Below are 1,153,433 nucleotides of genomic sequence, written 5' to 3' on the forward strand. Positions count from 1 at the left end.
ACACTGGAATGCACACACACGCATCAAAAACACACTGGAAGGCACACACACGCATCAAAAACACACTGGAAGGCACACACACGCATCAAAAACACACTGGAATGCACACACACGCATCAAAAACACACTGGAATGCACACACACGTATCAAAAACACACTGGAAGGCACACACACGCATCAAAAACACACTGGAAGGCACACACATGCATCAAAAACACACTGGAAGGCACACACATGCATCAAAAACACACTGGAACGCACACACACGCATCAAAAACGCACCGGACCCCAGTGCAAAGTGAAAAAAAAAATGGAAAAAAAGAAGACAAATAAGCATCTGGAACGCATGCGGAAAGGCATCAAAAATAAGTCAAAAACACACTGGAATGCGTCAAAAACACATTTTTGTGGTGTGAACTAGCCCTCGGGGCCCATCCACAGCAGCAGGCCTGTGTGTAATGGAAACACACTGATCTATGCTGTGAAGAGCCGTTGCGAGTGTTGTTACACTGCTTATCTTTTTTTAACTTTATTGAAACATCACAAAATGACAATTTATTCAGATGTATGTACTGCGGTGCATTATGCTGCACTGTAGCGTGTCACAATGCACCGCACACACGCGTCTTTTGCCTTTTTTTTTTTTTTTTTTCCATCATTGTGCTGGCGTAAAATGAAAGCACATAGGATGGAGAACAGATTGCCTTGTCTATGTGTACAGGGCCGTCTTTAAGGCAGGGCAAAAGGGGCAGCTGCCCTGTGCCCTGTCATTGTTGTGGGGCCCAAAGCAGCTACCTCATACTTGCCAACTATCCCAGTTTAAATTCCCTTGTCCCTTGAAGTTTTAGTCCTGTGCTGTGTCCCGATATCTCAGTGTGAAGTGCTGCTACTAATGCTGTCCAGCTCTGCCTTATTGTGTACAGATGACTCACCTGCAGGCTCTGTGTTTACATGTAAATAACCGGAATTCATATGTAAATAACGGCAGCATTTACATGTAAATAGCTGAGGCCGGCAGCATTGATATGTAAATAAAGGCGCCATTTATATGTATCTCATGCCCCCTGCAGTGAGGAGCAGTGGTGGCCCGTCCATAGGAGGAGCATGGGCGCGGCTCCCCCTCCAGGCAGTCACAAAAAAAAAAAAAGTAAAAAAAAAAAAACACGCTGCATTTGGTGGACACAATCTGCATTTGGTGGGACAGAGGCTGCATTTGGTGGACACAAGCTGCATTTGGTGGGACACAGGCTGCATTTGGTGGGACACAGGCTGCATTTGGTGGGACACAAGCTGCATTTGGTGGGACACAGGCTGCATTTGGTGGGACACAGGCTGCATTTGGTGGGACACAAGCTGCATTTGGTGGGACACAGGCTGCAATTGGTGGGACACAGGCTGCATGTAAGGACGGACTCTGCTGGGGACACCTGATGGCATCTGGTGGCAGGCGACGCGGCTAGTGACACGCTCAGGGCTCCGACTGATTCTGCACTATGGTGAGTTGAATGATTTCATTTTATATTACAATGTAATAATAGAAATAATGCGCTTCAATCATCCTGACACCATAACAACCATGGTGCCGGGAAGATTGAAATGCTAACACCAGGTGTTTGGAATATCTTTATCTGCCGATTGTTAAACTTTCTAGAATACACATATTTCTATTGTTGTGTAGGATCTGGGCCTGCTGTCCCTCCATCCCTCGTTCATCTCAGACGCTAACCACACCACCTTAGAGACACACCCACTATTTCGCTGAAACCACGCCCATTTTCACCAAGTGGGAGGCGTCCAAAGGGAAGGGTGGGGTCTGGCGCCCCCCTATCCTAAAACTTCACCAGCTGCCACTGGTGAGGAGGATGTACTGTAACCTATAGCAACCAATCAGTGAGCAGTATTACTGTATAGTAATCTCTAGCAACCAATCAACAAGCAGAAATCATATGCTGTAACCTCTAGCAACTAATCAGTGAGCTTTAATGTGTGCTGTAACCTCTGGCAGCCAACCACAATCGCTGCCTGATCTGATACAGTAAAGTGATTTTAAGTCTAGCTGCTATTTATTGTATGTCTCAGAGCAGGTGGAGAGCGAAATTGTATGAGGGGGGGGGGGGTTTGCCCAAGGTCCAATCAATATTAAGGACGGCCCTGTATGTGTAGACTGTGCTGGGCAAAGCTGCCAACACATATGGTGTGAATGGGCCTAGCCTGGCATGGATATTTGTTTGTTTTGTGAATTGAACATATGTACAGATATAAGGTGGGTAGTGTTGTGAAAACGAGCCCTCCATCTTAGCAGAGTAGTCAGCAGGTAGCGCAACAATTGAGCGTCGCTTCACCACAGCTATATAACCAAACACCGTGTGTAATGAGAGGGTTTTCCCTCATCAAAGATGCTAATGAGCGGCCACTGGGGAGCCAATAGGAAACGGCGTGGCGTTGCGGCTGTACGCGGCGGTAGGCGGGGCCGGTTGCCTTGGGAGCCCGTGAGCCGGGAGCTGCGTCACACGGTGAGGCCGCCATCTTGTGATCGGAGAGATGGGGCAGTGCGGGGTGATCTCCTCCAAGACCGTCCTGGTCTTCCTGAACCTCATTTTCTGGGTGAGTGTGGAGGGGGGAGGACGGGCTGTGCTCTGTACACCGGGGACTGTGGCGGCCATGTCACCTGGTGTCATTGTACACGGCTCTGAGGGAGCGGAGGGTTGTCCAGTGTATGGAGGGAGGTCAGCCTGACCAGGAGACTCAGTGCTCATGTCTGCTGATTTACTTCATGTTATTGTATGAGGATCTAGTGTGCCTAGACTGAGAACACACCATCCGATCTGATTGTACGATCTGCTTCCTATCAGCTGTGTACAAGGCTCCTTCTGGGGCGATCATTGGATGGGAGGTTTAGATGTGATCTCTCAGTACACATTCTTGTCACTCTTATGGCCCATACACCATATGAAAAGTACGATAATCTGATCGTTAATATCGAGCTTTCTGGAGCCGATCGTGACAGTTCATTTGATTATTATACAATGGGACAAGCACAAAAATTTCTCTTGTACGATCCCAGATCGTCTGATTTTTCTTTTAATCAGTACAGTTATTGTTCGAAAATACAAATACGATACGTGACATGACTTCCGAATCTTTATTCTGTTTGAGAATTTTCGTAATTTTAGTAAAACTTAATCTTCTATATGAGACTGTTATTCTTTGCATGCTAATCTGTCGGATCGCGTATATGGGCCATAAAATGGGGTGCACACGATAAGAAATTTGGGTGAGCAAAAGAGTCTCGTACGACAAAGGCGCCATTGATTTATCTTTTATTTCTGATCGTGCGCAGTCTTTCGTTTGGTAGACATTAAATTGGAGTTTCACCCAGAAAAGGAACGTCCGCTGTCTGGATTCCTCCCCTCTCCGCTGTCACATTTGACACCTTTCATGGGGAGGGGGAAGCGGATATCTGTCAAATCCAGGTACCGACTCCCACTTCCGGAGAAATTGTGTGGCGTTCTACGCAATGTCCGGCACCCCCCCCCACTGTCTTCTGGGAGACGCAAAGATCGCAGAAGACAGCAGGGGCCAATCAGAACACACGACTCGCACAGTAGGGAACCAGGAATGAAGCCAAAAGTCTTTACTGCCTGATTCCATTACCGGGAATGGCGGCAGCACCCGCGAGTCAATTCGAAGATCGTCTGGGGTGCTGATATCGCGGGCTCCCTGGACGGGTAAGTGTTCATATACTAAATGCAGTATTTGGAGCTGCTGACTTTTTTTTTTTTTTTCCGCCAGTGGAACTCCGCTTTAAACATAAATCGTACTTTCTGTTCTCATACAAGAAAAACTTTGGGGATTGTCCCTTTTTGTAAATTTTAGTTCGGAAGGTCGGATTCGGCTGTCGAAAGTTCATAAAAATCATAGATCGTTCCTCAGATGAAAATACTCGTGTGATTTTTCTTAGTGCGTATGAGCCATTATGCCCAGCACACACGATCAGAAAATCGGGTGAAAAATACCGCTTTCAGAGCGATCGTATGATTATCTGATCAGTAGTACACCACTTACATTGAGCCAATCACGGCAGTTTGTGTAAAATAATCAAATGAGACAAACTCACAAATGGTTTTCTCGTACGATTTTTGTTTAATATGTACAGTAGTCATCCAGAAACAATCAAAAGAGCAAGACTATGCATGCTCAGAAACAACAGAATGCAATACACTTCCCAAGTGTTCTGCCCTACGAGAATTTTCCTAACTTTAGTAAACTCTTCATTTTCTATATGAGACTAGCATGCAAAAAAAAGACAATCTTTAGTCCGATTATTTTCATCGTGTGTTACAGCTGCACGATTAATTGTTAAGAATCAAAATCGTGATCTTTTTCCCTTCCTGATCTTCAAAGCAGCATGTCACCATCTTTCTAACAAGTGCAGAGAGTTCTCACAGCTGGGAAAAAAAAAAAATCTACCCAGCCTGCCAAGTTTTATTACAACACTGAATAAGTAGAAACAAAGTATCTTTTCGTTTTTTTTTTTTTCGTCAAAGGAAAGAACTCCGGGTGTAGATGAGGGCAGTTTAACCATTTAAAGACCAAACCTTTTCTGACATTTGTTGCTTACAAGTCATTATATATATATATATATATATATATATATATATATATATATATATATATATATATATATATATATATATATATATATATATAATTTTTTTTTTTTTTTTTGCAGAGGCCCTAGAGGATAAAATGGTGGTTGTTGCAATATTTTATGTCACACCATATTTGCGCAGCGGTTTTTCAAACGCAATTCATTTTTAAAAAAAATACAGTTTAAAAAAAAAATACCGTAAAGTCAGCCTTTTTTGTATAATGTGAAAGAAGATGTTACACCAAGAGAATCGTGATCTTTATTCTAAGCAAAAAAAAAATCGGGATGCTCATTTTAGCCAGAATCGTGCAGCTCTATCGTGTGTACAAGGCTTTATGCTGGCTGTACACTTAGATTTTCATCTCAGAACATTTGTTTGATTTTCGACTTGTTAATGGGGTCAAATTGATCATTTCCAACCACAATGATGGGAAAACTTGAAGGAGCAGAGTAGAAGGGTTGTCCAACTTTGCATAACGGTGCGTATCATGATGTAACCGACAATGGTATTAAATTTTCTCGAACAACAAAGCAAACCTTTTTTCTTGTATAAATAGTTTTCTAGCTTGAACACTAATATGTGTGTGTACATGTGTAAAAAAAAAAAAAAATATATATATATATAATATATATATAATTTTATATTCGGAATCTGCTGTTTGAACTATACTAATGATCAGATGATCGTTCCTTGTATGGAGGTTTTTCTTTCAATTTTCCTATAGTGTGTACAGGCATACCCCACTTTTAAGTATACAATGGGGTTTATTTACTAAAGCTGGAAATTGCAAAATCGGGTCACTTCTGCATACAATCCAATGAGCTGCCAGGTTTTATTACCAAAGCTTAAAGCGGAGTTCCACACAAAAATGGAACTTCTGCTTTTCGGAACCCCCCCCCCCCCCCCCTCCAGTGTCACATTTGGCACCTTTCAGGGGGGAGGGGGGTGCAGATACCTGTCTAAGACAGGTATTTGCACCCACTTCCGGGCATAGACTCCCACGGGAGTCTATGCCTCTTCCTGTCTCTCCGCACAGTCTCCTGGGAAACACACAGGTCCCAGGTGATAGCGGGCACCAGTTATGACACGTAGCGCGACTCGCGCATGCGCATTAGGGAACCGGGAATTGAACCCGCAACGCTTCACTTCCTGATTCCCTCACCTAGGATGGCAGCAGCAGCTGCCGAGAGTCGAGCGAGTTCTCGGCATCGGCTGCTGACATCGCTGGACCCTGGGACAGGTATGTGGCCATTTATTAAAAGTCAGCAGCTGCAGTATTTGTAGCTGCTGGCTTTTACTTTTTTTTTTTTTTTTCTGGACTCCCTCTTTAATTGAACAAGCTGGGGTTAGAAGCTCATTGGTTTCTATGCAGCAGTGAGCCTGGTTTTGCACTTTCCAGCTTTAGTAAATATACCCCATTGTGTACTTAGAGGTGGGGTATGCCTGTACTCAGCTTTAGACTCTGTTCACACCTGAGCGTAGCACAGCGACAGATGCGTTTTTTTTTTTTTTGTGGAGCATTTTTGAAGTGACACCATTCGCTCTAAAGAAGTTCACGTACCAAATCTTGGCACAGCGCCAGGAGCATTTGCAATTTTTGCTGAATTGTAGCGCATTTTGTTTCTCGACAATCGTGGCAAAATCACACCATGTTTCGGGTGCTATTAAGAAATAGTATCCCAAACGCTTTCTGCCATGATTCTGGAATTGCAGCATTTCCGCCTGCGATCCAAATCGCTCAGGTGGGAATGGAGCCTTCGGCTCTGTTCACGCTGGAACACGTTTACTGCACGTCAACATGCTGCCCTTGCCGGAAACGTAAGGGTGACATTAATTGTTAATAGCGCCTCAAACACGGCTCACAATTACATTATATTTTTATTTTTGGTACCTGTATAGTGCCATGAATTTTACACATATATTGTACATTCACGTCAGTCCCTGCCCTTAAGGAGCTTACAATCTAAGGTCCCTAACTCTACCAGTATGTCTTTGAAGTTTGGGAGGACACCGGATTTGAGCAACAGAAGTGCTTACCACTTAGCCACTGTGCTTGTGGCAATTTAATACTTGTGCTACTTTTTCTGAGTTCCGGTATGTTTAGCAACCCATTGAAATAAATGTGAGAACCTTTGTTCTAATGTGGGTCAGTCTTTTCACACCAGTGTCATCAGTCACGTTTTTCAGTTTGCACGTCCATCTTCACTTCAGATCTGTCTGCAGCCATTTTTTTTTTTTTTTATTTAGTTGTTGCAGAAACCAATCAGAAGTGACTAAAGTGAAAAAGTGTTTCTTGCCTAAAAATGGATGTTCAGGTCCGTCTAAACAAAAATGGATGCAGCCTTGTTCTGATTAAGGCAACATTCCTGATCAGATGTGAATGGACCTCAACTCGCATGAAAGGCAGGCCAAAGTAGTACAGGGACTACTTTTGAAGTCGCACATATATAAGAATGGTTATCGTTGGAAAATCCTGGGGGGTGACTTGTTATGCGATTTTGAAGTCCCAAGTCGCACAAGTGTAAGAGGCTTTAGGCTCGCCACGTATCTTAGTTTGCGGAAGCCGCCATCTTGGCCACTGTTCTGCATCTGCCATGGCGCTGCTCATGTAATCGGTTATGAAGCCATTAATTTGATGGTGTGACAGTTTGGCTGAGGACACAAGCAAATACGACAGGTGGCATTCCAGGAATGTAGCCAAATTTTAAACTGTTAATCGATGGGTTTAGTTTCGCTTAAGCTTTCAGCTTCTTTGGATCTACCAACAGCCATTTTAATAGAAGGGCTTCCCAGGTTTGATCAAATTGGCCCTTTATATTAGGGTCACCATACACCTTACAAACAACTTTAGATTTACCAACACTATGTAATATAAGGGCATTCCTAAACTATACAATCAGTTTGTATCCAACCAGGTGGGCCCCTGCTCTTAGTAGTCTGAAGGAGATTGTAGAATCAGATTGTAATGTGTTTAGCTTACATTGTTTGCATAAATCTAAAGTTGATTGGTCAGATGTAACCTGTATGATGACCCCCTTAGTTCTACATTCGCACAGTTTCATGTGTTAATACTTGTTTGTGATTGCTCGCCATTGAAAGCAGTTTTGACAAAGTGTGTATGAATATAGTTATAACTTTTTTTTTTTTTGTTGCTAAAGTCCTATAGTCCTTTGTATTTCCTGCCGCAGGGAATATAGTAAGATGTTCTTATTTATGATTTCAGTATTAGAGCTATTGAACAATGTTTTTGTAACTCATTATCAGGACAGTGCAGTCTTAAAGTGAGTGAAACCTCATGTTGATTAAAAACACCTGTGAGCCAATTAGCTAATGTGCTAGTATGCACCACATACCTTAGAACAAAGCCCTCCCACGGCGCTCTGTCACTGCTGAGAGGGCTGACATCTTCCCCCAGTCTTCCAGGTTCACGTGCTCCAGCTGTGTGCTCCAGCTGGAGCCGCGATGAGGTCACTCCAACGCATGCACGCAGGCTCTCGGTTCTGGCGAGGTATGCCAGACCTTTAGAGCGCATGCTCCGGTGATGTTACCAGCTGCATGCAGGATGAATCTCTAAACGGTGCAGGTACGTACAGGTGACACTTATTATAGGCTTACCTGTGGGTAAAAATCACAAAGCGCGCTTTACTTCCGCTTTGTGGGGGGTTCATTTGTTTGTTTTTTTTTTTCTTAAAGTGGCTGTAAAGGCACAAGAATTTTTTCCTGCATGCATTCTTGAGATTCATCAATCTTCACAGCAGTTTTTGCTTCCTCATCTAGAATCTAATTATCTTATCTCATGGTCATGGGTTCAAAAAAATGCTCCATGTAATAAAACAATCAAAAGCTTGCAGTCATGTCCTCTACCCAGACATAAATAAAGAAATAAAAATCTGCTCTGCTTTTGTAGAATAAGCTGCCTGGGGAGGTCTTATTATTCTCTGTAGAACCAAACGGTGTATTTTACATAATGGAGTCAGGTTTGATTTCTCTGCAGCTCTTCTCTTTGTCCATGGTAGATTATCTCCTTTCAGGGAGTTTCTGAACAATGGGGTTTTCAGGGTTGAATTGTTGGTGTTGGCACTTTAAACTTGGAGTAAACATACATGTGCTTAGTACAGAAATGAATAAGTATAGACTCGGCGGGGTCATTTCATCTTTACAAAATCGCATTCATTTTTACTATGGAAAAGTAGACTTTCTTTGTTATGAAGAACTAATTGCTGTTCCCGGCCATGGTCTAGATCATGCTGTCCTAGTTATAGTCTTATGTCATCCCTTTTCAATAAATGTATATAAATCTGCAGACTGCATTTTCACTAAGGCCTCATGCACACTGGACATTTTTACAGCTGCTGTTTTTGGCTTCAGAAGGCTTTTTCTGCAGTCAATAAACTCCCCAGCATTTTATCCCATGTGTCCATGCACACATAGGATGTTATCAACTTTTTTTTGGCTGTAAAAGAGTAAGACAAAGATTTGGAGGGCACACCCTAAAAGATGCATTAAAGATGGTGCAGCCATAAGACCATAAAAACAGAAGAACAATATGTGATATAGGAGGAGCCCTTTAGTTCTCCCATATAGGGGAGTGTATTTCTCCCATGGTTCAGAGAAGCAGGATCTTCCATTCTATGGATAGTAATAGGACCCACTGATAATGGGGTACTTTGACGAAGCAAGTGGGCTTAAGCGCCATATGGTGTGACTAAATCCCCATATTTTTTGAAAATGTTCAGGTGTTTCAAATAGCCTTGCAGGAGTTAAATGTCATGTTTGCATGTGTGCGCAGTAATATTTTTTTTTTTTTCTTCTGGCTGTAAAAAAAAAAAAAAAAAAAAAAACCAAAACGAGTGGGTTCTGAGATGGTTTTTCAGTTGTAAAAACGCTCTAACATCAAATGCCAATAAACGCTCAAATGCGGCTCACCAGCGCTTTTTTTTTTTTTTTTTTTCTCCCCATTTTTAGAAAAAAAAAAAGTTGAAAAACTCACTGCAAAGCTACTGGCATTTTTTATAATGTCCAGTGTGCATGAGGCCTTCTAGAAAACAAGTCGGTTTCATATGGAGCTTCCCTATCAAATAAATAATGCTGTCAAATTCATCTGCTTCTTTAACATTGTATCACGTAATCAGTATAAACATTTCAACAAAGGTTCTTAGGTGCTCCTTTATTGAGAATAAGTAATAGAGCCTTTCACTAAGGCCTCTTGCACACAGCAGCTTTAAAAAAAGCTCAGTAGTGTGTTTTTTGTTTTGTTTTTCTGATGTAAAATGCAGCTTATTGTTTACATTGTGTCTTCCAGGACAGCCTCTGAGACCTTGGGCCCCTCCCTCCGGACAGGAAATGCGTACCCCTTTCCAAATAAAAGGATGTCCTCCAGGCCCATACCTCAGTATTTGTGTTTCCTCCGGAAGGATGGGATGCACGTTGTGGAACCTAGGAGAGCTCTGGGTCTCAGAGGTAGACCAGAGGGGTTTCCTTTAAAATTTTTAAAGCTGTACCTTTCTTACCTGGATCCCTCCCTAGTGGAGTGGAGCGGTGTGGTTGCTGTCTTCTGCCTCAGAGAGAGAAGTGTACCTCTGCAGTGTGTTTCCCAGCTCCCCCTGTGTGGCATGGCCGGCTCAGCGTGCTCCTCCTGTGTAAGGAGAACTACCCGACGTGTCACTTCTAGCAGGGGCGGGGCCTATGCATTCCAAGCTGGTCAGTCCAGGAAGCTGCATAGGCAGTGAGAGAGACTGAGTGACGTTGTCAGCGGGTGCCAGAGACTAGTGGTTCCTGGTCTCATTTTAAAGCGGTAGTCCAGCGACCAATTTTTTTTTTTTTTTTTTTCTTTTTTAGGTCATTGAGACACTTTGCTAATCCCAAAATAATACTCAGTTTGGGTGTAATATTTCCGCCTCTGTCTGTTTACTGAAGAATAACTTAAAAAATGTGATGCTGCCTGTTTCCATCTTGCTTGTGGGCATATGAAGCCCACAAGCATTGATTTCCTAGATGCGGTGAATGCTGTTCATTCACAGCTTGTTCACGTGCATGATCATTGTTTCCGCACTGAATCTTGGGAAGCCTGACACTAAGCTCCCAGGAGACAGTGTGGCGCCGGGGAAAGGCAATAAACACGCCTACTCTCATGAGAGGAGAGACAGGAAGTGCCACAATAAAGTACAATATAAAGGTAATTACAGCGATAAAAAAATTTTCCGTGCAGCATTTGAACATCTATGCAATTAACTGAAGGGGGTAAAATTAAGTTAAAAATTTGAGTGGTACCCCGCTTTAAACCGGCACAGGCAGTATCCAAAACGGGCGGCTGGTGTTTTTGAGTGACCCAGCGTGGCTGTAGGAGAACACTGTTTGCAGCATGGACAACCCTGCACAGGCAGGAAAATCAGCATCCCTTTAGCAGCACCTTGGAGAGGATTTTTTATATGCTATAAGGATAGCTTCAGGATTTAGGGGCACTTTTTTTTTTTTTTTTTTTTTTTTTTTTGGTTTGTTTTTCCTGCACAGTGGTGTTTTGGAACAGGGCCCCCCCTCAAATACTATTTGTCTCCTGTCTTAACATAGGTTAAAGCCCAGGATAGGACAGAGGTGGCGGCCCCCAAGAGAACATGTGCTGTTTGTGCGGTTAGGCTAAGCTCTATGTGGGAGAAACCCTCATGCCATTGCTGTGTGGGTAATCTGGTGAAGGACGAATCCGTAACTGCATGTCACAAGATTCTGTCATCAGTAAAGGATGCGATGGCTTCAACTTTTAAATCATTTAAAGGTTTGCTAGAAAAGATGCAGGGTCCCACGGTACCAGCTGCCCAAATTCTTTCCCAAGGGGGGATAGAGAGGATCCTGAGAAGGAATCCAGATCCCCTACCTCTTCTCAAGCTGATTCAGCTTCAGAGGATGATGTCATAGGAGAAGGTGACTCCTCCAGAGGCTCAAGGTATAAGTTGTCCCTGAATGATGTTGATGATTTGCTTAAAACCATTTACAACACCTTGGAGATTGAGGAAGAAAAAGTACAGCAAAGCATAACCAGATGTATGAGGGGTCTCATGCGAAGAAATTGAGGGTTTTTCCAGTTCATAGCTCTTGTTGAATCCATTATGTTAGAATGGCAAAACCCGGAGAGAGCCCTTTTTATCAGGGGGCCTAAAAAGAAGGTTCCCCTTTGAGGAAGATGCGTCCCAGCCTCGGAACAAAGTGCAAAAACTGGATGCACCCTTCTCTAAAATCTCCAAAAAAAATCAGACTTGGCCTTCGATGATATGGACACACTGAAGGATCGAATCGATAAGGGGGGAGATGTCCTACTCTGTAGAGCCTAGGATTCTACCTCACTAAGCTTAAAACCAGCTTTAGTGGTAACTTGTGTGGCCAGAAATCTGGACTGTTGGCTTTCCCAGCTTCAGTCACACCTGTCAGCCGGAACCTCAAGGCAACAGATTCTAAAGTCATTCCCACTGCTTTTTAAAGCAGTGGGTTACTTGGCGGATACATCTGCTGAGTCGGTAAAATTATCAGCCAGATCTGCGGCATTGGTGAACTCAGCCAGGCGTGCCCTATGGCTGAAAACCTGGAGTAGGTACTCGGATTCTAAGATGCGTCTGTGTAGCATCCCCTTTTCGGGAGATCATCTTTTTGGTGCAGGCCTGGAAGTGGTACTAGAGTGCACTGCAGATAAAAAGAAAGCTTTCCCTGAAGTGAAAAAGAAGGCAGGTGCCCGGAGGTCCTTTTAGTGGCCAAAGGCAGCAGGGTCAAGCCGACCAAGATAATCGCCCAAAGGAGCATTGGACTGGTCACAAAGGAAGAGGTAGAGGGGGGATACTATTCAATCCTCTGAAACCCGCCAAACCCCAATGACTTCTGTCTCCCAGTGGGAGGAAGACTGGGAAGCTTCCTCCCCCAATGATCGAAAATTTCCTCCAAATACATTCTGAATTTGATCCAGAATGGTTACAGACTGGCGTTCGAATCACAAGACTGTTGGTGACAAGCCTCCCCCCGAGATTTGGAAAAGGCGAATGCACTTTGTCTCCTGATAGATCTTTTGGACCAGAAAGTCCTCACCCAGGTTCCCCGGGAAGAGCAGGGAGGGGGGTTTTACTCGCATATATTATGGTGAAAAAAACCATCAGGCAAATTTCGCCTAATTCTCAATCTCCGGTCCTTTAATCAATCTCTCAAATACAAACATTTCAGGGTGGAATCGATCTTCTCGGTGAGAAATTGTTTGTTTTATGGCCACTCTGAACCTCTGTGATGCATATCTCCTTGTCCCGATTCACCTGTCTTGTCAGAAATATCTAAAATTGGCAGTCAAGATGGGCTCCAAAATACGCCATTTTCAATGTTGGGCACTTCCGTTGGGCCTGAGAATTTTTCCAACGATTCTGGCAGAAGCCCTGGCCTCTTTTGCGATTGAAAGCAATCGCAGTTGTTCCTTACCTGGACGATCTGCTTTTAAAAGCCAGATCCTATCACCAACTGACAGCAGAACTGAAGGAGGTTGAGGATTATCTCCGATCTTTGGGCTGGCTGATTAACCATTACAAGTCCTGCCTAATTCCATTCCAGAGTTTCATACCTAGGATAAGAGATCGCCTCAGCGGAGGGAAAGATTGTTCTGCCAAAGGAAATATTTCTAAAGATTGACCGCTTGGCCGCAAGGCTGCAGAGCAATCTATCGGTCTCACTGAGAGAAATCTCTCAGGTAGTGGGCCTTATGACATCCTGTTTTCCCGCAGTACTTTGGGTGAGATTCCACCAACGTCCTTTACAGGTGCTCCTCATAAAAAATTGAAACGGAAAAAGATACATTAGAGGTTCGAGTTCTCCTTCCCTCGAAGATCAGGAGGTCCCTCTGGTGGTGGCGGGCTCAGCACAACCTATGCAGAGGCCTAGAGTGGACTACTCCCCAGATGCCAGTCGTTTCGATTGGGGAGCACATCTGGGAAGCAGGGTAGCCAAGGGGACATGGTCCCCAAGAGAAGCCCGGTGGTCTTCCAACCAAAGGGAGTTGTTAGCAGTCCAGCGTGCGATTAAGTGCTTTTTTGGTGGAACCAGTGGATTCTCACCTTCAGATCCGCTCGGACAATGTAACCACGATTGCATACATCAACAAGCAAGGTGGTACGAGGAGTCAGCGGCTGCAGACAATCGCACACTTTTTTTTTTTTTTTTTGGGTGGAACGAAAGTTAGTCTCAGCCATACACCTGAATGGATCCCAAAATTCTTTGGCGGACTTTCTCAGTCGTCAGCGGGTGAGTCAGGACGAACGGGCACTCGGCCAGGAGGATTTTGCAGCCATCACACAAGTATGGGTATACCAGAAGTGGACCTCTTTTGTGTTCCAAAAGAACAAAAAGGTAGAGAAGTTTTCTTTCCCTGAACCCTTGGGATCAGGCGATAGGAATAGATGCCTTAGCCAGTCCTTGGGTATTCACCCTGGCGTATGCTTTCCCCCAAATTATATTGATTCCCCTTGTTCTTCGAAAGTCCATCTCAGAAAAGACAAACCTCATCCTGGTGGCCCCTTATTGGCCCAAAAGGTCAAGGTTCTCCATGCTGTAAAGCCTCTCGGTAGTCCCCCATCTCCCACAGTGAGAGGACTTGATTGCAAAGGGATTAGTTCTTCACTCCCAGGTGACAACTTTAGAACTGTCAGCATGATTTCTGAAGAGCAGCTTCTGACATCCCAGGGGTTCTCGGAAACGGTAGTAAAAACCTTGGTTAGCTGTCGCAAACCCATTACCAGAGCCATTTACTCCAAGATGTGGAAGAGGTTCAGCTCCTGGATGTCAGACTGGGCCATATAACCCCAAATATTCCAACAATTTTGGATTTTTTTTCAAGAGGGGGCAGACAAAGGGCTTTCAGTTAGCACCCTTAAAGTTCAGGCCTCTGCATGTTTCTTCAGACCCTTCTACAACAGGATCATTTTGTATCAAACCTCTTTAAAGGGGTTGTAAAGTGTGTGTGTGTGTGTGTGTGTGTGTGTATAGATAGATGTATAAAAAAAAATATATTTGGTGTTTGTCATTTATAAATATATATCATACTTGCCTCCACTGTGCAGTTCGTTTTGCAGAGTGTGGCCCTGAACCTCCTTTTCCGGGGTCCCCCGCCGGCGCTTGCTGCTCCTCCTTGCATCGGTAAACCCCCTGGGAAAAGTGCTCTCCCTGGGAGTTACCTTGCGGGCGCATTCCCGAGACCAGCATTTGCGTGCATAGACACAGAATGCCGGACTCTGCCCCGGCGCCCGCTTCATTGGATTTGATTGACAGCAGCGCAGCCTTTGGCTCCCGCTACTGTCAATCAATCTATCCAATCAAGAGCCATGAACCCCAGGCAGAGAGGAAGAGCGCGTCTCCGCTGAGGGAACGAATGGGGTAAAACTGGGGGGCTGGTCGGTGTCTTTTTTCACCTTAATGCTTAGGATGCAAGGTGAGAAACGAGGGTTTACAACCCCTTTAAACTCCCCTCTGTACTCCTATGTGTCCGTTTTTTAGGAGTTTATTAGCAGGAGAGTTTATGGGCTGTCTTAACACACTAAAATCGTGTTCAAAAGCAGTTCTGACCACAAAAAATGCCTATAAACTCTAAGCAAGTTTAGCACTTCTGCGTTTATTTCAATAAATTTTAAATTCTGGCCAATGAAATGGCTTAACTCCTAAACTCTTTTGAAAAAATGCAGCTTAGATGAGTTTATCACGCTGATTTTCCCCTGTCGGGTTAAACAGCATTTACAAGAAACCAGTGTGCATGAGGCCTAAAAACAAGCTGATAAGGTAATGCCAAATTCAACAGTCAGCCCAGGTTCACACTGCTGTGGAATTTAAATCGCACAATTTGATTCCCGCATGTCAGTCCGACTATTTCAGACACCTTTGCGATTTCCTCCACCTATGTCTATTGAAATCACACCTGAAATCACCAAAAGTAGTACAGAAACTACTTTTGGGATCCGGCGCGGCACTACAAAGCCAGCGTCGCACCGATCCGGACGGTTCCACTGCGAGTAATAGCCGCTGATTTGGCATGCAATTTGACATGTCAGATTGCATCAATGTGAATGGATTACCCCCTACGTATTCCTCAGCTGTGTGAGTTCTTACTTCGACAGTAGAGGCCAGTTACACTTGGAGGTATTTTCATGCCATGCTCAGGCATCCTTAATTTGCTGATGGGTTTCTAAAAAAAAAAAAAACAGTTGTGTTTCTGGACCATTTTTGTTTTTGGGATTGCTATAGGGTTGGGGAGAGATGCTGCAGATAAAGCTGTCTTATCCAAAGGAAACGGATCAGGCAAGATATTCTGGCTGCTGTTTTTTATAGATGAGCCTTGACCAGCAGTGTCAAACGTTTCCTGCACCCGATTTGGATCATTGCATGATCCAGATATTTTCGTCTTTGTTTGGGGGACTGTCATGTTTCTGTTGGTTCATTTACAGAAGGTGAGTTGGTATATCTTTGGAGGACTGGGAAGAGAGCCTTGTTTTCAGTCAGCATTGAGATAAGAGGATCAAAAAGGGCTGACCCCTCTATATATAGAGAATTACAGGCTATACGCTGATAAGTTTGCTTACATTAGGCATGTAATCTTTAACTCTTATCTGATCCATTTTTAGTTTTGGCTGGCAATCAATATCACTTTTTTTTTTTTAACCAGGTTGAACGTAAGAAAAAGAGAGGAAAAAAAGCTCAATTCCTCCATCTACACATTGGGTACAGAAGGGGGAATTCTCCGCAATGTGTCTTTGTATTCTGACAGCGGGGAGTCTTCCCCTACATCACAATACACTGATCAATGCTGCCAGCCTGGTTCTAAAGACATAGGGTTCTTACCTAAATGCATTCTATGTATTAGGGTAAAAAAAACCTTCCAGTATCTGCCCCCTCCAAATACTTTATATGGTTCTCTTTCGATCCGGCTGCTGTCAATCAAATCCTGGGGGAGATATATATATATATATATATATATATATATATATATATATATATATATATATATATATATATATATATATATATATATATATATATATATATATATATATATTTGCCATTTCCTGTCCCATAGCCAAACAGGAAGTGAGGAAATCCCTCCAAATATTTGATCACCGCTGCGATGGTTTTTTTATTTTTTTTGCGCTATAAACAAAAGAGCGACCATTTTAAAAACAAAACATTTTTTACTTATTGCTATAATAAATATCCCAAATTTAAAAAAAAAAAACGAAACAAATTTCTTCATTTTAGGCCGATATGTATTCTTTTACATATTTTTGGTAAAATAAATCGCAATAAGTGTATACTGATTGGTTTGCGCAAAAATTATAGCGTCTACAAAATGCGGGATAAATTTATGGCGTTTTTGTTTGTTTTTTTACTAGTAATTGCGGCGATCTGCTATAACTTAGTCGGCAAGTGGTTAAGTGCAAAATCAGAAAGTCAGTAACTTCACCATCAGTGCAAAATGGTTTTTAATTAGTTCCATAGTATTACCTTTGGACAACCCATGGACTATGGATGGATCTTTGGCTGTGCAGGCCTGGTTTCCACCACTTTGCTGCAATACTGATGAATGGATTTTCTCATTTTATTTTGAGTGCTAAAGCTAGGAAACGATTTTTTTTTTTTTTTTTTTTATCCGCTGCATTTCAGGCTGATATCAGGTGCCGATATTCTGTACATTTAAAAAAACTTTTTTTTTTTTTTTTTTTACACTGTAAACATCCCTTGTGACAGTAATAGGCAGTGACAGGTACTATATGGATCGGTTTTTGTGACCGATACTTGAAAAAAAAAAAGTGAATATCTGCCGCCCCCTAGTTAAAACTGTATTTACCAAACAAGTGTCTATGTACTAAAGGCTCCCTGTACATTCAGTGCTCTTTCCAGCCCCACTGTAACTTTTTATCCTAGAACCACCTTCACTTGCTGCTTTTGCTGTTATTACAGAATGTGTTACATTCCTTGACTGCAATACTGAATCAGCACCGATGGAGGGGAGGTAGATGTCGGGGCAACTTTAGAGTCATACATTTCAATACTAGCTCTAGAGGTAGTATTATACCCTTGTCCATAATATGCTCCATGTTTTTCACAAGACTGAGAGAGCCTTTTTTATTCTAAATAAGCTCAGCAGCTCATGCCAAGATTTTAAACCTGTTGCTTATGAAAGGACGTTGACTCCTTAATAACAATATGCTAGGTTCTATATTCTGTATTATAGGTTAAGTGGCTCCTAATCCTTACAGATTGTTCATGCCTGGCAAAAAAAAAACAAACATTTGTCCACAGTTGGATTTTCTGAGGAACTGCAATGTGTGTCCTTGGGGGGGGGGGGGGGGGGGGGGTTGTGGTTTTTTTTTTTTTCTTTCTGTTTTATTTTAATTATTAAATCAGAACTCCACCAAAAAGAGGAAAGGTAGCTCCGCTTGTTTGTGTTTTTGACAGGGAGACACCCCCCCCCCCCCCCCCCCCCCCCCCCCCCCCCCCCCCACCAAGGCGAGATCTCCCGGAAGTTCAGCCCTCATCCTTCTCCTACTGCCACCGGGCCATTCAGATAGCGCGTTTCGCACATGTGCAGTAGGGAGCCAGCGACGGCACTTGAGAGCCGATTGAAAAATTGGCTGGGGTGCCAACATCGCAGGATCCCTGCACAGGTAAGTGTCCTTATGTTAAAAATCAGCAACTACAGTATTTTTGTTGGGGGGGGGGGGGGGGGGGCTGGGGCTGGGGGGTTGGAGCTCTGCTTTAGGAAACATTTTATCAATTGCTTGCTACCTTTCTAGGTTTCTTCTGCCACGACAGTTCTGGTAATTTTTCTTTGCTGTAGAAGGACAGGAGAAATCGGCTAACACGGGATAGAAAGCCCAGTTCTGTAGTATTGCTTTATTGCAAGAAAATATGAATGCGTGTGACCATGTATTTCTTGTTGGTGACGTTAAGTCTGTATAATTTATTTAATATGGTAACTCAGTCATCACAGGCATTTGGAAGGCGACATGATTTATTGTTCCAATTACTTTAGCAGTATATTCAATATATCACATAAAATATTGTGTCTTCTCTGCAGGCTGCCGCAGGTATCTTGTGCTATGTTGGAGCCTATGTCTTCATTACATATGACGATTATGAGCACTTTTTTGAAGATGTTTACACCTTGATTCCAGGCGTAATAATTATTGCAGTGGGTGCTCTGCTGTTCATCATTGGCCTAATTGGATGTTGTGCCACAATCCGGGAAAGTCGCTGTGGCCTTGCAACGGTAAGTATGTACAAACTTAAATGAGAGAGCCCTAATTCACCTATTTCCAATACTTCTTTGTATCTAATGCTGGCCATACCCAAGCTGCTCTTCTGCCTAATGTAGGAAAGAGCTGACTCTTCTGTAAATCTCTAAATGGTGTGTTCCTTCCAGTTAGGGTTTTTTTGTTTTTTTTGCCGTTTTCAGAACAAACCACTTTTTTTTTTTTTTTTTTTATCTAGTTTGTTTCTTTAGGCCTCATGTATACTGCTGCTGGTAAACGGATGTTTAGGAGCAGTTGGGCATTTTTTTCAACTGCTCCTGAACTCTCCTCTATCTTATCAGTACATGTACACAGGGTCGTTGACAGTAGTTTCAAGGCAGTTAAAGTGGTGTTCCAGCCGAAATTATACTTTTTAAATAAAAATACCCCTATTATACACAAGCTTAATGTATTCTAGTAAAGTTAGTCTGTAAACTAAGGTATGTTTTGTTAGTTTATAGCAGTAGTTTGTTATTTTATAAAATTACAGCAGGCCGTGGCCATCTTAAGTGTGGGCATCTGAAGCCAGACTGTATTTCTTCCTGGATCTCATCCTTGCAGATCTCGCACATGCTCAGTGCAGCACAAGCAGTGTAATAGGTTTCAGGTCAGGTTTCCATAGCAACGGCAGTTTCAGAGGAAGTTGCCGCCCCTTCCCAGAAGGCATTGCAAACAGGAAATGATGCGATGGGCCATGGCCAGGGAGGAGGAAGTGAAAAATGAATACAGCAGATATATAGTAGGTACTGAGAAAAAAAATATCCAATTTGTTTACAGTGCACAGTTTAGTGAGGGATGCTGAAGAGTTGTAAAAGTGGGTGGAACTCCACTTTAAGTTTAGAGGCTTTTTTTGGAATGCAAAAAATGGGTTCAGAAGCTGAGTTGAGGCATTTCAAGCACCAAAGGCGGCTAGGCGCGGTAACTTGCGTTCATACGCAATTCATTTACAGACTTTTTTTATTTATTTTTTTTTTTTTTAAAAAAAGCTTCTAAACGCAAACGCGGCAAAACAGACGTTTTAAATGGGTTACTGTCTGTCAAGTTAAATCGTTCAGGAGAGGTTGTAAAAATGTCCCGTATACATAAAGCCTTACTAGTAAATTCCTGATAAGAGAGGGTGTGTTATATATAATCTCTCTTCTGGCTGTTTGCACAACACTTCACTACTCTTCATAAATTTGCCAGCACCCTGCAAATCTGCAAACTGCATTTGCCACCATAAAATGGGTTGCGAATGTGAACAAGTTTAGCAAAATCTGTAGGTTTATGTTCACTTGTTCTTTGCCATGGATTTTTTTATAGTTATCCTAAAGGTTCATTTAAAAATAACAATGTTATACTTGCGTGGTCTGTGCAATTTATTTTGCACAGAGCAGCCCTGATCATCTTCTTTTTTTTTTTTTTTGGCCCCCACTCTCTCCTCATTAGCTCACTGGTTGTAATTGACAGCAGCAGGAGCCAATGGCTCCCACTGCTGTGTGAGCCAATCAGGAGAGCGTGACCTGGGAGAGACGCTGCTCTCATGCGCATCACTGGATCAAGACGGGCTCAGGTAAGTAAAGGGGGGGGGGGGGGGGGGGTGTTTATCTGCACCCAGGAGGTGGGTGGGGGGTGTGGTTGTGTGTGTGGTGTGTCTTTTTTTCTCCAAGCGTCTTCCAGGACAGCCCATGAGACCTTGGGCTCCTCCTACCAGGACAGGAAACACGTCACCCCCACCAGATAAAAGGGCGGTCCTCCAGGCCCATGTCAGTTATTTGTGTTTCCTCCGGACGGGGGGGTAACATGTTCATGGAACCTGCTCCCATAGGCCTTATAAGCAGGGGCTTTGTATGGCCTTTTTCTGGGGCATATCACTTACCTCAGCTGAGCTTCGGTTGTCCTTCCCTGCCGACAGCCTGGCTCATCTGAGCAAGGAATGGAGGAAGCCGCAGCGTTCGAGGGGGCAGAGCTATTGCACTCCAAGCTGGCCCACAGGAAGTGCCTGGAGAGGGTTACTTCCGGGGCATATGACATCATCATCGGGCGCCGGAGACGAGGTTCCAGTCTTCATAAACGGCGCGAACAGAGAACGCTGGCTGCTGGTGTTTCTTGGTGTTAAGCAGCCAGGCTGTGGATGACCAAGAGGGGCAGAATGGATCCTCCTGCAGTACCTGCACAGGCAGCGGATGCAGTTCCCAACACCAGCACCTCACAGGTAAGCCTGGGGTGTTCTGTCACCACCTTACTATCTCTGTGAGTGTTCCCTCCCCCTCCCCCCTCTGTAGTAGTGGGTGTAAGGGGACACATTTCCTCCCTCCTGCACGTGGTGTTACGGAGTGATTGTGTGGCTTTAATTACATTGTTGGGCATTTATTTTGTCTTGCAGACCAAGACTCAGGACAAGGCCCAAGCACAGCCACTTAAAAGGAAATGTGCGGTTTGCGCAAACAAATTGAGCTCCTCATGGAGCAAAGCAGTTTGTTGCACCTGTATAGAAGGCCTAGTAAAGGATGACCCGGTTGCCTCTTGCCAGAAGATGCTTACTTCTGTTAGGGATGAGCTTGCGTCCACCTTCAGTTCCTTTAGAACGCTTATTGACAAGCTCCAGACTCCAGCAGAGAGTCCGTCTTCACTGAAGGCGTCAGTAAGCACTCCGCAGCAGGTAGAGAGTGAAGACTCTGAGGTCAGATCTACCCGTTCTTCTCTGGAAGAATCGGGGTCAGATACAGAGCCCAGAGATAGAGAATCCACTCAAGGCTCAAGATTTAAGTTATCTGTGGAGGATGTAGATGACTTATTAAAGGCTATCTATACTACCCTTGAATTAAAAGAGGAAGAGGTTCAGTTATCCAAACATGATCTTATGTATAAAGGATTACATAAGAGAAAATCAAGAGTGTTTCCAGTTCATAGTTCTTTGGTTGATACTATTAAACTGGAATGGGATAATCCTGAGAGAAAACCATTCTTCTCCAGTAACCTAAAAAGGAGGTTTCCTTTTGATGAGGACACTGCGCAGCCATGGAATAAGAATCCCAAGTTAGACGCACCTCTTTCAAAGGTTTCAAAAAACTCGGACCTGGCGTTTGATGATATGGGTACGCTTAAGGATCCGATGGACAAGAGGGGGGATATCCTTCTCCACAGAGCCTGGGACTCAGCAGTTGGAAACCTGAAACCAGCTTTGGCTTCCACTTGTGTGGCCAGAAATCTGGAGGTTTGGTTGACTCAGATTCAGTCACATCTGTCAGCAGGTACCTCCAGAGAGCAAATTTTAAAGTCTTTTCCTCTCCTATTTCAGGCAGTGGGTTTTTTGGCAGATTCTTCCGCTGAGTCGGTAAGAATGTCAGCCAGGACTTCGGCTCTAGTGAACTCGGCCAGGAGAAGCCTTTGGCTTAAGACCTGGTCAGGGGACTCGGCCTCCAAGTTGCGCCTTTGTGGCCTTCCTTTAACTGGCGATCATTTATTTGGCCCAGGTCTACAGGAGGCACTGGAACGCACGGCTGATAAGAAAAAGGCGTTTCCAGAGAAAAAGAGTTCAGACAGCCTGAAAATTTTTTCGTGGCCAAAACAGGCAACAGAGTCCTAGAGAAAAGGACAGCAGGCCGAAAAAGCATTGGACTGGGCACAAAGGCAGAGGCAAAGGGGGAGTGCTATTTAACCCTCCTCAACAGCCTGCCAAGCCGCAGTGACTTGTGTTCCCCGGTGGGAGGGAGATTGAGGGCCTTCATCTCACAGTGGGCAGCAGTCACTCTGAGCCCCTTCGTCCTGGACCTAGTGACCAACGGGTACAGGCTGGAGTTTGTTCACCAACCACCAGAACGTTTGTTGGTCACATTTCCTCCACAAGATCGGGAGAAAGCAAGGGCTCTGGGTCTCCAGATCGGAGACTTATTAGATCAAAAAGTCCTGATTCCTGTTCCTCGAGCGGGGCAAGGGATTCTATTCCCATGTATTTGTGGTCAGAAAGCCAGCAGGAAAGTTTCGACTTATCCTGAATCTCCGGACCTTAAACAAGTCCATCAGATACAAGCATTTCCGTATGGAGACGGTTTTTACAATCAAAAACCTACTATACCCAAACTGCTTTATGGCCACGTTGGACTTAAGGGATGCTTATCTTCACATCCCTATCCATCCAGCCTTCCAAAAGTTTTTGAGATTGGCAGTGAAGACGGGTATAAGGACCCGACATTTTCAATTTCAGACCCTCCCCTTCGGTCTTTCCTCAGCCCCACGCATCTTTGCGAAGGTGTTGGGGGAAGTGCTGGCTCCTCTAAGATTAAAGGCAATAACGGTTATCCCTTACTTAGACGACCTCCTGATAGTGGCAAAATCATACCAAAGGCTGTTGGAAGATCTCCAGGCTGTACAGGACTTCTTACAGTCCCTAGGCTGGCTAATAAACAAAGAAATCGTCCTTGATTCCGGCCCAGAAAGTAACTTATCTGGGTTACGATTTTTGCTCCGTGAAACAAAAAATTTTTCTTCCTCAGGAGAAGATTACCAAAGTGTTCCAGACTATGTCAACATTGCAGACCAACCAGTCGGTCTCTCTGAGACAGGTGTCGAGGGCAGTGGGTCTTATGACCTCATGTTTTCCCGCAGTACCATGGGCGAGACTCCGTCAGCGTCCGTTACAAAGGTTTCTTTTAAGAAACTGGGACGGGGACGTAAGGTCCCTGGAGTCAAGGATCTGGCTTCCCGACAGGATAAAAAGAAGCCTGTGGTGGTGGAGAGCTGGTCAGCACCTAGCAGGAGGTCTCCCATGGTCCTTTCCCATTTCCCGAAGGATTACCACGGATGCGAGTTCCTGGGGATGGGGGGCCCACCTCAGCAATGCATTAGCGCAAGGAGAATGGTCCCCAGAGGAGGCAAGGGCCTCATCCAATCAGAGAGCTGCTTGTAGTCCAGAGAGCCCTTCAGTCTTTTCAGATGGAGGTCAGGGGTCACAACCTCCAAATCCTGTCAGACAATATAGCGACAGTCGCGTATATCAACAAGCAGGGAGGCACGAGAAGCCGGAGGCTTCAGTCCATTGCCCAGGAGATCCTTTCATGGGCAGAGGGGAATCTAGCCTCCATTTCTGCTGTACACCTGAAGGGGAAAAACAATTGCCTGGCAGATTATCTCAGCCGTCACAGGATAGACCGAGACAACTGGTCCCTTCATCCCGAAGTCTTTGCAGATCTCACCAAGAGATGGGGTTATCCGGTAGCGGATTTGTTCGCAAACCGAAACAACCGCAAGACGGAGATATTCTTTTCCATGAACCCGGCAGACCAAGCCTTGGGGATCGATGCTCTGGCAAACCCGTGGCCTCCAGGCCTATGTTATGCCTTTCCGCCAATCAGGCTGATTCCAGAAGTCCTCCGGAAGTTTCGGCTGGAAGAGACAGATCTGATTCTAATTGCCCCGTTTTGGCCCAAGAGGCCATGGTTTTCCCTGCTACAGTCTCTGGTTTCAGAGCCTCCGTGGAGTCTTCCGAAAAGGGAAGACCTATTATTGCAGGGTCCAGTATCACACCCTCAGGTGGTTTCCTTAAACTTGACGGCCTGGTATCTGAAGAAAAGATACTGAGCGCCCAAGGGTTCTCTGACAAAGTAGTCAGGACTCTCGTGAATTGCAGAAAGCCAGTTACTAGAGCCATATATTCCAAAGTTTGGAAAAGGTTTAGCTCATGGTTATCTGAAAATGATAGAATAGCTCATGATATTCCGTCTATTTTGGAATTTTTCCAAGAGGGTGTCGACAAAGGTCTTTCTGTTAGTACCTTAAAGGTACAGGCGGCAGCTATTAGTGTGTTCCTCCAGTTTTCTCTCCTGGAAAATCCCACTATAGCCAGATTTTTCAAATCTATCTCTAGGGCCAGACCAGTAGTGGTGAGAAGTTGTCCAACGTGGGATCTGTCCCTAGTACTTCAAACTCTGGTAGAATTTCCGTTTGAACCTCTGGAAAATATGTCAGTTAAGTTACTTACATTAAAAACTGTGTTCCTTATAGCTGTTACCTCAGCTCGTAGGGTAAGTGAGTTGCAGGCCCTATCAGTTAGGGAGCCCTTCCTCACGATTTTTGAGGATCGAGTTGTGTTACGAACCGATCCAGGTTTTTTGCCCAAGGTGGCAAGTACATTCCACCGATCTCAGAACATTGTATTGCCAACCTTTTGTAGTTCGCCACAGGGCGACTTAGAAAGAAAATTTAGTTTCCTAGATGTAAGAAGGATTCTCTTGGTCTATCTTGAGGTCACGAAGACCTTTAGGAAAACTGATGCCTTGTTTGTCCTCTTTTCTGGAGTTCACAAGGGGAATAGTGCATCTAAAGCCACATTGGCTAGATGGATAAAGCAAGCCATCTTGGAAGCTTACAAAATTAGGGAGGTCCCTACACCTTTTGTTACTGCGCACTCAACTAGAGCCTTGTCTACGTCTTGGGCTGAGAGGGCTGGTGCCTCACCGGAAAAAAATTTGCAGGGCTGCCACTTGGTCCAGTTACTCGACCTTCATTAAACATTATCGCCTGGATCTCCTATCAGCTCAGGAGCAGGCGTTTGGTCGTAAGGTCCTTCAGGCAGTTGTCCCTCCCTAGACTGGTAAGTTCTGGCTCATTGTCTCATGGGCTGTCCTGGAAGACGCTTGGAGAAAAGCTGAGTTAGACTTACCGGTAACTCCTTTTCTGAGAGTCTTCCAGGACAGCCGGATTCCCACCCGGTATTGTCTGAAGTTATGTGTATTATGCATATGTTTTGCAGGGTCCTACGGTTCTTGAGAATACTGACATGGGCCTGGAGGACCGCCCTTTTATCTGGTGGGGGTGACGTGTTTCCTGTCCTGGTAGGAGGAGCCCAAGGTCTCATGGGCTGTCCTGGAAGACTCTCAGAAAAGGAGTTACCGGTAAGTCTAACTCAGCTTTTTTTTTTTTTTTTGTTTTTTTTTTTTGTTTTAATCTTCGTGCATAGAATGCATTAGGGTAAAAAAAAAACCTGCCTTTAGAACCACTTTTAGTAAATTGTGAGACTTGTATTTTTCTTTGTCTTGGAAGTATGTAGCTTGGTTCAAATAATGCCCTTGGCACATGTTCTTGTTTAGACACAGATGTTTGGCTTGCACATGTTGCGGGCTCTCTGAAGTGAACTCCAAATGTTACTCTTGTCCTTCATTCCCCCTTTACTGTAAACCTGCAAGAACTGAATATTATCGAACTGTATTGCATTGCTAATATTTAACTTTTCTTTTCAGTTTGTAATTATCTTGTTGTTGGTGTTTATCACTGAAGTTGTGGTGGTGGTCCTTGGATACATCTACAGAGCCAAGGTAACTTGCACTGATCTGGGCTAGATCTTGTATAGATCTGAATCACTTGTAGTATAGATGCATGATGTCACAGTTCTGTTTTATAGCTGTGATGTTATTTGTAGTGTGTAACTATTCTTTTATTTGATTTCCTACCATGTGATACACTTGCACTACAAGGCTAAGTTCACTTTTTTTTTTTTTTTTTTAACTCAATTCCAGCTTCCCTATATTTACACCATTAATTGTACCTCTGTTGCAGTAAAGAAAATGCTGTCTCTATATTCTAGGGAAGGCATTACCCTGGCCTCTCTTCTATAGAAAACTCCCCTATGACCCTCTGCTATGGATGGGAAAAATTGTTAGACTAATGCCTACACACTACTAGTTTTGTTTTTTGTTATTTTTACCAAAAAATAAACTGACAGCTCATGTCAGAACTGCTGTACTAACAATGCTATGTTAGTACAGTGATCTCCTCTGACGTGTGTTCTGACGTGGGTGCCGACCTGCAGACCTGTTCCGATTATGACCCTACAATAGAAGCCGGCCAGCTGCTGTACACGCGAGCTGAACGTCACCCGGTTTCTTTTAAACCACCCGATCCCGTCTGACATTCGGTCTATGTGTACCAGGCTTAAGGAAGTACTTCAGCAGCTGACCTCATTAAGACCCAACCTATAATTTTGGTAAATCGAAAGGAAAACTGTATAATGTATGGGTAACTTTTCCTTCATATAGATCGTTCAGCAGAGTATGCCGAAGCTGAGCGATCACCTATGTGGAGTAGAACTGTAGTGTTAAAAAAAAAAACAGAAGTGTGTTCCTGGAAGTCTGTAAAGCTCTCCATACACTGTACAATCTCTATAATCTATATCAACTATGTAGTGCAAGGGCCTGCCTAATTGGATATAGAGTGATTGAATTGATAGGTGTGTCTTTTATTTTACAGTTTTGTATAGTGTATGGCCACCTTTTTATACTAAGTGTTTTTGATGCCATTATTAAGGGCATCACAAACGCGGAAGCAAATGCCAATTTTACCACGTGAAATGCACAACAAATGCGGAGAAACGCACAGTAAAATGTGCAAACTATAGGACCCCAAAATTTTTGTTCACCATTGGCTTAACTGACTCTGCTTGCTCTACGTGTAACAATCCAGGGTTACTGATACATTTATTATAGCGCTGCCCGAAACTCCAGAGGTATTGGGCGGAGGTTGTGGACACACTTATTGGGATTTTAGATCTGAATCTTTCAGCGTATCCCTTAACATGTCTACTGGACTAGCTTGATAGCTCAGTTCTTAAACCACCAAGGTGGATTACTATTGCAGAGCACTTTTTTGTGGCTCAGAGACAAATTGCTATTAAGTGGACCTCCCCTCACCCTCCACCTTTATCTGAATGGATATTTGAGCTGAATGAAATGCATTTCATATGAGAGACATATTTTCTTTATGTAAAATTCATCTAAGGCCCTTTTCACACTGGGGCGGGAGGTGCGTCGGCGGCAAAGCCCCGCTATTAGTGGCGCTCTACCGTCGTTTTAGCAGTAAAACCACCCCGCTAACGGCCGAGAAAGGGTTAAAAACCACTGCAAAGCACCTCTGCGGAGGCGCTTTGCCGACGGTATAGCCGCGCTGCCCCATTGATTTCAATGGCCAGGAGTGGTGTATACACCGCTCTGAAGATGCTGCTAGCAGGACTTTTTTTCCCGTCCTGCTAGCGCACCGATCCAGTGTGAAAGCCCTTAGGCTTTCACACTGGAGACACAGCAGCGGCTGTTTCGGGTCGGTTTGCAGGCGCTATTTTTAGCGCAATAGCGTCTGCAAACCACCCCAGTGTTAAAGGGGTCTAAGAGGTTCGATGCGATCTGGCTTGACCATGTGGATGGGATACAGGATTGAGTTAGGTTTGTCGGAATATAGATGTATGGGAAAAATAGTTTTTCATTTTATAGAATAAGAAGACTGTGGATCGATATGACAGAAAGAATGGGGAGAGGGGTGGGATTTTTTTCCTCCTCTCCTTAGGGCTTTGTGTGTTTTTGTGATGGTATGAATAATTGTGTTTTTGACTTCAATATTTTTTGTTTTTATGTTGTGGTATAAAAAAAAATGTTAAAATAAAATGATTTAAAAAAAAAAATGTGCAAACTGCAACACACCAAAATGTCTTGTGAGCTACTTTGAAGCATGTAGAGCAGCTGATTGAAATCAATGGGCTGACCTATGCATGTCATGGGGCAAAAAAGCGCCCACCACAATATGTGTGAATGGGGCCTGGAAGTATACTAGGTGTGTTTACACAAGAACAATGACAGCTGAGTGTCTCCACCCACTCCCTCCCATGTACTTGTATAAAACTGGCCATACACACTGCAATCTGTGCAATCTCTGTACATTTTTTTTTTTTTTTTTAGATTTACCAAAACTGTGTAATAGGAGGACCCACCCAAACAATCTATTAAATTTTGTATCAAATCAGGCAGGCCCTTGCACTTAATAGCTGACAGTAGCACTAAAGGTGATTGTACAATCACTGTGTATGGCCACCTGAAAGGAACAAGTAGAAATGTGGACGGAAATAAAAAAAAAAAAATGTAAAAGGTATGAAACGGGAGGCATGGTCCAGAGTTGTAAAACACACCCTATTCGGTGATGCAGTAAGACTGTGCATGATTTAATCTGAAGTTTCCTGGCTGGATGCATTTTTTTAACCACTTAAGGAGCAGGCTTATTTTTCAAACTTGTTTACACGTTAAAATCTGTGTTTTTTTTGGCTATAAAATATCTCTCTATCTCTCTATGCTTCAAAATTGTGCCTGCTTGTGGAACGGCGATAAACTTTGACCCTTAAAAATCTCCATAGGCGAAGTTTAAAAACTTCTACAGGTTATCAGTTTTGAGTTAGAGGAGGTCTTTTGCTAGAATTATTGCTCTCGCTCTAACGTTTGCGGCAATACCACACGTGTGGTTTGAACACCATTTTTACATATGCTGGCGCGACTTGCTTCTGCGTGAGTACGGTGGGATGGGGCGCCTTTTTTATTTTTACACTGTCCCTTTTTAAAAAAAAAATTGGATCACAGCATAAATATAATGTAAACATCCCTTGTAATAGAAAAAAAGCATGACAGGACCTCTTAAGTGTGACATCTGGGGTCAAACAGACCTCACATCTCATATTTACACTTAAATGCAATAAAAAAAACATTTTACCCTTTTTAAGGGCGTTGGGCGCAAGTGATTGACATTTCTTCTGTCATCCAACGTCATTGTGTCGAGTGGAGGCCATCGTTCCCTCACTCGACACAGTGCCTCAGAGGGGAAAGGATCAGATCGTCTCCATCTCTACTGGTGGGTCCGTAAAGCAGCAGAGACGACTGGATCGTGGGGGGTGGGCACCTCTCCCACCGCTGATAAGTGACCTTGTGGCAAATTCGCCATGGAAACCACTTTTATCCTAAAGAGGATAGCCCGCTGTTTCAGAAAATACCGGGGTTAGGGCAGATATCTGCTGCCCTAACCCTAGTATTTTACGTCAAAGTACCGACGTACAATGACGGTTTGCGGTAAGTGGTTGAATTGTGAACTGAGGTGAAAATTCAAAGCTGCCATGGATGAGGTAAGTGATAAAAGAAGACATTAGAAAAGGCTTCTATTAAGAGTGAAATTCTGCCTGAAAAGGTGAATGTAACCTTTAAGTCATGCTAACTTGTTCTTTCCTTTGGTAAATATAATATGTGGCTGGGTAAACAGCTCTTTAACAGAACATCATTTATATTCACAGGTTGAAGATGAAGTTGATAAAAGCATTACAAATGTATTCAACCAGTACAATGGTGTTTCACCTGACTCAGCAAGCCGGGCTATTGATTACGTCCAGAAGCAGGTGTGACCTCGGCTTAGAACTGTTCAATGTGTTTGTATTTTTGAAGGTGAAATTATGAAAAAACATATGCTGCAGAAAGCAGGGTTTGATGGCATTCTGAGGCAATGGGCACTGTACGAGATGCAAGTTTGGATGATTCAGATGCTAAACTAAAGGGAGAATTTGTGAATTCAATTGGACCTAAAGTGAAAACACATTCAATGAATTCATTAATTAATATGACCTGAAATGGAATAGCTGAAGAGATGGCCATTATCTGAGGAATGCTGCATTCTCTGGCACTTGACACAGAGGTCTCTCTGATGTGAAGGATCGCTGTACAGTCAGATCCATCCATTGTCTGCCTTCTTCTGCCTAGTCTCTAAATTCCCTGGCATAGACCTCTTGTTATGCACCTTGCTTTTGTTCATATAACAGGGCACCAGAGGGTAAAGTTTGTTTTTAGTACACCAAGGAGTAAACTTTTCATGGTATAGTAGGTGTGAAGTCTGCTTTATACCAGCTGAATATAGACTGCATTGCCAAGTCTAGGGTGATTGAAAAGCAGTACTAGACGCTCCAAGTACTTGATACCCCTCGGAGAATAGGGAAAGGCCATATCGCAGTTGGTCATGTTCACATATTGAACAGTTTGGATAAAGACAGTAGTAGTTCAGTGATGTGGGCAGATACCTCAGCATCTCATTTATACTGGCTTCTATGGTCAGCCTGAATCTAACCATACAAAGGCTTGTGTCAGAGACAGCTGGAGTGCCTGTTCTATTCTGTTCAACAACTCGATGCAGAGATTTTTAGTTTGCCACAAATTCATGGCTCGGTATATGTTGCTTTGGGTATCCTGCACCGCTTTGTTTACCTCCTTGGTGATTTCTCAAATACCAATCCCATATTAAGTGACATTTGTGAGGATACTTTGTCCCAGAATTCATTGCCTTGGCTTGACAATGTATACGACTCAGCAAGGCTTTAGGTCCAATTATGTTCCAAGTGTGTCTTTTTTGTCACATGGAATTTGGTATTTATGCAGCCGCCGCCTTTTTTTTCTTCCCAAGGTGTAAACATTACATTTACCCAACTTTTTTTTTCCCTACAGCTTCACTGTTGTGGCATCCACAACTATTCAGACTGGGAGAAGACGCCATGGTATATAAGCACACATAATAACAGTGTGCCATTAAGTTGCTGCAGAGACAATGTGGTAAACTGTACAGGGAGTTTAACCAGGCATGGAGATCTGTACTCTGAGGTAAGAGATGGAGAACTTTGGATGCTGATGTTGCACTATTAGGCAGTGTACTTTAACCCTTTTGCTGCCAAGCCCTGCGCTCCACTTTTAAACTCAGGTAGCCGCACCATTTTTGCAATTTATCATTGCTTTTTGCATTCTTAGCTTTCACTTACAGCTTTCAGAGATTGTAAAAGATGGACCCCTCCAACCATATGTTTTGTGAAAGCACATCACCAGTAGAATAAAAATGAGGCGCTATTGATTTTTAGGGCCCTACGAGTTTTGCACAAATGTTTATCGGATCAAGATTTTCGCTAAAAATGCACTAAAATCATTACTAGCAGATACAGATGTACAAAATTCCTGCTAAGGTCCTACTAAATATAAAAGTTGAACTTTTATTGAGTTAATAACAAATATTTTGTAAACTTTAATTTGCGCCTTTTTGTGAAACGGTGAAAATTTGAACGAACTGCAAAACTGTATATGAGAAATTTGGTTATTAATCTGGCGATTTTCATTTTTCACTTAGTTTTCAGAGTTTGTAAAAGATCCCCCAAACCATGTATTTTCTCAAAGCACATGACCAGTAGAATAAAAAGGTGCTACAAATTTTTTAGGCTCCACAGTAGTTGCGCAACGCAAATGTTTATCAAATCGATATTTTTAACAAAAAAAAAAATCCTTTTTAGCACACACACATACCTGGTTTTGACAGGTAGCCGCTCTCACTTCCGCTTGGATCGCCTAGGTGATCTAAAAGTTCTATACCCTCCATACCCCCAAGCCAAACACACATCCTCCCCGCCCACCCGCAGTCCTCTGGGCCACGTCACATGTCCTAGAAGACTGCGGGACCATTCACAAGGCGCAATGGGCAGCCGGCTGTGAAGCAACAAGCAGTCACAGCCAGGTGTTCAGTTAAGATGCCAGCGCTGGATCCTGGGACAGGTGAGTGGCTGTTTAGTAAAAGTCAGCAGCTATGGTTTTTGTAGCTGCTGACTTTTAATTTCTGCAAAGCTGACTGAAGAACCACTTAAGTGCAAAAAATGCCTGTTGATTTTTTTGGAAATCTTGTTAGCTGATAACTTCATAAAGCGTTATGGAGATGAGAATGAAGAGTGGTCTGTGTTCTTTGTAATCCCTCAGAAATAAAGTAGGGCAAGACTGATAACACATGCTTACAAGTTTAGAGCTAAAGGGGGAATTTACTAAAACCGTCCATATGTGATTAATTTTTTTTGAACATAAATAAATCGGCTGATTTTTTTACCCCATCCGCAAATTAGATGTGGATCCCTTTCCGCTGAGCAATTATATTCTAACAGGGAAACATCCCCGATAGCAGAATACAATGATCAGTTTTGCCAGCTATAGCCAGCGGCACTGATCGTTCAGGAAAAACCCGACAGTCTGGTTGTACACAAGTCAATCAATGGTTTGACCTGTGTACAACAACCCTGCCCATACATGGATTGAAATTCAGCCGTTTCCTGGTGGAAAAGTCAAATTTTGATCCATGCCTGGCCAGCTTAAGGCTGAAGCAGCCAGAACTGGAGCTGTGCATGGCAACCTTTTGGCTTCCAACTTTCATTTTCAAAGCTTTAAGTGTTTGTAAACCTCCTGAAATTAAAAATGAACAAAGCATATCCTAAAGTGTTCAAAACACCTACTGTGATTTCTGTCTGCTGCCATTTCCTCAGCTATCTGCATGAGTCACTTCTGACAGTCTATGCCCACACCAGACAATCCTGAGATGTATACTGAATGCAGGGGAAACCGGGTACATTGTAGTACATCAGAAAATGCTGTTACAGAAGTCAGGGCCTGCTCCTTTAAACTCAAATCAGTAGTCTAGGAATAATAGGACATAACAGACCTACTGTGGGCAAGCTTGGGCAACACCAATCCTGCACATACAGTACAATAACCATATGGCTGCTGGGGGCACAATCCAGGGTAGTTGTATTTTCTACATACAGTAATCCGTGTCCTCCAGAAGGGTAGGAGTTAGTGCATCCAGAAAGTGTTCACAGCGCTTCACTTTTTCCACTTTTTGTTATGTTACACCCTTATTCCAAAATAAATTAAATTCATTGTTTTACTCAAAATTCTCCAAACCATATCCCATAATGACAATGTGAAAAGTTTGAAATCCTTTTGCAAATGTATTAAAAATAAAATAATCACATGTACATAAGTATTCACATCCTTTGTTGAAGCACCAATTACAGCCTCAAGTTTTGAGTATGATGCTACAAGCTTGGCATCCTTCTTTGTAGGACATCTTCAGTTCTATCAGGTTGGATGGGGAGTGTCGATGCACAGCCATTTTCAGATCTCTCCAGTGATGTTCAATTGTGTTCAAGTCTGGGCTCTGGCTAGGCCACTTAAGGACATTCAGAGTTGCCCTGTAGCCACTTCTTTGTTATCTTGGCTGTGTGCTGGGGGTTGTCCTATTGTCAGATGAAACTTCGCCCCAGTCTGAGAGTCACAGCGCTCTGGAGCAGGTTTTCATCTCTGTACATTGCTGCATTCATCTTTCCCTCGATCCTGACTAGTCTCCCAGTTCCTGCTGCTGTAATACATTCCCACAGCATGATGCTTCAGTGTAGGGATGGCATTGGCCAGGTGATGAGCAGTGCCTGGTTTCCTCCAGTCACGATGCTTGCCATTTAGGCCAAAGAGTTCAACCTTTCATCAGACCAGAGAATTTAGTTTCTCATGGTCTGAGTCCTTCAGGTGCCTTTCGGCAAACTCCAGTCGGGCTGTCAGGTACCTTTTTACTGACAAGTGGTCTCTGGCTACTCTACCATACAGACTACACACTAAGCATACTAACCAAAGTGCATAAACATGTGAGTCATACAATGGTAAAACCCAGTCTCTGACGACTGTAGAAAGTGACAATTGTGCAATAAATTGACAAACATAAAAATTAAGAATATGTGAAAAATATATATACGCTACCGTGCATTCAAGTGGTTAACAATTATACCCCGGGCTTTTTTTTCTCAAACAATAGGTGCTGGAACTCAACCATGACCACCCCCCCCCCCACACACCCTCCAAATCACATCAAATAGTGGGTGTGGTCAGTTAAATTTCACGAACAGCAGGAGGGTCTTAAAGGGGCATCAAATACCAGGATTGCATTACATACAGAGTGCAGAGTTCAGGGGGGTTACACACAGAGTGCAGAGCTGTCACTTTTAAACACAGAAACTAGACTTCTGTGTTTTTACAAGTGATTGTGGTGAGCAGGCCCCCCCCAAGGGTCTGAGCCAGAGGTGGTGTTCAAGTTCCCAAGTTCCCCCTGAAAAAAAGCCCTGATTTATACCACTTTTTAGTGTCCATAGGATCATGTATGAAATAAACGTTGATCCCACTATTAAGTAAACATAAATGAAAAGTGCTCCTGTGTTTATATGTGACATCCAGCTGTGTCAGTTTAAATGTGCTTTAAATTCCATGCGATTCTGAAACTGCCATGTGGTTGATCCAAAGCATGCCGTAGTGTCCTCACTCGGGTGCTCCCCCTTGGGTACTAAACGTATGTCGATACAGGGGTTCCGTATCTTCTTCAGGGTTTATCACACTCTTCTGTTTTTTTGTTTCAGGGCTGTGAAGCTTTAGTTGTGGAAAAGCTGCAGGAAATTATGATGTATGTTATATGGGCTGCATTAGCATTTGCTGCGATACAGGTGAGTATTGCCAAAGGGATAACGCTACTATATGTGGTATTGTGTTCATAATAAAGTACATATATGTGTGTGTAATATTATTGAGAGAGCCGTATAGCTTTATCAAGGCACCCCACCCTTCATTGACACTTGACCTATTTGTATTTTCAGGTGAATTGCAAGTGCATCTATAACTGCATCCTGACAGATATTTGGCAGTGCAAAGAATGGGCCCCATTGTCATTAATGTATTTTTAAAGTACCATGTAGTTTGCCTGCAGTCTGACTGTGCTGTAGCAAACATTAAAATGGATGGGTTCCCCAGAGTTGTGGGGGTGTTTTTTTTTTTTTTACATTTTTTTTTCTATAATTAACACTCTTTACTGACACTAATCATTTTTAGCCTATTCATAAATGGAATGTCTTTTAGTAGCACTAAAACATTTATTCATGAAACAAACCTTCACCCAAAGTAAGAAAAACAAGTTCATAGTTTATTTCAATGACTTGGGCAGAAAAAAATCCCCAACGCATATTTGGGAATTTTAAGAACCTGTACAACGGGTTCTGCTTTTTCAGTCCTTCCTATAGTAATAAAGCAGGATCAATGCCAGGCCTTGGTCTTAGTTCTCATAAACCACTATGTGAACAGTTAAAGCGGTCATAAAGTCTATATAAAAATAGAAGGAAAAAAGTTTCTCCCTGAAAGGCAATATAATGTGCTAGTATGCATCACATATTGGCACATTGAGACCTTTAACGAAGCCTTCCAGCGGCACGCTATCACTACTTGCAGAGACTTCTTCACCTTGTCTTCCTTTCAGGTTTGCGGACTCAGGAGTCCTAAAACCTGGCGGAGCCACAATGATGTCGTGGGTAGGAGTCTCAGCTGCAGCACACGGCTCTAAAGGAATGGCACGAGTATGCCGTTGGTTCAGAGTGCATGCATTGGTGATGTCACCGGCTGCTGCTTGCTAGAAACTCTTCTAAATAGTGCGCGTTTAGGGATATTCATTTTTGCCTACAGGTAAGCTTTATTATATTGTTACATGTAGGCAGAAATAATAAAACAGTTTACTACCACTTTAAACAGATGAAAATTGCTTCTGAAAATGTTCTAAACGTTTTATAATTGTGGGAAAAGTTTCTGAAACTTGCTAAAAGCTGTGCGGTAATTTTCCACAACATATTTCCTGACAGCCCGACTGGAGTTTGCCAAAAGGCACCTGAAGGACTCAGACCATGAGAAACAAAATTCTCTGGTCTGATGAAAGGTTGTGGGGCCTTTGGTGAGACCCTGCTCTTGGTGCTGGAAGTGTGCAGCGTGCTCCCAGCACAAAGGGAGATATGCAAATATGCGGCCCCACCACAAAAAGCCCAGTGCAGTGGGGCTGCATATTTGTGTTGCCGGCGTCAAGGGTTAATGCTAACAGTACTGCCTGCAATGTTGGGGGCTGACACGTGTTGGGAGGAGGCTTTGTTTAGTCGACTGACTTTTGGGGGTTATTGTTCTGCAACTTCAGTGTGCATTGCGATACTGCAAACATTCAGCAGGACCTACATTTCTGGCCATTGAGATGCCAAAATGCACTGCTATCCTGTTCTGGAAGTTTTGAGGGCCTTTTTCAGTTGACCACCACTGGTATAAAGTATGGTAACCGAATAACTACTATTTCATATACAGTGCCTTGCAAAAGTATTCACCCCCTTGGCATTTTACGTGTTTTGTTGCTTCACAATTTGGAATTAACATGGATTGTTTGAGGATTTGCATCATTTAATTTACAGAACATGCCCATGACTTTGAAGATGGGTTTTTTTTTTTTATTGTGAAGCAAACAAATAAGACAAAATAACAGAGTCAATGTGCATAACTATTCACCCCCCTAAAGTCAATACTTTGTAGAGCCACCTTTTGTGGCTATTGCAGCTCCAAGTCTCTTTGGTAAGTCTGAGCTTGCCACATCTTACCACTGGCATTTTTGCCCATTCCTCCTTGCAAAACTCTTCCAGCTCCTTCAACTTGGATGGTTTGCGCTTGTGAACTGCGATCTCTAAGTCTGACCACAGATTTTCTATTGGATTGAGGTCTGGGCTTTGACTAGGCCATCCCAACACATTTACATGTTTCCCCTTAAACCACTGAAGTGTTGCTTTAGCAGTGTGTTTGGGGTTATTGTCCTGCTGGAAGGTGAACCTCCGTCCTAGCCTCAAATCACACACAGAGTGGTACAGGTTTTGCTCAAGAATATCCCTGTATTTGGCACCATCCATCTTTCTCTCAACCCTGACCAGTTTCCCAGTCCCGACTACTGAAAAACATCCCTACAGCATGTTGCTACCACCACGTTTCACTGTGGGGATGGTGTTCTTTGGGTGATGTGTTGGGTTTGCGCCAAAGTGTTTTCTTTGGGCAAAAAGTTACATTTTAGTCTCATCAGACTAGAACACCTTCCTCCATACATTTTGGGAGTCTCCCACATGTCTTTTCGCAAACTCAAAATGTGCTGTTTTGCTGAAAGTAATGGCTTTCCTTTGGACACTCTGCCATAAAGTCCAACTCTATGGAGCGTACGGCTTATTGTCGTCCTATGTATAGATACTCCAGTCTCTGCTGTGGAACTTTGCAGCTCCTCCAGGGTTACCTGAGATGCCTCTCTGATTAATACCCTCCTTGCCCGGTCTGTGTGTTTTGGTGTGCGGCCGTCTCTTGGCAGGTTTGCTGTTGTGCCATGTTCTTTCCATTTGGTTTTGATAGATTTGGTGCACCAGGGGGATCATCAAAGGATTTGAATATATATATATATATATATATATATATATTTTAACCTAACCCTGACTTGTACTTCTCAACAACATTGTCCCTTACGTGTTTGGAGAGTGCCTTGGTCTTCATGGCGGTGTTTGGTTAGTGGTGCCTCTTGCTTAGGTGCTGCAGCCTCTGGGGCCTTTCAAAAGTGTGTGTGTGTGTGTAATATGACGGATCATGTGACACCTAGATTGCACACAGGTGGACATAATTTCACTAATTATGTGACTTCTGAAGGTAATTGGTTGCACCAGAGCTTTTTATGGACTTCATAACAAAGAGGGTGAATACATACGCACATGCCAATTATCAGTTTATTTCTGTAAAAAATAGTTTTATGTGTATATTTTTTTAATTGTACTTCACCAACTTAGACTATTATGTTCTGATCTTTCACATATAATTCAGATTAAAAAAACATTTGAATTAAAGGATGTAATGTAACAAAATTGAGTAAAAAGTCAAGGGGGTGAATACTTTTACAAGGCACTCTAAACTTTAGCATCTCAGTGTAATTGGAGATCATTTTAGTAGTTCTATTCTGAAGTTTTCATTAAAGCTGAACTCTGGCATAAAAAAAAATTGCCTAAATACAAATGGCATGTCTAGTTCTGAATCTTGGGGTGCTTTCTGCATTTCATCTAGACCTGAGAAGTAATCCAATGTGAATCATTTCCTCTCTGAAGGAGCTTCCTGTATTAAGACCAGTTACTGCTGCTCTACCTCCTTATGCAGGGAGACTGGTCTTATATCTGCCTCTGCAGTTTTATGCAGGCAGCCTGTAGTGGGTTGGGCTCCTGGGTCACTCCCACAGCTCTGCTCTCTGCATAGGAATTATGTCACCACTCCTTTTACAGGGTAATATCTAGGTCTCAAAGTGGATTTATATCCTTTTTGTGGCTATTAAGGAAAATGCATTTAGATTTTTTTTTTTTTTTTTTTTTTTTTTTTAATGCCTGGAATTTAGCTTTCATTATCCTGCAATTATTGTCCATGTACTGGTACTTTTTTATATGGTGACAATGTCTTCCAATTGTGTTCCTACTTTGCCACCCTGTATGAATGCTTGTGCATAGGTTTTAGGTGGGTAAGGAGAGTGCAATAATAATTAACCGCCTTAACATTTAATCAGCTCAAGAAATTCAGCAATAATTTGTTTCTATTGTCTTGTTTGTGTTGTAGCTCCTGGGGATGCTGTGTGCATGTATTGTCCTCTGCAGAAGAACTCGTGATCCTGCCTATGAACTCCTCATCACTGGCGGCACCTATGCGTAAAAGGAATTGAATTTGTTCTTTGTCCTTTTGATCCTTCAGCCCTTGTTCCCAAGGAGGCCGCATCAGGATAGGACTCTCCTTTTACTGAAGTAGTTTCTACACTGTTGATTCTCAGTTAAGATCTTACAGTGTAAAAGAATTGGGGAAAAAAAAAGATCTCCTCCTAGTGGGTCACTTCTGCCCCACTGGACTGTTCTCTACCCTCAGCTTGTCACTTTAATAGGTTTTATTATTTTTTTTTTTTTTTTTTTTTTAGTGCTGATTTGTAGGTTTTACCATTAGCGATTTGGTGTTTTTTTGCTATAGGGTTATTAGTGAAGTAAAGCAGCATTGTGATGAAATCATTGCTCTGAACACAGTTCCAGCAGGCATCTGAACGCGGCTTCCTGAGTGAATGCCGCTGTTTGTGTGGCATCGTGACTTTCTCCCTTTTTAAATTGTGAAGGTCGTAATATCTAGATACATTTTATTCACATATATCTTTGCTGCTGCTTGAAAACGGCCACATGCAGCAAGCTAGATCAGTATTTTCTAAGCTCCCAATGTCATTATTTACTTTTCTGAGGTATGTTTGATTATGGTATTTGGAGTATATAAGGCTCTTGTAAAATGGATCTCTGTCTACTTTCTACCTAATTTATAACTTCATTACTTGTCTCTCAGGCTGAAAAGAAGTATGGATTAAGGCCCAATCCTTGTAATTCATTAAATGGAAAGATCTCTTGGTTTGCCTTAAATGATTTGTCTTAGTAAAAGCCCTCTTAGTATCACTGGTGGCACACAAAAAGGCAATGGTATCTAGTTTTGCTAATACATACTAAGCATGTGCACCTCTACCACCAACTATCAGCATTAATTATCATTTTCGTGATATGTATTTCTATCTCTTTTCCAAAGGTGTAAAGCATTAGTATGTTTGAATTGTTAATTTATAACGTGTGAAGTAAACCCCACTTTTGTCATTTATCCTTTTAATGGTTTTGGATTCTGTACAGAATATAGTTTTACAATGAAACTACTGTTACATTCTCATGGGAGACTAAATCATACAGACGCATCACTGCAAATTTGGATAGTGATTCGCCTCAAGCAAACACTGCTGCCGTATGATAGAACACTACATTCAGGAGGGACCCGGTCTGCCTCCACTGCCCACGCTTTGTGGCTGGCAATTTGCTTGAAAGAGAATTGAAATAGGAAAAGTTAAAGGACTTTTCTAAAGTTTAATATTGTACAGATCATTGCATAGAGAATATTTTTTTTTGTTTGTTTTTTTTTTCCCTTGATTGGTGTGTAAATTGAACCATTAGTGGCTTAACAGTCCCTCCTTGATTAATAATGTCTGCATTTAGAACAACAAATAATTCTGTGACTAGAACTGACTGTAAATAGTGACTGATTCAATAAAAACTCTTCACTCACCATAGTCTTGGGCTATTTATTTTTTAATTAGTTTTAGGTCCCGTTCATATATAGTGGAAATGTGGGTTCCCGCTAGCAATTTTAAAAAGAGCGATTTACATGCGGAAACACTTGTCGCACATGGGTCAGCCTATTCACTTGAAAATGGGCTGCTCTGTATGCGTTTGTCACACCAAAAGAAGCTCAGGGACCAAATTTTGGCCCTGAGCCAGGTGCAATTTTACATGTGGCGAGATTTTGCCATGATGCAAACTCCGCGTGTAAAATTGCGCCTGGCTCAGGGCCAAAATTTGGTCCCTTAGCTTTTTTTTTGGTGTTACAAACGCATGCAGAGCAGCTCATTTGGGGTACCATTTAGGATTAATGGCACCCAAGCACACATCTCGTGTTTTTGCCATGAATTTGGAACTGGGGCAGAATCGCAGCGATTCTGCCTGTGATTCCAAATCTAGATTAAATACAGTGGTAAATCGTGCAGATAGCTCAACTATATCAAAGAAACAAAATGTGCAATTAGCGCGTGCCGGTCTCTTGCAGGCCCCCTCACTACCTAATTAGTGCAGAGTTCGATACTTACTTTGAGTCTCTATGTTGATATATAGACAATTTTTTGCTAAGCTTTTGATGGATATTTACTTTTATTTTTTTCTTACTTTTTTGTGGTACTTGCGTTTTGGCACTTTCTGTGAGTTCTTATGATGGTGCATTTTGGGTTGCACATATTGATAAGATGAACTAGGAAAAAGTGGCTAGAAAATTATTTTCGTTCCACTCTTGGGCACTACTTTTTAAATGCATTTCTTTTTCATACATTATGGGACACAGAATTGGGCTAATATTCATTACTTGCTGGGTTATACTTCATCTCCAGGTGAATGGACACTGGTAGACCAAAGGTCTTTAGATAGGAAGTGATCCCCCTATATAACCCCTCCCATACAAGAAGTACTTCAGTTTTTTTTTTACCAGTGTCTGCAAGGAGGATGGCACAGTTTGTTTTGAGCTCTCTGAGCTCCAGGTCTCTATTCCCTCGAACAGTTCTTAAATGAATCAAGGGATTGACTGATCAGATCCATTGACACAGGTTTTATATGCTTAGATAAATGGTACCTGAGCCTTGCAAAGAAGACTCAAGATCCTGTGAGGTTTTGCCTGTAATGCGGCCTCAGGGCGCTGGACCCTGCGAAGTGGAATCCTGGACACCAAAGCACCAAGGCATTCCTGCAGTGTGCTGTACAGGTCCAAGGGAGTGGACCCTAAATGTGAAAAGTCCTTGAAGGTCTTTGAGTGACAGGAACCCGCCGTGATGGGTGAAGTTTGGGCTCTTAGTTTCTAAGCTGCCCTGTGCCTGGACAGGTAAGTGAAACCCTTTTACTTACTATTGTGGGGTGTCCCAGTGATTGTAACAATCAGTCAAGCTAGCTAGAGGCCTTTACAACAAGACATCATCTTGTTGGCTTGGAACAGAAGAGAACAAGCCCTGGATTATCCAATGTGCTTATCTCCTCGGGCATGCTTAAGCCTAAACTGGTGGTTGCGGGATCAGAACCTGCGAAAGGGAAAATCCTTTCTCCCGGTCACTTAGAGATTACGGACTACAGATACCAGTCTACCAGATACCAGAGGGGCTCACAGCTGAAGGGAAATGGTCAAGGACAGAACAGATCCTGCCCATCAACATCCTGGAATTACGGGCAGTATGACTGGCCCTACGATCATGGACGGTGGAGCTTCAGGGCTGCCCTATCAGGATTCAGTCTGACAATGCCTATGCAGTGGCCTATTTAAACCACCAAGGCGGTACCAGGCGTTGTTCAGCTCTGAGAGAGGTGAACCACATACTAGCCTGGGCAGAGGGACATGTCCCATGTCTATTGGCAGTCCATATCCCAGGAGTAAAAAACTGGAAGGCAGATTATCTCAGCTGCCAGCACATCTGCCTGGGGAAATGATCCCTATGATCCAGGAAATTTTCCAATGTTGGGGGTGGCCAGAGGTCAACCTACTGACATCCAGGTTCAACAACAAGCTACAGCAGTTTGTGTCCCAAACAAGAGATCATCTGGCAACCAGAGCAGATGCTCTGGTAGTTCCATGGAGCCAGTACTCCCTGGTCTATGCTTTCCCTCCAATCCCTCTCCTTCCACATTTGTTGCGCAGGATTCGGGGAGAGAGGGGGTTCCAGTCATTCTATTTGCACCAGCCTGGCCCAGAAGGCCCTGGTTCCTGGAGATTGTGAGACTGACAATAGACGGGCCATGGACGCTTCCACGTTGCCCCGCTCTACTGTCTCAAGGTCCTATATTCCACCCCAATTTATAGTCTGACAGCATGGCTATTGAAGCCAGGGTGTTAAAGGACCGTGGCACCTGTGTCTACCCCAGTGAATGCTAGAAAAGCTGTCATTAGAAAGATCTATCATAAGGTCTGGAAGACTTATATTGCTTGGTGTGAAGCCAAAAAATGCCATCCTTGGAAATACGTGATTGGGAGAGTTCTCTTTTCTACAGTCAGCTGTGGAAATCAAATTGGCTCTATCGGTATTCTTCCAAAGACCTTTTAGCCTCCTATTCACTGATCCGAACCTTTTATGGAGGGGGCAACTCTCTTGCTTCTCCCCCATTAGGTCACCTATGTGTCCTTGGGACTTAAACTTGGTGCTGTCTGTTACAGAAACAACCATTTGAACCTATCAAGGAAATTCCATTAGACTTGCTGTCACGCAAGCTAGCCTTCCTCATGGCTATCACCTCGGCTAGAAGGGTGTCTGATTTTGGCGGCCCTTTCATGCAGGGAACTGTACTTGATCCTTCACCACGACAGGGTCATTTTTCGACCTGTTCCATCCTTTTTGCCAAAAGTGTTGTCAGCCTTTCATTTAAATCAGGATGTTATTTTGCCGCCCTTTTTTTTTTTTTTTTTTTTTTTTTTTTCCCTCTCAGCCTCGTTCGGCGGAAGAGATGACTGCATTCTTTGGATTTGTCCTGGCAGTCAAGGTTTATTTGTCTAGATCTGCGGAGAGCTGAGGATCAGACTCCTTCTTTGTTTTACCAAAAGGACCCAAGAAGGGGCAGGCAGCTTTCAAAGTTTCCATTGCCAATTGGGTCCGTCAATTTTTTCATTCAGGCCTATGGTCTGAGATGTAAAGCTCCTCCCTTTTAGGGTGCAAGCTCATTCTACCAGGGGTGTGGGAACCTCCTGGGCTTTTTGCCATCTGGTATCTGTGGCTCAGATTAGCAAGGGTGCTACCTGGTCTTCAATGCATACGTTCGCAAAATTTTATCAAGTGGATGTTCGAGCAGCCGAGGATTCGGCTTTCAGGGGCAGTGTACTGCGTGCTGCTGTATAAGATCTGGTGGCTATTTGGCAGGGTGTCTCCCTCCCCTCAAGGCTATTGCTCTGGGACATCCCAGTAAGTAATGAATATTAGCCTAACTCTGTGTCCTATGATGTATGAAAAAGAAAGTTAGTTATTTTTTTTCGTTATATAGGGGATCACTTCCTGTCTAAAGACCTTTTTGGTCTACCAGTGTCCCTTCACCTGGAGATGAAGTATAACCCAGCAGGCAATGAAAATTAGCTTAACTCTGTGTCCCATGATGTACTCAAAGAAAGGATTTTTTTTTTTTTTCGTCATATTTACCTGTAAAATCCTATTTTTTTTGCCAACACCCCTATGGACTTTGTTAAAAGTTCTCTACAAAATATCCTGCAGTTTTTTGTCACGAGCTATAAATGTATGTATTTGTGAACCAGAAAAAACTAAAATCTTATGGTGCTGGTTTTGCTTGTAACTTTATTTCTATTCATTTTAGCAACGCAAAATATCTCTCCAATCTGACATTTTACACATGTGCGTAACATTTGAGACCGGTATTGGTAGACTCGAGTGAATGTAGACCATGAAATATGGCAAAGTTGTAGAAAATACGCTTCAACTTCACAGATTGGTACAAAGCAAAATTAAACATGTACATTGTAAAAGTATCAAAACTGAGATGTTGTATTCATTAGAATTTTCAGTATGCACTGTGCAATCTAAGAAAGTTAAAAAAGCAGTTGGCTAAAATGACTCAAAATGCAACCCCATCTCCCTTAATGACAAAAATTGACAATTCTACAATAGTCATTACAGCTCAACCATCAGTCTCATCCAATGTAGCGCTTTCCTCTTTTTCTTGGGAAACATTTGCACAATTTTTGTGCCGACACAAATCGGTACAAGACAGTCTTGCAGACATACAAGAACCTCTTCCAGTCTATAATTTGCCCTGCTTGCAACTGCAGTGGACTACCTGCAATACACTTTCAGGGGCAGAAATTCTAGTTATCCAGGTCCCTGTTCACTTCCCATCCTTGAGGTGCCAATGGGTGACAGGGCACACATACATTTCAGAGAATGTCTCATTGCTGCTTGGTAGTTTTCTCTTTTACAGTGTTGGTAAAGGGCGTCACTTGGAGGCATGGGTAGTTCTGGCAAAGCTGACAATGCTATACAGAATGCTTTGTATCTTGCATCGTTAATAAATTTTTTTTTTTTTTTGAGGATGACTGTCCATACAGGTGGCACACATATTTGCAAAGTAGTTCAAAGGTAGACTGGCCCTGGTTAAAACTGCTACCCAGATTTGTAAATGCTGTCAGGTATTGCTCTTTCTCGCAAGCAACAGAAAATGCCTTTCTTTTGCCTTTGCCATAAAAGGTGTTTACAGAGTCATAACCTGAGAAGGTATGGATCCCAATAGGTGCCAAGAGCTGTTGAAACATTAGCGAAGTCAATGAGCTTTGTTTTGTTGCCAACCCCTGTGAAAAAATACAACCTACGTGGTAAATCTTGCTGAAGACTTAAAGCAATCGCTGCCAGATCAGTATTGGGGCTATTGATGACTACAGTTTTTGATGCTTTTGTGCAGCCTGTTTTGCATGAAAAAACACCCTGGAGTCACATTCCTCATGATCACAGGTCAGATCTTCAACTTCCAACTACACGATCGGATTGTTTGCCAACAAAACCGTGGACTTTTGTCTGAATGCGTTGTTCCAAACTTGTCTTGCATACACATGGCACACAATTGTTTGGCCAACAATTACGAACGTAGTGACGTACTACGTTGTTTTTCAGCTCTTTAGCGCCACCCTTTGGGCTCCTTCTGCTAATTTTGTGTTGGTAGAAGTTTGAGTGTTGATTCGCACTTTTCATTTCACGCTTTTCAGTTTGTTTCTGAATGGTCATTCTTCAACCAGCCATGTTGCGGAATCTGAGGAGATAACGTGTTATTAATTATTGGCTTTGGAGTTATTACTTTGACCCAAGTCCGGTCCAGGAACAGGAGTTATTGGACCAAAAATTGGTTGCTTTTGTTAATCGTGACCAATTATGTCATATGCCTTTGCTGTTGTGGGAGCTCCAGGAGAATAAGCCAGATGTTTTTCGGAATGATCTCCGGACGCCTGCGTTCACCAACTCTTGGCCCCCCTATATTAAGAAGCAGGACACATGCATTAGGCTTTAATTTTATTTTTTGCTTGAATAATGATTTCATTTGGTATATTTTCTATATATTTGGATGCATAGAATTCACTTTTTGGTTAAGTTCTATTGGCAGATAGCATGTCCTAATTTTATTTGTTTTCTTTTTTGAATGCACAATACAAATTGTGTAGAATAATACTTGGCTATTGGGGTTATTTCCGAAAGGCAAATCCACTTTGCACTACATGTGTACTGCAAGTGCACTTGGAAGTGCAGTCGCTGTAGATCTGAGGGGACATGTAAGGAAAATAAACATCATAATTTTAGCTTACACATGACTGGATGATAAAATCAACAGAGCTTCCCCTCGTTTCAGAGCTTCCCCTCGTTTCAGAGCTTCCCCTCGTTTCAGAGCTTCCCCTCGTTTCAGAGCTTCCCCTCGTTTCAGAGCTTCCCCTCGTTTCAGAGCTTCCCCTCGTTTCAGAGCTTCCCCTCGTTTCAGAGCTTCCCCTCGTTTCAGAGCTTCCCCTCGTTTCAGAGCTTCCCCTCAGATCTACAGTGACTGCACCTCCAAGTGCACTTGTGCAAATTGGATTTGCCTTTCGGAAATGACCCCCTATGTGTTTTACTTCAAATGACAGTTTGGGAGTAGGCAGTTAAATTTTAAAAAATACAATGTAAAATTAACAAGGGACATCAACATAGTTGTACCTTTTTGATCTTAAAAAACATGGGATAATGGTGTTGTGGTTACTTGACAAAAGAGAATGGCATGATCTTGATATCACTAGAATAAAAATCCTTCGAAAAAACGTTTGGCAGAACAACCTCAGTATCACCAGCAAAGCAGCTTCATTATCACATTAAAGAAGAGAATTTTGCTCTGCATTTCTTGATTTTATAATTTGCCACGTCACAAATGTTAATTCTCCATTACGAGCGCTGTTTACAAGACTGACTACTTTTGGCTTGTCCTTGCTTCCGAGCATGCGTGTTTATACTTTGGACTTTTGTCCGACGGACTTGTTTACACACGCTCAGAAAATCCGACAACAGACATTTGTCCACGGAAAACTTATAAACCTGCTAGCCAACAGTTGTCTGATGGAGCGTACAAACGGTCGGATTTTCTACCAACAGCCTGTCATCACACAATTCCTGTCGGAAAATCCAATTATGTGTATGAGGCTTAAAGCCCATCGGATAATTGTTGTCGGACTTTCCGCCAACAAAAGTTGGCTAGCATGTCTTCAAATTTTCCGCCAACAACTGATGGAGTTATTGCAAATGGAATTTTCAAAGGCTTTTTTTTTTTTTTTTTTTTCTAGTGATATCAAGAATAAAAAAAAAAAAAAGCATAATATTGTTTTATTTGGGCAAGTTACCACAACACTATTATCCCGTCGTTTTTAAGATCAAAGATACAACTATGTTGGTGTCCCTTGTCAATTTTACATTAGGAGTAGGCAGTTACATTTAAAAAACAAATACAAACTGTCATTTGAAGTAAAACGCAGCCACGTATTATTCACAATTTCTTTATTGTACATTTAAAAAAAACAAATAAAATTAGACATGTTATCTGCCAATAGAACGTAACCAAAAAGTGCATTCCATGCATCCAAAAATATATCAAATCATTATTCAACCAAAAAAATGTCAAAGCAATAACTCCAAAACCAATAATAACACGTTATCTCCTCCGATTCCACAACATGTCTGGTTGATGAACGGCCGTTCAGAAACTAACTGAACAGTGCAAAAAGAAAAGCGCAAATCAACACTCTCCAAACTTCTACTAACACAAAATTAGCAGAAGGAGCCCAAAGGGTGGCGCTAAAGAGCTGAAAAACCACGTAGTACGTCACTACATTCGTAATCGTTGGCCAACATTTGTGTGAACGTGTGTATGCAAGACAAGTTTGAGCCAACACCCTTTGGACAAAATTCCACGGTTTTGTTGGCAGAAAGTCTGATCGTGTGTACAAGGCATAAGGGTTTGTAAACCCTCCATTACAGTCACCAAGTGACACAGGTCTCCATGTGCTATGTATAAGCCTAAAGCCTCGTACATGTGATCGGATTGTTGGCCAACATTGCATCAGACTTTTGTCAAAAGGGCATGTGCTGGATCTTGTCTTGCATACTAACGGCGCACAATTATCGGCCAACAAACGCGAACGTAGTGATGTACTGTGTGGAATTTCAGCTCATGAGTGCCTCCCTTTGGCCACCTTCTGCTAATGTCGTGTTTGGTGAGCATTGATTCTGAGCATGCGTGTTTGTACTTTGGACTTTTGTGTGATGGACTTGTGTAGAGATGATATGAAAATCTGACAACAGACCGTTGTCTGCTGAAAATTTTCTAGCCTGCCATCCTACATTTGTTGGCTGAAGATTGGACAACAATTGTCCGAAGGAGCCTAACGGTTGGATTTTAGGCCAACAGTCTATCATCACACAATCCCCTGCCAACAATCGGATCATGTGTATGAGGCTTTAGTCCAGGGGTCTTCAAACTACAGCCCTCCAGTTGTTCAGGAACTACAACTCCGATCATGCCTAGTCATGTCTGTGAATGTCAGAGTTTTACGATGCCTCATGGGCTGTGTAGTTCCGCAACAGCTGGAGGGCCGTAGTTTGAAGATTCCTGCTTTAATCTTTACCCACAGTTGTAAGATCAGAATCTCACCCCACACAACATAGAAGAATTCTGCCCGTGCCTCTTTGTTCCATCTGATAGAAACTTTTTCCATTGTGTTAATGTCTTCTGATCCCATCCATAAATCTTTACCTGTTGTATACCACCACCAGCTCTACGTGACCGTCCTAGATTTTTAATACTAATTTCAGGATACCGGTTGATCGCAGTCTATGTGTACATTGTGCTTCAGAGCAAGCTTGACTATGTATTGCAGTATTTTCTCAGCTTACTCTCCGAAGGTACTTAGTATGGACCGAATTGCTTGAATGACTGCCATGCCATCAAAGAGAGTAGTGTTATCAGCCATAACTTTGTCAATTAATCACATCTAGTCAGTCTCCACATTTGGTTTCCAAAATATTTAGAAGAACTGACTTGTTTGTTTTAGCAAGTGAACCATCAGTACTAGCTAAAGAATAGGAGACCATGCCCAAAGCGTAGAACAGAATTTCCTGCAGGTTTATCTTTCTACTTTTACCTAAGACGAGTAGTTTGGAGAATAGCTTCTTGTAATCACGCAGAATCATCTTGACTGCTGCAGATTTCTTTTTTGTCTTTACTTGGTCACTAAAAGTCCTCAATTTTTGTGTTTTGATGGGAGAAAATATATCAACTGATGGTAATAACAGTCTTTGGTTCATAAACTCTTTGACAGCGTTTTCCCCTTTTCTGAAGCTGCAAGCAAATCTCTCATGGTTTCCGCAGCTGTGACTCTCAGAGCTAATACCTACAATGCCATCTTGGTGTGTGTCAAAAGGATTCAGCATGGAATCTAGGGTGGAAATTATTCTGGTCACAGCCTTCTCATCAGCATTAATTTGCGTGCTGTCAAGTTCTTTTTGCTTCCTTGTATTAGCTATGGCAGCCCTTTCATGTTGTGACAATATCCAGGGATATACTACAGCTTGATTCTGTGTTAACCCTGTCCAACCACCCTTTGTCTTGGAATCCTTGTTGCATGTATTTTTTTTTTTTTTTTTTAAATCTGTTTTATTGAGTTTTCGTTCAAAACAATACTAGCCCACGCAGGGGCAAGTCCCATATTACAGCAACATACCGTAACTTGAATTCTATGTATAACGTAACACATACTACTAACTCAGTGTGGGGAGAGGTTCCAGTTCAGGGGGAGTCTGTGCTCAAACTGGTGTTAGCAGGATACTAGAATAGAAAAATATCTTCACTCATTCACTTGAAGTTTACTTCAAATCTAGGTCTTTCTTACATCTTCACTAGCTGTGGTGTCATCATCTAGCCAACATATCCACACTTTATCAAACTTTTGTCGGCAGCCCCTGTTCGAGTAGGTGGCCTTGTCTAAGGGCAAGCTGGCATTTTATCAGGCTTTACCAAAACTGGGGTGGGGTGGGGTGGTGATTGTTTCCAGGTCATTGTGATGGCTTTACGGGCATAATACAGTAGTGGGGCTATAAGTACTTTTCTCGCTCTAATCACTGGCATTTGTTCAACCAACCCCAGCAGACCGTATTTAGGATAATAAGGAACATGGGTCTTGGTCACCTTTGCAATTACCTGAATAACCTCTTGCCAGTAATGCTGGATTGCTGGGCAGCTCCAAAAAAAATGTGAAAAAACTCTAGTGTGAGCAACGCCAACACAACGGAAAGTATGCCGCCGACATCCTATGGAGCCTGTGGGGTGTGTAGTGAGCTCTGTGCAAAACTTTGTACTGGACCAGTTTATCCCTTGCTGAGACTAGAGGGGAGAAGGGAAAGTCCCAAATCTCCCTCCAGTCATCATCATCCAGTTCTGGGATGTCCCCCACCCATTTCCTGCAGAGGGAGGACAATTCAGGACTGGCAGCAACAAGCAGGGACCCATAGTCCTGGGACGTGGGTTTCTCCAAGTCCTTCACCCTGATCATAGATTCAAGCTCTGAGTATGATAACTCAACTGGTTGGCCCAGGAACTGACACCTATAGGCATGAGCAATTTGAAGATACCTAAAATGTGCATGTGCGGTACATTAAATTTGGTGCATAAAATGTGAAAAGGGGTCAGCTCTTTATTTGTGATAATGTGTTCCAGTTTCACTATTTTATATTTGGCACAGGCCTGCAGATCTGGTATGGTGTTGAACTGCGACAGGTTAGGGTTCAGCCAAAGTGGGGTGTGAGGAGACCAACAGTTCGGTTGGGGCGCCCTCGGAGCTTCACTCACCTTCCATGCTTGTACGCATGGAAGGAGTAAGATGATGTGGGGCTTTAGTTCGCCTAAACAGCAGCCCCTGCAAGGCCTCCAGAGACCCAACTATAGCCGGCTCCAGCCTTTGTTGCATGTTTGCTCAATGACCTGGTCACAAGCAATTGAGGCAAATCCATGGACACTTTGACATTGGACAGTCCACTGGCCTTTAACACTGAGCTCACTATGGCAAGAAGGATTTGTGAGGGGCAAATTGACCATTTCCAGCCAGTATGTAGGTAAATACCTAGCATAATTTACGCAATCGTATGCAAAAAACCATGGCATCAAGCGCACTGTTGACAAGTGAAGCTGCCAGTCTGATTCTCGTGTTGCTCTCACAAACAGGAGTATCTGTACCATGTCAATATATGAACTCTAAAAGGCAAACGTTGGGTTTTCTGCACTTTTCACAAAGTCTACATATTTGGAACACATTTTGTCAAATTTATCATTTGCGCACACAACATCCATTGTTTTGTCCTGGAATGCACTTTTGGTCTCATTTATGACATCCATATCACATCCACGGCATGTCATACTGGGAGAGACACACAGTAGCATCTTTAATATCAATGCTGCACTATAAAGTGTCCTTGTGTTGTCTGTAGTATTGATAGAGGCTATTGAATTTGGTCTTTGCGGACCAACTGTTGTACTTGGTGTGCTTTACCATCACTTTAGCTAGATATGTCAGTTGACTCTTGTTTCTCTACCTGATGAATGAGGTCGCCTGTCTTATCAGCTTATCTGCAGACAGTGAACAATAAAAATAAAAAAAAATGTAGCGCTATAAACTCCCAAAAGTTATATTAAGTGCAAACAATATGTTATATATGTGAAGACAATATGTGAAAACAATATCGCCACCTTAAGATGTATCCAATAGAATACAAACTAAAAAATAAAGTGCTATAGATCAAAATCAATGTTCAATAAATAAAAATTGTAAAAAATATATATACATTAATACTAGAAGTATTAATAAAAATACTAATATTAGAACATGTAATAAAAATAAAAATAGAAGACCACAAAAAATCCAATGGGACTAGCGCCATAAAGAGTTCTTAGGTAAAGCAAATCCACAAATGTTGATTGTAGAGAAAGGGTGAGGGAAAAAAAAACAACCACCACCGAGAGTCTATGGAGGTTTTTACTGGAAACAGAAGACCAAATACTTCCCAAATTCAACGATAGAAAGGATCAAATGGATCAGGCAGGTAAGTGAGCCGTAGAAAAACCACATGTGAACAGAAGATCTAAAGGTGGTGCAGGGGCCGTCACCGAAGGCATCAAGAGGCTTACCAGAACTTAATGACTTGAAAGGACATACGTCATACAAGTCAGAAAGGCTTAGTGAACAACCGGTCTGGATGATACGTCTCTTCAGATGTCTTTAATATGCAGCAAAAAGGAAAATAGCGTTACGACTTCCACAAAATCCATACACATTCCAATGAGAGCCATACGAGTGTTTATATGCCATGCGAGAAGTAAAAAGAACTCACATAGCGTGATAACGTTTAACACTGGTTTATTAAAATATTGTAAATAAACTCACATATTAGAAGATCATAAAAGGCTCGAATATCAAGTAGCGGTAATCGTGAGGGATCCACCCATGTTTCAGCTAAGGAGCCGTCGTCTGCAGACAGTGTCTCAGCGAAATCCATCTCACTGATGTTGCTTTTTTTGGGGGAGTGAAACACCAGCTGAGGGAAATCACGGGACAACCTCCTCTTCAGTTTATCCTGCCTGAAAGGGGTTGTAAAGGTAATTTTATTTTTTTTTTAAAATAACTAACATGTCATACTTACCTTCATTGGCAGCTCGTTCTGCACAGAGTGGCCCCGAACCTGGTCTTCTGGGGTCCCTCGGCGGCTGTTTCAGCTCCTCCCCGCAAGAACTATCCACCTTTAATGCGAGCTCCCTCGCATGGTGGTTAGTTCTTGCGGGCGCGCTCCCGTGATACAGCCGGCGGCTATAGCCGCTCACTGTATCACTCGGCCCCGCCCCCCGGCGCGCCGCGTCATCGGATGTGATTGACAGCAGCGCGAGCCAATGGCTGCGCTGCTTTCAATCCATCCACTGCAGCCAATCAGCGACCAGGCTGAGCTGCAATAGAGATGACGTGAACGAGCAGCGGAGATTCGAGGTGTCAGGTAAGTAAAACGGGGGGGCTGGGGGCGGCGGTATTGTCAAAAGTTTTTTCACCTTAATGCATATAATGCATTAAGGTGAAAAAATTTTTACCTTTACAACCCCTTGAAACATGAACACATAGTGAAAGATGATCACAACGGTATAACTTAAGATATATTCACACTGAAAACAATTGATATAAAATTCACTGTGTTAGCTTCTACACACATCTATTATGAATTTCATTTTCGTGCAAAAAAAAAAAAATGTTGGATAAATGTTCTTTCCAAAGCTGCCAAAGAAACTTGTGGTATTTAAATTACCTGTAGTTTTGAAGCATCAATATCTTCATGTTTTTTTTTCACAAGATTTAAGAAGATCCTTCTTGGCTGTGTCATTGTCAGCACCTCTTGGTTTACAATTATTCTATGGCGGATGATCCCCACAGAAGATCTTGTAGCTGGCATAGAAGGTTTGGCTCATTTCTGAAAATAAAACGCATTCAAAATGGAACAGATATTTTGTGCCATAACTATTTCACAATGGCTTCCATTTTAAATATGGTACAAATAGTAGAAAATCAGAAGCAACTGACCAAGCGAGTTGAGAAGACGTTTTATATTTATTCTTCAGAAAGAAAATACATTGGTAAAAAATATTTTTTAGTTTCTTCTACCCTCACAAACCACTACATATTTTATCACATTTAATTATTTTGCCAAGGGCTATTCAGTCAAGACTGTGTTTGCAGACAAACCAACAATATTCAGACTATGTAGATCAGGGGTGACCAACCTTTTGAAGAGTGAGGGCCACTTAAGTGACTTGGTAACTGGTAGAGGGCCACAATGAAATGAAACGGTTCTGAATGTCAATTTTTTTTTTTATTTTGAATAGCATAATGAACATCTTAAACAACAAACAGAATCATCATTTTGTGTGTGACCAATACCCATTGTTTACTCACAATCACAAAAAGAATGGACAACACTAGTGTGAACACTGACTTTGTTTACTTTTTACAAGGGACTCTGTCAGGTTTTATTTCAGTTGTTCCTAAGCGGAGACACTGTTCCAGGTGACAGTCCGTTAGTCTTGTTCTAATTTTCGATTTTGCATGCTTCATTCTTGAAAAAAGTTGCTCACAAAAGTAAGTGCTTCCAAACAGGGAGAAAACCTTAGCTGCGTTTCTTCTTAAATTTGGAAAGTTGTCCTTCGACAAATACTTCTGGTAAAAATTCAGGATGGGTAGTTCAGAGTGTTTTGATTTTAAGTTCGGCATTAGCCTGAAGTTCAATTAGTTCCATCTGAAGATCTCCTGGAGCAGCGGTCACATCTGCAGAGAAGGGGTTGATCACCAGCATTACGCTCTTCTGCGTATAAAAATCTCGAAATCTGTCCTGGAACTGACTCTGCAGCTGACTTATTGCAACAACATAACCAGGTGCATACTCTGCGACCTGTAGTTGTGCCATGGTTTTAAAATGAGTGAGATTTCGTCTTTTGAACAGTTCCAATTTCATTAGAAAAGGCTTGACGTGGTTAAACATAGTGTGAACTAATTGATTTTTTTGATTGAAGCTTTATGTTAAGTTCGTTCAAATGAGAAGAGATGTCTGTAAGAAAGGCAAAGTCAGCCATCCATTTGGTATTGTTAAACTCGGTTACTGGTTTGCCCTTTTCTGTCATGAACTCTTGGATGGCATCTTTCAATTCAAAAACCCATTGCAGCACTTTTGCACGGCTCAACCATCACACATCACAAAAGTAGAGAACATCGATGGGACCTTTTATCGTATTCAGTTTCAAGAATGCGTTGGAATTGCCGATGATTTAAACCCCTTGCCCGGATGAAGTTCACAATCTCAGTGACAACTTTCATTATATTGTCAAATCCTAAGGATTTTGCACACAGATTTTCTTGATGAATGATGCAATGATAAGAGATGAAAGTTTTCAAGAATTTGATTCTTCTCTTAAAAGTGCCACAAATCCAGAATTCTTGCCAATCATACTCAGGGCTCCATCTGTCACCACTACTACAAGATCTTTGATACTAAGCTGATATTTTTGGAGGATAGCTTTTGTTGCATTGAAAATATTGACTCCCCTCGTAGTCCCTTTCAGTGGACACAGTGCTAAAAATTCTTCCAACACTTCTAAATTGTCATTCACTCCACGAATGAAAATAGCTAGCTGAGCAGTGTCTGTTAGGTTAGTGCTTTCATCCAGGGCTAAAGAATAGCATAAGAACCTTTTTAGTTTCTTCACCAAGGTTTCTTCTACATTATCAGCTAATTCCCTCTACTCTTCGTGTGACTGTCTAGATTATTTTTTTGAAGGCATCAATCTTCTTAGGGCACACGCATTCCACAGCTGCTAAAATACACTCTTTTGCGAATTCTCGGTCTGAAAAGGACTTTGTTTTTTTCGCAATAATTTCAGCAATCGCAAAACTTGCTTTTACTACACTGTCGGCATCATCTGACACTCTCTTAAATACAGACTGTAGTGATTTCAGTGACTTCTTCAGTATGTTTTTCTTGTCTGTTCACAATTGGCCCTGAAGAGATTCAAAATTCTTTGCATGCTTCGTTTCATAATGTCTTCTAAAATTATATTCCTTCACAATCGCAACCATTTCTTTGCATATTAGACAGAGAGGCTTCGTATAATTTTCCACAAAGAAGTATAGATCTGTGAACTTTTCACTGAAATTCCGAGACACTTCACCATGACTTTGTTTCTTTGCTGTTTTGGATACACTTGCCATCATTGAGTTGAATGACATAACTTGAATACAGGGCAGGGGTAGGCAAGAGATGGCGATCTACCTGAACAACATGAAAGAGATCAAATATCATGGGGTTCAGCACCCTTTATTTTTTTTATTTTTTTAAGAAATTTACTAGCAAGGCCTGGCCCTAACTAAAATAGTAAGGAAAACTTACAAAGATGTCTCTGTAAAAATATGAACTTAGCCTAGAGCAGTGGACGGTGTCAGTGGAGCAGTGGACGGTGTCGGTGGAGCAGAGATTGCTGTCAGTGGACGTAGTTGGGTGTAAACAGGCACAAGTCTGTTTACATCTGTTGCTCCATAGAGGTGAATGGAGGGTCTGACTGGGTCGGCCTGAAAAACAGTTGGATGGACCTGATTAGACCGATCGAGTGAAAGGGATCTAAGGCTGCTATCACACTGATCTGCTGCACCTGTGGCTTTCCTGCGGGTTACTTGCACTTTGCCGTAGAAATCTATTATATCCTGCAGGAATGGTGCACTTTCTGAAAGCACACCAGAACTGCAGGCAATAACAGAAGTCTATGACTCGGTGCAGGTAACCCGCAGGTGCACGGCACTGCATCTGCGGATCAGTTTGAAGGCAGCCCAGTGTAGCTAGTATAATAGTGTAGAGAACAGATATGCCCATTGCTGTTAAATTTTAATTTAAAACTGATCTTAATCTTCACTTCCTCACGATTCCTGCAGGCTGCTATTGTCCCCCAGGCGCTTGGCTGTTGCTGGCGTCCCCCCTGGGTGAGTATGGTTGGCAGGTACTGCAGGTAGGTATCACTGGTGGGTACTGCTGGCAGGTATCTCTGGTGGGTACTGCTGGCAGGTATCACTGGTTGGTACTGCTGTCAGGTATCACTGGCGGGTACTGCTGGAGGGTATCACTGGCGGGTACTGCTGGCGGTTATCATTGGCAGGTATCTCTGGTGGGTACTGCTGGTGGGTATCACTGGCAGGTATCACTGGTGGGTACTGTTGGCAGGTATCACTGGAAGCTACTACTGGCAGTTATCACTGGCAGGTATCTTTGGTGGGTACTGCTGGCGGGTATCACTGGCAGGTACTGGTGGGTACTGCTGGCAGGTATCACTGGCGGATACTGCTGGTGGTTATCACTATCAGTGGTGGATACACTGGTGGGTACACTGGTGGGTACACTGGCTGGTACAGTGGTGGATACACTGGTGGGTACTGCTGGCGGTCATCACTGGCAGGTATCTCTGGTGGGTACTGCTGTCAGGTATCACTGGCGGGTATTGCTGGCGGTTATCACTGGCAGGTATCTCTGGTGGGTACTGTTGGTGGGTATCACTGGCAGGTATCTCTGGTGGGTATTGCTGGAGGGTATCACTGGTTGGTACTGTTCTTAGGTATCACTGGCAGGTACTGCTGGCGGTTATCATTGGCAGGTATCTCTGGTGGGTACTGTTGGTGGGTATCACTGGCAGGTATCACTGGTGGGTACTGCTGGCAGGTATCACTGGTGGGTACTGCTGGCAGGTATCACTGGTGGGTACTGCTGGCAGGTATCACTGGTGGGTACTGTTGGCTGGTATCACTGGCAGGTATCTCTGGTGGGTATCACTGGCAGGTATCCCTGGTGGGTATCACTGGCAGGTACTGCTGGCGGTTATCACTGGCAGGTATCTCTGGTGGGTACTGCTGGAGGGTATCACTGGTTGGTACTGCTGTCAGGTATCACTGGGGGGTACTGTTGGTGAATATCATTGGCAGGTATCTCTGGTGGGTACTGCTGGCAGGTATCACTGGTGGGTACTGTTGGTGAATATCATTGGTGGGTACTGCTGGCGGATATCAGTGGTGGATACACTGGTGAGTACACTGGCTGGTACACACTGGTGGGTACACTGGCTGGTACAGTGGGGGGGTACTGGCTGGTGGGTACTGCTGGCAGGTATCACTAGTGGGTACTGCTGGCGGGTACTGCTGGCAGATAGTGGTGGATACACTGGCTGGTACAGTGGTGGGTACACTAGCTGGTACACACTGGTGGGTACACTGGTAGGTACACTGGCTGGTACAGTGGTGGGTACTGGCTGGTACAGTGGTGGGTACACTGGTAGGTACCCTGGCTGGTACAGTGGTGGGTACACCGATAGGTATACTGGCGGTTACACTAGCTGGTACAGTGGTGGGTACACTGATAGGTATACTGGTGGGTACAGTGATGGGTACACTGATAGGTACACTGGCTGGTACAGTGGTGGGTATACTGGCTGGTACAGTCGTGGGTATACTGGCTGGTACAGTGGTGGGTACATTGGCTGGTACAGTTTCAGGTACACTGGCTGGTACAGTTTCAGGTACACTGGTGGGTACCCTGGCTGGTACAGTGGTGGGTATACTGGTGGGTACAGTGGTGGGTATCCTGGCTGGTACACTGGTACTAGTCGGTACAGTGGCGGGTACACTGGTGGGTACCCTGGCTGGTATAGTGGTGAGCACACTGCCTAATATTGTGGTGAGCACACTGCCATGTATTGAGAGAAGAGTAAATACTCACTGATGTGTGCAGAACAGAGCCCGCGCTGCAGGAAGCATGCGGCTGCAGTAGAGACCAGAGCCGATGCTTCCAGTATAGCACCGGCCCCTGTCATAGGCGGAGTGATACCAAATGCACTCCGCCTGTGACTGAAGCGATACAGGAAGCATCGGCTCTGCTCTCTGCTACAGCCGCATGCTTCCTGTAGCGCGGGCTCTGTTCTGCACAATGATACTCAGAGATAGCAGGGCGGAAACCCGCGATCTGGTGGCAGGCCACATCAGAGTGGGCTGCGGCCCACATTTGGAGGGCCCGCGGTTGGGCACCCCTGATGTAGATCGTGCGCACGAGCGCCAGCACGGGGATTTGTGTGTGTAAACGCACAAATCCCTATGCTGTCAGGAGAGGAGACATGTCGTTTGTTCCTAGTAAGTAGGAACAGCGATATGTCTACTCTCCCACTCAGTCCTATCCAAATACAGTTAGAACACACTAAGGGAACACACATTTAACCCCTTGATCACCCCCTAGTGTTAACCCCTTCCCTGCCAGTGACATTTACACAGTAATCTGTGCATTTTTATAGCACTGATCCCTGTAAATTGTCAATGGTCCCACAAATGTGTCAAGTGTCCGATCTGTCTGTCGCAATACCGCTAAAAATCGCAGATCACCGCCACTGCTAGTAAAAAAAAAAAAAAGAAAAAAATTATAAAAATGCCATAAATCTTTCCCATAGTTTGCAGAAGCTATAACTTTTGCGCAAACCAATCAATATACGCTTTTTGCGTTTTTTTTTTTTAACCAAAAATATGTAGAAGAAACTATATCGGCCTAAACTGATGAAGAAATTCGTTTTTTGTTTTTTTAATTTGGGGGATATTATAGTAAAAAGTAAAAAAACTGTTTGTTTTTTTTTCAAAATTGTCGCTCTTTTTTTTTATAGCAAAACATAAAAAATGCAGACATGGTCAAATACCACCAAAAGAAAGCTCTATTTGTGGGGAATAAAAGGACGCAAATTTCATTTGGGTACAGCATTGCATGACCGCGCAATTGTCAGTTAGAGCAACGCAGTGCCAAATTGTAAAAAGTGCTCTGGTCAGGAAGGGGGTAAAATCTTCCGGGGTTGAAGTGGGTAAATAATGTGAGGGAATTCTTACCTGATGATGCTATATAATAACTCACTGTTCTTCTGAGGTCCCAGTAATGTAGTAAACTTTCAAAATCAGGTCAAAAACCTGATTTACTTTCTGTAAAAGGATTTGTGGTATTGCACCTCCAGAGACAGAGTCTTAATTAAGTACAAGAATGCTAGTGTCTGCATCTCAGCAGCTTTCAGCAACTGGTCTTAAAAAAAAAATATGATAAAATGAATTTGTAAATAAACACATTGAGTAATATGAAAATAGTTACTCTGCTGCCCCCCCCCCCCCCCCCCCCACAGTGCCCGCAGCTTATAAATCTTCTTTTTACATTAAAATACTGCTGCTATATACTTTTTTTCTTTTTGCTGATCTGTATACCACAGTCACAGGCTCGGTTCACATAGGTGCAATGCTGGAATGCTGCAAATCAACTGTGGGTTCCTGCATCGCACCTGATAGGGTTGAAATAATGACTCAGAGTTCCACTTTAATTGTTTCTGCTTTTTCTTACCTGTGTACGTATCAATTGTTCTATTTAAATTGTTTGTGCTTTTCTCTTCTGTGTACGTATCAATCTGTATCTAGATGGAATTTGGAACTGCTGAATAATCATTACATGTTCGCTGATAAGAAACTCTTTGTACCTTAACCTCATTTGGTAATGCCGATAAGATTACTGCTTGTATAATTGCCTATAAAAAGGCCTTTGAAAGAAGTAAAGGCAGCAGTCCATTATGCTCAGAACTTTGATACAGACATACCTGACAAATATATGCATGGACGCCTGGTATTAATGTACTTGAAGTAGAGGAAACAACAACTTTCGAATGGGCTATAGATGATCCTAAAGTAGCAAATGATTATTGACAAAGGTAGACTAGTACATCTTTCCTCACAGATACAACAGGATACTGCACCACATTAGTGGGATATATTTAGTGGAATGTCTTCTACAGCAACCAATACCTTTCACTGGTTGTTAAGTCCAATGGTAATTATTATTCTAATATTAATATCACTTACAATCACAAATATATGTGTATACAGGAAAATAAATAGGAAAATTAGGAGAATAGACAGGGCATACCGATAAATGTGTATTGACATCACCCTACTCCTATAAAACTCCTCTTCTTGAATTTTAAGATGTTGGTAATACCTAGGGGGATGGGTTCTACCCCTCTGACAACTCGCGGTCAGGGAAAGGACTCTGGGGAAAAACTGACTAGAACTTATTCATGAGGACCCAGGGGGAAGGAGAGGATGATGTCAAAGGGGGAAATTGATAGGGTTGAAATAATGACTTAGAGTTCCACTTTAATTGTTTCTGCTTTTTCTTACCTGTGTACGTATCAATTGTTCTATTTAAATTGTTTGTGCTCCTTTCTTACCTGTGTACGTATCAATTGTTCTATTTAAATTGTTTGTGCTTTTCTCTTCTGTGTACGTATCAATCTGTATCTAGATGGAATTTGGAACTGCTGAATAATCATTACATGTTCGCTGATAAGAAACTCTTTGTACCTTAACCTCATTTGGTAATGCCGATAAGATTACTGCTTGTATAATTGCCTATAAAAAGGCCTTTGAAAGAAGTAAAGGCAGCAGTCCATTATGCTCAGAACTTTGATACAGACATACCTGACTCTGTGTCTTAATTCCTATATGAAGCAATACTTTGACAAAGCAATATAAACTTAAAGCAACTTATTTAAAAGTTGAACCTAACATTTTGGCGCCCGGAGCAGGGACTCACCAAGTTGCTACAAGAGGTGGCTGAGCTACGCTGACGGAACAAAAAGGAATAGGCATTCCGGGAACCACAGATCAAAAAACCTGGCCAGGTAAGAAAAAGCTTTATTTTTCTTATATTCTGTGCTCCCCTGATTTGTGCCTATCCGTTCTGTCAGTTACGGTTCTCCTGGTTTTAAAACACCAGCCTCTGTAGTGGTGAGTCTAGAATTACTGCATATTTTAGTTTATATTGCTGGAATTATTTGTTTGTTTTTGTTATCTGTGTTTGTCTTGTCTGTCTTGTTGAGAAAGTGAATGAGCCTTGTCAAGGATGGTATGAGTTAGAAGGGGATTGCCGAACTAAGCAACGGAATGCGCCTTACCTCACATGATTGGGAACCTGAGGGCTTGTGAGCTTGGGGGTCTGACGCTTATGCTTAACCTCACATCTAACTCATAAACCATAGACGGGTTGAGAGTATAAGCCCTGTCTGCTCCATAAAGCAGGGATAAGAGTGTATGAGAGGGATTCCCAGATACGGGGAGGGTAATGAGGTCTCCATAAAGCCCGGAGATCTAGTCGGATACCTGGCCACTTAAAGGAATGCTTGTATATGTTGTAGCTGCATTTTTGTATATGTTGTAGCCGCATTCTGGTTTGTTATTGGGCTAGCATATAAAGTAATTATTTATTATTGGGCTAGCATATAAAGTAATTCGATTTCAGAAATCTCATTCCGGAGAGGTTTCTAGTATTCTAGCACCCTAGGAGGAAGGCAACGAGGAACTAGTGTAACTTAGCTGGTTTGTTATTGGGCTAGCATATAAAGTAATTATTCATTCTTGTATATGTTGTAGCCGCATTATATTGTACACTAAGTGTCCCACACGCTACCTAGGCAGGACTGTTAGAATGGGCCAGAGGAACACAAAACCCCGTCAGGGAATTGTGGCGCACTATACGGTGCCACAGATAATTAAGAACATTTATGGGAAAACCGAAGCACAGGACTTAAAGGATGTCCTTCGTAAATTTAAGGTGAAAGGAGCAGCGGGCTTAGACCCGGATGTATGGAGTGAAATAAAAAGGGACAGACAAGGAGAGGTGTTAGAGAAGCAATGGATGCGTCAGGTTCAATGCTTAATTAAGGTCTCAAATAGAGCGAAAGAAGAGGGGTGGAAATATAATCCAGATTGTGATGGTTGGGATATGAAAGATAGAAGAACAAAAAATGTCGAGGCTCCCAGCTCAGCCATCCCACCCCCATACACTGACGTAGAACGCAAACCACACAAGATATATCCGGTACTTGAGGGGAGAGGATGGGTTTGTCAGGATTGTGGAGCACAAAACCCAGAATGGGCAGTAAAATGTGTGCATTGTGGGGCACAAAAACCTCATCCAGAAACTGTAGCTCCCGTACGCACTGATACACGCATTGTTCAGGTAAACAATCCAGAATTTGGACAAGCAGCCCATCCAAATGCCCCGCCTACTGTCACTCGTAGAATGCAAATAAGGACTTGGGCACCATGGTCGGCAGACACCCTTATGGCATTAATACAGAGCGCCCCAGACCCGGTAGCAAAGCCAGCTGCTTTTTGTAGATTTGTGACACAGTTAATGAATACACATGAAGCGACCTGGCAGGATGGGGAGGATCTATGCAGACACAAAATGACTCTGACCCTGTTTAACCAGTTTATGACAGAAATAGGTCCACAAAGACCTGCAGGACAAGTTGATGGGGATGGCAACCTGGAGGCAGGACATGTCAGACATATAGACTCAAGGGCCCCTTTTATTGCTAGATTAGAAGCTTTTTGTCAGGCAAAACAACAGGAGAGGGGGTCCATATCACCCATGAAGCAAATGCCAGGACAGACTGTATCGGAATTTTACTTATCTATGGAAAGTATGATGGCAGATGAGGGATTGGACTTGGCCCTGCCAGTCACAATCCGAGCCTTCAATAGACAATTTATGGAGGGATTAATTCCACAGATAAGTGAAAGACTGAAAGCCTGCACACCACCCTTAATTTGTTGCGATTTTTGGCAGAAAAAGGTTGCAAGGTTAATAAGAAAAAGTTGCAAGTGTGTCAGGAAAAAGTTATCTTTTTGGGACATTGTATATCACAGGGTACGAGACATCTCACTGAGGAGAGGGTTCAAGTGATAAAGGGAATGTTACCCCCACGGAATTTCAAACAATTGCGTATGTTTTTAGGTATCGTGTCATATTGTAGACAGTGGATACCACACGCTAGCGCTTTGATGCAGCCATTATACGATTGTTTGAAAATTGTACCGTATGTGCTTACAGAAGTAGCATATGAGTCGTTCATCACTTTGAAAAAGCTATTAATTTCTGCCCCGGCTATTGGTATACCAGATTACACCAAGATATTTAATCTGTACATTGCTGAGATCACTGGACACGCCACAGGTGTTCTGACACAAAACAAAGACCAGTCGCTTACTTTTCAGCAGCATTAGATCCAGTATCTAGAGGTTCATCGTCTTGTGTACGGGCGGTAGCAGCAGTGTCAATTATCATAGATAAGTCATCAGAGATTGTTCAAGACAATCCAGTCGTAGTGCATACCACACATGACATACATGCAATCTTGTCTCAGGTATAGCCCAAACACATTTCAATGGCTAGGCAATTAAGGTTACAGTGTACATTACTCTTACCTCCAAATGTTACTTTTCAGCGCTGTACAACCTTAAATTTGGCCACCTTTTTGCCTCTTCAGTCACCAGATTTGGCAAGGGGGAATGATAGTACTAATAGTACTAGTGAGAAAAGAAATGAGGACACTGACACTCTTTTGTTTAAAGAAGTAGATCAGCACGATTGTTTTCAGCTCATGGAACAGGAGACAATGGGATTCCCACACGTTACAGATACACCAATTTTAAACGCTGAGTACACCTTGTATATAGATGGTAGTAGGTTTGCTGATGACAAGGGTAAATATCACACAGGGTATGCTGTAGTGACTGATACGCAGGTAATTGAAGCACAGGCCTTACCAGCCCACATGTCAGCACAGGAGGCAGAATTAAAAGCTTTAGAACAAGCCCTAGAATACTTAAAAGAACGAGAAGGGAATATTTACACTGACTCTGCCTACGCTTATGGTGTAGCGCACGATTATGGCCACATATGGAGGGCTAGAGGTTATCTGACAGCAGCAGGTACACCTGTAAAACATGGAGAAGGGATTAAGAGAGTCCTGAACAATCTTCAAAAGGTTAAACGAGTAGCCATTATGAAGATAGCGGCACACACGAGCGCAAAAACAATTGAGGCAAAAGGAAATGCATTTGCAGATTTGACTGCAAAACAGGCAGCTCTAGGGGAAGGAAGCCCTGAGACCTTAGCAGCGGTAGAGGTGAGTATCCCAGAACCAACATGGCAGCAGTTGAGTAAATTACAGGAGCAAGCAGGGGAGAGCTAGAAAGATAAGTGGGTCAGGATGGGAGCAGCACCAGACCTTGACAATGTATGGAGGGAAGGAGGCAAAATATGCCTGCCTGCCTCTCTGTACCCAGCAATGGCAGCGGCAGTTCACCTACCCACACACGTCAGTTCCAATTCCATGTATAGGATTGTGAACCAAGGATGGCTCGCCCCTGGATTCAGTAGCACTGCAAGAAACTACTGTGCAGCCTGCCAAATCTGTCTCCTGAATAACCCAGGACAGAGAGTAAAAACCCCACGAAAAACACCAGGTCCGGGCCCAATACTCCTTCCAGAGACTGCAAATTGATTACATACAAATGCCTAAGAGCGGCCTTTGAATTTGTCCTCGTGTGTATCGATTTATTCTCAGGTTGGCCCGAAAGTTATGCAGTAAAATCAGTTACAGCTAAAGCCACAGCTAAGAAACTGATCACTGAGTTAATACCTAGGTTTGGTCTTCCTGAAACCATAGAATCAGATAGGGGGACACACTTTACAGGAGAAATCATGCAGAACGTGATGACCATGTTAGGGGTTCAACAAAGTTTTCACACCCCTTACCACCCACAGAGTTCAGGATCAGTGGAGAGCGTAAATGGGACAATAAAGTTAAAAATACAAAAAGCCGTGCAAGAGTTAAACAAGCCTTGGCCAGAATGCCTGCCTCTGGCTTTATTCTCTATAAGGTACACTCCAACAGGAAAAACAGGATTATCCCCATACGAAATACTTTTTGGGAATGCACCTAGATTAGGTTTATACTTTCCACAGAGTATGCAATTGCAATGTGATAGTTTGACTGCATATGTGATACAATTACAACAACGTCTAACTAAGATCCACAAAAGTGTGTATTCTTCTCTTCCAGACCCTAATTCAATAACAGGTACACATACGCTGCTACCAGGGGATTATGTATATGTAAAGAAACACACCAGAAAGACATTGGAACCCAGGTTTGAAGGTCCTTACCAAGTACTCTTGACCACAGCCACCTCAGTAAAGCTGGAAGGAAAACCTACCTGGATACACGCATCACATTGCAAGAAACAACCCGAGAAAACAACATGATGAAATATCTACTTACATATTTTTTGTTGAAGATTGTTGTTTTACAAATATATGCATGGACTCCTGGTATTAATGTACTTGAAGTAGAGGAAACAACAACTTTCGAATGGGCTATAGATGATCCTAAAGTAGCAAATGATTATTGACAAAGGTAGACTAGTACATCTTTCCTCACAGATACAACAGGATACTGCACCACATTGGTGGGATATATTTAGTGGAATGTCTTCTACAGCAACCAATACCTTTCACTGGTTGTTAAGTCCAATGGTAATTATTATTCTAATATTAATATCACTTACAATCACAAATATATGTGTATACAGGAAAATAAATAGGAAAATTAGGAGAATAGACAGGGCATACCGATAAATGTGTATTGACATCACCCTACTCCTATAAAACTCCTCTTCTTGAATTTTAAGATGTTGGTAATACCTAGGGGGATGGGTTCTACCCCTCTGACAACTCGCGGTCAGGGAAAGGACTCTGGGGAAAAACTGACTAGAACTTATTCATGAGGACCCAGGGGGAAGGAGAGGATGATGTCAAAGGGGGAAATTGATAGGGTTGAAATAATGACTTAGAGTTCCACTTTAATTGTTTCTGCTTTTTCTTACCTGTGTACGTATCAATTGTTCTATTTAAATTGTTTGTGCTCCTTTCTTACCTGTGTACGTATCAATTGTTCTATTTAAATTGTTTGTGCTTTTCTCTTCTGTGTACGTATCAATCTGTATCTAGATGGAATTTGGAACTGCTGAATAATCATTACATGTTCGCTGATAAGAAACTCTTTGTACCTTAACCTCATTTGGTAATGCCGATAAGATTACTGCTTGTATAATTGCCTATAAAAAGGCCTTTGAAAGAAGTAAAGGCAGCAGTCCATTATGCTCAGAACTTTGATACAGACATACCTGACTCTGTGTCTTAATTCCTATATGAAGCAATAATTTGACAAAGCAATATAAACTTAAAGCAACTTATTTAAAAGTTGAACCTAACACACCTGACTCGCAAGGCAGTTCACACTGCCTTATGCGAAATGCTGGGAGTGTCAATACAAAGTTATTGACACCCCCAGATCGGTTTGCATATCGCAGTGCAAACTTGTCCATTCGGACATGAATCGTAACACATTTGATTCTGGTGCGGACCAAAAAAAGGGTCCTGCACAACTTTGGTCTGAATGCGATACTAATTCAGCCATACTATCTGTATGGCTGAAATCGCATTGCACAGACATTGCATGTGATTTGCGGTGTGAATCACATGCGAGGTCGCACAGTGCACCTACAGTCATGCTCGAAAGTTTGCATACCCTTGCAGAAATTGTGAAATTTTGGCATTAATATTGAAAATATGACTGATCATGCCAAAAAAGTGTCTTTTATTTAAGGATAGCAATCACATGATGCCATTTATTATCACATAGTTTTTTGGATCATTTTTAAATCATAATGATAACAGAAATCACCTAAATGGCCCTGATAAAAAGTTTACATACCCTGGAATATTTGGCCTTGGTACAGACACAGAAGGTGGCGCACACACAATTTAAAATGGCAATTAAAGGTTAGTTTCCCACATTTGTGGCTTTTTAAATAACAATTTGTGTTTGTGTATAAATAGTCAATGAGTTTGTTAGCTCTCAAATGGATGCACTAAGCAGGTTAGACACTGAGCCAAGAGGAGGTAGAAAAGAATAGAATAGTCAAAAGACCTGCGAACCAAGGTAATGAAACTTTACAAAGATGGAAAAGGATATAAAAAGATACCTAAAGCCTTGAATATGCCAGTCAGTACTGTTTAATCGCTTATTAAGAAATGGAAAATTAGGGTCTCTTTTGATACCAAGCCAAGGTCAGGTAGACCAAGAAAGATTGCAGCCACAACTGGTGAAAGAATTGCTCAGGATACAAAGAAAAACCCACAGGTAACCTCAGGAGAAATACAGGCTGCTCTCCAAAAAGACGTTGTGGTTGTTTTTAACGAGCACAATTCAAAGATACTTGAACAAAAAAGAGCTGCATGGTTGAGCTGCCAGAAGGAAGCCTTTACTGCGCCAATGCAAAAAAAAGCCCAATAAGGCATGTCAAGGTGTTGGGCATATTGTAACCAGGCTTTTTTTTATGGAACTTGTACAGTAAAGGCTTCTTTCCTCCAGTCGTCTTTCAGGTCAGCCCTTGAGAGATGGAGTTCCTCCTTCCAAACAGGAAACACGTTGCCACTTTAATTCTTTAAAAGGCGGTCCCTCAGGTCCCTGGTCAGTCTTAGTGTTTCCTCCATCCAGAGAAGATATGTTGCCTGAGGACCGCCGGAGGCTCTATTTTTCAAAGGCTGGACTGGGGCAGGGGTCTCAGGCTGCAGCAGGGAGGAAGTCTCTGGGCTGCGGGACTGAGTGCACCCTTTTTTTGGTGGAGGAGGTCGGGTTAGAGGCCACAGGCAACCCTCCTTTGCAGCCAGCGGGAGGCGTCCTGGATCCATCCCCCCTCTGAGCCCAGGCATGGAGAGAGGCGGCGTCCCCCTGGCGAGCTCCGGTGGGGGGGGAGTGTACCCACGGCCGGAGGCTAGCTTGACCCGGAAGACGCAGTGGGTCATGTCCGGGGCAGGATGACGTCATTGGTGCGTGCCGGGGAGCTGGTCTGGCTGGCTGGATGGCCGCGCTGGGGCTATTACACGTGGACACAGCTACAGGCTACAGCACGGATGCCACAGAGATTCCAGGATGCAGGAGGAAGATGACATCCCATCTGCCCAGGCTCCGGGAGGCAAAGGCACCAGTGAACATGAACGAATTCTGGACAGCCACACTCATATAAAGCCTTGTTTATTGGAAGATGCACATCAAATTCAAAAAATCACAGCAGACAAAAAATAGCTGACGTTTCGAACTAATGTTAGTGCTTACTCAAGCAAAGGCACCAGCAGGACACAGGTAGGCACCGGGGGGTGTCCTTTGTGTCCATTATAGTGGGACAGCAGCTAGGTGGTGGTGGTCACTAGCTAGCTGGGGCTCACCAGGGGGATACTAGTGTCACCGGGTGTGCACTGTAGTATGGTGTGGTGGAGTGTGCTTTTGTCTCACCACCAATGGGGTCCCCCTGTGTTTTTTGTCTTCTGGCAGGTCAAACCGCCGAAAGAGCCAAAACCCACTCCCAGGAAGCGGTGTGCGAAATGTGCTAGCAAGATGCCCTTGGAATACACAGAACTGATATGCCAAGTGTGCATGGACAGACTAGTTAAAAAATAGATGTAGTCTACACAAAAAATTTTGGATCCGTGAGAGATGACATGGCTTCTACCTTTAAGGATCTTAAAAAGTTTGTCAGAGGTTAAACCTCCAACAGCTCCCTCTGGAAGTTCCTCTCCCATAGCCTTGCCAAGATCAGTCGTCGCAGGAGACGGTGAGGGAACGAGTGGGTAGCAGCGCGGTTAGCGCAATAGCTACCGTCAGCTCAGATTCGGAGCAGGAAGATGGGAGAGAAGAGAAAAAGGGGCCCAAGTACAAATTGTCCCTAGAAGACGTAGAGGACTTACTTGGGGCCATATATGAGACTTTGGAGATTGAGGAAGAAAAAGAACTTCCATGAAAACATGACGCAATGTACCAAGGTCTTAGGAAGAAAAAGTCCAAAGTATTCCCGGTCCACCAGGTGATGTCAGCCGTCATGAGGAATGAGTGGGCAGACCCAGAAAAGAAGCCCTTCTTTGCAGCTAGTCATAAGAAGCGGTTCCCTTTCAGTGACGATCCACAGGAAGTATGGACTAAAAATCCTAAATTGGATGCTCAACTATCCAAAGTTTCCAAAAAACTTAATTGACCTCCGAAGATATGGGGCATCTAAAGCCCCATACACACTATCAGATTTTCTGCTGATTTTTGTCTTCAGATTTACCAAAACCATGTAGTGCAAGGGCCTGCCTGATTGCATACAAATTGAAACTCCTAAGGTTTGACTTCTTATTATATGGTTTTGGTAAATCTGAAGACAAAAATCAGCAGAAAATTTTATAGCGTGTATGGGACTTTAAAGATTGCATGGATAAGAGGGGCAACATTATCCTAAAGAGAGCTTTGGAAACAAGTGTCGCCAGCCTGAAGCCGGCACTCGCCACCACTTGTGTGGCAAGAAACCTGGAATTTTGGCTCTCCCAACTCCAAGACCATATAAAAAATGGCACGCCTAGGGAAGAAATTTTGAAGACCCTACCGGTTCTCTCTAAAGCAGTCAACTATATAGCAGATGCGTCTGCAAAGTCCGTCAAACTGGCAGCAAGATCAGGAGGCCTAGCCATGGCAGCCAGACGGGCTATTTTGATGAAGACCTGGTCAGGGGACCCTGCATCCAAAATGAGACTATGCAACCTCCCATTCTCCGGAGACTGTTTGTTCGGGACAGGCCTGGATGAAGCCCTAGAAAGAACTGCGGACAGAAAGAAAACCTTCCCGACCGAAAAGCGCAAACCTCCACAAAAGAGGTTTTTTTCGTGGACGAAGAGAGCATCCACAAGAAGAAAAGAAAGGCTACTCCAAAAAGAACTGGACGGGTCACAAGGGGAAGCTGAAGAGTAACCTCCTTTTTGGCTCTTCTAACCAAACCCCAAAGCAATGACGACAGATCGTCAGTAGGAGGACGGCTGGCTAGCTTCCTACTTCATTGGCAGAAGACGACAGCCAATCAATTCATTCTAGACATCATCGCAAGGGGTTACTCCCTGGAATTCAATTGTCATCCTCCAATGAGATTTTTATTAACTAAACTTTCCAGGAATCCCAAAAAAGCAATGGCTCTCCTGTTGTTGCTGGGGGAGATGGTAGACCAGAAAGTCCTTACTCCAGTCCCAGAGGAAGAAAAACGAAAGGGTTCTTACTCTCACGTTTTTGTGATAAAAAAAAAAAAAACCTTCTGGGAAGTTTTCGATTGATATTGAATCTAAAACCCCTGAACCAAGCTATTACATTACAAAAAATTCCACGTGGAATCCATGTTCTCAGTTAAAAATATCCTTCAACCAGGAACTTTCATGGTGATCATGGATCTCAGGAATGCTTATCTCCACATTCCCATACGAGAAGAGTCCCAGAGATACCTGAGATTGGCGGTGGAGATAGAGGGAAAGGAGTATCATTTCCAGAGCTGGGCTCTTCCTTTCGAGGTTACCTTGTCACCGAGAATATTTACTAAAATCCTAGCAAAAGCCCTGGCCCCTCTGAGGTTGAAGAAGATGACTGTAGTACCGTACCTAGACAACCTACTATTCGCAGCACCATCAGAAGTACTGCTGGTAAAAGACCTGGCAGAAGCTCAACTATGGCTGAAGTCACTAGGCTGGATTTTAAATATTGAAAAATCCAACCTGTGTCCCACTCAGAACATCTGGTTTCTGCTCAACCCCACAGACCAGAAGACGTCCCTACCGGAAGAGAAGATCCAAGGCCTTGTCAAGAAAGTAAGCTCTCTACAGAATAACCTCTTGATATCCATCAGGGAACTGATGTCGGTTCTGGGTCTGATGACCTCAACGATACCACCAATACAATGGGCCAAATATCACCAAATATTATCTAAGGCCCCTGCAAGTCTTTCTCTTAAGAAATCAACAAGAAGATCTGGACAGGATGCTCTTACTCCCAATCTCCGTGAAGAGGTCGCTCTGGTGGTGGAGGACCCACACAATTTTAAACCAGGGTCTGACATGGTCTTTCCCAACTTCACGGAAGTTGAGCACAGATGCAAGCAGTTGGGGATGGGGAGCCCACCTAGCAGGGAAACCTGCTCAGGGGAGATGGTCCCCGAAAGAAGCCCAGCAGTCTTCAAATTGGAGGGAGTTTATGGCAATAGCCAAAGCCATAGAAAGCTTCCAAGACCAACTAAGAATTCATCACACCCTGATCCTGTCGGACAACGCCACGGCAGTAGCTTATGTGAACAAGGGAGCATGAGGAGCCCCTCCTTAGACCTAATCTCCAACCAGATATGTCAATGGGCAGAAGGGGAACCTACTGTTGTTGGGAGCGGTCCACCTAAAGGGGGAAGACAATCAAGTGGCGGACTTCCTCAGCCGCCAAGAGATCTCCCAAGAGGAATAGGTATTACACCTAGAGGTGTTCAGCGCGCTGGGGAGTACCAAATATAGATCTATTTGCGGCCCAGAAAAACACCCAGGTAAAGCGTTTCTTCTTGCTAAACCCGCAAGACTGGTCTCTAGGGATAGACACACTCCAAAACCCATGGAATTTCAAAATGTGCTACGCCTTCCCTCCGGTACATCTGATTCCTCGGGTGGTGAAGAAATTCCCACAAGAGCAAACAAAACTCATACTGATAGCACCATATTGGCCCAAGCTCCTCAGCTCCTCAGTCTCTCAGCGAAGAGCCATGGCTACTTCCTCACAGGGACGACCTGATGTGTCAGGGACCCCTAACAGGCCTAAGACAAGAAAGCTTCAAATGAGCGGCCTGGTTCCTGAGGAAGACATCTTGAGATCGAAAGGACTCTCAGATAAAATGGTGGCGATGCTTCTGAGCGCTAGGAAGCCAAACACCAAGGCCATTGACAGAAAGACCTGGAGAAAATGTAACAGTTGGTGCGCTGAAAATAACAGATAAAAGATGGATACACCAACTATTCTTGCATTCCTACAGCAGGGTGCTGATAAAGATCTAGCGCTCAGTACACTGGAGGTTCAGATAGCAGCACTGTCGGTGTATCCAGAACGGACACTACAAGAAGAGCTGTTGGTCTCTCGCTTTTGCAGAGCATTGACAAAATACAGACCACCCAAGACACAAAAATGTCCCACGTGGAATCTGTCGGTGGTACTGAGGGGGATCATCAAAAATCCCTTTGAGCCGCTACAAGAAACATCCTTACACCTGCTGACACTCAAAACCGTTTTCCTCGTGGCTATCACTACAGCACATGGGATAGGGGAAATCAAGGCTCTGACTGTCAGAGAGCCTTTTCTAAAAAATCATGATGATAGAATCGTTCTTCAAACAGATCCAGGATTTACACCAAAAGTGACGTCAACTTTTCATAAATCCTAGGATATAATACTACCTTCATTTTGTAATTCACCAACTAACAGCAAAGAGCAAGAACTAAGCCTTCTAGGTCTTAGAAGATATCTCCTTCATTATCTGGAAGTCACCGAGTTCAGTGCATCAGACGCTCTATTTGTCCTGTACGCTGGCAAACAGAAAGGTAAACAGGTCTCCAAGAAAACGCTAGCCAGATGGATCAAGGCAGCTATACTGGATTGCTTCACCGGAATGGAGATTACACCGCCAAAAGGTCTAAGGGCTCATTCAACAAGGGCTTCAACAACCTTGTGGGTATTTTGCTCCTTAAAATCAACCACACCATCTTTTTTCCAGAGCAACCTGTTTTTCTTTTTAGGTTACCGGGGGGTTTTTCTTTGTACCCGAACTGTTCCTGTGGCAGTTGTGGCTGAAATCTTTCTTGATCTACCTGACGTTGGCTTGGTATCAAGAGATCCCCAAATTTTCTACTTATTAAGTGATTGAACAGTACTGACTGGCATATTCGAGGCTTTGGATATATTTTTATATCTTTTTGCATCTTTGTAAAGTTTCATTACCTTGTTACACAAGTCTTGACTGTTCTTTTCTACCTGCTCATGGCTCAGTGTCATAGTCTGCTTGGTGCATTCAGGTGGGAGCTAACAAACTCATTGACTATTTAGACACAGACACTAAGGCTACTTTCACACTGAGGCACTTTACAGGCGCTACAGCGCTAAAAATAGCACCTGTATAGTGCCTGCAAAGCACCTCTCCTGTGTCTCCAGTGTGAAAGCCCCGGGGGGCTTTCACACTGAAGCGGTGCGCTTGCAGGACGGTCAAAAAAGTCCTGCAAGCCGCATCTTTGCAGCGCTATAGGAGAGGTGTATTCACCACTCCTAAAGCGCCCCTTCCCATTGAAAACAATGGGGCAGCACCGCAAACCCGCCAGCTAAGCGTGGCTGCAGCGGCGCTTTGTGGGTGGTTTTAGCCCTTTTTCACCCGCTAGCGGGGGTTAAAACTGCCCGCTAGCGGCCGAATAGCGCCGCTAAAACGACGGTAAAGCGAAGCTAAATATGCAGTATGGATAGATTTGTGCATTGCATGAATCTATCCATGGCCACCACTGCCACCCCCCATTCAGGCGTCCGGCCCCTTTTCAGGCACCGGACGCCTGAGTTACAGCGGCGGGGGTGTTTTTGAAGCACCTCATTAGAGCCATAGGCTCTAATAAGCGTCAAAAACAGTGACCTGCGAGTGCCATGGTTGGCGCTCACAGTTAACTCAGCTGTGTTAGGAAAGCGAATTAATCTTTGCTTTCCTAACACTGAATCACCTCTCCGCCAATCAGGTTCTTTGGTCTGTTACCTGTCACCTTATTGGCTGAAAAGACAGGCGCCACTATTGGATGCCTATCAGGAGGAGAGGACAGGAGATGAGGACGGCAGGAGATGCTGGCTTGATGGACCCCGCTCGTCGCCGTCACCCGCTGCCCCACCAAGACAGGGTAAGTGCCGGACAGACAGCAAGCGGGTGGGGGGGTCACACTGGCAGTATTCGAGGGCACTGTGGCAGCATTTAATGGGCACACTGGCAGCATTTGATGGGCACAGTGGCAGCATTTGATGGGCACAGTGGCAGCATTTGATGGGCACAGTGGCAGCATTTGATGGCACAGTGACTGCAATTGATGGGGGTTTTTTTTCCAGAATTTTTCAGTTTGTTTGCGCCCCCCCAAAAATTTTGAGCACAAGCTGCCACTGGCATCCTGTGTAAGTTCACCTTACAGATTTTTCTGTAAAGGTGAACTCACCCTTTAAACACTTAAGGACCAGCCTCGTTTTGGATTTTAGGTGTTTACATGTTTAAAACAGGTTTTTTTGCTAGAAAATTACTTAGAACTCCCAAACGTTATATATGTTTTTTTTTCTAACACCCTAGAGAATAAAATGGCGGTCGTTGCAATACTTTTTTTTGCACCGTATTTGCGCAGCGGTCTTATAAGCCTTATTAAGGTCTTATTTTTTTGGGAAAAAATGCACTTTTTTGAATAAAAAAATAAGACAACAGTAAAGTTAACCCAATTTTTTTTTTATATTGAGAAATATAATGTTACGCCAAGTAAATTGATACCCAACACGTCACACTTCAAAATTGCGCCGCTCGTGGAATGGCGTCAAACTTTTACCCTCAAAAATCTCCACAAGGGACGTTAAAAAAATTCTACAGGTTGCATGTTTTGTGTCTAGGGCTCGAATTATTGCTCTCGCTCTACCGGTCACGGCAATACCTCACATGTGTGGTTTGACCACCGTTTTCATATGCGGGCGCTATTCGCGTATGCGTTCACTTCTGTGCGCAAGCTCGTCGGGACGGGGGGGTTTAAAACATTTTTTAAAAATTTTTATTATTTATTTTACATTATTTTATTTATATTTTTTTTACACGGTTTAAAAAAAAAAAATTTTCACTTTTATTCCTATTACAAGGAATGTAAAAATCCCTTGTAATAGAAAAAAGTATGACCGGACCTCTTAAATATGAGATCTGGGGTCAAAAAGACCTAAAAAAAAAAAAAAAAAGTAATTTAAAAAAAATGACATTGAAAAAAATATGCCTTTAAGAGGCGTGGACGGAATGTAAAGTTGGATCAAAGCTGCACTCTAAATCGCACAACTTTGGGGTCACAATAGTGTAACCGTAGCCTTAGGGCTCCTAGTAATAGATTGCCATGTTAAAGTTTTTGTTCTGTCACTCGTGCACAACTTTCAAAAGGTCTTTTCTTGAGTTTGTCTCCAGCAATTCTGTAGACAGCCTTGAAAATGTAATTTCATGTGGATGACACATGCAGCTACAGAAGCTATTCTGTAAATCGGCAGTAACAGATCTAGAGTGAGATACTACTATATCAGTTTCAGAGGTGATCAGTGTTCTAGGGAATGATATGTGAGCCATACACTGTTCAAATTTCTTCCAGTTCCTAATGAGTCAGCTGAATTTTCCTAGTGGGTGACTCGGTTGGCCCCCTCCAGTCTTACATCCTTTGAAAAACTGTCAAACAGTGGTCACATCCAATCAGATGCAGCTGACAGTGGCTGGTAAAATATAATAGCCCACCAGAGATTCATCCATCTGTGTTGTATAGTGGGGATGGAGGAATCAGTAAAGCAGGCCATGCATCATACAATTTTCTTTCCTTCAACCACAGGTCACAGTCAGTGTTGATGGGGGATTCCCTCCCGCAGAGCTATTGTAGTCCGACAGCGGGAGGTTTACCTGCCGTCATTATACAATGATCACTGCCGGCAGCTATAGTCACCGGCAGGTATCGCACGGAAAATAACACAGGCTGGTTGTACTGCAGTCAAACGATGGAATGACTTCAGTACTTCCAGCCTACCCATAGACAGATGGAAATTCAGCTGTTTCCTGCTGAACCAGACAAATTCCCATCTATGACCAGCCTTCGTGTATGGCCAGTTTAAGGTAAAACCTGTATTTATCATCCAGAAAATATATATGTCGAAGAAAGACACAGAAGCCAAAAAATGTGTATTTGGGTGTGTGTGCGTGTGTGTGTGTGTGGGGGGGGGGGGATTTGTATTCCTGTCCTTCTGGGGGAAAGTTCTAGGGAAGCTCCCTTAGACCACCTGTAGTTAGCTGGTGGAAATGTGTTTTGTCTCATTGTAGAGAAACCAGATTTTGTCACAGGTGGCTGCATGCAATGTACAAGCATCCAATCTTAATGTTCTGTATAAAATATTCAGATTTTGATTAGAGACTGTGGGCTGTACACATAACCTCTCACACCGCACGCACGTTTGTGTTTTGTTTGTATTTTTTTTTTTTGTGAACAAACTGCCTAAAGCACCCTATGTAGGTCAGAGGTCTCGCTTTTCCCAAGGCCAGTCTTATTCATGTGGTTTGAAAACATGGAATCACGTGACATTGCCTACATCAGAAGCTGAATAGAATGTAAAGAATGGCCGGTCACTTGGCACAGCCCGTGCCTTGAAAAGAAAGAATACAAAGTGGGGTAAGTGAGCTGGGCTTCTGTTTAGTCACAAGCCTGTATACAATTCCCAGACTCCTAGCATGACTGCTGAAATCTCTGATATGTTTTAGTCCTTTTACTGTTACTATTTCTTCCCACCTTTTACATATTTAATTTTTATCTAAAGTATAAGAGAACAAACTATGTGCTCTAGTTCAGTATTTGCTGAAATGACGACTTAATATATGTGAAATGCAAATATAAGATTGAGCTGAATGGAATAAATGATACAGAAGGCTGCATGATGTCAATCCAAAAAAATGTTATCACTTTGGTAATTAACATTGTAGTCATAATTTCAACTAACAAAATCATCCCAGAGAAAAGGGCTATAAAACCTTTTCTGTTGTACAAGCTACACATTCCTGTAAGGTAGTGTAGCTTTCCATAACTGGAGAACAGCTTGGGATCTTTTTTAGTGGTAAGTGGTCTAAGTGTAATCATTTTAGTAGCTAGATCTATATGTACAGCAATCTAACTTATAACATATTACAAAATTAACCTCTGTGCACTTGGGCCAAGATACTCTGGGCAAATATGAATGGAACTTCAAACAAAAAGTCTTAGGCAGGCAATACACAGTTCAAATCTAGCCCGGTTCAGCAGGAACCGGATGAGATTCGAACCATGTATGGGCAGGCTGATTGTACCAAGTTGATTGCACAACTTTGGTACAACCAGAATGCCGGGTTTTACCTGCGATTATCACTGGCAGCTGCTTTTGCCTCTAACAACAATCGCTGTCTTCTCCTGGTGGGGGGGGGGATGGCCTCCCCCACCGGAAGAAAGAAAATGGCCCAGCAGGAGGGATTCCCATGTCAACACTACCTGTGTTGATGGGGGGAGTCAAGCAAATTTCTGTCCTGCAACCCATGGTTGCAGGACAGAAATTTGCTCCATGTATGGCCCGGTCTTGGGAAAAGTCTTATGAAAATTTTCAAAACATTCGTTAATCATTACAAAGACTTTGCTTTTAACCTTTGATTTAGGAAACAATGGACTTTTCCCTAACAAAAACCACATTCACTGTTAGAAATTTAATCATTTAAGAAAAATTAGAATTTTCTTGTAACTGCGGCCAAAAATGAACATCTATTTGACCTACTCATTATTGAAAAAAATAGCAAACTTTCTTAGGACCTTATTTTCCCAAGCATTTTTGCTTGATATTCTACCCATCTATGGCCAGCCAGCTATAATCTGTGGAAGGACCATTGTAGATACTAATGCATAAGCCAATTGATCAGCCAAAGGAAAATTTTCCATGTTAACAGCCTCGGTTATCCTTGTGGTCATGTGTTTTTTACAACCATGGAAATCCACATTTCAATTTTTCTAGAGTATCAGCATTTCTCAATAGAATCTATTGTAGTGACATAGGAGGGAGGCTATTAGCATATCTGAAGCTTTTGATCACATTCAGCTTGTGGGTATAGATATCTCCAGGGCTTTTGGGCAACTTGGGTCCAGACTGATTAATGTGAAACAGATACAGAATCCTTAACTGATAACAATCTACACTGTGTGCAGGAGATCTGTGTACGCTGCACAGGCAAGTGACAATGGTATTTGTTTCACAAAGGATGTATTACATTTTTAAAAGTAACATACAGCAAGTAAAAGCACAATAAAGTAGTGCAAATAAACAGGTTGAACAGAGGTGTAGGAGATATCCAATTATCACGAAATGCTGTATAAACAAGGGTGAATTACTTGTGCAATGTTGAAGATGGATGTAAATCACAGGCCAACTTGAGGGGGGGGGGGGAGAAGGTGCTTCCCTTCGGCAGTAATCAGCGTCTCTAAGGAGGAATGAGGGAAGCCCAATGGTACTGATTGAGGGCTCAAGGGCAGGGAAAAGGGAAAATAGGTGTGACTAGATTTGTCATAAAGAGCAAAGGGAGTTGAGAAAACAGTGGGGAGTGGGGAGAACTTGCCTGGGAGAGAGGAGGAGGGAAAATCCTGTATGGTCCAACCATGTGTCTGTCAGTGAGCAACAGTCAGCGCTCACCAAAGTGTGGTGTAAATTCATTTGGTCCTTGTACTGTATGGTAATCCAAGGGTCCCAAACTTTAGGAACTTGGTTTAGGTGTCTTCAAGTATAGAAGCAAGCTTCTCTTCGACCATAGTTCTCCTGAGCCTGTGCCTGAGCAAAATTGAGGACTGGTTGGCGCTATGCCCCTGCAAGTGTCTACCGGGCTGCCAGGAACACAAATCCCCCCCCCCACAGCTTATGTAGTAGGGTTTTCCAAAGGTGCGAATGTGAGAAACATTGGGAACAAATCTTATAGTGTATACCCACATCCAAAAATAGAGTTGCTTTAGGGCAGAACCACCAGATGTGAAAAATGTTGTCTCACACGCTACAGCCCTGAAAGTAGACAGGAGAGAAGCAAATAGAGATATAATTTTAGGGGTCAAATAACACTATGAGAGTAGTGTATAATCATTTTTTTGGGGGAAAAATGTTTCCAGGAGCATTTGGATGAAGCAAGCCAAATCTTATTCCAGTTGGTGTAATCTGGGGCTCCTCCAAGGTCTGTTTGCCATTTTGTGAGGTAGGGAAGTGTACTAGACCTCTTTGAATCAATTAAAGAGGCATATATGGCGGCCATACAGTGCCTTTAAAAAGTATTCATACCCCTTTAAATTTTCCACATTTTGTCATGTTACAACCAAAAATGTAAATGTATTTTATTAGGATTTTATGTGATGGACCAACACAAGGTGGCACATAATTGTGTGAAGTGGAAGAAAAATGATAAATGGTTTTCTTTTGGTCTCATCTGACCAGAGCATCTTCTTCCACATGTTTGCTGGGTCCCCTACATGGCTTCTTGCAAACTGTAAATGGGACTTCTTATGGCTTTCTTTCAACAACTGCTTTCTTCTTGCCACTCTTCCATAAAGGCCAGATTTGTGGCGTGCACGACTAATGCCCCGTACACACGGTCGGATTTTCCGATGGAAAATGTCCGATTGGAGCGTGTTGTTGGAAATTCCGACCGTGTGTGGGCTCCATCGGACATTTTCCATCGGATTTTCCGACACACAAAGTTGGAGAGCAGGAGATAAAATTTTCCGACAACAAAATCCGTTGTCGGAAATTCCGATCGTGTTGATAGGGTTGAAATAATGACTTAGAGTTCCACTTTAATTGTTTCTGCTTTTTTCTTACCTGTGTACGTATCAATTGTTCTATTTAAATTGTTTATGCTCCTTTCTTACCTGTGTACGTATCAATTGTTCTATTTAAATTGTTTGTGCTCTTTTCTCTTATGTGTACGTATCAATCTGTATCTAGGTGGAATTTGGAACTGCTGAATAATCATTACATGTTCGCTGATAAGAAACTCTTTGTACCTTAACCTCATTTGGTAATGCCGATAAGATTACTGCTTTTGGAACTGCCTATAAAAGAAGTAAAGGGAGCAGTCCATTATGCTCAGAACTTTGATACAGACATACCTGACTCTGTGTCTTAATTCCTATATGAAGCAATAATTTGGCAAAGCAATATAAACTTAAGCAACTTGTTTAAAAGTTGAACCTAACATTTTGGCGCCCGAATAGCAGGGACCCACCAAGTTGCTACAAGAGGTGGCTGAGCTACGCTGACGGAACGAAAGGACAGGCATTCCGGGAACCACAGATCAAAAAACCTGGCCAGGTAAGAAAAAGCTTTATTTTTCTTATATTCTGTGCTCCCCTGATTTGTGCCTATCCGTTCTGTCAGTTACGGTTCTCCTGGTTTTAAAACACCAGCCTCTGTAGTGGTGAGTCTAGAATTACTGCATATTTTAGTTTATATTGCTGGAATTATTTGTTTGTTTTGTTGTCTGTGTCTGTCTTGTCTGTCTTGTTGAGAAAGTGAATGAGCCTTGTCAAGGATGGTATGAGTTAGAAGGGGATTGCCGAACTAAGCAACGGAATGCGCCTTACCTCACATGATTGGGAACTTGAGGGCTTGTGAGCTTGGGGGTCTGACGCTTATGCTTAACCTCACATCTAACTCATAAACCATAGACGGGTTGAGAGTATAAGCCCTGTCTGCTCCATAAAGCAGGGATAAGAGTGTATGAGAGGGATTCCCAGATACGGGGAGGGGAATAAGATCTCCATAAAGTCCGGAGATCTAGTCGGATACCTGGCCACTTAAAGGAATGCTTGTATATGTTGTAGCCGCATTTTTGTATATGTTGTAGCCGCATTCTGGTTTGTTATTGGGCTAGCATATAAAGTAATTATTTATTATTGGGCTAGCATATAAAGTAATTCGATTTCAGAAATCTCATTCCGGAGAGGTTTTTAGAATTCTAGCACCCTAGGAGGAAGGCAACGAGGAACTAGTGTAACTTAGCTGGTTTGTTATTGGGCTAGCATATAAAGTAATTATTCATTCTTGTATATGTTGTAGCCGCATTATATTGTACACTAAGTGTCCCACACGCTACCTAGGCAGGACTGTTAGAATGGGCCAGAGGAACACAAAACCCCGTCAGGGAATTGTGGCGCACTATACGGTGCCACAGATAATTAAGAACATTTATGGGAAAACTGAAGCACAGGACTTAAAGGATGTCCTTCGTAAATTAAAGGTGAAAGGAGCAGCGGGTTTAGACCCGGATGTATGGAGTGAAATAGTGAAATAAAAATAGTGAAAAAAAGTGAAATAAAAAGGGACAGACAAGGAGAGGTGTTAGAGAAGCAATGGATGAGTCAGGTTCAATGCTTAATTAAGGTCTCAAATAGAGCGAAAGAAGAGGGGTGGAAATATAATCCAGACTGTGATGGTTGGGATATGAAAGATAGAAGAACAAAAAATGTTGAAATTTTAAATAATCTTAGCTCAGCCATCCCACCCCCATATACTGACATAGAACGTAAACCACACAAGATATATCCTGTACTTGAGGGGAGGGGATGGGTTTGTCAGGATTGTGGAGCACAAAACCCAGAATGGGCAGTAGAATGTGTGCATTGTGGGGCACAAAAACCTCATCCAGAAACTGTAGCTCCCGTACGCACTGATACACGCATTGTTCAGGTAAACAATCCAGAATTTGGACAAGCAGCCCATCCAAATGCCCCGCCTACTGTCACTCGTAGAATGCAAATAAGGACTTGGGCACCATGGTCGGCAGACACCCTTATGGCATTAATACAGAGCGCCCCAGACCCGGTAGCAAAGCCAGCTGCTTTTTGTAGATTTGTGACACAGTTAATGAATACACATGAAGCGACCTGGCAGGATGGGGAGGATCTATGCAGACACAAAATGACTCTGACCCTGTTTAACCAGTTTATGACAGAAATAGGTCCACACAGACCTGCAGGACAAGTTGATGGGGATGGCAACCTGGAGGCAGGACATGTCAGACATATAGACTCAAGGGCCCCTTTTATTGCTAGATTAGAAGCTTTCTGTCAGGCAAAACAACAAGAGGGGGGGTCAATATCACCCATGAAGCAAATGCCAGGACAGACTGGATCAGACTTTTACTTATCTATAGAAAGTATGATGGCAGATGAGGGAATGGATTTAGAGCTGCCAGTCACGATCTGAGCCTTCAATAGACAGTTTATGGAAGGATTAATTCCACAGATAAGTGAAAGACTGAAAGCCTGCACACCACCCTTAATTTGTTGCGATTTTTGGCAGAGAAAGGTTGCAAGGTTAATAAGAAAAAGTTACAAGTGTGTCAGGAAAAAGTTATCTTTTTGGGACATTGTATATCACAGGGTACAAGACATCTCACTGAGGAGAGGGTTCAAGTGATAAAGGGAATGTTACCCCCACGGAATTTCAAACAATTGCGTATGTTTTTAGGTATCGTGTCATATTGTACACAGTGGATACCACATGCTAGCGCTTTGATGCAGCCATTATACGATTGTTTGAAAATTGTACCGTATATGCTTACAGAAGTAGCATATGAGTCGTTTATCACTTTAGATTATACTAAGATATTTAATCTGTACATTGCTGAGATCACTGGACATGCCACAGGTGTTCTGACACAGGCACATGTAAAACAAAGACCAGTCGCTTACTTTTCAGCAGCATTAGATCCAGTATCTAGAGGTTCACTGTCCTGTGTACGGGCGGTAGCTGCAGTGTCAATTATCATAGATAAGTCATCAGAGATTGTTCTAGACAATCCAGTCGTAGTGCATACCACACATGACATACATGCAATCTTGTCTCAGGTACAGCCCAAACACATTTCAATGGCTAGGCAATTAAGGTTACAGTGTACTTTACTCTTACCTCCAAATGTCACTTTTCAGCGCTGTACAACCTTAAATTTGGCTACCTTTTTGCCTCTTCAGTCACCAGATTTGGCAAGGGGGAATGATAGTACTAATAGTACTAGTGAGAAAAGAAATGAGGACACTGACACTCTTTTGTTTAAAGAAGTAGATCAGCACGATTGTTTTCAGCTCATGGAACAGGAGACAATGGGATTCCCACACGTTACAGATACACCAATTTTAAACGCTGAGTACACCTTGTATATAGATGGTAGCAGGTTTGCTGATGACAAAGGTAAATATCACACAGGGTATGCTGTAGTGACTGATACCCAGGTAGTTGAAGCACAGCCCTTACCAGCCCACATGTCAGCACAGGAAGCAGAATTAAAAGCTTTAGAACAAGCCCTAGAATACTTAAAAGAACAAGAAGGGAATATTTACACTGACTCTGCCTACGCTTATGGTGTAGCGCACGATTATGGCCACATATGGAGGGCTAGAGGTTATCTGACAGCAGCAGGTACACCTGTAAAACATGGAGAAGGGATTAAGAGAGTCCTTAACAATCTTCAAAAGGTTAAACGAGTAGCCATTATGAAGATAGCGGCACACACGAGCGCAAAAACAATTGAGGCAAAAGGAAATGCATTTGCAGATTTGACTGCAAAACAGGCAGCTCTAGGGGAAGGAAGCCCTGAGACCTTAGCAGCGGTAGAGGTGAGTATCCCAGAACCAACATGGCAGCAGCTGAGTAAATTACAGGAGCAAGCAGGGGAGAGCGAGAAAGATAAGTGGGTCAGGATGGGAGCAGCACCAGACCTTGACAATGTATGGAGGGAAGGAGGCAAAATATGCCTACCTGCCTCTCTGTACCCAGCAATGGCAGCGGCAGTTCACCTACCCAAACACGTCAGTTCCAATTCCATGTATAGGATTGTGAACCAAGGATGGCTCGCCCCTGGATTCAGTTGCACTGCAAGAAACTACTGTGCAGCCTGCCAAATCTGTCTCCTGAATAACCCAGGACAGAGAGTAAAAACCCCACGAAAACACCAGGTCCGGGCCCAATACCCCTTCCAGAGACTGCAAATTGATTACATACAAATGCCTAAGAGCGGCCCCTTTGAATTTGTCCTCATGTGTATCGATTTATTCTCAGGTTGGCCCGAAAGTTATCCAGTAAAATCAGCTACAGCTAAAGCCACAGCTAAGAAACTGATCACTGAGTTAATACCTAGGTTTGGTCTTCCTGAAACCTTAGAATCAGATAGGGGGACACACTTTACAGGAGAAATCATGCAGAACGTGATGACCATGTTAGGGGTTCAACAAAGTTTCCACACCCCTTACCACCCACAGAGTTCAGGATCAGTGGAGAGAGTAAATGGGACAATAAAGCTAAAAATACAAAAAGCTATGCAAGAGTTGAACAAACCATGGCCAGAATGCTTGCCTTTGGCTTTGTTCTCCATAAGATACACCCCTACAGGGAAAACAGGATTATCCCCATACAAAATACTTTTTGGGAATGCACCTAGATTAGGTTTATACTTTCCACAGAGTATGCAATTGCAATGTGATAGTTTGACTGCATATGTGATACAATTACAACAACGTCTAACTAAGATCCACAAAAGTGTGTATTCTTCTCTTCCAGACCCTAATTCAATAACAGGTACACATACGCTGCTACCAGGGGATTATGTATATGTAAAGAAACATACCAGAAAGACATTGGAACCCAGGTTTGAAGGTCTTTACCAAGTACTCTTGACCACAGCCACCTCAGTAAAGCTGGAAGGAAAACCTACCTGGATACACGCATCACATTGCAAGAAACAACCCGAGAAAACAACATGATGAAATATCTACTTACATATTTTTTGTTGAAGATTGTTGTTTTACAAATATATGCATGGACTCCTGGTATTAATGTACTTGAAGTAGAGGAAACAACAACTTTCGAATGGGCTATAGATGATCCTAAAGTAGCAAATGATTATTGACAAAGGTAGACTAGTACATCTTTCCTCACAGATACAACAGGATACTGCACCACATTGGTGGGATATATTTAGTGGAATGTCTTCTACAGCAACCAATACCTTTCACTGGTTGTTAAGTCCAATGGTAATTATTATTCTAATATTAATATCACTTACAATCACAAATATATGTGTATACAGGAAAATAAATAGGAAAATTAGGAGAATAGACAGGGCATACCGATAAATGTGTATTGACATCACCCTGCTCCTATAAAACTCCTCTTCTTGAATTTTAAGATGTTGGTAATACCTAGGGGGATGGGTTCTACCCCTCTGACAACTCGCGGTCAGGGAAAGGACTCTGGGGAAAAACTGACTAGAACTTATTCATGAGGACCCAGGGGGAAGGAGAGGATGATGTCAAAGGGGGAAATTGATAGGGTTGAAATAATGACTTAGAGTTCCACTTTAATTGTTTCTGCTTTTTTCTTACCTGTGTACGTATCAATTGTTCTATTTAAATTGTTTATGCTCCTTTCTTACCTGTGTACGTATCAATTGTTCTATTTAAATTGTTTGTGCTCTTTTCTCTTCTGTGTACGTATCAATCTGTATCTAGATGGAATTTGGAACTGCTGAATAATCATTACATGTTCGCTGATAAGAAACTCTTTGTACCTTAACCTCATTTGGTAATGCCGATAAGATTACTGCTTTTGGAATTGCCTATAAAAGAAGTAAAGGGAGCAGTCCATTATGCTCAGAACATTGATACAGACATACCTGACTCTGTGTCTTAATTCCTATATGAAGCAATAATTTGACACAGCAATATAAACTTAAGCAACTTATTTAAAAGTTGAACCTAAGAGTGTGTACACAAATCCGACGGACAAAGTGCCACGCATGCTCAGAATAAATAAAGAGATGAAAGCTATTGGCCACTGCCCCGTTTATAGTCCCGACGTACGTGTTTTACGTCACCGCGTTTAGAACGATCGGATTTTCCGACAACTTTGTGTGACCGTGTGTATGCAAGACAAGTTTGAGCCAACATCCGTCGGAAAAAATCCTAGGATTTTGTTGTCGGAATGTCCGAACAAAGTCCGACCGTGTATACGGGGCATAATAGTTGTCATGTGGACAGATCCTCCCCACCTGAGCTGTGGCTCTCTGCAGGTCCTCCAGAGTTACCATGGGCCTCTTGGCTGCTTCTCTGATTAAGGCTCTCTTTGCCCGGCCAGTCAGTTTAGGTGGACGGCCATGTCTTGGTAGGTTTGAAGTTGTGCCATACTCTTCCCATTTTCGGATGATGGATTGAACAGTGCTCTGTGAGATGTTCAAAGCTTGGGATATTTTTTTTTTTATAACCTAATCCTGCTTTAAACTTCTCCACAACTTTATTCCTGACCTGTCTGGTGTGTTCCTTGGCCCTTATGATGCTGTTTGTTCACAAAGGTTCTCTAACAAACCTATGAGGGCTTTCACAGAACAGCTGTATTTATACTTTGAATAAATTACACACAGGTGGACTCTATTTACTAATTAGGTGACATCTGAAGGCAATTGGTTCCACTAGATTTTAGTTAGGGGTATCAGAGTAAAGGGGGCTGAATACAAATGCACGCCACACTTTTCAGATATTTATTTGTAAAAAATGTTGAAAACCATTTATCAATATCGTTCCACTTCACAATTATGTGCCACTTTGTATTGGTCTATCACATAAAATCCCAATAAAATACATTTAGGTTTTTTGGTTGTAACATGACAAAATGTGGAAAATTTCAAGGTAGTATGTATACTTTTTTTTAAGGCACTGTATATGTACAGAGTTTTCTTGTTCTTCCTTGCCAGGCTGAATGAGAGGAATCAATAAATTCCTCCATATGTGCTAAACCATGTGTATAGAGGAATTCCCGCTGATGACTATCGTATTCAGAGGCTGCTTGCATACCAGATATCTGATTGGATGCAGGCACTGTTCTGAAAATGTTCTGACTTGCTCCTTAGTCATTTGAAAGTTTGACTTTTGAGTGGTGGGGTGACAACAGGGCCATCCACAGCGTAAATTTAGACCAGGGGTCTCAAACTGGCGGTCCTCCAGCTGTTGCGAAACTACAAGTCCCATGAGGCATTGCAAGGCTGATAGTTACAAGCATGACTCCCACAGGCAGAGGCATGATGGGACTTGTAGTTTGGCAACAGCTGTAGGGCTGCCAGTTTGAGACCCTTGATTTAGGCCGATTCAACAGGGGTGCATGGCCACCTGTCTCAGCAATGTCAGCATTCTTTGATTTAATTAGCTGTTGCATTTTGTGTTTGCATTAGTTTTGTTGTAGATTGGTAACAATGTGTAATGTAATGATAATGGACAATGCTTGTACATAAACACAATACAGAATCCACAAATGTTTGAGTGTCTGATGAATGTAGACCTGGAATCTTTCTTTTGGCTATTGATTGGGACTCAAACACACATGGCTGCGGGTACTAGAAACAGACAAGCCTTTGTCTTCACTTGCGGATTCAAGTGCTGAATACATTATGACTGTAAGCAGCCGATTTAAGTAAAAGGTCAAAGCAAGGTCATGACACTTTTGTGTGGACCCTTTGTGTCTACAGTGACAAGCATGGGATGTCTCAAAGTGAGTAGTCTTGAGTGCTTTGTCCTTAAAAGAAGAACCCTGGCAAGCACATGTGGATTTTACTGTGGAAAGGTGGCCATAGATGGATCAAAGTTCAGCATGGAGCAGCCAAATATCGATCCATATGTGGCTGCTGCAGTTGAATAGAACTTGATCTACCCTTTGACTTCTGTTCAACCACCCTATCAGATAAAAGCCACTCAATCAGTGGCCACCCACAATGGCGGCCACACACAACAGCTCTGATCTGTTTTCTGGCAACAGGGGAGTCTCCTTGCTGTCAGAATATATTGACGCAGCGTTGAGGATTCTTCCATGTGTGGATGGGGGAATTGGTTAAGCTTTTTTTTCTGAATGAAAAAACTGGACCATGTATGACTAGCTTATTGCCTTCTAAGTGTGCCCTCTGGTAACAACGTATGAGCTCACAAGCATTTGAAATACTGAACAATGTATGGCTAGCTTAATGCCTTCCAAGTGTGCCCTCTGATAACAATGGATGAGCTCACAAGCAACTGAAATACTTAATTGTCAACCAAAACCATAGGCTGGTTGGGGCAGGCAGTGTTCAGACAGAATCTGATGACAGGAATTGGTCAGGGCAAATGAGTTTTAGGTGAAGTCAAATCAATAGCAAAGTTGAATTCATAGGACAAACAGGAACCAAAGGACAGGCTGGGGTTGCAACCAGAAAAGTACTCAACTTAATCAGTGACTCATCAAGTGGTTCCCTTTCACCATTGTGAGCTGCAGCACTTAGCCTGTAAATGATAAAGCCTGGTACACATGGGCCAAATATTGGCCGGCTTAACAGAAACAAGTATGTGTAGATCAGACTGGCTGACCCACTGCTAAACCAGCAGATATTGGCCCATGTGTACAACTGCTACAATCTCTTTTATTTTTTTATGATTCCAGTCTTGTAAGGAAGGGGGAACAAACAACCATGACAGGTCAAGTTGGGGGCCTTCAAGTGTAGCCTACACAGAAGATTAAGGGATAACTTCACAGTTCCAAAACGTTCTCCATAGTGTAACCCCAAGAGTTTGCCAACCACTAGAGGTGTAGCTTAAAGCTTGTGGGCCCTGATGCAAAAGTTGATCTGCCCCCCCACTACCACCCACCACTTCCACCGTGTGTGCAGATATACCCACTGCACTCCAAGATACTGGAAGTGGCTTAAGAGTTTAGAATTCCCAGAGTTCCTCCTTACATCAGAGGACAGGGATCGCCCCTGGCATGTCATCTGGCATAGCTCCTTTCCCATTCCAGCACTGTAAACAGCTTCCCCCCCACAATACACAGGGCTGAAATCACATTCCCTTACAAAGTCTATCAGCCTTCACAGGGTGTATCTGGCTTTTTTGTTGCCGTTCTGACCTGTGAAATCCCTTAGAACGGCAGTGTAGTTGCAGTAGGCAGATACACTCTATGCAGATCATGGCTGACTGGCTGTGTTGTAAAGGAATGCGATTTCAGCCCTGCAGAGGAGGAGCAGTATAGAGTGCTGTACTAGGAAAGAGGCTCAGCAGCGGGCATAGCATCCAGGATGGTCAGGGGGCTTTGGGGGGGGGGCGCAATTTAGATCTGGGGGGCAAAGCCATGTGACACGAAATCTGGAGCCTGCAGCCCTAAGGGATTTGTTTTAGCAATTTCTGAAGGTTTCTCTGTCAGTGTTGACAGGTGTTGGGGGAAGGTCACCCCATACTCCTCTCCATTCAGGAAATGGCTCACAGCTTCTCCCTAGCCAATGAAAACAGAGGGGGTTTGGACTATGGAAGGCAAAGTGGAAGCCCAGTATTGGAGCATGGCTGTGGGACCCGAGGGCAAATCGGAGCTGGACTTTGTGGAGGATATGATAATATGACAGGAAGGCTGCAGGGGCCCCCTGGAGCTAGGGGCGGGGTTGCGATTGTGACCCCTGCAACCCCTTATGCTACGCCCATGCCTACCACCCAAGAGATTTACTGTACAGCCATGTCAAAAAGGATCTATCTGGGCTCTTCGCATGTGCTGCACAGCTTCGTTCATTCTTTCGACTAGGTCTACAATCCTATAGAGGGTTTCCTGGCCCGCTCCTTAACAACCAGCTACGGTTTGTTAAAGTGAAAAAAAAATGCATGTTCAAAAACCGAGAAACGAGCCTGAAAACAGCATCAACCGCAACCACATAGATGTGACCCTAGAGTATATGGCCCTTTAGTAACCTCTAAAGTGAACACCTCACTTATAAAGTTGGCAAGACCTGCTTCTAGATAATAGCTTGACTTTTGAAGACCTGATGGAAAGACACATAGATAAGGATTTAAACAACTACTCAGTAGGGTGTCCTGAAACCATTCAGATCCTTGCTCTTTGTAGCCAGAAGTTGTGAAGTTTGGTGGAAAATATTAAAGGGGCTGTTTAAACTGTTGTAGATAAAAGATCAAACACTTCTTCTTGCAGTGCCTCTGTTGCAGACCTCTATATCTTCTGATGGTAAGCCTTTGTTTGCAAGCCCTCTAGAAAAACCTATCCTAAGACTCTCAGACAGAAGATATGCACTAAACCCAGAAGACTGAACATATCTTTCCTTTTTGATTAAAGATTGTGTTTTGGGGGTGAAAGTCCAAATATAGAGCATCTTAGATCAGTGGTAAACAACTTTGTAAAATTGGAGAGCCTCAAGTGCAGCCCCTGACATGTCTAGACAGTCACTCTTTACACCTGTAACAATACACAATAAAGGATAGACTATACCTTGGCAGAATAAAAAAAGCAGACTGTGATGCACAGATGCAAGACGCTGGTGAGTTGTGTGTGTGCATTGGGGTACCAATAAAAATGAATGGTACTGCATGATGTGTAATGTAAATTTTGCCACGTTGTCTGAATAGGTATAATCAAAGCTGGGCTCCATGCATGAGTGCTGGCTGACCACATGTTGCTCACCAGTGCCTTAGTTCTTACTCGCAAGGTTCATAGAGCATTTTGCTTAAAGAAAACAAAGGCCAAGTCTGCTCTTGTATCACAAGATTCTGTATACCCAATCTGTGTCAGCTGGGGCAAGAATTAAAGCGGGGGTCCACCTATCGTTTTTTTTTTTTTTTGAGTTCATTCACAAACTTTTCTTCTCAGCATTACATACTCACATATTGTGTGTAATATGTCCGCCTGTGTCAGATTTCGTCGGAAAGAATAACTTATATTATTCACTGCAGGCGGTTTCCATCTTCATTGTGGGCATTTGAAGCCCACAAGCATTTATTTCCTGGATGTGGTGAATGCTGTGCTTCCAGCATTCACCGCTCGTTCCCGCACATGCTCAGTGGCATCCTGGGAAGCCTGAGACTAGCTCCCAGGAGTCTGGGAGAGGCTAGAAACACGCCTACTCCCACGGGAGGAGAACCAGGAAGTGTTAAGAAGATTAGAAAAATAAAAGGTAATTACGGCGATTTAAATTTTTTTAAACGGCATGTCAGCATCTAGGCAAGGAAGAGAATACATACAGATATTGTTCAAAATTTGGGTGGAACCCCGCTTTAAGTTATTCAAGCAGACTAGAAACATCTCCGAGTCAAGGGTCATGTCAGTGGTTTCAATGGAGTACCTGTCTTGCCTGGTATAGAGATTTCTTTATCATACATCACGGAACACAGAGTAGCATAGTAATTACTATGTGGGTTATAGGCCACCCTCAGGTGATGGATACTGGCACACCCTAAACAGGAAGTTGCCTCCTTATATAACCCCTCCCATACAGTTTTTTCGCCAGTGTCTAAGGTGTTGGTCACAGTTGAAAATGTGCTATGAAGAGCTCCGCTGGAAGGATCCTTGCTGGATCAAACAGCCTTTGCAGACCGGATCCATCCAAAGTGCCCCTGAGGCCAAAGTGGATGGTACCCGGGCCTCGTAAAGGAAGAAACTAGGTTTTGCCTGTAACTCCTCTCCTTGGTGGGCTGGACCCTGGGATCCAGTACATTGGTTATGCATCTAATACCATAAAGTTTTCTGGCAGGGTGCTATACAGGTCCAAAGGAGTGGACCCCAAATAAAAAGGGACCTGGTCCTTGAAGGTTTTTTAAATGTAGCCCACCATGATGGGTGAAGATTGGGTCTGTCTGGTCATACCACAGAATCCTGTGGCGGGGAAAAGGTAAGTGAAGAATCCTAAGATACTTTAACGGTTCTTATGGATTTCTTCTTTTGAGTCATGCCTAGTTTCTACCAATAGAGGGTGTGAGATCACATATCTTTTACATGTTCCTCAGATTTTGCTCTGTGTCAGAAAGGAGACAGCGTGCTAGTCTCAGCCAGGAGGATTTTGCAGGGGGGATTCCTGGAAAAGCCATGGTTAAGTGAGCCTTTACATGCAGGCTCTCCCCCCCCCCCGGGAGCAGGAGTAATGGAGGCTGCGGGATGGCCTGTGCCCCATCTCCCCCGGTCACGGCAGCTCCCCATGTTTTTCCTCCTTAGCTCCCCCCCCACGCTGGATCTGCCGAACGGCGCCCGTGCGTTAGCATAACTCTAAATAATAGAGATGGGCATGTTAGGGAAGAAAGAGGGGCGTGTGTGTGTGACCCAGCGTCCACATCAGGCTGAGCATTAATAGCAGTTTTTCTTGGCTGGACTATAGCTCAGCAGGTGGTGCGCTGGGTACTTTAGTACCTCTGCTTTTTTGCTTAGGACTATGCCTTCCAAGAAGGGTACAAACACCTCAAAGAAAGGCTCCTAAGGCATCTCCATCAGGCTCTGAGGATTCTAGTCATGCCTCCACAGTATCTTCCTCCCCAGAGAGACCAGTGGTGGCTAATTAGGGTGAGCTGTTGGGATTGTCAGTTGCAGCAGCTGTTTCCAATCTTCCAGCCCCTGTTTGTTACTGAAGACGTTTGTCGTCAGCTTTGGTTGGGTTACAATAGAGGTTAGCTGCTTAATCGCATCTTCTTCCCGGAGTGGAAAGAAATGCGATAGATCTCCCTTCCCCACACAAGCAAAGGAGCAGCAGTGATCACATAAAAACATGTGATCGAATAACATGTTCATAAAAATGCATGTTTGAATGGATATGTGTGGTGTTTACATAATCACATAAGATGCTTGTTGGGGGCAACTCTTAAATAAGTTGCTTTAAGTTTATATTGCTTTGTCAAATTTAGCCGTAAGAGAAATAGACACAGAGTCAGATATCCGTGTATCAGTCCCGAGCGTTGAATGCCCTCTACTGAACTGAACTAAATTGTCTTGGTTTATTGGATATTTTATAAGGTGGGTTATATAATACACAAGTATCAAAGTGCAAAATATATATCAGATAATAAAAAGCAGTTTTGACTAATAATGTCGTATCAGCAGCCAAAGGTTACAATAAAAGCAGTTTCATCGAGAATAATGTCTCAGCAGACAAAGGTTAACTGCAACACAGGCATTTCATAACAAACTATATTTCAAAAACAGATTTTACACGTAGGCATTAGATTTAAGTAAGAACTCAGAATCAAATCCCTAACCCTATCAATTTCCCCCTTTGACATCATCCTCTCCTTCCCCCTGGGTCCTCATGAATAAGTTCTAGTCAGTTTTCCCCAGAGTGCTTTCCCTGACCGCGAGTTGTCAGAGGGGCAAAACCCATCCCCCTAGGTATTACTAACATCTTAAATTCAAGAAGAGGAGTTTTGTAGGAGTAGGGTGATGTCAATACACATTTATCAGTATGCCCTGTCTATTCTCCTAATTTTCCTATTTATTTTCCTGTATACACATATATTCGTGATTGTAAGTGAAATTAATATTAAAATAATAATTACCATTGGACTTAACAACCAGTGAAAGGTATTGGTCGCTGTAGAAGACATTCCACTAAATATATCCCACCAATGTGGTGCAGTATCCTGTTGTATCTGTGATGAAAGATGCACTAGTCTTCCTTTGTCAATTATTGCAGATACGAGGTTATTCTGTAGGGTATGTTCTAGTGTTTTTATGTGTCGTCTTAACAACTCTGATTGTTCCAAAACCTGTTTTAGTGGGTCTAAAGAAATTATAAAGGGTGTAGTGTCAGTGAGATTATGTACCTCATAAACTGAAGAGAATACCTTATCGGCGTCTGGTTCAAAAAGATAGGTGTTGTTAGCCCATTGTAATATTTTAATCTTTTTTATGCATCCTGCAAACGGCGCCGATTTATTTAACGCTAACATGGTGCGGTTGTCATTAGTAATGATACAAATATGCTGGGGTCCTATTTCTATGAATCTATTGTTCACATTTATTGGTGTTCTTTGCATTTTGCATATGCTAGTTTGGTATTTTGACAAGCAAGGTTCATATACTGGGGAGCTTCTGCCACATACCATTCCCTTATTAGTTCCTTCACATAGATTTAAATCATGGGTTCTATTTCCTTTATCTACATATTTCCCATATATTTCTGGATACCAAAGCTCGTCTTTAATTACTAGTGGCATGACCACTATTTTACACATTTCCATTACATCTTCTACCCGGTATGCTTCAAACCTTCCTACACACCATTTATCCTCACATTCTACCTTATCCCCTTTTACTTGGAACCATACACCATCGTCAGTTAGACCTTTAAAATATTTCATCCAGGTATGATCATTTCCCAACTGTAGTTCAGTCCTGGCCCTATTTAATAGGATAAGAGGTTAAAAGAGCACTGTGTGAAATTTACAAAATGTTGACTTTGATTCCACAGCTGGAGCTCTGCTCCTATAGTGTGATTTATTAACCCTCCCAAAAATTGTAATAGGGGTATTTCTTGCAGTTGGGTTTCAAAAGTGGTGGGTAACCATTTGCTTGTGATAGTCAAGCTGTCAGCTATGTGTCCCCCTGCATGCTTCCATCTGTTGTTCATTTCTTCTATTTCGACCGAGTTTAAAACTCCCATTCCTGTACCTGTTAATCCTAATAGAGTATCATACCATTCTCGCTTATACCTACACTCTGGTATAGGGGGAAAGGTGATATTGAATTTTATTTTTGTTTTCTGTTGTGATGTTGATACATTTATGCAAGTGTTTGGTACGGGTGTTAATATGGAAGATTCAATTATTGGCGTTACTTCTTCCTCCATTTGTATGTGAAATCCATAGGCCTCTGCATTCCAATACCACCCATCATTTCTCTCTTCCCTCCACCAAGAGGCACAGAGAAAAGTACTTGATTGATTAACGGTAATATCTGCTAGATTGAACATCCCTTCTGATATATTTTCTCCCCCTGCTTTATTGACTAATATTTGGTACATTTGTCCTACCACCCATTCTCGTGCTTGTTTCCACGTCTGTGAAAGGGATATTTTATGGCACCTATGATTTTTACTGTTATTGAAAGGAAAGCTCATATTGTCATTCCACATCTATATGAAATGGTCGCCTGTGTCCTTTAACAGTGTAATTACCTACATCATAATATTTATTCATCTCATATCCTGAATCATTTGCTACTTTAGGATCATCTATAACCCATTGAAATTTACTGTTTCCTCTACCTCAATTACATTAATACCAGGAGTCCATGCATGTATTTGTAAAACAACAATTTTCAACAGAAAATATGTAAGTAGATATTTCATCATGTTGTTTTCTCGGGTTGTTTCTTGCAATGTGATGCGTGTATCCAGGTAGGTTTTCCTTCCAGCTTTACTGAAGTGGCTGTGGTCAGAAGCACTTGATATGGACCTTCAAATCTAGGTTCCAATGTTTTTTCTGGTGTGTTTCTTTACATATACATAATCCCCTGGTAGCAGAGTATGTGTACCTGCTATTGAATTAGGGTCTGGAAGAGAAGAATACCCACTTTTGTGGATCTTAGTTAGACGTTGTTGTAATTGTATTACATATGCAGTCAAACTATCACATTGCAATTGCATACTCTGTGGAAAGTATAGACCTAATCTAGGTGCACTACCAAAAAGTATCTCATATGGGGACAATCCTGTTTTTCCTGTTGGAATGTACCTTATAGAGAATAAAGCCAAAGGCAGACATTCAGGCCATGGTTTGTTTAACTCTTGCATGGCTTTTTGTATTTTTAACTTTATTGTCCCATTTACTCTCTCCACTGATCCCGAAATCTGTGGGTGGTAAGGGGTGTGGAAACTTTGTTGAACCCCTAACATGGTCATTACATTCTGCATGATTTCTCCTGTAAAGTGTGTTCCCCTATCTGATTCTATGGTTTCAGGAAGACCAAACCTAGGTATTAACTCAGTGATCAGTTTCTTGGCTGTGGCTTTTGCTGTAGCTGATTTTACTGGATAACTTTCAGGCCAACCTTAGAATAAATCGATACACACGAGGACAAATTCAAAGGGGTCGCTCTTGAGGCATTTGTATGTAGTCAATTTGCAGTCTCTGGAAGGGGTATTGGGCCCGGACCTGGTGTTTCCGTGGGGTTTTTACTCTCTGTCCTGGGTTATTCAGGAGACAGATTTGGCAGGCTGCAAAGTAGTTTCTTGCTGTACTACTGAATCCAGGGGCGAGCCATCCTTGGTTCACAATCCTATACATGGAATTGGAACTGACATGTGTGGGTAGGTGAACTGCCGCTGCCATTGCTGGGTACAGAGAGGCAGGCAGGCATATTTTGCCTCCTTCCCTCCATACATTGTCAAGGTCTGGTGCTGCTCCCATTCTGACCCACTTATCTTTCTCGCTCTCTCCTGCTTGCTCCTGTAATTTACTCAGCTGCTGCCATGTTGGTTCTGGGATACTCACCTCTACCGCTGCTAAGGTCTCAGGGCTTCCTTCCCCTAGAGCTGCCTGTTTTGCAGTCAAATCTGCAAATGCATTTCCTTTTGCCTCAATTGTTTTTGCGCTCGTGTGTGCCGCTATCTTCATGATGGCCACTCGTTTAACCTTTTAAAGATTGTTCAGGACTCTCTTAATCCCTTCTCCATGTTTTACAGGAGTACCTGCTGCTGTCAGATAACCTCTAGCCTTCCATATATGGCCATAATCGTGTGCTATGCCATAAACGTAGGCGGAGTCAGTGTAAATATTCCCTTCTCGTCCTTTTAAGTATTCTAGGGCTTGTTCTAAAGCTTTTAATTCTGCTTCTTGTGCTGACATGTGGGCTGGTAAGGGCTGTGCGTCAAATCACCCGTGTATCAGTCACTACGGCATACCCTGTGTGATATTTACCCTTGTCTTCAGCAAACCTGCTACCATCTATGTACAAAGTGTGCTCAGCGTTTAAAATTGGTGTATCTGTAACATGTGGGAATCCCATTGTCTCCTGTTCCATGAGCTGAAAACAATCGTGTTCATTTACCTCTTGAAACAGAAGCGTGTCAGTGTCCTCATTTCCTTTCTCACTAGTACTATCATTCCCCCTTGCCAAATCTGGTGACTGAAGAGGCAAAAAGGTGGCCAAATTTAAGGTTGTACAGCGCTGAAAAGTGACATTTGGAGGTAAAAGTAAAGTACACTGTAACCTTAATTGCCTAGCCATGGAAATGTGTTTAGGCTGTACCTGAGACAAGATTGCATGTATGTCATGTGTGGTATGCACTACAACCGGATTGTCTAGAACAATCTCTGATGACTTATCTATGATAATTGACACTGCAGCTACCGCCCGTACACAGGACGGTGAACCTCTAGATACTGGATCTAGTGCTGCTGAAAAGTAAGCGATTGGTCTTTGTTTTACATGTGCCTGTGTCAGAACACCTGTGGCGTGTCCAGTGATCTCAGCATGTACAGATTAAATGTTTTAGTATAATCTAAAGTGATAAACGACTCATAAGCTACTTCTGTAAGTATTTACGGTATAATTTTCAAACAATCGTATAATGGCCGCATCAAAGTGCTAGCGTGCGGTATCCATTGTCAACAATATGACACAATACCTAAAAACATACGCAATTGTTTGCAATTGTTTGAAATTCCGTTGGGGTTAACATTCCCTTTATCACTTGAACCCTCTCCTCAGTAAGATGTCTTGTGCCCTGTGATATACAATGTCCCAAAAAGATAACTTTTTCCTGACACATTGGTAATTTGTTCCTATTAACCTTGCAACCTTTTTCTGCCAAAAATCGCAACAAATTAAGGGTGGTGGCCAAACAAGTTTCCTTGTCAGGGCAGCATAACAATAAATCATCCACATATTGTAACAATACACAAGAATCAGGTGGTACCCATTCTCGCCTCAAGTACTGGATATATCTTGTGTGGTTTACGTTCTATGTCAGTATATGGGGGTGGGATGGTTGAACTAAGATTATTTAAAATATCAACATTTTTTGTTCTTCTGTCTTTCATATCCCAACCATCACAATCTGGATTATATTTCCACCCCTCTTCTTTTGCTCTATTTGAAACCTTAATTAAGCATTGAACCTGACGCATCCATTGCTTCTCTAACACCTCTCCTTGTCTGTCCCTTTTTATTTCACTCCATACATCCGGGTCTAAACCCGCTGCTCCTTTCACCTTAAATTTACGAAGGACATCCTTTAAGTCCCGTGCTTCATCTTCCCCACAGATGTTTTTAATTATCTGTGGCACTGTGTAATGTGCCACAATTCCCTGACGGGGTTTTGTGTTCCTCTGGCCCATTCTGACAGTCCAGCCTAGGTAGCGTGTGGGACACTTAGTGTACAATATAAAACACTCAACCAAGTTACACTAGTTCCTCGTTGCCTTTTCCTCCTAGGATGCCAGAATACTAAAAACCTCTCCTGAATGAGATTCTTGAAACCAAATTACTTTATATGCTAGTCAACTGACAAATATTATGACCAGACTGATGACTACAACATATACTAGCATTCCTTGAAGTGACCAGGTATCCGACTAGATCTCCGGGCTTTATGGAGACCTCATTACCCCCCCGTATCTAGGGTCCCTCTCATACACTCTTATCCCTGCTTTTTGGAGCAGACAGGGCTTACACTCGCAACCCGTCTATGGTTTATGAACTAAATCGAATATCAAACGTAAGCATCAGACCCCCAAGCTCACAAGTTCCCAATCATGTGAGGTAAGGCGCATTCCACCGCTCATTGGGATGATATTCTTTCAATTCATACCAACCTAGGCAAGGCTCATTCACTTTCTCAACAAGACAGACAGACAACAAAACAACAAATAATTCCAGCAATATAAACCACAATATGCAGTAATTCTAGACTCACCACTACAGAGGCTGGTGTTTTAAAACCAGGAGAACCGTAACTGACAGAACGGATAGGCACAAATCAGGGGGAGCACAGAATATAAGAAAAATAAAGCTTTTTCTTACCTGGCCAGGTTTTTGATCTGTGGTTCCCGGAATGCCTGTCCTTTCGTTCCGTCAGCGTAGCTCAGCCACCTCTTGTAGTATCATCGGTGGGTCCCTGTTCGGGCGCCAAAATGTTGGGGGCAACTCTTAAATAAGTTGCTTTAAGTTTATATTGCTTTGTCAAATTTAGCCGTAAGAGAAATAGACACAGAGTCAGATATCCTTGTATCAGTCCCGAGCGTTGAATGCCCTCTACTGAACTGAACTAAATTGTCTTGGTTTATTGGATATTTTATAAGGTGGGTTATATAATACACAAGTATCAAAGTGCAAAATATATATCAGATAATAAAAAGCAGTTTTGACTAATAATTTCGTATCAGCAGCCAAAGGTTACAATAAAAGCAGTTTCATCGCGAATAATGTCTCAGCAGACAAAGGTTAACTGCAACACAGGCATTTCATAACAGACTATATTTCAAAAACAGATTTTACACGTAGGCATTAGATTTAAGTAAGAACTCTGAATCAAATCCCTAACCCTCTCATGCTTGATCGCACAAGGGTGCTTGGTCACACAAAGGTGCTTGATCGCACAAGATGCTGGATTGCACAAGGGTGCTGGATTGCACAAAATGCTTGATCGCACAAGATGCTTGATCGAACAAGATGCTTGATCACACAAAATGCTTGATCGCACAGGGTGCTTAATCACACAAGGATGTTTGATCACACAAGGATGTTTGATCATGCAGAGAGGCTTGATCGCTTAGAATTGCATGATTGCCTGGTTGCATAATGAGGAATGTTAATACATGTTTACTTAAATATACATGATTTCTCATGATCGCATAGGAATGTCTGCATAGATACATGTTGCCTAATGTGGCATAACACGTTTTATAAACGCATGCATACTTTTCCAAGATGCTTGTTCCATGGCACGTGCTACATGAATGCGGCTGTACAGCGTGCACTTTTCATATTTGGCCTAAAAGCATATTTGTATGGACCATGCTTCCATGAACACACGCTTCTAGAGAGGCATATTGCTTTGATACATGCTGTATACATATGCACTTGCTTTCTTCTGGAACTATTTACCTATGTGTTTATTGGCATAAAACTACAGAACTGCCTGAGGGGAGAAGCCTACAAATCCCAAGGCCTCCTTATGATGGGGCGCCCCCGCTCGATCAAGGTGGGCGGAAGACTTCTGTGTTTCGTTTTTTTTCCAGGTGCTCGGCAAGAAGAGATCCTTGACGGATAGGTCTTCTCTGTAGTAGCTCTAGGCTACTCCCCAAAGACCCTATGAAAAGTAAACCTTTATGTCTGGCGCTAGATTGCTTCGAGCGGCCCTCCCCTCCATCTCGAAGGGGAACCCGCCCGCCGGCAGACCGAGCCGGGTACAGCATGGGCCCCGCCGCCCCTTACCTGGGAGGGGCGGAGGGGGCTCGGTAGGTTTGGAAGCCTCGAGCCCGGGCGCTCATGACCGAGGAGGGATTGATGTCTCAGCGTGCAATCACAGAGACCCCCTCAGAGGAAGCAGGGTATGTAGCTTTATGCAAATCTCTTCACGGTACCAAAACCGATTAGAGATGTCAGACCCATTTTAGATCTCAAAGATCTGAATCGCTTCCTAAACATCTGCTCTTGTCGCATGGAGTCAGTCCGTTCAGTTGTATCCACCCTATGGGGAGGAGAAGTTCTAGCATCAATAGACATCAAAGATGCATATCTACATGTGCCAATTTCCCAGCTTATCAGAAATTTCTGCTTTTTGCGGTGGAACAGCACAACTTTCAGTTTGTGGCTTTGCCCTTCGGGTTAGCCACTGCTCCCCGGGTATTTACAAAGTTCTGGCCCCAGTACTAGCAAGACTAAGAGGCCAGGGTATAGCGGTAGTGGCATACCTTGAGCTAAAGCAGCCGGTTGTCTGTCGGTGGCACGGTTAAACCAAGGGTGTCCAGTATAACGGAAAATTGTATACTCACCTTTCTGTAATTTTCCTTTCCTGGTGCATCTTCATGGCAGCATACATATGGGTTGTGACTCCGCCCCCACAACCTGATAGGACTGGTTAACTATAAAGACAGACCCGGCTCACAGCATTCTCTGTAACTCTCACCATTTGGGTGGGTATCTGTATGCTGCCATGAAGGTGCACCAGGAAAGGAAAATTACGGAAAGGTGAGTATACAATTTTCCGTTTTCCTGGTGCATCATGGCAGCATACATAAGGGGACTAACTCGCCATACGGCAGGGTGCAAGAAAAATTTTGTAATCATCAGTAGAGCAAGTATGCACCATGAATTTTTCCAAATTTTACTGTCGCTAGCCAGGTTCACCTATGAAAGTGTAATGAAGGTGTCCTGGGAGGACCATATTGCTGACTTGCAAATAACCTCAGGAGACACTCCGCGCTGAGCTGTCCACAGAGCTGGCACTGCCCTAGTTAAATGTGCTCTTAAGACCTTGAAGAGTAGGCTCTTAATTGTCTTAATCTAGGAGGTGACTGAACGTGTTGATGCTGACTGACCCTTCCTTAAGCCATGCTGGAACCAAGTACATATTTCAGCTTTCCTGAATGAAAGGGTAGCTGCCAAGCAGGTCACCAGCGTTAGCTCAACCTACAGGGGATGTGGTTCCCACTCAACCAAGAAAGACGGGAAATTGACTTCCTGGTTAAATTGGAAGGAGAAAGACACCCCATGGATAAAAGCAGTCTTAGGACCATTCTGTTCTGTCTGGGTATAATGTTAAGTGAGGCTCCTTGAGTGCATAGCCTGTAGTTCTGACGTCCTTCTTCACAGAGGTTGTAGCAACCAGAAATACGGTCTTTAGGGTTTGCAGAGTGTAGTCAATTCTGTAGGATAGAAATGAGTCTTTGATAGAAATGGGGACCATAAGCAAGTTCCACATAGGGAACAATGGTTTCCGGGGAGGCCTATAACTTCATGCAAGCCTTTTAAGAATTGCATCACTTAGGGTTAAGGACTCCTTAAACCCCTGCAAGTGCAGACAAAAGGTGAACTTCGAGCTTTAAACATATTTGAACCTAGGCCCCGGTTCAGCCCCAGTTGTAAGAACTGTGGAACCTTGGCTGGTTTAGGTGATAAAGGACTCCAGGATTTTGCTGTGTGAGATCTGCATAATTTTCCCATATTCTTAGGTAAATCTAATTCATGAAGACCTCTCTGGTTTGACACAAGGTAGGCACTACCTGCACTGAACATACTTGACTTGGTAGCCACTGCCTCTCAACTTCCATGCCGTCAAAAGTAATCTCTTGGAGCTGGATGGCAAAACTGCCATCGCTGGAAGGGGCAGTGGTGATTCAATGCTTAAGAGTAGGAGCGAGAGACACTAGAGCCTCCTAAGCCAAAATGGTACATTTGCAATTATTGATACAGGAAGCTCCATGGACAGCCTAAGAATTCTAACCTTCCACTGCTGCCTAGGCACAGTACAAATCTTGCTCCTCTTGCTAAAAGGAGTGAATTACAGAAGTGCTTTGAACACTACTCGGTTCAAGAAATTCAATACTATTCCTCATAAGCTTAACATCCCATGACCTTAAGCAGCCTGGTCTTTGAAATGAGTCCCCCAACCTTTCTAGCTAGGGTCTGATGTGATAATGTTCCATCTGAGAATAATTGGTCAGTTACGAAGAGCCAAGGATACTTCGGCACTGTTCTGCTGGAACAGACTTCACTCCCAAAGTACCTTTGGCTTTCTCTATCAGAGAATGGAAATTCCCTTGAGGATGAATTGGGACAAGTAGGTGTCTGATAAACCTACAGGAGAATCCAGTCTCCCAGATTTATGAATATAATTGATTGGAGGTTTTCCATCTTGCACGACTAACTTCCTGTGCTGCTTGTCAATTTTTTATTTTTTTTAACTTTAGCACTGGGCACAGATTACCTGGTTTTCATTTTTTTATTTTTGCTAGGAACAGAGGTGAACCGAATCCTCATCTCCCATGGGTAACTGGAACCTTCACGATTGCTCTTTTTTTTTTTTCTATCCAGCTACAAACGGGAACAGAATTTTTTACTTTCCCATCAACTCTGGTAGCCTGGCTGACTGGAAGAGATTGAAAGGTGGACTGCCCACCTGTCAATGTTATATGATCGGTATGCTCATTGAATTATGCCCCTGCATGTGTGAGTTTGTCATGTTATACTTTTTCAATAAAAATGATTGTACCATAAAGGCGGACCTCCTTTAAATTTCCGCCAATGTCACGCCAATATAGCTGATATGGCCCACTGATCCTGAAGGTTTTCCCTCCAGGTGTGTGCATAAAGCTTTGCACAGGCACCCCCTGGATTAGTGCACCCTTAAAAGGGACTTCCACTGTTCTCCTAAGACAGAAGCCTTAGAGCTTTAAGGCGTCAATAATGAAGATTGGGTACTTCTCCGGTTCATTTACTAATCTTTTTCCCGGTCTGTAGGATCTTGCCTCCTGGTGTCTACTTGGGAGTCGCCACCTGTATGCTGGACCTTTGAATTTTCTGTTTTTTTGTCAGATGATATTTGCCCTGACCTGCTAATGGTCACCCTTGAGGCGTTTGTATCCTGTCTACTCCCAAATAGATTGGATCTGTGTTCTGGTGTCTTGCACCATTTTTTTTTGGGCGGGATCCACCAACCATGGCTTCAGCCATAATGCACTCATTGCCGTGACCGCAGGGAACACCGCTCTTGAAAAACATCAATTAATGTCTGACACATCCACCACAGAGTATGCCGCCAATTTCAGCTCTTACAAAAGCTGTTACCACTTTGTCTCTTCACTTCTTCCAGACGAGCTTATTTAAAGGGTTACACCACTTTTTTTTTTTTTTCAGGGCTGCAGTTTCTGTAAAATGCAATTAAACATGACCATCTGGAGGTGCTCTGCACACAGAATGTGTACATAACACCCCCCTAAACATAATTTCCCAAAAGTCTGCACCAAGATAAAAGTCAGATTCTTTGGCATCCACCACAATAAAAATTTCATTTTTGATAAGATACTCCCAAAAGGGAATCACGTCTAAAGGGATGCAGACCCTGCCACTTTCCTCAGAGTCCTGCATGTACAGCAGCTGGTTGACAATTATGAAACCACTCCCATTAAGACTCTTTCAGCACATGGGCTGGTTATTGCTGGTGTGCCAGCACCTGCAGATGCTACAGTATGAAGGAGCACTTCAGATCTAAATCAAATTTTCGGACTAGAGCCTCCTTGAATGTGACATGTCTTGCCAGCTACATTCATGATGCATCCATCATCGGAGAAGACTGCAGCAGGTTGACCTCTAGCTTTTTCAGGGTATACAGTTTTGACAGCCTGTTTATAGGGGCATTTTTCTCTGACCCCTTCAATTCTTCCTGGATTAACTCTTCCAGTTGTTCAGTAAAGGAAATTAGTACTTTCTAACTTCAACCCAGGCAATTGCGTCCTTAGCTGTCCTTGCAAAAAAAGTCTCTATTGGGCAATCTTCAAAGCTTGTGCAAGCTTTCCTATTTGGACACCACCTACTGGTTCTGGTTGGAAGTGCTAGGCAATTTATGCACTGTAGCTTGTCAAGCAATGACTTTCCACCACGAATGTAGCAACCATTAGGGCTGGTAATCTGTGGCGTCCGTAAACAGGGAGCAAACAAAATGAGAGGGGAGAAGATGACATTGGTCAATGTTGCCTGTATGTCTGTGCTTTGAAGGGTGACTGTTCTGGATTTTAGCAGGGTCTCTTCACCTTGAGGTCCTTGCAGGGCTGTATAGTGCTTGTTCCAGGCAGATTTGACATACTAGCTTGGCAGGCAAATGACCTTCCACCACAAATGCAGCGACTATTAGGGCTGGTAACTTGTGATGTTTGTAAATGGGGAGCAATGATAATGAGGGATGAGATGATGAGTTTAATCAACATTGCCTCGATGTCTGTTCTTAGATGGTGACTTGTCTTGACCGTCAGAAGGCTCCCTCCATCTTGTAGTCCTTTTAGGACTATAGATATTGGCTCTCTTTTTCTCAATCTTCACTACTTACCTAATCCCTATACCTTAAAAGCAATGGGTGTTCTGGCTGGACAGCATTTCCCATAGAAGCAGAGCAAAGCAGCAGACTGAAATTAAAATCAGCATAAGCTAAGTCTCCACTATTGCGACCTGAAAGTCCCAAGATTTTGCTGCAATTTGATGCGACTTGAAGCAATGCCTGTGTATTCTTAAGGTCTATGAATACAGATATGAACGGTACTCATTGGAAATCATGGGGTACGGCGTGTCATGCGACTTTGTAGTGACAAGTCGCACTAGTGGAAACTGAGCCCAACACAGTGATCCCAGAGAATGCATAGAAAAGGGGATAGGAAGAGCCCAGGTGAAGGCCATAAAGAGCACAATGATCCTAGAACAACACTGAGAAGGAGATAGGAAAAACACAGGTGAATGCCATAAAAAGGGAAAACATACCTGCAAACAATGACCACATAAGCATCCAGCATGCATGAGTAGAGAGCTCCACCATTTGTTGCCCAAAAATGCCATAAAACCATTTAGAACTCACATTTGCCATTAGCGATTATATCAGTGCCTGAGCATGTTCAGATCACCATCCTGGAAAAGCTCTAACCAGGAAACGCATCACTTCCTGCCTCTCATGCTCAGAGTGTACTTGCACTGCTGCAGCCATCTTGGAAATGGCAAATGCCCATAACACAGAGAAAAGAAGTAAAAAGCATATGGAAAGCAAAAGGAAACACTGACACTTATGTCAAAGCTTGTTTAAAGCTTTCTTTGAGAAGCCTGCACCACCAGAATGGGGCTCCAACCATCTAGCTCACTTAGAGGCTGTACAGGAAGGACTTCTGCCCAGGAGAGGCTGAAATATGCCCCCCAGACCACCAGAATGGGGCTCCAACCATATAGCTTCGTTTAGAGGCTGTACAGGAAGGACTTCCACCCAGGAGAGGCTGAACCTGGCTGGAGCGACAAGCGTTAAGGGATACCTCGTGACTCCAGTCTTGATCAGGTGAGGGAAAAAAGGAGAATGCTGTGAGCCGGGTCTGTCTTTGATTTATAGTTAACCAGTCCTATCAGGTTGTGGGGGCGGAGTCACAACCCATATGTATGCTGCCATGATGCACCAGGAAAGTCAGTTATTTGGAACAACCTAGAGAAATCATCCTTACGATCATTAAGAATTATTTTTGTCCCAGGCAAAATCAATGCTATAAGGAAGCTGGTCCAGGTGGTCAAAGCGAGGAAGGGTTCTTCCATTCGCCTTTGCATGAGGTTGCTAGGGAAGATGCTGGCTTAATTCGAAGCAGGTCCCTATGTGCAGTTTCAAGACTGGTGCAATACAGTATTCTGTCTGCCTAGAACAGGAAGGCCTAAGCCTCGGTCTGTCTGTCAGTCATCTGTGACCTGTTGTGGAAAGGGGTGGGGGGGGGGTGGGCGGAACCGCAGCTCAATTTTTATTGTAGCCGGTGTTTAAAGCCCTTCATTTGTTTAAACACGCCCCGCAAAGACGTGTACAGCTGTTCCTCTTCAGCTATTTTCGGGGGCCCTGTTGTGGTTCGTACCACGTAAGCGCTGTGTCTGCATAGTACAGGGGGCATTATCTGCCAGGGGATCTTTTTCGGCTGGCTGGGATATATAAGGGCTTCAATGGGGGGGGGACCTGAGATGTAAGAAAGCACTTCGCTGGCTGGAGACACCTGAGATGTAAGGAAGCACTCCGATGGCTGGGGACACCTGAGATGTAAGGAAGCACTCCGCTGATTGGGGACACCTGAGATGTAAGGAGGCACTCCGCTGGAGACACCTGAGATGTAAGGAAACACTCCGCTGGGGACACCTGAGATGTAAGTAAACACTCCGCTGGGGACACCTGAGATGCAAGTAAACACTCCGCTGGGGACACCTGAGATGTAAGGAAGCACTCCGCTGACTGGGGACACCTGAGATGTAAGGAAGCACTCTGCTGGGGACACCTGAGATGTAAGGAGGCTCTCCGCTGGGGACACCTGAGATGTAAGGAAACACTCCACTGGGGACACCTGAGATATAAGGAAGCACTCCGCTGGGGAGACCTGAGATATAAGGAAGCACTCCGCTGGGGATACCTGAGATGTAAGGAGGCACTCCGCTGGGGACACCTGAGAAGTAAGTAAACACTCCGCTGGGGACACCTGAGAAGTAAGTAAACACTCCACTGGGGACACCTGAGATGTAAGGAAGAACTCCGCTGGCTGGGGACACCTGAGATGTAAGGAAACACTCCGCTGGGGACACCTGAGATGTAAGGAAGCACTCCATTGGGGACACCTGAGATGTAAGGAAACACTCTGCTGGCTGGGGACACCTGAGATGTAAGGAAGCACTCTGCTGGCTGGGGAACCTGAGAAGTAAGGAAGCACTCCGCTGGCTGGGGACAGTGACACCTGAAATGTAAGGAAACACTCTGCTGGGGACACCAGAGATGTAAGGAAGCACTCCACTGGGGACGCCTGAGATGTAAGGAAGCACTCTGCTAGGGACACCTGAGATGTAAGGAAGCACTCCGCTGGGGACACCTGATGGCATCTGGTGGCAGGCGACGTGGCAAGTGACACGCTCAGAGCTCCCACTGATTCTGATTCTGCATTATGGTGAGTTGAACTAGTTAATTTTATACAATGTAATAATAGAAATAATGCGTATCAATCACCCTGACACCATAACAACAATGGTACCGGGATGATTGAAGTGCTAACACCAGATGTTTGGAGTATCTTTATCTGCTTGTTGTTAAACTTTCTGGAATACACATATTTCTATTGTGGTGTAGGATCTGGGCCTGCTGTCCCTCCATTTCTCTTTTTTCCTTCCTCTCTCTCTTTCTTCCTTTGTTTCTCCCTCCATCCCTCGTTCATCTTAGACTCTAACCACACCCCCTTTGAGTCATGCTCATTCAAGCCACGCCCAATATTACGTTTAAACCACGCCCATTTTTCCCTGGGGGGGGGGGGGCTGTTTGCAGGGGGGGGGCATACAACATTTTGCTATGGGGCCCTGTGATTTCTAGTTACACCCCTGGAACTTAGATATATAGGATAATGATCCCGCGCTGTGATACAGAGATTTGTTCTTCCAGTTACACACTCTACATGTTTCGGGGTTACCCCCTTCTTCAGGAGTATATTAGTTCAGAAAATGAGCTACAAAAAAACATATAAATCAAATATACAGTATTAGAAACCCATAACTAATAACCAAACTTCATGGTATACTGTCATGCATCTTAAATCAGTAAACATAGAGTCTAATATTCCCCTAATAGCCTGGACGTTCAGGTTGCGGAATTAACCCGTCAGGATACAGTCTGACTATGCCACAGCAGTGGCCTATTTCAATCACCAAAAACTCACGCAGCCCAGAGGGAGGTGAACCATGTTCTGATTTGGGCAGAGGAGCATTTTCCTTGCCTATCGGCAATCTTATCCCGGGGTGGAGAATTGGCAGGCGATTTTTTTCAGAGCCACCAACAGTTGTTCCCGGGAGAATGGTCTTTACATCCCGATGTCTTTCTAGCCATATGCCAGAAAGGGGGTACCCCCGGAGACAGATCTATTCGCATCTAGGTTCAACAAGAAGTTGGACAGCTTGTGTCAAGGACAAGGGATCCGCTCGCCTACGGGCCGGATGCTTTAATGACTCCTTGGGATCAGTTCTCACTGAGCTATACATGGCCCCGGCATGGCCCAGTAGATCCTGGTATGCAGGAATCTTAAAGATAGCAGTAAGGGGATCCTTGGTCTCTTTCATCTCAGCCAGACCTGCTTTCGCAGGGGCCGGTGCTCCATCCTGCCTTGCAAGAGCTAAACGTGACGGTTTGGATATTGAAACCCACATTCTGAGGAGTAGGGGGCTTTCAGGTTCAGTAGTAACTACCCTGATTAATGCAAGATAGCCAGCCTCTAGTACCATTTACTATAGGGTCTGGAAGGCCTACGTTTCTTGGTGTGAAACCAAAAGATGGTATCCTCAGAAGTATGTCATAAGTAGAGTTCTTGCCTTCCTATAATTAGGAGTAGAAATAAAGTTAGCTGTGCAGTACTATCAAGGGTCAAAATCTCAGCCGCTTGCTTCACATTCTTGGTCCGGGTCTTTATACAAGGGGTAACGCGTATAAATCCGCCAGTTAGGTCGCCCTTGTTCCCATGAGATTTAAATGTGTTTTTGTCGGCTTTACAAGGTCAGCCTTTTTTTTTTTAGCCCTGGTACCATGTCCCCTTGATCCTTGTGACAGGAAAATTGGTGTTCTTGGCTCCGGTAACTTGCGCAAAAAGAGTTCCAGAGTTGGCAGCTTTTTCTTGTAAAGAGCCATAGTTATCATTCTTAAGGATAAGGTGGTGCTGCGTCCTCACCCATCTTTTTTTTACCTAAAGTAGTATCTAGTTTTCATATGACCAAAGATGTTTCCCTAACTTTGTTTTTTTCCTGAACTCCGTTCTTCAGAAGAAAGATTGTTACACTCTCTCAATGTAGTGAAAGCAGTTAAAGTGTATCTGAAAGCAACTGCTCAGATACGGAAGACTAATGCTTTGTTTGTGCTACCAGAAGAGCCCAGGAAGGGGCAGGCAACATCAAAATCTACTATTTTTTTGAGTAGATTCGGGAGGTTATGATTCAGGCTTATGGTTTGAAAAGGAGGATTCTGCCTTTTCGAGTTAGAGCACGCTCTACCAGAGCAGTAAGTGCTTCATGGGCAGTGCATCACCAAAGCCTCCATGACTCAGATTTGCAAAGTCGCAACTTGATCTTTGGTCCATACATTCACTAGATTCTATCAGGTGGATGTAAAAAGGCATGAGGATGCCGCCTTTGGGCACAGCGTTCTGCAGGCAGCAGTATAGGTCCTAAAGTCTGATGACGCTCTAATTGTTTGTGTCTCCCTCCCCCCTGTATATTGTTTTCACTAAGATGCATGTCCAAGAGTCTTTTAAAACTATTCATACTTCCTGCCGACACCTCCAATTGTGGAAGGGAGTTCCACATCCTTGCCGCTCTGACTGTGAAAAAACGCCTACGCAGTCTCATCATGGTGCCCCGTGTCCTCTTACACTTACGCTGGGATCACCGTTGAGATATTTGTATATCACTATCATATCTCCTGTCAAGTGTCTCTTCTCCAGGGAGAATACATTTAGCGCTTGTAGTCATTCCTCATAATTAAGGTCCTTCAGTCCCCATATTCATTTAGTTGACCTTCTCCAGCACCAGCACATCCCTTTTGAGGACTGGTGACCAGAACTGGATGGAATACTCCAGATGCGGCCGAACCAGAATTTTATAAAGTGGCAAAATAATCGTTTTATCTCTGGAGTAAATTCCCTTTTTAATGCATGCTAATATTCTGCTGGCTTTGGTACCCGCAGCTTGACACTGCATGCTATTTCTCAGTCTGTCTTCTACTAGAACCCCTCGATCCTTCTTCATTCTGAAATCCCCCAGGTGTTCTCCCTCTAATAAGTAACTTGCGTTTATGTTTTTACCCCCCAAGTGCATTACCTTACATTTTTCAATGTTAAACTTCATTTGCCATGCATTAGCCCACTCCATTAATTTATTCAGCTCCTCTTGTAAAGTTTCTATATCCTGCTGTGTTGTTATTGCCCTGCATATTTTTGTGTCTTCAGCAAACACTGAGATCGAGTTATTTATCCCATCCTCTCTGTCATTTATGAATAAATTAAACAGAATTGGTCCCAATATAGAGCCTTGGGGTACCCTACTAACCACTCTAGACCATTCTGAGTATACCTTATCACCACCTTTTCGACACGACCCCGTAGCCAGTTTGCTATCCAAGAACAAACCTTGTGGGCCATGCCTACAGACCTCAGCTTGTAGATTAAAGTGTTTGTTAACCCATGCTGTATATAACAAACACTGCCAGGCCCTCTATTAGAGCCTGGCATAGCACACTGCATTAGTCTTTTATAAAAATGAGCATTTTAAATACCTATTTAGAATGATCTTCAGGCTGGTCACATGACTCGCGGCCGCTGTATACATCCGATATATGGCTTCTGCAGGAGGGGCCGAGATCTCCCTCTGTCAGCCGGGGAGATCACATGGGCATTCAGCCTCTCCTGCAGGAGCCCTGGAAATTGTCCGGGAGTCACGTGACCAGCCTGAAAATCGCACTAAATCAGTATTTACAATGCTCGTTTTTATAAGATACTAATGCTGTGTGCTATGCCAGACTATAAGAGAGGAGCTCTGTGCTATGCCAGACTATAAGATATCAGAGGGGGTGAAGATGGAGACACACAGACAGAGATGACAGGCAGAGAGGAGGAGGTGAGGGGGAGAGCTGAGAGCAGGGCTGCATATTAAAGGGGTGCACTCTGACCACGGTAGTCAGTACAAGAGGGGGATACAGGAACTGGCAGGATCAGCCAGGTTTTTTTTACAGATTAGAGGGGGGCAGATTACACAGCATAAGCACTGTGCTGTTTAATCTGCTTTAAGGAACCAGGAAATTAATTTTTTTTTTTTCGGTGAACAAACACTTTACAGAGGGAGTCCACCTAAATCCACCTAAAAAAAAAATATTAAAAGCCAGCAGCTACAAATACTGCAGCTGCTGACTTTTAATAAATGGCCACTTACCTGTCCCAGGGTCCAGCGATGTCGGCAGTCGACGCCGATAACCCGCTCGATTCTCGGCAGCTGCCGCCACCATCCTAAGTGAGGGAATCAGGAAGTGAAGCGTTGCGGCTTCACTTCCCGGTTCCCTACTGCGCATGCGCGAGTCGCGCTGCGCATCGTAACTGGTCCCCGCTATCTCCTGGGACCTGTGTGTTTCCCAGGAGACAGCGCAAAGGGACAGGAAGAGGCATAGACTCCCGTGGAAGTCTATGCAGGAAGTGGATGCAAATACCTGTCTTAGACAGGTATCTGAACCCCCCTCCCCCCTGAAAGGTGCCAAATGTGACACCGGAGGGGGGGAGGGTTCCGAAAAGCGGAAGTTCCATTTTTGTGTGGAACTCCGCTTTAAGTGTTTGTGGGGGACTGTATCAAATGCTTTTGCAAGATCCAGATACACCACATCCACCGGCTTACCTTTGTCCAGATGGCAGCTCACTTCCTCGTAGAATGTTAATAGGTTGGTTTGGCAAGAGCGACCATTCGTAAACCCAGCATTCATTTATAACCTATTGAATGGCAGAAAACATTCTAAGAACACCATCTATTTCTGTGTTTGGAATATGCCCACTTTATTGTATGTTATCTTTGAAGAAGCAGCATTCTCACCCAAGGTCAGGAAGTGTATTTAAGCTAAATAACACCTCCCTCTGTCCCCATCTCCATAATTCGGGGGAGATGTTTTGTAGTTCACAGAAAACTCAAGGCAGTTAACATTGTTTAAGATTTGAGTTCTGCTTGGTTAGCTTACTACAGGAGCTCACTGGATTTCTGAAAGGAAAGGTATGTTTTTTTGCAACAAAAATTTCGTATGGTATATTTAACAGACCAAAAGGGAGAAAATGAGAGAGGCTCGTTATTAAGGTTTACATACTTTTTAAGAACTTGAAAAGACTAGACAAAGTGGGATCTATTTGTGCTCTTGCAAGGAATGACATATAAAGAATTTTGAGCCTTAGGAATGTATTTCTCAATGGCAGCTGCCATTAAAAGCATTCTTCCTGATTGATGTCTCATTAACTTAGAGTTGTTGCGCTCGAGGTCATGTTCCTCTGAATTCCTCCCATAGTTGGGTCTCCAAATTCCATCTGAATACGAAATTATTACCAGCCTTCTTTCTGAATGAGAATACAGAAAAAGATACAAGCTCAATATGGTCAGGATGGTCTCTTGCTACCATTAGGCACATTGTAATGCCGCGTACACACGGTCGGACTTTCTATCCTACTTGGTCCGGCACACTTTCCGACGGACTTTGTCTGCCAGGTGCGCCGGACTTTAAAACGGACGGACTTGCCCACACACGACCGGACTTTCCGGCGGGCTAAGTCCGCCCGTCTTTCCGACGGACTTTCGCCGGAGTTACGGCGGACTTTCAGAATGAACGGACTTGCCCACACACGGACAAGTCCGTTCATTTTGAACGTGACTCAGGTGCGACGGGACTAGAAAAGGATGTCAATCTTGCCGCTTTTATCGGCGAGATTGACACCTTGCGAGCCCCGTCGCGGGGTATACCAGGCCCTTAGGTCTGGTATGGATTATAAAGGGAACCCCGTACGCCGAAAAAACGGCGTGGGGTCCCCCATAAAATCCATACCAGACCCCGATCCAAGCACGCAGCCTGGCCGGTCAGGAAAGGGGGTGGGGACGAGCGAGCGCCCCCCCCCCCCCTCCTGAACCGTACCAGGCCGCATGCCCTCAACATGGGGGGTGGGTGCTTTGGGGGAGGGGGGCGCCCTGCGGGGCCCCCCACCCCAAAGCACCTTGTCCCCATGTTGATGAGGACAAGGGCCTCTTCCCGACAACCCTGGCCGTTGGTTGTCGGGGTCTGCGGGAGGGGGCTTATCGGAATCTGGGAGCCCCTTTAATAAGGGGGCCCCCAGATCCCGGCCCCCCACCCTATGTGAATGAGTATGGGGTACATGGTACCCCTACCCATTCACCTAGGGAAAAAGTGTAAGTAATAAAACACACTACACAGGTTTTTAAAATATTTTATTAAACAGCTCCGGGGGGGATCTTCCTCCGGCTTCGGGGGTCCCTCCGCTTCATCTTCTCCCGGCGTCCGGTTGGTTCTTCTCCCGGTGTTCCAGTTCTTCGGCCGGCTCCTCTGCTGTCTTCAGGTAGCTCTCTTGCCAGCAGAGGTCCGGACTTCTGGGCTTCTGGGCTTCTGGGCTTCTGGGCTTCTTCTCTTCTCTTCTCTTCTCCAGATGTTGACACGACGCTCTCTCCGGCTGGACTGCTCTCCGAGGGCTGCGTTGTGACTTATATAGGCGGAGACCCCGCCCCCTTTTGATGTCACAGTCCCTGGGCATGCTGGGACTGTGACGTTTTAGGGGGCGTGGTCAACATCACCCAGTGACCACGCCCCCTAAAACGTCACAGTCCCAGCATGCCCAGGGACTGTGACATCAAAAGGGGGCGGGGTCTCCGCCTATATAAGTCACAACGCAGCCCTCGGAGAGCAGTCCAGCCGGAGAGAGCGTCGTGTCAACATCTGGAGAAGAGAAGAGAAGAAGCCCAGAAGCCCAGAAGTCCGGACCTCTGCTGGCAAGAGAGCTACCTGAAGACAGCAGAGGAGCCGGCCGAAGAACTGGAACACCGGGAGAAGAACCAACCGGACGCCGGGAGAAGATGAAGCGGAGGGACCCCCGAAGCCGGAAGAAGACCCCCGAAGCCGGAGGAAGATCCCCCCCCGAAGCTGTTTAATAAAATATTTTAAAAACCTGTGTAGTGTGTTTTATTACTTACACTTTTTCCCTAGGTGAATGGGTAGGGGTACCATGTACCCCATACTCATTCACATAGGGTGGGGGGCCGGGATCTGGGGGCCCCCTTATTAAAGGGGGCTCCCAGATTCCGATAAGCCCCCCGCCCGCAGACCCCGACAACCAACGGCCAGGGTTGTCGGGAAGAGGCCCTTGTCCTCATCAACATGGGGACAAGGTGCTTTGGGGTGGGGGGGGCCCCGCGGGCGCCCCCCTCCCCCAAAGCACCCACCCCCCATGTTGAGGGCATGCGGCCTGGTACGGTTCAGGAGGGGGGGCGCTCGCTCGTCCCCACCCCCTTTCCTGACCGGCCAGGCTGCGTGCTCGGATCGGGGTCTGGTATGGATTTTAGGGGGGACCCCATGCCGTTTTTTCGGCGTAGGGGCTTCCCTTTATAATCCATACCAGACCTAAGGGCCTGGTATGCCCCGCGCTCGCCGCAATAGGAAAATGTGTTTTTCCTATTGCAGCGAGCGCGAGATGCAATACCCTGCCCTCGTGTCGCATCTGGTCCGTCGGACCAGCATACACACGAGCGGGCTTTCCGTCGGACCAGCACACACACGAGCGGACTTTCCGCCCGAAACTGAGTCCGGCGGAAAGATTTAGAACTTTCTTCAAATCTAGGTCCGGCGGGCTTTTGGGAAAAAGTCCGCCGGAAAAGTCCGCTGGCGCCTACACACGGGCGGATTGTCCGGCACACTCTGGTCCGCCGGACCAAGTATGCCGGAAAGTCCGACCGTGTGTACGCGGCATAAAAGTTTCATGGCTTCTTTTCTTAGGTATTAAATACTACAGTGTCATCAGAGATCATTTGTAAGCAGCAAACAAGCGTGTTATCCCTTAACACCACTACTACAGGGAGGGTGTTGGGGGCTGCTTCACTATTATACATATTTTTTTAGTACTCATCATGTTTGAATTAAATTGCTACTTAGTACCAGTAGCACTGACATAAGGCATTAAAAAAAGAAAATTGTTAGATACTTAGAAATGCAAATTATAATAAGTACCCCATGAACTAATGTAATTATGTAGGGAAAAGTGTTAAGCTAGGACTCACCAGATATTAGGGATCCTTGGCGCAGGTGCGGAGTTAACATATTTTGGTATAAATACAAGCCCATGATTTTGTACATTTGGACTTTTAAAGAATAAGTGAATAGAGGTATGTACAATGTCCTACCTAGTCTACTACTGACCTTGTACACTACCCTACACGCACACACACACAGTGACATTAGTTTTATTAGGTTTTTCTAAGTTTCCTTCATTACTTTTTATTGGGGGCCTACCCCTGCTGTAGTGGACAGAGAGCTGCAGATAAACAGGTACATAGCAGGATTTGTTTAATCTAATGCCCCGTACACACGGTCGGACTTTGTTCGGACATTCCGACAACAAAATCCTAGGATTTTTTCCGACGGATGTTGGCTCAAACTTGTTTTGACTACACACGGTCGCACAAAGTTGTCGGAATTTCCGATCGCCAAGAACGCGGTGACGTACACCACGTACGATGAGACTAGAAAAGGCCGGTTCAGAACCAAGTGCGGCACCCTTTGGGCTCCTTTTGCTAATCTCGTGTTAGTAAAAGTTTGGTGAGAGACGATTCGCGCTTTTTCAGACTCGTGGCTTTCAGATCGTTTTCTGCCGTTCAGTTTGTGCTTGTGGGTTTGTATCTGCTCTTCAGTGCGTGCAGTCAGTTCGTATCAGAGTTTTCTGTGCGATCTTGCCCGCTCGTTGCTGTTTTTCAGGTCGCTCTTCACAGGCCTTGCTGTTCTTCAGTGCGTTCTGTTACTTCGTTCTGTGCAGCTGACCGTTTTCTAGCCATGTTTCGTATGCGTACTCCTCGTAGAGTTCGTGCTGTGTGGGGGCTTGGTGTTGGGGTCCTGACCTTGACACAAGTCCAGTCCATGAACAGGGTGGGGAGGAGTTCATGGACCAAGAATTGGTTGCTTCAGCGTGACCAGTTCTGTCATATGCCTTTGCTCCGTAATATCCGTGAGAATAATCCTGATGATTTCAGGAACTTTCTCCGGATGACGGACCCTGTATTTCACCGTTTGTTGGCTTCGCTGACCCCCTATATCAGCAGGCAGGATACCTGCATGAGGCAAGATATCACTCCGGAGCAGAGGTTGGTCGCTACCTTGCGGTATTTGGCCACAGGGAGAAGCCTGCAGGACCTCAGGTTCTCGACAGGCATCTCCCCCCAGGCTCTTCTTTGTGGACATTTACTGCTTGTGTTTGTTTTAGCTGACCCTGACAGAAATGTGTGGAGTGCAGAAAATATCGTGATTGTGTAACCTTATTATACAAAGCACTGTTGGCTGTTATTTACTAAATGCAAAGACACTTTTCACTACAAGTGCACTTGCAACTGCACTGAAACTGCACTTGTAGTGCAAAGTGGATTTGCCCTTAGGAAATGACCCCCATTTTCTCATAAAACAACAATTACATCACCCCAAAAGTGTTGTAGCGTTGAGACAATAATCCACACATTCTTGATGAACAATCTTTTTAATACCTGCACAATCACATGTGCATTTACCAAAGGTTTTTCTGACAAACCAACATGTTTGTTGTATACCAATTTTTGTGGTGTCATTATCCAAAATCAAAATGTGCATTTTATAGAAAACAGGCCTGTGTAAAACCAACAAGAAAGACACAAATCTTGATCTTACAAAGTTCACATTTGGTAGAACTTGAAGGCAATATCAGACATGAGTATTTAGGAACTGTGTTTGTTATTGCGTTCAGATGGGGGGAAATCACCCCTGGAAAAGCCAAATTTGGAAGATGCACACAAATTTCGCAATGTCAACATGTGCTAGCTGCCATCACGGGGGATCAAGGGACGTGTTTTGGGGGAGAAAGCTCTTCCTCACCGCTACTTTATAATTGAGGAAGGGGTTGCACCCCCAAAACGCGTCCATTGATCTCCCGTGATGGCAGATAGCACATGTTGACACATTGTGTGCATCCTCCAAATTTGGCTTTGGGAAAAATCACAAAAACATTTCGCACATTGTAGCAGACAAAAGAAGAAAGTGATTTGGAGGGGTTTTAAACTCGCCCCAAAACATCAATGATGTTTTTATATTTTGGAATAACATCATTGATGTTTTGCTTGATGTTCTCCAATTGTAAATTACACCCCATGATCTCCCCGATCACGATCTGGGCACTTTCTGATGTGAAAGGATCTTCATCCATAACCTCACGATCACCTAAAAAGAGAGGAAACCCAAAATAAATTAGGTCTAAAAAAAATGCCGCCATCCATCTCTTATCGGAGCCTGTGGTCGCAGACACTCACCTGTTGTGGTGACTACTTCCACCACGTCTTCTTCCTCCTGCTCATCTTGTGTTGGGTGGATTTCCCCTTCTTCCAGAGGGGGGGGGGGCTCTGGTCTCCTCGGATGAGGGATGTCCTCCGAGTCTTTTCTCCCCTATGTAAAACAAAAATGGTATACTTAGCACACAGATATTTGATGGCAGAACTAGAAATAGGAAACATTGCTTGGAAGTGGGGTACAATTGTCTATTTTAGAGTTCCAAGATGTAGCTTTTTTAGTGTCCTTTGTCAACCTGCAATACTTGACCTGTTTAGTACAAGCTTCACAGATGTAGCCCCCCCCTATAGTATACACTGGAGCACCTGTGTGGCCCCCCTAATAAAAATGGTGTTCTTGTGTCCCACACTAGTGCTCCAGTGTCCAGATGTGAAAACAGCTGCTCAGTGTCCTCTCCTTACACAGAATCTAGTTTGCATTTCATTCTAGTAACAAAGCCATCTACACAACCAAATTCTTTGAAGACAAGTATAGGGCCTCAAAATGGTGGCCAAATGCATATGGCCTAAACAATGGTATTTTATAGTCCGAAATAAAAATGTGTGATCCGAACGAATAATGTGCCCATGAACATGAAAGTTGCCATTTTAAACTGTACAACAGTTCCTAAAAGCACATGGAGCAGCACGAACGTAATAAACACAAAAAGAATAGGAACACAGCACAACTACTTACTTTTTTGCAGCACTCTCCGGATCTTTCTGTACTGCTCATGTTCTCGTAATTTCAGGTCCGACCACCCCTTCCTGAGCTGATCTTTCGTTGTCGTACCCTGAATTTCCGGTGCAGACTCCTGACCACTTTCGCCATGATCTTGGCCTTTCGGACATTGGGGTTGGGGTAAGGCCCATACTTTCCATCATAGTCGGCCTTCTTCAGGATGTCCACCATCTCCAACATCTCCCCAAAGGACATATTTGAGTCCTTTAATCTCCTTCTGGATTGGGACGTTTCAGGCTCCAGCCTTTCCTCCCCCTGCTCCTCGTTGCTGTACTTAGCACGATCCTGCTGTCTATCCGCCATGTGCTCTTCCTCCACTGCGCCGAACGAAAAGGGGCGGGGAATAGAATAGAAAGAACGTCAGGGGCGGGCGGAGTTATACGCATGCGCAGTGTGTATAAATCGTAACGCGTGCGTCTTACGTACGATCTGTGAGCGGAGGAAGGAGCATCGGAGACGCCGATCATGCTAATGAAGGTAGGATCTAAACTTGGGCCTATACTGCTTCGAAATGGAAGCCTATATTGTAACAAGATTAGGGGAGTTTGGCCTGACATTAGGGTTTGTCTTGTGTTGTGCCTTATAGAGAAAATGGATGGGTTCAACGACCACAATTTCCTGCCCCTGTTTATTGACAAGTACAGGGAGCTGCCCTGTCTGTGGCAGGTGAGACACCCCCACTATAACCATAAACAGAAGAGGCAGGCAGCGCTGGAGAAACTGCTGGAGTTGGTGAAGCCGGTGGTCCCCACAGCAACCATCCCTTATTTAAAAGCTAAAATTGCTGGCCTGAGGAGCACTTATCTTAGGGAGCGCAAGAAGGTCACAGATTCCCAGAGATCCGGAGCTGCAGCAGATGACGTTTATGTCCCCAGGCTGTGGTACTATGAGAGACTGCGATTTCTGTCAGACCACACTGAAGTCGGGGAATCCCTCTCCACTCTTCCTTCCACGCTTCCTTCCATCCCAGCTGAGGCTTCCGATGTCCAACCTGGGCCTTCCAGCCAGGAAGAAGTGGAGGAGCCCAGCTGGAGTCAGGTATAGCATTCTTCTACAGATTTCTGGTCAATAAATAAATGATGTTTACTAGATGTTATTATTGATCATTAATTGCTGATTAAAAAAAGTGTTTTACATATCAATAGACAGTAGTGGGCACCCAAAATTGGGACAAGAATGCAAAATGCTGGGCTCAGAAGGATAGTCTGTTATATTTGTTAACATTGAATTTGCAGCAGTCAGGAGTTGAAAATTGTGTGTGATTGATGTAAAAAAAACTAAAACTATGTCCCTTTTTCATACACAGGAAGACCTCAGCCAGGAGGAGGCTGTGGAATGTGGCAGTCAGGAGGAGGCGAGGATTATTAGTGTCAGCCAGGAGGAGGCGGGGATTAGTGGCAGCCAGGAGGAGGCGGGGCTAAGTGTCAGCCAAGAGAAGCCTGGGACAAGTCGCAGCCTGACTGAGTCTCACGTTCCTCCCCTCCGCCTTCCATACAAAAGGGCCAGGAAGGCCACTCCCAGTCCTGTGCAGGATTCAGCATACAGGCTGATCCAGGAGGCTTCGGCGTCCCTGAGAGCCTTCCCCAGTCCTGAAGAGGCCTTTGCCTGCATGGCTGCCACCAAATTGCAGGGCATGCAGGAGGGCCAACGCAAGATCTCTGAGGACCTGATTTATAAAGTCCTACGTAAGGGGGAGAGTGGGGAACTGACACACAAGACGGATGTCATTGAGATCGACGATCCTCCTCCTCCTCCTCCTCCTGCTGCCACAACTCCACCACCACAGCCAAAGCCTGTAAGGAAGCGTGGAAGGAAGACCAAAGAGTGATGACCCTGGGTTCAGTCTGGTCTGACAGAATCTGCAGTCTCTCGTATGACCACAGCCTGGGGACACAGATGTCATCTGCTGCTTTCCGGATCTCTGGGACTTCTGGACCAGACTGCCCTCCCTTAGATATGGACTCCTCAGGCCACCAATTTTGCTTTTAAATAATTGATGTCTGCCCTGGGGGTCCAAGGTTTCACCCACTTCTGCAGTTTCTCCAGCGTTGCCTCCCTCTTTGTTTAGTTGTGACCCCTTAATAAAAATTTTTAGGTAAATTCTACTCTCCTGTGTGTGTTTTCATCCAAAAAGGACAGTTTGTTGGTGACGATTCAGGTACATTTCTAAAGTACAATGTTAAATTAACAAGGGACAACAACACCAAACAATCTCCTACAGATTAAATAGAACAACATATTAGTGGTGTTGTGGGAACTTGTCACAAAAAACACACAAACATTTTCGGGAGTACAAATCAAAATCACCAAAAAAAAAATTAAAAAAGAGAAACACAAAAAAAGATTCTACATTAAAGTAAAAAAAAAAAAAAAAAATTATTTTGTCAGATGTGAGAAATCAAAATATATTGAGGGAATCCCGATAAATAGTAACAAAAGAAGTTTGTGAGAAGTGTGTGTGACTATGAGCATCAAAACTACTTCATTCTTGTCACATTATAAAGAAGAAGAGAGTGCGCTGTATTAAACCATTTTGAACATTGCAGCGTGACGAAAGTGCTGTATCCATTGCGAACGCTAAGTTTACCAGAACGAGCTGTCCCGTGTCGGAATTTCTTCTGAGCATGCGTGGCACTTTGTGCGTCGGAACAGGCCACACACGGTCGGAATTGACGCAATCGGATTTTGTTGTCGGAAAATTTTATCTCCTGCTGTCCAACTTTGTATGTCGGAAAATCCGATGGAAAATGTCCGATGGAGCCCACACACGGTCGGAATTTCCGACAACACGCTCCGATCGGACAATGTCCATCGGAAAATCCGACCGTGTGTACGGGGCATAAGGCTGTTCACCTTATTGGATATACTGTATGTAAGGGTTTTCATCCACTTTAAATAAATAGTATAGAAGACACTAAGAGGCTGGTTTACATGAAGTGTGCATCCACAATTAAATTCCATGTTTTTGTTTTTTAGTAAGTTGCTTTTTGCAGCCAAAGGATGTACCCTCTATCCCCTGAGAACATTTTACTCTTTAAATGCGGAGGGTGTCTGCCTACTGGATGGTGCGGGATTGCCACATGTTGGAGTGAGATTACTTTACTTGGATTGGGGTGACTGAGGATGGCCACTCCAGATGCACCTATATGCATGTTCCATTATGTTTGCCTGAGTTTAAATCATAATGGACAGGCTGTCTTAAAAGTTTGTTATCCCAACAATTCATATTACTTATATGTGCCTGCTGTACCATGTTACTTGTATGAGAAAGTATCCGGTTCTCTTTGTATTGCTTCCTTTATGTGAAATCCCTGGTGTTCCTGCTAGTCCCCTTAATTTCCTATTAAAAACTGACCACACTAAGCAGGAGAGCATATCGTGGTCAGTTCTCTAGCTGTGCTGGAAACTCTGTGTGCTCTACTCCAATGATCAGATGAAAGCCCCATACACACTATCAGATTTTCTGCTGAGTTTTTCCTTCAGATTTACCAAAACCATGTAGTGCAAGGGCCTGCCTGATTGCATACACATTGAAACTCCTAAGGTTTGACCTCATATTATATGGTTTTGGTAAGTCTGAAGGAAAAACCCAGCAGAAAATCTGATAGTATGTATGGGGCTTTATTCTGACACGCCCCCGCTGCACATCCTTTCACTGGGAAGCTCAGTGTGATGCTGCTTCCTCTCCCCCCAACTCTTATGCAGCTGAGAACAGAGGGAATGTGATCACTTATAAAAAAAGGGAAAAATGTGTTTAAAATGTTTTTTTATACCTATACAAACATGTTTTGCCTTTCATTTCTATTTTAAACTGAATGGGTTGTTTTACAAGGTGATCATTTACAATTACTTTAATGTTACTCACATTGACATGCAACAAAACACATTGCAATGGATCGCAATAATATGAATGCACTTAAATTTGCCTTGTATTACAACAAGCTGGATAATCACGTTGATCAATATATCATTTTTTTATTTAGAAGTATATTTATTTCACATTTTCATGGATACAATATCGTGAGAAAATGAGCAGGCAGTGCTAGTACAACTTCAGTAAAGAGATATACAGTAGCTGGAGCAAAGGCTAAAGAACTGGGCCACAAACAACATTGAAAGGTAGAAGAAGGTTACCAATGTACATGTCAATGATCCTTGTAGAGCTGTGCACCTGGAGGCCTCCAAAATAGAGTCCATGGAATAGAGGGTGGGGTAGGAGCTGGGCCCCCACCTAAGTGAATAGGGGGACAGAAGAGCAAGAGAGGAGGAGGAAGAAAAGGACAAATAGCAAGAGAGAGGTGGGTGACAACCAGAGAACCACAGCCGGAACAGTCTAAAAGCTTAGAATTAAGTACAGGTATCGAAGTGGACCCAGGGGTCTTACACTCGGTCATAAGCAGAAGGCGTATTATCCAACCATCAGAATGGGGAAGAAAGGGGATTAAGGTGACTTTGAACGTAGCATGGTTGATGGTGCCAGACGGGCTGGTCTGAGTATTTAAAAAACTGCTGATCTACTGGAATTTTCATGCAGAACCATCTTTAAGTTTACAGAGAATGGTCTGAAAAAGAGAAAATATCCAGTGAGCGGCAGTTTTGTGGACAAAAATGCCTTGTTGATGTCAGAGAAGAATAGGCAGACATGATAGAAAGGCAACAGTAACTCAACTAACCACTCGTTTACAACCAAAGTATGCAGAATACATCTCTGAATGCACAACACATCGAACCTTGAAGAAAATGGGCTACAGTAGCAGAAGACCACACTGGGTGCCACTCCTGTCAGCTAAGAACAGGAAACTGAGGTTACAATTTACACAGGCTCACCAAAATTGGACAATGAAAGATTGGAAAAACGCTGCCTGGTCTGATGAGTCTCAATTTCTGCTGCAACATTCAGATGGTAGGGTCGGAATTTGGCGTAAACAACACGAAAACATGAATCCATCCTGCCTTGGATCAATGGTTCAGGCAGGTGGTTGTGGTTTCATGGTGGGATATTTTCTTAGCAAACCTTGGGTCCCTTGGTATTAATTGAGCATTGTTTAAATGCCATGGCCTACCTGAGCATTGTTGCTTACCATGCCCATCCCTTTATGACTAGTGTACCCATCTCTGATGGCTACTTGCAGCAGGATAATGCACCATGCCACAGCTCAAATCATCTCAAACTGGTTTCTTGAACATGACAATGAGATCACTGTACTCCAATGGCCTCCACATTAACCAGATCTCAATCCAATCGAGAACCTTTGGGATGTGGTGGAATGGGAAGAACAAAATATTGCAGCGCACACATGCAAAAATGACATTTAACTCCTGCAAGGCCATTTAAAACACCTGAACATTTAAAAAAATATGGGGATTTAGTCACACCATATGGCCATATGGTGCTTAAGCCCACTTACTGCGTCAAAGTACCCCATTATCAGTGGGTCCTACGCTATCCATAGAATGGAAGATCCTGCTTCTCTGAACCATGGGAGATTGTTTTGAAGCTTTGTTTGTTTGTGGGGAAACGTGGTTTCCAACACCTTGTTGAATCTATGCCACGAAGAATAAACAAAGTTCTGAAGACAAAAAGGGGGTCCAACCCAGTACTAGCAAGGTGTACCTAATTAAGTGGCCGGTAAGTGCATATGTAGTGCTACTCCCATAGGAGCCGCAGGAATTACTTGTCCAGGTCTTCCCTACTTTAGCCCTGCAGCCAGGCATGCAACAGGCTCATTCTCTTTCTCCAAAAAACAGTTTAGGGGATGTTGTTTTTGTTGTTTTTTTATTTTTGGATAACTTGGACAGAGATGAGGGTAGTGGTGAAATACTATATATACCTGAGGACATAATCTTCCATTCTGCTTTAAGTGGTAGTAGAGCCAGTAGAGCAAAGTCACTTCTCTTTAGTGGACAATATCTAGGCAGAGCTCTTCAGGACCACCAGCCGGTGTCCCCTTTAACCACACCCGCAGCTAATTAGGCACCAGAGGGGTAACTAGAGTACAACGCCCCTAGAGTACAACGCCCCAAGATCCAGTAATGTCTGTACTCACAAGAATAGATTGTGTTTGTGATGCCTCCTTCCAATCTTCCCAGTGATGCCCTTCAGTAATACCAGACTGATCTGTGGCAGACAGCTCCCCTCAGTCAGCTTCTTCTAAGCATCTGGGCCTCTGCTTTCCTCCCTCAGGTCGCCCACCTGAGACCTTCACATGGCAGCCTGTGCCTGAGAGGGCAGCGTGCCCCCCTCAGGTTGGACTCCTCCACTCTGAGACAAGACCCAGAGCTCAGTGTGCTCACTGAATAAATAGAGACTCTCAGGAGCCTGCCTCTCGAAGATAGGCCAGGCTGTATCAATATTCATATTGCCATCTGCAAAGCTTCACACCTACTGTCCAGGAACTTCTCAAGTCTCCTGGATACAGAGGAAGCTATAGACCAGACTGGAAGCAGCTGAACACACTGAACTAGCACATCACAGCTTCACTTAGGTACAGTGAGCAGAATATGCTTTTGCCCACCAAATAATTGCAGCCACACTGCCTACAGTGTGGAACTAAATTTGCCTATCACAAACACAATGTAACAGATATCTAAGTATCCTAGCACCTACCTAGGAGGGTGCTATATCTGGCTGTAGAAGATGTAGCAGAGAGAAAAGTTGGTAAATATCTCAGGAATTATCTGAAGGAAAGAAATAGCAATCTGAAACTACAACATAGCTAATCACTATCTCTCTACCTGGGCCACCCAATGCTATCTGTAACAGTATGTGGTTACTGGGCTTAAAGTGTATTTTTATTGGCAGCCAAATTTGAGAATCCCCCACTGTATGTATGTGTTCCCATTCACACAGCATACCTAAAAATATATCTTAATTTTGTTTTTTTTGGAGCAGAGTTTATACTATAGGCAGTTTGAAATTAAGAATAGCTTCTAATTTGCACTTAGGAGAGAGACTGAGATAAAGTTTAAAAATAGAAAAGAAAATTAACCTACATAGTACCACCCAAGTCTTATGATAATTCTTTATCCCTTTCTTAGGACAGACATTGTGCACATGTAGTTTACAACTGATGATAAAGACCTGCCAGCACAGTACAGACAGGGTTAATCATGATAACCATTAACTCACCAGCCCCTTCCTTAACATTACATAGAAGGGGAAAGCTAGATAGGATTGTTAAGCAGATAAAAGGTAAGCAGCATTTTTAATAGGTTTTCACATTATTCTATGTTAATGTGAACATATAAAAAATATAAAGTAGGTATTATGCAAAAGTGGAATTACACTTTAAAATCTGCAGAGTAGGCAATGGTCAGCTAATGTCTATATTCTTGTGTATATGTATACAAACTGCTTTGTAACATAAAACAGCAGAGTTCATAGCTGCAGGCATTGTCTTTCACACAAAACTGCCACTCCCTATGTGTCAACATTTACTGTAATGTGTCACAGTGCACCTGTTTCTGCACTGGGAGTTGGTTTGGCACAGGTAACATGAACAAAATGAGGCTGCATACATGGACCATTCACGTGAGTGTTCATTATCTATAGCACTCTGAAAAAGGATCTGCCCTCTTTGTGAACAGTGGTTTCCATTTAACATTGGATAAATGTTTTTGTCAGCGCTACTAGATTGGAGTTTAACCACTTCAATACCAGGCACTTTCGCCCCTTCCTGCCCAGGACAATTTTCAGCTTTCAGGGCTGTCACACTTTGAATGACAATTGAGCAGTCATGCAACACTGTACCCAGATTACATTTTTATCATTTTCTTCCCACAAATAAAAAAAAAGTTTTTCTTAGTTTCTGTCAAAAATCTTGTTTTCTCCTTCACTGAGCCCGGGTTCACACCTATGCGAATTAGATGCGGCTTACACCGCATCTAATTCGCAGGACATTTTAAAATACATTCATATGAATGCATTTGGTTCACATATGTGCGTTGCATTCGCACTGCGCAATGCACAAAAAACGTGTGCATTTTTTGGGCATTGCGGTGCGAACTACAAGCCTATTATCTACTACGGGAACGCATCTGATTCGCAGATGCATTGCGTTCTGAACAAGGATTTTCTCTTTCTCCTCACTACACCTCCCCCTCTCCCCCCCCTCCCTCCCCCTCTCCCTGCTCTCTAATCCTGAGCAAAAACGCAATGAATCCGTTGAACAGGAGATTGTTATCTCCCCAGTGAAACCTGAGCTTCAATTCGCACCGCACATGTGTGAAACCAGGCTAACAGGTGCTGATGAGGCGGCACTAATAGGCACTGATGAGGAGGCACTGATATGTAGAATTGATGAGCACTGATAGGTGGCACTGATATGTAGAATTGATGAGCACTGATAGGTGGCACTGATATGCAGCACTGATGTGCACCGATAGGCGGCACCGATAGGCGGCACTGATAGGCAGCACTGATGGGCACTGACAGGCGACACTGATGGGCACTGACAGGCGACACTGATGGGCACTGACCGGCGGCACTGATGGACACTAATAGATGGCACTGATGGGCAGAACTGATGATAAGGTACTGACAGGTGTTACTGCTGGGCACTGATTGGCACAGTGATGGGCTCTGATTGGCACTGTGGTGGGCACTTGTAGACTTTATTGAGGGGCACTGACTGGCAGCTATTGGGCACTGTTTGGCACATCTGATGGGGGCTGTGCTGATAATCAATGTGCTGATTATCAGCACAGACCCCCCTCTGACAGGGAGAGCCGCCGATCGGCTCTCCCTGTCAGTGCGAACCGAGGAATGACGTTTACCGGCACTTCCTGGTTCACGCGATGATCAGCTGTGATTGGTCACAGCTGATCAAGTGGTAAGAAGCCTCTGTCAGAGGCTCTTTACTATGATCTATGATGCGGTGTGTCAGAATGACACGCCGCATTCACGATCGCAGCGCTGCACACCCCCGCGGGCGCTTGCTGGCATGTTATCCTGCTGGATGTCATATATTGCCCAGTCAGGATAACAGAACCACTTCCTGGCCGTCAATCGGCTATAGGCCGGGTGAGAAGTGGTTAAAGGCCAAGTTCACCTTTGCTCACTTTTTTTTTCTAAATTCCAGCTCCCGTATGTACCAATATAGCATTAATGTACTTATTTTACAAAAATAAAACAGCTTTCCGTTAATTCTACACAGGCTTATCTCACGCTCTTCGTAGCTGTTTAACCACTTGCCGACCGCCTAACGTATATATACGTCGGCAGAATGGCACGGGCAGGCAGAATCACGTACCTGTACGTGATCTGCCTCCCGCGGGCGGGGGGTCCGATCGGACCCCCCCCCGGTGCCAGCGGCGGTCGGCATCTGACTGGGAGCGTCGGGAGGCGAGGGGGAGACCATCCGATCGTGGCCCCCCCCTCGCGATCGCTCCCAGCCAATCGGAATCCTCCTCTGCCTGTGTGTAGTTTCACACAGGCAGAGGATGTGATGTCATCTCTCCTCGGTCTGGCAGTTTCCGTCCAGCGCCGAGGAGAGAAGACATGTAAGTCCACACAACACAAACACACACAGTAGAACATGCCAGGCATACTTTACACCCCCGATCCCCCCCCGATCGCCCCCCGATCCCCCCCCAATCACCCCCCCCCCCGTCACAAACTGACATTAGCAGTATTTTTTTTTTTTTTTTTTTTTTTTTCTGATTACTGCATAGTGTCAGTTTGTGACAGTTACAGTGTTGGGACAGTGAATATTACCCCCCTTTAGGTCTAGGATACCCCCCTAACCCCCCCTAATAAAGTTTTAACCCCTTGATCACCCCCTGTCACCAGTGTCACTAAGCGATCATTTTTCTGATCGCTGTATTAGTGTCGCTGGTGACGCTAGTTAGAGACGTAAATATTTAGGTTCGCCGTCAGCGTTTTATAGCGACATGGACCCCCATATACTATCTAATAAATGTTTTAACCCCTTGATGGCCCCCTAGTTAACCCTTTCACCACTGATCACCGTATAACTGTTACGGGTGACGCTGGTTAGTTCGTTTATTTTTTATAGTGTCAGGGCACCCGCCGTTTATTACCGAATAAAGGTTTAGCCCCCTGATCGACCGGCGGTGATATGCGTCGCCCCAGGCAGCGTCAGATTAGCGCCAGTACCGCTAACACCCACGCACGCAGCATACGCCTCCCTTAGTGGTATAGTATCTGTACGGATCAATATCTGATCCGATCAGATCTATACTAGCGTCCCCAGCAGTTTAGGGTTCCCGAAAAAGCAGTGTTAGCGGGATCAGCCCAGATACCCGCTAGCACCTGCGTTTTGCCCCTCTGCCCGGCCCACCCAAGTGCAGTATCGATCGATCACTGTCACTTACAAAACACTAAACGCATAACTGCAGCGTTCGCAGAGTCAGGCCTGATCCCTGCGATCGCTAACAGTTTTTTTGGTAGCGTTTTGGTGAACTGGCAAGCACCAGCCCCAGGCAGCGTCAGATTAGCGCCAGTACCGCTAACACCCACGCACGCACCGTACACCTCCCTTAGTGGTATAGTATCTGAACGGATCAATATCTGATCCGATCAGATCTATACTAGCGTCCCCAGCAGTTTAGGGTTCCCACAAACGCAGTGTTAGCGGGATCAGCCCAGATACCTGCTAGCACCTGCATTTTGCCCCTCCGCCCGGCCCAGCCCAGCCCACCCAAGTGCAGTATCGATCGATCACTGACACTTACAAAACACTAAACGCATAACTGCAGCGTTCGCAGAGTCAGGCCTGATTCCTGCGATCGCTAACAGTTTTTCTGGTAGCGTTTTGGTGAACTGGCAAGCACCAGCCCCAGGCAGCGTCAGGTTAGCGGCAGTACCGCTAACACCCATGCACGCAGCATACGCCTCCCTTAGTGGTATAGTATCTGATCGGATCAATATCTGATCCGATCAGATCTATACTAGCGTCCCCAGCAGTTTAGGGTTCCCACAAACGCAGTGTTAGCGGGATCAGCCCAGATACCTGCTAGCACCTGCGTTTTGCCCCTCCGCCCGGCCCAGCCCAGCCCACACAAGTGCAGTATCGATCGATCACTGACACTTACAAAACACTAAACGCATAACTGCAGCGTTCGCAGAGTCAGGCCTGATCCCTGCGATCACTAACAGTTTTTTTGGTAGCGTTTTGGTGAACTGGCAAGCACCAGCGGCCTAGTACACCCCGGTCGTAGTCAAACCAGCACTGCAGTAACACTTGGTGACGTGGCGAGTCCCATAAGTGCAGTTCAAGCTGGTAAGGTGGCAAGTACAAGTAGTGTCCCGCTGCCACCAAGAAGACAAACACAGGCCCGTCATGCCCATAGTGCCCTTCCTTCTGCATTCGCCAATCCTAATTGGGAACCCACCGCTTCTGCAGCACCCGTACTTCCCCCATTCACATCCCCAACCAAATGCAGTCGGCTGCATGAGAGGCATTTTCTTTATGTCCTCCCGAGTACCCCTACCCAACGAACCCCCCCAAAAAAGATGTTGTGTCTGCAGCAAGCGCGGATATAGGCGTGACACCCGCTATTATTGTCCCTCCTGTCCTGATAATCCTGGTCTTTGCATTGGTGAATGTTTTGAACGCTACCATGCACTAGTTGAGTATTAGCGTAGGGTACAGCATTCCACAGACTAGGACACACTTTCACAGGGTCTCCCAAGATGCCATCGCATTTTGAGAGACCCGAACCTGGAACCGGTTACAGTTATAAAAGTTAGTTACAAAAAAAAGTGTAAAAAAAAAAAAAAAAAAAAACACATACAAAAATATAAAATAAAAAAAAAATAGTTGTCGTTTTATTGTTCTTTCTCTCTCTATTCCCTCTCTATTGTTCTGTTCTTTTTTACTGTATTCTATTCTGCAATGTTTTATTGTTATTATGTTTTATCATGTTTGCTTTTCAGGTATGCAATTTTTTATACCTTACCGTTTACTGTGCTTTATTGTTAACCATTTTTTTGTCTTCAGGTACGCCATTCACGACTTTGAGTGGTTATACCAGAATGATGCCTGCAGGTTTAGGTATCATCTTGGTATCATTCTTTTCAGCCAGCGGTCGGCTTTCATGTAAAAGCAATCCTAGCGGCTAATTAGCCTCTAGACTGCTTTTACAAGCAGTGGGAGGGAATGCCCCTCCCCCCCCAACGTCTTCCGTGTTTTTCTCTGGCTCTCCTGTCTCAACAGGGAACCTGAAAATGCAGCCGGTGATTCAGCCAGCTGACCATAGAGCTGATCAGAGACCAGAGTGGCTCCAAACATCTCTATGGCCTAAGAAACCGGAAGCTACGAGCATTTTATGACTTAGATTTCGCCGGATGTAAACAGCGCCATTGGGAAATTGGGAAAGCATTTTATCACACCGATCTTGGTGTGGTCAGATGCTTTGAGGGCAGAGGAGAAATCTAGGGTCTAATAGACCCCAATTTTTGCAAAAAAGAGTACCTGTCACTACCTATTGCTATGATAGGGGATATTTACATTCCCTGAGATAACAATAAAAATGATTAAAAAAAAAAAAAAAATGAAAGGAACAGTTTAAAAATAAGATAAAAAAATAATAATAATAAAGAAAAAAAAAAAAAAAAAAAAAAGCACCCCTGTCCCCCCTGCTCTCGCGCTAAGGCGAACGCAAGCGTCGGTCTGGCGTCAAATGTAAACAGCAATTGCACCATGCATGTGAGGTATCGCCGCGAAGGTCAGATCGAGGGCAGTAAGTTTAGCAGTAGACCTCCTCTGTAAATCTAAAGTGGTAACCTGTAAAGGCTTTTAAAGGCTTTTAAAAATGTATTTAGTTTGTCGCCACTGCACGTTTGTGCGCAATTTTAAAGCATGTCATGTTTGGTATCCATGTACTCGGCCTAAGATCATCTTTTTTATTTCATCAAACATTTGGGCAATATAGTGTGTTTTAGTGCATTAAAATGTAAAAAAGTGTGTTTTTTCCCCAAAAAATGCGTTTGAAAAATCGCTGCGCAAATACTGTGTGAAAAAAAAAAATGAAACACCCACCATTTTAATCTGTAGGGCATTTGCTTTAAAAAAAATATATAATGTTTGGGGGTTCAAAGTAATTTTCTTGCAAAAAAAATTATTTTTTTATGTAAACAATAAGTGTCAGAAAGGGCTTTGTCTTCAAGTGGTTAGAAGTGTGGGTGATGTGTGACATAAGCTTCTAGATGTTGTGCATAAAATGCCAGGACAGTTCAAAACCCCCCCAAATGACCCCATTTTGGAAAGTAGACACCCCAAGCTATTTGCTGAGAGTCATGTTGAGTCCATGGAATAATTTATATTGTGACACAAGTTGCGGGAAAGAGACAATTTTTTATTTTTTTTATTTTTTTTTGCACAAAGTTGTCACTAAATGATATATTGCTCAAACATGCCATGGGAATATGTGAAATTACACCCCAAAATACATTCTGTTGCTTCTCCTGAGTACGGGGATACCACATGTGTGGGACTTTTTGGGAGCCTAGCCGCGTACGGGACCCCGAAAACCAAGCACCGCCTTCAGGCTTTCTAAGGCCGTAAATTTTTGATTTCACTCTTCACTGCCTATCACAGTTTCGGAGGCCATGGAATGCCCAGGTGGCAAAAAAACCCCCCAAATGACCCCATTTTGGAAAGTAGACACCCAAAGCTATTTGCTGAGAGGTATAGTGAGTATTTTGCAGACCTCACTTTTTGTCACAAAGTTTTGAAAATTGAAAAAAGAAAAAAAAAAATTTTTTTTCTCGTCTTTCTTTATTTTCAAAAACAAATGAGAGCTGCAAAATACTCACCATGCCTCTCAGCAAATAGCTTGGGGTGTCTACTTTCCAAAATGGGGTCATTTGGGGGGGGGTTTGTGCCACCTGGGCATTCCATGGCCTCCGAAACTGTGATAGGCAGTGAGGAGTAAAATCAAAAATGTACGCCCTTAGAAATCCTGAAGGCAGTGATTGGTTTTCGGGGTCCCGTACGCGGCTAGGCTCCCAAAAAGTCCCACACATGTGGTATCCCCATACTCAGGAGAAGCAGCTAAATGTATTTTGGGGTGCAATTCCACATATGTCCATGGCCTGTGTGAGCAATATATCATTTAGTGACAACTTTGTGCAAAAAAAAAAAAAAAAAAAAAAAATTTGTCACTTTCCCGCAACTTGTGTCAAAATATAAAACATTCCATGGACTCAACATGCCTCAAAGCAAATAGCTTGGGGTGTCTACTTTCCAAAATGGGGTCATTTGGGGGGGTTTTATGTCATCTGGGCATTTTATGGCCTTCAAAACTGTGATAGGTAGTGAGGAGTAAAATCAAAAATGTACGCCCTTAGAAATCCTGAAGGCAGTGATTGGTTTTCGGGGCCCCGTACGCGGCTAGGCTCCCAAAAAGTCTCACACATGTGGTATCCCTATACTCAGGAGAAGCAGCTAAATGTATTTTGGGGTGCAATTCCACATATGCCCATGGCCTGTGTGAGCAATATATCATTTAGTGACAACTTTTTGTAATTTTTTTTTTTTTTTTTTTTTTTGTCATTGTTCAATCACTTGGGACAAAAAAAATGAATATTCAATGGGCTCAACATGCCTCTCAGCAAATTCCTTGGGGTGTCTACTTTCCAAAATGGGGTCATTTGTGGGGTTTTGTACTGCCCTGCCATTTTAGCACCTCAAGAAACGACATAGGCAGTCATAAATTAAAGGCTGTGTAAATTCCAGAAAATGTACCCTAGTTTGTAGACGCTATAACTTTTGCGCAAACCAATAAATATACACTTATTGACATTTTTTTTACCAAAGACATGTGGCCGAATACATTTTGGCCTAAATGTATGACTAAAATTGAGTTTATTGGATTTTTTTTAGAACAAAAAGTAGAAAATATCATTTTTTTTCAAAATTTTCGGTCTTTTTCCGTGTATAGCGCAAAAAATAAAAACGGCAGAGGTGATCAAATACTATCAAAAGAAAGCTCTATTTGTGGGAAGAAAAGGACGCAAATTTCGTTTGGGTACAGCATTGCATGACCGCGCAATTAGCAGTTAAAGCGACGCAGTGCCGAATTGTAAAAAGTGCTCTGGTCAGGAAGGGGGTAAAACCTTCCGGGGCTGAAGTGGTTAAACACACTGCTCGATTACTTCTGTCTTACTTCCTGGACAGACTTTAGGTCATGACACAGGAAGGAGTTGACCAACTGAGTGTAGATGATGCAGGGTGTGTGATAATGAGATCAGCTGGTCAACTCCTTCCTGTGTCATGACCTAAAGTCTGTCCAGGAAGTAAGGTGTTTTTCGCCAGTTTTCACCGTTAGACCATTTTTACAGCTTAAAAAAAGCCTCTCAGAACCCACTATTTTTGGATTTTTTACAGCCAAAAAACACCCCAGCCAAAAACAGTTGATAACAGCGTATGTGTGCATGGACACATAGAATAACATACTGGAGAGTTTATTGACTGTAGAAAAACATGTCTGAAGCCAAAAACAGCAGCTGTAAAACCGTCCAAAAACATCCAATGTGCATGTTGCAGCACTCAGATTTAAATGGCAAGTTATCAACTATCACTTCCAGTGGAATTTAGGGGGCAAGCTCTTGGCTCTCTGAATCCATACACGGATAGCATCAGCCTTCGCCTTCTGAATGGCAACCTGCGGCAGTTATAATAATTACAGGCAGATGATCCCTGGGTGCCTGGGAGGCACTAAACAATGTGAGTAGCATTTTATTATGTGTTGATGTGTTTTAATAAAGACATTTTTGTACGATGATATCACTCTCTGCTTTATACATATGTTGAGCTCCAACTGTAGAAAGAAACCGCATTAGGGACACCTAGCCACGCACAGCGGAGCTGTGGAAAGCTTTCTTTTGATCTCTTTTGGCATAAGCCATAAGAGGTCAACTACATTTGGTGAGTCTGGACCCACTGGGGTTGGGGCACAGCGCACGTGGAGTGAATTGAAGTGGAATAGCACTGCACTATCACTAAGAGCACAGGCATTGATCTTTAGAGGATGTGATTGATCTATACACCAACCAATTATTTTGATGAAAACTTTGCTAATATTATATCTGTGGTCAAAATGGAAAATCACATATTTATTCCCACATTGTATGTCAATGATTTCTAGCCTACTCTTATTAATCTGGATAATCTTTAATTTTGTACACTTACTATGTGAAGATCCACACACATTTACTTCCTTGAATATTATGATACATATTCACTATGTCCTGTGGGTAGGCACTGCTGTGTCACACTTTTCACAGAGCCTGCCTTCTGAGCTACAGAGGTGTTGAGAGGAGGAGTTTCAGGAGCAGGAGTCAGTAAAGAAATTACTGCTTGCAGGCAGCAAGGTACCATGGGATATGTAGTCTTTAGAAATGGCAGAGGAGAAGCTGCAAAGCATGCAGGCAAACAAGGAGGATGTGGAAAGTGATGACCAGCAGACAGGCAGCACACACAACATGAAAGGAGGTTTTTCAAGTAAGCTTATATTGGATTGCCCTAAATAACTATTGTTTGTATTGTTGTTACCATGCTGATGTTATAAAATGAAAGTGTATATGGTGACCATAGAACTCCTTTAAAAATACATTTTGTTGCTGAATTGTCTCCAAGATGTGACACAATCAACAATTTACTCCAGCATGCTGAAGGTCTTATTTAACTTCACTTTCTTATCACTGATATGGCAGTATTTCTTTGTGAAATTTTTGCAACAATAAGGCCCTATAGTAAAAGTGTAGCAAAAAAGACTAGTAGTTCACAAAAGAGAGATGACAATTCTTTTAGCCTACATGAAGTAAGGACACTACATTTCTGGCAAGAGCAATGGGTATTTTCTGTACAGTGGAACCTTGGTTTAAGAGTAAAGCAGTTAACGAGTGTTTTGAAAGACAACTTTTTTTTTTTAAATTATGACTCTGTTTGCAAGTGTTGTCGAATGGGTGGTGCAGTACCGCATTTGGTCAGAAGGGCAGGGGCGCCGGGGACACTCGGAAAGGTTCGGAGCCATTCGGAAACACTCGAAAATACTCCTTTTCCGAACTATCCCCGAGTATTTCCGAGGCTCTTCGGCGCCCCCCAACCTCTGGCCACATACGGTATTGCATGTAATAGAAGTCAATGCGGAACGAATTGTCTTCGTTTTCATTGACTTCTATGGGGAAACTCACTTTGATATGCGAGTGATTTGGATTACAAGCATTCTCCTGGAACGGATTATGCTCGTAACCCAAGGTTCCTCTGTATTTGCTGAAAATGCCCTCTACCTGAAAAAGAGAAACTAAGAGGAACTAATGCAACAACCACATCTAAGTACTAGTATTCTGCAGTATATTACATTTTTCATTTTTATGGTTCAGAAATACTAAAAATCCTTCCAAATAAAAAAGTAAACTGGCATAATTAGGATTCGTATCATGTGGAAGGGTTTGAATAGAAATTTCCTTTTTTAAAAGAAAAACCTGTACTGGAAAATATCATGCCCTATAATAGTAGTGAATAATTTCATTTTAAATAACAGGCTCTTTAACACCCTCTACTAGGCCTTTGTAGTAGGAAACCACATTTTATAATCTTAGTCATGCTCACATTTGTCACACTGTGACTTTGTCATTGTACAGCTGAGCAGATTACTTGTTATGGATATTGTTAATGTTTGCATATTGTGTATACTCTAACCTCTTCCTGCCAAGTGTACACATACAGTGAGGAAAATAATTATTTGATCCCCTGCAGATTTTGTAAGTTTGCCCACTTACAAAGAAATTAAGGGTCTATAATTTTTATCATATGTGTATTTTAAATGATAAAGACAGAATATCAACCAAAAATCCAGAATAAAGCACGATACAAATGTTATAAATTTAGTTGCAGTTCAGTGAGTAAAATAAGTATTTGATCCCCAAGCAAAACATGACTTAGTACTTGGTGGTTAAACCCTTGTTGGCAAGCATTTATTTGGTAGTTGGCGACCAGGTTTGCACAAATCTCAGGAGGGATTTTGGTCCACTCTTCTTTACAGGTCTTCTCTAAATCCTTAAGACTTCTTGGCTGTCGCTTGGCAACTCGAAGTTTCAGCTCCCTCCATAAATTTTCTATAGAATTAGGGGCTAGGCCACTCCATGACCTTAATGTGCTTCTTCTTGAGCCACTCCTTTCTTGCCTTGGCAGTATGTTTTGGGTCATTGTCATGCTGAAAGACCCATCCACGACCCATCTTCAGTGTTCTGGCTGTGGGAAGAAGGTTCTCATCCAAGATTTTACATCACATGGCCCCATCCATTGGCTCCTCAATGCGGTAAAGTCGGCCTGTACCTTTAGCAGAGAAACATCCCAAAGCATAATGTTTTCACCTCTGTGCTTGACTGTAGGGATGGTGGCCTTAGGGTCATAGTCAGCATTTTTCTTCCTCCTCAAGAAGGCACATGTACAGGCCCATCTGACATTTGCCAATGAACATCTAAATGATTCAGAGAAGGATTGGGAGAAAGTGCTGTGGTCAAAATTGAGCTCTTTGCATTAACTTGACTCGTCGTGTTTGGAGGAAGAAAAATGCTGACTATGACCCTAAGAACACCATCCCTACAGTCAAGCAAAGAGGTGGGAACATTATGTTTGGGGAGGTTTTTCTGCTGAAGGTACAGTCCAATAATGCCGCTTTGAGGGGCCAGTGGACGGTCCCATATATTGTAAAATTATGGATGAGAACCTTCTTCCCTCACTCAGAACACGGAACATGGGTCGTGGATGGGTCTTCCAGCATGACAATGACCCTAAACATACCACTAAGGCAACAAAGAAGTGACTCAAGAAGAAGCACATTAAGGTCATGGAGCGGCCTAGTCAGTCACCAGACCTTAATCCTATAGAAAATTTATGGAGAGAGCTGAAACTTCGAGTTGCCAAGCAACAGCCAAGAAACCTTAAGGATTTAGAGATCTGTAAAGAAGAGTGGACCAAAATCCCTCCTGAGATGTGTGCAAACCTGGTCGCCAACTACCAAATAAATGCTTGCCAACAAGGGTTTAACCACCAAGTACTAAGTCATGTTTTGCTTGGGGATCAAATACTTATTTTACTCACTGAACTGCAACTCAGTTTATAACATTTGTATCATGTGTTTTTTCTGGAGTTTTGGTTTATATTCTGTCTCTATCATTTAAAATACACCTATAATAAAAATGATAGACCCTTAATTTTTTTTAAGTGGGCAAAATTACAAAATCTGCAGGGGATCAAATAATTATTTTCCCCACTGTATATGCAGCCTTACAGAAGAGGGCTTTTGTCCATGGGGGCCCTAGATTATATATATATATACATATACATACATACACACACACACACACACACACACACACACACACACACACACACACACACACACACACACACGTGCCTGCGCGCTCAGGAGGCCCATTTCCCAATCACCTGGTCACTGTGATAGCCTCTGATCTATCACACTGATCAGTCACTGCGCAGCCCGCCCCCGTGTTGTTTTCTCCTCTTGAATAGAGAAAAAGGTACATTGTATTTTTTCACCTTGCTAGAAGAGAAACATGTAAACAAAGAAGTGTCTGTAAAAAATAAATAAGAATAAGAAAAATAAATAAAATAAAAGTGCTACATCAGGGTTTGATCTAGACCAAGTTTGGGTCAAAGGTCATTGTAAGTGTATTTTAGGTAGAATTACAAAAAAAAAAAGATTTGCTTATTTAGTGTCAGCGTGTTTTAGGTAGGATAAAAAAAAGTGCACTAGTGTTTCTGGGCCTTACTATGGGTACAAACATAAAAATACATACAGATATGTGGTATCGCTGCGATCATCAAAAGCAGGAGAATTCATTTTGAGTTGTTCTTTGTCAGTAGGTTATGGTAAAGGTAAAAAAATACACAGCTAAATAATAAAAATATATAACACAGTATCTCACAAAAGTGAGTACACCCCTGGAGGTTCAACTTGGCACCTCATGGCAAAGAACTCTGAGGATCTGAAAAAAAAAGAATTGTTGCTCTACATAAAGATGGCCTAAACCAGGGATATGCAATTAGCGGACCTCCAGCTGTTGCAGAACTACAAGTCCCATGAGGCATAGCATTCCGCCAATTGCATATCGCTGGCCTAGGCTATAAGAAGATTGCCAAGACCCTGAAACTGAGCTGCAGCACGGTGCCAAGATAATACAGTGGTTTAACAGGACAGGTTCCACTCAGAACAGGCCTCGCCATGGTCGACCAAAGAAGTTGAGTGCACATGCTCAGCGTCATATCCAGAGGTTGTCTTTGGGAAATAGACGTATGAGTGCTGCCAGCAATGCTGCAGAGGTTGAAGGGGTGGGGCGGTCAGCCTGTCATTGCTCAGACCATACGCCGCACACTGCATCAAATTGGTCTGCATGGCTGTTGTCCCAGAAGGAAGCCTCTTCTAAAGATGATGCACAAGAACTCCATGCCCAAGAGGGTTAAGGCAGTGCTGGAAAATAATGGTGGCCACACAAAATATTGAAACTTTGGGTCCAATTTGGACATTTTCACTTAGGGGTGTACTCACTTTTGTTGCCAGCGGTTTAGACATTAATGGCTGTGTGTTGAGTTATTTTGAGGGGACAGCAAATGTACACTGTTATACAAGCTGTACACTCACTACTTTACATTGTAGCAAAGTGTCATTTCTTCAGTGTTGTCACATGAAAAGATATAATAAAATATTTACAAACATGTGAGGGGTGTATTCACTTTTGTGAGATACTGTGTGTATATATATATATATATATATATATATATATATATATATATATATATATATATATATATATAATATTTTTTTTTTTTTTACTATTTTGAGCCAGTTTTCCTTTGATTATAAAAAAAAAAAAAATCAGGAGATATCTATTACCACTTATCAGCAAATTAAAGCCCAATTTGTCCTAAAAAAAAACAATTACATCACTTGGATACACTAAGTAGTTGCGATATGTATAGTTTTACTAACGCAGGTCAAAGTTGCAAAACTGTGTTCAGGTGTTAGGATTTGTTTTATCTTCATCAGGAAGGGGTTAAATATCAATTATCTTAGTTTCAAATAGCAGGTTATGTTATATTCCAGCTTCTCAGTAAAATGTGCACTCTGTTAGTAAATTTTCCATGTTTTGTCAGTAAATGGGGGGGGGGGTCCCATCAGGTAGCCTGTACAAAGCTCCATGATTTCTAATGGTGGCCCTTTACACAAGTACTCTCTATCTCAGTGTTTCTCAACTCCAGTCCTCAAGGCGCCACAACAGGTCATGTTTTCAGGCTTCCCATTATTTTGCACAGGTGATTTGATCAGTTTCACTGCCTTAGTAATTACCACAGCCCTTTCATCTGAGGGAAATCCTGAAAACATGACCTGTTGGGGGCCTTGAGGACTGGAGTTGAGAAACACTGCTCTATCTCATTGACAGAGCTCTGACAGGGTGGGGACAGGAGTCGCTGCTCTGACACATACAGCTGTGGTTTGTAAGTGAAACTTGAATCCAGGTTGTTTTTAGAAAAGCCCATAAGAAGAGTCAGGCAAACATGGAAAGAACCTGGACTTACCCGAAATTAAAAACACTAAATATTGCTTATTTCATATTTACCTAAAACATTTTTTTTTTTAAATCTTAAAGGTTCTGATTATAATAAATGTAAAAAAAATACGCAATGCCACTATATATTCCCTTTAACAGAGTTAGATATGTTGCTCAGGTAAAAAAGAAGACGGTTGGTAGATTAGTATATTGTTTTACTTCATACCTCAAATGATTTATATTTTCCCTCCTGCCTCCATACACCTCAAGTATTCATAATGCATTATATTGTAATGCTGCTTCTATTCGCACTAGGATCACAATGGTCGTCCAATACATGAAATAACACAAATTCTTCAAAAAAATATAGATTTAATGTTTAATATAGTTATTAAAGATAGTTCTTTTTTAAAATCTAAATGCAGATTGGCATATTCTTATTCAATATTTGAACCACATAAATTATATAAGAAACCCATGTTAGAAATAACTTTAACCATCAATAAAAGCTTTAATCACAAATCTCATCTATAGTCACATGCTAGAGAAGGTATTATTATCTTTCTCAAACATCATGGGGAAGTAGGCTCAGCATTTCAATGAGCCGGTCTTTAAAGATAATAAAAGATATCTATTTAAATTATCTAAAATAGGGTTAAGAAATATGCCCATATATACATATACAGTATGTGTACTCATATTAAATTGTGTTTAAACTCAGTAAGGGTAGCAGTGAAACAGTTGGAGAATCCGTGTCTATCCGGTGTGTTGTTACATGGTGTGCCATCCAGTTTTGTCCAGAGCATCAGTCTTTTTGGTCAATGTAGGATCCAGGAACAAATCCACTGCGACCATTCCTCTCCACTGTCCACCAGCCATCCTCTCCCTTATCCAGCACATGTACCACATCTCCAGCACTAATATCCAGCTCATCTGTATTCTGAAAATAACAAAAGATAATTGATCTTTCAGCTTTTAGTAGATGCTAGAAGGTCAATCAAGCTTGGCAGTAAAGAAAATAAGTGAACTGTAACAAACAATTAGATACCTGCTCATAGCTTTTGCTATCTTTCTTTAGCACCCTATCACCTTCTGAAGCAGAGGCACTTCTATCCAATAGAAAGGCTTGCACAACTTCTGACTTTAAAAATTGAAAAGTCTATATCTGCATACTGAGGTTGCCAAGTTTGAGGGCATGAACTAGATGATGAGTGCCCAAGTCTATTACCCCCTCTAGCCATTAAAGTATAGGTCAAGGCAAAATAAAAATATACATTTAGTACATTTCCCTAATACGTGAACATTTTCCAATATTTTACCCTTCTAATATGCCGCATATACATGTTAATGTTCAAGAAATCCAGTGTAATCCTATCTTGAACTGACAACAAAGTGCCTTTGAGGTGCTGAAATACCAACATGCATTGTCAGCCCTGTTTACTGGAAAACAGAACTTAACCTATCCCCACCCCTCTCTGTTCCTCTCCAGATGTATTCATTGATTTATTTCCCAGAAAGACAATGTTGTGGCCTTGGCTCCCTAGAGTATCTTAACATATTCCGGTTGATTTTACTAAAACTGAAGAGTGCAAAATCCGGAGCAGCTGTCCATAGAAGCCAATCAGCTTCTCACTTCATCTTGTTTAATTAAGCTTTGGCAAAAAAACTGGAAGCTGATTGGTTTCTATGCACAGCTGCACCAGATTTTGCACTCTCCAGTTTTATTAAATCAATCCCATTGCGTGTAAGGAAAGTGCTTTTGGGAGATGTAATTTTGGGGGGCATGTCTAATAGGAACTGATCTTTCAGCTGCTGGCCCTGTGATGATGTCAAAAGTCGTAATAAAAGCCGATCCTCACTACAGGAGCAAAGTGATAGAAAATAATAAATGGTGGAACATACTCTAGAAGGGAAGAGTTGGTTTGGGGGCAAATTTGGGTAATGGTTTTCAGAAAAAGTTCGTCTCTCTTTTTAATCAGGGTTTTATTATGAATAAGGCAGTAGGAGGATAGCCTTTTTGGATTTGGAGTCTTAATTAAAAGAACTGTCCCTCACTAATGGCAAATTAGTGAAGCAGGATTATTATGAAGAAAAACAGCACAAAGTAAAAATGCCTAAAACCTTATAATTAAATATCTACCAAATAACTACTGGTAGTATTATTTAGCAGATTACTAACATGGGTTTTTGGATCTGCTGACTAAAGGAGCGCAGTGAAAACCCGGGGCAAAGCAGGAACAGAAATGTGTGCAGTGTAGACACAGAAATGCAGACAGCAGGGTCAGGAAAAACGAAAAGGAGAAGACCACTTTGCTGGCTAAAGGTAAACAGCTCTCAATGGGGTGCAAGGACCAGGAGAACCTGAGCAAATGGAGATACATATACAGAAACGGACATAAGATGGCAGCAGGACAACTATCACCATGTGACCCATGGGATTGTCTACCGGGACAAATGCATGACAAACAGGAATAGACACAGTCAACAGTCATAACCAATGGGAACATGATACACATAGAAACAGACAGCAACAAAAGTCAAAGCTAATGCAGGCTTTACGGATTTAGAAGGTGAAGCCAAACAGACAGAAACAGGATCAGAAGTCAAAGCCAATTCAGTTCCTGTCAGAATATACAATACGGATAGGCCAGGCCCAAAGCAGAAACAGATGGAGGTTCAAATGAAAGAGTTTTAAAGAACCAAAAAATAGAACATATGTAGGGACCCTGTCCCAAACAACTAGTATCCATAGTCTAAATTTAGTGCTGCTGGGTTGAAGGCAGCTTGAGCTCTAATTGATAGTTCAGTTTTCCTCAGGTTTTCCCTAAACTCAGTGTTATTGTTTGCTTCTACCTGCTGTTGGAGAGTGTCACTGGCAATAGTGTAAGGTCCAATAACCCGAGTTATGAATCATATTTCTCCCTGGCAAACCACTAGGTTTATTGCCTGCGGTGCATGCTGGGGGAGGGTATAAAGATTTGGGAATGACCTTGAAAAGTTTTGTTGCCTCCCAGACCTTGCCTGTGGGGAGTTTGTTGCTGGGTGTTCCGGTACTACTAGGCCTGTTGTCTGGGGAGGGATACAGAGGGGCTTTCTGCTGGAGGAGGTGCAGGAAGGCAATTACCTGGATTGAAGCACCAAGGGTGAAACTTCATCTGCTGATGAGTGTTCAGAAGAGCTGGGACCAAGCTGTAGACATTGCAAGTTCTGGTGGCTCATCCAAGCATTAGGTATGCCACATAGAACCTGCTTTACATTCTGAATATTATAGAGTGCCAGTCCATGTTTAGTATTGACTTTGAGTAGTGATACAGAGTCTGCATTTTGTTATTTTCGTGTATCCTGTGCCCTAATATCTCTCCCTGAGTTTACTGGTCCTATGATGGATACTGTAAAATTTTCTAAAGTGACAGGTACCAATTTTTCTTCACCCCACAAAGAGTCAAGGATTCCGCCCTCAGGTGAAATGCTGGCCCACTTGCCATATGGGGTCCCCACCTTCAGGGGGTAAAGGGGTGCTACACATAGAACAGATGAAAGAGGGCAGAAACAAAGATTTGCAGGGCTGACAGGGAAGCCATACCAGATTTGGATTATTAAAGGGGGAAACACACCAGACTTAACTTACAAGTTTAACTATGCCACTAATGTAATGTGATGCAGAGAACCTGGACAAGCCCGTAGTGTATAGGTTTCCTTACCTGGGCAGTGTAATCATACAGCACAGTATATTCTTGGCTTTCTGTGTCAAACTCATAAGAATCTCTTCTTGGAACTATGGGGATACTAGCATACTCTGAATCTCCAGTCCCTGAAAACGGCAAATAAATATTGTCAAAAGCTTCGCTGATGTTCTACAAAGTCTATGTTGGTGGAGTCTAAACTGACCTGTTGGTTGATTGTTGAGTTCTGCCAAGTTCTTAACACTTCCACTACAACCATGCAGAAGATTGGAAATCCTAGAACAGTGAAGGAAAGAAGAGACAATGTAAATTCCACTTCATACATCTGCAAAAGAAAAAGGCACTAAGGCTAGGTTCCCACTAGCCCACTCTCTGAAAACCGATCTGTGGTGATGCAGCGATCTTGCCGCCTCCAGAATGCCTGCCTTTCTTTTTTTTTTTTTTGGCCATATGGAAATTTCCAATGGGACTAATATGCCACAACCATAAGCCAACCGATTGGCTTGCAGTTGCAAAGTGGCCCTATTGACTTGAATGGCCAAGTTTGACAGGCAGAGCTTACTTTAGGTGGGTGGTAAAACTGCTGCTCAACTGCTTACTTTTACTGCTCCCAGGCCGTCCATGTGAAAGAGTCCTTATGCTACAACTAGAGATTACATATCAGACTTGTGTGTGGCGCCTTTAACCACTTGCCGCCCACCCACCGTCAAATGACGACGGGGCGGTGCGGCTCTCGTTCTGGGTGATCATCATATGATGTCGTCCCAGAACAGCCGCTCTCGCACGTGACCCCGATCTCTGTAAAGAGCCGATAACGCAGCTCTTTAGCCATGTGATCGGCTGTGTCCAGTCATAGCCGGTCACATGTAAACACGGAAGTTCTGGTAATCGGTTCTCCTCGCCTCACACTGACAGTGTGTGGCGAGGAGAGACGATCAGCGGCATCTCCTCGCAGGGGACAGCAAGACAGGTAATTACGGCACTGATCATCAGTGCCCTGATTACCATAAAGCGCCAGCAGTGCCAGCAATCAGTGCCCACCAGTGCCAGCAATCAGTGCCCATTAGTCAGTCAGTGCTGGCTTTCATTGCTGCCTATCAGTGCTGACCATCAATGCCGCCTATCAGTGCCCATAAGTGCGGCATATTAGTGCCACCTAATCAGTGCCCATAAGTCACGCCTCATCAGCGCACATCAGTGAAGGAGAAAAATTACTTATTTACAAAATTTACTGACAGAAAGAAAAAAAATTTTTTTTTCAAAATTTTCGGTCTTTTTTTTGTGTAAAAAATAAAAAGCCCAGCAGTGATTAAATACCACCAAAAGAAAGCTGTATTTGTGTGAAGGAAATGATAAAAATTTTACATGGTTACAACGTAGCATGACCGCACAAGTGTCATTCAAAGTGTGACTGCGCTAAAAGCTGAAAAATGGCCTGGGGAGGAAGGGGGTGTAAGTGCCCGGTATTGAGGTGGTTAAACAGATGTAATGTAGACCCAAAAATAAGGCACTTTTCTCATACATTTAGATACATCCCTGGGCACCCAGGTGCTTTTTTTTGTCATTTTCAGGTCCTGTGGCTGAGCTTGGGCTAGCCGACCTACCTATTGTTTCCTTACTATGACAAGCAGCATCACTGAGCAGTAATGAGGCACAAGTATTAGCCGGTGTTTGACTTCAATTCATTAGGATATCTAAATCTACTAGTACATCTAACACTCACCCCCGACCCCCCCCCCCCCCCGACTGACAAGGCTGCTGTCCAAATGTGCCCCCATGTGCTTCTTCATCCAGAGTGGGGGCACTCCAATACAGGAGGTGTGTTATTGGCCAGATCATTAGGTGAAAACAAAGGAAAAAAAAGCCTAAAAAAGAAAACTAATGCAGCCACAATATCTAATGACTGGTAAGCTGCAATATATTACATTTTTGGGTCAATACCGTTTTAATGAAGGGAAAGCATGTAGGTAAAAAATGTGGAGACTTTAGAACCACTTTAACACAGGCAGTGAGGAGGAAATATCATCAGCTGTCCGTCAAATGCCTCTGAAAGTGATCCACCGCAGATCACTTTTCAGAAGGATGGAAAACACGGCTGCTCATGTAAACGAGCCTTAACAGCTTATACATTAGACATGTGAAGCCATTCCTGTCCCCATCACTACTTACCTTTTTATCATTTTATTGCTGCCACCTTGTGGACTTAATCCATTACTGCTCCTTGGAACCAATCCATTAGTATAGCTCTCATACAGGACAGGACCTGGGAGCAGATAAGAAAAGATAGATGCACAGTCTGCGTCAGTCTCCTCTGTACAGAAATTCATTGCTGATTACCAATCACAGGACAGCGGCATACCTGGTGGGATACGTCCTATGGTCTTCTCCTGAATAAAGTCATTAATTTCTTTTTGCACATCGCACTGCTCCAGACTCTGCCTGACCACCTCCAGCATCTAGCATGAGGGACAGACATCAGTTAGAAGTATTATAATGGTAACAACTTAACGTTTCTTCAATGCCGGCCAACGGAATCACTTACCAAACTCCCACATCTACTAGACAATTTAATGATTCCCTACTTCATAATGTCTTGCTCTGCCCAGCAACCCTCACCCCTAATTAGAGTCTCCTTCCTCCAGCTGCATTTTCTACAATATTAGGTAACTGAAAAGTCCAACAGCGAGACCTACTTGTGTTTGCCATATGTGGGCCAACCTAGGAACTCTCTACTGAAATTTCAAAAAAGTTCCAAATACATATAAGAAACCAGTGGATAATGAACAGCATATACCCAGGGGCGGACTGACCATTCGGGCACTGCCCGAGGGCCCCATGCCACTAAGGGGCCCCATCAGGGTTGCCAGCCTCAATAAAACCTGGGACAGTATGTAAAAATCTGTGTTTTTTAAAAAAAATCCCAAGATTATAGCTGCCCCGCCTCTCCAGTACCTTTTCAGTGTGTGTATGTGTATTCTGTGTGTGAATACTGTGTGTGTATATTGTGTGTCTGTGTGTATACTTTATGTGTGTGTGTGTGTATACTGTGTGGCCCCATAATCTAGTGCCTGGGGCCCCATAATCTCCTAATGCCCGGGGGCCCCATAATCTTCTCCTATTGCCCAGGGGCCCAATAATCTCCTATTGACCAGGGGGCCCCATAATCTCCTATTGACCAGGGGGCCCCATAAGTTGTCAGTCCGCCCCTGCATATACCCCTAACTAAAATATCAGTTTCGGATGGACTCTAGTGCCTTACCAGTACGTAAGTGTTGGTGATGACATATACCGTAGTATAAGGCATCATAAGAAGATTATAAAACAATCAGATGATTGGAATTGTACAGACTTGCTTATAAATAATTTAGATTTGCACCCCCTTTTAGCTTTATGCACTCAGTCTGACTATTCAGCTTTTTTTTTTTTTAAATCAAATCATTTTTTAATTTTTATTATTATACATACACACAAATAATATATCAAATTAATCCATTAAATATCCAGAAATGAAAAGACACAGACAACAAACAACCCTTGCACCTCTCATATTAAAGTAACCTAACATATAGTAAACAAAACATAACAGGAGCATAAATACATTTTACTCATCAAATGAAGCTCCCTTAGTATCAGTCATCAGACTATTGTAGCTTCCTCTATGCAGCCTCAGATTATCTTTCTCTTACATATTCATTTTTTTCTCTTCTCATCTAACTCCTCATCCTTCTACCACCACTCTTTACTTCCATCTGCCTCCATTTCCTTTACTCCTCTCTACTAGGTAAGCCGTCATAAAATTCATTACTAGGTTCTATCCACCATGACCATATTTTACCGAACCTTTGGGGTATATCTCTATGCCTATATGTTAATTTTTCTCTTTTAAGTATAAAACAGAAGTAGTTACGTTTCTTAACCCATTGTTCATGAGTTGGAGGATCAGCAGATATCCAATTTTGTAGAATAACTTTACATGCTAAGTATAGAGATCTTATCCACATAGCATGCATCTCTACTGGTAATATTCCATCAGGTATTATCCCCAGTAGTGCAAGTTTGGGGGTCCCTGTTATCTCAGTGGAGCATAATAAGTTTAACCACTTCAGCCCCAGAAGATTTGGCTGCTGAATGACCGGGCCATTTTTTTGCGATTCGGCACTGCCTCGCTTTAACTGACAATTGCGCGGTCGTGTGACGCTGCACCCAAACAAAATTGACCTCCTTTTTTTCCCACAAATAGAGCTTTTCTTTTGGTAGTATTTGATCGCCTCTGCGGTTTTTATTTTTTGCGCTATAAACAAAAAAAGAGTGACAATTTTGAAAAAAACACAATACTTTGTACTTTTTGCTATAATAAATATCCCTGTTTTTTTTTTGTTTTTTTTAAAAAGCGATTTTTTTCTCATTTTAGGCCGATATGTATTCTTCTACATATTTTTAGTAAAAAAAAACGCAATAAGCGTATATTGATTGGTTTGCGCAAAAGTTATAGCGTCTACAAAATAGGGGATAGATTTATAGTATTTTTATTATTATTATTATTATTTTTACTAGTAATGGCGGCGACCTGCAATTTTTATCGGGACTGCGACATTATGGCGGACACATCTGACACTTTTGACACATTTTTGGGACCATTGGCATTTATACAGCAATCAGTGCTATAAAAATGCACTGATTACTGTAAGAATGTCACTGGCTGGGAAGGGGTTAACTGTGTTCCCTAGGTGTGTTTCTAACTGTAGGGGGAGGGGACTGACCTAGAGGAAATGACAGATCATGGTTCCTAGCTATTAGGAACTCACAATCTGTCACTTCTCACAGAACAAAGTAGGGATGTGTGTGTTTACACACACGTTCCTGTTCTGCTTCTCATGCCCACAATCGCTCGTGGCCAGCGGTCATCGCGACCGTCGGCCACAAGCATTGGCACCCCCACAGTTCAGTGGGCGTGTCTGCTATCCCGATCCCATGAGCCGATGTACAGCTATGACGGCTCACGGGATCGTGCCGACTTGCCGCAGTAAAATGACGGCAGTTGGTCAGCAAGCGGTTAAAGACATCAAGCAGTTCAGGTAACAATACATCCCCATACTTTTTATATATTTCCCCTGGAAGACCATCTGATCCTGGTGGTTTATTATTAGGTAGGTTGGAAGCTGCCTTTTTTTTTCTCATCCAATGTTTGTGGGCCTTCCAAAGCCACCTTTTCGTCATTTGAAATGCTTGGTAAATCAATAGTGTCGAAGAATCTATCCAGGGACTCCCCCGAGTAGGATACCCCGCTCTTATATAATGCCTGGAAAAATTCCCCAAATACCTCCAATATCTCTGGAGTAGTATCAGCCCTCTTATTTGAAGATGTTGATTGTAGTACAGTTTTATATGATAACGACCCCCCCTTGTGTTCCTTTTTTGTAATTTCAGAGAGGGGTAGAGGCTAACTTATGTGGATAGTGCATTAGCATTTGTTTGCGTCACAATTATAATTGTTGTTTGTCCCTAAAGTTGGACAGTTGCTGATATCCAGCTACACAGCTTGGTAATTGATTACATTCTTGAAAAAGCCAAATTCACATTTATACATTGCTGTAGCATGGTATGGTGAATTTCTATTTTATTCCTTTTGAAAGGTGCACTGTTACACTTGTATGAAAATATAGTACAATGCATAGTGATGGTTAATGTTCATATTACTGTGAACTGAGAATTTATGTAGTACAATTCAACTCTAACATACTGATAGCAAAGTTTCCATCTCCCCCTTCTGGTTACAATTGGTAATGCAGCATGCTTTTTGGACATATACTTTCACCACTGGTAACAGAGCATCTTAAAAAAAAAAATTCGGTTACATCATCGTACATGACAACATTGTCTATAGACTCTATAGCATATGGTAGGTGTTACCTCATCATCCTTTACACACTGCATGGAAAATTGATTGGTGTGAACCCAGAAAGAATTACGCAGTATACTGATTCTATCTTTCTCTTGTTGTTCAAATGCCTAAAAAACAAAACAAAAAAACACAATATAATATATACAAACCTAATCAAAAGGCACAATTCAAGGTTTATAAGAAAGGTTTATGTGCCATTACCTCACAAGTGCTTATGTGCTCTGTCTCCCATTCAATACGTGCTTTGTCCAGTAGAGTAATGTTATTCTTATACAGCTGATCTAGGACAAAATAATCATATTTTTTTTAAGATTTACTATAACCAAAAACTTGTGTTCATGTAATGTTTTAATCAATACAAAAGGAGCCTGTGCTGCTAGTCCTGTGCTAAGATCATCCCTTTTAAGAGAAGATTTTCTTTATTGTCCCTAACCTGGCTTCTAAGCAACATTTAAAGTAAATTGGAAAATTCAATTTAAATGGTGTTCAATATCACATCTATTTAAGCATTATAAAGGATGCAATCCCCGCAAACTCATTGTGATGCCGGACTGCCTTTCCCATAATGGCACTTGTGAACCAGTGCAAGGGAGGCAGCTCAAAAGTTGGTTATACTCAGAATGAATTTTGGCCAAATCCTGCTGAATAGGTCAAAGTTGGTTCCATGTGTGTGGCCCTGTCAGCACCACTTTGCTTGACCAAAGTCAATTTTTCAGTCAACTGTTGTCGAAGAAGCCATGCAGAAAATTTTCCATTGAATAGTGACTGCCACGGGTGCTTTATATCAGAATACAATAGCCAGCACTGCATATGTATCTACATTGTTTAGAGGCTGTATAAGAGAAATCCTAAAATAGAACAAAGCCCTAACTTGTAAAAAAATATGAGCAGACTCGCAATGTCTCTTCTGCAGTAACACACACTTACTTGCCTGCTCACAGTCTTCTATTGATTATACACTTAGTTGTACATGCACAGCTCAGCTTGCATTCCTGGCACACTCCGGATGTGCTGGAAGGCCTGACTCCCGTGCGCATGCTGGAGATGACATTATTCCCCCACCGCCCAATCAAGAGGCTGAAAACCCAGCACCCAAGGAGAAGATGATAGAGGCCTACTCCATCACTGGAAGGTGGAGGTGAGTATTTTGGGGAGTTTAGTTTCATGTTTATGGCCACCTTTAACAGGGGCGGATCCAGGGGGGGGGCAACGGGGCAATTGCCCCCTCCAAGAAATGCAGGTGACTGTCACTGTGAGAGAGCCGCCGGGCGGCTCCATGAGTTAAAGAGCCGCCGGGCTGCTCCGTGAGTTAAAGAGCCGCCGGGCTGCTCCGTGAGTTAAAGAGCCGCCGGGCTGCTCCGTGAGTAAAAGAGCCGCCGGGTGGCTCCGTGAGAGAGAGAGAGAGCCGCTGGGCGGCTCCGTGAGTAAAAGAGCTGCTGGGCGGCTCCGTGAGTAAAAGAGCCGCCGCTGACATGTGCCGCTCGATGTGTTTGTGAGCGGCTGCTGGCCAATCAGGGAGCAGGCGGGCGGGGGAGCAGAGAGATGACATCATCTCTCACCGCCCGGCGCCCGCCCTGCATCCCTGCAGTTCCCCCCCACCATGCAGGCAGCTGCGGCAGCAGAGAGATTACATCATCTCTCTGCTGCCTGTCTCTGGGACACAAGAGACCACCTTAGCAGGTGGCAAGTGACAATCTGCATCTGGTGACAGGCGACATGGCAAGTGACAATCCGCAACATGTGGCAGGCGACGTGGCAAGTGACATGGCAGGCGACGTGGCAAGTGACAATCTGCATCTGGTGACAGGCGACGTGGCAAGTGACAATCCGCAACATGTGGCAGGCGACGTGGCAAGTGACAATCTGCATCTGGTGACAGGCGACGTGGCAAGTGACAATCCACAACATGTGGCAGGCGACGTGGCAAGTGACAATCTGCATCTGGTGACAGGCGACGTGGCAAGTGACAATCCGCAACATGTGGCAGGTGACGTGGCAAGTGACAATCTGCATCTGGTGACAGGTGACGTGGCAAGTGACAATCCGCAACATGTGGCAGGCGACGTGGCAAGTGACAATCCGCAACGTGGCAGGCGACGTGGCAAGTGACAATCTGCATCTGGTGACAGGTGACGTGGCAAGTAACAATCTGCAACATGTGGCAGGCGACGTGGCAAGTGACAATCCGCAACGTGGCAGGCGACGTGGCAAGTGACAATCTGCATCTGGTGACAGGTGACGTGGCAAGTGACAATCTGCATCTGGTGACAGGCGACGTGGCAAGTGACAATCCGCAACATGTGGCAGGCGACATGGCAAGTGACAATCTGCATCTGGTGACAGGTGACGTGGCAAGTGACACACTCAGGGCTCCCACTGATTCTGCAGTATGGTGAGTTAAACTATTTAATTTTTTATAAAAATGTAATAATAGTAATAATGCGCTTCAATCATCCTGACACCATAACAACCATGGTGCCGTGATGATTGAAGCGCCAACACCAGCCATTTCCCTGATAGATGTACCCCAAAAAAATATATTTTCTGGCAGTGCCCCTCCCGAGACTAGACTCTGGATCCGCCCCTGACCTTTAAGCCTCAAAATTCACAAACTGAAGACTCAATATAATTCAAGTAACATTAAACCACCTGTCTTTTCTGTTTGGTCTGTACAGTTAAAGTAGAACTTTAGAAAGCAATACAAAATTTGTGAACAGGAAGGTTTTTTTTTAATTGTAAAGGAGACATACTATCATAGCTCCCAACTGTCCCTGATTTCGAGGGACTGTCCCTCATTCAGAACAATGTTCCTCTGTCCCTCAGTCATCCTCATTTGTCCCTCATTTCGGTCTGATCTATATAGTTGTATATAAAATACACTATTTATCTTTCAAAAAATGTTCCCAGTGCTAAATCTTTCATACAATTTCTAAATTGCTGCATTTGTAAATGTTAAAAAGCCAATATAAAGGAATTGTAGAGGTAAAAAAAGCACTTGTGGGTTTAAACAATCATATTTATTTGTACAATTCTCCTTTAAGGGGTGTGGCCAGGGGGCGTGTCCTATGCCTACATACTTTTGCTAATAGGTGTCCCTCATTCCCATCTCAGAAAGTTGGGAGGTATGTACTATGTGACTTTTGCAAGAAATGTTTCTTACTTTCCTGCTCATAAACGTCTTTACAATGCATACTGTCTGAGCTGCTCAGTGCACAATCCCTGCATCTGCCAGGTGCCTGGATAAATGAATTTCCATACACATGCATGGGAGTGACATCAACCCAGCCAATCAAGATAGCCAAAGATTCCAAACCTGGAAGAGGACTGGGCAAAGTTGTTGGTGCCAGCAAGGATACTTGTAGGCATAGGCATTTCTGGAGTGGAGATGGGTTTCTGGAGACTTAAGTTCTGCTTTAGAAGTAGATGTGAGAATCCTCCAGCTGTTTTTACTAATAAATTGTATGTTTCCATGAGACAGAGCTTTATAAAAATGGACATCATTATTCAGGTGTGCGTAGGACAGCATGATGTAATGTCCAGAGTTTCCGAACTATAGAGTGGAGAACCACTCCTAGAAAGTGAAGCAAAGAGACAATATGGCAACCGAATGCTAGATTGGTATCTTGTAACTAAGAGAATCACAATGGCATAAAGGATAGGGCACTACTGGGAAATGTAAAAGAGCACAAAAAGCCTGAGAATGGGAGAAATTACTACCTTGTGTCAAAAAAAAAAAAAAAAAAAAAAGAAAAAAAGCAAGCCGGTCAGTAAGTGATTAAAACTGCCCAGGGAAACCATTTCAGCTCCAGGTATTACACAATGAGCATTTCCAGCCTTTAGATGTCACTGATTTGATATTCTGCCATATTTGCTCCCTATTTACATAATGAAGGACATTTACTAAAACTGGTGCACGCAAAATCTGGTGCAGCTATGCATAGTAACCAATCAGCTTCTAACTTCTGGCCGGGTTCACACATATGCGAATTGGATGTGGGTTTCTCCGCATCCAGTTCGCATGACCAGAGAGTGTGTCTCTCAATGGAGTCGGTTCACACAGCTATGGGGCGGTCGCAGTCCGCATTTAAAATCGGTTCCGATTCAGGTGCGAATATAGGCAAAAAGTCAGACCTGATTTGCACCTGAATTGGTGAACATGGATGCACCGGCGGACCCCATGCTGTGAACTGCGGCTGCAGCATATGTGAACCCAGCCTCAGGTTGTTCAATTAAGCTTTGACAATAAAACCTGGAAGCTGATTGGTTACTTTGCCAGGGGCACCAGATTCTGTGTGCACCTGTTTTAGTAAACCCCCCCCCCCCATGTACTTTAGTCAGAATGTAATAAACAAATTTGTTAAGAGCATGGTAGTTTATTTGACGGGTGCTCCCACTAGGCATATTGGTGGGCCCAGGGGCACCTGAATTCACTTGTTATCATGAACAGTTCTAGATTGTAAACTCTCACGAGCGGGGCCCTCGGGTTCCTCCTGTATTGAATTGTATCGGAACTGTACTGTCTGCTCTCATGTTGTAAAGCTCTGTGCAAACTGTTGGTGCTATATAAATCCTGTATAATAATAATAATAAAAATATATACATTAAATGTATTTAGTACATCACTAGCAGTTATGAGAGATAAATATTTGAAATGGACAGTCAACTCTGGCTATCCAAAGATCTCTTAAAATTGTTCTGTTATTTTTTAGCATTTTATTCCTTAATCATGTCTTCAGTCAACCACTTGCCGACCACCCGCCGCAGATGTAATCGCCATACCGGTACAACGATTCGTACACTAGCTTTTGTGGGTGCAAAAAATAAAAACCGCAGAGGTGATCAAATACCACCAAAAGAAATCTCTATTTGTGGAGAAAAAAGGACATAAATTTTGTTTGGGTACAATGTCGCATTGTCAGTTAAAGTAACGCAGTGCTGTATCGCAAAAAATGGCCTGGTCATTAAGGGGGTAAATCCTTCCGGGCTGTAGTTAAATGATAATATATTAGACAACTTTTTGATTGATTACTGTCAGCATTTTATTTTATATCAGATTTCTGTAAATGTGACCCCTTTACTTTGTAGCTTCCAAAGTGGAAATCAATGCTGAGCTGAAATCTAACACATTAATACATAACAGTGTAGACCACTGTCAGTTCATACAAGCATTCTTTAAGCCATAAGCTCACTAGCGCCAAGGTTTATCTCCACATATTTGTATTATACAGACTGTATTTGTACTACTTCATGCTCTATCTGAAATGAAATAGTTTTAGGAACTATACTGAAGATTTAAAACAACAGATTTTTATGATGAAGGCCAGACTTTAGTACTCAGAACATGGCCTATCTTCCTATTCCAAATCTTGAAGCATGGATCTGAAGAAAAACAAGTTTTGATGCCCAGTAGTGGCAGAAGATAAAAATGGCAGTTTTTGTATAATGGAGCAGTATTTTTGTATCTACTTATTTATAATGTATAATGGCCTAATACAGGGTTTGACAAATCCCAAGCTCCAGGTCGCTGTGGAGACTAGAAATTGCATCCTGGCACATGGTCATTTGTCAGCCCCAGTAGTGTGGGGGGCAGCTTGGCGCAACGGGAGTCACTGTACAGGCATTGTGGAACAGACGCCAGCCCTGTCATTGCCTAGCAGCCAGCAGGCAGGTGTCACTGTGCCACGTGTATGAGGCTGGGTGTAGGGAGGGGCGGCTCTGTGAGGGTGTGTTAAAGGAGGAGAGGGGCAGGACTGCGAACAGCAGGTTAGGGGAGATGTGGGTCTGTAGGGATGTAGGAGGGGTGGGTGGGTCAGGGGAGGAGCAGAGCTGATAGGGGCGGAGCAGAGCCACTGGCAGGAAGTGTCCACTGTGTGGCTCTCAGTGACACCATGGAGTTGTAGACTCGATCCTCCCGGTCCAGGCTCAGCAATGGCCCCGAGCTAGACATCACCTTGCAGGGGACCCCCCGGGCACTCAATTTGCCCTCCATATGTGCTCCAAGTTGGGTCTGGGCAGCCTGGGAGCCTGCTACACCCCGGCAGCCCAGAGTCGTTGCGGCCATCTATCAGTGCCCACCAGTGCAACCTCATCAGTGCCCATTGGTGCAGCCTCATCAGTGTCCATCAGCAATGCCAGGACAAGGTCACCTAGAGCCCAGGATGAACATGCCAAACTGCGCTCCCCAAAAAGATGTATAAGCATTATGTGTGAGCACAAATTCCCTCCCCCCTCTACCATATCACCTCCTCTAGCACAAACCCCCCAAATCAACCCTCCTAGTACAAATCCTCTTCTCCCATCCCCCTCCCAAATGAACTACCCCTGAATCACCACTCCTTACCCCCCCAAATTTCCCCTCCTAGAGCAATTCTTACCCCCTGATGCCCCCCAAAAATCCCCTCTCAATCACATTGTGGTGCCCCCCACCTTACATGATAGTACAGTGCCCAGGGCAGCCGTCCCTCCTGCCCACCCCTTGTCCCGGCCCTGCCTATCAGTGCAGCTTCATCAGTGTCCATCAATGCATATAAATAAATTTGAAAGAGTTTGGCCATCGAGTTGGAAAACTTTCTTCCTTCTGATTTTCATCACCGTCATTTTCATCACTAATTCATACACTATCCTAGTCAAAAACCTTTATTCACTCCTGTTACCTACCCCATCTGATCAAGAACACATCCAAATTACAAAGTAATACAAGTACACATCCAAATTACGAAGCCTTCTGCTGATTTATCTACAGTATATGGCTGCAAAAATCCGACACTTCTTTTTCTCAGAAGATCTAACATTACTTAGTGAATGAAATAGTCATCTATATTGTTAATGTATGTATATGGGCCAGGCTACTAGAATGATATTATTGTTATCATGTCACATTTATATACTCTGTAATCTAATGATTTACAGTAGGTGCTTCCTGAACACAGTGGCTTAGTGGTTAGAACTTATTTTTGCCACAATGTGGTCCATGGTTTAAATACTGGTCAAGAAACTGTCTGTGTGAAGTTTGTATATTTCCCCTTTGCTAGCATGGGTTTCCTTCATTTTCATACCACACCCTAAAAATATGCTGGTGCCACTTGCCGACCAGGCTTTTTCTGGTACTTTTTGTTTACAAGTTTAAACCATTTTTTTTAATATAGAAAATGACTTCGAACCCCTAAACATTATACACTTTTAGTCTCATCTGACCACCTTAACCACTTCAGCCCTGGAAGAATTTACCCCCTTCCTGACCAGAGCACTTTTTGCGATTCGGCACTGCGTCGCTTTAACTGACAATTGCGCGGTTGTGCGATGCTGTACCCAAACAAAATTGACGTCCTTTTTTCCCACAAATAGAGCTTTCTTTTGGTGGTGTTTGATTGCCTCTGCGTTTTTATTTTTTGCGCTATAAACAAAAAAAGAGCGACAATTTTGAAAAAAACGCATTTTTTTTTTTTTACTTTTTGCTATAATAAATATCCACCAAAAATATATAAAATAACAGTTTTTTTCCTCAGTTTAGGTCGATATGTATTCTTCTACATATTTTTGGTAAAAAAAAATCACAATAAGCGTATATTGATTGGTTTGCACAAAAGTTATAGCGTCTACAAAATAGGGAATAGATTTATAGCATTTTTATTATTATTTTTTTATTACTAGTAATGGCGGCGATCTGCGATTTTTATCGTGACTGCGACACTATGGCGGACACATCGGACAATTTTGACACATTTTTTGGAACCATTGGCATTAATACAGTGATCAGTGCGATTAAAGATGCATTGATTACTGTAAAAATGTCACTGGCAGTGAAGGGGTTAACTCTGTTTCCTGGGAGGTGATTCTAACTGAAGGGGGAGGAACTAACTACAGGAAGTGACAGATCGTGGTTCCTAGCTAATAGGAACACATGATCTGTCACTCCTGTCAAAACAGAACAGGGAGTTTACACACACTTGTCCCTGTTCTGTGTCTCCTGGTCACAATTGCTCGTGGCCGGCAGTCATCGCGACTGCCGGCCACGAGCATCGGCACCCCCGCTGTGCGCGCCTGCTATCCAGACCCCGCGGGATCACATACAGTAACGTGATTTCACATAGGGGAGCCAACCTGCCACAGTAAAACTGCGGCGGCTGGTCTGGAAGCGGTTAAATACGCCTTGAAGATTCTGAGGCCACACGGAAAAAGGTGTTATGCTCAGATGAGACTAAAATTGATTATTTGGCCTCAACACCAAACGATATGTCTGGCAGAAATCCAATACAGCTCACCATGCAAATAACACCATTCCTAGAGTAAAGCATGGAGGTGGTAATATCCTGGTATGAGGGTGTTTCTCTGCAGCAGGGACTGGAGCACTTGTCAGGATAGAAGGAAAAATTGATGGGGCAAACCTTCCAACATGACAATGACCCAAAGCACACAGCAAAAATGACCACGCAGTGGTTGAAGGAGAAGAAGGTGAATGTCCTTGCATGGCTTAGTCAGAGCCTAGACTTAAACCCCATTGAAAATCTGTGGAATGACTTGAAGACTGCAGTCCACAAACAGGCACCATCAAATTTAACGGAACTTGAGCAATTCTGCAAAGAAGAGTGGGCAAATATTGCAAGGTCTAGATATGCAAAGTTAGTAGAGACATATCCCAACAACCTAAAGGCTGTAATTAAAGCAAAATGTGGTCCAACAAAATACTAACATAAGGGGGGGGGGGGGGGGTGATCCTTTTTTCCAACATGTTGGTGTTATATCTTTCACCTGTATGTTATAGGTTGCACTAGTAAATGCAGCTGGATAAAACAAAAACTGTGTCTGTCTTCATTTCAGGCTGCAAAGCAACAACATGTGATTATTTTAAGGGGGGGGGGATTCTTTTATATACAGTGGGTATAGATGTAAGACTTAAAATAATTATCATCCTTAATCTTCAAGGGTGCAAGGACCATTTGGATGATAATAATTTTGTGTCACATCTGGATTCATATGAGCATTGAATATGCATGGGCACTGAAGTTGGATATATTTACTGGATTTGGATTTACATCTATATACACTGTATATATGTTTGTATTATAGTTTAAAATTCACTTTTTCTGTTTAATGGTCTGTAAAAATAATTTACAGGTGATTTATTAGAGCACTTCATTTTATGTAGGAGGATTTATTTTCATGCTGATGTTCACTAATTAGTGCTGGCTATCTTTAATTTTAGAAATAGGGTACCTATTGCAGAGCAGGAGTAAAATAATACTCCTATGACAGAAAGTGCCTATATAAGGGCCTCCATGGTAGGATCACCTGATTAATCACCATAGCAGTTACAGAAGCAGCTTCTTTAGCTCTAAAGCAGTGGTTCTCAATCTGGGGGTCGAATTACTTTTTTCCAGGGGTCACCGAATCCTGGGCTGTTCCTGAAGCTTGCACCACTCTCCCAGACTTTTCAAGGCCGCCCAGCTGGGCTGTTCCTGGAGCCCGTGGTTGCCCACCCAGCCTCTTGGCAGCCGCCCATTCAGTTCACGGCATGGCTGGGGGTCAGAGACTAGAAGTCAGCTGACTGGTAAAGAATGTGAAGTGGGAGCGGCTGGAGGAGACCCTATCTCCTGATTTCGGCATAGGTGTCACTGCTGCGAGACACCACAAAGTCGGAGACACAGTGACTAACACTACCTGTGATTATAGTCACCATTAAAAGTCCCCACTACAGTTCTCAGATCAGCAGATGACCTTGATCAAGAGCACCTAAGTTAGATGATCAGAACTCCCCCGAGCACTGCCACTGATCCCACCCCCCACCAGCACTGCCACTCATACCAACTCCCCGCCAGCACTGCCACTCTTCCCAACTCCCCACCAGCACTGCCACTCATCCCAACTCCCCACCAGCACTGCCACTCATCCCAACTCCCCACCAGCAGTGCCACTCATCCAAACTCCCCACCAGCACTGCCACTCATCCAAACTCCCCACCAGCACTGCCACTCATCCAAACTCCCCACCAGCACTGCCACTCATCCAAACTCCCCACCAGCACTGCCACTCATCCCAACTCCCCACCAGCAGTGCCACTCATCCAAACTCCCCACCAGCACTGCCACTCATCCCAACTCCCCACCAGCAGTGCCACTCATCCCAACTCCCCACCAGCAGTGCCACTCATCCAAACTCCCCACCAGCAGTGCCACTCATCCCAACACCCCACCAGCACTGCCACTCATCCCAACTCCCCACCAGCACTGCCACTCATCCCAACTCCCCACCAGCACTGCCACTCATCCCAACTCCCCACCAGCACTGCCACTCATCCAAACTCCCCACCAGCACTGCCACTCATCCCAACTCCCCACCAGCACTGCCACTCATCCAAACTCCCCACCAGCACTGCCACTCATCCCAACTCCCCCCACCATGGAGTAAGAGAAGGAATAAAAATATAGAATGCATGGAAGGGAGCGGAAAAGAGGGGGAGGAACAAAGAAAAGGGAGAGAAAGAATCAGAGAAAGAACAAGAAAGAGAGAGAGATGGGGGGGGGGGGGGGGAATTAGGATAGTGAGAGATAAAACGGAAAGAAAGAGAACAAAGAAAAAGAGTGGTACATCCTAAAATGTACCATAAGGGGTTTTAATACTGTACGAGCGGTAGGGAATCAGGAAGTCCTAAATATCCGTGGGTTAGGGACGCAAATTACTTGTCTTGCCTTGGGTGCTGACAACCCACGCTACAAAAATAATTTTACTGTTAGGGGTCCCCACAACTTGGGAAATTTTACCCAGGGGTCACTGCACTAGTAAGGTTGAGAACCACTGCTCTAAAGGATAGGAGGGTTTAATTTTAAAGTTTAATTTGCTTTAACCACTTCAGTCCGGAACGTTTTACCCCGCTAATGACCAGGCCATTTTGCGATACGGCACTGCGTTACTTTAACTGACAACTACACTGTACCCAAATAAAATTGTTGTCCTTTTTTCTCCACAAATAGAGCTTTCTTTTGGTGGTATTTGATTACCTCTGCGGTTTTTATTTTTTGCACTAGAAACAAAAATAAAAAGAACGACTATTTTGAAAAAAAAAAAAACAATATTTTTTACTTTCTGCTATAAAACACATCAAATAAAAAAATGTAAAAAAAAATCAAATTTTTTCATTAATTTTGGCCAGTTTGTATTCTGCTACATATTTTTGGTAAAAAAAATTGCAATAAGCATATATCGATTGGTTTGCGCAAAAGTTATAGCGTCTACAAAATAGGGGATAGATTTATAGCATTTTTATTTATTTTTTATTTTTCTTACTAGTAACGGCGGCGATCAGCAATTTTTAGCAGGACTGCGACATTGCGGGGGACAGCTGACACTTTTGACACTTTTTTGGGAACCAATGACATTACTACAGTGATTAGTGCTAAAAACGTGCACTGTAACTGTACTAATAACACTGGCAGGGAGAAGGTTAACACCAGGGGCGATCAAAGGGTTGAGTGTGTCCCTAGGGGATGCTTTCTAACCATGTGGGGGATGGACTCACTAGATGAACACACCTTCCTGCTCATCTTTGAGCTTGCTGGAACTCTGTCCAAGTGGAACTGGACTAAGTGCCTGCAGGAACGCTCGGCATGTCAAGCCATTGGAGGTGTCAGGAGGACTCAAAGGCCCTGGCCGGGTATTGGCCTCAAGCTCCTACAGCTTGTATAGCTGGTAAAAACAATAGAATAATACGGCGCACTCTGGATACAACAATCTATAAAAGGGGGGGGGGGGGGGGGGGACAGTGGATTGTCAGTTTTCTTTTAGTGGTAATTAGTCCATGTGAGGAAAACAAAGTATAACAATACAAACAATATTAAAAACTGTCCATGGAGAGCTGCCAGTTCCAAGTTCAGAATGCACAAAAAACTCTGGAATAGACAAGGGACAAAAGAACAGCGCCCTCCAAGTGCAGTATGCAAGCTAAATTAATAAAAGTAATAGGTTAAAATCGATTTTAACTTATTACTTTTATTAAATTAGCTTGCATACTGCACTTAGAGGGCGCTGTTCTTTTGTCCCATAGCTGGTAAGCCTTCTATCTATGTGGTGGTGGATTCACAGCGTCCTTTGAATATAGAAGATCCGTCACAGGGGGTCCTTTAACCTTCATTCCCTGTTGGGGAGTTTCATGGAAGAGACTTTTAGGCCCCTTTCACACGATCGGACCGTTCAGGTCCGCCTGTCAGTTTTGACGGCTGACCTGAAGGGCGCTCCATGTTAGCCTATGGAGCGATGGATGTCAGCGACACATCCGCTGACATCCGACCCCGTCCAATCCGCAAAAAGCAGACGTATGGCCCTACGTCCAGGTCCGTCGCTGGCGGATCGGATTGGGTGAGATCTGACGAAAACGGACATGCTGTCCGTTTTCATCCGATCCCTCCATAGGCGGCAGCGGCGCCTGACAAGCCCCTCCCCGCTCAGTGAGCAGAGAGGGACCTGTCATCCGCCGGCTCAGCGGAGATCAACGGACTGATCTCCCACTGAGCCGGCGGACCGAGGCGGGCTCCGTGTGAAAGGGGCCTTATACTTATTTAATGTTTATTTTTCATACTTATTTTTAAATTTCATTTAAAAAATTTTATTTTTTTTCACTGATTATTTTCATGTCACCCATTCATTCGTTGAATTGGTCGTTTTGCTCATCCAATAAGTCACATGTGTGTATCTTTTCACTGGACTATATCCACATCTATTGTTTTTTTTGCAGGTTATGTTCCAATTAGGATTTGGTGTAGATCTTTGCTAGTTTGTTCTAGGAGTTTTGGAAATTTGACATCATATAGTTTGGAGGATGGATATGTAAGTTTTATACCTAGGTATGTTATAGGTATGGTTGTAGCCATCAGAAGCAATCATTGTGTTCTGCTGGTGGGGAAGGCGTCCCTGTCGGCAGAACACAATAGCGCTGCGGGACTGTGTTGGAGGTGTTTGAGGAATTGAGCAATTTTCTTTCCTTCAACCCGTGATTGAAGGAAAGAAAATTGCATAATGTATGACCTGCCTTAGGTACACAGCTTTGCGTTAAACACACAAGACATAAACAGACATAAATATATGACTGAACAGAACTTCTGTACCTGCCTCTGTAGCTGCCTCGTTACAATGTTTCAGTTTGTTCTGGCTCTGAAAAGACACAAGGATTTCATTTTATAAATTCTCTCTGAGGCTTCATAGGGAAACAAACATTTGCTACATATTGGAAGTGATAATTTAGTTCTTGAATAACTTTAAGTAGCCAATTTAATCTCTAAGGCCTGGTTCACACCTATGCATTTTTTAGTGTCTTTTCAGTTTTGCAGAAACACACTACAGTACATTTAATATGGTTTTCTATGGATGTAGTTCACATCTGTGCATTTTATGGAAAGGGCCAGGGACTTTTTTCTGGTTTTTGGTTTCATAGACTTCAATAATGCGTATTGAAAAACGCAAAATGCACCTGGAATATGCAAACTGCAACCTGCACAAGTGTGAACCAGGCCTTACTAAGTATGTGGCTTCTTTATCTTTAATCCTTACCTATGTTCCAGTTTCAGCTGGTGCCTTGGCCATTACCCTAGGTTTCTTGTTTCAAGGTGACTCCTTGCTCTTGTAGCATCCAGTGGTCTCCAAACTGCGGCCTGGGTTCCAGATAAGGCAATTTGCTTGCCCTATCCAGCCCTTGGGGCACTATTCCTCCCGCTGATATGAGACACAATTCTGCCAACTGATACCAACAGTGGGGCACCATTTTTCCACTGACACCAATAATGAGGGAACCATTCCTCCTGATGATACCAACGATGAAGCATTATTCCTCTCCCTAATACCAAATGTGAGGGTGTATACCCCCACTAATGCCAGGAATATTTACAATCCCGCTGGCCACAATCCAGCCCCCAAAAGTCTGAAAGACAATAAACTGGCTCTTTGTTTAGAAAGTTTGGAGACTCCTGCTATAGAGCCACCCTTGCACTAGGGTGTGCTTTCCCTATGGTGTGGGAAACACACAGCCCAGATGGCAAGGCACTTTCCTGCTCCTCCTTCCCCCCTCCCTTCTCCAAACAGACTGCCGGTGTTCTGACGAGAAGTGTCCTCGTATCGGATAGTGTCTGCCCCGTACTGCACAGGCGCAGCGCTTGCACAGTACGGAGGAGAAGGAGACGCCGAAAGTGTCCGAAGTTGATCAGCTGACCATCAGCTGTACACAGCGCTTGGGCACTTAATAGTGAAGGCTTTGTAAGAGGGCCCCTCGCGGGCTCGTTTCACTCGCCACGCTTCAGGGAACGGCCTCGCTGCGCTCAGCATCTATTTATTCTAACTCTATGTCCACTTGGATAGTAGGGAATGAACCTGGACACAGGGCAGAATAAATGCGCAGGCGCCGTGTACAGCTGATGATCAGCTGTTGAACTTCGGAGACTTTCGGCGTCTTGTTTGTCCTCAGTACTGCGCCTGCACAGTACAGGGCGGACACTATCCGATGGGGGACAGTATTCAACAAGACACCAGGATCCCTGGATGGACTGTCCTGCTATGCTTTTGGCTAAGATTGTTTAACCACTGACCGCTGAAACACACCACATCAACTACATTGTGGCTGCAGATCTACAGGGATCCTTGTGTGGAATCTTGGGGGACACAAATTTTCCCTTTCCCCTTTGGGGACCACGAGTTCTGTCATGTATGTCACAGCAACATTTTGTTTTTCGATTACAGCCGATCTTTGGCTGATCGCTCTGTTGAATGCAATACTCTTTGTGACCTTCTATACACATATGCCCTGATGAAGGGACTTATCTTGTCCCGAAACGTGTTGGGTACAAAGAACAGAAGATCACACATACTACAACAGCTATCACATGTGTTGTGACAATATATGTTTTATTGGTGATGTATGCATCATTTTATATGTTTGTAACAATACACTTTGATATTTTTTATATATCTGTTCTCTTCAGTTGCCCTTAAAGTCCCACTAGGACCGGGGGGGGGGTACTTACCACTTTTTCTACTTCTATTTATGAGGGATGGTGGCAACAACATACGGCTTACCTGGGTGGTCTATTGTTTGTATAACAGACTGATTGGGGACTGCACTGTCCACTGCTAACGCTTTCCTGTGAAAACCAGATGTTCAGGGGAGCAGCACTGAGAGAGCAGAGGCCAGCAGCAGAATGTTAACAAATAGTTTAATGGGGAATGTTTATTTTATTTAATGTTAAAAAAAACTGTTAGGTTAAAACTGGTAAAGGGGTTGTAAACCCTCTTGTTTTCTCACCTTAATGCATCCTATGCATAAAAAACTTCTAGTGACCGCCCCCCAGCCCCCCATTTTACTCACCTGAGCCCTGGAATTACCCACGGTGGAGATGCAATCTTCCTCTGTCCGGGGTTCTCGGCTCTTGATTGGATATATTGATAGCAGCGCAGCCATTAGCTCCCGCTGCTGTCAATCAAATCCAATGACATGGCACCGGGGGGCGGGGCCGAGACCGGCATTCTGTGTCTATGGATGCAAATACTGGACTCGGGAGCGCGCCCGCAAGGTGACCCGTCAGGAGAGCACTTCTTCCAGGGGGTTATATGATGCGGGGAGGAGCTACCAGCACCGCCGGGGGACCACAGAAGAGGATGATCGGGGCCACACTGTACAAAACGAACTGCACAGTGGAGGTAAGTATAACATGTTTGTTATTTAAAAAAAACAAAACCTGAAAGGTGTTGTGAAGGTTCGTGTTTTTTCACCTTAATGCATCCTATGCATTAAGGTGGAAAAACACCTGGCAGTCACTGGCCCCCTAGCCGCCCCGTTTTACTTACCTGAACCCCTTCATTTAGTCGGCAGGGAAGCACTGTCTTTCTCTCCACGGGCTCCCGGCTCTTGATTGGATAGATTGAGAGAAGCGCAGCCATTGGCTTCCGCTGCTGTCAATCAATTCCACGCAAATGCTGGACTCCGGAGCACACCCGCAAGGTAATCTCCCGGGAGAGTGCTTCTCCCAGAGGGTTTATCTGATGCTGGGAGGAGCCGCGAGAGCCGCCGGTGGACTCCAGATAAGCAGGTTTGGGGCCACTCTGTACAAAACGAGCTGCACAGTGGAGGTAAGTATGACATGTTTGTTATTTAAAAAAAATAAAAATTACCCTTACAATCACTTGAAGCTTTACAATCACTTTAGGCTACAAAACACTGAAGCTTTAATACTACAGTACTTTGAAGTATAAAGGCAAAACTTTTTTTTTTTTAGATTTGGTGATGAGAGGTTAGAACCACTGTCAATTTTCTTTTCTGTCTGTGCTCCATTACAGAGAATTACTCTCTCTAGTTATCCTGTTCACCAATGTCACTGAGAATATAAGTGAAGGTATATTCAAAATTTTGAGCTGTTTCTAGAAGACTAGAACAGAAATAGAAGGGGCATTTTTGAATGGGCTCACTTAGTCCTGTGAAAACCGTCTAAGCGGGGATATCCCTCACATTGGAAAGATATCCTCTCACTTCCTGTTGAGTCTACAGGACAGGAAATGAAGGCGAAATCTTGCTAATGAGACACAGATAGCAAAAAAGTGAGAGTAGTGTTAACTCTCCTCTACACCAGAAAGAATAAGAATAAAGATTTGGCTTTAGATATAATTTAAGATTTTCCCTGACACTGTTCCAAAATGCTAGTGGTTCCTAAGGCAGAAGGCTTTTTATCTTAATGGATTCTATTCATTAAGATAAAAAGCCTTCTGTGTGCAGCAGCCCACCTCATACTTACCTGAGCCCCATCTCCATCCAGCTATGTTGCAGGAGAGCCTCGGCTGCCCGTGTCCTGATTGGCTGAGACACACAGCAGGTGCCATTGGCTCCCGCTGCTGTCATTCAAAGTCAGTGAGCTAATTAAAAGAGAGAGGGGGCGGGGCGGAGCCACGGCTCTGTGTCTGAATGAACATACAGAACAGCGGCTCGGCTCGGGTGCCCCCATAGCAAGCTGCTCGCTGTGGGGGCACTTGGGAGGAGGGAGGGGCCAGGAATGCCGGCAGGAACCAGAGAAGAGGAGGATCTGGGCTGCTCGGTGCAAAACCACTACACAGAGGAGGTAAGTATAACAAGTTTGTTGTTTAAAAAAATAAAAAACTTTAGTATCACTTTAAAGTGATTGTAAAGTCTCCTTTTTTAATTTTTTTTTTTTTAAATAACAAACATGTTATACTTACATCCTCTGTGTAGTTGGTTTTCCACAGAGCAGCCTGGATCCTCCTCTTCTCGGGTCCCTCTTCGCTGCTCCTGGCCCCTCCCTTCTATCGAGTGCCCCCTCAGCCAACAGCTTCCTATGGGGGCACCCAAGCCGGGTCAGAGCTCTATGTGTCCATTCAGACACGGAGCCCCGACCTGGCCCCGCCCCCTCTCTCACCTGATTGGCTGACTGACAAGAGGAGGTATGCATTATTAAATCTCTCAGTTATTAAACCCATTTTTATTTAAAACCGACTAGCAAAAGTCTGCCAGTTCATTAAATAGGCTGAATATTGACAAAAGTCTCATTGATGACGACCAGTGTAGAGTTAGGGGGAGGGGTTGGAGTTGGCCCCAACCCCCGTCTATGAGGAGGTGTCAGCTGTAGATTCAGATACTGGTAGTAGTCCTTCCAGCCAGCAGCAGACGTGGAGAAGGGGAGTTGGTGGTGTAAACTGCCATGCTGGAGCGTACAGTGCCTGTGTCAGCCCCAGCAGAAGCAAGGGGGCCATATCTCATTGCAACACAGGCTGACCTGATGCAGGGACTGCTATGGATTTGCTTTTTTCTGGTATGGCAATCGAAGAAAAAACAAACCTGCGCCCTTTTCTTTAATGCAGCACAATACAACTCACGTGGGTTGGGGTGTGCTGCAGTGCATGTTCCTTGTGTTTGCACATTGGGGTGCCAAATAGCTAGGTAGATGACATACACAGGTATGCTGAGGTTTGTTGTTATTTGTAGTTTAGGACAGTCTTTTCTTACCTTTTCAACTTGCTTGGGATTTCCGGATATGGCCAGACGCTCGAAGTTCAGCTCTGCCTCCTCTGCTTCTCTGCATTTTTGTTCATAACATTTCTTTGACTAAACGTGGAATAAAGGAGACATGATCCCATGACACATGGGTACTAAAAGTATTATATGTTACAGAAAGAGACATAAACATTATTCAAGTTTTATACCCCTCCACCAAAGATGTGAACATTAGTTTGTGGAAACTGGCCTTCTATTAAATGTGTATGGCACAAAAGAAAACACCAAGGGGGTTATTTACAAAAGGCAAATCCACTTTGCATTACAAGTGCACTTGAAATTGCCCTAAAAGTGCACTTGGAAGTGCAGTCGCTGTAAATCTGAGGGGTAGATCTGAAATGAGGGGAAGCTCTGCTTATTTATCATCCAATCATGTGCAAGCTAAAATGCTGTTTTTTTATTTTCCTTGCATGTCCCCCTCAGAATCTACAGCGACTGCACTTCCAAGTGCACTTTCAGTGCAATTTCAAGTGCACTTTGCACTTGTAGTGTAAAGTGGATTTGCCTTTTGTAAATAACCCCGTGTCTTTATTATCCTCCTATTATCCTCATATTCACCAAATAGCAGATACCATGTATAAGATAGGCTGCGCTGCTATTGGGTAAAATGAGAGTGCACAGAGGACACGGGAGGCTGTATTCCTGGAATACAGCCTCCCGTGTCCTCTGTGCACTATACAGCCTCCCGTGTCCTCTGTGCACTCTGCAAAGCCGTCATCAGGGCCCCAATTCACGGGTAGCGCGGGCACCCCAACAAAGATTGGGCCCAGGGGATCTGAGCGGTATTACTTCAATTCAGTGGATCTTCTGAGCAGTGACTTGTGAGATACATTCCCAACAGAGACCCAGTGGCTGGGGGACACAGCCACTTGCTCGCACGATCTCTGTGACAGGAGATCTAGTGATCTGGTAAGGGGCAGATTTGTTTGAGGCGGAGGAATTCTTTTTATCATCACGCTCCCCAGGGAGACATCCTTTGCATGCCTCACACCGTTTGAAGATTGGTGTTTCTCCCTTTACTATGAAAATATTTCCAACAAGGACCTTTTTTTTTTTTAACTATATGGACTTAACAATATCTCTTGGTTTTTGATTCTCAATAGCAAAAAAACAAAAAATTGGACTGTAATGGTTTAGTTTGTGAGATCATAGTTTTTATTGTTTGTCAGCAAATATTCATTTTTTTGCTAATTTCTCTTTTTTGTTGTTCACTACTCAAGGATGTTATTGGTGTGGTCATATTAATCAACCATGATCGCATCTACCTAATAGCAGCGCAGCCTATCTTATATATAGCTATCGAGGTGGGGGTTGTCTCACATTTATGGTTGCAGCAGCACTAACATTTTTGTTTTTCATAGACGCACTTCTGAATGTTTATTTGATTTAAGGGATAGCGCAGTATTTTTTTGATTTGGAAGCAGATAGCTTGGACTGAGTACATCAGCCACACAGTAGGTAGGAACGTCCACAAAAGACATCCTCTACCATCCCTATTTTAACCATTTTCTCCTTCATTTGTGTCTCACATGCTCCCACTCCCAGACATTGCAGCTGTAAATTCAAAAAGCAGAGTGAAAAGCTACAGGCTTGCAAGTCAGCAGTGACAATGTTGATAGCCATGCCCCGTGCAATATTTTTTTTTATCCCACTGTAGAGCACAGACTACGTGAGAGTGGCAACTCTGCTCTGAATTCAGTGCAGTTCAGAGCAGTGCAGCATTGTTGCCACACCATCACAGGAAGCTGCACTCGTTGGACCAATGGTTGATTAGGGGGGCACTGGTGCCACCCCCCTAATCTACATGCAGGGCCCTGGACGCATGGATTCCAATGGGGGGGGGGGTCTCTTTAAACATGTCATTGTAGCCAGAGGCTTCAAAAAATGGTGGGCTTGGGGCGCAGAGCACTGCACTCCGAGCCCACCCAGTTGTGTGAGAATAGCGAATGACGCATAGAAGGAGGAGGGAGGAGACGCACGGCGGAAGCCGCCGTGATGCAGAGGAGGAGGAGGAGATGCGATAGAAGCCGCCGCCCGTAGCAAACTAGATGGGGTAAGTGCGGGACTGGATGACCGATCGCGAGACCCCCCGGGGGGTGGTGCAGGTGAACCGACCTACAGCGGGGGGGGTTGTTTTCCGCCCCCCCAAATAAATAAAACCTATAGCCGCAACTGCATTGGACCTCATTGGCAGGTCAACAGGTGGGACTTTGCAGATGGATTTATAATTAAAGCAGGGCTACAGGCTCCATCTGAAAAAATTGAAAGTCAACAGCTACATATACTGTAGCTGCTGACTTTTAATATTACTTAGCTGTCCACGAATCCAGCGATGTCTTCACCTGAGCCGATTTTTCAATTTGCTCTCGGGTTAAGGGAGCTGCAAGTCTGCCGCTGCCATCTGGGTTAAGGGAAGTTGGCAGCGAAGACTTGCAGCTTCACAGCCGGTAACCTAATCTAACCTTTTGGGTGGCGCTCCACTTTAAGTGCTGCGGTACTTTTTTAATGGGGGGCATAGTTCTACTTTACAAAGAACCACAAAGCCATTGGAACAATTGAGGTTTTCGACACCCATATCATTTTTATACAGCAATAAAACATGGACTTTGTTGAGTTTAAACTTTTCACAAATTGTTTGGCCAGGGTTCTATCTGTATCATTAAACAGATACTTTTTAATGTAGACAGACTCCAACTTACCTCCATTGTCTTCTTATACATGGACACTTTATTCTTTTGTAGGCGCTCCATGGCATTCTCATACTAAGTGAGAAAACGGTAAGATTCATTAGACCGAAGTATACCACTTGGGACAATCCTTAGACAGCCACAATAACATCTCCACCTATTTTGATGTTAGTAGCCCAATTTAGCAAAACATAGTAGCAGATTAAGGGCATTTTCACGTGGGCAGTCAGGGGTCAGTAAAAAAGGCGGCTGTGGTTTTACTGCCCCCAGTTGCCCACCTAAAGCTAATCAACAGCTGGGTGAGGCTGTTCACATGCCATGGCTGAGATGCTTTGTGCCATGCTGCGACATGCCCAGTTGACAGGCAGCGGCATCTGTCATACTGCGTCATCATGCAAGTCAATAGGCCGGCGCTGCAATTGCACACAGAACACTTGGCTTGCCATTGCAGTGCATTAGCTCCATTATAAATGGAAGAAGGCATTATAAAAGAAAAGACAGGCATTCAGGAGGAGTTGCAGGAGGTGGAGTCAGTATAGGAATCATTGCTGTCTGTGTCCCCATTGGAGAGATCACTCAATCTATTTGTCATGTTTACCATTGTCATTAAAAGTGAAAGTGAATGAAAATCCTAAATTTTGGTTTGTCCCCGGAACAGTGATAGAAGGGAAATCTTCCAATGGGGAAAATAGTGACAACCGGGGATTCCCTCAGTTTGAAGGGATTTCCTCTCGTTTCCTGTTGTAGTTATGGGACAGGAAGTGAAGAGAAGTCTCCCCAATGGGACACAGGTGGCAAAAAAAACTGACGTGTTATAACCCTCCCTTATGCCCTGTACACAAGATAGGATTTTCCAACAACAAATGTTGGATGTGAGCTTGTTGTTGGAAAGTCCGACTGTGTATATGCTCCATAGAACATTTGTTGTCGGAATTTCTACCAACAAATGTTTGAGAGGAGGTTCTCAAATTTTCCGACAACAAAACTTGTCGGAAATTCCGAGCATGTGTACACAATTCAGTAAAGAAGAGAGAGACCTCCACCATGTTAAATATAGAGTGTGGTGGTCCCATCCCTGGTATAATAGAACAGAGAAAAATGCCCCCCTCAATGGGACATTAATAGACCACCAACTCTTATCATAAAAAATATGTTTTTAATAATATATAATAAAAGACGTAAAAGTGTCTACATAATACAAAAATACATTCCATGAAGAAACAGAACAAAAAGTATGCAAATATAAATCATCATATCATATGTACTCTCCTACGGGTGATACCAAACGTGTTTCCAGTATTCTGATGCCTTCATCAGGGGTTTGAGAGTTGAGGATGTTTTACAAATGTATAAATTCCAATGGAATGATTCTATGTTCAAGCAGCACTAAAAGCGACAAGATTAAGTACAGTATTCCATGGACGCCAGACCAAAATAGTGGAAAAGCTGTAAATGTACTGTGTTTCCAGCATCAGTGTGTATTAGGCGAGGCTACTTGGGACAGGTAATCATTAGAGCTTTTTAAAAATGGGCTGAATAACGGACGGATAAATATCCAAACGTCCCAAAGTAGATGTGTCCTATGGATGTCCAGGTCCAATGTGTGGGTGCCTTCAGAAGAGAAGACATTCTCCAAGAGAATGTCTTTATTGAATGGAAAACAGTTCATACAGCAAATGGAGTCACAGATAAAATAGCTGATGTGTTTCACACCACTTTACTGGTGTTTATGACTAAGATCTGGTAAAGAGGTGTGAACCGCATCAGTTTTTTTATCTGTGACTCCATTTGCTGTATGAATTGTTTTCAATTCAATAAAGGCATTATCTTGGAGTGCGGCTATCTGGATTTCTTCGTTTGCTCGTATCTTGCCTACAGAGCCAGCACCCGTTTAGTGCAGGGTAGGTGACATTTTTGGACTGCTACCTGGAGTGGTATATTACTATGAATCAAAAAGACTTGTCTTTAGTTCTACTTGAACATTGCTGAGAGAAATCATAAAGCTCAGATAGGGTGGGGAAATCCATATATACAATGCGCCCTTCCAGTGTATTGTATCCTGCAGCAAGCTTACCTTTTTCCTCAGTTCCTTTTGTCTCTCTCTAAAGTCCTCCAAACTCTGCAGTTCTTCCCTCACAGTTGCTGCTAGTTGAATGTGTGAGTTCCCAATATTCTCAATTTCTGCAACAAGACAAAGAACATCCAGAAATGCTGAAGCACACAAAGGGCGATATTTACTTTATTATTTCTAGTATAAGTTACTAAACAAAATCAGTTTTCTAGAAATTCTTCAGTGTGTTCCTCATAGAACTAGAAGAGTGAAGGCCTGTATTCCTTTAATAAATGAAGCCCATATATTTGCATTGTCAGAGGCAACACCACTGTGTAGCATTTCCAAGCAAGAAGTAGTGTAGATGTACAGTAATCTAAAGGCAAATATGGCTTCCCTGAATGTATACATAATTACAAATTATACATGGAAACAAGGCTTTAATAAACACATAATGGTAAGAATATTTACATCATGCTGATTGTGTTCCACTTAAGGTATTGTATATGGTAATGATGTTTCAACATGGTCTAAAATTTCTTGCATCCCTTTTTGTGCATATTTGCACGTATACAAGTAAAATAAATTCTATCTCTGAGAATGGATTTTTATCCTTTTCAAATTAGCATTTTACGCAAATTTGCGGGTATGTGCGTAAAAACTACCCATCAACTCCGTTTTTTGTATTCATTTTTTACTCATCTATACGCAGCGCATGTTTACGCACCTGTGTGTACAGGCACATTGAAAATAAAAGGCTGCATTTAGATCAGTAAAAAAAAAACACCTGTATGCCTAAAGCCGGATACACACTATGAGTGGGTTGAATGGAAAAAAAAAAAGTCAGCTCCGATCGGAGCCGCTGTACTAACTAACTAACTAAAGTTAGTACAGCAATCTTCCCCGCTGAGCTATTGTGTTCTGACAGAGGGACGGCCCCCCGCCAGAACACTCCGATCAGCACTGATTGGGAGTCGGTCGGCTGCTGGTTTTCCAGCATGCTCGTCTGACAGAAGCCAGCCAATTTGGACAGGATGCCATACACACAGGCTGAATTTCGTTTTTTTTAAACGGCCAATGTCTCCCGACATTCAGCCCATGTGTACGGGGCTTAAGCCAGGCTATGGGTTATGCAATCTTCTTTCGTACAACCATGGGTTAAATAGCTGTACATGGCTGTGCTCCTATAAATGCTGATGCTTCTTTGTATGTCCTTTGATGTTTTCTCCTAACCCAAAAGTTATACAGTCAGGTCCATAAATATTGGGACATCAACACAATTCTAAACTTTTTGGCTCTATACACCACCACAATGGATTTGAAATGAAACAAACAAGATGTGCTTTAACTGCAGACTTTCAGCTTTAATTTGAGGGTATTTACATCCAAATCAGTTGAACGGTGTAGGAATTACAACAGTTTGTATATGTGCCTCCTACTTTTTAAGGGACCAAAAGTAATGGGACAGATTAACAATCATCCATCAAACTTTCACTTTTTAATACTTGATTGTAAATCCTTTGCAGTCAATTACAGCCTGAAGTCTGGAACGCATAGAAATCACCAGATGCTGGGTTTCATCCCTGGTGATGCCCTGCCAGGCCTCTACTGCAACTGTCTTCAGTTCCTGCTTGTTCTTGGGGCATTTTCCCTTCAGTTTTGTATTCAGCAAGTGAAATGCATGCTTAATCAGATTCAGGTCAGGTGATTGACTTGGCCATTGCATAACATTCCACTTCTTTCCCTTAAAAAACTCTTTGGTTGCTTTCGCAGTATGCTTTGGGTCATTGTCCATCTGCACTGTGAAGCGCCATTCAATGAGTTCTGAAGCATTTTGCTGAATATGAGCAGATAATATTGCCGAAACACTTCAGAATTCATCCTGCTGCTTTTGTCATCAGTCACATCATCAATAAATACAAGAGAACCAGTTCCATTGGCAGCCATACATTCCCACGCCATGACACTACCACCACCATGCTTCACTGATGAGGTGGTATGCTTTGCATCATGAGCAGTTCCTTTCCTTCTCCATACTCTTCTCTTCACATCACTCTGGTACAAGTTGATCTTGGTCTCATCTGTCCATAGGATGTTGTTCAAGAACTGTAAAGGCTTTTTTAGATGTTGTTTGGCAAACTCTAATCTGGCCTTCCTGTTTTTGAGGCTCACCAATGGTTTACATCTTGTGGTGAACCCTCTGTATTTACTCTGGTGAAGTCTTCTCTTGATTGCTGACTTTGACACACATACACCTACCTCCTGGAGAGTGTTCTTGATCTGGCCAACTATTGTGAAGGGTGTTTTCTTCACCAGGGAAAGAATTATTCAGTCATCCACCACAGTTGTTTTCCGTGGTCTTCCGGGTCTTTTGGTGTTGCTGAGCTCACCAGTGCGTTCTTTCTTTTTAAGGATGTTCCAAACAGTTGATTTGGCCACACCTAATGTTTTTGCTATCTCTCTGATGGGCTTGTTTTGGTTTTTCAGCCTAATGATGGCTTGCTTCAGTGATAGTGACAGCTCTTTGGATCTCATATTGAGAGTTGACAGCAACAGATTCCAAATACAAATAGCACACTTGAAATGAACTCTGGACTTTTCATCTGTTCCTTGTAAATGGGATAATAAGGGAATAACACACACCTGGCCATGGAACAGCTGAGCAGCCAATTGTCCCATTACTTTTGGTTCCTTAAAGAGTGGGAGGCACATATACAAACTGTTGTAATTCCTACACCATTCACCTGATTTGGAATACCCTCAAATTAAAGCTGAAAGTCTGCAGTTAAAGCAAATCTTGTTCGTTTCATTTCAAATCCATTGTGGTGGTGTATAGAGCCAAAAAGATTAGAATTGTGTCAATGTCCCAATATTTATGGACCTGACTGTATAATATTCCAACAAACACCTCTTGTGCATGAACCCTTGAAGTTGATAATGAAAGGTAGAAGCAGATTGAGTTGAAATCAAGTCTTTACATTTAACAGATCTTCTATTTCTTTATGTTTACCTAATATTTTTTTTTCACTTTTGCATTGTGAATTTTTAAGCTATAGAACAGAGGTCTCCAAATATTCATGGGCCACAAAAAATCAGTTTTATAGTTACATAGTAGGTAAGGTTGAATAAAGACAAAATAGTCCATCTAGTTCAATCTGTGTAGGTGTATGTGTGTCAGCGTCCATAATCATTTGCCATATCCCTGTATGTTGTGTTCTTTAAGATGCACGTCCAAGAGTCTTTTAAAAATATCGATACTCCCCACTGATACCACCACTTGTGGAAGAGAATTCCACATTCTTACCGCCCTGACAGTGAAGAACTCCCTATGCAGCTTAAGGTTAAACCAATTCTCCTCCAATCTCATTGTGTGGCCCCGTGTCCTCTTACACCCCTAAGATTGAATAGCTTTTTTGGTATGCTGGGATCACCATTGAGGTATTTGTAAATCACTTTCATGTCCCCACTCAAGCGTCTTTTCTCCAGGGAGAATAAATTTAGTGCTTGTAGTCGCTCCTTGTATTAATTTAGTTGCCTTTCTTTGGACTCTCTCCAGCTCCAGAACATTCCTTCTGAGGACTGGTGACCAGAACTGGGTGGAATACTCCAGATGTGTTTTATAAAGTTTTATAAAGTGGCAGGATTATAGTTTTATCTCTGGAGTATATTCCCTTTTTTATGCATGCTAATATTCTGTCGGCTTTGGTAGCTGCGGCTTGACACTGCATGCTATTGCAGTCTTCCTCTAGAACCCCCAGATCTTTCTCCATCCTTGACTCCCCCAGTGAGTAGTTTGCGTTTATAAATTAATGAATAAAATTTTAACAAAAACATTTTTTCCAATCAGTATTCTATGATTTAGAACAAAGAAAAAACTTCAGTAAAACAAAGAAAAGAAAATCCAAATAAACTTGAGTCAGAGTCCTCCCTAACATCAGGGTTCCCATCAGAGTCCTCCTTACATCAGAGTTCCCATTAAAGTCCTTACATGAGAGTCCTCTTACATCATAGACCCCTCTTACATGAGTAAGTCCCCATCAGAGTCCATCCTATATCAGAGGGTTAGATAAAATTCTGCAGCAGGCTGGATTTGGCCCATGGGTCGTAGTTCGGAGACCCCTGTTTTAGCACACCGTGCTATACTAGCACATGAATCTGTTTACTCTAATGAAATAGAATCACTCCTAAAGAAACAGTAATGCATAAAAATACTTTAAAAAATGCATTCCAAAGGCTATGTGAGTCATTACTGAAAAATGAAAATAGGATTACTTACGCTGTTTTAATGTATCAAAGGATCCTCGTAATTGGCTGGAAATAATAATAATAATAATAAGTGAATCATAGCAATATATTTTTTGCAATTAAAGCGATACAAAAACAAAAATGCAGCTTATCAATACTCTGATATGGTGGCTCCATTAGTTTTCTTACATAAAGGCTTTATTTCCTTTATTTTCATTTTTATATGGTCTGGCCAGCAACACACTTCCTGTCTTTGGTGTCTCCACCCTATGGAAGAGCAATGGGGACTCCTTGGACAGCAGCATTGTCAGTCTGTCAGTATAGGGATGGGGTAGTGTTAGATGCACTAGTGGTTTTAGATGAACTTGACTTAAAATGAAAGCCAAACTATAGCTAACACTTTTTAAGCATTTACAGTAATTCTTGGAATAAAGATTTTACATAAATGAATGAAAGCTGACCATTGTAAGCACCCCTGCTATAAGGTAACAGACCTGCTAGCATGATCACCAGGTGAAAAGAAAAGAGAAGACTAAAAAAAAGAAAACAAATGCAGCCACTATACTTAAGAATTGATAAGCTACAATATAATAAATGTTTGTTTTTGGGTTTAATACCCCTTGAAACCAAATTGTATCACTCCATAGACATCCCATGCCAACCTGTTTGTGCAAAAAAAAAAATGCAATTGTGCATTCTGCACACAAAAGCTGGAACTGGGCTTTAACACTCAGCTCCTATTATTGCTTGACTTTGCAAACTTTCTGGCATTTTGTGTGCACACAGCCCAGTTTTCCTGGCAAAATGTTCCTGCGCAACCTATGGTAGTGAATAGTGGGAACCCCTGTAAATTTTTTAGCCCATTGAGATCTTTCTTCACCCTCTGTCCCCAGAGTATAGGGAGACCCCCCTAGACAATTGTCACCCAAACAAGTGTCCCTATTGGAAGGTTTCCCCTTTTATAACTGTTCTTGTGACAACTCAAATTTTGAATGTATGGATTTTGAATGGAATTTATCTCAATTTCAGTCTCAGTGACAATGGTCCCCAGGACAAATAAAGAGTGTAAATCTCCCCAGCAGAGATGCAGAAAGCATTACAAACCTAAAATAAATTCTAACCACTGTCATTATCACACCAAAGTGCAAGTGATAAATAAAAGAGGGAAAAGGAATTGTACTTACCGAACCAAAGAAGAAAGACATCACAACAAAAATCTTAAAGTCGTTGTAAACCCTGACATCTACCCTGTGAATTGACTGGCCTTGGGTGATACACAGACATTAAATAAATTATCCTACATGAGTTGTACCTATCCATCTACAGTCTTCTCTGATCTACATGTGTTCAAAATTCAGAAGTTATAAAGATTGTCTGGGAATTTAGAAAAAAGTGGACGGAGAGCTGAAATCACACACTGCAGAGCTCAGTGAGGAAAGCTCTGAGAGCTGATTGGAGGGAAGGGAAGGGCCCCTCTTTATATAGCTCACAGGAACAGAGCTGAGGCTGTCAATCGGTTGGAGATCCCCCCCCCCCCCCCCCGTCACCATTTTTCTCTTGGTGTCAGGAAAATTTGTCAGAAGTCACTCATGCTGATAGCAGAGGAACAAAGCAGCAGACAGAAATTACACTTAGAGGGAGGTTTAAAACTGGTGCACACAGAATCTGGTGCCGCTGTGCAAAGTAACCTATCAGCTTCCAGGTTTTATTGTCAAAGCTGAAGTTAGAAGCTGATTGGTTACCATGCAGAGCTGCACCAGATTTGGTGTGCTCCAGTTTTAGTAAATCTCCCTCTTAGTGCTCTGTATTGAGACAAGTACACACTATAGAAGGATATGCTTTATTCATATTTCATGTCTGAGGTTTACAACCATTTTAAAGCTAAACTCCAAACAGATATAAAAGCCAACAATAAATTGAACTACCTAAAACTACAACGAACTGTAATAAAAAAATGAAATTCTGTATTCTCTTAATAAAAGGGAAAAATAAATAAATAAATAAATAAAAACAAAAAAAAAATAAATCATGCAGCTATGTCCTCCTTAAGATTTTTAATGCACACAACGAATATTAAAACACCATGACTACACTAAGGCCATTAAAAATGTCTACGCCCTCTATAATTTCCCAACACAAGAGGATGCAAAGATTCTTTAAATACCAGAAATATCCAAATGAAAAAAAATCATATACAAATTATTCCCTGGCTCTTCCAAAAGAATTGTAAAACTCCAAGAATTGTATGTTGACCCTAAATATCAGTGGCTCAAAAATATTGTGCACATAGTACAACCAAGTACTCTAATTTAAACAATTCTTCATGAATCAAATAAAGCTTCAAATTTTAAATTCTCAAGAATAAATCCAATTGTAGAGTAACTTTACAGGAATAAGTTATGATCTATACTGTTTTCAGAAAATGATATAAGAAGACAGAGCCGCGCTCCTACAAACTCCATAAATCACAAAATTATATATGTGTTAAAGTCCATAAAAGTCCTAAAAAGGTGCTTCTGCAAATCAAATGCCCAAAAGGGATTGAGTGTTAAAGAATCGTGTTAAAAAAACAAGTGACACCCAAATAAAAAACAGTGCTCTTCCTCTTCTCCAAGATAGAAACACTCCACCCTCAACAGAAATATACGATCTATTTTCTCAAAGAAGGTCAAAATCGCTTATGGTTAGTATATCCCCATATAGGTATCGTGTACTCGATCCACCAACGATATCCTAAGCATCTGGACAGCTGAATAGCATCATCTCCTGTAAAGTGCTCCTGTGCCTTTAAGAGATCCTGTGTATATTTCGTTCACAAGGGGAAGATGTGAAAGAACTTCTTATTGTGATTTTTATTAGAAAACATTTATCAAATGTGTAATCAGGCACGGAATAGTAATTAAAACCGTCGGTATGCGCTCTACCTGCACTCCAATGACTGGAAATGATGTGTCCCGGAAGGTCCGCCTTTTAATATTTGATTTTCAGTTTTTTGTATTATTATTATTGAATTAATTGATATAGCACCTTTTAAATATAATTAGTGCAGGGGTTTACTATTGTTTTAATCATCTATACTGTATATACTTATTGGAGAAATATCCTTCTGGTCCAGAATGGCTAATGCTGACACTATACATCCATTAGTATCTACTGTATGTATAAAAGAATAGTGCAGCACTATATCATATAAATAACAACAATATTAAATAAATGAATAGTAAATGATGCTGTGTTGATATGTTCTCAGAAAATAATTAGCATTAACAAATTAGCACAGAAAAATAATAAATAATAAGCAGCCTCTCAAAAATAGTGATACATAAAAAAAGTTCCATAGATCCATAGTAGGGGTCAAAGTCTTTACCAGGTAACTATAAACCTGTCTAGCTTCTATAGTTGGGAAGATACTGGAGCCAGGTTGGACCTACAAATACAGTTAGGTGACTGTACAGCCTGCTCCCTGCCACAGAGGACTGATAATATTGGCTGACACCAATTTAATGCTAGGATGCCCCTGGTTGGATGGAAGCAAAGTAATTCCATGATATATTGTGCCAATTCAAAGAGCTATATCTTTTGGCCTTTTTCATTACAAGCTCTTTTTCACCAAGTTCTACATTATTTTAACTCAAATATCTGAAATATCTGTTGGGCAGACATCCAGTTTTGGATGTGGTTACCATATCGACATATGAGATCTAACTTCTTGTGAGAGTCTTTGCAATATGATATGCTTCTTTTTTTAATGGGCTTGCTGAAGCAGCTTTTTCATGTGGAAAGTTCTAACATCAAGAAGATATGATATGATATTATTTTGAATCTAATCTAATACTCCGTTATCATTTTACAGTATACTTTGCAAAGGTGTATAAATGCTTCTGCAGGAAAGATAATTTTGGAGTGTTTCAGTATTCATAAGATACAGATTGCTTGTGCAAGCTCATACTTACCTTGGGTGCCATCATATAAACACAGCTCCTGTGGATTTAATATTTATATATCTGCTACACCACAACCTTCTGCTACCTACATCTCTTACAGACATTGTTTTGACATATACTTATGGATATAAACTCCATATAATTCTACGCTTAGGTTTTTTCCTTACAGTGTAGCCACCACTGAAGGCCCCACCCTGACGCGTTTCATCAAAGATGACATCACCAGGTGATCCCCCTGAAGACGTCATCTGTGATGAAACACGTTGGGTGGGTCTTCATGGGTGATGTCATCATGGATCACAAATGGTTGTAAAATTCCATCAATATATTTACTAATTTTCTCAGCCAGAGATTGTTTGTCTGCCAGGGGTATCACTGATTGATTTATACTTTGGAAGTGAGTAAAACACCAGTATATTTGGGTGTTGTGCTTTCAGGTATTACACAGTTTCCTTATCCATTACCCCTCAATAGAAAGCCCAGTCAACGACAACAGATAATGCTTTTTTATTCTTATTCACTCCTATCTACATTATTTTAGTTGACCACCATTTTCTGACACATTTTCCAATAATTCTGCCCCCTATTATGACTGTATTTACACTCTTAGGGCTTGCTGTTTCACCAGAGTCAAATTGTATTCATATGTCTGTAACAACTGCCCCAAACACTGCATGCTAGCTATTGTAGATAATGGGAGGAAAGTCTTCAGTTTTATACTATAGCTGGAAGCTCTAGGCACTTAAAGGGCTTTGCTACTTTAAGAGGGTGCTCCCTAATTCTGTGTGTTGTTTGAGCTTTTGAATGTGAGATCTGATGTTTTATTTTTAATAATGTGGAACACAATGGGGGAGATTTACTAAAACTGGAGAGTGCAAAACCTGATGCAGCTCTGCATAGAAACCAATCAGCTCCCAGGTTTTATGTCAAAGCTTAATTGAACGAGCTGAATTTAGAAGTTGATTGGCTACCATGCACAGCTGCATCAGAGTTTACACGCTCCGGTTTTAGTAAATCAACCTCTATGTGTTTTGTTTGTTTTCTATAATAAAAGACACTTTTGCTACTGGCTTTATATTGTTAATGGGTGCAGTTATTACAATATCAGTTTTATTAACCGGTAAATGCACTATCTATAGTTACTGCAGAACTTAGAATAAAAGTTTAGCGTGAAGTGTGGCGATAGTTTGGGGGTTTAAAGGGTTATTTTTCAAACATTCTAGATTTTACTCCTAATTTACCTCTAATTTCATGATAAAATCTATATCACTTGAAGAATCGTCTTCACTGGCTACCCCTTCATTCTTATCCACTAAATTCAGGGCAATTTCCACCAACATTTCCTTCCACTTATAAGCTTGCCAAATCCCTCAAAGCCACCTGTATTCACATCCAGTCATTTGTGACCAATCCTTCAAATTACAATTCACAGGTTGGTACGTTTATTGGCATTTATTTGCAAAGAAACATTCTTTATTGCCTCAAATGGTCTCCCCATATAGTGACACGCAATTTAAGTCACCTCGCTAGTACTCTGCAGCTCTTCTAAGCTTCAGAAATTTCATTGAACCACCATATGATTTTCATATCTATTTACCACTCTGTGAAGTAGATATTGTTCCATCCTATGTCTTCCTGGACTGAGATCCATCTGTGAGTCCACCATTTGTAACATACCCAGACTCTTGACCATTCTCAATCTCTGGGTGCCCCTCCCCCCTCTTTCGCATGTGCACCTATTTCTCCTCCTTCACATATCTTCCCAATTGTTTTTTTTGTCTTCCCACAATCTCTATTTTATAGACTTGTGCACTAACAAAATATTTGTTTGTTTTTCTTTCATTCGTTTTTATTTTTTTTTGTTTTTCGGGTCATTTATTCGAACATTCGGAAATTCGAAAATTCGAAATCCGAAAATCAAAAATTCGGAAATTCTCAATTTCGAAGATTCGCAAAGTCGGAAATTCAGAAATTCAGAAATCCGCAAATTTGGAAATTTGGAAATTTGGAAATTCTAAAATTCGGAAATGCGAAAATCCGAAAATTTGAAAATCTGAAAATAAGAGAGAAAATCCAAAAGAACGAAAATAAGAACAAACATTTGAAAATAATAACTAGCTAACTAACTAATAACTAACTATTAAATTATTATACTATTAAGCTACGAATTATCCGAAATAGCAAATTTTTATTATTATTAATTTGTTACGTTCCATTCGTTTAGATGCGGTATTCGCTATTTCGGATAATTTGTAACTTCGGATAAATTCATATTCATTACGTTCACTAACAGCCAAATTTGAAAGGAAATTCCAATACCTATAATTTAATAGTTAGCAACAGCTATTATTAGTTATTTAGTTATTATGTCAGATTTTCTAATTTTCGGGTTTTCCCATTTTCGGATTTTCGTTCTTATTTTTGTTCTTTTGATTTTTCAGATTTTTGTTCTTTTGATTTTTCGGATTTTCGTTTTTATTTTCGGACTTTCAAATTTTCAAAATGACCGAATTTTCACATTTTCGAATTATCGAATGTCCAAATTTTGGAATCTTGGAATACGGTAATTCGTTAAACAGGTGTTTGTTAATTTGAATATTTCTGAATTAACGAATTTGTCAAATTGCACATATCTATGTCTCCCCTTTCTCACACTTCTTTCTTGTGTCAACTCCCTCTCTTGTCATGCATTAAGGGGTTGATTAACTAAAGGCAAATAGACTGTGCACTTTGTAAAGTGCAGTTGCTCCAGAGCTTAGTAAATGATCAGAAGCTCTGCTGACTTCCCTCATCCAATCACGTGCAAGGAAAAATGCTGTTTTGTTTTCTCCTTGCACGTGATTGGGTATTCTTTGCAAAGTGAAGCTTTACCTCATTTAATAAGCCCTGGAGCAATTGCACTTGCAGAGTGCAACTGTACTTTGCAAAGTTCACAGTCTATTTGTCTTTGGTAAATCAACCTCTAAGTGTCATATGTGTATTACCCTCTTCCAATACACAATTTTTTTAAATCTTTAGAGCTCACCTATCAGGTGTGCTGCAATGCAAGAATATTTGCTATTCTTCCTCATTCTCCTCCCAGCCAATCAGGAAGCCCCTAGTGAGCACCAGACACGGCTGCTGGATAGACAGAAATACAAATCCTTTACCAGAAAAACAACTCTCATTGATGTATTTCATCTGTGTATTCAGCTATTTGCCTTCAGGCTAGTTGTAACAAATGCAAAGGTCAAATGTACCTAGAATGTAAATGTGGATGATATTTTTCACGCCAAAGATTTCTAGTAGCTTTTTACTTACGGTAAATAGAAAATCAAGATACATAATGCAGGCAAACAGCCTCCATTACGTATACATTGGTGGAAAAACACTGTAAAAATAACATGCACCACATTTTCCGGTACACTAATAGTATACAGGTTAGGGAGAAAGTGTGTGAAATGTACTAAATGAGGCAAAGCAACAAATGAAACAGGCAAAGTGGTATTACATTAAAAAACAAAAATGTAATATATTGCAGTTTATCAATCTTTAGATGTTGTGGCAGCATTTGTTTTTTTTTAGGCTTTTCCCTCCTCTGTTTTTACTTGGTAATCTGGCCAGTAACACACCTCCTGTATTAGAGTGTCCCCATTTCGGATGAAGGATCAAAAGAGACATTTTTGGGTAGGTCTGGAGGGAGGGAGTGTTAGATGTACTAGCAGATTTAGATACACTAACAATTTCAAGCCAAACTCCAGCTAACACAGCAGTTACAGCAGCAGTTTTTTTTTCTTTTGAGATAAAGGTTTTACTTGAATAAATAAAAGCTGATCATCTTAAGCACCCCCTGTCAGTGGTAAATGTTTTGTCTCAAGCCTATATCTGCAACATTTGAAGGACAGCTTGTGCTGTTAAAAAACAACAGACTTGCTGGCTAGATTACCAGATGAAAATAAAGGAAAGAAAGCCTAAAAAAAAAAAAGAAAACAAATGCAGCCACCCCATCTAAGTATCGGTAAGCTGCAATATAATAAAGGTTTGCTTTTGGGTTTAATACCACTTTAAAGTAAATTTAAAAATGTAAAATATGCATAAGCTATACACATTCAGTACAAATACAAAACGGGTACTGGCAGATATTTAACTGAGTATTGAGTATATAGAATGACAGTCGGCATTGCACAACAAGCCACCGTATTATAAAATCTTGCATGCCATAAGTTAAAATGATATGCCATTGACTGGCATTATTTGTTTTTTTTTTTCAAACTTTAATAATTTTTTTCTTACTTTATTTCAGTTTGTCCCCCGGCCTTTCTTGCAATTTGTACTAATTCCTTTCCGTATTTTTCTTCGGCAATGGCCCTTTTGAAAATTAAAAAAAAGAAGAAAGAAAAAGATGAGAATCCATTGGAGAAGGATTAATGTTTTAAATCAAAATGAGCAGAACATGAGTGAGGCCTTATATGACCAGATTTCAAGGTTCAAAAGGGCTTTACTGCAGTGTTGGCAACCTACCAAATTGAAATTTTCTGACACAACACCCAAAATTTACTGGCATAGCCAAGTTATTACTGGCATTTCCAAAAATGACAAAATTACAGTTTTAAGTGCAAATTTCAGTATTTAGACTACAAACAAGTACAATATGCAATAAGCAATGTAATTTAAGCTAGATATTAAGGCAAAAAAACATATTTCTTATTTTATTTTCAGGACAGAACTTAGGAGGCCAAGAAATTAGAATGGTCAGGCACACACACATGAAATTTGCTCTCACAGTGATACTGACAGCCATGTCCCGCAGCACAGATGATGATGACACATCGCCAACAAAACACGTCCCCTCCTGAGTCACGGTGACAATCTCTCTCTGCGCCAGGCGGTCCCTTCAGTCCACTCCAGTCCGAAAAGGACTGATAGTCCCACTCCTGGCTTGCCTTACACACCCGTACACGAGGCTCTGTCCACTCTGCTCAGCTCCCTTGCACTGTGACATCACACAACATGCTCAGGCATTGCCTCTGACAGACCTGAGGCCGAGCGTCACAGCCATATTTGTTACTGGCAACCTTTTCCTGTCACTTGCATTTACTGGCAGGAGAGTGCTTGTTTTTTACTGGCTGCCAGTAAAAATACTGATGGTTGGCAACACTGCTTAACCATAGCTCCCAACTGTCCCTGATTTAGAGCAATGTCCCTCTATCCCTCATTCTTCCTCATTTGTCCCTCATTTTGATCTGATCTATATAGATGTATATAAAATTCACTTTTTATCTATCAAAAAGTGTTTTCCAGCACTAAACCTTTCATTTGATTTCTAAATTGCTGCATTTGTAAATTCCAAAAGACAATATAAAGAAATAGTAGTGGTCAAAAAAAGCACTTGTGGGTTTAACCAATCTTGTTTTTTTGTACAATTACAATTCTCCTTTAAGGGTCATGGACAGAGGTGTGTTCTCTGCCTGTATACTTTTGCTGATAGGTGTCCTTCATTCCCATCTCAAAAAGTTGGGAGGTATGGCTTAACTGTATTTGTAAACTTTTTTTTTTATTTACTATCAAGATCTCAAAGCTCTTTTTCATTCGTTTATCATACTTTCCAAAAATCCTATTAAATTATGTTCTGCTATATTTTTTTTTTTTCGTTTGGTTAGACTGGGAAAGAATTAGAACACCTATGGGTTAGAAAACTATCCCTTCACTTCCTGTCATGGTTACAATGGTTTTACCTGACAGGAAGTTAAGTAGATTTCCAAAAGAAATAGAAATAAAACTGTTTTTCTTTACTAGAGTAGGGGAAGGCTAGAACCCCGTGCCAGTTTTTTTTTTTATTTCTGTGCACCAGTTGCAGATTTTCCCCTCCTGTCTGGTAAAATAAAGTGAGGGAAAATATCTCTAAATGGAGTCTGGAAAGCAGTACAGTCTGAATAGGGTTCTAATCCTTCCCAACTCTAATCACAATTAAAAACAAAGTGAGGGAAAATCTCTAATGAAGTATAAAAAGTGGTACCATCTGAATGTGGTTCTACTGCTTCCCTAAACTAAGCACAACTGAAAAACGGAAAATTGTATATTCACCTTTCCGTAATTTTCCTTTCCTGACGCATCTTCATGGCAGCACACACACTGGGTTGTGACTCCGCCCCCACAACCTGACAGGATTGGTTAACTATAAATTTGAAGGCAAAGGCACCCCACTTCATTCTCTGTAACTATCACCTAAAGAAGGGTGGGATTCTGTGTGCTGCCATGAAGATGCGTCAGGAAAGGAAAATTACGAAAAGGTGAGTATACAATTTTCGGTTTTCCCTGACGCAACATGGCAGCACACACACTGGGAAATAACTTGCCAGTCGGGTGGGTACAAGAAAAAAAGTAACATTTATTAAATCAAATAGCAGTAGAATTGGCCCGAATAACGGATCTTCTGAACTCTACTGTTTGTTTTCTAAAGGAAGCTGCAGCTGTCAGATAGTTGCTAATGGAAGATTTCACATCCAAAGCATGAGTTTGACCTTGATCATCGGAAAAAACTGGAAGATTGATCTTCTGGCTGTAATGAAAAGATGTTGCCACCTTCGGGAATAAAGTGGTCTGAAGGTTTTAATACTACCCTATCTGGGTAAAATACCACGTAGGGTTCCGTGATCATTAGCGCTTGTATCTCTGATACTCTCTTCTCTGAAGTGATGGCGATGAGAAAAGTTGATTTCAACGTTAAGTTCCACAGAGAGATAGAGTCAGCTGGATGAAAGGGAGAATTTGAAAGTGCGTTCAAGACTACTGATAAGTCCCATGCTGGAAATGTTGGTCTTCTAGGAGGCTGGATTTTCACACATGCCCTCATGAACTGTATCAGAAGGGGATGAGATGCCCATCTGAGGCCCGTCTTTGCAGATAATGCTGACACCTGCACCTTCAGGGTACTTGAACTTAAACCTTTATTTAGACCTGCTTGAAGAAATTCTAGAATCTGAGGGGCCTCTGGAGATAATGGATCCCAGTTATTCTGTTGAGCCATGGATGAGAATCTTTCCCATATTTTGTTGTAATGGGCATTAGTGGTACTCTTCCTGGCCTGAAGTAAAGTAGAAATGACTTCCTGGGAACGGCCCTGTTCTAGGAGCCTATTCCTCTCAACTTCCATGCCATTAGGTGCAATCTCTCCGGAGCCGGATGGAAGAACTGCCCCTGGAAAAGCAGATCCTGAGTCACCACTGAGCTGCAGCAATGTTGTGAACCACGGTCTCCTCGGCCAGAATAGAATTACTGCTATCACTAAAGCTGATGACTTCCTGAGTCTGGAAAGGAACCTCACGATAAGCAGAGTCGGTGGGAATATGTACCCCAGATGAAAGTTCCATGGGTGAAGAAGACCCCTTCTGCTGATGGAAAGGCTGCCCTCGACAGGAACCTCTGGCACTTGGTGTTCGACGGTTTTGCGGCCAGGTCAATAGCCGGAGTTCCCAAAGTTTGGGTCAAGAGACTGAAGACTTGGTTGTTCAGAGACCTCTCGCTGTTTGACAGGAATTCCTTGCTCAAGCAGTCGGCTAGTTGGTTGTGAGTTGCCGGAACATACACAGCTCGTAGATCCAGCAGGAACAGTTGAGCCCACTCCAAGATGGGGCAAACCTCCTCCAATAATGTCCCGCATCTGGTGCCCCCCTGCCTCGAATGTATGCAACCACAACTTTGTTGTCCATTCGGATTAAGACATTCTTCCTCTTCAAGAATGATCCGAAGGCTAGTAAGGCCTGAAAGGCTGCTCTGAGCTCCAGAATATTTGATACCAAGCCTTGCGCCTGAAATTGCCATTGACCCTGGGCTGTTTGGTTCCAGTAGTGAGCCCCCCAACCTTCCTGGCTGGCATCTGAAGTGATCACTTCTGGCTCTGAAGGAACTATGGGTCTGTGCCTCCTGAGGTTGAAGACATGCACCCACCACCAAATTGATTGTTTCACACACTTGCGAATGGAAATTGCCTGAAGCATTGATGCTCCATCCCACCGATTGAGAAATTAGGTTTGCAGTGTCCTCATGTGCCATTGTGCCCAATGGATCATTGACAGAAAGGATGACATGGAACCCAGGATGCTCAAACAGACTTTGGCTGGAAGGGAAGCCGATGTTATCATCCTCCTGAACTTCCGAATTAATGGATCTATCTTCTCCCAAGGTAATTGGACCCTGTTCGATAGGGTATTCAATTCTGCTCCAAGGAAGACCATGTTCTGAGTTGGCTGTAGGTTGCCCTTTTTCCAGTTGATCAACCAACCGAACTTCTGGAGTGAGGTGATTAGTATGTTGCGATGATAAATCAAGGTTTCTTGACTGTCTGCTAGGAGCAGAATGTCGTCCAGATAGTGATGCAGCCTCAGGCCTTTCTCCCTTAGAAATGCAAGCACAGGGAGTAGGGTTTTGGTAAAGGTCCTGGGTGCAGAAGAGATGCAGAATGGTAGGCACTGAAATTGGAAGTGCTGATGATCGATTGAAAAACGTAGATATCTCTGGAAGGCAGGATGAATAGGCACGTGTAGGTAGGCGTCCAATAAGTCTACGGAAAGCATCCAGTCACCTAAGTTTATTGCTAACAGTATTGACTGGAGGCTTTCCATTTTGCAGGCCTCGATCTGGATTTTTCTGTTTAAAGCCTTTAAATCCATCACGGGACGCAGATCTCCGGTTTTCTTTTTTACCAGAAATAGGGGAGAGTAATAACCCAATTCTCTTTGGGATGTTGGAACCTCCAGGATTGCTCCTTTTTGTACTAAATCCAGCACATATTTGAACAGTATCTTCCTCTTTTCTGGGGTTGATGGTAATCTGGTTGATTGAAAGTGATTTCCTGGTAAACAGCCTATGAACTTCCATCTGTGCCCATGTCTTATTATGGAAAGTGCCCATGCATCTAGTATATGGTCCTATTCGAACTCCTTGAGCCTGGCTCCCACTCTCACAGGAAGGACAGGCGTACCCTCAAAAAGATTTCTGGTGTTCCCCTACCGGGGTGGTCTTGGATTTTTGAAGCTTCAAAAAGGAAGACTGAGGATTCCTCCAGGTCCTTTTGAACTCTCTCACCGGCCTATATGTTTTCACCTCTCTGTACCTTGTGTTACGCTTGTAGGAAGGACCTTTTTGTGGTTTCGGTCTCCTGTCAGACGGGATCAATCCCGATTTTCCTCCAGCACTTTAGAGACTCCAACTTAGAACCGAAAAGATTAACTCCGTCATAAGGAATCTTGCACCAGATGGTTTTGATGGTTATGGATTGAGCCATAAGGCTCTCCTTGCCATGCCTGGCGCCAGCATAGCCCTTGCAGAAGATCTGATGACATCAACTGAGGTTTCAGCCACAAAGTCACCTGCCAGCTTCATTTCTTGAAGGGAACTAATGATCTTCTCTTGATCGGCCCTCACGTACAGATTTTTCAATGTTGGCGGACCATCCGGAAATCGCCTTGCCGACTGCTGCTCCAGCGACTGCAGGCCTACAAGCTCCCCCTGCCGTGCAGTACGCTTTTTTCAAGTCTAGGTCAATTTTACAATGTAGCACATCACGAAAGGTTACTGAGTCCTCTATTGGTAAGGTGACGTGTCTTGCGAGATGCATCAAAGAGGCATCAAAGAGGCATCAACAACAGGTGGATGAATCAGTGGATTCACATTAGGCTCCTTCAGGGGATACATTTTTGTCAGCCTATTATTGAGGTTAGACCTTTTGTCTGATCTTTCCCACTAATCTTTAATGAGGTCTTCCAATTCTTCTATGAAAGGAAAGGATTCCGTCTCTTTCTTTAGATTGGGAAAATACTTCCAGATTTTACGGGCAGCTTCTTTAGCTTCCTCCCATCCAATGGCCTCCTTCACTGATCTTACGAAGGGCTCGACCAGGGTAAAATCAAAACCTGTAGACATCCCTGGATCTTCAGTCTCTGAAGATGACTCTGGATCCACAGAAGGAGTGGGAGCTACAGAAGACAGGCTTGGGCCTGCTCTGTCTGTCTCAGGGGCTGATGTCTCCAGGATAGTTTCCCGAACAGATTCCCTGATGAGATCGGTTACCTCTTTTGCGTCCGACTCTTTCTCCCTGGTAGCATGTTAAAGCATGGCATTAGACAGGCTGACGCTGAGGGCTGGGACATGAGCAGTGCACCTCTGTGTGTCCTTGGTTGCTAGGACACCATGACGCGACTGCCTCCTCTCTCTCCGACGTGCTATCAGCTGTTTAGCTGACGCCGAAGATTGAGGCATGCGCAGTATGCGTCTTCGGCCGGCCTGAATGACGTCACATCGGCCTCGCCGATTGGTGACTACAGGCGGGGCGGATGTACAAGAGACGTTTGTAGCGTCCCTCACTGTATGATCCACACTACCAGCCGCTCTCTACGAGATGGCTGTGTGGCCCCACGCTGCCAACCACTACTATTTACTGCCCTTTAATTTCAACACAAGGTAAGCTCCTATTTACAAATGCATGACTATACATTGCTTTCCTTTTTCCCCCTCTATCTCCCCCCTTCCTCTTTTCCCCCTCCCCCCTTCTCCCCCCCCCCCCATTCCTGTCTTATCATTCAGTAGTTCTACTCTTGTTGGAGCTGAATCAATCCATGAAATATTATTTTTCTATTATGTTACATACGTCCCCACAATGTTTGATTATCACTGGGACTCTGCGGGATAGGTACGTCCCATTGGGCCCTACGGGCAGCCTCTCTGGTACGCATGACACCTTTATACTTTAGTTCTAAATACAATTGATTATAATACACCATGATGAATTATTTATTGTAAATATGTTGTTCATTACAGTATTCAGTTCTGTGCTCTTGAAGAAGCGCATGTGGCGCGCAACATGTCGAGCCTATACAGAATTTGATTGTTACCACCGCATAGCTTCTGGTTCAACGCAATGTAACTATATTGAACAAAGTTCTCAATTCTAAATATTGCTTTAATTGTTTTCTATAACCATTCAGCTATGTATGGAGTGCATAACCTGTAAAACTGTGTGATTATGAACTGAATTTCATCTACTTCCCTTTTTTTTACTTGTTATTTTAAATATTTTCTAATAAACCAGAATTTTAACTACAAATTTAGTAATTACTGTGCCTAAAAAGTCTCAAGCCCAAATTTGCTAATTTCTTCTAATCTAATACGATAAGACGTGGCACCCGCAACCCTAGACCGTATCCGCATGACCACTATGCGCTGATACATTTATTAATTCCAGTGTACAGTGTATGGTCCTTGAGACCAGATGAGCCTGGGTATGCCCAATAGGCTTTGTGTTTCTATGTTTATTCTTTTTCAAATCTAAGAAAAAGAATAATAAAAAAAAAGAGTAGTTCAGTGATCAGGGATTTTCTTTTTGTTACACTGTAATTGCTTGTTACATTGATAATCATTCTTAATGCATTGTTTACAATTTTGATGCTGTGATTGAACACAGCTATCACATAGTACAGGGTGCTGTGATTGGCCCAGGTACCATGTGATCTCTGGTGAGCAATCACAGATCACACACAGTAGTAAACAATGATGTCATGAATGGATTCCATTTATGACTATTGTTTACTAGGTGTCGTGTAATCATATAGCAATCACATGGTATCTGGGCTGCTCACAGCAGCCGCAAACCAAGCACCGCAAATCATGCCGGTGCACATGAGCGGAGCAGCGCATTTGTATGTCAAAGTGCCTGCTCAAGCCGGCAGCCAGCAGTAAAACTGCTGTTGGCCAGTCAGTAAGTGGTTAAGGTTTTAGGTATCGGTATCCAAATTGGGTAGTTTAGTTGTGACTTGTTTATGATTTGAGCAGGGATCCAGAAGATCATCCCAACTATTAACAATAGATATGGGGTGCCTCATGTTTTATTAGAGACTACAGTCACTGACATTTTTTACTCAGTTATTATACCTCATGCTCCAAATCAAGGAATATCAAAAGCAACTGCTGTTGCTCTTACTCCACCATTTAGGCATCAAAGAAGGCAGCAAGTAAAGGCATACCAGAGAAATCATTGCAGTAAGTAGTGTTCCTGACTAAGGTGATGGGATTACATCCCTCTCTAATAAAATACCCTTATATTTTTGTTGCAAGTTGTGAAAAAGAGATAGTGTATGAACTTGTTTTAGAGGTTATCCTAAAAATACAAAATACGTTTTTTTTTCTTGCAGAAAACATTTTTTTTCATTCTTGGCCCTCTGCTTCATGCACTAGAGATCCATGAATTACGAAGAACTACTGGGTGAATCACAAGGTTTAATGCTCATGCTGCCTTCAATGTCTTTGAATGCACTCAAATAAAAAGCAAGGCTTGTTTAATCTTAATTAGCTTTTTTCCCCTTCAAACTCTGGTTCAGCGGGGTTTGTAAAAATCTATTGGTATCATATAAAACCATTTTAAGAACAAGAAAATATCCTAGTTTAAATGCTGAAAAATGGTAATGCATGTGTGAATGTTTGTGTTATAGAAATCAGTGGTTAACATTATTGGATGTTCTTACCTCTGCTTCAGTAGGTCCTCCACATCTTTACACATCTTCCTTCCATCCAGTAATCTCTGGAGGATAATGTCATATCCAGTGTTCAGTATTAAATCTGTAGACTGCAACAACAAAAAGGGTTACACAATTTACACAAACTTTGATAATTATTAATAAACATAAATGGACTCCTATACAAAAAAGCAAACTGGCATCCAGGTAACTCTACTCTATTTGAACAGCCCAGGATAACCATCTTGCAGATGGTACAATCTTGTTCTTATTTTATATTTAGTATTTAATGTCTGTTGTTGGCCAGAGTAGTAAGTGAGTAAGGTGAAGCTATCTACACTTCAGTCATCTAATCAATTTCCTCTGCACATGATAGGGCATTTATAGTGAACATTGCTTTACGTGATTTACTAAGCTAAGTGAACATTCTCCTTTTCCGATTTGATGACTATACTTTAGACATCCCAACCTGCAAGAACTCATTTCAGGGAGGTGACGCTTCAGTGCCGCCCATCAGTGTCCATTCGTGCCATCTCATCAGTGCCCACCAGTGCCACCCATCAGTGTCCATTCGTGCCATCTCATCAGTGCCCACCATATCCTTCAGTGCTGACCAGTGCAGCCTTTCAGTGTCCTTCAGTGTCCTCCGGCAGAGCGCTCCCGGCTCGGTCTCGCCCCCTCCCCTGGCCACAGACAGAAGACAGAGCAGCCTGAGCAACTGTACTCCTTTCGGCTGCTCTGTCTTCTGTCTGTGGCAGAGTGACAGGCCCAGCTGGGAGATCGCCCGTTGCTCGCAGGTGTCCGGGAGCCCGCAGCCAAATGCGGGAGACTCCCGCAACTCGCGGGAGACTTGGGATGTCTGATACTCTATAGTCTTAAGGCTCGTACACACAATATGAAAATTGGATGAACATTTTCGTCCAAAGAATTTTTGTACGATTTTCATATAGTGTGTACTGTGTACACAACTTTCGACAGCCCATTCCGACCTTTCGTACGAAAATTCCTGAAGGGACAAACTCCAGAATTTTTCTCGTACGGGAACAGAACGAACAATTATAGTTTAATGTGTACTCTTTTTGGACCAGTTTCCTACAAGAAAATTCAGAAAAGAAAGACTGCGCATGATCAGAAACAATAAACAACAAAAAAAAAGCCTTTGCTGTACGAGAATTTCCGTATGAATTTTCATTCATCGGTTCCGATTTGCTGTGAAACAACGAGGAAAATCAGACGATTGTTCGCCCGATTTTCTTATAGTGTGTACCCCACTTTAGTCTTACCCTGTGTAGATTTTCCATCTTGTGGGACAGCAATGTAAGCACCAGCAGACTGAGAGTGATCGTCACTGGGGCAGACTAACTCTGCAATTAGTCCAAACCACCACATATAAATATACATGTCGACTGATAATAATTACGCCTAGAAGTACCAGTACAATACCTGGTGTGTGAAGCCCCCACTCGTCCCCACCCCCCCCCCCCCGCGAGAAAGCAGCATAGCTACAAGCTCTCTCCTGCTGCGTTATGCCCCGTACACACGGTCGGATTTTCCGATGGAAAATGTCCGATCGGAGCGTGTTGTCGGAAATTCCGACCGTGTGTGGGCTCCATCGGACATTTTCCATCGGATTTTCCGACACACAAAGTTTGAGAGCAGGCTATAAAATTTTGTCGGAAATTCCGATCGTGTGTACACAAATCCGACGGATAAAGTGCCACGCATGCTCAGAATAAATAAAGAGATGAAAGCTATTGGCCACTGCCCCGTTTATAGTCCCAACGTACGTGTTTTACGTCACCGCGTTCAGAACGATCAGATTTTCCGACAACTTTGTGTGACCGTGTGTATGCAAGACAAGTTTGAGCCAACATCCGTCGGAAAAAATCCTAGGATTTTGTTGTCGGAATGTTCGAACAAAGTCCGACCGTGTGTACGGGGCATTAGAGTGTGAGAGGTGCACCAGGGTGTGTGCCCTTCATCTGACTCTCTCCTCTTACTTCCCTGCTGCTGCTGCACTACTCTATGAAGGGGCGGCTCTGTTAGAAATCCCCCTCTCGCTCCTTCCCCAGCAGCAGTGTTTGAGCTAATCAGGGGGAAGGAGGAACTTGTGATGCAGACACCAAGGATCATGAGAACTGTGGTCCTTGAAGGAACTCTGCACAATACAAGTGAACGGAGGCTATTGGGCCATGGACTTTAATACCCAGGATCTCCTGCTCATGAACATAGGAGAGTGAGAACTTTCCCCAGGCAAATGTGCATGAATCTGGGCAGACCAGCACAGAGATCGAGACAGTGCAGACCTGTTGCTGGGCACTGCGCTAGAGAGGACAAAGCCTTTAGAGCAGTGGTTCTCAACTCCAGTCCGGTCCTTTCACCGTGTCCATTGGAGACTGAGAATTTGCTGCAAAAAGATTGTTTGCTAAGCTGGGACTGGAGCTGAGTCACTGAGCCTTGTGAGGACCTGATTGTGAAGACTGAGACTTCTGGGACAACTAATCGCCAAGCATACTGGACCTTATCCATTGCATACTGGGAGTGGTGAGTGGAACTACCAAGTTTAACCCCTTACTGCCCACAATTAATGCTAACTGAGCTTGTCCCTTGCTTAACAGCCCACCAGTCATCCCTTGTGTTCAGTCTTAAAGTGACAGCTACATGTGCACCAATTATAGAAGGGTCCCAACGAAAGCTGGCCAACAACTGACAGTTAGGCATCAGGTACTTTGCAGTCACCTCCTGAGGCACCCCTTGTTAGGAATGTATAGACCCACTCACTAAAGGGTTGTATGTGCATAGTGACACTTTTTAAATAGTCTTTGTCAAGAGTTATAGTTAGACTTTTTCTTTGTGCCATTCATGCTTTTCCAGTTCATGTTAACCTTACTAATGCCGTGTATACTAGTTTAATGCTGTTTAGCCACAGGTCCAGTCAGCTCGGTACCTATGTGTATACTCTTTATCTTAAAACAAGAAACAGCTCCTAGCTCAGGTCTATACAACACCATATCTCAAATAGCTCAACCTTTAATTTCCAGATACATTATACGGTGGTGTGAGGCCTAATGAGAAAACATACATAAAAGTTTTCCAGGAGTATATAGGTTGGTGCTTAATAAAAACAGTTTTACAAGACCTGCTTATCACAGTTTATTAACAGACACGCAAAGTTTACAGCATCTGTTGCTACAATTTCTGTATCATTTGCTGCCGCTCCCAGACAGGAATGTAACAGCATTTACAAAATGGTAGCTTTCTTCAAAGAGGCAAAAAGTTATTTTATTTCTGATTAGCACATTCAGAGATTCATCTTAAAGGTGTTGTAAACCCTCGAGGTTTCTGACCTTAATGCATTCTTTGCATTAAGGTGAAAAAGTTAAGTTAGTGCAGCAGTCCCCCCAGAACCCCCTTTTACTTACCTGAACATGATCGTTCCATCGACGGGGAGGAGCACAGCAGCTCCAGCCGCTGTCTTGGGTCCTCATTGGATAGACTGATAGCAGCAGGAGCCATTGGCTCTCGCTGCTGTCAATCAAATCCAGTGACACAGGAGCTGGGAGGCCGGCTGAGTCCTGCTATCTGTGTCAATGGATGCAGCAGAAGGACTCTGAAGAGCTCCCCATGAGGCTCCCCATGGAAAGCGGCTCTCCGTGGGGGCACTCGAGAAGAGGAGGAGCCAGGAGCGCCACTGGGTGACCCCAGATGAGGAGGATCAGGGTCGCTCTATGCTAAACTCTTGCGCAGAGGAGGTAAGTATAACATGTTTGTTATTTAAAAAAAACAAACCTTTATAACCCCTTTATTACCCCTTTAAGGTTTTTTAAGAAAAGAAAAAAATGCTGCAAGAAAAAAAGAATACTAGGAAATAGACGATTAGCAATTGTAAAATAAAACTGCATTAAACATGAAAATTACTTAGCAAAGTATGCCTGGTCTTTGGTTACATGTAGAGTCCAAATCACTTGCAGAGTAGGCCCATTCTAATATATAAGAGCCACTATCTCTCATAAATGACTCTTAGGCCTCATGCACACTGCTGCCGGTTAAACTCACGCCCTTGTGAGTTTGGGAAGTTTTTCAAATTGCCCTTAAATTCCCCTCTATGTTATCCTATGTGTCCATGCACACAAGGACGTTTTTAGCAGTGGAGTTCATAGGCTGTTGTCTGAACGCCCTAAAATCGCGTTCATGAGCAGTTCTACTGACCACAAAAATGCTGAGTGCTGAAAAATGCCCATAAACGCACTTAAGCGTTTATTTCTTTTAACGGCCAGAATAAATTAAAATTCTGGCCAATTAAATAAATAAACTCCCAAACTCCAAACTCTGTAAAACTGTGATAAACTCTCCTAGACTGTTTTGAAAAAATGCAGCTTAGGTGAGTTTATAACGCTGATTTTCTCCTGTCAGGATAAACAGCATTTACAAGAAACCAGTGTGCATGAGGCCTTAGCATGCTGATGGTAAGTGAGAACTGCAAATGCAGCCATCTTTTCTGACCCTTGAAAAGGGCATTTACAACTAACTAACACAATTAAATGTGCCCCATACGTTTAATCTGTTATTCACTATATAACCTGTAGGTGCGATATGGTAGTTGAATTACAGACCTCCTAAAATAAATAAATGTCCCTCTTACTGGGGATATTGGTGGCTAAAATAATAAAGAAAAAGGTAAGTAGGTGCATCAGAAACTAGACTGCGGCCTACATAAACTGTTGTCCGTGATGTCACATGTATAAGTGAAAGGAAAAAGGAATGTGTAATGCTCAGTAGTAATCCAGTGGTAGCAGCCCACACAATACTGTTAGTGGTTTGCTGCATTTGGTGGGGGAGTATTTCACCATAAATATATTTCACATTTCCTTCCTGTATACCATGTATAAGGATTCCGTTTTGTTACCTCTGCTCTTACTCATTTATCCGGTTAATATTGCCAGTATTAGTCACACAGCAGCAAGTACACATGAAAGATAAATGGTTCTCCTTCCATGAAATTAGTACATTTTCAAGCACTGAAAAAAGCAGATGTCATATACAAGTAAAACATGTGCTGTGTTGTAAGCTCATATTCTCATATTTAAAAAAAAAATAGTAGCTGTTAGTTCTATTTTAATATAAATGAATCAGTTCAGGGTCGGACTGACCATTGAGCCACTCGGGCAATGCCCGAGGGCCCCTGGGTCACTAGGGGGCCCCATCAGGGTTGCCAGCCTCAGTAAAACCAGGGACAGTATGCATAAATCTGTGTTTTTTTTACATCTGTCTGTGTATACTGGGTGTACATGTATCTGTATATTGTGTGATTGTATACTGTGTGTGTGTATACTGTGTGGCCCCATAATCTCTGATTGCCTGGGGGCCCAATAATCTCCTATTGCCCGGGGGCCCCATGAGTTATCAGTCCGCCCCTGAATCAGTTATATTTCAGTCTTTCTGGATTCTTAAAGATCACTTTGCAATACATTCTGACTGAGTTCCTGTTCACCTGGGAGTTTTGGGTGTCCCTGCTGTGTGTTCCAGCTCCTCCTGGTGCATTCTTAATAATTAGGGATGATCCAACAGTCCCCTGTTTAGTGAGAGCCAAGCATCATATACAAGTGGTATTTCTACCTCTTCTATGTAGGACAGCTTCATGCTGTCAGTGGTTCCTAAGCTGTGGGTGCTTGCACCTGGTGTGTTAGTAGGAACCACTGAAGTCACCAGGAATCTGTCACATAAGCAAAAAGGTTGAGATAGCAATGGCATCTCTGCAAAATATGGCCACGGGATTGGTTGTGTGTGCTGGGTTGTTGTTTTAATTTTTTTTGCAATAAAGGACTTGTTAGACATTTGGGTTTCTTTATTTCTAGGTTATGATTTTGGTTTTAGTGAGTAGAGGTGTTATGCATTCATACACATTTATGTTGGGGATGGGCAGTACATGGGGACTCCCTTATTATCAAAAGGGACCTCCGGATTCCAATAAGCCCCTTGCCTACAGACCCCCTGCAACCACCAGCCATCAGCCAGGACTGAGGAGAAGAGCCCATTCTCATCATCAACATGAAGGTAAGGTACTTTGCCAGGAAGGCCCCCTCCCATGTTGAGGACATGTGGCTCCGGGTCCCCTTTCCTGGCCAGCCAGGCTACATGCTTGGATAAAGGGTCTGGTATGGATTTTTAGGGGGAGGGGGGGGCTCTTGCATTTTTTTTGTGGGGTTCCCCTTACAATCCTTACCAGACCTGAAGGTCTGAGAGATTAGGGCACCCCAAGGCATGCTATTTAAAATAATTGAGCATTTTTGGTGTTCCACTTTAAGCATAATAAGCATAATAATCACTGCTCCTGGTTGAATGGAATTCTTAAAATTTTTCCTAGCTTTGGATAGAGTGGGCAGGGATTTGAAGGATTCAAAAGAGAAAGTAAAAGAAATCCCAACTTTTGGGTTGTCCCCAGAACAGGAACAGAGGGAAAATCTTCAAATTGGGACACTAGATCTGGTGACCCTGGTGGACGAGTTTCCTTTCGCTTCCTGTTTAGGCTAAGAGACAGGAAGTGAAGGAGAATCTCCCAAATGAGACACAGATGGCAAAAAAGTGACAGGGGTTATAACTCTATCCAAAATGAAAAAAAAATTTAAAAAATTTTTGCCTGCAGTTCTAGTTCTACTTTAATTTTTCAGCGTCTACCAAAAACTTACACATTCATTTTGAGTGAAGGGATTAAATTAATTCTTTGGGCACAAACTCCCCCATATGCACTCCCCACTTTGACCCACCCACATTTGCCAAGAAAAAAAATCATGGGTCCTCTTACTTCTCTACTTCCTCCAGTGCTGGGTGGTCTTTGCTTCTGCGCAAATCAGCCCCCACATTATGATGTCTGTTCTGTGCAGTAGAAGGTGGCATATTAATGTAACCTCAGCAGGCAGGTTTCTGACAGCCTGGGCTCACAGGATGTGCCCAAATGACACTGATTGCATTGGGCAATTTATTTTTTTATTAATTATTAATTCTAGAGTTGGGCTTTAAAGTCATAATTAACCCTCCGTTTTTAACCACTTCAGCCCCAGATGAATTAACCCTCTTTCTGACCAGAGCACTTTTTGCAATTCGGCACTGCGTCGCTTTAACTGACAATTGCGCGGTCATGCAACATGGCTCCCAAACAAAATTGACAGCCTTTTTTTCCCACAAATAGAGCTTTCTTTTGGTGGTATTTGATCACTCCTGCTTTTTTTTCTTTTTTGCGCTATAAACAAAAAAAGCGACAATTTTGAAAAAAAAAGCATTATTTTTTACATTTTGCTATAATAAATATCCCCCAAAAATATATAAAAAAACATTTTTTTTCCTCAGTTTAGGCCGATACGTATTCTTCTACATATTTTTGGTAAAAAAAAAAGCAATAAGCGTTTTTTGATTGGTTTGCGCAAAAGTTATAGCGTTTACAAAATAGGGGATAGTTTTATGGCCTTTTTTTTATTAATATTTTTTTTTTACTAGTAATGGCGGCGATCAGCAATTTTTATCCTGACTGCGACTTTATGGCGGACACATCGGACCTTTTTGACACATTTTTGGGACCATTGTCATTTATACAGCAATCAGTGCTATACAAATGCACTGATTCCTGTGTAAATGACACTGGCAGTGAAGGGGTTAATCACTAGGTGGCAGTGTAGGGGTTAAGTGTGTCCTGGGGAGTGTTTCTAACGTTGGGGGGAGGGGCTGTGTGTGGCACGTCACTGATCTCTGCTCCCGATCACAGGGAGCTGTGATCAGTGACACTGTCACTAGGCAGAATAGGGAGATGCTTGTTTACATTAGCATCTCCCCGTTCTTCCTCTCCGTGAGACAATCGCGGGTATCCCCATGGACATCGAGTCCGCGGGACCCACGACCCGACTCATGGAGCTTGCCGCGGGCGAATGCGCACCCACAGGCCGTCTCTTAAAGGGCAAAGTACAGGTACGTGATTCTGCATGTACGTGCCCTTCTGCCACAGTATATCAGTGTGAGGCGGTCGGCAAGCGGTTAAAGCACTTTCAGCAGCTGATTTTATCACTTACTGAGTATACAGCTTCTTTATCTTTTAGGTCTATGTTCTTGTTGCCATGACTGCTGTCCCTAGTTTCCTGTTTCAGGGTAGCTCCTTTTTCTTGCAGCATTCTATGGAGTTACCCTTGCATGCAGAGACATGTGTTTAATATCCCTCTACGGTATGCATATATAGAAACACACAGCCCTGTAGCCTATGATGGCAGGGCACTCCCCTTCTCCTCCCCCCACCTCCCCCCTCCTTCTGTAAGCTAACAGACTGACTGGAGACTGTACTGTCCACTGTTAACCCTTTCCTGTGAAGACTAGAAGCTCAGGAAAGCAGGAGCCAACAGCATTGAAAGTTGTAAAATGCAGGGCAAGAATGTTATTGTTACAGCTATTTATTGTTACACCTATGTTGTGAACTGTTGCTCTCTGGGTGTTTCTCTTCCAGTGCAGTACAGTATTTACTGACTCTCCATATATACAGCTAGGACTAAGCACCAGTAAGGGTGTGAAACGCGTCAGCTGCATTTGTACCTGTGCCTCTGTTGGTTATGGAATTTTCTACAATAAAGGCGTTTTGTATTGGAGTGTAGCCGTCCAAATCTCTCTCTTTCCTTCTCCTAAAACATAGTTGCCCTATACTCACAGGGAAGTTTTGTTCACTTTTTTGCACACAGCTAAGACTTGTGGTTGCATGGCTGGTTGCATTGGTTAGAAGGCTCAAAACAAATGTAACTAATGGAACCGGACTTAGTCAAGCAAACATCATAAAATGAAAAAATAGCAAGCTTGAGGTTGAACTGTGGTTTCTTTTGACGGAAAATGGGGAAGACCAATGTAGGCCATTTACAGAAGTTAAAGCAGTAGTAAACTCTAATCTTTTCTTTTTCAAAAGGCTCTCCTGCAGGTTTATGCCATAAGCTGGCCATACACGGGTTGAAATTTGGCCGGTCCAGCAGGGACTGACAGAATTTCTATCCATATTTAGGCACTGTTGGTGAACAGAAGTCGATCTACCAATTGACTTCTGTTCAACCAGCCTGTTGGAAAATTTCACACAATCAGTGCTGTAGGCTATCGGTCGTTCTGATCAGTGCATTCTGATGGCTTGGAAGTCTCCCCACTGTCACTATACAAAGGCACAGGATTAAACTATCCTCCTCAAATGTGAGGATGGGGGAATCAGGGTTTTTTGTTTTTTTGTTTAACCTGCTGGATGAAAGAAAAAAACGGACTCATCTTTGGCCAGCCATAATGTTCTATTTCTACAACCCCTGGCAAAAAGTATGGAATCACCACTCTTGGAAAATGTTCATTCAATTGTTTAATTGTGTATGGAAAAAAAACTAATTACAGACATGCCTCAAAACTATTTTCATTGGAACTTTTGTTTGGTGCTGTTCCAATGAAATGTATGAAGACGACTGCCTGAAGAAAACATGCAAATTTCCACAATCATTGATGGTATGGGGTGCATGTCAGGTAAAGGTACGGGGGAGATGACAGTCATTAAATCTTCAATAAATGCACAAGTTTATATTGAGATGTTGGCCACTTTTCTCATTCCATCAATTGAAAGGATGTTTGGTGATGATGACATCATTTTTCAGGATGTAATCTGATGCAGAAGTTTGTTTTAGAACTGTAAAGTGCATGGTGATTCCATAATATTTTCCTCGGAATTGAGTGATTCCATATTTTTCCCTCTGCTTGATCTACAAAAACAGTTGCAACTAACCACAGTTTTCTTTCTTTTTTTTTTTTAACTGTTTCTTAAAGCCAGAAGATTGGAATGTTAAATGAAAATAGTTTTCAGGCATGTCTGTAATTAGTTTTTTTTTCTACACAATTAAACAATTAAATGAACATTTTCCAAGAGTGTTGATTCCATACTTTTTGCCAGGGGTTGTAGTATGCACCGCTCCCGGTGCTTCCATATTCACCCGGTCTTCCTTCCTTTTTATGGTCGGGCTGCAATGACGTCACTCCTGTGTAGTCACTGTTGCAGAACGGCACTCTCTCAGTGTGCTCGGAATGCTGAGTGGTACTGTGCCTGTGCAAGTGATGTCATTGGCCAGAGCCGATGTGAATATCTCCTAAACAACACAAGTTTAGGAGATATTCACAATACCTACAGGTAAGATTGATTATAAGTTTATCTCTAGGTACAAGTTTAAAATTATAGTTTACTACTGCTTTAACCGGCTCCGGCTGTAGAAATACATCGGCAGAATGGCACGGCTGCGCAAAGTAACGTACCCATACGTTACTTTGAATTTGGCGCCATGTGCGCGCGCCACCGGCAGCATGCGCACGCGCCTGCCGCAAGCTCCGTGAGTCGGGTCGCGGGTCCTGTGGACTCGATCGCCGCGGGGATACCCGCGATCGCCTCACGGAGAGGACGAATGGGGAGATGCTGATGTAAACAGCATCTCCCCGTTCTGCCTAGTGACAGTGTCACTGATCTCTGCTCCCTGTCATCGGGAGCAGAGATCAGTGACGTGTCACACACAGCCCATCCCCCTACAGTTAGAACACATCCCTAGTACTGACTTAACCCCACCCCGCCCCCTAGTGGTTAAGCCCTTCACTGCCAGTGTCATTTACACAGGAATCAGTGCATTTTTATAGCACTGATTGCTGTATAAATGACAATGGTCCCAAAAATGTGTCAGAAATGTCCAACATTTCCGCCATAATGTCACAGTCACAATAAAAATCGCTGATCACCGCCATTACTAGTAAAAAAAAATTAATAAAAATGCCATAAAACTATCCCCTATTTTGTAAACGCTATAACTTTTGCGCAAACCAAGCAATAAACGCTTATTGGGATTTTTTTTACCAAAAATATGTAGAAGAATACATATCGGCCTAAACTGAGGAAAAATTTTTTTTTTATATATTTTTTGGGAATATTTATTATAGCAAAATGTAAAAAATAATGCATTTTTTTTCAAAATTCTCGCTCTTATTTTGTTTATAGCACAAATAATAAAAATCGCAGAGATGATCAATTACCACCAAAAGAAAGCTCTATTTGTGGGGAAAAAAGGACATCAATTTTGTTTTGGAGCCACATCACACGACCGCGCAATTGTCAGTTAAAGCAATGCAGTGCCGAATCGCAAAAAGTGCTCTGGTCAGGAAGGGGGTAAATCCTTCCAGGGCTGAAGTGGTTAAAGTATAACTTATTTTTTTTCAGATTAGTGGAGAGGGATTAAAATCCCAGTCAGGTTTTTCTCATTCAATATGTTTATTTTACGTTTGCAGGTATTAGGCATACACAATAAATAAAACAAGGAAAACAACCAGTGGCGGCCCGTCCATTAGTGGCGCTGCCCCCTCTGTCCATGACAACCCCCTATATGCAGTGGATAGTGAATCTACCTATTCATGGGCACCGGGCGCATGAATTACAGAGGCAGGGTTTTTTTTTTAACCACCTGATTAGAGCCAGAGCCTCTAATAGGCTTCAAAATAGGATGGGCTTGGGACACAGAGGATGCGACCGGAGCCCACCCAGGTGTATTGCAACAGCGAATGAATATTCGCTGTTGCAACACTGATCCTCCTCCCGTCCAATTGGGAAGCAGGTATGAAACCCATTTCCCGATTGGCCAAAATGTCAGGCGATCCTATTGGACGCCTAGTGTCAGGAGGAGCAGAGAGGTGACCGGAGCAGCTGTCTCCAAGCCCGCCACGCTTAAGGACAGGGGCAACCACGCTGGAAGGTGGCTGCACATCAGCTCCGACAGCTGCTGTCAGGACAGCTGGTGGGAGGGGTTTGCTGGGGGTGTTAGTGCCCTGCCGTGCCACGGGGGGTAGGGGCAGTTGTGCTAGTGCCACTCCCCCGGTGGCCCGGGGGGATTGTTTGCCGCCCCCCCCAAGAAAAAACCCCCACCAGCCACCACTGAAAACAACCATATCCAAATATAGTATACAGTGAAGTCTAATGCCCCGTACACACAATCAGACTTTCCGACAACAAAACCATGGATTTTTGTTCGAAGGATGTTGGCTCCAACTTGTCTTGCATACACATGGTCACACAAATGTTGGCCAACAATTACGAACATAGTGACGTACAAAACATACGATATATCTCCATTGCTAACGCTAGTTTTACAAGACCGAGCACTTCCGGGTCGTACTTGATTCTGAGCATGCGTGGATTTTTGTCCGACGGACTTGTGTTCATATGGTCGGAAAGTCCGACAACAAACATTTGTTGGTGGAAAATTTGAGAACCTGCTAGCCAACATTTGTTGGCGGAAAGTCCGACAACAAATGTTCAATGGAGCATACACACGGTCGGACTTTCCGCCAACAAGCTCACATCCAACATTTGTTGTCAGAAAATCCGATCGTGTGTACGGGGCATAAGACTCTCATTTGCACGGAAGAAGAAAAAAAGAAGCTATAAGAACATAACATATCAAACTAAAGAAGGAGAGTACTAACAATGTAGTACAATAAATCGTAGCAAGGTAAGCCAGTCATCATAAAAAAAGAAGAATCCAGGGTATTCCATGTTTAATAAACTATCAGTCCTCTAGGGCAGTGTTTTTCAACCTTTTTTCAGTCAAGGCACCCTTTGAAATTATAGACAATCTTAAGGCACCCTTAAAAACTATGAACAGTCTCGAGGCACCCTGTTCTAAAATGTTAAAAAAATTTGTCTAATAGCGTTGCATAATGCAGCAACATTCACACGTAGAACACCCAACGTTAGAGGTGATTTATTCTTCCAAAGCAAATACACTTTTGCACACTGGTACTGACTAGTATTCCAATGTTTCTCTTCTCCCTCAAATTCTCTCTGTTAGTCAGCTAATATCACCCCAGTTGGAGAGGGGCAGGGGGGGGTCAAACAAGGATGTTGTGGAGGTAACAGACATCCTTCTTTTTAACCAATGACGTTATTGGTTGTTATGATGCCAGTGCCTAGAAAGTCATAATGGTGCATAATGAAAATCCCTTTGGGATTCAAAATCGCCTTGTTAAAAGCGGAATTTTAACAAGGCGATTTTGAATATTTTATGATGTAAGTGCATTACTTTTAATAAACCGATTACCTTAAGGTGTTTTGACACTATTGGAGGCTCTGTCTCAGTTTCTATCCCCACATGTGGAGAGGAGAGGTCTTTATTAATCTGGATGGAGATTGGCGTGTAAAAGCGGCTTTTCAATAACATCTAATAAGGCAATATTTGCCAGACACGAGAGTGAATGGCAACAGCATCTGGTGAGCTTTATTCTTAAGGGAGTGGAATTGGCACACATCACTTTGGTGAAGGATTTGGTGGATCAACGAGATTTTGTTTCACTATTTTTTCATCACTTTAAGTTGAACTGTATTACCATATTGATTTGCATATGTTGGAGCATATTTATTTTTTGGATATGTCATATGGACACTTTTCATTATGTATGGGTGTTTTATGTTGATCATTTCACAATATTAATATTTAGGAGTTTTGTAGATTAATTTAGTGCACTACTGTGGAATTATTTGTCTCTCTCTCTTTTTTACATTGACATTTGTTTCACCTCATTTGCATGTTTATTGAATATTAAGTCGCAGCACAGACAGGTGTTTTTCATTAGCGCAGTGCGCACACATATATTAGCTTTAATGTTTGGCATCCAAAACTCATCATGCAGATCAGCTCACTTATAAAAATAATAGAGTATACTCCTTTCCAGATGGTACAAGGACCCCCTCTCACTACACAGAATATTCCCATCCATGCCGGCCACCAGGGCTGTCCTAATGCATGGGCACCCCTGGGCACTGCCCAGGGGCCCCAGGGGCTTGGGGCCCCATGATAATCTTGTATTACATTGTACTTGCCAACTGTCCTGTATTTGCCGGGACAGTCACACTTTTTTTACTATGCTGTCCCGGGATGGCTGTGTCCCAGGCAGCATCCTGGAACCTGTACTGTGCCCCACCTGACCCCAGTGTTGTGTTCTCATACCCAAACCCCCTCCCTTCCCTATGTACTGTGCCTTTCTTCCTCCCCACCTGTACTGTAGCCTTTCTGTTTATTAGCCTTTGATTTATGCCATGTTTTCTTATTGTTTAAAATAGATTTTGTTGAAAATACTAATAAATATATGTTTATATCTATGAACTATTAGACATATGCACTGCTGAAAAATTATTTTGTTTTTGTTTCATTCATTTTTTTGTTTTTTTTGTTTTTCGGGTCATTCGTTATGTTCGCAATTCGTAAATTCGAAATGTCGTCAATTCATAAATTGGTAAATTTGTAAATTCTTAAATTCGTCAATGTGTAAATCTGAAAAATTCTAAATTCGAAAACAAGAAAGAAAATCAAAAATTTAAATAACTAACTAACTAACTAACTAATAATAACTAACTAATAATAACTTAACTATTACTAACTATTAAATTATAGGTATTGGAATTTCCTTTCAAATTTGGCTGTTCGTGAATGTAACGAATACGAATTTATCCGAAGTTACGAATTATCCAAAATAAAGAATGCCGTATCTAAACAAATGAAACAGAACAAACTAATAATAAATAATAAGAAGAAAAAGTTTATTATTATTATTATTGTTATTTATTATTATTAATTTGTTATGTTCCATTGGTTTAGATGTGGCATTCGTTATTTTGGATAATTTGTAACTTCGGATAAATTCGTATTCGTTACGCTAACAGCAAAATTTGAACGGAAATTCCAACACCTATAATTTCATAGTTAGTACTGTAATAGTTATTAGTTAGTCATTATTTCCAATTTTTGGGTTTTTTGATTTTTGAATTTCGAATTTAAGAATTTTAGAATTTTCAAAAATTTTAATTTACGAATATTCTGAAAAATTTGCTAAATATTCAAGTATTTCCGAATTAACGAATTTGGCGAAATTCGGTAAAAAAACTAATTTGGAACTAAACGAATTGTACATGTTTATCAACTATTTATACTTTAATTCTTGAGAATGGGTGCGTAAATTAGGGCAGGCTGGTAGGGGTCCCACTTTGCCCAGGAGCCCATGATGCTATTAAGATGGCTCTGCCGGCCACCTGTTGGAGATGTGGTTCAGCGGAGGGGAATTACATACACATCTGGTGGGAGTGTGGCAGGATTCAACTCTTTTGGTCCAAAATTTTTACAGTCTATAACTCAATGTAAATTGAATTGTAAATGAAATTGTATGGTGTCTTTCTGCAGCTAGACAGTTAATTCCCTTGTTTTGGAAGACAGATACACCTCCTTCCTTATCCTTGTGGGTTTCTACTGTCAATGACATTATGCGGATGAAGGAGATGCTGGTGATATACAACGATTCTTTTAAGAAGTTTAAAATTCAGTGGTAGGTTTGGCTTGATTTTTCCATCTCTGATGCCCTTAAAGATATGTAGCAAAGTCCCGAGGCCTAATGGTGACTTTCAGAGTTAGGGACAGCTGACATCCTTCAGTGTAGAGTGAGTTACAAGGCATGGTGGGTGTAATGCAAGATGAAATGGTGGGCGTCAGACACTTTTTGAATGCAAAGAGATTTATTGTCTCTTAAACAGAACTGGGGGGGGAGGGTTAGAGCCAGGACACCCTTAAGTAGATGCAATGGTATTTGGCAGATTCCGAGACTTCTATAGGTAGACAGCTATACAGGTGAAGGCCTCCAGCCGGACACCACTTCTGTATAGGTAGGACTGCTGTCTTCTATGGCAACAATCTTGTAGCAGTTACTAACAGTAGTTGTATTCAACTATTGCAAAACAAACAGTTCTCCGCTTACTCCACAGTCAATCACTGTGGATCTTCACTCAACAAACTCCCAGTCTTTCACTAGACTTTAGATCCAATAGCCACTGGATCCCCTGAGCTCTGTCACTTTTATCACTCAGTATCTTCCTCAAGTGTCACCCCCTCTTCCCTGCTGGGTACCTGGCTTGGTACTCACAGATACTCTTCAAGCATCACCCCTGCTGACCCGCTAGGTCCCTGGCTTGGCACCCACTGATGCTTTGCAAGCATCACCTCTGCTGTCCCTGGCTTGGCACTTGAAGTTTTCCAACATCCTCCATCACGCGAGTGGCGTCGGCTTTTTGTGAGCGCATGCACGGCCAGCCGATCTCCAAGGAAACATCTCCCGCTCTCTCTCCTCCTCAGTCCCCCTAGCAGCGCCAGCTGTTTCCGAGCTGAGCGCATGCACGGTTGGTCCGACTGCTATGTTTTGTTTTTTTTTATCCAGCAGGTTGTAGCCTGAGAGCAGGCTATTTGAAGACTTGCTGCAGTGTTGATATCCTCATACACAGGGAGGTACCAGAGCTGGGCCAGGTAGGAAGGTAGGAAAGAGCACAGATGTGAGAGGGTTTTTTTGGGGTGGGGTTAAGGGCTGTGGAGGCAGAGGTGGGAGAAAGGAAGGAGAGTGGAGGGTGCAGAGGTCAGATGTTGCACACTGTGCATAGCATACTCCTGTACCTTGTACTCAGTATGCAACAAACTCCTTTACCCTGCACTCCATACGCAGCAAACTCCTGTACCCTGCACTCCGTAGGCAGCGAACTCCTTTACCCTGCACTCCGTAGGCAGCGAACTCCTTTACCCTGCACTCCATACGCAGCAAACTCCTGTACCCTGCACTCCATAGGCAGCAAACTCCTTTACCCTGTACTCCGTAGACTGCGAACTCCTTTACCCTGCACTCCATACGCAGCAAACTCCTGTACCCTGCACTCCGTACGCAGCAAACTCCTGTACCCTGCACTCCGTAGGCAGCGAACTCCTTTACCCTGCACTCCATACGCAGCAAACTCCTGTACCCTGCACTCCGTATGCAACAAACTCCTGTGCCCTGCACTCCGTACGCAGCAAACTCCTGTACCCTGCACTCCGTACACAGCAAACTCCTGTACCCTGCACTCCATACGCAGCAAACTCCTGTACCCTGCACTCTGTACGCAGCAAACTCCTGTACCCTGCACTCCGTACGCAGCAAACTCCTGTAGCCTGCACTCCGTACGCAGCAAACTCCTATACCCTGCACTCCGTACACAGCGAACCCCTGTACCCTGCACTCTGTACGCAGCGAGCTCCTGTACCCTGCACTCCGTACACTGCAAACTCCTGAACTTTGCACTCCTGAACCCTGCACTCCGTAAAACCAGTAATAAACAAATGCAGTGACAATTATTTATGATAATAAAGAGTGGACACATAGTCCTACAGATACAACCGGCCCTTTGAGGGCAACCATACTGCTGATGCGGCCCCCGATGAGTTTGAGTTTGACACCCCTACACTATGGTATACTACAGATTATTGGGATGTCTACCTTTTCCATGACAACCCATGTGTCTTATGCTTGTTCAGGCCTTCCTATTCATGTCAAAAACGTTGATGTTTGGGTATGTCCCTAATGCTGTTTACTTTACTTTTCTGTAAAGCAATAAAGATATATTTACCTCTAAATAGTTGAATATGTACTCTCCATAGGAGCAAACAGCAAGTGTACTGATCATGCATTGGCCGGACTTGGCAGCTTCTTGGGCAATATCTTGCTGGATCAGGGGCAGGTAAGTATAAGACTTGTAACTACAATATGTAGATGAAGTTAGAAAATACACCTATAAAGTCATTATACCTATTAAAATAAAAAAAATGATTTTTCTTACGAACCCCTGCATGAGGAAGGGGTAGCATGAAATGGGACTTTCATTGTGCCAAAATAGGGGCAAAACCACATTACCAATAAAATTCAAGCTCTTTATTACAAAGATAAAAAAAAAACAACAGTGAAATAAAAGCACTACACTTCATTGCAAACCATATCAACAGCTGTCACATAAACTGTATAATGGAGATGTGCTGAAACATCTGTGTATTGAAGATGTGCTAGATTGACACTCTGTATGCTTCTTCAGGGTCCACGTCCATTTTTAAAAACTGTATGGCTGTATACATTTAATCATAGAAGGCATGTAAAAACCAGGGCTTAATGAAAAAGTAAGCTACTCCCCCTTTTATGAGATTACTTATTTTGGGGATGGAGGTTTGGTTTTCTTGATATATATATATCTGGACCTATTTCCACACCCAAATTTTTGTGCTTCCCTTTGTAGGTTTCCTATATCTATGAGTTAAGTATCCTTTTTTGAAATTTTATGTTATTTTGATGCAAGGGTGGTCGAGATTAGAGCTTTGGGTATTAAAGGATGTTTTTTTCCCCTTTTTTGGTATGTGTTTTTGATTTAGGTTTTTCTATACTACAGTATGTTCGATGGGAGGGGTGTTGGTTATAATATATTTTTTTCTCATATTTTTTCTCTTTTTTGCCAATTCTTTTCACTTTTCTCTTTAATACACAGTTCATGTGATAATTGGGATGTTTCAGCACACCTCCATTATACAGTTTATGTGACAGATGCTGATATGGCTGGCAATGCGGGGTAGTGCTGATATTTTACTATTGTTTTTTAATCTTTGTAATAAAGAGCTTGAATTTTATCGATATTGTTGTTTTGCCCAATTTTGCCACAATGAAAGTCCCATTTCATGCTATTCCTTCCCCATGCAGGGGTTTGTAAGTAAAATAATCTAAATATAAGACTTGCAGGGGAGAAAGGGCCAGGGGCCATTTACACTTCAACATAAGTATGCACTTTATTTCATACAAGACAATCTGAATGCATGGTAAATAACTAAATGTGCAGAAAACATATGGTAAATGCATTTTATATGTCTGTGTACACTAACAGGTTATTGTGGTAATTCTTAATTAAAGAAACACAATCTTAAAAGAATATTTAACAAGTCTGTAAGTCTCATTTTATCACCTGCACCACCTCTTCCACCCTAGAAGAATGATGTCACTTTGGAAAATATAAATGTTTTTAACTGTTAGGAACCAAACTAAGAGGGCATACTGTGTGAATGATTCATAGTCAGTCTGCAAAGTCTGTAAAGAGGAAGTAGCTTTATGTTTGGTTTTTTAATGTCATTTTAAAGGGACATGGTTATAAAAATATCACTAAACATGCTTATTTTTCATGATCATAAACAAGTATCATATACCAGTACCAATTGTGCACAGCAGTGATGTTAGAGGAGTGTATATTGATTATAAGAATATATGTATTTTTTAATAAATTCTGAAACAGTAAGGGGAGGTGGTTGTGAGGAGTGATCTTATAAAAAAAAAATTAAAAGGGGCGAAGGTCTGGTTAAAGGAGGTAGTGGCCCCTGCCTTGTGAAATAGTTTTGGGGGGTTATTGGGTTTGAAATAAAATCGATGCCCATATTCCTACAAATTATGGCCTTGTCAGTGATGCCACAGGGAGTCCCAGAGAGACACCTGCCCAAAGTTCCCTGCATAGCTAATACAATTTCAGTGCCATGATCTCCCCTACCTCTTAATCTGAGGCTGAGAAGTTAAGAACGAGACGTTTTTTTGAATGGCAAGAATTTTTTAACTAAAGATTAACCTGTTCCATCCACATTTTATACTTTACCTAAGACTTACAAAAACACTACCAACCCAATTATCTCGGGCTTTAGTAGTCTTACAGAAAAGGGCTGGCAAACTAGTTGATGATCATCTACAAGAATATGTTCAACTACTTCCCACTTGAATTTTACGTTTATGTACATTAAGTAGAGGGATTACAGTGCCAGAACATAAGTTAATAGTAGCAATAGATTTGGAGGCACCTTAGCATTTCTCAGGATTGAGTTCTCCAGATAATGCAATAATTCTTAAAAGAGACTAAAAAAATTACAAAAAAATTATTGGATCTGTTATTATAATAAACCTCAATGCATCCCAACTGGGGTCAAGTCCAAAGTCAGCACAGCGCTCTACCAGGAAATTCTAGAGCACTTTATTCTTCCCTCTGCTGACCAGCTTTATGGAGATGCTGATTTCATTTTCCAGCAGGACTAGTTGGCAACTTTCCACACCCCCAAAAGTACCAATAACTGGTTTAATGATCATGATATCACTGTGCATGGTTGGCCAGCAAACTCGCCTGACCTAAACCCCATGGAGAATCTGTGGGGTATTGTCAAGAGGAAGATGAGCGGTACCAGACCCAACAATGCAGACAAGCTATCAAAGCAACCTGGGCTTCCATAACACCTCAGTAGTGTCACAGGCTGATCGCCTCCATGCCACGCCGTATTGATGTGCAGTAACTCATGCAAAAGGAACTCCGACCAAGTATTGGTATAGTGCAGGGGTACTGAATTAAAATTCACGGGGGCCCGGTTTGAAAAATTTTCTTCCAGCGGAAGTCCGAATGTCATGTTGGTGCTATGACTCCACATGATATCCTCCACTTCACAGCATCCCGTGCACATCACAGCGACCCCCTCTCCCACCACCACCACCACACACATGCACACACCTTTAGGGCCCATACACATCACACTTTGTGCTTTTTTTCTTTCAACTTTATTGAAATGCCAAAATACATTTCATTCACTTTTATGCACCGCAGCTCAGTTGCGGTGCATAGAAACAATATGCATTTTACACTGCACTGCTCAGCACTCAGGGGCGCTGTTGCAGTGTAAACAGGACACATAGAAAATAATAGTCTTCTATTGCCCTTGCAGAGACCTGTGTTTTGCTAGTGCAGAAATCACAACCCCCTTCTACATTAGTGTCTTCAGTCCCCCCTTCACATCACATCACAGACCCCCCTTTTACATCAGTGTCCTCAGCCCCCCCTTCACATCACCCCCCCTTTTTACATCACAGGCTGCCTTATCACAGACCCCCCCATTACAGACTGACCCATCACAGACTGACCCCCCCCCATCACAGACTGACCCATCACAGGCCCCCCATTACAGACTGACCCCCTAAATCACAGACCCCTCATTACAGACTGACCCCCCCATCATAGACCCCCATCACAGACTGACCCCCCATCACAGACTGACCTGACCCATCACAGACCGCCCATCACAGACTGACCCCCCATCACAGACCCCCCTATCACAGACTGACCTGACCCATCACAGACCTCCATCACAGACCCCCCATCACAGACCCCCATCACAGACTGACCCCCCAAATCAGACCCCCATCACAGACTGACCTGACCCATTACAGACCCCCATCACAGACTCCCCATCACAGACCCCCATCACAGACTGACCCCCCAAATCAGACCCCCATCACAGACTACCCCCCAAATCATAGACCCCATCACGGACTGACCCACCAAATTACAGACCCCCATCACAGACTGGTCCCCCAATCACAGACTGACCCCCCCAATAACAAACTGACCCCCCAATCACAGACCCCCCATTACAGACTGACCCCCATCAAAGACTGGCCCCTAATCACAGACCCCCAATCACAGACTGACCCCCCAATCACAGACTGACCCCCCAATCACAGACTGACCCCCCTCCCAATCACAGACTGACCCCCCATCACAGTCCTCTCTCGATATCAAACCTCTGTTCTTTACAGCACAGGAGGGGGAGGTGTGCTCCAGCCCAAAAACCTGGTCAGGGCCTATTACAACATACAAGAACATATTTGGGGGGCACACCATACAATGCATTTAAATTCAAGATGGTGCTGCTGTAAGACCTATAAACAGTACAAAATATTTTACAGCGCACACATACAAGAATGTCATTCTTGTATGTGTGCGCTGTAAAATATTTTGTCGCAGTAAGTGGGCTTAGCACTATATGACCATATAGTGTGACCAAACCCCCGTATTTTTTGAATATGTTCAGGTGTTCAGGTGTTTTTAACTAGCCCTGCAGGAAATGTCATTCTTGTATGTGTGCGCTGTAAAATATTTTGTCTTATTCACACAAGACATGAAGCGTGGCCACTCTGGACAACGGGCGGGATTTTTCACATTAAAGGTGAGTGATTTATTGCTGCGACCGCCCCGCTGCCTAGCAACCAATCACCTGCTTCCTAACTTAAAACTTGTCCAGATCGGCCACGCTTCATGATCAGAGATATTAGAGAAGGCACGGACCTGCCACGCCGTGTACATAGCGGCAGCCGCAGGCAGGCAGGCAGGGGGGCGAGCCGGAGACGGGGAGAGAACACACAGGAAACTACTTGGCGAGGCTGCGGTCTGGGCATAATGGCCACTGGGGCTGGAACCGACCACAGTCAGCCATTTATTTAGTGACGCCTGGTATAGTACATACTATACTGTGCATGGACATACTTTTCAGTAAGCCAACATTTCTGTATTAAAAAGCCTTTTTTTATTGGTCTTATGTAATATTTTAGTTTTCGAAGATACAGAATTTGGGGTTTTCACTAACTGTAAGCCATAATCAGGTAAATTAAAAGAAAGAAATGCTTGAAATATATCACTTTGTGTTTAATGAATCAACTAAATAAAATAACTAATTTGTTGATGATATTCTAATTTTTTTGAGATGCACCTGTATATTAGCCAGAGTAAATATTTGAGTGCCAATATATTTATTATTGTTTCCTGAGATTCAGTTAGAATGATGTGTGAATCTTGGGTGAAACATGTACTGATAAATAGACTGCATGTAGGTTTTTTCTAATATACTGTTTCTACGTGTAACTTACTAAGTGTAGCGCCCTGCTAGATTGGTGCTAGTTAGGGTTAGGTACATTTAGTTCTTTAGCGCCTCTGTAATCAGTGGAGCAGCTTGTGATTGCTTTGGGCTACTCTGAGTGTAAAGGGGTTAAAGCCGTTTAGGACATTCCATTTCCGAACACAAAGGCAGCTACCGAACACTCCAATCAGCCGAACAAGAAACCCATACGAATAATTCTTCCCCCCCCAAGTACGAGACAAGGCTCTGTACAGAGGGTCAAACAGGAATCAGACTCTTTATTGAAACAAATGCAGGCTCTTTTACTGCAGGCGCCACATGAACAATGACCCAGATCCACCCACAACATCACACAATGGTTACGTAACGAGCCCCCAATACACATTATTCTGAGTGTCAATACCTCCCCTAGCAAACAACAGGTGAGTTCATTAGCACACTTAATAATAGGTGAAGGGAAAACTGCCTCAGACAAGATTAACACGATTTACTTATCCAGACAAAAGCAACATTGTTAAGCAATAGACGGTCGGTCTCTTATCTTCATATTTCTTGAGAGATATTGTTAATGAATATTACTGTCCCATTTGAAGTAATCCAATCATATTCTCAGGGTTCATTCCTTTCTTGGTCACCCTGCACCCAAAAGTTACTCCCGTCACACTGAGTTTCACTGGTTGTGAGTTTGACTGCTTCCCTCTGTATTATGGAAGGTTCTGGAATGTAGTGGATTAGGAGAGTCAAATCTCCAGCCTGAATATTTATAAGGCCCTAGCCAATCCCTGGGGAAGGTGTTTCTTTTCATTTGCTGATCAAGGTCCCAGCTGGTTTAGCTAGGGGGCCTATTCTATAGAACTGCTGGAGCTGATTAAAGGATTTATCTGCAGATTTGTCATGAAGACTCCACAAGGCACATGTCTGACTGATTGGAAGGAGGTATCCTAATATCCAAGGACATTTGTGAGTACAGACCAGTGTGTGCGATCCCAGTGAATGTGTGCTGTGTCTATTCCCCTTGCAACAGTGTTAACTGTGCTGAAAAGTGGACATTGCTTATGGTGTCCCTGGGTGGCTCAGTCCATTACTGGCTGCTGCAAGAACTGTGCTAGGAAGCTTTGAGAAAGAGGAAGTTGCTACCTTAAATTGCTGTGGTATCCCACAGCTACCCTACACCCCATCTAAGTTCAAGTTTAACCAGTTACCAACCGGCCCATAGCCAAATGACGGCTGCAGGGCGGTTGGATAACTCTGGAAACGCGTACTATGACGTGATCCCAGAAAACGTCTCCCGCGTGCCCCCCAGGGGCGCGCACGCGGGAACATCCGTGATGGCCGGGTCCAGAGGACTCGGCGCATCACGGATCACGGTAAACAGCCGCTGATCGCGGCTGTATAACCATGTGATCGCTCCGTCAATTGATGGAGCGATCACATGTAAACAAACCGGTGTCATATCATGACGCCGATTCCTCCCCTCTGCGTACCGATCGGTACAGAGGGGGAGGGATCGGATGGCAGCAACGCTGTGGGCTGCATCTGTAGTGCCCACAGCGCTGCTCTGTGACATGTGCAGTCACATCCAGCCATCCATCCATGTTCAGCCATCCCTCCATGCTCAGCAATACCCTGCACTACTCTGAAATACTCTGCAATTCCCTGTGAAATACTCTGCAGTACCCCGCAATACTCTGCAATAACCCGCAATACTCTGCAATACCCCGCAATACTCTGCAATACTCTGCAATACCCCGCAATACTCTGCAATACTCTGCAATGCCCTGCACTACTCTGCAATACTCTGCAATACCCCGCAATACTCTGCAATACTCTGCAATACCCCGCAATACTTTGCACTACTCTGCAATGCCCTGCACTACTCTGCAATACTCTGCAATACCCCGCAATACTCTGCAATACTCTGCAATACCCCGCAATACTCTGCAACACCCCGCAATACTCTGCAATACCCTGCAATGCCCCGCAATGCCCTGCAATACCCTGCATTACTCTGCAATACTCTGCAATACCCCGCAATACTCCGCAATACCCCGCAATACTCTGTAATGCCCTGCACTACTCTGCAATAGTCTGCAATACCCCACAATACTCTGAAATACCCCACAAGACTTTGCAATACTCTGCAATACCCAGCAATACTCTGCAATACCCCGCAATACTCTGCAATACTCTGCAATACCCTGCAATACTCTAAAAGTGATCAAAAAATGCTTTTTTGGACAAAAGCGTCAAACTAAAATAAATAAAGTAAAATGAACAATAAAAAAATAAATACAATTTTTTTTTCCCCCCCGTGTGCTCGCATGCAGAAGCGAACGCATATGTAAGTCCCGCCCACATATGAAAATGGTGTTCAAACACACATGTGAGGTATCGCTGCGATCGGTAGAACGTGAGCAATAGATTTGGCCCTAGACCTCCTCTGTAACTCAAAACATGTAACCAGTAAAAAATAAAAAATTTTAAAGCGTCGCCTATGGGGATTTTTAAGTAGTGAAGTTTGGCGCCATTCCACAAGTGTGTGCAATTTTGAAGGGTGACATGTTAGGTATGCATGTTGGGCCTCTGTATGTGGCCACGCTGTGTAAAAGTCTCACACATGTGGTATCGCCATACTCGGGAGTAATAGCAGAATGTGTTTTGGGGTGTAATTTGTGGTATGCATATGCTGTGTGTAAGAAATAACCTGCTAATATGACAATTTTGTGGAAAAAAAAAAAGCATATAAAATCTTGATTTTGCAATGAATTGTGGGATAAAATGACAACTTCAAAAAACTCATCATGCATCTTTCTAAATACCTTGGAATGTCTTCTTTCCAAAAAGGGGGTCATTTGGGGGGTATTTGTACTTTTCTGGCATGTTAGGGGCTCAAGAAATTAGATAGGCCGTCAGTACTTCAGGTGTGATCAATTTTCAGATATTGGCACCATAGCTTTTGGACTCTATAACTTTCACAAAGACCAAATAATATCCACCGATTTGGGTTATTTTTACCAACGATATGTAGCGGTATAAATTTTGGCCAAAATATATGAAGAAAAATTACTAATTTGCTAAATTTTTTACAGAAACGAAGAAAAATGCAATTTTTTACAGAATTTTTGGTCTTTTTTCTTTTATAGCGCAAAAAATAAAGAACCCAGCGGTGATTAAATAACACCAAAAGAAAGCTCTATTTGTGTGAAAATTGTGTTGCATGACTGAGTAATTGTCATTCAAAATGTGAGAGCACCGAAAGCTGAAAATTGGTCTGGTTATTAAGGGGGTTTAAGTGCCCAGTGGTCAAGTGGTTAATAAAGCATAAAAAAATAAAATAAAAAAGGATACCCCTAGACTATTTACTGAGCCAGAGAAGTGACTGCAGATATACTGGCTGGGGATAGAACCCTGGGACCATTCAGCAGACCCTTATGGGGATGAGCACTACATAAGTAAGGGGAGACCACTTAGTTCGCCCACATTGGGATTGTGAGGGTGGCATATAAGCCCCTTCCTTGCAGGAACCTTCTTCTGGTCACTGGCATTACCGGAGTGTTTGGTGCTCATAAGTTACTGGTGCTTTGGGAGGGGTATCCTTTTTTGGGGAAAACTTTTCACAGAGTCACTTTAAATAGTCATGCCTGGTGACTTCTGAGAAAATAGCCACTCTATGTGCTGCTGGATACCTCTACATAGTGAGTTAGGCATGGAAAAAGATCTAGGAGCAGTAACTTAGGTTGGTCATAAATGGGTGTAGAGTATATGCCCCTAAAAACATACGATATATCTGTTCATCGTCATATATCTTGAATAAACAGTGGGACGTGCAGCAATCCTTCCCTTACGCTGACAATAGTGGCACATGTGCTGTACTTAAGATTCTTACTCCACAGAAGAATGAAGAAATAGGAAATATTTATAGGGGGATATTTCAACATAGCAGAGAACCTCATGAAGGATGTGCTGGAACTGGAAAGAGTTCAGAGAAGGGCAACAAAGCTAATAAAGGCACTAGACGATCTCAGCTATGGGGAACGACTACAAGCATTGAACGTATTCTCTCTGGAGAAGAGACGCTTGAGAGGGGATAAGATAGCGATATACAAATACCATAGGGAGTTTAAAAAGACGCACAGCCATTCACTGGAATAGGAAGAGAAGCAGTTTAATTGTAATCTGTGCAGAGAGTTCTTTACTGTCAGAGCGGTAAGGATGTGGAATTCTCTTCCAAAAGCAGTGGTATCAGCAGGGAGTGTCGATAGTTAAAAAAAAAAATGATTAGGTGGGCATCTTTACGATCACAACATACAGGGGTATACAATTTATTATTAATATAAACACATACAGTGCCTTGAAAAAGTATTCATACCCCTTGACATTTTCCACATTTTGTCATGTTACGTCCAAAAACATAAATGTATTTTATTGGGATTCTATATGATAGACCAACACAAAGTGGCACATAATCATGAAGTGGAAGGAAAATGATAAATGGTTTTCAAAATATTTACAAATAAATATCTGAAAAGTGTGGCGTGCATTTGTATTCAGCCCCCTTTACTCTGATACCCCTAACTAAAATCTAGTGGAACCAATTGCCTTCAGAAGTCACCTAATTAGTAAATAGAGTCCACCTATGTGTAATAAAAAATCTGTATAAATACAGTTGTTCTGTGAAGCCCTCAGAGGTTTGTTAGAGAACCTTAGTGAAAAAACAGCATCATGAAGGCCAAGAAACACACTAGACAGGTCAGGGATAAAGTTGTGGAGAAGTTTAAAGCAGGGTTTAAAATCCCAAGCTTTGAACATCTCACAAAGCACTGTTCAATCCATCATCCAAAAATGGAAAGAGTATGGCACAACTGCAAACCTACGAAAATATGGCAGTCCACCTAAACTGACAGGCCGGGCAAGGACAGAATGATTCACAGAAGCAGCCAAGAGGCCCATGGGAAGAAGAAAGCATTGTTGATAGAAAGCCATAAGAAGTCCTGTTTGCAGTTTGCGAGAAGCCATGTGGGGGACATAGCAAACATGTGGAAGAAGGTGCTCTGGTCAGATGAGATCAAAATTGAACTTTTCGGCCTAAAAGCAAAATGATATGTGCTTACCTGTAAAATCCTTTTCTTTAAAGTATATCACAGGACACAGAGCCATAGCCGTTACTATGTGGGTTATAGGCCACCTTCAGGTGATGGACACTGGCACGCCCTAAATTAAAAAAGTGCACTGCCTATATAACCCCTCCCGCTGGTGGGAGTACCTCAGTTTTGTAGCAAAGCAATACACGTGTATACCAAAGAAGGGAGGGACCTCTGTGTCCCGTGATGTACTTCAAAGAAAAGGATTTTACAGTTAAGCTGTTATAAAAATGCTATTTTCTTATTGTACATTACGGGACACAGAGCCATAGTAGTTACTATGTGGGATGTCCCATAGCAATGCCAACTGAAGGGAGGGAGACACAACAAAAGTAGGGCACCAAGAGGACTTATACTGCAGCCTGCAGTACACTGCGCCTAAAGGCGAAATCCTCATGATCTTTTACATCTACTTGATAGAATCTGGTAAATGTATGGACTGAAGACCAAGTTGTGGCCTTGCAAATCTGAGCCATGGAGGCTTGGTGATGCACTGCCCAAGAAGCACTAACAGCCCTGGAGAAGTCTGCTTTAATATGAAAAGGAGGAATTTTCCTCTTTAAACCATAAGCTTGAACAATCACTTGACGAATCCATTTAGCAATAGTAGATTTCGATACTGCCTGTCCTCTTTCAGGACTGTCTGGCAACACAAACAAAACATCTGTTTCATGAATCTGAGCGGAAAATTTCAATAGATTTTGACCGCTCTCACCACATCAAAAGAATGTAGTGACCTCTCTTCCACCGAACGAGGTTCTGGAAAAAATTAAGACAGAACAATATCCTGGTTTAAATGAAAAACTGATACTACCTTCGGTAGGAATTCAGGATGAATAAACCAATATGGCTCTTTACAAGAAAGAGCAGCTAGCTATGATACTCTTCCTGCAGAAGATATGGCAACCAAGAAAATTATTTTTCCTCGTCAAGAGGACCAAGGGAATATCTTGTATTGGCTCAAAGGGCTGCTTCTGTAGAGCCGACAGGACTACATTTAAGTCCCAAGGGTTCAGGTGTGACCCAACTGGAGGATTAATCCGCGTTACCCCCTGAAAAAAGTTACGAACCAGAGAGTGAGAAGCAAGTGGTTGTTGAAAAAACACCGATAAGGCCGACATCTGGCCTTTGATAGTACTCAAGGCCAGCTTCATTTCTAATCCTATCTGTAGGAATTCAAGGATCCTACCTATTACATATTTCCTGGGGTGCCAACCCCTGGATTCACACCAGGAGACATATGCCGTCCAGATTCTATAGTATGACTCCGGAGGCCGGCTTCCTAGCATTAACCAAAGTTACTACTGAAGCTAACAGCCCACGATCTTTTAGAATGTGGGTCTCAATAGCCAAACCGCTAAATTAAGTGTTTGTAAGGTAGGATGGAATACCGGACCCTGCGAGAGAAGGTCTGGCCATAGCGGTAGGGTCCAAGGGCCCCCTACCACCATTTGTACGATCTCAGCAAACCAAGATCTCCTGGGCCATGCTGGGGCCACAAGAATAACTTCCTTCCCTTCTTGCTTGATCCTGTGAGAAGGCGCGGAAGCAGCAGAACAGGAGGGAACGCATAGTGAAAAACTGATCCCACGGAAAACCCAAGGCATCTGTTCCGTATGCCATTGGATCCCTTGTCCTTGACAAAAAAGTTGTTGAAGTTATTGTTGAACCTGGACGCAAACAGATCCACGTCCGGAATTCCCCATTTTTGGCATATTGACAGAAGATGTCGAGGTGAAGGGACCATTCTCCCGGGAAAAATTGTTGGCGAATCAAGTAGTCCTTCTGCCAATTCTCTATCCCTGGAATGAAAATTGCTGATAGGCAAGGAATGTTGTTCTCCCAAGATAGAATATGATTCACCTCTCTCTGGTTTGCACGACTTTTCATGCCCCCTAGTGATTGAAATAGGCCACCGCTGTGGCATTGTCGGATTGGAACCTGACAAGGCAATTCCATAGTCTGAGCGTCCAGGCCTCCAGGGCCAGGCGTACTGCCTGAATCTCCAGAATATTGATGGGCAAGGTCATCTCTGATTTGGACAATTTCCCTTGGACAGATGCTTTTTCCAGGACTGCTCCCCAGCCCAGAAGGCTGGCATCTGTTGTTAACACTTTCCAGGTAACTGGTAGAAAGGATTTTCCCCTTTTGAAGATTCTTGGATATCAACCACCAATTGAGGCTCTGACAGACTTCGGGGGATAAACGCATTGGGAAGCCCAGAGCTTGGACCTTCTTGGTCCAAATTGACAGGATATTGTTTTGCAACAGTCTTGAATGAAACTGCGCATAAGGAACGGCCTTGAAAGAAGCCACCATCTTTCCAAACAATTTCATGCAAAGTCGAATAGAAGGATTCTTCTTTGCTTTGATCAACTGAATCAGTTCCCTTATGGAACTGATCCTTTTCCTGGGGAAAAAAAACACCCTCTTCTAAGCTCAGGGGTGGACTGACAACTCATGGGGCCCCCGGGTAATAGGGGATTATGGGGCCCCCGGGCAATAGGAGAAGATTATGGGGCCCTTGGGTAATAGGAGATTATGGGGCCACACAGTATACACACACACACATACAGTATACACACACAGACACACAGTATACACACACAGAATACACATACACACACTGAAAAGGTACTGGAGAGGCGGGGCAGCTATATTCTTGGGGTTTTTTTTAAAAACACAGATTTTTACATACTATCCCTGGTTTTATTGAGGCAGGCAACCCTGATGGGGCCCCTTAGGGCATGGGGCCCTCGGGCAGTACCCGAGTGCCCGAATGGTGAGTCCACCCCTGTCTAAGCTGTATCTATAATCAACCCCAAGTACTGCAATCTCCTTGATGGTTTTAAGGAGGATTTTTCTAGGTTGACAATCCAACCTAGGTATTCCAGGTAGCTGACTGTGGTGACCAAACTTTGGTTTTAAGCAGGCTACCTATTGATCTATCAAGAGTAGATCGTCTAAGTAGGCTAGTATCGTCATACCTTGAGCCCTTAACCTGGCTAAAGGAGGAGCCAGGGCCTTTGTAAACACTTGAGGTGCAGTAGCTGGACCGAAGTTAGAGCTACAAACTGAAATAAAAGATTTTCTACCTTGAAGCATAGAAATTTCTGGTGAGCGGGGAAAATCGGCACATGGAGAAAAGCGTCCTTGATGTCAATTGACGCCAGAAGTTCTCCCCCTTGTAGGATGGAGACTATTGATCGGATTGACTCCATGCAAAAATAATGGATACTCAAAAACCGGCTTAGATCTTTGAGATCTTTGGAACCGTGAAAAGGTTTGAATAAAAACGCTAATCCTCGCTCTTCCAAGGGGACCACCGATATCACTCTTTGAGACAAGAGATGATCCAAAGCTAGAAAGAGAGACTTCTTTTTTCAGTGGATCTCTGGGAACGTCTGAACTGCGAAAAACGAGGAGATGGGGAACCCTCGGAACTCTAGTTTGTGACCTAGAGAAAATTTGAGGAAGCCACCCATCTGTCTTGACATTGTTCCTGCAGACCGTAGAAGCCCCCTCCCCCCCCCCCACTTGAGCGAGCGGGGGTGCCCCTTCATAAAGAAGCTTTAGTACCTTATTTTGTGGGTTTCCTCCCCCAGGTCCTCTTTTGGCCCTCGGACTGACACTGAGGTTTACCTCTTGAACCTGACAGTGGAGGCCGTCATGACGGCCTGGTAAAAGGGAACTTTTTCCATTAGAAATTCTTTGGATATACCTATACAGATCGTCTCCAAATAATCATTCACCATAAAATGGGAAACTGGCCAAGAGCTTTTGCATGGCGCTTTGGCTGACCAACATTTCAACTATAGGATTCTACGCACATGTACCAGCCCTAGCATGAGCCGTGAGGCCTGGAGAATAGAATCTTTCATAGTGTCTACTGTAAAACATAACGCTTCTGATATCCCGGCCAAATCTTGGGCCTACTGATCTGGAGTGAGCTTGAGTACCTCCATAAACTGGTCCTTTAAGGACTGAGATACTCTGATTGCTGCCAGCGCAGGCAGAACCTGCGAGCAAAAAAATTGCTCTTTAAAAAAAAAAAAAAAAGGAATTCCAACTTCTTATCTGTTGGGTCCATTAGCATATGAGCATTGTCTACTGCACAAGTCAGGTTTTGTTTACAGAGGATGTAACAGCGTCAACTGCTGGATATCCCCATTTCTTATAGAACTCTTCCTCCATAAGAAAAAGTATTGAAAAACTATTTTGGAGGAAACAAATTTTATCTGGATGCTCCCACTCAAAGTACAAAATCTTTATTAGCCATGAATGTATGGAAAAAGCAAAAACAGATTGAGTGGGCTCATCGATTGACTGCGCTTATTGGCAGTAAAAATTTGGAGCGGACCAATTCAGTAAAAGACTGTACCAATCGTCATCTCTCGCCCCTTATTCCTCAGCATGAGGGTCCTGAGCAATGGACGGGGACCTGTTATGCTTAGTCCCACTCTGGGATGCGATTAAAGCTTAAATTTTCTTGCTCCAAACCTAAAATGGTTGGAGAAAAAACCTCTTTAGTAATATATGCAGGGGCTGCAGTGTTAAGAGCAGCTGCAACACTTGCCCCTCCTGATGGCTCACTCTGATCACCATATTACTCTCAGGGGAGGATGCCATCTTTATTGAGATGGTTCTAGGCTTCCGTGTGACTGTAGAAGTCTTACAAGAGCCCCTTTTGAGGTGTTTTTACCCCTCTTCTGACCATAGTCCGATGCACAAAGCAGAGGTACTACCAGGAGGAATGCATATACTTGCTTGAGCAATAGTTCATCTCTGTTGTTGCTATTAATGCCCAGCCTGATGCAGCAGTAAATGTGTCAAAGGAATGCCTGTGTCACCAAACCTTTTATATACCTTTGTTCTTGTGTCCCTCCTCAGACTGCAACAGCAACAATGGTGTCTATGAAAACACTCCTTCCCACACTGGGCGTTGGAGGACGCCAAAGCCGCGCTAAGCCCTGCCCCCGTTGCCTACGGCTTCCCCTCCCTTTTTTAAAAAAGAGCTTTTTTCCACGCGAGCGCGGGCTCCGATCCTATGGTATCAGCAGACAGAGGGAAAAAAAATGGTGAAGGGGGCCTGGAAGCCGCTGAGCGGAGTGCCGTTCGCGCTGCTTTTTTTTTTTTTTCGTTGCGCTCCTTCCCTGAGAAGAGGGGAAGAAAACAGCACAGGGGGGCATCTGGAAGGGAGGAAAAATCCCCCGCAGACATACCGGAGGTTTGCTGCTGGCTGGAGAAGAAAAAACTGCTGTTTCCTGGACACAACGTGGGCTGTCTGTGAAGCATGAGATGTAAGTGCTCCAGTGGTGACACAGCCCCCAGTGGTGACACATAGGCATGACAACATTTACTAAATTAAAGGAGACCTTTCCCGCCGCAGGGTTTTCTGTGGTAAACCAATAGACCCAATCTTCACCTTTCACGGTGGGTTCCGTTAAACCTTCAGGAGCTGGGGATCCTCGAGGAAACCCACAATCCTGGACCTGTAATAGCACCACCGCCAGTAAACTTTATGGCCTTACTACCAACAGTACTGGATCCTGGGGTCCAGCTCTCTAAAAAGAGAAGCGTTACAGGCAAGACCTCGTTTCTTTGGATTCGGCAAAAAAGACACTTTGAATGGATCCGGCAGCATGGCTAGCCCTAGCAAGGATTGCTCCAGTGGAGCTCAGCACAGCACATCTTCACTCGTGACCAACACCTTAGACACTGGCAAAAAAACTGAGGTATTCCCACCAGTGACAGGGGTTATATAGGGAGTTTTTTAATTTAGGTCGTGCCAGTGTCCATCACCTGAAGGTGGTCTATAACCCACATAGTAACTACTATGGCTCTGTGTCCCGTGATGTACGATAAGAAGCTAACACTGCACATCACCCTGAACACACCATACCCACCCTGAAACATGGTGGTGGCAGCATCATGTTGTGGAAGAAAACCTGTTAGAGTCTGCAAAAGCCTTTAGACTGGGGCGGAGGTTCACCTTCCAGCAGGACAACGACCCTAAACATACAGCCAGAGCTGCAATAGAATGGTTCGGATTAAAGCATATTCATGTGTTAGAATGGCCTAGTCAAAGTCCAGATTTAAATACAATTGAGAATCTGTGGCAAGACTTGAAAATTGCTGTTCACAGATGCTCACCATCCAATGAGACAGAGCTTGAGCTATTTTGCAAAGAAAAATGGGCAAAATTTCACTCTCTAGATGTGCAAAGCTGGTAGAGACATCCCCAAAAAGACTTGTAGCCAGTGGTGTCCCGTGCATTGTGGGCGCACTGGCGCCGCCCCACCTATCCCTGCTGCCACCTCCCTATCCATGCGCCCGGCTCCTTTCAGTATGCCGGACGCATGGACTCCTATGGCGGGGGCAGGAGGGGGTGAATTTTTTTGAAGCACCTGATTAGAGCCAGAGGCTCTAATAGGCTTCAGAAAAGGGTGGGCTCGGGGCGAAGAGAGTGCGCCCTGATCCCACCCAATTGTGTGACCATAGAAAATGGTACATAGCAAGTGAGACCTGTTTCCTGATTGGCCAAAGCGCCAGGCGTCCTTATTGGATGCTCAGCGCTTTGTCGGAAGTGGGACAGAGCGGAGGAAGCTGACTGGAGAGGAGACGCCGGAGAAGAGGACACCCCGTAAGCGCCGGACCTCCTGCACGGGAATCCTCCCTCCGGGGGGGAGGTGTGAGCAGGGTGTTCCACGACCTATCTGCAGGGGGGTGAGCAGAGTGGGCACACTGGCAGCATATGATGGGCACACTGGCAGCATTTGATGGGCACACTGGCAGCATATGATGGGCACACTGGCAGCATTTGATAGCACATTGGCAGCGTTTAATGGGCACGGTGGCAGCATTTGAGCACAGCGGCAGCATTTGATGGCACAGTGGCTGCAATTGATGGCACAGTGGCAGCATTTGATGGGCACAGTGGCAGTGTTTGATGGCACAGTGGCAACGTTTGATGGCACAGTTGCAGCGTTTTATGGGCAGAGTGGCAGCATTTGAGGGCACAGTAGCAGCGTTTGATGGCACAGTGGCTGCAATTGATGATTTTTTTTTCAAAAAAATTTTGCACCCCCCCCCCCCAAAAAATTTTGAGCACCAACCGCCACTGCTTGTAGCTGTAATTGCAGTGAAAGGTGGTTCTACAAAGTATTGGCTCAGGGGGGCTGAATACAAATGCATGCCACACTTGTCAGATATTTAATATTGTAATAAATTCTGAAAAACATTTATCATTTTCATTCCACTTCACAATTATGTGCCACTTTGTGTTGGTCTATCACATAAAATCCCAATAAAATACATTTACATTTTTGGTTGTAACTTGAAAAAATGTGAAAAATTTCAAGGGGTATGAATGCTTTTTTAAGGCACTGCACACACACACACACACCACAGGTTTAACTGGATCGACTGGTGTCTTTTTTCAGCCTTACTGACTATGTAACTATGTAACTACAGTATGTAACCTTCCTGTGGCAAAACAAGTCCCTTCGACTGCCTAAAGTGCTTACCTTAGAAAATAAGTGGTTAATTTGGGGAAGGTAAACCTTCCTAAGAAAGGTAAAAGTAAGCTGTGCTTTAATTGTCAAAATGTCAGAGTCAGCAGGAAGTCATAATCATCGCTTGTTAGGCCTTGTGTACATAGGTTTTTACTTGTCATCTTTACCAAGTTTTGCACAGATACAGCCTGTTCTCTCTGGGAGACTCAGTGTACTGTGGACATATAGTGGACAAATGCTCGGTACAATCCTAAAATTTGCGTGACACTGCTGCTACATTACATTAGTTTAGTGAGGCTGAAGATACCTGAAGGACAAGAATATTAGAAAAATGTAAGAAAAGAAGCTGTAGAAATCTTGATGACAACATGGAGCACATTTTATATACTATATAACTAATAAAACTTTCTACATTGTTTAAAGTAAGCCTGTCAAACACTGGAGAAACTCAAACTGAGCATACGATGAAAAAATACATGAGGAGGTTGTTTTTTTTCCTATAAAAATAACAAACATGTTATACTTACTTGCTCTGTTGCAGTGAATTTGCACAGAGCAAATCCTCCTCTTCTCGGGTCCCTCTTCTGTGATCCTGGCCCCTCCCTCCTGTTAAGTGCCCCCAGAGCAAGCAGCTTGCTATGGGGGCACCTGAGCCGAGTCACAGCTCCCTGGGTCTATTCAGACACGGAGCCCCGCCATGGCCCCACACCCTCTCTCTCTCCTGATTGACTAGCTGACTTTGATTGACAGCAGCAGGAGCCAATGGCGCTGCTGCTGTGCCTTAGCCAATTAGGAAGGAAAATATTGGACGGCTGAGACACTTGTGGACATCGCTGGACAGAGAGGGACCTCAGGTAAGTGTTAGGGGGGCTGAGGGGGACTGGACTGCTACACACAGGTTTTTTATCTTAATGCGTAGAATCAATGCATTAAGATAAAAAACATCCTGCCTTTACAACTCCTTTAATACAATACAATGCAGTGCTAATACCTCACAGGCAACCCAAAACAGCTCTGAGGCTGGTGCCCTAACAAAGCAGTTGCTGAAACCTCAAAAACCATCAATCCTAAAGGAAAGCGGTGATAAATGGGGAGTACTTGGAATGGTCAGGGGTGGGTAGTGGGGTCCCCCAGGGTTCTGTGCTGTAAGAGCGGCAAGGCTGTGGAACTCCCTTCCACAGGCGGTGGTCTCAGCGGGGAGCATTGATAGTTTCAAGAAACTATTAGATAAGCACCTGAACGACCGCAACATACAGGGATATACAATGTAATACTGTCATATAATCACACACATAGGTTGAACTTGATGGACGTGTGTCTTTTTTCAACCTCACCTACTATGTAACTATGTAAAAATCAGCCAAAACGGCAACTATCGGCAGCAGGGTGAGTTTTTATTAATGCAGAGTGATACAGCCACAACTAGTCAACATGGTTCCATCCTGGCCTTAGTCATGAATAACATGACTAAGGGCGAAACATGTTGACTAGTTGGGGCTGTATCACTCTGCATTAAAGTAGAAGTAAAGTCTTATTTTTTTACTTGTACTTGCAGGTAAGTCTATAATAAATAGAAATAAAAAGTGCAGAGACGTGTCTACAAGAACAAAACGTGTTGGATTTGGATGAGTCCGCTCCATGTCATTGCGCCCCTTTCCAATATCTATGTGATCTCATCAAGGAGATGTCTTATTGATGCCTGTTATTCCAGAATTTGTTTTCCACCTTTTAATAAAATTCGTTGCTAAATGGTTTTACACTATGTGGAGGTCCCTTGTTTTCTATAAACGTTGGAGTCTATGATTTAACAAGAGGGTCTGTCGCTGTGAAGAACTTTGGTGTCTTACTCTTGGATATCGTCTCTGTGACTACCATCCTGATCATTATTACTACATGCTCAGCTGATGTTGTCTTCTGGTAAGGGTATTCACTCTTCTCCCCTGGGTGGTGAATGCACATACCGCGGTGACTCGATGGAGGTGCAGAGGATGGTCTATGTGGACAGCTTTCCCCCGAATGCCTGCATACTTAGATGTGCCTGTTTTAATCAACCATGTGAGTTGCTAAATGTTGTACCTTCATTAAATGTAACCATATTACTACACTTAGAGGTGCCTCCCTTCTCTTGTATACTCAGTTGTGACATGAGGCTACTTGTATATCAAGACATTACTTGTTTATCAAGTCAAAATGTATTCAAAAAATGTTGCTTGTCTTGCAAAATGCTCTCAAACCAAGGTTTTACCTTATAACTGTTTGCACAATGCACTGTATTATGTTCATATGCTAATGGACGGTACCTTTGTGATACTTTAGCACAGTCATTTTTTACATCCTTTCTAAGTTATTAGATTGTAAGCTCTTCTGAGCAGGGCCCTCTTAATCCTCTTGTATTTTATTGTATTATAACTGTATTGTCTCCCTTTTATATTGTAAAGCGCTGCGTAAACTGTTGGCGCTATATAAACCCTGAATAATAATAATAATAATAAGTCTATAATAAAGCTTACCTGTAGATACAGGTACCTGCACTGTTTAGGAGATATTCACACTGCATGCAGCCCGTGATGTCACCGGCGCGTGTGCTTTGACAGCATACCCCTGCCGGACCTTTAGAGCTCTGTGCTGCGGCTGTGACTCCTACGTGCATCGCGGCTTGGCCGGTCAGATGGCCAGAGCATGCGAACCCGGAAGGCAGACTGGGCGAAGATGGAAGCCCTGTCAGCAGTAACAGCGTGCCCATGGAGGGCTTTGTTGTAAGGTAAGCGTAGTAGCACATTATGCCAATGTCTTGCAGGGTTTTTTTTTTTTTTAAAAGGCAGGGGTTTACTACCGCTTTAATAAAAACGAATCGTGCTGCCGATAGTTCCTGTTGTGCCGGCTTTCCTTTTTAATTGGACATAAGTGGATGTTACCTTTAGTGAAACCCACATGTCGAGTAGATTAAAGAAAAGCTGTCAGTTTAAGTAATATTCAGCAATCAGTGTAGCGCTGGACATAAGAGTGTAACTGGTGATTAGAAATTGGTGCACAATCTCTGATAATGCTAGGGTGTAATGCCGAATAAACAATGTAAATACACCAAAAATAATCATCTAAAGCTTATATCTATACAATACATAGTGATATTCCTTTTAAATATGGGACCATGCCAGAAATAGGTATGTGTGAAAAGAATAATAAAAGTGAAAAATAAAATAAAAAGTTCAAAAAAGTGTCCCAAATAACAATGTGTAAAATCCAAAAGAGATCCGGAGGAAGATATATTGCAGGATTCGGGAATATTCGATCCACCTCCCGTGCAGCCCACCACCAAATGGTAAAGATGAAGGCTTACCAGAAAGCCTGCGACCGCCCTTACTCAGGGGGGTCAGAACAAGCTTAGTTGTGGAAATGTCCAGGGATGATGGAGCCTCCGAGTCCTCTCTCACTACATCGGGCAGGCAGCCCACAGCAACAGGAACCCCGAAGAAGAAGTTCACAAGAATTCCCTCAATGTTTCTTCTCGGAAAAGGTCAGATATAAATGAGCGTGCATGACATTTTTTTCCTTCCTTTTTAATACATTTGCAAAGATTTCAAACAAACTTCTTTCACGTTGTCATGGAATAAGGCATAATGGAGTCCATGCAGTCAACCCATGCTGGATAGGCTGCATTTGATGTGACACAGGCTGCATGTAAGGAGGGACTCTGCTGGGGGCACCTGATGTAAGGACGGACTGCTGGGGACGCCTGATGGCATCTGGTTGTAGGCGACGTGGCTAGTGACACACTCGGGACTCCCACTGATTCTGCATTATGCCTTATTCCATGACAACGTGAAAGAAGTTTGTTTGAAATCTTTGCAAATGTATTAAAAAGGAAGGAAAAAAATGTCATGCACGCTCATTTATATCTGACCTTTTCCGAGAAGAAACATTGAGGGAATTCTTGTGAACTTCTTCTTCGGGGTTCCCGTTGCTGTGGGCTGCCTGCCCGATGTAGTGAGAGAGGACTCGGAGGCTCCATCATCCCTGGACATTTCCACAACTAAGCTTGTTCTGACCCCCCTGAGTAAGGGCGGTCGCAGGCTTTCTGGTAAGCCTTCATCTTTACCATTTGGTGGTGGGCTGCACGGGAGGTGGATCGAATATTCCCGAATCCTGCAATATATCTTCCTCCGGATCTCTTTTGGATTTTACACATTGTTATTTGGGACACTTTTTTGAACTTTTTATTTTATTTTTCACTTTTATTATTCTTTTCACACATACCTATTTCTGGCATGGTCCCATATTTAAAAGGAATATCACTATGTATTGTATAGATATAAGCTTTAGATGATTATTTTTGGTGTATTTACATTGTTTATTCGGCATTACACCCTAGCATTATCAGAGATTGTGCACCAATTTCTAATCACCAGTTACACTCTTATGTCCAGCGCTACACTGATTGCTGTATATTTGATCTTTGCCTTATATCGAGGTTATAGTGTTTAGCAGCAGGATTTTACTCAATCTTTGTCACTTACGATTCATTTATTTTTCACATCTTCACATTTATGCACATAGCGCGGTTCCTTATTTATTTATAGTTTAAGTAATATTGAATTTAAAGTCCTAAGCCTTGCTATTGCTTGGTGAGGCACCCATCACATTAAAACGACCAATACAGGGGCTAAGTTCAGACACCATATCCTTATGCCCCGTACACACGATCGGATTTTCCGACAACAAATGTTGGATGTGAGCTTGTTGTCAGAAAGTCCGACCGTGTATGCTCCATCGAACATTTGCTGTCGGAATTTCCGCCCATAAATGTTTGAGAGCAGGCTCTCAAATTTTCCGCCAACAAAACTTGTTGTCGGAATTTCTGATCGTGTGTACACAAGTCCGTCGCACAAAAGTTCACAAATGCTCTGAATCAAGCAGAAGAAGCTGCACTGGCTATTGAACTTCCTTTTTATAGTTCCGTCGTACGTGTTGTACATCACCGCGTTCTTGACATTCGGAATTTCCGACAACATTTGTGTGACCGTGTGTATGCAAGACAAGTTTGAGCCAACATCCTTCGGAAAAAAATCCACGGTTTTGTTGTCGGAAAATCCGATCGTGTGTACAGGGCATAAGATTGACTGATCCTTCACAGAGTTTGAATTTACTGAGTTTTTCAACCCAACATGTACATGTAGGCAGCTACATAAATACTATCACTTGGATCAGAATAACAACAAACGTCACAAGCACCTCAGCCCAGGAAACAATGAAGTGAAATTAAACCTGTGAGTCACTGTGTAATCTGAAGCCAAAAAATGTTATTTCTCATTTTCTGTTCCTGTATAACCAGACCTCAAGACACTAGGAAAAGAGCATTTGGGCTATATATTAGTTTAAGATTCACTATTTGCACTTTTCCCAATAAGTTGAAATATACATTTATTAATTACTGTGTTGTACACAACTAAAAATAATTGACATTTATTTATTTTTAATAGACACACAAAGTACGGCTTGGCCCTGTCCCCGCTTCCTCCTCACTGGCTGAGATTGACAGAAGCAGGAGCCATTGGCTGTCTCTGAGCCTATGGGGAGGAAAAGATACCAGAGAACTGCTGTTCTCACGCACAGCACTGGATTGAGAAATATCATCTTAAAAAATAGATAAAAGTATAGCAAAGTATAGCAAAAGTGCTATATTAAAATCATCAGTGCTCTACTAAAAACATGGACATTACCCCATGGGTATATATAGTACATATAATAAAGGACTCCAAAAAAAAAAAAATGATTCCAGTAATTGTATTCAGAAGGTGATTCTATTTCTATCTAGTGCTGGCAAGCCAAAATTGAAATATCAGTTCTTTATTGCTCGCTCACATGGGCGCAGAGGGCTGTAGAAAATGGAATTTAGCGTATTTCTGCGTCTGTTGTTTGCATACAGCCTGGCCAGCAGTCTGTACAAATCAATGACAGGCTTACAGATGTCGCGGCTGTTTGCAGATTGGAGCATATTAAATATCTCCATACACAAATATAAGGTCAGGAGAGTCAAATGTCCAGTATGAAATTAATATTTAAAATGTCCCAGCCAATCCGTGGAAGAAGGTGCCCAGAAGGTGGATGTGGAGGTGATAAATATTTGGGAGGCCTTTCCAGAGTGCTCTTTCCTTTTTAGAGAGAGTTCCAGTTCTCCTGGGGCTGCTGCTACAGCTATATTGAGATAAGAAATGCAGCTTGGGCTTCAGCAAATAATGGTCTGAGGCCCTGGACAAGATTATTAATAGATTATTTTCTAGAGAGCACTGTCCTGAAGTCCTGGTCTGGAGAAGGATCTTATATCTCCCTTACTGAGGAACTACCTATGGAAGCTGTATGGCAGTCAGCTCCCGGAACATTGTAAGACCTACTTTGGGACTTTCCTGTTTGTCTGCAGCTATAAGGATTTATGTTAAGAGTTTGTTCTCCCATTGATTGGTTTTGGAGCATCCTGAACACCACTCCTGTTTCAAGATACTCAGCAATAAATTATAAAAAAGTCTCTAGACTTCTAAAGTCTCCTAGACTGAGCCTATATTGTTAGTGTGCATGGAACTGTGCTTGTGACTGGCCACCTCTTTACTAGCAAGGTAGACCTGGTTATATTCTCTGGGGGTATGCATGCAATACATTACCATTTGCAACTCATTTGGGAGATTTCTCTTTACAGCCTGTCCTTTAGACTCAACAGAAAGTGAGAGAATATCTTTCTAATGTGAGGAAAATCCCATCTTAGACACTTGTCACAGGTGCAAGTGTCCCCATTGGAATATTTCTCATCTATTAAAAATTTTGGATTTTCCCTCATTATCATTCCAATTGACATTGGTGATTAGGACAAGAAAATGGATCTCTCTAAAGTTGAATACACAATATACAATTTTTGTTGTTTAATTTTATATTTCAACTATGTAGTGCAAGGGCCTGCCTGATTGCAGACAAATTGAAAATTGTAAAAAAAATGTATAGTGCGTAGCAAGCTTAACAGGACACATATTGAAAATCTGACAGCAGTTCCAACCCCTCATCGTGCTATCTAAATCTAAAAAAGGAAAACAAATCTACCTATACTTATACTTTAATTTCTTCACAGTGCCTTGAGATACAGAGGTGCATGTTTTTTTTTTTTTTTTTTACAGTGGTTTTAGTGCTTGTTAAGAATATGTACTGTAAATACATTACTGTACAGGATCTGGGCACAGGTTTAATTTAAACCTTTAATTTGTTTGTCCACCTTTTTATCTTTTGTATTTGTAAGCGTGTTTTTTTCTCCCGTATACATTTTATAGTTTAGTACATGCTAAACATGCATTGTGTTAGTCATATATGAACCTTTTTTTCTTTTCACTACTTTTTTTACAGTTGTATTGGTATTGCATATCAGTCATAGTTGATATTGCATATTGTTATATTGCACGTTCGCAGTTTATCACATGCTTTATATATGTTACATAGTTACATAGTTACATAGTAGGTGAGGTTGAAAAAAGACACAAGTCCATCAAGTCCAACCTATGTGTGTGATTATATGTCAGTAGTACATTGTATATCCCTGTATGTTGCGGTCATTCAGGTGCTTATCTAATAGTTTCTTGAAGTTATCGATGCTCCCCGCTGAGACCACCACCTGTGGAAGGGAATTCCACATCCTTGCCATTCTTACAGTAAAGAACCCTCAACGTAGTTTAAGGTTAAACCTCTTTTCTTCTAATTTTAATGAGTGTCCACGAGTCTTGTTAAACTCTCTTCTGCGAAAAAGTTTTATTTCTATTGTAGGGTCACCAGTACGGTATTTGTATATTGAAATCATATCCCCTCTCAAGCATCTCTTCTCCAGAGAGAATAAGTTCAGTGCTCGCAACCTTTCCTCATAACTAAGATCCTCCAGACCCTTTATTAGCTTTGTTGCCCTTCTTTGTACTCACTTCATTTCCAGTACATCCTTCCTGAGGACTGGTGCCCAGAACTGGACAGCATACTCTAGGTGATGCCGGACCAGAGTCTTGTAGAGTGGGAGAATTATTGTTTTATCTCTGGAGTTGATCCCTTTTTTAATGCATGACAATATTCTGTTTTCTTTGTTAGCAGCAGCTTGGCATTGCATGCCATTGCTGAGCCTATCATCTACTAGGACCCCCAGGTCGTTTTCCATCCTAGATTCCCCCAGAGGTTCTCCCCCCAGTGTATAGATTGCATTCATATTTTTGCCACCCAAATGCATTATTTTACATTTTTCTACATTGAACCTCATTTGCCATATAGTTGTCCACCCCATTAATTTGTTCAGATCTTTTTGCAAGGTTTCCACATCCTGTGGAGAAGTTATTGCCCTGCTTAGCTTAGTATTGTCTGCAAATAAAGTGATTGAACTGTTTATCCCATCCTCCAGGTCGTTTATGAACAAATTAAATAAGATTGGTCCCAGCACAGAACCCTGGGGAACCCCACTACCCACCCCTGACCATTCCGAGTACTCCCCATTTATCACCACCCTCTGAACTCGCCCTTGTAGCCAGTTTTCAATCCATGTACTCACCCTATGGTCCATACCAATGGACCTTATTTTGTACAGTAAACGTTTATGGGGAACTTCAGATACACCACATCTACGGGCCTTCCTTTATCTAGATGGCAACTCACCTCCTCATAGAAGGTTAGTAGATTGGTTTGGCAAGAACGATTCTTCATGAATCCATGCTGATTACTGCTAATGATATCGTTCTCATTACTAAAATCTTGTATATAGTCCCTTATCATCCCCTCCAAGAGTTTGCATACTATTGATGTTAGGCTAACTGGTCTGTAATTCCCAGGGATGTATTTTGGGCCCTTTTTAAATATTGTTGCTACATTGGCTTTTTTCCAATGAGCTGGTACCATTCCAGTCAGTAGATTGTCTGTAAAAATTAGGAACAACTGTCTGGCAATCACTTGACTGAGTTCCCAAAGTACCCTCGGATGCAAGTCATCTGGTCCCGGTGATTTATTAATGTTAAGTTTCTCAAGTCTAATTTTAATTCTGTCCTCTGTTAACCATGGATGTGCTTCCTGTGTTGTGTCATGAGGATAAACACTGCAGTTTTGGTTACTGAAGCCCCCCGATTCACTCGTGAAGACTGAGGAGAAGAATAAATAAAATACCTTCGCCATCTCCCCATCCTTTGTAACCAGATGTCCTTTCTTATTCTTTATGGGGCCAATATGGTCTGTCCTCCCTTTTTTACTGTTTACATACTTAAAGAATTTCTTGGGATTTTTTTTGCTCTCCTCCGCTATGTGTCTCATGTTCTATCTTAGCCGTCCTAATTGCACCCTTACATTTCTTGTTGCATTCTTTATAAAGTCTGAATGCTGAGGATGATCCCTCAACCCTGTATTTTTTGAAGGCCTTCTCCTTTGCTTTTATATGCATTTTTACATTGGTGTTAAGCCATCCAGGACTTTTGTTCGCTCTTTTAAATTTATTACTCAATGGGATGCATTGGCTAATGCCCTTATTTAATATGCTCTTAAAGCAAACCCATCTCTCCTCCGTGTTCTTTGTTCCTAATATATTATCCCAATTTATGCCTTTTAGCAAGGTTTGCAGTTTAGGGAAGTTGGCTCTTTTGAAATTCAGTGTCTTTGTATTCCATTTATGTTTCCTATTTGTGTGATTTATACTGAAACTAATTGACCTGTGATTGCTGTTACCTAAATTGCCCCATATTTCCACATCCGTGATCAGGTCTGTATTGTTGGTAATCAGTAGATACAGTAATGTTTTATTTCTAGTTGGTACGTCTACCATCTGACCCATAAAATTGTCCTGCAAGACATTAAGGAACTGGAGAGCCTTAAATTAATGCGCGGTTCCCTCCTCCCAGTCTATGTCTGGATAATTAAAATCCCCCATTATGATAACACTTCCCATCCTTGCTGCTAATCCAAATTGTGATAGGAGATCTGTCTCCACTTCCTCCCTCAGGTTAGGGGGGGCTATAGCATACTCCCAGTATTATTTTCCCCTTAGCTTCATCCCTTTGGAGCTCTACCCATAAGGATTCCACCTCCTCTCTAGCTCCCTCAGTGATGTCATCTCTCACATTCACCATTCACTTGTACATTATCCATACCCCTCCCCCTTTTTTACCCTCTCTATCCTTGCGGTAAAGAGTATACCCTTGAATGTTTGCCAGCCAATCATGAGAGCTGTTGAACCAGGTCTCTGAAATTCCCACAGAATCCAAATCCTCCTCGTACAACAGTATCTCTAGTTCACCCATCTTGTCCGCCATGCTCCTGGCATTGGTGAACATGCCACATAGTTTAGACCGGTCGCATATTGTCCTCATATTGGGTGTTTCAAGATTGCAACTAGGACTTGCTACTATACTTACCTTGTGTTTTTGTACTTTGGTCAACCTACCACTAATGCCTCCAATACTACCCTCTGGAATATCTTCCGCGCTGACTATCTCTACCTCTGGACCCTCCCCCCCATCGCCTAGTTTAAAAATCCCTCTAACTTTTTGGCCATCTTCATTCCCAGCAGATCTGCACCCTCCTCATTTAGGTGCAGTCCGTCCCTTCTATAGTACCGGTTATCGACTGAGAAGTTGGCTCAGTCCTCCAGGAACCCAAACCCCTCCTTACTACACCAGCTCTTCAGCCACTTGTTTACTTCTCTAATCTCCCTCTGCCTTTCTGGTGTGGCTCGATGTACCGGTAGTATTCCTGAGAATACTACCTTGGAGGTCCTTTTCCTCAATTTAGCTCCCAAGTCCCTAAAATCGTTCTTTAGGACACTCCATCTGCCTCTGACTTTGTCATTGGTGCCAACCATGACAGCTGGGTCTTCCCCAGCCCCTCCCAGTAATCTGTCCACAAGATCTGTGATGTGCCGAACCCGAGCACCCGGTAGACAACATACTGTTCGGCGCTTCAGGTCTTTGTTACAGATTGCCCTCTCTGTCCTTCTAAGAAATGAGTACCCTACCACCAGAATCTGTCTTTCCTTTCCCTTCGCTGCCCCCCCACTCTCACTGGAAGAGTTCTTCCCCTGGCAGCTAGGAGAGTTCCTCAGCTCCAGCAGTGCTGGTCCCTGACTGGTTTCACCAATGTCACTCAATGGAGCGTACCTATTGGGATGCTCCAGTCCTGGATCGGCCTCCCTGGCACTTCCCCCTCTACCCTTCCTGACTGTCACCCATCTACTCTTTGCTAGTGCCTGCACCTCTTTGTCTCCACCCACCTCTGTGCTGGCCCCTTCCGGACATCTGCTGTGTACGTTCCTGGCTCTCCTTTAGTATGGAGGGACTTCTCAGTGCTGACAGTTGCTTCCCCAGATTCAGAACCTGGGCTTCCAGGGAAACAATGTGCTTACATTTTGCACAGCAGTATTCGCCCTCGATCGGATGATCAAGGAACGCATACATGCTGCAAGATGTACAAGGAGTCGCCTCTCCACACCCGCCGGGCATCTTACCTATTAAATTTAGTGAGGATTGGGGATTATACCCTGTCCAAATTACCTAACAGCTAGCTTCCTGACACTAATACTCAAGACAATACACAGGTACACAACAAGACAATACACAGGTACTTACAGACCTACGTGCACTCGCAGAACAGTCGCAGACCTACGTGCACTCGCAGACCTACATGCACTCGCTGACCACTCGCAGACCTACGTGCACTCGCAAACCACTCGCAGACCTACGTGCACTCGCAATACACAAGTATACAGTACACAATACACAAGTACTAACGATCCACACACACTACTCAGACAACAGATATAAGGCTACTGTTTATATTTCCTCTTTTATATTGTTCGGATGGTACGTCACACGTAAAATTGTATATATTATCTGCTATTTATATGCCCTTGTGTGAAATGCCATTTGCCTATGTATATTCATTGTTGTTTATTTCATGTGGTACGCCACGTGTCTTGTTATATTTCTTCTATTCCTGTTTCCCCACCCATCCCAGTTTTTGCCAGGACATTTGCCCTCAGGCTTGACAGTTCAAATTATTTTTCTGCAAACTCAGAGACATAGTTTTCCTAGGCAGGGGGAGGATGTAGCACCCTCATGTTTAGGCAGGGTTGCTATCAAATTAGTTGCCAGGTGATAGTTGCCTTGGCCAATTGTTAGGAGATCAATTGATTCCTCTCTAAATCTGAACTTGTTGCACCCTTTCTCTTCTGTCACTGGGTGGCACTGTGCTAGTGACATTAGATAAGACAGAGGCTTTGCAAGCTCAGACATGAATGGATGGGGTGTCTCAGCCAATGGGAAGGGATGTTCTTTGGTCCCTTGGCCTACTGGAAGAGCCTATTTATTTGGGTGGAGTCAGGTGATCGGGGTTCTGCGCCACCCAGATGGCTGTCTGGGTGGACATGTGACGTGCTGCCTCAGACTGCTAGGCTGGAAGCCTGAGGCCTATCCCGGGGACGTTTAGCTGCTAGGCTGCCTGAGGGCCCTTCCAGGAGCGGGAGAGCAACGTAGGTTTGGGACTACTGGCTTGCAGTCCAACCAGAAGTAGTGGTTCCACCAGACAGGGAACTAGCTGTGGTTGAAGGTAGAAGGGGAAGATGTCGCCACTAAGGGGCCATCCACCTTGTTACCGGAGACCACTGTGAGTAAGCTGAAGCCAGTACCAGAGAAGTCTTCTCACCAGCTGGGGACGGTGAAGAAATGGGAAAACTTCAGTGAATGCCAAGACAGGGACCCAGTGGGACAGCAGAGGTGACGCTTGCTTGCATGTCAGTGGGTGCTGAGCCAGGGACCTAGCAGGTCGGCAGGGGTGACGCTTGAGAAGTATCTGTGAATACCAAGCCAGGGACCCAGCAGGGAAGTGGGGTTGATGCTTCAGGAAGATACTGAGCACTAAAGTGAAAGAGCGCAGGGGATCCAGTGGCTATTGGATTCAAAGTCTAGTGAAAGACTGGGAGTTCACTGAGTAAAGGCCCACAGTGAGTGACTGTGGAGTAAGAGGAGAACTGTTTTGTTGCCAATAATTGAGATTGTTGCCATAAGAGACAGCGACCCTACCTATACAGAAGTAATGTCCGGCTGGAGGCCTTCACCTGTATAGCTGTCTTCCTATAGAAGTCTCGGAGTCTGCCAATTATCATTGCATCTACTTAAGGGTGTCCTGGCTCTAACCCCCTCTCCCACAGTTCTGTTCAAGAGACAATAAATCTCTTTGCATTCAAAAAGTGTCTGGCGTCCACCTTTTCATCTTGCAATACACCCACCAAGCCTTGTAACCCACTCTACACAGAAGCATGTCAGCTCTCCCTGACCCTGGAGATCACCATTAGGGCCTCTAGAGGTATCGGACCTTTCTACATATATGTTTGTAGTGACAGTTATTATTTCAGGCTTGTGATTGTGATTTTAAATGCCCATTTCCTGTTATTGCTGAAAATACAAAGTAATAGACATTATGGCAAATAATAACGTTCATGACCCAGGTTACCGATTTATAAATGACAAGCTTCACAGAACATCATTACAAAAGTTTCAAACTGCGTCTGCATTTTACATTCCTATACAGTAAATGTTGCAGCGTCTTGTCTTAAAGTCCTGAAGCAAGCAAAGCATAAAAGTACATTTAGAACCTGTGTTGATGGGCTTTTGTTTGCGTCATGCAGCCTCTGCATTCCCATACAAGTTTATGGGAAAGTTTGAAGCAGGTCAAATGCAGATCAGAAAGAGGTTAACTGTAGGGCAAATGCACCTGCTTTCTCTAGTCAAAAAAATCAAGCTGTACTGTACTTAAAATTTCTATGTTTTTCAAACATATATTGTACAATATTCCTACAAGAGAGTCTAACTACACACAGCACAAAAACAGTTATGAAGAATAGTACAACACTGTAAATTAAAGGGAGTAACTGTGATGTTTGGACCCCTTGATGTCTTAGCTTTGAGAACAGTTCTCAGAAGGCCCTGTAGCCACACCCTTACCGATCACTTAAAAGTGAAACTAACTAAGCTACAAATTTATTTTTAACTACTTGACTAGGTAACATGCCCAAGTGTGTTATAATAACATACAGTACCTCACAAAAGTGAGTACACCCTTCATAGTTTTGTAAATATTTTATTATATCTCTTCATGTGACAACACTGAAGAAATTATACTTTGCTACAATGTAAAGTAGTGAGTGTACAACTTGTATAACAGTGTAAATTTGCTGTCCCCTCAAAATAACTCAACACACAGCCATTAATGTCTAAACCGCTGGCAACAAAAGTGAGTACACCCCTAAGTGAAAATGTTCAAATTGGGCCCAAAGTGTCAATATTTTGTGTGGCCACCATTATTTTCCAGCACTGCCTTAAAGGGTTTGTAAACCCTTGTGTTTTTTCACCTTAATGCATCCTTAATGCACCTGACCCCCCTCGATCCCTCGGCGGAGACGCGCTGGACCTCTCTGCCTGGGGTTCACAGCTCTTGATTGGATAGATTGATAGCAGCGCAGCCATTGACTCCCGCTGCTGTCAATCAAATCCAAAGGCGCGGGTGTCGGGAGTCCTACATTCTGCATCTATGGACGCAAATGCTGGACTCGAGAGCGCGCCCACAAGGTTACCCACTGGGAGAGCACTTCTCCTAGGGGGTTATACTATGCGGGAAGGAGCTGGGGAACCCAGAAGAGGATGATCAGGGCCACACTGTGCAGAACGAACTGCACAGTGGAGGTTAGTATGACATGTTTGTTATTTAATACAAAAAACAAAAACAAAGCTTTACAATTACTTTAACCCTCTTGGGCATGGAGTTCACCAGAGCTTCACAGGTTGCCACTGGAGTCCTCTTCCACTCCTCCATGACGACATCAGAGAGCTGGTGGATGTTAGAGACCTTGTGCTCCTCCACCTTCCATTTGAGGATTCCCCACAGATGCTCAATAGGGTATAGGTCTGGAGACATGCTTGGCCAGTCCATCACCTTTACCCTCAGCTTCTTTAGCAAGGCAGTGGTTGTCTTGGAGATGTGTTTGGGGTCATTATCATGTTGGAATACTACCCTGCGGCCCAGTCTCCGAAGGAAGGGGATCATGCTCTACTTCAGTATGTCACAGTACATGATGACATTCATGGTTCCCTGAATGAACTGTAGCTCCCCAGTGCTGGCAGCACTCATGCAGCCCTAGACCATGACACTCCCACCACCATGCTTGACTGTAGGCAAGACACACTTGTCTTTGTACTCCTCACCTGGTTGCCGCCACACATGCTTGACAACATCTGAACCAATTAAGTTTATCTTGGTCTCATCAGACCACAGGACATGGTTCCAATAATCCATGTCCTTAGTCTGCTTGTCTTTAGCAAAATGTTTGCAGGCTTTCTTGTGCATCATCTGTAGAAGAGGCTTCCTTCTGGAGCGACAGCCATGCGAACCAATTTGACGCACTGCGCGGCATATGGTTTGAGCACTGACAGGCTGACCCCTTCAACCTCTGCAGCAATGCTGGCAGCACTGATATGTCTATTTTCCAAAGACAACCTCTGGATATGACGCTGAGCACGTGCACTTAACTGTTTTGGTTGACCATGGCGAGGCCTGTTCTGAGTGAAACGTGTCCTTTTAAACCACATTATGGCCTTGGTCACCATGCTGCAGCTCAGTTTCAGGGTCTAGGCAATCTTCTTATAGCCTAGGCCATCTTTATGTAGAGCAAAAATTCTGTTTTTCAGATCCTCAGAGAGTTCTTTGCCATGAGGTGCCATGTTGAACTTCCAGTGACCAGTATGAGAGAGTGAGAGCGATAACACCAAATTTAACACACCTGCTCCCCATTTACACCTGAGACCTTGTAACACTAACGAGTCAAATGGCACCAGGGGAGGTAAAATGGTAATTGGGCCCAGTTTGGACATTTTCACTTAGGGGTGTACTCACTTTTGTTGTCAGCGGTTTAGGCATTATTGGCTGTGTGTTGAGTTATTTTGAGGGGTATAGGTTATACAAGCTGTAAACTCACTACTTTACATTGTAGCAAAGTGTCATATCTTCAGTGTTGTCACATGAAAAGATATAATAAAATATTTACAAAAATGTGAGGGGTGTACACACTTTTGTGAGATACTGTATATCATATAAAAAGCACACTCACATATTATTTCTTTCAAACTACAAAAGGAAGCTATATTTATTTCTGTGGGTCAAGGAACCACAGGAGCGTGCCTCTTGCCTCATGTCAACCAAAAGATAAAGCGATTGCGCGCTACTAAGGCATGTCTGTGCAGACCACCTGAAAACACACAAAACATTTTCCCCTTAGAATGACAATGCACATTGTTGGATTGGTATGATCTTTTCCAGATCTGGGTCAAGGAAAAGCTCAATAAAGCAGTCTTGTTCGTAAAGAAAAAAATGGTTCACCTGTTTTGTATGCAGCTGACACTTCATCAAGGTTCAAGCTTGGCATAAATGCTTGATATTCATATAGTTTAAATTGTTAATATTTACAGTATATATTGCAAAATGTATCAAAAGCATGTCAAAGACTGCACATCATGTAACAAAAGTTAGATACAGTTTGCTTTAAACAAAAAAGATTTTCAGAAAGATTTTCTTGGCATAAGAAAACACAGAATATTTGACTTTGAGAAACATATTCAACAATATATATTTTTCTTGAACAAGTCTGGATGTCTGGTGTGTCACTGTGCTTTTAAAGCGGTAGTAAACTCTCTAATGCCGCGTACACACGAGCGTACTTTCCGGCAGACTTGGTCCGGCGGACTGGACTCTGTCAAACAATTCGATCGTGTGTGGGCTCCAGTGGACTTTTTTTTTCCAAAAGTCCGACGGACCTAGAAATAAAACATGTTTTAAATCTTTCCGACGGACTCGAGTCCGGTCGAAAAATCCGCTTGTCTGTATGCTAATCCGACAGACTAAAACCGACGCTAGGGCAGCTATTGGCTACTGGCTATCAACTTCCTTATTTTAGTCCGGTCGTACGTCATCATGTATGAATCCGTCGGACTTTGGTGTGATCGTGTGTAGGCAAGTCTGTTCGTTAGGAAAGTCCGTCGGAAGTCCGCCGAAAGTCAGTCTTATAGAGCGTCGGACCAGTCCGGTCAAAAAGTCCGCTCGTGTGTACGTGGCATAACAGATACCCAATTTAAACAACATTCTAATGTAAATATCGATTTTCAGTCAAATGGGCACTAAGAGTATGTCCAAAAATTGTTCTTACTGGTTTTTTTCTTTTATATTATAAACGCTCATCCTCGATATTAGCCACCGCCATAGGAACTGCGGTCTTCCGGGTTCTGTATTCTATTTTACTTCCGCCCACAGCTATTACTGTCCCTAATCCTGCGCATGCGCAGTAATACCTATATCCAAGGTGTCCACGATCCTCTTCACATTGCAGAAGTAAAATCAAGTCTCACGTGATGTCAGGGCTGACATAGACACTCAGAAATTACGCAGCCCCGGCATAGACCCTGCATTTTTCCGGCAGGGTCTCTGCTTGCCGGAAAAATGGGAAATAAGCCACATGTGCGGGTGACATCAGAAGTGCAAAAATATACAGGAAAGGCAAGCAGATAAGGAGACTTTCACATAGCGCAACTCGTTTTAAAACCTGCAATTGTCCATTTACATAAAAGTCGTCAGAATGGGTATAACCACTTTAATGAGGGTAGGTCAACCACCAAGGTATCATATTTGCAGAGGTGGGTAGGTGTAGCATTGTGGCTTCATATGTATTAGTTAAAGTATGCAACAAAGACCTCAGGTTTTGATCTAAATGTTGGAAATAGTTTTGTTTTTCTGTGCTGTCTAGCTGAATTGGGTGCTGAGGAAATGTCGTGATTCACTTCCTGAAGGGGGTTCAGTGGTACTTTTATACTTATATGCAATGGCACACTTAGGGAATGTGCAGGGGGACAGCAGCAGTTCAGGGTGAGGGGTCTGTACTGGGAAAGGCGAGGTTAGTACTAGGAGAAGGGGGTGTCTGTACTGAGGGGTCTGTACTGGGAAGGAGGAGGTTAATACTAGGAGAGGGGGGTGTCTGTACTGAGGAGTCTGTACTAAGGAGGAGGGGGGGTTGTTCTGTACTGAGAAGCTGTACCGGTGGGGTCTGTACTGAGAAGGGGTGTCTTTACAGAGGGGCCTGTACTGGGGGGGGGGGTCTGTATGAAGGGGCCTGTAATAAGGGGGGTGTCTGCACTGGTGGGCTGCGTAGCAGGGAGGTCAGTCAGTACTAAATGGTCTGTGCTGGAAAGGGTTATCTGTACTGAGAGGTCTGTACTGGGGAGGGGTGTCTGCACTAGGAAGAGGTGTCTCTAACAAGGGGTACTGAGGGGTGTGCTGGGAGGGGGGATTTAGGGATATTAGAGAAGATCTGTACTGTGGGGATATGGGCTTGGGAGTGGATTTGTACTGGTAAGAAAGGGGTAAATTTTGTACTCTGTAAAGTGACCTGTGTGTTACACACTCCTGACCCCTGGGTAATGCACTCCTGACCCCTGCGCTCTGTGCAATATGTACTACTAACCCCTGCGTTCTGTGCATTAGGCACTCCAGAGCTCTGCGCACTATAGAAACTGGTGAACCAGATGCTGGAACTGCTGTGAATAGCAACCAATCAGTGTCTATCTTCAGCTTGTTCCGTTAAGCTTTGAAAATGAAAGCTAAAAGCTGATTGGTTGCCACTCACAGCTGCTCCAGATTCTGGCTACTTCAGTTTTGATAAATTCCCCTCACTGTCTTTTATTTTTCATACTCCTAATACAGTGTACTCTGAACACTGGGCTTTATATGACATATTCACGACCACTACACTCTAAGTACATTAATCCTGAAGTAATTGGGCTGTGTGCAGCAAAGCATGTCTAATTGAACAGTTTCGTTTTTTTAAAATGAGCGTGTTGAGGTTTGTATGTGTCTGTTAGACGCTCATTTGTGGCACAGTCATTAACCCTTTTACTGCCACAGTTGTAAGACATGGTGGTGGCAGCCAGGGGTGTTACACACACTACCAAAGACTGCAGCTGTGGGAAGTACAGTGTGTATGCACTCCACCAGTTTAAAAGATGTCTTTAGAGAATCTATCACCCAAATATTATATCACATAGGAGACTCTTTGTCCCCTATAAGATATGAATAAAATTTGAATGAAAGTAAAAAAATGTATTAATAAATTTACACCGAAGCACTTAAAACCTCCCTCTAAACAATTCTGAGCACAACTCGCCCCCACCAGCACACACACAAACGTAAATGCACCCCCTGGGAGTGCCTTCATATGAAAATGTTGCTTGTAATACACGTAACATATCGCTGCACACGCCGGAATAACAGCAATAATTATAGGCCCATTATTCAACTCTAAATTGATGACCTGTAAGGGCTTTTAACGTGTTGCCAATGGAAAATATAGGGTACAGAAGTTCGTTATTATTTTGCAGGCATGTACAAATTTAAAGCTTGATGTGTTTGGTATCTACACTGAGCAAAATTATAAACGCAAAACTTTTGTGTTTGCCCCTATTTATCATGAGCTAAACGCAAAGATCTACAACTTTTTCTATGTACACAAAAGGCCTATTTCTCTCAAATATTGTAAACAAATCTGTCTAAATCTGTGTTAGTGAGCACTTCTCCTTTGCAGAGATAATACATCTGCCTCACAGGTGTGGCATATCAAGATTCTGATTATACAGCATGATTATTGCACAGGTGTGCCTTAGGCTGGCCACAATGAAAGGCCACTCTAAAAATGCACAGTTTTACTGTATTATGGGAGTCGGGGGGGGGGGGGGTCCGAAAACCATTCATATCTGGTGTGACCACCATTTGCCTCGCGCAGTGCAGCACATCTCCTTTGCATAGAATTGATCAGGTTGTTGATTGTGGCCTGTGGAATGTTGGTCCATTCCTCTTCAGTGGCTGTGCGAAGTTGCTGGATATTGGCAGGAACTGGAACATGCTGTCGTATACACCGATCCAGAGCAACCCAAACATGCTCAATGGGTGACATGTCCGGTGAGTATGCTGGCCATGCGAGAACTGGGATTTTCAGCTTCCAGGAATTGTGTACAGATCCTTGCAACATGGGGCCGTGCATTATCATGCTGCAACATGGGGTGATGGTTGTGGATGAATGGCACAACAATGGGGCTCAGCATCTTGTCACGGTATCTCTGTGCATTTAAAATGCCATCAATAAAATGCACCTGTGTTCGTTGTCCATAGCATACGCCTGCCCATACCATAACCCCACTGCCCCCATGGGTCACTCAATCCACAACCTTGACATCAGGAAACCGCTCACCCAGAAAACGTCATACACGTTGTCTGCCATCTACCCTGTACAGTGAAAACCGGGATCATCTGTGAAGAGAACACCTCTCCAAAGTGCCAGACGCCATCGAATGTGAGCATTTGCCCACTCAAGTCGGTTACGATGACGAACTGCAGTCAGTTCGAGACCCCAATGAGGACGATGAGCATGCAGATGAGCTTCACTGAGACGGTTTCTGATAGTTTGTGCAGAAATTCTTTGGTTATGCAAACCGATTGTTGCAGCAGCTGTCCGGGTTGCTGGTCTCAGATGATCTTGGAGGTGAAGATGCTGGATGTGGAGGTCCTGGGCTGGTGTGGTTACACGTGGTCTGCGGTTGTGAAGCCGGTTGGATGTACTTCCAAATTCTGTGAAACGCCTTTGGAGACGGCTTATGGTAGAGAAATAAACATTCAGTTCAAGGTCAATAGCTCTGGTGGACATTCCTGCAGTCAGCATGCCAATTGCATGCTTCTCAAAACTTGTGACATCTGTGGCACTGTGCTGTGTGATAAAACTGCACATTTTAGAGTGGCCTTTCATTGTGGCCAGCCTAAGGTACACCTGTGCAATAATCATGCTGTCTAATCAGCATCTGGATATGCCACACCTGTGAAGTGGATGGATTATCTCAGCAAAGGAGAAGTGCTCACTAACACAGATTTAGACAGATTTGTTTACAATATTTGAGAGAAATAGACCCTTTGTGTACATAGAAAAAGTCATAGATCTTTGCGTTCAGCTCATGATAAATAAGGGCAAACAAGTGTTGCGTTTATAATTTTGTTCGGTGTATTTACTCGACGCAACCTCGTCTTTTTTATATTTTTATTACTGATATTTTGTCAAAAAATTTGAAACTATATTGTGTTTTTGTATCCTAAAATTTACTTAAATGCATTTTTACTGAAATTTTGTGCTTGATAAATTTTCTAAACGTATGCAAAAAATGCAAATATGGCTCTGACAGTAAAAGGTTTAAACCATATTTTGTCCGGTTATTTAACCATGCCCTTTTAAACCCCTCATACTATCAATGCAATTTAGCCAGTTTGGCGCGGTGTACTGTGCGCGCTGTTTCAAGGGATGGGATGGAGGGGGTTTAAAAAATGATAGCCCCCAGGTGCCAGATATACTGGGTGTGCCTCTGCTTATATGTCACTAGCACTGCACAGTACAAGTTCCAAGTCCTTCCTTTGGCAGTCTGACCCTGGTCACTGTGATGTCAGCATTGTACATTGCCGTTCCATGTACATTTTCTTGAAACAAAGTGCATCTATTCCTTTTGCCCCTTTACCCTGACCCATTCACAGATGCATACTTAACTTATTTGTTTACATTCTGCCTTCACATGCGCATTACAGTCCCATAGACTTCTATTGGCCTTCACAGCCCCATTAAAGTCTACAGGGCTGTAATATGCTAGCGCAGCAGGTCAGTGAGACTCACAATACTGGAAGTAACCAAATACCAAGGGACACAGCCTTCAGCTCAAAGTCAGTATGCTTCTGTAGAAAGATAGGTTAAGTTAGGCCAGGGTAAAGGGACAAAAGGAATAAGAGGCCATCAGAAAAGGTGTTTGGGGCCTTCTTTTCTGAATTTGCATTCATGAAAATGCACCTGAAGTGATCATTACAGCCAAAATAAAAAATGAAAAGTTCTTGGACGTTGCATAATATATTCATGTGTTATAAAACATAAGAATGATGCTTTTAATGATAAGAAACATGCTTGGTATGAGGCTACTTACCAGGTAAAGTCTTCCTAAATTAACCTTTGTCTAAAAAGTATTAAACTGCCTTGTACCACAAAGCAAAATCTTGTTTCTCATGTTTTCCCTGTCTGCCTATGTTTTTACACAATAATTTATATTAACAGAAACACCTCTGGGTATGCAATAGATGCTATCTGAATAATGTATATAAAAATGCACAAGAAAATAATATTTGCAATTATTTTATTGAGCATTGGTGGGACATAATCTGCTTATATCTTAACATAAAAATGAAGAAACTTCCATTATCTATCAGTAGCTCATGTATGAATCCTACACAGATTTCTCAGCTTAAGTTTTAGTAATTTGGAGATAAATAGCATAATGGGATAATATAAAATAATGAGCATCCCTGGGGTTTAGTTCTTGGCTTCAGCTTTTTTGGTTGAGATTCAGTTCTCAGAGTTCCGAAATAGGGGTATGACACCTGCTAACCAGAAATCGATCATCCAAAACCTTACAGGAACCAATAGACGTAAATAGCTGCTGCTGTTTAGTAACTATTTCACATACAAAGATTGTTACAAAGTATTTCCTCTGACAGTAACTGTTCAGTATTGCTAAATTCTCTAGTGCCAATTAAACAGTGTTCCTCTTTGCCTCCAGGACTTCTGCAGAGCTTCTCCCATCATTTGGAAATTCCTACCTCAATCTTCCAGCTGTCACCACCTTTAGGCAATCCCTGAAAACTCATCTTTTTTAGGGAGGCCTATCACACTTCTGCCTAAAAACTGAACTTTTCATTATTCCATCAGCTCATCCATCTCACAGTTATTACCTCTGTACCACTTCCAGTGGCGACCCGTGCATTGTGGGTGCACGGCGCCGCCCCCCTGACACCCCCGCCGCCCTCCCTATTCATGTGCCCGGCCCCTTTCAGGACGCCGGACACATGAAATACTATGGCGGGGATAGGCGGGGGGTGTGTATTTTGAAGCACATGATTAGGGCCAGAGGCTCTAATAGGCTTCAAAATAGGGTGGGTTCGGGGTGCAGAGTACTGCGTCCCGATCCCACCCTGTTGTGTGGCATAGCGAATACATTTTTGCTATTTTCACACTAAAGTTCCTCCCTGCCAATCAGCAGGCAGGTCAGTGAGACCTGTCTCCCGATTGGCCAAAGCATTAGGTGATTCTATTGGATGCCTAACGCTTTGGCGGAAGAGGAGACACGGCGGAGGAAGCCTGAGGAGCCGAGCAGACACAAGAGCCGCAGCCGCCACTTCCCGCCCCTACAGAAGAGGAGGAGGAAGACCAGTCACTTGGTAAGTACCGCTGGACCCCTGGGGGGGGTTAGTGATGTGACAGCCGAGCCAGGGGATGCACCTGGCTGCATTTGATGGGCACAAGTAGCTGCATTTGATGGGCACAAGTGGTTGCATATACTGGGCACAAGTGGCTGCATATGATGGGCACAAGTGGCTGCATATACTGGGCACAAGTGGCTGCATTTGATGGGCGCAAATGGCTGCATATGATGGGCACAAGTGGCTGCATTTGATTGGCACAAGTGGCTGCATATGATGGGCACAAGTGGCTGCATTTGATGGGCACAAATGGCTGCATATACTGGGCACAAGTGGCTGCATATACTGGGCACAAGTGGCTGCATATGATGGGCACAAGTGGCTGCATTTGATTGGCACAAGTGGCTGCATATGATGGGCACAAGTGGCTGCAATTGATGGGCACAAGTGGCTGCATATGCTGGGCACAAGTAGCAGCATATGATGGGCACAAATGGCTGCATTTGATGGCCACAAGTGGCTGCATATGATGGGGTGCAGTGACTGCATATGATGGGCACAAGTGGCTGCATATGATGGGCACAAGTGGCTGCATATGATAGGCACAAGTGCCTGCATATGATGGGCACAAGTGGCTGCATTTGATTGGCACAAGTGGCTGCATTTGATTGGCACAAGTGGCTGCATATGATGGGCACAAGTGGCTGCAATTGATGGGCACAAGTGGCTGCATATACTGGGCACAAGTAGCAGCATATGATGGGCACAAATGGCTGCATTTGATGGCCACAAGTGGCTGCATATGATGGGGTGCAGTGACTGCATATGATGGGCACAAGTGGCTGCATATGATGGGCACAAGTGGCTGCATATGATGGGCACAGTGGCTGCATTTGATGAGCACAATGGCTGCATATGATGGGCACAAGTGGCTGCATATGATAGGCACAAGTGCCTGCATATGATGGGCTCACTTGGCTGCATATCATGGGCACAATGACTGCATATGCCCAGCACAGTGGCTGCGTTTGGTGGGCACAATGGCTGCAATTGATGGGCACAATGGCTGCATTTGATGAGTACAGTGGCTGCATTTGATGGGCACAGTGAGGCTGTAATTGATGGGGGGGTCAGTATTTTTCAGTTTGTTTGCGCCCCCCCCCCCCCCCCCAAAAAAAAATTTTTGAGCACCATCCGCCACTGTCCCCTTCCTATTAGATTGTAAGCTCTCACGAGCAGGGTCCTCTTGTATTGAATTGTACTGTAACTGTGCTGCCTTTCTTTATATTGTAAATTGCTGTTAAAACTGTTGTAGCTATATAAACCTGTATAACAGTATAATAAATACCTATGAACATAATTACTCTCATTATTTTATAATACTGATATTAATAAAGAGTATACTTACCCAGAAAGCATCTTTAAATGCCAGCTGTGTCACCTTGTTTGAAGTAAGACAATCCCAGCAGGCACAAATGGCTGCATTTGATGGCCACAAGTGGCTGCATATGATGGGGTGCAGTGACTGCATATGATGGGCACAAGTGGCTGCATATGACCGGCACAAGTGACTGCATATGATGGGCACAAGTGGCTGCATATGATGGGCACAAGTGGCTGCATATGATGGGCACAGTGGCTGCATTTGATGGGCACAATGGCTGCATATGATGGGCACAAGTGGCTGCATATGATGGGCACAAGTGGCTGCATATGATAGGCACAAGTGCCTGCATATGATGGGCTCACGTGGCTGCATATCATGGGCACAATGGCTACATATGATGGGCACAGTGGCTGCATATGCCCGGCACAGTGGCTGCATTTGATGGGCACAATGGCTGCATTTGATGGGCACAATGGCTGCATTTGATGAGTACAGTGGCTGCATTTGATGGGAACAGTGAGGCTGCAATTGATGGGGGGGGGGGGGGTTTCAGTATTTTTCAGTTTGTTTGCGCCCCCCCCCCCAAAAAAAAATTTTGAGCACCATCCGCCACTATCCCCTTCCTATTAGATTGTAAGCTCTCACGAGCAGGGTCCTCTTGTATTGAATTGTACTGTAACTGTGCTGCCTTTCTTTATATTGTAAATCGCTGTTAAAACTGTTGTAGCTATATAAACCTGTATAACAGTATAATAAATACCTATGAATATAATTACTCTCATTATTTTATAATACTGATATTAATAAAGAGTATACTTACCCAGAAAGCATCTTTAAATGCCAGCTGTGTCATCTTGTTGAAGTAAGACAATCCCAGCAGTTACTCCGTCTTTAGTCAACGAGCATGAACATAAAGCATATCACCAGGAGATGCAGCGAATTGAAGGAAAATTGAAGTACTCCAATTTGCAAAAAAATTAAAACTGCTCCAAGATCAGATTTTTTTAGCTGAGCTGCTGTTTCATAGACCGAAAGAAGAAGCTTGATGAAAGCACTAAATCTGGCAAGAAGGAAGGAATCTCTGTGGCTCAGTAACAGGTAGGGGCATTAGGACACCTGATTCCAGACAGTTAAAATGAAGACAAGAGTGGAGCTTGCAGAACAGTGAATATACTCTGCAGATTCCAGTTCTCTAAAACCTTATTACACAGCAGCACAGGAAGTTACGCTTCTGACAATCTTGCCTGCAGATGAGGAAGATCTTTTGTTGTTCTCGGAAACTATGCGAAGTAAAAAGCCACTGAGGCAAGGGCAAGAGAGATCCCCAAGCATCATGCACAGTACATTACTAAACAGGAACAAAAATAAACACAGTACACTAGAGAATCAAACAAAAAATAAATAAATTAAAAGCTCAAAGACAGTTGTACTTATGCAGAGATAAATCCACAGCAGTGAATACACTAATACAAAACATCTATCAACCTTACAAAAGCAATTTTGCAAACTAATAACCACTTCAGTGCATGTGGTCAATTATCCCACTATGGGTCTATTGATTTGCAAATACCGTCATTATTTATGTTACTAAAATATGTATTTTTTTTTTTATTTTTTGGGGGACTAACAAGGCTCTTTTTCTAATTTTTTATTTTACAAAGTACACATTTTTTCTGCCAGCGATTTTTTTTATGTTGCCACTAAAATTATGTTCCTGGTACATAACATCTAATTTTTTTAATTTTTATTTTTTTTTGCTCTGAATAAAGAGGCATGTTCCCTGAAACATGTCAGCTGGTACTATTATTCACTTGAACCAGTTCAACCTGAGTTCCATGATGGGCTTGCTTCTGGTTCCTGCACTTTATAGAACGCTATTATTTACACTGGCTTTGTGAGCATAGTTTGTACATTTTATCTTTTATTAAAGTGCTTGAGATAATGCACTAGACGTTTGCACCCTTTGTTTTTTTTTTTTTGTTGTTTGTGCAGTTACCAGATTCCTCAGTCTTGAGAGGGTTGCAACACCTGGGTTATCCCATCCATGCTGCATAGTGGTCATCATTACCAGAAGTACAGTGTATAGCTGCTTTGGGATCTCTTAGTGCTATGGTGTAAGGTTTCTACTTTCCCTATATCACCCACTTAGCACTGGTGCCATTCAGAGAATGCCTTGTATTTTTCTCACATGCAAAGCGTTCTCTGATTAGATGAGGTGGAGAGGCAGGATGATGATGTCACAATCACCTTTGCTGATCAGAGAATGCTTGCAAATGCAAAATGTTTTTTGAAATGGCACCCATGCTGAGCAAGCTACCCCCTGTGCTTACAATGCAGCAGGGTTATTCTGACTCCGATTGTTGTGAATCGATTTATCCCTTGTGACACCTCTATGCCTGGCCTGTATAAGATATACTTACTGAGGACAATCCTCATAAGATAGCTTGAACTCACCAAATACTGATTCTATCTACAAAGGTGCCTTTATTCTGAATATAAGGTTACAGCAGATGACAGGATACAACAGATGAATAGGTTGTGGTATTTATGCAGTCAAAAGATAATATTGTCTGTAGCTTACAATGCAGAATACATGTGACCTACTAAATGTGGCTTGTAGCTGCATCCATGACACAGGAAGTACAATAACAGGAAGAAGGGTGGAGCATTACATACAAAGGAAGTATGTCATAACATAAGGGAAAAACAACATGGGAAACAAGTGAATTACCACAAAAGGTCACTAGATGGCAGCATGTAAATTAAATATAAAACATCCATAGAAAATGGTTAAGGAACAATCTATATAAATTCTATGCCCCATTGGGGCAGCATACTCCCCATCTGGCATGGTAAATGTCACTATATACATCAGAACGGTAGTTATGCAACTGCAAATAACAAACAGTGCAATTTGCTAGATGTCAGGAAAGGTCCCCTCCGCTGGTAATATCGATAATTTGGCATGCAGTACTAAGGTCCACCAGCAGATGTCTCCTGGCAGTTTGGAGCTGTCAGAAGAGCTTTTCCCTGCTGGTATTTTGTCACCTTTGGGCTGCAGTACTGGCGTCCACCAGCGGAGGGATCCTGGCAGTATGGAGCAGGTATTACCCTCTGCAGACAGGTGTCACCTGACTTTAATTAGCAGCTGCAGTATAAATACCCGGCAGGTGCACACTCATCTTGCCTTGGTACTGTCCTTGACCTCTGACCGGCAGCCTGTATCTTGTTTACCTGATTCCTGAAACCTGATTCCTGTACCTGAGACCTGATTCCTGGAGCCTGTTCATCCTGTTCCCTTGCTCTGGACCCTGAGCGTTGTATCTGACCCGTCCCTCCTGTGATCCATCCATCCTCTCTTGTCCTGTTTGTTTCCCTTCCCCAGCTGCTGACCTCCTGTTGACGACCCTGGCCTGGCTCTGTTTATGATCTCGGTATTTCCCTTACTTGTATATATTTGTTCTGTTATTATTATTATTTGTGGGTTCTGTTCTGTATTGGTTGTGGTGCACTATGATATTGGAGGTGGTTTTGTTATATTTATTCATTTATCTTTAATAAATAATTTATATTTTCACTTATACACGTCTGGGTTTCCTCTGTTGTAGTCCACCCAGTTCTGGTCTTATCTGGTACATGACACTAGATGTCTTAAAGACCTGAAAGACATAAAAAGAACATGCATATAATGCAATAACAATAACTCTTAATTTAAGGCTTCAAGTTCTGTCAACTAAAGTTCAAGACACTTTCTTCTTGAATTTACAGGTAGGATCCAGCAGCGTAGGCAAACAAGTTCATTCTCCAAAGGGCAAGAGCAGAATAACTTCCGTGATAGGTCTGATGAAAATCTTTACACTTCCTTGTCTTGAAACCTTCCCCTCCACCTTACGTACCTTACCGTCATCACTAGGAACGCTCTTTACAATAAATCCCATGGGCCATTCAATTCTTCCAGCTTGCTGGTCCTTAAGCCGAACAAGATCTCCAACTTGTATGATAAGGTTCAGCCATTGCCATTTCCTGCGTCCTTGCAGAGTAGAAAGATATTCCATCTTCCAACGATTCCAGAAGCAGTTGGCGAGGTGTTGTACTTGCTTCCACTGGTCATAGCACAGATTTCCTGCTTTAAAGTTTCCAGGTGGAACAGGAACAGACCCAAGCTTCAGGGTAAGAAGAGTAGCTGGGGTAAGGATAGTTGTGGTCTCTGGATCTTTGGACACTGGAACAAGTGGTCTCGAATCGATTATGGCAGTTGCCTCTGCCAGGAAGTTGGTTAGAATCTCGTAAGTCTTGTGGAATTAAAGTCCATAAGCATAGAGTCCAATATTTTACGTGTGATGCCTATCATTCTCTCCCATGAGCCACCCATGTCTTGAGTTGGTCTAGAGTTAAGCTGTAACTCTCGACAGGCTCCAACAAAATTAGTTCCACAGTCAGATCTTAGTGTCTTGACTGGTCCTCTGATGGCTAGGAATCGTCTTAGAGCATTAATGAAGCTTGAGGCATCCATAGATTCTATTACTTCTAATTGTGTACTGCACTGCACGCACACTCAACAGCACTGCCCATCGTTTGCTATTTGCTTGGCCACCTCGAATTCTGCAGGCTGTTACCATCCATGGCCCAAAGACATTCAAACCAACATGAGTGAAAGGTGGGTCAGTACTTAACCTATCAGCTGGCAAATCTGACATTTGCTGTTGCTGCTGTTTCCCTCTCAGTTTGCGGCACTGAACACAGCTGTGCAGTGTAGCTGTGATCTGTCTTTTTGCTCCTATAATCCAAAGGCCTGCAGCCCTTATGGCACCCTCTGTGAAGTGTTTACCTTGGTGCTTAACCCCTTCATGGTAGTGCCGTATGAGCAAAGGGATGATGTGATGGCAAGCAGGTATAATGAGAGAATTCTGTTCTTGCTCATTCAACTCAATTAATGGATTCAGGTTGGCAATTGGACTGTTTTTTGCAATGTCCCTTTTGTCACGGATACATTTAATTTCTGAGCCAAAGACACTCTGTTGTACACTGCGTATTATGATCAGTTCACCTTCAGCAATGTCTTTTGCAGAAAGAAGCTTTTGGCACACGTGCCAACCTTGAGCCCGGGTTCACACCTATGCGAATTAGATGCGGCTTACACCGCATCTAATTCGCAGGACATTTTAAAATACATTCATATGAATGCATCTGGTTCACATATGTGCGTTGCATTCGCACTGCGCATTGCACAAAAAACGTGTGCGTTTTTTGGGCATTGCGGTGCGAACTACAAGCCTATTATCTCCTATGGGAACGCATCTGATTCGCAGATGCATTGCGTTCTGAACAAGGATTTTCTCTTTCTCCTCACTACACCTCCCCCTCTCCCCCCCCTCCCTCCCCCTCTCCCTGCTCTCTAATCCTGAGCAAAAACGCAATGAATCCGTTGAACAGGAGATTGTTATCTCCCCAGTGAAACCTGAGCTTCAATTCACACCGCACATGTGTGAAACCAGGCTGAGACAGTGAGCATCTGTGGGCTTTGTGTGGAAGCAATCTGCAACATGAACTAACCTTGCGATGGTGCGTACAAGCCTTCTCCACTTGGAGAAACGTTCAAAGCGTTGACAGCCCGAGACGAGTCTTTGTTCAGTTCTGGTGATGAGGGTTTTAACTTCAGGATGAATCTCTGGATCCTTGTCAGGTTCTAGAAGACTGAAGACATCAGCTGTGTTTTCTTCTGGATGATCCAGCAGGAATTCAGGCCCTGTTAATCAAGAAGAATTTGCAAAGACACTTGCAGACACTGGCCTGGTGGCATGATCTGCAGGGTTAATTTCAGATGGAACATAATGCCATTGTTCAGGTTTAGATGATTTCCTGATTCTCTCTACATGATTGCTGACATAGAAACGTTTAGTCTGGTTGTATATGTAACCCAGAACAACTTTTCTGTCTGTGTAGAATCTGACATCATCTATCTGAATGTCTAGCTCACGCAGTATGAAATCTGCTATTTCTACAGCTAGCACAGTCCCACAAAATTCAAGCCTGGGCTTAGGTGCTAACTTAGCTTTCCCAAACAGAAACCCTATGTGGGCTTGATTAGAAGAATCTCTTGCCTTGAGGTAAGCGACAGCTGCTATGGCCTCAGTAGATGCATCTGAGAAGAAGTGAAGCTCTTTCCTTTGACTTGTGGCAAGGGAGGCAGAAGTGTAGCAGTGTGGTATCTGGATTCCATCTAAGGCATGTAAAGATTGTTTACAGGACTCCCACTTTGAAAGCTGGTCTATTGGTAGTGGAGCATCCCAGCTGTTAGACTCATCCTGGAAGAATTTCTTGTCCATTATTTTGATGAACTCTCTGTCTTCGACTGACAAGGCTATTTTGTTGTCATCGCTTGTAGTACAAAACACTGTGGTACCTAGGTTATCGTCACAAAGGTTAGGAGTGACATCAGGTACTTGGATGATGTCAAGAGGCTTCTCTTTTACTTCAAAATGGCGAGGGCACTGTTTGAAGTGGGATGCACGTCTGTTTCCTAACATGTAAGTTTTGAAGGAGTGGATCTCGGATGACGTACGCATTATATCCAAGTATACGTCACCCACGATTACCCAGCCTAGATCAAGTTTTTGTGCGTAAGGGGCATCATCAGGTCCATTGCACTGCTTGCGTACTTTGTGTACTCTGAGAACGTTTCTTCCTAGCAAGATCAAGATTTCATCATTCATGTCCAGTGCAGGAATTTCATTAACAAGGTGCCTCAAGTGAGCATGGTGATATGCGGCTTCTTGAATAGGAATTTCTTCCCTTTCGTTTTAGTATCTGGTCACACTCGACTGTTGGTAGGGGTATGCCCACTCCCTTATTGATATGAGAGACCATGAACCCATTGGCCTTTCTACCGACGGTCTCCTTACGACCAGAACAGGTTCTGAGAGTATACGGTGATGCGTGTCCCTCTATACCAAAGATCTCAAATAATTTAGGCTTAACCAGGGATCTGTTGCTCTGTTCATCTATTATGGCATACATCCTAATAGCTTCCTCAGGTTGACCCTTTGGGTATATCTTGACTAGGCATATCTTAGCACAGCATTTGTGATCTAAGCATTCGCCACAGACTTCTGTGTATGAAGAAGAAACGTTAGTGGCTGGAGCATGACCTTGTTGCTCCCCGCCATGATTTGAGACAGGGCTGGAGGTAGGAGGCTGCTGTGAATTGTCTGACGGTGGGCCCAGATGCATAGCTGTAACATGTCTGTTGCTACTGCATTCTGTGCACTTGATGACAACTTTACAGTCTTTAGCAAAATGTCCATAACAAGCACAGCACCTGTAACATATTCCAAGTTTCTGAAGAATTCCCTGCGCTCTTGTAACGTCTTTGCCCTAAGCCCATGACATTTCTTTAGGGGGTGAGGCTTCTTGTGAATAGGGCACTGACGATTAGGGTCTTTATCTCTGTCACCCGAATCTCTCTGGTGAGCAGGAGAGGATACGGGTGGTGAGATGTCTGTCCTTTTAACAAATATTGCTCTATTAATGTCTCTATGTTTAGCTGCTATGTTATCATACCTTGATGAAGATGATGAAGCAGGTAAGTTGGTTTCGCTGCAGCTGAAGCTGGGATCGTTTCTCGTCCAGGCTTGATCACTGATGAACCTGCAAAAATATGCGAATGGAGGAAAAGATACGTTATAGTCTCTTTTGTACCTTGAGACTTGTTGTGCCCATTTCTCTTGCAGGCCGTATGGCAGTTTAGACACCACTGGATTGACACCATGAGCAGTGTCCAGGAAGCTTAGTCCAGGTAGACGTGGGTCTGTCTTTGCCAATTCCAGCTCCATGAGAAGATCACTCAGATCTTGGAGCTTGAGATAGTCTTTGTTCCCTATTTTTGGGAAGTTTTGCAGTGTCTTGAATAGAGCACTTTCTATGGCTTCAGAGCTACCATAGGCTTGCTCAAGTCTTGCCCATGCAGCAACCAACAAGACCTGTATCTGGGTGGTCAACATGCACTGTTCTGAGTCTTTTAACACGATCTGCAGATTCTGGCCCAGCCACTTTATGAGCAAATCAAGTTCCTCCATGGTAGTAAGGTTGAGATCAGGAATGGCAGCTTTGGAGGTTGATCTCCAGGCCCTGTAGCTTAAGGCTTGTACTGGCTGTGGCTTGAGCTGTGGCTTGTTACCGGAAGTCACCTTGTTGTCAGTAAGAGGTGAAGTGGTTTGCTGCATAGATGCACTTGTGTTGTAGACTTGAAGAGGCTCGGGCATTTGGAGCTGAGAGGTCTCTATGTTGAGAGTTAGAAGAGTGTTGTTAGTAAGACGTACAGGAGATAACTCTGTATCATTGCAGACATTATGCTTTAGTACATATTCACTGATGCGTTCAACTGGGTCTTGCAGTTCCGCTGGGATGGACCAGTCTGAGTTAGCACTTTCTCCCATCGCTTGTTCGAGGACTCTCAGCCTTGCTAGGGCAGCTGCTTCCTCCCTTTCAATTTGCAAAATCTTTAATTGGGAATCTAATTGGGAATCTGCCTCTGCTTGTTGAGCTTTCATCTTTGCCTTTTGTGTTTCTATTTCTGCTTGTTGAGCTTTCATCTTTGCCTCTATTTCTGCTTGTTGAGCTTTCATCTTTGCCTTTCGTGTTTCTATTTCTGCTTCCTTTCTGGTAAAGGAGCATTGCACTTTTTTGATTCCGCCTCAGCACTGGCCTCTATTATCTTTTCACTTAATGTTGAACTTCTGGAGCGAGAGGATCTAGAAGAACGTGTAGTGTGCTTGGTTGATGTGGATCTTTAAGATCTGGTCTCCTGCAGTTGAGAAATGCGGAGTTCTGCCTTACACTGGGCATTTTGCACTAAGAGATCCTTTCGTTGGTTTAGTGCATCGGTAAGTTCTGCTGAAGAGTCCTCTGTATTACAGTCCTGCAAGAAAGCTGTGTATTTTGCAAACAGCCGCTGGTAGCATTTGTACATGGCAAATAAGCGATCTATAGAGTCACTTAGTTCAGCTGGTTGATCATTAAAGTGTGACAAAACTGACAGGCAGTGTGGAGTTCTGTCCCATAAGCCTGACAGATTGCTGGAGAACTCTAGTGGTTTCATAGTTTTATCTGAGTTTCTGTGTCAGTTTTATTGTACGTTTCGGTCTTACACCCTGTTCGGCAATATCTGCAGAATCTGCTCCCTGTACACCTGCGGGTTCCGAGGCATGATGAATCTGCGTTGGTTCAGCCACAAAAGGGTTCTCAGAGTCTTGTCTAGACATTTTTCACGTTTTTGCAATAAATGGTACTGTCGCTTTAAGAAGACGAACAGCAGCGTAGACAGGTGGGGTAACGCAGTTGTAGAGAAACAGTTTTTAACATTCACATGAGGTGCAGTAAACACGTGCGACCATGTGCTTCACAAGATGGTGGATGGCACTGAGCTTGATTGCAGATCAGGCGCACACATATACCATAGTTGCCAACAGTCCCGATTTTCCCGGGACAATCCCGATTTTGGGACCCTCGTCCCAATTGGAGGCTGTCCCGAACCGGGATTTTGCCCAGGGAAATCGGGAATGTTTGCTTTTTAATTTTTTGGGCAGCCGGTACATCTTTCCCCTTGTGTTCAGTGGAGGGAGGAAGGGGGCTTGATCCGTGCAGCCAATGAATCGGCTTCTCTCTTCACACTGAATCCGGGGTTAGCTGCATGGATCGGCCCCTCCCCTCTCCACTGAACACACTGCGCTGGCGGCCGCTCATGCTATGTATGTATGATGTTCCATCTGCTGTAATGGACATGCTGGGGGGCGTTATGGGAGGGGGGTCTGCACTGAGGGGGGGGTCTGCTCTGAGGGGGGTCTGCACTGATGGGGTCTGCACTGATGGGGTCTGCACTGATGGAGGGGGTCCGCACTGAGGGGGGTCTGCACTGAGGGGGGTCTGCACTGAGGGGGGTCTCCACTGAGGGGGTCTGCACTCAGGGGTTCTGCACTGAGGGGATCTATACTGATAGATGGGGGGACCGCACTGAGGGGGGTCTGTATTGAGGGAGAGGGGTCTGTACTGAGGGGGTCTATACTGATGAGGGGGGTCTACACTGAGGGGGTCTAAACTGATGGAGGGGGTCTATACTTAGTGGGGGGGTCTGTACTGAAGGAGGAGGATCTATACTGCTGGAGGGGCGGTCTGTACTTAGTGCGGGGGGGTCTGTACTGAAGGGGGACCATAGTTGGTGGAGGGGGGTGACACCAATTCTTTTCCGCACCAGGTGACACCAGCTGTAGTGACGTCACTGGCTCTTGTCTCTGCAGCAATTTAACTTTAATGTACAGGAGGGGGTTAACTATATACAGGAGGAGGGGGGAACTATATACAGGAGGAGGGGGGTTACGTATATACAGGAGGGAGGGTTAGCTATATACAGGAGGGGGTTAACTATATACAGGAGGGGGAGGGTTAACTATGTACAGGAGAGGGGAGGGTTAACTATATACAGGAGGAGGGGGTAACTATATACAGGAGGGGGGGTTAACTATGTACAGGGGGGGACTATGTACGGGGGGATACTATGTACAGGGGGGGTAACTATGTACAGGGGGGGTAACTATGCACAGGGGGGTAACTATGTACAGGGGGAGGGGGTAACTATGTATGGGGGGGGTAACTATGGCTCTGCCTGGGACACTGATTTAAGGACTGAGACTGGGAACACTGGTGTAAAGACTGACTGTGCTGGGGGCACCTGATGCAAGGAGGGACTCTGCTGGGGGCACCTGATGCAAGGAGGGACTCTGCTGGGGGCACGTGATGCAAGAACAGACTCTGCTGGGGGCACCTGATCCAAGGACGGACTCTGCTGGGGACACCTGATGCAAGGAGGGACTCTGCTGGGGGCACCTGGAGGATGCAAGGAGGGACTCTGGCGGGGGCACCTGATATGAGGACGGACTCTGCTGGGGACACCTGATACAAGGACGGACTCTGCTGGGGGGGGCACCTGATATGAGGACGGACTCTGCTGGGGACACCTGATACAAGGACGGACTCTGCTGGGGACACCTGATGCAAGGACAGACTCTGCTGGGGGCACCTGATGCAAGGAAGGACTCTGCTGGTGGCAGGCGACGTGAATAGTGACACGCTCAGGGATCCCACTGATTCGGCATTATGGTGAGTTGAATGATTTCATGGAGGATGCAGGGAGGGACTCTGGCGGGGGCACCTGATATGAGGACGGACTCTGCTGGGGACACCTGATACAAGGACGGACTCTGCTGGGGACACCTGATGCAAGGACGGACTCTGCTGGTGACACCTGATGCAAGGACGGACTCTGCTGGGGACACCTGATGCGAGGATAGACTCTGCCGGGGGCACCTGATGCAAGGAGGGACTCTGGCGGGGGCACCTGATATGAGGACGGACTCTGCTGGGGACACCTGATACAAGGACGGACTCTGCTGGGGACACCTGATGCAAGGACGGACTCTGCTGGGGACACCTGATGCAAGGACAGACTCTGCTGGGGACACCTGATGCAAGGACGGACTCTGCTGGGGACACCTGATGCAAGGACAGACTCTGCTGGGGACACCTGATGCAAGGACAGACTCTGCTGGGGACACCTGATGCAAGGACAGACTCTGCTGGGGGCACCTGATGCAAGGAAGGACTCTGCTGGTGGCAGGCGACGTGAATAGTGACACGCTCAGGGATCCCACTGATTCGGCATTATGGTGAGTTGAATGATTTCATGGAGGATGCAAGGAGGGACTCTGGCGGGGGCACCTGATATGAGGACGGACTCTGCTGGGGACACCTGATACAAGGACAGACTCTGCTGGGGACACCTGATGCAAGGACAGACTCTGCTGGGGGCACCTGATGCAAGGAAGGACTCTGCTGGTGGCAGGCGACGTGAATAGTGACACGCTCAGGGATCCCACTGATTCGGCATTATGGTGAGTTGAATGATTTCATGGAGGATGCAAGGAGGGACTCTGGCGGGGGCACCTGATATGAGGACGGACTCTGCTGGGGACACCTGATACAAGGACGGACTCTGCTGGGGACACCTAATGCAAGGACAGACTCTGCTGGGGACACCTGATGCAAGGACAGACTCTGCTGGGGGCACCTGATGCAAGGAGGGACTCTGCTGGGGGCACCTGATGCAGGGACAGACTCTGCTGGGGACACCTGATGCAAGGACAGACTCTGCTGGGGACACCTGATGCAAGGACAGACTCTGCTGGGGGCACCTGATGCAAGGAAGGACTCTGCTGGTGGCAGGCGACGTGAATAGTGACACGCTCAGGGATCCCACTGATTCGGCATTATGGTGAGTTGAATGATTTCATTTTATATTACAATGTAATAATAGAAATAATGCGCTTCAATCATCCTGACACCATAACAATCATGGTGCCGGGATGATTGAAGTGCTAACACCAGGTGTTTGGAGTATCTTTATCTGCTGATTGTTAAACTTTTTAGAATACACATATTTCTATTGTTGTGTAGAATCTGGGGCTGCTGTCCCTTCATTCCTCTCTCCCCCTTTCCCTCTCCATCCCTCATTCATCTCAGACTCTAACCACACCCCCTTTGAGCCACGCCCATTGTTCACGTAAACCACGCCAATTTTTTGCCGCAGCGCGTGCTGCAGTTTTCTTTTTAATTGCTATGCCACGTCTACAAACGCATGCCCCCCCCAATTATTATACGGCTCCGCCTACAGCCAAAAAAGTGTCCCACAAATTTTTTTGCAATGTTGGAAACTATGATATACACAGCAGGCTGTGGGAATTCTATACATATTTTGACTATTTTGACTCGATTGTTGTGAAGCAATTTATCCCTTGTGAGACCTCTATGCCTGGCCTGTATAAGATATAACCACTGAGGACAATCCTCATCAGATAGCTTGAACTCACCAAATTCCATCCACAAAGGTGCCTTTATTCTGAACATCAGGTTACAGCAGATGACAGGATACAACATATGAATAAGTTGTGGTATTTATGCGGTCAAAAGATGATATTGTCTGTAGCTTACAATGCAGAATACATGTGCCCTACTACATGTGGCTTGTAGCTGCATCTATGACACAGGAAGTACAATAACAGGAAGAAGGGTGGAGCATTACATACAAGGAAGTATGTCATAACATAAGGGAAAAAGAACATGGGAAACAAGTGAATTACCACAAAAGGTCACTAGATGGCAGCATGTGAACTAAATATAAAACGTACATAGAAAATGGTTAAAGCGGTTGTATACCTTTATTTTTAACTTTTACCTACAGGTAAGCCTGTAAGGTTTAGGAGATATTCCCCTCGCAATGAGCCGCTGACTGCAGCGGGGCATGCGCACAGGGGATTCTCGGCTGACAGCCCGACAAACTCCGGAGCTTGCCGGGCAGAAGTCTCCCGCGCGCATGCGCGGGAGTGACGACATCGCGGCTCCGGCCACTCACAGCACCGGAGCCGCGATACCCGGAAGACACGCCGAGGGGAGATGTCAGCTCCCTCGGCGTGGACCAGGTGAGATGCCGGCGCCTCGTTCTATGGTAAGTATCTCATAATGAGCTAGTATGCGGTGCATACTAGCTCATTATGCCTTTTCCCTTGCAGGTGTAGAAAAAAAAAAAAAAGACAGCGGGTATACAACCGCTTTAAGGAACAACCAATACAAATTTTATGCCCTGTTGGGGCAGCACAAGGGTAGATGATCAGTATGGCATTGGGAAGACAGAGAGAATCACTGTAGTAGCTGCGGCTTCTACAGAGATTCAAGCTTGGAACGATGTACAGTAAGTATCCATATTCCATACCTGGCCGGTCCCTGTGAAATCCGCTGCTACTACAGTGATTCTCTGCTTCCACAGGGACTGGCCAGGTATGAATAATGAATACTTACAGTACATCATTCCAAGCTAGACCAGAGTAACTATGCTAAAAAAAAAAAAAGAAAATACCTATGAAGCGCTTACCCCCGAAGGAGCGGCTAAATAATTGTTATATCCGTAATTCACGGATTCAACCTTTGCAGCCCATAGATTCATAAAACACAGTCCATAATGCTTTTTCTCTTGCTTTATTAATTAACATGAACTAGGATGGGAGAAGGACTTCTTTTGAGATGCTCTTTTGTTACATTATCATCTTTTCACTGTCTCTTGCGGGAAAACTAGAATCATTTGCATATAATTGGGACATCACTTTGTGTGATTTCTTCAATCAGGGTAGATGGAAGTAGATTTGGTAGAGAATAATCGATAAAGAGTCACTCTGAATAACTTCTTCATCTGCAGAACATTTCAAGAACAGTCTGTATCTCTATATGTGTGCTTGGAGCGTCACCGCTACCTTTTTACCACTACTTCCCATCTGCATGGCACTTCCAAGTAGAGCCGAGAAAGAGTCACTCTGAATAACTTCTCCCGCCAGACGATTGGAATCCCGGGGCATTGCTGAACCCAAAGTCGCAGGCCATCACCGCCTGTCTCACTGACTGGCGTACCAACAACCCTCAGCCTCTGGTAGTACCCTTCCCTTGGGCTTTCACTCACGTGATCAATAGTCCATGTGCCACTCATAAACGATCGATCGCCCAGTTTCCTTCTGCTTTGCTGCTACTTCACCCGCAATGATTCTCAGTTCCTTTTTCTCCTTTATGGCCCGCTCCTCTCCCCGCAGGGGCGACCAACGACACCAGCGATTGCATGCTGTAAGATGTCGTGTCTTCCTCCATGAAGACCGGTTCCCCACCCTTCTCGCAAAGGGGGGAGCTCCGTTGGCTCCCCGGAGGGGGAAACCTCTACCCTCCGGGAACCAGGCCCACTTATCCTCGCTCCTACAGGACTCGACCCGGAACTGCCATGTGACCCGGCTTTTATATGAGCGTCCCGGGCATTACCAAGCAAATGAATGATTGGCCGAGACCAGCATACAAACTACCTGCCACTCAAATGAGAAATGAACAAAAACAGGCCGGCTGTAATAGCACAAGCCTGTCTAAATTTACCTGACATTGTAAACTACCAAGAAAGGTCACCTACCTAAAAGTAGGTGCCCGCTACACCTAGAACTGAGCTTTAGCCCCCATTCACATTGGTGCAACTTCACAGTTCCAATCGCATGACAAGTCGCACCCCATTGCTAGCAATAGAACCGTTTATATCGCCACGACTCGTGTCGCAGTGATTATGTAGACGGTACCTACTTTTTACCAATTTCATTGCCACTTGCATAGACTTCTGTTAAATGAAGTTGCAAGCCGCAATTAATTCAGCAGTGCAAATCGCACGTGTGAACAGGGGCTTAAGGGCTTGCTCACACCAGTGGTAGGATGGAAGCAGTGCCAATGCGCTAATCATGGTGCTTCACAAGGTTTCTTTTTTCCTTTTTTAACCACTTCCCGCCCGGCCAATAGCGGATTGACATCCGGGAAGTGGTTCCGTTATCCTGACTGGGCGTCATATGATGTCCAGCAGGATAACACGCCACCGCGCGCCCGCGGGGGCGTACATCGCGGCGATCGGTGGAGCGGTGTGTCAGCCAGACACACCGCTACACTGATCTTGGTAAAGAGCCTCCGGTGGAGGCTCTTTACCACGTGATCAGCCGTGTCCAATCACGGCTGATCACGATGTCAATAGGAAGAGCCGTTGATCGGCTTTTCCTCGCTCGCGTCTGACAGACGCGAGTAGAGGAGAGCCGATCGGCAGCTCTCCTGACAGGGGGGGTCTGCGCTGATTGTTTATTAGCTCAGCCCCCCCTCAGATCACCACACTGGACCACCAGGGATCCCCACTAGGACCACCAGGGAAGGGTCAACATGTGGATGGCCAGGTATGTACCCCATGGCCATCCACATGTGCCCAATCTGTGCCAATCAGTGCCCACAAATGGGCACTGATTGGCACCATTATGTTTCAGTTATGCCCAGCAATGCCACCAATAAATGTTATCAGTGCCACCAATCAGTGTCATCAGTACCACATGTCATTGCCCATTGGTGCCACCTGTCAGTGCCCATCTGTGCCCATCTGTGCCCATCAGTGCCCACCTATCAGTGCCCATCAGTGCCACCTATCAGTGCCACCCATAAGTACCCATCAGTGCCACCCATATGTACCAATCAATGCGACCTACGAGTGTCAATCAGTGCCGCCTATGAGTGCCCATCGGTGTCACCTATGAGTGCCCATCAGTGCCGCATACCAGTGCCACCTATCAGTGCCCATCAGTGCCACCTATCAGTGCCCATCATTGCCGCCTATCAGTGCCCATCATCAGTGCCCATCAGTGCCACCTCATCGGTGCCCATCAGTGCCGCCGTATCAGTGCCCGTCAGTGTAGCCATATCAGTGCCCGTCATTGAAGAAGAAAACGTACTTATTTACAAAAAATTTTAACAGAAAGAAAGAAAAACTTTTTTCTTTTCAAAATTTTCGGTCTTTTGTTATTCGTTGCGCAAAAAATAAAAACCGCAGAGGTGATCAAATACCACCAAAAGAAAGCTCTATTTGTGGGAACAAAATGATAAAAAATTTGTTTGGGTACAGTGTAGCATGACCGCGCAATTGTCATTCAAATTGCGACAGCGCTGAAAGCTGAAAATTGGCCTGGGCGGGAACGTGTCTAAGTCCCTGGTATTGAAGTGGTTAAACAGCATTTATTGAAATGTCACACAGTGACATTCCACTAAGCGCTACTGGCCGCAGCATGGTGGGAGGCAATGGATTGTGTCGCACTGCGCTGAACAAAATTATTTTTTGAAGTGCACAGGTAGGCCAGGTAGGAGTAGGGTGCCCACGTGTCCCGGGTTGCCCAGGATTGTCCCTTAATTCATATTTGTGTCCCGAGCACCTTCATTCCGGGACAATACAGTGTCCCGGAATGGAAAAAAAAACACATTGCCGAACTGGTTGCTAGGGCCGCCCTGCCTCATGTCTAGCAACCAGTGATGTCGGCTGAGCGAGGCTTACCCAGAGCTGCCCTGCGCTGAGCAGCGCTCGGAGTCCACCCACCTCCTCTCCTTCTCCGCCTCTGGCCGCAGCAGCAGAGAGAGAGAAAGCAGCTAGAGCATCTTCTGTTATCTCCTCCTCCTGAGTCCTGACTCCAGTCCATTCTGCAGTGCTGGTAACGGCACTGCTGGTAAGCCAGGATCCACAGAAGCCTGTGCCCAGTGCCAGTCCCGGGGCCGACTACTCCCGCTGCCTGCAGCGTATTGCCACTGCCAGCAGCCCGACTTCTCTCCTCCTGAGCCTCCTCTAGCCCACGAGCCACCCGACTGAGTGCCTGAGCCCTGGGGCCCCCAGCCTATTCTATGAGAACATGCATGCTTGCAATTGCAATGCAATCATGTATTGCTTTTAACAATGTTCCTTCTAGATACTGTATGTTCGTAACAATAACATTTCCTTTTTTTTTTTCTTTTTTTTTTTTTTACATATGTATTTCCTCTTTATTCCTTTTCCTCTTTATTCCTGATATGAAGGCTATTAGATGAAGACTGATGTCCTTTAGGGCAGCGGTCCCCAACCTTTTTGGCACCGGGGACCGGCTGCATGGAAGAAAATTGTGCCGGGGACGGGTAAACGATTTTTCACGGGCAATGGCTGGTCTTAGCGCTTCAATCATCACGGCACCATGCTTGATATGGTGTCAGGGTGATAGAAGTGCATTATTTCTATTATTACATTGTAGTAATAAATTAAATAGCTCAACTCACCATAATTCAGAATCAGTGGGAGCCCTGAGCTTGTCACTTGCCATGCTGCCTGCCCCAAGATGTGGATTGTCACTTGCCACGTCACTTGCCACGTCACTTGCCACGTTACCTGTCACCAGATGCGGAAAGTCACTTCCCACATCACTGTTATGTTAATCATCATACTGTAGCAAGGTCCCAGGCCTCCTTCAGTCTAATGAGAGCCTCCAGGGCCAGAGATAGCTGACATCCTTCTGTGTATAGTGGGTTGTGAGGCATGGTGGGTTCAAGATGATTAAAGTAATTGGGCGCCAGACACTTCTTGAATGCAAAGAAAGTTTATTTCTCTTAACAAACTTTTGGGGAAAGAGGGTTAGCGCCAGGACACCCTTAGGTAGTTCAATTGGCAGACTCCAAGACTTCGATAGGAGGACAGCCTTGCAGGGAAAGGCATCCAGCAAGGTGCCACATCTGCATGTGCAGGAATGCTGTCTTCTATGGCAACAGTCTTTAACAGTTCCTAACACAAAGCTTAACAGTTCCTTTATATTCCACTACAATCACTCCTCGTCCCAATTGGAGGCTGTCCCGAATCGGGATTTTGCCCAGGGAAATCGGGAATGTTTGCTTTTTAATTTTTTGGGCAGCCGGTACATCTTTCCCCTTGTGTTCAGTGGAGGGAGGAAGGGGGCTTGATCTGTGCAGCCAATGAATCGGTTTCTCTCTTCACACTGAATCCGGGGTTAGCTGCATGGATCGGCCCCTCCCCTCTCCACTGAACACACGGCACTGGCGGCCGCTCATGCTATGTATGTATGATGTTCCATCTGCTGTAATGGACATGCTGGGGGGCGTTATGGGAGGGGGGTCTGCACTGAGGGGGGTCTGCACTAAGGGGTGGTCTGCACTGAGGGGGGTCTGCACTGATGGGGTCTGCACTGATGGAGGGGGTCCACACTGAGGGGGGTCTGCACTGAGGGGGGTCTGCACTAAGGGGGTCTGCACTGAGGGGGGTCTCCACTGAGGGGGTCTGCACTGAGGGGTTCTGCACTGAGGGGATCTATACTGATAGATGGGGGGACCGCACTGAGGGGGGTCTGCATAGAGGGAGAGGGGTCTGTACTGAGGGGGTCTATACTGATGAGGGGGGTCTACACTGAGGGGGTCTAAACTGATGGAGGGGGTCTATACTTAGTGGGGGGGGCTGTACTGAAGGAGGAGGATCTATACTGCTGGAGGGGCGGTCTGTACTCAGTGGGGGGGGTCTGTACTGAAGGGGGACCATAGTTGGTGGAGGGGGGTGACACCAATTCTTTTCCGCACCAGGTGACACCAGCTGTAGTGACGTCACTGGCTCTTGTCTCTGCAGCAATTTAACTTTAATGTACAGGAGGGTGTTAACTATATACAGGAGGAGGGGGGAACTATATACAGGAGGAGGGGGTTACGTATATACAGGAGGGAGGGTTAGCTATATACAGGAGGGGGGGTTAACTATATACAGGAGGGGGAGGGTTGACTATGTACAGGAGAGGGGAGGGTTAACTATATACAGGAGGAGGGGGTAACTATATACAGGAGGGGGGGTTAACTATGTACAGGGGGGGACTATGTACGGGGGGATACTATGTACAGGGGGGTAACTATGTACAGGGGGGTAACTATGTACAGGGGGGTAACTATGTACAGGGGGGTAACTATGCACAGGGGGGTAACTATGTACAGGGGGAGGGGGTAACTATGTACAGGGGGGGTAACTATGGCTCTGCCTGGGACACTGATTTAAGGACTGAGGCTGGGAACACTGGTGTAAAGACTGACTGTGCTGGGGGCACCTGATGCAAGGAGGGACTCTGCTGGGGGCACGTGATGCAAGAACAGACTCTGCTGGGGGCACCTGATGCAAGGACGGACTCTGCTGGGGAAACCTGATGCAAGGAGGGACTCTGCTGGGGGCACCTGATGCAAGGAGGGACTCTGCTGGGGGCACCTGATGCAAGGAGGGACTCTGCTGGGGGCACCTGATGCAAGGAGGGACTCTGCTGGGGGCACCTGATGCAAGGAGGGACTCTGCTGGGGGCACCTGATGCGAGGACAGACTCTGCCGGGGGCACCTGATGCAAGGACGGACTCTGCTGGGGACACCTGATGCGAGGACAGACTCTGCTGGGGGCACCTGATGCAAGGAGGGTCTCTGGCGGGGGCACCTGATATGAGGATGGACTCTGCTGGGGACACCTGATACAAGGACGGACTCTGCTGGGGGCACCAGATGCAAGGACGGACTCTGCTGGGGGCACCTGATGCAAGGACGGACTCTGCTGGGGACACCTGATGCAAGGACGGACTCTGCTGGGGACACCTGATGCAAGGACAGACTCTGCTGGGGACACCTGATGCAAGGACAGACTCTGCTGGGGACACCTGATGCAAGGACAGACTCTGCTGGGGGCACCTGATGCAAGGAAGGACTCTGCTGGTGGCAGGCGACGTGGATAGTGACACGCTCAGGGATCCCACTGATTCGGCATTATGGTGAGTTGAATGATTTCATTTTATATTACAATGTAATAATAGAAATAATGCGCTTCAATCATCCTGACACCATAACAATCATGATGCCGGGATGATTGAAGTGCTAACACCAGGTGTTTGGAGTATCTTTATCTGCTGATTGTTAAACTTTTTAGAATACACATATTTCTATTGTTGTGTAGAATCTGGGACTGCTGTCCCTTCATTCCTCTCTCCCCCTTTCCCTCTCCATCCCTCATTCATCTCAGACTCTAACCACACCCCCTTTGAGCCACGCCCATTGTTCACGTAAACCACGCCAATTTTTTGCCGCAGCGCGTGTTGCAGTTTTCTTTTTAATTGCTATGCCACGTCTACAAACGCATGCCCCCCCCCCCAATTATTATACGGCTCAGCCTACAGCCAAAAAAGTGTCCCACAAATTTTTTTGCAATGTTGGCAACTATGATATACACAGCAGGCTGTGGGAATTCTATACATATTTTGACTATTTTGACTCGATTGTTGTGAAGCAATTTATCCCTTGTGAGACCTCTATGCCTGGCCTGTATAAGATATAATCACTGAGGACAATCCTCATCAGATAGCTTGAACTCACCAAATTCCATCCACAAAGGTGCCTTTATTTTGAACATCAGGTTACAGCAGATGACAGGATACAACATATGACTAGGTTGTGGTATTTATGCGGTCAAAAGATGATATTGTCTGTAGCTTACTCTATATGTGTGCTTGCAGCGTCACCGCTACCTTTTTACCACTACCTCCCATCTGCATGGCACTTCCAAGTAGAGCCGAGAAAGAGTCACTCTGAATAACTTCTCCCGCCAGACTGATTGGAATCCCGGGGCATTGCTGAACCCAAAGTCGCAGGCCATCACCGCCTGTCTCACTGACTGGCGTACCAACAACCCTCAGCCTCTGGTAGTACCCTTCCCTTGGGCTTTCACTCACGTGATCAATAGTCCATGTGCCACTCATAAACGATCGATCGCCCAGTTTCCTTCTGCTTTGCTGCTACTTCACCCGCAATGATTCTCAGTTCCTTTTTCTCCTTTATGGCCCGCTCCTCTCCCCGCAAGGGCGACCAACGACACCAGCAATTACATGCTGTAAGATGTCGTGTCTTCCTCCATGAAGACCGGTTCCCCACCCTTCTCGCAAAGGGGGGAGCTCCGTTGGCTCCCCGGAGGGGGAAACCTCTACCCTCCGGGAACCAGGCTCACTTATCCTCGCTCCTACAGGACTCGACCCGGAACTGCCATGTGACCCGGCTTTTATATGAGCGTCCCGGGCATTACCAAGCAAATGAATGATTGGCCGAGACCAGCATACAAACTACCTGCCACTCAAATGAGAAATGAACAAAAACAGGCCGGCTGTAATAGCACAAGCCTGTCTAAATTTACACTGACATTGTAAACTACCAAGAAAGGTCACCTACCTAAAAGTAGGTGCCCGCTACACCTAGAACTGAGCTTTAGCCCCCATTCACATTGGTGCAACTTCACAGTTCCAATCGCATGACAAGTTGCACCCCATTGCTAGCAATAGAACCGTTTATATCGCCACGACTCGTGTCGCAGTGATTATGTAGACGGTACCTACTTTTTACCAATTTCATTGCCACTTGCATAGACTTCTGTTAAATGAAGTTGCAAGCCGCAATTAATTTGGCAGTGCAAATCGCACGTGTGAACAGGGGCTTAAGGGCTTGCTCACACCAGTGGTAGGATCGAAGCAGTGCCAATGCTTCACAAGGTTTCTTTTTTCCTTTTTTAACCACTTCCCGCCCGGCCAATAGCGGATTGACATCCGGGAAGTGGTTCCGTTATCCTGACTGGGCGTCATATGATGTCCAGCAGGATAACACGCCACCGCGCGCCCGCGGGGGCGCGCATTGCGGCGATCGGTGGAGCGGTGTGTCAGCCAGACACACCGCTACACTGATCTTAATAAAGAGCCTCCGGCGGAGGCTCTTTACCACGTGATCAGCCGTGTCCAATCACGGCTGATCACGATGTCAATAGGAAGAGCCGTTGATCGGCTTTTCCTCACTCGAGTCTGACAGACGCGAGTAGAGGAGAGCCGATCGGCAGCTCTCCTGACAGGGGGGGTCTGCGCTGATTGTTTATTAGTGCAGCCCCCCCTCAGATCACCACACTGGACCACCAGGGATCGCCACTATGACCACCCGGGAAGGGTCAACATGTGGATGGCCAGGTATGTACCCCATGGCCATCCACATGTGCCCAATGTGCTCAATCTGTGCCAATCAGTGCCCACAAATGGGCACTGATTGGCACCATTATGTTTCAGTTATGCCCAGCAATGCCACCAATAAATTTTATCAGTGCCACCAATCAGTGTCATCAGTGCCACCTGTCATTGCCCATTGGTGCCACCTGTCAGTGCCCATCTGTGCCCATCTGTGCCCATCAGTGCCCACCTATCAGTGCCCATCAGTGCCACCTATCAGTGCCACCCATTAGTACCCATCAGTGCCACCCATATGTACCAATCAATGCTACCTACGAGTGTCCATCAGTGCCGCCTATGAGTGCCCATCGGTGCCACCTATGAGTGCCCATCAGTGCCGCATACCAGTGCCACCTATCAGTGCCCATCAGTGCCACCTATCAGTGCCCATCATTGCCGCCTATCAGTGCCCATCATCAGTGCCCATCAGTGCCACCTCATCGGTGCCCATCAGTGCCGCCGTATCAGTGCCCGTCAGTGTAGCCATATCAGTGCCCGTCATTGAAGAAGAAAACGTACTTATTTACAAAAAATTTTAACAGAAAGAAAGAAAAACTTGTTTTTTTTCAAAATTTTCGGTCTTTTTTTATTTGTTGCGCAAAAAATAAAAACCGCAGAGATGATCAAATACCACCAAAAGAAAGCTCTATTTGTGGGAACAAAATGATAAAAAATTTGTTTGGGTACAGTGTAGCATGACCGCGCAATTGTCATTCAAATTGCGACAGCGCTGAAAGCTGAAAATTGGCCTGGGCGGGAACGTGTCTAAGTGCCTGGTATTGAAGTGGTTAAACAACATTTATTGAAATGTCACACAGCGACATTCCACTAAGCGCTACTGGCTGCAGCATGGTGGGAGGCAATGGATTGTGTCGCACTGCGCTGAACAAAATTATTTTTTGAAGTGCACAGGTAGGCCAGGTAGGAGTAGGGTGCCCACGTGTCCCGGGTTGCCCGGGATTGTCCCTTAATTCATATTTGTGTCCCGAGCACCTTCATTCCGGGACAATACAGTGTCCCGGAATGGAAAAAAAAATACACGCCACCCTGATAAATATTGCCGAACTGGTTGCTAGGGCCACCCTGCCTCGTGTCTAGCAACCAGTGACGTCGGCTGAGCGAGGCTTACCCAGAGCTGCCCTGCGCTGAGCAGCGCTCGGAGTCCACCCACCTCCTCTCCTTCTCCGCCTCTGGCCGCAGCAGCAGAGAGAGAGAAAGCAGCTAGAGTGTCTTCTGTTATCTCCTCCTCCTGAGTCCTGACTCCAGTCCATTCTGCAGTGCTGGTAACGGCACTGCTGGTAAGCCAGGATCCACAGAAGCCTGTGCCCAGTGCCAGTCCCGGGGCCGACTACTCCCGCTGCCTGCAGCGTATTGCCACTGCCAGCAGCCCGACTTCTCTCCTCCTGAGCCTCCTCTAGCCCACGAGGGCCGCGACCCGAGCCACCCGACTGAGTGCCTGAGCCCTGGGGCCCCCAGCCTATTCTATGAGAACATGCATGCTTGCAATTGCAATGCAATCATGTATTGCTTTTAACAATGTTCCTTCTAGATACTGTATGTTCGTAACAATAACATTTCCTTTTTTTTTTTCTTTTTTTTTTTTTTTTTTACATATGTATTTCCTCTTTATTCCTTTTCCTCTTTATTCCTGATATGAAGGCTATTAGATGAAGACTGATGTCCTTTAGGGCAGCGGTCCCTAACCTTTTTGGCACTGGTCCCCAACCTTTTTGGCACCGGGGACCAGCTGCATGGAAGAAAATTGTGCCGGGGACAGGTAAACGATTTTTCACGGGCAATGGCTGGTCTTAGCGCTTCAATCATCACGGCACCATGCTTGATATGGTGTCAGGGTGATAGAAGTGCATTATTTCTATTATTACATTGTAGTAATAAATTAAATAGCTCAACTCACCATAATTCAGAATCAGTGGGAGCCCTGAGCTTGTCACTTGCCATGCTGCCTGCCCCAAGATGTGGATTGTCACTTGCCACGTCACTTGCCACGTCACTTGCCACGTTGCCTGTCACCAGATGCGGAATGTCACTTCCCACATCACTGTTATGTTAATCATCATACTGTAGCAAGGTCCCAGGCCTCCTTCAGTCTAATGAGAGCCTCCAGGGCCAGAGATAGCTGACATCCTTCTGTGTATAGTGGGTTGTGAGGCATGGTGGGTTCAAGATGATTAAAGTCACTGGGCGCCAGACACTTCTTGAATGCAAAGAAAGTTTATTTCTCTTAACAAACTTTTGGGGAAAGAGGGTTAGCGCCAGGACACCCATAGGTAGTTCAATTGGCAGACTCCAAGACTTCGATAGGAGGACAGACTTGCAGGGAAAGGCATCCAGCAAGGTGCCACATCTGCATGTGCAGGAATGCTGTCTTCTATGGCAACAGTCTTTAACAGTTCCTAACACAAAGCTTACCAGTTCCTTTATATTCCACTACAATCACTCCTAGTTCTTCAGCCCACTGAGCTCCCGGTCTCTCACTAGATCCGCTGATTCACTGTCACTGAATCCCTTGAGCTCCTCTAATCTTGACAGGAGTATCTTCCTCAAGCATCACCCCCGCTTCTCTGCTGGGTCCCTAGCTTGGCACTCAAGATACCTCCCAAGCTTCACCCCCCGCTGGCCTGCTCGGTCCCTGACTTGACACACAAGGCTGCTCTGCAATCGTCACCTCCGCTGGCTGGGTCCCTGGCTTGATACCCACTGAAGTATCCCAATTCTTCCGCCCCCGTTGGTGAGAATGCTGCTCTGGTACTTCCTTCAGTTACTCACTGTGGTCCCTGGTAATTAGGTGGATAGTCCCTTACTGGCAACAGTTCCCCCTCTACCTTCGACCACGACAGGTTCCCTGGCTGGCAGAACTGTCACTTTTGGTTGGACTGCAAGTTGCAGTCCCAATCTTGCGCTTCTCTCTTGCTTCTGGATAGGCCCTCAGACAGCCTAGCAGCCATATTTTCCTGGGATAGGCCCAATCTCCACCCTAGCAACCCGGGCAATACAACACATGTCTACCCAAACAGCCATCCAGGTGGCACAGAACATCGATCACCTGACTCCACTCGTATATAAATGCTCTCCCAGCAAGCCAAGGGACTCAAGAAAACCCCTGCCAATTGGCTGAGATACCCCATATACCCATAACCTGACCTTGCACTGCACTTCTCATATCTGGTACCAAGTACCCGGCCACCTAGTGGTAGAAAAGGAAAGTGCAACAAGGCTAAGCTTAGGGGGAAATCAATAGATCTTTAACAATCAACCAGGATAATTATTCCTGGCAGGTAAATTTGTGAGGTGCAACCCTGCCTAAACTTCAGGGTGCTACATCCTCCCCCTGCCCACAAAAACTACGTCTCGGAGTTTGCAGAAAAACAATTTCTTTTAAAGCTCTCAAGCCTAAGAGCGAGTGTCTGGGATGGGTAGGGAAACAGGAAAAGGTTAACAATATTACGGTATAGGTATATATATATATATATATATATATATATATATATATATATATATATATATATATATAAATATAAATAAGGGTGGTAAAGTTATGATAGGTAATATAAGACAATAGAGTATCAAAAATATCTATGTACAATTTTAAAGGCAGGCTGGGCAACAGCCTTAATTCCTCACTATCTATCTAAAATATATATACAGTGATAATATAGAAATGGGTTAGTGTTGACGGCAGGTTAGATCCTTGTCTCGCCAAGGAAGACGTACCGACACTGCATCCTATCCTGCATCTTATCCTATAGTAACATGGTACAATATATACATATGTGATTAACCATCTCAATACAGTGCATTTTCACCCCCTTCCTGCCCAAGCCATTTTTTAGCTTTCAGCGCTGTCACACTTTGAATGATAATTGTGCGGTCATGCAACACTGTACCCAGATGAAATTGTTATCATTTTTTCCCGACAAATAGATCTTTCTTTTGGTGGTATTTGATCACCTCTGCTTTTTTTTTTTTTTGCGCTATAAACAAAAGAAGAGTGACAAGTTTGAAAAAAACGCAATATTTTTTACTTTTTGCTATAATAAATATCCATTTTTTTTAAAACAAATTTTTTCCTCAGTTTAGGCCGATATGTATTCTTCTACATATTTTTGCTAAAAAAATCGCAATAAGCATATATTGATTGGTTTGCACAAAAGGTATAGCGTCTACAAAATAGAGGATAGATTTATAGCATTTTTATTTATTTTTTTTTTTTTTACTAGCAATGGTGGCGATCTGCGATTTTTATCGTGACTGCGATATTGCGGCTGACATATCGGACACTTTTGACACATTTTTGGGACCATTCACATTTATGCAGCGATCCGTGCTTTAAAAATGCATTGATTACTGTATAAATTTGACTGGCAGGGAAGGGGTTAACACTAGGGGGTGATCGAGGGGTTAATTATGTTCCTAGGGAGTGATTCTAACTGTAGGGGGAGGGGATTCACAAGGGGAGGAGACCGATCAGTGTTCCTCTGTACTGGGAATACACCATCGGTCTCCTCTCCTCTGACAGGACCGTGGATCTGTGTGTTTACACACACAGATCCACGGTCCTGCTGTGTTACTGGGCAATCGCGGGTGCCCGGCGGGTGCCCAGTGACACGGCGGGCGTGCCCCCCTGGTGGGACGAGAAGGCGAGGGCGTCATATGACGCCCTCCCAGAACGAGAGCCGCACCACCTGGCCGTCATATGACAGCCGGTGGGCGGCAAGCGGTTAAACAGGTTTCAATTGTCCTCCGCTGAAGACAGCATAGCAGGGTGAATATACCCTATAAACATTTACATTATTCATATTGAGAGAGCAGGCCCCATCCTCAATAGAGAATGCCACCTCCTCTCCACTAATCAGCAACTTGCACTTAGCATACAATATAAATAGGGTTCACTCAGGTCAGCAGGTCAGCGCTACTCATGCCACCTGGTGACCATACTAACGACAGTCCAGACGTATAGTTTAGTCCATTATTCACAGGCATGGTGGGGATTGGCCCCTCTATTACAGCCTAATCTAACAGACTAAACACTTATGCCGCGTACACACGGTCGGACTTTCCGGCATACTTGGTCCGGCGGACCAGAGTGTGCCGGACAATCCGCCCGTGTGTGGGCGGCGGCGGACTTTTCCGGCGGACTTCTTCCCAAAAGCCCGCCGGACCTAGATTTGAAACAAGTTTTAAATCTTTCCGCCAGACTCAGTTTCGGGCGGAAAGTCCGCTCGTGTGTGTGCTGGTCCGACGGAAAGCCCGCTCGTGTGTATGCTGGTCCGACGGACCAGATACGACACGAGGGCAGGGTATTGCATCTCGCGCTCGCTGCAATAGGAAAAACAAATTTTCCTATTGCGGCGAGCGCGGGACATACCAGGCCCTTAGGTCTGGTATGGATTATAAAGGGAACCCCCCCTACGCCGAAAAAACGGCGTGGGGTCCCCCCTAAAATCCATACCAGACCCCGATCCGAGCACGCAGCCTGGCCGGTCAGGAAAGGGGGTGGGGACGAGCGAGCGCCCCCCCCTCCTGAACCGTACCAGGCCGCATGCCCTCAACATGGGGGGTGGGTGCTTTGGGGGAGGGGGGCGCCCTGCGGGGCCCCCCCCCCAAAGCACCTTGTCCCCATGTTGATGAGGACAAGGGCCTCTTCCCGACAACCCTGGCCGTTGGTTGTCGGGGTCTGCGGGCGGGGGCTTATCGGAATCTGGGAGCCCCCTTTAATAAGGGGGCCCCCAGATCCCGGCCCCCCACCCTATGTGAATGAGTATGGGGTACATGGTACCCCTACCCATTCACCTAGGGAAAAAGTGTAAGTAATAAAACACACTACACAGGTTTTTAAAATATTTTATTAAACAGCTCCGGGGGGGGGGGATCTTCCTCCGGCTTCGGGGGTCTTCTTCCGGCTTCGGGGGTCCCTCCGCTTCATCTTCTCCCGGCGTCCGGTTGGTTCTTCTCCGCTCTCTTCTCCCGGTGTTCCTGTTCTTCGGCCGGCTCCTCTGCTGTCTTCAAGTAGCTCTCTTGCCAGCAGAGGTCCGGACTTCTGGGCTTCTGGGCTTCTGGGCTTCTCTTCCCCAGATGTTGACACGGCGCTCTCTCCTGCTGGACTGCTCTCCGAGGGCTGCGTTGTGACTTATATAGGCGGAGACCCCGCCCCCTTTTGATGTCACAGTCCCTGGGCATGCTGGGACTGTGACGTTTTAGGGGGTGTGGTCAACATCACCCAGTGACCACGCCCCCTAAAACGTCACAGTCCCAGCATGCCCAGGGACTGTGACATCAAAAGGGGGCGGGGTCTCCGCCTATATAAGTCACAACGCAGCCCTCGGAGAGCAGTCCAGCAGGAGAGAGCGTCGTGTCAACATCTGGGGAAGAGAAGCCCAGAAGCCCAGAAGCCCAGAAGCCCAGAAGTCCGGACCTCTGCTGGCAAGAGAGCTACTTGAAGACAGCAGAGGAGCCGGCCGAAGAACAGGAACACCGGGAGAAGAGAGCGGAGAAGAACCAACCGGACGCCGGGAGAAGATGAAGCGGAGGGACCCCCGAAGCCGGAAGAAGACCCCCGAAGCCGGAGGAAGATCCCCCCCCCCGGAGCTGTTTAATAAAATATTTTAAAAACCTGTGTAGTGTGTTTTATTACTTACACTTTTTCCCTAGGTGAATGGGTAGGGGTACCATGTACCCCATACTCATTCACATAGGGTGGGGGGCCGGGATCTGGGGGCCCCCTTATTAAAGGGGGCTCCCAGATTCCGATAAGCCCCCGCCCGCAGACCCCGACAACCAACGGCCAGGGTTGTCGGGAAGAGGCCCTTGTCCTCATCAACATGGGGACAAGGTGCTTTGGGGTGGGGGGGCCCCGCAGGGCGCCCCCCTCCCCCAAAGCACCCACCCCCCATGTTGAGGGCATGCGGCCTGGTACGGTTCAGGAGGGGGGGGGCGCTCGCTCGTCCCCACCCCCTTTCCTGACCGGCCAGGCTGCGTGCTCGGATCGGGGTCTGGTATGGATTTTAGGGGGGACCCCACGCCGTTTTTTCGGCGTAGGGGGTTCCCTTTATAATCCATACCAGACCTAAGGGCCTGGTATGCCCCGCGACGGGGCTCGCAAGGTGTCAATCTCGCCGATAAAAGCGGCAAGATTGACATCCTTTTCTAGTCCCGTCGCACCTGAGTCACGTTCAAAATGAACGGACTTGTCCGTGTGTGGGCAAGTCCGTTCATTCTGAAAGTCCGCCGGAACTCCGGCGAAAGTCCGTCGGAAAGACGGGCGGACTTAGCCCGCCGGAAAGTCCGGGTGTGTGTGGGCAAGTCCGTCCGTTTTAAAGTCCGGCGCACCTGGCGGACAAAGTCCGTCGGAAAGTGTGCCGGACCAAGTAGGATAGAAAGTCCGACCGTGTGTACGCGGCATTAGAGTCCAAGACAGTTTACAGTCCATATATATCCCTCTGGGTGAACTATATTTCCCAGCAGTTTCCCTTCTTCCTCAGGGACAACTCCAGGGTCAAGGAGGCACAGCCGCATTTCAGGCAACAAGCAGCCAGGCCCTAATGCAAAGGACCACACTTGAGGACATAGGTCCCTTTGCAAAGACATTCTTAGTCTGTCCACATGACAGACGGGGACTTAAAACATTTTTTTTTTCCTTAGGAGCAACAACCTGCTGAAGATCACAGGTTGCCCTTCAGGATGGATCACCCCAACAATTTCAAACTTTAGCCAACATGGCTCAGGTAGGCACTCCATGTATCTGCTGGCAGCATTCAGTCCAGCATAGTCCTGGCAGTACAGCTCTCTGGAATGTTCTCCACTAGCAACACTTTAAATGTGTGTGTGTAGTGGCTGTCAGAATAGCGTCCTTGACATCACACAACACATATTTTTAATCCAAGTGGCAATGATACCATTTTGATGATGTTTCACCAGTAGTACCTGGGGTCGGATAAAATTACAGACTCTCCCTTCTTATTCACCGTGGTGACAAATCGCTTGAGATCCCTTTTGTCTGGTCAGCGGATGACTACACCATCTAGGTTGATCTTCCTGCTGTAACTCCAGGTATTCAACGCTGACAGGTACTTCCCGGACATCCTAGGTGACAGCTTCAAAAATCTGTCTTTAGGATCTGAAGGAACCTGCGCACAGCTTCATCCACCCATTGGATTTCCTTTTCCGATATCTCCTCTTCCAGATGAGGGAGAATATAGGGGTATAAGTACCCGTAGTCTTCTGGCACTTTCTTGATTATTACTCCCTGTATCTTCGACAGCCAAGGCAGGGATTTTGCGATCTCCAAATCCAGGTAGAACCCGGGCATCTGGAACACGCTGAACCGAGCACCCAGTGCCCATATCAGGCTTATGGTCTGGTTTAGCGTTGGGCATGGGCGTGCTAGGGCAGGCTTTGGGGACCCATTGAGCCCCATGGTCCTCCTCAACGGACCTGACGATGCTGATCAGCAGAGCTGCACTGGCTGACAGCGTAATGTGCACACTAGCGGTAGTAGTAGCAGGTGTTTCATCCTCCTGAACATTGCCTATTAGCTCTTCATCACTCCCACCCCACTTTCCAGTGTAAGACAACGTATCAGAAAAGAGTTCCAATAGACCGTCAGACAGAATGTCTGAATCAGAAATGGTAGCGCACTCTTCAGCCGGGATGTAGTTGCGCTTAGTACGTGATTTAACTGGCACTACTATGGCATCCCCCGTGATGCCCACAGGCATCACCTCCCCCACAGGCACACCACTCTCACTGGCTTATCCGGCTCTGGTACTTGCCTCCCAGGCGGTTCGGACATCAGAGCGAGCAGTTGGGCCCGACCGCGGCCTTAAGGAGCAATCGGTGCGCTGGGCCCTGGGGCAGTCACTGAGGCGAGGGCAGCAGCCTCCAGCATGACTCCGGTGATGACCAGTGGGCTCAGGATATAACTCCCAGCCGGGATGGCGACGTTCCTGTCCCAATCCACTTGTAGGATCCGCGGAGGTTGAGTTGGGGAGATAACCTCAAACTATTGCTCTCTGCAGCGTCCACAGATGATCCAAGGCCTCAACTGCGTGGTCAGGTCATAACATTTCCCACAGATCAGTCCCAGAGCATCGTAGCCTCCAGCTGTATACAAGGCAAGCTTGCCCTTTGGTGTATACCGCAGTCAGTCAGGACAGGTTTCTCGTCGCTTAGACCGAAACAGACACCCGGAGCATATTTTCTCCAATCCGCCATATCTCCTACGAACTGCGCCATCTTTCTCTCCAACCCACAATCAGACACACGTGGCAGCACTTCCTTATCCTACTTTGCAGAGCGGAAACTCCTCCCCCTGCCACCAGATTGGTGCAAATATTTTCTGGGAACTGTGGCGCCCGCCTTCTTCATGCTGCATTCCTAGAGTCCATTTTGGAATCTGCATTAACCCTCACAGCGCTGGTGGAAGTGTCAAAAGACCAGGCTGATCCTCTCCGCTGAGCAGTGAGACTTGATGGTTCTTCCCCACATTGATAGTACACATGACAACACAATCTATTAGAAGTATAGATGTTACTTACCACCTTCCCACGGAGCCAGACGAAATCCCGATGAAGCTGAGACCGGTTGTTAAGGGCGACTGCTGTAGAGGCAACACCTTAGCCCCACGTTGGGCGTCAAATGTAACAAGGTGCCAGACCTCCACCAGTCTAATGAGAACCTCCAGGGCCAGAGATAGCTGACATCCTTCTGTGTATAGTGGGTTGTGAGGCATGGTGCGTGCAAGATGATTAAAGTCATTGGGCGCCAGACACTTCTTGAATGCAAAAGCGAGTTTATTTCTCTTAACAAACTTTTTGGGGTAAGAGGGTTAGGGCCAGGACATCCTTAGCTAGTTGCAAGTTCAATTGGCAGACTCTGAGACTTCAATAGGAGGACAGCCATGCAGGGTAAGGCATCCAGTAAGATGCCACATCTGCATGTGCAGGAATGCTGTCTTCTGTGGCAACAGTCTTTAACAGTTCTTAACACAAAGCTTAACGGTTCCTTTCTATTCCACTACAATCACTCCTTGCAGTTCTTCAGCCCACTGAGCTCCCGGTCCCTCACTAGACCCGCTGATTCACTGTCACTGAATCCCTTGAGCTCCTCCAATCTTCACAATAGTATCTTCCTCAAGTGTCACTCTCGCTTCTCTGCTGGGTCCCTAGCTTGGCACTCAAGATACCTCTCAAGCTTCACCCCCTCTGGCCTGCTCGGTCCCTGGCTTGACACAGAAGGCTGCTCTGCAAGCATCACCCCTGCTAGCTGGGTCCCTGGCTTGATACCCACTGAAGTTTCTCGATTCTTCACTGTCCCCGATTGGTGAGAATGCTGCTCCGGTACTTGCTTCAGTTACTCACCGTGGTCCCTGGTAATTAGGCGGATAGTCCCTTACTGGCAACAGCTTCCCGCAGTCCAAACCCTGCGCTGCTCTCTTGCTTCTGGATAGGCCCTCAGACAGCCTTGCAGCCAGATGTGCCCGGGATAGGCCCAGTCTCCAGCCTAGCAGCCCAGGCAATACAATACAGGTCCACCCAGACAGCCGTCCAGGTGGCACAGAACATCAATCACCTGACGCCACCCGAATATATAGGCTCTCTCAGCAGGCCAAGGGACTCAAGAAAACCCCTGCCCATTGGCTGAGATACCCCATATACCCATAACTTGACCTTGCGTTCCCTTCTATCTGGTACCACCAAGTATCCGGCCACCTTGTGGTACAAGAGAAAAGTGCAACGAGGCCAAGCTTAGGGAGAAATAAATAGATCTCTAACAATCAACCAGGATAAATATTTCTTGCAGATATATTTGTGAGGAGCAACCCTGTCTAAACTCCAGGGTGCTACATTACGTACATACGTTGTTTCTATACATGCCTGTTCAATGTCTCCCCTGCAAAAATCCAATAAAACCTTTTGAAAAAGAAAAAGAAAAACATTGAAGGATGTATTAATAATTCCAGAGATGCATTCATATATGCAGGGCTTTTTTTCCAGGGGGAACTTGGTGGAACTCAGCAAGTTGGGCGGCACAGTGGTGTAGTGGTGTAGTGGTAGCACTCTCGCCTAGCAGTAAGAAGGGTCACTGGTTCAAATCCCAACCATGACACTACCTGCTTGGAGTTTGCATGTTCTCCCTGTGCCTGCGTGGGTTTCCTCCGGGTACTCCGGTTTCCTCCCACACTCCAAAGACATGCTGGTAGGTTAATTAGATCCTGTCTAAATTGTCCCTAGTATGTATGAATGCGAGTTAGGGACCTTAGATTGTAAGCTCCTTGAGGGTAGGGACTGATGTGAATGTACAATGTATATGTATAGCGCTGCGTAAATTGACGGCGCTATATAAGTACCTGAAATAAATAAAATAAAATAAATAAATAAGTTCCACCACCTCTGGCTCAGACCCTTTGGTGCCTGCTCACCACAATCACTTGTAAACACAGAAGTCTGGTTTCTGTGTTCACAAGTGACAGCTCTGCACTCTGTATGCAATGCAGTCCTGGTATTCAATGCCCCTTTAAGACCCTCCTACTGTTTTCGTGAACACACCCACTATTTGATGTGATTGGGAGGGTGTGCGTAGGGGGAGGGGTTCTGTGGGGCCGTGGTTAAGTTTCAGCACCTATTGTTTGAGAAAAAAAGCCCTCCATATATGTCTTTAATCACTTCAGCTCCAGAAGGTTTACCCCCTTTCATGACCAGGCCATTTTTTGCAATATGGCACTGTGTTACTTTTTTTTTTAAACACAAAAGTTTATTTATTTTGAATAAGACAAAAAAAACAACAAAAACAGTGGTACATTCTCGACAATCCACATATACAGTTTAAACAAATGCAACTTGATAATACAATACAGGGTAGTATTTCTGTGCCCAGGGACCCAACCAGTTTGGGGCCCAAACCGGTGGAGCCAATGAAGGGGGTCCAGAAGGTTGGGTACAAGTCTGAATCTACATTGAGTGCAAATTATTGGAGGAAAGTGGGGGGGGGGGGCGCCCTTCAAGTTTACATTTCCGCAGATCCCAGCTATTCAGTGCCTGACTCCAAACCCTACTCCAGAGTTAACCTCCGCTCCTTAACCCATGCCGCCCATATCCTCCCAAACTTTTTGGGGCAGTTACGTCCCATATAAGTTAGTTTGTACAGAAGCAAAGCTGAATCCACCAGGGATCTCCACTGTTTCACCGATGGAAGGGGGGGGGTCATTCCATTTTTGGAGGATTGTTTTTCTGGCATAGAAGGCTGTGTAGTATACAAACAGTTTTTTAGATTGTGTGGTCTCCAGTGTATCAACAATACCCAGGAGCAGTGGTATCAGGTCGCGTGGGACATGTAGCTTGCTAATTGAATTAATATCCTTAAGCACCCCATCCCAGAAAATTTGGATTCGCTGACAGGACCAGGTAACATGTATAAATGAGCCCACCTCCAAGTTGCATTTGGGGCAGACTGGGCTCCTGGTGGGGTATATCTTAGCTAGCCGTTCCGGGTTATAATATGCTCAGTGTATATATTTAAGCTGGGTGAACCTGTCTCTCGCAGAAATCATGAGGGGAAGGTATTGCTGAACACCCTCCTCCCAATCATCATCAGCGAGTGCCGGCACGTCCGTCTGCCACTTGGAGAACAATCGGGTCACCCTGGAGGTGTCTAGCCCGACAAAGTCAGAGTAGAGAGCTGACAGGGGCTTAATGTCCTCCTCCAGACCCAGCATGTGCTCAACCCTATTGGTCTCCAGGATAATTGGGAGGGGGAACTGAGCTCGGTGGGCATGGCGGAGTTGAAGGTAGATGGTTAAGCACTCCATGATCTCTCTTCAGAGCATCAAATGTGCGCAAGCCATTCGGCGAGGTAATATCTGCCAGTGTTTTGATACCATACTGGGCCCATATCATTGGGTCCGGGATAGACCGAAAGTGTGGCAGTCTTGGATTCCCCCAAAGAGGAGTTTGCGGGGACCAGCTATTGGGTTGCTCGACCTTAGCCCTTACCGTCTCCCAGACCCGAAGCGTAGCGCGCATTGATGGAGTAATGTGTGGGTTAGATCTGGGACCCCTATGTATCAAGTTTCTAAGTTCCAAGTAGGAGCCCAGCAACGCCGCCTCCAGTGTAGCCGCAGGATTGTCCGGCTCCTCCGACAGCCACCATCTGACCGTCACAAGGACTGCCACCCAGTAATATTTGACAAAGCATGGCATTGCAAGGCCTCCCAGAGTGACTGGCAATTGTAAAGTAGTTTTGGCTATTCTGGGGGTTCCACCATTCCATATTAAGGAGATAAGTAGACTATCTAGTTTTTCAAAGAAGGCGTGCGGGAACAAATTTGGGTAGCACAGACATTTTGATCAGATTAACTCTACCTACTGGTGTGAGGGGTAGCGTTTTTTTTAGCGTTAGAAGGGACAAATTGTGGGATATCTCTGTAACAACACCCAGGTATTTGAATTGTGAGACCCTTTGCAGGGGAGTATCAGTTGGCAGCCTATGATCCGAGGAGTGTAGTGCAAAGAGGACCGATTTCTCCCAATTGATACATATGCCCGAGTATTTACCAAAATAAGTAGAAGGGCCTCCCTCAGTGAGGTTGTGGACTTGCTAACGTACAAAAGGGTATCGTCAGCATAGAGGGAGATTTTTTCTTCTACAGGGCCCATTGAAATGCCGTTCCCTCGGGGAGGAGCATAGTAGGATCGCCATTGGTTTCATTGCCAACACAAAAAGGGCTGGGGAGAGCGGGCATCCCTGCCTAGTGCCCCTATGGAGCCCAAGGGTAGGTGAGAGGACCAATCCAGTGTGTACTCTCGCTCGTGGGGATGTATACAGGGCCTGCACCCAGGAAAGAAAGTTAGGGCCAAAGCCGAAACGTAGCAGGACCTCCCATAGGTACACCCATTCCACAGAGTCGAATGCTTTTTCAGCATCTAGGGAGGCCACTGCGTCAGATTGGGCCAGGTGATCCCCAGATCCCAGAACTGAGTACAACCTCCGCAGATTTATATTTGTACCTTTGCCCGGCATGAACCCGGTTTGATCTTCGTGCACCAAAGTTTGGATGACCTGATTCAGTCGCTTAGCCAAGTTCTTAGTAAGAATCTTGGCATCAGCATTGAGCAAGGAGATAGGGCGGTAGGAAGCACACAGCTCGGGATCCTTGCCTGGTTTCGGTATAACCACTATGACCGCATCTGCCATAGAGGCCGGGAGGGTCTTGTCTTTTAAGGTCTTGACTATCATCTTGTGTAATTTGGGCGTCAACTGTTCACTATATTGTTTGTAAAATTCCGGTGGAATGCCATCTACCCCTGGGGTCTTCCCTGCTTGCAGGTCACCTAAAGCCTGTTGAACTTCCTTTTGTCATGGTGCTGTCAAGATGTTCTTGCACTGCAGCGGTGAGGTTGGGAAAGGTAATTCGGTCAAGGAAGGAGGTCAGTTCTTCCTCTGAGTACTGCATTACTTTAACTGACAATTGCGCGGTCGTGCAATACTGTACCTAAACAAAACTTATGTCCTTTTTTTCCACAAATAGAGCTTTCTTTTAGTTGTATTTGATCATCTCTGCAGTTTTTATTTTTTGCTCTATAAACAAAAAAAGACAGACAATTTTGAAAATAAAACAATATTTTTTACTTTCTTCTATAAAACATATCCAATAAAAAAAAATTTAAAAATTGAATTTCTTGATAAATTTAGGCCAATATGTATTCTGCTACATATTTTTGTTAAAAAAATCCCAATAAGCGTATAATGATTGTTTTGTATAAAAGTTATAATGTCTAGAAACTATGGGATATTTATATCTATTTTTATTTTTTCTACTAGTAATGGCGGCGATTAGCCACTTATAGCGGGACTGTGATATTGCGGCGGACAGTCGGAACACTGACACTTTTGACTTTTTTTTGTTTTGGGGACCAGTGAAACTAATTCCAGTGAAGCTAAAAATATACATTGTCACTGTACTAATGACACTGGCTGGGAAGAGGTTAAACACCAGGGGCGATCAAAGTGTTAAATGTGTGCCTAACCTGTGCTTTACTACTTTTACTACTGTGGGGGAGGTGCTTGTACTAGGAGAAAGCATGGATCGGTTCCCCTGCTTACCAGAGACACAGGATCCATGTCTTCTGTAGTAACAGAACGACGATCTGCCTTGATTACAGTACATAGGCAGAGCGCCATTCTGCCTGTGTACCGATGCATCCGCGGGTGCCGACGGACATCGAGTCTGCCGTACCCTCCAATCAGCTCCCGCTGTGTCTAATCACAGCGGGAGCAGGCCGTTGGTGGCACGTGCCCTAAACACGGAAGTGCAGGATCAGGTAGTAGGTATGTGACGCTGCGCAGGAGAGCCGCCTTGCGGCCGTATATCTACAGTATACGGTCGTCAAGCGGTTAATATTATCCTGGAGTTTTAGAAATAGGTGGAAAACATTAGTTAAGGGGAAAAAAAAGTTAAAGCGAACATTTACCCTCAATCACAAATTTTTCCTGTTTTTTTTTTCTTTTTTAAGAAAAAGTTATTGAGTTATGTCAAACATCTAATATAATGCCTCACCGCCTGGCCATTTCACCATCTGTGATGTGTTTTATACCAACTGAGGCTTAATCATAGAAGAAAAGTAGAGCTTCACTTTATGTTGCCATATCTAATACTATTTTGTTACTTCTTTAGACATCACTTGAACTTCTAATAATTTCTTGTAGACTGAACAATTCATTATCATGGATACCTTTTACAAGTTCGGACAATAGGACGACTGTCTGTTCTTGCAGTGTCTGCTGAGGATGCAAGTACTGAATTAAGGGATAGTTCGCCTTTACCACAAAACTGCCTATGTAGATAAGGGGCATCTGTAGATAAAAACTGTGCAGCTTTGACTAAAGTTGAATAATGCCCTTGCTATAGGCCATTTACATATCTTATGAAGCCTGACTGGAATACTTCCAGGACATTGCTAAGTATCAGGACGTTGCTAAGTGAGGCCTAGTCATCACTGCTTACCTCCACCATCACAGGAGTGAGTTCTCAAATGCTGAGCTCTGCATCACTGGGGAGAGAGAGTATGTGAGGGGTTTGAATCAGAGAAAGAGCTCAGTCCTGTGATGGTGTGGGTGAGCAGTGACGACTCGTCTAGGCCTCACTTAGCAACGTCCTGGGAGTATTCCAGTCAGGCTTCATAAGTTATGCTTGTCCAACAAGATGTGTTACCGGCGCAAAACTCAGTTTTAATAACCCATCAATCTAGTTTGCTGCAATCATGTGGGTCCACCCAAGAAATAGTGGAATGCAATTATAGTAAAAAGTGGATTGCGCTAACTTTTGTGTATAATAACCACCATAAAGTGTGCAAATTGTGCAAAGTAAAAAATAGTTCTATATTGATCCTATAATGAAGTGGTTTTCTCTGCCATCTATATTGGTAAATTGATATTCTTCTCTTTTTTTGGCTTTATATCAAAAAACTTATCTTTCCCATATGTTATTACTGATCAAAACGTATCTGGGTGAAATGTCTTATAGTGTTACCAATCACTGTATAAAGTGCTAGTGCTAACAAAATATTAAAAAATATATAAGTATATATATATATATATATGTGAGAAATAAACTGAAAACTAAAATCATACAATGTGCCAATATTACTTCATTCATAAAATTCCCATATCAATGTATATATGTGCTGCACAGTGCAAGAAAATTTGCAGAGAATTTTTTTTTTTTAAATGTTCCCCACATGTGCACCACAGTACACTAGATGTCATTAGTGATGCACAGGAGTGATCACTCACTGAGAACATTATTACTGCACAGGAGTGATCACTCACTGAGGACATCTAGTGTACTGTGGTGCACATGTTGGGGACATTTAAAAAAAAAATGTTTATGCAAATTTTCTTGCACTGTGCAGCACATATATACATTGATATGGGAATTTTATGAATGAAGTAATATTGGCACATTGTATGATTTTAGTTTTCAGTTTATTTCTCACTTATATATATACTTATATATTTTTTAATATTTTGTTAGCACTAGCACTTTATACAGTGATTGGTAACACTATAAGACATTTCACCCAGATACATTTTGATCAGAAATAACATATGGGAAAGATAAGTTTTTTGATATAAAGCCAAAAAAAGAGAAAGATATCAATATACCAATATAGATGGCAAAGAAAAACACTTCATTATATGTTCATAAGTTATGAAAATGGCCTACACCTATAGCAAGGGCATTATTTATCTTTAGTCAGAGCTGCACAGTTTGGTTTAATCTACAAACATCCCATACCGACATGGACAGGTTTTTTGTACAGGTGAACTATCCTTTTAAACATGACACTAAACAATATACTAAAATGGCCCCGTAATCTGTTTTTCATGAAATAGTTTCTTACTGTGTTTTCCTGTCTACTTCTAACATCCTCCATGAGATTCTAAATCTTTCCTTTCCCCCTCTCTTCCATTTGTTTGGAACAAAGAGTGCATGTTAATTGCGGTCATGTGCACTGCTCTATGCGCACTACAAATCCCATTGTCCATAGTCCCTAGTCCATATGAGAAGTGAGCAAGAGATGGTGACTATGGTTCTACTTACAGTGGGACTGTGAAGAGTGAACATAGCCACCTCCTACGTCAAATAACAGTAACGAAAAGAGACTTGGACATTTGGAGGAAGCTGATAGCATCAAAAGGTACTTTTCTGAGTTAAAAATACATACTTAAAAAGATTTTTTTAAAACCAGTGTTTAACATCACTTTAATTGGTCTGATTTAGATATTTATGAAAATATCTCTGCCGATTATTAGCACTACTGTCACAAATGAGAACTTATTATTTGACAGAACTAAAACAAGGTTTGTGCTCCAATCAAAATAACTTATACAGTATATATGATGATATTTGGGGAGGGCGGATCACTAGCCAGCCATGGTTGTAAAAGTATATAAAAAGAAGGGAGGGCGCACCAATCTTGTGTATTACCAAAGCAATGAGCATCGCTTTGGCTCCGAGGAAGAGGGTCCTCCCTCGAAACACGTAAGCCACCCTGCAATACCGTCTGGTCCTCTGGCATCTTTGGTTCCAGCCATAGACCCAAGAGTCACTGCTCGCTATTGCTATTGCTTTGATATGCATGTTTACCATGTTTTTATGTGAGTATAACCATTTCTGTTTTACCCTCATTAAAATTTTTTTTTGGTAATGCACAAGGTCTTCCCTTCTTTTTGGTAATGCACAAGGCCCTCCCTTCTTTTTGGTAATGCACAAGGCCCTCCCTTCTTTTTGGTAATGCACAAGGCCCTCCCTTCTTTTTGGTAATGCACAAGGCCCTCCCTTCTTTATATGTTTCAGTTCCATAGACACCCATTGTTGTGAGGAGGGCAGCAAGGCCATTGACATTCCATACAAAAGGGTTGACCGCACCCAGCACCAAAGAGCAGGAGAGCTGTTTTGTGTTTGTGGTTGTAAGAGTAAACAGTCTTTTTTTCTCAAAAGGGAAAAAGCAGCTTTTCTTCAGTGTAAAACAAAACCAAACAGGTCAAAAACTACCGGTACACAAGAACAACGATTTGGCTCACCACCAGTACAAACCTGTCCCACACCAGGGTTTAGGGTTCCCGCCTGCTTCAGGGGTCCAGAAAAGGGGCCACGGAAGTCTAGGCAGCACCTCAGTAGCCAGACAGACCACAGCCCTCGCAAAACTGTGTCTATTCCACTGAACACCTCATAAACACCTGCTGGCTGCTTCCTACCAAGCCTTGTCATCCACTACAGGGACCCCAACCCAAACAAAGGGGACACATAATTCCAATCCAGTACCCATCCCTGGTGTCCTGTACAATATAGCATATGAGGTGCTAGAAGGGTGTGACCACAAGCTCAACGCTCAAAATTCTAATCTCCTCTGTACACACGGTGTTATACTGTACATGTACACTATTACATACTTCTGGCAAAGTATAGTTTAGTTTAAAAACAGGTTTTCTTGGTTTGCATATACTATAGTACAAGCTAGTCAACAGCATTAAAGTGATCCCTCTCTGGTCAGTCCCTACTGTACTGTGCAAGGTGCCAAATACTTACTCGCAGATAGCATGCTACAAGGACATATAGGGGTTTATCTACTAAAGACAAATAGGCTCATCACTTTGCAAGGGAAATTTCCCTTAACTTAGTGAATGAGGTGAATTTCTGCTGACTTCCATCACATAATCAAATGCACAGCATGTTTTTTTTTTCCTTGCACATCATACGGTATTCTTTGGAAAGTGAATTTTCAGCAAATTAACTATGCTAAGGGAAAATTCCCTTGCAACTTGACCCATCACGCCCTTAGTAAATCAATCCCATAGTGGCAATACACTAAAAAAGCTGGAGGACACTCTAGTCTGGTCTCTGACCTGCATTCTGCAATAAAACTGATGCAGTATCAACTCAGACCTAAACTGTATATTGGTGATTTAATTACAACTTGGTCAATCACCGTTTTGACATACACTATATTATCAAACGTATTGGGACGCCTGCCTTTACATTCACATGAACTTTAGTGGCATCTCAGTCTTAGTACATAGGATTTAATATTGAGCTGGCCCACCCTTTGCAGCTATAACAGCTTCGACTCTTCTGGGAAGTCTGTGCACAAGGTTTAGGAGTGTGTCTATGAGTGTGTCTATGTTTGACCATTCTTCCAGAAGTGCATTTGTAAGGTCAGACACTGATGTTGGACGAGAAGGCCTGGCTCACAGTCTCCGCTCTAAATCATTCCAAAGGTGTTCTCTTGGGTTGAGGTCAGGACTCTGTGCAGGCCAGTTAAGTTCCTCCACCCCAAACTCACTCCATATCTTTATGGACCTTGCTTTGTGCACTGGTGCACAGTCATGTTGGAACAGGAAGGGGCCATCCCCAAACTGTTCCCACAAAATTGGGAGCATAAAATTGTCCAAAATGTCTTGGTACACCATAATCCCCTCTCCACCAAATGATTTGGAGTCCTGACCTCAACTCGATAGAACACTTTTGGGATGAATTACTGCGAGCCAGGCCTTCTCGTCCAACATCAGTACTTGGCCTCACAAATGCTTTTCTGGAAGAATGGTCAAACAAATAGTCCAACTTCACTTCAACAAGCTGCTGGTGCAAACACCAATCATATGATTTAAGAATCTGTCAGAATTTATGTTTGCATGCTCTTTCACGCTTGCGTTAAACTTTAAAGCAGCCTAAAAGAGCATAGATGCACCTATAGTGTTAATGAGCATTTAGGATGTGTTGTACAGGCGTTTTTTTTTCATTAGGCTAAAAATGGCAAATAATCACTTTGGTACCCGCAGTAAAATTTGGTGGAGGTTTCATCATGCTGTGCGGCTGTGTGGCCAGTGCCGGTGTCTTGTCAAATACAGTCCCCTATCATATAGTGTCCGCCCTGTACTGCGCAGGCGCAGTACGGAGGACAAACGAGACGCCGAAAGTCTCCGAAGTTTAACAGCTGATCATCAGCTGTACACGGCGCCTGTGCTGTTATTCTCACCCTATGTCCAGGTTCATTCCCTACTATCCAAGTGGACATAGAGTGAGAATAAATAATTGCCGAGCGCAGCGAGGCCGTGCCCGAAGCGTGGCGAGCGAAGCGAGCCCGCGAGGGGCCCTCTTACACAGCCATCGCTAACAAGTGCCGAAGCGCCATGTACAGCTGATGGTCAGCTGATCAACTTCGGACACTTTCGGCATCTCCTTCTGCTCCGTACTGCGTAAGCGCTGCGCATGCGCAGTACGGAGCGGACACTATCCGATAGGAGGACAGTATATGTCAGAACACCGGTACTGGGAATCTGGTTAAAGTTGAAGGTCGCATGGATTCCACTCAATATCAGCAGATTCTTGAGAATAATGTTGAGGAATCAGTCACAAAGCTGAAGTTACGCTGGGGCTGGATATTTCAACAAAACAACAACCCAAAACACTGCTCAAAATCTACTTGGGCATTTATGCAGAGGAACAAGTACAATGTACAATGTTCTGGAATGGCCATCCTAGTCCCCAGACCAAAGGAATGGTCCAAAATACATTCATCCAGAATCCAGACACTCATTACAGGCTATAGGAAGCGTCTAGAGGCTGTTATTTCTACTAAAGGAGGCTCTACTAAATATTTATGTGATTTTTTCTGTTGGGGTGCCCAAATTTATGCACCTGTCTATTTCGTTTTGATGCATATTTCGCATTTTCTGTTAATCCAATAAACCTCATTTAACTACTGAAATATTACTGTGTCCTTCAGTTATTTGATAGATCAAAATGAAATTGCTGATCCAAACACCCAAATATTTATAAATGACAATCATGGAAATTGTCAGGGGTTCCTAAACTTTTGCATAGGACTGTAGCTGCCATAACCGCGGTATTTTCAACAAAAGCGAGCAGCGCTTTTTCAGATAAAAATAGTCTCCACGGTGGATTCGCTGCAAGATCACTTTTATCCGGGGTGGGAGAGGGCCTTTCCCCCTGACAGGCATGGAGCCGAGTGAGGGAAAGATGGCCCCCACTCGGCTCCATAACATTGAATGGCGCAAGCAACGTCAAACGTCACATCCGCCCAATGGTCTTAAAGGGGAATTTTAGTTTTAGTTTTTTTTAATTGCATTTTAGTATAAATGTTAGATCTGAGGTCTTTTTGACCCCAGATGTCATATTTAGGAGGTCCTGTCATGCTTTTTTTCTATTACAAGGGATGTTTACATTCCTTGTAATAGGAATAAAAGCGACCCATTTTTTTTTTTTGAAGGATAGTGTAAAAAAAAAAAAAAAGAAAAAAAAAGAAAGCGCCCGTCCCGCCGAGCTTGCGCGCAGAAGAGTTTGCATACATAAGTCGCGTTCAAACTACACATGTGAGGTATCGCTACGATTGTTAGAGCGAGAGCAATAATTCTAGCACTAGACCTCCTCTGTAACTCTAAACATGTAACCTGTAGAAATTTTAAACGTTGCCTATGGAGATTTTTAGGGGTCAAGGTTTGTCGCCATTCAACGAGCGGGCGCAATTTTGAAGCGTGACATGTCGGGTATCAATTTACTCGACATAACATTATTTTTCACAATATAAAAAAAAAATTGGGTTAACTGTATTGTTGTCTTATTTTTATGTGTATTTTTTCCCAAAATATTGCGTTTGTAAGACCACTGCGCAAATAGGATGTGACATAAGGTATTGTAAAGACCGCCATTTTATTCTCTAGGGTGTCTGAAAAAAAAAAAATATATATATATATATATATAATGTTTGGGGGTTCTAAGTAATTTTCTAGCAAAAAAAAATGATTTTAACTTGTAAAAACAACAAGTGTCAAAAAGAGGCTCAGTCCTTAAGTGGTTAAAGTGTAAGCTCACCTTTTCAGACAAAGCAAAAAGGTAAACTAAAACCCAACCCCCCCCCCCCCCCCCCTGTGTACTTACCTCTGTGGGTAAAGAGCTATCAGCGCTCACTGCTGGATCAGTCCAGGGATTTGAAATCCCCACTCTTCTCCGCCTGCTTTCTACAGGGCTTCTGGGATGGATCAGAGCCATTCTCTGTGCTGTTGCTGACAATCGGAATTGCTCTGATCTGTCCCAGAAAAGGTAAACTAACTTTAAAGGTTCATTGCCATAACAAAAAACAGTCATGGAAATGAACAATATCAAATGGCTCCAATTCATTTTTCCTCTGAAGTAGTCTGCATGCTAAACCCTGAACTGACAACAGCGGTGTCCACTGTCCACACACCTCAGCTAAATTGGGAGCTCTTTACAGTATTCATAGGTCTGACATGGATAGATTTTTAACAATCATTAATTTATGCCTTGGGCCTACGGAACACACTTTGTTCGCCACAAGGCATAAATTCATGATTCTTAAAGGGGTTGTAAACCCTTGTGTCTTTTCACCTTAACCGCTTGCCGACCAGCCGCCGCAGTTGTACTGTGGCAACATGGCTCGGCTGCGTGAATCGCCACCATGTTACGTCACTTCTAGATTTGGCCACTAGGGGCGCGCACCGTGCTCCCGCGATCAATCGGGGCACACGGAGAACCGGGATCTGTGTGTGTAAATACAGTGATCCTGGTTCTCTGAGGGGAGAACAGACAGATCGTCTGTTCATACAGAGTATGATCTGTCATCTCCCCTACACAGTCCCCTCCCCCCCCTTCAGTTAGAACACACAATAGGGAATACATTAACCCCCTTGATCGCCCCCTAGTAGATAGCCGCCATTACTAGTAAAGAAAAATTAATAATAAAAATGCCATAAAACTATCCCCTATTTTGCGCAAACCAATCAATATACGCTTATTGAGATTTTTTTTTTTAAACAAAAATATGTAGAAGAATGCATATCGGCCTAATCTGAGGAAAAAAATACTTTTTAAATATATTTTTGGGGCTTATTTATTATAGCAAAAGTAAAAAAATATTGCTTTTTTTTCAAAATTGTTGCTCTTTTTTTGTTTTTAGCGCAAAGAATAAAAAACGCAGAGGTGATCGAATACCACCAAAAGAAAGCTCTATTTGTGGGAAAAAAAGGACGTCAATTTTGTTTGGATGCAACGTCGCACAACCCGCAGTTGTCAGTTAAAACGACGCAGTGCCGAATCGCAAAAAGTGCTCTGGTCAGGAAGGGGGTAAAATCTTCTGGGGCTGAAGCAGTTAATGCATCCTTTGCATTAAGGTGAAAAAACTTCTGACAGTGACTTGCCCCCCAGCCCCCCGTTTTACCCACCCGTTTCCTCGGCGGAGACGTGCTCTTCCTCTCTGCCAAGTTTTCTTGGCTCTTGATTGGATAGATTGATAGCAGCGCAGCCATTGGCTCCTGCTGCTGTCAATCAAATCCAATGATGCGGGCACCAGGGGGCGGGGCCAAGTCAGGCATTCTGTGTCTATCCACACAAATGCTGGACCCGGGAGCGCGCCTGCAAGGTAACCCCCAGGGAGAGCGCTTCTCCCAGGGGGTTTACTGATGTGAGGAGTTTTCTTGGCTCTTGATTGGATAGATTGATAGCAGCGCAGCCATTGGCTCCTGCTGCTGTCAATCAAATCCAATGATGCGGGCGCCAGGGGGCAGGGCCAAGTCCGGCATTCTGTGTCTATACATGCAAATGCTGGACTCGGGAGCGTGCCCGCAAGGTAACCCCCAGGGAGAGCGCTTCTCCCAGGGGGTTTACTGATGTGAGGAGTTTTCTTGGCTCTTGATTGGATAGATTGATAGCAGCGCAGCCATTGGCTCCTGCTGCTGTCAATCAAATCCAATGATGCGGGCGCCAGGGGGCAGGGCCAAGTCCGGCATTCTGTGTCTATACATGCAAATGCTGGACTCGGGAGCGTGCCCGCAAGGTAACCCCCAGGGAGAGCGCTTCTCCCAGGGGGTTTACTGATGTGAGGAGGAGATGTGAGCGCCGCCGCCGCCGTCAACTGCACAGTTGAGGTAAGTATGATATATTTGTTATTTTAAATTAAAAAAAAAACAAGGGTCTACAATCACTTTAAAGAGAAGTTCCAGCCCCCCCCCCCCCCCCCAAAAAAAAATTAAGTCAGCAGCTACAAATATTGTAGCTGATTAATTTTACTATTAGGGCACTTACCTGTCCAGGCATCCAGCGGTGTCCTCACCAAGCTGATTCTTCAATCAGCTCTCGGGTGCTGGCGCAGCCATCGGGAAACCAGTAGTAAAGCCTTGCTGCTTCACAGCCGGCTTCCTACTGTGCATGCGCAAATTATGCTGCGCTTCGTGAATGGGCCAGCTGTGGGGGGAAGGAGGGGGGGCAAACTTCCAGGTCACTTTGCCACGGCTAATTAAGCCAGAAGTGGGAGTGGATACCTGTTGAAACCAGGTACCCGCTCCCCCCACAAGGTGGCAAATGTGTCAGCATAGTGGGGGAGGAGGCAGACAAGGGGAGCTCCCCTTTTGGGTGAAGCTCCACTTTAAGAGTCCATCTTCTAGGAGTAGGGTTTTGGTCACTACTATTATGTGAGGCCTAGCCTAGGTTATGTGATGCTCAATTATGTTTGAATTGTTTCTGCACTTTTGTCTGTGTTCTTTCTCCATGGTAGGTAGAATCAGAGGGCAACTCCAATCAAGGTGTACTGACCTTTAGTTGCATCAGAATACTGTATGTTAGCTGAGGGAGTAGTTAGTGTTAAAAAGGAATTGGTTATGTACAACATGTGCAACATGTGAGAGATTACACATTTCCCTATTTTTAATATTTTTTATGTTGCGTTATTTTTGGATTTGTTACATTTCCCATATCATCCTCCTCATGCTCTATCTGTTTAGGTGTTCCACCTTTCTTTGGGTACTCTAGACTCGGAAGTCATCTATTCGTGGTGGGTATATATATATATATATATATATATATACCATTTTTGAGACTTTTTTTGTGAAATGGTAGGGGTACAGTGACCGCATTACCAATTCACATGGGGGGGAAGGCCGGAATCTGGGTCCCCTTGTTAAAGGGGGCTTCCAGATTCTGATAAGCCCTCTGCCCACATACACCCACAACAACCGGGCAAGGGTTGTGGGGACGAGGCCCTTGTCCCCATCAACATGGTCAGACCCCAAAGCACCCTCCCCATGTTGAGGGCATGTGGTCTGGTACGGTTCAGGGGGGGGGCGCTCTCTCGTCCCCCCTCTTTTCCTGCATCCTGCCAGGTTGCGTGCTCGTATAAGGGTCTGGTATGGATTTTGGGGGGACCCCATGCCTTTTTTAAAATTTTGGCACAGGGTTCCCCTTAAAATCCATACCAGACCCTTGAGATCTGGTATGGATTTTGGGGGGACCCCTACGCCGTTTTTTTCTAAAATTTGGCGCAGGGTTCCCCTTAATTTCCATATCAGACCTGAAGGGCCTAGTATGGATTTTAGGGGGACCCCCATGCAGTTTTTTTTTTAAATTTTGGTTTGGGGTTCCCCTTAATATTCATACCAGACCCAAAGGCCTGGTAAAGGACTTGGGGGGGGGGGGAACCCATGCTCTTTTTTTCAATGAGTTTTATCTATATTGCCAAGACTCGACAATTCATTACAGCCGCGATCAGTTTTAAGTGACAATTTTTCCTTTAGAAATGTCATTTTGCTGCGGTACTGTTCTAAACACTGGAAAAATGCGCCACTTTGCAGGTATACTATAGACACCCCCAGGCACAATATTTAAAGGAATATTTCATTTTTATTGTTTCACTTAAAAAAAATCACTGCTCCCGAAAAAACTTCCGTTTTTAAATAAATTTTTTGCATTGATACATGTCCCCTGGGGCAGGACCCAGGTCCCCAAACACTTTTTATGACAATAACTTGCATATTAGCCTTTAAAATTAGCACTTTTGATTTTTCATGTTAGTGTCCCATAGACTTTAACGGTGTTCTGGCGGCTTTCGAATTTGCCGCGAACACCGCATAATGTTCGCTGTTCGGCGAACACCCGATGTTCAAATCGAACTTACGTTCGACTTGAACATCAGGCTCATCCCTAATAAGAATGTAAGGGCTTACGCTTTGTCATGACAATTTTCCTCCACTTCCAAGATGGAGTCGGTTCCGGTTCCTGTGATTCCTCCTGATTGTATTCTGGCTACGGTTCGCACCCGTCTCACTTCTCCTTTGGGTGACAAAATTCCTGAGAAACCTGGTGACCGCTGCTTTGTCTCCATACTGCCGTGCTCCAGACTTACCATTCTCTTAAGGCTGCTGGCCCCCCTGGGAAGAATCAACTCTTTTGGACTATATTCCCAACAATTCTGGTGGCCTAGTCTACATGCTGATGTAACCGCTTTCGTAGCTGCCTGTTGCATGTGTACTCAGAGTAAGACTCCAAGGCACCTTCCAGTGGGGCTCCTACAACTCATACCCAATGGAGAGAGGCCCTGGACCCACCTGTCTATGGATTTCATTGTGGAGTTACCCAACCCCCAGGGCAACACAGTTATCTTTATGGTGGTTGACCAGTTCTCGAAAATGTCTCATTGTATTCCACTTAAGAAGTTGCCCACTTCTAAGGAACTGGCTTCCATTTTTGCTTGGGAGATCTTTCACTTACATGGGCTACCCAAGGTGATTGTCTCTCGAACAGGGGTAGTCAGTTTGTGTCCTGGTTCTGGTGAGCCATTTGTGCACAGTTGGGAATTCTGCTTGCTTTCTCCTCTGTGTACCACCCGCAGTCTAATGGGGCTGCCGAACAAGCCAATCAGTCCTTGGAGCAAATCCTACATTGATAAATTTCTGACCATCATAACAACTGGTCAGACCTCTTACCCAGTGGCGGCTGGTGACATTTTAGGATGGGGGGCACTAGACCCCGCCATTCCTTGTTGACCCTTCCCACTTCTCATAAGCCAAACCCCTTATATCATCCACCCACTCTGTCCCCTGTATTCTACTTGCTTCCACCCATAGTGTCAGGAGTATACAGCTCAGCATCACAGGACAGAGTATACAGCCCCAGAATCACAGGACAGAGTATACAGCTCAGCATTACAGGACAGAGTATACAGCTCAGCATTACAGGACAGAGTATATAGCTCAGCAACACAGATCAGGGTATATAGGTCTGCATTACAGATACAGTATATAGGTCAGCATTACAGGTACGGTATATAGATCAGCATTACCTATAGTATATAGATCAGCATTACAGATACGGTATATAGATCAGCATTACCGATACGGTATATAGATCATCATCACACATCAGGGTATATAGATCATCATCACAGATCAGGGTATATAGATCAGCATCACAGGATAGAGTATATAGATCAGCCTCACAGGACAGAGTATATAGATCAGCCTCACAGGACAGAGTTTATAGATCAGCCTCACAGGACAGAGTATATAGATCAGTCTCACAGATCAGGGTATATAAATCAGCCTCACAGGACAGAGTATATAGATCAGTCCCACAGATCAGGGTATATAGAGCAGCATCCCAGGAAGGACTGACAGCACTGCATAGTGCTAAAGTGCTAAGTCCTTCTGAGCCCTATGCAGATCTCTAAACCTCTGGGCTAAGCTATAGTCTCAAAAGTCACTAGAGCAGGTAAAAATAATAAGACTACAAGCAGGAAACAGGCAGCAAACATTAGACAGTATGGAGACTTTGGCCACAAAACATTTAATGTCCATTTCAATTTCTTTGCTGCTCGCAGACCGACAGCACCATACCCCCCCCCGGCACGCACAGCGACAGTACTACCCCCCCCGGCAGTGTGGGGCTCGCGTACCAGCAGTACTACCCCCCCTCGCGGGAGGAGGTCCGGCACTTACAGGGCTGTTGGGTCCCTTCCTCCTGTGTCTCAGTGTGGGCAGCAGCAGCGGCAGAGTCCTATCCTCCAGCTTCCTCCCCTGTGTGACTCTTCCGCCAAAGCGCCGGGCATCCAATAGGATGCTCGGCCCTTTGGCCAATCGGGAAACAGGTCTCACTTTACACTGTGGTGTAAAAATAGCAAAAATTAATTTGCTATGGTCACACAACAGGGTGGGATCAGGGTGCACTCTTTGCGCCCCGATCCCACCCTTTTTTTAAGCCTATTAGAGCCTCAGGCTCTAATCAGGTGCTTCAAAAAAAAAAAAACACCCCCTCCTGCGCTGCCATAGGAGTCCATGCGCCCAGCGTCCTGAAAGGGGCGGGGCAAATGGATAGGGAGGCAACCGCAGGGATTCAGGGGGCAGGGCCCATGTGCCCACAATGCACAGGCCGCCCCTGGACAAATGCCCAGAATGTAGGTCTTCAGAATGCAAAGGAACTAAACAACCAGCTCAGCAGCATGTAGATAGAGCAGTAAAGAAAAAAAAATGAAACTTAAATCCAGTCAGTGACCTTAGGTCCCTGCACTACCCCCCTTGTAAGAGTAGAAACACATAGCAGCTGTGGGCAGAGCTGGCATGTGTCATCAGGGGCCAGCTGCCTGAGCTTTGAAAAGGCAGCTGGCTCACGATCACTGGGAAGGACCAAGATGGTGGTGCAGTACCCAGGCTGTGACACCTGAACAGTGGATCGCATCAGGAGAAGCCTGGAAATGCTGTGCAAGTGAGTATTGAATATGTGAATTGAAGACAAGCCATCATAACAGGAAATGGGGGTAGTTGGGGGTTAAAAGAAAACACACTAGGAGGAAGTGAATTTCTTTTCTCAAAACATTACTAATCCAGGGAGCTGAATAGTGTGTATATGCCATTCCGCAAATTATGTCCTAGTGCAATTATGCAATTGTCATGTGATGGTTAGCAGCTGCATTAAGTGCAAATTGTTAGCAAATCTCAGTAAGGAGTAGTGTCCTTATCTTAGTCATATGCATTTACCCAAAACCACCAATCTTTGTTGGGTATTATACTGCCGACTAAAGACTGTGAAATTACACAGAAAAAAAAAACAGTTGTGTACTCTTATATTTATTAAATATGAATGCATTGTTTTACACTGTACTGGAGACATGTGCAATGTCTCCACCTGGTGGAACTTTGGAGAAATTGTATTATAAAGAAACAACAATTACATATTGTATTTAAAAAAAATACGTCTACAGGCAGTTCCCAGGTTACAAACAAGGTAGGGTTGTAGGTTTGTTCTTAAGTTGAATTTGTATGTAAGTCGGAACAGGTATTTTTTTTTAAGTATAACTCCAGCCCAAAAAAATTTTTTAAAGCAGTTGTAAACCCTAGAAAAAAAAAAAATGACAGCAAAAAAAAAAAAAAGTAAGACAAAGGCATAATGAGCTAGTATGTGTCGCATACTAGCTCATTAAGAAATACTTACCTTTGGACGAAGCCTACCAGTGGCACCCGCACACCGCTGAGACAGCTGACATCTTCTCCGATGTTTCTTCCAGGTTAGTGGGCTCTGGCACTGTGAGTGGCCGGAGCTGCGATGACATCACTCCTCAAGCTGGACCTTCAGAGCACATGTGCCGATGACGTCATTGGCTGCATACACTCTGAATATCTCCTAAACTGTGCAAGTTTAGGAGATATTCACAGTACCTACAGGTAAGCTTTATTGAAAATAATTACCACGGGTCCGGACGATCCAATCTAAAGTCTCTTATCTTCCACTATGCAATGAAGGAAAGAGCCCCACGTGCTGGCGATTGCTGGTACAATTGTATTCATGCAGAAAAGATCTGGACAGCCGCACACTGAGATGGGCAAAATAAAATCTTCTTTATTCAAAACACGGAATAATACAGAACATGACACCGCTGGAGCAAAACAGCTTGGCCGCTAATGCGTTTCAAGCTCTGGTTGAGCGCTTACTCATAGCTGGCTTACATAAAAGTGGTAACCACATTTATACATAAAATACATAGCATGTGACCTAACATTAATGAGATAATGCTGAGCAGCTGGATACTAGCTGCATGAGATCTCAGCACTCTTCAGTAGGTTAATAGCATGAAGTGGAAACACACTTGATACCATATAGAATGGAAAGAATGGACAAAAAAAAATATATAAAAAAAAATAAAAATTAATGACAATGATAAAAGTGAGTGACCTATGTGGTTTGTCTATTTGTTGCATGAAAATTAAAATGAATTTAGAATGTATGAAATAAAAATGGACAATGAAGGTGGAGTACAAAAAATGTGAAACCAAAATATGCATAAAGAATTGTATGAAATGAATGTGAACATATGTATAAAACTTGGGGCAAAGAATACAAATGTGTGTATATAAAACATAAATGTCATAAGTGAAAAATAAGTGAAAAATAAGAATAAGAACATGAAAAACAATTATATATAAAAAATTATATATATGTATGTGTATGCGGTATATGTATAAAGAAAATTAATATATAAATAAATAATTGAGACTTTACCCAATGAAGATATACGTGTTCATAAGATGTACTCAATGTTAGGAGAAACAAGAATGTATGTAAACCAAAAAGTATAAAAGAAATACAAAAAAGTGTAAAAAAGGAGTATAAAAAAGGACAAACATGCACATAGTGTGTCTATAAGCTGAACTGTTGTGGCTGGACTGTTATTGGGGGAAATTAATCTGTGAAAAAGGTGTTAAGGGAAGACAATATGAGAATAATCTACATTGTCACAATAAACCCCACGAACAGTGCCGAGATCCCAAGCAGCAAATGTACACATAGGCGATAAGTAATCCTTTTATGCATATATGGTCTTTGATCACCAATCATAAAGTCTGAAACAAAGACATAAGTGCAGTACAAATCAGTACCTCCTAGGAAAGTATATACAATACTTCATAATATTGGCATATTTGACCGAAAATCAAACCTCTTTAATGCTTAATTACAATCACACAATAAAAATTACTAAATTGCAACATGTACTCAAGGTATATAAAAAATATATGTAAAATGAGTTGAACTGTAAATCCAAACATATATTACTACTACTTCTGTTATGAAGTGTCGGAATGAGACATTAGTACAGACCCCCCAGGACAAACCCACCTCCCTTCATTAGTACAGACCCCCCCCAGGACAAACCCCCCTCTATTAGTACAACCCCCCCAGCACAACCCCCCTCCATTAGTACAAACCCCCTCAGGTCTACCCCCCTCCATTAGTACAAACCCCCCCAGGACAACCCCCCTCCATTAGTACAAACCCCCCCAGGACAAACCACCCCTCCCTTCATTAGTACAGACCCCCCCAGGACAAACCACCCCTCCCATCATTAGTACAGACCCCCCCAGGACAAACCCCCCTCCATTAGTACAAACCCCCCCCCCCAGGTCAACCCCCACCCCCTCCATTAGAACAGACCCCCCCCAGGACAAACCACCCCTCCCTTCATTAGTACAGACCCCCCAGGACATACCCCCCCTCCATTAGTACAACCCCCCCAGGACAAACCCCCCCTTCACTAGTACAGACATCCCAGGACAACCCCCCCTCCATTAGTACAGACCCCCCAGGACAACCTCCCCTCCAAGTGTGTACAACAGAACAGATGGAGACAGGCACAGGCTTGGGGGGGAGTGAGAGACAGAGGAGAACACGCCCCCCCCGCACAGAAACCAGCCGCTCCAATCTCCGGCGGCTGCTCTCCTTCTCTGACAGGAGGAGGGAGGGGGGACGGGCTTGAGCAGCGAAAAACACAGCGGTGGCGGCGGTGACCTGCGGAGGGAGCCGCCTCAGACTGGACACAGAGAGGAGGAAGAGGGAGAGGAGCACTCTAGCGCTTCAGCGCCCCCACCTCTCTGGCACCCGGGTGCACTGCATGCTGATGTTAGTGTGGGGGGCGGCGCCGCCCCTGTACCACTGCCGCCCCGAGGCCTGGCCTCGGTGGCATTGTGGGAAATCCGGCCCTGTGTCCCCTCCTCTCACTGGTACTGTAATGCCCCGTACACACGGTTCGGACATTCCGACAACAAAATCGTAGGATTTTTTCCGACGGATGTTGGCTCAAACTTGTCTTGCATACACACGGTCACACAAAGTTGTCGGAAAATCCGATCGTTCTGAACACGGTGGCGTAAAACACGTACGTCTGGACTATAAATGGGGCAGTGGCCAATAGCTTTCATCTCTTTATTTATTCTGAGCATGCGTGGCACTTTGTGCGTCGGACTTGTGTACACACGATCGGAATTTCCGACAACGGATTTTGTTGTCGGAAAATTTTATATCCTGCTCTCAAACTTTGTGTGTCGGAAAATCAGATGGAAAATGTGTGATGGAGCCTACACACGGTCAGAATTTCCGACAACAAGGTCCTATCACACATTTTCCGTCGGAAAATCCGACCGTGTGTACGGGGCATAACTCTTTCGATACCATGAATGACCAAACTTGATGTATCTTTATGATGTGTGTAGATCCAATGTTTGGCAACATTGGTAAGGTTTTCTTTTTCAATGTCATGTAAGTGGTCGTACAACCGGTCCCTGAGGCGACGTGTTGTACGACCCACATATTGAATCTGGCAGATATTACAGGTGATAACATACGTGACAAATTTAGTGTTGCAGTTTATGAAGGAGGAGATTTGAAACTCTCTATTGTTGCTACAAGATTTTATCTGTTTACCTATTTTGATGTAACCACAGTAATTGCAACTTTTAACACCGCACCTAAAGTTACCAGTAAAGCTGAGCCAATTGGGTTTGGGTTGGTTAGTCAAAAACAAGCTGGGCGAAAGGGAGCGACCCAAGGTAGGTGCTCTACGGGAGACCACCTTAATCCCTTCACAAAGGATTTTGTTGTAAACAGGGTCATTGTATAAGACAGGGAGGTGCTTAGTTACGATTTTCTTTATTTTAGTAAACTCTGAGCTGAACGGCGTTGAGAACACTGGAGCTTGGGGAAACGTGTGTGTTCTTTGAGAAGTTTTCTTATATGTCTCTTTTTTTAAAAGTGACGATCTAGGAATAGATCTCACTGTATCAAGTGCTTTATGAATAAGTGTGTCCGAATAACCTCAGGCTTTGAATCTATGTGCCATATTATTGGCCTCAGATTCAAAAGCTTCCGAGGACCTGCACAAGCGTTTCAGTCTTAGAAACTGCCCATATGGTATGCCTCTAATGGTATGGCTGGGATGTGCAGAGTCGGCCCTAAGTAGAGTGTTGCCACTAATAGGTTTTCTGTAGAGACTAGATTGGATCATGCCATCAGCACCAGCTAATTTTACATCTAAGAAGCCAATAGAATTAATTTGTAAGTTTCCCGTGAATTTCAAATTCAACATATTGTCATTGAAATATGAGAGCCAGACATCTAGATTGGCGTGTTCATCAGATGTAATAAACAAGAGATCGTCAATGAAACGGCAGAAAAATATTGTGTCTGTACGGCGGGGGCTATCCGCTCCAAAGATGCGGGCACTGTGAATGGCCGGAGCCACGATGACATCACTCCTCAAGCTGGACCTTCAGAGCACATGTGCCGATGACGTCATTGGCTGCATACACTCTGAATATCTCCTAAACTGTGCAAGTTTAGGAGATATTCACAGTACCTACAGGTAAGCTTTATTATAGCCACATGCTTCAAAAAAACACCCACTCCGCATTGGAATCCATAGTCCGTGGCCCTGATATGTAGATCAGGGGGCCAGACAATGGATAGGAGGATGGCAGCCGTGCACCCTCTATGGACGGGCCATCACTGCTTCCATCTGATACTGAGCCTCAAGTCAATAAGCGCAGAGAGAGCGAGGCAGAATCTGACGATCAGATTCTGCCTCCGTGCTTTGCTGATTGTCAGATAATGCCTTCAATGATCTGCGCATGTGCACTGTTGACGTCACACCAGCTGATCGGCAGATCAGCTGGGTGACGTTACGTACTGCGCATGCGCAGATCGCCTGAGGCATTATCTGACGATCTGCACTATTCTACATGGAAACTGCGTTCCCCTGCGTTCCTGCTGAAAAAAGCCCTGTAACAATAACATGGACTGGTAGGAGGTCAATCACATGAATTATATGTTCAGTCCTATGTATTAGTTTGAAGCACTGTTTGCACTTTATGAGTATATGGAATATAAGTCATTAATTAATTTTTGGAGTATAGTTTTTGCACTTTATCTTGTGATATGCACTTAGAAGTTTGGGTGTAGACAGCACAATATTTTTTTCTTTTTTTTCAGTATCCTTATAGATACATATTTTTATTTATTGGTTGCATTTAGCATCTGTTTCAGCAAATTACAGTAATGAAAAAGTGTGAGGACACACTAAAGGAAACATAAACTCCCCTTCTCAAAATGTTTGCTGCTTGGCTGTCATCCTGATCGTCTTCCCTCAGCTCAGAGTCACTGATCGAAGACAAGGATGCAGATCAGGACTTGTGACTTCTCTGATCGGTGTGCTTGTTACATATGATTGACAGAGGGAGATCGAGTCAGCGCAACAGCCAGGCAACTAGAATGTTCGGAAAACCTGCGGTATAAAATTGCTATAATTTCCCCCATGAGAGGTTTTCTATATGATTGCACCGCCCTCTGGATTTTTTCCTAGAATGGACTTTCTCTGCATTTAGCACTACAGGATCCAATCATTGGTCCAAGAAGAAGACAGCCAGCATGTCCCCACATGACGCTTGTCTGAGGTTACCGGGCAGCGTCTCCAGTTACCATGGCACCGACGGCTTACAAACACCCCGGCCAGACCCGCCTGAACATCCCTGGGATATGATTGGCTGACACAAGCCTCGTGCTGCCGAAACAACCTGAAACGCTACCAATTACGACTCACTTCCGCTGTGAGAACGACGGACTTTTGGTAGGCAAACCACGCCCCCTGAGTCCGGCGCCTGCGCCTCCCGCCTTTCCGGTCAGTTGCCGGTGACACCGGGGAGAGGAGGGAACGCTACGGCGGCCGGATGGTAAGGGAGTAAGGGAGGGCCGGGTAGGGCTATGTGCATGGTGCAGATCATAGGGGACCCGGGTGTGTAGTGTGGTGTATGGACACTGTGCACAGAGGTGTCGGGGGCGGGCCCAGCGCTGTCATGTGTTTTTACCTGCCTGTCATGGTGGGGGAGGGGGGCTCAGTCTGTATGTGGCAGTATGGAGACCATATGAGTGGAGAGCTGTCACGTGACTTCCCTGGCATTGTCTCCCCCTCTGCAGGGAATACATAGACTCTCTCTGTACTGTATATAAGGAGCCCTCCTCTATTGTCTGCAGAGAATACATGGACTCTCTCTGTACTGTATATAAGGAGCCCTCCTCTATTGTCTGCAGAGAATACATGGACTCTCTATGTACTGTATATAAGGAGCCAGTGGCTGCTTTCTCAAAAATTTTGGGGGGGCATAAACAGACTGAAAAATTCTGAAAAAAAAAACCATCAATTGCAGCCTCACTGTGCCCATCAAACACAGCCACTGCGCCCATCAATTGCAGCCACTGTGCCCATCAAATGTGACTACCGTGCCCATCAATTGCAGCGACTGTGCCCATCAATTGCAGCCACTGTGCCCATCAAACACAGCCATTGCAGCCACTATGCAATCAAATGTGACTACCGTGCCCATCAATTGCAGCCACTATGCCATCAATTGCAGCCACTGTGCCCATCAATTGCAGCCACTGCGCCCATCAATTGCAGCCACTGCGCCCATCAATTGCAGCCACTGTGCCCATCAATTGCAGCCACTGTGCCCATCAATTGCAGCCACTGTGCCCATCAAACACAGCCACTGCGCCCATCAATTGCAGCCACTGTGCCCATCAAACACAGCCACTGCGCCCATCAATTGCAGCCACTATGCCATCAAATGTGACTACCGTGCCCATCAATTGCAGCCACTGTGCCCATCAAACGCAGCCACTTTGCCCCATCAAACACTGCACCTCATCAATTGCTGCCACTGTACCCCATCAAACGCAGCCACTGTGCCCATCAAACGCTGCCACTGTACCTCATCAAACACTGCCACTGTACCTCATCAAACGCATCCACTGTGCCCATCAAACGCTGCCACTGTACCCTATCAAACGCTGCCACTGTGCCCCATCAAATGCCGCCACTGTGCACCATCCAATACTGCCACTGTACCCCATCAAACGCAGCCACTGTGTCCCATCCAATACCAACACAAAGCAATCTCTTGCGCTTGGGTGCCCGGTCAGCTAAATAAGTGGCGCAGCTAACCCCTTTAGCAAAGTCAGTGGAATGTCGCAGGTCTTGCTGCCCTCCTCAGAATAAAGGGGTATCCTTTATAACTGAAACATACAAAAAGAACAGGGGGGCGCACCTACCTTGTGCATTACATAATATAACTGGGTACTAATAATGTAACTGGGTACCCATAATATAACTGGGTACTAACATTTATAGGTAAAGTTGATCCAGGGAAAATCCGATTGCCTCTTGGGGGATCAGGAAGGAATTTTTTCCCCTGCTGTAGCAAATTGGAGCATGCTCTGCTGGGGTTTTTTGCCTTCCTCTGGATCAACTGAGGGTATAAAATTGGGTATATTGGATTGTACGATATTTTTTATTTTATTTATTTATTGTTTTTAAGGTTGAACTGGATGGTCTTTTTTCAACCTGACTAACTATGTAACTATTACCAAAGATAAAATTTATTCATAAAATAACAAGAAATATACTCACAAACAAGCTTTTAAAATAAGGCTTATCAATACTCCAGCAATAGCGAGCAGTATATTTAAACGCCTACAGCCTGGACCAGATATTTGGAGGACCCAGATGGAATCGCAAGCGGCTTACGCGTTACGAGGGCGAACCCATCGCTATGACTCTGAGGAAGAGGGTTTGCCCTCGTAACGCGTAAGCCGCTTGCGATTCCATCTGGGTCCTCCAAATATCTGGTCCAGGCTGTAGGCGTTTAAATATACTGCTCGCTATTGCTGGAGTATTGATAAGCCTTTTTTAAAAGCTTGTTTGTGAGTATATTTCTTGTTACCCCATCAAATGCCACCACTGGGCCCATCAAATACCGCCACTGTGACCCTGCCCGCTCGCCGTCTGCCTGGCAGTTACCCTACCTCGGCGAGGCAGTGGGTGACGGCGGCGAGCTGTGTCCTCCATGCGTTTCCTCCCCTCCTCTCCTCCTGATAGGCGTCCAATTACAGCGCCTGTCATTTCAGCCAATCAGGTGACGGGTAACACACCCGCGCTTCCTGATTGGCGGAGAGTCAGTTCAGTGTTAGAAAGGCGAATATTCATTAGTCTTCCCTCAGCTCAGCTGAATATTCGCTTTTCTGACACACCTGGGTGAACTGCGAGCGCAATGCTTTGCGCTCCGAGTTCACCTTTTTTGAAGCCTATTAGAGTCTATGGCTCTAATAAGGTGCTTCAAAAATACACCCCCTGCCGCTTTAATTCAGGCGCCCAGTGTCCAAAAAGGGGCCGTATGCCTAAATAGGGGGTGGTGGCGGCCATTGATAGATTTATGCAATGCATGAATCTATCCATTATTCATATAGGGGGGTGTCTGGAGAGAGGGGGCCGCACCCTTAATGGACGCATCTCCACTGTAAGGAGCACTCCTCTATTGTCTGCAGGAAGGTGGTGACACTGGGGAATGTGGCTCAGTGGACCCCTCGAAATCCTGATCCCTGATTCCTGGAACTCCACCTCACATACCTGTAGAAATAAACACATTGGGGTTGATTTACTTAAGGCAAATAGACTGCGCACTTTGCAAAATGCAGTTGCTCTCTGCAAGAGTATTTGCTCCAGACATTAGTAAATGGGGTAAAGCTTCACTTTTTAAAGAATGCCCAATCATGTGCAAGGAAAAAAAAAAAAAAAAAAAAAACAGCATTTTTGCTTGAATATGATTGGAGGATGGAAGTCAGCAGAGCTCCTGCTCATTTACTAAGCTCTGGAGCAACTGCTTTTGCAAAGTGTACAGTCTATTTGCCTTTAGTAAATCCATCTCACTGTGTGCCCCAACAAGTGTTAATGCATACAAATGTTTACTCTGAGGGTTCCTTTACACTTGTGATTGGGGAGTGGTAAAACCCTGTAGTTGAGCTGCGTTTCTAGCGCCCCTCAATCACTCAGAAGCAGCAGCTGGGGGTGTAGACATGCTACGGACACAACGCTTTGCGGCAGGAATTATACCCCCATGTTTGGTGAATGGGGCTGTGCTGCAACCGCACACAATGCACGTGGTTGTCTGGTATTTAGGGGGTTAAAATAGGCGGTGAGGAGGTGATACAACCCCTCCTCGCTGCCCTCACCGGATTGCTCTTCAGACACACAGCAGGTGTAAATGAGCCATAAGACCGTGATCTCTCATAGACTGGATGCGGCCCTTTGCTTGCCTTTTTCTGTCAGGGACACTATTCTTCACACTGACATCAATTTCTTCTCCTGACACCAACAGTGGGGCACTATTCTTCCCACTGATATAAACAATAGTAAACTATTCCTTCCACTGACACCATCAATTGGGAATTATTCCTCCCACTGACACCAATGATGGGGCATTATTCCTCCCACTGACACCAATGATGGGGCATTATTCCTCCCACTGACACCAATGATGGGGCATTATTCCTCCCACTGACACCAATGATGGGGCATTATTCCTCCCACTGACACCAATGATGGGGCATTATTCCTCCCACTGACACCAATGATGGGGCCTTATTCCTCCCACTGACACCAATGATGGGGCACTATTCCTCCTACTGACACCAATGATGGGGCACTATTCCTCCCGCTGACACCAATGATGGGGCACTATCCCTCCAGCTGATACCGAAGGCGGCACTATTCCTCCCAATGATGGGGCACTATTCTTCCCACTGATACCAATGATGGGCACTGTTCCTCCCACTGACACCAATGATGGGACACTATTCCTCCCACTAATACCAATGATGGGGCACTATTCCTCCCTTTGATAGCAATACTGGGGCACTATTCCTCCCACTAATAGCAATGATGGTGCACTAATCCTCCCACTGACACCTAATGATGGGACACTATTCCTCCCACTTATACCATGGACGGGGCACTATTCCTCCCACTGATACCAATGCTGGGGCACTATTCCTCCTACTAATACCAATGATGGGGCACTATTCCTACCACTGACACCAACGATAGGGAACTATTCTTCCTATTGATACCAGTGATGGGACAGTATTTTTCCAAATTGACACCAGTGATGGGATGCTGTTCCTCCCTCTGATACCACTGATGGGGCACGATTCCTCCCACTCACACTAATGATGTGGCACTATTCCTCTTACTGATACTAATAATGGGGGACTATTCTTCCCCTTACTGACCACAGGCTTTATATATTTTTTTATAAATCCCATTGATCAGCAAGCTTGAGACATTATCTACTCCCACTGATACCGGGGCATTTTGTACTCTTACTGGCCACAGTCCAGCCCCCCTAAAGCCTGAAGAACAGTAAACTGGCCCTTTGTTCAGAAAGTTTGAGACCCCTGCTCTAAGGCCTCGTCTACACATGTGACAGATTGGCAGCAAAAACAAGCAGTTGATTAATATTATTACTGCCCTCTGAGAAATTAACCTGGCAGGTAGACATTTTTGTATACATTCCCACAGTCTCTTCATGGTACAACAAATTTTATACAGCTTATCACGTTTGGTAGGCAGTGCCACTTGCTAACCATGCCCTATCCAAATCAAAGGGGACTGCACCACAACCAGGCCTAAAGCTAACCACACCAGTCACGGTCAAATTCTCATTAGACCTACCAACAGCTATGTAGTTCTGGGGCCTGTCTGATTGGATACAAATTGAATGGGTAGATTAGGTAGATCTTCATATTCTACAGTTTTGGTAAATGTAATGTTGATTGTATGGTCAGATGGTAATGTGTATGGTGACCCTAAGGCCTAGTTTACTCTTGTGGTTTGGAGGGGTAGTAAAAACAGGCAGTTAACGATTTCAGCCCTGGAAGGATTTACCCCCTTCCTGACCAGAGCATTTTTTGCTATTCGGCACTGCGTCGCTTTAGCTGACAATTGCGCAGTCGTGCGATGTTGTACCCAAACAAAATTGACGTCCTTTTTTTCCCACAAATAGAGCTTACGTTTGGTGGTATTTGATCACCTCTGCGGTTTTTATTTTTTGCGCTATAAACAAAAAAAGAGTGTCAGTTTTGAAAAAAATTCAATATTTTTTACTTTTTGCTATAATAAATATTCCCAAAAAATATATATAAAAAAAACAAATTTCTTTCACAGTTTAGGCCGATATGTATTCTTCTACATATTTTTGGTAAAAAAAAATCGCAATAAGTGTATATTGATTGCTATGCGCAATAGTTATTGCTTCTACAAAATAGGGGATAGATTTATGGAACTTTAATTATAATTTTTTTTTTTACTAGTAATTGCGGTGATCTGCGATTTTTATTGTGACCACGACATTGCGGCGGACAGATCAGACACTTTTGACACTATTTTGAGATCATTGACATTTATACAGCGATCAAAGCTAAAAATAGCCACTGATTACAGTGTAAATGACACTGGCAGTGAAGGGGTTAAACACTAGGGGGTGATCAAGGAGTTAAGTGTGTTCCCTGGATGTGTTCTAACTGTAGGGGGGATGGGCTCACTACAACATGATAGAGATCTCTGCTCTCGATGACAGGGAGCAGTAAATCTCTGTCTTGTTGCTAGGCAGAACAGGAAAATGCCTTGTTTACATAGGCATCTCCCCATTCTGCCTCTCCTAACCGTAGTCGCAGGCCGTCGGCGAACATCAAGTTCGCACGCGCCTGCTAGTCAGGAATTTCAATGGGACGTACCGGTACGCCCTTTTGCCTGCCCCTGTCATTCTGCCGACATAAATCAGCGTGTCGCGGTCGGCATGTGGTTAAAGTGTTACCAAACCCAGGACCTTGCATTCACTATATTTGGTCTCCCACAGAACATGGAAATGCAATTATTTTAGCAAATACAGTGTCTTGAAAAAGTATTCATACCCATTTAAATTTTTCACATTTTGTCATGTTACAACCAAAAACATAAATTTATTTTATTGGGATTTTATGTGATAGACCAACACAAAGTGGCACATAATTTTGAAATGGAAGGAAAATGATAAATGGTTTTAATTTTTTTTTACAAATAAATATGTGAAAAGTGTGGTGTGTGTTTGTAGAACCACCTTTCACTGCAATTACAGCTGCAAGTTTTTTTTGGGATGTCTCTACCAGCTTTGCACATCTATAGAGTGACATTTTTCCCCATTCTTCTTTGCAAATCAAGCTCGAGTTCTGTCAGATTGAGTGGAGAGCATCTGTGAACAGCAATTTTCAAGTCTTGTCACAGATTCTCAGTTGGATTTAGGTCTGGACTTTGACTGGGCCATTCTAACACATGAATATGCTTTGATATAAACCATTCTATTGTCGCTCTGGCTGTATGCTTAGGGTCGTTGTCATGCTGGAAGGTGATCCTCCACTCCGGTCTAAAGTCCTTTGAAGACTCTAACTGGTTTTCTTCTAAGACTGCCCTGTATTTGGCTCCATCCATCTTCCCATCAACTCTGACCAGCTTTCCTGTCCCTGCTGAAGAAAAGCATCCCCACAACATGATGCTACCACCACCATGTTTCACGGTGGGGATGGTGTGTTCAGGGTAATGTGCAGTGTTAGTTTTCTGCCACATATAGTGTTTTGCTTTTAGGCCAAAAAGTTGGCTTTTGGACTCATCTGACAAGAGAACCTTCTTCCACATGTTTGCTGTGTCCCCCACATGGCTTCTCGCAAACTGCAAACGGGACTTCTTACGACTTTCTTTCAACAATGGCTTTCTTCTTGCCACTCTTCCATAAAGGCCAGATTTGTGGAGTTCATGACTAATAGTTTTCTCGTGGACAGATTCCCCTAACTGAGCTGTGGATCTATGCAGCTCCTCCAGAGCTACCATGGACCTCTTGGCTGCTTCTCTCATTAATGATCTTGCACGGCCTGTCAGTTTAGGTGAATGGTCATGTCTTGGTAGGGTGGCAGTTGTGCCATACTCTTTCCATTTTCGGATTAGATTGATTGAACAGTTCTCAAAGAGAAGTTCATAGCTTGGGATATTTTTTTTTATAACCTAACCCTGCTTTAAACTTCTATACAACTTTATCCCTGACCTGTTTGGTGTGTTCCTTGGACTCCATGATGCTGTTTGTTCACTAAGGTTCTCTAACAAACCTCTCAGGGCTTCACAGAACAGCTGTATTTATACTAAGATTAAAGTGTATGTTAACCCAAAAAAAAAAAAGTAGATTCTGGTCCCTTAAAGCAGATTACACAGTAAAGCGCTTGTGCTGTGTAATCTGCCCCCTCTAAACTGTAAAAAAAGAAATCCCTGAATATTGCACTTCTTGTATCCCCTCTCTAAATAGACCATGATAACAGGGTAGCTCCGCCTTGATCACCGTGGTCTAAGTGCGTTCCTTCGTCATACGTTGTCCCCACTGCTCTCCTCTCTCTCCCCCCTCACCCCTCCTTCCTCCCTGTCATCTGCCTCTGTGTGTCTGTCTCCGGCCTGGCCCTGCCCCCACGCTGCTATTGCTTGTAAAATGAAAGAATTAACTTTTCACTGCCAGCCTCTATTAGAAGCTGGCATAGCACCCTATGTCATTCGTTTTATAAAAGGAGCAGTGTAAATACCTAATTTGAGCTGTCTTCAGGCCGGTCAAATGACTCGCGGCCGCTTTACAGCCTCGAGACAGGACTTCTGTGGAGGAGACGAGCGGTCACCTGATCTTCCCGGCTGACATCAGAGGGAGATCATGGCCCCTCCCACAGAAGACATTCTTCAGAGCTGGAAAGGGAGGGTGAACTAGAATTCCATCAGGCAGACAGGTCAGTTAAGGATCAGACATTAATGGAGTGTGGACTGGGGATAGATTGGGGGAGGATTATGGCAGGTGACAAGAAATTTCCCATGTTGCAAACAATCATTGGAAATTATAGTACAATTTGTACTACTAAACAAGATGTGAAAAACACCAAAGCAAAATGTAATAATGCATTAAAGTTTGTTCACCAATGCCAGAAGTCTGCCAAGCAAAATAGGTGAGTTGGAAGCTCTATTGCACGAGGAGAGCTATGATGTAATCGATATTGCTGAAACTTGGCTTCATTCCTCACATGACTGGGCTGTTAATATTCCTGGCTATGTACTCTTTCGGAGAGACAGGGTAAAAAGGAAAAGTGGCAGGGTCTGTCTCTATGTGAGAAGTGATCTCAAAGTAAGTGTGAAAGAGGACCTAGTTGATGGAGAGTGTGATGAGTCTGAAGCATTATGGGTGGAACTGCATATAGATGTGCGTAGTTCAAAGTTAATCATTGGAGTTTGTTATAGACCACCCAATGTTAATGAGGAGGTGGAGACTCAGCTCCTTGCACAGATGGAAAGGGCTGCAAGGGCTGGGACGGTGATAATAATGGGGGATTTTAACTACCCAGAAATTGACTGGAGTAATGGCACTGCTGGGACAGTTAAAGGGCAAAAATTTCCTAGGAATGATGCTCTGTTGGACCTGGTAATCTCAAACCGTGCAGAGTTTATTACCAATATTTATATAAAAGAACATCAACATCATGGTAGCAGTAACCATAATATGATTTCATTTGATGTTAGCTGTAAGCAAAAAACACATACGGGAAAGATAAAAAAACTTAAGGTCAAGAGAGCAAATTTTTCATGACGACTGCAAGATGACGACTGCACTCCAGGACTTTGACTGGGAGGAATATTGGCATCAATGGGCACAGAACAGAAATGGGAATTCTTCAAAGTGACTGTTTGTGAACTCTCTGCAAAATATATTCCCATGGGCAATAAGTTTAAAAGGCTTAAAATAAAACCTATGTGGCTCACGGCCAAAGTTAAAAAAGCTATAAACAATAAGAAAAGAGCTTTTAAAAAATATAAAAATGAAGGAACACTAGTGTCATTTAAATGTTACAAAGAATATGTAAAAAGGAAATCAAGGACACAAAAACTCAAAACGAATGACAGATTGCAAAAGATAGTAGGACAAACCCTCAAAAATTATTCAAATATATTAATAGTAAAAAGGTTAGGTCTGAGCATGTAGGCCCTTTACAAAATAATCTACAGTGGGTGACGGAACAAAGAGAAGGGAAATTTATTAAATATATTCTTCAGCTATGTGTATACAAAAAGGAGCATAGGGGAGCTCATGTCCATAATGGGGGTGGTAGTGACACAGCCCCAAATGATCCACAATGGCTCAAAAGTGATATGGTCCAGAAATATTTAGACAGAATTAAGGTGGATAAAGCACCTGGACCAGATGGCATCCACACATGGATCCTAAAAGAATTGAGCTCTGTAATCTCAAGGCCATTGTATCTAATTTTTAGGGACTCGTTAATGAAGGGAATGGTACCACTGGATTGGCGTATGGCCAATATGGTGCCTATATTTGAAAAGGGAACAAAGTCTTTACCAAGTAACTGTAGACCTGTTAGTTTAACTTCTATAGTCGGGAAGATACTGGAGAGTTTAATAAAAGACCACATAGACGAGTTCTTGCTGAAAAAAAATATTTTAAGCAACAGACAGCATGGATTCATGAAAGACAGAAGTTGTCAAACATACCTGATTTCTTTTTATGACGAGGTAAGTAAAAACTTGGACAGAGGGGTGGCTGTGGACGTGGTATACTTGGATTGTGCAAAAGCGTTTGACACAGTTCCCCACACACGGCTCAAGTGTAAGGTAAAGTCTACAGACTTGGAAATATCAGTTTGTAAATGGATAGAAAACTGGCTAAAAGACAGAATTCAGAGAGTAGTGGTTAATGATTCTTACTCTGAAGGGTCTAAGGTTATCAGTGGTGTACCCCAAGGTTCAGTGCTGGGCCCCTTTCTTTTTAACATCTTTATAAATGATATAGGGTCTGGGATTAAAAGTAACATTTCTGTCTTTGCAGATGACACCAAGCTATGCAGTGGAATAACGTCCTTACAGGATGTCTCCAATTTACAAGCCAACCTCAATGCACTGTCTAATTGGGCAACTAAGTGGCAGATGAGGTTTAATGTTGATAAATGTAAATTTGTGCACTTGAGGGCTAAGAATATGCATGCATCTTACATACTAGGGGGAGTACAACTGGGAAAATCAATGGTGGAGAAGGATCTGGGGGTTTTGTTAGATTATAAACTCAATAATAGCATGCAATGCCAAGCTGCGGTTTCCAAAGTGAGCAAAGTCCTTTCTTGTATTAAGAGAGGTATGGACTCCAGAGAGAGAGAGATATCATTTTGCCCCTATACAAATCATTAGTAAGATCTCATCTGGAATATGTAGTTCAGTTTTGGGCACCAGTTCTCAAAAAGGATATCAGGGAACTGGAGAAAGTGCAGAGAAGGGCAACCAAACTGATAAGAGGCATGGAGGAGCTCCGCTATGAGGAAAGATTAGAGGAACTGAATTTATTCTCTCTTGAGAAGAGGAGATTAAGGGGGAAATGATCACCATGTATAAATATATAAGGGGTCCATATAGTGAACTTGGTGTTGCGTTATTCACTTTACTGTCAACATTGAGGACAAGGGGGCACTCTTTTTACGTCCAGAGGAAAAGAGATTTCATCTTCAGATATGGAATGGTTTCTTCACAGTAATGCCCCGTACACGCGGTCGGATTTTCCGATGGAAAATGTCCGATCGAAGCGTGTTGTCGGAAATTCCGACCGTGTGTGGGCTCCATCGGACATTTTCCATCGGATTTTCCGACACACAAAGTTGGAGAGCAGGAGATAAAATTTTCCGACAACAAAATCCGTTGTCGGAAATTCTGATCATGTGTACACAAATCCGACGGACAAAGTGCCACGCATGCTCAGAATAAATAAAGAGATGAAAGCTATTGGCCACTGCCCCGTTTATAGTCCCGACGTACGTGTTTTACGTCACTGCGTTTAGAACGATCGGATTTTCTGACAACTTTGTGTGACCGTGTGTATGCAAGACAAGTTTGAGCCAACATCCGTCGGAAAAAATCCTAGGATTTTGTTGTCGGAATGTCCGAACAAAGTCCGACCGTGTGTGCGGGGCATAAGAGCTATGAAAATGTGGAATAGACTCCCTCCAGAGGTGGTTCTGACCAGCTCAGTAGATTGCTTTAAGAAAGGCCTGGATTATTTCCTAAATGTACAAAATATAATTGGGTACTAACATTTATAGGTAAAGTTGATCCAGGGAAAATCCTCTCTGGGATCAGGAGGGAATTTTTTTCCCCTGCTGTAGCAAATTGGATCATGCTTTATGGTTTTTTTTGCCTTCTTCTGGATCAACTGTGGGTATAGGATTGGGTATATGGGATTGTAATATATATATATATATATATATATATATATATATATATATATATATATATATAAAATCAACCTAACTATGTAATAGAGGGGCTGGCATAGTTTTATATATATGGGTTAACAAACCCTTTAAATTACACACAGGTGGACTCTATTTACTAATTAGGTGACTTTCTGAAGGCAGTTGGTTCCACTAGATCACTAGGGATATGCAATTAGTGGACCAAAAGCTGCAAAACTACAAGTCCCATCGTGCCTCTACCTCTGGGTGTCATGCTTGTGGCTGCCCCATGCCTCATGGGACTTGTAGTTCTGCAATAGCTGAAAGTCCGCTAATTGCATATCCCGCACTAGATTTTAGTTAGGGGTATCAGAGTAAAGGGAGCTGAATACAAATGCACGCCACACTTTTCACATATTTATATATTTATTTGTAAAAAAAATTGACAACCATTAATCATTTTCCTCCCACTTCACAATTATGTGCCACTTTGTGTTAGTCTATCACATAAAATCCAAATAAAATACATTTACGGTTTTGGTTGTAACATGACAAAATGTGAAATATTTCAAGGGGTATGAATACTTTTTCAAGGCACTGTATACACTGCTAAGTATCTTTTCTCATCTGCAGTATATAGCAGTCTTGTGACTTCTATCAGTGTCTGGTTAAAGCTTGTAGGAGGAGTTTCCAATCTCCTCTGACTGTCCTATGAGGCTGCGGGACCCCTGACCCTCTGTCTGGACAGTGCTGATTGGCCCTTATCACATGCACCCTCTCAAAAAAAAAAAAAAAAAAGAGAAAAACTCTCTAGCAATACACATCAATCTGAGCATGTGCAGAGTGCCTCCAAGGCTCTGTTCTATCAGCAGATGGATTGCGGACAGTAAAAGAAGGGGAGGATCAGAGAAGACAGAATCAAACAGCCTTTTTACACAATGCGGAGGATTAACCCCTTAGGTTCCACAGTGAGTATAAAAAGCATGCTTTACTGCATATACAGACTGATTTTACTGTTGTGGGTTTAGTAACACTTTAAGCTGTGGAGTTATGCACATGCTGCGATCACAGCCTGGCAAAAATAATCCCCTCCGTTACGTTTGGCATGCTTTTCTGTGTGAGGTAATTTGTCCGTGCCACAACCGCCCCTCAACGGTGTGCGTGTCTGGAGTTGCAACTCGGCTGTACAGGCTTTATGGTTAAAACAGGTGGTGGAGAGGTGATATAATGCCCTACACCGCCTGCCAAATACTGTAAAACAACAACAAAAAAGAGGGCGCACCAGCCTAGTGCATTATCTTAGTAAACCATTTAATAATAAAACCAGAACAAATGTTATACTCACAAATGCAAGTGTATATAAGCTCATCAATGAATCCCAAAAGCAGAATTGTCTAATCCACAGCACTAAATCCCTTACATGGGAAGAAGCAACGCAGGTTTAGTATTGCTGACACATTTCAAGGGCTGTCCCCTCTTCATCAGAGCCCAGCCAGGGCTACCAGGAACAGCAACAGCAGCATTTTGCAGGAAAAAAAATGCTTTTAGCTCTTGAGCATGCATTCATTTCAATTGCCTGGATAAATGATTATTTTGGCCAATAAAATGAATTACAGTGATACTAAAGTCTCAGGTTTTCTTTGGTTTAAAAATAACAAACATGTTATACTTACCTGCTCTGTGCAGTGGTTTTTGCACAGAGCAGCCCAGATCCTCCTCTTCTTAGGTCCCTTGCTGGCAATCCTGGCCCCTCCCTCCACAGCAAGCAGCTTGTTATGGGGCACCCGAGCCGCTGCTCTATGTGTCCATTCAGACATGGAGCCGCGGCCCAGCCTGGCCCCGCCCCCTCTCTCTTCATTGGCTCACTGACTTTGACAGCAGTGGGAGCCAATGGCTCTTGCACAGCCGAGACTCTCGTGCACATGGCTGGATCAAGATGGGGCTCAGGTAAGTATGAGGGGGGGTTGTGGCATACAGAAGTTTTTTTTTTTTCATCTTAATGCAAAAGAATGCATTATGATATAAAACTTTCTGCCTTTAGAACCACTCTAACGTCCAAGTGATTGATGCGCCTAAACACGTTACACGAGTTTACAAGCGTCAAACATTTTTTCTGCCAAAACCCTGCAGCCAGGAGGAAATGAGTCTAGGAGAGTTAGCAAAACGCCCTGTGTGCATGAGGCCTGAGCTGAACAGCACCATTGTGTGAGTACAGGGACTTAGCGATGCAGCAGTCAGAGCTCTCCCAGAGGAATCCAACATGACAATGCTGATAGTCACGTAAAGCTGGCCATATATGGTTCGAAATTTGGATGGTTCAACAGGGATTGGCCGAATTTCGATCTATGTATGGGGACAGTGATTGTACCAGCCTGTCAAATAAATGCCGCTCGATCAGCTGATGAGTGTATTCTGAAGGAGGGGAAGTCTCCCCGCTGTCAGAACACAGTAGCTCAGAGGAAGGGATTTCCACATCGAGTGTGTGCATGGTGAAGTGGGGTCAGTTTTTTTTTTTTTTTTTTTTTTCATTTAACTCGCTGGTTGAATGGAAAAAAATGCAATCGGTCTTGTGGAGGCACCGCGACAATTGGACACTTGGCGCCTATGATGGGCTGTAATATTTATACCGTTTTTGACTGCTGCATGCTTCTTTTTAATCATGTAGATGTTTTCTGGATGGGCACAGTCCCGTATTTCCTGTTTTTCATGAATATCATTGCTACTGGGAGAGTTTCATGACCTTCTCATTCCGCTAATTGGGATCATACTGAACACTGCTAGGACTGTTGTGGGAACCCTTTGTGACAGTGTTGTTAAACCACTACCCAAACCTGGTTTGACCACTTTAGCTCCGAAGATTTTTCCCCCTTCATGACCAGGCCATTTTTTGCTATTTAGCACTATTTAGCACTGCAGTACTTTAACTGTTAAATGCGCAGTCATGCAACGCTGTACCCAAATTAAATTTGTATCATTTTTTTCACACAAATAGAGCTTTCTTCTGATGGTATTTGATCACCACTGGGTTTTTAATTTTTTTGCGCTATAAACAAAAAAAACCTGAAAATTTAAAAAATCCCAATATTTTTTACATTTTGCTATAAAACATATCTAATAAAAAAATTAAAAAAATCTAATTTCTTCATAAATTTAGACCAAAAAGTATTCTTGTACATGTCTTTGGTAAAAAAAAATGCCAGTAAGTGAATATTAATTGGTTTGAAAGGAGTGAAAGTTATAGTGTCTACAAACTGGTATATATACTGGAATATTTATTCATTTATATATTTTATGCTATTACTGGCAGTGATGCAGAGGACAATCGGACACTAACTGACAGTTTGTGAGAGCTGACACTGACATCACCAGTGACACTAATACAGTGCTAATAATATATACAGTCACTGTACTAATGACACTGGCTGAGAAGGGGTTAACATCTAGGGCAATCAAAGGGTTAACTGTGCTGCTTTTACTAAGATGTGATTGTTTTTACTCCCTGCTTTGCAGGGAGAAAAAAATCAGCCATATCGTTGCACTCTTTAGAGTTTACCAGCACAGTGCTCTCTTCTGTCATTTGATCGGCGGGTCCCAGCCATAAACCATTGGCCGGGACCCGCAGCCAATGGCAGCTTGGGTTTCCAGGTGAGGGGCGCATGAACGAGTTGACCCGGAAGAAAGTCCCATGTATAGGGCCTGTACTAGCCTCCCCGCCGTATATGTACTGTGGCCGGTCAGCAAGTGGTTAGTACCTTAGATAGGCTTGTTTAGCCCACTAGAAGTATATCTGCTTGTTGCCTTGTATTGACTCCCACACCTGCCCTCAGGGAGAGTTAACATACACTTTTGACTATACAACTGTGCCTTCCCTTATTTGGTGTCGTACTTCCCCCACTTGCTTCCCTCGCTTGCTGAAGAAGTGGGGTGTGCTCCCCAAAATGTGTTGAGGAATTGAGCGATTACCTAACCATGGAAGACACCTTATCTACTAATTTGCTCCAAGAATTAAATTTATTGTGATGTCACTAATTCTATGGGAGATAACTGAAGGAGGTTTTTTATGTTCACAGTGTATATGTCCATGCATTTATTCATGTGATTTTATGAGCATTGCAATAATAAAAAATTGAAGATTTTAAATTTGTTCATTGCTGGCACCTCAAAAGTCCACCTTGTCTTTTTCACTTTTTGACTGTGTAAATAGAATGTTGGTTCCATCGGCAATTCCTCGGTTTATCCAACTTTAGTATGCTCGTAAAGGTGAACTTAAAGTGATATTAATGGTTTGTTTAAATAAAAAAAACTGTCATACTTACCTGCTCTGTGCAAAACCATTGCCCCGATCCTCTTCCTCTCTGGTCCCCCACCAGGGTGATCCTGGTTTCTCCCCCTTGACTAGTGCCCCCAATAGCAAGTCGTTTTCTATGGGGCACTGGTACATGCTCGCTCCCAAGCGAGCAGTAATCCATAAGACACATAGAGCTGTGGCTTGGCCTGCCCCTCTCTCTAATCATTGGCTCACTGGCTGTGATTCTCAGCAGTGGGAGCCAATGGCTCCAGCTGCTGTCCCAGCCAATAAAAAGAGAGCGACCCAGGACAGCCGAGGCTCTCATTCACATCGCTGGATTGAGAGGGGACTCGGGTTAGTAGTGGAGGGGGGGGGGGCAGTGGGGGAGCAGCACTTTTTGAGTGAAAATAATGTTGTTTATTTAGGCCACGATGATTCTAGCCCTCACTTAAAACAACCCATTCAGTTTAAAATTAAAATCAAAGGCAAAACATTTGCGTATAGATATAAAAAAAAATTATAAACACCTTTTTCCCCCTTTTTTATAAGTGATCACATAATCTTTGTTCTGAGCTGCATAAGTAATTCAGAGAGCTGGGGGAGGAGAAACAGCAACACACTGGTCTTCCCAGTGAACGGCTGTGGGGGTGTGTGTCAGGACAAGTTTGAAAGTTTGATCATTGGAGGAGAGCAGATTGAGTTCTCAGCAAAGCCAGAAAACTGACCACACTGTGCTCTTGGAGCTCATGCACACTGCAGCTCAAGAAAAAAAAGCTGCTTTTACAGGCATTTGAGCTTTTATTTCTCTGCCTAAAAGCTTGAAGAAGTTTGTGCTTTTTTTGTGCTCTTTTGCGTGTTTTTGAGCTTTTTTGAGCATAAGCGTTTTTTTTCACTAACCCTCTCCTAATTTTTCCATTTTCGTGTGCGTTTTTGCGCTTTTTCACGCGCTTAGGCGTCTTTTCTGTTAGAAAGCTCCTCTCAGAAATGCGAGTTTGGTGAGTTTTTTTTCTGCCTATAAGCTCATATGCCTGTAAACTGAAAAAGCCATAGTGTGCATGGACACATGGAGTAACATGGAGGGGAGTTTCCAGGCAGAAAAAAATGAGAGCTCAAAAGCCTGTAGGAGCCGCTTCTTTGAGATGCAGCATGGAGGAGCCCTTATACCTAGTCAGTTTTCAATAGGAAAGCAGAGGGACTGGCAGGAACACCAGGGATTTCACACAAAGAGAACAGGATACTTTTTCATACAGGTACATGGTACAACTGACCCATATCAGGAATATGAAATATTGGGTTTACATATACTTTTAACTTTTTTGCATTGTCAGTATTAAGAGTGCATAAAAAAACCTAATACATCTTTATTTTACAGGCTTCATTTCAGAGATCTAACAGTCATGACAAAGTTCGAAAAATTGTGGCAGAGGAAGGACGTACTGCCAGAAACCTGATTGCATGGAGTGTCCCCCTGGAAAGTAAAGAAGGTGAAGGTACAGCTATATTTATGTGACAAATTTCAAAGTTTTTTCTATTTTATGCTAACAGTGATCCATTGAGAGGGTCCCTTCAGCCTCACCTTGTTTTCTTCCCTTGTGTTATTTACACTGAAGGAGGACTAAACTTACTCTTGTGTTTACTACTTGGAGGACTAAAGTAACCCATGGCAGTGTAAAAACATTCACAGCAACATCAATATTCAGCATACGGTTGTACCAGATTTCACCCGCAGTGTGCAGTTCTGGATGGGGTTGGATACGACCTCTGCATGTGCTAAGCATTAGAATTGTGTTTTTTTTTTGTCTCTATTTTTAAAAGTAGAAAACCCTGTTAAAGAGGACCTTCTGCGTACCCCTCCTCCCATTTTTTTTTCTTCCTCCGCTTACGATCTGTTGTTTTAGCCAGAGTTTGGATACTCACCCAGCCACCAGATCCAGCGTTGACCTGACATCCTTCTGTTAGCAGACACCGCCGTGTTCTGTGCCGCCATCTTTCTTGTGATGACCCGTCGACTCGTGTGGGTTCAGCCGGCGGGGCCTCGCAATGACCTCCTGCTAGGCTACCCCCCCTCCTACATCTGAATGAATGACGAAAGGCCTCCTGGGATATGTGACATGCAGATCCGAGGAGGCCTAGCAAGCACTATGCACATTATTCGTCTAGGTGAATGATGTGTATTTAGGGGCGGGCCCGTGCTTTTTTTTCTTAAAAAAGGTAAATGAAAATAAATAAAAAATGCCTGATTCATGAAGAGGATGGGAGGAGGGGTGAAGAGGGTGGAGGTCCACTTTAATGTGCCACTTCTGAATCAATGGGCAGGATTTCTACAATACAGTATAGATAAAATTGTGTTGATTTCTGGTTGCATAAATTGTTTTCTTCAGTAGCTAGTATGCACGTTTTTGTGACGGAACCGCTTGGCTCCCTGATTAGGTACTTCCTTCCCTCAAACAGTGCCTCCTGCCCTCCAAACCGTTCCGGGCAGTCCGAGAGCTAATAACAGCCCCTTTTACTGTAGATTCATAGACAATCTACTCTTTGTGGTTTCCGGACAGCACGTCAGCCTTGATGAATGGTTGCATTACATGAACGATAGCCAATTAAACTTAAGATTCACTGGACACCACAATAGGGTGTCTATTGAATTTTTAGATGTGCTGTGACAGGTGATGGTGACAGAATTACATCCAACTTGTACAGAAAACCTACTGTGGGGAACACCCTCTTGAGGGCTGATTCCAGCCACCCAGGACACAATTAAAAACATCCCAGTAGGCCAATTCTTTAGGATGAAACGGTTATGCAGTCTAGATGTGGACTTCAAACAGGAAGCCCTTCATATGGCCTCCAGATTTGAGAAAAGGGATACCCCAAGCCTATTATCAATAGGGCATTTGACATTGCTGACAAAACTCCACGTTGTAAATTATTCACAGAGAAACCCTCTTGGAAAGGCATACATGATGGGGGGTTTGGTCAGTCTGCGTGCATTCCTGTTTTCTGCACACCATATAGCGTGGAATTTGATAAAGTCAGGAAAATTATCACTAAACATCTTCCTGTGTTATCGAAAGTGATGCTGTTTATGCTCAGATACTTTCCAAGAAGATTCGAACCGTCTCCAGGAGGGCACCTTGACTTGGTAGATGGTTGTCCCCCAGTCTTTATACAAGCACACGAGCACCTACACCCTGGCTACAATTCAAAGGTAAATTTGGATTTGGCATTAACAGTTGTGCGTATTATTCTTTCATTAAAAAGAGTGATACAGTTCTTTCAGTTACGATAGGGAAATCTTTCAAAATTTCATCCTTCATTATTGCAACACATGTTTTCTAATTTATGTTGTTACATGCACATCATGCCCTACTCAATATGTAGGAAGGACGACGCGTAGATTGAGGGACCGTCTCCATGACCATCTCGACGACATTGAGAAAAAACATTCAAATAATGTGGCTTGCCATTGGAATGACCATCACAATATAGATGTGTCTAGTTTATTCATACAGGGCATAGAGAAAATAATGAAGCCACCCAGGGGTGATGACAAATTCAGGACCTTGTGCAAAAAATACTTTTTCTGGATCTTCAATATAAATACCAGAAAACCAGCAGGCCTTAACTTTGAGTGGGACGTATCTCACTTTTACGAGTGAGACACGTCCTTAGGATTATCTAGATGGGTCATACATCCCTTCCCATTGACTTCAGCATGTTTATTCCATGATGGGGACACATGCTATACAGCTTGATGGCCATTCATCTAGTTTCCTAGTTTTTTTCCTTTTTTCCTCTTCTCCTAAATAAATGAATACATTTAAATATAAACAAAACATAATAAAATAGAATAAAAGTAAATAACATAATTTATTAATCAATGTAACTAATTACATCATTGATTTTCCTGTCCATTCTTTCTTCTCTCTCTCTTTACTCTTGTATAGATTGACATTTCAATTAAATAATACAATATACTCATATTTCGTAAGAGATCTCTGTTCCTCTGTTTGGATAAACAAAGGGCCCTTCTTATTCTATCTATAAGTTTAGCGGAGGTTTCTCCTATAGTTGGAGGTGTTTATGTATTATTCATAATAAAGTTTACAATTATCCCCCACTAATACTTATAAATATGTGATTGGAACACAAATACGATTTCAACAATTGTTTTAAACATTCTTTTGTTTATTTGTGATTTATGATTTATATATCAATTGTTTTATGTGCACTGTTATGTTTGATACATATGAAATCTTCAATTTAATTGTATTTAACTTAATTTAATTTAATTTTTTCCTTTATTTTTCAAATTACACATTTTTTATAGTTCTGTTATTGATGTTGGATATTCACGGATGGGGATGCAGGTTGTGGATGGTTCCTTGGTTAGGTGCCTCACAATTCTGCATCTCCTTCGGAGTTCTCCCTCATGTGTTCCTTGTTTTGATTTGATTGTGCGTAGGGGTGGTCTTAATGAGTCACCTTTGATTGGCCTTTTACCCCTATATATGTGCACAGACAAACAATGCCACATGATTAAGCACCGACCCACGGTGTGAAATGCGTTAGGTATTGCCCCTATACCTCTGCATTGTATCGATTGACTATATGGATTTCATATTGACACAATAAAGGTGTTGAATCGGTGTGCGGCCATCCAGGTATCTTCTTTTACTCCAAACATCTTACACAGACAAGATGTGGGAATATGACCAAAGGAATGACTGTTTATTGAAACTCAGACACATACTTTATACCCCACAGGAGGATATTTTCCGCCCGGATCATATTACCCTAACAATACAAACTGTAAGCGGGAATATATTTAACATAGCTAACAATGGGCTTAATTAAACAGTAAGTTGATCAACAAACATGTAACGTCCTACAGTAATTTGGTAACAAGTTAAAGGGGTTGTAAACCCTCAAGGTTTTTACTTTAATGCATTCTATGCATTAGGGCAAAAAACATTCTGTAGTGCAGCAGCCCCCAGAGCCCCCCTTTTACTTACCTGAACCCGATCATTCCAGCAATGGGGACGAGCGCCATTGGCTCCTGCTGCTGTCAATCATATCCAGTGACACGAGAGCCGGGGGCGGGGCTGAGTCCTGCTGTCTGTGTCTATGGACGCAGTATCAGGACTCGGGAGCTCGCCCGCATGTGTGCCCCCATGGAATGCGGCACTTAGTGGGGGCACTTGAGAAGAGGAGCCAGGAGCGCCGCTGGGGGACCCTAGAGGAGGAGGATCGTGGCCACTCAACCCTTGCACAGAGGAGGTAAGTATGACATGTTTGTTATTTTCATTTTTTTTTTTAAAAAACCTTTACAGCGCCTTTAAAGTGGTCACCAGATTAATATTTCCATGAGATGATCAGATAGTCAGAAACAATAGAACAATGGGAAAGACCTACTTAACAATAAACACATAACAAACAGTGATCTCACCCCACCTCAGACTATCCGGCAACAGTATTCAAAAAGACCCAGGGCTGTCCAAATTTCATTAACCAGCTTTCTTTTCACATACATCTGTTCACTGAGTTTCAAGTTGGCAGAGACCATCATGGTTCCTTGACTTTTAAATGTAATAATGTCCTTTTGCATTATATAACAGAACGGCTTCCTAAATGCCTGTAGCTCCCTCAAATTCAGTGGTGTATTTAGGTTTTGTGCTGCCCTATGCCTGACTAAACTTGCGTACCCCCTAATTTAAATATGAACCACCCCTTCCATGTCATCTTCATGACAGAGGGGGGAAAAGGACAGAGGGACGCCGCGGGAGGAGTACAGAGGGATGCCGCGAGAAGAGGACAGAGAGGGATGCAGCATCTTTTCATTTGGGGGGAGAGAGGGGGGTAAGGGGATTTGTGTTGGGTGTTTTGGGAGGGGAGAGGACATGTGCTAGTGGTAGGGGGAGGATCAGACCCCCCACATATCCTCTTCCCTCCCAAAGCACCCAGCACATATCCCCTTACCCCCCCCATCACTCCATGTGCGCATCTGTTATCCGCCCCCCCCCCCCCTCCCCGTTACTGTGTCCCCCTCCACTGTAAACTGCACAGACCTCAGACCAGTAGCGTGGCTCTTGCACTGAAGTTGTGTCCCTCCTCTTTGGCTCCTCCTCCTCCTGGCTGTGTACACTAGAACATTGGAGCCGAGGAGGAGGCGAGGAGTGAGTGTGGTGAGTGTGGTTGACAGTGGGCAGAGAGGTGTTGGCTGCTACAGAAAGCCGATCGCCGATTGTGGGACCCACGGGTGGCAGATGTCCTGGGTGCCAACGCTAGTGCACCCCTGGCCAGTTGCCGGAGCTCAGTGCCGGAACTTGTTGTGGCACTGGGCTCCGGGACAATGGCGTCACTAGGGTTGGTGTCACCTGGTGCAGTAAAAATGGTGTCACCCCCCCCCCCCCCTATTTTTGGACCGGAAGCCTAGCGTTGGAGCTCATTGTGGTGGTTAATAAGGCCTAGAGGATATCAGGTTAGGCACTTCCTGATGGCTCAGTCCCTGGAAACAGTAATGGATAATGGCCAACAGGCCCTCTTACCAGACCCGGCGAAACTGCAACAGTATTCCCTCCGGCTGGACGTTCACTCACTCTGGGTTGCCCAGGCCGACTCTAGTTAGTAGTGTATCTTGTTTGTACCCCTGCAGTGGTTCCATCTTTGCCCACCTTTGGTGGTGCAGGTACAGCGTGGCAACCTCTCTGGTGGTGCGGTACAGCGTGGCTCCCTCTCTGGTGGTGCGGTACAGCGTGGCTCTCTCTCTGGTGGTGCAGGTACAGAGTGGCGCTCTCGCTGGTGGTACGGGTACAGCGTGGCTCCGTCTCTGGTGGTGCGGGCACAGCGTGGCGCTCTTTCTCTGGTGGTGCGGGTACAGTGTGGCGCTTTCTCTCTGGTGGTGTGGGTACAGTGTGGCTCTATGGTGGTGTGGGTACAGCGTAGCTCTCTGGTGGTGCGGGTACAGCATGGCTCTCTGGTGGTGCGGGTACAAGGGGTACAGTGTGGCTCTCTCCCTGGCTTCCCCCAGCACATTACTCTCTTTTTCTCTTCCTGTAACACTCAATTCCTCTGCTTGGTTCCAGGCTCCCCCCCTCAGCAAAGTGCATGCATGGTGGGGGCTGTAGCATGGTGTCTGTGGACACACTGGGGCTGCCAATCTTCAGGAACTACATTTCCCATGAATGCCCCTCTTCCCGGTGTCTTCTGATTGGCCCTCTGCTGTGGCAGTCTCCATGATTGGCAAAAGTAGAGGGCCAATCAGAGAGAGTCACCACTTTACCAAGGGGGGGGCGGCGTGACGGCACCTACTAAAACTGCTTCCTGGCCCCCCACCACACCCGTGACGCCACTGCTTTCTTCAGCTGTACTTCCCTGATGGTGGTGTCGGAAGGAGTCGGAAGGAGGGCGCGGGTGCCTTCTTCATAGGTGGGGGGGGGGCTTTTTTGCCGCTCCCCCGCAAAGTGCCACCCTAGGCCTGGGCCTTGTTGGCCTAGGCCAAAACACAGCACTGCTCAAATGCCAGGGGAACATAGTCAGTGGGTAGGAGGCTTGCCCCTAGTCCTCTCCAGAAGCCTCTGTTCTGGTTGGGTTTGTCACAGTCATCACTTTGGAAATTGCACTGCAGTGGATTTGGAGACCACCTTTTCAAAACTGAAGCCATTAAAGTGTTGCTAAACCTAAAAACATTTTTACCTTAATGCATTGTTTACATTAAGGTAAAAAAACGTTTTCAGTTTCTCTTTGCCCCCCCCTTCTCCTGTGTGAAGGGAAAGAGAGGAGAAAAGAGATCAGCGCTGTGCACGGCTGCATCTATTCTCCCCTCTTTTCCTCTTTACATTCGAGCAGCAGCAGGAGCAGCAGTTAGTGGTCTTTATTACAGGAAACTCCTACGCAGAGGCAAAGTTTCACACTGGGTTACTACACAGGTCTAGAAGAAATACACAAAGCCACATGCCTCTTAAAGTTAGACAATACAGGCATACCCCACTTTTAAGTATACAATGGGGTTTATTTACTAAAGCTGGAAAGTGCGAAATCAGGCTCACTTCTGCATAGAAACCAATGAGCTTCCAGGTTTTATTATCAAAACTTAATTGAACAAGCTGGGGTTAGAAGCTCATTGGTTTCTATGCAGAAGTGAGTCTGATTTCGCACTTTCCAGCTTTAGTAAATAAACCCCATTGTGTACATAAAAGTGGGGTATGCCTGTATTTGATTATCCTGAGATTTCAGATTTAACCCTTTCAATGCTAGGTCCCTATGGCGTACGAACCTGCAGAACCAACTCCAGCTGGCCAGGTCAGTATGCCATAAGGACCTGGCATCCCTCCTTTTGCTATAGAAAAATGTTAGAAATACATCCCCCTGCAAATCTGCCCCCCACACTAAACCCCTGGCATGCTTTCCCTCCCCCCCTCCCCTTTTCCTTCTACCCCTCCAGCTGGCTGCAGCTGCTGGGCCACAGGTGGGAGGTCAAAGTCAGGATTGAGAGCAGGGAAATGGGTTGGTAAACATGTGTTACCAGCTCCTTTCCTTTCCTGAATAAACACAGTGAGTGATAAGTACTGACCGCTCCTGAATTAATTCTTCACTGAAACGTAGTAAACTGTTTTAACTATGCTTCAGTCTGTGAATATACAGTGGGGGCGAAAAGTATTCAGACCCCCTTAAATTTTTCACTCTTTGTTATATTGCAGCAATTTTCTAAAATCATTTAAGTAAATTTTTCCCTCATTAATGTACACACAGCACCCCATATTGACAGAAAAACACAGAATTGTTGACATTGTTGCAGATTTATTAAAAAAGAAAAACTGAAATATCACATGGTCCTAAGTATTCAGACCCTTTGCTGTGACACTCATATATTTAACTCAGGTGCTGTCCATTTCTTCTGATCATCCTTGAGATGATTTTACACCTTCATTTGAGTCCAGCTGTGTTTGATTATACTGATTGGACTTGATTAGGAAAGCCACACACCTGTCTATATAAGACCTTACAGCTCACAGTGCATGTCAGAGCAAATGGGAATCATGAGGTCAAAGGAACTGCCTGAAAAACTCAGAGACCGAATTGTGGCAAGGCACAGATCTGGCCAAGGTTACAAAAAAATTTCTGCTGCACTTCAGGTTCCTAAGAGCACAGTGGCCTCCATAATCCTTAAATGGAAGACGTTTGGGACGACCAGAACCCTTCCTAGAGCTGGCCGTCCGGCCAAACTGAGCTATCGGGGGAGAAGAGCCTTGGTGAGAAAGGTAAAGAAGAACCCAATGATCACTGTGGCTGAGCTCCAGAGATGCAGTCGGGAGATGGGAGAAAGTTGTAGAAGGTCAACCATCACTGCAGCCCACCACCAGTCGGGGCTTTATGGCAGAGTGGCCTGACGGAAGCCTCTCCTCAGTGCAAGACACATGAAAGCCTGCATGGAGTTTGCTAAAAAACAACTGAAGGACTCCAAGATGGTGAGAAATAAGAATCTTTGGTCTGATGAGACCAAGATAGAACTTTTTGGCCTTAATTTTAAGCGGTATGTGTGGAGAAAACCAGGCACTGCTCATCACCTGTCCAATACAGTCCCAACAGTGAAGCATGGTGGTGGCAGCATCATGCTGTCGGGGTGTTTTTCAGCTGCAGGGACAGGATGACTGGTTGCAATCGAAGGAAAGATGAATGCGGCCAAGTACAGGGATATTCTGGACGAAAACCTTCTCCAGAGTGCTCAGGACCTCAGACTGGGCTGAAGGTTTACCTTCCAACAAGACAACGAACCCTAAGCACACAGCTAAAATAACGAAGGAGTGGCTTCACAACAACTTCGTGACTGTTCTTGAATGGCCCAGCCAGAGCCCTGACTTAAACCCAATTGAGCATCTCTGGAGAGACCTAAAAATGGCTGTCCACCAATGTTTACCATCCAACCTGACAGAACTGGAGAGGATCTGCAAGGAGGAATGGCAGAGGATCCCCAAATCCAGGTGTGAAAAACTTGTTGCATATTTCCCAAAAAGACTCATGGCTGTATTAGATCAAAAGGGTGCTTCTACTAAATACTGAGCAAAGGGTCTGAATAGGACCATGTGATATTTCAGTTTTTCTTTTTTAATAAATCTGTAAAAATGTCAACAATTCTGTGTTTTTCTGTCAATATGGGGTGCTGTGTGTGTACATTAATGAGGAAAAAAAATGAACTTAAATGATTTTAGCAAATGACTGCAATATAACAAAGAGTGAAAAATTTAAGGGGGTCTGAATACTTTCCGTCTCCACTGTATATAGCCGTCTCTATATAGAGACTTCTATTCATTCATCTGCAGCGCAGATAAGGCTGCAGGGAAAATGATTGAGGACTCTGTCTTCAGTCCCTTTCTCTGTCTCAAAAAAGAGACATAAGAGGTATGTTTAGAGCCCTGATATCTCCTCAAAGTACCCCCCACCCCCAAAAAATGTACAAAATATTAATAAGGTTGTAAAAAAACAAAAAACATACTAAGGCCTTGTTCACACAGAGTATACTGCGAAGCAGTGTATACCCACACAGGGATGCACGGGTGTTCTGTGCAAGCGACCCCATTGATATAATTTAGGATGTAGCAACTGCACAAACACAGCTGTTTCTCCCATTTTGACATCCGTGTGAGTCCCTGAACTCACACTGTCTGCGTTCAGAGCTGCGCACCCACATGGATTTCAGATTGGGGGCAGCCCATGCACCTGCTGCATCACAATTTACATGAATGTGACTGCCAACACTGGGATGCACAAAACACCTATGAATCCCCATGCTGGTAAACACCGCCCTCCAAGGGAATGCATTTTAGTATGCCCTATGTTAACGAGGCCATACAGTGCCTTGAAAATGTACAGTATCTCACAAAAGTAAGTACACCCCGCACATTTTTGTAACTATTTTATTATATATTTTCATGTGACAACACTGAAGAAATGACACTTTGCTACAATGGAAACTAGTGAGTGTACAGATTGTTTAACAGTTTAAATTTGCTGTCCCCTCAAAATAACTCAACACACAGCCATTAATGCCTAAACTGCTGGCAACAAAAGTGTGTACATCCGTAAGAGAAAATGTCCAAATTGGGCCCAAAGTGTCAATATTTTGTGTGGCCTCCATTATTTTCCAGCACTGCTTTAACCCTCCTGGGCATGGCGTTCCACCAGAGCTTCACAGGTTGCCACTGGAGTCCTCTTCCACTCCTCCATGACAACATCACAGAGCTGGTGGATGTTAGAGACCTTGCGCTCCTCCACTTTCCGTTTGAAGATGCCCCACAGATGCTCAATAGGATTTAAGTCTGGAGACATGCTTGGCCAGTCCATCACCTTTACCCTCAGCTCCTTTAGCAAGGCAGTGGTAATCTTGGAGGTGTGTTTGGGGTTGTTATCATGTTGGAGTCCTGCCCTGTGGCCCAGTCTCCGAAGGGAGGGGATCATGCTTTGCTTCAGTATGTCACAGTACTAGAGGTCGACCGATATATCGGCCAATATTTGGAGTTTTTTACTTAGTCGTCATCGGCCGATTGTGCTGATAAAAAAGGCTGATTATAACTTCACTGTGACTTGCAAATGACTTCTGTAATAGAAGTCAATGCAAGTTGCCTGACGTTTTCTCTGAAGAGAATTCTCTCCTCCTCTGGGCAGCCTGCCAAATCTGATAAGAAGAAACATTGTATCTCTTCTTGGTTCTTTTATCAATGAGCTGAACTCCATATGGAGGAGTTCTCATTTCTCAGTTCTCAACAGTTCTCTTTAGTCTCATTTAAAGACTAAGGTGTCCTTTTATGAAACTGAGATCAGCAGTGATCCCGAGTCTCACCGCTGATCTCAGCTCATTACCAGTTTATGAAACTGAGATAATCAGTGAAGAACATATTCTTCGCTGATTATCTCAGCACAGTGAGAATTTGTAACTGACTTCACGGAAACGGCCAGTTTATGAAGGTGCGATCTCAGCACCTCACTGGCGATCTGTGGCAGAATTCTCACTTTCTGATTCACCATTTCAGAAGTGGAGAATCCGAGAGAGAAACCTGAAACTGGCTGATATTCTGGAGAAAGTACACACCCCAAAACCAGCAGGAGAGGAATTTATAGTGTGTATATATATATATATGTGTGTATATATATATATATATATATATATATATATATATATATATATATATATGTGTGTGTATATATATATATATGTATATGTAGATATAACTATATATATATATAGATATATATATAGATATATATATATATATATATATATCTATATATATATATATATATATATATCTATATATATATATATATATATATATATCTATATATATATATATATATATAGACTATATCTATCTATAGATATATCTATATATAGATACATCTATTATATATTTTTACATATATATATATATATATATATATATATATATATATATATATATATATAATCTATATATAGATAGATATATAGCTATATATATATATCTATCTATCTATCTATCTATCTATCTATATATATATATATATATATATATATATATATATATAGATATATGTATATATATTTTTTTTAGATGTTCACGTCTCTGGCTGGGTTCACACTTGTGCGATGCGTGAACCAATGTGATTCCTAAGTGGGTTTTCACATCGCACCTACATTGACATCTGCGCACCACTGCGGGTGTCAATGTAAAGTTAATGACACCCCCAGATCATTTCACAGATCGCAGTGCGAACTATATAATGGTGCAGGAATCGGATCGCATGGGTGTTCACACCCATGCGATCCGATTCCAGTGCGGACCAAATAAAGGGTCCTGTACCATTTTGGTGCAAATGCAATATGATTTAGGGCCAGTTCCCACTGCTGCGGTGTCCGAGATCGGATGTGATTCGCACCGCACTGCAGTGCAAAATCACATCCGATATCTGTGCAATGCGATTTCAGCCATACAGATAGTATTGCTAAATTTGCATTGCACTTGGACCAAACTCTTACAGGACCCTTTTTTTGGTCCACAGCAGAATCGGATCGCATGGGTGTTCACACCCATGCGATTCGATTACTGTCCGAGTTTGCAGATCGCACTGCGATATGCGAACTGATTTGGGGGTGTTGTTAACTTTTAGGCCCAGTTCACACTTGTGCGATGCCGGACATCGCACAGGCATCGCATGTAATTCGCAGCACACTGCCATTCACATTACATGCGATGTCTGTGCGTTGCGATATCAGCTGTACAGGTAGTATGGCTGATATCGCACCGCATTCGGTGCAAACACGCACAGGACCCTTTTTTCTGTTCGGACCAGAATCGGATCGCATGTGTGTTCACACATATGCGATCCGATTCATGTCCGGACTGTGAGTTCGCAGTGCGATATGCAAGCTGAACTGGGGGTGTCGTTAACAATGTATTGACACTCCCCAGAGATTCGCATATGGCAGTGTGAACTGACATGCGAGTCGGTGCGATGCGGGAACCCGCAGTGGATTCACAGTGTACTCGCATTGCACCAGTTTATCAATTTTTATGTTTATCAATTATGAAATATATTTTATTTTAATGTATTAATAAATATTTATACTTGTATACTTTATTAAAATTATTTTTTTAATGATTATAAATGTATTTTGCATTTATATGAATGGTGTATAGCTGCATTACATATGTGCATTACATTCATTTACTATACACCATTCACATTTAAATAGGGACATGTATGATCTTTAAATATTGATAAAAACAATGTTTTTTTTTTATAATTAGGTTAATGTATATTGTGTAGGGGGAATTTAACTTTATTATTTTATTAATATGTTGGGGAATAATGTGTGCTGATTTGTGTTACACTTTGTATTTTATGGTTCCTCATACTGTAATCCCGCTATATCACACCAGATTACAGTGAGAGGAGCCATTCTCAAGAGTTCCTGGCATTTGTAGATCGCTCCTCAACTCAACATGAGAAGCGATCTACACACTTTCATAAACAGGCACTCAGAGGAGAGCGATCTCCTCTGAAAATGCCTGAGAACTGAAAAGCGGTATTTTACCGCACTTTCATAAAAGGACACCTAAATCTTTTCTGACACTTGTTGCTTACAGGTAAAAATCCTGTATTTTCTGCTACAAAATCACTTAGAACCCCCTAACATTATATATATTTTTTTAGCAGAGACCCTAGGGAATAAAATAGCGGTTGTTGCAATATTTTATGTCATACGGTATTTGCGCAGCGGTCTTTCAAATGCAATTTTTTTTGAAGAAATACACTAATGAATTAAAAAAAAAGCTAAGCAGTAAAGTTAGCCCATTTTTTTTGTCCAAAAGTTTTGATTACCTGTTTTTGTGTATTTAATATTTACGATATAGTTTTTTTTTTTTGTTATCTAAATTATACATACAAGTGAACTGATTGGAGGTTTGTTTTGTTTATTAAATGTTTAAATGTAAAAAATTTTCTGTATCACTTATTACTTAAGGTTGCTTTCACACTGGAGCGGGCATGTATTGACGGTAAAACGCTGCTAGTTTTAGCGGCGCTTTATCGTCATTTTAGCGGCGCTATTCGGCTGCTAGCAGGGCGCTTATAACCCAGCTAGTGGCTGAGGAAGGGGTTAAATGTGCCCCTGAAGCGCCAATGCCGAAACGCTTTGCAAGCGCTTTGACAGCGGTGCGCATTCATTTTAATGGGCAGGAGTTGTGGAGCAGCGGTATACTCCGCTCCAAAGATGCCGCTTGCAGGACTTTTTTTTAACATCCTGCCAGCGTATCGCCTCAGTGTGAAAGCACTCGGGATATCACACTGAGACTGCAGGGGAGCCGTTTTGCATGCATTTTACAGGTGCTATTTTTAGCCCAAAAGCGCCTTAAAAACACCCCAGTGTGAAAGGGGTCTAACTGTTAGATTTTATGAGATGAAGGGAAAAAAAAACAAAAAGAAAAAATCGGCCAAATATATCGGCCCAAAAAAATCGTCATCATATATCAGCCATCTTCCACCGCGATTTCTAAATATCGGCATCGGCCAGAGAAAAGTAGATGTTGGCATTCATGGTTCCCCCAATGAACTGTAGCTCCCCAGTGCCAGCAGCACTCATGAAGCCCCAGACTATGACACTCCCACCACCATGCTTGACTGTGTAGGCAAGACACACTTGTCTTTGCACTCATCACCTGGTTTCATGGTTCCTTAGTCTGCTTGTCTTCAGCAAACTGTTTGCAGGCTTTCTTGTGGATCCTCTTTAGAAGAGGTTTCCTTCTGGGACGACAGCCATGCAGACCAATTTGATGCAGTGTGCAGCGTATTGTCTGAGCACTGACAGGCTGACCCCCCCACCCCTTTAACCTCTGCAGCGATGCTGGCAGCACTCATACCTCTATTTCCCAAAGACAACCTCTGGATATGAAGCTGAGCACGTGCACTCAAAGTGGTGTTCCGGCCGAAATTCTACTTTTTGAATAAAAATACCCCTATAATACACAAGCTTAATGTATTCTAGTAAAGTTAGTCTGTAAACTAAGGTCTGCTTTGTTAGTTTATATCAGTAGTTTGTTATTTTATAAACTTACAGCAGGCCGTGGCCATCTTAAGTGTGGGCATCTGAAGCCAGACTGTATTTCTTCCTGGATCTCATCCTTGCAGATCTCGCACATGCTCAGTGCAGCACAAGCAGTGTAATAGGTTTCAGGTCAGGTTTCCATAGCAACGGCAGTTTCAGAGGAAGTTGCCGCCCCTTTCCAGAAGGCATTGCAAACAGGAAATGATGCGATGGGCCACGGCCAGGGAGGAGGAAGTGAAAAATGAATACAGCAAACATACAGTAGGTTCTGAGAAAAAAAATAAAAAAATATCCAATTTGTTTACAGTGCGCAGTTTAGTGAGGGATGCTGAAGAGTTGTAAAAGTGGGTGGAACTCCACTTTAACTCCTTTGGTCAACCATGGCGAGGTCTGTTCTGAGTGGAACCTGTCTTTTTAAACCACTGTATGGTCTTGGCCACCGTGCTGCAGCTCAGTTTCAGGCTCTTGGCAATCTTCTTATAGCCTAGGCCATCTTTATGTAGATCAACAATTCTTTTTTTCATATCCTCAGAGAGTTCTTTGCCATGAGGTGCCATGTTGAACTTCCAGTGACCAATACGAGAGAGTGAGAGTGATAACATCGATTTTACACACCTGCTCCTCCCCCATTCACACCTGAGACCTTGTAACACTGACGAGTAATGCCCCGTACACACGAGTGGAATGACGTTCTTGACGGTCGGACTTTGGTGTGATCATGTGTATGCAAGACAGTTTCAGCGGAATTCCGTCGGAAAAACCTTCAGAGTTTATTCCGATGGGAAAACCGGTCTTCTGTACAGGGCATTACATGACATCGGGGAGGGAAAGTGGCTAATTGGGCCCAATTCGGACATTTTCACTTAGGGGTGTTCTGACTTTTGTTGCCAGCGGTTTAGACATTAATGGCTGTGTGTTGAGTTATTTTGAGGGGACAGCAAATTTACACTGTTATACAAGCTGTACACTCAATACTTTACATTGTAGCAAAGTGTCATTTCTTCAGTGTTGTCACATGAAAAGATAGAATAAAATATTTACAAAAATGTGAGGGGTGTAGTCACTTTTGTGAGATACTGTATTCATACCCCTTGAAATTTTCCACATTTTGTCATGTGATAGACCAACACAAGGTGGCACATAATTGTGATGTGGAAGGAAAATGATAAATGGTTTTCAAATTTTTTTACAAATAAATATCTGAAAAGTGTGGCATGCATTTGTATTCAGCCTCCTTTACTCTGATCCCTCTAACTAAAATCTAGTAGAACCAATTGCCTTCACAAGTCACCTAATTAGTAAATAGAGTCCACCTGTGTGTAATTTAATCTCAGTATAAATACAGCTGTTCTGTGTAGCCCTCAGAGGTTTGTTAGAGAACCTTAGGGAACAAACAGCATCACGAAGGCCAAGGAACAGACTAGACAGGTCAGGGATAAAGTTGGAGAAGTTTAAAGCAGAGTTTGGTTATAAAACAAATATTCCAAGCTTTGAACATCTCACAGAGCACTGTTCAATCCATCATCCGAAAATGGAAAGAGTATGGCACAACTGCAAACCTACCAAGACATGGCCATCCACCTAAACTCAGACAGGCCGGGCAAGGAGAGCTGCAGAGATCCACATCTCAGGTGGGAGTGTCACATACCTGGTTATTGAGCCCGATATGCAGAGGAAGGCCTCCCTTACGATCCCGACTCGCGGCCCCTGGTAGAGCTGACAGGAGGCACAGGAGTAGCCTGGCAGGATCAACAGCTGATAGGCAGGACTGATGCTCTGGATGCAGCTGAGACCCTGGAACAGCAGGTGGGATGCAGCAGACTGGAAGTTGAAGCTAGAAGGCAGGCACTTCACAGGATGCAGATGGATGATCCCAGGGATGAGACACAGGAAGGTCAGGCAGGCCGGGTCATACACAAGAGAGTAGTACTGGAACAGACGCAGAAGGCTGATGGAAGGTCACTGGACAGGCCGGGTCGGTAACAGACTGGTGCAGGTAAGCTGTAGGATTAGACAGGAGCGAGGTCATGGACAGGCCGGGGTCAGGTGCAGGCGGATGGCAGCCGATGGTCACAAGGTAAGCCGGTAATTTCAGGAACAGATCAGGAACATAGGAATCTCTCAGGGAACGCTGTAGATCAAGCAGCAAGATTCCCCTGTCATGACAGAGTTTAAATAGCGCTCCTGGCGCCAACAGCCGTGCGCCTGTACAGGCGCGGGTACACGCCCACGTGGAACTGTTGATCCCAGCAAGCCTTTCCTGACAGGGAGAATCTGTCCACAGGACAACTATTAGTTGTGCACTCCACAAATCTGGCCTTTATGGAAGAGTGGCAAGAAGAAAGCCATTGTTGAAAGAAAACCATAAAAAAAACCCGTTTGCGGTTTGCGAGAAGCCATGTAGAGGACATAGCAAACATGTGGAAGAAGGTGCTCTGGTCAGATGGGACCAAAATTAAACTTTTTGGCCTAAAAGCAAAAAGCTATGTGTGGCGGAAAACTAACACTGTACACAACCCTGAACACACCATCCCCACCATGAAACATGGTGGTGGCAGCATAATGTTGTGGGGATACTTTTCTTCAGCAGGTAAAGGGAAGCTGGTCAGAGTTGATGGGAAGATGGATGGAGCCAAATACAGGGGAATCTTAGAAGAAAACCTGTTAGAGACTTGAGACTGGGGCGGAGGTTCACCTTCTAGCAGGACAACAACCCTAAACATACAGCCAGAGCTACAATGGAATGGTTTAGATCAAAGCATATTCATGTGTTAGAATGGCCCAGTTAAAATCCAGCCCCAAATCCAATTGAGAATCCGTGGCAAGACTTGCAAATTGCTGTTCACAGACACTCTCCAAAAAAGGAAAAAACACACTTATATGAGAGTTCAGGCTGCGCACCCCAAGATACATAGAAAGGATATGGGAAGGTTCCCCCAGGGGGGTTTTAATGCAGCGGAATAGGTCAGTCAGAGTATGAAGATTAAATAAAAAGGTCTTTATTTAATAAGTTACAAATACATGTCAGTGTTAAAATGTTAGACTCTGGTTGAAAGAATACAATAATCATTCCATAATACAGCCATATATTCATACAGCATAACATAAGTGGTTTGAACTGCATGCGAATCCCGACGTTTCGACCTATTATATCATGGTCTTCTTCTGGGGAATGGTTTGACTCCTAAATAAATATATTTTGAACATCTCAGTTATAAGAAGTATCATACATTATGCATCAATTTTCACAAGCACAATGCTATTTACCGCTGAAAAGTGAAATGAAAGACCTCGCAACCAGAAATTTTATTTTAAAATCCGTTGGATGATCCAGTGGACTCCATGGCTGTCCTGGCCTCTCCGGGAGGAGGAATATGGCCCAAAAGGCTTACAAGGAACCACACTGTGAGACACCCCCCCAGGGGAAGGACAGGGAAAAACGGCACCTGCAGCAAATAGGAATCAGAAATGATTGAACTTCTGACACTAATAAATGTCTAATTAGTGTTCATATCGAGATGTACATCCACTATAGATATTCTTATCAATGCACAAGCTTCTTACATAGGAACAAGTGTCTTGTAGGGGAATAAAGTAATGTAATGATAATATAATATATTTTATGATAAAAGAAGTAATGTATAACCAAAGTAGGTGCTAAGTGAGCAGGATGTGCGGGATTAAACAGTGCAGATGGTAAGCATATATTAACCTCCCTGACGGTTTTCCCGAGTGTGGCTCGGGGTTAAATTTCAGTCCCATTAGCGGTAACCCCGAGCCACACTCGGGATTGCATCTCAGGATCCTGGTGCAGCGTTACTTACTTTGTCCCCAGGATCCTGCGATGCCCTCCGCTGTGTCTGCGGGCTCTGTCTCCTCCGAAGCCTCTCTGTGCCAGGCTCCGTTCCCTGCGAGCGCCGCAACGCACGGGGGCGGAGCCTGGCGGCAAATTCAAAAACATGTAAAAACCATAACACATACAGTACTGTAATCTTACAGATTACAGTACTGTATGAAATCATTTCACATCCCTTTTGTCCCCAGTGCTTTGGCCCATACCCTGCATGCAATTTTATATTATATATACTGTTCTTTCTGCCTGGAAACTGGAGATTGTCCATAGCAACCAAAAAGTGTCCCTTTACGTCAAAAGTGGCTTTAGACCAGCTAGAAAACAGCGATAGTAAATTAGAACACTTGGAGAATTGAGCGATAGTGAATCATGGGGAAATTTATTTTATTATTATTATATTATTATTTTTTTAATTATTTATATTTATTTATTATATTATAATTTATGTTTTTGTGTTTCAAACTTTATCTTACCTGGGATATCTACTAGACTCTTGTTTGGACAGATTTAAGTGTGTTATTGTTAAGAATTACAGGCCTACAATATAAAGCTCCAAATTTCCATACAAAATAATTGTACCGCTTTCTGCACCTAAAATCCGAAATAATCATACCGCCAGGGAGGTTAAATATAGTGGTGATAGGTGATAATACATCATTGTGTGTCAGGGAAAAAAAACAAAAACCACAACTTCAAAATAAAGGTGACAAAAATTGTATATTGTGTGTGTGTGTAAATGTGTGAGTGCAAACATAAAAAACTTGAAAGTGGATTAAGTGAAAAATAAATAAGCAGGTTTAATTACCTTGAGTGTAGGTGGAAATACGTTTATCAATAACAATAAAGTATGTGACCTAACTGCAGTTATGCGTGTTAAGTGAAGGCTCTATGAACAGAAGAAAGAGCCAAGTGAAGTATTAGGTATAATTGTTCATTTTTGAATAAATGTAGTTATTACAGCCTAAATCGACTTAAAGCTTATTACGACAAGAAAGCCGGTTATCCTATATGGAAAGTGCTGTACTTACATTGAGCCATATCTATGCAGGAAACATCCGTCCAGGTTGTGCAAGGGATCATGTATTGATACCTCTACAACCTGGTATTTATCTAGTAGGCTTAATTGAGTGGGATCACTAAGTGCAGGTGTCGCCTCCCTCCTCCGACAGGATGTGGTGTCATGGCCACAAAAGATGCGGCCGTGTGGTTCCCTCGGCGTCCCAGAAAGGCCAAATCCCCAACCACTGACGTCACCTCCATTGCAAAAAGCATGATGTGGCAGAGCGTGCATGCCGAAATTTCATGCATGCGCGGTATGCCAGCAAAAATCCGGAGATGATCACAGGACGCCGCCGGCAAGGTATTGCTCCCCCTAGCGGCCAAAGGATATGGCCGCCATGGGAACATGAGGGGTAAAGCTGAAGCTAATCCCCTACCTTGCCGGGAAGCCATAGAGGGTCACAAACTGCCCAAGGGAGGCCGTCGGGCAGACCACGGAACCACTGTCTACACAACAAAATAAATCACAGGTGGTATTGACATATAACATACATCATGAAAGATAAATTTAAACTCATTACAATTTATTAAATTATTAATATAATATTCATAAAATCTGTGTGCTAGTTCCGTGTTAGCGCCCGTCCGCATGAGAAGGGTTATTTTAACCGTTCTCCATCCAATCTGACAGTACTTGAGCTATTTTGCAAAGAAGAATGGGCAAAATTTTTACTCTAGATCTGTAAAGCTGGTAGAGACATCCCCAAAAGACTTGCAGCTGTAATTGCAGCAAAAGGCGGTTCTAAAAAGTATTGACTCAAGGGGGCTGAATACAAATGCACGCCACACTTTTCACATTTTTATTTGCAAAAAATTTTGAAAGCCATTTATCATTTTCCTTCCACTTCACAATTATGTGCCACTTTGTGTTGGTCTATCACATACAATTCCTAATAAATTCATGTTTTTGGTTGTAACATGACACAATGTGGAAAATGTCAAGGGGTAATAGAGCTGCACGATTCTGGCTAAAATGAGAATCACAATTTTTTTGCTTAGAAGATAGATCACTATTCTCTCACGATTCTCGCCGCGTAAAATCATTACTCACATTAAAACAAAAAAAAAATTGGCCTAACTTCACTGTTTCTTTCTTTTTTTTTATTCATTGAAGTGTATTTTTTCCCAAAAAATTGTGTTTGAAAGACTGCTGGGCAAATACAGTTTGACATAAAATATTGCAGCAATTGCCATTTTATTCCCTAGGGTCTCTGCTCAAATATATATAATGTTTCGGGGTTCCAAGTAATTTTCTAGCAAAAAATATTGATTTTAACTTAAGAAAGAAGTGTCAGAAAAAGACTTTAAGTCTGCATTTACACGTTTTTGAAAACTTGGTAGACTGCTTGATTTGTTTTTTCTACATACAGAAGTGTATCCCTTTGATCTAAGAAGGAAGCATTAGTTACAATGTTTCATGTTGAAAACTTGGCAGACTGCCCGGATGCTTTCTTTTGACAACTGAGTGAGCAGATAAAGTTTCTCCACTTGTTATATGAAAGAATCGGCAAACTCTGAAATAGAGATCGTCAGGGGGTTTGAATCGAGATCACAATTTTTTAACGGTTAATTGTGCAGCTCTAAGGGGTATGAATACTTTTTCAAGGCACTGTAGTAGGAATATGTTAGTTATGTTGTGTTTGTGTTCGCTGATAATGATTTTAGTGTATGTTTAGTGAAAGTAGCGATCTGATGAACATTTTGCATGACTATTGTGGGGTCTAAAAGATCAGTAGCACATTTTTTTTATTCTACAGGTCATGTGCTTTCAAAAAATGTATGGTTTGGGGGGGCGTGGCCAACCGGGCTCTAAGATGGACGTGTAATCCTAGAGCTCCGCTCGCCTCAGGAGATACACCACAGCCAACAGAGCTCCACGGCACTCCTACTACCTAACGGACCTACCGTCTTACAAGTAGGTGCCCACGGCACAAACCGGGAATGACAAGACGCCGCAAAAATCCCCAACAGCCGCAGAAAATGAAAAGTTATTACGCGGACCGCGATCATCAAAATGGCGGCGGAACGGCAGCTGACAGGACGGAGCATAGGCCTAAAGTGCACAGCGACAGTCAAGAACAGGCATCTGTCTCTACCCGCTCCCCGAATCCACCCAGTGGGTCCTCCTCAAGCACATCCAGCCCCTCCACAAGGAGCCCAGCCAAATCGAAGCCGAGGAGGGACTCACCCATAAGGCAAGGAAAAGCACAGTGCATGGAGGTAAGCGGGCCTCACAGCAACCCCACACACCAGAGCAGCACTGAAGGAGATCCTATCAGGGAATTCCCTACAGCAGATAGGCCGGTATCAGACACTTTACTCAAAGAAATGCTCCTGTCACTACGCTCCTCATTACAAGCAGACATGGTCAGAGGTATAACAGAGTGTCAGAGGGAGGTTCAAGCCATAGGCCACAGAGTGCATCAAGTGGAAAACAAAATGGAGGAATATACCTCAGCATACAATGTAATGGTGGAGGCCCATACAGCCCAGGGGGAAGATATAGCCTGGCTCAAAGACAAAATGGCCGACTTAGAAGACAGGTCCAGGAGGAACAACCTTAAACTGAGAGGAATACCAGAAGATGTCCCCCCTAACCAGCTCTTACAATACGCCCAGACCCTATTCTCAACAATGGTACCCGAAGCCTCAGCTCATGACCTGCTTGTGGATAGAATACACAGGGTCCCTAAACCGTCCTTTCTCCCCGCTGAAATCCCCAGGGATGTTTTGCTCAGAATGCATTTCTACCATGTTAAGGACAGGATCCTTCAAGCCTCACGCAAACAAGAGAACGTTCCCCAGCAGTATGCGAACATCAGATTGCTTCCAGATCTTTCCAGGCATACTCTGCAACGCCGTCGCAATCTAATAACAATCACCAAAGCATTGAGGAACCACAAAATCCTCCATAAGTGGAAATACCCCGCTACACTCTCCATTACCCATAATGGAATCACCGTCTCAATAAATACCCTGGAAGAAGGGTTGTCTGCCTTAAAGAGATGGAATATCATTCTGGACCAGCCTATGCATCAGGCTCACTCAGCAGAGCCACCTCTGCTCCAAAATGATTGGCAGGTAGTGTCTTATAGGAAGTCTAACAAAAAGCCGACAAGTGGAAGCTCATAAATTAAACCTTAGGTGTTACAGGTTTATCTCCAGGGCTGAGTTTCTATTCTAGATTCTCTCCCTTCCCCCCAATATCACCGATAGCAGCTACGACTGCACGAGGATCACTTTTGAGATCCATTTTTTATGTTACTCATGTTAATTTTCCGTTTGGTTTACAGTTTTTTTTTATCTTCTTTTTTAAGTGATATATACAGATACAAAACACCGACTTCACCTCTGAGCCAGCAGCTAAATTGCTCTACTACATCGTCTCCACCAGCAACCCAGCAGCGCAGACAACTACTTATGGCCGCAGTGAGTACCCCCACGACACAGCCTCATAACCAGACCCACGTCTCTTAAATGACGATAACCTGCCTCTCAATTAATGCCAAGGGCTTAAATCACCCAGCTAAACGCTTCAGCTTGTGGAAAGAAGCTCATAAGCATAAGGCGGACATACTAAGCGTCCAAGAAACGCACTTCCAACTAGATAACGCTCCCCAATGCACCCATAGGGACTACCCATTCATCTACGTGGCATGTACGCCGCATCGCAAAACTGGAGGGGTTCTTTTAGCCTTCAAAAATTCAGTTTCCTTCGAGCCCAAAGAAATCATTATTGACGAAGCAGGAAGATATATCATTGCCACAGGGAACATTAATTCTAATCCCTATACCATAGTGTCATTGTACGCTCCAAACAGGCACCAGCTTAGATTCCTCAACAAAGTGACCCAAAAAGCAAAAGCTCTACAACATGGTAATCTCCTGATCTGTGGAGACTTTAATGTGACACCAGATCCACTCATTGATACATCTTCAGGTAAGGGATCTCTGTCCCTCCAACCACTACTACATAAGGAGGAACTATTTGACACGTGGAGATGCCAACACGGTAACGAAAAGGACTACACTTTTTTCTCCAATAGACACCGCTCATACTCCCGCATTGACTTATTCCTAACGGATAAATGGCTGCTACAAAATGTTGAAAAAACCACTATACATGATATCACGTGGTCAGACCACTCGGCTATTTCTATGTCTGTGGCTGAGAGGGGAATCTCTCCTTCACCCCCCAACACACGCATATTACAAGATCCACAACTCCAATCACTAATATCGCAAAAATTGCAATTCTTTTTTGCTGAGAATGTGGGATCAGTTACTGACCCATACATTCTATGGAATGCACATAAGGCCTTCATGAGAGGTGTATTAATTCAAATAGGGGCAAGAGAAAAAAGAAGAAGGGCTCAGCAGCTACGCACTATCATGTTAGACATCCACGATGTCTCCACTCAACACAAAAAAACCCCTACACTACCACTTACCGACAAATTACATTCCCTCAGAGAAAAACTTAGGCATATTCTCTCTCAACAGTACGACATACATCTCAGACGCCTTCAACTGAACTATTATGCCAATGCTAATAGAGCAGGGAAGTATCTAGCAAATAGATTGAAAGCAGCTCGAACCAAAACGAAAATTGCTTTCCTACAACACCCTACTCAACCACACAAACTAACAAACCCTCAAGACATAGCTGACCAATTTGCGGAATACTATGGTTCACTTTATAATTTGCACTCAGATCCCAATACACATCAACCAACAATGGAACAGATTGAGATGTTTCTAAAGAACATCAATCTCCCCACTCTTTCTGCACACCAACTAGAATCATTAAACTTACCAATCACAACAAGGGAAATAACACAGATCATTAACACTCTTCCAGATGGTAAGTCTCCAGGACCCGATGGCTTCTCTAATGAATATTTTAAAACTTTCACAAACACTTTATCACCACATATGTCTCTCATATTCAACAAGGCTGCTGAGTCCGCACACCTTCCTCACGACATGTTAAAAGCTTATATAGTAACAATACCAAAACCTGGTAAAGATCCTATTACACCAGCAAATTTCAGGCCTATTTCTCTCTTGAACTCCGATATTAAAATTTATGCCAAATTGTTAGCCAAAAGATTAACAGATATAATACCACGCATTATAAAACGCGACCAGATGGGCTTTGTGAAGGGGAGACAAACTTCAGACGCCACCAGGAGAATCGTAAATGTGATGAATGTTGCTGAAAAAACTCAAACGCCTTCTCTGCTGTTGTCCATTGACGCAGAGAAGGCGTTCGACAGAGTCCACTGGACATATATGAGAATGACACTTACCAAATTTGGGTTCCAAGGCCCAATACTGCAAGCCATTATGGCCTTATACTCACAACCGTCGGCACAGGTTTACTCCTCTGGGTTCTTATCTAAAACATTCCATATTACCAACGGTACAAGACAGGGGTGCCCCCTATCTCCAACAGTCTTCAACTTAATGATTGAACCCCTAGCTGAAACTATAAGATCTCATCCCCTGATTACAGGCTTCCAGTTTGGCTCCAGTCTGCATACCATAAACCTTTTCGCTGACGATGTAATCCTTCTCCTGACAAATCCTGCCACATCATTATCACAAGCCCACACAATCCTTAACACATTTGGAGAAATATCGTACTATAAAGTCAACTTTAATAAATCTTTAATACTAGACCTGGGTGTCCTACCCCACGAACGCACAATGCTCCAAACAATTCTGCCCTATACATGGAGCGCAAATGGCATAAAATACCTCGGTATCACACTCACTAATAAAACCTCCACATTGGTTAAAGCAAATATGCAAACACTGATGGCCACACTGGAAGCCCAAATCAAACACATGTCTAACAAAGAAATATCTTGGTTTGGTAGAATTACAGCATATAAGATGATGCTGCTACCTCAAATACTTTACATATTCCGTTCCTTACCAATCAACATACCTATTCACTATATTCATAAAATGTCAAAAATAAGCTGGAAATATATATGGAATGGTAAAAAAGCCAGATGCTCCAGAAACAACCTCACACTCCATAAAAAAATAGGAGGGGCAGGCCTAGTGGACCTATGTGACTACTACTGGGCAGTCAGACTAGATCAGACTAAATTATGGTTCAAAACTGAAGATCCACCGTTATGGGTGGACATGGAAAAAGCTTTAGCCCCAACAAAAGACTTAACCCTATTATTGTTAAGTGATGGTTGGTTGCCATGGAAATTATCCGCTTTTACTCCCCCTATGCAGATCTCATTGAAAGCATGGAGATTCCTTCTCAAACAAAAACACCAGGATAATCAAGCACTACCATACATTATACCTATAACGCTACTAGAAACAAAGATTCCATCACTGACAGTTACTTCCTTGATGACCAAGGGAGTACATAGCATCCTAGACCTTTATGACGGAACTCAATTGAGAACATTCGACCAGGTCAAGTTCCAATACAACCTCACCAATAAAGAGAAACATTTATATACTAGGATCACGCGTTTTCTTAACTCCCACTCCAGTCCATCTATCCACGTACCGAAAGCAATATGGCAATTTTACTCACACGCCAACAACAACACTAAAGGTATATCATTTTTCTACCACAAAATAAGGGATAAAAATACGTTCATCAAAACTACAGCAATGGCAAAATGGGAGGGTGACCTGGGCAAACAGTTTACACCAGAACAATGGAGACAGGCCTTTACAGGGATACATAAAGCTTCTCATTGCGTTAAGCACTGGGAACTAGCAATAAAACTAGCCAATAGATGGCATTACACACCTTACAGGGTGGCAAAATTCTTTCCCGGCACATCGCCTCTTTGCTGGAGAGCTTGCGGGCACACAGGTTCTTTACTACACATGTTATGGCATTGCCCCACAATTAAAAGTACGTGGAATCAAATATTTAGACTAATTTCCTCCATAACAGGAATGCTTACACCCCCGGACCCTGCATTAGCAATCTTACATTTAAACATTGACAAAATTCATAAGGACTTCAGACATGTAGTGACACACATATTACTAGAGACGAGATTAATGATTCTCTGTAATTGGAAATCCACTACGGCCTTGAATGTGACAGATATAGTCAAAGCTGTAAACAGAAACTACACCTTTGAACGCCTCATTGCACTAAACTCTTTACAGAGTGTGACTTTTGACAAATCCTGGTCTATATGGCCTTATAAGCTATGAATTAAATGATACTCGAGGTGATTATACCGTATTAACAGAACCAGTAGGTCCAGTACTGTACCTATTTATCCTTTTGTACAATTGTATCTTCTGATTGTATATCACTATGAGATGTATATCACTTACTACCTTTTTTTTTTTTTTTTTTTTTTTTTTTTTTATGTTGTACAACCCTTTTCCCTCCATTTCCCCATTTTTCTTTTTCCTTTCTGTACCCATTTCTTGAAATACTCAATAAAAACTTATTGATAAAAAAAAAAAAAAAAAAATGTATGGTTTGGGGGGGAGGTTCTTTTACAAACTCTGAAAGCTGTAAGTGAAAAATGAAAACCTCTAGATTTTTAGCGTAAATTGTTTTTATTTACAGTTTTGCGCACCTTTAGTTTTCACCATTTCACAAAAAGGCACAATTGAAAATGTACATGTATTTGTTATTTATCAACTCAATACAGTTTTAGTTTTTATATTTAGTAGGAATTTATCAGGCAATTTTGTCATGTATGTATCCATTAATAATGATTTTAGTGTATTTTTAGCGAAAATATTGTTTTGATAGACATTTGCGTAAATATCACAGAGCCTACAAAACACCAGAAGCACCTTCCTTTTTATTCTACTGATCCTATGGTTTCAGACAATGTATGGTTTGGGGGTTTTTCACAAACATTGAAAGCCGTAAGGAAAATCTATAAAAAAAAATGGTAAAATTAAAAAAATGGTCTGTCCACCTGAGTTTACAAGTGGAGCATGGGGCCCGGCAGCAAAAAGGTTAAAGCCATTGGGTAGAGTTCTACCTTTTGTGTCTTGTCTTCCTTTTTAACCTGCTATTCAAAACAGAACTGAATGACAACCTTCTCTTCTAAAACTATGCTGATCAAAAATCATAGCAGTTTCCTTTAAAATAAATGTATGATGACAGTAATTTGTAGGATACCATTGCAGATATTTTTCTGAAGTGCTCTTTGTCTTGCTGTGTCTAGCCTATTGCTTTCTAAACCAAAGATCTTTGAAGCCAGAGATCACCATTAGCAGCCTGAATTTCTATCATGGCAAGTTCTTTAAAGTGACGCTAAACACACACTGTTTAACTTACATTGTCCCTTCTATTTTTGTGTGTGGATGATGGCGCTGTAATTATTTGAATAACAAAAAACATCTAAGTACCTTTTTCCTAATGGATATACAGCTGTCACATGAACTAGATCTTTCCCAGCTTGTCTGCAGGGAAACATAAGCAGGAGGAGCTTCTGGTTCTCTGCTACTGGTCAATAATTAATATCAAAGAACGGTTTTAAATTGTCATACAAATATATATTTGAAATCAAATCTTTGTTATTTTTTGGCAGTAACATGGTGTGAGCAGATTTCTGCCAGTCACAGGCTGCGTCACGCCCCTCCAGTCTGTGTCTTAGATTAAGAGGGAGGTGAAGCCTTCATGAATTTACATGTAATATCCCACCCCCATTGTGTTTAGCTGGTTAGTGGTTATGGAGGAGGAGGGAGGGAGTGGACTGTCATTTACCACTGTGTGTACGCCCACATGTGTGACTCTGTAGTCACATGGACTGCTCAGATAGGGAGGAAATGCTTAGCATAGAAACTCACTAAAAACCGAGCATGTGCAGAGTTGCTGTTGAATTGCTCAACAGCTGCAAAATCCCTTGTCTGAATTGGGGACATGAACAAAAGGTGGAGATAGAGAACAAGGTCCATAAAGAAATGGATGAGTGAGTTTGGAGTGGAGAAACTTGGCTGGCCTGCACAGAGTCCTCACCTCAACCCGATAGAACACCTTTGGGATGAATTATAGCGGAAACTGCAAGCCAGGCCTTCTCGTCCAACATCAGTGCCTGACCTCACAAATGCACTTCTGGAAAAATGGTCAAACATTCCCATAGACACACTCCTAAACCTTATGGACAGCCTTCCCAAAAGAGTTGAAGCTATTATAGCTGCAAAGGGCGGGCCAACTCAATATTGAACCCTACCCACTAATGCCCCGTACACACGGTTGGATTTTCCGACGGAAAATGTGTGATAGGACCTTGTTGTCGGAAATTCCGACCGTGTGTAGGCTCCATCACACATTTTCCATCGGATTTTCCGACACACAAAGTTTGAGAGCAGGATATAAAATTTTCCGACAACAAAATCCGTTGTCGGAAATTCCGATCGTGTGTACACAAATCCGACGGACAAAGTGCCACGCATGCTCAGAATAAATAAAGAGATGAAAGCCATTGGCCACTTCCCCGTTTATAGTCCTGATGTACGTGTTTTACGTCACCGCGTTTAGAACGATCGGATTTTCCGACAACTTTGTGTGACCGTGTGTACGCAAGACAAGTTTGAGCCAACATCCGTCGGAAAAAATCCTAGGATTTTGTTGTCGGAATGTCCGAACAAAGTCCGACCGTGTGTACGGGGCATAAGACTGGGATGTCATTAAAGTTCATGTGCATGTAAAGTTAAAAATGAGTACTATACTTTACTTTATATTTTTTGCTTTTCCCAATGAACTTTTTTAAATCAAATCAACCCTTTTATTTTGAGACCCTAAAAAAACAAATGTGTTATTACCTAAAAATGACATATAACTGGGTTAATAATGGGTGGCCACATCCAACCTAATTGTGTTCCCACAAAGCGAAGTAAATAAAAAGTGCAAATGTTGCTGCGCCTATACCTTCTGTGCTATATGCATTAAACCATCAACCCTATAAACTTTATACCATGTCTTGCATAATATATCAATAAAGTGCTTTAACTTCCTCCAAACAAAATAAAAAAATAAAGTTTAAGGACTTTTTTTGAAGGACTATACTTTATTTGTGCACTGAAAATTTTGTTTGGAGGAAGTTATACATGGAAAAGCACTTTATGGTGGGGCGTGGCCTGACAAAGCATGGAATAGGATGCACTTGCACAGAGCTCCGAGCATTAATCCTGGATTCTAGCTAATCCTGTGACCCTCAGACATCCTACATACCACAGACTAACCTGGGAAAGTTCCCTGACTCTGCTTCTGCCTCAGACAAGGCGATAGCAGAACTATACTCTGCTGAACAATTATTCATATCCAATCCCTCCCCAGCTCAGGTGGACCTCCTTAAGCTGCAAATTGGAGTAATTAACCAACTCCAATATGAGTTGGCTAAACGCAAACTCTTTTTCTCTAGACAAAAGATGTTTGAGCATGGCGAAAGGGCAGGCAAATTACTTGCATATTTAGTTCACAGTGAAGATAGACCACCAGTGGTCATTTCATTGCTGGGCCCTAGGGTAGAGCAGATTACAGATCCGCCCGAGGTGTCCTCTAAATTCAGAGAATTTTTTGCAGGCTTGTACACATCCTCAGTTACTGACGATGAGGCACAAATGAGTACGTTCCTTAAGGGAATTACTTTTCCACAACTAAAGGACATCCAAATAGACATGTTGGAGACGCCCCTCACCACTGACAAAATAGCAATGGCGATAGCTAGCTTTGGCAGATCCAAATCCCCCGGCTCAGATGGGCTACCAATAGAATTTTACTCACAATACTCAACCCTAAATTACTAATCCTATATAACCACTTATTTGAGACATCCACACTCACTCCCAAGATAATCAGATCATCTTGAGTCTGATACACGCGGACCAAGCGGGCTTTATGCCAGGTCGCAACACCTCCTTTAACTCGAGGAAGCCATGTATTAATCTGCAAGCCCTATTTGATAATATTGGATCACAAGTGGTGGTAACCCTAGACACAGCAAAAGCATTTGAGTCAGTAGAGTGGAGATACCTTTGGAAATGCCTTGAGAGTTATGGATTTGGGCCTAAATTCATCAAATGCATCAAACTACTATATCAAGACCCAACTGCCAAAGTGGTAGCCAACGGCTGTCCTTCCTCGGTGTTCAGCATCACTAGAGGAATGAGACAAGGCTGCCCGTTATCCCCACTGTTATGCGCCCTAGCAGCAGAGCCTCTCGCCATCTCTATCTGAGAAAACCCAGAGATCCATGGGTTACGCCTTGGAAACTTAACAGAGAAAATCAGCATGTATGCAGATGACACACTGTTATACTTGGCTGACCCGGGTCCCTCCTTACAAACCGCAATACAGACGATAGAGTGGTTTGGGTCATTCTCTGGTCTCAAGATTAATTGGGAAAAATCCCAAATCCTCCCCATTGATAGTTTTCTGCCACCCAGGATACAAGCCCAACTCCCTCTACAGCGAGCAAGCCGTATTAAATATTTAGGTATACATATGTCTCAGTCCCCGGCCGATTACATATTTTTCAACATAGAGCTCCTCTTCGCTCTTGTCAAATCTAAAATACAAACTTGGACCCGCCTACCCCTGGGAGTATGGGGGCGTATTAACCTCATAAAAATTGTATTATTACCTAAAATACTATAAATCCTATGGCATACCCCGATTTATGTACCCCTAAAATACTTTAAATCCCTGTTGGCTCTCCTCAAGCCATTTGTTTGGGGATCCAATAGACTTAAACTGGCATGGCAGACACTTAAGAATCCCACTGATCTAGGGGGCACTGCCCTTCCAGGTTTTAATCTCTATTACATTGCCTCCCAGCTATCTCAACTGCATCACATTGACAAAACAGATAGGGATCGGTTCAATATTCTATTATGCCCACAATGGGCGCAATGGACCTCAGATCCTCTCTGTGCTGTGGCAGTGGGCTCAGGGGGAGCTGGCTCGGAGGGAGATAGCAAGACCCTATTATACCACTATAGGCACATCTGGGACCTAGCTATGGTTAAACTTTGGATACCTCAACCTAGCGAGTTCACTCCCATATGGCACAACAAAACTTTGTCAGAATTCCTACAGTTTCCCAACACTAAGATCTGGGGCACGAGAGGGATCTACTATTTACATCACATACTCTCTGATGAAGGACTGAAGACCTTCGATGCCCTTTGCAGCTAATTCATGCTCCCCAATAGTATGTTATTCAGATCTTGCAGATCCGCCAATGCCATGCACACCCAGTTCCCCCATTCCTCTCCACAACTCAGTTTCAATGCAGTCATGGCTATTGTTAAAACTGAAAAAAAACTGAACTACACCATGCTTAATACTCCTATATCCACCAGAACAGCTTATGACCTTAAACCCTGGTGGGAGCATTGGCAGATGACGAATGGAGTGAAGCTTTAGATGCCATCAAATTTGTCTCCCCTAAACTCTCGGACAGACTATCTCAGATCTATATCCTCCATCGGGCATATCTCACGCCGCTGAGGGTAGCTAGATATCGGAGGGGGCAGTCCACCCACTGTCTATTGTGTCAGCAGGAAACAGGTAGATTTTTTCACTTGATTTGGGCATGCCCATTATTACAGGCATTTTGGAAACAAATTGTAGATTTCCTACATGACAAGATGGGATCCCGACTTACCATGGACCCGAAACAATGTCTGTTGGGAATATTCCCTGACCCCGAAATTGATAAGTTCACGAAAATATTCTTACATATAACTTTATTCTCAGCCAGGAAAATCATTGCAAGACAATGGATGAGATCACAGCCACCTAACTTTTCTGAATGGAAAGCAAATGTAAATAACTTCCTCCCCTACAAAAAATTCTTGTATATAAACCGGGGATGCCTAACCAAGTACAATAAAATTTGGGATCTTTGGCTACAAGATTCCGAAACGTGTACATAAACATTATGATAACCCCCCAATCGGGCCCTTCACTGTAGTAACCACATGTTTTTATTACTATGCAAGTCTCATCACTTGAACCCTGATAGATATGTCCCTGTACATATTACGGCTTAAACTGGACTTCACTAAGTATCTGTGATAGAATTCAATGTTTTTGTTTTTTTTTACATGTAACAGATGTATTAACCTGGGAATGCTCGTGTTCCAATTATATATATCAGTTGTTTAATAAAAACTATTTGTTAATAAAAAAAAGCACGTTAATGATATTTTATGCAAGTCATGGAATAAAGTTTATGTTGATGGTTTAATACATATAGCGTATAGGCGCAGCAACATTTGCACTTTTTATTTTGAGAAGCTGCATCCCATATCCACCCTTCCATTGTGTATGGGCTGTGCGTCTCTCCTCAGCCACTAGATGGTGCTGTGCATATAGTAATTACCGTATATGTTCATTGGAATACATATAAAGGACTTTGCTTCTTTTATGCTGATGATGCCAGGGTTTGCATATTTCCATTCTTTGTCTGCCCAGGGGACTGCATTGAGTTATTCACCCAAAACAAATTATTGTGTTGTTTGGTTTTGAAGGGGGAGCTCATTTGTATGCTCAGGAACTGGGCAGATCTCAGCAGGTATGGGTTTTCCATAATATACTGTAGATGCACAGCCTGGCCTTGTAAATGTAATTGTACTTCAGCTGAATACAGAGTTTGTCCTTGTCCTATCAGTGTACTGGGCAAGAATTTAGTGAGCCTTAAAAGTGTCTGCACAAGGTCAGTAATGTGCTAACTAAATGCAAGCTTATTCATTTAACAGGAATTTGTTGATTTTACCAAATGTAAACTTAGATGTTCAACTATAACCATTTCTTTTTAATTCAGAGTGTTAGAGGTAGGTTTTTGTTGTGTTGAGACTCATAATTTGATACCAGAATTAAAGGGCTGGAGTTTAGTGCAAGTTTGGACTTGAAGTATTAGATTATTTTGGGTAAATAATGTTAGTTTACTGGCTTAGGGCCTATTCACACCAGAAACTGCACATAACCGTGTTTTTGACTGTGTGTTTTCATGCATTTCAAGCGCGTTTGACGTGCGTTTGAAGCGCGTTTGACGCGCATTTGAAACTGCGTTTTTAAAGCAGTTGCAGTGTATTTTTCTATGTTTTTGGGCTTGGCTTTCTTGTATTTCCTTTGAGGTCACTTCCATCTTTCTAGTGTGTGGAGAGGAGTAAGAATGCCATTTTGAGATGATGTACTTGTAGGAGGCGTCATTACTGGGTTCATCCTCTACTGATGGAAAGAGGGACCAAAGGTAGTAGTTTGGATATTCTCAAGAGTCTTGGACACGATGGAATCTCCATACATTTTGAACAGGCTTAATTTCTGGGCCTAATTTCTGCAAGCAGCCCCACCCTAATGTTAAAAAAAAATATTTCCCATCATTAGTACAGGCAGAAGAAGAGTCCATGTTGTCTCTGCACTCTGTTTTGGAACACTTCATGACTGATATGGCTATCCTCATGAACACATGCAGCAAGCAACTTAGCAGTGATCTCCTTTCTGTCTTTGTCCATTTCTTCATAATCAAGTAAACTCTTGCTGTAATTCTCTCCCAGATCCTCCCTTTTCTTCTGTTGTCCTTATAATGCTGATGTCTGGGGTCATAAAGCACAGGGTACTGGATCATGGTAGTGAAGTCCTCTGCATCTATTGGTGACCTGTATGCCATTTTGTCTGTACTCTGCTCTCCACACACACCACATGCACAGACCCAGGAAGTTAATGGGAGGGACAAAACATAGGAAGGAAGAACAGGTTATAATATTTAGTACAATAATTATTATTTTTTATCGCATTTCGTAGCGCATTTGTCACGCGTTCCCTGCATTTGCGGTGCAAAAAAATGCAGCGTGCTGTAGTTTTTTTTTTTTTTAGCTGTGCTGAACTGCACTGCAATGATGTGAACTATGCCCATAGGATTACCTTGATTTTGGGCTGTTTATGCAGTTGGAGTGCAGTTAAAAATGTAGCCAACTGCATCCAACTGCGTTTGGTGTGAAAAGGCCCTTAAAGTGGTTGTAAAGCCTTAAAAGGTTTCTCACCTTAATGCATTCTATGCACCTTCTGTGCTGCAGCTCCCCCCCCCCCCCGACCCCCTCTTTTTCTGCCCAATCCAGCGATGTTCACGAGCGCAGCGGCTCCAGCCACTGTCGCTATCCTCATTGGACAGATTGGCTCCCGCTGCTGTCAATCAAAAGCTATGACACAGGAGTGGAGGGGTGGGGCCGAATCCCGCTGTCTATGTCAATGGACACAGCAGCTGGACTCGGGAGCGAGCCTGCATGGGTTCCCCCATGGAAAGTGGCTTTCTGTGGGGGCTCCCAATGAAGAGGGGGAACAAGGAGCGGGGGACCCCTGAAGAGGAGGATCGGGGCTGTTCTGTGCAAAACCATTGCACAGAGCAGGTAAGTATAGAAATGTTTGTTATTCTTATTAAAAAAAAAAATAAAAAATTGAAGGTTTACAATCACTTTAAAGGATAAGCAATTTTGGCCCTACTTCTTCTATGTATCACAGGAGTGTACTTCGTTCTGCAGTCCTTTGACCCATTTTTAGACGATCCATTATCTGGAAAGATCCTGACTTTACAGTCGGGATCCATCCAAATGCCTGGACCGGCAGCTGACTCAGCCTCTCAGCGAATAACCCCCTCCACAGCCCAGTCACCGGCTCTCTGCAGGCTTAATACAGAGAACTGAGAGATCAGCGGCCTTTGATCGCTTAGTTTTCGGTCTTAGAAGCGGCAGGTGAGTATAATTGTTTGTTTTTTGCATTCCTGAACTTCTCTTAAAAATAATCCAGCCTGATTTGACCATGTGGCCTGCCTTTCCTTTAATTTTTTTCTCGAATCGTCTTCCAGGGCAGCATCTGAGAGATAGGCTCCTCCTCCCTGAAACAGGAAACACATTAGTCCACCATTATAAATTTCACAGTCTTACCTGCGTGCCTCAGTTGTTTGTGTTTCCTCCGGACCCACAGGAGCTGCAAAAGAAACGTTTGTTATTTTACTTCAGTCTCTGTGCTAGTTGCAGGAGACTCCCTGCCAGCATCCCATCCAGCCCTGCGGGCCTTGGGAAGGCGAGCAGGGGCAGCATATTTGAGCAGTATTGCTCTGCCTGAGATTTCACCACTACAGAGGGGTCTGCAATAATGCGCTGACATTTCCCCCATGCTGCTGCTCAAGGGACCTGCCGCAGTTTTTCACCAGGGAACTCCGATGTGCAAATTCTGGAAACATACTCCCAGACATGAAGAGCGTACAGTGGTGTGGGTGCATGGATGCCTCACCCCCTGATTACTGCCGCTGCCGCGCCGGACGGGTAGGTGCCTCACGGCTTATTTTTTGTTCCTCTCCTAACCCCGTGATGTCCGCACCCGCCGCCCGCTTGATCGCTGGTGTTTTCGCCGCGATTGGCGTCCTGTACACACCGCAGAACGAGCCTCTCCTCATGGAGGCCCGGTGGGGTGTACCAAGATGGCGCCGGAGACACTTCCGGGTTAGCGGCCATTTTCCTGGAGCCTGCTTCCAGGGACTCAGAATGGGCTACTGTTACATCACTTCCGGGGGCGGGATTAAAAAAAAAAAAAAAAAAAAAAGGATTTTTAACAATAGCAAATAAATCAATATAAATGCATACTGTAACAGAGTCCCCCTCCCTATTGGACCCAAAGGGGAGGATACCAATTGCAGCGGCATGTGCAGGTATATCCACCAACCTGCACGGGGTCAGCTGGGGGCGGGGCCGGAGCTTAAGCAGGAAGCAGTTAAAAAGGCCCCTCTAAGCAGAGGATCCTGGTGGCTGACCATGTCTGACGCTTCTCCACCCTGCCCTGCAGATCCTGCAAGCCAGGACAGCTCCAAGGTAAGCCAGAATACTCCAGAGTCACCTCTGTCTTAACCTTACTGTAAAACTGCCTACTTACAGGCAGCCTTTACCCGCCTACCTCACGGGGACCTTTTTTGTGCTTGATTTCAGGCGAAGACCCCTGAGGAAAGGGAAGTAGAAAGCAACAATACATGTGCTTCGTGCAGCCACCGGTTTTCCACAGAATGGGAAAAAAAAAAAACCCTATATCAAAAATGTATAGACAAAATGGTGGCCAAAGAATCGCAAGGGTATCTGAAAGATCTGCTCAGCTCTTTCAAGAAAGAAATACAGAGCACTATGGCGCCTCTACGCTCAGCTATTAAAAAGTTAGAAGCGCCATCAAGCGTCAGTCAGACCAATACCCCGTCTACCACCGGATATGCGTTCCTTCAGGTAACAGGGAACAGACAGAACAAGAAGAGGATTCGGATGAACTTTGCTCAGACTCCGACGAGGAAGATGCGGTTTCAGAGGGCAACTTTATTTCTATCAGAGGATACGAATAGCCTTCTAAAAGCATAGCGGACACGCTAGGTATTAAAGAACATAAATCCGCAGAACTCACTCTCGTGATTTTTGCCGGTGCAGTGTTGGGGGAGATCGGGCGGTCCCGGTGCTCTGACCAAGTTGTACGATGTCAGGAGGGTTCTGAGCATCCATTAACCATCCAGCTTTTAGCCCATCAGCTGATCTTCTGTACAAGCAAAGACCCTGGCTGGGTATAAGCCATCTGCCCGACTTTGCTTGCCAGCTGGTAAGCAGGTTTTTCTTAAGGTGGCGGCACGTTTGATTTGGTTCACCCTGGTGTTTGATTCATTAGATTGAACTGTCTACTGATTCACCCACAAGCAATTGTATGGACTTTCCATTTATTAGCGCAGCTTCCTTTATCCTTTTCACAATACATGACAAGATGTATAAAGAGCTGCAACCCAGGAAGCCTAGAACATTCCCTGTACACCAAACTCTTAAAGATATCTTTAAAAAAAAAAAAAAAAAAGAGAGTGGGAAGACCCAGAGAAAAAACTCTTCATGCCAGCCACAGTCAAACGCAGACCCGTTTGCAGAGACAGACACCAAAACCTGGGCTAAATGCCCCAAAGTGGATGCTTCTCTGGTAAAAGTCACAAATAAATCTGACTTGGCCTTTGACGACGCGGGTACCTTAAACGACCCCATGGAAATCCGGCAATAGCTTCCACCTGCACAGCCCAGACTTTATCAACCTGGCTAACCCAGCTTCAAGAACTTCTGGAGAGTGACACACCTAGGGAACATCCTTCCACGGGAGACATTTATGGCGACAATAGACCTACAGGATGCCTACCTACATGTCCCCATAAAGGAGGGTCATCAAAAATTACTGAGGTTCGCAGTACAAGGGCCAGCAATTACGCTGCACCCACAATACACAGCTCTCCTTTTCGGCATCTCCTCTGCACCAAAAATCTTCTCAAAGATAATGGCAGAAGCGTTAAAAGGTCTAAGACAACAAGGTATTGGCATAATACCATATTTAGACAATTTACTGTTCTTTGCGGACTCAGCAGAGGCCCTAGAGAACAACCTGTGCACAAGTATGTCCTATCTGCAAAACTGGGATGGATAATAAATGCAGAAAAGTCTCACAGATGACCCCAAGCCAAGTGAGTGGTATATTTGGGCTATATACTGGACTCCAGACTAACGAAAACCTTCCTAACGGAAGAAAAGAACGAAAAAATCACACAGGCAGTAACCTTCCTAATAAGGACCAACGCCATAACAATCAGACAAGGTATGGCCGTACTAGGACTGATGACGTCTTCTATTCCAGCTATCACCTGGGCACAGATTCACACGAGATCTCTACAGAACTACATTCTGTCCCAGTGGGATGGCAGCCACTCATCCCTAGACAGGTCCATTCCTGTTCCAACCACAGTCAAACTAACACTACAATGGTGGCCCAATCTACTTCGATACATCGAAGGATGCAAATGGGCCCAGTCCGAGCCAATCGGGATCACCACCAATGTCAACGCCCTAAGCTGGGGGGCACACTTGGAGGGCCTCTGCTCACAGGGAAAATGGTATAATATATAACATAGATTGATGCGCTCTGATACAAAGTTCAATCAATGTGAGAAAATAATTTTTTGTGCTAAAAAACCCTAATTTGGATTGATTACTATTTGCAAACGCATTTTTAGTATATCTATACACAATTGTTGCTTAGTTTACTTTGAAGATATCGCACCACTTCCAGTGGATTTGTATAACTGGAGGAACACAGTTTTTAAATATTTGCGATTTTTTCATATATTTGTGATTTTATATATATGCGATTTTTTTTTAGCGATTTGGTAGCAATTTTTTTCACATTGGTTTTTTAGCACAAAAAATTATTTTCTCACATTGATTGAACTTTGTATCAGAGCGCATAAATCTATGTTATATGTTTTAATTTTTAGGGGATTCTGACCACTAGATAATTGATAGCAGCTTGATATCATTGTCAATCTAACAATTTTAATTAATTGCACGTGCATTCACATACATTTGATTTACACTTATTTGATTGTATATGTCACGCTAGAACATTATTGCGCTTGGTGTTTTTGTTTATTCACAGGGAAAATGGACCTCCAAATGGTCCCAAGCCTCCTCAAGCATGAGAGAGCTAAAAGCTGTGGGGGAAGCATTAAAAGCATTCAAACCAGCAATACAGGGGAGAAACGTAAAGTTACAATTGGACAACGTCACGACTGTGGTATACCTAAACAGGCAAGGTGGGACAAATTCCCGAAGCTTGATGAAGCTGATGGAGAGAATCCTACTATGGGCAGAATCAAACAAAGTTAATATCAGGTATCTATCTGAAAGGAACAGACAATGCGCTGGCAAACTTCCTGAGCCGGAAGACCACAAAACAGACGGAGTGGTCTCTGAACCAAGCGACCTTCGCACAAATCACTCAAAAGTGGGGAGTACCCGAGGTAGATCTATTCGCCTCCAAAGTGAATGCAAAATCACCAACATTTTTCTCTCTGGACCCCACAGATGGCAACAGCGGAGTAGACGCCTTCAACCAGAGCTGGGGATGGCAACTATGCTATGTATTCCCTCCAACTGCCACAATACCAAGGGTGATTCAAAAAATAAAGGCAGAGAGAGCAATGATGATACTAATAGCACTGCACTGGCCACAAAGGGCATGGTTCAGGCACTTGAAAAACCTCAGCATCCAGCCTCAGCTGACACTGATGGACCGGCCAGATCTCCTATCACAGGGCCCAGTCAACCACCCGAACCACAGAATCCTGAAGCTTTCGGCCTGGGTACTGAAAGGGTGAGACTTCAGAACAAAGGATTGTCAGACAATGGGATCAATACCATCCTAAACAGCAGGAAGCCCGTAACTAGGGTGATCTACGAGAAAGTGAGGAAAAAGTTTGTCTCCTGGAACAGAAACAAACCGTATTCCAAAAGAGGAATAATCCCAACAATCCTGGATTTTCTACAAGATGGAGCAGACAAAAATATATCCCCAAGCACGCTGAAGGTACATGTTGCAGCACTTTCCTCGTTCATGGACACAAGACTAGCAGAGGACCCGCTGATAAAGCGATTCCTGATGTCAAAAGAGCTAGAGCAGCCAAAATGAATAGAACTCCAACTTGGGACATGCTCACAGTACTTAGAGGATTTCTTTCCCCTCCATTTGAATCGATGGAAGATAGCTCAGACAAAAACCTCACCTTAAAGACTGTACTTCTTGTGGCCCTAGTATCAGCCAGAAGAGTGAGCGAAATCCAAGCACTGTCTATAATGGAACCATACTGCCTAATACATTTAGACAAAATAATTCTCTCTCCAGACCCGGCCTTCTTATCCAAGGTCCCCTCAACATTCCATAGAACCCAAAATATCATCATACCTTTGCTTCCAAAAACTATGGATAGCGGAAAAAGAGACACAACAAACTCGACGTGGAAAACATACTTCGAAAGAACGAAGGATTGGCGAAGAATGACCTCCCTTTTTGTCTTTTATGCAGGCGTCAACAAAGGGAAACAGGCTTCCAAGAATACCATCAGCAGATGGATAAGAATGGCCATACTGACGACCTATGAGGTACAAAACCTCACTCCGCCAAGCGGGATCAGAGCACACACAACCAGAGCCTGTGCTACCTCGGTCGCAGAGGAAGCAGGGGCAACTCCAGAGCAGATCTGCAGGGCAGCGACATGGTCGGGCTCCAGTGCCTTTGCAAGGCACTACCGCATAGACCAGCTGTCTGACCAAGACCAGGCACTTGGTCGCAAGGCGCTCCAGTCTCTATCCCCACCCTAGTAAGTATTGCTTGATACATCCTCTCAGATGCTGCCCTGGAAGACGATTCGAGAAAATAGAGTTAGGTACCTGGTAACTCTTTTTCTAAGAAGTCTTCCAGGGCAGCGCTAGTTCCCACCCTTGAAAAGACAAATACCAGATACAACGGGGGAGCTTTTAAGATCTACTGAGATATCCTTCGGTGCTTTAATACAACTGAGGCACGCAGGTAAGACTGTGAAATTTATAATGGTGGACTAATATGTTTCCTGTTTCAGGGAGGAGGAGCCTATCTCTCAGATGCTGCCCTGGAAGACTTCTTAGAAAAAGAGTTAACAGGTACCTAACTCTTTTTTTTTGCTTGGTATCTCTCTTTGGTCTTTCCTGTCACCTGTTTACTTATCCCTGGTACAGGTTGTTACTCCCCCCTTTCTAAATATGCTTCTTGACTGCACATTGTGCTGGTTTTAGAGATCAGACACTGCTGATGCATCATTTGTGTTCAGTCTTGCTAGTCAGTATTAATCTTGTACTGTTTTGACTGTGCCGGACCGTGTATTCTTGCTTTTTGAAAGCCTCAGTTCTTGTGTTTGAATAAAGTGATTGTAAAGTCTTGTGTTTTTTTTTTTTTTATAACAAGGATGTTATACTTACCTCCTCTGTGCAGTGGTTTTGCACAGAGCAGCCTGGATTCTCCTCTTCTCGGGTCTCTCGTCGCTGCTCCTGGCCCTTCCCTAATGTCGAGTGCCCCCACAGCAAGCAGCTTGCTAGGGGGGCACCCGAGCTAAGCTGCAGCATTTTCCTGTGTCCATTGAGACATGGAGCTGCCGTTCAGCCCCCCCCTTCTCTCTCTCGATTGGCTAACTGACGTTGATTGACAGCCGCGGGATCCAATGGCGATACTGCTGTGCCTTAGCCAATCAGGAGGAGAGAGGGCCTTGCGGACAGAGATGGGGCTCAGGTAAGTATTACGGGGTGTTGAGGAGGCTGCTACACACACAGAAGGCTTTTTATCTTAATGCATAGAATGCACTAAGATAAAAAAATCTTCTGCCTTTACAACTTCTTTAATCTTTGCTAACAACTCTGCTAGTTAATTTGTGTTTTGTGAAAGAAAGGTAAGTATGTGCAGGAGATAGGGATTAAAGAAAACCTTTTGCAATGCTATGAATATGTAAAGCACATGCTTGCTTTTACCTTTTTGCTGCCAGAACCGTTTTTGCATACAAATTAAAAAAATAATTTTATGTCTGAAGATTAGTTAAAGCCCCCAAACATTAATATTTTCTGAAAGCAGAGTCCCTGGACAATAAAATTATAGTAGTTCCAAATTTTTTAAGTCATACAATATTTGCACAATGGTTTATCAAGTGCAAAATCTCCCAAAAAAAATGCATTAAAGTTAATTTTGGGGCACACAAATGCAAAACATTACTCATTTTTAAGTAAAAAGATGATGTTGTGCAAAGTACAATCTTTATTGCACTATATTTTCTGTAAACAATGCTTTAAAAGCCCCTACATGTCATCAGTTTTGAGGTGACTGTTAATAGAACTGTGCCCTAGTTTTATTGCTCCTACTCCGATGTACGGGGTGATATGTAACATGTATCGCAAGCAAAGTTTTCATATGTATGCACCCCCAGCAGGTATGTTTATGTTCATGTGTACACGCACATGGGGGTGAGGCGGCCTCAAAATTGTTTTGGGGGGTGGCGGTTGGGTGCTTGGTGTAACTTTATTTTTTGCACAATCTTTACGCTCACTAAAACTTTATTTATATCAGATATGAGACAAAAAGTCCCATATATAATATAATATTTTAAAGGCAGGTTCTCTTTAATGAGACATCAGGGATCTCTCACCTGCCTTCCTTTGGAACTAATGGAGTGCAGATCACGCTGGAGGGAAGAGGGGGCACACTCAAAGTGGTCCCATTCATGTCTGTTGGGAAGCAGCGGCTGCACGGACATACCTACTGGTCCCAATTTGACAGCCGTGCGGGTTCATGTCCCCACCTGCAGACTGTCTGCGTGTGTGGACATGCACTTGCATAGCTGTCAGACTGGGACCAGTGGCTGTGTCCAAGTAGACTGCCTACATGCAGATGTTTGGAACACTTGTGCATCCCATGTGGGCAAAGGAAAGCACACAGGCAAACAAAAAACTGTAGGCCAGCCCAGGAAATAAGCTGTGCTTTTACCAGCATGCCTCAGTTTTTGCTAGTGTCCTAGGAAGATGGAGGTCTTTTTTTCAGCTCTGCTATTTTGAAGATTAACCTGTGATTTTTATAGCATTTTTTTTCTTATTAAATCAGTTTTCTCTCTGCTACTGGTGTTTCTCAAATTTTTAAATATTTGACACTTGGATAGCTGTGCTGCATCACCCTAAGCTTGGATTTTGGACCCTGCCACATCCAGACATCTCTGCACTGGGCTTTGCAAGGTGAGCCTTGAAGTGACCCATGAGCTCTGGGCTCTGGGCTCCAGGTGCCGCGTGGGTGCTTTCCAAACTGGTTTTGGTTAAGTTAGTCATGGAATGCTTTCCAGGACTAGACCTGCTGACATTGCTGCTGCATTTGACCTTTCTATGAAGACTCACTTAGTGAGTATGCTTAGTACTAGCAATTTTGGTTGGTTACTGGGTACCATTTTTCTTGTTTCCCACTGGCTTTGCTGTCAAATAGGTTAATGCTGTGAGGAGTGAGAAGCGCTGACATCCTTCCTCTGGGTGGGATGTCAAATGTGCACATTCTGCACTCTTTTTTCCTCTCAAACAGCATAAAGAAAACATCTCCTGCTACAAAGAGCCACATGAAACTTCAGTCTTTGATCCACTCCTGCTGCTTGCCTATAGTGATTTTGGTCACCTTTCGCTGCCTGACCCTTTTGTAGTGAGTCTTCATCTGTCACTGGCTGTCCCAGTTTCGTGAGTACTTGAGGCCTTGACTCTGACTTTAAAGTTATTGTAAAGGCGGAAGGTTTTTTATCCTAATGCATATGCATTAAGATAAATAACCTTCTGTGTGCAGCAGCTCCCCCAGCCTTACCTGAAGTCCCTCTAGATCCAACGATATTGCAGGAATGTCTTGGCTGCCTGGGACTTCCCTCCTCATTGGCTGAGACAGCAGCGCGGCACCATTGGCTCTCGCTGCTGTCAAAGTCAAGCAGCCAATAAGGAGAGAAAGAGGCGGAACAGGGCCACAGCTCCGTGTCTGAATGGACATAAGGGAGCTGTGACTTGGCTCAGGTGCCCCCACAACAGGAGGGAGGGGCCAGGAGAGCCGAAGAGGGACCCGAGAAGAAGGTAAGTATAATATGTTTGTTATTTTTAACTTAAAAAAAAAAAATAGACTTTACAATTGACTTTAGGCCTGTACAGTGCTGCAAAAAAGTATTTGCCCCCCTTAGTGATTTTTTATTTTTTTGCATATTTGTCACACTTAAATTATTCAGATCATCAACAACTTTTAATATTACACAAAGTTAACCTAAGTAAATCCAAAATGCAGTTTTTAAGTTATTAAGAGAAGAAAGCTGTCTGGCCCTATGTGAAAAAGTAATTGCCCCTAAACCTAATAACTGCTTGTGCCATCCTTGGTGGCAACATCTACAATCAAGCATTTGCGATAACTGGCAATGAGTCTTTCAGATCAATGTGGAGGAATTTTGGCCCACTTCGCAGAATTGTTTTAATCCAGCCACATTGAAGAGTTTGAACTTGAACGACCTGTTTAAGGTCATGCCACAGCATCTCAATCGGATTTAAGTCCGGATTTTGACTAAGCCACTCCAGAACCTTAATTTTGTTTCTGAGCCACTCAGAGGTGGACTTGCTGGTGTGTTTTGAATCCTTGTCCTGCTGCATAACTCAAGTGCACTTGAGCTTGAGGTCACAAACTGATGACATTCTTCTTCAGGATTTTTTTTTGGTAGAGTGCAGAATTCATAGTTCCACCAATTATGGCAAGTCGTCCAGGTCCTGAAGCTGCAAAGTGGCCCCAGACCATCACACTACCTCCACCATGTTTGACTGTTAGTATGATGTTCTTTACGCCAGATGTAACAGGACGGGCACCTTCCAGAAAGTTCAACTTTTGTCTCATTAGTTCACAGAATATTTGCCCAAAAGTCTTGGGGATAATCAAGATGTTGTTTGGCAACTGTGAGACAAGGCTTTGTGTTCTTTTTGGTCAGCAGTGGCTTTCACCTTGCAATTCCCCCATGGATGCCATTTTTGCCAAGTCTCTTTCTTATTAAATCATGAACATTGAGGCAAGTGAGTCCTGCAGTTCTTTAGATGTTGTTTTGGGTTATTTTATGACCTGGATGAGTGGTTGTTGTGCTCTTGGAGTAATTTTGGTAGGCCAGCCTGTCCTGAGAATGTTCACTACTGTTCCCTGTTCAAAGTTTTCTCCATTAGTGGATAATACATTTCACCATGGTTCTCTGGAGTCCCAAAGCCTTAGAAATGGCTTTGTAACCCTTTCCAGACTGATACATGTCAATTACTTTCTTTCTCATCTGTTCTTGAATTTCTTTAGCTCATGACATGATGTATTGCATTTTGAGATTTTTTTTAGTGTGCTTCACTTTGTCAGCTACTATTTAAGTGATTTACTGATTAAACAGGTCTGGCAGTAATCAGACCTGGGTGTGGCAAGTGAAAGTTAACGCACCTTTCCAAAAAATGTGGTTAATTGCAGTTCATTCATGATTTAGCACATAGGGTCAGGCAGGTGTGGACAGCTTTTTTTTCCCTTTTACAAATAAAATCATTTTTTTAAAAAAACTGCATTTTGGATTTACTCGGCTATCTTTGTGTAATATTAAAATATCAAAATTTGTCGGGACCATCTGAATCATTTAAGTGTGACAACTATGCAAAAAAATAAAAAAATCAGGAAGGGGGCAAATACTTTTTCACATCACTGTACAGTATGTTGCTTACTGCACTGCTGATGCAATATGTCTTCTAGTCATGGAGGGTAACAGTCTTGCTGTTTCAGGTGCCCTTCACTAATGAACTGGGGACTGCTTGCAGAGCTCTCTCTGATAGTGGTGATGTCTGTATGGAATCCTGCTACCCTCTGGTATTGGAGTCTTTCCTTTTATCGAATTCTTCTATGACTTTGTTTGGTGGATCTGGGTCCTCTGCCCTCTCAGTTGAGGTTTTTTACTTTGGTTATGCAGAACTTCATGACCCAAATTACTATCTATTTTTTCCAACTCTGCAGAGACTGCAAGCCCAGAGTTTACATCCAATTTGTCTGCAGCCTTAGTGGCTTCTGAGCCTTTGACTCCAGAGATTCTGATGAGCTTTCCTCTGATGAGTTGCAGTCCTCTGCTATCACTCCCATGTTAAAGGAATCCTTTTTGGCTCTAATTACCACTCCAAAGCTAGATAACATCATAAAAATTGCCATCTTACATGTGTCCATCTTTCCCAGATCACTGACATATTCTGGATTTTGCTATAGGCCCTTAGCATTATGAATTTGTGGATGAGGTCTCTCTTCTGCACCTTGGGTGTTCATTATAATGGAATAATTGGTCAACCTCCTGGTCCAGTAACAGTCTGCGAAGGCTCTGGAAGACAATGTGTCTCTGACTGTTCAGATATTACTGAGGTTCGTTGTTGAGGATCCAGAAACTTCAGAAATCGCTTTTGGCTTTGACTCATCACTTAGAGCGGGGTTTCTCAACAAGGGTTCCTCCAGAGGTTGCCAGGGGTTCCATGAGAAATTTCTGCCTCTCAGATAAGTTCCCACTGACACCATTGATCTTTTTAGCTATCTGTAAGGGGGTAATTCTTCCCAACATCCACAAATGTAAGAAGCATTCTTCCCACTGACCGTCACTCTAATGTACTATGAGTTGTAGATATAGTAATTTTTAACAGGGGTTCCCTGAGACCAGCATGTTATTTCAAGGGTTCCTCTGCATTGGTAAGGTTGAGAAAGGCTGACTTATCTTAGACTGAGTATCGTGGGCTTCCCCCTCTAGGAGGCATTGGAAGGCCAGAAACAGATAACAACAAAACCTGGGGAATACCCAGGAAAAAACTCCAAGCCTACTTACCACCAGCTCGCAGACAACCAATTAACCTGTCTAACAGTACGCGTTAAAAACAGGGGTTCAGTCCGCACGCATTTACAAAACGCATGCGTAAGCCACAGAGCCACGTCACGGCACCCTGTAATCTGTGGTCCTAACACTAAAAATTTGGGTGTCCCCACAGTGGAGGCACATGCATTCTGATGGTTAAGTGAGGGCAGGTGGACTGAAGGGAGCCCACCCCTTCTTAAAGGTACAGGACACACCAGACACCCAGCAAATAGCACAATGGCTGCAAAGGTGCTGGTGCGTTGCTGGACCAATACACACCCCAACGTGATTACTAAAACATTGCCCCCACCCTCACTTATAGCTGGCTATCGCAGTAAGAGGCATTTTAAGGCCACAAACAGATAACAACAAAACCTGGGGAATACCCAGGAAAAAACTCCAAGCCTACTTACCACCAGCTCGCAGACAACCAATTAACCTGTCTAACAGTATACGTTAAAAACAGGGGTTCAGTCCACACGCATTTACAAACGCATGCAGGGTTTTGGGGCTGATGGTAGCTCCTTCAAGGCAGTTCCTTTATCTAGATGGCAGATCACCTCCTCATAGAAGATTAATAGATTGGTTTGGCAAGAACGATTCTTCATGAATCCATGCTGATTACTTCTGATACTGTTTTCATTACGATAATCTTGTATATAGTCCCTTATCATCCCCTCCAAGAGCTTGCATACTGTTGATGTTTGGCTAACTGGTCTGTAATTCCCAGGGATGTATTTTGGTCCTTTTTTAAATATTGGTGCTACATTGGCTTTTCTCCAATCAGCTGGTACCATTCCAGTCAGTAGACTGTCAGTAAAAATTAGGAACAATGGTCTGGCAATTACTTGACAGAGTTCCCTAAGTACCCTCGGGTGCAAGACCTTTGTTCGCTCTTTTAACCACTTAAAGCGGGGTTCCACCCAAATTTTGAACAATATCTGTATGTATTCTCTTCCTTGCCTAGATGCTGACATGCTGTTTAAAAAAATTTAAATCGCTGTAATTACCTTTTATTTTTTTATTCTTCTTTGCACTTCCTGGTTCTCCTCCCGTGGGAGTAGGCGTGTTTCTAGCCTCTCACAGTCACCTGGGAGCTAGTCTCAGGCTTCCCAGGATGCCACTGAGCATGTGCGGGAACGAGCAGTGAATGCTGGGAGCACAGCATTCACCACATCCAGGAAATAAATGCTTGTGGGCTTCAAATGCCCACAATGAAGATGGAAACCGCCTGCAGTGATTAACCACTAAGCCACCGCCCACCGTCATATGACGGCGGGACGAGGCTTCTGTTGTTCTGGGAGGACGTCATATGACGTCCTCGCCCTCCCGAGCCCTAGGGGGACCCGGTGCGCGTGCCCGGCGGCAGCGATGTCCGCCGGGCACCCGCGATTGCCGGGTAACAGAGCAGGAATGTGGATCTGTGCATGTAAACACAGATCCACGTCCTGTCAGAGAGGAGAGGAGACCGATGGCGTGTCCCTTGTACATAGGGACAGCGATCGGTCACCTCCCCCAGTCAGTCCCCTCCCCCCACAGTTAGAATCACCTCCTTAGGTCATACATTAACCCCTCGAGCGCCCCCTAGTGTTAACCCCTTCCCTGCCAGTCACATTTACACAGTAATCCATGCAATTTTATAGCATTGATCGCTGTATAAATGTGAATGGTCCCAAAAATGTGTCAAAAGTGTCCGATATGTCCGCCGCAATATCGCAGTCACAATAAAAATTGCAGATCGCCGCCATTACTAGTAAAAAATAAATAAATAATAAAAATGCTATAAATCTATTCCCTATTTTGTAGACGCTATAACGTTTGCGCAAACCAATCAATATACGCTTATCGCAGTTTTTTTTTACCAAAAATATGTAGAAGAATACATATCGGCCTAAACTGAGGAAAAAATTTGTTAAAAAAAAAAAAAAAATGGATATTTATTATAGCAAAAAGTAAAAAATATTGTGTTTTTTCAAAATTGTCCCTCTTCTTTTGTTTATAGCGCAATAAATAAAAACCGCAGAGGTGATCAAATACCACCAAAAGAAAGCTCTATTTGTGGGGAAAAAATGATAAAAATTTAATTAGGGTGCAGTGTAACATGACCGCGCAATTGTCATTCAAAGTGCGACAGTGCTGAAAACTGAAAAATGGCTTGGGCAGGAAGGGGGTGTAAGTGCCCTGTATTGAGGTGGTTAATATAAGTTATTCTTTCCGACTAAATCTGACACAGGCAGACATATTACACACAATATGTGAGTATGTAATGCTGAGAAGAAAAGTTTGTGAATGAACTCAAAAAAAAAAAAACGATAGATAGGTGGACCCCCGCTTTAAGGACCAGCCTCGTTTTGGATTTTAGGTGTTTACATGTTTAAAACAGTTTTTTTTGCTAGAAAATTACTTAGAACCCTCAAACATTATATATTGTTTTTTTTCTAACACCCTAGAGAATAAAATGGCAGTCATTGCAATACTTTTTTTTGCACCGTATTTGCGCAGCGGTCTTATAAGCGCACTTTTTTTGGAAAAAATTCACTTTTTTGAATAAAAAAATAAGATAACAGTAAAGTTAGCCCAATTTTTTTTATATTGTGAAATATAATGTTACGCCAAGTAAATTGATACCCAACATATCACGCTTCAAAATTGCGCCCGCTCGTGGAATAGCGTCAAACTTTTACCCTTAAAAATCTCCATAGGCGACGTTTAAAAAATTCTACAGGTTGCATGTTTTGTGCTACAGAGGAGGTCTAGGGCTAGAATTATTGCTCTTGCTCTACCGGTCGCGGCGATACCTCACATGTGTGGTTTGACCACCGTTTTCATATGCGGGCGCTACTCACGTATGCGTTCGCTTCTGCGCGCAAGCTCGTCGGGACAGGGCGCTATAAAATTTTTTTTTTTTTATTATTTATTTTACTTTATTTTATTTATTTTTGCACTGTTTTAAAAAAAAAATTTGGATCACTTTTATTCCTATTACAAGGAATGTAAACATCCCTTGTAATAGAAAAAAGCATGGCAGGTCCTCTTAAATATGAGATCTGGGGTCAAAAAGTCCTCAGATCTCATATTTAGACTAAAATGCAAAAAAAAAAAAAAAAAAATTGTGCCTTTAAGAGAAGTGGGCGGAGCCGACGTAATGACGTCGCTCCGGCCGTCCTATGGTATAGAGACGGGTGGGCGCCATCTTGGCCTCACTCGTCTCTATACCCAGGCACAGAAAGGACCCGATCGCCTCCGCCGCTACCGACGGCTCCGGTAAGCGGCGGAGGGCGTGGGAGAGCGGCGGGAGGGGGGGTGGCACCTCTCCCGGCACCAATAACGGTGATTGCCGCAGAGACCACCGTTATAGTGTACAGAAACACCGTCACAAAGATGGATACCTCGGTTGTGGCAGCAGCTGCTGCCGTTACCGAGATATCCATCTTTAAAGTGATGACGTATATATACAGTGGCCGGTCGTTAAGTGGTTAAATTGATTTCCCAATGGGATGCACTGGCTAATGCCCTTATTTAATATGCTCTTAAAGCAAACCCATCTTTCCTCCGTGTTCTTTGTTTCTAAGATTTTATCCCAATTTATATCTTCTAGCATGGTTTGTAGTTTAGGGAAGTTGGCTCTTTTGAAATTCAGTGTCTTTGTGTTTCCCTTGTGTTTCCTATTTGTGTGATTTATACTGAAGCCAATTGACCTGTGATTGCTGTTTCCTAAATTTCTCCCTTATTTCCACATCCATGATCAGGTCTGTATTGTTGGTAATCAGTAGATCTAGTAACGCCTTGTTTCTAGTTGGTGCGTCTACCATCTGACCCATGAAATTGTCCTGAAAGACATTTAGGACCTGGCGAGCCTTAGATGAATGTGTAGTTCCCTCCGCCCAGTCTATGTCTGGATAATAAAAATCAACCATTATGATAACACTTCCCATCCTTGCTGCTAATCCAAATTGTGATAGGAGGTCAGTGTCCCCCTCCTCCCCCAGGTTAGGGGGCCTATAGCAATCTCCCAGTGAAGTGGATGGGAGTGGAGTTCTATTTGATTACTGTTTATAACGGCATGGTTGTTGAAACCAAGATTCTAAGGGGGCAGAGGCATCTTTGAATCTGGCATTCTACTGTGCTCAAGGCTAGGAGGTCCACCTCCCACAAAAACTACCATCAGATGTATAAAGTGTACCTTGCTTGGTGTGAGTCTTAAGGCTTTCACCTCTGGAGTTTCTCCATGGGATGGATCTTCTCTTTTTTGACAGTTTGGTCTGGATCAGCATTCGACTCTTGGTACTATCAAGGATAAGATCTTTTCACTTTCTATTGTGTTTCAGGGACTTTTAGCTTTCTACTCTCAGAATAAGATCCTTGTGTAAATTGTCTCATATGCGGTCCCCCTAGTCCAGTCCCACTTGACTCTATGATATCAGAATCTTGTTCTTTTGGCGCTTCGCAAAACCCCATCTGAACCAGATCAGATTCATTCCTTTTTCTACTCTGTCCCACAAGTTGTTTTTCTCATGGTCACCTCAGCTAGGCAAGAATCCCTTTTTGGTCTTGCACAGGAACAAGGTGGTATTGGAGCCCAGGCCTTCTTTTCTTCCTAAGTTGATCTCTGCTTTCCATCTTAACAAGAACATAGGCAGCAATATAACCCAAGGGTTTAAAAATTCCCTTTCCCTTGGTAACTGTAAGAAAAGGATTATATGTTGAGTACGAAAATCCTAATTTCAAACCCAGTTTACTTTTGTCTGTAATAGGGTTGCACCAATACTGATACTAGTATCGGTGCCGATACCGAGCATTTGCATGAGTACTCGTGCAAATGCTCCGATGCCTAATCCGATACCTGGGTAGCCTCACAGATCATTGGTGCAGTGGTGGGGTATTACAATCACCAATCTCCCTGTGTGGCTTCCAATAAAGCAGTAGCTTTCAGCTGCTTTATTGAAAGCTAGATAGGGAGATCGGTGATTGTAACTGGCCGCACCGATCACCCCCTGTATTTTCCTCCAGCTGCCAGGGTCCTCTGTGTCCTCCGGTCCCCAACCATATCCTCCCCTGGTCCCCTACCGTTTTTCCCTCTGGTTCCTGTCCGTGTCCTCCAGTGGGCCCCCCTCTGTGCTCCCCATGTCCTCCGTGTCCTTCTCCAGTCCCCCCTGTCCCAGATCTGTCAGGATGGAGAGCGGAGGAAGGAGTCGGTAAATATGTAATTTACCGACTCCTTCCTTTTCTGAATGAACAGAGTCAGTGATCACTGACTCTGTCCATTCATAACTGAGCATCCTAAACTGTGTCTCCTGTTCATTCATCTTCAGTGCAGCTAAGGCTGCAGAGAAAGGGACTAGGGCAGTGTTTCTCAACTCCAGTCCTCAAGGCGCCCCAACAGGTCATGTTTTCAGGCTTTCCATTATTTTGCACAGGTGATTTGATCAGTTTCACTGCCTTAGTAATTACCACAGCTGTTTTAGATGAGGGAAATCCTGAAAACATGACCTGTTGGGGCGCCTTGAGGACTGGAGTTGAGAAACACTGGACTAGGGAATCTCTGTCCTTAGTCCTTTTTCCTGTCTTAAAGGGGATATGTCAGAGGTCTTTTTAGACCCCTGATATCTCACCAAAGCCCCCCTCCCAACAGGGCTGATTAAAAAAAATAATAAAAAAACAAGGAAAAAAATTGTAAAAAATAAAATCGCAAAAAATATGATATGCTGCATATTAGTGCCACTGTCGCATGACATTAAAAAAAGTATTGATAATCGGTATTGGTGAGTACTTGAAAAAAAACTACTGACATGGTCCACGCCTCATCATTGCCACTATCCGTGCCCATCAGTGCTGCATATTAGTGCCACTGTCACATGACATTAAAAAAAGTATCGGTAATTGGTATTAGTGATTACTTGAAAAAAAAGTATCGGTACTTGTACTCGGTCTTAAAAAAGTTTGTATCGGTGCAACCCTAGTCTGTAATGGCTACAACATGTAATGGTTTGCTGTGGTACTTCCCACTAACTTAAAATGGTCTTCTGAGGTGTAAAAAATTCTTTGGCTATTGATGCTCGCCTTAGTCTTCATATACAGCACCATGCAATGTGTTCTAAATAAATGTTTCCACCTTGTAAATCTGAATATAATTGGTTGCTTTTTGATAAGGAAGACCTAGCCAGCCACTTTCAGAACTCTCATTATGTAAACATTTCTTCTAGAGTAATTCGTTGACAGATTCTTAAGAAAAATATCACAGTCCCAATTCTATAAATATAGAAGGAAAACAGAGCTGAGATCTAGATCTGAAACATGGTTCGGGCACTGAGTTGAATGTATTAAAAAGGACTCTGGTTTTTGCTGTTACCTCAGCCAGCACTGATAGACTCTGTGCCCTGGACCTGGGTCACATATTGATTATGGGAAATACATCTCCTTCCAAGGGGCTGTCAGTGGTCAGGTTACACGGAAAGAGAATACAAAATCAATGCACAAAATGGGATACATCTCTTGGCAATCAATATTTCGTACTGTACAGCCATGAATAAACCATCACATTGCCTGACTGCAAGTAGCATGCTGCTCAAAATGAATATGTACAGTGCCTTGCAAAAGTATTCACCCCCTTGGCATTTTTTGTGTTTTGTTGCCTCACAATCTGGAATTAACATGGATTGTTTGAGGATTTGCATCGTTTAATTTACAGAACATGCCCACAACTTTGAAGATTTTTTTTTTTTATTGTGAAGCAAACAACAAATAGGACAAAATAACAGAAAAAGTCAATGTGCATAACTATTCACCCTCCCCCCCTAAAGTCAGTACTTGGTAGAGCCACCTTTTGCGGCTATCACAGCTCCAAGACGCTTTGGATAAGTCTCTATGAGCTTGCCAGATCTTACCACTGGGATTTTTGCCCATTCCTCCTTGCAAAACTGCTCCAGCTCCTTCAAGTTGGATGGTTTGCGCTTGTGAACAGCAATCTTTAAGTCTGAACACAGATTTTCTATTGGGTTGAGGTCTGGGCTTTGACTAGGCCATTCCAACACATTTACATGTTTCCCCTTAACCACTTTAATACAGGGCATTTTCACCCCCTTCCTGCCCAGGCCAATTTTCAGTTTTCAGCGATGTCGCATTTTGAATGACAATTGCGCGGTCATGCAACACTGCACCCAAATTACATTTTTATCTCCCCCCTCCACAAATAGACTTTTCTTTTGGTGGTATTTGATCACCTCTGCAGTTTTTATTTTTTGCGCTATGAACAAAAGAAGAGTGACAAGTTTGAAAAAAACACAATATTTTTTACTTTTTGCTATAATAAATATCCCAATTGTTAAAATGTTTTCCTCAGTTTTATTCCGATATCTATTCTTCTACATATTTTTGGTAAAAAAATCGCAATAAACGTATATTGATTGGTTTGCACAAAAGTTATAGCGTCTACAAAATAGGGGATAGTTTTATGGCATTTTTATTATTTTTTTTTTTTACTAGTAATGGCGGTGATCTGCGTTTTTTATCTTGACTGCGACATTGCGGCAGACACATCGGACACTTTTGACACTATTTTGGGACCATTCACATTTATACAGCTATCAGTGCTATAAAAATGCAGTGATTACTGTATAAATGTCACTGGCAGGGAAGGGGTTAACACTAGGGGGCGATCAAGGGCTTAAATGTGTTTCCTAGGGAGTGATTCTAACTGTGGGGGGAGGGGACTGACTTGGGGAGGAGACCGATCAGTGTTCCTCTGTACTGGGAACACACGATCGGTCTCCTCTCCCCTGACAGAACGTGGATCTGTGTGTTTACATCGCGGCCGCCGGGCACGTGCACCAGCTCCCGAGTGAAGTGGCAGCGCGCGCGCACCCCCTAGACAGCCAGGAAGCCCAGGACGTCATATGATGCCCGCCCAGGATGGGAGATCCCTCCTGCGGACATCATATTACTATGGGCGGGTAGGGAAGTGGTTAAACCACTCAAGTGTTGCTTTAGCAGTGTGTTTGGGGTCATTGTCCTACTGGAAGGTGAACCTCCGTCCTAGCCTCAAATCACAGGTTTTGCTCAAGAATATCCCTGTATTTAGCACCATCCATCTTTCCCTCAACTCTGACCAGTTTCCCAGTCCCGACTGCTTAAAAACATCCCCACAGCATGATGCTGCCACCACCATGTTTCACTGTGGGGATGGTGTTCTTTGGTTGATGTGACGTGTTGGGTTTGCGCCAGACATAGCGTTTTCTTTGATGGCCAAAAAGTTACATTTTAGTCTCATAAGACCAGAGCACCTTCCTCCATACATTTTTGGAGTCTCCCACATGCCTTTTCGCAAACTCAAAATGTGCCATTTTGTTTTTTGCTGAAAGTAATGGCTTTCTTCTGGCCATTCTGCCATATAGCCCAACTCTATGGAGTGTACGGCTTATTGTCATCCTATGTAAAGATACTCCAGTCTCTGCTGCGGAACTCTGCAGCTCCTCCAGGGTAAGGTCTCAGTGCTGCCTCTCTGATTAATGCCCTCCTTGCCCGGGCCATGAGTTTTGGTGTGCGGCTGTCTCTTGGAAGGTTTGCTGTTGTGCGATGTTCTTTCCATTTGGTTATGATAGATTTGATGGTGCTCCTAGAGATCATCAAAGATTTGGATATTTTTAATAACCTAACCCTGACTTGTACTTCTCAACAACATTGTCCCTTACTTGTTTGGAGAGTTCCTTGGTCTTCATGGCAGTGTTTGGTTAGTGGTGCCTCTTGCTTAGGTGTTGCAGCATCTGGGGCCTTTCAAAAAAGGTGTGTGTGTATATGTAATGACGGATCATGTGACACTTAGATTGCACACATGTTGACATCATTTCACTAGTTATGTGACTTCTGAAGGTAATTGGTTGCACCAGAGCTTTTTATGGGCTTCATAACAAAGGGGGTGAATACATACGCACATGCCAATTATCAGTTTTTTATTTCTGAAAAATAGTTTTATGTATATATTTTTCTAATTTTACTTCACCAATTTAGACTATTGTGTTCTGATCCATCACATATAATTCAGATTAAAAAAAAACATTGAACTAAAGGCTGTAATGTAACAAAATTGGTAAAAAGCCAAGGGGGGTAAATACTTTTGCAAGGCACCGTAGATTATGTTGTGTTTTACCCATAATGAGTGCAGTCTACATATTTACTCACATTACCAATTGTGTAAATATTGTTACATTTGAAAACACTAACCCAGTTGCTTAGTTAATACAGACTAATGCCCTGTACACACGGTCAGATTTTCCGCCGGAAAATGTGTGATAGGACCTTGTTGTCGGAAATTCCGATCGTGTGCGGGCTCCATCACACATTTTCCCTCGGAATTTCCGACACACAAAGTTTGAGAGCTTGCTATAAAATTTTCCGACAACAAAATCCATTGTCGGAAATTCCGATCGTGTGTACACAAATCCGATGCACAAAGTGCCACGCATGCTCAGAATGAATTAAGAGACTAAAGCTATTGGCTACTGCCCTGTTTATAGTCCCGACGTACGTGTTTTACGTTCAGAACGTTCGGATTTTCCGACAACTTTGTGTGACCATGTGTATGCAAGACAAGTTTGAGCCAACATCCGTCGGAAAAAATCCATGGAATGTCCGATCAATGTCCGACCGTGTGTACAGGGCATAAGTTCTTATTTAGCTATACATAACTGTAATATGCAGATCTTCGTTGAGGTGAGCGGCAGTCTTTACTACGCACATATGGGACAGACGTTTAAGCATTTGATTATCAACACATTGTAATTTGATATTTTTGAAACATTAAAGATGTCATGTCAATTTTATACTGTAGAAAGTTTTCATTTGCTAAAGCATGTTGAATTTACTGTGTAATTCACATTAAAGTGGTGTTCCGGACAAAATTATACTTTTTAAATAAAAATACCCCTATAATACACAATCTTAATGTATTCTAGTAAAGTTAGTCTGTAAACTAAGGTCTGTTTTGTTCGTTTATAGCAGTAGTTTGTTATTTTATAAACTTACAGCAGGCCATGGCCATATTAAGTCTGGGCATCTGAAGCCAGACTTTATTTCTTCCTGGATCTCATCCTTGCAGATCTCGCACATGCTCAGTGCAGCACAAGCAGTGTAATAGGTTTCAGGTCAGATTTCCATAGCAATGACAATGTCAGAGGAAGTTGCCGCCCCTTCCCAGAAGGCATTGCAAACAGGAAATGATGCGAGGGGCCACGGCCAGGGAGGAGGAAGTGAAAAATGAATACAGCAGATATACAGTAGGTGCTGAGAAAAAAAAATTAAAAATATCCAATTCGTTTACAGTGCGCAGTTTAGTGAGGGATGCTGAAGAGTTGTAAAAGTGGGTGGAACTCCACTTTAATTGACTTGAAAAATGCAAAAAATAGGAAATGAAGGGATTACGAAATTTTTTTATGAAGAATTTTATAGATGAAGTTTACAAAAGATGATATACTCAGTGAATTACTGTTTGAAACACAGTGGTACTTCTTACTGTATATATAAATGGTGCTGCAATGACAATTGGGTGTATGAATGTCAATCACACTTTGGTAAATTATTCTTCATCTTCCGTGAGGCCAGTTATGTGTGTTTGTGCTGAGAGTGTGCCCAGCACAGAGACCGTGCTGTTACCAAGTCTCGTATTGACGATAGGGAGCCGAGGGGACCGGCTCTCAATCACATGATCGCTTTCATAGCCTGAGATCAGCTATCACAACCTGGCTCTGTGTTCCTTCTTATCTTGAATGGAGAAAAGGGGTGCATTGTATCTTTTTCTCCTTGCTAGAGGAGAAGATTGAAAGCAAAAAAAAAAAGGCTAGATCTGGGTATGAGCTAGGTCAAGGTTACATAAATTACATTTTTATTATTTGAGGCAGATAGCGCATTCTTTTGGAGGTATTTAAAGCAGTTGCAAACCTAAAAGAAAATGCTCCTGTTCCTTTAAAGCATGATCTATAGTACTTCTGCAGTGTAATTTGTCCCATTCTATGTTGTAAAATACCTGGTTGATCCTGCCTGTTCCTGTGTCACTGTCCCCCTATGTATACTGACCATAGTAATCATGGCTGCTGATCCATGATAACTGTGGTCAGTTTACATCCCTCTGTCATCTTGCTGTGTTTTCAGTCTCTCCCTCTCCCCCTCCCTCCTTGCCTGTCCGTTCAGTAGTCTGTGTTGTGAGAGTCAATCTCTTCCCCGTCTCTCCTGCTGCTATTCTGCTGTGGCTGTAAAGTAATGTATATAAATCACTTCTATCCCCTCTGTTTTAGGAAGATAATAAAGCGGAGTTCCAGCCGCAAAAAAGTTTCTTTTAAAAGTCAGCAGCTACAAGTGCTTTAGCTGCTAACTTTTAATAAGGACACTTACCTGTCCAGGGAGCCCGCGATGTTCGGCCCCCCGAGTCCAATTCGTCTGCTGTGCTTTATGAATGGCCAGCTCGTCTTCTGGGACACACACAAGTCCCAGAAGGCAGAGGGGGGTGAAGGAGGAGGGCTTGCTGCATAAGAGGACATGACGTCCTGCGCTGCGGCCGGGCTAGGACAGAAGTAATCTTAGTACTTCAAAAAAGGTATGAAAGAAAAATAAAATATATATAGATATTCAAAAATGAGGGGTGGAAGGGTGGTCTTTAGTTTAAGACCTCCTTGTAAAAAAATAAATACCTTCTTGCACAGTTCCGCTGTGCCCTCCCTCTGCTGGCTGACATATGTCAGAGGGGAATCTCAGCCCCTGCCACTGCTCTCCTTAGATTAGAAAAGGACAGTGGAGGGAGGTCAAGTGACCGTACAGCGGCGTTGTGCAAGAAGGTATTTAGGATTATAATTTAAAAAAAACTGACATGCTGTACTTAATAAAACTAGACTAAATCACTAAGGATTAATAAATGTATGAGTTTAAAACTTCAGAGAGAAAGTCCATGCAAATAAACGAGTAAATAGGGAGTAAGGCAGATAGAGTCCTTAGCTGTGAACACTTGTGCTGGTAAAGATGTACTTAGAAATACACCCCAAAACACATTTTCCTATGCCTTTTGAGTTTGGGGGTACCAAGTGTGTGAGACTTTTTCACAGCCTAGATGTATAGAAGGGCCCAAAATCCAAGCAGTGCGATTGGGCTTTTTAAGGAGCAAAAATTACACACAAATTATGCATCTAATTTCCTGACTACCTGTGACATTTTTGGAGGCCTTTGAGCACCAGGATAGTGGAAACACCCACAAAATGACCCCATTTTGGAAAGTAACCACCACAAGGTATTTTCTAAGGGACATAGTGAGTCTTTTGAAGACTTCATTATTTTTGCCACAAATTTCTGGAAAAATACAGAATAAAAATTAAAAATATATTTTTACACAAAGTTGTCAATTTAATAAGCATGGGCTTATTAAAGCATGGGCGTTTTAGACATTCACCCCAAAAATTCTGCTACTCCTTATGAGTATGGCGATACCACATGTGTGAGACTTTTTCAATGTTTGGGCTGATAATATCCTGGACGTTTTATCTTGTGTATCACACAAATCAACCAATTGTATGAAGACCAGTGTACTTGAATAGTCACCTCTATACAAGAGGTCAGGGAATATAGCTTAGTGTAGCATCACCTATATCAGTACCTGTTCCTATAAGCCAAGCAGGCATAGCCAGATGGTATGTGGCTGCCCCCAGGAATGCCAAGTGCACTGGCCAGGAAGTACAGGAGGCTAAAGAAAGGATGAACTAAAGAGTTCCTGAGGTTCCAAGGGTGCAGTTTTCTGCAGGGGATGGCTGGGACTGGTGTATCGCATTATCATAGTCAGCAGAATGTGCAGATGGGTCAGTTCAAGTACAGGCAGAGACATGGTCAGCTAACAGGCAAAGGATTGATTCAGGCAACAGGCTGAAATGTGGTCAATAAACAGGACAGGGTTAGTACATGCTGTGACTGTGATGCTTTGCAGCTGTGGCAGGAATTGTACTCCCGCTGATCGTGACCCATTCAAGTAAATTGGGTTGTTTGTGCGAGGTCCAAGGGGTTAAAGCAGGTGGTGAGGAGGAAATACAGCGCCTACCTACTGCCTGTCAAATGCTCTTGGAGGAGCAATCTGAATATGATGGCTCTTCACAGAGCATTGCACATGTGAAGTCCTTATGGTGACACTGTGACTGCTGTGGTGGTGATCAGGGACAGTGTGACTGGTGTGGCTGGTGATCAAGGACAGTGTAACTGATGCTGTGATCAGGGACGTTGTAACTGGAGTGGTGGTGATCAGGGACCCTGTAAGGCCCCTTTCACATGGCCATTTTGGTGCGGCCGCTGGATTCTTGCTGCTGGAATGACTGGCTTATGCAATCAGCAGCTGCCACTCAGCCCATTTAAACTAATGGCAGGCTGACAGGGGCCGTTGCTGTTTGCTTGTAGTGGCACACAGAGCAGTTAGCTGCTGTGCGGGACAGATCTGTCCCTATCCCGACCATGTGAAATGAGCCTTACTGGTATGTCAGTGATCAGGGACACTGCAACTGGTGTGGTGATGATTACGGACACTGAGTGCATGACGGTGATTAGAGACACTGATTGGTGACAGTATGTTAAAAAGTGACACTGTACTCCTCAGTGAAGGTGATTGGTATTTTTTTTATTCTTTTTTTTTACACTGTGATTACTTATTACATTGATGATCACTGTAACAGCGATCATTTTAACTGTCATGAATAGTTTTCATTTATGACTTGTTTTAATCTTGTTTACTATTGTGATGCTGTGATTGGTCCTAGCTGTCACATGGTACAGGGCCCTCTGATTGACATTGGGTAGATCGATCACAAGCCCATGCAGGGAGATGGTAGTGTGCCAGTGAGACACTGTGACTCACGGGTTCCATAGTCTACTCTGCTGAGCCTGTTGGAATGAATGGCTGCCTCTAACCCTAGAGTTCCTGGGGGTGGGTGGTGAGCCAAATGGATGCCGGATTGATGGACAGAGTCGGCAACTACCGGCGCACCCAGAAATGACAGCTTTTTAACATACACCCCATCAGGTATTGTGACCGCTGGCCAGGGGAAATGTCAGGAGCGGGCGGAAGTGCTCTACTATCAGTTTTGGTATTGGAAAGCATTTGGGCGAGTACCGATACTCGCCCAAATGCCTGGTATTGGCACCGATACCGATGCTAGTATCAGTGCATCCCTAATCAATGCTATTATCCTAATGTTCCCCATACAGACTGCTAAGGTCTAAGGGCCACACATCATATACTAAAGGGCTGCAGGATGGGAATTGGGGGATTATACTTTCTAACGATCTGAAACAATTTGATTTGATTCATTCAGTTACATTTAGTGAAACCTTCACTTGTCGGGCTTGCTGAAAAAAAGACTTTCTCATGTTAACATACGGGTGGTATGACTACAATGTTTATCGCTTTCAGTATACCATCAGCCTACATAGTAGATTCATCTACAACCCCTGGCAAAAATTATCCTGAGGATGTTGCTTCAGTTGTTTATTGTTGTAGAAAAAAAGCAGATCACAGACATGGCCAAAAACTAAAGGCATTTCAAATGGCGACTTTCTGGCTTTAAGAAACACTAAAAGAAATCAAGAAAAATAATTGTGGTGGCCAGTAACAGTTAGATTTATAGAACAAGCACAGGGAATAAATTATGGAATCACTCAATTCTGAGGAAAAAAATATGGAATCACGAAAAACAAACAAACAAAATAACACTCCAACACGTCACTAGTACTTTATTGCACCACCTCTGGCTTTTATAACTGCTTGCAGTCTCTGAGGCATTGACTTAATGAGTGATAAACAGTACTCTTCATCAATCTGGCTTCAGCCTTCTCTGATTGCTGTTGCCCAATCATCTTTGCAGGTTGGAGCTTTGTCATGGACCATTTTCTTTAACTTCCACCACAGATTTTCAATTGGATTGAGATCCGGACTGTTTGCAGGCCATGACATTGACCTTATGTGTCTTTCTTCAAGGAATTTTTTCACAGTTTTTGCTCTATGGCAAGATGCATTATCATCTTGATAAATGATTTCATCATCCCCAAACATCCTTTCAATAGATGGGATAAGAAAAGTGTCCAAAATTTCAATGTAAACCTGTGCATTTATTGAAGATTTAATGACAGCCATCCCCCCAGTGCCTTTACCTGACATGCAGCCCCATATCATAATTGACTGTGGAAATTTGCATGTTTTCTTTAGACAGTCGTCTGCATAAATCTCATTGGAATGGCACCAAAGAAAAGTTCCAGCATCATCACCTTGCCCAATGCAGATTTGAGATTCATCACTGAATATGACTTTCATTCAATCATCCACAGTCCACGATTGCCTTTCCTTAGCCCATTGTAACCTTGTTTTTTTGTGTTTAGGTGTTAGAGATGGCTTTCTTTTAGCTTTTCTATATGTAAATCCCATTTCCTTTAGGCGGTTTCTTACAGTTCGGTCACAGATGTTGACTCCAGTTTCCTCCCATTTGTTCCTCATTTGTTTTGTTGTACATTTTCTGTTTTCAAGGCATATTGCTTTAAGTTTTCTGTCCTGACGCTTTGATGTCTTCCTTGGTCTACCAGTATGCTTGCCTTTAACCACCTTCCCATGTTGTTTGTATTTGGTCCATGTTTTAGACACAGCCGACTGTGAACAACCAACATCTTGTGCAACACTCCGTGATGATTTACCCTCTTTACCTACATACTAACAAGCAGATTTAATCTGATGCAGGTGTTAATGTTTGTAATGAAAATTTACAGGGTAATTCCATAATTTTTTCCTCGGAATTGAGTGATTCCATAATTTATTCCCTGTGCTTGTTCTATAAATCTAACTGTTACTGGCCACCACAATTATTTTTCTTGATTTCTTTTAGTGTTTCTTAAAGCCAGAAAGTTGCCATTTGAAATGCCTTTAGTTTTTGGCCATGTCTGTGATCTGCTTTTTTTCTACAACAATAAACAACTGAAGGAACATCCTCAGGGACTGGTGATTCCATAATTTTTGCCAGGGGTTGTACAACCATTTTAGGCCTTGCCTCATACCTGAAGGCCACCAAAACTTATGCTCCAGGAATAGCCAATGTGTGGCGCTCTGAACATGATCATTTCCAATATTTTCTTTGGACAGCAGTTTGATTCAGTTGTCCAGTTACTTTTTACAAAGTCTGCAGTTATTTGCAAGGATTTGGCATTGAGCTTGGCAAAGACGGGCTTGAGAAGTAACAGACTGGGTTGAGAACATACTGAGTATGGCCATGTTTACAGGTAATCGATGCAGGATGAGATCGAAAACCTGCTTTACACAACCTGTTACTGATGGTATGAGTGAGTTGTGCTATGAAAACAGATCTGATCTAGCCTGAAGACCAAATTTTGCTTGATGTCCACTGGCATCAAGTCTTTCTGGCATATGTTCTCTTATGTGCCCATTTATAATCAACCGTTGATAAGTTCCTCTCAACACTTTGTGTGATTTAGCAATTCAACATATCAACAGTTTAGCCTGTCTTGGACAAGGATAACTGCTTATAATAGTGTATTGTGCTCTGCGTTCTTAGCCTTTCACATGGTTCTGTCAGTGAAAAAACAAAACTTTAAAAGTTTAAATTAACATCATAAAGTTTCAATGAAAGTAAAAGTAATCATAAAACTAAAGTGTTAAATAAAGATGATGGTAATTATTGAAGCAGTTATTAAAAACGATTCTAATGCAGACTTGCTAAGCACATCTGACTCTAATACATTGTGACACTGACATTTCTTTGTTTTTTGCAGGGAAATCCAAGTGGCCATGTGGAAAACCTAAGAGAGGAACCCATGGAACCCACAAACCTTCCAAACAGGTGATACTTTCAGGATTTATATTGTGTTAATGCAGTTATTAAAGTAATGAATGACTCAGACTTTTTGGGAGCACATTTATAAATTATGGCTGAGTAGTTGTACTTCACTATTTTGCTGCTTAAAGTGATTGGAAAGGTTAAAGGTTTTTTTTTTTTTTTTACCTTCATGCATTCTATGCATGAAAAAAAAATACCTTGTACACGTGGCCCCCCACTTATTCTTACCTGAGCCTGATCTCAATCCAGTGATGTATATGAGAGCCGAGGCTCTCTCCAGTCTCTCACTCCTCATTGGCTTAGAGACAGCAGGCTCCTGCAGCTGTTAATCACAGCCATTTTAAAGGCAAAAAAAAGAACGTTAAGGGTTCATGCACACAGGACGTTTAAAAAACCGCCAGCGCTGCTGCCAGGAAAAAGCAGCGTTAAAAACGTGCTGTTAGCCGTGTTTTTGAATAATGTTTATGGGCATTTTTTCTTGTCATTTGGCATTAGCGTTTTTTGGCTTTTTTTCAGTAAAACCGCTCCCTATAATGTAAAAACGTCTAAGCCAAACGTGGCTAACAGCTTGTTACGGCGTTTAGCAGCATTAAGGGGACGTTTTTAATTTTTACAACTCGTTTTTACTGCTCCTGGAAGCATAGGCTGTCATTTTTTTTTTTACTGCTCCTAAACGCCAATGCCTCCAAATGCCTCTGACAGTTTATGTGTGCGTGGATACATAGGCCAACATGGAGGGGCCTTTAGAGGCAGTTAAAAAAAAAAAAAACGTCAGACGCCCCTAACAGCAGCTGTAAAAGCGTCCTGTGTGCATGAGCCCTTAGTATCACTTTAAGTGTGTTTAATTTTCAGCATTTTATGAAAGTTTGACTTGGTATGTTATGATGCTAAAGTGCTGAAGGGTGCATTAGGGGAGTGAGTCGAAAAGGAATGGATGTGGGGTGCGTGCATTGGATATCCATACCTCCCGGGCACTGTGTCGGGAGGCACAACTGGGAGATGATGGTGATGCCTTACATCATCACCATGTTTCATGAGCCAGCATTGCAGCCCAATTACATTGTATCTACATTGGTTTTGAGTCATTTCTGTTATGCATATAAGAAAGGAATCATTAGGCTAGCTAGAAGGGATGAGCACTAGAGGGAGCTTTAACTCTACATAAATCTAATCACATAGTTATGATATGCAATCTGCTATATAATTTTCCTCTCTCTAAGGCCTCATTCACACAGACAGAAACATTTTACTGATGTTACTACACGTTTTCTAGGAGAGAAGTTCCTGCGTAATGATCAGTAAAATACTTGCATTAAAGACACATATGCATACATAATTTGTTTCTTATGTCCCGTACACACGATCGGATTTTCCGACAACAAATGTTGGATGTGAGCTTGTTGTTGGAAAGTCCAACCGTATGTATGCTCCATCGAACATTTGCTGTCGAAATTTCCGCCCACAAATGTTTGAGAGCAGGTTCTCAAATTTTCCGCCAACAAAACTTGTCGGAATTTCTGATCGTGTGTACACAAGTCCGTTGCACAAAAGTTCACGCATGCTCGGAATCAAGCAGAAGGAGCTGCACTGACTATTGAACTTCCTTTTTTCCCTTGTATGTCACCGCGTTCTCACGTTCGGAATTTTGGGCCAACATTTGTGTGACCGTGTGTATGCAAGGCAAGTTTGAGCCAACATCCTTCGGAAAAAAATCCACGGTTTTGTTGTCGGAAAAATACGATCGTGTGTACGGGGCTTTACAGTTTCTTTTACAATAACTGATTGGATTTTTCATTATATCCTTTATGTTTCCTCACATTCTTCTGGTTTGCTGTGGATTTTCATGCATTTATCTTTATCCGTAAAAGGGTTAATCTTATGTAGAGTGCAATAAACACAAAGCAGGGATTGCACGGCAGAAGTTATTTGCTGCTCTGGCATAACAAGGCCCCAGCTTTACTTAGTGATGCATTAGTGAGCTCATCACTCATTCTTGCAACAGGAAGCCGGCGCTGGGAGTTCTTTGGCTTGTTGATAGACTCATAATCTCAAGCAAGGAAGATTAATTGAAAAGAGAGGACTGTTTATGATATTTCTTGGGTGCCTGAGATAAGCACGTTTATTTTACAATCATTAATCCAAAAGGGATAAATCATTGCAACAGAAGTTTATTCACGAATCTCTTTAGGAAATGTTGACTTTGTGGAGCAGAAACTTTGTCTTGGTAACTCTCTCAGTGATGATATCATAGGAGGAATCAAGGGGTTAATATTGAATCCCGATATGTAATTTGGATTTTCTGCCTTTATGGTTTTTCTTATATTTGTTAAACTAAAATATTATAATCAAACCTTAGCAAATATAGTTTGCATATCATGTACATTTTGAGTTTGTATTTTGGGAGTAAGGCAGACCATACATGGTGCAAATTTATTTCCCGCAACCAAGGGTTGCAGGAAAAAAATTCACATGATTCCCCCATCAACACAGACAGTGCTGACAGGGGAATCCCTCCTGCCGAGACATTGTCTGCTCACAGCAGGGGGGCTAGCAGGGGAAGCCTTCCTTCTGGGAGAAGACAGTGATTATAGCTAGCTGCTATAGTAGCAGCTAGCGATATTTGCAAGTGAATCTGGCAGGCTGGTTGTACTCGAGTCGATCGATCAGTCAACTTGTTACATTTAGTACATTCAGCCTGCCCATTAATGTTCGAATCTGGGCCTTTTCCTGCTATAGTGGCCTGGATTCGAACCGTGTATGGCCAGCCTTAGTGGGATGCCATGTGTAGAAATGCACAGGTCTGAGTGCATGTTTATATAAAAAATGTGTGTATCACAGATCTATTGGGGCTCGTGCACACGGATGTTTACAGACACAAATGTTCTCTAGCGTAAAACTCCCAATGTTTTCCTGCACCTAGTTAGCTGCAGGTGGCGCATATACCCAGCTATGGACGTTTGTACTCGCTTTCCCGAAATGCGTCACACATAAATGTGTGGGTAAATACTGATGCACAAGTGCTTACAGCCATTCACTTTTGTGGCTGGCTGTACACTATACCGGTGCCCCCCCCCTAGGCTTGGAAAAAAGACAGGAGTTTTACGCTAGAGCTCCCTTCTTACTGTATCTTACTGTTCGTGTATATGTACCTCTTCAGTCAAGATTCTCTGGATCACTGCTAGAACTTGTCTCCGGAAGTGGCCTGTTTTTGGATTGCCACATTCAGGCTCCACTGTTCTTGTTGTTGCGGGGCTAACATGAAAATAATCTTAAGGCACTGGGTTCCACATAAGGTGCTTTACAGAGCCTGTATCATTAATAAGTTAGCTGCAGAATGCTTTTTCCGGTCCAGAACCATTGGTGCTGCCCCAGCGCATGCCTTGTCTCTGAAGACTCACTACATGGGTATGCCAAATGGGCTGAACATCGGAAACTACATAATTGACCTTACAGTTGTGCTTATACGTTTACATACCCTGGCAGAATTTATGATTTCTTGGCCATTTTTCAGAGAATATGAATGATAACACAAAAACTTTTCTTTCACTCATGGTTAGTGTTTGGCTGAAACCATGTATTATCAATCATCTGTGTTTACCCTTTTTAAATCATAATGGCAACAGAAACTAGCCAAATGACCCTGATCAAAAGTTTACATACCCTGGTGATTTTTGCCTGATAACATGCACACAAGTTGACAGAAAGGGGTTTGAATGGCTATTAAAGGTAACCATCCTCACCTGTGATCTGTTTGCTTGTAATTTGTGTATGTGTGTAAAAGGTCACTGAGTTTCTGGACTCCTGACAGACACTTGCATCTTTCAGCCCACAGTGCTGCACTGACATTTCTGGATTCTAAATCATGGGGAAAGCAAAATAATTGTCAAAGGATCTGTGGGAAAAGGTAGTTGAACTGTATAAAAGAGCAAAGGGATATAAAAAGATATCCAAAAAATTGAGAATGCCCATCAGCAGTGTTAAAACTCTAATCAAAAAGTGGAAAATGAGGGGTTCTGTTGAAACCAAACCACGGTCAGGTAGACCAACTTAAATTTCAGCCACAACTGCCAGGAAAATTGTTTGGGATGCAAAGAAAAACACACAAATAACTTCAGGTAAAATACAGGACTCTCTGAAAACATGTGGTGTGGCTGTTTCAAGATGCACAATTAGGAGGCACTTGAAGAATGATGGGCTGCATGGTCAAGTTGCCAGAAGAAAGCCATTACTACGCAAATGCCACAAAGTATCCCGCTTACAATACGCCAAACAGCACAGAGACAAGCCTCAAACCTTCTGGCACAAAGTCATTTTTAGTGATGAGACCAAAATTTAGCTTTTTGGCACATCATTCCTACTGTGAAACATGGAGGTGTGTGGATCGCTGATCTTTTGGGGATGTGTGAGCTACAAAGGAACAGGAAATTTGATCAAAATTGATGGCAAGATGAATGCAGTATGTTATCAAAAAATACTGGAAGAAATTTGCATTCATCAGCAAGGAAGCTGTGCTTTGGACGTATGTGGACATTCCAACATGACAATGATCCAAAACACAAGGCCAAGTCGACCTGTCATTGGCTACAGCAGAATAAAGTGGTTCCCATTGTGGAAGGGCTTTACACTGAGGGACTGAGCAATTATGTCATCCACCGGGTGGAGTGTGGCACATGTGCCAACGCTATCTCTTTCCACGCTCTCATCTCCATGCTGTTGCTGCTGCTGCTGTTGCTATACAGAGTGGAACCAGGGTGCGAAGTGGAACTGTGATCTTCAGTCCTTTCCTATTGCCTGCCTAGAGTGACTGTAATCACCCCCTGGTCACCTGAACCCTAACTGCTGACAGCTGTCTGGGTTTGAGGTCTTGCCGTTCTGTGGTTGCTTTCAGCATGCCCACTGATGAGGTCAACATTTGCAGCCTGGAATCATGTTGCCATCTTATCCTGAGTCTGTCTTGTCTTCAGAATCTTTCCTAGCTCTGTCGGTCGGCTTCTCTGCCTTTTTGGATGTAGTCTTTCATGGAAAAGCTTGATAGATGAACTTGCCTCTGAGGAGTCACAGTCTTCTGCCATTATTCCCAAATTTAAAGAGACTGTTTTAACTCTTATTGATGTGATGAGCACCACACTGAAACTTAAGGATCAGCCTGTTGCTTCTCTCACTATTGAGCTATTTACAGCCTGTAAGACTGCAAAGACTTCCTGGTGGATCCACTATTCCAAGTCCTTTTTTATTGAGCCTGAAGACACCATGACAAGTTGTTTGCGCCCCTAGGTGTTTATTAGTGTTGTATCCATTGGAGGAGGACTTTAGAAGTTCCCCCTTTTTGGTGGAAGTTGCACTTGTCGTTAAGGACCCAACCAATAAGCCCTTGTTGGCCCTCTCTAGAACACTGTTCTCACTGGCAGTCCCAGCTCTTCATCCAGCCTTAGCCGTAACACTGCTCTGCCAAAAAACTAGCTGATTAGGCAAAGTCCCTTTAAAGGGATCTTGTCACTACTAGCATAGCAGTTCCCAAACTCAGAGAGGGCATATGCTCCTTGTTGAATCTAAAAGCACTGAATATCTTCGATTATGCTCAGAAATTCTGCATGCAATCCACCAGGTCTGTCATCACCCCCTGCCACCAGACAGTCTTACTGACTTCTGTAGACATCAGGGACGCATACCTGCATGGCCCAGTCTTTTCAGCACACCAGTGTTTCCTACACTTTCCTGTGGGTACCACGCACTTTCAGTTTGTGGTCCTATCATATGGCCTCTTGTCTGCACCTTGGCTGTTCACCAAGATACTGGCCCCAGTACTAGCCCTGCAATGCTCATTTGGCATCCACATTGAGGGATATTTAGATGAACTTCTGTTGAAGGAGAAGTCAGCTCAGGCTCTATTGAACAATTCGGCCCTGACTGTCCAGAGATTGCAAGGATTCAGCTGGATCCCGAACCTGCAGAAATTGTTGCTGGAACTGACACATCATTTAGTGTATCTGAGTCTAGTGCTAGATGTAGCTCAGGCCAGAGTATTTCTCCCTCAGGAGAAATCTCAAATTTACCCAACCCAGACTCATGCTCTCCAGTTCAGGAGTTGTTCACCTCTGCTTTTGCATGAGAGTTTTGGGTCTGATGGTACCCTTTTTTGGGGTAGTCCCATTTGGCCAGTTTTACTGCAGACCCCTACAACGTGATATGTTGTTGTTGTGGGGACAAGTCTGTTCAGTCCCTAGAGTGGTGGCTCTGGAATCCAACTGTGGAAATATTTGAAGATCTTCCTTCATGTCTTTTGAAAGATTGTTATAACAGAGGCTATCCTGCTGGGCAACTAAGGAGTATGGGGTACCCTGTTGGTGCAGGGGAATTGGTCATTGAAGGAATCTCTTCTTTAAGTCAGCATTCTGGAGCTTTGCATAATTTGCTATTCAGCGTTGCACCATCCTGCTGGAAGGTAATCTGATCTGGACACAGTCGGAAAATGCCACGGCAGTGGCGTGCATCAACTATAAGGGAGGAACATAAAGTTTTGCCGTAGCAAGGGAGGTAGTGCGGATCCTTTCCTGGGCAGCACATTCCAGACTGTGCACAGGTAGGGGATGCCAGATGTTGAACTGGAGACCAACAAACTGGACAGGGTTGTCTTTCTGCACAGTGGAAGCAGTGGATGCTCTGGTGGCTTCGTGACTGCAGTACACCCTGATCTAATATCTTCATCCCGCTAAAATTTCTACATTTGCTTTGCAGGATCGAGATAGAGGACATTCTGCCACTCCAATGCTCTTCCAAATCATTCTATCTTTTGACTTGAGTGCCAATTAATCATCCTGTCTCAATTGCTGCCTTTAATGACATGGCTGTTGAAACCCAGGTTTTGGGAGATGGGGACATTTCCAAATCCATGATTCCCACAATGTTAGCTAGTAAGTCTATTAGGTCTATTATTGGATGTTGAAGGCATACTTCACTTAGTTTGAGTCTCAGGGCTTCCACTCTACGAGATTCTTTGTGGGATATATCCTTCCCTTGCTAAAACTGGTCCTGGACTCCTTTCTGTCTTGTGTCAAAGACCGTTGACCTTTTATTTCCTGATTAAGACCTTTGTACAGGGAGTCTTCCTTATAGCTTCCTCTGTTAGTTGGATCTGAATCTGTTTCTCTCTCTGCTTCTAAAACTGTTTAAACCCATTGGAGACATTGCTCTTTTTACTTTAACCCACAAGGTAATATTCCTTTCTGGCAGCCTTGTCCTGAAGGGAAACTTTTCTGGTTTTGTATAGGAGCAAGGTGGTGTTAACAGGACTTCCTGCCTAAGACAGTTTCTGTCTTTCACTTTATCTTCTAGAACATAGTCCTTCTGTTGCTCTGTCTGACTTAAGCTTACCAAAAGGCAATTTCCTCCATTGTCTGGATGTGGTTTGAACTGCGAGAGATTTTCGCTCATATCCACTGCTTTTTTTTATAATAAGAAACTATTTCCTTTTTGTCACTCTGGATGGTCCCCATCAGGGTGCACCTCATTCCACCATCTTTAGGTGGCTCAGACAGACCATCATCCAAGCCTATGTTCTCCAGTTACGTTTTTTTTTTTTTTGGGTCTGTTAGCTTTTGTTTGCTATGTTGCTCCTCAGTTACACTGCTTTTGGATGGCCCAAAAGTGTTCCTCAATTGACAAGAAAGAAAACAATTTTTTTACTCCCTGTAAAATCCCTTCTTGGAATCTTTTGCGGGACACAGGTCCCAACCCTCATGTTTATGATCATGTTCTCTGTAATGCTTTGCTATAAAACTAAGGCATGCTATTAGTGGGAGAAGTTATCCTAGGCTAGGTTGTTTTGTTTGCCAGTGTCCAGTCCTCATGTAGGCAGCAGTATAACCCAAAAGTAAATGACTTGCTGGATTTTACAGTGAGTAATTTTTCCGTTGTATTTACTGATAGTCCCCCACCCTTTAAAGATAACTAGTTTAAAATAAAGCCCTCAAAAATAAAGATTTGACCAAAAAAGATAAAAAGTTACCTCTTCTCTGACATCTGATCCTTCTGGATGGCCAGGTGAGATCATCATGCCTTCTGGGTCTTTGAAATCCCATGGGAATGCCGTCCTTCAATGGACAGAAGGGCATTCTCATGGAATTTCTAGTGCCAGGCTTTCCCAGGTGGTAGTAGTGAGGCACAGCAGTGTATAAAAAAATTTAGAAACTGTGCCTCTTCCTACTCAAGCAAGCTCTTCTGGGTTAGGTGAAGATGTTTCAACTCCTCAATAAAGATAAATTGTGGCCTATTAAGGCTAAAGCAGCTACCATAAAGCCAATCTGGGCACAATAAACAAATATATAGACAAAAAAATGCAGCGCTAAAAAAAATAAGATAGTACAGTACAGACATTTAAAGGTATTAATTATCATTAATATAGAGAGCCGGCAAAACTGTAATCCTTGAAGTGACCTTTATTGGTACATCAGAGTGACAATAAAATAATAAAGCTGACGCGTTTCGGCAATAGCCTTAGTCGTAGCTAGTTTAAAACAGATATGGCAAAATATATATATATACTCACATACACACATGCAAACTCCATCTCTACAAAATTGGCCTATCAAGTTGGTGTCACAGAAAATTAACATATTTAATTGATACCACCAATTATTCAAGTGGTTAGTGACTACACCTGTTTTTAGCCAGCATGAGAAGAGGGAGAGGGAAGAAAGGCAATATAAAAAGTTATTTTGTCGAGCCAAAAAGTAATGTGTGGAAAAAATGCTACATGGGATATTGAAACCTTATTACTCCAAGGGAGAAATATATTCCTTAAAGGAAATGAAAATGTTCAAAGTGTTCAAATAAAATACTATGTGGTAGCAACAAAATCTAAAGTCAAGATTAATGGCAGGATCAAAAGAAGAAGAAAAAAAAAGGGGGGGGGGGATTCAATTTATGGTGGGATCAAAAAAGGATGCAATTTATGGCAGGATCAGAGAAGAGGGGGATTGGATTTATGGCAGGATCACAAAAGAGGGGGTTGAATCTATGGCAGGATCAAAAAAGATACAATGAATGAAGAAAGAAGGATGGAATTATGACAAGATCAAAGAAGAAGGATGCAATTTATGGCAGGATCAAAAGAAGAAAGAGAAAAAAAAAAGGGGAAGAGGGGGAGGATTCAATTGATGGGGGGATCAAAAAAGGATGCAATTTATGGCAAGATCAAAGAAGAGGGGGGTTGGATTAATAGCAGGATCACAAAAAAGGGGGGTTGAATCTATGGCAGGATCAAAAAAGATACAATGAATGAAGAAAGAGGGATGGAATAATGGCAGGATCAAAGAAGAAGGATGCAATTTATGGCAGGATAAAAAAAAAAGGGGGATAAAATTTATAGCAGAATCACAAAAAAGAGGGATTGAATTTATGGCAGGATCAAAAAAACAGATACAATTCTTGAGAAAAAAGGGATTCAATTAATGGCAGGATCAAAGAAAAAAAAAGGGGGGGGGGGAGAGGGAGGGGGATGAAATAAAAGACAGAAAGTCAGGAAAAAAGAATACAATTTATAACAGGATAAAAAAAGAGGGATTCAGTTAATAGCGGAAACAAAGAAAAAAGATACAATTAATGAAAAAGGGGGATTCAATTAATGGCAGGATCAAAAAAAAATTTCTTTCTTTTTTTTTTTTCTTTCCTCCTCTCCTTCCTCTCCGCCTATTTTCCCAACCTTTTCCTTTCCTTTGGTTGGGAAGGAGGACAAAAAAAAATAAAAAATAAAATAAAAATAGAGGGCAGAAAACAAGCACAGAAGGAACATACTGGGACAAAAAGACAAATACTGAAGCAGGTGACAATAAAACTGAAAATGGGATAGGATGATGTCATTTGAGAAATAAATCCACATCCCATCTGTGGTTCATGCCTGTGGGGATACGTGTCCCCAACAGGAAAATCCACTTAACTTCCTGTTCCAGTAGCCTTCTGTGCTTGTCTCCTCCACGTACCGACATTTAGATTTTTTGAACTGCAGAGAAAGAGAAGGAATCCATGTTACCATCATGTATGAATTTAAAGTGTTTAGATACATTGGATAACCTTCTCTCATTACTATATGCTGCTCCGTTGTAGTGTTCGCTAGTCCTTGTGCGAAGGGGCCTAGTGGTGCATCCTACATATTGTAATTTACAAACATCACATTCTATCACGTAGACTACATATTGAGTACTACAATTTATAAAATCCTTGATAGGAAATACCTTATTATTATGGTACGAGGTGATAGACTTGTGATTCTTGTTATGTTTGTTACAATACCTACATGTATTTAAACCACAACTATACGAGCCATTAGTACTGAGCCACGTTTTGGAAGTAGTAGTGGTTTGGTGTAGACTGGGCGACAAAGAGTTACCTAAAGTTGGGGCACGACAAGAGAAATTGCACCCTTTGGAAAGCACATCAATTAGGTCCTTGTCACCATAAAGAATGGGAAGATGTTTATTTATAATCTGTTTGATCTGATTAAACTCTTTGGATAAAGTGGTGACAAAGGTAAGGGAACTTTTGTCCTTGTTCTTTTGATTTTTATGTTGTGTATATTTTGAAGAGCAAGGGGATTTCTCTCTGTTGTGCAATAGATTGTACCTGTCCTTCTCTGAGGCTATGGAAATGGCTCTATTAATATGCCACTTCTGATAGCCTCTATCGCTTAATCATTTTGAGATGTTAGAGCATTCTAGCTGAAAACTTTCCGGGGTGGAGCAGTTGCGCTTAGCTCTAATTTAAACTCACCCACCGGGATGGAACAAATAGTATGGGGTGGATGGCAGCTGGAGGCCAGAAGTAAGGAATTTCTGGCAGTAGGTTTGCGGAAGGTTCCAGTATTTATAAGACCAGTGCTGGGGTCACCCCTGAGTGTGATATCTAGAAAATCAATCATGATCTTATTGCTCACATAAGAGAATTCAAGATTAAGGCTGTTATTGTTAAGGTATGAAACAAAAGAAGTTAAAGAGGAATCAGTATGGTTCCAAATTAAGATCAGATCGTCTATGTATCGCCCATACCAATGGATGTGGGGTGCATAGGTATTGAGATATGAAAAAAGAGAACATGTATAAATTAGCTAACGATGGAGAAAATTTTGCTCCCATGGAGGCTCCACAGCATTGAACATAGAAGGAATCGTGAAAGAAGAAGTAATTATGTTGTAATAGAAAGGTAACAGCCATAATGATAAATTCTTTGAGCTGAGGATCATAAAAGCTATATTTGGACAAGTGATATTGTAGTGCATCTAGAGCAAGATGATGTGGTATGCATAAATAGAGAGACTTAACATCTAAAGTGACCCTCAAAAAATGCTCTGCCCATTGTACTTCATTTATATACTTTAGGATTGATGCTGTGTCTTTTATATAGCCCGGCAGTCTTGTCACTAAAGGTTGCAAATACTGGTCTACCCATTCACCTAATCTCTCTAGGAGTGAACCGATGCCTGCTACTATTGGACGACCTTTTACAGGTCTCTCAGGTTTGTGTATCTTGGGGAGATGATGGAACACAGGGACAACTGGATGTTCAACTAAAAGGTGCTCTGCGACCTTTTTTGTCAGTACTCCCATTTCCACACCTGTGTCCAAGAGATGTTTGAGTTTACTCTTGAAAACTGGAGTGGGATCAGATTTAAGGGGGCGGTACGTTGAAGAATCATTGAGTTGCCGCAAGGCTTCAGTTATGTAATCACTGTCATTAAGTACCACTATAGTGCCCCCTTTGTCTGCCTCTCTAATTACAATATCTTTGCTATTTTTAAGATCTGCAAGAGCCTGTCTTTTAGACGTACTGATGTTGTTAAACGTTCGAGATGCAGTACTGTCAATCGTTTCTTTCAAAGACAGGAGTTCCTTCTCCACAACCTGTTGAAAGATGTCTACTGCATTCCCTCTGGAATGTACAGGATAAAAAAAATGTATCACCACTATAGGTAGTATCTTTGGATATGCCGTACATGCCCCCAGAGGATTCAGACTGCAGGCTCTCTAATGTAGACTTAGCCTTGAGATTTTGAAAATCAAAATTGGCCAGAGAGTCTATGCCGTCATGAACCTCAAAGGGGGCAGGCACAGGTGTATCGGTGCTGGAGGAAAAGTGTTTTTTTAACAAAATATTGCGAACAAACCTGTTAACGTCTAAAATGGTAGAAAAGGCATCAAAATGAAAAGTGGGGGCAAAAGAAAGTCCTTTGGAAAGCAGTGAAACCTCAGAAGGGGTAAGGGGACTGTCCGATAAATTAACAACATTAATGACATTGCAAGTTGTCTCATTATCTACCTGTCCTTGTATTACTTGTTCCGTGCTTTCCGTGGGTAACTTGTTCTGTTTGTCTTTGGAACCACGGGTCCCCCTCCTTGTTTTCCTTTTCTGTCTCTGGAATCCTGGGTCACAGAGGAGTTTTTTGATGGGATGATGCTAGAATCTTCTTTGGAAAAAACAGATGACACGGAGGCTTGTGATGAAAGTGAAGAGCCAACACCAGCCACATCTGACAGTTCTAATGATGAATCAGAGTGATCCAGGGAGCTGAAGCTCACATGTCTGTGTGTGTTACGTTTGCGTCTCCGTCTGTTTTTCAAAATGGAGTGTGGCCTCTCAGCTTTCTTGTATGTGTAGACTTCCCCCTGCTCATAGTCTTGTAAATCACGGAGATATTTATGTCTCTTGGTATCCAATCCCCCTCTTCTCTGATCCTGCCATAAATTGCATCCTTTTTTGATCCCGCCATAAATTGAATCCGCCCCCCTCCCCCCTCTTTTTTTTTTCTTCTTCTTTTGATCCTGCCATTAATCTTGACTTTAGATTTTGTTGCTAACACATAGTATTTTATTTGAACACTTTGAACATTTTCCTTTCCTTTAAGGAATATATTTCTCCCTTGGAGTAATAAGGTTTCAACATCCCATGTAGCATTTTTTCCACACATTACTTTTTGGCTCGACAAAATAACTTTTTATATTGCCTTTCTTCCCTCTCCCTCTTCTCATGCTGGCTAAAAACAGGTGTAGTCACTAACCACTTGAATAATTGGTGGTATCAATTAAATATGTTAATTTTCTGTGACACCAACTTGATAGGCCAATTTTGTAGAGATGGAGTTTGCATGTGTGTATGTGAGTATATATATATTTTGCCATATCTGTTTTAAACTAGCTACGACAAGACAAAGGCTATTGCCGAAATGCGTCAGCTTTATTATTTTATTGTCACTCTGATGTACCAATAAACGTCACTTCAAGGATTACAGTTTTGCCGCCTCTCCTTATTACTGTTGCATTGGACTGTGTTGGGACACATCGAGCCTCGGCACCTGTGAGTGGACCTGGTGTATGGATTAAGTTGTCCCTGCAGAGAGCGCTGTTACCTTTCTTCTTTTCCATATTAATTATCATGCAGTGCAATTTATGTGCATAAATGAAAGAAGTCCATTATATATTGCAGCTAGATTCTATATCAATTCCATGGTTAGTGTAATGAGACTGTCCAGAAAGAAGTTTAATTTCCACTCTTGGTCACAGCAGTGTAAGTGTTGTGTTGGAAGATGTGGCCAAGCTATGTAATTAAAGCGGTTGTAAACCTTGTTACACCACTTTTACCTAGAGGTAAACCTATAATAAGACTTACCTCTAGGTACCGTGAATATTTCCTCACAGTTTAGGAGATAATTACTGTATCCGCATCTGCCGACGTCATCGGCACATGCGCACTGAAGAAACAGCCACTCTTACCTTTTCTTCAGTAGCCATGCAGTGAACGGCGGCTCCTGCGCGCACACTCGGGAGTGACGCCATCGCGACTCCGGCCAAACACAGCTCCGGAGCCCGCAAACCCGGAAATAACTCCGGGAGACATGTTGCCGGTTACAGCGGTGTGCAGAGACCGCGGCAACAGCTTTGATATAAGGTAAGTATTTCATAATGAGCTAGTATGTGGTGCTCATTATGCCTTTGTCTTTGTTTTTTTTTTTTTTGGAGTTTACAACCACTTTAATACTTTAATTTTAAAGAATTTTTTTTAAGATAATTCTGTCTAGGGGTTAGGAAACTGCTTTAGTATTACAGCATATTAGTAAACAAGTTTATGGTTGCTATTGTTTGTTTACATTTTGTGGAGATGGCTGCCATCTTCCTAATAGAAGTGATTTGGGTGACCTGATCACTACTATAATTCAATATGCTATGCAATGGTGTTGATTTACAAAAACTGGAGAGTGCAAAATCTGGTGCAGCTCTGCATAGAAACCAATCAGTTTCTAGGTTTTCATGCTGAAGCTTAACTGAACTGAAAGCTGATTGGCTACCATGCACAGCTGCATCTAATTTTGCACTATCCAGTTTTAGTAAATGTCCCAAGCTCACCTGTGTTCTGTGGAAGCCCAGGATGTCCATGACTGGTATCAGAACATGTATTCTTGGATCTCCCTTGTAATCAATTAACCTGTAAGCACTCAATTCTGAGAATTTCCAGGTTCAGAATTATGAGATCCCGGCTGATGTGAATGCAAAAAACAGAAGATGGGGATGGAAATTGAGAGGAAATTTATTCATTATGGCCACAGACAGCAAAAATACAGTTTTAGTAGGATGGTAAGGGTTAGAAGAATTTTTTTTCGCTTCTTATTGCTGCCCATGTGGTCAAAGGCATAGGAAGTGTGAAATGATCTTACCAAATGAGACACAACAATCTTGGTGGAGGGGTTACCCTTCACCTTCTGTCCCATCACCACATAGGATGTGAGAAGATGTCTTTCCTGCATGATGAACTGAAAGTTCACTAAGTTTACTGTCAGTCCTAATTTTATAAAATCCACATTAACCAGATTTTGCAAGCTTCTCATATTGCTTCTCTATTTGGGTGGTAGCCTCTTGTCATATAATTCTTTGCAGTGCAACATACAGTATGTGTGGTCACAACTGCAATAGGCTCAGAGAGAGGGTGGAATCGCATATTAGTACAGATGAATGCCAGTAACTAGTGGATTTAGCTAGTGGCCAGCAAAATATGTATCAAGAATATACTATGTCCCCATTTATCTTGAATGGAAACAAATCACGTTTGACTGAATTGCCTGTATTTAGAGGGTATGCTTCGAAATGTTAACCCTTTTTTCAAAATGGGTATCTGACACTTCTAATGCCACGTACACACGATCGGAAATTCGGCCAGCAAAAGACCGATGAGAGCTTTTGGTCGGAAAATGCAACCGTGTGTATGCTCCATCGGACTTTTGCTGGCTGAATTCCAGCCAGCAAAAGACTGGGAGCATGTTCTCAATTTTTCGGCCAGAAAAAGTTCCTATCCGAAAATGCGATTGTCTGTAGCAATTCCGACGCGCAAAATTCCTACGCATGCTCGGAAACAATTCAACGCATGTTCTGAAGCATTGAACTTCATTTTCTCGGCTCGTCGTAGTGTTGTATGTCACAGCGTTCTTGACGGTTGAAAGTTCACGGAACTTTTGTGTGACCGTGTGTATGCAAGACAAGCTTGAGCGGAATCCCGTCGGAAAAGCCATCATATCTTTTTCCGTCCAAAATCCTGATCGTGTGTACGCGGCATAAGGGTATCAGAGCTTATTAATTGCCATTTGTCCCCCTAGCTGTCTGTAAATAGCTAGGGGAACAGATGGTAATGACTGGGAGTCTCAGTCATTATTACATACCTAAATCTACTACTACTAAGGCCTCATGCATGCTTGACGTTTTTACAGCTGCTTCTAGGAGCTTCTGGTGTTTTTTTCCCCTGCCCTTATTCGCCCCAGCATGTTAGCCTATGTGTCCATGCACACATAGGCTTTTAGCAGCGTTTAGTGGCAGAGGCTTTTAGAGGCAGTGCGTCCAGGAGCAGCAGCGTTTGGATGAAACGGCTGAAGACGTGCCAAAAAACTTGTAAAAACTGTAGACACTTTTACAATCGTTAAGCTTTTTTTCTGCCAAAACACTGCTGCCAGGAGGTAAGGCTTCTAGGAGAGTTTGCAAAACATCCTGTGTGCATGAGGCCTTAGGCTCAGTTCACTGCAGCGATGCGGGAACCCTGCGAATCCACTGCAGGTTCACGCATCGCATGTCTCCCGGCTGCAGTTCTCACTGCCCTATTAGTGTGTTATCATGTGGTCATTATAGCTTTTGAGAAACTCTGGAGCAGCCTTTACATGATAACAGTAGCAAGCAGCTTCCACTGTCAGCTTTAGTGCTTCACTGAGAGCTGTGACTTTGTAGGGGGAGTGTAAGGTAATTGTTAAGTTAGTAAGCTCTGATACTCCTGTAGGTAACAGGTTATTATTGATTTTTTTTTTTTTTTTTTTAATAACTTGGGCATTTCCAGGCCAGAAAAGTACATAGTAACAAAAAGAACAGCAACAGCTTCTCACTCTTGGTAAACTTGACAATGAGAGGTACATCAGTGGGCACACAAAAGGAAGAAAGCCCTGCAGGGCAGAATGCTATTGAAGTGGAACTTCATCCAAAAGGGGAAGTTCCTCTTAAGCTCTCTTTCCTCCCTCCCCTGCCACGTTTGGCATGTGCTTTTTTTTGGGGGGGGGGGCAGGTACCTAATTTTGAGAGGTACTACTCCCACCTCCGCCCGGATCCCCTAGGCTAAGTTCTCCTCTCTCTCTCCCTCCCAGCAGTCTTCTGGGACACGTCACAGGTAACAGAAGACTGCCGGACCAATCAGCAGGCGCAGCGCAACTCGCCGAAAGCTGTCACAGCCGGGTGCCTACAGTTGAAATTCCGGTGCCGGGTAAAGGAGAGAGAGAAGCGACGGTTCTGGTGACCACATTGCTGCATACTAGGACAGGTGAATGTGTGTTTATTAAAAGCCAGCAGCTACACTTTTTGTAGATGCTAACTTTTAATAAACACAAAAATTACTGGAGCGCCTCTTTATCTTTGATGCCCTCCTATTAAAAGAACATGCAAAGCAGAAAATTATTAAACATTTTTTTTTGGACTTTTAAGAATATTTTATGGCTAGGTGCATTGTAAGTCAACTACCCAGCCTACCTTTACCCTGTACAGCAAATTTCTCAATAAAACGCTAAATCTGAATCCTCCAGAAAGGCAAGTTTACATTGCCCAGAACCTCTCTGACTATTCATTTTATGTCTCTGTCTGTGATGAACAATATTTTTTAGGGCCACAAGGGCCATTTAAGCTGAATTCACGCTGACTTCCAGTAAAATGCAGGGAAAATGGATGTACGCTTTAATCCATTTTATGTGTGTTTTAACGGGCATTGACATGTGTTGATGTACACATTTTTCATGTTTCCTGTGACATCACATCCTGTTCCTGTTTGTGGGTTAAAGAAGGAGGGAGTGAAAAGATATTTATTTTTGGAGAGTGTTTTGGAGACTTTTGGTAAACAGGATATCTAGCACAACAATGCTGACTAGAAAGCACCTGTGTTTCGTCGGATTAGGCGACCCGTCAGAATGTGTAACAGAAGTGATGTATCATCACCGCCTCTTTCTACACCCAGCACTCACCCACAGTAAGGATAGAGTAGGAAGGGGGCAAGCGGACACCTTGTTACACCCACCGTAGTTTTGCATTGCACATTTATTTTTAACTGTAAATTGAGGTTATATAGTGAAATACAGTACTTACAACTCCGTCTGACAGTTTAGATGTTGAATTTTAAAAGCAGCGGTCTTCTGTCAGCAAACCTGTGAGATCAGCAGGCTTGCCGCTGCTTTTAAAATTCAACATCTAAACAGTCAAACTGACTTCTAAGTACTGTATTTCACTATATAACCTCAGTTTACTGTTAAAAATAAGTGTAAAATGCAAGACTCCGGTGGGTGTAACAAGATGTCCGCTTGACCCCATCCTACTCTATCCTTACTTTGGGCGAGTGTGGAGTGTAGCAAGATGGCGGCGACAAAACGTCACTTCCGTTACACATTCTGACGGGTCGCCAAATCTAATGAAACACCTGCTCTGCACACACTGCTCTTCTCCTCACTCTCCAATTCCCCAAAGATGGTCACTAGTATGGGTGATTGTATAGGGACAAAATTAATGACAAAGCAAAGTTTTTCTTCTTTACTTGACACTTATTTACATGTGTTGTGTTAAAAAGCATATATGTTGCATCTTAATGCAATGCAGATCCACGCAGCATTGTAGTGTGAACAGGACACATAGAAAACTATTTTAATGTATGTCTATGTGTTGATCTTTAAAAGCGCACTAAAGTACAGATCAGCACGCTAGTGTAAATTAGCCCTTACTGGTTCTTATAGCTAGGTGCCCACAAGTTATTATTAGGCAACCTTCGATTGTAAGCTCTTAGAGGGCAGGGACTAATGTAAATGTACAATATATATGTAAAGTGCTGTGTAAATTGACGGTGCTATATAAGTACCTGTAATAAATAAATAAATTGTGTCAATGTATAAAGTTCTGCTGTTTGTTGGGGCTGAATTGGCTTAGTATAGATATAGGATTTACAATTTCAACTAAATACACATTTTGTTTCCAGAATTCGGGGCTGATTCTATACATTAAAAATATGAATTTATAACGCTAGCAAACACAATAATAGTGAAAAGAAAAAAATATTCATTAATAACAAAAAGTGAAAGTCCACAAAGTGACTGATGTGCTCCAATTCAACAAAAGTGCAAAGTGCTCCAGAGTTTTCAAGGTGTACCACAAAACCCCCTCCTGTGTCCCCACTCACCAAACTTTAAGTGAGCTTTAAGTGACCCCTAGACTGAAAAGCTGAGGGTCCATTTTGTTTGGTGAGTGTGGACACAGGAGGGGGTGTTGCGGTACACCTTGAAAACTCTGGAGCACTTTGAACTTTTGTTGAATTGAAGCACATCAGTCACTTTACTTTCGCTTTTTGTTATTAATGAATATTTTTTCTTTTCACTATTACTGTGTTTGCTAGTGCTGTAAATTCATACTTTTATTGTATTTGGTCAATGGGGTTAGCACATTGTGTACAGCAGCTGCACATGTTATCTTTGTTTCCATTTTATTTTTTCTTATGTTTTGAATTATTTGCTTCACTGTTATACATTTGTGACACCGCTAGCACGAGTTTATATATTTAGAATATATTTGTTTAATTTTTCATTCTATACATTGTTTTGCAGAACTCCCTTCATTGCAAACTGAGTGCTGGTTCCGCAGCAGACAAAATCCATGACAAAAGCCCAACCAAAACAAGGCTTCCTCGGAAGGTTGACCTGCGAGCACGATACTGGGCATTCCTATTTGACAATCTCAGGAGAGCTGTGGATGAAATATATGTGACATGTGAATCAGACCAAAGTGTTGTTGAATGCAAGGTAAGACATAGGATGTATGAGCTGTACCCTCCATGTATACCGATACCAACTAATGCCTTTGTGTGTGTTTCTGGGATTTTTACATTGAAACTGGTCATCTTTTTTTTTTTTTTTTTTTTCTTTATTTATGAAGTTTTAGAAAGGGACAGGAAGGCAGGCACAGACCCACCAACATGTTATATAGATACAAGTCATAGAAACTGATGATCTTTAATAAACGAAGGCCTTTGACTCAGTTTTGACTAGCATGTTAAAGCGGAGGTCCACCCTAAAATAAAAAATTACATTAAAATTCTATAAAAAATATATAAAAAAAAATTTGAAAAAAAAAAAGTTTTTTACTTACCAGAAACCCCTGTTGCTAGGCAATCTTCCTAATCTGCCTTTTCCTATTCCACGGCGCTGTTCTGTCACTTCCTCCTCTTCGGTGAGCTGCCCCGTTGTATTCTGGGACATGTGTGTGTCCCAGAAAACAACAGGGCCATTCATAAAGCGCCACGCGACTCGCGCAAGCGCAGTAGGAAACGGGCAGTGAAGCTGCAAGGCTCCACTACCTGTTTCCCTTAGTTAGGATGGCGGCTATGGCAACCGATCCGATGGACGGATCAGCCTGGGGGGGCCGACATCGCGGGCTCGCTGGACAGGTAAATGCCCTTATTAAAAGTCAGCAGCTACAGTGTTTGTAGTTGCTGACTTTTTTTTTTGAAACGGCCGGAACTCTGCTTTATGTTGTATATTTGAATTAGTTCAAAAGAGCTGTTACTGTTGGCACTATAGAAATCCTGTTTAATAATATCATACATGCAGGATATACAGTATCTGGTTTAAAGACCTCTTGTTTTATATCCTGGAAATATGTTTATCTTACAGTGAGTCATACGTGTTTTATGAAGTTTGGGACATACTGTGGCTAACTCGCTGTCATTCGCCAAATATTTCCCTTGTGTAATTCTTATATCTAACTGTAGATGGCAGTGTTGTAACTCATCTGTATGATATTTTGTTTGACTAAATGGAAGCTTGTTTTTTATTCATTGCCCCAAAAATGGGTATAAGATATAACTGAAGCCATGAGATTATTTTTTATATTGTTAAAGTGACACTTATCTGTGTTCTTAGAAAAAAAAAAAAAAATAGATTTTATCTTTATTTTTTTCATTTGCTCATTCTAGTAAATCCTGTTATATGATGTATCTTGTCTATTCTATTCCTGCAACTTTTTTTACTTTGAAGATTTTTCGTGTGTCATTATAGTCTGTACACATGCCACCAGTTTAGTCAATTAACTTCAGTAAAGGTTATAAAAGTGCATGAGGTCTTTCCTTGAAGTTTGTGTTTTTCCTAAAAGCTGACTTTTTTTTTTTTGTAAATATATTTTTGTGTATATATCTGTTTGACCTTCACAAACAAGTCAGTAAAGAGCTTAGTCTGCTTCTTCCATAAAGGTCCCCGCTTGGTGTATTCTGTAGTGAGTATGATTTCCATTGCTTCAGCACAGGACTTTAATCTGCAGCTAGAAGCATTGTAGGTGAACAAGAGAGCAGTATTGATGTGCTGGGCCCTGGGGTCCTAGCGTCCTGGTATAGAGTGTCATCAGGACAAAGAGATGGCGCCAACAGTCCTGCCGTGCACGCCAGTGACTAGAATTAATTACAAACCAATCGAATCCGTTGCAGCCAATTGGTAAACTAATTGGTAACTTTAGCCGGGCATCCAGCTCTGGTGATCCGGTATGGGGGAGGGAGTATCCTGTGAGACACTTTTGTCCAGCTGCGGGTGAGATGTCCGGAGAGAGATGTGCATGAGTGGAGACGAAGCCCCCGCTGCTGCTTGTCCTGTTTATATTCCCTTGTTCGGAAAACATGGCTCTTATTACAGCTCACATGGCATGAAGTCTGATCAACTTGATAAGGTGAACTGAGCCTTCCTTCAAGCAGGTACCTGCCAGAGGGGATAATTACTCATGTACAAGGAGATGGGGCTATACTACTGCAAATGAGAGCTAATTGCAGTATTTGGGGGATGCCTGGATGATAGCTGGGTGGGGAATGGAAGCACAAAATTATCTGCCAGCATGATACATAAAGTACAAGCTGGGCCGACGGAGAATGGAACGAGATTACAGTACTGTCATTTGCCTCACAACACACAGTTTAGTATCCTCATATAACTTTCTCAGTGTCATAGTGACTAAGCAGTGGTGAAAGTTTCCAATAATTGCTAGAGAGTAGTGAATTTTTAAGAACTCTAATTTATCTATATTGATAAATCTAAATCTTTTGATCTATCAAAATAATAATTACACAGTGTTGCAAACAATCATTTAATTGTATGCCAAAAAAACATTTTGCTTACATTGGAAATACAGTATATTCATTTTTTTCCAAGAGAAGAGCTCCATAGTGTCTATTATTTTCTGTGGCATAGCACTTCAAAATATTCTGCTGATTCATGAATAGAGCGATAGCCAGTTGTAGCAGAATAAACATAATCTGTCCTAGTTCTGCTGCTTGTTTAACTTTGTGGAGCCACACAGTGTAGGAGCAATCTGTCCTACTAACATTGTTATTGTATAGTAGGACATCTCCCTTCTTTTCATATATGCAAAGAGATCAAAGTAAATGGACAAATAAAACCCTAAAAATGAACCGTATCCTTGTTTTGTGAATGTAATTATTGAAGAAAATCAGGCTGCTACTCAACAGAAGCTAATTATTTAAATTTTCATATGGTACAGTAGGTTAGCTAAACATAGGTACATAGTCAAGCTGAAAAAAGACGTAAGTCTATTTAGTTCAACCTAACCTAGAAAAAAATACAAATACAAAACCTCTATATACACAATTCCTATACCCACAGTTGATCCAAAGGAAGGCAAAATAAACCCCAGTAAACCAAGATACAATTTGCTCTAGCAGAGAAAAATATTCCTTCCTGATCCCCAGGAGACAATCAGATAATGAAAACAAATGGCAACCACCCCAACCTATAACTAGCCTTTGCAGCAAGGTGCACATGGAAGGGCAACATCAAAAACAACAGAAATTCCCAGATCACTTACCAACTAGACTGCAACAAAACCAAACTGACCCCGTGTAACAGTTCACTTTAAAAACAAGGGGTTTAGTTGCACACATTTGCAAACATATATATGTATCTATCCAACTGCTGTAAATGTGCTCCAGATTGGGAGACTCGAAATTATAGAGTTAGGACAGCAGTACACTGGGGTGCCTTGACATAGCCACTGCGGGTTACACATATGTTTGCAAATGTGTGCGACTTGCTGCAAAGGCTAGTTATTGGTTTGGGTGGTTGCTATTTGTTTGTACAGCTTGTGAAGACCTGGAGAAGATTGAAGCCTTGTTAGTGGTGACAGCACGCTTCTGGAGGGCTTTGTTTAAAGGTATGCATACTGGCACATTATGCCTTTACCTTGCAGGGAGAAAGTGTTTTTTTTTTTTTTAATAGAAGAGTTAACTACCGCTTTAAATGGATGGACAAATCTGTAGTGCCGGCTATTGTAATCTGACAGCCCGACACCCACAGCTGTCAGAATGCCTGAACAGTTCCTGCAACTGATTTTATAGGGATGCTTTTCGGCCTAAAATTTTCCACCCAGCTCCTTTTTGCAGTTTTTGCAGCTTTTGGTGAGCCGGGTGGTGTCAATAGTACCATGCACTGAGTGAATTTTGTCCGATTCAGCAGGAATTGACCATAATTAGATCTGTGTTTGGCCAGCTTCAGTTCTTTCATTAAATGAAAAGTTGTTAAAAGTCAAGTCAAGTTCTATTCATTAATTTCTGCAGTTTCACATTATAAGGCGGTATATTTTTCTTTGATTAGTAGCCTTGAATAGGAGAGAAAAGTTAAAGCCTTACTCCATCCAAAACATTTTAGTTTTAGAGCATGGATGAATTAGAATATCTGTTTTTATTGTTGTCTGTGCCTTTATTGGAGGGATTTCCTCTAACTTCTCCCTTTTATTCAAAACAAAAAAACAAAGTTTAGGGTTTTTGTAGCCCATCTTAAAGAGGAACTTCTGTTCTACTGAAGCTGTTGACTTCTAGCAAACAGACCCTTATCAGCCCAGGAGTCTAATGCTGTCTTCACTGGATCAGATTCTTTGCCAGGTTTCAGATCCCTAGTGCCACCATCTTGGATATGGGAATCGGCTGATGTCTCACAGCTGGCTCCCCGCTGTACATGCATGAGATTGAGCAGCGCTTTCAAATTGGTCCCGCAGCCTTCTGGGTTGTATGAGGTTTCCCAGGAGGTTGGGAGTGGGTGGGGGTTTGCCAAGCCTAAATAATTCTCGCATAGGTGAGAATTGCAGAAGTGGGTGTGGGTGCCTGCCAGAAAAAGGTAACCGCTCCCCAGAAATAAAAAAAAATAAAGCACAGATTTTGTTTCACTTTCAAGTGGAGGTCTGCTTTCAATGATATGGTCTTCAAGCATGGTTGATCTACACAACAGTTGTCGGATAGACTATTGCACCACTGCATTATCAGTTTTATGCAAACTCTGAGGGTTTTTTTGTTACAAAATGCATTATACATAACTACAGATTTTACCAGTATTTTTCTATTTTTGACCTTTATCTGCCGCCTAATAGATTTACCTCTTTTTCCCTACTATGTAAAAAAAACCCTTGTTTTCAGTTGGAAGTCTGCCTTTACCGTTTTTTTTTTTGTATAAACCACAGACATGTTTTCCACAAACTGTTTTTTTCTCGAGACTCCTCTGCTTTCCCTTATTTATATAGCACAGCATTGGCCCAATTCAATAAGCTGCAATGCATATGTTTTTGCCATAAATTTTTTTATTTTTAGCCATGTGACTATTATTTTCAGCCTGCCATAGCAACCGAAACAGTTGGTATGACAAATAAAAGTTGTTATACCTTAGTGAATTGAGCATGTTGTCTGTTAAAGGGTCAATCCACCAAAACTTTTTTTTTTTAAAGCTTTAACTAGATGTTGGAGCGTAAAACCACTTAACAGTTTCTTATACAATGGGTAGAGAAAATAATCACCCCTTTAAAATAATTAAATTTTGTTGCTTTGCAGCCTGAAATAAAGATGGACACCGTTTTTGTTTTATCCAACTGTACTTATAACATCCAAGTGAAAGATATAACACCAACATGTCAGAAAAAAAAATCAAAAACAGAATCACTCAGTTGGAAAAAGGATCACCCCTCCTAAAAAATGACTTGTAAACTCAATCAGGTTTAGCTAATCACCTTCTCAAAGGCACACAAAGCCATTTGACTTACAACTGTGATCAGCTGTGGTCATTTTGATTAGCTCAGCATGAAAAGAGCTTTCCTTGAGCATTTCACTCCCTGGGTAGTGCAACTGAAGTAAACAATTAACTATGGGTGTCAAGGCACTGTTAAAAGATCTCTGAGATGAATTTGTGGACAGGATTGATACAAAAAAGTCTTAAGGCTTTATCAATGCCTTGAAGTACAGTGAAGTTTATTATTAAGAAGTGGAAGGTATTTGGTACAACACCCTCCCTGGACCAGGATGTCACTTCAAACTGGATGAAAGAGCCAGGTGGAACCTGGCCAGAGAGGCTACCAAGAGGCCTACAGCAGCTCTGAAGCAGTTGCAGGAATTTATGACAAAGAATGGTCATTGTGTGCATGTGACAATATCACAAATTCTCCCAAAATGTGGCTTGTATGGGAGGATTACAAGAAAAAAGCCACTCCTCAAGAAAGGCCACATGCAGTCACCACTGAGCTTTGCCAAAACACACCTTGAAGATTCTGAAGCCACATGGAAAAAGGTGTTCTGGTCAGGTGAGACTAAAATTGAATTATTTAGCCTCAACACCAAATGATATGTCTGGCAGAAATTCAATACAGCTCACCATGCAAAGAATACCATTTCTACAGTAAAGCATGGAGGTGGTAATATCTTGTTATCATGGTGTTTCTCTGCAGCGAGGACTGGAGCACTTGTTTACTGTCAGATTCTTGAGGAAAATCTGCTCTCCTCTGCCAGAAAATTGTCAATGGGCAGAAGGTTTCTCTTCCAACATGACAATGACCCAAAGCACACAGCAAAAATGACTACACAGTGGTTGAAGGAGAAAAAGGTGCGTGTCCTTGCATGGCTTAGTCAGAGCCCAGACTTAAACCCCATTGAAAATCTGTGTAATGACTTGAAGGCTGCAGTCTACTAACAGTCACCATCAAATTTACCTGAACTTGAGCAATTCTGCAAAGAAGAGTGGGCAAGTGCTCAGACACATGGCCAAGGTAAGGAGGGCTGAAACCCGACCACCATTGAACAAGACACATAAGTTGAAACGTCAATTCTATGAATTAAGGTGAAAAAACCTTCTGTGCTGCAGCTGCCCCACGGAGTCCCCTTTTTTCTTACCTGAACTCGCCATTGGCTCCCGCTGCTGTCAATCAAATCCAGTGACATGGGGGCGAGGCCGAGTCCTACTGTCTGTGTCAATGGACGCAGCAGCAAGACTCAGGAGTGTGCCCACATGGGTGCCCCCATGGAATATGTCTCTCCGTGGGGGCACTCGACGAAGAGGAGGAACCAGGAATGCTGTCGGGGGACCCCAGAAAAGGAGGATCGGGGCCGCTCTGTGCAAAACTCTTTCAGCGCTGTCGCACTTTGACTGACAGTTTTACGGTCATGCAACACTGTACCCAAATTAAATTTGTATCATTTTTTTCACACAAATAGAGCTTTCTTTTGGTGGTATTTAATCACTACTGGGGTTTTTATTTTTTGCTAAACAAACAAAAAAAGACGAAAATTTAAAAAAAACAAAAAACGTTTTCATAGTTTGTTATAAAATTTTGCAAACAGGTAATTTTTCTCCTTCATTGATATGCACTGATGGGCACTGATAGGCTGCACTGATGGGCACAGATAAGGCGGCACTGATGGGCCCCGATGGGTAGCATTGATGGGTGGCACTGATGGGCACTGGTAGGTAGCACTGTGGGTACTGATAGGTGGCGCTGGTGGGCACTGGTAGACAGCACTGTTGTGCATTGGTAGGTGGCACTGGAAGGTGGCACAGGTGAGCATAGATAAGGCAGCAGCTGCTCTCTATGATCGGGACCGATGTCCCTTTGACAGCCACCGGTGATTAGCTTTTGCGTGATGAAAAAAAATAGCCAATTACCGGCTCTGTTTACATCACATGATCACCTGTCATTGGCTGACAGGTGATCATGTGGTAAGCGGTCAGGATCGATGCAGGCCGCTTGAGCACGGGAGGACGTCAGATGACGGCCTCCCGGCAAAGTAGGTCCGCACTGTAGCCGCCATATGGCTATAGCGTGGACTGGAAGTGGTTAAAAAAATTAAAAATAAAAAACAAACATTTACAATCACTTTAACCACTTGAGCCCCGGACCATTATGCTGCCTAAGGACCAGAGGTCTTTTTCCAATTTGGCACTGCGTCGCTTTAACTGCTAATTGCGCGGTTATGCAATGCTGTACCCAAACGAAATTTGCGTCCTTTTCTTCCCACAAATAGAGCTTTCTTTTGATGGTATTTGATCACTTCTGCAGTTTTTATTTTTTTGCGCTATAAACGGAAAAAGACCGAAAATTTTGAAAAAAAATGATATTTTCTACTTTTTGTTATAAAAAAAATCCAATAAACTCAATTTTAGTCATACATTTAGACCAAAATGTATTCGGCCACATGTCTTTGGTAAAAAAAATGTCAATAAGCGTATATTTATTGGTTTGCGCAAAAGTTATAGCGTCTACAAACTAGGGTACATTTTCTGGAATTTACACAGCTTTTAGTTTATGACTGCCTATGTCATTTCTTGAGGTGCTAAAATGGCAGGGCAGTACAAAACCCCCCCAAATGACCCCATTTTGGAAAGTAGACACCCCAAGGAAATTGCTGATAGGCATGTTGAACCCATTGAATATTTATTTTTTTTGTCCCAAGTGATTGAATAATGACAAAAAAAAAAAAAAAAAAAAATATTTACAAAAAGTTGTCACTAAATGATATATTGCTCACACAGGCCATGGGCCTATGTGGAATTGCACCCCAAAATATATTCAGCTACTTCTCCTGAGTACGGGGATACCACATGTGTGGGACTTTTTGGGAGCCTAGCCGCGTATGGGACCCCGAAAACCAATCACCGCCTTCAGGATTTCTAAGGGTGTAACTTTTTGATTTCACTCTTCACTGCCTATCACAGTTTCGGAGGCCATGGAATGCCCAGGTGGCACAACCCCCCCCCCAAATGACCCCATTTTGGAAAGTAGACACCCCAAGCTATTTGCTGAGAGGCATATTGAGTCCATGGAATATTTTATATTTTGACACAAGTTGCGGGAAAGTGACACTTTTTTTTTTTTTTTTTGCACAAAGTTGTCACTAAATGATATATTGCTCACACAGGCCATGGGCCTATGTGGAATTGCACCCCAAAATACATTTAGCTGCTTCTCCTGAGTATAGGGATACCACATGTGTGGGACTTTTTGGGAGCCTAGCCGCGTACGGGGCCCCGAAAACCAATCACCGCCTTCAGCGTTTTTAAGGGCGTGAATTTTTGATTTTACTCTTCACTGCCTAACACCGTTTCGGAGGCCATGGAATGCCCAGGTGGCACAAAACCCCCCCAAATGACCCCATTTTGGAAAGTAGACACCCCAAGCTATTTGCTGAGAGGCATGGTGAGTATTTTGCAGCTCTCATTTGTTTTTGAAAATGAAGAAAGACAAGAAAAAACTTTTTTTTTTTTTCTTTTTTCAAATTTCAAAACTTTGTGACAAAAAGTGAGGTCTGCAAAATACTCACTATACCTCTCAGCAAATAGCTTGGGGTGTCTACTTTCCAAAATGGGGTCATTTGGGGGGGTTTTGTGCCACCTGGGCATTCCATGGCCTCCGAAACTGTGATAGGCAGTGAAGAGTGAAATCAAAAATTCACGCCCCTTAGAAAGCCTGAAGGCGGTGCTTGGTTTTCGGGGTCCCGTACACGGCTAGGCTCCCAAAAAGTCTCACACATATGGTATCCCCGTACTCAGGAGAAGCAGCAGAATGTATTTTGGGGTGTAATTTCACATATTCCCATGGCATGTTTGAGCAATATATCATTTAGTGACAACTTTGTGCAAAAAAAAAAAAAAAAAAAAAAAAATTTGTCTCTTTCCCGCAACTTGTGTCGCAATATAAAATATTCCATGGACTCGACATGCCTCTCAGCAAATAGCTTGGGGTGTCTACTTTCCAAAATGGGGTCATTTGGGGGGGGTTTTGAACTGTCCTGGCATTTTATGCACAACATTTAGAAGCTTATGTCACACATCACCCACTCTTCTAACCACTTGAAGACAAAGCCCTTTCTGACACTTATTTTTTACATGAAAAAGTTTTTTTTTTTTTTGCAAGAAAATTACTTTGAACCCCCAAACATTATATATTTTTTTAAAGCAAATGCCCCACAGATTAAAATGGTGGGTGTTTCATTTTTTTTTTCCACACAGTATTTGCGCAGCGATTTTTCAAACGCATTTTTTGGGGAAAAAACACACTTTTTTAAATTTTAATGCACTAAAACACACTATATTGCCCAAATGTTTGATGAAATAAAAAAGATGATCTTAGACCGAGTACATGGATACCAAACATGACATGCTTTACAATTGCGCACAAACGTGCAGTGGCAACAAAATAAATACATTTTTAAAAGCCTTTAAAAGCCTTTACAGGTTACCACTTTAGATCTACAGAGGAGGTCTACTGCAAAAATTACTGCCCTCGATCTGACCTTCGCGGCGATACCTCACATGCATGGTGCAATTGCTGTTTACGTTTGACGACAGACCGCCGCTTGCGTTCGCCTTAGCGCAAGAGCAGGGGGCGACAGGGGTGCTTTTTTTTTTTTTTTTTTTTTTTTTCTTTATTATTTTTTTGCTTTTTTATCTTATTTTTAAACTGTTCCTTTCATTTTTTTTTTTTTAAATCATTTTTATTGTTATCTCGGGGAATGTAAATATCCCCTATGATAGCAATAGGTAGTGACAGGTACTCTTTTTTGAAAAAATTGGGGTCTATTAGACCCTAGATCTCTCCTCTGCCCTCAAAGCATCTGACCACACCAAGATCGGTGTGATAAAATGCTTCCCCAATTTCCCAATGGCGCTATTTACATCCGGCGAAATCTAAGTCATAAAATGCTCGTAGCTTCCGGTTTCTTAGGCCATAGAGATGTTTGGAGCCACTCTTGTCTCTGATCAGCTCTATGGTCAGCTGGCTGAATCACCGGCTGCATTCTCAGGTTCCCTGTTGAGACAGGAGAGCCAGAGAAAAACACGGAAGACGGTGGGGGGGGGGGCATTCCCTCCCACGGCTTGTAAAGGCAGTCTAGAGGCTAATTAGCCGCTAGGATTGCTTTTACATGAAAGCCGACCGCTGGCTGAAAAGAATGATACCAAGATGATACCTAAACCTGCAGGCATCATTCTGGTGTAACCACTCAAAGTTGTGAATGGCGTACCTGAAGACAAAAAAATGGTTAACAATAAAGCACAGTAAACAATAAAGTATAAATAATTACATACCTGAAAAACAAACATGATAAAACATAATAACAATAACAATAACAATAACAATAAAACACTGCAGAATAGAATACAGTAAAAAAAGAGCAGAACAATAGAGAGAGAGAATAGAGAGAGAGAGAACAATAAAACGACAACTATTTTTTTTTTATTTTATATATATTTTTTTTTTTTTTACACTTTTTTTGTAACTAACTTTTATAACTGTAACCGGTTCCAGGTTCGGGTCTCTCAAAATGCGATGGCATCTTGGGAGACCCTGTGAAAGTGTGCCTAGTCTGTGCAATGCTGTACCCTACGCTAATACTCAACTAGTGTATGGTAGCGTTCAAAACATTCACCAATGCAAAGACCAGGATTGTCAGGACAGGAGGGACAATAATAGCGGGTGTCACGCCTATATCCGCGTTTGCTGCAGACACAACATCTTTTTGGGGGGGGTTCGTTGGGTAGGGGTACTCGGGAGCACATAAAAATGCCTCTCATGCAGCCGACTGCATTTCGTTGGGGGATGTGAATGGGGGAAGTACGGGCGCTGCAGAAGTGGTGGGTTCCCAATTAGGATTGGCGAATGCAGCAGGAAGGGCACTATGGGCACGACGGGCCTGTGTTTGTCTTCTTGGTGGCAGCGGGACACTACTTGTGCTTGTCACCTCACCAGCTTGAACTGCACTTATGGGACTCGCCACGTCACCAAGTGTTACTGCAGTGCTGGTTTGACTACGACCGGGGTGTACTAGGCCGCTGGTGCTTGCCAGTTCAATAAAAAGCTTCCAAAAAAACTGTTAGCGATCGCAGGGATCAGGCCTGACTCTGCGAACGCTGCAGTTATGCGTTTAGTGTTTTGTAAGTGACAGTGATCGATCGATACTGCACTTGGGTGGGCTGGACTGGGCCGGGCGGAGGGGCAAAACGCAGGTGCTAGCAGGTATCTGGGTTGATCCCGCTAACACTGCGTTTTTGGGAACCCTAAACTGCTGGGGACGCTAGTATAGATCTGATCGGATCAGATATTGATCCGTTCAGATACTATACCACTAAAGGAGGCGTATGCTGCGTGCGTGGGTGTTAGTGGTACTGGCGCTAACCTGACGCTGCCTGGGGCCGGTGCTTGCTAGTTCACCAAAATGCTACCAAAAAAACTGTTAGCGATCGCAGGGATCAGGCCTGACTCTGCGAACGCTGCAGTTATGCGTTTAGTGCCTTGTAAGTGTCAGTGATCGATCGATACTGCACTTGGGTGGGCTGGGCTGGGCCGGGCGGAGGGGCACAACGCAGGTGCTAGCAGGTATCTGGGCTGATCCCGCTAACACTGCGTTTTTGGGAACCCTAAACTGCTGGGGACGCTAGTATAGATCTGATCGGATCAGATATTGATCCGATCAGATACTATACCACTAAGGGAGGTGTACGGTGCGTGCGTGGGTGTTAGCGGTACTGGCGCTAACCTGACGCTGCCTGGTGCTTGCTTGCCAGTTCACCAAAATGCTACCAAAAAAACTGTTAGCGATCGCAGGGATCAGGCCTGACTCTGCGAACGCTGCAGTTATGCGTTTAGTGTTTTGTAAGTGACAGTGATCGATCGATACTGCACTTGGGTGGGCTGGGCGGAGGGGCAAAACGCAGGTGCTAGCGGGTATCTGGGCTGATCCCGCTAACACTGTGTTTTTGGGAACCCTAAACTGCTGGGGACGCTAGTATAGATCTGATCAGATCAGATATTGATCCGATCAGATACTATACCACTAAGGGAGGCGCATGCTGCGTGCGTGGGTGTTAGCGGTACTGGCGCTAATCTGACGCTGCCTGGGGCGACGCATATCACCGCCGGGCGATCAGGGGGCTAAACCTTTATTAGGTAATAAACGGCGGGTGCCCTGACACTATAAAAAATAAACGAACTAACCTGCGTCACCCGTAACGGTTATACGGTGATCAGTGGTGAAAGGGTTAACTAGGGGGCAATCAAGGGGTTAAAACATTTATTAGGTAGTATATGGGGGTCCCTGTCACTATAAAACGCTGACGGCGAACCTAAATATTTACCTCACTAACTAGCGTCACCAGCGACACTAATACAGCGATCAGAAAAATGATCGCTTAGCAACACTGGTGACAGGGGGTGATCAAGGGGTTAAAACTTTATTAGGGGGGGTTAGGGGGGTACCCTAGACCTAAAGGGGGGTAATACTCACTGTCCCAACACTGTAACTGTCACAAACTGACACTATGCAGTAATCAGAAAAAAAAAAAAAAAAAACCTGCTGGTGTCAGTTTGTGACAGGGGGGGGGTGATTGGGGGGGGATCGGGGGGCGATCGGGGGGGGGATCGGGGTGTTTTGTATGCCTGGCATGTTCTACTGTGTGTGTAGTGTGTTGTGCACTCACATTGATGTCTTCTCCCCTCGGCGCTGGAACGGAAACTACCGAGCCGAGGGGAGATGACATCATTTCCTTTGCTGCTGTTTAGCATACAGCAGCAAAGGAGTGTTCCCATTGGCCGGCGGCGATCGCGAGGGGGGGGCCACGAACGGATGGCCTCCCCCTCATCTCGGATCGCCGGGGAACAGAACGGGACCGCTTCGGGCACCGGGGGGGGGTCCGATCGGACCCCCCACCCGCGAGAGGCAAATCACGTACATGTACGTGATTTTGCCTGCCCGTGCCGCCTTGCCGACGTAAATCGGCGTTAGGCGGTCCTTAAGTGGTTAAGTTGCATAATAATTCTGCACACTATTAGTTGCCCAATATTTGTGCACACATAGATATTCCCCTAAGAAAGCCAAAACCTCACTTTTACTTTCTTAAATATTCAGGTTTGAGGTTTATTAACATTTTGGATTGACGGAGAGCATTGTAGTCGTTCAGTAATAAAACGAATCCTCAAAAATACAACTTGACTAATAATTGTGTACAGTGTTGGGAGACACTTTTTATGGCTGGAGAGGTTTACACAGAGAGCACCCTGGTAAATTGGATACATTGTGGTCACCCTGGCTGGATACCCCGGGACTCTCTGGTCATGGACAGATTATTAATCTAGATAAATAGCGATAGTCATGTGGAATGTACTGTTACCTGTTGCTGGGAAGCATAGTTGGCCCCGCTGGACAGTATGATAGGTGTGCATTAAGAATATGACATGTCATGCAGTGGTGTAGAGTGATTGATGAGTATATCGATTGTAAACTGATATCAGCTGGAAATGGAATCTATGACCTGTTTGTAATTTCTTTTTCTTTAATAAACTTCTTTGAGAAAAAAATAAATAAAAATGATTGTGTACAGTGTACTTTTGCTAATGTAGACAAAGTTGAATTTTACCTATTGATGATTTCTTTGTTTGTTCAGGAGGTGCTAATGATGCTGGATAACTATGTGAGAGATTTCAAGGCTCTCATTGACTGGATTCAACTTCAAGAAAAGCTGGAGAAGACAGATGCTCAGAGCAGGTAAACACTGTGAGGCCTTTTGTGTAGGTGTCTACTAATAATATACTGATAACATACTTATTACATTACCTGTCCTATATAACATACAATTAAGGATATTTCTTTAATTTTGTATGCAAAATCTAGAGCAAAAGCATTTTTTAAAGGTTTCTGTCAAATTTCTTCTAATGGAGTCCTCCTTTCTGATCTGTATTTCGGTCTCAAGGTCTGTTTCTGTTGACCTTTGTGACATGCAAATGCATACCTTGATACTTATATGATATTGTGTTCTTTAGGCCCCTTTCACAGGTGGCGGATCCGCTCAGCGGACTCCACTAGCTCAGCGGGGGATTGCTCTGTTGATCCCTGCTGAGCCGGCGGATGACAGGTCCGTCTCTGCTCACTGTGCAAGGAATGGACCTGTCAGAGACCCGCTGTCCTCTATAGCGAGATCGGATGAAAAGCGACAGCGTGTCTGTTTTCGTCCGTTTTTCATCCAATCCAATCCGCTTTACGGATGGCGAACGTATCGCCATCCGTCTGTTTTGAGCGTATCTTGTTGTATCAGATGGCAGGCGGGTGTTAGCGGACACATCTCTGCTGACATCGGCCTGCCAGTACAAGTCAATGGGTGGCCCACTCAGATCTGCCTGAAAAACAGACAGGCGGATCTTTGCGGGACGATCGTGTGAAGGGGACCTTAGTAATATGGCAAAATTCTGTTATGTCATTTGTATATACACTGATCATTGTTTATAGCTACAAGATAACATTGATTATCTCATTACAGTGGTATCTGAAAGCTGATAGGCTATATTAGGCCACAAGTAAACATGTTGTCCCTAAAGTTGATGTGTTGAAAGCAGAAACAAAAATAAGCATCGCAGGCCAGTCAGGGTACCCATGTCCACAGCCAAAAGTGCCTACATGTGAGCATCAGAACTGAACCACAGAGCAATGGAAGAAGGTGGTCTGGTCTGATGAATCACGTTCTCTTTTACATCATGGTCTGATGAACCACATTTTTTTTTTACATCATATGGATGGCCAGGTGCGTGTGTGCCGTTTACCTGGGGATGTGATGGCACCAGGATGCAGTATGGGAAAAAGGCAAGCCAACTGAGACAGTGTGGTGTTTTAGGCAATGTTGCGCTGGGAAATTTTGGCTCCTGCCATTCATGTGGATATTACTTGACACGAACCACCTACCTAAACATTGTCGCTGATCAAGTACACCCCTTCATGCAAACAGTATTCCCTGATGACTGTGGCCTCTTTCAGCAGGATAATGCAACCTGCAACACTGCAAAAATGGTTCAAGAATGGTTTAAGAAAAAAAAAATAGTTTGAGGTGTTGACTTGGCCTCCAAATTCTTCACATCTCAATCTATCGAAAATCTGTCAGATGTGCTGAAAAAACAAGATCAATCCATGGAGACCCTACCTTACAACTTTCAAGGATCTGCTACTGAGGTCTTGGTGTCAGATACCACAGCATAGCTTCAGCTTCAAAAGTTTACTGACATCCATGTCTTGACAGGTCAGGACTGTTTTGGTGGGAAAAGGGGGACCCACTTAATATTAGGTGGGTGGTCATAAAGTTATGGCTGATTGGGGTTGGTGTGTACACTAGCCAGGATACTATTTGGATATCCTTAATAATACAGATTTTATTTTAACCCATAAGTTTTATTTTGCAGGCCTACCTCTTTAGCATGGGAAGTGAAGAAAATGTCTCCTGGACGACACGTTTTGCCCAGCCCATCTTCTGACAGAGTGAGCTCAACTTCTAGTGCAAGGAGGGCTCTCAATTTTGGGTATGAGAATGAATAGTCTATACATGTATTAGATTTAAGAATAAGTCAAGGTTTGAGAATGGAGAGTTGATTGCAACAGTTTAGTTATGTAGCAAAAGAAAAATATGCACTTTCAGTCATAAACAGACTTTATTGTATGCGGAACCACGAGAAAAAGAAAGAAAGGGTGCACCGACCTAGTGCATTATCCTAAAACCACAATTGTATTATAAAAATGGTAAGTATTATACTCACAAATTCACAATTAAGTTAAAGCTCTTCACATATGGGGCAGGAGGGGAAGACCCAATAGACTAAACGCTTTTCGAGTTTAAACCTCTTCCTCAGAGCCAAAAGTTTGGCTCTGAGGAAGAGGTCTAACCTCGAAAGGCGTTTGCCTATTGGGTCTTCACCTCCTGCCCCAGATGTAGATGTGCGGCAATCTGGACGAGGCTGTACCATGTGATGAGCTTTAATGCTGTACCATGTGAAGAGCTTTAACTTGGCCTGTGCCCAACAATGCAGCCTCGCCTGTGCCCAACAATGCAGCCTCGCCTGTGCCCATCAATGCAGCCTCAATGCTTATCAATGCAGCCTCACCTGTGCCTAACAATGTAGCCTCACTACTCATCAATGCAGCCTCACCTGTGCCCAACAATGCAGCCTCACTGCTCATCAATGCAGCCTCACCTGTGCCCAACAATGCAGCCTCAATGCTTATCAATGCAGCCTCACCTGTGCCCAACAATGCAGCCTCACTGCTTATCAATGCAGCCTCACCTGTGCCTAACAATGTAGCCTCACTACTCATCAATGCAGCCTCACCTGTGCCCAACAATGCAGCCTCACTGCTCATCAATGCAGCCTCACCTGTGCTTAACAATGCAGCCTCACTACTCATCAATGCAGCCTCACCTGTGCCCATCAATACAACTTCCCCTGTACCCAACAACGCAGCCTCACTGCTCATCAATGCAGCCTTTTTCTTGTGGTTCCAGAATATCAGACTATTCCAGTCTTTAGAGGGCAGCAAGACTTGGCTTATCCTTATTGAACCAAGATGGAGTTTGCTATATAGTACAGGGCTCAAAATTTCAAGTCCTGACCTACTAGCCAAGCCTTAAGAGTTACTCGCCACCAGTTGTCCCACCCAACCCCTGCCCTGCTCCACCCCTAAACACGCCCTCATAAATTATCTCCTGAAATTACACTTAAATGTTTTATGCAGAATTAAGTTGCAAACATACGTTTGTCTGACTTTTGGCTAAGATCAAGTGTAGTATCTGTTCTTTTCAGTCGCCAATTGGGGAGGGCAGATGCAAATCCGATGGTGTAATTGTACCAGGACGGTCTGTTTCAGTAGGGGCCAGATCGGCGCTCTTTGGTCATAGAGGCTGATGATTGGTTGTGTCTGAGCAGGCCAGAAGGGTGCTCCTGGTGAGGATGGGTGCTGCACCGGTCTGGCCGAAGGGTCGGTTCCCTTCTGGCCTAGATTGTGGCCTAGATTCTGTCGTCCTTGCCCCTGTCGGTTTTTCGGGAAAGAATACTGGCGCCCCTTTCCCACCAGGGGGACGGTTAGTATTTCCTGTTGGGGTTGAGCCCTTGCGTCCAGGACTCTTCCTAAGCTCTCAGAGCTCCAGGCGTTCCTGGTAGGGGTGGGGGCTGCGCCGTTCTGGCTGTGGGCCAGGGTTGGAAAGAAGCCCATGGTGTATGTGCCCCTGGAGTGGCAGTCCAGGGGTTCCATAAAGTCATGGTGAGTAAGGGTCACTTTGATTTATGGCACCATGGTCACTGCACCATACCACACTTTTTTTTCTCACCTGCCTCCTGGGCCGGGCCTTTTGTCTGGGACCGGAGGAATTTTTTATTCCTGGCCGGAGGGCCTGGTCATTGTTTCACACAATGACCACTTTTCACTCTCCTCTCCACTTCCTTCTCCCCCACTTTCTTTAATTCAAGCCCTTTATTTGTCACTTTTTGTATTTTTATGTTTGTACACAATCTTGCAAGTGTGACTGGTAGGGTGTAGGTCCTCGGGCCTGCCCTGAAAGTCTTGGGAGGGGGTGGACATTGCCTTCTGGCTTGGTTCGCCCTTTCTTATGGGGTCTCCCTTCGGGGGAGCACTACCTAGTACTTGAATGGGTCTGTTTCGGCAGACCCTCCAGAGAATGGGGTCCATCTGGTTTTGGCCAGATGGACCAAGTGTAAGTACCCCATTCCCCATCTGGAGCCTAACGCCCCGGGGGAAAAAAAAAAGAAATTGCAAAAATAAATATTAGCAACTTCTCAACTGCTTTATCAGTGGCAATCAGTGCAGCCTCTCCTGTGCCCATCAATGCAACCTCATCTGTGCGCAACAATGCAGCTTCACCTGTGTCCAACAATGCAGCCTCGCCTGTGTCCAACAATACAGCCTCGCCTGTGTCCAACAATACAGCCTCGCCTGTGTCCAACAATACAGCCTCGCCTGTGTCCAACAATGCAGCCTCGCCTGTGTCCAACAATGCAGCCTCACTGCTCATCAATGCAGTCTCACCTGTGCCCAACAATGCAGCCTCACTGCTCATCAATGCAGCTTCACCTGTGCCCATCAATGCAGCCTCACCTGTGCCTAACAATGCAGCCTCGCCTGTGTCCAACAATGCAGCCTCGCCTGTGCCCATCAATGCAGCTTTGCCTGTGCCCATCAATGCAGCTTTGCCTGTGCCCAACAATGCAGCCTTACCTGTGCCCAACAATGCAGCCTCACCTGTGCCCAACAATGCAGCCACACTGCTCATCAATGCAGCCTCACCTATGCCCAACAATGCAGCCTCACTGCTCATCAATGCAGCCTTACCTGTGCCCAACAATGCAGGCTCACTGCTCATAAATGCAGCCTCCCCTGTGCCCAACAATGCAGCCTCACTGCTCATCAATGCAGCCTCACCTGTGCCCAACAATGCAGCCTCACCTGTGCCCAACAGTTCAGCCCCACCTGTGTCCAACAATGCAACCTCACTGCTTATCAATGCAGCCCCATCTGTGCCCATCAATGCAGCCTCGCCTGTGCCCAACAATGCAGCCTCGCCTGTGCCCAACAATGCAGCCCCACCTGTGCCCAACAATGCAGCCTCACCTGTTCCCAACAATGCAGCCTCGCCTGTGCCCAACAATGCAGCCTCCCCTGTGCCCAAAAATGCAGCCTCCCCTGTGCCCAAAAATGCAGCTTTGTCTGTGCCCAACAATGCAGCCTCACCTGTGCCCAACAATGCAGCCTCACCTGTGCCCATCAATGCCACCTCACCTGTGCCCATCAATGCCACTTCGCCTGTGCCCATCAATGCAGCCTCACCTGTGCCCATCAATGCAGCCTCACCTGTGCCCACCAATGCAGCCTTACTGCTGATCAATGGAGCCTCACCTGTGCCGAACAATGCAGCCTCACCTGTGCTGAACAATGCAGCCTCACCTGTGCTGAACAATGCAGCCTCGCCTGTGCCCATCAATGCAGCCTCACCTATGCCCTACAATACAGCCTCACCTGTGCTCAACAATGCAGCCTCACTGCTCATCAATGCAACCTCCCCTGTGCCCAAAAATGCAGCCTAGCCTGTGCCCAAAAATGCAGCCTCGCCTGTGCCCAAAAATGCAGCCTCGCCTGTGCCCAACAATGCAGCCCCACCTGTGCCCAACAATGCAGCCTCACTACTCATCAATTCAGCCTCGCCTGTGCCCAACAATGCAGCCTCGCCTGTGCCCAAAAATGCAGCCTCGCATGTGCCTATCAATGCCACCTCGCCTGTGCCCATCAATGCACCCTCACCTGTGCCCAACAATGCAGCCTCACCTGTACCCAACAATGCAGCCTCACTGCTCATCAATACAACCTCACCTGTGCCCAACAATGCACCCTCACTGCTCATCAATGCAGCCTCCCCTGTGCCCAACGATGCAGCCTCCCCTGTGCCCAACAATGCAGCCTCCCCTGTGCCCAGCAATGCAGTCTCACTGCTCATCAATGCAGCCCCACTTGTGCCCAACAATGCAGCCTCACTGCTCATCAATGCAGATTCACCCGTGCCCATCAATGCAGCCTCCCCTGTGCCCAACAATGCAGCCTCGCCTGTACCCAACAATGCAGTCTCACTGCTCATCAATGCAGCCTCACTTGTGCCCAACAATGCAGCCTCACTGCTCATCAGTGCAGCTTCACCTGTGCCCATCAATGCAGCCTCGTCTGTGCCCAACAATGCAGCCTCGCCTGTGCCCAACAATGCATCCTCGCCTGTGCCCAACAATGCATCCTCGCCTGTGCCCAACAGTGCAGCCTCGCCTGTGCCCAACAATGCAGCCTTGCTTGTGCCCAACAATGCAGCCTCACCTGTGCCCAACCATGCAGCCTCACTACTCATCAATGCAGCCTCACCTGTGCCCAACAATGCAGCCTCACTGCTCATCAATACAGCCTCACCTTTGCCCCACAATGCTGCCGCAGTGCTCATCAATGCAGCCTCACCTGTGCCCAACAGTGCAGCCTCACCTGTGCCTATCAATTCAGCCTCACCTGTGCCTATCAATTCAGCCTCACCTGTGCCCATCAATGCAGCCTCACCTGTGCTCATCAATGCGGCCTCACCTGTGCCCAACAGTGTGGCCTCACCTGTGCCCAACAATGCAGCCTCACCTTTGCACCACAATGTAGCCTTACCTGTGCCCAACAATGCAGCGTCACCTGTGCAAGGGAAGAGAAAGGAGAGGAAGAGGATTGCCAGCCGGATCATCAGAGAGCAAGGAACATCGCTGTAACATTCTTCATTTGAATTGCGCAGTGTTCCCTGCGCTCGCCGTCACATACAGCCCCGCCTCCTGGCCCGGGTGCACAAAATTGCAGCCTCGCCTGTGCCCAAAAATGCAGCCTCGCCTGTGCCCAACAATGCAGCCCCACCTGTGCCCAACAATGCAGCCTCACTGCTGATCAATGCAGCCTCGCCTGTGCCCAACAATACAGCCTTGCCTGTGCCCAACAATGCAGCCTCGCCTGTGCCCAAAAATGCAGCCTAGCATGTGCCTATCAATGCCACCTCGCCTGTGCCCATCAATGCACCCTCACCTGTGCCCAACAATGCAGCCTCACCTGTACCCAACAATGCACCCTCACTGCTCATCAATGCAGCCTCCCCTGTGCCCAACAATGCAGCTTCCCCTGTGCCCAACAATGCAGCCTCCCCTGTGCCCAGCAATGCAGTCTCACTGCTCATCAATGCAGCCTCACTTGTGCCCAACAATGCAGCCTCCCCTGTGCCCATCAATGCAGCCTCCCCTGTGCCCATCAATGCAGCCTCCCCTGTGCCCAACAATGCAGCCTCGCCTGTACCCAACAATGCAGTCTCACTGCTCATCAATGCAGCCTCACTTGTGCCCAACAATGCAGCCTCACTGCTCATCAGTGCAGCTTCACCTGTGCCCATCAATGCAGCCTCGCCTGTGCCCAACAATGCAGCCTCGCCTGTGCCCAACAATGCAGCCTCGCCTGTGCCCAACAATACAGCGTTGCCTGTGCCCAACAATGCATCCTCGCCTGTGCCCAACAATGCAGCCTCGCCTGTGCCCAACAATGCAGCCTCGCTTATGCCCAACAATGCAGCCTCACCTGTGCCCAACCATGCAGCCTCACTGCTCATCAATGCAGCCTCACCTGTGCCCAACAATGCAGCCTCACTGCTCATCAATACAGCCTCACCTTTGCCCCACAATGCTACCTCAGTGCTCATCAATGCAGCCTCACCTGTGCCCAACAATGCAGCCTCACCTGTGCCTATCAATTCAGCCTCACCTGTGCCTATCAATTCAGCCTCACCTGTGCCTATCAATTCAGCCTCACCTGTGCCCATCAATTCAGCCTCACCTGTGCCCATCAACTCAGCCTCACCTGTGCCCATCAATGCAGCCTCACCTGTGCTCATCAATGCAGCCTCACCTGTGCCCAACAGTGTGGCCTCACCTGTGCCCAACAATGCAGCCTCACCTTTGCACCACAATGTAGCCTTACCTGTGCCCAACAATGCAGCGTCACCTGTGCAAGGGAAGAGAAAGGAGAGGAAGAGGATTGCCGGCCGGATCATCAGAGAGCAGGGAACATCACTGTAACATTCTTCATTTGAATTGCGCAGTGTTCCCTGCGCTCGCCGTCACATACAGCCCCGCCTCCTGGCCCGGGTACTTTGATATATGTCACAGGTCCCGGCATTGGACAGGTGTTCTGTCAGAAATACTGGGCAGGGAGTTTGTGTTGCCTGTTTAAAATGCAGAGCTTAAAGTATAATTGATCCAAAGAGCAATAATTTAATATATTGAAGTCTACCAGTCCTCTGTTGTGGTGGCTACTTTAGTCTTCTTTTTTCAGGCTAAGAACATTTTCTGCAAGTACAGAAAAATAGCTGCTGATCAAGTCAAAAATCCAGTGTGCTTGAAACTTCTGAACAGTGAACTGTTAATGTTATCAGCTTTTCCAGCTGTAATCTGTGAACTATAAAATATAGTGTTTCTTTATGTTATGGAGATGTGAGAGCAGAGGAGTTTGTTGTCCAAATCAGAACAACAGGCTAGGGTGACAACATTGCTGCCCCATAAATACAGTGCAGTGCGCAGAAGCACAGAATGTATGGTATTGGCAGGATCACTAGTTGGATATAAAGGCAAACAACCTGAAACAGGAAACCAATTCAGCCACCACATTTAAGCACTTTTAAGAGTGGATGTAAACCCTCACATATACCCAGTGAAGTGAACAGCCTCAGATGATACACAGAGATAAAACAAATCCTCCTACATAAGTTTTACATGTATATCTGCTGTCTTCAGCTTTATATACTGTTTAGAAAGTGCACATCCTGTTAGCATTTTCTTTTCCTGTTCCACCTGTAGGTGTGGATTCTTGCCATACACTGTGAGACAGCTGATTGGAGGAAAGGCACCCCCCCCCCACTCTTAGGCAGAGACTTGCATAGCTGTGCTGTGAATAGACAAACTCTGCTAATTTATTTATAGCACCCACCCCAAAATTCAGGCTGGTTTTATCACAGTTGACAGGGAACTTGTCAGAAGTCATCAGGCTGATAACAGAAGAACAGAGCAGGAGAAAGCCAGGAGACTTAGTGCTTTGAAGAGAGATAAGAAAACACTGCAGATATATGTGCGCAGCTCAAATTTCATGAATCGGGTTTACATCCACTTTTTAAGCTGCAGTATCTATTTCGATATGCTTTCAGTTTCAGTTTCAGTTTTGGTTCTAGTGTACCTTTAAATTAAAAACACAAACTCAGTTGCTGTATTTTACACACTGATTGAGACAAAATAGGATGCGAAGAGTTAAATGTTTACAAATTTCTGCATTCTAATCTGTGTCTCAAAACCAAACAAAATAATCAGTTTGCATCCTCAGAACCCTAAACACAGTTAATCACAGTTAATGCCCCGTACACACGATCGGATTTTCTGACAATAAATGTTGGATGTGAGCTTGTTGGCTGAAAGTCTCACCATGTGTATGCTCCATCGAACATTTTCTGTTGGACTTTCCGCCAACAAATGTTTGATAGCAGGTTCTCAAATTTTCCCCCAACAAAACTTTGTTGTTGGAATTTACGATCGTGTGTACACAAGTCTGACGCACAAAAGTTCACGCATGCTCGGAATCAAGCAGAAAGAGCTGCACTGGCTATTAAACTTCCTTTTTCTCAGCTCGTCGTACATCTTGTACGTCACCAAGTTCCCAATTGTTGGCCAACATTTGTGTGACCGTGTGTATGCAAGACAAGTTGGAGCCAACATCCTTCAAACGAAAATCCACTGTTTTGTTGTTGGAAAGTCCGATCAAATGGGGGGCATAGGGGCATAGGGCCCTATTCACACCTGAGCGTATCGATTTACTGGCGTTTTTCAGACGTTTTTCTTCAGCTTTTTTAAAGCGTTTTAGAAGTGTATTACGGGTGTTTTACAGCATCAAGCGTTTTTGTTTAGCCAGTAGAAAGTACTAGGGGGGGGGAATTAGGGGTTGAGAGCTGAAAAAATTAGGTGTTTCTAAGTCCACAGGGCCATTTACGCTTGTAATCTGCCAAAAAGAAGCTCATGTAGTTTCTTGAGCTTTAGACGTTTTGCTTCAGGTGACAGAACACTCAGATATGAACAGGGGCCATTGAAATGAATGGGCTTTGGCTTGTTGAGTGTTTTAGAGCTACACGCTTCAAGCAGAAAATCGTTCAGATGTGAACAGGGCCTTAGTCCAGCTTGGGGAAAAAATAATTCTTCTGGATCCACAATGGCAATCGATAATTTCTTAGTTAATATTCTCAATACTTCTTATAAATACTAGTAATCATTTATATTTTGTGGATTTGAAAACATTTGATGCCCTTTATTAAGGCTCTGTTCACATCTGAGCGATCCGAATCGAGGGCAAAATCGCCGCAATTCTGCCCGTAATTCAAAATAGCGGCAAATCTCGGGACGCCCTTGCGCTCCCCATCGCTTCCCATGGCACCCCAATCACGGTGCGATTTTGCCACGATTGTCGCTAGACGAATCGCAGTAAAATTGCGCAAACAGAATCACAGGACGCCTGTTGCCCAAAAGAATTTCCTGGAACTTGTTTTGGGCAACAGGCGCCCCACAATTCCGCTTGCGTGATTTTACCGCGGTTCGTCGGGCGACAATCGTGGAAAAATCGTGCCACAATTGATTGTGCCATTGAAAATTACGGGGACCGCAAGGGCGTCCCTTAATTTGCTGCTATTTCAAATCACGTTCAAAATGGCGGCGATCCTGCCCACTATACGGATCGCTCAGATGTGAGCGGAGCCTAAAGAGTTGCTGCTGTTCCATACCTGCAAGTCTCTTATCCTTCAGTTGCAAAGTATACTTTTGTAACTTTCCACTGAGTTTCCTGTATATCATTTTATATATCTATAGAAAATGATCATGCTCCCAGGTCCATAATGTTATGTTTACCAACATTTAGGCCTATTTACCATATAGTTGTCCATTCAACCTGTACATTCTGGTCAGTCCTCTTGTAAGAGCTGAATTCCACTATAGTCCTTAGTGACATCTGTAAACACGTACAAGATATTGATCATTCCCAAACTTTAGAAAGCTACCTTGTCATTATGCTAAAGTTTACCAACAAAGCTTTTCCTAGCTGTGAAAACAGAAAGGGAAATAACTGTGAAAGAAGAGACTCTGTACATACATTTCTGTGGCCTGCGTGTTGAAGAGCCATTACAATGCTGTTTCCTGGCCTGCTGCAAGTTTTCAACCCTTCATTTGGGTTGAATATCTTATCCCTCCCACCACAGTATATGGTTCTTTCTGCCTGCATGTACATGCCATACTGATGTGCAAGCTGGTGGGTTGGCCCACAGCAAGTGGCAGGGGAGCAGGTATTCTACACACCCCGAAGTTAGAGGATACGTCCAGCCTGAGCTCGTCTGGCTAGGCTTTTCCTATGGATCACAGGAGTGCAATTCATTTGGAAACTCCTATGACCCATTTTCAGCAGAGATTGGTCTGAAGTCTGTTCTCTGCTGATGTCACAGAAAACAGTCCAGGCATTGCGTCATTACGACAAAAGTCTGGATCCGCCAGGTGCCTGGACTGACACCTGTCTCAGCCTCTTAGCGAGCTGCTGAGATCCTGATATGGCCGCTTCCTGCCCCTCCACAGCTCAGCGCTCCAGTGAGCGCAGGGGGGCAGAGCAGAGAGCTGCTGACTGACAGGCAGCAGCTCTCCACTCGGGGATCTGTGAGAACCGAGCCATCGGCGATGTTCAATCGCTCGGTTCTCAGTGTAGAGGCGCCGGGAGACAGATGCAGCATCCACCTAGGCAAGTATGATGGGGGGGGGGTACAAAACATACTTCTCTTTTAAGTATAGAGCCTCTTCTTTTAGAGGTTATTCTTTCTGTTTAACTTTCCTACTGCCTCTGAACACCACTCCAACCCTCAAAAAAAGTACCCCAAAGTCTGCAGGGAAACTGATACAGCATGCAGTGTCAATCTCTTGTGTCAACTTTAGTTCTCACTGGCGCTTCCTGGTGACCTCCACATCATTACAGGATACAGAAGTGATGTAGAGGTCAGCAGGAAGATCCAGTGAGTTGCTCCTCAAACTGAACCTTGAAGTACACCATTAACAACCCTAAACTTTTCAAACTATGAATCTTTAAACACATCTCTCTGAATGTGGTCTTCTATCTATTTTTCTATCCATTTACTTACTAAATTATATAGGTCTATACATTCCAACTCACATATTAGCCATCTCCAAAGAAGCATCTCAAATGCTTTAGCAAAGTCCAGATATAGTTTGTCCACAGTCACCCCTTTGTCTACATTTCTGGTTAAACCAAATACATTGGGTATAGAAAATAATCACCCCCTGTAATATAATCACATTTTGTTGCTTTGCAGCCTGAAATAAATGCAGACACAGTTTTTGTTTTATCTAGCTGTATGTACTCAGTGCAACTTATAACATCCAAGTGAAAGATATAACACCAACACGCAGAATAAAAATTCAAAAACAGAATCACCGAGTTGGAAAAAGGATCACCCCCTTGCGTCAGTATTTTGTTGGACCACCTTTTGCTTTAGATACAGCCTTTGGTCTGTTGGGATATGTCTCTACTAACTTTGCACAGCTAGACCTTGCAGAACTAATCAAGTTCAGTTAAATTTGATGGTGACCATTTATGGACTGCAGTCTTCAAGTCATTCCACAGATTTTCAGTGGGGTTTAAGTCTGGGCTCTGACTAAGCCATACCCTATTCTCTTTATTATGTTTGGAATGCCTCCTGTATAATTATATTACAAAGGTGTCAGTGGTCCACTGTGGCCCTAATTAGCTTCATGGCCTAACTGATGTCTTGTTTTATTCTTTGTTGTTCACAACTAAGCATGTTGCAGTAGCACCTGAGCTGAAATATTATTGCTTTATTCAGAGCTTAATTTTCAGGAATCCTGGTGATGTGGTGGTATGTTGTTTTAAAATAGAACAAAGTCTGTTTCTGCAGATGCCTTTTTGGCTTGCTCAGAACTGTTTCATTAAAAAATAAACTTTAGCTTTCACCAGCACCAAATCAGCTTGCTCATTGCTTTAGTTTTGGTTCTAGCTAGGGTCAAGATAGAGAATTCCATAATTATGTTCTTTCAGATGACAGTGTAGCAGAGAATGCTTAGAGCTTCTGGAAGTTTGCTTTCTCTTTTCCAGTGGCTGTGTAGTCATTGAGCTTGTTTCCTTGAATAATGGGTGGTTTTAGGGATACAGAACTCTGGATACTGGACAAAATTCATGTTATATTTCTTAGATTATAAGACCTTTTTATTTCTACTAATATGTCTATAATATAGTAAGCTCTTTTGTTTGCAGCATATGCTACTGTAATAACAGGGAGGACTGTGTCTGTGTTTCCAGGGGACCTCCTATCAGTATAACACCCGGGCGTCTGACTCCATCGGGTGTCAGTTGGGCTGATAAGGTGAAAGCCAGTCATGGAAATTCTACAAATAATCAACCTACTGAGATTGTGCATCCATGTTCAGCAGTTCCTGTGCAGAGAGTCCTTCACGAAAATGGTAAAAATATAAAGCTGCCTTCTACAAAAATCATGATGGTAGAAAGTAGATGTGGAATTTATGTCTAATTGATTTTGTTTATGGAGATAATAGAACAGATTGATAAACAAAAGGGAGGAAGTACTTACTGACAACACCAGTGGAATAAAGAGCACTACAATATGACTAATATATGTAAAAAACCAACAAAGATTCCCAGCTCACTTACCAACCAGCCTGCAACAACCCGAATTACCCTGTCTAACAGTTTATGCAAAACAAGGGCTTTAGTTTGCACAGGTTGGCAAATATGTGCAGAAGCTGCAGAGGCCACTTCACGGCACCCCAGTATATCTGCAGTCCTAACTCTATAAATTTTGAGAGCCTCCAAAGTTGGAGCACTTCTATAATAATGGACAGAGTGAGGGCAGGTATGCCTGGAGGGAGCCCACCCCTCCTTGAAGATAAAAGAACGCACTGGACACCCAGCGATAGCACAGTGTCCCCTCACAAATTCACCAATAGTACAAACAAATGGCAACCACCCCTATCTGTAACTGGCCTTTGCAGCAAGGAGCACCCCTTGTGTTAATGTGAACTGTTAACGACAGGACAGTTCAATTTGTTGCAGGCTGGTTGGTAAGTGAGCTGGGAATATTTCTTTGTTGTTTTTTGACATGCGCCACCCTTCCATGTGATCCTTGCTGCATAGGCCAGTTACAGATTGGGGTGGCTTCCATTTGTTTATGATTACTATATGTCAGCATTTCCCAAACTTTTCCCTTGACAGACCATGGTTTCTGAACTTCTGGGTAGAATTACAAGTTTAAAGTGATATCAAAGTCTTGTTTTTTTTTTTATTTAAAAATAACAAAAGTGTCATACTTACCTGCTCTGTGCAGTGGTTTTGCACAGAGCAACACGGATCCTCCTCTTCTTGTGTCCCTCGCCAGCGCTTCTGGCCCCTCCCTCCTGCTGAGTGAGTGAGTGAGTAGGATGTTAATTGCATTCTTACATTGGTCCAGCTGGTCCAATGTCAGTATGCTTCTTTTACACCTAAGGAACTTCTGGGGAAGCTGACAATCACTGTAGTAGTCAGTGCTACTACAGTGATCACCATGATCTTTCAGGTCTTGTGCATACAAGTGTGCAATTAAGATCATATCTGGAGTTTAGCTTTGAGTTGGCAGTTGCGATATATGCTGTTATGGAGCTATGCACATTTAATAACGGTTAAATTTAGCCTAGAGGTTCACCTTTGATTTTGCAAAGAGATTTGGAAAAAAAGATTTCTGCTAATGACAATGGTGGGAACTGTATCTAACTTATCCCTGTCTTCCCCGGCAGCTGGCGCTCTCCACGTGAACTAAAGGATTTTGAATTTTCCCTTGAGTTTAGCTTAAAGTCTCTGCTGTGATCTTAAAGACCTTTGAGAATGAATTACTTTCATGCACTTTTAGGCTGACACATGAGAGATTCTACTGCTACTCTGAGACAAATTGCCAATGACAGGATCTCTAAAAAGGTGCCTGTTTGTCCCCATGAAATTACTCTCTTTGTAGCCACACACAGCGAGGAGTCGCTCCATCGCTGGCCCAAATGTCACTGTATCTTGATCACTATCGATAGGAGCAACATCTCGCTGGGAGCAATAGGGAGCAAATTCTGTGAGACAAACAGGCAGCCTTTTATTTTCCTGCTATGGGTAATTTTGACAAATGGTCAGCAGGAGGTCACTAGCTCCCGAGTTGCCCGTGTGTCATCAGCCTAATAGATGGACAAAGATATTGAGTTTTACCTAGGTATACAATTGTGCTCAGAAGTTTACATACCATGGCAGAATTTATGATTTCTTGAACATTTTTCAGAGAATATGAATGATAACACAAAAACTTTTCTTTCACTCATGGTTAGTGTTTGGCTGAAGCCATTTATTATCAATCAACTGTGTTTACTCTTTTTAAATCATAATAGCAACAGAAACTACCCAAATGACCCTGATCAAAAGTTTTCATACCCCAGTTCCTAAAGTGACACTAAAGGTTTGGGTTTTAAAAAAAAAAAAAAAAATATCATACTTACCTCCACTGTGCAGCTCGTTTTGCACAGAGTGGCCCGGAACCTGCTCTTCTGGGGTCCCTCGGCAGCTCTCGTGGCGACTCCCCGGATCAGATAACCCTCTGTGAGAAGCACTCTCCCGGGGGGGGGGTTACCTTGCGGCGCGCTCCCGAGTCCAGGATTTGGCGTCCATAGACGCCGAATGCAGGACTCGGCCCCTCCCCCGGCAGCCTCATTGGATTTGATTGACAGCAGCGGGAGCCAATGGCTGCGCTGCTATCAATCTATCCAATCAAGAGCCAAGAACCCCGGGCAGAGAGAGAGCGCATCCCTGTGGGACAAGTTTGAGGGTTCAGGTAAGTAAAACGGGGGGGCTGGGGGGCCGGGCATTGACAGGTGTTTTTTCACCTTAATGCATAGGATGCATTAAGGTGAAAAAACACAAACCTTTACAACCCCTTTAATACCGTGTATTGCCCCCTTTAACCTCAGTGACAGCTTGAAGCCTTTTGTAGTATTTGTGAACCACAGATGGTAAAGCTGCCCATTCCTCTTGGCAAAAAGCCTCCAGTTCCTGTAAATTCTTGGGCTGTCTTGCATGAACTGCACGCTTGAGATCTCCCCAGAGTGGCTCAATGATATTGACGTCTGGAGACTGAGATGGCCACTCCAGAACCTTCACTTTATTCTGCTGTAGCCAATGACAGGTCGACTTGGCCTTGTGTTTTGGATCATTGTCATGTTGGAATGTCAAAGTATGGGCCATGTGCAGCTTCCTGGCTGATGAATGCAAATGTTCCTCCAGTATTTTTTTCACATACTGCATTTATCTTGCCAACAATTTTGACCAAATTTTCTGTGCCTTTGTAGCTCACGCATCCCCAAAACATCAGCGATCCACCTCCGTACCTTTCATCATAGGCCTTGTTGACTCTTCTCCAAATGTAGTGTTTATGGTTGTGGACAGAAAGTTAAATTTTAGTCTCATCACTCCAAATGACTTTGTGCCAGAAGGTTTGAGGCTTGTGTCTGTGCAGTTTGGCATATTGTAAGCGGGATACTTTGTGGCATTTGCGTAGTAATGGCTTTCTCCTGGCCACTCAACCATGCAGCCCATCTTTCTTCAAGTGCCTCCTTATTGTGCATATTGAAAAAGCCAAACCACATGTTTTCAGATAGTCTTGTATTTCACCTGAAGTTATTTGTGGGTTTTTCTTTGCATCCCGAACAATTTTCCTGGCAGTGGCTGAAATTTGAGTTGGTCTACCTGACCGTGGTTTGGTTTCAACAGAACCCCTTATTTTCCACTTCTTGATTAGAGTTTGAACACTGCTGATTGGCATTCTCAATTCCTTGGATATCTTTTTATATCTTTTTCCTTTTTTCTACAGTTCAACTACCAATTACCTTTTCCCGCAGATCCTTTGACAATTCTTTTGCTTTCCCCATGACTCAGAATCCAGAAGCAACAGTGGATGAAAGATGCAAGGGTCTGTCAGGAGTCCAAAAAGGCATTGACCTTTTATACACACACACTAATTACAAGCAAACAGATCACAGGTGAGGATGGTTATCATTAATAACCATTCAAACCGCTTTGTGTCAACTTGTGTGCATGTTATCAGGCCATAATCACCAGGGTATGTAAACTTTTGATCAGGGTCATTTGGGTAGTTTTGTTGCAATTATGATTTAAAAAGAGTAAACACAGTGCATTGATAACAAATGGCTTCAGCCAAACACTAATCAAGAGTGAAATAAATGTTTTTGTGTTATCATTCATATTCTCTGAAAAATTACAAAGAAATCATAAATTCTGCGAGGGTATGTAAACTTATGAGCACAACTTTACATATGTTAGCAGTAAATGTTACATTTAAAGAGTAACTCCACTTTTGTTGAGAAAAAAATGCCCCTCTGGGAGATCGATGTACATTGTAGGGATTTTAACAAACTTTGTTGTAGATTCCTACCTTTTGTTGTTCTGAAAAAATAGCTGTTTGTCTGTGCAGAGTAAATCTGTATGGGAGTGGTTTCATAACATTCATTTAGCTGCTGCACCGGCAGGGATCTAATGAGAAAATTGGCAGGGTCTGCATCCCTTTGGATGAGATTTCCCTTTGGGAGTTTCTCACCAAAAATGACATTTTTGTTGCAGAGGATGCCAAAATCTGACTTGTATCTTAGTACAGACATCTGGGAAAATCTGTAAGCCAATCACACAAGCAGGAAATTATATTTTCTGGGGGTGATCTATACACCATCTGTATACAGAACTCCTCCAAGTAGCTATATTTCATTTTACAGAAAATTACAGCGCTTAAGATTGAAAAGGAAAGGTAATTTTTAATACCATTCAATTACAAAATGACTGAAGTTGCAATTGTACAAGCTGTATTTTTTATTTGCTATTTTACCCCCCCCCCCCAAAGTAAAGTTACCCTTCAATGCAATAATTGTCTTTGTTTATACAATTATCAGCATGTTTAATGCAACTTTTAGCATTTGACTGCTTTCTGTTTTGGAAACCTTAGCATTGCTTGTTTGGCTGTACTTCTGTAGATCACAGGAGTGCAGTTTGTTCTGTGACCCATCTTCAGCAGACAGCAGGCTGAAGCTCGCTGTCAGCTGATGTCATAGAGCCGGTCCAGGCTAAGGAAGGATCGCGACCATATGGTCGGGATCCCCTCACATGCCTGGATCGGCACCAGGCTCAGCCTCTCAGCCTGAGCCAGCCTCTCCCGCTCCTCACGAAGCTCTGAGAACCGAGCGATTGGCGGTGTTTGATCGCTTGATTCTCAAGGTTAGAGCCAGTGGGGGACAGATGCAGCATTGGTCCGATGCATCCACCTAGGTAAGTATGATTAACAAAAAAAAGAGAATCCCATATTTCTCTTTTAAAGTAAATTTGTAATTTAAAGGTACATTTTCTTATTAATATTTTGTGTTTTTGCTATGGAGATTTTTTGTGTCTTATCCTTTTTGCCAAGGCATGCCTGAATTAAAACAGATTTTGTTTATATAAACAGGATGTACAAAGTAATGTTTTCCTGATCGCGTTCTGTATGTAGCATTTTGTATGTCGCTCTTTTTATTCAAATAGTCTTTGCAGTTAGAGAATATAACTCCATGTTACTTATTGAGCTCCCATTGGTTTTGTGTGTCAATGGAGACTTTGTAAACACAGCAGTCATACTCTGTTACTGTTTCTAGTGGTGTTGAGAAGCTCTTATTAAACACCTCCCTCTCTCCCTCTAAAGCTTTTTATTTTTCTCTCCGTAATAAATCTATCAGTGAGGATAAGGAAGTGGAGTGGACAGACTCCAGATGGGAACACTAGTTCTGTGTCTTTGTTTTTCTATGTTAAGAAATAAAATTGAAAGCGTATTTAAAAAATGTCCTTAGGGAATAAAACTTGAGATCACAAACCCCAGGTTATAATGTTACTTACTGTCTGCTGCTTTGGTTTTATATATAAGACATTCTGAGATCCCCAAGTATCCCTGTGTGGAGCTGGTTGTGTCAGTTTGTCCTTTTGCCAGCAGCCAATGGTTTCTGGAGAAGAGGAGGATAGATGACTGAGAATTACCATTTTACAAGATCATGTATGGAGATTTAAAGCCATTCATCTTATTTCCACAGATGGGCTTTATACAAACAAAAGACAATTTATGTGTTTTTGCTTAGCTAGTAACTTTAAAGTACCAGTTGAAGAGTACCTTTTATGTATTTGGAAGTATTTATTTTGTGTTGTTAATTTATCATTTCTCTTAGTCTAGGAATATCTGATACTTTTTTTTTATTTGCACTAACAGTTAAACTTTCAGGACAAGTTTTTGGGGTGTATTCCTTTCTTCTTGGGCCAAACAGTAATGATACACAAAGTTTAAAAAATCGAAAGGACAATTTGTATCTCCGCTGACGCAGCTTTTTTAAAGGGCTCTTACACTTACAGCCAGGTTATTAATTCATTTTGCCTGGTAGAAAAATTAGAATACCCTGTTTGGTCTCATAATAATGGCAGCTAGGGCAAAACAGAGACCTCCGGCAAAGAGTTTTTCTCTGAGGTCCTGTAGAAATATAAGGGGTTTGATTTACTAAAATTGGAAAGTGCAAATCTGGTGCAGTTCTGTATGGTAGCCAATCAGCTTCTAACTTCAGCTTGTTCAATTAAGCTTTTGCAATAAAACCTGAAAGCTTATTGGTTTCCATGCAGAACTGCATCAGATTTTGCACTCTCCAGCTTTAGTAAATCAACCCCACAAAGTTGTTCAGCCCACCATTGATCCTAGGTGGTCTTTGCTCCTTTTTAAAAAAAATGTAAAAAACGAATCGGATTTGTCAAAGTCACACACATTAATTTCTGTGCATTGTGTATAGATGTTAGATATATTAAAAATGCCTTTGATTTAAAATGGATTTTACAGATCGGATTGATGGGGAAGGCTGGGAGACAGTACAGCGAGGAAGGCCCATCCGCTCCAGATCTTCAGCTATGACAAACAAGCCTGCTTCTAATCCAGATGCAAGACTTCCACAGAAGGATGACAGTGACAAAGAGAACATCTGTTTTAAGCCTCCAGAGGATACCAAGAAAGAGACATCAAAGCCAGAACACCTTCCTGTACTTGTGGAACCCCCACCTAAGGAGTTACTATGCCCGTGTGAAATTCCTCGGACAGAAATCACACAGGTAGGAGCAATCCACTGCCATATCAGATTTTTAGATGCAAATCTTTGCAAGTTAACCTCGAAGAACAAAACATTTTCTACTTAAAAAATATTTTTAAAGTCTTTCTTGCAAGTATAATTATGCCACCATGGCACCAGTGACTTATTTCCATAGCCTGCACAATAGCTTCAGTTAAGGTACACCTATTATGAGAGACAAATGGGGGCTGCCATTACCGAATTCTTACTGAAAATACTAGTTGCCTGGCTGTGTCTGGAACTAATACTTTGAGTCATAGGCCCAGAAAATGCATCATTAAAATGAGTGTCCATTGAATGTCAGAACACCTTAAAATTATCTCAAAGTCTATTTTTTTTGTTTTTGTTTACAAATAACAAACATGTTATACTCTGCGCGGTGGTTTTGCACAGAGCAGCCCAGATCCTCCTCTTCTTGGGTTCCTTGTCGGTGCTCCTGGACCCTCTCTTCTGCCGAGTGCCCCCCAGCAAGCAGCTTGCTATGGGGGCACCCGAGCCGTCCGGACACGGAGCTGTGGCTTGGCCCTGCCCCCTCTCAGTCCTCATTGGCTCACTGACTTTAATTGACTGCCTTTAGAACACATTCTTACGGAGAGAGGTCAGGAATTGGCAACATACATTATTCTCTCAGGGCAGTCATACTCAAACCCATACACACTCCCACATCTCATACAAGTGACCAAATACAATGCAGTCGTGGGGGGGGGCTTCTGGGGTGGTGGTGGGGGTACTTAGTTTTGACAGGTACTACTTGCACTTCCGAAGTTCGTCCCCCTCCCTGTCTGCAACCTTTTGGAACACGTTACAGGTCCCATGAGGCTGGGTCCATCCACAGGGTGCAGCGTGGCTCATGCATGCGCAGTGGGAATCTAATTTTGAAGCCATAAGAAGTCCCAGTTGGCTTCCCATAGTTAACATTCTGGCACCGGGGACCTGTAGGTTACCAAAGAGCCGGCCCAGTTGAGGATGGCGCTGAATTCCTCGACAGTTGATTTTTTGAAACCTGGCTGAAGAACTGCAAGTGGGTTGGAGTCCTCCAGGGGAGGAAAAATGTGTATTGTTCGGGTAGGTAGATTTGTTTTTATGTGATTTAAAGGGGTGGTTGCACTCTGTCTGTGTTTTACAATTTACTTAAAGATGACGTTTAGGAACACATTAAGGGTCGGTTCACACTACAACGACTTGGGATCCGACTTGTCAGCCCTCAAGTCGCCCCAAGTCGCTTGACATTGGGAATTGCATTATAGTCAATGAGAACCGTCTTAATGTACACTACAGAAGTCGCTCCGACTTCAGAAAAGGTTCTTGTACTACTTCAAGGTGACTTCTAGGCGACCTGTACCCATAGAATTCGCCTCCAAGTTGGATCTCCATCTATATTGAAGCGACTATACAGGAAAAGAAATTAGTTTACCCAGGCAAACCCCTCCCTCCCAGAGAGCTGATTATTCTGTGATTGGTCACAGCCAAAGTCGCCTGGCCTGGAGGCGACTTGAAGTTGCATTGTAAGTTGCTTAAATTCGCGCTGAAGTCGCATTAAAGTCGCCTTGCAAAGTCGCGCTGAAGTCGTGTTGCCCCTGTGTAAATCGCCAATAAGAAACACAAAAAAATAAATAAACAAACATACAAACTGTCATGTGCTTCTGTGTCACAGGATAGCACAAATAAGTTCACTCCTGTGACCCACAAGAGAAGTTTGGACAAAGGAGCTTTGGCCATACTTCTCTTTTAATATATATTATGTTTTAAGGTGCAAATCTAGACTTCAGATGTGATGGTATAGTTAGTCTTTAAAGGATGTCCATATAATTTGCTCTTGTAGAAGTCTGGGGTTTTAATAGTTAAAGTCTGTCATGCTGGACCAGTGTGGAACCCATACCTTTCTTTTTGCTTTGTACATTGAGGCAAGCACTGGTTAGTGGATGGAATGTCTGGGCCTGGCAGCCACAAGATATTTGCACAGAAGAGCTCCCAGCTGGATAACAACAGCAGTGGAAATTTCTATGAATGATGGACATGCAATGCACAGCCAAAAATTTGTTAGGTTTTAATTTGGCAGCAGATTGCTTAAGAATAAACTGATAGGGAACAAGCAATCAATTTTCCTGTAGTTGGCTCAAACCAGCGATTAAAGCTGTACAGTAGGCAGCATGTGGTAATTGCAAGAGGAGAAGCTAGGTAATGGAGCCGGCAGTGTGACTGGAAGAGGGTCAGGCAGGACAGTGTGAACTGGCTTTTTAACTCAGCTACATTAAAGGACAGCTATATCATTAGCTGCCTTTTTGTTCTAAACAATGTTTAGCCAATATCATTCTACTGTATATGCAGTAGTAAATATTTTTAAGACTACTATATGTAGTTTTAATTCATTTATGTCTCTCATGCACTAACAACAATGGAAAATACTGAGAAACCATAAGGACACGATGTGAATGCTTCACCACCTATACTCATTGTTTAGTCAAGCTTCCAGTTGTACTTCTTTTTGCTTTAAAATGGTTGTTTAATGATGGTTCTGTCATGACGCTGGTCACTTGTAATATACATAGAAGGTTGATGTGTGCAGTAGCCATTGCTGCCCTGCTTTAGTGCAGGGTTTGTGTTTATGGGCATTTTTTTGCTTCTGAACTGATTTATTGACCATGAAATTCAATATAATGCAAATACAGCCTTAAGCTGGCTATAGATGGTTCAAATCTATTCGATCAACGCATGGGCAGGCTGATTGTATTCAAGTCGATCCATTGTTAAACCTGGATACAACCAGCATGTCGGATTTTTAGCATGTGTTTATTGCCAACATCTATAGTCGCTATAGCAAAAATCATTGTGTTGCCCCGACACGGACAGCTCCCTGCGCCCCCCCCCCCCGGCTGAACACAATAACTCTTATTGGAGGGATTCCCCCATCAACACTGACTGTGTTAATGAGGGAATCAAGCGAAAATCACATCATCTATAGCCTGCCTGAGGGACAGCCAGTCACAACCTTTGTTCTCCCCAAACTTTGGATATGCTATTACGCTTTAGGTGTGTTTTACATTCCCTATATGTGTGCTACCATTCAGCTCTATATAACGTGCAGTTTGATGAAAACGCATTAAAGATGGAGCAAGCATGATCTTTTTTTAATACACTGCATCTAAAGCACATGTAAAACGCACGGATGTGTACAGGGCCTTATACTTTGCCTAATTACTTGTGAACAGCCTGGGAATTACATTATTTTAGTGCATATAATGTTTGCATACAAATTTTTAGTTTAAACCACTGTGAGACCATTGTGTGGCAATGGCAAGGGTTTCAGCATTCCCACATGATATATAAACAAACGTTAACAAGTTTAAAACCATAAATTATTTATAATTTATACTGGCCTGCGCCTGATGGCCTATGTCATTTGCACTGTCCATGCTACTAATATGAACAGATCTATGTCTTTTCATGGAAAAAAAAAATATATATATATATCATTGTGCAATAACACATTTCAAATCTTTTGTGAAATTTAAGATAATATGAAAGAAGAACATAATGCGCTGCATCTCCAGATCTTTGTACACCTGTCATCTGACTGATGAATATCCGACACGGTCGTTCTGCGTGATGAACCTATAGCTAGCAGTAATTTGGTAGGCAGATGGGCTTCTAACTTTGCTTTTGCTTGATTCAAAAGAACAAGCCTGGAATAAACAGGTGGTACAGCAATTACCAACTGGTTAATCTGTGTGTAACATACATTATGTGCTAGCACACCATGGATCCCTTTCATAAGGACCAAGTCTTTGATAAAGAAATTACTTCACAGTGCAAATAATACAATGTTTTGGGGTTGGTCAGGACCCCTTTGTCTCATGGCTGATGAAGGGGCCCTGTGTGGCCCCAAAATGTTGCAATATTTGCACTGTGATGTGATATTTCTAGTAAAGACTTGCACTTTATGGCAAGGATTCATGGCATGATGTCAACACATTTCCTCACTACAAGGAATAAGCTTAGGTGGGTCCGGACCCACCTGAGCTATATTGCAGCCTGCCAATCAGAGGCGGCAGAGTCATTCCCCACTCTACAGCTGCATATATACACACCCCTGTGTACGTGTGACTGCAGAGCAGGGAATGCCTCTGCCCTCTATGATTGGCTGTCGGCTTTGACAGCTTCCTGGCAGGACAGCTCAGGCTGGTTTGAACTCATTTCTGAACCTGCCTGAGCTCATCCCAACTTTGCAAGGAATTAAATTGTCCAATCAGAGACAGTGGGCCACACATAAAAATATATATAGATATACTGTATACATATCCTTTTTTATTATGTTGACTTTATATTTCAATATTTCAAAGCTAAAAAAAATGTGTAAATTTGCCTGTGTCCTGTGCTTATATATGACATTAATAATGATTGCAGTCTCCGCACTGAGGCAATGCATGAAGGGGAGAATGTACAAATGATGCATTTTACTTCAAGCACACTGGTGGATAATTTATTTTAATGGAGACTAAACACTCACTGCTCTGGTTTCTATCACTAGCTAGGGATCTATTTTATCTTATGTTTTCTGTTTACATGTTTATACTCCTGTATATTCTTTATAATAGGACTTGCCAAGTAAAGGAACACAGACATGATTGGACTAAACACAAGCCCAGAGAATGAATCCTGTTAGACTAGGTTTAGCTTATTTTCCTTCTGTCTTGCTGGCATCTCCTTGCTCGGCATGGCAAAACTCTTTTGTAGCTGGTGAATTACGATGCATTAAACATTGGTGGTAAATAGTCAGACAGAGATTAATCTGGAGCACCCTGCCAGCAGAGGACAAATGGCAGCGACGTCTTTCAGAGTTTGTCGGTTGTTTGATTTTGGCAAGCTGTGTGAGTGATGGCAGAGCAGCTAAGACACATCTCATTTCTCTGCAGTAAGATGATGGTGACTTGTTTGTATCAACATCCAAATAGCTTCTTATAATGGGTATTGATTTGTCAGCAAACTGGCAGTGATGCGATCTTCCCCTGTAGTCTGCTCCTCCCACACTCATCATTAGTACAGCGTTCAGAATTCCAGCCAACAAGTATAGAAGGGGTTATGGCTTCCACATTAATAACAGGACTGCTAAATGATTTAGTCTGATTTCTGTTTGTTTGTATCATCGTTTTATAGCAAATGTGCACATATAGATCAAAAACATCTGCAGTAAATCCTTTAATTGATAATTGTCTAAAGAGGTCATTTAAATTCTCACTTTAAGTAAGTTTTTTTTGTTATTGCTAATTTTATCATATGTATACAAAATAATGTAGTATTCAGGGTCCCCAATTCAAGCATTTTTAGGAGCCAGAAAGCATGTGTTTCCACTGACAACTCAAGAAACCTCTCAGAAAAGTCAGGCAGCAGCTGTACTTTTTGGCACATTGGCTACCTGTCTCCTGGGATTTGTGTATTCCTGACGTAGTGCAATATTATTTGCCAAAGTTTAAAGGGTAACTCCACTTTCGTGGGGAAAAAAATAGCAAATAAAAACAATATAGCATATACAGTTGTAACACAAACCATATTGCAATTGAATGTTCTTAAAAATGACCTTTCCTTTTTGATCTGCAGTGCTGTAATTTTCTGTAAAATTGAATGCAATATGGCAACCTGGAGGCCTTCTGTACACAGTCAGTGTACAGTGTAGTAGGTGGGACTGCTGGACCCCTCCCACAGCTCTGCTTGCTACATAGCCTATGCACAGCACAGTGATGGTGTCACTGCTGCACTTACAAGGTAATATCTGGGGTTGCAGGGGCGTAGCTAGCACATCTGGCACCCGGGGCTGGTCACCCCCCCCCCCCCCCCCCCCCCCCCAAGAAAAATGGTATGTAGCAATACAGCGGCGCTGTGCCAAAACTGTGGGTGTGATCAGATTTCATCAACAGTGGTAGGAGCATAAATCGCCATATGCTTTATTGACTGTGCCACAAGCAAGTATGCAACAGACAATACAAACTTAGTACACTCATTTTAATAAAATAAAGCTGCTCTGTTGCATAACCTTTACTACACACAGCTAACCTTAGAGTCGGTTCACACTGAGGCAGCACGACTTCCAGCGCGACTGCCTCAGACGACTTGAACATGACTGCAGCGGCGACTTGCAAAACAACTTCTATATAGAAGTCTATGCAAGTCGCCTGAAGTCGCCCCCAAAGTAGTACAGGAACCTTTTTCTAAATCGGAGCGACTTGCGTCGCTCCGATTAGAATGCTTCCATTGTACAGAACGGGACGCTACTTGTCAGGCGGCTAAGTCGCCTGACAAGTCGTCCTAGTGTGAACTGGCTCTTAAAGTGATATTGTTATACTTACCTGCCTGGATCAAGAGGGGGCTCGGCTAAGTATTAGGTGAGGCTGGGGGGTGGGGGGGCTGCGGCACACAGAGTTTTTTTATCTTCATGTATAGAATGCATGAAGGTAAAAGACCTGTTGCCTTTACAACCACTTTTAACAAGGAATGTGCAGTACTTAGAATGCAGTAGTCAGGAGTAGGAAATGTAAAACACAGTGAGGGGAATTTATCAAAACTGGTGTAGTTAAAATCTGGAACAGCCGCACATGGCAACCAATCAGCTTCTATCTTCAGCTTGTTCACCTTTGATGAAGGATGAAATGAAATAAAGGCTATGAGCTGATTGGTTGCCATGCACAGCTGCTCCAAATTATGTCTGCTCTAGTTTTGATAAATTCATCTAAGGGCTCATTCCGACAGGCACTGAGTCAGGTCCTGTATGCTGAGCCACTTTTTGCTCTGCATCCACCAGAGAGCTTCATCTATAGAAGTGGGTGCACAGATCCGAATGCAAACACTGTGCATTCGGATACATGCTTCCCTTCCTGCCTGCAAGTCAAATTTTTACATTCGACTATGTACACTTACTGTATAAGCCCACTTACTTTATAATGTCACATCGCGGTCATCTATACATAACTTATGACAAATAAGACCATGTAAATACCAATTAAATAAAAAATATTACTAACTATAAAGATAAAAAATTCCATTTAATTATAAAAATTAAGAAAAATTGATCAAAAATAAAATATCTTAAAATAGACAAAGATACCGTAATTCATCATAAGGGATATCTCAAAATAAATTATAAAGGTCATAAAACAATACAAATATTCATCATTGTACAGCTAGCATGGCTTATAGTGCCTTACTTGTGAGTATGTTTGACTCATCTTTTATTAGAATAAATTGGTTTTAAATGGAGAGCGCTAGATCTCGCCATTCTGTTATTATACATATTCTGATCGTTGCACACTCGGGGAGCTTGTCAAGCACTTAGAGGAAGTGTGTGGAATTGAGGACTTCCGGTGTCAGCTGTACGCCAGTCTCTTGTGATATCCCCAGAGGGGAACTGCTTTATTTGACCCACTAGTCAAACAGGAGTCAAATTGTGAGGTGAGCAGCCTAATACAGAGGTGGAAGAGAGCAGGAGCACAGTTTATTTGGATAATCTTACACAAATGGTGGATTGTTTTCTGTCACCTGTTTTACTCATCCGTTTTCATGGACTGGAATATTTAGTTCATGTCTTCATTGTATTGTTTATGCACATTGTATTTTTAGTAGCGCAACACTGTTTATTTATGCATCTACAGTATCTCAAAAGTGAGTACACCCCTACATTTTTGTAAATTATTTATTATATCTTTTCATGTGACAACACTGAAGAAATGACACTTTGCTACTATGTAAAGTAGTGGGTGTACAGCTTGTATAACAGTGTAAACTTGCTGTCTCCTCAAAATAACTCAACACACAGCCATTAATGTCTAAACCACTGGCAAAAAAAGTGAGTACACCCCTAATTGAAAATGTCCAAATTGGGCCCAAAGTGTCAATATTTTGTGTAGCCACCATTATTCTCTGGGACTGCCTTAACCCTCTTGGGCATGGAGTTCACCAGAGCTACACAGGTTGCCACTGGAGTCCTCTGCCACTACTCCATGATGACATCACGGAGGTGGTGGCTGTTAGAGACCACTACCAGATGTGTACAAAGACAAGTGTGTCATGGTGCTGCTGGCACCATTAATGCCAACATGTACTGAGACATACTGAAGCAGAGCATGACCCCCTTCCTTTCGGAGATGGAGCCGCAGGGCAGTATTTCAACGTGATAACAACCCCAAACACACCTCCACGAGGACCACTGCCTTGCTAAAGAAGCTGAGGGTAAAGGTGATGGACTGGCCAAGCATGTCTCCAGACCTAAACCCTATTGAGCATCTGTGGGGCATTCTCAAACGGAAGGTGGGGAGCGCAAGGTCTCGAACATCCACCAGCTCCGTGATGTCGTCATGGAGGAGTGGCAGAGCACTCCAGTGGCAACCTGTGAAGGTCTGGTGAACTCCATGCCCAAGAGGGTTAATGCAGTGCTGGAAAATAATGGTAGCCACACAAAATATTGACACTTTGGGCCCAATTTGGACATTTTCACTTAGGGGGATACTCACTTTTGTTGTTTAGACATTAATGGCTGTGTGTTGAGTTATTTTGAGGGGACAGCAAATTTACACTGTTATACAAGCTGTACACTCACTACATTACATTGTAGCAAAGTGTCATTTCTTCAGTGTTGTCACATGAAAAGACATAATAAAATATTTACAAAAATGTGAGGGGTGTACTAACTTTTGTGAGATACTGTATATACCTGTTCCAAATAGGACAACTCACAGCACCTGTTTACTGTACTTACTGATGCCTGATACATGTAAATACAGCTTTTTCTGTTTCTGACAAAGAATAGGTGCAGGTGCTCCCCCTCCCAAATGGTGCTTGTGGCCAAACTGCACTGACAGAATGAGGATCTTAAAGGGGCACGGTTAAAAAAAAGACTCAGCCTACTTGCTGTTTACGTGGCACACACATGCCACAGTCCTTGTACACGATATGCTTTATTTCTATGCTGTAAGTGAGAGTCTAATAGACACTTACAACACTCAGCACAATCATTTTATTAATTTTTTAAAAGTCTGGTACACACTGGATGAATATCGGCTGATTCAACAGAAACTGGCTGACATTTGGCCAGTGTATACAACAGCCTGTCCGACAGAAGCTAACGTCCAGCTTTTTTTTAACTGACATGCTGGAAAACCAAAAGCCGAACGGCATCTGATCAGAGCTGGTAGCGAATGGCTGCGAGCGCTGACTGGTGTGTTCTGATGGGGGGGGTTAGCCCTCGGGGAGCCGGGCAGTACCCCTGTCAGAACACAATAGCTCACCGTGCAGTAACTATGCAATGTTTATGAGCATCTTAGTTTCTTTTCTTTCAGCCTGCTGGGTTTAACGACAAAAAAAACTGCCTGTGTATACCCGGCATAAGTCTTTATTGCAACATTAACAAGATTAATGATTTACAGTCAGATAATATTTGGTAACAAAGATGCCTATAGACTACAAACGAAGTTTGTGAAAATATTTGACATAAGGATTTAGCATTAATTCCCAAGGGGACGTAGTCTAAATCCAGGAGTCTGGTGAACTCATCCGAAATGAAGCCTCAGTAAAAGGTTCTCGGACATGTCTGACCCATAAGGGAAAAAGTCATTAGCCATATGTCACCTGCGAGGCAGGTGAAGCAGAAAGCTTCCAGAAAAAAAAATTGTATTTAAAAGGAGGCGAGAGGAGACAGATATGGATATATACTATTTTCAGCCTACCTTAAAGAAGAACTTCACAAAAAACGTAGTGACTACGTAGCAACCAGCAACTTTTGAGACAGTAAACAAACACCTTGGTCAGAAGTATATAAAATATAGCATTAAGAGTGCAGTGGTCAGAGTATGCATTGTACAACGAGATGTAGAGGCTCAGGAGTGTATAAAACACAAAATCCAGGGCTCAGGACTGCATATTTCCCAGAGTGCAGGGCTCAAGAGTATACAGTATAATGACCACAGTGCAGGGCTCATAAATATGTATTGTACAGGGTGCAAGGCTCAGGAGTGGGTAACACACAGGCCAATGTACAACTGAGCATTACCTTTCCCCAAAGCCCCCTCTAGTGCATAGCCCCCCCCCCAATCCCTTCCCAGTACATTATGGCAGAGAAAGGGGCTGCTGTTGAAGAATAGCTAGTACTTGAGAAGTCCCCAGAACCAGTTGGGGATCAGAGCTGTAGGGGGAGTTGCTGGTGCAACTGACCTCCTACCTGATGTCATATGGCTGGTGCATGGAGGTTTCTAAGTCTGAGCTGCCCAAAGAGGTGTACTGTCATTTGTAAACACAGACGTTAGTAGAGGAAGCAAGTAGTGCAGAAAACTTCCTTTCCTGACGTCGGAGATGGCAGTAGGGCGTACTGCTGTGTTTCAGCTGAAAAAAGCTGTGTGTTTAACTTCAAAAGAACTTCAAAAACAGCAAATAGAAAACTAAATTTTTAAGTACTGACCTGCCTAATGATAGCTCTGGACCCTCCTCCAGGCCCTTGCATCAGAATAGCAAACAGCATGTTGTTGCTTTATGGCATGCATTTCAGAATCAGTAAATGGCTTGTGTTAAGGCATGGCTTGGGTTCCACAGACAGGAAATGGTCATATCACTAAACTTACAGTGCATCCGGAATATATTCACAGTGCTTCACTTTTTCCACATTTTCTTATGGTACAGCCTTATTGCAAAACGGATTAAATTCATAATTGTTCTCAAAATTCTACAAACAATACCCCATAATGACAATGTGAAAGAAGTTTGTTTAAAAACATTGCAAGTTTATTAAAAATAAAAAAACGAAAAAAAAATCACATGTATATAAGTATTCACAATAATATAATGAATAATATGTAATAATGTTTAATAATAGTATTAGTAATACATAATAATAGCAATAATATTATTAGCACTGTGTGGGAACACCATTTATTTTGGCAGCTGCTTTGTTTATTTATTTTGGTTTGCGCATTAGTACTTTCACTTGACATATAAGTATTCACAACCTTTGCCATGACACTCAAACTTAAGCTGGGGTGCATCCTGTTTCCACTGATCATCCTTGAGATGTTTCCACAACTTGATTGAAGTCTACCTGTGGTAAATTCAGTTGATTGGACATGATTTGGAAAGGCACACACCTGTCTTCTTATGGTCCCACAGTTAACAGTGAATGTCAGAACACAAACCAAGCCATAAAGTCCAAGGAATTGTCTGTAGACCTTCGAGACAGAATATTATCAGGGTACAGAAAAATTTCTGCAGCATTGAAGGTCCCAGTGAGCACAGTGGCCTCCATTATCTGTAAAAGGAACAAGTTTGGGACCACCAGGAGGCTTTCTCGAATGGGCCGCATGGCCAAACTGAGCGATCAGGGGGAGAAGGGCCTTAGTCAGGGAGGTGACCAAGAACCTGACAGAGCTCCAGCGTTTTTCTGTGAAGAGAGGAGAACCTTCCAGAAGAACAACCATCTCTGCAGCACTCCACCAATGAGGCCTGTATGGTAGAGGGGCTGGGCGGAAGCCACTCCACAGGAAAAGGCACATGACAGCCCATCTGGAGTTTGCCAAAAGGCACCTGAAGGACTCTCAGACCATGAGAAACAACATTCTCTAGTCTGATGAAACAAAGATTGAACTCTTTGGCCTGAATGGCAAGCGTCATGTCTAAAGGAAACCAGGGACCGCTCATCACCTGGCCAATACCATCCCTACAGTGAAGCATGGAGGTGGCAGCATCATGCTGTGGGGATGTTTTTTAGCGGCAGAAACTGGGAAACTAGTCAGGATTGAGGGAAAGATGAATGCAGGAATGTACAGAGACATCCTTGATGAAAACCTGTTCCAGAGCGCTCTGGAGCTCAGACTGGGGCAAAGGTTCATCTTCCAACAGGACAAAGACCCTAAACACACAGCCAAGATAACAAAGAATTGGCTAGGGGACAACTCTGTGAATTTCCTTGAGTGGCCCAGCCAGAATCCAGACTTGAACCCGATTGAACATTGCTGGAGAGATATGAAAATGGCTGTGCACTGACGCTCCCCATTCAACCTGATTGAGCTTGAGAGGTCCTGCAAAGAAGAATGGGAGAAACTGTACAAAAATAGCTGTGCCATGCTTGTAGCATCATACTCAAAAAGACTTGAGGCTGTAAATGGTGCCAAAAGTACTGAGCAAAGTATTGAGCAAAGGCTGTGAATATTTATGTACATGTGAATTTTTAGATTTTTTATTTTTATTAAATTTGCAAAGATTTCAAACAAAGTTCTTTCATTATAAGCTGAGTTTGTAGAATTTTTAGGAAAATATTGAATTTAATCCATTTTGGAATAAGGCTGTAACATAACAAAATGTGGAAAAAGTAAAGTGCTTTGAATACTTTCTGGATGCACTGTAAATACGGTACTTAGCCAGTCAGCAAATTGGAGAAAAGCTCCCTTTATGCATTATGTGCAATTGCATTGTTTAGGGAAGTGCAAACATAGGCGAAAAATTTAAAAAACAAAACGAATGGTGATCTGGCACAGTACAAAACCAAGGAAAACAAGAAGGTGGCGTTCAGGACCAGGGTGAAAGGTGTGTGTTAGTTCTAGCAAAAATAGAGGAAATTGCTGGCATAAAAAAAAAAAAAAAGACAAAGAAAAAAAAGGGGAGGGGGCTAAATAGTAATAAGGTGTGTAAAACATGGCCTAAGAGAAATAAACATGAAAGAAAACACAACAAAGAGGCAAGACGGAATCCATAATATCCGTACATCTATTAGTAATCAGATAAGAAGGGTGAGTATGATGCCATATTATTTAAGCCCTTGGGAGCCAATGTTTGCACAGTAAACATCCTGTGAAATTATTTTTGTAGCAACAGACGATTTCTTACATGTTTCTGTCTGATCATTGCTATGGCTCTTAGTTCATGTGTTTGATGCTGCGGCAGGTTTGTCATGATCAATACTCTTTTGCTGATAGTGGCTGTCAATGGCAACCCTGGTATCACTATGTTTTTGAAAATGACACCTAAAAAGTCCAGTGTTTTCCCACATAGACCAGAAAACAGGAACATTTCAAAATATATAATATATACAAAAATCTGTGTCACAATTGAAATATTGCCAGATGGTGTACTTATAACCTGCGAGAATGAGTAAAAAAAAGAACCACACGGGTTCAAAGAGGCTTTTACTATTTTATCAGCTTGACCTGCTTGAATAAGAAAATCTTGGAGGTTCTCACTATGCCTATAAGTATGTAAAGGTGACAGTTTCATCTCACTATAAAGATTGCTGCCACATTTAAGTATACAGTATATGTACAGTATATCTTTTATCATTTTCTTTTAAATCTTTCAGAAAGAAAGTGGTTTGTCTGTACATAAAGGATCCTATTATTCTTAGAACATCATTTATCTTGACTAGCCATTAAACCTGACAGAGGCAATAAAAACCTGACAGGGGGTGTAATCCTTCCCTACTCCATATAAAGCTAAAAAAAAATGTAATGAACAGAAACTAAAGGCTGTTTAGCCTAGAGACAAAGGGGGAGGGGAAAAAAACTTCCCCAGGGACTTTTAAGGTGCTATTTAATAAACAGTATATTCAAAGAATTCTGTACAATCATATTGAATAAAATTAATATTTATTGATATGAATCACATTAAAATATTTATGCCATACTTCAGGAGTAAGACATGTTAATAAGAACACTATGACATAAACAATGTCACCCAAGAAAATTTTTTTGTTATATCACAATTAGACAGTGCAACAAGAAGCAACTACTTAAAGGTGCCAAGACAATCTGCCGCTCTCGACATGTTTCGCTCTAATGCGAGCTTCTTCAGGAGTTTAAAGGCAATGATTGTGGCGGACTCAGGCTGTAGCACATTAATCCGACATAAATATTTCAATAGATCGACAGTACTGCTGCTAGTTTCAAACCGGAAAGTTCAAATATATGAGGGATATCACTGCCATGTTATGACCACAGGGGAATATAAAGTTTACGAAGCGGCCCTGGAACATAAAAGTATACCGGCAAATAATATCATATAGGTGGAGATGGCATCATAAACGAGTGAAAAAATTGGTGAAAAAATTTCACTGATGGCTGCAAGAAGGAGCGATCGCCAGCAGAAATACTTTTTCACAAGTAGTGGTCCGGCATGCAGACTGAGGGGAGCATCACGCTGCCTCTGTAGGATCGCACCGGTCACCGGTGCGATCCTACAGAGGCAGCGTGATGCTCCCCTCAGTCTGCATGCCGGACCACTACTTGTGAAAAAGTATTTCTGCTGGCGATCGCTCCTTCTTGCAGCCATCAGTGAAATTTTTTCACCAATTTTTTCACTCGTTTATGATGCCATCTCCACCTATATGATATTATTTGCCGGTATACTTTTATGTTCCAGGGCCGCTTCGTAAACTTTATATTCCCCTGTGGTCATAACATGGCAGTGATATCCCTCATATATTTGAACTTTCCGGTTTGAAACTAGCAGCAGTACTGTCGATCTATTGAAATATTTATGTCGGATTAATGTGCTACAGCCTGAGTCCGCCACAATCATTGCCTTTAAACTCCTGAAGAAGCTCGCATTAGAGCGAAACATGTCGAGAGCGGCAGATTGTCTTGGCACCTTTAAGTAGTTGCTTCTTGTTGCACTGTCTAATTGTGATATAACAAAAAAATTTTCTTGGGTGACATTGTTTATGTCATAGTGTTCTTATTAACATGTCTTACTCCTGAAGTATGGCATAAATATTTTAATGTGATTCATATCAATAAATATTAATTTTATTCAATATGATTGTACAGAATTCTTTGAATATACTGTTTATTAAATAGCACCTTAAAAGTCCCTGGGGAAGTTTTTTTCCCCTCCCCCTTTGTCTCTAGGCTAAACAGCCTTTAGTTTCTGTTCATTACCTAATCATGGGATGTGGTGCTTACAGTTGACTATCTCTGTCCTCCCTATACTCTAAAAAAAAATGTAGTTAACAATTTAAGCTGAATTCCCTTGCAGTCCACTCTCATGCAGCTCCCTGAGAGCACAGTATATTGGCAGTGTACCATCTGAAACACGCTGTGTAACTCTCTGTCTGTTTCTAGTATCACCATTCTCATGCAAAGCAGGTTAGAATCTGCTCAGTGGAGAAACTTCTTAGTACTGATATTTTTTTGCATGCCTCATTCTGTATGGGAGAGACAGAAAGGATCCTGTAGTGGGTGTGTTTTAAACTAGTCTTCACAAGAAGATCTCAAACAAGCAAAAAAAAGGGACTGATGCTGATAAATGTACTACAAAAATGTACTACAAAAAAGTAACAAAACTGTACACATGCATTTCAAGGTTTCATTTTGACTTGAGCATACAGTTGTGCTCATAAGTTTACATACCCTGGCAGAATTTATAATTTCTTGGCCATTTTTCAGAGAATATGAGTAACACAAAAGCATTTCTTTCACTAATGGTTAGTGTTTGGCTGAAGCCATTTATTATCAATCAACTGTGTTTACTCTTTAAATCATAATGGCAACAGAAACTACCCAAATTACCCTGATCAAAAGTTTGCATACCTTGGTGATTTTGGCCTGATAACATGCACACACGTTGACACAAAGGGGTTTGAATGGCTATTAAAGGTAACTGTCCTCACCTGTGATCCGTTTGCTTGTAATTAGTGTGTGTGTATAAAAGGTCAATGAGTTTCTGAACTCCTGACAGACCCTTGCATTTTTCATCCAGTGCTGCACTGACGTTTCTGGATTCTGAGTCATGGGGAAAGCAAAAGAATTGTCAAAGGATCTGCGGGAAAAGGTAGTTGAACTGTAGAAAATAGGAAAAGGGTATAAAAAGATATTCAAGGAATTGAGAATGCCAATCAGCAGTGTTCAAACTCTAATCAAGAAGTGGTAAATGAGGGGTTCTGTTGAAACCAAACCACGGTCAGGTAGACCAACTAAAATTTCAGCCACAACTGCCAGGAAAATTGTTTGGGGTGCAAAGGAGAACCCACAAATAACTTCAGGTGAAATACAGGACTCTCTGAAAACATGTGGTGTGGCTGTTTCAAGATGCACAATAAGGAGGCACTTGAAGATAGATGGGCTACATGGTTGAGTCGCCAGGAGAAAGCCATTACTACACAAATGCCACAAAGTATCCCGCTTACAATATGCCAAACCGCACAGAGACAAGCCTCAAACCTTCTGGCACAAAATCATTTGGAGTGATGAGACCAAAATTTAGCTTTTTGACCACAATCATAAATACTACATTTGGAGAGGAGTCAGCAAGGCCTATGAGGAAAGGTATACCATTCCTACTGTGAAACACATAGGTGGATCGCTGATGTTTTGGGGATGTGTGAGCTACAAAGGCACAGGAAATTTGGTCAAAATTGATGGCAAGATGAATGCAGTATGTTGTCAAAAAATACTGGAGGAACATTTTCATTCATCAGCCAGGAAGCTGTGCATGGGACGTACTTGGACATTCCAACATGACAATGATCCAAAACACAAAGCAAAGTCGACCTGTGATTGGCTACAGCAGAATAAAGTGAAGGTTCTGGAGTGGCCATCTCAGTCTCCTGACCTCAATATCATTGAGCCACTCTGGGGAGATCTCAAATGTGCAGTTCATGCAAGACAGCCCAAGAATTTAGAGGAACTGAAGGCTTTTTGCCAAGAGGAAAGGGCAGCTTTACCATCTGAGAAGATAAAGAGCCTCATCCACAAATACCACAAATGACTTCAAGCTCTCATTGATGTTAAAGGGGCAATACACGGTATTGAGAACTGGGGTATGTAAACTTTTGATCAGGGTCATTTGGGTAGTTTCTGTTGCCATTATGATTTAAAAAGAGTAAAAACAGTTTATTGATAATAAATGGCTTCAGCCAAATACTAACCATGAGTGAAAGAAAAGTTTTGTATTATCATTCATAGTCTCTGAAAAATGGCCAAGAAATCATAAATTCTGCCAGGGTATGTAAATCTATGAGCACAACTGTACCTTTAAGGATATATAGTTTATAATAACATCAAAAGGAGGCTACTTATTTGGCATGAAGATCTATGCATACAGTCGGTAAAATAAGTATTGAACACGTTACCATTTTTCTAGGTAGAAATACACTATATTACCAAAAGTATTGTGACACCTGCCTTTACCCGCATATGAACTTTAATGGCATCTCAGTCTTAGTCCGTAGGGTTCAATATTGAGTTGGCCCACCCTTTTCAGCTATAACAGCTTCAACTCTTCTGGGAAGGCTGTCCACAAGGTTTAGGAGTGTGTCTATTGGAATGTTTGACTATTCTTCCAGAAGCGCATTTGTGAAGTCAGGCACTGATGTTGAAGAGAAGGCCTGGCTCACAGTCTCCACTCTAATTTATCTCAAAAGTGTTCTATCGGTTGAGGTCAGGACTCTGTGCAGGCCAGTCAAATTCCTTCACTCCAAACTCACTCATCTATTTGTTTATGGGTCTTGCTTTGTGCACTGGACCAAATCATTTGGTGGAGGGGGGAATTATGGTGTGGGGTTGTTTTTCAGGGGTTCGGCTTGGCCCCTTAGTTCCAGTGAAAGGAACCCTTAAGGTGTCAGCATACGAAGACATTTTGGACAATTTCATGCTCTCAACTTTGTGTGAACAGTTTGGGGATGGCCCCTTCCTGTTTCAATATGACTGCGCACCAGTGCACAAAGCAAGGTCCATAAGACATGGATGAGCGAATTTGGGGTAGAGGAACTTGACTAGCCTGCACAGAGACCTGACCTCAACCAGAGTCCTGACCCAAACACCTATGGGATAAATTAAGCGCAGACTGCGAGCCAGGCCTTCTCTCCAACATCAGTGCCTGACCTCACGAATGCGCTTCTGGAAGAATGGTCAAACATTCCCATAGACACACTCCTAAACCTGGTGGACAGCCTTCCCAGAAGAGTTGAAGATGTTATAGCTGCAAAGGGTGGGCTAACTCAATATTGAACCCTACGGACTAAGACTAGGATTCCATTAAAGTTCACGTGCGTGTAAATGCAGGCATCCCAATACTTTTGGTAATATAGTGTATTTCTAAAGGTGCAATTGACGTGAAATTTTCACTACATGTCGGTAATAACCCATGCAATCCATACATACAAAGAAACCAAAACAAATAAGTTCAGAAATTAAGTTTTGTGTAAAAAAATGGAGTGACACAGAGAAAAGTATTGAACACATGAAGAAAGAGAGGTGCAAAGAGGCATGGAAAGCCAAGACACCAGCTGAAATCTACCAGTAGTTAGAAAGCAATCCTACCCCTTGTCAGTGCAAATTAATAAAAGCTGCTTCCGTCTCAACTGATGGCCTATAAAAAGTGTGTTTGATTACCAAGGTGTCACACAAGAAGCATCTCATGATGGGTAAAAGCAAAAAGCTCTCTCAAGACCTTTGTAACCTTATTGTTGCAAAACATACTGATGGCATTGGTTACAGGATTCCTAAACTTCTGAATGTTCCAGTGAGTGCTGTTAGTGCCATAATCTGGAAGTGGAAAGAACATAATTTCACCATAAACTGGCCATGGCCAGGTGCTCTTCGCAAGATTTCTGACAGAGGAGTGTAAAGAATTATCAGAAAAGTTGTCCAAGAGCCAAGGACCACTTGTGGAGAGCTTTAGAAAGACCTGGAATTAGCAGGTACAATTGTTTTAAAGAGAACAATAAGTAATGCACTGAACCGCCATGGCCTGTATGCACGCTCACCACGCAAGACTCCATTGCTGAAGAAAAAGCATGTTGAAGCTTGTTTAAAGTTTGCTGCACAACATTTAGAGAAGCCTGTGAAATACTGGGATAATATAGTCTGATCAGGTGAGACCAAAAGTGAACTCTTTGGATGCCATAATGTACACCGTGTTTGGAGGTCAAATGGCACTGCACATCACCCCAAAAACACCCCCATACCAACAGTGAAGTTTGGAGGTGGAAACATCATGGTGTGGGGCTGTTTGTACTGGCAAACTTCATATCCTTGAAGGAAGGATGAAAGGAAAAATGTAGCAAAACATTCTTGATAAAAATCTGCCATCTACCAGGATGAAACGAGGGTGGACATTTCAGCAAGACAACGATCCCAAACACAAAGCCAAGGAAACTCTCAAATGGTTTCAAAGAAAGAGTTTAAAGCTGCTAGAATGGCCCAGCCAATCACCTGACTTGAATCCAATAGAAAATCTGTGGAAAGAACTAAATATCAGAGTTCATACTAGAGGCCCACGGAACCTTCAAGATTTGAAGACTGTGTGGAAGAATGAGACAAAATCACACCTGAACAATGCATGTGACTAGTTCTTCATACCGGAGGCGTCTTGAAGCTGTAATTACCAACAAAGGATTTTGTACAAAATATTAAATACATTTCAGCTAGCGTGTTCAATACTTTTTCCCTGTGTCGTTCCATTTTATTACACATATCTCAATTTCTGGAAATTTCATGTCAGTAGCACCTTTAGAAATGTATTTACCTAGAAAATGAGTAATGTGTTCAATACTTATTTTACCCGCTGTATATGCTATTTACTTGCTTGCAACCATATACTGCTTCTTTAATCCACACAGAGCAAGTGGGATTTGACCCACAGTGTGAAGTGAGACAACTATTAAGCCTAGTACATGCTATCAGCTTTTTTTTGTGCAATCCAGCGGATTGACGGAAAAAAAACTGAAAGCTTTGGTTGGAGCTACTGTAGTACTAACGATCCAATGTTAGTTCAGCGATCTCCCCTGCTGAGCTGTTGTGTTTTGACAGGGGGATGGCCCCACGCCAGAACACTTCAGTCTGATCGGCCTCTGGTTTTCCAGCATGCACGGCCGGCTTCTGTCGGACCGGCTGCCATACACAATGGACAAATGTCAGCCATTTTTTATTAAAATGACTGATGTCGCCCAACAATTGGCCCATGTGTACTAGGCTTTAGTCACATCACTTACCTGTAATGAAGTATATTCCACGTTGCGTGGGCAGCTGGTTCTTGGAAAAGTCTTCGCTGTAGGGATGCCTGTGCTCTTCCTGTCCTGAACTTTACATTCTGCAGTGGTTAACAGCTTTGAGTCTTCAGGCAGTACAGCTGGTCTGGCAGGGACACCCGCTCCTTCTTCTTTGTCCATTGAGAAAAGTTCTTTCATTGATTACACTGCTTGTAACATTATCTGTGAATGAGAGATAATCCTGTGACTGATCAGGCTCTTCCTCATTCACAGATAGTTTAATCAATGAAAGAACTTTTATTAATGAGGGGGGGTGTTAATATATGATCATCTTTATTGCTGTTCTGTCTGAAGACCCAAAACTGGTTACCAGGATCCAGCAGCCTGCACAACATAAAACATACATCATTACAGGCAAGTGATGTGACTGTAGGAATTTTTTTTTTTTTTTTTTACCTAGACTTCAGCTTTAAGAATTTTTCTCTTATTAACTACTCATGCAGCCTCCGTGTCTGTTATCCTTAGATGCAGAGAAGGCATTCCATCACCTGGATTAAGGAATCTTGCACACCAGCCTAACCCAAATAAGCGTGATCACTGTTTTCATAAATAAAATGATGGTCCTATATTCTTTCCCCACTGGCAAGATTAGAGTTAATTGTTTGCTCTAAGATTTGACACTCATCCGACAGGACGCAACAGGGCTGACCACTGTCCCCATGCTTGTCATGCTTGTACATTTTACCAATAGAACTCCTGCCTAAAACCTGGAGAGCAAAAAATTAAATGCAGACATAACAGAGACAACACTCACAAGGGAAACCTCTTCACAGATGCCTCCATTTTGTATATTACTATCCCTAGGATTGTTTTCCTCTCCCTGCTTTGGGAACTTGCGTTCTTTGGCTAATGTAGTAATTTTAAAGGCGTTGTAACTGCACCTTGTGTTTTTTACTTGCATATAATGTGCATTGATCATGTCATTCATTGGTTTCATTTGCTGTCCTGTACCCACGGCCTGTAGTTGAGATAAACATTTACATTCCAGTGCTAGAGGTTTCGGTTTGTGTTAAAACATGAGGCATGCCCACTGTCTGTAGTATAGGAGCTGACATTTCCTGTGAAGAAACTACATATCCCACCATCCCTGCGTCTCTCAGTCTAGTGCTCTCTTAATGAAGGCTAAATAGTAATTAGATTTAAAACAGACACAAACAAACACACATGAGCTCTCTCACACTTTGTGATGAAACACAAAGAAAATGGTAAGGCATGCACTCGACACTGTGTGGCCCACAACAAGATGTTGCCCATCCCTGTGTATAAGCAAGCTGAATTATTAAATGGACATAGAGGAATCGATCAGCCATGATGTTACAAACTGGAGCCAAAGCATGTGAGCCCATTATTACATGGAAAGGCAAACAAACATTACAGGGCATATAATTACACTAATACCTAGTTAAAACAATGAAAATATTTTAAAGTGTACAATACCTTTAAGATGAAGGCAATCAAATTGGAAGGGAGTAGACACTTCCTTACACACCTATGAACATACTTTCCTACAAAATTCAATCCCCTTCTGCTGGGCAATCCTCTCTAAGTATCTCAGAGTATACTTTTTTGGCAAACAGACAAGTTATATGACCTTAATTATTTACCCTGTTGGCGCCTACACAACACCGTCTGTGTATTTGGGCTACCAGGAAAAAAACTCCTGGCTTGGCAGCATATCCCTCTACAGAATAGACATACTGCTACCCATTATGGCCCCCATGTTCATTTTTTCACACCCTGCATCTCTGGGCTCATTCCACGGCCCAAATAAGACATGAGATGCTAGGTAAATGGAAACTGATTGGCGAGACTGGATTACCACACCTCACACTCTATCACACAGCAGCTGTGCTAAGTCGCATAACAGATTGGTTCTTTCACACCCATGCCAACTATGTGTGTTCATTGAACAACACCTTACACCCATGCCCCTGCTCAAACCATTAATGTCCCGTGTCCAAAGAGTTGCGCTTGTCTAGATGGTTGGTTAGACTATTTTTAGGTGAAACATTTTAATGTGCCTCTCTGCACACTTGGCTCAGTCACATGGGAACCGACACTTGAGGATCTAGACTTGTCCTTCTTACATCCTAACTGTGAGAAATCATTTTTCCTAATTTTCAAATCCAGCATAGCCAGCCAGGCATACAGACAAAACTTTAGGATATTGACTAGATCAGGGGTAGCCAAACTTTGAGAGGTGGAGATCTACCTGGACAACATGGAGGAATTAAAAGATCACTGAGGTACGGCGCCCTTTAAAAAAAAAAAGAAATTAACTAGCAAGCCCCAATAAAAAGTAAAGACGGCATGCAGAAAACTTGGAAGAACCCAATAAAACTATTGTTACTGTAGAAATATTAACTTAAACTTAGCCTACCTTAAGATTTAGCTTCAGTGAGAAACTCGGTATTCATTTTCATTCACTTTTTTTTTTTTCATTTCTGGGGAGTAATTGGTCACCCACAAAAGTCTGATGCCAGAGTCCACTATAAGGCAGAACATTTGATACTGCAGGCTGATTTGCTTGACTAGTTTCAGGCCCTGGCTATCTGCTCTGATTTCTGGCTAGTGCAAGTAGTATGTAGGGCAGTGTCCAGGGGTTAATAGTAGGTTGGGCAGTGTCCAGAGTTTAGTATTATGTAGATCAGTGTACAGAGGTCAGTAGCATGTATGGCAGTGTACAGAGGTCAGTAGTAGGTTGGGCAGTATACAGAGGTCAGTAATAGGTAGGGCAGTGTACAGAGGTTAATAGTATGTAAAGCAGTGTTCAGAGGTCAGTAGTATGTAGGGCAGTGTACAGAGGTCAGTAGTATGTAGGGCAGTGTACAGAGGTCAGTAGTATGTAGGGCAGTGTACAGAGGTCAGTAGTATGTAGGGCAGTGTACAGAGGTCAGTAGTATGTAGGTCAGTGTACAGAGGTCAGTAATAGGTAGGGCAGTGTACAGAGGTCAGCAGTGTGTAGGGCAGTGTACAGAGGTCAGTAATAGGTAGGGCAGTGTACAGAGGTCAGCAGTGTGTAGGGCAGTGTACAGAGATCAGTAGTGTGTAGGCAGTGTACTGAGGTCAGTAATAGGTATGGCAGTGTACAGAGATCAGTAGGAATGTAGGACAGTGTACAGAGGTCAGTAGGAATGTAGGACAGTGTACAGAGGTCAGTAGTATGTGGGGTAGTGTACAGAGGTCAGTAATAGGTAGAGCAGTGTACAGGGGTTAGTAGTATGTAGGGCAGTGTACAGAGGTCAGTAGTAGGTAGGGCAGTGTACAGAGGTCAGTAGTATGTTGGGCAGTGTACAGAGGTCAGTAGTATGTAGGTCAGTAATAGGTTGGGCAGTGTATAGAGGTCAGTAATATGTAGGCAGTGTCCAGAGGTCAGTAATAGGTAGGGCAGAGTCCAGAAGTCAGTAGTATGTAGGGCAGTGTACAGAGGACACTAGTAGGTAGGTGAGTGTACAGAGGTCAGTAGTAGGTAGGGCAGTGTACAGAGGTCAGTAGGATGTAATGCAAAAGCATTTGACACAGTTCCCCATAAACGTTTACTGTACAAAATAAGGTGCGTTGGCATGGACCATAGGGTGAGTACATGGATTGAAAACTGGCTACAAGGGCATGTTCAGAGGGTGGTGATAAATGGGGAGTACTCGGAATGATCAGGGGTGGGTAGTGGGGTCCCCCAGGGGTCTGTGCTGGGACCAATCCTATTTAATTTGTTCATAAACGACCTGGAGGATGGGATAAACAGTTCCATCTCTGTATTTGCAGACGATACTAAGCTAAGCAGGGCAATAACTTCTCCGCAGGATGTGGAAATCTTGCAAAAAGACCTGAACAAATTAATGGGGTGGGCGACTACATGGCAAATGAGGTTCAATGTAGAAAAATGTAAAATAATGCATTTGGGTGGCAAAAATATGAATGCAATCTATACACTTGGGGGAGAACCTCTGGGGGAATCTAGGATGGAAAAGGACTTGGGGGTCCTAGTGGATGATAGGCTCAGCAATGGCATGCAATGCCAAGCTGCTGCTAATAAAGCAAACAGAATATTGGCATGCATTAAAAGGGGGATCAACTGCAGAGATAAAACGATAATTCTCCCGCTCTACAAGACTCTGGTCCGGCCGCACCTGGAGTATGCTGTCCAGTTCTGGGCACCAGTCCTCAGGAGGGACGTACTGGAAATGGAGCGAGTACAAAGAAGGGCAACAAAGCTAATAAAAGGTCTGGAGGATCTTAGTTATGAGGAAAGGTTGCGAGCACTGAACTTATTCTCTCTGGAGAAGAGACGCTTGAGAGGGGATATGATTTCAATTTACAAATACTGTACTGGTGACCCCACAATAGGGATAAAACTTTTTCGCAGAAGAGAGTTTAATAAGACTCGTGGCCACTCATTACAATTAGAAGAAAAGAGGTTTAACCTTAAACTACGTAGAGGGTTCTTTACTGTAAGAGCGGCAAGGATGTGGAATTCCCTTTCACAGGCGGTAGTCTCAGCGGGGAGCATTGATAGCTTCAAGAAACTATTAGATAATCACCTGAATGACCGCAATATACAGGGATATGTAATGCAATACTGACACATAATCACACACATAGGTTGGACTTGATGGACTTGTGTCTTTTTTCAACCTCACCTACTATGTACTATGTACTATGTAGGACAATGTACAGAGGTCAGTAGTATGTAGGGCAGTGTACAGAGGTCAGCAGTATGTAGAGCAACAGGGGGTCAGTAGGGCAGAGGACAGGGGATCATGAGGACACGATACTAGGGGGTCAGGAGGTCATGGGGCGGGGGTGGTCAGTAGAGCACGGTATTGGGGGTTTAGGAGGGCAGAGTAAGGGGGGGTGAGGAGGGCATGATATTGGGGGAACAGTAGGGCACGGAACTTGGGGGGGGGGTCAGAAAGGTATGGTATTGTGGGGCTCAGGAGGGCACAGCACTGGGGGGTTAGGAGGGTACGGTACTGGGGGGGGTCAGAAGAGTATCGTATTGGGGGGTTAGGAGGGCACAGCACTGGGGGGATCAGGAGGGTATGGTACTGGGATATAAGGAGGGCTGGGGTGTCAGGAGGGCATGGTATTAGGGGTTCAGAAGAGTATGGTATTGGGGACCAGGAGAGAATAGTACTGTGGGGTCAGGAGGGTGCAGAAGTTTTTACGAGATGCAGAGTAGCACAGGGAAGCAGCATGTTCAGGCACTGATCCCCGCCAGCCCTCCACTCTCGTCCATCCCACAAGCACCTTGGATAGATGGGAGAGCAGGCAGGGCGGTGGGGATGAGCTCACTAAGCGCAGGGCTCTGGGACAGAGCTCGGGTGCGTTCGTACAAGAGCTGGAACCCGCTCAAGCTATTCTGGAGGCTTTCCCCACCCCTAGCCAATCGTATGCAGGGGCTGCCAGACAGGCTTGGCAGCTCGTGCGCCCGCGCCACTCTGTAGTAAGTGCTGAGTCTGTGAGGCAGTGGTGTCTTCGCAAGCTCCCTGTCACCTGCTGGTGGTCGACAGGTAGCATGCGATCGACAGGTTGCCGACTCCCTGAATTAGATGGTATCAATATCCCTCAAGTGACAAGGGAGCGCGGGGCTAGGGCTGAGCCCCGCTGTCTGTGTCAATAGACGCAGACAGCAAGGCTCAGGAGCAAGCCCGCACAAATGCCCCATAGCAAGTGGATTTTTATGGGGGCACTCAGCAGAGGAAAAGAGCCAGGAGCATCGGCGGGGGACCCAAAAAGAGGAGGTTCGGAGTTGCTTGTGCAATTCCATTGCACAGAGCAGGTAAGTATAAACCTGTTTGTTATTTAAAAAAAAATGAGGCTTTGCAATCACTTTAACAGAGATGTGAGAATGAAAAAAACTAACAGCCCAACTACATGACCTGTACCCAGCCTTTATTGCAACATAGAGCACTTGGATGAAATTCTCCTGCTCTTCTTTCTCAAACCCTAGCTTTAACCCTCTTCCAAAGCATCCTTAAAATAATATATTAATGTAAGCACTACTTGGGCCTACTCCAACTGGACCCCCTCCCATCATTGTCTATCCCTTTCCCTCCTGTGTGCACATAGTGACAGGGGCAGAATACACCCTAACCGTAGCCAGCACTATTCTACCCTATGGAGTAGTAGAGACCTTTCCATTTTCAACACACCAGTTACTTCCCCCAAACAAATGCACTCTGGATTAACTTGTACTATGTATTGTACCTACGCCAGATGTTTTGATTCTATTTTCGGGGGGAGTCTGCTTCCCACTTTTGTGCACTTTATGTGTGTGTGCATTTTTTTTCTAATAAAGCCTAGTAAAATTTATAAAAAAAAAATCAGAGTGGCTGGTGTTCTACTACAAGTTTAAGTATTTTAAGCTGAAATTTTTTGATCAAAGATGATTTGTTATGATATATTTCTGACAGCCCTTGAGCAGTGTAACATCAATTATAGGTAAAGCAAAGGGTGGAAAAAGATGTCTGTACTTTGACCCAGTACGATAGTAAATAAAAGATTTCTGGTGAATGATATCATTGTATAGAACATGTTTTCAAGGAAGTCATCACCAGCACAGGCACAGAAGCAAAGAACATCCAAGGGATTACAGGGCACAATCTTTGGCAATGACTCAGTGAGTAATAGGATTGAGAAGCCTTCATGTCATTCCAAGGTTTACTCCGGAAAACTTCCCAAACCACCAAAGATATTTGCTGTAAGCAGGTTAAACCTTCAGTGTAGGAGCAGGGTTTGGCGTCAGAACAGCATTCTGAAGAGCTCTGTGCACTGTTCATTGTTTGCAGAAATACAAAAAGTTTGTGGTTTTCATTTATAATTCTCTGATCACATACACACACACACATAAAAAAGGGCTCTGATGGCAAAAAGTAATTTAGTGGCATATAATACAGTATAAAGACAGAGAAAAAAAAAACAGCAGTGTATATGTTTTAAATGGTTTGATAGTTCTGCATGCAGCAAACTGAAACGGAGGAAAGGGTGCATCCTGGGAGGGGCATTGGGGGAAACTGCTTATAGGGTTGAAGTTAGGGCTCATCTAACACACAATCGGATTTTAAGTTTGTCCAGATGCTGTACTCCTGTATTGTTTACATGCGTACAAGCGTAGACTGTAAATGCAGACTATTAGTTGCTAAGACACAGGCAGCTATTGCCACCTAGAGTCCCTTGTTACTAGGACACAGGAGGTTTTTGCGTGGTTCACTGCTAGGATGCAAATGGCTCTTGCCACCTAGGAGCCTTTGGTTCTAGGACACAGGCAGGTGTTGCTGCCTAGCCTCCTTTGTTGCTATGATGCAGGTGGCTCTTTTACTACAATAGAGTACATTTGCTTTGTATGCTGTAGGCATAAAAACATAAGCACAAAATTCTTGAAAACTTTCAGTAAAACTATTGAAACAGAAACATTAGCAAAAATGCTTGCAAGCGTGCAATGTAAAAAAAAAAAAAAGTCCATACACAGGACTGTGGATGTTTTTCTGTTTTGCGTTTACAGATCAGAACACAGTAGGGTTTTACTGAGCTTTATGCAACTGTGTGCATGGGGATCCTAGCAAGCCTGCATTCATGTAAAATAAAAAAAATGTAGTTTTTGCAGTCATGTACATGAACCTTGGGCTTCATTTACAAATAGCCTACTTTGACCGCCAACTTCGGGAAAACGTGATTTGTAGCCGGCGGTCAAAACGCCTATACTGAACGTGATTTTTCCGCATTCAGGAGAGGGAGGTTTAACCTCCCCTAACCGCAGCAGCTCCTAAACGATCATAAAAGCCTATCTGTACATTGACACATGAGCTTTTATGGAGTCAAGTTTAGGAGCTTTGGCAAAAAAAATGCCAAAAGCTTCTAAACTAAAGCTTAGGAGCTGTAGTGTACAGGGAGCCTTACTGTGCCAGTATCATCTTGGGGAAAAAAAAAACATATTTAGAGACACCTGTCATTTCTACAAAGATTTGTTCCTGTGGACCAGTAAGGCTTACCGTCATACTAATGCCGAACACATTATCAGGTAGGCAAAAGGGGGCGGGCCATTACACAATGCTACAAGTATTAAAAGAATCTTGTTTATGGCTTTCTGAAAATCAAGGGAAAAGGGGTTGGAAAGACTGAATGCAAAGGTATGTGCATGCACAACTTAGGCCCTATTCACACCTTGTGATTTACCGTGCATTGGCCAACCTGTGCTAAGTCATGACAAGAGATCTGGCATTTGTGGTGTGGCAAGCAGGGCCGCTATCAGCAGCGGACAGCTCATACATATGTAGGGGGCCCGGGCATCCTGAGAGGCCCAGCTGCCCAGGCCCCAACCAACAAGACTGAGCTGTTACTGCTGTAGTAGCTAGCAATTGCTAAAGCAGGGCAGCCACAGAGTAAGCTGATGCAGCCAAAGAGATGTCTCTTTGCTGAATATATGGGGATGTCTCTGCTGGATTGGAATGTCTTTCCTGGATTGGGCTGTCTCTTTGCTGAATATATGGGGATGTCTCTGCTGGATTGGAATGTCTTCCCTGGATTGGGCTGTCTCTTTGCTGAATATATGGGGCTGTCTGTTTGGTAGATTGGGATGTTTCTTTGCTGGATTGAGATGTCTCTTTGCTGAGTATATGGGGGTGGCTCTTTGCTGGATTGGAATGTGTGTTTTCTGAATAAATGTCTCTTTGCTAAATATATGGGGATGTCGGTTTGCTGGGTTGTTGGGATGTCTATTTGCTGAATATATGGGGATGTCTCTTTGCTTGATTGGGTTGTCTCTGAATATATGAGGCCTTTTCTTTGCTGGTTTGGGATGTCTCTTTGCTGGATTGGGATGTCTAATTGCTGAATATATGGGGATGTCTCTTTGCTGGATTGGCTTCATTTTCATATATTAAGTTGTAAGAGTTAAAATAAAATTGGGTGCACCGAAGGACTCATTGGATTGACCAGTGAGCAGATTCGGTTGGACAGCCAGTGGGTGGGCCCTAGGGAATGTTGGTGGTCAGGCTCAGGGGGCCTAGGCCTAAAGCTGTGTAGGAGGCCCCAAAATTTCTGATGGCTGCCTTGGTGGCAAGGCACATTTTTTGGCCACATAGACTTCAGTGGCAGTGCATGAAAATGGATTTCACGTGTGCTTTTGCACATTTTAGCAAATTACAAGTCCCCACCTTCTAACAACTTCTACTTTATTCCAATGAAGGGGATGTCAGTGGTTGCTTTGTGATTTATCACCCCAGCCACTCTCAATATAAAATAGGAGATGTCAGAGGGCCTTGGACGAAGTTTACAGTGAACTTTTCACCAACTGGGAAAACAAAAGGGAATTTTTTCAGTTGCTTTAGGACCTACTGTTGTTTTTTATGGTAATGATTCCTTTAAAGCTGAATTCCAGGAATTTGTAAAAAGTGAAGGCACACTATAAGTTACTGTAAGTTACTGTAAGTTCTAGGAGCTGCATGACATCTCCTGGGCTTATCTCTTAAATTTTACATCTGATGGCTATCACTGCTCTTCTGGTAGCAGAAACGCTAATGCTTTAGGTCTACGGCTGGCCATACACAGTTCAAATTTTGTCCGGTTCCTGATTCGAACCATTGATGGACAGGCTGAATGTACCAAGTTAATCAGTTGATCAAATTGGGTACATCCAGCCTGATGGATTGTCTTGCGATTTTTGCTAGTGGCTGTGTTGATGGGGAAATTGAGCAAATTTCTTTCCTGCAACCCATAAAGTTATTGCCCCAATACCAGCAGTGGAATGATTTCAGGGTTCTACCTGTGCGCAGTTTTCAAACCAAATCTTGGATCGCAAAGCCATAAATGGCTTTATCCAGTCTCAGAAATTCTGCATGGAATCCACCAGGGCTGTCAAAGGCTCTCTTCATCAAAGAAACTTTCTGGCCTTTGGGAACATCAGAGATGCAAACTTGCATGCTCCAATTTTTCAGCACATTAGCACTTCCAGTTTGTGGCAGTGCCATGTGGCCTGTCTTCCACAACTCAATTATTCACCAGGGTCTTGCCTACATTCCCAAGGCATTCTCATTGTGGGATATCTAGAGGACCTACTGCTGAGGGAACAGCCAGCACAGGTCTAGCTGACAATATTGCCTGGAGAGTTCAGACCTTGTGAAGGTTTGGCTATATCCTGAACTTTCAGTGCTGGAACCGACTCATCGCTTGAAGTGTCTGGGTCTTATCCCAAACACAGCTCAAGCCAAAGTCTTTCTTCAGGAAAAATTTCAAACTTTACCACTCCCAGACTTGGACTTCTGATCCCAGTAGTCACCTAGGAAGTTCTGAGGAACTCCACTTTCCTGCCTTGTCCAAAGTTTATATTCTGGGTGTGCACATTTAGCAGGCAGATTTCCTCAGCTGGCAGTCACCCAATTCACATAATCACCAACTCTGTAGGTTTGTGTGCACCTGAGGCCTTGCCTCACAGATTGGGCCCAGGTGCATTACCACTATGCAGCTGCAACATGTCTGCTATTGGTGACCTCAGACCATACTCCCCCTAATGATTCTGGGGGCCATCTGCTCGGAATCATCTGAGGTAACTGGTGGAGATCTTGATCCTTGTACCACTATAGATATGGGGTCTACTGCCCCGTACACACAATAGGACATTCCGACAACAAAATCCATTGATTTTTTCTGACAGATGTTGGCTCAAACATGTCTTGCATACACACGGTCACACAAATCTTGTCGGAAATTCCCAACGTCAAGAACACGGTGACGTACAACACGTACGACGAGCCGAGAAAATGAAGTTCAATAGCCAGTGCGGCTCTTCTGCTTGATTCCAAGCATTCGTGGAACTTTGTGCGTCGGAATTGTGTACACATGATCGGAATTTACGACAACAGATTTTGTTGTCAGAAAATTTGAGATCCAGATCTCAAATTTTGTGTGACGGAAATTCCGATGGAAAATGTCCGATGGAGCCTACACACGGTCGGAATTTCCGACAACAAGCTCCCATCGAACATTTTCCGTTTGAAAATGCGACCGTGTGTACGGGGCATACCTCTTCGGAGTCTTCCTTCGGTCTACTGTGTGGTTGAACTTTAAATATAGCTATTTTTAATAAAATCATTGAACAGTTGCTACACAAGAAAAATACTAGCAAATAATTGAGCATTAGTATTTTTTCTCGACCCTCCACTGGAGAGTTATACTTTAGAAAGCAGATAATTTAGTAAATGATACTTTATTTCCCACTCTACATTGAATTAATATCCTGCTTGGTTCACAACAGATTAATCATTGCCTAAAGTGCCACACCATCCAACTGAAAGCCTTCTCCCTATTCCACAAGTATTTTACAACCTGATGGGAAAATTCATTATTCAGCATCCATCTCAGATTTAAGAAACAGTTCCAAGTACACGTAACCTTATATTAGAGCGAGGTACTGTTCATTTTATCCTGTTTTCAGTTATCCTTTAAAGCGATACTAAAGTCTAGTTTTTTCATTTTCATTTAAAAATAACAAACATGTTATGCTTACCTGCTTTGTGCAGTGGTTTTGCACAGAGCGGCCAGGATCCTCTTATTCTCGGGTCACTCTACAACCCTTCTGGCCCTTCCCTCCTGCCCCCACAGCAAGCAGCTTGCTATGGGGGCACCCGAGCCGCTGCTCTGTGTGTCCGTTCAGACACAGAGCCACGGCCCCGCCCCCTCTCTCCTCATTGGCTCACAGAATTTGATTGACAGCAGCGGGAGCCAATGGTTCTCCGCTGCTGTCTCAGCCAATCAGGAGGGAGAGTCCCGGCCAGCCGAGTCTCTCATGGACATTGCTGGATTGAGATGGGGCTCAGGTAAGTAGTAGGGGGGCTGCATTAAGATAAAAAAAATTTCTGCCGTTAGAACCACTTTAATAATACCATATACTATATAACCTATTATATTCTATTGAAACATATTTAGTAGTTATCAACAAATGTGAAATATTAAACTATTGATTTGTTTTGTTTTAGTTCACTGTTCACAATGCCTTAGAAGAAATAAAGTCAACAGGATCCTTTGCTTCCCAGTCAGCCCCAAAACTACCCTGTCTGGACATTCCAGTTGAGTTTTTGGACCCCCTTTCTAGGATGAGAAATTCTGATGTCACCTGCCTTGCTGACCCATCAGAGGGAAGGAAAAGTGGTACTGAAATGGATCTTTCAAACGTGAGTGCTGGAAAATTGGTAAGAACATTTTTATGTGCTTTTCTTTTTTTCTTCTTCATAGGACTCTCAATTTCAGCATTTTGTTAAATGTGAGTGTGTCATAACTGTTAATTGGATTCTATTCAAGTTGTATGGTATGAAGTTTTGTTAAGATGTGATTATCTAAATGTTTAAGTGCAATGAGATGATTATGTATGAATGACAGCCTGGTGGATTAAAATGATTTTGTTTTCCCAAAATGCAACTAAATTAGCTAATAGGTCAGCTTAAAAAACAAGGTAGCTAACATGCTAACCTTCCATTCTGCTCAGATGTGATAGGGAGGAAATGCTCAGCATAGAAACTCAACGAATACTGAGCTTGTGCAGAGCTGCCAACACTGTTCTGCAAAATACCCAACTGCATTGGGGACTTGGACAGAAGGGGGGGAATAGAGAACAGCAGGATTAACCAGGTTTTTTGCAGAATACAGAAAATAATCTCATAGTGACTGAGTATGAACAGCATGTAATACACCATTTTTGATAGTTTTTTTTTTATGATGAGGGTTTAGTGACACTTTAAGAATCACTAGTTGCTCTATTATTTTAGACACTTATCTGAATGGAGGTAGTCCATCCTTGCTGGTTCCTTTTAGGAATCGTATATTACCTTGTTTAGCATATTGAAATGATGTCCTAAGAAAGGCATGGACCCTAGTCAGAACACTGTATACTTTTTTGGTTTATGGTAGACAGCTGTCTAAATAAGGAAGACTAATTTGTGTTTATCTTCTATGATTGCACAGGTCAGTTTAGGTTCTTTATTATATTCTTAGCACTTCTTAATATTTTCTTTATGTAGTTTTGAAAATTGGTAGATAGAGAGATATTTCAGCAGCTGTACGTCAAGAGTGAATGCTGGATGATGACTGCTTTTTTCTTGGTGGCAGAAAGGGTGTTGTTTGCCAAAAGCTTTGGGGTTCCCCTAACCCCCTACGGTATGATGCAAGTGCCAGCCTATTTAATGGAACTAAATCTTAATAATTGTCTCTCTTTTATCTAATTGTTTTTCATGGTGTACTTGTTCAGAACAGGTAAACTCTTCTCATCACTCTGCAATTCTATTACAGATGTTTAGGATGAAAGGTTCAATAATACAAACAACCATTTTGTTGTATTGTGGCATTGCATGTTAATTTGTGCTCTGTCCTTTACTAAGGCAAATGCATGTAAGAGTGAGCTTTGTAAAGGAAAGCTCAGAGTGTGAGCAGCCTAGCTTTTTCAGCATATGCCTTTGCTTTTTTATATGCTGTATATATTGTGTTTGTGTGAAGGGAAAAAAATATATATATATAAACATACATCTGAGCAATACATCTGCATTTCCTCATGTTTCTTGCATGTACAGAAAAATACCTGGTGATCCTGCCAGAAACGTAATTTTCTACATCAGTTCCTATTGATGTAGGCATGCCCTCAGCACTATGTCTACAAAAAACACTTTCGCTGCACACAGATAGGCAGGCTCTTGGAAGTCAAGGCAATAGTATGGTTTTGCTGGGAAAGAAATCAGTGTATGCATATGGAGGGAAGCAGGGATAGTCAGATCTTTTAGTCGGACTTGGGCATGGCTTTCAACACTGCTTGAGATATCAGTGCAGCAGAGACACTGTTGTTATCTCACTATATGAATTTAGGAGATCACTAGATGATTTCAGGCAGGATCAACAGTTATTTTTCTGTGCTCGAAGCATGACAAAACACATGGAAGCATGTATGTATTATGCAGATACCATATGTACTTCATATTTTTTTTTCATTTTCCCTAGACATACACTTTAAGCAGTGTGATAGAGGGATTGTTTTGGTTAATCCACTCTACCCCTTGCACCTATAGTATTTAGAAAAAAATGTTAGGCCAGTGATGTTGAGCAGTGGGTGGTACCACATCCAGTATTTTGCAGAAAAAGGAAAAAAGGATCCCCTATGTGGTGGACTTTTAAGGCACGCTAATTTACAAAAGATTTTATATTGAGTATTAGGATAATTTCAAAAAAACATTTTTTTAGAAAATATGTAGAAAAGTATAACAATAAAAACATGGAATGTTTAAACATATCTGCAATTGTTAGCCATCAATACAAAATTACACAATACAGTTTGATTTCTTGCACCCAACGCATTTCAGTTCACTAAGTGGTCTCCTTCCTCAGGGGTATAAACAAGAAGAAAACATATTTGAGTGCTCTGAAACACGTCAGGTGCAAGAAATCAAACTGTATTGTATAATTTTGTATTGATTGTGAACAATTGCAGATATGTTTAAACATTCCATGTTTTTATTGTTATACTTTTCTACATATTTTCTAAATAAATGTTTTTTGAAATTAACCTAATACTCAATATAAAATCTTTTGTAAATTACCGTGCCTTAAAAATCCACCACATAGGGGATCCTTTTTTCCTTTTTCTAATCTAGTATTTACTACACCTTATGCAATAGCAAAATAAATGAAAGCGTAACCATATAATAGTGTGAAAGACATATCAAAAACTTCTTCAAATAAAATACTGAAATAATAACTCAAAATATGTGCATACTGAAAATTCACTTATGCTTTTCCTTTAAAAAGACTGCATACCCTGTACGTATTTTGCTGCCAGTCATTCAGCACCCCCTGTCTGCATACAGATCCCTACTTTGCCCAGCTAGCTCTTTCCTAAAACTACCAGTTTGCCAGTATTTTGGGAAAAGCCTAAACCTTCTAAAAGATAAATGTTAGAGTGCTAATTTTATTCGTTTCGGTTAGACTAGAGGAGGTGGTGGTAGAATAGCTAAAAGTGATTTAAGGGTTTAGATCTATTTTAAAATTCAGGTTCACCCAATAGTTAGATTGTGGTGGGTCGATCAGCCACTGGATGTGGGTTCCAGTGGCAATACTCCCCTCCAGGGTACTGCACTTTACTTCAACCAATAAGATAGCAATTGATCTCATCCTGTTTCTGCATTCCCTATTAGATACTGTAGATGAGTAACAGGGCAATCCATTGAATAGCCACTAGGCTAAAACTGGCCATACACTACTCAGATTCCAGATAATGTCTGTGAATTGGCTGATATTCAAGCTGTGAATGGCTGTGCTGACACCACCCAGCTCAACAAACTTCAGTTGAGAAATCGAAGTCATCTGGTGGAAAAGAGTTGAGCAAGCAGTGACAGCAGCCAATCAGTTGCAGTTACTGTATGGAATTTCTGACAGCTGAAGGTGCCAGCGGTTTGAGTACCATAATCAGCAGGGGAGATTAGTCTATCTATGCTGTTTAGTGTGGATGGATGAATCTGTGGATTTCTGTCATTCAGTCCGCTGGGCTGAATGAGAGAAAGCATTGCATGTATGAAACCTCAAGGCCTCTTTCTGTTGTCAGACACAGATTGATGCCTGGGATACATAGACTTATAGATTGTTGCTGGTAGTATATCTAGAGATAAAAGTGCAGAATAAAACACTCCCCCACTCAACCCACCCACCCTAATTAAAACAATGTTTTGTGTGGACCTAGCCCTAAAAGCCCATGGCCTGCCAAAACTTTTCTTCATTTTGGATAGAGTTTGGAACTATGCAACAGCAACTCCGGCAGACATAAACTGTATCTATTTAGTAGAGTAGGTCTGAAACCCCTGTCAGATTTTTATTTCTGTCTGTGCCCCTGTTGCGGATTTTCTCTCACTTCCTGTTTGAAGGAAATCATCAGCAGGTCAAAAAGTAAGGGTAAATCTTTCTTACGGAACCCCAGATAGCAAGGATAGCTTGTGTCATACAACTTTAAGTCTAAATTCCTTGCTAATATGCCTTTTTTTTCCACAGTTTTGTTTGCTACATTGTAATTTCTACTAACCAAACTAGACATTTCTAAATCTGTAATTTTTAAAGAATAATGATATTGAGATATTCTCAGTTTATGAGCAATTTATAAGACTTCATGCACACTGCTTCTGATTTTGTGAGCTTAGGCATTTTTTTCCCTGCCCTTGAACTCCCCTAATGTTATCCTATGTGTCCATGCACACATGGAAATTTTTAGCAGTTTAGTAGAAGGGGAGTTTAGAGGATGTTTTCTGAACACTCTTAAATCACATTCAGGAAAGGGAATTTTGACCACAAAAAACTCTGAATGTTGTTAAATGTGCATAAATACTGTTAAACGCGCCTGAACGCTAGGCGCATTGTGGATTTTAGCACAGGGCTTGACAAATTTGCTTTGACTCTAGGAGCCAGCTAACAAAGTTAGGAGCCATTTTTTTTTTAAACTAACAAATCTTACAGGTAGAACATGTTTCCCGAAGGTGAACTTATTATCCTTTAAACCTTTCACAGCCAGAGCATTTTTTTTTTGCACACGTTTGAACAATTATTTGAGGCCTGAAGGTTACAAAAACCCCCAAACATTATATATTTTATGAAAGCAGACAACCTAGGGAGCAAAATAGTGGTAGTCCCAATTTTTTATGTCACACAATAGTACTGCAAAGGGTAAAATATAAAAACTGAGGTTGCACCGAGTAAATAGATATCCTACATGTCAATACCCTATATTTTCCATTGAAGATACTTTAAAAGCCCCCTATAGGTCATCAGTTTATCATTCCAAAGGGGGTCTAGCTAATTATTGCTCTCATTCCGGCATGTGCAGTGATATGTAGCGTGTGTCGCAATCAACGTCTTTAGGCATAGGCGCCCCGCCGCGTGCGTTTATGTTTGTACATGCATACGTATATGTGGGAGGCCTCAATTTTTTTGGAGGGGGGATTTTATGTGCTTGGATGTAACTTAATTTTTTTGCAATTAAGAAAAAAAAAATTATTTACTTTTTTTCCCATCATATAAGGGAAAATGTGTTATGATTTTTTTTTTTTTTTGGTGACAGGTTCTCTAAAAGACCCTTCATGTCTCCCCTGTACTCCAGTGAATATAATGCACTGCAATGGACATCGCACTGCTTTACATTCTGGAAGTGACACACAGTGTCACACGTCACTTCCAGTACAACAACTAGAAGGGGAGGAGAGCGGATGTGTGTCCGCGCTCCTCCCTCCCCTCTACTGCAAGGCACCTGCTATGCTGGTCCCGTGCCCGAATATGGGCAAGCGGAGCTCTGGATACATGGGGGGGGGGAGAATTCGGGTGGGGATTGTCAAGCCCTTCTTTAGCGTTTATTTCAATGGCTGGAATAAATTTAAATTCTGGCAAATGAAATAAATAAACACTCAAACTCCAAACACTGCTAAACTTGCCCTAACTGGTTTGAAATAATGCAGCTTAGGTGAGTTTAGAATGCTGATTCTCTCCTGTCGTTTACAAGAAACCAGTGTGCATGAGGCCTTAGAATTACATTTTTGTACTATTAAATAATGCATGATTTTCCCTCAGCATGAATGGCATTAATTATTTTATACTTCTGCATGTGTTGTTGAATTGTGGAATTGTGCATGCAGATCACATGAATATGTGTTGATACATTCTATTAGGACTCATTTGAGTAACTACTTCAAATGCAATTAAAGGGAACTTGTGGTCAGGCTATATTTACATATTCTAACAAGCAGTTAGCTTGTTAAAACAAGCTCTGCTTAAATAGGCACTGTGGAACAAATCAGTCTCAAAGGTCACCGCAGAAGCATGGAAATAACATCTGGTATTCCCTTGCTTGCCTTCTAATGTATACAGCTGATTGTAATGTAATGTAATGCTGTAAATTGTCCAGAAAATCACTGCAACAAGATTTCATAGTTTCTGTTTTTTTTTTTTTTTTTGAGGCTGAATTACTCTATAGTGCCAGCAGCTACAGAGCTCAGTTTAGGCTTGTTTTAAAATCTATTTACTGCTTATTATAAATCTCTAAGTAATTTAATTTATTGTCCAACCTCTGGTCACAGGTTGACTTTAAGATGAATACAGTTTGCATAAAATGTTCTCTGGAACATCGTGTATTTTGTGAAAGCTTTGCATTTGATCTGCTTTTCATAGAGGAACATGACCATGTACCAGAACCAGCATGTGGGAGTCAGTAGGTTTGGGGAATACATGTCCTTTAATAGCTTGATGCTCCAATTTTCAAGGATTGCATTGGATATATATTTAAAATAAAGAAGATTAGTAACTATTAAACTACAGATCTTCCACAGTTCTACTGATTCAAAGAAGGGTGTTTAAAATCAAGGACATCTTTGTTGGGGAAGCTCTGTCAACTGGAAAAAAACAAAAATGAGATTTTATTGTAATTATGGAATTGTGTTAATATTACTGGAGCATATGTAATTTTTCTATAGTAAGATATATTTTTGCTGTCTGTGACATGTAAGATTTCTCAGGTACCTGATTTCTAATATTCTGCTTATTGTTTTCCTGCAGTCCATGGCAGAGGTACTTGCTAAAAAAGAAGAGCTTGCAGACCGCCTGGAGAAAGCTAATGAAGAGGCCATAGCAAGTGCTATAGCAGAGGAAGAACAGTTAACCAGAGAGATTGAAGCAGAGGAGAATGACATTGAAATAGACAATGAAAGTGATTTCTCTGTAAGTCTGCGGTGTGTTTTCGTATGTTGGCTGATCCTAGTTTAGTTTTCATTGTTAAAACCACTTAAGCAATTTTTAAAACTATAATTAAATTGATGACAGTTGTCTGAGCAAGATTCCTTCTTTTAGTATTTCCAATGCTAGCAGCCTTTTTTGTTAATTTTCTTTTTAAACCCAGACACGTGAAAGTCCTTGTAGTTTTTCAGTACTGAGCATTCTGCAGGTTGCCTGTACCTATATGAAATATTTATTTATTCTTTTTTTTTGCAGGCCAGTGTGGGCAGCGGTATGTCAATTAGTGGGATGTCTATGGACTGGAATGAGGTTTTAGCAGATTATGAAGGTAACGTAATGTAGGAAAAAAGCAGTAAAGCTACCATGTGAAAACAAGCGATTTCCATTTACTACTTTTATGTTTAGAAAATCTACGTTGTTTACCATACTGAGCAGTGTTGTTGTCACCCTAGGAGAGGGAGTATGTTGTTAGGACAACATAACACTGTGTTAGGGCTACATAACAATCTTCCTTTCTTCTCCACAGTGGTGGTGTTTTGTAGTTTACAGAGTTAGCAAAAACAACGCTAACTGATAACAGTCCTGAGGCAGAAAGCACAGGAAGTTCACAAAATGTTTGGCTGAATAAACGGCTACTTTTTTTTTTTTTTTGCAATTCTTAAACAAGTACATTAAAAAGCTAGCTTTCAATGGTGTATTTAATAGACCAATTAAGAGCAAATAATATAAATTTATTGTTGGAGTTTACTTGCACTAACTATGGGAAATTGAACCCACACTGCAAGGGTTAACTGCTTGTTTATCCTAGAGTAAAGGGTAGGGTAGAGTAAAAGCACTTTTATTTACATGATCCTACGCTCCTGGGCAGAGGGCGCTCCTCCATGCCCCAGAGGTGGACTGTCCCTGCAATGGTCTTGACGACATAAGGTCTTTAGACTGCTGGAGCATGGGGAAGATAACACTGCGGGGACTGGTCTAGTCGCCTGGAGGATTGACTAAGTAAATCTTCTTTTCTATGCCCCCTAGATTTAAACAAGCAGTTAACCCTTGCAGTTCAGGCACAGCCCCACGGTAATGTAGAATATTACATTTTCCTGGAGTTGAACTTGAACTCATACATGTCAGTGAACATAGTCCTTGCAGGATGTAGACTTTTTTTTTTTTAATTTTATTTGCATTACCTGAAATTTAAATTACAGTAGCCCATGTTAAGGCATAGAATAAAAATATTGTGTAGCATTTAACTGTGAAAAAGCAGACAGAAAAAAGATAACTGTTCTCTGTTTACCTGATGCATGCTTGATCTTGTAGCTCGAGAGTCGTGGAGACAGAACACATCCTGGGGAGATATGGTGGAAGAGGAACCTTCAAGACCACCGGGGCATGGAATCCACATGCATGAAAAGCTGTCTTCACCTTCCAGGAAAAGGTCAGGTATTCTATTCTTCTAGTGTCTAATTTCAGTTTGCCTTTTGATATGATTTTTTTTATGTTTTATCTAAAGTTACATTATCAGGAGCTGAAAACTTTTCTAACTTGCAAGTGTATATTTAATTTTAAAAGAAAATATATGCTCTGTAGCATATCCTCTCACACTTCAAAGACATGCTGGTGGGTTGTTAAGGGAAAATTCCCTTGCAAATTGACCAGAATATTTGCCTTAAGTAAATCAACCCCACTGGGTTTTTTAACCACTTCAGCCCCGGAAGGATTTACCCCCTTCCTGACCAGAGCACTTTTTACAATTTGGCACTGCGTCGCTTTAACTGCTAATTGCGCGGTCATGCAATGCTGTAACCAAACGAAATTTGCGTCCTTTTCTTCCCACAAATAGAGCTTTCTTTTGATGGTATTTGATCACCTCTGCCGTTTTTATTTTTTGCGCTATACACGGAAAAAGACCGAAAATTTTGAAAAAAAATGATATTTTCTACTTTTTGTTCTAAAAAAATCCAATAAACTCAATTTTAGTCATACATTTAGGCCAAAATGTATTTGGCCACATGTCTTTGGTAAAAAAAATGTCAATAAGTGTATATTTATTGGTTTGCGCAAAAGTTATAGCGCCTACAAACTAGGGTACATTTTCTGGAATTTACACAGCCTTTAATTTATGACTGCCTATGTCGTTTCTTGAGGTGCTAAAATGGCAGGGCAGTACAAAACCCCCACAAATGACCCCATTTTGGAAAGTAGACACCCCAAGGAAATTGCTGAGAGGCATGTTGAGCCCATTGAATATTCATTTTTTTTGTCCCAAGTGATTGAATAATGACAAAAAAAAAAAAAAAAATTACAAAAAGTTGTCACTAAATGATATATTGCTCACACAGGCCATGGGCATATGTGGAATTGCACCCCAAAATACATTTAGCTGCTTCTCCTGAGTATGGGGATACCACATGTGTGGGACTTTTTGGGAGCCTAGCCGCATACGGGGCCCCGAAAACCAATCACTGCCTTCAGGATTTCTAAGGGCGTACATTTTTGATTTTACTCCTCACTACCTATCACAGTTTTGAAGGCCATAAAATGCCCAGATGGCACAAACCCCCCCCCCCAAATGACCCCATTTTGGAAAGTAGACACCCCAAGCTATTTGCTGAGAGGCATGTTGAGTCCATGGAATATTTTATATTTTGACACAAGTTGCGGGAAAGTGACAATTTATTTATTTATTTTTTTTTTTTGCACAAAGTTGTCACTAAATGATATATTGCTCACACAGGCCATGGGCATATGTGGAATTGCAACCCCAAATACATTTAGCTGCTTCTCCTGAGTATGGGGATACCACATGTGTGGGACTTTTTAGGAGCCTAGCCGCGTACGGGACCCCGAAAACCAATCACCGCCTTCAGGATTTCTAAGGGTGTACATTTTTGATTTCACTCTTCACTGCCTATCACAGTTTCGGAGGTCATGGAATGCCCAGGTGGCACAAACCCCCCCCAAATGACCCCATTTTGGAAAGTAGACACCCCAAGCTATTTGCTGAGAGGCATGGTGAGTATTTTGCAGCTCTCATTTGTTTTTGAAAATGAAGAAAGACAAAAAAAAAATTTTTTTTTTCTTTTTTTAATTTTCAAAACTTTGTGACAAAAAGTGAGGTCTGCAAAATACTCACTATACCGCTCAGCAAATAGCTTTGGGTGTCTACTTTCCAAAATGGGGTCATTTGGGGGGGGTTTTGTGCCACCTGGGCATTCCATGGCCTCCGAGACTGTGATAGGCAGTAAAGAGTGAAATCAAAAATTTACGCCCTTAGAAAGCCTGAAGGCGGTGCTTGGTTTTCGGGGTCCCATACGCGGCTAGGCTCCCAAAAAGTCTCACACATGTGGTATCCCCGTACTCAGGAGAAGTAACAGAATGTATTTTGGGGTGTAATTTCACATATTCCCATGGCATGTTTGAGCAATATATAATTTAGTGACAACTTTGTGCAAAAAAAAAAAAAATTGTCTCTTTCCCGCAACTTGTGTCACAATATAAAATATTCCATGGACTCGACATGCCTCTCAGCAAATAGCTTGGGGTGTCTACTTTCCAAAATGGGGTCATTTGGGGGGGTTTGAACTGTCCTGGCATTTTATGCACAACATTTAGAAGCTTATGTCACACATCACCCACTCTTCTAACCACTTGAAGACAAAGCCCTTTCTGACACTTTTTGATTACGTGAAAAAATTATTTTTTTTTGCAAGAAAATTACTTTGAACCATCACACATTATATATTTTTTTTTTTTTTTACAAACAAAAAGTTGTTGTTTATTTAAAAAGAGTACACATTTATAGAATATTGAATACATTGACATACGAGGGGATACACAGCAATGTTTAAAATACAGAATATATCTATCACGACCAACGTGGACATTATCAATAACACATATGCACGTATTTATTGGTATTTACCAAACACATGTATGTCATTTGCGTTGAGAGGTAATTTTTTGTTTTCATCACATCAGTGTATATAATAGGGGGATATTCTACTAGAATCTATTCAGTAGTTGTGTTGCATGTGGCTGCGTTGTTTAACCACAAGTCCCATATTTTCCCATATTTAGACGGGCAGCCCCTATGGGCATATATTTCTTTCTTATATGGTAAAACAGCATTAATGGCAGCTATCCATTCCTGGAGTGTTGGTGGTTCCCTCCTCATCCATTTTCTAGCTATGAGTAATCTGGCCACAAACAGTGCCTCCCTGAGAAAGATGATATGGAATTTGTCTGAATCTGGATCTGGGAAAATTCCCAAAATGCACTGCTTGGGGCATAGTTTAAGAGGAGACCCCATTTCATCGTGTATGAATCGCACTATGTGAGACCAGTAGTCATGTATAATCGGGCATACCCAGAGGAGATGAAAAAAGGAGCTAGATGGGCTGTCACATCTAGGGCATAAGGGATTGTGGGTAGGTTTGAATCTAATCATTCTGGCCGGAGTCAAGTATGACCTATGTAGAATGTAAAGTTGGGTGAGGCGATCAGATAGCCTGGTGGACACAGTTTTGCAATTATCCAACGCATCTTCCCATTCATCATCCTCCAGCTCCCCCACCTCCCCAGCCCATCGGTCCCGCAGACTGTAAGCTATTTTCACAGCCGTAGGCCGAAGTAGAGATATATAAAATATCGAGATAAGTTTAGAGGAATCTTGTCCCTTAATGATATTTAGAATATCCAATTGTTCTACATTGGGAGGAACATTGCGGAACCGGGCCTGTAGAGCGTGGCGGAGCTGCAGGTATCTGAAATGCATGGAGTTAGGGAGGCTAAATTCATCCTTGAGTTGTTGAAATGATTTCAATATGTTGTCTCTGTATACATCTGAGAGAATAGTCACCCCCCCAGCGACCCATATTCCATAATCTGGCAGAGACAAAAGTTCTTTCAGCCCTGGGTTGCCCCAAAGCGGCGTGTGTGAGTGTGTATGAAGGGCATGTATTCTGCGTCTTATTATTGCCCACACCTTGCAGTGGGTGGATATTAGGCCCGGGCCACCTCCCCCCAATATCCGAGGATCTGCAGGGTCTCTAAAGATGATTTGAAATGGATGGGAGTAGAGGTGGGTATATTGGGAGCACAGTAGGGTCATGTAACGTTCCCTATCGCATTTGTCTATATAATAAAAGTGTGATAGTTGCGCCGCCAGATAATAGAGGTTGAAATCAGGCAAGGCCACGCCACCTAGGTCCGTGGGATTTTTTAATACTTGCCAAGATAGTTTATGGCGAGACCTTCCCCATACAAATGAGTTAAGAATTGTTTCTATTGTTTTAAAGATCCTAAGTGGCAGGTATATCGGGGCATGCCAAAAAACATAAAGGAATTTGGGGAGCAAGATCATCTTGATAAGGTTCACACGTCCCATAACCCCCAGGGGGAGTTTAGCCCAGATCTGGATTTTATCTTTCAAAATTGTGAGCAGAGGCTCTATATTCTGTTTGGTGTATTCTACGGGAGTGCGGGTGACATTGATCCCCAAGTATTTCATGCTACTAACTATCGTAAGGGGGGAGGAAGCTTGACTTTGTGTGGGTGCACCTATGTCTATAGGGAGGATTTGGGACTTGTCCCAATTTATTTTAAGACCCGAATATTTCCCAAATGTTTGTATGGTCTCTAGTGCTAACTTCAAAGAGGGGCCTGAATCTGATAGGTACAGCAGCATATCATCTGCGTACAGACTGATTGTCTCCACCAGTGTGTCTCTCCGCAGGCCCGTAATGCCCGGGTGAGATCTCAATGAAGCCGCAAGGGGCTCCACCGCGAGGGCATAAAGTAGAGGAGATAGCGGGCATCCCTGGCGCGTCCCCCTTGAGAGGGGGAAGGCGCCCGAGACTCTCCCGTTAACCAAGACCCTGGCACTGGGATTTTGATACATTAGCTGAATCCATCTAATAAATTTCGGTCCGAATCCAAATTTAGCTAGGCATTGCCATAAATATGTCCATTCAACGGAGTCGAATGCCTTGGCGGCATCCAAAGACACCACAACTCTGGATCCCATTTGGTCATGTTGAGCCTGTAAATTCATATGTAGTCTGCGGAGGTTATGGGCTGCATTTTTGGTGGGCATAAATCCCGTTTGATCCGGGTGGATCAGGGTAAGGATTATTTTATTTAGACGCAACGCCAGGATCTTGGCCAAAATCTTTATATCCAGTTGAAGAAGCGAAATGGGGCGATAAGATTCAGGGATTTCTAAGTTTTTACCAGGTTTGGGTATGAGCACTATATAAGCTTCAGTCATGGATTGGGGGATAGAGCCAGATTTAAACATATGTGCATATAGTTCGTGCAATTTAGGGACAATGTTATCTAGATATGTTTTATAGAATTCTAGGGGGAGGCCGTCAGATCCAGGTGCTTTCGAGGTTTTGAGGTGGGATATCGCATCAATAATATCATCTGTAGATATTGGGGCTTCCAGCATTTCAATCTGGGTTTGGGATAGTGTAGGTATTGCTATATTCGCTAATAGTGCCCCTGCATCTTTATTGTCATTATCAACCGTGGAAGTGTAGAGCGCTGAGAAATAAGAGCGAAATTCTTCCGCTACCCTATCGGGTTCGGTAATCATTTCTCCATTAGTGCCTCTAAGAGATACTACCGTGGGTGGTCTGAGGTCTATATGAGCTAAGTATGCCAGGAGGCGTCCCGCCCTCTCTCCACATTCATACTGCCTTTGTTTTGTGTAGAATATGTTTCTCTCCGCTTTTTCAAAGTGTAGGTTGGATACTATACGGGTTTGCTGTTTTAGTTGGTCGGCATTAGAGGGGGTAGGGTTAGATGTAAATTCCCTCTCCAGCTCTGTCAAGACTCGTTCTGCCTGGTGTATTACGTGTGAGGACGTCCTCTTATGTTTATTTATGTGTTGGGCAAGTGTCATGCGAGCATGGGATTTAAAGGCATCCCATACTATTTCAAGAGGCGCTGAGGCTCTGTTATGTTGAAAAAATATGTCCCACTCAATCCCTATCTCCTCTATTCCGGGTACCACCGATAACCAGAAGGGGTTGAGTTTCCATGTATAGGTATTGGGCGGGGAGTCAAGTTTAAGCACAACCCAGTATGGGGCATGGTCTGATAGTGTACGAGGGTAAAAGCCCACGTCCTCCAACATAGGGAGAAGGGAGCGGGATAGCAAAATAAGATCAATCCTAGACATTGAATTATGAGATGTTGAAAAGCAGGAATAGGCCCTGTCCTGTGGGTGGCGATATCTCCATGTGTCAACCAGGGCCATCTCACCAAGTAATCTACCGAATCTAGTGAGTTGGGGGGAGGGAATATTAGGTGATTGCGTATTCATTCTATCGAGATCCCTGTCTAGCACATTATTGAAGTCCCCCATCCACAGTACCGGAACAGTAGGGTGTTGAGCCATAAAAGCAAGGCCTTCATGTAAAACATTGAAGTGGAACGGGGGAGGTATATATACTGCAAGAATAAGTATTTCTAGCCCATTTAGCTTGGCGTGTAAAAACAGGAATCTGCCCTGTGTATCTGATTTGAGCGTCAGTAAAACAAACTGCACTGTCTTCGCCACTAATAGTGCGATTCCTCTAGAGTTGGAGGTGTACGGGGCATTATACAACCACACCACCCAGGGTTTTTTAAGTATTGACAACAATTGACCAGTAAGATGTGTCTCCGTTAGGGCCATTATCTCAGCTCGCATATTTTTGAGGATAGATAGGGTTGCATTTCTTTTGGGTTTAGCCCTTATACCTCGCACGTTCCACGTAACACATTTCAACTTAGAAACCATACTTAAATTTGTTTAGTTTTGAGCTCGCCATCATGATCGCGGAGCAGCCGCCCCGCTGTAGCCTGCAATACAGGAGAGTATGTATCCCCGCCCATCTCAACCTAGGCGGCAGAGTCAGGATCCATGGTTTTCCAACCCTGGGGCCTGAATCCACAATTTTTCCCCCCCCAGCGCAGAGGCATATGTATATCAATATATAAACCATATATCTGCAATGAAGACTCCTCTTATCTCTATTAGCCTGTATGAAGGAAAAACAACAACAAAACTTTTTCAACTTATAAATTAACACTCTGGGCTGCACAGGCAGACATCCTCTCCCACTTAACACAGGGGCAGGCTGCTGTTCCCGTACATTCCAGGGAAACAAAACTTGCGCCTTTTGGCGAACATTACATGGAATTCCTGTAAAAACAGGACCCACTAGGAGTCCTGCATCTAGGGGGACAATAAATCGCTGAAGAGCGAGCAGTAACATGAGGGACTTGACTCCCAAAACATGACCTCCAGGATGATAGGGTGTGGAGAGATATGCAGAGGTATATGCTGGAGAGTGTCTTCTGGAAGTCATGAAGGGCTTCTGCTTGCCAAAGAAAACAGTTATCATCCATGATGGATGGTATGTGCATAGGGGACAGAGGCGTGTGCCAGATGAGATTGCGGAGGTGTGCTCCGGAGTGGGGAGGGGGACGGTAAAACAGGGGAGGCATAGCAGGGTATAGTGAAAGGTGAATATGAGAAAGTTCACTGGCAAGGTGATGGCCGGCTCCACATGAACTTGTATGGTACAGTACCTTAATGAAGCAAAGTCCGGCTTGTCACAGTTGTTGGCATTGCATTCAGGCGTCAGGCACGATTTACGGCTTTAGCTGTCATCTGAAATCCTAGAGGATCCTATGAGGGTGCTCGGTCCGGAACTGCTCTGCTTTCCATCCACTCGAGTACCGCTTCTGGTGTATCGAAAAAGTGGGCCCTGTCTTCACCGATCACACGCAATCTGGCCGGGAAGAGCATTGCATATTTGTACTGGCGGATCCGCAGTTGTCGTTTGGCTTCTGTAAATTGCGCGCGCTTTTTCTGAACTTCTGCCGAGAAGTCTGGAAAGACTTTGACCTCTCCATTGTTGAAAGGGATGTTGCCCTTCAGCCTGGTGAGGCGGAGGACGGCATCGCGGTCCCGGTAATTAAGCAGTTTGGCAATGAATGTTCTAGGGGGCGCACCTTGGGGAGGAGGTTTGGAGGCCAATCTGTGTGCTCTCTCCACCACGAATGAGGTGGAAAATTCAGCCCGGCCAAAGGTAGAGATTAGGAGTTTCTCCAGGAATGAGGGGGGGTCAGCACCCTCTTCACCCTCCGGCAATCCCACAAACCGCAGATTGCACCTCCTCAAACGGTTCTCCATGTCGTCCTGCTTTATAAGTACCATGTTCAGCTGGTGTTGTAGTCTTTCCGTTGTTATCTGCAATGGCGATATGTCGTCCTCCACCTGGCTGATCCGTGTCTCTGTATCAGTAACCCGTTCTCTTAGTTTCTGCAAGTCCTGTCGGATCAGCGACACATCCACCTTCACCTCCTCTATTTTACACGTGAGGGTGCTCTTGCAGTCCGAGATTGCTTCCAGGACCCGGGCAGTATCGTCTGCAGCTGAGTCCGACGGAGCGGGCTGGTCGGCGCCATTTTCCTCCGCGGCCGCCTTATCTTGTAGGCGGAATTTTGCAAGTTTAGCGGCCGCGTCTGTGCCTTTTTTTGGAGGAGACATCTTCTCTATGTTTTCCCACTGCTGGCAGTTTGAATTAGTCGGTATTTGCGGTGGTTGTTACCCCAAGAATGGTGGATACGGATTTTGGGCAAGCGGAGCTCTCAGTCAGTGTTCCTCACGCCATGCTGGTCCAGGCCACGCCCCCACATTATATATTTTTTAAAGCAAATGCTCTACAGATTAAAATGGTGGGTGTTTAATTTTTTTTTTTTCACACAGTATTTGCGCAGCGATTTTTCAAACGCATTTTTTGGGGAAAAAACACACTTTTTTACATTTTAATGCACTAAAACACACTATATTGCCCAAATGTTTGATGAAATAAAAAAGATGATCTTAGGCCGAGTACATGGATACCAAACATGACATGCTTTACAATTGCGCACAAACGTGCAGTGGCAACAAAATAAATACATTTTTAAAAGCCTTTAAAAGCCTTTACAGGTTACCACTTTAGATTTACAGAGGAGGTCTACTGCTAAAATTACTGCCCTCGATCTGACCGTCGCGGTGATACCTCACATGCATGGTGCAATTGCTGTTTACATTTGACGCCAGACCGACGCTTGCGTTCGCCTTAGCGCGAGAGCAGGGGGGACAGGGGTGCTTTTTTTTTTTTTTTCTCTTTATTATTTTTTTGCTTTTTTATCTTATTTTAAAACTGTTCCTTTCATTTTTTTTTTTTTTAATCATTTTTATTGTTATCTCAGGGAATGTAAATATCCCCTATGATAGCAATAGGTAGTGACAGGTACTCTTTTTTGAAAAAATTGGGGTCTATTAGACCCTAGATTTCTCCTCTGCCCTCAAAGCATCTGACCACACCAAGATCGGTGTGATAAAATGCTTCCCCAATTTCCCAATGGCGCTATTTACATCCGGCGAAATCTAAGTCATAAAATGCTCGTAGCTTCCGGTTTCTTAGGCCATAGAGATGTTTGGAGCCACTCTGGTCTCTGATCAGCTCTAAGGTCAGCTGGCTGAATCACCGGCTGCATTCTCAGGTTCCCTGTTGAGACAGGAGAGCCAGAGAAAAACACGGAAGACGATGGGGGGGGGGGGGCATTCTCTCCCACTGCTTGTAAAAGCAGTCTAGAGGCTAATTAGCCACTAGGATTGCTTTTACATGAAAGCCGACCGCTGGCTGAAAAGAATGATACCAAGATGATACCTAAACCTGCAAGCATCATTCTGGTACAACCACTCAAAGTCGTGAATGCTGTACCTGAAGACAAAAAAATGGTTAACAATAAAGCACAGTAAACGGTAAAGTATAAAAAATTGCATACCTGAAAAGCAAACATGATAAAACATAATAACAATAAAACATTGCAGAATAGAATACAGTAAAAAAGAGCAGAACAATAGAGAGAATAGAGAGAGAGAGAATAGAGAGAGAACAATAAAACGACAACTATTATTTTTTATTTTATATTTTTGTTTGTGTTTTTTTTTTTTTTTTACACTTTTTTTGTAACTGTAACTTTTATAACTGTAACCGGTTCCAGGTTCGGGTCTCTCAAAATGCGATGGCATCTTGGGAGACCCTGTGAAAGTGTGTCCTAGTCTGTGCAATGCTGTACCCTACGCTAATACTCAACTAGTGAATGGTAGCGTTCAAAACATTCACCAATGCAAAGACCAGGATTGTCAGGACAGGAGAGACAATAATAGCGGGTGTCACGCCTATATCCGCGCTTGCTGCAGACACAACATCTTTTTTGGGGGGGTTCGCTGGGTAGGGGTACTCGGGAGCACATAAAAATGCCTCTCATGCAGCCGACTGCATTTGGTTGGGGATGTGAATGGGGGAAGTACGGGCGCTGCAGAAGTGGTGGGTTCCCAATTAGGATTGGCGAATGCAGCAGGAAGGGCATTATGGGCACGACGGGCCTGTGTTTGTCTTCTTGGTGGCAGCGGGACACTATTTGTGCTTGCCACCTCACCAGCTTGAACTGCACTTATGGGACTCGCCATGTCACCAAGTGTTACTGCAGTGCTGGTTTGACTACGACCGGGGTGTACTAGGCCGCTGGCGCTTGCCAGTTCACCAAAACGCTACCAAGAAAACTGTTAGCGATCGCAGGGATCAGGCCTGACTCTGCAAACGCTGCAGTTATGTGTTTAGTGTTTTGTAAGTGACAGTGATCAATCGATACTGCACTTAGGTGGGCTGGGCTGGGCCGGGCGGAGGGGCAAAACGCAGGTGCTAGCAGGTATCTGGGCTGATCCCGCTAACACTGCGTTTTTGGGAATCCTAAACTGCTGGGGACGCTAGTATAGATCTGATCGGATCAGATATTGATGCGTTCAGATACTATACCACTAAGGGAGGTGTACGGTGCGTGGGTGTTAGCGCTACTGGCACTAACCTGACGCTGCCTGGGGCTGGTGCTTGCCATTTCACCAAAACGCTACCAAAAAAACTGTTAGCGATCGCAGGGATCAGGCCTGACTCTGCGAACGCTGCAGTTATGCATTTAGTGTTTTGTAAGTGACAGTGATCGATCGATATTGCACTTGGGTGGGCTGGGCCGAGCCGGGCGGAGGGGCAAAATGCAGCCAATCAGGAGAGAGAGGTGGGGCTGAACCGTGGCTCCATGTCTGAATGGACACATGGAGCTGCGGCTAGGCTCGGGTGCCCCCACCATAGCAAGCTGCTTGCTGTGGGGGTACTCGACAAGAGGGACGGGCCAGGAGCACTGAAGAGGGACCCAATAAGAGGAGGATGTGGGCTGCTCTGTTCAAAACCCTTTCAAGAGCAGGTAAGTAAAAAAAAAAAACGGCCTTTAGTATCAAGAAAAGGAAGATTTAATATTTGGTGGATCCTTGAACAGTTTCAGAGGTTCATATGGTTGCAGCTTAAAGAGGAAGTAAACCCTGATGGGTTTTACTTCCTCTTTTGCTCCCTGCAAAGCCTGCAAATTAAAAGCATAATGGGCTAGTATACATCGCATACTAGCCCATTATGTGACACCTACAAACTAATCCATCGCTGTCCCCTGTGCAGGCTGCGTCCATCTTCGTCCCTCTTCCTTCCGGGGGCCGCAGACTCTGGCTCTGTGACTGGCTGGAGCCGCGTGAAGTCACTACCGCACGGGAGCCATCAGTAATGGCACACGCTGGGGGAAGAAAGGTCACAAAGGTGCGTTTCTTCACAGCGCATGCGCCGATTACATCATCGGAGCACTCTGATTACATCATCGGAGCACTAAGAGTGAAATATCTCCCTAACGGCGCATGTTTAGGAGATATTTCCACTACCTATAGGTAAGCCTTATTCTAGGGTTACCTATAGTTAAAAGTCACTAGGGAGGGTTTACAACCACTTTAAGGCTTATTGCATTTTTAAACATTCTTTATTCAGTCTCACCGGAACAGGAAAAAGCAGTCATTGGTCACAATAACATAACAGAGGTTTCCAAACAGCATATAAAAGAAAAGACACAGGGCGACTGACCAAGCTACATACAGCAGACCAAGCGTACACAGTGCAAAGACATGTGATGCAAGAAAAAGCAGCTGTAATGTTGGCCTATGGTGTTTTATGAAACCATTCATAGTTTAGCATTATCTAGCCGGCGAAAAACCCACATGCATAGAATGGGGAAGTGGGGTGTAGGGATGGGGGGGGGGGGTTCCAGCCTGAGGAAACATAAAAAACTACAAACCTATAGAAAGGGGTAGATGTAAGAAGAAAAAAAGGGGGAGGGGGGTTAATCTTATGAGCAAGTAGATGTATATTTAATTACCCACAGGTTTAAGCACGAGAGGGAGGGGTAAGGTGCAGAAATAAAAATCAGTGGGGGGGGGGGGGGGGACATTAGGACTCTTAATTGCTTTTGTTTATATTCAGATGACCATTTAAATTCTTCTAAACAATACAATTTCTTATCCGCAGACTTATCTCTGAGGGCTGCGGCAAGATCTTCCATGGTTTTCTTCCATGGTTTGAATATCATTGACCCTGGCAAACCACTGTTAAAGTGTTGGAGGGGTAGATTGTTTTCAGGTGCTAGGGATACATACCCTGGCGGCATTTAATTGATAAATTAACAAGGATTTCTTATACCTTTTCCATGACATGGGCATAAGATTGAGAAGGATGGTGACAGGATTATCAATCAGAGAGAATCCTGTAAGTTGCTTTATTATATCTGTAACGTGTTACCAGAAGGGTTTAGTATAGGACAGTTCCAAAAGACATGCAACAGGGAGTCTGTATGCGTTCCACAGTGCCAACAAGTCTGCTGTGGAAAAAGTTTGGTAAGAACTGACAGGGTCCTATACCATCTGTCACTATCTTATAGGAAAACTGGTGTTTGTTAAAGATGGAGGCTTTGTGGGCAAAGAAAACAGTATTTGACTCTTTTGGCCTTCCGTAAATGTAAACTGTAGTTCCCTCTCCCATTTAGTATGAAATCTAGGATCATCTTGAGTGTGTAGACACAAAAAGTTGGTATGATAAAGATAAGGAACGTTGCATAGCCCCAGCATCCTGACAGACTTTCTCAGAGGATGACAGTTTTCTCAGGAAATAATGAGGTTTAGACAAGGAACGCAAAAAATGTTGGTGTTGGCACCAAGCACTAAGCTCAGGGACATTATAAATTGTAGAAACAGAGGTAAAAATGTTCCAATTATGTGCTGATCAGAACTTCGCCAACCTCAGAACCCCTCGTTCAACCCGCTTGTGGAAAACTGTATCCGGCTGACCTGGGAGAAATTCAATACAATACATTACAATAGGTGTGAGATGGATAACTCCAAATATTAAGGAGAAAAAAGCACCTGTCCATTACATGAAGCGTTGGGCACATTAATGAGTGCTTGTGGAAAGATTTGGGCAAATGTTGGCCTGCCCATTACCCCAGATAGTGAGATTGGAGAAGAATCCTTCTCCAAGGAAGCCCATAATTTGAATTTAATATGTCTGCCACTTGTGCCATATAGACCTCAGTGGAGTAGTATGTAGAATCTGGCAGTCCCATGCCTCCCCTCACTTTTGGCCCCACCATATAAATCTGATGAATTCTGACCTCTCTGGATGGAAGAATGCATGTGGGACATGTACTGGTAATGTCTGAAGCTAGTCTAGCACCCGAGGCATCACATTTATTTTTAACATTACATCTCCTGAACCAAGAGAAGGCAAGATTGGTCCAGTCATCTACATCTCCCTTAGAGTTCAAAAGTGGGAGGTAGTTGAATTTAAATATCTAACTAGGGAAGGCAGGTATATGCATGCCCAGGTACTTTAAAGATTGGGGAAATTAGGATGGAGGGTCTTCAAGGTGGGTTCATCCAGGGATATGTTTAAAGGGGTTGTAAAGGCAGAAAGCTTTATTTATTAAGATAAAAAAACCTTCTGTGTGTAGCAGCCCCCTTCAGCCCCAATCCCCCCCCCCCCATACTTACCTGAGCCCCATGTCTATCGAGCGATGTACTCGAGTGCCTTTAGCTGTCCGGGACTCTCCCTCATGGATGGCTGAGACACAGCAGCGGCGCCATTGGCTCCCTCTGCTGTCAATCAAAGCCAGTTAGGCAATCAGGAGAGAGAAGGGGCAGGGCTGAACCACAGCTCCATGTCTGTATGGACACACAAAGCTGCATCTGGACTCGGGTGCCCCCATAACAAGCTGCTTGCTTTGGAGGCACTCGACAGGAGGGACGGGCCAGTAGCACCAAAGAGGAACCCTAGAAGAGAAGGATCTGGGCTGCCCTGTGCAAGTCCACTGCACAGAGCAATAAAGAATAACATGTTTGTCATCATTAAAGAAATGTGACTTTACAATCAATTTAAAGTGTTGCTAAACCCAGGACCCTGCATTCACTATAGTTGATCTCCCACAGTACACAGAACATTATTTTAGCAAATACCGTTTCTCATCAGCAGTATGTAACAATCTTGTGACTTCTATCAATTTCTGGCCGTGCACTGGTTAAAGCTTGCAAGAGGAGTTTTCATTCTCCCCTGACTGTCCTTTGAGGCTGCATGACCCCTGACCCTCTGTCCAAACAGTGCCGGTTGGCCTTGTGCTGATCACATGCACCCTCCCAAAAAAATAAAAGAAAAACTCTAGCAATACACACCAAACTGTGCATGCACAGAGTGCCTCCATGGGCTCTGTGCTATCAGCAGTTGGATTGGGGACTGTGGAAGAAGACAGGATAAAACTTTGTCTTTTTACACAATGCATAGGATTAACCCATTAGGTTCCACAGTGAGTATAACACCACTGCTAAGAGGTCCAGATACAACTTTATTCCATTAAAGGTCAGGGGTGGTACATATCAAAAAAATAGCCAATGCGTTTAGGGGGTCTACTTGCCCTCTTCATCAGGGCTTGACTGGCAACCAAGTGAACAAACCAGTAGTGAACTGCACCTACAGTGGTATTTATTCCAGTGTGAGTTGAAAGCACAGGCCTTAGGCTGCCAAAAAGCTGCTGATTAGGCCTGTGCTTTCAACTCACACTGAAATAAATACCATTGTAGGTCCAGTTCACTACTGGTTTGTTCACTTGGTGAACAATGGAATAAAGAATGGAATAAAGTTGTATCTGGAACTCCTCTGTCACCTTTTTTCTCTTGGTGTCATGCTGATAGCAGAGGAAAGAAGCAGCAGACAGAAATGACACTTATGCTCTTAATTGAGACAGGTACACCCTATAGAGGGATATGCTTTGTTCATATTTCATGTCTGAGGTTTACAATAGGTTCGGGAACCCCCTATATGGGCTAAGGTACAATGCATGAAAGTCCAGTTGACCCCATAGGAGTGAATACATTTCTGGCTTTGGAGGCCCAGTGCATTTTATGTGTTGTACAATACAACACTCATGATTTTACAAATATGTATTTATAATTAGAACTGTTACATTCTTTACATGAATAGGTAAAAAATGTATTGTATGAAATCTAGATTTGCATGCTAACCATGGTCTTAATTTATTTTCACCAGAACAATCGCCGAGTCCAAAAAGAAGCACGAGGAGAAGCAGCTAAAGGCACAGCAACTGAGGGAGAAGCTAAGGGAAGAGAAGGCACTGAAGCTTCAGAAATTACTGGAAAGGGTGAGTTATGATTTTGGAGTCAGAAATACTACATACCAAGTAAAAACATTGCCTAGAAAATACACTCACTGGCCACTTTATTAGGTACACCTTGCTAGTACCGGGTTGGACCCCCTTTTGCCTTCACAACTGCCTTAATTCTTTGTGGCATAGATTCAACAAGGTTTTGGAAACATTCCTCAGAGATTTTGGTCCATATTGACATGATTGCATCACACAGTTGCTGCAGATGTGTCGGCTACACGTCCATGTTTCAAATCTCCCATTCCACCAGATCCTGAAGGTGTTCTATTGGATTGAAATCTGGTGACTGTGGAGGCCATTGGAGTACAGTAAACTTATTGTCATGTTCAAGAAACCAGTGGTGAGATGATTTGAGCTTTGTGACATGGTGCATTATCCTGCTGGAAGGAGCCATCAGAAGATGAGTACACTATAGTCATAAAGGGATGGACATGGTCAGCAACAATACTCAGGTAGACCATGGCGTTTAAATGATGCTCAATTGGTACTAAAGGACCCAAAGTGTTCCAAGAAAATATCCCCCACCATTACATCTCCACCACCAGCCTGAAATGTTGATACAAGGTAGGATGGATCCATGCTTTCTTGTTGTGTACGCCAAATTCTGACCCTACCATCTGAATGTCACAGCTGAAATCCAGACTCATCAGACCAGGCAACTTTCTAATCTTCTAATGTCCAATTTTGGTGAGCCTGTGCGAATTGTAGCCTCAGTTTCCTGATCTTAGCTGACAGGAGTGGCACCCAGTGTGGTCTTCTGCTGCTGTAGCCAATCTGCTTCAGGCTGTGTTCACACTAGTGCAATTGGATGTGGGTTTGTCCACATACAATTCGCATGACAGGAGAGTGTGCCCGGTTCTCAATGGAGCTGGTTTACACAATCTCTGTGGCAGAGCGGTTTGCACAAGGGTCCTGTGCGTCTTTGGCTCCGTTTCAGGTCTGAATTCAGGCAAATATTCTGGCCTGATTCATCCCTGAAACGCAGAACAGAACGCACTGGACCCCCTGCTGTGAGCCGTGGCCGCACTAAGTGTGAACCCAGCTTCAAGGTTCGATGTATTGTGTGTTCAGAGATGGTGTTCCGCATACCTTGATTGTAAGGAGTGGTTATTTGAGTAACGTTTCCTTTCTCAAACCAGTCTACCCATTGTCCTCTGACATCAACAAGACATTTTTGTCCACACAACTACTGCTCACCGAATATTTTCTCTTTTTCGGACCATTCTCTGTAAAACCTAGAGATGGTTCTGCATGAAAATCCCAGTAGATCAGCAGTTTTTGAAAAACTCAGACCAGCCCGTCTGGCACCAACAACCATGCCACATTCAAAGTCACTTAAATCCCCTTTCTTCCTCATTCTGATGCTCAGTTTGAACTTCAGCAAGTTGTCTTCACCACTTCTATATGCCTAAATGCATTGAGTCGCTGCCATGTGATTGGCTGAGTAGCAATTTGTGTTCCCAAGCAATTGAACAGGTATACCTAATAAAGTGGCCTGTGAGTGTATATTGCTTTGACCCCTAATAGATCATCAGCCGTAAGCATACTGCCAGAACTGTTATATTTGGAAGTTGCTGTTAACTGGGTGGAAAAAATATGAATGCAATCTATACACTGGGGGGGGAGAACCTCTGGGGGAATCTAGGATGGAAAAGGACCTGGGGGTCCTAGTAGATGATAGGCTCAGCAATGGCATGCAATGCCAAGCTGCTGCTAACAAAGCAAACAGAATATTGGCATGCATTAAAAGGGGGATCAACTGCAGAGATAAAATGATAATTCTCCCACTCTACAAGGCTCTGGTCTGTACGCACCTAGAGTATGCTGTCCAGTTCTGGTCAACAGTCCTCAGGAAGGATGTACTGGAAATGGAGCGAGTACAAAGAAGGGCAACAAAGCTAATAAAGGGTCTGGAGGATCTTAGTTATGAGGAAAGGTTGCGAGCACCAAACTTATTCTCTCTGGAGAAGAGACGCTTGAGAGGGGATATGATTTCAATATACAAATACCGTACTGGTGACCCCACAATAGAAATAAAACTTTTTCGCAGAAGAGAGTTTAACAAGACTCGTGGCCACTCATTAAAATTAGAAGAAAAGAGGTTTAACCTTAAACTACGTAGAGGGTTCTTTACTGTAAGAGCGGCAAGGATGTGGAATACCCTTCCACAGGCGGTGGTCTCAGCGGGGAGCATCGATAGCTTCAAGAAACTATTAGATAAGCACCTGAATGACCACAACATACAGGGATAAACAATGTAATACTGACACATAATCACACATAGGTTGGACTTGATGGACTTGGTGTCTTTTTTCAGCCTCACCTACTATGTAACTATGTATATAAGTAACTGTTAAGTTCCATACAATAGATATTTCAGTAAAAAAGTTGTAGGGAAATTCCCAGAATTGCCACAAATCTGCCAGCATAAGGGTGCCATGACATAGCCTTGTGACGTAACTAGCCTGGGATTTGCTTATAACAGTTGAGTTATTATAGGCTGTAGAGGTTCAAGGGTGCAGTAACTTTGGAGCTTTATTACACACACAAAAATTCAGCATTTTAGGAATACTGTCTCACTATTCTTTCCTTTCTCCCCAAGACCTCTTTAGCCAAGTAGTCAAATCTTCATCTATCAAGTTTTAAACTTACATTTTTTTTTCAGTTTATACCCCAGTTTATTGCACAATTTATAGATTGGTACATAACACAAGCTACCAATGATATTTTTTGGACTTATATGATTATAATATAATTGTTCTACAGACCTAGCAATGCTTCATAATGTTGGTTTTACAAATTGTGGCATGCAGAAAAAGCAGGGAAAATATTTTGGATTTGTGACACTGTCCATATGTTTGGGTTGTTGTCCTTGGTATGAACTTTCTCTTGCAAAGAAAATACCTTGGTATCTTCATAGATGGCTTTATGTTACAGGAGAAGGAAGTAAAAAAGTGGAAAGAGGAATTACTTGAACAGAGGCGCAAAATGATGGATGAGAAGCTTCTCCATGCAGAATTTCAGAGGGAGGTTCAGTTACAAGCCATTGTGAAGAAGGCACAAGAAGAGGAAGCTAAGGTTTGTATGTACATGCACACAGAAATAGAAAATGCACATATCTGTATGTGTATGTAAGTATATCTTGAGGGATAAAATGTGCGTCTCAGAATGTAAAAGCTGAGCCAGAGCTATTTAAGCATTAGTGTGCTTTGCACAATAGTTCACCTAATTTTTTACATTGATGTACAAAAAGTTGATTCCTTCTTGCAGAATGACTGACTGGAGCTAATTTATATAGTGTAAGTTTTCTGTATTTCACAGGGCAAGGTCTAATTTTCCAGTGCAGATGATTATGGGCATAATAGATTTTTTTAAATTTTTTTATAAATAATCATTATATTTAAAATGTAAGCTATATATAAATTAAATGTAAATATATAAAAGTGTAGCTTTCAAACACTGGACTGAATTTTGATCATGTTGCAGGTAAATGAGATTGCATTCATCAACACCTTAGAAGCTCAAAACAAGCGCCATGATGTATTGGCCAAGCTGAAGGAGTATGAGCAAAGGCTCAATGAGTTGCAGGAGGAAAGACAGCGACGACAAGAGGAGAAACAAGCACGGGATGAAGCTGTTCAGGTATTCACTTTGTACTGGTGGAATAAAATCTTTTTTTATTTAACATGCATTTTACCATTACTTAAAAGGGAAACTTTCCCCTGAGCTTTTGGATACACAGCAGTTCACTAGTTTTAGAAAGTTGCCTGTCATCTTAGAGGTTAATATGTAGTACTAAATAAATGTTTCCATGACATATTGAATAAATATCTGTGGTGTCCAGGGATAGAGCAATGCTCAACGCTCTGTTATAGGACTCTATGTTTAAATAAAAAGGTAACAAAACCATTGATTTTCCACTGCTTACTACCCAGTAATGACATAATTAGATTAAAAGATAAAGTATATATCTAAATTGTATGGTACAGGACATAAGCAACCTTTTTACGCACCTTGGGTTATAGGCTCGTACCTAAAGCCCATGGTGTATGAATAAGTTGTCTGTGTCCTGTACTGTACTCCAGTGTATGGAATTTACAGGTAAGTCAAAATTGCTGTTATCCTAATTGGTACAGTACAGGACACAGCCAATTTATCATACACCTTGGGTTCTAGGTAAAAGCCTATAATCTATAGAGTATTAGGCCCCATGTACGTGGGACGCTGAGGCAAAGTCCTCTGAACAAATTTTTTTGACACCTTGAAACCTGCGCTTAAAACGCCCGTTTAGCCGTGTTTGCATGCTGCGTTTGCATGCCATGTTTAACCGTGTTTGCGTCTAGAAGCGTTTATTAAGATTACCTCATTTAAGACCCTCCCCAAGCTTAAAAACATTGTAGTTAACTATTTCAGCCATTTTGACCAGAGTGAGTAGCAGCAGCAGAGAGAGCAGTTGTCTATTTGTATTTGCCTCTATTTCTGTGCTTTTTTTTTGCAATGGATCCCATAATGAGCATATGTGAGGAAATGCTCCTGACATTGCTCTTGATGAGGCTAGAATGACGTAGAAAATTGCGTGAGAGGTCCAGAGTCAGAGTTCGTCGCTATTGGACCCATCCTTTGATTGCGCAGCGAATGTCGGCAAGATATTTTGTAAACATGTACGTACAGCTGCGTACCTATCCCGACAAATTTTTTAATTTCACAGGCATGTCCATTGCCACATTTCACCTTCTACTTGAAAAAGTATGACTATATATGGTCTATATATATGGCTATATATATATATATATATATATGTATATATATATATATATATATATATATATATATATAAAACTGTATATGGACTATATATGGCCAATCAATCATCGCAAGTACCATATTTATCGGTGTATAACACGCACCCCAAGTTTAGGAGGGAATTTTAAGGAAAAAAACTTACATTTAAATGCCCATCAATGTAGCTTTATCGGTGTCCATCTGCAGCCTTGTCAGTGTCCGTGCAGCCTTGCCCCAGTGTCCAGTGCAGCTTTGCCCCAGTGCAGCTTTGCCCCAGTGCAGCTTTGCCCCAGTGCAGCATTGCCCCAGTGGTCATTGCAGCCTTGTCATTGCAGCTTTGCCCCAGTGCAGCCTTGCCCCAGTGGTCATTGCAGCCTTGTCAGTGCAGCTTTGCCCCAGTGCAGCCTTGCCCCAGTGGTCAGTACAGCCTTGTCATTGCAGCCTTGCCCCCTGTGCCCATTGCAGCCTTGCCCCAGTGCAGCCTTGCCCCCAGTGTCCATTACAGGCTTGGACAGATTTAAATATGCCGCCGAGATTGCAGGGACTTGGCGGGGCGGAGCGAGTGCCGCCGAGATCACAGGGCGGAGCCGACATACACATAGCCAAGTGTACTTGGCTCTTCTTGGTGCCGCTCACAGTCCCGCCCAGTCCCGCCCTATGATGGACATAACACAGGTCCAATGGCGGGACTGGGCGTGACTGTGAGCGGAGCCGAGTACACTCGGCTATGAGTATGTCGGCAGCGATCGCTCCGCTCACAATCAGTGGGGATCGGCGGGGTTTGGTGTATAACACGCACACACGATTTTCCCCTATTTTTAAGGGGGAAAAAGTGCGTGTTATACGCCGATAAATACATAACATTTTTAACTACATTTTTTATGTTTTTTCATTGTTTTCCATCATATTTTTGTCTTTTCGGGTCTAAAATATAGGGCACCTTTAAAAACGATTATAAATGAAAACGCGTCTAAACGCAGGTACCCGCGTTTAGCTACGTTTGGCGTCTGAAACGTGGAAATCTTCTGAAGCGTCTGAACCCATTTTTTTGCTTCCAAAGAAACGCTGTTAAACGCAACTTCAAAAAAAGACAATAAACGAGACGGTGTACATGGTCGCATAGGATAACATTGAATGAGTTCAGGGGCAGTTGAAAAAAGCACCCAACTGCCTCTGAACACACGTTTAACAGCGTCCTGTGTACATGGGGCCTAAATAAGTTGCCTGTGTCCTGTACTGTACTCCAAGATACAGTATTTAAAGGTAAGTCAAAATTCTTCTGATTTGCTTTTTTTTTTTTTTTTCTAATTCTTTTTATTTAAAGTTTTTAACAAAATACAGTATAAAAATACAAACAGAATACAACAGCAAATCGTCAGGGGGAAACCCCTGTTCCAAAATGGAACAAAAGGAAAAGATAGAAAAAAAACGGTAGTTACACCGGAACACGACTGTAGAGCTCACGGAAACAATCCAGAGTGTATCGACCGACTATAAGTGGGTTGCCAACCACAGAAAAAGCAGGGTCCCGTCTGCCACTGTCAGGGTTCACCTTCCACTTACATATAGAGCTATAAATTTGGGTCTCCAGAGTGCGGTCAAAGAGAAAGCAACAAAAAATAAATAAACAGGGAATGGGGAGTGTGCAAGCAGAGGCCCAACCCCAGTGGCAGCAAACAGCCTCCAAGGGACATGGTAGATGACCTCCCACAATGTACACTTCAAGGCTCCAAGAGTGGGGGGGCATAGACTGACCAGTTTCAGGTGGCAGTTGCTTGCTTTCTTTTAGTTTATGGCACTGTTATCTTGTTTTACTTGTAACATATTTGCCTTAATGTGTACCTAAACTCAAAACCAAAAATGTAATATATTATAGTGTTATTTTTTTTTAAAGTTTTATTTTTCATCTGGTGATCCTGCTGGTAACACACCTCTAGTCCTAGGATGACAATGCTCTTTCTTCTCTACTGGGCATACAGAAGACTAGGACTAGGGAACCCCACCCCTCTCCTATTGTCCATAACATGGAGTGGCATGGTCCTGTAGTCCTTAGAGCTAACTCTAAGAACAATATAATTGAATAAGCAGCACAAGCACAGAGCAAGGGAAGTTATTAGCTCACTAGTATCCTGGCAAGATCAACAGGTATTTTCTGAGCTTATCAAACAGATATTAATTATAACAAAATGCTTTCGATTGTACAGTATCTCACAAAAGTGAGTACACCCCTCACATTTTTGTAAATATTTTATTATATCTTTTCTCGTGACAACACTGAAGAAATTACACTTTGCTACAATGTAAAGTAGTGAGTATACAGCTTGTATAACAGTGTAAATTTGCTGTCCCCTCAAAATAACTCAACACACAGCCATTAATGTCTAAACCGCTGGCAACAAACGTGAGTACACCCCTAAGTAAAAATGTCCCAATTGGGCCCAATTAGCCATTTTCCCTCCCTGGTGTCATGTGACTCGTTAGTGTTACAAGGTCTCAGGTGTGAATGGAGAGCAAATGTGTTAAATTTGGTGTTATCGCTCTCACTCTCTCATACTGGTCACTGGAAGTTCAACATGGCACCTCATGGCAAAGAACTCTCTGAGGATCTGAAAAAAAGAATGGTTGCTCTACATAAAGATGGCATAGGCTATAAGAAGATTGCCAAGACCCTGAAACTGAGCTGCAGCATGGTGGCCAAGACCATACAGCGGTTTAACAGGACAGGTTCCGCTCAGAACAGGCCTCGTCATGGTCAACCAAAGAGTGCACATGCTCAGCATCATATGCAGAGGTTGACTTTGGGAAATAGACGTATGAGTGCTGCCAGCATTGCTGCAGAGGTTGAAGTGAGGGGTCAGCCTGTCAGTGCTTAGACCATACGCCGCACACTGTATCAATGGTCTGCATAGCTGTCGTCCCAGAAGAAAGCCTCTTCTAAAGATGATGCACAAGAAAGCTCGCAAATAGTTTATTGAAAACAAGCAACCTAAGGACGCGGATTACTGGAACCATGTCCTGTGGTCTGATGAGACCAAGATAAACTTGTTTGGTTCAGATGGTGTCAAGCACGTGTGGCGGCAACCAGGTGAGGAGTTCAAAGACAAGTGTGTCTTGCCTACAATCAAGTATGGTGGTGGGAGTGTCATGGTCTGGGGCTGCATGAGTACTGCCGGTACTGAAGAGCTACAGTTCATTTAGGGAACCATGAATGCCAACATGTACTGTGACATACTGAAGCAGAGCATGATCCTCCCCTTCCGGCAGTATGCCAACATGATAACGACCCCAAATACACCTCCAAGATGACAACTGCCTTGCTAAAGAAGCTGAGGGTAAAGGTGATGGACTGGCCAAGTATGTCTCCAGACCTAAACCCTATTGAGCATTTGTGGGGCATCCTGAAACAGAAGGTGGAGAAGCACAAGGTCTCTAACGTCCACCAACTCCGTGATATCGTCATGGAGGAATGGAAGAGGACTCCAGTGGCAAAAATAAGGTAGTGCTGGAAAATAATGGTGGGCACATAAAATGTTGACACTTTTGGCCCAATTTGGACATTTTCACTTAGGGGTGTACTCACTTTTTTTGCCAGCGGTTTAAACATTAATGGCTGTGTGTTGAGTTATTTTGAGGGGACAGCAAATTTACACTGTTATACAAGCTGTACACTCACTACTTTACATTGTAGCAAAGTGTCATTTCTTCAGTGTTGTCACATGAAAAGATATAATAAAATACTTACAAAAATGTGAGAGGTGCGCTCACTTTGTGAGATACTGTATATATAGAAGACAAAAAAGGAGCATATAAGAGAAGTCAATTCTTAGAATATAAATATCTTTTAATAAAGTCCCCTGAGAATTTAATGGCACTATACCTGGGTAAGTGTTCAGGTAATAATTACAGGTGTGTTACTTTCATGTTGTGTAGGAACGCAAAAGAATACTGGAAGCAGAACGCCAGGCCCGCGTTGAGGAGTTGCTGATGAAGAGAAAGGAGCAGGAAGCCCGTATAGAAATGCAGAGACAAGAAAAAGAGCGTGCAAGGGAGGATGCTGCTCGGGAGAGAGCTAGGTATGTAGCTATATCATATACTGTAGGCACTGGCCTGCCACTCACTTGTGACTATGTAAAGTAAAAGTCTCGTTTAGTGCACCCCTCTAAAGTAGAACTGTTTTTATGCCATTCATGCTTACTAGCGTTAGAAGCATTTTTAAGAGAAAAGTTATTGGTGGTGCATATTTTTAAAGTCTCCAGGAATTAGTTGCTCATATGATGACTGCAAGACCTATAAGAGTGTGGTGAAATATTGACTGGTGCTGGTAAGAACTTGGGTCACATGCATTTTTATTTGCATTTAAGTAACCATTTAAAAAATGCAAACCCTAGATCTTTGGATGTAAAATGTGATGTCTTACAGCTATTAATATAAATATGAGATAATTGTTTTGAAAATCCATAGATCTCTTCCCTGAGTGTAAATAATTTATAAGTTAGAGAAATTGTTGTCTGTTTCTGTTGATTGGGCCAGTGTTTGATTGCCTATGGCTAGGCGTGTTTGAGCTTAAATTGGAAAGTTTTTGATAAAGAATTGGGTGATACATGGGAGTCCATGCTTTACTAATCTGGTACACATAGGGTAAATTGTGTGTTTATATAAATTCTTTGAAATCTCAGGTTCTGCAACTTCTGCAGCAAATACAACAAGACAATTTCAGAGGCCAGAATCTAACAACAGGCACATAAACAACAATAAAAACTTCATACATTAAAAGACAGTTGGGAGAGAGAGAACACAGAAAAATCCCTACCCAGAAAACAGCTAATGTAGGAATTTATAGGCACTACACCAAACAATATTAAAATTAGATAAACTTTATTTTCCATAAAAGTAATTTAAAAATAGCCCCAAGGGGGCAGAACAAGAAAGATAAGTGGATGTACACTACTGTGCACAGAGATGATATTTCAGTGATACAGCTAGAAGCCAGGGAAATTGTCCCTGATATGAAATACCATCAAGGATTCCAACACACAATTATCTTCTACGCATTTCGCAGGAAAGAGCACAATACCTGGAAGCTAGCAGTGATAACTGTAGTAGTGGTGTCTACTACAGTGATTTCCAGTGCCCATGTGGATCGGGCAGGTATGGCACATGCATACTTACATAGGTCCATGCTGCACCAAGGTAACTGTGCAAAAATATGCATGTCTAAACTTCAGCTTTAGTTCTTGTTTCAGATGACACCATTAACTGGGACAGGAAGGGAAATCTTCCAACAGGATCTCAGACAGCAAAAAAAAAAAAAAAACTATCAAAGGTCCTTACTATACCCCACTTTATTGTGATATTGCTGTCTTTGTGACACCATTCACTTCTCCAGGGGGGAACACAGACAGCAATAAAGCTGACATTTACACAGTTTGTTTCAAAAGAGCAGTTTTAAAGCGCCCTGTTTCCTCTGAAATAACTGAAGCCAAAGAACCCATGTGAAATAGGAAGCTTCATGCGTACCTCTCCTGTGAGCAGTGTTAACACTTTCCTTTTTTTTTTGAAGAGGTGTAAGTGCCACTGCTATCTGACGCTTCTGGCTGTGTTGAATAGCCTGTCCTGTACCAACCTCCACCCTCTCCTATAGTTATATAGGGTTCAATAAAAGGAACCACAGTGCCCATCAGAGAATATACTAATCCAGCACCAACCAGATATCTTCAAGAGAGTGCAATTTAAACACACTTTCTGCTGGAGAGGTAAGTATAAAGCTTTTTTTTTTTTACAGGGTTCATTGGCTTTCATCTTTTTTTAATGACAACAAGGCCACTTTAGGTAGACTTTCACTTTAAAACCATCTTAATAGCTCCTGTGACTCACCAGTGAATGTAAAGTGTACATAAATATATTTCTAAGTAACTGTCTTCCAGCTTGCAGAATGCTAGCAAGAAACTCATAAATAATACAATATACCTCTAAGTACTGGTCTTTTTTTACCTGCTACTAGCATTGAGGACCAGTAAATGACACTGCAATATAAACGGACATTTCTCACCAGTTCCATAGTCTTTTGAGTTAGTTCTTTGTTATCATTCATATGATAGTTTTTGTGTTATTATTATTATTATTATTATACAGGATTTATATAGCGGCAACAGTTTGCGCAGCGCTTTACAACATGAGGGCAGACAGTACACTTACAATACAAATCCATACAGGAGGAATCAGAGGGCCCTGCTCGTTAGAGCTTACAATCTAGAAGGGAGGGTCAAGTGGAAACAAAAGGTAATAACTGTGGAGGATGAGCTGATGGAAAAAATGAAAATACAGTTGTTAGGTGTGGGTAGGGTAGAGAAGAGAAGGGTTTTCAGGGATCGTCTAAAAACTAATAAAGTAGGAGATAAGCGGACAGATTGGGGTAGGGCATTCCATAGGATTGGAGAGTCTTTGGAAAAGTCCTGGAGGCGAGCATAGGAGGAGGTGAGGAGGGAGTTCTAGAGAGCAGGAGGTCTTGAGAGGAACAAAGAGAACGAGTAGGTTGGTATTTAGAGACTAAGCTAGTAATGTAGTTGGGGGTGAAATTGTGGATGGCTTTGTACGTAGTTATCATTCGTATTCTCTGAAAAATGGCAAGAAATCATAAATTCTGCCAGGGTATGTAAACTTATGAGCACAACTGTATACACAGTGGGTAAAATAAGTATTGAACACTTCACCATTTTTCTCAGTAAAGATATTTTTAAAGGTGCTATTGACATGCAATTTTCACCACATGGCGATAACAACCCATGCAATCCATACATACAAAGAAACCAAATACGTTTGGAAATTAAGTGTAATAAAATAGAATGACACCGGGAAAAAGTATTGAACACATGAAGAAAGGGAGGTGCAAAAAAGCATAGAAAGCCAAGACACCAGCTGAAATCTATCAGTAATTAGAAAGCAATCCTACCCTTTGTCAGTGCAGCTGGTTCAGTCTCTACTGATGGCCTATAAAAAGGTTTCTCATTACCAAGGTGTCATACAAGAAACATCTCATGATGAGTAAAAGCAAAGAGCTCTCTTAAGACCTTTGCAACCTTATTGTTGCAAAAAATACTGATGGCATTGGTTACAGAAGGATTCCTAAACTTCTGAATGTCCCAGTGAGCACTGTTGGGCCATAATCTGGAAGTGGAAAGAACACATTTTCACCATAAACCGGCCATGGCCAGGTGCTCCTCGTAAGATTTCTGACAGAAGAGTAAAAAGAATTATCAGAAGAGTTGTCTAAAGCCCCATACACATGATCAGAAATTCTGCCAGCAAAAGTCGGATGTGAGCGTTTGGTCAGAAATTCCGACTGTGTGTATGCTCCATCGTACTTTTGCTGGCGGAATTCCAGCAGGTTCTCTATTTTCCCGTCGGAAAAAGTTCCTAACGGAAATTCCGTTGGTCTGTATGCAATTTCAACGAGCAAAAAACGACGCATGCTTGGAAACAATTCCACGCATGCTAGGAAGCATTGAACTTAATTTTCTCGGCTCGTCGTAGTGTTGTACGTCACCGCGTTCTTGATGGTCGAAAGTTCAGAGAACTTTTGTGTGACCATGCGTATGCAAGGCAAGCTTGAGCGGAATTTCCGTCGGAAAAACCATCCAAGTTTTTTCTGATGGAAATTCCGATCGTGTGTACAAGGCATTAGAGCCAAGGATCATTTGTGGAGAACTTCAGAAAGACCTGGAATTAGGAGGTACAATTGTTTCAAAGAAAAAAATAAGTAATGCACTCAACTGCTATGGCCTGTATGCATGCTCACCGCGCAAAACTCTATTGCTGAAGATAAAGCATGTTGAAGCTTGATTAAAGTTTGCTGCACAACATTTAGACAAGCCTGTGAAATACTTTAAGAATATAGTCTGGTCAGATGAGACCAAAATCTTTGAACTCTTTGGATGCCATAATGCACACCATGTTTGGTGGTCAAATAGCACTGCACATCACCCCAAAAACACCGCCATACCAACAGTGAAGTCTGGGTGTGGGGCTGTGTTTCAGCATACAGTACTGGCAAACTTCATATCATTGAAGGTAGGATGAATGGAAAAATGTACCAAGACATTATTCATATTCACATTGGACACTGTGTGATAGTTCTTATGTGAGAAAGAGATTACCTGTAGATATATATATGATCCGCATGACAATGTAAGTTTCTACATAATTTTTGTTTGTTTTGTACTGTAAGTTATTCTTTTCAATAAAGCACTCCTGATTGTAAAAAAAAAAGACATTATTCATAAAAATCAGCTGCCATCTACCAAGGTGATGAAGATGAAACAAGGGTGAGCATTTCAGCAAGACAATGAGCCCAAACATAAAGCCAAGGAAACCTTTAATTGGTTTCAAAGAAAGAAAATAAAGCTGCTAGAATGGCCCAGCCAATCACCTGAATTTAATACAAAAATCTATGGAAAGAACTAAAGATCAGAGTTCATAGAAGAGGCCCACAGAATCTTGAAGAATGGGCCAAAATCACACCTGAGCAATGCATGTTACTAGTTTCTCCATACAGGAGGTGTCTTAAAGCTGTCATTACCAACAAAGGATTTTGTACAAAGTATTAAATACATTTCAGTTAGCGTGTTCAATACTTTTTCCCTGTGTCATTCCATTTTATTGCACATAACTTAATTTCTGAACTTATTTGTTTTGGTGAAAATTTCATGTCAATAGCACCTTTAGAAATATATTTATCTAGAAAAATGGTGACGTGTTCAATACTTATTTTACCCACTGTGTATATATATATGTGTGTGTGTGTATATATCCAAATCCATTAATTGATGATTAGTATTACTTCTTAATTACAGGGACAGAGAAGAAAGATTGGCTGCCCTGACAGCAGCCCAGCAAGAGGCAGTGGAAGAGCTGCAAAAGAAAATCCAGCTCAAGGTTGGTATAAGAGTCTCAGATACTGCAAGCACCATGGGCAGATATGTTGTCTGCTGCTGCAAGCCAAAATGATGATTTGGCTTCGATGGAGTTAATGTAAGCTACCTATGTTTTCTATTTAGTCAGAAATTAAGGCCCGAGGACTTTTCCTATTTATTATATGGGAGGAACCTTTGAAAACATTCCCTTACCTAATTTCATAGCGTAGAAAGCAAGATATTGGGAACAGATAAGCTGCATCCAGCCCACCTAGTTTGCGAAGGAAGGACAGGACATATCATTTAGTACACTGGAGTAAACCACCTCAGAGACTTGAAGCTTTTATTTGGAGCCCCTCCCATAATGATCCCCATGCCTCAGGCCAGTCTTTCCCTCTCTAGATGTTATCTGTGTGTGTCTGTGCACAGAGCGCTCTCCAGCAGACTCCTGTGTTACTGCTTCACTGCATCCTGGCTTTAGAATCAATTAGCATTGTTAGACTGCAGATTACTGCATGACCTCTCAAGTACTACTCACTTTTCAGAACTACAAGCCCCCTTTATGCCATCAGAAGAGATTTCTGGTTGTGATTAGGGGGATTGGGGTACTGTGGAGTGCTGTGGAGGCAGTCTGTCTGTTTGGAAGCTTGGACACACAACTGTTGTGACAACAGGACTGGTACAGAACTCAGGAAATTTAACTTCCAGCACCTTGCACTGACTGCTATGGCTTCAACCCATTTCACTTTTAGTGTGCAAAGTTTGTACAGACCATATGGTTACTCGTATCTAAAGGTATAGCAGTATATTTAACACTTTCTCTGGAATTTGTAATTCTGACACATGTATATTCAAGTGTGTTAATTTTTCATTACCTGTTTTAGTCTTATTAAAGAAGGGCTTAAAAAAAAAAACATACATACAGTAAGGGAAAAAGTATTTAATCCCCTGCTGATTTTGTACCTTTGCCCACTGACAAAGAAATGATCAATCTATAATTTTAATGGTAGGTATATTTTAACAGTGAGAGATAAAGAGAGAGAAAAACAACAACAAAAAAATCAAGAAAAACGCATTTCAAAAAAGTTATAAATTTATTTGCATTGTAATAAGTGAAATAAGTATTTGACCCCCTTCGCAAATATGACTTAGTATTTGATGGTAAAACTTTTGTTGGCAGTGGTCAGTCGATTCTTGTAATTGGCCACCAAGTTTGCACACATCCCAGGAGGGATTTTGTCCCACTCCTCTTTGCAGATCCTCTCCAAGTCATTAAGGTTTTCGAGGCTGACGTTTGGTAACTCAAACCTTCAACTCCCTACACATATTTTCTATGGGGACTAGGCCACTCCAGGACCTTAATGTGCTTCTTCTTGAGCCACTCCTTTGTTGCCTTGGCCGTGTGTTTTGAGTCATTGTCATGCTGGAATACCCACCCACGACTCATTTTCAATGCCCTGGCTGAAGGAGGTGCTCATCCAAGATTTGATGGTAGATGACCCTATCCATCGTCCCTTTGATGCCATGAAGTTGTCCTTTCCCCAGAAAATGACCCCCAAAGCATAATGTTTCCACCTGCATGTTTGACGGTGGGGATGGTGTTCTTGGGGTCATAGACAGCATTCCTCCTCCTCCTCTCCAAACATGGCAAGTTGAGTTGGTGCCAAAGAGCTTGATTTTGGTCTCATCTGACCACAACACTTTCACCAAGTTCTCATCTGAATAGCAAAGTTCAGACGGGCCTGTACATGTGCTTTCTTGAGCAGGGGGACCTTGCAGGCGCTGCTGATTTCAGTCCTTCACGGCGTAGTGTGTTACCAATTGTTTTCTTGGTGACTATGGTCCCAGCTGCTTTAAGATCATTGACAAGATTCTTCTGTGTAGTTCTGGGCTGATTCCTCACCGTACTCATGATCATTGAAACTCCATGAGGTGAGATCTTGCCCCAGACTGAGGGATTGACAGTTATGTTGTGTTTCTTCCATTCGATAATAATCGCACCAACTGTTGTCACCCTCTCACCAAGCTGCTTGGCAATGGTCATGTAGCCTATTCCAGCCGTGTGTAGGTCAACAATCTTGTTGGACATGTATCTTTTATACAGGTAATAAGCTGAGATTAGGAGCACTCCTGTTAAGAGAGTGCTCCTAATCTCAGCTTCTTACCTGTATAGAAGACACCTGGGAGCCAGAAATCTTGCTAATTGATAGGGGATAAAATACTTATTTCACTCATTAAATGCAAATCTATTTATAACTTTTTTGAAATACGTTTTTCTGGATATTTTTCTTGTTATTCTGTCTCTCACTAATAAAATAAACCTACCATTAAAATTATAGACTGATCATGTCTTTGTCAATCAGGCAATAGCCTGCTCTTAGCTGACTCTGAGTCACAGGAGGACAAAAGTAATTTTACTGCTGAGACCCACAGGAGAAGCATGGCCAAAAAAACTTTGGCCATACTTTTCTTTTAATGCAACACATTTAAGGGGTGTACAGGCGGTCTCCGAGTTACATACATCTGACTTACAAACGACTCCTACTTACAAACAAAGGGAGATAACAGGCAGTCAGAGGAAATCTACCCCTAGGAAGGGAAATTCAATCCCGGAAGAGTTATCATGGGAAAATGGTGTCTCCACTGAAGCTTTATCACCAATCCTTGTTTCCACAACAACCCAACATTTTTAAAATCCAATTGTCTCAGGGACACAAAGTGAGGTGAAATCTTCTGAACAGGGACAAAGACAGGAAAACAAATGTTATAGGAATGTTAAACCCTTCCTTATGCTATCCAAAACAACTTTAAAATTATTTTTGCTGGGGCTACACTGAAAAAATTTACCTGTTCCAACTCACAAACAAATTCAACTTAAGAACCAACCTACAGACCCCATCTTGTTTGTAACCCGGGGACCGCCTGTATTCATAAAAAATTTGCAGAGCTATTCATCCTCTGAAACTGTATGTACATTCATTCTGCGCGAATGGGGGAAAATCTAATGTTAATAAGCTATTCCCTCTCCAGGATAAATGTGATTTATTCTTACGAAATAGCACAAATCTGGAAAATACTGTATTATAGCCACTGAATGCAGATGATGATCATAGGAAAAAATACTTATTTACTATGATGGCCATCTCCATTTAGTGGCAATAATGCTTTGTTTACTTGATTATTTCTAATCTGTGTAAATTAAAAACATTTGACCTGGAGAAAAAATAGCCTAATAACATTAGTTTTTGTTCCCATTCACATTGAATGATTGTACATGCAGTTTTGGAGGACAAATAGCTCTGCCATTATTTTATAAGTACGCCCTGAAATATATTTTGCCTATTTCAGAAAGTTTTAACTTTGTGCTGCAGCAGAGAATTATAAATGCATATGAACTTACAGTTTTCTCTTTGTCCCTCTGCAAAAGGGGCATGACAGACAGCATGGTCACTGCTGATTCAAATGCCTGGCCACACCTAGTCCTACACATTGCATTAGTACATTCTAATGTCAGGGTGGTCATTATAGAGCCTGCTGTATGACAGCCAGGCAATAAGCTGGGTTTTCCCATGCAAAATGCAGTAAACATCAAAGGCTAGGGAAACTTTTTGTTGCTAGACCGTTTGATTGATTGACTAGCAATTGTATGACAGCTGTCAGCACATCTGAACCAGTCAGTCCACACATGATCCAAATAAACTAATAAGAAGACATATAAACAATTTTCTTATTATCTGACCCCTGCTACTCATCGGAGGACAGGCTGGCTGGTAAGGTAACCTACCTCACCTCAGAACATACCTACCACTTCTAAAGTACTCCTCCCTGCATCTAAATTAAATAATATTCTTTTAGGGGGTCATGCTATCACTCATTGAGTGACGTCTTATATTGAAACTGGTGGTGACGGGACCAAAGACACCTGGAAAAAAAGGTAAGTATATTGATCTTTTTTTTTTTTTTTTAAAGAAAGGCCAGGGATGTTCAAATGGGGAAAAGAGGAAACTGGGGCGAGGGGCAATTCCTAGGCCCAGAGTTGGATGTTAACCAAAATCTACTGAAAAATTAGCACCTTTTTCACTAATGTAATGGGGTAATGTTGCCTGGATTGTTGGGACTGCTTGCCCCAAAGAAATATGTGTAAACTGAGATAATTCACAATAATATAGCTTTTATATGCAGCTCTTCTCTGCATGTAAGTCGCCACTTCATACAAAAAAGTCAACCAGTTGACAGTTGGTAATTTTACTCTAGGAGATTACTGGGCAGGATATCAGCATTTTGTTGGAAAATGCTACTTCTCATTTCACTTTAATATTCTGGTAATATCTTGAACCCTTCTGCTTATTTTAATGTAATTGTTATTAAAACATTTTTTACAAAAATAATGAGCATGGTCAGACTTTAAGTCCTGGTTTACACCTGTGCGGCTTTGAAATTGCGCTAAATCAGTGCAATTTCAAAGCTGCAGATCAGTGCGATTTGTACCTCCGATTTCATTGTGGCTTGCGGCTTTGTTTAACAGCAGTGTATGCAAATCGCAATAAAATCGAAAAAAGTAGTGTAGGAACCTTTTTCAAAATCAATGCAACATGAGTAGTGGATCTCTAGGCCTGAAGTCCCTGGTGATGCTGGAGACTAATGTCCTTCATTTGTCGGTAGCCAAGGTCTTATGAATAATGCTTCTGGCCAATAGGGGATCCCAAGATCACACTACTGAGTAACTGGTGTCTACATCTGAATTAGACAAATGACAATCAGAATGGAAGGTGAGGGAATACATTCAGTAAGTGTTTGAACAGTAGAAGGGATCCATAACCATTTCACTTACAATAAAAAATGACTGTGCTTGTTTAAAGTAGAACTCCAGGCAAACAGCACAGCTTAATACACAGTTGAAGTAAATATACTGTATTTTTACAGCTTTATAGACCCAATGATTTCTGTTAGTAGGGATCGTCACTTTGCTACCTAGGTCAGCTTAGGCTCACTGGGTAGAGGCGATAATACTTAATCACTTTCCATTGAAAAGGTCAGAGGCAGGGAAGTGACAAAGGAGGTTGAACCCATTGACCATAAAGATGATTGGCTTAAAGCGGTATCAAAGTCTAGTCTAGACCTAGTGGTCTCTTCTGTCATAAATGCCTCTCTCAGCAGCAATGTAAATGGAGCTGAACATGTGCAGCTCAAACCCTATTTATGGCGCTCACTCTGTGCCATGATGAGCATTGGAATGACGTCATCGCTGTGTGGCCATTCAAATGTGCAGAGAGAGTGAACCCAGAAGGATGACAGGGCAGCTGGAACTGTGACAGTGCAGGGCAGGAGGGCTGGTTTGACAAGTGTATCTGCCATAATGTACTAATATGCAGTACATAATACTAGCACAGTATGGCATAAACCTCCTGGAGGCCCATTAAAAAAAATAGCAAAGTTTTTTTTTTTTTTTTTTTAAAGATAGGTTTACTGAGTTTAAAGAGACAAACATACAGAAAAAAAAACAATAAACCCAACATAATGTACAGAGAAAAACTGTGTAAATAAGAAATAAATGGTGCTTATATAATTGTCACATGTCTCATGTGGTTATTAAACGTGATTTATAAAGAATTTACACAGATAAAAAAAAAAAATAGAAAAGTTTAATAGCACTTTAAGGTGCAGTGTATATACAAAATGGCTTGGCAGCAAATAATATCCGTTAGACGCAGTATAAAAACACGTATTAGCAGCTTGGCAGTGTGCAAATGGACAGTCATAATGTAAAAGCACTCTTTTAAAAAAGCTGTACTGTTAAGTTTTTATAGGCACACATTTGTTGAGTTCTTAATTTTTTTTTTTTTACAAAAATGTGCTTATCTTAAAGCGTTTGTTGACCCAAAAAAAAGATCCTGTTCCTTTAAAGCATTTTCTACAGCACAGTGCTTGTGCTGTGTCATTGGTCCCCTCTAACACCTAAAAAATCTGGCTGATCCTGCTGGGCTATACCCTCCCCCCTTTACACTGACTCCGATATATCAGGGCTGCTGAGCCCTGATACTGTAGTCATCCGTACGTGTCTCTGTCATCCGCAGTCTGCTATCTGTCTGCTCTGTGCTCTCTCCCCCTTCCCTCTTTGCCCATCAGCTTGTGACAGTGCCTGCCCCCACAACTCGTGCTGCTCAAATAACTTTCACATCTTCATACCATCTCCTCTGTGTTCTAATCCTGTGTGCCCCTTGTGTGATTTATAAAAAAAAGGCTGCTATACCCCATTTCACAACTCTTCTCAGTGATCACATGATTGGCTGGCTCTCTCTAACCTCTCCTCTCCTGAGTGATGTCAGCGGGGGAATCTCAGCCCTGCCAGCTGCATTGGGGAGAGAAGAAAGCTAGCCGATCATGTGATCACTGAGAAGAGCTCTGAAATGAGGTATAGCATTTTTTTTTTTTTTTTTTGTAAATCACTCACACGGGGCACACAGGGTTAAAACACAGAGGGGATGGTATGAAGATGTGAAAGTAGCTTAACAACCACTTTAACCGTACAGTACAGGACACAGGAAGACCGTGGGCTGTATGCCACTACCTGCAGGTGATTGGACGCTGGCAATGCTTTGCGTGGAATGCCCCCTATAAAATCCTTATAACCCCGCATACTCAGTGAGGCCAAAAGCATTCTTTAATTAAAGAAGTTGTGCTGTTAAATTTTTATAGATACAAATTTGTTGAGTCCTTAATTTTTTTTACAGCAAAATTGCATTGATAGTCTTTGGTATTCGCGTGTAGGGTTGCGGTGGTCCCTACACCAATTAAGTGTGTATTTGTTTCACTTGTACGCACTAGTTTGTTGTATTTTTACTGCTTCCTATAGTGTAAAGATCATTGTAATAGTCCAATGTAAGATAAGCTTGGTGGGTCACAGTTATTATTGTCATGTTTCTGTACAGCATGATGAGAGTGTACGAAGACACCTGGAACAGATTGAACAGCGGAAAGAGAAGGCAGCAGAGCTGAGCAGCGGCAGACATGCAAACACAGACTATGCTCCTAAACTCACCCCATATGAGCGAAAAAAGCAGTGCACTCTCTGTAGTGTAATGGTGAGTGACAACCAGATTACTCCATACCAAATCTTGTGTCATCTTTTTATAATACTGGACTTTTTTCTGGCACTTACTTGCAGAATGGTTTGTTTTTCTACCTTGGCTTCTACCAATATTTTTTCAGAGATTTTTTAAAGCTATATGGTGTATTTAAAAGTTAGCTTGATGTACGAGGGTTCTTTTTAATAAGAATAAGTGCAAAAACATTTTGAAGACCCCTCGTAAATAATGTTAATTTGTGTTATTTAAGTCTAATTTGTAATTATATATGTACACGTGGCTGCCAAACTGGCTGTGTTGCATTGCTCCTTTTCTGTATTGTCCATTGGAACACACACGATCCAGTTAGTACCATGGGATATACAACTACAAAATGAAAGTCATGCAGATCCATTCTCCCTGAAGAGTTCAGATGCTGATGTACATGTGGATGTTCTCCTCTCTCTGGCTGCCAGTGCACGCTTCATGCTGCCCTGGCTACTCTTCTTATCTGCACCCTGTCGGAAAAACTCTGAAAATTCTTATCTACCACCACCTACAGCAGTGGTCATCAACCCTGTCCTCAGGGCCCACTAACAGGCCCGGTTTGCAAGATAACTGAAATACATCACAGGTGATATAATTTGCTGCTCAGTGATTGCAGTAGAATCTGCATCTCCCCAAGGTAATACATAAAACCTGGCCTGTTAGAGGGCCCTGAGGACAGGGTTGATGACCACTGACCTACAGGACCCTTAGTCCAGTGCTAGCTTGACTGCCCCTGCTCTGATGTTTGGAGATTGTGCAGTCAGATTGTAACATGTGTGGTGAGCTTTGGGAATCTAGGAGAACTTAAAGTGGAACTTTACCCATAACAACTTGATAAAAAATAATGTTCTTTAGCAAGGAACACACATCCCACATTAAAGTGGAACTTTAGTCAGAAAATTAAGTCCTGCGAGATCACTTCAGAATGGCCCGCTTTTCAGGTACAGCTATGTAAAACATAAAAAAAAGCACCATTATGCTTTAAAATCCAGTAATACACTGTCTCACCTTGCTCTGCACATGCTCAGTTGCTCTCCATTTGTAGGCACTGCCGAATTTCTAGTGGCGCATCTGCTGACAGCCTAAAACTCTGGTAACAAGGATTGCTACATTAAAATCGTGCTACTTCACTTGATCACACCAATGTTCACTTGAAGTAGCACGATTTCAAAGTAGCAATTCAGTGCTACTTGGAAGACATCTGTGCGACTTCATGCACAGATGTCTATGGAAGTTGCACCAGAACTTGCAAAAAGTACTGCAGGAACTACTTTCAGAATTGGAGTTGGAGTCGCACCGATTTGACTGCTTCCAATAGGGTGTGACTTGTCATGCAATTTGAAACTGCCACCAGCCATATGATGGTTTGACAGTTTGGAGGACACAAGCAAATGTCATGGCTTTAACATACTCACCATAACTGAAACCTGGCTTCAAGATTTTAACTCGGCTTCTCCTGCAGTGCTCTCTCATGGTGGCCTCCACTGGACTCACTCCCCCAGAGCCAATGGACAGAAAGGAGGTGGAGTTGAGTTCCTTCTATCTCCACAAAGTACCTTAAAAAGTCCTTCCTATCCTTCCCTCTCTATCCCTTTCTTCTTTCGAGATGTACTGTATGCGTCTGTTTTCTCCCGTTTTCCTGAGGATTGCAGCAATTTATCGGCCTCCTGGACCAGTATCATGCTTTTTTGATGACTTTGCTGCCTGGCTAGCCCACTTTCTCTCCTCTGAAATACCCACTACCATTCTTGGTGACTTCAACATCCCTGTTAATGTTAACAGCCTAGCTACAGCTCAGCTTCTCCTCTTCTTTTGTCCTAAACCAATGGACACATACTTCCACGCACTCCAATGGTAATACCCTCAAACTTGTATTCTCCCATCTCTGTACTCCTGGCAACCTCACCAACATCCCCTTTCCTCTCTCTTATCACAACTTTATCAGTTTCACTGTATTCTTGCCTCCAAGCAGCAAACGATTACATGTAGGAACCTTCGCCACTTTAACCTTTCTCTTCTCTATTCTGCTACTGACCACCTATATTACATAATCTCTCCCCTGTCCTGTCCTGACTTGGCCACCTCTGTCTACAACAGTTCACTCTCATCATCACTGGACACACTTGCTCCTCTAACTACATGCAGACTCAGGCCCCGACCGTTACAACCCTGGCAAATTGACAACACTAGAAATCTAAAAAAAAAAAAAAGCCAGGCATATCTAATCAGCCATGCCAAACCAGCTCAAATTTGCGGGTGGCATCCTAGTGATGGTAAGTGAGATGTTCCCTTAATAATAAAGAATTAACATATTCTATCCATTGTTAACATGTCGGAGAGGTATGTGACATCCAATACCTACTCTGGACATGCTTATCCTATTTCCATTCCTACTCCATGGGTACACCACGGGGTATACCCTCGCTGATAGCAGTGGTGGAAACCAGGCACAAGGGTACCATGGCAAAAGTTCAGGTAAACACTAGCTCTGCTGAAGATTTGTGAAACACTCAAACCACTTCAAAATGCTTCCCTTGCACTGGAGCATGACCCAATTTTAACACTCTGCATCTGATTCTAGTTCTATCTCAGGCTTACAACAAGCGGCCAGTGTGTCCAAGTCCTTTTTCACACAGGTTTCAGCTTGTATAAGAGTAGTGTGAACAGCAAGTTTTTCTGAAACTTTTGCAAAGCTTTCTGCAAGCTTTGAGCATCTTTCTCCAAGCCTTTTAAACCCACATTTAGCTTCTGTTTTGAAATGACATACAGAGATCTTAGAAGGAGAGCTGATTGTCACTTTAATCAAACTGCTAGCAGGCTTTCAACAAGGTTCAAGTATTCCCCAAGTCTGCTAGGAGCTTGTTTAATGTGGCAATCAGCACTCCCATTTGGATCTGTGTTCAGCATTTACAAACTGGAGCTGATTGGTACTTTAAAGCTTAAACAAAGCAAAAGCTCTGCAAATGCTTTGTAAAAGCTTGCTGTTCATACTGCTCCTATACAAGCTGATGCCTGTGTGAAACAGGCCCAAGGCATATTTCTTTGCAACTGCAGTGTCAGACTTCCTTGGACAGTTAACAGCCTTATTGCAGCCATCCCTGTCCAGAGCTCAAAATTCCAGCTTTTTCTCCATCCCCACCTATTCTGAGTTGGAAGTGAATCTACTTGCTCTATAGGCAGCAGAAACAGAGGAAATTGAGGAGGACTTAGAGCCAGGATCCTATACACTTGATACCCTGGCTACAAAATGCTTGCCAATATAGACATGCTCACTTCTGGTGTGCGCAAAAGCCTTGGCACTTGAGTCTCCTCTGTCTTGCTATTCCTCCTTGTTTTCTAACAGACCTGCAAAGACTAAAAAGACATTCCCCATTCATGAACAAATAGAATAGGCAATTAACCAATTGTCGACGGCTGGCCGTCATATGACATCCTGGGCTTTGTGCGGGGATATCTGAATGATGCCTGTAGCTACAGGCATCATTCAGATATCTGCTTTTTCAGACGGTGATTCCCTACACCATAGGAATGATCATAGCTGCTGGTCCGCCGATTGATCGTTCTTACGGGCGGTGTGAGGGGACTCCCCCCCCCCCCCCCCCCCCCCCTCCAGCCACCCTCCGGTGCTTCTATCGACTCACTGCTGCGATCGGAGAACGGATCCGCCGGCCCCGGATGTTTACCATAGAGATTTCCGGCGGACCAGATGATCTCCAGTGCCTCTATGATCATCGGAGGCCGGGCGCGATGTTATGATGTCACGCCCGGCCTCTGCATTCAAACGGCACCGCCTCGGCTGGGAAGCGGAGATAATTTTTTTATTTTTTTTATTTCAGGCTTCCCAGCCTAGAGGTGAGATGTGGGGTCTTATTGACCCCACATCTCACTGTAAAGAGGACCGATCATGCCATATTCCTATTACAAGGGATGTTTACATCCCTTGTAATAGAAATAAAAGTGATCAAATTTTTTTTTTTTTTTTTTTTTTCAAGTAAAATAATTTTTTTTTAAAGTGCCCCTGTCCCCATGTGCTCGCGCGTAGAAGCGAACGCATACGTAAGTCCCACCCACATATGAAAACGGTGTTCAAACCACACGCGAACTTTGGAGCGAGAGAAATAATTTTAGCCCTAGACCTCCTCTGTAACTCAAAATATGTAACCAGTAAGAAATTTTAAAGCGTCGCCTATGGGGATTTTTAAGTACCGAAGTTTGGCGCCATTCCATGAGCGTGTGCAATTTTGAAGCGTGACATGTTAGGTATCTATTTACTCAGCGTAACTTCATCTTTCACATTATGCAAAAAAATTTGGCTAACTACTGTTTTTTTTTTTTTTTTTTAAAAGCATGAAACAAAAAAAAAAAAACACGTTTGAAAAATTGCTGCGCAAATACTGTGCGAGATAAAAAGTTGAAATGACCGTCATTGTATTCTCTAGGGTCTCTGCTAAAAAAAAATATATGTTTGGGGGTTCTATGTAATTTTCTAGCAAAAAAATGATTTTTACATGTAGGAGAGAAATGTCAGAATTGGCCTGGTTGGCAAGTGGTTAATGACCATTATAGTATTCCTTTAAAAATGTTTACACCTCTGAAAATCATTACTGATCTATGTCAAGTTGAAAAAGAATTCACTAAAAAGCAGACTGTTCCTGTATTAGTCCCTACCGTCTCAGTTTTAAATAAACATCTTACTGTGCCTACAGAAGAGGTTCCCTTACTTAATGGTTCTGCAGTCAGAAAATTTAAAATGCTCTTAAAGGCTCTCTTTGCTCTTGCAAACCCAGCTATTCAACCTTCTATAGCTGCAATCTCTGTTTGTCAAACTGCAGCTAGTTGGACTGGGGAAATGAACAAACCAGATCCTGTATTCCAGGACCAAGTTCTGGCAGGACACTTACAGATTTTGCCTTCTGCTCTACTTTTTTGTGTTGATGCCCTAGAACAAGTCATGAAAGTCACACATTTCTAGAATGATTTTCATTTTTGTCCATATGCACAGAATCTCATGACTAAAAGCCTAGACAGCAGATGCTGCCTGTAAAAGACACGCTCTTTGAAGGAGGGTGTCTTTTTGGCGATGCACTTGACAAGTATATTAAAGAGGTCACAGGAGGAAAGGCATTTTTTGTACAATGAAAGGCTCCAAGCCCCACTCCTTAGGGGTTTCCACCTCCTCTAAATGAAAAGCACCCCACTGCTCTTCCGAAGTTCCAAGTGGTTTCAAATGGGTACTTAATAGAGTTTCAAACTCCACCCCCTCAGCGTCATCTTCTCTCAAACTTGACAAAGTCTGCCAAAGGATAGTCAGATTTGCAGACTGCCCTGAGTGACATTTTTTCTACAATGAAAGGCTCCAAGCCCCACTACTCAGGGTTTTTTTTACCTTCTCTAAATGAAAAGCACCCCATTGATCTTCCTGGGTTCCAATCCGTGGTTTCAAATGGGTACTTAGAGTCTCAAACTCTACCCCCTCAGCGTTCTCTCAAACCAGACAAAGTTTGCCAAAGGACAGTCAGATTTGCAAAATGCCCTGAACCATCTGTCATCCCAGGAAGTGTCTGGTCACTATAGAGGACATTTTTTATGTATTCTATTCAAACCTGTTCCCAGTACCAAAATCCAGTGGGGGTACTTGTCCTATTCTTAAAATCCCTGAAAAACAAGTACCTACATGTTCCAAAGTTTCACATGAAATCAGCAAGTGATAGCCTTTCTGATACAAGTGAAATATCTTGCATTAGTAGACATTCAAGATGCCTACCTGCACATTCCCATTCACCCATCTCAGTGGGAGACAAACCATTTTAATTGGTTGCACTGCCATTCTGCCTTACCTTGGCCCCTAGAGTATTTACAAAGGTGCTTGCACCCCTACTCGCATTCTTACCTTGAAAACCTCTTCTGAAAGATCCAGCTCCTATAAAAATTTCTGAAAATGCTGAAATAACTATCCATATTCTTTAGGCTTCTGACTGGTTGATCAGCCTTCAAAAGTCTGCTCCCCAGCCCTTCGTGCAACTATAATATTAGGTCTTTTTTTTTAGATACAGCCCAGGCAAAGATTTTCCTTCTGGCATATGAACCTACCTCTCCAGGATCCAATGTTCAGGCCTCATGGGGTGGGGAGGAGTGTTCCAATCTCTCATAGTGCAAGGAACCTGGTCCCCAGGGGAAGCAAAGCTTTCCATCAAAATCCTAAATCTCTGAGTAATAAAACTAGCTCTGTGTCACTGGACCCTCCTTTTTCAGAGAATCAGACAGACCCCACTTTTTCATGAACACCCAATCAGTGCAAGCAGACAATGCAGCAGCAGTGGCCTATATAAACCATCAGAGTAGTCAAGCAGCTTTAAAGGAAGTAAGCCTCCTGGGCGGAGAAACACTGTCCAGCAATCTCTGCTTTTCACATTCCAGGATTGGAAAATTAGCAGGTAGATTTCCTCAGTCTTGAACGTCTGGAGTAGGGGGAGTGGTCCCTTCATCTCAGCATCTTCAATCCCATGTCAGAAATGGGGGGACTCCAGATGTGGACATCCTGACCTGCAGGTTAAACAAGTTGCCCCGATTTATGGCCAGGACCAAGAATCCTCTAGTACTGCCATTGGATGCCTTGGTAATTCCCTTTGCTCTATTCTGACTTTCCCCAAGTTCTAATTCTTCCTTGATTGCTGGTCCAGAAGGACCTGGTACACAGACACACTCAAACATCCGGAACATGACACCTGGCCCCTTTCAAACAGACCAGACCTTCTGTCTCAAGGCCCCCTACTGCATTCTGCTTCTCAGTCTCTGGCTTTAGGGGCATGGCTGTTGATACTCAGGTCTTGAAGGAAAATGGTATCTCTGACTCTGTTATGCACACCTTACTCGGGGCTAGAAAAGCCACGTCATGAAAGATATACTACCACGCTTGGGAATCTTATTTCACCTGGTGTGAACCCAGGCTTTTTAACCCCAGAGATTACTCAGTACCTCGCATTCTGGCTTTTCTACAGTCAGGACTTGACCAGAATTTGGCCTTAACCACTTTAGCCCCGGAAGGATTTACCCCCTTCCTGACCAGAGCACTTTTTACAATTTGGCACTGGGATGCTTTAACTGGTAATTGCACGGTCATGCAATGCTGTACCTAAATGAAATTTGCGTCCTTTTTTTCCCTCAAATTGAGCTTTCTTTTGGTGGTATTTGATCACCTCCAAGGTTTTTATTTTTTGCAATATAAATGGAAAAAGACCGGAAATTTTGAAAAAAATGATGTTTTCTACTTTTTGCTATAAAAAAATACAATAAACATAATTTTAGTCATACATTTAGGTCAAAAAGCATTCAGCCACACGTCTCGGGTAAAAAAAATGCAATAAGCTTATATTTTTTTGGTTTGCGCAAAAGTTATAGCGTCTACAAATTAGGGCACATTTTCTGGAATTTACGCAGCTTTTAGTTTATGACTGGCTATCTCATTTCTTGAAGTGCTAAAATGGCAGGGCAGTACAACCCCCGACCCAAATGACCCCATTTTGGAAAGTAGACACCCTAAGGAAATTGCTGAGAGGCATGTTGAGCCCAGTGAATATTTTTTTTTCAAGTGATTGAAAAATGACAAAAAAAAATTAATTTACAAAGTTGTCACTATAATGATACATTGCTCAAATATGCCATGGGCATATGCAAATTACACCCCAAAATGCACTCTGCTGCTTCTCCTGAGTACGGGGATACCACATGTGTAGGACATTTTGGCGTCTAGCCGCATACAGGACCCCGAAAAAAACAATCACCGCCTTCAGGATTTCTAAGGGTGTAAATTTTTCACTCCTCACTACCTATAACAGTTTCGGAGGCCATGAAATGCCAAGATGGCACAAACCCCCCCCCCCAAACGACCCCATTTTGGAAAGTAGACATCCCAAGCTATTTGCTGAGTGATAGGTAGTGAGGAGTAAAAGCACAATTTTACGCCTTTAGAAAGCAGTGCTTGGTTTTTGGGGTCCTGTATGCGGCTAGGCTCCCAAAAAGTCTCACGTGGTATCCCCATACTCAGGAGAAGCAGCAGAATGTATTTTGGGTGTAATTGAACATATAACCATGTCATGTTTGAACAATATAACATTTAGTGACAACTGTGTAAAAAAAAAAGAATTTTAATTTTCCCAAAACTTGTAGCAAAATATAAAATATTCCATGGACACAACATGCCTCTCAGCAAATAGCTTGAAGTGTCTACTTTTCAAAATGGGGTCATTTGTGGGGGTTTTGTGCTATCTTGACATTTCAGGGCCTCCGAAACTGTGATAGGTAGTGAGGAAGTGAAATCACCATTTTACGCCCTTAGAAAGCCTGAAGGCGATGATTGGTTTTCGGGATCCTGTACATGGCTAGGCTCCCAAAAAGTCTCACACATGTGGTATCCCCGTACTCAGGAGAAGCATCAAAATGTATTTTGGGGTGTAATTCCACATATGCCCATGGCATGTTTGAGCAATATATAATTTAGTGACAACTTTGTGCAAAAAAAAAAAAAATATTCCATGAACTCAACATGCCTATCAGCAAATAGCTTGGGGTGTCTACTTTCCAAAAAGGGTTCTTTGGGGGGGGGGGGGGGGGGGGGTTTGAACTGTCCTGGCATTTTATGCACAACATTAGAAGCTTATGCCACACTCTTCTAACCACTTGAAGACAAAGCCACTTACACTTTGTTTACATGGGAAAATATATTTTTTTTTTTGCTAGAAAATTACTCTGAACCCCCAAACATTATATATTTTTTTTAAAGCAAAGGCTCTACAGATTAAAATGGTGGGTGTTTTAATTTTTTTTTTCACACAGTATTTGCGCAGAGATTTTTTAAACGCAATTTAAAAAAAAAACAAAAAAAAAAACACTTTTTAATTTTAATGCACTAAAACACACTATATTGCCAAAATATTTGATAAAATATAAAAGATGATCTTATGCCGAGTACATAGATACAAAACATGACATGCTTTAAAATTGCATACAGCCGTGCAGCGGCAACAAACTACATACATTTTTAAAAGCCTTTACAGGTTACTGCTTTAGATTTACAGAGTAGGTCTACTGCTAAAATTCCTCCCCCCCAATCCGACTTTCGCGGTGATACCTCACATGCATGGTGCAATTGCTGTTTACATATAACACGAGAGCAATGCTTGCGTTTGCATTTGCGTGCGAGCACGGGGGGACAGGGGTGCTTTTTTTTTTCTTAATTATTTATTTTGCTTTTTTTATTTTACTTTTACACTGTTCCTTTCATATTTTTTGTTTTTTAATCATTTTTATTGCTGTCACAGAGAATGTAAATATCCCCTATGATGGCAATAGGTAGTGACAGGTACTCTTTTTTTGAAAAAAAATTGGGTCTATTAGACCCTAGATTTCTCCTTTGCCCTCACAGCATCTGACCACACCAAGATCGCTGTGATAAGATGCTTTCCCAATCTCCCAATGGCGCTGTTTACATCCGGCGAAACCGAAGTCATAAAATGCTCATAGCTTCCGGTTTCCTAGGCCATAGAGATGATTGGAGCCATTCTGATCTTCGATCAGCTCTATGGTCAGCTGGCGGAGCCACTGGCTGCATTATCAGATTCCCCGGTGGGACAGGAGAGCCCGAGTAAACCAAGGAAGATGACGGGAGGAGGGGGGGGGAGTTCCCTCCCACTGCTTGTAAAAGCAGTCTAGAGGCTAAGTAGCCGCTAGGATTGCTTTTACATGAAAGTTGACCGCTGGCTGAAAAGAACGATACCAAGATGATACCTAAACCTGCAGGCTTCATTCTTGTATAACCACTCAAAGTCCAGCAACATACCAGTACGTTGCTGGTCCTTGTTGGGCATATATGGTAATGTTATTTCTTTTCATGCAGCTTGTGGGCTGAACAAAAAAAAGATATTGATAGGTGGGTATGCCTAACATTAGAACCTCCCTTCATCCACCCACTTCTAATGATGGGCATAAATGCACAATTTTTTTTTTTGTGGGGGTGAAATCACCTCCTACAGCGCTGGAGTCACTGATTTACATATCGTGAGAGCAAACACTGTTGCTGTCAAGATAAATAAATCAGTGCTGCAGCTGAATGGTGTACCTGAAAAACAAACAATGGTAACAATAAAACATTAACTCAATATAACCACAACAATCTGTGCCAAAAAAAAAAAGTAAAAAATATATGCCGAAGCATGGGGGAAATCCGCCCCTATTGTTAGGGGCAAATTGCCCCTCCACCCCTGCCCCCATGCTTCGCCATATATGCTCTTTTTTTTTTTTTTTTTAACTGTGATGGTGAAATTACCACCCACAGCACTGGAGTTGCTGATTTACGTAGCCTTAGAGCAAACGCTGTTGCTGTCAAGATAAGTGGATAAATCAGTGCTGCAGCTGAATGGCGTACCTGAAAAGAAGATAATGGTTAACAATAAAACACAGTAAACAGTAAAGTATAAAGAATTGCTTACCTGAAAAACAAACATGATAAAACATAGCAAAAATAGCAGAACAATAGAGAGAGAACAAAGTGTGTCCTAGTCTGTGCAGTGCTCTACCCTACGCTAATACTCCACTAGTGTGTGGTAGCATTCAAAACATTCACCAATGCAAAGACCAGATGGTCAGGACAGAAGGGACAATAATAGCGGGTGTCACGCCTATTGGGGTGATCGTTGGGTAGGGGTACCAGGGAGGACATACAGAAAATGCCTCCCATGCAGCCGGCTTACTGCATTTGCGTTGGGAAGTTGGTCACAGCACCGTCCGGAATCAGAATGGCTGTGACGATCTCTTCCTGGAATTTAACCACTTCAATACAGGGCACTTATACACCTTCCTGCCCAGACCAATTTTCAGCTTTCAGCGCTGTCGCATTTTGAATGACAATTGCGTGGTCATTCTACACTGTACCCAAACTAAGTTTTTATCATTTTGTTCCCACAAATAGAGCTTTCTTTTGGTGGTATTTGATCACCTCTGGGATTTTTATTTTCTGCTAAACAAATAAAAAAAAAGACCGAAAATTTGGGAAAAAAAACGTTTTTTCTTTCTCGAACATCACGGGACACAGAGCCACAGTAATTACTGATGGGTTATATAGGTATCACTGGTGATTGGACACTGGCACACCCTATCAGGAAGTTCAACCCCCTATATAATCTCTCCCCTTGCAGGGATACCTCAGTTTTTACGCCAGTGTCTTAGGTGATGGACGTGTAAAGATGTCCTGTGCTGAGCTCCAAAGGGAATATCCTAAGATCCTATACTGGGGCAAGCCAGGCGAACCGGATCCATTCAAAGTGTCTTTTCATGGCCGAATTGAATGGTACCCGGGCCTCGTGTCCGAAGAAACGAGGTTTTACCCGTAATGCTTCTCTTTTTACAGAGCTGGACCCCGCAGATCAGAAAATGGCTTTAAACTTCCTAATTTCTGGCGAGGTGCTTTACGGTCCCAGAACTGTTGGATCCCCCTACTGATGGGGGCCCCAGTCTCTGACGGTTTTTTCAAACGGAGCCCACCGTGAGAGGTGAAGATTGGGTCTGTGTAAACAGCACCCTGCGGCTGGATAAGGTAAAGGAGATTCCACATAATTTTTGAGTTCTAGTGGCTTTTCTCCTTTAAGGTAAATGCATGCTATGCCTATTGTGACCACCGGGGGCTGCCAAGAGCACAAACCTGCACATGCTGACTGTCTGTCTCAGGTGTTTTCATCGCTGATTATGTCCCAGCGTCTCAAGCAGGCTGCAAACAGGTAAGATGGAAAGGGGGATTTCTCATGTTTGAATGTTCCCCCCCAGGCTAGAGAGGGGCCACAGGGGTCTAGAAAGTGGTTATACCACCCGGGCTCTGCGGCCTAATGGCCACCATCTCTGAAGATAGCCGTTCAGGCAGATCTTGTTACCAGCCTCTCTCCCTCCCCCCCCCCCATCCCCAGCCTTTCTCCAGAAGCATGACAGGAGAGTCGGCAGCACGGGAAGCGCTCGTTTTTTTCAAAACTCGAGGGGGGGGGGGGGGGGCGGTAGAGGAGGGGGCGGGACGTCAGCACAGGTGCTTAGACTCCCACTCAGGCCAGCTGCAGGCTATTAAAGGCACTCTGTACAGGTGCACACAGCCTTCTGAGAGACAGAGCTGACGGTCGCATGTAAGGTGGGACACAGGCATTCTCCTAGGCAGCATTTACTGAAGTAACACCAGACTGAGCAGTGGGTAGCAAGGCTTTTAGCCAGACTACATCGTTCAGCGGGCAGTGTTCATTTGTATACCTCACACATTGTTGCTTTGCACTATGGGTAGAAGAGGTTCAAGCACCCCAGGAACCAGAGACACTAGGGGATCTCGTTCAGGTTCTGAGGGCCCCCTGTCGGCAGCATCCTCCCCCCCTAAAGATGGGCCAGGGACGGCTAGCCAGGGAGAGCCATCGGGGTCAGGGGCTATACCTGCTTCTGGCACTTCAGCCCCTGTATATATTACACAAGAGGTTTTTTCCTCAACCATTAATGGTCTAGAGGAAAGATTAATGGCCGTGATTACGTCTTCACTCAGTGGAAGAAAACGCACTAGGCTTTCCTCTGTTCCCCAAGACCCTCAGACAGAGGAGCTCTGGGATAAAGGAGATGAATCCCTTTCAGAGGTTCAGGATGGGACGGATGATTCCTCTTCGGAGGAATCAGGTGGAGAGGGACCCTCTGCGACTTCCCAAGAGGAGAAAGTCTTAGTGCAGATCCTCACTGGATTGGTCCGCTCCACATTTAAGTTGCCCATACCTGAAACTGCTAAAGAATCCTCTTCTGCTTTGGGGTCACTGAAACCTTTCCAAGCAGCACATGCTTTTCCTGTTCATACTTTACTTGAAAAGCTCATTTATTCTGAGTGGGATCACCCAGACAAACGTTTTTTTCCGCCGAGAAAGTTTTCAACACTTTATCCGATGGAAGAAAAGTTTATTAAAATGTGGGGAATACCGGCTATTGATGCCGCCATTTCCCCCGTAAATAATAGCCTGACTTGTCCTGTAGACAACGCTCAGATGCTCAGGGATCCTGTAGATAAAAGGATGGAATCCCTATTGAAGTATGTTTTCTCCTTAGCAGGATCAGTGGCCCAACCTGCAGTAGCAGCGATTGGAGTCTGTCAATACTTAAGAGACCATGTTAAGCAGGTCATCAAAGTATTACCTGAACAGCAGGCCCAGGGGTTTGCTAACCTTCCAGCGGCCTTATGCTTTGTGGTTGACGCCATTAGAGATTCTATCGTGCAAACCTCCCGTCTTTCACTGGGGTTGGTGCATATACGTAGACACCTATGGTTGAAAAATTGGTCAGCCGAAGCACCATGTAAGAAGCTACTGGCTGGGTTTCCATTTCGTGGTGCAAGGTTGTTTGGAGAGGACTTGGATAACTATATCAAGAGAATCTCTAGTGGGAAAAGCACTCTCTTACCTGTCAAGAAGAAGAGTAAGCGTCCCTCTTTCAAACGGACTCTTTCCCCAGCGTCGGGGGCTTCAGCCTCCAGGCAGTCTCGACGGCCGCCTCCATCGGGGTCCAGAGACAAGAGTCAACCCCAGGGACAAAAGAAGTCCTGGGGAAAGAAGCCTACTAGGCAAAACACTAAGACCTCTGCATGAGGGGGCGCCCCCGCTCGAGTGGGGGGAAGACTGTGACAGTTCTCAGAGCTCTGGCAGGAGGACTTCCTGGACAGATGGGTAATCTCCACGGTAACCTTAGGGTACAAGCTGGAGTTTCAGGAATTCCCCTCTCCTCGGTTCCTCAGATCAAATGTTCCCGGAGACCCAGAGAAGAAGCAGTCGCTCCTTCTAGCGTTAGAGCGACTTTTGTCGCAGGAGGTCATTATGATAGTTCCCGCAAAGGACCAGGGATTGGGCTTCTATTCCAACCTTTTTACGGTCCAAAAGCCAAATGGGGATGTCAGGCCCATTCTGGACTTAAGGGATCTGAACCGATTCCTAAGGATTCAATCCTTCCGCATGGAATCAATTCGAACAGTAGTTCCCACCCTGCAGGGAGGAGAATTTCTGGCATCAATAGACATCAGAGATGCATATCTGCATGTGCCCATTTTTCCTGCTCATCAGAAGTTTCTGCGCTTCGAGGTAGGAGGGCGCCATTTCCAGTTTGTGGCTCTGCCTTTCGGGATAGCCACTGCACCACGAGTGTTCACAAAGATCTTGGCTCCTCCTCTGGCCAGATTAAGGGCTCAGGGTATAGCTGTCATAGCATACCTAGACGACCTGCTCTTGATAGACCGGTCGGTAGCCTCTTTGAATGGAAACTTGAGGACCACGGTCAGGTATCTAGAACACCTGGGTTGGATCCTCAACTTAGAAAAGTCTTTCCTAAAACCAGTAAGAAGACTGGAGTATTTAGGTCTGATTATAGATACAAGCCAGGAGAAAATATTTCTACCCCAGGCAAAGATCACTGCTTTGAGAGAGCTGATTCTGACAGTAAGGACCAAGAAGGGTCCCTCAGTCCGCCTTTGTATGAGGCTACTAGGGAAGATGGTGTCTTCATTCAAAGCAGTTCCCTATGCTCAGTTTCACTCAAGAATGCTGCAACACAGTATTCTGTCGACCTGGAAGAAGAAGGTTCAGGCATTAGACTTTCCGATGCACCTGTCGCATGCGGTGCGTCAGAGCCTCAATTGGTGGCTCATACCCGAAAACCTGCAGAAGGGGAAATCCTTTCTACCGGTTACCTGGACGGTGGTAACAACAGATGCCAGTCTGTCAGGTTGGGGAGCAGTTCTGGAACAGGCTGCGGTCCAAGGGGTATGGTCCAAGACAGAGAGGACCTTACCCATCAACATTCTGGAGATCCGGGCAATACATCTAGCTCTAAAGGCCTGGACTATCAGGCTACAGGGTTGTCCGGTCAGGATCCAGTCCGACAATGCCACAGCAGTGGCTTATGTCAATCATCAGGGAGGCACCCGGAGCCGAGCTGCTCAAAAAGAGGTGAACCAGATCTTAGTCTGGGCAGAGATGCATGTGCCATGCATATCGGCAGTTTTCATCCCGGGAATAGAGAATTGGCAGGCGGACTATCTAAGTCGCCAGCAGTTACTTCCAGGGGAATGGTCTCTGCATCCCGACGTCTTTTGGGCCATATGCCAAAGATGGGGGGTTCCAGATGTAGATCTCTTTGCATCCCGATTCAAGAAAAAGATAGACAGATTTGTGGCAAGGACAAAAGATCCTCTTGCATGCGGGACGGATGCGTTGGTGATTCCGTGGCATCGGTTCTCACTGATTTACGCATTCCCGCCTATTCTGCTACTACCACGACTCCTTCGCAGGATCAGGCAGGAAAGGAAGCCGGTACTTCTGGTGGCCCCCGCTTGGCCCAGAAGGACTTGGTATGCAGAAATAGTAAGGATGACGGTAGGTTCCCCGTGGACCCTACCGGTACGCCCAGACCTGTTATCTCAAGGTCCAGTGTTCCATCCTGCCTTACAAACGCTAAATTTGACGGTTTGGCTATTGAGACCCACGTTCTGAAGAGTCGTGGGCTCTCAGGTCCTGTCATATCTACCTTGATTAATGCAAGGAAGCCAGCCTCCAGGATGATTTATCATAGAGTCTGGAAGGCTTATATAACCTGGTGTGAATCCAGAGGTTGGCATCCCAGGAAATATGTCATAGGTAGAATCCTTGATTTTCCACAGATGGGATTAGAGATGAAGCTGGCCTTGAGTACCATCAAGGGCCAGGTCTCTGCTTTATCAGTATTATTTCAGCGGCCACTTGCTTCGCATTCTTTGGTCCGAAACTTTATGCAGGGGGTAATGCGTCTTAATCCTCCGGTTAAAGCGCCCCTAAACCCCTGGGACTTGAACTTGGTCCTGGCTGTGTTACAGAAACAGCCTTTTGAACCCATAAGTCAGATTCCTTTGGTCTTGTTGACAAGGAAATTAATTTTTCTGGTGGGCCATCTCTTCTGCTAGAAGAGTATCAGAATTAGCAGCTCTTTCCTGTAAGGAGCCTTATTTGATTATACACAGGGATAGAGTGGTACTACGCCCTCATCCTAGTTTTTTACCGAAGGTGGTTTCTGATTTTCATTTAAACCAAGACATTGTTCTACCTTCCTTTTTTCCAGATCCCTTTTCTCCGGAAGAGAGATCTCTACATTCGTTGGATGTAGTAAGAGCAGTTAAGGCCTATCTAGGGGCAACTGCTCAGATCCGCAAGACGGATGTTTTGTTTGTGCTGCCAGAGGGTCCCAATAGAGGACAGGCAGCGTCAAAAGCTACCATTTCTAAATGGATTCGACAGTTGATCATTCAAGCTTACGGTTTGAAACAGAAGATTCCTCCGTTTCAGATCAGGGCACATTCCACAAGGGCTATTGGTGCTTCTTGGGCAGTGCATCACCAGGCCTCTATGGCTCAAATCTGCAAGGCCGCAACCTGGTCTTCAGTTCATACACTCACCAGATTCTATCAGGTGGATGTGAGAAGGCATGAGGATATCGCCTTTGGGCGTAGTGTGCTGCAGGCAGCGGTACAGGGTCCTCAGGTCTGATTGCACCCTACTTGGTCGTGGTTTCCCCCCCCCCTCAGGTAGCATTGCTCTGGGACATCCCATCAGTAATTACTGTGGCTCTGTGTCCCGTGATGTTCGAGAAAGAAAATAGGATTTTTTAAAACAGCTTACCTGTAAAATTCTTTTCTTTCGAAGGACATCACGGGACACAGAGGTCCCGCCCCTCTTCTAATACACTATATTGCTTGGCTACAAAACTGAGGTATCCCTGCAAGGGGGAGGGATTATATAGGGGGTTGAACTTCCTGATAGGGTGTGCCAGTGTCCAATCACCAGTGATACCTATATAACCCATCAGTAATTACTGTGGCTCTGTGTCCCGTGATGTCCTTTGAAAGAAAAGGATTTTACAGGTAAGCTGTTTTAAAAAATCCTATTTTTTTAGTTATGCCCATGAGGAGGGATAGGCCCAGAAAGGTCTTAAATTCGGAGACTGTGATAGATCTCCAATCTCTGGCAAGGGTCAACTGGAGATTAGCGGTGATGAATTGACCAGCATACAAATTGCTTTGGTCCACAATAGATCTATAGAGATCTTCCGTGAAAAACCGCGAATAAAAATCAAGTGACGTAAAATCAACTGTTTCCACCTGAATTCCGGGTTGGCCAGTGAATGGAGGAAGTACGGGTATTGCTGAAGTGATGGGCTCCCAATTCGGATTGGCAAATGCAGCAGGAAGGGCACTATGAGCTCGATGGGCCTGTCTTTGTCTTCTTGGTGGCTGCAGGACACTAGTTCTGCAACTGCACTTATGGGACTCGCCACGTCACCACATGATACTGCAGTGCTGGTTTGACTGCGACCAGGGTGTACTAGGCCGCTGGTGCTTGCCAGTTCACCAGAAGGATGAGCGGCACTAGTACTGGCTCTCTGCTCCTTACCAGAGCCCTGCGGTTCTTGCACCTCAACAACAGCATTATCAGGGTGCCACTGCTGTCTACACGATCATATTCTGAGCCTGAATCTGACAGATGGGTGACTTCCTCTTCACTATCTGTCATGCTCAGAAACGTGTAGGCCTCTTCACTAGTGTACCTTCGATTGGACATTGTGGCCTCTAAATTTACTTTGTCCTGCGAAGATCCTGAGTGTAGCAGCCTATAATCCAGAGTCTGTGAATTTCCAGTCTGTGTCCTGTACTGCACTCCAAGATTGGGATTTAAAGGTAAGTTCAGATCCCTTTTTTTCTTGCCCAAACAGATCAGCCCTGGGGTAATGCCTCCTACTACAACCATGCATCATTTTTGTTGTTAGTGTTTTAGGAGGATGGACATCCTTTACTAGCTCTGCTGATTCAAGACTTAAAGCAGACCTTCAGTCATTTCTTCAACTTTTCATCTATTAAATCTTCTGCTCTTGTTAGTTTTACCTTGGGTAGTAAAGCATTTTTTTTTCTGCCAGTGAATACCTTATACAGCCCACTTCCTGTTCCTGTCTGGTCATTAGCCTAGGCTTATGACATCATGCATAGCTCTCTCTCTCTCACTCTTGTGAGAGTTTGCCAGGAAGGGAGGCAGCCAGACTTAGTGGAGGGAGATTTCTGCAGCTTATTTGGCAAGTACAGAATCACAGTATATATAAAATAATATGCAAAGTGGTTGGAGGGAAGCCTCAGGATAGCAAAGATGTTTTTATTACAAATTATGTGAGCAGACTGCAGTTCCTCTTTAAACTTTTTTTATAGCAACTCTTTTTTCTCTTCAATCAAAAATCATCTCCCCATAGCTGCAGGAGGTCTGTTCGCCCAGAGCTGTTGGCATTGCCTCTGTGTCTGAAGACCTACTCATGTGAGTAGGCCATCCGGACTTGGCACTGCAAGCTCCCTCGTTTTAATTAGCTGCTGGGCGCCTAATTGTTATCTCCTTTCCTGTGGGCTTGCCTTTGAAGGGGTAATGCTGTGGGACTGATTGCTGACTTTATTACACTGGGTGGAGTGTTGCATGTGTGCACTCTGTACTCTCTTGTCTGCCAGACAGCATCGAGAAAGCATTTCTCCTGCTCCTGCTACAAGAGCCACGTGTAACTGTGATGCAACCTGCAGTGATGCTTGGTCACCTCTGGCCAGTCAGCCCATCGGTCTTGAGAACTGTCTGCTAACTACCACTGGCCCAGGTTCTATGTGTACTAGAGGCCTAGTCTTCTACCTTGAGCCACTGGGAGTCATGTTGCCCATTGGTGTTAGTGTATCCCCTCCTTGGAGTACTCCTTGCTTCATCAAGTTTTTTCTGGGCCTTCTCCTCTCTCAGTGGGAGTTTTTAACTACAGTCATTCAAGACCTTATGATGCAGATTTACCAGTTAATATTTGACCCCAATGCAGAGGCCATAAACACAATATTGTGCCTTCAGACTCCGTGCTTGTTCTGTCTGTGGCCTTAACTGCTTCCAAGCCTTCCGCTGTGGAAACACTGTTGGATAATGAATCACTCCAGTTGCTGACAGCAGGCACATCAGGCTGGGCAGCAGGCACATCAAGCGGGGGAACAGCAGGCACATCAAGCAGGGCAGTAGGCACATCAAGCTGGGCAGCGGACAGAGGAACTTCAAGCTGAGCAGCAGGCATGGGCACTTCAAGCTGGGCAGCAGGCACGGGCACTTCAAGCTGAGCAGCAAGCATGGGCACTTCAAGCTGGGCAGCAGGCACGGGCACTTCAAGCTGGGCAGCAGGCACGGCACTTCAAGCTGGGCAGCAGGCACGGCACTTCAAGCTGGGCAGCAGGCACGGGCACATCAAGCTGGGCAGCAGGCACGGGCACATCAAGCTGGGCAGCAGGCACATCAAGCTGGGCAGCAGGCACATCAAGCTGGGCAGCAGGCATGGGCACTTTCTCCAGTTTCTTCTTGGTCTCTTGCCTAGGCCAAAATTATGTCATACATCCCATACGTTTTCAAAAGAAACTTCTGCTCCTTTTTGGTTGACAAGCTTAGCACGATGTTTAAAGGCACGCTTTGCCACAATTTCCTTGCATTTCTGTCATGCGACAATCGCAGCAAGATCATACCACGCTTGGGGTGCCATTAAGAATTATGACATCCAAACGTTGTGTGTTTTACTGCAATTCCAAATCACTAAGTGAGAATGGGGCCTGTTGTCCAAATGATAACAGTCATTAACATATACAGTTGATATAAAAAGTCTACACACCCATATTAAAATGTCAGGTTTCTGTGATGTAAAAAAATGAGACGAAGATAAATTATTTCAGATCTTTTTCCACCTTTTATTGTGACCTACAAACTGTACAACTCAATTGAAAAACAAACTGAAATCTTTTAGGGGGAAGTAAAAATAAAAAAAATGGTTGCATAAGTGTGCACACCCTTAAACTAACACTTTGTTGAAGCACCTTTTGATTTTTATTACAGCACCCAGTCTTTTTGGGTATGAGCATGGCACATCTTGACTTAGCAATATTTGCCCACTCTTCTTTGCAAAAACACTCCAAATATGTCAGATTGCAAGGACATCTCCTGTGCACAGCCCTTTTCAGATCACCCCAGAGATTTTCAATGGGATTCAAGTCTGGGCTCTGGCTGGGCCATTCCAAAACTTTGGGTCGTTGTCATGCTGAACGATGAAGTTCCTGTTCATGTTCAGCTTTCTAGTAGAAGCTTGAAGGTTTTGTGCCAATATTGACTGGTATTTGGAACTTTTGATAATTCCCTCTACCTTGACTAAGGCCCCTGTTCCAACTGAAGAAAAACAGCCCCAAAGCATGATGCAGCCACCACCATACTTCCCAGTGGGTATGGTGTTCTTTTGGTGATGTGCAGTGTTGTTTTTGCACCAAACACATCTTTTGGAATTATGGCCAAAAAGATCAACCTTGGTTTCATCAGACCATAAAACATTTTCCCACATGCTTTTGGGAGACTTCAGATGTGTTTTTGCAAAATTTAGCTGGGCATGGATGTTTTTCTTCATAAGAAAAGGCTTCCATCTTGCCACTCTACCCCATAGCCCAGACATATGAAAAATACAGGAGATTGTTGTCATGTGTACCACGCAGCCAGTACTTGCCAGATATTCCTGCAGCTCCATTTAATGTTGCCGTAGCCCTCATGGCAGTCTCCCTGACCAGTTTTCTTCTCGTCTTTTCATCCATTTTGGAGGTACGTCCTGTTCTCGATAATGTCACTGTTGTGCCGTATTTTCTCCACTTGATGATGACTGTCTTCACTGTGTTCCATGGTATATCTAATGCCTGACGGATACCTTTTAACAATGAGATCCCTCTGATGCTTTGGAAGCTCTCTGTGGACCATGGCATTTGCTGTAGGATGCGACTAAGAAAATGTCAGGAAAGACCTACTAGAACAGCTGAACTTTATTTGTGGTTAATCAGAGGCACTTTACATGATGACAGGTGTGCACTGACTCCTATTTAACATGAGTTTGAATGTGATTGCTTAATTTTGAACACAGCTACATCCCCAGTTATAAGAGGGCGTACACATTTATGCAACCACATTATTTAGCTTTTTTATTTTTACTTCCCCCCCCACTAAAATATTTCAGTTTGTTTTTCAACTGAGTTGTACAGTTTATAGGTCACATTTAAGGTGGAAAAAATTCTGAAAGTATTTATCTTTGTCTAAATTTTTTGCATCACAGAAACCTGACTTTTTAACAGGGGTGTGTATATATATATTTTTATTTATTATTATTTATTTATTATTTTTATCCACTGTATAAACATTTTTTTCTGCTTACCTATCAGCTTTGCTCCCTTGACACAATGGACTCCCATGTTTCACATATTTTATCAATCTCTGTATCCTTGTGCCCCCTGTTTCCCTTGTTTATGCACAGGTTGTACGTGCAAGTCATGATCCCATGATCTCCCGCTTACAATTTCTTTGTTCCCTAGAGCTGCAAAGATACACGTCTTCCAGCTTTATATTTCTTGTTTAATACATTCATAATGCTGTGTTAAAATATACATTTTTGACTTTCTGCAGTAATAAAATATTTTAGACTAGTGCAAAATAAAAAACCGAGAACTATGTTTTTTTGCTGCATCCCATTTCCCAGCTTCTCTGCTCCCTACCTTTACCTAATACATTTACAGCACAGAACAGCACAGCACATCACAACATTTTTTTTCTGTTACACAAATAGTTACTGGAAATAAATAATATGGATTTTTTTTTTTTTTTTTGCGCTGTACTGTGTTAGACCAGAACAGATCAGAAACAAGTCCTTCATGTGGGTGATGAGCTTCCATATTTTGGCCCACATACAAACAAATACCTCTTGATTTTGTGTTCTTTGTTCTTTTGCGGAGCTTGTTAAAGGTTGCATTTATTAGACCTACCAACCATCCTTTTTAATAGTATGGGGGAGCCAAAAGGGTGTATCTAAGCATTGTAAAACAATTTATTACCTGTTTTTTGTTTATTTAGCATGTTGTTGTTAGTAGATAAAGAGTTACCTGGATATGGTTTGGGACTGAACTTAAATAACCCATAAGAAGTATCATTTTTTTTTGTACAAAGATCAGAAAAGCTTGGAGCCGGGGATAGTGGGGTGCAGTATTTCATGTAACATCTGCAGAGAACTCACGTGTCAGGAGACTGTGCTTCATACTGTTTTGTCAGTAATCCTGAAGAGGACTATAGAACAGGTACAGACACTTAGGCTTGGTTCAAACCTATAGATGCAATCAACCATAGGCATTTATTGCACTGGCCTCCCCTATGTGTGAGAAAAACAGAAAAGAAGTCTCTGACTCTTTTCCAAAAACGTGCTACATTAAACTGCATGGTGCCGTGGCACATGTGAAAACATCAGCATTTGCAGATGTGTGGGGGTGCCATTAACAATTAGTTTCACAGCCGTATGTCTGCTAAAGGGCAGCGCGATTATGTATCTTTAATAAAAAATATATGTTAATTATCAACTAAAAGGTTGAATCTTCTTTTGCGGCAGATTTCCTCTGAGGTTTACCTGTTCAGCCATATTAAAGGAAAGAAACACCAGCTAGCAGTACGCGAGAACAGCAGCATCCAGGGCCGGGAACTGTCGGACGAAGAAGTGGTGAGTGCAGAAACAAATGTCATATTTTGAAAGGGTTCCAGCATCATACTATTGCCCTGCTTAAGATGTCTAATGTAATATTCTTCCTTGGCTCTTCATACTTTTTCTTACTGCAATCTTTTATTTTCCTGTGGGTTTATAGTCAAAGATCGTATTATTACATGTTCTGTGTAACGTACATTTTGTTCACTGCAAACACAGTGACAAATAAAAGTAGCAGGATGTAATCTCTCCCTCCTGTTCTCGTTCTGCTCACCGTCTACTCTGCATGGTGTAGCCCTTCTCCCATTGTTTTCACCATACCCTGTTTTAGTAATTTTAGTCTACATATCGAGCTAGCTTTAGAGCTTTCTGCTATAGTCTATCACACTACCCTTTCCCCCAACTGACGATGCCACTGTCCTAAGGGGTTTGCTTTACTACTTCATCCTGAATGCAGTTACCCTAATGCCCTGTACACATGACCGGTTTTGCTGTCGGAATAAACTCCGAAGGTTTCTCCGACTGAACTCTGACGGAATTCCATTCAAGCGGTCTTGCCTATACACGGTCAAACCAAAGTCCGACCGTCAAGATCGCGGTAACGTACAACACGTACGACGGGACTAGAAAAAGGAAGTTCAATAGCCAGTAGCCAATAGTTTCCGTCTCGTACTTGCTTCAGAGCATGCATCGTTTTTGGTCTGTAGGAACAGCATACAGACGAGTGGTTTTCCCGATAGGAATTGGTTCCGTCGGAAATATTTAGAACATGTTCTATTTCTAGGCCCGTCAGAATTTTCTTAAAAAAGAGTCTGATCGGAATATACAATGAAAAGCTTCCGTCTGACTTTTTCTGTCGGACATTCCGCTCGTGTGTACACGGCATAAGACAGGCTTTGTGTTACTGGCAGGATCACCAGGTGAAATTAAGGGAAAAAAGTCTAAAAAAGGTAAACCAATTCAGCCATCACATCTAGGGATTGGTAAGGTGTAATATATTACAGTTTTGCTTTTGGGTGTAATATCACTTCAACTGCTTCAGCCCCGGAAGATTTTACCCCCTTCCTGACCAGTGTATTTTTTCACAATTTGGCACTGCATCGCTTTAAATGACAATTGCGCGGTCGTGCAACGCTGTACCCAAACAAAATTTGCGTCCTTTTTTTCCCACAAATAGAGCTTTCTTTTGGTGGTATTTGATCACCTCTGTGGATTTTCTTTTTTGCGCTATAAACAAATAAAGAACAACAATTTAAAAAAAAACAATATTTTTTATTTTTTGCTATAATAAATATCCACAAAAATATTTTTAAAAAACGATTTCTTCATCAGTTTAGGCCAATATATATCCTTCGACATATTTTTGGTAAAAAAAAATTGCAATAAGTGTATATTGATTGGTTTGCGCAAAAGTTATAGCGTCTACAAAGTATGGGAAAGATATATGGCATTTTTAGTACATTTTTGTTTTTTTATTTTTTTTTTACTAGTAATGGCGGTGATCTCTGTGATTTTTAGCAGTACAGGCAGTCCCTGAGTTACGAACACAATAGGGACTGTAGGTTTGTTCGTTAGTCGAAGTTGTTCGTAAGTCGCAACACTGTATTTGTAAGTGTAACTTCCGGTCGGAACACTGCGTTTGTAAGTGTAACTGCTGCCTGTGCATGGATGTGGGATGTTCCAGGCGCTTGTTTTGTTATCTGAGGCGTAGTACGGCAGTGTGGGATGTGTTCGGAAGTGCTCGAAAGGTATCCAGGACCCGCGTGGAGCACATGTGGCCGGCATTTGAGGCCGTTCGTAAGTAGAAGTCGTTCGTAACTCGGGTGTTCGTAACTCAGGGACTGCCTGTACTGCGAAATTGCGGCGGACAGATCGGACACTTTTGACACATTTTTGGGACCATTAACATTTATACAGCGATCAGTGATATAAAAATGCACCGACTAATGTGTAAATGTCACTGGTAGGGAAGGGGTTAACACTAGGGGGCGATTAAGGGTTTAAATGTGTTCCCTAGTTAGTGTTTCTAACTGTATGGGTTGAGGACTGACTGGGAGAGGAGACATATAATTGTTCCTACTTACTAGGAACAAACTATATGTCTCCTCTCCCCTGACAGAAAAGGGATTTGTGTGTTCACACACACAAATTCCCATGCTGGTTCTCTGGATCTCGTGCCCACGATCACGGGTGACCGGCGGCGATCGCGCCCTCCGTCCATGTGCATCGGGGTGTGCGCCTCCATCGGCTCTTAAAGGGAAAAACGTACCCATACGCTGTTTTGCGCATCCGTGCCATTCTGCCGATGTATATCGGCATGAGCCGGTTGGCAAGTAATTAGGTTGGTCATATACCCATAGATTTCCTTCTTTTGGCATGGGCTGAAATCAAAGTGATTCCTGCTGCAGCTGTTATATTCTAATAGCCAGCAGCACTGGTTGTCAGATTATTTGAACAGTGCCTGCAGATGATTGGATGCAGGTGCTGTTCAGCCAACAATCATCTGCACAACTCCTTTGATTTTTCAGTCAAAGCATTATGGGCAATGTGATGATGACAGCAATGAAATTCGTCCAGCTCGTTAGGAGCCAGAAAAAGTTGCTCAGTGCATGGCCAGCTATAGTGTCCATCCTGTGATACTAACACAAACACTCTTTCACTGACAAAAACGTCTCTCAGCCTGCCACGTATCACTTACACACACCGCTTCTGTCACACTATGCAGAGAAAAAACTTTTTTTTTTTGCTTATTTTTTTTTCAGTCGCCGTTCACACTTTGTGTGGCAGGAATACGCTTTCCTGTTCGTAGTTTCTCATGCGTTTCCATACGACGTCCACTTAAATGGACTGTCCTATGCACAACAACTGCATAAAACAAGCTCCCGCAGCTTTTTGGACGTGGAGCGTCGTGGTGACCTTGGTACAATGCTGTGTAGCTGTCATTGCAAAAGAATAAAAAATCATAAATGCACATTGATCATGAGATCAGTGCTGCATTTGCTAATTTTTGCCAAAGATGGACTACCACTTTAATTTTGAACTCTGCTTTTGTTATCGTTCACATAAACAAATATGTTGGCTATATTTTCCATTGAACTCATTGAATGTCCCTTTATATCTTTGCTAGTGTTTATCTGGGTTGATGCCATTGTGCTGGAGCCTCCCCATCAGCATACAAATACATTTTTTTTTTAATTCTATCGCCATACAAACATTTAAGATGTCAGTAAGGATTTAAACTTCATTTATGATTTTAAGATTAAACAGCAGTGCATGCTATAAAAGATAATTGGAAAATAGAAAAATGGAAGCCTTTTCCAAATGAACTTAAAAATATGCTGAAACATGCAGAGTCCTGTAGACTGCCCTCCAGGTAATAGAGCAAATGTTGGCACATAAAATGAGAGCCACACCAATCAAATATCTCTAATTCAGCTTTCAATAAACAATTCATTTGATCAGTGACATAATTAAGCTATGTTTCCGTCTTTATACGAATCCCAATTAAAATGTCAATTGTGCTTGTTCTATAGGTACACAAAACATCTCAGTGTTTATAACTTTACATTAAAATGTCTAAAATCAAAGTGGGTGTGGAAGGATTGGATTCTGTAGTCACTTTTTGACCCCTTTCTTATATGAATTAGTGAAGCTGTCACCTACATTGAAAAACTCACAAAACCCGTGTCTGAACAGACACAGTGCATATAAGTAAACGTTATTATGCCTGTTACAGGGATTTACTGTCCCTCATGGTGGAAATCAACATTCTTGTTAATAGACTTATTAAAGTGTATCTACAGTCAACATTTAAAATCGTATATTAATTTCCACATTGCATTTTAATTATTTCTAGCCTACTCCTATTAATCTGAATGGTCTTAAAGTTTGTAAACTTACCTAGTAAAGATCCCCACACATTTACTTCATTGAATTTTATATTCACTATGCCCTGTGAATAGGCACGGCTGTGTCACACATTTCACAGAGCCTGCCTTCTGTGCTACAGAGGTGCTGAGAGGAGGAGTTTCAGAGTATAGGAATTACTGCTTGCAGACAGCAAGGTACCATGGAATTTGTAGTCCTTAGAAATCAAAAGTAAACCACAGAGTAAAAGCTGCAAAGCATGCAGGAAATACAGGAAGTTGTGGAAAGAGATGACTAATGGACAGACAGCACTTACAGCATCAAAGGAGAGTTTTCAAGTAAGCTTATATTGAATTGTCATAACTTTTTACAATGCCGATTTTATAAAAGGCAAGTGTATATTGTGACTATAGAATTCCAGCTGGGAAATTTTTGAACAACATGACCTAAATACATACACTGAAACAGTACTGAGTTACATTAGCACTTGTGTAGACTTGTGTATTGTTACAGAAAGGAAGCGTATCAAGATTTTTCCCAATCTGAAGCCCTGGATGACCAAGAGAGTACGTTGTCTTTTGAGACAACGGGATAGTGCAATTAGGAATGGGGATAAGGTTAAGTATAGTGTTGCTAGAGCTAATCTAAAGAGGGGCATAACAGAGCCCAAATTAGTTTATAAAAATAAAATAGAAGAGGGAATGATGCACGTGAAGGTTGGAAAGGGATACAACATATCCTAAATCATAGAGAGATCACTCACCAGGGTACAAATTTAATATTCAACTGGCTGAGGAAATAAACAGCTTTTTCTCACGTTTTGAAGTAGCAGTACCCCAGCAAATACAAATTTTAATCCCGCGTATGGGAGGTGTTGCACCTGTGGTACAGGAACACGAGCTGTGTCAGGGAGGGTTGTTAAAGCCTGTGCCCACCAACTCGCAGGGGTCTTTACTAATATATTTAATTGCACATTATCAATGGCCATGGTTCCAACCTGCTTAAAATCTACTATTATTACCCCAATACCCGAAAAAGCAAATACAGGTAGTTAGAAGGACTATAGGCCAATTGCACTTACCCCGGTAATAATGAAGTGCTTTGAGGGTCTGGTTTTACAATGTATAAAGACAGCTTTACCAGGTAGATTTGACCCACATCAATTTGCATACAGAGCCAATAGAAGCACAGAGGACGCTATTGCTCTTGCACTAAACGTGGCTTTAAGTCATCTGGAACACTCTGGCAACTGCGTCAGAATGTTGTTCATTGACTATAGTTCGGCTTTCAACACCGTTGTCCCAGATTTATTGATGGAGAAGATGTTGAAGCTGAATTTGCCCACATCCCTTTGCTCTTGGATAAAGGACTTTCTGGTAGACCGCCCACAGGTGGTCAAACTGGGTAAGCATATTTCTTCCCAGCTTGTGGTCAGCATTTGAGTACCACAAGGTTATGTACTGAGCCCCCTTCTTTACTCTCTATACACTTGTGATTGTACTCCTTGCTTTTCTACAAATATCCTCATCAAATTCGCAGATGGTACCATCATAGTAGGTAGCTTCACAAGAGGTGATAAGAAGTATTATAGGGAAGAGGTGGCCAACCTAGTAGAGTGGTGTGGGGCAAACAATTTGTCCTTAAACACTGGGAAGACCAAGGAATTAATACATTATTTTAGGAAGAGTGAGACTGACATGGTTCAACTTAACATCAGAGGAGAATTGGTACAGCGGGTATCTGTTTTTAAGTTTTTAGGCATAAATAACTCATAAAATTTATCCTGTCATGACAGCTGTTACCTAGAAGTGTCAGCAACGGTTATATTTCCTGAGACTTCTCAGAAAAAATGGCCTAGAGCAACATATCTTGGAGTCCTTCTATCGCTCCTCTATTGAGAGCGTGCAGACATTGCATTTTAGCTTGGTATTCCAACTGCACACAAGCAAAAAAAAACTTCCCTTCAGAAAATAATAAATGCTGCGCAGAAGGTTGTGGGCTGTAGTTTAACTCCCATAAACAAAATGTACAAGTCCCAATGTGTCAGCAGGGCGGCGGGCAAAATAGTGAGTGACCCGTCCCACCCTAGGAACTATCTTTTTGAACTCCTGCCATCTGCGAGAAGATTCAGAAATGTAAAGGTGAGGACAAACCGATTCAAGGAAAGTTTCTTTCCAAGAGCTATCAAGGCCCTAAATGGTAAAAGAACCCCCATTATCATATTATCTAACTGCAGGTGACTTGGCTTTGCTGTGGTGGCGAGGGTTCTTTTTAGGCTTTTTTTTATACGGGGTGTAAAATTGTTTACATGTGTATATGGTGTTATATTTTTACATATGTATGGAGCTTTTATAGAATGTCATTGTAATTTGCGTTGCAATGACAATAAAGTATTTATCTTATTTATCTTATCTTTAAGTTATTTTGGATTGAATCTTTTACTGTCTTGACAATGCCTAATATGTACCTGTTTCAAGGCTACTTATTATCCGCTTGGCTATCTAGCAGCCAGAATGAAAGGTGAAATTGTACCAAAGTCACAAGGGTGCACTCAAACTGTAAGGGCAAAAAAAAAATGTTGAGTACATTTTTACAGTACACACCCATCTCGCATTGTTTTATCCACTGAAAAAAGCTGCAAGTACAGAAAATTACCTGTTGATCCACCAGAAATCCAGTTGGGATGACAACACTGTCACGTACCTGATCGGAGACTAAAATTACGAGGTTGACCTTTCTTGTATCTCCAGCCCAGGTCCCGCTGAAGGTGGAACAGATGGTACTGTGGAACAGGGGGAACATGTGTGCTGGCAGGGGTTGATAGGAGTGCTTGCAGCAGAAGATGCAGACCCTGGCAGGCTGACAGAACATCAGGTCAGGAACAGTAGCTGATCCAGCTAAAGTTAAAGGGGCACTCCACACAGGCTGCAGGTTCCAGATGCAAGGCTTGTCAGACCTCCCAGCGGGCTTTAGACAGGAACTTACTGTGATGAGCAGAGCTGATGCAGATGACAGCCGGATAGGCACTTGAACCAGATGTGAGAGTCGGGAACAGCAGCGTGGTCACAGGGATAGCCGAGGTCAACAGCAGGCAAACCGCGAGGTACTGAGACATTAGACAGAGACGTGGTCAAGAACAGAACCGGAGTCAGGAACTGGCAACAGAGCAGAGGCAGGATCCAAGTTCAGGTCTGTGACAAGCCGAGTCACCGGTAAGGGAACAAGCAGAGTAATAGCACGACACAGGAAACAGCTGAAAGACCATTCAGGACTGTAGCATGAGCACCTTTAAATAGTCTGTCATTTATTGAGTGCGCGCCCATGTGCGAATGTGCACGCCTAGTCACCATCCTGCTGAGAATTCTGCGCACGTGTGCTTTTCTATTAAACCATTCTTCCTACATGCACATTTCTTTTAGCCAAATGTCTGGTAGTCATTCTCTGACAAACACAGTGTTGTTTGCTGTACTAAAATCATAAGCAGCATTGTCAGTTCTGCTTGCTGTGCAATAGAGTTTTATCTGTCCCTTACCTATTTTTCCTGTTCCGGGGAGGGGGTAAATTTGGATCAGTGCCTGGACATACACTTACAGAGCTTTCTGTTTCAATATTTTTATTGAAGTTTTCATGAGAAGTAAGAAAACCTCACAGTGGATAAATTATTATCATTCAAGCACAAAAGCAAGTAAAAGTCCACATCACATGCGGCAGGACTTCAAACAGGCAAATGTAAATTACATTGACAATAAACTGTGGTGCACCTACAGAGGTCAAGACATAAGATAAAATTATCACTGATATTGCATGAAATTAGTCAAAGTTGAAAGGAGATTGCAGCGATCCCAGATGGATAGGGACAAGTCCCAGGTAAAAGTTATAAAGTGCCCGCTGAGATGCAAAGGATGAATAGGATTGGGAGACTAGCATCATACCAGAGAACATTTATTCCATAACGAGTAGATGCAACATCACTTGTATGTGAGCAGAAAGAGAAAAAACAAAGCAAAGAAAACGAAAGAAAGGCACCCTTCCCCAACCACCATTTTGACAAGCATTAAGTTGGGGGATCAAGATATTGTATCCATGGGTTCCGGACTCTCGAACCTTGAAGAAGTATCTCACAAGATGCTAACCAACTTTTCGTTATTATCCAAGTGAGTTTACGCTTCATCACTGGGACGTCGACTATGGGCCTTTTGAAAGCGATTGCAATAGCTACTTTGGCTACTAAAAACATGAAACAAATAAAGAACTGGGAATGTCTGGGTACCCCTTCAGCAGGTTTATTGAGTAAAGCTACTCTGGAGTCTTTAACAACGTTTATCATTGTCACAGAATATATCAGGGCATAAACTCGTACCCAGAAGCATTTCACCTTATGACAGGACAACTATGTGTGGTACATTGAACCCACCTGTCCATATCCCCGAAAGCAAAGAGGTGAAGAAAAACAGCTGACTTTGGAACCATCTGTGGGCAGGCTGTTTGTATTGAAGTCGATCTACAATCCTGAATAGCTCTGAGTTGTACCATTATTTAGTCCTTGCTGTGGCATGTATTTGTCAGACACGGAAAGGGAGTAAAAGGGGGAATTAATCACTCACATGAATGAATGAATGAATGAATGAATGAATGATTTGTAAAGCGCTGCAAATGCGAACTGAGCATTCCATAGTTGTGGTCCTTGGACTGCGAATCTTCGTTCTCCCTTTGCTTTGTAGTGGTATTTGGGAATGATGAGGAGGTTTTGGTTAGCTGATCAAAGACTGCGATTCGGCGTTTAGTGTTTTATTTTCTCCCAGAGATATAGGGGAGCGTTTCCTTGTATGCATTTCTGGGTGAGGCAGAGGGTCTTGAATGTGATCCGATTCTTCACGGTTAGTCAGTGTAGGCTCTTTAGGGATGGAGAAATGGATTCCCAGGGTTTTTTTCCTGTTAACAGTCTTGCCGCCGTGTTTTGGATGAGTTGCAAGCGCGCAAGCTGATATTGGGGTAGTCCTACGCGACATGACTCATTTAACTGTATCATGCAAATTTGGGCTTGAGCTTTTGAGTTCTGTAAATAACAGGCTTTTTCAGCAAAGCAGTTAAAGCTGAACTTTGGGACCTCCCACCCCCTCAGATTGATCAGTTAGTAAAAAAAATCCAAAATCCCAAAATACTCACCTTAATCTACCATCACCTGATCCTCCAGGTCCCGAGGCTTCCATGAGAAGGGTCCTTCTTCATGTATTTACAGCGCTCCCTGGGAAAATGTGGACAATCCTTACTGGTTGTTCAGCGGCAGGGCCCTCTCAGGATTTAGGCAATTGCAGCAGAGATGACGTCATGAAGAGGGGACTGGTTAGCTGCAACACTGGATCCCCTGTTTGTTACTCCTAGAAGTGGGCTTGGTAAGGGACATGAACTATTTTAACTACTTTGGAATAAGTGCAGCAGAGGCGGGAGATATAGTATTGTCCAGAGATGGTCTTTAAAATTAATTTGGTAAGCATGTGAAAAGGCGCCCACAGTTCCACCTGTTGTCTGGAATAGGGAAGAATGAAATGTTTATATGCAATATTTCATATTATCTGGTTAAAAAACGATAAACGTATTCTTAAAGCGGTTGTATACCGCTGGCCTTTTTTAAATTTATTTCCCCTGCAAGGTAAAGTCACAATGTGCTGGTATGCATCGCATACTAGCACATTATATAGATACATAGTAGGTGAGATTGGAAAAAGACACAAATCCATCAAGTCCAACCTATGTGTGTGATTATATGTCAGTATTACATTGTATATCCCTGTATGTTGCGGTCTAACAGTTTTTTGAAACTATCGATGCCCCCCCCCCCCCCCCAAGACCACTGCCTTTGGAAGGAAATTCCATATCCTTGCTGCTCTTACAGTAAAGAACCCTCTATGTAGTTTAAGGTTAAACCTTTTTTCTTCTAATTTTGAGTGGCCACATGTCTTGTTAAACTCACTTGCGCGAAAAAGTTTTATCCCTATTGTGGGGTCACCAGTATGGTAATTTGTAACTTATATTAAAACAAAGCTGTTCCATTGCCGCGATGTTAATGCTGCAGCCGCTTCCATCTTCACCCGTCTTGCTTCCGGGTTTTCGGGCTCCGACTCTGTGAATGGCCGGAGCCGCGATGATGTCACTCCCCTGTTCATCGCACAGGGCTCGGAAGGAACGTCAAGGGTGTCGCCAGTGATGTCAGTGATGCCAGTGATGCCAGGAGATATTTACACTACCTATAGGTAAGCCTTCATATAGGTATAAGACAGTAAAGGAACTTTACTTCCTCTTTAAAGTGTTGTTATTTCAATCCTGAATATAATCACTAAAAAAGAAACCCCTATACTAAAACCCTATACATGAATTGAGCCAAAAGTGGAACTTTTGGCTCAGAAAAATCCTTGGTGCCAGGATAAATTGACTACCATGCACATGAGAGCTACGTCATCCTGGACTGGTCAGTCAAGATAGCAGAAGATGCTGAACCCAGAAGAAGACTGGGTGAAAATATTGACACCACCAATGAACCCAGAAGAAGACTGGGTGAAAATATTGACACCACCAATGAACCTCATGTACATGGCTTTGCTGGAGGAAAGGTAAGTACAAGTGGACTCTAGTTCTGCTTAAAAGAGAAACTGAACACTGGAATTGGGCTAAAAAAAAGGCAGGTAATTGGAAAAAGACTTAGCATTATTGTTTGTGGTCTCCCTGCTGACCTTTCCCCATTACTGACTTACATGATCTGTTCTTCACTGTGTATCTGTGTGGAGGCAGCTATCTTTGCAAGGCAGGACTTTGCTTCCTTATATAGGAACCCTCAACAAGTGAGCAGCACAGTAGTGACATCACCAAATTTTACTGAAGCTAGCAGTCAGAGGCTACAGTGCCTTAAATCTCACACTACAGATATACAACTATGAGGCTGTTGGCACAGAAGTGCCCATGCACACTTACATCACTTACATACAGTACGAGGAAGCGCAGTACTATTTTCCAGGAGGAATTAGAGACAAAGGATATATTTAAGGCAGTATCCATCACAAATAGTTAGAAAAATGTCAGTGGTAAAACCATAACATAACATTTGTTGTTTGTAGCAGCCCACTATATGATAAATCTGGCATTGCTTACGCAGACATTGGAACCATGACATATTTACAGCCTACCAACATGTTTTTAGGTATTACCTCTAAAACCAGTTCCATACCTTTAATTTTTTATCTTAACAATTAAGATATTAGTGAGAATTCTGTATATGTATGCATCATCTTTTTTATATCATTTTTTAAATGATGGCCTTGGATAACAGTTGGGATCTAGAAAACACCACAAGGTTCTTTAAAACGATCATCACAAGCTTTCCTCATTCAAAACGTCAAATACATTTCTGTCTTTGGATATAGGATTTATTATTGTGTACATTTATCATTATAGCACTGTTTAAGCATTGGGGGGATGTCCTTGAGAAACAAAATCGCTTGTGGTTGTAATAAATATACATCTTCACTTTATGGTAGCATTAGAGAGCTGTATTATTCAGTTGAAGCTCAATCAGAGAATGTAAGTACTCAGGGTTATTAGTTTGTATGCAGAATGTCTTGCACATGATATATACGTCTCTGGTGATCTCACACACGAGTTGGCTCCTTGATAATAAACACCTCTCCTGTGAACTCACACAGCTGCCGTTCTAACCTTACACACTTGACTTTTTATTCAGCTGTCCTGCTGACATATTCTCTATTGATGCCTAGGAGATAATGCTGGGGTAAATGGCTGATCAGCAAGGACATGATTTTCTCATGTTTATCTCACGAGCTTCTACAGCAAGTCTGTTTTTATTTATTGCTAATTTTGGCAATTTTGTTAAAACAAATTTTTTATACATATTTTATTTGAGTTTTCAAAAATGATTGTGTGTTTTTTAACATTCTGCTAAAACTTTTGTGAATCAGTACTGCTGGGACCTTGAAGAAGGGGACATTCCTCCGAAAGCCTGTCCTGAAAAATTGCATGTTAATGCAAATAAAAAAAATATCATGGACTGTACTCAATTGTCTCTGTCAAAAACAGACAGTTGTTGCAGTCTAAGAAAGCATGTGAATGTACATGGTCATGTTATTTTAAACATTATGTACCATTTAAATAGTTGCATAGACATTGATATGCTCAGTTAGTTGTATGTACTTTGAGCTATGTGTGGTAGTCCATGGTATTTTTTCCCCTTAATTCTTCAGTCTTTTCCCCAACATCATCCCTTAGGGCTCATTCACACCATGTCCATATTTCAAACTGTGGGAGCTTTAGGCGTGAAAAAATGCTGTAAATTAGGAATACTTTCAGAAATAGGAATAGAAGTGTTAATAATTTTTTTTATCAATTAACAACATGGAAAGTAAATGAACAGAAGAAAAATCCAAGTCAAATCCATATTTGTTGTAACCACCCTTTGCCTTCAAATCAGCATCAATTCTTTAATTCTTCTAGGCACACTTGCACACAGGTTTTGAACGAACTTGGCAGGTAGGTTGTTCCAAACATCTTGGATGACTAACCACATATCTTCTGTGGATGAAGGCTGCCTCAGATCCACCTGTCTCTTCATGTAATCCCAGATAGACTCGATGAAGTTGAGATCAGGGCTCTGTGGGGGCCAAACCATCAGTTCCAGGATTCCTTGTTCTCAGCGCTAAAGATAGCTCTTAATGACATTGGCTGCATGTTTTGGGGTCATCGTCCTGCTGCAGAATAAATTTGGGGCCAGTCACTTGCCTCCCCGATGGTATGGCATGATGGATCAGTATCTGTCTGTATTTGTCAGCATTGAGGACACCAGATCTCCAGCTCCATTTGTATAAATGAAGCCCCAACTTGCAAGGAACATCCACCATGCTTCACTGTTGCCTGTAGACACTCGTTATTGTACTGCTCTTCAGCCCTTTGGCAAACAAAAACTGCCTCCTGCTAATGGCTACAAATATCACATTTTTTACTCGTCAGTCCAGAACACCTGCTACCATTTTTCTGCACCCCAGTTCCTATGTTTCCATGCATAGGATGTGGAAACACTGGTTAAAGCTTGTAGGAGGAGTTTTCATTCTCCCTTGACTGTCATATGAGGCTGCGAGACCCCTCAACATCTGTCTGGAAAGTGCTGATTGGCCCTGTGCTGCTCACATGCACCCTCCCAAAAAAAAAAAAACTCTAGCAATACACACCGAACTGAGCATGTGCAAAGTGCCTCCTTGGGCTCTGTGCTAGCAACAGATGGATTGAGGACAGTAAAAGAAGGGGAGGTTCAGAGAAGATAGGATCAAACAGCCTTTTTCCACAATGCAGAGGATTAACCCCCTAGGTTCCACAGTGAGTATGACCAGCACGCTTTACTGCATATACAGACTGATTTTACTGATGTGGGTTTAGTAACACTTTAGGCGACTCAACTATGCATGAAAACATAGTAACTGCAGGTCCTTCGCCTCATGGCAGTCCCTCCACCTTTAGGCCCACTAGTCCTGCTCATAAACACAATCACAATCAAGGTTTGCCATCACTCCTGGAGAGCGGGAAAGGAATGTGTATTTCACATTTGCTTCGTTTTAGAGCAAAGATATCTCAGCCTTTTCTTTTACTCTATATTTTGGAGAGGTACACAAAGAGTCTATATTGCTATCCTAAATCTGTGTTTTTTTCTCTCTGCTTCATGTCCTTACTTGCTTCACAATACAGACTATTTTTTCCTATGCCTCCTTTCAGCTTGCCATCACAAGCTGCGGTCTTCTCCTTCCCTCTTATCCAAATAACATGGTATGTCATATCATGCTCATGAAAACAAATTACTGGAGTAACCAGCCTCCTAGCTGTCACTAAATCTATTGCAGTAGAGTGGATTCTGCATGATCACCAATAGACCTGCTGCTATATATCATTTTCCTTTATTATTAAAGTATTCTGGATATCTGAGTCTAATCCTGACAGCTCAACATTTTGTTTATAACTGTCCCTGTGTTTGAGAACATACTGTCAATGGCACCCTTTGGTCACCTCTTCGTGAGAATTTCACTCAGGTTTGTTTGACACACTTCTTTGGGACAGCTAGTGCCCAGCTTTCTCATTAAAGGTCATTGAAACTCCTCACTATGCAGTTAGGGTAGCTCCATTACATGTCCCCCTCCTTAGTTTTTACTGAAGTTTCTTCGGTCTTCAACTCTCAGACCCTGCCCTGATTTCTTTTTTTTTTTTTTCAAAAAGTTTTTATTTGATTTTCAAATGAAAAGGATACATTTACAGTATAGTATTGTGTACATTCAGATTTTGTAGCATGTACTGAGGCGACACAGAAAAGTATAAACTTAGGTACAAACTTAGTTTTAAGTAGGGGAAAGATTCCAATGAATTTACCCATAGGAGTTGGCTGAAAGAGTACATTTATCAGATCGTAACAATTCCATTTTTAATTACAATTTATGGATACCTGGATGGATCTGTTTGGGAAGTCCCTACTTAAATTAACTTATGCGATAGTAATATTACAGAGAAGAGAACAAAAATGGGTGAGGGGGGGGGAGGTGGGGGGGGGCCCTACATGGAATAAGTTAAATAAGAGAGTTGGTAAGAGGTAGTGTAATATATGATTGTCCAGGTTTATAAGGTCCCATTAACAACATTAACATTGAGCAGGGTGGTGTCAGAGATTAGAATGGGTTTCCGTTTGAGCTAACTTGAGATGGCATCTGATGAGAGGTGTCGTAGTAGGAGAATGAGGATAGGCTGAAGTTTGCTATTTCCTCCTGTGAGAGGGAGGAGAGCATAAAGGCGTGCCACTTGGAGTGAAAGTGTTCTGAGGCGTTTTTCTTTTTGAAGTCCGTGTTTAGTCGGTCTTTGATGAGTAGATGCATGAGATCTTGCTTGATTTGGGTGATGTTGGGGCATATAGGTGAGATCCAGTTTTTCAGAATAGTTCTTCTTGCGATTAGGAGGCATGTCAGGGACCACACTTTGTGTGGGGTAGCATCGTTCGAGGTCATTGTGGGTCCAGCAGAGACATTGGCGGTGATGGACCATGGCAGAAGTATTGGGTCCCAGTGGCCGAAGATGAGGAGCAAAGGATCCTTAGGTAGTTTAATTAGGGTTACTTCGAAAATGTAGGCGAGGACTTGTTCCCAGAATGTGGATATGTATGAACAGTCCCAGAAACGATGTGCCAGAGATGGTTTCTGGTGGTTGCATAGTGGGCAGAAGGCTTTGCTTTTGTCCGTTTTTGATGAAAGGAAAGGCATATAAGCTCTGTGGGCTATTTTCAGCTGTGTTTCTCTCCATATTTCGTTGGGTGTTAACTTTTGTACAGTATTGAGTCCATGGAGGATTTTGTCCACTAGGTTTGGGTCCGGGAAGTCTTTGTTCCAGTTTTTAATTGAAGATGAAGAGGGGGGTAGAGAGGACTTGTTGAGGAGAGGTTTGTAAATTTCTGAGATGTTGTATGAGTTATTCGAGATCATTTGGTCTGTAACATTGGTTTGGAACCTTTTATCGACTTGTTTGCACGCCTCCCTTAAAAAACTGGTGCATTGACCATAGTAGAAGTTATGTGTTGAGGGTAGAGAGAATGTTTCCGCAATACTGGCAAAGGGTAACGGTTGACCTGTCCATTTGTTACAGAGGAGGGAGAATTTAGTTAGGCCTTTCTGTTCCCATATTTCAAAAGATTTGTGTTCTAGACTCGGCGGAAAAGCTGGGTTTCCTTGAATCGGGAGGTGAACCGACATAAAGGGGGATATCTTGAGTATTTTCCGGGCTTCTCTCCATGCCACTGCGGTGTCCCTTAATAGGAGATTATGTTGGTAGGGAAGAGGGACTGCCTTCCATCTGCAGTGTAGGAGGGCTACTAGTGAGTAGGGATGGGCCATGGCAGATTCCAAAGAAAAATTAGAGTAGCGAGAGGATTGCGTTATCCAGTCTAGACTAGTTCTAAGCAAGCATGCTATGTTGTAAATTCTAATATGGGGGAGACTGATGCCCCCTTCGCGTCTGGGAAGATATAGTTTTTTGAGAGCTATACGTGGTCGTTTGTTTTGCCAAAGGAATTTAGATATAGAGTTATTTAGTGAAGTCACATCTTTATGATGGAGAAGTAGTGGGATAGTTTGCATTGGGTATAGTAATCTAGCAAAACTGACCATTTTCACTAAATGACATCTTCCCAAAAGCGAGAGGGGCAGATCCATCCAGATATTTAGTTCCTGGGTTATTTTTGACAATAAAGGAGGGTAGTTGAGGTGGTATAAGGAAGAAGGGAGTTTTCCAATTTTTATTCCCAAGTCGGTGATATGGGATTTAGCAACAGGGAAGATTGAATGCTGGGTCCATTTTGGTAGGGCGTGGGTACCGATGGGTAGAATTTCGCTTTTGCTGTAGTTTATACGGAGACCAGAGCACAAGCGAAATTCGTCGAATATATTTTTTATGTTAAGCATATCGGAGGTGGGGTTGGCTGAGAATATAAGGGCATCATCTGCAAATAGGGATGTACGCAGGTCATGTGTGCCTATCTTTATGCCATGAAGGGGGGCTAATAATGTTAGGTATCTGGATAGTGGTGCTAGTGCGATATTGAAGAGGAGTGGGAAAAGGGGGCAGCCTTGGCGTGTGCCCTTATGGAGGCGGATTTCTTCTGATAGAAGACCTGCTACCACTAATCTGGCTGTTGGAGCTGTGTACATGGCGGTGATAAGATGATGGAAGGGACCAGTGAAGCCCATTGCTGACATTGTCAAGGATAACCAGTCGAAGCTGACGTTATCAAAAGCTTTTTCTGCGTCTAACGTGATAATGGCATGATCAGTGTTTGGGGAATGGAGTGCATGTTCGAGTGCTAGCATAACTTTGCGGATGTTAAGAGTGGCAGTTCTTCCTTTGATAAAGCCTGATTGGGCGGGGTGAATTAGAGAGGGCATAATATCTGCTAGTCTAGTGGCAACGATTTTTGAGAGGATTTTCATGTCTAGGTTGAGTAGGGATATGGGCCTATATGAGCCCGGTTCCTGAGGGTCTTTGCCTTTTTTTGCCAATAGTTTTATAATGGCTTGGTTCCCTGATTGTAGGTATGTACCTCCTAACCATATATTCTGATAGACTTGGAGAAGAGTGGGTTCCAGAAGGGGTTGTAGGGTTTTGTAGAATTCACTGGTGAAGCCATCTGGGCCTGGGGCCTTAGATAGAGTTAGGTTCCGGATGGTTACCGAGAGTTCAGGGAGCGTGATAGGTGCATTGAGGGCTTCTAGTTGTGTTGGGGATATTTTGGGTATAGTTATTTTTTCGAGAAAAGCGCGTGCTTTTTGTGTATCTATGGGATCTGAGGCATAAAGAGTAGTGTAAAATTTTTGCATGACTTTGTTAATTGGGAGTGGGGTGGTGTGTATGGCGCCTGTGTCGTCACGTAGAGATGTGATGTGTGTGGGGCGGTATGGACCTTTGCATAATCTGGATAAAAGTTTTCCTGCTTTGTTTCCGAATTTGTGGAATGTAGCATCTAGATGGGCCTTCTTGGTTTTTTCCAGGGTGTTTACCCAAGTGTCAAATTCTCTTTTTGCTACTTGCCATTCAGAGCGTGCGGCTGGGGAGTCTTTAGTGTATAGTTCTCGTTGTGCTTGATGTAGGCGGGAGCTAGCTTCTTTGTATTTAGTAAGGGTGTTGCGTTTGTAGGAGGCTGCATAAGATATGATACGGCCCCTTAGGAATGCTTTACCAGCGTCCCAGAATAGGTTGGGATCATGAATGTGTGGGGAGTTATTTGAGGAATATTCTGCCCATGCTTCTGAGATATAATGTTGAAAGTCCGTGTTGTTATGCAGGTAGGATGGGAATCGCCATATTTTGGGGTGTGGGGGTAAATCAAGGTTGTCGAGTGTCACCTCAATAGGGGCGTGGTCAGAGATGGTTATGTCGTGAATAGTGGAGTTCTGAAGGAAAGGGAGGAGATTGTCAGAGCCAAAGAAATAGTCTATCCTAGTGAATATTTTGTGTGGGTTGGAGTAGAAAGTGAAGTCCCTGTCTGTCGGGTGGGATAGGCGCCATAGATCCTGAATGTGGATGGAATCCATGGTGCTGGCCAGGAGGGAGGGGGTTGGGGGGTTCGTGTCCTGTTTTGGTCCTTTCGGAGAGGATCTGTCATCTATCTGATGGAGAGTGTCATTAAAGTCTCCTCCGATCAGGTGGGGGTGATGCGTGTTGTTTAGAAGCCAACTGGTTAGTTCAGTGTAGAATTGTCTGCCTGGGTTGTTGGGGGCGTAGACGTTAGTTATTACTAGTTCTTTGGAGCCTATTTTGACGTGAGCCGTGAGTAGACGGCCCTGTGTGTCATTTTTCACAGACAGGACTGAGCACGGGAGATTCTTGTGTATGAGCAGGAGAACGCCAGCTTTGCGTCCAGCTGCCTCTGAGCCTAGAGCTGTGCCTACCCAGAGCTTCTTCATACGGTGAAAGTCTGGGGCAGATAAGTGTGTTTCCTGTAGTAGTGCTATGTCGGCTTTGAGCCGTTTGAGATGCCTTAGGATTTTCATTCTCTTTTGGGGGGATCTGAGACCCTTTACGTTCCATGAGATTATTTTCATATTAGGGGGGGTTGAAAGGGGGTATGTGTAGGTAGGTTTGGTTTAACATTATGTGTGTGGTATGGTAATGTACTTGCTGTGACCGGGGGGCATGACGTTGTTATATGGGAGGAGATTTAAAACAGAAGTGCACTTGATTTGGTAAGGGCCATGGAGGAGAAAGGGAAGAGGGGGAGGGGGCATAACATATACAGGGAGTAATAAACAGGAGAGTGTCACAAATAAAACCATTAAACATGAGAACTTCGCTTTTTTCCGCATGGCGTCACTGTGTAGGTCAACTCCCATATCAGGACCGTTGCGGTATATCCCCAGTGAGCCCTTGGAATTTAGCCAGGTATTCGTATTGGCACCAAGGGTTAATATTCTTGGGGGAAAAGGGGGGGGGTGGGGTGCAGTTAGCCGTACACAGTGAGGCCAGGAGGACGTAAAGAACATATTTCAGAAAAGTACTACTACGATGTAACCTAGAAAAATGGAACATAGAAAATGGCTGTATATAACAACATTATACATTACATGTCGATGCACGATATAGAATAGGAGGAACCTGGGGGGGACAGAGGAATCTGCTGTCCAAAACTTTGAGACCAGAGAGGTAGGGTGCCGGTTTCCGTTCAGCGAGCAGTGTAGCGGTGCTGGTCTGGGACGGATGATCTGAAGCGATTGGGAGAGTCCTTGCGCGGGCTTCTTTGATCCAGGGAGCGGTTGAGTTGAGAGCCTTTTGAAGAGGTGTGTTGTTGCGCGTTGGGAAACAAAGACCGCATGTAGGCTTCTGCTTCTGAGGGTTCCTGGAAGGAGAGTTGGTCCCCGCTTGGCGTCTTAAGGCGTAGGGTAGCCGGGAAGGCTAAGGTGAATTTGATTTGTTGTTTAAAGAGTTCGGAGCATATCTGTTGAAAGGCCTTGCGTTTCTTGGAGACTTCGATGGAATAGTCAGCAAAAATCAGGACCCTCACCCCGTCGATTTGAAGCGAGCGGGTTTGTCTGAATTTTTGGAGGATAAGAGCCTTATCAGCGTAGTTCAGGTATTTGGCTATGATGGGCCGAGGGTTTTTGCGTTCTTCACTATAAGACCCCATCCTGTGAGCGCGCTCCACCGTGCAGGAGCCTGTTAGGCCTAGCGCCTCTGGGATGCGTTGAGAGCAGAATTCCATTAGGGCAGATGCTTGGACCGATTCGGGTATCCCCACGAATCGCAGGTTGCTCCTTCGGGATCTGTTTTCCAAATCGTCAAGTTTTTGGAGTATGTATTGGTTTGTCTTGTCTTGTGCTTGTTCTGTGGCTTGAGCTTGGTACATCTCTTCTTCCATGCTTGATTGGCGATGTTCTAGCTCGTTTAGCCTAGTGTTATGTTCTCCTAGCTGGGCCTTTATCTGTTTCATCCCCGCATTTACAGCCTTTTCCACTGATGCAGATATCATGGTGGATAGAAGTGCTGCTACAGCTTGTGCAATGCGTTCTGTTTTGTGATCCCCGGCAAGCTGTGGAGATGTGGCTGATAAGGAGAAGGCCTGGGAGGAAGCTGCTTGAGGAGAGGAGGCATGAGATTGTTTGTTGGGCAGGAGATGCCTGAAGGGATGTGTGTGAAGCATTGTTTTCACTTACTTCCATCTCCGCCGAGTGCTGCTGCTGCGCGCCTGTGTGAGCTTCCGTGTAGGCCGAAGCCGGGGCCTCGATTTGCGGCTGGGCCGGCGGTGCCGTCGGGGCCGTATTGGAGCGGGAGCCGCGGACCTCCACGAATCGGTCCATGTAGCAGGTATGTATGCCCAAGGTGGCCGGGGGTGTTGGTTGGCTTCTGGGCAGGCTTTTTATGCCGATTTGGTGTCCTCAGAGCGGGAGCTGTGTGAGGGTGCAGCTACTCCATGCGGCGCCGGAACCGGAAGTTGCCCTGATTTCTAAATGTCCTTATCTCTGGTATTAATGCCTAGATTCATCAGGTTGCCATTTTTTATGAGATAGACGTCTTTCTGCTCACGCCTCCTTAAAGACCGGCCTTTGGCTCTGGTCAACTTTCTTCACCAGATTAGTACTGGTAAAGGTCAAATTTCCCTTGTTTTCATTACTCCCCCTATGTGTTGGTTTCCCCTCCATGTGGGGCCTATAAGTGCACCAGCACTTGCCTGCCTCTCTCACCAAACATCTCTTATTACTGTTGGTGGTTTCTCCACAGACTGTCACCCAGAGATCTCCCAACATCTCTAATTTCTTGATCTTTACTAGTTAGGAACTTCTAATGCCGCGTACACATGATCGGAAATGCCGCCAGCAAAACTCCGATGAGAGCATTTTGTTGGAAAATGCGACCGTGTGTATGCTCCATCAGTCTTTTGCTGGCGGAATTCCAGCCAGCAAAAGATTGCGAGCATGTTCTCTACTTTTCGGTTGGAAAAGTTCCTATGCGAAAATGCGTTCGTCTGTATGCAATTCAGACGCACAAAAAATCACGCATGCTCGGAAACAATTTGATGCATGCTCGGAAGCATTAAACTTCATATTCTCGGCTCGTCGTAGTGTTGTACGTCACCGCGTTCTTGACGGTCGAAAGTTCAGAGAACGTTTGTGTGACAGTGTGTATGCAAGGCAAGCTTGAGCGGAATTCTGTTGGAAAAACCATCCAAGTTTTTTCTGACAGAAATTCCGATTGTGTGCACGCGGCATTAGCCTCTAGGTTGAGCACGCCTCTTTCTCAAGGGCATGCAGGTCGTGCCCTCCACACTCTGTACTCTATCATGTAAGGTAGTTCTTACCTACTGGTATAATAGGGAACACCATCTTAGGCTTTGTCCCCATTCCTCACCTGGCAACTTCTTCTTTTCAGAATCACCTAGTCCTTGGTATACTTGGTTAGGCATTGTACATCTTCTTCCTAGTACCTTGGCTTCTGCACTTTTTTATGTACTCCCTTTTGCCTTTTCCAGGTACTCCCACACAGATCTGTATATTAGTGCTCAAAGGGGTTTCTACCTTAAATGGGCCTTTGTAATAGCAGAACCTCCTTATCTGTCTTGACTTGGCAGCCATAGTGCTGCCTTGGCTCCCCATGTTTTGTTCCTGGAGTCCTCCCCTTTTCTTACACTACATGGCATGACAAAGAAGTCAGCCCTCCTTGCTTCCCTTGGACTCCCCTTTTTTTGCAGGGAATGAGTAGGGAAGTGCCATGCATCTTCATCTTTCCCTGCCTTGAAGGCATGTCAGACAATTAGTGGGGTTAGGACTTTCATCTGTGGCTGCCTGCCAAATAATCCTTGCCAACTGACCCCTTTTCTGTTCCTCACACAGCAGTGCCTCTATGTGTTTCCCCTACCTCTTCCACTTGACTAGTTGGATTTTTTGTTCTAGGGCTTTTAACCTCAGTGAACAAGTCCCTCCTTCCCTACCTAAACCTGCTCTTCCAAAGATATTGTAGTTTATAGGTTCTTTACAGCATCTAGCATAGGTCATTTTCAAAGGTGGCAGGGCCATCACCCATTTTCCTTTTCACGTTTTCAAAATGTGAAATGCTGATCCTTGCATCGGTTATAGGGTGCTTCTGCTGTCGACTGTCTAATTGGGTCAGTTGACCATGTTTTTTCCTTGTGGTCTGTTACTGCTGTTTTGTTGCTTGGGGACATTCAATGGCCTGAGAATCACATACTGTGTCCTGCACTTTACTTATTAACCACTTCCCACTGGGCCACTGCACATATACGGCCGGGTGGGCGCTTCCTCCTTCTGAGTGGACGTTCAGGAACGTCCCTCAGAAGGAGGGGGATCGCGCGCGTGCCCTCGCAGTGGTGCCAATGATCATCTGCACACATATGTCAGTGATCATCTGCACACATATGTCAGTGATCATCTGCGCACATATGTCAGTGATCATTGTGTACATATGTCCGTGATCACACAAACCAATTATTATACACTTAACGGTATTTTTTTTTACCAAAGACATGTAGCAGAATACATTTTGGCTTAAATTTATGACAAAATTAGATTTTATTGGATTTATTTTAAAACAGAAAGTAGAAAATATTTTTTTTTTTCAAAATTTACGCTCCATTTTTTCGCTTATATTGCAAAAAATAAATTGATTTGTGAATAAATACCACCAAAAGAAAGCAGTGTTGCATGGCCGCGCAATTCTTACTGAAAGTGCAAGAGCGCTGAAAGCTGAAAATTGGCCTGGGAAGGAAGGGGGTGAAAGTTCCCAGTATTGTAGTGGTTAAGATAATAATGTTTTTTGATGTACCTGTAAATTTAATATATTGGAGTACAGTACAGGACATCCCCTCTTTACTCTTTAATCTCATTACTGGTTCCTAAACATCTGCAGCCTTACAAAGTGGGCAGGGTTGTATTGGTGCACAGGGGGCATTTCCCAGCAAAACTTTCCCAGCAAGTTATTGGCAGAAACCCCATGGTCTATCAATCTTCTTCTTTTTTTTTTTTTTTTGTTAGAAACAGTAAGATGCACATGTTCAAGGCAGTTCATTGATTAGTAGAATATAAAAAGAACCCAATCACACCTACCAGTCAGAAAACAAGATCTAAAAAAAAGACCACTATAACAGAAAGTTGTGTTGCAGACGTGAAGTGTAAAGTCACACTGCCATGCTAAGGCAGCTCTGCAAAGTGTGGACCCTAACTCAATTCTGATAGAGCCCCATCTTAGAATATATACAGCAATGAATACATTGGAACAGATTTGCCTTGGAGGTAGCCCAATCTTCTTTAAAGGTGCAGAGACACACCAATAGCCCAGATTTGCTCAAGGCCTCTGGTGTCTATCTGCATAAATACAAGAAAAGAAAAATCTTAGTTACATAGTAGGTGATGTTGAAAAAAGACACAAGTCCATCAAGTCCAACCTATGTGTGTGGTTATATGTCAGTATTACATTGTATATCCCTGTATGTTGTGGTCGTTCAGGTGCTTATCTAATAGTTTTTTGAAAATATCGATGCTCCCTGCTGAGACAACCGCCTGTGGAAGAGAATTCCACATGCTTGCCGCTCTTACAGTAAAGAACACTCTATGTAGATTATGGTTAAACTTCTTTTTTTCTTCTAATTTTAATGAGTGGCCACATGTCTTGTTAAACTCCCTTCCGCAAAAAAGTTTTCCAGAAGTTGCCCTTCTTTGTACTCACTCCATTTCCAGTACATCCTTCCTGAGGACTGGTACCCAGAACTGGACAGCATACTCCAGGTGCGGCCGGACCAGAGTCTTGTAGAGCGGGAGAATTATCGTTTTATCTCTGGAGTTGATCCCCTTTTTAATGTATGCCAAATATTCTGCATGCTTTGTTGGCAGTAACTTGGCATTGCATGCCACTGCCGAGCCTATCATCTACTAGGAGCCCCAGGTCATTTTCCATCCTTGATTCTCCCAGAGGTTCTCCCCCCAGTGTATAGATTGCATTCATATTTTTGCCACCCAAATGCATTATTTTACATTTTTCTACATCAAACCTCATTTGCCATGTAGTTGCCCACCCCATTAATTTGTTCAGATCTTTTTGCAAGGTTTCCACATCCTGCGGAGAAGTTATTGCCCCGCTAATACCAACCACTCAGATCAATTTACACCTAGCATAAATAAGGTTATTATGGGCAGGACAGTTCACAGAATAATACATTACAAAAGTACATCAGTACACTTACCAGCTAGTCAGCCAAAATGTCTTCCATTTAAATACTCTGGCTAGCTAGTGTTTTAGGATCACCTAGTCTAAATTTAAGTGATCCAGGGAATTTCAGCTCTGCCCTTCAATCTTTCTAAAGTACTTTTTTTATACCCCTGAGCATTCTTTAATAAATTATTTATTTATAGTAACTAATTATTACTATTATGCCCTTTCCATCCCCACTGTGGGTTAACACTTTTCCAGTGTGGTGTATTGCATTACTGCACCTGTGTCACATTAAGACAGTTTATTCAAATAATTAATTGACAATGCACCAAAATGTCCAAAAGCAACCAGATATGCACCATTTTTGGCAACACAGTGCACCAGAAAGCATGGTAGTGCACTGCAACAACTGTGTGTTGGAGCTGCATTGCGAAAATAAATAGCATGACGATGCAGTAATCACCACACACCACAGTGGAAAAATGTGCACCCAGCCTACAGGAAGAATTCTGTAGAGGAAGATGTGGATCTTTGGAAGGGAATGTTGCACCACATACAGTATATTGAGTGGCAGAAAGTTTCAGTCCCACATGGAGGCATTCTGAGAGCACTGCTCTGTTTAGAATGGAAACATTGAAGGAACAACAGAAGTAAGGAACAACAGAAGGTTTGCCTTTCTCGGTTAAAGCAGACCTTCAGTCATTTTTGCAACTTTCCATCTATGAAATCTTCTGCTCTGTTATTTTATTTTTTTTAACAGATATTGGTTTATTCAAATGTTGCGCAAATGCAATGCAGGTTTACAAAGATATACAAATAAAAGTTAAACACATATGGACAACAATATATAACACAATCTGCACTTATCCCAATACGGACAGAGTTTCCTTTGGATTGAGCCTGAGGGGGGTGTTCATGCCCGCCTAGCCCCTCCCACCCCTGAGGAGGAATGAATAGGTGAGGGGAAACGAGGATAGGGAAGGGGGGAGATAGACAAGATCAGGGTGCCAACAGGCCTAGAAAAATGTGAGGGGGGACTGGGGAAGATGCAAGGAGTATTCATTCTACAATACCACAGGGCCATAAGCATCAATCCAAGTGGACCATACTTTGTCAAACTTCTTTGACAGTTTCTATTCACATAAGTTAATATATACAGTGTCAAAACAGCGTTAACCGCAGAAGCCCAAGTGGCCCGCGTGGGCGGAGTAGGCTGTTTCCATTTGAGAAGGATTTCTCTCCGTGCATAATAAAGTGCATAAGACAAAAGTAGGTTCATAGGCCTAGAGGCCACAACTTCATCCATGATACCCAGAAGCAGTATGCGCGGATCAGGCTGGAGAGACCAGTCCCCCAGGCCATTCAAAGCATTCAGGACTGACTCCCATAGCCGGGCATTGCCATACCATATGGTAAAAGATTCCAGTAGAGGAGAGACACCAGGTGCAAGTAGGACTAACCTGTGGGTAGATGGCTGCTAATCTTTGAGGGGTATAATAAACTCTGGAGGAATTTAAACTGAATAAAGCGGTCCTTAGCTGAAATCATATTGGTAATGTAAGAGCCTGTGCATTCCTCCCAGTCATCTGGCCCTTGTTGGATAGTACAACATTTTTTTTCTGCCAGTAAATTCCTTGTATAGCCCACTTCCCACTTCCTAACTGCCCACAGTTAAAATGGTTGCAGCCAGAGTCAGTGGAGGGGGATTTCTGCAGCATATTTGGCAAGTACAGAATCACAGTATACAATGGATATAAAAAGTCTACACACGCCTGTTAAAATGTCAGGTTTCTGTGATGTAAAAAAATGAGCCAAAGATCATTTCAGAACTTTTTCCACCTTTTAGTGTGACTTATAAACTGTACAACTCAGTTCAAAAACAAACTGAAATCTTTTAGGTGGAGGGAAGTAAAAATAAAAAACTAAAATAATGTGGTTGCATAAGTGTGCACACCCTCTTATAACTGGGGATGCAGCTGTGTTCAGAATTAAAGCAATCACATTCAAACTCATGTTAAATAGGAGTCATTACATACCTGTCATCATTTAAAGTGCCTCCTATAAACCCCAAATAAAGTTCAGATGTTCTAGTAGGTCTTTTCTGACATTTTCTTAGTTGCATCCTACAGCAATACCCATGGTCCACAGAGAGCTTCCAAAGCATCAAAGGGATCTCATTGTTAAAAGGTATCAGTCAGGAGAAGGGTACAAACGATATTCCAAGGCATTAGATAAACCATGAAACACAGTGCAGATAGCCATCATCAAGTGGAGAAAATATGGCACAACAGTGACGTTACCAAGAACTGGACATCCCTCCAAAATTGATGAAAAGACGAGAAGAAAACTGGTCACGGAGGCTGCCAAGAGGCCTACAGCAACATTAAAGGAGCTGCAGGAATATCTGGCAAGTACTGGCTGTGTGGTACATGTGACAACAATCTCCCGTATTCTTTATGTGTCTGGGCTATGGGGTAGAGTGGCAAGATGCAAGCCTTTTTTTACCAAGAAAAACATCCAGCCCGGCTAAATTTTGCAAAAACACATCTGAAGTCTCCCAAAAGCATGTGGGAAAATGTTATGTTCTGATGAAACCAAGGTTGAACTTTTTGGCCATAATTTCAAAAGATATGTTTGGCGCAAAAACAACACTGCACATCACCAAAAGAACACCATACCCACCGTGAAGCATGGTGGTGGCAGCATCATTCTTTAGGGTGTTTTTTTTTCAGCTGGAACAGGGGCCTTAGTCAAGGTAGAGAGAATTATGAACTGTTCCAAATACCAGTCAATATTGGCACCAAACCTTCAGGCTTCTGCTAGAAAGGTGAACATGAGGAACAACAAAGGAATGGCTTCACCAGAAGGAGATTAAAGTTTTGGAATGGCCCAGCAAAGCCCAGGCCTGAATCAGTTTGAAAATCTTTGGGGTGATCTGAAGAGGGCTGTGCACAGGAGATGCCCTCGCAATCTGACAGATTTGGAGTGTTTTGCAAAGAAGAGTGGGCAAATATTGCAAAGTCAACATGTGCCATGCTGATAGACTCATACCCAAAAAGACTGAGTGCTGTAATAAAATGGTGCTTCAACAAAGTATTAGTTTAAAGGTGTGCAAACTTATGCAATCATATTATTTTAGTTTTTTATTTTTACTTCCCTCCACCTAAAAGATTTCAGTTTTTTGTTCAACTGCGTTGTACAGTTTATAGGTCACAACCACTTCCAACCTGGCCTATAAGAGAATGACGGACGGGAAGTGGTTCTGTTATCCTGACTGGACGTCATATGACGTCCAGCAGGATAACATGCCGAATATTCAAGGTATGTATACACAGATGGGTGGGTGTACAATACCAAAATTTACATGGGCCTAGCGGCCTGAAGGTATAGATGCAAACCAAAACAGTGGTTTATCGTTCAATCAAAAAAAAAGTACTAATGCCGTGTACACAAGGGCGGATTTTTCGGCATCAAAGGTCCGACGGTCTTTGCGACGGACTTTCGACGGACTTAACGGACTTGCATACACACAATCACACCAAAGTCCAAAGAATTTGTACGTGATGATGTACGACTGGACTAAAATAAGGAAGTTGATAGCCAGTAGCCAATAGCTGCCCTAGCGTCGGTTTTCGTATGACGGACTAGAATACAGACAAGCTGATTTTTCGACCGGACTGGAGTCCGTCGGAAAGATTTGAAACATATTTCAAATCTAAAGTCCGTCTGATTTTCGCCTGAAAAAGTCTGCTGCAGGTCCGATGAAGCCCATACACGGTCGGATTGTCCGACGGATTCGTCCCGTCGGACCAGTCCAGTCCAAAAGTCCACCCGTGTGTACACGGCATAAAAGTTGTATAACAATGTTATAGTGCACTTAAGGAAATACAGCAGAGTAGTATAGATTATATGGTGAGTATTAACAAACTTTGTAAGTGCTTTTTTTAAAAATTATATTCCTCTTTGTTCTGTTAATGATTTTAGAATTCACTTATTTTTAATGTATGTTCTCTAACACATTAGTTAATGATATGTCTAATCTGGACGGAATATGATAATAGCTTGCTGCTAATCTTTGTCTTTAGCAATGATAGTGTTTTATTTATATCGGGAATAAAATGTGAGCGCTGTTACAAGAGGTCATGTTTTATGGTTGAAAGTCTCAACTCAAATATGTTTACATAAGCTGTTTACAATTACACTTTCTGGATTAATAGCCTTGCCACAAATTATTCCTCTCATATAGCTGGCTCAGGGTCTACTACAGTAATTAATTCATGTATAGGTACCTAAGACTGGAATACAAAAACTGGATGGGTTCCAAAGGACAGGTAAGCCTTTAGCTTAAGTACATGCTATAGCCATCCAAGTTTTACACGTTTATACCTTTTTGGTAAAGAAAAGGATAATCGCTGAGGATTTGTTTGTATCAGGCATTTTAGGGACTGTTTGACACATTTAGTCGTATTTAGTAAAGGCTTGTTATCCATGAGCACAGTGACCAAAAGAAACCAATCAAAATTTAAAGTGATACTAAAATTTTGTTTTTCTTTTTCTTTTTTAAAATAAAAAAGAGGTTATACTTATCAGCACAGAGCGGTCATTTACCTCCTCTTTCACAGTCACCACTGGCTCCTTCTTCCTCTGAGTGCCCTGTTAGCAAGCTGGCTGCTAAGGGGGCACCCCTGCATGTTTGCTCCCAAGCCAGGCTGTATGCATCCATAGACACACACATCACCGACCAGCCCCGCCTATCGCTCCCTCCTCACAGGAGTTTGACTGACAGTAGCAGGAGCCTACTGCTGTCAGAGTCTCTTGTGAATCCAGGAAGAAAGAAGAGCAGTGCTGCAGCCGGGATGGTGCTAGATTGGTGAGAGTAGCCAGGTAAGATATGGAGGGGGGGGTGGGAACAGTTAGGAGTTTCATAATAAATAGAAGCCTTTTCTCATGTCTTTTCTGCCCAACCCATCCGAATTTGCTTATCTCCCCTTGAAGTGGGTCTTCATAGTTTTAAGTAAATCTAAAGGAAATTGTACAGAGATTGTACAATCAGATTGCATAGCGTACGGCCATCTTTATACAAGTACATAGAAGGGAGCGGGTGGAGATATTTAGCTGTCAGGCCCCGTTCACATCTCTGTGTAGCTAAAACTTGCGTTTCCGCACGCATTATTTTTTTGGGGGAGAGCATTTCCGCTCTTCATGCATAGGGCAGTCCATTCACTTGAATGGGCTGCTCTACGCGTAACAAACACTCCAAATAAGCTCCAGAACATTTTTTTTTCTTTTCAATCTTAGTTTATTTCAATAAAAGGGTATAACAGAAAGATAAAGTACTTTACAGTATAATATTACATAAATTATACACAGAACAATACGGGGAACCTTAACTATATACGCACAGGAATATATGCTTTGGTATACAGCTTCTGGTGAAATACTTTATTAACACCTTGTATATAGAGGACTTTAATGTAATAGTAAAATAACATGCGTTGGGGAACCATCCTATAACCACCTTTGTAATTTTGCACGTTAGTGTCATCAGGAGATTCCTCCTACTTAGGCTGGAACACTGTAGGGATCATTTAATCATTTATTATAAATATTCATGTTATTGAGCAATTCTGGGCATATGATCTTTGTTTATATATTTGATTGTCTGGTTCAGTACATAGAGAGAAGGAGACAGAGAGAGAGGAAGGAATGATATCATGTATAGAGGTAAGGGATGGCTGCAAAAGTGTGTAACACCCCAGCATGGCTACTCGGCGGGAGAAGATGGGGCATCCCTGACCCATATGGGGGAGTCATCGGAGTAACGAAACATCGACCATGAGGTCCAGGTGGTGAAGAACTGTTCCTCCTTCTCCGCTTCCTGCACCAGCAGGCGCTCCAGATCCCTTATCCGATCCACTTCGACAGCCCAATCACCCAAGGAAGGTACATCCATTGTTCTCCAATATCTGGGGATCACTGTCCTGACTGCAGCCAAAAAGTGGCGCAGTATGTCTTTTTTAATCAGCTTGAGTGGACCCGGAAGCATAGATAGTAGGGCTATCTCTGGTGTGGGCTTAATTGAGGTCGCCATCAGCCTGCTGTATAGATCAAAGACCTTTTGCCAAAGTTTCCGAATTGGAGGGCAGGCCCACCAGGACAGGCATCTCCAACAAGTATCTGATAGAGAGGGGTTAAACCGTTGGATAGTCACCGGGCATCTGTACCACCTTGTTAATAACTTGAAGCCTTTTTCTTGAGTTTTAGTTGCCAAAGAGATCCTATGCGTTAGGATAAAGCTTTTTTGCCAATCGGCAGGGGAGATGGAATGCTGTAGATCTGTTTCCCATTTCTGCGTGTATGTTGGAAGGTCAGGGGTAGATATGTTCAGTAGAAGGGAATATAACAGTGATACTACATGCATTGGCGGGTTTGGTTGTAAGAGCAGCTCATCAAAGTCTGTCGGGTCATCCAGAATTTCTGAAATGGGGGAGAAAGTACGTATGTATGACATTAATTGACTCCTTTGTAACCACATGATTGGGGGCCCCGGACCCATCTGGGGGGGGTAGGTCTGGTCTCAAAGATGGGTCAGCGCGTAATACCTGTGCTAAACGTCTATGACTATCCCTATTCCAGGGTCCAAATCTCTCTTCATCCTCCGCCGGAGGGAAAGCCGGAGTCCCAAAGAGAGGAGTCATCGGGCCCCGAGGTTTAGATAATTTACTCGTTAATAGCATTAGAGAAAATCTGACGAAGCCTTTTGAAAAATGGGGTGGAAATGTGAATAGGAATGGTTTGAAAGAGATAGAGGAATCGAGGGAGGACATCCATCTTTAAAACATTCACCCTACCCAACCAAGAAAGCTGTTTAGATGTGTATGCGGTCAGATCCACTTGTGTTCTAAGAAATAGAGGGGTAAAGTTGCTGGTAAATAGTTGGGAAGCGTCTGTTGGGATGTGAATTCCTAGATAACGTATAGATGTGGAGTTTGTCTTAAAAGGGAAGAAAGACGTAAGCTGTTGGAGAGCTGCTTCTGGGAGTGAAATATTGAGTATTTCTGACTTACTATGATTGACTTTAAAGTTACTAACATCTCCATATCTCTGAAACTCCTGCATAATGGAGGGTAAGGAGACTTGCGGTTGGGTCACAAATATGAGCAAGTCATCTGCAAATAGGGCAAGTTTAGTATGTATGGGGCCAATACTAACACCGTGGACAGCCGGGTTGTTTCTAAGGGCGATGGTTAGGTGTTCCATAACAAGAACATAGAGAATGGGGGACAAGGGGCACCCCTGTCGCGTTCCATTGCGAATAGTGAATTTTGGAGCTAGAGATCCGTTTAGTCTAATCCTAGCGGAGGGAGAGGTATATAGGGACATTATTCTGATGAGCATATTTTGGCCTAGACCCAGTTGTTGCAACAATAGGCGAAGAAATTGTCAGTCGACGCGGTCGAAGGCCTTTTCCGCATCTACCGTGAGAAGGCACAATGGGACATTGTGGGCTCGAGCATAATCCACAATGAGAAGTGTTTTTAGGGTGTTATCTCGTGCCTCTCGTCCACTCACAAATCCCACTTAGTCTAGGTGTATTAATCGGGGTAACAACGGTTGTAGTCTATTAGCTAGCACTTTTGCATACACCTTTAGATCTACCCCTATCAGGGAAATGGGTCGGTAATTAGCACATATATTCAGGTCTTTGTCTGGTTTTGGGATGAGGGTGATATGTGCCTCTAGAGTTTGCGGCGGGAATACCGATCGCTCAGAGATTGAGTTAAATACTTTTGTTAAGAAGCGAGTGAGAAGGGGGGCAAATTGTTTATAAAATTTCGGGGTGAAGCCATCAGGGCCTGGACTTTTACCCGATGTGGTAGATGCAATGGCGTGGGCAACCTCGTTTTCTGATATTGGAGCTTCAAGGTCCTCTATCGATTCGTCATCTAGAGTTGGTAGCGCATTTTGTGCGATATATGAGGCTTGTGTATCCGCTCTAGTACCGGGGGGCTCGGTGGGGCTTGTTGTAGGTATGTTATAGAGAGATTGATAGAAGTCCCGGAAAACTTGTCCCATCTCAGAGGGTGACGAGACAGTTCTCCCAGAATTGTCCCGTTTGTGGGGTATAAAGGTGTTAGGTTGTTTGCATGTAGGGTGCGGGCTAGTGATCTACCACATTTATCTCGGAATTTGTATTGGTGAAAGGCTAGCTTGTTTGCAAAGGTGCGGGCTGAAGCCTCATATAATTCCCTAAGCTGAGAGCGAGCGGAAGAAACCTCCGCAAGCACCTCCACAGTCGGGGAGCATTTATGGTAGTCTCTAGTGTCCTGAGTTTGTGTACCGCCGTGGCTATCGCAGTCGAGCGCTCTTTTTTCATGCGGGCACCCATTTGGATAAAACTACCCCGTAATACCGCCTTTAATTCCTCCCATTTAATGGGTGGTGGGGTGTCATCAGAGGCGTGGTCTGTAAAAAAGTTCAAGATAGTCTCAGCTATCCGAGTATCGAACCCTGGCTCAGTCAGAAGGGAGTCATTTAACCTCCATGTCCATTTTTTTATAGGGGTAGAGGGGACTGTAAGTGTCAGGAATATAGGAGAGTGGTCGGACCAAACCATAGGGTCTATTTCACAATTTGGGGACCAATCTAAGCAGCTGTGGTCGACTAAGAAATAGTCTAGATGACTGTATGATCGATGAACATTGGAAAAGTGTGTGTAGTTTCGTGATTCTGGGTACAGTATTCGCCATACGTCTACAAGATGCATATTGTAGATGGCCCGGTTTAGGGCTCGTAATTTAGGAAAGGATATAGAGGAACGGGATGTCGATGAATCCAAGAGTGGATCCAGGGGTGTATTAAAGTCCCCCCCGAGTATGAGCTTACCCTTTGTGAAACCCGCCAAGATCTTTAAATACTGCAAGGCCGATGGGACTTGGTGTGTGTTAGGCAAGTATAGATTAGCTATTGTAAATTTAGTCCCCCATAGAGAGATTTTCACAAAGACGTACCTGCCCTGGGGGTTTGCCATATGATCGAGCAGTTCAATAGGGAGTGTTTTATGAAACGCAATAAATACTCCCTTAGATTTTTGTGTTGGATTGGTACTGTGGATCCATCTATTAAAGTATCTACTGGAGCAGGAAGGGGTGGATTCCGAGTGAAAGTGGGTCTCCTGCAACAAAAGTACGTTGACTCGTCTTTTGTGCATCTGGTATAGTATTTGCCCACGTTTCGAAGCGATGTTCAGCCCATTTACATTGTATGAACGAAATATCAATTGGGGGCGTGAGGTCTCCGTGTGAGCCATGCTGGAGCGATAGAGGTTGTATAAAAAAAAAAAAAAAACAATAAGAGACAGAGAAGAAGTATGCAACAGTTCGGGGTAGGATGGGGTGACGGGGTGAAATACCGAGGTGGGAGAATAAGAAGAGAAAAGAAAGGAAAGAGAAGAGTGCGAGGATAATGGAAAAAGTAAGGTGTAAATGAAAGGACACCTAAAAAATGTGTCCGGATAACTAACGCGTTTGCTAACGCAAAACATTGCGTGAGATATCACGCTTTAGGCACAAACAGTGCCTGTCCTACTTTGGGGGGAAGGTCGAAATGAGTGGGCCTGAGCCGTGATCCCAACAGCGAATCAGGCAGGTATAAAGTGTATGTGGCACACTGAACATGTAAAACGTATGTGAAACATGAAGCATAAGGCATCTTAACGAGAACAGATGAGAACAATCAACTAAATATAAACAGCGGATATAAGTAGTTAACCTGAGATTATATAGAGAATAAATTGCAATTACATTGGCTCCCACTTGTAGAGAGATAATTTAGCCAAAACTATAATATGTGCATAGGGGGAATAGGGGGGCGGGGGATCCACCCGAGGAGGAACCCAATCGCTCCAGGTGTGGTGCCTTTTAAACTTACATTCTCCTGAGGCGGAGATTTATTAAGACCGGAGGCCAAACCTCTCTTCTGGGTAGCATCCCCCACTCCCGCCACACCCCCCCCCCCCACCGCACGCTACAGAGGGAGGGAGTGTGAGGAAACAATCTGACACAAAGCAGAGCATTTTATATAAAACCGTTGGTGTATTGTAGCATTACCTAGCGCCCTCACTCTAGTGAGAGTCCCAAGGTGATCATAAGCTATGTTCTCTCCCGAACCCCAGCCAAATAATAAATTGGCAAAGAGCAGGAAGAGAGCCAATAGGTCCGAGCCCTGCTTTCCCTACATCTTTAACCCAGTTTTCGGGGGGTCTCGGGCTTTAGGGTAGAAAAGCACAGTTCAAAAATTAGAGTAACTTTGCAAAACAACACAAGCCGTCCATCTCCTACCAACATCCGAGTTAATCTTCTGGAGAGGTAGGTCGTCTCATCCCTGGACCAGAAGAGACTGATCTAGATCTAGGTCGTCTGCGGCGCTGTGGGAGTGGACCAAGTCTCAGCTGTCTCGGACTATCGTCTGGAGGGTCTAGCCAGTTCAAGACTTCTACCAGCTCTTGTTCAATAAATAGGAAAAAGTCAGGTAGTTGGTCCGGATCAGAGAGCGTGAACCTTCCGTCTCCCCGTGTCACCTTGATGCTGAAGGGGTGACCCCATGTATAGGAGGCACCGGCTTGCCTTATAAGGTCTAGTAGAGGGCGCACCACTCGACGCATGTATAACGCATTGCGAGACAAGTCAGGATATAGATGGATAGAGGCTCCAAAGAAGTCCACTAAGCCCATGTTCCATGCTTTTCGCATAATCTCCTCTTTTAAGGTGTAGTAGTGGACCCGACATAGAACATCGCGGGGGCGTCCATCTCTGGCCCCCCCCGGCCCGCCTACCCTGTGAACACGATCCAATTCAATTGGTGATCCTGCCTCTCTGCCCAGCACTTTATTGAGGATGGATATGACAGTGGGTTTCAGTTCTGCTCCCGATGTTGCCTCAGGTAGACCTTGCAGTCTAATATTATTTCGGCGACTTCGATTTTCGCTGTCTTCTATGCAGAGCTGCTGGTGGCATAGGCGATGGAGATGTGTCGCGGATGCAGATTCAAGAGCTATTATACGTGCCTCATGGTCATCTTGAGCAGTAGTTAAGACCGATACCGCTTCCTCATTAGCTGTGACTTTTTGTCTCAGAGCGTTTAGCTCTACTTGTAGGGAATCCTCCATCTTGCTTGCCCATGATTCAAAATCAGTTCTGAAGGCAGAGAGGAGGGCTGTGGCTTCTGTTATAATGGGTACTCCCGACACGGGATGAGGGGTTGTCCCGGTGTCTGTGTCTTGCGATGTGACTGACCTTGTAGAGGAGGCTGATGTCTCTCCTCTGGAATCTTGGAATTTCTCATTTGTGTCTTCTGTCATGCAGGCTGCTGCGGGAGTGGCGGTGGGTGGCTTGGTCTTCCCCGGGTTGCGGCCCGGCGCCATTTTATCTTTAGGGTTAGTCGGCGCTGTTCTGAGTAGATACCTCTGTATGGTGCCTTGTTGTGGGTCAGCAAGCTTCGAAGAGTGTGAGCTAGCTGCCGCCATGTAAAATGCAGGTGTGCTATATTGTGGGAATAGCCTGTAGCTGTCGGGATAGCACGGGACTCAGGAGTGTGTGGCTTCAGCCATCCATGGTCGATTGCTCTCTATCAGAACCCCTGCTTCCACAAAAATGGGGGGAGCTGGGGGTGGGGGAGAGCAGGTCCGAGAGAGCAACAGTGTCTCCCTTTCAGCGTGGATGTAGATCCTAAGTGCTGTATGCGCGGAGGTATAGGGAGGGGAGCACAGTCTAATTATGACTTGTTAAACTGTGGGCCTGTCTTCACTAATAGGCCGCAAGATGGCGGCCGGTGCCAGCTGTCCCCAATCAAGAGAAAATACTGGTACCTGAGTCTCTGAGGTCAGTGCAGGTGTGTCCACTGCATATGATGGTGAGCTGGGTGTCCCCTGTACCACCGGTCGCGTTACTCTGGTCCGGTAGTGCTGGAGGCCTCACAGGCCTCAGATCTGCTGTAGGCCGCGGGTGTCTAAGGCCTATTTCCGCGTAAGCTTCTGCGGGATCCTGGGTCCTCACTCAGTCCGGTCAGCCTCCGGATTCAGCAGTCTGGGCTACAGGCCGGCCGATCGCCCTCCGCCCCACCAATCGCAGTACGCGAGGCCGGTGATGCTTGCTGTCTTGTAGGCCGTAAGATGGCGGCCGGCTTCTAGTGTAGGGCCGGCCGCGGCCTGCGAGTATCTCGATCCGCCAGAGGAGCTGGTCAAATGACCCCAGCAGCAGTGCAGCCAGTACCCGGCAATCGCGGGATAGATTTGGGGAAAGGTTTTATGTTGTAAGTGCTCCGGATGGTAATGGATTGCAGAGGGCTCGGCGGAGCTCCTCTGCAGCACGTCCACCCACCTCGACGTCTGGACACGCCCCCCCCCCCCCCCCCAGAACATTTTTTTAAAAGTGGAGCATGACACCTTTTTTACCACACTTTTTGGTGTGCTCGCAGTACGTTTGTTGCACTGCAGACACACGCATGCTACCTGTGCTTGGGGAGCTGTTCAAATTTAATGGCAAATGCGATGCATGGGTAATGGAGGAGTTCTATACAGGAGACTGGAGGCTGAGTTAAGGCCTGGCCTAAAAGAAAGAGAAAGCTTTTTCCGTAGTTAAAAAAAAACCTTTATACTCCACCCGCTCTGACATTAGTTTATTCCTGATTCTGTCTCCTTTCTTTCATTATGTTTATGAAATGCTGGCTTCCCTCACCATACTGTTTCTGTGGGTGCACTGTTACTGTTGCTGTCTTCATTACTGACTTTAGCTTTGTCACTGATCTGTGATTATACTCCACCTGCCCTGACATCAGTTTGTTCCTGAATTCATATCCTTCCTCTCATTATGGTTCTGATATGCTGGCTTCACAAACCCTTTTGATATGTCCTTTGGCCTTCCTTTTAACATCTGACCATAGTTACCAGCGCAATGCAATCCAGTGGCCATGTTCTATGTATCTAAGTACCTGTAGGCGCAAAACAGCATTGGAAGTTGGAGACAGCAGCTACTATAGGCAAAGCACAATGTAGAGCAACTGTACAGCTATATAGAACATAAAAATCTTTCTTCACTTTCTAGTCTGGGTATAGCCTATTGGTCTAAATCAGTGGTCTCCAAACTGCGGCTTTTTGCTTGCCTTTATCTGGTAAATCTGTAATTTATTCATATAATATTAAGTACCAAGCATGTATAGAGTCATATTTCCTTCATTGTGCTTTTCACCTCACCCACCAGACCTATTGAAGGGACCGTTATGTTTAAGAACATTAAACATCATCTTCTATAAGTAGATTGAAGGAAGCAGTTAAGATATCTACTGAGCTTGGAAACATTCATACTCCCAAGAAGAACAATTAAGCAAGACTGTTCCTCTGAATAACTGTGCCCAGAAAACTCAACCAATCATGTTATTCCTTTTCATTCTTCTTACTTAAAGCTTTACATTTGCAAAACATTCTTGCAGTTATGTCAGGCTTTAAAGAAAAAAAAACTCCCAGCTGATGAAATAATGAGTATTCAAAAATGATTGTATGCTGCTCTGGAGACACACTGTAAATCCAGCAAAAATTCTGTAAAATTAAGATTTTGATAGAAAAGGTGACCTTTACAACTTTACTTAAAATGCAGCTAATGCCACTCTAAAATGCAGCTGAACTATTAAAATGAATTCATAGAAAAGGGACACTCCATCCTTCAGTAAAAAAAAAAAGAATGAATGAATCATGACAAGTACTGTATATACGGTAGCAGTAATATAAAACATTTACAACAGGTCCAGCAAGTACACATCTCTGTGGTTTCCCTGGCATACTTTAGGCTTAGCCCACATGTAGGGCATATTCACAAGTAATATAAAGAATGGAATATAAATTATTATACAGTTATAGCTGGTAGTAGTTTTTCACATTCACCTGGACTTCTCTATTTTAGATGTTTCACCACACATCCATGTGGCTTCCTCAGTTCAATTGAAATGTTTTCAACGTTACAGAATAGGTCCGGTTCAATGAGATTATCTACAGCACTATTGCACTATTTATGCCATGACCTGAATAAATTCAACCCTTCACAGACGTACGCTATACAACTTTTTTTTTTGTAAAAACACTGAATTGGTAGATTTGGCTTTTACCTTCTAGGTTGCATGCACACTTAAGCTGCTAAAAAGTATGCAAAGTAACAAGTTCTTTCTCGTTCATTGAGGGACACAGACTTGGGTTATACTGCTGCCCACAGACATTTCCCAAACTTTTGTGTACTGTGTTCCCTGCAGAGCATTCTCCCGGTTCCAATTATGGTACAGCCTCTTGTGTCACCCTAGCTCTGAAAACCTGCCTTTGGGATAGACCGTGTAACCTGAACCCCAGGAGCTACCTTTATTATTACAGCAGTTGGGCACCATTATTATTCTTAATTTCCATCAATTTACTAAGGAAAGGGTTAAAACACAGAGGGACTGCATGCTGTGTGATTAGTTAGGGCCATTTCACACTGGGGCGGGGGCGGCGTCGGCGGTAAAGCGCCGCTATCGTAAGCAGCGCTTTACCGTCGGTATGCGGCCGCTAGGGGGCGGTTTTACCCCCCGCTAGAGGCCGAGAAATGGTTAAAAACCACCGCAAATCACCTCTGCAGAGGCGCTTTGCCGGCGGTATAGCCGCGCTGTCCCGTTGATTTCAATGGGCAGGAGCGGTGAAGGAGCGGTATACACTCCGCTCTGAAGATGCTGCTAGCAGGACTTTTTTACCGTCCTGCTAGCGGACCGCTCCAGTGTGAAAGCCTTCGGGGCTTTCACACTGGAGACAAAGCAGCGGCACTTTCGGGTCAGTTTGCAGGAGCTATTATTAGCGCAATAGCACTTGCAAACCGCCCCAGTGTGAAAGGGCCCTAAGAGTTTGCATGTCACACTCCATGTTCTTGTTCCTGCCATTTAGCATGAGGTAGCACCTTCTTGTTACTGCCCTTAATCACAACTGGCATATGATTTAACCTTGGTTAGTCCTTGCTTCTGCCTTCAAGAGAATAGACTAGGTTTATGAGAAGGGATCCAGCTTCCCTTCACACTGATCCTCTAGTCATAGTGTGTTTAAAAGTGACAACACTGAGCTACTGTATAGATGGGTTAATTGCCATCTCCCGTCTTATCTCCTGTTTGAATTTTTTTGTCAGTGAACATGCAGAGAACCCTGTGGTTGAAATATTGGGCTGCGAAGCAGGTATGCAAAAGCGTTTAAGTACAGTGTCTCTTTAGAGCTGCCTAGGACATTCATTAAGGATGTCACTAGGGGTAAGAGTACTTATCTACCCCAGCAGAAGAAACTTAGACCCTAGGCTAAAAAATACTTTTCTTCTTTTGTGGGCATCATAGGTGCGTTCTTGCATGTACACAGTTTTCCTTCACATCAGTGATTCCTTTACTTTGCTAAGGTTCCCCAGCACTTCCAGTTCATGGCCCTGCCATTCGGCCTGTCTCCCTCACTCTGGGTTTTCTCCAAGACCCTAGCACATATGGGATATATATGGATGACCTCCTGTAGATGGAGGCCAACAATGTGGCAAGGACAATTCAGACCTTGAAATAGTTTTTTTTTTTTAATTCAACAAAGATTTTTATTTGAAAATACACCAGCATACAGTGCCAACAGTACATATCAGCATACATTTCAGCGTAAACCCACCCGCTATGGAGAGCACACATCTAAATATCTCAAGCAAGAGAATGTATCACTCGAGGCAATTTGCATAGAAGGAAAAACACAAATACAGCTATTAGTTGCACCATTCACCTGGACATATCTGTCACTACTCAAGTATTCTAGCAGTGTACCCTGCATAAATTTACCACTTTAGCCAGCATTGAGCCTAAGCAGCCTTCTTTGGTCAGATCCACCAGAGCTAGCCCCAGAACATCTAACAATGGTGCCCATATCCTCTCAAACTTATATGCATTACCCCTGTGTTGGTAGATAAGTTTTTCCAGTCTCAGCTGTTAACCTATATTTTTAACCCATTCCCTCACAGTAGGGGTGTCTACCGACTTCCAATAAACCATGATCAGTATAGCCTCTCTGGTGTGAACCTCCCAATCATACTCTTCCAGTATACCCAACAAGCATGCCTTCGGGTCCAGGGGAAGGGTCACCTGAAACACTTAGTTAATTTGACTCACCACCCCCGCCCAATAGGGATGTAGTTTCGGGCAGCGCCACAAAAGGTGAACCAAATCTCCATGGTTCCGCTTACACCTTGTACAAGTAGACTCTGTTTACAAGCCCATCAAGTGCAGTCTATGAGGAGTAAAATACACCCTCAATAGGAAATATATAGCCGAGTTAGTCTTTGCGATATATTTAATGAGCACGTAACCACAGCCTGACAAGTCTCCTCCCATTGCACTCTCTGGGGGTGTCACCTCAAATAAAAGTATGGCATGTGAAATTAAGCCTTTAGATGAGCCAGCATCCCTAATGAGACTAAACAAGGAGTGGGAGATAGGTGCCATTCCGAATATCTACCTTGTGCCTTAACTGCATGTTGTAGCTGCAGATAATAAAAGTCCATGGAGGGTGGTATATTAAATATATCTTGCAAAGCAGCAAATGTCAGAAGTTTCCCATTGTGGAATATTTGGGTAAAGTGTGTTACCCCATATACTGTCCACCTAGCACCACTCTGCAATTTAGCCATCTCCATATATATATATATACCATATGGGACTAAATTCCGTATAGCCTGTCACCTTCTGAAAGTACCTGGTCTTGTTCCAGACCTTCTGAAAGAGGTTTTAGGTCAGAAAGTGTTTGTGCGGTAGTCCAAAGGCCTGGGCCTCGAGCCTGTGAAATGGACTCTCTGTTGAGGGTGTGTGGGCCATCACCATCATAGAGAAACTATGTTCCCTGCTATCTGTCTTATTCCCCGTACTTATGGTGCCTATAAGATGTTGTAATTGAGCCGCTACATCCATGTATTGGGCATTGCCAATCCATCATCATCTTGGGGCCTTTGTAGGTGTTCTAGCTTGATTCTGGAAGAGTCTTCCTTCCAGATCAGGGCCCGGAAAAGCGTATCTACTATTCAAAAGATTTTCAATGGGATCACTGTTGGGGTATTATACAGAAAGTAGAGTAACAGTGGCATAAGGATCATTTTAATGAGATTCACCCATCCAGCTACTGATAAACGGAGGGAGTGTCATGTTTTGATACGGTCCCGAAATCATTGAAGAAGGGGGGAGATATTAAGGTGACAAAAGTCTCGGAGGCTAGGCATCACCAGAATCCCCAAATACTTAAATGAGGATGTTATGGGTATAGGGCATGCAGGCGTTACAAGTTGTGTGTCATTTTCACCCAGTAACAGTAGAGCAGATTTGGACCAATTTATATTAAGGCCAGAGAAATCACCAAATTCTATAATAGTGGTCATCCCGTAAAGAGACGTCTGTGTACCCCAGCATAGAGAGCGTGTCATCTGCATATAACATCACCTTTTCCTGTATATCCTCATATCTAAAGCCAACAATACCAGGGCGGGACCTAATGCTGATTGCCAGAGGTTCTATCGCCAAAGCAAACAGGAGAGGTGAAAGAGGGCACCCTTGCCTAGTACCCCTCTGCAAAGTAAAGGTGTGAGATAGTTTCCCGAATGCCCTAATCGCGGCTTGTGGTTGAACATAGAGCAGGCACACCCATGAGATGTACTGCGGGCTGAATCCAAAGTGCCCTAGTACAGCCCACAGGTACCCCCAGTCAATGCTATCAAAAGCCTTCATAGCGTCCAATGATAACAATGCCCTACTGCCTACATTATTAGCTGGAGACTGGATATTTAAGAATAGCCTTCTCAGATTAAGGGCAGTGTACTTATTTGGCAAAAAACCGACCTGGTCAGAGTGCATAATAGACGTGATAACCTCATTCAGTCGGACCGCCAACACCTTTGCAAGAATCTTTACATCATACTGTAAAAGTGAAATTGACCTTGAAATTGTTTGGTTGGATCTTGAACCTTCAGATGTCACCTTTGGAACTGACATATCACTTGGAATATTATCCTAAATGTAGCTCAAGCGAGATTTTTTTTCTTCCCCAAGAGAAACTTTAGACTGTATGCTCCTAAACTCAGGTTTTTCAGTCAAGGAGTCAACTTACACGTCACTTCTGTATGAGAGTGCTGCGGTTGATTGTAGACTCCTACTTGGCAGTTCCAATTGCTCTCTAGACCCCAACAACTCAACATCCTGTCATCAAGATGATTGAGAGAGTACACAATTGGTGCATTCTCTAGACAAATCAATTCGTCTGATACCAAGGACCGGACTGTCTTTGGCCTGGTGGCTCAGGAATCCAGCCCAGAAGTTGGAAAAAGCCTTTCTTCTGATCTCTTTGAGGATCCTCACAACAGATGCCAGCCTGAACGCCGAAGGAATCCTATCTCCGAGCATTTTGGTTGTCTCTAAAATTCAGGACATTGTGACATGATCCAGTTGGACGACGCCATGGTAGTAGCGCACATACACCATCAGGAAGGTACCAGAACACTTGCCATGGAAACAGGTAGAAAGGATTCTGTCTCGGGAAGAACTTCACAGTCAAGCTTTATCGTTGATTTCCCAGTGGACAATTGGCGTGCATATTTTTTTGGCCTTCAACACCTAGATTCAAGGGATTGGGCACTACACCCAGAGGTGTTTTTGAAGACCAGTGTCACAGGTGGGGGATGGCATATGTGGACCTTATGACATCCAGATTTAACAATAAACTGGACAGGTTTTTCTCCAGTTAGGTTCTCTAGCTGAAGCAGTGGATACTCAACTGGATCTGTGGGATCAGTACAGCCTGATCTATGGTTTTCTCCCCTAAAACTCCTTTTTTTTTGCTCAGCTAGATTGAGTTGGAGGGCATTTCAGTGATCCTCCTAATTCCAGACTGGCCTAGGTAGATGTGGTACATCAGACTTCTGGCAGATGCTCTGTGGTCCTTCCAGGTAGCCAGGATCTTCTTTCCCAAAGACCCATTTACCATCCTGCTTTACAGTCGCTGGCTTTAATGGTGGCTGTTGAAGCCAAGGTCTTAAGGCACAAAGGCCATAAGGCCTCTTCATATTGGTGATTCTTGCAATGTGTTTACCTCAGGGGGTTAAAGCCCTGTTGCTGTTTTCCCTGTTTGTGGCTTTGCATGGCTGGATTGTGCCTCCTCTTTGGGTGTGTTTTAGATCATTTATTTCCTCCCCCTTTCTGTTGTATGCCATAATGAGGAGGAGCAGAGCATATGCGTCCCTCCCCCGATTGGCTACGTTCCCTGTAGAATCATGCGGCACTATGCAAAGGTACATTAATAAATTAGCACTTAGAATACACTGACGTTAGGCTAGGGGCGGGCCAATTGCGGCGCGATCATGTGACGTCACTCGGCGGTGGCGCCGAACGGCGACTAATCAACTCCTAATCATGTGAGGCTACAGCTACCACTTGGTATAGGGAGGTATAAATATAAATGTCCCTCTTTGGTATGCTGCAATGTGGTAGATGCTTTCCTTGGCGGGTACACCAGACTGTACATCCTACATGGTAAGTGCGTGATTGTCATGCAAAGCATGAGAAGTGTTGTGTTGTACTTCTGGTTTAATAGCCCACATAACAAGATTCTCATGTTGTTGTAATGGGCCCTTGGACTGTGTGCAGCCTTATTCATTTCTGCTAGCTGCAGGAGAGGCTGTCATCCACATTTAAAAGGACACACTTATGTTGTTGGTGAATATGTATATCACTAGTACTCTGGATAAAACGCAGTTCCTGTAGGCTATATTTATACCACCCCCCCATTCACCCCCCCCCCTTTTTTTTTCACGGTTCATCATCTGTGAATGATATCCTGTAATAGACTCTACATGAGTGACATGTTTTAAACTAGTAAGTACAACCTTTCTTTCCTTCCTTTCTTTTTTCTATACATATTTTCCATAGATATTTGGTTCCATCTATCTAAGTATTGAGCATTGCTCAGCTTTGAGAGTAATACGCACTAATAGTTTTATCTCATCATACAGTTACTGGTATTGGAATTTTACGTTCCCTCATCTATACGGTGATTTTTGACGTTCATTGTGGAAATTTCCATTTGTGGATGTTATATGCTGACAAGGTAGTTGCATGTGTGTTAATTGTATGTCACTCGGTAATGACGACGGACGACGGCTAATGTTTTTTTTTATCTACTTATGTTATTGTTTTACAATGTCTGATTGCGTCCTGACGAAGCAGACCAGCAAAACGCGTTGACGCACAGGGGCTCACTGTTGTCTGTATTGTGCTAACATCTTTGTTATGCCATACATCCATGTTAATTGTGTGTCAATTGTTTGTGTTTTTTAATTCTTTTGATACCTGCTCTATGTATGACTAATTATCTATAAAAAGTTTTTTATATGCTCTCGTCCATTTTGCCTATAAAGTCCGATCTAGTGCCATCTTTGGTCCCTTTCTTTAACAATTTACCCCTTAATTACGGATGTGGCTTTAGGAGTGTTTCTCTAATTCTGACATGGTCTAGTAGTATAAACAGTACCAAAAACATGTTTTCATGTCTACACATATGTTCCAACATAATAATATGTAGTGTAAAGGGGTAGCTGGATTTGTCTCCAGTGGGACATGGACAGCAAGTAAAAAGATACAGATAAATAAGATTCTTAAAACTCCAGATGGATAAATGGTTGTAGACATTAATGTCGCATCATTAGAAGGCTCTACGCGTTTCGTTGACAACTTCCACTCGTCAGGAGCAAATGCGAAGTCCATCTAGGTGTATCTGTAAAATGATATGACCAGTGTGATCCAATATTCCGCCATGAAAACGGGAGAAAAGGGGAGGGGGGAAACACATAGTACCTTGCAGATCACCCTCCACAATCCCATGGGGTGCTGGGAGCCAAGGGCATGGTGGAAATATAATCTCGGGTGCTGTGGCAGTAGGGTCCCGCAGCAAACAGATCAGCACAAAAAAACAAGTGAGAAGGACATGTCCTAGGTGGGATGACAAGTGAAGAAATGGTGGATCCTGGCTCATTCTGTGAAAAATATTTACATGTTTTTCTTTTTTACCCAATTACAGGGATGGAGGCTTGTGGCTCAACATATTGTAGCCCCCGCAGTTCATGCGTACCTGTTGCATGAATTCATTTTTACTCTGTCACTTCTGCAGGGGGCACTACTACCTTTCATATGGGGAGAATGACCAACACACATACAATAGTTTTACTTTGATACCGCTCCCCTTCCCGTGCGTGATGGTAGCCTTGGTTTCACTGGTGTTTTTGTCATTCCCGGGAACTGCGATGCACGCTCGGGGTCCTCCCCTCCTCCTCCTTCCCCACTGGGGGCGATGCGCTCAACGTGCATCATCGTCATGTTCCATACGCCGTGCGTGTGATTCCACCGGCATCTGCCATGAGGGATGTTGAGTGTCATACTGCCGGACGACTCAGGCTGCCCAAGTATTTGCGCCATCCCTCTCCTTAGACGCTTCACGTGGCGTTGAGAGTGGCCCTGCGGCTCTACCTCAGCACAAATAGAACTCGGGGGCAGCACTTATTCTAGATCCACTTGGATTCACATGCACAACTTGATTATATTTGGATTATATTTCCAGGGTCAAGGTACCAACTTGGCTCAATGTTTTTCCTTTGGGTGGCTGTCCTTCGGTGCTCAATATAGCTCTTTCTACTCATCTCTCATGGTGACCTGCACTGTCTGTCACTATTTGTATACACCACTTTACTCCTGCTTTGCACCCAGTACCCTTGGTAATACTTTTTATGGGCTCCTGCTCTCACAGTATATACCAATTTGCACTTATGTTACACTTTTTTTCATCATTTTTCACAGAATGAGCCAGGATCCACCATTTCTTCACTTGTCATCCCACCTAGGACATGACCTTCTCACTTGCTTTTTGTGCCGATCTGTTTGCTGTGGGACTCTACTTCTACAGCTCCTGGGAGGATAGTTCCACCATGTCCTTGGCCCCCAGCACCCCCATGGGATTGTGGAGGGTGATCTGCAAGGTACTCTGGGTGTTGTATTTTTTCTTCCTCCCCTCCCCTTTTCTCCCCAGTTTTCAAGGCGGGATATTAGATCACACTGGTTATATAATTTTAAAGATACACCTAGATGTACTTCACATTTGCTCCTGACGAGTGGAAGTTGTCCACCAAACATGTAGAGCCTTCTAATGATGCAACATTCACATCTACAACCATTTATCCATCTGGAGTTTCAAGAATATTATTTATCTGTATCTTTTTACTGTCCATGCCCCACTGGGGACAAATCCAGCTACCCCTTTACACTATGTATGGTATTAATATGTTGGAACATATGTATTGACATGAACACGTTATGTTTTTGGTACTGTTTATACTACTAGTCCATGTCATTTCCACTTGTGCAAATTAAATTCATTTTTGCTTTTCTACTCGATTACTGTAGCTGTATGCCTCATTTAAAGCCCCAAACCCCCCTTTTGTATTACATATTTGCCTAGGGATGGAGGCACAGGATTTCACTAGATTTTGGCCTTATTTGAAGTTCCATCCATGTTTTTACATGTTTTTCTCGTTTTCTCTGAGTTTGTTCAGGAGCACAGATCCAACCCCCCATGTTTATGATCTTGCCTGCTTTAGTGTGCTATCCCTCCAGTAGGTGGCAATATGTCCCAACTGTCTCTGAATTCTGTGTCCCTCAAACTTTAAAAAAGGATTTTTCAGTAAGTACAAAAATAGAATTTTTTCACAGGTGTTATTAAAAAAAAAACATAATCATCTCACTTTTTATTGATCACCTTCTTTAAATAAAATAGTGTAGTAGGTGTATGAAAGTAAATGCTGTCAGTTGCTGTAGCTTAGAAACTGAAGGACTTCATTTTCTGGTACACTGCCCTAGTGGCACTATGCCCATTCTGTATTCACCAACTTATAATTCTGGTGCACGCAGAACCACTAGAGGATAGAGGTCATGGTAACATTACCAGCTCTCACAGGCTCAGCTTTCTAGGTTTCTTTTGTTTTTTTTTGTTTTTTCACCAACGCCCTATATTCTCTGTATGGGAAGAATACGTTTTTTTTTTTATCTTTTGATTATATGTTCTATTAATGGAGTTTTTATAAAGATTAATTTCACGGAATTAAACCCTGATATTAACATAAAAGTGATGTTACTTGATATGGATCTTTTCCTCGACAATTATTTTGGAAATGGCATTAATTCTTTTTTTTGATCTTCATCCTATATAAAATCACTCCAATCTTGACATTGCGGATATTCCATATGCTTTATTTCATGAGTTTTGTTTCCAAATTGTAGATTAGTTCATCCTTTGCTTTTCTGAGAGTTAAGAAGTGTGGGAAATGGGCGAAATATGTCCATGTTCTCTACCAGCTTTCATATATCTTTGTGCAGTTTCCAGTGCTCCTGTTTGAACTTCAGTTTTTAGATGTCTCAGCCTTGCCCTTTTCTCTTCTTCTTTCTCCTAATCGACACATTTCCTGAAAAAAAAAATAATGCACTTGTCCAGCAATACTCATGTAATGATGTATATAAAGTAAGTCCTACTCCCTGAATGGTGAAAAACTATATTTTATATTGTATCCTCTTTTTTAGGAGCATCTGTCTTTGAAGAAATATATTGTGGACATTATAGTTGAAACTGCAGCTCCTGTTGAACCTGTAAAGGAGGTAGAGGAGAAGCAAAAAAATAAAAAGAAAGCTAAAAAGTTGAAGACTCGCATGAATTCCAGGTATGCCTCCTTTATGGTCTTTACATTTTCTCTTAACAGAAAAAAAAAAGAAAATAGTGCCACTTTTACAGTATATGGTTAACTGGTAAGAGGATAACTACTGTATAGGCATAGAAGACCTTGAACCAGCACGGAGGGCAGCAGTAGGGGAAGTCCCTAAATGTCTGGCTACATTTCTGTTTTTCTATACTGTAGTACCACTCAATAACTATATAGGATTATTACAATAATTATCATTCTGGAAACGTAAAGTGATACATCTTCTGTCAGCTGGTTTCTGTCTCATAACTAAGAAACAGTTTATGTCTAATGGAACAGTTTGTCTAATGGAACAGTTTATTTTTCAAGTCTTCAGCAAAAGAAAACCATTTCACTTTTGCAATTCAACACTCTTTTATTCATAAAATTGGTAATGCAATTATCACTGCTTATACAGTTGATTTAGCTTATAGTCTGTAACATCCCACTGCTGCCACCAATGTAACGAGCCCCCTTGCTCGCTCGGTTCCACTCTCCCGACACTCCTCTGCAGCTATAGAATCAGACTGCAGATCACAACATCTGATTGTTCGGTCATCCGATGCTCCGGGACTAGAACTACAGCTCTGTGCCGTTCTAGTCCAGTTGTGATAGCTCAGAACAAACACCAGGCAGGCTGTATGTAAGTTCAAACAGGAATCTCACTTTATTGCAAAATACAGGCTTTTATACACTAAAAGTCCTGCTCATATTACTCTAACAATACAGCTGTAACCTAATTAACCTAATTAACATGAGCTAATTAACTAATCCCTTTAGACAGCCTAGATGACTCAGACATGACCGTTAGGCCAGACTGGCCGTCTTGTAGTTCAGAAAATCCAATCAACATTATCACAATCAACATAGACTCTTCTTCACACAATAGCAGAGTTAATTAACACAAATAACAATGGGGATCTAATGACTCTTAGATCCCATAGTAGACTTATTTACAATACACATTTTAGCAGACACTAGACAGACAGGTGTTGGAATTTACATCAGCATCTCCTAACAGTATCTGTCCCAGCATCATGAATCAGCCACTATCCCAATATGGCAAATCCAGGGTCCCCAGAGTCTGTGTGTCCTGGGGGACCAGGACCCAAATCCACAGTAATACCACCTCAAGGGTCCCCAGGCATACAGCTCACAAAGAGCACCGTTCCCCCAAATGCAAGGGCCCCTGATCGATCGGCAAGAGGCTAGCATACAGTCCCCTCCAAAAGTCTCTCTCCCGGCTAGGTCTATCACATAGTCTTTTTCAAACTTAGCAAAATGGGACACCCCTTTGAGATGTTTTCTGTTCAAATGTTTTTTTCCTTTGAACGCACATTTATGACACACACGATGTCTCATGTAAATGTATTTATTTATAATTATTTGGAAAAATGTTAGTAGGGGAAATGGTGCATTTTGAACAATTGCGGAGGCTTAAAATTGTCTCTATTCAGTGCCATGTCCAAGTGTTAAAGCACTAGAGACAAAGCACATTGGTGTGTATTCATACTTAAAGGGGTTGTAAAGCTTTGTGTTTTTTCACCTTAATGCATCCTATGCATTAAGGTGAAAAAACACCTTGCAGTCACCCCCCCCAGCCCCCGTTTTACTTACCTGAGACCCGAATTTCCTTGGGCGCGATCCGCGTTGCTTTCACCGAGCTTTAGTCGGCTCTTAATTGGATGATTGATAGCAGCACAGCCATTGGCTCCCGCTGCTGTCAATCAAACCAGTGACGCAGTGCGGCTATGGCCACCGAGTGTATCACACAGGAGCGTGCCCGCAAGGTAACCCCCTCAGGAGAGAGCTTCCCAGAGGGGGTTAGCTCTTGCGGGGAGGAGCCGCGAGAGCCGCTGTAGGACCCCAGAAGAGGACGTTCGGGGCCACTTTGTGCAAAACAAAATTCACAGTAGATGTAAGTATGACATGTTTGTTTTTTAAAAAAAAAATAAAAAACAAACCCATAGTATCCCTTTAAGGTCCAGAGCACAGTACATTTACCAAATCCATATTCACCCGTATTGACCCCCTTGGCTTTTTACCTATTTTGTTACATTGCAGCCTTTAGTTCAATGTTTTTTTAATCTGAATTATATTTGATGGATCAGAACACAATAGTCTAAGTTGGTGAAGTAAAATTACAAAAATATATACATAAAGCAATTTTCCAGAAAATAAAAACTGATAATTGGCATGTGCATGTGTATTCACCCCCTTTGTTATGAAGCCCATAAAAAGCTCTGGTGCAACCAATTACCTTCAGAAGTCACATAATTAGTGAAATGATGTCCACCTGTGTGCAATCTAAGTGTCACATGATCTGTCATTCCATATACACACCTTTTTGAAAGGCCCCAGAGGCTGCAACACCTAGCAAGAGGCACCACTAACCAAACACTGCCATGAAGACCAAGGAACTCTCCAAACAAATAAGGGACAATTTTGTTGAGAAGTACAAGTCAGGGTTAGGTTATAAAAGAAATCAAAATCTTTGATGATCCCCAGGAGCACCATCAAATCTATCATCAACCAAATGGAAAGAACATGGCACAACAGCAAACCTGCCAAGAGACGGCCACACACCAAAACTCACGAACCAGGCAAGGAGTGCATTAATCAGAGAGGCAGCACAGAGACCTAAGGTAACCCTGAAGGAGCTGCAGAGTTCCACAGGAGAGACTGGAGTATCTGTACATAGGATGACAATAAGCCGTACGCTCCATAGAGTTGGGCTTTATGGCAGAGTGGCCAGAAGAAAGGCATTATTTTCAGCAAAAAACAAAATGGCACATTTTAAGTTTGCGAAAAGGCATGTGGAAGACTCCCAAAATGTATGGAGGAAGGTGCTCTGGTCTGATGAGACTAAAATTGAACTTTTTGGCCATCAAAGAAAACGCTATGTCTGGCGCAAACACAACACATCACATTACCCAAAGAACACCATCCCCGCAGTTAAACATGGTGGTGGCAGCATCATGCTGTGGGGATGCTAAAGCAACACTTGAGTGGTTTAAGGGGAAACATGTTAATGTGTTGGAATGGCCTAGTCGAATCCAATAGAAAATCTGTGGTCAGACTTAAAGATTACTGTTCACAAGTGCAAACCACCCAACTTGAAGGAGCTGAAGCAGTTTTGCAGGGATGAATGGGCTAACATCTCAGTGGTAAGAAGTGGCAAGCTCATAGAGACTTATCCAAAGCGACTTGAAGGTTTTATGGCCGCAAAAGGTGGCTCTAAAAAATGTTGACTTTGGGTGCGGGGGGAGGGTTAATAGTTATGCACATTGACTTTTTCTGTTATTTCGTCCTATTTGTTGTTTGCTTCACAATAAAAAAAAAAAAAAAAAAACATCTTCAAAGTTGTGGGCATGTTCTGTAAATCAAATGATGCAAATCCTCAAACAATCCATGTTAATTCCAGGAGGTTGAGAGGCAACAAAACACGAAAAATGACAAGGGGGGGTGAATACTTTCGCAAGGCACTGTAAATTGGGATAAAATCTTAGGAACAAAGAACACGGAGGAGAGATGGGTTTGCTTTAAGAGCATATTAAATAAGGGCATTAGCCAATGCATCCCATTAAGTAATACATTTAAAAGAGAGAACAAAAGTCCTGGATGGCTTAACTCCAATGTAAAAATGCATATAAAGGCAAAGGAGAAGGCCTTTAAAAAATACATGGTTGAGGGATCATCATCAGCATTCAGACATTATAAAGAATGCAACAAGAAATGTAAGGGTGCAGTAAGGACGGCTAAGATAGAACATGAAAGACACATAGCGGAGGAGAGCAAAAAAAATCCCAAGAAGTCAGTACAGTACAGTACAGTATGTAAACAGTAAAAAAGGGAAGACAGACCATATTGGCCCCATAAAGAATGAGGAAGGACATTTAGTTACAACGGATGAAGAGATGGCGAAGGTATTGAATTTATTTTTCTCCTCAGTCTTCACAAGGGAATCGGGGGGCTTCACACATCACAGGAACCACCTCCATGGTTAACAGAGGTCAGAATTAAAATTAGACTTGGGAAACTTAACAATAATAAATCACTGGGACCAGATGGCTTGCACCCGAGGGTACTTTGGGAACCCAGTCAAGTAATTGCCAGACCATTGTTCCTAATTTTTACTGACAGTCTAATGACTGGAATGGTACCAGCTGATTGGAGAAAACCCAATGTAGCACCAATATTTAAAAAAGGACCCAAAATAAATCCCTGGGAATTACAGACCAGTTAGCCTAACATCAATAGTATGTAAACTCTTGGAGGAGATGATAAGGGGCTATATACAAGATTTTAGTAATGAGAACGGTATGATTAGCAGTAATCAGCATGGATTCATGAAGAACCGTTTTTGCCGAACCAATCTATTAACCAACTATGAGGAGGTGAGTTGCCATCTAGATAAAGGGAGGCCCATAGACGTGGTGTATCTGGATTTTGCAAAAGCATTTGACACAGTTCCCCATAAACTTTTACTGTACAAAATAAGGTCCATTGGCATGGGCCATAGGGTGAGTACATGGATTGAAAACTGGCTACAAGGGCAAGTTCAGAGAGTGGTGATAAATGGGGAGTACTCAGAATGGTCAGGGGTGGGTAGTGGGGTCCCCAAGGGTTCTGTGCTGGGACCAATCCTGTTTAATTTGTTCATAAACGACCTGGAGGATGGGGTAAACAGTTCATTCTCTGTATTTACAGACGATACTAAGCTAAGCAGGGCAATAACTTCTCCGCTGGATGCGAAAACCTTGCAAAAAGATCTGAACAAATGAATGGGGTGGGAAACTACATGGCAAATCAGGTTCAATGTAGAAAAATGTAAAATAATGCATTTGGGTGGCAAAAATATGAATGCAATCTATACACTGAGGGGAGAACCTCTGGGGGAATCTAGGATGGAAAAGGACCTGGGGGTCCTAGTAGATGATGGGCTCAGCAATGGCATGCAATGCCAAGCTGCTGCTAACAAAGCAAACAGAATATTGGCATGCATTAACAAGGGGATTAATTCCAGAGATAAAACGATAATTCTCCTGCTCTATAAGACTCTGGTCCGGCTGCACCTAGAGTATGCTCTCCAGTTCTGGGCACCAGTCCACAGGAAAGATGTACTGGAAATGGAACGAGTACAAAGAAGGGCAACAAAGTTAATAAAGGGTCTGAAGGATATCAGTTATGAGGAAAGGTTGCGAGCACTGAACTTATTCTCTCTGGAGAAGAGACGCTTGAGAGGGGATATGATTTCAATATACAATTACCATTCTGTTGACCCCACAATAGGGATAAAACTTTTTTGCGGAAGGGAGTTTAACAAGACTCGTGGCCACTCATTAAAATTAGAAGAAAAGAGGTTTAACCTTAAACTACGTAGAGGGTTCTTTACTGTAAGAGCGGCAAGGATGTGGAATTCCTTTCCACAGGCGGTGGTCTCAGCGGGGGGCATCGATAGTTTCAAGAAACTATTAGATAAGCACCTGACCGACTGCAGCATACAGGGATATACAATGTAATACTGACACATAATCACACATAGGTTGGACTTGATGGACTTGTTTTTTTTTCGACCTCACCTACTATATAACTATGATATATTTAATGTCTTTGCAATTTTATGTATGTTTCATTATCCTCAAATTGTTCGACAAGTTTTAGACGCAGCTATTTACAGATTAACCAGTAGCTGCCCGCCCACTGTCATATGACGGCGGGACGAGGCAGCTGTCGTTCTGGGCGGACGTCATATGACGTGACCGCCTTTCCGAGCTACTAGGGGGCGCGCGCGCCGCGTCACTCGGGGCCGGATGCGTGTGCCCGGCGGGCGTGATGTCCGCCGGGCACCCGCGATTGCCCAGCAACCGAGCAGGACCGTGGATTTGTGTATGTAAACACAGATCCACGTCCTGTCAATGAGGAGACCGATGTGTGTGCCTTGTACATAGGGACAGCGATCGGTCACCTCCCCCAGTCAGTCCCCTCCCCCCACAGTTAGAATCACCTCCCTAGGACACACATTAACCCCTCGATCACCCCCTAGTGTTAACCCCTTCCCTGCCAGTCACATTTATACAGTAATCAATGCATTTTTATAGCACGGATCGCTGTATAAATGTGAATGGTCCCAAAAATGTGTCAAAAGTGTCCGATATGTCCACCGCAATATCGCAGTCATGATAAAAATCGCAGATCGCCGCCATGGCTAGTACAAAAAAAATTAAAATGCTATAAATCAATCCCCTATTTTGTAGACGCTATAACTTTTGCGCAAACCAATCAATATACGCTTATTGCGATTTTTTTTTTTACCAAAAGTATGTAGAAGAATACATATCGGCCTAAACTGAGGAAAAAAATTGTTTTTAAGAAAAAAAAATGGATATTTATATTAATAAATAAAAACCACAGAGGTGATCAAATACCACTAAAAGAAAGCTCTATTTGTGGGGAAAAAATGATAAAAATTTAATTTGGGTACAGTGTAACATGAGCGCGCAATTGTCATTCAAAGTGTGACAGCGCTGAAAGCTGAAAAATGGTTTGGGCAGGAAGGGGGTGAAAGTGCCCTGTATTGAGGTGGTTAATGAACCTCTGCCCATCTTTACTTCTGAGATGCTCAGACTCTCTATGGTGCTCTTTTTATACCCAGTCATGTTACTGACCTGTTGCAAAATGTTCTTCCAGCTCTTCCTTGTTAGTACCACTTACTTTGCCAGCTTTTTGCTTTTTTCTGCCCCAACTTTTTTGAGACATGTTGCTTCCATCAATTCAATATTACCTTATTGTTTTCTTAAAATGGTCCATATTCTCATTTTAAACATTCTATATGTTTTCTACTTTCTATTTTGAATAAAATATGGGTTTGAGAGTTGCAAATCATTGCATTCTGTTATTATGTGGATTTTACACAGCGTCCCAGCTTTTTTGGATTTGGAGTTGTAACTGCCGTTGATTTTACATATATTATATTTTATAGGTTTGATATCATTAGTCTCCATATAAGTTAAACTTTTAAATATATGACCTCAACATTTTAATTTTGAGTATGACAAAAGTATAGAGTATTGAATTTTTCTGGGCATTCCATGTATATTTGCATCACTTGTGTTATATTGTATAGTAATTATTTCTAATAAACTGATATAGATTTTGAGGCAGCCAACTCTACTACACCTACCAGTAAGCTGCCGTGTATCTGAAGACATACACTTGTGAATTAAATAATGTAAAGATTATTTGCTATGCATCTGTCTGGAGATTCCCAGAGATGAGCCTAATTTATGACCACTTTCTCTGATTGAGCAAGAAAACTGAGTATTGATTTTCAAGATGAAGTTTCACCTGTTAAGAGCTTTTCCATAATTGGAAGAAGCTGTCGTGTGAGTCTGTGGCTCTCATCCAGTTCACAATAGCCTGTTTCAGACTTGGTAAACCAGGCCGATTCTTCTCCGCTGCTATTGATTTTTAAATGAAGTATCAAAGAAAATCAATAATAATCAACAAATAGAAGGCGTCCGCCACTGGTGTCAAATCTCGGTACATGTTTAATCAATTTAGTGTTCTGTCACAACATGGGACAAACTAAAATATCATCCCATAGAAGGAGAGTGGTCAGGACTGCAGTTTATCACTGACATGTAAAATTACAAGATCATAATGGACAAGCATGGCAATATTCTGTCAGGGACATTAGATCACCTCCACATCATACCACCTTCTGTAACACAAGATGTTTACTACACATACATATGAATAATTGTTATGTCTAATAGGGTTACCCATATCAAATAAGTTTACAAATGTTAAGATCTTTATTAGTTTAGGGCGCTTAGTTGTAACCACACACATTTTTTTTTTCTTTTGACTTTGACCCTCATTGCCAACTCTAGGAACTAATCTGTGGATGTTTGTACCACATAAACATCCTTGTTCAGTGAATTAATTGGTGCAAATAAATATTATTCGAAGGTGGTTATGGATCCCCTCTATTTATTGCACCTATGTATTAACTTGTCTATTCCTATAGTTAGTTCTATTTAAACCCTGATTACATGTTACTGTTGATATCACAATAATACAAGGTTAGCTATGAAACCAAGCACACTGCTTAATAAAACAGTCTTATTTATTTCCCAAGAAAATAGGAAACGCTAACCGGAAAATACTAAAGAAAGATATTACAAACATATACCAACAGAACACATAATACAAGAATATCAAAGATACTTATCACAATGCTTTCCTCGAGGCTTTGTATCGTCAGGCTGGGGCTCAGATGGCAAAGAGAGATAGGCATGAGGCTCAAAATGGTGGAGAGAGCCATGCAGCCCAGACACAAGCCAAGAACGATAAGGGTAGAGACAAAGAGGAGGCTCTCAAACTCCTTCAATCCTTTTATGCTTCAATCATACACCATCCAGACCCAACCCCATTGCCATCCCATTTAGACTTTTGACACATCCCAGTACTTATGGGGATTATATTACTGTCCTGCTGTATTGGCCTCTAAGTGCAGCATTGTCCATGTCTATGTACCCTGGTCAATCTTCAATGTCTTTGATCTTTTGATCTTCTGTAGCAGGACATTCATCAATCATCCTGTCAGCTATGGTCCCTTTCAAGTTTGCGATATAACAACAGACGGTCCAGAGCCTTGATGGAGGCCTGATCTGCTAAAAAGCTTTGATGTGCAACTTGTTACATTCCAGACCGCCCCCACGAAAGCAAAGGCTTGGTTGTATCAAGCAGAAAGAAACTAGAAAATGTGATAATGTTGCCTTAAAATATATATTCCGCTTTGCGCCTAAAGGGCGCATATCACCCTTCTTCAGACACGGCTCCTATGGAACAGTCCATAACTGTCTTAAAGCGCTGCGCTTCCCAGCATGTATCTCCAAACCAGTTCCTATGGAACAGTCCACAACGGTCTTAATGTGTTGTGCTTCCCAACATGTGCTGCTTTGCCACTGAGTGACACACCATCATCATTCTTTAGTGACAGCTTCCATGTCACCATTCTGTGTCTTCTTTCCAGTATCTTCAAGATGGGGTGCAATACAGGCAAGGGTATCCATTCACTCACTATTCACCAGCACACACTCAGAGCAACATATTAACCAGCTTTCAGATACAGAGTCTTGTGGAAGGAATGAAATACCAGAAATATGATATTAAACCATGTTGCCTTCAACATTCGGTGAAAATATCAACAATATACTAATGCCATTAGGCAAGCAGTGCACTGTGCTAAAATAAAAAACCCATCCAGCTCTGTGCAGTGGTTTTGCATGGAGCAGCCCAGATCCTCCTCATCTCAGGTCCCTCTTCAGGGCTCCTGGCCCCTCCCTCCTGTTGAATGCTCCCACAGTAAGCAGCTTGCTATGGGGCATCTTAACCGAGTTGCAGCTTCCTGTGTCCAGTCAGACACAGAGCCGTGGTTCGGCCATGCCCCACTCTCTCCTCATTGGCTCACTGACTTTGATTGACAGGAGTAGGAGCCAATGGCGCTTCGCTGCCGTCTCAGCCATTGATGAGGGAGATTCCCGGACAGCCGAGTCTCTTGTGCTGGATTGAGAGGGGGCTCAGGTAAGTATAAGGGGGACTGAGGGGGGCTGCTGCACACAGAAGGCTTTTTATCGTAATGCATAGAATGCGTTAAGGTAAAAAACCTTCTGCCTTTACAACCACTTTAAAGCCAATCTTCTGGCAAATTTAAATCCTTCACCCAGGCCTCCTTACCACTCATCTGCAAATTGTTTTTGTTATTACCCCTTCGTTACTCACCTGAAACTGTTTTCATGACTGTAGACCAGTAAATCAGAACTGCAGTATGTGCATGCTGCCGGCCATTCGCCACTTAGTAATGTCATTACGCCACTGTAGTCTTCTGGAGCCAGAAAGTAGCCCACAGTTCCACTACCAATAAGAACTGTCTACATTACCCAGGCAAAAACCCTGGAGCCTGAAGAAGGACCTTCCCACTCTTCAGTGAAAAAGAAAAAAATACTTGGCTCCCATTAGGGACCAGGAATGTAGGTGAGTATTTGCAGGTATCAAAGGAAGGTATTGTTTTTGGGGAGGTGGGAATACCGTTGTGGAACAGCGCTTTTATCTGAATTCTCTATAATCCAGAAAAACCTTTACAAACCAACTACAGAAATAGGCTGAGAAGAAGGAGCATATACATTAGGTATCCTTGAGCTTGTGCTGTGTAACTTCCTTTCTTTTAGTTTCATTACCCTTTTTACTTCAACATATTACTGTTAAGGTATATATATAGGGCAATAGAATATGTAAAAGGTAATGTAACTTTGTAATTTGTAACTACAATTCAGAAGCTTCAACAACGAGGGAACTTTACTGATTGAGTAACAAAGGACATGCTATGATTTGTAGCATATTGTGAGGCGGGGAGAGGGAAGTAGGGGAGTGTTTGGAGTTGGGAGTGGGGGAGGGGTCAAATATAATGCGGGGTTCAATTCAAAGAACATTTTAAATCCCATCCAAACAAGGTCAATTGACCTTTGTTAAGAGAGTCCTCAGCATAGGCGTTAGAGAGGGTGGTTAGTGTTTGCTGAATTGGCAGTTTTCTTTACTGTATTGGTGGAGAAAAAAGAAGCCTTCAGGGGTTTTCCAGCTTTAGGAAAAGGCATGTTTTACGATCACCAAATTGCCCACTAAAGGGGTAGAGGGTGAACACCCAGCACTATGATCTGATAGCACACCCCCGACTAACAGCCACTTCTTTCAAACCACACTCTGAACTGGTGGACCCACTCACAATACATATATTTAATACACTAACACTTCAATATATTATACCTATAGACCTTCTAACCTGTGCTCATTTATTTTCTATTCTACACTGGAGTTGCTCCACTTTTTGTTCAACTATTGCCTCCAGAAGATCTTCAGGCTTGAAATAAATTTATGTAGTTTCCAATGGCAAAGTTGTGAAGATCTCTAAATAAACTTCTGGCAATTTATTCCACTTTTCTGAAATTGTTTAAATCTCTAATAACCTTCCAGTATTTTTTCATTTTTTTTCTGTAAAGCTTGACGGTATGCTAATGTGAAAACCAACTGATGTCCAAAAAACTAGACAACTAAAATATCTTGTTGGTGGGCGTGGCTTCGACCGGCATGGTGTGAGGAGTGCAACCCGGGAGCTCCGCTTGAGAAATATCCGTTTTCACTTAACCTTTGGCTAAACTTGACTTTTCTACCCGCTACACACTGCCCGCGTCCTCCCACACCTCCTACCATCATGTCGCCACCGAAAAAGGTCACAGACACGATCGCAAAGCTGGATAAATAGCAGCTAAAGGAGAAAGGGACCCCGGGGGAAAATGGAGAATAGGTTGCGACTGTGTAATCTTCGATTTGTGGAGTTGCCCAAAGGAGTGGAAGGATCTGTCCCCCCTTTTTTTCTAGAAAATCTGCTCATCTCAACCTTTGGAAGGCCAACATTCTCCACATCCTTTGTGGTTGAGAGGGCTCACTGCCTAGTCGTCAAACCCCTCCGCAAGGTGCACCTCCCCACACCTTTATCGCAAAACTCTTGAATTTCAGAGATCGGGACGCCATCCTCCATCTCACAAGAGTGAAAGTCAATATCCCCTTCAGGAACGGCGAGATAAAGGTGTTTCCAGACTTTTCCGCGGAGGTCCAGAAGAAGCAGGCGCACTTCACAGAAGCCAAGCAGCAACTCAGGATCCAACATTACACTTACGCCATGCTGTTCCCCCCCAGGCTTCGCGTAGCGGGAGAAAACAGGGCCCACTTCTTCGACACACCGGAGGCTGTTTTCGCCTGGCTGGAGGACCGAACGGCACCCAATCAGGCTCCTGCATAAGATCTCAGCCTGTACCTGACACCCATTACCTTGGCCATGCAAAGAGGGATAGCATACTGGGCATCTAACCTGCTTTGACAATGAGGATCGCCCGAGCAAGGTACTGTATGCCCAATCTCTCACCCAATACTACATAGGAGATTATAAGCCCCTTTTTCGTGCATAAAACTTTCGCTATGTGCCACATACTCCTGTTCCCCCGCTTTACCCCCAGGCTCAAGATATCCATGGTAGGAAAAGACAGAAGCCACATCAACTAGAATATCTCAGGCTGCTACCCGCTCTCATGCCCGAGTCATGGGTGTGCAGTCCCCTATCCTGTCCTCTTCCCCCTGTATGTCATTCTGGACACCCTATACCGGGGATCATACCCCTCACACTGCTATACGCTCTTCAGCGGATGTTCGCCCGCCTAGATACGGGAGTCCCACCAGACCCCGCTGTTCAAATGTACAATTGCACTGTTTGTAACGTAATCCAAGTGTTGTTTCCCTGGCTTGTCTGGGTGCATTTCTCAGTCACGGGCTCAAACCCTGGATGCTGCTCACCCAGCCAGGCCAGTGCATTTGTTCAAGTATGCTTAAAGTTTTGTTGGTTCACCGTTCTTCAACTTTTTGACGTGAAAAAGAGTTGTGATGCATATGTACAGACAAGAGTGTTATTTTTAAGCAACTCTCAGGTGCCCACTTTATGGGCATGCTTTTCATGCCTCCACAGATTTTGCCTCTGCACCCCATCTACACCAGCCCAGGCTGCACAGGCAACACCTCCCACATATACAGTGGGGGCATGGTTGAATGCCGATGCCTGCAGCTGTGGACTGGGGTAGACATTAATATCTGTAGTCTATGGCCATGCCTAATATAAAATGCCTCCCATGGAACGTCCGCGGCATCAGAGCCAAACCTAAGAGGAATGCTGCCCTATCTTACCTTAAGGCACAGTGAGCAGGCATCATAGTGCTGGTTGAAACCCACCTTAAGGGTCTGGTGCTGCTGTCCCTTAAGAAGCCATGGGTGGGATGGCTATACCAAGCCCCCTACACTGCAAACCCTAGAGGTATCGCAATACTGGTGGCTAAGACAGCCCAATTTTTAATGCTGACACTGAGATCCGATCCGCAGGGTAGGTTCCTATTCATACATGCCACGATGAACGGACTGGAACTCTTATTGTTGGAATACTATATACCACCTCTATTCCAATTTAACATCCTGACAGAGGGATAAGCATTCATGTCACAATTCCCTACTGTTCCGGCAGTGTGGCTGGGAGACTTTAATACTGTGATTGATGCCAGAATAGATAGAATTGCCTCAGTGCCTCTAACCAACCCCACACCCTCCTACACGAGATTCGGGAAACTCCTGAACGAATTTGCATTGGTGGATACCTGGAGACATAGCCATCCAACTAACAGGGCTTTCTCATGCTTTTCAGCAACGCACAATACCATGTCACGTATAGATCTAATTTTAATTTCTCACTCCCTCCTGCCACTCCTGAGCGACGCGGGATTTACCCCACGCATATTATCTGGCCATGCCCCATATTGGATAGAACTTAAACTGAACTCCTCTTCCTCTTTATATGTCTAGAGGCTCAACCCTTTCTGTTTATCAGTTGTTTCAGATATGGAAAGAGTCGGGGAAGAGTGGGAATTTTTCTTCCGGGTTAACAGAGACTCAGCCCCGTTCGAAACTGTATGGGACTCATTTAAATCCCACGCCCATATGATGCTCTCCCAACGAATCTCTAGATACAGGAAGACCTCTACTTAGGTAGTCAAGCAGGCAGAACAAAGAATGGCAGAAGTAGAGAAAGCATTTTCTAACAACCCCACACCAGATACTACAGACCAGGTAAAACTACAGGCCCAAATAGTGAACAACCTCCCCTTTGAAAGAGCAGAACTGAAAATCTTCTATGGCAAACAAAGGGTATACGAATATGGGGAGCGAGCAGGGTGCCTATTGGCCTACCTGGCACACTTAGAGCATAAACCACCCACTGTGGTCTCTTAACGAGTGACCCAGACACGGTGGCCAGAGACTTTCGCTCCTTTTACGCATCCCTATACTCATCCACCACCAACAATCCTAGAGAGGACACAGTGGACTTCTTATCCACCGTTGATTTCCCTAAGCTAACTTCCTCTCAGGTCGAAATGCTGGAGACCCCCATCTCCAAAGACGATATTCCAGAAGCGATGTCCCACCTCGCCCCCTCCAAAGCCCCTGGCTCAGACAGTCTCTCCCTTGAATTCTACACGAACTATAGGGAGATCCTAGTCCCCAAACTGCATGAGCTGTTTACACATATAAGTTCACATAAAATATGTGGCGCTACTCTATCATCCAGTACCAAACCAGCAATTCTGATCCAATCAGTGATCTCCTATAACAAAAGATAAAGGGATAAGCAATATGCCTAATGGTAACGCCACAATACTAATTCCTAATAAAAAAAAAAAAATTACTCTAAACTGATAATTGCCCCATGCTGAAGTCCAAAAAAAATCATCAGTGCCAAATATAAGTGAAATATGTGAGTGAACGTCAACTATTACAGTGCCAAATACAAAGTGAAATTCCTGATGTATTGGCCACCACGCATAAAATAGAGAAAATGACACTATATAAAAAATTACGAAACTAAATGTGGCTGGAATAATAGCCCCCCAAAATAACTGAGAAGCAAATAATAATTCCTGGTGCTAAAAAAGTGAAAAAATATCAAATAAACAGCTCTTTTAAAGTGTAGCAAATAATAATGTTCTAAATAGCAAACTATCCCACTGTGCATGAAAAAAACATATGAACTGTGATACAGGATGCGAGAAGGATCCCCGCATCAGTATGGATCCACAATACCTTGATCAAAAATCAAACAGTGATAATTGTGCAATCATGCCATCATCAACGCACTAATGTGCTATAAAAAATATACAAAAATATACAGGCAGACACCCCACATCCAGAGTGCAGAGGTGTCGTCCCAAAGTGACAGTAGTGCAATTCAGTCCACAAAATAATTATAAAAACGTGCAACTGTGATAGGTAGTGTCCACACAAGCAGTCTTTAAATAAAGTGCAGATATAAAGTGACTGGTGCTGTTCTTCTATTTAGATTCTGGTGCACACGCCAAGTGTTTCCCCCAGCCTCTCACCTCCAGCAGCGGCCCCCAGTGGGCCAAGTAGGGCAGATAGATAATCCTGGGGTAGAGAGGATGGGTTTCCTGGAACGATGTCCGTGGATCTGGCTTTCTGACTCTCCTCCCGCCGCTCAAAGGGATCCCTTTGATAAAGTCACGTGGAGTGACGCAACGCGTCAGGGTAGTAGGAGCCAGGTGCCGACGCTTCTCGGGGACGGCCGAACCCGGAAGCTCACATTATCATCCATTGATCGCTGTTTATTTGAATGTAAGTTATTGCGTTTTTCTTAATAAAACTTACTCGAAACTACTACACTATGGGACCTCTCCTTTTTTCCTAACTACCATTGCTGGGATTACTGTGAGCGGCGGGAGGAGAGTCAGAGAGCCAGATCCACGGACATCGTTCCAGGAAACCCATCCTCTCTACCCCAGGATTATCTATCTGCCCTACTTGGCCCACTGGGGGCCGCTGCTGGAGGTGAGAGGCTGGGGGAAACACTTGGCGTGTGCACCAGAATCTAAATAGAAGAACAGCACCAGTCACTTTATATCTGCACTTTATTTAAAGACTGCTTGTGTGGACACTGCCTATCACAGTTGCACGTTTTTATAATTATTTTGTGGACTGAATTGCACTACTGTCACTTTGGGACGACACCTCTGCACTCTGGATGTGGGGTGTCTGCCTGTATATTTTTGTATATTTTTTATAGCACATTAGTGCGTTGATGATGGCATGATTGCACAATTATCACTGTTTGATTTTTGATCAAGGTATTGTGGATCCATACTGATGCGGGGATCCTTCTCGCATCCTGTATCACAGTTCATATGTTTTTTTCATGCACAGTGGGATAGTTTGCTATTTAGAACATTATTATTTGCTACACTTTAAAAGAGCTGTTTATTTGATATTTTTTCACTTTTTTAGCACCAGGAATTATTATTTGCTTCTCAGTTATTTTGGGGGGCTATTATTCCAGCCACATTTAGTTTCGTAATTTTTTATATAGTGTCATTTTCTCTATTTTATGCGTGGTGGCCAATACATCAGGAATTTCACTTTGTACTTGGCACTGTAATAGTTGACGTTCACTCACATATTTCACTTATATTTGGCACTGATGATTTTTTTTGGACTTTAGCATGGGGCAATTATCAGTTTAGAGTAATTTTTTTTTTTTTTTTATTAGGAATTAGTATTGTGGAGTTACCATTAGGCATATTGCTTATCCCTTTATCTTTTGTTATAGGAGATCACTGATTGGATCAGAATTGCTGGTTTGGTACTGGATGATAGAGTAGCGCCACATATTTTATGTGAACTTATTGCTTTCCTTTGGGGGTGCTGAGTGGACCCATCTATGTTGGCAGCTCTTTACCTGATACCATAGTGGTAGTCTTAGATTGGTTATTTCCAGTTTAGGTTGTGGTCTTTGCGCATTAGTTCCCATACATTTATTTCTGTTTACACATATATTCAAAGCCAGCTCCCTTCCAAAAACGATGAGCGAGGCCTTCATTGTACTCATACCTAAGCCAGGCAAAGATCCAGAACTCCCTGAATCATACCACCCAATCTCCCTCCTTCAAATAGACATTAAGATATTGGCCAAGATTCTGGCGCTAAGGTTAAATAAGGTGATCCTGAATCTTATCTACTCTGACCAAACTGGGTTTATGCCCGTGAAAAACACAGCATTTAACCTGCATAGGCTTTACATGAATATACAGGCTGAACATGACTAGGCTCCAGAGTGGTAGTGTCCATAGACGCCGCAAAGGCATTCAATTCTGTGGAATGAGACTATCTCTGGGAATGTCTGGCCAGGTTTGGCTTGGGACCATGTTATCAAATAGATTCAGCTTCTCTATCAGGCTCAAGGTGCCAGGATCTTGGTCAATGGTAAAATCTCAGATACTTTCCCTCTGTCCAGGGGCGCGCGTCAGGGTTGTCCCCACTCCCCCTTACTATATGCTCTAGCGGTGGAACCCCTAGCAATGTCGCTCCACGCATATCCCAGGGTCAGGGGTTTATGCTGTGGACAACTGACTAAAAACAGTTAGCTTATACACAGGTGACATGTTACTATACTTGGAAGATGCAGGGCATTCCCTACTGACAGCTTTAGATATAATAACACTATTTGGACGATACTCAGGCCTACAGATCAACTGGGACAAATCCCAGATCCTCCCACTAGACATAGGCGCCCCAACAGAGACGCAAGATTCTTCCCCTTTAATTCGAGTTAGCTCTATGAAATACCTTGGCATTATAATTACCCGGTCCCCAGAAGAATGCGTTAAACTGAATTTAGAACCCTTATTTACGACCCTAAAATCGAAAACAGACATGGACCAGACTACCTTTGGGCGTCATGGGCCGTATAAATCTAATTAAAATGATTTTATTACCTAAATTATACCTAAATTAGACCTTATATGTCCTATGGCATGCTCCAGTATATATACCTCTGCGGATCTTCAAATTCTTAGAAGCCATTCTTAATTCATTTGTGTGTGGTAAGGCACGGCACAAATTGTCCTGGCAAGTGCTGAAGATCCCCACTGATTTAGGGCAAAAAGGAGGGTTTCACCATATCAGACCAGCGTGTTGCTGCCACATCCCTAATAGTATATCAAGAAAAGAAAATCCCCCTTCATTGGGACTTTGCAGGCAACAATCACACATGTGTAAATTTGGAAAATATAATTTATTGAGTGTACATAAAATCGTTCGGTCATGGGAATGACCGTATGTTTAAAAAGGTATACCAAAAATGATACAAAAGTGTACAAAAATTGAAAAAAGGAAAAACAAGGAACAGCCAAAAAACGACAGGTTACATGGTTTGCATGACAGAAAAATATAGTTGTTACTCTCCGGTACAAAGTGGCACCTTCGTCAGGGGAATTTAATAAGAGTGTATACAGTCAAACTTTTGTCTTACAGAAAAAAAACATATAGCAATAAAGAACATGGATATTTGACAACCATAGGGGACACCTAACATGCAAAATATTCCACCATGCAACTTGGAAAAATGAAGCACTGCCAGCGGGGGTGTCGATGAATGCCCACCGACGGCATCAATGGTATGCAAAACAATCAGAAAAATATCAGAGAAAAGGACTTGCCTACTGAAATTTGCCTGATGATCACAAGGAGTCATATGTGGCGAATTGCCAACTGGTGAGTAAACAAAAAAAGCGAAAATAAACACAAAAGAAAAAAAGGGGGATTTAGGTTGTACAGCACTGCTGGACTTTAACTTGTACTATCTGGCAGCCCAACTGTCTCACTTTTTCTATCTAGACAAGGGAGATAGGGATCGGTATTTGGCTTTAGTATGCTCTCCCTTCACCCGAATCCACAAGCACCCCTTCCAGCTTCTCCTTAGGGATCCTGGCGACCCCTGGACTCTGGGTAGTCAAAAGGGTTTGCTATATAATCACTGCAAGGTGTGGGAGGTGGTGAGATGTAAACTCCAGACCACCCTCACTCATAAGCAGACACCCCCTGCTTAAACGAGCTGCTACAGCTACCTGATCGTAGCTTTTGGATCACTAGGGGAGTGGTTTATCTAGCAGACATGTATTGTGAAGATATCCTGAAGTCGTTTCAGCAACTTAAGGAAGACTTCAACCTCCCCAACTCCATGCACTTCTGATACCTGCAGCTCCGCCACGCTCTACAGACCCAATTCCGAGACGTCCCCCCAAACCTATAACAACTAGATATTCTAAGTGTAATTTCTGGGTCGGAGTCTCCAAAACTAATTTCTACATTTTACAGCAGTCTCCTACGTCCAACTGCTACGGCTCTTGCCTACCAACTGAAAGACTGATGGACTGGGGATGTGGGAGAGATGGAGGAGGACGAGTGGGGGGATGTGCTGGATGCCTGCAAAAAAGTCTCCCCCAAGATCTCCGACCGTCTTACACAGCTATATATTTTACATAGGTCTTACCTGACCCCCTCACGCTTAGCCAAGTATAGAGACAACTATAGTCCACTGTGCCCCAGATGCGAAGGTTCCACTGGCACTTTCATCCACACTATATGGTCCTGTCCAGCGATACGGGACTATTGGTCCCAAATAGTGATCTTTATACATGACAAGATAGGATACCCCTTACACTATGCCCTAAACAGTGTTCCCAGAGCCAGACACTGATCAGTTCCACTACATATTCCTACAAGAAACACTGTTTATAGCCAGACCGCTTATAGCACGGAAGTGGCTCAGAGCACTACCTACCTACCTATCTACTGTCCAAGAGTCGATAGCAGTAATTAACAATGTGCTACCCTATAAAAAAGAGCTCTATGCTCACAGAGGATGTCCTGCCAAATATGGAAAGATTTGGGATGCCTGGTTGGAAAAAGCCTCCACATGTAATGAGCTGGACGAGTACTCCGCCTGACCAGGGGGGATGCAGAATAGGCAAACTCTCCTTTATAGTACACTAGTGGAGTCAAAAGGTGCTATGCCACTGTCAACATTTATTTGTGTCTGCATTATTATTTTTTATGCATTCTACTTTATACCTTTCTCTCCTTGAAACTGTACAATGATTGCATCATAATTGCTAATATCTTGTAACCATATATTCTTTTTGAATAAAGAACGTTATTTGTAAAAAAAATATTTTGTTGGTGACCACTCTGACTTCAGAAATTATGAGTCATTGGTAGGCATTCTGTTTCTGTGCCTTCTGCCACCACTCGCAGCTCTGACAAGCTGAGGAGGTGTATACAGCAACTTCTTTTTTTCTAAACTGTATGGCTGTGAGCTCCAAAACAGTATTTGCTCCTAAAAGGGATTTTTTTTGTTTGTTCCTGAAATTGCAATTTATATGTAAGGTGCTCATCTGAACTGCAAATAGTGGTTAATGGACTTCATCTGTAAAATGTAGCTACACCCTTAAAACAAACCACATAAATAGAATATAACTAAAGTATCTGATATGCCTTTTTATCGTTCCTGGAATGTCTTTGAACTTTGGTATTAATTGCAATACAGAGATTAGTATTGAAATTCCTGTTGCTTATACATCAACGATAAAACCATCTTTTGGTTTGGTTGCGGGAATGTCGACCCACTTTGCTTGCCAAATAATTGATCAATGAATTTGGTAAACTGGCTTAAGAGAAAATCCAACCAAACATAATATTTAAACTTCTGCCAGATTCTAGAGAGTATAATTAAAGGCAAAACGTTTTCTTTAGTTTGGATAGAATAGAGAGAGATTAAAACACCTGTCAGGTTTTTATTTTTGTCTGCAAAGAAAATTACCCTGTCAGTTTGTACTGTTTACCATTATCACCAGTAGTGAAAATGAAAGAAAAACCCACATTTTTGGTTTTCACCAGGACCAACAATAGAAGTGGACCCTTCCAATGGGGACACTAGTTCTAGTAACCTTGGTGACAAGAAGGAGGGATTTCCTCTCACTTCCTGCTTTGGCACAGGAAGTATATATTTATTTTAACCTGTATTTCAACAAATATTTATAGGAAGCACTATTTGTGGTATTGGTTTAATATGAAATATAAATTCTTTAAGTATAGTTTTAGGGATTTTTATCTATAGATTGTGCACACCTTAACAGTAGGCTTTAATAAAATGTCGCTGGAGCGATCTTCCAATGGTATACATAGAATAGTGATTTTAGAGCTAGTGCTGAATTAGAGTATTCTATTCATAAAAGATTATATGGCTGAATTTTGATCTATCAGCAGAAGCAGAAGTGTGCAGTATGTAGAAAGGTCTTCAACAAAATTGAGTCAGGGACTATATAAAGATGGATGCATTTAACCAATCAGAAGTCAGGTGACCATGATTAAACTTGCTGGGTGAGGCTTAATGGTGTCATACACAAACCAGGAAGTAACTACAGGTTTTATGTGCTGATATAAACTGTACCACTTTTTTTGTATAAGGTGAAAGATGATGTTTCGCCAAGTAAATAGATACCTAACATGTCACGCTTTAAAATTGCACACACATTCGGGGGCGTGGCTGGGATGTGAGCCGGAGAGGACGTGTGCCTGAAGAGCTCCGTGCTAATCCTGCATATACGCCCATTTTAAACCCTCGTTCCAAGGACACTCACCGACTTCCCCGCACACCCTAAACTCCTCGGCGGCTGAAATAATGTCCGTGAAGGGCCGGGGAAAAGCACAAGCCGCCACAAAGACACAGAGGCCGGGTAAGGATCGGGTCGCCGGCTCTCCGGGCGCCATCTTAGGATCTGACTCCGGAGCACAGCGTGGGGGGAGGAAGGAGCAGAGCCCAGTGCAGTCTCCTGTGGCAATGTGGCAATGTGGCCATGCGGAGGAGATAGAAGCCCCCCCTGTCCTCTGCATTGCTAGAAGCAACACCAGAGGCAATTACAAAGCCCATCTTGGCAGCAATAGAGGGGTTTAAATCCATGCTAATGGTAAAGGTGGAACACCTGGCATCTGATTGCACCCTCATACGCTATGATTTAGACAAAATCAGAGGAAGACTTTCTGAAGCTGAGGCTCGCATAAGCACCGTGGAAGACCAGCAGAGTTCTCACTCCTCACAGATCACTGAATTGCAGTCCCTGGTAAACACGCTAGTCCACAAAGTGGACGATGCTGAGAGCAGACAAAGACGAAATAATATCCGCGTGGTGGGTCTACCGGAAGGTGAGGAGGGCTCCCACCCAGCAATATTTGCGGAATCGCTGTTTAAAAATGTATTGAACCTGCCTGACATGCCACCCATGTATGTGGTAGAAAAAGCCCACAAGGTACCAACGGGCCGCCGTCCTGAAGGGGCCCTACCGCGACCGTTCCTAGTCAGGTTCCCTAATTATCGTGACAGGGATATGATTTTGGCCAAAGCACGGAAGCATCTGGAATTGCCTTATGAAAATTCGAAATTAATGTTTTTTCCATATTTCTCGGCTGAGGTGCAGAAAAGGCGCAGATCGTTTAATGAGGTGAGACGCCGGTTGCGGGAGAAGGAAATCAAGTATAGCATGTTATACCCCAGCAGATTGAGGAAACCGTACAAGGGCACCGTGAGATTCTTTGATACTCCTGTGGAGGCCATTGACTGGATTGACAGTTTGTGAGTAAAACAGCTGCAAGCCGCTGGCTGAAGATGTTTTGGTTTTCCTGTACCTGTTAACATTGTTAACAGTTTTCCTGCCCAAGTTGGGCTGGGGGATTTGGGGGACTCTGCTATGTACTGTGTTCAGCACACACGATTGTATACCTGCAGTCTCTACCACATGGGGTAATCTGTGTCAGTTGGCCCCTAATATATTCCTCATGCAGGAACAATGCAAATATTGGAGGAAGGAGGGGGGGTACATGTAAGTTTGTAGAGGAATGGACGAGTATTCGTAGCAGAGTCACGGAGCATGAAAGGCACAGACACTATGTCTTCAAACTGATGGATCTCAGGAAGGTTTTTTGTACTCTTTTTTTGCATCTTTTAGGTTTGAATTTTTCTGTGGCCACGTTTTCCAGGACTTTTGGACAAGTTTTGGGAAAAAGCTGTGTGTACTGTTTGTGTTGGTTTGTTACACAGTAGCAGGGAGTTACAGGGGTTTTGGGATTTTTCTTTTTGGTCGGTGCAGCTTTCCACTCTAGACCCTCAGACTTACAAATGCTCAGGTGTATATTTGGGTCACGTAGTTTACCTGTTTCTCTTCTTAGTAACATGATGGTACAATGTGTAATGTATGTTAAACTGCAATATGCAGGATCAATGGTTAATTTGGTCTCTTGGGACATCAGAGGCCAAAACGACAAATTCCGTCGAGCCTTGATGTTCCAATACCTAAAGACGGTCACACCGCATGTGGTGTTTTTACAAGAGACTATGCTAGGGGAGTGTCAATCCTGATCAGTAAGGCAGTACCCTGTACCATACATCATGTTATCTCAGATCCGGGTGGCCGTTTCCTAATCGTCATAGCTGATATTAGTACATGCAAAATGGTTTTAGTTAATGTTTATATACCTCCACCTTTTCAGGTTCAGATCCTACATGATCTCCTAGGCAAATTAGCCCCTTATATGCATCTTCCTCTTATTATAGCAGGGAATTTTAATGCCATTCTCTCTGCTAATCTAGACTCGTCAAATGTACACAGGGTGGAATCTGCCAACCTTTCTACCTGGGCGGCTTCGGTCTCCTTGACAGAACTGTGGCAATGGAAAAACCCCACCACAGTAAGCTACTCGCACTTATCAAAAACACATAGGTCATCCTCAAGGATAGATTTGGTGTTTGCCAACGCACCTATGTTACAATTAGTGTGAGGAGACAATTATCTGGCTGGTGGCCTTTGAGATCATACACCACTATCGGTACATATTGGTATCCCCTCGGCCTGCTGGAGGGGGGCTTGGAGGTTGAACCCGGGCTGATTGGAGGTAGAAGGGGTGTCCTCCCAGGTGGCGCTGCATTTCACGGGTTACTGGAAGGATAACATAGGGTCAGTTAACCCCGTCACAGTATGGGATGCGTTCTAGGCTTGTATTCGGGGACATTATATCTCAGCCATTAAACAGGTACGTAGGACTCATAATAAAAAGGAACAAGAATTACAAGAACAGGAAAGGACTTGTGAACTTGCACATGCAAATTAAAAGTCTGATACAAGCTACACAGACTTGTTAGAGGCACGACGCATACTGGCTCTGTACCTCACTGACCTATCACACACGTCTAGGGCAAAGAGCGCTGAATCCATTTTTGAGCAGGATGATAAGAATTGCAAGTTACTGGCTATGCTAGTAGCAGATCAAAAAATACAGACGAATATACCATGTATCAAAAACTGCAAAGGAGACATTTTCACGAACCCAAAAGATATTATGGACACATTTGTGGAGTATTACAAGGCCTTGTATACTCCTATCCCAGTATATGACAAGCAAAATTTAGACGCATTGTTGTCCTTGAATATCCCGGTCCTGTCTGATTCGGATAGGGATTTTCTGGAAGTGGACATAACGGAAAAAGAAATTGAAACAGCTATCAGGGCTTTCCCTCCGCACAAATCACCTGGACCACACGGTTTCTGTGTGGAGTGGTATAGGTTACATATTGAGGACTTGTTTCCCAGACTGACAGCCTTATTTCAATACTGTTTTGAACACAAATGCTCTCCGAACTCCATGTTAGAGGCACAAGTAATTCTTTTACCGAGACCAGGCAAGGACCCATTGTCTTGCTCTTCGTAGAGACCTATAGCACTTTTAAATCAGGATCTTAAAATTCTAATGAAAATATTAGCCACAAGACTGTCACAGGTTATCACTACCTTAGTGGACATAGATCAAACAGGTTTCATACCTCAAAAATCTACGGATACTAACATACGTAGATTGTTCGCTCACTTGCAGATCGATCATAACAACTCAGGGACTAGGGTGGTAGTGTCTCTCGACATGGCTAAAGCCTTTGACTCAGTCTATTGGAATTATATGTTAGCAGTTCTGTGTCATATGGGGTTTGGGGAAGTATTCATGATTTGGATCTCACTTCTATATAGTACCCCTCAAGCTGCCATAAAATTGGGTACCTCAGTTTCCCCTCAGTTTTCAGTGGGTAGAGGCACGCGTCAGGGATGCCCGCTGTCACCATCCTTATTTGCACTAGTGATAGAACCCCTGGCTATAGCTTTACGGAAGTCATCTGAGGCGAGAGCACTAGAGGTGGGAGGTATACGGGAATGCACTGCTCTTTATGCTGATGACATGCTCCTCTTTATGCAAGATGCTGGGTCATCACTAGAAGCAGTGTTTCAAATATTAGATAACTTTGCCACGTTCTCGGGACTGTGAGTGAACTGGGAGAAGTCCAATGTGATGGCTATTGACAGTGATGCCCTGACTTTGGCAACCAAAAGGGTTCCCATTCCCTGGGTATCGGAAATTAAATATCTGGGCATATGTATATCACCCAGGGTGGGGGATTTCATGTTCCTAAACTTGCTTCCCCTATTGAATAAGGTTAAGCTGCAGCTTGAGGCATGGAGACACCTGCCATTGTTCTTGATTGGCAGGGTCACTTTATTGAAAATGAAGATTCTCCCAGTTTTTTCTGTACTTCCTAAGGAACTCTCCAATTTGGATCCCCTGTTCTTTTTTTAGGAGGGTTATTTAGTACCTTTCTTTGGTCCGCTGCACATCCTAGAATCAGCCTCCGTACCTTGCAGGAGTTCTTGCGTCAGGGTGGACTGACGCTACCTGATTTATTCAAATACTTCATAGCTGGACAAATGGTGTTTGCTAGACACTGGCTGACAAGGGATGATGGGGATTCAGCGACAGTACTAGAGGCAGCCCTTATGGGATCGTATGAGAGTCTGTTTTACTTACACAGAGGACCTCAGGCCTCTCCTTCTTTGACTGCCTCGATGCGTGTCACTATTCGCGCATGGGATAGGGCACAGAAGTTGATGAAATCTCCAGAAGGGAGTTGGTCACAGGACACTCCTCTGTGGTTCAACCCCATGTTACCCCACTTTAGTGCAATCCCTGACCCAATAATATGGGCCAGGGTTGGTATTAAACAACTAAAACACATAGTGGGAGGACAAAAATTACTTACCTTTGACCAACTTAAGGATAAATTTAATCTACCCAACTGGTATTTGTTCCGATACATCCAATTAAGGCACGCTTTCCTAACCCAGTTCTGCTCAGATAAGCTGGAGCTGGGTGCATCACCACTAGAGAATATGCTGGGTGCGGAAGACTTACCAAAAACATTATCAGCAGTGTACAAAGAATTATTTTTAGTAAGGCCAAAAATGCTTGTCAAATGTAAGGATATCTGGAGTGCACTGGTAACAGACTTTGGGGGGGAAGATTGGGATGATATGTGGGATCACTCGTTCCAGAATTTAGTGTCAGCCAGAGATAGGCTCATTCGATTTAAATGACTACACCGGGTCTATTATACCCCTGCAAGGATAGCTGGTATATATGGTACAGCTGCACAACTAATAATGCTGATTTTGATCATATCTTCTGGCAGTGCCAGCCGATACAGGAATTCTGGAAGGAGGTGACACACACTATACAGAAAGTGCTTTTGGTGCCGGTCCCTGTAACAGTTGCAGTTTGTTTGCTGGGCCTGGTGGAGGAGTTGACGCCACGTAGGGCGCAAAGAACCGTGATTTCACTCTCCCTTTTTTATGCACGCAAAGCTATCTTATTGTGTTGGAAAAAATCTAGGCCACCCACAGTGGCTTTCTGGAAAGATTTAATCAATAAAGCCCTTCCTTTCTATAAAGCAACATACCTGAGGAGGGGATGTCCCAAAAAATTTGAGAAAGTGTGGCAATGCTGGCTTGATGCCAAGAACACTGTGATCTGACCTGTTAGGGAGGGGAGACGCATCACAAGAGTATGTTTTGCACATAGGTAGAAGGTTTTTGTAATTCTAACTGGTTGAATAGCTGACTGTGTGATGATTATGTACACCACTGACTCCTTGAGAAACAAATGTTGTTTTTGGAAGTAAGAGCATAGAATATGATTTTGTAACTAGTAGAAGCTGCACAAGGATGGGAAAGGGAGGGGAGGGAGTTGGGGGGAGGGGATTTTGGTACATGTTGTACTGTTGTATTATCATTGAAAATGTTAATAAATAAAAATTAAAAAAAAAAAAAATTGCACACACTCATGGAACGGAGCCAAACTTCGGTACGTAAAAATCTCCATAGGCAACGCTTTAAATTTTTTTACAGGTTACCAGTTTTGAGTTACAGAGGAGGTCTTTTGCTAGAATTATTGCTCTCGCTCTAACGCACGAGGCAATAACTCACATGCGTGATTTGAACGCTGTTTACATATGTGGTCGCGACTTATGTATGTGGTCGCTTCTGTGCGCGAGCACACGGGAACGGGGACGCTTTAAAATTTTATTTTACTTTAATTTCTTTGTTTTTATACTTTGTCTTTACATTTTTTTTAGCACTTTTATTCCTATTACAAGGAATGTAAACATCCCTTGTAATAGGAATAGTGTGTGACAGGTCCTTTTTATTGAGAGATCTGGGGTCAATAAGACCCCAGATCTCTCCTTCAGGCTGGAAAGACTGAGATCAAAAAAATAAATAAACCGTCTCGGCCTTTCCAGCCGCATTCTCTGCATTGTTTACTTCCGCCAGCCCGGACGTGATGTCATGACATCGTTCCTCTGAGGGTCATAGAGATGACTGAGGAGCATCTGGTCACCAGAAATCTCTATGCTCAACTTCTGGCGGCAACCGATTCGTTCTCCGGCTCACTGATGGCACGGGCGAGCTGGTAGAAGCACTGGAGGGGGGGGAGGGAGATGTCCCCTCCCGCTGCCTGTAAAAACAATTGTGCACAGAATCGCTGGCTGCAAAAATGATATCTGAATGATGAGTGCAACTGCACTCATCATTCAGATATCCCCACTCAAAATCATATGACATCCTTGGGCTTGAAGTGGTTAATCACCCCGGGTCTTTACAATTGGTGGAGGATACGGGCAGAGATGGCGCTGGTCCAGATGCTCGCATGGCAGAAACCGGGAGTGCCGGAGACTGTCTGTGCTGCTGTTGCTGTGTGAGCAAAAAGATTTGTGCTGTCTACACCAAATTTTTTTTCTAAGGAACTGTGTGTCCCTGACTGCAGAGATGGGGTGGTCAAAGTGCAAAAAGGAAGCAAGACTTGCTGAATTGAGAGACACAGCTCTGTGGCTGGAGGGGTTGTTACCGACATAACAAGCCCCAGACTGGTGCAAGATGCATGTGGCCACACTGGAGTAAGGGAAAAAGGAAAGCAAGTCATCACTCGGTGCTAGGAGTGCACAGGTGGGGGTGGTTGCCCGTGGCAATGAAGGAGTTATCTGTGTATCTGATTTCATACAGCCTATGTTACCTGATGATCACATTGAGGACTTTTTGGCAGAATTTGAGACTATAGCTTCATTTAAAGCATGGCTCAGAAGCCATGAGATGATTATGACAACTACAAAGCAACAATCCGGTCTACAGAGTGCTGGAAAAGTTCTGCAGGGAGAATGCAGTCTCCTATAGTAAAAAGTGAAAGTGTGTTTTCAGAAAAGGGGGAGCTACAGCCGAGATGTGGCTCAAGTCTTCTCTAAAGATGAATATGCAAAAGTGTCTGCTGTTACCACTGGCAACAGGAAACCTGTTTGGCCTGCAAGGGATGTTGGAGAGTAATGTTGCCATGTGTCCATGCTGTGGCATTAGCTTGTGAGAGAGCGCAGCAAAGAAGGGAATACCCCAACTGAAGTTTACCACACCTGTCACCTGGGATGGTAAGACTGTTCCTGTTTCTTGTGTAAAAGAGACTGATTTTTTGTCTTGTGCTGGTGAGGTGGTGACAAGTCCAGTAAGGAGATCTGCTTCCAAGAAGGACTTGCTGCTGAGCAGTGTAAAAGATGAGTTAATGCAATGTGATGTGAGAACTGATAAGGACTTATCTTCAGGCAGAGTACTGTGTAGCAGGAAGACAAGTGGTAAAATTTAATATAATGTGTTTCTCACTAATGAGATTAAAAATGCTGGGATAAATAGTGGGTTGATGCCACCTCTTAAGGCTGAAACAGTCTTATGAAGTATGGTCAGTGGCTGATGGTGAAAATGTTGTATTGCATTCAGATATGTCAGGGGTGACCACTCTGAAAGGTGTGCCATTTCCCCTGGCAACCATGACAGGCGCAACAGAGGTGTCCCTGGAGACCACACAGGAGCTCATGGTGTCTGAGCTTGGGGTTTCCCAGGACAACTGTGTCGCCGCCCCGACTGGCGAGTGTGTTTCACATGAGGTGAAAAGTGATGTACTAATTATCCTACACTCTCAAACTGTTATTGTAGTAACATACTACTACTGCTACTAGACAGGAATGGGGATAAGGATGATGTTGAAAAGTGTATTACTGACAATGTTGATGGTTTGATGTCTCCCATGGCAACCACAGGTAGTGCCGTGGAGTTGTCCCTGGAAGTCTGATAAAGACTCCCTGTATTGGAGCTGGCAGTGATCCAGGACAGCTCTGATGTTGCGCGGGTGGACACTATTGCTGCTGTGAAAAATCTGCAGAGCCAATGTTCACAGGTGCAGTGGCTGTTGCAGAGATTAACCCTCTCATAACAGAAGGTTTGACTGAGCGTAAACACACAGCAGAAATTTTGTCCACAACGCATAAAAGGAAAAATGTGTATTTAGTGATGACGGGCATGCTTAAAGAAATGCTAGCATCATGGAGTGTACATCCGGTGTATATCTTGCCATCCTCTCCTGCATTAGGAGAACTTTTATCACTGGGTATGGTTGATTGGAGCTGGATATTGCTGGCTGTACTGGGCGGAGATAGCCAATGTTTGAATCATTTAATGCAATGTTTGGTGTTAATGTGGAAAGTTTTCTCACAGTATGCTGGATTGCTTCATACTGGTGTTGTGTATGAGATGCCATTTGGAGATGGCTCCACCCGGCAGACAGGAGGTCTGGCCCAGAAGGCAGGAGGACTCCACCCAACAGACAGGAGGTCTGTGCATGGTAGTCAGGAGGGTTCCCATCTTCTCTAGGAGTCAGGAGGACTCCACCCAACAGACAGGAAGTCTGTGCATGGGAGTCATGAGGGCTCCCATCCTCTCTAGGAGTCAGAGGCTGCAGGTGGCAGCCTGAGCGTACATGTCTGCAGAAGGCACATGGAGTCCGTGACAGCGCAGCGCAAAGCTGAGCCCAAGTAAGCCAGAAGAGAGCTTTATCGAAAGGGTACTTTTGTGTCCGAGGAGCAGACCTAAAGCCTAGGCGTGAGGCCTGAAGCAGCCGTGTGGCAAGTGAGTAAGCCAGGAGACTGAAGCAGCAAGTTGCAGTAATGGCAGAACCCTCTGCAAAATTGTTGTTTTTTGTGAACTTTCCGTTCCTTTAAATTAAAGTGGGCTGCCATGCCCTTACAAATGTAGTCTGGACTGGCACTACTTCTTGAAATCGCATGCACCATTTGAGTTTATTCACCCCAGATCTTTACAGTGGTTTAAAGAATGGAAAACACTGTAGTATGTCTCTGCTTGTCTTGAGTGACGGTGAGGAGGTGGACATTATCTGGGTTATCAAGACCTTATGAAGGGGAAATAAAGAAGGCTTTTTATGACCTCTATAATGTGCAGATCAAGTTTTTAAGGTGAGAACACATCTTGAGTGAAGCACTCCAGTGGAAGAAGAGTGGTGTGAATAACTGGAGAACTAGCACTAAGTATTAACAAGAAGTGTTATATGTTATTCAGCTTCAGGACTGATGTAAATTATTATCTTGGAACTTCTTGTATTTAAGGCCCGTGAGGGTTAAGGCAGTGCTGGAAAATAATGGTGGCCACACAAAATATTGACACTTTGGGCCTAATTTGGACATTTTCTCTTAGAGGTGTACTCACTTTTGTTGCCAGCAGTTTAGACATTAATGGCTGTGTGTTGAGTTATTTTGAGGGGACAGCAAATGTACACTGTGCACTCACTACTTTACATTGTAGCAAAGTTTCATTTCTTCAGTGTTGTCACATGAAAAGATATAATAAAATATTTGCAAAAATGTGAGGAGTGTACTCACTTTTGTGAGATACTGTATACCCATATGTGCGACTCTATAGTCACATGGGCTGTTCAGGTGTGATAGGGAAGAAGTGCTCAGCATAGAAACTCACTGAAAACTGAGCATGTGCAGAGTTACCATTACAGCTGCAAAACCCCTAGCTGAATTGAGGTCATGAACAGAAGGTGGAGATAGAGAGCAGCAGGATCCACCAGGTTTTTTGCAGAATAGAATAAATTAATCTCATAGTGACTGAGTGAGTATGAACAGCATGTAATACAGCATTTATTGTTTTTTTATGATGTGGGTTTAGTGACATTTTAATAAATTTTAACTTGAGTGAAGTTCCACTTTAAGGCCTTCTTAGCACAAGCGATCATTTCCAGACAGATGCACCCAAGGTTGGACATCCGCCTCCATCCCCTGGTTGTGCAGGAACATACGAACAGGAATGGCTTCTTTCAGCCTATCATTGCTTTGTACAGGCTGAGTAGCCACAGCAGTTCGCATGCACCTGTGATCCCAGCCACAACAATTCACTGGTTGTAAAAATTGTCAAACCTTAAATGTATAATATAAGACAGCTGGTAAAAGATATATTAGGATATGAGTTCCTGTGCAAGATTTAGGTTTCTTCCTTTATAATCAAGTAATGTATGGGTAGTCAGCGAGAACAAGTGGTGCAAAATTTTAGAAATCCATGATACCGAACAGAAATCATCCAGAGTACTGGGAAATCCATTTTCCTGTCGCATCATGGCAGCATACACGTTGGGTTGTGACTCCGCCTCCACAACCTGATAGGACCACATAGCTATAAATTAGAGAGCAGGCACCTGCCCCAGTATTCTCTTATTTTTCCTCACCTGTCAGGACGCACGGATCAGCACCCCCTTACCGCTTCGCCCCAGCCAGGTTCTAGCCTCTCCTGGGTGGAAGTCCTTCTTGTACAGCCTCTAAATTAGCTAAATGGAAGGAGCCCCACTCTGGTGGTCTCAGGGGCACTCATCTCATCTTAAACTGTTGCCAGAAGACAAGCCTTAAACAGGCTTCAAGTGCAAACAGCCCGCAAAAGCCTTAAACAGGCTTGCTGGAGGATTGGCCAGGGAACCATCTATATGGCCTCAAGAAAGTAAGCCTTAAACAGGCTTCATTGTGTGCAGCGGTCTCCATGTCCCCCCCCCCTCTTCCCCTCTCCCTTTCCGGCATACCTGGGGTGTCCTGCTGGGCTCTGTGGTCCATGCAGTGCTGTGGGGGACCGCCGAGCGTTCTCGGCGTCCTCGCGCATGCGCAGTACGGCTCTCTAGGCGCTGCTGAGCTGTTTTCCAGTCTCCAAGATGGCGCCGGGCGCCTCGCGGCGCTACTGCGCATGCGCGGGCGTCCGACGCTAATGGCGGCAGATTTAAAAACCACAGCATTGCTGTGGAAGCTGCTGATGGTTTCTGCACGCTATAGAAAGCCTGCCCTGCGATCCACAGCAAGAGAAAACGCTCTACAAGGTGGGTCTTAACCCCCCCCTCCCTCCCCCCCCCCACCGTCCAGCTGAGTCAGCTTCTACATTGCTGCTTATCTTTTTCCTTGCAGGTTTCCAACCTATTCACCATGGAGACCGCTGCCCCAGCAGATCACCGCCAGCCAACTAGGTAAGGGGGGGAAGAAGTGGGTAAGTAAGAAGATTGAAAAAGAGAGCACTTCTAACGCTACCTAAATTGGTCAGCCCTACCAGGTCCTCAGGAACGTCTGCGTCAAGACATAGAGAATCCTCACGCAGGAGAAGTCGCTCTAGACACAGACGAAGCCGCTCCTACCATAGGAGGAGTCGCTCAAGAGGAAGTCGCAGAAGAAGCCGCTCCAGATCACGTTCTCGGCATGGTCGATCCCGCCACAGAAGGTCGTCCTCACGTAGGCACCGCTCCCCTGCACGCCATGCCCGTCCTGCTGGAAACGCATGCTGGATCTGTGGTGCGGCGGCGCTTCCGGGTAAATTGGTCTGTCAGAGATGCCTAGAAGAGGCCACGAGAGAGAGAGCCTCAGAAGTCGGGGACTCAGCCCCTCAGGCCTCAATACCGGATGTGGATCTTTCCACCATTACCTCTCCAGCCCGGGCCAGCACATCAAAGGAGCAAGACTCCCTATCTGATAATGAAGGCCTGGAGGTGTCGGCAGGATTCGACTTTGGCCTCATAGAACCGTTTGTTAAATCGGTCAAGGAGGCAATAGGATGGGAGGAACCCCAGGATGTCCAGCCAAAGCAGAGAAAATATTTTCCGCAGCTTAAAAAGGAGCCTGAAACCTTTCCGTTCATTGATGAACTGGAGGATTTAATCAAAGAAGAGTGGCAGAGGCCAGAGAAAAAATCTAGTCTGAATAACAGACTCCAGAAACTGTACCCACTCAAGGAACCTAAAGTGAACCCTCTGGTATCCCCTCCGGTAGTGGACGCATCCTTAATGCGCCTTGCCAGGCATGTTACCCTCCCGCTAGAGGATGCGGTTACGTTTAGAGACGTTCTTGACCGGAAGATCGACACGGATCTCAAGCGGGCTTACCTTTCGGCCGGAGGTGCATGCAGGCCTGCGATAGCACTCGCGGCAGTAGGAAGGGCCATCTCGAGTTGGTCCTCAAACACGGAGAAGCTGGTATTAGAGGGGGCAGACCAAGAGAAAATTGTGAAGGCATTACAAGAGTTAAGCCTGGCTGGTGATTTCGTGGCTGAGGCCTCAGTTGACACTATCAGGTCTGCTTCAAAGTCTATGTTGGCCTCAGTGATGGCCAGAAGAGCCTTGTGGCTGAAGCCCTGGACGGCGGATCCGGCATCCAAGTCCAACTGGTGCCGTATTCCGTTTGACGGTGAGCACCTTTTCGGGACAAAATTAGATACGGCCATCTCCAAAGTAACTGGTGGAAAATCCGGGCTCATTCCCTCAGATAGGAGGCCCAAACAGAGACCTCCTCCTTTTAAGCGGAATCTCCCAGAAAGGTATAGAGACGCGAAAGCGTACAGACCAGGGAAGGAGTATAGAAGGAACTGGAAGAACCCTCAAACCTCCTTTATGAAGTTCCAAAAACCTAAGACCTCCGCTCCCAGTGACCAGAAGCCTTTTTGAAGGTGCGCCCGTCCGGACAGCAGTAGTGGGAGCAAGGCTTTTCAGTTTCAGGCTGGTTTGGACGGAAACCATACACGATACCTGGACCCTGGCCACCGTCAGTTTCGGCCACAGATGGGCCTTCAAAAATCGACCTCCAAGAGATCATTTCTACCCAACCCGTATTCCTCCTCCCGGAGAGAAGAGGTTATCCCTTCTAACCTATATCCTAGAGCTGCTTCAAAAGAAAGCGATAACAGAGGTTCCGCCAACACAACGAGGCAGAGGATTCTATTCTCCACTATTCCTCGTCAAGAAGAAGTCAGGGGACTTTCGGCCGGTTCTAGACCTGAAGAAACTCAACAGGTCCATCAAAGTGGAGTCGTTCAGGATGGAAAGCCTGCAGTCTATCCTCCAGGCCATAAACTTGGGAGACTGGATGCTCTCCATAGATCTCCAGGATGCCTACCTACACATTCCAATTCACACGGCATTCCAGAAGTTCCTACGGTTCTCGGTGGGCCAGGAACACTTTCAATTTCGAAGCCTCCCTTTCGGGATCTCTACGGCACCCAGAACATTTACAAAGGTTCTGCTGCCAGTAATAGCCTTGTTGAGGGAGAAGGGTCTAAGGGTCCACCATTACCTGGACGACATTCTTCTCCTCTCAAACAGCCAGGAATCACTCGTGCAACATCGCGAGATCTTAGTTTCCACCCTAACGAGTCTGGGCTGGATGATCAACTGGCAGAAGAGCAACATTCAGCCTACCCAAAGGATGGTCTTCCTGGGAGCCGAGCTGGATACCCGGGCCAACACGGTAGAACTACCGAGGGAGAAGTTGTCCCTACTAATTCAGAAGGTGAAAGATGTGGTTCCAGCATCATACTTACCGGCCAGAGCATACCTCAGCCTGCTGGGGTCCTTATCAGCAACCATTCCAATGGTCAGGTGGGCGCAATGGAATACCAGACCTCTGCAAGCCTCCTTCCTATGCCAGTGGGACGGATGGTCCATGTCCCAACCGATTCGCATCCCGGAAGAAGCCAGACTATCTCTACGGTGGTGGATCCACCCCGGCAACCTCAGCAGATGCAAACAGATAGTCACTCTCCATCAGGAGGTAGTGACTTCGGACGCCAGTCTGGAGGGATGGGGGGCACACTACCTACATTATGCAGCTCAGGGCCGCTGGCACTTCAGAACCAGAGATGTTGTGTCAAACGTCCTAGAGATGAAGGCAGCCTTCCAAGCCCTCTTGGCGTTCAGCTCTCTTCTGAGAGGGAAACAGGTCCTGATCCAAATGGACAACCGAGTGGCTGTGGCCTACATCAACAGGCAGGGGGGTACCAAGAGCATCTCCATGATGCGGGAAGTTGGTCCGGTGATACAGTGGGCTCAACTGAATCTGCAGGACCTGAAGGCGACGTATATTCCGGGTATTCAGAACGAACTGGCGGACTCTCTCAGCAGAACATTCGTTTCCAACAACGAGTGGTGTCTAAGCCCGCAGGCCTTCGCCCTCATATGCCAGGCATGGGGTCATCCAGACATAGACCTCGCAGCAACACCAGAAAACAGAAAATGTCAAAGGTTTCTGTCGAGGAACCCCTTCCCCTCAGCGGAGGGAACGGATTGTCTCCAGCATACCTGGAACTTTCGCCTAGGTTATATTTTTCCACCAACGCCACTGATTGCCAAGTTCCTTCTGAGGCTCAAACACTCAGCAGCTCTAGTACTGGCTGTGATTCCCTTCTGGCCACGGAGGCCTTGGTTCACCACCCTCCTGCAACTGAGCACAGCGGATCCAATTCCTCTTCCGGTGACAGCGGATCTACTAACCCAGGGCCAGCTGTTGCATCCGAATCCAGAGAGATTGCACCTAGCGGCCTGGAGACTGAAAGGTCTAGGTTCCTAGATCAGGGCTGTTCACAGAAGGTAGTCGAAACCCTGCTTTTAGCCAGGAAATCTTCCACGAATTACACCTATGAGAGAGTCTGGGGGAAGTTCTCTTCCTTTGCTCAGGAACAAGGTTGGGATCCGTCTTCCCCATCAGCAATACAAGTGCTTGAGTTTCTACAGTCAGGCCTAGACAAAGGCCTTAGATCTAGCACCCTAAAGGTTCAAGTCTCTGCCATCTCTGCTCTGACAGGGGTTAGATGGGCACTCAACCCTCTTGTAGTTCAGTTCCAGAAAGCATGCCTGAAGCTAAGGCCTCCCAGAAAGCCTTCATTTCCAACATGGGACCTATCAACTGTCCTGCAAATTCTATCCGGAGAACCATTCTCCCCTCTGGAAGATACCTCCCTCTGGGACCTGACTCTAAAAGTCTCATTCCTAATTGCCATCACTTCAGCGAAGAGGGTCTCGGAAATGCAAGCCTTACTTATCAAGGAACCATACCTGATGATTTATCCAGACAGGTTAACCCTAAAACCTTCAGACAAGTTTATCCCAAAGGTCTCTTCTGCGTTTCACTTTAACCAGGAGATTGACCTCCCGGCTTTGAACACAGATCAGGGCGTTCCTCATCCCCTGGATGTTAGGGGCAACGTTCTGCATTACCTCTCGGTGACCAAGTCGTTCAGGAGATGCGAGAACCTCTTAGTCATCCCACATGGGTTCAGGAAGGGCCAGGCAGCCTCTGCCCGTACCATCGCCTCATGGCTCGTGAAAACTATCAAGAAGACCTACTCCTTAAGCACCTTGCAGATCCCGGAAGACCTTAGAGCGCATTCCACCAGGGCAATGGCTACTTCATGGGCAGCTTACTGTAAAGTTTCAGCGGAAACCATTTGTAGAGCGGCCACTTGGTCTTCAAGAAACACCTTCATTTCCCATTACAAAATAGACGCTGCACGCTTAGCAGCAGTGGAATTTGGGAGGGCCGTCATACAGGCCAATTCTTCTGTTCCTTGTCAATAAATTTGATTTTTTTTTGCACTCCCACCCAGTTTGGCGAGTTACTCCCCAACGTGTATGCTGCCATGATGCGACAGGAAAACGGAAAATTGTATACTCACCTTTCCGTAATTTTCCTTTCCTGTCGCATCTTCATGGCAGCATACAATCACCCACCCTCTGAGGTGACATGTGTGTATATTTACGGAGAATACTGGGGCAGGTGCCTGCTCTCTAATTTATAGCTATGTGGTCCTATCAGGTTGTGGAGGCGGAGTCACAACCCAACGTGTATGCTGCCATGAAGATGCGACAGGAAAGGAAAATTACGGAAAGGTGAGTATACAATTTTCCGTTTTATTTGCTTTGTACTTTGTTTGGGAAATATCAATAAAGGATATGTTCACCTTTGGGAACATGTTACATGTTTTACCTGATTTTAGGGTGGAACATGTAACATGTTCCCAATGCTGCAGCCGCTGCCCATTGCCCCGCCCCTTGCAGTACGGGCAGAAGTTCCCCATACTAGCTGTCACTGTTTGAGCTGTCGCTGTCACGGACGGCCCACACAGCCACATCATTTATACACACAGCTCTGTGTGTAAATGAACTACAAGCCCCAACATCCTTAGCGGCTGTCAGCTTGTAGTTCTTAATGAACTACCATAGTGCTGTGGGTGGAGCACTGTGGTAGTTCGTTGAGTTTTCGCGTCAGAGTATCTGTTTGTCCTGTATGGGATGTGTGGGTAAGCCGATACACCGACAGTGTGCAGGAGACCTGCATGGCACCAGCGATCTGCTGATCACTGGTGCAGTGCTTTACAGGCTCCTAATACAAATAATATTAGATGCACTTTATTTTTTACCTGCAAAAAAATGTACATTTATTATTTTTTGTAGAAAGGTGAACTTATCCTTTAAGCCATCGTACTAATAAAAATGCTGTGAGCACAGGATGCAGCTAGTTCCCATTAATCGCTGGTGAAGTTGGTAGTCAATGAAAGCTATGCCTGCGTATACTATTATATTGAAAAATACGGTATTAAACTGCTAATACCCAAATAATCTCAGCTTTACGGACATCGCCTTCAGCTCCTATAGATAATTTTTATATTGCCCATCCATTATATTATCCTAAATATTTTTATTATATAACTTCTCGTTTCTCCTTAATTTTGTTATAGTTCTTTTGTTTTATTAAATAGGGTTGGACAAAATAAGAAGCCGTTTTGGTCATTAATATTAGTTTAGATGGTGCTTTTTAGGATTTAGCAGGATTTGTGTGTATGAAGGTTTTACAGACTGCTTCCTCATCTAAATCCTCACATTACAGAGGGCAGAGGGGAGCAGCAGGACACAAGATGATAAATGGCTTATTATTTCTCAGTAGAAGTTTTGTTGGTCTTATTAATATTATTTATAACCCCGGGTTATTAAATTAGGTAGTAGAAAATGTGATGATTTATGGGCAGGCTTATGAACTATGTAACATGTGAGGAGGGTCTGTCAGAGAAACACTTTAATCTGTCAGAGAGGAGGGATGTGTATATGACAGTGTGACACAGAGGAATAGCCAGCGAATAACGTCCCATTATCTGATGAATGGGACCAGTTGCTATGTCATTCTCTTGGCCAGAAAAAAAAAGAGCACAGTTCAGCAATTTAAGTTTTACAAGAAAATGAAGGTCTAATTTCAAATTTGCATAGAACATTTGTTTAGATTGCAGTTTAGTGAATTTATTTATAATATGCCTAAATAAATTGTGATTGTTTACATCCAGCAAATATCCCAGTTCTCACTCAGGTAAATGTGTTAAGTCATAGAGTGAACATATTCAAATGCAGTAAACCTCTTATAAGAAATTATCATCATTGATATTGATCTACCCAAAATTCAAAATTGTAAGATGCTGCTAACTTAAAGGCATTGTGAAATCCAAACAACGCTTTAGACTCAAATCACAAATGTGTAACATAAGAATACAGTTCTCTAATTTTAGTATGTGACTGTATATTTCAAATCTGATTGGATGCAATCTGTCATATTCAGACAGTTTTATTAAATCATCCTTCTGACAAAAAATAAAAAAACTAAAGAGTAAGAAAAAATGGAATGTACCCCAGAAGAGTGTGCATATAGATAGCATGAGGACCACTGACTGCCCAGTATTGTAAATTAAAACCTATATATTTAATTACAGTGCAGTTATCAGTGCATTCTGGGTGTAAATAAAACCCAGGAGCATGTTTCTTTTTTTAGAGACAGTGCTAGCAGAATTGATTTGAAGGTAATAATTAGATAATGTAAAGATAAATGTATAATTTATTATTATATTATTGTTTTCATTTTTTTCACAATGTTTTGGAGGTGTGTGTGTGGGGGGGGGGGGGGGGGTTGGTGAGTCTCACTTTACTGAGGAAACACATTCCCCGCTCCCTTTCTCTGTAGCCTCAGTTGCACTGTAGATGAATGGCCAGTGTCAGAGTGCCTGGATGGTCGGTACACCCCTGTTGGGCTTATATGAAGGTAAGGGCCTGGAGCTGCAGCTTCAATAGTCCCTATGTTAATCCAGCTCCCCCATCCAGCATCTTCCAGATCTGATGGCGATGGCCATACACCCCTCCCAGCCCTGCTCCCACCTCCCCACTTTCTGTTAAATATAACAAGCTTGCTGACCAAACCTTAGACTTGTGCTTAAAAAAAGCAATCTTAGTCAGCTGGAAGGAAACTTGAGAAAAAAACAGCTCAAGTCAAACTAGTTGCAATAAACCTTCCACCCCAGCTGCCAGCATCCTCTTCCCTATAGGAAATGCCTCTCCATTGGCTGTCCGCACGCTGCCCCTGTGCAGTAGATACCCTAGGCTGGCTTACCTGCAGCTGCTGGAAGGCCCTATAGATGCAATTAAAATGGCCAGGAAACTGCCTCCTGACCACGTGCACACGCTCCTGCGCTTTCTGGACACATGTGCGCTCTCCCGTGCACACACCTTTTCCCGCAAAATTCCAGAAAAACATGCCTGTTTGGAAGGCATCAGGCTCCATATATACAGGCCTGCCTCCGCAGGAAGCCAAGAGTAGCAAGCTGAAGCCAGCACAGAATTGCCCTTACAGAGGACAACACATGAAAACACTGCCCTCTAGCGAAGAGACTGGCAACAACAGGCAGCATTATTAAGTGGAAAAGAATCCTAGGACCGGGCCTACTCAGGGACTTGCCTTCCCTTAATCACTGGTGGTAAGTGGCATTTCAAACCCACCTCCCCATCATTGATGATCAGTGGCACATTAAATCTCTCCCACCTTAAAAAAACCCTGCACTTTAAAACCCCCAACGTGACTGAATGTAAGTCATCCACTGCTTCTGCCTTTCCTTCCCTCCTTCCCTTCCTTATGCTACAATGTGAGAGGAAGACGATCTGCTGTTGTGAGAGGAAGGGGAGGGCTTGGACATTTGTAAACACAGCCAGTGTTTACCCTTGTGATCACTGTGATTGATCCACATCCACCAAAAGTCAAAGAGCCACACTATCAGTTTTGCCTGTGTAATGACAGCTGGATTATAGGTATTGACAGTGTGCCTGGTGCATGCACACTCTATATCAGTGGTTCTCAACTCCAGTCCTCGGGACCCACCAACAGGCCAGATTTTAAGTATTACCTTGGGGAGTTGCAGACTAGAATACTGCAATCACTGAGCAGCAAGTGATATCACCTGTGATGTATTTCAGCTATCTTGCAAACCTGGCCTGTTGGGGGGCCCTGAGGACTGGAGTTGAGAACCACTGCTCTATATAAACAAGGACAATTATAAATGTCCTGTTAGAATTACAGGTTCCCTTGAGTGCCTGCTTAACTACAGTAGCCTAATGGGCCATGAAAAATGGATTTTGTGTTTACATACAGTTTAGGGTCTGTTTATAAATATTTCGACCTAAGATTCATACAATGTTCCTACAGGATTGCCACTTTTGTTCCCAACTTCTTTTGGTAGTATTTAAACACTTGCCCTCCGGGAATATTTACCCCTGTTCATGACCAGGCCATTTTTTGCTATACAGCACTGCAATGTCTGTACATAAATTTAATTTATATAGCTTTCTTTTGGTGGTATTTGATCACCTCTAGGTTTTTTATTTTCTGTGCTATAAACAAAAAAAAGCAGACAATTTTGAAAAAAAAAAACAATATGTTTTACTTTCTGCTATAAAACATTTCCAATAAAAAATGTAAAAAAACTAATTTCTTTATAAATTTAGGCCAATATGTATTCTGCTACATGTTTTTGGTAAAAAAAAAAAAAAGTCCCAATTAGCATATATTGATTGGTTTGTGCAAGTTATAGCGTCTACAAACCATGGTATATATAGTGGAATTTCAATTTTATTTTTTTATACTAGTAATAGTGGCGATCAGCGACTTATAGCGGGACTGTGATATTGCGGAAATCTGACACTTTCTGGGAACCAGTGAAACGAATACAGTGATCAGTGCTAAAAATATGCACTGTCACTGTGGTAACTGGCTGGCCAGGGGTTAAACATCTAGGGCAATGAAAGGGTTAAATGTGTGCCTAATGTGTGCTTTTGTGTACTATGCATGCTGTTTTTACTAAGGGATGTGGTGGATTTTATTCCCTGCTTTGCAGGGAAAAAAATCCACCACAACCCTGCTAACTGAGCAGAGCTCTGCCTTGTTTACATAGACAGAGCTTTGTTCTGTGTCTCTCCTCACCGATCAGCAGGTGCTGGCGGACATTGGATGTCTAAGCACAGCACAGCCATGGCAGCGCGTGCGCACCCCCCTACCCGTAAATGCCGGATCAAGTACTAGGTACGTAATTTCACGTAGGAGAGCCACTCTGCCGCTGTAGTCCTATGTGAGGCAGTCAGCAAGTGGTTAATTACCACTGGGTTTTCTATTTTATTTATTTATTTGTTATATTTAAAGAAAATGATTTTAAAAAATTGCGTTTTCTGTTATAAAGTATATATTATGTCAAATAAAAATACCAGGACAGTATAAACACCCCCAAAAATGACTCCTTTTTGGAAAGTGGACACCCCAGGATTTACCTATTTTTTGCCACAATTTTTGGAGAAGCAAGAAACATGCTGGTATTGAGATGGTTAGTGTTTGCTTAGCCTTTAATGGTCGGCCACTGAAGCCAAGTGCAAGTCTTCTGTTAAAAAGTAGCAGAAAGTTCCCTGCATTGCACTCAGGTTGTTTTATGCGCAATGGCTACACATCATGGATAAACCCAAAACAATTTAATGCCACTCTCACCCATACCCTCAATCAAGTGGCACTTTAAACCTCCCCGCTAGGGAGGTCATTAGGTTGGAGGGTTCACACAAATTACCTTGATACAATTTCACTGTAACTCACTGGTAGCGTACTTCCTGAAGCCTATGGTAAATTCCTTCATCCCTTTCTGCTTCCTGTATCACCAGAGCAGATGAAAATCTGATTGTTGGATATGAGAATTTTTTAGTATTGGTAGCAGGCTTTCTGTATGTAAGAGAGAACATGAAGTCTTCAATGTGTGTGTTTGGAATTCCTCTCCAACATCAAAAGCTTCAGTTCTCAGATCACAAGATTACTAACAAAATGGACTGGGTGGGTTGTTTTGATTTTTGGCTTTTTTTTGTAAAATGTTATTTTACTAATTAAAATTATGTAAGGCTGAAAGCGAAACTTACCCTACTCTGGAAGGAGTTTAAGAATATCCATAACGTGAATGTTAAGAGATAAAATAGTGGAAGCTGACCCTGAAAAATTTAGTGATCATAGCCTTTGGCTTTCTCTTGACTTTTTGCTTACAATATAAATTACTTTTGCGTACTGAAGTTCTTTTTTTACCATGTTAAAGTATATATAAAGCCCAAACCTTTTTTATAAAAGGTAAAGTAAGGAAAGGTTAAACCCCTGTCAGATTTTTCTTTGCCATTTGTATTCAACTAGGGAGGTTTCCTCTCACTTTCTTTTGTGTTTACAGGACAGGATGTCAGAGAAATGTCCCATTAGACAGTTGTCACCATTACAAGTGACAATTGTAAGTTTTCCCTTCTATTCATGATCTGGTGGCAATTTAACCACTTGCTTACTGGACACATAAACCCCCCTCCTGCCCAGACCAATTTTCAGCTTTCAGCGCACTCGCTCTTTGAATGACAATTGCGCGATCATGTAACACTGTACCCAAATTAAATTTTTTTGCATTTTTTTTCCCCACAAATAGAGCTTTCTTCTGGTGGTATTTGATTACCTCTTGGTTTTTTTATTTCTTGTTAAAAAAAGGTAAAAAGTCTGAAAATTTTGAAAACAAAATGGTTTTATATTTTGTTATAAAATTTTGCAAACAGGTAATTTTTCTCCTTCATTGATGTACGCTGATGAGGCTGCACTGATGGGCACCAATATGCGGCACTGATGGGTGCTGATAAGGTGGCACTGATGAGGTGGCACTGGTGGGCACTGAGAGGTGGCACTGGTGGGCACTGAGAGGTGGCACAGTTGGGTGGCACTGATGGGCGGCATTGATAGGTGGCACTGAAGGGCTCTGATGGGTGGCACTGATAGCTGGCACTGATGGATGGCAGTAATGGGTACTGGTAGGTGACACTGATAGGCAACACTGCTAGATGGCACTGATGAGGCACTGATTGGCATCACTGGTGGGCATTGATAGGTGGCACTCTTGGTCATTGATTGGTGGCACTGATATTCACTGGTGTGCACCAATTGATGGCACTGTGGGCACTGGCAGGCGTTACTGGTTGGCACAGATGAGGCGGCTGTGCCTCTTTGGGACAGATGTCCCTTCAGCAGAAGCTGATGATCGGCTTTTTTTTCTCCTCATGCTGTCACCGTTAGGAGAAAAAAAATGATTACCGAGCTTCTGTTTACATCATGTGATCAGCTGTCATTGGCTGACAGTTGATCACATGGTAAGGGGCCGGGATTGGCCCCTTACTCCGATCTGTGATCACTCAAGTCTCATTGACTCGGTGATCGAAGGGGGCGCGCGGGGAGTGGGCAAAGGGGAGAACGTCTATTGACGGCCTCCTGGCAATGTAGGTCCACGCTTTAGCCATCATTCAGCTATAGCGTGGACAGGAAGAGGTTAAAATTTCTGATTTTCTTCACTTTCCCGATTATTTTAGTGATGATGGTCACAAGGGCAACTTTAGAGAGTGAATCTCCCTAACTGGGCCACAGCAATAAAACCCAAATAGAATTCTAGCTCCTCACTGCTCTATCCAAAACTAAAAAAAAATTATGGCTTTAGATATACTGAAACCGAAAATGAAGGATGCGCTAGGCCGAAAACCAAAACCGAAAAATTACAGTTTTAAAAAAAATATTTATATTTTTATATATAATTGTATTATATTCAACTTTTTAATTAATATCATAAATTTTAATTAATATGAATTTATTGTTGGCCATTATTGGCACCTTTAGTGCAAGAAAAATGCAGTCTGCAGTCTCTAACCATCTCTTGTATCATGTCCCCAGTCTCTAACCATGTTTTGTGTCATTTCCACAGTCTTTAACCATCTCTTGTATCATGTCCACAGTCTCTTACCATCTCTTGTGTCATGTCCACAGTCTCTAACCATCTCTTGTATCATGTCCACAGTTTCTAACCACCTATTGTATCAGCCTCTGACCATCGCTTCATGTCTGCAATTTCTTACTTAAACCTAAACACACTGCTAATAGTATTAGCAAAATTTTCATTCGGTGCACCTCTAGCAGACATGATACAGTAAACAGTTAGAGACTGCACACATTGTACAAGAGATCAATGCAGCCTCACCGGTGTCCATCAAATGCAGCTTCACCAGTGCCTGTCAAATGCAGCCTGCCTTTGCCCATCAGATGCAGCAGCCTGCCTGTGCCTGTCATGAAGTCTCACCAGTGCCAGTGCCCATCAGATGCAGCAGCCTGCCTGTGCCCATCATTCAGCCTCACCAGTGCCTGTGCCCATCAGATGCAGCAGCCTGCCTGGGCCCATCAGATGCAGCAGCCTGCCTGGGCCCATCAGATGCAGCAGCCTGCCTGGGCCCATCAGATGCAGCAGCCTGCCTGGGCCCATCAGATGCAGCAGCCTGCCTGTGCCCATCAGATGCAGCAGCCGGCCTGTGCCCATCATGCAGCCTCACTAGTGCCTGTGCCCATCAGATGCAGCAGCCTGCCTGTGTCCGTCATGCAGCCTCACCTGTGCCTTTGTCGATCAGATGCAGCAGCCTGCCTGTGCCCGTCATGCATCCTCACCAGTGCCTGTGTCCATCAGATGCAGCAGCCTGCCTGGGCCCATCAGATGCAGCAGCCTGCCTGGGCCCATCAGATGCAGCAGCCTGCCTGTGCCCATCTAGCAGCCTCACCAGTGCCTGTGCCCATCAGATGCAGCAGCCTGCTTGTGCCTGTCGTGCAGCCTCACCCGTGACTGTGTCGATCAGATGCAGCAGCCTGCCTCTGCCCATCATGCAGCCTCACCAATGCCTGTGGATGCAGCCTGGATCAGAGCGGTGATCTTCATGTTTCACAGAGCTGGATTTGAATTGCCCGAGCCACAGTAACAATATCAAAGATTGTGGCTGTGTAATGAGAGGAGGAGGGAGGGGAAGACAGGACCTTGACCAGGATGACACTCTGCAATGGGCGGCACAGCCACCGGTACTGCGCATGCTCAATTATCGACATTTTTTTACTTTCGGCAACATGCCGAAAACACCATTTTTGGCCGAAATGTTTCGGTGCATCCCTAGTGCCAATAATGGCCAACAATAAATTAATTTTAATTTAAATTGATGATATTAATTAAAAAGTCGAATTTAATACCATTATATATAAAAATATAAATATTTTTTAAAAACTGTCATTTTCGGCTAAGTGCATCCTGCATTATCGGTTTCGGCACCAAAATTTCATTCGGTGTACCCCTAGTGTAAATGTTTGTATAAAACGATGCCTGTAAATACCTTATCTCAGTTCTTTTATGGCCAGCCACGTGACCTCTGGCCACATTCTTCCCCCGATCTAAGGGCTGCACTGGGAGGGGATGAGAGTCCCCTCTGATGGCAGCCGGAGAGGTCACATGACCACTGTGCTGGCCGCTCTGGCCCCTCCCGCTCTAGCCCTTATATGGGGGAGGTGAGCGGCCGGGGGCCATGTGACCGGCCATAAAAGATCTGAGATAAGGTATTTACAGGCCTCGTTTTATACAAACCTTTACACAGTGTAGGATAGATTGATAGAACAGAGGGGCTGGCAGTAATAATTCTTTACCTTTACTGCCAGCTACTAATAGCAGCATGAGGGGGGCAGAGACGGCTCACACACACAGGAGCTGACAGGCCGGGGGAGAGAGGAGAGCAGCGGGATGATGGAGGCCTGTAATTTGACCACGGTAATCATGGACCAGCAGCCATGATTACTGTGGTAAGCACACTAAGGGGGACACAGGAACAGGCAAGATCAACCAGGTTTTTTTACAGCTTAGAGAGAGACAGATTAGACCGTACAAGCACTGTGCTGTTTAATCTGCTATAAGGTAACAGGATCTCTTTTTTTTTTTTTGGGGTTACAACCTCTTTAACATTTTTTTCTTTAAAGTTAATTTAAAAAGTTCAAATATACAAATTCATTTGGTGTGTTGATTTAGGCAGAATGATTAACTTTTATGATATTGAAATATGAAATATTTCTCTTTCAGAGCTAAAGAATATGAGAGTGCCCTGGAAGCGAAAACCCCTGTGTCTGACTCTCCGTACAAAGCTAAGTGCGTACAACTTGAATTTAAGGTCTGCTTTAATACAGCTGAAATTTTGTAGGTTGTAGGTTTTAGTTAGTAGTTTGCAAGTGATTTGTTTTATGTTTTTCAGATTGCAAAGACTTACTAAAGACCTCCAGAAACAACTGCAAACTCAGGACACTGGGATTTGGGCCACCAATAAAGTGTCTGCTCTAGATAGAGCTTTGGGAGAAGTTTCTCGGATCTTAGAAAAGCAGGCAAGTATTTAAGATGCTACCCAATTTGAATATAAACATTTGCCTTTGCTTCCATTTGGTGGTCTGCATGTAGCCTCAGACTATGAAGTGAATGTAAAGAAAAGCAAATGTGGCCATAATGTTTATAAAGCATGGTTAAAGAGTGAACGTTCACTGCAATATCTAATGAAATAGTCACAGATAATATATAAGCAGCGACTTTATTTTAGTGTGCCGTCAACTGAATGTGACTATTTGACATTTCAGTCTCCTTTGGAACTTTCGTTGACTGCAATTTGTGCAAAATACAGTCATTTTCAACTCATGATATGTAGCAAGGTTTTATTTCATGCTTTGGCTCAGCTTTCAAAGTGTGCAGCATTTGGATGATAAAATTCCAGAGAGGGCTGTATTTTGTAGCCTTACCCAGTCAGATCCTGACCATAACTGTTTGTTATCAGATATCGGATATACCAGCGCTGCTACGGAGAATTATTCCCATTAAAAGCCACAATTGAGGGATTACTTGGATCGGAGTCTTTGCCTTCCCTCCACATGTAATTTGCTGCCAATCAGATAGCAGAACAGCTTTCCATTCTACAGAGTTCCCCATTAACTTTAAATCATGTTCTCAAAATTGAAGCCATTAGTGGGGCCCTAGCGGGGTAGTATCACTTCCTGCATTAATATCTTATCAGGAGTACCCCAATCCCAATAGACATTACTAAATAACAGGTGAAAACTGCAGCTATTAAATGTGGTTCCCAAAAAAGCCAGATATTCCTGCAAGCAAGATTTGTGATCAGATGTGACACTATTGCTTACAGTATTGCACAGAGTGCTATAGAGTTGGTACTGAAAGCACAGCCGACATCTTAACATTTCAATTTCTCCTGGGGTTGCTGATTGTTGTTTAATGATGTGAGCCAAAAATTTTTTTTTTTTTTTTAATAAGCCTTCTTCTGCAGCTAAAATGTTACATCTGTTATAGAATCATTATCTACATGGCAGTTGTATATGTTCGTTTCTATAAGCCAACTTTTTTTTATTTATATAAATACGTTTTGTATTGTGTTATGTCCTTCAACTGTTTAAGCCTAGCTTTAAACTAGTCCAACCAACCTGTAAAAATTCAACTTTATCCAAATAGTGTTCTGATCACTTGGTCACTGATTCACCCTTAAATAAATAACCAGGTGTGGTCCAAAATTATGAAACAAGACCAAACATGAGGGTTAGGGCATAGATGTCCTTTCCCTTACTGGAGTTACCGAGAACCACGCAGTGTATTTAAAATGACCAGTAATTTAAGCAAAAAATATCAAACACTAGAAAAATACATATCCCCCACCTTCCAAAATTTTTTAAAAAATGACACTGCTGTCATAACATATAATGTCCAGACACTTCACACTAGTGCTGCTACCTAATTATGCATTTTTTAGCGCCTTTGCATATTTTTATGCGTTTTTATGCTTCATGCGTCTTTTGTAGGAGGAGGAGACAGGTTGTGAAGCACAAAACCCTGCCAAAAACGCATGTACATGGATTTTTTTATGTGCTCCCATTCAAGTCTGGAACCAAAAAGCACACTGCTTCGCCACAAGAAGCATCTGCACCTATTAAAAAATCGCTGCACCATTTTGCAATGATGTGAATGGGCACCATAGGGACTAACCCATTGTTGTGCATTGCAGCAAGACGGTAAACACAGGAGAAACTGAACTAGTATGAATGGGGACTTAAAGCCATTGTTAACCCAAAAAAATAATTTAAAGATCCTGTTCCCTTAAAGCATTTTATACAGCATGGTGCTTGTGCTGTGTCATTTGGACCTCCGTATCACCTGAAATATCTGGCTGATCCTGCCTAGCTATGCCCTCCTCTCTGCAAACAGACCATGTTAATCATGGCTGCTGAGCCCTGACATTGTGGTCTGTTTGCGTGATTCCGTCAGCCACAGCCTGATATCTGTCTCCTGTGTCCTTCTCCCCCTCCCCTCTCTGTCTGTCTCTGTTCTTCCAGTGCCTGCCCCGCCCCCCCCCCCCCCCCCCCCCCCCGCTCCTGCTGCTCTCGTTTTACATATTACATGCTCCCACCCTCTCTGCACCTTTATATTAATTGTTCCTGTGCCTGTGTTCTGTAATAAAAACTCCACAATTGTACCTGTATGAGCTCCGCTCCCTCCTCTTAGCTGATTGTCGGCGTCTCAGAGCTCTGTCTCTCCTCTCTCCCCCTCCTCCATAGCTGACATCAGCGGGAGGGCTCGGCCCCACCCACTGCAGCTGTGAGTCGGAGAGACAAGGCAGGAGAGAAATCAGCTGAGCGCCAGGAGTGGAGCTCATACAGGTACAATACTGCAGTTTTTTTTTACAGAACACAGGCACAGGGGCAATTATTACAATGCTGCAGAGAGGATGGCAGCATGAAACAAAAGTGGGTTAACACCCACTTTAACAGTCGTGGTATAATTATGCTGGTTTGTTCTTTTATTTGTGAATTATATAGCTTAATGTCCATCTAAAGCGTGTTTGTAAACTTAAAGTGGAATTCCAGGCAGCACCCAACTATTCTTAAAACTGTCCCCTCCCCCCAACACCCATTCTCAGTAACCTGTGTAAGAAAGATCTCTATACTTATATATTTTCAGCCCAACCTGGTCTGGTCATGTAATCTTCCCTGTGTCAGCCAGCAGCAGTTGCAGGGATAAAGAGAAAGCACTCTGACAATGGCTAGCAAAGCCTGTAGAGATGATGTATAGGTTTTAATGGTCCATCCATTGTCAGTGCTCCCTCCTCTCCCCTGCAGCTGACCAGACCAGAGTGGCCTGAAAATAGGTAATGAACTTCTTTCCTTCTGTTTGTGGATCATGTGTTACCGTAATACCAGTTTTCATATGTGTTAATATAGAGTCCATGTTATGTCTGAGTTTGTTTAAATGTATATACTTAAAATGTTTGATTTAAAGGCACTGTCCATCTTCAAGTGAAAACCTTTTAAACTTTTCTTGCAGTTGAAGAGTAAAGTCTGGTGGTTTTTGTCACCTCCTTTCCATCCTAAACTGCATCTTTTCGTACACTCTTACTATGTCCCTCACTAACATGCTAGGCCGCTGGGTGTGCGGTATAAACTGTATGTAGCTGAGGCTACTTGCAGCATACTGCACTATGTTCTGGATTCCGGAACACAGTAGAGTCTATCACAGCGGCGCTCAGCCATTCAGAGTAAGCAATGTAGGTTGTGACATCATAAGCCGCCTTTCTGACAATCAGAGGAAGCTTTGTATTCATTGATAGAATACATTGCTAACTCTGAATGGCTGAGCACTGCTCTGATAGACTCTACTGTGTTCCGGGTATAAGACTGGAAGTCTCGGCTCAAACCCAGAACAAAGTGCGTTTTGCTGTATGTAGCCACAGCTACAGTCATGGCCAAAAATATTGGCACCCCTGTATTTCTGTTAGATAATGCACCACTTCGCCCAGAAAATTGTTGTAATTACAAATGTTTAGGTGTTCTTTTGTATTGGTATGACACAAAAAAGTGGAGAAACAAAGCCAAACTGACGCATTCCACACAAAACTCCAAAAATGGACTGGACAAAATTATTGGTACCTTCTCAAAATCGTAAGAAATATTTGCATTCCAGGTTTGTGATGCTCATGTAATTTGTCATTAAACTCACCTGTATCGATTAAAAGGGGGTTATAATATTGAAATCACACCGGCAACTGGTTAAAAAAATCGATTCAACCTTTCTGTTGTGTGTCTCTGTGTGCCACAAGGAACATGGAGAAGAGAAAGAGCAGCAAAGAATTGTCTGAGGATTTGAGAACAAAAATTGTGGAAAAGCATGGACAATCTCAAGGTTACAAGTCCATCTCCAGCGATCTTAATGTTCCTGTGTCCACTGTGCCCAACATTGTGAAGAAGTTTACAGCCCATGGCACTGTAGCTAATCTCCCTGGACGTGGATGAAAGAGAAAAAATAATCATATATTGCAACATAGGATTGTTCGAATGGTGGATACAGTACCTGACCGCGAGATTGTGTTTCCAGCGCGGTTCTCGGCGACAGGGTACTGTGCATGTCGCGCTGGCTCACTCATCGGGAAAGGAAAACTTTTCCTTCCGCGATGAGTGACAGGCAGTGCTGACAGCTGTCTGGTATGACTCCTGAGGCGGGAACACCGCGCCAAATTTTAAATGAAAAAACCGGCGTGGGTTCCCCCCCAGGGGTATACCAGGCCCTTAGGGCTGGCATGGATTGTAAGGGGAAACCCCTACGCCAAAAAATTGGCGTGGGGGTCCCCCCCAAATCCACACCAGTCCCTTATCTGAGCACGCAGCCTGGCCGGCCAGGAAAGGGGGTGTGGACGAGCGGGCGCCCCCCCTCCTGAGCCGTACCAGGCCGCATGCCCTCAACATGGGGGGGGTGGGTGCCTTGGGGGAGGGGGGCGCCCTGTGGGCCCCCCCACCCCAAAGCACCTTGCCCCCATGTTGATGAGGACAAGGGCCTCTTCCCGACAACCCTGGCCGTTGGTTGTCGGGGTCTGCGGGCGGGGGGCTTATCGGAATTCGGGAGCCCCCTTTAATAAGGGGGCCCCCAGATCCCGGCCCCCCCACCCTGTGTGTATGAGTATGGAGTACATGGTACCCCTACCCATTCACCTAGGGAAAAGTGTCAATAAAAAAAAAAACACAGTACACAGGTTTTAAGAGTAATTTATTAGTCAGCTCCGGGGTCTTCTTCCAACTTCGGGGGGTCTCCTTCCGACTTCTCCCGGTGTTCGGCCTCTTCTCCCGGGCCCCGCCGCTATCTTCTTCCAGCTCTATTGCCAGCGAGGGGCCCGGTCTGCTGCCGCTGTCTCGCCGCCGATGTCTTGTCGCCGCTGTCTCGCCGCTTCTTCTCTTCTTCCCCGATGTTGGCACGACGCTCTCTCCGGCTCGAATGCTGTGTGCGAGCTGCGGAGCCATTTATATAGGCGGTGACCTCGCCCCCTTACGACGTCATGGTCCCAACATGCGCATGGACTCTGGCGTCATAAGGGGGCGTGACCCCAGAGTCCCTGCGCATGCTGGGACCATGACGTCGTAAGGGGGCAGGGTCACCGCCTATATAAATGGCTCCGCAGCTCGCACACAGCATTCAAGCCGGAGAGAGCGTCGTGTCAACATCGGGGAAGAAGAGAAGAAGCGGCGACACAGCGGCGACAAGACAGCGGCGAGGAGACAGCGGCGGCGAGACAGCGGCGACAAGACAGCGGCAGCAGACCGGGGCCCCTCGCTGGCAATAGAGCTGGAAGAAGATAGCGGCGGGGCCCGGGAGAAGAGGCCGAACACCGGGAGAAGTCGGAAGGAGACCCCCCGAAGTTGGAAGAAGACCCCGGAGATCCCCCGGGATCTGGGGGCCCCCTTATTAAAGGGGGCTCCCGGATTCCGATAAGCCCCCCGCCCGCAGACCCCGACAACCAACGGCCAGGGTTGTCGGGAAGAGGCCCTTGTCCTCATCAACATGGGGGCAAGGTGCTTTGGGGTGGGGGGGCCCGCAGGGCGCCCCCTCCCCCAAGGCACCCACCCCACCATGTTGAGGGCATGCGGCCTGGTACGGCTCAGGAGGGGGGGCCGCTCGCTCGTCCCCACCCTCTTTCCTGGCCGGCTGGGCTGCATGCTCGGATAAGGGTCTGGTGTGGATTTGGGGGGGACCCCCACGCCAATTTTTCGGCGTAGGGGGTTCCCCTTACAATCCATGCCAGACCTAAGGGCCTGGTATGCCCCTGGGGGGGAACCCACGCCGGTTTTTCATTTAAAATTTGGCGCGGTGTTCCCGCCTCAGGAGTCATACCAGACAGCTGTCAGCACTGCCTGTCACTCATCGCGGAAGGAAAACAAAGTTTTCCTTTCCCCATGAGTGAGCCATCTCGGCGCTGGCCCCTGCGACGGGGCTCGCAGGTGTCAAATCTCGCCGAAAAATGCAGCGAGATTGACACAATATCGCGGTCACCTACCGTAAATAACCTCAATCACCTTCCAGACAAATTCAAGCTGACCTTCAGTCACAGGGTACAACTGTGTCAGCTTGCACTATAAGTTGCCATCTGAATGAAAAGGGACACAGAAACAAAAAAAGCCAGATTTGACCAAACTTACCTTAGGAAGCCAAAATTCCTTTGGGAGAATGTGCTGTGGACAGATGAAACAGAATTACAGCTTTTTGGTAAAGCCCATCATTCTGTTTTCAGAAAAGAAATGAGGCCTTTAAAGAAAAGAATACAGTCCCTACAGTCAAACATGGTGGAGGTTCGCTGATGTTTTGGAGTTGCTTTGCTGCTTCAGGCACTGGATGTTTTGACCGTGTGCATGGCATTAAGAAATCCGAAGACTCTCCCTCAGAGGTGATGGGTCTTACAGCAGGACAATGACCACCAATCACATGTCAAAAAGCACCAAGAAATGTTTTAAGACAAAGCGCTGGAGAATATTGAACAGCAATGGGTCCAGATCTAAATCCCACAGAGCACCCGTGGACGGATCTGAAAACAGCAGTTGGGAAAAGGAACCCTTCCAATCTGAGAGACCTGGAGCAGTTGGCGAAAGAAGAGTGGTACAAAATTCCAGTAGAGAGGTGTCAGAAACTCATTGATGGTTACAGGAAGTGATTGATTTCAGTCATTTTTTCCAAGATGTGTATTTTAAATAAATATTAAATTGAGGGTGCCCATAATTTTGTAATTTTTGGAGTTTTATGTGGAATGTGTCAGATTTGGCTTTTTGTTTCTCCACTTTTTTGTCTCATATCAATACAAACAAAAGAAATATACATGAGAATGCCTAAACATTTGTAATTGCAACAATATTCTGGGCGAAGTGGTTCATTATCTGACAGAAATGCAGGTTTCCAATATTTTTGGCCATGACTGTACATACAGTTTATACTCACATGTTAGTGAGGAACATAGTTTGCCTTGGGCCAAGCTGGCCCAAACGAACCATGTAAAGTGTATGAAAAGATGAAGTTCAGCTTTAACTCCCCTCTGATAAATGAATCAGTTTTGAGTGGCAACGAAGTGAAAGGTTTTGTAATAATGTGACAGTTTAAGGAAGTATTTTATTATAGCTTGTCACCTTTTAGTGACTACTATGAGAAAAATATATCAACTATTTTGATCATGTTTCCTGGACTTTCATTTATGCAATTCGATGAGTTTTGCTGAACTATTTTTTTTATGAATTTCTTACAGCCTTGTAAACTTAATGTATAATTGTCTGAGCTATTCTTGGGAGAGTAGTTATGTATATATGTTGTGAAATATTCTTTCTGACTCCCAAGAGAGTCATCCATTTTTAGTGGCGGATCAATAAGCTTCCAGCAGATGGATTTAGCAATGTTTGACCATGCCTGTATAAGATCATTTTTAAAAGTGGGTAGTAATTCTTTTGTTTGGTGGGTGGGGGAAAGCACCCTGATGGTGTGATCCATTGACTAGTGGGAATACAGTTGACACTGTTAATTGAATTTCCTATGGGAGTTGTATAGTAAAAAGCTGCGTATGCTGCTCGGTATGTGGACCGGATGCATTGTGTATTGCTGCTAATCGCATCTAAGATCAGATACAGAATACTCTCATGGGAGGATGAGAGTGCAGTACAATAGCTTTTTACTTACTAAATGGACTGCTTTATGAGCTTCATCATAATAAAAGTACTCAAAAGACTTTCTCCATCCCTTTTCAAACATGCTAAAACATCCACACTAGCATTCAGTTCTAAGGAGTACTACATGCATAGAAATTACCTGAAGTGGGAATATGTTTTCTATAAGTTTCTTTACATAGTAGAGAATGCTGAAATATAATAGTGCTGGATATATAGAATATAATTATCGTGAAGGGTGAATTATATGATTGTCCTGGATGTGGATGATGTTATAGTATCAGGGAATGTTTCTTTGGCCATAAAAATGAGACCTACAAGTTGACCATGCCTACAGTTCTATGTACTGCATACAGCCATGAGAAAAACTAAGTACATACAACGTCTCCTTAAAGAGGACCTCTCGTGTACATTATGCTATCACATAGGGGCTTGTTAAAAACACCCAAAGTATTTTTAAAAAACCTCCACCACTGCTTATATAAATACATTATATATATATATATATATATATATATATATATATATATATATATATATATATACACAGTATCTCACAAAAGTGAGTACACCCCTCACATTTTGTAAATATTTTATTATATCTTTTCATGTGATTACACTTTGCTACAATGTAAAGTAGTAAGTGTACAGCTTGTATAACAGTGTAAATTTGCTTTCCCATCAAACTAACTCAACACACAGCCATTAATGTTTAAACCGCTGGCAACAAAAATGAGTACACCCCTAAGTGAAAATGTCCAAATTGGGCCCAAAGTATCAATATTGTGTGTGGCCACCATTATTTTCCAGCACTACCTTAACCCTCTTTGGGTCACGGAGTTCACCAGAGCTTCACAGGTTGCCACTGGAGTCCTCTTCCACTCCTCCATAATGACATTACAGAGCTGGTGGATGTTAGAGACCTTGCACTTTTCCACCTTCCATTTGAGGATGCCCCACAGATGCTCAATAGGGTTTAGGTCTGGAGACATGCTTGGCCAGTCTATCAACTTTACCCTCAGCTTTTTTAGCAAGGCAGTGGTTGTCTTGCTGGTGTGCTTGGGGTCGTTATCATGTTGGAATACTGCCCTGCGGCCCAGTCTTCAAAGGGAGGGGATCATGCTCTGCTTCAGTATGTCACAGTACATGTTGGCATTCATAGTTCCCTCAATGAACTGTAGCTCCCCAGTGCTGGCAGCACTCATGCAGCTCCAGACCATGACACTCCCACCACCATGTTTGACTGTAGACAAGACACACTTGTCTTTGTGCTCCTCACCTGGTTGCCACCACACACGCTTGACACCATCTGAGCCAAATAGGTTTATCTTGGTCTCATCAGACCACAGGACATTGTTGCAGTGATGAATGTCCTCAGTCTGATTGCCTTCAGCAAACTGCAGGCTTTCTTGTGCATCATCTTTAGAAGAGGTTTCCTTCCTGGGACGACAGCCATGCAGACCAATTTCATGCAGTGTGCGGTGTATGGTCTGAGTGCTGACAGGCTGGCCCTCTACCTCTTCAACCCCTGCAGCAATGCACTCATACGTCTATTTCCCAAAGACAACCTCTGGATATGACCCTGAGCATATGCACTCAACGTCTTTGGTCGACCATGGGGAGGCCTGTTCTGAGTGGAACCTGTCCTGTTAAACCGCTGTATGATCTTGGCCACTGTGCTGCAGCTCAGTTTCAGGGTCTTGGCAATCATCTTATAGCCTATGCCTTCTTTTGTAGAGCAACAATTCTTTTTTTCAGATCCTCAGAGAGTTCTTTTCCATGAGGTGCCATGTTGAACTTCCAGTGACCAGTATGAGAGAGTGAGAGCGATAACACCAAATTTAACACACCTGCTCCCCATTCACACCTGAGACCTTGTAACACTAACAAGTCACATGACACTGGGGAGGGAAAATGGCTAATTAGGCCCAATTTGGACATTTTCACTTAGGAGTGTACTCTTTTGTTGCCAGCGGTTTAGACATTAATGGCTGTGTGTTGAGTTATTTTGGGGGGACAGAAAATATACACTGTTATACAAGCTGTACACTCACTACTTTACATTGTAGCATAGTGTCATTTCTGCAGTGTTGTCACATGAAAAGATATAAAAAAATTTACAAAAATGTGAGGGGTGTACTCACATTTGTGAGATACTGTGTGTGTGTATATATACAGTGGGGACGGAAAGTATTCAGACCCCCTTAAATTTTTCACTCTGTTATATTGCAGCCATTTGCTAAAATCATTTAAGTTCATTGTTTTCCTCATTAATGTACACACAGCACCCCATATTGACAGAAAAACACAGAATTGTTGACATTTTTGCAGATTTATTAAAAAAGAAAAACTGAAATATCACATGGCCCTAAGTATTCAGACCCTTTGCTGTGACACTCATATATTTAACTCAGGTGCTGTCCATTTCTTCTGATTATCCTTGAGATGGTTCTACACCTTCATTTGAGTCCAGCTGTGTTTGATTATATTGATTGGACTTTATTAGGAAAGCCACACACCTGTCTATATAAGACCTTACAGCTCACAGTGCATGTCAGAGCAAATGAGAATCATGAGGTCAAAGGAACTGCCTGAAGAGCTCAGAGAAAGAATTGTGGCAAGGCACAGATCTGACCAAGGTTACAAAAAAAATTCTGCTGCACTTAAGTTTCCTAAGAGCACAGGGGCCTCCATAATCCTTAAATGGAAGACGTTTGGGACGACCAGAACCCTTTCTTGAGCTGGCCGTCTGGTCAAACTGAGCTATAGAGGGAGAAGAGCCTTGGTGAGAGAGGTAAAGAAGAACCCAAAGATCACTGTGGCTGAGCTCCAGAGATGCAGTCGGGAGATGGGAGAAGGTGAAAGTCAACCTTCACTGCAGTCCTCCACCAGTCGGGGCATTATGGCAGAGTGGCCCGACGGAAGCCTCTCCTCAGTGCAAAAGACACCTGAAGGACTCCAAGATGGTGATAAATAAGATTCTCTGGTCTGATGAGACCAAGATAGAACTTTTTGGCCTTAATTTTAAGCGGTATGTGTGGAAAAAAACAGGCACTGCTCATCACCTGTCCAATACAGTCCCAACAGTGAAGCATGGTGGTGGCAGCATCATGCTGTAGGGATGTTTTTCAGCTGCAGGGACAGGACAACTGGTTGCAATCGAGGGGAAAGATAAATGTGGCCAAGTACAGGGATATCCTAGCCGAAAACCTTCTCCAGAGTGCTCAGGACCTTAGACTCTGGGCCGAAGGTTTACCTTCCAACAAGACAATGACCCTAAGCACACAGCTGAAATAACAAAGGAGTGGCTTCACAACAACTCTGTGACTGTTCTTGAATGGCCCAGCCAGAGCCCTGACTTAAACCTAATTGAGCATCTCCGGAGAGGCCTAAAAATGGCTGTCCACCAACGTTTACCATCCAACCTGACAGAACTGGAGAGGATCTGCAAGGAGGAATGGCAGAGGATCCCCAAATCCAGGTGTGAAAAACTTGTTGCATCTTTTCCAAAAAGACTCATGGCTGTATTAGATCAAAAGGGTGCTTCTACTAAATACTGAGCAAAGGGTCTGAATACTTAGGACCATATGATATTTCAGTTTTTCTTTTTTAATAAATCTGCAAAAATGTCAACAATTCTGTGTTTTTCTGTCAATATGGGGTGCTTTGTGTACATTAATGAGGAAAACAAAATGAACTTAAATGATTTTAGCAAATGGCTGCAATATAACAAAGAGTGAAAAATTTAAGGGGGTCTGAATACTTTCCGTCCCTACTGTATATATATATATATATATATATATATATATATACACCCACACAGGTGTAGCTCTACTTCCAATATAAACCATACACCAAAAAATATATATACATTTGTGATGTGACAACTGAATTCTATAGTGCAGTGCAACACGCAAAATTATTAAATACAAGAAGTTCCAAGATAATAATTTACATAATTTCTTCGGTGTTGTCACATGAAAAGATATAATAAAATATTTACAAAAATGTGAGGGGCGTACTCACTTTTGTGAGATACTGTGTGTGTATATGTATGTATATGTGTGTGTGTATATATATATATATATATATATATATATATATATATATAAATACATGTGATAGGTATGTCAAAAAACATGTGACGGGTATTACTTTTTTACATAACTGTAATTTTTCTCCCAAAAGTGCCTCGGTTCTCTTAAAGTTCTTGTAGTGCCCCCTGTAATTTAACCACTTCAATACCAGGCACTTAGACACCTTCCTGCCCAAGCCAATTTTCAGCTTTCAGCGCTGTCGCAATTTGAATGACAATTGCGCGGTCATACAACACTGTACCCTAACAAATTTTTCATCATTTTGTTCCCACAAATAGAGCTTTCTTTTGTTGGTATTTGATCACCTCTGCGGTTTTTATTTTTTGCGCAACAAATAAAAAAAGACCGAAATTTTTGAAAAAAAAACAAGTTTTTCTTTGTTTCTGTTAAAAATTTTTGTAAATAAGTAAGTTTTCTTCTTCAATGACGGGCACTGATATGGCTGCACTGACGGGCACTGATAAGGCGGCACTGATGGGCACCGATGAGGTGGCACCAATGAGGTGGCACTGATAGGCGGCACTGATGGACACTGATAGGTGTCACTGGTATGCAGCACTGATGGGCACTCATAGGCGGCACTGATGGGCACTCAATGGGTGGCACTAATGGGCACTCATAGGCGGCACTGATGGGCAGTTATGGGTGGCACTGATGGGTACTTATGGGTGGCATTGATAGGTGGCACGGATGGGCACTGATAGGTGGGCACAGATGGGCACTGATAGGTGGCACAGATGGACACTGATGGGTGGCACTGTTGACACTGATGGGTGGCACTGTTGACACTGATTGGTGGCACTGATGACATTGATGAGTGGCATTGCTGGGCATCACTGATTTATAATGGTGCCAGTTAGTGCCCATTTGTGGGCACTGATTGGCACAGATTGGGCACAGGCTGGGCACATTGGGCACATGTGGATGGCCATGGGGCACATACCTGGCCATCCACATGTTGCCCGCTTCCCTGGTGGTCTTGGCGGCTTCCCTGTTGATCTAGTGTGGGCATCCGAGGGCGGGCTGCGCTGAGTGAGGAAAAGCCTCAGATGCGAGTGAGGAAAAGCCAATCAACACGGCTGATCACGTGGTAAAGAGCCTCCGCCGGAGGCTCTTTACCAAGATCAGTGGAGCGGTGTGTCAGACTGACACACCGCTCCACCGTTCGCCGCGATGCATGCCCCCATGGGCGCACGGCAGCTGTTATCCTGAAGGACGTCATATGACGCCCAGTCAGGATAACTGAACCACCGTCCGGCCGTAATTCTGCTATAGGCAGAGGCGGGAAGTGGTTAAATAGCTGAGCCCTTACTGTGATGTCAGACCCATGCATTTCTACATAAGGATAGTGTTTCAAAAGGATATTCCCCACTCAGTACACTACACCCACTCTTCCACTACCAGTGCCTTTGCATTCCTACTTATGTCCCCAGTAAAACAGTACATTAGATCCAAATGACCATTTCATCCCTATTTTACAACCTTGGTTAAATCAATAAATTCAAGTATCGTATGTGTTCCCTTTGCCTTGCTGAGTCTACTGTTCAAAAAAAATCTAGTTCTTAAGTTGATGGATCTCTCTAAATATCTTCACTCTGGGCCTTCAAGCATCAGTCTGAATAAACTACAAAGATCAATTGTGGGATCTGTAGCATGGGATTCTGGGAAATTTTTGTTACAGTATTTTATATTGATTGAGTTAAAAAAGACAATATAGCATAAAGATCTTCAAGAATACTTTTTTTCTGCTTCCTTGTGTTAAATGGTGACAGGTAAGTTTTACATAGGGCCTGATTACCCTTATCTTCTTGTTTTGATGCCATTCTGCAGTGAATTGGAGAGTTTTTCATGCTCAATTTACCTCCAGATATGAGTGCACCAGTTCATGTAACTGGATTACCAGGCTGTTATCCTTTTTAATAAAATTAAACAACTGAAAAAAATCAGGTTATCCTGTAAAAACACAGATTCAGCACTGGACAGCTCCAGAATAGGTTATTATTGGTTAAATGGTAATTTTTGCATACAATGAAGTCAACAGTACTAACAATTTACAAATTTTTGTGGAGTCAAGCATATTAGGTGTTATTTTTTTCCCCCAAAAGGGGAAGCTCTGCTTGCCTGCCTTCTCCCCCCCCCACCCCCCCCCCCCCCACCCCCGCCACATTTATAACCTTTTTTTGGGGGGGGGTTCTGGTTTTGACAGGTACCCGCTCCCACTTCCTGCTCGTTCTGCCACAGCAAACTGAGCCAGACGTTCGCCCTTCCCCTTGCTTCCCACGCAGCCAGCCCATACACAAAGTGCAGCAGGAAACCAACTGTGAAGCCGCAAGGCTTTACTGCCGGTTTCTCTTAGTCAAGATGGCGGTGCCAGCACCCGATAGCTGAAAAATCGGCTTGGGTGAGGACACTGCTGGATTCCTGGACAGGTAATTACCCTAATTCTAAAAGTCAGCAGCTACTGTAGCTGCTGATTTGTAATTTTTTTTTGGTGGGAACCTAGAGCTCCTCTTTAAGTCACTATGGGAAATTTCACATGAACCTGTTAATGCAGCTCCTCCAGTACAGAGTTTATTATATGTGCTTGGGTCTAATAAATCCCAGAGGTCTTCATAAAGAGTACCTTTCACTCCATATTTGAGCTTTTAAGAGCTCTTTGGTGATAGAAATGAAATTAAGTTAAATCTTGTCTAAACCCAAAACCAAAACATTTTTAAAGACTTTTTTACCTTTTATTTTAACCTGGTATTCCTACCAGTAACATACTTTCTGTCCTGCAGTAAAAATGCTCATTAATGGTACTGGATGAGCAGCACTGTCACCCTAGGCTGCTTTTTCAATTTAGAGTACAAAACCTTCCCCCTCCTCTCATCTCCATTACCTACAAAGGAGGAGTTTTGTAGTTCACAAAGGATAACTTGTAAAGTTAAAAACATTGTTTGAGATCTCAGTTCAGTACACCGGATATTTCAAAGATATAGCATTTCTATTGGGGTTAATACAGAATTTTCTGTACTTGCATGAAATTTAAAAAGTTTTAGAAAAACAAATGCAGCCACCACATCTAAGGATGGTAAATTGTAGTATACTAATTTTTTGTTCTTACTTTTAGAATATACTTAAAAAAAAACATCTGATGCCCCGTACACAAGGTCGGACTTTGTTTGGACATTCCGACAACAAAATCCTAGGATTTTTTCCCACGGATGTTGGCTCAAACTTGTCCTGAATGCACACGGTCACACAAAGTTGTCGGAAAATCCAATCGTTCTAAACGTGGTGACGTAAAACACGTACATCGGGACTATAAACGGGGCAGTGGCCAATAGCTTTCATCTCTTTATTTATTCTGAGCATGCGTGGCACTTTGTCCGTCGGATTTCTGTACACACGATCAAAATTTCCGACAAATTTTATATCCTGCTCTCAAACTTTGTGTGTCGGAAAATCCGATGGAAAATGTGTGATGGAGCCTACACACAGTCAGAATTTCCGACAACAAGGTCCTATCACACATTTTCCACACACATTGTGTACGGGGCATAAGAATGGTAAATTGTAGTATACTACTTTTTTGTTCTTACTTTTTGAATACACTTTAAAAAAATGTAAAAGCGTTTTAAGAATAATTTGTACTGATTGTGTGATGCATATTAGGTGTCCCCATACCTCTCCACATGTTTTCCTTCATCCAATTATATTTATCATTGTATTTTTTACAAACTTTAGAACAGTGCAGGGCCGGAAAAAAAGGGAGATGGCGGAGGGAAACAACTAGGGAAGGGAGATACTGAAACAGTAACCACTGTACAACAGATGGGTCACACAATACAATAATAACAGTAACCAAACAAAACACCTCTGTCCATTTGTTTCTCCAAAGACCGCTATTAGGCTGAACATTATGACATATGACACTCGTGTAACATATCAAAACTGGGAGGACCATAACAAACATATCAACCTTAGTCAAGATCTATAGACCACAGCAGCTGTGATCAGCTAGTGTATAATATATTATTCATGGCCCAGTTGTTAATGGACATTTAAAACATATATTAAAAGTGAGTCTCATTTCATAAGGTTTCAAAGTCATGACAATCCATCCAACGAGACTATCTCTGTGCAGGTAAGTAATTTTAAGGTTTAGTTGCATATTCTCCAACTGATCACTGAGGGATGGTGGAGTTTGTGCTACCCATTTTCTATCAATTATTTTTCCACAAAGAAATTTTGCTCTCATTACAACGTCCCCAGTGTGGTGTTTAAAAGTGTTTAAAAGTATCAGTATCAAAGTATCCCAAAATATTGTAAAGTAAGAAGGTCACATTCTAACTACATGTAGAAAGTCTGGTTAATATGTTGGATAATGCCATGCCAATACTACTACAATTTAGCGCATTTCCAGAGAAAGTGTAAAATGTCTCCCTGGTCTTTACTGCTTTTTGCAGCATTGGTCCGCCTTAAGACCCATAGCTTACAGAAATGTTGGTGTTGTATATGTTCTGTGTAGCATTAATAATTGAGCAAGTCTACCTGTTGAGGAAAAAGACACTTTTGGGGGCAGCGTTAATATTGAATTCCATTTTTGAATATGGTGCCCAAATTTTCCTATTTCTCTTTACATTGAAGAGAATACTTTAAAATATGTTTAAGTAAAAGGTGATTATAAAGGTGAGATGTCAACACTTTAGTAGAAGCAGCTTGTACAACAATCTAGCAGTGCAGTTGGTGCAATATTTAATGCTAGGTTAGACCCTGTGTTTATGTAGCATGTTGGATTCGCAAGTATAAGCTGTTAACTGTTGCTGTGATTTATGGATATCCTGAGAATATAGATGTGCTACTGTTACAATACCAACTTTCTGCCATTGGGGATATGGACTTGTCAAACTCTGGGAGGAAGTAAGGAGTATATTTGGCAGGGCTCTCAATTCCTAGTTGGTGTTTAGCAGTCTTCCATTCTTTCCTGATTAGATATTGGGTAAGGAGACGAAGGCTGATTGTACATTGATTGACTTGGTTACAACCAGCCTGTCAGGTTTATTACATGCGAATGCCTCCCACAATACCCTGTGGGAGGCATTCCCCCATCAACACTGACTGTGTTGATAGGGGAATCGAGTGACTTTCTTTCCTTCCACCTTTGATGGAAGGAAAGAAAATCGAATCACCTTTGAGCTGCTTTCGTTTCAAGAATGTATAGGGGACCATGTTTAGCATATAAGTATTGTAACGTTTTGTATAAGGAGGAGTTTTCTCCCATCCTTCCCCATCCCAAAAGTGGCTGGAGTTGGGAGGCAACAAAGTATATCCGGGGAGAGGGAGCTAAGAGCTGCAAAATTCCAGTCTAATTCTGGATACTTTCTTCTTACGTATTAAATCTCTGAACATCCCATTACATTGTTCAAGTATGTAAGGGTATCCAACACAGGGAGTATTTAAGAAGCACAGTAGGCAAGGCAGCCAAACCATCTTTAATACATTTATTTTTCCTTTCACTGAGAGAGAGAGAGGCTCACCAAGGGGTACAGTTACTTTTGAATTTAAGCAATAAAGGTGTTAAAGTGGAACTCAGCTCTGCAGCTAAAATTCGACATGCCCTATGCTCCCCCACCCCCATCTCACAAGTAATAAAAGCATTTTTTTTCAGGGAAATTTGCAAGTTTTTTTTTAGTTTTAAAAAAAATGGGGTTATTTTGTTTAGTTTTTCGTCAACATGAAACAATTTTTATATGTCATAAATTCATATGGTCATTTCATCTTGCAAAGGAAGTAATGGGTGGAGCATTGATTTATCCAAACTGATGCAGAATAGTTCCCAGATTCCTCTGTAAGAAACCTTGCATTATGTTGGGAGGATTGTGTATGCGACAAAAAGAAAATCTTCAGTGTACATGGCCACTTTATCTTCCTTTGCTCCCCTTCTAAACCCCATGATCTTGTCAAATTGTTCTGAGCTGTGAGGAGCTTTATTGCAATACAGAACACAAGGGAGGAGCAAGGACATCCCTGGCAGGTGCCCTTTGTAACGGAAGAAAAAGGAGAAATATATGTCATTCTCTCTAATATATGCCTGGGAAAGTGTATACGGTAGCGTTACCCATTTTAAATAATTGAGCTGCACCCAAATTTACAGAGGAGATAGCTTATAAGTATCCCCATTCAATAAAGCCAAGTACATTTGCCATACTGGTAAGCTTTAAAAGTAATGCTCTGTTGCTGGCATTTTCCATAGGGACCTGTAATTTTAGAAATACCCTAAACATATTGTGGTCATTAGATTTGTCAGGCATGAACCCTGTTTGATTCTGGGTGGACTTTAGTTGTTACTGCCGCAGTCAGCTTGGTGAGCAATACCTTAGCCAAACTGGTAACATCTAAGTAGTGATACTTAGGAGTGATATTTGGGGATAAGAGTCAGCCAATAGGGCATCCTTATATATTTTTTTGAATGAGACTGTTAGGCTGTTATATTAACGTCTCTTATGGAAACAGAAGTAATTCCATCTGCAGGGCATTGTTGAAAGTAATAGGAAGTGCTGGCCATATGTGCCCATGGGCTCTTTTTGTTCAAGAAGCTGGCCACCACCGCCCCAAGTGGGCTTCCAATAATAAATGGGGGGATAAGTACAGCGCACGCCAAGAAGTGCTAAAAAATTATTGTTATACAGTTAGCAGCTAACACACCTCTAGATACAGGTTGGGATAAAGAATAATATATAATAGTGTAGCGCTATGTGTATATATAAATAATAAATCTTTACATAACTAGGCAGTGAGCGAAAAATCAAGCCATCCTTTGCAGGGCAAAATAATGTAGAAACAACTCTAGTTTATTCACAACAACTCTTGAGATACAGTGAATGTTATAACCCTTGAGATAAGTGATTGTATTAAGTCTATAATACGAAAATAATCATACATGTGTAACAAATCAACCAATATAGTCCATAAAATTGACAAATGTATTAGTTACATAGTAGGTGAGGTTGAAAAAAGACACAAGACCATCAAGTCCAACCTATGTGTGTGATTATGTGTCAGTATTACATTACATATCCCTGTATGTTGCGGTCATTCAGGTGATTATCTAATAGTTTCTTGAAGCTATCAATGCTCCCCGCTGAGACCACCGCCTGTGGAAGGGAATTCCACATCCTTGCCGCTCTTACAGTAAAGAACCCTCTACGTAGTTTAAGGTTAAACCTCTTTTCTTCTAATTGTAATGAGTGGCCACGAGTCTTATTAAACTCTCTTCTGCAAAAAAGTTTTATCCCTATTGTGGGGTCACCAGTACAGTATTTGTAAATTGAAATCATATCCCCTCTCAAGCGTCTCTTCTCCAGAGAGAATAAGTTCAGCGCTCGCAACCTTTCCTCATAACTAAGATCCTCCAGACCCTTTATTAGCTTTGTTGGCCTTCTTTGTACTCGCTCCATTTGCAGTACATCCCTCCTGAGGACTGGTGCCCAGAACTGGACAGCATACTCCAGGTGCGGCCGGACCAGAGTCTTGTAGAGCGGGAGAATTATCGTTTTATCTCTGGAGTTGATCCCCCTTTTAATGCATACCAATATTCTGTTTGCTTTATTAGCAGCAGCTTGGCATTGCATGCCATTGCTGAGCCTATCATCTACTAGGACCCCCAGGTCCTTTTCCATCCTAGATTCCCCCAGAGGTTCTCCCCCCAGTGTATAGATTGCATTCATATTTTTGCCACCCAAATGCATTATTTTAAATTTTTCTACATTGAACCTCATTTGCCATGTAGTCGCCCACCCCATTAATTTGTTCAGGTCTTTTTGCAAGGTTTCCACATCCTGCGGAGAAGTTATTGCCCTGCTTAGCTTAGTATCATCTGCAAATACAGAGATTGAACTATTTATCCCATCCTCCAGGTCGTTTATAAACAAATTAAATAGGATTGGTCCCAGCACAGAACCCTGGGGAACCCCACTACCCACCCCTGAACATTCAGAGTACTCCCCATTTATCACCACCCTCTGAACTTGCCGTTGTAGCCAGTTTTCAATCCATGTACTCACCCTATGGTCCATGCCAACGGACCTTATCTTGTACAGTAAAGGTTTATGGGGAACTGTGTCAAATGCTTTTGCAAAATCCAGATACACCACGTCTACGGGCCTTCCTTTATCTAGATGGCAACTCACCTCCTCATAGAAGGTTAATAGATTGGTTTGGCAAGAACGATTCTTCATGAATCCATGCTGATTACTGCTAATGATATCGTTCTTATTACTAAAATCTTGTATATAGTCCCTTATCATCCCCTCCAAGAGTTTACATAATATTGATGTTAGGCTAACTGGTCTGTAATTCCCAGGGATGTTTTTTGGGCCCTTTTTAAATATTGGTGCTACATTGGCTTTTCTCCAATCAGCTGGTACCATTCCAGTCAGTAAACTGTCTGTAAAAATTAGGAACAACGGTCTGGCAATCACCTGACTGAGTTCCCTAAGTACCCTCGGATGCAAGCCATCTGGTCCCGGTGATTTATTAATGTTAAGTTTCTCAAGTCTAATTTTAATTCCGTCCTCTGTTAACCATGGAGGTGCTTCCTGTGTTGCGTCATGAGGATAAACACTGCAGTTTTGGTTACTGAAGCCCCCCGATTCACTCGTGAAGACTGAGGAGAAGAATAAATTCAATACCTTCGCCATCTCCCCATCCTTTGTAACCAGATGTCCTTCCTCATTCTTTATGGGGCCAATATGGTCTGTCCTCCCTTTTTTACTGTTTACATACTTAAAGAATTTCTTGGGATTTTTTTTGCTCTCCTCCGCTATGTGTCTTTCATGTTCTATCTTAGCCGTCCTAATTACACCCTTACATTTCTTATTGCATTCTTTATAAAGTCTGAATGCTGAGGATGATCCCTCAACCTTGTATTTTTTGAAGGCCTTCTCCTTTTAATAGTGACTAGTGGAATAGAAGACCACCACCAAAGTCTATGAGGGTTAAAAGTTGAAAAATAAAGGAAATGAACTCCCAAGCTTCCTCGCAAACAAAGTTGGTCACTTATGGCAGATGAATAGATAGATAAGGAACCACAGATGGATGGAGGGTCTAAATGAGTGGCGGGACCATCACCGGAGCATCAAAAGAGGCTTACCAGAATCAGGTGACTTGAAAAGACCTACGTCTTACAAGTCTAAGAAAGCTTATTGACCACCAGGTCTGGCAAGATGAATCATCAGATATCCACAGCTTTCCAATGGAAGGAGGGGTCTCACCACAACTTCAAACGTCCCCAAAACGGTCCAACAGGCCAAACGGATGTTTCAAATACCATGCGAGAAATAAAGCTCACATGGCATGATATCGTTTAAAAACAGCAATTTATTAAAATAATAAAAGAAAACACTCACGATAGGAGATCACAAATAGCTCAAAAAAGATCAATCGCGGTAATCATGAGGAGTCCACCCGACATGTTTCGGCTACAGAGCCATCATCTGGGGTGTGGAACCCCCCCACCTTACCGCTATTTAAACAAGAAATTACCCCCACTGGGAGTGTCACAATACCGGAAGTAGCACAACTGATGTCACTTCCGGTTACTGAAAATGGTAATAATTTACTATTAAACAACCATATGTATGTGTGCAATTTCAAGAGAGCAATGGGCGGTATTATACCGCCAACATCAGAATATAAAATCCAGATCATATAGCGAATACTACACTAACAGCTTGGCCGGCTAATCCGGAAATGATCCGGACGCGCACCAATCCTCTCTTTCAATGAAGCCAGATCCCATAGGCCGAAGCGCCCTCACGCTCCGCCTACCAAAACCGGCCCCATAATACAAGTGTGTGCGATGGCCCCATCCAATCATATAGGAATCGAGGCGCCGATAGGTTAGAGGGGACCGGAAACGGTCCTGATGATCTGACAAAAGAATTTGAAGTGTCAGCAGAGGTGGACCTAAACCAAAACGGTGTTTAAATGTGTCATGATGTCAAAACACCATGAAATATGTACCAAATCTAATTGGAATATTAAAAGGGCATCAGCCATGGTCATATGTTGATTAGGAATGAATAAAAGTAAAATGACACTGCCAATGAGGGGCATTACATACATCCTATACATTAAACAAGAACAGGAGAAATGGAAAAATGACAACCCTCAACATTGCACAAATTATATAGGTGATGTCAATACATACAAAGTTAGATATTCTGAAATACGTGTTAATAACTAATAAGTGGGTCCAAAGTACACATTGACACCAATGACAATAATCAGAATAAATTGGACACTAAAAAATTTTAGAAAGGCGACCATTAATAAAATAATCAGAATAAAATTGGGCACTAAAAAATTATGGAAAGGAGACCATAAATAAAATAATTACGCTTGATTAATGAAGGAATTGATGTCCCAATCTACGTTGATACCTTGCGGAAAGTGGGACCCTAATTCGTAAATCCAATAAGTCTCAAGACGGGAGACACCCCTAAGGGTCGAACCACCCCGCCAGGGAGCAACGTATTTGTCGATGATAAGGAACTGTGTGCCTTCAGGGTTTTGATCGTGGAATTCCCTGTAATGACGAGGCACAGTATGTTTAGTGCTACCTGCTTTGATAAGGTTAATATGTTCAGAAACTCGTGTTGTAAATGATCTAATGGTCCGCCCTACATACTGCTTACCACATGGGCAAGTCAGAAGGTAGACCACCCCTGTGGTAGCACAAGTACAAAATTGTTTGATCTTATAAGAACGACCAGTCACAGTAGAAGAGAAGCTATGGCTAGCCCACCTGCCGCTGATGTTAAACTGGCATACTAGGCATTTTTTACAGGGGTAGAAACCAATCCAATCATGGAAAAAGGAAGGTTTATTCGGGGGGTTGATAACATTGGGTGCCAACTTGTTTCGAAGGGATGGAACACCTCTGAAAACCACCTTAGGGGTTCTGGGCAACATAGGCCCCAAAACCCTGTCCGTTTTGAGGATATCCCAGTGGTGTTCAAAAATTCTTTTGACATGCTTATGTTGAGTGGAGAAGGACGTCATAAAGGACCATTTAAAGTCCTCATTTACTTGTCTAGGTTTATCCTCTAGTAATAATTGACGATCAATAGAGCAGGCATTATCGATATCCTTATCTAAATCAGAGGAGTTGTAACCCTTCTCCAGAAACTTATCTTTAAGAGACGCTGCTTGGATCTTAAAGGTGTTGAGGTCAGTGCAGTTCCTCCGTAATCGCAGGAACTGGCTTTTTGGAACTGACTTGATCCAAGGTGCGTGATGGCAACTATCGGTGGGTATGTACCCGTTCCGATCGGTAGATTTAAAGTATGTACTGAATACAAATTGGCTTTCCTTTCTTTCAATAACCAAGTCCAAAAAATGGACTGAGGTTGCACTTGCTTCAAAAGACAAAACAATATTCCTATTATTATTGTTGTTAAGGGTCACGATAAACTCGACTAAACCATCTGAACTACCAGTCCATAGGAGGAGGATGTCGTCTATGTACCGAGCCCACAACAAAAGGTGTGGGTTATTCATGGCATAGACGACATCCTCATCCCACTTGGCCATAAATAAATTGGCCAGACTGGGAGCGAACTGGGCTTCCAATAATAGCCTGGTTAAGGGTAAGGGAGTGTTTCTTTTTTAAGATAAGTCTTTAGTTCATCTAAGCAGTAATTGACACTAGTCACTTTCTTGAATATTGCCAGAATGGTAGAGGAATTATTTGTCAAAAGTTTGTTACAGTCTTGCAAGGCTTTTATAGAGTATTTCTCCTGTTACAGGTAGGCTATTTGGGTCTGTAAGTGTCCTGTGCTCTCTCCCTCTCCAGCCTCCTTTGGGTTTGAGTTCAGTGTAGGAGTTTTTCTGGACTAGCATTAGAGGTAAGCCACTAGGGATGGGTGAATAAGTTCGGGCCGAACTTTCGTTGTTCGATCGTTCAGCGAACAGCCAAACAAAAGGGTTGGTCGACCGCTTGTTCGCCCCCCCCAAACTAACCACAATGCATTGCGGCGCTGAACAGTGCATTGCAAGCTCTGATTGGCTGAATCAGTGAAAGCTTCAGCCAATCAGGGCACAGAGCACTGTCAGCGTCATGATTGGACACTGTCATCATGACTTTATCCAATCATGGCTCATTCCCGCCACACAGTATAAAATTATTCTTTCAATGGCAGCCATTTTCAGTGTGATTTTAGCGTGGAGAGAGAAAGAACAGGGCTCTGTTCAGTGCTATTAGTGTGCTATACTGTGCTATTTTGCTTCCATTGTCAGTGTAGAATATTAGTTTAGTGTCAGTCTAGGGATAGTGTGAGTGTAGTGAGGAGGACCATCATTCAGCTTTGCATAGTGTGCAGCTAGAGTAGGGACAGCTCATATAGTTTCAGTGTAGTGTAGTGTCAGTAATCTTTACATTAGTGTATAGGTACAATAGGGACAGTTCAGATAGCGTCAGTGTAGTGACGGTTGAACACTGTCTATTTGTTTGCGTTACTGCCAGTTTAATGCTATTTACTTCTGTGTGCGTTACTGCCAGTTTAACGCCATATTGTTTTGTGTGCCTTACTGCCAGTTTAACGACATATCATTTTGCGTGCATTACTGCCAGTTTAACGTCATATAGTTCTGTTTGCGTTACTGCCAGTTTAACACCATATCGTTTTGTGTGCGTTTACTGCTAGTTTAACGACATATCATTTTACCTGCGTTACTGCTAGTTTAACATCATAAAGTTCTGTGTGCGTTACTGGCAGTTTGACGCCATATCGTTTAGTGTGCATTACTGCCAGTTTAACGCCATATCGTTTCGCATGCGTTGCTACCAGTTTTTAAGACCATATAGTTTTACGTGCGTTACTGCCAGTTTTACGCCATATAGTTTTGTGCGTTACTGCCAGTTTAACGCCATTTACTTCTGTGTGCATTACTGCCAGTTTAACGCCATATAGTTTTGCGTGCGTTACTGCCAATTTAAAGGCACATATTATAGTGTATCCATGGAGTGTGTCTGTGTAGTGTGAGTACTCAAATTAAAGTGCACCAAACACCTCTTTACATTGATTAAAGTGCATTTGCATACAGATTTCAACTTCTTTACATTTGCTTATAAGCACTGCCCCCCTCCCTCCCAATAATGTCTGGGAGGACAACAAGGAGAGGCAGACGTTCCTTTGGCACTGTAAGGGGGCCAGCAACAAAAGTGTCCACAGGCAAAGGTGGACGTGGTGGTCAGTCCTCAGGCAGGGCATCATTTCCTCTGTTTAGTGAGTTTGCCCATGCTATCCAGCCACATCATGCAGATGAGGTGGTGGGCTGGCTTATTAAATCTTCCTTATCCTCCTCATGCTCTGTCACGCAAGCAGAGACAAGTGTGCAGTCCCCTGCAATTGCCAGAGTGAATAAACCTGCCTCCTTGTCCACATCTATACCTGCCATAGCCCCAACATCAGCCATTGAGGAGTCAGCTGAGTTATTTGACCACAGCATCAGCCGCTTGTTCCTTGATGATGCCCAGCCATTACTGGATTCAGATGTTGGTTCTGAGGTTGAGGATGACAGGAACATGAGCCTAGAGAGAGGGAGGAACACTGGTAGACAAATTGGCATTCATGTTCCCCAAGCCACAGTGTATGGCCAAGTTGTCTCCAGTGATAATGATGGAGATGGAGATGATGATGATGATGATGATGAGGTCACTGATGCAACTTGGGTGCCAGATAGAGCAGAGGAGGAAACAAGGTGAGGCGGCACAACCTCAAGGAGGCCGACATCAAGAAAGAGTAGTGAGCAGCCTATTTCATCACATTCTGCAGCTGTTATCTCCCGACTCACTCCCCAAAGCTCATTTGTCTGGGCCTTTTCAGCACATCTGCTGCAGATCACACTGTTGCTATCTGCAAACTGTGTCTCAGGCACATCAAGTGTGGCAAAAACACCAACCATTTGGGTACCACATGCTTAACAAGGCATTTAACGTCCAACCACTCAGCCCGTTGGCAAGAGCACCTAAGAGCCACACAAAAGGGGCACAAATCTGTCCCTCCTCCTTTTCCTCCTTCTCCTTACCCACTTCAGCCTGCCCCTGCGATACCGAGTCATTACCTTTCAGCAGCCTCCACTGACAGGGATGATGGTATTGCACAGGGTGTCCCAGGTCCTAGCAGCACATCTGCCAGCAGCACACCACCAGCTGTAGACTGTAGCCGGCAAATTTCTCTGCCCCATCTGCTGCAGCGGAAAAAAAAATTACAGTCCCTGCCACCAACATGCCCAGCGTCTGAATGCAAGCTTGTCAAAGCTGTTGGCTCTCCAACTTCTGTCTTTCAGCCTGGTGGATTCTGCCCCCTTCTGTGAATTCGCACCATGTGCTGTACCAGAATAGCAGGTTCCCAGTTGCTACTACTTTTAATGTAAGGCCGTTCCTCCTCTTTACCATCACGTGGAAGGGAGTGTTCTGGCATTGTTGGGCAAGGTAGTCAGCCGTAAAATCCACCTGCTGACACATGATCCAGCAAGCATGGACAGGGACTATATTTTTCGTTCACAGCACACTAGGTAATGCTGCTTGCAACTCGAAAGGATGCAGGACAGGGCTCGATGCTGCAGCTTGTTGTGCCCCCATGTCTCCATACAGCTGGTGGTGATGATGCCAGACCTGTGAGCTCTACCCCCTCCTCCTCCTCATCCGCCACCTCCATGCCCTCCTCTGCAGAATTGTCCTATGAACATCGGGTACCCCCTAAGCCTTCAAAGGGCTATTCCCGAAGTCAGGCTAAAAGGTGCCATGCAGTGCTTCAGCTGGTGTGTTTAGGGGACAGGAACCACACCAGAGCAGAGATTATTGCAGCTCTGCAGGGACAGTCCCAGAGGTGGTTCACACCACACCAGCTAGAGCCAGGAATGGTGGTGTCCAATAATGGCTCAAACCTCCTGTCCGCCCTTAGACAGGGAAAGTTGGCACATGTGCCATGCCTGGCACATGTCCTCAATTTTGTGGTGCAGTGTTTCCTAAGTTCGTACACAGGGTTGCAAGATGTACTAAAGCATGCCAGAAGAGTCTGTAGCCATTTCAGGCTGTCATACACAGCCAGTGCTCAGTTGGCTGAAATTCAGCGGGAATTCCACCTGCCCGTAAAACGCCTGATTGACAGCAGCAGAGGGCCGTCAACCAGTACCTGTGCCAATACGGCACGACGACAGGCTCAGGCCGCCTCAGCTTTTTTTCCCCATGCCAATGGCTGATCATTAAGGATGCATGCACTGTTGCATTGTCACCATTTGAGGATGGTGAGCAGTGACGGTGCATGCATCAGTGACACAATCCCTGTTGTGTTCCTGCTGGAGCAGACTCTGCGTGGCATTATGGACAGGGCACTGGAGGCAGAGCAGCAGGAGGAAGAGGACTTCCTTTCCTCCCAAGGCCCACTTTTTCCAGACACCATCACTCCTATGTCACAGAACACACAGGAGGAGAGTGAGGAGGAGGATTCTGGCACTTTAATAGGCTTCGCAGAAGAGGAAGACATGCATCAATCTGTAAGCGATGGCTTTCCAACCCCAGGACCCTTGGGAGTAGTACGTGGCTGGGAGGAGGACGTTCCAGATGCTGTTATCCTGAGTGACCCTGAGGAGTCTGCTTCTCAAGCCTCGGAAAATTTGAGGCACATGGGCAACCTCACGCTTCAAAGCCTGCGAAAGGACCCAAGAATACGTGGCATAAAGGAGAAGGATGATTACTGGTTGACAACCCTCCTTGACCACCGTTATAAGGGGAAGGTCTGAGAACTCATCCCTTCCCCACAGTGCCTGCAGAATATAAAATCTCTTGAGGACACTTTAAAGAGGGTTTTATTGAATGTTTTTCCTTACTCCAGTAGGTTACAGTGTCGTGGAAAACATAGTTTTGAGTCTTCTGTTGGTCAAGAGAGGAGCGTTGGAGAAGGCTTCCGCCTAAGTGAGGCATTTCGGAATTTTTTCAGTCCTCGCCGCCCAGGGCTGTCAGCTTCCACATCCCATTGGCAAAGTCTGCATCACATGGTGCATGATTACCTAGGGGCCAAAACAGAGATGGAGAGCTTTCCAGCTGGCGATCCACTGACTTACTGGGTCATGAGAATAGACCACTGGCCAGAACTCGCCCAGTATGCCATTGAGTTGTTGGGCTGCCCTGCATCCAGCGTGCTTTCAGAATGGGCATTCAGTGCTGCAGGAGGTTTCGTTACTGATCATAGAACGTGTCTGTCCACAGACTCCGTGGACCGTTTGACTTTTATAAAAATTAATCAGTCCTGGATTACCAGCTATGAAGCCCCTGATGCCGATGTCACTGATTAAGTCTGTTTGGGATGTGGAATCTCTACAGGACTTCGAGGCTGTCTAGCTTTGAGGGTGTTCAATCATTTCATCTGGAAGAATGTTTTTGGTATAGGTTTCATGGACACAATTAACACCCAAAGACCAATTTTTCAGCACCTGTTTGACAGGTGCATATCATTGCAATTTTTTAGAAGCAAGGCCAATTCTTGCTTTCATCAAGAGTTACCTCCATAGGGTTACGGTGGGAAGGCGCCACCAACACCCAAAGGCCAATTTTTCTGCACCTGTTTGACAGGTGCATATCATTGCAATTTTTTACAGAAAGGCCAATTCTTGCTTTCATCAAGAGTACCTCTGGTGGGAAGGCGCCTCCCGACACCCAAAGAGTAATTTTTCTGCACCTGTTTGACAGGTGCATATCATTGCAATTTTTTACAGCAAGGCCAGTTCTTGCTTTCATCAAGAGTACCTCTAAAGGGTTATGATGGGAAGGCACCCCCGACACCAAAGACCACCCGTTACATCTATCCAAAGTCAAAGTGACACCAGAATGTACACAAAAAAATCTTTAATCTTGTTCCTAGTGCCCTACATCGTGGCCTCATCATACACACTGGCTCCCTAGCTGTTGCTGAGCAAAATAAAGGCAGCTTGCAGGGAAAATTTAATTTTTTTTGGCTTTATAAATGCAATTATTGCTGCAGCAGATTCTAGACATCGTATAGTTGTGCCACTTTACAGGTAGTATAAGGAGACCCCCCAATCACTATATTGGAAGGAATTTTTCATTTTTATGCTTTCACTTTTAAAAATAAAAAAATCACTGCTCATTTAATTTTTTGATGTTCGGGTCCTATTGACTTTAATGGGGCTCATTATTCAAATCCGAACTTTAGCAGTGTTCAAAAGTTCTGGTGCGAAACAAACAGGGATCCGTTCGGCCCATCCCTATAAGCCACCCCTCAAGTAAGCACTTTTTGTCGAGTCGTTGCCTACTCTGTCCTGCTGGGGGACTTTATTGCATCTATTTTTTAAGTAAGAGATATGCTTTCATAGTTTTCCACACTACGCTAGGTAGAGAGAATGAATTTAAAGAGTTAAAACCTTAAAAAAAAATTAAAATAGAAAATGGTAGTTAGGTTGGATAACGTTAAATGGTGTGAATCCATAATATTTTATCATAATGGGTTTAATCACTGTTGGCAGACAAACAGATCCACAGTAAGACATCCGCACAAGTTTAAGCCGTGGTTCACACCAGTGCAATTTTGAAGTCGCAATCCTTCAGCAGCAATCCTTCAGCAGCTTGCTGAGAGGCTGTGCCGAGTGCCGGTCCAGGCATGTGGGCGAATCCTGACTTTATTGTTGCGATCTTGTCTGAGCCTGGACCAGTTCTGTGATATCAGCCGACAACACCCTTCAGCCTGCTACTTGCTGAAAACGGCTTTGGCTGTACTTCTCTTTAATACCAGTGTTCCCCTAATAGTTTTTTCAGCCATGTTGGGATAAAAAAGGTTTTTTTAGCAGTACTGGGATAAATGCACACAAAATGAGCATGTCCCATTAAAGGAGAAGTACAGTCAAAGCTCGTTTGGCTGTACTTCTCCTTTAATGGGACATTCTCATTTTGTGTGCATTTATCCCAGTACTGCTGAAAAAAACTTTTTTATCCCAACATAGCTGCTGAAAAAACTATTAGGGGAACACTGGTATTCATAAACGTCAGTAAAATGTTTGATTCATTTGGTAAAATTAGTCAGTATTACCCCTGACATAGCAGTAAGGTGTGATGCATTGCTGCCACCTTAGGTCTAGTAGAAAACATAGATTAGGTCAGATTGGATAACAGAGTTTAGATTGTGAAAGAAGATTACCAGAGTTTTTGATAATCGGCTCTGATGTGAACTGTTGATGTCAAAGTAAAGTCAGGTGATATCTGGCAGTGAAAAAGAAAGCTTACTATCAATATGTATGCTCCGACAGACAAATACTCTTTAAATAAAAAAAATCTGCTTAATAAAGGTCCTATTTATCTCTCATTGTTACAAGACAATATTTTTTTTCCTGATTGCATGCAGTCTGAAATGCAAAGTATCAGAATTGTATTAAGTTATACAGTGCTAGTGACTGGACATCAAAACACACTGTAAAACATTCGTCCTCCTTGAAGTCTTTAGCTTTTATTATTTTCCAGGATCATTTTGAGTGTTTTCATTTTTAATCTTTTTTATTTTTATTTTTTATTTAGTTTGCTCTTATCATTTTTCTTCTTGTGTCACTTTTTATCTTTTTTTATGTATGATACTGCATGTTCACTCTGTGCAATGTGCTGCACATTCTGTAAACTACACAGCTCCACATTATACACATATATATTATGTTATATACTCTTACTGTTTAGTATATAGCCTGCCACTATCTACGCACTGCACCATTTTTCCAAAAAGGTGACCTAGGTCTCATAAAGCTCTAGCAGTGCCCCTGGGTATTTGTAAATGTGTGAGCCCTTGCGAAAAGATAAGGAACAAAGAAATTACAGATATAAAATACTGTATGCCAATTTATCTGTGCATAAGAGTTCTTTAAATTGATACATCTTTGGATTCAAAAGCTAGATAATTAATCCAGGTTTTCCAGGATTTCTCAAAGTTAACCTATTGTTTAAAATGGCTGAAAGACGCTCATTGACCATAATCCAAGACAGTTTAGCTTTGAGTATAGTAAAAGGAATTGCTGTCAGGATTTAGCAATGGTAATTTTCACCGCTATAAAAAGGAAATTAATTAATCCTCTCAAGTGTTTTTTCTACCAGACTACATAGTAATGCTTGTTTAGCAGATTTGTTTATATTGATTTGAGTGATGGAGTAAATAAGATCATAAACTTGAATACAGAAACGTTTCACTTGTGGGCATTGCCACCATAAATAATACATCGTCCCCTCTTGACCACAGCCCCTAAAACACAATGGTGAAGCTTCTGGAACATAGGAAGCTATTCTCTTTGGAACCATATACCATCTTAATAGTACTTTATAATTGGATTTGATGATCGATGAGTGTTAACTAGGAATCTAAAAGCATTATGGGTGTCAGGTTAATGTACTCACCGAGGCCAAGATGCAGAGAGCGGTTCACTCTTGCAACTAAGCGCACTCCTCCCCCTGGAGATGGTACAGAGGGTTAATTGCACAAAGAGGCACAAGCTACCAGCAGGCTGGGTAGATCTTGCGTGAAGGTCAGCGAGGAGCTGGGTAGTTGTGCAGGAGCTGGCAGGTGACGGACCCAACGGGTCAAACAAGTCCGAGATAGACTGGGAGCTAGGATACACGATTAAAGCAAATCCAAGAGCAGGCCGAGGGTCAAACACAGGAAGCAGCAGCAAAGTTCCAAAACAGGCAGAGGTTCAAGGTACTGGAGATTGAAGACAAATCTGGGTCACAGGCTGAGGGTCTAGGCAGGAGAAGGCAATCCGAGTACAAGCGGAGGGTCAAACACCAGAGGTAAGCAAAGTCCGTGAAACAAGCCAAAGGGTCAAATCCAGGAGAGAGTCAGCGTAGGTCAAGGCAAGCCGGGTCACAACAGGTAAACGATAAGCAGGTAGCAGGAACAAGATCACAGGGAAGCTGAGAGACAAACCAGCAATTTGTTAAACAGCAAATGAAGCTTTTATAGGCAGGCAGAGGATTCACGTTATACGCGCGCTATTGCGCGCGCGCCGTTCAGATGGCTCGCGCATGCGCCGAAGCGCCGTTCCGCTGCGCATGCACGCAGGGAGACGGCGATACTGACAGGCTTGATTTCGGTTGTTTCCCTGACAGTGGGCCAGTCTATACCATTCTTTCAATTCCAAAGTATCATTCAAATCATTTTCCCATTTTTCCATGTAACCATGTTTTATAGTTGCAGTCGATAGGATAGAATAAATTGCCGAAATATGACTTTTAAGTCTATCAAAATAATTACATAAATATTCCATGGGCGTCATATATTTGATATCTGAGTTACACTTTAAAGAGTCAAGAAAATTCACTATCTGATAATATCAAGAGAATTCAGATTCCGGCATCTGATGTTTTTCATTCAGAAATTGTTTAGATAATATACCCCTATGGTCATAAAAATCAGCTATTCGCATATATCCTTTATTAATCCCCAAGTATCATTTTCAATAAACTCAGCATCAAGGTCTTCAGTTAGAGGGATAAATCTCCCACACGTCTCCACTGCTGAGAAAATATCAGCTAATTTTATACTATGTTACTAATGTTTTATAATTCTTGTAATGTGTCTAGTTTTTTATTATATTTGCACATGTGGTCAGGTATGTTCTGTTATTACACAAGTAGGCTGTCCTTACTACTGATCCTCCTATCTATCTGAAGGGGCCAGTCTTTTTAAAATCATAGACTCTTTAAAGTATCCAATTATGTAAAGCACCTACAATGCACCTTGTAGCAAGATACCCTAGGCTGGAAATGACATGATGGGGCTCAGAGTAGCATTATGTATTCATAACAAAAAAGAGGGTTTTTATTTTTATTAAAATGTAATGCGCTTGATAATGTGTACATGTATGCTGTTGAATGTGGAGTGAGCTTTTTAGTGATAGCATGCAAAGGTTAGCAGACCTGGTCTATATATCTTCTTTTGAATTATAAGTAGAAAAAGTTATAGCATATATTATAGGATATTTTCCCATAAAAGGGTAAATATGCTGTAAAAAGTCACAACGTATCAAAAAGTTGGCAGTGGTCTGGAGAGCATGTAATTAAATTTGTACTGCTGCCTGGACTGTAATGAAGTGAAGGTTCCTATGCTGTCTTATTACAGAGTCATGAGGTGACCAGCTTGTTACTTCACTGTGATCCTATTAAGGAAAAACGAGACAGTTTGATTTAAACATTAACACAGAGCTGAAGAAACATATTGGGGTGAAATTTCCTGTAATCAAAATGACCTCTGAAAGAAATATCACAGATGCAAACATAAGTTGTGATTAACTGGAGCATAGTTATTCCCAGAAATTTCACCTTGTCTCATATATTTCATTATTCTATACTACAATACAAAAGATATGATACAAGATGTCTTCTCTTTTTGTTTGAAGAACCCCACTAACATGTAAACACCAATCTATAGACTTAATTATATTGATTTTAGAACGGACAATTTTATTCAGGATTGATTATAGAAATCATAATTTCATCAATAGCTATGAATATGTAGTGGTTAGATAGACTCCGCACCAAAAACTAGTAAAAAAACTAAATAGTAGAATTAACCTGCTCCCCTGATTTGGACAAAGTGGTCAAATACAAGTGATAGTATCGCCCTCTATCTACTATCAATATCTATGGATATGTTGCCGTCTTCAGTAAAAAGAATCTTATGAATGTTCTATACTACATGCTGTATTACTATATTTTTTTACTTCCATGCATATTTTGTGCAATACAGTTCTTTGGGGAATTCTAATAATTGTAATATATACATTAGGTCACAGTTAGTGAAATAATCTTATTTGTAAATCAGTGTAATTCAATAATGATAAATATTTTTGGGAAGATTTTTCATCAATACAATGAAAGATTTAGCCCTGGTTCACATCAGTGCGATTTGACAGTTCCAAAGTCGCACCCAATTGCCAGCAATGGAACTATTCAAAAGGCTGTGACTTCGAAAAAGGTTCCCTGCACTACTTTTTTCCAATTTCATTGCAACTTGCATAGACTTCTGTTAAATAGAGTCACCAGCCGCAATAAAAGCGGAGGTGCAGATCGCACTGATCTGCGGCTTTGAAATCACGATGATGTAGTGCGATTTGAAAGCCGCACTTGTGTGAACCAGGGCTTAATGTTAAGTGAATTTAAAATAAATGTAGTTTCCAAAAACATGTCGATCTTAAAGCAGTTTTTCATTCTTAACATAAAAAAAAAGTAAACGTCAGCAGCTACAAATACTCTAGCTGCTGACTTTTAAAAAAGGTCACTCACCTGTCCAAGAATTCAATACCATCTTCACCCAGACAGACCTGTTCTTTGCCGGTCTTCAGGTCCCCAGCACCGGCATGTTTACTAAAGGAAGTCAGCTGTGACTCCTTGCTGCTTCACAGCTGGCTTCTCACTGCACATGCCTAAGTCGCGCTGCACTCTATGAATGGACCCGCAGCCTTCTTGAACCTGTGATGTTTCCCAGAAGGTTGCGGGTAGGGAGAGGAGGTGCGAGAACCCCATCTAGGAGTGCCTAGCTGGTCAGAGCGGAAGTGGGTACCCACTCCCCAAAAATAAATTAAAAAACCTCCAAAAGTGGGACGGGGGGGTATTAAAGGGGACCTTCCCTTTTTCTCATCTTTTTGATGTTAAGTACCAGTTAAAGTAGAAATAAACTGTCCTATCCTTTAACAGTTAAGGAAGCTGCCATCTTGGTCTCTGTTTGATCAGCAGTTGCCATGGTGCTGAACATGTGATGAGTTGTGACACCAGCCATTTGGTGGTTTGACCATCTGGATTAGAGCACAAGCAAGGGTAACAGTTATCAATCAGGGCATGTTTTGAATGTAGCTATTTTGGAAAACCGTCAATTCAGTGGCTTTAGTTCTACTTTAATGCAGAGTTCCGTCCGTACCCCCCCCCCCCCCCCCCAAAAAAAATTAAAAGTCAGCAGCTATACATACTTTAGCTGATGACTTTTAATATTTTGACTCTTACCTGCCCTGGAATCTAGCGATGGCGGCACCCCAGCCGATGTTTTCATCGGCTGTCAGGTGCTGCTGCCGCCATTGCCAGTATGGAACCCAGCAGTAAAGCCTTGCAGCTTCACGGGGGGAGGAATCAGATAAGTGGAAGTTCCACTTTTGGGTGGAACTCCGCTTTAAAGTGGGACTAAACCCCTCAATTTAACGGTTTCAAAAACAGTTACATTCCTGGCATGCCAGGAATGCAAACTGTCACATTTGCTTTTGCGCTCAACCAAACTGTCAAACCATTAAATGGCTGATGTTATAACTGATCACATGTTCAGCACCATGGCATTTACAGTTCAAACAGATCTGTTTGAGGCTATTATAGCAGCTTCCTTGGCTGAACAGGATAGGAGGGTTTAGTTCCACTTTAAGTGAACCTCTCTGTTCTATCAACTTGGCTAATTTCTATTTGATGGGCATACTGTAATTTTAGTTGTCCATGGTCTTTTTTTAACCACTTTCCACCTTGCCTATAGCAGAATGACGGCCGGGCGGTGGTTAAATTATCCTGACTGGGCATCATATGATGTCCAGCAGGATAACAGCTGCCACGCGCCCGTGGGGGCGTGCATTGCGGCTATCGGTGGTGCGGTTTGTCAGTCTGACACACCTGTACAGCGATCTGGATAAAGAGCTTCTGACAAAGGCTCTTTACCATGGGATCAGCCGTGTCCAGTCACGGCTGATCACGATGTAAACAGGAAGAGCCGTTGATCGGCTGTTCCACACTCGTGTCTGACAGACGCGAGTAGAGGAGAGCCAGTTGGCTGCTCTCCTGACAGGGGGGGTCTGTGCTGATTGTTTATCAGCGCAGTCCCCCCTCGGATGCCCGCCCTGGACCACCAGGATGCTGCCAGGACCACCAGCGATTGTCACCACACAGGACCACCAAGTATGCCACCCTAGACCATGAGGGAAATGCCAATCAGTGCCCAGGCAGCTGCCAATAAGTGCCCATCCCCAATGCCTGCCAATGCCATCAGTGATGCCTATCAGTGCCATATATCAGTGCCACATATCAGTGCCCAGCAGTGCCGCCTATCAGTGCCACCCATTAGTGCAGCCTTTCAGTGCCCATCAATGTCACCTATCACTGCCCACCAGTGCCACCCATGAGTGCCCATCAGTGCCTCCTATCAATGCCAATCAGTGCTGCATATCAGTGCCGCCTACCAGCGCCCATTGGCACCACCTCCTCGGTGCCGCCTTATCAGTGCCCATCAGTGCCGCCTTATCAGTGTCCATCAGTGAAGGAGAAAACTTACTTATCTACAAAATTTTATAACAGAAACAAAAGAAAAACTTTTTTTTTTTCAAAACTTTCGGTCTTTTTTTATTTGTTTAGCAGAGGTGACCAAATACCACCAAAAGAAAGCTCTATTTGTGGGAATAAAATGATAAAAATTCTGTTTGGGTACACTGTAGCATGACCACGCAATTGTCATTTAAACAGCGACAGCACTGAAAGCTGAAAATTGGCTTGAGTAGGAAGGGGGTGTAAGTGCCTGGTATTGACGTGGTTAAACAATAAAAATGTTCTAGTCTGCTGGATGTTTTTACATCCGATGTTTCAGAATTACCATTTGGTGGGATTGTTGAGCATTTACAAGCAATTCGTTTTCAAAGATCACACTTTCAGAAAATGAATACACTGTTTTGTTTATGTAGAGAGGAGTTGCCAGCAATAGAGCAACTTATATTGCAGTTAACAGAGAACACTAACATTTTTCTGAATCGCTTACATATGTCACAACTATCTTCCATGTATTTAAATGTTTACTATATTCTTTGCACAATTGCAAGAAATAATCTGGTTTGTGTCATGCAAGCCTGCGAATGAGCATGCAGGCCAGTTATCAGAGAATTGCAGCTTCTATGTTAGGCTTCCTACAGTCATTTTTGTGACCGTTTTTGATTTTTTTTGTAAGAATTTTTTCATCAACTTTTCAGGGTGATTGTTGTTGTTAAGGACTCCAGTTTAAGTAACTCTGAAGACCGCTCTTTTATTTACACTTTTGGTGGATTACTGAGACTAGGTAATAGCAGCTTTCCCATGGTTTAAAACATCTTGTTTCTGTATGAGATCAAAGTAGAATGACAAGAAATATGCAAGCAAACAGATGAGCCTTAAGTAGTAAAATTGCAGTGTTGTACAAGTGTGATTTGCAGACAAGTATCCCAAGGCATTCCTTGTTTTACCTTGTCAAGGGTCACAAGAAGCAGACAAACCTCATGTGGCATATGTAGCTTTACATACAGTTCTGTTTTAGAACAAATAAAGTGCCATTGGAACCAAGATATTGACTGGAAGGATGTCACCTGCCCTACATGTTACTTTATTCTTATCAGGTTTTGGCAAAACCACAAAAACCCACAATTTAACCCGACTGCTGTCACTAACACAGGACGGTGCCAGGTACATGTTGTTCGTAGTGAATGTTCCCAAATTTAGATTGCATTTATGGTTGTTCTTTGGATAAATGCATTCATATTTTCTGTCTTGATTAATCTCGGTAGAAGAAAGTGGTGATTGTAAGACTTTTCTGGTTGAAAGTTTGAATTGTCTAGTACATGTAAGTAATTAAAAGGTAGTATCACACTATAGCTTTTTCTGGCATTGATTCATGGCAATAAGGTGATCACACCAGAGGATCTTGTTCCAGTTACAGCTGAATGCGTGACAGGACTAGAGCATCCTTCTGATCCTGAATTTTACAAATAAAAGAATGCAGCCTCAGTCAGTTCACAACGAAATTTTTAAAGGGCAGTTCTGAATTTTAATAAAAATATTTGGTGTCAAAAGCTTTCATGTAAACTTGCCCAATGATAGAGAATTTTACAAAGACTGAATACTGTGTAAGATTATGTATTCAAGCAATCATTTTTGAATGAGACAGCTACTATATAAGAGTGTTGCTGTCCTAAAATAGAAGTGTTAACAGCTGGTAACATTTTTAACAATAAGGACAGAGACAATTGAGTACTGTCCATGATACTTTTTTTATTTGCACTAACATACAAATTTTCAGGACAATCTTTCGAGGGATGTCCCCTTCTTCAAGGTTCAAGCAGTACTGATTCACAAAAGTTTTAGCAGAATGTTAACCACTTAAGGACCAAGCCTCTTTCTGAGATTTGTTGTTTACAAGTTATAAACAGTTTTTTTTTGCTAGAAAATTACTTAGAACCCCCAAACATTATACATTTTTTTTCCTAACACCCTAGAGAATAAAATGGCAGTTGTTGCAATACTTTCTGTCACAGCGCATTTGCGCAGCGCTCTTACAAGTGCACTAATTTGGAAAAAATACACTTTTTTGAATTAAAAAATAAGACAACAGTAAAGTTAGCTCAATTTTTTTTATATTGTGAAAGATAATATTACACCGAGTAAATTGATACTCAACATGTCATGCTTCAAAATTGCGCCCGCTCATGGAATGGCGACAAACTTTTACCCATCAAAATCTCCATAGGCGACGTTTAAAAAATTCTAAAGGTTGCATGTTTTCAGTTACAGAGGAGGTCTAGGGCTAGAATTTTTGCTCTCGCTCTACCAATCGCGGCAGTACCTCACATGTGTAGTTTGAACACCGTTTTCATATGCAGACGCTACTCACGTATGCGTTCGCTTCTACGCGCGAGCTCGGCGGGATGGGGCACATTTAAATTTTTTTTTTTCTTATTTAATTTACCTTTTATTTTTTATTTTTACACTGTTCTTTTTTTAAAAAAATAATTGTGTCACTTTTATTTTATTCCTATTACAAGGAATGTAAACATCCCTTGTAATAAAAAAAAAAAGCATAACAGGACCTCTTAAATATGAGATCTGGGGTCAAAAAGACCTTGGATCTCATATTTACACTAAAATGCAATAAAAAAAAAATTGTCATTTGAAAAAAAAAAAAAAAAAAAAAAGAGGCCCTTTAAGAGCTATGGGCAGAAGTGACGTTTTGACATCGCTTCCGTCCTGCAATGGCATGGAGACCAAGAAATCTGCCGCAGAGACCACTATTATCGGAAACCAGACCGCCGGCCGACGAAGAGGTTACCAGGGTTATGGCAGCTAGCTACTGCCATAACAAAGATATTCCTCTTCAAAGTTAGGACATTTATCGGTGTGCGACAGGCCGGAAGTGGTTAAAATGTTAAAACTTCTTTTGTTTTAACACAAAAAACACAATCTCTGAGGGAAAGGGAAAAAAAAGGAAAAGAAAAACACATACAAATCAATGTATATGGCAATGGTATACGGCTACAATCACCTCAAGTATAACAATAAGTATACATTTAATTGTACAAAAAGTTGATGTTGAACCAGGCCTGTCATATTGCCAAAAATACCAAAGTAACCCTCTATCTGCAAAGGATGCATGGATGGAGTTCTGACCCACCTCCCTCAGGTAGTGTTCTGAAAATCCTGAGCTTCTGGGTATGTAGAAAACATGCTCACTGACTCCTCTATTCCACTTATTAGTAAAGTCGGCATGTACATAAAATCTTTTTGGCAAAGCAGTTGATTTTGATGGTAGGACTTCAGTGCTGGTATCATATTTAGCACTGAAATGGTTGATGCTTGAAATGGTGTAGAGGATCCCGGCACTGTTAAGGTGAGTGAGCAGACAAGAGGTTAAGATTACACAAGGGTGGAGTGATGTTAGGGCTACAGGGAGGGTTAGTGTACATTAGAGAAATTATAAATTTTCAGCGCAGACATTCAACCCCTGTTCACACCTGAGTGTTTTTCTGCTTATTTCCCTATGCTCAACTTGCAATCCTATTCGTTCTAATTGTCCTTGTTCACACTTTAATGCTCAGTCACGCTACGCTCAAAAAAATATATGAGTGCGTTTTAGTCCTATAGACATCAATAGGAGCAACTGTGTCATATGCATGTTTTTGCACCTAAAGAACTCTGCTATGGAGCTGCTGCCCTCCCCTGGCCCAGCCCCGGAAATAAACTCCTTGGTCCATATGCAAACAATACTTGTATAACGCCTGAAACACATCTGGAAAAAAATGCTCCAAATTCACCAGGAATGTGCTCTGGTCAATCTTTGTTTAGGTGTGAATGCAGGCTAAATGTAATTGGGTCCGGCTAAGTGGGCTTCTTGATAATTAGAAGTTCATCCATTTTACAAAAATTGGGTTGATTAAGTAGATTGATACGATATTATAGGCACAAGTAAATATTGTAGTTACACATATTGTAAAAAAGATATAAAATCATAATTTTCGGAAACAGAAATAAATGGTATGAATATTTTGCCAATATTTAGAAAGGTTTATATGTCAGAAATGTAAACAAAAAGCTCTATAAAATGTACTTGCATATAAATCTATCTAGGCATGAATACATATTGTATTAAGTATCCCAGAAAGCAGATCATTTAGGAATAGCTCGATTCCACCCGATGCTGGAGTAGCAGGAGGTAGCTTTATCCCCATCCAGTAGCAGTGTGGTCTTGTTCTTTTAGTGACGAAAGGTTAGATTGTCTAATTCCCGTCTGTTCTCAATAAGTCAAGTACAAAGCTGTCATGACCCTTCACCCTGGGGAAGCCTCCTCCACATTAACAGCTGTTGTTCCTTTCATTAACCAGGGTAATTGTAACTTGTGTTTAGAACTAGAGGGTTCACCACATAGTATAATTCAGGTCATCTCCCTGTTATCCCCTTCTGGCAGTGTTAGTGGAAGGCAGCCGCTAATCTTATTAGTCTGCTGTCACTCATACTGCCGAGCTTGGAGACGAAATACTATTTAGCAGTTTAGACACGTCCATGGGGATACCACACACAGAAGGGATTCCAGGACATCAGAGATCAAAAGCAAGTACTTCCTTTTACATTCAGGACGGCCCGAGTAACTCCCAACATGGAACACTGATAGATACTGATGTTGATGCCATTTGAAAATAAAAAGCTGAATAAAAAAAAAAAAAAAAAAAAAACACATACAATTAGTTCATTAAACATTAAGAATATAACATACACTGCATTTTAATGGCCATTTTTTAAAAATCATTATGGAAAAAAGGCAGCAGATGCTTCATTATTATTTTTATTATTATTATAAAGGATTTATATAGAGCCAACAGTTTGCACTGCTCTTTACAACATGAGGACAGACAGTACAGTTACAATACAATTCAATACAGGAGGAATCAGAGGGCCCTGCTCGTTAGAGATTACAATCTAGGAGGGAGGGTCAAGTGATATAAAAGATAATATGGTGAGGGATGAGCTGATGGAGACAATAAAAATTGTCGGATGGAGGCAGAATAAGCTTCTCTAAAGAGAAATGTTTTCAGGGATAGTCTAAAAGTGGACAGAGTAGGAGATTGTCAGACAGATTGGGAGGGAGTTCCATAGGATGGGAGAGGCTGAGGAGAAGTCCTGGAGGTTAGTATGAGAGAAGATGACAAGGGAGCTAGAGAGCAGGAGGTCCTGGTATTAAAAGGAATGCATTTTTTATTGCTGCACATAGCTGAAAAGGTACTAAGAAAACACAATTTATTTCTCATTTATTAAGGGAAACTGGATTCATTTAGGTTGTATTGCCACTTACAGGAGAATTTAGACACTGAAAATGATAAAAAAAAGAAAAAACACAATTGCAAGTCTAGTATAACTCCTATTCTCAGCATTCTCCCATTTATTGCCTGTGTCCTAGACAAATTGACATCTTTTCTCTTTTTTTTTTTTTTTTTTTTTTTTTTTTACTTGCCACTACTTTACTTTTTTATTTCCGAATTCTTTTTTCTTCAATTAGGACTTCACCTACATGCTGCTGAGCATTGTTTCCCACAGTAACCCTAGGTTCGTACCGATGCTTTTTTTAGTGCGTTTTGCATTGTACAGTCCATTTAACATGGTTTCCTATGGTACACATTCACATCTATGCGTTTTGCGGCTGGTGCGTTTTTGAAAAGGGTTGGGGACTTTTTTCTGAGTTTTGCCTGTAATGGACCTTTAAGGAATTGCACCAGAAATGCAAGTGTTGCGTTTGTGATGTGATTTTGATGCGTTTGACATTTTTTATTTTTCTGTTTAAAACAATGTATATAGCTGTTTGCTAAGGAGGGGTCCGGGAAGCCACATCCTTAACAACCGATGAGTCATCAGCTGTCAGCGGGTTTCACCCCTGTGACAGCTGAATGTAAAAAAAAAATTGCGGTCAAAAACAAAAATACCCCGCTGACAGCTGAAGACTCATCGGTTGTTAAGGACGTGGTGGCCGGCTTCCCGGCCCCCTCCTTAGCAACCAGCTATATACAGTGTGTTTTAACCACTTAAGGACCAGCCTCGTTTTGGATTTTAGGTGTTTACATGTTTAAAACAGGTTTTTTTTTTTGCGAGAAAATTGCTTAGAACCCCCAAACATTATATATTGTTTTTTTTTCTAACACCCTAGAGAATAAAATGGCGGTCAATGCAATACTTTTTTTCGCACTGTATTTGCGCAGCGGTCTTATAAGCGCACTTTTTTTGGAAAAAATGCACTTTTTTGAATAAAAAAATAAGACAACAGTAAAGTTAGCTCAATTTTTTTTTAATATTGTGAAATATAATGTTACGCCAAGTAAACTGATACCCAACATGTCACGCTTCAAAATTGCGCCCGCTCGTGGAATGGCGTCAAACTTTTACCCTTAAAAATCTCCATAGGCGACGTTTAAAAAATTCTACAGGTTGCATGTTTTGCGTTACAGAGGAGGCCTAGGGCTAGAATTATTGCTTTCACTCTACTGGTCGCGGAGATACCTCACATGTGTGGTTTGACCACCGTTTTCATATGTGGGCGCTACTCATGTATGCGTTCACTTCTGCAACGCGAGCTCGTAGAGACAGGGCGCTTTAAAATTTTTTTTTTTTTTCTTATTTATTTTACTTTATTTTATTTATTTTTTCACTGTTTAAAAAAAAAAAAGTAAACATCCCTTGTAATAGAAAAAAGCATGACAGGTCCTCTTAAATATGAGATCTGGGGTCAAAAAGTCCTCAGATCTCATATTTGGACTTAAATGCAAAAAAAATAAAAAAATTGTCATTTGAAAAAATGACAACAAAAAAATATGCCTTTAAGACGTATGGGCGGAGCTGACGTTATGACGTCGTTTCTGCCCTCCTATGGTATGGAGACGGGTGGGGGCCATCTTCCCCTCACTCGTCTCCATACCACAGACGTGAAAGGTCCCGATCGTCTCCGCCGCTGCCGACAGCTCCGGTAAGCGGCGGAGGGAGCGGGAGAGCGACGGGAGGGGAGTGGCATAGATGTGAACCTAGTGTAAAAGGTTAGGATGCTGAGAAATGAAGTGCTGTGTCACTACCTGGAGGGAAGCCTGCACACTCTGTTTTTAACGTGAGGTAACATCTTCCCACTGTTGCTCCCATTTGAAAAAGGCATGCGGTTACATCCAGCTTCTCTGAGCCATCTGCGGCAGAAGCCCTGTCCAGAAGAGTCTGCTGTAGCTTCCAGGCCAGGCCCCTATTAGTATTAGTAGTGTGACATCAGTCATCATGACGTTATGTGCGTGTTTCTCATGTGGGACACACTGGTGATTTCAATGGACTGCCCTATGCATGGCAAAGAAGCTCATACAACTTTTTTGGGCATTGAGCATTGTCTTGCACACACACTTAACAATGAATGGCACCAAAAACGTAACACGTGTTTGTCTAGAGTTTTTTCTAAACATGGGCAGAGAAAATTGAGTACTGTCTGTGATACTTTTCTTATTTTCACTAACATATCATTTTTCATGGACGAGCTTTCGGGGTGTGTCCCCTTCTTCAAGGTCCAAGCAGATGAGTACTGCTTGGACCTTGAAGAAGGGGACACACCCCGAAAGCTCGTCCATGAAAAATGATATGTTAGTGAAAATTAAAAAAAGTATCACGGACAGTACTCAATTTTCTCTGTCACAATTGCACTAATACGGCTACAATCACCTCAAGCCTGAACATGGGCAAAATCCTGGGATGTTGCAAGCATTTATACTCAACACTAGTGTGAATGCGGGCTAAGGCTGTGTTCACACTGAAGACGACTGTGGCTCACAGCAGGGGTCTGGTGTGTCCCTGTTCTCTGTTTCAGGTACAAATCAGGGCCAAATGTTTGCCTGAATTCGGCCCTAAACCGGGCCAAAGATGCACAGGACCCCTGTACAAGCTGCTCCGCAGCCGCCATGGAGATGTGTGAGTCGCCTCCATAGAGAGTCGGTCACTATCTCCTGTCATGCGAATTGGATGCGGGGAAACCCGTATCTAATTCGTATAAGTGTGAATCCAGCCTTACAGTGGTTCTAAAGGCTGGAAATTTTTTTCCTTAATGCATTCCCTGCATTAAGATAAAAAATGTCCCATTGTTTATATCGCCCCATGACCACCCTGTCTCAATCCAGCACTGTGCAGCAGCACTGCTCTCTCTTCCTCTCCTCACAGGACTTAGTGAGAGCTGCGGGAACCATGGGCTCCTGCTGCTGTCAATCAAATTCTGCGCCAGCAGGGGATCCCAGAAGAGGAGGATCGGGACTGCTTTGTACAATACTAATGCACAGAGCAGGTAAGTATAACATGTTTGTTATTTTAGAAAATAAAATTTGGGCTTTACAATTAGAGATGCACCGAAATTTTGGCGGGCGAAACACATTTGAGGAATATGGTGTTTCCAGCATTTTGCCGACAGAGAAAAAGGTGCTGATAATGGCACCATAAACGCACTCAATTTTGCCATGCTTATGGTGTGTTTTTCATAGGTCATGTGACTCAAAAACCCGCATCAAAAACATAACACGGGTGCATTGTTGATGGGTTCTTGTTGCGTTTTCAATGGGGAGGTGTTTTTGGTGCGTTTTTTTTTTTTTAACTGATCAAAAATTAAGGAAGCAAGATTTTTAACATCAAAACAGAAGCACAACGGACCAGTGTGAAGACATACATAACATTTAAAGGGATGCATTTTTATTGCACTAAAGGTGCCAATAATGGCCAACAATAAATTTAAATTCATTATATTAATTAAAAAGGTAAATATAATACAATTATATATAAAAATATATATTTTAAAAAAAACTGTCATTTTCGATTTTGGCCAAGTACATCCTGAATTTTCAGTTTCGGCACTAAAATTTCCATTCAGTTCTCCTCTATTTACAATCACTTTAAAGATACCATATCAGTTCTTATTGATGCATGCAGTCTTAAAGTGGAATTAATCCCAAAACCAAAAATAATAATAGTAATATATTGCAGCTTACCAATCATTAGATGTGGTGCCTGCATTAGTTTTCTTTTTTTAGGCTTTTCTCCTCTTTTTTCACCTGGTGATCTGACCAGTAACACACCTCCTGTTTTAGAGTGCCCCGCACTCTGGATGAGGGAGCATAGGGGAGCCAGCAGCATTGTCAGTCTGGGGGAAGGGGAGTGTTTGATGTACTTTTCGACACAGATTTAGATACTCTAATACATTGAAGCCAAACTCCAGTTATCACTTTATAAGCAATTATAGCAAACATTTCCTTTTGGGATAAAGGTTTTACATAAATAAATAAAAAACGATCACTGTAAGCACGCCTGCTAGTGTTGCATGGTTTGTCTCATCTCTGTAACTGATACATTCTGCTGGAGAGCTTGTTCTGTTGAAAAACAGGCTTACTAGCCAGACCACTAGGTGAAAATAGAAGAAAAAAGCCTAAACAAGAAAATGAATGCACCCATCACATCTAAGAATTTGTAAGCTGCAATATAATAAAAAAAATTGCTTTTGGGTTTAATATCTTGATTTAAGATAGTAAAGTGCACCTTGCTTCAAAATAAATATATTCCAAGGTGTAATCAATCATAAACCTCCACAGTAATACAAAAAAATTATACCTAAATCAAAAAATGTGTATAATCCATGGCATAAACTACAATGCATGTCAAATCAGAAATAAACACGCAAATACATAACGCATGTTGTAAACTACAACACGTTAAAACACCATCACTTCATGTGCAAACAAATAATTTTTTTTAACCATAAAATAAATGTCTCTTTAAGTATATTCATAAAGTGATGTGAAGAGTATCATAAAGACATCCTAATAATATATAGTTCCAACAGGTGAAACTCCCACGATGTGTTAAAACATCTTCACTGAAGCTTTCAATCTTCATAATAATGTGAGCAAACACCACCGCTGTGCACAGATGGATGTACCCTCACCTTAAGCGTTGAACCTAACTGCATTACACAGAGGTCAAACAGTGTTTATAATGTGTCCCACGCACCCTACCAATGCTTCTGTTAGGAAATATAACCTTCTGCTTCCACGTGCCCAGATGTTAATGTGGCACTTAGGAACCAAAAGTAGAGGGGAACTCTATAGTGCAAAACTATAAGATTTTATTGAATAAAACAAAAATACATGCACTCACAGGACATCTCTTTAAGAAAAAGCTCTCACTCAATAGCAGAGAAAATAACAAGCCTGTGGTCCAAAATGTTGCCGAGGCTCCATCCAATGTGATGGCTTGAGAAAGTCTGGTATGGATGCAACATGTCAGGTGGGCGTCATCACATTGGGTCAAGCCTCGGTACCATCCTGGATCACAGACTTGTTTTTTTCTCTGCTATTGAGAGCTTTTTCTTAAAGAGATCTCCTGTGAGTGCATATATTTTTTGGCACCAGGATTACCAGAACTAGTATGACAGTTGGAAGATTTCCCGTCTCTTCCTTTTCTTGATTCAACTCAAAATTTGAGATCTTTATTCACTTTCACTCTTGGTGAGACACAGACAGCAATAAAAAAAACTGGCACGTGTCCTATTCCCCCTCCACTGTATCCAAATCTAAAAAAAAAATTGCCTTTAAATCCAGAAACAAAATTGGAGGTAGCCTGATATAAATGGATAGCGGAGTCTGCTTACACCCACCTGTCCATAGAATGTGACGGGGTCTGCCTGTGTCTGATCTGCATAAACTGAGCGAGCACGGATATGACAACCGCTCCACTTTGCTCCAATCAGCTGGGGAGCAGCTCCACTTCTGATCTGAGTGGTCTCTACTCCGTGTGGACCACTCCGTGTGGGCCATCCCTGGTGGTTCACTAGGACCACCAGGGATGTCACCACCAGGTATGCCCCCCTAGACCACCAGGTATGCCAATCAGTGCCCACAATGGATGCCAATCAGAGCCCACAATGGATGCCAATCAGTGCCCAAAATGGGCATCACTGATTGGCAGGCATTATTGTTTGGCACTGATTGGCCTTTCATCAGTGCCACCTATCAGTGCCCATTCATACCGCCCATCCGTGCCGCCTATCAGTGCCCCATCAGTGCCGCATATTAGCGCCCATCAATGCCACCTCATCAGTGCCACCTCATTGGTGCCACCTATCAGTGCAGCCCCATCAGTGCCCATCAGTGAAGGAGAAAACTTACTTATTTAAAACGTTTTGTAAATGAAACAAAAAAATTTTTTTTCAAAATTTTCGGTCTTTTTTTATTTGTTCAGCAGAAAATAAAAATCCCAGAGGTAATCGAATACCACCAAAAGAAAGCTCTATTTGTGGGAACAAAATAATAAAAATTTAGTTTGGGTACAGTGTAGCATATAGAATGACTGATTTATGAGATGTGTTATAGTAGGAGCCAGGATGTTGGAACATTCTTTCAGGAGTTTTGTGGGAATGATTTCGTTTGGTGATGTGCTGTCTCTGAGGCTTCTGATGATGTTTTTGGTGATGTCAGTGGTGATTGGGATTAGCAAAAAATTCAGTGCTTGTGTGATGTTCGTATCGATTTACTCTTTTTTGCTTTGGTTGAATGAGGTTGGTTGGTTTTTTTTTGTTGAATTGTTTTCCGGATGTTGTCGATTTTGTCGATGAAAAAATCCGATAATTCATTGCAGAATTCTTGAGTTTCGTTTGCTGGGGGCTCTAGGCAGGTTGGGTTCATAGTCTGGGCGACTATTTTGAAAAGTTCCCGAAGGCGGTTTAAGGCTGTTGAGATGATGTTCGAGAAATGTTCTTTTTTTGCTTTGAAGATTGCTTTGTGATATTTCTCGGTGAGTGCTTTGTAGTTTGTGTGGTTTTCCTTAGTAGAATTTCTTCTCCGGGCTCTTTCAGCTCTTCTGTGTTCACGCTTCAGTCGAAAAAGGAAGCCAGTAAACCATCCCGAGATTTTTTTGCGGATGAGTGTTCTATGTTTTGAAACCACTGAGTCTGCTGTTTGTAGTAATGCCTTGTTTAAGGAGTTGAGTGTATGTTCAGTTGAGTGGTTTAAATTTAGCATTGCTATTTTGTTTGATAATGTGGTTTTGAAGAGTTCGGAGTGTAGTTTCTTCTGAGTTCTAGACCAGTGAGTTGTTTATTGCTTGATTCCGTTTTTGGAGGGTGGTGTTGGTGGCGATTTTAAATTAGCATGGTGGTCCGTTCAGGGTAGCGGTATGTTGCCGAATATGTTGACATCCATATTTTGTTTGAAACTATGTCCTGAACCATGTGTAGGAGCATTTATCAGTTGCTGGAGACCTAGTTCTTCCAGTTGGTTTATGCAGGCGGTGGCGATAGGGTCTAGGGTCGAGTTTGCCCAGAGTTTGAAGTCCCCAAGTACCAGAATGTTTTTGGTTTTCAGGGTGTGTATTGAAATTAATTCTGTGAAGGGTGTAAGGAGATTAGTCTTCGGTTCTGGTGGTCTGTAGCATAGTAGTATGTGAATGGTGTCTTGGGGTGTTGTTTAAAGATGAAGGGAGAGTGTCTCAATGAAAGACACTGAATTCTGTAAAGTTGGTTTGGTGAGTGCAAGGTGAGATTTGAAGATAACTGCAAGGCCTCCTCCTTTTTTTCCTATTCTATGCTCAGTTAGGATCCAGTAGTTCTCAGGCACTAATTCGGTTAGGATGGCGTTGCAGTTGGGTGTTAGCCAGCTTTCGGTGATGAAAAGGCAATCTATGTTGTTTTCGATGATGAAGTCGTGGATTTCCAGTCTGTGCTTGTCTGCAGATTCATTAGGACGTAGTCTAGCTAATACACAAACATCTATCTATAGTCTTACACCAAAGAAGAAAATATTAGGTTAAAATAAAAGAATTACATGAAGAAATACAGAGTATATTCCTTAAAACCTTAATCTACACACAAATTTAGTTACAAGTAAATACCTTTCCCCCAATTACCCTTTCTTACCAAGGTCCCAGCCTGATGGCTGGTCTCCCCCCAAGAGAGCGTTTTTTTCCCAGCTAGTCTGTGTATATCAATCCAGGCCGATGCCTCATTGGTTGGCATAGCGTGACTTCGGATTGGTTAGCTTCCCTCTACTTTGCCTAAGTCCTCCCCCCTTTATGCTAATCCTTGTGAGCCCAAGATTTACTTGAATGGTCCTGGGAAGTTTAAGTATTGAATCCGGGGTGGGCCTACCTTCATTGCATATCCCAGCATGGGATCCTTTGAAGTGAGTTTGTGTACCACAATGGAGTTTGAAACCCATTGTTTGTACACAAAAGCCTGGGCACCGACTTGTCTGGAGATATATGTGAAGATTAATATGTTCTGGCCTGCATAGATACAAGCTAAATGTAATATATTCCTAATTACAATAGTTTACAGCTATTAATGGAGATTTCACATAAACTCAGATGGCCCCTTGTGGCCAGTTGAGAATATGAGACTCAGCCACACCTGAAATAATGGTTTATGTGTAATCTCTCTTAATATTTGGAACTTTTGGCTTTGCCTTCTGAAACAAAACAAAACTATGAGGGATAAAAAAAAACTTTTAAACTCTCCATCCCTACAGTCCATATTTCTATATATACCAGTATCGGTAGTCATTACTTGTTCTAGAAATCATAAGAGACAGCACCAAAACAAAACAAGAAGGGAAAAAAAAACATGAGGATCCTTGTTCTCAACAGTCCAATAATAACAGTACGAAAGTCCACAAGGCGAATCTGGTCCTGTTGCCCTTGCTTCTGGGACAGCCTTCCCTGATGATTCCAATTGGATACAGCATAGAGTAACTGCCTGGGGACCAGCTTTCCTGGCTTTCTGAGATTATACTTTATTAATGTGGACAAAGGTAAAGAAAGAAACACGAGTACATTTAAGACATATGCATTCAAATGAATGCTTGTCTGGTAAGTCTGAGCAGTAATTACTAGATTAGACTGATTAGAAGTGCCATAGATATACTGCGACATAATAATGAGACCCCTTTCCCAGTGACATGTGTAACAATTTGAATGGTTACACCCTTCAGCCAGGTGTCTGATTTCCATCCCCCATCTTTCTTCCTCCATAGTTATATGTCTGCATGTAATTCTGCCCCACCTTCTGTGGAATACTACGGTGTGTGTGTATGACCCTTCAAGTGTCCAGGGGCATCTTGTTGCCATCGCAACTCACCACTAACTCCTTTTACTGAAGCTGTGTTCAGTTCTACAAACCCTGAGGAGCTAAAACCTTGGCGGGTGCCAAACAATTGTGCATATAGCTCCGTCCTTGGCTACCATGTGTAGCTACTGTACGCGTCCTGCCTTTAGCAGGCTACGAAAGAGGTCATCACTTTAAGAGCTCACAGTGCAGATTAGGCAGTGTCGCCTACGCAGACAAAAATAACTTGATTTCAGAATACGGATAAGTGTGATGTCACCAGTCACTAGTGGCTTCAGGAACAATCAAACTAAATTACTCTTAAGTACTATTGTACTATACTCCCTGCTATTTCCAATCACTATGAGTCTCACAAGTGCCAGTATATCTATTTGATATTCACGCAATGCTCTTTGAACTTAGTTATGGCACCAAAAAAAGAACCGACCAACAAAAAAAAAATTGACCAATGACCACATATGATGACTGTCCAATATTAGAATTGTAGAGAGGATAGTATGTCACATATACAAAGAAAATAGTCACATGACTATTGCTAACACCCAGGTGTTACTGTCATAGTTGGTAATAGCTACAATGACATACATTTATATAAAACAATTATCCAATGTCGAAAGAGAGAAGAAAAAAAAACTGTTGTCCCATCCCCAATATATAGGGAAGCTTTAATATTCTATATCAACATTTTTAACTGTTTTAAATGTACTACGTTAACTTTGTCCCATAGGGGACAGGTCTGTAACAAAAACGTTATGATAGATCTGCTTTAAAGGGTTAGTTCACTTTTACAGAAAAAATGTAAATGTGAACTAACAGCAGACAACCTCCCTCTCCGACACTTACCTCCTTTAATTACCTAACATTGATGGCACTGACCAAATCAGAATCCACCTTGTCCATCCCCAAAGCACTGATGGAGCAGCTGTGGGGGTGCTGGCAGCTCAGCAACCCCCGAGGTAAGTAGAGCAAGTACCTGGGGGGGAGGGGGGGTGTCTGCTGTTAGTTCACCTTTGCAATTTTTACAATTCTTTTTCTAAAGGTGAATTAACACTTTAAGCCACAGTGGAAAATCATCAGTTTGGTGTCTTTTGTTCTGTATCTGACAGATTTACAGAAACTACATAAAATCTGATATGTAACTAGTACAGTACTTTGTGTCTGCATGCTACAAATATTTATTTAATATATTTGTGCTCAGTAAATTGTGAATTATTTTTTAACGTTAAGCCAGGTGATGACAGACTCTGTGAAAACATCTTACTTACCAGTCAATCAATTCATTCTTCATCCAAAGCTTTTTCATCCAAATTTTTTTTACATGTATTTCTTTTAAACTAAAAATTGTAATCTGAAATTGTTGGTTATGTGGCACAAAATGATTTATTAGCAAAATTCTAGCCTTTATCTCAGCACTATTACTTTAAAAGGAACTTTTTATGTTCAATCTGAATTTATTGAAAACGTTCTTAACAGTATAAAAAGTATGCAAAAAAGGGGGTACAAATTAAAAATAAATACAGTACATAAAGTGCCAGTCCGAATTCTTAATACAATTTCATTACAAGAAATGGTAGTTGAAGACAAAGGAAGCACTGATAAAGCATGATATCAAACTTTAACAATAGATGAAATATTACAAAATACATACAATTTGTACAGTCGCTGGTATAAACTGTCTGCCAGCCTGCCTCTGTCTTCACAGTAAGGCCTTATTCACACTGTGCGTAAAAAATGCTATTTATACAGGTATTTGGCATTTTTTTCTTTAGCCAGTAGAAGCAGTCCATGCACAGTTGGGTGTTTACAGGCATATTTGAAAAACAGCGTTTAAAAAAAAAAAAAAGAAAACATCACAAGTGCATTTTTGAGAGGAGTTTCAGGCAAAAAAAAAGTTTGACTTGCATAAACGCAGCATTTAGGCATGTTTGTCCCTGGCGGCGTAGTGTGTTACTGATGGTAGTCTTTGTTACGTTGGTCCCAGCTCTCTGCAGGTCATTCACTAGGTCCCCCGTGTGGTTCTGGGATTTTTGCTCACCGTACTTGTGATCATTTTGACCCCACGGGATGAGATCTTGCTTGGAGCCCCAGATCGAGGGAGATTATCAGTGGTCTTGTATGTCTTCCATTATCTAATTATTGCTCCCACAGTTGATTTCTTCACACCAAGCTGCTTGCCTATTGCAGATTCAGTCTTCCCAACCTGGTGCAGGTCTACAATTTTGTTTCTGGTGTCCTTCGACAGCTCTCTGGTCTTCACCATAGTGGAGTTTGGAGTGTGACTGTTTGAGGTTGTGGACAGGTGTCTTTTATACTGATAACAAGTTCAAACAGGTGCCATTAATACAGGTAATGAGTGGAGGACAGAGGAGCCTCTTAAAGAAGAAGATACAGGTCTGTGAGAGCCAGAAATCTTGCTTGTTTGTAGGTGACCAAATACTTATTTTCCACCATAATTTGCAAATAAATTCTTTCAAAAATCAGACATTTGATTGTCTGGATTTGTTTCCACATTTTGTCTCTCATAGTTGAGGTATACCTATGATGACAATTACAGACCTCTCTCATCTTTTTAAGTGGGAGAACTTGCACAATTGGTGGCTGACTAAATACTTTTTTGCCCCACTGTACAGTGCCTTGAAAAAAGTACCCCTTGAAATTGTCCACATTTTGCCATATTACAACCAAAAAAACGAAAAGGTATTTTTTTGGAAATGGTTTTCCAAATTTTTTACAAATAAATATCTAAAAAGTGTGGCCTACATTTGTATTTATCCCCCCTTACTCTGATACCCATAACTAAAATCTAGTGGAACCAACTGCCTTCAGAAATCACCTAATTAGTAAATAGAGTCCACCTGTGTGTAATTTAATCTCAGTATAAATACAGCTGTTCTGTGAAGCCCTCAGAGGTTTGTTAGAGAACCTAAGTGAACAAAGCATCATGAAGGCCAAGGAACACACCAGACAGGTCAGGGATAAAGTTGTGGAGAAGTTTAAAGCAGGGTTAGTATAAAAGAAATATCCCTAGCTTTGAACATCACACGGAGGACTATTCAATCCATCATCGGAAAATGGAAAGAGCATGGCACAACCGCAAACCTACCAATACATGGCCGTCCAACTAAACTGCCAGGCCAGGCAAGGAGAGCATTAATCAGAGAAGCAGCCAGGAGGCCCATGGTAACGCTGGAGGAGCTGCAGAGATCCACACCTCAGGTGGGAGAATCTGTCCACAGGACAACTATTATTCATGCACTCCACAAATCTGGCCTTTATGGAAGAGTGACAAGAAGAAAGCCATTGTTGAAAGAAAGCCATAAGAAGTCCCATTTGCGAGAAGCCATGTGGTGGACACAGCAAACATTTGGAAGAAGGTGCCCTGGTCAGATGAGACTAAAATTGAACTTTTTGACCTAAAAGCAAAACATATGTGTGGCATAAAACTAACACTGTACATTACCCTGACCACACTCATCGTGAAACATGGTGGTGGCAGCATCATGTTATGGGGATGCTTTTCTTCAGCAGGGATAGCGAAGCTGGTCAGAGTTGATGGGAAGGTGAATGGAACCAAATACAGGGCAGTGTTAGAAGAAAACCTGTTAGAGTCTGCAAAAGACATAAGACTGGGGCAGAGGTTCACCTTCCAGCAGGACAACGACCCTAAACATACAGCCAGATCTACAATGGAATGGTTTAGATCAAAGCATATTGTGGTAGTGTGGTACCTCACCAGTGTATGGACGCAGGATTCTCAACCAGCAGGTTGAGGGACTCCAGTTTATTTGCTTATTTGGGAGGAAACTGGATTTTCAGTTTCCTCATTATTTACTAAAGTCCACTTTGGGACCTGGAGCCTGGGGATTTTGTAGCGATCCGGGTGGGATGAAATCCCCAATCCTGGGTCTGGGTTTTGAGATCCACCAGTCAGTATGCTGAAAAAAAAGCTGAAATGTAAACAAATAATAAATGCAATTTTTTTTCCTGCAAACAGATGTGTATTTATTTATTTATTTTTACAAAAGGTGAACTTCTCCTTTATAGCCGCATCATAGTATCAAAGACACTTATTCATCTTGCTTGGATTCAATGAACTGCCTATACTTGAATTATTTGAGAAGAATCCAATTGTCTTTATTTATTAGACATTTATTTGCTAATCTCAGTCTTTTAAATGATACCAAATGGTTTTTATAAATTTGTATGGTATAATATGAAGTAATCTTAATATGAATCATTTTTTCTAGAATATTTAAACCTGTGCAACTTTTAATTTCAACACAGTTTTCCCCTTTACACTACTAAATATTTCTCAGTTTTATATGTTATTTATATGAAATAGGTAAAATGGCCAAAATTATCATCTGTATAAAAAATGTGACATGGTTTAACTAAAAAAAAAAAAAGAAACACCTTGGGAAATTCCCTCGGCTAAGATAAGATGTCTTCTTTAGTATAGAACCGTTATCTGCACAATACATTTTGCTGGGTTAATTTAACTTTAGTCAAAATGTGGCATAAATAAATGGATAGATTGTCCATATCAGCTAAATAAAAGGTAAAAGTTTTAGCTCGCTAACCTAAATTCTTTTTTAAACCTTAAAAATATATCCCTCATAATGGTCAGAATCAGGTTTTTTTCTTTGATCATTTCATTTTCTATGAAAAAAAACCTTTTGCTAGAACCTCTGATTTACTTCTGTATAAGAAGTGCACTTTTTCCTACTTGGATTTAAATAGTCTGTGTGCTTTATTATTACTCTATAGTGGTTTATATGTTAGCTCCATTTGCTTTTATCCAGTCACACATTGTCAGGATAGCCACTATTCGTAGGACTTTGCTTTGATGTCTTGCTGTATAGCAGTACTCTCCAGGGTTTGGTAAAGATGGCTGCCTTTGAGTGTTTAAAGCTGCCTGGTGTAAAGAGCTCTAAATGGAAATAAAATCCTGTGTGTTTCAAACAGAAAATAAAAATCAAACCCTGAATTTCAAGTGTGATTTATTTTTTTATACCATTGCAGACACTTGATGTTTTTTGAGAGAGCTAAACTGGTGTGCTAAAAGTTTGCAACGCCTTATAGGAGATTAAGAGGCCTAGAATGTGCTTTAAATGGAACACTGATACTTTCCTCACTACCTAGTAAGCCACTGTCCCAGAACAACCATGTAGGTGTTAGGTACACCAAGAGCACATGCCTTTTCCAGTGACTCAACAAGTAGTGTAGGAAGTATTAGGACTGGAAACCTGCAATGGTAGCTGTTATATTACAGTAAAACCTTGATTTGAGAGTAACATGGTTTGAGAGCGTTTTGCAAGACAAGCAAAATTTTTAAATACATTTCGAATTGATATACAAGTGATGTCTTGATATACAAGTAGTGTCACGTCACACCTGAGTATAAAAGAGAAGAGAGGGGCCTCAAAGTGTAGCAATATGATTACATTTAATGAAGGTGCAACATTTAGCAACATATTGCTACACTTAGAGGAGCCTCTCTTCTCTTTTATACTCTGTTGCTCCTGCTGGATTTTGCTTATAATCCCCTTGTGGAGGCTTCCATTTGTGGATGGACATTTTATGGTTACACAACCTATCACATTGCTATAATCTTTTTATATGGACTATAAACTGAAGGAGCTATGAATAAATGGTTGCGGAGCTAATCATTTGAGTTTCCTTTATTTCTTATGGAGAAATTTGCTTTGATATGCAAGGGCTCTGGATTACAAGCATGTTTCCGGAACAAATTATGCTCGCAATCCAATGTTTTACTGTACTTTTAGGACAGATTCCTTTCAAAGTGCCCTGAAAACTGTGGCTGAAGTGCCCCTGAATTTAGGATTTGTCACTGTACATATTAGGCTTTGAAAGTGAACCTGTAGCCAGGCTATAAACTTCCAAGTATTAAAAGAGAAGTATATTTTTTTTTCTTTATTTTTTTCTTTTTTTATAATTCATACTTACCTAGGTCCGATGCTGCATCTGTCCCCCTGCGCCTCTACACTGAGAACCCAGTGATCAAACACCAACACTGTCAGTCACAGCTCTCTGCTCTGCCCCCTTCTCGCTCACTGGAGCTCTGAGCTGTGGAGGGGCGGCCGGCTCAAGGTCTCTGTGGCATGCTGAGAAGCTGAGCCGGGTGTCAGTCCAGGGATCTAGGCAGATCCCGACTACATGGTCTTAACGATGCAGAGCCTGGACCGACTCTGTCTGCTGAAAACAGGTCACAGGAGTGCAAAACGAACTGCACTCCTGTGATCCATAGGAGAATTACAGCCAAACAAGCTTTGGCTGTACTTCTCCTTTAAATTATACTTAAAGTGGTTGTAAACCCCTGAAATATAATATGAACAAAGCATATCCCCCTATAGTGTGTACTTGTCCCAATCCAAAGAACACTAAGTGTCATTTCTGTCTGCTGCTTCATTCCTCTGCTACCTGCATGAGTCACTTCTGACAGATTTTCCTGACACCAAGAGATAAAAGATAACAGGGGCAGGAACTCTAGCACACAGCCTATGATTGACAGCCTCAGCTCAGTTCAGGTTGTGTCCCTTCCCTCCAATCTGCTCTCACGGAGCTCTGCAGGGTATAACTTCAGCTCCCTGCTTTCTGAAGTTCAGAAATGCTATGTAAATTCTGGATGTACAGAAGAAATGGCTGCTGATAAATATGTACAACTTATGTAGGAGGATTTGTTTCATCTCTGTGTATCACCTGAGACTAGTCAGTTCACTGAGTATATGTAAGAGTTTTAAAAAAACCCTGCAAGAATTCTACATTCTGCAATTCTGCAGGTTTAAAACAAGTCTTTGCTGACCTCTGCATGCACTGTGAAGAGCGTACACATTATTGCACACTTACCTATGAGAGTGTCTTCCCAGAATGCTGACAGATCCAGTCACCTCCCTGTTCCCCACCAACTTTGCCGCTGCTTCTTCTAGGTCCTGTCCCTCTCTTCTTCATCTATTGGGCATCCACTGATTTAACTCTTACGCATGCGCACTGGAGTTACGCTGTGCCCAGCTCCATTCTCTGCATCTAACACAATGCATACTGTGCACACAAAATGAAAAACTGCTAGAGAAAAGGTCATTTTTTCTTAAGAATAGATTCACCTGTCTCTTCTGCTAAAAAAACACTCCACCTCTTAGCAATTTTTATTTAGGGAGCTTAGTTCTTTTCCTCTCAGCTCACTTTGCTCCCCCCACCCAGAGCATGAACTTATTGTTTACATTAGAGATTAGTAAGCTGGATGTGTCATTGTTGGGTTTATTGAGGAGGCCATGTCTAGCCTAAATGTGGCAATTTGCCCTATTTTAGCTAATCCTTCTAAGCTCCTCTGTGAGGCCGCTGTTCAATCTATTTATAACCAATCACATCTGATGAGATTCATTGTTTGGTGTTCTTTTGTCATTGGAAATAATGATTCACTTAGGCCAGGTGATCTACTGCGCATTTGCTACTGACCTATCACTTTTGTTGGTTTAAGTTCAAGCAGTACATTGGCATTCCTTCCTGGTAATTGTTGATGCAGGGCATTGAGCTTCTTCATTGACCTCTACACCCCTAACCACTATCCCTTAAAGCCCAACTCCAGTAAAACGAAAACTCTTCCCTTGCCGTGGGACTACGCTTGCACGGCAAGGTTTAAAGTGATAGCAAACGCAATTTTTTTTAAAAATTGAAATAAAAAAGATGTTATACTTACCTGCTCTCTGCAATGGTATTGCACAGAGCTGTCCTTTACCTCCTCTTTTGCAGTCCCCGCCAGCAATTTCCCCTCCTCCTTTCCTGCGGTTGCCCCCTCAGCGAGCCTTGTGACCGCGTACAGCGTGGCCCGGCCACGCACTCTGCTCCCTCCTCACAGGATTTGACTGACAGCACCAAGAGGTTATGGCTCCCGGTGCTCTCAAAGTTTCCTGTAAGACAAGGAAGAGAGAGCAGTAGTGAGGAGGTTTTTTTTTTTACCTTAACCACTCACAGACCGGCTCACGTCGATATACGTCAGCAAAGTGGTTCGTTCCCGCGAATCGCCGTATGGGTAAGTCTGTACCTTTAAGGGTGATGGCAGGCACGCCCGTGCCACCGGAAGGGCGAACGCCCGCTGCACGGTGGGGAACCCGATGCGCGTGGCCGGCAGGCACGATTGCCACCAGCCACCCGCGATCGCGTGCACAAGAGCAGGAATAGGGATTTGTGTGTGTAAACACACAAATCCCTGTTCCGTCACAGGAGAGGAGACACATTGTTTGTTCCTACTAAGTAGGAACAACGATATGTCTCCTTCCCCAGTCAGTCACATCCCCATACAGTTAGAAACACTAACTAGGGAACACATATAACCCCTTGATCGCCCCCTAGTGTTTACCCCTTCTCTGCCAGTGACATTTATACAGTAATCAGTGCATTTTTATAGGTCTGATCGCTGTATGATGTCAACCGCTAAAAATCGCAGATCACCGCCATTACTAGTAAAAAAAAAGAATTAAATAATAAAAATGCCATAAATCTTTCCTATAGTTTGTAGACACTATAACTTTTGCGTAAACCAATCAATAAACGCTTATTGCATTTTTTTTTACCAAAAATATGTAGAAGAATATATATTGGCCTAAACTGAGGAAGAAATGTGTTTTTTAAAAACATTTTGAGGATATTTATTATAGCAAAAAGTTAAAAATATTGTTTTTTTTCTCAAAATTGACGCTCTTTTATAGTTTATAGCGCAAAAAATAAAAACCACAGAGGTGATCAATTACCACCAAAAGAAAGCTCTATTTGTGGGAAAAAAAAGACATCAGTTTTGTTTGGGTACAGCGTTGCACGACTGCGCAATTGTCAGTTAAAGCGACGCAGCGCCGTATTGCAAAAAATGGCCTGGCCAAATCTTCCGGTCTGTAAGTGGTTAAAGTGGATGTATACCCGATTCATGAAATTTGACCTAGGCACATATATCTGTAATGTTTTCTTATTTCAAACCCCTAAGTCCCGTGTGTTTCTGCTGTTTCGTTTCTCCAAGACAGGAGATAAAAGCAGCTGAAAATATGTGTCAGGGAGGTTGCTATACATAGATTAACAGAGAGCTTGTCTTGTCACAGCACAGCTCTGAAAGTATCTTCATTCTTCTACCCATTTGGCGGCGGGGGGGGGGGTGTTCCTCTCCTGCACTCAGCTGTCTCCAGTGTAAGCCAAGACTACACACCTACAGCTGAATGAGGAAGTGAAAATTCCAACATGATGTAAGAATTCTAAGAATATAGCAAGTTGAAGACAGCAGATATACATGTAAAACTTATGTAGAGAGATTTGTTCCATCCCTGTGTATCATCTGTGGCTATTCACTTCGCTGGGTATATGTGAGGGTATACATCCAGTTTAATACATGGAATGCTCTAAAGCGATTGTAAAGGTACTATATATATTAAATATAGGTATGTCTATACTTACCTGCTCTGTGCAATGAAATTGCAGAGAGCGCACGCGAACCTACTCTTTTTGGTTCCCCCGCCGGAGCTCCTGGCCCCTCCCCTCTGTCCAGTGCCCCCATGGGAACCCGCTTCCCATGGGGGCACTCCTGCTTCTATTGACACAGCGGAACTTGGCCCTCTCCCCCCCACACCCCACCCCCGCTCCCTCATCACTGCTTTTGATTTACAGCATTGGGAGCCAATTGCTCCTGGTGCCCCAGTAAAGCAAGCAAGACCCAGAAGTGAGGGGAGAGAATGGCTGCATAAGTGCACCATGCTGGATTGAATGAGGGCTCAGGTAAGTAAAAGGGGATGCTGATGCCTAAACATTTTTTACCTTAGTGCAAGGAATGCATTAGAGTAAAAAATGTTTAGGCTTTAGAACTGCTTCAACGTATAGCATTTATTTTTTACTTTAGAAGCACTTTAACTGCTTGTTCAGGTTTAGGGGACAGTAAAAGCACTTTATTTATCTGATCCTCTGCTCCACCAAAAGACTGTTTTCCCTGCATTGGTCTTGGTAATGTCAGAGAACCTTAGACCACTGGAGCATAGGGGAGAAGAGGCTGTGGGGACTAGTCTAACAACACAGAGGAGCCAGCAGGAGCAAAGAATCGGCTAAATAAAATATGTTGCGGACTTACTTTGATAAGAGATTTATTTGCCTCTTATTTAGCTTTCCTTTATTTAAAAAAAATGCGCACTTGAACACACAGGAGTTACAAGACAGAGTGTAACAAGGCACTGGAGGAAGGAGTGACTGTCAGACTTTAAGTAGCCTCTGACCCTCCATCTAAATTATTAGCATTGTGACCCTAAAAACGTGTTATTATGCTTAAAGCTAATCTCCGAGATAAGCAAATATTGTCTAATTGCAAGAGAGGTGTGTATTTGTGTTTGAGTCTTGGTGCTATGATATGTACTGCACACTGATGATGTCACTGTTACTTTTACAAGGTAATATTAGGGTTCGCAAAGGCATTTGGTGCACACAATGTGAATTTACAGTATATCCTTTGTGGCTATTGAGGAATATTTTGTATATAAAAAATTTGTGTCTGGAGTTCAGTTTTAAAATACTAATGCACAGTAAACAATAGGTTTTCCTGTTTATTTACGAACCTCTATATATGTCGCCTTTCATTCTAATTTCTTTAATGACCTTATTTCTAGTTATGACCAAACTCATTTTTTGTCTTTTTTTTTAAAGAATGCTCCTGATCAGATTTCTTTCCGAGTTGGTGGTGGGCTGATGGTGGTGGAACAGATTCTGCAAACTGCGACACCTGTGTGTAACCCCAGCACATCTTCCCGCATCCCTTTCAAGTATGTATTCAGCGCATTCAGTATGAGAAAATGTGTATTTTCTGAAACTTGAATGATAGTGGATTTTTATTACCAATGGTATTCTGATTGGAAACCATTCTCTGAATGGCGCCTGTGCCGAGTGGCCGAACTCCTGTGTTCAGAATGCAGCAGGGCAGCTGCTCGCGTGGGACCCCGAAGCTAGTTCTTTCTCCCACTGAATTGGGAAGTACTCGTGACAAATGCCATTCTGTCTGGCTGAGGAGGAGTCTATGGAAGCTTAATAGTCCAGGTAACATGATCACAGACAGGCTTCTCATCAACATCCTGGAACTTAGGACCACTCACCTGTATCTCCAACATAGGACTCATCAACTTCAAGAGGCTCGGTTGGACACAACAAATGGAAAGTACCCCAACCTATAACTGGCCTTAACAGGAAGGATTACATGGAAGGGTGACGCATGTCAAACAACAACAAAGAAAATGTCCCAGCTCAGCTTACCAGCCAGCCTGCAACAAACTGACTTTCCTATCTAACAGTTCACATTAAAAACAGGGGTTACGTTTGCACACATTCAAAATACATGCGTAAGTTGCAGATGCCACGTCATGGCACCCTGGTATTATCTGACAGCCTAACTATAAATTTTGAGAGCCTCAATAGTAGAAGCACATAAATAATAATGGATAGATTGAGGGCAGGCATGCCTGGAAGGAGCCCATCCGTCCTTAACCACTTGCTTACTGGGTACTTATGCCCCCTTCCCAACCAGGCCAATTTTCAGCTTTCAGTGCTGTTGCACTTTGAATGACAATTGGGCGGTCAAGCAACACTGTACCCATATGACATTTATATCATTTATTCGAGACAGATATAGAGCTTTCTTTTGGTGGTATTTAATCACCACTGAGTTTTTTATTTTTTGCTAAATAAATGCAAAAGACAGACATTTTATTTTATTTTTTATTATTTTATTTTTTATTTTTTTTAGTTTCTGTTATATAATTTTGAAAATAAGCAATTTTCTCCTTCCTTGATGAGGCAGCACTGATGAGGTGGCACTGATAGGAAGCACTGATGGGCACTGATAGGCGGCACTGATGAGGAGGCACTGATATGCACTGATATGCAGCATTGATGGCACTGATATGGCTGTACTGATGATGAGGGCACTGATCATGAGACTACCAAAGAATTGTAGGGCCCAGTGTCAGAAAGTTGGGACTCCATCAGAGGTCATGGGTCTTACAGCAGGACAGTGACCCAAAGCACACTTCAAAAAGCACCCAGAAGTGGTTTAAGACAAAGTGCTGGAGAGTACTGAACTTGCCAACAATGAGTCCAGATTTAAATCCCATACCCATACCTGTGGAGATATCAGAAAAAAAGAAAGACAAGAAAAGGAACCTTCCAATCTGAGAGACCTGGAGCAGTTGGCTGAGAGACCCGGAGCAGTTAGTGAAAGAAGAGTAGTCCAGAATTCCAGTAGAGAGGTGTAAGAAACTCATTGATGGTTACAGAAAGCAATTGATTTTGGTTATTTTTTCCAAGAGGTGTGCTACCAAACTTTGATGGTGCCAATAATTTTGTCCAGTCCATTTTTCGAGATTTGAGTGGAATGTTTCAGATTTGGCTTTTTGTTTCTCCACTTTTTTGTGTCATACCAATACAAACAAAAGAAATAAACACGAGAATGCCTAAACATTTGTAATTGCAACAGTTTTCTGGGCTAAGAAAGGCCTATATCATCATCCGCGTACCCGAATAAAACTTCCAGGCTGCAACTCAGACTACTTCACCCTGGGCAGAGTAACAAGGCAGGGATGCCCCCTCTCTTTTATTTGCATTGGCTGTTGAACTCTTGGCTCAATCTATTAGCCTGGACTCTAATGCCCCGTACACACGGTCGGATTTTCCGATGGAAAATGTGTGATAGAACCTTGTTGTCGAAAATTCAGACCGTGTGTAGGCTCCATCACACATTTTCTATCGGATTTTCTGACACACAAAGTTTGAGAGCAGGCTATAAAATTTTCCGACAACAAAATCCGTTGTCGGAATTTCCGATCGTGTGTACACAAATCCGACGCACAAAGTGCCACGCATGCTCAGAATAAATAAAGAGATGAAAGCTATTGGCTACTGCCCCGTTTATAGTCCCGACGTACGTGTTTTATGTCACCACGTTCAGAATGATCGGATTTTCCGACAACTTTGTGTGACCGTGTGTATGCAAGACAAGTTTGAGCCAACTTCCGTCGGAAAAAATCATAGGATTTTTTTGTTGGAATGTCCGATCAATGTCCGACCGTGTGTATGGGGCATAACATTAGAGGATACGAGAAGGACGAGCAGAAGTTTAAACTCAGCATGTACAGTGCATCCAGAAAGTATTCACAGAGCTTCACTTTTTCCACATTTTGTTATGTTACAGCCTTCCAAAATGGATTAAATTCAATATTTTCTTCAAAATTCTACAAGCAATACCAAATAATGGGAATGTGAAAGAAGTTTGTTTGAAATCTTGCAAATTTATTAAAAATAAAAAACAAAAAAAATCACATGTACATAAGTATTCACAGCCTTTGCTGAATACTTTGTTGAAGCACCTTTGGCACCAATTACAGCCTAAAGTCTTTTTGAGTAGGATGCTGCAAGCGTGGCACACCTATTTTTGTGCAGTTTCTCCCATTCTTCTTTGCATCACCTCTCAAGCTCCATCAAGTTGGATGGGGAGCGCCGGGGCACAGCCATTTTCAGATCTCTCCAGAGATGTTCAACCAGGTTCAAGTCTGGGCTCTGGCTGGGCCACTCAAAGACATTCAGAGAGTTGTCTCATAGCCACTCCTTTGTTATCTTGGTTGTGTGCTTAGGGTCGTTGACCTGTTGGAAGATGAACCTTCACCCCAGTCTGAGGTCCAGAGCGCTCTGGAGCAGGTTTTCATCAAGGATGTCTCTGTACATTGCTGCATTCATCTTTCCCCCGATCCTGACTAGTCTCCCAGTTCCTGCCACTGAAAAACATCCCCACTGCATGATGCTGCCACCACCATGCTTCACTGTCGGGATGGTATTGGCCAGGTGATGAGCGGTGCCTGGTTTCCTCCAGACATGATGCTTGCCATTCAGGCCAAAGAGTTCAATCTTTGTTTCATCAGACCAGAGAATTTTGTTTCTCATGGTCTGAGAGTCCTTCTGGTGCCTTTTGGCAAACTCTAAGTGGGATGTCATGTGCCTTTTACTGATGAGTGGCTTCCGTCTGGCCACTCTACCATACAGGCCTGATTGGTGGAGTGCTGCAGAGATGGTTGTTCTTCTGGAAGGTTTTCCTCTCTCCACAGAGAAACGCTGGAGCTCTGTCAGATTGATCATCGGGTTCTTGGTCACTTCCCTGACTAAGGCTCTTCTTCCCCAATCGTTCAGTTTGGTCGGGCGGCTCGCTTTAGAGAGTCCTGGTGGTTCCAAACTTCTTCTATTTACGGATAATGGAGGCCACTGTGCTCATTGCTGCATACATTTTTATGTACCCTTCCCCAGATCTTTGCCTCGATACAATCCTGTCTCAGAGGTTTACAGACAATTGCTTAGATTTCGTGGCTTGGTTTGTGCTCTGACTTGCACTGGTAACTGTGGGACCTTAAATAGACAGGTTTGTGCCTTTCCAAATCATGTCCAATCAACTGAATTTGCCACAGGTGGACTCCAATCACTCTGTAGAAACATCTTAAGGATGATCAGTGGAAACAGAATGCACCTGAGCTCAATTTTGAATGTCATGGCAAAGGCTGTGAATACTTAACAGTATCTCACAAAAGTGAGTACCCCTCACATTTTGTAAATATTTTATTATACCTTTTCATGTGACAACACTGAAGAAATGACACTTTGATACAATGTAAAGTAGTGAGTGTACAGCTTGTATAACAGTGTAAATTTGCTGTCTCCTCAAAATAACACAACACACAGCCATTAATGTCTAAACCGCTGGCAACAAAAGTGAGTATACCCCTAAGTAAAAATGTCTAAATTGGACCCAATTAGCCATTTCCCCCCCGGTGCATGTGACTCATTAGTGTTTCAAGGTCTCAGTTGTGAATGGGGAGCAGGTGTGTTCAGTTTGGTGTTATCGCTCTCCCTCATACTGGTCACTGGAAGTTCAACATGGCACCTCATGGCAAAGAACTCTCTGAGGATCTGAAAAAAAGAATTGTTGCTCTACTTAAAGATGGCCTAGGGTATAAGAAGATTGCCAAGACCATATTGCGGTTTAACAGGACAGGTTCCACTCAAAACAGGCCTCGCCATGGTCGACCAAAGAAGTTGAGTGCACGTGCTCAGCGTCATATCCAGATGTTGTCTTTGAGAAATAGGCGTATGAGTGCTGCCAGCATTGCTGCACAGGTTGAAGGGGAGGGGTGTCAGCCCGTCAGTGCTCAGACCATACGCCGCACACTGCATCAAACTGGTCTACATGGCTGTCGTTCCAGAAGGAAGCCTCTTCTAAAGAAGATGCACAAGAAAGCCCGCAAACAGTTTGCTGAAGACAAGCAGACTAAGGACATGGATTACTGGAACCATGTCCTGCGGTCTGTTGAGACCAAGATAAACTTATTTGGTTCAGATATTGTCAAGCGTGTGTGGTGGCAACCAGGCGAGGAGTACAAAGACAAGTGTGTCTTGCCTACAGTCAAGCAAGGTGGTGGGAGTGTCATTGTCTGGGGCTGCATGAGTGCTGCCGTCACTGGGAAGCTACAGTTCATTGAGGGAACCATGAATGGCAACATGTACTGTGACATACTGAAGCAGAGCGTGATCCCCTCCCTTCGGAGACTAGGCCGCAGGGCAGTATTTCAACATAAGGACCCCAAACACACCTCCAAGACGACCACTGCCTTGCTGAAGAAGCTGAGGGTAAAGGTGATGGACTGGCCAAGCATGTCTCCAGACCTAAGCCCTATCGAGCATCTGTGGGACATCCTCAAACGGAAGGTGGAGCAGCGCAAGGTCTCTAACATCCACCAGCTCAGTGATGTCGTCATGGAGGAGAGGAAGAGGACTCCAGTGGCAACCTGTGAAGCTCTGGTGAACTCATTGCTCAAGAGGGTTAAGGCAGTGCTGGAAAATAATGATGTCCACACAAAATATTGACACTTTGGGCCCAATTTGGACATTTTTACTTAGGAGTGTACTCACTTTTGTTGCCAGCGGTTTAGACGTTAATAGCTGTGTGTTGAGTTATTTGGAGGGGACAGCAAATTTACACTGTTATACAAGCTGTACACTCACTACTTTACATTGTAGTAAAGTGTCATTTCTTCAGTGTTGTCACATGAAAAGATATAATAAAATATTTACAAAAATGTGAAGGGTGTATAAGATTATTTGACATGCAGTTCGCACAGGTTATTTTTTTTATTTATATTCTTTCTGTCTTAATATTTATATGTTATATTATTGTTTTTTTTTTAATTAAATAATAACTATTATTATTAAATATGTATTGTGTATATATGTAAATCTACATAAAAACAGAATGTAATTATTTGCAAATCTCATAGACCCATATTTTATTCACAATTGAAAATAGAAAACGTACACAATCTTTAAACTGTGAAAATGTAACATTTAAAAAATAAAAGGTCATTTTAAAATTGGCGTAACATTTAAAAAAAAAAAAAAATAATAATTTTGAATTTGATGGCAGCAACACATTTCGAAAGAGTTGGGACAAGGTAACAAAAAGCTGCCAAAATAAGTGGTACTAACAAGGAAGAACCAATCTGTGAAAAGCTGCATCTAAAATCTGTCCAACAATTTCAGAATAATGTTCCTCAACCTAAAATTGCAAAGATAAGTGGACCACAAGTGCAGTGCCAGGTTCCTGCAGACTCTTCCTCCAGTTCTTTGTCTGTTGAAGAGCTGGAGGAAGTGTCAATAGACTACAAGTGCAATGCTTATAATACTCCTATTCCATTGAAAACTACAGGTTTGTCTGCTGCGGTAACAGGCGGAACTTGTAGTTCTTTCATTCACAAATTTAGGTGAATGAATGACACAGCTTTGTGGGCAGAGTCTGGCACAGCTGCACCACTTTCAAAAGTGACACCTGCTGTGGGGAGAAGAACCCCCACAGACCATCACTGAGGTAGGGAGGCATTCTGGAGTTAGGGAGGGGGTCCACTTGGCACCATGTTACATGTTACACTTTTAGCCTAGGTTCACACTGACAGCCGGAATGAAATTGTGCGAGTTTAGCTGTACTCGCACGGTTTCATACCCGCATGTCAGTCCCGTCTTCGGGTGCAATTTCATAGACATCTGTATGGGTTTCTACACAGATGTCTATTGAAATCGCACCCCAAAGTCACCAAAAGTAATACAGAAACTACTTTTGGGAATTCGGACGGTGCCATTGCCGGCAATAGCCGCCGATTTGACATGTCAAATCGCATGCCAAGTCGCTGCAATGTGAACCAGGGCTCGATGCTTATGTTACATGATTTAAAAGATGGCATTAGTATTGAAACAGGAAGTAAAGCCTGCAACTGAGGCTGCACCGTGTAATAAATATGGAAATTAAGTTTAAAAACTGTGGATTCCCTTTAATTTAGACACTCTTTATTCATTTGCCATGTCACCAGTTTATGCTAATATGAGTTGTTAGTAAGAAAAGACAAATCACCGCGCTGTAAACGGAAACTAGTGCGTAAAAAACATACTGAGAGAAACAAAATTGAAAAAACAAAAAGTGACAGTTCACTGATCAAAACCAAACACAAGAGCAGCCGCTGAAAGTGGGATACACACATTACATAATAAATACAAAAAGAGCAGCGCTGTGACAAAAAAGGTGTATATGATATAACCAAATCAGATAAGTTGAATATTAGACCCAAATTTGAGATAGGCTCCAAAGTTCATATAAAAGTACATAATAAACAAAGGTAAAAAAGTCCTATCCAAAATCGATCATAAATAGTGGATAAAGTGGGAAGCGTAGATAGGTGGAAATACAGGAGATGAACACATGGAAACAGGTTTATCCCTAGCCAGGGGTCACATCTCCACAATACAGTGATAATTGGTGAACAGCGTGCTTAATCCAAGCGAAGGTGGTGTGCTTTTCCTTTGATGGTTCCACCCTGAAAGGCCCCGACCGGGTTAAGGTCGCAAGCTTCTTTAAGCTTGCCGTTTGGTAAGCGCGCATTCTTATCAATACCACAGTGGTGCGGTGAAGGACATATTGATTTATTTGTATTTCCACCTATCTACGCTTCCCACTTTATCCACTATTTATGATCGATTTTGGATAGGACTTTTTTACCTTTGTTTATTATGTACTTTTATATGAACTTTGGAGCCTATCTCAAATTTGGGTCTAATATTCAACTTATCTGATTTGGTTATATCATATACACCTTTTTTGTCACAGCGCTGCTCTTTTTGTATTTAATATGAGTTGTTACCTCAACATAAATATTGACAAGAAAATGTAGCTCATAAAGGGCAGTCTTCAAAAGAAGAAAACAATTTCCTTTGTTCTTTTCATTAAGTTTTTTTTCAGTGCCCTATCCGCTTCAAGAATCATTTCTAGTTTTATTCTTTTTTTGTTTTATTCTTCTTTCCTTTTTTTCCTTTAACACAGGGACATAAAAAAAAGAAATGTTTCAGATTATTTAAAAGATCTCAATTTGTGTCTAATGTTGTTGGGTAAAGATTTTTTTTCAACTCTTTTGCGTTTTATTGACATTTATTTTACTACAAGAGAGCTATTTTTGAACAACATTAAAATATATTGATGAAACACATCAGTGTGGTAGTGGTGTGCATTTTAGGGTATTAAAGTGGTTGTTAAATCACTCTAACAAGTATGCACCATCTGCGCTGTCTCCTTATGCAGTGTCCCCCTCTGTGTGTGATTTATAATAATAAATGTTATAAATACCTCATGTAAGAACGGATATGCGCGATCACATGACTAGACGGGTCTCTCCTTTCCTCCTCTGTCAGATGCAGTGGGAGGGGCCAAGATTCCCCCACTGACGACACTCGGGAGGGGAGGAGGAGAGACCCGGCTGGTCATGTGATTGCGGATCTCGGCATACAAATTACAGTTTTTTGAGCAGCAGGAGCGGAGAGGGTGGCACTGTCACAAGCCAACAGGGAGGGGGGAGGAGGACACAGGAACAGAGAGGAGACAGATAGCAGGGCTGTGGATGACAGAGGCATGTAAACTGACCACAGTGTCAGGGCTCAGCACCCATGATACACTGTGGTCAGTTTACATAGGGGAGGGCAGAAACTGGCAGGATCAGCCAGGTTTTTTAGGTGTTACAGGCGGCCAAATGACACAGGACAAGCACTGTGTCATATAACATGCTTTAAAGGAGCAGGATCTATTTTCTTTTGTTTTTTGGGTTAACCACATGCCGACCAGCGCATGACAATATACGTCAGCACAATGGCACGGCTGGGCAAATGGGCGTACAGGTACAATCGCAGCATTGTGGGACCGTGCCCGTGGGTCCCACAGGCTCAATGTCCGCCGGGGGCCCATGATCCTGTCACGGAGCGGCAGAATGGGGAGATGTAAAAAAGGCATTTCCCTGTTCTGTCTAGCAACATGACAGAGATATATTGCTCCTTGTCATCAAAGGCAGTGATCTCTGTCAAGTTCTAGTGAGGCAATCCCCCCCACAGTTGGAATCACTCCCTAGGACACACTTAACCCCTTGATTGCCCCCTAGTGTTTAACCCCTTCCCTGCCAGTGTCATTTACACAGTAATCAGTGCATTTTCATAGCACTGATCGCTGTATAAATGACAATGGTCGCAAAATAGTGTCAAAAGTGTCCGATGTGTCCACCATAATGTCGCAGTCACGATAAAAATCGCAGATCGCCGCCATTACTAATAAAAATAAATTTATAATAAAAATGCCATAAATCTATCCCCTATTTTGTAGACGCTAACTTTTGCGCAAACCAATCAATATACACTTATTGTGATTTTTTTTACCAAAAATATGTATAAAAATACATATCAGCCTAAACTGAGAAAGAAATTATTTTTTTTTATATATTTTGGGGGGATATTTATTATAGCAATTACTTTTTTTTTTTTCAAAATTGCCGCTCTTTCTTTGTTTATAGCCCAAAAATTAAAAACGCAGAGGTGGTCAAGTACCACCAAAAGAAAGCTCTATTTGTGGGAAAAAAAGGACGTTCAATTTTGTTTGGGTGCAATGTTGCACAACCGTGCAATTGTCAGTTAAAGCGACGCAGTGCCATATCACAAAAACTGCTCTGGTCAAGAAGGGGATAAATCCATCTGGGGCGGAAGTGTTTAACAAATGCTTTAAGTAGCGCTTGGGAGTCAGAATAAAATCAACATGCCCAGCATTATCTTACCAACTGTTAATGATAATATATTTGAGTTCTCAATGATTTCCAAGTGACAATTATTAATGTTTTTTTTATAAGCAAAAAAAAGGAAAAGTAATTGGTGGGACTTTGTATGAAGCACATAACTAAGTCAGACGAGCCAATCCATGTAAAACATAATAATTTAATTCACTACAAGGGGTATACATACACATAAAGGGTAATAAAAGAAATACATTCATATAATATAATATTGAATCTCATTGGATAAATAGCATTCCTAGATAGTTCATCATAAAACAAATGTCTCAACATAATGTGCATGATAATATAGTATTAGGTCTCAATATAAAAAACCCTGAACAATACATAATACATAATATAAGGCACTTGTCTCGACATCTTAATACATAATAGTAGACTTATGGTATGTAAACTGCAATTGTAATGGTAGCATGTAAATATAGTGACAAAGAAGAATTGGTTCGTACTTATAGACTTCAATATAGTAGAAATGGGGCCTAAAAACTGTGATGTAGCATCGTAAAAAAGCTCTACGCGTTTCGTGGCTACATTACCACTCGTCAGGAGCAGATGCATGATTTTAGAGGTATCTATAATAAAAAATGCCAAAGGAAAAATATAAGAGATAGTAATAAAAAATAAGGCAAAAAAGAAAGAAAGAGGGGGAACATAATTGTCCCAAACACTCTCACCTATCTATAACATATGGGTACGACTGGTGATGATATGAATGGTAGAAGGCAATGCAGGAAATGCTGTTCCCGGGAGCTGAGACGGTACCACTGGAAACACGGCTTTGAAACTAACCACCAAAATAGAAAAGATACCAGGTTCCAACTGGGGTATAGATGATTGATAGTGTGACCGGTTCACAATATAAGTGCTTGCCAGAGCTTATCTGTAAAGGTAAATTGTTAGGGTAAGGTGAACTGAGACCATAGCTAATGTATTAAATAGAATGCAACCTTGTGTGTATGTAAGGGAAATGTCCATGGGTGTGAGAAAGAGAAAGAATAAATGAAGAAAAAAGAAATAGTTTAAAGTGACCAAAAGTGTGTCGTGAGGATGAGGTTGTGTATAAAATAGAATAGTTAGTGAAAAAGAGAGTACCTATTTACCTTAGAAGATTTTGGGAAACCAACATAGATAATCCAGAGGTGCAAAAGTGTGTTACCTGATGGTACAAACTGAAGTGTAACAAGGGGCGTGTATGGTACTATATATCAGCCGCAGACCAATGAGAACCGGCAACGTCACGCAGCGTGAAGAGGGAGGGGTAGCGCCAACACCCGAGCCTATGAACCGGCCCGGCGTTTGGCGCCAAAAACTCCCCTCGTGGAACACGCAGATGGAGACGCATGTCAGCGGCGCGGCGTCACGAATGACGTCACCCGCTGAACATGTGGGCGTGGCGTCGACTCGCAGCGAGCGCACCACCCCGCCCCCTGAATGGGGGGCGGCCCCGGTGCGAGTCGCAGCTCCCGGGAACAACAATGCAAAGCCCAACCCCATCTAACAGAGCTGTTCCCAATGAGGGAAAAGGAAACGTCTTGGCATGTACAAGTCACAGATAATAATAAGAAAGGTGTTTAATGGTTTAGTTATGTGCTTCCATCCCCGAAACTTATGAGAAAGACAAGACCTAAGGCCTGGGTGGGACACACAAGGTTGCATTCTATTTAATACATTAGCTATGGTCTCAGTTCACCTTACCCTAACAATTTACCTTTACAGATAAGCTCTGGCAAGCACTTATATTGTGAACCGGTCACACTATCAATCATCTATACCCCAGTTGGAACCTGGTATCTTTTCTATTTTGGTGGTTAGTTTCAAAGCCGTGTTTCCAGTGGTACCGTCTCAGCTCCCGGGAACAGCATTTCCTGCATTGCCTTCTACCATTCATATCATCACCAGTCGTACCCATATGTTATAGATAGGTGAGAGTGTTTGGGACAATTATGTTCCCCCTCTTTCTTTCTTTTTTGCCTTATTTTTTATTACTATCTCTTATATTTTTCCTTTGGCATTTTTTATTATAGATACCTCTAAAATCATGCATCTGCTCCTGACGAGTGGTAATGTAGCCACGAAACGCGTAGAGCTTTTTTACGATGCTACGTCACAGTTTTTAGGCCCCATTTCTACTATATTGAAGTCTATAAGTACGAACCAATTCTTCTTTGTCACTATATTTACATGCTACCATTACAATTGCAGTTTACATACCATAAGTCTACTATTATGTATTAAGATGTCGAGACAAGTGCCTTATATTATGTATTATGTATTGTTCAGGGTTTTTTATATTGAGACCTAATACTATATTATCATGCACATTATGTTGAGACATTTGTTTTATGATGAACTATCTAGGAATGCTATTTATCCAATGAGATTCAATATTATATTATATGATTGTATTTCTTTTATTACCCTTTATGTGTATGTATACCCCTTGTAGTGAATTAAATTATTATGTTTTACATGGATTGGCTCGTCTGACTTAGTTATGTGCTTCATACAAAGTCCCACCAATTACTTTTCCTTTTTTTTGCTTATACGCATTAGGGATGGAGGTAAATGTTAGTATTGCCTCATTTAAAGTCCCACCCAGGCCTTAGGTCTTGTCTTTCTCATAATGTTTTTTTTATATCTTAATGCAGCAGACTGGATATGATACCTGTATGTAATTAATATTTTTATGTCTGTAGGTCCCTGTGCAATGCTGTAAATCTCTATACATTAACATGTAGTAATTGTCCAGAGAATTGCACCTATGTCCTCATGAGCAGTAAGATCACATTCCTTCTGGACCTCCTCATACAGCAGCTGACGGTAGGTAAACAGAACCCTTCCAATTGGAGCAGAATTTCTTTTCATTTCTTAACTTTCACACTAAACAACACTTTCCATGTTTGTCTATTTCATCTTATTATACATATATTTTGGACAGATAGGGCTTTAATTTGGTAATAAAGTTGGAAAAATATATGTATATATATGTCACATCATATGTTTAAATTGTAAAAAAGGCAAAAAAAAAGGCAATGTTTGAAAACAAAACATTTTCCAGTAATATTTGTCAACTTGAGTTTTACATAAGTTACACAGGCCCAGATTTATACCCCAAAATGTAATAAAATATATGACTACAAGGATATGACATTTTTATGATTTTTTCATAATGTAGTTGACTGGTAAAGCAGGGGGGGGGCTTCGGGGAACACACGCAACTAGAGACTTGCTGGGACCTGTGGTCCGCTCTGGAACGCCGATTCGCCAGAAGACCCCAAGAACATGGACTTCTCTGTTTGAGCATTGCCATGAATGGACTTTTCCCAAAGAGGCTTCACCTATGCAGGTAACCTGGGGGAGCCACAGTTAGGTTTAGTTAGATGAAAGATGTTATTGCATGTTATACATGTTGTGCCAAGTTTACAGTAAAAGTTGATTCAACTGTTCAGATCCTGGTCTGAAGTTACTCAAGGGGTGCATGTGAGGTCTTGGCGTATTAGTAGAGAACTTGGCTCCTTAACCACAATATGGAGCATGTGTAACATTACTACAGCAGAGGTTTATTCAACAAGGCAAGAAGGAAGAGCTAGTTGCCATAAGTAATCGCATGGAAGAACCGCAACCAGTCGTTGGCATGGTACCTGGTAAAGTGACAGGTCCTCCGGTAGCAAGGGGGATGGTACTTTGATTGCCACCCTAGCTGTCCATCTCTGCCAGTCTCCGAGAGTGGGCTAACATTAAGGAGATCTATGGCCTGGTCACCAGGTACATGCAGAGAAGAGTTGAGTGAGATCACGCATGAGGTCTGTGCTATGTGCTCGGCAGGACCCCATTCTGTTACTGGGAGTGAGGTAACAGAGGTATGCTGACTGGTGGAGTTGGCAGAGGCTTGGCTTGTCCCTCCGAATGCAACACATACATCAGTACAAGTGTGTAGGATATAGGATGAAGCAACTTAAGGATGATCTCTGTACTTTGGGTACTGCACACATGTGACTCATCTCTGAGTTGGGGAGCAGCCTGAATGTTTGACTCTTCACATGACCATGGCTCCCGCCTGGTCCAGGGCATTGGTGAGCACACCTTCTGGTGAAGTTTTACCCCACAAGCAAGGCTTGGTAACCCCGTTCAACACCTGGCTTAGCCCAAAAAGCCCACCTTGGGTAGGCCTCTCATGTGACCCTTGCTTGGCGCCCAATGAAGAGGGAAAACATGGAGGATGTGAGGACCACCCTGTCACCCTACCCTTGCACACACATTTCCATGGCTGAGGCTGTACACATATCAAGAACATTAATGTTTTCTTTGACCTGGAAGTTAATGGCTGTGTCCTTTTTTTTTTGCTTTATTTTATTATTGTTTCAGTATTTTTGTACACTCTTTTGTTAATGGTGGATGCGGATGAGGTCAGCAGGCACAGCAATAGATTATTATTACATCTGTTTTGTGTTGCAGGCATGTATATTGTTACCAATGTAAAAAATTTTAAATGAGATCCAGCATGAGCAAAGATTTTTTGAACATTTAGGATGGTGTTGGCCACTATATAATCTGATACTGAGTGGACAGCAGTATTTAGCATAACATTATCAAAGAATGAGAAAGCTGCACAGTGTGTCTGTGCTCCAGTCTGTTAGACGTGATCTGCCACTGGAGCCACGTGTCTCTTGCCTTACACTAGTAGGTTTTAGAATGTGTGTGTGTATATATATTTACACAGCGGGTATAGAAAAGAATCACCCCCTTTAAAATAATCACATTTTGTTGCTTTGCAGCCTGAAATGAAGACAGATACATTTTTTGTTTTTTACAGCTGTATTTACTAGCGCAACTTATAACATTCAGGTGAAAGATATAACACCAACATATCAGAAAAAAAATTCAAAAACAGAATCCCTGAGTTGAAAAAATGACAACCCCCTTGTGTCAGTATTTTGTTGTACCATAGTTTGCTTTAATTACAGCCTTTAGTTTGTTGGGATATGTCTCTGCTAACTTTGCACATCTAGACTTTGCAATATTTGCCTACTCTTTTTTGCAGAACTGCTCAAGTTCAGTTACATTCGATGGTGACGTTTGTGGACTGCAGTCTTCAAGTCATTCCACAGATTTTCAATGTGGTATAAGTCTGGGCTCTGACTAAGCCATGCAAGGACATTCACCCTTTTCTCCTTCAACCATTGTGTGGTCATTTTTGCTGTGTGCTTTGGGTCATTGTCATGTTGGAAGGTCAACCTTCTTCCCATTGACAACTTTCTGACAGAGGGCAGCAGCTTTTCCTCAAGAATTTGATGATATTTTGCCCTATCCATTTTTCTGCTATCCTGACAAGTGCTCCAGTCCCTGCTGCATGCTTTACTGTAGGAATGGTGTTATTTGGATGATGAGCTGTATTGGATTTCCACCAGACATATCGCTTGGTGTTGAGGCCAAATAATTCAATTTTAGTCTCATCTAACCATAACACCTTTTTCCATGTGGCCTCAGAATCTTCAAGGTGTGTTTAAGGTGGTCAAATGAGACTAAAATTGGATCGTTTTTTGCTTTAAAAAAAAAAAAAGGTTTGCTGTACCTGTAGTTTTCCTGTGATAACAAAGCCAGACTAATTATTACCCCATATATACAACATCATGTTTCAATACACAATGGACTCCGGTCCAAGTAACACAATTCTAAGTGCTGTTTGAAGCCAGTGATTCAGTATTTGCAAAGCACACTGAATATTTCATTTAAAATTTCATTCCTAATTCATCAGCAGTTCATAATCGTAAGATATTCAGACACAGCATTCGTCCTAAAGCCTGGTGTGCAAATCTGTCCTGGAGCCAAGTCATTTGATAATTGAAAATCTATGTATGTGCCGTGAATAATTTACATAGTGCCTTTTGAATCAGTCAGAAATTGGACTGTTTAGGGACATTTAATGGCTGTGCTTGTTTGCTTTTCAGTGAAACATTCATTACACACAATTCCTTTTATGTTGTAGAGTAGTATCTGGCTTTAGATTTATTTTAGTTAATTCATCCGTGTCTGTATTACAAGGCTTAGATTTGCAGGAAATGTGCAGTGAAGGGGCACAGATTATGTATGGAGAAAATTATAATAAACTTGTATTAAAGCCGTAGAGACAGCTGTCATATCTTCTAATTTTTTTCATATATTTTAAGTCAACCAGTCAGATACATCATTATGTACAAGACCAATCATACTGCCAAAATGCAGACACCACAATGACCTTTACAAATAATTTATTTAACTGCTGTGTGCCCAGGAAGGTGCCAGATCAAAGTACGACTTTTATAGTTTAACCACCTCAATACAGTGCATTTTCACCCCCTTCCTGCCCAAGCCATTTTTCAACTTTCAGCACTGTCGCACTTTGAATGACAATTGCGTGGTCATACAACACTGTACCCAGATGAAATTGTTATCATTTTTTCCCCACAAATAGAGCTTTCTTTTTGTGGTATTTGATCACCTCTGCAGTTTTTATTTTTTGCGCTATAAACAAAAGAAGAGTGACAAGTTTGAAAAAAAACAATATTTTTTACTTTTTGCGATAATAAATATCCAATTTTTTTTTCTTTAAAACAAATTTTTTCCTCAGTTTAGGCCGATATGTATTCTTCTACATATTTTTGGTAAAAAAAATCGCAATAAGCGTATATTGATTGGTTTGCGCAAAAGTTATAGCGTCTAAAAAATAGGGGATAGATTTATAACATTTTTATTTATTTATTTATTTTTTTTTACTAGTAATGGCGGCGATCTGCAATTTTTATCGTGACTGCGATATTGCGGCGGACACATCGGACACTTTTGACACATTTTTGGGACCATTCACATTTATACAGCGATCCGTGCTATAAAAATGCATTGATTACTGTATAAATGTGACTGGCAGGGAAGGGGTTAACACTAGGTGGTGATCGAGGGGTTAACTGTGTTGCTAGGGAGTGTTTCTAACTGTAGGGGGAGGGGACTCACTAGGGGAGGAGACCGATCGGTGTTCCTCTGTACTGGGAACACACCATCGGTCTCCTCTCCTCTGACAGGACCGTGGATCTGTGTGTTTACACACACAGATCCATGGTCTTGCTGTGTTACCGGCAATCGCGGGTGCCCAGTGACACGGCAGGCGCGCGCGATCGGCGGCGCGCGTGCGCCCCCTGGTGGGCCGGGAAAGCGAGGCCGTCATATGACTCCCGCCCGCAACGAGAGCTGCGCCGCCTGGCCGTCAATTGACAGCAAGAAGTTAATAGGCAACAGTGACCAGTTAAGTGGGGGCATGTGGGACAGGTAGTTAGAGGATAGGAAGAAATGCCGGAAACTCGATTGCTTCTTCCTAAATCTTTATTGAGCACTAACAGCAATGCGACATCTAAAGTGCTAACATGTTTCGTCCGGAGCCTTCTTCATAGCATGTTTGAGGATAGGGATTGGGTGCAGTGGTCAGAGTAATCGTTGACTGTGATCTGGGGGGGGGGGGTTCGGGCAGAGGATAAGGGTCAACTGCAGAAGTTAGAATGTGGGGAATGGGGGAAAAAGGGTTAGAATGAAAACACAGTGGTGGGGAACAGGAGAGTACAGACACTGTCTTTACAAGGCGAGGATCATGGTAGAAGATGTTTGATGCGGTGGTGAGGAGCTGTCAGCTGTAACTCCAGATGCTGGCAGCAGTCCTCCCGATCAGCGGCAGGGGTATGTGGGTAAGGGTGGGGGGTGTGGTTGGTGATGTTAGCTGCCAGGACAGAGATTACATTGCCTAAGTAAGCACAGATGGGAGGTGGCTGGTGGAGCTTAAAATTAGAAGGTGGTTTTCTATTGCAATGCACATTCACCTACTGCAGAAACTACAGTGGCTGTATTTGCTGTTACATATGACTGTGACAGTGCTGCTGATCTCTCTTAATGACAACAGTGATCTTTGCAGATACCAGCAATCAGCTCCTAGCACAGATAGTTTACCATCACTAATAACTTATTTGTTGCTCCTACATGTCACTTGATCTATTGAAGAAAGTAGCAAATAAATTATTAGCGATTGAAGAATTCCTGTGCCAGGAGGTAATTGCTGGTATGTGTGAGGATCACCGGAGGTCAGAGGAGATCAGTAGTACCAAACGCTGGACTTCTATGGGGTCGAGAGAAAGATCATTCTACTGGCTCCATAATCTATTATAGGTTCTATAGCAAGAAGCAGAAGATGCACCATCCACAGGTGAACAATGCAGCTGAACACTGGTGAACTGGTGCCAAAACTTTGACAGTATACAGCAGAGGGAGAGGGTGGGTTATATCAACACAGTAGGGGCAGGGGGGTTGGGACAAATGTTCAGAAAATGCTGTTTGAAAGTTTCCTTATCCTTTAAATTAGTCATATGGCGATATGTGCTTATTGAGTTTAAAAGTATCTTACTTATTAATTTCTGAACTGCTTTAAGACATATTTTCTAAAATTGCAAACATATAGTAAAGCAACTCAGATTTGATAAGCTGGAAGTTTCTTAAAACATAGGAAAAGCAAATACTGATCTAGCTGAGGACTAAAGACTAACTATACTTTTAAATAACTCAATCTTAATGAACCCCCTCCCAATGCTTATTAAACACCCTTGCGCTTTCCTTGGATCTGCAGGCAATGCAGTTCAGATGACTACACCATAAGCCTACCTGCAGATAAACAGCTTTTGCATTTGTGTCTTTCAAAAACCCAGTATACCTGGCACTTTGCACCCTGATATTGCATCTTCCTACCACACAGCACCCCTACTACTGACCCTCCTGTCCTCATGAGTCTGAACCTCCCTGCCTTCCAGCAACCTTACCATACCCCATGCATTCCATGCTCTGAACCTCCCTCTGGGGGCACTGTGCACATTGTGTGTGTTCCTGGGAAAAGATGTGCGCACTTCCAGGCTAATGAGCAGAGGGAAGCCAAACTCTGAACCCACCTGACACTTCCATTACTATGAAACCCTTTAAATATGGCAGCCATTTTCTAAAATTCCAAAATGCATTCCTTATTTCTAAATTATAATAGTAAGCATTTTATTTAGAATACAACACCACTATTTATGACTCCTCCATCCTAAACTATTCAACCCTCTAAATTATTATTGCTTTTCCTACTGCTCGCACCCCGTAGATGTTCTAGGTTGAATGATGTCTAGTGTCATTCAACTCACTTATTTTTCTAGAATTGCGGCGCTTTAAATTAATGTACATTACAATTCCTCAATCTGATAACAAATTTAGGCCAGACAGTTACTTTTTTTCAATTATTTTTAAGGTGAAAGCATACACTGAAAGAAATGTGTATATTTGCATGGACTCCTTTTTGCATAAAAGAATAGGACATCCTATACTCGGATGTGCAGCTTGACATTGACAATAAATCCTTGACCTGTGAGTCACCTAGATAGTGAGTCTAAGAAATACCAGTATCAAATTCAAATGACAACATGTAAGTTTTATTCCAGGATGCTCGCTCTTTAACAAGTGATTTTTTTTTTGACGAGTTGAAGAAAGATTTCCTCCTGAGCTGCGGATGTCTTAAAGCTTTTGTTTTTATGTAAACTCTCCTTTAGGCTATGGCCACAGACATACTTATAATATAAATCAGTATTTTCTTGCAGGGGAGTCATTGGAGCAGCTGTATCCACCCTTGATTAACCCTGCCTTTGCTTATAGCTGAATTAGAGGCAAGCATTTTTATATATAATTCTGAAAAATTGGTAAAGATGTGGTTTGTGTCTTATTTTTTTAAATACGTTTTATCACGCTTGTTACTGTTATGTTGTGCTCATTAACAAGTATCATTTGGTCCCTTTATTTTTATTTTTTTTGTAAGAAAGTGCAATGGGCATTAATCATGTTCAAAGCAGTGGACTGCATTACAGAAGTTTTATTTTTAAACCTGAGCTGTAAGTTTTGGTTGGTGATGATGAGGGAAGGGCGATATAACAGATAGCCAGACCTGTGGTTCAAGATTTGAGTGAGGTATGCCAGTGAGATAAGTGCAAGGCTATAAAACAGAGTACAGCAACCCAGAGCAAACTTTCATATTTAGAGGGACATTTATTTTGACTTTCAAAGAATATCACTTCTGACTGGGAATGAGCAAAATTTTGATTTTTTTTTTTTTTTCCATCATCTTGGCAAAAATATTTCTGCAAAATAATGCCATTTTGGCCAACTGCATTGGAATCGATGGAAAAGACAGAATTAATGTGGCTCTTAGAAGTGCAATGGGCTTTTTTTAATGGCTCCTGAGAGTTAGGGAAGCACCTTTCAATTATCCTGGACCTGTTTTTAAGCAAAACGGCCCTTCATTATTTTACTAATTTTTTTTTTTCTTTTTTTTTTTCTATGGGGGAGGCGGACGCCCACACTCGCCCCCGTGACAAAAGCTTGGCTCAGGGGATGACTTTCAGTAGATCGCAGCGAGGTAGCTGCTCTGCTACGCATGAAACCCTGACCCAGAATCAGGTTGTCTGTGAATAATTTAGCACCGGGTTCCCAACGAACATGCGATGCGGTCCTGGAGAGAGGCGGCCCGCTTCCATCCACGCTCCGGTACCTAGGCAAGCGGCACTATGCGCCGGCCCCCGCCCCGGCAAAGGGGTGGTGGGGCCAGCTATCCCAGGCCAACCTGGGCTCCGCAGCATTGCGGTATCGTCACCTTTAGGGGGGATTCTGACTTAGAGGCATTCAGTCATAATCCCACAGGTGGTAGCTTCGCCCCATTGGCTCCTCAGCCAAGCACATCATTTTTTTGACCTAGCTTTAAAAACAGTAGGAGAAAATCATTACCTGTGCTGGAACCACTTGCTGTCAGTGACTCGAGTGTGAAGTTGAGAAACTGAAACGATTAGCCCCTGTGCATCCAGTGCCTCAACAGGCTGCTCCATAGGAGCAGCTGCAGAGGTAAATGTTAACATAAAATCAGGAGCTGTTACAGTCCTGCAAAGCTCCTCCCTAGGACAGTAGAATATTGCTGTAGTGGTTTTTTGCTGGTTGATTGCTATTGTGCAAATATGACCCTCATCAGCCTGACTTAATCTTATCTGAATGCTATGCTAATGCAAACCTATATTTCCCCTAAGTGATGTATAATATGTTAAGGTTGAATAAAAAAAAACTATAATGTGCAGAACTGAGACATCACCGAAATTAAAACAAAAGCTCTGGGACCCAAGGAGATTCGGGGAGAAAGGGGCCCTGGGATTCAAGTGGTTAAAGGGACAGTACACAAATTACTTTTAAGTGCACAAACAAAAAATGAAAAAGAACCTCAAAAGAAATAAACAAGACTACCTTTAATACAGCCCAAAAACACTTCAGCCTAATCTTTACTTCTGATTTACCGCGCCTATTTAAAGTGGGAGTCCGGCGACCAATCTTTTTTTTTTTTTTTTTTTTTTTTTTAGGTCATTGAGACACTTTGCTAATCCCAAAATAATACTCAGTTTGGGTGTAATATTTCCGCCTCTGTCTGTTTTCGTACTGAAGAATAACTTTAAAAATGTGATGCTGGCTGTTTCCATCTTGCTTGTGGGCATGTGAAGCCCACAAGCATTGATTTCCTGGATGCGGTGAATGCTGTTCATTCACAGCTTGTTCACAAGCATGATCATTGTTCCCGCACTGAATCATGGGAAGCCGGACACTAAGCTCCCAGGAGACAGTGCGGCGCCGGGGAAAGGCAATAAACATGCCTACTCCCATGGGAGGAGAGACAGGAAGTGCCACAATAAAGTACAATATAAAGGTAATTACAGTGATAAAAAAAATTTTCGTGTGGCATTTCAACATCTATGCAATTAACTGAAGGGGGTAAGATTAAGTTAAAAATTTGAGTGGAACCCCGCTTTAAGCTGCTCTGGCCAATTTGCCCAGTCTTTCTTACCATGTATCACATTAGGTAAAAATAATCCAGCAACAATTTTTCACGAAAATTTGCCACTTTCTTTTTTTTTTTTCTTTGGTAATTTAGAGGCTAACATCAACTTCTGGACAATACTATATGTTGCACCAGTATTTAGTTTATAAAGTGTAACATGGAACATGTATTCAGGAAATTTGGTAGTTGAGGTACAAAAATTGTTGCATCTTTTGACCCAGTGTTCCCAGGTTTACTTGGGGAAGATGGAAAGAGAATAAAAAAATGTGGTAGAAGAGGTTAGGTTTAGGGAGGAGAAAGGAAGGGGATGGAATTTTGTTGCAGATTTGGTTTTATCGTTGTTGAGCTTCCAATACCCAGACTGGTAAGTATTCAAGAGTAGGTATGGGAAAGGAGTGGGAAGTGAAACGTTTTTAAGGGCCTATTGTCCAGATGTGCATATATAAAGATAGGATTTCAAATGGGGAAAGAAAAAGAAGAAAAGGTGGTAAAGAAAAAGGGGAAGAAGACTGTCAAGAGGGTAAGATTGGTAAGTGGGTGGGGAAGAAAGTAGTGGCTAGGGGGAACATGATGCTCTTCTTCATGTTCATGGAGTCACTTATTGAGGACTAATTCTATCATTGAGCCGGTTGCTCAGTTTGGCTATACAGCACTATCTTGAAGATATTTTTTTAAGATTGACCAACAGCAACTGAAGACATTTTTACTATTCGGTCATCTCCCTGTAATGAAGACATTTTTTCCATCATTTTGTATTTTTGCACTAATTCTGCACACACCTGGCATTCTTTAATGACATCCTTTTATTTTTTACATTATGGATTTTTAGACATTTATTAATAATAGTGAGGTTTTGTCTTTTTAATTGGGTTATTGTGAAGGCTATTGTGGTTTAATTTAATACAATGTGTGTAAACTTTTTGTAATCAGTGGTTTTTGTATAACAAAAAATGGTCCTTTACATTTTTTCGGAACTGAGTCTACGGGGCAAGCCACGTGAGCCCCATTAGGGCGGTTACTATTGGGGTCTTGGCATCCATGCCTTGACCTGTTTTTTTGTTGTTTTTCATTAGGAAGCAGCAGTTTTCTATTCTTGGCAAGCAAATATACCTTTTTATTTATTTTTTTTGCTTAAAATAAAAGTAATATAGATAGCATGAAGGTAAAAAAAACCTTGAGCCTTTAAAACCACTTTAACTGTCAAATACAATATTTTGTGATTCAGTATGAGTGGCACCTGTAAGTGTTTTTTAACAAACTTTCTTCTGTACACGTAGGAACAAACTGATACAAACAAAGACAACCAAAATCAGTAAAGTAAACTGTGCAATGTCTGTGGTAAGACCATTAAATTTGCATTAAGCAGTAACCGAAATGTTAGAAATCCAGTGATCAGTACATGGCTACTTTCCACAGCAGCTTCTGGGATTTGTGTCGTGAGTAGGGTTGATCTTTTTAGCAGCTTAAGTGATTCATCCATGATTCATCTGAAGTTTAAAAGCCTTACACATGTTTTTATTATTATTTATTTTACACATTTATTTAGCACAAACATTTTTTTAGCAATGTCTTACAGAAAAAGTTTAACCATTCACATGTGTCCCGGTCTTAAACAAGGTAAAGGTTTCAACAAGGTCAGTTTGGGAGGAATCCAGTTAACCTACTAGTATAGAATTTTGTTACTTGTCAGAAAACTAAGCAATATCTGCAAACATGCAGAGAACACACAAACTCTGTGTAAATTGGTGTTCTTGGTGGAAATTACACCTAGAGCTCTAATACTGGTATTCTCATTCATTAGACTTTTATTAAAGTATTGCAAGTTACAGAATAATGGCTGTATACAATGTTAACAAAGAATATGGCATTGGACAAAGATACAGAAGAGAGACGCTGCTGCCATAACTCATAAAATAGTCTCAATAGAGTACACATTAGAGTAGACCAGCGATTAGAAAGGTATAGACCCTAAGTCAGGGGTGCCTAAGCTTTTGTAGAACCAGGGCCACTTAAGCAACTCAGTAACCAGTCTCAGGCCACAATGAGAAGAGCGGGTGGATGACAGGTCCATGTCCACTGTTTGCAGAGCAGACAGGGACACAGCAAGCTCTATTCTATGGGCCATCCGATCCGCTCAGATGGAAGGGGACAGATCCCCTTCTGTTTTTTTTTTTTTTTAAGCGGATTGATTGGAGGTAGGCGGTAGTAAACGGACAGAAATCCGTTCACATCTGCCGTTTCATATAGGTGAATGGAGGGTCTGATTGGGTCCGCCTGAAAAAACAAAAGGGGGACCAGATTGGACTGATCGTGTGAAGTGGGCCTAAGACTGCTTCCACACTGATGCACTGTGGTTTACCCACACCGCGGGTGCAGCGCAGTATAGCTGTGGCTTTCCTGCAGGTTAGCTGCACTTGCCATAGAATTCTATTATATCTAGCAGGTGTGGTGCACTTTCTGGAAGCGCACCAATCCTGCAGGTAATAATAGAAGTCTATGACTCAGTGCAGGTAACCCACAGGTACACTGCACATGTGGATCAGTTTGAAAACAGCCCAGTGTAGCTAGAGTTCCAGTGTAGAGAACAGATATGTCCATTGCTGTTTGATTTTAATTAAAAACTGACCTCAATCTTCACTTCTTCCTCAGAATTCCTGCATGTATTGCTAGCTGCTGCTGTCCCCAGGCAGGTAAAGCTGGCTTCTGCTGTCCCCCAGGCTGGTATTGCTGGTTTCTGCTGTCTCCCAGGCAGGTATTGCTGTCAGCTGCTTCTGTCCCCCAGGGGAGGTATGGCTGGCGGCTGCTGCTGTCCCCCAGGGCGGATACGGCTGGTGGCTGCTCCTGCCCCCCCAGCAGATATGGATGGTGGCTGCTGCTGTCCCCCAGGGTGGGTATGGCTGGCGGCTGCTGCTGTCCCCCAGGGTGGGTATGGCTGGCGGCTGCTGCTGTCCCCCAGGGTGGGTATGGCTGGCGGCTGCTTCTGTCCCCCAGGGTGGGTATGGCTGGCGGCTGCTGCTGTCCCCAAGGCGGATATTGCTGTCAGCTGCTGCTGTCCCTAAAGCGGGTATGGTTGGCAGCTGCTCCTGTCCTTCAGGGTGGTAATGGCTGGTGGCTGCTGCTGTTTCCCAGGGGAGGTATAACTGGCGGCTGCTGCTGTCTGTCCCCCAGGGTGGGTATGGCTGGCTGCTATGGCTGGCAGGTACTTCTGGCTGTCTCCCACAGCGGGTATAGCTGGCAGACATGCAACCAAGAAAGTCTGGACAGCTGCACTCCAATGTAAATGCCTTTATTGAATAAAAACCAGTCCATACAGTATACACAGACAGTGAAATCAAAAACAACTGACGTGTTTCACGCCCCTTACTGGTGCTTAGTCATAGCTGACTGTCAGCTATGACTAAGCACCAGTAAGGGGTGTGAAACGCGTCAGTTGTTTTTGATTCCACTGTCTCTATGCTGTATGGACTGTTTTTTGTCCCCAGGGCGGGTATGGCTGATAATTACTCACTAAGAGCCTGAGCTGGGTGCCGGTCCAGGTATGTGGGCTAATCCTGACCATATGGCCGCAATCTTTCCCAAACCTGGACCGGCTTTGTGACGTCAGCCGACAGCCCTCTGTCTGCTGAAAATGGGTCACAGGAGTGCAGAACGAACTGCACTCCTGTGATCCACAGGAGAAGTACAGCCAAATGAGCTTTGGCTGTACTTCTCCTTTTAAAGGCCATCACTGTCCCAATCAAACACATTTTTGATGGCAACAATTAACTATGGTCAGTCACCCATTAAAAAATATGTGCTGCAACACTTTATTATAAGTGTGTCTGCACCTAAAGCTTTTTAATTCAAATACCTGTTGAGCCAGTGAAGTCCACCTAATACAGCTTCCTGTGATGATGTGGTAATGATGCTTCACTGCTCCTGACCTCGCGGAAGAGTTGTCATTCTCATGTATGCTGAGCCTTCTTGCACTACAGTGGTATGAAAAAATGATGCAGGGGATGTGGCTATCAGCACTGTCACGACTGATTCACAAGCTTAAAGCTTTTTAATCAGAACCTGACCACACCTAGTCCTGCCCACTGGTTTCTGAGTTAATAGCACTGGCTCCGTTGCTGAAACCCTCCCATCGTGAACTGCAGTGGAAACTTATGGGGGGGAAATGAAGGAGGATTTGGCTTAGTCAAGGATAGTAAAGGGAGATTTATTTTAGTTTTTGAAGCATGTGTATTTGGTACTTGTTTAGACTGTCAAATGAGTTACAAGGGTTACATGCTTGCAAGTTCTAGATACTATCACTTTTTCACTTTTTTAACATCTAAAAAAGTCCTGCACCACTTATCAGCAAATGAAATGTATAATGTCAGAACATTAACCTCCTATGTCAAGGCCCACAAATAATAAATATATCTCACAAATATACACTTCTACAGAAGTTCACTGTTATGTATAATCTTCTTAACCTTAAAAATATTTTAAATATGTATGAATAGATGAAAATGTACATTAACTGAAATAATTGCCAGGGCGTGGAAAAAGCCTAATCTCACTCGAACTCAAATCCTGTATGAACTATTAAATGCATTATGAAAGACTGGCAGCTATTTAACCTGACAAATTACTAGAATTCCAAAGAATCCAGGATCCCCGATCACCCATTGTTTGCATGGGACCTTCAACCCAACTCTCTAATACTATGTTGATTGGCATGTCAACAACAACAACTAATTGACTATTGGGAGAAACTCAGAACCCTGTAAATTTGATTATGCACTCCTTTAGACCATAGAAAAAATAAAGTGCCAGTCCAAAGAATACATTCATAACTCCACAAAATACGGAAAGCTAAACTCCAGTCAAGCCACTAAATACATATTAAAGCCACATAAATGGGAGCAGTTTTAACTGTCAAGGGATTTGTAATATTCTGGAGTCAATTCAGTGGCGGCCCGTAATGCAGGGCACAGGGGCGCCGCCCCCCTAATCCATGCGTCTGGCCCTCTAATCTACATGCGGGGCGTTGGACACATGAATTCCAATGGGTTGTTTGACCCCCCAAAAAAAAATATACCACCAGCCGCCACTGGTCATCCATGTCGGTCAGCATAGCCAGGTCTGCCTTATCCACTGCAGTGAGAGCATGACAACAGGACAAATTTACACTCCCAGTTTTCTGATTAGATGGTGAAAATGAAGTAGCACACTGATGGGGTCACCACTCTCTTCTTAATCAAGTGTTCTCTGCCAGCACTTGTGTATTGCTCCCAAGCCTGATTGGTTCATGGGTTTGACCCTTCCTCTGCCAGTCTAAAATCTCCTACAGAGGGGACAGTTTAAGGTACTTACACAACTTCTTGATTTTTTTTGGATTAGTACAGGAAAAGAAATATATATATGTAGAAAGGATAATTACAAGTAGGTCCCCTTAGGCCGGCCATACACGATTCGAATCTCGGCTGTTTCAGCAGGAACTGGCTGAGATTCGAACCATTAATGGGCAGACTGAATGTAGCAATTTGATCACTTGGGCCTGCCGGATTCTCTTGCGAATATCGCTAGTAGCTGCTATAGCAGCTAGCGGCAATCACTGTCTTCTCCCAGCGGGGACAGCTTAAACCCCGTCCCCGCCAGGAGAAAGCAATGGCCCGGCAGGAGGAATTCCCACATCAACACTGCCTGTGTTGATGGGGGAATCAAACAAATTTCTTTCCTGCCCGTGGCAATCTGTGGTTGCAGGAAAGAAATTTGCTCTGTGTATGGCTGGCCTAACTTATAGACCACTAAGTAAGAACATCTTCAATGATGGAAGAAAAAAATTCTGCTGCCCATGTGCATTTTGCAAATTAACACAGTACCATAGGGGTGTAATCCCATTACTATCATTTTTAAGCAGAGGATAACTATTTTTAGGAATGCCTATGGATCTTCTTTCAAAGTGGCAGTAGGCATCCCAGTCCCCAACCTTCACAGTTTAGTATGGGGAAGTTGGGTGAAGAAATCCATTTTGACCATGCACACTTAAACAGAGCATGCAGACCATCACCAGCACCCATCCAGTAAAGAGGGAATAGATAAAAGTGTTTGAGACACTACATTTACTACATATTGGTTTAAAAATAGAAGGGTATTGGCAACTACCTTTAAAGGAGAAGTAAGGCCAACTCTCTTTTGGCCTTACTTCTCCTTTGGATCACAGGAGTGCAGTTCGTTCTGCACTCCTGTGACCTGTCACTCAACCTATCCAGGCTCTGGAAAGATCCCACCCCCGTTTCCGCCCCCTCCGCAGCCCGACGCTCCAGTGAGCTCTGGAGGGGCAGAGCAGAGAGCCGGTGACTGGCAGTCACTGGCTCTCTGCTAACTGGAGAACTGACTGATCAGCAATCTTTGATCATTCAATTTTCGGGGTAGAGGTGGCAGGGGACAGTTGCCTCAGGTGAGTATGTAAGTTTGTTTTTTTCTAATCCCAAACTTCTCTTTTTTAACTTAATTGAATTTCTTTCAGCTTCCAGGTTTTTATGTTAAAGCTTAATTAAACAAGCTGAAGTTAGAAGCTGATTGGCTACCATGCACAGCTGCACCAGATTTTGCGGTCTCTAGTTTTAGTAAATCAACCTCATTGTTTCACAAGAATTTGAATATTCAGAGTGCTAAGACACAACTTGTTAAAGATTTGGAACAATTGCTGAGGCACATACCTTGATATTCAGATGGTGATGTTTATAACTATTGGAGTGTAATTTAGTCGTTAACATTTATATTTACGTTACAGTTTTCGACGGTTATATTAACTTCAAACATGTTTTTACTGCTATTTTTGTTTTTCATACTGGTGGCTTTGTGAGCTTTTTTTTTTTGTATAGTCACCTCAAAGTCTAAAGCCTCATACACATGATAGGACTTTGTACAAACTTTCCCTTGGATTTTTGTACAAAGGGCGTTGCCCAAAAGTTTGTCTTGCATACAGACGACAGGACTTTTCCAGCCAACTTTCACCATATCACATGGTTTTTCAGCTCTTTACCACCACCCTTTGGTCAACTTGTGTATTGTTGTCTGATATTGTTTCAATCTCGCCACCTTTATTGGTGAGATTGACACCTTGCGAGCCGGGTTGACACTGGTGCGAGGATCTGACTTGGATCCCCGCCAATGCCAGGCACTGTGTTTGGTATGTATCTTGAGGGGGAACTCCACGCCAAATTTAAATAAAAAATGGCATGGGTTCCCCTCCAGGGGCATACCAGGCCCTTAGGTCTGTTATGGATATTAAGAGGAACCCCCTTCGCCGAAAAAACGGCGTGGGGGTCCCCCCCAGGTCCACACCAGACCCTTATCCGAGCATGCAGCCTGGCAGGTCAGGAAAGGGAGTGGGGACGAGCGAGCGCCCCCCCCCCCTCCTGAGCCGTACCAGGCCGCATGCCCTCAACATGGGAGGTGGGTGCTTTGGGGGAGGGGGGCGCCCTGCGGGCCCCCCCTCCCCCAAAGCACCTTGTCCCCATGTTGATGAGGACAAGGGCCTCTTCCCGACAACCCTGGCCGTTGGTTGTCGGGGTCTGCGGGCGGGACGTTTATCGGAATCTGGGTGCCCCCTTTAATAAGGGGGCCCCCAGATCCCGGCCCCCCCACCCTAGGTGAATGAGTATGGGGTACATCGTACCCCTACCCATTCACCTAGGGAAAAAAGTGTCAATAAAAAACACAGTACACAGGTTTTTAAAGTAATTTATTAGGCAGCTCCAGGGTCCTCTTCTGACTACGGGGGTCCTCTTCCGACTTCGGGGGTCTTCTTACGACTTCGGGGGTCCTCTTCTGACTTCGGGGGGTCTCTCCGGCGTCTTCTCCCGGTGTCCGCATCTTCTGCCGGCTCCACCGCTATCTTCTGGCACTCTTTTGCCAGCGGTGGTCCGGACTTCTGGATCGTCTTCTTCCCTCTTCTCTTCCAGAGATGTTGACACGACGCTCTCTCCAGCCGGAATGGTCTCTGTGCGCTCCACAACGGACTTATATAGGCGGTGACCCCGCCCCCCTATGACATCACAGTCTCGGGGCATGCTGGGACTGTGAGGTCGTAAGGGGGCGTGGTCATATGATGACATGACCACGCCCCCTTATGACCTCACAGTCCCAGCATGCCCCGGGACTGTGATGTCATAGGGGGCGGGGTCACCGCCTATATAAGTCCGTTGCGAAGCGCACAGAGACCATTCCTGGCTGGAGAGAGCGTCGTGTCAACATCTCTGGAAGAGAAGAGGGAAGAAGATGATCCAGAAGTCCGGACCACCGCTGGCAAAAGAGCGCCAGAAGATAGCGGTGGAGCCGGCAGAAGATGCGGACACCGGGAGAAGACGCCGGAGACCCCTGAAGTCGGAAGAGGACCCCCGAACTCAGAAGACCCCGGAGCTGCCTAATAAATGACTTTAAAAACCTGTGTACTGTGTTTTTTATTGAACTTTTTTCCCTAGGTGAATGGGTAGGGGTACGATGTACCCCATACTCATTCACATAGGGTGGGGGGCCGGGATCTGGGGGCCCCCTTATTAAAGGGGGCTCCCGGATTCCGATAAGCGCCCCGCCCACAGACCCCGACAACCAACGGCCAGGGTTGTCGGGAAGAGGCCCTTGTCCTCATCAACATGGCGCCCCCCTCCCCCAAAGCACCCACCCCCCATATTGAGGGCATGCGGCCTGGTACGGCTCAGGAAGGGGGGGACCGCTCGCTCGTCCCCCCTCCCTTTCCTGACCGGCCAGGCTGTGTGCTCGGATAAGGGTCTGGTATGGATTTGGGGGGGACCCCCACGCCGTTTTTTCGGCGTAGGGGGTTCCCCTTAATATCCATACCAGACCGAAGGGCTTGGTATTCCCCAGAGGGGAATTCCCTCTCGCGCCCGCCGCAGTAGGAAAATGTGTTTTTCCTATTGCAGCTAGCGCGAGACAGTATCCTGCCGCCGAGAACCAGCGCGATCAGATCACGCTGGAAACATTCTCGCAGCTGCGTACTGTAGTTTGTACAAAAGTCCGATGGCTTTGTGTACACACGGTCGGACTTTGCTCCATCGGACTTTTGTTGCCGGAAAGTTTGTCTGTTCGCACAGCCAACAAAAGTCCGAAGGAAGCTGAAAAAGTTTGTCCGATGGAGCGTACACACGGTCGGATGTTGCTCCAAAACAGCTCATTTGCATTTGCGTTTGTTGTCAAAAAGTCCGATCGTGTGTACGGCCCTTAAGGCCTGCCATAGGCAGAGCGATTTTCTATTCTGCAACCACAAAATCGTTTGATTCCCCCATCAACACAGACAGCAGGGGAATCCCTCCCGTGGAGCTATGTTCTCTGAGTGGAGCCGCAGGGGAAGCTGTCCCTGCTGGAAGAGCACAGTGATTATTGCTAGTGGCTATAACAGCTGCTAGCAATAATCGCATGCAAAATCCAACAGGCTGGTTGTACCCAAGGTGATCAATCGATCAACTTAGGTATATTCAGCCTGCCCATACATGGGTCGAATCTGGGCCGGTTCCTGCTGAACCAGCCCAGATTCGACCCATCTGTGGCTGGCTTAAGACTGGTGGTGTTGCCTCTATTCCAGAATGCATCTGTAAGGTGCTGACTTCTGGTCTTTGTGGTGCTGTGCCCTTAAGCAATAATAGAAAAACCTTCTCATTCTAGTGGGATCCCTAAGGATTATACAACTATCAAATTTTTTTCAAGCTATACGATATTTTGTTTTGGTAACAACTACATGTGTTATACTATCAGTGGTACAAATCTTACAGGACAAGAGCAAGATGGTTTCATGATTACAACATCCCTGTGTTTTACCAAAAATAATACTAATATCCTAAAAAAAAAGCCTTCAGAGAAAGCTGGAGGTGAGGGCGTGCCTGCGTGTGCTCTGTACATCTTGTTAAAACGTGTTCACTTGTATAAACTTGCTTCAGCAATATAGGGTATCACAGACAATAGATGAATTGTTTGAGTCAAGTCTCTGCTTTGCGTTGCTAACCTTTTAATCACTTCATTGGAGATGTAGCTCCAAGACTCCTCTTTCCAGTACACAGCTTTTCTGGTGAAAAGCAGTGTAGCCAATGTGACTTATCCTTGTCATCTTTCTGTAAAGAAAAGAATGTTTGCTATTACTTTATGCTCAATATCTTGTCACACTTACAACAGTTCTCCTTTATGATTGCTGCTTAGCATCAAACCAGTAGTACCGGCTCTTGGTGCTTTGAAATGTAGTATATTACGCTCTACTGAGTCTACTTTTGGATAGTTATATAAAATATGGAAGAATATATACAGAGCTACCAGAAACAAGTGCCTCTACCACTGGAGGATTGTTTTTAGAGCTGGTCTATAGCAGTCACCAGTGCATTTATATTTATATGATGCCCAGTATTTATTACCTGTACATTCCAAGCCTTTGTGTTTGAAATTGACAGTACATTCCTTTTGGCCACACTGTACAGGAACTGCTGTAAGACTATGCCGTAAGATTACAACCACAATACCCCCGTCTCTCATTGACAGTAACGCTGCATTTACATGTCATTGTCAGTGTATATATTTTCTGAACCCTTTCCCCAGAGCAGCCCCTGTATTACTAATCTGCAGCCAGATAGCAGGGTAGGAATCAATTCTAAAAGTGAAATTTAAGCCAGTAAGGAGTCTTTCACAAGCAGCGTGGTCCGCTATGATCAGCAGTGGATTCGTTTGCAGACCCCCTGCTAAATTGGATCCGAATAGGATGGATGTCAGTTTTTTACATCTGTGCCCTTTCACTTTGGCTCTAGCAGGCATGGGGGGACCCGGGACAGCTCTATGGTCTGCCGAATATAAACGCACTCTGGTGTCCATTTATATCAGGCTACCTCTGATCTGTCATGTTTTTGTCTAAAAAAATGGAAAAGACTTGGACGAACTTGGATATAGGCAGGTGTAAACGGACACAAGCATGGAAGTTCCAATGGGGTCTGTCTGAAAAACTGACTGGTGGATCTAATCAGAAAGCCTATGTGAAATTGCCCTTAAGGGTAAAAGTATTTTTTATTTCTATTAATAGAATTACATTTTAGAAGAAAATATTAGTCCAGTTGCTACAGTTCATCTTCAGAAATATTAAACCTAAAAAAAAAAAAAGGAATACAGTATATTGCAGCTTGCCAATTCTTTGATATGGTGACTGCATTAGCAGTAACCAAACACAATACAATCTCCTTTAGATCTATTGTCAACTGTGTATTGCAAGGGCCCGCCTGATTGAATGCAATTTGAATAAATTGTTTAGGTTTGTCCTCATAATACATAGTTTTGGTAAATCTAATAAAATTGGACGAACATTGTATAATCTGATTGTATAGTGTTTGACCAGTCTGCTAGTTTATCTAACACTACCATATTGCCATATTGACAATGCTGCTGTCCAAAGGTGTCTCTGTTTCTCCTCCATCCAAAGTGGAGAGAGATTAGAACACCTGTCAGGTATTTATTGCTGAAAGACAACCAAAACAAGAGAAGGGTTCACCGACCTAGTGCAATTCAATTAAAAAATGCTTTAAAAGATAAAAGAAGATGCTCATAAGCACATGTATACACGCTTGTCAAAACAGAATCGAAGAAAAGTCGCCTCTAGGACCGCTGGTGGATTGCAATTGCAATGGTGCAAGGGGACCAGATGGCGTCCGTAAGGGCTTGGTGCCCTTTTCTTGTTTTCGTTGTCTTTCAGTACATTTGGATACCCATGGCCCTGAGAGGGCAGCAAGACTGTGCTTTGACAATAAGGATTAGTCACACTTCCTTCCCTTGAGCTTTACACCTGAGCGCAGGAGAGTTACTTTCTAGGTTTTTAATGCCCTCTGTGCCCCCGTTAGGGAGATTTCCCCTCTCTATTTGTCCTCTTTATTGTTATAACCAAGAGTAAGACCTTGTTCACACCATGTGCCCTGTTCATCCCACAACACTAGTATCCTGTGTGGATTTTTTCTGCGCAGAAAATTGCAACATATATAAAACTCACTGAAATGTGCATGAAAACTCCTGTCTCTGCAATTGATATCTGCATGTTTTTCCATCAGTTTTTCTACATGTATGGTGTGAACAAGGCCTAAATGTGAAAGATAGTCCCAAAGTTGTCACCAGAACACAAGGGGAAATCCTCCATAGGGGACCATAATTCTGGTGACAATCAAGGATTTCCTCACTTCCTGTTTTGGATATGGACAAGAAGTGAAGTGAAATTTCCCCAATGGGACACCGATGGCAAAAAAACTGATAGGGATTTTACTCTCTCCAAAATAAAAAATAAGTTTTGCCTTTAGTTCTACTTTAAACCTGAACTACAAGAATTCATCTACTTTCATAAATGTGCTGGTTTACTATAAGGTTAAAGCCAACTAGTTGCATACCACCTCATGGATTTTTCTCTTTTATTTACAATTGACAGTTTTACTGAATGTTGGAAATACAGCCATCACTAAACTCCCAGCATGCTGACAGGGGAGATTGCATTTTTACACAGCAGCAGCTCCGCTTGCCACTTCCCCTCCACTGTCCATTAACAGAAGCCTTTGTATTTTGTGAATGGATACACATAATACAAAGCACTCTGTGATTGGACAGGAGGGATGGGCAGACCAGCTCCATACAACTTTGCAGCTGCCGGATCTGAGACCAGAAGATCCAGCGTCAGAGTGGATTTTTTAGAGAGAATGTTGCTCTGATTCTGCTTAAAGTGATTATAAAGGCTTGTTTTTTTTTTTTAAATAACAAACATTTTATACTTACCTCCTCTGTGCAGTTGGTTTTGCACAGAGCAGCCCGGATCCTCCTCTTCTGGGGTCCCTCTTTGCTGCTTCTAGCCCCTCCCTCCTTTGAGTGCTCCTCAGCCAGCAGCTTGCTACAGGGGGCACCCAAGCTGAGTGAGAGCTCTGTGTATCCATTCAGACACGGAGCCCCGACTTGGCCCCTCCCCCTCTCTCCCCTGATTGGCTGACTGACTCAGCCAATCAGGAGGAGTGTAATGGCTAAGCGGATCATGGACAATGCTGGAGAGAGAAGAAGCTCAGGTAGGAAATTGGGGGGGGCTGCTATTCACAGAAGGTTTTTTTATCTTAATGCATAGAATGCATTATGATAAAAAAAACCTTCTGCTTTTACAACTCCTTTAACAGTGGACATTTTTATCCCAAGAATGTTGTCCCAATGACCTGTAGACCATGCATAGCGTTTAGTATTTTCCGGGATAACAGCAGTATCACCAGTAGCAGTATCTTAGTCCGTCATGCGATTTGGAAGTCAGATATAGTTTCTCAGAATCCACACAAGCAAAATTGTAATACAAGTTCTAATTTAGCACGGTTTCTCTATATTTCTTTATAAAACCATGTTCCTGATAGTTATGTCTACTCTGCTTTTACTGAACTCAATGGAACATTCTATTTTGCTTTCACTGAACTCTATGGAACTAATGCTATATATTTTATGTAACTAAAACATAAACCACAACCTCAAATGTATCCCTAGAACTGCTAATCTAATTAAGTGTATGGGCTTAGGGAAATATGCAGTTTATCCAGACAAATGATTCAGAAACAGCTTTTGAAGTTGGCAAAAATGTAAGTTACTTGGACCATTCTTTATGTAAAATGCTATCGTCTGGACACATGCAACCAACATAGATGAGCCATTGTGGAAACACTCCAAGGGCATTGTGCTTATAGAACATACATGCAGACAAATGCTAAGAGCCAAGGTATTTAACAATGTGTTACTTACATACAAATACTGCATCAAATGTCAGAGTAATTCCCCCTTGGATCACCTTGAGAACTGTGTGAACAAACTGCTAAAGAACTAAGTTTTTTTTAGTGCTCTCCTTTTTGACTGGTTTTATTTTCTGATGTACAAAATCAAAATGCATATATAAATTATGGCATCACAATATGCAATGTTTTGCAATCTGTACTGAAAAGAAAACTGTTCATTTCCCTGAAAAAAAAAAAAGAAAAGCTGTTCAATTTAGAAGGGTGTTTATGTGAATATTATGTGAATACTTTAAGCATAAGCTTAAAACAGTATAATCCTTTTTTCTTGAGTATATTAACACATAATATGTTGTGTGTTCACTGATTTTGCTAGTCTTAATTTCTATTGAAAAGCGCATGTTAGATCTGTGGACTGCCATATAAATTGTCTGAAATTGCCAGATATACTGTGGCAGAGCAGCCCCCCTGCACCCGGATCATGTACATGTGCATAATCCTCTTCTTCCGGGTAGGGGGTGCGTGTGCATGCCCGCCGCCGCAGCTGTGCTGTCTTTCACTGCAGCACAAGCCGATCAGCGGGTCTCGGCCAGTGATTTATGGTCGGCACCCACTGTTCGACTGAGCGAATGACAGAAGAGAGCTTTGTGTAGGTGCATAACACAGAGCTCTCTTCTGACAGTGACGATGTGATGTTTTTTCTCTTCATGCAAAGCCAGGAGCAAAAGCTGGCATATTGCTTAGTGAAAATACAACACAGCGCACACAGTAAACATTGTAGGCACACAGTTAACCCTTTGATTGTCCCTAAATGTTAACCCCTTTCCAGCTAGTGTCATTAGTACAGCGACGGTGCATATTATTAGCACTGATCACTGTATTAATGTCACTGGTGATGTCACTGGCAGTTAGTCAGTTAGTGTCACATTGCCTGCCACACTATAAGTTGCTAATCACTGGCATTAGTAGTATAAAAAAAAATAATTCCAGTGTATATACAATTGTTTGTAGACAATATAACTCATACAAACCAATTAATATACACTTATTGGGATTTTTTTTTTACCAAAGACATGTAGCAGAATACATTTTGGCCTAAATTTATGACAAAATTAGACTTTTTTAAATTTGTATTGAATATGTTTTAAAGCAGAAAGTAAAAAATATTTTTAGGGGATTTTTTTCAAAATTTCTCGTCCTTTTTTTAGTTTTTCTCACAAAGAATAAAAAATCCAGTGGTGATCAAATACCGCCAAAAGAAAGCTCTATTTGTGTGAAAAAAATTATATAAATTTTATTTTTTTATTAGTTCAGTGTTGCATGACCACACAATTGTCAGTTAAAGTAGCACAGTGCCGAATAGTAAAAAATGCCCTAGTCATGAAGGGGGTAAAATCTTCCAGAGCTTAAGTGGTTAATATCTTTAGGGTTGAAAATGTGTTTATTATCAATTTCACATACAGCATCTCACAAAAGTGAGTACACCTCTCACATTTTTGTAAATATTTTATTATATCTTTTCATGTGACAACACTGAAGAAATGACACTTTTCTACAATGTAAAGTAGTGAGTGTACAGCTTGTATAACAGTGTAAATTTGCTGTCCCCTCAAAATAACTGAACACACAGCCATTAATGTCTAAACCGCTGGCAATAAAAGTGAGTAGACCCCTCAGTAAAAATGTCCAAACTGGGCCCAATTAGCCATTTTCCCTCCCTGGTGTCATGTGACTCGTTAGTGTTACAAAGTCTCAGGTGTGAATGGGGAGCAGGTGTGTTAAATTTGGTGTTATCGGTCTCACTCTCTCATACTGGAAGTTCAACATGGCACCTCATGGCAAAGAACTCTCTAAGGATCTGAAAAAAAGAATTGTTGTGCTACATAAAGATGGCCTAGGCCAGTGGTTCTCAACTCCAGTCCTCAGGACCCACCAACAGGCCAGGTTTGCAAGATAGCTGAAATACATCACAGGTGATATCACTTGCTGCTCAGTGATTGCAGTATTCTAGTCTGCAACTCCCCAAGGTAATACTTAAAATCTGGCCTGTTGGTGGGTCCCGAGGACTGGAGTTGAGAACCACTGGCCTAGGCTTATAAGAAGATTGCCAAGACCCTGAAACTGAGCTGCAGCATGGTGGCCTAGACCATACAGCGGTTTAACAGGACAGGTTCCACTCAGAGCAGGCCTTGCCATGGTCGACCAAAGAAGTTGAGTGCATGTGCTCCGCATCATATCCAGAGGTTGTCTTTGGGAAATAGATGTATGAATACTGCCAGCATATCTTCAGAGGTTGAAGGAGTGGGGGGTCAGCCTGTCAGTGCTCAGACCATACACCGCACACAGCATCAAATTGGTCTGCATGGCTGTCGTCCCTGAAGGAAGCCTCTTCTAAAGATGATGCACAAGAAAGCCCGCAAACAGTTTGCTGAAGACAAGCAGACTAAGGACACGGATTACTAGAACCATGTCCTGTGGTCTGATGAGACCAAGATAAACTTATTTGGTTCAGATGGTGTCAAGCGTGTGTGACAGCAACCAGGTGGGGAGTACAAAGACAAGTGTGTCTTGCCTACAGTCAAGCATGGCGGTGGGAGTGTCATGGTCTGGGGCTGCATTAGTGCTGCCGCACTGGGCAGCTACAGTTCATTGAGGGAACCATAAATGCCTACATGTGCTGTGACATACTGAAGCAGAGCATGATCCCCTCCCTTCGGAGACTGGGCCACATGGTAGTATTCCAACATAATAACGACCCCAACACACCTCTAAGATGACCACTGCCTTGCTAAAGAAGCTGAGGGTAAAGGCGATGGACTGGCCAAGCATGTCTCCAGACTTAAAACCCTAATGAGCATCTGTGGGGCATCCTCAAATGGAAGGTGGAGGAGTGCAAGATCTCTAACATTCTCCACCTCCGTGATGTCATGGAGGAGAGGAAGAGGACTCCAGTGGCAACCTGTGAAGTTCCGGTGAACTCCATGCCCAAGAGGGTTGAGGCAGTGCTGGAAAATAATGATGGCCACACAAAATATTGACACTTTAGGCCCAATTTGGACATTTTTACTAGACATTTTTTTAGGGGTGTACTCACTTTTGTTGCCAGCGGTTTAGACATTAATGGCTGTGTGTTGAGTTATTTTGAAGGGACAGAAAATTTACACTGTTATACAAGCTGTACACTCACTACTTTACATTGTAGCAAAGTGTAATTTCTTCAGTGTTGTCATATGAAAAGATATAATAAAATATTTACAAAAATGTGATGGGTGTACTCACTTTTGTGAGATACTGTATATCACAGTGAACAACATGAGAAGTTATAACCCAGAGACAGTCGCAAAGTAAACATGGGTAATGGATTAGCCCAATGGCTATCGCCCACAGCTTGACTCCTACTTTCAAACATTGCTGTGCTAGGGTTAAGGACCATCATCTGTTTCAAGGAGTAATTCTGGCTGGAGAGCCTTGATGTTTATAAAAACAATACGTGTGAATTATTAGAAAATAAAAAGGGGAAAACCAAGTTAGGGGAAAAAAAGGGAAAAAGAAAGAGGGGAAGAAGCGACCCAGGGAGGGGAGTGAATTGAGAGAGAGAGAGAAGTAAAGAAGGGAGAGCAAGGGGGGGAGAGAGAGAAAATCATAGAGGAGCGATAGGGCTACTGAGGAGACATTCGTAGAGAGAAGTAGTTACTGGACAGAGGGCAGGGGACCAATAGGGGTATGCCTCAACCTACCCCATGGTTAGGTTGCGTGTTAGGATAACCTTGCCGGGGTCAACAGTATATTTGTGAGGGTATCTGAGGCGGAGAAGCAGAGCCAGATAGACCATAGCATTATCATAGATGTCGTTATCAAGAGCCAACATCTCCTCCATTCTCGTGGTGTCATTCATAATCAAGACCTATCGTGACAAGGGAGGAGTGGTGGTTGTCTTCCAATATGATGGAATGAGCTGTCTCGCTGAAGACATAAAAAAATGGAGGAGGTTCTGTTTCTGAGATGTTATAGACCCAGGGAGTATCGACAGGAGAGCAATCTTTGGGGAAGTCGATAGCGTTTCTTTATAAATTTTATTATAACATTCAGATACCTGAGTCCAGAACGGGCGGATCCTCCAGACATGTAGATAGGTCCCAGTAGAGGAGTTACAGCTGGTTAATATCATTAGGGACACCCAGCAATTTTGCAGAAATTACCCCTCTCCTCTGCCTTTTCTTTCATTGTACTTTAAAGCTTTTATTGTTTTTTGAATGATAAAGCGAGAGAACTCCTGTTGAGTTTGTTGGCACAGTCTGTGAGTAGAGAAGGGGTAAAAAAAAAAAATGAATATTTGAAGGGTAAAAAATAATTAATTGATGGGTGGGAAGGGTTACCAGAGGGAAGGACCTTGAAAGCGGAGTCCCCTCTCTGAATCCTTGCAACATCCAAAAGCGGAGTCCCCTCTCTGAATCCTTGCAACATCCAAGAGTTAATACAACTAGAGGGTGTTGTAGAGTCCCCTGGTATGGTTGCTATATTTTCATTACTCGGCTACCAAATCACTTTACCCTCTTGACTTGAGCTATAGTTGTTTGAGCGGACCACTAAGCTTTTGTCAGTGGCAGTTTAGCTTCTGTAAAGATAAAAGTAAGCAGTTCTCTTATGCCCCGTACACACGGTCGGACTTTGTTCGGACATTCCGACAACAAAATCCTAGGATTTTTTCCGGCGGATGTTGGCTCAAACTTGTCTTGCATACACACGGTCACACAAAGTTGTTGGAAAATCCAATTGTTCTAAACGCGGTGACGTAAAACACGTACGTCGGGACTTTAAACGGGGCAGTGGCCAATAGCTTTCATCTCTTTATTTATTCTGAGCATGCGTGGCACTTTGTCCGTCGGATTTGTGTACACACGATCAGAATTTCCGACAACGGATTTTGTTGTCGGAAAACGATTGGAATTTCCGACAACGAATTTTGTTGTCGGAAAATTTTATATCCTGCTCTCAAACTTTGTGTGTCGGAAAATCCGATGGAAAATGTGTGATGGAGCCCACACACGGTCGGAATTTCCGACAACAAGGTCCTATCACACATTTTCCGTCGGAAAATCCGACCGTGTGTACGGGGCATTAGGTGTTTGCAGCAAGCCTCATCCCGAAAATTGAGACGGGCCTTGTGGATTTTTGCATACTGTATGCCCCTGCTTAGTACCACGTATATAAATTGATAGATAATGACCCACAAATGTTTGATTTTTGAACAGTCTCGTCATGAATCCACCATATGTGTTTGAGTATACTTTTGTCTATAATAATGAGTCTCAAAAACAGTTAAATTTAGTAGCATATTATAGATGATTAATTTTTGTAACATTGCAGACTGCACATAAAAAAATGGTAACATTTCTGTTTTTGTTATAGTTGTTTGTCCCAGATGATAAGACCAGCCAAGGGAGAAGTGTTAACAAGCAGACCTTTGATAGTTTAACCACAGGACTCCTCCAGCTCTTCTGTAAAATTTTCTCATGTCTAACAGCCAGTTCTCCAGCTGGATGTGGACAGAATGAAGTCATCAAAACAAAGCTTGAAGCCAAAGCTAAGATGTCTCCAACTGATGCTTTCAATGGACGTGTCCAGGACGTCATCAGGTCTGTGCATCTCTCAGGCCAAGATAATATTTTTTTCACTGTTCTTTTTATAACTTGCATTGCTGTATTGATTATTTGTATAAGACTATGATTCTGATGTTTGCTTGTTTTTTTTTTGTTTTTGCTTCTACAGCTACACCATTAATATTGGTCTGATCGACAAGCTCTCCAGCTGCTTTCTTTCTGTACAAGGTCCTCTTGATGAAAATCCCAAAATATCTTTGTTCTTGCAGGCAGCCACTACTCTGCTATATGAACTGTGCAGGCTATGTATTTCTGTGTCTGGCAAGTAAGGAGCTTCTCTAAAACTCTTTTCTTTCTCTTGTTTGTATGTGTTTCTCTAAGACCTTTTATGTGGTGTCCAGCTCTTATGTGTACTTTCAAAGAATAATAGTTTTGTAACATGAATGTGGTGTATGTTTAAAAAACATTCCAACTGTATTAAAGAAGTACATATCCTGAGAGAAACTTAAAAGTTGCCAATGCTGACATCTTTGTGAATATTCTAGTTGCCTTACTATTATGCTGACCCAATGGCTCCATAGCTACAATACAATCCTTTTTAGCCACTGACTTTGAACAATTATGCATTTCAGGAAAATCTGAGTAAAGTCAGAACTTCTTATATGTATACTTGTTCTGGATTAGTGACAGAGTTTTTGTGCCAAAGGATCAGCATGACTGCCAAGCAATTAGCATTTGCATTTAATGAGTTGCTAAAAAAAAGTGTACTTATCCATTGAATGTGATTTGTGTTTTTTTTTTTGGTGTGTGTGTTAAACTGAAAGTGAAAAAAGGCCATTAATTAAAGTGATTGTAAAGCTTTTTTTTTCCTTTTTTAAAAAAAAGCATACATGTCATACTTACCTGCCCTGTGCAGTGGTTTTGCACAGGGCAATCCCGATCCTCCTCTTCTGCAGTCCACCACCGGTGCTGCTGGAGAGCCACTGCTCTTATGCACAGCACTGACTTTTAATAAAAAGAAACTTACCTGTCCAGGGATCCATCGCTGTCCTCACCCCGGCTGGTTCTTTGCCAGTCTTTGGGTCCCCGGCACCACCCTGCTAGCTGTGGGAAGCCAGATGTGACTCCTTGTGGCTTTCTCATTGCAAATGCACAAGCCACGCTGCGCCCTATATGTGGTACCACAGCCTTCTGGGACCGTGACTTTTTTTTTGTGCCCTTGTAGAAAACTTATCTTGCATATTTCTGCACAGAAAAACTCTTGTGACAGCAGTGTTATGGTGTGAACAGGTCACATAAACAACAATTGTTTTCTCTTGTCCTTGCAGAGACCTACGTAATAAATACTCACGTCTATGCACAAGGTGTGATAAAGTCCTGTTCAGTTTTCTACTTTTGAAAATGCATCACACCAAATCGCATAATACTGTACTGCAAGTCTGTGTGATGACACTTGTGATAAGGGATGTGACTGTTTACCATGCCAGCAAAGAGCAATGAAGAAGCAGGATTTTTACTAAAAGTAAAAAAAAATGTTGAAAAAAAAAAAAAAGTCAAAACTCATAGCAGTCAGTAGTACAGGATTATAAAGAGATAATAATATGTAAGAATTTAGACCTTATGTTATTGCATATATATATCCACCCCAGCAAGATAAGTAGCATAGCTTTCGGTTACCATTTGATTATTAGGTCTCGTTCACATGGGCTGATCTATGGGTATACCAGTGCAAAGGGCCATCTTTGCCGACACAGGTTGTAGAGCTTTTCCATGCATCCACATGCAGGCAAATCCATTTGTGTCTATTGGGATGCATGGGCTTCACTGACACAGCCACTGGTCCCAATTTGACAGCCATGCAGGTGTGGGTGCTCAGCCATGAACGCACATGGTCTGTCACCAATGACTACACTCTGCTTCAGGCTGCGGGCCCTCATTCCTTTCAGAGGGCTCACTGCAAGTGGTTGGAATTTGTTCCATCCCTACTTGAGAATTTATGGGATGAGATACAGCAGTCCAGGTTTTCGAATATTATCAATACAGCAAATTATTGTAATTTAAAGGGGTTTTAAAAGCAGAAGTTTTTTATATCTTAATGCATTCTATGCATTAAAATGATTGTAAAGCTTCAAATATTTAAAAAAAAAACCAAACATGTCATACTTACCTCCACTGTGCAGTTCATTTTGCACAGAGTGACCCCGAACACCGACTTCTGAGGTCCCTCCTGGCTCCTCCCCGCATCAGATAACCCCCTAGGAGCACCGCCCTCCCGGGGGGTTACCTTGCGTGCGCGCTCCCGAGTCCAGCATTCCAGGGCTCAGGTATGTAAAACTGGGGGGCCGGTCACTGCCAGGTGTTTTTTCACTTTAATGCATAGGATGCATTAAGGTGAAAAAACACAAGGGTTTACAACTCCTTTAAGATAAAAAGCCTTCTGTGTGCAGCAGCCCCCACTAACACTTACCTGAGGTCCCTCTCTGCCCAGCGGTGTCCACGAGTGTCTCAGCCATCCAAATTCGCCATCCTGATTGGCTGAGACACAGCAGCGGCGCCATTGGCTCCTGCTGCTGTCAAGCAAAATCAGCTAGCCAATCGGTGGAGAGAGGGGGTGGGGTCGGGGCTCCATGTCTGAATGGACAACAGGCAGCTGTGACTCAGCTCGGGTGCCCCCATAGCAAGCTGCTTGCTGTGGGGGCACTGAACAGGAGGGAGGGGCCACAATCACAGCAGAGGGACCCGAGAAGAGGAGGATCTGGACTTCTCTGTGCAAAACCACTGCAACAGAGCAGGTAAGTATAACATGTTTGTTATTTTTATAGGAAAAAAACTAGACTTTACAATCACTTTAAGATCGTACATGGTCTCTATTAACCTCCACTTAAATTGCAAAAGATGGATTTATGCTCACAAGCTACATGTCCTAGATATTGCTCTTCAGATATGAATTTATTTCGTATGTATTGACTTGTCCACAGATTAGAGTCCTATTGGCTATACCCACACTCTTTTATGGCCCAATTGCTGGACTTAATGGATTTGTTTCCTTCTGATATATTGCTCTTAGGACACATTTATTCAAGACATATGCCAGGATCCTATTCTGTTAGTTTGGTTTTCAAGAATGGAAACCTATTTTGCTTCATTGGAAGGACCCCAACGATCCAGAAAAAACCTCTTCATTAACTTGATTAATGAGGCCCTAAACTTATCTATACTGCGCATGCACGCCATTCAAAATTCACTGAGACATGGTGCATGTGGCTGGAACATTTGGATAGTGGTGTAGGTGATAGAAATATTTCTGTTGCAGGTTACATACTCTGCACTACAGGTCTTGCAATTGTGTTTAGGATTGTGCAGGGTAGTGTGTATATGTGTGCATGGGTTGTTTCTCTTTTTGTTCTGTCTCACTTAGACGATGCTATGTACCCTAATGTGTACAATGGTCATGCAATACTGTTTCACAGTCATTGTGCAGGCGTGGTGTTAAAAATGTAAAAACTTAAAACTTAAAAATAAACATCTTTAAAAAATGTCAGATGCATATGGAAGGTAGACAGTACTACTATATATGTATGCATCTCTTGGCCATGCTGCTTACAGCTGCTTTATGTGTGCACACATGTGATACCTAAAGCAAAATATGATTACACTCTTGTATTTGCGTGTAAAGTATTTTATTTTGGTCTATATTGATTGCACAACAAATCCACAAACTTACACTGATTAGATTTTTGCCTATCAAATGTATACAAAGCATTTACTAGAAACACAGAAAGTAAAATCTGTTTATTACTATTATAATATCATTTGATCAGATCACCTTCTTTCTTTCTCTGTTTTCAGCATTCCTTGAATAGACCCTTTCATTTTCTCATTCTACTTCGTAAGGCTTTATATGATTAGAAGTGACATCCCAAACCAGTAGGAGACATCAGGACCCTCCCAAATTTACTATCAACCCCTAAATGTAAACATGGTTTCACTAACCTAACTAAAACATTGGGATTGTCAGGAACAGTCTGAATGTGTGGTTTCAGTTCTCATACCATTAACCCATGCAGTAATGTTTTCTTAGATTTCTGGAGATCAGATTCTATATGAAGGGAAAATGTAGTGTTTTAAGCCAAAAAACAATATTTTGGTAACAGTTGCACTTTACTGAGGCATGTTTTGCGATATTAAGCAAATAATGTTTATGGAAAAACATGTCATAGCTGGTCTGGGCTTAGACTATGCTATAGTTCATGCTTTAGAGTCTTATACATATAAGAATGTTAATCATTTAGTTCTATGTTTTACCTTTAATTTGTATATATTCTTGAATTTCCCAGGTTTTTAGCAATAAACCAGCCATGTCACTGCCTGCATGGGCAGGACTAGGAGCCTAAACATCTCACCTATGCCTGACCCTGAATTGCCAGCGATTATGCTATCGCTGAGTCCTGTGCTCACAGTGAGCTCTGCACTTTGATTTAACTCATTCACTGTCATCTCAATAAAATTATATCTGTATGTGTGTCCAGAGTCTGGAAATACAGTGGGAATAGAAAAGAATCACCCACCTGTAAAATAATCAAATTATGTTGTTTTGCAGACACGGTTTTTGCTTTATCCAACTGTATTTAGTAGTGCAACCTTTTAACATCCAAGTGAAAGATATAACATCAACATGTCAGAAAAATAAAAAAATTCAAAAACAGAATCATTGAGTTGGAAAAAGGATCACCCCCTTATGTCAGTATTTTTTTAACCACATTTTGCTTTAATTACAGCCTTTAGTCTGTTGGGATATGTCTCTACCAGCTTTGCACATCTAGACTTTGCAATATTTGGCCACTCTTTGCAGAACTTCTCCTGTTCAGTTACATTTGATGGTGACAATTTGTGGACTGCAGTCTTCAACTCATTCCACAGATTTTCAATGTGGTTTAAGTCTGGGCTCTGACTAAGCCATGCAAGGACATTCACCTTTTTTCTCCTTCAACCACTGTGTGGACATTTTTGCTGTGTGCTTTGGGTTATTGTCATGTTGGAAGGTAAACCTTCTTCCCATTGGCAGCTTTCTGGCAGAGAACAGCAGATTTTCCTCAAGAATTTGATGGTATTTTGTCCCATGCATTTTTCCTCCTATCCTGACAAGTGCCCCAGCCCCTGCTGCAGAGAAACACCCCATAACAGGATATTACCACCTCCATGCTTTACTGTAGGAATGGTGTTATTTGGATGGTGAGCTTTATTGGGTTTCCACCAGACATATTGTTTGGTGTTGAGGCCAAATAATTCAATTTTAGTCTCATCTGACATAGCACCTTTTTCCGTGTGGCCTCAAAATCTTCAAGGTGTGTTTAAGTTGGTCAGATGAGACTAAAATTACTATTACTAAGCACTATTGGTTTTCTAACAAGCAGCCATCCATAATTTACATAATTTGTTTTCATCCTTTTTGGACATAAACGATGAACCAATTGTTTTAGAACCCTTAAGCTTGTTTATAAATTAGTCACAGGGTTCTTTTGTGTTTATCGGTGGCTTTGAAGGACTGTTTAGAGTCATACCTTTCTAGATTGTAAGCTCTAACGAACAGGGCCCTCTGATCCCTCCTGTATTGAATTGTAAGTGTGCTGTCTGCCCTCATGTTGTAAAGTGCTGCGAAAACTGTTGGCGCTATATAAATCCTGTATAATAATAGTAATACGTAATGATATGATGTTTTCCAACTGCATCTCATGAGGATGAAGATGCAATCTTAATTGTAAAGTATAATATTTTTGTATGTTTTAATCAGGTAATTCTAAATATTTCACTCTAATATTTCATATTAACAACCAGCAGGTTGAGCTCTTTAATCCTTTTGATATGTTTACCAGGCTAATTTTAATTGCTTTAGTGGAAAAAGCCTGTTCTTTAGTGGTTCCTGCGATTGCACACACAGCTGAATGTCTCAGATGACTGACTCACCCACTGCCCTAGTCTACTGCTCTTGACGTTTTAGTTCTAATTAGAAACCGTTTAACATTGCTTTCTCTTTCGAATACAAATATAGCTTGACAAATCTTGGTAATGTGTATACCCTGCATTGCATGTTTATGTGTAAAATAAATATTTTATATGAATAGCATCGTATATGAATATAAAATAAGAGTTTAAAAATTGAGACACCTAAAACATAAATATAATAGTCCTCAAATTGTTATAGTTTTCCCTTAAACTGTGGTTGCCTGCAGTTGGAAATCGATTGAAGATTGGGTCTGTATTTTCTGTTTAGAGTTCCTTTGCAGCAGTTTCTCCCAGGAAACAAAATTTTCAATTTTTGAACTAAAGCAAGAATTTCTTAGTACTGGATTAAGAATTATGAAGCATTATTTAGACCTAATTCCAAGTGTCACATGATCTGTCACTTAATGCCACTATAAATACAATACACCTGTTCTGAGGGACCCCTGAGTCTGCAACACCACAAAACAAAAACATGAAGACCAAGTACCTCTCCAAGCAGTTTAGAGAAAAAGTTGTGGAGAAGTATGAATTAGGGTTGGGTTGTAAAAAAAAAAATCCTAAACTTTGAACATACCACAGAGAATTATGAATTCCAACATAACAAAATACCAGAATGGAAAGAATATGGCACCACTAGAAAAGAAAACATATTTGAAGTTCACCAAGCAACATGTGACAGACTCCCCAAACACATGGAAGAAGGTTCTTTGGTCAAATGAAACTAAATCTGAGTTTTTTGCCCATCATAGGAAATACTGTGTGTGACGCAAACCCAACACTTCTTATCACCCTGAGAAAACCATCATGCAGTAAGGATGCTTTTCATCAGCAGGCACTGGAAAACTGGTCAGGATTGAAGGAAAGATGGATGACACTAAATGCAGGGCTATTCTTGAAGAAAACCTGTTTTATTCAGCCAGAGACTTAAGACTGGGATGGAGGTTCATCTTCCAGCAGGACAATGACATGCTGTTAATGCTACCCAGGAGAAGTATGAAGGGAAGCATTTAAATAGTTGGAATGGCCTATTCGGTCAGTGACAAGACATTTGAAGAATGCGCTATGCCAATCCAAATTATCCAATATTTGGGGACTAACTTGATTTGCTCTTTGAAAGATTCTTCACCGCCAGTTTCACTTTGTTATTAAACAAGATACAACAAGACCAATGACACTGGTCTATTAAATACTTCTCGTGGTTTGGCCGACATAGTTTTATCAAAATGAATGTGCTCCCAGCCCTACTTTATCTGCTACAAACTTTACCCATTAGGTACCCCAAAAGTCTTTCTTAAGCAAATTCAGGGAGAATTGACTACTTTTCTATGGGCGCACAAATCGATTGTCGAACATGAAACTGTCCCTCGCCAAACGCAGCAAAGGCCTGCGTTTCCCAGACCTATTGCAATACCACAGAGCTGTACATCTCGCCTGCGCCATAGATTGGTGTACACAGGCGGATAACAAATGCTGGATCCAACTAGAAGAGGCCATGGAAGGATATTCCTCTTTAGGGCGTTCCCTGTTTGAGGTCTGCCCTCCCTCCACTAGTGCTGGATCACCCTAACTTTACTCAAGGCCTGGCAGGCAAACCGTTCCAACCTTTGATTAAAGCAAACCAATCTCATCTTGAGGCCTTCCTCTTGACAACAGGTTTTAAACCTTTACATGACCTTAAACAAATGACTGACCCCCTTTCTTTCTGGAGTGCACTACAGCTAAGGCATATTCTCTCATGTCTTGGGAGGCCGTCTTCCCCATCACCTCCTCTTACGAGCTTTGAAAAACTTTGAATTTCCACCATCCCAATCAGACATGGCCTATCCATGTCCTATAAGATGCTTACCCTCCCTGCTGCCGCCCAGACCCCCATCTTATAACTCTAGATGGGAAGCAGACCTGGGTGTCAGTCTGTCAAACCAACAAAAGGAACGTTTTATCCATTTCACTCATACGGCATCCATATCCAATGCCATACAAATTTTGACCCAATGGTACAAGGTCCCTTTGTCTCTTCACAGGATCTTTCCTCAAATCTCCCCCAAGTGCTGGAGATGCTTAACTCAAGATGGCACCTATCTTCATATTTTTTGAGAACTGCCCAGTTTTACAACCATTTTGGACACAGTTCTACGAGCTGATCGACAAATTAACTGACGTTCACTTGGGTGTTAATCCTACGGCATACCTGATTCACCTGACCCCCATCTAAACGATATAAGTGTTCCCTCACTATTCACCTGCTTAATGCAACAAAGGCCTGTATCCCTTTATTTTGGAGGCAGACGATACCACTCCCTATGGGGGTTTGGCTTTGCAAACTTCAGGAAATTTGTACGATGGAGGACACCCTAGCTTCTTCTAATCACAAAGAAGAACAATTTTGCAAAACCTGGTTTTGGTTTGGTTATACTGTACTTTCTCTGCAACTTACCCTACTGATCTGGCCCACTGATTGCCTCACTGGCTATGAAGACCCTTTGCGCCTGTGGATCTGGGGAGTTACTGGCTACCTTTGCTCTCTGATTATTTAAAGATGGTGGAGACCCTTTGGTCCTGTGGATCTGGGGAGTTACTGCCTTCCTTTGCTCTGATTAGTTAAAGATGACGGAGCTCAATTTGACGGGCCACCGCATGAGAGTTCTTGACCTTCCACTCCCACCCCAACACTTACAGTTCCTTGACCCTACTCCCCCCCCTTTTTTTCCCTCGCTAGAGAACAGAATGACTGTGCCACCATATGGAGGTGAGGGGCTGACAACTTATCATATGATTTTAATCGCCACATGCCAGCACGCCTTTCTACATATTTTGCATTATTAACTACTTCAGCCCCGGAAGGATTTACTGACCAGGCCATTTTTTGCGATACGGCACTGCGTTATTTTAACTGACAATTGCACGATCGCGTGACACTGTACCCAAATACAATTTATGTCCTTTTTTCCCCACAAATAGAGATTTTTTTGGTGGTGTTTTATCACCTCTGCGGTTTTTATTTTTTTCACTATAAACAAAAAAAGACCAATAATTTTGAAAAAAATATATATATATTTTTTACTTTCTGCTATAAAACATGCCCAATAAAAAAAAATGAAAAAAGCATGAATTTCTTCTATTTCTATTCTGAAACATATTTTTGGTAAAAAAAAAAAAAAAACAATAAGCGTAACAAAAGTTATAGCGTCTACAGAATAGGGGAAAGATTTATGGCATTTATATTTTTTTTTAATTTTTTTTACTAGTAATGGCGTGATCAGCGATTTTTTAGAGAAACTGCGACGTTGTGGAGAACAGATCGGACACCTAGCTGACATTTTTGATACATTTTTGGGAACCAGTGACATTATTACAGTGATCAGTGCTAAAAATGTGCACTGACATTTTACTAATGACACTGGGAGGGAAAGGGTTAAAATCAGGGGCGATCAAGGGGTTAAATGTATTCCCTCAGTGTGTCACTAACCGTGTGGGGGGATGGACTGTCTGGGACAGCACACAGATCCGTCTTCCTGCATAGCAGGAAGACGGATCTGTGTGTCATCCCCTGACAGAACGGAGATCTGCCTTGTTTACTATGGCAGATCCCCATTCTGTTACTGCAGGGAACGATCATGGGCGGCCGGCGGACATAGAGTCCGCCGGACCTGCTGATTGGCTCCCCAGCTGGCCAATGGGCGCGTGCGCGCCCACAGAACCTTGTGCACGAACCGACGTACAGCTACGGCGATTAGCACAGCCGAGCAAACCTGCCGCAGTATAACTGCAGCGGCTGGTCGACAAGAGGTTAACATGTTGTTTATATTGACTGGATACCAGTATTCACCATGGGGCTATTGCCCTTATCCTAGTTTTTCCATTTTGTGTTTGCATAAACATACATTAGGTTACATGAACTGATGTGGTTTATTGCCTGCATTTGTTTTGTTCTTTGTTCACATATGTGCGACCTGAAAGTGGCACAATTTTGCCATGATTTTTGCCACAACTTTGACGTGATTTTGCCACAACTTTGACATGACTTGAAACAATGCATGTGTAGTCTTGAGGTCTATTGACCTCAAGTTGCATCAGAGTCGGACCAAAGTAGTGCAGGGACTACTTTGAAGTCGCTATGACTTGAGGTTTCGCACAGATGTGAATAGTACTCATTGGAAATCATGGGGTACGACTTGTCATGCGACTTTGCAGTCCCAGGACAAGTCTCACAAGTATGAAAGGGGCCTAAATAAAGAATTTTAAAAAAAATTCAGTGGCTAGCTAATACAGACATACTGTGCCCCAAGGGACTTGCAACTGTTCTTGCAGCAAATGGTGGCTCTACCAACTACAAAGTATTGACTTTGATGGGGGGGGGGGGTGAATACTCATGCACATACAAGATTTCTGGGTTTTTCACCATCAAACTTCGTAAGCACGTGTATATCACATAATACAAAGCCCCAAAAGATCCATTTTAATTCCAGGCTGTAATGCATTATAACAGGAAAAAAAAAAATCAGGGGGGTGAATACTTTCGCTAGGCACTGTAGCTATTATCAACATTCCATGTGTATAATATATACAGATTGAGTGTGGTGACAAAGTCTTTGAACAATTCAAAGAAATGAATACATAGGCTTCCTGTACTATGTAACAATGAAGAGATTACAAGGATTCCTGTGGCTTTGCTGTGATCATAACTTTTGTGAAATCTAATGCTTTATACTATACTGTACTTTTTCTTAATTTCCATGTTTCAACCCTTAAAAATGTCACAAAATTAGATTTTTTAAATTAGATATATTTTTTAATTCCTCTGTGTGATTAAATTAAGGTTACATTTTTTTTCAGGTTGGACCCACTTGACAGTATGCCTATGAATAAGTGTTCAATCTCAGCTTCATATTTTCTGTAATAATAGTCTTTCATGTAACTTTTGCTGACTACATAGTAAATGGTTAATCCACGCAGCTGCGTTTTTAATTTGACTCATACAAAGTGGTCTGAAATTGGTTCAAGACTTGCTTCTACTTGTCAGAAATGTATTTTTTGCAGTTTTGCATGTTTCTGATGACTGACTATAGCCAATAAAAAGGAAGACATAAAGCAAATTGCACAATTTAGTCAGCTTTAGTGAAGAATTTTCACCTTTGTCTTGGGAATATATTGGTGAAAGCAGGATAAATCTGTATTGGATAGAAAAACACATTTGACCCTAGCGGTAGTCTCCGGAGGAAGAACACAACAAGTTACTTATAACAGTCAAATTCTCCTTTTAATTTCTCCATACCACCCCAGAGAAATTAAAGGAGCATGGGAAATGCCTAATATGTACTTCCTTCAGATGCTTTCAATCACAAGGCCATTGGAGTGTCAGACAATTGCGAAAAAAAAACAAAAAACAATGGATTCCCCCATCTACACATTCAAGGTGGATGAAGGAATCCTCCCCACTGTGCTATTGTATACTGACAGCGGGACTCCCCGGCTGTCAGAATACATTGATCAGCACTGCAGCCGATTGGCTGCATGTGCTGGGTAAGCATAAATTTTTCAACAGTCCTGCTCAAGAGGAGTATCACTAAATCAACTCCTCTTGAACAGGAATGGCCGTAGATGGATCGACATTCAATCAGTCCCTGTTGAACCGGCTGAATTTCAGCCCATCTATTGCCAGCTTTAGTTTGTTTTCATTCAACCAATGGGCAGAATGGTAAAAACTAACAGATTCCTGCATCCATACAAGCAGAGTAGATGCAGGAATCCTCCCTGCTTTGCTATTTTATGCTGACAGTGGGGATACCTCCACTGTCAGAGTACACTGCAGACCGCTGATCGAAGAAGGTTTTCCAGCGGGACCATACGACAGAAGCTGATCTAATGATCGGCTTCTGTCGAACCGGGACGGCTACACACAGATTGGTATTTGACTGGTTAATCCGTTAGTACCCAGAGTAAGTGTAGCTAAAATAAAAAACAGAAAAATCAGCACAAGGGACATAACAGTCCTTGTGCTTTTAGAAGAAATGCTCCTCGGTTAATACCCACCCCCCACCAGTGAGGCAGGGGTTGATACAACTAAGGGGCTGTCACGGGCTCTCATCAAGAGAACGCAACTATGCCCGCTTTTCCACCCAGCTCAACCATTCATAGAAGCTGTACTGCATCCTCTATAAATGAAAAGGCTGGGCAGAAAGCATGTGTATAGTCAGGATTTTTTGATCAGAACCTGTGACGGCCCTTTAGTTGTCATAACCCTCCGTGCACTGGTAGATTACAGGGGTGGGGTACATATGGATGGAGCATTTCTACTAAAAGAAGAGACAGCAGCATAAAGGAGACATCCCACTGGCTGTAAGTTATGTCCCTTGTGCTGATTTTTCTGTTTTTTATTTTTGCTACATTTAGGCTATAAATCAGCTCTCCCAGAACGCACAGTTTTAGAGGTTTTCTGGATAAAGGTTTTTATTTCTTGTACTTTGGGGCACCATGTATGAAAACGATCTAAAATATATGTAGGACTTGGAATATGTTTTGTCTTTCCTCATTCTGTTTAAGATATACTTTCTCACTAAATTGTGAATTTTCACAAACAAATTAGAGAATCATCCTTATCTCAACTTTCTAAATCCTTGTTGGAAAATGTTAGAAAACGTGTGTTCATAAATCAGAGTTGGTACTGAATATATACAGTACAGAGACCCTTTATTGGAGGGCCTTGTTGCACAGTTTTTACACGTTTGTGAATTTATGGTTCATAAGATAAAGTGGAACAATTGTACTTTAATAATAATTGATTGCACGTTGATTTAATAAGTGTGCACTTTATGAGTGTAGTATAACATTTATTTATGGACTTTAAAACACGTTATAATATTTTATGGTATGTTAGCACTTTGTGTACACATTGTTTATATTGTGGAGGTTTTATAGTTTCATGTTTATTTAGCACCTTATAGGGTAGCGCAGCTTTACACTTTTTCTAACATTTTGTCACATTCGTGTACAGGGGGAAAACTTTCAGAGCAGCAGCTGGAGACAATTTTAGGGTATTTTGTATAAAAGTTTTAAATAGGGTGTCTCTATACCTCTTCTAAACTCTTACTTTAACAATATTGTTGAAATTTAGCATGTGCTTTCTTAACTGACAATTAGTGGTCTCTCTCTGCTTTATTTCAGTTCTTGGGACATATTTGAAAGTTCTCAGGATCCTTCAGGACTGTCTGCGGCACTACAAAATTCAGATCTTGTGGGTGTCTTACATATGTTATATTGTGCTTTATTTCATAATTCCTCCTCTGAGCCAAGTGTTTCTAATTCTAAAGAAACATACGAGCAAAACACCATCCAAGTGGCAATGCACAGCCTGCGGTTTCTTAACAGCTTTGCTACACTTCATCTCCAGTCCTTTCAGGTATTACTTTACATGTGCCTATAGAACTACTCTGAATAGTACAGAATAGTGATTAAAATACAGATACAATAGCTTCCTAAATATCATATTGATGAGCTGTTTGTGTATTCATTAAAATGCTTATGTACTCTTGTTATTATCCTGGTGGTGCAGTATCAATTATCACTCAGGCCTGTTACCTGAGATGCTGTAACCGTTGTCCACACACCTGTCTGCTTATGTCTTTCTCTGATTTATTAGGTGTCAGGCTGGACACATTGTATGGCATAGGCTCAAGTACTAATTTATTGCTATTCTGATCACCTATGACTGACATCTTAACCTTAATCAAACAGGTTAAGATATATGTACTATTCTAAACACTCACTGGGCTACATTTTCAGCTGTTGCCTCACAAAGGTTTACCCACTTAATGACCGTGCCATAGTCGAATAACAGGTACAGCGCGGCTCGATAACTCTGGGAGGGCATACATTCACGTCCTGCCAGAATTGCGCTCCCGCGCGCCTCCTGGGGCACACACACGGGAGTATCCGTCACCGCCGGTTCCAGAGGGACGCTGACAGTGGCCGTTTACCACGTGATCGCTCCGTCAAATGACGGAGCGATCACTTGTAAACAAACTGGCGTCATGTCCGGTTCCTCTCTCCCCTCTCTGTACATATCGGTATAGTGTGAGGGGAGATGGGAGAGATCGGTGCAGCAGCATTGTGGGATGGATCTGTAGTGCCCACTGCGCTGCTCTGTGACAATTCCAGCCTCATCCATCCATTCGTGCTCAGCCATCCCATCCATAATCAGCAATACTTAGCCATCCATCTATGCTTAGCCATCCATCCATACTCAGCAATACTCATCCATCAATCCATCCATGCTCAGTCATCCATCCATCCATCCATGCTTAGCCACCCATCCATACTCAGCAATACTCATCCATCCATGTTTAGCCATCCATCCATACTCAGCAATACGCATCCATCCATCCATATTCAGCAATACTCATCCATCCATCCATACTCAGCAATACTCATCCATCCATCCATACTCAGCAATACTCATCCATCCATCCATACTCAGCAATACGCATCCATCCATGCTCAGCCATCCATACTCAGCAATACTCAGCCATCCATCCATACTCAGCAATACTCAGCCATCCATCCATACTCAGCAATACTCAGCCATCCATCCATACCCAGAAATACTCATCCATCCATGCTTAGCCATCCCATTCACCCCCATTCATACTTAGCAATACCCAGCCATGCTCATCCGTACTCAGCCATCCCATCCATACTCAGCAATACCCAGCCATACTCAGCCGTACCAATCCATACTCAGCCATACTCATTCATGCTCGGCCATCCCCATCTACCGCTCATCCATGCCACTACAGTGCCTCACAAAAGTGTAATAGGTAGTCAAACTAGATTTGACATTCATGCCCCCAGAACACCTGACGGTGCTCCCTGCATGTTGGGCATCTGTATGTGGCCAGGCTGTGGAAAAGTCTCCCACGTGTGGTATCGCTATACTCAGGAGGAGTAGGAGAATCTATTTTGGGGTGCAATTTTTGGTATGTACATGCTATGTGTTAGAAATATTGTATAAATGGACAATTTTGTGTAAAAAAAAAAAGTGTCTTTCCACACTTTAAAAATCTTTCAGGGTTTTTTACCATCATACTTCGTAAACACGTGTATATCACATAATACAAAGCCCCAAAAGATCCATTTTAATTCCAGGCTGTAATGCATTATAACTTGATTTTGCAAAGAATTGTGGGGAAAAAATTACAATTTCAAAAGACTCACCATGCCTCTTACTAAACACCTTGGAATGTCTACTTTCCAAAAAGGGGTCATTTGGGGGGTATTTGTACTTTCCTCCCATTACAGGGTCTCAATAAATGAGAAGCCGTCAGTACATCAGGTGTGACCAATTTTCAGAGATTGGCACCATAGCTTGTGGACTCTATAACTTTCACAAAGACCAAATAATATACACCAGTTTGGGTTATTTTTACCAAAGATATGTAGCAGTATACATTTTGGCCAAAATTTCTGAAGAAAAATTACTGATTTGCAAAATTGTATAACAGAAACAAAGAAAAATTCATTTTTTTACAGAATTTCCAGTGTTTTTTCTTTTATAGCGCAGAAAATGCACTCAATGCACTGTCTAATTGGGCGACTATGTGGCAGATGAGATATAATATTAGAAAATAAAAAAGGGATATAATAACTGCGCTAACCCAGTGAAAAAAAACACAAAGCTGCTACACAAAAATGTGACAAGTATTCAAATAAAATGATATAAGAAATGTAGCGCTAAAACCAAATATAATAAAATACATATATAAAAACTGGTGTTATTCAATTTCAGTGAATATTCAACCGATGTGTAATAGTTGTGAAAAGATATATGTGGTAAAGTCCAACAATGTAAAATAAAAAGTCCAATAAAGGTGAAAAAATCTTCAAACGTGTAATTCATGAACTAGTGAATCCTGAAGTGAGGGAGGTTATACACTCTTACCGGAGCAGATGGATTCGGATGCCGGTGACACCAAATCAGATAAGTTTAGAAAACCGGATGGATGGCTCTCCTGGATGAAGATAGGAACCCCGGATCTCAGAAGACATCTCCTCTGGGCTGGAACAACTTCAGCAATATCCACCGAACAAAAGAAACAACACATCCAATGGGGACATCCAAACTCTCACATGGAACCAAAATATGGGGAAGAGAAGAGAGGAGTGCTCCTCTGCCGCCAGTTCCAGAAATGTTCTAGTAGAACGTTTCTGGAACTGGCGGCAGAGGAGCACTAGCATCCAAATCCATCTGCTCCGGTAAGAGTATATAACCTCCCTCACTTCAGGATTCACTAGTTGATGAATTTCACCTTTATTGGAATTTTTATTTTACATTGTTGGACTTTACCACATATATCTTTTCACATCTTTTACACATCGGTTGAATATTCACTATTATTGAATAACACCAGTTTTTATATATGAATTTTTTTATATTTGGTTTTAGCGCTACATTTCTTATCAGATGAGGTTTAATGTTGATAAATGTAAAGTTATGCAATTGGGGGCTAAGAATATGCATGCATCATACATGCTAGGGGGAGTACAACTGGGGGAATCCATAGTGGAGAAGATTCTGGGGGTTTTGATGGATCATAAGCTCAATATTAGCGTGCAATGCCAAGCTGCGGTTTCCAAAGCGAGCAAAGTCCTTTCTTGTATTAAGAGAGGTCTGGAATCCAGAGAGAGAAAGATATCATTTTGCCCCTGTACAAATCATTAGTAAGACCTCATCTGGAATATGCAGTTCAGTTTTGGGCACTAGTTCTCAAAAAGGATATTGGGGAACTGGAGAAAGGGCAGAGAAGGGCAATCAAACTGATAAGAGGCATGGAGGAGCTCAGCTATGAGGAAAGATTAGAGGAACTGAATTTATTCTCTCTTGAGAAGAGGAGAATAAGGGGGGATATGATCAACATGTTCAAATATATAAGGGGTCCATATAGTGAACTTAGTGTTGAGTTATTCTCTTTATGGTCAACACAGAGGACACGGGGGCACTCTTTACGTCTAGAGGAAAAGAGATTTCATCTCCAAATACGGAAAGGTTTCTTCACAGTAAGAGCTGTGAAAATGTGGAATAGACTCCCTCCAGAGGTGGTTCTGGCCAGCTCAGTAGATTGCTTTAAGAAAGGCCTGGATTATTTCCTAAATGTACATAATATAACTGGGTACTGCCATTTATAGGTAAAGTTGATCCAGGGAAAATTCGATTGCCTCTCGGGGGATCAGGAAGGAATTTTTTCCCCCTGCTGTAGCAAATTGGAGCATGCTCTGCTGGGGTTTTTTGTCTTCCTCTGGATCAACTGTGGGTATAAAATTGGGTATATTGGATTGTACGATATTTTTTATTTTATTTATTTATTGTTTTTAAAGTTTCAACCTGACTAACTATGTAAAATAAAAAACCCAGCGGTGATTAAATACCACCAAAAGAAAGCTCTATTTGTGTGAAAAAAAGGACAGAAAATTCATATAGGTACAGTGTTGCATGACTAATTGTCATTCAAAATGTGAGAGCACCGAAAGCTGAAAATTGGTCTGGTTAGGAAGGGGGTTTAAGTGCCCAGTGGATATGTGGTTAAATCTTGGTACCTTAGCCACTTGACCTCTGGACAATTTACCCCCTTTATGACCAGGCCATTTTGTTGCGATACTGCACTGCGTTACTTTTTTTTGACAATTGTGTGGTCGTGCAACACTTTACCCAAATAAAATTGATACCCTTTTTTTCCCCCACAAATAGAGCTTCTTTTGGTGGTGTTAGGCAAGTCTGCTATTGCTGCTGGGCCTAGTCTGAGGACTTGGTCGGGTCCTGCACTCGGGCGAGAAAGACTAAGAGCCTTGAGATCTACGACCGCCCCTGAGGAATTGTTCTCATAGCGAAATTGAGCATCCCTATCAAGGACTGCAGCTGTCTTTTAGTACTTTCCTGTGACCGGGTAAACTCCTGAATGACCAAGCTAACACAAGCTAATTTGTCAGAAGGCAGGCTAGGCTGCATGGCATGCGTATCCAGGACGATGCCTGAGAAACTTATGAAATGTGTTGGGCCTTCCACTATGTGTTCATTGAGATTGTTGAAGACCTCTCTTAGCTTGTCTAGATTTACCGGGGGGGGGGGTATGTCTAGGTGTTCGATGAGCAGAAAATCGTCCGGATAATGGATAACTCTGTGACACAGGGCCTGGTGTGACAGGTTCAAGTGAGGGATTGGGCGAAAACGTCAGCTTTGTGGGCAAAGTGGCGACAAAAGAGTTCTGTGTCTGTGAGGCTCCAGTCAGAGCTTATCTGGAACTGGGCAAGTCTCGCTGCTGCTTTGGCTGAAAATGACCGATGGTCGTAGAAGGCAAAACCTCCATATTTGTAAGCAAGATCTGTCACAGCATGAAGGTATGAGTCCAGCTCCTCCCTCCTGCCTAGGGTGGATGAACAAAGTACATCTCTGAACATCCCGAAGGCCAGGGCGAACTCAGTGGCTGACAGCTTACGACTGAGGCTGGAGTCTCTCAACTTGACAACCACTGAGACATCCACCCCAGGCGTATGATTTGTTGTCAGCTAAGTCATGGACTGAGATGAGCAGGGATGCCAATTGATGTCTTTGCCCTCCAAGATATCCTCCCCGATGCTGGTTGGAACAAGATGAACGGGGAGGACGATAGGTGCAGAGCCTGGTGTACCTGCAGAAGGAGAAGCTGTCATCAGGACCATGACCAGGTCAGGGAGGGCGAACTTTCAAAGGTGTGACTCTGGTCTGGACGTCCGAACTGTTGCGGCTAAGGGGGAGACCAAAGAGTGCAGCTGGGCCCCCCGTGGATGGATTGTAGGGATGCCTGTTGGGCCCAGCTGCAGCTGGAGGCGGGAAGAGGCGCCTGAAAAGCTCTGCCTTCCTGGCCGTAGCAGGAAAGGGAATATCCCTGCGACTCAGCTATGAGTTTGGGGATGTTCCGTCCCCTGAGGGACTGCAGGCAGCCGCGCTCTGAGCCACTTGGGGGGGTAACAGAGGGGTGGGTGTGAAGTCCTCGCTGCGAGAAGACAAAAGGGGGCTGGGTGCTCATATTTAAGAGGAGTCATAGCCATAGGATAGAGAGCGGAGTGGTAAAGAGAAAACTCAGAGAGGAGGAAAAAGGAAGAAGTACAGAAAAAGGAATGATAGGCATAGACAGGAGCTGACAGAGTTCTGTTGTGCAGAACTTATGTAGAGTGGAAATTTAGAAAACTCAGAAGAGTGCGTGGCGACCGAGGTGGGCCTGGAGGTGACTGGCCAGATAACCGATAGCTCGGGTGCCTGTCTGTGGCAAGCACAAACCTGAAGACCAGAACCCCAGTACGCGTACTGGGGTGAGAAGTAGAAGTCTGGTACGGCCTACGTAGGAATGTTGTGGTCTGTAGGGGGTGACGTGTGCTCGGCCTGCTAACACTTGCACTGCCAGCAAGTCTACTGTTAAGCGACCTTGTCTGCGATGTATAGACATATGTGGCAGAACTAATGCCTGGTGAAGATGCAAACATTGCGTTTTTTTTTTTACCTGGGAAATAACGTCCAACCTGGTACAGGATGGAACCTGAACTCGACTGACCTGAGGGAGAAAACACAGACGAAAACGATGAGTGGCTCGTATGAATGCCACTGGAGACGAGTGACCGATTAAGTGCCACTAAAAAATGAAGTGGGCTGTATGAGCACCACTGAGTGTGCTTGCAGGGATTGCAAGGAGTATATGTTGAGATGCATGTTTGCAGCGATTGCAAATGGGTATATGCTGAGATTCGTGTTTTTGCAGCGATTGCAAGGAGTTTATACTGAGATGCGTGTTTTGCAGCGATTGCCAAAATGGGTAAATGCTGAGATGCATGTTTTGCAGCGATTGCAAAAATGGGTATATGCTGAGATGCGTGTTTTGCAGCGATTGCAAGTGGGTAAACACTAAGATGCGTGTATTTGCAGCAATTGCAAGGAGTTTATACTGAGATGCATGTTTTGCAGTGATTGCAAACGGGTAAATGGTGATGAGATGCGTATCTTGCAGCGATTGCAAGGAGTTATGATGAGATGCGTATCTTGCAGCGATTGCAAGGAGTGATGAGATGCGTGTCTTGCAGTGATTGCAAGGAGTTATGATGAGATGCGTATCTTGCAGCGATTGCAAGGGGTTATGATGAGATGCGTATCTTGCAGCAATTGCAAGGAGTTATGATGAGATGCGTATCTTGCAGTGATTGCAAGGAGTTATGATGAGATGCGTATCTTGCAGCGATTGCAAGGGGTTATGATGAGATGCGTATCTTGCAGCAATTGCAAGGAGTTATGATGAGATGCGTATCTTGCAGCGATTGCAAGGAGTTATGATGAGATGCGTATCTTGCAGCGATTGCAAGGAGTTATGATGAGATGCGTATCTTGCAGCGATTGCAAGGAGTTATAATGAGATGCGTATCTTGCAGCGATTGCAAGGAGTTATGATGAGATGCGTATCTTGCAGCGATTGCAAGGAGTTATGATGAGATGCGTATCTTGCAGCGATTGCAAGGAGTGATGAGATGCGTATCTTGCAGCGATTGCAAGGAGTGATGAGATGCGTGTCTTGCAGCGATTGCAAGAAAAGGTCACTGATAGTACTGATAGGCAAAAAAAAAAAAAGAAGGAGAGCAGAATTGTATATGTAGGAACGAACTGCGAAGTAGCATACGTAACGAATCGTAGATTTGTCATAGGGAGTGTTACGAATTGGTGTGTAGGATACTGATGATGCGAACCGTTGTGCCGCCGATGCGACTAGGTTTGAATTGGATTGTGATGTGTACAAATGTAAATGTGACAGGAATCGGTTAGTAGAAATGACATAAGTAACAAATCGTAGGTTTATATAGGAACCGTTATGAATTGGTGTGCGGGATACCCGTGATGTGAATCGTTGTGCCGCCGGAGCGACTAGGTTTGGAATGGACTGTGATGCATGTAGCTGCCACTGCGGCCCAAATCGGTCAGTAGAAATAATATGAATAATGAATTGTAGGGTATGGTAAGAACCGCTACGAATCAATGTTTGGGACACGACCGACGCGAACCGTTGTGCCGCCGAGGCGACTAGGCTCGAATCAGAGTGATGCATATGGCATGAAAGTGATATGAATCAGTGAGTAGCATGAATCATTTGTAGGGTACGAGAGTGAGTGGAATGAATCGGTGCAAGATGTATCTGATGCGACCGTTGTGCCGCTGACACGACTAGGTACGAATCAGACTGTGGTAGGTAATGCAACATATCTGATATGAATTGGTAGTAGGGTAAAAGAAATTGGTTGAAAAGTATGAAGTGAATCCGTTATGAATTGGTTGGAGAGTGTATGCCACCCCTTACTCTAAGACCGAACCCATACCAAGCACCCAGCCCCCCATGCTAATCAAGTGCAGAGAAGGCACCAGGTGGGTCTAATTACCACCTCAATCAGCCACAGAACCTGTGCAAACAATACATGCTCATCTCCAAATGGGTGAGATGGCAACCCCATAGATTGTGAATCCTATGAGCAACGAAGCCTGTAACGAGTGAAATCGGACAATGACTAACAGTGGCTCGGAGGTTTGGATCTACAAATGAAAACGTATGTTTGTGGGTGGGATGACAAGCAAGGCTGAGGGAACATGTGAATCTACTACACCTGTGCCAAATGATGACAGGACATGACCGACAACAACTCAGAGGCAGCTAAGAGCGAAAGAGATGCAGGATAGGAAACATAAATCACAACATTGCCATTGCGTATGAACGAAAAAGTTCGAACCCTACCTGCAACAGCAAATGAGAACCGCAGATGAACACCACGCACGGAGAAGCTGCAAGACATGTAATCGGACGGACAGACAGACAGACAGACTCATGAACACGAGGTGAGCTGGGAAGAGTCAGCCCAGCGACGTGTATTATCGTGCACTGGAACTGACAAAGGGGAAGTGGTCAGCTTAAATACCCTCCGGGCCCCTCCCATAAACTCAGGCCAGCATACTGGCCTTCTAATATATATATATATTTTAATTCTGCTATAAAACATATCCAATAATAAAAATAAAAAAATAAAACTTCTTCATAAATTTAGGCCATTATGTATTCTGCTACATATTTTTGGTAAAAAAAAAAAAACCCAAAAAGGCGTATATTGACTACATTTGCACAAAAGTTATAGCATCTACAAACTATGGGATGTTTTTATTTATTTGTTTACTAGTAATGGCGGTGATCAGCTACTTATGGCAGGATTGCAATATCGTGGCAGATAATTTGGAGACTAACTGACACTTTTGACACTTTTTGGGGACCAGTGACACTAATACGCACTGTCACTGTACTGTACTGGCTGGGAAGGGTTAACATCAAGGGCGATCAAAGGGTTAAATGTGTGCCTAGCCTGTGTTTCTCTAAACTGTGGGAGGTGCTTTTAATAGGGAAAGGCATAGATCCATGTCCCTGCTTTGCAGGAACACAGGATATATGCCTTCCCTACTGACAGAACAGCAATCTGCGTTGTTTACATAGGCAGACTACCGTTCTGTCTCTCTGCTGTATCATCGGCGGGTACTGGCAGACATCGAGTCCGCGGTACCTGCTGCTGGGCTCCCGCTGTGTGTGGTTACAGCAGGAGCGAGCCCCTACCCGGAAGAGCCAGATATTATATACAGACGTGATCTGGCTCACATGTGCCACCCTGTAGCAGTAAAACTGCAATAGGACAGACCTGAAGAGGTTAGGCTGAGTTCACAACTTTGCAATGCAGGGACGCTTGCGTCATTTGTGGTCTCATTCATTTGTAATGGAACCCCAATGCAGAAGCGTTTTAGTGCATCACAGCATGCGGTAACGTAATACCATGCCTTGTCATGTACCGCCTTTAAAAGAAGTACATGCACCTTGGTAAGTTTTAGCGCATTAGGAAGTCCACATTCAAATGAATAGGCTGCTCTAACATAACACACATTAATGCACAAAGTGACGATTGTCAACGAGCTTTGTGTTAATGCATTGCAAAGCATCGGTAGATCCTGGAAGTTTAGAAAGTGTTATGAAAATTAGTTGTGGGGCTACCCTCTTAATTTCTCATTTAGCAGGAAATTTATAAAATTTGTTGAATAATTTGAAAGTCTTGATGCACAATAAAAGGTGTTAACTTTTTCCCTTGATTTCTGTGCCAGTCTGTTGTAGGAGCAGAGGGTCTTTCTCTTGCCTTCCGGCATGTCATCAGCTCCCTGATTTGGTTCTGCACTCAGTACACATGTGAGGAACTTCTTCATGAAATCATCGTGTGTGTTGGATACTTCACAGTGAATAATCTGGACAATCAGGTGACTTACTAATGATGTAACACAGGATTTTTATTGGGGTTGAAAAAAGAGTTAAAGCAATAAAAAAACAAAAATGCAGTATATTGCAGCTTACCAATGATTACATGTGGGGGCTGCAGCACTTTTCTTCTCTTTGGCTTTTTCTCATTCTGATCTGGCCAGTAACACACCTCCTGTATTGGAATGCTCCCACGCTGGATGTATAAACACAGGGGCACCTTTGCACAGCAGCATTTTCATTCTAGGGGGTGTTAGATGCACTAGCAGATATAAATACACTAACAAACTGAAGGCAAACTCCAGTTAATAGTTTATAAGCAGTTACAGCAAACAGTTTTTTTTCCCTTTGGCATAAGAGTTTTACACAAAGAAAAAAATGATGATCATTTTAAGTACCCCTATTAGCTTTAAATGGTTTGTCTCATCTCTGTAACTAATACATTCAGAGAGAGCTTGTTCTTTTGAAAAACAACAGACTTACTGGCTGGATCACCAGATGAAAATAGAAGAAAGAAAGCCTAAAAAAGAAAACAAATGCAGCCATCACATCTAGGGATTGGTAAGCTGCAATATAGTAAATGTTTGCTTTTGGGTTTAACACTGCTTTAAAAGGTACATCCAGACAATTTATTTTTTTTTGTTAGTGTGGGGAAGAATTTTTTTTACTACTATCTTGAAAGACTGTCCTCTCACTTTCTGTGCCATGGACATTGGTTTTACCAGGCTGGAAGTCAGGGATACAGACAAATAACAATCTGATTAATGTTCAGGCCTTCCCCTACTCTACTAAAATGGGTTTCTGTTTGGTATTGTGTTGCTGTGGTACACTTCCTATCTGATAAAATGTTGTCAGGCCAGACATGTGGGGAAATCTCTCTTTACAAGGCCCCAGATAGCAGTAACAACCTGACAGGTGGTTCTAACCCTTTCCTGCTCTATCTAAAATAAAATTTTGGCTGGACACTTTTACGTTAACATAATGTTTGAATAGCAAATGTTCATAGAACAGTATACCTGTGTTTAGGAAGTGTCCCATCATCAAGTTGTGCTCAAAAGGAATTGTTTAGTGGGCCTCATTCATAAGGAAGAACTGTTCTTCACAAAGGGGATGGTAACCGAAGATGCTGTAGAGATATACAGTATGCATTTTGTGAATTAGGTTTCTGGGGCTGATTTATTTTATTATTGCAGTCCTGCAAAGAGGTTCCATGTTATGTAACTCTGCATTAGACATGTGGTGACCAACAGTTATATGTTTACCTCTTCATTCTGCCCATAGCAACACTGGTTGCTATGGGCAGTGAGAATTGTTCAGAAATGCACCATCCAACATACCCTATAGGCAATAACAATAGTGACCATGCAACTGGCCAACAAGCTTTTTTTTTTTTATTTATATGCAAAACAAAAACACAATTTCCTATGCAGAGATTATGACCATATGGGACTCAGTCTCGTTATTTATTATTTGTTAGCGGAAAATAATAAAGCAGTGAATGTAACATTCACAAAACATTCACTGTAGGTATTGTATATTTTTGTGTGTTTTAAAATGCAGTAATGAATTCACCTACAGTAAGTGTCACATTCAGTAAATATGCTTATTGGTTTTCAATATTTTTTTTATCACTAAACTTGTAATTCTTTTCTGTTTTCATTTATTGTTTAAATACAACAGTCTTTATAGACAGCCTGGTCTCAAACATAGGATCATAGTTTTCAGATTAACAGATGGTGTGTTAACCATGGAAAAAAAGTGGAAGGCTATCCCAAAATGTCAGGGCCTGTGTCGATGAGCTTGGATATGTCGATGGCATCAGTTTGAGACACTTTTGAGAGCATTCAGAATTAATTGACAGGTGCAGTTAACCTCCTTCTGACCTGCATTTGACCAGCTTCAAGCGAGTTTTGCATTGCCATTCACATGGAAGTGCAGAACCCAATTAAAATGTTCAGACACAGCTATCAGTTCCACCTATTAGTGCCCTTCAGTGCCACCTATCAATGCCCTTCAGTGCCGCCCATCAGTGCCCACCAGTGCCACCTCATCAGTGCCGCCTATTAGTGCCCATCAGTGTCACCTTATCAGTGCCCATTAATGCAGCCTATCGGTGCCCATCAGTGCAGCCTCATCAACGTACATCAATGAAGGAAAAAAATTACCTGTTTGCAAAATTTATTAACAAAATATAACACAGTTTTTTTTTTTTTTTTTTCGGTCTTGTTTATTTTTTTTAACAAAAAATAAGAAAACCCAGAGGTGATCAAATACCACCAAAAGAAAGCTCTACTTGTGGGGGAAAAAAAGATAAAAATGTTATTTGGGTACAGTGTTGTATGACCGCGCATTTGTCGATCAAAGAGTGACAGCGCTAAAAGCTGAAAATTGGTCTGGGCAGGAGGGGGGTTTAGGTGCCCAGTAAGCAAGTGGTTAAGGTCAGTCAAAGGGTCTTCACCTGACTGCACTTAAATTTGACTTTACTGTAAGGCTCCATTCACACCTAAGCGTTTTGAATCGCGGGTGGAACTGCAGAGATTCTGCCCTCGATTCAAAACGTGGGACACGTTTGTGATGCAATTACTTCTTAATGGCACCCCAGTCACATAAATTGATAAATCGCAGGAAAACTGCAACGCACGAAGCTTATCGCCCACAAAGAAGCAGGAGCTTCTTTTGGTCAACAGCGTTGCATGTTGCGATTTGCCATGATTGCAGCGCGATTTATCGCATGACAATGGTGGCAAAATTGCACCGTGATTGGGTGCCATTAAAAAGTAACGGAATCGCAAACGTGTCCCGCGTTTTGCTGCAGTTTGGAGTCGCTGGCAGAATTACAGCGATTCCACCCACGATTCGAATTGCCTAAGTGTGAATGGAACCTGACCTTCATTTTTCAAGAAAAAAGTCAAAGCCCTGAACATACGTTTTCAGCAGATTCCTTTGGACCTCTTACCAATTTCCATGGCATATATACATTTTGTACCCTCCTATAGCTACATGTTACATATGAAAAGCTGGCAAATTTTAAATCCACTGTCTTTCTTTCTTTAATCCTGCATGCCTCTTATTTACTGTAAGCTTAAGTGAATACCACGTGATTGGAGATTTTCTTGGCTGAACTATGGGGCAATGTTCCTTAATCATTATAGAAGTTACTTACAGAAAATATTGATGTTACCATGTACAATGTAATCATATCTTCTTTTAAATAATTAGTATGACTTTTTTTGGGGGGATGACCACTACCCTTTTCCCTGTAATTAGTTCAATACCAGGGATCTTTGGCCATCCACCCTCCATTTCCATCAGCAATCTAAGCATGCATAGTAATGTTATGATTGTGTAAGGGAAAATCACATTTAACCCTTTCACTGCCAGTCCCTGTGCTCCATTTTTACACTAAGGTGGCCAGACCATTTCCTTGCTTTTTTTTTTTCCCTTGCAGCTTTCAGAGTTTGTTGAAGACCCCCAAACCATTAGGGCACAATGATATTTGCGTAAATTTATCAAAACTATTTTCGTTAAAAATACACTAAAATCATTATTAGCAGATAAAAAGACAGCACGTTTTACATAATTCCTTCCAAATATAAAAGCTTAACCTGTATTGAGTTAATAAATAACAAAGATTTGTCATTTTTAAATTACGCCTTTTTGCAAAATGGTCAAAATCGAACGTAAAATAAATGACCAAATTTCTCTAAAATTCTGAAGGTTTTTAATTGTTCCTTTACAGCTTTCAGAGTTTGTTAATGACCCCCCCCCCCCCCCAAACCATATATTTTCTGAAAGCATAAGACCAGTAGTATAAAAAGAAGGTGCTACTGATTTTTAGGGCCCCACAATATTTGCGAAAAAATGTTTACCAAAGCAATATTTTCGCTAAAAATACACCAAAATCTTTATATGCAGATACAAACACAGCAAATTTTACAAAATTCCTGCTCATTTCCTACAAAATATAAAAGCTTAACCTGTATTGAGTTAATAGATAACAAATATTTGTACATTTTAAATTGCGCCTTTTTGAGAAATAGTGAAAATCGAATGTACGCAAAAAAATCTGGAGGTTTAGCTATTTCACTTACAGCTTTCAGAATTTGTAAAAGACCCCCAAACCATACATTTTCTGAAAGCATATGGCCAGTAGAATAAAAAGAAGGTGCTACTGAATTTTAAGGCACCGCGATATTTGAGCAAATGTTTATCAAAACAATATTTTTGCTAAAAATACACTAAAATCATTAATAGCGGATTCATACATGGCAAAATGTACAAAATGCCTGCTAAATTCCTAGTAAGTATAAAACTTAAAACTGCATTGAGTTAATAAATAGCAAATATTTGTACATTTTAAATTGCGCACCTTTTTGTGAAATGATGAAAACTTAAGGTACGTAAAACTGTAAATAAAAACAATTTACAAATCCGGAGGTTACCATTTTTCATTTACAGCTTTCAGAATTTGAAAAGACCCCTCAAACTAGACATTTTCTGAAAGCACATGACCTGTAGAATAAAAAAAAGTGCTACTGATTTTTTGGACATCGTAATAATTGTGCAAATGTTCATCATATCGCTATTTTCACTAAAAATACACTAAAATCATTAATAGTGCACATAAACACAACGTATCTTACAAAATTCCTGCTAAATTACTACTAAAGCATCATTCACATGTGGCATACTAAAGTGCACACCCATGGAGGGCCATGTTTACCCTCACGCATTAAGTCCCATTGATGTCAATTGGGATGCAACGGCTATACAGGCATAACTGCTGTTCCCAATCTGACATCGGTGTGGGTACATGACCCTGAACGCAGACAGTGTGAGCTCAGGGACATGCATGCTACATGGATTTTAAATTCAGAGCAATGGCTCTGTTTGTGCAGTTGTTTCATCCCAAATTACATCAATGGGACTGCCTGCACAGAGATGCAGGGAACACTTGTGCATCCCTGTAAAGGTACTCTGTGTATGCCCTGTGTGAACAAGACCTTAGGCCCCTTTCACACAAGCAGACTGATTGGGTGTGCCTGTCCGTTTTTCAGGCGGGCCCAATCGGACCACCCATGGTTCTCTATGGAGAGGCTGATGTAAATGGACATATGTCCATTTACACCCGCCTGCATCTGATCTGATCTGGTTCGCTAAATGGATGAGGATCCCATTCCCCATCCATCTAGCATTTTGGATCGGATGGTATCCGATGGAAATGGACAGGTGGTCCGTTTCCATCCAACCGCCCCATAGAGAACAGTGGGCTGCGTCCGTGTCCGCTCTGCATCAGAAGAGCGGACGCGGACCTGTCATCTGCTTGCTCAGCGGGGTTCCCCTGCTGAGCAGGCGGATTTGCTTGACAGAGTTCGCTCCATGTGAAAGGGGTCTTACCAGGAGCGGCTGATCCATTAGGGGCGCAAGGATGCCGCCCCCCCTGCAGGACGCTGGACTCATACGTTTGTATGAGGTTTTTTTTTTTTTTTCAAGCCACATGTTTAGAGCCTGAGGCTCTAATTGGCTTGAAAAAGGTTGGGCTTGCCCATCCACTTGTGACAATAGCGAATTAATATTCGCTATTGTCTTCCGGCTTCTCCTCCCAGCCAATCAGGACAGGAGACGGATCGGGTTGGCCGGGAGGAGAAGCCGAGGAATCTGTGAAGGGGTGAGTGTGGGCAGGGGGGCCGTCACTGTGTGCAGGCGGACCTGGGAAGGCCGCCACTGGGTCTTACTATGTTTTTTTGGGAGGTCTTTGGTGAGATATCAAAGGTCTAAACAGACCCCATATCTGTTTTTTTTGAGACAGAGAAAGGGACTGAAGATAGTCCTTTTCTCTGCAGCACTTTGCATAAATAAATAAGGAGTCTGTATAGAGACTCATCATTCATTCATAAACTGACAGTCTGACACATAGTAACACTCGCGGTTTACTATGGTCAGCTGTCAGTGGGACATATAGGAGCGATCTGAAGTGATTACCAAGCCCCAAATTCACCCTCATCCACACTGCTCCCCCTGTGCTCTCAGCATGACAGTACGCTGGAGCTTAGTGTGCCCAGCAGCTGCAGGGTGCGGGAGGGGAAAGAGGGATGCTGCTCTGAGCAGACATGGATCGGTGGTGTGGGGGCAGTACGGGGGGGTGATCTGACTGGTGGGGAGACACATCTTGATCCCCTCTAGGCCCCATGCAGCACCTGAAGCCGGCAGGAAAGGAAGGATGCCGGCTTATGATGGTAGCTGCAGGGGATCCAGTTTGGGGGGGGAGGTAATCAGTGCTGGGGGGAAGAAGGGGGATGAAGGGGATAGAAAAGGAGAGTGGAGGAGCAATTTTAGGTGGAAGGGAGGCTGGGAACAGGGAAGAGGCAGCATGGGTGGGGGGTGCGGTCACATTTTAGGTTAGTAACTGATCACCGGATTATAATCCTCTGATCAGAGTTATAGAATTATTCAGCCGAGTCTGCTGAACAATTCTGCTATAAGTTTATGGTCATTGAAGTGACCATGACCTGATAGGAGAGGGAGAAATGAGATCCGTACGCCATACGGACCTGGCCACCTGCAGGCAGTTCTGTAAGTCCGTATGGCGTACGGACCTGGCAGTGAAAGGGTTAAACAATTTGATTATGCCCAAACATCTAAGTCCTCATTCATTGTGGGCATTTGTCCAGCTCTTCTGAATGCCTTTTCTCCTGGCAGAAGAAAAGCAGCGTTAAAAATGCACCCAAAGCTGTGTTTTGCAAACACGTTTAGGCGTTTGGGCATTCATTCATTTCATTCATTTTTTATGGCCCTTGCACAAGTGGTGTTTTTTATTTCTGCTTCTAAATGCCTGTAAACACCTATGTGTGCATGGCCACATAGGCTAACATGGGGGGCCTTTAGAGACAGAAAAAAAAGGTCAAACACCCTTAAAAGTGGCATTAATGCACGAAGTCTAATGTGTAGGCCAGCTTTAGGCTTGAAAACTTAAGTCTTGATCCACAAGTATCATAATCCTGATTATCTGAGGGATTTTCATGAATAAACAAGCATTATTAGGTTTCATTTTTTTCACAAGCTACCAGGAGCAACAGCCTGTCGAGCACATTGTAATACCTATAGCACCTTTTTGCTCATTAGTCACCCGAGGCCACCATGACCTGCTTTGCATCAGTGTGAAGATCTGTTTACTGTGTGTCTGGCAAGCAATTTGTAATCTTGCAATCTATTATAGTTTTCCTCCATAGAGAATCGGTACCACTTACATTAGAGGAATCACTTTGTAAGGACAAATTCTGTCACAGTATAAATTAAGCATATGCATATGTTTTCACTGTATTTGGACAATCTTTAATTAAGCTAATTAACTTAACTAAAAAGTGTTTCATTTACATTTTTAATTAATTCATTAAATGCTGTAATTTAAGTTAATTGAGTTGAAAAAAAATGACCTAATTTGTGATGATGTAGAAACTGGCATATTAATCTACATTTTAATTTTCCGCAATTTATTTTAAGAACTTGCACTAATACATGACATAAATATTATACAAAAGCTACACATTGATGTTTTAACTTAATTAACTTAAAGTGTTATTTTTATGCAAAAACGAAATGTGGTTTTTAATGCTCTCAGGCACAACTTGGTATGACATACCTTTTGCCAAATTGACCTCGTATTCATACATGTTTTCTGTACATGGGTTTGGGACTTTATATTATAGACAGAGTAAACACAATCTATTAGGAAACATTATCACATTTTTTTATTATTAATTCTTTTCCCTATCATGTTAGTTTGTAGCAAATTCACCAATATGTTACACAATAGTTCCACCTTCTTTTTCTTTCTTAAACCTCGTAAACACACGATCGGATTTTCTGACGGGAATTGTGTGATAACAGGCTGTTGATGGAAAATCCGGCCGTTTGTATGCTCCATCGGACAATTGTTGGATTTTCCATGGACAAATGTTGGATAGCAGGTTTTAACATTTTCCGCATACAAATGTGTGTTGGCGGATTTTTCGAGCGTGTGTACACAAACACGCATGTTCGGAAGCAAGGACGAGCGAGAAGCGGTCGGTCTTGTAAACTAGCGTTCATAATGGAGAATTAACATTTGTGACGTGGCAAATTATCTCGAAATGCAGCGCACATTCTCTTCTTCTTTAATGGCATACTAATGAAGCTGCTTTGCTGGTGATACTGATGGAGTTATTGCAAACAAATTTTCAAAGGCTTTTTTTTTCTAGTGATATCAAGAATAATATTATTATGCTTTTTTTTTATTTGGGCAAGTTACCACAACACCATTATCCCGTAGTTTTTAAGATCAAAGATACAACTATGTTGGTGTCCCTTGTTAATTTTACATTGTGTTTTTTTTAAATGTAACTTCCTACTCCCAAACTGTCATTTGAAGTAAAACACATAGCCAAGTATTATTCTCCACAATTTTTTTATTGTGCATTAAAAAAAGAAAACAAATAAAATTAGACATGCTATCTGCCAATAGAACGTAACCAAAAAGTGCATTCTATGCATCCAAAAATATAGAAAATATACCAAATCAAATCATTATTATTCAACCAAAAAATTAAATGAAAGCCTCATGCATGTGTCCTGCTTCTTAATATAAGGGGTCAACAATGCCAAGACTTGGTGAAAGCAGGGGTCCGTCACCTGGAGATAATTCCGAAAATCATCCGGATTATTCCCCTGGAGCTCCCGCAGCAAAGCCATTTGACATAATTGGCTACGATTAATAAAGCAACCAATTTTTGGTCCAAGAACTTCTACTCCTCCTGTTCCTAGACTGGACTTGGGTCAAAGGAATAACTCCAAGGCCAATAATAAATAACACGTTATCTCCTCCGATTCTGGAACATGTCTGGTTGACGAATGGCCATTCAGAAATGAACTGAAAAGTGCAAATCAACACTCACCAAACTTCTACTAACACGAAATTAGCAGAAGGAGCCCAAAGGGTGGCGCTAAAGAGCTGAAAAACTACGTAGTACGTCAGTACGTTCGTGTTTGTTGGCCGACAATTCCTTGCCGTTTGTATGCAAGATAAAATCCAGGCACACGCCTTCGGACAAAAGTCTGAGGTTTTGTCTGCATGTCAATCATGTGTACGAGGCTTTAGGCTTAATGTATGCAGGACATTTTAAAACCTCTCCTGAATGTTTTAACTTGACAGATAGTAACTGACGTCTAAAAATGTCCGTTTAGCCACGTCCGTTTAGCCACATTTACATGCCGCGTTTGCATTTAAAAGCGTTTTATTAATTTTCAAATTGTCAAAAATAAAAAATACCTGTTAAAGAAACGCGGCTAAACGTGAGGTACCGCGTTTACAAGTTGTTACAGGCGTTTGTCGTTTCAAATGCTTCTGCACATCTTGAACGCATTTTTTTGCTTTCCAAAAAATGCTTCTAAACTCAACTGCCTAGAAACTACTATAAGCGACCCTGTGTACATGTACTGATAAGATAACATAGAGGAGAGTTCAGGGGCAGCTGAAAAAAAATGCCCAACTGCTCCTAAACGTCTGTTTACCAGCAGCGATGAATATGAAGTGTTATAATTTTAGATTATATGCCTTGTGAGAGATGTGTCTACCCCTGTGTAGAGCTGCACAATTAATCGTTAATAATCGAAATCGCGATTCTTTTCCCTTCCCGATCTTCAAAACAGCATTTCACAATTCTTTCTAACAAGTGCAGAGAGCTCTCACAGCTAAAAGAAAAAAAAAGAAAAAAATCCAGTCACCCTGCCAAGTTTTATCACAACATGGGGGATAAGTATAAACAAAGTAACATTTCTTCTTAGATCAAAGGAATAAACTTCTGCCTGTAGATGAGGGAAGTTTAACCACTTAAAGACTAAACCTTTTTCTGGCACTTGCTGCTTACATGTTAAAATCAATATTTATTGCTAGAAAATTTCTCAGAACCCCCAAACATTATATGTATTTTTCTAGCAGAGACCCTAGAGAATAAAATGGTGGTTGTTGCAATATTTTATGTCACATTGTATTTGCACAGTGGTCTTTCAAACGCAATATTTAAAAAAAAAATACACCTTAATTAATTAAAAAAACTAAACAGTAAAGTTAGCCCAATTTTTTTGTATTATGTGAAAGATGATGTTATGCTGTGAGAGAATTGTGATCTTTATTCTGAGCAAAAAAATTGTGATTCTCATTTTAGCCAAAATCGTGCAGCTCGACTCCTGTGTTATAAGTTTACATGCTCATGTACAGAGGCTTGAAATACGTTGTTGTTTTATAAATGATAGATTTAATAATAATGCACTTGTGCTTAAATGATTTGTTTTATAATCCCTCTGAGGATAGCTGATAGATTTTTCAGTTTCCTGTTTCTTTATTCTCTGTGGGCCAGTGTGTCATTGATACCTGTGACCATATGTTGTAGCTCAATACAGTTATTCCTGTGTCCCTTGCTTCTATTCATAGTAAATATGATGTGTCATTAGTCCTTCATCCGTAGGGATTTACAATTCATTCTGACACCCCTGGAACAATTACTTTTCCAGGGATATCCTGCCTCACTAAGTATTGTGATGAAAATGTCTGCTCACGCACAAGTTGTTCCTTTTAAATCAAGCATGCATTTCTGTTTCTCATCCATTAAGGGACACAGGAGTCTTTAATCTTCGGGTTATATTACCACCTAGAGGAGCAATGGAAACAGGCAACAAAAAAACTATAGGCCAACACTGGATAACCACTCCCACTCCAAGCATGCCTCAGTTTTTGCTAGTGTTTTCAGGAAAAGGAACGTGTTTCTGTCCTCTTATAGTCAAGTTCTTTCCCATAGTATTCTTTACTTAATAGAAAGACTAAGTGATCTCCTTTGCCTCAAATCCAGGCTTGGGCTCCTGTCTATTCACATGAAGACCCTTTATTACTCTGCCAAACTTCATTGCAAGAGGTGCCTTACCTGTATGCCATGGGAGTACCTCTTTGATGCATGTTTCGATACTTATATAAAAAGAGAAATGTTTTGCTCCAGAAAAAGATGGGCAACCCTTTCCTCTGAGCTTAAGAGGAGGTCCTTTAGTCCCTTACTCGCCTCTTAGTCAAAGGCAAAACCTGGTTCCCAGGGAGTGTTGCTGGCCAGCTTGGCTTGGAAAAATAAATCAGCAAGAGAGGCTCAAAGGTCAGTGGGCTTAAGTGTCATTGGCCGGCAGTCAAGAGGTTGAGGGGTCGACAGACCCACAGGCTTAATGGTCGATGGTTCTAAAGGTGAGAGGCTTAAGTGTCAATGGACCCAGGGGCTTAGGGATCGTCGGCTTGTAGGCAAGAGACCTAAGGATCGACGGTCCAGCAGCCAAAAGGCTTAAGCCCGGGGCTTAAGGGTTCCACCACAAGCCCTGAGCCCGCAAATCTGCAACCAAGTCCTCCTCCCAATGAAGGGACACCCTCACTTACTCAAATGGGAGGAAGTCTGCTGGCCTTTAAGGCAAACCTGGTCCCAGGAGATTCCAGACACCTGAGTCCGGTATCTGACGTTCAAGGGCTGCAAACTAGAATTTAAATTTATGCCCCCACCCCACTTTTTTGTCAAACTTGTCGACATCACTGCTACAGTGAGTGGACTTTCTTGTGGCTGTAGAGTAGCTTCACTCTCAGATGGGCATATGTGCCATTAAAGCAAAGATTTCAGGGGTTCTATTTGAACCTGATCAAGGTCCCCAAGGGTAACATATGCCCCATTTTAAACCTAAAGGTTCTCAATACCTTTCTACCGGTGCACAAATTCCACATGAAATCTGCCATATTGGTCATTACTTCCCATAATCTCGGAGATTTCTGTGCCTCAGTAGTCATCAATCATGATTATTTGCGTATCTCCATCTTGCCAGCGTATCAACACTGTTTTGCTGTGCACAAACAACATTTCCAACTTCATGTCCTTTCTTTTGGCTTGACCACTATACCTTGAGTCTTCACCATGGTTCTAGCCCCTGTTCTTTGTTCTTAGGGCATCCCCATAGTTTGTTATCTGGATGACTTGACTCTCTGGGAACTCAGCCTCTATCAACCAATGTCCACTGGACTGCCCAGAGAATAAAAAGACTAGATCCTAGGTCTCCAAATGTCAGTGCTGGAACCATCTCATCACTTGGTGTACCTGGACTTAATCTTGAATACAGCCCAGTCCAAAGTGTTCCTCCACCACTAGAAGCTTGTGGTTTTTCATTCCCAGGTTCAGACACAGTGACCAAAACTTGGCCTACCCTCTGCTTCTGCATGAGGGTTCTGGGCTTAATTGAGGCCTCATCCAGGCAGTAGTGTATGCCCAATTTATTTATCTTTTTTTTCTTTATTTTGGTGGTGGTGATATATGCTCAATTTCATTCCAGACCACTGCAACTCAACATTCTGGCCACGTTTGCCCTGACGTGTTGGATAACAAGCCTAGCTCTGAAGTCAAGGTAATCTTTCCTCCCCTGGTTTGGAAAGTCTCCCAGGGGATGTTATTCTCTTTGGCTGGGGTGGAGTCATTGATATTCTCTTGGTGCAGGGGATCTGGGCCCTGGAGGAAACTCGTCCTCTGATCATTGCTCAGAACAAATTCGTTTTGCCTTAATTGCTGGACCTTTTACCTGTGTGACCATCCAGCAAAAGTTCAATCAGGCAACATCATACAAGTGGCTTGCATCAGCTATCATTGCCCCGGCTCACCAAGACAGCTGCACTGTAACTTGCCTGAGGAACAAGGTCAGATTAGTCAGGTTATGTCACCACTCTCTGCAGCATTCTCCTGTGAGTCCAGGCTGGTGTGATAACATACCCCCAGGGGTTGGGTCTAAGACAGCCTAGTTTTACAGGAAGTTCATCCAGGTAGACTGAGGACATCTAGTGGCTAAAAGGAATTACTGGGTTGGAGGCAACCCTGGATTGGAGGTAAGTATTGCAGTAAAAACTACTTTATATTTTTCATACTACATGGCAACAAATTAACCTACAGTTCTGCTGTAAAGGGTAAGGAAACTTGTGAAAAGGTTCTCCGAAAGCTTTCCATGCCCTTTTTGAATTGAACTGATTGATCCCACTCTCCATAGTTCAGGTACCCTGCCCAGATTCTTTCTGTCAGATTAGCTCTAGCTGTACAATTCTACTGCTTGCGCATGTGCATTAGAACCCTACAGATTTCTGTAACATTGGGGGTTGCATCAGGAGTCAGATCATAGATCAGTTCAGCGTGTGAGGGACACAAAATTGGTAGGGAAAGTTTCATAAAACAATATTTTAGGTCCTCTTCATATCAAAGCATCGCAGAATTGCTCAATTCTGCCCACGGTTCCAGAATGCGTGTTTTGGTGGCTTTCATTGTTAATGGCACCCCAAAATGCCAGTTTATTTATCCTTTAACAGCATGTTGTAACTTCATTCTCTGCAAATGATCGTTTTTGAGAAAAGTTATCAGAGAAAGCCTTTATTTAGCATGCAGGCCCTTAACAGTCTTGGATATCGTCTGGCTGTTTAAAGTGTATACCACAAAAAACAATAACTAATTACCCTTAAATCATACCTGTGGCATAGAGGGATCTTGTAATGTGCTCCTGCTGTTTTTATTTCGATAAAACAATTTTTTTTGAACATGAAAGAAATATTTGCCAAATTTTCACAAAACTCGTATATGATATGCTTTATGCTGTGCAGAGAATTGTAGCAAAAATCATTAAGAAAGGTTTCAAACAACTATGAAAGTAATATTTAAAAATACATTTTGTGTTAACATATAGCTTGTTTAATGCTGTTGCGCATATATGTACATAGGGGGTGGCTTTTTTACTGAAAAGGAAGCACAGCAGTGTTAAAACAGTCAACGCTTGATGAAATCTTCTTCTGTAAATTACATATGTTAATTACATATTACACATTGCAGGTATTGCCTAGAATTCTCATGCTCTTCTTACCCAGATAAAGAAATGTTTTATATTTAGAAAGCTTTTATTGTTTAGACATAGGAAACACACTCAATTACTTTGAGGGCTAGATTTATATTAGTCCGTGAAAACTCAAAAGTCTTCCTTCTGTATCTGTATAAATGATTGTTTTAGAAATGTGGAACTTGCTCCACTGATAAAAAGCCAAACATTGTGACCTCCGTGTTCAGAGCCTCAGCAGGGACACTGAATTGATGGAACACACTGGATTGTTTATATTCAGGCAGAGAATTCACAGGCACCACTTTAGAGAGGGTGCAGAAATGTCAAGAGTCATTTTTTTCAACCCTTTTCTAAATAATCTGTCAGAAATAGATGTGATGTAGAGCCTTGAGCTCAGACTGCAGATTATTCTAAAGGTGATCCTTACTCGCCATTTGAAATAAATTGGTTAACCTCCAGTGAGGTGACACTCCGATAATATATGCAATATATTCCTTTTATTTTATGTACAGTATATAAAGTGAGGGTTGTTTTTATTTATAAAAGTGTAATCTACTGAAACTTGAAGATATTGGTTCCAAATTTAGGATACTTGTTGGGCAGCTAACCCTAATCCCCAGCAGGGTCCTTTTCTTCTGAATGGCTTTGCTTACAAACATTGGAGCATTAAATAAAGTTTGTATAGTATAGAATCAACTGACAAGAAGCTGCATTCCTACTCAGCAGCACAATAAAAAGCATGGGAACTCTGGCACCATCCCAATAAAGGCAAGATGTACTTAACCTACTTCAGAACTGTCCACACAGTGATTTTATGGTGCAAAACCTACCTTCATAGGAGCAAACACTATATAGCACATTAAATAAAAATTAACGCTGCTCAAAGCTTCCTGCATGGCATCCTGTTGGCTCTCCCTCCACTCCAGGTACCAGTTCCTTTAGGAGTACATCTCGCTCCGTCCATCCATTAGTATAAAAACATACTTATATACCATACAATATTCCATAAAATAGATCCATGAGACAATCTTTTTCACTAGTTTCACCAAAACAAGTGTAAAAGTGATATACATAAATGCTGGTCTTTTGTGGTCCGATGCGTTTCATGGAATACACTTCTTCAGGAAGCTACTAAATATAGTAATTTAAAGCCCAGGACCGCACTCTGTGTATATCAGCCATGACACAGGCTTTAGCTTCAGTCTCCTCCCATTGGCCAATCCTTCTAACACGTTTTATTCCAGTTTGGGCTTCATTGTAGATCTTTAATATTAAGCCCAATCTGGATAAAATGCATTAGAGGGGCCAACAGATGGGAACTGTAGTGAAACCTGTGTTTTCACTAAGTGACATGGTTGATATACACAGAGTTTAGTCCTGGGCTTTGCATTACTATATTTAGTAGCTTCCTGAAGAAGTTTATTCCATGAAACGCATTGGACCACAAAAGACCAGCATTTATGTATATCACTTTTACACTTGTTTTGGTGAAACTGGTGAAAAAGATTGTCTCGTGGATCTATTTTATGGAATATCGTATGGTATAGTAGTATCTTTTTATACTTAATTGAATATTGTATTTTTTTTTTAATAGTTGTGCCTCAAAAATACCATCTTTCACAATACGTTACTATATTTATCTTTATTACCAGAAAAGCCTTTGCTGTGTGCCCCTTTGATCCCAGTTTTACTTTGTTACTAAGAACTCCTAGGACATCTGTGCTAAACAAGTCAAGCACCACTCTCGGCATACTATTGGCCACAAAGGTACTCTCATTGGACATGTAGTGCGCATGGCTTATATATAGGGCAGGGCTTAATCCCAAAGTTGTTGAAATTTAGCCTCCATCTATGTATCTGTACAACATGGCGTTCTTGTTTAAAGGGGTTGTAAACCCTTGCGTTTTTTCACCTTAATGCATCCTATACGTTAAGGTAAAAAAACATTTGGCAGTGACCAGCCCCCCGTTTTACTTACCTGAGCCCTGGAACTTCACCCGGCAGGGACGCGCTATCCCTCTGCCCGGGGTTCTCAGCTCTTGATTGGATAGATTGATAGCAGCGCAGCCATTGGCTCCCGCTGCTGTCAATCAAATCCAATGACGCGGGGGGCAGGGCCGAGTCATACATTCGGCGGCTATGGACGCCGAATGCTGGACTTGGGAGCACGCCCGCAAGGTAACCCCCCCGGAGAGTGCTTCTCCTAGGGGGTTATCTGATGCGGGGAAGAGCTGCGAGAGCCACCGAGGGACCCCAGAAGACGAGGTTCAGGGCCACTCTGTGCAAAACGAGCTGCACAGTGGAGGTACGTATGATATGTTTGTTCTTTTTTACATAATCAAAGCTTTACAATCACTTTAAAGGGTAACTCCACTTTTGTGGGGGAAAAAAATAGCAAATAAAGAAAAAATAATATAGCGTATACAATTGCGACACAAATCATATTGTAATTGAATGTTATTAAAAATCACCTTTCCTTTTCAATCTGCAGCCACTGTAATTTTCTGAGAATGCATTGCAATATGGCTACCTGGAGTTGTTCTGTACACAGAGTGTGTACTGACCACCCCCAGAAACATAATTTCCTGCTTGTATGATTTGCTCACCAATTTGCTCACCAATTTTTCCAGAAGTCTGCCTAAGATACAAGTCAGATTTCAGGCATCCCCTGCAACAAAAATGTCATTTTGGTGAGACACTCCCATTAGGAACACGTCTAAAGGGATGCAGGCCCAGCAGATTTCCTCTTTAGTGCCCTGCAGCTGCACACCTTATAGATAATTTTGAAACCACTCCCATTAGACCCACTCATCACTGAGGCTCAGAGGTACATACAGGGATTACTTCAGAATAGCAAAAGGTAGGAATCTGCAACAAAGGTTGTTATGATCCTTGCAATGTACATAGATCACCCAGAGGGGAATGTTTTTTCTCAAAAAGTGTGAAGTTACTCTTTACGTTCTCCTGGTGGTGGAACATACTGAGCACCACATGTCTAAAGAGCAAGGATGTATAGCCAGCACTGAAGGTCTTCTTTGCATTAAATTTCAAGCTCCTTATGTAGAGTTTATTTATTTGTTTTAGGAACTGCATGTTTTTATGCTGATTGCTGTTCCCGCACAGTATAATATAACATAATTCTTAGGTCTAGGACTCTAAAATATGGGAAGTACCACCTGACGGCTAGCATTTACAGAAGGTGGCAATGGCTGACTTTGTATTTCTCTCAGTACAAGTTTTCTTTAACCACTCCTGGACCACCCCAAGTACATTTACTGCAGCAGGGCGGCCCTTCAGTGCAAAAATCATGTACCTGTACGCGATTTTGATTGCCAGGTCTGGGGCGCTTGTCCGATCACAGTGGGAGCCAATCAGTGGGTCTGGTTGACCCGGTGTTCACCGGGACCCACCGACCGTTCCCAAGGCAGACAGAACAGCGGTCTACCTATGTAAACAAGGCAGATCGCCGTTCTGTAAAGGATGGAGATCTTGTGTTTCTGCTAAGCAGAAACACAGATCTCTGTCTTCCCCAGGTCAAAGCACCCCCTCCACACACACACACACACATTTAGCAAGCACTCCCAGGGAACACATTTAACCCTTTGATCACCTCTGATGTTAACCCCTTCCCTGCCAGTGTCATTAGTACAGTGTTTTTTAGCACTGATCACTTTATTGGTGTCACTGGTCCCCAAAAAGTTTCACTTGGTGTCAGATTTGTCCGCCGTAATTTCGCAGTTCCGCTAAAAAATAGCTGATGGCCACCATTACTATTAAAAAAAATTATATTTTTTATAATTTTTTAATATTACTATGACTGCAGACGTAGGTTTTAAGTGATATTCAGTTACAAAATTAATTGTGTAGCAGCCGTAAATGTTAAGCATAAATTGAAAGACCACAATCCAAGTTGCTCCTGTATATTTTTACTTCCATTGCTTTCTATCAATTTACTGATCCTGTGTTATAGTGTCTATTTATACATCTAGCATAGTTACTCCATCTACCAGCTGCCCACACCTCTCTTCTTTACCTATTTTCTGCCAGCAGAATGGTGGGAAATTTTGAAACACTGCTTTTTTGACTCATTAACCGTCAAAAACTTTTCAGAAAGAGCTTTGTGCTGGGATTAAGGACTGAAGAGTGGGATTTACTACAACCAGAGGCATATCAGGAAGGTTATTTGAATGCTGCACTTAGTTAGGAATGTGCCATACAGAACCTCAAGTTAAATCCTTAACATCTCAGGACGGCAGCTAATGATGTGCATAATTACACTGACATCAACTCTTAGCCCTACTTCTGTCTCTTGTAGGATTTAAGACAACTCAGACCCCCTGTGAGTTATGTTTAGTAACAAGCTAGTCAGGATCTGTGCAACAAGTGACACACAAAAATCACACTTGTCCACTAGTTCAGTTCTCGGTGCTCAGCAAAAAATGTAAAAACAAATCTAATTGGTTTCTGTGTGTCTTTGCACTTGTTTTTATGTTGCCATTTATACATAGCTTCAGTGCTGCTGTGCTCACTTAAACCATGCTATTGGTTTTAAAACAACTTTTATAAAATATCACGAGTAGTTATTTTTTTCTTACAGTGCTTGTAAGGTTAAGGTAGTTTTTAAACTTATTCCTGGAAGATCGCCACACACTTTTTTACTTGAATTTTGTGACATTAATTCACTATGCCCTGTGAGTAGTCACGGCTGTGTCCCACATTTCACAGAGCCTGCCTTCTGAACTACAGAGGTGCTGGGAGGAGGAGTTTCAGATTCAGTATAGGAATCACTGCCTGCAGGCAGCAAGGTACCATGGGATATGTAGTCCCTAGAAATTGAACGTAAACAGCTGAGGAGAATTTGCAAAGCATGCAGGGAATACAGGAAGTTGTGGAAAGAGATGGCCATGAGACAGGCAGAGCTCACAACTTCAAATAAGGTAATCTTACATTAAATTTTCAAAAATAACTTTTGCTTATATTACTATTACAATGCTGATGTTATGAAAATTTGATTCTATCACCCACAACCGCTGTTAGCCTTGTACATTAGTGTGATGCTGTATAATATTTGTGTCAAAAGCTTTTGCCCACATAAAGGTCCACTATAGTGTAAATGAGATTTCCTTTTAATAATCTGGAGCAGTGTGTCTAAATCATGTTTGAAAAATGCCATTTCATCCAAAAATGTCTATAACTAGATTAAAGCCCAGTACATACTATAGGAACATCAGACAAACGATCGTCCGTTTTTCACAGCAGGTTGAAACTAAGGATGGTTATTAATTGTATGAAAATTAGGGTTAGGAAACTGAGGATGGTTATTAATTGTATGAAAATTAGGGTTAGGAAACTGAGGATGGTTATTAATTGTATGAAAATTAGGGTTAGGAAACTGAGGATGGTTATTAATTGTGCAAAAATTCTCAAACAACAAAGGCTTTTTTTTTTGTTGCTGTTTATTGTTTCTGATCATGGTCAGTCTTTCGCATTCGATTCTTCTTGTACAAGAAGCATACAGATTAAACGAAAATCGTTAGTTCTGTTCATGTACGAGAGAAGGCAGTTTGGAGTTTGTCCCATCGGAAATTTTCATTTGGAAAGTCTGAATCTGATGTTGAAAGTTGTGTACACACTATATGAAAATCAAATGATCATGCCTTGTATGGAATTTTTCTTCCAATTTTATCATAGTGTGTACCCCACTAAACAGAAAGATGTTTTTTATTTTTATTTTTTAAGTTTTTCAAATATTATACTGATCATGGAGAAATTACATGGGATGTGTGGCTTCCATGCAGCAGGCCTACTTATATCATAAGAACGGTGGGATTGTGTTTCAGCCAACTAAAGCTTAAATTTCATTTGTCACACATTTACTTCTTGTTCATTGAACCCATGTTTAAATGGATGGGTGTATGTCTTGTTTTATTAATAATAGTGGGAATATGTCAGCTCTGGACTTCCAGCAGTTAACTCCCTTCAGTGCTAAGATGTAATGGATCACATCATAAGCTCTTGTCTCCCTCAATTACCTGCTGCTGTAGCTGTGTATGGCGTGCAGAGTTGCCCAAAGGTGTTAACAATTTAATCCTTATTACCTGGCCTTTGTTACATGCCAGGAGGAAGAAGTGATCTGGAACCTGTGGCATCACATAACCAATATTATGTTTCCAGCTCAGGTGCTTTCAACATGTTTTATTTATATTTATGAAGCGTTCATGTGTGTAGAGTAGTCCTTCCTGACATGTTTAGGGAAAAAATAAGGTATAATTAAAATGAAGTGTGTGAGAGTTGGCTGCAGTGTGCTGCTCTATACTGTAAAGATATGTGTTATACGTTTTTTTTTTTTATAGCAGAGGCTCTCATACAATGACTAATTACCTGGCAGAGTAGTATGTATATATGTATGTATGGGGAGCATGCAACTCTCACACCTAAATATCTGCTCCAATATTTCATAGACGGGATAAGGAATTTCTGTGATGAACACATCTGCTTGTGTTATTTTATGCAAATATCTGTTGGCTGAGCTATTGAACATTTGTTTCATGCTTATGAATAGGCAAATCTGTTAAAGACTTGTTCATCTGAGAGTGAGTGCATTTAATCAAAAATATATTTGATTGCCTTTGGGGCATGCAGCTCGTGGAATCTATCACTTGGACAGTTATTTCTTCAATGCTTTAATTCTGTTATTTAATGATCGTATTAGAGGGACTGGGGCAAATTGGGGACATGAAGGGACTGTCTGCTGCCTCAGTTGTATCCAATGCTTAACTAGTGAATAGTGTGCTATAAGTGTAATTTCTTCTTGAAAAATCTTTGTTCACCATCAATCGTCGTTACTCGATGGTACGTGGTGCTATCTAAATTGCAACATCTCCTCCCCTCAAATTCTTATTTATGTTTTGGAGAGTGTGATGTCATTGGAGACGCGATCAGATGCATTTGCAATTCACATAATTAGTGGAAGTTAGGCAATGCATAGACTTCTTCTGCATTCTTACTACTGTGGACTCCATGGATTCAACATGTTCGTGCCTCACTTCCACATGAAAGCTTTACTTCTCTATAAGGCTTCTATCCTGGCTTTACTGATCCATAGGGTCCTATTATATCCCCCCTCCTCGTTCTCGCTTTACCCTCCTGAGTCTCCCCATCTTCATCTATCTTTATTTTGCCTCTTTATGATGCATCAACCAAAGAACCACTATGTCTTTCTCCTTTTACATATTAATGTTTCCATTCACATAACTTTAGCAGATGGATACCTACTAGACCGCCTGAAACACTGGATCTTCAAAAGTTGGTTTGGGGAAGTTCCCTCCTCCATTTCACAACCCACCACCTATGGCACTGTCTGTCAATTAGCTTTATTTATTGTAGGTCAGTTGAATGTTGAATATATAACTTTACACAAATCTCCATAACTTTGTTGAAGTTTATTTATAAAAGTTTATTAAAAATCTATTGAAAATTAGAAATATTTTTTAAATGTGTTCATGAGTCATAAAACACCAGGTTATGCCACTCTGCCAACACACTGCCTAGACAGTCTTGTGCCCTAGACTAAAAAATAAATGAGTGTCTCATATTTGATGATCCCCACCACCAAATAAACTGTTGATCTAGGAGTAGCAAGTGTATGGCTTTGATTACTAGTATTCCTGATCATTGTCCCTGTTATCACTAGAAATGTTAAAGTTGTCTAAAACTAGATCCATAATTTATCACAACTCATCACAAGTCGCCTAGTTAAAACTTTTCCCTAAATGGAACATTATTAAGGAGATATGGGGCTGTTATTGCTGACCTCTCCTGCAAATACTAGTTCCCTGGGTGTTATATTGATCTGGTTGCTTCAGTTCTTTCTCAGTCCTTGACCTGGAATAAATACCCCTTCCCCTTTCTCTCCGCCATGTTAAGCATTTGGGTTTAGTAGCAAGCCACACAATTGTGTGCATAGGCGTGCGCACAGGGTGTGCCGGGTGTTCCCAGGCACACCCTAATCACCCAGTGCACATTAGTGTTATCGCTCTGTGTAGCAGTAGTAACAGGGAAAGATCTCCCTCTTACCGGCTCTGCCATAAGAGAAGTGTTTATGGTCTTCTCTTTTACCGTGCCGGCAGGGAGATCAATGTGACGGGGTCATATATATGTAGACACCCGCACACACATGTGTGTCTGAGCTTAAGGGTGCACACCCTAATGCAATAGGCTGCGCACACCTATGATTGTGTGCCTGAGGAGACCTCTGAAATCTATGCACACCCTCACACCAGTGTTAACCAACTTTTGCAGTGATTTGGTGTAAGAAGGGAAAGAACATGAGTTCATAAAGTCCTTGTTGGTTATTAAGTGCTTTCAGGGTAACTCCAGTTCTGACAGCTGATCTGGTCTGGACTGAGCTCATTTGTCTTGTTAATAATGCCAGTCTAACAGTTCTTCAATCTTTCTCCAGTCTGCTTGGCTGGATCTGTATCCAGTCTTCTGGCATGTGTGCTGTGTTAGGCCCAATAGTCAACTGCTCAGTGAAAAATTGATACATTTGCCTTTTACAATAGCTTCAGAAAGACTTACTGCCTTCAGACATGACAAAACTGTAATCTTCATTAACACCATCATTATAATACAGGTATAGATTTAACTCAGAAAATAAAAAGTACACAGAACAGAAAAAAAGCAATTGATGCTCTTGGTATGTAAATGCGCTGACATCCAAATATGATCAGGGACATATATATTATTGAATATTATGGTATGGTACACTAGTGTTCAAGTGACATTTTTATTAGGAAATCCTAAAGTGTATTTAATAAAAAATAACAAGCAAGGTTTAATTCTGTTATGGCTTCATGATGATAGTCTGTTTTTGAATTATTAAAGAGCTTGCTTGAGTGGTGTCATATCACATTTGTACTTATTTCAGTAGCTATTTTCGCATGCCCTTGGCAGTAGTTGTATGTACCTTCTTACATACACTCACCAGCCACTTTATTAGGTACACCTTGCTAGTATCGGGTTGGACCCCCTTTTTCCTTCAGAAATGCCTTAATTCTTCGTGGCATAGATTCATCAAGGTGTTGGAAGCATTCATCAGAGATTTTGGTCTATATTGATATGATACCGTCACACAGTTACTGCAGATTTGTCCGCTACACATCCATGATCCGACTCTCCCATTCCACCACATCCCAAAGGTGCTCTATTGGATTGAGATCTGGTGACTGTGGAGGCCATTGAAGTACAGTGACCTCATTGTCATGTTCAAGAGACCAGTGGTGAGATGATTTGAGCTTTGTGACATGGTGCATTATCCTGCTGGAAGTAGCCATCAGAAGATGGGTACATTGTAGTCATAAAGGGATGGACATGATCAGCAACAATGCTCAGGTAGGCCGTGGCGTTTAAATGATGTTCTGACCCTACCATTTGAATGTCGCAGCTGAAATCGAGACTCATCAGACCAGGCAACGTTTTTCCAATCTTCTGTTGTCAAATTTTGGTGAGCCTGTGAGAATTGTAGCCTCGGTTTCCTGTTCTTAGCTGACAGGAGTGGTCTTCTGCTGTTGTAGCCCATCTACTCCAAGGTTCGATGTGTTGTGCATTCAGAGATGATATTCTGCATACCTTGGATGTAACAAGTGGTTATTTGAGTTACTGTTGCCTTTCTAACATCTCATACCAGTCTGCTCATTTTCCTCTGACGTCATCAACAAGGCATTTTCATCCACACAACTGTTGTTCACTGGATATTTTCTCTTTTTCTGACCAAATCCCAATAAATCAGCAGTTTTTTGAAATTTTCAGACCAGCCCATCCAGCACCAACAACCACGCCATGTTCAAAGTCACTTAAAGTGGAGTGCCACACAGAAATGAAACTTCCGCTGATCCGGTTCCTCTCTCCCTCCGGTGTCACATTTGGCACCTTTCAGGGGGGAGCAGATACCTGTCTAATCCAGGTATTTGCTCCCACTTCTGGCGAAAGATCACTGCAGTTTCCTCAGGGATTTACGCCATGTCCAGCCCTCTTCCGCCCCCCCGCTGTCTTCTGGGAGACACACAAGTCCCAGAAGACAGCAGGGACCACTCAGAACGCGCAGCCCGACTCGCGCATGCGCAGTAGGGAACCAGGCTGTGAAGCCGCAAGGCTTCACTTCCTGTTTCATTTACTGAAGATGCCGATGCCTCCACCCGGAGCCGAGGGACGGGTCGGTTTCGTGTGAGGACATCGCGGGCACCCTGGACAGGTAAGTGTCCTCATTTTAAAAGTCAGCAGCTACAGTATTTGTAGCTGCTGAATTTTAATTTTTTTTTTCAAGCGTAACTCCGCTTTAAATCCTCTTTCTTCTTCAGCAAGTCGTTTTCACCACATCTAGATGCCTAAGTGCATTGAGTTGCTGCCATGATCGACTGATTAGCAATTTGTGCTACCAAGCAATTGAACAGATGTACCTAATTAGGTGGCCAATGAGTGTATATATACAGTGTGTGTGTGTGTGTATATATATATATATATATATATATATATATATATATATATATATTCCATAAGTTTGATAGACAGTTTTATAGAGTTCTTGTATATTTTGCAAAGCCGCTTTCTGTGCTTTTGTTCCTACTGTTGCTGTCAAAGAACCACATCTGAGTCCAGCAGTAAATGTCTCAAGTGCGCCCCATGTTCTTATACGGAGAGGTTTTACAGCAATAAAGTGGCTGCACCTTCTTTTTCCCACCCATCAACTGAAAAATGCCAGCTATTAGTTTGTTGATCTTGCCCCTGATTAAGTTGTATTATGAACTCTGAGTGTGTTCTTAGCATATTGTTCAAAGCCTTTGAAAACCTTGTAAATCTCTCAGAATGATGTTGCTTTCACTCCTTGTGTTTTCAATTTGAGGTGGCCATGCCCTGGGTGTGTACCTGTGATATACTACTTCCCAGTCTATGCGGTTTATCATTCTGACCTTCCGCATTATTGGGTGGCATAGGCTGTTAACTACTTTGGCTAACATGGTGCTAATTTTATTTTTAGTTTTTATCATAAGTATTCAACAATATTGTACATGTATGAGCATTTGTTGACATATACCAAAGTATTCATGTTCATACACAAAAAGAAGCATGTCAAAAAGTGAATATGATGTACCTAAATATGTTCAAGAAAGAGAAGGGTAGGGATTTATATTTTCTTTTTATTAATCATGAAAGGACGAGAATAATGGACATAAATAAACCCAACGATACAGCCAAGCTGGGATATGTGGAAATATTGCATTTGTCTGAGTCTAGGGTATGAAGGTTTAATGAGACTTGCAGGTAGCCCCTGATTTCATTATCGTATTACGTTTCATTTTATAGCAGAGCTCCAGACATATAACATAACACACTTCATTTATTATGGCTTCTTAAAAAATATCTGAATCTCGCCTGATATCTACCTACTGTAATGTGCTGCACAGCAGATCTCAGATTAGGAGAGAATCAACGTGCTATTGCATTGCGCTGTGCTTTCAATCAAAAACAATGGAAGTTCCTTGACAAGAGAAGAGAACTCGAGGATTGATGGTCTCTTTATAGTGCTGCTATACCTTCATTATCCAGTTACAGGCTAGTTAGGGTCCAAGACCGGTCCTCATTGCTCATCTGCAGTGTAATCTGCAAAACTTCAGAGGGAGTTCAGGACTTGACTGTGCAGTCTGGCAGGGATGTTTGAAACAATAGACTAACTAAAGAGAATTACCAGTCTTTTGGCAACTAAGACAAAAAAACAAACATAAATGTAGTTCAACTGTGTATTTACAGTAGTTTTTTGCCTGAAGTTCAACTTTAAGCAAAAGGCAAGGTAACAAATCTACAGTTACTGTGCCTTGCAAAAGTATTCACCCCCCTTGGCATTTTTCATGTTTTGTTGCCTCACAACCTGGAATTAACATGGATTGTTTGACGACTTGCATCATTTAATTTACAGAACATGCCCACAACTTTGAAGAAGTTTTTTTTTTAAGCAAACAACAAATAGGACAAAATAACAGAAAAAGTCAATGTGCATAACTATTCACCCCCCTAAAGTCAGTACTTTGTAGAGCCACCTTTTGCGGCTATCACAGCTCCAAGTCGCTTTGGATAGATAAGTCTCTATGAGCTTGCCACATCTTACCACTGGGATTTTTGCCCATTCCTCCTTGCAAAACTGCTCCAGCTCCTTCAAGTTGGATGGTGTGTGCTTGTGAACAGCAATCTTTAAGTCTGATAGACTTAATTGGACACAGGTACAATTTTCATACTTTTGGCTCTGTATGCCACCAGAATAAAACTAAAATGAAACAATCCAAATTAATTTGAAGTGCAGACTTCCAGCTTTAATTTAAGGGGTTGAACATAAATATCAAGTACAAATTTTATGAACTGCAACCATTTTTATACACAGTCCCCCCTTTTTCATGTGCTCAAATGTAATTGGACAAATGAATATAATCATAAAATGTTCATTTTTAATATTTTGTTGAGAATCCTTTACTAGCAATGACTGGCTGAAGTCTGGAACCCATGGACATTACCAAAGACTGGGTTTCCTCCTTTCTGATGCTTTTCCAGGCTCTAACTGCATCTGTCTTCAGTTGTTCTTTGTGGGTCTTTCTGCCTTTAGTTTTGCCTTCAGCAAGTGAAATGTATGCTCGATTGGGTTGAGATCAGGATATTGACTTGGCCATTGCAGAATATTCCACTTATTTTCTTTCAAAAGCTCCTGGGTTGCTTTTGCAGTGTCTTTTGGATCATTGTCCATCTGTATTGTGAAGCGCTATCCAATCAACTTTGCTGCATTTGGCGGAATCTGGGCTGACAGTATATCTCTAAACACTGCAGAATTCATCCGGCTGCTTCTGTCTTCTGTCACATCATCAATAAACACCAATGACCCAGTGCCACTGGAAGCCATGCATGCCCATGCCATCACACTGCCTCCACCATGTTTTACAGATGACGTTGTGTGCTTTGGATCATGAGGTGTTCCAAGCCTTCTCCCAACTTTTTTCTTCCCTTCATTCTGGTACAGTTTAATCTTAGTTTCAGCCATCCAAAGAATACTTTTCCAGAACTGGTCTGGCTTTTTTAGATGTTTTTTTGGCAAAGTCTAATCTGGCTTTTCTATTCTTCGGGCTTATGAATGGTTTGCACCTTGTGGTCAACCCTCTGTGTTTGCTTTTGTGAAGTCTTCTTTTGATTGTAAACTTTGACGCCAACCTCCTGGAGAGTGTCCGTCACTTGTCTGGATGTTAGAATTTGTTTTTCTTTACCATAGAGAGGATCCTGCAATCATCCGCTACTGTTGTCTTCTGTGGATGTCCAGGCCTTTTTATGTTGCTGAGCTCACCAGTGCATTCTTCTTTCCTCAGAATGTACCAAACTGTTGATTTGGCCATTCCTAATGTTGCTGCTATCTCTCTGATGGATTTGTTTTGTTTTTGAAGCCTTACAATGGCCTGTTTCACTTGCATGGACAGCTTCTTTGAACGCATGATGTAGGTTCACAGCAATAGATTCCAGTTGCAAGTACCACACTTAGAATCGACTCCAGACCTTTTACCTGCTTAATTGATGAAGATATAATGAAGGACTAGCCCACACCTGGCCATGAAACAGCTTTTGATTCAATTGTCCAATTATGTTTGGTCCCTTAAAAAAGGGGGGATGGCTATTCTTAAAGCGGTTGTATCCTCCTCTTGCACACTTTTACCTACAGGTAAGCCTAGAATAAGGCTTACCTGTTGGTAAAATGAATATCTCCTAAACCTGTACAGTTTAGGAGATATTCACCTTGCATGCAGCCGCTGATATCCGCGGCGCATGCGCTCTGAAGATCTGGCGAATGCTGACGGAAAATCAGAGCTCCTTGCTGGAACGGAGGACTCCTGTGCATGCTGTGAACCTACATCATGCGTTCAAAGGAGCTGTCCATCGCAGCTCCAGCCACTCACATCGCCGGAGCCGCAAACCTGGAAGAAACGCAGAGGCACCTGTCAGCTCCCTCATCGGTGACCGGGAGGCTGTGCCGGTGCTTCATTTTTCAAGGTAAATATTTCATAATGAGCTAGTATGCGGCGCATACTAGCTCATTATGCCTTTGCACAGGTTTTTTTTTTTTTGGTCATGGCATACAACTGCTTTAAGAGCTGTAATTCCTAAACCCTTCCTCCGATTCGGATGTACGTACCCTCAAATTAAACCTGAACGTGTGCCCTTTCAGCACATATCCATTATATAACTATAGCTTGAATATGTTTTGGTAAATACCTGATAAAAAATAAAATTGTGCTGTGTCCAAATATATATGGACCTAACTATATATATTAATTTACGGGTACAGTACTTGCATATTTTTTTAAAAAGTGGTTTATTCCTGGCTGGGACCCAGCTGGACATGTTGCCTTGGTGCCAGACGAATCTGCCACGCCGGATATTAGACCACCCCACTGTAGGTGAAACGTGGCGGATTGCCCAAAAAGCCTTTCGTGACTTTTCTGTCACACCACTCCTTCGCCGCTTACCCCTGTTGTGGGGAACCCTTCCTTCAGTCTGGGATTCAGCGACCCTAGATTTCAGGATCAGAAAGGGATTGAACGATCTCAAGTCCGTCATTTCCTCACACACAGCCAGTGGCCCTTCCCTTCTGGCAAAAACTACAGTTAGCCCATTTCATTGGCTCTTTACCTTCCCCAGAACCCTTCAGGAGGAGCCTTACTACCTTCAAGCTATTGTGTCTGGAACAGTCCCCTGCGCCATGTGGTATCCCAGACTTACCAGTTGCTATTAGCGCCACCCTTGAGTTTCAGACTTTCCCATATATCTAAGTAGGAACAGTACTTGGGGCTTCAGTTCACGGAAAGGCAAGTGGAGAGACTTCTTCTCTTCTCTTGTAAAACCTCTGTCTGTGCTAACCATCAGGAAGTGGGTTACAAGGTACTGACAAGGTGGTACTATACGCCAGTGAGGATCCACAAGAGGTTCCCTAAGAGCACAGATCTGTGCTAGAGGTGTGGGGAGGAACCCAGTTCTCTCGTTCACATCTTCTGGTCTTGTCGCCTTCAGCTGCCTTACTGGACCGAGATTCACAGCATTGTTCAGAAATTTACGGATTTTGAGCTGCTTTGGACCCCCGCGTTCTTCCTCCTTCACCACCACAAGATTCCAAGCAAGATCTATAGAAAATCTTGCCTTTCCTGCTCACAGCAGTGAAGAGCTACATCCCACTGTGTTGAAAGCAGACACAGCCACCAGCGGTAGCTGTCTGGTTGAAAAAAATAGCCAAAATCAATGCAATGGAGGACCTGGTAGCCATGGATAGGGGCCTCCGGGAGAAATTTCACAAGAAGTAGTTTTATTGGCAAGAGTTGGTTTATTCTGAGGAGCATGCGGAGTTGGTGACTTAACTCCCCTGGGAGTTTGGACTAATGGAAAGGCACCCAGGATGTGGTTGGAGGTACTGGCTGGTGGTTTCCCTTCCCCCCTCTTTTTCTTCCCCCCTATTTTTCTTTACTTTTGCTATTGCTCTCCTTTGCTGTTTGGCCCTTTTGGGTCATACCTGCTCTCTCAATTTTTTTTAATAAAACGGTATTAACTGTAAAAAACTGTGCAGGATATGGACTTCCTAGTCCTGGAAGCCCACTGTCTGATCTACACTTCACATGTTTAACCAATGATGACACTGTGATGACTGGGCATGTGGTCTTATATGTGGAGATGATCCACTGTATGTTCAACATTGTTGAGGTTTCTGTATCACCGTATGCCTTATTGAAATAAAGAATTAAAAAAAAAAGTGGTTTATACCACCCTGTTTTAGTGAGTATGGGCAGTACCATAAAAAAAAAGAATTTAGGCTTAAAGTAAACTTCTACTTAGGCCAGGTGGACAAATTCCAAGTTCACTTTACTGTAGGTACCATATGAAGCATGTACATACCTTCTCTGCAACCAATTTTTCCCCCTCCCCCCATCCCTGCTGTTCTTTCTCTCGCTCTATTTCTCTCTCTCTTTCTCTCTCTCTCTATATATATTATTATACTGTATACTCTATATTATTATACAGGATTTATATAGCACCAACAGTTTGCGCAGCGCTTTACAACATGAGGGCAGACAGTACAGTTACAATACAATTCAATACAGGAGGAATCAGAGGCCTCTGCTCGTTAGAGCTTCCAACCTAGGAGGGAGGGTCGAGTGATACAAAAGGTAATAGCTGTGGGGGATGATCTGATAAAGAAAGTAAAAGTACAGTTGTTAGGTGGGCAGCTGGATAGGCTTCTCTGAAGAGAAGAGTTTTTAGGGATTGTCTAAAAGCAAGCAGAGTAGGAGATATTCGGACAGATTGGGGTAGGGAGTTCCAGAGGATGGAAGAGGCTCTGGAAAAGTCCTGGAGGCGAGCATGGGAGGAACTGACGAGGGATCTAGAGAGCAGGAGGTATTGGGAGGAACGAAGGGAACGAGTAGGTTGGTGTTTTGAGACAAGTTAGTGATGTAGCTGGGGGCCGAGTTGTGGATGGCTTTGTAAGTTGTTATTAGAATTTGGTGAGTGGAAGCCAGTGGAGGTATTGACATATATATATATATATATATATATATATATATATATATATATATATATATATATATATATATATATATATATATATATACATACATACGTACATACTAACTGGCCACTTTATTAGGTACACCTGTTTAATTGCTTGGTAACGCAAATTGCTAATCAGCAAATTACATGGCAGCAACTCAATTCAATTAGGCATCTAGACGTGGTAAAGACGACTTGCTGAAATTCAAACCAAGCATCAGAATGGAGAAGAAAGGTGATTTAAGTGACTTTGAACGTGGCATGGTTGTTGGTGCAAGACAGGCTGGTCTGAGTATTTCAGAAACTGCTGATCTACTGGGATTTTCACACACAACAGAGGTTTACAGAGCATGGTCCGAAAAAGAGAAAATATCCAGCAGTTGTGTGGACAAGAATGCCTTGTTGATGTCAGAGGAGAATGGGCAGACTGGTTCGAGATGACAGAAAGATAACAGTAACTCAAATACCTGCTCATTACAACCAAGGTATGCAGAATACCATCTCTGAACACACATGTTGAACCTTGAAGCAGATGGGCTACAGCAGCAGAAGACCACACCAGGTGTCACTCCTGTCAGCTAAGAACGGGAAACTGAGGCTACAGTTCACACAGGCTCGCCAACATTGGACAATAGAGGACTGGAAAAAACGTTGCCTGGTCTGATGAGTCTCCATTTCAGATGGTCAGAATTTGGCATAAACAACATGAAAGCATGGATCCAGCCTGCCTTGTATCAAAGGTTCAGGCTGGTGGTGGTGGTGTAATGGTGGGGGATATTTTCTTGGCACACTTTGGGCCCCTTAGTACCAATTGATCATCATTTAAACACCACGGCCTACCTGAGTATTGTTGCTGACCATGTCCATCCCTTTATGACTACAGTGTACTCATCTTCTGATGACTCCTTCCAGCAGGATAATGCACCATGTCACAAAGCTCAAATGATCTCACCACTGGTTTCTTGAACATGACAATGAGTTCTCTGTACTCCAATGGCCTCCACAGTCACCAGATCTCAGTCCAATAGAGCACCTTTGGGATGTGTTGGAACGTTAGATTCAGATCATGGATGTGCAGCCGACAAATCTGCAGCAACTGTGTGATACTATCATGTCACTATGGACCCAAATCTCCGAGGAAGGTTTCCAACACCTTGTTTAATCTATGCCACAAAGAATTAAGGCTGTTCTTAAGGCAAATGGGGTCCAACCCAATACTAGCAAGGTGTACCTAATAAAGTGGCCTGTAAGTGTGTGTGTGTATATATATATATGATATTTTTGCAGTATAGGACAAATTTTTTGTAAAAGTACATAAAATGACTTCTGATGATAGCAATTTAAATGTAATGGTGATTCATGGGATCAAGTACAATATTTGGTACCATTCTATGTGCCCAAAACATGCTTTTGGGTTGAATAAGTTCTGCTTTATTTCTACAGCACTTGTATATTGTTATAATTACTCTGTTCAAACTATTTGCTGCCAAACAGGGGCTGTCATCACGTCTATGGGACTTTTCTTGTTTATAGAGTATTGCTTGCCTTTATGTATAATGTATGTGCCAAAGTGGAAGCGTGTACTATTTAAGATCAGAACTGGAAGCTTGTGTAATGTTAGCAGTCTGCTTTTAAGTTACTACACAATCAAGCATGTAGGGGTGCTCTTATTTACAAACAGGCATTTCCCTAACCAGTTTTTGCAATTTTATGGGTTTAGCTATAGTTGGGGCTCATTTATAAATGAAAAAGTGGAAAGTGAATAGGGCACATGTGTGATTGTTGGGTCCCATTAGCTATACTCTCATTATAAAATACCTTCTTCTGACAGCCAGATATATGTTAAGTGTTGTGCATACATACATCATGCATGTCATGTGCCCTGCACGTCACGATGCAATGGCCAGAGGCCAGAGTACGTCTCAGATCATTTGAACTGTCAATAGACATACCTGTGCCAGGGCTCATTGATGTGATGTCCCACCCTTTCCAGATGTGGCTGGTGGAAAGCATTCCCCACCACTACATTAATGGTGATAAGTGTAAAAACTGTCATTCTTATTTCTTGTTTGAAATATATTTCATAGATCTGCTCTTCTTTATTTCCCTATGGAATAATAAGTAAGCGAACGTGCTGGTCCATCTACCTCTCTGTGAATACAGCTGGGGTTTCCCCTACAGGTTAAAAGATAACATTCAACTGATTTTCCTTTTTTTTTTTTTATATCTATAAATCTATATAATTCTCTGTGCTACCCTGCATGGTAGGAGTTTGACACATCAATCAACAATATTTTTTTTTTAAATTATTATTATTATTATCATTATATTATATTATATCATCATATGCCAAGGGCTGCCATAAAGATGCAGTGTATAGGTATGGTCATTATGATATGCTTTATTGCAGAGCTTGACAAAATTGCTTTGAATCTAGGAGCCAGCTAAAAAAGTTAGGAGCCAGTTTTTTTTTTTTTTAGCTAACTAAGCTTACAGGTAGAACATGCAACATGTTCACGAAGGTGAACCTATCCTTTAACCCTTTCACTGCCAGAGCGGTCTTTGAATTTTTTGCACAAATGTTTAAAAAAATAATTTTAGGCCTGCAGATTGCATAAAATCCCCAAACATTATTTTCTGAAACACCTTAGAGAATAAAATAATGGTAGTTGTAAATTTTTATGTCACACAATATTACCGCAAAGGTCTAGGACAGAGCTTGACAAATTTGCTTTGAATCTAGAAGCCAGCTTCAAAAAATTTGGAGTCAGTTTTTTTTTTTTTTTAACTAATAAAGCTTATGGGTAGAACATGTAACATGTTCCCGAAGGTGAACTTATCCTTTAACCCTTTTGCTGCCAGGGCCGTCTTAGCGTTTTTTTGCACAAATGTTTGAAAAAAAAGCTTTGTAGGCCTGAAGATTACATAAAAATCCCATAATACTATATATTTTCTGAAAACAAACACCCTAGAGGATAAAACAGTGGTAGTTCCAATTTGTTATGTCACACAATATTACCACAAAATTTCAGTAAAAAACACAAAGTTAATTTTTTGCTACACAAATGCAGTAATTTGTCTAATTTCTGGTAAAATATAAAAGTCGAGGTTGCAACGAGTAAATAGACGCCCGACATGTTAAACCTTAAATTTGCGTGCGCCTGTTAAATGGCAACAAACGTCAGTACCCTATATTTTAGATGCTCTTTAAAAGCTATCAGTTTAGCGTTTCGGAGGAGGTCTGGTGCTAGAATTGTTGCTCTCATTCCGGTGACATGTAGCATGTGAATCGCAATCAACATTTTCAGGCGTAGGCACCCTGATGTGTGTGTTTATGTTTGTACGTACGTATATGTGGGGGAGGGGATTTTATGTACTTGGTTAATTTTTTGCAATTTAGAAAAAATATATTTTTACTTGACTTTTTTTTCTCTTTAATGAAACATCCAGGGTCTAAAAGACCCTGGATGTCTCCCCTGAATGTAATGCAATGCACATCACACTGCATTACATTCTTTTCTGGCCTCGGTGCCCAGAGAAACTATCAATGGGGACGTCATACATGTCACTTCTGGGTCAGCAACAAGAAGGGGAGGAGAGCAGAAGTGTGTCTGCTCTCCTCCCTCCCCTCTGTCCTGCTATGCCAGTCCTGGGCCTGTAGATGGGCAAGCAGAGCACGGGATACATAGCAGGGGGGGGCGTGCGGGGTTTGTGTAAGCATTTGGGCGCCAGGGCACAATTTCTTATCACCGTGGCGACCTGGGTTTTATCGAGCCCTGCTTTATTGTATATCATCCTTGTGTATACAATGGCTTCAGCAGACATTGGGGTTGATTTACTAAAACTGAAGAGTGCAAAATCTGGTGCAGCTCTGCATGGAAACCATTCAGCTTCCAGGTTTTATGGTCAAAGCTTAATTGAATAAGTTGAAGTTAGAAGCTGATTGGCTACCATGCAGAGCTGCACCAGATTTTGACATCTCCAGTTTTAGTAAATCAACCCCATTGTGTTTTAAAGGTCTAATTCAAAAATGACGCTTTTAATTACTTTTTGAGTATTTAACAGTAACAACAGAGGTACGTTTACACTGTTTTTGGTTTGAAGATTTTTTTTTTCTTTCCGTCAATATTTTTTAGCTAGTAGTGTGTACTAGTAACAAAATACTGTATATATTTAACTAGTATGCAACAATCAATGCATGCTTGTAACAGCCACAAGTCATTGATTACTTTCTTAGATCTTTTATTTATTTTTTGCAAAAAAGGGGTTAAAAGATCCTCTTAGTATTGAAGTCATTCTGGCGCCAAGGATGAAACGTGGGTGTCCTACCTCACAGACCCAGTGCCTACACCTCAAAGTCTGCCCCTCCTTCCATCAAGGTTAATGGGAGATGTTTATCGTGGGCTGATGAAAAGGTTTTCACAAAGCCTGACTAAGTGGCTATGAAATGTTAGGTCTTTTGGATGAGCTGATCAGTAATGCTGGCTATAGAAAGCCCCTTGACATTTACAAGTTTAACCCCTGCACTACAGACACGGTGAAGGGGTCTCTCTGCTGACAAACAATAGAGGCTTTCCAATGTCGCATGACTGCAGAGAAAAGGATCTGTGCACACTTATCTGATCCTCTTGTCTTCTTTCAAATGTAAATCATTCAGCACCACTTTCCATTTTTCACAGTTTTATTGGAGCCAAAGTTTACAGAGCTCCAGAACATTTCTTCATTTTACAGATACTACAATTTTAAAACATCTACAAAGTACATTTTCCAACATCTGAACTATTGAGGAGTTTGAAATAATTAGCAAATAAATTACAGTTAGAATGTCATTCTGTTTTTCACTCAATTTTCTATTTTTTTTTATTATAGTGTTTGAGTGATTGTCCAAACAAATTTTGATTATGTGAAGTACAAAGATAGCTCTCTGGTTCTCTAGCATATTCCAACTTATACCTATATTCCTATCATTCGTCTCCAACGCAATTAATTTTCCCTCACTGATTTGTTTTTAATTAATGACTGTCTTCTCTATTAGCAATTTCCTTGTTCCTGAATTCCCACTTACATTGATAGATTTCATTCCGTGAACTGAGCTTTTTCAGTGCATCTTTTGTACAGAACGTTATGAGACATATGCAAATCAGAAGATCATTTTTTGCTACTCTTGACATTATTTTTAAAGAGAAAAAATGTTACAGAACAGATAGTAACTCAAAATTGTACAAAATAATGAAAATAAAATATATGGTAGGAATATCTCTTCTGGTAAGAGATGAAATGTTCAGATCACACAGATTACCTTTTCTCTGTACATATATTGTAATAGTGTGTATAGTATTATACAAGGGATATGCACAGATATATTTACTCATTTTCTTTCATAACATGCATACTTTTTTTTTTTTTTTTTGGCACATTTGCTCTTAATGTTAGATGCTCACATTCTGAAGTCACATTTTCTTTATAATTTGTTAGCCAATTACTTTATTAGCCAAAGAAAGGGTCATTTTCAAACCTTTTAGAATATTGTGCTCATTTTCAAACATTTTTCTCATAGCTTATGTAGTAAGCTACAGGATATGGATATGTAGTTAGCCTGGATATGCTGTGCATCCAATTTGATTTTGGTTCAGTGAAGACTATTAAGAAAAGAAGCACAGTAGTGTTATTACAGCTCCAAATCTATATTTCAAAGATGTTTAATATTTAATGTTTTTTCTCCTTGCCTATTTAAAGCATAGTTACACCTTCCAAATTACTTTGCAACTAGAAACAGTTAAACCAACTTTGTTTTTGTATTGTAATTTTTATTATTTTCCAAGAAATTACAAAGTAATGTAAGCAAACAGAAAATAGAATAAAATATAATAAAATTACAAAGAAGAAGCTATAACAAGCAATCTGAAGGTACAAACACCTATATATATATATATCTATATATATATCTATATATATATATAGATATATATATAGATATAGATATACCAACTTAAAACTTGTTCTTTTAAAAGTACATATTAGAATAATGCACGTGGATATTTTTGTAATGTTATGCATCATCATAACCAAACTGATCTTGGTAAAAGTAAGACAGATGTAAATTTAATATTAATGCATCAAATAGAATTCCTATCCTATGTTTATGTGCTCCCTGCCCAGCGAAAACATAAAAGATAACATTTTCATTATACATCTTACTAAGTCAAAAAATGTTTTTTTCCCTTCAGAGTTAACTAGCAGTCAGGTCGGTGTATTACTACATAAGTCCCTACTGTCCATTATTTACAAAGTTTGTCACGTTTTCAACAATTTAATCTAGCAGTTCACCATGCATTAAATTCTGAACTGTAAGACAATGCTGGTACTGTCTAATATTTGCATAGGTTTCAATTTAGCTTCATAATGTATTATTTTTGAAAAAAAGTCATAAATTACAGGAAACCTTAATGCATAATAACTGGCTGGTTTCAGTACTGCTCTATGCAGAAATCCCTTACAGCTTATTTAATAAGTGCAGACATATGCTATTGAAGTTACTGGGTGCTAGCAAAAGAGATAGCAATATAAGCTCCAAGCATTTGTTGGAGTATAAAAGAAGAGCCCCAAGAAAAAACACAAAGTTAACTATGCAAGGTTGGAAGCTATTTGCCATTGTCTTTTTATATATTGCACCATTTAAGCCCGTACACATGGGCCAAATGCCGGCTGACACCAGTTGGTTCAATAAAAACCATCCGACATTCGGCCCATGTGTGTGCCAGCCGGTCTGACAGAAGCCGCTGTTTTGACCGCCTTCTGTCAGACAAGCATGCTGGGAAACCAGCAGCCAACCAGTTCATAAATTATGCTCTGAGAGCGCTGATTGGAGTGCTCTGGCGGGGGGGTCGTTCCTGGAGATCCGACGATCCGAAGATAGTACAGCGGCTCCGACCAGAGCTGATCCGAGTGTTCTGGCAGGGAGTCGTTCCTGGAGATCCGACGATCCGATGATAGTACAGCGGCTCCGACCAGAGCTGATCCGAGTGTTCTGGCGGGGGTCATTCCTGGAGATCCGACAATCCAAAGACAGTACAGCGGCTCCTACCAGAGCTGAGGGTTTTTTTGGGTTGAACAGAGAAAAACGAATAGTGTGTACTAGGCTTTAGAAGAAATCTCTCAAAGTCTGGACAGTCTCATCAAATTAAGTTTGTCTCACACAATAGCATGCATTTGCAGCTTCCACAGAAACTAAAGCCGACCAAAGAAAATCGCTTGAATCCCCCCCCGCTGAGCTATTGTGTTCTTCCAGCAAGGGGAGCCTTACCAACTGGGAAAACAGTGATTACTGCTATAAGTTATAATAGGCGCTAGCAATAATTGCATGTAGTCTGATGTGCTGGTTGTACCCAAGTTGATCGACCAATCAACTTGGGTACATTCAGCCTGCTCACACATGGTTCGAATCTTGGCCGGTTCCTGATGAACCAGTCGAAATTTGAACCGTCTATGCCTGGCTTAACCATTACAAACAACTCCATCCAGCAGTAAATATTCTGCTGGCATGAGTCAGACATATTGATATGCAGTGAGTTAAAGTGGTTCTAAAACTAAGAACAAAAATGTAATATATTGCAGCTTACTAGCCCTCAGATGTAGTGGATGCATTTGTTTTCAGGCTAAGAACATTTTCAGCAAGTACAGAAGATACCCATTGATCTTGCCATAAACAAATTCAGTCTTCATGAAACTTGCTAATTGAACTGACATTAAAAACAATGTTTACTTTTCTAAGCTATCTTCTGTAAATCAAAAATTCTCCTACTCCCCATGTAATTGCGATAAAGAAAGGAAGAAAGTTTGTAGTCCTGTCCTAGGGTGACAACCATGACTCCCCCAGAGATGCCCTAGAAAAAGTAAATGTGTTATTTGCAGGTTTACCAGGTAGAAATAAAGAAAAAAGTCTGAAAAATACAGCTGTCACATCTAAGGACTAGTTAGAGGAATTATAATAAATTTGGGTTTTTGGGTTTAGATATGCTTTAACCACTTCAGTCCTGGAAGGTTTACCCCCTTCCTGACCAGGCCATTTTTTGCGATACGGCACTGCGTTATTTTAACTGCCAATTGTGCGGTCATGGGATGCTGTACCCAAATAAAATTGATGTCCCTTTTTTCCCCACAAATAGAGCTTTCTTTTGGTTGTATCACCTCTGCGGTTTTTATTCCTTTGCGCTGTAAACAAAAAAAGACAATTTTGAAAAGAAAAACAAAATTTTTTACTTTATGCTATAAAACATATCCAATAAAAAATTTTAAAAATATAATTTCTTAATCAGTTTAGGCCAATATGTATTCTGCTACATATTTTTTGTAAAAAAAAATCCCAATAAGCGTATATATTTAATTAAACTAAGGGATATTTTTATGGAACTTTTATTTATTTATTTTTTACTAGTAATGTCGGTGATCAGCAATTTTTAGCAGGACTGCGGCATTGCAGCGGACAAATTAGACAGCTAACTGACACTTTTGACACTTTTTGGGGACCAGTGCCACTAATACTAATGATCAGTGCTAAATAATTTGCACTGTAACTGTACTAATGACACTGGCTGGGAAGGGTTATGTGTGCTATTCTAACTGAGGGGGGAATGCTGTGGCTGGAAGAAAAGAGAGATCCGTGTTTCTGCTTAGCACAGAACGGTTCTGCCTCTCTTGTGAATGATCAGCCTCTCTTGTGAATGATCAGCACGTCCCAGTGGCCATCATAGCCACAAGACCCGCTGATTGGCTCATGCTGTGTCCAGTCACAGAGGGAGCGGGTCGCCACCGGCAGCACGCCCCAGACCCACTGCACAAAATCATGTGATTTTGCGCAGGAGGGCTGCCCTGCCGTAGTATATCTGCGTGGGGCGGTCCTTAAGTGGTTAATTTGTAAAGTGTAAGCTTCAAGGAGATATTTAAAAATCAGCAAATGTGGCATTCTCCAAATGATTATTAGAGGTGAATCTCCCTGGTTGATGTTTTAAAGTGGTTGTAAATCCTCACAGACCACTTATTTGCTATAATAAGGCTTACCTGTAGCTACCCCGGATATCCTGTGTAGGTTTAGGAGATATCCCCTGTATTTTGCATGTGCTGACGTCATCGGCACGTGCGCAGTGAAGCAAACTAAAGCACTGGCACGCACGTGCCGTTTGCTTCAGTGAGTGTGCCGTTACCGGCGGCTCCCGCGTGCATACGCGGGAGTGACGTCATCACGGCTCCGGCCAATCACAGCGCCAGAGCCGTGATACCCGGAAGTAGCCCCCGGGAGTGATGACGCTGGCCGGTGCTGTGTATGGGCACTGCAGCGAGGGCTTCGATCTCAGGGGCGTATGCTAGTATGCTATGCATACTAGCTCATTATGCCTTTGTCTTGCAGGTGTTAGTTTTTGTTTTGTTTTGTTTTTTCAAAGTGAGTTTACAACCACTTTAAATTACAAGGAATGATTAACCACCTGTGAATGTTTGGTAAATGTCACATTCACCACTCTATAATTCTGCCCCTTAGTGTACAGGTACACCCGCTGCAAAAAAATACTGGTGCACATAGCGTACAATGAGTACTTTTTATTTCTAGCCTTGGTGCTGTCTCCTTTAAAAACCGTATTAACCATATTTAATAACCATAATAGGACAGTAATTATTGTTTTTACAGTATTCTAAAATCCTGTACAGTGGCTTAATAGTTGATTGATAAAATGTGAAGTGATGTTTTCATATATTCTCCAGGCCCGTATTGTCAGTTTGGGTTATATTTAAAACATGTATTCTAGAGTAATCATTTACACAAGGCACAGCTTTTGGAACTTTGTTTGAATATACATTAATAAAGGATATTTTTTTTTTTTCATTTTGGAGAAAAGTTACTGAATGTATTAGATTGTTTTCTTTTCAAGCATGTATTCCAGATGCTGAAATGGTCTAAGAATGTTGAAAGGAAGGAAAGGATTACATCTCGGGAGCATGCTGTTTTCCCAGTAGACAGTGTTTTTACTTGTGCTGTTAATTCTTACAGGTCATTGTCCAGTCTGGCCGTCACCCCACTGTTCTTCAGAAACTTTGCCAGCTCCCCTTCCAGTATTTTAGTGACTCCCGGCTGGTCCGGCTGCTATTTCCTACACTGATTGCCGCCTGCTACAACAATCTGCAGAATCGACTGATTTTGGAACAGGAGTTGAGCTGTCAGCTGCTTGCCACTTTTATTCAGGTACAGAACTGGGAAAGGGATCAGCACCTGGGCAGCTTGAAAACTGAACAAGTGTGTAGGAGGTGCCTGGGGAAGGGAAACAATGAGCTAGCAAAATTGCAAATAGAATAAATCTAGAGTGCCCTGAGAAGTTTAGTATGTCCGTAAGTATATTTTTTATAGCATATGTTTTTTTTTTTATTACATTTTTTATACCCAAACATAAACTATTTTAATGGATAAGATTCACAAGGAAAATAATCAGAATTTTGTATTGGTTACAGATAAAAATAATAAGTGAAAGAAATTTAGCAAAGAAAAGGAGGGACTGAAAAGTAGCATAGAATCATTTGATCGCTAATATTAATATTATGGGTTATCACATTGGTTTCAGACAGTACTGTTTGTCATAGTTATTTTCTTTTCTTTATAATTCCATGCATGTATTATTATATGAATTGATCTGATTTGAATGTTTAAGCACCGCTAAAATAATTTAAAAAAGAAAGTAGCAGAAAATTCAAAAACGTATGTTAGATGTAAGGACAAAAATGTTAATTTTTGCTTCTTTCAATATACAGATTTGCAATACAGATAAACTATGTCCATTTTTATAGAATAGTTGTATATTTGATATTTTATAATGTGTACGTAGTATTTCATAAATTGGATTATACAATTTATTAATACATGATGTGTATGGAACTCTGAGGTTTGTAATAATCCATCCAGTCATTTGTCACCAAAGTATTATAATAGGCTTATTTGGAATATGAATGTGCAATTAACGTAGCCCATATAATGCTACAATTTATTTTGTTTTATTTTATTTTTTGTTTGTTTGGGTTTTTTTTTGTTTTTTTGTTTTTTACACAAAATGCATTTTAACGCTCCTTCATGTATGTATGTGATTTCCCAGTTTGTACTTCTTTATACTCTTTAACGGCACATATGAAGAAAGCCAGTTTGTGATTTTTACATTAGCTGTTGAGTTTGAATGGTGGCATGCTTATGCCAACCAAGAGTCTGATACTCAAAATTAGTTGTGTAAATGATGTATAATGATTTTTACAAATATTTATAAATATCTGATTTATCCAGAAGTGAGTGCAACACAATAAAGCATAAAATGGTACCTGCATCCAAGCAATTAGAAAACAGGGGCAGGGGAAACTTTTTTAGGATTTTGTTGGTGCCGTCATAGGTTACACAAAAAATATGTGTAATCTATGGCGGTATCTGCAAAATCCTAAAAAAAAAAAATTCCCTGCCCCATGTGCCTGTTTTCCATTTATAATTATTTGGTTGGTCAAATATTTAGATACAGAAACAATATAAGTAATATAATGGTTGGTCAGAAAATCCTTAGGATAAAAAAATTCTCTATTCGGCTCTTTTTGAATATGACCAAATGGTGGATCTTTAGGCTCCATGCACACTGGGTTTAAAAAAAAAACTTCTGTTCTCTTTGGAGTAAAAAACTCTCATATAGAGTTATTTTTTGTACAAAGTTTAGGAGAGTTTTACATTTTTTCTGCCAGTAAGCTCCAATCAGAAAGGCGAATCAGAAGGGTTTTTTTTTCCTTGCCTCTAAACCTTGATCTTAAAATATGCCTCTTAACGTCCTAACACATGGACACATAGGATGGCATTCGGTTGCTTCTACAGGCAGAACACAAAACTCATGTAGAAGCAACGTTTTTTATGCCAGTGTGCATGGAGCCTTAGATGCTAAAAATTGTGCACTGTTTGTGGCCAATATTGAACAAGACAACAAGATTTTGTTGTAATTGTACCAATTTGCCATACCTGTTAAAAACCATTAAATTCCTTATATTATTTGTGTATCATTCTATTTTGTAATGTAATTTCCTGTATATTTCTAAAAAAAAATAATAATTCTTACTGCTGTAATCTCTTAAAAAGTGTTTTTAAAAAAAACTTCTGTCAAGTCTTTATTGCTGTCTGTGTCCCCGCTGTGGAGACACAACAGGAAGTGAAGTTGAATCTTCACACTGAGAAAAAAAAAGCTGATAGGATTCCCGACCATATCCAATACTGAAATAAATTGCTTTAAATTTACTTTGTATGTGAAATCGTTTTGCTACAGCATAATTATTTGTGGATCTTTCAGCTTGTAGAGTCAAGTACAGAGCCAATTCCCCAATTTATTAACCCGTTTGCTTACATGCTTGAAATGGCAACTACAATCTTTTATTACATTTTTATTACAAATTTATTATTGCATTTGAGCCATAGCCTGTCTAAAGCTGGCACAACACCTTTCTTGCTTAGTGGAGGCATTTTAGAAAGCAGACTGCAAGCTAATGCCACAGAATGACACTTTACTCCCCTTTTGCACTACACACCTGTATATGATAAATTCCTCCCATAGATTTTATAGCTATTACATGTTAAACAATTCAATTTGTTTATCATGTTTCTATTTTTATTTCCATATAACTGATTCAATATACAGTTTATTTTTCTAATAATGTTTAACCAAATTATATGTTTTTTTTTCTTATCTGGCTGTGCCATATCTACTGGCCACAAAAGATTACAGTAGGCCTTGTGTAATTCAATTAGAACTGGAACATTAACTATGATATTTTTGGGGGGGGGTTGGTCATTACAAATATACCCTGATATATTAGAGCAGAGAGTGAGAAAGAATCCCACTCTAATCTAAACCAAAGTGGGAAGCATTGTGATATCAATTTATATAGAGAGTTCATTTGCTAATATTTTACATTGTGTAATTAGTGGCAACTACTTAAACTACTTGAGTGTTTTAATGTTATTACACACAAAACCCTTTCAATAAGTCATTACTTCATCTGAATTCTGTTTCTCTATAAATGTGCGTTACCTGTTTTAAGTTACTATTAGCTGAGCTTTTAGTGCTGTAGCCAAATAATTCCACCTATAAATGAAGACAATTGAACGATGCTGTTTTGCAAAATCAGTTTTTAGAATGGGAACTCCAGAAACTCCAGAAACATTCTAACAACCCTTTTATTATCTGTGTTCTCTCATTTTATATTTTGTGGCTCTGAAGCCGCTGGCAGTGGACGAGTTAAGTGAGAGTTCAGTAAAGACAGGAGCTCTGAGCTGTGTAATTCACTGCTCTGCTCAGTTACTTTCTGGTTTCTAATCGTATAACCTATAAACACAATGTCACATTTGCTTATTTTTCATTGTACAGAGGAAGCAGGAACTTGGATGCTTTTATCTAATGTGCTTTAGTGCTGCTCAGAAAGATGACTGCTTTTCCTTCTGTCTTATGTGTTATAATAATGTATTTAGCTTTTAATAAAACATTTTATAATTATTTGGGATCCATACTTTAACAGTGGACCATGCATTGTAGTATACTGTCAGTATTCATTTACTAGATACCTCCATTATGTAAATAAGCTTCTTAATTTTAGAATAAGTTATTAGACTGTACCAGTCCTTTTTTCACTGGTCCCAAAAAAGCATCTGTGGTATCAGTTACCTCTTTACTTACAATGCAAAATTGTCTAAAACCATACTTTGACATTTCTACCATTTTAATGTCCCACGGCTGTTTAATGTGACCATTACTGAGACACATACATTTTCCGTTACCGTACAAGAACATGAACACTGATGCCATTGGATGGAAAATTTTCCAAAACTTTTAATCTTTACTTGAGAACTGAAAATATAAAGTTTTGTTTTAAGATACATAAAAAATAAGAAACCAGATGATTCCTTCCATTGCCAATATTAAGCCCCCTGGCGCCATAGTTGTAAATTGAGAATCGTACCAATGTGTAAGTATTGTAACTGTTTGCCGCTCTGCTAACCAGTACATTGTGCTATTGTCTTAGGACTGTTTGCAAGGATCAAGTCATCCCGTCAGTAGAACGTCTCCACACAAAGGTAATGTAACCAAGGCTGGGTGATTGCAGCCATTCAGACATACAACTGTCTATCCTTCTGACCTTCAGAGCAAGGAAATGGCTTGTTTTCAGAAGATGTTATTGACAGTCCAGGCAGCATAATGAACATGGTGCTAATTCATTGTACATAATAAATGGTGAACAACTTCACAACAAAAGCCTATTGAGAGACAGCTTGTTCTTTTATTGGCAACAAAAGGCAGTTTACTCAATGAATCCATCTGCTTTTGGAAATCGTTACTTGCTAAACAAGCTAGCATCTTAGGAGCAGGTTAAATTACCTCCACACAACACACTCACTTCAGGACAGGTCATTGTAAAACACAGTACTTCATGAAGGCTGTGAACTTGACAATTTATGCTCATTGAACCCTCAGCGGGTGGTCCTAGAGTTCTACCAATGTTGCCCTTTGAACTTTGCGGTGTGGAGACAAGTGACAAACTCATAAAATAACTTCACTTGACAAAGAAGGTTTGAAAATTTCTCACTAGAAAATGTCTGAGTACCGCACATAGAGATGCTTTAGGCAAATTACCATGATCACCTTAGAAACTAAGTTAGATTTTACATTGTAATTGGGAATCCTTAAATCCTTGTATCTGTGGTGTTTTAAATGATGCTGGCAATTACAGGCCAGTAAGTTTAATATCTGTTGTGGTCAAGTTAATGGAATCACTCCTGAAAAGGGTCATTGATCACTTAAAACACACAACCTGGACCCAAAGCAGCTTGGCAGGAGACAGATCATGTCTAATCTAATAAAAAAAAATTTAACTATATCACTAATATTTTGGACCACGGTGGTGCTATGGCAGATGATACTTTTAGTTTATTAATGTGACAGCAGCTGCAGGGGAGAAGGACTCCTGCCTGCTGTCACAAGCAAAGGTGCTGAACATGTTACATGTCACACCCTCAGTACAGGTGTAATATGTTCAAAATGTGAACTTTAAACATGGTGGCTTTTCTTTTATTAGGGTTTTTATCTTTATTTTCACCTAATGAGCTGGGCAGAAATTCTGTTATTTTTCAACTTTCTTTAACAGACCAAGCTGTCCACCACAAGTGGCAATTAGATGGTTGAGACAAACCATTTAATGCTGACAGTGGTCAGCATTTATTAATTTAAACACAGCACTATAAACTTATTAACTAAGGCCCCCTGCACATGGGGCCATTCAGCTTCAGTGCATTCCTCCCAGTGTTTTAGTGCTCCTGGGAGGGACAGGTGCAGCGCCCAGCCCTCCCACAGACAGCCTGTCAAAAGTCTGTGGTAGGCTGTGGCTGAATGGTACTGAATGCTGTACCAAGTGAAACCAGCGATTAGGGCCCTGTGCGATCAGGTGTGTCCGAAGCGCAGGTCTTCTGCATTACATACTTTCGGCCCTGAACACACAGGGCCCTATACTCCAAGACTACTCTGTACAATGTTCAGGCCAGCTGCAGCCTGCCATAGACTTTGACAGGCTGCCTACCTCACCTATTCCTCCTGGCATACTAAAATGCCAGGAGGGACACACTGCAGCTGGACAGCCCCATGTGCAAGGGGCTTAAAGCAGAAAATAGAATGCAAAATCCTTCACCTTTTGCTTTTTCATTCTATTCTGAAAAAATAATAGGCTTAGTTAAAATCCCTTTAAATAGCTTGACAATCGAGTATAATCAGGCATACATGAATTCATAGCCTATGTGATGCTCAGCCTTAGTCTAGGCAAAAGACTACATGGTCTCTGGCTACCAGGAGCGTTACTGATGTTTTCTATCATTAAAGACATCAAAAAGTGTTTTTTTCTGTCTGACCGCAGTGAGATAAGCAGCCATTACTTACAATAAAGGAAACCTGTCATGGGCTATTATGGTAGGCTGCCGTTGCTAACCTCTCCTTTTGAAAATGCTAGTTGCCTGGCTGTCATTCTGATACTTTGACTTTGATGCTGAGTTGCTGACCCAGAACAACTGATAATATTGACAAGTACTTATGACACTTTTTCTGACACTCATGTACAGTCATGCTTGTTCTAGGTCTTTAGTAAAATTCTTGAAGCACATTTCCACTTTTTCTCCACTTTAACACCTGTGTGTTATATGTTTCCATTCACACAGCATGCCTTAAAAACGCTTTAGATGTTTCTCAGGACAAGGTGTCATGGCTGATTGCAAGATTTTTTGAACAAGGTCAGAGTGAGTCTGTCCCAAGTCTGTCCTCATTAACTTACAATGCAAGAAGTCCAGCCCCTAAACCTCAAACCCTTTGTTAGGACAGTGTTCAAATCTTGTTGCAGTTGATAATAAAGATCTTCCTTCACAGTACAGACAGGGTTAATTATGGCAAAACAGTTGCCCAGCCCTCTCATAAGCGAGAATTATGTAGCATTTTACCTTTGTAGAGGGTCCAGAATAGAAAATCTAAAATAGTTAGCTGCACTTTTAAATATTTTTTTTAAGTTTTGCTATATGAATGGGACATATAATAGATGTAAAGAAAGTGTTATCCCAATTTGGCTGCAGAAGTGGAAACACTTTAAGTTATATACAGCCTGGCTTTTTTTTAGAGGCAAGCTTGCAAAAGCAGCCCTCATACTTCTGTTATTACAGAGCCACTTTAAAGTAATCTGTCTCACATTTATATCTGGAAAATGTTCTTTAGACTATAACGCACTTTATTTTTGTAAAAAAAAAAAAAAAAAAAGCCCTCTTCTAAATTTGCCTTTTACATTTCTAAAGAAAGCTACCATACAAACCGTGTAGTACATTGCATCAAATACAAGGTGCTGTATTAGAGGGCAATGACACTGACTGTGAACTAGGGGAGCCTGGCTTCCATCTTAGGTAACCTCCAGGTGACCTCTCACTGGCCACTTTACCTCTGGTCCCTGCACTAGAACCATTCAGCAGATGGCATGTGAAAACAAATAAACCAATAAATGAACTACCAATGTCTGCTAGAGTCTGTGGAAAGGGCGACATCTCTCACTATTTCTAAAGTATTGAGCAGGAGGTTTTGTAAACATTTGTGATCACCTTCCCCTCCTTCTTCCAGGTCACACTGATGTAGAAGCAACTGAAAATGACTTTATATAATTATAATGCATGTAATAATATTATTTTTCCATTTCTCCCCACAGATTTTTTCCAGCAGTACCTTGAATTCTCTTGCCGTTTCCCACGTCATTGCTGGGAACCCTCTCGTCAGTTTTTCCTGAAAAAAGATTAAGCTGCAATATTCATTTTTTAATGTTTTAATATGGGACGGTTGGTTATAGATCCATAACTCCTCCTACTACATGTACAGAATTGACACATTATGTAATATAGTATAATATGCTGTGTGTAAAAATGCTCCATATTGTTAATGTGCACTATTTATATGTTCCGCATGTAAATGCATTGTGCTGTGAGATTTTGCTTGCATGCTAAGATAAACTTGGCTAACCGTTTTTATATTTCCCCGTTCACTGCAAAAGGCATCTCACCTTGCTCATTGTTTACCAGTGAGCTGCAGATTACTTGGCAGTGATCGAGAACTGTATTAAACTGAAATTTCCAATTCTATATATCTTAAAATAAAATAACTTATTTTCTTTCTCGTGTGATGTTTAGTTTATAGTTTCCTCATTAGGACCTCTGCAGATACAGCAGAAAGCTGCACGAATGTGTTTCTCTGTATGGTTAAGAAATACGTTTCTAAGGATGGATGCTTCAAACTCTAATTCAGAGGTGACAGCAAAGACCACACTCCAATTAGGGTTAATATAAACACAATTAATTTTGCAGACTCCCTGTTAGGATTGTTGCAGCCAGCTTTCTGGCAGACAAAATCAAACTGTGAGTCAGTTCTACAGAAACTCATTGCACCGTTATTCTCTGCTAGATTTGGAAAACTAGCCCTAATTTTATCTCTAGAACTTGTCTTTATGGCTTTGGAAGTATTGAGAGCAATATGCGTGGAGGAATGACAACTGACACTTATACCTTTGGATAGTAATGTGAAACTCCAGGATTTCTTTTTTACTCTGCCTTGTATCAGCAAAAATAAAAAAGCTGCTTTTTTTGCAAGGATAACCTTCAAACTTGAGTTGTCCACCACAGTAGACCTGTGTCACCCAACCCACTGCTGTGAGCACAGGCTTTCATGGATCTAAACCCTGAAGCTGCATCATCCCTCTGTGCCTGGTCTCACATTACTCAGGAATGTAAATGATGCGTAAGCACTGCTCAGTGCGAAAGGAAGAACTGCCCACCCCACAACTAAGCAAACAAAGGACCTGTAATGTCACCGGACTGGTCTGAACACTGCTGAAAAAAATTGTGCCCAAATACACCAATCTATACATAGGTTTGTGGGAGGATTGCCATGTCCTTGGAGATACTAACCTCTTTAGGGATCAGATCAAATTTTTCTTTCCATACATTGATGATCTGTTCAGCGTGATTTGTCTGTGAAGAACTTATTAGTTTGCAATTAATATAATCTCCGGTTCACTAGTGAAGAGCAAGCCATAAAAATTAATTACCTGGATCTGACTATGATCGGTTCTAGCACAGATCACAGAGTGTATTCACAAACCTGAGGCCTCTGAAGCCCATTTCTGGGACATCCTCCTCATGCTAAAAAGGTCATACCCAATGGTCTATTTATTAGGGCCAAGTAAAAATGTTCAATTGCAGAAAATTTTAGGAGACGTCAGCAATTCCTGGAACAAGCCTGCCAATGGTCTCTTACTAGAAGGGTATACTAAAGTACAAAACATTCCAAGAGAGAGCCTTTTAAAGCAGCCTATAGATGATTTGATTTGCTTTTCTTTCCACCACAGGTGGAAGGAAAGAAAATCGCTCAATTTCTGTGTTGATGGGGGTAAGAACTATTATGCTCTGCTGGCAGGGGGCGTGGGGAGCCTTCCCAGCCAGCTGAACACAATGATCACTGCTATCAGCTATAGCCGACAGCAGTAATCGCATGTAAGAAATCCATCAGGCTGCTTGTACCCAAGTCGATCTATGGATCAACTTGGGTACAATCATCCTGCCCATACATAGATGGAAATTCAATCCATTTTTGGCAGGTTTACGAGGCAGAGATATTGGTAAAGGGATGATACAGGAAATTGAGCATCCTAGCTCTATAAATTTTAAAAAATGCTATAGCTTGGAATTTGACAAAAATATAAAAATAGTGTGCAGGTGGCTTCCCATTTTATAGGAGACCTACATTTGGGAGAGTTACTGTGGTGGATTTACTAAAGGCCAATAGGCTGATTGCTTTTCAAGTGCAGTTATACTCTGCATAGAAGCTATCCCCAGAGCTTAGCAGATGAGGTGAAGCCCTGGTGACCATCCATTATTATCATGGATAATCTTTGCAAAATGAAGATTCACCACATTCACTAACCCCTGGAGAACATTCCCTTGCAGAGTGCAACTTTATTTGCAAAGTGAACAGTGTATATGCCTTTGCAGACCAACCCCGCTGCCTCTCTGGGTTCATTTTGTGGCCTGATGGGCACCCAGAATAGGCAGTATTCTCTCTCCTAGATTGTTTAGTTTTGATTGAGTACTACAGGGATGTTCAGGTGTGGCTCCTCCCGTTGTTCCAGCTGTGCCTTTTTTTTAGATGACCCACACAGGGTTTTGTCATACACTAATGGTGCCTCCTTTGAGATTAAAGTATGTAGTGCATGTGAAGTCCTGTCTAACGTGTAACAAACAGTATGTAGGCATGGCAAGTTGTCTGTGTGACTGGTTGAAGGATTAGCTCTCAAATGTAAATGTACAAATGTAGCGAGACATTTTGTCGAACAAAAGGAGGTAGTGTGGAGTCCCTTGAAGTACAAATTATGGAAAGGGTAGACTGCCCTCCCTGGAGGGGTGATTGGTTTTCTATGTAGAGTATAAAAAAGAAGTATTATGAATATTTAAGTTAGATACTCACATTCTTAAGAGAATGAATTTTAAATAAGAAGTGAAACATTATGATGAGTGACTCTGTTGTTCTCTTTCTGCCACTCCCTTTCACCGCCTTATCCCTCTCACTTTTCTTTTTTTTTTATCTTTTTTTCACATTTCTTTCACTCCCCCTTTTTCTTTCTTCCATTCTTTTGTATTCTCCTCTTGTTTCCCTCATTTTCCTTTTGCCTTTCTTATCCCCCTTTTTTCCTCTTTTTCCTGTTCTCTTCCCTTTGTCTTCAGGCCCAATACCCCTCAATCCCCTTCTTCCCTTCCCCTTTCCTGTCAGTTTTCCTATCCTTTTTTTCTCCCTCTTTTGTTCTTTTCTTTTTCTCTTGTCATCCTCCTGACCTGGTGTTTTTCAATATTATCATTATATGTTTCAAGGACACTCCGGGGTGATCTCCCTCTTTTACCACTGATCAGACCTTGGTGGAATGGTCATTTTAACTTCTTTTTTTCTTTTTTTTTGTTAGGTGTCAAACTATTTTTATCTTTTTTCCTCATAAACTGTTGGTTTTAGGGGGTAAACATGTGGACTTTTTTTGTATGGTTTGATGAACTTATAGTGTATATACTGATTATAGTGTATATACTGTATATTTATCTATATATATGAGGGGTCTTCAAAAAGTTTCCGCACTTTTATATTTTTGTTGGAAATGGTGAGGGTGGGAGGAATAGTAATTGGTTGTGTCTTGTGACTAGTCTGTCTGGCAAGCTGGCTGACCTTGCAGTTTAGTATAAGAGTTGTTACGCTGTGGTGAAGAGGGCTGCATTAAAAAAAGCGTGGACATTTTTTGAAGAACCCTTGTATATATATATATATATATATATATATATATATATATTTGTGTATACTGGGTGTACTTTTTATGATTTACATTTTGTAATGTTCATGATTTGTAGGCTGGGGTCTCTCTATAACAGCTCCTATCCATAATTATCATAAACTGCAAATAAGGACTTCTCCCCCTACTGCCCCTAACTTTAGGATCGAACTTGTAAAGGTGAAATGCACTAGAGATAGGCAATTCGGAGTCAAGCACAGTTACGTTCTTGTTTTTGGAGTCAAATTAAAGTTTTTACTGGACAGTGACATTAACAGTGTGCAGCTTCTTTGCTTGATTGAACTGAGACACATGGAACGAGAGACGTCTGTGAGTTTGGAACATCAACAATTTCCCACTTGCTCCTAACTGTAAAAATGTTTTGTATAGGAAATGCTGACTTGGGGAAGCAAACCCCTGCCTCTATCCAGATGGCTGCCTCTACATAGAGAGACAGTGCAAAACAAGGCGTGGTAAGTCAGTAGTGGAAAAAGATCAGCTGCGTGGAGGCCACAGGCAATATTGGTGACTAGTCCTTTGTCCTCCATTTGCCTTTTCCTGGGCACAGCTTCCAGAGTTCAGTTCCCCTCTAACCTTGCATAACTGTCTGAATGACGTAGTTAAAGCTATGTGAAAATACTGACATGTTATATTATGCTCTTTTTACGCTTTAAACTATTGAAGCAGAAAAACTAAAAGCAGACTCTACCAAAATGAATTTTTAATATTTACATGGTTGCTGATAATTTAAATTGATTATAAAGTCTTGTTTTTTTTTAGTTAAAAATAACAAACATGTTATACTTACCTACTCTGTGTAATGGTTTTGCACAAAGCAGCCCAGTTTTTCCCCTTCTCGGGTCCCTCTTCAGCGCTCATGGCCCCTCCCTCCTGTTGAGTACCCCCACAGCAAGCAGCTTGCTATGGAGGCAGCCGAGCCACGCGCCCCTTTTCTCTCCTCATTGGCTAACTGACTTTGATAGCAGCGGGAGCCAATGGCGCCGCGCTGCTGTCTCAGCCAATGAGGAGGAGAGTCCCAGGTAGCCGAGACACTCCTGCAACATCACTGGATCTAGAGGGACCTCAGATATGAGGGGGGCTTCTGCACACAGAAGGCTTTTTTTCTTAATGCATTAAGATAAAAAACCTTCCGCCTTTACAATCACTTTAAAATCATATGCAATGGCAGATAGCTTACTGCCATGACCATTACATAACTGAATTATGTTATTACATTCCTAAAAATGTAGAAAGAAAAGGTAATTTGGGAATCCAATTATAAGTTAGTGATGTCACAGGGCCTTGTGGGAAAGGACAGCACACAAACTACTGCGCAGAAACCCTGCATATCTGAAATGTGACAATTTGTGATCCAACTTGCCCATGCTCATCCAAACCTAACTCAACAATTTTTGGCCTTTTAAATGGTAAAAAGTGTAGCTCAGTGGTAAAGGCATTCTTTGCTTTAGTGATAAAGTTAAATCAAAAAGAGCAAAATAAGTAATTTTCTTACAGAATGCCATTGCTATCCTAGGTACTAAATGTGTAATATAAAGTTCTTTAACAAACTGTTGAGTGAGTTCCTTTTGATTTGTGATCTCACTGACAAAGAAGAAAGACTTATGATGCCACATAGGATTTCCTGATATGAGTACCAGCAAGGAGATGCAGTGCCCCTCAGCACTTCTATATTCTCTGAGCTCTGGCTATTTATGGCTTTGGGAAATCTGCCAACCTGGCCATAAATAATGTAGGCAGAACGTCATTAACCCCAAATAGGAGCGGGTTTGTATTTCAATTAAACATCTAATTGAAAAATCCAAGTCACTGTTTCAAATTTTAAACACAAATATGCACCACGACCATGGTTTCATAAGTGCAGTGATTCTTAACTCTTAAGAGTGCTTAAGGAAGAAAGTTAAAATAAATGTTAGGATAATATTGTTTGTGATTTAATTGATTGCTTGTTAGTATTGTCCTATGCAGTACACAACTTTAAGTGTGGACCCAACCATCAGATTTTTGGTTGAGTGTCTAAAGTTAACCCTTGATATCTCTATTCACAGAAGTCCAACTCATTGTAATTCCTTCTGATAGATTCCTAGTACTTTTAGACTGCATGCAGCTTATAAACAAAGCAAGGGCACCGGTTTTCCGAAAATGGCATGAAAGTATAAAAGACATCTTCACAGGAGATGTTTTTGAATAGTAAATATCTGTTGTTTTGTTGTTAAGGGATAAATATGTTGGGGATATGAATGTGTCTTTAAATTTTAAAACCTATTGCTAGCCAAACCTTTTAATTGTAGGTTTGAGTAGAAGAGGGAGTATTTCAAACCCATGTCAGCATTTCTTTTAAGCTGTTGAAGTCCAGCTAGGGAGATTCCCCTTACTTTCTGTCCTAATGACGTTACTATGGCAGAAAGTGACATGAAATCACTAATAAGGATACAAAAAACAATAACATCTAACAGACGTGTTAGGCCATCCCTGCCCTTCTAATAAAAAGTGTTTGTGTTACCTTTTTGTCCCACATTGAAGAGATTTCCCTTCACTTCCTATCATAGTGACAACTTCGTCATTAGAACAGGAAGAGAAAATCTCCTGAATGGAAGACATGAAAAAAACACCTTACAGAGAAACAAGAAAAATGTTGCCTGGAGATACATTTTAAAGCACAAGTCCATGGATTCAGGAGTTTGTAAATTGGCTGATAGATTCCAGACATGATTCTGACAAATATGGGCTAATATAGTAACAGAGTGGGCAGTGGTTATATGATTTCACATATGATTATTCAAATAAGCATTGAAATAATAGCATTAAACCTTTTTTGTTTTAATACTTTTAATTGAAATTTTAACCATTTATAGGTAAGAAAACAGTGCAGCAGAACACTTATGTACGTAGTCATTGTGTTGCACATAAATAACATTACAAGTAGAAAGCCACTTAAGAATGTAATTTAGGACAATGGGATAATTATTAATATCCTTTACAGCAGTCAGAATGAGCACCAGAAATAGTTTTCCTGGGGATATTTCATCTCAGGGTGGAATTAGAGACAAGTATATTTAATAGAGCAAGACAACCCCTGTGGTAGGCAAAAGCATTACACCTTTTTGAATAAAATATTGGACCTATCATCAATATTTGCTCTCATGCATTTGGCCTAAGGTATTCTATCTTGAATTTTGCAAAATTGACATAGCAATAGAGTTACACTTTTTCAGTATCAATCCAAGTAAATCTGTTTTTTAAAGCTGTGTTGTTCTCCTCGATTCTTTTTTACAGGTGTAGCGCTACCCTTGAAGGAGCCACTGGTGAAAGGGTTCTCTGATCCTCCAACCCCTACCCTACTGACACACATAGTCTTTGTTCCTTTCTTTGGATAGGAGATTGAACACACACAAAAATGTCAACACTTTGTATCTAGCTGCTACAAAGAGACAGAAGAGGCATAGAATAAGTGACCTTATTGGTTATTAATTGGCAAAGTGGGCATTTTAAGAAATATGATCAAAATCACAGTCACAGTAGAAACAGTGGTACAGGCAACATATGAGTAGCAATTAATGTGGTAGCCCAAAGCAGCCTAAGTGGTAGTAATACCACCCTGAATACCTGGCAGGCAGTGAGAGGGATTTTTGAGGGAAATGAAAGATAGGACTATATTGCCCGCATGATTTTACGATGGCTGTGCTAGGCTTACTCTGGTTAGAAGGTCTTACTCCAAACAGAACAGCATGAACATCCTAGAAAGGGCAATTGTAACCTGAACAAGAGGGGCAGTCTCTAAGAGGGCTCTTCTCCAGCTAACATTGGGGCCTTGTAGACAACCGTTGGTGCACATAAGATGGTAGTCGTATCCTGCAGGAAGTGAAAATGCAGTATTGCTCTCTTTTGACTATGCATTGTACCATTTGTCAGCCGGGGGAAGACTTAATGGGCTGCGGTAGAACTATATCCTGAAGTGGTGATATATGGAAAGGTGTTATGGGCCACAGCTGTACGGGTCTTACTGTACAGTATGGAAGAGGGATAATGCCCTGCTCTCAACTACGTATCAGGTGTTAAGTGTAGTTGGACCTGCGGCCCGCTCCCAACTCCACTGGATGCCGAAAAAGTCCGCAATAAAGGGGGCCCCCTCCTCAAGGACTGGTTCCAAGATGGTGGCTGTGATAGTGGCAGTTTGCTTGGCAAATTCAGAGAGTCTGGAGAATACACCGATCTCTTAGCAGCAGGTGAAATAGGAGATGTGATGGAAGCAGCGACCTCCTGTTTACCGCTCTAGTCTGTGTGTTGCACGAGAACACATGTGAGGTATCACTGAGAGCATCAGATCATGGGCAGGAATTCTAGCACCACACCTCCTCTGTAAATCCAAAGTGGTAAAGGTTTTTAAAGCAACGCCTATGGATAGTAAAATGTACATCGTTTGTCACTGTTTCATGAACATGCGCAATTTTAAAGTGTGACATGTTTCGTATCTATTTACCCAGTGTAGCATCATCTTTTATATTTTACAAAAAACTGTGTTATGTATTGTGTTTTTTTGCAGTGAAAAAAGTGTATTTTTTCCCCAAAAATTAAGTTTTAAAGACCGCTGTGCAAATACCGTGTGACAAAAAAATTGCAAAACCCACCAATTTATTCTCTAGGGCCTCTGCTTTAAAAAAAATATATAATGTTTGGGGGTTCTAAGTAATTTTCTAGCAAAAAATACAGATTGTTACTTGTGAACACAAAGTGCCAGAAAAGGCCCGGACTGGAGGTGGTTAATCCTTTGCAGTTCAGTGTAGCCCCACTGCAAGGGAGGAGTTTTAGTTTTACTGGAGTTGGGCTTTAAAGTGATTGTAGAGGCAAAAGTTTTTGTTTTTTTTTTCTATTAAAAAAAAGAGGGTATACTCATCTGCTCTGTGCAGTGGTATTGCCCCTTACCTGCTCTTTTTTGCTTCCCAGCAGCACTACCCGCTCTTCATCTCCTGCATGTACCCCCTATAGCAAACCGTGTGTTATCAGGGCACACATGTGGACGCGCTCCCGAGTCGGCTCAGCCATGGCCCCTGCTCCCTTCTCACAGTATGTGACTGACAGCAGCAGAAGCCAATGGCTCCTGTTGCTGCCAGAGTCTCATGTGAAACAAGGAAGAGGGGAGAGAAGAGATGCAGCCGGGCACAGCTCTGGATAGAGAGAGGACTCGGGTAAGTGTTTGGGGGGGGGGCAGGCACAGCAAGTGGTAAAATGTCTTGTTGCCTTCTTGCAACAACTTCATGATTATATTGCATGCACTCCAGCAAATGCTGCACGTTTCTCAGAATGGATTCCGTGGTGGTGACAACAGTTGATCATGCCTTTGCAAATTTCATTGAGACAGCAGCTTGTAGTCTCCATATGGACAGGATTTAAGAGGGTTACAACACAGGAGCCAAACTGGTTGGCAAGTCACCCTATAACAGGAAGTCTCTGAACAAAGATCTTCGTGGCAGTGTCGAAAGATATTATTTTAATGAAAACTGCACATTTAAAATTAAGTTGTAAGTTACATAAACAAGTAAGTCTAACATGAGATATTAGTGATGAGTTTACATATACTATGTCAAATAAACATTGCATATTATACAATAACATACGTTTAAGCAGGGTAGCTTTGAAGGACATCATGGAACCCCCACCCTCCTTAACAGACACACTGTAAAAAATGTGGCATGACATGATTGAAATTGTAATGTTAATACATGGTGCTTTATCTTTAATAGATAAGCAGGGAGATGACAGGTTTGATTAGTGGATGATTTATCCTGAATCAGTCAATATGATAATACCGTTTTATACAGCAGCAGCTGCAAACGCTAAACGAAAAAGACATTCGCGACGAACATATAGCTGTGAATTACCTGTAGAATTGGATTGGATGTGTGATTTTATTATATTAATATGTGACAGCTAGATAGATTGTATTAATTTTATCTGAAGTAATTTTTAGACCTTTCTTGGGTCGTACACTTGTTTATTTTTACTGCTACTGCAAGTGTGCACCATATTCTGTACAGCTATCTTCTATCTATGTGTCTGTATCCTCTCTGCTTTTTAATAAGTAATAAAAGGAAGCGTGCAGGTAACACCATAGAGTGGACAAAGGCTGGATTACATACACACACAAAAAACAACCCAGTATAAGTGTTATGTATATTATAACAGTCCAATCCAAGAAATAGACTGAACAATATATCTGACCCCTAGTAACATGTTTACATAGAAAATGTACTTGTATAAAAGAGTGTCCAAAGGTTTATTCATTATGAAGGTTAATTATTTTTGTTGTACTTTAACGGCTGACCTTGTTATTCTAGAATAGGTGTACAGGGAAGGGTGGCTGGCTGGACACAGCTGAAATGGTCATCAGAGCATTTCCTATTCACATTGTTCTGGGTTCAGCAAGAGGCAGGTGATGGTTGGTGAGCCTCTAGGCACCCATGTACACCTAGCCCAAGAAGGTGGGCTTTTCTCTATTGTGTTATGGATCAGGATACTTCTGTTATATTCCCCTCGCGGGTGAGACCTTAGAACTCAAAAAGCATTGATACATGCCTATGTAAAGTAGAAATATATTACAATCTGGTTTTACAACCTAAGAGGAACTCAAGAGCTTTAGAAAATACTGACCTCCCCCAGGAGATTTTGTCATAATGTGCTTGTATAGTCAGCATAATTGCACATTATGGCATACATGCTTTGTAAAGTGTACTTCTTCAGTGCTGCAACAGCTACGCTCCCCCTCGTTGCCGGCCCTTTTACTTCTCCTGGCCTTCTAATGAGTTTGTATTTTTTTAACCGTATTTACTGCCCAAGCTAAGGGAATTTTCCCTTGCAAATTCCCTCACAAAGTGAACAGTCTATTTGCCTTTAGTAAATCAGCTCCTATGTGTCTAGTTTAAAGCAAAGGGTTCACTTGAATGCTCTCCTCCTGAACAGAACATATTCACCTTTCCTTCAATCTCTGTTGATTCATTAATCAGCTGCAAAGAAAGTAGTAATTCCAGGTATGGAGGAGCATGTGGCTTCACTCATCTCATGTAACAGCGGTGATGATTGGCTTAGAACTGTCACATGGTGTTGGGAAGACCGTATTCAGTGCTGAGTGACTCAAGGCAACAGCATTGAAATCTGTTTCTGTGCCCTGCACAGGCTCGCTTTAACCACTTGCAGACCGCCCACCATACATTTACTGCGGCAATGCGGCCGCTCTGCGCCCAATCACATACCTAATACCTGACACTTCTGGGTCTGGGGCGTGCACACACTCCAGCAGCTACCTGCTTCTGCTGTGATCACTGTAGGCTACCGTAGACTCAATGTCCGCCTGCACCTGCCAATTACATAGGACACTATGTAAACAAGGCAAATTGTCGTTCTGTCAGAAGGGAAGGTATTGATCCTGTGTTTCTGCTTTCCCTCTCCTAGTCAAAGCACCTCCCCCACACCAAGTAAGCACAACCTAGGCACACAATCCTTTGATCACCCCCGATGTTAACCCCTTCCCAGACAGTGTTATTAGTACAGTGACAGTGCATATTTTTAGCACTGATCACTTTAATAATGTCACTGGTCCCGAAAAAAAGTGTTGAAAGTGTCAGGTGTCCAATTTGTCCACCGTAATATAGCAGTCCCTCTATAAGTCTCTGACAATACTAGTAAAAAATAAATAAAAATATCCCATAGTTTGTAGACGCTATAACTTTTGCGCAGACCAATCAATATACGCTTATTGGGATTTTTGTTTACCAAAGATGTGTAGCAGAATACATATTGGCCTACATTGATAAAGAAATTTGATTTTCTCAAATCGCCTTTCAGGACAACCTTGGAGAGAGCGTAGCTCCGCCTTCTTCACAGGAAACACATGCAGCCTTTAAATCCCTCCTCTTCCACCATGGCCTCAGTTATTGTGTTTCCTCCGCCATGGTGGAAGCATGTGCCTGGAACCAGGGAGCTGCGCTCTCTCCAAGGTTGGGGAGTGTCAAGCTTACCTTTTGCTTTCTGTCCTTATCGACCATCCCAGGGGCAGGGGGGTTTCCCGGTGTCCCCGGTCTCTCCATCTCAGGGGAGTTAGGGCCCTCAGGAGGTGCGGCGTCTCTGTGCCCCGATTCCGCTTTTTCTTGGCCCTAAAGATGGCTCTGCTGGTCGCACGGGGGGCGCTGCCGGTCAGCGGCGTGGCCCGCATCTCGGTTCCGGGTCCCGGCCGGCGAGGGCACCATTTCCGGTGACGCGGCTTCCTGAGGGGGCGTGGCGCTGCTGGTTCCAAGCGCCTGGAACGCAGAGACCAGGGGGTGGGTCAGAAGACCGGCGCTTCCGTTTCCGGCCCTCGCTGATGACACGGGGACCTGTGGGTTTTCTTCCTTGCTGCTGATTTTCCTCTACAAGATGGATGAGAGCAAAACAGCCATGGCGGATGCAGGTGCCCCTAGCACCGGTCAAGCCCAGGTAAGAGAGGTACAGTTGTGCCTTTTTCTGATCCCTATGGGCTTTGTTGATTTGTTTGTTTCCTCCCTGAAGGGAGCCCGTAGCTGCAGGGTCAGAGGTTACTTCACTCGGACCCTGTAGCATGGACTGGGTGCCTCACTATTAATTCTGCTTGGGTTTTCTGTCTCCTCTCTGGCTTGGTGGTGGGTCTGCTAGTGTTTGGTATTTTTAGAGGACACTAGGTTTGGTTAACATTGTTTGTCGTTGCAGGAAAAAGCGTTAGGAAAAAGTAAACATGTAAATCCACCAAGCCACAGGAAATGTCCTTCTTGCAGGAACCCCCTTAGAAATTCATGGCAGAAGGCAATGTGGAGGAAGAAAAGTCCCAGCAATACAAGGACTTATTCTCCTCTGTAAGGGAACTTACAAACTCGCTGAGTTCCGTCAGGTCCATTTTGGTACAGAACTCAGCAGCTCAGGTTGAGCCCCAGAATCCACTACCTAGTCCAAAAGCATCCTCATCCAGATTAGTGGAGACAGAGGTGATAAAGGGGGAAGTACTCTTCTCTCACTCAGGGACTCAGATGAGGAGAAAGAGGAAGACGATAGCAGAACCTCTCAGGACAAGCTGTCCCTAGAGGAAATGGATGACCTCTTAAAAGCTGTCTACACTACTCTTGAAATTCAGGAAGATAAGGTACAACTGTCAGTTCACAACAAAATGTACCAGGGTCTGGATGAAACTAAACACAGGGTGTTTCCAGTTCATAGAGTCCTGTCAGAGTCAGTCAAGAAAGAATTGAAGGACCCCGAGAGGGCCCCTTTTTTCTCCAAGACCCTTAGGAGAAAGTTTCCATTTGAAGATGAAGACTCTGACGTTTGGAATAAGAAACCACGGGTAGATGCTGCTTTCTCGCAGGTTTCTAGACGCACAGACCTTCCGTTTGAGGACATGGGGGTGCTAAAGAACCCATTAGATAAGAAGGCAGACTCCCTTCTTAAAAAAGCTTGGGATGCTACATCAGTCAGTCTCAAACCTGCTATGGCTTCCACAGTTGTGGCAAGGAACCTGGAATGCTGGGTGGAAAAGCTGAGAAGCCATGTTGAAGCGGGCACACTGCGTAAAGATTTGTTAGAGTCTTTTCCCTTACTATTAAAAGCTGTTAAGTATATGGCTGATGCATCAGCTGAATCAGTCAAGTTGGCAGCAAGGTCATCAGCACTGGTGAACTCAGCCAGACATGCGGTCTGGCTGAAGACCTGGTCTGGTGATACAGAATCCAAGGTTAAGCTGTGCAGTTTAACTTTTTCAGGTGATTTCCTTTTTGGTCCAGACCTTGAAACAGTTTTGGATAGGACAGCCAACAAGAAAAAGGCTTTCCCTGCCATTGCTCCGCTCAAGACTGGCTTCTCTTGTACATGGACAACCCTGGTGCAGGTCATCATAGTCCGTCTCCACTCACCATTGAAAGTATGAAAGAATCTCAACCACACTCCACGTAGCTCCTCTTGCAGTATTTTTTAATAATCAATTTGACTGCATACAGAGATTTCTCAAACCAAAGGCCAACTCTCCTTGACGCATTTCACCACTCTTGGCTTGCTTATAAGAATAGGGAAGTGTATTTCCCCTATCCTTCGACTATCCATCACATCTAAGAATTGGTAAGCTGTAATATAATAAATGTTTGCTTTTGGGTTTAATACCACTTTCAATTTTCCTTGCATATGACTGGGTACTCTTTGCAAAGGGAAACTTTCACCACATTCACTAAACATGGAGGAACATTCCCTTGCAGTGGCGCTTTACTGGGCAATGCTGTAGTTGTAGTTAACTGTCTACCTTTGATTGTCCATACTGATACAAATGAGTACAAGTACTCACAGTAAACAGTATATCATTCTCAATTATTCAGCCATAGACATTTATGAATACTGGGAATTTCCTTGGGATCACTATAGAAGCGAGGGCTTTATTTGTTCCATCTATCCTTAATAAGTTGCATTGATGCTTAGTCCCTTACGTGACCGATAAGTGTCTCTGTAGCTTAGGCAAAGTCGAATTTCTTAATAGAGATATATTTTGTCTCAGATATGGGGTAAATACATACTGTGTGGGAAGAGCATGGTAAGAAAAAATACATATTATCATAGAAGCTTGTGGTCACTGTAACCTCCTAAAGCTGAATTTTGAGAATTATACAAAATCTATCCTTGCAGTGCTACCTTCCCTCCTGAACTCATTGTTTAGTCTAACATCTGTGGGTGGTCACTTGATGTCAGATACAACATATGGCATTTAACTCTGCATTGTATAAGAGGAGGCAAGCATGCAACCACGGCCTGAAGTGCATTCACGAGAATTGCACTGATCTCAGAGCTAGAGGGACCCTTCCAAAGCCGGGAATCAGGTTTTCTGTTTAGCATATTTTTCTTTCCTGATTAAGGTCAGCCATAGAAGGATTGATTTTTTTTCCTGCAACCACAAGTCCATTGTGCTCTCCCATTGGGGGGGGGGGGAGGGTTTTCCGTCCCCGCCGGGAGAACACAGTGATTATTGCTAGCAGCTAGCAATAATCCCATGTAAAATCCAACAGGCTGGTTGTACCAAATCAATCGATTAACTTGGGTACATTCAGCCTGCCAATAAATGGTTCAATTCTTGGCCGGTTCCTGCTGTCTATGGCAGCATTCACATGGGTAGATTGCCCTCGCTCCTACCCCATAGAATCCCTTTCTTATAAATTTTGAGACTGATCCAATCCACATGTTCCTTAACTAGCCTACTCAACCACTGGAGGGATCCTATGCTGCCATGGAGTTAATCGGGAAAGGAAAACTCTCAAGTTGCCATTTGATTTAAGACGCCTAAAAACTACTTTACAGCTTTTTAACATTCCTCAGGTCTCCTGACTCCAGGTGAGCATAAAAACGTCTCGCTTTGAAAGGAATTGTGCGGTTTCAGTGTGTCTACAAGACTGACCAGCAAACACAGCATTATGGCTGCATGGAAAGTTAGCGTGGAAACTCCCAGATTATCTGCAGATCTTGTCAAATGTAGAGAAACAAAGACTTATTTAAACCCCCAGAATGGACACTCCATAAACCTGTAAGAAAGGCTCTACCATCCTGGCATGTTTATGTGATTGCAGAGGGGAGGGGGAATTAGTGATGCCATCAAATGCTGACAATACTGATTTCCTTAGTGGAAACAAACGTGTTTTCTAATCTTCCCGTTCTGGGACAATCCACAGACTGGCCAGATCAGACAACTGTCATCCCATGTCTATGATTACCGGAATAATGGAGAGGCAATCACATTTTAAATGCAAAGCTACAGAAATTCAATTTTCCCATTATCTTTTCTACATTATATCAAAAGTATTGTTACGACTGCCTTTACACACACATGAACTTTAATGGCATCCCAGTCTTAGTCCGTAGGGTTCAATATTGAGTTGACCCACCCTTTGCAGCTATAACAAATTTAACTTTTCTGGGAAGACTGTCCACAAGGTTTAGGAGTGTGTCTATGGGAATGTTGGACCATTCTTCCAGTAGCACATTTATGAGGTCAGGCACTGATGTTGGACAAGAAGGCCTGGCTTGCAGTCTGCACTCTAATTCATCCCAAAGGTGTTTTATCAGGTTGAGGTCAGGACTCTGTGCAGGCCAGTCAAGTTCTTCCACCCCAAACTCGATCATCCATGTCTTTAGGGACCTTGCTTTGTGCACTGGTCCAAATCATTTGGTGGAGGGGGGATTATGGTGTGCGATTGTTATTCAGGGACCTCTTAAGGTGTCAGCATACCAAGACATTTTGGACAATTTCTTGCTCCCAACTTTGTGGGAAACATTTGGGTATTGCCCCTTCCTGTTCCAACATGACTGTGCACCAGTGCACAAATCAAGGTCCATAAAGACATGGATAAGCAAGTGTGGGGTGAAGGAACTTGACTGGCCCGCACAGAGTCCTGATCTCAACCCAATAGAACACCTTTAAATTAGAGCGGAGACTGCGAGCCAGGCCTTCTCCTCCAACATCAGTGCCTGACCTCACAAATCCGCTTCTGGAAGAATGGTCAAGCATTCTCAAAGACACACTCCTAAACCTTGTGGGCAGGTGTCCGAATACTTGACAATATAGTGTATGTATATGTGATAAGGGTTACAGGTGAGGGGAGAAAGTATATATTGCCAGCACACCATGGATCCATTTAAAAGACCAACCTTTTTATCCAAGCGATCACCTCACCTAAAGTTTGGGTACAACATTTCTGAGTCGTGCAGGACCCCCCACAGGTATGTGATGATCACATGCATGATGGCGGGGGTCCTATGCCACTCTGAAACATTGCACCTAACCTTTATATGATATGATCACTCTAATAAAATGTTGAACTTGTTGGATCCATGGTGTTCTGGCGACATACTGTATGCTTTATTTTGTACTGATCACCAGTACACCAGTTAGTTGTTGTTGTTGCAGCACTCCTATATTCTAGGCTAGTGGTGGTCAACTTGAAAATAATAGAAGGCCTCAAGTGCTGCCCTGACAAATGAGCTGTAGGCACCTGAACACCTAAAAATGTCAGTCCTGCTGCATTTTTTACATTGTACTTCATTGCAAACTGAAAAAGAAATTTGGAGTCATCAGTGGGGTCAGTGGCAGCAAAAGAAAAACATCATTGGTGTCAGTGAAAGCAATAATAACTCTCAGCATTTGTGTCAGTGGATGTAATAATCACCCCCAGTATATGTGTCAGTGGATACTAACCCGAAACGGTGTCAGAGACTGCACTAATATCTCCAGCATTGGTCTGTCAGTGAGAGGAAATCTTTCAAAGTGATGAGAATTCCCATCTTAAGCTGGCCGCGCACTAGTAGACTTTCGAATAAATATTTGTACGAACGTTCATACAAACATTTTTACATTTAATTTTGTTTGAAAGTACTTCAGAATTCCATTTGCTTTTAACATTCGATTTTGTAATGAATGCACAAATCCGTCGGACATTCTGATCATGTGTGGACTTCATCAGACCTTTTCTGTCGAAAAATCTGACGGACCTTAGAAATAGAACATGTTTCAAATCTTTCCGATGGACTCGATTCCTAATGAAAAAAACGTTCGTCTGTATGCTAGTCCGATGGACCGAAAACGACGCAAGGGCAGCTATTGGCTACTGGCTATTGAACTTCCTTTTCTAGTCCGGTCGTATGTCATCACGTCCGAATTGATCAGACTTTGGTGGGATCGTGTGTAGGTAAGTCCGTTTCGATGGAAGTCCGTTGAAAAGTCTTTCGGAGTTCAGTCCAACGAGAAGTCCGCTTGTGTGTACACGGCATTAGAAGTTCCACCCTGCTCCTTCAAATTTGCTCATCACTGTGATGGAAAATTACTGTAAATTTGACCTCGTAGCATCCCTGGCGGTATGATTATGTCAGATATTTGTGTCTCAAAGCGGTACAATTATTTTGCATAGAAATTTGGCGTTTTATATTGTAGGCCTGTAATTCTTAGCAATAACACACTTATATCTGTCCACCAAGAGTCTAGTAGATATCCCGGGTATGATGAAGTTTGAAACACAAAATCATAAATTATAATATAATTAATAAATATATATAATTATAAAAAATAATAATATAATAATAAAATTAATTTCCCCATGATTCACTATCGCTCAATTCTGCAAGTGTTCTGATTTATTATCACTGTTTGCTAGCTGGTCTAAAACCACTTTTTGATGTAAAGGGACACTTTTTGGTTGCTATGGACAATCTCCAGTTTCCAGGCAGAAAGAACAGTATATATAATATAAAACTGCATGCAGGGCATGGGCCAAAGCACTGGGGACAAAAGGGATGTGAAATGATTTCATACAGTAATGTAATCTGTAAGATTACAGTGTACTGTATGTATTATGATTTTTCACTTTTTTTAATTTGCCGCCGGGCTCTGCCCCGTGCATCGTGACGCTCGCAGGGAAAGGAGCCTGGCACAGAGAGGCTTTGGGCGGAGGACAGAGCCCGCAGACAGCGCGGGGAAACCGCCAGGGAGGTTAACACTTTGAAAATTGAAGGAACAAATCTAAAACAAATGTTTTCAAATTAAAGTCTTCTAGTGTATAGCCAGCTAAAGACAGATGTCCCCAGTAGAAGATTACACCTCACCCCTTGTTCTGGGGACAACCCTAAAATTTTGGATTTTCCCTCACTTTCTTTTTCAGTGACAATAGTCACCGGTACAAAAAGAGGGGTGAATCTTCTCTACAGGGAAACAGATAGCAATAAAAACTAGACAAAAGGTCCAACTCTTCCTAACCTAAAAAAAAGTTTTGTTTTTACAGTACATACACTTTAAAGCAGAACTCCAACTTTATTTTTTGTGGTTGCATTGCCCAGCACCCATTATAATTAAAAAAAAATGCAAATTTCGCTGCAATAGTCCTTTCTCTGACGTAGTCCTCTGAAGACACTCCATTTTCAAATCTTGCTGCCAGATCTTTTACTGCTTCCTTGATGTCCAGTGTCCTTCAGCCTTCTTCCAGTCCTTTACACCCAGAATGTCATAGACCTTGAGGAACTGGCCACTGCCAACACTGGAGAACAGACCGTGGACGTTATGTGATCAGCCAGAAGACTGGATTTAACGCAGGACTCCTGCAAGGTAAATACAAATATATACATTTTTCAACATACAGTAGATTCTATGACCTTAAATTTACCTTAATATATTATCCTGTGTTCTTCCAGTATAGGCAACTGCTCTGTATGCAACTGTCCAGTCTTGTTTGTAATATACCTATATGTGCTGAAATAAGTGGAGGATTGTTTTAATTACATTTTTAAACAAATGGTTCAAGTTCATGTCATTAGGATTGGTTGTAAGGATGCCAGAAGTTCTCTTTCACCCTGCAGCACTAAAAACTAGAGGACTGGTATAAATAGGTTCAAAGACAATTAAATTCTCTCTCTCTCTCTCTCTCTCTCTCTCTCTCTCTCTCTCTCTCTCTCTCTCCCCCCCCCTCTATCTCTCTCTCTCTCCTCTCTCTCTCTCCCTCTCTCTCTCCCCCCCTCTCTCTCTCTCTCTCTCTCTCTCCCACCTCTCTCCCCCCTCTCTCTCTCCCCTCTCTCTCTCCCCCCTCTCTCTCTCTCTCTCTCTCTCTCCTCTCTCTCTCTCTCCCCTCTCTCTCTCCCCCCCCCTCTCTCTCTCTCTCTCTCTCTCTCTCTCTCCCCTCTTTCTCTCTCTCTCTCTCCCCCCCCCTCTTTAGAATAGATTGTAAGCTCCATGAGCAGGGCCCTTCTATTCCTTTTGTATTGATTGAACTGTATTGTAATCATACTCTTCCTGTTTATATTGTAAAGCACTGTGTAAACTGTTGGTGCTATATAAATCCTGCATTATAATATTAATAATAATAGGTAAATAACATTGATTATCTCATCACAATGGCATTTGAAAGTTGGTGGGATAGATTAGGCAGCAAGTAAATATGTTGTCCCAGAAGTTGATGCATTGAAATCAGAAAAAACGGGCAACACAGTTTGTTGTATATAGGGCTGAGTTGATGATTGGTTGGCCAGGTGTGTCACTTACCTGGGGAAGAGGTGGCACCAGAATGCAATATGGGAAAAAGGCAATCTGACGGAGGCAGTGTGATGCTTTGGGTTTTGCCATTCATGTGGATATTACTTGACACATACCACCTACCTAAATATCGTTGCTGACCAAGTACAACCCTTCATGGAAATGGTATTCCCTGATAGCAGTGGCCTCTTTCAGCAGGATAATGAAATATTGACATGGCCTACAAATTCTTCAGATCTCAATCGAATTGAACATCTGTGGGGTGTGCTAAAAAACAAGGCTGATCCATGGAGGCCCCACCTTGCAACTTACAGGACTTAAAGGATCTGCTATTGAGAGCTTGGTGCCAGATACCACATACCTTCAGAGGTCTAGTGGCATCCATGCCTCGATGGATCAGGGCCATTTAGGCAGCAAAAGGAAGACCTACTCAATATTAGCTGGGTGGTCATAAAGTTATGGTGGATTATTGTATATATTGTAACAGTGCTAGACCTTGCCACAGAGTAAGTTTAGGAGATGTATATAGGAATAGCTTAGGATTCACACTAAGGCAAAGTGCGAAGCTCCAGAACATTGTTTCTGAATGGAGAAGACTGGGATTTTCTCCTGGTTTGGTAATCCTGGATCAGGGCCTGGAGCATGAAGGCTTCAAAATGTCTTGGGTGGAACGAAGCCTTCTAACTTGTGTTCAGGTCTTATTGGAGACATGCAGGTTGTGTGAGTATGCAGGTGTGCATGCTCGTTATAAGCCAAACCTGAGCATAGCTCAGGGCTCCCATTTTGGAGACCCCGTTAGCACAGAGGACAGAAGGGATGTATGGGGATGGGGAAGACAGAGGAGGTGTGTGGGGATGGGGGAAAAACAAATGGTGTTGGGGGAGGATAAGGGTGGATTTCAAAAGTGGAGATGTGCTTTAACCACTTCCTAACCGTGCCATAGCCAAAAGACTCACCTTCAGACACAGACGATCACAGATCGTGATAAAGGGCCAATCACAGCGATCCTTTGCCAAGTGATCAGCTGTGTCTAATCACAGTGTAAACAGAATTGTTGATTATCGGCATTCCTCGACTCACGCAATCCTGACAGGGGACATGCACACAGATAATCAGGGCACTGATGATCAGTGCAGCCCCATCAGTGCCACCAATGCTGCCCATCAGAAAGCGGAAACCACCTCATCATCAGTGCCCATTAGTCCTGCCTATCAGTGCCCATCAGTGCCACCTATCAGTACTACCTATAAGTGCTGTTTATCAGTGCAGCCTCATCAGTGCCTCTTCATCAGTGCTGCCTATCAGTGCCGCCTCATCACGCATATCAGTAAAGAAGAAAAATTACTTATTTGCAAAATTTTATAACAGAAACTAAGAAAAAGATTTTTATTTTTCCGTCTTTTTTTCATTTGTTTAGCATAAAAATAAAAACCCAGTGGTGATTTAATGCCAAAAAAAGCTCCATCTGTCTTAAAAAAAAATATACAAATTTCATACGGGTACAGTGTTGCATGACTGCGCAATTGCAAACAAAGGGGTTCCACCAGCGCTAAACTGTGGGTCATGCTATATTGGATAGATAAAACAATGTTTGACTGGACCCAGCTGAACAAAAAACACAACTGGAAATGTGACATGCAGGGAAACGGAGAGTCAGCGCTCAATGGGTTAATAACAGGATAAATACCAAGTCAATCCAGCAGGAGAAGTGATGAAGGAAAACAGTGTTTATTTTTCTTTAAAACCTATGAAGGGATTTAAAATGAAGTAATAACAGTTTTTTAATCATACCCACACATGTACTGGTTATTACTTTATTTAAAGTCCATTCATGGGTTTTAAAGAAAATAGACTTTGTTTTCCTTCATCACTTCTTTTATAGGTTGGACTTGATGGACTTGTGTCTTTTTTCAACCTCGCCTACTATGTAACTATGTAACTTCTCCTGTTGGATTGACTTGGTATTTATCCTATTAACAACCCATTGAGCACTGACTCTCTCCGTTTCCATGACTGCGCAATTGTCATTCAAAGTGCAACAGCGCTAAAAGCTGAAAATTGGCCTGGTCCGGAAGAGGGTATTGGTGCCCAGTAAGCAAATGGTTAAAGTGTTACTAAACCCAGGACAATGCCATTCACTATATCTGATCTCCCACAGTACACAAAACATGGAAATGCAATTCTTTTAGTAAATATAAACTGCTAAATACCTTTTCTCATCAACAGATATATTTTCTCTCTATAACTTGTTAGTTCTTCCATATAATACAAGATAGTTGATGAACCCACCACAGATCTCCATATGTCTAATCCTACTGAATGTCCTCTTGAAATCTGAATTGTATCTCACCTTTACTGAAATAAATAGAAATATATAAATATAGGCTTTCACCGTGTCAGATAGTATAGTGAGTTTGCCACACCCCTGTATATATAGAAAGGTAGCTTGTACCCCCCCCCCCCCCCCAAAAAAAAAAAAAAAATTGGGACTTAGAATCTACATGTTATTTGTACAATAAATTCAGATCTTTTAATCAATTTTCAGTGTCTTTGCCAATTTAAAGTCCCAACTTTTTTTTTTTTGGGGGGGGGGAGGGGGGGTACAAACTACCTTTCTATAAATATAAATATATTACATATACCTGTACCCTCCACCCCCAACATGTTCTTTCTAAGCTTATCTCTATCATTCATGTCTTTTATTTTTGCAGTACACATCTTTTTTATCTTGAAAAAAGCCTGAGGGCTGAGGGGTTCTCTTCCCCCCCCCCCCCAACTACACAGCACTCAAAGTTTTATTAGGGGTACTTTACCTTAAATATCACCTGACCCCCCCCCCCCCCCCCCCCCCGATATCCAAAAGAAACACCACTTATGAAGTAACTGGGGTTGTTTTCATCCAAGAGGTGTTACTAAACCCAGGACCCTGCATTCACTATATCTGGTCTCCTACAGAACACGGAAATGCAATTATTTTAATAAATATAAACTGCTATATACCTTTTCTCATCAGCGGTATATACATACCTCCCAACTTTTGAACTTCAGAAAGAGGGACACTAGATGGAGGAAGTTATCTGCTGTGCAAAATGTGTGTGTGGCCTAATGCTTAACAGTGGGAGGGGCTTAGGGAGTGTAATTAAACAAAACCCGGGCTTCATTGTACCTATAAAATATGCTTTAAATGCTTTGTCTGAGCCTGCCTTAAAGAAGAACATCATTAAAATAGTCAAGGACTGCATAGCAACTGTTGAGATAATGAACACTCTGGTGAGAAGCAGGGCTAGGGTTGCCACCTCATCCCTTTAAACCCGAACACATATGAATTACACAGGTTCTGAGCTTAATTACCACCTTAATCAGCCACAGAACCTGTGTAATTTATATGTGTTTGGGTTTAAAGGGATGAGGTTGCAACTCTAAGCAGGGCCATGTCTAGCCTGTCTGGTGTGGGGGTGCAGTAAAAAATGTCAGGGGGACAGAGGATGCAAGATCAGCAGGGCAGTGTATAGGAGTCAATAAGGACGATGTACAGGGGATCAGCAGGGCAGAGGATGAGAGGTCAGCAGGGGAGTGTACAAAAGTCAGTAGGGCAGTGTACATGAGGTCAGCACTGCAGAGAACAGGGGTCAGCTGGGCAGAGAGCAGGGGTTATCAGGGCAGAAGACAGGGGTCAGCAGGGTGGAGGGCAGAAATCAGCATGGCAAAGCTCAGGGATCAGAATGACAGAGAAGAAGGGTCACAAAGGCAGAGGACATGGATTAGCAGGACGGAGGACAGGGGGTCAGTAGGGCAGTGTAAAGGTGTCAGCAGGACGGAAGACAGGGCATTAGAACGGCAGTGTACAGGAGTCAGCAGGACAGAGGACAGGAGTCAGTAGGGCAGGGTAACGGGGTCAGCAGGATGGAGGACAGGGGGTCAGTAGGACAGGATACAGGGGTCAGCAGGATGGAGGACAAGAGTCAGTAGGACAGGGTACAGGGGTCAGCAGGACAGTGGACAGGGGCTCACTAGGGCAGGGGTCTGCAGGACGGAGGACAGGGAGTTAGTAGGGCAATGTACAGGGGGTTAGTAGGGCAGTGTAAAGGAGTCAGCAGGATGGAAGACAGGGCTTTAGTAGGGCAGTGTACAGGGGTCAGCAGGACGGAGGACAGGGAGTCAGTAGTACAGGATACAGGGGTCAGCAAGAGGGAGGACAGGAGTCAGTAGGGCAGGATACAGGGGTAAGCAGGAGACTGGACAGGGGGTCGCTAGGGCAGGGAACAGGGTCAGCAGGATGGAGGACAGGGAGTTAGTAGGGCAGTGTACAGGAGTCAGCAGGACAGAGGACAGGAGTTAGTAGGGCAGTGTACAGGGGTCAGCAGGATGGAAGACAGGGGGTCAGTAGGGCAGGGTACAGGGCTCAGCAGGATGGAGGACAGGGAATTAGTAGGACAGTGTACAGGGGTCTGCAGGATGAAAGACAGGGGGTCAGTAGGGCATGGTACAGCGGTCAGCAGGATGGAAGACAGGGGGTCAGTAGGGCAGGGTAAAGGGGTCAGCTGAACGTAGGACAGGGGGTCAGTAGGACAGGATACAGGTGTCAGAGGGATGGAGGACAGGGGGTCAGTAGGGCAATGTAAAGGAGTCAGCAGGATGGAAGACAGGGCTTTTGTAGGGCAGTGTACAGGGTCAGCAGGACGGAGGACAGGGAGTCAGTAGGGCAGGATACAGGGGTCAGCAGGACAGTGGACAGGCTGTCACTAGGGCAGGGTACAGGGGTCAGCAGGACGGAGGACAGGGAGTTAGTAGGGCAGTGTACAGGGGTCAGCAGGATGGAAGACGGGGGGTCAGTAGGGCAGGGTACAGGGGTTAGCAGGACGGAGGACAGGGAATTAATAGGACAGTGTACAGGGGTCAGCAGGATGAAAGACAGGGGGTCAGTAGGGCAGGGTACAGGGGTCAGCAGGATGGAAGACGGGGTTAGTAGGGCAGGGTACAGGGATCAGCAGGATGGAAGACAGGGGGTCAGGGGTCAGCAGGATGGAAGACATGGGGTCAGTAACGCAGGGTACAGGGTTCAGCAGGATGGAAGACAAGGGGTCAGTAGGGCAGGGTACAGGGGTCAGCTGAATGTAGGACAGGGGGTCAGTAGGACAGGATACAGGGGTCAGCAGGATGGAGGACAGGGGGTCAGTAGGGCAATGTAAAGGAGTCAGCAGGATGGAAGACAGGGCTTTTGTAGGGCAGTGTACAGGGTCAGCAGGATGGAGGACAGGGAGTCAGTAGGGCAGGATACAGGGGTCAGCAGGACAGTGGACAGGCTGTCACTAGGGCAGGGGTCAGCAGGACGGAGGACAGGGAGTTAGTAGGGCAGTGTACATGGGTCAGCAGGATGGAAGACGGGGGGTCAGTAGGGCAGGGTACAGGGGTTAGCAGGACGGAGGACAGGGAATTAATAGGACAGTGTACAGGGGGCAGCAGGATGAAAGACGGGGTCAGTAGGGCAGGGTACAGGGGTCAGCAGGATGGAAGACAGGGGGTCAGTAGGGCAGGGTACAGGGATCAGCAGGATGGAAGACAGGGGGTCAGTAGGGCAGGGTACAGGGGTCAGCAGAACAGGGGACAGGGAATTAGTAGGGCAGTGTACAGGGGTCTGCAGGATGAAAGACAGGGGGTCAGTAGGGCATAGTACAGGGGTCAGCAGGATGGAAGACAGGGAGTTAGTAGGGTAGTGTACAGGGGTCAGCAGGATGGAAGACAGTGGGTCAGTAGGACAGGGTACATGGGTCAGCAGGACGGAAGACAGGGGGTCAGTAGGGCAGGGTACAGGGGTCAGCAGGACGGAAGATAGGGGGTCAGTAGGGCAGGGTACAGGGGTCAGCAGGATGGAAGACAGGGGGTCAGTAGGGCATGGTACCGGGGTCAGCAGGATGGAAGACAGGGAGTTAGTAGGGTAGTGTACAGGGGTCAGCAGGATGGAAGACAGTGGGTCAGTAGGACAGGGTACATGGGTCAGCAGGACGGAAGACAGGGGATCAGTAGGGCAGGGTACAGGGGTCAGCAGGACAGAAGACAGGGGGTCAGTAGGGCAGGGTACAGGGGTCAGCAGGATGGAAGATGGGGTCAGTAGGGCAGGGTACAGGGGTCAGCAGGATGGAAGACAGGGAGTTGGTAGAGCAGTGTACAGGGATCAGTAGGACAGAGGACGGGAGTCAGTAGGGCAGGGTACAGGGGGTCAACCCCCCATTTATCCTCTTAACCAAAATCCCCCAGCCCCTCCTAGCACAACATCCCCCCCACCACCACCACCACCATTCCTCCTAGCAAAAACCTCCCTCCTCCAAATTAATCTTCCCTGCACACATACCCCCCCTTTCCACAAACCTCTCAAGTACTAATTATTCTTTCCCCCTCCCCGCACTGTAGTCTCACTACAATTCCCCACCTGTAAGTTCCACCCCCTCTCTCCCTCCAAACGTACAGGCAGGAAATTGCTGGGGTGGGGGTTGCAGGCATCCACATTTCCTGCTGCCAGAGAAAGAGCAGCTCTTGGAGGACATAGGGGGCGTTAATCATACAGTGTACAGTCCAATCTATGGATCTGGTGTCACCTGCCATATGAAGGATGACAGGCGCTGTCACTTCTCTCCGAGCTCAGTGACAAGGCAAGCTATCCATGGAGAGCCGGCCTGGGGGGGCACAGGTGAAATCTGGGAGGAGAGCACATCCATTGATCCGGCCATGAGGCCATGACATGAATCCTCCCCGCCTCCCCCTCCTGTGTGCAGGAAAGCTTCAGAGCCGAGGAGGAGGAGGTGGGTTTAGCCACAAGCCGCTCAACAGTGCACCGTGTATGTGTGAGGCAGCCAGAATTCCTCACCACCAGCTGCATGTCACATATACACAACTATGCTTGCAGCCGTGCAGGACCCCAGACACCCCACACAAGCCGCAGGGCGGGTGTTACTGGTGCCTGCTCTAGTGCATGCTTGTGGGAAAGTCACTGTAGCGAAGTGCTGGAACTTGTTCTATCGCTGGGCTCCACTCTGAGACAAAGCCCTGATTCGCCGGGACTTGCAGACTTGCATCAAATCCCGGGACAGTCCCGGCAAATGAAAATCTGTTTGCAGCTAAAACAGTAAACATATACGGCGTGTATTGCAACCAACTGCTTGCCTGGAGCCAAACCCAAGAACAAAGTTGTAATATAATGCAACTTACCATTCGTTTGATATATTGGCTGCATTCTTCATTTATTTTTCTGGCTAAGAACATTTCATCTAGTACAGAAAATACATATTGATTTTACTTTGATCCTTGTTGCTTCTTGTTAAACTGGAAGGTATGTTATTTCTGTAAACTACTAATCTCCCCATCCCTCATGTGATAAAGATGAACAAAGGCAGACAGACATGTTTGTAGTCCACTACAAGATTTTACCTGACCCACGGTAACTCTGATGTGATGGTGGGGCTTCTGATGTAAAAAGGAGACTCTGAAGGGGGGGATCTCTGATGTGATGGTGGGGCTTCTGATGTAAAAAGGAGACTCTGAAGGGGGGGGATCTCTGATGTGATGGTGGGGCTTCTGATGTAAAAAGGAGACTCTGAAGGGGGGGGATCTCTGATGTGATGGTGGGGCTTCTGATGTAAAAAGTAGACTCTGAAGGGGGGGGATCTCTGATGTGATGGTGGGGCTTCTGATGTAAAAGGAGACTCTGAAGGGGGGGGGGGATCTCTGATGTGGTGGTGGGGCTTCTGGTGTTTAAGAGGGAATCTGATGTGATGAAGGGGTTCTGATATGTAAGGGGGGACTTTGGATGTAAAAGGGAAGACTTCTGATGTGATAGTGGGACTTCTGAAGTTCTTTCTTGGATCATATTAATGCATTTCAATTTTAATCACTAATATTTAAAACTGATTTTTTTTGCGGCCTGCAAATATTTGTAAAATATGCAATGTGGCCCTCGTAATGAAAAGAGACCCCTGTCATGTAACTTTAGAAAAGAACAAACGCCTGAAATGTATCTTCTCCTAGATAATTTAAAGTGGTCCTAAAGGCTAAAGGTTTTTTGCCTTCATGCATTCTATGCATGAATGTAAAAAACCTTCAGCGAGCAGCGCCCCCCCCCCAGACAACACTTAGTACTTACCTGAGCCCTGTCTCAATCCAGCGCTGCGCTCGACAGCAATGGCTCTCCTGGGTCACTCCCTCCTCATTAGCTGAGAAACAGCAGCAAGAGCCATTGCTGTCGATCACAGCCAATGAGGAGGAGTGGGGGGGCGTGGCTGAGCCACGGTCTTTGTACCTTATGGACACACAGAGCCAGGCTCGGGAGCGAGCACGCATGAGTACCCCCCATAGCAAGTAGCTTGCTTTGAGGGTACGGGGGGAGGAGCGCCGGTGGAGGACCCTCAAATAGGAGGATCGGGGCTGCTCTGTGTAAAACCACTGCACAGAGCAGGTAAGTATAACATGTTTGTTATTTTAAAAAAATAAATAAAATGTTTGCATGCTAAAGAGAAATAAGTAAAACAAAGCAATATTTGATCCGTTCCTCAGCTCTTACATTATGATAGACATGTGCGATTAGTTTCGTACGAATTTCCTTAAATTCGTACATTCGGGAGGATCTGAAATACGAATTGCTATGCTTCCGAATTTTGTACGAAATTTCGTTTACGAATTTTGGATCCAAATTCTGTTACAACGGAGACGAGAATGTTCGTTAATTACGATTATTCCTTATGATGAAGTTAAAAAACCCAGGAAGTCAGCACAGCACAGGGATGGTGGGAGCCCCTCATAATAAATTCATCATAACGAACATTCGGAATTGTTAAGAAAAGTTAACGAACCTAAAAGTTAAAAACCCAGGAAGTCAGCACAGAAATGGTGGGAGCTCCTCATAATGATAAATTCATCATAACGAACATTCGTAATTGTTGCGAAAATTACGAATTAATTCTAATATGAAACAGAACGGAACGAAATGAAACAAATTTATTGACGGCGCACATGTCTACATTATGAATCAGAACAATTCCTGTCAGTCTTCAGCACAAATAGTATAGACAGTTCTCAGGTATTGTCAGTGATAAGCATAAAAAGGAAAAACATAACTTTCGGAATATCTACATATTAAAAGGGTTCTCTACTCTAAAAAAAAAACTTCTGCTTTAAATTCTTACCCATATGTTGAGATATAATGTAGATCTATTAGATATGGGCATGCTTTAGGGATTGTTCACAACTGTCCCCTGGTTTCCACTGTCCTGCCAGTGTAATGACAGGAATTCATTATAGAATACAGAACAAGGCTGCATAGCCTCCAAGGCACTCATTATGGCTGTTAATTGTTTCAAATAGAAAGGGATATTGTTAGAACCTATGTCAGGTCTATTTGCTCTACGTATTGTAGTTGGGGAGATTTTCCTCATTTCCTGTCCTAGTGACCACACGGAAGGAGGTTTCTCCCAGTGGGTACAAGGACAGCTATAGATAATTGTTTTTTGTTTTGTTTGTCTTTTTTGTTGTTTTTTTGTTCAGCCAGGAAAGACAATCAGGTTCCTCCAACCACAGAAACAACATGGATGGAGGAATTCCCTACACCAGGATATTATCAGAATACACAGATCAGCATTTGCAATTGTTGATCAACAAAGGTTGTCCAACTTTTTCATTTGAACAGGGATGACCACATATGGATCAAAATTCCTTCAGTCCTTGCTGACCTGCCCAAATTTCAGTCCATCTATGGCCATTTTACCCAAGTTTATAATAAATGTTTTCCTTATTGCTGTGTATTGGCAGAATTAAAGTGGTTGTAAACCCTTACAATCCACTTTTTGCTACAGGTAAGCCTATAATAGGACTTATCTGTAGCTACCCCGGATATCTCCTAAACCTGCTTGGTTTAGGAGATATCCCCTGTATCTGCATGTGCCAACGTCAGCGGCACATGCGCACTGAAGCCATGGCACGTACGTACGTGCCATTGCCGTCATCGCGGCTCCGGCCAATCACAGCGCCGGAGCCGCGGCGTAACTGCAGGGAGAAATGTCGCCGGCCGGTGCTGTGTACGGGCACCACAGCGGGGGCTTCGATCTCAGGTGAGTATTTTATAATGAACTAGTATGCTATGCATACTTTTTTTTTCATGTGGGTTTACAACCACTTTAAAGCAATAATAAACCCAAAAGCAAACATTTATTATATTGCAGCTTACCAATTCTTAGATGTGATGGCTTTATTTTCTTTTTTAGGCTTTCTTTTATTTTCATCTGATGTTCCAGCCAGTAAGTCTGTTGTTTTTCAAAAGAACAAGCTCTCCTGCAGATGTATCAGTTTACAGCAATAAGACAAACCATTTAACGCTGAGAGGGGTGCTTATAATGATCAGAATGTATTTATTTATGTAACACCTTTATCCAAAAAGTAACAAAAAAAAACTGTTTGCTTTAACTGATTATAAATTGTGAACTGGAGTGTGGCTTCAATTTGTTAGTGTATCTAAATATGCTAATATAATTAATACTCCCCTCCCCCCAGACTGGCAGTGCTGCTGTCTGCTGTGCCCCCTGTGCTTCTTCATCCAGAGTGGTGTCTCTAATACAGGAGGTGTGTTACTGGCCAGATCACCAGGGAAAATGGAAAAAAAGGCTCAAAAAAAGAAAAGATCTAAAGATTGGTTAGCTGCAATATATTATATTTTTGGTTTTGGGTTTAATACCACTTTAACTAAGCTATAGTGATTATTATTGTCCGTAAAGGCCAATATGTTATTATTGATCAGGGATAGGTGGTTTACTTGTGACTTGAGCAGAATTGGAGGCCCCGTGTATATCCTGAGACTAGGATCCGAGGTTTTCCAGAGACACAATGATTAATAAAAATTTGTAATTGTTAGTGATTCACACCAAAACCAAATGTTAAAAGCAAACAAATGTTTTAATTACTTTCAAAGGACATTTATCAAGTCTGTGTTGGCTTTCATCGATTGTACTGCTGAGATTTTTCGTTCATTCAATAATCTACCAGTGTATGGGCAGCTTTGTCTATGAGCTGAATGGGAGAAACAGAGGTGTGCGCACAGGGTATGCCTGGGCACACCCTAATCACCTTGTGTGGTGCAGATTCCCCCTGTTTAAGCCCCTTATATTTCACCAAAGCCCCCTAAAGGAGCTCCTAAAAAATTTGAAAAAATAAAATAAAATAAAATTGTAAAAAATAATACAAGTGTAAAAAATAATAAAAATAAAATGATAAAAATAAAAACTACTAACTCCACCCTCTGCCCTACTGACACTGTCCCCTGCTCTACTGACACCATCAGTATACATAAACATACATGTGTATGAGCTTTTAGGTGCAATAAGCTGTGCACACCTATAGGGAGAAATCTATCCATTCTCTCATCATATACAGAGTGGATGGAGGAATCACCGCTGCCAGCTATTGTCTGTTTTCTGACAGCCACTGCACTTGAGGCTGTCAGAAGACCCAAGCAGTAACTGAAAATGTTCGCTATCTGATTCTTAGATCTTATCTGTCTATTTCTTGAACCTTTGATTTTAGTGAAAGATTACTGAACCGTGTCACTACTAGTCTTCCCAATTCTGCTAGTTCTTCACTTCAAATACCCAATCATGTATAAGGAAGCTAAATAAAATTGGATTTTTTTTGTGTGTAAAGTGAATATAACTTCACTGAGCTATCTGAAGGTCCTTCTCTTTCAGTACAATAAAGTTGCCTATACACATATAGATTGTTTCCGTTCAGCCTGCAGGCTGAACAGAAATCTATCAGATTCCTCCATCAATACTACACAAAATCTCCCACTGTGACTGTTGTACTTTGACATGAAAATACCTGAACAGTAGCTGCAGCAGATTGGATGACAATTCTCCTCCTGCCTCCTTTGATTTTTTTAATTGAGGGATGCCAGGCAGGAGGTGGTCAACGGGGCCACCCACTGAGCAAATTTTAGCTGACTCATTAGGAACTGGCTAAAAACAGTGAATGGCCAGCATAAAGTGTTACTAAACCCACAACAGTAAAATCAGTCTGTATATGCAGTAAAGCGTGCTTGTTATACTCACTGTGGGACCTAAGAGGTTTAATTCTCTGCATTTTATATGAAGGCTGTTTGATCCTGTCTTCTCAGATCCTCCCCTTTTTACATTGTCCCCAATCCATCTTCTGATAGTATAGAGCCTGGGGGGGCATTCTGCACATGCTCCGTTTTGTGTATTGCTACAGAGGTTTTTTTTTGTTTTTTTTTTCTTGGGAGAGTGCATGTGATCAGCACAGGGCCAATCAGCACTGTCTAGACAGAGGGTCAGGGGTCCTGCAGCCTCAAAGGACAATCAGAGGAGAATGAAAATTCCTCCTACAAGCTTTAACCAGACACTGATAGAAGTCACAAGATTGCTATATACTGCTGATGAAAAAAGGCATTTAGCGGTTTACATTTACTAAAATAATTGCATTTCCATGCTCTGTGTACTGTGGCAGACCAGATATAGTGAATGCAGGGTCCTGGGTTTAGTAACACTTTGACTCATGGATACTTGGCTGTCTACTATGTCTTATATACGGATGTTATTTCTCAATCATATTAGTCTGGACACAAGGATGGGATTTCTGATTGCAATATGTTTTTTTATGTAGCACACACCCCTCTGGCCTAGATCATTTGTTTGCTGCTAAGCTTTCCATTGGGATACTACATTAAGAAATACATTATAAAGTATATCCATTTCTGTCTGCTATTAGTTTTTATAGAGTTTCAATATACTGTATTTTGTGCCCAGTCAGCCATGCTGTTTCAAAATCACAGCTCTGTCTTCATACTAAAGGACAGGGCCAATGTGGGACCCGAGCCAACATCTCTAGTCTGCCTGCCATCAAATGATTTGATGATTTTCCTGTTCGGTATAGATTATTCTCTACTGTCAATATCCATTGATCAGAGTTATGTCAGTTTTTGTCCCTACACTGAATCACAAATCATCCTTCAATGCATAAATTAAACCCACATCCTTATTTATTATAAGAAACTCACAGTGAATATTACATACTTACCTAGCTGGTGAGGTTGAAAAAAAGACAGGTCCAACCTATGGGGGTTATTTACGAAAGACAAATCCACTTTGCACTACAAGTGCAAAGTGCACTTGAAATTGCACTTGGAAGTGCAGTCTCTGTACCCCCCTGATTTGAGGGGGACATGCAAGGAGAATAAAAAACAGCATTTTAGCTGCACATGATTGGATTATAAAATCAGCAGACCTTCCCCTCATTTCAGATCTATCCCTCAAGTGCAGTCACTGTAAATCTGAGGGGTAGATCTGAAAATGAGGGGAGGCTCTGCTGATTTTATTATCCAATCATGTGCAAGCTAAAATGCTGTTTTTTATTTTCCTTGCATGTCCCCCTCAAATCTACAGCGACTTTACTTCCAAATGCACTTACAGTGCAATGTCAAGTGCACTTTGCCTTTCGTAAATAACCCCCTATGCGTGTGATTATATGTCAGTATTACATTGTATATCCCTGTATGTTGTGCTCGTTCAGGTGCTTATCTAATAGTTTTTTGAAATCATTGATGCTCCCTGCTGAGACCACCGCCTGTGGAAGAGAATTCAACATCCTTGCCACTCTTACAGTAAAGACACAGTAAATATGACATGGTAATTGGGTAATCTGGTAGAAGCGGCCAATGTTAAACTGTTATATTGGGATAGATGCCTGGGAAAAGCGACATATGCAGAATTAAACATGTATAAAATGTGTCAGATTCTGTGATGGAAGAACAGGCATTGTTGTTATAGTCAAGTTTCATTAGGATGTACATGTTTCCGGTACATAGAACTGGACCATCCAGGGAATATGGCATGTACGGCGCTAGAAGGGGAACAGGATGACTATCACAGTACATGGAGGGAGTGCAGCCGTCCATAAATAAATAGTCTCCGATACAGTGCAGAACGTTCAGGGAAAGCTCTTCATTATGGTTACAGCATGTAAGGTGAACTGTGGAGGAAGAGAGGTTAGGAAATGACTGTGCCTGAGTCTTAGGTTTCCTTTCCATTCAGTATCTGTCTTTATTTCCTGAAAGCTCATTCATTCCGAGGGCTACAAATGTCCCAGCAGCTGACCTGGGCATTTTATAACCTGGGGCCAAGATCCCTTCCCCCATGCACAACACTGTTATTACTCCTGGGAAAGGAAAATAAACCAGGACACGCCAGACTGGTTTTTGGAGATGGGCTGGACCCCAGAGCAGGCCAAAGCGGGGACTTGCAGTGTATCATTTCCAGGTGATGCCAGAGGGAGATAACAGGCTGCCGGCTGTCTAGACAAGTAATAGGACCAAGCTCAATGTTAGAGGAGGCAGGCCGGGGTATCCATGGACCGAGGAGGGCATTTCTCACCACTGAGAATTTTATAAACTGCTGTAATATGGATTGTGCAATTCCTAATTTAAAACGAATGTTCCAAAATGATATTGTGCGGTATCAGCAAGGCACAATTATCTTCCTCCGAAAAAAGCTTGTATCCTCACATGAGACGTGCCATTTAACCCAATCAACATGTAATTGGCATTAAGATATCTTTCTGTCATTACCAGACTCACCATTAACCCATTGGGGTTCATTTAAAGGCTGTTCTCATAGCAAAGGGAATATTCATTGAGTTAGTGAATAAGGTGAAGCGGTATTACCAATAATCTTAGTAAATCGACCCTATAAGATCAATATAGTAGTAATGACTTTGTCTCCCCTCTTCCTTATCTAGTCTCTGAATATCCACAATGCGGATCTCTGTACACCTATGTTTACCCTTGAAAAGCTGGAAATACACTATGGGAATTTTGTCCGGATTCTGGTGAACTGTCCGATATTTGCTAAAAATGATGGCCCCCTTCTGCCCGACATGTTTCAGTCAAAATATTAAAAGGAGCTGGGTGGAACAGTTGCCGCTGGACACCAGCTACATCCAATCAGACGCAGGCAGTATTTGGGTATTCTGACAGCCACTGGTGCTTTGGGGGGCGGCTGCAGGCATAAATCAGTCAATTATCGATGCCTATTCTAAATACTGCCTGTGTTCTGTCAGAATAGCAAACCCTTTAGATTAGGTAACAGAAGTGATGCTGCACATGCATTCTACTTCCACCGCTACCAGGTTTGCCAATTTGATAGAACACCTGCAGTCAGAAGGCAGCAGCGGACATCTTACCACACCCAGCTATGGCTTGAATTTTAGAGTAATTTTAGCAATAAAGTATATAAACAAATATAGTATATTCACATCTGTGATGCTGTTTGGATGTTTAATTTTGAAATCCTAAAGGTTTAGCGCTGAGCAGTGCGGGATGTACCAAAATGGCCTCCGCCAGCTTCCTACTGCTGGCGTCCAGCTTCTTTCAAAGTGTAGTGTCCACGACTGCCTTCTGACTGCAGGTCTTCTGTCAGATTAGCAAACCTGGTAGCGGTGGGACACATGAGCAGCTGACGGAATGTCACTTCCGTTTGCTGATCTGACAGAACACCTGCACACACTGGGAGCAAACAACAGCAGCTGCTATCAGCTGCAAAAATCTATGGCTGCTGTTTGCAGATGAGCAGTTACATACAAATAGAACCTTCAACCGACCCTGAATGCAGACAATGTATTTCTAGGGTTGCTATTTTTGTGAAGTTTTGGCTAAACACAAACTGATCGCAGCTAATTGGTCAGATTGTATGCGGCCATAGCACAGCTATGCCCAGAGGCAGCGTTTAGGCATCTATGAACACAGCAAACAGCTCCCCTGGCTGTGAATGCAGCCTAAAGCCTGGTACATATGGTAAGTGTTTCTTCATTAAGCCCACTGGGCTGATAAAATAAAAAAAAAAAACTGAGGAGCTCTCGAAAAGGTCATTGTACTAACAATGCGATTTTACTACAGCAAACACACCGGTCAGCGCTGACAGCCATTGGCTGATGGTCCCGATCAGCTGCTGCTTTTCCAGCATGCTCATTCAATAGAAGCCACCTGTGAGATTGGCTACTGTCAAACAAGGACCTGTACAAACGGGCCGAATGTTAGCCGGTATCTATTGTATCGGCTGATTTCGGCCAATATTTGGCCCACGTGTACGGAGCTTTATGCTCATTTGTATCTACTTTAAATAAAGCTTATAGCAGTAACACTGGTGAAAAAAGGTGCAAGGTGATATTTTTTTTAGGACGATGAAGACTTTGTCTGGTGTGTTTTTGTCATTTTTATTTACTGTCCTAATACTGATACCTCAACACAGTAGGAATGTATAATGAGTAGGCACCCATAGGAAACTTGGTACAGCAAACTTTGCTCACAGCTGTCATTACTTCTATGCACTAATTACATTTTCATCAAATACAGCTTCACCTTATTCACTAAGCTCAATTAACATTCCCTTTTCTAAGTGAACAATCTCTACGCTTTTACTAAATCATCCCTAGAAGGTAAACAAAAAAACAAAAAAAAACAAAAAGAGACAGCCAGACAAGTAGCATGTTCAGGATGAAAAAGACAATAATTAACGAATTACAAACAGCGCTCCCTGTAAAAGTGCAAGTGCAGATAATACACTCTAATGTAAACAAAATAAAATCTAGTGTATAAATAATGTCAATAGTGATACTCATAAATAACTATCAACTAAGTGAAATCAGCAGATAATCAAACATCAAAATTGTAAAATCAAAAACAAAAACAAAGACAAATGAAAGCAACAGTTCAAATTCAAAAATTATATTCAAAAAATGCATGTGTTCAAAAAAAAAAAAAAAGTTCAAATAGTGTTGAAATCAGACTCCTGGATAAATCCTCCTGGGGTTCAGCAAGGCATCTGTCAGAGAATCTAATTGACCAAACTGTGTGGACTGCACAGAGGAAACCCAAAACACATATAAGTGAAATAATGGTGTTTAATAAATAAGTGACAAGTAAAAGAAATATAAACAGTGCAAAACCAATACAACAAACCCACTACAAACAACAATATATACAAGGAAATGGAGATACCGAAATCGTAAACAAAGCCAGGCCAAGGTCATACACAGGGAGATCAAACCAGCAGGACAGGAAGAGGGTGGATGGATGGGATACAGGGCAGGGATCCAAGGTAACCAGGAACAGAGGGGATAGGCTCAGGATAGGGATGGGATAAGATCAGGTCAGGTCAGGACAAGGCAGATGCAGGCTCAAGGTCAAAGCAACGGGCAGCAAGGTTAGAGTGCAGGGAGAGAGAGAGATACCAAGGCGAGCAAGTGAGGGCTCGCCGGGTATTTATAGGGCTGACTAATTGGCTTCAAGTTACACCTGAGCGCAGGGAGTGTTGTCTGCCCCCTACTGCCAGGATCCATCCGCTGGTGGACATCAGTACTGCAGCCAAAAGATGACAGGACACCAGCAGGGAAATATTCTCCTGACAGTTCAACACTGCCAGGAGACACCTGCTGGTGGACCCCAGTACTGCATGCCAAATAATATAACTTACCAGCGAATGGACCCTTTCCTGACAGTACCCCTCCCTAAAGGAGCGGCCTCCGGACGCTCCAACTGGTCTTAATTGTCCATGGTCTATGGCATCAGGCAGAATGGTGGAGGAAGGTATGTCAGGCTGGTCATCAGGCACATCTGGGCAGACGGCTGGCATGTCAGAGTCATTAAGCTGGGCAGCAGACGACAGGAACCACTCAAGCTGGGCAGCAGACGACAGGAACCACTCGAGCTGGGCAGCAGACGACAGGAACCACTTGAGCTGGGCAGCAGACGACAGGAACCACTTGAGCTGGGCAGCAGACGACAGGAACCACTTGAGCTGGGCAGCAGACGACAGGAAACACTTGAGCTGGGCAGCAGACGACAGGAAACACTTGAGCTGGGCAGCAGACAGGGACAGGAAACACTTGAGCTGGGCAGCAGACAGGGACAGGAAACACTTGAGCTGGGCAGCAGACAGGGACAGGAAACACTTGAGCTGGGCAGCAGACAGGGACAACTTGAGCTGGGCAGCAGACAGGGACAACTTGAGCTGGGCAGCAGACAGGGACAACTTGAGCTGGGCAGCAGACAGGGACAACTTGAGCTGGGCAGCAGACAGGAACAACTTGAGCTGGGCAGCAGACAGGAACAACTTGAGCTGGGCAGCAGACAGGAACAACTTGAGCTGGGCAGCAGACAGGAACAACTTGAGCTGGGCAGCAGACAGGAACAACTTGAGCTGGGCAGCAGACAGGAACAACTTGAGCTGGGCAGCAGACAGGAACAACTTGAGCTGGGCAGCAGACAGGAACAACTTGAGCTGGGCAGCAGACAGGAACAACTTGAGCTGGGCAGCAGACAGGAACAACTTGAGCTGGGCAGCAGACAGGAACAACTTGAGCTGGGCAGCAGACAGGAACAACTTGAGCTGGGCAGCAGACAGGAACAACTTGAGCTGGGCAGCAGACAGGAACAACTTGAGCTGGGCAGCAGACAGGAACAACTTGAGCTGGGCAGCAGACAGGAACAACTTGAGCTGGGCCGCAGACAGGAACAACTTGAGCTGGGCCGCAGACAGGAACAACTTGAGCTGGGCAGCAGACAGGAACAAGCCGAGCTGGGCAGCAGACAGGAACAAGCCGAGCTGGGCAGCAGGCTCCGGGTCATCGAGTTGGGCAGGAGGCTCCGGGTCATCGAGCTGGGCAGGAGGCTCCGGGTCATCGAGCTGGGCAGCAGGCTCCGGGTCATCGAGCTGGGCAGCAGGCTCCGGGTCATCGAGCTGGGCAGCAGGCTCCGGGTCATCGAGCTGGGCAGCAGGCTCCGGGTCATCGAGCTGGGCAGCAGGCTCCGGGTCATCGAGCTGGGCAGCAGGCTCCGGGTCATCGAGCTGGGCAGCAGGCTCCGGGTCATCGAGCTGGGCAGCAGGCTCCGGGTCATCGAGCTGGGCAGCAGGCTCCGGGTCATCGAGCTGGGCAGCAGGCTCCGGGTCATCGAGCTGGGCAGCAGGCTCCGGGTCATCGAGCTGGGCAGCAAGCTCCGGGTCATCGAGCTGGGCAGCAAGCTCCGGGTCATCGAGCTGGGCAGCAAGCTCCGGGTCATCGAGCTGGGCAGCAGGCTCCGGGTCATCGAGCTGGGCAGCAGGCTCTGGAACATTGGGCCGAACAGCGAGCACCGTAAGGGCAGGCCAGATTACAGGCACCGGCTCAGCAAGCTGGGTAACGGACCCTGGCCCAGTGGGCTGGGTAACAGGCCCCGACTCAGCGAGCTGGACACCGGGCACTGGTTTGGCAAGCCGGATAACGGATACTGGCTTGACAGGCCAAGTGACGGACTTCGGTATAGCAGACTGGGTAACGGGCACCAGTTCAGCGGACCGGGTAACGGGCACCGATTCAACAGACTGGGTAACGGGCACCGATTCAGCAAGCTGAGACACGGGCACCAAAACTCCAGGCTGAAACACGGGCACCGAAACTTCAGGCGGAGACACGGGCACCGAAACCTCAGGCTGGGATACCAACATCACGACATCAGGCTGGAAGACAGGTACCAGGATATCAGGCTGGAGGATGGACACATGAAACCGGAAAGCAGGCTCATCAGGCTGAACAGTGGGCACATCAGGCAGAACAACAGGTACTGGCACAACAGGCGGAACAGGTACATCGGACTGGTCAGTAGTCGCTGGAGCGTCAGACTGGAACATGGACACTGGGATTTTGGGCTGAGCAGCAGGCACTGGGACCTCAAACTGGGCAGCGGACACAGGCATTGGCACAACTGGCTGAGTCGTAAACACTGGCACATCAGGCTGGAAAGCGGACTGGAAAGCCGGCACCGAGACATCAGACCAGGCAGCGGGTGCTGGAACTTTAGACTGGGCAGCAGACACAGGCGCTGGCACATCGGGCAGAACAGCAGGTACATCAGACTGGTCAATAGTCGCTGGGGCGTCAGACTGGAACATGGACACTGGGATTTCGGGCTGGAAGGCAAGCTTCAAGACTTCCGACTGGAAGGCAGGCATATCAGACTGGATAGCAGGTGCATTAGACTGGAGAGCGGGTGCGTCAGACTGGAAGGTGGGCACACCAGACTGGAAGGTGGGCACACCAGACTGGAAGGTGGGCACACCAGACTGGAAGGTGGGCACACCAGACTGGAAGGCAGGGACATCAAGTTGGAAGGCAGGGACATCAAGTTGGAAGGCAGGGACATCAAGCTGGAAGGCAGGGACCAAGACATCAGGCTGAAAAGCAAGCTTCGGGGCATCAGGCTGGGAGGCAGGCGTGAAGACATCAGACTGGGGAGGGGGCACAGACTGAAAAGCGGGCACCGGGACTTCAGGCTGGAAGGCAAGCTTCAAGACATCCGGCTGGAAGGCAGGCATATCGGACTGGATTGCAGGTGCATTAGACTGGAGAGCGGGTGCATCAGACTGGAAGGTGGGCACACCAGACTGGAAGGCAGGGACATCAAACTGGACAGCAGGCACAGGCATTGGCACAACAGGTTGCGTAGAAGACACTGGCGCATCAGGCTCGGTAGCAGGCACTGGTTTGACAGAATCAGGTGGGTTAGTTGGTGTGGAAGCAAGTTGGGTTACTGGCAGGATCGTGTGGGTAGGAAAGAATTTTTGTTTCTTTTTTTGGTTTAGCCCGTGCAGTCTTGTATGTAGGTGCAGGGCTGAAAGAAAAGAAAGTAGCTGGATCGAAGGAAGACCAAGGAACTGTAGCTAGAGAGGGGTTTTGTGGGACTGTTACAGGTGGAGGAGAAGAGACAGGTGGATTGAAGGCGGGATAGGTGCTACACTTGGAGACTGGGTAGTAGTATTTGGTAGGGGGTTTGATAAACTGGGCTGTAGCTGAGGTTGCCATAGGCGACGGGGAGATACATTTTTGGGGAGACAGAGGATTAATGGCAGGGCTGGAGTATTGTGGCTTAGCAAAAGACAGGAGATCTGACCATACCTGCAGCACAGGTTGAACAAACGCTGATTCACACACAGCCTGACTAATCAAGGATTGCACTGACTGGATGCAATTAGACAACACTTGCTGTGAACAGTTGGAATAATGTTCCATAAAATAGGCTGGATCATCCTCTAACAACCAAACCAGGGATTCAACTTGGCCATAATTGAAGGGGGGTGAAAAATCATCACTTCCCTCGGGAATGCATGACAGGGCTGGTTTTGCACATAACTGGATCAGGGGCTGAACATCTTCAAAAGACATATACCCCTGATCCACTAGGGAATGAGCTGATCGGATAGTTTCCATCAGCCTGTCACTAGTCCACCCTTTTAAAATCTGGCGACAATATTCACCATCCTCTTCTGCTAGCAGAGAATAATAAAGGATTTCATCGAAATCCATATTAGCAGACCCGATAAACCAGGATGGTTTCCTCAATGCAGCCACGTCTGGTCAGGGATGGCCTTGGTATACTGTCAGAGAATCTAATTGACCAAACTGTGTGGACTGCACAGAGGAAACCCAAAACACATATAAGTGAAATAATGGTGTTTAATAAATAAGTGACAAGTAAAAGAAATATAAACAGTGCAAAACCAATACAACAAACCCACTACAAACAACAATATATACAAGGAAATGGAGATACCGAAATCGTAAACAAAGCCAGGCCAAGGTCATACACAGGGAGATCAAACCAGCAGGACAGGAAGAGGGTGGATGGATGGGATACAGGGCAGGGATCCAAGGTAACCAGGAACAGAGGGGATAGGCTCAGGATAGGGATGGGATAAGATCAGGTCAGGTCAGGACAAGGCAGATGCAGGCTCAAGGTCAAAGCAACGGGCAGCAAGGTTAGAGTGCAGGGAGAGAGAGAGATACCAAGGCGAGCAAGTGAGGGCTCGCCGGGTATTTATAGGGCTGACTAATTGGCTTCAAGTTACACCTGAGCGCAGGGAGTGTTGTCTGCCCCCTACTGCCAGGATCCATCCGCTGGTGGACATCAGTACTGCAGCCAAAAGATGACAGGACACCAGCAGGGAAATATTCTCCTGACAGTTCAACACTGCCAGGAGACACCTGCTGGTGGACCCCAGTACTGCATGCCAAATAATATAACTTACCAGCGAATGGACCCTTTCCTGACAGCATCAAACAACAGTAATCCACCACCATCACCGGCCACACAGCCTACTCACCAGATTGTGGTGACTCCCATGACAGGAGTCAAAGAACACTTCAAGAACAGCCAAAGAAGCTTCACACGATCACGGCTTTGTTCAGGTGCTGGAACTCAGGTAACACTGTAGCTGCTTGGATGCATGCAAACCTCGTAAAGTATGCCAAAAAATGTATTGGACAGGCTAAAAACCGCATCACCCACATGTGGGTTCGTGCGGACAAACAAACAAACTGCGTTACGAACAGAAGTGGCGTGTCACGTTCGGTACGTCCGACCGGTTTCGTCAGTGCGTTCTGATGTCATCAGGGATCCCTGATGACGGATGGATCCCTGATGATGTCAGAACGCACTGACGAAACCAGTCGGACGTATCGAACCTGACACGCCACTTCCGTTCATAACACAGTTTGTTTGTTTGTCCGCACGAACCCACATGTGGATGATGCGGTTTTTAGCCTGTCCAATAAATTTTTTGGCATACTTCACGATGGGACTTTTTCATTCATCTTCTCCCCATTCATGGCACTAATGGTCTTTAATGACCCATCTCTATTCAGGAGTTCGTTTGCATACATCCAAGCAGCTACAGTGTTACCTGAGTTCCAGCACCTGAACAAAGCTGTGATCATGTGAAGCTTCTTTGGCTGTTCTTGAAGCGTTCTTTGACTCCTGTCATGGGAGTCACCACAATCTGGTGAGTAGGCTGTGTGGCCGGTGATGGTGGTGGATTACTGTTGTTTGATGCCTTGCTGAACCCCAGGAGGATTTATCCAGGAGTCTGATTTCAACACTATTTGAACATTTTTTTTTTAACACACATTTTTTGAATATATTTTTTGAATTTGAACTGTTGCTTTCATTTGTCTTTGTTTTTGTTTTTGATTTTACAATTTTGATGTTTGATTATCTGCTGATTTCACTTAGTTGATAGTTATTTATGAGTATCACTACTGACATTATTTATACACTACATTTTAATTTTGTTTACATTAGAGTGTGTTATCTGCACTTGCACTTTACAGGGAGCGCGGTTTGTAATTAATTCGTTAATTGTTTTTTTCTTTTCAATTATCGTTATAACGTGCTGCTCCTTAATCAATTTTATATCAGTCTAACCAGCTTCCATTTGCGCGGGTTGGTAGTTCCTACCATTTATTATATATGTTCAGGATGAGATGAGTAAAAGCAGCTTCTATAGGTCTCTCAGTACGTTCTATCACTTGTTCTGTCTTCAGTAGACGTAATATTCAGAGCTATATTTACTGGCTAATCTAGATCTGTGCCTGAGGCAGGAGACATGAGCTGGCCATACACTGCTCAAATCCCAACAAATTTCTACTGGCTCTGCCATAATCCAAGTAGTGTATGACTGACTGCTCTCTTTGACAAAATTTCTTCAATCAAATTTTGTTTAAAAAGCATGTTGTAAAATGAATCACCGAACAGCGTTCAATGATGGAAAAGGTACACAAGCTTTTTCTGGAGCTGTGACGTGTATTTTAGGCCCCATAGAGTTCAAAGGAAATGCCTGTAAACGCGTATCACAAAGCATTTTTACGTTTTTGCGCATGAACTGTTCTCTTCTGCATGCCCCCTCCTCCCTTCCCACTTTGCATACACGTGCACAAATGCATGTAAAACACAAAAATGTGAACTTACATAATCATTTACTAGGCTTGTGGGGGCAGTACAAAGCCACAAAAGGTACTAACTGTTTTTTTTGGTTTATCTTTTCCTTGTTTGGCTGCTACTGGACCTCGGAAGGTAAATACAAGTAAAAGGGGTAGAGGGTGGGTGGGCAGTAGGGTTTAGAGAGATTACGCAAGGCCCAGCACATACAAACACCATCCCATTCTATTGTTTGGTGGACAAAACACTTAAAAGGAGAGGTATGGCCAAAGCTCTTTGAGCTATATATCTCCTGTGGGTCACAGGAGTGCACTTAGCTCTGCACTGCCGTGACCTAAATTCAGCCAGACAGACGGGCTAAAGCCTGCTGTTGGCTGACGCCACAGACCCAATAATAATGTTAATGTTGGGATCCGCCCAGATGCCTGACCAGCAGCTGGCTCAGGCTCTCAGCTTGCCGCTTAGAGCCTGAGCCAGCTGCTCCCCTCTACAGTCCAGCACTCCAGTGAGCACTGGAGGGGCAGAGCAGAGAGCGGTGACTCACAGTCACTGCTCTGTGCTCAGAGCGGATCCGAGAACTGAGTGATCAGCAGTCTTTGATCACTCTCACTTCTTAGTGTAGAGCCGTTGGGAGACAGCTGCAGCATCTAGGTAAATATGTACGTTTACGTTTTTTCATTCCCGCACTTTTCTTTCAATAATGGTATAGTGTATACTAGATAGCAGTGGTGGTCAACTTGATACAGGGGGCCTCAAGTGTGGCCCCTGACATCACCAAAGGCCTGCATATACTGTATTATTTAGTTAATATAATTTTTTTTCTTTATTCCAGTGGTGCAATGTCCACAATTGAAACTAACATCAGGTGCGAAAAAAAATTAGCACACAAAAAAGTAGACAGAGTGTACACATGGTCCTCCTCTGAAGAAGGACCCTAGCCCTGACCCCCTGGGGTGTAAGACTCCTGATGGGGACTGGGGTACTCATGGTCCACCCACATGAAACCCAGCTGAAGAAAGGTCCACCCAAGTACTAGTTGCAACTCCCCCCGAAGCCATAAGGCCATGTGTCTTCCCCCTAAAGACTTTCAGAGCAAGTCAAAGGACCTACACCCTACTAGTTGGGGTTGAGCAAAGTGTCATCGTGCTGTGCAAAAATAGTTAAAATAATGCTAAAGAAATTTCTCAGGGACTATAGACATGAAATGGGTCAGAGATTAAAAACTCACTATAGGAGGTATTAGAAATTGAGGATATGCTTCAGGAGACAGTCATAGGCACATCACATGAGACTATTACTGACCATTGCTATCACAGTCTCTTTATAAATCATTTCTTCCAGTCCTTCAAAATGATTTGTCCCAGATTTTAATTTCTTTAACCAAGATCCATTATAATAGATCCAACGAAAAACATACAAAGAGAACAAGGATGATCAGCACAGAAAAATATAGTTTACAGAAACTTTACTGGCTTGAATAAGTACCTACACAGGCTACCATCTGCAGGGGCCCTGAGGGGCACACAATAAATGTCAAAGGCTGCAGACCAGCACTATAAAGTACAGGTGCATCTAAAAAAAAAAAAAAAAAAAAAAAAAAAAGAGACCTTTTGTGACTTACTGCCTTCTGGACGACTGTTAAGTCAGCAGTCTTCCCCATGATTGTGTAACCTACTGAACCAGACTGAGAGACCATTTAAGGCTCAGGAACCCTTTACAGGTGTTTTGAGTTAGTTAGCTGATTAGCGTGTGACACCATGAGTCTACAATATTCTATTTTTCTGAGATACAGAATGTTGGGTTTTCACTAGCTGTAGTCCATAATCATCAAAATTAAAAAGAAAGAAATGCTTGAAATATATCATTCTGTGTGTAATGAATCTATACAATATACGAGTTTCACTTTTTGAATTGAATTACTGAAATAAACTTTTTTGATGATAATCACATTTTTTTTAGATGCACCTGTATATGAATTACAGGGGCAATGCTGCACTTATATATCTTGAAAAGTAATACGACAAATATTGAATCTGCAGAAAATACTATCATCATTCATAAGTACCTAGGGCAGCATATGGCCATAAGTACTTGGTGGTGCTGCTGCAGGCTGAGGTGTAGAGCCCCATTGGCCTTTAGGATAGTAGGGATGCCAGAATAAAAAAAACTCATCCAGTGAGTAAAACATTTCAGCTTGAAAACACCGCTCTCCTTAGTCAATCCTGGTATGGATAGATACATGTAAAAGGCTCAGTGAATGCCGCTCCTTGGGCCATGCCCTTGACATGTTTTGCCCCACCCTATGATTAAGCCCCGGTGGGTGGGGCAAAATATGTCAGGGGACATAGCCCAAGGAGCGGCATTGACTGATGCTTTCACATGTATACATCCATACTAGGATCAACTATGGCGAGTGGTGGTTTCAAGCTAACATAGGGCAGCATATGAAAAAGACCCTGGTAAAATAAATACATATTCAGAATGGACAATGACACTCTGTAAAAGTTGTACAAATGCCTATGCTTTTGGCAGCTCCAGAACAAGGAGCTGTAAATGCCTAAACATTGATACACAGACTTTAGTAACATTCTATGTAAGTTTTGTAACACCATGCTGCTAATTAAAGTGTATGTATAGCCAGACCTTTTCTCTTTAGTGTTGGATAGAGTATTGAAGGTTTGGAGCCCCTGCCCAAAGTTTTTACTGATGTCTGAGTCAGGATAGGTTAGAGTTGCCCTCTCCATATGTCCTGATGACTTTTATCACGGGGGAAGAAAGTGATGAGACATCCAGTATGTTCTGGTGACAACTCTGAGAGGGGAATTCCCCTTCATTTTGTAGAGCTTTCCTCCCACTTCCTGTCACCTCATTAGGACACAAACACAAAAAAGCATGGCGTTTACCTTTACCTATGCTATCTAACACTAAAATAGTTTGGCTATTCATGCAAAAAAAAAAATACACAGATCACACACATGTCAGCCGGCTTTTCTGCCAAAGGATTTCTGACCAACCACTATTGTGATTCATACACTTCTGACAGACAGAACAGCCATGACAGTGATTTCTTTGTTAAAGCGGAACTTCGTCCAAGAGGGAAAGTTCCCCTCTTCCTCCCCCTGGTGCTCCCCCTCCCAAAGTGAAGGGCACTACGGGACCCTGATGTCATGACAAATTCATGTAATTGTGTTAGATGTACATAAAAATAAATTTAATTAATTCTAATGGAATGCACTTCTGCAATAAAATGAGGTTCTGTTTTAGTTCTCCTCTCTATCGACTTAAAATCTAGTGAGTTAATTGAGAAACAATTTTACTACAATTTGGGTACCCCAAAAAACAAATACATACAAAATGGTGTCATTTTAGAGTCTGGCTACAACCACTAGCCCTCGGCCCCATGTGCTAAGTTGTCTGTAGGAGTTCTCTGGTAGAGGTGATGGTGGTGAGCAGCAGAACTGAAACACCTTTGTTATAACAGTAGGAGTGAGACTCAAAGGAAGGCACAGACACAGCTGGAAACTTTAGAAAAAGACGTAGCCAGCAGCCAACTTAACCTACCAGACCCACCAGTAACTTACTGGTTAGAAACAATATGTGTATGTACTTATAATGTTTGTGTTGACTGACCATTTAAGTTAAAATCCCGGTAGGAAACATCTCATTATGTTCAGCACATTCATTGGTTTTAAAGAGCTCATATGAGACATCAGACATTTACATTATTTTTTTATTAAGATTTCATATTAATCAATGTAACAGCAATTTTGACAATAAATATTAATAACTTACTTTTGTTTGATAATAAAGTCCTCGATCCACAAGATAAATTATCATATTCAAACGTCTCAGCATTTGATACTTATAAATATTTCTATATCCCATGACTTCAGGTAAGAAGACAGAGTCTCAGCCATTAGAACACTGAAAGCAGACGATCACGTCACTAGTGGTGGACAAAACTCTGCCCGGATCAGAGTCACCTTCGTCTGAGATGAGTTGTGGGTGAGACGAGTTCAAAAAAGAACTATAAATTCCTGTTTTCTTCCCAAATCCCAGTATAAAGTCAGAGGTGTGCGGGTTCCAGACTGATGCACACAACCCCATGGATGGGGAGGAGGTCCTGAAATGTGAGTGGCTGGGTTTGTTCATCATTTGAAGTGTAAAGGGGTTTTCATGCGGGGTCCATGCTGCTCAGTCCTAATCTGAAGACCTCACGTTTCCACCGGACTAGGGACCATGCTGTTTGGGGTATCTGGAAGTTGGGAAGACAAGGAGGTAACATCACTCCCAGAAGAGTTACCAAGGGAACCCGATTCCGAAAATGATACCTGCAAAAAAGTTAGAACGTCACTGAGAGATGCAAAGTCAACCGTCCGGGGAACAGACAATAATCAGAGATAAAATCGAAACACTTTGGCTCCATGTACAAGTTGGCTGTCTGGCATGTCATTGCACGCAATGTTAAAATACATTGCATTAAAGGTAGACCAGTAATTTGAATGAGATGCCAATGCACCACAGCAGTTTAGAAAAAGCACCTACACTATATTTTCCAAAACGGTGCACCACAACTCGTTACCATGTGCTTCCAAATGCATTTGTAGAGCACACTAGATTTTCCTTTAGTAAATAACCCACATAGTAGCATTTATATACCTCACTGTTGGTGTCAGGAAGCCTGCATAGGTGTTAAGCTGGCCATAGACGTTTAGTCTTTTACTGTTCAGCCAAAAGATTGCTCCATCCACACAAATGAGGTGGATGGAGGAATTTTCTTCCTGCCAGGAAATCACTGCATTCTGACAGCGGCACATGCTGCTGTCAGAATACCCTGATCAGTGACTGCAGCTGATTGACCACAGACGCTGATCATGGAAATTTTTCCAATATTTCCCTTCAACAGAAGTCAACCAAATGATTGACTTCTGTTTAGCAGAGATGGCCACACACTGTATAAAATTTGGTTGGTCCCTGCTGAAACAAACAAATTTTGATCAATGTATGGCCAGCTTTAGTGCGACTGCAGACTTCCTGACACCAAGAATGGAGTTATATAACTAGAACAGGCTGGCGCCATAACCTTCGCACCTCCCATCCTGCTCTTGGACAATCAACATTCCATGGTGATTGGATTAAGGCATCTTAAATTGTGAATATAAATGCTGGGGTATCTTCCAGACAATCTAGGAACTGAAGAAGTATCTTGATAAGCTACAAAACTTCAACATTACAGAACATGTCAAGCTGAATGTGACTAACTAATACTAGCTATATCATTTCCTTGATTTCCACTTGTGGGAGACTAACCAAGCACTGACAAGCTAATTGAAGTAAAGCGATGGAATGATCTGTGAAAATTAAGAATAAAAAGTCATATTTTCTGAATCAATTACCACATTTTTGGTAATAAAAAACAAGCAAACTCGCCAAACTCGAGCAACCCCACAGAACATAGTCACAAGTCTCAAAGTTATAGTTGGGGTTGCCGTGACAAGGTCAAGAAGTTCATTATTGCATATTAATAAATTGTGCAGCTTATGTAGCTCTCTTTTTTATGTTATTATTGTGTAGAAATAAAAAATACTTCTATACTAGACAGTTAACGTGGAACTCCAGGAAAACAACTAAATACAGTATTGAAATACATATAGGTGTACAAAACCGTACACCTATATGTATTTCAATACTGCATTACTGTAGGGCCAGCTCATTGAACAGAGGTGATAATGCTGATTTGGTGTGCAATAAGAGGCAGAGCGGTGACACAAGAAAGCTGAATTGTTTATTTAGGACTACATATGTCTATATAACCCTTTGTCAGTTAAACCAGTATATAAATATATAGGTATTTTTATGTTTCTCTTTTGTTTTAAACAGCTTCAACTATAAAAAGCAGAGAGCAGTGAGCTGAAAAGAGGACAAAGGAGCGAAAGCAGTAAAATTAGTCGGAAAAGTTAAAAGGCAATAAAGTGAGACTAAAGAAACAGACGGAAAACACAATAAATGTGTTATATAAGAAAATGTGGAGAGCAAACAAATAATAAAAGGACATGAAAGTGAATGGTCAGTCAGTATAAACGAGGGAAATCTTCTGAGGATATTTATGTTTTTCTTGATGTATTTATGACCAGTTAGACTTGCTCTGATATGACTGGTGAGTATGCACCATGTAAACCTCCATATTTACACATACTTCATACAAGAGCTGACAGTAACTGGCTTTGACTGGTTTGGTTTATCACTGATCGGGTCAGTTATCATGTACACAAAAAAAAAAAAAGCTCTGGATTTACACTCCACTAGCTACTTCATTATACATAACTTCACAATAAAGATATTCTTTATAAAGATTAATATGAAATCATCACAAGTTAAACAGAATCCCTGATTAGTCTCCATACGTTCGTCATCAGATGACTGTTTGTAGTACTATATGACTAATATAGATGGCCATATTTTTTATGTATGCATTAGGCAGAATCAAACTGAAAAGTGCAGCATGCGCACTCCTGTCTGATCAGAAGATCTCCGCATTATTCCACTGGAAAAAGTTAGATAGAAGGTCCTGATCCCATCAGGTGTGCAACATATTTTAGAAGAGGATTCTCTTATCTGACAGGATCACTGTCAGTAAAGCTCTCCTACGTGAGCCCTGCGGTCAAATATCGACAGACATGAGATGATCAGTTGAGGTGATGATCCTTTGTCTTTGAGCTCCTGCAAACACCTCTGGCGCATCACTTTACGGGGTAACGATTGATCTGAGAGATTAGAGAAACAGTTTCAAATGCAACTGCTTGTCCTTGATAAGCTGGCATCTGCCTCTTCCCCGCTTTCCTACTTCTACCTCTGTGCACCTCTACGCTTCAGTATAGCCATAGATATATGTTTATGTCATACTCTGCGGCACTTTGAAGATTCTAGAATTGTGTCTGCATGTCCTATTGAGAATATTGCCTCAGAAAAGGCCAAAACTCAGCAACTTTTATAGCTTAGAAATGGTCAAAGCTCAGCAATACGTGTCATTCCCAGTTTTGAGAATGACACAAATATTTATTTTCACAAAGTCTGCTGCCTCAGTTTTTATGATGGCAATCTGCATATACTCGAGAATGTTATGAAGAGTGATCAGATGAATTGCAATTAATTGCAAAGTCCCCCTTTGCCATGAAAATGAACTTAAATCGCATAAAAAACATTTCCATTGCATTTATGAAGAAGGCTTCAGGGGGCCCAAGAAAGTCCAGCAAGTTCCAGGACCGTCTTCTACAAGTTGATTCAGCTGCGGGATCGGGGCACCACCAGTGCAGAGCTTGCCCAGGAATGGCAGCAGGCAGGTGTGAGTGCATCTGCACGCACAGTGAGGAGAAAACTTTTGGAGGATGGCTTGGTGTCAAAAAGGGCAGCAAAGAAGCCACTTCTCTCCAGGAAAAACATCGGGTACAGACTGATATTCTGCAAAAGGTACAGGGATTGGACTGCTGAGGACTGGGGGAAAGTAATTTCCTCTGCTGAATCCCATTCCGATTGTTTGGGGCATCTGGAAAAAACCTTGTCCGGAGTAGAAAAGGTGAGCGCTACCATCAGTCCTGTGTCATGCCAACAGTAAAGCACCATGAAACCATTCATGTGTGAGGTTGCTTCTCAGCCAAGGGAGTGGGCTCACTCACAATTTTGCCTAAGAACACAGCCATGAATAAAGAATGGTACAAAAACATCTGAGAGCACCTTCCCTCAACCATCAAAGAACAGTTTGGTGAGGAGCAATGCCTTTTCCAGCATGATGGGGCACCTTGGCAAAAGGCAGAAGTGATGACTAAATGACTTGTGGAACAAAACATCAAAGTTTTGGGTCCGTGGCCAGGAAACCCCCCAGACCTCCCTAGACCTTAATCCTATTGAGAACTTGTGGTCACTGGTTAAACCTCAAGAGGCAGGTGAACAAAAAAAACCCCACAAATTCTGACAAACTCCAAGCATTTCCAAGCATTCATTTACAGCATGCCAGGGCAAATTGCAGAGATCTTGAAAAAGAAGGGTCAACACTGCAACTATTGGCTCTTTGCATAAACGAATGTAATTGTTAATAAAAGCCTTTGACACTTATGAAATGGTTGTAATTATAGTTCAGTATACCATAGTAACATCAGACAAAAAAGATCTAAAAACACTGAAGCAGCAGACTGTGAAAATCAATATTTGTGTCATTCTCAAAACTTTTGGCCATGGCTGTACAGTATTATGCATGGAACTGAATTCCAGCAAAGGTAGTGAGTTAACAGTAAGTGGATTAAAAACATGCATGGGACAAACATAGATCTATATTAGACAAAAAAGTTACCAAAAAAAACAAAACAAAAAAAAAAAAACCCATGTATAGATTAAAAAAACGGGCAGACTCGATGTACTGGTGCACAGTCATGTTGGAACAGGAAGGGACCACCCCCAAACTGTTCCCAAAAGTTGGGCGCATGAAATTGTCCAAAATGTCTTGGTATGCTGATGCCTTATGAGTTGCCTTCACTGGAACTAAGGGGTCAAGCCCAACCCCTGAAAAAAAAAACCCACACCATAATCCCCCCTCCACCAAATGATTTATACCAGTGCATAAAACAAGGTCCATAGAGACATTGATGAGCGAATTTTGGGAGGAGGAACTTAATTGGCCTGCATAGAATCCTGACCTCAACCTGATAGAACACCTTTAGGATGAATTAGAAGACTGCGAGCCAGGCCTTCTTGTCCAACATCAGTGCCTGACCTCACAAATGCGCTTTTGGAAGAATAATCAAACATTCCCATAGACACACTCCTAAACCTTGTGGACAGCCTTCCCAGAAGAGTTGAACCTGTTATAGTTGCAAAGAGTTCAACTCTTAATATTGAACCCTATGGACTAAGATTGGGATGCCATTAAAGTTAATTTGCGTGTAAAGCAATATAGTGTATATCCTCCCTGAAAGGGGGAGGGTGGAAGGTCTCAGACATGCAACATAAAGCACACTGAAAAAAACAAGGCCAGTAACATCACACCACTGACAGAGAAAACTCAAGGCTGCTCCCCTGGCGGCTGACCATACAACCCAGGGTAACACTGAACTCTTTCTCGTAAAATAACTGAAATTGACCAAGCTTATACTGTACTGCCACTTTGGCCCAAGCCAGGGTTGCAGTTGATCAGTCCATGTTTTTCAGTACACTGCTTTTCTAAAGGGACTGTGGAAGCTACTAATGCCAATGTGTGTCTAGAAGGTTTAGATTCTAGAGCTGTCATCCAGATGATCTGGATTCACTACGTAGTGGGTTACTGACCTGGATTAAGCATGCTGGCTGTGAAATCTTCAACTCCACCCTGCATGCCTGTTTCATGCTCAATGACTCACTAGGTAGTTAAGCCAAGACCAAGAGAACTGCCCTGGAGCCTGCCCCCGGATTTTTATCCTCGGAGGTTTCACTTTTACTTTCAACATTACTGTTTCTACTGAATGTAAACCTCTTACACGTCTTGTGTATGATTTTTTTTTTACAAATCAGTATATTTTCATTTGGTGCCATCATACATACTCTCACATATCTAAGCCCCATAGAGTCACATATATGTTATCCTTACCAACTGCTGAAATGCAGGTTGCTCCAAGTCACTCTGCAATGCAAAATCACTGAGTGCTTTCCAGGGAGGTTGATAGGTCTGTACCTCTACTGCATTTCCCTGCATGGCACTGTCATGGCGGATGGGGCTTCCTGCTACAAGTGGTGTTCCTGTTAACCCTTGAAGACTCTGAAAAGACAGAAATAATGTCAGCAATAGACAAAAACTATTTTACATGTATGGTGAGCAAGTAAACAGTTCCTTAAAAGTGATTGTATGGGTTTTTTTTTTGGTTTTTTTAAAATAACAAACATATCATACTTCCCTCCACTGTGCAGCTCGTTTTGCACAGAGTGGCCCCAAACCTCGTTGTCACGGGCATGGCCAGAGCGGAGGCTGTTGGAGAGGACTGTGTGCAAGCCTGTTGCCCACCGATTATGGGCCCTAGCATTTGAGGTGAATGAGAAATCCAGTCTGAACTGTATTAATCGGACTCAGTCATGTATATATTGTATGGGGACTCCTTACTGTATATTTGTGTCCCTGAAGAGGGAGGGGGGATTCCTCCAGCAGCCCCCTGCTGATAAGACTGATTCATTCTGCTGGGACACATCCTGTGAGGAGATGCTGGTGTTATCAACATGTGTTTATGTTAATTGAGAGAGCTGATCACATTAGCCACCAGCCCTGGCTAATAGACGAATGGTCTAGGCTGAGGAGGGGGAAGATTGTTGTTTGTATTGTTAATTGTATTAATGTGTGAAGCTCGGTGCCCACAAGACTGTCATCTGGTCTGGGTACATTTTGTAGTAAATTAGGTCATGTTTAATTAGGTTAGCTTTGAGTCATCCCTGCTGTATAAAGGTCTGTGAGATCTCAAAATAAAGGTAGTTCTGATGTACTCCAAGACTGGTGTTGTTTAGTTCTTGGGGTTCCTATAGCCAGATCCATTGGACTCGTGTTCCAGAACTTAGGAAGCGGTATATGACGGAAGCACTCAAGCGGAGTGTGGGGCGTTCCGTGACATTGGTGGCAAGCAGCGGGAAAGCTTCCTGAAGTCTGGGACATCCAAACTTCCATCTGGATCCAAGGTCCAGATAGCAGAAGAGGAGAGGTACAGATACCAGCCGCCATGGATGAGGAATTCAGAAGGAGGTTGCGAGAGATGCAGATACAGCACAGAGGACCAGTATCGGAGCAGGTCCTGCTGGGATGGTGTGATTCTATTCGCTGCAAACTCTGGAAGGAAGCGCTAGCCCGTGAGCAGCGACACCAGGGAAAAGTTCTCCCCTCCATCGAGGAAAGGTACTGGTCGCAGTACGGACTGCGGGTGCGGTTTTTGGGAGAAAAACCACACAAGAAGCAGACAGCTGAATTAAGCAGGCTGGTCTGGGCAGAGATGAAGCTGGATGAGAGCTACAGAGCCCTCCGGTGGCATGTATCCCAAGCATGTCCCTGGATAGCGGATGACAGCCCAACGGAAGGCTTAAGCTACGGCGGCTTGGGACTGTTGTTTGTGAAGCTGACAGGGGACCCTAACTTTGGGAGTGATTTGGAGCGGCGGGTGGACGAAATCATGGATTTCAGAGAAGGGCTACTGAACATTTCGGAAGTGCACTGGGCACAGGAAGATTTGGAGTTTCTGGCCGTTCAGGAATGGGAGCTAGAGATCGCCTACAGACGGCTGCTAGACATTGCTCAGTGCCAGGGCTGGGCTCCCTTTGCCTGGGACTATCAGGAAATACCAGCTGACAACCCTGAAATCCTGGCTGAAGAGTCGGCAATGTGGCAGAGCGATAGTGTGCTTTGCCAACCTGCCCCCACAGCTATGGAGGCGGAGGTCTTATGGCGGATGCAGCAAGTGCTGACTGACCTTGATGATCCTGTTTCTGCATGGGATGATCTTGGATGGAGGAATGTGCCTGTCCAGCAGCATGCCAGAGAATCTGCAGTGGAAAATCTGGAGATTGCCATCCCCAAAACTGAAGTGCTGACAACAGGGCAGAGCTCTGCTAACCTCTGCCCAGCACTGATGGCATCTTCTGAGTTCCACGGACAGGAGATGGTGAACCTCTATCCACAGACACCAGTTATAGGGGTAGAGGATTTAATAGACTTTTCTGCTGAGGAAGAACAACCTGATGAGCCTCCAGCAGAAGAGCTGCTATCAGGGCCAAAGTTCACTGTGTTCTGCCCAGCACCAACAGTGGCTTCAGCCTTCCTGAGAGAAGAGGTAGTCAGCCTTTCTCCCACAACACTGACAGGGACATGTGATTTTCTGCCAGCAGCATCTATGGAGTTAAAACAAACTTCTCCAGCTGAAGATCTGGTAACTGAACAGAGGGTCCAAGACCTCTGTCCCACACTTTTACCAATTCCAGAGACTGGGGATTTAATAGATGTTTCTGTAGAGGAGGAACCACCTAGCAAACCCCCAGCAGAAGTGCTGGCAACCGGACAGAGGGTCCAAGACCTCTGCCCCACACCTGCAGCAATTGTGGAGGCCCAAGGTGAGGAGGTGGCAGTCTATCGCGAGCTGCAGATCAGGATCCAAGGAGAGAATGCAGTCATCACCTCACAACTGCAGCTTGATCTGGTGTCGGTTGATGGGGCTTCAGTCCCCACCTGTATACCCCAGGGATGCTGGGCAGTCGGCCCAGATCCCCAACAGCAGGATGGAGTGAGCCCAGTCCCCCTGTCTTCTCTCCAGCGGCAGAAAGGATTCCAGGGAGAAGGGCCAGTCCGGGCCTCTCCCCAGCGGCAGATATGTTCTCTGAGAGAGGCAGAGGATGGCTGGGTGAGTAATGCACTGTTTGGGATGATTTGTTTGGGGTACTGTGTGGGTACAGGCAGTAGAGGACTGGAGCTGTGGACTAACTTCGGAGTCAACCCGTCTGGGGTCTCCTCCTGTGTTAGTCTCCTGCCGAAAGGGGAGAAATGTCACGGGCATGGCCAGAGCGGAGGCTGTTGGAGAGGACTGTGTGCAAGCCTGTTGCCCACCGATTATGGGCCCTAGCATTTGAGGTGAATGAGAAATCCAGTCTGAACTGTATTAATCGGACTCAGTCATGTATATATTGTATGGGGACTCCTTACTGTATATTTGTGTCCCTGAAGAGGGAGGGGGGATTCCTCCAGCAGCCCCCTGCTTATAAGACTGATTCATTCTGCTGGGACACATCCTGTGAGGAGATGCTGGTGTTATCAACATGTGTTTATGTTAATTGAGAGAGCTGATCACATTAGCCACCAGCCCTGGCTAATAGACGAATGGTCTAGGCTGAGGAGGGGGGAGATTGTTGTTTGTATTGTTAATTGTATTAATGTGTGAAGCTCAGTGCCCACAAGACTGTCATCTGGTCTGGGTACATTTTGTAGTAAATTAGGTCATGTTAATTAGGTTAGCTTTGAGTCATCCCTGCTATATAAAGGTCTGTGAGATCTCAAAATAAAGGTAGTTCTGATGTACTCCAAGACTGGTGTTGTCTAGTTCTTGGGGTTCCTATAGCCAGATCCATTGGACTCGTGTTCCAGAACTTAGGAAGCGGTATATGACGGAAGCACTCAAGCGGAGTGTGGGGCGTTCCGTGACACTCGTTTTCTGGGTTCCCCCGGCAGCTCTTGCGGCTCCTCCCCACATCAGATAACCCCCTAGACGAAGTGCTCTCCCGAGAGGGTTACCTTGCGGGCGCGCTCTTGAGCCCAGCATTCAGCGTCCATAGCGTCATTGGATTTGATGACCGCAGCGGGAGCCAATGAGAGAGTGTGTCTCCCTGTGAGGGGGCAACTAAGAGCATGGCTGCTTATTCCCTGACTTTGGATACAAAGTATTTGCGTTTGTAAGGACACTTACTACAAAATCAAGGACTGGTCAGACTACGGACACAACAAGTGAGCGCTCCCCCCCATACCAGGTAGACTACTTGGACTGCGCCAGGCTGGAGATGCTGGACACAGCAACGGGGTTGGACGGCTTCACGTTACGGTCCCTGCAGAGGGCTAGATCTGCTTGCTCGAGAGACCTTGCTATAAGGGAGGTCCACCGTTCGTGGTAAGGGTCCATCTTTAGCACTACTTTTGGAGTCACCTCAACAGAGAGTCACATCTTTATACTCCTTTCCTTTTCCTTCACCTACATGGGTCACGGCAGGACGGAGCGTGGATGTGTCTCCCTATCTGCATGAAGCTGATACTCATTCATGAACTTTATTTTGCCTTTTCGTTCTTTTTTCTAATTTATGGACTTGCATCACTAGTTTTTTGTTTTTTACTACTAATGAAGTTGACTCTGTCCTGTGGTAGTTTGATGTAATTACTCATTTAGTATATGGTATATTTGCAGTGTTTTTACAGTTGCTTATCATTGCATCACTCTTTATGATATATACTTTTGTTTTCACCATTATGCACGGAAATTCACAATTCATTTTTTAATTAATTACTGTCACCGATTTTTGCATACCAGCTGTAAGCGCACTTATTTTTGGTTATTAACAAACATATCATACTTCCCTCCACTGTGCAGCTCGTTTTGCACAGAGTGGCCCCAAACCTTGTCTTCTGGGGTCCCCCGGCAGCTCTCGCGGCTCCTCCCCACATCAGATAACCCCCTAGACGAAGTGCTCTCCCGAGGGGGTTACCTTGCGGGCGCGCTCTTGAGTCCAGCATTCAGCGTCCATAGCGTCATTGGATTTGATGACCGCAGCGGGAGCCAATGGCTGCGCTGCTATCAATCTATCCAATCAAGAGCCGAGGACCCCAGGCAGAGAGACAGCACGTGGAGACAGTATCTTTCAAAAATTGTTTCCCAGTGCTAAACCTTTCATCCAATTTCTAAATTTCTGCATTTTTAAATTTCAAAGGCCAGTATAAAAGAATAGTATTGGTAAAAAAGCACTTGAGGGTTTAACTAATCTTTTTTTTTTTTTTTTTTGTATAATTCCCCTTTAAAGGGGGTGTGACAGGGGGTGTGTCCTATGCCAACATACTTTTGCTGATAGGTGACCCTCGTTCCCATCCACAGAAGTTGGAAAGTATGCATCAGTTTTTTTTCTGCGCAGAAAACTGCATACACATTGCAAATCCACATGTTATAACCAGCATACCTCCCAACATTTTGAGATGGGAATGAGGGACATTGCAAATGTATGTAGGCATAGGACACGCCCTCTGACACTCCCTTAAAGGGGAATTAACCAAAAAAAGGTTAAATAAAGGACTTTTTTCTTTACCACTACTATTCCTTTATATTGGCTTTTAAAATTTACAAATGCAGCAATTTAGATGAAAGGTTTAGCACTTGGAAACACTTTTTGAAACATAAAAAGTACATTTTATATACAACTATATAGATCAGACCAAAATGAGGGACAAATGAGGGGAAAGAGGGACAGAGGGACATTGCCCAAAATCAGGGACAGTCCCTTAAAATCAGGGACAGTTGGGAGCTATGTAACCAGTGTTGTGAGGTGAACAGGGCACAGAGAACAATTGTTTTCCTTGTGTGCTAGCAAAGACAGGTGCAGAATAAATCATGGCTCTTCACATGGTGTGAACAAGGCCTAAGCCTTACTGTACAGGGGTTTGCAAGGTACAGATTCAAATTTATACTGCTTGCATTTAAAAAAATACTTTTAACAATGTATTAATGAATACAGAGCCATATTCATTTGTGCCCTTTAAATCTGCCTGCATTTAAGCTTTAAATTACAATGAAAATGAATGATAATTGTAGAATGTGTGACAAGCATTATAGGCCAAAGCCAGACATATTTCATTCTGTTTCATTTCTGTATGAAAGAGTTAATCAGTATTATTACTGAGCATTGCATTGATTGTGAGCATCCTATTTATCGATCAATGAGTTTGGAGCAATCCCAGATCACAATCACAGCATAAAAATATCCCTGACACTTCATATACAGCATGAATCTTGTCCGACTATTGACCATAACCATATTTTACCGTCTTGTCACTGAGTTGTTGCTGCTGCTGTAGCTGTTTCATGAAGATGGATTTCTTCTTGTCTTTACAGCGTTTGTTCTGAAACCAGACCCGGATCACCCTCGGGCTGAGCCCAGTCATTTCTACAAGCTGCTCTTTCATCAAGGCGTCCGGTCGAGGGTTGGCTGCATAGCACGTTCGTAGTGTGTGTAACTGCTTTTCATTCAGAACAGTCCGTACTCTCGTTGTCTTTTCGGTCTGCTTGTGGATATGAGACCTATGTGAAGAGGACCTGCCATTTTCTGGAACATAAAGAATGGACAGTGAATGGAGAATGTTTTTTATAGAGCTGATCCATTACATGTATAAAGGAGAAAATGGGAACATAGGAGGATTATTCAACTAAAGGAGTAGAGGCTGTTAACAAAGCAAAGTAAGAGCCCATTCATACTAGATGCTTTGGGCTGCACTAGCCAGCCTTGCCCAGTAGAGATGTGCAATTAGTTTCGGTCCAAATATAAATTTGGACAAATGTTTGGTTATTCAGAGATTTGGATATATCCGAATCTCTGAATGAAATAGTAACGAGTTTGGTTGAAATTTGTTTAATTTTGTTTGCTATGTTTGTTTTCTAACAAATTCGAATCGGTCGAAAAATGATGGACTGATTAAAATTCTATGTGAAGAATAGCTGGTTGGTAAGGAGCGGGCCGGGGAGCCGGCCACCACGTCCTTCACAACCGATGACTTATCAGCTGTCGGTGGGCTTCCCCGCTGAGGGCTGAAATCTAAACAAAAGAATGCAGGCAATAGAAAATTCTGAAAAACACAGGGTGGGGGTCCCCCCCGATTGTAGATCCATCATCAATCATGATGCCTGCCACACCCAGAAAAAAAAAAACAAAAAAAAAACACCCCTCCAGTCTCATCGAAGGCTCCCACAGTCTGCCTGCTCCTCAGTCTGACATTTCTTAAATAACTAAGGGGCGGAGTCGCCCATTGATGTCAACTGGTGGCCCCAACCCCTTGTGATGTCAACAACCCAGCATTCCTCAGTCAATGACAATATTAATCAGTATAGCAGAGCCCCCTTATATTGTTGGTCAGTGTAGAAGAGACCCTTTATACTACTGATCAGTGTAGACGAGACCCCTTAAATTTTTGGTCAGGGTAATAGAGGCCCCTTACATTGTTGGTCAGTGTAGAAGAGATCCCTTACATTGTTGGTCACTGTAATAGAGACCCCTTATATTGATGGTCAGTGTAGAAGAGACCCCTTATATTGTTGGTCAGTGTAGACGAGACCCCTTATATTTTTGGTCAGTGTAATAGAGACCCCTTATATTGATGCTCAGTGTAATAGAGAACCCTTACATTGTAGGTCAGTGTAGAAGTGACGCTTTATATTGTTGGCCAGTGTAAAACTGACCCCTTATACTGTTGGTCAGTGTAGAAGTGACCCTTATGGTGATGGTCAGTGTAGAAGAGACCCCTTATATCAGTGGTTCTCAACTCCTGTCCTCAGGACCCACTAACAGGCCAGATTTTCGCTATTACCTTGGGGAGATGCAGACTTGAATACTGCAATCACTGAACAGCAAATGATATCACCTGTGATGTATTTCAGTTATCTTGCAAACCTGGCCTGTTAGTGGGTCCTGAGGACAGGAGTTGAGAACCACTGCCTTATATTGTTGGTCAGTGTAGAAGTGACCCCTTATATTGTTGATAAGTGTAGAAGTGACCCTTATGCCGTGTACACACGAGCAGACTTGCGACAGACTGAACTCTGAAGGACTTTTTGACGGACTTTCGACAGAGTTCCGATGGAGTTCCGACGCAACGGACTTGCCTACACATGATCATACCAAAGTCCAATCGTTTCGAACGTGATGACGTAGGCCAGACTAAAATAAGCAAGTTCATAGCCAATAGCTGCCCTAATGTCGGTTTTAGTCCGTCGGACTAGCATACAGACGAACGGATTTTTCGACCGGACTTGAGTCTGTCGGAAAGATTTGAAACATGTTCCAAATCTAAAGTCCGTCTGATTATTTGACAGCAAAGGTCCGATGAAGCCCACACACGATCGGATTGTCCGGCGGATTCGTTCCGTCGGACCTTTGCTGTCGAAAAGTCCGGTCGTGTGTACATGGCATTACCGTGATGGTCGGTGTAGATGTGACCCTTTATATTGTTGGTTAGTGTAGAAGTGACCCCTTATATTGTTGGTCAGTGTAGAAGCGATGCTTACAGTAGTGGTCAGTGTAGAAGAGACCCCTTATTTTGTTAGTTGGTGTAGAAGTGACCCCTTATATTGTTGGTCAGTGTAGAAGTGACCCCTTGGATTGTTGGTCAGTTTAGAACTGATGCTTACAGTGGTGGTCAGTATAGAAGTGCCTCTTACAGTGGTGGTCAGTGTAGAAGTGCCTCTTACAGTGGTGGTCGGTGTAGAAGTGCCTCTTACAGTGGTGGTCGGTGTAGAAGTGCCTCTTACAGTGGTGGTCAGTGTAGAAGTGACCCCTTGGATTGATGGTCAGTTTAGAACTGATGCTTACAGTGGTGGTCAGTGTAGAAGTGCCTCTTACAGTGGTGGTCAGTGTAGAAGTGCCTCTTACAGTGGTGGTCGGTGTAGAAGTGCCTCTTACAGTGGTGGTCAGTGTAGAAGTGCCTCTTACAGTGGTGGTCGGTGTAGAAGTGCCTCTTACAGTGGTGGTCGGTGTAGAAGTGCCTCTTACAGTGGTGGTCGGTGTAGAAGTGCCTCTTACGGTGGTGGTCGGTGTAGAAGTGCCTCTTACGGTGGTGGTCGGTTTAGAAGTTACCCCTTATATTGTTGGTCAGTTTACAAGTGGTGCTTACAGCTGGTTTATAGGAAATATGTATAAAATTAACAATGACTGTACATTTCTTTCTTTGTGAAGTGGAATGTGTGTAATGGAATGCGACTTGACTGTATTTTATAAAGTAATGGTCATCATGTTTAGCGTTTCAATTAAAATATTTCAACAATCAGCGACAACTGAATACAGGCCAACATCTGGGTGAAAAGTCTGATCACAGAGACTCAAAATCTTAAGTAAAGGAAATCCACTTACTCCTACTGTCATGCAATACAGGTTTGAAAATGAAAGTGAACATCTTATTGGTTGTCTCCTGCAATGTTAGTGCTTTTCTTCCCATCAGATTGTATCAGAATGCAGTGTGATATGATTCAATGAAAACAATATCTTGGAAGACTTCCTAGCACTTTTAATTTTTGTACAAAATTATTGCCAACATATCATTTAATGTTTTGTTCTCTGTAATACGTATCTGCTTGAACAAGATCCACATGACCTTTTTTTGTATTCCAATATGGCTTTTTATTGCCATACTGGCAGACATCTCACTAATTTATTTTCAAATAATAAATCAAACTGTGTTGACCGTACTGCACACAATTAGAACAGCGGATGAAGAAAGAAAATAATCCACATAAAAAAAAAAAAAAACACCTGAAAATAAATTTCTTTGTAACAAAGAGAAAATCAGAGAACAATTGGGAGAATTCAAAAAAATTCCCAACAATGCTTTTCTGGCGCTATGACCCTTTAAAAATGGCCCGTGTCAGATTAAAAAAAATCCTTTACCGATACTTTGCAGTTGATTTGGGTAATTCTTTTACTAAGTGGCACTATTACTGCACCAAATAATTACCTCCAATTTGTAAATAATGAAAATGGATGTAATAGAGACCAACTTTAAGTTGGCATACAGAGACAGGCAGAGTGCCGTCCCCATATTTGCTGCTGCTACTCCCATCTCCTCCCTACATGTCACAAGGACCATCAGCTTTAACACCAATGGGATCTTAGCAACACCATCAGATTTAACACCAATGGGATTTTAGCAACCAGTACCATTGCAGTGGGCAGAGCCTGAGAAAGATAAGCCATTAGTTCCCTATCAGGTCTGCCCTCTCCTTGTGATTGACAGCAGGAAGTGGGGTGGTTCTATAGCCATCAACAAGTTGTCTATTGGCTATGGTTCAAAACTCCCCTGTCACTGCGCTGTCTGCGTGACAAGTGCCGCTGCAGGAGGAAGTGGAGGAATGTCTGTATGGACACACCGGCCTTAGTGTGCCTCCACATGTAGTGCATCCCCCAAATATACACTGAGCAAAATTATAAACGCAACACTTTTGTGTTTGCCCCTATTTATCATGAGCTGAACTTAAAGATCTATGACTTTTTCTATGTACACAAAAGGCCTATTTCTCTCAAATATTGTTCACAAATCTGTCTAAATCTGTGTTAGTGAGCACTTCTCCTTTGCCGAGATAATACATCCACCTTACAGGTGTGGCATATCAAGATGCTGATTAGACAGCATGATTATTGCACAGGTGTGCCTTAGGCTGGCCACAATAAAAGGCCACTCTACAGTAAAATGTGCAGTTTTACTGTATGGGGGGGGGGGGGGGGTCCGAAAACCAGATATGACCACCATTTGCCTCACGCTGTGCAGCACATCTCCTTCGCATAGAGTTGATCACCTTAATGATTGTGGCCTGTGGAATGTTGGTCCATTCCTCTTCAGTGGCTGTGCGAAGTTGCTGGATATTGGCAGGAACTGGAACACGCTGACGTATACGCCGATCCGGAGCATCCCAAACATGCTCAATGGGTGACATGTCCGGTGAGTATGCTGGCCATGCAAGAACTGGGATGTTTTCAGCTTTCAGGAATTGTGTACAGATCCTTGGAACATGGGGCCGTGCATTATCATGCTGCAACATGAGGTGATGGTTGTGGATGAATGGCACAACAATGGGCCTCAGGATCTCGTCACGGTATCTCTGTGCATTCAAAATGCCATCAATAAAATGCACCTGTGTTCGTTGTCCATAGCATACGCCTGCCCATACCATAACCCCACTGCCCCCATAGGTCACTCGATCCACAATGTTGACATCAGCACCGCTCACCCACACAACGTCATACACGTTGTCTGCCATCTACCCTGTACAGTGAAAACCGGGATTCATCTGTGAAGAGAACACCTCTCCAAAGTGCCAGACGCCATCGAATGTGAGCATTTGCCCACTTAAATCGGTTACGACGACGAACTGCAGTCAGATCGAGACCCCGATGAGGATGACAAGCATGCAGATGAGCTTCACTGAGATGGTTTCTGACAGTTTGTGCAGAAATTCTTTGGTTGTGCAAACTGATTGTTGCAGTAGCTGTCCGGGTTGCTGGTCTCAGACGATCTTGGAGGTGAAGATGCTGGATGTGGAGGTCCTGGGCTGGTGTGGTTACACGTGGTCTGCAGTTGTGAGGCCAGTTGGATGTACTGCCAAATTCTCTGAAACACCTTTGGAGACAGCTTATGGTAAAGAAATGAACAATCAATTCAAGGCCAACAGCTCTGGTGGACATTCCTGCAGTCAGCATGCCAATTACACGGTCCCTTAAAATTTGTGACATCTGTGGCACTGTGTGATAAAATTGAGTGGCCTTTTATTGTGGCCGGCCTAAGGCACACCTGTGCAATAATCATGCTGTCTAATCAGCATCTTGATATGCCACACCTGTGAGGTGGATGGATTATCTCAGCAAAGGAGAAATGCTCATTAACACAGATTAAGTCAGATTTGTGAACAATATTTGAGAGAAATAGGCCTTTTGTGTATACAAAAAGTCACAGATCTTTAAGTTCAGCTCATGATAAATAGGGGCAAAGACAAAAATGTTGCGTTTATAATTTTGCTCAGTGTATTTACCTGTTTACAAATCTGTGGTCCGCACTGACATTTGTCATGTGAATGCACATTGGAATTCTAAAGAGCGTTATAGACACCATTTATAGACTTTTATATATATATCTATATATTTATAGACATCCCCTCTAGTATCTGTTATAGTATCATGAATAATCCAATTCTTACATCTTACAGTAATACTTGTCTCTATTTTACTTTTAGAGTGTTCCACGCTGATCAGCTTCTAGTGGTTGACAACTCATCTATTTGAAATAAGACATGACATTTTTTTGTTACTATGTTTGAACATGAAGATAGAGAAAATTCCAAGGTTGTTTAGCTCAGTGCCTGTTCTAGTAGCAAATCTCAATTGTACCTCAAATTTGATGGCAAAAGTGGAAATATGCTTACATTTTTTTTTAAAGGATAAGTTCAGCTTTCGGAACATGCTACATGTTCCACCCATTATTAGTGTGGAACATGTAACATGTTCCCACTCCTACAGCCTCCCCCCCCCCCCCATTCCCCTTCTCTATGACAGTGGGACAGGGATCTTCTCCCCGCATGCGCTGTCACAATTTTAAAAGAGTGCGGCCATATAAGGCTCCACCTACACAGCTGTTCCGTTCATTAACAAAGTTCTGTGAATGAATGACTACCAGTCGGCCTTTGCGGCTGACAGCTTGTAGTTCTCAATGAGCTGCGAGGGCGCTGGTGAGCGCTGTCATAGTCCATTGAGCTTCCTGAAGTAACCGCTTGCCCGTATTGGAGGTACAGGCAGACAGCTACACTGACAGTCTGCAGGAGCCTGACTTGCAATGTTTTACAGGTTCCTGAAAGAAAAAAACAACAAACAAAAAACAGTAAATTCACATTTTTCTACCTGCAAAAAAAAAAAAGTGCATTTTTTTCCTTTAAAGGTCAACTTATCCTTTAATGACCTCTTTAGCCACAGGCATTGTCCTGTAGTTCATCCCAAAAGTTCACAAGCAAGAGCACTGAAGTTATTCAAGTCCCTCTCTCAGCAGCTCAGCTCACACCGCTCCCCCTGGCAGAGCTCTGTGTGTACATCGGAGATTAGGCCAAAAGCATGCAGTCACTGTTTGGAAAGGAAACAGGGCAGCTGAGCTGGCTTTGATGATGGAATTGGTTTTGTAAAGGAATGTTCACATTGCAAAGTGAATGCTCACTGAGAAATAATGAACAAGGTCAATCAACCAATCATGTGCTAGCAAAAAATCCTGTTTTTGTATTTAACTTTGCTCATGATTGGGTATTCACAGGTTCATCTTATTTACCATCATTCATTGTGCAAATTAAACATAAAAGTTTATCTTTACAAAAACAAAGTTAACAGCCTTTGTTTTTAAGTAAATCAAACCCAGCAACAGTGCATTTTCTGTGAACTTTGAGGATGAACTGCACCACAATCCCTGCTGCTTTAGAGGGCAGTAAAGGCTATTATTATTAGCTTGTTAGGAATATGTAAACATTTGAATGTCCATAGTCTGACCACAGTTGTACTTGTAATGTGCAGCTTTACCCAGACTATGGACATTAAAGTAGTAGAACTATAAGCAAAACATTCTTTTTCAATTTGTATAAGCAAAGGGAGGGTTATAACCCTTGTCTGTTTTTTTTCACCATCTGTGTCCCATTGCAAAGATTTCCATTTACTTCTTGTCCCATAGCCAAACAGGAAGTGAGAGGAAATCCCTGCAAATAAAGGGAATTCCTTGGGGACCCCCAGGTCACCAGAACTAGGGTCCTGATTGGAAAATTCTTCCTTCTATTACCTTTCTGGGTACAACCCAAAATTTGAGATTTTCTTTCACTTTAAATGATAATGGTAAACAGGACAAATAGAGAGGGTGACTCTCTCTCTAATGGGGACACAGACAGCAATAAAAATTGAACATTATAATCCCTCTCCACTCTATCCAAAATGAAAAAAAAAAGTTTTACCTTTAGTTATACTTTAAAGTATTTATATATTCTTACCAAGCCAAAAAATAATTATAAAACAAGCCATCTCTGACCTGTCTAGCTGATTGTATTGTAAAGTAACTCATTCTCAAAATCTTAAAAAGTCACAGCAAAGACTTTAACACCAGCTCACGTGCTAAAACAAGTCATTTTAGCATGTGGGCTGATGTTCGTTGTGCAGCAGCAGTGAGTGGTTGTTACTTCTCTTTTTTTATCTTTATTGAAATGTCAAAAATGACATTTTCATTCATCTCTATGCATTGAGGAAGAGCTGCAACCCACCTCAAGGCAGCTTTGTGGTTTAAACAGAGCATAAGGAAAACAATTGTTTTCTATATACCCTTGGGTCGAGCCTATGTTGATCTGTACAGATTAATGTAGGTCAACAAGTCCTAAAGTCAGGTTACAAAAAATTCAGAAACATCCGTTATCTCTAATAATGGACAACTGGCTGGCTGCCAAGATTATGTTCCAGTTGAAAGTAATAGGAAAATAGTTTAGACCTCAGGTACATCTGTCATAAAGTTTGAAGATGAAATTCTCCAAAATGCCTAAAGCTACAGAGGTGAATGAGGGCTTGTTTTAAAGCACTTTTACTGTTTATTTAGCAAATGTAAATACTTTAGTGTGCATCATCGGAGCACAGGTTCCTTTTAAAGATGGAGACTGTATGCAAAATACACTATATGGCTATTTTAACAGGCAATATAAATATTGTGTAAATATATTATTATTAACAAATTTACTTGAACTGAGCTTCCAGTAACATGCAGGTGTATAAATATAATTGCCATAACAGGTAGTAGAATATTTTAACCAGTATTTACGTATGCATAGAACAAATCATCTACTTGGTAGAAACAATAGGATAGCGATTATCCCTCCATACCTGGAATGTTATGCTCTGCCCCGCACAATAATTCCTGGTCTCGGAGGCTGATTTCCTCACCCGGAAGAAGCCGTCGACTACAGACCGAACATCTGAAACAATCAGTGTGATAGACTCGTTCCCCAACCCTCATTACCAGCTCTGAACGTGGCAAGGTGCCTTGGCATCGGGGACACCGAGTGCTGAACAACCTGAAAACAGAAAATATTACACATCAGTTTCAAGGACAAGAGAAGCAAAAATGCAGAGAATCTAAAAAGCTTGTAAGGCTTTGTGCAATAAAATACATGTAACAAAAGAATGTTACTGTTACAAATTAGTATAAACAATATAATGAAAATTTCAGAAAAGATTTTTCTATTTACAAACTCTTTTTGCCCTTTAAAAACACTTTTTTAGTCTACATCCTCTACCAATACACATTACTATCTGGGCTCCATTAGCCCTTTCTCCACACCATTTACTTGTAATCTCACGTGACAAAATCTCAAATAGGTTGGCTTGATAGGACAAGGAAAAGTGCAGTATCCACAGTAATGAGCTTTCCAGTGCTAGGTCCCAGCATTGCATTCTGCATCCTTGCACTCATCCTTCTGTGTCAATAACAGCAGGATGTAGCTGGTCATCCATAAGGCAAAGCCCCTTGCTGACTCTCAAGGGCACCACCTGACATAAAGTTATGATCATTGCCAGCGCTACCATAAGGCAGCTTAAGCAGCTGCCTTAGAGCGCCAGGATAGGGGAGGGGCAGTAAAATCCAAATCCCCAACCACTTTCTGGGGATTCTTTTTTATAGTGCTGCAGACGTGTTTTTACACACTATAGTGTGTAAATAAACACGTGTGCACTCAAGTGAAGCCGACTGTGGGCTTTCATGTGGAAAAGATAAAAGTGGCTGTGAAGCCACCTATCACTTCCACCACCGCCATGATGTGCCATCTCCCCCCTGCCATGTTCATCGAGCTCCGCTGTTCCACCTGCGGGCCTGGAGCTGTCATGGCGGGCGTCACTGGGAAGGGCATCGGGAGCTCAGCCTCCCTCCTGTACACAGACCAGGAAGTGAGGTGTATGACCTCACTTCCTGGATCGGAACGGTCACAGTGGGCTTCGCTGGGAAGAGCGCCAGGAGCTCAGCCTCCCTCCTGTACACAGATCAGGAAGTGATGTGTATGACATCACTTCCTAGACTGAAGCTGTCATGGCGGGCATCACTGGGAAGAGCAGTAGGAGCTCAGCCTCCCTCCTGTACACAGACTGGGAAGTGACATGTATGGTGTGACTTCCTGGACCAGAGCTGTCATTCTCTAGGATCAGTGCTGGGGAAAGCAAACACGGTCTGTGTTCCATCAGCTGCAGTGGATTAGAGAGGAGACATTCAGGGTCTAGTAGACCCCGGGTGTCTCCATAAAGAAAACCTGTCACCTATATGCTATCACATAGGGGGCTAATGGTCCCATATATAATACCAATACAAGTTATGTAAAAATAAATAAATACAAATTAAACCAAAAATGTAAACATATGTAGCATATGAGACACATAAAAAAAAATGTTAAAGTTTTTAAAACATTTTTAGAGCCCCCCCCACACACACACACACCTACAAAAAATATGTGCGTTGGGGCACCTACATATGAAAACCGCGATTGTCCTACACATGTTATATGTCAGCGTGCACGCCAGAGAGAGAGCAATAATTTTAGCACCAGTTTTGCTACGTGAAACCTAACTGATGAACTGTATGGTCTTTTAAAGCTTTGCTGGCACACACAATTTTAAAGGTTTATCCTGGGTATCTTTACTCAGCAAACTTCATCTTTTAAATTTTACCCCCCCAAAAAAAATGTAGGTAATAAATTGCATTTATGTGCCCAGAAATTAACTTTAATGTATTTTTTACTAAAATGTTGCTTTTCATAAATGGTTGCACTAATGTCGTAACAAAAAAATTAGAACTACTAACATTTTATTCTCTAGGGCAGGGATCCTCAAACTACGGCCCTCCAGCTGTTGCAGAACTACACATCCCATGAGGCATTGTAAAACTCTGACATTCACAGACATGACTAGGCATGATGGGAATTGTAGTTCCTGAACACCTGGAGGGCCGCAGTTTGAAGACCCCTGCTCTAGGGTGTCTGCTTCCAAAAAAATACAGATATTTTGGGGCTTTAAAGTAATTTTCAGGCCTAAAATGAAAAAAGGCTCCAGGACCGCCATTGTGCAGAGAGTGGTGGAGGGACAGTGCGGTGGTGGGAGAACGATAGGGGGGATGTGGGGCAGGGGGCAAAATGCACCTTCGCCTAAGTAGACAAAAATCTTTGCACCGGCTTGTTCTAACAGTAATTGCCCTGCAAGCAATTTGTTTAAATGAGCCATTCTCGGCCAGGGTTCTATGCAACCATAGAGTTTCTTCAGAGGATGCTAGCCATCTTGAGCTGTGGCTGACTGACCTCCCATCTGATTGTTACTGCACAGTTCCTGGGCCAATGCCACTTGGCAGAGTCAGCGACATGACACCAATGATCTTTTTTGCCGTCTGCAAGAGTGGCATTCTGAACACTACTGTAAGGAGGGGAATTTCTCCCACTGACCACCAATGCATTGGTTTTAGCAGGGGTTCCCCAAGACCTTAACATTTTTTCAAAAGTTCCTCTGGGGTAAACTGGTTGGAAATTACTATGGCTGGTTTAAATAGTGAAACCATTGAAGCTGCACTATAACTTGTTAGGGTAGTAAAAATTTAAATGTGCTTTTTCACAAGCCTCACCTTAGCATAATTTGCAGCATTCATTCTCAATGGCACCACAATGCACAGGGTAAACAAACACACCTGTGCTATTATGCAACAACAATGCAAGTGTGGTCATTTTTATGCATTGAGGGACCATTCAAAATGAATGGGCTGCCTTAACGCAACACGTGCCTAAAGCATACAAAGGTGTCCCGAAAGCTGATTATGCTAGGTGCCTGCACTTACCATACGTTAGCATTTGGGTTGATTTAGAAAAACAGCAAAGAGTGTTAACTTACTAAACTAAATGAATAAAATAAAGCTGTATTCTCTTTAGTCATTTGATCTCGAACAAGGCAAAAACCTTTTCTTTAAAAAAAAATAAAAACACATATTTGGCTAGGCTTTATTGCCTGTGTGTACATTCTTACTGCTTTACAAATTCAACCACATTGTATTAGAACAGAAAGCAGCCTTGGTGGTGATGCCTGGAATGTAATATTTTGTGAACGTCTCAAACTAATACAATCCTAGACACAAGCCATAAGGAAAAGAAAGCCTTTTCAAACATAGCTATATTTTCATCATGTCTTTACTGCTTAATGCGCGTTTAACAGGGTACTTGAGCTTTTTTTCTGACAGATTTTACTATTGCTAATATATAGCTGAAATGTTTAGATTCTCACATGCTGAGTCCTCCTAATACATCTTCTATTGAGGTGTATTGTAACCAGGGCTGCTGTTAGAAATCATGGGGCCCCATACAGCCCTCCTGATGGGGCTCCCCCAGGGAAGCAGCGCAACAGTAGCACTGACTTTATCCACCTATACCCCGAAAATGAAAAAAAGTCCTTCCTCTGCTCCCACCTCCTGGGCCCTGTTAACCTGATGGGGCCTAGGGAAACATAATTTAAGCCCTGGTAAGCAAGTAGGGAGTGAGGGTGTGGTATAGTAAAATCCATTGATTCATTTAGGCAGAAATGAACAAAAAAAGCTGCCCTGGTCCCCCCCCTGTTTAGCTGATGGAGCCTGGGCCCAGTACACTAGAACTCATTGTACTGCCTTATCAGCAGCCCTGATTGTAACTGTATTGTCTCCCTTTATTTTGTAAAGCACTGTATACTGCTTAGTAAATCCAACCCCATTTATTTCATCCAAAATCAGCTAGTACCTGTAAATAAAACAATACAGAATGCCTTGATCATACCAGGCCAGGTTCGGTTTTAGGGTTGGTTTACATCTGTGCAGTGCATTTTATGTGTGTTGTGTTTTAGATGCATTTTATTTGTGTTACCATTAAACTCTATATGACATGTATTTTCATAAAAGCACATCAAGGATGCAGCAAGCATGGCTTTTTTTTTTTTGCGAAATACATAAAAAAAAAAAAAATACACCACAGGTGTCAACGAGGGCCTTAAGCAAACTAAAAATAGAAATATAAATAAAGTATTTTGTAAAGTGATTATTAAACCTACTGGTAACTTCCATACAAATGCCTTTCATTCATTTATTGCATAAATGACAGCTCTGTATTTAAAACTGAAAATACAAAATAAACAGTGCATAAATGTATGAATGTATTTTGGTTGCCTTAAAAAAAATGAGAAGACCACCATCATAGTACAAAAGCAATTTGTTCCAGAGGGGAAGTGCAGGACAGCTTGCCCTAAAATAACATGGCAGTGCACAGTTGTCATACATAAGGGTCAGAGTGGGACACACAGGGTTCCCCTCCACAATAAAACAGGTCAGAGAAAGAACCAGATCACAGTTATACAAGTCGCCAAAGACAAAATCTTGTTGCTGTCTCACATGCTAGTGGATGTAATCAGTGATGAAGATATATTTATATAAAACCAATATGGCACATGATAGCTCTGATGCACAGGTGAACTTCAGGCAGATGTAAAAATAATAATGATATGGTTATATTTTTATAACAATATTAAATGTATTTTTAAATGCAGAATTTGACGTGTTTCACCCTTCCGTAATCTCCTATACAGCAGCAATCAGGCTGAGAGAAGGAGGGGCAGTACTACAGGCTTATCAGGTGTCCTGCATTCACATATGCTGACAGGGAACATGCTTACAGGAGGAGATAGCAGAGAGGTGATCTCATCCGTCTGTTGCTGCTCCTTAACTGTCCAATCACAAGCTGGGGGCAGAGGGGTGACCTGGTTACTTTTTTTACTGTAACAGAGAAAACTCAAGTTACCAACGTAGCTTTGCTTTCTAACATAACAATCTAAATCTCAGGAGTCAGACTGGGTGGACAGAAAGGCAAATACTTTGAGAGGTTAAAAAAAGTAAAGCTACCATACAGGTTATTCAATGGTCTGTTGCCTGCAGGTCAGCTTTAAAGTGTTTGTTACCCCAATACTTCATATTCCTGATATGTGCCTGCTGTACAAAGTACTTGTATGAGAAAGTATCCTGTTCTCTTTGTATTGCTTCCTTTATGTGAAATCCCTGGTGTTTCTGCTAGTCCCTCTGCTTTCCTATTAAACACTGACCACATTAAAGCGGAGTTCCACCCAAAAGTGGAACTTCCGCTCATCTGATTCCCCTCCCCCCTCCGGTGCCACAATTGGCACCTTTCGGGGGGAGGGGGGTGCAGATACCTGTATTAGACAGGTATCTGCACCCACTTCCGGGAATAGACTCCCGCGGGAGTCACGCCCCCTCCCCCCGCTGTCTCCCGGGAAACACACAGGTTCCAGGAGATAGCGGGGACCACTTAGGACGCGCAGCGCGACTCGTGCATGCACAGCAGGGAACCGGGAAGTGAAGCCGCAACGCTTCACTTCCTTATTCCCTCACCGAGAATGGCTGTCGCTCGGCTTCGGCATCACTGGACTCCTGGACAGGTAAGTGTCCGTTTATTAAAAGTCAACAGCTGCAGTATTTGTAGCTGCTGGCTTTTAATAATTTTTTTTCAGGTGGACTCCCTCTTTAAGCAGGAGAGCACACTATTGTCAGTTCTCTAGCTATTCTGTGAACTCAGTGTACTGTCCTTCAGTGATCAGACTTGTCCTGACAAGCCTCCGCTGCACAGCCATTTACTGGGAAGCTCAGTGTGCTGATGCTTCTCCTCCCCCCAGCTCCTATGCAGTTGAGAAGAGAGGGAATATGATCATTTATTAAAAAAAAAAAAGTGTATTTATAAATATATACACACACACACACACACACACAAACATGTTTTGCCTTTTTCTATTTTAAACTGAATGGGTTGTTTTACAAGGTGATTGTCTACAATCACTTTAAGTAAGGCTGGGTTCACACTTATGCGAATTGGAATGCAGGTTTTCCCACATCCAATTCGCATGACCGAAGACTAGCTGGCTCTCAATGGAGCCGGTTCACACGGCTCTGGGGGCTGCCGCGGTCTGCATTGGAAAAGGGTATAGTGCGCCTTTGACTCAGTTTCAGGTCCGAATTCAGGCAAAAATTAGGGCCGGATTCACTCCTGAAATGGAGAACAGGGACGTACCAGACCCCCTGCTGCGAGCCACGGCCTCAGCTCGTGTGAACCCGGGTTAAGAGAAATTTCTCTAAGTTAAGGCAAGAAGTTTTCCACCATCCCAGATACTAAATACCATCAACTTGCATGGCTAGATCTGCTGTAAACCAGGCCCCATGTAGTCCAGAAATGTTGGGCAATGAGGTCTGGTCTTGCACAGCCATCTAAGGGTGCAGGCACACTGGCAATTTTTAACCAGTCCTGGATGCGGTTCACCCCCTCGGTCCAGTTCATTTGTGTAGTGTGAGTGCTCCAAACCGCGCCCGGGATCAGTTAAGCTTTCCACTTGGAAGAGGTAGTTCTGGGCACAGGTCACTTATGGTCTGGTATGCTTTGCTTCAGTGTGAGCACAAACCGAACCAGAACACAGAACTCCCCATAGACGACTGTAAACAACCGCAGTGATCACTGCAGTATGGATGAGATGAGTGTGCCCAGAAACACTTCCTTATAGTCCAGTGTGAGTGCAGACCAGCGGAGGAAGTGGGGACAAGTAAACCAGGGCATGGTTCAGTTAAACCGGTCTGTGTGAGTGAACCCTAAGTGATGCAGTTTACATAAATATATGGTATGACTGTGTTTAGTTAAGCAACTCTCTATTCATACTCTATGAGTTATATGTTTGCACACAAATAAAAAATAAAAAAAATCTAGCATCAAATCTGCACACAAAATAGATGGTTTACCCGTAGGCACGATATTTACACAGCTTTCAGGATTCTTCTAATACTCAATAATCATGGTGAGAGAAATCTTTGTTTTTATATTTTCATGTAAACTGCTTGGAATTTAGAAGCATTTTTCATCATTGACATTCGTCATCTAAAATAACAGAAATATGTGAATAGACAGTTGAAGTATTTGAGTATTTAAAATACACAATCGAAAGTAAAACGGTAACTTCTTATCAAGGTGCAAAAAAAAAAATCTAACAATACTAGAAGAACAGTGTGAAAAAGGTAAGATATTACTGAAAAAGTTATGGAATAGATTTTTAAACAGTTCAGCTAATCGATAGTCTCATATATGTGGTCCTCAATGAACCAAGGAGATCAAAATAGTATGAAAGGATCCCCATTGTCAAAAATATTGTGTTTTGATAATTGTATGTGGCTAAAACATGTAGTGATAAGGAATTCATATGCCGAATGCTATTTTATTTTTACAGGCTTACTATAGTCACCTTTTATTTCCATAGTATAAGTCTTTAAAAACATAAAAAATAAAATTACTAAAACCACTCAAACACCCGTCAGTGATCTAGTTTGCCCCCAAACCTTGCCAATGTCACTTTTACTGCTCAACTTGGTTTGCATGTAAATGTGAGGAAAGAAATAATAATAATAATAATAATAAATAATAATAATAATATTATAAAATACATTGAATACAAACATTAAAAAATATACTAACTTTTATCATTATAAGGATGTGGAAAGTTTTACTCGTTTTAGTAAGTTACCCAATACTAGAGATCTCCAACAAAAATGAATGTGTCAAATATTACACACAATTCTAAAATCTGGAGACAATTAGACACTCTATCAGATATAAACATGGTCAGTGTATATTTGCAGCACACTAGTATGGCACAAAAGACCAATCAGACAGACTAGACATGATTATCTGATTCACAGTTGTTTTCTATTAACAGTACAGAGTCTGGTACAATTGAGCTGATTGGAATTGAGAATCTTGACATAAAGCAAAGAGCACATCCAAAGACTGGAGTCTGGAGCTGATTCTCCTAACAAAGTGAATGTTAACTTTGTAAAGTGTATTTTCCTAATCATGTACTAGTAAAAATTGTTTATTTTGCACTTCCCTTGCACATGATTGGGTATTCAAAAGGAATACGGGCTCCAATATTTTCCAATGGTCATTCTGCTATTAAATCAACCCCAATGTGTATCATATGTGTATGATCATTTCAAAAAAAAATCCTGTTTGCATTCATTAACTGTGATAAAAATAAATAAAATCTTATTCAACTGAGGCTGTAGTAGAAAATGTAAAATTCAATGAAAAGGAAGTCTACCATCAGCAAAGGAACACTTGCACAGAAAGTAATGTATTTACTAAGGATCACATTTAACCCCGATTGTTGAATACTTGTTTCCTAGGTAAAAATTTCCATTCAGGTAAAATGTATGTCCCTGATGTAATTATTATTGGGTTCCTGTGCTTTCATGGTATTGGTATTTCAGATGTTTTTCATAATTTATTCTTATTTTTTAGCAATTTGGGCAGATTATTTTATAGGTAAATGTAATTAAACTTCCGCAGTTATATTAGGTTGGGACTTTAAAATGTGATTTGTCAAAATAAGTCAGCCAAAGTTTGCAGACTTTAGATGCAGACTATAGATAGAAACAGAAACTAAAGTCCACAAGAATGTCTATTTAGGAGTTCATGTAAATAATAACAAGGGTTAAGCATAAATACATATTGATGCTGATGATTATTATTATTATTGTTATTATTACTAAATAGTAATTATTTTTTATTCACGTAGTCAGCATTAACATTTATTGAGTAATTTACTTTTTCCCCCTACTACCTCTAGCAGAACCTTTAACAAAAGCTTGATTCTGTTTAAGGAAAAAAAATAATATTACAGTTTCCACCCTGAGCCCACATAAATTATTGATTACTAATATTACTAATATTATAGAAATATTATTACTACAATATTATATTAAGCGATTATTTTCATTTTTCATATGCAGCCAGTTTCATAGGGAAATGTCTAAAGTTACATAAACGCAGACCAAAATAAACACTGATCAGAAGTGGACTAATGATATGGTAATAAATGATAGTGTCCACATTAATATTTACAAATAATAAAAACTAAATTTATTGTGACTGTGGATATTTTTAATATTTGCAGGGCCAGGCAACACACAGATCTGGACATTTTCAGGGGATCTGCCACCATGGAATATTGTGCTTGAAAATACAGCAATGTGCAACTGAATACATAGTTATTAGAATGATGTTTTGGCTGAGTTTGTCAGTGCCCAAATGAATGTTACAATGTAATATAAAATTGAATCTGGGTGCAGCCATGTTTAATAATCATATGCAGTGTTCAGAGCACAGATTCCATGCAGCTTTCTGCACAAGTTGCCAGAGAGAGAGAGAGATTTGGACAGGAATTCAACAACTGAGTGCACAAAGTAACATATTTTCTTAGTTTCTGGATTCATGTTACATTTTAGAGCAAAATGTACTCTGGGTGCAAGCGCTGTGTGATGATAATATGCAGTCCAGGCACAGAGCAGTCTGATCTTGGTGCAGCTTCCATGCAGCTGAAAGGAAGCTGCTATCTGTACAGTGTCAGATTTAAATAGAAAACCTGTGAGGACACAGTGCTGATGATCCAACAATGGCAGCATGACTTCAGAAAGTAAAAGTAACCCCTATGTTGCCTACATCTGCTCTATAATCAATTTGATCTGGGCAAAAACAGATTTGCTTTGGCTTATGTTTTCTTAAAATATTAAACTATTTGGCTTATGGCACTTCCTACTACTAGTTTTGTCTATTTCCATAAAAAGTTACTTGTTAGTTACCCTGATACTAATAGGCTCTGAATACGTGTGCCAACACTTTGGAAATGTTATTTTACATCATTACTCGCCCTAGAGTCTACTAATTGCATTATATCTTATTATAATCATGCATGAAAAGTGACTTAGAAGCCTGGCACAAAACAAATAATAAATAAACAGCAATAATAAATATTAATAAAATATATCATAGTATATACCAACCTCAAAGTGACCTCTCCACACAAACATCATTAGGTATACATCTGACACTATAAGTAGCCTGTTCATTTACATTTCCACCTAATTCTTTTTTTCTGGATTTACTCATACTACTACTACTACTACTACTACTACTACTACTACTACTAGAGGTTGTTATTATTCCCCAGTATAATAGCTGAGTAAATACACCAAGTCAGTCCCTGTGAAGTCCCATGAAGTACTTTTGTTTGTTTTAGGGACATTTCCACCATCAGAAATCTACAACCAATCTTTTTTTTTTTTTTTGGAAAATTAGGATTTTCCACAGCGAACAGGAATATGTAAAAACGTCTACCATATCTTAATCAGGAATCTCCCAAGATAAAATAAAAGGCATTTTAGTAAGGGAAGCAGTTACAGTGGGGATAACATTAAATGATGGAACAAATATGCCATAAATGTATATTCATTACCATAGGCACTCTGCTTCATATCACTGTAATAATTCTATCTGATCTAAGGATTAATTGTGGGGAATAAAGAAATGCCCACTGAAATGCACAAGAGAACTAAAACTTTAAATTTAGCATTTAAAAAAAAATGCTAAATACCAGATCAACCACATAAATGCTACCACTGTATATTATCATCATAGTGTTCCTATCAAAAATGTAAAATGACATAAACAAATTCTCTAAAACACAGACTACAGTGCACTAAAAAATGTTTTTAAATGTATTAACTTATTTATTGTGAAAGAGATGGTGTGCTTAAAACAAAAAACAAAAACAAAAAAAAAAGGTAAAATTGCCAAAGAGGTGTGATCAGTTAAGTTGTAATTCAAAATGAACAAAACATGATACAGGAGAGAAAAAGAAAAAATAAATAAATAAAATAGAGAAAGACGTGGGGGGGAAAAAAAAGGAGAAAAAAAAACTTATATACATAAACATAATTTTAAAAAATAATTATATAACTATATAATAACTATTCTGACTAAAAATTAACTAAACTGAATCTATATCTATATCTATATATAGATATATCTATATATAGATATAGATATATTTTATACAGAATATTTAACGCGAGTAAAAATAAATAGAGATTAAATGAAATAATTGGGCGCTCCTGCCTAGAAGAGGAGTGAAGGAAGCGGCTGGTGTCGCCTGTGGTGTCAGTACAATGACAGTGTGCCCATGCTCTGTGTGCCCGGCGCTGACACTCCGGGGCAATGCGGCTCTTCCTATACAATGCTATAGCGGGCACACTACCGGCGCACAGATAGTGTTACTTCTAGAACCACAAATGGGGGGGAGTCATCTAACGTGCTCAAATATTTCCTAATTCCAAAGCAAATAAACCATATCAAAATGTATAGAAAACCTAAAACGATAGCATAAACACTCAAATAAAATAAAGAAAACATTGGCTCTGATATAAACCACGCACTAGTGCAATTATACAACCATATCATCCATCTATATAAGCCAGACGTTTTTATAGCATGCAGAATTGTCTCAATATTTACTTAGCTGCTCTATATCTATCTATCGAGATTATATATATATATTTATATAATATAATATATGCACACACATTTGGAGTGAGGAGTCGGCCCTATGTATAATTATAATATACATTTCGATTCATATTCAGTTTATATTCCTTTAAATGTCGCAGTATTGTAACAATACACAAGACCTACAAATAAAATATAAATATCCAAAAAATAAATGTGCAGAAATGACATAATGAAGGACATGGGAGGAGTCTATTTATGTCTGGTGTGGAGGAACTTTAGTAAATCACCCCAGAATGAGCGCTGGTGGGATGAAAACGAAACCGCACGTCTCCTTATGTCACCTAATAAATAAAGTCCTTGCGGTCACTGGTGAGTCTTTCCAAGAGGAATTCCCAGGAACACTTTTTCTAATGACAGATAGATGATAGAGGGATGACACTAGGAAATGAGAGTGGTATGTACATGTCGGGTGCAGGGATATTGTGATATCAGTGCAGGGATCAGTGCCCACAATGCATGGCATAGGAGGATGAGGATGACACATAGATGAGTCACAGGAAGAAGATCTCCATCACATCTACACATACATAACGCTTAAAATATGAAATTGCTATGAGAGAAGTCATCACTATCCGTATCCCCCAGAAATAATCACATCTCACAGCACGAGATTCCAAATTCACATCTACACGAAAACCACAAAAACCGTACAATAAAACAAACATGCACATAGTATCTAATCAGACAGATATTACATGTCATGGAAAGTGGAATTCATTGTAAACAGCAAGGCCCTGGTACCATATAGTAAAATCATGACATGATCATATAATGGGCAATAAAGAGATCAAGCTGGCACAGTGATGTCAGAATGAAAACATACAACTAAAAATAATAATACTAAATAATGTCAACGACAACCACAGCAATATCTGTGCCCATTGTTAGTGGTTTCATCAACTGTACATTGCATGTAATCAGCACTGGACCACGAGATAAATAAATAATAATAATAATAATATTCACTACATTTGTCATTATTTTCATACTATAGCTCGGTAAATCGTCGGTGATCGGTGAATGACAAGTATTGGATAAAATGAATATATTAAGGCAGAACACGTCTGACTGTAAATCTTAGAGTACTTAGAGGACACCATTGAATTTACTATAGAGTGAATTACCGTAATAATAATATTAAGAAGAAGAATGCAATCCTGCATGTGCTTAGTGTATATCATTGTGATAGTTTTTGTTTTAATCCGATGGTTTAATCTATTATAAAGAATATTATCATTGTAATAGTAATAATAATAATAATAATAATAATAATAATAATAATAATAAGAAAATTCTCCAGTTGACAACAGCCAGATGGTAAAATCACAACAATGAATATAATACTACTATTAATAATGCTACAGAGGTTCTGCTCATGGGTGAGACATACACCAAATTGACAATATTGAGTCAGAGGATGAAATGATGACATAAAAAGGAACAACAAGCATGTTTTAGACCTGTTTATGGGTCAGACATACAGCATGGTGACAGTTATCAGCAAGAATATGAAATGATGTAAAATAATAATAATAAATAATAATAGTAGTTCTGCTCATGGGTCAGACACGCAGAACCATCACAGTGAACAGTGAGAGCATGAAATGAATAATAATAATAATAATAATAATGTAGCCCTGCACATAGGTGAGGAGCCCAGTAGTGTGACAGTAATGAAATGATAATAGTAGATCAGAGTGTCAGTGATCAGTGTCGGGGGACAGTGTCGGCTCACCTGATGTAGTCCCTCTTGCAGTAGGTTTTGCCATCCCGGACGAAGCAGGTGCAGTTCTCATCCAGGTACTGGCTGCACTCCGCACACTTCAGGCAGGCGGCATGCCACTCCAGGTCCGGGGACACCCTCAGGATGTACTGGTCCAAGATGTGACTCCCACAGCCCACACACACCGCCAATCCAGGCTTCTCTGCCAGAGACAGGAGCACAGGTCACATGGAGAACACACTGTCATTGCACACTGTCATCACATACTGTCATTGCACACTGTCATTACATACTGTCATTGCACACTGTCATCACATACTGTCATTACATACTGTCATTGCACACTGTCATTACATACTGTCATTGCACACTGTCATCACATACTGTCATTACATACTGTCATTGCACACTGTCATTACATACTGTCATTGCACACTGTCACCTACCTCTCCTCAGCAATGACACCACCCCAGGAATCTGAATTTACAATCATTTTCTGCTCCAAATCTCCATATTACTGGATTGTTATATATATTGTTTGTTTTTGCTATCCCTACAAATGACACCCCCGTGTACTCCTTTATATCACCCAACACAGAACACTCCGCACCCTGGCAGACATGGACAGTAATTTAATCTTACATTTCCCAAACAACCGAACACTCATTATAAATAATACAGTGATGTGTACAAAATACAATACAGCCCAATGTTCACCAATCAGTGTACAAATCCTATTCATTAGAAAGCAGAGACTGGGGCCAATACCTGTGTGTCCATGTCACCTCCAGAGCCACAACCTGGCCGTGTGACATGTCTGTGTGTCCTCAGCATCATAGAGTAACCTGTGTGTCCCCAGTGACAGTGACATCCCCAATGCTTGTGTTTCCTGTATGTGTGTCCCCAGTGTCACAGACTGAGTAACCTGACACTGCTCCTCTCTATCTGCCATATAGATACCTACTAATACATATGGACACTACAGGCTACAAAACTCCTGGACCTACCTGACCACACATCTATCTATTTTAACCTTTCCTAAATAATAATTATTATACATGATTTATATAACGTCAACAGTTTCAATATAAAATGAGACAGTACAGTTACAATAAAATACAAAAGGGTTAAGAGGGCTCTGCTCATAAGAGCGTACAACCTAATAGGAAAATGTGCAATATATATATATATATATATATATATATATATATATATATATATATATATATATATATATAATATATTTTTGATTTATTTATTATGTACCACAACTATTCATCTATTCAGTCTAAATCTATTATTATTATTATTATTAATATACAGGCTATCTAATCTATCTCTCTAGTGCCCCGACATATCTATCCATCTATATTTCTATCCCAAACTATTGATCTCGCCCTGTATTCAGAAAATCCTCTTTGATAGCACATTACAATTATCTAGTCCCAAATATAATTGCAGGTGTGTCTATGTCTGCGGTGTCTTATGTATGACAATTTTCCCATTACTACCATATAGCAAACATTATCCGCGGTCAGCCTATATCTGCGATCTACATCCATATGAGATATAAAGTAAATAGAATGGTACAAATAATGATCACACATGTATTACAATGTGATGGGATGCAGATCTGCCATCAGAGGGAAATGCGGATCCTGCTGATATAAAGTCCAGCTCTGTGCAGTCCTATGCAGTCCCTATCCTGCTGTTATAAAGTCCAGTGACAAGCTGGGGTGACAACCAGTAGAGCAGAGATAAGTGTCATAGTAAAGTTAGTGCATTATTCTGCTGTGTGCAAGGAATAAAAGTTAGTGAGAAGCTTCCAGGTGAATGGTGCAGATGAACTTACTTTTGGGATGGTCCCCCATAGCAGCCAGGAAGGGATAAGGGACGAAGAGATCCACCATACAGCTGCAGTGTGATTCTGGAGATAGGACAGGGAGCCGGAGCCGCAGGATCCTGCTCACAGCTCCCAGGACTGGAGCCTGCACTGGAGACTGGACTGTCCCACGCACGCTGCATGACGTCACGGCGCACAGCCAAGGGGCTCTGCCCCAGGCTTCAGCACTGACAGCCAAAGGGGCGTGTCCTTGGGCGGTGCGCGCTGATTGGACGCGAGTTTAAATGGGCAGCTTATTAAAGAAGTGCCAGATGTTCTATCATGTTCTCTTCATAGAAGGCATCATCTGGGTGATTGGGATAATTTGTGCCAGAGTTTTAATATACATTCTTCACTATAATGACTTTAAAAGAGCCTGGGACGCTTTATATGCATGTATATCTATCAGTATGCATCCCGCATTGTACACTTTTATATAGTGAGTGCTGAGAGCTTTATAATAGAAATAAATCACATTTTAGTATAATGTATGGCCGGGGAGACCGCTGTGTGGTGTAAATGTAATATCCGACCAGGAAAACAATATAGTAATGGTGACATCAATGGGCCCAGCAACAATATCAGCCCTGTATAGATCCGGATTTACTAAAGAGCTTCGTTATTTGATTGATTTATATAGTGCTGGCAAGATATGCAATTTGCTTTACACACTGTTCATTCACATCAGTCCCTGCCACCAAGGAGCTTACAATCTAAAGTCCCTTTCTCACTTATTAGGACCAATTTAGACAGGAGCCGATATAACCACCAGCATGCAGTGGCGGCTAGTGCTCAATATTTGGGGGGTCCTAAAACTCCCTAGCCAATCGGATCTCAGGACCCGCTATCTGATTGGCCAGTAGGAGAATCAGGAAGACCATAGCAAATGGATATACCCACAACTGGGTGGGCTTAGGGTGCAGTGCTCTGTGCTCCAAGCCCACCCTTTTTTGAAGCCCATTAGAGCCTCAGGCTCTAATCATGTGCTTAAAAAAAAAAAAAATCCCATTGAAATCCATGCGTCCGGCACCCTACATGTAGATTAGTGGCCGGGCACATGGATTAGAGGGGTGGCACCCCTGCGCCCTGCATGGACGGGTTGCCACTGCCAGCATGTCTTTGGAGTGTGGTAGGAAACTGGAATGCCTGGAGGAAACACATGCAAGAACATACAAACTCCATGCAGATAGAGTCCTGACAGAGATAGGAATAGGTGACCCCAGTGCAAAAGGCATTAGGGAAGCTTTCCCATTTTACTAACACAGGGAAGAGTGACTCACTCCACATAATCTATGTCAGCCTTTTTCAACCAGTGTGCCCAGGCACCATGGGGTGCCTTGAGGTTTCTTTAAGGGTGCCTTGACAAAATGCCCAAAAATTGATCAAAATTTGTATACAAGCCAGCAAGTGGATGAAGCCTGCCTGTTAGTTACACAAAGCCATAGGATTACATTATGCGCCATTATGACTTTCTAGACACTGGCATCCTAACAACCAATGATGTCCTCAGTTGATAAGAGGATGTCTTTTGTCTCCACAGCATCCTTGTTTGACCCTCTTCTGCCCCTCTCCCTCAGCACTGGGCACATTAGCTGACTGATGGAGAAAAATTGACGCAGAAGAGAAACATTGGAATACTAGTCAGTACCAGTCTGCAAAAGTGTAATTGCTTTGGGGAAATAAATCACCCCTAAAAATGGGTGTCCTATGTGTGGATGTTGCTGCATCATGTAAAACTATTAGAATAGTTTTTACATTTTAGAATGGGGTGCCTTGAGACTGTCCATAATATTAAAGGGTGCCTTAACTGAAAAAAAAGGTTGAGAAACACTGTTCTATGTTGTGTACTCTCAGAAGATGTACATGCTTGATAATGTGACCATGAGCTTCATTCACAAACTTTTAATACAAGGATGTGGATACATTTTTTAAGACATGTGACAATACTTTTAAATTTAATCTCACTGCACAAGTTACAATCTGATTGTACAATTTCCTATGTAGTGCAATGGCCTGTCTAATTGGATATAGATTGATTTGAATTTAGGTAGGTCCTACATATCACATAGTTTTGGCAAATCTAAAGGAGATTGTAGAAAGATCATATAATGTATGGTGACCCTTAGCTGAAAACAAGGCAGGTCATAGATAGTGGGATTTTCTTACATGCAACCTGTAAATTGCTTTTCCCGTAAAATGCGTTTTATGCTATGTTTGATGTGCATTTTCTTTACGTTTTTGGGCTTGGCTTTCCTGGCTTAAAGGGGCACGGTGTGGTACATTTGAAACAAGCTTGCAACGCACTCCCTGCATTTGCGGTGCGTAAAAATGCAACATGCTCTACTTTTTTACCGGGCTGAACTGCACTGCAATGATGTGAACTTTGCCCATAGGATTACCTTGATTTTGGGCTGTCTATGCAGTTGGAGTGTTCAAAAAGCATCAAACGGCATCCAACTGCATTTGGTGCAAAAGGGCCCAAAAGGTGCACCCAAATGCAACCCCAGTGCATATGTTTCCATTCATCTCAATAGGAGATGCAGTATAGGTGCACTTTTAAAACAGGGGGCGCTAAAAATGCAGCATGCAGGATGTTTCAGAATGCACCGCATCCGCAACGCACTGATGTTCCATAGAATTCCACAGAATTTAAGGGGAAATAATTTTACTGTGTTTATTGGTGCCAGTTGCACAAAATCACAGCAAAAGTCCATCAATGTGAAATGTCTCTTACATGTTCATTCCTAAATAGAGAACGCCCATAATCAGCAGAAATAGGCTTTATAATAAACCATTATTAGAACATATGCCAATAATGTAGACCAACAAAATATTTGGGGGGGGGGGCACATCCTAAAAGATGCATTAAAGATGGCGCAGCCATAAGACCATACAAACAGAACAAAATATTACAGCGCACACATGCAAAAAAGACATTAGCAAGGCTAATTTAAAACCCCTAAACATTATCAAAAAGCATTATCAAAAAATATGGGGATTTGGTCACACCATATTGCTATGGTGCTAAGCCCACTTACTGCTACAAAGTACCCCTGCATCTGCATCTGCAACGCACTGATGTTCCATAGAATTCCATAGGGTTCAATAGAATTTATGGGGAAATAATTTTACGGTGTTTTTGGTGCCAGCTGCACAAAAGCGCAGCAAAAGTGCATCAATGTGAAATGTCTCTTACATGTTCATTCCTAAATAGAGAATACCCATAATCAGCAGAAATAGGCTTTATAATAAACCATTATTAGAACAACGTGTGCCAATAATGTAGACCATTCACCGTGTACTCAGGATATTTTCTAGCATCTTCAGCCACTTCCAATAGAGAAGACAATACATTAGATTAAGCCCTGGTTCACATTGATGCTACTTTGAAATTGTGCTACTTGATTTCAAAGTAGCAAGGACAGCACTATTTTAGATGATATTTAAAGGACATCTGTGTAGCTTCATGCATAGAAGGCTATTGAAGTGGCACCTGAAATCGGCAAAAGTAGTACAGAAACTACTTTTGCAAATCGGTGCGGCGATGCAAAATCGGCGTCGCACTGATTGGAACAGTGCCATTGCCTCCAATAGGCTGCGACTTGTCATGTGATTTGATCCCTCAAATCGGATTACAAATTGCTCCAATGTGAACCTAGGCTAAGGCAACTTAGAACTGATCATACACATTACAATCTGATTGTACAACTTACTTTAGATCTACCAACAACTGTGTAGTGCAATGGCATGCCTGGTTGGATACAAGTTGAAGGGATTGCTTGGGTAAACCTTTGCATTATATTGTTTTGGTAAATCTAAAGGGGATTGTCCAATCAGATTGTAGTGTCTATGGCCAATTTAACACCAACAGATTTTATGCTTTCATCGTTTAGACAGAAGCTATTAGTGGTGGTGGAAGTCTACCTTTTTGCAATTCAAAGCTTTTTACCATCAGTCACAAAAATGTCTGAACAAATGGATGCGACTTCTCACCATCACTGCCATATAGACAGAAATATAGAATTGTCGGGGATGTGATGCAATTTAACATCGGACTTACAATAATATTCTCCATAGACATTGCTTTCTCAGTACACATCCATTATTTATTCACAGAGATTCATCGAATCTCCTCACCTGGAAGAGTTTTATTGATGCATTTATAAATCAATCTACACGATCTTGGTATAAAGGAAAAAAAGAGAGAAAATTTGGGGGGTGGGGAAGTCTAGATATCTCCACTAATGAACTACATTCCTGGTTAGAAGTGTGCGGTCCCAGCGCTGCTACAGAGCGCCACCTGCTGGGTATACACTCTAATGGCTCAAGATGTGATTACAATTGGTTAAAGAAAAAAAAATTTAAGGTTGGGTCTGTTCATTTCAAGTAAAACATCAGCTTAAAATAAATGATTGCAAAAATACATAAATAAATAAATTCTAATGAAATTACATATTTATCTGCCCAAAGAGAATATTTCGTAAAAATACATTTCTATGATTAACTATAGAAATCACCACCACATTCCTTGTAAATGCATGCTGTTGTCATTGTTCATTTGAATTAATTTTAATGTTCCCTGTTTAGGATTTATATATATTTTATATATATTGCATAGCACTTTACTTAATAAAAGGTGACAGTACAGTTACAGTACAATAGAAAATAAGATGGTCAGGATTGCACTGCAGCTAAGAGCTTACAATATCCATACATTCCCAGATTCAGCACTACTTTTCATGGTATGTACCATTTCCTTGGTAGTAGGGATATAATATTTACTCCAGTCATATACAACACAATAATTGAGGGAGATTTACTGAAACTGGTGCATAGTAACCAGTCAGCTTCTAACGTCAGGTTGTTCAATTAACCAATTCAGCCCCGGAAGATTTGGCTGCTCAATGACCAGTGCATTTTTTGCGATTCGGCACTGCGTCGCTTTAACTGGCAATTGCGCGGTGACGCTGTACCCAAACAAAATTCACGTCCTTTTTTTCCCCACAAAAAAAAGCGACAATTTTGAAAAACACACAATATTTTTTACTTTTTGCTATAATAAATATCCCCAATTTTTTTCTAAATTTAGGCTGATATGTATTCTTCTACATATTTTTGGTAATAAAAATCGCAATAAGCGTATATTGATTGGTTTGTGCAAAAGTTATAGAAAATAGGGGATAGATTTATGGCATTTTTATTATTATTTGTTTTTACTAGTAATGGTGGCGATCTGCAATTTTTATCATGACTGCGACATTATGGCGGACACATCAGACACTTTTGACACATTTTTGGGATGATTGACAATTATACAGCGATCAGTGCTAAAAAAATGCACTGATTACTGTAAAAATGTCACTGGCAGGGAAGGAGTTAACACTAGGGGGCGATCAAGGGGTTAACTGTGTTCCCTAAATGTGTGTTTCTAACTGTAGGGGGAGGGGACTGACTAGAGGGGATGACAGATCATGGTTCCTAGCTATTAGGAACTCAGGATCTGTCTCTCCTCACAGAACAGAACAGGGATTTGTGTGTTTACACACACACACGTCCCTGTTCTGCCTCTCGTGCCCGCTATTGCTCGTGGCCAGCGGTCATTGCGACTGTCGGCCAAGAGCATCAGCACCCCCCGCAGTGCATCGGTGGCGTGCACACGTGCGGAAGCCCTTGCCACCCAGGGCCGGTGCAAAGATTTTTGTCTACTTAGGCAAAGGTGCATTCACAGCTGCTTGTATCACTTCCACAGGAGACCCGACAGTCGACTTTACTAAAGTACACATGTCTGCAGCACTGTAAAAATCCAAATTCCCATCAAGTAGCTGGGGATTCAAATTCCCCCCCCCCACCCCCCTATGCTGGCACCTTAAGGCGGCTGCTCAAGCCACCTTATGGTAGCGTCAGCCTTGTTGCCACTCCTCTGAAAGCCATTTGTGGTGGATTGCTTTTCAGAAGCAAGCATTTGACAGGCAGAAAAAAATGAAAATGCTGACTCACCATGCTGCAACAGTATGTATTGTAAGTGGTTACCGGGTGGTTGAGGCAGAGCCCAATATACTTGAATGGTTTGTGTTTGACTGTGATAAGGCTTGCCAAATGCTACATGTTATTTATTGTATGCCATAGCCATGGCACGTGTGCAGCCCTTGGCTGCTGCATGCTCTTGTTTAGTGGGCAGTCAGGGGGTAGAAAAACCACATCTAAGCCCGGGTTCACACTGCCCGTGACTTCCGCGCGACTTTGAAGTCGGACCCCAGCGTGACTTTGACACGACTTGCATGCAACTTCTTTATTAGAAGTCAATGCAAGTCATACCAAAGTCAGACCAAAAGTAGTGCAGGAACCTTTTTCTAAGTCAGAGCGACTCAAGTCGCATGGATTAGAATAGTTCTGCTGCACAGAATGGGGTCCGACTGGGGTCTGACTTCTGATGCGACAAGTGCTCCAAAGTCAGAGCATCTCTTGATTTTACAGCACCCTGACTGCAGATCCGAACAAGTCCTTAGTGTGGCCTTGAAGAAAGGAATCATTCTTCACAGCGCCCATACAGTTCCACGGTTCTGGAAAACTATGTACTATGCATTTGAGGATGGGCCTGTCACTCTACAAGAGACATCTGCTTATCTATTGATGGCTTTAGGTGACCTTATAAGGATACTTCATAAAAATATCCCTTTATGTATGTACAGTGATACCTCGATTTGCGAGTAATATACATCGCGGTATACGAGCGTTTCGCAAGATGAGCTATATTTAAAAAACAATCCTGACTTGATTTGCGAGCGCTGTTTCGCAAGACAAGCAGGACTCAAGGTGCTGGTGTATGTATTACTGTATGTGGCCAGAGGTTCGGGGATGCTGGAGAACTCGGAGACACTCGGAGACATTCCTAGCTGGGTGGGGCGGGCGTAACATGCGTCGGAGCACCCGAAAGTGTCAACAGTTCCTGAGTGTCTCCGAGTATCTGAGCATCCCCGAGCGTCACCAGCGCTCCCACACCTCTGGCCACATACAGTACTGCATACACCAGCAGTGGTTGTGGAAGGAGTTTCCATTATTTCTTATGGGGAAACTGGCTTTGATATAAGAGTGCTTTGCATTACAAGCATGCTTCTGGAAGGAATTATGCTCGTAATCCAAAGTATTACTGTACAGCCAAATATTTTTAGTTTTGGAAAGAGTAGAAAATAGTTAGGAATTTGCAAGTATTTTAATGTCTGTGTTCTGTCTGGAAGATTATCCTTGAAGTGGAACTTCACTCTCCCAATCAACATTGATTATTCCTAATCCTCATGCTGCTAGCATTAGTAAATAGACAGGAAATTACTGTATATCATATTTACTTGTTTTAAACTTTTTTTTTATTATTACATTTCTGCAGTTACTTCCTGGTTTACTGCCTCAGTAAATGATGTCATACATCCCAGGAGTCTTCAGGAGGGGAGGAGAGGAGGAGGGGTTTTCTCAGCTAGGAACACGCTCCTGCAGGCATGCTTGAGCTAAGGGCAGATGGATTCCAGGGAGTAAATGCTAAATTAATAATTTTCCCTTGCTCAAGATGCCCATGGCCATAAATGCTAGGGGGTGTTTTTCAAAGTGATTTCTCAACAAAATAAAGTGTGGATACATGGATGGATGGGAGTGTTTGCATCGAATATTAAAAATGAATGAAATTGTGTTTTTGGTTTGTGGTGATCAGAGGCAGTGAAGATCTGCTTTAACTTCCTGTTCCATAGACACAGGAAGAAGTAGGAGGAGATCCCTAAAAAGAAAGGGGGTGTCCTTTTTTATTTGTTACCCAATCATTGGAAGTTTTCCCCTCATATCTTGTTCCTGTAAAAACTACAAAAATATAGAATTTCCCATCAATTTCTATGTCACCGGAAATGGTTTCTAGGACCAGGTTAAATCTTCCCAGTGCCGAGACAGATAGCAAAAAAAAACTGACAGAGGTTCTTTTCCTACTCTACCAAAATTAAAAATAAATTTGGCTGACTAAATAGTGGTAATTAGTATTCATATTTCTGCCAATGGGAAGGAGAAGGGAAGCTGTGGGAAGATTTAGCTGATGCCACTTTACCTTGGAGAAAACAATAGCTATTTATTATAAGTTACACATCACTTTATAGCTTATCAACATGTGGGTTTTTGCTCCGATACGAATAGAAATACGATTATCGCTTGTGACGTCACCACATACGCTATAACCAGGAAGTGAATAGTTAGAATCCCGGGATCTGAGTTTTTATGTTGATAAGCGCTTGACGTTTTTAACTATGTAAGTGACTAGTATTTTTTTAATACATTTTTTTTTTTACAGTTTTACACTATGTTGGTGTTCTCTTTGTATGTTTTGGCAGAATATTCTTCTTTATGGGACGAGGTGTTCTTGTGACCATATGTGAAGACCTGGAGGCGCCTCATATTTCCCTACAGATGACATACAGATATTCTTGGAAAAGAAGACATACAGATACACAAGCATGTGTGACTTTTTATGTATAAAGACTCTACTTTCTCCCGTATGAGTCCTTTAGATTTAAGGTTGTGGAACACCCAGGTGTTTTTGAGCATCAAGTTATCAAGATGTATCACAGTATTATTTATGCTTTGGGACTACATGCCACATCTTTTGGGATATTATTTCTATTACTTGTATACTAAAATTTGCATGTTTGATTCTATGGTATTTGTTATTAGTATGGCATTTTGGATTCAGATTAATGCATAAAATTGTAGCCTATACATGAGACTTCTCCTTGGTCACTACAAATATTCTTATGCCCCGTACACACGGGCGGACATTGATCGGACATTCCGACAACAAAATCCATGGATTTTTTCTGACAGAGGTTGGCTCAAACTTGTCTTGCATACACACGGTCACACAAAGTTGTCAGAAAATCCGATCGTTCTGAACGCGGTGACATAAAACACGTACGTCGGGACTATAGACGGGGCAGTAGCCAATAGCTTTCGTCTCTGAATTTATTCTGAGCATGTGTGGCACTTTGTGCGTCGGATTTGTGTACACACGATCGGAATTTCCGACAACGGAAACGAAAATCAAACTTTGTGTGTCGGAAATTCCTATGGAAAATGTGTGATGGAGCCTACACACGGTAGGAATTTCCAACAACAAGGTCCTATCACACATTTTCCATCGGAAAATCCTATCGTGTGTACAGGGCATAAGACTGGAAACTACTTATTGTACCCTGTTTTACTGTAGAACACAGTGAAGATTGGTCTGAATATTTCTACTGTGATATTAGGATTAGGTTCCAGGCAAATGTACCGTACATTTCTCAGCCAGCCCCCCCATTCAGAACAGTAGGTTGACATGAAAATTGTTTCAGATTTCAACTGTTGGGTCAACATAAATTACCAACAACAACATAGCATAAGGCTCTAGCTGCATAATTCATTCAAGTTATCTACAAAATAGCTACATAAGAGTTGGTTAATTTTGTTGCTCTGAAGATCAAATCTGAAACAAAACTTGACTGAGTGCCAAGCTTTACTGCCCTCTGTAGCTGCAGGCACTGTGCAGCAACTCATCCTCTGAAGTTTTCCTAGTTGGCTCTCAGCATTTTGGGCCGGGGTGGACAATTAATTTTCCCCGAAGGGCCACATGAGAAGCAAGGACTGTTGTGTAGGGCCAAATTTAATTCTGTTCAATATTACTTTTGGGACTGGGAAGGTGCATAAGTACATAAACATATAGAAAACAAACACCTGGTGCTAGGAATAATAGGTACAACTGCTCATGAAACAGATCTCTTTCAGATGGGGGCCTCCCTGGCCATCCATCCAAACTGTAAAATAACAGCAGGAAGGGGCTATTCACATACTGCTGCCACAATGCTTTGCTTCGCACCCACAGCATTTTTAAATCAGGTTGCAGAGTTTGACTGCTTGTCAAATTCACCCATTGAGTTCATTGAGAAGGCTGACAGTCGCAGAGAGTCATGCAGACAGTGTAGGCATCACAGGCCAGACAGGGATAGCCAAAAGGCTGGATGTGGCCCCGGGGCTGCAATTTGCCCAGGTCTGGTGTAGACAGGGGTGTGCTGCAGTATATTCACCAACCTGAAGGTGGCACTGTGCTGTTTCTTCAAGTTGGCAGGTGACCATTGAGGACTGATTTTGTCCTTGGAATGGGCACCAGGCAGCCATCTTGGGGAAGACGGCATATCTTATTGGATTCTGAAATCTTGTGAGATTTGGTCAGCCACAAAGCTATATAAATAAGAGACCATGGGTTGCTGGAAAGAAATTCGCTCCATTCTCCCATCAACACAGGGAGTGTTGATGTGGGAATCTCTCCTGCTGAGCCATTGTCTTCTCCCGGCAGGGGGGAGGGGGGGATGGGGGAAGCTGTCCTGGCCGGGACAAGATGATGATTATTGCTAGCGGCTATACCAGCTGCTAGTGATAATCGCCAGGAGAATCCGGCAGGCTGGTTGTACCCAAATTGATCAATCAACTTGGTACATTCAGCATGTCCATACATGATTCGAATCTCGACCGGTTCATGCTGAATCATCCGAGATTCGAACCAAATATGGCCTGCCTTACAGAGAGAGTAGGAATAATATCAGGAAGAGGTATCTGTTGAGGAGGGAAAGAGAAGGTTTCCCAAGGTGTCTCCATTGTCAGCTTCCTGTATTCATACCCCTTGAAACTTTCCACATTTTGTCATGATACAACCAAAAATGTAAATGTATTTTATTGGGATTTTATGTGATAGACCAACATATAGTGGCACATAATTGTGAAGTGGAAGAAAAATGATAAATGATTTTTAAATTTTTTTACAAAAAAATATCTGTAAAGTGTGGCGTGCATTTGTATTTAGCCCCCCTCAATACTTTGTAGAACCACCTTTGGCTGCAGTTACAGCTGCAAGTCTTTTTGGGGATGTCTCTACCAGCTTTGCACATCTAGAGAGTGACATTGTTGCCCATTTTTCTTTGCAAAATAGCTCAAGCTCTGTCAGACTGGATGGAGAGCGTCTGTGAACAGCAATTTTCAAGTCTTGCCACAGATTCTCATTTGAAATTAGGTCTAGACTTTGGGCCATTCTAACACATGAATATGCTTTGATCTAAACCATTCCATTGTAGCTCTGGCTGTATGTTTGGGGTCGTTGTCCTGCTGGAAGATGAACCTCCGTCCCAGTCTCAAGTCTTTTGCAGACTCTAACAGGTTTTCTTCTAAGATTGCCCTGTATTTGGTTCCATCCATCTTCCCATCAACTCTGACCAGATTCCCTGTCCCTGCTGAAGAAAAGCATCCCCATAATGTGATGCTGCCACCACCATATTTCACGGTGAGGATGGTATGTCCAGGGTAATGTGCAGTGTTAGTCTTTCGCCACACATAGCGTTTTGCTTTTAGGCCAAAAAGTTTAATTTTGGTCTCATCTGACCAGAGCACCTTCTTCCACATGTTTGCTGTGTCCCCCACATGGCTTCTCACAAACTGCAAATGGAACTTCTTATAGCTATCTTTCAACAATGGCTTTCTTTTTGCCACTCTTCCATAAAGGCCAGATCTGTGGAGTGCACAACTAATAGTTGTCCTGTGGACAGATTCTCCCACCTGAGCTGTGGATCTCTGCAGCTCCTCCAGAGTTACCATGGGCCTCTTGGCTGCTTCTCTGATTAATGCTTTCCTTGCTCGGCCTGTCAGTTTAGGTGGATGGCCATATCTATGTAGGTTTGCAGTTGTGCCATACTCTTTCCATTTTCAGATGATGGATTGAACAGTGCTTCATGAGATATTCGAAGCTTGGGATTTTTTTTTTATAACCTAACCCTGCTTTAAACTTCTTCTCCACAACTTTATCCCTGACCTGTCTGGTGTGTTCCTTGGCCTTAGTGATGCTGTTTGTTCACTAAGGTTCTCTAACAAACCTCTGAGGGCTTCACAGAACAGCTGTATTTATATTGAGATTAAATTACACACAGGTGGACTCTATTTACTAATAAGGGAACTTCTAAAAGCAATTGGTTCCACTAGATTTTAGTTAGGTGTATCAAAGTAAAGGGGGCTGAATACAAATGCACGCCACACTTTTCAGATATTTATTTGAAAGCCGTTTATCATTTTCCTTCCACTTCACAATTATGTGCCGCTTTGTGTTGGTCACATAAAATCCCAATGAAATACATTTATGTTTATGGTTGTAACATGACAAAATGTGGAAAACGTCAATGGGGTATGAATACTTTTTCAAGGCACTGTAAGTGTCTGGAATGTTACTGTTGCAGAGTGACTTGTGGATACACCTGATATATTATTATTGTAAAGTGGCTTGTGGATAAACAGTGCCATCTTCTTCCTGAATAAATTATAACCTGCAACATATATAATGCTATTGCTGTAAACTGCCTTATTTCTATTTTCTATTTCTACAATATAAACTCTATTTACATTAGGGATTAGAAGAACACTAAGTCACTGCTGGGAGGGGGAGCAGGAAAACTGCCTTGGAGAGCCACTTGGATAATTTCAGTGATTCTGCTGTGATCTTTTAGGATGAATTGGTCCACAGCTACAGTGAGGTCAGTGAGGGCTTGTTAAAGCTCATTTACTGCCTATTTACTGCCTATTAAGAATATGTACATACTTTAAAGCTATATCCTGGCTACCTGTTCACTTTAAACACTTCAGCCCGGAAGGATTTACCCCCTTCCTGACCATTTTGTGTGATACGGCACTGCATTACTTTAACTGACAATTGCGTGGTCCTGCGACGTTGCACCCAAACAAAATTGATGTCCCCCCCCCCCACCAATAGAGCTTTCTTTTGGTGGTATTTGATCACCTCTGCGGTTTTTATTTTTTGCGCTATAAATGACAATTTTGAAAAAAAAGCAATGTATTTTACTTTTTGCTATACTAAATTGCCCCAAAATTATATAAAAAAAGGAATTTCTTCTTCAGTTAGGCCGATATAAATTCTTCTACATATTTTTGGTAAAAAAAATTGCAATAAGCGTATATTGATTGGTTTGCACAAAAGTTATAGTGTCTACAAAATAGGGACTAGATTTATGGCATTTTTATTATTTTTTTTTATTAGTAATGGGTGCGATCTGCGATTTTTATCATGACTGTGACATTGCGGCAGACACATCGGACACTTTTGACACTATTTTGGGACCATTTATACAGCGATCAGTGCTAAAAAAAAATGCACTGATTACTGTGGAAATGACACTGGCAGGGAAGGGGTTAACCACTAGGGGGCGATCAAGGGGTTAACTATGTTCCCTCAGTGTGTTCTAACTGCAGGGGGGATGGGCTCACTAGAACATGACAGAGATCACTGCTCCGGATGACAGGGAGCAGTAGATCCCTGTCATGTTGTTAGGCAGAACAGGCAAATGCCTTGTTTACATAGGCATCTCCCTGTTCTGCCTCGCCGTGTCACGATCGTGAGCCACCGGCGGACATCGAATCCGCGGGACCCGTGGGCACGATCACACAGCGTGGCGTGTCCCCACCAGCCTACGATTTAAAGGGACGTACAGGTACGCCCATTTGCGCAGCCGTTTCATTGTGCCGACCTATATTGTCGTACGCTGGACGGCAAGCGGTTAAGCTAGCTCTGAGAAATATGGGTGGCACACACTTGTCTTCGATTGCAATGGGAAGAAACAACACATGGCCAGGTTGTTCAGAGATTTTCATCTATGTATCTCATAAGCCCCCACTGACCATCAATGTACTACTTCAGCCACCACTAATCATCAATGTATCTCTCAGGCCCCTACATTATGTATGAGAGGATAACGTGTTTATGCAATAGGTAGTAGGTTTCACATTCCCTTTCAAATACTGTAAGTGGTCAGAAACAATTGCGTACTACTTGTGAGGACCTGAAAAAGCATAAAAGTTGCTCTGTGCTCTAGAATCCCAGGCACTCTGCTGTCAATTGTTCCAGTGCAGGCCAATGTCAGTTATATGATGTCTATTGTTATCTCAGTTGCCAGCTTTTGGGTGTGTACAAAATAAAATAAACCTTACTATGTTTAGATGGGGCTTTTCAGGCATTCTGCTTATACACACACATGTAAATCTATAAAATGTAATTTATTAGATACACGGTAAAATAACATAGATGACAATAAAAACAATATGTCAGGCAATGGTAATGATCAGAGCATGTTGGGTACAATTCTCTTCACTCCCAACACATTAATAGACTATATTTCCTCCTCAGGGGAATGAGAATTTGTAATGCACCCAAGCGATCATGGGAAACATTGTAATATGGCCAACACCATTGCTGTGCTGAAAAGCCACCCGGCAAACCCCCCCCCCCCCTCACTCCTTTTATATGGGTATTGCTTGGGATAGTACAAGATTTCCTTGAAATGATGACCAACCCACACTTCCAATAATGGCACAATCCCAAAGAGCGCAGTGAGTGGTTGGGACAATCAACATGGAAGAAATTACTCAGAGCACCATCCAGCTCAAAGTCCACAATGCACAGAAAATGTTTCTATGCAATGGAAAATGAATTATATTTCAAGCCTTTAAAAGTACTGCAAAAAGTTTATGTGGAACTCTGAAAGAAATAAGAAAAATTATGCAGTCCTTCACTAATGTTAATGCTAAACTCCAAGCAGATAAAAAAGACACATATTAATATGACTCTGTATTTATTCAAACAATTATTTTATAATTGCAAGCAGAGTATGTTCCCGAATGTGACCTGGTGTCAGCCTCTTGTAGTCCTTGTACAATAGAGCTTGAGTGTGAAAGGAAGAAGCAGCACAAGTAGCCAATCAGCTTATGCACAGACAAGCAGTATGCTGATAGGAGTAAAAAGCAGAGTGACAGATGAGCTTATTACTGTGCTGCTTTTTTCACTGTCCAGTCCCAGGTTGGAGCAGGTCCAGGACAACCTGGGCTTAGAGGAAGTGGGTTGAATGATGCTGCCCATAAGACTGAGGATATCAAACAGCATAAAAAATACTAGAGGGGCAAATCTCAGGATTGAAGGTAAATATTGGAGCAAAATGTTGTTTTGTCATATAATATTTATAGGCGATTGATAGTTTCCTAGTTGGTAAGGTTGAATAAAGACACTAGTCCATCCAGTTCAACCTGTGTAGGTATATGTGTATCAACGTCGATAATCAATTTTCATATCCCTGTATGTTGTGTTCATTAAGATGAACATTCAAGAGTCTTTTAAAACTATCAATACTTTCGGCTGTCACCGTCATTTGTGGAAGAGAGTTCCACATCTTTATCACCCTGACAGTGAAAAAACCCTACGCAGCTTAAGGTTAAACTCCTCCAATCATATTGTGTGGCCCCGTGTCTTCTTACACTCCCTGAGACTGAATAGTTTCCTACCTATACTGGAATCACCATTGAGGTATTTGTATATCGCTATCATATTTCCTCTCAAGCGTCCCTTCTCCAGGGAGAATACGTTTAGTGCTTGTAATTTTGGCACTATTCATTTTGTTGCCCTTCTCTGGACTCTTTCCAGTTCCAGCACATCCTTCCCGAGGATTGGTGACCAGAACTGGACAGAATACTCCAGATGTGGCCTAACCAGAGTCTTGTGGCAGAATTATAGTTTTATCTCTGGAGTAAATTCCCTTTTTTATGCATGCTAATAGTCGCTGGCTTTGCTTGCTACAGCTTGACATTGCATGCTATTGCTCAGTCCTCTACCAGGACCCCCAGATTTTTCTCCATCCTGGATTCCCCCAGAAGTTCTCCCCCTAGTGAGTTATTTGCATTTATATTTTTAGCCCCCAAGTGCATTACTTTACATTCTTCAACATTAAACCTCACTTGCCCTGTAGTTGCCCACCTCATTATTTTATTCAGCTATTCTTTTAAAGTTTCTATATCCCGATGTGAAGTTTTTGCCCTACTTATTTTTGTGTCGTACCCCACTTACCACTCCAGACCATTCTGAGTACATGTTATTTATCAGCACCCTTTGGACACGCCCTTGTAACCTGTTTTCTATCCATGAACAAGTCCATACCTACAGACCTCAGTTTGTAGATTAAGCGTTTGTGGGGAACTGTATTGAATGCTTTTGCAAAATCCAGATACACCACTGGCCTTCTTTTATCCAGATGGCACCTCACTTCCCCAAAGAATGTTAATAGGTTGGCTTGGCAAGAACGACCTGCCGTAAACCAATGCTGATTACTAATAAGGATACTGTTTTCATCAGCTACTTCTTGGATATAGTCCCTTATCATCTCCTCCAATAGTTTACATACTATTGATGTTAGACTGACAGGCCTGTAGTTTCCAGGAATATATTTCTGCCCTTTTTTTGAGTATTGGTACCACGTGGGCTTTTTGACAATCAGCTGGTACCATTCCCGCCAGTATGCTGTTCATAAAGATTATGAATAATGGTCTTGCTATAACCTAACTGAGTTCTTTGAGGACTCTCAAAGTTCATGCTATCTGGTCCTGGTGATTTATTTGTGTTAAGCTTTTCTATTCTTTTCTGAATACCGGCTTCTATTAGCCACAAGGTTTCATCTTGTGATGTGTTACTAACAATACAGTAGTGATTGTTATACCCCTTTTTGCCTGTGTAAAGAAAAAGAAGAGAGGAGAAGAATGTATTCAGTACAATTGCCTTCTCCTTCTCATTTGTAACCATTTCCCTTCATCATCCTTTATGTGGCCAATATATGCTCTGACCTCGCTTTTTTACTGTTAATATAATATATTTAAAAAATGTATTGTGATTTTTTTTTACTCTCCACCGCTATGTGTCTCTTATAGTCTTTTTTTAGCCACCCTAATTGCATTCTTACACTTCTTATTACATTCCTTGTGGTGTTGGAATGCTGACAATGACCCCTCCGCTTTATATTTTTTAAAGGCCATTTTTTTCTCTTTTATATGGCTTTTTACCTTATGGTTTAGCCAGGTTTAGCCTTCGCTCTTCTATATTTATTGCTCACTGGAATGCACTGGATGATACATTTATTTACTATGTTCCTAAAGCACTCCCATTTTTCCTCTGTGTTAAATGTTTCTAGAATTTGGTCCCATTTAATGTCTTGTAGTATTGAGCACAGTTTAGAAAAGTTGGCTAGTTTGAAATTTAGTGTTCTTGTACTGCCCTCATGCCACCTTTTCCTATGATTTATGCTGAATGTAATCATCCTGTGATTCGAAATCCCAAGTTGTCCCGTATTTCCACATCTGTGATCAGATCTGCGTCATTTGTAATTAATAGATCCAGTAATGCATAATTTCTAGTCGAGGAATCCCCCAATTGGGGCATGAAGTTGTCGTGTAAGACATTTAATAAGTGACAGGCCTTTATTGAGTGAGCTGTCCCTTCTGCTCAATCGCTATCTGGATAGTTGAAGTCCCCCATTATGATGACATTTCCCTGCCTCGCTGCCATTTTTTTTTCCCATAAACCTTTTTATTGAAGAAAAAAAGATAAGTGTTCACATATCAAACATTATACAGCATTGTACATTAAAGGTCCATGGCATGTGAATGTGCTGTGGACCACCGTTGGCCTGCAAGCCAAGGAGTATATCAAAGACAATAATACAGTAAATCCAGGGATTTATACGAGTAAAATTTCTATCAAGTAAGAAAACTCAAAGCTCATTTGTATCGCTGTGCAAATTCCTCTAAATCCCACCATACATGGTTCATAGGGTTTAGTAGATTTCTTATGCAAGGGTATAGTAAACAAGGAACCAGAAAATAGAAGTAGAAGGAAAGAGGGGGTGACAAAAAAAGGAGGGGGGGTGAGGGGAGAAAAAGTAAAGGGGGAGGAAGTGAGAAGAGGGTTGTATTGTACTTGCTCCCCCCTCCCCTACCGCCGGCTCAGTTCGGGCTGTCTCCATCTATGTGACAATCCACTGTTTAAGAATCATAGGATTGAAAACGCTCAGTATTTTTAAAGGGGTTGTAAAGGTCCATGTTTTTTCACCTTAATGCATCCTATGCATTAAGGTGAAAAAGCACCTGGCAGTCACCGGCCCCCCAGCCCCCCCGTTTTATTTACATGAGCCCTCAAACTTGACCCGGCGGGGATGCGCTGTCTCTCTGCTCAGGGTTCTTGGCTCTTGATTGGATAGATTGATAGCAACGCAGCCATTGGCTCCTGCTGCTGTCAATCAAAGCCAGTAACGCGGGCGCCAGGGGATGGGGCCGAGTCCTGCATTCGGCGGCTATGGACGCCGAATGCTGGACTCGGGAGTGCGCCCGCAAGGTAACCCCCTTGGGGAAGCGCTTCTCAGAGGGGGTTATCAGATGTGGGGAGGAGCCGCGACAGCTACCGGGGGACCCCAGAAGAGCAGGTTTGGGGCCACTCTGTGCAAAACAAGCTGCACAGTGGAGGTAAGTATGACATGTTTGTTATTTAAAAAAAAAAAATACCCTTACAATCACTTTAAAGTGGGTCTGTGATAGGAGGTCCAACTCCTCTTCCTCCTTCAGGTTAAGGAGCCTGTAGCATACCCCCACTATTAATTTCCCACTTGCTTCTTCCCTTTGAAGTTCCACCCACACGGATTCCACCTCCCCCTTGCCCTATTTATGATGTCATTCCTCTCTTCAACCCATAAATCATTCTTGACATATAGGCACACCCCTCCCCCTCTTCTACCCTCCCTGTCCCTTTGATACAAGGAGGGACATTTATATCTTGGTTCTTTTGGCTTATGCAGTTTTGCGTTAATACAGCAGTTTTTTTTTGAGAGTTCCACATGCAACATTTTATTACAAGATAATCCTGCCACCAGGTCCATAATTTTGTCCATAGTTCAACTTTACCATTGATAGAATTACGGTATATATTTGTATATGTTGTATATGTTGAAGATTTTTACTTGATTTTACATCATCGTAATGACACGTTTTCTAGGAGTCAATAAAAAAAACGCTATTACAATTGCAGAAAAAATCTTTGTAAAGGCCGGTTAAATTGGCTAGCAATAGCTAGTCTAATTAGGACAATTCCTTTTTTGGGACTGTCATTACATTCTTTTACACTTTGATATACTTTTGCTATTTAAATATTGTGTAACGAACCACAATTAAAACTGTAATTAGCTCTAAAATACCTGCTTTGCTGTACCTGTGAATTGCAGAAATTCACATGTAAGTAGACATTTATGACCTAACAATGTATAACTAATGTGAACCTGCATATGCATAGTTCTGTGACTGGTATGCATCAGTGTTAATTTTGGCAGAAAATTTCAATTTAGTTTTAGTCTTATGCCCTGTACACACGGTCGGATTTTCCGACGTAAAATGTGTGATAGGACCTTGTTGTCGGAAATTCCGACCGTGTGTAGGCTCCATCACACATTTTCCATTGGATTTTCCGACACACAAAGTTTGAGAGCAGGCCCTAAAATTTTCCGACAGCAAAATCCGTTGTCGGAAATTCCGATCGTGTGTACACAAATCCGACGCACAAAGTGCCACGCATGCTCAGAATAAATGAAGAGATGAAAGCTATTGGCTACTGCCCTGTTTATAGTCCCGACGTACGTGTTTTACGTCACCGCATTCAGAACGATCGGATTTTCCGACAACTTTGTGTGACCGTGTGTATGCAAGACAAGTTTGAGCCAACATCCGTCAGAAAAAAATCCATGGATTTTGATGTCGGAATGTCCGAACAAAGTCCGACCGTGTGTACGGGGCATTAGTCTTAGGACTAAAATGGCATTTTAGTCTTCTGCAATTTAGTTTTAGTCATATTTAGTTGAATAAATCTCTAGGACATTTTAGTCAACTAAAATGTCCTATATTATTATTTTAACAGAAGAAAATGCCCTACATTTTAGTTGATTAAAATCTTCAGTACATTTTAGTCGACTAAAACTCATTTTAGTCATCTAAAATTGAATGGGTGTAGTTAAACTGTAATGCATTATTTAAGCATTTCTCTACAATTTTTGAACTCATTATATACTGCTGGAGTGAAAAATCTAATATGTTATTATTTATGGTATTGAGGTATGAATATGCACTACAGACCAGTGTTAATTTTAGTCTTTAGTCTTTAGTCTAAGTCTTTTGACTAAATGGCATTTTAGTTTTAGTCATACTTTAGTCATCTCAATTGTTTTAATTTTGATCGTATTTTAGTCGACTAAAATGGTATTAAGTTAGTCGACTAAAATGTTTTAGTCGGTTTTAGTCGACGAAATTAACACTGGTTTGCATGTGAACCTCATGCAGTGCACATCACATAAGTGAAGAAAAATAAGGCATTACTTCTGTATCATTAGAGATCGTCAGCCCAGAAAGCTGAACATTTGCAGTTTTAACAGTTTTGCTTCATTGGAATCAATGCAGCAGACAAACAGTGGATATTCACATCAGTTAAATAAAACATACACATATACTATAACTATCTTAAAAACAATTTCATTCGAATTTAATATATAACATTTTATTTATTATTATGTAAATGATTTTAATTCATTCCTATTCTAACCCTTTTTCTTTTTTTTTCTTTTTCATAAAAGCCTTTTACTGGAAATCACTCAGAATGGGTTATATACGCTATTTGCCTATTTTGTTAAAGTGAAGCAACATCTTACAAGAAGAAAGTATAAGAAGCTCCAAGAAGCATGATATTGTTGATGAAAAGCAATATGAATGTAAAATGTATGCTCTGGTAGGTTCCATGGTTTTTATGCTTTTTTTATGAATTAAGATATGGTGGCAAAATTAAAAAAAGGGGGGGGGGGGGGGGAGAAAGGAAAGAAAGCAGCATTGGAAAGATGTAAAAACAGATGGAAATTGAAGAATGGACATATGGATTGGGTCTGAGGGAAGGCAGCAGACATTTACACCCAGAGTCAGTATCAGAGTTATAAGGGGGCAAAAGGGACAACTGCCCTGGGCCCCCTGACAGAAGGGGCCCCCTTTATACAAATATAGCATAAAACAATATTAAAAAAATGTATATAAATGTATCTTGGGAAGTAATATTTTGCCTGCCATCCTCTGGAAAGGACTCTGGACTGGTATATTGTATCGTTTTTAAAAAATTTTTGCAGCTCAAGCAAACCACACATAGAGCACTTACACTCATAGGGAAGGTGGCCTGTGACTGCATGCATATGTGCACTTGTGACCTCAGAATGACATTGTGTTATGCATATTGAAAAATGTGTGATTGTCACTGAGAATGTAAACCTACTCTGTGTTTGGGGGATCTAAATATGCAGGTGGGTAGAAGCAGGAGGTAAAAATTTACAGTTCCACTATCAGTCAGATCTTCAGGGCGGCGATTGCCTATGCAAAGACACATGCATATGCACAATAGTACACCAGCAATTCAGCATCAATTTCTGGCTACATACAAAGTTCTCTATTTGTCACAGCTGGTGATATCATGTATCTAGCTTCAGCAAGTTGTTGTTGTTGTGTCTGTGGGAAGAGGTGAACAGAAATCTCCCCAAGGGGTCTGCTGAGAGAATAACTTGGATGGCTTGAGTGACCCTGCTGTGAATTTTGAAGATAAATTTATCCACAGTGCCTTTAATTACAGAGGGTTTGATATAAAGCTCATTTACTGCTTGTTAAGAATTAGTAAATACGCCCATAGCCTGGCCACAAGTTCACTTTAAACTATTTTTTATTACAAGTTTATTCTAAAAAAGGAAAATCGTTAATTTTTATTTTTTTATTTTTTATTTTATATTTGTATAAAAAAAAAATATTATTATTATTATTATTATTATTATTAGATACACCTTGCTAGTACTGGGTTAAACCCCCTTTTCCTTCAAAACCACCTTAATTCTTCGTGGCATAGATTCAACAAGGTGTTGGAAATATTCCTCAGATATTTTGGTCCATATTGACATGCAGAGGCGGCTCTAGGCTTTGTGAGGCCTTAGGCAAAACTTACACATGAGGCCCCACGGACTGGGACACTCCGTGATGAGGCCGCTATTCCTCAGGCTGTGGGCAGTATCTGATTTGTCCGTCAGCTCCTAAGCCACAGAGTCCCAGTGGGGGTAGGCGGAGCCGCCGGCGTCAACTTCAGTGATTGCGAACAGGCAAATTAGGCGGCCGCGAGGCCCCTGTGAGTGTGAGGCCTTAGGCGACTGCCTAATTTGCCTAATTAGAGAGCCGCCTCTGTTGACATGATAGCATCACGCAGTTGCTGTAGATTTCTCAGCTGGGAATCTCCCGTTCCACCATATCCCAAAGGTGCTCTACTGGTACTAAGTGGCTCAAAGTGTGCCAAGAAAATATGCCCCACACCATTACTTCACCACCACCAGCCTGAACCATTGATACAAGGCAGGCTGGATCCATGCTTTCATGTTGTTTACACCAAATTCTGACCCTACCATCTCATCAGACTCATCAGACCAGGCAATGTTTTTCCGATGTTCAATTTTGGTGAGCCTGTGCGAATTGTATTCTCCGTTTCCTGTTCGTAGCTGACAGGAATGGCACCCAGTGTGGTCTTCTGCTGCTGTAACAAGGTTCGATGTGTTGTGCATTCAGAGATGGTATTCTGCATACTTTGGTTGTAATGAGTGGTTATTTGAGTTGCTTTCTATTATCTCAAACCAGTCTGTCAATTTTCCTCTGACATCAACAAGGCATTTTCCTTCACACAACTGCCGCTCACTGGATGTTTTCTCTTTTTCGGACCATTCTCTGTAAACCCTAGAGATGGTTGTGCATGAAAATCCCAGTAGATGAGCAGTTTTTCAAATACTCGGAGCAGCCCGCCTGGCGCCAAAAAACACACCGCGCTCAAAGTCGCTTAAATCCCATTTCTTCCCCACTCTGATGCTTGGTTTGAATTTTAGCAAGTTGTCTTCACCACGTCTAGATGCCGAAATGCATTGAGTTGCTGCCATGTGATTGGCTGATTAGCAATTTGTGTTACCAAGCAAATTGAACAGGTTTACCTAATACAGTGGCCGTTGAGTGTATATTTAGAATCGGATACTGCAAGTTCATATGAATACATTTCCCCCATGAAGTATGCCAGTGTTTTCAGCTCGTCATTTTACTCTGTTGAATATTAGAAATAATCACAGTAATATATGTATATTTTACTACATATTATACATAAATGCCTTTCATGTTATATGGTTTCCAACTTTTTGTCACATTTGTGCAGTTATTGGACAGAGTAAGATCCTTAATGGATGCATCAATAATAAATGTCATTCTGACAGTTACAATGTTTTCCACATGTGAATATTTTATATGATGCTTTTTTCTGCGTGCTCTTAAAAGGAAAAAGTAATGAATTCACATGGTAAAACCATCCTTCCAGACAGCCCCCAAGCTCTGTAACCTCTCCTTTGCTGGTCTATCCACAAATAGTTCTCAGTATTTGAGGACTGCAAGGAAACATTTATCAAGTTGGCTCTGCCAAGACTACGTTGATTTGGAAAGGTCCGAGCATATGAAATAGAAACTGTGGCCTTGTCGGTGCACAAAACACCTATTATTTCCCCACTGGAAGTCATTTCAGTGTCTGCTAAAGTTTTAAGATACAAATTGCAAGGAACAGAGATCAAACTATTAGCTGCTAAAGTCCTGTGCAAGCTGTCTGCAGGGCCTTCAATCCAGTTAAGCACAGGCAGCAGACTAAAAACGTCCGGATCAATTCCGAGCCAGGTTAATATTCAATCCATAATCACATTAATGACAATCTGTCCATAATTAGCTATTTGATAATCCCTAGAAGCATAGAAAAGACTTTTCAATTGGTCGGGGAGGGGGGCTTTGATGCCGTTTAAACCTCTTGAAGTCAACCAACAAAGAAGACGCATAGACAGTGCTGTACAGGCTAAGGTTTTACAGTAACAGCGCTCTCTCCCCAGACCGCAGGGGCAGGTTTATTAATCAGCAGGCCTAGAAAATATTATTTTTTTCCAGGAAGATATAAGACCACTAATCCTCACAAGCCTAATCATGCTCCTGGTCCAATTAGTAAATTGCATTTCTTTATCTCAGAGTCGCTGGATGTAAGCTGTCAAAATCCTATATTGTAATAACAATCTGTTCATTAATAAGCTAATCGAGGGAAACAAAAGAGACCTGTCTCAGTGTTAGAAGATCAGGGAATCATCTAGAAAATCCAGATTTGTTTACACCACTTTAACAAGGGATGGTTCGTTATATACAAATGCTTAGCGAAAAGATGGGGTTTCACCATGTCAGATCGTTGTGTAGTTGCCACATCACTGGTATTCTGTTAAGAAAAAGGAACCCCCCCTTCATTGGGACTTTGTAGGCAACAAACACACGTATAATTTCACAAAATATAATTTACTGAATATACTTAAAATCATTCGATCATGTAATGACCGGTATTAAAAGGACATAGAAAAATACTACACAAGTATGCAAAACAGCATAGACAAAACAAAAAACAACAATTTGCATGGTATGTATGACAAAAAAGATTGTTACTCTCCGGTATATAGTGATCCCCGGTACCCATTATACAAATGCTTTGTCAATGGATGAAGAGCGTCCAGAAATAAGAAGAAAGTCTGCAAAGTACCATGTATAGCATGAATCAATTCTCACGCACCTCATATGGATGAAGCAAAGTGTTAAACCACTTTAGCTCCGGAAGATTTTACCCCCTTCATGACCAGGCCATGTTTTGTTATTTAGCACTGCATTACTTTAACTGGTCATGCAACGCTGTATCCAAACGAAATCATTGTATTCACACAAACATAGCTTTCTTTTTGTGGTACATATTTGATCACCACTGTTTTTTTTTTTTTTTGCGATCTAGATAAAAAAGACTGAAAATTTTGAAAAAAAACCCCAAAAGATTTGTTAGTTTCTGCTAAAAAACATATCCAAAAAAATGTTAATAAAATCAAATTTCTTCTAAAATTTTGACTAAATTTTATTGTGCTACATCTCAATGAGTGTATATTGATTGGTTTGCGTGAAAGATATAGCATCTACAAACTGTGGTACTGTATATATACTGTAATTTTTTTTCCGTACTACTAATGGCAGTAAACAGCGACTTATAATGGGACCGCGATATTGTGGCAGACAATCTGACTCTAACTGACGCTGTGGGGGGAACTGACTAACAGCTACTGAGATTACCAGAGACACTAATACAGTGATCAGTGATAACACTATACACTGTCACTGTACTAATGACACTGGTTGGGAAGAGGTTAACATCTAGGGTGATCAAGGGGTTAAATGTGTACCTAACAATGTGTAATGTGTGTATTATGTGCTGATTTTTACTAACAGATCTCTTTGTTTCTTATCCATGCTCTGCAGAGGAGGGCTGAAGGCAGTGCTGTACCAGTATGCAGTGAACTGCAGGCGGGTGGTCGTTAAATGGTTAAAGCAGTACTAAAAGCAACTAAAGTATAAGTGAATAACTAACTTTTTTTTTGTTTGATTTTCAAAATTTTGGATTGAGTAAAGGCCCGTACACACGATACGAAAATCGGATGGAAAAATTTGTACGACGAGCTGTCTGCCAATTTTCGGGTCGTTAGCACAGTGCTTTCGACAGCCAATTTCGCTTTTTCGTCAGTGACAAAAGCTGGATGTGCAGGCTAAAAAATGTTTGTCGGATGTGAACTCAATGTCCGATCTTCGTTTCATTAGTACGGTTTTCGTACGAAAAAAAATTTAAGAGCAAGACTACGCATGCTCAGAAACGAAAGAATACATACAAAACTATTCAACACATTACGTCACTTCTGAAGTTGTATTCCGTCGTACGAAAATTTTCGTATGGTGAGCAACCTCTTCACTTTCGACATGAAACTAGCATGCCACAAAAAACGGAAGTTCGGTCGTCCGAAAATCTGATCGTGTGTAGGAGTCTTTAGAGAGTTGTTTCTTTTTGCTATTTGTTTCCCATTGAGGGAATTTTCTTTCACTTCCTGTGCCATAGCCAAAAGAGGAAGGGAAAGGAAGGGCCTCCAAAATGAGGGAATGCCTAGTTGTCACTAGGGTCACTAGAACTAGTGTCCCCATTGGAAGATTTCCTCTCTATTTCCTTTTCAATGGACAACCCAAATTTGGGGATTTTCTTTCCCTTTCACTATGGGTGATAATGGTAAACAGGACAAACAAAGAGGGTCAATTTCCCTAAAGGGGTCACAGACAGCAATAAAGTCCTGACAGGTATCCCTCTCCACTATTTCAAAAAGTAAGAAAAAAAGTTTTGCCTTTAGTTATACATAAATAAAACAATGAATAGAAGATGAAAGAGAATGGAGTGGTGCCTTAAAGCAGAGTTCCACCCAAAAGTGGAACTTCCGCTCATTGTACTCCCCCCCCCCCCCCTCCATCGCCACATTTGGCACCTTTCATGGGGGGAGGGGGGACAGGATACCTGTCTTTCACAGGTATCTTGTCCCCACTTCCGGGAGCCTAAGCCGCGGATATTTGCGTCACCGCTCAAGCTCCCTCCTCCTGCCTCCTCCTTCCCCGGCCGCCGGGCCAGTAGGAGAGAGTTGCGGAGTAGAGTTTCCGGCGTGAAGCCGCAAGGGTACACTGCCGGGTTCCCTTACCCGCAATGGAGAAGGCAGCACCTGACAGCTGATGGAAACATCAGCTGCGGTGCCAACATCGCTGGACTCCAGGACAGGTAAGTCTCAGATTATTAAAAGTCAGCAGCTGTAGTATGTGTAGCTGCTGGCTTTTAATTTTTGCAGCGGTGGGTGGACCTCCGCTTTAACTTCATATCCGTATGTAAAGACACAACTCTTTTTTTTTTGTTTTGTGCAGAATGTGGAAGATTTAGAACCCCAGTCATTTTAAAATTCTGTCTTTGTCCGTGTTTAGGAGATTTGTCCTCTCTATTTTCACTGGTGATCATTGGTACCGAAACAGAAAATTAAAATTCAATTCAAGATTTGATAGTTGTCACCAGAATAAGAGCTGAGGGTAAATCTTCCAATGGGGACACCTGTTCTGGTGCCAACTGTCTAGGAGGAGAATGCTCCTCACTTTGCGGAGAAATTATTTTTTTCTTCACTTCTTGTTGGGTCTATGGGACAGAGGTGAAGGGAAACAACCAAATTGTTGCAGAGAGTAAAATGAGAGGGGCATTAATCATTCTCTACTGTATCCAAAACAAAACAAAAAAAAAACATTTGACAAAAAACACCTAAAGCTGAACTTTGGGAAAGGTAAACGTTCCACCATTCAGTGGGGCTACCCCCACACTGCAAGGGTTGCCTGCTTGTTTATCTGTAGAGGACCAAGTAAAGTAGTTTTACATACCTGATTCTCTGCTCATGCAGGCGCCTCTGCTTTGCTAGTCCAGTCCCTGCAGTCTCTTCACCCCGTAACTGGTGGTTGGATGCCCTCTGATATCATCAAAACTGATGCAGGGACATAACCCTGCACTGGACGTGAGGGCAACAAGGGACAGTCCACTGCCAGACTGTAGGGGAGCACCATTTCCCAGGTGTAGCCTCAGTGCAAGAGAGGAGTTGGGTTTTAAGGTTTGGGAACAGGGACAAACTATACCTCTCCAATAGGTATACTACAAGTCTTATAATATCCTTGCATCTAAGGTTCATTCTTTGGAGAGGCACAGACTACTCATATCTGACATATAGTTATTCCATATAGTCACATTCTTCCCATATTTGTTGGTATATGCTCAGACATAAATCTGAACATGTAGAGCAATTAAAATATGTTAACAGTATGGTTAAGAAATAGAGTCTGATTTACTAAAGAAAATGAGAATCTTCACACAACAAATTGTGAATATGGAATTTTTTATTCACATGATTGGATAATTGGTAATTGGCTTCAGCTCCTACTGCAGATTGTCTCTACGGTTAAAGGGCAGAAAAGGGTGAAACGCGTCTGAGAAGTTCTCTACAGGTAGAGAACAGGAGCTGAAGGCATCTTTCACCCATCTCATTCTCATTTATGCAACAAGAAGTCTGTGTCTGTGTGTGGACAACCACCATTTTCTTGAAGTCTGCGAGAGTCTGACAAGACAATTCTATCTGTCTTGCACCAAGTCTATCCACATGCTGATTTGAATGACACAGGTTTGGGAGGCTTTTAGGTGGTACTATTTTCATTGTTTTGGGCTACAAATTGGATTCTGTCAATGTTATAACTTTTGACTAAAAATCTGAACATAAAGGATAAGACCAAGAGTCTAAACCAGCCTTTCTCAACACTTTACCCAAGATGAACCCTTTAAATATTTTTGAGGTTTCAGGGAACCCCTGCTAAAAAAAAGATTGCATCTACAGGTCACAGTACTTTAGAATGATCAGCACAACTTTATTTTAACTGACAAAACGTGAAAAAGTTACTGACAGAGCACATTTGTTTGCTGACGATCTGAAATATGACAGAAACTCTTATTATAAACAAAGAGAATCTATACTTAAATGGTATAAATAATATGTAAACTTTGACAACACCCATAACAAATAATCTGCCTGGCTTTAAAATGAAAAAGTCCAAACAGTGTGACAAAAGGGTTGATTTACTTAAGGCAAATAGACTGTGCACTTTGCAAACTGCAGTTGCTCCAGAGCTTAGTAAATGAGGAGAAGCTTTGCTGACTTCCATCATCCAGTCATGTGCAAGCAAAAATGCATTTTTTTTTCCTTGCACGTAATTGGTTATTCTTTCCAAAGTGCAGTTTCACCTAGTTTACTAAGCTCTGGACAAACTGCACTCGCAAAGGGCAACTGCACTTTGCAAAGTGCATAGTCTGTTTTGTAAATCAACCCCAAAATATCAGCTTGATTAGGGTATTGAAAGACCTGTGGCACCCTGGGATACAGCAGGAAATCAAGTTCAGTGGCGCTATTAGCGCGCCACGGAGAAAAATGAGCTTGGGCAGATTTTGTATAGATTGGGAAGGGCTTAAAGGGGGAGGTCTAAACAGAATCTGTACCCAGCCGCTGTATACACTGCACACATATACCACAGTCCTTGTACCTACAAAATACTCCTAATTACTGTGCTACAAGTGACAGTCTCGCAGACACATATAAACTTTAGAACAAAGGATCATTAAAAAAAACAAAAACATTTCCATTACATATGCTTTTCTGCACACAGAAATTGATCACCTTTTCTGCGCCTAGCTTAAACAAGAACTTCAATGAACACTTTGATCTGCTCCTCTTCCTCCCGCCCCTACCTCTCTGTGTCTGCCAACCCCATGCTGTGCCTCAGAAATGAAAAGTGGAGGTGGGAAGTTTAAAGCCCAGCAGCCGCAAATATACCTGGATGAGAGGTTCTGACTGCCAAGGGGGGGGGACTCACCATCCATCCATCCCTGTCTGTGACTGAAGTCTGCCCACCTTCTCTCTCCTGCCTCTGAGTGAGTACACTAAGGTAAATTAGGGTTCTCAGAGCACCCCTTACATCAGAGTTCCCCTTTACACCAGAGGCTGCAGTGTTCCCCCTTAAATCAGGCTTCCCAGAGCATCACTTATGTCAAAGTCCTAAGAATTCTCCCCTACATCAGAGTCTGCAGACTCCACCCTTACAGTGTAAGGGAACACTGCAAGTTTAGATGTAAATAGGGAAGTCTGCGGATTCAGATGTAATAGGGGAACTTTGCGGATTCAGATGAAAAAGTGGAACTCTGTGGACTCTGATGTAAGGGGGGATTCTTGTGATTAACTTTATATGATTAGAAATGTTATTTAATCGCAAAATATATGTATAGTTTATACTATAAAAAAATTGCTGTGCTCCGCTAAAGTGTTTGGGTTTGACTTGAAGAAAAATTGGCAACCCTATTCCACCCTTATATCATGAATCCCCATCAGAGTTCCCCCTTACATCAGAGTCCCCAGAGTTCTCCCTCTACATCAGAGTCCTCCCCCTTACATCAGGGTCCCCAGAGTCCCCTCTTACATCAGGGTCCCCGGAGTCCCCATTCTCTCACTTTCATCAGGGTACCCAGAGTCTCCCCCTTACATCTGGGTCCCAAGGGTACCTCCCTTTGCAACAGGGTCCCCAGAGCCCCCCTCCTTTCATAAGGGTTCCCAGAGTCACCCCCCTGATGGAAATGGCCCTTCAGTTTGGAGGTCAGTGGAGAAAACCCCCTTTACATTGGTGATCAGTGTAGAAGTGACTCCCTAGATTAGATGTTAGTGGAAAATTGTAGCCCTTACTTTAGTGGTAAATAGAAAAATGCCCCATACATTGGTAGTCCATGAAAAAATGCCGCCACACATTGGTGGTGAATGGAGAAAAAACCTATAGCGTTGATTAGTGAAGAAGTGACCCCTTTGATTGGATGTCAGTGGGACATTGTCTCCTTACATTGATGGTCATTGTAGGTGGGAGATCAATCTGCTGCTTAGGTAACCCCTAGCAACCTCTGGAGGAGCCCTGAGGTTCCATGGAACCCTGGTTGAGATAGCCAGGTCTAAACCATGAAGTTATTTGCACACTTGCAGTAATTTGTAGTCACCCGAAACAAATTCCATTTATACATATGACTTGTTATAGTATAATAGACTTGACACCCTTTCAAAAATCATTTGAAAATAAAACCCTTCTTTGTTTATGTGAATAATAATATAATTATAAATTGGAGCTGGTATAAGAAAAATAATCCTTTTACGTTAGCCGTCATACTATTTTTTCTTTAACATCTGTGGTTCAAAAGTAGGAAAGTGACCCTGAATGTCAGGTACATGTCTCTATAGAGGACAGGGTCTAACCGGTAAATGACCCTTGTTATATTTCTTATACCAGGGGACAAGTAACACTGTCATATCTATTATATACAGACAATTTTTCCCTGGCAGCAGTGTAGCTTGTACATTACTGGATTACCTACTATGAAGCCCTCAGCTGCAGTGCACAGAGAGCACAGTGATGTATGTCGGTATCATGCACTTAAATGTTAGCTCTGTACAGCACTTGAATGGCACAGTTTGTGAAGTTCACAGTCTGTGTACAGATGGTTGAGATTCTCTCCTTACCAGTAACAATAGGAGTTCCCATCTGCTTTAATTTCATAATGGATTTAATCCTTGACCCCATCTGCACTCCATGATCCCATATCTGAATTACAGGACCCCTTGCCCCCACTGAGTGTTGGAAAAAAAGAATTTGTAAATCCATGTTATTGATAGATTGTACCAGCGTGCAGGTCTGGACCCCAAGTTCTTTACAAAATATTGCTAGGCGATAGTAATTTAGGATACAGAGAGCAGAACATTTTTAAGTATTGGGCTCATAAGTACAATTACTGCCACATTCCCCACAAGTTCATCCTATTTCTTGTAAATTTTATTTCAGGACATATTTCTGAATACATATGTTTACAGACAGTTTTTGCTCATTATCACAATTTTTTCCTGGCAATGTTACAGCTGAAGATTAATCTGATTGTATGACAAAATCTTTCCATTTTCATTACATACCTTGTTTTAGACCCAGTGACATCATCACTGGTTTTCTGTGCTTCTGTATGCAATGCACACAGATCATGGTTGGTATGAGGTGTATCAGGGTGCTGTACATAGCCTTCAGGTAGGTAGGTGTCGGCATGAGACTTATGTCCTTTAGGGGTCTCTGACTGTGCCTTAGCAGCAATGAGAGCTTCTTCCTCCCGGATTGGTCTCCATTGACTTAGAGTACGTCTGTAGCGCTACCCCCATAGGAGTCGCTTGGATTTGGTTTGCGTGGGCCTCCCATTGATTAATCCACAGCCAGTTACAGGGTATTTTCCCACAGCCAGGTGCACACACTCTTCCGCTCGTTATCTTCAATGACCAGTCTAGGGGATTTGTTTTTGTATTTTATTTGCAGAACTTGGATAGGAGAGTGGATTTAGTAGGATACTCCAAATTATCTATTCACAGATGAGGACAACTCTCTCAATAGAACTGTGTAGCAGATTATCTGTAGAACCATACAGCACCTGTATAGAATGAACAAGTCCCTTTGTAGCAGAAGGAACTCAAGACACTAGCCAGTGTCCCCCTTTAGCTTGCACCCAGTAGCTGACTTCTAGCACCCAGAGGGTGGCTAACAACACAAGTCCCAGGCATCCCCCGTGCTCCTCAGATATAAATACAGTTACCCAACATGCTTCGGGGCACATCCCCTTCTAATTGGCCAGTGCTGTATAGACGGCCATGCTCTTATCTGCAAGGTTTCCTCCCACTGTCCTATATACTCTATAGCTACTGGATCAGTGTGAAATATCAAGACACCAGAAAACACTGAGCACACTCTATTAATCAATCACAGCTCTCTGTTAAGCAGACAGCACATACATTTGCCTAGCTGTCTTCCTGTTAGGCAGAGAAATCAAAAACTATATACACTCACTCTAGCAGCTACTACGGATGGGCCGAACAGACCCCTGTTCTGTTCGCACCCGAACTTTCAAACACTGCTAAAGTTCGGACTCGAATAACAAACCCCATTAAAGTCAATAAGAACCGAACGTCAAAAATACAAAGTGCCCATTTTGAAGGCTTATATGCAAGTAATTAGGCATACAATGGTTATAGGGGGTCCAGGTCCTGCCCTGGGGGGTATGCATCAATAAAAAAAAAAGTTTCTGAAAAACGTCATTTTTAAATGAGCAGTGATTTTTTGATTTTTAAAGTGAAAGCATAAAAATGAAAAATTCCTTCCAATATAGTGCCTGGGGGGTCTACCTGTAAAGTGGCAGATCTGTACCATGTCTAGAATCTGCTGCAGCAATAATTACATTTATAAAGCCAAAAAAATGAAATTTTCCCTGCCAGCTGCCTTTATTTTGCTCAGAAACAGCTTGGGAGCCAGTGTGCATGATGATGCCACACTGTAGTGCACTGGGAACAAGATTAGAGATTTTTTGGATACATTCTGGTGTCACTTTGACTTTGGATAGAAGTAACGGGTGCGTAAAAATTGGTCGTTGGGTGTCGGTGGCACCTTCCCACTGTAACCCTATAGAGGTAATCTTGATGAAAGCAAGGATTGGCCTTGCTGTAAAGAAAATTCAATGATATGCACCTGTCAAACAGGTGCTGAAAAATTACTCTTTGGGTGTCGGGGGTGCCTTCCCACCGTAACCTTATAGAGGTACTCTTAATGAAAGCAAGAATTGGCCTTGCTGTAAAAAATTGCAGTGATATGCACCTGTCAAACAGGTGATGAAAAATTTGTCTTTGGGTGTTGGTGGTGCCTTCCCACCGTAACCCTATAGAGGTACTCTTGATGAAAGCAAGAATTGGCCTTGCTGTAAAAAATTGCAATGATATAGTTACATAGTTACATAGTAGGTGAGGTTGGAAAAAGACACAAGTCCATCAAGTCCAACCTATGTGTGTGATTATGTGTCAGTATTGCATTGTATATCCCTGTACGTTGTGGTCATTCAGGTGATTATCTAATAGTTTCTTGAAGCTATCAATGCTCCCCGCTGAGACTACCGCCTGTGGAAGGGAATTCCAAATCCTTGCCGCTCTTACAGTAAAGAACCCTCTACGTAGTTTAAGATTAAACCTCTTTTCTTCTAATTTTAATGAGTGGCCACGAGTCTTGGTAAACTCTCTTCTGCGAAAAAGTTTTATCCCTATTGAGGGGTCACAATTCCGGTATTTGTAAATTGAAATCATATCCCCTCTCAAGCGTCTCTTCTCCAGAGAGAATAAGTTCAGTGCTCGCAACCTTTCCTCATAACTAATATCCTCCAGACCCTTTATTAGCTTTGTTGCCCTTCTTTGTACTCGCTTCATTTCCAGTACATCCTTCCTGAGGACTGGTGCCCAGAACTGGACCGCATACTCTAGGTGCGGCCGGACCAGAGTCTTGTAGAGCGGGAGAATTATCGTTTTATCTCTGGAGTTGATCCCCCTTTTAATGCATGCCAATATTCTGTTTGCTTTGTTAGCAGCAGCTTGGCATTGCCTGCCATTGCTGAGCCTATCATCTACTAGTACCCCCAGGTCCTTTTCCATCCTAGATTCCCCCAGAGGTTCTCCCCCCAGTGTATAGATTGCATTCATATTTTTGCCACCCAAATGCATTATTTTACATTTTTCTACATTGAACCTCATTTGCCATGTAGTCGCCCACCCCATTCATTTGTTCAGGTCTTTTTGCAAGGTTTCCACGTCCTGCGGAGAAGTTATTGCCCTGCTTAGCTTAGTATCGTCTGCAAATACAGAGATTGAACTGTTTATCCCATCCTCCAGATCGTTTATGAACAAATTAAATAGGATTGGTGCCAGCACAGAACCTTGGGGAACCCCACTACCCACCCCTGACCATTCTGAGTACTCCCCATTTATCACCACCCTCTGAACTCGCCCTTGTAGCCAGGTTTCAATCCATGTACTCACCCTATGGTCCATGCCAACAGACCTTATTTTGTACAGTAAACGTTTATGGGGAACTGTGTCAAATGCTTTTGCAAAATCCAGATACACCACGTCTACAGGCCTTCCTTTATCTAGATGGCAACTCACCTCCTCATAGAAGGTTAATAGATTGGTTTGGCAAGAACGATTCTTCATGAATCCATGCTGATTACTGCTAATGATATCGTTCGTATTACTAAAATCCTGTATATAGTCCCTTATCATCCCCTCCAAGAGTTTACATACTATCGATGTTAGGCTAACTGGTCTGTAATTCCCAGGGATGTATTTTGGGCCCTTTTTAAATATAGGTGCTACATTGGCTTTTCTCCAATCAGCTGGTACCATTCCAGTCAGTAGACTATCTGTAAAAATTAGGAACAACGGTCTGGCAATCACTTGACTGAGTTCCCTAAGTACCCTCGGATGCAAGCCATCTGGTCCCGGTGATTTATTAATGTTAAGTTTCTCAAGTCTAATTTTAATTCCGTCCTCTGTTAACCACGGAGGTGCTTCCTGTGTTGTGTCATGAGGATAAACACTGCAGTTTTGGTTACTGAAGCCCCCCGATTCACTCGTGAAGACTGAGGAGAAGAATAAATTCAATACCTTCGCCATCTCCCCATCCTTTGTAACCAGATGTCCTTCCTCATTCTTTATGGGGCCAATATGGTCTGTCCTCCCTTTTTTACTGTTTACATACTTAAAGAATTTCTTGGGATTTTTTTTGCTTTCCTCCGCTATGTGTCTTTCATGTTCTATCTTAGCTGTCCTAATTGCACCTTTACATATCCTGTTGCATTCTTTATAAAGTCTGAATGCTGAGGATGATCCCTCAACCTTGTATTTTTTGAAGGCCTTCTCCTTTGCTTTTATATGCATTTTTACATTGGAGTTAAGCCATCCAGGACTTTTGTTCGCTCTTTTAAATTTATTACCCAATGGGATACATTGGCTAATGCCCTTATTTAATAGCAAACCCATCTCTCCTCCGTATTCTTTGTTTCTAATATTTTATCCCAGTTTATGCCTTTTAGCATAAAAGGCATAATAGATATGCACCTGTCAAACAGGTGCTGCAAAATTTGTCTTTGGGTGTTAATTGTGCTCATGAAACCTATACCAAAAAAATTCTTCCAGATGAAATGATTGAATACCCTCAAAGCTAGGCAGCCTCGAAGTCCTGCAGAGATTCCACATCCCAAAAAGACTTAATCAGTGACATCGGCATCAGGGGCTTCATAGCTTGTAATCCAGGACTGATTCATTTTTATAAAAGTCAAATGGTCCACGGAGTCTGTGGACAGACGCGTTCTATGATCAGTAATGAAACCTCCTGCAGCACTGAATGCCCGTTCTGAAAGCACGCAGGATGCAGGGCAGCCCAACAACTCAATAGCATACTGGGCAAGTTCTGGCCAGTGGTCTATTCTCATGACCCAGTAAGTCAGTGGATCGTCAGCTGGAAAGCTCTCCATCTCTGTTTTAGCCCAGAGATAATCGTCCACCATGTGATGCAGATGCTGCCGATGGGATGTGGAAGCTGACAGCCCTGGGCGGCGAGGACTAAAAAAATTCCAAAATGCCTTAGGCGGACGCCTTCTCCAACGCTCCTCTCTTGACCAGCAGAAGACTCAAAACGATGTTTTCCACCACACTGTAACCTACTGGAGTCAGGAAAAATGTTCAATAAAATCCTCTTTAACGTGTCCTCAAGAGATTTTATCTTCTGCACTCTCTGTGGGGACAGGATGAGTTCTGAGAACTTCCCCTTATAACGGTGGTCAAGGAGGGTTGCCAACCAGTAATCATCCTTCTCCTTTATGCCATGTATTCTTGGGTGCTTTCGCAGGCTTTGAAGCATGAGGTTGCCCATGTGCCTCAAATTGGCCGAGGCTTGAGAAGAAGACTCCTTCGGGGTCACTCAGGATGACAGCATCTGGAACTTCCTCCTCCCAGCCACGTACTACTCCCAAGGGTCCGGGGGTTTGAAAGGCATCGCTTACAGATTGTCTTCCTTTTCTTTGAAGCCTATGAAAGGAAGTCCTCCTCTTCCTCCTGCTGCTCGGCCTCCAGTGCCCTGTCCATAATGCCACGCAGAGTCTGCTCCAGCAGGAACACAACAGGGATTGTGTCACTAATGCATGCACTGTCACTGCTCACCGTCTTTGTGACCTCCTCAAATGGTGATAATACAGTGGATGCATCCTTAATGATCAGCCATTGGCGTGGGGAAAAAAAGCCAAGGTGGCCCGAGCCTGTCATCGTGCCGTACTGGCACAGGTACTCGTTGGCAGCCCTCTGCTGCATGTATAGCCGCTGCAGCATTCCCAAAGTTGTGTTCTACCTGGTGGGCATGTCACAAATCGCGCGGTTTACGGGCAGGTGGAATTCCCGCTGAATTTCAGCCGACCAAGCACTGGCTGTGTATGACCACCTGAAATGCTACAGACTCTTCTGGCCTGCTTTAGTACATCTTGCAACCCTAGGTACGTACTTAGGACACGCTGCACCACCAAATTGAGGACATGTGCCAGGCATGGCACATGTGTCAACTTTCCCAGTCTAAGGGCGGACAGGAGGTTTGAGCCATTATTGGACACCACCATTCCTGGCTCCAGCTGGCGTGGTGTGAACCACCTCTGGGCCTGTCCCTGCAGAGCTGCAACAATCTCTGCTCCAGTGTGGTCCCTGTCCCCTAAACACACCAGCTGAAGCACTGCATGTTACCTTTTAGCCTGACTCTGGGAATAGTCCTTTGAACGCTTAGGGGGTACCTGATGTTCATAGGACAATTCTGCAGAGGAGGGCATGGAGGTGGCGGAGGAGGAGGAGGAGGGGGTAGAGCTCACAGGTCTGGCATCATCACCACCAGCTGTATGGAGACCTGGGGGCACAACAAGCTGCAGCATCGAGCCCTGCCCTGCATTCTTTCAAGCTGCAAGCAGTGTTCCCCAATGTGCTGTGAACTAAATATATCTTCCCCGCCCATGCTTGCTGGGCCACGTGTCAGCAGTAAGGTGGATTTTACGGCTGACTGCCTTGCCCAATAATGCCAGAACATTCCCTTCTACGTGATGGTAGAGAGATGGAACGGCTTTACGTGAAAAGTAGTAAAGACTGGGAACCTGTCATTGTGGTACAGCACATTGTGCGAATTCACGGAAGGGGGCAGAATCAACCAGGCTGAAAGGCAGAAGTTGGAGAGCCAACAGCTTTGACAAGCTTGCATTCAGACCCTGGGCATGTGGGTGGCAGGGACTGTATTTTTTTTTCCGCTGCAGCAGATGGGGCAGAGAAATTTTCCGGCTACAGTCTACAGCAGGTGGTGTACTTCTGGCAGATGTGCTGCTAGGACCTGGGACACCCTTTGCTATTACCATCATCCCTGTCAGTGGAGGCTGATGAAAGGTAATGGCTCGGTATCGCAGGGGCAGACTGAAGTGGGTAAGGAGGAGGAGGAGGGACAGTTTTGTGACCTTTTTGTGTGGTTTTTAGGTGCTCTTGCCAACGGGCTGAGTGGTTGGACGTTAAATGCCTTGTTAGGCATGTGGTACCCAAATAGTTGGTGTTTTTGCCACGTTTGATGTGCCTGAGACACAGTTTGCAGATAGCAACAGTGCGATCTGCTGCAGATGTGCTGAAAAAGGCCCAAACAGCTGAGCTTTGGGGAGTGGGTCGGGAGATAACAGCTGCAGAATGTGATGTAATAGGGTGGCTGCCCTCTACTCTTTCTTGATGTCGGCCTCCTTGGGGTTGTGCCGCCTCACCTTCAGTTTCCTCCTCTGCTCTATCTGGCACCCAAGTCGCATCAGTGACCTCATCAACATCATCATCTCCGTCTCCTCCATCTTCATAATTACCACTGGAAACAATTTGGCAATACGCTGCGGCTTGGGGAACATGACTGCCAGTTTGTCTACCAGTGTTCCTCCCTCTCTTTAGGCTCATGTTCCTGTCATCCTCAACCTCAGAACCAACACCTGAATCCAGTAATGGCTGGGCATCATCAAGGAGCAAGTGGCTGATGCTGTGGTCAAATAACTCAGCTGACTCCTCTATGGCTGAAGTTGGAGCTATGGTGGGAATAGATTTGGACAAGGAGGCAGGTTTATCCACTCTGGCAACTGCAGGGGACTGCACACTTGTCTCTGCTTGTGTGACAGAGGATGAGGAGGATGAGGAAGGTTTAATAAGCCAGTCCACCACCTCCTCTGCATGCTGTGTCTGGATAGCACGGACAAACTCACTAAACAGAGGAAATGATGCCCTGCCTGAGGACTGACCACCTCGTCCACCTTTGACTGTGGACACATTTGTTGCTGGCCCCCTTACAGTGCCAAGGGAACATCTGCCTTTCCTTGTTGTCCTCCCAGACATTATTGGGAGGGAGGGGGCGGTGCTTATAAGCAAATGTAAAGAAGAAGTTGAAATCTGTACGTAGATGCACTTTAATCAATGTAAAGAGGTGTTTGGTGCACTTTAATTTGAGCACTCACACTACACAGACACACTCCACAGATACACTATAATATACTACAATATAATGTGCCAAACGTACAGTGACACACAGAACTATATGGCGTTAGACTGGCAGTAACGCACACAGAAGTAAATGGCGTTAAACTGGCAGTAACGCACACAGAACTATATGGTGTTACTCTGGCAGTAACACGCAAAACTATATGGCGTTAACCTGGCAGTAACGCTCACAGAAGTAAATGGCGTAAAACTGGCAGTAACGCATGCAAAACTTTATGGCGTTAAACTGGCAGTAACGCACACAGAAGTAAATGGCGTTAAACTGGCAGTAATGCACGCAAAACTATATGGCGTTGAACTGGCAGTAACGCACGCAAAACTATATGGCGTTAAACTGGCATTAACGCATACAGAAGTAAATGGCGTTAAACTAGCAGTAACGCAATCAAATAGACAGTGTTCAACCGTCACTACACTGACGCTATCTGAACTGTCCCTACTCTAACTATACACAAGTGTAAAGATTACTGACATGGTCTCAATACACTACACTGAAACTATCTGAGCTGTCCCTACTCTACACTAATGTATGTATGAATGACACGGTCTCACTACACTACACTGAAACTATCTGAGCTGTGCCTACTCTAGCTGCACACTATGCAAAGCTGAATGATGGTCCTCCTCACTACACTCACACTATCCCTGGACTGACACTAAACTAATATATGTGTGCGAGTGCATGAGTGATAGGTGTATGTGGAATGTTTAGGTGGCCACCTGTGCAATATAGGACCTTTGTCCTATTTTTAATATATGGTTTTTGGATAGTTGTTCTGTAATTATTGTGACATTAATAAAGTTAATTAGGTTCACACTTGATTGTTCTCGAGGGGACCATCTTTTGGAGGTCCTCCCCTCCTCCCTTCTCAGGAATGAGCTATGATTGGATAAAGTCATGATGACAGTATCCAATCATGACTCTGACAGTGCTCTGTGCCCTGATTGGCTGAAGCTTTCACTGCTGCAGCCAATCAGGGCTTGCAATGCACTGTTCAGCGCCGCAATGCATTATGTACCGTTCTGGGGGGGCGAAAAAACCGACCTGTTTGTTTGGCTGTTTGCCGAACGACCGAACTTATGCTTGGGCCGAACCGTTCGCCCATCCCTAGCAGCTACCTAGGAGGGTGCTACATGTCATTAGGTCACTTGGATCTCTAGCTTGGAGCTGAGGTACAATGGAGTCTAAAGGCTGGGCCCCATTCTGAACTTGTGACCACAAGGCTTTACTGGCAGCTTCTGCCTCCATACTACCCCTTCACTATCACCTGGTTGAGAATTTTGTCTAATTACTTTATGTAGTCCAATAGCTTCTAGTTTTCCTATTGATAAGTATGCTTAAAGAGGTAGATCAACTCAATACAGTTCTCAACTCTTCCATATGTCTCTTGGAGAGCCTCCAGGCATTCGGATATGGTGCTCCCCACCTTATCATGTTTCAAGTTTTGTAACACATGTGAAGCAGGGGCCTGTAGAATCTCAATTACTCTCTGTCTCTTGATAGTGTTGGCCATTTCCCACTCCCCCAATAGCTTGGGTAGCCTGGTTGATCCAGGTGTCATCCTCCCTCGAGGGTGTGGTTGACTTGCCTGAAAAGAACCTTAGCTTGCAGTAGCTGTAGCTAGTTGCGTGGCAGAACTCTTCAGAATACAAAAACATACTTGGGGGGCACACCCTGCTTTACATTCAAGATGGTGCTGCTATAAGACCAAAAACAGTACAAAACAGATTACAGCGCACACATACAAAAATGACATTTATCCTGCAAGGCTAGTTAAAAACACCTGAACATATTCAAAAAATACGGGGGTTTGGTCACACTATATGGCCATATAGTGCTGAGCCCACTTATTGCGACAAAGTACCCTGAATTAGTGGGTCCTACCCTAGTAATAGAATGAAAGAACCTGCGTCTCAACCATGGGAGACAAACTCCCCTATGTGGGAGAACACTGGTGGCCACTAATAAGAGGTAATGTGGAGGCCAGCCTATGAGACCTGGTCAGGGTCCATACAATATACAAAAACATACTATTTCTATGAGCTTTCCCAAGAGAGACACCGAGAGCCCTTTGGAGGCCTTGGCTGGGCAGGGGGTGGCCATCTCTGGGTTAAGCGTGGCTCACCTGGAGCTTTCTAGATTGAGCCCTTGTCTGCCTGGTTGAATTACCTGGGCCTCGGCTGAATCAGTTGAGTGGAGACTTCCCTCTTGCAACACTGCAGGAATCCCTTTCATCTATTCTGTCAGAACATATGTGTGGGGTGTATCTGGATTTGCTTTTACCTCAAGAATGAACACCCGATGGCCGTGAATCAACGCTGCTAATGTCTGTCTCACATGCTCTTCAGGCCAGGTGCCCCAAAGTATATCAAGCACCCCACAAGCACCCCACATAATTCAAGTTGGCCATTCTGCTCTTGGAATCACTCAGCAGCATCTGTAGTTTTCAAATTACCTTCTGGTTCACTGGCACGTCAAGCAGAGGAATCCCAGGTGAGCCCTCACATGTAGCGCTACTAAAGAGTTCTGCAACCAGTAATGTTAACATCTGTTACACTTTTTTAAAAACAAGGTCTAGTAACTCTTATGAAAATTTTAAAAATGTACAGGGCGCATGTGCGAGGCTGAACATGGTGGACGCTAGCTAGATCAGCCCCGCCACAAACCAATCGAATCCAGCTGCATCCTATAGCGCCAAGGGACCCAGTCGCTCCACAGCCCCTCCATCGGCTTCCCCAGCAGCTGAACTACCTTCCTATTCTGAGAGGGAAGCTTAAACTATGTAGAAGGTTCTTTACTGTAAGAGCGGCAAGGATGTGGAATTCCCTTCCACAGGTGGTGGTCTCAGCGGGGGGCATCAATAGTTTCAAGAAACTATTAGATAAGCACCTGAACGACCGCAAGATACAGGGATATACAATGTAATACTGACATATAATCACACATATAGGTTAGACTTGATGGACTTGTGTCTTTTTTCAACCTCACCTACTATGTAACTATGTAACTATGAAAGGTGCCACGCCGCCAACATCTAAAAACAGCCGCCCGCATGTCGGCCCAGGACTCCGCCACTTCTGCAGCCAGTCAAGCACCATCTGGGCCTTCTACTGTGCAATCTACAGAGCTGGGTGAGTGTAGCCCTACTCCTGAAGCCCCCCAGACTCCTTTTGAAGGGGAATCCCAGGGAGGAGAGTCTCCCTTCTCCACGGAGTCCTCTCTGGATAGAGCAATGGGAGAAATATTCTCTAGCCAAGGCAGTCTGCAGGCATCCCCTGAGCTCCCCCTGACACAGCCTCCACCCCTCTTGTCAATTATTCGTGGGACCCCATCATCCTGGCTTCTCTGCCATACTTGAACAGGGATTTGATAAAGCCAGTCAAAAGATCACAGCTGATCTAAAGCAAGAATTCAGGAATCTGGGCGATCGTATAAATACCACAAGGCCACAAGGCCTTATCTTTAGTGGGCGGCAGTCACTTTATTCCCTGTTACAGGGTCCCTTGTTTATCAGTTTATGTTTGAACAGTTAATCTATAAATGGTTCCTCTGTAACGTTTTGAAAATGATAGCATTTAGCTGCCTCTTTAAAGGTGTATTTTCCCTCGCTCCCAACAGAGGGCAGTACATCTCGTGTTACAATCAGAGGTATTGCTAAATGCTGTTGAGTTATGTTTATTATAGTTTCTATTTTCTGCTGCAATTGTCTCGTCAGGAAATACCAGGCAACATTGCTATAATATTTTTATTTCAGAACTTATCTAGTTATTGCAGGTCAGCTCAGGTCGGTCCACCTATTACATGACCAATTTCAGTGTTGACACACAATGTCCAGGGCCTTAACTCTCCAGTGAAGAAGCATAGGGCATTTTATTATTCCACAAACACTACCCTACTTTTTTATGTCTAATGCCCCCGAACAATACAAGGGGAGTCACCATATGCATCTCCAAACGCCTGTCTCTCTTGCTATCACAGATTATCACTGACAAGTTCGCCAAACTGTTACACAGCTATAGCAGTTGACATTTGAAGAGAATTCAATGCCACCGGGAGGGACTATACCTACAGTATTTCTCCAATGTCCACTCCATTTATTCCTGGATTGACCATATCCACACATCATCCACTGCTTTGCCTGTCCTCAAAAATGTTGGAAACAGCTTGGTCAGATCGCTCTCCTGTCCTAGTCCTTATTTGTTCACTTAGCAGTCCCACAGCCTCTTATATCTGTCGCCTCAAGGAATCACTCCTTAGTAATCAGGCCAACTGCTTGGATGTAGAACTACAATTAAAGGAATATTTCTCCTTGAATGATCCCGCCCAAACATCCCCCATGTGTGTATGGGCTGCTCATAAGGCCACAGTGTGTTGCATTTTGATTCAAATAGCCGCCAGATAAAAGAAGCACTATGAAGCAATGCTTAAACAAAAGGAGAATGCATTGTATGACTTGCTTAAAGACCACAAAAAGAATCCTCAGGCCAACCTACTTAATCAGATAGAGGCCGCCCATTTAGAACTGAATGTCTGCCTCACCACAAAGGCTGAAAAGAGCCTGCGATGGTCTAAAGCTAAATTTTATTCACAAGCCGACAAACCTGGTAGATTGCTGGCAGTCAAATTGTCCCTTAGGCGTCCCTCATGTTCCCAAGATACGGAGATCAGGCGGCTCCTTTACGCACAACCCAAAGTTGGTCCTACAGGAATTTTCTACTTTCTTTCAGAACCTGTACACGAACACAAACACATCTAGCTCACAGGACTTTGACAAATTCACAGCTCGCCTACCTATTATGGCTCTGTTAGAGGAACATAGGGAACTTATGGAAAAGGATGTCACGGTAGTCGAAGTCCTATCAGCTATTAAGCAGGCCCGTATAGGCAAGGTCCCTGGCCCTGATGGCTTTAGCGCACTGTACTACAAAAATTTTGCCACTTTGTTGGCTGTCCCTCTGATACATTACTTTAATGGTATCCAAAAGGGGGGCCCCGTTGACCTTGACTCTAATATAGCATATGTAACGCTTATACCGAAGCCCCATAAAGACCCAAGTGATGTGGAGAATTATAGGCCGATCTCTTTAATTAACAACGACCTGAAGTTATTTACAAAAATGTATGCAAATCGTTTGCTGATTTTCTAGATCGTTACATTTACTCTGATCAAGGCATTCGATTCCCTCTCATTAGACTTGTGCACAACAGAAAATTTTGTTTAGTTTTGTTTTCATTCGTAAAATACATAATTTCGTTCTGTTATATTCATTATGTTATGTTAATTCGTTTTTGGATAATTTGTTATTTCTGTAGAGTGTTGATATTTGTTATACCGAATTGATTCGTTTTGTATGTATATCGATTCGATTTGATATGTATGCATGTACAGTATCTCACAAAAGTGAGTACACCCCTCACATTTTTGTAAATATTTTATAATATCTTTTCGTGTGACAACATTGAAGAAATGACACTTTGCTACAATGTAAAGTAGTGAGTGTACAGCTTGTATAACAGTGTAAATTTGCTGTCCCCTCAAAATAACTCAACACACAGCCATTAATGTCTAAACTGCTGGCAACAAAAGTGAGTACACAACTATGTGAAAATGTCCAAATTGGGGCCAAAGTATCAATATTTTGTGTGGCCACCATTATTTTCCAGCACTGCCTTAACCCTCTTAGGCATGGAGTTCACCAGAGCTTCACAGGTTGTCACTGGAGTCCTCTTCCACTCCTCCATGACGACATAACAGAGCTGGTGGATGTTAGAGACCTTGCGCTCCTCCACCTTCTGTTTGAGGATGCCTCACAGATGCTCAATAGGGTTTAGGTCTGGAGACATGCTTGGCCAGTCCATTAACTTTACCCTCCGCTTCTTTAGCAAGGCAGTGGTCGTCTTAAAGGTGTGTTTGGCGTTGTTATCATGTTGGAATACTGCCCTGTGGCCCAGTCTCTGAAGCGAGGGGATCATACTCTGCTTCAGTATGTCACAGTACATGTTGGCATTCATGGTTCCCTCAATGAACTGTAGCTCCCCAGTGCCGGCAGCACTCATGCAGCCCCAGACCATGACACTCCCACCACCATGCTTGACTGTAGGCAAGACACACATGTCTTTTTACTCCTCACCTGGTTGCCGCCACACACACTTGACAACATCTGAACCGAATACGTTTGTCTTGGTCTCATCAGACCACAGGACATAGTTCCAGTAATCCATGTCCTTAGTCTGCTTGTCTTCAGCAAACTATTTGCGGTCTTTCTTGTGCATCATCATATTTTATAGGTTTCCTTGTGGGATGACAGCCATGCAGACCAATTTGATGCAGTGTGCGGCGTATGGTCTGAGCACTGACAAGCTTACCTCCCCTATTCAACCTCTGCAGGAATGCTGGCAGCACTCATACGTCTATTTCCCAAAGACAACCTCTGGATATGACCCTGAGCACGGGCACTCAACCTATTTGGTCGACCATGGCGAGGTCTGTTCTGAGTCGAACCTGTCCTGTTAAACAGCTGTATGGTCTTGGCCACCATGCTGCAGTTCAGTTTCAGGGTCTTGGCAATTTTCTTATAGCCTAGGCCATCTTTATGTAGAGCAACAATTATTTTTTTTAGATCCTCAGAGAGTTCTTTGCCATGAGGTGCCATGTTGAACCTCCGGTGACCAGTATGAGAGAGTGAGAGCGATAACACAAAATTTAACACATCTGCTCCCCATTCACACCTGAGACCTTGTAACACTAACGAGACACCGGGGAGGGAAAATGGCTAATTGGGCCCAATTTGGACATTTTCACTTAGGGGTGTACTCACCTTTGTTTAGACATTAATGGCTGTGTGTTGAGTTATTTTGTAAGCTGTACACTCACTACTTTATATTGTAGCAAAGTGTAATTTCTTCAGTGATGTCACATGAAAAGATATAATAAAATATTTACAAAAAATGTGAGGGGTGTACTCACTTTTGTGAGATACTGTACATATATTCGTGATAACGATTCGTAGTTTGGAAAGTCGTTTGTTTATTGAATCCATTAACACACACAATGACAATATCTCTTCTCCTATGCTCAAGTACAATACAATACCCTTCTCACTCAGTTCTCAGGAATGTACTTTGCCAGTAATCCAACCTCCAGCACAAAATGGAAAGACAAGGATTTTTGCCCGGATCAACCAGTGAATATTAATAATAGTGGCTAGTTCCAGCGGGTAAGTATAGACCTATCATAAAGGAAAAAAGCCTGGATGCAGTTCAAGTTGGCCTTTTAAACATATTGCAAAAAAAGGGGGGATGAGAAACAGAGGGTTTCTCTAAAGAAGGTCAACAGAGAACACTATTGTCAAATACAAAACCAGCTTTATTAATAACCAAAAAATAAATAACCAATTAATGTATCAAAAGTGAAGATATAGGCAATATGGACAGACGGTTATCACAAACCAATTAAAATGGACAACGTTGTCACAGGGGATATTAAAATCAAATGGGAGCCGCGGCTACACGCCCACACATACACATCATACACACTAGATATGGGGTATATTGAATTAAGGATAGTCCTGCACAATAGATTAGCGATTAATGGAAAGTGTTCCCAGTATAGAGTATCCAGTAGGGCAGGAACAGTCCTATATCACTAGTTTGGAGGTGATGTAAGTGGGTGGATGATCTGACAAATCAAAAAGTTGGACCATAGATGGAGCGATCTCTCAAACGATCATTGCACTCAGTGGTTACTTAGATCACAGCTGATGAAATAGATTACAAGCGCTTTCCAGGTTGCAGTAAGAATGATTGTACAGACATCTACAGAGGCAGCAGGATAAATGTCCTTGGAGACAGCATTTAAGGAAACATAGAAAAACTGACATACGTTTTGTTGGAGTGCTGAGTAAGGTGGAAGGATCTCACTAACCGCACTGTGTCCGTCGTCAGAGCTCTGAGGAAACCAGCGTCCATTGGCTGGTGAAACGCGTCAGCGGTGTGACGTCAGCACGTCCTTGGGAGCCGCGTGCAATTTGATCTGACTCATCCTTACACGGACCTAACAGCTGATCCAACAGCTGATGTTGGTTTTTCCTTGCAGCCACGCATCATACGGCGGCAGCGGTGCTTCGGCGGCTCCATGGTGAGGAGCAGTGAGCGACGACTCCTTACCGGCCTGCACTCCTGGTGAGCCACACAGAGGCATCTGTCCACAGAAAGACTTCAACATCCAGGACTAACATAGTCTGACGACGGACACAGTGCGGTTAGTGAGATCCTTCCACCTTACTCAGCACTCCAACAAAACGTATGTCAGTTTTTCTATGTTTCCTTAAATGCTGTCTCCAAGAACATTTATCCTGCTGCCTCTGTAGATGTCTGTACAATCATTCTTACTGCAACCTGGAAAGCGCTTGTAATCTATTTCATCAGCTGTGATCTAAGTAACCACTGAGTGCAATGATCGTATGAGAGATCGCTCCATCTATGGTCCAACTTTTTGATTTGTCAGATCATCCACCCACTTACATCACCTCCAAACTAGTGATATAGGACTGTTCCTGCCCTACTGGATACTCTATACTGGGAACACTTTCCATTAATCGCTAATCTATTGTGCAGGACTATCCTTAATTCAATATACCCCATATCTAGTGTGTATGATGTGTATGTGTGGGCGTGTAGCCGCGGCTCCCATTTGATTTTAATATCCCCTGTGACAACGTTGTCCATTTTAATTGGTTTGTGATAACCGTCTGTCCATATTGCCTATATCTTCACTTTTGATACATTAATTAGTTATTTATTTTTTGGTTATTAATAAAGCTGGTTTTGTATTTAACAATAGTGTTCTCTGTTGACCTTCTTTAGAGAAACCCTCTGTTTCTCATCCCCCCTTTTTTTGCTCCAGCACAAAATGAATCAGCTGATTGGACTGTAGGTGCCCCGTACATCACAACTTCAGCGCGACTTGCAAAATGACTTCTGTATAGAAGTCAATGCAAGCTGCTCCAAAGTAGTTCAGGGACCTTTTTCTAAGTCGGAGCGACTTGAGTTGCTCCTATTAGAATGGTTCCATTCAGGCCCGGACTGGGACAAAAAATAGGCCCGGGCATTTTAGACTGAGCAGCCAATTTTTCCATGGACCGGGGGGGGGAGGGGGAGTGTATCGGTCCTCCACGCTGTAATGTGCAGGAACACTGATATAAATATAAAGGGGACAGCACTGTAACGATTACCCCCCTTACATCAGAGTCCGCACTGAGCCCCCTTACATCAGAGTACATACAGAGGTCCCTTACATCAGAGTCCACACAGACCCCCCTTACATCAGATTCCGCACTGAGCCCCTTTACATCAGAGTCCGCACTGAGCCCCCTTACATCAGAGTCCACACAGACCCCCCTTACATCAAAGTCCGCACTGACCCCCCTTACATCAGAGTCCACACAGACCCCCCTTACATCAGAGTCCGCACTGAGCCCCTTTACATCAGATTCCGCACTGAGCCCCTTTACATCAGATTCCGCACTGAGCCCCTTTACATCAGAGTCCACACAGACCCCCCTTACATCAGAGTCCGCACTGAGCCCCTTTACATCAGAGTCCACACAGACCCCCCTTACATCAAAGTCCGCACTGAGCCCCCTTACATCAGAGTCCACACAGACCCCCCTTACATCAGAGTCCGCACTGAGCCCCTTTACATCAGATTCCGCACTGAGCCCCTTTACATCAGAGTCCGCACTGAGCCCCCTTACATCAGAGTCCGCACAGAGGTGTCTTACATCAGAGTCCGCACTGAGCCCCTTTACATCAGAGTCTGCACTGAGCCCCTTTACATCAGAGTCCACACAGACCCCCCTTACATCAAAGTCCGCACTGAGCCCCCTTACATCAGAGTCCACACAGACCCCCCTTACATCAAAGTCCGCACTGAGCCCCCTTACATCAGAGTCCACACAGACCCCCCTTACATCAGAGTCCGCACTGAGCCCCTTTACATCAGAGTCTGCACTGAGCCCCTTTACATCAGAGTCCGCACTGAGCCCCTTTACATCAGATTCCGCACTCAGCCCCCTTACATCAGAGTCTGCACTGAGCCCCTTTACATCAGAGTCCGCACTGAGCCCCTTTACATCAGAGTCCGCACTGAGCCCCTTTACATCAGAGTCCGCACTGAGCCCCTTTACATCAGAGTCCGCACTGAGCCCCTTTACATCAGATTTCGCACTCAGCCCCTTTACATCAGAGTCCGCACAGAGGTCCCTTACATCAGAGTACATACAGAGGTCCCTTACATCAGAGTCCGCACTGAGCCCCTTTACATCAGAGTCCACACTGAGCCCCCTTACATCAGAGTCCGCACTGAGCCCCCTTACATCAGAGTCCGCACTGAGCCCCCTTACATCAGAGTCCGCACTGAGCCCCCTTACATCAGAGTCCACACTGAGCCCCCTTACATCAGAGTCCGCACTGAGCCCCCTTACATCAGAGTCCGCACTGAGCCCCCTTACATCAGAGACCGCACTGAGCCCCCTTACATCAGAGTCCGCACTGAGCCCCCTTACATCAGAGTCCGCACTGAGCCCCCTTACATCAGAGTCCGCACTGAGCCCCCTTACATCAGAGTCCGCACTGAGCCCCCTTACATCAGAGTCTGCACTGAGCCCCCTTACATCAGAGTCCTTACTGAGCCCCCTTACATCAGAGTCCGCACTGAGCCCCCTTACATCAGAGTCCGCACTGAGCCCCCTTACATCAGAGTCTGCACTGAGCCCCCTTACATCAGAGTCCGCACTGAGCCCCCTTACATCAGAGTCTGCACTGAGCCCCCTTACATCAGAGTCCGCACTGAGCCCCCACTTACTGTAAGGGGGAGCTCTGTGGACTCTAATGTAAAGGGGAACACTGATTTAAGGGGGTCTCTGCTCACCAAAGTCCCCCTCTTGTATCAGAGTCCACAGAACACCCCTTAAATTTGTTTTATATACACATTGGAAGGCAGGAGAGAGGGTGAGCTTACTCACCCCAGGATGAGGCTCCGGAGCGGGCTGCCTGCAGCTTTTAAATCTTCCTTCCTTCACCCCAGGGATGTGTGGGCGGGGCAGACGCGGGGGGGGGGTGGGCAGGGCAGACGCAGGGGGGGTGGGCGGGGCAGATAGAGTAGAGGGGCGGGAAGAGGAGGAGCAGTGGAACTGTCAGCGTTGGCTGAGCTTTGTGTGAGAGAGACACACAGCTCAGCCGCTCAGCCAATCAGCCGCTATTGTAGCTATTGCGGAGCCCAGAGATGACACAGGCACGGCCGCATAGCGGTGGGTGAGCGGCGGCCGTGGCCTGTGTTAACCCTGTCCAGGCCGCGGGCGCCGCTTACCTCCCGCTCTGCGGCCTGATCATCAACAGGCTATGGAGCTGGAGGTCCCAGCCCACTGGGCAAATGCCCGGTCTGCCCTATGGCCAGTCCGGGCCTGGTTCCATTGCAGTGCATGGAGCGCGACTTGTCAGGCGGCTAAGTCACCTGACAGGTTGCCCCTGTGTGAACCAGGACTAAGATTTACTCTGAGTTGACCTTTTGTTTTATTAGACCTTTAACGAATGAACGAATCATGTCAAATTCATTCGTTATTTTTGCTATAATTTCTTTCGCATTAGTTGAAATTCGTTATTTTTTTTTTCTTCAGACATTCGGGTGCATCTGAATGTCCGAAAGATCAAAAATTCGGCCGAATTTCGATTCTTTACGAAACGAATTGCACATGTCTACCTCTCATGGTCCTACCTTTTTCGGATGCTAGAACGATGGAATTTTGGTCCCAAATTTATGGCCTCGCTTCAATCTCTTTGCAGCAATCCTGCAGCGCAAATATCTTTGTGGGGCCATAGATCGGATCAATTTGCTATCTCCTCTGGCACTCGTCAAGGGTGTCCGTTTTCTCCTCTATTATACATAATATCGATGGAGACCATCGCTATAGCGATTCGTCAAGATTCTAAAATATTAGGGATCACGAGTGGAAATCGAAACCACAAATGCGCTCTTTTCGCAGATGACCTGCTGTTATTTCTCACCTCCCCGCACACCACTTTACCGCAGTTGTTTTCCCTACTGGTTTGCTTTGGTCAGATTTTTGGGCCTAAAGGTCAACCCTGCCAAATCAGAGGCCATGAATATCAACCTACAGAATGCAGTGCAAAAAAGCCTACAGGCCCAGTACTCTTTTTTGTGCCAAACTACGTCACTTCCCTACCTTGGGGTAAAGTTGACCCCATAGATTTCTTCGCTACATAAAGCCAACTGTCCGGCGCTTTTTACCAAGCTGTTGGAGGATGTGAGGACTTGGTTTGATGCAACCTTGTCTTGGATTTGTAGGATTGGCTCTGTAAAGATGATGGTTTTGCCTAAAGTACTATACTATTTTAGAACCCTACCTATTTCAGTACCAACAGAGGCCTTCAGGCAATTTAAAACAAAACTCTTTAAATTTATTTGGGGTGCTAAGGGCAGTAGACTGGCCGGGCTACTATGTATGCACCCAAAGATTTGGGTGGCCTAGGGGTTCCGGACTTTCGGAAATATCATATAGCAGCCCAACTTACGCAGCTATGTCAACCACACTATACTTATTACAGGCCGGACTGGGTCATTTTAGAGGCCCAAGCATGCTCCCTGCTGCACATAGACTTAGTGCTTTGGACCCCCTTAAGATATTGAAAGGTCATTTTGTGCCCCACGCTCTCCCATTCCCTTAACCCTTGGACCTCGACTTGTAAGTGATGGCCTCTCTGATCCCCCCACACTCCAGTAGCGTTCTTATTCAATAACCCACAATTTCCTCCAGGAATGTCACCTGCTCAATTTAGCTGGTGGACGAATAAGGGACTTTATTGCATAGGAAACATCCTTTATTCATAGAGCTGTGCGCCCGCCTTCGTACTTTGTGCAGGATTTGGAGATGCCCCAGGCTGAGAGCTTCCGCTTACAACAAATACATCAATTTATTTGCTCCTTGCAGAACAAAAGTCCTGATCTGGTAGTTTGCACACAGTTTGATAACAGATATTATATTGAAAATATGACTAATCATGCCAAAAAACTGTCTTTAATTCGAGGATAGTGATCACATGAAGCCATTTATTCTCACATAGTTTTTTGGATCCTTTTAAAATCATAATGATAACAGAAATCACCCAAATGGCCCTGATCAAAAGTTTACATACCCTGGAATGTTTGGCCTTGGTACAGATACAGAAGGTGGCACACACAGGATTTCTAATTGACACTAATTGACACAGACACTAATTGTGATTTAAAAAGCCACAAATGTGAGAAATGAACCTTTAATTGCCATTTTCACCTTCTGTGTCTGTACCAAGGCCAAACATTCCAGGGTATGTAAACTTTTGATCAGGGCCATTTGGGTGATTTCTGTTATCATTATGATTTTAAAAAGAACCAAAAAACTATGTGATAATAAATGGCTTCATGTGATCACTTGAATAGTGAATAAAAGACAGTTTTGTGGCATGATTAGTCATATTTTCAATATAAATGCCAAAATTTCACAATTTCTACCAGGGTATGCAAACTTTTGAGCACAACTGTACTTGCTGTTATAAAGAGCATATCTCTTAAAATAACACCAATTACCAATTATGTCCTTCCCTTGTTTTCCTTCTATCAAATCATCCAGGTTGTATTCATTCTACCATGCAAGAAATAATATTATATGCCTGTCAGCAAACCACAGTAGACACACTTTGATTGACAAACCAAGACTCCCCCTAGATGTGTTATTCAATGATGAGACAAAAATGAGCTCACTTCTGATTGGTGTATTGCCACAAGTATAAAAGGGAAGCTAAAAATAATAGTCATACAATTAGCCAATGTACATTGAGGGACAATGGATTGTTGTCATATAATGTAGCTTTATACACTTTAGTGTGGAATTCTATATGCAGTACTTGCCTCTTGGTTCTATAGAACCTGGTACCCTCTCTAAAGTCACCATTTCACAAAATGACATCATGGCACGATACAAATGATCTTTGTGAAATAATCTGACAATCAGTGGAAAAGACAGCATATGGATTTGTTTGGTTACTAAATACATTCCTGTTGATGAATGTATGAATTCTGTTTCTGATTAAATTTATAGCTATGGCATGTAACTGGAACACAATGAAACTAATTCTGGCCTGGTTTAGAGCACCTTTTCTGACAGTGTCCTTTGTTTGATAACATTTTTTAACCACTTCAGCCCCAGAAGATTTGGCTGCTGAATGACCAGGCCATTATTTGCGATTCGGCACTACGTCGCTTTAACTGACAATTTCACGGTCATGCGGCCCTGCACCCAAACAAAATTGATGTCCTTTTTTTCCCACAAATAGAGCTTTCTTTTGGTGGTATTTGATCACCTCTGCGGTTTTTATTTTTTGCGCTATAAACAAAAAAAGAGCGACAATTTTGAAAAAAGCACAATATTTTGTACTTTTTACTATAAAAAAAAAAATATTCCCAATTTTTTTTAAAAAAAGATCATTTTATCGCAGTTTAGTTTGATAACAAATAAAAACTGCCAAGGTGATCAAATCCCACCAAAAGAAAGCTCTATTTGTGGGGAAAAAAGTGATCAAAATGGGTACAGTGTTGCATGACCGCGCAATTGTCATTCAAAATGCTATAGCGCTGAAAGCTGAAAATTGGCCTGGGCAGGAAGGGGGTGAAAATGCCCTGTATTGATGTGGTTAAGGTAGGAAAAAAAAAAGAAGCAAAATGAGCACTATTGTTTTTCAGCTGTACTATGGCTGTTGGCTACAAACGACTAACATACACATGTGTGGTATCTCTGTGATCGTCAGGAGCATGAGAATTTATTTTGGGTTCTTTGGTGGTAGGTTGTGGTAGTAGCATGAAATATACAGTTAAATTTAAAACAAAAACATTTTTTTTACTATTTTGAGCCAGTTTTGCTGCTGTTAGAGGGTGGCTACATTCCTTCTTCATGGTCCCACTGTATGTAAGGATGTAGCCACCCTCTCTTGCACGCTCCTGATGAACTGTGGGATTTGTAGTGTGTAAAGAGCAGTGTACATAAGAACCCTACAAGAAGGCAGAAAGACACAGTGACATACCTCCCAACATATTGAGATGAGAATGAGGGACACCTAATAGCAAATGTATGTCGGCATAGGACATGCCCCCTGCCACAGCCCCTTAAAAGAGAATTAACCAATAAAAATGGTTAATTAAATCCACGAGGGCTTTATTTTTAGCACTACTATTCCTTTATATCGGCTTTTAAAATTTACAAATGCAGCAATTTAGAAATTGGATGAAAGGTTTAGCACTGGGAAACTCTTTTTGAAAGATAAAAAATGCATTTTATATACAACTATAGAAATCAGACCAAAATGAGGGACAAATGAGAAGGAAAGAGGAACATTGCTCCAAATCAGGGACAGTCCCTCCAAATCAGGGACAGTTGGGAGCTATGCGGTGAGTAAATAGATGACATGATCACCAATAAGTAGTAGCTGTATATGGTAAGAATGAGCTCCGGCGTGTTCGTACACTCCACATGCAGAGCCCGCCAGGAAGCCGGCACGGCGCTGCGCTAATCACAGGCAGCGAGACATTTCCCAATCTCTACAGCCGCACATCGGGAAAATGTCGCACTGCCTGTGATTAGCCCAGCGCCATGCTGACTTCCTGGCGGGCTTTGCACGTGGAGTGTACGAACACGCCGGAGCTCATCCTTAGTGTATGGATTCTTTTTGTAATAGGAAGATGTAATTTGCTGTCACTTTAATTGATACATGAGGACAACCACAATTTACATACTTAGTTACAAATAAAACACGTGATAACACAAGAGAAGCATCTCTAGAGTCAGAAGCTGTGACCCCGCCATGAGGTGACAGCTGATGACACTCTCTGAGTGCACACGACAGGAGCCGCGCCACGTGACTCAATATCTGTCCCGCCCCTTCCCCGGCCTGGATTGGGTGACGTGTAATTCCTGCGTTATCCTGAGTAGTGTGTCGCAGGCTGTTGACGTAGTCCCCGGTCACCTCTAATCCTTGTATGAGAGTAGAATGTACCGAGCTCTGAGTACCGGCACACAGCGGGGGGTGAGGAGGCGGGCGTTGTATGTAGAGTGAAGTGAAATGAGGGCATTGTTATGGTGGGGGGCTGTGTGTGTCTTCTATTATATGTCATAGAAGAGGTCAGCTGTCTACTTTGTATCCTCATTCTCTCTGTTTTCCTTTATTGACTTTTACAATACGAAGACATACCACATGGTGTGAACATATAATGACATTCTCTCTGTTTTCAGTCCTCAGCCCTGCGCAGGCTGCTCAGCACATTGGTGGTGGCAGAACATGACACGCAGCAGCTCACCCCCATCACCCTCAATGCCATATCCGCTGCCAAGAGACTCGGAGGGGAAGTGTCCTGCCTGCTGGCTGGAACCGACTGCACCAAGGTGATCGGATGGCGATGTCTGCATGCTTCTCCTTATAGGTGTCTTCTTGTCATTTAGGTCCCTCTAGCCTGCACTTCTCCATCTTAACATCTGCATAGTAGTTCTGTTGTGGTGGAAGAGACCTTGTCACCAACTTAAATTGGTTCTAAAGGCAGAAGGTTTTTATCTTAATGCATTCTATGCATTAAGATAAAAAAAACCTTCTGTGTGCATTAGTCCCCCTAATACTTACCTGAGCCCCCTCCACCGATGTTGCACGAGAGACTCGGCTGCCGGGACTCTCCCTCCTGATTGGCTGGGACATACAGCAGCGGGTGCCATTGGCTTAATCAAAGTCAGTGTCAATCAAAGTCAGTGAGCCAATGAGCAGAGAGGGGGCGGGGCCGAGCCGTGGCTCCTGCTTGCTGTGGGGGCATTTAACAGGAGGGAGGGGCCAGTGAGGGACCCGAGAAGAGGAGGATCTGGGCTGCTCTGTGCAAAACCAACTGCACAGAGCAGGTAAGTGTAACATGTTTGTTACCAGACTTTAGTATCACTTTAAAGTCTAAGTTTACCTAAAATAAAAAAATCAGTACAAGGGACATTACTTACTTTCCATGAGATGTGTTTCTTGTGCTGCTTTTCACACAAATCTTCCTCCTCCAATGCCCCCCCCGGTAATATTCCAGCATGGTGGAGGTTGATATAATTAAGGGGCTGTAACAGGTTCTCATCAAGGGCGCGTAATCATGCCCACCCTTTCCACCTAGCTGCTCTGTTCATAGAAGCCGTACATATTGTATGAAAGAAACGTGATCTATGAATGGAGGGGACGGACCTATCACCCATCCACCATTCATAGATCCTGTTTCATTCATAGAATCTGTAGTATGCCTTCAGTGAATAAAGGAGCTGAACGGAAAGGGTGGCATAGTTGAACACTGTTGATGAGAGCCCCTTAGTTTTTAAAGGATAAGTTCACTTTTACAAAAAACTTTTATTTTTATTTTTTGTTAGGGACCTGTAAGGCCTTACACCCACAGTCAACAGATCCACAGAAAACTGTGAATGGATGATGCGGGTGGGCGGTGCCCCACAGCCACGTTTCTTTAAATTGTGAGAGCGAGCGTGTGCAGAAGATCCCCTGCTCGCTTTCAAAATGGGGACTCGGGGGGGACAAAGTGCATATAGTACTTTGTTCCATGTTTCTAAGTGCTTTTTAACCTTAGTTATAAAGTCCGACCGGCCCTCCTGCTGTGGCTGATATGACAGCAGCTATGAAGGAGATGGCTGATTCATAAATGGGGTGGGGGGGAAACAAGTCAGACTCTATAACTAAGATTAGAAAGCACTTAGAAGCATGGGACAAAGTACTGCATATACTTTGTCCCTTAAGGGACAGAACTGTGATATAAAAATTATAATGATAGATCTTCTTACTTGAAATTTTCTTTTTGAAAATCTATTTTTTGTTGACTTGCAATGTGTCTCTGAACTTGCTGGACAGTTGACACTCCAGAAAGTTTCATATCTGCACAACATAATTTTCTCCTCTTCTCGGCATGTCTAATAATATCTGTGCTGATCCAACTCCTCTTCCCCTCTCATGTAACTTTTCATGTCGCTGCTGGGGGAGAAGTGAAGGGTAATGCAATAGAGCATTGGTACACAACCTGTATCCCTCCACCTGTTGCAGAACTATAAGTCCCATCTTGCCTTTGGGAGTCATGCTTGTAACTGTCAGGGCCTTGTAATGCCTAATGGGACTTGTAGTTCTGCAACATCTGGTTGAGCACCCATGCAATAGAGCAGTGGTCTCCCAACTGGGGGGCTGGATGTGGCCCTTTGCTTGCTTTTATCCAGCCCTTGGGGCATTATTCTCTCCACTGTCAGCAACATAGTTCCTGCCACTGACCAACATTGGGGCACCATTCCTCCCACAGACACCGATGACGGGGCACCATTCCTCCCACAGACACCGATGACGGGGCACCATTCCTCCCACAGACACCGATGACGGGGCACCATTCCTCCCACAGACACCGATGACGGGGCACCATTCCTCCCACAGACACCGATGACGGGGCACCATTCCTCCCACAGACACCGATGACGGGGCACCATTCCTCCCATTAATACCAATTATGGGGCATTGTTTTGCCTCTCTGACGCCAGGACATTTTCTACTCTCACTGGCCAAAGTGCAGCCCCCCTAAATTTTGAAGGACAGTACACTGGCCCTTTGTTTAGAGAGTTTGGAGACCCCTGCAATAGAGTTTCGCTTAAGTGGCAGTCTTGAGTCTTTGGGTCTACTGATATCCCATCTGAGATGGTGGCACCCAGCAGCAGTCTCGGGGTCCATTCACACTAGCCCTTGTGGTACAATGAAGTGGCTGGTGTGAGGTCCGTTGGGACTGGTGATGCGCTGATCTTGGTGCATTGCACTGTTTTTTTCAGTGCACACCACTGCGACGCAGGGGTGTGAACTGGGCACACAGGAAACAAAGCATTTTGTCTTGTCATGTGGTGGGACTGCTGTAATAGCCGCCCAACTCAGTCCCACTGCATCAGATGTGATATGACCCCTTAAGGCTTTCGGATGTCAACTCGAGATGCTTTTACCGGTAAATAACATGCATTGAAAGGTTATTGTTAAAATAAATGGTTTGGTGACAGGGTCTCTTAAACGGAACTAAAGTCCATGATACTTACCGCTCCTTCAATAGGCCAATGTCCCTCACTAGTGCCAGCATCTTTTACCTGGCTTCTTCTGGGTGCTGGTGTGGGAAGACATCTCTGCCTGCACATGTGCAGGAGTTTAGTCATCCCAGCACACAGGATCTGTGCTGAAATATAATCAAAGCTGCATTTGTGTAGCTGAATGTACGTTCCAAAGAAGATTGTTAGCAGGCAGGTAGGTTTATTTTGTTGTAGAGGAGACCAGTCTTCAAGCTCTTTTTCTTTTTAAGAATATATAAAGACTTTAGTGTCCATAGTCAGGACAAATGTGCACTTTGAAAATAAGCTGCTCCTGCAGAACAATAACTTGGACTCTCCCCTCTCCCACTAAATACGTTGCTGAGAATCTAAGTTCTTGTTTTCAGGGGTAGCTTTATTTAAAGTTTTACAGACAGAGCTGTTTAAAAAAAAAAGCATTTATTATTTATTTTTGTTTTTTGGAGCCTGTAAAGCATTGCACTCACAATCAGCAGATTGCTGGTGCCATGCAGGTCTCCTGCAGTCCTGTTCAGTGTACCTGTACGGGCACGCAGATACACTGACAGGAAGAATGAATGAACTACCACAGATATCTGCGTATGAATGACTGCCGTGTGGGCGGAGCCCTGCACTTCTGTCCTGATATTAAAAATTGACAGCTTCTCCCTGTACTGCAGTCAGGGGGGGGGGGGGGGGGTGCAGTGGCTGCAGCATTGCCTGGGTGACCCAGAAGAAGCATGTAGCATTCAAAGCCATAATAAAGGTACTGATCTACAGTACATATGTCACTTACTACTCCAGGATAGCGACTAAAAAAGTAGTGGAAAATAACATACCAGGATTAGAATTCTCTCTTTTATTAAAAAAAAAAGAGAGTGACATTTAGTGTCGGCTGTGTCCAATGAGAATGAATTGACAATCACTTGGCTGAAAATAAAGATCCTTATCTTTGTGTTATTGCCTTATGAACTGAGCCTATTGAATCAACATGTCCAATCCTATTTAATTTGTTCATAAACGACCTGGAGGATGGGTAACAGTTCAATCTCTGTATTTGCGGATGATACTAAGCTAAGCAGGGCAATAACTTCTCCGAAGGATGTGGAAACCTTGCAAAAAGATCTGAACAAATTAATGGGGTGGGCAACTACATGGCAAATGAGGTTTAATTATATGTATAAACATGTCAAATAATGCATTTGGGTGACAAAAATATGAATGCAATCTATACACTGGAGGGAGAACCTCTGGAGGAATCTAGGATGGAAAAGTACCTGGGGGTCCTAGTAGATGATAGGCTTAGTAATGGCATTTAATGCCAAATATTGGCATGCATTAAAAAGGGGATCAACTCCAGAGATAAAGCGATAATTTTCCCGCTCTACAAGACTCTGGTCCGGAGGCACCTGGAGTATGCTGTCCAGTTCTGGGCACCAGTCCTCAGGAAGGATGTACTGGAAATGGAGCGAGTACAAAGAAGGGCAACAAAGCTAACAAAGGGTCTGGAGGATATTAGTTATGAGAAAAGGTTGCGAGCACTGAACGTATTCTCTCTGGAGAAGAGACGCTTGAGAGGGGATATGATTTCAATTTACAAATGCCATACTGGTGACCCCACAATAGGGATAAAACTTTTTCGCGGAAGGGAGTTCAACAAGACACGTGGCCATTCTACTGCGTAGAGGGTTCTTTACTGTAAGAGTGGCAAGGATGTGTAATTCCCTCCCACAGGCGGTGGTATCAGTGGGGAGCATCGATAGTTTCAAAAAACTATTAGATAAGCGCCTGATGACCACAACATACAGGGATATATGTAATACTGACATAATCACACACACATAGGTTGGACTTGATGGACTTGTCTTTTTTCAACCTCACCTACTATGTAACTATGTCAGGAAGGGAATTGACACCTTCATAAGGAGGGATTAGTAATGACATCCATGTTTTTTTTTTTTTTTCAGCACTCTTGGGAATTGTGCATTTACATGTACCCTGAAGAGTTCATATGGTACCATCTCACCACACGTCCCTGTGGTTTCTTACTTGGCTACTGCTGTAGGCATGTGGAGTTTGAGATGCTAACTGATGAACTGACCAGAATGATATTTTTGTTAACTTCTCTTTATTACATTTCTAGGTAGCAGAGCAGTTATCAAAGGTTGAAGGAGTTTCCAAGCTCTTTGTAGCGCAACATGAAGCATATAAAGGTTTCCTACCAGGTGAGAATTTGATATTTTAAGAAGTGCAAATGCCACAAAATGATTGTATCCTATTTATTTTTCTCACTTTGTAGTCTGCATTTTCTCGAGCATTAAATCCTTGACATACTTCTAATATTACATGTACATCTAATGTACATTATGCACAAATTAACTTGTATACTTGTGCCTTGATTGTGAAAGTAGCTTAGTGCTATGCAGTAATAAAGCATACCTTTGCTTCAGCTGTAGATTGCTTTTGTCTAACATTTAGTTCATACAGCTTTCAACACAATTCAAGAGGATCTCAGACTTTTGTGCAATATTTAAAATCTAAAAATCTGAATGGGGTTCTCGATTGTAAAAACAAAAGAAAACCTTTCATATTTCTGATTGTGTTCAGATTTACCTTCACTCCTGTTCAGTTGGTGGTGGGATAGAAAGTGAAGGGGAATCTCTAACTGATCTGTGGATAACAGTAAAACCTCAACAGGTACAGCGGTTGAAACCCTTCCCCTCTCTATCCAAAACTAAGAAAAAACATTTGTTTGGCTGAACATACTTAAAAGATTACCTCATACTTAAAAGATTACTTAAGGATGTACCTCTGTCTAAGCCCTGCAGCTTGGATTGGGCAGGAGTAGTGTTTGAAGATTTATACATTGTCTTGAATATGAGGAGATCTTGATTTGTTCTACTTGCGCTGTCAGTTAACAGGTAGTGGAAATCCAACTTTATTGTACATAAAAGTTTCAAGTACAAAATAAAAATAAAAAGATAGAGCAAACAGTGCTCAGGCAGCACAGTATTAAGTAAACAGAATGCCCATTTGGTACACTTATAGCAGGCATTGAAAGAGCAATTATACAACACAAGCTAATCTACAGACATAGGTTGCAGGTTACTAAGAAAACTGTAGATGGAAGTAGATTAATCAAAAGAAAAGGGGTTCAGCAAGTGGCCCCTAGCTCCAGTCAGTGCCTTACGTATTAGGTGGTAGAGTGCGATCTAAGTTCACCCATGGGTCCCAGATCCTATGAAATTGCGAGGGTAACCTCTGGCCTCATATGTCAGTTTGTACAATGGGAGTGCCTGATTAATAAGGGTAACCAAAAAGTTATGGTAGGGGGAGCTGGAGACTTCCAATGCATAGCTATGGATTTTTTAGCGTAGAAAAAAACTGGGAGTTTTTAGAGAGATTCATCATCTATATATCCAAACAGGCACCTTTTTAGGGGTTACAGATATTAGGCAGTTGGGTAATTGAACTGATGAAAGCAGTGACGTCTGACCAAAACGGTTTTAGGCTGGGTTCACACATATGAGAATTGGATGCAGGTTTCCTGCATCCGATTCGCATGACAGGCGAGTGTGACCGGTTCACACAGGTCCGGGGTGGCCGCAGTCCACATTCAAAAAGAGTCCTGTGCTTCTTTGGGTCCAATTCAGGTGCGAATTCAGACGAACATGTCATACTCACCTGCTCTGTGCAGTGGTTTTACACAGAGCAGCCCCAATCCTCCTCTTTTCAGGTCCCCGGCTGGCGCTTGTAGCTCCCCCTCTTCAGCCAGTGCCTCCAATAGCAATCCGCTTGCTCTGGGGGCACTGGTGCGTGCTCGCTCCCAAGCCCTGCTCTATGCATCCATAAGACACACAGAGCTGTGGCTCGGCCCCCTTCCCCGCTTTTTCCTCATTTGCTGACTGGCTGTGATTGACAGCAGCAGGAGCCAATGGTCAGCCAGTGAGGAATGAGAGACTTCGTGCATAGAATGCACAAAGGTAAAAAACCTTGAGCCTTTAAAACCACTTTAAAGGGCAAGTATAATTGCTGTCAGGTATTAAATGGTAGAAAATTCTTTTTAGTTTAGTGACTAGAGGGAGAGCACACTAGGTTTATAATTGCTCTGCGTCTTTTTGTCCCTATAGTGTTTCACCACTTGACCTCCAGAAAATTTACCTCTTCATGCCCATGCCATTTTTTGCGATCTGGCACTCTTACTTTAAGGGCTAGTTTACACTTGCTTCAAAACCATGGCTTCAGACATGGCTTTGTTAAAGCTCTCTGAACGCCAGTCAAAGCTCCCGTCGCTAAATAAAATGGTTAGTTTACAGTCCTGTTTACACCTGCTTTTGCCTGGGGCTTTGATGGGGCTTTGGTGGAGCTTTGATGGGGCTTTGGTGGAGCTTTGATGGGGCTTTGGTGGAGCTTTGATGGGGCTTTGGTGGAGCTTTGGTGGGGCTTTGATGGGGCTTTGGTGGAGCTTTGATGGGGCTTTGGTGGAGCTTTGATGGGGCTTTGGTGGAGCTTTGATGGGGCTTTGGTGGAGCTTTGATGGGGCTTTGGTGGAGCTTTGATGGGGCTTTGGTGGAGCTTCTATGGGGCTTTGGAAGCTTTGGTGGAGCTTCTATGGGGCTTTGGAAGCTTTGGTGGAGCTTCTATGGGGCTTTGGAAGCTTTGGTGGAGCTTCGATGAGGCTTTGGTAGAGCTTCGGTGAGGCTTCAAGCGAGCTTTGCCATAGACTTCTATGGAGGCTTGGAAGCACCACTGAAGCTACATGGGGTATAATTTTTGAAGCGAAGCCAAAGCAAAGCAAAAGCAGGTGTAAACAGGACTGTAAGCCAACCATTTTATTTAGTGACAGGAGCTTTGACTAGCGTTCAGAGAGCTTTAACAAAGCCTGTCCGAAGCCTTGTTGAAGCCGAAACAAGTGTAAATGAGCCCTTACTGAAGATTGTGCGATGATCTAAATAAAATTTTATGATTTTTTTTTTTTTTTTTTCCCACAAATAGTTTTCTTTTGGTGGTATTTGATCACCACGGCGTTTTTTATTTTTTGTGCTATAAACAAAAAAAGACAGACAATTGAAAAAAAAAATAGTTTTCACTTTTTCGCTATAAAACATCTAATAACGAAATCCAATTTCTTCATAAATTTAGGCCAATATGTATTCTGCTACATGTGTTTGGAAAAAAAAATCCCAATAAGCATATATTGGTTGGTTTATGTGAACATAATAGCGTCTACAAACTATGGTATATATCTTTTGGATTTTCTATTTTTTTTATTTTTTATACAAGTAATGGCGTCGATCAGCGACTTATAGCGGGACTGCGATATTGCGGCAGACAATCGGTCACTAACTGACACTTTTGACACTTTGCGGGAACCAGGGGAAGAGATGGATTCTAGTCCCTGGCACCCGCAGACCGGCTTTTACTGTTAAGAATCACAGCAGAATCGGCCCGCCGGTGGCGCGTGCCCCTGCAGGTGGAAGTGCAGGGTCACATATATATATGTATATGTGATCCTGCGCAGAGCTTCCGCCCTGTAGCAGTAAAACTGCTATAGCGTGGTCAGCAAGTGATTAACTTTGCCTTTCCATCTTTTGGATTTTCAGTGTGTTCTTTCTGAGCATGAACTGTTGCATGTTTGCAGTTCTGTAAGCTTTTAGTCATTTTGATATTTATTTGTTGTGCTTGATCAATAGCACACACATACAAATTTGTTTCCTGAACTTTTTCTTAGCACATTTTATATATGATCCATTATTAAAGCAAAGTCTTTCTTGTTAGAGGAGCTGGCTCCCTTGATTTTGGAAGCACAGAAGCAGTTTAAATTTACCCACATATGTGCTGGAGCATCAGCCTTTGGAAAGGTGAGTGAACTTCTGTCATTGCTTGACATAGAGGCTGTTTTGAAGTGTCTTCATGAAGTCTAGAGATGTTCACTAAACTAGACTTGAATTCCAGTTTAATGTATCCAGTACAATAATCATTTGTGAATTGCCATTTTGAAAAGATTTTGCAAAAGGTTCTTAAGAATGGAATTAACATTATCTGTATGCTAATCTGTTTGACTACTTGTTTCCTTTACAGAATTTACTGCCAAGAGTAGCAGCAAAGCTTGACGTAGCACCAGTATCTGATGTTATTGACATCAAGTCTCCAGATACATTTGTGAGGACAATATATGCCGGTGAGCAAACCTGTGCAATTGTATAAATCTAACCAAAATCACCTATTTGGTTCTGGTGTTTATCATTTGAAAAATACTTCCAATTATTATTTCTTAGACATTCAGGTTATAGTACTTCCAAGAGGAGGTTGGGACTCTTAGAAACAAAAACGTAGAGCCAGCCCCCATATAACCCGACCTCTAACCATCATGCCTCAGGTTTTTTTTGCTAGTGTCCTATGAGGTGGGTGGATGCTAGATGCCTTTTCTTCAGTTCTGCTGAGAAAAACTTGAACAATTTTTAAATCAGATCCTTTTTTTAAATTTTTTTTTTATTAAAGTTTTAGTTTTAAACACACAGTCGCCACAATGGCACATTACACACAACAAACTAAAGAAGGTAATCGGACATACAGTGTCAGTTCAAGTAATCCAAACAAAGCCCGTAGCAACCTCCGTAAGCATACAGGCACCCGTAATCAACAGACATTAGCTTGTTTGGTAGTATGGTAGAAAACCCTGCAATATCAGAAATATATATCTATCATTTCACTTATAGTTTCCAAATAAAGAGAGTACATTGGATTAACATAACCTGTAGTTATCTAGAAAAAAAATAAAACCTAACTTAACCTGCACAAATAGAATACCTTTTGGTTACAATTGGCTTGTAGTGCAATGAGACCTCTTCAGGAAACAAATATCAAGACTTCAAGTGTGTATATTGGCTCTACACTCAAAGGGATAGTAGCCTTTCTGTGATCAAGTGGAATCGGGCCAGACCAGCTCTGCCAGCCAAGGGTTCCATAGTCTATCAAATTTTCAGGTACAATTCCTATGCTGATATGAGCTTTTCACAGAAGATAACAGTGTTAACTTAGTTTTCTTTTCATACATCATGGGACACAGAGTCAGGCTAATATTCATTACCTGCTGGGTTATACTCCATCTCCAGGTGAATGGACACTGGTAGACCAAAGGTCTTTGGACAGGAAGTGATCCCCTATATAACCCCTCCCACACAGTAAGCACTTCAGTTTTTTACCAGTGTCTGCAAGGTGGATGGCAAGGTTTGTTTGAGCTCTCTGAGCTACAGGTCTCTAGTCCCACAAACGGTTCTTAAATGAATCAAGTTAGTATTGAACGATCAGATCCATTTGACACAGGCTTTATATGCTTAGATAAATGGTACCCGAGCCTCGCAAAGAAGACTCAAAATCCTGCAAGGTTTTGCCTGTAAAAGAGCCTCCGGGTGCTGGACCCTGCGAAGTGGAATCCTGGACACTACAGCGCTAAAGCATTCCTGCAGGGTGCTGTGCAGGTCCATAGGAGTGGACCCTAAACATGAAAAGGGTACCCAGTCCTTTGAAGGTCCTCAAGTGATAGGAAACCGCAGTGAAGGGTGAAGATTGGGCTCTTACTTTCTAAGTGGCCCTGCGCCTGGACGGGTAAGTGAAACCCGTTTATTTTTTATTGTGGGGTGTCCCAGTGATTGTAACAATCAGTCAAGCTAGCTAAAGGCTTGACACCTGTGTGCGGTGACCGTACAGGGGAGTTTTGGACTAGCTGTGGGTGTTTGCAAAGTGTACCTTTTTTGCTTGTGTCTGGCTGTTTTTTTGCCTCTATGATGGCGCACGGTGCGCCATTTCGCCTTGGTTTACCATGGCGCACATGTGTTCGCAAGAGTATTGCTGTGCTCAGCAGTGGTTTGGTGGCCATGGTGCACGTGCATTTGCAAAAGCGCCTCTGTGCTCAGCTGAACTTGGCAGATGTTTGGCAGCCATGGTGCGTGTGGCTTTGCTGCACATGAGCAGTAGCCTTTATCTGGGCGCACGAAGACTCGCGTCGTGCACGAAGATTCGATTCATATGCAAATACAGCCACGCCCATTCGCTGGGACAGTGCACGTACAGAACGTTTCGGCGAACACCCAGCTTATTTAAGTTGTGTAGGCCAAGCATGCGGTGCTTCCAAAAGGCAGCTGAGGGACACAGAGCAGGCTCTGAACAGACAATTGCAGCGGTTCATTTTTCCTTACCCGGGTCTCGTGAGTCACTAAGTGTTGTTTGGCAGGCTAAAGGTGCTTAGCAGGATTGTTACATAGGGGCTTGTTGAGCCCTATTAAAGGGCCTCCCTTCTGGGGTGTTTATATACTACACCCAAGTACTCTCTTTTTGTGGCTAGTAAATGTCTTCAAAAAAGTGGAGCGGGACTAACACTACAGGGAAGGGCACACCTATGTCGTCAGTAGTTCTTGATAAACATAGTCGTATTCCTAGTGTTGTATCCCCTGAAGGACCAGAGGCTTCCGTGCAATCTGAGCCGCTGTGCCTATCTGGTATTGTGCCTACAGTTGTTGCTGCTGCATCACCCTTTATCACCAAGGATGAACTGTCCTCGGCCTTAGCTGGGTTAGAGCACAGGATTGCCGGCATGATTGCCTCCATCCCGCAGGGTGGCAAGAAGCGTGACAGATCCCTCTCCCCGGAGCCTCCTAGTCTGGAGCAGAAATGAGTTGAGGATGGGAAAGAGCTAAAAGCTCAGGATTCAGTGGAGTGCCCGGCAGATGAGTCTGCTTCCGAGCAATCTGGACAAGAAGAGATCCAGTTGAGGTCTGTCTCACAGTCGCAGAGGCTTTTGATCCTGACTCTGACCGAAATGGTTCGTTCTGCCTTTAAGTTGCCTCTTACAGAGGTTACTGAGCCCCCCTGGTCCTCTTTGGGATCCCTGAGACCTCTTCAGGCCACACAGGCTTTCCCCCTGTTGGAACAGGCGGTGTATGCTGATTGGGAACATCCTGACAGGATTTTTGTTCCTCCTAAAAGGTTTTCCCTTTTATATCCCATGGATGAAAAGTTTGCAAAAAAATGCATGCTAGCCGTAGATGCAGCAGTCGCTTCCTTAAACAAGAACTTAACTTGTCTGGTAGATAACGCACAGGTCTTGAAAGACCCTATTTTTATTAAAGGCTTCCTTTTCTTTAGCCAGTTCAGCTATTTAGCCAGCTGTTGCAGCAATTGGTATTTGCCAGTCCATAAAGGATCAGGTCAAACGGCATGATAGGCCTAACCAGGAGGATGATCTGCCTGGAGTGTAAGACCGATATTCCTCAAGCGCTGTATTTTGCTGTTGACGCCTTTAAAGGATTCATTACAGCAGGTTTCTCGTTTGGCTCTCTTGTCTGTATGTGCAGACTTTTATGGCTTAAGAACTGGTCAACCGAGCTTCCTTGTAAAAAGTTATTGGCAGCTTTCCCTTTTCATGGGGAACGTTTATTTGGTGATCATTTGGACAAATATATCCAAAAGATTTCCAGAGGGAAAAGTTCTCTAGATATAGTCGTGTAGAAGGATTTGGAAAGCCGCACACCGGGATAGGCAGATAAAATTCTTCTTTGTTTAAATAGGATTATAAGGTACATATGACACCGCTGGAGTGATACAGCTTTGCAGCTAACGCGTTTCGCACTCATACAGAGCGCTTACTCATAGCTGGAATAGTTCTCTACTTCCTGTGAAGAAAAGTACCAGACGTCCCTCGTTTAAAAACTCAGGGACTGCTTCCTCAAATGTCTCAACTTCAAGGCGGTTCCGCCGCCAACAGGGCGCTAGGCCCAGGGTCAAGCAGCAAGGCCAGGGCCAGAAAAAGCCCTGGGTCCAAAATTCTTCTAAACCCAGCACCAAGCCCTCCTTTTGAGGGGAGGTCCCCGCTCCATCGGGAGGGGGGGAAGGCTGCTGCACTTTGCGGACATTTGGAGAACAACAATTCATGACGAGTGGGTCACTTCAATTATATCTCGCGGTTACAAGCTGGAGTTGCGGGGAGTTCCCCCTCCAGAGGTTTTTAAGATCCATCGTTCCCTCGGATCCTCCAAAAAGAAACTTATTACTTCAGGCACTACATCATCTAGTGCATCAAGGAGTGATTGTAGAGGTTCCTGTATTCGAAAGGGGCACAGGGTTTTACCCAAACCTGTTTATGGTTCAGAAACCAAATGGGGACACAAGGCCCATTTTGGACCTAAGATCCCTGAACAAGTATCTATTGATACAGTCCTTTCGGATGGAGTCTGTCCGCTCAGTAGTAACCTCACTCCAGAGGGGAGACTTTCTAGCCTTCATCGATATAAAAGACGCGTATTTACACGTACCTATCTTTAAGCCTCATCAGAGGTTCCTACGTTTTGCAGTAGAGGAACGTCATTTTCAGTTTGTGGCTCTACCCTTTGGGCTTGCTACAGCTCCCCGGGTGTTTTACAAAGGTCCTAGCACCAGTACTGGGTCTTTTAAAGGCCCAAGGGATCCCAGTGCTCGGGTATCTGGATGGCCTCCTGCTCAGAGATCACTGCTCTAGATCAGGCTCTAGAACAGAGCATAATATACACAGCGAGGTATTTGAAAAGCTTAGGCTGGATCATAAATATCGAAAAGTCAGCCTTGAAACCAGCTCAGAGTCTAAAGTAGTTAGGTCTGATCCTAGACACGGTCAAAGCAAGAGTATTCTTGCCACCTGTAAGGATCTGTGCCCTGAAGGTTCAGGTGCGTCAGATAAGGGGCAACAGACAACCCTCCATTCAGCTCTGTATGACTCTTCTAGGATGGTATCCTCCTTCGAGGCAGTGCCCTATGCCCAATTCCATTCCAGGCACTTACAACATGACATCTGGTTGGCTTGGAACAGAAGAGGAAAAGCCCTGGATTATACAATGTGCTTATCTCCTCAGGCACGCTTAAGCCTAAACTGGTGGTTGCAGGATCAGAACCTACGAAAAGGAAAATCCTTTCTCCTGGTAACTTGGAGAGTACTGACTACAAATGCCAGTCTTTCAGGCTAGGGAGCAACCCTAGAAGGGCTCGCAGCTCAGGGGAAATGGTCAGGGACAGAACACATCCTGCCCATCAATGTCCTGTAATTATGGGCAGTACGTCTAGCCCTACGTTCCTCGACGGTGGAGCTTCAGGACTGCCCTATCAGGGTTCAGTCCGACAATGCCACTGCAGTGGCCTATATAAACCACCAAGGTGGTACCAAGAGTCGTTCAGCTCTGAAGGAGGTGAACCACATACTAGCCTGGGAAGAGGGACATGTGCCGATTTCTTTCGTTCATATCCCGGGAGTAGAGAACTGGAAGGCAGATTATCTCAGCTGCCAGCAGATCTGGCCGGGAGAATGGTCCCTACACCCAGAGGTGTTCCAGGAAATTTGCCAACGTTGAGGATGGCCAGAGGTCGCCCTACTGGCATCCAGGTTCAACAACAAACTACAGCAGGAGTTAATCACTATTCCAAAATTGAAAGTGACACTTATCCGGTTCCTCCTCCCAGCCACTAACTAATTAAAATGCATCTTATTGTTCAAGGAGCAGCCACCTAAAAGCATGGGCGTCCACAGTCCAGCATCATTCTATTCCAGGCTCTGATTGCCAAAAGGGACTGACATTAGGGCAGCATTGGGCCAGTGAATACTACAGGCTGCAGGAGTGGAGGGCATACTGCTGTGGGTCCTGGGCTGTGTACAAGGCCCAGACAGCAAGCCTTCTAATGAATCATCCCTCTATTATAGGGAGGAATGAAACCTCTTGGGCAGGCTAGATTGTGGTGGCTACGGTTTGTATTGTCAAGACTGATTGATTCCCCTATGTCCATCCATGGATCCAAAAATAATAGCCATATTGTTAAGGTTTACATACTCTCTAACCTTATGAAACTGCTGCAGTAAAGCGGTATTTTGCTTATAAATGTTTGATATGCATGAGTACTATTTCACACATTTTTTGTTTTTAAATCCTCTCTTGCATTGGAGTAAACTAAGACAGAGTTCTTGAAGCTACTCAAAGTTTATTAAAAGAGAAGTGCAGGATTTCACAATAATAAACATTCATACTCACCTGAGTGGATGCAGCATTGTTCCAATACTGCAGCTGTTCCCTGTCAGCTCTACACAGAGAACTGAACGATCAAAGACTAATTATCGCTCAGTTCTCAGTTTTGCCCTAAGTATCACCATTCTGTGCTCTGCCCCTTCAGCGCTCACTAGAGCGCTAGACTGTGGAGGGGGTGGGAGTGGCTGGCTCAGGCTCTCAGCATTGTGCAACACTAAGTGCACTCCTGTGACCCACAGGAGAGGTATGGCTAAAATAGCTTTGGCCATACGTCTCCTTTTTAAGAACCCCTAAAATGGGAATAATTAATATAACCGTTCTAATTCTCGGAATGTGACAGCCTCATATTTGTGTGTGACTGTTACTGTGTGCTGTCTGTTGCACCATCTTTGCTTACTAGTTTGATATAAAATCACCAGCCGATCACTGCTGCTCAGATATTTCCACATCATTTTTACTTGTCACAAAATGTTTGAAGCCATGTAATAACTATTGCCATGGTTGCCTGCTAATTTGAACTTTTGACCGGCTTGATTGTAAATGATTCTCTCAGGTATTGTTAATGTTGCCAAATGCACAACACATTGTCATATGACAATCTAATATTTTAAAGCATGGTCCACCTTTCTGATCATGTCTTATGTTAAAACCATATTTAGAGTGTAACATGAAAGATGGTACTCAAACCGCTCCCTTTCCCCCTTACCTGAATTGCAGGGTTCTTCTCCCTGTTTGCTTTTTCTCTTCTTCTGTCTTCTTTTGAATTTGATGTAGCTGTGCATGGCTCTGCCCTCATAGCCACATCATTTATTCACAGATCCATTTACAAGGTTTGATGAATGAAAGACTACGGGTCCCATCTTCCAACGTAGCAGTGGGACTGATTTCAACCGAGCACAATTGTGGTGACATCACTGCCCTGGTAGTTCTTTCTCTAGCTCCATACCTGAAGGTCTGTACGGACCTGGGGCTGGAGAAGTTGTCTGCAGGAGCCTGTGATTTGGTCCTGATATCCGGGTTACTGCAGTTTTCAGTACAAACGTTCAATAAATGCACATTTTTTATTTTATTAAAGTGAGTACATTTCTTAGATTTTTGCAAAAGGTGGAATATGTTTTTTTTAAGATGTGATACACAGCTTGTTGGGACATAACCTCTTTATATACATTTAGAGTTAGTTTGTGCACTGGTATGCCTATTAAAGGGTATGTTACCTCTGATATTATAGCCCAAATGTGTCTAGTGAGGTATATCGGCATCCCAAAACACTGGTGTTTCAATGCGTTTGGACATAAAAACCTGATCTTGCCACTCCCCTTGTTTACTTTCTATGTAAAGCAGATCGGTGCTAGCCTAGTTAGTTTGCATTTTGCAGTTTCCCTGATAGAGATACAGGTAGGCTGTACCTATGCACAGCATGCTTGTATCTCTCCATAGTTAATTTTACAGAAAAGCATTCCCTCCCCCCACCCATCGTCACCGGGTTGATTGATAGCTTCTAGAGTAGACCATACACAGGGAAAGTAGTCCCTAATATCTATGACGTCCGCCTGGATCGCAGAAGGGCATGCTCCTAGACACACATCAACTGCTTTCCAGAAAGGTGTTTGGGGTACAGCATATTCATAGATACTTTAATGTTTTCTATAATCGCAGCCATCTCCAATTTATGATGTAGTGAAAGCTCAACTCCAAATACATTTTTTTTATTTTATTTTGTGTACGTTAGAACCTCCCATCAGACCCCTTTACATTTGGAAAATGTGTGTTGTGGTGCTGTTCATTGTAGTGGACATGTGCTTGTGCATTGCGGTGTACTGTGTTTAAAAAAAAAAAACAAAGAGCATGTCTAATATTTACTGCATTGAGGTGCACTGGCACCAGTGCACTTTAACATTCATTAATGCACAGGGATATGTTCATAAAGCAGTGAATGTGACATTTCACTAAACATTCTTAGGTGGTTCATCATTCCCTGTAATTTAAAACACCTGCCGCCAAGAAGATTCACCCACATTTAATATTTGGTGACGTAGTCACACACATTCATTGCTTTACAAATATGCCATATAGTGTAAGGAGGCCTGAACTTTTCATAGCTGTGTCCCTGTTTAGGAAATTTCACTTAAAGTATATTATATCTGAAGCCAAAACTTATCCATCCAAAACTGGAAAAAAATTGGTCCCAATTTGGCAAATTTTCCTTTAAAGTGCGACTAAAAGCACAGTACCTGTTTATGCCCACCGACTGACCAGAGTACAAACCCTCCTGTTGGTGGACCCCCAAATAACTCTCTGCCAGTGCAAGGCCAACACTAAGATACCTTCACCTGCTACTAAATTTAAACTAAACTAAACTGAAACTCTGAAAAAATAAGAGTGGTGGAGAAAAACTAAAAAGAGAGTCTAGTACAAAAAACAAAAGTCATGGAAACCATAATGGGTTCCATGGATGGAAGGCGACCTGCTGGGCATCGGATATTCACCGGCACCCGCCGGTCTTCAACCAGAGAGGCGGAGCAGAGCACCACCCCCATGTACAAGGCGGATCTCCGCTCCACCTCCCCACCGTACCCCATGCATTACCATGCTAGTAAATAACCAAATTCATGTAATACAGAGACCACCTTGTAACCACAAGGTGTATCTAATATATGTTATTGAAACTGCTATTAACCTAAAATGCTTTACTTTCATATCACTGCTTAAATTCTTTCTAGTGCCTTTTTAAAATACCGGCCAGTCTTCGTGGTTTCTGTGGCCTGTGTCGGCTGGCTGTCTGAAAATGCAGGGACCCAGTGCTAAGCCCAAGAACTAAAATGATCAGCTCTTGGGCTAATAATCTTGCTGCACAGCGCTCCATAACAGATTACAATTTAGGGTTGAAAATATTTTTATTGATAGGAAAAGCAGAGCATTCAAAGACACAATTGACATATTGTTTACAAAAAAGCGGCAACTAGCAAGCAAAATGGCTATCGCCATACGAAATAAGATTTCGTATATAGTCATATAAGCACTTTATGTCAATACAGTAAAGAAGTTCAAGGAGGAAGGAAAGAAGAAGAGCGAAGGGAGTGAGAGAGGAGAAGGGTGGGAAGGGGATCTGCTGGGAGAGACTGGAAGAGAAGGACATCAACTTAATAGGTGAGGATCATCCTCTGATTTTGGGTAGGAATCAAGGTGGGGGGGGAAGCTACGCTCCGAGATACAGGAAGCATTTCAGCCAGGGTGTCTGAGGAGGCGAAGCGCCGCCAGGCAGACCACAAAATGGTATATTTTTCGTATGTGTTATTGTCTAGCGTCAACATCTCCTCCATTTGCATGATATCATTCATTGATGAGACCCAGAGAGATAGTGGGGGAGTAAGGGTTGTTTTCCAAAAAAGGGGGATGAGTTGTCGGGCCGCCGATAGAAAAAAGTGCAATAAGCACCATTTTTGGGACTTTATTGACCCTGGCAATATGGAAAGAAGGGCTATCTCAGGGGTCAATTGCAGAGGTTCATTATATATCTTATCATATACCTGAAATACCTGTTTCCAGAAGGGTCGAATGCGATCACACTCCCACCAGACATGAAGATATGTGCCTGTGGCTGCAGTGCAACGCCAGCAGGTAGACAATGTAGATGGGAATATTTTTTGTAGAGTAGCAGGATCCCTGTACCATCTAGACATGATTTTGAAGTTCTTCTCTTGTGAGTAGCAAGAGATGGAGGGCTTCTGTGCAAAGTGGAATACAGTCTGCCAATCCGCTCTGGAGAGGGTCTGTCCCAAGTCTGCCGACCATATCCTGGTGTAAGTGGGCAAGTCATTTTGTGTGAGGGCCTGAATCGGGCCGTAAATGTGGGAGAGTAAGTGCCTGGATAGCTCCTGAAGAGAACTTAGATGTTCGAATTCAGAAAGTGGACGGTGGCTCTGGGTTGAAAGGAATAAATGCTTGGTAAAGGTTGTTAAGTGTAAAGCAGTGAGCCAGTCGCGCGTCCCTTCTGGGACAGTCAGGGTCCCGTTGTTCGTGTGTATGAAGGCGCGTGCCTGAGGCCAGGAGGAGCGTTAAAATCAACCCAACGTGTGAGTCCCTATGCCCTGTGGGAAAGCCGGGTTGTCAAATAGTTATGATAAGGGGGATGGATCTGAGGAGAGAATCTTGCATAGTCCTCTCCTATATCAGAGCACATGGACAGCTAAGGTCAGAGGTGAGAAGCATGATAGATTTGAGAAGCTGCCCCTGTAACCCCACAGGAGAGCCCGTAGATCAACAGGGGATAAGTCCTGCTCAACCATCACTGAGGCTTTTTAAAAGGGTCATGGGAACCATTCTAAGGTGCGGGCCATGGGAGTGGCTTTGTAGTAGAGCTCATAATCCGGTAAGCCCGCGCCGCCTTGTAGTTTTGGGCGTGTGAGTAGCTTGTATTTGACTCTAGAGAGTCCCTTATTCCATATAAAAGTGATAGAGAGGGAGCGTAGAGTAGAAAAAAAGGATTTGGGGATGATGACTGGTATGGTTTGGTACAGGTACAATAATTTGGGTAGGGTGTCCATTTTGAGGGTGTTAATTCGACCAAACAAGGGTAAAGTTGTGCCCCCCCTCCAGGAAGCCAAATCTTTTCGTAAACGGGAAAGGAGGGGAATATAGTTCAGTGTAAAAAGATTAGAGAGGTTAACAGGGATCGTTACACCCAAATAGGAGATGTCCTTGGTCTGCCATTGAAAAGCAAAGTTGGAGCGAAGTGAAGACATGGTAGATGTAGATAAAGAAATATTAAGGGCCTCTGTTTTGGAGATGTTGAGCTTAAAATTACTTAATAAACCGAAGCGTTTGATATCAGAAAAAAGGGAAGGGAGAGTTATGTGGGCTGTCTTGCATAGATTAACAAATCATCTGCATAGAGAGACAATTTATGGTGTGCAGATGGAGTTTGGATACCTTGTATGGAGGCATTTTGGCGGATGGCAACAAATTACAATTTAAATGGTGCTTCTGCATTGTACATTCAAAAGCATTTCATTTCACAAGTGATGTCACATCATTTCCTCCAAGCACAGAGGCTGGGACAATTTTGTTCAAATTATATCACAGATCCGTGAGTCACAATCGTGGTAATTTGTGGCCTTGTCAACCTAATTTAATCTGTTCTTAATGTTGCGCTAAGAATTTATGCAAACATCCCCCCCCCCCCCCCCCGCATGCAACCCAATGTAGTGTTGAAAAGGGAATAAAGCTTCATGAAAAAATTACTAATTTGATATAATTTTAATCCGCAGACTTGGTTGATGCATTGGAAAAAAAATACAGGAAAATGCTTTAGTATAAAATTTATCTTTTTTTTTATTCCAGTTAAAACCAAGGAAATATAAATATATCTAAAAGACATTGCTAAAAATAAAAAAAAAAAAAATGCTCTGGGACTCTAGGGGGTTTAGGGAGAAAAAGGCAGACTTAAGTAGTTAACTTCTGTACTTGTGTTAAATAAGAAAGTGAGAGGAAATCTCATTATTAGGACATGGACAACACTTAAAACCCGACTAAGTTTCCAACCCTTAAGGGCCCATTCATACTAGAATGCAGTGTGGGAAAGCCATGTTCCCCATGCGGCTTCCCGGACCACATTCCAGTCGCATTGCCCTTGTGACGGCTGTGGGGGTCAGTGCAAAGTTAGCACCTAAATGCGGAGCATTTCCCCCACCAGATTGCATGGTACAGAAGCACCATGCAATGCGGTAGCAGTGTGTTTCAAAAAGTAGTGCATGTACTACTTTTGGTGCGAGGCGATTTCAGCCCATTCAAAATTATTAGGGCTGAAATCGCACTGCACCGTACTACCTGTGCGATTCACATGCAGTTCCTAGTGTACATTTGTAAGGTCAACTCGGTCCACACTTGTGCGATGCAGGAACCCTATGAATCGACTGCGGGTTCCCGCATTGCACCGGACTCGCACGGCAGTTCACACTGCCATATGCGAACTGCTGGGAGTGTCAATACATTGTTAATGACACCCCCATTTCAGCTCGCATATCGCAATGCGAACTGTCAGTTCGGACACAAATCGGATCGCATGGGTCCCAACACCCAATGCGATCTGATTCTGGTACGAACCAAAAAAAGGGTCTTGTGTGAGTTTGGTCCAAATGCGATGCGATATCAGCCATACTATCTGTATGGCTGAAATCGCATTGCATGGACCTTGCAAGTGATTTGCACTGCAGTGCGGAGCGAATCACATGCGATCTCGCAGAGAGCAGAAGTGTGAACTGGCACTTGGGTTTTATTACCACTTTCCTCTTCTCCCGTTCTATTAATTTTTGTTTCTGTGAGTGTTATGATATAGTGTGATAAGAAAGTATTCATATCACTAGCTTTTCCACATTGAAATGTCAACATTCTTGAATGCAAGTTTGTTTAAATAAGGATTTGATTCTGACGTGAAAATATTACTTGAGTTCAGAAATGTATGCTGTATACATTTTTATTCAGCCCATCTGTGTTTCCCCTTTCCCTTAGATAGACCCTCTGCACATTTTGCACAGAGTAATATCAAATGTTGTCTTCCCCACATGCCCTGTTAAATATTAATAATTCCTGCTGTTCTGAGAGCTCGTCACAACAACATACAATCCGTGTCCTTGGGATGAGAAATCCCAGTGGGAGGACACAACAGAGTATCCACATCCACCAGTCATGTCCCAAGTGTAAAGTTCAGGCCTGGCCGGGGCAGCTGTCGCACAAATGGCAGAAGTCCTGATTGTTATGGGGGCTGATGTTCTACCGCTTAGATATTTTCTGCTTCTTTCTATGATTCCAATAACAAATATTCAACAATATTAGTAAAATTGTCAGTTAGAGTTCGCCCTGGTTGTTTTATACATTTATCTCCCTTCCTTTATTTTCGTTATCCTTCTCAGGCCTTCAAGACTGTTCTTATATTTATGTCTTGTATACTTATTTTAAAATATGATTTACTCTTTGTTATGGGTACTTGTTCTAGCTAATAGTTTTAAAAGTTTGAAAGAGAAAAATTCTAAATATTTTTTTGTTTGTTTGATATGCTTCAGCTTGCTAAAATAGACCAACTATATTTTTTGTCTTGGATAGACTATGAAAGGTTTAGAAACTCTAGTTTGTTGCTGTGCGTGTCCCTGCTGGAGAAGATTCACCCTCGCACAGGTCCTGGTAACATTTGGGATTGATTTACTAAGGCAGTAGAGACTATTCATTTCGAAAAGTGAAGTTTCTTAGCTGAGTAAATGAGCTGAAGCTGTACTGATGCCAGTCATGTGCAAACAAAACACCATTTTTTTTTTTTTTTTGTGATTTTTTTTCCATGAACGTTTAGACATTCTTTGTAAAGTAAATTTTCGCTAGGCTCCACCTCATTCACTAAGTAAAAACTCACTTTGCAGAGTACACATGTACTTTTGTGAATCCATTTCAACGTCTCTGGTAATACAAGTGGTGAGAAACCTAAATTTGTACATTTCTTATGAACAGAAGATGAGTGGAATTCTTTCAATGGGGAAACCTACTCTGGTGACAACTTTATGTCCTCATGCACATGGACGTTTTTACAGCTGCTTTTTTGAGCTTTTTTTGCAGCTTAAAAAGGCCTGTCTATGTTAGTCTATGGCTTCATGCCCACCTAGGCGTTTTTGAGCTGCAAGTGGCATAAGCGTTTTTAAGCTGTAAAAAAAACCCAGGACCAGTGCGTTCTGAAAGACGTTTTTCAGCTGTAAAAACGTTCTAACACTGAAAAACGCTCAAAAACGCTCAAAAACGCTCAAAAACGCTTAAAAACGCTCAAAAACGCTCAAAACGCTAACGCGGAAAAACGCTCAAAAACGCTAAAAAACGCTATTGCAAAAACGCTGAAAAAAGCTGAAAAAAGTTAAAAAAATTCACTGCAAAGATACTGGCGTTTTCATAACGTTTTTTTAACAGCCTGTGTGCATGAGGGCTTTAAGAGGGTATCTCTCCTTACTTCCTGCTATGTCTCTGTGATAGGGAATTATGGGAAATCTCCCCAACAGGACACAGCCAAAAAAAACCCCACAGGGGTACTAAGCAAAGCACTCCTTCCTCTTTTCTCCATTGCCCATTCAACATTTTTTACATATTCTGGATGATCTGTCCTACCTCAGTTTCATAGTTACAAGGTTGAAAAAAAAAGTCCATCAAGTCCGACCTACGTGTATGATTATATGTCAGTATTACATTTGTATATCCCTGTATGTTGTGGTTGTTCAGATGCTTATCTAATAGTTTTTTAAATTATCGATGCTCTCCGCTGAAACAACTGCCTGTGGAAGAGAATTCCACATCCTTACCGCTCTTACAGTAAAGAACCCTCTACGCCAGGGATATGCGATTAGCGGACCTCCAGCTGTTGCAAAACTACAAGTCCCATCATGCCTCTGCCTCTGGGTGTCATGCTTGTGGCTGTCAGAGTCTTGCTATGCCTCATGGAACTTGTAGTTTGGCAACAGCTGGAGGTCCGCTAATTGCATATCCCTGCTCTACGCAGTTTAAGGTTAAACCACCTTTCTTCTAATTTTAGTGAATGGCCACGTGTCTTCTTAAATTCCCTTTGCTGCCAAATCTTGCATCCCCCTATGATTAAGTGATCCCTCTCCCCCAACATTTTTGTGGGTCCTCAGAGTGGAGGGTATTAGGCAAATGGAAGACCTTGTTGTCATGACACATACAATAATACATGGTTTTATTGGGTTGATTTTATGTGGTAAAACCCTTCTCTGGAGATTCCTTATCCCATATACAGTATCTCACAAAAGTGAGTACACCCCTCACATTTTTGTAAATATTTTATTATATCTTTTCTAGGGCTGTGGAAATTAAAGATTAATTCCTTGATTAATTGTTAATTTTTTTGATCGGTAGGCTGCCTGCCCTGGGGCCGCTTTGGGCCAAGCTGTGGCTGCAGTGCAGTGCTCCGCTCCCTCCTCCTCCACTATATGTCATACACAGTTTGCAATTCCCGCTGTGTGTTTCCAAGCTGAGTGTGAAAACTTTGGCTGCGCTGTGAGAAAAGTCCCGCCCTCCTCCTAGATCAGCTCGTGTGATAGACGCAGTGTTCTGTCTATCACACGAGCTGATGTAGGAGGAGGGTGGGACTTTTCTCACAGCGCGGCCAAAGTTTTCACACTCAGCTCCTAGACACACAGCGGGAGATGCCCGCAGATGTGTAATCCAGGCACTGACTACAGTGAGGCTTCAATTATGGGCACGGTGAGGCTGCAATTATGGGCACGTAACCGATACAGTAAAAAAGGAGATGGTTAGGGTCCTCAGAGCTTCAATATAAAATGAACCAGTGTCTCTATACAAAAGTCCAATAGTAATGGTGGTGGCAGTGATGTGAAGAATTCTTCAGCACTAATGGCTGCAGCTTTACAGAATGAAGCAATATCTATAAAAATACAAACAGAGAAAAGGCGCCTCTAAGTGCAGAAGTAAACATATTTTAATATCCGGGGTTAAAAACACTTACAAGATAAGGAGACAAAAAAGGCACATCGTGGGAGTATGTAGGTGAATGGGTTCTGCAGCATTGGAAAGGGTCACGGCAGGAGGAAGTCCTCAGGCTTGTTCATGTGTGACACACTGCGGATCAGTCACAGTCAGCAGCAGAGTGAGACGCTGGAGCGCCGATGGAACTGACGTAATCCAAGGAGAGAGCATTATGGGCACGGTGAGGCTGCATTATGGGCACGGTGAGGCTGCGATTATAGGCACAGCAAGGCTGCGATTAAAGGCACGGTGAGGCTGCGATTATGGGCACGGTAAGGCTGAGATTATGGACACGGTGAGGCTGAGTTTGACGTGTGACGTCCTAGCCATGCCCCGCTATGTCCGGCTTCGGCTGTTGCCATAACAACGGTGCTAAATCAGCTAAAAGTATTTGGATCTGTATGTGCGTTATAATTGAAATTAGTCGCTTAATCGATTAAAAACAAAAACAAAAAAACGATTAATCGAAAGCGAAAATTTTAATCAGTAACAGCCCTAATCTTTTCATGTGACAACAAGAAATGACACTTTGCTACAATGTAAAGCAATGAGTGTACAGCTTGTATAACAGTGCAAGTTTGCTTTCCCCTCCAAATAACTCAACACGCAGTCATTAATGTCTAAACTGCTGGCCACAAAAGTTAGTACACACCTAAGTGAAAATGTCCAAATTGGGCCCAATTAGCCATTTTCCCTCCCCAGTGTCATGTGACTCTTTGGTGTTACATGGTCTCAGGTGTGAATGGGGAGCAGGTGTGTTAAATTTGGTGTTATTGCTCTCATTATCTCATACTGGTCACTGGAAGTTCAACATGGCACCTCATGGCAAAGAACTCATTTTTTAGAGTATCTGAAAAAAAGAATTGTTGCTCTACATAAAGATGGCCTAGGCTATAAGAAGATTGCCAAGACCCTGAAACTGAGCTGCAGCATGGTGGCCAAGACCATACAGCGGTATAACAGGACAGGTTCCACTCAGAACAGGCCTCGCCATGGTCGACCAAAGAAGTTGAGTGCACATGCTCAGCGTCATATCCAGAGGTTGTCTTTGGAAAATAGACGTATGAGTGCTGCCAGCATTGCTGCAGAGGTTGAAGGGGTGGGGGGGGTCAGCCTGTCAGTGCTCAGACCATACACCGCACACTGCATCAAATTGGTCTGCATGGCTGTCGTCCCAGAAGGAAGCCTCTTCTAAAGATGATGCACAAGAGAGCCTGCAAACAGTTTGCTGAAGACAAGCAGACTAAGGACATGGATTACTGGAACCATGTCCTGTGGTCTGACAAGACCAAGATAAACTTATTTTGGTTCAGATGGTGTCAAGCGTGTGTGGCGGCAACCAGGTGAGGAGTACAAAGACAAGTGTGTCTTGCCTACAGTCAAGCATTGTGGTGGGAGTGTCATGGTCTGGGGCTGCATTAATGCTGCCAGCACTGGGGAGCTACAGTTCATTGCAGGAACTATGAATGCCAACATGTACTGTGACATACTGAAGCAGAGCATGATCCCCTCCCTTCGGAGACTGGAAGTGGAAGAGGACTCCAGTGGCAACCTGTGAAGCTCTGGTGGACTTCATGCCCTTCATGCTGGAAAATATTAGTGGCCACACAAAATATTGACACTTTGGCCCCAATGTGGACATTTTCACTTAGGGGTGTACTCACTTTTGTTGCCAGTGGTTTAGACATTAATGGCTGTGTGTTATTTTGAGGGGACAGCAAACTACTACTTTAAATTTGTAGCAAAGTGTAATTTCTTCAGTGTTGTTACATGAAGAGTTATTAAAAAATATTTACAAAAATGTGAGGGGTGTACTCACTCTTGTGAGATACTGTACCATTTCTCGGAGCTCATTTGAGGGAGTGCTATCCTCTCTCCCTCCTTCACCTGTATGTTCTGCCCTTTCCCTACTGTATCTCCTATGCTTTCCTCTGTCCCCTTTTATCCTCTTCCCCACTGTAAGCCCCTCCTCCCACACTTTCTATAGTTGTGTGCTTTCATGACACTGAGGTTGATTTACTACAACTAGAAAGTGCAAAGTTTGGTGAAGTTCTGCATAGAAACCAAACCAGTCCACAATGGACACAAAGCGACCAACTAACCCAATTCAATGAGGTTCTCAGGGACGTAATAGAGGCAATGGGGTGGATTTATGAAAGAAAAAAAAGTGAGGAATTGGATTATTGAAGTTACCGAGAATTTGCTTTTCACATGATTGGTTAATTGAAGTGAATCTTCACTCTTTCTTGTGTGTGAGCATTCTCCACTCCTTTAGTAATTAACCTCATTGTATGAGCTTACATTATGTTGTATTAAATGGTCTGAGGAATTGTATGAGAAAAGGTTAAAGAAGCATACCAGGTATGGATATTTTATACATAGTTGCAATTGGTCCAGCTTGGATCAGTGTAACCATGTATATTCCAAACCTGGTCAATGTCCCAGGAAGCTGGAAATCACTGGTAGTAGTAGCCACTGCTATTCCAGTGATCTCCCCTTGCTTCCAGGTCCTGCGCCAAGACACTGGCCTGCTGCATTGTGAACCCAGGAGGTCAGATACTTGGCAGGGACACCATTCCGAGAATGCTTAGCTTTTTTACTGAATGATTGCAAAGTGTCCTCTGAATGAATGAATTGTAGAGGTGGTGACGTTTTGCTCTTCATCTTGTCTAATCGGAGAATGATTTGCATTCATTTGGCCCCCAAAACACTTCAATGAAAGCAACTAAAATATGTCTGAAAACATGGTTACATAGTTGGTAAAGTTGAATAAAAACACTGGTCAATCCAACCCGTGTAGGTGTGTGTGCTCATGTCAAAAATCATATCACAGTACCCTATATATTGTGTGACATTTATGTATGACATGATATTTTGCATTATTTTTTTGACTCTCCCCCTCCTAGTAAATTATCTTTCTATTGGCTGAACCAAAATGCTTTGAAAACACCCAAAAAAACGTGTACAGGTTTGCAAAAAGAACACTCAGGCCATGAAGATTAGTGGTTTTTACAATAAGTAACAATTTATCTTTGTGGGCACCACAGGCTTTCAGAGACCATTCCTCTCTCAGATATGGCGTTTCTAAATTGTTTTAATTTTTTTTTCACGTTTTGCTTATCCCCTTTTATAATTGTTAACCTTGTATGCTTGTAAGTGCTGCCCACCTCCTACTTATGAAATAAGAGTAGGAGAAATGCAAAGGGTTTGGTGTTTGCTATAACAGCTGGTTGGATTTGTTCTGCCTTTTCTTCCCCTTGTGCATTTTGGAAAATAAAGGCCATAATGTCATTTCTATTGTCAGTTCACCTTTACTGTAATACGCACTGGAGAGGGATGTACAGATTACTCTTTGCCAGTTACTGGGGTTTACCAGCAACAGCTGTAGATCCAGCAGTGGAAGATGTGGCAATCTGTGTGCACCATATGGTGTGGAGACTGCAGGCAACGAGGCAGCTGGCCTGCAGATATGATGTGGCCATTTAATGGGAGAACAAGCATTTTGGCAACACAATGTTAACCATGGAAAATGTTCCAAATGACTTCAGTTCTGCAGGGAGTTAACAGCTGTTGCCAGTGGATGTTCAGCACTTTCTCATGCTTTGCTTTTTTCTCTAAACAGCACTGTGGGCATTGATGGTGGCATTGCTCTACAAGTTGTCTATGAAGTAGATCAATTTAAATGTCAGTAAAATGGAGTGGAATAATGGTACCTAAGGTTTTACTAAAGAACATAAATTACAGTTTCTTTTGGCATTTCCCTTGATATCAACTAGATAGATGCATATACTGGCAGTCCCCGAGTTACGAACATCTGAGTTGCGAACGACTCCTATTTACGAATGGAGGCAGCGTGACGTCACAGCTGGCAGCTTGCGCTCCACACTGGTCCTGAAAATCACTGAGTAGCCATCTTGCAGAACGGGACACATCCCACGCTGCAGTACTACATGTACTGCACGCCCCACATACAGGACTGCATGCCCAGAAGCTCCCGGAACACCCCACATTGCACAGCCAGAAGTGCCTGGAAGGGGTTACACTTAAAAAAGGTACTGTTTCGACTTACGAACAAATTTGACTTAAGAACAAACCTACAGTCCTTAGCTTGTTCGTAACTCGGGGAATGTCTGTACAGTATTTTCTGTATTTCTGAAAATACTGTATTTTCCCAGCTGTACAGCTGTGCAACAGGGAGAGCGAGTGACTTCTGTCCGTCCACTTTATGGCATTCTAGCTTTCCTGGAGTATGTATTTTATGGCATGACTTAAACAAATTTCCCTTGAATCTAGGAGCCAGCTAAAAAAAGTTAGGAGCCAGTTTTTTTTGTTCAGAGTATAAAGTGCCATAATAAAATAAAAGCTATAAATTACTTATACTTACCCTGCTGGCCCCCTGAGGCGAGCGATTTATAAGTAATTTATGGCTTTTATTTTAGTTAATGTATTTAAAAATGAGACAGCTGTCTCATTCAGTTACAATTTCAAGGGATGTCACACGATGTTACCGTAAAGGTCTAGGAAATGCAAAATATCTGTAAAAAAAAACACACTAGTTAATTTTAGGGCACAAAAACCCAATAAATTACCCAATTTTTTGGTAAAATATAAAAGATGAGATTACACTGAGTAAATGGATACCCAACATGTCAAACCTTAAATTTTCATGCGCCTGTGAAATGGAGATAAACTTTAGTACCCTGTATTTTCTATAGGCAACGCTTTAAAAGCCCCCATAAGTCATAAGGTTAGCATTACAGAGGAGGTCTGGTGCTAGAACTATTACTCTCATTCCAGTGTGTGCATCGACATGTAACATGTATCACAATCAACGTTTTCATGCACAGGTGCCCCAACGCGTGCGTTTACATTTGTGCGTGTGTATATGTGGGGGTAGGGCGGTCTCAAAATTTTTTTGGGGGGGTTTTGTGCTTGGGTGTAACCTAATTTTTTTTTTTTTTCTTTTTTTTTTTTTTTTTTTTTTTACAATGAAGAACATTTTATTTATTTTTTTATTCTTTTACTTATCACATAGGAGGCAAAAAATCCCCTATGTGATGATTTTTAGCAGCAGGTTCTCTTTAATGAGACATGCAGGGTCTAAAAGACCCTGCATGTTCCTTCCGTGCTCCATTGAATGTAATGCAGTGCAGATAGCACTGGGAAACTGTCAACGGGTACCCTGAAGTGACAATATACGCGTCGCTTCTGGGTCAGGAACAAGAAGGGAGAGCGGATGTGCGGCTGCCCTCCTCCCTCCCCTCCCCTATACCCTGCTCGCCCCCTATACCGGTCCCAGGCCTGCTGATGGGCAAGCAGAGCTTATGATTCATAGCGGGGAGCGCTGGGGGGGGGCATTTTACCTGCATGTGTGGAAGCACTGTAGCAGTAGCGGAGCCGCCCAAATGCATCCACCTGACCAGTGGTGGTAGTTTTTTTTGAAGGGCAGCAAATAGTGCACCCACAGCCACCCCCCCGGTCAGGTAACCTGCTACCCCCCCCCCCCCCCCCCCGGTCTGGTTGCACTTACCCCATCTATGGCGGGCAGCAGAATTTCCCTTGGGTGACAGGTGGCGGCATCACAGGCGGCTTCCCCTTCCCCTGCTCTCCGCGGGCATTACGGCAGCTTCCGTCCCCCCCCCCCCCTCCTCGGTGGCCAATTGAAACGCTTCTCCTTTCAGCCATTTGGGAAGTGGGTCTTAGACCCGCTTCCTGATTGGCCAGGAGGAGAATCGGTGTGAAAATAGCGACTGTTAATTTTGCTATTGTCACACAACTGGGTGGGCTCGGTTCGCAGTGCTCTGTGTCCCCAGCCCGCCCTTTTTTGAAGCCTATTGGAGCCTCTGGCTCTAATCACATGCTTAAAAAAAAAACACCCCCCCTATTGGAATTCATGCATCCGGCATCCTGCATGGGGGCCGGACGCAGGGATGGGGGCGCCCATGCGCCCTTAATGGACGGGCCGCCCCTGCACCTGACAAGGGAGGGGAGCCCTAATAAGGGGTATATGTTTTCTTCTACAATCTACCTGCCGGAGCCCAGAACTGCATATCCCAGGCATCGGGCAATACAAATTGTGCATCCCTGCAACAGCGAATGGGCTGAAATAAAGCCCAGGTGCCAGTTCGCAATTTCTAGTCGCCATGGTGACCTGTCACCTCGGACTTGTCGAGCCCTGTTTTATTGTATATCTGAGGACAATACTATCCATTGCAATGCTTATTAGTAAGTAATCTAAAATTATTTTAGTAATTGCGTGAATTTGCAGTGAGCAGCATGTAAGAACATCCACTGTTTAGAATTAAAGTGCCTCTAGAGTTTTTACAGGCTGAAAAACTGAAAGAAACCATGCTGTTTTCTTGTCAGTGAATATCTATTTTGATCAATTATAGGTACATATTTTCACTTATTGTACAGCTTTTTATTAATCACCGCTAGACATTCAGGTATAATATTGTGTGCACGTGTGTCCATAGCAATTTTAGGACTGATGATACTTTTCTGTACAGTCTGTATAGATAACAAGATCTGTGTGCACTTTCCCATTTTGAATCATTCTGTTCTTGTTTTTAAAGGTTTTGTTTCCCTGCAAAGTAATCCTCTTGATGTCCCCTTTTTTCTGTAGGAAATGCTTTGTGTACAGTAAAATGTGATGAGTCTGTAAAAGTGTTCACTATCAGGGGGACGTCCTTTGAAGCAGCTCAGAGTTCTGGAGGAAACGCAAGCCTTGAAAATTGTAAGAAATTATGACTTTGTGTTTTCTAGACTATGACAAGTGTTAGTGATAATCAAATTATAAGGCCTCTTGCTCACGGGTTTATGAAAATAAGCAGCATTTTTCTGCCAGAATTTGGCAGAAAAATGGCTGTAATGTTGTTATGTTAACAATATGTGTGTGCATATTTATGTGTGTATGGTATGGCATGTGAGCTTAACTGCATTCTACTGGCCAGAATATTATTTTATTCTGGCCATTGGAATACATTTACTTGCATATACACACATTTATATGTGTTTAAATGCATTTACGTGTGTGTGTGTGTTTTTTTTTTTTTTTTTTTTTTTTTATTTGCTGGGAAGCTCCTCTCAGAACATGCCTTTTTGTTGTGCTTTGTTTTTTTTTTCTGATTGTAAATGCTCTTCCTTAAGGCCCCTTTCACACTGGGGCGGTGGGGGGCATCGGCGGTAAAACCGTCGTTTTAGTGGCAGTATTCGGCCGCTAGCGGTGCGGTTTTAACCGCCGCTGGCGGCCGAAAAAGGGTTAAAACCGCTCGCATAGCGCCGCTACAGCGGCGGTATAGCCGCGCTGCCCCATTGATTTCAATGGGCAGGAGCGGTGAATACACCGCTCCAAAGATGCTGTTTGCAGGAGTTTTTTTTTCTCTCCTGCCAGCGCACCGCTTCAGTGTGAAAGCCCTCGGGCTTTCACACTGGAGAAACAGCAGCGGCAGTTTTAGGTCGGTTTGCAGGCGCTATTTTTAGCGCAATAACGCCTGCAAACTGCCCCAGTGTGAAAGGGGCCTAAACGTGTGTAAATGCCTATGTGTGCATGGCCACATAGGCTAACATAGAGGTGCTTTATGCTAAACACCTGTAGAAGCAGTATTTTTTTTTTTTTTTTTTTGTTTTTGTTTTTTTTGTAACCTCTTTGTGCATGAGGCCTAAGCTATACTAATAATACTACATGCTTTTTGCCAGATTTCCAGAACTGTTTAAGATATGTTGTATGGCACTTACAGGGTCTTTAAAGAATAAGTACACCTTTTGAGAAAAAAAATATAAATGCACATCTGTTTTCAAGTAAAAAAAAATATGCATTTATTTTTTTATTTTTTTTTACTAGGAGCCTGCAAAGTATTGCACCAGTGACCAGCAGATTGCGGGTGCAATGCAGGGCTCCTGCAGACTGTCTGTGTAAGCGGTCTGCTCGTACCTCGTATGAGCAGGTAGTTATACAATGACAGGAAGGAACAATGAACTACCTAGAGCGCTCAACAGCGCCATGGTAGTTCATTGAGAACTACAAGCCGACAGCTGCAAAGGCATATGGTCATGCAAAGAGAAAATAGACATACACAGCATTGGTACCAAAGTTGTTTTTTAACACAAAATATTGTTATTGCTTTAGTGACTCCACTTCCACCGGCTGGAAAATCTGAATGGTTGCAGCAGAGTCTGACCAAAAGTGACCGTCCAGAGTTAACCAGTGCTAAAGTTGTGGTCTCTGGAGGTAAGTCTGTAGTGGAAGCTCCCTTATTCCCGCACTAATAGATTCCCTTTGAGAGCAGATGAGTCCTGGATTGAAAACTATTTTTTACATTTCTATAGAAATCTTTTTAGTTTGTGCTGTTATAAAACACTTAGTGTGAAGTAGAGGTGCACTGAAAGGAAATGTTGGTACCAAAACCGAAAAAGCAGGATGCACTTAGCCGAAAACCGAAAATTAGTAGTTTTTTAAATTTTTTGGGGGTTTTTTTTTGTTTATATATAATTGTATTATATTCGAATTTTTAATTAATATCATTAATTTAAATAAATATACATTTATTGTCGGGCATTATCGGCACCTTTTTAGCGCAAGAAAAGCTCAAGAAAAATGCATCCCTTTAAATTCTTTGTATGTCTGCAGACTGGTCCATTGCGCTTCCGTTGTGGTGTTAAAAATCTTGCTTGTTGCATTTTTTGTCAGTTTAAAAAAAAAAAAAAAGAATGCACCAAAAGCACCTCCCCCTTGAAATGCATTGAACAGGCAGCAAGAACACATCTATAACGCACCTGTGTTAAATTTTTATTGGGGTTTTTGAGTCACATGACCTATGAAAAACACCATAAACACAGTAAAACCACATCAAAATTGTGTGCGTTTTCCAGTGCCATTATCGGCAAAATGCCAAAAACACAACATTTTCGGCCACCAAAATTTTGGTGCATCTCTAGTGTGAAGTGTAATGCCGCGTACACACGACCGGACTTTACGGTATACTTGGTCCGGCGAACCTGAATCCGTCGGACAATTCGATCGTGTGTGGGCTCCAGCGGACTTTTTTTTTCTCAAAAGTTTGACGGACCTAGAAATGAAACATGTTTCAAATCTTTCCGACGGACTCGAGTCCAGTCGAAAAGTCCACTCGTCTGTATGCTAGTCCGACGGACAAAAACCGACGCTAGGGCAGCTATTGGCTACTGGCTATCAACTTCCTTGTTTTAGTCCGGTCGTACGTCATCACATACGAATCTGTCGGACTTTGGTTGATCGTGCGTAGGAAAGTCTGTTGTAAAGTCCGTTGAAAAGTCCGCAGGACAAAGTCTGCCGTAAAGTCCGCTCGTGTGTACGTGGCATAACTCTGTAAAAACAACTGCATCTCACTCTTTGTCTGTTTTTGCATCATAGGCCGAGGGTTAAAGAGTGGAGATAACTTCAAGTTGCTGTATGATCTGGCAGATCAGCTGCATGCTGCGGGTAATGTACAGTGTGTGTGTGTGTGTGTGTGTGTGTGTGTGTGTGTGTGTGTATAATATAAATTTATTTATATATATATTTGTCATGTGAGACTTTGTTCTGTGTAAAGTGTTACACTTTTGAAATGTATAGAAATTGCTTTGCAAAAGTGTGTGCTGATGCAGGAATTCCCGAGAACATCATACCCATACTACTACATCTGCTTACTAGGAAAGTGGGGGACATCCAGAATTTTTAAAGCTCAATTCCAGAATCACAAATTGCACAAAGGCTCCCTGCTTCCTCTCTGCTACTGTTTTTGTTCTTCTGCTTACCTTAAAAATATGATACAAAATCAATAATGCAAATGTTTTAAGTGCCGACTTTCTTTGTCGGTCTACCATAAGCTCAGCTTTGTGGAGCATCCAGGGTGCAGTTCTATTCATAGTTTCTCTCATCTCAACTGTGAATCTCTGATGCTGCTTCAGAGCTACACTTGACCTCTTGATCAATTTTCTAACTCCCTTCTTACCTGATCATTGAGTTTTGGAGGCCCGCCTTTTGTAGGTCAAGTGGGCGTTTGTGTTCACTTTTTTTTCTTTAAGTTTTAAATTTTTTTTTTTTTTTTAAGTGATATTAAAGGTATTTGTTATTTATATATCAAAAAAAAAAAAACATGTTCTACTTACCTGCTCTGTGCAGTGGCTTTGCACAGAGCAGCCCCGATACTCCCCTTCTCGAGTTTCCCACTGGCTCCCCTGGCCCCACCTCTTCTCTGAGTACCCCATAACAAGCTGCTTGCTATGGGGGCACTTGTGCGTGCTCTGTGTGCATAAGGCACACAGAATGGGGCTCAGGCCCCGCCCCCCCCCCCATTCTCTCCTCACTGGCTATGAGCTGTGATTGGCTCCTGCTCTCAGCCAGTCTGGTGGTAGAAACCCAGGAGAGCAGCCATTCTCATTAGGGCTGCAACTAACGATTATTTTCATAATCGATTAGTTGGCCGATTATTGTTTCGATTAATCGATTAATCGGTTAATAACCTTAAAAAAAAAAGTCTGGTGTATAATTTAGTTAATATGTAAAGTTTTAAAAGGCAATTTATTCTTAAATATCTCTATGCAGTGGTAAATATAAATAACCAACTATATGGTTAGGGGGCAAAATATCTAATCCACTCTGAGAATAACAGACAGAAGAGATATACTGTATATACTATTAGAGGAGATATACTGTATATACTATAAGAGGAGATATACTGAATATACTATTAGAGGAGATATACTGTGTATATACTATTAGAGAGATACTGAATATACTATTAGAGGAGATATACTGTGTATATACTATTAGAGAGATACTGAATATACTATTAGAGGAGATATACTGTGTATATACTATTAGAGGAGATATACTGAATATACTATTAGAGGAGATATACTGTGTATATACTATTAGAGGAGAGATATACTGTATATACTATTAGAGGATATATACTATTAAAGGGTGAATCTGGTAAATATCATCAGACTCAGAGATCAAATTTTTTTTATTTAAAGAACAAACCATGTCTTTCTTCAAAAAAAAAAAAAAAATTAATTTTAAAGAACATTCGTTCGATTTTCTAATTGTTAGTGGGGTCAAAATTTGGAAATAGAAAACTTCTTGGTGAAAGGAATTTTCAGACAGTGTATGTGGTTTTTGTTCAGAAATTACATTCGTTTTAAACACAGAATGTTAAAAACAAGTGAAAATTTCAAACATTCTTTCATTCAGCGAATGTACAAAGATTTTCCGTCTGAATATTCTCGTCTGAAAATTGATCCTTGTGGCCAGCATAAGGCTCGGTACACACCTATGCAGTTTGCTTTTGATCTGTTTCTGCAGTGCTTTTTGCTGTGCGTTTTGATTTTTGCGCACGTGATTTTGCTGCAATTTGCGTTTTTGCATTTTTTTGGCCAATTTGTTGTTGGGCAGATTAAAAAACACAAATTGCTGCAAAAAGGCATTACATGCTTTTTTTGCAGATTCTCCATTGAAGTATATTGAACCAAAAAAGCACCGTTTTGCGGTAAAAAAAAAAAGTCCTTGACCCTTTCCAAATACGCAGCGGCTGAAAAAAGCATAGATGTGAACTTGTCCCATAGGAAACTAGGAAACCATGTAAATGAACTGTAGTGCGTTTCTGCAAAAAGCACCAAAGAAATGCATAGATGTGAACCAGGTCTAAGATGTTTAGTAACATAATGGGGTTAAAAAAAAAAAAAAAAAAATTAGCCCTTTATAGTACAAAAAAGCAGATAATCACTACTGTAAGGGGTTCGTTTTTTTTTTTACTGTAGAACTGTGAAAGTAATATTTACAGTAGTGATTATTTGCTCTTTTTGTACTATAAAGGGCTCATTTTAGTTTTTTTTAACCCCATTATGTTACTGGCCGATTAATCGATTATGAAAATAGTAATCGATTAATTTCATAATCGATTAGTTGTCGATTAATCGATTAGTTGTTTCAGCCCTAATTCTCATGCACATCACTGGATCAGGCTCGGGTAAATATTAGAGGGCTGTGGGGGGAGATGCATACTGAAGTTTTTTTACCTTCACGAATGCATGAAGGTAAAAAAAACCCTTCAGCCTTTGGAACCACTTTAAAAGTCAGGACTTATTGAAAAGAGGTGCCCACTCCCCAAAAATAAAAATTCTGCAAAATGTTGTTAGGGGCTGGGGGTAGGAAGAGGATAGAGGATATTTTTGAATGGAGATCTGCTTTAATAATAGTGGATGTTTATTTGTTTAATAACCTCATTCTACTTGGTGCATATCTAGAACTTAACCCCAAAATTGTTTTCTCTTTCAAAGTATTTTATTGAATTTTCACAAGGAAATACAAGGTACGATTTATGTATTGTACGTCATGCAACGACGTTATGATTACATTTAGAACATAAGTTTTTCAAACAGAAACTATGCGTAACATCCAGCAGTTTGTCATTGGAACAGATTCAGATAAAGTAGCTTAGGTATAGGAATAGATAGAACTTTGGTTATTTAAACATACATATAAGGCCCTTTCTCCCATCGCAGCACCCCTAGTGGGAGCTCTTTGTGCCGCAAGGGCAGGAAGGACCCAATGGGTAACCTGAAAGTACAGTTACTTATTCTTAATTTGAGGAGTTATTTCTCTACTATAGTCATAGTGTAACAAACTGATATATCATATGATGAACAAATTGCTCGGTCAAGAAGGTGTGTGGGTGATTTTGAGAGTCTGAGTAGGGAATGCAGCATTGGACCAATTTGTCCAGGGAAGCCAGTGTTGAGCGTTTTTTGTGGCCCGACCATTGCTGGCGGCCATCATTGTTTCGTAGCTGTAGTGTAGTGAAACCAGGTCTATTGTTTGTGTTATGGTTGGGGAAGTATCCGACTTCCAATGCCTAGTTAAATTGAGTCTGGAAGCCAAGAGGACGTGGGTTGTCGTGTATCTTAGGGGGCCAGGTATGTTTTCTATGTTTAGGTTTAGAAGCGCCAGTGCAGGAGTGGGTGGGATAGGAATTTTTGTTATGTTGGTAAGAAGGTTAAATGTGTCTATCCAGTATTTCTGAAAGGCGGAGCATGACCAGAAAATATGAAAGATGTCTCCTTTGTGGGATTTAAATCTCAAACATGTGTTGGGGGTATGGGGACTGAAGGAAGCCATTTTAGCTGGGGTCAAGTACCACCGGAGCGAGATTTTCTGGGTAAGTTCCCATAATGTCAAACATTGGGTTACTTTGTACACAGACTTGAGAGCAAGTTGCCATTGTGCTTCAGAGAAAGTAGTGGAAAGGTCTGCTTCCCATTGATGATGTGGGGACATTTTAGTGAAGGATCTTTTCCCTTGTAGGAGGGTATAAAAGTAAGATATGCCTTTGGTTCTTGGAATAGGATTCGTGAGGAAATCCCAGGTCTTTGGGGGGATGTTGTAGCGGGGAAGAGGTGTTTTACTTAGGCAGTGGTGGATGCTGAGGAATGTGAAGTGTTCAGTGGTGGGTAGATCATATTCCTTTTGTAGTTGGGAGAAAGATTTAAGTTTATTTCCTTGTATGAGGAGATGTAGTGAATGTATACCTTTGAGGGTCCATTGGGAGAGTCTAAGATCAGGTGACAGATGGTGAAGAGTTTCTAAGGGTATGTTAAGGAGTGCCGTTAAAGGGGATGTAGTCAGAAAGAATGACCATTTTTTTCCAGGCGTAAACTGAAGCCTTCAAGGGCGAGACATGGGAGCCCAGAGGGGTGCTCAGTAACCAGTGTTTAAGATTGAAACAAATAAGTGAAGATTTTTCTATCTGGGCCCATAGAGATTGAGTACTAGGCTGAAACCATTCAGGAAGTTGAACAAGTATGGCCGCTAAATAGTAGTCCCTAAAGTCTATGGATCCTGCGCCTCCTGCCAGTCTGTGTTTAATAAGTTTTGCATGGGCACATCTGGGTTTTTTCCCCTTCCATAGAAATTTGTTGAATATTGAATGAAGGGACCTGAAAAATGAGGAGAGTATTGGAATGGGCAATGTGCGGAAGAAGTACAGTATTTGAGGGAGACATGTCATTTTGAAGGCCGCCAGTCTTCCCGACCAGGAGAGCTTGTGCTTTATTATTTGTTGTGTGTCAGTGTTAATTTTGTGAAGGAGTGGGAGGAAGTTAGAAGAGTAAAGATGTCTGATTGATTTTGTGAGTTGGATTCCCAGGTATGTGATTTCTTTGTCTGCTCATGTGAAGGGGTACTGTTGTTGAAGCAAATTTTTTGTTGTGGCGTCTAGATTTATGTCAAGAGCAGATGATTTGGTCGTGTTTAGCTTATAATATGAGACATTACTGAACCAATTTAATGTAGTTTGTACCTCTGCCAGGGAGGATGTGGGATTTGTGAGTACCAGTATAACGTCATCCGCGAAGAGGCTTATTTTGTGGCAGGCGTTGCCTATCTGTAATCCAGATATTGTCTTATTGGAACGTATGTGTTGTGGCAGAGGTTCCATTAGTAAATTAAAGATAAGTGGGGACAACGGACAGTCTTGACACGTACCGTTTGTAATAGGGAATGGTTTTGAGAGCATACCTTCTGTGAATACTTGGGCCGAAGGAGTGGTGTACATTGCCAAGATGGCTCTAAGGATGTGGTCTTTAAATCCAAATTTCTGGAGGACCTTTTTAAGGTAGAGCCAGTGGACCCTGTCGAACGCCTTCTCTGCATCCAAAGATAGGAGCAGAGAAGGCGTTCCGGTGGTCTCAAATTTATCATTCTTCTGGTGGCATCTGGAGCTTGTCTACCCTTGGTGAAACCAGTCTGGTCCCTATGTATAAGGGTGGGTATGATGTCTAGTAAACGTGTAGCTATGGTCTTGGCATAAATTTTTAAAACAAGATTTAGAAGGGATATTGGTCTGAAATTTTTGGGGGTGTTGGTTTCCTTCCCTGGCTTCGGTATCGTAACTATTAATGCATTCAAGTAATCAATTGGAAATTTAGAAGAGGAGGCAGCGTTGTTATATAGTTCCGTGATATGGGGGACAAGTTGTGAAGAGAATTGTTTACCCAAAATTGTTTTGATAGCTGCTTGGTTTTCAGGATTCTGTTTTAAGTTCTGTTGGTTTCCAGAAATGTGTGGGATTTTTTTTAGAGATCATGTGACACGAGTTGCATGTTGGTGCATCTCATTTATCAAGCTTTGTGACTGCTAAAAGTAATAGGTTGCATCTAGTCTTTATCATTAGGATACTTGCACACTGTACAGATGTGTGAGCATCAGATATTGGCAGGAAAAAAATGTGAGGATGGACTGTAAAGCACTTGTTCATATTTGTTTGTACACCTACACACCAGTAAAAATGTTTTACGCTTTATTTTAATCAAGGGAGTATGATGCATGTTTGTATTTGTGTAAAAATGCTGACCAGCAACGCAGATTTATTTTATTTTTATTTTTTTACAGATCTACAGTGGCTTGCGAAAGTATTCGGCCCCCTTGAACTTTTCAACCTTTTGCCACATTTCAGGCTTCAAACATAAAGATATAAAATTTTTATTTTTTGTGAAGAATCACCAACAAGTGGGACACAATTGTGAAGTGGAACAAAATCTTTTGGATTTTTGAAACTTTTTTAACTAATAAAAAAATGAAAAGTGGGGCGTGCAAAATTATTCGGCCCCCTTGCGTTAATACTTTGTAGAGCCACCTTTTGCTGCGATTACAGCTGCAAGTTGCTTGGGGTATGTCTCTATCAGTTTTGCACATTGAGAGACTGAAATTCTTGCCCATTCTTCCTTGCAAAACAGCTCGAGCTCAGTGAGGTTGGATGGAGAGCGTTTGTGAACAGCAGTTTTCAGCTCTTTCCACAGATTCTCGATTGGATTCAGGTCTGGACTTTGACTTGGCCATTCTAACACCTGGATACGTTTATTTGTGAACCATTCCTTTGTAGATTTTGCTGTATGTTTGGGATCATTGTCTTGTTGGAAGATTAATCTCTGTCCCAGTTTCAGGTCTTTTGCAGACTCCAACAGGTTTTCATCCAGAATGGTCCTGTATTTGGCTGCATCCATCTTCCCCTCAATTTTAACCATCTTCCCTGTCCCTGCTGAAGAAAAGCAGGCCCAAACCATGATGCTGCCACCACCATGTTTGACAGTGGGGATGGTGTGTTGAGTGTGATGAGCTGTGTTGCTTTTACGCCAAACATATCGTTTTGCATTGTGGCCAAAAAGTTCGATTTTGGTTTCATCGGACCAGAGCACCTTCTTCCACATGTTTGGTGTGTCTCCCAGGTGGCTTGTGGCAAACTTTAGATGAGACTTTTTATGGATATCTTTGAGAAATGGCTTTCTTCTTGCCACACTTCCATAAAGGCCAGATTTGTGCAGTGTACGACTGATTGTTGTCCTATGGACAGACTCTCCCACCTCAGCTGTAGTTCTCTGCAGTTCATCCAGAGTGATCATGGGCCTCTTGGCTGCATCTCTGATCAGTCTTCTCCTTGTCTGAGCTGAAAGTTTAGAGGGACAGCCAGGTCTTGGTAGATTTACAGTGTTCTGATACTCCTTCCATTTCAAAATGATCGCTTGCACAGTGCTCCTTGGGATGTTTAAAGCTTGGGAAATCTTTTTGTATCCAAATCTGGCTTTAAACTTCTCCACAACAGTATTACGGACCTGCCTGGTGTGTTCCTTGGTCTTCATGATGCTCTCTGCGCTTTCAACAGAACCCTGAGACTATCACAGAGCAGGTGCATTTATACAGAGACTTGATTACACACAGGTGGATTCTATTTATCACCATCAGTCATTTAGGACAACATTGGATCATTCAGAGATCCTCACTGAACTTCTGGAGTGAGTTTGCTGCACTGAAAGTAAAGGGGCCGAATAATTTTGCACGCACCACTTTTCAGTTTTTTAATTGCTAAAAAAGTTTAAAATATCCAATAGATTTCGTTCCACTTCACAATTGTGTCCCACTTGTTGGTGATTCTTCACAAAAAATTTAAATTTTATATCTTTATGTTTGAAGCCTGAAATGTGGCAAAAGGTTGAAAAGTTCAAGGGGGCCGAATACTTTCGCAAGCCACTGTATATGCAACATGTTTACGCACCTGTGTGTACAGGCACATTGAAAACAATGGTCTGTGTGTTTACATCAGTAAAAAAAAATGACCTGTGTTTTTAGGCAGCGGTGTGCAAGAGACCTTTATAGAGGGATTTTTTTTTTTTTTTGACATTGTGTCATATATTGTAATTTTGTAGGTGACAGAAAATCCCAATTAAACATTTTTTTTAAATTCCAGGTCCTAAGGCTGGCCATACATTATACAATTTTCCTTCAGACTTACAAAAACCATATAATAAGAGGTCAAACTTAAACATTTCAATTTGTATTCAATCAGGCTGGCCCTTGCACTATATAGTTGAAGGTAAACCTAAAGGAAATTGAATATGAAAGTTATATAATGTATGGCCAGCTTAACACTATAAAATGCAGCAAATTCCATGGTTGGTAATACATATGCAAAACCCTTCCTGAACAGTTTGTGCTACAGGGCCTTTTTAAAAGTGAGAAAAATATTGTGATAGTTATGCCAACCGTCTTCTCTTTTGTAGTGGGTGCCTCTCGTGCTGCTGTAGATGCTGGATTTGTCCCCAATGATATGCAGGTGGGGCAGACAGGAAAAATTGTAGCACCGGTGAGTACTATATTTTATGTAAATATAAGTATTGTTGATGAATATAGGAGCTTTCATTTATTCTGGCTGACCTCATTCAGGCTTGGACTCCAAAGGTAGAACATGAAAAATAATTTAATAATGCATGGCTTCACAGCAATCACACTGGATTCTCCATGTTAAAAACATCTACCAAAAAATAGGTTTGGGGTATATTATAGCAGGGCTTGATTGCCTTCTGGTCTTTCCATACTGTTTGTCAACGAGTTCTCATTTACTTACGCCAATTTGTTTTGGGTCATTGACTTGGAACCTATCAAGACCAGAAGGAGTACAGTGATGGCAGCCACCTATTTTATTTCATGACAGGTTTTCTTTAAGGGCCTGTTGACTTTTATACACTAATAAATGTGTGCTGTCCCCCATGCCATATATTTATGCATTGGTCTCACACTGACAAACATTATAGCGTTATCATTATCTTTGTCTCAGAAGGCATCAGCATTTCAAAATGCTGTAGTATACATGAGAATACCCAGTGTGGCTATTCTATGGTACCTGACATCTTCCTTATAAAAAATAAAGACTTAAAAATAACTGTGCAGTATAACTAAAGGCAAAACCTTTTTTTAGTTTTGGACAGAATGGAGAGGGATTAGAATATTTTTTTTCTACCCGTGCCTCCATTGGGGGAGATTCACCCTTTGTCTGGTTTACTATTTTCACTGAAGGTGAAATTAAACAAAAATCCCAAATTTTGGGTTGTTATCAGAACAGTAATAGAGGGGAGATCTTCCAAAAGCACCCACATCCGTGAGCTCATCCAGGAATGTGTGTGATGGGAATATGAAGTATATCTTCCAAAAGGGACACTAGTTCTGGTGACACGCTGGGGTTCCCTCGCTTTGTAAGGTGTTCCTCTCAGAGCGTGGGCGGCACGCTCTGTGATCGCCGAGTCCTTCTAACTCAGCTGATTACAGATCGGGGTATAGGGCCAATTACAGAGGCCCTTTACCACGTGATCAACTTTGTCCAATGACAGCTGATCATGGATGTAAACTAGGGATGCACCGATACCATTTTTTTTACTACGAGTAACGATACATTTTTTTTTTTTAGTACTCGCCAATACCAATTACTGATACCTACCACAACTGTTTTGTTTACACTTCAGCTGTCAGCAATGGTACAAAGCATTGAAAAGTCATTTACAAATGAAATAAATTGATTTTGTTTTTTAATTGTGCGCCTATTTAATGTGAAATGTGTAAATATATGTTAATATATATGTGTGAAAATATTCACGAACAAAGCAAACAAAAAAAAGTTTTAATTATTTATTAAATAAAAGCGGGAAAATAATCATTAAATGGTGGAGAATAGGGAGTTAAGGCTGATTAGAGTAAATTAAGGGTTAATATGGGGTTAAAACAGAGGAACACTTGTTCATCCCCACTGACAGCTCAAAGAACCGAGCCTGAAAGTATTGGTTTCAGGTATTGGTCTGTTTGCACGAGTACTGATACTTGTGCAAATACTCGGTATTGGCACCGATACTGATACTAGTATCGGTGCAACCCTAATGTAAACACAAGCCACCTATCGCATTTTCTTTCCTCACGCTGACAGTGAGAAGAGAGAAGACAACTGGCTTCTGTTAAAAGGGACATCGACACTGATAGGGCACTAATTATTAGTGTCCTGATTATCGGGGCAGTCCTAACAATGCCCACCATTGCTGCCAATCAGTGCTGCCTCATCAGCGCACATCAGTGAAGGAGAATTATTACCTGTTTGCCAAATTTTATATCAAGCTATGAATTTTTTTATATTTTTCAAAATTTTCAGTCTTTTTTTCTCTTTAGCAAAAATTAAAAATCTCATTGGTGATAAAATACCACCAAAAGAAAGCTCTATTTTTGTGAAAAAAAATGATAAAAAAATGTTATTTAGGTACAGTGTTGTATGACCAAGCAATTGTCATTCAAAGTGTGACAGCACTGAAAGCTGAAAATTGGCCTGGGCAGGAAAGGGGTAAAAGTGCCTAGTAGGGAAGTGTTTAAAGCGCTATTAAGCCCAAACCAAAAATGTAATATATTGCATCTTACCAATCATATGGTGACTGTATTAGTTTTCTTTTTCCTCTCTGTTTTCACCTGATCTGGTCAGGAACAAACCTCCTGTATTAGGGTGGCTACACTTTGGCTGAAGGAGCATAGAAACGCCTTTGGAGAGCAGCATCATCAATCTGGGGGGAGGCGGAGAGTTAGTGTATCCAAATCTGCTAGTACAGATTGAAGCCAAACTCCAGCTCACACTTTATACGCAGTTACAACAGCCGTTTTTTTCTTCTTTTGGGATAAAGGTTTATATAAATAAAAGCTGACCATCGTAAGCATCCCTGTCCGTAAAAAAATGGTTTGTGTCAACACTCTAACAGCGGCATCTGCAGGATAGTTTGTTCTTTTGAAAAACAACAGACTTACTGACAGGATCACCTAAAGCCGAAAAATAAAACGAATGCAGCCATCACATCTAAGAATTGGTAACTGCTTTAAGTATACTTTTTTTATATGAATATTGCTGTGATGGTTATGACATGTTGGAGCGAATACCCCAGCAAAAATAAATGCCTTTTTACCAACATCTGCCAAACCGGCTAAGTTATGTTGTTGCTTGTGCTTCCATATAACCTGGACTTATTGTGTAGTGCACAAAAACTGCAGCATGCTGTTTGAGCTATTAGTACCATTGGATAATGACATACTGACTTTAACAACTGGCCGACTGGGCACTTAAACCCCCTTCCTAACCAGACCAATTTTCAGCTTCGGTGCTCTCAAATTTTGAATGACAATTACTCAGTCATGCAACACTGTACCTATGTGAAATTTTTGTCCTTTTTTTCAGACAAATAGAGATTTCTTTTGGTGGTATTTAATTATGCTGGATTTTTTATTTTTTGCGCTATAAAGAAAAAAGACTGAAAATTCTGTTAAAAAAAATGCATTTTTCTTCTTTCTGTTATAATATTTTGCAAATTAGTCATTTCTCTTTCGTTCATCGATGGACACAGCGCCTCCTTAATCTTGACCATTGGGTTATATCACCTCTACAGGAGTAGGACCAGGCAGAACAAAAAATACCTGGCTACGCCCATGGGCTGTCCTCAGTCAGTATACAACCCCCCTCCCTGCTCTAGGTATTCAGTTTTTTCTGTCTGGTCAGGACCTAGCGCCTTGCTGGGATCTTTTGGTCCTAGCAAATTTAACTTTTTGTCTCCTTTTTCCATGCATTTTCTCCTGGGTGATCTGTAATCAATTGCCGGGCTGGATAATCTAGATCCAGTGGTCTCCCCAGTCCAGCCAGCGAGCACGTGCAGACCGCAGCTACGCACTAGGTCGGCCACGACATAGCCTCAACGGACAGAGGCTGGCCCGCCAGTTAAACGTCTCGCAGGGTCGCATACGAACAGGCTCTGGTCTGAGTAGCAGCGGTCCCTTGGCCGACAGCCTCCACTTCGGTGGCAAGGAGTTCTGTCTGGAGGGTCACCTGCACCATGGATCGGTAAGTACAGTTCCCCCTTTCCAACTTTGTGCGGTTTGGGGTGGACGCGGGTACCCTCCAGGGGTGGTCGGACCTGCCTGCAGGATCCCTCCTCCCATCCTAAAGTCCCCTGGTTAAACTGGGCCCCCCCCCCCCACGGATTGGTGGGAGTCCCAGGGCAGGCAGCAAAGACCCCTGGGGGTCTCCCCTGCCATTTCCCTTCTGGGTGGTGTGTGTCCTGCCCTGGCAGGATGGGGGGGGTCCAGTGCAGAGGGTGCAGCGGAGACCCCTTGGTGCATGCCCTGCTGTGTTTGTGTGTGCAGTGTGAGGTAGTGTGCAGTTTGGGGGTCCCAGTACAGAGGGCACAGTGGTGTCCCCTTAAATGTTCACCCTGCCTGGTGGTACAGTACCTTTTTGGAAGGGGGTCCCCTTGCAGAGGGTGCAGCAATGTGGAAGGCACAGAGAGGATCCTGGCAGCATGCTTCAGCATGTCAAACGGCCAGCGGCTATTTTTGGCTGGTCTGATAACATCACATCTTGGTCTGGCCTGGAAAAATTCACTCGAGCGGAATGAACAGAGTGGAAAAATTGCAAAGTGCTCAGTGCATATAGGGCTAGCATCCAAGGCAAGCCAGGTCTCGGGGTGTATATCAGGTGCAGAACCTGATAGTAATTGAGGAGCAATTGAAAGGCTGACGGGGAAGAGAGGTATACCACCCATCTGGCTCGTTCAATAGCCGGCAGCTATAGTAATTGCTCCTCATTTACTATCAGGTTCTGCACCTGATATACACCCCGAGACCTGGCTTGCCTTGGATGCTAGCCCTATATGCACTGAGCACTTTGCAATTTTTCCACTCTGTTCATTCCGCTCTTGAGTGAATTTTTCCAGGCTTCACTGCGGATGTGATTTATGGATAAATATTGATTTAACATTTCTAGAATGGACTCCACATATTGATCATCTTTGTATATTTCTGCAAACACTTTTTGAAGACCCATCTCTTGAGGAAAGCAACCCATAGGATATATATTTCACTGATTCCATTCCTGAGTGATATACATACTTGATTATCAGTCTGGTCTAATATGATGCCACATGACAAATCTCCTGAGGAAGCTCCAATGAGCAAAACATGTTGAGAAAAGTGGTATCTTTTGCGAAACATTACTGAATTTTATGATGAAAAAACTGTCTGTATTAAATTATGTTCTGTGATTTTTTTTTTTTTTTAATGTTTAATAAATAAACATTTTTTATTTTATTCAAACCCTTGATGAATTGAGATTTAAGATATAAACACCATCAAAGTTCCGAGGTTGGTTACCTCAAAGCCCATTTTCTTCATTTGTCTCAACATTTGGGATGTGGTGTTTCTATATTTGGTCCCTCCTTTCCTAGTTCTATTTACCTCCTATTTCCAGGTTGAATAAAGCAACCATGATCCCAGTAGAGGAATCCCCGTCCTTTAAGGACCAGGCTGAGCAGAGGCTGTGGTGAGCAGCATGTTTACTATGGCTGGGTCGGCATTGCGTCCAGTCTTGGCCTCGGCCCTGGTGTCACAGACCCTAACTGAATGGGCCGAGCTTTTGCGCCAGGGTCTGGGTAGTGAGGAGGTTCCTGCTGCTTATGTTGATTTAGCGGACCAGTTGGTCCATGGGCTACAGTATATTTGTGGTGAAGCCTTGGATGCAGCTCCTGGTGCTGTCCAAGCTTTCTGTTTCAGCGGTAGTGATTAGACGTGTGCTGTGGCTTGAGCATTGGTCGGCAGACCAAGCCTCTAAAAAAGCTTTAATTGATCTGCTCTTTCAAGGCGACCACCTGTTTGGGGCTACCCTGGATGACATCATTAAGGGTGTCACAGGGGGAAAGAGTACCTTCCTGCCTCAATCTAGGAAAGGCAAGGAGCCTCGTTGCAGATGGGGGCCTTCCTTCTCAGCCCATAAGAAATTCTTCCCCGCTCCTGGGACGGCAGATAAACAAAACAGATCTCTCAAGTCTTCCCCAGGAAGTTCCACGCAATCTTGGTCTGGTAAGCCTAGAGCAGGCTTCTCCGGATCCACTGACAAGACTTCTTCAGCATGAAGGTCTACCCTCACCCATTGCTGGGGTGGGGGGACATCTTTGCTGGTTTCCAGATTCATGGGCCTCCTTCGTGAGTGTCAAGGGGGTCCACGAATTGAACCTTTTGGGGGTACCAAAGAAGGGGGACAGAGCTTGTCCACTTCGAGGGGCCCTGTGTCTCCTTGTGTGGGTATAATTCCTGTAAAGGTTCGGGTGATGTTCAAACTACCCAAGGTCCCCTCTAGCCCTGTCCAGGAAATTGGCCTACCTGGGTCTGACTCTGGAGTGAATGCTGACCAGGTTAGTAGCTTTTCTTCTTAAACGTTGGCCCCTTCAGCAGGTTCAGTTCAACGGGAAATAACTGAGGCTCGTGGCAATCTCACAAGTTCCTCTGGTAGACGCCGCAGTCGACCTAGTGTCACTGCGGGGGCCCACGCCTTCCTCTTCAGCGGTGCCTGCGAAGGACCGAGGGCAAAAGTCTTCCGGTGGCCGTAAACGTCCCTTGGAAGCTACCTCTAAAAGAGGACCAGTTGTACCAAGGGCTGAGCTTCCATCCTGCTTTACAGTAACTGGTTTTAATGGCCTAGCCATTGAAAGTCACGTACTGAGAGATAGAGGTCTGTCGGGATCAGTGATACCAACTATGGTGAAGGTGAGGAAGTTGATACCTAGTAAGATATTCCATCTCGTACGTGGAAAGCGTACATTTCTTGGTGTGAGTGGATTAGCGTTCATCCTCGATCCTTTTCTGTGGCTTGGATCTTCTTTTCTTCAACAGGGCGTTTGAGCAGAAGTTGGCTTTGAGCACCATCAAGGGTCAGGTGTCTGCCTTAGCAGTCTTCTTTCAGCGACCCCTAGCCACTCATTCTTTAGTTCATACCTTCATTCAAGGAGTCCGGCATGTGGCTCCGCTGGTACGGTCTGTTTTGCTGCCATGGGATTTAAACTATTGGTTCTCCAGAAACATTCGGGAGATTCCCTTACCTACGTTGTCCCAGAAGATGGCATTCCTGGTGGCTATTACCTTGGCCCGCATGGTTTCGGAGTTTGCAGCATTATCCTGTCGTTGTCAATATTTACTACTCCACAAATAATAGTGGTTCTTTGTCCCTGTCCGTCATTTTTGCCAAAGGTTGTCTCTGACTTCCATTTGAATGAGGACATTGTGTTGCCGTTCTTGTGTCCCAAGCCGGCTCATCCCAAGGAATTTGCTTTGCATATCTTGGATGTGGTTCATGCGATTTGGGTGTATCTGGAATCCACTGAGTCCTTCCGGAGGTCAGACTCACTTTTTTTTTTTTGGTTACACAAGGACCAAGGAAAGGGCTTGCCGCTCCTCCAGCTACCATCTCCAGATGATCAGACAGACTGTGACTCAGGCCTATTCTATTAAGGGTCGGGTTCCTCCTTTCCCTGTCACGGTGCATTCTACTCGGGCGCTTAGTACTTCTTGGGCCTTCTGTCATCAAGCGTCAGTATAGCAGGTTTGCAGGGTGGCCACTTGGTCGTCAGTGCATACCTTCACTAAATTCTATAAAGTAGATTTTTTTGCATCTGCGGATGCTTCTTTTGGCCGCAAGGTTTTGGGTGTTTTTCTTTAAACATTTTTTGTTTCAGATGAGCTCTTGTGTTTAGCCTTAGGTTATTTTGCCCACCCCTCATTTTTCTTTGGCACTGCTTTTGGATGTCCCAATGGTCAAGATTAAGGAGGCGTTGTGTCCGTCGATGAACGAAAGAGGAAATGGGATTTTTGTAGTCACCGTAAAATCCATTTCTCTGAGTTAATCGACGGACACAGCTCTCACCCACCTATGGAGTTTTTGATACTTCTATTACTGCTTGCTACTAAACTGAATACCTAGAGCAGGACGGGGGTTATATACTGACTGAGGACAGCCCATGGGCGTAGCCAGGTGCTTTTTGTTCTGCCTAGTCCTACTCCTGCAGAGGCGATGTAATCCAATGGTCAAAATTAAGGAGACGCTGTGTCCGTCGATGAACTCAGAGAAATTAATTTTACGGTGAGTACAAAATCCCATTTTTTTTCTGCATAAATTTTGGCCAAAATTTATACTGCTACATATTTTTCGTAAAAATGGGCAATATATAGAAGGGTTGAAGAAGTATCACTTTTTGTTTGGTCTCTGTGAAAGTTAGAGTCCACAAGCTATGGCGCCAATCTCTGAAAATTGATCACACCTGAAGTACTGACGGCCCATCTCATTTCTTGAGACGCTAACAAGCCAGGAAAGTACAAATACTCCCCAAATGACCCCTTTTTGGAAAGTAGACATTCCAATGTATTTAGTAAGAGGCATGGTGAGTTTTTTTGAAGTTGTACTTTTTCCCACAATTATTTGCAAAATCAAGATTTTTTTTTGTGTTTTTTTTTTTTTTTTTTTCTCCACAAAATTGTCATATTAGCAGGTTATTTCTCACACACAGCATATGCATACCACAAATTACACCCCAAAACACATTCTGCTACTTCTCCTGAGTATGGTGATACCACATGTGTGAGACTTTTACACAGCGTGGCCACATAGAGAGGTCCAACATGCAGGGAGCACCATCAAGCGTTCTAGGAGCATAAATTACACATATCATTTCCTGACTACCTCTTGCACTTTTGAAGGCCCTGGAGCACCAGGACAATGGAAATGCCTAAAAAATGACCCAATTTTGGAAAGCTAACACCCCAACGTATAATCTATGAGGCATAATGAGTCTTTTGAACGTGTCATTTTTTTCTACAAGTTTTTGGAAAATGTGGAAAGAAAATGAAAACGCATTTTTTTTACACAAAGTTGTCCATTTATACAATATTTTTAACACATAGCATGTACATACCAAAAATTACACCCCAAAATACATTCTCCTACTCCTCCTGAGTATGGTGATACCACATGCGGGAGACTTTTCTACAGCCTGGCCACATACAGAGGCCCAACATGCAGGGAGCACCATAAGGTATTCTAGGGGCATACATTTCTCAAATCTAATTTGACTACCAATTAAGCTTTTGTGAGGCACTGTAGTGGCATGGATGAGCTTGAGTGGGGATGCATGAGCCGTGGATGGGGATGGCTGAGCATGGTTGAGCCATAAATGTGGATGGCTGGGTATGGCTGAGTATGGATGGGATGAGCATGAGTATTGCTGAGTGTGGATGGCTGAGCATGGATGGAGAGAGGGGAGAGAGGAACCGAACATGATGCCTTTTTTTTTTTTATGTACAAAACATGTAGGTTGGGTAAATTACTTGGGCCCCTTTCACACTTGTGCGACTTGGGACTGCAAAGTCACAGGACAAGTCATACTCCGTGATTTCCAATGAGTACTATTCATATCTGTGTAACTTCAAAGTAGTCCCTGTATTACTTTGATGCGGGTTGAGGTCCCTGAAATCGCAGCCGCGAAATTGCGCAACTTTTAAGTCGCGGCAGTGTGAAAGGGACCTTAGTTCACACCACACCACACTGCAGTGATGTGAGTTTTTCTGCATGCCTTCTGCAAGGGCACAAAGAAAACAATGGTTCTCTATGTGCCTTGTTCACACTACAACACTGGTATCGCGTGTAGATTTTTTCTGCGCAGGAATCTACAATGTGTATAAAACACCTGCCTGCCTAGTGTTGGGTTGACATTTAGGATTTCTGTTTCAATATGTTAGGAGTTTTTCCAAGAAATACACAAATTGTAGGCATATCGTTATGTCAAAGAGTAAGAGAGGCACACAAGGCAGGTGGAGCATATCAAAACATCAATGACAAAAACCAAGAGATCCAACTATTCTACCACATAGTCATCTACACTTACAAAGGATCACTATATAAAGTACAAGTTCAACATAGTGTTAAAGAACTCTTAATTTTGGTCCATTTTATGGCATATTCTCTTTGTTTTTGAGTGAAGCAATTTCTTAAAGGGATTGTAAAGGCAGGAGTTTTTTTTAACTTAATGCATTCTATGCTTTATCTTAAAGCATAGAATGCATTAAGTGTGCAGCAGCCCCCCTAATACTTACCTAAGCCCCATCTCTGTCCAGTGATGTCCACGAGTTTCTCAGCCGTCCCAGATTCGCCTACCTGATTGGCTGAGACACAGCAGCACTGTCATTTGGCTCCCGCTGCTGTCAATCAAAGTAAACTAGCCAATCAGGGGAGAGAGGGGGCAGGGCTAGGCCGGGGCTCGGCGTCTCAATGGACACGGGGAGCTGTGACTCAGCAAGCTGCTTGCTGTGGGGGCACTGAACAGGGACCAGGATCACAGAAGAGGGACCCGAGAAGAGGAGGATCCGGGCTGCTCTGTGCAAATTCACTGCAACAGAGCAGGTAAGTATAACACGTTTGTTTTTTTTTGTTTTTTATAGGAAAAAAAAAAATAGATTGTAGTCACTTTAAGTTAACTTATGCAAAGTATTCAGGTGAGCAATACTAGTAAAGCATTGTTCACTGTCAATTAGCATTTTAGTTTGGCACAATTTGCCACAGGGTTGTGGGCTTTAAAGGGGTTGTAAACCCTCGTGTTCTTTCACCCTAATGCATCCTATGCATTAAGGTGAAAAAACTTCTGACACTGACCGACCCCCAGATATCTCCCCCCCCCCCCTTTTTACTCACCTGAGCCCATTCGTTCCCTCAGCGGAGACGCGCCCTTCCTCTCTGCCCGGGGTTCTCGGCTCTTGATTGGAAAAGATTGATAGCAGAGCAGCCATTGGCTCCCGCTGCTGTCAATCAAATCCAATGACACAGGCGCCTGGAGCGGGGCCGGCATTCTGTGTCTATGGATGCAAATTCTGGACTTGGGAGCGCGCCTGCAAGGTAACCCCCAGGGCCAGAGCTTCTCCTAGGGGGTTTACTGATGTGAGGAGGAGCCGCGAGCGCTGTTGGGGGACCCCAGAAGACGATGGTCTGACCACACTGTGCAAAACGAATTGCACAGTGGAGGTAAGTATGATATGTGTGTTATTTAAAAAAAAAAAAACCCTTTAACTGGTTCCCGACCGGCGCACGCCGATGTACGTCGGCAGAATAGCACAGCTGGGAAAATGGGCGTACCTGTACGTCCACGTAAATCCCCCGCCGCGCCATTGTGTGCGCGCCGCTGGCAGTGCGCGCGCCGGCCGGGAGCTCCGTGAGTCGGGTCGCGGGTCCCACGGACTCGATCGCCACGGGGATACCCGCGATCACCTCACGGAGAGGACGAACGGGGAGATGCTAATGTAAACAGCATCTGCCCGTTCTGCCTAGTGACAAGTGTCACTGATCACCGCTCCCTGTCATCGGGAGCTGTGATCAGAGTAATGACACTGCTAGTCCATCCCCCTACAGTTAGTAATCACTCCCCTAGGACACACTTAACCCCTCCCCGCCCCCTAGTGGTTAACCCCTTCACTGCCAGTGTCATTTACACAGTAATCAGTGCATTTTAAATTGCACCGATCGCTGTATAAATGACAATGGACCAAAAATGTCCGCCATAATGTCGCAGTTACAATAAAAACCGCTGATCGCCGCCATTACTAGTAAAAAAAAAAAAAAAAATCATTAATAAAAATGCCATAAAACTATCCCCTATTTAGTAAACGCTATAACTTTTGCGCAAACCAATCAATAAACGCTTATTGCGATTTTTAATTACCAAAAATATGTAGAAGAATACGATCGGCCTAAACTGAGGAAAAAATTTTTTTTTTATATATATTTTTGGGGGATATTTATAGTAAAATGTAAAAAATAATGCTTTTTTTCAAAATTGTCGCTCTTATTTTGTTTATAGCACAAAAATAATCGCAGAGGCAATCAAATACCACCAAAAGAGCTCTATTTGTGGGAAAAAGGACGTCAATTTTGTTTGGGAGCCACGTCGCACGACCGCGCAATTGTCAGTTAAAGCGACGCAGTGCCGAATCGCAAAAAATGCTCTGGTCAGGAAGGGGGTAAAATCTTCCGGGGCTGAAGCGGTTAAGAGCCTCCCACAATACTGGGTGGGACACTGAGACTTTGTCCTTTTTAACTGAAGAACAGAAGCAAATTTAAACTCGGGCATTCTAAAAATATGGAATGAGTAAGGAGCGCCTTGTTTAGCTGTCAGTTGTGGTGTTTTAGGCCATGGTTAACTATTGCTGTGACTCTAACAGGTGTGTCAGCCATAATAATGTGCTCAGGGGAAGTGGTAATGAATAACAAGAATAAAGTCCAATCTGGAGTAGGAATTGTGAGCTGCAAGTAGTACAAGTCGTCCTTTGTATTGGGATGCAGAATACTCCATGCATCTAGTAGTTGCAGCTTGTGTAGAGGGTTCTTGACTCAGTCAAGTTTTAAATAAGTGTAACCACTTGAGTCTCAACATTTTTAAAACCGCTCTAGAATGAAGGGCTTTTAAACACACTCACGGCTGCTACTATAACGGCTGGAACCGTGTACTCCTGTAAAGCTGACTGGCGGCTTTCAGATTAAAGAGATTCAGGCAGCTTCCACAACCAAAGTTTAAAGCCCACACCCCTATATATATATATATATATATATATATATATATATATATATATATATATATATATACACACACACACATATACACACGCGTTGGGGTGCTTATGTACGAAAACAGCAATTGCCCTGCACATATATATACACTACCGTTCAAAAGTTTGGGGTCACATTGAAATGTCCTTATTTTTGAAGGAAAAGCACTGTACTTTTAAATGAAGCTAACTTTAAACTAGTCCTAACTTTAAACAAATATACTCTATACATTGCTAATGTGGTAAATGACTATTCTAACTGCAAATGTCTAGTTTTTGGTGCAATATCTACATAGGTGTATAGAGGCCCATTTCCAGCAACTATCACTCCAGTGTTCTAATGGTACAATGTGTTTGCTCATTGGCTCAGGAGGCTAATTGATGATTAGCAAACCCTTGTGCAATCATGTTCACACATCTAAAAACAGTCTAGCTCCTTCCAGAAGCTACAAAACTGACCTTCCTGTGAGCAGATTGAGTTTCTGGAGCATCACATTTGTGGGGTCAATTAAACGCTCAAAATGGCCAGAAAAAGAGAACTTTCATCTGAAACTCGACAGTCTATTCTTGTTCTTAGAAATGAAGGCTATTCCATGCGAGAAATTGCAAAGAAATTGAAGATTTCCTACAACGGTGTGTACTACTCCCTTCAGAGGACAGCACAAACAGGCTCTAACCAGAGTAGAAAAAGAAGTGGGAGGCCGCGTTGCACAACTAAGCAAGAAGATAAGCACATTAGAGTCTCTAGTTTGAGAAACAGACGCCTCACAGGTCCCCAACTGGCATCTTCATTAAATAGTACCCGCAAAACACCAGTGTCAACATCTACAGTGAAGAGGCGGCTGCGGGATTTTGGGCTTCAGGGCAGAGTGGCAAAGAAAAAGCCATATCTGAGACTGGCCAATAAAAGAAAAAGATTAAGATGGGTAAAAGAACACAGACATTGGACAGAGGAAGACTGGAACAAAGTGTTGTGGACGGATGAATCCAAGTTTGAGGTGTTTGGATCACAAAGAAGAACGTTTGTGAGACGCAGAACAAATGAAAAGATGCTGGAAGAATGCCTGACGCCATCTGTTAAGCATGGTGGAGGTAATGTGATGGTCTGGGGTTGCTTTGGTGCTGGTAAGGTGGGAGCTTTGTACAGGGTAAAAGGGATTCTGAATAAGGAAGGCTATCACTCCATTTTGCAACGCCATGCCATACCCAGTGGACAGCGCTTGATTGGAGCCAATTTCATCCTACAACAGGACAATGACCCTAAACACACCTCCAAATTGTGCAAGAACTATTTACAGCAGAAGCAGGCAGCTGGTATTCTATCGGTAATGGAGTGGCCAGCACAGTCACCAGATCTGAACCCCATTGAGCTGTTGTGGGAGCAGCTTGACCGTATGGTACGCCAGAAGTGCCCATCCAACCAATCCAACTTATGGGAGCTGCTTCTAGAAGCGTGGGGTGCAATTTCTCCAGCTTACCTAAATAAATTAACAGCTAGAATGCCAAAGGTGTGCAATGCTGTAATTGCTGCAAAAGGAGGATTCTTTGATGAAAGCAAAGTTTGATGTAAAAACAATGTTATTTCAAATACAAATCATTATTTCTAACCTTGTCAATGTCTTGACTCTATTTTCTATTCATTTCACAACGTATGGTGGTGAATAAGTGTGACTTTTCATGGAAAACACAAAATTGTTTGGGTGACCCCAAACTTTTGAACGGTAGTGTATATATATCAGAAAATGCTGGAGTGAGAGTAATAATTCTAGGCCCATTATTCACATTTAACTCCAAGCTGAGGACCTGTAGGGGCTTTTCATCCCCTATGGACAATTTTGGGTACTGAAATTAGTCAGTTTCACTGGTGCACGCAATTTTAAGACTTGATATGGGGTGTCAATTGTTTACATAGCACAACCTCATATATTTTGTATTTTTAACCAAAAAAATTGTGTTAAATATTATTATGTTTGTGTGCATTAAAATTAACTTTAGTGTAATTTTTTTACCAATATATGGGTTTTGAAAATGCCACAACATGTGTGCAAAAAATTGGCTCTGGAACTGAAGTGCCTGACAAAAGTCCCTCATTCACTTTTGATTTAACAACTTGCTTACTGGGCACTTCAACCCCCCTCCTGCCCAGACCAATTTTGAGCTTTCAGCGCTGTCACACTTTGAATGACAATTGCGCGGTCATACAACACTGTACCCAAATGAAATTTTTATCATTTTTTTCCCACAAATAGAGCTTTCTTTTGGTGGTATTTGATCACATCTGGGATTTTTATTTTTTGCTAAACAAACAAAAAAAGATGGAAATTTTTGAAAAAAAAAAAAAATCATGTTTAATAGTTTGTTATAAAATTTTGCAAACAGGTAATTTTTCTCCTTCATTGATATGCGCTGATGAGGTGGCAATGGTGGGCACTGATAGGCTGCACTGATGGGCACGGATAGGCACAGATAAGGCGGCACTGATGGGCACAGTTAAGGTGGCACCGATAGGCACAGTTAAGGCGGCACTGATGGGGACAGATAAGGCGGCACTGATGGGGACAGATAAGGCGGCACTGATGGCCACGGATGGGTGGCACGGATGGGTGGCACGGATGGGTGGCACGGATGGGTGGCACGGATGGGTGGCACGGATGGGTGGCACGGATGGGTGGCACGGATGGGTGGCACGGATAGGTACCACTGATGGGGGGGCACTGATGGGTGGCACTGATGGGCACTGGTAGGTGACACTGATGGGCACTGATAGGTTGCACTGATGTGGGTGTTGATGGGTGGCACTGATGGGTGGCACTGTGGGCACTGATGGGTGGCACTGATGGGTGGCACTGTGGGCACTGATGGGTAGCACTGTGGGCACGGATGGGTGGCGCTGATTGTTGGCACTGTGGGCACTGATGGGTGGCGCTGATTGTTGGCACTGTGGGCACTGATGGGTGACGCTGGTGGGCACTGGTAGGCAGCACTGCTGCCTATTGCCTTGTGTCAGAAGATCGCCGTGATCGGGACTGATGTCCCGATCACGGCCGCCGGTGATCGGGTTTTTTTTTTCCTCCTCGCGCTGTCAGCGCGAGGAGGAAAAATAGCCGATTACCGGCTCTGTTTACATCACATGATCAGCTGTCATTGGCTGACAGCTGATCATGTGGTAAGGGGTCGGGACCAACCCCTTACTCTGATCTGTGATCAGGCGAGTCTCATAGACTCGCTGATCACCGAGCGCGCTGCGCGCGCCCTGCAGGGGGCGCGCAGGCCGCTCATGCACGGGACGACGTCAATAGACGTCGTCCCGGCAATTTAGATCCGCGCTGTTGTTGTCATTTTACAACGGCCCGGATCTGAAGCAGTTAAACATAATGACAAAAATTATTGCTCTACCTCTGGCAAGTGAGCAATACTTAAAGCATCACACAAACACCTTTTATATATGTATGTGCATCTTAACTAGGTATTTGTGTATGTGGAAGAGGATTTTTTAAATATATTTGAAATAATTATTTATATATTTATTTTTTACCTTTTTATTATTCTCACAAGGGGGATGGCAAGCCCCATGGAGATAGAACAGAGTCAGTGACAGTTTCCCTTTGTATAACCATTAGGGGTCCATTAGACCCCCGATGCCTCCTCTGTTCTCAGGCGATGCAGATCAAGGTTGCTTACCTAGCTGCTGACCCTGGATGTGGACAGCTCTGACCCCAGAAGTGCTCAGAAATGAGCACTTCCAGGTTCATACAGCTTAGAGAAATTGACAAATACCTCACTGCTCTCTATCTTAGTAAATCAACCCCTAAGTATACAGATGTCTGTAGTAAGTGCTGGGTGTGTTGCCCATAGCAACCAAGGATTCAACTGTAATTTTCTGGTGCGAGGTTGAGCTCAACTGGTTGCTATGAGGCAATAAAAAAAGTTCTTATTTATTGCAGTCAATGAGGCTCATTATGGCAGAGGCCAACAGCATCCTCCCTATCCATAGAAGAAAAAATATTTTTTGCTTTAAATTATAACCTAGATTATATGATTTATTATGTATTTTATATAAAATTTTGCTGGTAAAGTGAAGAATATCTGGTGCATTTCTCAGATGTACATGCACAACACTAATGAGGCTTGTTTGAAGGTATATGTTGGCTTGTTTTTAATGTGTCCGCATCTTGCACTGTTAGCCACACAGGAGTTAATAGGGATTAAAGGGGGATCCAGAACATCCTGGCCAAATTGCTTTTATGTTTAACCCCCAGGGAGCAGCACGTCAACTGCTTTCAGCTAAATGCACTGACATATGAATATTTTACAGCAATCTAATGTTTTTCCCGGCGGCCCCATAGGACTTGCGAATCAATTTGCGAATGTTGTTCTCCTGCAGTTAAAGGCTGAGCTGGATAATTTGGGATGAAAGAGGCTGTCAGCCCAGAGCTTTTTAAGGGCTTAATAAGAAAGTAAAAATCACTCCCACCTGATATCCATCCCATCTACTTAAAGTTTTATGCTCCTCTCCTACCGCCGCTCCACCTAAATACATCTGTGCAGAACTTGCATGTAATTCGTCCTTATATCTGACCTGTGCTAGATTTTTTAGCATATACTTGGCATGAGTATGAGTAGCCTGGGTAAAACCTAATTCTGGTTTGATCACAGAAATCCTGCCTTCTAGCCCTGGTTCACACTGGTGCGGCTTGGAAATTGTGCTACTTCAGCGCGACTTCAAAGCTGCAGATCAGTGCAATTTGCACCTTTGATTTAATTGTGACTTCATTTAACAGGAGTCTATACAAGTCGCAATGAAATCGGCAAAAAGTAGTGCAGGAATCTTTTTCATTTCAATGATTTTTATTACATAACATTAAAGAATCACAAACATTCAGATAAGGCAAGGTCCATTGCCTATTAAAGAAATAATAAGAACATAGGTGTACAGTTAAACATATATACTGTGATCTTTAGATAACCAATCAAGCGTACGTAGAAATACGAATCATAGAGTACAGCTTTATGAGTAAGTGGATCCATTATCACAACATTATCATCTGGTAGTAATAATTATATATCGCTTGTGGAGAATACAAAATTATTTGCCTCATCTGCTAATCTTCCCAGGCGTGGGGTACTGCCACCCTCTCCCCCATACACCCCAATGGGAACTAACTATGTTCCGGGGACAAGGGCAGGTACAGCCATGCCGAGAAATATCTCTGCTTGTTGTTGAATCAAACAAAAAAAAAAAAAAAAACTAAAGAGTTAGAACAATGGTAGCTGTTAAACTCAATAAGGGAGTATCAAACTCTAAAGCTGTATTATCTATGGGGGTGCTCGAAATACAAGAACATCTCTACACGATTACATTGGTTTGGGCATACCAGGTAGACCATGGGGACCATAATTTGTTGGCGGACTCAAATCCTCCTTGTAAGCGAGCAAAGCATAATTCATAGCTGGAATGTGTTTGGTGAGTTTTATTATGTCAGTAATGAATGGGACGGATTGTGATTTCCATAGTTTGGCAATGCAATGTCTGGTGGCCAGAAGCAAGGAATCTTTTTCAAAGTCGCAGCAAGTTGAATGGTTCTATTGCCAACAATGGGGTGCGACTTATCATGGGATTCGGAACTGTCAAATCGCATAACAGGTTGCTCCGGTGTGAACGGGGGCTTAGAGAAAGCCCCGATAGAAATTGAATAGGGACACTGAACAATATATTTATTCTTCAAAAATAATCCATACACATCTACTACCTAATGACCCTGTTCTATTCTTCTATTGTTTCTTACTGTTTTTGTTTGCATCCTTTTAGCAACCTCTCCTTTTCCCGCTCACTTTCATTTGTTTGGAGCAAGCACTGAACGTTGGTTGCAGTCATGTGTACTATTGGCACTCTACAAGTCCCATAGTCCCTAGTCTATCTCGGGAGTGAGCAAGAGAGGGTGGCCACATCCCCACATGCAGTAGGACCATGAAGAATAAACGTAGCCACCCTCTAACAGGAAGTCAGATTACAGTGAGGAATTTTGGCTGAGAGCATTAGAAGGGACTTTTATATACTGAATAGTTGTATTATGTGATTTGCCTCACTGACACTCTTACTGTTCCTGGAGCATCTTCCTGCTGATCTAAAGTGAGCCTGTCAAAAAGGTGAGGTAGAGCTGTACACATTCCAAAATCTTGACTCGATCGTCTTACACAGTTACCATTTCTTTGCAAGTAAACCTCTACGTAATTAAACTGTTTAGCTGTTTGCCTGGAATTACACTTTGTGTATGCGATATTACATACAATATAAAAGCACTTCTGTTCAATACAGCTGTTATAATAATCTTTCACATTACATGAACAAAAAATATTTTATGTCTAAAATATAGGAACAGCTGTGTCATATCCATGTCCCCATGTTTTATTTTGCTAAGAAATCACTTTGAAAAACACCCCCTAGCATTTCTGGTCATGGCTATCTGAAGTAAGAGCAGATGATTCATGTGGCATTTACTTCCTTGAATCCATCTGCCCTTAGCTCAGGCATGCAGGAGGTTGTGCTTAGATTAGAACCCCCCCCCCCCCCTCCGTTATAGACTCCTGGGATGTATGACATAATTTGCCTAGACCTGGAAACCAAAATTAGTTTAAAACAAGTAAATATGATAATATAGACAGGAAGTGTATTATTCGCAGGATTACCAGGTGAAAAAGAAAACTAAAGCAGCCACCATATCTAAGGATTGTTAAGCTGCAATATAATACATTTTTTTGGGGGGTGTTTAGCGATACATTACCCCTTGAAGATTAGCAAGTCTATATTTAATGAAAGGATGCACACATGTAGTTTTGGTTCACTGAAAAGGCATCTTTGCAGGTAAAATGCCTATCGCACCTCTTTATGCAAAGTACTCCCAAGCAGCAATGTACCACCACAGAAAAGTGTCTTGGTGGTAATGGGTTTTAAAAAGAACATACCCTACTTGTCGTTTTCTATATTTTTGTTGGTAGAGATACCATACACCCTGTGCTGATACTTTGCCTCGAACACTGATGTGGGAATGAACTTTCAAGCACCATCCTTCATAATGACTTTATTTTTATTTCCCTTTGTTTATATGATTTTTCTGTTTTAGAATTTTTTTTTTCATATACAAAGATAGCAATCTAAGATTTGTTGCTTAATCTTATCCAAGTTATCAACTCTGCTGTGTTAATTGCAGGAGCTGTACATTGCGGTCGGCATCTCAGGCGCTATCCAGCACTTGGCTGGAATGAAGGACAGCAAGGTAAAAATGTATAGTCTAAATGACATCTTGTCTGCCCTGTATGTTTAGATCTTAATCGTACGTTGCAGGACACAGGCTTAATTTTAATAGGCCCTGGGTTATAGGCTGGTATAGTTAGGTGATTGGAAACAGGCAAATCTTTTTAGGACACTCCCCTGGATGCTTTTCCTATGTCCCAGGGCGGGCCATTATTAATTTTTTCAAGGGGCCACATGAGAAACTGGGACTGTTGTTCAGGGAACTGGAAAGGTCCATAAGTATGTTACTCTTTCATGCCTAAGCCTATTTCTGACATTTGTTGCTTACAAGTTAAAATTCATATTTTTTGCTAGAAAATTACTTTGAACCCCCAAACATTATATATATATATATATATATATATATATATATATATATATATATATATATATATATATATATATATATATATATATATATATATATATCCTAGAGAATAAAATGGTGATCATTGCAAAAATTGTATGTCACACTGTATTTGCGCAGAGGTCTTTCAAAGCACTTTTTTGGGTAAAAAGACACTTTCATGAATTAAAAAAAACCTAAACAGTAAAGTTAGCCCAATTTTTTTGTATAATGTGAAAGATGATGTTACACCTTAGATGATGTGTTTTCAATCTGCAGACTATTGTTGCCATAAATAAGGATCCAGAGGCTCCAATTTTCCAGGTGTCAGATTATGGTTTAGTGGCAGATTTATTTAAGGTAAGTCTTTTCCCCCTATGTGTTATCTTTAAATTTATTGTAGAAGTAAGACAGGGCTCCACTGCAGAAATTCTTGTTTTATTAGATTGGGTTTTATGAGAAACTCTTTGCACATAGTACTTGTATGTATTCCACTATACAACATAGATAATTATTACCAACCTACATTTGGTAGTCAGAGTAGTTTGTTTTTGTATCATTGTGTAACTACATGTTGTGCCATAAATAAAAACCTTTAATCTAAAATACTCCTTTTTCCCCATTGTATTCCCCTGCCATCCTTTACTCTTTTTGGTACACCCCATCCTCTGCACCTTTCTTGCCTTGCCTAGAATGACAGCCGGCTGGTCCTGCAGCCTCCTGGGATATCCACACAGGCATCAGCTGAGGTCTATAGTGCTAGAGGAGGAAGGACCAGTCAGTGTGTCATCAGGGGGTTGGCAGCAAGAAGCCAGAAGAGGCATGGGAACAGGCATGGAGTGGCAGGTCATTACAGATTTATGCTGGATTTGCTGGGCATGTTAGTAGATTTATTACAGACAATCCAGCATAAGAGATGAAATGGGATAGAAACAAAATTTGGGCGGGGCGGTGGCTGCCTGAGGTTTCTCCTAAACTGTTTAACAGTTCACCTGTGCCATTTGACCAGCAAGGGATGAGGATACCAAGCAGCATATTTCCACAGATTTTGGTTAAACTAGCAATTGTAGATATCTTGACTCATGCCAGTTCTAAGTGTGAATACCAGTCTTATTGTTGTTCTTTGAACTACTTCCAATGTGTAAATTGAGGCAAAGCATGCAGTGTGTCATTGTTGCCATATCTGTGATCAATTTATACTTGTAGTGTAACCAAGGTAAGACCTGAGGGGAAAGTGTCCCGATGGGGATGCAGATCCAATAAAAAAATTTATATTGGATCCGATCCTTCTCCATTCTATCCAAAAGAAAACCAGTCACAATGGGCCATGAACAAGAATTTTCATCCTGAAAGAGTAATATATTGCATTGCAATATCCACAAGTTCCCCTGCTGGCACTGACATCTCCCCAACTTCATGCTGTTTTGGGGTTTTCGGATGGTGTCAGATGACCTCAAGTACAGGAGTTAATCATGGCAGCCAGAAAATGCTGGGATTGTATATCGAGCTGTGCAGCGCAGTGTAGAGTACAGTGTAAAAAGGATTGAGGAAGAAGCCTTTATTTAGTATTGCATAGTATGTGACTGCAATTAAAACTCTTCCTGCTTGCACACCACAGTTCCACTTTAAAGTCAAATAAAGGGGTAAATACACATCATTTTATAAATATCACTATATGTTTAATAAAATGTGTGACTGAATATTTTAGATTCTTGCATAAACCTAGGTATTCATTAAGGCCTGTTGTCTTAATATATTATGTAAAAAAAAAACTGGTTCAAGTCCACGCCCAGAAAGTTGATATCAATGACTGCTATCAGGAGTAAAAGTGTGTTTTTTTTTTTATTTTTTTTTACCCCTTTTCCTCTTAGGCCAATAGTGCATCCAGAACAGTTCCCATATAAGTCCAAAACGGCTGGAATACATGTCTCTAAGAGATTGGGTTGTGTGATGGATTTTTGGTGGTATGCAGATTCTTTCTGCTTTTTAAACAATTAGTGCACTTTCAAGATAAAGTACTTTATTTATTTTTGCCCCTTCGCCCTGACTTAAACGATCCCACACTCTCCATGGCCTCTATTGTTTGCTCATCCAGCAATGAAAGGCTCCCTCTTCTGGCTTCGCCTGTGCAGTACAACCCTAATAGACTTCTATAGGGCTAGTCTATCTTTGTCTTGTGGTTAGGGGATGGCCTCATTAGACGTCTATAGGACTGCAATAGCAGGTGTGGCCAGGAGAGAGCCTTTCACCACTGGATGTAAACAAAGCAGGCTACAGCCGCTGGATCTTGGCAATTATACAGCTGTAGATGGGGGATGGTGGGATCTTTTAGATCAGGGCAAAGGGATAAAAAGCGCACTTACTCTTTAAGAACACACACAGGAGTACTTTCTGGTTGCCTTTAACCCACCTCACCATAACTTTTCCAGTTATATTATCTTGTATGTCCCCATGCTTTACTGCAGGTGGCAATAAATGATTTTATGGCTCTATCTACTATCCTAAAATGAGGAATAAACTTTTTAAAAAAAATAAAAGTAAGACGTACTGGTACCTTCGGTTTTAAAGAGAATGTGTTTTTGTTTTATTTAAATACACAAAAACCTGCACTTTTTTTTTTTTACCGATGTCTTATGTGTCCAGACTTTGTCTACTGGGAAAAGCAGGCACTAGTGCCAGTTTTTAATGCGGTTTCTGAACTGACTCCCGCTGGCCAGATCTAAGACACCACCACTTACAATGTACACCATGTAGACAATTTCCCCAATAAATTTTGTAGGAGCATATTAATTCCACCTGATGGAAACATAGATATAGTAAATAATTCAAGGATTATTTTCTACAGAGGATCTTGAATGGGAACAGTGGAACACTTCTAGTCCCACAGCTATTTACACAATACACAGAAATAATCCAATAACTTCATTCTCAGTGTATCGGAAGAGGTTTCAAATGTCTAGTTGTTTTCTACTATTTTACAATTTATAGTAGCAGCTTTATCAGATTCAATATTTTTCAAATTGTTGCTAGACACCAGAATAGATAGCAAACATTTTATAGTTTACTTGCAGGACAGCTCAGTTTTTAGTAACACAGTGGGCTAGATACTTTATTATTAAGTCCTTGTATGCCGGGTCACAGATAACCCCTCTCTATATTATTTATATACAGAGATACAAATTATGCATATTCCAGGAAGAGGACTGAATTATCTCATTGTTTATGCTGAATTAAACCCCAATCCCAGTTTTAACGTTAATGTCATATATTTTTTTTTTTTCCTATTGTAGGCGGTACCAGCAATGACAGAACTAATTAAGAAAAAATAAAGGATGTTCCACTTGCCAAGTAATAAACAGCTGCTGCTTAACAAAAATAAAAATCTTTGTAATTACAGATACATACCTTTTACAGGATACATTAGTCCAAGCCTCATGATAATGATACTTTTTTACTGATGGTGTTTAAATGGTTTAGGAATAACAGAACTAATAAAAGCTACTTGTAAAATTCAGTGTGTTTTTTTTTTTCTCTTTTCTCCCCATATATTTAAAATGGGATGTGTAGTCTGATTTTGTCCCCTTAACAGATTTTTCTGATTTAACCATTTACTATCCTCCCCATAGCAGTTTTACTGCTACAGGGCGGCAGCTGTGCACCGGATCACGTGTGTATATAATTTGTAATCTGGCTTTTCCAGCGTAGCGGGCGCGACGTGCACTGCCAGCGGCTCGCTTCCGCTGTGATTATACACAGTAGTAGCCAATGAACAGGTACTGCAGACTCAATGTGCGCCTGCACCTGTCAGTCAAGTCAGATCGCCGTTCTGTCAGTAGGGAAGACATGGATCCATGATTTCCCCTAGTAAAAGCACACCCCACAGTGTTAACAAAAAAAAAAAAAAAACACAAAACACACACTGGCTAGGCATACATTTAAACCCTTTGATCGCCCCTAACCCCTTTCCAGCCAGTGTCATTAGTACAGTGACAGGTTTTTTTTTTTTTTTTTTTTTTTAAATCACTATATTAGTAGTCCCTGTTCCCAAAAAAGTGTCAGTGTCCGATTTGTCTGCCACAATATCACAGTCCCGCTATAAGTCGCTGATTGCCACCATTACTAGTAAAATAAATAAAAATTCCATAAATATATCCCATAGTTTGTAGACGCTATAACTTTTGCACAAACCAATCAATATACGCTTATTGGGATTTTTTATTGGATATGTTTTATAGCAGAAAGTAAAAAAAAAATTATTTTTTTGGTTTATAGTGCAAAAAATAAAAACCGCAGAGATAATCAAATACCAACAAAAGAAAGCTCTATTTGTGGGGGAAAAAAAAGAACATAAGTTCTATTTAAATACAGCGTTGCACGACCGCGCAATTGTCAGTTAAAATAACGCAGTGCCGTATCGCTAAAAATGGCCTGATCATGAATGGGGGTAAATCTTCTGGAGCTGGAGTGGTTAAATGGTTCTTCTCCTGCTCCATTGGTCATGCAAAGATTTTTTTAATTCTTTCAGCTCTCACACCTGTATACATAGTTTGTAAGGTTGCATGAAGTAAGTATGTGAGAGAGACTACTGTTTGCCATAGCCTTGTACACTATGTTCCCTAAGAAACACTTTTTTTTTAATGAACCTACACTTTCCGTTGACACCACCAACTGTGGAAGGGGTGTTCCACAACTTTTCGCCCTAACGGTAAAGAACTTCTTGCACAGTTTAAAGTGTAAGTCAACCCCCCTATCATTTTCAGCCAAGGAAATGACTGTTTTATGGATAGGTTTACTTCCGCTTTAACTATTTTGGCACTATAGCAATTTTTCATTTTTTTTGCAGACGTAAAAATATGCATTTTTTGGCTATAAAACTACTCATAACCCCCAGATTTTTTTTCCTTTTCTGAAAGCAGAGGCCTTTTAGCATAAGATAGTTGCAATTTTTTTTATGTTGCACAATATTTGCGCAACGGTTTATCAAAAAGGGAAAATAAGCAAATAAATTTTAGTGTACACAAACAAAAAAAAACTTTTTCTTTGGTTAAAATATAAAAATGGGATTGTGTTAAGTAAATAGATACCAAAACATGACAAGTCTTAAAACAATAGTACCAAAAAGCCTCCATAGGCAACGCTTTAAAAGCCTTTACAGCTCTTCAGTTTAGAGTCAACTGTGAGCTTTGCTGCTAAAATCTTTGCTCTCACTCAGACGTTTGTGGCGATTCTTTACCCGTGTGGTGCAGTTGTGGTTTGCACCCTGCGCATATTTGCATTTGTGTGTGTGTTCAGGACAACAGATGTTTTTGGTTTTTAATAAGTTTTATTTTAATTTTGATTAACTTTATTGCTATCACAATAGGTTAACCAGTTGCCTACCTTGGGCGTCTTACAAACATCCATAAAACCCCCTCCTCTGTACACAGGATGTGTCTTAGTGCAAGGCTACATCTTATCTCAGCTACTGGGCTCAGCCCAAGATCCTATGACTGGGAGCTAGTCAGATGCATTCCTCACTGAATGATCACTCTGACAGACAAGCTCAGTGAGAATTCAATGTAACATTTTAAGCCAAAACAACAAGTAACACAGTAGCCATCTCATCTCCTGCATTCCCTGTCAAGGCCAGTTCACACCATAGAAACACAGTCCTCATGCGTATTTTTGATGTGTTCCAGTGCATTTTTTTCCCCCCTCCCTTTTCTTAAACTTAAGGACGTGTGTTCCAGTGCGTTTGATGCTTGTTACAGTGTTTCAGTGCAGTAAAAATGCAGCATGTTCTTTTTTTTTTTTCCTGGAACTGCAAGCACTGGTGTAAACTATGCCAAATAACCTACTTTCCATGCGTTTTTGATGCAGAAAAAAAAAAAAAAAAAAACACACTGGACTGCATGTGGTGTGCACTGGCCCTCAGACAGATTTGTGAGAGAGCTGCAGCTGACAGAGGTTTTTTTTTTATTGTGTGCACTCTTCATTAACCAGGACATGCTCCTTTTTTTTTTTTTTTTTTTTTTGTTACTACTCAACCCTTTCATTTCAACCTGTGTAATCACTATTTAACAGTTTCAACTCCCGTTCCTTGTTTCTATATTAAATTATTTGCTGGAAACTTTTTATAAAGCACATATATACATTATCTTTAAGGATTTACTGTTAAAAATATGTGGTTTAGGGTATAGTGGTTTATTTAAAATCAGTAAAAACTATAAATTACTGATACATTGAGAAAAATGATATATATGAAAAAAAAAAATCTCTTGTAAATAACTTTAACATGCTTTGTACCAAAAAAATGTAATTTTAATGTTGCAGAAAATAGAACAAGCAGCAGAATAAATGTATATGTTTTCCTCACATTAATGGTACTTGTCTTCAAAATATTACTGAGCAAACTTGAAAAATCACAGAGGACTTTAGGTTCACGAGAAGGCCCCGATTGTCCCCCAAAAAACAATATGCTAAAGAATTGATACATATAAGTAAATACAAAAAGTTATAGACTCCTGAACAGACACATAGCAGAAATGTGAAATATGGTCTGGTCAATAGGGGGTAAACCGGTGTGAGAGCCGAAATGGTTAAAAAACCCCCATATGATAGCATTGGACAGGTAATGGGCACTCTTTATGCAGACATTATTGGTCTAATAAAAGGAATTGTATGGGGTTATTAGAAAAAAAACATACATACTCACCTATATGCTGCAGCTGCCCACTGCTGGTTCTAAGACATAGAACTGAGCAATCATATGACTGCTGATCACTCAGTTCTGAGGGGAGAGTGCTGACAGTCACTGGTGTCCACCCAGCCCCTCCAGCACTCACTGGAGCACTGAATTGGAGTTGGGACGGGTGTAGCTGGCTTTGTGTCTCAGCCACCAGCTGCGAGCCGGAGCCAGATGTTCATCAGGCAGCTGGTTAGGTCCCAACAATATAGTCAGGATTCTTCCACAACCTGGAAGTCCCAGGGCAGCACAAGTACAGCAAGTGCACTCCTGTGACCCACAAGAGAAGTATGACTAAAAAAATGCTTTGCCCATATTTCTTGTTTAAAAAAAATAGAAATTAAAAAAAAAAATCTGCATGAAGATAGCTAACAGGAAAAAAGTAGAAAGTGTTAATTGAAAATGAACAATGTCAGAGCATCTGTATTTTACACAGCAACTCCTGGCTGTCATTTCAAAAGCTTGGTGGCAAATACATGGAGGAGAAAATGGCAGCAAGGTGTCAGTACTAGCATCTCACAGTACTCATCTGAGAGCAGATAATTCAATCTCTTCCACCTTGTTGCAGCATGTACACTGACACGATTTAGTTAATTTAGTATTTTTAAGAAGGTAACTGTAAAGCAAATGAGCTGTGGACAATAGTAAAAAGAAATGCACAAATCTTTGTTCTTAAATTATTTTATTTTTGCATTTCGAAGTACTGACAAAATTTCATTGCATTCAAAAATATTGCAGCATTTGTAGAAAATCTGTAGTTATGGGTAAAGGAAATATATGAAAGCCATAATTTTGCAATAACACAGATGTTCCAGTTGATCAAACATCTGTGTGTAGGATATGCCCTGGGTACAGCTTCTCCAAAGTTGGTTGTACAGTAAAAGCATGCGGTTAATGGATCCGTTCTGTAAACTAGATTATGAGGTCCGCCATAGAAGAGTTATTTTAGAATGGATATATCTCCTGAGAATAATGAATGGTGGCTTCTGAGGGTGGTTTCTGTTCCAAATCAAGGTCACAGGGACACAGAATTTGGATCTACTTTGAGCAATATCTGGAGCAGATGCCGGTAAACCTCTGAGCAATGTCAGTCTGGTCATGTTGCATAAAGCAGTCATAACTGGCCGTTAACTGAGAATCTACTGCAGTGTTATTAACTGAGGAGGCATGGATCTAAGGCCTTGCTTCATTTTAACTCTGCGTCTATCTTTTTTTCTAGTAGAGGAAGATTAAGAGGAATCACTGACCTATCATGAAACATTCCAAATCCTTCACGATTTACTCTGTTGTATATGCTTATGCCTTGTCTGGGACTAGTTGTACGTAAACTTGCTGGATTACTTAGATGTAAGCTTGCTCGATCCAGCCCTTTCTGCATGAAAGAAGCATCATCCGAAAACGATAAGAGTTCTTGAACAACAGCATGATTCACTGTGCGCTGGAACGTTTGGGCCAAGGGACAGTAGTCTGTAGACTCCTCCCTAGTACTGCAGTCTGTGGATGAACAGAAGGCCTGGCTGCTGATACTCTGTGCTAGTGTTTCAGAGCTCTCTGGAGATCTGGACACACTCACTGATGTTATGCTGCTGGAGCTGCTCGTTTGCTCCTGGCTGAATGGGCCTTCTGCTGAGTAGAGGTCAGACGATATGCTGGGGTGATGGTGAACATCAATAGCAGCTGTAGTGATGATGCAAGTCCCAGGTACTCCACTTTCTGCAGGTTAACACAATATAAAACATTCAAAGATATGCCCTTCTATAAAAAGGTCCTACTTTTCTACACCTGCATTTTTCTCAAGATGGGAATGGCTTTAGGACCCATTCACAGTTTTTTGCTTTCCATCCTCTCTTGATGGCAGTAAAGACCCAAATGTCATACTTACCTCTGAAAAATCCACAATTCTGAAGGCTCCTGGTCAATCTCTCGTACCAGGGCAACACATGACCTTGATAGATAACTGGAAGGCAACTGGCACAGGACCTTCTGGGTGGAAATATATGGCTTTCTAAAAGGCATGTGTTTGCAGGCATTACACTTGTGTTGATGGCATCAGTTTGAAAGGGACACCAGGAGCTGTAGCTCGGCTCAGGTGCCAGGAAGGGAAGGGCCAGGAGGACTGAAGAGGGTCTCGAGAAGAGGATCTGGACTGCTCTGTGCAAATCCACTGCACAGAGGAGGGGAGTAAAATAGGTTTGTTATTTTTAAGTAAAAAAAAAAAAAAAAAAAAAAAAAAAGACTTTAGTATCACTTTAAGATAACCAAGCAACTAACATTTTGGATGGATGGAAGCATTAAAGTCTGTGCATTTGTCTCACAATATGTTTCCAAGAAAAAAAAAATGCACAAGTAATATTTTTTGATACACATATAAATACTGCTCTCTTTGATTTACCACCAGAATATTATGCATTTAATATTACAGGAATGTTTAGCAAGATTAATCTATATATTTTAATAAGGAAATACTTATAAAATGGATATATGTTTAGCATACAAGTCTGTACACTTACCACTGCTGGGCTCATTATAATACTGTGTGATATAATTATTCATGTCATCCTTTGTAATTACCTCTGTAAAATAAAATGCAGAAATCTAGATTAGCAAACTAGAAATAAGTGTAACATATCAGTTACAAGCATGTTATGTTATTTATATAAATACACATACAGTTAGGTCCATATATGTTTTGGACGCAGACATAAAATCCTTTAACCACCAATGGCAAGACCTATTCCATCTCGAACTTGAGATGGAACCCACCCTGAGGGCCAGATTTGGTGAACACTGTCGGGCCATAGAAGCAGGTGATACCGACTATAGTGTTCCTAGACATTTCAAAGACTGTCACGCAATTGGCAATCAACTAAAGGACTCCAAAGTTTGGATCATTGAGAACTTTCCATTCCATCCGTCCATTGAGTGCCAAACGTTTCAAAAGACTCTGCGAACAAGAAACATTTTGGATTTTTCCTTAAACACTATGCCGCCTCAATGAAGAATTATAATTAAATACTATCATTTAACCACAACACCCTCACAAATTCTTCTGCCTCATCCCATACAGTACCTAACTTCATATCTGACCACAAACAAGTCCCCATTGTGACTCTATATACACACCCTATATACCATATCCATTTACCATTTTTAAAAAGTGAAAAGCATTTTTGCCCCTCATCCTTTATTTTGTTTATTATCCCTTCTATCATCTTCTTAATTGTTCACAAGGAGGACCCCTTCTTCTGACAGTACATGCTACCATCAGTTCATAGATCAGCTGACAAAGCCCAAAAACTGCCACTCAATTGTGGATGGGCGTCACTCTTTAGCTCAGCTCCACCCATATTTCTCTATAAAAGGCATGTCAATCTACAGTCCCTCTTCTTTCTATTGGTTTGATAAAGGGGCGGAGCTGTGAAACACATAACCATGCCCCCCTATGTTACCACATTCCCCTCGTGGGGACCCAAACTTTGAGGACCGCATTGGAGCAGACTAACAAGCCAGGGGATGCCAATGCCTTGCAGGTTATCTGGCACCCCGACTTTGGACTACTCACAGCCTTGCTTAGCCTCCACGCTGTCACAGAGCACCACCATCCTAATCTGGAGCAGCCCATCTGACACAGAGCCTGCATCTACAGCCCCTGGCTCCCACCTGACAACCCGATCCACACTACCCTACCCACCACTCCACCGCAAGGTTACCTCACATCCTACCGGCAGTTCCTACCATCATCCCGCTCGCATCACCCACCAGCCTCAGCTGAGACCGAACCACCTCCTGCAGCTGCAGACTTACATTGCAACCACTCATGACCTCATCTGCTGCCGCTTACCTCCTCCAGAACACTTAGATATCCCCCGTTTGCCATCACCTCACAGGCTCTCCTGTCTGATCCATGCCAGCTGCTCTCCATAGCACCTCTGCGAGACCCACCGCTCTTCAGCTTGTTCTTCCCATCCAAAGTGAGTCTTTTATGGTTTTTTATAATATTTTTTGTTTTTCATGTTTTTACGCATTCACCACCCCCTCTCATATGGTTGGCGTCCTCTTCCTCCATTCACACTCCATATATATTTAGACACAGGCACAATTTTAATACTTTTGGCTCTGTATGCCATCAGAATAAAATGAAAATGAAACAATCCAAATGAATTTGAAGTGCAGACTTTCAGCTTCAATTCAAGGGGTTGAACATAAAACATCAAAGTACAAATTTTAGGAACTGCAACCATTTTATACACAGTCCCCCCATTTTCAGGGGCTCAAATGTAATTGGACAAATTAATATAATCATAAATAAAATGTTCATGTTTAATATTTTAAGACTCCTTTACTGGCAATCACTGCCTGAAGTCTGGAACCCATGGATATTACCAAAGACTGGGTTTCCTCCTTTCTGATGCTTTGCCACAGGCTCTAACTGCAGCGGTCTTCAGTTGTTCTTTGCTTGTGGGTATTTCTGCCTTTAATTTTGCCTTCAACAAGTAAAAATGCATGCTCAATTGGGTTGAGATCAGGTGATTGACTCAGCCATTACAGAATATCCACTTCTCTTCCATTGAAAAGCTCCTGGGTTGCTTTTGCAGTGTGTTTTGGATCACTGTCCATCTGTACTGTGAAGCGCCATCCAATCAACCTTGCTGCATTTGGCTGAATCTGGGCGACAGTATCTCCAAACACTGCAGAATTAATCCGGCTGCTTCTGTCACATCAAAAAACACTAATAACCCAGTGCCACTGAAAGCCATGCATGCCCATGCCATCACACTGCCTCCACCCTGTTTTACAGATGAAGTTGCGTGCTTTGGATCATTAGCTGTTTCAAGCCTTCGCTACACTTGCTTCCTGTCATTCTGGTACAAATTAATCTTAGTTTCATCTGTCCAAAGAATGCTTTTTCAGAACTGGTCTAGTCTAATCTGGCTTATGAATGGTTTGTACCTTGTGGTAAACCCTCTGTATTTGCTCTCGTGAAGTCTTCTCTTGATTGTAGACTTCGACAATGATATGCCCACCTCCTTGAGTGTGTCATTCACTTGTTTGGATGTTGTGAATGGGTTTTTCTTTATCATAGAGAGGATCCTGCGATCATCCACCACTGTTGTCGTCTGTGGATGTCCATGCCTTTTTATGTTGCTGAGCTCCCCAGTGCAGTCTTCTTTCCTCAGAATGTACCAAACTGTTGATTTGGCCACTCCTTATGTTGCTGCTAGCTCGCCGATGGAGTGGTTTCATTTTTGAAGCCTTACAATGGCCTGTTTCACTTGCACGGACAGCTCCTTTGAACGCATGATGTAGGTTCACAGCAATAGATTCCAAAATAGATGCAGAAACCACACTTAGAATCAACTCCAGACCTTTTACCTGCTTCATTGATGAAGCAATAACAAAGGAGTAGCCCACACCTAGCCACGAAAGAGCTTTTAATTCAATTGTCCAATTACTTTTGGCCCCTTGGAAAAGGGGCAGGTGGCTATTAAGAGGTGTAATTCCTAAACCCTTCCTCCAATTTGGATGTACATACCCTCTAATTAAATTATGAAGGTGTGTACTTTCAACCCATATCCATTATAGAACTATAGCTTGAATATGTTTTGGTAAATACCTGAAAAAAATTAAAAATTGTGCCTGTGTCCAAATATGGATGCAACTGTACATGTCATACCTGAGAATTTTCCAGAGTAAAATATTTTCCTAGTGTCACGTGATGAACTAACATGTTGAAACTGATGTTTTAAAAAAAAAAAAAAAAAAAAGAGAACTCTAAATTATATAAAATGCATATTTGTTTCTTCACACACTGGAACTCTAAACCAATGATCTCCAAACTTTCTATACAAAAGGGCCAGTTTACTGTCCTTCACACTTTAGGGGGACCAATCTGTGGCCAGCAGGAGTCAAAAATTTCCTGGTGTGAGTGGGAGTAAACCGTGTCCCATCTGTGGTATTAGAGGGAGGTATAATGTCCCATTGTTGGTTTCAGTGGGAGGAATAGTGCTCCATCTTTGGTATTAGAGGGAGGAGTAGTGACCCATCATTGGTATCAGTGGGAAGAATTGTGCCCAGCATTGGTGTCAGTGAGAAAGTAAAAATAAAATAATGTGGTTGCATAAGTGTGCACACCCTCTTATAACTGGGGATGTAGTTGTGTTCAGAATTAAGCAATCACATTCAAACTCATGTTAAATAGGAGTCACTACACGACTGCCATCATTTAAAGTGCCTCTGATTAACCCCAAATAAAGTTCAGCTGTTCTAGTACGTCTTTCCTGACATTGTCTTAGTCGCAGCAAAAGCCATGGTCCACAGCGAGCTTCCAAAGCATCAGAGGGATCTCATTGTTAAAAAGGCATCAGTCAGGAGAAGGGTGCAAAAAAAATTCCAAGACATTAGATATACCATGGAACACAGTGAAGACAGCCATCATCAAGTAGAGAAATTATGGCACAACAGTGACATTACCAAGAACTGGACGTCCCTCCAAAATTGATGAAAAGACGATAAGAAAACTGGTCAGGGAGGCTGCCAAGAGGCCTACAGCAACAATAAAGGAGCTGCAGGAATATCTGGCAAGTACTGGCTGTGTGGTACATGTGACAACAATCTCCTGTATTCTTCATATGTCTGGGCTATGGGGTAGAGTGGGAAGATGGAAGCCTTTTCTTACAAAGAAAAACATCCAAGGCTGGCTAAATGTTGCAAAAACAAATCTGAAGTCTCAGAAAAGCATGTGGGAAAATGTGTTATGGTCTAATGAAACCAAAAGGTTGAACTTTTTGGCCATAATTCTAAAAGATATGTTTGGTGCAAAAACACTACACATCACAAAAAGAACACCATACCCACAGTGAAGCATGATGGTGGCAGCATCATGCTTTGGGGCTGTTTTTCTTCAGCTGGAACAGGGTCCTTAGTCAAGGTAGAGGGAATTATGAACAGTTCCAAATACCAGTCATTATTGGCACAAAACCTACAGGCTTCTGCTAGAAAGCTGAACATGAAGAGGAACTTCATCTTTCAGCATGACCCAAAGTATACATCCAAATCAACAAAGGAATGGCTTCACCAGAAGAAGTTTAAAGTTTTGGAATGGCCCAGTCCTGAATCCGATTGAAAATCTGCGGGGTGATCTGAAGAGGGCTGTGCACAAGAAATGCCCTCACAATCTGACAGATGTGGAGTGTTTTTGCAAAGAAGAGTGAGCAAGAATGTAATAAAATCAAAAGGAGCTTCAAAGTATTAGTTTAAGGCTGTGCACACTTATGCAACCATATTAATTAATTTTAGGTCACATTAAAAGGTGGAAAAAGTTCGGAAATTATTTAATCTGTTTCATTTTTTCACATCACAGAAACCTGACATTTTAACAGGTGTGTGTAGACTTTTTATATCTACTGTAATTGAGGGGAAATCTTTCCATTGGGACATTAGTTCTGGTGATCTAGGGGTCCTCAAAGGATTTCCTTAATTTGCAGGATTTCCTCTCACTTCCTGTTTTGGGTATGGGACAGGAAGTAAAGGGAAATCTCTGCAATGGGACACAGATGCCAAAAAATAATTTACAGGGGTTATGACCCTCCCATACTCTATCCAAAATGAAAAAAAGAAAAAACAAAAAAGGAGTTTTGCCTATAGTTCTACTTTAATTTAGACGGAATAAATTTTTTTATTATACAGTTATTTTGTAATGCCAAACCAGACATTCTACATCTCAATATTAAAAAACCCAGTATGATGGAAATATCAGGATTTTTGTACTCACCAAAAAGTCCTTTGCGGGATCCTCAGGTTATACCGCTGCCTACAGGAGGATTGGACACTGGCCAGCACAAAACCAGCAGGCCAGCTTAGGATAACTCTTCCTACTACCAGCATGCCTCAGTGTTGTAGCACAGTAGTATCAACAACATAATAAACAAAGGAGGTGAAACCTGTGTCCCTCAGTGAATGCCAAGAAAACTAAGTTCTTCCAGGACAGCCTTATGAGAGAGTTGCTTCTCCCGCCTAGCACAGGAAACACAAATCCACGTTAGTATAAAAAGGAAGGAACTATGCATGGTCCCTCAGTAATAAATAACCAGAGTTCTATAACGTACGTTCCTAATAACCATAATTACATTACATAATCATAGGGTGGAAACAGCGCCGTCCTGGAAGATTCCTGGAAATCAAGTTAACGGGTAATAACTTTGTTTTCCCAAGTCATCTTCCAGGACAGGCTTTTGGGAGCAACATCATAGAAATAATACCTGTTAGGGAGGGACTACTGCCTGAAGCACTTTTCTCCCAAAAGCCTGGTCAATGGATGACAGAAGTTCCAGATGGTAGTGTCTTACGAATGTCTGGAAACTCGACCAGGTGGCTGCTTTGCAGATCTGGATCGGGGTAGACCCTGCTTTTCCTGCCCAGGAGGTGGCTAAGGCTCTAGTGGAATGCGCTTCTAAGTTTTGGTGGTGCTTGCAGTCCTGCTATGGAATAGTCTTCCTCAATAGCGGATTTTATCCACCTAGCATTAGTTGTTTTTGAGGCACCTTGTCCTTTCCTAGGACCAGAGTACAGCACAAACAGATTGGGTACCGTTCACCAATCTTTAGTTCTTTCGATGTATCATAACAGGCATCTCCTGACATCCAATTTGTAAAAAAGTTTTCTCTTTAAAATTGCGTGCTTGCCCGCTAAAAGATGGAATTACTATGTCCTGTGAAAATCAGTGGACATTTTTGGTAGGAACCCTGAATCCATGGACAAAATTACCTTTGTTGGGAAAAATGTAACAATAAGGTTCAGCTATTGATAAAGCTTGTACTTCACCAACTCTCCTGGCCGCTACCAGGAGTACTGTTTTGTATGTTAGAAGCTTTAAATAGCTTTCTACCAGAGGCTCAAATAGTTCTAGAATAATGGTTTTATAAAACTCTGCAGTACTGCTGATAGGTCCCAAGGAGGAAATCTCCTTCATTGAGGAGGTATTTTCCTAGAGACTGCCTTGATGAACCTTTTTATCAGAGAGTGTTGTCTGCTAATCTTAGGGCTAAAAAAATTGGTTAATGCCACCACTTGCACTTTAAGAGTATTGGGTGCAAGGCCTAAACCTGTACCGTCCTGTAAAAAAAATAAAGTACGGCTGGAGTTACAGACCCGAAGATCCTGTTCTTTTTTCTATTATCGAATATAGTACAGATCACTTTCTCTGACAGACCTTTGCCTTTAGCAATTCTTCCTCAGTAGCCAGGCAGTCAGAGAAAGATGGCCCCGGTTGCGGGTGATGCAATTCTCCTTGTACTAGTCCTCCCTCACTGGAAGTTTCCAGGGGTCTGTGATTGAAGGGTTCTGGAGAGCAGGAAACCATGTTCTTTTCGGCCAGAATGGGGCTATTACGATGACCTTTGCTTCTGTGGTTTGGATCTCCTGTAAGACATTTGGAATGAGCCTGAAGGGAGGAAATGCATACAAAAGCTTCCCTGACCAGGGGTGGGCGAATGTATCCAAACCTAAACTGCTCGGATCCCTGTGTATCGAGAAGAATTTCCCCACTTTTGCGTATTTTGAAGAAGCAAAAAGGTCCATCTCAGGATAGCCCCAGCATTGAGCGACCAGCGTGAACACTTTTTTCCATTGATCTGCACTGCTGTAAGGGAAAGAATGTTCTCTTCTGCCCAGGAGAATATTAACCCCGCTGTTTCACTAAGGATTGCTGAGCACGGCGTGCCTCCTTGTTTGTTGATACAGGATACTGCAGCGATATTGTCCGACAGGATTAATTCACGTCTTCCTCTTATGATGGATGCAAAGGTGCATAGGGCTTCCCAGATGGCCCTCAGTTCTCTCACATTGGAAGACTTCTTGACCCAGGACTGATCCCATTTTCCCTGTGCTGTCTGGTGTTCTGTGTGAGCTCCCCAGCCCCAAGCACTTGCGTCTGTTGTAATTCTTAATGGGTTTACTTGTGACAAGCAGCGTCCTAGAAACAGATTCTTTTCTTGCAGCCACCACTGTAAGGACTCCTCCACTTGACTCGGCAGTTCCACAAGATTGTTTAGTGATTGTCCCATACCAATAACATCAATCTCTGAAGAGCTCTCATCCAAGTCTGGGCCCAAGTCACTGCCGGAATCACTGCGGTCATTAGTCCTCATAACCTCATTATCTTCCTGATGGACGCTGTAGGATTCAGTATGAGCCTGTTGGTTTCTGCCATCAGTATTGCTCATTTCTCTTCTGGAAAGATTTTTGCCTTTAGGGAATCCACTATGTAACCCAGAAAAGTACATTTCCGTGCAGTGAAAAAATTAAATTTTTCTGTGTTTAAAATCCATCCTAGATCATGAAGGTGTTTTGGCATTTGGTTTAAAGACCTTTCCAATTCCGCTGCCATTTTTGCAAACAAGAGTAGGTCATCTAGATATGGTATTATCAAGATCCCTTCTGTCCTCAAGGTCTGTAGTGCCTCCGCTAACACCTTTGTGAATATTCTCGGAGCTGATGCTAGCCCGAAAGGTAACGCGTTGAATTGGAAATCAATTGTCTGTTTTAGACCTTTTACTGCAAACCTTAGTAAAACTTTCGAACATTCCCTGTTGGGAATATGTAAATAGGCACCCTGTAGGTCTATTGTGGCCATAAATGCCCCTTGAGTCAGCAGTTCTTTTGACGTAAAGATGGTTTCTATCTTGTATTTTTTGTATTTGACTGTTCTGTTCAGGAAATCTTTAGGTTGAGAATGAGCCTGAATCTTCCGGACTGTTTTTTCCTTAGAAAGATGTGAGTAAAAACTCCCTTTGCATTCCTTTTGTGAAAAGGAGGATACTATTCCTTGGTCTATCATTTCTTGGAGCAGGTCTATCATGGCAGCTGCCATGTATGCATTTATCAGTAGTCAAATTAGGAGAAAACATTCTGGGAGGACCAGATTGACTTCTAACCAATAACCCCTGGCGATTAGGTCTACGATGTATGCGTTGGTTGATGTGGCTTGCCACTAGGATAGGAAGGCCCCCAGCCTCCCTCCTACCCAGCAAAAGGGAGTCATTGCCCTTTTTTCTTTAGGCTGCGAGGGGTTAAACAGATAACCCCCTGTTCCCTTCTATTTTGCCATGGTCTTTTCTGATCTTGCTTGCCGCCTCCTTCTGGACCCATTTTCCTGAAAGGACGAAATTCTTTTGTATTGCTATTTTTTGGGGATTGGAAAACCTCGCTTCCTGTCCGATGACATTCCAACACTGAATCTAAATCTTCCCCAAAGACTAAATTTCCTTTGTATGGCAGAGAGCACAACTTTGTCTTGGAAGAGGCATCCCTGCCCATGTTTTCAACCAAACAGCCCTTCTTCTAGCTTAGAGCTAGTTAATTAGAGCTGTGCATGTAGCCAAAAATCTGATTGCTTCGGCCAAAGCGTCAGCAATATAGGCGACCGCTTTGGTAAGTACTGAAAGTGTATCCAGAAGCTCTTCTTTTGGGATATCACGCTTCAGTAAAAATTTTTAGCTGCCTTAACCATAGGTCAAAGGTCCTGGCAATACAGGTAGAAGCAATGGCAGGTTGGAAATTTGCCGCACCTGCGTCCCATGCTTTCCTAAGGTAGGCTTCTGCCTTCCTGTCCATAGCATCCTTGAGCGATCCTGTGTATTCAAAGGATAAATCTGAACTCTTCGCTACACTGGACAGGGCTGCATTCCCCTCCAGCCTGCTAGAGTACTCCGATGCGGCCAGCCGGGGTGGGGCTGCTGCCAGGCAGATGGGTGGCGCCTGCCTGTTGGACGCGGGGGCCATGGCGGGCGCTCCATTTCGGTGTCTGCCCCATCCAAAATGGCCGCTGGTGTCCCCACCGCATCACTCTAGCCTGAAACGCGTCATCGGCCGGACTAGAAGTAACCTCAGGATGAGTGCACTGCATTACATCCACAAGGACAGGGTTTAGCCTCCTACCATGGCTGCCCTGAGGACTCCAAAAAATACAGGGGAGAGAGAGTCCCCCAGCCTCCCCTGGGCATTTACCAGTGGAGCCCAGGCTAATCCTTTCGTCTGCCCAGGAACACTGCCCCAGGGGAACACAGACTTTAGCCCAGAAGGCCCCTTCCACCTAGCATGAAGGCCTGATAGATGAAAAAAAAAAAAAAAAAAAAAAAACCTGTTGATCCTGTCTGGCCGGAGGAAATGCAATAACTGAAGGACCATGCATACTGCCTGTCTTTTTATACTTACCTTGATTTGTGTTTTCTGTGCTAGGTGGGAGGAGCCACTCTCTCATAAGGCCGTCCTGGAAGATGACTTGGGAAAAGAATTTTACAGTAGGTACAAAAATGCAAAATTTCTTTCTTGTCCACTAAAGGACTTTCATCTTTGGAATCTTAAAAAAGCAGTCCACCTAAGGAATTGGTAAAAGCAAAAAAAAAAAAATCGTCTCTATGCAAAACCAGATATGGTTCGTAGCAAGGTAAAGATGCCAGTTCAGAAAATTGCCTCACAGAGGTGATGGCTACAAGGAACATCATCTTGTGGGTAAGAAATGTCTCCAATGGATTCTAATGGCAGTTTCTAAAGAATACAGATAAGCAGAAGGACTGAAAGGCCGATGTTCTCTGAAACAGGATAGAAAAGGGGAAAAACCTGATCTTAGTGCTGAGAGCCAAACGATGGTCCAAATCCAGCTGCAGGAAAATACCACGGAGAAACTCCTAAAGTGAAATCCCAAAGACTCACACCAAGTGAAGTAGGCTTTCCATGTCTAATAGATCTTATGGGCTATAGCCTTCCCAGCTTTTAGCACTGTAGGAATAATAGATTCAGGGATGCCTTTGTTTCTTAACACTTAGGCTTTAACAGCCATGATGTTAAAGCCAGCAACCACTAAGCAGGATGGTAAAAATCCGTTCTTGAGACAAAGATCCTGATGATCCAGCAGAGCCAATGAAGCGTCTTCCAGGAGTCTTACCAGGTCAGCATACCACATTTGTTTGGGCCAGTCTGGAGCAATAAGGATCACCAGAATGCCCTTCATCTGGATCCTGTGAAGCAGATGAGCAAGAACCTTCAAGGGGAGAAAAGGTAAAGATAGGATGTACTGATCCTATGCAACCAGAGCGCATCCAATGCCTCCACTTGAGGATTCCTTTATCTGGAGACAAACCTGTCCAATTTGTTGTGCTCCACACCTGGGACACTGGTCCAGAAACATCTCTAAACGTATGGACCTCTCCCCCATGTACAGATGCGGTCAGCTGTGAAAGTCTGCTTACAAATCGCCTAATCTGGAATGTACATCATGGATAAGGCGACAAAATGAAGTTCTGCCCGGCCAGGATCAAATCTACCTCTCTTGTCATGGTGAGACTTCGGGTTCCTCTGTGACAGTTGACGTACACCACTGCTGCGGCACTGTCCAACTGAAGCCAGATCAAATGACCTTACAGCAGAATAGTCCAAAACTGCAGTCAGCCAAACTCCCCAAAGTTCCAGAATATTGATAAGGAAATGAAACTCTGACTTCCAAGAGGTTGCCCAGGACTCCTTCCCAGTGTCCGTGATGCTCCAAACAATGAGGGTTCCAGAACCAATTTCTGAAGGCTTAGGACCCCTCCAAACCGCTGTAACATTTGTACAGTCAAGACTATGTTGTATGACAGGGCCCACACCGACTGTTCCCTCAATAGGAGTTCTTCAAAGTATTCCACAATAGCACAGCAGGGATAAACACCAGGGCCAGCATCTTAGTGAATTCCCTGGTGAAGGTAGGCAATGACAGACCAGGTAGATTCCATGTAGAATTTCTGAGCAAAAATTAAAAAGTTTGGAGTTTTGAGATCCAAGATGGGGTCCCTCTTGGTTTGCAAATGGTGAATAGGTAGGAGTAAAATCATTGAAACTGTTCTGCCACAAGAACTGGGGAAATTACACCTTGTTGCAGAGGACCCAAGAGGGTTCAGTGGAAACCTGCTAACCTGTGTGGCGACACGGGAAACTTGAAGGTGAGAAACCAAGGAGGGGGCATGGAGCAAAACTCAAGCTTGTACCCCTTGGATATCACCTCTTGCACACATGGGTCACAGATGCAAGCTATCCAAGCATACAAAAGGGTTAAACATCATCCCACTCCAGAAAGTGGGGGTGCACCTTCATGCTGAGGAAAGCGTGTGTGAAGATTTGCAGATGTACTGAAAGCCAAGCTTGGGGGGGGGAGCTTCAACATGGAGGAAAAGTGAGTAAACAAATGAAAGGACTTTTGTTAAAGGATATTGAGAGGGGAGACTTCACATTCTGTTCCTTGGGCTCCTGTCACCAGCAGCTTTGTTAATAATCTCACATTGAGCCAAGAGACACCCCTCAAAGGCCATGCGGGTTAAACACAGTTTCCACAATCCAGTTCCCTATGCATGTATTTTTACAGGAGACAAGAGACAGATTAAACAGGAAACTTCCTGCAGACCGTCACTCCACATATTCTAGAATTAAGATATCAATAGTGATAAATATATTTTAAAGGATTTTGACCAGTGAGCCATAGTTTAAGGCTGGGTTTACACCACCTTATATTGCTGCCTACAGGACAAATAGACACTAGGCACATAGAAATTTGAAGGCCAGCCCTTCACTCTGTGAAGCCAATTTGGAGCTACAACAATGACTGGAATGCCCTTGGCTCCAATCTTTTCATAGTAGATGATGTAAAAGTTTCAGCAGTGTAAAGGCTTTACTAAGGGTATACTGATACCCAAGTCTGTTATTTTGCAATTTCCTTTACCAGAGGCTCAGTCTGAGTGCTGACACTCTGCAGAGCAGACCTCTATCTAGCAGCTCCGTGAAGAGCTCGGCCTGTGGCCACCCCTTCCTCGGCTCTCCCCCCCTCCTCTAACCCACATCCCCTACATCCTATCCCCCTACCGACCTACTCCAGACGCCGTTCTTAGTCGGCCAGCCGCTCAGGACACTCCGCGGCTCCGGCCCAGCCCCCCCCCCCGCATTACCACGCCAGTCCCTCTCCCCTCTGACTCTCCGGCGGCCACCTTCAGCAGCCGGTCGGCCGCTCAGGACACTCCGCGGCTCCGGCCGCCCTCGGCTGGCTAGCCCGCAGCTCTCCACTTCTCCCCCCTGCAGCATTCAGCCGGTCCCCCCTCTATCCATCCGGACGCCGCCTAGTCAGCTGGCCGGCCGCCCGGGACTCTTCGCGGCTCCTGGTCGGCAGATTACAGCACTTACCGTCCCCTATACTGACCAGCCGCTCCGGCGGGTCCGCACCCCTCTTCCAACTGATCATCTCCACCGGACGGTGTGGGCAACAACGTTAGGACAGCCCGCGGCTCGGGCCTAGCCGGCGGCCATCTTGGTACTCCCTCTGCCGGCCAGCCACGGCTTAGCCCCAGCCGGCGGCCATATTGGCACACCCAGGAAAACGGTGCAGCATCCTAGGACTTCCTCCTGAGGCCATCAGCCCCCAGCCATCACCGCCCAATTGGACCCACTACCCCCTAGTCATCTATCCAGCCATACCCCCCCCCCCCTCTGTGGCCTCCACCGCAGCCGCGGTCTCAATCACCACGTTCTAGCCACTAGAGTCGGTGGGACGGACCACGGCTGCAGCCTAGCCCAGCCAGCTTGCCACCACAACCCCTCACTGTTGCCCAACAGAGCCCCGTGCCCTCTGCACCGAGAATCGCCCCTCCTGCTACTGGACCTCACTGCGGGGGCACTAGAGATTCACCGGGGGCCAGTCTACCTCAAATCGCCTGAGACGCAGCCACCGCACCACCCACCGCACCAGCTCCCCCTCCTTCACCTTCGGGACCTTCAGCACAGGTAAGCCACCGGGGGCACTCGAGAAGTTGATCCAGGGGCCCTTGTCCGATCGCCCCTCGGGGGGGTCAGGAAGGAATTTTTTCCTCGACTGCACCATTGGCCTACGCAGCCAGGGGTTTTTTTTGCCTTCCTCTGGATCAACGAGAGGGAGGTAGGCAGCCTCCTCCCTCCAGTACTTCCGCTCCAACACTCAGCCGTCACTCTCACCACTCCAGAGCAGTGGTCAGCCATCCGATCCCTCCATCCCCCTGCAAGGCTAGCATCGCCACACCAGTGCCTTCGTCATACAAATTTCTTTTCTAGCAACGCCGCCTTCCGCATCATGTGCAACTTCAAGTACACAGCAGATACCCTCCACAGGCTAAGATACACGGCCGCAACTTTACCGACCACCACGCAAAAAAGACTAAAAAAAGAACAATTACTAAGGACCAACCCACAATCAACCATCAAAGGCAGGGAGACACCGATCCAACCACAACAACTAGCATGTGCCCTGATCAACACCAGATCTGCAGTCAAGCACAGGCTGGAAATCCGCGAGTTCATCACCGAAAACAACATAGACTGCCTCTTCATTACAGAAAGCTGGCTAACTTCCGACTGCAACACCATCCTAACTGAATTGGTGCCCAAGAACTACAGTATCCTATCTGAGCATAGAATAGGAAAAAAAGGAGGAGGTCTAGCAGTGATTTTCAAATCGCACCTGGGGCTCACCAAACCAAACTTACAGAACTCAGTGCCTTTCATGGAAACACTCTCACTGCACCTTCAAACAACACCTCAAGACACCATTCACATACTACTATGCTACAGACCACCTGGACCAAAGACCAATCTCCTCACACCGCTCACTGAATTCTTCTCAATGCACACCTTGAAAACCAAAAACCTTCTGGTACTTGGGGATTTCAATCTATGGGCAAACTCCGCCCAAGACCCTATGGCAACCGCCTGCGTTAACCAAATGGAAGAACTTGGCCTGCAACAACTGATAAATGCTCCTACGCATGGTTCAGGACACACTTTAGATCTCATCTTCAAACAGAATATGGACATCGACGTATTGAACATCACCCCACTACCATGGACGGACCACCATGCTATCAAATTTAAAATCACCACTAACACCACTCTCCAAAAACAGAAACGGGCAATAGCAACACACTGGAATAGATCTCAGAAGAAACTACACTCTGAACTCTTCAAAACTACATTGTCGAGCAAAATTCTTCTGCTAAACCCAAACCTCTCAACGGAACAAACACTCAACTCCCTAAACAATGCTTTACTACAAACAGCAGACTCCGTGGCGCCAAAACGCAGAACACCAGTCCGCACAAAAAACTCGAGTTGGTTTAATGGCACTCTCACCCTACTCAAGCAAGAACGCAGAAGAGCTGAGAGAACTTGGAGAAGAAATCCCACCAAGGAAAACCATGCTAACTACAAAGCACTCACGGTGAAATACCACAAGGCAATCTTCAAAGCCAAAAAAGAACATTTTGCAGACACCATCTCATCCGCCTTAAACCGCCCACGGGAACTTTTCAAAATAGTTGCTCAATCAATGAACCCGGCCTGCCTAGAGCCCCCTGCAAACGATACTCAAGAATTCTGCAATGAGTTATCAGATTTCTTCATCAACAAAATCGACAACATTCGGAAAGCAATTCATCAGAAAATAACAACCAACCTCACCCAACCGATGCAAAAAGAGGATATCGACACGAACATCACTCAACCACCAAAGTTTTCTTTGTCCCCAATCACCACGGACACGACTAAAAACATCATCAGAAGCCTTCGCGACAGCACATCACCGAACGACATCATCCCCACCAAATTGTTCAAAGCATGTTCCGACATCCTGGCCCCCACCCTAACACATCTCATAAATCAATCATTCAAAGAAGGGACTGTGCCAACCTCCCTCAAGCAAGGCATCGTCAAACCCCTGCTAAAGAAACCTAATCTCGACCCTAAAGACCCTAACTGCCGCAGACCAATAACAAGCCTCAACACCATTTCCAAGATTATAGAGAAAGCAGTAGTACAGCAGCTACAACACCACCTGGAGACACACCACATCCTGGACCCTCTGCAATCAGGCTTCCGCCCAGGCCATGGCACAGAAACAGCACTTCTCAAAATATGGGACGACGCCCTTGAAGCAGCAGATGACGGGGAACCGAGTCTCCTGGTACTGTTAGACCTCAGCGCAGCATTCGATACAGTGGACCACAATACTTTACTTGTCCGCCTCGCAGAAGTTGCAGGAGCCACAGATTCTGCCCTAAAATGGTTTACATCCTTCTTAGAGAATCGCTCTCAGACAGTGAAACTGGGAACATTCACCTCGGAATCTCGGGCAGTCTCCTGTGGAGTCCCTCAGGGCTCACCCTTGTCACCAGTGCTATTTAACATCTACATCCGCCCGCTTCTCAATATCATCAGGAAAACGGACCTCTGCTTCCACTCATATGCAGACGACACCCAACTCTACTTTCGCATTAATGGACAGAAAGATCATCATCAGCAACTACAGAAATGCCTCACTTTAATCAATGACTGGATGACCGCTAGCTCCCTCAAACTTAACGAATCAAAAACAGAACTTCTTCTCCTGCAAGCCAACAAAAATTCCAAAATTGAGACTCCGTGGACACCACCCTCCATCCTCGGACAGACCATCTCCCCCAGCACCAAAGTCAAGAGTCTCGGAGTCATCTTTGACTCAGGAATGACAATGGATGCACAAATAGGATCGGTGGTGAGCGGATCTCACCACCTCCTCCGCCTGCTTCGCAGACTCATCCCCTTCATCCCAGAAGAGGACAAAGCGGCAGTTGTGGGAACGATCATCAATTCCCGACTCGACTACGCAAATTCCCTCTACGTAGGTCTACCCCAATACCAGCTTGCGCGCTTGCAACTCATGCAGAACACGGCGGCAAGGCTGTTAACAGGGAAAAAGCCCTGGGAATCCATCTCCCCATCCCTAAAAAGCCTACATTGGCTAACGGTGAAGAATCGGATCACATTCAAGACCCTCTGCCTCACCCATAAATGCATACAAGGAAACGCTCCGCAATATCTCCGGGAAAAAATAAAACACTACACACCGAATCGCAGTCTTCGATCAGCTAACCAAAACCTCCTCCTCATTCCCAAATACCGCTACAAAGCAAAGGGAGAACGTAGATTTGCAGTCCAAGGACCTCGACTATGGAATGCTCTCCCAACCAACCTCCGCATGGAAGAAAACCACCAGGCCTTCAGGAAAAAACTAAAGACCTTCCTTTTCTAGAAGCTGGCCACAGAGAATACATCTAGCGCCTTGAGGCGATTCAGTTCGCAATTTGTAGCGCTTTACAAATTATTCATTCATTCATTCATTCATAGTGTACGGGGTATACTGATACTGTGGCCCCACCAGGACATATGGAGACTAATCCAATTTCATGTTAAAAAGCGAAGCTAGCAGATCCTCATCTGGCATCCCCAATGCAGACACATGTTCAGGGGACACCTCCAGATGAGACACCATTACCCCAGGTGCGGACATCTGCTGAGAAACTCCACTTGCCAGTTTGCATACCAAAAATGTACACCACGGAGGTCACTAGAACCTGAAGCTGCGCCAAGAATAAGCTCATGCCCCCATTGCTGTTCCTCTTGCCCCCTAATTGGTGTAGGTCACAGCTGTGGCTTTGTCTGAATGCATACCAGATGACTGGTCGGGGGGGGGGGTTAGTGAAGTAATGAAAGGTGTATTGCTAGTAACACCTGGACATTGATTGGAAACGTTGACTCCCTATGAAGATCAACAACCCTGAACCAACAGAGGGCCTACTCAGAAGACTGGGGTCTGTCATGACAAATTTACATTTCAAAAAGGAGAAAAAAAAAATCTGCCTGCTGACAATGCTAGGGACAGATTCCACCATGACAGAGACAACTCTCTGGAGGATGCAACTGAATCAGCTTGTACAGAGATCGAATGGATTTGTCCCATATTGTGCAAATTAACTGTTGCTAGGCCTTTGAGCAGAATTGAGCAAATTGAACCACTTTGAAAGTGGATATTACCAATCTAAACACTTGCATGCAGAACCTCGGGGAGGATCGAAGCCAGGATTGAAAAAAAATTAAAAAATAGGCAGACTCGATGGACTACTCAGTCTTTTTCTGCCATTACTTTTCTATGCTAGCTTGATAATACTGATAACCATGCCCCTGTATCATTTAGTACAACAGGCACAGCCTACATGAGGGTGGCAACTCTGCTCTGAATATTTTGCAAATTCTTTAAAGAATCCAGCATTCCCAAAGCAGCAAAATACAATGGAAACATACATATATAAAAAGTGACCCAATCAAAGGCCCCCAATTCATCAGGGAATACAGCAACAACTATATTTAACAAAGCGCAGGGGTGACCTGGTTGGGACACCTAGCAATAACATAATCAGCATCACTTGAAATAAATTGAGACCAACTCTAGAACAAGCTGTAAGCCACGAATGCAAAGGCTACATCAGTTTTTCTCAGGGAAAGGGAAGAAGGGTAGTTATGAGGCAGGGGCAGGGCAGAGGAGGTGGCCACACATAAAGGGGAAGGGAGGAAGATTATGGTTAGGAAATGGGGATTATGTGGGTTGGGTAAAAAGGAAGAAGGGATGGTCAAGAAAAGGGGACAAGCTGCTGGTGGAGGGATGAAGAATTTCGAAGGAGAGGTGTTCGTATACAGTATCTCAGTGAGCGCAGGATGCAAAGAGGGCTTTACCCGCTTCTGAGAATGTGAACAGATTCCATTGGATCAAAGTTTTGGAGTAAGCCTCTGCTCTGAATTTAGAAGCACTGTTGCCAAACCATGGGTGCAAAGATGCTACATTAGGTGGACTTCACTGGCAGGATCAACAGGTATTTAACCACCTCCCACTGCACATATATACGGCCGGGTGGACTCTTCCTCCTGTCTGAGTGGACGTTCAGGAACGTCCCACAGAAGGAGGGGGATCGCGTGCCCGCAAGGCGGGGGTGAACCCAATGCGCTCGTGTCACCCGGACACTGTGCATCTCCAATCGGCAGGAGGGCTCTGTGATTGGCCCTCCTGATCACATGACGGCTGTGTCCAATCACAGCCGTCATGTGATGTCATTTGAGAGCTATTTGCTAGGCGATCGGCTCTCCTCTCCTCACACGGAAGTTGTCAGTGAGGAGAGCAGATCGCAGCAGCCAGTTGGTGATCAGTGAGTATGAGCTGTTTTTTTACAGCTTTTTTTCACACTAATCACCGGCCCAGTGTCCCCCCACAATGTAAACACACAATGTCCCCAAAACGCTGTCCCCACACAGTAAAAACACATGTCCCCCACATATGTAACAGTAAAATCATATGTCCCAATGATCATCTGCATACATATGTCCGTGATCATCTGTGCACATCTGTCCGTGATCACACAAACCAATTATTATACACTTAACAGGATTTTTTTTACCAAAGACATGTAGCAGAATACATTTTGGCTTAAATTTATGACAAAATTAGATTTTATTGGATTTCTTTTAAAACAAAGTATAAAATATTTTTTTTTTCAAAATTTCTGTTCTTTTTTTCACTTATATCGCAAAAAATAAAAAAAACTAATTTGAGAATAAATACCACCAAAAGAAAGCTCTATTTGTGTGAACAAAATGATAAATATTTCATTTGGGTACAGTGTTGCATGACCGCGCAATTCTCATTGAAAGTGCAAGAGCGATGAAAGCTGAAAATTGGCCTGGGAAGCAAAGGGGTGAAAGTGCCCAGTATTGAAGTGGTTAAGGGACTTTGCATGGGGACTAAGAAAACTGAAAAAAATACACATGCGCTTAAAATTGTGTCGTTGCACAGATGTTGTTAATCTGAGGCCATAGTTCTACTTTAAGGCTTTAGAGCTTTCGTCTTAGTCCCAGCTTTGCTGGCTAGGAATGACTGACCTGAAACAATTCTGCCACATAGGAGTTCAGATTTTCCAGCCTTCAATGGCTGTATGCTTGTTATTCAGACCAGTGACTACCTAGGTGGTAAAGCCAGGGCCATGATGGCAGTCCAAAAACTTGCTTCTATATAAAGCTGATCTTCAATTAGCATTACCATTTTAGTTTCGGGTTTCAAGGTAAGCATTTCTCTACTCTACACACCTTTAAATAGTTACGCTTTAAGTACCATTTTATGACAGGACAGGTTTTAGGTGTGTATTATGTTACTACCAGGATACTACCACATGGTCACCACAGAATCCCTCAGCCATGACAATCAATAGGAAAAAAACTCAGATAGCAGAAACATTAAAAACTATTGTGACAGTTCATTATTAAAGTACTCCTCATGTACCATATAAAGAATATTGCATCTTAAGAAGAGAACCCCTTAAGTTTTCCCTGAATTGGGTGGCTGAGAATAGCAACAAATCATTACAGTCAGGAATTTCATGTTGGTAAAAAGCATCATCTACTATGCCTGTGGTTTATCAGATTTAAGTGCTTGGATGTTTCAAGATCTGGGTACTGGTAACAGAGTGTTACCCTCTGTGCTTGTGGTTTATCAGCTGTAAATGCTGCTGTGTTTCAGGAATGTTCTCGCTTCCCAGCGAGCCATATATCCCACACTCCTCTGGGAGCCACCGATGGCTCTCTACAGCACTCTGCGGTTTACAGGTGAAACAAACAGATGTTTTCCGTTCAACATTTTCTCCACTTTATATGACCCAAACCGCCGACTAACTTCTCTGCATCCTGAAGACAATCAAAGTTGACAATGAGATGGAACAAGTCTGCTCTCCTGGTCTGGACTGGGTTTTAAAAGCTTTTTTGGCCGTGTTGAGGCTGAATTGCCTGCAGTCAGGGGAGGGCTGCGAGCTAATGTGAGTTTAGAATGAGCATGAGTGTAGCTGTGGGCTGTTAGACACTAAGAAGCATGCACAGCTAGCCGCTCGTCAATCTTTTCATTGTTTTCATCTATAATTCACACTCCCTGACACAGGACCTCACAAAGCTACATACAGTCCAACCCTTTCATCACACCAAAAGCCTATTATTTTTTCAGGTTATCATTTTATGTAAATATGTGAGATATTTTAAAAAGGAGGGAAGGCAACAAAAAAAATAAATGAAATAAAAATGACATATCACAGCCATTTTGATATTACATTGCCAAAATGTTTCCACAAATTAATAACCTTGTGTTATCACTGATTAAATCACTAAAGTCTATATACATTTAGATGATAAGCTGTAAAAAAAAAAAAAAAAAAAAAAAAAAAAAAGGACCTAACTACCTAGGATGTACCCTCCTCCATTGCTGCAGAGGTGGAAGGGGTGGGGGGTCAGCCTGTCAGTGCTCAGACCATATGCTGCACACTGCATCAAATTGGTCTGCATGGCTCTCATCCCAGAAGGAAGCCTCTTCTAAAGATAATGGACAAGAAAGCCTACAAACAGTTTGCTATATAGACAAGTAGACTAAGGACATGGATTACTGGAACCATATCCTGCGGTCTGATGAGACCAAGATAAACATATTTAGTTCAGATGGTGTCAAGCGTGTGTGGTAGCAAACAGGTAAGGAGTACAAAGACAAGTGTGTCTTGCCTACAGTCAAGCATGGTGGTGGGAGTGTCATGGTCTGGGGCTGCATGAGTGCTGCCAGCACTGGGGAGCTACAGCTCATTGAGGGAACCATGAATGCCAACATCTACTGCCACATACTGAAGCAGAGCATGATCCCCTCCCTTCGTAAACTGGGCCGCAGGGCAGTATTCCAACATAATGACCCCAAACACACCTCCAAGATGACCACTGCCTTGCTAAAGAAGCTGAGGGTAAAGGTGATGGACTGGCCAAGCATGTCTCCAGACCTAAACCCTATTGAGCATCTGTCTGGCATCCTCAAACGGAAGGTGGAGGTGCGCAAGGTCTCCAACATCCACCAGCTCCGTGATGTCATCATGGAGGAGTGGAAGAGGACTCCAGTGGCAACCTGTGAAGCTCTGGTGAACTCCATGCCCAAGAGGGTTAAGGCAGTGCTGGAAAATAATGGTGGCCACACAAATTGACACTTAGGGGTGTACTCACTTTTGTTGCCAGCGGTTTAGACATTAATGGCTGTGTATTGAGTTATTTTGAGGGGACAGCAAATTTACACTGTTATACAAGGTAGGGGTGTGTGTGTGTGTGTATTTTTTTTTTTTTTTTTTTTTTTTTAGCAGAGACCCTAGGGAATAAAATGGTGATCATTGCAAATTTTTAGGTCACTCTGTATGTGCGCAGCAGCTTTTCAATTGCAATTTATTTTGGAAATAAATACATTTTAATGAATTTAAAAAAAAAAGGGCACATGTGTACAGAGAACTTTGGAGCACAACATAAGCTTCACGTTAGACAAAGTACAACCTTACGAAAGAAATAAGCCTTCATAATGTACAGATTACAGCATGTGAATAATGGTACCCAAATAATAAAACGCGCCCTCCTTGAGTTCCCACCACTGCACTTTAGAAAAGTATATATCTCAACACTGTGTATAAAACAATATATAAAATGTGTGAAAGTCTGTGAAACTTCCAAAGCTGCCACTTTAAATGTGTCAATAATTGTGTAAACTCTATTAATTTGCAAAAACCAGAAAAGCGCCGCTTATATTAATTTTCTGTTTTTTGCAAATTAATAGAGTTTACACAGATTACAGCATACCTCAGTGGTTCATAAGTGAGCACATACCGCATCTGGCTACGGCTAAGTCAAAAGTAGAGAAGCTCTGATGAGACACGTTAGTGTATTCAAGAGGGACACATACATATCTGCAAGGACTTTACATATTTTATCAATAACCATGATAATTCAGCTCCTATATCCTGCTCTGTAGATGTAGATGCCAGTTCCAGCCAGCGATCCCAAATGTTGTGGTATTTCGATGAGTAGTTTGTGTGCTTATATATAATAATATTTTTATATGGTAGGGATTGATTGACAGTGACCATCCATTCCTGGAGTGTTGGTACGTCAGCCCGAAGCCATTTTCTGGCTATCAGAAGCCTAGCTGCATCAAGATATAATGGCGTTTATCCTGTTCTTGCTCGGGGAGTATACCCAATAAGCATTGCTTGGGGCATAGCGTTAACGGAGAGCCCATTTCGTTGTGTAGGAATTTAATCAGTTGTTCCCAATAGCTCTGGATGGCCGGACAAGACCAAATTAGGTGGTAGAAAGAACTGTTACGGTCTTTACATCTAGGGCACGAAGGGCCCCATTGAGGTTTGCATCTCGCTAAGCGAGCTGGGGTCAGGTAAGATCTGTGGAGTATATATAAAAGTTTGTAAGCCTGTCGGATAGCTTTGGAGAAACCAACTTACTGGCTGCCAGGGCATCCGTCTATTCATCCTCCCTTGAGCTTCCCCATATCCGCCACCCAGCTACTCTTTAACCCACAGGCCAAGTCTGACACTGCAGGTAGTATAAGGTTGGAGTAACAAGTAGGTCAGTTTTTTCGAGTCTACTCCCAGGAGAACGTCCACTAGGTATAAAGAAGTAAGATCGGGGGTAGAATTGCCAAATTGGGACTGCAGTGCGTGGCGGAGCTGGAGAAAGTGAAAGAACATGGAGTTTGGCAGGTCAAAGGTTAGTTTAAGATCCTGAAATTATTTAATTCCCACACTGTTCATTACCTGAGATCAACGTCCGGCAGGGTGAGCAGTTCTGGAAAGTTAAAATTGTCCCATAGTGGCGCGTAAGCGGGAATGGGGGAAGCTTTAAGCTGGCACAATGCCAGCGCCCAGATCCTGCAGTGGTGGTAGACCAGTCCCCTATGCCCCCCCATTTTGGTTAAATTGCGCGTGTTGCTAAATAGGATCTGAAAGGGGTGTGCAACTTAGGTAGGGGCTGCAGAGCATACTAATGTGAGGTACCCAAGTTTGTCTTCCTTGTCAAAATAGAAAAAGTGGGACAGTTGAACAACCAGGTAATAAGCGTGAAGATTGGGTAGAGCAGTTCCACGCAACTCCGTGGGGTTTTTTAGGATCCACTATGATAACTTATGACGAGAGTTACCCCAAACAAATGAATTGAGGATAGAGTCCATGGTTTTAAATACCCGAAGCAGCAGATAGGTTGGGGAATGCTAAAAAATATATAGGAGTTTGGGTAACAAGATCTTGATCAAGTTAATGCAGCCCATGACCCCAAGTGGAAGACGTGCCCAGGTTTGGGTTTTGGTTTTAATTAATGCGTATAGGGGTTCTACATTCAATCTGGTGTACTCTTCCTGAGAGCGAGTGACCTGGATTCCTAAGTATTTAATTTGGCTTGCTCTTATCAAAGGGAGGTGGGCTTGATCAATGTTTGGAGGACCCAGGTCCATGGGGAGAATCTGGGATTTATCCCAGTTGATTTAGATGCCAGAGAATGCCCCATAAGGTTCAATAAGATTTAGACCCCTTTCACACCGAGGGCATTTTGCAGGCGCTATAGCGTTAAAAATAGCGCCTGCAATCTTCCCTCAAACAGCTGCAGCATTGTCTCCAGTGTGAAAGCCCTAGGGCTTTCACACCGGAGCGCTGCGCTGGCAGGACGGGAAAAAAAGTCCTGCCAGCAGCTTCTTTGGAGCGGTGAAGGAGCGGTGTATTTATTGCTCCTCCACCGCTGCTCCCCATTGATATCAATGGGGCAGCGCTGGGATACCGCCTGTCACAGACCTAGCCGGGACAGAGGCTGTTGGAGAGGACTGTATGCAAGCCTGTTGCCTTTTGATTATGGGCCCTAGCATTTGGGGGAATGGTGCTCTCTGTGAGCTGTATGTGAGCTGGGGTTGGTGTTACGTTGGATTCAGCTCCATGTCCCCCCAAAACACACAGACTCTGGAACCCGTTATATGCCATATTAGAATGATAAGACTGAATTATACTGTTGGGACGCATACTGTGAGGAGATGCTAATTTTATCAACTCCACTCACCTGTCTGATGTCAGCTATAATGTGTTTAATGTAAATAAGTTTAGTCTAGGTTCTAAGGGTATTCAACTCATTGTTGTTTGTTCTAATTAACCCTGTGTTGATGTTTATGGTAATGTGTGTACATTGAATGAGCTGATCACATTGTCCTCTATACAATGTAGGAGACGGGACGACTCCTATTGGAGCTCATGTTAATTAGGTTAGCTTTGAGTCATCCTGGTGTATAAATGTGTGGGAGATCTCAAATAAAGGGTAGTTCTGATGTACTCCAAGACTGGTGTTGTCTAGTTCTTGGGGGTTCCTATAGCCAGATCCATTGGACTCGTGTTCCAGAACTTAGGAAGCGGTATACTGACGGAAACACTCAAGCGGAGTGTGGGACGTTCCGTGACATTGGTGGCAGCAGTGGGATAGCTTCCTGAAGTCTGGGACATCCAAACCTCCAACTGGATCCAAGATCATCATAGCAGACTTCAGTCACCCCAGCGGAGATATGGACCTGGCATCAGAATTCCCGGGGCTGCTGCGGATCATCCTTTCAACGTACACCAGGACTGTGTCGGAGGATGAATACCTGGAGCTCAGGCAGCTGATTCGGGTGGAGCTCTGGATTGCAGCCCTCTGTCTCGCTGGTATAAAACAGGGAAAGTGCTTTCCAACCCAAGAGCAACGGGCCAGTGACCAACGGGCATTGCGGATGGCATTCCTGGGAGAGCAGCCCCAGGAGCAATGGGTGACTGAGTTGGACAGGTTGGTCCAGCAGGAGATAGAGCTGGACAATCATTATCGGGCTCTGCAATGGCACGCAGAGGAGGGATATTTAGGGGAGACAACACAATGCTCTCCGGAGGGATATGACTTTGGCGGCCCTGGATTGCTGTGGGAGAACCTTACAGATCTTTTTATGTTTGGCGATGAAGGGGAACCTGACCTTGAGGACCTGAGAGACTATAGAGAGTCTATGCTCGGTCTTGCAGGGGTCTCAGAGCTCAAACCTGATCTGGACCATTTGCTAAGGAAGGAACAGCATCTGGAAAGGGCATACAGGAAACTGCTAGAACAAGTTCAGCAGCATGCCAGAGAATCGGCAGTGGAAAATCCGGAGATTGCCGTCCCCAAACCTGAAGTGCTGACAACAGGGCAGAGCTCTGCTAACCTCTGCCCAGAAATGATAGCATCTTCTGGGTTCCATGGACAGGAGATGGTGAACCTCTATCCCCAGACATCAGTTGCAGAGACATGGGATTTGATAGACTTTTCTGCTGAGGAAAAACAACCTGATGAGCCTCCAGCAGAAGAGCTGCTATCAGGGCCAAAGTTCACTGTGTTCTGCCCAGCACCAACAGTGGCTTCGGCCTTCTTGAGAGAAGAGGTAGTCGGCCTTTCTCCCACAACACTGACAGGGACATGTGATTTTCTGCCAGCAGCATCTATGGAGTTAAAACAAACTTCTCCAGCTGAAGATCTGGTAACTGAACAGAGGGTCCAAGACCTCTGTCCCACACTTTTACCAATTCCAGAGACTGGGGATTTAATAGACGTTTCTGTAGAGGAGGAACCACCTGGAAAACCCCCAGCAGAAGTGCTGGCAACCGGACAGAGGGTCCAAGACCTCTGCCCCACACCTGCAGCAATTGTGGAGGCTCAGGGTGAGAAGATGGCAATCACTTCCCAGCAGCAGATACAGGGGGAGAAGGGAGAGGAGGTGTGTGTTGTCCCTCCCCAACAGTTGGCCAGGGTGGAGGAAGTGGGCTTTCCTCCCCAGCAAAGATCCGTGTACCTGGGAGACAGTACCATCGACATGTCATCCCATCAGCCAGATGAGGGAATGGAAAAGGAAGCAGCCGGCTCACCTCCCCAATGGCAGCTACACAGTTTGGGAGTGGAGGAAGCCAGCCTCCTGCCCCAACAGTTAGCCGGAGCAGAGGATGCGGAGTCCCCAGCAGAAGTGCTGGCAACAGGGCAGAGTGCTACCAACCTCTGCCCAGCACCGGCAACAACTACAGAGTTCCAGGGAGGCGGGGCAGTCGGCCTCCCTCTCCAACAGTTAGCCGGAACAGATGGTGTGGGGTTTCCAGCAGAAGGGCTGGCAACAGGGCCGAGGACTGCTGGACTCTGCCCTCAACTAACAGAGGATGGATTTCCTGTGAAGGTGGATGGGACTTCAGTCTCCACCTGTATACTCCAGGGATGGTGGGCAGTCGGCCCCGATCCCCAACAGCATGACAGAGTGAGCCCAGACACCCTGTCTTCTTTCCAGCGGCAGAAAGGATTCCAGGGAGAAGAGCCAATCCAGGCCTCTCCCCAGCGGCAGATATGTTCTCTGAGAGAGGCAGAGGTTGGCTGGGCGAGTAATACTCTGTTTGGAACAATTTGTTTGGGGTACTGTGTGGGTACAGGCAGTAGAGGACTGGAACTATGGACTAACTTCGGAGTCAACCCGTCTGGGGTCTCTTCCTGTGTTAGTCTCCTGCCGAAAGGGGAGAAATGTCACAGACCTAGCCGGGACAGAGGCTGTTGGAGAGGACTGTATGCAAGCCTGTTGACTTTTGATTATGGGCCCTAGCATTTGGGGGAATGGTGCTCTCTGTGAGCTGTATGCCTGGGGACCCTGGGGTTGGTGTTACGTTGGATTCAGCTCCATGTCCCCCCCAAAACACACAGACTCTGGAACCCGTTATATGCCATATTAGAATGATAAGACTGAATTATACTGTTGGGACACATACTGTGAGGAGATGCTAATTTCATCAACTCCACTCACCTGTCTGATGTCAGCTATAATGTGTTTAATGTAAATAAGTTTAGTCTAGGTTCTAAGGGTATTCAACTCATTGTTGTTTGTTCTAATTAACCCAGTGTTGATGTTTATGGTAATGTGTGTAAATTGAATGAGCTGATCACATTGTCCTCTATACAATGTAGGAGACGGGACGACTCCTATTGGAGCTCATGTTAATTAGGTTAGCTTTGAGTCATCCTGGTGTATAAATGTGTGGGAGATCTCAAATAAAGGGTAGTTCTGATGTACTCCAAGACTGGTGTTGTCTAGTTCTTGGGGGTTCCTATAGCCAGATCCATTGGACTCGTGTTCCAGAACTTAGGAAGCGGTATACTGACGGAAACACTCAAGCGGAGTGTGGGACGTTCCGTGACACCGCCGGCAAAACGCAGCTATTGCGGCACATTGCGGGTGGTTTTAACCCTTTCTCGGCCGCTAGCGGGGGGTAAAAGTGCCCCGCTAGCGGCCAAAATGCGCCGCTAATCCGACGGTAAAAGGCCGCTAAAAATAGCAGCGTTTTACCGCCGACGCTATGGGGGGCCCGGTGTGAAAGGGCTCTTAGAGCCGCTGACAGAGGGACCCGCATCTTTCAGGTACATGGAATGGAAGTTCTCTGATGGCTATTGCCAATGGTTCCACCACCAGGGTGTACAGTAGCGGGGACAATGGACATCCCTGGCACGTGCCTTTACTAAATGGGAAGGGATCTGATCATTCACCTGAATCGTGGCCACCGGGGATTGGTAAAGCAGTTTGATCCATGCCATGAAGTTGGGGCCAAATGTGTACCTGTTAAGGCACTCTCACAGGTACTTCCATTCAACTGTATCAAAAGCTTTAGCGGCGTCCAGGCTGACCACAGCACGGGAACCTACCAAATCATGGGTAGCCTGCAGATTCAAATACAGAAGTCTTAAGTTTAAAGCCATGTTTTTGTTGGGCATAAAGCCTATTTGATCAGAATGGACTAGGTCAAAGACCACTGTGTTTAACCGAAGCGCTAGTATTTTTGCTAGGATTTTGATGTGGAGTTGTAGCAATGAAATGAGACGATAGGATTGCGGGAGGGGTCCTTTCCGGGTTTAGGTATTAAGACTATCAACGCTTCTCGCATGGACTTTGGGAGGGTAGAGGAATCAAAAATATGTTTAAATAGTTCTTGGAGTTTTGGTACTAATATATCTCTGAACTGAGAGTAAAATTCTAATGGGAGGCCATCTGTACCAGGGGCCTTAGCTGTGGCCAGGTGTGAAATGGCCTCATTAATATCAATCGTGATGGAGGCTTCCAGTTGGGTTATTTAAGCCTCGGACAGTGATGGAAAGTTTCTAGGTAGTAGGAAAGATACTAACTCATTGTGGGTGTATTGAGCAGTGGAAGAGTATAGAGCAGAGACAAAGGCATGAAACTCTCCAGCCACCAGGCCAAGGTCAGTGACCCAATGGCCAGATAGGTCGACAAGGGATACCACCACTGAGGGCCTGTGATCCAAATGCGCAAGGTAAGCTAGAAGCCTGCTCGCATGTTCCCCATATTCAAAGATCCTCTGCTTGCAAAAGAAAATTTTTTAATTGAAAGGCATGCTCTAGTGATTCTAGATGAGCTTCAGCTTGTCGTAAAGCTGATTTAGAGGACAACTTGTATCTGGAGATACGAGTCGAAAACCACATCTTGACGTGTAATTTAAGACTCCCATACCGCTCCACAGGGGGCCAAGTCTCTATTGGTATTGAAAAAGAAGAGCCATTCTTGTATTCGTCTACATTGGGGAGAACAGATAGCCAGAAAGGGTTTAGCCTCCACGCCTGGCAGGAGGGGGGAGTTTGCAAGTCAATTATGGAGCATGAAAAATAACAACAAAAAGTGCAGTGCTGAAAGTATCTAACATGTTATAATAAGCATATAAATCTAAAATGAACACCCTTGCAGATGTGAAAAATTGTGAACATCAAATTATAATCAAATGTCCTGTGTGAAATATGGAACAGCAAATGAAAAAAGTCAGTATGAAAAGTGTTAGAGGGATATCTCTTCAAGTTGGAAGATGCCGGTGAACATCAGGAGACGTATGGATATACAATAAAAAATGAGAGGGTACCCTTACCGGATCTGTAGGACGCACATACTCTATGGCAGTGCGTCAGAAAGGCATGGGGAGGATCTCCCGTGGTATCCAGACCAAGTGATGTCTTGTAGGCCGCGAGCCCCAATGGATGATGATAGACACAAGCGGGAGTTGAATGACTGTCCCTCTCATAATGAGCTCTTTTAAGAAATCCTTGTGAGTTTCATGCTTGAGTGACACAGCTTTTCCAGGCCAGCTGGGGATGAATGAGGGTTTGTGAGCTCTTCCCGGTATATTTACTCCTAATCTGCTTCAACTATGTAGTGCAAGGGCCTGCCTGATTGCATACAAATTTGAAACTCACAAGGATTTCTTTAAAGAGCTCATTATGAGAGGGACAGTAGTTCAACTCCCGCTTGTGTCTATCATCATCCATCGGGGCTCGCAGCCTACAAGACATCACTTGGTCTGGATACCACGGGAGATCCTCCCCATGCCTTTCTGACGCACTGCCATAGGGTATGTGCGTCCTACGGATCTGGTAAGGGTACCCTCTCATTTTGTATCCATACATCTCCTGATGTTCACCGGCATCTTCCAACTTGAAGAGATATCCCTCTAACATTCATACAGACTTTTTTTCATTTGCTGTTCCATATTTCACACAGGACATTTGATTATAATTTGATGTTCCCAATTTTTCACATCTGCAAGGGTGTTCATTTTAGATTTATATGCTTATTATCACGTTAGATACTTTCAGCGCTGCAATTTTTGTTGTTATTTCTCATTGGACTTGCTTTGTGTGTTAGCTGCTTTTGTTTTCTGTTTTTTACATTTTGGGTTTAGCGCAGCATTTTCACCTTCTATAGTATATGGAGCATCACAAGCGGTTTCCCCGCACCAGGTTGTATCCAAACCAGGTATAAAACTGAATGTTGCTCTCCAGAGTTGAAAAGCCCCAGGTGCTGGCTAATGCTAATCCATGTTGTGAGGGAAGAAAAAAGCGCTTACTCATAGCTATAAGTAAGCGCTCCGCAGAGCGTGAAACGCGTTAGCTGATTATCTGTACATTCTATCCATGGTGCTTTGTACATGATTTGTTCCTGATTTTACAATAAAGACATTTCGTTGGATTATATTCTCCTGGTGTGCGGCTGTCCGAACTTTTTTCTTCCCTCACAATATAGTACGGAGCATGGTCCGATAAAATGCGTGTTCCAAACGTTTAATTTGTTCTATGGTCCCTTACTGTTTTCAAAGATTATTATTATACAGGAATTATATAGCGCCAACAGTTTGCGCAGAGCTTTACAACATGAGGGCAGACAGTACACTTACAATACAAACCAATACAGGAGGACCCTGCTCGTTAGAGTTTACAATCTAGAAGGGAGCGTCAAGTGGAAACAAAAAAGGTAATAACTGTGGGGGATGAGCTGATAGAGAAAATGAAAATACAGTTAGGTGTGGGTAGGGTAGGCTTCTTTGAAGAGAAGGGTTTTCAGGGATCGTCTAAAAGCTAATAAAGTAGGAGATAAGCGGACAGATTGGGGTAGGGCATGCCGTAGGATTGGAGAGGCTTTGGAAAAGTCCTGGAGGCAAGCATGGGAGGAGGTGATGAGGGAGCTAGAGAGCAGGAGGTCTTGAGAGGAACGAAGAGAACGAGTAGGTTGGTATTTAGAGACTAAGCTAGTGATGTAGCTGGGGGGCGAAATTGTGGATGGCTTTGTACGTAGTTGTTAGTACAATTTAAAGGCACTTTGGCCTATATACAACATATGTCACTACCTGATGTAGATGGAGAGGGTAGCTGGTGGTTACCTCACCCCCTCTCCTCACACTAATTTCTCGGTACACCCCCCCCCCCCGCCCTTTTATTCTTCTATTTTCTTTCCTATCTACCTTGACTAAGTCCTAATATGCAGAGACTATGGGATAGGGGGCTGACTTGGTAGTTGACTCCTTTTCCAATCCCTCTCAGGTCTTACGAAACAAACAGAAATCAAGTGAGGAATATTTGCAGAGGCCCTGAATTTTCAGCAGCCCTGACATCTATAGATACCCGAAATATCACACACAAAACTGACAAATGTATTGATATCTCAAAGAGCATTTTAAGCATTCTTATGTCAGGTATGCCATTTGCAATTTTTACAGGGAGCCTTTTGCTGGCCACGTCATTTGTATATCACCATGTTCTGTATTGTACTTGGAGCCATGTCCTCTTATATTGGAATTTCTGCATAGTCTGTTAAATCTTTAATAAAATCTTTACGGATTAAAATGCGAGTTCCATATCCCACATCCACCAGCCACGGCAGCAAAGAGGAAGATACAAAAATGTAGTCTATCCGTGATATAGTGGAGTAGGATGCGGAAAGGCATGAGTAGCCGGGGGAGGTGGGGAATTTATATCGCCATGTATCCACCAGGGCAAATGTCTTACTTAATTTTTACACTATCCCTTTACATAGTTACATATGAGGTTAAAAAAAGACACAAGTCCATCAAGTCCAACCTATGTGTGTGATTATGTCAGTATTACATTGTATATCCCTTTATGTTGTGGTCATTCAGGTGCTTTTCTAATAGTTTCTTGAAACTATCAATGCCCCCTGCTGAGACCACAGCCTGTGAAAGGGAATTCTACATCCTTGCCGCTCCTACAGTAAAGAACCCTCTACGTAGTTAAAGGTTAAACCTCTTTTCTTCTAATTTTAATGAGTGGCCAAGAGTCTTGTTAAACTCTCTTCCGCGAAAAAGTTTTATTCCTATTGTGGGGTCACCAGTACGGTATTTGTACATTGAAATCATATCCCCTCTCAAGCGTCTCTTCTCCAGAGAGAATAAGTTCAGTGCTCGCAACCTTTTCTCATAACTAATATCCTTCAGGCCCTTTATTAGCTTTGTTGCCCTTCTTTGTACTCGCTCCAATTCCAGTACATCCTTTCTGAGGACTGGTGCCCAGAACTGGACAGCATAATCTAGGTGCGCCCGGACCAGAGTCTTGTAGAGCGGCCGGGAGAATCATCGTTTTATCTCTGGAGTTGATCCCCTTTTTAATGCATGCCAATATTCTGTTTGCTTTGTTAGCAGCACCTTGGCATTGCATGCCATTGCTGAGCCTATCATCTCCTAGGACCTCCAGGTCCTTTTCCATCCTAGATGGAGGTTCTCCCCCAGTGTATAGATTGCATTCATATTTTTGCCACCCAAATGCATTATTTTACATTTTTCTACATTGAACCTCATTTGCCATGTAGTTGCCCACCCCATTAATTTGTTCAGATCTTTTTGCAAGGTTTCCACATCCTGCGGAGTAGTTATTGCCCTGCTTAGCTTAGTATCGTCTGCAAATACAGAGATTGAACTGTTTACCCCATCCTCCAGGTAGTTTATGAACAAATTAAACAGGATTGGTCCCAGCACAGAACCCCGGTGGACCCCACTACCCACCCCTGACCATTCTGAGTACTCCCCATTTATCACCACCCTCTGAACTCTCCCTTGTAGCCAGTTTTCAATCCATGTACTCAGCCTATGGTCCATGCCAACGGACCTTATTTTGTACAGTAAACGTTTATGGGGAACTGTGTCAAATGCTTTTGCAAAATCCAGATACACCACGTCTACAGGCCTTCCTTTATCTAGATGGCAACTCACCTCCTCATAGAAGGTTAGTAGATTTGGCAAGAACGATTCTTCATGAATCCATGCTGATTACTGTTAATGATACCGTTCTCATTACTAAAATCTTGTATATAGTCCCTTATCATCCCCTCCAAGAGTTTACATGCTATTGACGTTAGGCTAACTGGTCTGTAATTCCCAGGCATGTATTTTGGGCCCTTTTTAAATATTGGTGCTACATTGGCTTTTCTCCAATCAGCTGGTACCATTCCAGTCAGTAGACTGTCTGTAAAAATTAGGAACAACGGTCTGGCAATCACTTGACTGAGTTCCCTAAGTACCCTCGGGTGCAAGCCATCTGGTCCCGGTGAGTTATTAATGTTAAGTTTCTCAAGTCTAATTTTAATTCTGTCCTCTGTTAACCATGGAGGTGCTTCCTGTGATGTGTCACGAGGATAAATACTGCAGTTTTGGTTACTGAAGCCCCCCGACTCCCTCGTGAAGACTGAGGAGAAGAATAAATTCAATACCTTCGCCATCTCCCCATCCTTTGTAACTAGATATCCTTCCTCATTCTTTATGGGGCCAATATGGTCTAACCTCCCTTTTTTACTGTTTACATACTTAAAGAATTTCTTGGGATTTTTTTGTTTTTTGCTCTCCTCCGCTATGTGTCTTTCATGATCTATCTTAGCCGTCCTTATTGCACCCTTACATTTCTTGTTGCATTCTTTATAAAGTCTGAATGCTGATCCCTCAACCCTGTATTTTTTGAAGGCCTTCTCCTTTGCTTTTATATGCATTTTTACATTGGAGTTAAGCCATCCAGGACTTTTGTTCGCTCTTTTAAATTTATTACCCAATGGGATGCATTGGCTAATGCCCTTATTTAATATGCTCTTAAAGCAAACCCATTTCTCCTCCATGTTCTTTGTTCCAAAGATTTTATCCCAATTTATGCCTTCTAGCAAGGTTCGTAGTTTAGGGAAGTTGGCTCTTTTGAAATTCAGTGTCTTTGTATTCCCTTTATGTTTCCTCTTTGTGTGATTTATACTGAAACGAATTGACCTGTGAACGCTGTTACCTAAATTGCCCCGTATTTCCACATCCGCGATCAGGTCTGTATTGTTGGTAATCAATAGATCCAGTAATGCTTTATTTCTAGTTGGTGCGTCTACCATCTGACCTATAAAACTGTCCTGCAAGACATTAAGGAACTGGCGAGCCTTAGATGAATGCGTGGTTCCCTCTGCCCAGTCTATGTCTGGATAATTAAAATCCCCCGTTATGATAACACTTCCCATCCTTGCTGCTAATCCAAATTGTGATAGGAGATCTGTCTCCGCTTCCTTCCTCGGGTTAAGGGGCCTATAGCATACTCCCAGTATTATTTTCCCCTTAGCTTCATTCCTTTGTAGCTCTACCCATAGGGATTCCACCTCCTCCCTAGCTCCCTTAGTGATGTCATCCCCCACATTCACTTGTACATTATTCTTGATATATAGGAATACCCCTCCCCCTTTTTTACCCGCTCTATCCTTGCGATAAAGGGTATACCCTTGAATGTTTGCCAGCCAATCATGAGAGCTGTTGAACCAGGTCTCTGAAATTCCCACAAAATCCGAATCCTCCTCGTACTACGGTATCTCTAGTTCACCCATCTTGTCCGCCAGGCTCCTGGCATTGGTGAACATGCCACGTAGTTTAGACCGGTTGCATATTACCCTCGTATTGGGTGTTCCGAGATTGCAACTAGGACTTGCTACTATACTTACCTTGGGTTTTTGTGCTTTGGTCAACCTACCACTAATGCCCCAAATACTGCCCTCTGGAATATGTTCCGCGCTCTCTACCTCTGGACCCCCCCCCAATCACCTAGTTTAAAAACTAACTTTTTGGCCATCTTCAATCCCAGCTGATCTGCACCCTCCTCATTTAGGTGCAGTCCGTCCCTTCTATAGTACCGGTTAGTGACTGAGAAGTCGGCCCAGTCCTCCAGGAACCCAAACCCCTCCTTACTACACCAGCTCTTCAGCCACTCGTTTACTTCCCTAATCTTCCTCTGCCTTTCTGGTGTGGCTCAATGTACCGGTAGTATTCTTGAGGATACTACCTTGGAGGTCCTTTTCCTCGATTTAGCTCCCTAGCCCTTTAATTTATTTTTCTGAACACTTTCATTTATATTACATCCTTAGAAATAAGGATGACCAGTTCTCCTTTTGAAAATACCTCAGATTTCTTATTTACGTTTAAAAGCAAAAAAAAAAAAAAAAAAAAAAAAGAAAAAGGTTTTACTTTCACCCTGGACCGGAAGTGACGCCATGATGTTGCTCCAGTCTACCCCAGGCCATGGAGATGACAAAGGACGATCGAGTCTTATCGACCTCTATGACCAGCCAGCGGCACCATTGGATCATTTCTTGGGTGGGGCGATGGAAGCCCGAGAGACATGAGCGAGCGCACAGAATGCTTTCAAGAGAAAGCCAGCCGCCGGCTGAAAAAAAAAAAAACAATATCGGGGTTATGGCTGACATCTTCCATAATTACCATAATCCTGGTAAACCACTCGCCTACCGCAATGTATAATATATATATATATATTATATACACACACACATATACACATACATATACATACACACATATGTATTATGGTCGGCAAGTGGTTAACCACCTCCCTAGTCCCAAGGGTTCAAGGGAGGTTTGACGGGCGGATTAAGCCGCGTCACCCCTTGCATAAAACCCCGGATTAAAGAATGTGTAGCAAGTGGTCTTTGAAATAAGACCAATAAAGCTGAGACTTGGCCTTTAATAGTACTCAAGGCCAATTTCATTTCTACCCCTAATTGTAGAAAGGAAAGAATTCTGCCTATGATATATCTCCGAGGGTGCCAACCCTTGGATTCACACCAGGAAACATAAGCCCTTCAGACTCTATAATATATAGTTCTGGAGGCTGGCTTCCTTGATTCCTAATTAAAGTAGAGTTAACTGACCCGGAGAGCCCACGTTTCTTCAGAATGTGGGTTTCAATAGCCAAGCCCTTAAATTTAGAGACCAAAAGAAAGGATGGAATATCGGTCCCTGTGAGAGCAGATCTGGCCGCAGTGGGAGGGACCATGGGCCCTCCACTGCCATCTTTACGATTTCTGCATACCATGACCTTCTGGGCCATGCTGGTGCCATCAGAATTACTGGCTTTCTTTCCAGCTTGATCCTGCAAAGAAGTCGAGGCAGCAACTGAATAGGGGGGAAATGCATAGATCAGTGAGAACTGATCCCACGGGGTCACCAACGTATACGTTCTGCATGCGAATGGATCCCTTGTTCTGGCTACAAAGTTGACTAACTTCATGTTGAACCCAGACGCTAGAATATCTACGTCCGTAGTCCCCCATCTTTGGCAAACAGCCCGAAATATGTCGGGGTGAACAGACCATTCCCCTGGGAATAACTGCTGGTGACTCAAGTAGTCCACCTGCCAATTCTCTACTCCCGGAATGAAGACTGCCGATGGGCAGAAAGGAATGTTCTGTGCCTAAGTTAGAATATGGTTCACCTCTCTCTGTGCTGAGAGACTTTTGGTGCCCCCTTGGTGATTGATATAGGCCATAGCTGTCGCATTGTGGGATTGAATCCTGACAGGACAATCCCGTAACCTGAAAGTCCAGGCCTTTAGAGGCAGACGCACTGCCCGAATCTCTAGGATATTGATGGGCAAGGTTCTTTCGGTTCTTGACCACTGTTCCTTGGACAGTTGTCTTTTCTAGTACTGCTCCCCAGCCTGAAAGGTTGGCATCCGTTGTTACCACTTTCCAGATGACTGGTCTGAAGGTTTTACCTTTCAGCAGACTCTGGGTTAGTAACCAAGTGAGGCTTTGGGACGCTCTTGGGGACAGCCACATTGGCAAGTCTAAAGCTTGAATTGTTTTGTTCCAAGTCAACAGGATACTGTTTTGCAACAGTCTTGAATGGAACTGGGCATAGGGAACTGCTTCGAATGAAGCCACCATGGTTCCTAGCAACCTCATGCAGTGGCAAATGGAGGGATCGCCTTTTGACCTGACCATCTGCACCAGCTCTCTTATGGAGTTGATTTTTGCCTGAGGCAAGAACACCTTTTCCTTGGCTGTGTCTATGATCAGACCAAAGTACTCCAGCCTTTTTAGCGGTATTAAGGAAGATTTCTCTAGGTTGAGACTCCAAACCAAACTTTCCAGATAATTGGTTGTAGTGCGTACGCTTTGCTCCAAATGAACCGACTGATCTATTAGCAATAGATCATCAAGGTACGCTACGAATGTTATGCCCTGTGCCCTTAACCTGGCTAGAGGTGGGGCCAGCACTTTTGTAAACACCCGGGGTGCTGTGGCTAGCCCAAAGGGCAGGGCTACAAATTGGAAATGCTGCTGTTCTAGCTCGAACCGCAGAAATTTTTGGTGAGCGGGAAATATAGGAACATGCAGATATGCATCCCCGATGTCGATAGATGCCAGAAGTTCTCCTCCTAGATGGATAGAAACTACTGACCTGATCGTCTCCATGTGAAAGGAGCGGATCTTCAGGAACTGATATAGATTTTTTAGATCTAGAATGGGTCTGACATCTCCATTTGGTTTTCGTACCATAAAAAGGTTTGAATAAAACCCCAAACCTTGCTCTTTTGCTGGGATCTGTATGATCACCCCTTGAGAAATTAATCGGTTTAGTGCCTGAAATAGAGATGGTCTTTTCTCTGGATCTTTGGGAACGCTTGACCTCAGGAAACGATACGGTGGAAAGTCCCGAAATTCCAGCTTGTACCCAAACGTTACCGTGGAGATGACCTATCGGTCCTGAATTTCCTCTTTCCAGACTTCTGAAAACTGCAGAAGTCTTCCCCCTACCTTGGTGAGGGGGGTGCCTCTTCATGATGAGGCTTTAGGATTCTGCTTTGCAGGTTTCCAACCCCAGGACTTCTTTTGAGCCTGGGTCTGACCCTGAGGTTTTCCTCTAGAGTCTGACAGCGGAGGCCGTCACCACTGCCTGGAGGCAGAAGCCCCTGGCGCAGGGGAAAGAGCCTGTTTAAATGAAGGGCGTTTATACTTTCTTTTGACTGGCAAAAGAGTACTTTTCCCACTAGAAATTGTTTGGATATATTTGTCCAAGTCTTCTCCAAATAGTCGCTCCCCATGAAAAGGGAACCCAGTTAGAAGGTTTTTACATGGTGCTTCAGCTGACCAATTTTTTAACCACAGGATTCTATGCCAATGCACAGAAAAAGAAGGTAGAATAAATCAGCGCATATATGCATAAAATTAAAAAGCAGCTGTACACCAGGGTCAACACACTCAAATCCCTTAGGTGAAATATACAAAATAAGGTGCAGCGCTCAAATAAAACAAAAAATTCAAAAAAAATCCTTCACAAACACGTATAGAACAGTCCTGTTGTAATAATAATCGAATGTCCAAAGATAAAGTGAGTCTCCTTCACACGTGACAGCATGCCAAAAAATAGTGAATAATGAATGGTGCCCAACACCGGTGAACGAAATGGCCTCTCACCTATTATACAGGTTAAAAAAGCGTTCCCAGAAGGGGTCAATCAGCAGGAGCTCCAAATTCAGATGCTAATCCATCAGGAATCATACTGAGGATATCATTCTCAAGGGCTCTCGGGTGAAGGCTGTAGGCGGGGGTGGCTCACACATAGCATATATAATGCAAAGAAGAAAGAACAAGAATAGTGCTCTCTGTATACTCCAATTTATTAATAAAAGTAATTAAAAACAGACTTACAAAGATGGCACTTCACAAGTGCAAGATGTACACAGCATAAAGTTCCGTATCGAGACGGAATGGAGCATGCGCGGTAGCAACGGGTGACGTCACGTCGTTACGTTTCTGGACGCGTTGCGTCCCAGTGGGCGGGGACTTCTTCAGCAGATGACGTGATGACGAGACTACGTGGGCACCCGCGCTATAAGGAGGTGAGTTGCTATGGCGACAATAAACGCTTCACAACAGAGGGAATACCGGAAGTGTCCCCTGGTATTACAAACGGGGAAAACGGAAACCACTCCGTACAAGCTAACCGCTATGATTCACCTTAAAGGTCATTAACAATAAAAATAAAAATAAAACGAGGCAATCATATGAATGAATACCCGATATAGTATTTTTTATAAAAAATATATATATGAAAGCCACAATAAAAAATATTCAAATTAACCATTTACAAAATGATAATACCTAATTGAAAAAATGTCAGAACGAAAAATTCCGTCAAACCGCTGTTACCGACTGCTCCAAAATAATTAACATACAGAATATAAAATTTATAAAAATTTATAAAATTTATCGGTCAGAAATAAAACAATTTGTATCGAACTCTATATTTAACCCTTCGGGGCACATTACTCTTGTCTCATATATCCAATAGGATTCTCTTTTACTTAATTGTCTTATGAAATTGCCCCCTCGCCAATGTTTGTTGACCCTCTCAATGCCCCAAAACTTCAGACCCCTCGGATTCTGTTCATGAAAGGCCTTGAAATGTCTAGACACGTTATGGGTCTTGAGGCCTTTTTTGATGTTGTTGACATGTTCAGCCAGTCTAACGTGTAAAGGTCTTGAGGTTCTGCCCACATACTGGAGTCCACAACTGCACTCCAGCATGTAGACAACTCCAACCGTATCGCATGTGATCAATTGTTTGATCTCATACTCTCGGTTGGTAGCTGAGGCCAGGAATTTTTTTCTCTTTTTGATATTCCCTTTGGCATGTTTGCAAGGTACACACCGACCGCAGGCATAGAAACCCCCTAAAAAGGAAAAAAGCCTGTCAGATGTGGGTATGGGCGGATCTAAAACTCCAGGGGCCAACCGGTCCCTTAGTGTGGGGGCTTTTTTGTAAATAAATTGAGGCCTGTCAGGAAGTACAGGGCCCAAAATTCTATCCTGCTTTAGTATTGCCCAGTTTTTTTGAATTATTCTCTCGAACTTACGGTATTGGACATTATAATCCAACACCATTTTAAAATTGTGTTGATCATTGGTGGGAACCTTCCCGGACCCAGCAATAAGTTCTTTCCTATCCAATGACATAACTCTGGAGACCTCTTTATCAAGGATGGATCTATTATAACCCTTTTGTTCAAACCTAGACGTGAGGACTTGGGATTGATTTACAAAGTCATTCAGAGTAGTACAATTACGGCGCAACCTAATGTATTGTCCCCTGGGGATGTTGCACAGCCAAGAGCTGTGATGACAACTCCCCAGGGGAATATACGAATTGCGATCTGTTGGTTTAAAATAATTAGTAAGAATAAACTGGTCATGCTTAATACTAATGGACAAATCTAGAAATACAACTTTTTCTGAACTAATGGTCCATGTTAGAGAAATATTCTTAGTGTTATTATTGAGTGATTCAATAAAATCATTCAATCTTGATCTATCACCATTCCAAACCAGGATAAGATCGTCTATAAATCTTCTATAACACACTAACTCAGGGGGGCGACGGAGGAACACTGCCTCATTTTCCCAGTGGGACATGAAAATATTAGCCACACTGGGAGCGAAGCGAGCTCCCATCGCTACACCCCTGGTTTGTAGGTAGAATTCTCTATTGTACCAAAAGTAGTTCCTTGTGAGACAAAAATCTAAACAGCTTAAAAGGAACTCCTGATGCCCACCCGATAGGGAAGATCTAGTCAGAGCCCATTCCACCGAAGCCATAGCATCCTGATGGCCAATGATGGTGTACAGGGAACTTACATCCGCTGTAACTAAGAAGGTGGATGAGGAGCACTTCAAGGTGTCTAGAATTTGAATGATGTGTTTTGTGTCCTTCAAAAACGCCGGAGTTTGCATGACTAAAGGTTGTAAAAAGAAATCAATGTACTGTCCTAATCGCGCAGAGACAGAGTCGATCCCATTGACAATGGGTCTCCCTGGAGGTCTAACAGCATCTTTGTGTATTTTTGGTAAAAAATAAATAACAGGTGTTCTGCAGAATAAAGGATCTAAATACAAAGCTTCCTTTTTATTAAGGATCTTACGGTCCTTACCATCTTCAATAATATTATGCAATTCATCCTTAAAAAAGAGCATAGGATCCCTATTCAAAACTTGATAAGTATCCTGATCAGATAATAAACGACTCATTTCATTCTGATAATATTCTTTACTGAGAATGACTAACCCACCACCCTTATCCGCAGGGCGAATAACAATATCTTTGCGGTCCTTCTTGACAGAGGTCTTAAATTCGCTCCTATAAAAAATCTTAATAAGTTCAATACTTATGTTAACATTCAAAAATTTGTAAGAACTCTCAACATGAAAAGATATTTTCTATCGCACCCTTCTCAGGGATCTAAACCAGTGGCACAGAATTATTCGTCTCTTCGAAATAGGTCTACTTTCAATCCCCAGATTTCCGATAACAAACATTTGGAAGTTTTTAAAAATATGGTTTCCAATGACCTAGATAAATTACAGGTGAAAAGAGTGTCTGACCCTCTGTCTATTAAGCGGGGTATAAAATCTCTGAAGGACCGCAAAGATATTGTTATTCGCCCTGCGGATAAGGGTGGTGGGTTAGTCATTCTCAGTAAAGAATATTATCAGAATGAAATGAGTCGTTTATTATCTGATCAGGATACTTATCAAGTTTTGAATAGGGATCCTATGCTCTTTTTTAAGGATGAATTGCATAATATTATTGAAGATGGTAAGGACCGTAAGATCCTTAATAAAAAGGAAGCTTTGTATTTAGATCCTTTATTCTGCAGAACACCTGTTATTTATTTTTTACCAAAAATACACAAAGATGCTGTTAGACCTCCAGGGAGACCCATTGTCAATGGGATCGACTCTGTCTCTGCGCGATTAGGACAGTACATTGATTTCTTTTTACAACCTTTAGTCATGCAAACTCCGGCGTTTTTGAAGGACACAAAACACATCATTCAAATTCTAGACACCTTGAAGTGCTCCTCATCCACCTTCTTAGTTACAGCGGATGTAAGTTCCCTGTACACCATCATTGGCCATCAGGATGCTATGGCTTCGGTGGAATGGGCTCTGACTAGATCTTCCCTATCGGGTGGGCATCAGGAGTTCCTTTTAAGCTGTTTAGATTTTTGTCTCACAAGGAACTACTTTTGGTACAATAGAGAATTCTACCTACAAACCAGGGGTGTAGCGATGGGAGCTCGCTTCGCTCCCAGTGTGGCTAATATTTTCATGTCCCACTGGGAAAATGAGGCAGTGTTCCTCCGTCGCCCCCCTGAGTTAGTGTGTTATAGAAGATTTATAGACGATCTTATCCTGGTTTGGAATGGTGATAGATCAAGATTGAATGATTTTATTGAATCACTCAATAATAACACTAAGAATATTTCTCTAACATGGACCATTAGTTCAGAAAAAGTTGTATTTCTAGATTTGTCCATTAGTATTAAGCATGACCAGTTTATTCTTACTAATTATTTTAAACCAACAGATCGCAATTCGTATATTCCCCTGGGGAGTTGTCATCACAGCTCTTGGCTGTGCAACATCCCCAGGGGACAATACATTAGGTTGCGCCGTAATTGTACTACTCTGAATGACTTTGTAAATCAATCCCAAGTCCTCACGTCTAGGTTTGAACAAAAGGGTTATAATAGATCCATCCTTGATAAAGAGGTCTCCAGAGTTATGTCATTGGATAGGAAAGAACTTATTGCTGGGTCCGGGAAGGTTCCCACCAATGATCAACACAATTTTAAAATGGTGTTGGATTATAATGTCCAATACCGTAAGTTCGAGAGAATAATTCAAAAAAACTGGGCAATACTAAAGCAGGATAGAATTTTGGGCCCTGTACTTCCTGACAGGCCTCAATTTATTTACAAAAAAGCCCCCACACTAAGGGACCGGTTGGCCCCTGGAGTTTTAGATCCGCCCATACCCACATCTGACAGGCTTTTTTCCTTTTTAGGGGGTTTCTATGCCTGCGGTCGGTGTGTACCTTGCAAACATGCCAAAGGGAATATCAAAAAGAGAAAAAAATTCCTGGCCTCAGCTACCAACCGAGAGTATGAGATCAAACAATTGATCACATGCGATACGGTTGGAGTTGTCTACATGCTGGAGTGCAGTTGTGGACTCCAGTATGTGGGCAGAACCTCAAGACCTTTACACGTTAGACTGGCTGAACATGTCAACAACATCAAAAAAGGCCTCAAGACCCATAACGTGTCTAGACATTTCAAGGCCTTTCATGAACAGAATCCGAGGGGTCTGAAGTTTTGGGGCATTGAGAGGGTCAACAAACATTGGCGAGGGGGCAATTTCATAAGACAATTAAGTAAAAGAGAATCCTATTGGATATATGAGACAAGAGTAATGTGCCCCGAAGGGTTAAATATAGAGTTCGATACAAATTGTTTTATTTCTGACCGATAAATTTTATAAATTTTTATAAATTTTATATTCTGTATGTTAATTATTTTGGAGCAGTCGGTAACAGCGGTTTGACGGAATTTTTCGTTCTGACATTTTTTCAATTAGGTATTATCATTTTGTAAATGGTTAATTTGAATATTTTTTATTGTGGCTTTCATATATATATTTTTTATAAAAAATACTATATCGGGTATTCATTCATATGATTGCCTCGTTTTATTTTTATTTTTATTGTTAATGACCTTTAAGGTGAATCATAGCGGTTAGCTTGTACGGAGTGGTTTCCGTTTTCCCCGTTTGTAATACCAGGGGACACTTCCGGTATTCCCTCTGTTGTGAAGCGTTTATTGTCGCCATAGCAACTCACCTCCTTATAGCGCGGGTGCCCACGTAGTCTCGTCATCACGTCATCTGCTGAAGAAGTCCCCGCCCACTGGGACGCAACGCGTCCAGAAACGTAACGACGTGACGTCACCCGTTGCTACCGCGCATGCTCCATTCCATCTCGATACGGAACTTTATGCTGTGTACATCTTGCACTTGTGAAGTGCCATCTTTGTAAGTCTGTTTTTAATTACTTTTATTAATAAATTGGAGTATACAGAGAGCACTATTCTTGTTCTTTCTTCTTTGCATTATATATGCTATGTGTGAGCCACCCCCGCCTACAGCCTTCACCCGAGAGCCCTTGAGAATGATATCCTCAGTATGATTCCTGATGGATTAGCATCTGAATTTGGAGCTCCTGCTGATTGACCCCTTCTGGGAACGCTTTTTTAACCTGTATAATAGGTGAGAGGCCATTTCGTTCACCGGTGTTGGGCACCATTCATTATTCACTATTTTTTGGCATGCTGTCACGTGTGAAGGAGACTCACTTTATCTTTGGACATTCGATTATTATTACAACAGGACTGTTCTATACGTGTTTGTGAAGGATTTTTTTTGAATTTTTTGTTTTATTTGAGCGCTGCACCTTATTTTGTATATGCCAATGCACAAGCATAAGAGTAAGGCGGGATGCCCGGTGAATAGAATCTTTGATGGCATCTATGGCAAAGCATAATGCTTTTGGTAGTTCAGCCAATTCCTGAGCTTGTTGTGCAGGAACCTCTCTAAGGGCCTGTTTAAATTGGTCCTTTAGGGATTGACAGACACCTATTGCAGCGACTGCAGGCCGAGCAACGGCACCTGCCAAGGAAAAAGCAGATTTTAAACAGGGATTCCAACTTTTTATCTGTTGGATCCTTAAGCATTTGTGCATTGTCTACTGGACAAGTTAGGCTTTTATACACACTGGAAATCACAGCGTTAACTGCTGGTACTTTCCATTTTTTAGTGAATTTCTTCTCCATGGGATAGAGAAAAGGCTTATCCGGGTGATCCCATTTAGTAAAAATAAGCTGTTCTAGTAATATATGTGCAGGAAACGCATGCAAAGGCTGAGAAGGTTTTAAAGGAACCCAAGGAAGAAACCGAGCTTTCAGCAGACTCCGTTAGAGGTAGCATGAAATCAAAAATTAATAATAATAATAAGCACCAAAAGGGATGCCCGTCTCCATCCCCATCAATAGTTTAAAACGAAGGAAAGAGAGAAGTGGGGCTTTAAATGAAGCACACAGCAGTAAAGGAGTAAGTTAAGTGACTAAAAAGTAATGTTCATTTATTTGGCATAATCCATGGTAAGTTATAAAACATTTTGGGCATAAAACCTCTAAAAATGCTTTGGGCATCAAAGCCGCCCAGATGAAAGCGCTCCACTCTCAGGTGTTGTGTTTGCTGGCTTGACGCTAGGGGTGGGACCGTGACGGTGCACCTACATAGGCATCTCCACAGGTTGGGTTACACACACCACTTCCTCTTTCTCGTTGGACCACACTCACATTTTTGGATTACGTTCACTTACTGTTTACATTAGGTATTATATCTTTTCCTATTTTTTCCTTTCCCTCTGCTCTCTTCCTTTTTTGTTTGTACCTTTTCTTGGTTTTTGTTTCTCTGTTAGTTTAATCTCTTCACCATATCTATCTCACTTTCTTATTTCATGCTGGTTACCTAGTCACCCTATTATATACCTTTTCTCATACACTCCAAATATACACATCACATATGGTTCGTCCCATTTAGGTTTCCTACATGGATGTTCGCGTCCATTTCACACAAACTGCATCTACCCACTCTGGATTTGCCCATGGCGGTTGCCATCGTTCCCGCAGGTCACCCTGGCGCCCGGCCGCGTTGCTCTGCGGCTCTTTTGTGATCCTTGATGCGGTTTTACAGATTGGCGGATGCAAACATGAGTTGGACGCACAACCTTAATTTAATTCTATATAACTAAACTATTCCTACATATTTCCTCCTACTCCTATTTTTTTATTCATTCATTTTTTCTTTTTTTCTTATTTTTTTTAGAATTATTCCATGACGTATGCTCCTGATGAGCGAACACCGAGCCTTTAATTATTACCTTTTCACCTCAATCATGGAATATCAAGATTTATATGATATTTATATGATCTTACCTATACCCATCATTATTCATTACGGCAATTTTTTTTATCAATATTTTTTATCTATTTACTAAGGTTACTTTGGCCACTTTGGGCCTAACTACAGCATGAAATGTATACACACGCATTTATTGTCATTTGTGCTTCTTATGAACGTGCATTGGATTATGATTTATTGTGTAATTTGTGTATAATTACTCCATGGTTTATTGTGTAGAGGCTTGATGCCCAAAGCATTTTTAGAGGTTTTATGCTCAAAATGTTTTATAACTTACCATGGATTATGCCAAATAAATGAACATTACTTTTTAGTAACTTGACTTACTCCTTTACTGCTTCATTTAAAGTCCCACTTGTCTCTTTCCTTCGTTTTAAAAGTAGCATGAAAGTAGAAAGAACCATCTCCGTAAGAGATTGTATCAGCAATTTCTCAGATTGAGAGGCTGAAAAAGGTTCATCTACCGTTGTTTCCTCCGCAGAGGAATCATCGGTTTGTTTTTCCTCCTGATCGAAGGGTAACGCCTCATCCTGTGCCCACTGTTCCCCTTGCAAAGGTTCTGAGAGAGGGGGATCTAGCACGCTTCCTATCCATTTGAATGGAGGATGCGATTAAAGCCGCTAATCTTCCTTCCAGACCCTGCAGGGTGGAGGAAAGGACATCTTCAGTCACGTATACAGGGGCTGAGATGTGAGAAGCAGTTGCACCATCAATTTGTTCCAATAGCTCACCCTTGCTTGCCATAACTGGTAATTCAGACGAGGATGACAGCATGGAAATGTGACTCGAGATCCTCGCGCCTGGGGGTAAAACCTTTAACACCTTTTTGGCCTTTGTGGAGTCTTTTTTGTAGGCATAGTCCTAAGCATAAAAACAGAGGCACTATACAATTGCACTTAATCACTGAATATAGTCATGACATTTAAAGACGCTATAAAGTTCAGCCTAGTGCTGGGAAAAAGGTGTCCTTCCTGTATCAGGAATGCCAGTTTGCAACCCTTACGTGTCCCACAGCTCGTGTGTCCCTTTTGTGCAGACTGCTTGCTACCTCCTCGCCAGGAGAGACTGTCCCAGCTGTGGTTTTATTTGTTTTAGCCTGCCGTGTGTCCTCGTGGACGTTCACGGCACTGTGCTTAGGCCCCGCCCCCTCCAAAAAAATTCCGCCCCTTTTTTCATATATAATGTTCCCGCACTCGTGCGTGGCGTTTTTGGGTCTACAGACCCAACGGGGGGGGGAGGCACAGACCACATAGCAGGCAAACAAAACAGCATTAAAAACAGTACAATTGTAGCAGTATCAGAACAGCGGGACCTCCGCACCCCCTGCAGAGGGGCGGCAATGTAAGGGGGGTACAGCACTGATGTCCCCCTAACCCTCTGGTCCCTTCAGGGGGGAGAGAAAGAAAACATTTGGCAGATTTCCTTTACCTGAGAGAAAAAAATCCTCTTGCACAAGCTGCTGCGGCCACACACAGACTGACACTGACCTTTACAGTGAAGACAACAGATTAAGGCAGTGTTTCTCAACTCCAGTCCTCAAGGCACCCCAACAGGTCATGTTTTCAGGATTTCCCCCTGATGAAACAGCTGTTGTAATTACTAAGGCAGTGAAACTGATCAAATCACCTGTGCAAAATAATGGAGAGCCTGAAGAAATGACCTGTTGGGACGCCTTGACTGGAGTTGAGAAACACTGGATTAAGGTATGTGCATAGACTCCCTCTAGTGGAGAATTAAGGCATGACAACATTTTTTCCCTAATAGAAGAATACATAGGTGGACTTTTCAGTTCCTAAGCTTCTTCCCTTACCTTATCCTTGCTGAATTAACAGACAATCCAACCTTCAACCTGGATCTGGTCTATGGAGGCTATTTAAATCCAGCATGGATCCCTCCTGGAGCTCCTCAGAGCACATCTTCACTCGTGACCAACACCGTAGACACTGGCGAAAAAAACTGATGTGCTCCTGGAAGGAGGAGTAGTTATATAGGGAGTGAACTTCCTGGATTGGGTATACCAGTGTCCATCACCTGAAGGTGGCCTATAACCCATTAATTACTTAAGGCTCTGTGTCCCATGATGTACAATAAAGAAATGGTATTTTTTCCCAAAAAATTGCATTTGAAAGACCGCTGCGCAAATACTGTGTGACATAAAATATTTTAATGACCACATTTTATTCTCTAGGGTTTCTGCTTAAAAAATATATATTTAATGTTTGGGGGTTCAAATTCATTTTCTAATGAAAAAAAAAAAAAAAAAGATTTTCCCTGCAGGTGTGACAGCGCTGCGGACTGAGATGCGTGGGGGTGCCATTCAGAGTGAATAGCAGCCCCATGCCTCGAGCAGCACGATTTGGGTGCAGGAATCAATGCGATTCCCGCAACAGGAACGCACAGTGTGGGCTAGTGTGAATCAAGTCTAAGCCCTGTTTTTTATTCCTCATCATGGCCATTCTGCTGGTATAATCAGTGAGACCCAGCTGTCATTTTCACAGTCTGTCCTGCTCTGTGTCTCAACAGCCACTGCAACACTAGTGTGATTGTAGCAGTCAGAACCCCAGACACTTAGCATTTCCACTCCATCAGTTTTAAGAGGTTGTTGCAATGAATTATTTATTACAGGTACTTCTATAGCGCTGTCAATTTATGCAGCGCTTTACATATACAGTGGGGATCGAAAGTTTGGCCACCCCAGGTAAAAATGTGTATTAATGTGCATAACGAAGCCAAGGAAAGATGGAAAAATCTCCAAATGGCATCAAATTACAGATTAGACATTCTTATAATATGTCAAAAGTTAGATTTTATTTCCATCATTTACACTTTCAAAATTACAGAAAACAAAAAAATGGCGTCTGCAAAAGTCTGAGCACCCTGCAGAATTTATAGCATGCACTGCCCCCTTTGCAAAGCTGAGACCTGCCAGTGTCATGGATTGTTCTCAATCATCATCTGGGAAGACCAGGTCATGTCAAATCTCAAATGGCCAGATTCATCTGACCTTGCCCCAACAATCAGCACCATGGGTTCTTCTAAGTAGTTGTCTAGAAAACTGAAACTGAAAATAGTTGACGCTCACAAAGCTGGAGAAGGCTATAAGAAGATAGCAAAGCATTTTCAGATGTCAATCTCCTCTGTTCCGAATGTAATTAAGAAATGCAGGAACAGTGGAAGTTAAAGCAAGATCTGGAAGACCAAGAAAAATATCAGACAGAACTGCTCACAGGATTGTGAGAAAAGCAATTCAAAACCCACGTTTGACTGCACAATCCCTCCAGAAAGATCTGGCAGACACTGGAGTTGTGGTACACTATTCCACTATAAAGAGATACTTGTACAAATATGGTCTTCATGGAAGAGTCATCAGAAGAAAACCTCTTCTACGTCCTCACCACAAAAATCAGCGTTTGAACTTTGCAAATGAACATATAGACAAGCCTGAGGCATTCTGGAAACAAGTTCTGTGGACCGATGAGGTTAAAATAGAACTTTTTGGCCAGAATGAGCAAAGGTACGTTTGGAGAAGAAAGGGCACAGAATTTAATGAAAAGAACCTCTGTCCAACTGTTAAGCATGGGGGTGGATCAATCATGCTTTGGGGTTGTATTGCAGCCAGTGGCACAGGGAACATTTCACAAGTAGAAGGAAAAATGGATTCAATAAAATTGCAGCAAATTTTGGATGGTAACTTGATGCCATCTGTGAAAAAGCTGAAGTTAAAGAGAGGATGGCTTCTACAAATGGATAATGATTCTAAACACACCTCAAAATCCAGAGGCGTAAACTGAAGGTTTTGCCATGGCCTTCACAATCTCCTGACCTCAACATTATTGAAAATCTATGGATAGACCTTAAAAGAGCAGTCCAGAAATTTCAAAGAACTGGAAGACTTTTGTAAGGAAGAATGGGCAAAGATACCTCAAACAAGAATTGAAAGACTCTTGGCTGGCTACAAAAAGCGTTTACAAGCTGTGATACTTGCCAAAGGGGGCAGTACAAGATATTAACTGCAGGGTGCCCAAACTTTTGCAGACACCATTTTTTTGTTTTCTGTAATTTTGAAAGTGTAAATGATGGAAATAAAATCTAACTTTTGACATATTATAAGAATGTCTAATCTGTAATTTGATGCCATTTGGAGATTTTTCCATCTTTCCTTGGCTTCGTTATGCACATTAATACACATTTTTACCTGGGGTGCCCAAACTTTCGATCCCCACTGTATATTGTACATTCACATGAGTCCCTGCCCTCAAGGAGCTTACACTCTAAGGTCCCTAACTCACATTCATGCATACACATACTAGGGCTAATTTAGGCAGGAGACAATTAAGCTAGCAGTGTGTCTTTAGTTTTTTTTGTAGTACCTATAGAACAGATTTAGAGAAGAATTTACAATGGAACTTGCCATCTGCAGCAAACACTATAAAAGGATCTGTCTTCCTGATGGACATTTATTTAGTTATCTATTGGGGGTCGCAACATTTGGCCACAGAAAGATGGCATAAATCAGAAAAGATGGGGCTGGAATCTACATAGGAGCCATTATAAATGGTGAATAAAAATGTGACGTTGTAATCACATAGCAACACAAAGAGTAATCATGGATAAGACATGAGTTCCGTTAAACAGATAATCAATAAATCTGTATAATAACTGGCACAACAAGCAAGCTAGAAGATAAATTGGGGTGATGGTTACAGACATACTTAGTTTCCCTGCTGGATATTTCATATATTTAAAAGTAAATCGACCTGGCTCCACTGTAATGGTTTTAGATATACTCACCCTTTTAAGCCCAACTTCAGTAAAACAAACTCATTTGCAGTCATTCTGCTCCCACACTGCAAGGTTCAAAGTCATTCCAAAGTCTTGTTTTTTTTTTTACTTTAATGCATTCCTGGGGGGAATACCTCCCATGGAGCCAGTCTGTTCTCCCAGCAGGGGAAGCTGTCCCCACCGTGAAAACACAGCGATTACTGCTAGCAGCTATATCAGCTGTTATAAATAATCACATGTAAAATCTGACAGGCTGGTTGTACCCGAGTTGATCGATCAACTTGGTACATTCAGCCTGCCCATAATTGGTTTGAATCTCAGCTGGTCCCTGTTGAACCAGCCAAGATTCAAACTGTCTATAGTCGGCTTAAGTCTTCTATTGATCCAGAGCTGTGCCCAGCTGCAGGTCTTCTCTTTCCCCTTTCTATTCTCAGGCTTTAGCGAGAAAAGCGGGAGCCATAGGTTCCTGCTGCTGTCAGTCAAATCCTGTGAGGAGTGAGTGGAGGGCATGGCCAAGCCATGCAGTGTGTGTCTATGGACACACACAGCCCGGCTCAGGAGCGCACCTGCATGAGTGCTAACACAACAGCTGGCTTGCTGAGGAGGCACTTGTAAGAAGAATGAGCAGACAGCACCAGTGGGGTACTGCTAAAGAAGTGGTAAGGGACTGCATAGAGCAGGTAAGTGTAAACCTCTTTTCTATTTTAATTAATAAGAACACTAACTGCTAGTTTGCATGTTTTTTGGGATGATAAAAGCATTTCACTTTCCTGACTTGCTGCTTCCCCAACAGTCTCTGCTCCCTCATGCTTCAGCAGTGGACTGTTCCTTGGCATCATCACATCCATTGTAGGGCTATAGATCGCGCATTGGGCCCCTTTCACACGATCGGACCGTTCAGGTCCGCCTGTCAGTTTTGACGGCGGACCTGAACGGGCGATCCATGTTAGCCTATGGAGCGTCGGATGTCAGCGGAGACATGTCCGCTGACATCCGACCCCGTCCGATCCGCTAAAAGCAGACGTATGGCTCTACGTCCAGATCCGTCGCTGGCAGATCGGATGAGATCTGACGAAAACGGACACGCTGTCCGTTTTCGTCCGATCCCTCCATAGGCGGCAGCGGCGCCTGACAAGCCCCTCCCCGCTCAGTGAGCAGAGAGGGACCTGTCATCCGCCGGCTCAGCGGAGATCAACGGACAGATCTCCCGCTGAGCCGGCGGACAGAGGCGGGCTCCGTAGAAACGGAGCCCGCCTCGTGTGAAAGGGGCCTAAGTCTTGACAACATCAAAAAAGTCCTTAGACTGCCAAAGCACAGGGGTGAAGAGGCAGCAGAGGCCAGAATAGTAACACAGAGAGGTCTGCAGGAGCAGAGGATCAGGCAAGTAAAATGGCTTTTCCAAAACCTAGACCTAAATGAGCCCTTAACCCTTGCAGTGCAAACACATCTCCACTGCAAGAGAAGAGTTTTCCTGGAGTTCAGCAGTAAAATAAAGATAGGCAGACCAAGAATTTTGTGCAACATTTAATTCCTAAAGTAGGCAGCACTGACATATAGTACATGTCCTACTGACTTGTGTCCCAGCCTGTCTTCAAGCAAAGTTATAGTCCCCCGTGGATGACAATGTGGTACTCCAGGTTTTCTTTTTAATCCAGGCAAGCATTATTTAAAACACAACAGCGTTTACTGTAATAATCAGCTTTATTATGGAGCTGTTCCCCACAGTAACACCTTTTTACCACTAGATGTCCTTAGTCTTCCAACTCAATGACAAAACAAAACAATTACTAGCAGGAAAGCATTTAATGAAAGAGACCCTGTAGGTCTCTTCTGTCATAAAAACTTCTGGCTAAACTGCTAGGAATTTTCTTCTGAGTGTACACTGAGACATGCATTATCACATTCTCACATGATGGTACATTCTTGGCATGCCTCGGATGGCAAGATGAATTAACTCTCACTGTCATGCACAAGAGCAAAGTCATCCTCTGTCTGCCAGTCACGATGGCTGAACTGCCATACCTTGAAGAGGAGAAGGCAAAGCCATGACAGAGTGACACAGGAAATTTGATTGTGTTTGGAATAAACAAAATAGCGAAAAGCAAGTACAAAAAAATAAATAAATAGATTTTTGTATTCTCAGTAGGATTGGACGCCGTCAAACAAAAAACATTGTAGGCCAGTTCCAGGATAACCCCTCTACCCAGCATGGCTCAGTTTGTAGCAGGCAGTACCAAAAACATAAACACGACGGGTGGGACCTGTGTGCCTCAATGGAGCTCAAGAAAAGGTTTTTGGAAATGCATTTTTGCCCATTGTTCTTTGCAAAATAGCTAAAGATCTGTCAGATTGAATTGAGAGCGTCTGAACAGCATTTTTTCAAGTCTTCCCACAGATTCTCAATTGGATTAAGGTCTGGATTTTGACTGGGCCATTCTAACACGTGGATATGCTTTGATCTAAACCATTCCAATGTAGCTCTATCTGTAGGTTTAGATTCGTTGTCCTGCTGGAAGGTAAACCTCTGCCCCAGTCTCAAGTCTTTTGCAGACTATAACAGGTTTTCTTCTAAGATTGCCATGTATTTAGCTCCATCCATCTTCCCATCAACTCTGACCAGCTTCCCTGTCTCTGCTGAAGAAAAGCATCCCCACAACATGATGCTGCCACCACCATGTTTCACGGTGGGGATGGTGTGTCCAGGATTATGTGCAGTGTTAGTTTTAAGCCACACAGCATTTTGCTTTTAGGCCAAAAAATTAAATTTTGGCCTCATCTGACTAGAGTACCTTCTTCCACATGTTTGCTGTGTCCCCCACATGGCTTCTCGCAAACTGCAAACGGGACTTCTTATGGCTTTCTTTCAACAATGGTTTTCTTCTTGCCACTCTTCCATAAAGGCCAGATTTGTGAAGTGCACGACTAATAGTTGTGCTGTGGACAGATTCTCCCACCTGAGCTGTGGATCTCTGCAGCTCCTCCAGAGATACTATGGGCCTCTTGGCTGCTTCTCTGATTAATTCTCTCCTTGCCCAGCCTGTCAGTTTAGGTGGACGGCCATGTCTTGGTAGGTTTGCAGTTGTGCCATACTCTTTCCATTTTCGGATGATGGATTGAACAGTGCTCCATGAGATGTTCAAAGCTTGGGATAATTTTTTTAAACCTATCCCTGCTATAAACTTCTCCACAACTTTATCCCTGACCTGTCTGATGTGTTCCTTGGTCTTCATGATGCTGTTTGTTCACAAAGGTTCTCTAACAAAACCTCTGAGGGCTTCAGAGAACAGCTGTATTTATACTAAGATTAAAATACACACAGGTGGACTCTATTTACTAATTAGGTGACTTCTAAAGGCAATTGGTTCCATTAGATTTTAGTTAGGGGGATGAATGCATGCCACACTTTTTAAATATTTATTTGTATACCAAAAAAAAAAAAAAAAAATGTGAAAACCAGTTATCATTTTCCTTCCACTTCACAATTATGTGCCACTTTGTGTTGGTCGATCACATAAAATCCCAATAAGATCTATTTACATATTTGGTTGTAACATGACAAAATGTGGAAAATTTCAATGAGTATGAATGCTTTTTCATGGCACTGTATCAGTCATCTTTTTTTATGAGTCCACATCAGAATCTCCCTTTACATCAGGGTGCTTATGAGAGTACCCTGCCACCCACAACAATCGGATTGTGGGTTGCATGGGGTCTGCAGGCCATATTATGGAGACTCCTGCTGTAATTAAGTGAAAGATTGCTTAATGTTGAATGCCAGCCCTGCCTTCTCATTACCTGGATGGAGGACATCCAGCGTCATCTAGCCCTTCCTCCTCAGTCTTACTGTCCCCAGCTTGCTCCTTTCATTCATTGCATTTTAGTTCTTTCAATCATAGAGGCTCAGAATCACATATGGGCTTTACCTAAGGCAATCTGTATGTAAATGCAGTCTGCTTAATAACACCCACTTATCCAGATAGACATTTCCCCCATGCTGCTGTGCTGCAGTTTGGCCGCAGCATGGGTGCAGCGCAGTGTACTGTGGTTTCCCATAGACTTCTATTTTGTCCCGTGTTTTTGGCACCTTTTCTGAAAGTGCACCAAAGATGCAGCATGCAGGACTTTTGGTGCGCTTTCAGAAACTGAGCCAAAAAACGTGGACGTAATAGAAGTCTATGGACAGGCTGCGGTACACTGTGTTGCACCCGCACTGTAGCCAAACCAGAGCGTGGCAGTGTGAAAGCGGCCTGACAGCGTCTGCAGATCAAAGCTCATCCCTTTGATCTGCAGATGAAGAAAACATAGTAGATACAAAAGTAACAATATTACTTTGTATCTCTCCATTTTATGTTTGAATTGTGTTAATAAACACTATGAGGTTGATTTACTAAAGGTAAAAATAGTGTGCACTGCAAGTTCAGTTGAGCTAGAACTGACAGGAAGCTCTGAAATGAGGGAATGCTCTGCTGATTTCCATCATCCAAATCATGCGCAAGCAAAAATGTTGTTTTTTTTATTTTCCTTGCATGTTTCCCTCAGATGCAGAGCAACTGCACTTACAGTGCACAGACTATTTGCCTTTAGTAAATCAACCCCCGAGTCATTAAGTTCTGACAGCAGCAGCTACTGGAAATGCTGTATTTATAGAGCAACTCGTGGCTTCATTTTAAGAGCTGAGGGACACCGCAGAAGGATTGGGAGTACTACACATGCCCTATACTTTGAAGACTGTTAGGGCATGTGTAGCATGTCCTGTGTCCTCAACTAGTAATATGAATAAACAGGCTTATTCAGTAAAAAAGTGCAAGAAGCAAAGCATGAATTGCAACATGCAGTACCCATGGCAACCAATCAGCATTCACTTTGTAAAGGTCTAGCCTCTTTAAAATGAATTTTAATTGAATGCTACAGATAATTGTACTTAGAGCATAGCCCACTAAGTCTCACTATATTAAATAAGGCCCAAAATATGAGCTGCAATGGCAGTAAAGAGATCTGGGCATTAACAGGAAGAGCGGAGAGTGGAGTTTATTTTAGTGGCTTGGTATGGCATGCTGTCACATGGGTGGTTGTTGCTATGGTAAGATGCTCAGTGCGGAATCATTTTTTTCTACAGAAAGGTTTCAGTTGGTTAAGGAAACTGCATTTCACACACTTGATCTCAATCTGTATGCAGGAGTATATTACGAGAGAAGCTAGGTTAGACATAATGAACACGGGTTAAAAATACCAAGATTGTGGGGGGCGTGGCCTGACGCAGCATGGAGTAGGACACTCATTCCCTGAGCTCCGTCCATTACTCCTTATATTATTAATCCTGGACTGCTCATACTATCCTAAATAGCTGGACACCTACAACACCCTGAAATAATTTTTGGAGCGACTGGACGAACGGCGGCCCGAACGGAGTGGCGATCCTGTACACGGCGGCCGAATTCAGGCAAGTCCGCGGCTCGGGCCTACTCCTGGAGGTCCGCGGCCATCTTGGTACTCCCCTGCCTCGCATTAACTCTGGGATAACTTTGCCCTGCTGCTGCCCAGGTACAGGATAACCCCATAGGGGATCTGGACTACACTCATCCTCACACAGAAAGACTTCCCTGGCCCCCAGTACCCCAGAAGGAGCGGCGGCCGTGATTTGGCTAGGCGAGGCCTAGGCCTGTATGTAGGAGCCGGCGGACATATTGGTCAGCCTATTCCTCCAGCCTGTGCTGCATTTTTGGCTTCTTGCCTTATTGATCTCCCCTGAGCAAACCCTTTTTTTTTTTTGGGGGGTCCTTTTGCACTCCCCACTGTAGTCCCAGATTGCTGACGCCCCAAAGAGAGCAACAATATATTGAGTGTTTGCCACGTGGGAGTGCCCTTCACCCCCAGACATATTGGTGGCCCTGCGACCCCAGCCTGCACTCCCCCTTATCCTACAAGTAGTTAATTTTGCCAACACGAGATTGGGGACTTGCTGTGTGATACCCCAGGCCCTCATAGCATGTCACCAACCAAAGCACAGAAGGCAGCGGCGGCCAAACTTGATCAGTATCGCCGACAAGAGAAAGAGGACATGGAGGAAGATGGAGCCTCTGAGAAAACTGGAGGGGGAGAATGAACGGCGAGTGATACTGACAAACTCCTTGAAGCAATCACCTTCTGCAGAACTTCACTCACAGCACAAATAGAGGAAGTCAAGATGGATATTTCTCTTATTAGGCAAGACTTTCAAAAGCTCAGAGACAGAGTGAAGGAAGCCGAGACCAGACTGAGCACGGTGGAGGATGCCATACCACCCCTACAAACATCCTCAGATCGCGTACAACGGCAAATACACCAACTCCTAACAAAACAGGATGATATGGAGAATAGGCTGAGAAGATGTAACATACGCTTGATCGGCCTGCCGGAGGGGTCTGAGGGCAGGGACACTACGTTTCTGGAACAACTTTTGATCAATGCCTATGGGAGAGAAGCCTTTTCCCCTATGTTTGCGGTGGAGAGGGCACATCGCATGCCAGCAAGACCTCCCCTGCAGGGAGCCCCCCCTCGCACGTTCATAGCTAAACTCCTTAATTACAAAGATCGAGATACAGCTCTGAGGATGGCGAGGGAGAAGGGCAATCTTCCAGTAGGGAATGTTAAAGTGGCTATTTTCCCGGACTTCTCGGCGGAAGTACAGTGCCGTCGGCAGAGTTTTACGGAGGCCAAGTGTAGGCTAAGGAACTTACAATACAAATACTCTATGCTTTTTCCTGCCCGCCTTAGACTGGAACATGACGGTCGTGCAATCTTCTTTGAAGATCCTGAGGAAGTGATCACCTGGCTGGAACGTCGTGCTGTACCCGAAAGAGCGGATACCCTGGGAACTTAACCAGATGTTTCGCATTCTACCTGTAACCAAGAAGATGGAATGTTTCCCAGTTAAGCTCAAGTTACGGGAATATGCCCGCACCAGTTTGGGACAGTGCAGGGCAGGGAGGGGGGTGGGAGTTCATATGTTTATAGTTTGGTTAAACTTGATTGTGCATACCAATTACAGAAAACAGGTAACATACCGAATGATAGGTCCATGTGAATGTTCATATATGTTGTGCGTTACAAGATTGATGCAGCTAGGTCTACATACTAAGAACATGTGTGTCTTACACATAGAGAGCGAATTGCTAACCATAATTGTTATATTAGATCTTAAAAGGTTTTGTTTATGGCATCTTTGAAGTTTCTCACATGGAATGTGAGGGGCATGCGTGAGAAATTTAAGCGCGCGGCAGTCTTCACATTCCTCAAGAAACAACATGCTGATATAGTAGCATTGGTGGAGACGCATGTTGAGGGAGGTGTCCAGATGGCACTTCGCCGTCCATGGGTTGGATGAGCATATCATTCTACCCATACATCTCACTCCAGGGGAGTCTCTGTTTTGATAGCCAAGTCGGTACATTTTGAGTTATGCGAGTTGTCCACTGATCCACTAGGCCGATATGTCTTTATCTATGCTAAATTATATGGAGAACCCCTACTTATATTGGCTTTTTATATACCACCTCCATTTAACATCTCCATAATTAAAGAGGGACTGTCGTTCATGGCCCGTCATTCGACTGTATCTGCAGTTTGGCTAGGCGACTTCAATACCACACTAAACCAGATTTTAGACAGGCTTCAACTTACTTCGCCTACCCGCAATACTCCAAATGAGACTAGGTTCTCTAAGCTCATTTCCGCCTTTCACTTAATAGACACATGGCGCCATAAGTTCCCACTGGCCAAATCATACTCGTGCTTCTCCTCTTCTCATGGGTCCATGTCCCGTATAGATTTTATACTTATATCCAGCAGATTGACACCAAGACTATCAAAGGCTGTATTTTGTCCCAGAATACTCTCGGATCATAGTCCCTATTGGATTACATTAAGAATCCCTATAGCAAAACCACCACGGTCCTGGCGTTTAAACCCATTCTGGCTCTCTCTCCTTCCTGAGGATGATGAGCTAATAAATAAATGGAAAATGTACTTTGTGGAGAATGATAGGTTAGCGACGCCATCCGCAGTATGGGATTCCTTTAAGTTATTCGCACGCTCCACATTGATTACTGCTATCAATAAAATTAAGACAAACTCTTCCAGTGCCCTCGGGAAGGCGCTGGAGGATCTATCCTCTGTCGAAAGAGACCTTGCCACCACCCCGTCCCCCACAAATGCAGATCTGCTCAAACTACAAACTAGAGTAGTAAACCAGCTACAATACCAGAAAGCTAGACAAAAAATATTTTTTTCCAAACAGAAAATGTTTGAACATGGGGAAAAAGCAGGCAAGTTGCTGGCATACTTGGTACACAGCGAAGATAGACCCCCAGTGGTCATCACATTACATGGCCCTGGAGGACAACAAATAACAGACCCACCTAGAGTAACTTCCATGTTCAGAGATTTTTTTGCGGACCTATACAAAATGACAGCTCCCACTGAGACACAATCCATGTCTCTCTTTTTAGAGAAGGTGACTTTCCCACAGCTGACAGAGGAACACATCAAACTACTTGAGGCACCCCTCACCACAGACGAAATTACGACAGCTATAGCCAGTTTTGCTAGTTCTAAATCCCCAGGATCAGACGGACTCCCAATCGAGTTCTATTCCCAATTCAGGGATATACTAGTCCCTAAACTACTAACACTGTACAATCATCTCTTTGAAACTGGGACTTTACCCCCATCTATGACAGAGGCAACAATAGATCTCATCCCCCAAACCGGGAAAGGACCCGGGATACCCAGAATCCAATCGTCCAATATCCCTCTTACAGGTTGATATTAAAATATTAGCTAAAGTACTATCTATTAGGCTTAATCAAGTAATTTTATCACTAATACATACAGACCAGGCTGGTTTTATGCCTGGTCGCAACACCTCGTTTAACCTCCGGAAACTGTATATTAATATACAGGCTACACACGAGGAGGTTGGCTCACGGGTTGTGGTGACTTTAGACACAGCAAAAGCCTTTGATTCGGTGGAGTGGAGGTACCTATGGAGATGCTTGGAGGGCTATGGCTTCGGTCCGAAATTTATTAAATGGATTCAATTATTATACCAGGCACCTAGGGCCAGAGTGGTGGCTAATGGGTGGTCGTCTCAGATGTTTGACCTCAGTAGAGGCACGAGACAGGGCTGCCCCTTATCCCCACTATTGTATGCCCTTGCGGCAGAACCCCTGGCGATATCCATCCGTGCGAATCCGGAGATTAAAAGGACTTAGAATGGGCTCTTTAATTGAAAAAATTAGTATGTATGCAGACGACACGCTTTTATATTTAGCAGATTCGGGCCCATCACTAGATACCGCACTCCACACGATTGAACAATTTGGACTATTTTCAGGGCTGAAAATCAATTGGGACAAGTTCCAAATTTTACCAATTGATAGCTTCCCACCCCCAGAATCCCAAGCCAGACTACCGATTCAGAGAGTTGATGTTATTAAATATTTAGGGGTTCGTATATCTAGATCCCCTGCAGACTATGTATCCCTCAATATAGATCCTCTAATTTCTACGGTTAAAAATAAAATACGAGTCTGGTCCAAACTACCATTGGGTGTTTGGGGTCGCATAAATTTAATCAAAATGATACTACTCCCTAAAATACTGTATGTCCTCTGGCATACTCCAGTTTACTTACCCTTGAAGCATTTTAAATCTTTAGAATCCCTCCTTAAGCCATTTGTGTGGGGGCATAACAGACACAAACTAGCATGGCAAACACTCAAGAATCCAACGGACCTTGGTGGCACAGCTCTCCCCGACTTTAACCTATATTACATTGCAGCACAACTGTCACAGATGTTCCACTTGGATAAAACGGATAGTGAGTGATTCCTCACGCTCCTATGTCCAAAGTGGGCACAACACACCAAGGACTCGGTATACGCAATAGCATCGGGCTTGGGGGGGATGGAGCTAGGAGAAAATAGACAAACCATGTTATATCATTACAGGAAAATATGGGATTTAGCCGCCTCTAAACTTGAAATTCCACAGATCAATGACTACACACCGATATGGCATAACAAGAATCTCCCCGAATTTAATAAAATTCATGACACTTTTCTATGGTCCACGCAGGGAGTATTTTACCTGCACCACTTATTGAAAGATGGACATCTCAAAACATTTGATACACTTAAGGAAGAATTTACAATTCAGAACCAGATGTTCTTCAGATTTTTACAAATCCGGCATGCGTCACAGTCACAATTTCCTGACTCCCTTCCAAACCCCACACCTAATATTCTTATGGCAGTAATTAAAAGTACAGACCCTCATAAACTGATCTCAGCCTTCTATAACATGCTCTCAATCCCTGTATCTACTAAAATAGCATACGATCTCAAACCAATATGGGAAAGAGAGGTGGGTCCAATCGAGGATGAGAAGTGGGGGGAGGCATTGGAGTCCTGCAAAAATGTGTCCCCTAAATTATCAGACCGCTTGTCGCAGCTCTACATACTTCACAGGGCATATCTTACACCCCTTCGAGTGGCAAGATAAAAAACGTACACAACCCACCACATGTCAGATGTGTGAGAGGGAGACGGGCCCTAAGATTCAAGGCCTGTGGGAACAAATAGTGACATTTCTACACGACACAATGGGCTCACCCTTAGCCCTAGGCCCAAAACAATGTCTCCTAGATATAATGGCAGATACAATTGATAAATACACCAAAACATTTCTACATGAAACACTCTTCGCAGCAAGAAAGGTTATTGCCAAAAAATGGATGAGACAAGTGCCTCCTAAAATGGTAGAATTTCATATATATTAATAGAGGTTGCCTGACCAAGTACAATAAAATATGGGATCGTTGGCTACAAGAATCTGCTACCTGTGTCTTACGTAACTAAATGGGTACAGGGTGATATATTGGATGTGAGTTTAGATGTATGGTTACATGTGTCAAATGTATATACTCTGAATATCCCCACAAGACAAGTATTTTATACCCAGTATCACAAGTACGGAACTTACAACAATCAATGTACTGTTACCATGTTCATGTGTTACCGCAAACATATTATGTATGCACCAGTTGATCAATAAAACCTTGTTTGATTTAAAAAAAAAAAATACCAAGATTGTAAACACCTTCTGGTATAACAACAACACCAGATTTATAGCAGAAAATGAATAATGTTACACTGTACCCATAGACAAGGTTTCCAATGGTTCAGAACATGTGATGTAAAAGCTGGAACTTGAATGAGCAGTACATGGATAGCATTGGTAGTTCTGAATTGTGGTGTTGGAAGCATCTCTTACGAATACCATTTAGGCCTCAGCTTTTGCTTGAGGCAGAGATTACGAGAATATACAACCATGAACCATCATATTTGCAAAACAATAAAATACAACTAAAGTCCTTGGAAAACCCTTTATGTTGGTAAAGGTTGAATGCAGAAGAAAATTTACAAGGTCCAACATCATGCACTGTCACAATACCACCTTTGATGAACCACTAAACAGATAGTTAATCTATATGGTCTCACTTGATAACTGTTAATGATCACAGAGCAAAGTTTGTGATCAGCAAATAGTAGTTAAATTATTGGTAATACGGTACAAATAACGGTCATTAACTAGATGCAAGAACTGAAACAGAGACACCTTTGTTTATCTTCATACTCTGTCTATAAATACTGAGAGGGGAATTTTTCACCCGTAGGTTGTATACACCCAATACTTATGTAGATACTGATCATGAGTCGGTACATTTTTGTACTCACTCACCATGTGCTAGTTCTGTGATATTCTCTGTAGCCTCCTCATCAGAATCCCTGTTTGCCATGACCTTGAACCTGTCGCTTTTGTTTTGAAAGTCATGTGGAAGTTTTAAAGCTCGTTCTCTCTCTGCAACCAAATCCAGGTCTTGTTGAGCAAGATGTGCCCTCAGCTGCCTGATCTCAAACTGAAAAAACAGAGAAGAAGAGATGGTAAATATTGGCTCATTTAGAAAACTTTAATCTTAATAAGATAAACAGCAAAAGTTTGATTTTTTTTTTGTGTCATTCCAACCATCATACTTTCCTAGACCCAGAGTGGTAGCATAGAGAATTAGGCAAATATTTTCTCTAGAAACCTAGTAAAGAAGTATAAAAAAAGTTAAAGATTTGGTTGAATCACATTTTGTAATGACCTAAGATGCTGGCTATGGTAAGAAAAAATAAAATTACTGCCATCTAGTGTTCAAAAATTAAAATTATGGCATTTGCATTTTGCCATCAATTGACTCAAAAGACCCAGCGGTATCATAGGCAGCTGCCTAATCATGAGATCTTTTACAGTATATGTACATCCCACAATTAATTTTAGCAAATCTGTCCTCTGCTAGATGCTTTCAGCATGAAGATCCTGGACATGACAGTGTTAGAAGTTTAGCTTCATAGAACACAATATCAGCCAAGTTTGACTGTCATTTATTCATGTCTCAGGACTGTTACTGCCAGTCTACAGTCTATAAATTTCAGTATTTTATATTTTGTATACTCCAACAGGGATTTTTATCTACTGCATGAAAAAAAAAAAAAAAAAGAAGAAGAAGAACAAAACAAACAATCTTGGTGGTATCCCTGCTGTACTGGAAAGTTTGGGTTGTGTTATCCAGTGGAGAGCACAGATTTATTTTTTATCAAGAAACGTGTTTAATATCATATGCAGGAGTAAACATTAGAAAGAGGAGGATAGGTACATAAATGTATTCAGGCTGTACAAAATTAGTTTGATTTTTGTTTTTAACTTAACTTTTTTTTAACAAGGTTATACTGAGAAGAAGAGGAGAAAATAGTGCAGTTTTGCAAAGTATTGGTAAGATGTAGGAATTTTCATAATTTGAAGAGAAAATAAAATATGGCATGGAAAAAAAATCTCATCACCTCTCCCAGTCAAGTTATTCTGTGCCTCTCCGTTGACCTGCAAGGTCATGGCCTTTGTGGTTGACATGCCAAGGTAGGGATCTCTGCATTTATATAATGACTCCTTAGAAAACAGAGACACAATTATTGACACTCACTAAGTGATCGCAAAAGCATGCCAGGCAGTAACCTGTGAAGCAAGCCAGGCATAGTGTGCTTCGAATCAAAACTAAAACATCTGCACAAAGTACAGCTGCAATGAAAAGGAAAGGTAGCCTTGTCTGTTCACCTGCTGTGTTGTGAAGAACCGGACGGTCTTCCAATAATTTATAACGAAGAATTTACATTTCATATAGAAAGACTATATTCTTCCAATTATGAGCCAACCTATGCAGCAGGAATGTTTAATTATCTGTGAGAGCTAGAATAAAAGACGACTAGCTTCTAAGCTTGTTCATCACCACTTATAACATTTTTGTGTTCTACAGATTCAGTTCAGGAAAAAGTGGCGTTTAGTTTTTGACTCGCTTACTTTATTTAAGGTAAACTTTTCCTAAGAGAAACATGGAGGCTGCCTTTGTGGATTTCACTGTTAAAATACTAATTGTCTGGCTATTACAGTGATCCCTTGGATGTGAATAAATGGGGTTTCTGACCCAGCACAAGTTTGTAACTTTGGAAAGTCTGAGTAAAACCAGAACTCCTGATTTGCATACTTTTTTTCTGTACACCTCAGCAGAGGTTTACTTTAAAGCTGACCTTCAGGCAAACCGACAAAAACAAAGATAAAACACAAATCATTTGGCAGGCCAAACATCCCCCATTATACTCGGACTAGTTCTGATTAAGCACTTGTGACTAAATGTGCAGGGTAGGGAGTGGGAGAATGCACCCTGACATCACACAACAAGTAAGGGGGAGCACACATTCTGCAATAGGTTGGGAGGGAGTGGTGCACTCCTCCTGTACAATATTAAGTCTTTTACTCCGAGTGCTAGGCGAAGCACTGCAATTGTAAGTGATTTTACTGTATGGATTTATCGGTTTTGAATAAATTGTATAATGCTTCAGTTAACTGGTCATCTCCATTTGGTCTGTTTCCGTTGGGATTATTTCTGTGGTGGTGGAACAGACCTCTGTTTGAACAAAAGAAACACTTGCATATGCTGCATATTGATTCACACTGCAAAGAATCTAGGATTGTACGCTTTTCTTTATTGTTTTACTCTTATTAGGAGTAAAAAATCTGGGGATTGGACTGCACTATAGGGTTTCCACAATATGAAGTTTTTACATATGATATATATTTGCACTTATTTCATACTGAGATTATTGTACTCTTATTTATTTTGTTTATTTACTGCACCAATCACAGTTTGTTTTGGTTTGCATTTTGATATAATTGTACATATACATTCTTTTTAGTCACCATATATGGCCTTGTTAGAGAAGGTGATGTTTACCTCTGCTGCAATAAATTAAGACCTAAACCTAGTACATGTGAGCCGAATGTTGGCTGGCATCGGCCGGTTCAAAAGAAACCAGGTGACATTCGGCCCATGTATGATAGCCGGTCCGACAGAAGCCAGCCGTTCAGCCAGCTTCTGTCAAAGGCTCATGATCGAAAAAAAGTCTGCCGACCAGCTTCCGATCGAGGCTCTCAGGCAATGGCTGAGAGGGCTGACTGGAGTGTTCTGGCGGGGGAGCTGCCCCTGTCAGAGCACAATAGCTCAGATGGGGAGATCGCTGTACTAACATCAGATTGTTAGCACAGTGGCTCCGACCTGAGCCGTCGGGTTGAACAAATAAAACCAAGTGGGTTGGAAAAAAAAAAAAAAACTAGTAGTGTATACAAGGCTTTATAGGTCTTTCCCCTCCCCACCGGACTGGACAGTGAAGGGAGAAACAGCACACTACTGAACTCATCTTCTCCTGACAGCATGTTTTTTGTTAGCATATGAACACTACATCACACCTGCCTGGCTCCTTGTTCTACTTTTCCCTTTCCAAACCTGAGCTGTAGAGCGGAATGCAAAAACCTGATATCAAGTCAAAATTCAGGTACTCACATTACTTGGACTTAAAATAATAACAACAATGTTTTTTTAACTCAATGTAAAATACCAAGACCATTGAGGAATACAGCTTGACCATAATAAGCAACCTACTACTGCTATCTACAGGATGAATGAAAACTAGGCACGTAAACTGAAGGCCAGCTCCCTTGAGGCTACATAATCTCTTCCCACCTACCCAGTTGTGGATAGTCCTCCATAAAGAGAACGGTGGTAATTTTTTTCGGGGGGGGGGGGGGGGGGGGGGGGGGTTGGGGGCAGCAAACAGTAACCGGTCGGGTCTGGTGCACTTATTCCATCTATGGTGGGCAGACCTTCTCCCGGCGGCTTCCCTTGCTCGGCAGCTTTACCTTCCCCTGCTCTCCACGGGCATCGCGGTGGCTTCCGTTTCCTCCCTCCTCCTCGGCGGCCAATTGGGACTCTTCTCTTTTCGGCCAATCAGAAAACGGGTCTCAGACCTGCTTCCGATTGGCCGGATTGAGGATCAGTGTTTCAATAGCGAATATTCATTCACTGTTGTAACACCTCGGTGGGCTTGTAGTGCAATGCTCTGCGCCACAAGCCCACACCCTATTTTGAAGCCTATTAGAGCCTCTGGCTCTAATCAGGTGCTTCAAATAAACACCCCAGCCACTGTATTTCATGCGCCCGGCGTCCTGAAAGGGGCCGGACACATGAACAGGGGGTGGCGGCCATGGAAAGAGCATGGGGGTGGTGGCCGTGGATAGAGGGGGTGGCGCTCGGATGCCCCTACTGGACGGGCTGCCACTGATGTGAAGGGAGGGATGTGTCCTCAATAGACTGAGAAAAGGATTTTTACGGCGAGTACAAAAATCCTTCTTTGTTTTCCATGGAGCTTGATGATGAGAAACCTATGGATATCCAAAAGCAGTCCAAACTAAGGGTTGTTAAAAAAATAAAAAATAAATGCAGTTTCATGCCCATAGTCTGGTCATAGATGCACTTTAATGATGTATTAATGTACAGTATATAATGAATAATGTATAATGCTTGCAGCACATCTCTCATTGTAAGCACCTAGCAACTGGCATCTACAGAGACTCAACTGACCGCTTGCTCTTGGCACATCTGTGTTAGCCTGTCCAGCTGCTCCTCCTGGATGAGTTTTGCTTTCTCATATTGCTGCACCACAATCTCCATCTCTACTTTCACAGGCAAGACGTAAGCTGCAGAAAACAGGAGAGAAAAAAAAAAAAAAAGTGTGCGCAGTTTACTAATTGGAATACTTTACAAAAAAATTCATTGTGTAGCCACTTGTGGACCAAGCCCTTTTTGGAACTTTTTGTATAAATAATTTAAATCAGTATTTTTTACTATAAAAATACTTAGAACCCTCAAACACACTATATATATATATATATATATATATATATATATATATATATATATATATATATATATATATACACACATATACATAAACGATATATTAACATGATTAATTAACAAACTCCAACCCCACCCTTATAACAGTATAAATTTGAGCATCCTTAAGGGGTGAGCACATTGCTCGGGATGCACATTGCAATGGCTTCTTTCTCTAAGTGATTCTTTCTACAAGTGATATGCACTTCAATCTCTGCACTTCAGCGATTGCACGAAACAAATACAGAAATCTGCACTGGAAAGCACCTAACAGACTGCAGGTGACCCTGTCTCTCTAATAAGCTCTCCTTCCACTCTGTAACATGCACTCTCTACCACTGCTTCTGACACTCCTGTCTTCACTCCTGTCCTCTCTCCTCAAACTCTCTTACCTTCACCCCCCCTCTCCACCTGCCTGCTTATACATATCACCCTGCCTTCTCCCTACTACTGCTCCTACCAACTCTTGCTCATTCTACATCCATACACTGATAAAACCTCCAGTACTCTGAGACATGCCCCTTCACATAAATCACAATCCCACATTACCTCCCTCACCCTCCTGCTTCTCCTAATCTCTTGTGACATATCCCCAAACCCTGGGCCACCATCATCTGTCTTTGCCCATCGCTCCCATCCCCCTACACCCTCTGGCAGGAGCCGCAACCCACAGAACTTGGTCTCTATTCCTCTTTCCCAAAACCAGCCCCCCCTTTTCCTGTGCCCTGTGGAACGCACGTTCTGTCTGCAACAAACTCACCGCCCTTCATGACCTCTTTATCACAAATTCCTTTAACCTACTTGCCATTACTGAAACCTGGCTTCATGAATCGGATACTATTTCTCCTGCTTCCCTCTCCCATGGGGGCCTTCTCTGGACTCACTCCCCCAGACCAAGTGGACGGAAGGGAGGTGGAGTGGGAACCCTTCTAGCCCCATGCAGCACCTATCAGGTACTTCACCCACCTCCCTCTCTGACACTCTCCTCTTTTGAGGCACATTGCATTTGTCTATTCTCTCCCATTTCTCTAAGAATTGCTGTCATCTACCGGCCCCCTGGACCAGAATCAGCCTTTCTTGACGACTTCTCTGCCTGGCTACCCTACTTTCTCTCTGCTGAAATCCCCACAATCATTCTTGGGGACTTCAACATCCCTGTTAACACTAACACTACTATTACTTCTAAACTTCTGTCTAACCTCATCGCTTGACCTGAAGCAATGGATACAGGCTCCTACTCACTCCAACAGCAGCACCCTTGACCCTGTCTTCTCCTATCTGTGCACTCCGTGCAACCTTTCCAACAATCCACTCCCACTCTCTGATCACCACCTTATTAGTTTTGCTCTCTCCTTGTCTTCTACCTCTTCTCCCTCCAACCGCCTAACAGTTACCCGTAGAAACCGTCGCCACCTCAACCCTTCTCTTCTCTACTCTGCTACTGATCACCTCTATGACAAAATCTCACCTCTGTCCTGCCCCAACCAAGCTACTTTCATCTACAACAGCTCACTGTCTTCCTCCCTAGACAAGCTTGCCCCCCTCACTACACGCAAAATTAGGCCCCGACTGCTACAACCCTGGCAAACAGATGACACCAGAAGTCTCAGAAAACGTAGCCGCGCTCTTGAGCGCCTGTGGCATAAGACTAAGACCCAGGAAGACTTCACACAATATAAATCTGCCCTCCTAAAATACTACTCCTGCCTTCACACTGCCAAACAGACCTACTTTATCACACTCATTAACACCTTCTCATCCAGTCCACGTCAACTCTTCTCTACCTTCAACACTCTACTCTGTCCTCCACTGCCTCCACCCACCAACTCACTCACTGCCCAGGAGATTGCCAATCACTTCAAAACTAAGATTGATACAATTCATGAGGAGATCACCAATGCGCAAAAACCTCCCCCATGCAACACCCCATGTCCACAGATACAATCATTACTTCCCTCATTCAACCCTGCTACTATTACTGAGGTTGCTAAACTTTTATCTAGCACCCATCTAACCACTTGCCCCCTGGATCCTGTTCCCTCGCAAATGCTACGCTCACCCTCTGACTTGATTCTACACTCTCTAACTCACATTTTCAACCTCTCCCTCTCTTGTGGCATCTTCCCAAACTCTCTAAAACATGCGCTAGTCATCCCCATACTAAAAAAGCCCTCACTGGATCCCACCAATCTCAACAACTTACATCCCATCTCCTTACTCTCCTTCTCCTCCAAACTTCTTGAAAGACTGGTCTACAATCGACTAAGCGACCATCTGACCATGAATAAACTTCTTGATCCCCTCCAGTCCGGTTTTCGCCCTCAACACTCCACGGAAACTGCTCTCCTTAAACTCTCAAATGACCTACTAATGGCTAAAGCCAATGGACACTATTCTGTACTACTTCTCCTGGATCTCTCTGCTGCCTTTGACACAGTGGACCACCCCCTCCTCCTCAAAAACTCCACTCCTTTGGTCTCCGTGACTGTACTCTTTGCTGGTTCTCATCCTACCTATCACACCGCTCCTTCAGTGTCACTTACAACTCTACTTCCTCCTCTCCTTCCTTTTTCCGTTGGGGTCCCCCAAGGTTCTGTTCTTGGACCTCTCCTTTTCTCAATCTACACCACCTCCTTGGGTCAGCTGATTGCCTCCCACGGCTTTAAATATCATCTCTACGCTGATGACACCCAAATCTATCTCTCCACCCCCCAGCTCTCTCCATCTGTCTCCTCACGCATTACCAACTTACTAGCAGACATATCAGCCTGGATGTCACATCACTTCCTCAAACTCAACCTATCCAAAACCGAGCTCATGATATTTCCTCCCTCAGGTGCCACTTCCCCTGCTTTCCCTGTCAATATCAACGGCTCAACTATCAACCCATCTCCCCACGCCAGGGTCCTAGGTGTAATCCTGGACTCTGAACTAACCTTTCGACCCCACATTCTATCACTATCCAAAGCTTGCCGCCTCAGTCTCCGCAACATCTCCAAGATACGCCCCTTCCTAACCAATGTCGCCACAAAGCTTCTAATCCACTCCCTGGTCATCTCCCGCCTCGACTGCTGCAACTCCCTCCTCATTGGTTTACCTCTAAATAGGCTATCCCCTCTTCAGTCCGTCATGAACGCTGCTGCCAGGCTCATCCACCACACAAACCGCTCAGCGTCTGCTACAACCCTCTGCCAATCCCTCCATTGGCTGCCACTCAGTCACCGAATTAAATTCAAGATGCTAACTATAACTTACAAAGCCATCCACAACCTGGCCCCCAGCTACATCTCTAACCTAGTCACAAAATACCAACCTAATCGTTCTCTTCGCTCCTCCCAAGACCTCCTGCTCTCAAACTCCCTTGTCACCTCATCCCATGCTCGCCTTCAGGACTTCTCCAGAGCCTCCCCCATCCTCTGGAATGCTCTACCCCAATCTGTCCGATTTTCTCCTACTTTATCCACTTTCAGACGATCCCTGAAAACTCATCTCTTCAGAGAAGCCTATCTGGCCCCCACCTAACAACTGTACACTTATCTTCTCAATCAGCACATCACCCACAGTTATTACCTCTTGTATCTCTTGACCTTCCCTCTTAGATTGTAAGCTCTAAGGAGCAGGGCCCTCTAATTCCTACTGTATCAAAGTGTATTGTATTTGTACTGTCTACCCTCAAGTTGTAAAGCGCTACGTAAACTGTTGGCGCTATATAAATCCTGTATAATAATATATTAATATATATATATATATATATATATATATATATATATATATATATATATATATATATATATATATATATTTTTTTTTTTTTTTTTAGCAAAGACCCTAGAGAATAAATGGTGATCATTGCAATATTTTATTTCACACAGTATTTGCGCTGCTGTCTTTAAAACGCAATTTATTTTGGAAAAAATACGCTTTATGTTAATGTGAAAAAACACCATAGATAACCCAATTTGTTTGAAAAATATGAAAGATGATGTTACGCCAAGTAAATGGATACCCAACATGTCACGCTTTAAAACTGCGCACACTCGTGGAAAGGCAACAAACTACAGTACTTAAAAGGCTCCGTAGGAGACGCTTTAAAATTTTTTACAGGTTACCCGCTTAGAGTTACAGAGGAGGTCTAGACCTAGAATTTCTGCTCTCGCTCTAATGTTCACGGCGGTACCTCACATGTGTGGTTTGAACACCGTTTACATATGTTTGCGAGACTTAAGTTTGTGTTCACTTCAGTAAGCGAGCATGGAGGAATGGGGCGCTTTAAAAGTTTGTATTTATTTTTTCTTATTTATGTTGTTACTTTTCAATTTTACCCTATCCCTTTGTTTTGTTTGTAAACATTCATTGTAATAGAAATAAGGACAACAGGTCCTCTTTATTGAGAGATCGGGGTCAAAAAGACCCCAAATCTCTCATTTACCTTTAAAAGCAAAAGCTCCAAAAAAATGATTTACTATGGCCCGGGAACCGGAAGTGAAGTCAGACGTTGCCCTGGTCCTCCAAGGGCATAGAGACGAGTGCCAGCCATCTTGGCCTCACTCTTCTCCATACCCAGCTACCGCCAGCATCGAATCGCTCCCGGGCTTCACCGATCGGTCAGGTAGGCCTGGAAACGACCGGGAAGGGTTTGGGGGGCAGAGCTGTGGAGAAAGATAAGTGAACAAAAGCACATATCTGTAGTGTTTAGATTTTAAGACTGAGGTTTACAAAACACTTTAACTGCTGTATGCTCATTTACAATTATTTAGGTCTACAAAAATATTAATAAAAAAGAAATATAAAAATTTCAATGACTGCATATAACTAAAATATGGCAACGGACCACTTAATCGACTCTTTATTGCTAGTCCTGTATAACAGGTGAACCTGACTCACCATCAATAATTCTCTTTACTCTCCAAATCCTCAGGGAAATGAAGAGACTGATGGCATCCCATGGACTACTTGGTCCATTAGCCACAGTGGATGCAACCATTGGAGCTAGAGAGAGAATAACGACAGCCCCATCCAGTACCTGTCAAACACACAGAAGAACAAGGTCATAAAAAAAAAAACAAAAAAAAACGCTTATATTAGGAACACAGAGAATTGCATTTCAACATCATAACAGGTCTGTATTTTGGTGTATCATGAGATCTTTTAATAAAAAATAATGACACTAATCTGAAATCCATGGCAGATTATCAGATAATAATCCTGCTGAATGTATTAGAAAATACTTATTTAGGCTATGGATAATACCTGGCAGTCCTGCCACGAAGATCATTTTGGAAGCACTTCCACTACAGTGACAACCTCATGTGTCTGTCTTACAATTGTTCTTCTGCATTGTCATCCAGCCACACACTCTTGCAATAGAGACTGCAAGCAACCATGCAGGACACACATTGCAAAGGCATGGTCCACCCTGGTCTCCATAAGGAACCTGTCCTAAGAAATGATGAGCAGCAGTTGCTGGACTGCATGCATGTGGACAGAAGTGGCTGCAAATAGCCTTCAGGACTGATATGTAACAAAGGATAAGGAAAATATGAAAACAATATTTTATTTTTAAAAGGCCATTTGGTCATGATTATTTTAGCAGACCAAGTGTTACTCTGTTAGGGTTTATATGCACTTAAACAAGAGAAAGAAGAGCGGAAATACTCACCTCAACCTTATTTTCAATGTAATCCCATATGCCAAGGACGGTTATTCTTAGCACAGTCTAAATAAAAGATTAAAAAAACAAAATATATGAATACAAATAAATGAAAATATAAATCTTTTGAATATATTTGCATCTTCATATTTTGCAGCGAGGCAAAACATGTTGTTAAAGTGATTGTAAAGGATCAGATTTTAGTCTTTAAAAAAATAACAAACATGTTATACTTACCTGCTCTGTGCAATGGTTTTGCACAGAACAGCCCGGATCCTCCTCTTCTCGAGTCCCCTGAAAGTGCTCCTGCCACCCTGGTAAATGCCCCCATAAAAAGCTGCTTGCTATAGGAGCACTAGTGTGTGCTCGCTCCTGAGCTGCTGGCTCTGTGTATCCATAGAAAACACAGGGCCCTGCCCCGCTCCCTATTCACTGTCATCAACAGGGGGAGCCAATGGCTCCCACTGCTATCTCTGAGCCAATGAGGAGGAAGAGAGCCGAGAGTATCTGCTCTTGTGCACATAACTGAATTGAGATCAGGCTCGGGTAAGTGTAAGGTGGAGCTGGGGGGGAGCTGCATGCAGAGGTTTTTTTTACCTTAATGCATAGATTGCATTAGGGTTAAAAAAAAAAAAAAAAAAAAAAAAAAAAACACACACACACACACACACACACACACACACACACACACACACACACACACACACACACCTTCTGGCTTTAGAACCACTTTAAACATACAGTATATGTACAAGTGTAGAGATAACATATACATCGCTACAGACACAATATAGCTAAACAGATTAACTGCAGTTCATTCACTTGCCAGTGTTAAAGTGATTTAAATGATCTTAAGGCCCCTTTCACACTGGGGCGGTTTGCAGGCGTTATTGCGCTAAAAATACCGCCTGCAAACCGCCCCTAAACAGCCTCCGCTGTTTGTTCAGTGTGAAAGCCCGAGGACTTTCACACTGAAGCGGTGCGCTGGCAGGACGGTAAAAAAAGTCCTGCGAGCCGCATCTTTGGAGCGGTGAAGGAGCGGTGTGTTCACCGCTCCTTCCCATTGAAATCAATGGGACAGCGTGGCTATACCGCGGCTATAGCCGCGTTGTACGAGCGGGTTTAACCCTTTTTCGGCCGCCAGCGGGGGTTAAAACCGCGCCGCTAGCGGCCAAATACAGCCGCAAAACCGACGGTAAAACAGCGCTAAAAATAGCGCTGTTTTACCGCCGACGCCCCCACCGCCCCAGTGTGAAAGGGGCCTAAATAGAACCAATGATAAAAACCAATCACTTGTTCACCGTTGCGCCAAAGAAAAAAATTATAATAAAAATGCACAAAAAAGCAACCGCTTGTAAACAAATTGATAATGTTAATATCACCTAAGAAGACTAAAGAGATCAGCAGCGCTAAAATACAACATCCAAAATATAAAAACACATGAAAAGTGAAAATAGATGGAAAATGCAGTAAAAGTCCATAAACAATGAATAGTGGTTCAGAAAATTATGTCCATAAACATATGAACGATCTTCCAAAGAGTGATAGGGTCTTCGCACAACACCATGTGTGTCAAGAACCACTCCCCGTCAGTTTTGAACTTACCAAGAGGTATTGCCTTACACTAGCCTTTCAGGGGCGTGGCTGTACGGCAACTAGTAGGAAGATTTTTGTTACAACGTGAGACGCTCCAGCAGTATCTGCAGTGTGGTGAGAGATCGTCAGATGGATTTTATTTTTGCTGCTAGAGCACTCTGGTTCACATTTCAATGCTTTATTTTTCTTTTGTACCATGTAAGTGCAATGGATGAAGGTTTTATATGAATAAATTATCAGTGTGTTTGACGTTATCACACTAGTGGAGCTCCTTTTGTTATCTTCGCCCATGCGTTTGCATCCACCTGTCTACACCAAGTGGAGAGGAGCTGGTCGTTGTTTTAACCCTTTAGAAGTAACTGCGCTGCTGCCAAACACGCGAGTGTAAGGCAATACCTCTTGGTGAGTTCAATACTGATGGCGAGTGGTTCTGGAGACACGTATGGTGTTGTGCGAAGACCCTATCACTATTTGAAAGATCGTTCATATGTTTATGGACATTCTTTTCTGCACCACTATTGATTAATTGTGGACACTTACTGCATTTTCTATCTATTTTTCACTTTTCAGGTGTTTTATATTTTGGATGTGGTATTGTAAATGATCACCTTGTAAAACAACCCATTCAGTTTGAAATAGAAACAAAATGAAAAACATTTTTGTAGAGATATAAAAAAACAAAAAAAAAAAAAAAACAAAAAAAAAAAACAAAACACAAAAACACACATTATAAATACCTTTTTTCCGTTTTTTTTTTTTTTTTTTTTATAAGTGATCCCATTCCCTCTGTTCTCAGCTGCATAAGAGCTGCGGGGAGGAGAAGCAGCAGTACACTGAGCTTCCCAGTGAATGGCTGTGCAGCAGGGGCGTATTCAGGACAAGTCTGATCATAGGGATGGGCTCAGGCATGTTTGGATCAAACCCGCCAGGAAGCCGTCACTGCTCACAGCCAATCATAGGCAGTGAGGCTTTTCCCGGCCCGCAGCTGCACATACACAGGCGGCCTATGATTGGCAGTGTGCAGTGACAGCTTCCTGGCAGGTACGATCCGAACACGCCTGAGACCATCATTACTGCGGAACTGAACATGGTGTGCTCTCCTGCTTAGTGTGGTCAGTTTTTAATAGGAAAGCAGGGACTGGCAGGACTGCCAGGGATTTCACATAAATGAGCATACAAAGAGAACAGGATAGTTTTTCGTACACATACATGGTACAGCAGACACATATCAGAAATATGAAATGTTGGAGTAACAAATATTTTAAGTACAGCTGCTGAAAAAGTCTTATTGATCTACTAAAAAGGTAAATAGGTGTTAATTTTGAAAGGGAATTTTCTCTTTGCAAGGTGAATTTTTACCACATTCACTAAGCTAAGAACAAGTGCAAGAAAATATAAATTATTGGATGATGGAAATCAGAGCCCCACCTCATTCACTAAGCTAAAGAAAACTTCCTTGCAAACTGAACAGCCCATTAGCCTTTTCTACCTCAACTCCTTAGTATCTGTTTCTGATAAAGCAGTCGCAATTTAAAGCAGAACTAAACCCATCAATTTACCCATTTCCCAAAACAGTTCCCTTCAAGGCATGCCCTGAATGATAACTGTCACAGTTGCTTGTGCTCTTAACTCAACTGTCAAGCCATCAAATGGCTCGTGTCATAACTGATCACATGTGCAACATAATGGCAAGATGGCAGCTTTGTTGCTTGTAAAGAATAAGGGGGGTGGGGGTGGTTTGCTGGGCTGCTGCAGACACGCACTGACATGCATTGAGATGTACAAGCAGCACTAGCTGTACATTAACACTGCTGAGGCCATCACTCTCATATACATTCAAATCCTGATGAAGGGGGATTCTGCTACTCCTGAAACACATTGGCTACTAAAAAAGATGATCATTTTAAACATTTCGGCATTCTTCTACACTTCCAAGTCTTTACCCATGGTCCCTCAGTGGGTATATGGTAGCCCTATTTTAAAGCGGTATTAAACTCCAAACCTAAAATGTAGGTTGTCAATCATCAGATGTGGTGGCTGCATTAGTTTTCTTTAAGGCTTTTGTCCCTTCTGTTTTTTACCTGTTGATCTGGCCAGTAACACACCTCCTGTATTAGCGTGCCCCCACTCTGGATAAAGGAGCACAGGGGCACAACAGACAGCAGCATTGTATTCTGGGGAGAGGGGAATGTTAGATGGACTAACAAAAATTCAGATACACCAACAAATTGAAGCCAATCTCCAGATCACTCTGCGGTTACAGTAACAATTATTTTCCTTTTGAGATAAAGGTTTTACATAAATAAAAGCTTATCATTGTAAGCACCCCTGTCACTGGTAAATGGTTTGTCTCAAAACTCTTAACTGATACATTTGCAGGAGAGCTTGTTCTGTTGAAAAACAGACTTACTGGCCAGATCACCAGATAAAAAAAGAAAGAAAGCCTAAAGAGGAAAACGAATGCAGCCACCACATCTAAGAATTGGTAAGCTGCAATTTAATATATTTTTGCTTCTGGGTTTAATACCACTTTAAAAGCAGCCTAACATCCATACTGACACTACTACACCTGCAGGTCTCAGTGTCATTAGTACCAAAAAGTTTCCAGCTCAGATGTAGCACCTCTCCCACCAAACCCTTCTAAAGAATCATATTATGAATGATTATGATATGTAAAGGTGCAGAAGAACATCGTAACCAGATTAGATTGATTTACTGAAGTCAGAACAACGAACCAAAAAATAACCAGAGGTATTTTGTCCTTAACATCATCATGTTTTTTTAAACCTTTAAGTGATTTATAGGGATAAAATGACAGTCAACCAGTTTCTGGGTGAGGTACAATCTTGCGTTTCTGGATGAACCTGGATGTGTCCAGCAGACCTCTGTTGGGGGAAATGCCAATCAGAGTTGGAAAAACCTGTGTTGACTGCTTCTCTTCTCTTTCTGCTCTTCTCCTCACCAGAGGCAAACTAGAAAGGTTGGTAAGAGGAACCTTACAAATGTAGAGTCCGCTGCAGACAGCTTGCTCAGGGGATAGTTGGACTACATCTGCCTGAGAAACCTACCACCAGTGCAAGTTTATCACCACTTAAACTGGAATGTCATTGTATATCTATACTGTTTTTGGAGCTAAATACATGGTTTTAATGTTTCTGCACTGTGAGTACCATTCCATAACAAGAACCAAAAGTAATAATCTTAACACTGCTATTGTTATCATCCATTTTTTTTTACATAGCATTTACATTTTCCAATCGCTTAGTGTTTGGGAGGTGAACCTAGACATATAAAACATTAAGAAAAAACTGGTGTGAAGTCTCTGTTTTAAAGAGCTTTCAATCCTAAAAGTTGGTGGTTCTAAAGAATGAAGGTTTTTGACCTTCATGCATTCTATGCATGAAGGTCAAAAACCTTCAGTGTGCAACCGCCCCTAATTACTTATCTAAGCCTGATTTCGATCCAAGAATGTGCACGAGAGCTGAGGCTCTCACAGGTCCCTCTCTCCCCTCATTGGCTGTGATGCAGCAGCAGGAGCCATTGGCTCCCACTGCTGTCAATCACAGCCAGTGAGGAGGGAGTGAGGCTAAGTCCTGCTCTCTGTGTCGTATGAACACAGCAGGGCTCAGGAGCAAGCATGCATGAGTTCCCCCACAGCAAGTGGCTTGCTATGGGGGCACTCAGAAGGGTGGAGGGGCATAGGAGTGCTGGCAGGGGACCCAAGAAGAGGAGGACTGGGGCTAGTTTGTGCAAAATCGCTGCACAGAGAGATAGTAAGTATAACAGGTTTGTTATTATAGAAAAAAATTGCCTTTACAAACATTTTAGGTAAAAATGAAAGAAGAAATAGTATACAGAAAATAACAAAACCTTATTAGCAATAGCAATTATTTAATTGTCCTACCTCCACAAAGAACATCGACAAAATAGACAGGCTTATCCAGTGGATGATCCCTGAACATTGTGTTGCATTTGAGACTAAAAAAATATAAATAAAATTACAAAAATGATGAAAGGCTATTAACAGCTTTGTCAGAAAACCTCAACTTTCCTTTCAGGATCAACATTTTCTATGACACTATACTACTAAATACTCCCACAAGTGTGGGAAAAAAACTGTATGGTGTTGCAAAGGTAAGGAGTACAAAGAAAAATGCATGGTGCCTACAGTGAAACATGGTGGTAGCAGTGTTCTTCTGTGGGGCTGCATGAGTGCGGCTGGTGTCGGGGGGGGGGGGCTGCATTTCATTGATGGTATCATGAATTCACAGATCTACTGCTCTATATTAAAAGAGAAGATGCTACTATCACTCTGTGCCCTTTATCGTCATGCACTTTTCCAACATGACAATAATCCAAAACACACATCTAAGGCCACTATTGCATTTCTGAAGAAGAACAGGGTGAAAGCAATTCAGTGGCCAAGTATGTCTCCTGACCTGAACTCAATTGAACACATATGGGCAATTCTGAAGAGACAAGTTGAGCATCACTCTCCATCCAGGATTCAGGCTCTAAAAAAAAAAAAAGGAGGTCGTTCTTGAAGAATGGAAAAAGATAGATGTTGCAATATGTCACAAACTTGTTCATTCCATGCCTAGAAGACTCGGCGCTGTCCTTACAAATCATGGAGGTCATACAAAATACTCGATGTAGTAGTTTTTGTTGTGGGGTGTATTCATTTTTGCATCAACTAATTTGAGTAAAAAAAATGAAGATTTTGTAATCCAAGTTATATTAACCTCAGTTTTGTCAAAATTTTGGAAATTGTTCTTGTGGATATTGATTAAAATCTTATTTTTGAAAAGGGGAGTACTCATTTATGCTGAGCACTGTATTTTCCTCAAAACTATTAACAACCTCTACTCTACAACAAACAGTTGATGTAGATCAGCCACTATGCTACAGGGAAAGAACACAGTGGACCTTCAGCAGCTGTTGCATGGACAATATTTAGGCAATCTACAAAAAAAACTAAATCATATCACTTTGTTCCCAAACAATGATGAACATCACAAGACGAGCCTCAACTGTGTATGGAGATTTCAGCTTGAGCCGCTGAGCTCTATAAACAGGCATTTTGACAACAGAGCATCTAAGAATACAAAGGTAAATGTGAAATGAAGTCTTGACCAGTGTTTCTCAACCTTTTTTCAGTCAAGGCACCCTTTAAAGTTATGCACAACCTTGAAGCACCTCATTCTAAAATGTTAAAAACTAAACAAAGCACCAAGATCCACATACATAGGACACCCAAGGTTAGAAGCAATTTATCCTCCCAAAGCATACACAGGTACCAATTACTATTCTAGCGTTTCTCCTCTACCTCAGTTTCTCTCCCTCACTCAGCTAATGTGACCCCAGTGATGATGGAAAGGGGCAGGGGACGGGCAACCAAGTATGCTGTGCAGGGACCTCCTCCTTATCAACCAGTCATTGGTTGTTAGGATGTCAGCGTCTAGAAGGTTGTAATGGTGCACAATGAAAACATGTGGCTTTGTGTAACTAAAAGGCAGGCTTCATCCACCCGCTGGCTTGTATACAGTTTTTTAGGCTATTTTCCAAGGCACCCCTGAAGAAACCTGAAGGCTTCCCCGGTTGAAAAAGGCTGGTCTAGACTCTAGAGCAGTGATGGCGAACCTTGGCACCCCAGATGTTTTGGAACTACATTTCCCATGATGCTCAGCTACACTGCAGAGTGCATGAGCATCGTGGGAAATGTAGCTCCAAAACATCTGGGGTGCCAAGGTTCGCCATCACTGCTCTAGAGCAACAACTTCTGTCTGAAAATAAACATACAATATGTATATGCACAATTTCATATGTACTTGTCAAAAACATCCTTACAATAGTATTTTAATCCTGATCATAAGAAATAAACAATATACAGAACCTCTAAACTTGCCCTTTACTATCAGGAGCATTATTATACATCGAAGATAAGCAGTAACACAGGGAATGTATTTTGAGTTGGAACTCACACTGAAGCAGCTTGGTGTCTATCAGCAGTTCCACTGTCATTAGGACCACCACAAGAATGACGCAGGCCACCAAAAAGCTGTTCACTCCCGCACTCAGCAGAAACACTTGCCACACCGTAGCCCTCTTCCCACAGCATGGCTTCAGCCAGCTTGACCTACAGAGGACATGAAACATAGGGATCAAAATTACATTGCAGTGTTCTTTTTTAGGGGAAAGACATCAGTTTAAAAAAGGGAACCTGTCAGGATTAAATTCTTTTTTTTTTTTTTTTTTTTTTACAATTTTATACACTCAATTAATAGCACTTAGCATGCTTCAAACTCCCGCAGTTGGCAGAGTGATAATCACATTGATGCACTTTATAAATTTGTGGTGTTTGTTTTTCTTTTTTTCCCCCTAAAGCGTGGCCATAACAAGTGTCACTAAAAGTGAAGCTACCCTAGAAATAGTATCTACAAGTTAAAAAAAAAAACAAAAAAAAAAACAAAAAAAAAAACCTTCCGCCAGAGGCTATCAATGAAAATATTAAAGCCCATCTCCAGCCAAAACTTTTTGGCACACAGAGAAGAGAGGCAACATATCCCTTTCAAAACAAAACTTTCAGAAAATGTAGTGGTCTATTTGCATTGTGACGGAGTCCCTTCAATGCTGACATTACCCGAGCAAAATTAGAGAAAAGCGAAGCTTATTCTGCTAATATTTTGCCCTACCTGCCCTCCAATCAACATGTTGATGAATTTTTTTTTTGTTATTTTACTAAAACTGGTTTTTATTACATACCTTATTTTAAAACCAGTAACATAATCATTGGGTCTCTGTGCAATTCAGGCAGATCCTGGCTGGGGGGGGAATGGTGCTTTACATAGCTTCTGGAAAACATCCCAGTACCCTCCTGCCTCAGTATTCCGCTCAAATACCCTCATCCCTGATGCAAGCAGTGAGCTGGGGTTAAGGGTGCAGTTCAGCTTTATGGGCCAGTTCACACCACAGAAACGCAGTCCGGATGTGTTCCAAATGCTTTTCTGCATGCGAGTTTTTGATGCTTTCCAGTGCGTTTTTGGTGTGTTTTTAATGCAGTCCAGTGCATTCCCCCTATTTTCTTAATCTTAGAGAAGGACATGTGTGTTCCAGTGCATTTTACAGCATTCCAGTACAGTCCAGTGCAGGAAAAATGCAGCATTTTCTTTTTGAAACTGGAACGCACTGGAACTGCACGCACTGGTGTAAACTATGCTATTGAAAACCATATAACCTACTTTCCATGCGTTTTTGATGCAGAAAAAAACCCGCACTGAACCGCATGTGGTGTGAACTGGCCCTAAGAGAAATTTCAACAAAAGACCGTCACAGTATGGCTGTATGGGTAATAATTATACACATCTGGGCTCTTACACTTTATGCATTCAAAAGTAGCCAAGCTGCATTAGTTACATTTTTTTATGATGAATTTCTCATCAAAACAGTCAAGTCACAAATCATATTGAATGATCATAAAAAAAAAAAAAAAAAAAAAAAAAAAAATAATGAGAAGCACAGTCATTACATATATTATTTATATTTGTGTAACGCTATTCTCCCTGGAGGCCGGAAGTGCTTCACCTGCTGTCGGGTAGATGGGATAGGCCGCCATCCTGGGCACCCTCAGTAGAATGTGATACTAGGCCCACTTTTAGATAGGAGCCCATTACCCTAACAGCATGTCACTGGAGTGTGGGAGGAAACTGGAGCATTAAAGTGGAGTTCCACCCTGAAAATTTCTTTTTCATAATCAGACTCCTCTAAACCTATAAAAAAATATTTGGAGGAAACATTTTTTTTTTAAACTTACCAGAATCGCCCTGTTGCTATGTAGTCCTCTTAATCTGCCACTTCCTGGTCTGCGGTCACTTCCTCCCTCGCCTGTGCTCCTGGGAAATGATGACATCATTTATCAGGAGTCTGTGGGCAGTACTGTGATCAAAAATTGTGTTATTTCCTGACAGGAAATGACGCGATTTAGTGCAGATCACAGCACTGAGATGTGTTTATCTATGTTGCCATAACAACGGGCAGGACCTTCCTCCGTCGCCACCCGTTTTTATGGCAACTTTAGAAACAATCGGCGCTACGGCCACTGGTGAATCGCGCATGCGCGAGATCGAGAAGTGCATGCTGGTTACCCAGCATGCACCTCTCCTAAGCTTATCCCGGAAGAGTTAATGATTGGGCTTCACATGCCCACAATCATGATGGCAACGGCCACACCAGGAGGGACAAACTTGTGAGTGCTAAAATTATTTCTTAGCAATGTCCATTATTAACAATGTATAATCGTCTTTTTATTTAATAATAAATTATGCTAGGATCAATAAAATAAAGTGGCTGGAATTCTGCTTTAAGACACAAGCACAGAGAGAACATAAAAACTACTGAATGGAACTTGAACTGAGAAGTGACAGAAGACAGAAGCTCTAACCGCTAAGCCACTGTGCAATAATGAATATACCAAATGTGCTGTCATGTAGATATTACGTGAATTACCTCCATGTGTCTAGTTCTTTTTAAATTAATCATTTGTAGAATCAAGATTTAAAAACAGGTTTTGAATAAATACAGCAGTACATACTGTGGATTTGCCATGCTGATATACAATTAGTTGTCACATTCATAATTCAGATGCTAGCTGTTCCTCAAACTAGAGAAAATGCCTCTTTGGAAGTCATCTGCAAAGCAGAAAGAAAAGCAAGTTAGTATATCTACACCTGCACCTGCCATAGTAAAAGTATGTCCCATAAGTCATGGGCAGGAACTAGTATACACAGTGGAATAACATCGACCAGGGGTAGGCAACCTTAAAGGAGGTGGAGATCTACCTGAACAACACGGGAGAAGTCAAAGATAACCGGGCACAGTGTTGCCTCCTTACACCCGATTTAAACCTCCAATAGTCGTACTACCATGTCGCAATTGCATGCATTGCACAGCAATCTTGGGTTTAAATCAGGTGGTGAGGAGGCAACATATTGCCAAACACATTCAGATCGCTTTTCAGAGGTGCAACAGTGCCTGCTGCATTGGGGATGAGCCCTTAGTTGCATTTGGCAGCTGCCCCTATAGGGCTCATTCACAACACTAGTTGGGGGAGGGTGTGGTAAAATCCTGTGGTTGAGTCATGGATTTTCCACTCCCAACCCCTACCTCCTTTAGCTGTTGAGGCAGCAGCCAAATGTGTCCACATGCCGCAGCAGGAATTAAGTCCTTGTTGCTTTTAGTGGGTGCTACCGCCTGCCAATCTGGAACCATTGAAGTAAATGGGGCCACTCTGGAAGCCCCCCGCAACTGCAGACTTTTACAGGGTCCAAGGGGTTAAAGCAGGTGGTGAGAAAGCAACACAATGCTGCCTGCTTTAAACCCTTGTTTACTGTACTGCACAAGGTTGCAGGGCACTTGCAGAGTGGCCTCATTCACTTGAATGGGTGCTACACCCACCAACATTCAGGAGTTTTGTTGCAGTTTCAGAGAGTGCACCAAACCTGTAGGATATAAAAGAAGTCTATGGCCAAGCGCAGCAAACCCACAGGTACACTGCACTGCACCTGTGGTGTGGGTAAACAGCAGCATATCAGTGTGAAAGCAGCCCTATTACTATTATGCCCACTCTGGAGACTGCTAGCCGGGATTAGAGATGGAGTGCAGTATGTATTACTCCGCATGGAACAGGAGCCAGCACTACAGAAGAGGCATCGGCTTATGCGGCTCTACTACAGCTCCAACTTTAAAAGTAGTCCCTCTGCATTGCATTCTGCTTGATGCTCTGGGATGTCGGATCAGCAAGCCCAGACCACAAACTACCAGACACCTGGCCGCAATCTATGGGTTGCTGACCCCCGAAAAAAAATCATCATCTACAGAGGACATGCAATGCAAAGCACACTTCAGATATCTAAAAGGGGTGCAGCCCAAAGCAAAGACTGCCCATGTTCCATAACAAAAAAAACATTAGAAGAAGTGACAAACGGGATTTTGGGGCCTTTTCATTAGAAATAAGCAAAAGACTAAATGCATGACATTGGAAACTGACTTGCTCAAAAGGAAAGAAATAAAATAAAACTTACACACACACAGCATGGGTTGTTACAGACATGTGGGGAAAATGGAATGTCAATAGCACCTTTAGAAATATCTTTACCTAGAAAAATTGTGACGTGTTCAATACTTATTTTACTGTGTGTGTGTGTGTGTGTGTGTGTGTGTGTGTGTGTGTGTGTGTGTGTGTGTGTGTGTGTGTGTGTGTGTAAAATGTCCAATGTCATGTGACTCGTTAGTGTTACAAGGTCTCAGGTGTGAATGGGGAGCAGGTGTGTTAAATTTGGTGTTATCGCTCTCACTCTCTCATACTGGTCACTGGAAGTTCAACATGGCGTCTCATGGCAAAGAACTCTGAGGATCTGAAAAGAAGAACTGTTGCAGATGATTTGGAACTACATTTCCCAAGATGCTCATGCACTTTGCAATGTAGTGAAGCATCATGGGAAATGTAGTTCCAAAACATCTGGGGTGCTAAGCTTCACCATCATTGGCCTAGGCCAGGGATCTTCAAACTATGGCCCTCCAGCTGTTGCAGAACTACATATCCCATGAGGCATTGTAAAACTCTGACATTCATAGACATGACTAGGCATGATGGGAATTGTAGTTCCTGAACAACTGGAGGGCCATAGTTTGAAGACCCATGGCCTAGGCTATAAGAAGATTGCCAAGACCCTGAAACTGAGCTGCAGTATGGTGGCCAAGACCATACAGCGGTTTAACAGGACAGGTTCCACTCAGAACAGGCCTCGCCATGGTTGACCAAAGCAGTTGAGCACCTGTGAGCACACAAATCCAGAGTTTGTCTTTGGGAAAAAGACGTATGAGTGCTGCCAGCATTACGGCAGAGGTTGAAGGGGTGGGGGGGTCAGCCTGTTAGTGCTCAGACCATACACCGCACACAGCATCAAATTGGTCTGCATGGCCGACGTCCCAGAAGGAAGCCTCTTCTAAAGATGATGCACAAGGAAGCCTGCAAACAGTTTGGTGAAGACAAGCAGACTAAGGACATGGATTATTGGAACCATGTTCTGTGGTCTGATGAGACCAAGATAACCTTATTTGGTTCAGATGGTGTCAAGCGTGTGTGGCGGCAACCAGGTGAGGAGTACAAAGACAAGTGTGTCTTGCCTACAGTCAAGCATTGTGGTGGTTTGGGGTTGCATGAGTGCTGCCGGCAAGCGGGGAGCAACAGTTCATTGAGGAAACCATGAATGCCAACATGCACTGTGACATACTGAAGCAGAGCATGATCTCCTCCCTTAGAACTTGGATCTATTTTTAGATCTTGGTCTAAACAGTTCGATCCATTTTTAGAACTTGGATGTCTTTTTAGAACTTGGATCTATTTTTAGATCTAGGATCTATTTTTAGATCTTGGTCTAAACAATTCGATCTATTTTTAGGATCCATTTTTAGAACTTGGATCTATTTTTAGATCTTGGTCTAACCAGTTTGATCCATTTTTAGAACTTGGATCTATTTTTAGATCTTGCTCTAAACGGTTCGATCTGTTTTTAGAACCTGGATCTGTTTTTAGATCTTGGATCTATTTTTAAAACTTGGTCTAAACAGTGGGATCTAGTTTTAGAACGTGGATCTAGTTTTAGAACGTGGATCTAGTTTTAGAACGTGGATCTAGTTTTAGAACGTGGATCTAGTTTTAGAACGTGGATCTAGTTTTAGAACGTGGATCTAGTTTTAGAACGTGGATCTAGTTTTAGAACGTGGATCTAGTTTTAGAACCCGGCTCTAGTTTTAGAACCCGGCTCTAGTTTTAGAACCCGGCTCTAGTTTTAGAACCCGGCTCTAGTTTTAGAACCCGGCTCTAGTTTTAGAACCCGGCTCTAGTTTTAGAACCCGGCTCTAGTTTTAGAACCCGGCTCTAGTTTTAGAACCCGGCTCTAGTTTTAGAACCCGGCTCTAGTTTTAGAACCCGGCTCTAGTTTTAGAACCCGGCTCTAGTTTTAGAACCCGGCTCTAGTTTTAGAACCCGGCTCTAGTTTTAGAACCCGGCTCTAAACAGTTTGATCTATTTCTAGAACTTGGATCTATTTCTAGAACTTGGATCTATTTCTAGAACTTGGATCTATTTCTAGAACTTGGATCTATTTCTAGAACTTGGATCTATTTCTAGAACTTGGATCTATTTCTAGAACTTGGATCTATTTCTAGAACTTGGATCTATTTCTAGAACTTGGATCTATTTCTAGACCCCGGATCTATTTCTAGACCCCGGATCTATTTCTAGACCCCGGATCTATTTCTAGACCCCGGATCTATTTTTAGACCCCGGATCTATTTTTAGACCCCGGATCTATTTTTAGACCCCGGATCTATTTTTAGACCCCGGATCTATTTTTAGAACCTGGTCTAAACAGTTTGATCTATTTTTAGAACTTGGATTTTTAGAACCTGAATCTATTTTTAGATCTTGGTCTAAACAGTTTGATCCATTTTTAGAATGTGGATCCATTTTTAGAACTTGGATCCATTTTTAGAACCTGGATCCATTTGTAGATCTATTTTTAGAACATGGATCTTGGATCTATTTTTAGATCTTGGTCTAAACAACTTGGGTCTATTTTTAGAACTTGGGTCTATTTTTAGAACTTGGGTCTATTTTTAGAACTTGGGTCTATTTTTAGAACTTGGATCTATTTTTAGAACTTGGATCTATTTTTAGAACTTGGATCTATTTTTAGAACCTGGATCTATTTTTAGAACCTGGATCTATTTTTAGATCTTGGTCTAAACAGTTGGATCCAATTTTAGAACTTGGCTTTTTAGAACTTGGATCTATTTTTAGGTCTATTTTTAGAACTTGGATCTATTTTTAGATCTATTTTTAGAACTTGGATCTATTTTTAGATCTATTTTTAGAACTTGGATCTATTTTTAGATCTATTTTTAGAACTTGGATTATGGATCTATTTTTAGAAGTTGGTCTAAACAACTTGGATTTTTAGAACCTGGGTCTATTTTTAGAACTTGGGTCTAAACAGTTCGATCTATTTTTAGAACTTGGATTTTTAGAACCTGGATCTATTTTTAGAACCTGGATCTATTTTTAGATCTTGGTCTAAACAGTTGGATCTATTTTTAGGATCTATTTTTAGAACCTGGAACTATTTTTACATCTATTTTTAGAATTTGGATCTATTATTAGAACATGGATCTTGGATCTATTTTTAGAATGTGGATCTATTTTTAGAACTTGGATCTATTCGTAGATCTATGTCTAAACAACTTGGATTTTTAGAACTTGGATCCATGTTTAGAACTTGGATCCATTTTTAGAACCTGGATCTATTTGTAGATCTATTTTTAGAATTTGGATCCATTTTTAGAACATGGATTTTGGATCTATTTTTAGATCTTGGTCTAAACAACTTGGATTTTTAGAACTTGGATCTATTTTTAGAACCTGGTCTAAACAGTTTGATCTATTTTTAGAACTTGGATTTTTAGAACCTGAATCTATTTTTAGATCTTGGTCTAAACAGTTTGATCCATTTTTAGAATGTGGATCCATTTTTAGAACTTGGATCCATTTTTAGAACCTGGATCCATTTGTAGATCTATTTTTAGAACATGGATCTTGGATCTATTTTTAGATCTTGGTCTAAACAACTTGGATTTTTAGAACTTGGATCTACTTTTAAATCCTGGATCTACTTTTAGAACTTGGATCTATTTTTAGAACTTGGATCCATTTTTAGAACTTGGATCCATTTTTAGAACTTGGATCCATTTTTAGAACTTGGATCCATTTTTAGAACTTGGATCCATTTTTAGAACTTGGATCCATTTTTAGAACTTGGATCCATTTTTAGAACTTGGATCCATTTTTAGAACTTGGATCCATTTTTAGAACTTGGATCCATTTTTAGAACTTGGATCCATTTTTAGAACTTGGATCCATTTTTAGAACTTGGATCCATTTTTAGAACTTGGATCTATTTTTAGAACTTGGATCTATTTTTAGAACTTGGATCTATTTTTAGAACTTGGATCTATTTTTAGAACTTGGATCTATTTTTAGAACCTGGATCTATTTTTAGAACCTGGATCTATTTTTAGAACCTGGATCTATTTTTAGAACCTGGATCTATTTTTAGATCTTGGTCTAAACAGTTGGATCCAATTTTAGAACTTGGATCTATTTTTAGAACTTGGATCTATTTTTAGAACTTGGATCTATTTTTAGAACTTGGATCTATTTTTAGAACTTGGATCTATTTTTAGAACTTGGATCTATTTTTAGAACTTGGATCTATTTTTAGATCTATTTTTAGAACTTGGATCTATTTTTAGATCTATTTTTAGAACTTGGATCTATTTTTAGAACTTGGATCTATTTTTAGATCTATTTTTAGAACTTGGATCTATTTTTAGAACTTGGATCTATTTTTAGATCTATTTTTAGATCTATTTTTAGAACTTGAATCTATTTTTAGATCTATTTTTAGAACTTGGATCTTGGATCTATTTTTAGAACTTGGATCTTGGATCTATTTTTAGAACTTGGATCTTGGATCTATTTTTAGAACTTGGATCTTGGATCTATTTTTAGAACTTGGTCTAAACAACTTGGATTTTTAGAACCTGGGTCTATTTTTAGAACTTGGGTCTAAACAGTTCAATCTATTTTTAGAACTTGAATTTTTAGAACCTGGATCTATTTTTAGATCTTGGTCTAAACAGTTGGATCTATTTTTAGGATCTATTTTTAGAACCTGGAACTATTTTTACATCTATTTTTAGAATTTGGATCTATTATTAGAACATGGATCTTGGATCTATTTTTAGAATGTGGATCTATTTTTAGAACTTGGATCTATTCGTAGATCTATGTCTAAACAACTTGGATTTTTAGAACTTGGATCCATTTTTAGAACCTGGATCTATTTGTAGATCTATTTTTAGAATTTGGATCCATTTTTAGAACATGGATTTTGGATCTATTTTTAGATCTTGGTCTAAACAACTTGGATTTTTAGAACTTGGATCTATTTTTAGAACCTGGTCTAAACAGTTTGATCTATTTTTAGAACTTGGATCTATTTTTAGATCTAGGATCTATTTTTAGATCTTGGTCTAAACAGTTTGATCCATTTTTAGAACGTGGATCCATTTTTAGAACGTGGATCCATTTTTAGAACGTGGGTCCTTTTTTTAGAACCTGGGTCCTTTTTTTAGAACCTGGGTCCTTTTTTAGAACCTGGGTCCATTTTTAGAACTTGGTCTAAACAGTTCAATCTATTTTTAGACTCTGGATCTATTTTTAGACTCTGGATCTATTTTTAGACTCTGGATCTATTTTTAGATCTTTGTCTAAACAGTTCGATCTATTTTTAGAACTTGGATCTATTTTTAGAACCTGGATCTATTTTTAGATCTTGGCCTAAACAGCTGGATCTATTTTTAGAACTTGGATCTATTTTTAGAACCTGGTTTAAACAGTTCGATCCATTTTTAGAACCGGGATCGATTTTTAGAACCGGGATCGATTTTTAGAACCGGGATCAATTTTTAGAACCTGGATCAATTTTTAGAACTTGGATCAATTTTTAGAACTTGGATCTATTTTTAGAACTTGGATCTATTTTTAGATCTAGGATCTATTTTTAGATCTAGGATCTATTTTTAGATCTTGGTCTAAACAGTGCGATCTATTTTTGGAACTTGGATCCAAGTTCTAAAAATAAATCGAACGGTTTAGACCAAGATCTAAAAATAGATCCAGGTTCTAAAAATAGATCCAAGTTCTAAAAATAGATCCAAGTTCTAAAAATAGATCCAAGTTCTAAAAATAGATCCATTTTTAGATCTAAGATCTATTTTTAGATCTTGGTCTAAACAGTTCGATCTATTTTTAGAACCTGGATCTATTTTTAGAACCTGGATCTATTTTAGATCTAGGAACCAATTTTTAGACCTAGGATCCAACCCTAGATCCAATTTTTAGATCTAGGATCTATATTTAGATCTTGGTCTCAACTGTTCAATCTATTTATAGTCATTTTAATATGCAGCTAACTAAATCTGGCACATAATTCAAACTAACAATGTCAAGCATTGCAACACCCCCTACCTGGTTGCCTTTCCCAGAAGCCTACACCACATGTGTTAATGTGAATATAGTATCAGATACATTAATTTGTGTCAATCTCATGAATTATAGGTAATCATAGATGTAAAACTTATAGATATCACCTCTCACATTGACCACCATACTTCCCCAGACAATGCCTTCATCTGGCTTCCTTTTAAGACAGATGGCACCATCCTTGTTCAAGCATTATCCAAGGTTAGCATCTACTACCTGGACTGAGATGATGGCTCAGAGATGACATACTAATGGAAATCCAGAGATAGAGATATATATATATATACACATACATACACACACACACACATACTATATATATACATACATACATACACACACACACACACACACACACACACACACACTATATATATATATATATATATACATACATACATACACACACACATATATATATATATATATATATATATATATATATATATATATATATATATATATATATATATATATATATATATACATACATACATACATACATATACACACACATATACATACACACATATATACACACACACACAGTTCCTGGCCATGTTCACAAATGTCTGATACAGATCAGCCTCCCACGGCTACCTCTCATCTTGTGACTGGCTAAAAAGTTACAATATTGCAATCTAAATAAGACTGAGGACGGACGGAACCATCGGATGTCCCTAAGGTATAGCGCACAGCGTTTTTCACTTTCTATGCTCTATGACTGCTATGTTCTTGTACGTATATATTGATGGGGGATGTGTGATGTGATGGGTTTTTATTAATTAATAAACAAGATTACGCTATGTGCGCTTTCTTTTGTTTATGATCCTTTTTGGAGCCCTATCGTCTGCTTATCTCCTGGAAAGGTGTTGATATCAGTTTTGGCTCAGAGATTTTCTTCCCTTGGAGGCTTTTATATCTTTTAGCTCTGGCGAGTTTAACCCCCTGAGGGGAGTGTGTTCACGCATGGTGGAATTGGATTGACTGGTGGAAGGTGCACGCTGTGACATTCTTTAGGCTCTACTATGAACACTCTCTGAACCACTGTATTTTTCTTCACTGCTCCTAAGGACTTTTCTGTGTGAAGTTGGCCACACATGTATCTATATATTTACATTTTGCTCAACACTAGCGCTGTTTTTAGTATAGGACTGTCACAGTTTAACATTAGACTGTTTATATGCTTTTTATACTATTTTGTGTATTTTATTGTTTTAAACAGCAGCTTACTCCCCACACCTTTGTCTGTGCAAACCAATTGGGTGTTTTTGGGGTTTTTTTTTTTTACTCTTGTTATGTCAGTACCAATGCTGGTTACTCCGGAATAGTGATTTCTTTTCTGTGGCGCTGAGTGGTGTATTATAGGCCTGTAACATACACCCCTGTTTCTAAGACTGGGGAAATGTTTATTCTGCCTGCAGCAGACTTATAATACATCATCTCAATCTAGGAAAAATAGGATTTTTATAACAGCTTACCTGTAAAATCCTTCTCTTGGAGTACATCACAGGACACAGAGCACCATAGTAATCACTATGTGGGTATATAGGCACCTTCAGGTAATGGACACTGGTATACCCAATACAGGAAGTTCACTCTATATAATCCCTCCTCCTACCAGGAGTACCTCAGTTTTGTAGCAAAGCAATATACTTAAACCCCAGAAAGAGGGGTGGGACCTCTGTGTCCTGTGATGTTCTCCAAGAAAAGGATTTGACAGGTAAGCCGTTATAAAAATCCTAATTTTCTTTATCATACATCACGGGACACAGAGAACCATAGTAATCACTATGTGGGACGTCCCATAGCAATGCTATTTTGAGGGGAGCGCGAGACAACCTGTAGGGCACCCCCAGACTTGAGGACCTATATTGCTGCCTGCAGCACACTGCGCCCAAAGGCGATATCCTCATGCCTTCTGACATCCACCTGATAAAACTTGGTGAATGTACTGAAGACCAAGTTGCGGCCTTACAGATCTGAGCCACGGAGGCCTGGTGACGCACAGCCCAAGAAGCACTAACCGCCCTGGTAGAGTGTGCTTTGACTTGAAAAGGAGGAATCTTACCCCCTTAAATCAAGTCTGAATTATAACTTGCCAAATCCACTTAGCGACAGTGGATTTCAACGCTGCCTGTCCTTTCTTAGGACCCTCTGGCAGTAAAAATAAGACATCAGTCTTCCAGAGCTGAGTCATCGTCTTTAAATAGACTTTGACTGCTCTCACCACATCAAGACAATGTAGTGACTTCTCTTCCCTGGAACATGGTTTTGGAAAAAACGATGGCAGGACAATATCTTGGGTTAGGTGGAAACCTGAGACCACTTTTGGCAGAAAACCTGGACAAGGGCGCAACACCACTCTGTCCTCATGAATAATCAAGTATGGCTCTTTACAAGAAAGAGCAGCCAATTCTGAAACCCTGCTGAGGATATAGCAAGCAAGAACACTAACTTCCTTGTCAGAAGGACTAAGGGAATATGCTGTATCGGTTCAAATGGCTGTTTTTGTAACGCTGACAAAACTAAGTTCAAGTACCAAGGGCTCAAAGGTGATTTAACTGGTGGATTAAGCCACCCCTTGCATAAAGCCCCGGACTAAAGAATGTGAGGCAAGCGGTCTTTGAAATAAGATCAATAAAGCTGAGACTTGGCCCTTATTAGTACTCAAGGCCAATTTCATCTCCACCCCCAATTGTAGAAAGGCAAGAATTCTGCCTATGATATACTTCTGAGGGTGCCAACCCTTGGATTCACACCAGGAAACATAAGCCCTCCAGACTCTATAATATAAAATATAGTTCGGGAAGTTGGCTTCCTTGCAGTAATCAAGGTAGTGATAACTGACCCAGAAAGCCCACATTTTTTTCAGAATGTGGGTTTCAATAGCCAAGCCGTTAAATTTAGCGTTCGTAAGGTAGGATGGAATATCGGCCCCTGTGAGAGCAGGTCTGGCCGTAGTGGAAGGGACCATGGATCCTCCACCGCCATCTTTACGATTTCTGCATACCAGGACCTTCTGGGCCATGCTGGGGCTACCAGAATTAGTGGCTTTCGTTCCAGCTTGATCCTGCAAAGAAGTCATGGCAGCTACTGAATAGGGGGGAAATGCATAAAACAGTGAGAACTGATCCCACGGGGGCACCAAGCATCTGTTCTGCATGCGAATGAATGCCTTGTCCTGGACAAAGTTGACTGACTTCATGTTGAATCTGGACGCCAGAAGATCTACGTCCGGAGTTCAGCAGATTCTGGGTTAGTAACCAACTACTGAGGCTTTGGGACACCCTTGGGAACAGCAGCATTGGCAAGTCTAAAGCTTGAATCGTTTTGTCCCAAGCAGACAGGATACTGTATTGCAGCAGTCTCGAATGGAACTGGGCACAGGGAAGCGCTTTGAATGAGACAACCCAGACTTTCCAAGTAACTGGTTGTAATGCGCATGCTTTGCTCCAAACAAGCCACTGACTGGTCTATTAGCAATAGATCATCTAGGTACGCCAAGACTGTTATGCCCTGTGCCTTAACCTGGCTAGAGGTGGGGCCAGCACTTCTGTAAACACCTGGGGTGCTGTAGCTAGACCCAAGGGCAAGGCTACAAACTGAAAATGCTGCTGTTCTACCTCGAACCGCAGAAACCCTTGGTGAGCGGGAAATATAGGGACATGCAGATATGCATCCCTGATGTCGATAAACGCCAGAAGTTCTCCTCCTTGCAGGATAGAAACCACTGACCTGATCGACTCCATGCGAAACGAGCGGATCTTAAGGAACGGATTTAGATTCTTTAGATCTAGAATGGGTCTGACATCTCCATTCGGTTTTGGTACCGTAAAGAGGTTTGAATAAAACCCCAAACCTTGCTCTTCTGTGGGGATTTGTATGATCACCCGCTGAGCCAGTAATCGGTCTAGTGCCCAAAACAGAGATTGCCTTTTCCCTGGATCTTTGGGAATGTTTGACCTCAGAAAACGAGACGGTGAAAACTCCCGAAATTATAGTTTGTGTCCTAGAGACACCGTAGAGATGACCCATCTGTCCTGAACTGCCTCTTGCCAGACTTCTGAGTATTGCAGAAGTCTTCCACCCACTCTGGCGAGGGGGGGCGCCCCTTCATAATGAGGCTTTAGAATTCTGCTTTGCAGGTTTCCGCCCCCAGGACTTCTTTTGTGCCTGGGCCTGAACCTGAGGATTTCCTCTAAAGTCTGACACTGCCTACAGGCGGATGCCCCTGGCGCAGGAGAAACAGTCCGCTTAAATGAAGGGCGTTTATCATTTCTTTTGACTGGCAAAAGAGTACTTTTCTCACTAGAAATCATTTGGATGTATTTGTCCAAATCATCCCCAAATAGCCGATCCCCATGAAACGGAAAATCAGTCAGGAGCCTTTTGCATGGTGCTTCCACTAACCAATTTTTTTAACCACAGGATCCACTGCATGTGTACTAGCACAAGCGCAAGGCAGGACTTCTGGTGAATAGAATCTTTCATGGCGTCTATGGCAAAACATAATGCTTTTGGTAGTTCGGCCAAATCCCGGGCTTGTTGTGCAGGAACCTCAAGGGCCTGTCTTATCTGGTCCTTAAGGGACTGACAGCTGCCTATTGCAGCGACTGCAGGCTGAGTAACGGCACCTGCCAAGGAAAGATGATTTTAAGAGGAATTCCAACCTTTTATCTGTTGGATCCTTAAGCATTTGTGCATTGTCTACTGGACAAGTTAGACTTTTATACACACTGGAAATCGCAGCGTCAACTGCTGGTACATTCCATTTTTTTTTTGGTAAAAAGCAGGAGTAGTTATGGTGCTGCCCTTGTGGGGTTACAAAAAAAATGTTTCCTATTAGTGGACAATTCCACTATATATTACCTGGTGTACATAACTCCTATAGATCTAGAGTATTATTCTTAAAAATTATATTTATGAGCGAAACAAAAAAAAACAACCAAAAAACCTATATGTACCAAAATAACGTGAGTGTTTTAGATCTGGAATCTGTGACTAGTACTCGGTTACTAATAATCACATTGTAATAAAAGTGAAATATCAACATAAAATACTTCAATTATTTCCACAAAGTGCATTTGTGCTAAACCAGTGCTATAAATGTCATAAAGTGACTGCTGTTAAATCATACAGAATCATACAAAATGTCCAGTGCTATGCCCTACGCGCGTTTCGTCATCAAACTTCTACTGGGGCCTCAGTAGAAGTCTGATGACGAAACGCGCGTAGGGAGGGCTTACGGATGTCTTGCAGCACCTCTAGCAAAGCGATTTTGATATCTTTTTCATGCTCGTTTTTATCATTGAAAATGTGAGTACCACAGTGTTATTAAGCTTTAATAAAAGTTCCTATACGGTTTTATGCTATGGGTATCCCTCCTTTGTTTTATATGTAATACATCAAAACAACACGGAAAGTAAAGTTTGGAGACATCTATGATTGCTACACAGTGGCAGATACTGTGACTGCCTGCACCCCTGCAGGGGAAAGAAAATCCGGAGAGTGCAAGCAGTATCAGAGCATGCAGATAAGGCACTAATTAAAAAGCCAGCACCTGGATAAGAAGTTTTCCCACAGAAATCTGTTTCTCAGAGATTGAACATCCTAAAATACTCCAAAAAACAACTTTTTTTTTTTTTCTTCTTCATTAATGGAACTTTTCCTATCTAAGATTACTGGTTAAAAACACATCAGTCACCTTTTATATTGGACATTTAGTATGATTTTGTATGATCTAGCACCAGTCACTTTATGGAATTCATAGCACTGGACATTTTGTATGATTCTGTATGATTTAACAGCAGTCACTTTATGACATTTATAGCACTGGTTTAGCACAAATGCACTTTGTGGAAATAATTTTATGTTGATATTTCACATTTATTACAATGTGATTATTAGTAACTGAGTACCAGTCACATATTCCCGATCTAAAACACTCACGTTATTTTGGTACATATAGGTTTGTTTGGTTTTTTTTTTGTTTCGCTCATAAATATAATTTTTAAGAATAATACTCTAGATCTATAGGAGTTATGTACACCAGGTAATATATAGTGGAATTGTCCACTAACAGGAAAACATTTTTTTCTAACCCCACAAGGGCAGCGCCATAACTACTCCTGTTTTTTACCAAATTCTAATACACTCCACCTAGGTGGTATTGTATCTGTAGAGGCAGCAGCCCCATATCCTAACTACACTCAACCACTGCGTGGATTGACCCCATATATCTACATTCCATTTTTTGGTGAATTTCTCCTCCATGGGATAGAGTGCTGTGAATCTCTTTGGAGGGAGAAAATGCTTATCTGGGTGATCCCATTGAACATAAATAAGCTTTTCTAGTAATGCATGGATAGGAAACGCATGCAAAGGCTGTGAAGGTTTAAAGGAACGAAATGAAATGAAGAAACAGAACTTTCAGATGACTCCGACAGGGGTAGCTTGAAAGTGGAACGAACCATCTCCGTAAGAGATTGTACGAGCAATTTCTCAGATTGCGAGGCTGAAAAAGGTTCATCCACCGTTGTCTCCTCGCACAGAGGAGTAATCAGTTTGTCTTTCCTCCTGATCCCCTGAGAGTAACACCTCATCCTCTACCCACTGTCCCCTTGGTGAAGGGTCTAAGGTGGGGGAGGGGGATCTAACACGCTTCCTATCCTTTTGGATGGAGGATGCGATTAAAGCCACTAATCTTCCTTCTAGGCCCTGCAGGGCGGAGGAAAATCATCTTCAGTCACGTATACAGAGGCTGAGATGTGAGAAGCAGCTACACCACCAATTGGTTCTAATGACTCAACCTGGCTTGCCCCATCTGGTATTTCAGGAGAGGATGACAGTGTGGAGGCACTACTGGAGTTCCCAGCGCCTGGGGGTGGGATTTTTGGTACCTTCTTTGTGGTGTCTTTTTTGGAAGCCATAGTTCTAAGCACAAAAGCAGAGGCACTAAGTAAATGCACTACTTGCTGAGCAATAGTCTAGAAAAAAAACAATGCCGCTAATAAAGTTCAGCTTTGGTGCCGAGTATAAATGTATTTTCCTCTACTGGAAACGCCTGTATGCATTTGCGTCTGTCTCTCTGCTTCCCCAGCGCCTGCGCTGTGTGTTCCTCATGGGCTTACGTACCGTACATGGCGCCGCGCCTTAAGCCACGCCCCCTCCCTCATGAACTTATCCCCGTTTAAAACTAGCCATAGTCCGCGCGCACGGATGGCATTTGGGTCAGAGCAGACCCAGCGAGAGGGGAGGGAAGGGAGGGCTGGGGAGGCGGGAAGTTTAAAACTTATGGGCTTCTGTGGGGAATAAACTGCCAACACAGGGAAGCCCCTTAGTTCCCCCAAGGGGGAAAAGAGAACATGCAGTTGGGAAAAAAAAAAAAAAACACTTTGTTCTGGATGAGGAATCCTCCCTGGATGCTGAGACCACACACCACACGCCGTTACAGGCAAAACCTCGTGCTTCGTATACGAGGCCCGGGTACCATCCACCTTGGCCTCAGTGGCACTTTGGATGGATCCGGTCTATGGAGGCTGTTTAAATCCAGCAAGGATCCCTCCAGTGAAGCTCTTCAGAGCACATCTTCACTCGTGACCAACACATTAGACACTGGAGAAAAAACTGAGGTACTCCTGGTAGGAGGAGGGATTATATAGGGAGTGAACTTCCTGTATTGGGTATACCAGTGTCCATCACCTGAAGCTGCTTATATACCCACATAGTGATTACTATGGTGCTCTGTGTCCCGTGATGTACGATAAAGAAATGAATTTTTATAATTTTTTATTGAACTTTATTGTAATTAAATTTTTTGCTATACAGCACCAGGGACTTAACTAATAAAATGCATCCCATGTCCGGCTAGATGATGCATAGTGTAGGATTATTTTCCCAACTGTCAGAGGGTCCTCTGCACAGAGCTGATCTTTCTGCGCTACTGGACTTAAGTCCAGTACACACAAGCTAAATATGGGGCAGCATCGGCCAGTTCAATAGAAACCTGCCGAAATTCAGCCCATGTGAATGGCAGCCAGTCCAACAGAAGACAGACATTCAGCTGGCTTCTGTTGAAGGGTCATGCCCAAACAAAGTCTGCCGACCTGCTTCCGATCAGCGCTCTCAGCCGATGGCTGACAACACTAACCGGAGTGTTCTGGCGGGGGCCATCCGCCTGTCAGAACACAATAGCTCAGCAGGAGAGATCACTTTACTAACATCAGATTGTTAGTACAGCGGCTCTGACCTGAGCTGTCAGTGTATACAGGGCTAGTAGTGTGGCTTAAACATCAGCTGCTGCTAGTGTGAAAGAGTTGCACTGCTCACCACCCCTTCGGTCTGCTTCCTCTTATAGTACTTTTAGTATTCTTTCCCTGATTGCAAATTATTCTGTGATTGGAGAAGGCAGATTCTGTCATTTATCTTTCTATCACCCAAATACAGAGTGCTCTGCAGTGCCACTTTAAAATTTTAGGCATCCCAAGCATTGCTTTGATGCGTATTTTGCCTTTGGTCAGATACCTACCTAAGGTACTGCACATCTGGAGGGAGGTAGATTGTCTATCTTCATAGCACCTGGAATGATTGAAGGACTATTGCAGTCAAACCCTCCTATGAAGGCATCCGTTTCAGGTAAGTGCACTGTCCTGTCATGAAGGAACAAAGTAACAACATGCAATTAGATTTGCTAAAATTCTCACAATATTATTTATCATAACTAAATTCATGTTCCAATTCAAAGTGCTATGCCAAAAAACAAAAAAGGAAAAATGTATATATCATATTTACACAGAGTACCAGAATAATAATGGATTTTGTCATCTATCCTGCGCCTAAGTGTACATTGTACACAATTAAGAATTAGCAGATATTGGCTGTTAAAAGAATGGAACTCTGAATACAACTGGATCTACGGAATGTCCTCTAAATAGCTCTCAGCACACAATGTATGGCTTTACATCAATCAGCTTCAAGTATTCAATTTCAGAATAATGGCTGCTCCCCCCCCCCCCCCCCCACTGAACTGAACCCAACCCATGTCAAATGATTAAGGTTTTTAAATTTATGTGAGAGGACATTTAGGAGGCACAGATGTGTACAAAAACAGCTTGACTAAAGTACTGCCAGTTCTTTTATGAACATTTAATCAACACGGTCCTATTTATTTTGTGCAAAAAAGCACATTCTGTAGGTATAACTGCTTTAGAATGAAGGTAGGAATAATGTACCTTGGAAGGTCACAAGGTGAGACCCTCAAAATTCTCACCAATTTTGAAAGTCCTTTATTTGTTTAAACGGATATAGCAACTTGAAAGAGAAGAACAAAACAGAGCGTACTTGGATAGTGCAAACGTCTCTCAATAAATAGTGATAAAATTTGCATTTACAAATAAATTTGGATGAAGCATAAAACCAGGAGAACCGAGTCACAGCGACCTTTACTTTGTCCACTTTCACTAGGCCACTGACATGGGAAATGGGTAGGAGCAAAGATGAAAACTTTATGGAAGGAATACAATCCACCACAGTACACTCCCAAGGGAAACCGCCATGGTCTGTGTGTAATATAAGGTGACTAGGTGCTGCTCACCCACTTTGAGATATGCATATAAATCCGAAATCCAAATAGCCTCTCATGGGTCTTGCAGCAGAGAAGTCAAAGTAACAACAGCATTTTATGGTCATTGTTCCAATGGAGCTCAGTCCTCCTTTCTCGGGACATAAGATGGCAAAGGGACAGAAAACGTACCCTGAAACAGTGAAGGTACTTTATTTCTAGGATATATCGATTTACTTCTATGGAGGATTTGTAGTGCCTCTCTCCAATGTTTGCCCAGTGTCCCTTCCAAAAGCTTTGCTCCTACTATTCCCTTATACTGTTAACAGCAAGAGTTGACATAACAATGGTTGCTGTGACCTGGTACTCTGTGGTAGGAGGTTTCTCCTGATTTTATGCCCTCAACCAATTTAACGTTTGCAAATTCAATGATCAAAGCTCCTGACTGCTTCACCTGTCATATAGGCAGGCACAGTGGCCGAGAGCCCTGCTCAGTGATGTAGAACATGCACTCTTGCTCAGGCTCAGCACCACTGAGTAGTCTCAGTCACTGTGTCTGCCTGTATGACAAGTGCAGTGGCTTCTTAATGCTGAGCCTATGGTTTTACTGGACACTATGGCCTCGGTGAGGTCCCCCACAGTGCCTTGATGGCCATTCCAGCATCAGTGCCTCCCCGTATAGTGTCTCCATGGAGACTCCAGCCTCTGCTCTCCCCAAACCACAGCACCTTTATGAACACTCTGGCCTTAAAAAACCCTCTACTGTGCCTCCATGGATACTCCAACCTCAGTTTGTCTCCCCCCCGCCCCCTGATGTACCTCCATGGACACTTCAGTCTCAGTGCCTTGCCTCACAGCGCCATGGACAATTGAGTCTGAGTGCCTCCCCCTACAGTGCCACCATGGACACTCTGGCCTCAATGGCATCCCCCCACCCGAGGCTACAGAGCTTGAAACTATAACAAGTTTTTACCTGGTGTAGCATGGTACATTTGCAGATTACGGTTATTATGACAAGGCTATATAGTTGCTAAGGTTTTTGCCAACCCATCCGAGTTCTACAGGAAGTCACGCTAATGTAAACAAATGAATATAAACAATCCCACAATTAGACTGAGGGGTGTAAAAGGTTTTCTAGTCTGACCTTTCATATATGAGCCCTAGAATATATGAGCCCTAGAATGCTAGAATTTGAAGAATTGGCTGGGGTGCAGACATCGCTGGATCTCTAGACAGGTAAAAATTGTCCTGGGCAAGAAGGGGTGAAAGTGCCTGGTATTGAAGTGGTTAAATTGCGTTCAGGAGTCATTTTACTGACCACAAAAAAAACGCCAAGCGCTCATAAACGCTGATAAATGTCGATAAACGCTCAAAAATGTGGCTCGCCAAGTTTAATGTTTTTGATCCATTGATAAGGAAAAAAAACGCTATTGCAAAAACGTAAAAAAAAACATTGAAAGACTCACTGCAAAGCTACTGGCGTTTTTAGAACGTTATTTTAACGTCCAGTGTGCATGGAGCCTTACCTGTCTAGAGATCCAGCGATGTCTGCACCCCAGCCAATTCTTCAAATGTCTTCAGGTGCAGGCACCGGCATTGTAAGGAAAACCGGTAACAAAGCCTTTTGGCTTCACAGCTGGTTTCCTACTGCACATGTGCGTGTCACACGGTGCTTTGTGAATGGCCCCGCTGTCTTCTGTGACCTGTGTGTGCCCCAGGAGGCTGCAGGGGGAAGGAGGAGGGGGCCGAACATGCTCATAGTTTGCTGCGGCGAAAACCAGGTACCCACTCCCCTCCAAAAAGTGACAAATGTGGCGGGCGGGGGGGTTTGTGCAAACAAGCGGAGCTTCCCCTTTTGGGTGGAGGTCTGCCTTAAGGTCAACCAATAGTCAAATGCTTGAATTGCAGTGTGGAATTTTAATGCAAAATCCCCCTTGGGGGGAGTAGGAAGAAGATTCAGTAGGTGGAAAGATCACCTCCTGTACTGCTTGGCAGGCGCTGCTCTACCGCCCTTTGAAAAGCAATCCACCGCAGAGACCCATGTGAAACAGCTCTTCAGAGGAATTTCCCTTACTTTGGGGCAGCTTGCCCTCAGCATTTGACAGGCAGGGAGTAGATTTTCTATTTCCTCCTCACCAGCTGCTTTAACACCTTGATCTCCACGCTAGTGTGCTGCAACCACACGCCGGTACGGGGCGTTTACAAGGAGCCCCATTCACTGGAATGGGTTGCACTCAGCAGGCATAGTGACAGGGGCTTGGATTCCTGCTGTGGCCCCAAAGCAAAACATCCCAGCCACGCCATGTGTAAACCCCAACTAGAGGGGGGTCAGTGCAGGAAAAACGTGGTTCAACCTCAGGATTTTACTGCCCTTCAAGCACTTTATAATCTTCTACAATCAACTTCAGATTTATCAAAACGATGTCACCTGGACAACTAGCTCATCTATCCAATCAGTCAGGACTAGCTAGGTGTTGGTAGATTGTAATGTGTGTGGGGATGCTCAGGGATAATGAGAGAGGTCTCCTCTCTTCTATGTGATGTGTCCTATCACAGGCCGGATGTTCTCCTCCCTGACACTCTCTGCCCAAGGCCACGTTCCCCGCCCTCCTATAGTACTTGCCCGGAGACATACTGGTGCAGTCACTGTCCCCTATGGCTGTACACAGTCCTGCCATCCTCCCATTATCACACCGGCCCGCTCCTCCTCCACTTTCTCTCCCAACGTCTCCTTGGAAACCACCACTCCGCCACAGGACCGCAGCCGAGCTCAAACCACGTGATCAGGTGTCCTGGCCACTGGTTGAACGTTCCGGCGGTCAGCTGACCTGCGTCTACTTTAGTGACGTAAGAACGCGCTGCTGAGTTCAGCTCAGGTAATGGAGCTCCGAGTGGCGTGAGGTGGTGCTGGGGCGGCCATGTTGGATGTGGGCGATTCTTCTCACAGTTTAGGCGGAGATAAGCTGCTTGTTCTATTAGTGATCAGTGACAGGTGCCGGTGTAATCAGTATTACCAGTCACTGGACGGGGGAAGCATGGAGGATTAATGCACAGCATCACTACTGGTGGAGCTTTGGGACAATGTGTACATAATAGTGTGACTGTCAAAAGATTCATTTTTAAAGCGGTAGTAAACCTGCTGACGTATTTTTTTCCCAACACCTGTAAGGGAAAAGGCATAATGAGCTAGTATGCACCGCATACTAGCTCATTATGAGATACTTACCTTAGAATGAAGCGCCGGCATCTCACCCTGTCCACGCCGAGGGAGCTGACATTTCCCCTCGGCGTGCCTTCCGGGTATCGCGGCTCTGGCGCTGTGAGTGGCCGGAGCCGCTATGTCGCTACTCCGCAATGTCGCATGCGCTCGGGAGACTTTTTTACCGACAAAGTCCGGCGGCTGCCGGGCTTTCAGCCGAAAATCCCCTGTGCGCATGCGCCGCTGCAGTCAGCGGCTCATTGTGAGGGGAATATCTCCTAAACCGTACAGGCTTATTATAGGCTTACCTGTAGGTAAAAGTTTAAAAAAAAGGTATACAACCGCTTTAACTACTTCAATACTTGGCACTTTCACCCCCTTCCTGCCCAGGCTATTTTTCAGCTTTCAGCGCTGTCACACTTTGAATGACAATTGGGCGGTCATGCTACACTGTAACTATGTGACATTTTTATCATTTTCTTCACACAAACAGAGCTTTCTTTTGGTGGTATTTAACCTCCTCATATCCGCGCTATTGCCAAATAACGGCAACAGCGCGGACCTACATTGCCGGGACGACGTCTACTGACATCGTCCCGTGCACGAGCGGCCTGCGCGCCCCCTGCAGGGCGCGCTCGGTGATCAGCGAGTCTATGAGACTCGCCTGATCACAGATCGGAGTAAGGGGTCGGTCCCGACCCCTTACCACATGATCAGCTGTCAGCCAATGACAGCTGATCATGTGATGTAAACAGAGCCGGTAATCGGCTATTTTTTCTCCTCGCGCTGACAGCGTGAGGAGTAAAAAAAAAGCCGATCACCGACGGCCATGAGAGGGACATCAGTCCCGATCACGGCGATCATCTGTGCCCCCTGCCCGTGACACCTAGCAATAGGCAGCAGTGCCGCCTACCAGTGCCCACAGTGCCACCCATCAGTGCCACCCATCAGCGCCCACAATTAGTGCCACAAGAACAGTGCTGCACATCAGTGCCACCTATCAGTGCCCATCAGTGTCACCTACCAGTGCCGCCCATCACTGCCACCCATCAGTGGTACCTATCAGTGCCCATCAGTGCCACCTATCCATGCCACCCATCCGTGCCACCCATCAGTGCCACTCATCAGCGCCCATCAGTGGCCATCAGTGCCGCCTTATCTGTGCCCATCAGTACCGCCTTATCTGTCCCCATCAGTGCCGCCTTATCCGTGTCCATCAGTGCAGCCTATCAGTGCCCACCAGTGCCGCCTCATCAGCGCATATCAATGAAGGAGAAAAATTACCTGTTTGCAAAATTTTATAACAAACTATGAAACATGATTTTTTTTTTCAAAACTTTCCATCTTTTTTTGTTTGTTTAGCAAAAAATAAAAATCCCAGCTGTGATTAAATACCACCAAAAGAAAGCTCTATTTGTGGAAAAAAAATGATAAAAATTTCAGTTGGGTACAGTGTTGTATGACCGCGCAATTGTCATTCAAAGTGTGACAGCGCTGAAAGCTGAAAATTGGTCTGGGCAGGAGGGGGGTTTAAGTGCCCAGTAAGCAAGTGGTTAATCACTGCTGGGTTTATTTTTTCTTAAAAAAAAATAATAATAATAAAACAACTGAAAATTTTGAAAAAAATAAAAGTTTTTCTTTGTTTCTGTCAGTAAATTTTGTAAATAAGTAATTTTTCTCCTTCACTGATGGGAGCTGATGAGGTGGCACCGATGGGCATTGATGAGGTGGCACTGATGAGGGGGCACGAATATGCCACACTTATGGGCACTTATAGGGAGCACTGATGGGTGGCACTGGTGGGTACAGATAGGCGGCACAGATGGGTGGCTTTGATGGGCAGCAGTGATAGGTATTGATGGGCAGCAGTGATAGCCAGCACTGACTGGCATCACTAATGGGTACTGATTGCTTACACTTGTAGGCACTGTTTGCTGGCACTGGTGAGCACTCACTGCTGGCACTGGTGGGCATACTGCTGGCACTGTGGGAGCTTTATTGTAATCAGGGCACAGATTATCAGTGCTCTGATTACATGCCTAGATGTCCTCTGTGAGGAGATGCTGCTGATCGGCTCTCCTCTCCTCACACTCTGTCAGTAAACATCTCCGTGTTTACATGTGACCGGCTGTGATTGGACACTGCTCTGAAAGATTCAGCACTTTACTATGGTCCTGGGCTCCCCAAACGAACAGGAGAGACTGGGAACCACTGCGGGCGCTGCTGGCAGAGATGGGGACCCATAAACTTGATCAGGCTGCTCTAGAGCCACGCAGATCACTTTTACCTAAAAGCCCTTCAGCTTTAACACCTTGACTACCAGGATACTTAGAAATGTACCTTGGTAGACAAGGGTTTAAAGGTAGAGTTCACCTTTAGAAAAAAAAATGCCTATGCAGGTGAGGGTACCCGTAGCTAAAAACAAACAGTGCAGCTTTGAATAATGCCCTAGATATACGTGCAGGCCATTTACTCTATATACCTCCTGAAAAAACTCAGAGAGATTGAATCATCTTGTCTTGCCTTGTTTCCTGGATTTTGCTAAGTAACCCCTAGCTTTTTCTGTTCACCTCCATCATCACAGGAGGGAGCATTTTCTTTGATTCAACCCCCTCATATGCGCATTCTCTGCCCTGATGCAGTAGCTCTGAGCTCAGCGTTTTACAGCTCTCTCCTTCAATGGTGGAGGTGAACAGTAAATGCTGGGAGTCTCTTAGCAAAGTCCTAGCAACAATTCAGGACATGATGTAATCTCTGGAAGTTTTTATTCAGGCTTTAGTAGATATGTAAATGGCAACGACATTATGCAACTTTGGTCAAGGCTGCGCAGTTTGTTTTTATCTATAGGCACCCCTTACCTGCATAGAAAGGAAGCAATGGCAGAGGATTGCAGGATGATCTGCAGGTTACCAGTGCTCCTTGTTCCTGTGTGTCCTACTTTATTCAGATTCCTCCTTACCAATTCAGCCTGCCTCTGGATTTACCCTCTGCTTGACCTCTTGTTGTGACCTCGGCTTGTGTAATGGACTCCTGACCACTCTGCTGCCTTCTGCTCCTGATTCCTGTGCATGACCTTGGGCCTGCTCCTGAATACCTTCTGCCTTGCATCCTGTTGACCTCCCATATATGACCCCGGCTTGGATCTCTACCTTGACTACGTTTCTCCAGTTTCGCCCTGCTAGTCTGATCCTGCTTCCTCCACGGGTGTTATCACATCAGTTGCTGATGCACTGGATCTGCTTTACGACAAGTGTCCCCAATGTTTCTGCTGTCACTTCTGACCACCTGCCTGAGAACCACTTAGCTGGACACTTCCTGAAGCAGCTCTTAGTGGACAAACCTAATGGCATCTGTGCTTCTTTGAGCCTTGCACACCCTGTCATCACCTCCAGGGGTGCTTCAACCTTAGCTGTAAGGGAAGCCCTCTGGTCATCTCGGCCCCCAACTAGGTACATGACAGTATTATTCAACCAGTATGTCAGAGGCCTAAAGAAGTGCTTCCCCATCGGAGGCTTTGTGCCAACAAATCTCAGCACTCACTCAAGCCATAAAGAACCTTTATGATGGCTTCCTTCAGTTGGAGGATCGACTACAAACTTTTACAGCCTCCTCCTCATCACCTGATAAGAACCCAACAGGAGCAGTGGCTTCAACTTCTAAGGACAACTTCTACTGTTGTGATGCCATCAACAGAACCTAGGGTTCCCACCCCCGAGCGATATGCTGGAGACAGACAGAAATTCAGGGCTTTTAAGAATGTCTGCCAGTTGTACTTCACCCTGCAACCTCAGATTTCCTAACTTGAATCTGTAAAGGTGGTTTCAGGTGAACCCCAATCTTGGACACACGACCTCTTGAGCAAACCAGCCAAGTTCTCAATACTGTTTCAGCATTCTTAGAGGAAATGGCACAGTTGGACCCCTAATGAACTTCAATGGCTGAAGCTGCTCTTCATGCTCTGCAGCAAGGCCGATCACCTGTAGAGGACTATACTGTTGCGTTCCAACAATGGGTAGCAAACACAGGTTGGAATGATGCCACTTTAAAATATAAATTTCTTTTGAAATCAGAAAAAAGTTTATTGAAGAACATAGCCAATATAAAGCCACACATGTCAAAAAAGGAGTCATTTATGGTATATCTATAAAAGCTTACCCTTTATGAATCATGAAAGCACAAAGTTAACAACGATTTTACCAGACATATTCATATATCCATTTAGATAAGTCGTAATACATTATTATTATTATTATTATTATACAGGATTTATATAGCGCCGACAGTTTACGCAGTGCTTTACAACATTAGGGCAGACAGTACAAGTACAATACAATTCAATACAGGAGGAATCAGAGGGCCCTGCTCATTAGAGCTTACAATCTAGGAGGGAGGGTCAAGTGATACAAAAGGGTAATAGCTGTGGGGGGATGAGCTAATGGAGAAAATAGTGCAGTTGTTAGATGGAGGCAGGATAGGCTTCTCTGAAGAGGAAAGTTTTCAGGGATCGCCTAAAAGTGGATAAAGTTGGACACAGTCTGACAGATTCGGGTAGGGAATTCCAGAGGATGGGCGAGGCTCGGGAGAAGTCCTGGAGACGGATATGGGAGGAGGTGATGAGGGAGCTAGAGAGCAGGAGGTCTTGGGAGGAACGGAGATGGCGATTAGGTTGGTATTTTGAGACTAGGTTAGTGATGTAGCTGGGGGCAGAGTTGTGGATGGCTTTGTAACTTATTGTTAGTATTTTGAATTTAATTCGTTGGGCGAGTGGTAGCCAATGGAGGGATTGGCAGAGAGGGGTAGCAGACACTGAGCGGTTTGTAAGGTGGATGAGTCTGGCAGCAGCATTCATGATGGACTGAAGGGGGGATAGTCTGTTTAAAGGTAAGCCAATGAGGAGTGAGTTGCAGTAGTCAAGGCGAGAGATAACCAGGGAGTGAATCAGGAGCTTTGTGGTTTCATTGGTTAGAAAGGGACGTAGTTTAGAGATGTTGTGGAGGTTGAGGCGGCAAGCTTTGGAAAGTGATTGGATGTGGGGCTGAAAGGAGAGTTCAGAATCCAGGATAACACCTAGTACCCTGACATGTGGGGACGGGTGGATGGTTTTGCCATTGCTCTTGACAGAGAAGTCGGGGGAAGAGGAACGTGGGGGAGGAAATATTATAAGCTCGGTTTTGGACAAGTTGAGTTTGAGGAAGTGGTGTGACATCCATACAGATATGTCGGTTAGTAAGTTAGTGATGCGTGAGGAGACTGATGGAGTGAGTTGAGGGGTGGAGAGATAGATTTGTGTGTCATCAGCATAGAAATGATATTGAAAGCCGTGAGAGGCTATCAGCTGACCCAGGGAAGAGGTGTAGATTGAAAATAAAAGAGGTCCAAGAACAGAACCTTGGGGGACCCCGACAGAGAAGGGAAGAGGAGTGGAGGAAGTAGAATTGTAAGTGACACTGAAGGTGCATTGGGATAGGTAGGATGAGAGCCACTGAAGAGCACAGTCACGGAGACCGAGGGAGTAAAGTTTTTTGAGGAGGAGGGGGTGGTCAACCGTGTCAAAGGCAGCTGAAAGATCCAGAAGTAGGAGTACAGAATAGTGTCCATTGGTTTTTGCAGTTAGTAGGTCATTTGTGAGTTTTAAAAGAGCAGTTTCTGTGGAGTGTTGAGGGCGAAATCCAGATTGAAGGGGATCAAGAAGGTTGTTTTGAATGAGGTGGTCACTCGGTTGTAAACCAGGCGTTCAAGGAGTTTAGAGGAAAAGGGGAGCAAGGAGATTGGGCGTAGGTTGTTAAGATTGGTAGGGTCCAAGGACGGCTTTTTGAGTATGGGGGTGACCAGTGCATGTTTTAGAGCATCGGGGAAGATGCCAGAGGTGAGGGAGAGATTGAAGATGTGGGTTAGAGAGTGTAGGATGGGGTCAGAGGGTGACCGTAGCATTTGAGAGGGAATAGGGTCCAGGGTACAGGTGGTTAGGTGGGCGATAGAAAGGAGTTTAGCAACTTCATCTGTAGTAGTAGATTTGAATAGGGGGAGTGTCAGTTGTATCTGTTGACATGGGGTCTTAGCTGGGGGAGATACCTGTAGAATAGAGATTTCATCACGGATTGTATCAATCTTGTTTTTGAAGTGATTAGCGATTTCCTGGGCAGTGAGTAAGTCAGTGGGTGGAGGCGGTGGAAGACAAAGTAGAGAGTTGAAGGTAGAGAAGAGTTTACGGGGATTGGATGAGAAAGTGTTAATAAGAGTTGTAAAATAGGTTTGCTTGGCAGTGTGGAGGAAAGAATAGTATATTTGGAGATTTGTATTGGTTGAAGTCTTTGAGAGACTTAGTCTTGTGCCACAGACGCTCAAGAGCGCGACTAAGTTTTTTGAGAATTTTAATGTCATCTGTTTGCCAGGGTTGTAGGGGTCGAGGCCTGATTCTGCGTGTAGTGAGGGGAGCGAGCTTATCCAGGGTGGAGGACAGAGATTTATTGTAGATGGACATGGCTTGGTTGGGGCAGGACAGGGGAGAGATTTTGTCATAGAGGTGGTCAGTAGCAGAATAGAGGAGACAGGAGTTGAAGTTGCGAAAGTTTCTACGGGTGATGGTTAGGCGATTGGAGGGAAAGGTGGTGGAAGACAGGGGGAGAGAGAAACTAATAAGGTGGTGGTCGGAGAGAGGAAAAGGATTGTTTGAGAAGTTGCATGGAGTGCATAGGTAGGAGAATACAAGGTCAAGGGTGTTGCCATCAGAGTGAGTAGAAGCCTGTACCCATTGCTTCAGGTCAAATGAAGAGGTTAGACTAAGAAGTTTAGAAGTAGCAGGAGTGTTTGTATTAGCAGGGATGTTGAAATCACCGAGAAGGATTGTGGGAATATCCGAAGAGAGAAAGTAGGGTAGCCAGGCAGAAAACTCATCAAGGAAAGTCGATAATGGTCCAGGGGGCCGGTAGATCACAGCAATTCTTAGGGAAGTTGGAGAGAATAGACGTATACAGTGGGCTTCAAATGATGAGAGGGAAAAAGAGGGAGGAGGGTGAATAACCTGGAAGGTGCTCTGGGGGGATAGGAGGAATCCCACTCCACCTCCCTTGCGTCCATTAGGCCTAGGGGAGTGAGTCCAGTGAAGGCCACCCTGGGAGAGGGAAGCAGGAGAAGGGGTGTCATATTCGTGGAGCCAGGTTTCGGTGAGAGCAAGTAGATTAAAGGAATTAGTGACAAAGAGGTCATGAACAGCAGTGAGTTTGTTGCAGACAGAGCAGGCGTTCCAGAGGGCACAGGAGAGAGGGAGGCTGGCGTTGGGAAGAAGAGGAATGGAGACTAAATTGTGTAGATTGCTACTACTGCCAGAGGGTGTAGGGTGATGGTGATGGGTGTGTTGGGCACAGTTAAATAAGGGAGGCCCAGGGTTTGGGGAAATATCTCCAGCGATTAGGAGAAGCAGAAGAGTGAGGGAGGTAATATGAGAATATGATTTGTATGAGGGGACATGCTTTAGTATCCTGGGGGGTATGTTAGAAAGTGGGCTTAGAGTTAGAAAGAGGTGATGAGTGCAGTAGTAGGGGGAGGGGAGAAGTGAGGGTGATATGTACAGATTGTGTGGTGGAGCAGAGGGATGTAGAGAAGAGAGCTTGAGGAGAGAGGCAGCAATTGTGAAGAGGAGGAGAGGTAAAGAGAGCATGTTTCAGAGAAGGTGAGATAATATGAAAATGAGATCACCTGCAATCTGCTATGGTTAGCTTTGTGCAAATCGCTGAAGTGCAAGAGCAGAAGTGTCACTTTTTTTTCAGAACCCCACTTCTTTGGAAGAACCCCCTGTATGTGCTCCCCCGTAAAGAAGGCCTTGTTATATACTGTGTTGGGTGTGGATGGAATCTGGCAATTAATCAATTAGGAGGGCATATTAGGAACACAGCAAGCAGGGCATAACTTTCACACCACAATCAAACTGCAAGGGGACTAAAAGGCCAAAATTGTAAAGATAAGGAAACCCATAATTTAGGTAAGACTTAATGGCTAACTAAACATTGAAATAATGTGAGCATGGCTACAGATGGAGTTGAGACAGCGGTGACAAGCAGATTACCAAAAATGTATATAAGCGGTCAGTCAATTTTCAGTTTGCAGGACATGGGAATATAAACGCAAATTACCAAAAATGTATATAAGCGGTCAGTCAATTTTCAGTTTGCAGGACATGGGAATATAAACGCAGATTACCAAAAATGTATATAAGCGGTCAGTCAATTTTCAGTTTGCAGGACATGGGAATATAAACGCAGATTACCAAAAATGTATATAAGCGGTCAGTCAATTTTCAGTTTGCAGGACATGGGAATATAAACGGAGATTACCAAAAATGTATATAAGCGGTCAGTCAATTTTCAGTTTGCAGGACATGGGAATATAAACGCAGATTACCAAAAATGTATATAAGCGGTCAGTCAATTTTCAGTTTGCAGGACATGGGAATATAAACGCAGATTACCAAAAATGTATATAAGCGGTCAGTCAATTTTCAGTTTGCAGGACATGGGAATATAAACGCAGATTACCAAAAATGTATATAAGCGGTCAGTCAATTTTCAGTTTGCAGGACATGGGAATATAAACGCAGATTACCTGTGAAGAGAGAAGAAAATGTTCAGATGAATGCTGCAAGAGCAGAAGAGCAAGAGCATAGTTTCATTGTAAACCAATTAGATTATCGTGCAGTGCGGGGTATATATTTCACTATATATATATATCTATATATAGATATATATATATCTATATATAGATATATATATATCTATATATATAGATATATATATATAGATATGTAGAATTAAAACTAAAAAGAAAACAATAAAGATTGGTGGAAACGTCTACCGGAACATTAATTACCATGGCCTAATTGCCTTCATGACTAATGAAATAATGAAATATATTTGGTTAGTTAGGTACCACAAATCTATCTTTTTGATAGAAAATCACAATTTTAGTAGTCTGTCTTTCAATAGTTGGTGGGGAGCAATTCCAGGAGTGTCCACCCATGGTTGCCAGATTGAATACAATTTTTTACTAACATTCCTATGTTGGTAGGTGAGTTTTTTACATATTAAAGTCGTATTAACTGCATCCACCCATTGTCTCCTGCTTGGCACCTGCAGAGATATAGAATATCTAGCTACCAGCTTAGGGGCTACATAAAGCAGGCGCAGGACTGCGGTGTGACCATTCGGTGAGAGTGATGCCTCGTACACACGAGCAGACTTTCCAGCAGACTTGGTCCGACGGTCTTTCCGCCGGACTTTCCAGCGGACTACCTGAACGGACGGACTTGCCTACACACGACCGGACTTTCCAGCAGGCTAAGTCCGCCCGTCTTTCCGACAGACTTTCGCCGGAGTTACAGCGGACTTTCAGAATGAACGGACTTGCCCACACACGGACAAGGGTACGACGGGACTAGAAAAGGAAGTCAATCTCGCCACTTTTATCGGCGAGATTGACACCTTGCGAGCCCCGTTGCGGGGCATACCAGGCCCTTAAGTCTGGTATGGATTATAAAGGGAACCCCCTACGCTGAAAAAACGGCGTGGGGTTCCCCCTAAAATCCATACCAGACCCCGATCCGAGCACGCAACCCGGCCGGTCAGGAAAGGGGGTGGGGACGAGCGAGCGTCCCCCTCCCTGAACCGTACCAGGCCGCATGCCCTCAACATGGGGGTGGGTGCTTTGGGGGAGGGGGGGCGCCCTGCAGGCCCTCCGACCCCAAAGCACCTTGTCCCCATGTTGATGAGGATAAGGGCCTCTTCCCGACAACCCTCGCCGTTGGTTGTCGGGGTCTGCGGGCGGGGGGCTTATCGGAATCCGGGAGCCCCCTATAATAAGAGGGCCCCCAGATCCCGGCCCCCCACCCTATGTGAATGAGTATGGGGTACATGGTACCCCTACCCATTCACCTAGGGAAAAAGTGTCAATAATAAAACACACTACACAGGTTTTTAAAATAATTTATTAGACAGCTCCGTCGGGGTCTTCCTCTGGCTTCGGGGTCCCTCCGGTTCCTCTTCTCCCGGCGTCCGGTTGGTTCTTCTCCGCTCTCTCTGGCCTCTTCTCCCGGTGTTCCAGTTCTTCTGCCGGCTCCTCCGCTGTCTTCATGCCGCTCTTTTGCCAGCGGAGGCCCGGACTTCTGGCTTCTTGTCTTCTTGGCTTCTTCCCTCTTCTCTTCTCCAGATGTTGACACGACGGTCTCTCCGGCTGGACTGCTCTCTGAGCGCTCCGCTGTGACTTATATAGGCGTCACAGTCCCTGGGCATGCTGGGACTGTGACGTTTTAGGGGGGCGTAGTCAACATCACCCGGTGACCACGCCCCCTAAAACGTCACAGTCCCAGCATGCCCAGGGACTGTGACGGCATAAGGGGGCGGGGTCTCCGCCTATATAAGTCACAGCGGAGCGCTCAGAGAGCAGTCCAGCCGGAGAGACCGTCGTGTCAACATCTGGAGAAGAGCAGAGGGAAGAAGCCAAGAACACAAGAAGCCAGAAGTCCGGGCCTCTGCTGGCAAAAGAGCGGCATGAAGACAGCGGAGGAGCCGGCAGAAGAACTGGAACAACGGGAGAAGAGGCCAGAGAGAGCGGAGAAGAACCAACCGGACGCCGGGACAGGAGGAACCGGAGGGACCCCCGAAGCCGGAAGAAGACCCCCGAAGCCGGAGGAAGGCCCCCCCCGGAGCTGTCTAATAAATTATTTTAAAAACCTGTGTAGTGTGTTTTATTATTGACACTTTTTCCCTAGGTAAATGGGTAGCGGTACCATGTACCCCATACTCATTCACATAGGGTGGGGGGCCGAGATCTGGGGGCCCTCTTATTATAGGGGGCTCCCGGATTCCGACAAGCCCCCCCGCCCGCAGGCCCCCACAACCAACGGCCAGGGTTGTCGGGAAGAGGCCCTTGTCCTCATCAACATGGGGACAAGGTGCTTTGGGGTGGGGGGGCCCCGCAGGGTGCCCCCCCTCCCCCAAAGCACCCACCCCCCATGTTGAGGGCATGCGGCCTGGTACGGTTCAGGAGGGGGGCACTCGCTCGTCCACACCCCCTTTCTTGACCGGCCGGGCTGCATGCTCGGATCGGGGTCTGGTATGGATTTTAGGGGGGACCCCACACCGTTTTTTCGGCGTAGGGGGTTCCCTTTAAAATCCATACCAGACCTAAGGGCCTGGTATGCCCCACGTTTGCCGCAATAGGAAAATTTGTTTTTCCTATTGCAGCGAGCGCGAGATGCAATGCCCTGCCCTTGCGTCGTATCTGGTCCGTCGGACCAGCATACAGACGAGCGGGCTTTCCGTCGGACCAGCCTACAGACAAACAGACTTTCCGTCAGGAACTGAGTCCGACGGAAAGATTTAAAACATGTTTCAAATCTAGGTCCGGCAGACTTTTGGGGAAAAAAAGTCAGCCGAAGCCTACACACGATCGGATTGTCTGGCGGACTCTGGTCCGCCGGACCAAGTATGCCGGAAAGTCCGCTCATGTGTACGCGCCATGAGGGTATCTCCAAGACATGGAACAGGCAAACAACTGGATCATGCACCAATGGAAATTGAAAAATTCGGGAGATGGTAGAAAGAACATAATGCCAATAACTAAAAAGTTTTGGGCATCATCATCATGTGCAGAAGATCCCCATTGGTTCTATTACATTTGGGGAATAGTGGTCTCTGTTTCCCTATTTATGGAGCTGAACTGGTGTTCTGTACGCTCTATGTAATAAAAACAGATGAGAAAGCTTGTGAGATGCTGAAACCAACGCTAAAAGGGCAGAGGTCAGGCATAGTTCCCAAGTTTTCCCATCTATATGCCCCAGATCTTTTTCCCAACCCTTTTTACAGGGGAGTTTGGAAGCATCATGTGTGGAGTGTAATAACTTAGAGTATACCCTAAAGATCATCCCCTTTTTGTTCTCTGTTAATAGGACATCAGATAACAGAGGGTGGACCATAGGAGTAAGGGAAGAGGATCTAACCTCGCTCTGAATGGCATGTCTGAGTTGCAAGTATTTGTAAAATTGACTTCTGGGAAGAGCAAACTCTGCCTGCATCTCTGTAAAGGATTTAAGTACAATGGCAGTATATAATTGAGATACGTATAGAATGCCTGCCCTTTCCCAAAGGTGGAAGTCCTGAAGTTTAAACAGTTCTTTGTAGTACAGAATACGCCATATGGGAGTATATGAATAAAAACCTTGAACATGTAAAATAGTTCTGATAGATGCCTATAAGGATTTCATGAGCACAATCGTGGGAAGGATTTGGGGCAGGTTTCAAAATCCTGCTTCTAAATGGGACAAGGCCATAGATGTCCCTTGGTATCAATAGTGTTCTAATTGGGTCTAATAAGTCGTCGTGACCCCAGTCCCTAAATTGTTGCGCCTGGGAAGCTATGAAGCAAAACCTAGCATGGGGGATTGCCAGGCCACCCTGGTCTTTTTCGAGTTGTAAGGCGGATAGACTGATTTGTGCTGTTTTATTACACCAGATCAGAGCGCTAAACTGAGACTCTATTTGGGAGAACCATTTATATGGGATCCACATGGGCGCATTGTGGAAGATGTACAGGAGTTTTGGGGCCCATTCCATTTTTATTAAATTGGCTCTACCAGCTACTGACAGTGGAAGTTTAGTCCATGCTGCGCATTTAGTCCGAAATTTACGCAATAGCGGGACTAAGTTCAGCTTGATATATTGGTTGGCATCCTGGGTCACTTGAATCCCAAGATATCTAAATTCATTGACCATTTGAACATTGCTCACGCAGTCTGGCAAGGGGCACGGAAGTGGATCTAAAGGCATGAGTACTGATTCGTTCCAGTTAATCTTGAAGCCCGATAGGGCTCCAAAATCAGTGATCAACTGCATCACATTTTTCATGGAGCTATGTGTGTCCGCAAATAAATCAGTGTCATCCGCATATAGAGAGATGATATGCTCATGGGGACCCCTGATGAAACCTACAATATTCCTTGAGACTTGAACATGGATGGCCAGCGGTTCCAGAGCCATGGCGAACAACAGGGGTGAAAGCGCGCACCCCTGTCGTGTGTCCCTGAACAACCGGAATGTATCCATTAGGTCCCCATTGATCCGTATCCTCGCAGATGGAGATGCATACAGCAGTCCTCAGGCAGGGCATCATTTCCTCTGTTTAGTGAGTTTGCCCGTGCTATCCAGCCACAGAATGCAGAGGAGGTGGTGGACTGGCTTACTAAACCTTCCTCATCCTCCTCATCTTCTGTCACACAAGCAGAGACAAGTGTGCAGTCCCCTGCAGTTGCCAGAGTGGATAAACCTGCCTCCATGTTCACATCTATTCCTGCCATAGCCCTAACATCAGCCATTGAGGAGTCAGCTGAGTTATTTGACCACAGCATCAGCCACTTGCTCCTTGATGATGCCCAGCCATTACTGGTTTCAGATGCTGGTTCTGGGGTTGAGGATGACAGGAACATGAGCCTAGAGAGAGGGAGGAACACTGGTAGACAATTTGGCATTCGTGTTCCCCAAGCCGCAGCGTATTGTCAAGTTGTCTCCAGTGGTAATGATGAAGATGGAGGAGATGATGATGATGAGGTCACTGATGCAACTTTGGTTCCAGATAAAGCAGAGGAGGAAACTGAAGGTGAGGCGGCACAACCCCAAGGAGGTCGGCATCAAGAAAGGGTAGAGAGCAACCACCCTATTCCATCACATTCTGCAGCTGTTATCTCCCCTGGCTCAGCTGTGTGGGCCTTTTTCAGCACATCTGCAGCAGATCGCACTGTTGCTATCTGCAAACTGTGTCACAGGCACATCAAACCTGGCAAAAACACCAACCATTTGGGTACCACATGCCTAACAAGGCATTTAACGTCCAACCACTCAGCCCGTTGGCAAGAGCACCTAAAAGCCACACAAAAGGGGCACAAATCTTTCCCTCCTCCTCCTTACCCACTTCAGTCTGCCCCTGCGATACCGAGTCATTACCTTTCAGCAGCCTCCACTGACAGGGATGATGGTATAGCACAGGGTGTCCAAGGTCCTAGCAGTTCATCTACCAGCAGCACACCACCAGCTGTAGACTGTAGTCAGCAAATTTCTCTGCCCCATCTTCTGCAGCGGAAAAAAAAATACAGTCCCTGCCACCCACATGCCCAGCGCCTGAATGCAAGCTTGTCAAAGTTGTTGGCTCTCCAACTTCTGCCTTTCAGCCTGGTGGATTCTGCCCCCTTCCGTGAATTCGCACAATGTGCTGTACCACAATGGCAGATTCCCAGTCGATACTACTTTTCATGCAAGGCCGTTCCATTTCTCTACCATCACGTGGAAGGGAATGTTCTGGCATCATTGGGCAAGGCAGTCAGCTGTAAAATCCACCTTACTGCTGACACGTGGTCCAGCAAGCATGGGCAGGGACGATATATTTTTCACAGCACACTGAGTAACGCTGCTTGCAACTCGAAAGGATGCAGGACAGGGCTCAGTGCTGCAGCTTGTTGTGCCCCCACGTCTCCATACAGCTGGTGGTGATGATGCCAGACCTGTGAGCTCTACCCCCTCTTCCTCCTCCGCCACCTCCATGCTCTCCTCTGCAGAATTGTCCTATGAACATCAGGTACCCCCTAAGCGTTAAAAGGGCTATTCCCAGAGTCAGGCTAAAAGGTGCCATGCAGTGCTTCCTATGGTGTGTTTAGGGGACAGGAACCACACCGGAGCAGAGATTCTTGCAGCTCTGCAAGGACAGGCCCAGAGGTGGTTCACACCACGCCAGCTAGAGCTAGGAATGGTGGTGTCCAATAATGGCTCAAACCTCCTGTCCGCCCTTAGACAGGGAAAGTTGACACATGTGCCATGCCTGGCACATGTCCTCAATTTGGTGGTGCAGCGTTTCCTAAGTATGTACCCAGGGTTGCAAGATGTACTAAAGCAGGCCAGAAGAGTCTGTAGCCATTTCAGGCGGTCATACACAGCCAGTGCTCGGTTGGCTGAAATTCAGTGGGAATTCCACCTGCCCGTAAACCGCCTGATTTGTGACATGCCCACGAGGTGGAACTTAACTTTGGGAATGCAGTAGTGGCTATACATGCAGCAGAGGGCCATCAACGAGTACTTGTGTCTGTACGGCACGATGACGGGCTCAGGCCGCCTCGGCTTTTTTTCCCCACGCCAATGGCTGATCATTAAGGATGCATGCACTGTACTGTCACCATTTGAAGAGGCCACAAGGATGGTGAGCAGTGACAGTGCATGCATCAGTAACACAATCCCTGTTGTGTTCCTGCTGGAGCAGACTCTGCGTGGCATTATGGACAGGGCACTGGAGGCAGAGCAGCAGGAGGAATAGGAGGACTTCCTTTCCTCTCAGGGCCCACTTTATGCAGACACCATCATTCTTATGTCACAGAACACACAGGAGGAGAGAGGGGAGGAGGAGGAGGAGGATTCTGGCACTTACATAGGCTTTGAAGAAGAGGAAGACATGCAGTCAATCTGTAAGCGATGGCTTTCCAGCCCCAGGACCCTCGGGAGTAGTACGTGGCTGGGAGGAGGAAGTTCCAGATGCTGTCATCCTGAGTGACCCAAAGGAGTCTGCTTCTCAAGCCTCTGCAAATTTGAGGCACATGGGCAACCTCATGCTTCAAAGCCTGCGAAAGGACTCAAGAATACGTGGCATAAAGGAGAAGGATGATTACTGGTTGGCAACCCTCCTTGACCACCGTTATAAGGGGAAGGTCTCTGAACTCATCCCGTCCCCACAGAGTGCAGAGGATAAAATCCCTTGAGGACACATTAAAGAGGTGTTAATGTTTTTTCTGTGGTGGAAAACGTCGTTTTGAGTCTTCCGTTGGTCAAGAAAGGAGTGTTGGAGAAGGCATCCACCTAAGTGAGGCATTTCAGAATTGTTTTAGTCCTCGCGGCCCAGGGCTGTCAGCTTCCACATCCCATCGATAGCGTCTGCATCACATGGTGGACGATTACCTGGGGGGCCAAAACAGAGATGGAGAGCTTTCCAGCTGACGATCCACTGGCTTACTGGGTCATTAGAATAGACCACTGGCCAGAACTTGCCCAGTATGCTTTTGAGTTGTTGGGCTGCCCTGCATCCAGGGTGCTTTCAGAATGGGCATTCAGTGCTGCAGGAGGTTTCCTTACTGATCATAGAACGCGTCTGTCCACAGACTCTGTGGACCGTTTGACTTTTATAAAAATGAATCAGTCCTGGATTACCAGCTATGAAGCCCCTGATGCCTATGTCGCTGATTAAGTCTTTTTGGGATGTGGAATCTCTGCAGGACTTTGAGGGTGCCTAGCTTTGAGGGTGTTCAATCATTTCATCTGGAAGAATGTTTTTGGTATAAGTTTCATGGGCACATTTAACACTCAAAGACCAATTTTTCTGCACCTGTCTGACAGGTGCATATCATTGCAATTTTTTACAGCAAGGCAAATTCTTGCTTACATCAAGAGTACCTCTATAGGGTCATGGTGGGAAGGCACCACCGACACCCAAAGACCAATTTTTCTGCACCTGTTTGACAGGTGCATATCATTGCAATTTTTTATAGCAAGGCAAATTCTCTATAGGGTTGCAGTGGGAAGGTGCCACCGACACCCAAAGACCAATTTTAACGCATCCGTTACTTCTATCCAAAGTCAAAGTGACACCAGAATGTATCCAAAAAATCTCTAATCTTGATCCCAGTGCACTACATTGTGGCCTCATTATACACACTGGCTCCCCAGCTGTTGCTGAGCAAAATAAAGGCAGCTTGCAGGAAAAATGTAACTTTTTTGGATTTATAAATTCAATTATTGCTGCAGCAGATTCTAGACATGGTACAGATCTGCCACTTTACAGTTAGACTAAGGGGAACCCCCTGGCACTATATTGAAAGGAATTTTTCATTTTTACGCTTTCACTTTAAAAATAAAAAAAAATCACTGCTCATTTATGACGTTTTTCACAAACTTTTTTTTTTTATTGATTCATGTCCCCCAGGGCAGGACCCGCACCCCTATAACCATTGTATGCCTAATTACTTGCATTTAAGCCTTTAAAATGGGCATTTTTGATATTTGACGTTCGGGTCCTATTGACTTTAATGGGGTTCGTTATTCAGGTCCGAACTTTTGTGGTGTTCGGATGTTCTGGGGTCTGTTTGGCCCATCCCTAGTTCTGAATTCACCCAAGTTCCTGGTAATTCTGGAATGCCCTGCCTACAGGCTCATAATCGTCAGACTAACTGGAGTAAGGGGGAAATAATCTTTCCATCAAACTACTATCTGTCCAAGTTATGCAGATCTTCCATTATGCCTCGCTATTCAGCAAATGTCCAATGCCAGCCAGTTCATACATTCAGCCTTCCACAATTTTTCTGGACATTTGTTATAAAAAGAAGGCAGACATACCGTGCTTCAACCCCATTGGCCTTTTGACTGTCCCATCGAGATACTTCCTGGTGCAGAAATCCCCTTCAGCCAAATTCCTCTTTCCAAGCCAAAACTGGAAGCATTCTGGCAGTATTTCAATGAAAACCTGGAAAAGCGATTCACCCAACCCTCATCACCCTCTACGGGAGCTGGAATCTTCTTTGTTGAGAAGGATCATTCGTTTCACTCTCGCATAGACTACAGAAAACTAAATAAAATCACTAGAATCACTACCCACTCTCTTTAGTCCTCACATTTTCCTATAGGTTCCAGAAGGCTTAGATCTTCACTAAACTGGACTTACAGGGTGCATATTTTCTAAGAAGACAGCTTTTCAGACACACTTTCGGCACTTCAGGTACCTAGTAATGCTGTTTGGACTTTGCAACTCTTCTACCAGTTTCCGTTATTTTGTAAATTATATCTTCAGGAAATATCTAGATCCCTTCTTAAATGTGTATCGGGACAATATCTTAATCTCCTTGCCTTCACTAGAGGTACACCAACTTCATCTAAAGAAAGTTTTGCCTACGCTGAGAGAGCATTGACTATACGCAAAGGCAGAAAAATATGAGTTCAAGAAGCAATCCATCCAATTCTTGGGACCAATAATCTCCATTGTTGGGATAGCTTTGGGTCCTCAGAAAGTGTCAGTTATCCTTGAATGGTCTGCACCAACTGACAGGAAGAACATCCAGAGATTTGTGGGCTTCACCAACTTTTTCATATATTTTTAAAAGGATTCTTGACCATCATTTTCGTGGTCACACTACTTACTTACCAGCACACATAGTTCCACTGAACTCAAGAGGCCCAATCTTGACAAGTTGAAGGCATTTTTTACCTCAGCTACAGTTCTACAACATCCTGACCCTGTGTTTCCTTACATTCTTGAGGTAGACACATAAAAAACTGCAATATGGGCAATTCTATCACAACACCAGGGTTCAAAGGCCATGCTCCACCCTGTGGTTTTTTTCTCCCACAAATTCAGTCAGGCGGAGAGGAACTGTGATGTTGGTGATCATCAGGAATTACTAGCAATCAAGTCTGCATTTGAAGGAATGGAGGTACCTATTGGTAGGTGCAATACACACTTGTCATGATCTTCACTGACCATAAAATTCTAAAGTATCTTAGGCCTGCAAAATGCTTGAAACCTTGTAAGGTCACATAGGTCTCTTTTTTCTTCAGATTCACCTTCCACATTATTTACCACTCAGGATCCAAGAATAGAAAAGCAGATGCATTGTCTCACATGTTGCCAGAAATCCCTGAGTCTGCATATACCAGGTACTATTTTGTCCCCCTCCTCCCAAATTTCTTGTTGTTGTATTTTAACCTGACTTAACAGTATCTATTGAGCAGGCTTTCATACAGTGCCCTGAGCTCGAGAATATCTCTGTGAGAAGCCAAAATCTTTGTGCCCCTGGAAATAAGGCTACGTGTCCTAAAAACCTTTCATGACCACCAGTTAGCCTTAGATATGTGCAATTTGTTTTGGTCTGAATATAAGTTTGGACAAATTTTTGGTTATTCTGAGATTTGGATTTATCCGAATCCCAGAATTAAATAGTAACAAATTTAGTTGAAATTCATTTAATTTAGTTTCATATATTCTTTTTCTAACGAATTCCAAATTTTCGGAACGATTCTAATTCGAACTGGTTGAAAAATTATTAGCCGATTCAAATTCGGTGTGAAGAATAGCTGGTTGTTAAGGAGCGGGCCCGGGAAGATGACCACCTCATCTTTAACAACCGATGGCTCATTAGCTGTCAGCGGGCTTCCCCACAATGTTTTTATGTTGTGTTTTTATTTACTTTTGACACTTTTTTGAAGACTGAGTAGGGGTGCTATGTAACTATGTACCTCATACTCATTCACATGGGCGGGGGGGGCGACTGGGATCTGGGGACTGGGATTTTCCAGATTCCGATAAGCCCCCTGCCTGCAGACCCCCACAACCACGAGTCCAGGTTGTGGGGAAGAGGCCCTTGTCCCGATCAAAATGGGGACAAGGTGCTTTGGGGCCCATGTTGAGGGCATGTGGCCTGGTATGGTTCGGGGGCACTTGCTTGTTCCCCCCACCCTTTCCTGGACTGCCAGGCTGCATGCTTGGACATTGGCTAAGAGCACTAATCGGGAGCCGGTTTGGCTGCTGATTTTCCAGCATGCTCATTCAACAGAAGCCAGCCAAATGGCCGGCTTCTGTCAGATCGGCTGCCATACACACGGGCCGAATGTCGGACGGTTTAATAAATAATAATAATGCCGCCCAACATTCAGCTAGGGTTTCCACTTTTTCTTCAAATCCAAACACTTTAGCAGCGCACAGCAATTTTTTTTTTTGTTTAGTATACACCTTAGGATAACAGACCTGGGACATCTTTCGGTGCTCCAAAGAATATTAATACAGCACGCATAGTGCCCCCCTCACCCTTCTGCCAGACCCTGTTCCAAGCCACATTCATGTCTGAATAATGTGTCCGGGTTTCAGGGGGACTAAAACACGGACGCTTGATTCAAAACCAGGACTGTCCAGGTGAATCCCGGACAGATGGCAACCCTACATTCGGCCCGTGTGTACTAGGCTTTACAGTGTGGTAAACTGCCTTTTTCAGATTAAGGTGCAGGCAGTCGGTACTGGTGCATTTAGACTGAATGTAACTTTAAAATAGACCTTTTAGCAAAAGTAGCATAAATGTCCCATTTTCTTCCTCCCTACCCCAATACAATAAAAAGCCACTTTTTTTCTCTTTTACTTTGATCTTCCCCTTTTGTTTGGGTCCCCAACAGATGCCAGACCCAGGGATGTCTACTAGGCAATCCCCCTCACCTTCCATGTTACCCAATTCAAACTTAAATGTTTACATAACCAACCAGAGCTGAACATATATGTTTATACAACCAGAGCAGATGTTGGACAATCTGAGCAATTTCCCAGGGTCCCAACATTTTTAAGGGCTCCCAAAAGCTTCCCCTTTAAACTGAATCTCCCTGCCACATGCTGTTCTGCACCATTACAGCAGCAGTTTCATATCTGCTTCTTTACACTCTTTTTGTATGTTGGAATTGCAAAGGTTTTGTTATGACCAGACAAGAACGTGCTATATCATATGACCTAACGAGTGCTGATTAGTATTGTATTATTCTTGGAAAAAAGCTAAGCAACTCATTACCTTTTTCCTGTACCCATGTGATGATGATATTATTCAACAGGTCCTGCCATTGGGGTTGATGTTGGGAAATGCTATTTGGAGCTGTTAAGGGAAGTGCTGAGTCACAGCTACTTGTCTCCTTGAACTTATTTGTCTTCTGTACTTTGTAGAGGTAGAAGTGGATTAAACTGGGTTGTTGTGGATAACAAATTAACACATGACATGAAGCTAAACAGTAATAACAAACAGTGCATCCAAAAGAAAAAAAGGGTAACATGAAAGGTTATTGGTTTCTCTGAGCATATTCACTTTTTGTCTTGCTTTGTTTGATATAGTTTAGTTTACAGGTTGATAAAAAAAAAGATCTCCATAGCTAGAAATAATGGGATAAGCTGTGATTCTCTTCTCTGGCAATCAATGCAATGGCCTGAGTTGTTTTACCCTTATTGAGAATTTTTTAGATTTACGGTCTGGATTCAGGACAACTTAGTCTAATTGGTTGCTGTAGTTAGTAAATAACATCGATTCCTAGTACTGAGATACATTAATCCCAAAGAGAGAAGTGGTTTGTCTTGTAATCACCCCAGTTAAGGTGCTCTTATATGACATAAGATGACAGTCGCCACATACAGCACTGAAATGAACAGTGGCCTCATGTCTATGTAACATCTGCATGAGCAGTTGATCAGGCAAGTAAAAAAAAGGTTGCTTTGATCATTTTTGTTTTCCCTGTGCTAAGCTGGCACGGCTCTTTGCTTCATCCCCTCCCATCTCCCTAGATGATACTAGCCTCTGCAGCACAAAGCACACAACTCTACAGAGCGCTCTATGTCATTTTGTTAAACTGAGAACAGTAAGATCGTACCAGCATGATCAACTGCCACACAGGGCCGTCCTTTCGCATGGGCACGCTGGGCAGTTGCCTGGGGGCCCCACTTGCCTGGGGGGCCCCACCTGCCCAGCATCCCCAAAAAGCCCCAGGTCTCGTATTTCTCATTAGCCCCGAGTGTAAACATCCAGTAATTACATAGTTACATAATTAGTAAGGTTGAATAAAGATACCAGTCTATCCAGTTCAACCTGTCTACAATTGTCCCTATCCCTGTACATTGTGTCCCATTAAGATGTTCATCTATTATATTATTATTTTTTTATTTTTAAGGTACCCATATAGCACTGTCAATTTATGCAGCTCTCCCCACATACACCGCACACTCACATCTGTCCCTATCCTCAAGGAGCCCACAATCCCCCACTCACATTCAATTGGTGGGCAAGCTGGGGGCGTGCGGCTGCAGTGAGAGTGGAGCTGTCAAATCTAAGCCCTAATGTTGGGGATGGGCTGACAGCTCCAGGGTTGTACTAGCGGGGGGGGGGGCGGTCCGCCCCAGGTGCCACACATTGGGGTGGGGGTCAGTGGCCGGGTGGCATTTCTATGGGGGTGCGGTCCGCACCCAGGTCGGGTGACACTGTCTGACAGAATCCCGAGGGCATCCCTGGCTCTGGCTGCTCTGTTTAGTAGTTTTTTTGGCGGCTGGAACACCCCCAGCGCCGTGGCCAAAATAGTATGGTCTGATTACTGTTTTCCCCTGCTAGCTCCACCTACCACTGCTGAGCAGCCGAGCTGAATGTGTCATCATTTAGCGCGGGGGGCGGCTGTTGTTACACACTGTGTCCACACAGTCTTCCGGAGTCCGGACCTCCCCAGCTGAAGCTGAGAGGCCGAGGTGAGCTGGTGATAGGGGGTGTGTGTGGGTTGTGAGAAGAGGCTGGAGGAGTGTTTGTGTCTGCCCTGCCACCCTAACTGTGCTGGTCTGACAGAGAAGGGGGGTAATTGCTGTGTCCACCACCACCCAGGTCCAGGAAGCTGACCTGATAAGGGGGGGTTGCAGAATCCAGACATGTGCTATATACAGGTTGCAGAAGCCACACATGTGCTATGTACAGGTTGCAGAATCCATACCTGTGCTATGTACAGGTTGCAGAATCCACACAAACGTGCTATATACAGGTTGCAGAATCCACACATGTGCTATATACAGGTTGCAGAATCCACACATGTGCTATGTACAGGTTGCAGAATCCACACATGTGCTATATACAGGTTGCAGAATCCACACGTGCTATATACAGGTTGCAGAATCCAGGCGTGTGCTATATACAGGTTGCAGAATCCAGACATGTGCTATGTACAGGTTGCAGAATCCAGTTGTTACAGTGCGGCCACCCAACACAGACCCAGCCAGCTCCGTGATACACAGGAGGAGATGCCCACTGTGTGTGTGTTACCAGGCAATGGTGAGTCTGTATTAATTGGCACAGTAGTGCTGTATTCATGGGCACAGTGAGGGTGCAATTGTGGGCACAGTGAGACTGCATTCATGGGCACAGTGAGGCTGTAATGGTGGGCGCAGTGAGGCTGCATTCACAGGCACAGTGAGGCTGCAATGGTGGGCATATGAGGCTGCATTCACAGACACAGTGAGGCTGCAATGGAGGGCACTGTGAGGCTGCAATGATGGGCACAGTGAGGCTGCATTCACGGGCACAGTTAGGGTGCAATGGTGGGCACAGTGAGGCTGCATTCATGGACACAGTGAGACTGCATTTGATGGGCACAGTAAGGCTGCATTGATAGGCATAGTGAGGCTGCGTTCACGGGCACAGAAAAGCTGCATTTGAAGGGCAATCATGCGTGATTGTGTCGACAGGGCCCCAGTGCACTGTATTGCCTGGTGGCCTATAATGCTCTTAAGATGGCACTGCTGCCACATAAGAGCTACTGGCTGCCTGAGTGTTCCAGTGCTTATGCTATTTGTCATGAATCTGCAGTAATGTTTCATGCCCTGACTGTCTGCTTAACTCTTTGGTGTGTGTATCAGTTTGAGCAGACTGTGCTCTCACACCTGTGTGTTTCTTCTCTCAGCATGGCTCCACCCCAGCCTCTAATAGGAAATCCAATTTTACCCCGTGCGCTGCAAGCCAGCCTTGCCCAAGCAACAGTTGTGTGAAGGCTTCCCTGAGTGATTCTTGCCGTGTGCTTTACGTTTGATTCCCGTGTAACGATTTTGGCTTGTTCTTCTGACCATCCCTGTCTGCTTGTTGCACCGATCTTTGGCTTGTCCTCCTGACTATTCCTTGTTGCCCTGGACTGCTGCTTCCTCTCCATCCACCAGAGCCAGCTGTGAGCGTGAACTCGGAGACCCTGGGGGTTGCGACCTGGAGTCAGCTGCAGCCAAGTCCATCTTCACCATCAGAGGCCCTGGTGAAAACCTGCTGGCTCTTAGACTCCACGCCCTGGGGAATATTATGCTCTAGTTCCCTGTCCTGGACCATGGCTGCGACCCTGTGTAGCTGCTTCTCAGAACCATCGACCCTCAGCAGTCAACCGTTGGGACCACAACCTCCATGGTGAGCTCCCAGTCATTTGGTCCCTCAGGTGACCTGACACTATTGTTTCACAGTAAACCTTTGTCAAAAGAAAAACTAAGGCCACCAGTGCTGGCCTCATTCTGAAAATGCTAGTTTCCTGACCATCTGCCTTTAAAGCGGTTGTATACTCCACTTGGTGATTTTTACCTATAGGTAAGCCTATAATAAGTCTTACCTATAAGTAAAAATAATATCTTATAAACGTGCACCATTTAGGAGATATTCACCCTGCATGCAGCCGCTGACGTCAGCGGCACATGTGCTCTGAAGGTCCAGCATATCGTGCCGGAACTTCAGAGCTTCTTGCCAGATCCAAGAGGTTTCCGTGCGCATGTGTGGGAGTGACGTGATCGCCGCTCCGGCCACTCAAAGCGCCGGAGCCCGTAAACCTAGAAGAAATGCTGGGAGAACATGTCAGCCCCCTCAGCGGTGACTGGGCGCCACTGCGGGGGCTTCGTTCTAAGGTAAGTATTTAATAATGCGCTAGTATGAGATGCATACTAGCACATTATGCCATTGTCTTACAGGATTTTGTTTGTTTTTTCAGCGGTTTACTACCTGCGGTCACTGCCTCAGAACAAGTAAGCAGATGAGAAAAGTCAGTCTAAAGTCAGAAGTCTTCATCTTCATAAGTCTAGGTTAGTGTCTCAAAGCACTGAAGCGAAAGGGTTAACAAGATGGCCATTTTACACCTGTAGAATGAGAAGCTGGCATTGCTTGCTTCCATGCCTCTATAAGAAAAGGTTTCCTTTAATGTGGTTGTAAACCCTTACAAACTCCTACAATCCACTTTTTACTACAGGTAAGCCTAAAATAAGGCTTACCTGTAAAGTGGTGGCTGGTGCTCAAAATGTTTGAGGGGGCACAAACAAACTGAAAAAAAAAAACATCAATTGCAGCCACTGTGCCCATCAAACGCAGCCACTGTACCCATAAATTGCCGCCACTGTGCCATCAAATGCAGCTACTGTACCCATGAATTGCTGCCAGTGTGCCCATCAATTGCCGCGACTGTACCCCATCAATTGCTGCCAGTGTGCCCATCAATTGCTGCCAGTGTGCCCATCAACTGCTGCTACTGTGCCCCATCAATTGCCGCTACTGTGCTGCATCAAATGCTGCCAGGGTGCTTTGCCTGGGAGTCGGGACTTGCCTGTCTCACAGCGGGTCACAGTGGCGTCTTCCACGTCCATGCTCCTCGATGTCTCCAGTCCTCTCTATCAGGCGTCCAATCACAGCGCCTGTTGTTTCAGCCAATGAGGTGACAGGTAACCAGACCCGAGCACCTGATTGGCTGAGAGGCGGGTCAGTGTTAGGAAAGTGAATAAATCATTTTACCATTTTGGAAGCCCATTAGAGCCTATGGCTCTAATCAGGACGCCTATTAGAACCCATGGCTCTAATCAGGCGCTTCCAAAAAAAAAACCTGCCTCTATAATTCAGGTGCCCAGCGCCCGACAAGGGGCCGGACACCTGAATAGGGGGCGGCAGCGGCGACCACAGATAGATTCATGCAATGCATGAATCTATCTATGGTGAGAGAGAGGTGACAGGAGAGAGGGGGCAGTGCTCCTGCGCCCTTCATGGATGCACCGCCACTGTACCTGTAGCTACCCCGGATATCTCCTAAACCTGCACGGTTTAGGAGATATCCCCTTTATCAGCATGTGCCAACGTCATCGGCACTGAAGCAATGGCATGTTCGTGCCAGAAAAATTTCCACTCCTGCTGGCCACAATCCAGTCCCCCTAAAGTCTGAAGGACAATAAACTGGACCTTTGTTTAGAAAGTTTGGAGACCCCTGTTCTAGACTGTAAGACCCCATTATTTGTCAAGCGCTGTCTTTAGGGAATTTCCAGGCAAATTATCTTTTATAATAAAGATTTATTGAAACTATAATCAACAGTTTTCCCTTTTGAAGAAACATCATAACAAATGTGCTGTAGAAGGATATCATTCTCCTGATTCCAAATAAACAGTTATTTCCCAAGCCACCTGTGATTTGATTATCAACATATACAACAAATTCCTACAGCGGCTATTTAACATATGACAGCCCTAATGGTTTTAGTCAATTTTACGTTAAAGTTTTTTTTTTTTTACATTTTTGTAGTATTATTGAAGCCAGACAAAGATCCCCTGGACTGCACCCTCTATAGGCCTAAATCTTAATCGTAATCTTGACTACAAGATATTGACAAAAATGTTCGGCTACCAGACTGAATTGTGTAATATTATCTTTAGTTCATTGTGACGTAACAGCCTTCGTGCCTGAAAAAATCGACCAGCATAAATATCTGTAGAGCTCAGGTCATAGCCCTATCAAATTGGCATCCATAGACACAGAAAGAACATTTCACTCTATTCAATGGCCATTTTTGTTGACCTGATTTAACCACTTTGGCTTTTTCCTAAGATTTAGAAAAAGAGTAGGAATACTGTACTGCCCCTCTTGGTCTAACTTAATATTCATCTGAATATTATTCCAATTCTTTCCATCACAACTGGACATGAGGCTATGGAACACGTTCACATCAATGCATTTTTGTGCCTCTGTATTTTTGGAAAGGGTCGGGGACTTTTTTTCCTGCACAATGCAACATTTTGCATGTAATAGACTTCAATGGACCCGCATCCAAGACGAAAGTACTGCATTTTTACAGCGATTTTGTCGCGATTTACGTTTTTGGATTTGTGGGGTTTTTTTTGCTGTACATTCACTGTATATAACTGGTTGCGTACATTCACTGTAAATAACTGGTTGCTAAGAAGGGGGTCGGGAAGCCAGCCGCCATGTCCTCAACAACCAATGAATCATCAGCTTCCCCGCTGACAGACAGCTGAATGTAAAAATAAGAATTGCACGGGGCATGATAGGTCTGTGACGTCATCCAATGGCCACGCCCCATAGTTATCTAAGAAATGCTTGACATCGGCGCGAACAGATCAGCGGGATGCAGCCTCGGAGGAGAGTCGTCGGCGGGAGCGGCGGCGGAGGAAAAACAACTCCGGACAAAGAAGACAGGGGAAAGAATAAGACCAGAAGAAGAAGCAGGAGAAGAAGAAGACCGGAGGAAGAAGGAGAAGACCAGAAGAAGAAGGGGGAGAAGGAGAAGACCAGAGGAAGAGGAAGACTGCAGGAAGAAGCAGGAGAAGCCCAGAGGAGGAAGAAGCGGGGAAGAAGAAGACATTTTTTTAAAAAAGGAGTTGTCAAAAACTGTCTATTGTCTTTTGTCACACTACACTACTTTTTTTTGGTGAATGGGTAGGGGTACAATGTACCCGATACCCATTCACATAGGGGGGAGGCCAGGATCTGGGGGCCCCCTTGTTAAAGGGGGGGCTTCCAGATTCCGATAAGCCCCCCATCCGCAGACCCCGACAACCAATGGCCAGGCTTGTCAGGAAGACAACATGGAGGCAAGGTGCTTTGGGGTGGGGGAGGGCGCAGAGCACCCCCTGCCCCAAAGCACCCACCCCCATGTTGAGGGCATGCGGACTGGTATGGTTCGGGGGGGGCTCGCTTGTTGATTCTGCCAGTCTCTCCTCTCTGTGGGATGTTCTCTTACAGGGTGACCCCAGCTTCCAATGCTGCAGTACGGGTGTCTCCCTTCTATGTGATCTACAGGCAGCTGTGCGCTTATCTATTCTGCAGCAGCCATTTCCCCCTGGTGATGTATTTACAACTGCTCTGACCATTTAGCAGCTGAGACGGGGATTTCCTATTACTGTAATTTGACCTTGAAGGAAAATTTGACCCGTAACAGGAAGTTGAAAGTAATTGGATCTACTGGCAGGATCCACTGGTAATGTCATAGAGGAAACAATGCTGTGTTCATGCTATTGACAGAAAGCATCATCTATGTTATTTTTTTTTTTTTTTGCCCATAGTTCCATTTGCCATTTGGCAAAATATTAAACTTTGCCACAATCACTCCTCTCACCCCTACCCATCACATGGAAGCAAATATTTTCTAGTCCAAATCAGATTAATGAGAATTACACCCACTAATTAACCAGATATTAGTGACATGAATAAAACAGGTGTAGCAATAACTCACGGTGGAGCTGCTGGTTTAAAGCGGGCTGTTACTGTCACCTTCGTTACCTCTATTTCACCAGAACCGGGTCTAGGGTCCCGTTGAGTTTAACACCAGACAATGTAGGCACCAGAGTTGCAGGGAAGTTCAAATACCTTTTCTTGGTGTAGTATTAGGAATTGAAAGCTTGTAGATAAATGTACTCTCTCTTTAGAGTTGAATCTTTGCCCGCCTGGATAGCTTTCTCTCACTAACCTAGCAGCCAGTACGCAGTACGAACAAAAATCTCTGCCACAGACTTGATTGGAACAAAACCCGTACGATCCTCTGCCACAGGATGTAATGGTTTACAATGAACAGCAAACACAGCACTAGAACCTTTAAGCCGACACGGCAGTACTATGCGGTAGGATTACTTTAGGATGCGTCCTTCAACTGAGTCACCAGGCCCCTCTCCAGACCAGCACTCTGCATGATCCTTTCATGACGGGTCCTCCCCTGGGATCTTCTCAGTTGTCCAGCTTCTTCCCGTAGAACAGACAGCCCAGGACCATTCCTCTGCCGCTGTGGTAGGCCCCAGACAGGCTTCTGGGCCCACCCACATGCTGCAGCGACGTGGGTAGTACTCCTAGCACATACCTGTCGGCCAGGAGGGCCAGCAGGTGGAACGAAAGACGACCCTAAAACATGGCGTTTGTCCCATAAATACCCTCTCACAGAATGCAACTCGGAGGACCACCTCCACCGAGTTATCTCCGGGACAGAGGAGCACTCATACGCTTCAACATGTTGCCTTTCCAACACCGACCCATGGCGACAACGACACCCACAGGCACAGTGTGAAACTACATGCAACTCAGCCAAGCTGGAACAGAGGCAAATCTGACTATGTATAAACAGATAACCCACTAAATTTACCTATAAGCAGTAGATTGAAAATCTACCAGCGCTACATATTCCCCCCACTACAATAGACGTTGTCCTCAACGTCTGTCAAAATAACTCCCAAGCCTGAGAGTAGGTATTTGAACTTAAAACTTGGATAAGGACAAGGAAGAAGAAAAGACAGTATAGAGATATTACAGTTTCAACATTTATACAACAATATGTTCACATCCGCAAACAAAATCACATTATGACTTTCACAACCCCACTGTCTATCTAGCTGAAAAGCCTAACAGCTTGATAGGAGATCCAATTGTTCCTGAAAAAAAACAAAGTTAGACACGCGCTAAATATGTACAGTACCCTCAATAAACAGTTTAGGAGCAAAGTCTCATTCCAAAAGAAGAATGACACTCTCTTCCCGTATATTTTTTCCTTTTATTGAAACTAACTGAAGTAACTTGAGAAGTCCATCCCTATTTTTAGGCAAATCACATCCTTTCAATAAAGAAAATCCAGCTAGCAAAGGGTCTTTGGATTTAGAAACGCTGAGATGAACATTATCTCTTGACTACGAAGATCTCTAAACAGTGACACTGTCTAACTATACACCCCAAAGTTCTTTGTTCATAATCACCAATAAAACCGAGGATCTGGCAATGTCAGTTTCTTTACCAGTTTATACACTGTAGTGATAAAGTACACAATATCATCTTTTCCGGGTATGCAAATGACCACTTTGTCATCATAGATGTGCCGACCACAGTTCCAGTGTAGGAAACATCCACTGAAGCGTTCATCCATGGCAACAGAATTTCCAGTTCTCCAGAAAGGTTTTGGCACAGACAAATAGTCCCAAACAGCTTCACTGTACCACAGTTCCCGGTTGGCCTCAATTTCCTGCATAATTTCCTGAGTAACATAGGGAAACTCCAGACCATATTCTGTGGCAACACGTTTGTTAAGCACTCTCTGTAAACGTGCAAGTTTAGGCAAAGATCTATTTTTCCCCAAACCAGGAGGCACACAAGAGTTCAGTGATTTGCTCACCATAGACCCGACGGGTGTCGGAAGCAAATTAGCAACTTTAGACAATGTCTCCTTGGTAGTACTGTGCGACTCCACACAAGGTGATGTCTTCCCAGAATCCATGGCTGTCCACTCTGAGAAAGTCAAGGCAGATGCAACATCTTCACCCTGAGCCCATAATAGTTCCAGTGACATTGTCTCAAACAAATCATCATCACCGGAGAGATCTGACATGGAATCTATCTCTGAATCTCTCAACTCTTCTGCTGGCAAATATTTACAAAGAGTCCCAGATATGTCCCCTTTGATCTCTCACCCGTTCCTGACGTGGACTTCTCCGTATCCATG

The 1,153,433-nt window shown here is 42.9% G+C and overlaps 6 protein-coding genes across 13 annotated transcripts; 3 read left to right on the top strand and 3 right to left on the bottom strand.

Moving 5' to 3' along the window:
• Window positions 1-2,448: 2,448 nt before the first annotated feature.
• TSPAN3 (tetraspanin 3) lies at window positions 2,449-40,535 on the top strand. Its single transcript, XM_073619195.1, has 7 exons — window positions 2,449-2,605; window positions 18,731-18,922; window positions 26,162-26,236; window positions 30,013-30,114; window positions 31,208-31,360; window positions 34,963-35,046; window positions 39,017-40,535. The coding sequence occupies exons 1-7, from the start codon at window positions 2,543-2,545 to the stop codon at window positions 39,107-39,109; spliced, it is 762 nt and encodes a 253-aa protein (XP_073475296.1). The 5' UTR covers window positions 2,449-2,542; the 3' UTR covers window positions 39,110-40,535.
• Window positions 40,536-140,282: 99,747 nt separating this feature from the next.
• PSTPIP1 (proline-serine-threonine phosphatase interacting protein 1) lies at window positions 140,283-254,323 on the bottom strand. Of its 2 annotated transcripts, none has more exons than XM_073619197.1 (15): window positions 253,921-254,323; window positions 193,121-193,221; window positions 184,899-184,973; window positions 176,714-176,748; window positions 172,462-172,568; window positions 170,400-170,462; window positions 167,653-167,751; window positions 162,764-162,809; window positions 149,871-149,950; window positions 149,678-149,776; window positions 146,127-146,223; window positions 145,937-146,030; window positions 143,973-144,043; window positions 143,786-143,895; window positions 140,283-141,024 (listed from the first exon to the last, which is right to left on the bottom strand). In XM_073619197.1, the coding sequence occupies exons 1-15, from the start codon at window positions 253,951-253,953 to the stop codon at window positions 140,890-140,892; spliced, it is 1,245 nt and encodes a 414-aa protein (XP_073475298.1). In that variant the 5' UTR covers window positions 253,954-254,323; the 3' UTR covers window positions 140,283-140,889. The 2 variants fall into 2 exon arrangements, with proteins under 2 accessions (XP_073475298.1, XP_073475297.1); XM_073619196.1 differs by lacking the exon at window positions 253,921-254,323 and adding an exon at window positions 253,122-253,259.
• A 56,497-nt stretch (window positions 254,324-310,820) lies between these two features.
• Window positions 310,821-811,368, top strand: SCAPER (S-phase cyclin A associated protein in the ER). 6 transcript variants are annotated; one of them, XM_073619198.1, is made up of 32 exons: window positions 310,841-310,961; window positions 323,274-323,372; window positions 328,065-328,182; window positions 391,233-391,300; window positions 410,436-410,630; window positions 424,569-424,669; window positions 426,349-426,465; window positions 437,897-438,057; window positions 444,522-444,787; window positions 476,782-476,994; window positions 483,368-483,529; window positions 483,800-483,872; window positions 484,856-484,973; window positions 500,050-500,161; window positions 503,123-503,263; window positions 503,672-503,827; window positions 508,898-509,040; window positions 513,817-513,898; window positions 520,806-520,958; window positions 543,501-543,608; window positions 591,366-591,502; window positions 637,846-637,911; window positions 638,015-638,141; window positions 699,007-699,122; window positions 711,227-711,350; window positions 739,593-739,819; window positions 739,953-740,108; window positions 752,948-753,182; window positions 762,969-763,118; window positions 803,684-803,875; window positions 807,715-807,766; window positions 810,913-811,368. In XM_073619198.1, exons 2-32 carry the CDS (start codon window positions 323,343-323,345, stop codon window positions 810,999-811,001), a joined length of 4,188 nt encoding a protein of 1,395 aa, XP_073475299.1. In that variant the 5' UTR covers window positions 310,841-310,961; window positions 323,274-323,342; the 3' UTR covers window positions 811,002-811,368. The 6 variants fall into 6 exon arrangements, with proteins under 6 accessions (XP_073475304.1, XP_073475305.1, XP_073475299.1 ...); XM_073619200.1 differs by having other exon boundaries at window positions 328,065-328,176; XM_073619202.1 differs by having other exon boundaries at window positions 310,846-310,961; window positions 476,782-476,976.
• A 46,816-nt stretch (window positions 811,369-858,184) lies between these two features.
• ISL2 (ISL LIM homeobox 2) lies at window positions 858,185-893,920 on the bottom strand. Its single transcript, XM_073619205.1, has 6 exons — window positions 893,743-893,920; window positions 891,903-892,092; window positions 878,562-878,752; window positions 869,965-870,245; window positions 864,022-864,189; window positions 858,185-858,739 (listed from the first exon to the last, which is right to left on the bottom strand). Exons 1-6 carry the CDS (start codon window positions 893,798-893,800, stop codon window positions 858,623-858,625), a joined length of 1,005 nt encoding a protein of 334 aa, XP_073475306.1. The 5' UTR covers window positions 893,801-893,920; the 3' UTR covers window positions 858,185-858,622.
• Window positions 893,921-948,659: 54,739 nt separating this feature from the next.
• On the top strand, window positions 948,660-1,014,356 carry ETFA (electron transfer flavoprotein subunit alpha). The gene is made up of 12 exons (XM_073619208.1): window positions 948,660-948,816; window positions 949,023-949,172; window positions 954,010-954,091; window positions 957,645-957,727; window positions 957,948-958,047; window positions 980,061-980,171; window positions 981,564-981,665; window positions 982,827-982,895; window positions 991,007-991,089; window positions 1,010,414-1,010,479; window positions 1,011,122-1,011,202; window positions 1,014,133-1,014,356. The coding sequence occupies exons 1-12, from the start codon at window positions 948,781-948,783 to the stop codon at window positions 1,014,169-1,014,171; spliced, it is 1,002 nt and encodes a 333-aa protein (XP_073475309.1). The 5' UTR covers window positions 948,660-948,780; the 3' UTR covers window positions 1,014,172-1,014,356.
• Window positions 1,014,357-1,018,231: 3,875 nt separating this feature from the next.
• On the bottom strand, window positions 1,018,232-1,122,726 carry TMEM266 (transmembrane protein 266). 2 transcript variants are annotated; one of them, XM_073619207.1, is made up of 11 exons: window positions 1,122,546-1,122,726; window positions 1,118,879-1,118,999; window positions 1,102,774-1,102,870; window positions 1,100,168-1,100,322; window positions 1,098,091-1,098,164; window positions 1,092,600-1,092,656; window positions 1,091,825-1,091,963; window positions 1,086,626-1,086,741; window positions 1,082,359-1,082,536; window positions 1,020,077-1,020,139; window positions 1,018,232-1,019,279 (listed from the first exon to the last, which is right to left on the bottom strand). In XM_073619207.1, exons 3-11 carry the CDS (start codon window positions 1,102,785-1,102,787, stop codon window positions 1,018,753-1,018,755), a joined length of 1,323 nt encoding a protein of 440 aa, XP_073475308.1. In that variant the 5' UTR covers window positions 1,102,788-1,102,870; window positions 1,118,879-1,118,999; window positions 1,122,546-1,122,726; the 3' UTR covers window positions 1,018,232-1,018,752. The 2 variants fall into 2 exon arrangements, with proteins under 2 accessions (XP_073475308.1, XP_073475307.1); XM_073619206.1 differs by having other exon boundaries at window positions 1,122,534-1,122,726.
• Between the last annotated feature and the right edge of the window lie 30,707 nt (window positions 1,122,727-1,153,433).

The sequence above is a fragment of the Aquarana catesbeiana genome, linkage group LG03, assembly GCF_042186555.1.
Source record: "Aquarana catesbeiana isolate 2022-GZ linkage group LG03, ASM4218655v1, whole genome shotgun sequence".
In the NCBI taxonomy this organism is placed as follows: domain Eukaryota; kingdom Metazoa; phylum Chordata; class Amphibia; order Anura; family Ranidae; genus Aquarana; species Aquarana catesbeiana.

What these genes read in the sequence shown, in the direction of transcription:
- TSPAN3 (XM_073619195.1), top strand. Translation starts at nt 2,543, where the DNA reads ATGGGGCAGTGCGGGGTGATCTCCTCCAAGACCGTCCTGGTCTTCCTG. An exon ending in GTCGCTGTGGCCTTGCAACG is followed by an intron (nt 18,923 to 26,161) that starts GTAAGTATGTAC and finishes TTTTCTTTTCAG; the next exon opens with TTTGTAATTATCTTGTTGTT. An exon ending in GATACATCTACAGAGCCAAG is followed by an intron (nt 26,237 to 30,012) that starts GTAACTTGCACT and finishes TTATATTCACAG; the next exon opens with GTTGAAGATGAAGTTGATAA.
- PSTPIP1 (XM_073619196.1), bottom strand. Translation starts at nt 253,244, where the DNA reads ATGCAGTCACTGCACCCCATCATATGCAGCCACTTGTGGCCATCAAAT. An exon ending in CTTTGATACATTAAAACAGC is followed by an intron (nt 172,569 to 176,713) that starts GTAAGTAATCCT and finishes GTCTTGTTGCAG; the next exon opens with AAATTGAGAATATTGGGAAC. An exon ending in AAAAGGAACTGAGGAAAAAG is followed by an intron (nt 170,463 to 172,461) that starts GTAAGCTTGCTG and finishes TTTCTCACTTAG; the next exon opens with TATGAGAATGCCATGGAGCG.
- SCAPER (XM_073619198.1), top strand. Translation starts at nt 323,343, where the DNA reads ATGCGGAGGATTAACCCCTTAGGTTCCACA. An exon ending in AAGACAGATGCTCAGAGCAG is followed by an intron (nt 424,670 to 426,348) that starts GTAAACACTGTG and finishes TTTATTTTGCAG; the next exon opens with GCCTACCTCTTTAGCATGGG. An exon ending in TTCATCTCCAGTCCTTTCAG is followed by an intron (nt 753,183 to 762,968) that starts GTATTACTTTAC and finishes TTTCTGTGCCAG; the next exon opens with TCTGTTGTAGGAGCAGAGGG.
- ISL2 (XM_073619205.1), bottom strand. Translation starts at nt 893,800, where the DNA reads ATGGTGGATCTCTTCGTCCCTTATCCCTTCCTGGCTGCTATGGGGGAC. An exon ending in TGCAAGAGGGACTACATCAG is followed by an intron (nt 878,753 to 891,902) that starts GTGAGCCGACAC and finishes TTCTGTTTTCAG; the next exon opens with GTTGTTCAGCACTCGGTGTC. An exon ending in AACAACTCAGTGACAAGACG is followed by an intron (nt 864,190 to 869,964) that starts GTAAAATATGGT and finishes CTGTCTTTTCAG; the next exon opens with AGTCTTCAAGGGTTAACAGG.
- ETFA (XM_073619208.1), top strand. Translation starts at nt 948,781, where the DNA reads ATGTACCGAGCTCTGAGTACCGGCACACAGCGGGGG. An exon ending in TGTGAGGACAATATATGCCG is followed by an intron (nt 958,048 to 980,060) that starts GTGAGCAAACCT and finishes TTTTTTCTGTAG; the next exon opens with GAAATGCTTTGTGTACAGTA. An exon ending in CAGGAAAAATTGTAGCACCG is followed by an intron (nt 991,090 to 1,010,413) that starts GTGAGTACTATA and finishes TGTTAATTGCAG; the next exon opens with GAGCTGTACATTGCGGTCGG.
- TMEM266 (XM_073619207.1), bottom strand. An exon ending in AGATGTGCCAAGAGCAAGCG is followed by an intron (nt 1,082,537 to 1,086,625) that starts GTCAGTTGAGTC and finishes CTGTTTTTTCAG; the next exon opens with TTTGAGATCAGGCAGCTGAG. An exon ending in TATCACAGAACTAGCACATG is followed by an intron (nt 1,020,140 to 1,082,358) that starts GTGAGTGAGTAC and finishes TTTATTTTACAG; the next exon opens with AGGTAATTACAAAGGATGAC.